General features: G+C 40.8%; 3 protein-coding genes across 5 annotated transcripts in view; 1 reads left to right on the forward strand and 2 right to left on the reverse strand.

Annotated features, from left to right (window-relative positions):
* LOC132380153 (protein shisa-6-like) overlaps positions 1-215,573 on the forward strand; it is a 568,432-nt gene extending 352,859 nt beyond the window's left edge. The window contains exons 5-8 of the mRNA XM_059948780.1: positions 121,506-121,631; positions 156,536-156,598; positions 212,751-212,903; positions 214,987-215,573. Of these exons, the coding sequence (XP_059804763.1) occupies positions 121,506-121,631; positions 156,536-156,598; positions 212,751-212,903; positions 214,987-215,573 (929 nt within the window). The remainder of the gene's footprint in view (positions 1-121,505; positions 121,632-156,535; positions 156,599-212,750; positions 212,904-214,986) is intronic.
* A 184,329-nt stretch (positions 215,574-399,902) lies between these two features.
* dnah9 (dynein, axonemal, heavy chain 9) lies at positions 399,903-927,459 on the reverse strand. 3 transcript variants are annotated; one of them, XM_059948781.1, is made up of 69 exons: positions 927,071-927,459; positions 917,017-917,204; positions 915,632-915,790; positions 909,282-909,412; positions 907,804-908,015; positions 905,090-905,323; positions 899,298-899,465; positions 895,965-896,081; positions 891,091-891,238; positions 886,326-886,440; positions 885,253-885,321; positions 881,512-881,638; positions 880,631-880,886; positions 879,675-879,916; positions 876,905-877,040; positions 872,217-872,413; positions 870,886-871,310; positions 865,728-865,950; positions 858,761-858,927; positions 854,119-854,989; positions 852,427-852,557; positions 850,973-851,099; positions 843,025-843,177; positions 840,168-840,293; positions 839,143-839,382; positions 830,637-830,797; positions 822,561-822,717; positions 816,199-816,303; positions 783,358-783,515; positions 777,418-777,556; positions 775,249-775,536; positions 773,030-773,240; positions 772,445-772,572; positions 769,402-769,510; positions 764,687-764,834; positions 758,388-758,562; positions 745,450-745,623; positions 743,277-743,484; positions 736,054-736,219; positions 730,688-730,790; positions 725,001-725,240; positions 707,712-707,873; positions 706,862-707,058; positions 706,608-706,770; positions 681,024-681,147; positions 671,142-671,284; positions 658,438-658,599; positions 654,860-655,093; positions 615,082-615,342; positions 613,053-613,478; positions 611,515-611,634; positions 603,309-603,497; positions 585,158-585,393; positions 580,699-580,821; positions 574,170-574,374; positions 567,952-568,116; positions 565,920-566,060; positions 565,375-565,545; positions 556,605-556,727; positions 530,877-531,070; positions 528,879-529,027; positions 526,652-526,779; positions 492,843-493,070; positions 488,944-489,135; positions 463,800-463,991; positions 459,243-459,413; positions 454,492-454,674; positions 450,138-450,527; positions 399,903-400,426 (listed from the first exon to the last, which is right to left on the reverse strand). In XM_059948781.1, exons 1-69 carry the CDS (start codon positions 927,416-927,418, stop codon positions 400,199-400,201), a joined length of 13,380 nt encoding a protein of 4,459 aa, XP_059804764.1. In that variant the 5' UTR covers positions 927,419-927,459; the 3' UTR covers positions 399,903-400,198. The 3 variants fall into 3 exon arrangements, with proteins under 3 accessions (XP_059804764.1, XP_059804765.1, XP_059804766.1); XM_059948782.1 differs by lacking the exon at positions 895,965-896,081; XM_059948783.1 differs by lacking the exons at positions 611,515-611,634; positions 613,053-613,478; positions 615,082-615,342; ... (46 more) ...; positions 917,017-917,204; positions 927,071-927,459 and adding an exon at positions 608,310-608,324.
* Positions 927,460-938,911: 11,452 nt separating this feature from the next.
* Positions 938,912-997,910, reverse strand: elac2 (elaC ribonuclease Z 2). The gene is made up of 24 exons (XM_059948784.1): positions 997,564-997,910; positions 990,541-990,591; positions 990,362-990,432; positions 989,934-989,998; positions 988,261-988,318; positions 988,114-988,182; positions 984,281-984,403; positions 982,671-982,729; positions 982,141-982,199; positions 979,065-979,137; positions 976,033-976,145; positions 971,801-971,899; positions 969,529-969,667; positions 968,274-968,359; positions 965,053-965,174; positions 963,605-963,701; positions 962,987-963,125; positions 962,218-962,256; positions 959,404-959,513; positions 958,053-958,152; positions 956,777-956,897; positions 947,750-947,828; positions 945,647-945,791; positions 938,912-940,694 (listed from the first exon to the last, which is right to left on the reverse strand). Exons 1-24 carry the CDS (start codon positions 997,851-997,853, stop codon positions 940,458-940,460), a joined length of 2,544 nt encoding a protein of 847 aa, XP_059804767.1. The 5' UTR covers positions 997,854-997,910; the 3' UTR covers positions 938,912-940,457.
* Positions 997,911-1,007,278: the final 9,368 nt, after the last annotated feature.

The following is a 1,007,278-nucleotide window of genomic DNA, read 5'->3' on the forward strand; positions in this document are numbered from 1 at the left end:
GGTGATTTGCTCAGAGCTCTGGTGCAAACACTGGTCTGATTGTCAGCTGCAGGACAAGCCAAAGTAAGCGAATAGGAAGAACATAATCTGTTTCTGTTGCTGGAACTCTGCCACCAAATCTCCAGGCCACATGAAGCACCGTCAGGTTAAATGGTCTGTTGTCCTCTCAGCACCTCAGAATAAGGTGAAACGGATTACTTTCCACAGCTGTCTGGCACCAAGGCTTTCACATTTATAATTTGTCTGATTAATATTATCTTAAATCAATGCTATTGGTCCTGGGAAATTGCATTACTACCTTACAATGGAGACAAAACAGCATTATGCATCATCTTGAAGGGCGCATGAAATCAAAATCTTTCATTGCAATTGCTCACAAATTCAGACTGTGATCTTTGCAGCTGTAGCCCCACACTGAAGCTGCCAATCATTGTTTTAGAGCATTGTTTCTCATTTAATGCTTCGGAATTTCTTACATTTGCCACTATCTAGAGCAGCAGGTGTAACGTCGGCAGTAATAGAAAGAGGAATACCACTCATCTAAAAGAATACAGACCCAGACTATCCAGCCTCTCTGAGTAGGATAGCACTCTTATCCGAGGTATTAGTCTGGTGAATCTCCTCATTCTCATTTCCTCAATGAGCAACCGGACTGCACCAGTCCTTTCCCTCTGAACCCATGCTAAATAAAGCATTCTTTATAGTTTGGGGTCTGTATTCTTCTGAAATGATTGGTTCTTATTTAAAACTGTAAGATCCTAGGGAGCCCTGACGGGTAGATATTGGGATCATGGCGGTACAGGTTGGCAATGCTAATTTTCCCACTAGCCTTGCCTCTTTGCCTGGTTAGTCACTCCTCCTCATCCTGTCTCTGTTCTAGTTTCTCCAGTGGTTCACACATTTTGTCCTCCCAACCTACAATTCTTGGGAATTCAACATTATACACCCCAACTGTAAAGCTAACTCAGCTAATCAAAACAACCCCTTCAGTTAACGTGCTCTACTGGTTTATAACTCATAAAAGTAAGTATTCTAGACACAGACACTCCAACTGGTTTCATTTGTTTTCATTCACGCCAGAATGACCCTAAAAGACACAAGGGACAGTCTGGGACATCCTAAAATAATCCCTGGGTTAGTGGGATCAGGTGCACTACAGCATACACAGGTAGATTTAAACTCGGTCTGGCTTTGCTGAGAAATATGGAAGTTGGAGTTGATTGACAGTTGCCGAATAGTTATTTTGCAAAGTTAAAGACAAAGTGCAGTGTGGAGAAAGCCTCTGTATATTTGTAAGTACTAATACGCACGTGTTTGTTTTCATTTGTCTATTTGTACATACGTTTTTCTTCACAACATTTGGGCAGCTGTTGCTCTTTTCTTCAGCCGGCACTAAAGTGCTGATACGGCTTCGCATCTGTGTATTCTCCAACTGGTGACCCTCATCGGGCATGCTTACCCGCACCTGAGAGTGAGGTGTGACGGAGTGACACACAAGGGGACATAATGGCAACTGAGAGGCCATTCATTTAATACAGAGGTGCACAGAAGTTTCTTCTGACCAAAGGTAGTGATTCTGAGATTGGATTGGAGCAGATCCGAGTATGAGCACAAGGGACAAACCAGGAACAGCATAGCTAGTGAGCAGTTGGTTGTGGACTGTGCTGTATTCTGACAGGCAAGGAGGAAATAGGTGAGCATTTATTTCAGTGTTAATGTAGTGTGTTCTGCTGACATTACTCACAGTGCTTTCCTTTAAACTCCAGACAAACCTTTCTGCCAAGCTTCCTGGTACGGTGCAGATAAAATATGTCTTATTCCATTAATTTTCACTGACTAAGTTTTCTAGAACACCAGTCCTTCAGAAGGGGTTTCTCAACACATTAACAGTGTGCAAGGCCGTAGTGGAGGCTGTTGGGAACACTTATGGCCATTTTGTAGCTGCATCCACTACTTCTGAGAAATTTGTGCCCCATGAATCGTCCAGGAAAATCTGCATAAATTCTACCAGAGGGCAATCCAAGGATGGAGAGACTCTGCTCTTGGCAGCTTCTGAACGTGTTGGCACTCTGAACAGTGTATGGAAAGCTGCTCAATTAGCTGATCTATCCCTGGCCACCAGACAAAGTTTCAAGCCAATGCTTTCATTTTGACTACACCTAGATGTTCCACATGAAGCTCCTCCAACACTTTAGCTCTCAGCTTGAATCAAATAGCAACTTGAATCCCCAAATAAGGGAAATCACACAATTGTGAGGTCATCCAGCACTGGTAGAAATGGGGAAACTGGAGTTTCTGCTGCACATTCCAGCCATTTTGGTTTGCTATGTAGACCTGAGACAGTGCGGGATCCCTTTGGACCATCGCTGCCGTAGTAGGAAGACTGTCAATTTGCATTAGGGAGAATACATCAAGAGGAGTGTCTTGTTTTGTCAATTTTTCAGGTATTTCCTTATCAAGGGTAAACGGGATGATCCATCAGCATTTCCATGATTAGCTGCCCTCATGATCACAATCTTGTAAAGGTGTCCTCCAAGAGACAGAGCCCATCTTTACATTTGCGCTGCTGCTGTTAGTGGATCACCCTTCTGTGGATTGAAAATGGACACTAGTGGTTGATGATCAGTAATGAAGTTAAACTCTCTCCCACACAGTGCTGGCGGAAACGTTTTACATGCCAAACCAGACTCAATGCTCCTCTGTCAATCTATGTGTAATTTTACTTGGCAGTGGTAAGGGAATATGATGGAATGGCTATGGGGTGTCATTTCCATTATTTATAACATGCAACATGACTGTATCCATACCATAAGGCCAGGCATTACAGGAAAGCTTCCCTGGGCTCTGCGGATCATAATGTGTGTGTACAATGTATGACGCCATAATTTCTTTTAACATTTGGAAAGCTACCTCACACCGCTTTGTCCATTGCCATTCCTTTCTGATCTATAGTAATGAGTTCAAGTGGTGGAACACAGTAGCCGTGTTTGGCAGCAATCTGTTATAGTAATTGACAAATCCTATAGAGGACTACACCTGTGACACAGCCTTTGGCCTTGGATCATCCACCACTGCTTGAATTTTTCAGCACACTTGTGTAATCTTTGTGCATCAGTGGCGTGACCACACTATATAATAAATAAGTGAGGCTTGCTTTAAAGAAATTACACTTGATGCATCATGCTCTGAGCACAGAATCCTCAAATCTTTTTAACACGGTCTTAAGATTTTTGAGATGTTCTTTGTCATCCTTAACAGTAACATTAATATCATCCAGGTAAGTCTGAGTGCTTGGGCTGCCTTACCACACAGTCCATATCTTTCTGCCAGAGTGGAGGTGCAGATGCTACTCCAAAAATAATGTATTATAGCAACAAAGCCCTTTGTGAGTGTCCATGGTGAGAAATACTTCGGACTCTTCTTTCATATCCATGTAGGCCTCAGCTAAATCCACTTTGCTGAAGTGATTCCCACTAGAAAGGTTTGCAAAGACATCCTCTATCCTGGGCAGAAAGTATTGATTCACTTTCAGTCCTGGATTGATGGTGACCTTAAAATCTCCATAGATACTGACAGAGCCATCTTTCTTGGGTACCAGGACCACTCAACCTTGGAAAGAATTCCTTCAGCCTCTACTGAATTTGGCTCATAGGCTACTTTATCAAAGATGGTATAAGGTTTTGGACAGGCTTTGCAAAACTTGGGTGTGGCATTTTCATTTAACACTATTTTACTCTTGATAAGTTTGAGTTTTCCAATGCCATCCTTGAACATTGCTGTGACATCAGCCAGTACCTTTCTTAATTTGCCTTCAGTTGACTGAATTGCGGGGGATGTGACACACAAATGGTAATGGATCTCCAATGAAATTGTAGTTGCCTCAACCATTCACAGCCTCATAATTCTGGCTCTCCTATTTTTACCACGTACAAACTTAATGTGGCTTGTTGGTTGTTGTATTTCAATGTCCTTCCCACAGGAGTTATCTTTTTTCCAATATGAGTTGGATATTTGCTGTCTGTTCATTAGGATATGACCCAAGTACGGAGAAAGAGATGCTGAAGCAGGTCAATAGTTCACAGACTTCAATACAAACAGTATTTTAAGGGAAAAATAAAACAATAAATGTTAGGCCAAACAAGGCCATTAACTAAAACTCTCAAATGAAAAACTAGATGCCAACCCTGTGGCTGAAAGGAATATCTAAATATGAACTGAATACCGCTAGTCCTCAGCAACAGTTGACTTGTCAGTCCACTACTTCCAGGCAAAGCCAAGTGCAAGCACGCAACTTACTATTGTTATGTTTCACTCAAGTCTCAACAAGCGCTACAACAAAAAGAAGGGAGTTAAATACAGCCATAATGAAATAATAATTATCTGATACATACATATTCATGAACACAATTGCCGAATCTGCTCCGCAGATGAGTCAGTGGTTGTGACATCTGCACCTTCAGTTCAGTATTTTTGAAATGCTGTTCAATCTCATTGTGTGGAATGACTGAAACAGCTGATCTAGTGTCTAATCTCACTTTAATTAATTTGGCATCCTCTTTCGGTGTAATCCGTATTACTTTTCTCATTTAGTAAATCTCAAGGCAACCCAGTCCTGTGTCACTTTCGTCATTATCAGATTTTTTCATCATCGACTGTATGCAGATTAATGCTCTTTTTGAAACTGCAACTTGACTTTTTATCTTTTTCTTTTCCCTGTGCAGTTCATTTATTTTTGCCTGCCCAATGTGCTCTTTATATCTGTCCATTTTCAGCAAGTTTCAACTTTAAATCGGCATTTGTTTGGTGTATGAGATCCCCTGCCACAACAGTAATAGAATTTGCTTGGCTTGGCTCAATTTTGTTCACACTCACTTTCATTCCTGTCTGTAACTCAATTCCATGTTTGTCTGCTGTTTACATTGATACAGCAATTTCAACTGCTCTTTTCAGTGTGAGATGTGCTCCAGTTACGATATGTTTTTGCATGCTTTCTGGTAAGATTCCACAAACTAAATGATCTTTGAGTCCATCAATAAGCTGATAACTAAACTGACATGTTCAGACAACTTCACTATTCAGAAGCTATGGTTGTGCTAGGTTGGACTAATCCATATTCTCATATTATGAGTTTAGCCTTGAGGTGTTTTCATTGAAATATTCCCACAACCAATTATCTCACTTTCAGGATTTCTTTATCTCATTATCTCATGTTCTCATTATTTATTTATGTTTGCATTTGCACAGTTTGTTAGCTTCTGCACTGGCTGATCCTTCATTGATTCTGATATAGTTACTGTTCTATAGATTTGCGGAGTATGCCCCCAAGAAGATGAATCCCAGGGTTGTATATGGCGACATATATGTACTTTGATGATAAAATTTACTTTGAACTTTAAAAGTTCAATATTGAAGCACTGACTTTACAAATTTATAATAAATCTTTTCAAAGAATTCAAACATCCTCAAAATTCCTGTCATTGACAGCAAAGTGTGTTGAGGCAACCTCAGATATTTTGCAGCTCATATCTTCTTCTTTAGGTTTCACTTACTATCCTTATTAACAGACTACTTTACATTCAGCGCTGTTTACTTGTCAATTCCGTTGCGCCTCCCAGGAGTACACACCCAGTCCGTCACACCTGCCCCCCCCCCCCCCCACCGCCGTTGGTGACTGGCAAATAGGGCCAAGACTGATGCACCATCAATAACTCACTCTGAGACGTAAAAGCGAGGTATCGGCTTTTATTGACTGGAAGAAGGAACAAGCAGTGAGTGACCACCATACTACATCCTGGAGACAGAGAGGCCGGGCTCAGACCTCCATCACCTTTATACAGGGGTCTGTGGGAGGAGCAGTCAGCAGGGGGCGTGTCCAGACAGGTATATGTAGTTCACCACATTCACCCCCCCCCCCCTTTGTTTTAAAAAGAGTCCCCATGTGGCGAAGTTTTTTACAAGTATATTTACAGGTTAAGCCTATCAGGTGGTCGAATCTGTCGCTGCGATCTACGTAGCACCGGCTGTGATTACACAGATGCCGGTGGTGGTGATTGCACAGGTGCCGGTGGTGCTTGCACCGGAGACGGTGGTTGTGATGGTTCCGGCCTAACTGGAGGTGTCAGCTCACTAGGCGTCAGTGATCCCTCACGTGTGTGCGAGGCGTGTGGTATATGCGCGTATGAGACTCCCGGTATATGAGTGTCGTGAGGAGTCTGTGTAGGGCTTGGTGTGCGCGGTGTCACCTCGGGTACAGGGTTCATAGTTACCGTGGAGTGTTCGGGGTAGTAGTCTGCTGCTCCTGCGGGCGCCAGGTCGCGGACGGAGACCATGTCCGCCCGCCCATCAGGTAAGACCACGTAGGCATACTGGGGGTTCGCATAGAGAAGGTGAACCCTCTCGACCAGCGGGGAGTATTTATTACTCCTCACAAGTTTCTGGAGCAGCACCGACCCTGAGGACGTCAATCAAACTGGTAGGGTGGTCCCAGTGACAGACTTCCTGTGAAAAGAGAATAGGCGTTCGTGAGGGGCGGCATTGGTGGACGTACATAACAGGGAGCGGATAGAGTGGAGTGCCTCAGGGAGGACCTCCTGCCATCGAGAGACAGGCAACCCTTTTGACTCAAGGGCTAAAAGTGTGGCCTTCCACACTGTGGCATTTCACCTGTCCATTTCCCCGGGGATTATACCTCGTGGTCCGACTAGTAGCAAAGCCCCTAGCTAGCAGGTACTGGCGCAGCTCATCACTCATAAAGGAGGACCCTCTATCACTGTGGATATAGCAGGGATATCCAAACAGAGTGAAGAGCTGGCGCAGGGCTTTTATGACGGACATGGTAGTGGTGTCGGGGCAGGGAATGGCAAAGGGGAACTGCGAGTACTCGTCGATAATATTGAGAAAATAGACATTACGGTCAGTGGAGGGAAGGGGGCCCTTAAAGTCAACACCCAGTCGCTAAAAAGGGCGGGTGGCCTTGACAAGTTGCGCCGTTTCAGGACGGTAGAAGTGCGGTTTCCATGTTTTAAAACTTCCAGTCAATAAAATTGATGCACCATCAATAACTCACTCTGAGACGTGAAGGCGAGACATCGGCTTTTATTGACTGGAAGAAGGAACAAGCGGTGGTTGACCACCATACTACATCCTGGAGACAGAGAGGCCGGGCTCAGACCTCAATCGCCTTTATACCGGGGTCTGTGGGCGGGGCCACAGGGGCAGTCAGCGGGGGGGCGTGTCCAGACAGGTGTATGTAGTTCACCACAGTACTGTACTATGTTCTATGTAATTATACCGGGGTCTGTGGGAGGGGCCACAGGAACATTCAGCAGGGGGGCGTGTCCAGACAGGTATATGTAGTTCACCACAGTACTGTACTATGTTCTATGTAATTATACCAGGGTCTGTGGGAGGAGCCACAGGAGCAGTCAGCAGGGGGTGTGTCCAGACAGGTATATGTAGTTCACCACAGTACTGTACTATGTTCTATGTAATTATACCGGGGTCTGTGGGAGGAGCCACGGGAGCAGTCAGCGGGGGGGGCGTGTCCAGACAGGTATATGTGGTTCACCACAAAGACAACAGCAGTATTTTTTCTTCAGAAATGGCTTTGACTCCCCCACCCCCCCCCCAAGTGTCTGCAAACAAATTTGCTGTTGATTTTTGCAGCATTTTACTGTAGGAAGCTTTGATCAATTTCCTGCTGTACTTAAAGCCATGTATGTTACTCTCTCAGTGTCACACATCACTAGTTATTCACATTACCTATCACAGCAAGGCAGTCAGGAGCAGCAGGAGCAGAGACTACATAAATTGGAGATTGCCTCCAGGAATTGTGCCTCAAGGCTTCGGCAAACCTTTGATTTTCATCAGGAGCCAGTCACATTTCATTGACAGATCATTCAGCCCTTATGCTATTCTTCAGAAGTGCTATCAAACCCACCGGACTTTCCTGCTGATTCCCCTTTGTCCTACACTATTCCCTTTTCTGAGTATTCATTCAAATCCTTTCTGATGGCTGTGCTCGATTCTGCTTCCATTATCTTTTCAATTACAGTTACAGGAATTTCAGTTTGCTTCTGATTAACAATAGCATAGAACAGAATTTTTAGGTTCTAACCCCACTGCATGACGATGAGGGAGGGTTTAACTGTGGCAGTGCATCTGTTACTTGCCTTCTAAAGCCTGAGGTTTGTCTTAACATTTAAGCAAAACCAGCAGCTCTAGAATAAGCTGTGCAATGTATAGTAATATTATCACAAATAATAAGGTGCACTTACATCACAATTTAAAAAGTAAACAGTATAACACTATTTGTGCTTCATGTGGTGAGACCTGGGAGGTGGCTGGAAGTTCAGCTGTCTCACGATCAGGGGAAAGAAACTGTTTCCCATCCTAGTAGTCACTTTCCTAATGCTGTGGTACCTCTGGTCTGATGGGATAGGGTCAAAGAGATTGTTGGACAAATATCAGGGATCATTGACAATGCTAAGGGCCCTGTGTAGTGCACCTGGTAAATATCTCGGATGAGTGGAAGAAAAAAACACCGATGATCCTCTCAACAGTCCTCAGAATCCTTCATTGTAGTCAGATGCTTACAATTCCTATGCCAAAGGAGGATGCAGCTGGTCAAGACACTCTCAATGATACTCCTGCAAAAATTGGTTAGAAGCGCTCGCCTTGCTCGTCTCAATCTCCTCGGGAACTGGAGATGCTATTGTGCTTTTTTGACTAAAGAAGTGGTGTTAAGGGACCAAGCGAAATTATCTATTTGGTGCACAACCAGAAATGTGGTGCTCCGATCTCTCTCCAAGGAGAAGCCATTTATCTGCAGTGAGGATTGGTTAGCCTGCACCTTCCTATAATCACAATCATCTCTTATCCACATTGGGACTCAAGATGTTGCGCTTGCACCATTCTGCAAGCCACACCACATCCTCTACGTATGCCATCTCGTCGGGTGTTGTTGATGGTTGGAACTGGATCTGGCATACGTCAGCAGTGTGTACAGCCGCAGGCTGAGCATGCACCCCTGTGGGATGGGGTGTGCAGCATGATGGGACCAGAGATGTTGCTGCCAACATGGACTGACTGTGGTCTTTCTGTCAAGAAGTCTAAGATCCAGTTACAGAGAGAGATATTGTGACTCAAAACTCATCTTACTGACATACCTCAGAACATAAAATGCATAAACAATTTAAATGCCACTATGGTAGTCAACTACTTTGTAAGATTGATATATCGAGTTAGATAGAGTGTTAGAGTGTTAAAACATAGATTGGACTACCAAGCAAGATACTGCAACCTAACCATACAAAAAAATTAGGAGAATTGCTGGGAAAAGAAAACAAAAAAAACATCAGGAGATGTTAGGCCTTCACATTCAGGCTCCTCCCAGTTTCCACCCAACTAACAGGAGTCACCTACCACTCATTTCCAGCTCAACTCCTGAAACCTATTTGAACCCAGCTCTTAGCCACAATTCTTGTTCACTCATCGAACTGGCCAGTCTCAACCAGTCACTCCTAGCCTTCAGATGTCATGCTGCCTTGTCGTGTTAAGTATTTGACCTGTCTTATTTTGTGGCCCCCTTGGCTTGTTATTTTGCAGTTGATTATTAAAGTTATCGCTCACTACTAAATCATCTCCGCTGCTCTGCTTTTTGGTCAAACCTCCTCTATATTTCCTGACAGAATTAATTGACCCAGCAGTGTATGCTTGCTAAAGAAATTGTCCGTCCACATGAGCACACAAGCCAGAAGCAGCAGGAAACCATTGACCATCTGCTCACCACTGTTTTCCAACTTTCTGCCTCAATACAGCATTGCTGTGACAGTCAGCCTTCTTACACCGAGAACTGGATTCCGATGCCTGAACGCTTTGATGGATCCCCATCCCAATGCTGCACCTTCCTACCCTATTACATCTTACACTTCAAGCTCCAGCTGCCTCGGTATTCTATAGTCCAAGTCAAGATTGTCTTCATCATCTCTCTCTCGACTGGGCAAGCCCTGACCTAGGACACCGTTAAATGGACAGTAAACTACTATTTGCAATAAATATGAGGAATTCAGCTCCGAGATGTGCCAGGTTTTCAACCATCAGGAAAGTGGAAGGAGACCAGTGGATCGGATACTTTGCCTCCATCAGGGCTCATGCTTGGTGCTAGATTATGTTGGGAAATTCAGGACCCTTGCAGCGGAGTGCAGCTGGAATGCAAAAGCACTGCTGGCCCATTGCCAAAGGTTCAATGGTTCAAGTGTTCATTCCATTATCAAACTATGTATGCAGAATACAACCCTAAGATCTGTTTTCTCCAGATAGCCATAAAATACAGAAATCCATAGAAGTAGTTGAAAGAAAGACAACTATCACTCACCTACGCACAAAAAGAAAAAGAAACACTAACTCACAAGCCCCAAACCTCCCCACCCCTCCCCGCGTAAAAGCTATCAGATCACCCACCACCCATGGAGAAACAACAAGAACACCAAACTCCAAACACCCAGCCTCAGGGCAGCGACTTAACCCAGCAGCCCCTCCAAGACCGTCACGGCCACTCAGAGCTCTTGAAAGAGATGTTTACCCAGTAGATGGCCATTGACCTCAAAAGCCTTATCACTCTGGCCTTCTGAATTGACAAGCATCTTATGGAATGACCGTCCAGATCATTAGTCAGAGCCCCACTTTAATTCCAAGAAGCATTTCAAGCTGCAGAAACCTTATCATCAATGCCTCCAGAACCTAGGAAGCTAAGGAGATCTCCTTTAATTGCTCATCCCCCAAGAACATGAGCATCAGTGAAGAAACAACCAGCATGCTTACTACAGAACAGCCAATCATCCATGCATCAAATGCCCACTGTGTCTGGGCAATGGCACCACCAGGTAGAGATGAGGGGCCTTCTATCTGGAAAACTCGTCCCACCTATCATAGCCTGACCCACTCTCTCTGTCCTGCTCCACAACCCAACAGCTCTACGCACACGGGAGACTCTGGTGGATTCTGGCACAGCAGGTAACTATCTGGGGCAGGCTCTGTGTGTGCAGCTTGGACTCCCTCCCAAACCTATCTCTCACTCCTTCTCTATCATCGTCTTTGGCGGATGTCCTTTGGGGTTCGGGATGATCAGAGTGCATACATGGCCTGTGCACATGAACTTCAGAAAGCACCTGATTCCTCCTGATCAACTCATCCAAAACTCCTCTCATCTTCGGTTGCCCCTGGATCTCCACTCACAACCCCTGAAATCCTCGCTTTGCCTGGTCACCTGGTCCACTGCTGAGTTGGGAACCCACCTGCCTAAAATCTCCGTTGACCTCACCCTCTAAATCTGTGGAGCCGGAAGAAACCTTTGACCTCACCAAGCTCCCACAGGAATACCACAACTTAGCCATCACTTTCATTAAAAGGGAAGCCAGTACCCTGCCGCCTCACAAATTACACAACTGCATGATTGACCTCCTTCCAGACACCACCACTCACCAAAATTGTCTCTTCCCCCTCTCCCCTCCTAAAGCCATGAACAATTACATTGCCAAAGTGCTACACGTGACCATCCCAGTCCCCAGCCAGTGTTGGATTCTTTTTTGTCTCTGTGTTGACTATTGTGGACTCATCAAAATCTCCATTAATAACTGCTGCCTTTTACCCTTCATGAATAGTGCATTCAAAACACTTGTCAAGGCCCAGATGTTCATCAAACTGTATCTACAGAGCACATACAACCTGATCTGCAGATGCCAGGAGGATGAGTGGAAGACAGCATTCATAACAAATACTTGCCTTCATCAAAAAATCCTCCAAGACATGCTATACACACAGGTATACCTCAAAGATATCCTCATCTTCACCAAGGTTGCCCAAGACCATGTCTATCACAAGCCTTCAGTGGCTCCTCGAAAACCAGCTGTACTGCAAATTAGAAAGATACACATTCCACATCCCAGTCAGTTCTTTCCTGAGTTATGTACTTCCACCCCAAGGCATAACCATAGATGAAGAGGGAGTGCGCATCATCGTTGCAAGCCCCACTCGTTCCCTCAAACATCTACAGTGCTTTTTGGGCTTCTCCAATTCTACCACTGATTCATCAGAAAGTCACCAAATCGTCACTCCATTCAACAGCCTTGTGCCTTCTTGTGCCATTATGGATTAGGAAACAGGGATTTACTTGCTAAAAATGAGCCTTGGAAGAGTGGACACATTGGCTGATGGGAAACAAGCTCTTCCTGATTTGACTGATCACCAGAACCACATATCCCACCAACTGAACCTACGTCGGCCCACTTCGCCATCTCCTACTGACCTGGTTCCAAAAATACTACAACTCAGCTGAAATGGAGATCAACTCTCGGTGCATCAGTCCATCCTTGCAGATCCTTCCCCCTATTATCTATAGAATCAGAGCACTTGAGAACCAGATCTGCCAGGCCCTACAACATGAGCTTGCTCTGCCTGAAATACTGGACAATTGCATGTATGTGCCAGTGGCCGTGTGCTCTGGGGCACTCCAGTGAGGCCACTTCTCACACCTCTTCGGACAGTCAGATGCACAGTGGACTCTGGATTTTCTGCTACACTTGTTCTGCTGACCCTTACTGCCACTAGGCTAAGCGCAGACTTTGGATACTGCAGTTCTCGGAATCGTCTGATGCTGGTGGCCAGAGGTGGGGATGTCATAAGCAGTGTGCGAGGAAGCAGAAGCAAGGCGAGAAGGCAGGAGCCAGGAAAAAAGCAAACCCTAGCCGGATGGCTCTCTCGTCCATTCTGCTCTCCAATGGACATTAAGTTGATTCCATCTGTAGCAACGTATTACTCGGCGGGAGTACAGAAACGGACGGAATCCTGGATGCCACCAATCAGCTGTTTATTTATGTAACAGATTTGCCCCCAAGCCATCGGACTACCAACCTACTGCCCTCTGCTGTGCCTATTGTCTTGGTTATTATTTATTGTAATGCCTGCGCTGTTCTGTGTACTTTATGCAGTCCTGGGTAGGTCTGTAGTCTAGTGTAGTTGGTTTACGTAGTTCAGTATTGTTCATGTAGCACCATGGTCCTGAAAAACATTCTCTCATTTTTACTATGTACTGTACCAGCAGTTATGGTCGAAATGACAATAAAAAGTGACTTGACGTGTTGGGTGGGTGACCTAAAAAAGTAAAGCCACAGTGGTCAGGTCTCCAGCACAGAGTCTAGTTCTATGGCTCAGAAGCGAAGGGGAAAGAAGATGTAAGCTTTAGTGATAGGAGATTCATTAGTTAAGGGATCAGAAAGGAGGTTCTGTGGACCAGAGCTAAATTTCTGGATGGCATGTTGCCTTGCAGGTGCCAAGGTAAAGGGCATCTTAACTTGAGGCATTAGCATTCTTAAGGGGAAGAGTGAGCAGCCAGAGATCATGATCTGCTTTGGTACCAATGACGTGAGTAGGAACGATGATGAGATCTTGCAAAGTTAGGTGCTAAGTTAAAGAATAGGATTGTCAGGCTTCTGATCTCAGGATTGCTACCTGTGCCACATGCTCATAAGGCCAGGAATAGGAATATAATACTGTTTAACATGTGGCTAAGGGGATGGTACTAGAGGGAGGGCTTCAGATTTTTAGATCACAGGGCTCTCTTTTAGGGAAGATGGGACATGTACAGTAGGGACAGTTTGCGAGGTGGGAAGCTCATATCCTTGCTGGAAGATGTGCTGGGGCTGTACAGCTGGGGATGTGGTGTGGTTTGGGGTTTAAACTAGAGTTGCTGAGAAGTGGGAAACAGAGTGCCATAGCAGATAATGGAGTGATAGTTGGGAAAGATACTTGTAAGTCTACATACAAAATCAGGAATGAAAAGCTTTAGCTTGGTGGGACTAATATTCTAAGTGATGTTTATTTCAATGCAAGGAGTATTGTGGGGAAACTAGATGAGCTTAAGGTATGGATCAGCACATGTTATAGCGACATAGTAGCCATTGGTGAGACTTGGTTGTAGAGAGGCAGGACTGGCAGCTCAGTGTTCTGCGATTCTGTTGTTTTAGACATGATAGAATGGGAGGCATTAAAAGAGGGTGACATTAATGGTCAAGGAAAATGTCATTGCAGTGCTCTGACCGGTCAGATCAGAAAGCTCATCTACTGAGGCCACATGGGTGTATTTAAGGAACAAGAAAGGGATGACCATGTTAATGAGATTATACTATAGGCCACCCAATAATCAGCAGGATATAGAGGAGCAAATTTGTAGAAAAATCACGCACTGCTGCAAGAAACATAAAGTTGTGATAGTAGCTGATTTTAACTTTCCACATATTGACTGGGACTTCTTTATTGTAAACTGGCTGGATGAGATAGAGTTTGCTGAATGTGTTCAGGAAAGTTTTCCAAATCAATACATAGAAGTCCCAACTAGAGAGAGCATGATACCATATCTCCTATTAGGGAAAGAGACAGGGCAGGTGAGAGAAGTTTGTAAAAGGCAACACTTTATATCTAGTGATCATAATGCCATTTGTTTCAAGACAATTCTGGAGAAGGATAAGTCTAGTGTTCAGGTTGAGATTTAAATTGGAGAAAGGCCAAATTTGATGGTGAAGGAGAATCCTAAGGGTTTCTACAGATATACTAAAAGCAAAGGGATAGCAAGTTTCTCCTGAAGATCAAAGTGGTCATATGTGCATGGAGCCAAAAGAGATGGGGTAGATCTTAAATGGATCTTCTGTATCTGCCTCTACTTGGGAGATGGACACAAAGTCTACAGAACTGAGAAAAACAGCAATAAGTTCATTAACCACATATAGATTACAGAGGAGGAGGTGTTAACGGTCTTGAGCCATATTACAATTGATAAATCCTCAGGGCCTACAAGGTGTTCCTTTGGACCTTGTGTGAGGCTAGCACAGAAACTGCAGGGGCTCTAAATCTAGCAGAGATTTTTAAAACATCTGTGACTACAGATGAGATACCAGAGGGCTGGAGGATAACTAATGTTGTTCTGTTGTTTAAGAAGGGCTCTAAGACTAAGCTGGAATATTATAAATTGGTGAGCCTGACGTCAGTAGCGGGTACATTATTGGAAGTTATTCTAAGGAACTGGATATGTAAGTATTTGGATAGACAGGGACTGATTAGGAATATTCAACATGGCTTTGTCCATAGTAGGCCGTAGTAGACCAATCTTTTAAAATTTAGGATAGTTGATGTTGTCTACATGGACTTTAGCAAGGCCTTTGACATGGGAGGTTGGTTAAGAAGGTTCAGTCTCTTGCCATTCTCAATGAGGTAGTAAAATGGACTAGACATTGGCTTTGTGAGAGAAGCCGGAGAGTGGTAGCAGATGGTTGTCTCTCTGACTGGAGGCCTGTGATTAGTGGAATGCTGCAAGGACTGGTGCTGGGTCCTTTGTCGTTTGTCATCTATATCAATGATCTGGATGATGATGTGGTTAACTGGATCATCAAATTTGCAGATGACACCAAGAGTGGGGGTGTAGTGGCAGCAAAGAAGACTGTCAAAGCTTGCAGCGAGATCTAGACTAAATGGAATTTAATGCAGACAAGTGCAAGGTGTTGCACTTTGATAAAAGACCAACCAGGGTAGGACTTACTTTGTGAGTGTTAGGGCACTGAGGAGTGAACTCCCTAGAGCATAATACAAAATTTTGAGAGGCGGAGAGTAAATGCAAGCAGGCTTTTTCCACTACAGTTGGGTGAGTCAAGAATTAGAGGTCATGGGTTAAGGATGAAAGATGAAATCTTTAAGGGGAACATGAGGGGGAACTTCTTCACTCAGAGGGTAATGCAAGTGTGGAATGAGCTGCCAGGGGAAGCACTGGATGCACATTCAATTTCAAAGATACACATAGGTAGGACTAGGCAGAATAAAATTCTGACACAGACCAGATGGGCTGAAGGCCCTGTTTCTGTGCACTTGTACTCTGTGACTCTATAGACATCCTCAAGAATGAACACATTTCACAAAAAGTATAGAAATTCAGCATTTATAGTATGTCTTAGGAAAAGATGATTAAAAGACTTTGTGGTTATCTCTGGAAATTTGAGTTATGGCAACATCCAAGCCAAATTGGAAATCACTCTGCTTGTAATTAATTAAATCAAAATAAGTTCCAATTTCTTTATCTTTTATCGATGCATTTCAGGAATGGATAAGGTGGGATTAATAGGGGAAGTGGTAGATGGTAACATCTAGGACTAATCTAAACAAGGCAAAATCATTGATTTCTGACACATAATCTGATCTCTAGACACAGGCAGTTAGGAACCAAACACCGAGGAGAAGGACCCGGCCATATCACTCGATTGCTGAATTTCAAATGTTCATCTTTGAAACCATCTGTCAGGCTGTAACTAGGGCATTACATTGTTTGTGTCCCTTCTTTCAGAAAGAATCTCTGATTCACCCTTATCAGGTTATGCCACGATTGAGCTTGTCCATTCACTGTGGTTGATTTTCTCAATTACCCCATCTACTGGCATCATTTCCTTTAGAATGCTTTCCAACCTGTGCTGATATGAAAACAAAACATGAGGCAGACAACAACCCAGGTATCATTGTTCTGTATTTTTAATTATACACACTCTCATCTCTTGCTGCTACTGAACAAGCATGGAACTTGATGTGTTAACTCTAACCCCTTCCATTCCCAAACCAAGTTAAATGTTCTATTCAGTACATTGAAGCAGTACAAGTGAGCTATTAGGGGGCACTTATTCAAATATATATCCGATGTTTGCTTAATAATATGCAAGATAGAACAGACTCATAGATTCATATACTTTTAATGTTTACCGATATGTTTAATTCAAAGTTATAATAATAATTCTATTGTGAGAACCTTCTGATAAATAAGTTTCATTCCAGTTAGCTAATATACAAGTGATTTTGAAGGTGCTGCTGAAATGGGAATGTCATATCAGTTTAATAGAACGTATACTTCGGTGGTTGTTAGACACATTGTTGATACCAAATAATAAGGAGGTTTGCTTGTTGGGACGCTCTCCACTGTGCATCTGTAGAAGGACATGAATATAGTCTAGTTCTCTTAAGCCGCCTCAGAAAGTAGAGACATTAGTGAGCCTTCCCTATTGTATAGAATGTCTTCTGGAACTGTGAGAAGTTGAGTGTAACGTGTAGTCCCTGGAGTTTGAATCTGCTTACAGTTTCCACAGCTGCATCACCGATGCAAAGCAGGTGTGAGTGGTGCTGAAGTTGACAACAATCTCCTCTGTTTTATTAACATTGAAGAAGAGATTATTGGCCTAGCACCAGGCCTCAGGCTCTTCTACCTCCTCTGTTGGGTAGGCCATCTCGTCGTTCTTGGTAATGGAGTCTCCCACTGTCATGTTATTGCCAAACTTGACAGTGTAAGTTCTCAGGTGTTTGGCCAGGTAGCCATATGTGAGCAGAGTGTACAGCAATGGGCTCAGCACACAGTAATGGAGGGCACCCATGTTGAAGATGATGGGGAGGGGGGGAGGTGAAGAGGTTGTGCATCCTGACTATCCAAGGTCTGTTGGTTGGGAAGTCCAACACCTAGTTGCACAGTGGTGTAATTAGAATGATGAGTTGGGAGTAGGAGTTTGTTCACAACACCTGTGGAACAGTAGTGTTGAACAGCATTTTAGCCTGTGTCCTTGTTTTCTAGGTGTGTCAGGGCCAAGTGCATGACAGATGCCAGATGCTATGGCATCTGTCGTAGAGCAGTTCTGTTGATAAGCATATTGCTGTCTGTCCAGTGTGACAGAAATGGAGTTTTTGATATGTGCCTTTTCTAACCATTCAAACATGTTTTGAAAGTTCAGAATACATGTTCTTAAACTTTAACTGTAGAATTCAATGAGCTAATTCATCTTGGACCTGGCCAACTACCTTGAATTATCACCTGGGATCCTTGCATATCCATACTGACCTTGGCTGAATACAGCGTCAATCTTCCTGACCCTCAATGCCCTTGAGTCAAGTCAGGCCTCCAATGATGTGAAGTTGAATAACTGCCCAAGAATGGTCCTGATAGGCTCTGTCATTCAGACATGGCTAACTCTTTTCAAACTTAGTCTTTCACCTTCTTTCTATTCCCCTTAACTCCCTTAACAATCAAGAACCTCTCAATCTCTTCCTTAAATATATCCAGTGATTTAGCCTGCACAATCCCCTGTGCAACAAATTCCATAGATTCACCACCCTTTGTCTTATTACGTACACGCAACCCTGTAAAAGTATCAGCAGCAATAAAACACACCTGGAGTCTGGTTTTGTTGTTAACAAAACACTATTTTATTAGTAACTGCGTCATATAGTAACTTAAACCAGGTAAATCAAGAGTTAACGGTGTAATGCATATATAGGTGTAAATATATAAATCCCCAAACTTCTTCAAGCCTAAGTGATTCAGTTTAAATGCACAGCTTAATTAATGCAAGATGTTTGTAATCCAAGGGCAAATGTTGTGAGAAGGTAATTATGTCGATGTTCCACAGATTCCACAACAACAATATAAAATAGCAATAGCAGTAGGTTTTATCTCCGAAGTTGTTCCACTCCACTCACAAAGTATCACCAACAGTGATCTTCAACTAATATCCTTTCAACACAAGTAGTACCACACCCGAGTTCAGCTACAGGACATCCCAAAGTGGTGGCCACAGGATACTCAAACGGAATCCACGTATGGATTATCACCAACAGTAGCTTATCACAACGAGGACCATCTTCAAGGGAACCACCACTCAGGCAAGGGTCAACACACCGGTAGATTCCACAAGGTTATCCCAATCACACACAACATGATAGCCACTTGTCCAGTTCCACGACATATGAAATAACTCCAACAGTGATTTGCCACAGGGGTGCCTTTCTTCAGTGAACTACCACACCCAGACAAAAGGGTAAATACACACGTGGTATTCGCAAAGGTTTCCCCTCCCCAGAGAACCCACTCCTGTGGGTTCATCAATAACTCTCTCTGAAACGTAAAGGCGAGATATCGGCTTTTATTGACTGGAAGAAGGAACAAGCAGTGGTTGACCACCATACTACATCCTGGAGACAGAGAGGCCGGGCTCAGACCTCAATCGCCTTTATACCGGGGTCTGTGGGAGGAACCACAGGAGCAGTCAGCAGGGGGCGGGGCCACAGGAGCAGTCAGCAGGGGGCGTGTCCAGACAGGTACATGTAGTTCACCACAGTACTGTACTATGTACTATGTAATTATACCAGGGTCTGTGGGAGGAGCCACAGGAGCAGTCAGCAGGGGGCGTGTCCAGACAGGTATATGTAGTTCAACACAACAGCCACACTTTCGTAGCCGAATGGAAACAAACTCACCCTCACGGGCTACTTAGACAGAGTCATTTATCAATACTCTGGATCAATCTCAACTTACCCCTTTTTGGGCTACTGAAAGTTTAAACCAGTGACTGACTCACTGGTGTCTTTCATTGACGGAATCCATCTTGACTCTAACTGTGTGTGTCTGTGTGACTGTGACTGGTCTTGTAAAAAGTAAGCACGCTGCAGAGAAACCATAACATTGATTGTCCAGCAAATAACTCCACCTCTCTTCACCATACTAACTAAGCAACTCTGCAGTCAGAAGGGATCCAAGTGTCCAAAAGAAAGTCTCATTCTCTTGGTGTTTTAAAGTGACAGTCCACAGAAAATAAGAAACCTAGGGTACAGAACACCTCCCCACTAAGAAAGCAAATTTTGATCAAGCAAAATATTTTTAACTGTATATTACAGAGTATAAAGCAATACATATGTGATTAACATGTAGCACATTACAGAAGTGTATACAAATACTAGTTTCTACTTCATTCTTAAACTTAACATCCAGACAATCAATCTACCATGTTATTGTCTTTACCTTTCACATGCTTTATCATAAAATTAATTTCCTGCAAAACCAGATCCTGTTGTATTCAAAATGGCATTTGGTCAACCATTTTCATTTTCTCACTTTGGCACAAAACGGTTAACCATCACGTGATTAGTTTGCTTACCATCTCCAAAGACCATCTGAACTTTACCCTGAACAAGTGCCAACTCATCACCCATGTTTTCCTTGTAAAAAGTTCCAAACAAGTTATTTGGTCCCACTCTACAACCTTCAGTTCCACAGGTTTCCATGGCAACCCCCTACAGATGGCCTCTCCAAGTCAAAACAATACTTCAAGCCCTGTCTCTGCAACCCACAACCTTGAGGTTGTTTATCTTTAAATTCTAAAATATAGTTAAACAAATCAACATGCACTGTCTCAGCAGACCGCTGTTCCTTCAGCAAGGTCAAAGGTCTTGAAACCAATCCAGACTTCAATATCGCCTTATTCAAAGGTTCAGAAACAATATCTTTCCCAATACCATGAGTAAAATTTTGCCCCCCAGTTTTTGTCTCATCACCAGATTTTAACACGCTGTCCAAGATAAGTGACTGAGAACCCTCAATTTCCACTGGTACCAGGGTTAATATTTCATTCACTGTCACCAATCCATCTGACACAAAAGGACTGCATCCTTTCTAACCAGATCAGACATCTCAGGCTTTAACCGAGTTTGAACACAATATTCAGCATCTTGCAGATTTACGGATGTTTCAACAACCTGAACATAGGCAATTGGGACTCCCCCTCCTTCTCGCTTTCATCACTAGTCCCAGTTTCAGATTCCAATTCGCCCTGATCATCCCGGCTACTCTCTTGGAAGCTCTCATTCGGGAAAAACTTAACCTTATGGGTTAAAGCAAACTCATCTGCTAATCTAGCAGACTCCTGCAAAGTGGAACACACTTCTTGAATTCCTCAATCAAAACCAGCTCTTTCAAGCTGTCAAAATCACCAGGGTCTAACACTGGAGCTCCCTACTGCCATATCTCCCTCTCAAACTGCCTTGTCTTTCTGCCTCTTCTCTCTGTTTGTCTGCCTCTCTAGCATCGAGCTGTTTTAGTTGCAGCTCATGTTGTCTTCACCTGTCCTCAGCCTCCATCTTTAATTTTTCTAACCGAAGCTGATGCTCAGCCGCAGAAGGTTTACTTTCAGCAAACATTTCCAACACATCCTCATTAAACTTTCCCTTGGTTATAAAATGCTGTGCTACCAATGTCTACATCTGAGCCTTCCTCAATTTAGTGTTCACCTTAAGCTTTAACTTCTGAGCAATTTCCCACCGCGCAACCCTCTTAATATCCTCCAGTTCTTCAGGGGTTGGTTCTGCCAGAAACCTACCAAGCTCAACCTCCATTGCTGCAGATTTCCCACTCAAGCAAATCAAAATGGATTTTCCCCTATCAGATTGAACATTAATCAATCAATTAAGCCCCCAACTATTTTTGAAATGGCTCCAAACAATTTGTTCATATCCAGGATGAGCAACCCAATTTAATTTTACGTACACGCAACCCTGTATAAGTAGCAGCAGCAACAGAACACACCTGGAATCTGGTTTTGCTGTTAACAAAACACTATTTGATTAGTAACTATGTCATACAGTAACTTAAACCAGGTAAATCAAGAATTAACAGTGCTATGCATATATAGGTGTAAATATATAAATCCCCAAACTTCTTCAAGCTTAGGTGTTAAATGATACAGTCTTACAATGATGTGTAAGAGAAGTTCAGTTCTGATGCACAGGTTAATTACTGCAAGATGTTTGTAATCCAAGGGTGAATGTTGTGAGAATTACAATTACAAATCAAGTCACTTTTATTGTCATTTCAACCATAGCTGCTGGTATTGTACATAGTAAAAATGAGACAACGTTTTTCAGGACCATGGTGTTACATGACACAGTACAAAAACTAGACTGAACCACATAAAAAACAACACAGAGAGCAAAAAAAAACAACTAGACCACAGACCTACCCAGGACTGTATTAAGTGCACAAAACAGTGCAGGCATTACAATAAATAATAAACAGGACAACAGGGTGGTGAGGTGTCAGTCCAGGCTCTGCGTATTGAGGAGCGTAGGGTCCTTCATAATGCTGTTTGCTTTGTGGATGCAGTGTGTAGTGTAAATGTCCGTAATGGCGGGAAAAGAAACCTCAACAACCTTCTCAGCTGACATCACTATCCGCTGCAGGGTCTTACGATGTGAGATGGTGCAATTTCCAAACCAGGCAGTGATGCAGCTGCTCAGGATGCTCTCAATACAACCCCTGTAGAATGTGATGAGGATGGGGGGGGGTGGGAGATGGACTTTTCTCAGCCTTCGCAGAAAGTAAAGACGCTGCTGGGCTTTCTTTGCTATGGAGCTGGTGTTGAGAGACCAGGTGAGATTCTCTACCAGGTGAACACAAAGAAATCTGGTGCTCTTAACATCGATATTTCACAGATTCCATGACAACAATACAAAATAACAATAGCAGTAGGTTTTATCTCTGAAGTTGTTCCACTCCACACACGAAGTATCACCGACAGTGATCTTTAATGAAAATCCTTTCAACACAAGTAGTACCACAGCCAAGTTCAGCTATGGGACATCCCAAAGTGGTGGCCACAGGATACTCAAACGGAATCCACGTATGGATTATCACCAACAGTAGCTTATCACATTGAGGACCATCTTCAAGGGAACCACCACTCAGGCAAGGGTTGACACACTGGTAGATTCCACAAGGTTACTCCAATCACACACAATGTGATAGCCACTTATCCAGTTCCACGACATACGAAACATCTCGAACAGTGATTTGCCACAGGGGTGCCTTTCTTCAGTGAACTACCACACCCAGACAAAAGGGTAAATACACACGTGGTATTCACAAAGGTTTTCCTCTCATCAGAGAACCCACTCCTGTGGACTAACTATGTGACAATCACACTTTCGTACCCAAATGGAAACAAACTGACCCTCACGGGCTACTTAGAGAGAGAGTCCAAACAGTGATCTCTTTGTCACTAGGTTTCTTCTGTTCCAAACCTTCTTCGCATCTCCTCTCTCTGCAACTTTCTTCTAGTTGCAGCAACTTGTGAGAGTCATTTCTCAATACTCTGGATCAATCTCAACTCACCCCTTTTGGGCTACTGAAAGTTTAAACCAGCAACCGACTCACTGGTGTCTTTCATTGACCGAATCCATCTTGACTCTAACTGTGTGTGTGTATGTGTGTCTGTGACTGGCCTTGCAAAAAGTAGACAAGCTACAGAGAAACCATAACATCGATTGTCCAGCAAATAACTCCACTTCTCTTTACCATAGTAACCAAGCAACTCTGCAGTCAGTAGATATCCAAGTATCCAAAAGACAGTCTCATTCTCTTGGTGTTTTAAAGTGACAGTCCACAGAAAATATGAAACCTAGGGGTACATAACAGGCTGAAGAAAATTCTCCTCATCTCAGTCTTAATAAGAAGTATATTTATTCTGAGGCTGTGTATTTGAATTCTAGGCTTTCATATTTAAGGAATCACCCTCTCCACTTTCACTTTATCTAGGTATTTCAGTAATTAAGAGCAACTTGGGGCTAAGTACGAGGGATGTTGGCCATGGAGAGGATGTTGACATTGGTTTGCTTTTCCATCAAGTAAATTTAAAGGATTTTGTTGATACAGTATTATGTATTTTTTCAGAGCCTTGTGATGTCTCCTGTTGGTAGTCGAAAACTGTATTTGAGGTCAGGGATCACTGTGCCAGGTCTGAGAACCAGACTTCAATAAACCTTTTCTTCACCCAGTGAAAGGCTATTTTGGCACACTGAAGGCAGTGGTGAACTTCATCATTAATTACTGAGATGTTTGAATAGGTCAGTCTGGTACAGCAGCAGCAGATTGGGAAAAGGCCTTGGACTTTGGGATTTTGCACAAGAGGCTGTCCCTCCTGGATACTTCAGTGAAAATGCTTATGATCCAAGTGGTGGTTCCCCTTTGCATTGCTGGAGAATCCCAACAAGACTGTTTCCCCATTGCACTGTATATGGAGTCAGTCATTAAGTCTTGTACTTTTGTGTTCAATGGCATGTGCAATGTCTGAGATATACTCAGGTTTGTACTGGCTACTATATTCAGAACACCACAATATTTTCAACAAGTTTATTCTAGATTGACTTCCATACATTGTTGTTTAGATCATATTGGCATGGATTAATATTTCACAGCAATAGGCTCTTGGCCCACTGGGTCTCTGCTTACATTAAAAATGCTGAAACAGAGAACTGTTGATGACAATATTACTGTTAGCAGACGTTGGTTTCAATCAAACAATCTCTGGTTATGAGCCTGCAAGCTCCTGCTACACAACAATGCCTGAAGAACCCAGACTTCTTTTAGATCTTCCATCCTCATAAAGCTGATTGGTTAATTGCACTTATCTATTAGTATAAAGCTAGTAAATTCCACAATGAAGATCCTACAGGGCCTGGGATTCTCCACAGAGTCGGCTTTGCGAATGGGGGCCAAGTGGGCCATTGAACATTGAACTCTTTTCTGTGCAATAGATGTCATCAAACTTAAGGACCTGATTAAAGTTAGGAAAAATTATCATTGTCTTGTAGCTTTTCAAATGGCCTGAACTGAAATTACCAGGGTTCACAGCTTGCTCTTGAGTTTTGCTCTTCAGTAAGACTATGTGGTGAAACATTAGAACTGGTAAATAAATTCCACTTTCTCTATGTGATGATCGATTGTTCTGACAATGGTTTCTGACTTCAAACATTAACTCTGATTTTTCTTCCCATAGTTATGGTCCGACCTGCTGAGTACTTCCAGCACTTTCTGTTTCATTTACTCTACTGCCATCTAGAAAGAAGGTAGAAATGAAAATTGCAAATGGAAAATGAATACGAATATATGAGAAAACCAAATAACTACCAGTGCTAGAAAACTGAAATGAAAACAGAAAATGCTGTAAAAACTCAGGTCAGCCAGCAACTATAAGACAAGAAACAAAGTTGATGTTTCCAGTTGACCACGCTTTTATAGAATAATGAGTAGATCTGAATCAGCTGAAGTTTCAGGTTTGTGAAATATAGACTACCTGAAGACCAGTAGACTCTAAGAAAAGGGTTGTGAAGATTCCATTGCTAACGAAGCCTTGGAAATAATGTTAAATGTTTCTATTAATAGTAGTAGATTGGAGGAAATGGATGGAGATACCTTTATCCCAATGGTGTACAGCATGAGTTTAAAGAGAGAACCTGAGTGCAAAATGAAGTGCAGCTAGAGGTGGCTATGAACTCTATCTTATTTTGTCTTGCACTGTTCCAATCTGACAAGCAGTCCTTCTGTCAGTAGCACAGAACAGTGGACAAATGCATCCAACTGTATTCCACAGATTTGCGAGCAAAGAGTTCCTTTCAGCCAACTTTCAATGTTGCTCCTTGCTACTAATAAATAAAAAGGCACCCAGTAGTTGGCTTTGGAATCGCTAACACAGTTGGTTACCAAAATAGTTAAGTTATCTGGTTGGTGGCCAGACTTAACAAATGTAAAATACAAGTGGATGCCCAGGGAGTAAATGATACGGATTGTTTTATATTTATTTAATCAAAATGCTTCAACCTACAACCCAACTCTATCATTGTTCATCTAATATCAAAAATAAGCAGTTTTTTTTCTAAAGATAATTTAGAAAATGTTAAATTATAAAATAAGATCTGACAAATGTAGAATGGGAAAATGTGAAATGATCATTTTGCTGAGAGATCTCCAACACAGAAGTGAGAACTTTGGAAATACTTAAAGAGGAGAACGCAACCTCAGAATAGAGGCCATCCTTTTAGAACAGAGATGAGGAGGAATTTCTTTAGCCAAAGAGTGGTGAATCTGCAGAAGGCATTGCTGCAGCTGGCTGTGGAGGACAGGACATTGGGTATATTTAAAGCAGAGTTTGATAGATTATTGACTAGTCAATGCATGAAGGGATACAGGGAAAAGGCAGGAGATTAGGGCTGAGAGGAAAAATGGATCAATGATGATGTAATGGCAGAGCAGACTCGATGTGCCGAATGGTCTCAGTCTGTCCCTAAATCTTATGGTCTTATGGTGATCTTTTGAAAGATTTTAAAATTGGAGATTTTGAAAGATTGGGGCTATGGGGATCTGGCATAGAAGTGAAGTCAATGCCTGGTATGATCAGATTGAATGGCGGGGCAGTTGTGAGGGGGCTGGATGGTCTATATCTTCTCCCATTTTTGAGTTCTTTTTCTTGTCTCCTCATGTTGTAGGAAAAAATATTAAAATATACATATTATCTAGTTGGTGAAAGATTCCTGAACTCTGAGGTGCACAGATATTTGGGTTTTCTAAGGAAGCTGTGGGGGAAAAAAAACCTGAATGCAGATCCTGCAGGTAATTAGGAGAACAAACTGAATTGAAATCTCAAGAATCTTTTCCTTCAGCCTGATAGATTAAAAGGAATTGCAAAGAATTGAGGAGTTGTAACATTTTCTCCTGTGGTTATTGTGCTAGCAGGGAGATCAGACTCCATCAATTAGTGCAGCTACCTTGACTGTGAAACATATGGTCCTTGCTGCTTTAATGACTGGAGAACACTAAGAAAGATTTGTTGGCACAAAAAGCAAGTAAAGATTATTTCCAGATTAATTTTCCCTTATTAGTCTGGATTTCCGTGCTGCTTTATTGTTTTTTTTCCCCCAAGTTCTTCAATGTCTCTTTGATGGATAGGTTGATAATTGGGTAGTTCTGGAGGTACAGTCATTATGATCTTGGGCTTGTTGTATCTGTATAATTCATCACAAGTTTGTGTGCAATTTAGGCATACTCTATTATCAAAAGCAGGAAAGAATTTGTTCCTCCTCTTTCCAAATGTAGCATCTCTGATGTTGTATTTATTATCAGCAGGAGCATTTTACCAACACAGATTTTGTATTAGACTCTACTGGATCTGTTGTCAAAATGAACACACCAAGGTTGCAAAAGTCCAGACATGTTTGCAATCAAAAGTAATTATCTCTATTTTTCTTAATCCGAGTGAATCAAAGATCCTTTGGGTATCTTTAAATGACTCAATAATTAATCAGTTTCTGGATGTCCTAACAGAGCTATGTATGTAACCTCGCGTGTACAGACATATCTTCACTCTTTTATTTTCTAAGATTTTATCGCAAGGATGGAACCAGTGTTAAGCAATTGGCAGCAGCAGATGTGGCCTGCTTTACAATGCCACGAACGTAGTGCCTTTGCAATGTGTATGTGCTCATTCAATCTTTCACAAAACTCACACTGAGGTCGGGAAAACTGCGCTGCAGATGGAATTAGCCTACATTTCTCATAGCACAGCTAGCTATGATTATTTAGTTTGCACCTGCAGGACACTCTGCGAATGAGCTACAAATTAACCAGATGCATCTCAACAGGACTTTGAGTAAAATTATAAAATAATTATCACGCTTGCACAAAAAAAAGATGCAGGGTGATTTAATTAATTCTCCATTTCCCTTTGCCTTCAGGGACATTTCGGCTTGGGAGTGAATGTTGCTTAAGTTGCATGTATTTAGCTTGTTGGAATGGACAGGATCTGAATGTCTGAATTTAATTTGCATCAAAACTGAATCTGATAAGCCTTGATATAAAAAGTATACTGTAACTGGCTTACTGTGAAAAGTCATGAAGTGTCACATGAAAAGAACTCCTTTGAAATAAATATTATCAATAGCAAAGCCAGCAATTTGTGTATTTGATGCATGTACTATGTTATGAGGAGTAAACAGTTAACTTATAGTTGAGTGAGAAATTGCTATATGCCTTCAAAATGTCAAGGGATATTTGCTGCTCTTTTTTTCAGCTAATTCTGGAAAGTCAAGTAAATATTGATAATTTTGTTGAAATATTCAAATATAGAGCAAAATTAAGTGTGCCTGATTTCACAATGACACACCCCAGCAGACTTGTAATACATACCTCTTCATTTGGTTCTTGTAGAAAGAAAAACACATCTTCTTTCGCTCTCACTGGAAAATTTAGAGAGCCGATGAGAATAAAATTCACAGCTAACTGGCTGCATGTCATTCTTATGCAAGATGCAGTCATCCATACAGAGCCAACAAAAAGTGAATTCATCTAAGATCTCTCATAGCTTTATACTATTTCAAAGCTCATTATGTATAACATTAAATTCCATTCCCTATAATTGCAATTACATTTAGATAATATTTTAACTGTTAACTGTCATTGTGACATGCTGTATATTCAATCGTAGGAACATTAATTCACAAAATTGCTCATTTTTTCTTCCTAAATCTAATGACAAAAAACTAAATCAGGTTTGCTCTGTAATCGAGCTGCATCATTTATTTGCTGGTTGTTGGCTTTCTTGTAATTCCTTCATCCCAGTGAATGCCAAAATCCGAATTATATCCATATGAGCAAGATAGCCAAAGCGTACATTTTTTTTAAGGATAGCAACCCTTCTTTTTGTCTCCTCTGTGTGTCACCACTTAACAATTTAGTGCCCAACCCTTTCTCTTTCAGATGTGCTCCCATCTCAGAATCGGAATCAAGTTTATTATAACTAACTTAAGTCATGAAATTTGTTGTTTTGCAGCTGCAATTCAGTGCGATACTTATACAGGTACATATAAACTAGCAGAATTCATAGGTTTATGTACCATTCAGAAACCTGATGGTGGAGGGGAAGAAGCTGTTCCTAAAACATTGAGTATATTTCTTCAGGCTTTGGACCTCCTCCATGAAGGTAGTATCTGTACTTCATTTCAAAAGAAGCCTTTCTCATCATTCCTTCCAGCCTATCCTGGTGAATAATTCTTGGAGAGTGGTGAGATCTATCAATGTGCATTCTCAACTAAACTATATTACCAAAACTGATCTGATTGATATTTGTACAGATACAATATGTATAACATTGCTGCTTTACTGAATTACACCAAGCAATTTATCGCATGGGAGACATTAGAGAAAATATGTCAGATGACATTTTCTTTGCATTATTTCATGCTTTGTAGCAGAAGTAACTTCCTTGCACTGCTTTATTCTGCATCTATATATTGAGAGATAAATTCTTCCCTTCTTAAATAATACCCCTGCAGCGCACCACGCATTTAGAGTATTGGTGGGAAACACACCTCCTGTTAGTCTTAATCCAGAGGGAAAAGAACAGTCGACATATTGGGCTGGGGTCCTTCATTTGACCCTAAATGTTGACTGTCCATTTTCCTCGATAGATGTTCCTGAGCAGGCGAGTTACTCCAGTGTGTTGTGTGTTGCTCCAGATGTTAGCATCTGCTGTCTCTTGTGACTCTCTCATGGTCATCTTCATCCCTGCATCCATGAATTCTGATTTTCATTCTTCAGCCAATTTTCCAGGTACTTTACATTTTAAATTCAGTTGTCTTCTTTTTGCTCTTCAACTAAGTCATCCGGTGATTTCAGTATCCTAGTTTACGTTGGAGCCTTTTTGTAATGAACAGAGGATATAATTATTTTATTTTCCATTACTGAATTATGTCCCATAAATTTCTGAAGCAAACAATGGTAGAATACAAAATACCACTGAAAATCTTACTTCTACCTTTACAACTGCAAATTCCAAAGCAGCATGATGTTTGTTGTATTTTCATTAATAGTTCCATTGGTGATGTAATGTCTCAGGATACAGAATGGTACAGAAAAAGATTTGGACCTTCAGCCCATATTGTCTGTGTGCATCATGATGCCATATCAAAATAAATCTACCTGTATGTATATGATCCAAAATTTTCCATTCCCTACATGTTAAAATGCCTGTCTAAATTCCTCTTAAATGCCACTATTGTGTACTCTCCTACTACAATCCCCAGCAGTCAATTTTGAATCTAATCTGCAATATTACCATGGTTCCTATGCATCTTATTCTTCCGGGTCAACTAACCAGGAAGGATTTTGTAAAATGTCTTACTAAGATCCATACAGACAACATCCATTGCCCTACCTTCATCAATCATTTTCACCATCTCCTCAAAAATCTCAGTCAAGCTTGTGAAACATTACCTGCCCCACACAAAGCCGTGTCCATAATGAATACATTTTTCCAAAATCCTATCCCTAAGTATTTTCTCTCAATAATCTGGGATAGGTCCCATCAAGCCCTGGAGATTTAGCCACCTCAGTACTCTTTAACAGAACAAAAATAACTTCCTTTTTGATCTCAGCATGCTCTACATTATTGTCATTCACCGCACTGCTCCTACTATACTCTATGCCCTTCTCCTTGATGAATTCTGATGTATTTAGTAGCTCACACATGTTCTCTGGCTCCATGCATAAATTCCCTCCTTTATCCTTGAGTGATCCTATTCTCTCCCGAACTAGCCTCGTCTTTAATGTATGTATACAATGCCTTTGGATTTTCTTTAATCCTATCTATCAGGGACAATTCATTACCTCTTCTTGCCTATCTAATTCCCTGTTTGAGTTCTTTCCTGTGCTCTTTATATTCCTACTTTTTCTGAACCTTAATTCCTGTGAACCTTTCATCCCCTGGACTGCAGAGGTTTTAATTCATTAAACAAATGATGTTGCGCTCTACAAATTCCTATTTTACTTTGTCAAACATCTAAAGGGCTGCCACTATGTAACATGATAATTATACTTACACAGATGAAAGGAAGACAGAAATGAAATGGATTAACCGCATTTGATCAGGTCTCCTGTCAGCATGAACTTTAATCCAGTACTCAATCTATTCTACGGTCCCTTCCGCTGGTGTTGTTCATTTAATTAAAAACCATTCAGACATCATTAGAAGATTACAAGATTTTACAGTACTGGCTCTGCTTCCCTTTTTGAATTAATTTCACATTATAGGCATTCCAGATACCTGAAGTTGCCAAATGATATCATTGTGATCTAATTTTCTATAATCTACAGAGCCCAGCTAACTTTTCATTTAAGGCAACAAAATTTATTGTTGTCTTCAGCCAAAAAGTTATCAATAAATTACTGCCGGACAAGTGTACCATTAAAATTCAATAAGCACTTCACAAATGTGTTACAATAGTCTGATAAATAGAATTAAGCTTTCTACTAGTTATCTCAATGCATTCAAATACTTATGATTAATACATTGTAAATTTGCTTCCTTTTTTAAATGGGAAAATACTTTCATGCTCAGATGTTGCTCAGCAAGAGAAAACCTCACATTATATTGACTCAAAGTCTCTCCACTTGTTTTACAATCCATGAAGTAATTTTCAAGTACAGTCACTGTACTTCAAAAGATGGTAAGATGGCAGCACACTAGGATGCAGTGGCCACTCTGGGTCCAATCAAAGGTGTATTTGTCTGTTTTGTTAGTATTTTTTATGATTGCAAGTAACAACTGGACACTAAGAACTTCAAGTATTCTAAGATTGTCCCATCAGTACATTGCTCGATAGCAATGGAGCTGGACTTAGTGCATACCATTGTTGTGTTGTCACCTGGACTTGTGTAGCGTTGGATGGTATGCAATTGAGTGATTGTCTCGAAAGTTTCTACTGTGATTACAAGTCCCTATTGGATATTAGTAATGTAGAATTCTGCAAGTCTAGTTTACTGGTTCACTGGGGAGACCAGCGGTGGGGGAAGCTGTGTTGCCTTGGTTGTGGACAAAACTAGGCTGAGGCCATGAGGTTGCCTGTTGCAGCCAACCTGGAGAGGAAGCACTGAGGTGGTGAGTGAGAGCCCCTGCGAAGAGCGCTGTAATCTGTATTCGGGGTGGGGGTTGACCCCATAATATTGGTGCTGCTCTCCAGTATTTACTCAGGGGAAAAATAACCTGGATCAGGAGAACTAACTGTCAATTTTACAGTCATGACACTCAGGGATGGGCTATATTAGTATTTTTTCTTTGTGACTTATGTTTTTTTTCTGAATTCGTAACTATATGTACTATTTGTACAATATGCTGTGTGCTGTCGATAATAAGATTTGAACTTTATTGTAATGTAGGAAACAGAATCAGCAGGCAAAGCAGTTGCTACATCCAGCAAGCTCTCCAAAAACAGCAATTTGATATTAAGCAGGTAATCTGTTTTAGTGATGCTCCAAGATTCTTGGAGGCAAAAGTACGAGTGAGTAGGTCAGGTAGGATCTGTGGAAAGAGCAACAGTTACTGTTTCAGGTTTGTGGATCTGCTGAGCTTTTTACCCCCCCCCCCCCCCCATCCTCATCACTTTCTGTTTCAATTTCAGATTTATACAGCCTGCGGTCCATTGATTTTATATGGGAGAATTTCCTTACTTTTTGTATTTGCAATTTGCTGTCCTTTGCACATAGTTATTTGTCTGTCTTCTGTACAGCCTTTCATTGATTCCATTGTGTTTCTTTGAATTTAGTCTGAATGTCTGCAAGAAAGTTAATCTCAAGATTGTATATGATAATGTATACAGTATGTACTTTGAGAATGAATTATTTTGAACTTTGAACTTCTACATGATAGTGGCCTGGAATGTTTTACAGCCACCTGAGGGTGCAAATAAGCTCTTGATTTTATACCTTAACCAAAATGCAAAGTAAATCTAATTTAGTAATGCACTGGAAAGTCGGGCTTTTTTTTTGTGTTTGAACCTCCAAAGAGCTTGATCTTTCTGTACTACTGATGGCTGTTACATGAACAAAGTCACTGTGTTATGTGACCCAACACTACATGACATTTTATATGATAAAGATCAAGGAAAATTCCATATTTACAATGCGTGCACAATGCTTCCTTTGAATTACACACAACTGTCACATTTCCCTCATCGCACCCACACTGCAGCCACCCTAGTGAATTTAAATTAAAATTATTGTGAAAGCTGTTGAAAAGTATCTTGGTATAACAGGTGTTATGTGAGAAGCTGTAAATGAAGCTCTAATGGGTGGGGTATCAATATTTCAGTCTCCTTGTGAAGGTACATAAGGGCACAAGGATATTGCAGTGGAATGTGAGAAGCCTGATTTCTGATTGTCCAGAGTTTAATAAGTTTATTTCTGATTTATCAAAAACACCTGATATTGTATGCATTCAGAAAACCTTGAGGTTACCACATTTTAGGTTTTTTCTTGCAGGGTTATATTGTAATTAAGTGTGATAGATTAATTGGTAGGGGGTAGTGTTGCAAGTTTTATAAAGAAAGGGATAGGACATAGAGCTGTGGATGTAAATTAAGTATGTGAGGCTCTTGTAATAGAAGTATTTGATTCAACAGGAAGGAGCCTTAAAGTGGTAAATTTTTATAACACTCGTGGAAAGCTCTTGACTGATATGCTGGAAAGCATATGTAGCTCTAGCTCACTAAGGGTCATACAGTGTGGGGATTTTAACTCACATAGTTCACTGGGGTTATTTGCAGGATGGTTTGATTGTAGAAGAATTTTTTTGATATTTCACATGTTGTGTGTCTCAACGATGGGGGGCATGAGATTTAATGTTCATAATAGTTCTGAAACTGCTACAGATTTAACTTGAGTTTCGAGCATTCTGGAAGTGATTCCTATTAAAAAGGGCATTAATAGGAGGAAGGCTGTACCATGATGGACTGAGGAGTGTGCAGAGGCAGTTAGGGAGAGAAATAAAGTGTTTAGGAAAGTTAAGAAGTATTACCCTCTAAGTGCCATTAAGTATAAGTATAAAGACTGTGTGAGAAAGGTTTACTGGAGGTCATATTGTGATGGTATTGGAAGGAAAATTAAACTTGGAGATGTTTGGGAAATGATTTTAAAAAATGGGTGGGAGAAAATCATAGGGCCATAACATTCCAGTATTGATTAAAGAAGGTAATTCGATTGTTACTGAAATGTAGAAGGTTGAGTTACTGGCTTGATCATTTGTTGTAATTCATAATCAAGGTAATTTAAGTGACTAGGGATAAGGTAGGGATAAGGGATAAGGCTCTAACTGAATACCCTGATGTGTTGGGAGCTAGCTATAGCAATGATAGTATTAGTGATGTAGAGTTTTCATTGTGTGAATTTAAGGAAGGTATTAACAGTACAGGTCAAATAGCTCCAGGAAAGAATGATATAAGTTGTTGTATGTTTAAACATACAGCTGACAACTCTGAAGATAATACTAAAATTTTTATATCATATTTGGAATTCAGGCCATCTTCTCGCCCACACTCCCATGGAAGATGGCAGTAGTAGTGCCTATTCTAAAACCTGGAAAACTCCTGTCGCATCCTTCCAGTTATAGATCAATATCATTAATGTCCCATCTATGTAAACTTGTGGAGTGTATGGTAATAGAGCAGTTGAATTGCATTTTGGAAAAAAAATCGATGATATGGCATTTTATTAGAGCAGATTTCAAAAGGTTAGAATGACATTGGATTCAGTTTTATGTTTGGAAGATGATATTACGAAAGCACAGGTAAATAAAGCAGCTGCAATAGCAGTATTCTTTAATATAGAAAAAGCTTATGATTAAATTATGGAAATTGGGAGTGAGAGAAAGGCTATATAATTTTTTTTGAGTTTTTATTTGGAAAGTCTATGCAGGTAAGGGTAGGAAAGGTATAACCATATAACAATTACAGCACGGAAACAGGCCATCTCGGCCCTTCTAGTCCGTGCCGACGCTTACACTCAGCTAGTCCCACTGGCCCGTACTCAGCCCATAATCCTCCATTCCTGTCCTGTCCATAAACCTATACAATTCTACTGTAAATGACAATACCAAACCTGCCTCTACCACTTCTACTGGAAGCTCATTCCACAATTCAGGCTTCTAGGAGATAGAGAATAGGACTCCACAAGGCAGTATTTGTAGCTCTTTATTGTTTAATATCATGATTAATGATATTTTCTCTGAGATAAGTACTGGGGTGGGGAAATGACTTTTTGCAGATGATGGAGCTTTGTGGATCAGAGGAAAAAATTCAATTTCACTGTATAAAGGATACAATTAGCAATTAATAAGGTTGAACACTGAGTAAATTGATGGAGTTTTAAGTTTTCAGTAGCTAAAACACAAGTTGTGTGTTTTACAAAGGATCAATAGACACACACTTAATTTGAAATTATATAGTCAAACTCAAAATGTCTGCTCTTGGCATATGCCTGGATAATAAGCTGTCATGGAAGCACCACATCAGTAACATAATTGACAAATGTAAAGGGACATTAAATATCCTTGGGTGTCTACGTGGGTATTCTTTGGTGCGATTTGAAAATCTGACCATATATACTTGTGTAATTAGATTGGTACTTGATCTTTGGCTGTGTGGCTTATGGATCAGCGACATCTTCAAATTTAAGATGTTTCAATATGATTGATCCAAGCACTGGCTTTAAGCCTGTTGTTGTCCAGTAAGGTTGTCTCTTGTTTCAGCTTTGCTGGTTGAAATGGGACAATTATCCTTACAGCTTTGAAGTTCGAAGTTGTTGTTACATACTGGGTTAGCTTGAGGGGGCAGAGGATTGATCACCCTGTTATTTGTGTTTGGAAGACTATTGGGAATATCACGAGAAGAAATTTTTTAGTTTTGGGTGGCTGGGCTCTCATCACGCTAGGAATATGCGTTTGTTAGATTATGTAATTTGTCCCACTGTAGCTTTTTCAGTAACCCCACCATAGTCTTTTCCAATGACCTTAGTTGATTTTAGGTTGCATGACTTAATGAAATCCAAGGATCCTGATATGCCTGAGAGTCTGTTTGTTCATCAGTATGTTAAGGAGAATTATTGTGTTATGTTAACCATTCTTACTGATGGATCAAAAGAAAATTTAACAGGGAATGTCAGTGTGTCCGGTTTGTTTTGTGCCAGAATTACAGGTAACAGTGAAGAAATGTCTTACTAACTATTTATCAGCGTATCCTGCAGAACTGGTTGCCATCATTTTGGGCTTACAGTGGGTGGAGGAAATCTGTCCTTGCAATGCTATAATTTGTTCAGGTTCTTTTTCGGTTTTGACTAGTCTTAAAACAGATCATTCTAGCAGTCTGTCAGATCTACTGCTAGAGACTCTTCAAACTTAATTTCCCATTTAAAATATTGGTCTACATGTCATCTTATTGATCCCTGCACATAGGGGTGTTGAGGGGAATGAGCAGGTTCATTGTTTGTCCAAAGAAGCTGTTAAACATTCATCTGTGGATATAGACCTTTCATTTTAGCAAATCAGAAGCTAAAGGGTTGGTGGGGACTAAGAAGTAGTAGATTCTGGCAAGACTTGTGGGATAATATTCAAAAGGGGAGACAACTTTACAAAATACACAAAACTGTTGGATTGATGGGAGAAGGGGGTAGGACAAAAAGAGAAGAAATTATATTAACAACTTAGAATTGGGCCTGCTATGCTTAATCATTCTTTGTCTCTTGTTGGAAAACATCACTCTGGGGTATGTAGGCTTTGTCATCATTATTAAACAGTTGAACATAATCTTTTACAATGTGAAGCATATAAGGTTGAAAGAAAGCAAATGCAGGCTGCACTACTAGCTTTGGGGATTAACAGTTTTCATTGTACAAACTTTAAGTTATGAAACTGACTTTAACAATATAAGACCATAAGACCAAAAGATATAGGAGTAGAAGTCAGCCATTCAGCCCATTGAGTCTGCTCCACCACTCAATTATGGGCTAATCCAATTTTTCCAGTCATCCACACCCCCCTGCTTTCACCCTATACCCTTTGATACCCTGGCTTATCAAGAACCTATTTATTTCTAACTTAAATACACCCAATGACTTGGCCTCCACAGGCACTCTTAGCAACAAATTCCACAGATTTACCGCCCTCTGACTAAAATAATTTCTAAGCATCTCTGTTCTTAATGGATGTCCTTCAATCATGAAGTTATGCCCTCTTGTCCTAGACTTCCCTACCATGGGAAATAACTTTGCCATATCTTATCTGTTCATGACTTTTAACATTTGGAATGTTTCAATGAGATCCCCCCTCATTCTCCTGAACTCCAGGGAATACAGCCCAAGAGCTGCTACACATTCCTCATACGGTAACCCTTTCATTCTTGGAATTATTCTCATGAATCTTCTCTGAACCATCTCCAATGTCAGTATATCCTTTCTAAAATAAGGAGCCCAAAAGTGCACACAATAGTCCAAGTGTAGTCTCAGGAGTGGCTAACAGAGCCTCAACATCACATCACTGCTCTTGTATTCTATACCTCTGGAAATGAATCCCAACACTGCATTCACCTTCTGCATCATCAACTCAGCCTGGAGGTTAACCTTTAGGGTATCCTGCACAAGGACTCCCAAGACCCTTTGCATCTCTGCATTTTGAATTCTCTCTCCAATTAATTAATAGTCTGCCTGATTGTTTCTTCCACCAAAGTGCATGACCATACACTTTCCAACATTGTATTTAATTTGTCACTTCTTTGCCCATTCCCCTAAACTATCTAAGTCTCTCTGCAGGCTCTTTGTTTCCTCAACAAGACCTGCTCCTCCACCTATCTTTGTATCTTCGGCAAATTTAACCACAAATCCATGAATCCCAGAGTCCATATCACTGACAAACATTGTAAAATGCAGCGGTCCCAACACCGACCCCTGTGGAACTCCACCGGTAACCGACAGCCAGCCAGAATAGGATCCCTTTACTCCCAGTCTCTGTTTTCTGCCAGTCATCCAATGCTCCACCCATGCTAGTAGCTTTCCTGTAATTCCATGGGCTCTTATCTTGCTAAGCAGCCTCATGTGTGGCACCTTATCAAAGGCCTTCTGAAAATTAAAGTACACCACATCTACTGCATCTCCTTTGTCCACCCTGCTTGTAATTTCCTCAAAAAATTGCAGTAGGTTAGTCAGGCAGGATTTTCCTTTCAGGAAACCATGCTGGGTTTGGCCTATCTTGTCATGTGCCTCCAGGTACTCCATAATGTCATCCCTAACAATCAATTCCAACAAATTCACAACCACTGATGTTAGGCTAACAGGTCTATAGTTTCCTTTCTGCTGCATCCCACCCTTCTTAAATAGCAGAGTGAGTAACACATGCAATTTTCCAGTCATCGGGTACAATGCCAGAACCTATCAATTCTTGAAAGATCATTGTTAATGCCTCAGCAATCTCTCCAGCTACTTCCTTTAGACCCAAAAGATGTTCCATCAGGTGCAGGAGATTTAGCCACCTTCTGACTAGAAAGCTTCCTGAGCACCTACTCAGTCATAATTTTCACTGCACAAACTTCACTTCCCCAGCACTCTTGAATATCTGGTATACTGCAGATGTCTTCCACTATGAAGACTGATGCAAAATACACATTCAGTTCCTCTGCGTCTCCCATTACAATATCTTCAGCGTCATTTTCTATTGGTCCTATATCTACCCTCAACTCTCTTTTACTCCTTATATACTTAAAAAAGCTTTTAATATCTTCTTCGATATTAATTGCCAGCTTCCTTTCATAATTCATCTTTTCCTTCCTAATGATTTTTTTAATTTCCTTCTGCAAGTTTTTAAAAGCTTCCCAAGTTCTCTATCTTCTCATTAGCTTTGGCTTCCTTGTATGCCTTCTCTTTTGCTTTTACTTTGGCTTTGACCTCACTTGTCAGCCATGTTAGTGTCCTTCTTCCATTCAAAAATGTCTTCTTATTTGGAATATATCTGTCTTGCACTTCCCTCATTTTTAACCGAAACTCCCGCCATTGCTGTACTGCTGTCCTTGCTGCTAGTGTCCCTTTCCAGTCAACTTTGGCCAGTTCGCCGCTCATGCCATTGTAATTTCCTTTATTCCACTGAAATACCAACACATTGGAATTTAGTTTCTCCTTCTCGGATTTCAAAGTGAACTCAATCATATTGTGATCATTGTTCCCTAAGGGTTCCTTAACCTTAAGCTCTCTTATCACCTCTGGATCATTACACAACATGCAATCTAGCTCAGCCGATTCCCGAAATCCCATGTCATCCCTTTCTAATGATTTAATATTATTTCTTATACACACGGCCACACCACCCCCTCTGCCTACTAACCTATCTTTCCAATACACCATATACCCTTGGACGTTCAGCTCCCAATGGCAGCCATCCTTTAGCCAAGTTTCAGAGATGGCCACAATGTCATACTTGCCAATCTGTAGCTGAATTTTAAGATCGTCCGTTTTATTTCTTAGGCTGCATGAATTCAAATATAACATTTTCAGTCCAGCATTTGTTGTTTTCTGTTTTAACTGCACCATGCCTCTATTGCCCTGTAAGTCATCCTACTGGCTGTGATTATGCCTCATCTCCTGTCTGTCTTTTCCATCATCTCTGTTGCGCGTTATCTTTGAGTTATTTCTATTTCCCCTTTCATCAGTCCTATCTCTCCAGTTCCCATCCCCCTGCCAAATTAATTTAAAGCCTCCCTAGCAGCTCTATTAATCCTGCCTGCTGGGATATTGGACCCCTGTGGGTTCAGGGGTAACCTGTCCTTCTTGTACAGGTGTACCTCCACCCAGAAGAGGCCCCAGTGATCCAGGAACCCGAAACTCTCCCCCTACACCAGTCTCTCAGCCACACATTAATATATCTGATCATGCTATTTTTGCACTCATTAGCACATGGCACAGGCAGCAATTCTGAGATTACCACCCTGGAGGTCCTACTTTTCAGCTTCCTACCCAACTCCCTGAATTCTCTCTTCAGGACCTGCTCCCTTTTGCTACCAATGTCACTGGTACCAAGGTGTACCAAGACTTCTGGCTGTTCAGCCTCTCCCTTCAGAATACCCTGCACCCCATCTGAGACATTCCGTACCCTGGCACCTGAGAGGTAACACACCATGCAGGTATCTCTATCAGGCTGACAGAACCTCCTGTCTATTCTCCTCAGTGTTGAATCCCCTATGACTACCGCATTCCTCATCTTCTTCTCTCCCTTCTGCACCACGGAACCAGGCTCAGTGCCAGAGACCCGATCACCATGGTCGTCCTCTTCCAGGACACCCCCCTCAACAGCATCCAAAACGAGATAATGATTACTGAGGGGGATGGCTACAGGGGTTGCACTCTACTATCTGAGCTCTTCCCTTCCCTTTCCTTACAGTCAGCCACTTATCTAACTCCTGCAGCCTTGGGGTAACTAACTCCCTCTAGATCCTGTCTATCTCCTGCTCACTTTCCCTAATAAGCTGTAGGTCATCAAGCCGCAGCTCCAGATCCCTAACACGGTCTCTCAGGTGCTGCATCTCGATGCACCTGGCACAGATGTGACCATCTGGCAGACTGCAAGATTCCCAGGATTCCCACATCTGAAACCCAGAGCAAAGTACTAACCCTACAGTCATGCTCTCTATTCCTCAAAAACTGCAAGGTAAGAATAAAGTCCACTTACCCGTTTACCTTGCTGAAGACCAAATGAGCCAAAGTCCTACCACTCTGACTCAGACCACTCTGTTGATGACCGCTCCATTAGGCAGGGTCTTCCTTTTATGCCTGAACCTTTCCTCTTCTCCAACACAGAATCGGTGCACCAGTTATAGCCGAGTATCCACGAGGCTTTCCTCTTTTAAACTTCGCTCTGGGACCTGTGTGCCACTTCCTCCCTCATAGCTCTCTAACTCACAATTGGTGCGCTGGCTATGCAATATTGTTTTTCATTATTTAAAATCTACAAGGCTATTTGGGGTAATTTAGTTTTCATTTGATAAAGAACTAGAAGGGGATTTATTTCCCCACTCTCTACACCACACTGCAGTCCAGTTGGTGGTGGCAATGCACCTTTAAGTTGAACTGCCAACTGCCATTAAAAGTCAGAAGAAGGAGGTTTGGTGCTTGATCATCAGCTCAACTTTAGTTCGGTCTATGATTGTGCTTAGGCTTTCTGTTTCGTTTTGTTTCTCATCTAGCATCTAGTCATGATCCTTGCTCTTCTCTCAGTTTTGAAGTTGTGTCTCGATTCTAGTCCCAGGTACTCCAGAACATGAGTCCTTGCCATCCTTGCCTAGGCCTCACGTCACAGGAATAGGGCCAATGCTAAATGAAAGTCAAGAAAACTGCATAATTCAGAGGAGAGAAGATGTAGAGTGCTTTCAGCAATATGCTTTCCTCTGTACCAGTGTTCCTACATCAACTTTGTAAGTGAATTTTCAGTTTCAACTAGAAAGTGTTCCTAGTTTGAGAAACAGGATAGACAAAGGTGACCAGTGAGGAATTTTATTCTGAGATTGTTTAGTCATGTTGTTATACTGATTTCTTCTAATTTGCTTTTGTAATAGTTTCCAACATTTCTAAAACTCTTGTATCCCTTCTGTTGATTGCTTCATGTTATATATTCTATTGCCTGTACTTAAGCCATGCCTATTCACAATAGCAAATTATGGAACAGCTATCAGTAGGTTGGTAACCTCTCTTTAATAAACATATGGAATAGTACTCCAGGAAGTAAAGTCGAAAAAAGATCATAAATATCAACACAACTCAAGATGGATTGAAATGACTGCCCTTGATTTCCTTCAAGCGATGTTCCCAGAAATGTGATCTGTGGAATTTGCAATATGTGCATGGCCAGGGAGAAAGATCTGTAGTTGCTCCCTACCAGTTGTGATGGAAATCAGTGTGACAGCTTGATAACTGGTTGCTTAAAATTAAAGTATGTCCTTTTCAGCAAGGATGTATTGTATCAAGTGACCTCAAGCTATCATCTTGCATAGTAAAGGTATTTTCATCATTTTGTTGGGGGAAAACAAAACATCTTCATGGAATTACTCTTTACAGTTAAAATTTGCCATGTCAAAGATTAGATTTAAGTATCTGAACAAGAGAAACTGATGTATAATCGTAAAATAGTATCTGCAATTATCATGTAATATTGGAATATTTTTTGCCGCAGTTATTTGTTATTTGTGCACTGTGACTCCGCTTGAGATTACTTCAGATTTATCATATCACTTGAATCTCAATTACTTTCATATATAATAAAAAGACAGAATATGTTGAAATGCTTAGCAGATCAGGTACCACCTCTGGAGAGAGGAATAGTTATTATTTCAGATCCAGATCACATGGATGGTACAGTAGATGGTTTGCATTTTGCCTCCTGGTACATATCTAGAGCTTCTCCAACCAAACTTTTAATAGAACAATATCAATTCAGAATTGTCCATTGCCACTGGGTCCAAATCATGGAGCATCCTGCCCATCAGAATTGTGGGAGTACCTTCACCAGAAACAGTCCAAGTATTAGCCTCATCACCACTTTGTTAAGGCCTTTAGAAATACATAAATGCTTCCAGATTTCAGTAAGATGACAGTGTGATCAGATGCAGCAGCTCTGGGTCCAAACCAAAGTGAACGTGTTCATCCTTTGTCTTTTTTACAATTGCATGACTCTTCTGGATATTAAGGACATCAAGTGTGGCAGATCTACCTCACTAGCGAGTTGCTAGATAGCAATAGAGTTGGACTTGTTACACACAGGGTTGTAGCCTACTTCAGTGAGGAACTGTGTACAATCCAACAGGCAGTATGAGTGATTGTCTTGGACATTTTTCTTTGTGAACGCAAGATCCTGTTGGACATTAGTAATGTAGAATGCTGCAAGTCCCTCAATTCACTGGCTCATTGGCAAGGGAGTTGCTTTACCTCAGTCGTTGTGTAGACAAGGCCCTCATGTGTCGGAGTTGCCTGTTGCAGTTCCCAGCGAAGGAGACAGCAGAGCTGGTTGTGGCCCACTGGATTCTGTACTGGGTTGGGGAATGGCCCCTCTCCTGTCACTGCTGCCCTCCGTGTTTCCTCTTGGGAAGAAAATCTTTATTGTGTTTGTCTGTGGCTGCACTTGCACGAAATAAGGAATTGCTGCAGGCTTGTTCTTGCAGGAACATGGCTCCAGGCCAACATCATTGCACCATTATTCTACAGGCCATGTTACACAAGCACTATGCTGTATTATTGTTATTTTGTTAATAATTTGTAACTTTTTTCTGCTATCTGTGTAACTGTTGGTTCTGTATATTCCATCTCACCCCAGAGGAACACTATTTCATTTGGCTGTATTCCTACATATAGTTAAATGACAATTAAACTTGAACTGATGAAAGCTCTTGACCTGAAATAAGATTTCCACCGCTACCTGACCCACTGACTATTTTCTTTCTGTCTCCTGATTCCAGCATCTGTAGTCTCTTATGTCTGCAATAAATGCTGGCTTACCAGCAATATCCTCACCCATAAATAAATTAAAAGCTCTATTTCTAAAGCTCAAGCTCTTGGTTTTATAACCACCAGTAGTCAAGGGAAGGCTGTACTGTGCCTGATTCTGGACAATGTCCAAAGAGTGTTCCTGCATTTCGTTTCCTAGTGTAATGGCTGAGCTAGACGTATGAGCAGACAGTCAGACACTAATATAAAACTATAACAAATTTCATTAACAAACAAGTTTTCTTTAAATGTTGCACTTAGAAAGGCATGTCAGTTTTCAAATAAAATACAGCTCCTGAGTTACAATCAGATTGAGTAATGTGCAAGAATAGCATCAATGAGCCATGTGCTAAAGATTGTAAAGTCTCAAAACTGTCTATCACAGTGTAAAATAAAATGCATCAATGCAATAAACCTTTTAAGTAAAGTTGCTACATCAATACAATAAAGTGTGTCAGTGCCTCAGGTTCACATGGAAATTTGAGACCACGCATGTAAGTCCCACAGGTTCAAGCTAAACCAAAGGTTACACAGTGGTTCTCACAAAGACATACATAGTCTTCTACTATAAACTATACCCTGGCCTAAGCACATGTGAACAGGAAGCTTCTTCAAGGTGACTTGCCCTAGCCAACCCCCACCATACATACCCCCATTTGTGAATTTGGACAGCAATTAAAGCATTCAAAATGCACCCCTGTGAAAACCCAGGTACCTAGCTTCATGTCTCAGAGGAGATCAAAAAATAATGTTCCTTTATACCAGGCACAGAATAAACTTTAGGGAGGAATGTTCTCCACTATTTTCCTTCCAACTGGAACCAATAGGCGCAATTCCTAGTTCTACCCGGCTACACCTTGTTATTTCCACTCCAAAGTTCAAGTTCATTTATTATCAAAGTATGTATACATTACAAAACAGAGACACAACAATGGTCACTGAAGATAAAACAAAGCTAAAAAAATCTCAGGCCGGTGTACAGTTTAAGTTTTAACACTCGAAATCAAATAATCCATTCAGCCAAATCTACCAAAGCATTAATACTGAATCATTCATAAATTAATGAAATATCCATTATAGCCAATCGATTGTTTTGTACAGAAATGAGCAGAATCACATCCTCGTTTCTGCGGCCGCAAACAAGACTCCAGGATGGTATGTGGCCTCCCTGGTGCAAGGGTCAAGGATGTCTCTGAACGGCCGCAGGACATTCTGGAATGGGAGGGTGAACAGCCAGTGGTCGTGGTGCACATAGGTACCAACGATATAGGTAAAAAGCGGGATGAGGTCCTACAAGGTGAATTTAGGGAGTTAGGAGATAAACTAAAAAGTAGGACCACAAAGGTAATAATCTCTGGATTACTACCAGTGCCATGTGCTAGTCAGAGTAGAAATAGGAGGATATTTCAGATGAATACGTGGCTTGAAAAATGGTGCAAGAGGGAGGGATTCAAATTTCTGGGGCATTGGAACCAGTTCTGGGGAAGGTGGGACCGGTAAAAACAGGACGGTCTGCACCTGGGCTGGACTGGAACCAATGTCCTAGGGGAAACGTTTGCTACTGCTGTTCAGGAGGCTTTAAACTAATGTGGCAGGGGGATGGGAACAAGTGCAGAGAGACAGAGGGGTGTAAAATGAGGGTAGGAGCAAAAAGTAGTAAGGTGAAAAGTAAAAGTGGCAGGCAGGCAAATCCAGGGCAAAAAGCAAAAAGAGCCACTTTTCAGCATAATTGTATAAAGGCTAAGAGTGTTGTAAAAACAAGCCTGAACGCTTTGTGTGTCAATGCGAGGAGCATTCATAACAAGGTGGATGAATTGAATGTGCAGATAGTTATTAATGAATATGATATAGTTTGGATCACAGAGACATGGCTCCAGGGTGACCAAGGATGGAAGCTCATCATCCAGGGATATTCAATATTCAGGAGGGATAGACAGGAAAGAAAAGGAGGTGGGGTAGCATTGCTGGTTAGAGAGGAGATTAACACAATAGAAAGGAAGGATATTAGCCTGGAGGATGTGGAATCGATATGGGTAGAGCTGCATAACACTAAGGGCCAGAAAACACTGGTGGGAATTGTGCACAGGTCACCTAGCAGTAGTAGTGAGGTTGGGGATGGCATTAAACAGGAAATTAGAAATGCATGCAAAAAAGGAACAGTAGTTATAATGGGTAACTTCAAGAGGATTTCTTGGAATGTATGCGGGATGGTTTTCTGAACCAACATGTCGAGGAACCAACTAGAGAACAGGCCATTCTAGATTGGGTATTGAGCAATGAGGAAGGGTTAGTTAGCAATCTTGTCGTGCAAGGCCCCTTGGGTAAGAGTGACCATAATATGGTGGAATTCTACATTAAGATGGAGGGTGACATAGTTAATTCAGAAACAAAGGTTCTGAAGTTAAAGAAGGGTAACCTGGAAGGTATGAGACATGCATTAGCAAAGATAGACTGGCAAATGATACTTAAAGGGTTGACAGTGGATATGCAATGGCAAGCATTTAAAGATCGCATGGATGAACTACAACAATTGTTCATCCCAGTTTGGCAAAAGAATAAATCAGGGAAGGTAGTGCACCCATGGCTGACAAGAGAAATTAGGGATAGTATCAAGTCCAAAGAAGAAACATATAAATTAGCAAAAAAAAGCAGCACTCCTGAGGACTGGGAGAAATTCAGAGACCAGCAGAGGAGGACAAAGGGCTTAATTAGGAAAGGGAAAAAAGATTATGAGAGAAAGCTGGCAGGGAACATAAAAACTGACTGTAAAAGCTTTTAAAGATACGTGAAAAGAAAAAGATTGGTCAAGACAAATGTAGGTCCTTTACAGTCAGAAACTGGTGAATTGATCATAGGGAACAAAGACATGGCAGACCAATTGAATAACTACTTTGGTTCTGTCTTCACTAAGGAGGAGATACATATTCTGCCGGAAATAGTGAGGGACCGAGGGTCTAGTGAGATGAAGGAACTGAGGGAAATACATGTTAGTAGGGAAGTGGTGTTAGGTAAATTGAAGGGATTAAAGGCAGATAAATCCCCAGGGCCAGATGGTCTGCATTCCAGAGTGCTTAAGGAAGTAGCCCAAGAAATAGTGGATGCATGAGTGATAATTTTTCAAAACTCCTTAGTTTCTGGATTAGTTCCTAAGGATTGGAGTGTGGCTAATGTAACCCCACTTTTTAAAAAAGGAGGGAGAGAGAAACCAGGGAATTATAGACCAGTTAGTCTGACATCAGTGGTGGGGAAAATACTAGAGTCAGTTATCAAAGATGTGATAACAGCACATTTGGAAAGAGGTGAAATCATCAGACAAAGTCAGCATGGATTTGTGAAAGGAAAATCATGTCTGAAGAATCTTATATAATTTTTTGAAGATGTAGCTAGTAGAGTGGATAGGGGAGAGCCAGTGGATGTGGTATATTTAGATTTTCAAAAGGCTTTTGACAAGGTACAAAACAGGAGATTAGTGTGCAAACTTAAAGCACATGGTATTGGGGGTATGGTATTGATGTGGATAGAGAATTGGTTGGCAGACAGGAAGCAAAGAGTGGGAGTAAACAGGACCTTTTTGGAATGGCAGGCAGTGACTAGTGGGGTACCACAAGGCTCAGTGCTGGGACCCAGTTGTTTATGATATATATTAATGATTTAGACAAGGGAATTAAATGCAGCATCTCCAAGTTTGCGGATGACACGAAGATAGGCGGTGGTGTTAGCTGTGAGGAGGATGCAGGGTGACTTGGATAGGTTAGGTGAGTGGGCAAATTCATTGCAGATGCAATTTAATGTGGATAAATGTGAGGTTATCCACTTTGGTTGCAAGAACAGGAAAACAGATTATTATCTGAACAGTGGCCAATTAGGAAAAGGGGAGGTGCAACGAGACCTGGGTGTCATTGTACACCAGTCGTTGAAGGTAGGCATGCAGGTACAGCAGGCGGTGAAAAAGGCAAATGGTATGTTGGCATTCATAGCAAAAGGATTTGAGTACAGGAGGTTCTACTGCAGTTGTACAAGGCCTTGGTGAGACCGAACCTAGAATATTCTGTGCAGTTTTGGTCCCCTAATCTGAGGAAAGACATTCTTGCCATAGAGGGAGTACAGAGAAGGTTCACCAGATTGATTCCTGGGATGGCAAGACTTTCATATGAAGAAAGACTGGATTGACTAGGCTTATACTCGCTGGAATTTAGAAGACTGAGGGGGGATCTTATTGAAACGTATAAAATTCTAAAGGGATTGGACAGGCTAGATGTAGGAAGATTGTTTCCGATGTTGGGGAAGTCCAGAATGAGGGGTCACAGTTTAAGGTTAAAGGGGAAGCCTTTTAGGACCAAGATGAGGAAAAACTTCTTCACACAGAGAGTGGTGAATCTGTGGAATTCTCTACCACAGGAAACAGTTGAGGCCGGTTCATTGGCTATATTTAAGAGAAAGTTAGATATGGCCCTTGTGGCTAAAGGGATCAGCGGGTATGGAGAGAAAGCAGGTACAGGGTTCTGAGTTGGATGATCAGCCATGATCATACTGAATGGCAGTGCAGGCTTGAAGGGCTGAATGGCCCTGAATGGCCTGCACCTATTTTCTATGTTTCTAAGAGAAATGAAAATAGGTTTTCTGGAATTTATAAACTTAATGTACAAAACTGGTAATACTTTATAAGTAGGATGGCAGACGATATTTTTATTGGTGGATTTGGTGAGGGAAATTGTATCCCTTGGCTTCAAATGATCCTGTAATTGTTGCTGCCTTTTTACTTGAAGCCAGTCATTGTCTTGCATGACTGCACGGCCTGGAGCCTTGAAGTAAGTTGTATAATTATTACTTATTCAGGAAGTTGACATTATGAAGGTATTGTAATAATTTTTTAAAAATGTGTCATATTCTCTTTTCTGATGCATGAATTGAATTTGCCTTGTGATATAGACACCCTGGAATGTGCATGAAAAGTCAGTTCCCTCTGGAAAATCTCAAAATGTTTAACATTTACTGTCCAATATGGCGGATGGCATGTAACTGCTCCAGCTTGTGATCTGTATAGGGAAAGGGAACAAATCAAGTTGAGAAAAATGCTATAGTTTTCACCTAAAAGCATTCCAGGCCATCATTTAAATTTGTTTCTCGAGCAATTTAAATGGTAATTGTTTTGATCTGTAGCAAGGAACAGAAGACAGTGCCATATGTTATTGATCTTCTCTTTGCTATGTTGTGAAGCTGGGTTGGAGATCTGTGTGCCATCTTCTGTGGCAATTTCTACACAGCGTCAGTCTACTGCCTAACTCAAAAGAGAGATGGGGCTAGATTCAATTACTTTACACTGGTATTAACAGATTGCTGTATTTGAAATAATGTCTTTTGCAAATGCTTTGTTTTTACAGCATATGTAGCTAGTCAGTTTTTTATGTATCAGGGCAGATGTTGGATAATTCAGTTAACGTGGCTGTTTAAAAGGTGTGACTTTAAGTGGTCTTTTGGAAAGGAGGAAATCCAAGGAAAAGGAGAGAGTAAGGAGTTGTGAAATATTGTCTCTCCGGGGTCATCTTTGTTTCAATAGCTAATTGTACATCCAGTCAAACATTTCAGTTTCCAACTGCTTCTGAAGCAATATATCAAGGCAAGCTTGGAGCTTTGGAGTTCCACTCAGAACTGCAGAAGTTAGATGACTGATTAAATTAAAGAATACCCTGTGCTCTCATGTGAATGCAAAAAGGCCTATGGCACCTTCTTGAAGAAATAAGGTATTCTCCATGATATCCTGAGTAAAATTTATCAGTCAAATGACATCAATTAGTTGATCATCATATTATAGTTTGTGGTACCTGGCTGGCCCAAATCAGTTGTCGTGTGTCCAATGTTATTATACACTTTGCAACAATAACGTTTGTCCCCAGAAGCTTTGGGACATCCTGAGATTTTAAGTGGCACCTAAGAAGGTCCTTATCTTTTTTAGCTATAACCCTACTTTTTCTGTCCACAAAGCTGCTCTGAATAAACTTTTTTTGTAGAAGTGAATAGAATATAAGCAAGATAAACATTGTCCCAGGAGTTGCACAAAATGTGAACTGAGCCAACTGAGCCATCTGGTCTAAGATGGTACTGGTGAAGGAAGCACAGCAACAACTTGTTGGCAGCAAACACAAACATTAACTACATTATTACTCACTTTTTTCTCAAAAGTGATCAATAGCCTCTAACTTCCTTTTGGAGCTGAGCTTTTGAACTGCCTGTAAGACCTGGTGTGTTTTTGTGGATGTGTCCTGAAGGGGTTGGACAGTTGCACTTTTGCTCACTGAATCTAGGTGGTGGGATCCAACCCCAGGCTCGGGCCTGTGAGCAGGGAACGAGCCAATGTTTGGCCATTGTTAGAGTGGACTTTGAAATGATTTGAAGCAGCAGAACCGAGATGAAGCAGAGGTGAGACAGCACGGCTCAGGCCCGAGAGCAAGGAACGACCCTCTGTTTGGCCAACTTAAGCACCAGGCCGGATTGTAATGGTTGGGTCAAGCCAGCCATCAGGGCCCAGGCCAGATAGTGTATCGAAGCAGCACAGCCTGGGCTGAAATCGAGGAATAACCAAGATTTGCCCATTTTAATGCTGGAGAAGACTTGGGGGGAAAAAATCAGAGTCAAGGCCAGAGGAGAAGGACGGGCTGATGTTCAGCTCACTACTCTATGAAATTTACTCATCTCTGCACTGAACTGATGCTGTGGCCTGCAACTAACAGGTTCCTGGATCGGCTGTGACTGGCTTTGTAGTAATTGACTCACTTTCATGAACTTGAGTTCTGAAAATTATTTGCTTAATTTTATTGTTTGCACTACTTCTTGTTTTTTCTGTCTCTTTTTTATGAATTCTATTGAGTTTCGTTGTTTTGTGGTTGCCTGAAAGAAGACAAATCTCAAGGTTGTGTATAGTATACATACTTTGAATAAACGTGAGAAGCCACTAAATAAGGGAAATGTCAAATTCTTTAGTCCCCAAATTAATGAAACAATTTGGATGTTCTATATTGTTGAAATATTGCCTTTGCTTTCCATTTCAATCGAAGTGGGACTATTTTCACATGCATATGCAGTATTTATTGGATATACAAAATAGATTCTGTTTATTTATAAGCCAAGACTTGAAATTAAACTATGTTATAACTGAGTCAGTATTTTTTGTAAAGGTTGCCACATATGTTAAGAAACTTTGTAGTTTTTCAACATATTTGGTTTAAGAAATTATTTAAATTCAATAAGTATAAGGTAAATTATGAGAAGCATCTAAGGAAGTGAATAAGCAGCTGATATTTTGGGCCAAGACCCTTCTTCAGGACTCAGTCTGAAGCATCAACTGTTTACTTACTTCCACAAATGCTGTCTGTCCTGCTGAACTCCTCAAGTATTTTGTGTGTGTGTTGCTTTGGATTTCTAGCAACTCCACAATTTCTCCTGTTAATTATTTTTGTATAAGTATATGAGGGGTGATTGATAAGTTCATGATCCAAGGTAGAAGGAGTCAATTTTTGAAAACCTAGCACATTTATTTTTCAACATAGTCCCCTCCTACATTTACACACTTAGTCCAACGGTCATGGAGCATTCAGATCTTGGACCTCCAGCCACAGCATGGGTGTTTGATAAATTTGTGGCCTAAGGCAGAAGGAGATGAGTTATACAGCTCTCCTTGCATTGATTATGTACAAAGTTTAAAGTTAATAACTCATCTCCTTCTACCTTAGGCCACAAACTTATCAATCACCCATACTGTGAACACTTTCTGGAGGTCCAAGATCTGTATGCTCCATGACTGCTGGACTAAGTGTGTAAATGTAGGAGGGGACTATGTTGAAAAACAAATGTGCTAGGTTTTCAAAAACTGACTCCTTCTACCATAGGCCACAAACTTATCAATCACGCCTCGTATGTTGAATGCCTTCAATATAAGAACCTACATTAGTGAATAGTTATACAGGAATGTATCCAATTAACAGCACATAATTTGAAAAGAATTCAATTACATTTACAGAATCTTGGCATCACTGTAAAGTCCATCCTTTATTGTCTAACACTGCATACTTTTGATAATGTTCCAGGATTGAATCTTTGTACTGTATGTAGATGGCTCCACAACCTTGTGAAAGAATTGCTTTTGATTGAGCCAGTGACAGAAGAAATAGTGATACATATCCAGGTCACAGCTGGTGTATGAGTTGAACTTGGAGCTGATGGTGTTATTGTCCTCCTGATGGTGGAGGCTGTGAAAGGGTACGTGTGCCAGACCAGACTGGACAAGTTGTGGCTACACATTGAAGGGTGCCACTGCTAGTAGACCTGTCACCTCATACAGCAGCTCCAGCAACCCAGGTTCAATCGAGTGCATGGAGTTTGCTAGTGTTTCCTGTGACCACGTTCAGGTTCCTGCCCACCATCCAAGGACGTGCAGGCTACCCACTGTGTAATAGGTGACTGGTAGAATTTGGAGGAAGTTGGTGGGAATGAGATGAGGATAAAAATGGCATTGGTGCATGATGGTCGCTAAGGACTGAGGTTTGAACCCCAGTGATATCTAAATATGCATTGTGCAGATAAATTTTAACCTCAGGATCATCTGATTTAATATGCATATGCATTTATAGCAATGCAAAGAAGAGGTTGAGGGCAATGACTAAGATTGTCTGCATTGGCTACAACTGCTATTTGAATACAAATGTAAACAGTTTAAAGAAATCCTGTTTAATCTCTTTTGCATATTATTAGGCCTGTCGGGTATTAGTTTTAACAACTCTAAAAGCTGCATCTAAAACACTTAAATTTAAGAAGGTAAATTGGTGTGACATTATTAGCAGACATAAAATATATGTATCTCATATCCAACTCCTGATGAAGGTTCTCGACCCGAAACATTGACTCAATTCCTCTCCATAGATGCTGCCTGACCTGCTGGGTTCCTCCAGCATTTTGTGTGTGGTGTACTGGATTTCCAGTATCTACAGAATTTCTTGTGTATATGTATATCTCATATGTTCCCTATGTTATATATATTTGTAATAATTTGGTTTATTGAATGACCATGTAAAATACATGTCCACAAAAGGTGGTAAAGGAGCGTCTATTTGGAAATGTCATGTCACACAAATAATTATGGAGCATATCTTTTGCGATCCCTTATTTTGCATTTTCAAATAAATGAACAAATACATAATAGAGTCCATGGATGAAAATACTGCAGATTGATATCTAATTATTATCAGTCCAAAAGCTTTAACAAACCACAGAATATGTCAGGAAGACTTTCATGGTGGATGGCTTCCATTGAGTGGAGCACAAAATCAACATTACAAAACCCCCAGTTTCTATTGTCTCACTAGACCACAAAATCCTGACTGATGGGTTCCTTAAAATTGATAATTAAATAATCCAGTAGCATTGTTTCTTGATTTGTGAGAGAAAATCTATGTTGTGAATTTGATTTGTCCTTTGATGTTCTAAATCACATCAGCATCATTTAATGACAAAGCAGGTTGCAAGTTTAGCACACTAAACAAAAATCGGAACTTGCTGACTTTGCAGTCGTGCACTTAACAAGGTGCTGACTGTTCAGGTCCACAGGTGCTTTACGTTGTTTTGTCTTGTAACTATTTAAGAAACTTATTAATATTTGCACAAAAATGTATGGTAACATTTGACAAAGCTTGACAGAGTAAAGTATTATTTTTTGTCAGATTTCCAAAATGTTTTTTTACTGTTAGATTGTAAGGCTGAGAGCCCTAAGGGTACAAATGTATTACAGCAGAATTCAGAAGCAGTACAGTCTAATGGATACAATGTATTATAGATAAGGATTTATTATCATTACGTAAGTATCAGCTGGTGGGTAGGAAAATAACCAAGCATAGATCAGAAATAACGACGACACGAACCCGGGAGCCCGGAAGAACGTTCTGTTACATCTGTCTCCACCATGCCATCACGCATAGGCGGCATGATGACGTTTTTGCGACGCGATGACGTTTTTCGACACAAGTTACATCATCACGACGCGAATTACGTCATCGCGTCGCATGATTACGGAACAGGAAGAACCTTGCCTAGAAACAGGGCAACGAATGCCTCCTCAGACTCAGAAAGCAACTTAAAAGAAGGAGGACAGCTGGGCAATTGTGTTCATGTGTCGCTTGGTGTCATCAAGATCCATGGAGTGTTCCTTAACTGCCAAGTTATAAAAACAAATGAGTTTAAACATTAATTACTGTGGTGGTGATTAACTACTGCTCATGAAGCCACATGGCACTGGTTCAATGATATTCCACAGCACAGCAGCTGGAGCATTACTGAATTTAATGTTCCTTTGAATAACTGAGGCATATTGAATAACTGATACAGTCTGGAAATTATCTCCTCATTCAATGTAATACTAGGTAAAATTCTGCACATTGTTCCTTTGCAATGCAAAAATAAAATATTCACTTCCTTGTTCAATTCATATGCTCAAACTGGAAATGCATAATGAAGAAAGTGCAGAGAAAACTGAAAGGCAGATTATTTTATAGTTCTGTTGAGCATCAGATTATAAGTCTGTAACACAAACTTTTTACAGGTTGTGCTACAACTTTACTACTTGGGAGGAAAAATGTCATGTGGAATTCAGTGTTGCTCTCTTTGGGGGAGGTGGTCAAATTAAAGAAGGTTCTACACTTTTTTTGTATCTGACACCTATCCATTCATATCACAGCACATTATTTCCAAATCATGAGATCGTTGGGAACCAAAGTGCAACACGAAGCAGGGTTTTTTTTGTAAAACTTCACATTGATTGACAAGGATAAAAATATCTTTTCTATAAAAAGAGGTGGGGGGGGGGAATGTTCTGTGCCAGAGATTAATGTAGGACTCTAAAACTGGCAAACTGCCCATAAAGAACCTCAGATCTTTGGTGATATGAGCTAAAAGATGTGTAGAGACTGCTAGAAGGTCAGTGCCTACTCAAGCTTTTCTGATTTTGACAGTAGATATGATATCGAGATCTTAAAGCAAATAGTGAAAAATTACTTTCTTGGAGACAGACCTTTGAAGTTGAATATCTTGAAGTTGAATATCCGATTTGAAGAGCTTGTAAACTGACCTAATCCTTATTTATTGGTAATTGATAATAAGTGTTTCATTATTGTTAATAATATGTGAAAGTGTACCTTTATCTCCTCCCTCATCTCCATTCTGGGCCCTAACAGTCCTTCCAGGTGAGGCAACATTTCACCTGTGAATCTGTTGGGGTCGTCTCTTGTATCTGGTATTCCCAATGCGGCAGCCTATACATTAGTAAGACCCATCATACGTTGGGACCGCTTTGTTGAGCTCCTCCGATTCATCTGCCAAAAGTGGAATTTCCTGGTGGCCAACCATTTTAATTTCTATATCCTATTCACTTCCTGTTCTGACATGTTAGTCCATGGCCTCCTATTTTGTCACAATGAGGCCACTGTCAGGGTGGAGGAGCAATACCTCATATTCCGTCAAGGTAGTCTCCAACCTGATGGCATTTACATTGATTTCTCCATCTGATAATTTTTTTTCCTCCCCTTCCATTCCCCTCTCTGGCCTCTTACCTTGTCTCCTCACCTGCCTATCACTATTCCCTGGGTCCCCTCTTCCTTCCCTTCTCCCATGGTCTAGTCTCTTCTCCTATCAGATTGCTGTTCTCCACCCACCTGGCTTCACCTATCATCTTCTAGGTCGTACCCCAACCCAACTTTATTTTTTATTCTGGTGCCTTCCCCCTTCCTTTCTAGTCCCAAAGAAAGAGGCCCAAAATGTCAACCGTTTATACATTTCCATAGATGCTGTCTGACCTACTGAGCTCCTCCAGTGTTTGTGTGTTTCACTCTGGATTTCCAACATCTGCAGAATCTCATGTGAAAAGGAAAATGTGGGTCAGAATTACAATTTATCTGCTAATGCAGAATTTGAAAAACAACACACGTTTCCCTAGGAGGCCTGCTCTAACTCAACAATTTACTGCACGGTGGCTGGTGAAGGCAGTTAGAGGGCCACAGGTTTAACTCTGGTGCCAGATCACAGTCTCACTGAATAATCTAAATGTATGTCAAACTTCTCATTTTGTTTTACTATACAAAATACCTATGTTGTTCATCTTTTGATTTATGTTCTTCTTGTGTATGTTAATATACTGAATGTTGCTATCTGTACTTCTATCTATACAGCTAATTGGAAGCAAAGTATCTATTTATTCTGGTGTAGCAAGTACGTCTGTGATCCATGAGCTCACAATTCTATATTAAATCTCAGCATGATTTGTGTAGTATTTTAATTGTGTGCAGTTGATGTAATTAACAAATTGCATTAAAATGTACAGTAAACTTTCACTAGCATTTTCTGAATGTTGTGTAAAGGACCATGGTTTGCACACTCAATATCTTGCAGAGATACTGTCGTGAATGAACGAGTATGTACAGTTAGGAAACTAGTGTGGAATCACTTGATTAAACAGATGCTGTAGTTCCAGATCACAATTGGGTCAAGTGAGACAGGTGGGCGTGTAGTTAAAATTCTGCATACAGAAGGTACATTTTGCTGTAAGCACCAATTATGCCATTTTTGGAGTAGCCAGTTATAATACAGACAAAATGCAATTGTTTGGCAAATGTAAGACTGTGGTAACTTCATCACTAATTTAAAAAATGATAACTTCTGTTCAAAAGAGCCGTGCTGTAGCATGTTATCATGCCAGACAGAGGAATCATGAGACCAGAGCCCACAACACCCATGTCCAAGCGCTAAGCAGCACGAGAGCATTAACCTATGCACACACTCTGTGTAGGAATATCATTATGTGGAAATGGGGTGAATAAAGTTAGAAAAGGATCAATAATAGTCCTACAACAACACACACAAAATGCTGGTAGAACACAGCAGGCTAGGCAGCATCTATAGGGAGAAGCATTGTCGACGTTTCGGGCCGAGACTAACTATATTGCTTTTTTACTCAAAGACTGCAATAACCTGAAAATTAACCACTTGGTGTTATTGAATTTTTATTTTTCACAGTAGATATAATTACCAAATTAGATTGAAAATTGTACAGGAGTGTTTTGCAAATACAATTATGTAGTGTCTTTCATGACCTTGAATTGCTTTACTAGCAGCAAAGTAATTTTGAATTGTATCATCCATTCTAAAGATGGCAGCCAGATTATGCATAGCAAGTCCTTAAAAATAGGTTAATTAGCAGTAACTAGAGATGGAAATTTATTTGAAAAACACCAAAGAAAATAGAGCCTTGCAGTTGAGTATTGAGGTATTCTGGAATAGAATAATGTTAAATGATTTTCTGTGACTTCTAAAGAAATTGTTTCTTTAATTAATATACAATACTGAAAAGGCCCTTCCAGCCCTTTGAGCCAGGCTGCCCAGTGACCCCTGATTTGACCCTAGCCTAACCATGGGACAGTTTACAATGACCGATTAACCTGCCAACCGGTGTGTCTTTTTGAGTTGTGCTAGGAATCCGGAGCACCTGGAGGAAACCCATGCGATCACTAAGAGAATGTACGAACCCCTTACAGGTTGCTGCAGGAGTTAAACCCAGGTCCGCTACACTATAAAGCATTGTGTTAACCACTATGTTACCGCATCACCCCATGATACCAATCTCCTCATTTTACATACGCATTTTCATTCTTTCCAGATTTTGCTATAACACTCCCCCCAAATAATGTAAGCAAGAGCACAATGTGCAAAGTTCACCTGCCGTGAAGATTTCACATTGAAACTTGACAGTCTGTTTCATTCACAGAATAATGACTTTTATTGGTATAATTTTCCCTTCAACTGTGTTACTGAGATTCATTCTGGGATCATTAGTGGTGTAACCTGGGGTCATCAGGTGCTTCGAGTCTTTCAACATCATATACTTCCACCCAAGCGACCCAAACAGGGTTGATCAGGCATTGGTCCACAGGTCATTCCTCTTCATCCACAGCCATCTGAAGACTTGCTCTCTGATGATCCTGATGACTCTTCTCTTTGCAACCCCCATAATGGCAAGGAAAGAATAGGTTCTGCACCGTGAGCAGCCTGCAAAACTTCAATTGTCCACCTCTATAGGCTTCCATCATGCCACTAACCCTGTCTCTGGCACAGCTCTACCAGCTCCTGGTATTTGCTCAAACACTTCCTACATCTGGTTTTCTCAAGGAATTGTTAGTTCTACTATGACCACCTACTTCGAGTAATCAAACGGGAATTATTAACACTGAATTTGTTGTTCTCACCTGAATTGGTGAGCTCAGATGTAGGTTCACAGATATGCCTTGACATTTAAGTCCCATTGCTGATCTTGATCACATCTAACAATTTTCCTTTTCACAGAAGCAGACAGAGCGAGCACCCACATGCATAGTAGACCTTCCCAAAATCAGGAATTCCTGTCTTCCAGAGACCTGGAAACTTCCAGCTAGGAAAGACAGAGATTATTCTACAGATGCTAAAAATCTGGAGCAATGCACTCAAAATGCTGGAGGAACTCAACAAGTCAGGAAGCATTATGGAGGGAAATAAACAGTTGATGCTTCATAGCATTTTGTGGGTATTGCTCCTGCTAGAAAAGCATGACTTTTGTGGATCTGGCAGATCTTTGATATCCCTTTGCCAAAAGAGCACTCCTTCTGTGGGTACCAGTGTTCCCCAGTCCCTCTGGCTCATTGACAGGGCTCTCCCATCACACTTCCATCGTTGTACCATCTACTCTTTCAATTGCAACACATTGCTGAAGCGGGAAGATATTATTACAATGTAATAATGTAAGTTATATTCTTCCTTCTTTCCACACTGTTAGCTCAATAAATATTACCTGTTCTAATAAAAAGCCACTGACCTGAAAAGTTACCTCTGTTTCTTTCTCAATGGTGTTACTCAAAGTGTTGTGCATTTTCAGAATTTCAGTTTTCATTGTAGGAATTATATTTTTTCCAATGTGCTCTACTTAATTATGGTTTCAGCTAAGTTTAACAAATTGTTTTCTATTTATGTACTTTGTCCAGCACATAAACATTAACCTAGAAAACTGCCAAAGGTGATCAATGTCATAAAAAATATTAACACAAGCAAAGAAATGCCAACAACTCTAAACATCATGTGTGTATGTATAAGAAGTAAAGTAAAATATTCTGGAATTGGACCATCACTTAATTGGGGGAGCCGCTTATTTGAGAAGACTCTTAAAGAATAAAAACTAATCAAGAAAATAGCTGGGATTCCTTTCATTTATTTAGGACACTAGGCCACTTAATTGGGACAGAAGACTTGCTGAACTTCTACTAACTAGCGTCAGTCGCTTGACCTTGCGTAGGTGTTAGATACTACACCGTGCTTACAGCAAACGGTTTTTAATCAGTGTCATTTGTGTGGTTTTGTGTTCAATAAGCAGAGATTTTTGTCACTGATAGTTGGTGAGAAACAAACAGTAAGACCATTTAGAATTTTATTGCTCGCTGTGGTTTCAAGCATTCAGGCTTAGTGATGCCAGAAATGGCCAGAAGTGAAAATGAAGTGATTTCACTACTTCAACAATTTAGGAACTAAGAAGACTTTAAAGGTATCGATAGTCATCTTGAATGTTACAATGAAAGTGAAGATTTGGAAGATGCAATCACTATGAAGGCAGTCACTAGGTGTCTGTGCTAATTTTGTTCATTTCTATCAAAAGAACACTGTAATATCTTTGTTGTCCATCATATCCAACAATGACAGTGAAACTGTGGAAGCGTTATTAAAGTGGAAAAGCAACTGCACTGGGGCAGTTCCACACTTGTCCTTGGAAGTCCAAATTCATTGGTATGAATAGTTGTCACAAACTGGGGTCTTCCTTGGTTACAGTGAATAGCCATGACTTCGTCTGTGCCTTTGTCATGCCTTCATTCTCCTCGAAGCATTGTAGAACTGCCTTCCAGGCCATTGGATCTCTCTGGTGATCTTATCAGCCCAGTCTGCAGGGTCACATGCTATGTCAGGCTTGTCCCTATTTCACCGGGGTATGAAATATGGCATGCTGGCTTTTATAACAAGCGGAATTGAGTATAGGAGTAAAGAGGTCCTTCTGCAGCTGTACAGGACCTTAGTGAGACCCCACCTGGAGTATTGTGTGCAGTTTTGATCTCCAAATTTGAGGATGGACATTCTTGCTATTGAAGGAGTGCAGCGTAGCTTCACGAGGTTAATTCCTGGAATGGCGGAACTGTCATATGTTGAAAGATTGGAGCGACTGGGCTTGTACACACTGGAATTTGGAAGAATGAGAGGGGATCTGATTGAAACATATAAGATTATTAAGGGATTGGACACACTGGAGGCAGGAAGCATGTTCCCGCTGATGGGTGAGTCCAGAACTAGAGGCCACAGTTTAAGAATAAGGGGTAGGCCATTTAGAACAGAGATGTGGAAAAACTATTTCACCCAGAGAGTGGTGGATATGTGGAATGCTCTGCCCCGGAAGGCAGTGGAGGCCAAGTCTCTGGATGCATTCAAGAGAGAGTTAGATAGAGCTCTTATAGATAGCAGGGTCACGGGATATGGGGAGAGGGCAGGAACAAGGTACTGATTGTGTATGATCAGCCATGATCACAGTGAATGGTGGTGCTGGCTAGAAGGGCTGAATGGCCTACTCCTGCACCTACTGTCTATTGTCTATTGACAGCTACCCTCACCCTAGTTTAGCCCATCTGCCAAAACTGTCTTCCGGGTGTGGCTGCCATCACAAACAGCTAGCTGGAACCACAGGTGAGAGCTGAGTGTGCAGTGAGGACCAAAGGTGAGTGAGGTGCCCCAGAATGAACATGACAAGCCTCTTCACCAGAGATGCTACCCTTCCCTGGAAACCCCATACATGGCAGCATACAGAAATGAATTCCGCTGTTGATAACTAAGAACTAGCACGCAGTTTTATAGTACTGTGGTGATATTGATAGTGTTTACAATTTGTTCTGTATTTCATTTAAATACATAATCTTTTACTCAATTACATGGTAGATTGTCTGTTTTATACATTCTTAATTAACTTGATGAAACTTTGGTTAATTGGGACAGCCACTTAATTGAGCCAAAATGTATTTGTCCCAATGTGTCCCAATCTACTGTTTATTAAGGTCTTGCAATAACTTGCAAGGTACTGCAAAGACCACACCTGGGGTTTTGGTTGTCTTATTTAAGGAGGGGATGCCTGCATTTCTGAGAAAGTTCATATGGCTCATCCTGCAATTGAAGAGGTTGTCCTATGAGATATATTTAAAGTTAAACCTGTGTTCAATGCTTTATGAAACATTTTGAGGAAGCTTGACATGCCACATACTGACAGGGTCTTTCCCCTCGTGGGGGGGGGGGGGAATCCAGACCAAAGAGTTATAGCTTCAGAAAAAGAGAAGTAAGAGAATAATAAGGAATGTCCACTCTTGGAGACTTGTGAATCTTTGGGATTTTCTACCCCTGGTGAGTTACAGAGGTTAATTTATTGAATAATCCAAGGCTGAGGTAGATTTTAGGCCAGTAAGGAAGTCAAGGAAAATGAGGAACGTGTAGGGCAATGTTAAGGCCAGAGAGCAAAGCAAATATATTATTGAATGACAAAATAAAGAGAAAAAGTCACATTACCTACTTTTGCTCTAAATCACGTGCTTTTAACTTCCAAGAGAATTGTGTTATCTCCATAGTTAACCTTGTTAACCATAGTGGCAATCCTCTTGTTATAATTATAATCTGGGTCTTCAACCTAGCAATATTCGTAATAGACAAGAAGACTGAAGAACTTCCGGTTCAGATCAGATCCACTTCCTTCCCTTCTGTTTGTCCAATGTAACCGTTTGGCTGGGAGTTGACAACACTTCTGTTTGGATATCAGAAGCAATCTATCAATGAGCTGCTGATGGGGTTAAAAAATCAAGAGCCAGTTTTTGATCCATATTTCACCATAAATTATTTTTCTCTGAAGTACATCTCTTCCCCACCCCCACCATTAAGACCCTCCTGACCAGCTGCATCACTGCCTGGTACGCAAACAGCAAAGCGTTTGAACACAAATCCATTCAAAGGATTACAGGGGCTGCTGACAGGTTTATTGGGGTTTCCCTTCCACCCATTTGAGATATTTATCCTGAGTGCTGCATTTGCAGGGCCCTTAGCATTGTGAATAATCCTTCTCATCCGACAACGATCTCTTGGCCCCCTACCATCAGGCAGGATGTACTTTAGCATTAGGACAAGAACTGCGAGGACGGAAAGGATTCTTACTTATTTACTTTACTTTATTGACGCCAAGTAATTGGTACTAGAGCATACTATCATCACAGCGATATTTGATTCTGCGCTTCGCATTCCTTGGAGTACAAATCAATAGCAAATATAATAAAAATTTAAATTGTAAATCATAAAAGAATAGAAAAGGCAAAGTAAGGTAGTGCAAGTCCGGTCTGGATATTTGGAAGGTACGGCCCAGATCCGGGTCAGGATCTGTTCAGCAGTCTTATCACAGTTGGAAAGAAGCTGTTCCCAAATCTGACCGTACAAATCTTCAAGCTCCTGAACCTTCTCCCGGAGGGAAGAGGGACAAAGGGTGTGTTAGCTGGGTGGGTCGTGTCCTTGATTATCCTGGCAGCACTGCTCTGACAGTGTGCGGTGTAAAGTGAGTCCAAGGATGGAAGATTGGTTTGTGTGATGTGCTGGGCTGTGTTCACGATCTTCTGCAGCTTCTTCTGGTCTTGGACAGGACAACTTCCATACCAGTTTGTGATGGACCCTAGAAGAATGCTTTCTATGATGCATCTATAAAAATTAATGAGGGTTTTAGGGGACAGGCCAAATTTCTTCAGTTTTCTCAGGAAGAAAAGGTGCTGGTTGGCCTTCTTGGCAATGGACTCTGCTTGGTTAGACCAAGTCAGGTCATTTGTGATATTGACCCCAAAGAACTTATTGACCTGTTTCACCTGCGCACCACCAACGTAGATGGGGTCATGCGGTCCGCTACTCCTTCTGAAGTCAACAACCAATTCCTTCGTCTTGCTGACGTTGAGGGATAGGTTATTGTCTTCGCACCATGACACCAGGTTCTTAATTTCCTCTCTGTACTCAAACTCATCATTACCCAAGATACGGCCTACAATTGTGGTGTCATCAGCAAACTTATATATTGAGTTCGATGGAAACTGGGCTACATAATCATGGGTGTACAGAGAGTACAGCAGGGGGCTGAGTACACAGCCTTGTGGGGTACTAGTGCTCAGAGTGATTGTAGAGGAGAGCTTCATCTCTCAGGCCATAAAACTACTTAACTCCCTGCCACCACCCTGGTCTCATCAAATATGATGCATCAGTAGAGCTATACTGTTCAGTTTGTTACTTGTGTCGTAACTGCACTTTAATAATTGTTAATTTATTTATGGTAATATTACTTGATGTGCTCTGTGAGTGGGCCACATGTACTGAGCACCTTTGTCGGGAGGAATGTTGTTTTGTTTGGCGGTGTACGTGTGTACTGTTGAATCTCAATAAATTGGACTCGATAGCAGCTTTTATTTTGTAGTCCAAGAGGTGCCTCATCAGATTCTGCCACTGCTTCCAGTTTTGCAATGTCTTGGATTTTAAACTTTGAACTCCAAGCGATTACTATCAACAGGAGAGATCAGAACTTTCACCATCACTAGTCCCTAGACACACAGGTCATCAATTTTCTTCACACCTCCACTATCTGTCGAAGGCACTGGCTGTTTTTTTTACACTCAGTTTCTCATCAGAGTTTAGCTTGAATCCCCACTGCTGTAAACATTAATAGTTTTTTTTATTATTATGTTCCAGGTATTGAAGGACTAACATTTTGTATCATGAATTGCTGTGAGTAAAATCTATTACATTCCAGAATTCTAATTCTCTACCATATATTTTTAGAATGGCGTTTTCTCTATGCTACACCATTCTTCTACTTGGAAAAAACAGGAAAATTAATTTTTCAGTCAGTGATTTTTTTTGGTGCTAACTCATCACCACACATCCCTCTTCCAACACACAAACATGCTTCCAACATTTTATGACTGAGAATTGAAAATGGGCAAGGAATACAGTTTATGTAAATATGGGAATTTTTCTTAATGCCGCTGGGGTTTTTCCTTTCGAGTTGCCTGCAACTGAAACAAATAGATCAGACTTCAATTCCTGAACACCGCAGGGAGACCTAGAGGCTTGGTAATCCTGTTAAAGATAATGGCTAATCTTTTATCACCCTAAGGTGTACGATGCTGCATATTTTTCACCCGGAGCATCAGCTTCCCAACAATGAGATTTCCCTACTGTTTCCACAAACCAATGAATAGAAATGCACAATTTAATGGTGATTAGAGCATACTAATTGTGGTGGCATCTTTTAAACTGTTTTTCAGAAACAGAATCAGGTTTATTATCACTGGCATGTGTCGTGAAATTTGTTAACTTTGCAGCAGCTGTATAATGCAATACACGATAATATAGAAAGCAGTAAATAAATTAATTACATTAGTATATATATGTTTGGTAGGTAACTAAAAATAGTGCAAAATAAAAATAATATATATATTTTTTTAAAGTGAGTTAGTGCTCATGGGTTCAATGTCTAATCAATAAAGTATGTCTGTCTGTCTGTCTGTCTGTCTGTCTGTCTGTATTTAGGGATCAGATGGGCAGAGGGTTCCTGAATTGCTGAGTTTGTATCTTCAGCCCACTGTACCCCCTTCCTGACAGAGACATTGAGAGGAGAGCATGTCCCAGATGATGTGGGTCTCTAATAATGGGTACCACCTTTCTGAAGCACAACTTCTTAAAGATGTTTTGGATACTAGTACTGGAACTGACAAATTTTACAATTTTCTGTAGTCTCTTTCAGTCCTCTGCAGTAGCACTCCTGTACCAGACGGTGATGCAGCCTGTCAGAATGCTCTCCACTGTACATCTGTAGAAACCTTAGTGTTTTAGCTGGCAAACCAAATCTCTTTGAACTCTAATGAAATATAGCCGCTGTCTTGGCTTCTGTATAGCTGCATCAATATGTTGGGACTAGGTTAGATCCTCAGAGACACCCAGGAACTTGGCACCCATGAACTTGAAATTTCTCACTCTTTCCACTTCTGATCCTATTATGAGGAGTGGTTACGTTCCCTTGTCTTACCCTTCCTTAAGTCCACAATCAGCTCTTCCACCTTACTGACTTTGAGTGCGAGGTTGTTGCTGAGACACCACTCAACTGCTGGTACATTTCACTACCGTATGCCCTCGCATCTCCTGAGATTTTACCAATAATGGTTGTATCATTAGTAAATTTATGGACGGTATTTGAACTATAGCCAAACAGTTAAGCTATCGAGTGAGTAGAGCAATGGGCTGAGCACACCCCTGAGGTAAACCATTGTTGATCATCCGCGAGGAGGAGATGCAATCACCAATCTGCGCAGATTGTAGTCTTCCGGTTAGGAAGTCTTGCAGAGGGAGGTACAGAGGCCCAAGTTCTATAGTTTATCAATTAGGACTCGTAGGAACGCTGGTGTTAAACACTGAGCTATAGTTAACTAACAGCATCCCGAGATAGGTGCGTGTATTATCCAAGTGATCTAAGGCTGTGTGAAGAGCCATTGAGATTGTGCCTGCCACAGACCTATTGTGGTGATAGGCAAATTGCAGTGGTCCTTGCTGAGGCAGGAATTCATTCTAGCTATGACCAACCTCTCAAAGCAGTTCATCACTGTAGGTTTGAGTGCTACTGGATGACGGTCATTAAGGCAACTCACACGACTCTTTTTAGGCACTGATGTAATTGTTGCCTTTTTGAAACAGGTGGGAACTTCCCACCGTAGCAGTGAGAGGTTGAAAATGTTCCTGAAAACTCCTGCCGGTTGGTTGGCACAAGTTTTCAGAGTCTTACAAGGTACTCCATCTGAGCCTTCCACCTTGCGAGGGTTCATCTTCCTGAAAGACAGCCTGACATCGGCCTCTGAGACAAAGACCACAGGGTCACCAGGTGCAGCAGGGATCTTCGCAGTTGTAGTTATGTCCTGTCTTTCAAAGCGTGTATAAGAGCAGTTGAGCTCATCTAGTAGGGAAGCATGGCTGCCATTTATGCTACTGGGTTTTGCTTTGTAGGAACAAATGTCCTGCAAACAAGGGAGGAAAAGGCTCCACAATGATGGATGCTACTCTGGCTCCCATTTTGCAACTTCCCACATGGACCTAATCTTAGTTACTGTATTCGATCCTCCTCTCCCCCATGAGGATCCAGCAGCTGCATGTCCAGTAAACTAACAGGATAGTAAGGTAAAGAACAGGAAATTTATAAAAATCAAAATTTCCCCAAAACAGTGGCATTAACTTAAAGAAAAAGGATTCAAGAATTGGCCTCTTAACCAAATTGATGTTGTTCAGTCCTGAAGAAGGTTCTTGGCCCAAAATGTCGACAGTTAACTCTTTTCTATAGATGCTATCCGGCCTGCTGAGTTCCTCCGGCACTTTGTGTGTCATGCTTTTCATTAGTCAGAGAGAAGTACAGCATAGAAACAGGCCCTTCAGCCCATCTAGTCATGCTCAAATCAAGTTTGGTGCTTTTACCTTTGATAAGAATAAACAATCAGCTGTATATTTTTTCTGTGCAATTGTCTGGAATAAATGATCCTACAATATCAAGGTGAGGATATCTGTGAAGGCAAAGCCAGTGTGAAGTCGGCTGCTGATGTGCTCAGAGGATTCTTAAGCAGCTGGTTGTTAGAGACATTAACCTAGGAAAGTATCTTCTTGCTACCTTTCCCTTCCTCATTGAGTTTAGGATAATGTATCTGGAAAGATTCATTAACCAGATTCTTCTGCAGAGGCAATCACAGTAAGCATGGGTTTTAAATGATTAGCAAATTAGGCTTTATAAAATGTTCACATAAACTAATAATTCCATTGTGATTCATTAGTTGGTGATTACTCCAGCCAGCCACTGTTGTATACAGCAGGTGGAAGTGAATTATTAGGCTGCTGATTGGCCAGGGATTCCATTGAAATATTTTAGCTAGAGCGTTAACAGCAGCAGTTAAACCCTCCATTTTTTTTGTGGACTGTCTGATCCAGCAGTTTTATTTTTTGCTGTACTGGGAGCTAGAGGACTAATTTAATAAAGAACTGTGCTGGAGTACTTTAATTAACTGGAGGTCTCCCATTGCGGCAGAGAACTTGCAATGATCAAAATGTTCTGGTTGCACTGCTCCCACAATCAGGCTGATGTTCCTTCATGAAATGTGACAGTTATTCTTTACAGTTCAAGCAGCTTTCCCATTTGCAATGATAGTGCCAATAGCCAGAATATTCGTGTCATCTTTATTTGTCTCATTCATTGCCCTTCTCCTCTCACTTGCCATGTGCATTGATAGTAAGGCTCACTATTTCAGAACATCTAAATCTAGCTTTACAGCCCATGGAATAGTGATTTTTGGGCGGTGGAGAGATATAGTTCAGGCTTCCAAGGAGAAGGTATCTCTGGCCTTTAAACAATGTTCGAGAGTTTTTTTATATTGACCTAGGAGATCTGAAAGGCTTTATTGTTTAATCTTTAAATCAGGACCACTCACAGTTCAATATTCTGTTAGTCCTATTACTGGAAATTTAGCCTGGACTATTTGCTCAGACTCTAGAAAAAACATGACTAAACCCACCACCTTTGGTTTGAAGGTAAATGTGGTATCACTGAGGAAAAGTGGTTGACCTTTTTGTCATGAAGTAAGTTGTCATATTATATGTGTAAGGCTCAATTTTGAATGTGAGGAGTTTACTTTTCATTATAGAGAAAATCACAATAGATTTCCATTATTTTATAAGGGGAATGTTCTACAGTTAGATAAACTGATTAGACTCCCATCTTGGGTACTATATTAAATTCAGCTGAGTTACAGTGGGACAAAAGGCAACAACGTGAGGAAGCAGACTAGTAATTCAAAAGCAATTTTAATGAAAAGTCATTATCCTCAAACATTCGCCATTTCTATATCAGCAGATGCTGCTGACCTATTTCAGTACTTTCTATATTTATTAGAAAGGGTCATCTTCTGTTCCTGCAGTTGATCTAATTATGATGTCTGAAGGATCTGAGATGATATATGGAGAAAAATATTTCTTATGGTGAATATGTCTAGAATAAAGATAATGTTAAAGTTGGCCAGTTCAAAGAGAAATTTAAGAAGTAATTCCTCAAAAGGCAGCAACAGAAATATATAAAATCCCTCCCCTTCTGATCCCTCAAAGTTGCAATGCAAGTTGACAGCATGGTTAAGGTGGTGTATGGTAGGTTGGCCTTCAGTAGTTGTAGATTCAGTTCAAGAACTGCAAAAGAATAGCACAGCTCTATAAAACTCTGATTAGACTATACTTGGAGTATAGTTCAAGTCTGGTCATCTCATTATAAGGAGAATGTGAATCTTTAAAACAGGGGTTCCCAACCTGGGATCCATGAACCCATAAGACAATAAGGTATAGGAACAAAATTAGGCCATTTGCCCCATCGAGTCTGCACTGCCATTTAATCATGGCTGATATATTTTCTCTCTCAGCCCTAATCTCTCCCCCTCTCCTCCCCCCCCCCCCCGTATCTCTTCATGCCCTAAACAATCAAGAATCTATCGACCTCTGCCTTATATTTACATAAAGTCTTGGCCTCCGCAGCTGCTTCTGGCAATGAATTCCACAAATGAGGAGAAATCTCTCCTCATATCCATTCTAAAAGGATGGCTTTCTATTCTGAGGCTGTGCCCTCTGATCTTAGACTCTCCCATCATAGGAAACATCCTCTCCACATCCACTCTAGCAAGGCTTTTCACCATTTGATAGGTTTCAATTAGGTCACCCATCATCCTTCTGAATTCCAGTGAATACAGGCCCAGAGCTGTCAAACAGTCTTCATATGATATGCCCTTTATTCCTGGAATCATTGTCATGAACTTCCTTTGAACCCTGTCCTTTTCAAAGATAAGAGGCCTAAAACTGCTCACAATACTCCAAGTGAGGCCTCACCAGTGCTTTATGAAGCCTCAACATTACATCCTTGCTTTTATATTCTAGTCCTCTTGAAATGAATGCTAACATTGCATTTGCCTTCCTCACCACAGGCTCAACCTGCAAATTAACCTTTAGGAATCCTGCGCAAGGACTCAAGTCATTTTGCGCCTCAGTTTCTTTGTATGTTCTCACCATTTAGTAAATAGTTAACTCTTTCATTTTTTCTACCAAAGTACATGACCATACACTTCCTGACACATTATTCCATCTGCTACTTCTTTGCCCATTCTCCTAAGCAGTTCCATCATCCACAACATTGATATATAACATAAAAAGAACAGTCCAACACAGACCCCTTGGAACACCACTAGTCACCAGCAGCCAACCAGAAAAGGATCCCTTTATTCCCACTCTTTGCCTCCTGCCAATCAGCCACTGCTTTATCAAAACTAGAATCTTTCCTGTAATACCATGGGCTTGTAGCTTGCAAAGCAGCCTCATGTGTGGCATCTTGTCAAAGGCCTTCTGAAAATCCAAGTGCACAACATCAACCAAATCTCCTTTGTCTATCCTGCTTGTTATTTCTTCAAAGAATTCCAACTGATTTATCAGGCAAGTTTTTCCCTTGAGGAAACCATGCTGACTATGGCTTATTTTATCATGTGCCTCCACGTGCCCTGAAACCACATCCTTACAATTGACTCCACCATCATCCCATGCAGTGAGGTCAATCTAACTGGCTATTACCTCCTTTCTCCTGCTTCTCTCTGTTCTTGAAGAGTGGGTTAATGGAAAGACTCCATGGCATAAAGTAGGTTGGGAACCCCTGCTTTAGAGGCATTGCAGATGAGATTTACCTGTTATGTTTTGTAACTTCAAACCATTAAACTAATTCAAAGAAGACACGGGAGTCCAAGATGCAATTCCAACCAAATTTACTTTAAGTGAGGTGCACATGTATAATATGGTAGCATGATCATATGCAATTCATGTATTTATCCATATAACCCATAATGAATTATTTAAACAAATGAATGCTGAATCAACCAACATATATAGAGGATTATTCAAATATTACTTAAATATTCAATACACAACCCTCCACTTTGCTTAGCTATAAACTCCAACTGAATAGAGAATACAGCTTAACTATATACAGACTATGTTATGTGGTGGTTGTAGGAATTGACTCTGAGACTGCAAGAAGTGGTCTAACAGCTCTGGACACCTTTCTTCTCTTTCCTTCTAGTTGATACATCTTGGTCTTGGGAAGGTGCATTTAATTCACTGCAGTATTCTGTTATTAGTCCGTCTATTGCTCCCTTTACAATCTGATTTCTCCACTTGGTTTCCTCATCCATAACATCCTCTGACGAACCCTCTGTTTCTGTATCTCCATTGACTCCTTTCTCTTTGGCCTTCCATTCATCCTGCTTGGCTTTGGTCTTTGCATCTACTTTTACAAGCAGCTTTTTGTCTCCCACTTGCAGTTCATGCAATAACCTTAATGTAGACAGTAGATTCTGGTTCTTTATACTCACAAAAGTTCAATGCTTACTTCTTACCTGAAGCTCTGTGAACTCCCTTCCAGCTTAAAATCAAGCCACATTTTGCAAATAACTGTCACTTTCATGCTTCCTCTAAGCAGCATGGTCCTTCCTTGGTCCAATACACTTCCCAAACAGAGACACAGGATGGCAGCGACACTTGTTTTCCCTCTGTTGAGCAACAGTTCATGGTGTTTGGCGTGGAGACCATTGTGGCATCGTCCAGTACCTTTATTAATCTGATTTCAGATGGCTTCATTGCAGAGGATATGGCATACATGGTGGATGAATCTCCAATCAAGTTGTAGCTAGCTGAGCCAATCATGTCCCCACAGTACTGCTCCTCCAGTGTTCACTGCATATAAGCCCACTGTGGCTTGTTAGTTGTACCTTTCACTGTTAAAAATGCCATTCCCACATGGTTATATTTCTCTGGTATAAGTTCTTAGTTGGGTATCTCCAGACTTCAGTTTAGTATCTTTGAAATGCCTTTCAAACTCATTTTATGATTGAAACAGCTGAGCCAGTGTCCAATTTCATCTTAATTAATTTGCCATTCACTACTGCATGCCATATTGCATGCCTATTGTTAATTTTCTTACTGTAAACCTCAAAGTTAGCCAGATCTGTTTCATTCGCATCGTTATCAGATTTCTCATAACAGCCTGTAGATTAGTTTTCTATTTGAAAATGCAACTTTGTCTTTTTAGCTTTTTCTCTTCCCTGTGTAGCCCATTTATTTTTGTCTGCCTGGCATCCTCTTTGTATGTGCCCTCCTTTGTCATATTTTCAGCAAGTTTCACATTTAAATTTGTTTGTTGTATGCGAACATTAACAAAATTTGTTTGGCCAGGCTTTTTTCTGTTTAGACACTGCAATTTTGTTTCTGCTCACTTTCACTCCTGATTGTAACTCAGTGGCATTTCTGTCTGTATTTCCATTGAAACAGCCGTTTCAGGTGTTCCTTTAAATGTAAGTTTAAAGCCACTTTTGAATGCTTTCTTTTAAGATTCTACAAACTAAACTATCTCAGTATATCATTAAGCCCGTTACCAAATTGGCAACCTCTTTAATTTAGCCAGGCACTCTGAATATCCTTTTTAAATCAGCTTAAAGCATTCTGCAATCAACAATGGTTTCATTTTTAAATATTCCTACATTACTTTTGCAATAGAGACAAACCTCATTTCTGCTGGTTTTGTTGGAGCAGTCAAACATCAAAGTAAACTGTATGCCTTTAAACTCAATGCACTCAGCAAGGTTGGAAATTTGTTCTCATTGGCTGTTACATTTGCTTCAAGTTATTGTTGAATTAGCTTAGTATATATGAGCCTGTTACCTGTCATGTAATCATACATGTCTATCTTTCTGATAAAGCCAGCCATTACTGCTCTTTTTGATGATAATTATCACCTGGTACTCTCTGTTTATGAATCCTGTTTTCTTTTATTGACTGACTTTAAATAAAAAAAATCTAATCATGCCTTCCCTCCCAAAGGATATGTGCTGTACTGCTTTTCTCTATATAAAAATCTCGACTATCTTTGCACGTGCTGGCTGCATTTTTTAGTTTGAGCTGCTCACTGTGCTTCAACAGGTTGGTAGCTGTCTTGGATTTGTTTTAAAAATACGTCCTCACCTCATCTGCTCTCAGGATGAGGCTTTTTATTCCAGGACGAAGAGATGTCTTCCTTTTTTAAAGAAAGGGGCTTCCCTTCCTCCACTATCAACTCTGCTCTCAAACGCATCTCTCCCATTTCACGCACATCTGTTCTCACCCCATCCACCCGCCACCCCACTCGGGATAGGGTTCCCCTTTTCCTCACCTACCACCCCCCCCAGCCTCCAGGTCCAACATATAATCCTCCCTAACTTCTGCCATCTCCAACAGGATCCCGCTACCAAGCACTTCTTTCCCTCCCCCCCCCCCCTTCTGCTTTCTGCAGGGATCGCTCCCTACGCGACTCCCTTGTCCACTCGTCCCCCCCATCCCTTCCCACCGATCTTCCTCCTGGCACTTATCCTTGTAAGCGGAACAAGTGCTACACCTGCCCTTACATTTCCTCCCTCACCACCATTCAGGGCCCCAGACAGTCCTTCCAGGTGAGGCGACACTTCACCTGTGAGTCGGCTGGTGTGGTATACTGCGTCCGGTGCTCCCGGTGTGGCCTTTTATATATTGGTGAGACCCGATGCAGACTGGGAGACTTTCGCTGAACACCTACGCTCGGTCCACCAGAGGAAGCAGGATCTCCCAGTGGCCACACATTTTAATTCCACGTCCCATTCCCATTCTGATATGTCTATCCATGGCCTCCTCTACTGTCAAGATGAAGCCACACTCAGGTTGGAGGAACAACACCTGAAGTTCCGTCTGGGTAGCCTCCAACCTGATGGCATGAACATTGATTTCTCTAACTTCCATTAATGCCCCCCTCCCCTTCTTACCCCATCCCTTATCTATTTATTTATTGATTGATTGATTCATTCATTCATTCAATCATTCTCTCGCTTTCCCTCTCACAATCACTCCTTGCCTGTTCTCCATCTTCCTCTGGTGCTCCCCTCCCCCTTTCTTCCTTCCAAGGCCCCCGTTCCTATGATACTCCCCCTTCTCCAGCCTTGTATCCCTTTTGACAATCAACTTCCCAGATAGCTTCATCCCTCCCCCTCCTGTCTTCTCCTATCAGTTCGGATCTTCCACCCCCACCCAACTTTCAGATCTCTTACTATCTCTTTTTCAGTTAGCCCTGACAAAGGGTCTCGACCCAAAATGTCGACTGTGTTCTTCCAATAGATGCTGCCTGGCCTGCTGAGTTCCACCAGCATTTTGTGCACGTTGCTTGAATTCCCAGCATCTGCAGATTTCCTCATACTGTATTTGCCTGTTCACCAATGTTATGTTTCGTAATTTCAAAACATTAAAGTAAGTCAAAGAAAGACAGGAATGTCTGAAATGTAGGTTTAACTTCCAAGTTTACTTTAAGTGGCATGTGCACGTATCATGTGGTAGCATGAAAACTGCAATCCACTTATTTATACATATAACCGGTAATGAATTATTTTAATGAATGGGAATGCTTAATAAATATATATATAAAATTCACAACATTACCAGCATGCTGTCTGGATTGGAAAGTGTCTTATTGAGAAAGGTTGAATGAACTAGGCTTTTTCACTTTGGAGGGAAAGACTGAACTCAGACTAGGTTAGAAGTTCAGTATAACTGTGCTGTACTGTTCTACACTATGTTGAAAATTTATTGAGGCAGGTTCAAATGAAATATCTAAAATAAAGGTCAATAGATTATTGCTAGGTAAGTGCTCTAAGCATTCCAAAATGGGAGTCGATGGAGTTAGGTGAGGGACGTATAATCTGACTGAATAGCTGGAAATGCTGAGTTTTCCCCTCTATTTCCATATCCTCACAGATGAAAACAAAGACTTTGGCTTGCAGGGAGATTCAAGTAAAACTATAGGGCACAGTTCTCTAGACATAGGGTCAATTGCTGGACCATTAATACAGTGACTCTGAATTAAAGAGAACTTGAGATGGGGGGAGCCAAATATGGACCATCCTGGCCTTGTGTCATTTGGTTCCAAGGTGAACGTTCTATTTACTAACCAAACCATCAAGAAGAACTTGAACATGGGCATTATGAATTTGACAGTACGTCACATTTGTTTGCCCACCAGAATTCACATGGCATTTACAATAGAATGATTCACTCAGAAGGGTTGCACTCACTGAAGGAAATTGTCTGCCATCTACCTGTGGATAAAATATTCTGAGATGCTTACAACAGGTACTGCTTACTGAGTACATCAATCAGCTCTCTGTTCCTTATCTGATTGTAAAATTTATTCTTCAGTAAACTAAAGGAACTTTGACATTTATAGGAAAAACATTTCTCTACTGTTACTTGACAGAAATTATGAACATTCTGAAAACTACTAAGAAAATTCAGTGAACCAGAATGAATTAGAATGAAACAAATTGCACAGCAAGTTACGATAATGGCAGACACGGACTGTAACTGTGCAATAAACACATTTAAGAAAAAACTTTAGATTTGCATTGGATAAATATTTGAGGAATGAAAATAAAAGGCTGTGGGCAAAGAATAGCAAAGTGTGACTTATGGGATGACATTTCAAAGAGCAACATAGAAAAGTCCTGGAGAAACTCGGTAGTTTTTTTTAAGAGACCACACAAAGTACGAAGGGCTAAATAGCCTCACTCAGTATTTCCGTGATTCCATTTAGAATCTTAACAAGTCCTGAAATGGTGACTTTGGGCTTATTAGTTTTCTGATACTGATCTAACACATGACTAGGTGACAAAAATGTATCTTAATCATTGATAAACTCTATGGCTGTTACAATCATGAAAACCATTAATACTGGCTGAGGCAAGGCAGTGCAGTGCTTTGCAAGAAAGCTTATAAGATTCAGAGTGAAATTGTGGATGTCTTCAGTTTTAAAACAACAGATGTAAGTCAGAATTGATTTCCTCAGTCTATTATGTACGTACTCAGGTTTGTGACATAGCATGACTTTCATAATCCCATAAAATTCCTGTCTGGTAGGAAATAGCTCTTTATATAGCCATATATTTGTTCTCATTTTTCCTTAAAATTCTCTGGTAATTAAATTGAAAACAGGTGTCACAAGTAATTTGAAGATAACCAAGTCAAGGTGCAAGTAGGTGATGACAGAAGAACAATGTGGAAGGAAATCAGCTGAACTTTCTGCGTGTGATCACCATGAAATAATGCTTACTAGATGGCGAAAAATAAACTGCCAGGAAAAATAAAATCCTGTCTCAAAAGGGATGGTCAATGTTTCCAGTCAAAACTGTATCGGGGTCTCAACATAAAAGATCAGTCATCTCTTTGCTTCCGCAGATGCTGCTCAACCCAGTATGTTCTTCCAGCAGCTTGCTGTTTGCTCCACCTTCTAGCATCTGCCGTTGCTTGTGCCTCATGCTAGAATGGCCATACACTGCAACAGAAAGTATAGAAGAATTGTACAAGAAAGAACATAATTAAAACAAAAATAAATGAAGTTCATCGTTGTGCAAAGCAGTGAAAGTGGTGACAGCATTATGGTACTGAAGTAGTGATTGGGGATGTGCAACTTTGTTCGATTCAAGGGAAGAATGATCAAATCTGGTGGTGCTACTCTTCAAGCTTCCATACCTCCTACCCAAGAAGATGGCATGACTATGGCAGTGTTTGATGACAGATGCCTCCCTTTTGAAGAAGCATCTCCTGTAAATGCTTTCACTGATGGGAGGGATGCACATATTAAGAAACACACACAATTAGAACAAAACAAAGAGCCCATTGCATTGCCCGGCGGCCATAGTGTTGTTACACTGAGGTAGTGATTAGTGTTGTGCAGGCTGGTTCAAGAACTGAATATTTTGAAGCATCCAAAATTGACAGAGAAGGAAAGGCTACTTGAAATGCCACAACATGATACCTGGAGGATTATTTTGTCCCTCTGTTGGGCTCCCTCTACAAAACACATTTCAAGCCCTCCTTCCAAAACCATGCTACCTGCTCTGGAAAGCAGAAAAGATGGATTGACAAGAAAAATTAAATGCTCTTCTCTGGGCTTCTTATATAACCAAAGGCTGTTCAAGTAATCTTGTAAACTAAATCTCATTCACAAAGACCTTTTGTGTGTTGTTCTTGTCTATGTTCTGATCAAAATCTACCTTAAAGATATCCAAAGGTTATGTCAATAATACCTCAATAGGGAGAAAAAGATTATTGATTTCCTCCTATTGATTATCCAGTAAAATATCCCTCAGTGACGGGGATTTTATTTCTGCCATACCTTGCTTTGAATCTATTTGACCAAACAATTTTAATACTAATTAAATTGAGTTGCAGTGGACAAGGTGAAAACTCCTGGCATTTTGGGATTGTGGCACAATGGATCAGCAAGCACTTTGCTTAGAAATTAAACTTGCACCTGTGCTAAATGTCCATTGTGCTTTTGTGTTTGGTTTACAAATTCAGTTCTCTTGTCTTCAGGGGAATCAAGTTTCAGAAGCAGAATGCAACGTGCTTCTGTGTTGGATATTGCATATACAATCAAGGACAAATTACTGCTCCAGGATTCTCATTCAATTTTAAAAATAATACCATTTAAACATTACTATAAAATGTGAAATAGTTCAATGCATTCTAATGCTGTAATTGACTCAAACTATACAGAAAATATTGAAATTGCTCTTAAATTCAAGCCCAGTCTTGTTTTAAAGGTAACTCTAACACATTCAATATGGCTATCAATTATCCTGGCAGTTGTCTAGCTGCTGGAGAGCAGAGAAACAGTTTTGCTGCAAACTTCAGACTACTTTGTGAACAATTGAAACCCCTCCACATAATTTCATGAGTTTCCTTTGGTCTATCATTAATCATAATGGACAACCTTTGGAACTTTTAACGACTACTTTATACAACTGAATTGACAAGACTCTGGTAACATCATTAAACATTACGTTAATAGTGATAGTTCTGACATTTCCCATGAGCTTTTACTGTGATTGTAAGTTGAAGTCCATTTATATGGAGCCCACAACTTTTCTGTTGTCACTGTCCTTGCAGTAACATCTGTTTACAGTTCCAAGTAGTTTTATAGTAGGCATTCAGCCAACATAAATTAAATGTATTAAAGGACCATGTGCTGAATAAAATTTATGGAATTGTAGAGATGAAGTTCAAAATGAAGCACTGGAGAACTTTTACTGAAAATGGAGATCACTTTTGTAAGATGTTTGTGGAATGAGCTGCCAGTGGACATGGCAGATGTGGATTTGATTGTAACACTTAGGGAGAGTACAGATAGGTACATTAAAAAGAGAGATATGGAAGGTTATAGTCCGGGAGCAGATAGTTTGGACTTGGCAGACCAGGCTGGTATGGCTCATGACTGTGCTGCAATGCTCTGATTCTATGACTTTCATTTTAAGATTTTTTTTGTTGCAACCTTCCAATGAAACCTATATTTTACAGAGATCTCTCTCTCGCATCTCACCTCTCTGCGTGTGTTTGTGTCTACCACAAAAGCTTATCAAAGATTGTACCAATCTAGTCCCCAAGCCCTTCAGACCATGAAGCAGAGGACTGCAACTGCGGATGGAGAGACAGATGAACTGTGAGACAATCATCATTCCTCCCACAGAATACCATTATAGAATAGAGAGCTGGAATCTATAAATCTTAGCTCTAGACCGCGAGTACATAAACTGACTGCCCTGAAGAAAATTTAAATGTTAATTCTCCTATTACTCTCAGGGTAATTTTTAATTTTAGGTTTAAGTAATCATGGAAAATTTATTACAGACATACTTTATAATTCTTTATTGCATACGCTAAACAAGAGATTATCCTAGTATCACACAGGAGGGCAACTCCATGCATGATGATGATACATATGGGCTTCATTACCATTTCAACATTGTGTGGGTAAAGGAAGAGGCACTGAAGAGTATCAAATTGGTATGATTATATGTTCACAGCTTATGTTTACAATAGGATAAAACCATAATATATAGGAGTGATTCGGCCCATTGAGTCTGCTCCACCATTCAATCATGTGCTGATCCAATTCTTCCAGCCATCCCCACTCCCCTGCCTTCTCCCCATACCCTTTGATGCCCTGGCTAATCAAGAACCTATCTACCTCTGCCTTAAATACACCCAATGACTTGGCCTTCACTGCCGCTTGTGGCAATTAATTCTACAGATTTACCACCCTCTGATTAAAGTAATATTTCCATATCTCAGTTCTAAAAGAACGTCCTTCAATTTTGAAGTCGTGCCTTCTTGTCCTAGAATCCCCTACCATGGAAAATAGCTTTGCCGTATCTAATCTGTTCAGGCCTTTGAACATTAGGAATGTTTTGATGAGATCCCCCCTCATTCTCCTGAACTCCAGGGAATACACCCCAAGAGCTGCCAGACATTCTTCATAAGGTAACCCATTCATTCCTGAAATCATTCTTGTGAATATTCTCTGAACCCTCTGCAATGTCAGTATATACTTTCTAAAATAAGGAGCACAAAACTGCACACAACACTCCAAGTGTGGTCTCACGAGTGCCTGATAGAGCCTCAACATCACACCCCTGCTTTAATATTCTATACCTCTAGAAATGAATGCCAACATTGCATTCACCTTCCTCACAACCGACTCAGCCTGGAGGTTAACCTTTATGATATTTTGCACAAGGACTCCCAAGTCCTTTTGCATCTCTGCATCTTGAATTCTCTCCCCATCTAAATAATAGTCTTCCCACTAAAGCACATGACCATACACTGTACAACATTGTATTCCATTTGCCACTTCTTTGCCCATTCCCCTAAACTATCTAAGTCTCTCTGCAGGCTCACTGTTTCCTCAACACTACCTGTTCCGGGATAGAGGTCCCCTGTCCTCACCTACCACCCTGCCAGCCTTTGGGTCCAACGTATAATTCTCTGTAAGTTCCGTCACCTCCAACGGGATCCCACTACCAAGCATATCTTTCCCTCCCTTCCTCTTTCTGCTTTCCACAGGGATCGCTCCCTACACGACTCCCTTGTTCATCCGTCCCCCCCATCCCTTCCCACCGATCTCCCTCCTGGCACTTATCCTTGTAAACGGAACAAGTGCTACACCTGCCCTTACGCTTCCTCCCTCACCACCATTCAGGGTCCCAGACAGTCCTTCCAGGTGAGGCGACACTTCACCTGTGAGTCGGCTGGTGTGGTATACTGCGTCCGGTGCTCCCGGTGTGGCCTTTTATATATTGGTGAGACCCGACGCAGACCGGGAGACCGTTTCGCTGAACACCTACGCTCGGTCTGCCAGAAAAAACAGGATCTCCCAGTGGCTACACATTTTAATTCCACGTCCCATTCCCATTCTGATATGTCTATCCATGGCCTCCTCTACTGTCAAAATGAAACCACACTCAGGTTGGAGGAATAACACCTTATATACCGGCTGGGAAGCCTCCAACCTGAAGGCCTGAACATTGATTTCTCTAACTTCCGTTAATGCCCCTCCTCCCCTTCTACCCCATCCCTGATATATTTAGCTTCCCCCCTCTTTTTTTTCTCTCTCTCTCTCTGCCCATCACTCTGCCTGTTCTCCATCTCCCTCTGGTGCTCCGCTCTCCCTTTCTTTCTCCCTAAGCCTCCTGTTCCATGGTCCTTTCCCTTCTCCAGCTCTGTATCCCTTTTGCCAATCACCTTTCCAGCTCTCAGCTTCACCCCACCCCCTCCGGTTTTCTCCTATCATTTCACATTTTCCCCTCTCCCTCCTACTTTCAAATCTCTTACTATCTTTCCTTTCAGTTAGTCCTGACGAAGGGTCTCAGCCCGAAACGTCAACAGTGCTTCTCCCTACAGATGCTGCCTGGCCTGCTGCGTTCCACCAGCATTTTGTGTGTGCTGCTCCTCCACCTATCTTTGTATCGTCAGCAAACTTAGCCACAAGTTCATTAATACCGTAGTCCAAATCATTGATGTACATCATATAAAGCAGTGGTCCCAATATCAACCCCTGTGGAACTCCACTGGTAACTGGCAGCCAGCCAGAATAGGATCCCTTTATTCCTACTCTCCCTGTTTTCTGCCAACCAGCTAATGCTCCAGCCATGCTAGTAACTTCCCTGTAATTCCATGAAAGCATAGGAAAACATGGAAAATCGCACAACTGCTCTCATATACTCTATTTACTATGACGCAAACACAGAACAACATGACCAATATGTCATGACAAAGTTAGATATTCAGTTGAACTCTACAGACATCTAAGTAGAAAGTCCTGCTTACTATCTCTTTTTTCAGTTAGTCCTGATGAAGGGTCTTGGCCCGACACGTCGACAGTGCTTCTCCCTTTAGATGCTGCCTGGCCTGCTGCATTCCACCAGTATTTTGTGTGTGATGCTGGGACATCAATTTTCATCTGAAAAATATTTGTGGAGAGAATCCATTCAAAATCATTTTAGTATCTCGGAAAAACAAGTGTTAATGCAATTTTTTCCTTGTGTAACATATCATTTTCACTCACCAGTTATCCTGTATTCCATAACTGGCCTAACTCCACTTGGATTTGTTGTTACCCAGAGTAGCAGTTAATTGAAGGCTATGGATAAGGGGATATCAGACTAGAAGGTATATTGTGCAGCGTAATGCTTTTGTGTGCTGTGAGATAGGATTTTATCCAATGCATCATTATCAAATGTCGTTGGGTACTTGAAGCAGATGTAAACACCAGAGATTCTTTCGAGGCTGTAAATCTTGAGCCACACACAAAATGCTTGAGGAACGCTACAAGCCAGGCAGCATATAAGGAGAGAGATAAACAATGTTTAGGGTCAAGGCCCTTCATCTGGACTGGAAAAGAAAGGGGCAGAAACCAGAATGAAGGATCTTAGCCAGAAATATCAATTACTTATGAATACAGATATTTAGTTTGATGCATGGTTTTAATTTACCATGCAGTCTGGTTGGAAACTGAATCTATCTGGAAGTCTAACATATCTGCCTCTACCAATACCCTTGGCAGTGCATTCCATGCACCCACCACTCTGTGTGAAAAAAAGACACCTATATTTGACATTTCCCCCCTATATTTCCATTTAATCGCCTTAAAATTATGCCCTTATGTACTAGGGATTTCTACCCTGTTGGAAAGTTGCCGGCTGAATGTTCTGTCAGTTCCTGTTATACACCTCTATCAAGTAACCACTCATCCTTCGTCACTCAGTAGAGAAAAGCCCTAGTTCACTCAACTTTTCCTCATAAGATATACATTCTAATAAAGGAAGCATCCTGGTAAATCTCCGCTGCACCCTCTCTAGAGCTTCCACATCCAACTTATAATGAGGTGAGCAGAACTGGACACTTGATGTTGTCACAATTAGTGATTTGGCTGTCACAGGGACAGGAATGGCTGCTGACTGTTCCAAGCTTTAGATGTTTCGATGTTTCAAAAGGCACAGGGAGAGAGGTAATAGAGTGGAGGGAGTAGTATTGCCATCACAGCTGCAGAATCTTGGAGGGATTCTCTAATGTCTATGTGGGTGGAAATCTGAAACAGGAAGAAATGAATCACTCTGCTGAGAGTATTTTATAGTTCCCCCCACCCCCAACCCTATAGCAACAGAGGCACTGAGGAGCAAATTTGAAGGCAAATTTTGGAATGGTGCAAAAATAACAGGGTTGTTGTCATGGTTGACTTTAGCTTCCCTAATATTGATTGGCAGCTCCCTAGTTCAAGAGGTTCAGATGGGGCAGAATTTGTTCAGTATGACCAGGAAGGATTGCTGACACAAAATATAAACTGGACGACTAGAGGAGAGGGCATACTGGATCTAGTACTAGGTAATGAACTTGGCCATGGACAGATCTCAGAGACAGTGCTCACAACTCTCTGACTTTTAGCATAGCTTTGGACAGAGCTAGGAGCAGATGATATGGGAAAGGATTGAATGGGGGAGGGGAATTATGATTCTATTGAACAGGATCTTGATTGTGTAAATTGGGTATATTTCTCAGGGAAATGTACAATAGAAATATGATGGGTGCTTAGGGAGCACTTGTCTGGGGTTCTGCACAGGTTTGTCCCATTGAAACAGAGAAAGGGTGAAGGAACAAGATACATAACACAGTTAGTCAAGAGCAAGAAGGAAGAATACTTTTTGTTTAGCAGCAAAGATTAGACAGGGCTTTTGAGAGATGTACAGTGGTCAAGAAGGAGATTAGGGTAAGACTTAGAAGAACCAGGAGATATGCGAATGCCTTGCGGAGCAGAATTCAGGAAAACCCCAAGGCATTCAACACGGATGTGACAAACAGGAGGATGACGAGAGCTAAGGTAGGACTGATCAGCGATAAAAGAAGGAATCAGAGGAGATAGGGGAGGTTCTTAATGAATGCTTTGCTTCGGTATTCACCACTGAGAAGGATCTTGATGTAAGATCAGTGTCAAACAGTGTTGAATTGCTGGGGCATGTTGAGTTTAAGAAAGAGGATGTGCTGGAACTTTTGAAAAATGTTAGCATAGATAAATCCCTGGGGTCAGAAGGGAAATATTGTAGGTTACTTTGGGAAATGAGGGAAGAGATTGTAATGCCTTTTGGCAATGACTTTTTGCATTCTTACTAGCCACAGGAGTAGTACCACAAGATTTGAGGGTGGCAAATGTTGTTCCTTGTTGAAGAAAGGTAACAGACATAATCCTGTGAATTGTAGACATGTGAGTTGTACATCAGTTCTGGGAACACTATTAGAGAGAATTCCTGGAGACAGAGTTTAAGAGCATTGGGAGAAGTATTACAGATTACAGATAGTCAGCAAAGCTCTGCGAGCAGCGAGCCTGATAGACTTCTTCAAAGTGACAAAATAAATTGATGAAGGTAGATTAGTGGATGTGTGTATATTGATATTAGTAAGGTATTTGATAAGGTTTCCTATGGTACTGTAGGCTCATTTAGAGGGTAAGGAGGCATGGGATCCAGGAAGCTTGACTGCAGGAAAACTAATGGTAGTAGAGGGAGCATATTTTGACTGGAGGTCGGTGACTTGTGGTCTTCTGTAGGGATCTGTTCTGGAGTCCTTGCTCTTTTTAATTATTAAAATATTTAACTCTTTATTTGTGTGGGCTGAGAACTGGCAGGCGTATTTCAGTCCAGAAAAGTCTGAAGTGATACACTTTGGAAGGTCAAATTTGAAGGCAGAGTATAAAGTTAATGGCAGCATTCTTAGCAGTGTAGAGGAACAGAAGGATCTTTGGAACTACTTCCTTAGATCCCTTAAAGTTGTCACGTAAAATGATAGGATGGTTAAGAAGGTATATGGAGCACCGGCCTTCACTAGTTGTTAGATAGGGTTCAATAGCTCAGAGGCATTGTTGCAGCTCTATAAAATGCTGGCTTGACCACCCTTGGATTGTTGCGCACATTTGCGGAGAATGGCATGAATCACCTCAGCACAACTTTACACGTCAACAGATTCTGATCATATGGTACATTCTGAAAATGGGGAGGCATTATATGTGGGTCTTATGAAACAGAAAATAATTTTGAAAGGTATCATGAAATGGCAGATCAACATCAAATGGATGATACACTTCAATATAATATCACAGTTTTGTGCTCCTATCTAAGCTAAATATCTCTGCCTGTAAAGCCACACACCTTTGTACAAGCTTTTGAAAGTGGAATTACTTATGATGGGCATGTTCTAATGGCTGCATCGAATAAGCAAGTCTCCATTTATTTCTGGGAAAGAAAACATTCTCTTGTTCAATCATTGTCATGTGAAAAATCAAAAATTGGAAGATTGATGTAATGTTGCCAACAGCAACAGATACACTGTTTCCATGCATGAAATTGATCTTGTGTCCACATATGTCAGGTGTGCTGTTTGGAAGGAGAACTTTTGCATCTTGAATTGTTATGATGACAAAGGTGAGGCATATTTATGTTGAGTAATGGATAATTTTTCACTGTTTTTAGAATTAGCTTCAATCTCTCCCAGGTAAGGGAAATGCAAAATAAATATGCTTCAATCCTACAGAACAGATCATCACAGTGAAAACAGCGCAATGCCAAGTTAGGCAATGGGACTATACCCTCTAGCTGCCACCAGACTGCAAGAAACCCAATGAACATAACATCACAGGCAAGCTGGAAATAATCTTATAGGGAAAAAAGTTGATAAAAAGTTTAGATGATGCAAATCTGAAATAAAAACAGAAAATGCTGGAAACACTCCGCAGGTCAGGCAGCAACTATGGAGAGAAGAACAAAAGTAACAGAGAACACAGTTTAAAAAGAAACTTCTATATCATCAGTCTCAATTACATTTGAACTCAGGAAACAGAGGAAGCAGACCAATGTATTAACACGTTATAGACAACACTGCACCAGGTCAGGTTGTACCTGACCTTGGTCCAAAAACAGCAGCCTTCCCTTACAATAACCTTCCAGAGAGTATAAATACCTCCACGGGAAATGCTACACATTTAGTGAACAATACTTGTCAACAACCGGGAGGTGATGATGTCATAACTCCAAACTAGGTCATAATATCACAGCTGAACAAGCATTCTGAATAATTCTGAGATACTGGAAAACACTCACTTTTTTAAAAAAAGGAAAAAAAAAGTTTAAAAAATCAAAGTATTAAGAAACTTACAATCATAAGACCATAAGATACAGGAGCAGAATCAGGCCATTGGGCCCATCGAGGTTGCTCTGCCATTTCTTCATGGCTGATCCATTTCCCTCTCAGCCCCAGTCTCCTACCTTCTCTCTGTATCTCCCTGACTAATCCAGAATCTATCAACCTCTGCTTTAATTATACCCAATGACTTGGCCTCCACAGCCGCCTGTGACAATGAATTCCACAGATTCACCACTCTCTGGCTAAAGAAATCCCTCCTCTTCTTCATTCTAAAAGGACACCCTCTATTCTGAGGCTGTGTCCTCTGGTCTTAGACTCCCCCACCATAAGGGTGGTCTGGTAGCATAGTGGTTAGCACAACACTTTACAGTACTGGTGACCGGGGTTCAATTTCCTCTACAGTCTGTAAGGAGTTTATGCAATCTCCTTGTGGGTTTCCTCAGAGTGCTCTACTTTACTCCCACAGTTAACTGATCATTGTAAATTGTCCCGTAATTAGGCTTGGGTTAAATCAAGGGTTGCTGGGCAGTGTGGCTTGAAGGACCAGACAGGTCTATTCCACACAGTATCTCAATCGATAAATAAATAAATAGGAAATATTCTCTCCATGTCCACTCTAACAAGGACCAGAGCCTTCCAATGCCTGCTCATATGCTAAGCCTCCAATCCCTCCTTTCAACACTCTCCAATGCACATCCCTTCTTAGATGAGGGGTTTATCAAGAAAATTTAAAAGTACTTCAGAAAACTAAAATACTTTGTACATTTTACACTTTAAAAAACATATAAAATTGACAAGTCAACTTGCTGAAGAAAATTAGATAGAATTGGGTAACCATGAAAATCAAAAAATCCGTATCTGCTGGAAATCTAAAAAAACCCCAGAAAATGTGGTAAATACTGAGCAGGTCAGGTCATATCTGTTGGAAGAGAAATTGAACTAAGGATTCAGGTTGAAGACTTTTAATCAGAATGTTTTAACAAAGATCCTTCAACTTGAAACATTATCTCTGTTACTCTTTCCACAGTTTTTTAATTAGTCCGGGGTGTTCTTTTACGTATGACATTGGAAGTTTACAGCAGGTATAACAGACATTTTGGAGTGTAAATGGTAGGTTGGTCTTTATCAGTGGAAAACTTGCCAAGAGTGAAGCTAAATTAGCACAGTAATATAATGTTTTGGTCATTACACTGAAAGCACTGTGTACAATTTTGACTTACTTGCATAATAACCAACTTATTTGCTATTCAGGGAGCACAACATAGTTACACCAGATTTGGTTCTTAGGAGAGCAGGCTTCTCATATGATTAAAGGATAAGTCAATATTCTTTAAAGTAAAATGGAATGAGAGTGCTAGATAGGTCAGATGAGGGAGGATGTGTACCAAGACTAAGGTGTCTCCAACCTATAGCTCACAGTCTTGATATTGCTATTAGTTCATTACTATTGTCACATGTACAGTGAAAAGCTTGTCTTCCATACTATTCATACAGATCAAATCATTACACAGAACATTGAGGCAAAACAAAGTAATGCAGAATAAAATGTTAAAGCTATAAAGTACAGTGCAGGTTAAAGATGAAGTGCAAGATCACGAGGTAGATTGAGAGGCCAGGTCCATCTTAACATAACATTTAGCCATTTGGGACTAGGATGAAGATTTCTTCAGGCATAGTAAGATCAGTCTTAGTGTGGTTAATGCTCTTTGCCAAAGGCTCTGGTGACTCAGTTATTGGTTGCATTCAAACAGAGTTCGACAGATTTCTGAATATTAAAGAAATTGTCGGATGTGGTGTAAAGGTAGACGATCAGCCATGAATATACTGTAGGTGAATATAGATGCAGAGTAGTTTAGAGAGATGAATGGCATACTTTTGAATATAGGTTATTTAAAATATTTGTCTAAAATCCCTTTAGTGAGCCATGCAGCACAGAAATAGGCTTGTTAGCTGATTGAGACTTCGCTATCAAGCAACATTTATCCTCCTCCTTCACTAATCCCATTTTTATTCTCCCCTCATTCCTACCACTCCAAACACTTGAGGAAATTTAGTGGCCAAAATGACCTGCCAATATTTATTTATTTTTATGTATTTATTGAGATACAGCATGTGTAGGCCTTTTCACCCCTTCGAGCCCAGTAATCCCCTGGTTTAATCCTCGCCTTATCTACAATGACCAATTAACCTACCAACTGGTATGCCTTTGGACTGTGGAAGGCATCTGGAGCACGAGAAGAAACCCATATCTGTCAAAGGGAAAGCATGGGAGCACGGGAAGTCAGTATTGAAGTCAGACTTGAGATTTAGGCAGCAGTTCTAGTGTGCTGGTTAGATTTTAGATTACCTCTATCTCCAGCACCAATTTCCTAACATAATTCCATTGTTATCCATTATCTTCCTCTGTCAAAAAAAAATTCACCCTCAGTTTTGACCAGGAAGTTGTGATCTCTCACTGCCTTTTTTGTGAAGAAGTTGATCAAGAAGTTCTTCCATGCCATTAAAGCTTTGATGACTGGCCAGCCAAAATAAGCCCTGGGCAACGGCTTCCTGCTGCAAATATCAGTTGCACACACCATGCAAGGCACCCTGCATCATAAAGTGCACCTTGGATACTTCAAAGACAGAAGTGCTTTTTAAAGCACGAACCTCACTTCATATTTTTTTACAGTGGTTTGAATGCAACTCAGGATACTTGTGTAATTTATGGTAACATCCAAAACATTAACTTGTATGTCCTTCTTGCAATTGCCCCCAGAAGCTCTATTTCTTTCATTGATGTATGGCAAAGCATCAGCTTTATGCTGACAAGTGTACTTCAAAGTTTCTACTTTGCTGAGAAATGTATTTGATGTACAGGACAATATTGGTAAACAAGTGCCGGGGTTCCACTGATTTGGACTTGGATATTGAGTCATTTTGCACCATAATTAACACAGAAAAAGAAAGCAAATGAATTTTCCTGCAAACCAATAAAATACATACCTCTATCATTGGTTTTCAATACCCAGGAAGCTCTAACGCCACAGATAAACAAACTGTACTTAATGGAACAGCACCTCTGAGGGGAACAGGCTTAGTGGATTGACAAAAAGCTGTCATATTGTTCCTAGGTTTAGAATATTATAGGGATTTATTTAATGCGTGGAATTAAAAAAAACATCAGCACAGAATGTGTCTTTGTTGTGAGAAATGCCAACTAAGACGTATTTTTACATAATCATTTTGTCAGTCAATATCATAGGGCCATTTTCTCTATTGTAGGCCATGTCGGAATGCCTAATTTATTTTTAGAAGTAGACGTTGTATAAACTTCTGACCCATGTAAAAGAAAATAATAGCCAATGAAAGTCAGGTTAGACCATTGCTTTTTGTCATGCCACTTCTTCCAGTAAATCAGTCATTGATCCTGCTACTTTTTCAGGTACATTGCTATGGAATGTAATACTTTCTCAGCTCAGAGAAAGCTCTCTTACAGCTAACAGGATCATTTACATTCTGTTACATGAAGTATTATACTGCTGGAATGACACTCATTTACAGTACTGTGCAAAAATCCCAATATATACACTGTTTATATAGCTAGGGTACCTCAGACTTTTGCACAGCAGTATATATAGGAGCTGAAGGCGAATTTGTAAATCTAGTGGGAGCAAAGGATGTTAGGAATGGGGAGGGTGGGGTGGCATGGAAGAGGTGTGGAACAGGCAGCGGAGAAGGAGTGCCTAGAGCAGCAGGTAGCATGGGTGCAAAAACTCCCAACACTGAAACTCAAGGTAAGATCATTTAATTTCAAACAATTGGTTAATTGATCATTACAGAATGTCTCTCTGGTGCTTCCTGCTCCCTCCTCCCTCCCTTCCACCTTTCCCACTCATGATTCCCCTCTCCCCTGCTCCTTGCCACTCTCAGTACACAATAGAGACCCAGATCAGATTCAGGTTTATCAGCACCCACAGATATCATGGAATCTGTTGCTTTTTTTGTGGCAGCAGGTCGGTATCTATGCACAATATGGTAAGACAAAAAGGAGTCACTGTACCGTGAGCCAGGTAGAAGGAGTGCAGTGGATTAACAACTAATTATACAGTTTAGGCTACCCAGTGAGAGGAACTGGTTTTATTCTCTAAGATTTGTTTGTGACTTTGGAATACTGGAATATTCTAAGTTTGTCAGATAAACATGACATGATACCAATGTAACATGAAGGGGCTATATTTGCAAAAAAATTGACATATAAACATTGCATGGCATTACTGCTCTGTAACTCCGCAGCAACTTGTAGCCAAGTAGATATTCCTGATCAATTGGAAATGGCCAAATAATACAGGATAACTTGTGCCACCTTGCTACTCCCTTCCCGAAAATATCTTGTCCTGCTGTTAACTATCATGTGCTTTTCATAATTTACTTCCATTGAGTCATTCAATTCCAATTAAACTCAGCAGAAAAAAACATATGTCACTAATTAAGAGCTTAAATAATCTTTTAGCAACATGACAGCTATGAATAAGTGCCAGGATTCTGTTACGAATCCAAAAATGATCAATTAAAAGGAAAGTTCATTATTTTAGCACGTAATATATTTTAAGGATTTTAAAATGTCAAAGATTAAGTTTTAAGTTTGTTTTCCGCTTATTATTTTCTTGCCATCTTTTCTCTATTTGTTTTAATATAATCTCTTTTTTGTTTATTAATTTCTCTTTTTCATATTGATCTGATTTTGCTTTCTTCCTTTCTAATTCCCACCTCTTCCAGGTTGGTATTCCTCATACAAGGTAATTTCCAATATAAAAGTCTAGAGAATGAAATAATTGTTACTCGAGATCCACAGCAGTGGGAAAAAAAGATCCACAATAAGATAAGGAACACAATAAATATAAATATGTAGGATAACTTATACATAGATTGTATATCCATAAAACGACTCTAGGCACAAGGGTGTTTGTGTGTAAGGTGACTGACAGGAAATGATAAAGTAGTGGTGGTTAGGATGTGGAGGGGTGAGTTAGTGGGTGGAGGTGTTGACCAGCCTGACTGCTTGGGGAAAGTAACTGACTTTGGGTTTGGTGGTCCTGACATGGACGCTACATAGCGGCCTTCTCCCTGACGGGAGTGGAACAAAGTGTCCACAAACATGAAAAAAATCTGCAGATGATGAAGATCCAAAGCTACGCACACAAAATACTGGAGGAACTCAGCCAGCCAGGCATCATCTATGGAAAAGAGTAAACCGTCAACGATTCAGACCGAGACCCTTCATCAGGATTGTAAAAGACAGATGAGAAGTCAGCGCAGAAAAGTGGGGAGAAGGAAGAAAGGTGATAGGAGAAACTGGGATGGGTGAAGTAAAGAGCTGGGAAGTTGATTGGTGAAAGAGAGGAAGGGCTAGAGAAGGGTGAATCTGACAGGAGAGGGTAGAAGACCAAGGAAGAAAGGGAAGGGAGAGGAGCACCAGAGGGAGCTGATGGGCAGGTAAGGAGATAAGGTGAGAGATGGGAACAGGAATGGTGAAGGTGTGGGGGCTCAGTTACTGGAAATTTGTTCATGCCATCAGGTTGGATGGTACGAGGACGGAATATAAGTTATTGTTTTTGCTCGTCCAACCTGAGTGTGGCCTCATCATGGCAAAGGAGGAGACTTTGGACTGACATGTTGATGAGCAGGGTGGTTGGGATCCTTCATGATGTGACATGAAGTTAGGTGTGATTGTTCATGATTAGGAATTGAATGGTATGTATGTAAATGCAATGAATAATTGGTCCATGTTCTTGAAACCCAAGATGCAGTGCGCTACTGAATGAATCTCACCTGTAAAAAAAAACCTTTCCGTTGCATGGTTCACCAAGCCACAGCATATAAATTTTGCAAAGGAAATCTAGGCCTGATCACTCAAGGTCAGAAACTGGTTGAGGAATAGAAAACCGGGAAATGATAATCAGGAATCTGAGTATAAAAAGTTGGTGTTGTTGAGCAAGAACTGGAAGGAGGTATGGGCCTACATGTAAGCAGAGCAGTCTGGAGGAGGGTTATCATTTGGGGAATAGTTGATGGATTGGTGATTGTGGGTATGAGTGGCAGGGTTGGTGGATTGGTGTTAGGCAGCTGGGTATGCTTGGAAGATTGGAAGTTGACAGATGGGCTTGCCAGAAGTTTTAAGCTAGGCTTAGAGGAAAATTAATACTTGGGTAGCAGTTTAGATTGTGTTGCTGACATGAAAGTATAATATGTCAATAATACCTATTTGATAGAAAGGTTCTTCTTCTGCCAGGCCCCCTTTGAGTATTACTGCACCCATCATCACAATCTCAGGATTACCCATGTAGTCCACAAGCTGTGCATTAGTAGCTTGAATACTACCAAACCCAACAGCTTGTTCAACACATTTACCACTGTGTTAAATTTAACAACCCCCCCCGAGGGGTTAACTCCAGATAGTTGTGCTCTGTGAGTTTACCAACATTTCTTCACTTGTAGATAATAGATAAAAGAACAGTACAGCATAGTAAAGGCCCTTTGGCCCACGATGCTATGCCTATTTGAGAGTCTCTCAAATATTGCTAACATATCGGTCTTTACCACCACCACTGGCAGCACAGCTAACAAATTTTATGACATCTACAGGTGATATTAAACTTGATTCTGACATCCTGATATTAAGGAAGGCTAATGCACCATGCACCTTCTTCACCATCCTAATAACATGGACAGCATCTCTGAGGGATCCATGGATGTGGTCCCCAAAATCATTTTGTTCCTCTACACTGCTAAAATCCTCCCATTACCTTGAACTTAGCCTTCCAGTTCAACCTTCCAAAGTGTATCACTTTACATTTCTCTGGAATGAACTCCAACTGTAACTTCTCTGTCCAGCCCTGCATCCTATCAATATCCCACTGTAACCTAAAACTAGCTTTGATATTATCCACAACACCACCAACCTTCATGTCATCTGCAAATTAACTATACCATTCTTCCACTTCTTCATCCATTTATAAATATCACAAAGAGCAGGGTTCCCAGAACAGATCCCTGTGGAATTCCACTAGGCATCGACCTCCAGTCCAAATACTCTCCATCTATTAATACATTGCCTTCGTTGGCAAGCCAGTTCTATATCTATGCATCCAAGTTTTCCTGGAAACCATGTCTCCTGACTTAACGAATGAGTGTAACATGGGAAACCTGTTGAATGTTTTACTAAAATCCATATACTCCACATCTACCACTCTACCTTCATCAATTTGTTTTGACACTTACTCACTAAAGTCAATCAGGGTTGCAAAGCATGATCTGCCCCTCACAAAGCTGGGATGACTATCTGTAATCAGATCATGCTCCTCAAAATGCCCATAATTCCTGTCTCTAAGAATTCTCTCTAATAGCTTGCCCACCTCTGATGTAAGACTCACTGGTTTATAGTTCTCAGGGTTACCTCTATTATCTTTCTTGAACCAAGGAATAACGATTGCAAACCTTCAATCTTCTGGGTCTACTCCTGTGACCAGTGAGGACATATAGATCATTGCCAAAGGCGTAGCAATCACTTCCCTCACCTCCTGTAGTAACTTGTAGCATATCCAGTCTGACTCCAGAGACTTATCTATCTTCAAGCAACAGAAAATCTGCAGATGCTGGAAATCCAAGCAACACACACAGAATGCTGCAGGACCTCAGCAGGCCGGGGAGCACCTATGGAAAAGTGTATAGTTGATGTTTCGGGCCGAGACCCTTCATTAGTCCTGATGAAGGGCGTTGGGCTGAAACGTCAACTGTATGTTTTTCCAAAGATGCTGCCTGGCCTGCTGAGTTCCTGCAGCATTTTGTGTGTGGTGCTCTGGAATTTTCTTCCTGGCTACTTTATAACTTTCAAGAACCCTATCTGAACTTTGCCCCAAAACCTTAAGTGTGGTTCCTCCTTCTTCTTAACTAAATGTTCCACATCACTTGTCAACCTTGTTTTCATCCTACCATCCTTATCCTGATTAATGGGACAAACCTAACCAGAACCCGATGCAAGTGCTCCCTAAACAACCTCTACATTTCCATTGTATAAAGCCCTGAAAACACCTGTTCCCAATTTACGCTTCCAACATCCTGCCAAAGAGCAGCATAATTCTCCTTCCCTAATTAAATACTTGCCGATACTGTCTGCTTCCATCTCTATCCAAGGCTAAACTAAATGTCAGGGAGTTGTAGCCTCTGTGACAATCCCTTTATGATAGAAACATAGAAAACCTACAGCACAATATAGGCCCTTCAGCCCACAAAGCTGTGCCAAACATGTCCTTACATTAGAACTTCCTAGGCTTTACCCATAGCTCTCTATTTTTCTAAGCTCCATGTATCCATCCAGGAGTCTCTTAAAAGATCCTATCATTTCTGCCTCCACCACCAACACCACCGGCAGCCCATTCCATGCACTCACCACTCTCTGCGTAAAAAAACTTACCCCTGACATCTCCTCTGTACCTATTTCCAAGCACCTTAAAACAATGCCCTCTTGTGCTAGCCATTTCAGCCCTGGGGAAAAGCCTCTGACTATCCACACGATCAATGCCTCTTGTCATCTTATAACCTCTATCAAGTCACCTCTCATCCTCCCTCGCTCCAATGAAAAAAGGTTGGGTTCACTCAACCTATTCTCTAAGGCATGCTCCCCAATCCAGGCAACATTCTTGTAAATCTCCTCTGCATCCTTTCTATGGTTTCCACATCCTTCCTGTAATGAGGCGACCAGAACTAAGCACAATACTCCAAGTGGGGTCTGACCAGGGTCCTATATAGCTGCATCATTACCTCTCAGCTCTTAAACTCATACCACAATTGATGAAGGCCAATACACCATATGCCTTCTTAACCACACAGTCAACCTGCGTAGCAGCTTTGAGTGTCCTATGGACTTGGACCCCAAGATCCCTCTGATCCTCTACACTGCCAAATGTCTTGCCATTAATGCTATATTCTGCCATCATATTTGACCTCCCAGAATGAACCACCTCACACTTAACTGGGTTGAACTCCATCTGCCACTTCTCAGACCAGTTTTGCATCCTGTCGATGTCCCGCTGTAACCTCTGACAGCCCTCCACACTATTCATAACACCCCCAATCTTTGTGTCTTCAGCAGCAAATTTACTAACCCATCCCTTCACTTTCTCATCCAGGTCATTTATAAAAATCACTAAGAGTAGGGTTTCCGGAACAGATCCCTAAGACACACCACTGGTCACTGGCCTCCATGCAGAAAATGACCCATCTATAATGACTCTTTGTCTTTCATAGGCCAGCCAGTTCTGGATCCACAAAGCAATGCTCCCTTGGATCCCATGCCTCCTTACTTTCTCAATAAGCCTTGCATAGGGTACATTATCAAATGCCTACTATGATGTCCTACTATGATACTATCATAGCAGCTGCGATACTACCCCTGAGTAGCAAACTACTCCCCCTCCTCTATTAACTCTCTTGTTGCCCCATATGATACAGTTAAGCCCTGGAACATCCAGCAGCTATTCCTGACCTTGTGACAGCCAAGCCTCAACATCATGTGTTCAGTTCTGGTTACCTCATTATAGATAAGTTGCTTAAGCCTTAGAGATTTTCCAGGATGCTGCCTGGATTAGAGAGCATATTTTATGAGGAAGGGCTGAATGAGCTAGGTCTTTTCTCTTTCAAGTGAAGGAGGATGAGAGGTGACTATAGAGGTGTATTAGATGATAAAAGGCATTGAGAGAGTGAACTCTCTTCGCCTTTTTCACAGGGCAGAAATATTTAGTACAAAAGGCATAATTTTATGGAGGTTGGATGGAAGTATATTACGGCACATGTCAGTATAGGTTTCCTACACAGAGAATGGTGTGTACACAGAATGAGCTGCCAAAGGTGTTGGTAGAGGCAGGTACATTAGACCTTTAAGAGGCTATTAGATTAGGACATGGATAAACGTGAAGTACTCCGTGGGAGAGAAACATTAGATTGATCTTGGAGTAAGTTAGAAAGTCAGCACGCCATAGGCCTGTATATATATTGTATTATTCTGTTTTCTATGTTCTATCATATTTCCATGCAGTGATCCGTGCACTAAGTTCACCACCCTTGGTCCTAATGCTTCTTGGATTAAATTAAACACACTTCAGCCCATCCAGCTGACTGCATTTATACACTATCCACTGCCTATCTTTCCTCAGTCTCTCAGGACACTGCATCTACTTTTATATTAACTGCTCCAAAATCTAACATCTCTGACCCTGGGTGGGGTGGGGCAACACATCATCCAGGAGTATCTTTCAGGTATATGGAATCTCCTGTCTGTTTCTGTTCCCCTACTTATTGGATCCTTTATCATCACTGGTCTCCTTTTCTTCCCCATTCCCTTCTGAGCCGCAGAGCCAGATTCAGTGCCAGAAACCTGGTTCATTGAGGCTTTCCCCTGGTGAGTTGTCTCCCCTCCAACAATCTCCAAAGTGATATATTTGTAAGTTGAGGGAAACAGTCTGACTTTTCCATTCGTCTTTCCTGACAGTCACCCACGCTACCTGCCTGCTGCACCTTAGGGGTGACTACCTCCATGTAGCTCGTAGCTATCACCTCCTCTTCCTCCTGAATGAACTGTAGGTCATCCAGTTCCAGCTTTCTTTCCCTAATACGGCTTGTAAGGAGCAGCAGCCAGATGCACTACTTGCAGGTGTCATCAGCCACACTGGTAGCTCTTCATAAAATCTCCACTCGATTTTCTTTGCTATGACAACATCATTGACTTCCTCTTTGCAACAGGGTAGCTGAACATCTATTGAAGTACATGACTGCCAGAGGGCCTGGCAAACTTAGGAGTACCACAAATGCAGGTATGGATCAACCAGCAGTCATCACAATAAAACTACCAAATTCATTATTGCTGCATACCTTTCAGCTTCCTGTTCAGAAAGGTATAGACAGAGAGGTCCTCCTGCCATCATGTGTTGCCTGAGTTCAGTTCAGAGAGTAAACACTGGATCCATTGAAAAATGGACTTTCTAAACTAGCAGGACACTTGTAATTTTTTCCATTTAATATTTCCTGACTTGTGATCCTGCCGCCTACACATGTTCCTTATCTAATATAGCAGATGGCACATTTCAAAAGGAAATGTGTGCATGTTATTTTCCCTTCATACTGGGAACATTGTAGACTGTTTGGCATTGAATAAACTGCAAAATGAACGGCTGAATTTCCAGTCCCAAGTTCATGTTGCACAAATGAGTGAAATATAGAATTAAAAAAATTAGCTCTATACATTTATAACCATAAATGGGTTTCTTTTTATATAGAAAAAAATAAACAAGGTACTGTCGCATTCGTATAAATATAGAGCGCAGTCCTTAATCCTATAAATCAATAAAAAAATTCTTCAACTTGCTTTAACTACATGCTAAGAGTACAGATCTCTTTTACATACACTTATAGAATTAATTTGTCCGCTCATAAGATCTGAGTTTGGAATATGCTCTCAACATTCACTGGTGGGAATTAGGCAGAAAGCTAGATTCCTTGTATGCTACGTGTTAAAGAAGTTAATAGCCAAATCCTTTGACAAGACCCTGAATGGTGGCTGGGCCCAGAGCTTTAAAGCATAGAGTCATAGAATCATAGAGTTTTGCAGCAGGAACTAGGCCCTACAGTCCACCTTGTTCATGCCAACTAAGTTGTCTACATGAGCTAGTCCTATTAGCCCACATTACTTAAAAGTTTCTTATCCATATATGTATGCAAATGTCTATCAACATTTTAATTGTGCCTGTCTAAACCGCATCCCCTAGCAGCTCATTCCAAATCTCCGCCGCCTCAGATCCAGCATGAGCTAACCAATTTGATTCCAAAGTCCTTCTGTGGCTTTTGACCAGTAGTGTGCTGCTGAGCTGAGAACCTCTGTTGCTTGTCATGTATATGGATGAGACTGTAGGTGGATTGATTAGTAAGTTTGAAGATTGACCCCAAAATTAGTGGCATAGAAAGCAGTGAAGAAGGTCATCTGAGGTTACAATAAGAAAGGCCAGAAGAAATAGTAGAACACAAGAAAAAGTGAAATAATCCAGTGTAGCTAATAAATTAACTTTATTAGCAATATAAGCTGCTTACTTTCCAAACACTTCATCAGTCCTGATGAAGGGTCTTGGCTCAAAATGTTGACCATGTCCATAGATGTTGCCTGACTTGCTTTGTTCCTCTAGAATTTTGTGTGTGTTGCTCTGGATTTCCAGCAACTGCAAAATCTCTTGTGTTGATTATTTTCCAAATGTACATTTGCATCTGAGTAAGTCAGTATCGTGAAAGTCATAACAGTATCCTAATGTTTGCTCCATCTCTAACTAAATTCAGAAACTGTATTATTCATCAAAAATTTTCTCTAATATAAACAACTATCTTTACTTTAAAGTATTTCTATGGCAAATACTTTGTGCAAAATCTTCACTTCTGTGATGAATTTCTCTCATTTGTGTACAAAATGGATTTACTCCATCGGCAGTTTTCGTGTCTCCAAGAAGTTCATATCAATAAAATACTGAAACATCTAAAATCACATCATATAATGTCATTTCATCAGCCTAACATTTAATAGCTAATCCTTACTTGCAATAGAGAGAGTGCAATGAAGGTTTACCAGATTGCTTCCTGGGATGATTAAGTTTGTCCTGTGAGGAGAAATTAAGCAGAGTCATCTATCACTCTCTTGAGTTTAGAGATTATCACACTGAATCAGATAGATTTTTTTTAGTTTAATGGGCTAGGTGCCCTGCTGTTCACTAACAAGGATCATAATTTCAATTTAAAAGACTGGTCATTTGGGGACTGATATATAAAATTCTATATGACAAATCCCCCCAGCCTCCTCTGCTCCAAGGAAAATAAGCAGCCAATTTAGTCTCTCCTTATTAATGAGTAAAGAGAGACTGAGTAAGGACTATTTTTCATCAGGAGCTTGTGGAGATCAGTTTGCACTACTTACTTAATTTATAGAATTATGAGGGACAAACAGTAAATAGGAAACATTTCCTATTGGAGTAGCTTCCAAAACTAGAAGGCACAAGTTGAAGATAAGGTGAAGGACATTTGGAAGGGATCTGAAGAACCTTTTCTCTCTACCAAGAGTATGTTTGGAATCTGGAACAAACTGCCAAAATGAGAAGCTGAGACTCTTGATATTGAAGAAATATCAATATGAGCACTTGAATTGCAAAAGCTTAGACCATGGACTATGTGCTATTACATGGGACTAGTGCAGTAGGATACTTCATGGTTGGCATTGACCGTCTCAGCCAAAAGATGTTTCTCTCTACTGTATGACTCTATGGTATTACGACTGTATAACAACAATATTGACAGAAATACTGGGCAGGCCAACTAAGATGTGTGTTTGGTTCTCTCTCCACTGCACTTTCCCTACCTTACATCGCTCAGTTATACAATTTTGAGCTCTTCTGTTAACATCAGCAATTAGGTCCATTGAGAATATTTAAAAAGATGCAAGTTAACTACTATGTTAATTGCACTATTAAACAATAATTGAATTCTAATCTCATTTGTATGATTGATGAAAAATGCTTCCTATACAGTAAGTGTGTGATTGAAAATTCTGCTGCCTCTAATCACAAAGTCCTCCTGTCTGACTGCTCTCTGACCTCCGCACATCCCCAGCTTCAGCCTTGACTGTGACTTCCTTTATCTCGTTATTGTCACCAGCTACCCTGGGACAATAATGACCAAACCGATTCACTTACCACTTACCATGCAGAAAGTATCCAGCTATGTGCACTGAGGCAAAAGCCCCAACTACCTTTAACAAGAGACATATTTAGAAGTTTATTTCAAAATCAAGTAAGAATCTTGCATTCATAAGCAGACCTCTATCTGGCATTTTATCTAAAGTCTTTTGGAAAATCAAGTGCCTACTGTGATTGCTCAATCACAAATTTTAATTTATTTTTTCAATAAACTGCTCAGGTTTGTTAAACCTACCCTTTGATTTTTGAAGTCATGAGGGGTGATTGATAAGTTTGTGGCCTAAGGTAGAAGGATTCAGTTTTAGAAAACCTAGCACATTTATTTTTCAACATAGTCTCCTTCTATGCTTAGTCCAGCAGTCGTGGAGCATATGGATCTTGGACCTCCAGAAAGTGTCCACAGATGGGTGATTGATAAGTTCGTGGCCTAAGGTAGAAGGAGATGAGTTATACAGCTGTTGTTACATGCACATGCAGGTCAGCTCTTTGAGTGATTATGCAGAAAGTTTGAAGTTAATAACTCACCTCCTACCTTAGGCCACAAACTTATCAATCACCCCTTGTATAATTCCGATATGTTCTAAGTACTTACTAACAGTATCTCTTACAGTACCCTCCATTACCTTTCCCAGCAAAGTCTGGTGCACATTATTGATGCAAAATCCCCATGATTTAGCATTAATTCTCTTCTTGAGTAGGTGGGTGGAGAGAGAGAATAATACATGTCTTCCACTAAGGCACTGGCACAACAGTATTATCCAGCAAACTATTAAGAAATTATCCATTACATCTGCCACTTCTTCAACAGTATGGAATTATTAAGAAATTATCCATTACATCTGCCACTTCTTCAACAGTATGGAATTAATTCACACTCAGCAGTCTTTTCTATTTTGACCTCTTTAATATATTTAATGGAACCCCCTTTGTCACCTACACATAACCAATTGGAATCTGGATCCCTTGAACAAGGCACACAAGTTGTAATAAAAACAGATGCAAATCAGTCTTTATTACTTCTACACTATCCTCTTCTCTATATTACCAAATTTTGTTGTTTTTATTAATGCAATTTGTGAACCTTTCTGAAACTTTGAGTGCTCACTTACCTCTCCGTTTAATTAACAACATTCTCTCAACAACAAACGATTGGAGACATGTGAGGCTTTTATTTTGCTTAGATATTTTAAGTATCTTTTCACTGAGTGTTCCTGTTGTCTGTATGCAGTTTCTTCTTGTGAATAAATCGCTGTTGAATTAAATGAAAGGCAGAATTAGATTGTGTGGATTCGGAAAACATTGCAGTTGAGAGTACTCAATGCAAATAGTATGTGTTAAATCACATATCTGACTTCTGCTGCATCTGTAGTCTCATAAATAATAATATCATTTTACAGAAGAATCATATTGGTATCAACAATTTTTATTCCATCTGCAAATAGGTTGTAAAAAGGAACACAGAAAGGAAAACAACTCAAATCCGTTCCTGTTATGTAATTGTGTCAGTGTGACATTTTTCACCTCCAAAATTCATTTCCATTAACTTCAGTGAAATTAGTTTCAGAGGCAGAGTACAATGAACTAAATAAAGTGTTTGATGCCCCTTTCTGCGAACCCTTTTTATTTCTCAATTAGTATGGCCGGCAATACAATTAAAAATCTATCAATAACAATCAGGGGAAGAATTAGAACTGAAGTATATTGTCGTGACTAGAGTATCACATTACCACCCCCCTCCCACCCCACGGTTTCGCTATTTAAAAATAATGTTGGGATTCTGGAGGAATGAATAACTTGAGTTTGTGACATCGAATTATAACATCTTCATGCAATTCACGTGTTAGGAACTTAAGAAACAGAAGCTTGTATTGGCCATACAGATTCTGAAGTTTGCTTTGCCAGTTTGTAAGATCACAGCTCGCACTGTGCCCCAAGTACAACTGTCCATCAGATCTGTTTATTCTGAATGCTTCAGTGCCCAGAGAATATTTTTACATTGCCCTCGAATACAGACAATTTTGTATTTACAATCCACTTAAGAAAATACTAAAGGAGCGTAAACTACTGCTTAAAGAATTTTTCCTCATCCCAGTTCTAAATGTACCAGCCCTTTATCGTGTTCCAAGATTCCTGGCTTTCGAGGTAATGGGGATTATTCTTCAGCACATGCCTTATCAATCCTTCTCTGGATCTGAACATGTCAATTAAATTAAAAAGTATCTGAAAGAAAATCATTTCATTGATACGTCAATCCAAAAGGCTGGTATAACAGGCTTCTCAGGATGCCTTGAACATACCAGCGTCATATGGCATCAAGTCTAGATGGCTAAGAAAGAGGGAAAGGAGTTGCATGTCTTGTTCCTCGACCTGGACAACGCCTAAGGATCAGTTCCTCATTCCCTGCTGTGGCCTGCTTTTGAATTCTTTCAGGTGCCTGCAACAATAACAAATCTGGTAAATCTCTGCTTCCAGGATCTGCAAGTTTGTCTCACAGCATCAGTAGGCATCGTGGCGGGATGCACCATCTTCCCATTGGCCTTCACTATGGCAATGGAGCTCATTATCAGAGCCTAAAAATGGGTTGCGGGAGGAAAATGGCTACAGTTTGGTCAAAGGTTACCACCAATATGGGCCTATATGGACGATATAACGATACTGACGAAAACTGACCCCTGCACCAAGAGACTTCTGCAAAAGCTTCATCAAAACATCACACAGGCGAGGATGAATATCAAGCCCAGCAAGTGCAGAAGCATCTCCATTGCCAAAGGTCATGTCATGGATAAAGGTTTCATATAGATGGAACTAACTGTTTCAGAAATGCCAGTGAAGAGCTTGGGCTGATGGTATGATGCTAGGCTCAAGGACATTGAGCAGTTTAAGTAACTACTAAACAATACCATCATGTACATAGCTCGCATCAACAAGACCCGGATGCCAGGAAAACTTAAGCTGTGGTGCTTCCAGTTCAGCATGTGGCCTTTAACAGTGTATGAAATCCCCATCAACAAGGTGGAAAAGCTTGAAAGAGTGATCAGCACACTTGCGAAACAGTGGCTTGGACTTTCAAGAATGCTTAAATCCAGTTGGACTGTATGGGAACGGCAAATTAGAATTACCAATTGCAAGTCTTGTGGAAGCACTCAAATGCACCAAAGCAAGGTTGGTCAAGACCCTCAATGAATCTGAAGATGCTGTTTTTCGAACAGCGGCCCTCCGCGTGGCAACGGGGAGGAAGTGGACACCATCTGAAGCCGTTCAGAGTGCTAAGTCTGCTCTTCACTTCAGGGATGTGGTTGGCCAAGTCCAACATGGGAGAGCTGGGCTCGGGCTCATCCCAAAGGCTCCTCAATGGCACAAGGCAACATCAGTGCAGAAGAAACGGCTCGTGGTAGAGTTGGTGAGGAGACAGGAGGAGGCACAGTGACAAGCCAGGGCCGTCTCAGTGGCCAAGCAGGGCCAATGGACTAATTGAGAGAGCCTGGAAAAGAGGAAACTCAGCTGGTGCAACATCTGGATCTCGGCTAAGTTTTCTCATCAGAGCCACTTATGACCTCCTACCCACACCACAGAACCTGAATCAGTGGTGGGGAGAAGACCCCACTTGCTCTCTTTGTCAAGCACCTGGATCACTAAGGCACATTTTAACAGGATGCAGCACGAGCCCTAGCCAGGGGCGGTATACTTGGTGGCATAACCAAGTTCTCAGTCAGCTGACGTCAATCTTGGAACAGGGGCGAATTACCACAAATTCTCTCCCACAAACATCGGCAAGAAATGTTCGCATCACATGATTTGTACCAGCCAGCCAACCTCCAGAGCACCATATTACATCAAAAGAGGTAAGCATTCTGCAGGTTGCTCGGGATAGGAAAATGGACGTGGACTTGGAAAAAAAGCTTGTGTTTCTCTCAGACGTTGCGGCTACAACACTCCAACTAGACATGGCCCTGTGGTCCACAACAGCCAAGTTGACATATGTTTTGGAATTGACAGTACCAGGGGAAGATGGCGTTGAAGAAGCTTATGAGAGGAAAAAGACCAAGTACTCTGAACTGGCAACTAAGGCTACCCAGAATGGCTGGAAGACCAAGATTTTCCCCGTAGAATTGGAACGCAGGGGATTCATGGCTACATCTACAACCAGTCTATTGAAGAAGATGTGGGTCACTCCAACAAGCAATCAAATCTTTGTCAAATGCAGCAGAAGAAAGCAGTAATTGGATTTGGATTAAAAGGAAAGACAACAACTGGGCTGCAAGATGAAGACAGGAGGGTATGGAACTGAGAGGGGTGTATCTGGGACACCAGGTAGCACCGTTGAGTCCACTGGAGACATCGTGGGCTTATCAACGAAACATCAATGAAGGAGGGTGCCCACCTGATGACCCCGATGAAGTACCTATCCTTCTTGTCACCACTCCAATCCCACTGCCAATATCAAGAGTATCGACTTAACATAGGGATTGAAACATCAAGTTGTATTAACTGTACGCTACTACTACTCTCAGTTTTCTGAATTCTGAGGTGCAGGATTCAACCTTAATTGCTATTAATTATTTTAAAGGTCAGTGACTATTATCATGTTGGGTATGTCTGCTGTTGTTTTGTACACAAGATCACACAGATAGCATGCAATTAATGGCCAGTTCATAGAGTTTGATGATATTTTATTGAAGGAGTGAGCTTCACCAATATATCAGGACATATTCCTATTGTTTGCTGAGTTCTGTTGAATGTTTAATATCCATCCATGTTAAAAGAGCAGCCAGAATAATCCTTGTTTTTTTTAATTTGGAGATTGCTCTTGTTTAGAAGTTATTCCTTCACCAATATATTGGCTATGGTTAACTAACCAGTATAATTGATATTTATTATTGTGTTCTAATTTTCCAGAGTGGGACTTGATCTGAGAACTGTCAAGCCAGAACAGAAACTAGAACAAAATGAAACACACCAAATCTTTAAAGAAGCAGGGAGGAAGCTATACACAGAACAACTGAATATCGACACTACAATGTCAGTAATTAATTGAGGGCAGGATTAGAAATCACTATTTTGATTTAATAGAGTCTTTGAATTCATTGATGAGAAATAACCAGTAGTACCGAACATATACTTCTCCAGAGGGTGAATGGCAAGTTTTAAAAACAAATTATATGTGAAAAATCAATCACCAGTATAGTGGCTAAGTTTGAAATGACCCAATCATCTCTGTTCTGTCTAGGAATTTGTGGTGTCACAATATGCAACCTCAACAAATTGACAAGAATTTTCAATACAGTAATAAAGACAAACATGAATGATACACAAAATACTTTTAGCAATATCTGTTATCAGTGTCTACTGTATATGAGAGAATGGTGCTGATTCCATATTACTTTTATTGCTGCAAGTGTAAACTCAAAGGAAAGTCATGTTTAGAGATGTCAAAATATCCTCTTATTTGAATCAATTCACAAGCAAAATCAGAAATAGAAAGGTATCTTGGATCTGCAGAGATGACGTACTGGGCAGATTCAGATTTCTGAGACAATGGGACAGGAGATGATCTTGCAGCACAGTTAGAGATCGGCAAGGATGATGTTGTGGGTATCACTGAGAACTGACTGAAAGAAGATCAAAGCTGGGAGCTTAACATCCAAGGATGCAGTTTGTTTTGAAAAGACAGGCAGATAGGCAGGTGGCTCTTGATTAGAAAAGTGACATAGGATCAGAAGATGGAGAATCCTTGTGGGTAGAATTAAGAAACTATAAGGGTAAAAAGACAAGGATGGGAGTTACATTCTAGCCCCTGGACAGTAGCCAGGATATGGGATATAAATATCAACAGGAAATAGAAATGACATGTAATAAAGGCAATGTTACAATGGTCATCGTAGATCATAATATGCAGGCAAATTGGGAATATCAGGTTGGTGCTGAATCCCAAGAGGGACTCTGCAGAATGCCTAGGGGATGGTTTGTTAGAGCAGCTTTTGGTTGAGTCCACTAGGAGAAAGGCCATTGGGTGTTGCGTAATTCACCAAATTTGATTAGGAAACTTAAGATAAAGGAACACTTGAGAGGCAGTGACCATAAGTTGATCGAATTCACCCTGCAGTTTGAGGGGATGAAGATAAAGTCAGCTGTATCTGTATTACAAAGGGAATTACAGAGGCGTAAGAGAGGAGCTGGCCAAAGTTGATTGGAAGGAGACACTATCAGGGATGACAGCACAGCAGCGATGGCTGAAGTTTCTGGGGGCAAGTTGGAAGGTAGAGGATAAATGTATTCCAAAGAAGAGGAATTGTGCTAAAGTAGGGGTTACCAACCTTTTTATGCCATGGACCGATGCCATTAAGGAAGGAATAGAAGGACCACAGGTTGGGAACTCCTGTTCTAAAGGGAGGATAAGGTAACCATGACTGACAAGGGAAATCAAAGAGAGTGAATATAATATCTCAAAAATTAGCGGGAAGCTAAAGAATTTGGAAGCTTTTAAAAACCTACAGAAGGCAACTAAAAAAAAACCATAAGGAGAGAAAAGATGAAATATGAAAGTAAGCTTATTGAAAATATCAAAGGCATACCAAAAAGTTTTTATCAGGCATATAGAGTGAAAAAAAAAGTGAGAATAGACATTGGAACGCTGGAAAATGACACTGGAGATGCCGTAATGGGGGATAAGGAACTGTCGGATGAACTTAAGAAGTATTTTGTGTGAGTCTTCACTGTGGAAGACACTAGCAAGATGCCAGTAATTCAAGTGTGTCAGGGGTCAGAATTGAGTGTAGTTCCCATTACTAAGGAGAAGATGCTTGGGAAGCTGTAAGGTCTGAAGTTAGATAAGTCACCAGGACCAGATGGACTATGCCCCAGGGTTCTGAAAGAGTTAGCTGAAGAGGTTGAAGAGATGAGAGGCATTAGTAATGATCTTTCAAGAATCACTAGATTCCATAATCATTCTGGAGGACTGGAAAATTGAAAATATCCAGAAGGGAGGGAGGCAGAAGAAAGGAAATTTTAGGCTGGTTAGACTGACTTCAGTGGTTGTCAAGGTGTTGGAATCCATTATTAAGGATGAGGTTTCAGGGTACTTGGAGCTGAATGGTAAAGGTAGGCAAAGTCAGCATGGATTCCTTAAGGGGACATCTTGCCTGACAGATCTGTGGAATCCTTTGAGGAAATAAAAGGCAGGATAGACAAAGGATAGTTAGTGGATGTTGTTTACTTGGATGTTCAGAAGGCCTTTGACAAAGTGCCTCACATGAGTTTGCTTAACAAGCTACAAGCCCATAGAAAGATATTTGCATGGAAAGAAGATTGGCTGATTGGCAAGAGGTAAATTCTTGGAATAATGGGGGTCTAGTCTGGTTGGCTGTCGGTGACAAGTGGTGTTCCACAGGAGCTGGTTTTGGGACAACTTCTTTTCACATTATACGTCCACAATTTGAATGAGAGAATTGATGGCTTTGTGACCAAGTCTGCAAACGATACAAAGATAAGTGGAGCAGCAAGTGGTGTTGAGGAAGCAGGAAGTCTGCAGAAAGACTTGAACAGTTTGGGACTATGGGCAAAGAAGTGTCCAATGGAATATAGTGTAGGGAAGTGTATGATCATTCACTTTGCTGGAAGAAGTAAAGGCTTAGAATATTTTCTAAATGGAGAGAACATTCAAAAATCAGAGATGTAAAGGGACTTGAGAGTTGTTGTGCAGCATGTCTAAAGGTTAACAAGCAGGTTGAGTCAGGCAGGCAAATGCAATGTTAGCATTCCTTTTGAGAGAAGTAGAATATCAGAGCAAGAGTGTGATGTTGAAGCTTTATAAGGCATTGGTCAGATTGCATGGAGTATTGTGAGCAGTTTTGGGCCAGTTATCTAAAAAAAAGATGTGCTGGCATTGGAAAGGGTCCAGAAGAGGTTAACGAGAATGATTCCAGGAATTAAAGGGATAATGTGTGAAGAGCACTTAATGACTCTGGGCCTGTGCTCACTGGAATTTAGAAGAATGAGGTGAAATCTCATTGAAACCTGTTGAATATCTAAAGGCTGAGGCAATGTGGATATGGAGAGGATGCTTCCTATAGTGGATGAGTCTAGGATCAGGGGATACAATCTCAGGATAGAGGGACTTACATTTAGAACAAAGATGAGAAGGAATTTCTTTAGCTAGGGGGTGGTAAATTTGTGGAATTCAATGTCATGGACTGTTGTGGAGGCCAAGTCACAGAGTATATTCAAAGCAGAGGTTTGGTTATTGGTTAGTCAGGGCGTCAATGTTTATGGGGAAAAAGCAGGAGGATGGGTTGAGAGGGATAATAAATCAGCCCAGATGGAATGACAGAGCAGACTCGATGGGCCAAGTGGCCTAACTCTGCTCTTATGTTTCATGGTTTTAAGGATGTACCTAGAGAACAGACTATCCTAGGTCAGGTATTGTGTTATGGGAAGTGAATATTTGACAATCTTGTTGTGGGTGAGCCAACCCACATTTATCTTTTCTAGATAAATGACCAGACTGGAAAGTGAAGTCACAGTCACAAGGGTGTCGACTCTGTATGCAGACCACTGCAAGGGTATGGGATGCAACACACACAAAATGCTAGAGGAACTCAACTAATGAAGTTGCACATGTGGAAGGGAATAAACTGTCAAAATTTCATGGCCACGCACTTTAACAGATCTCAAGTTGATGAAATGCAACTTGCTTTTTGTAAATTGCAAACTTTACTAAATGAATTGAAAGCAGAAAGGCCACTGCCATTGGTTAATAATATAAATGTGAATTACGATTACCGATTCCTATCTGGCTCAAAAGTAAGCTCAGCAAAAGGTCTCAACCATAGTTTAGTAACAAAAATGATTAAGAGGGGAAAATATATTATAGGAGTGAGTTTACAGCAAATATAAAAAATGCATGTACTGTATAACTGAAATACATGAAACCGATGTAGGTCCTCAATAGTCAGAAATGGCAGAAATTATTACTGAGGACAAAGAAACGGTCGAACAATCAAACACTTACTTTGGTCAGTCCTTACAAAGAGGAACATATATGTGGAGGAACAAAGGTTTGAAGAGAGGGATGAACTAAGTGAAATTATTATCAGTAAAGAAATAGACCTACGGAATTAATGGGATCAAAGGCCATCAAATCGCGAGAGTATGATATTCTACACCCCAGAATCCTAACGAAGGTGCACTGGATGCATCAGTTGTCACGTTCCAAATATCCTTAATGTGGAGAAGTTCCCTCAGATTGGAAGGTGTAAGTCCACACGATGCAATAATAAAATACTTGCAAGTTATTAATGGGTCTGAACACAGTCAGCATGGGGAAATCATACTTAACAAATTTACTAGGGATTTCTGAAGATGTAGTTATTACAATACATAAGGAAGTTGCAGTGATTGTGGTGTATTTTGACTTTCAGAAGTCTTTAGATAAAGTCCCACATGAGGGAAAGGGGGCAACAATGAGGAAGGAAAGGATGCTTGAAGTACAGGAGACCCCGGGGATATACCTCTCGTAAACAGGTTCACCCTCTTGGAAGCTGTCAGGACAGAAGATACTGCCAGTCTGAGAGGTGGACAGGTCTGCGAGCCGAAAATTGGTGCAGAAGCAGAGCCGAGGAGTCAGACATCAGGAAGAGCCGTGGTAGTAGGGGACTCCATAGTAAGAGGTACGGAAAGGGGTTTCTGCGCAAACAGGCGAGATTTAAGGATGGTGTGTTGCCTCACTGGTGCTAGGATCCAGGACATCACAGACCGATTGCAGGGAATTCTCAAGGGTGAAGGTGAACAGCCAGAAGTGGTAGTGCATGTTGGCACAAATTACTTCGGGAAGAAGAAGAAGGACATTCTGCAGCGGGACTTCAGAGAACTGGGAAGAAGGCTGAAAAGCAAGACTTCCAGGGTGGTTATCTCTGGTTTGCTTTCAGTTCCTCGTGCTGGAGAGGGACAGGGAGATAATGGATCTGAATGTGTGACTGAGCAACTGGTGCAGGAAGCAAGGATTTACATTCTTGGACCACTGGGATCTGTTTTGGGTTAGGGATGAATTGTACAAAAGGGACGGGTTGCACCTTAATAGGTGGGGGACCAGCATTCTGGCAGACAGGTTTGCCACTGCAACATTGATGTGTTTAAACTAAGTAGTGGGGGGCAGGGGATGAACTGGAAATATAAGGATGGAGTTAATGGGAAAGTGAAAATAAGAAAAGTTAAAAAGGACAAGAATCAATGGAGTAGAAAGCTCAAGAAGAGATCATACAGTATGGCCAAGTGAAACAGGAATTGATATGAAAGGAGAGGGGAGTAATGAATTAAAAGTATTATATATGAATGCACGAAGTATAAGGAATAAATTAGATGAGCTTGAGGCTCAGTTGGAAATTGGCAAGTACGATGTTGTGGGAATAACAGAGACATGGCTTCAAGTGGACAGGGCCTGGGAAATGAATATTCAAGGATATACATCTTATCGAAAGGACAGACTGACTGGCAGAGGGGGTGGGATGGCTCTGTTGGTGAGGAATGATATTCAGTCCCTTGCGAGGGAGGACATAGAAACAGGGGATGTAGAGTGAGTATGAATAGAACTGAGAAATTCTAAGGGTAGAAAGACCCTAATGGGAGTTAACTATAGGCCCCCAAACAGCAGTCTGGATGTAGGGTGTAAGTTGAATGAAGACTTAAAATTGGCATGTCGCAAAGGTAATGATACAGTTGTCATGGGGGATTTCAACTTGCAGGTAAACTGAGAGAATCAGAATGGTACTGGACCCCAAGAAAGGGAGTTTGTGGTGCCTCCGAGATGGATTCTTAGAACAGCTTGTACTGGAGCCTACCAGGGAGAAGGCAATTCTAGATTTAGTGTTATGCAATGAACCGGATTTGATCAGGGACCTCGAGGTAAAGGAACCATTAGGAGGTAGTGACCATAAGATATGTTTTAACCTACAATTTCAGAAGGAGTAGGGAAAATCGGATGTGTCATTATTATAGTTGAACAAAGCGAACAATGGAGCTATGAGGGAGGAGCTGGCCAAAGTTCAATGGAACAATACCCTAGCAGGGAAGACAGTGGAACAACAATGGCAGGTATTTCTGGGAATAATGCAGAAGGTACAGGATCGGTTCATTCCAAAGAGGAAGAAAGATCCTAAGGGGAATAAGGGGTGGCCATGGCTGATGAGGGAAGTAAAGGGCAGTATAAAAATAAAAGAGAAGAAGTATAACATAGCAAAGATGAGCAGGAAACCAGAGGACTGGGAAGCTTTTAAAGAGCAACAGAAGATAACAAAAAAGGCAATATGCCAAGAAAAAATGAGGTATGAAAATAAACTAGCCAAGAATATAAAGGAGGATAGTAAAAGCTTCTTTAGGTATGTGAATAGCAAAAAAATAGTTAAGACCAAAATTGGGCCATTGAAGACAGAAACAGGTGAATTTATTATGGGGAACAAGGAAATGACAGGTGAGTTGAACAGGTACTTTGGATCTGTCTTCACTAGGGAAGACACAAACAATCTCCCAGATGTAATAGTGGCCAAAGGAACTAGGGTAAAGGATGAACTGAAGGAAATTTATATTAGGCAAGAAACAGTGTTGGATAGACTGTTGAGTCTGAAGGCTGATAAGTCCCTGGGACCTGATGGTCTGCATCCCAGGGTACTTAAAGAGGTGGCTCTAGAAATCGTGGACGCATTGGTCATCATTTTCCAATGTTCTATAGATTCAGGAACAGTTCCTGCTGATTGGGGGGTGGCTAATGTTGTCCCACTTTTCAAGAAAGGAGGGGGAGAGAAAACAGGGAATTATAGACCGGTTAGCCTGACGTCAGTGGTTGGAAAGATGCTGCAGTCAATTATAAAAGAGGAAATTATGACACATTTGGATAGTAGTAGAAGGATCAGTCCAAGTCAGCATGGATTTATGAAGAGAAAATCATGCTTTACTAATCTTCTGGAGTTTTTTGAGGATGTAACTATGAAAATGGACAAGGGAGAGCCAGCGGATGTAGTGTACCTGAACTTCCAAAAAGCTTTTGATGAAGTCCCACATAGGAGATTAGTGGGCAAAATTAGGGCACATGATATTGGGGGCAGAGTACTGACATGGATTGAAAATTGGCAGGCTGTGACCAGTGGGGTACCGCAAGGTTTGGTGCTGGGACCGCAGCTATTTACAATATATATTAATGATTTAGATGAAGGGATTAAAAGTAACATTAGCAAATCTGCCGATGACACAAAGCTGGGTGGCAGTGTGAAATGTCAGGAGGATGTTATGAGAATGCTGGGTGACTTGGACAGGTTGGGTGAGTGGGCAAATGTATGGCAGATGCAGTTTAATGTGGATAAATGTGAGGTTATCCACTTTGGTGTGTTACGTATTCAGGCAACAATAAATATATGAGATCGGCAAGGGTTTCTTATAACAAACAACACGTTTATTAAACACAGAAAACAAACCCCCCAAAAGTAAACAAACACTACCATAACCGGAAACAGCTGCTGAGCGGCAGCCCAAACAGTTCGTAAAGTGATATTCCAAAAACAGTTCGTTAAAGTAGTATTGCCAAAAGTTCGATATGCTCACAGTCCATTTAAAAGGAGAGACTTTACAGGACGATTTAAATTCTCTTTCACGTCGCTTGCTTCGATCCCCGACGTCGAACTTCCCACAAAGAATTCACGAAACAGAACGGCTTAAAGGCACTGACCTTTCCTTCTCCACTACCTTCAATCCTTTCTAGGTAAACCCAGGGATTAACACGAAGATAGTCAACGAAATCCTTCCAAATAAGGATCAAACAAAGGTCGCCCCCGTTTCACCGTAGAAAGCGATTCTCCTCGATCTTCACTCTCCACTAATTCCGAACTAACAGAATCATAAAGAACCTGCTGGCAATGACCTTTTAAACTTTAGCGTTAAATAAAAACTTCATCCTTCAGCTAAACTGCGTCATCACTTAAAACACGCAGTGGAATGAAGTCAACCTGGCAAATCCAGCCACGAACTGCCCCTCCTCACAGGGTGGGGTCTACCTTTTATAACCTGTAAAAAAAACCTGTCACATGATCTCTACTGGCGGGAAAATGACGTCATTCCACCATCACAAGACCATTACCTCAAGTCCAGTATAACTTCAACCCCAGTCACGTGACAAGGGCACCACTGTCATGTGTCACGGGTACGTAACAGGTGGCAAGAACAGGAAGGCAGATTACTATCTAAATGGAGTTAAGTTAGGAACAGGAGAAGTACAACGAGATCTAGGTGTTCTTGTACGTCAGTCAATGAAAGCAAGCATGCAGGTACAGCAGGCAGTGAAGAAAGCTAATGGCATGCTGGCCTTTATAACAAGAGGAATTGAGTATAGGAGTAAAGAGGTCTTTCTGCTGCTGTACAGGGCCCTAGTGAAACCCCACCTGGAGTATTGTGTGCAGTTTTGGTCTCCAAATTTGAGGAAGGACATTCTTGCTATTGAGGGAGTGCAGCGTAATTAAGTTAATTACATAAATTAAGTTAATTAGGTTAATTCCCGGAATGGCGGAACTGTCATATGTTGAAAGATTGGAGCTACTGGGCTTGTATACACTGGAATTTAGAAGGATGAGAGGGGATCTGATTGAAACATATAAGATTATTAAGGGATTGGACACGCTGGAGGCAGGAAGCATGTTCCCGCTGATGGGTAAATCCAGAACTAGAGGCCACAGTTTAAGAATAAGTGGTAGGCCATTTAGAACAGAGATGCAGAAAAACTTTTTCACCCAGAGGGTGGTGGATATGTGGAATGCTCTGCCCCAGAAGGCAGTGGAGGCCAAGTCTCTGGATGCATTCAAGCAAGAGTTAGATAGAGCTCTTATAGATAGCGAGGTCAAGGGATATGGGGAGAGGGGAGGAACGGGGTACTGATTGTGTATGATCAGCCATGATCACAGTGAATGGTGGTGCTGGCTAGAAGGGCCGAATGGCCTACTCCTGCACCTATTGTCTATTGAGAGATTACTGTGTAAAATTAATGCACATAGAGCTAGAAAGGGCTGAGAATTACGAATAAACAGGTCTTTGTCCAGGTGGTGAGTCCAATTATATCTATCCTTTACGTGAAAAAAATTAAATGTAACATCTCCAGTATTGCAGACAACACAAAGCTAGGGGCTTAGTGTGAGCTTTCAGAAGAATGGAGAGGCTTCAGTATGATTTTGGCAAGTTGGGATAGTGTACAAATAAGCTGTTTAACATGGATAAATGTGACTTTACCTACTTTAGTTCTAAAAACAGAAAAGTATTACTATCTAATAGATTATATCTGAAATAGTAAGGGGCGTCCTTGTATAAACAACATGCAATGAGCAATTTGGCTTCCATTTTAAGAGAATCTAATTACAATAGCAACAATGCCTATCTGTAGGTCAGCACAACCTGAGGGCAACTTCATTTGGAGTTTTCTGAATAGTTTTCATCTCCTTATACAAGGAAAAATGTCTTCCTATAGGGGGAACATAGCAATGATTTACAAGACTCATTCCTGGCCTGGTGTATGAGGAGAGATTGGGCTGATTGAGCCATTCTTCACTGAGTGTCGAAGAATGAGATCTCATGGAAAGCTATAACACTCTAACCTCTGGGCAGACTAGATACAGGGAGAATATTCCAAATGATTGGAGTGTTCTGAACCTTTGTATGGTGCATTTTATTGAGATCCACATCATAAGACATTAAGTCCCCAGAAGGTGGTGTAACTGAAATTTTTCATCACATCATTAAGTATAATCAAGAAGGTGTTAGATATACAGTATTTCTTAATACCAAAGGGTTCAAAGGATATGGCAGGAAGGCCAGAAGTTTTACCTATCGCCTAGTGTTTCTCTCCCCCCTCCCCCCACCTTTCAAATCCACACCTCAGCTTTTTTTCTGCAGTCCTGCCAAAGGTTTTCGGCCCAAAGCATCAGCTATACTGTTTTCCATAGATGCTGCCTGGCCTGCTGAGTTCCTCCAGCATTTTGTGTGTGTTGCTAAGCTAAAACAGGGCACCCGAATTGAATGTTCAGTCACAATTATATTGAATGATGGAGTAGGCGATAGGGCTGAATGGCCTGCTCCCTAAACTATTCTATTTTTCAATGTTTTGAATTATGAGACTGAGCATTTCCCTTTGTGTTCAAAAGGTCAATACAGGGATATTTAAATCGTTTACATGAGTTAACAGAGTCAGCTTCACAAGGGTTGCTGAACCAGGAATTAGTTCTTGGCAGCAGCTATTCCATACCATAGCTGTAGTTTGTCCTGTACTTCTGAAGGTTGCTCCTGTTGCAGTCAGTAAAAGTAAACATTGGAACCAGAGATCAGCACGTTATCTGCTACGTCACCTTTTCAGCATACGAGATTGAGCACATGAAAGTTTGGAAATCATACAATTAACAGATGTTCAAACACTGAAATTGATGTATGCTTTGAAAACAAAGTGCTGGCAAAGGAGGATGCTAGTTTTGAATGGACACAGTTAAAATTACATTAAATCGTGGCCGAACAGCAGCGGCACTTGGCATTTAGGTTGTGCCTTCAATGTAATGTGACAACCCAAGTTTTTGCAAACAAGCATTATGATCCAAAGCTATTAAATATATCAAGGCTATCAGAATCTTGGTCAAAGTGATAAATATTATTACATATATGAATAAGGACAGGGAGATGATCAGGCACCCAAACTTGTTTTCTTAAAATCTATTTAAACCAAAATTAAATAATTTTGATAAAAATATTGTGAATAAAAATATTAGTATTTAAAATAATTTAAATCTGTACAACTGGAATCTGGCTGAGGAAGAGGTTAAACAAATCCGAGTAAGTATAACCAACTTCCTCATTTTTTTAACCACACATTCAACGCAAAAAAAATTCCTGCTGCAACTCTGTTTCAAATCGTTGCAGCTCCATCTCCTTAAAAAAAATACTGAAATAAAGAAAGATAGAGGAGTGTCACAAACAGCAGCACTTCAATTAATAATTCACAGAATGAAATAAATCCCCGTTCTTTCTTGTTGCAGACTGTGGACTTGGTATGTGAGAATGCCAATATCAAAGTTCACTTTCTATCCGCCTACAAATATTTTTTTTTGTTGTAGAGTTAACATCTATGCCAGTGGAAGGTCAAAGAAAGTGAACTGTGATTTCAAACAGCAAAGTTTGAAGCTTATGCAGATAGCAACACGGTGTGTGGGTACTATACCTTGAAGCAAAACTGTTGTGCCTTGAATAGTATACAAAATTCAATTTCATTCTCCTTCCCAAGACAATGCAGTATAGAATTTAAAATAGAGGATAAAGCAGAATGTAAAAAGAGTGAAGAACAGTGTAATCCAATTTCCCATGCATTCAACACATTGCTTTCTGATCTGACAACAAATGACTTTCCTAATCCTGCTGTCCTTGCCTTCTATAGCTCAAATCTAATTCCACCAACTGTAATAATGTGCTCATTTCTCATCCAACCGCTGAGATAGCCATCTAATAAAAAGAGCTACTGATAACGGTAATCTGAAATAAAAACACAAAATGCTGGAAACAGTGGGCTGTGAAGCATCAGTGGAAAACGAAACAAGATTAAAATGCTATTTAGGAAAACAACATTCCATTGACTTTTCAAAACAATTTTGGAAGGCCGATAAAGACAAGTCTTGTTACTGATGCCCGTTCACTGTAACTGAATAAAACAAAGGATTGGCTCATATAATGATTATTTCAACCTCTTTGTATGGATTACTGTTTCAGCAACACAGCTGCTCAATTAGACTGGCAAAAGATATTCACACACCTGAATTCCAAAACAGCAGCAACTCAAACTTATCACATTGTGGCCATTGAAAGGAAAATGATGATAAAGTGCAATGTCTTTATACCTAATATGCACTTTATGGACCAAGGTGCCCGGGAGTGAAACAACGGGAAAACAAAGTGTGGCTGAGGCCAGGACCTACCATCTGCTGTAAGCTAACTCAATTCCCTCCCCAACCCGTAGCATCCGGTCAATCCTGATATTAAATGGTAAAGCCCAAAAGTAAATTTACTGAAGGCACAACCTTGCCCCAAATTTGTGAGCTGTCAATGATTATAAATCCCTTTGAATCTTACTACCAGAAGTTGCCAAATTCATCAAATAAAACAATTAGGATAAAAAACTGCACTCAGTGACCACTTTATTAAACACCTGTTGTAGCTGATAAAGTAGCCACTGAGTGTGTGTTCATGATCGTCTGATACTGCAGCTCACCCACTTCAAGGTTTGATGTGTTTTCCGATATGCTCTTTGCACATCACTGTTACTGTCACTGTCCTGTCAGCCTGAAGCAGTCAGGCCATTATACTCAGACCTCTCTCATTAACAAGATATTTTCATGCACTGAAATGCTGCTCACTGGATTTTTTTTTTTTTGGTTATTGCACCTCTGCAAACTCTGGGCAACATTGTACATGAAATTTGCTAGGATATCAGTGGTTTCTGAGATACAAAAAACTACCCCTTAGAATGAAAGAACAAATCAATACAGAAACAGACCCTTCAGCCCATCTAGTCTGTACATAGTCCCATTGACCTGCACCCAGACCATAACCCTCCATGCCCCTCTCATCCATGTACCTATCCAAATTTCTCTTAAATATTAAAATCAAACGCATGTCAAACACTCATACTAGCAGCCACCACACTTTGAGTGAAGAGGTTCCCACACATGTTCACATCAAATGTTTGACCTTTCACTCTTAACTCATGATCTCTAGTTGTAGTCTCGCCCAACTGCAGTGGAACAAGTCTGCTAGTAAGTACAACATCTATATCCCTCATAATTTTGTATGTGTCTATCAAATGCCCCCCTCCACATTCCAAGGAATAAAGTCTTAACCTGTAACTCAGCTCCTCAAATCCAGCAACGTAAATTTTCTCTGATTTTTCAATATTATTTACATCTTTCCAGCCAGTCCATGTTGCACACAATGCTCCAAATTAGGCCTCACTAATGTCTTAAACAAATTCAACGTAACATCCACCCTCCTGTACTCAGTACATTGATTTATGGATGCCAATGTGCCTAACTTTACATCCCTGTCTATCTGTGACAACACCTTCAAGGATAGAAGAGGGACATATATTTCCAGATCCCTCTTGTACCTCACTCATCGGTGTGCCACTACTCACCATGTAAGACATACCCTGGTTCGTCCTCTCAAAGTGCAACACCTCACACTTGTCTGCATTAAATTACATCTGCCATTTTTCCAGATGCCCCAAATCCCACTGTTTTCTCACTTTCCACTCAATGAGCCGAAATCCCAACTTCTCACTATACCACCACAGAATGGCCGCTTGATTTAAACCTAATTTCTTTTTATTGGATCTTGCTGTACCTAATAATGCAAAATACAATTTCTTTCCGGGGTCGTAGCATGCAAAAATGTGCCAGATGCCCCCACTTGCCTCTTTTAAATTCTCCCTCCCTCTGTGCCTTCTGGCACCAACAATCATTCCACGGTTTAAGTCAGAGATCTCATTTCTTCCCCATATTGATGTTTGATCTGAGCAACAACTGAACCTCATGACCATGTCTGCATGCTTTTTTGGACTGAGTCGCTGCTACGTGATTGGATGATTAGATATTTGCATTAAAGAGCAGATGCACAGGTGTACCTAATAAGGTGGTCAATGTGTGCACAGTGAAAATAAAATAAATGAAATGTGAAATCATTTAATGCCGTAGAACTCTTTACAATTGTTAAATAATTGAAACAAACATCTTCCAAAGAAATGTAAATTAGCTTCTTAACTCTTCTTTCGCAACTGTCCTTGCTGGTCTAATCTAATTAGGTTCGCTATGCAGATTCCCCAGTGTATGTCCAGGAAGTTTGTTTTCCATGGACTTGCATTTTGGGAGGAACTGCCGGTATTTTCCAGTAAGTTCCATTTCATGCACCCTGTGAGTGAATAGTGATGCCATGTGATATATGATGGCTGGCCAAAGGAACATGAATATTTGAATATATACGATCTTCCGTGGGAGTTTTGGTCAGCATGGGTGAGTTGGGCTGAAGGGCCTCCTCCCATGGTTTATTAGTCTATGATTCTATGACTCAAATTCAAGTTTAATTGGCATTCAACCATACATATGAATACAGGCAAACAAGACAGCATTCCTCCCGGGCCAAGGTACCGTGCACATATAGCACATATAGTTATGACAGAATCAGAAACAGGTTCAATATCACCGGCATATGTCATGAAATTTGTTAACTTAGTGGCAGCACTACAATGCAATACTTGATAATATAGGGGAAAATAAATAGGTAAATCAATTACAGTAAGTGTATATGTATTAAATAGTTAAATTAAAAATAGTGCATAAACAGAAATGATAAAAGTGAGGTAGTATTCATGGGTTCAATGTCCATTTCGGAATCGGATGGCAGAGAGGAAGTTGTTCCTGAATCACTGAGTGTGCACCTTTAGACTTCTGTACGTCCTTCCTGATGGTTACAATGAGAAGAGGGCATTGCCTGGGTGGTGGGGAACCTTAATAATGGATGCTGCCTTTCTGAGACACTGCTCCTTGAAGATGTCCTGCACACAAGATGGAGCTGACTAATTTTAAAACTTTCTGCAGCTTTTTTTGGTCCTGTGCAGTAGCAGCTCCCCCTCCCCATACCAGACAGTGAGGCAGCCTGTCAGAATGCTCTCCACAGAAAAAAACACACAGTCACTAGTAGAACATAGCCCAAGTCCCTGAGTGTCATAGCCTGTAGATTGATTGTGCATGGGATGTCGTCCTGGAGCCACATTTCTGAAAGAACAAGCACTCAGAAGTCCTCATCACACGTTCGTGCAGCTGCAGACAAAATCAATCCAGCTTGTTTTGACAGAGTGAACGCTGGAGAGCACCATTGATGGGAGGGGTCAGCCCACAACCCAACACGGACTTCCAGTGCAGCCACAGTGCCTCTGCTCTCTGTCAAGTCACCTCCCCCGGGTGGCTGCTACCGGCGACCCTGTGGTAAGAGGACCTGGTCCGTGCAGAAACCGAGGACACACACTCCGCAGCTGTCAGTGTCACCAATCAACCAGTGAACTGGACTTGCAGTATTCTACATTATCCATGTTCAACAGGGCCTTGCAATCGCAAGAAAAATATCCAGGACAATCACATGCACTATTTGTTGGACTGAGCAACACTTCCAACACCTTTCTCCTTGGGTGGCGATAGCAGGCGGCAGTGCGATATGCAACAAGTCCAGCCTCACCAGAGGACAGGCCTGCAGCGCTTGATGTTCTCAATATCCAGCAGTGTCTTGCGATCGCAAAGAATAGTGAAGTACACCCTTGCCTGGACCTGGAGAAGCCACTGTGAACAAACGTGCCGCCATCTTCCTGGAAGACTAGATTCAAGTCTATATTCTGCTTGCCCCAGAAGGCAAAGGAAGATCAGGCTTAAATTTGAACTTGCTAAGGCAGCCTTGCAAAAAGACACCCAAATGTGATGTGAAAAGAACACAGAAAGGGCAGAAACAATAGCTCGTTTCAGGTTGAGTGGCAGAACCATCATTCTCTTACACCTTGTCTTAATTTTTTCCAGCTTCAACATAAGTATTTTCACATTCAGCATGCACTCAGTGGCCACTTTATTAGGTACACCTGCACACCTGCCTATTAATGCAAATATCTAATCAGCCAATCATGCGGTAGCAACTTAATGCAGAAAAGCATGCAGGCAAGGTCAAGAGGTTCAGTTGCTATTCAGACCAAACATCAGAATGGGGAGGAAATGTTATCTAAGTGACTTTGATAGTCAAGTGATTTTTGGTGCCAGGCAGGATGGTTTGAGTATTTCAGAAACTGACCTCCTGGGATTTTCATGCACTACAGTCTCAAGGGTTTAGAGAATGGCATGGAAAGAAAAAAAAAAGTGATCAGTGAGGGGTAGTTCTGTGGGTGAAAATGTTTTGTTAATAAGAGAGGTCAGAGGAGAATGGCCAGAGTGGGTCAAGCTTATCGGATGGTCACTGTAACAACAGTAGTTACTACAGCAGCAGAAGACCATGAGCTCACACCTAGTGGGTACCGATAATAAAGTGCCCACTGAGTACATTGTAATATCGTCTCGCTGTGAAGCCATGACAAGCGGCAAAGTCTCTAACATTTTTACCTTTGTGTCATTATAGGCTTGGACTTCAGTCATTAAATGCTTGCTGGCGGTTTGGACTGTGACAATACACACCACCTTGGTTAGCAAGCACAAACAGAGACACTCTGTGAACTTGTTGAGTTCGAAAAGAGGAGGACAATATGAAAACAATTTGAATCTCTTCATCAGACACTGCCATGATCATTATCAGCCAAACCATGGAATTTCTCACAAGCTGCATTAAAAAAGCTTTTATTACTCATTAGTGGGAGGGGGAGTCCTTTGACAAAGGAGGTATCAGTTACTGTTTGTTGAATTGAATTGACTTTATTTCTTACATCCTTCACATACATGAGGTGTAAAAATCTTTACGTTACATCTCCATCTGAATTTGCAATATGCAAATTATAGTAATTTGTAGTAAATAGTACGTACAGTAAGATATACAACGGGACAGTCAATATAGCTGAGAAATACAATTGTGTCAGCATGAATTAATCAGTTTGATGGCCTGGTGGAAGAAACTGTCCCGGAGTCTGCTGGTCCTGGCTTTCATGCTGTGTTACTATTTCCCGGTGGTAGCAGCTGGAACAGTTTGTGGTTGGGGTGATTCGGGTCCCCAATGATCCTTGAGGCCCTTTTTACGCACCTGTCACTGTAAATGTCCTAAATAGCGGGGAGCTGACATCCACAGGTGAGTTGGACTGTCCGCACCACTATCTACAAAGCCCTGTGATTAAGGGAAGCACAAAGTACACTGCAGATGCTGTGGTCAAATCAAGACGTACAAACAAGCTGGATGAACTCAGCAGGTCGGGCAGCATCCGATGAAATGAGCAGTCAACTCTTCGGGCCAAGACCCTTCATCAGGACTGAAGAAGGAGGGGGCAGGGGCCCTATAAAGAAGGTGGGGGGAAGGTGAAAGGTGCCAGGTGAAAAACCAATCAGAGGAAAGATCAAGGGGTGGGGAAGGGGAAGCAGGGAGGGGATAGGCCGGAGAGGTGAAGAAGGAATGAAAGGGGAAAGCACTATGGGTAGTAGAAGAAGGAAGAATCATGAGAGAGGTGATAGGCAGCTGGAAGAGGAGACAGAGTGAAAGTGGGATGGTGGAAGGGAGAGGAAGGGAATTACTGAAAGTTGGAGAATTTGATGTTCATACCAAGGGGCTGATTAAGGGAAGTACAGTTCCCATACCAGGCAGTGACACAGCCAGTCAGGATGCTCTTAATTGTGCCCCTGTAGGAAGTCCTTTGGATTTGGGGACTCAATGCTGAACTTCTCCAACCGTCTGAGATGAAAGAGGTGCTGTCGTGCTTTTCTCATCACGCAGCCAGTGTGTACAGACCAAGTGAGATCCTTGGTGATGTGTATACTGAGTAACATGAAGCTGTTCACCCTCTCAACCCCAGATCCATTGATGTCAATAGGGGTGAGATGTCAATCGCTGTTCTGTGTGTAAGCAGCATATTATTTAGTAACATGTCAAAGACAGAAGAGATAATAATGACTTTGACTCCCCATGATGTTCATAAGTAGATTGCAAATAAAACTATTACATTGGTACCCTACAAATCTAGAGAATGTAACTACTGAAGATCGGTGGTATATGTATATATATGTATGTTGGTGTATGTGTATATATACTGAATAAAATTCAGAATATATTCTGAATAAAAATTCACAATTGTTAATCTTTCCACAGCAAAGTAACAGTTTGCTGATTTTGTACTGTAAGTCGCCTTCCCCTTTAAGAATTTCTTCAAGCATGCTTTGTACTGCTTCACAGTGATCAAAGACGCAGAAGTTTCAGGCAGTTACTCCACAACTTCAATTAATTATTTGGGACTTGCACATCTATAGCTTAAATGTGACTACATTTATAAAAGGGTGTTTCAAGCAACCTCAGAAAGTTGGTATTGGACAGACAAAGTAAGAAATAGCGGAAGTCAGCCATTTGGCACCCTTGGCCTCCTCCATTATTCAATAATATCATGGCTGAACTTTTATATCTAACATTGTTTTTGAAAAGCCTATTCTGTACTTGAAAATCTGGCAAAGTTGGCTTCAAAATCTAATCTAGTCTTCTGTCATCACCGCTGACTTTGTTCATGGTCATTCCCTGCCCACTCTTAGAGTTGTGGTCTTAAATAATCCTGACTATTTTCAGATGAAAAAAAATTGCAGTCACCATGGTAGCAGAGGACACAACTCCATATCAGAGCGGGAAATACATTATGGCATTTGAAGGCAAAAAATGAGCACGTCTCCAATGCTGTGTAGTAAGCATGCTCAGCAATAACAGGAAGGTCACCATTATTTACAGAATGAAAAATGTTAACACATATAGAATGTTAGCTCAATTATGAGATTTTTGTGATAATTTGCATATGGAAACCACTAAAATATGCAAATATAATATATTGCCCTCAGCACATATAAATCGTAACCTGCTTCTTTAAATTATAAATGTGCAACAAATCGCAAAATAGGGCAACAGCTCTGTGATCTGGCTTTGAGCTGATTAATGATGGAACCGGCAAGTGTTCCCAAAGGAAGCATAAATCAACATCATGGTAATCCTGTAAAGGTGAAAGGAAAATCATCAAGACTGGTTGTTACTCATTTAAAGCTACTCCAGCTATCAGTGACACATCAAATTATCTTGCACCTGTATTTGTGAAGGGAAAGGAAATAGCGTATTTTCAAACCAAAGGTTTGATCCTAACACAGACACCATTTTCTGTTGACATGTGCCAGTCTTTCTTGACGGGCAGAATTGACTCCAATCCTTTTCCTTTTTTCTAGACTGTTTCCGAGATTCTTTCCAATATTCCAAACCAGCAAGCCATAAGGAAAAAATTGCATATCTGGACTGGGAAGCCAAAAACGTTGAGAGGTTTCCCCAAAGATACAGAGAACTTGGATCCCTTGGTATGTTAAATTTCTCAACTTCCATACCTCCTCACCCCACTCCTTCAATCGAAATGTTCAGGGTGCTAATGACTTCTTTCTGCTTTAACAATATACAGGCTCAACATCTCTGCTGTCATTAACACATCTAAACAATTCCATAAAATAAATTAAACTACAAAATTCTAAGGCTCACTTTCAAATGAACCTTCTGTATGTACTGGATGATAACAGATTAGGCACATTTAACTGTTCGACAACATTTCTTCCCTCTGCTATTTTAACATAAAAGTAAATTAGTTGACACCACAATTAAAATAGATAACAAAATAGTTCAGGCAAATGCATTTAAATGTTCTTATATAATCATTCTACAGGTTAAAACCAAAAGGAGAAATCTTACAGATCTGCCAAAATCAGATTTATTTGACTGTAAGTATGAAGTAAAAACAGAAAATGCCAGAAATATTCAGAAGGGTGGATAATATTGACGGGAAGAAATTCTGTACCCTTCATCAAAACCAAGTAAGGGAGCAAATTCAATGAATTTCAGTAATAGAGAAGGAGTGGTGGGGTGAGAAAGTAGAACAATGAGACAATCTCAAATGGGTTAGGGAAAGGATTTAGAGCAGCTGTGAAGAACGTTATATTTCCTCGTTTGTGTATTGTGTGGTTAATAGTAAGATTGAGGGACAGTTCCAACAAGCCAAACAATAAAAAAAACAGAGTAAATTATGACAGGCAGAAGTGGCCATTTCTGATTCAGATAAAACAAAAGAATGAGATAAGTTAGAAAATTGATTTTGATTCAGGAAATCTGGAACACATGCTGACAGAAGATGAAATGCTTTCTTCTGGCTTTCATTAGGCCTTGTCATAACATTGCATGAGATCACAGATAAAAAGGTCAGAGTGGATCTGGAATGGAAAACTGAAATGATGTGACTAGAAACTCAGGGTCACTCCTGTACACTGCAGTCAGGTGTTCTGCAAAATGATCACCCAATCTATGTTGCACTTCTGCAATGTAGAGGAGGCTGCATTGTGAACATTGACTGGAGTGCACCAGATTGGAAGAAGTACAAATGAATTTTTCACCTGGATAGTTTTGGTGTCTGGATGGTAGGTAGGGAAGAGATTAAAGAACAGTGCTATGTGACTGGTAGATGGGAATGGAGCCATGAAGTGAGCAATCTTGTTGAAATGATAAGAACATAGAGCATATGAAATAGAAACAGGAATAGGCCATCTAGCCATCAAGCCTGACCTGTCATTCAATAAGATTATGGCTGATATGGCCTAGAAACAGTTCCGAATACCTGCCTTTTCCCCATAATGCTTAATTCACCTGCTGTGCAAAAACTATTTAACTATGTCTTAAGTATATTTAATGAGGTAGCCTCTGTTGCTTCCCTCAGTAGAGAATTCTGCAGATGCACCACTCACAGGGGAAAGCGGTTTCTCTTCATCTCCATCCTAAATCTATTCCCCTGAATCTTGAGACCATGTCCCCTCATTCTATCCTCACTCCCCAGTGGAAACAGCTTTCCTGCCTTTATCTTATTTATCCCTTTCATAATTACATATGTTTCTATAGGATTCCCTCTTATTCTTCTGAACTCCAGGGGACTCGATCTCCGCTCATATGCTAACACCCCTCATTTCAGAGTCAACTTGTGTTGTGTATTTAATATTTCAGTAATGTTGTAAATATAGGTGTTTTTGTTGTTTACATAATGCATGCAAGTTATCTGTAAAAGTATGTAAATGGCATACGTTGTCACGGCACCACATGATTGTGTGCACTTCAAACAGAAATTGAACTAAGTCTTGCATCTCTTGACTCCCTTGTTTTTTTTCCAATTAATTTTATGTTTTGAGTTGCAAAGCATAACCACCTGCACCACCTCCAAAACCAGTATATCTTTCCTCAAGTACTGAGACTAGAGCAGCATGTAGTACTCTAAATGCAGCCTTACCAGTACCCTCTGTTTCAGTACAACCCCCGCTCTTAAATTCAACCCTTCTCATTATGAAGGCCATTTGCTTTCTTGATATCCTGTTGCACCTGCAAACCAGCCTTTTACAATTCAAGTACAAACACACACAAGTCCCTCTGCACAACAGCATGTTACAATCTTTCACCATTTATCTAATAATCTGATTTTTTTTCCTTCCAAGGTGTTTGACCCCACATTTACCAAAATAGTACTCCACCTGTCAGACCTTTGCCCACTCACAACCTACCCTCTGCATAATTTGCTTTTCCATTCAATTTAGTGTCATCATCTAACTTAGATACACAATGCAAGATTCCTTCTTCCAACTTGTTAATGCATATCGTGAACAGTTCTGGACCCAGCCCCGAAAGGAAAAGGTGTGGGAATACATATCTGGGGGTGGAATTTTGCTCAAACGTGCAGACATTGTGGACGACTTATTGGGTGTAAGTACATTCTTTCTCTCTCTGCAAAATTTTGCAGTAAGTTTTTACTATTATTGAACCATACCATCAGGCTCCTAACTGTAACATGCACATCTTCAGATGTGTTGTTCTGATAGATCTTCACAACTGCATAAAATAAAAGGACAGAATGACAGAATAAAATGGGTATGTTTTCATGTGAAAACTTCAGACGGTTTTTGCTACCCATAGAGGAATGAACAATATGCATATGTTGAGATAGTTCCGATTGGTAAGATAGTTGAGTGAGAAAAATCTGTTATTCTGAAGTGCAGTTTACATACCCAACTGGGACCTCCATATTATAACAATTCCACTTTTCACCCTTACAAAGAAGTAATTTGCAAATTCTTAAAAACAAACAGTATATATTTAATATGTTATACGACTTATTTGAGAACATCCCTGGTAACTGAATTTGTGGTTTTACTTTGTAAAATTACCTGTAATTAACTTCCATCATTCAAATACACATGCAGAAAAGCTGGATGAACTCAGCAGGTCGGGCAGCATCTGTATTCAAATACATACAAATACAGCAGTCTTCTTGTTTCAAATTTGGGAGAAATAAAGATTGAGACTCAATGTCAAATGTAGATAATTCATCATGTAAAGGAGTCATGTATTCTGGTCTACAGAATTAGTGATATGATGGTGTACTTTTGAGCATTAACTTCAGTGTTTTTGTGTTATTCATAGAAACATGGTCATTTGTCATAATGCACAGAGTTGCCGCAGAATTATATTGAAACGCAAAAAAAAAGGCTGGGGGAATTCAGCAGGTCCGACAGCATCTATGGAGGGAATAAACAGTCGTAGTTTTGGGCCAAGATCCTCCATCAGGATTCAGTCCTCTCCAGAGTTCCTGCCTGACTAGTTGTTCCTTCAGTATTTTGTGTATGTTGCTCTACTTTTCTAGCATCTGCAGAATCTCTTGTGTTTACAGAATTATATAATCTGTCATGCAGCACTGCAAGGAAGAGCTACTACTGAAAACAGTATTTTTTTCTGTTTTATAAGCGATATGAGGCACTCAGAGGGACTTGTGTTTACACCATTCTGTTCAAAATACCTGTGCTAATTTACACTGAGGCATATGTCACTTCTCCTGGGTGTTGCACTGATCTTTCAAGAATCCCTGAGGAATCAGGAGATGACTAAAACCTGTCTGCACATGTTTGGGTAATGTGCATTGCCGCATTGCCGTGGGATTTTTGTGTTGATGGTAGTTCTAAATGAACCAGAGCTACAGTCAGCAGAGGTGCAAAGACCCTGTCAGAGGAAATAAGGAAGCCTCATAACCTTTCATTTTACTGCTCAAGGGAACAGAAGCTCAACTTCATTTTCAGATCTCCAAGAGGTAACATGGCATTTAGGCAGGTACATGGACAGCCCATAATACATAGAGGCAGATGTGGACCATTCAATCCATTGAGTCTGCTGTGCTATTCAATCCTGGGCTTAGCTTCTTTTTCCACCATTCTTCTTCTGCATTTACCAATCAAAGGTTTAGGAAAGGTTAGGGGATAGGAAAGGTTCAGAGAGAACTCGGCCGAATGCAGGAAAATTGGATGAATTCAGTTCAGCAACTTGGCTGGCATGGATGAATGAATTGGTCCAAGGGTCCTGTTTCTGTGCAGTATCCATCACCTATGAAAGGGATTCACCCCATTCCCCCTTGGAAGTTTTCATGCTTTATTGTTTTACAACATTGAATCACAATGGATTTAAAGGGGCTTTTTTGACACTGATCAACAGTAAAATACTACTTCTTGTCAAAGTGAAACTGATCTGTACAAAGTGACCTACATTAATATAAAACACAAAATAATTTATTACGTAAGTATTCACCCCCTTCATCAGTATTTAGCAAATGCACCTTTCGCAGCAATTACAGCCTTGAGTCTGTGTGGATAGGTCTCTATCAGCTTTGCACATCTGAACACTGCAATTTTTCCTCATTCATCTTTACAAGTGTAACACTTACCCAACAGGCTGGTATATGTCTAGGGGAAAAGGAGATCCAGCCACTCACCAACCCCTCCTCCAGTACACGCAGGTGCTGTGAGAATAAAGTTTATGCCTCGCGCCCGCACACAGTATCAAATTCACACCAGATACCGTTATGAAATACACTTTAAAGAGTTTACGAAAACTAAAAGAGTACTAGGCAATACAATATATATGAAAGAAAAGAAAAAGCAAAAGGTGCCAACTTATCAAAGTTCAGTCAGTTTAGTGCACATCGTTGGAGCTCAACCATCGAACCATTCGACCCCTCGTCGCTTGCCTCCGACCTCCACGTCTTGGCACCCGGGACCGCACCCGGGACCACCCCCGGTGGTCAACCAAGCAGTGCAGCGCATGTCCACCTACCTCGGCATCTTCCTCCTGACTCTCACGAAAACCCACGAAACCGCCCCCCCCCCAAGTTCCCAGCCTCACAAGACAAAATAACATTCCCCATATCAGCAAGTTTAAAGCTAAACAACTGCGAGAGAAACACTTACCAGACAAAGAAGCATTCCTACTCTTAACAAACCAAAGAAGCCATTTTGAGTCACATGCACAGGACATTGTACATTCTCCCCCCACCAGCAAAATTCATGCCCTCATGGCATTACCAGAGTTCTCCAAAGCTTCTTGCAACAAACAAAACCCAACCCAGGTGCAGAAAGCAGCGACATAACTACCCAGAGCAGTAGAAATCACACTCGGTTCTCCTGGTACCACATATGTCAACCGCTCCGGGGGGCGCCTACTTCTCTGAGATCTCCGTACCCCTTCTGCCGACCCTTCTGCCTCACTGGGCTCCCTCTTCACCTGTGAACCCGCTGCCTCGGACACCCCAGGTCTACCTGACAGACCCTCACCCCCTCCCTCACGGGGTTCCCCCCTCACCTGAGAACCCACCAGCTCACGCTCAGTTCCACCCTCTCTCCCCCCAACGCTGGCTGCCTCTCCATCTGACCCTCACTACCTTCCCTCCTCTCGCCCAACTCAGTATGGGAAGGGCCAGGAGCCTCCTCTTCTGGTACTGGAGCGCCAGCGAATGGGAACAGGGGCCACTCATCTGAGTCGTCATCTTCCGAATCGGTATCCATTCCCGGGTTGAGGACCCTTCCCCGCTCTTCAGCAGCGGCCTCTTCCCTCGCTCCACACCCTCGCAGAATCCTTGCACTAGGCGCAACCTCCCACTCTGGCTCCTTATCCACCCGCACCGCTTGACCCAGAGGCAGCAGGTGATTCCGATGGAGCACCTTGACAGACCCATTCCCATCCTCAGGTTTCATCCAGTAAACTGGTAGATTCGGCATCTGGCTCTCTATTACATAGGCCGCCCATCGATCTGCCAACTTGTGCTTACCAGGGAGTCCCAAATTCTGTAAAAGAACCCAGTCACCCGGCAATAATTGGACAAACTTCACCTTTCAGTCATACCGCATCTTATTCCTCTGATTTTGTTTGGTAGCCACTGCCTCGGCCAACTCGTACGCCCGCTGTAACTCCCTCTTCATGTCAGACACATACTTTAGATAGGGCTTCCCGGGTAATTCTCCCACTTCAACCCCAAAACACAAGTCAATGGGCAACCTTGCTTCCCGCCTGAACATCAGATAATAGGGCGAGTACCCTGTAGCATCATTGCGAGTACAATTGTAACAGTGGACCAATTGTCTAATATGATGACTCCACTTACTTTTCTGCCCACTCTTCAGTGTCCCGAGCATGTCCAATAGGGTCCTGTTGAACCTCTCTGGCTGAGGATCTTCCTGTGGGTGGTAAGGGGTAGTCCTGGATTACCCCAAGCATAGTCAGTAATTCATGGATAAGGCGGCTCTCAAAGTCCCGCCCCTGATCACTATGGATTCGCCTGGGAAGGCCGTAATGAACAAAATACTTCTCCCATAACACTTTCACCACTGTTGTCGCCTTCTGATCCTTAGTGGGAAATGCCTGAGCATAGCGAGTGTAATGATCAGTGATGACCAAGACATTCGCGGTGTTGCTGGTGTCAGGCTCAATCGAGAGGAAATCCATACATACCAGGTCCAGAGGTCCTGCACTCTGCAAGTGCGACAGTGGAGCCGCCAACGCTGGCAGGGTCTTCCTCCGGATGCAACGACTGCATCCCCTACAGTATTCTTCAACTTCCCCCCTCATCCGAGACCAGTAGAACCAGTCTTTGAGTAATCCATAGGTCTTTTCCACCCCCAAGTGTCCAGAATCATCATGTAAGGCCTGGAGTAAAGCCTTGCCAATACTCCTCTGGCAGGACCAGTTGCCAACGGCGAGGTTGGTCCTGGGGCGCCATGACCCGGTACAAGATTTGGTTCTTTAACTTTAACCGAGGCCACTCCTTCAATAACAGAGGCACGGACGGGTGTTTCTCCTTCTCGGCCCACGCCACATCCCCCTTCGCGACCACTCTCCACACTGTGCCAAGTCCCGGGTCATTTTGCTGAGCAGCTGCCACTTCCCCCGGACTCAGTTCCGGCAACTGTTTAGTTCGCAGTGTGGTCAGGTCACAGTAAGCTAGGGGTATGGCGTTGTCAAAAACCCCCAATTGGTCCACGGCTTGTTCCAGCCTCCCTCTTCCCTCGGCCTTCACGGTGATAGCAAACTGACACATCGCATTCACTCCAGGGGCAGAGACACTCTCCCACTCCTCGTCCTTCTCCTGCTCCCCCCGATCCTGACGTGACAAAGCATCCTCATCGACATTCTTGCTTCCTGGGCGGTACCTCAGGCTGAATTCATATACCGACAAGGCCGCCAGCCACCAATGTCCTGTGGCATCCAGCTTAGCCGAAATCAAAATATAAATGGGAGGATTGTTATCCGTTCTCACCTCAAACTTGGCTCCGTACAGGTAATCACTCAACTTGTCCACCACTGCCCACATCAGCACCAGGAACTCCAACTTGTGAGTGGGATAGTTTCTCTCCGATGGCGACAAGCTTCGGCTGACAAAGGCTACTGGTCTCAATGCTTTGCCATGCTCCTGGTACAGAACAGCCCCGAGACCCTCTCGGCTGGCATCCATGTGCAGCACATATGGCTTTTGGGGATCGGCAAAAGCCAACACCGGGGCCTGGGTCAGCGCCCTTTTCAAAGATCGGAATGCCTCTTCACATTGATCATCCCGGACGAGCCCCCACAAATGTAACACTTACCCAACAGGCTGGTATATGTCTAGGGGAAAAGGAGATCCAGCCACTCACCAACCCCACCTCCTGTACACGCAGGTGCTGTGAGAATCAAGTTTATGCCTCGCGCCCACACACAGTATCAACTTCACACCAGATACCGTTATGAAATACACTTTAAAGAGTTTACTAAAATTAAAAGAGTACTAGGCAATACAATATATATGAGAGAAAAGAAAAAGCAAAAGGTGCCAACTTATCAAAGTTCAGTCAGTTTAGTGCACATCGTTGGAGCTCAACCATCGAACCATTCGATCCCTCGTCGCTTGCCTCCGACCTCCATGTCTTCGCACCCGGGACCGCACCCAGGACCACCCCCGGTGGTCAACCAAGCAGTGCAGCGCATGTCCACCTTCCTTGGCGTCTTCCTCCTGACTCTCATGAAAACCCGCGAAACCCCCCCCCCCCCAAGTTCCCAGCCTCACAAGACAAAATAACATTCCCCATATCAGCAAGTTTAAAGCTAAACAACTGCAAGAGAAACACTTACCAGACAAAGAAGCATTCCTACTCTTAAACCAAAGAAGCCATTTTGAGTCACATGCACAGGAGATTGTACACAAAAATCCTCAAGCACTGGCAGATTACATGGGGATCATGCAATAGCCCATTGAGTCCAGCCACAAATTCTCAATTGAATTGAAGTCTGGACTCTGTCTTAGCCATTCTAGGATATGAACTTTGTTTTTAAACCATTCCTGTGTAGCTTTGGCTTTATGCTTGGGGTTATTGTCTTGCTGGAAAATAAATCTTCTCAGAAGTTGCAGTTCTCTTGCAGACTGCATCAAGTTTTCATCCAGGATTTCCCTGTATTTTGCTGCATTCATTTTACCCTCCACCTTCACAAGCCTTCCAGGGCCTGCTGCAGTGAAGCATCCCCACAGCGTGATGCAGCCACCACCATGCTTCACAGTTGGGATGGTCTATTTTCGATGATGTGCTGTGTTTGGCTTATGCCAAACATAGTATTTAGTCTGATGGCCTAAAGGCTCAATTTTGGTTTCACCAGACCATAGAACCTTCCAGCTGACTTCAGAATCTCCCACATGCCTTCTGGCAAACTGTAGCTGGGATTTCATGTAAGTTTTTTTTTTCCCAATGGTGGCTCTCTCTTTGCCACTCTCCCATAAAGCTGTGACTGGTGAAGCACCCGGGCAACAGTTGTTGTATGTGCAGTCTCTCCCATCTCAGCTACTGAACCTGTAACTCCTCCAGAGTTGTTATAGGTCTTTAGGAAACCTCCCTCACAAGTCCTCTTCTTGCACAGTCACTCAGTTCTAGGAAATGGCCTGCTCTAGGCAGATTTACATAGGTGCCATATTCTTTCCATTTCTTGATGATTGATTTAACTGTACTCCAAGGCATATTCAGTGACTTGGAAACTTTCTTGTATTCATTTCCTGACTTGTGCTTTACAATAACCTTTTCGTGGAGCTGCTTGGATTGTTCTTTTGTCTTCGTGGTGTAGTTTTTGCCCGGATACTATTTTTACTATAATGAATTGAAACACCTTGACTGCACACAGTGATCCCCATTTAACTAATTATGTGGCTTCTAAACCCAGTTGGCTGCACCAGTGATGATTTGGTGTGTCAATACTAATGCAATCAATTATTTTGTGTTTTATATTTGTAATTAATTTAGATCGCTTTGTAGCGATCTGTTTTCACCTGACACAAGGAAGTCTTTTTCTGTTGATCAGTCAAGAACCCAAATTAAGCCACTGTGAATCAAGGCTGTAAAAACAATAAAGCATGAAAACTTCCAAGGGTGAGGGGTGATTACTTTTTATTGGCACTGTAATTCTGTGACTCTGTATCAACTGGTTAGTAATTCGTAAGTCAATGGATTCTGATCGGTAATCTATAAGTAGAGCTTTAATGTGTCCCCATGCCCAGGCTGTTTTGCCTCTGGAAATTGAAGTTACTATCACCATGAATTTCCTCATCCCCATTGATGCCAAGCAGTAATCTCACTGTATATCCCTGTTTCGTGCTCAAATAAACTGGCATATGGACTTGTGAGGATTGCACATCCCAGACATTTGGAAAATGTGTCCTGCACTCATAGTGCTTTGGACTCCCTTGAGAACCTGAAGCACAGCATGGATCACAAGGAATTTCATGCCCTCAACATCCATATCATTAGGAGAAGAAATTTGACTGGTCTTCAAGGAATTGCTTGCCTCCTTTTTGTTGTGTATACCATATTGACTGCCATATTGCAGCCACTACTTTGCACGAAGGCCCACATCTCATGGACTAGGGTTATTCTCACCTAGTTCCCAACACTTGCCTTCATGAGCTTCCAGGCCTTCATGAATACCTTCTGCAGACCTTCAAATGGGAATAGACCATCTGCACTGCACCAGAGGAGTCCTATAATTCTTTCCAGAAAAACTCAGAAACCATTAATATCAGCTGTGGCATCCTTCATGACCTAGCCCACAGAAGGGCAAGCTTTCCCTAGATGTCTTCAGTAGGAGGTGGAGTTGGTGGCACGCAAGGTGGAGGTAGAACTATTACAGAGGAGAATGTCAACAGCTGGTTTCTGGATTTGATGTCCAGCAATGTCCAAAGATTCTCCAGGACCCCACTTGACAAGGTATACATACAGTCAGGCAATAACTAGGGCAACAATAGCTCCTTTATTTCATTTTCAATGGCCCTATTTCCTGTCTAACACAGACTACCTGTTTTGATTTCAGCAGACCTCGTGTTTACCATGTAAACTGTTCACAGTAAAAACTAACCAGAATGGGCACGAGGAGGCTGAAGGGAGCTGGGCTTCCAACAACCATACTCATCATTCTACAGATGCGCAGCAGACAGCACCCTGACGTGCTGGTATGGTACCTCGGTGGACAGGAAGGCCCTACAATGGGTAGTCTAAAATGCCCAACAGATCATTGGCATTGACCTGCCCACCATCAAGGACATAGTTACAGAAAGGTGCCAGAAACATCATAAAGGATGCTACTCATCGACTGTTAGTCCCTCTCCCATCAGGGAGAAGGCTACATCGCATCCATGTCAGTACAACCAGACTTTCACCAAGCAGTAAGGCTGATCAACACTTCCACCCACTAACTCTGCCTCAACTTTATTATTTCCTGTCAGTTACCTAACGTACCGCCAAGCCTCACTTTATGGGCACTCAATCATTCTATACACAGGTTTCTCAACTGGGGTTCTGTAAGAGTTCAGTAGGGGTTCTGTGAGAGATCGTGAGTAAAAAAGAAACATCGTTTTTTGAACTTCAAGGAAATGCTAGCGCTTGCAGTGGTGGTGGGCAGTGACCAAGTAGCCCCATAAGCAATCCTGTTAGAGGTCTCTCTGCCCAGTATGGCAGTGCGCAGTAGGACCGCGTTTAATTGGTTGAGTCCATTTTCAGTTTTTGACACAAGATAGGGGAGGCCGTTGATAATTGGCGGGCACTGTATTGCACGGAGGGGAGGACGGTAGGCGGATGAGGAGTGTGAAGTGCGTTTTCTGAGCATTGAATGGACTAGCCCAACTTGGGCTGTGATGTCAACTTTCCTTCTGAATTACTTCCCCAACTTCCCCCTTATGCGTCACCCACTGGCTTATGGAAGTGAACAAATTCTATCTGTGTAGTACAAAATTGGAGGGAAATTTTCATTCTAAAGAAGAAAATTTTATGCACCGCGACGCAGCTGCTAGCCAGCCACTTATCTGCTGTTATAATCATTACAGAAGGTGAATTGTATTGTGAAGTTTTCATATGTTTTGCAGTTTACTCGTTTAGTTATTTAATATGCCATTCCTTTTTTATATTTTATTAACCCCTGTGTTAGGACAAGATGCAGTACGAGAAATTGAAAAGGTTTCACTCTCAAACTACGATAAATTGACATATTGATGAAGTTTTGTGTGATAAACTGAAAAACAACAACTTCTCTATGCAGGTTGATGAGCTGACTGATTCACCAATAAATGTCGTCTTGTAGCATTTGTAAGGTTTGGAAATTTTGGTGAAATTTTAGAAACCTTTTTCTGCTGCCCAAAATAAGCTAAGGCCAAGATATATTTACTGTATTGTCTTCCTATCTGGAAACAAAAAGTCTGTCTTTGAGAAACTGATTTGGCATCTGTACTGATGGTTGGCTCCATGGGAGGTTTGGTTGCTCTTGTAAAAAAGGGAAAATCCTTTCGTTGTCACAACACATTGTTTTCTTCACAGAGAGGTGCTGATGTCAAGAAGAATTGAAAATAAAATTTAAAATTTCTGGATGATGCTACAAAAATGGTTAACTTCATCAAACAAACACGAGTTCACTCAAAAATGTTTTTAAAAACTGTGAAAACCAGGACACAGAGCACACCAGTCTCCTGCTACTTACAGAAATCTGGTGCCTCAGCTCTCAACAGGGTGTTTGAGCTGAAAGGTAAATTACAGGGGTACTTTAAAAAAAATAGTAGGACAGATTTTGCTGAGTGCTTTGAAGATGAAGAATGGCTGCAGAAACCAGCCTACTTAGCAGACATTTTTCATCATAGGAATCAGTTGAACAAGATTCTGCAAGGCCCTGGAGAAAATGTTTTGACTTCAAGTGACAAGTTTCTTAGATTTAAAAGGAAACTGAATTTTGGAAAAGTCATGTTGCAAAAGGAAATCATGAAATGTTCCCACTGCTGCTTGGGATTCAGAGTGAGGAATGATATCAGAAAGTCACAAGTCTTATTGAAAACAGAAATCTATGATGTTTGCCTTATGAGTTTTTTAAATTTATGAAAGCGAAAGAAAGAAATTAATTTCAAGAAAGGTAATCTAAACTTAACTACCTGCCTTTTTCAGGAAAGGTTGGCTAAAAGTTCATTCTTTACTCAAAGGAGCATTGACAGTTATTTTTGGTTTACTATATCTACAAAAGAGAAAAACGTGCGGATGCTGAAAATCCGAGCAACACACACAAAATGCTGGAGGAACTCAGCAGGCCAGGCAGCTTCTATGGAAAAAAGTACAGCTGATGTTTCTGGCCAAAACCTTCGGCAGGACTGGAGGAAAAAAAAGCTGAGGCGTAGATTTAAAAGGTGGGGGGGACGGGAGAGAGAACCACCAGGTGATTGGTAAAACTTGGAGGGAGATAAATGAAGTGAAGAGCTGGGAAGTTGATTGGTGAAAGAGACTAAAGGTCATGGAAGAAAGAAAAAGGGAGGAAGTGTGGATGAGCACCAGAGGGAGGTGATGGGTGGGCAAGGAGATAAGGTGAGAGAGGGAAAAGGGGATAGGAAATGGTGAAGGTGGGGGGGGGCGGGGATTACCAGAAGTTTGAGAAATCAATGTTCAAGTGTTGTTCCTCCAACGTAAATGTGGCTCCATCACGACAGTGGATGGATATATTGGAATGGGAGTGGGAAGTGGAATTAAAATGAGTGACCACTGGGGGATCCCGCTTATTCTGGCGGACGGAGCGTAGATGCGCGGCAAAGCGGTCTCCCAATCTACATCGGCTCTCATCGATGTACAAAAGGCCACACCAGGAGCACCAAACACAGTAAATGACCCCAACAGACTCACAGGTGAAGTGTCAATGCACTTGGAAGGACTGTTTAGGGCCCTGGAAGGTAGTGAGGGAGGAGGCGTAGGTGTAGCACTCCTTCCGCTTGCAAGGATAAGTGCCAAGAGGAAGATCAGTGGGGAGGGATAAATGTACAATGGGGTCACATAGGATCCCTGAGGAAAGCAGAGAGTGTGGGGGGGAGGAAAAGATGTGCTTGGTGGTGGGATCTTCCTGGTGGGGATAAAAGTATATAGGGACTGGACATCCATAGTAAAAATGAGATCATGGGGGCCAGGGAACTTGAAATTCTTAAAAAAGATCAAGAGGGTGTGAGGTGTCAAGGATGTAGGTGGGAAGGGATAAAAAAGAGACAAGGCAAGCCGATATAATTTCAGTGGGGCAGGAACAAGCTGAAACAATGGCTCTACCAGGACAAACAGGTTTGTGGATCTTGGGTAGGAGGTAGAAACGGAAAGTGCAGGGTGCGAGAACTATGAAGTTGGTAGTAGTGGATGACGAGTTTGTATACGTTCCCAGAAGATTCAATATCTACAACATTTTGATCACGCTAACATACTGTAAGCTGTAGATACATTAAGACTGATGCAGGGATTCCCGAGACCTGAAAATTACTTCAAGGGCTCCTCCAGGGCAAACATCTGGAAGGCAATATCTAAACAGCAGTTGTGCTTGGAGGGATTATTCAGTAAACCTCGAGGAATAAATTTAGTGAAGTTGACTGTACTTGGAGGTCCTTAGAGAGAAAGGATGTAAAGTTTCTACACCTGTGGCTGGACCACAACATGCAAGATACATACCCTGCCTTCCCAGTGTTGTTGACAGCAGAAACCCTTAGTAGTGGCCCTCCCAATGCAGTCGCAGCAGCCTCTGCCGTTGTTTGAGGAATCTCTTGTTGGAGTGATTAAACGATCCTTTTCACGGAGGCTCAGTATTGTATCTCAGGCATAAATACTGAACAAACCAACCAGCCAAAGCTTTAACCCTCACCAGTGTGAGGACTGGAAGTACCCCAGACACTGCATTTTCCCCTTGACATCACTCGCAGGCTGACCAACAGGTCAGATAATGCATCAAATATTCCAAACTGCATGTACCGCTTTCTTTCTCTGTATGCTTTCTGATTATATTTTTTATCCAAGTCATCTTGAATAAAAATTATATATGACTTTGACCCCCTGCGTCATTAAACCTTTGAGTGAATAGCGGCCTGCTCGTGCCAGGTGTCTCCGTATGTGAAAGATGCACTTCCTCTCCCGTCTTGGCTGCACAAACAGTGTCTGAACCAGTGCCTGTCAGCGTCAGGTGCAGTGAACCTCTCTTCTATCTCAGCAGAGTGCTCCTTATGGAGGAGAAAAAGCCTGGCTGGATTGTGTGATTCTCCAATACAAGGCAGAAAGATGAGAACGTTCAAGATGACATTGTTCAAGCTCCTAGATGATTCATTTCAAGTTTGTCATTCAACAATACATGAATACTCATAAATACAGCATCACTCCAGATCCAAGGTGCACAACACAGTAACAACAGTCACACATAGCACACACAAGACAGCAAGCACATAAAGGTATCAGGTCAGATACAGCCCACATTCAAACTATCAAAGCCACAGAAATCTACAGCCAACCACAATAAAGTTTGTCTTCTGTCGAGTGAGCACTTGGGGGACAGCACCAGCTCCAGCCCGGAAGCTGCTCCACGCGGCTCCTGGTGGACGCCTCTCACCTGGCAGCTGTAAACAGAGATACACCTGGACTATTAATGGCCAAGAAGAAAGGAGGTGTGTAAAAAGGACATTTAGAAACCCACAAATCTTCACCTCAGCTCCAGCAGGTATGATGGCAGGACAACCCAGTAAACAACTGTCTTAAAATCCTTTTAGAATCCAGGGTGTGAGTGGGATGAAGGGCGGGGAGGAATGGGGGAATGTTGAGGAAGGAGTCTTGGCTTGTGTCTGGTGTAAACCTGACTTTATTAGTTGCTTTAAAAAGAGAACAGTTACAGTATAGTTTCTAGATTCACTCGCGGGTGATTTCATTGGCCAGCTACTGCTCAGAGCACAATCCCTGGTATGAATGATACAGAATAAGACGCCTTTCACTGCAACTCATCACAAAGATGTAGGTCATTAGGTATGAGATTTGTACCTTCCCTAGCAAAGCCACCCTCCCAAACATTTCAAAACATACCTCAGTAACTTTTCAGTGGATCACATAATTCACTTTCAGCAGTGTTCTAACCTAAGTGCCCTTAAAGGTCTGGAGCACCTGACTGCCTGGAGGGATACATAATACTGCAACATGTTGTTGGCCAGGCACTAACACAAAACAAAGCTGTGTATGCTCAAACTGAGCTAAGTCGCTTTCACCTGGCACCAGTGTTCAACTGGCTCCAGAATGCACCAGCATGAGGTGATGTGGCTAGCCACATGGTGCAGGCTTAGAAGAGAATGAATTTCTGTACCTTTCTTATTTGCTTCACTGGTCTGGGAAAAAAAAACCTGGCGTGAAAGGTAATCCAGGACAACTAATTGAAGCTTTATTGTCATTCTGCTACCAAAGGCACCTGAGGTAGAATTAATCTGGCGGGGCCTTAAAAGGGTCATGGTGTTGCAAATACAATGCCCATTGTGAACATTTATTAGCACACCATTGAGTTACCCTCAGAGGTAAAAAAAACCGCGTTGGGAAAGTGGGAATACACACTAGAATAATACTGCTCCCAGAATTAGAAGCAATTATTTATTTATGTAGCACTGCCATTCATCATAATTGTTGCTGTAAGCTGAAGTTGATGGAATCTAAAGGCAGATATTTTCACCAAACACGATGTAGAAAGCCTTAATGGCACTAGTAAAGCCCACCTACACAGGCAATGATGGGTCACACTCTCTGACAGCAGAAATCATGACATTTTGTCCCATGATGTTTATTTTTGATATGTCACTTCACAGTGAGGATCTCTCTTATAATTGGTGTCAGAGGTGTCTATGTTAAATGTTACATGCACATCAATGAGTCAGTAAGTCTCCCGCACAATGGGACAGTCCTTATTCGGAAGCACAGTGATGCAGCGAATTAGAGTTCTCCAACAGCAGAATGCACAGTGGGACAGGGAATTAGAGACGTGTTGCAGCAGAGCCCACAAGGAGACAGTGAATTAAGATCTGCCTATAGCTGAGTGCACAGAGCGACAGTAGTTTTTTTTTTACCTATCGCAGAGTGTACAGTCCTCAAAGAGGACCATGACCTTGTTGTGGTTTGGAGGCTTGCGTGCCTCAATGACCTGGAGACCTACGCTGGTTGGAGTCAGGGCTTTAGATTTTGGCTCTCGGTAGGGTCACCCATGCCTATCAGGTCAAAGGGTCGAGGCCAGACTAAGAGTGGTCCACTGACCCTCCAGGTTTGGGGGGGGGGGGCGGTCGGCTCAGGACTATCAACCCTGAGTGGTCCAACAAAACTGTTGCAGAAACAGCAATAAAGAATCCTTCCACATCGGTATGTGATGGTTTTTCTGTGTCCCCACATGGGATTTGCATGACACACAGTGAACCAAGAGCAAGCTACCGACATGATGAAGGAAGTCTTGAACACTGCCAGAGAAGTGGCTGCCCTACGTGCCAGTGGTATATCAGGCAAAAGTGGAGTGTACAGTAAGTCAGTGAATTAAACTGAGTGCCAGCAGTGGAGTTTGCATTGGAATTCAGCTGTAGTCGAAGCCCATCTGCAGACAGACACTTGGCCAGTTCCCAGACCCACACACCACCCCCAAAGAAGGCTCACAGGTTCAGAGTGGAGAAACAACATTCAGGATGGTTTTGAGAACGTCAAGACCTTGCATTGGAAGCACAAGAAAGCAGTGAAAGGAGTGCGTGGCCTCACAAACTATCTGCACATCTGCCCATTTAACTATGTCCAGCTCCATCTATGGAAGAGTATGCAGTTCTCATTAGTCTCTTCAGAAACCCCCATACGGGGCATCCTTGATCTCGAGAGATTGTCTAAGAAGCATATTGGGACAATAAATGAGAAAGTTTTACTGCATCGCAGTGCACAGTGAGTTCGTGGACTCAGATTCAAATATGTGTTGCAGTCTATTGATAGGATGCAATCTTTTGAGAACTTTATCATTGAGTTATTTGTTGATGAGAAGAACAACATTCATATCAAGCTCTAATGTTGTTTGTTCTACATACATTACCACAATAGAATTATTCTCATCAACATTATAGGTAAGGGATAGAGGCAGTAATGAATAGCTTTAAAGCAACACGCACACAATACTGGAGGAACTCAGCAGGCCGGGCAGCATCAATGGAAAAGAGGAAGTTGGCATTTCAGGCCAAGACCCTTTATCAGGACTGGAGAAAATGATAAGAAGTTGAATAAGATGGTGTTAAAGGGCAGCAGAGATCACAGACGGGGGAGGGGGGGGGGCAATGAGAGAGGATTTCACTGAACTCCCTAAGGGAAGATTTAAACTACTTCAGGGTAGGCATCCCTGGAAGAGACTTCGCGGTATAGTAGCCTTTACTCTTTTCCATAGATGCTGCCTGGCCTGCAGATTTCCTCTTGTTTATGAATAGCATATATCTGGTTAGGAGAATTCCTGGCTGTCTTTGAAGTCTGGACCGCTTAGCATGGAGAAAAAAAATTAATAGCATAAATTAGATAGATCTATGCAGGATCATGAATGCATGGTTTTATATATTGTAGAGCCATTAGATTACTTCAACATTTGAATTTACTGATGGAACTCAAGGGAGAGTTTGGCTCATTTTCAGCATGGTAATGTGGTTAAATATTCCTTTGTTAATGATTTTTAACCTGCAGCCAAAGTAATGAATAAGGTGAAAGGATTTTAATAAACTGTGGTCTATAATGGACCATATATTGCTCCTTGCTGCTGCCTGTGTTATTAATCAAAACACTGCAGCTACTTCAACCAAAGACTATATTTTAATGTGGGGTCTTATCCATATCACCAGCTCAAGTAATTGCACTAAGTATATCTTTACAGAAATGCTGAATATTTCTGTCTTTGTGGTTGCTGCACATACATTCAATATTGCGTTGGATGTTGAAAGGGAAAGAGAAGGTGGCAAATTGTATGGCAAGTAGGTCTGTGAAAGGTTTCAACTTCACCCAAATGGTACATGAGCGCTTCTAGGTGCCACGAAGTGGTTTTCTTCAAGCTCAGTGTTTAATTCAAATGCATCTGTACAGGGAGGCAGTAATAAATGTGTACTATCAGCTTGAGGAGGATTTGCAAACACATTGATCCATTAGCTCAGCATGACTCTAGCTGTAAAAATGCCCACGGTTCTCAATGTTTACACAGTATAGTTGTACCACACAGCAGTTGATGATCTACCCACTGACAGTTAGATTAACACAAATTCTCAGGTGTCTGGTTCAGTCATGCTACTGTATGTGTCCAGCAATGACTAGTAGCTAGGAATCCTCCATTATTATAGCTTCCCCTCCACATTCTGACCTGAAGTTTATGCACCACTCCACAATCCCCAGGCTTGGCTACACAGACAAAGGACTAACTGTTAAAAGTCTCGAAGAAAGTACTAGCAGAAAATGCCCATTTCCTGGAGATTTTGCAGTGATTTTTGACATTGTTTTTGGGAACATTGTTAGCCATTGCAATGTGATCAATAATACCTATATACAAACATATTTTTCAGCAGAATGCTACATAGATACAAACACCTCAATAAGAATCCTGTCCAAGCAAATACTTGCAAAGCACCCCTCACATATCTGAGCTACACACAGCATTGTGAATCAAACTGAGCCTCATTAGTGGTAGGAGGCTACATGCTTGAGTCATAGAGGTGGACTTACTCATTGAAAAGGATGAAGAATAATATCATAGCCAAAAAGAGGAACAGAAGTATTAAAAAACATGGCAAAAATTTAACGAGGGAATAGTTTTACTGTATGAAGAACAAATTAACATTATGTTACGCTGAATGATGAAACAACATTCATTGTCTACAGAAGGATTTGGAATCATAGAGTCATAGAAAAGTACTGCACAGAAAGAGGCCCTTCAGCCCATCTAGTCTGTGCTGAACCATTTAAACTTGAAATCAAGCTTACATGCACCACTTGTGCTGGCAGCTTGTTCCACACTCTTACCACCCTCTGAGTGAAGAATTTTACCCTCATGTTCCCCTTAAACCTTTTACCTTCCCCTCTTAACCCATGACCTCTAGTTGTAGCCCCACTGAATCTCAGTGGAATATGCCTGCTTGCATTTACCCTATCTATAGCCCTCATAATTTTGTATACCATTATCAAATCTCCCTTCAATCTTCTATGTTCTAGGGAATAAAGTTCTAACCAATTCAATTTTTCCTTATAACTCAGGTCCTCCAGTCCTGGCAACATCCTTGTAAATTCTCTGTGCACTCTTCCAATCCTTCTTACATCTTTCCTGTAGGTAGGTGACCAAAACTGTGCACAGAATGCTCCAGATTAGGCCTCCCCAACATCTAATGTAATGTCCCTTCTCCTATATTCGATATTTTGATTTTATGAAGGCCAATGTGCCAAAAGCTTTCTTTATGACCTTATCTACCTGTGATACCACTGTCAATGAATTATGGACCGGTATTTCTTGCAGAAAGACATATTACACTCATCTATTAAGATGCTTCAGAGTAATGTAGGACCCCCAAGATATATCTGCAGAAATCTAATATAGAATTGACTGCAGATGCTGGAAATCTGAAATAAGAAAAAATTATATTCTAATTACAGTCAGCAGGTCAGCCAACAACAATAGAGAGACAGTTAACATTTCAGAACATTGCACTTCCACAGTTGCTGCCTGACTAGTTGATTATCCAAATATCAAACTTTCAGTTGCTGATACATTACTTTCCTATTCTTAACTGTATGTCACCAAATGGAAAAGTTCTCATGTTTGATTATCTCATTAGAACAAGGAATGACTTAAATGTAACTAAGTAGCTTTTATCAAAAAGCAATGCAAGCAATTCATGTCTTCATTTGCACACTGATGCAATTTCATTTATTTGTTCATTCGAGAGATGTGGGCTTTGCAGATTGAGCCAGAGTCTGATTGCCCATCCCCAATGGTGTTTGAGAAGGTAGTGGTGAGCTTCCTTCTTCAACTGCTGCAATCATTAAGGTTTGGGTATACCCAGTAGGCTTAGAAAAGGATCTCTAGGGTCTTGACAGTGAAGAAAAAGCAATACGAGGGTTGATTGATAAGTTTGTGGCCTAAGGTAGAAGGAGTCAATTTAGAAAACCTAGCACATTTATTTTTCAACATAATCCCCTCCTACATTTACACACGTGGACTAGCGGTTGTGGAGCATACGGATCCCTTCTTTATGCATGTAACGAGAGTGTCTTGGACCTCCAGCTGGTCCACAGCTGGGGTGATTGATAAGTTTGTGGCCTAGGGTAGAAGGAGATGAGTTATACAGCTCTCGTTACATACACGTGCAACTCTTTGAGTGAAATGCAGGAAGTTTAAAGTTAATAACTCATCTCCTTCTACCTTAGGCCACAAACTTATCAATCATGCGTGCTGTGGACACTTTTTGGAGGTCCAAGATCCGTATGCTCCACGACCACTGGACTAAGTGTGTAAATGTAGAAAAAATAAATGTGCTAGGTTATCTAAAAGTGATTCCTTCTACCTTAGGCCACAAACTTATCAATCACCCAGCGTATGTTTTCAAGCAAGGCTGATTTGTAGCTTAGAGGAAAAGTTCCAGCTTCTGATATTCCCGTACTTCTGCTTTCTTTGTTCTTCTTCTGGTAGAGCTTGTGGATCTGAAAAGTGTTGTCTAATGAGTCTCATCATGAGATGGTACAAAAAGCCATTACTGACGATTCTATTAATTATACTCTTTCTACACTGTAATCACTGCAGTCCACAATCTGTAATTGCCCTGTGGGAGTTGAGCTTTTAAACCACCTGTATGACCTTGTGTTTTGGCGGTATCCTGAACGATTCTCGAGAAGGCAGGTACGGCTGCAGCAGCCATTGACTAGGGACCAGATTGAAACTTCAGGCCGGATCGAAGTGGCGGGGCCTGTGTTGGAGAATAGAAAATGAACCAATGTTTAGCGCTTTAATCTCTGAGCCAGGTTAAAAAGATCAAGGTCTCAAGGCCGAGGGATAAGGACAAATCAGTGTTCAGCTCACCACTCTGAGAGGGTTTGCTCGTGTCAGCACTAAGCCGGTTCCAAGGTTATGGCCTGCATCCGTCAATCTCCTGGTTGAGCTGCTGTCCTGATCTGACTCGGTGGCTGTGAACTCACTTTTGGATACTCTACAGTTTATGTTCTGTGTGTTATTGTTTGCACGATTTGTTCTTTTTGTGTTGCACATGGCCTTTGTGTATGCGTGCATTTTTAGTGGGTTCTATTGTGTTTCCTTGTTTTGTGGCTGCCTGTAAGGAGACAAATCTGAAGGTTGTATATGGTACACATTCTTCGATAGTAAATATGTATTCTTTGATATGTACTTTGAACTTTGTACGGTGATTTGGTGGTGGAATGAGTGAATGGTTGTGGAATGAAAACCTTTCAAGTGGGCTGCTACATCCTGTATGGTGTCAAACTTCTTGAGAACTGTTGGGATGCTCTCATATAGGCAAGTGGAGCTTTCCATGATATTCCTCACTTGTGAATAGGCTTTGTGGAGTTAAGAGGTGAGTTATTTGCCACAGGATTCCTTGCTTTTAGGAAAACTGACGTCTTTGGTCACATTGTACATTGCTACTCATGTTCTAGTCCTGTTTCCGGTCAATGGTAAACTCCAGGGTGTTGATAATGGAAGATTCAATGATGGTAATGTCATTGAATGTCTGGGGCTGATAACTGGCATTTCTCTTTTAAGATATTGGCATTTCCTGATTCTTGTGTGGCTCATGCTTGGGTATTGTTCAGCACCTTCCTCATTTGGATGTGGACTACTCTGAGGAGCCACAAATAGTGCTGAACATTGATAAAATCAGTAACTATTACTAATTCTAACCTTTTGAAGATTTGAAGGAGATTGGTCTAAGGATACTACCCTGAGGACCTCCTGCTGAGATATCCAGTAGCTGAGATGATTGACCTACAAGCAACACAACTACCTTCCTCTGTAGCAGGTGTATTTTCAAACCTGTGAAGGTTTCTTCCCCTGATTCCCATTGACTTCTATTTTATCCAGAGCTCCTTGGTGCCATACTTGATCAAATGCTGCTGAATAAGGGCAGCTTTTCTCACTTCAGCTCCTCTATCAGACCAAGGCTGACGAGGTCAGAAGCTGAATGTCTTTGGCTAAACACAAACTGAGATCCTGTGAGCAGGTGTTTGCTAAGCAAGTGTTGTTTGTTGGCATCATTGACTCCCTGTTCCACCACGTTGCAGGTGATCAAGGTCAGATGAACAGGGCAGTGGATTTGTATAACATCTTATAGCAGGACGTACCATAAGATATAGGAGCAGAATTAGGCCACTTGACCCGTTGGCAAGAGGGGCCGGATGGACCCAAACGCAGGACGCAGGCACTGAAGTACTAGGGGGAGGACAGGATGGGGATGCCATGGCACAAGGGCAGCTGGGGTTCAGGCAGGCAGAGCGGAGTGGCTCCCGAATTTCCGGCAGGCGGAGAAACAGGAAACAGAACAAAACGACCTGGTCCCAGTCTGGTCCCAGTCCCAAGGCCCCTTATAAACACCTGCAGCCCAATGAGTTATAGGTGTGTCTCCTTGAACCAAGAGGGTCCAAACTAGATCACGGGTGACGGGAGAGACAACTGCAGGACCCGGAGTCCAGAGCCCCTGGACCAGATCAAAACCCGGAATGCGGTTCCGGATCGGACCCTGACACCCGTCAAGTCTGCTCCAACATTTCATCATTAATGATCCACTTTTACTCTCAGCCCTAGTCTCCTCCCTTCTCCCTACATCCCCTCATGCCCTGACTAATCGAGAATCTATCAACCACTACTTTAAATATGCCTGATGACTTGGCCTCCACAGCGGCCTGTGACAATGAATCCATCACTCTCTGGCTAAAAAAATCGCTCCTCATCTCCATTCTAAATGGGCACCCCTGTATTGTGAGGCTGTGCTCTCTGGCCTTAGACTTCTCCGCCACAGGAAACATCGTTCCCACATGCACTCTATCAAGGTCTTTCAACATTCTCTCGGTTCCAATGATGTCACCCCTCATCCTTCTAAATATCCACGTTTTGGGGTAAGTACCATTATGTCTTGTGCCATATGATTTGCAGAGTGTCACTTGTCTTGTGTATTAACTTTAATTGAATAATTTATGGAACAAGTGCCTGGTCACAAAGTTAAGACTTTTGTTTTTTTATATATAATGGTGGGATAATTTATACCAGAAAGGCTGTACACACACTGTTCATACTCATTTACAGTAATTGCTGGGTATTGCTGGCAGTGCCAACATTGATAATTGTACTTAATTGCTCATTTGTTTGTGTTGTGGAAAGTCCATTATAATGCATTTGTATGGCATAACTGTTCTTATCTGCCTTTACTATTTGAACTTGAAAGCACAAGTTGATATTTTTAGTGCTGGAGTCTTTGTGAACCCATCTATGCCTAGCAAAGTAATAATCTGCCATAATTTGAAGATAGGACACCAATTCAATGTAATGTAGGCTACTGCCTTTTTCAGCATGTTTAAATGTGAGACATTGTCTGTAACTACTAAATAAGCAACCAGTAGTTGTTCACAATGCCACAAGGAACTTCCCAGCCTAAATCAGAAAGACTCAAAAATTCATAGGAAAAAAGGCATTAACTGTGCACATCACAGAGCTGTCAACCAGAGGCAAAGCTCATTTCATGACAAGGTATTAAGATTATACTTCTCTGGATAGGGGAGCTCCTCATAAGTATATGTATACAGAACTTCCCCTTGATTCATTCCTGTGAACTGAGCATCAGAAGATGCCTGGGGCCCCAAAACTGTCATGAAATCTATCCTGCCAATCTCGCAAATGCTTGTTCATGTGTACGGACAGTATAAAGTTAGGTGTTTGTAGCATGCAGAGAACCTGGCATTTAATTGAAAGAAAAAATGCTAATATTCAGTTTTTAAGGAAATTGGATCTAATCACTGGAGGATTATGATGCATATCAGTACTTGTTGCCTCAAGAGTGTTCTGATGCCTTCACCATGTGACAGATATTATAACAAGCAAAGTAAGCCAGGCAGAAGTTTAATTCCAATGAAAATGAAACAAAATGCAGATGCTGGAAATCTGAATTAGGTTAGAAAATGCTGGAAAAACTCAGCAGGTTAGGCAGCAAAGATATTTGGTTCTGCATACCTTCATCACTTTTACATCTGAAATGTTAGCTACGTGCCTCCCTTAAAATACTGGAGGAACATGGCAGTGTCTGTGGAAAAGAATAGAAGTCAACGTTTCAAACTGAGATCTTTCATCAGGGCTGAACAGAAAGGGGAAAGAAGCCAGAATAATAAAGTGGGGGAGGGGAAGGAGTATGAGCTAGCAGGTGACAGGTGAAGCCGTGTGAAGGTGAAGGAAGGTGGGTGGGTAAAGGGGTGAAATAAGAAGCTGGGAAATGATAGTTGGAAAATGTGAAAAAGAAAGAATCCAATAAGAGAGGAGAGTAGGCCATGGGAGAAAGGGAAGGAGGAGGGACACCAGGGGGAGGTGATAGGCGGGGAAGGAGAACGTGTAGAAATACAGAAAGTAATGCTCAGTGTGCAGTGGCTACCAAACTTGTACACTGTATAGATGCAGCAGGCTCATTCCCGGCCTGATGTTTCTATCAAAACCAAGTGAACTCTGTTAACAAGCTACCAGTTGCATTTGAAACCTTTCAACAGCAGAGAAACACCTTGGCCTGCGTCACTCAACATCTGTTAGCACTTCCTTGACGACCATCCAAACATCAAGGGAAGCGTTCTGTGTTGTTTTGTTACACTGAGCATTGTGAGCAGAAGGGCAATGGTTGCACACAATATTTCATATAATACCCTCGAGAGGATGGTGGCTGGCCTTGGATCAATATTAGACAGACCGTTTTTGTGAACGCCTGCAGACATATCTACAGCCATTCTGCACTGAAGTTAGCATCAATCTAAAAGCATCAATTAGTGCTAACAGTAAGATTTCTACTCAAAAGCAACATCTAATAATTAAAAAACAAGCCAATATCTTGCTTTTGAAATTTGTTTCTAATGGAAATTATATTTTGTGATGCGAAAGTGCATCGACTAGACTAAGAAAACAATTCAGACAATGAATTTCCATCAAATTAAATCCTAAGGAAGTTACAAGGAGGTGTGATACATTTTCAGCTGAGCTAATGACAACTGATGTGATTCAATCATTACCTCAGTTTATGCTCCAAACTTTTTTGACACAGCATCCGATTCAGAAGTATACCTGAGTTAAAATTCTATCCAGCATTCATGCCTCAGTTATTATTAAGGATTATCTGTTCTGCAATGTTATTGCAAAAGGTTGTTCTTTATTTTCTCTGCAGAATGTAACACTTCATTTGATTAATCAACAGTAACATGTAATAATATACCCTAGATGTCTTAATTCTTCTGTCCTGGTGCATCATTTAGGCAAAACTTAAATAATATCTAAATCTTGTTAACTATAGTTAATAGCTAGGCAGAAACAACTTAAAATTCTTTTGGTTCAGATTGGTTCTTACTTTCTGAATCATGATGTGGCTCCAACACAGAGTTATGAGATAAAACTTGCTGCAATAAAAGTTAAAGGAAACTTATTTTGGAAAAATGATTAAAAAGATTAAATGTATCTTTTCAGTTAACAAACTGACACAGTAGAGTTAGTGCAACTCTGGCCTCCTGTGCTTTCTGTGTGGTGTTTGCAAGCTCGCATTGAAACTGTGTGGACTTTTTCCCAATTCTCAAAAAGAGTGGCTCAGTAGATACATTGGACACTGTAGAATAACCTTAACATGTGAGTGGTAGAATCTGTGGAGAGTTGATGGGAACTTAGGGATAATAAAATAGTATTCATATAGAATTAGTGTGAAATGGGTCTTGATGATCAGCATAGAATTGTGGGACAAAAAGCCTCCGTTATACACTCCATGAGTATATAACTGACTTTTCCCTAACCCTCTGCACCATCAAGCATGCTTGTGGCTCCTCTGTCACTAGATTACTTCTATCCCCTTTTGTTCTAGCGTTGAAGGTAGATATTTTAGTTATTGCCTTTCTGTAGCAACATGTATCATCTATACAAGATGATAGAAGAATTCAGTCAGTGGAATAAGAGCTAAGAAGCAATAGGTGGATGCAGGTGAGGAGGTGTGCCTGGCAATTCTGACTGACATTCTGATCATTCAGCAGCATTAAACATTCAATTGGACAATAAAAAATAAATTGCAAGTTTATTATAGTTCTAAACAACCAGGACTTTTGAGGATCTTTCCTTCTCTTTAATCTTTTTTTCCACATAGTATGCAAGATTAATACATTAAATACTGTACACAGTAATTTGTTCTCATATTAATTGCTCGTTAGTTCAGCCCTAGCTCTAGTTAATAGAAATGCTTCACTGCATTTAAGAATGAATTCTTGAGCAATTACTTATTCAGTGACTTGAAATATCATCATCCCACCAATTATATCTGTGCCTTTTTTATTTCATGCAAAGATATTTCAGAAGTCCTCCATATTCATTGCAAATGTGAACTAAAATCAGCAGTATTTACAGTGAGCTTTTATGTTACCGACTATTCCTGGATGGTGTGAGCTGATATTAAAATTCCCAAGTGTAGCAATAACGTTGTGTCTTTCAGAAAAAGTGAGCAAATCGCTTACAAAACAAGAAATAGCATTTGCACTGTCTCAGCATTTCCATTGAATCATTTAAATCTGAGATTCAGTACTCATATGCCCACTAAACCAACTCTTATTTTAGGGTACCGCTACATGAGCATCCTCAGTAAAACTAGTTCTGAGCTCATCAGTGAGGCCCAGTGTATATCAATGTCCGATCAATTTGTTAACGACAGGTTCTGCCCACAGAATTGTATTGACAACCAATTAGGGCACTGATGCACCATCAATAACTCACTCTGAGACGTAAGGCGAGATATCGGCTTTTATTGACTGGAAGAAGGAACAAGCAGTGGTTGACCACCATACTACATCCTGGATATTGAGGGCCAGGCTCAGACCTCAATCGCCTTTATACCGGGGTCTGTGGGAGGAGCCAGGGTCTGTGGGAGGGGCCAGAGGAGCAGTCAGCAGGGGGCGTGTCCAGACAGGTATATGTAGTTCACCACATTCACCCCCCCACCTTTGTTTTAAAAAGAGTCTCCATGGGGCAAAAGTTCTTACAAGTATATTTACAGGTTAAGTCTATCAGGTGGTCGTCTCTGTCGCTGCGATCTACGTAGCACAGGCTGTGATTGCACAGATGCCGGTGGTGGTGAATGCACAGGAGCCAGTGGTGGTGATTGCACAGGAGCCGGTGGTGCTTGCACCGGAGACGGAGGTCAGCCCACTAGGCAACAGTGATCCCTCACGCGTATGCGAGGCGCCTGGTATATACACGTATGAGACGCCTGGTATATGAGTGTCGTGAGGAGTCAGTGTGGGGGCTTGGTGTGCGCAGTGTCACCTCGGGTACAGGGTTCATAGTTACCGGGGAGTGTTCGGGGTAGTGGTCTGCTGCTCCTGCGGGTGCCAGGTCGCGGACGGAGACCGTGTCCTCCCGCCCATCAGGTAAGACCGCGTAGGCATACTGGGGGTTTGCATGTAGTAGGTGAACCCTCTCGACCAGCGGGGAGTATTTATTACTCCTCACATGTTTCCGGAGCAGCACTGGCTCTGGGGACGTCAGCCAAGCTGGTAGGGTGGTCCCAGTGGCAGACTTCCTGCGAAAAGAGAATAGGCGCTCGTGAGGGGTGGCATTGGTGGACGTACATAACAGGGAGCGGATAGAGTGGAGTGCCTCAGGGAGGACCTCCTGCCATCGAGAGACCGGCAACCCTTTTGACTTAAGGGCTAAAAGTTGGCCTTCCACACTGTGGCATTCTCCCTCTCCACCTGTCCATTTCCCCGGGGATTATAACTCGTGGTCCGACTAGTAGCAATGCCCCTAGCTAGCAGGTACCAGCACAGCTCGTCACTCATAAAGGAGGACCCTCTATCACTGTGGATATAGCAGGGATATCCGAACAGAGTGAAGAGCTGGCGCAGGGCTTTTATGACGGACATGGTAGTGGTGTCGGGGCAGGGGATGGCAAAGGGGAACCGCGAGTACTCGTCGATAATATTGAGAAAATAGACATTGCGGTCGGTGGAGGGAAGGGGGCCCTTAAAGTCAACACTCAGTCGCTCAAAAGGGTGGGTGGCCTTGACAAGTTGCACCGTTTCAGGATGGTAGAAGTGCAGTTTGCACTCAGCGCAGATTTGGCAGTCCCTGGTTGTCGTCCTGATGTCCTCCAGGGAGTATGGCAGGTTCCGGGCTTTCACAAAATGGTAAAATCTGGTGACCCCCGGATGGCAAAGATGTGCATGGTGGACGTATAGCTGGTCGAGCTGTGCACTAGCACAGGCTCCCCGGGATAGGGCTTCAGGGGGCTCATTGAGTCTGCCAGGCCGGTACAGGATGTCAAAGTTGTAGGTGGAGAGATCTATTCTCCACCGCAAAATTTTATCATTTTTGATTCTGCCCCGCTGTTGGTTGCTGAACATGAACGCAACTGAGCGCTGGTCGGTCAGCAAGGTAAACCTTTTGCCAGAGAGATAGTGCCTCCAGTGCCTAATAGCTTCCACTATGGCCTGGGCTTCTTTCTCCACCGCAGAGTGCCAAATTTCAGAGCCTTGAAGGGTACGAGAAAAGAATGCTACTGGCCTGCCTGCCTGATTGAGGGTAGCAGCAAGCACAAAATCAGAGGCGTCACTCTCTACTTGGAAGGGAATGGTCTCATCCACCGCATGCATCGTTGCTTTGACAATGTCCCCTTTAATGTAGCTGAAGGCCGCGCAGGTCTCGGCAGAGAGGGGAAACATGGTAGACTTGACCAGGGGGCGGGCCTTGTCTGCGTAATGGGGGACCCATTGGGCATAATAGGAAAAAAACCCCAGGCACCATCTGAGGGCTTTGAGAGTGGTGGGAAGAGGGAGTTCTAACAGGAGGCGCATACGGTTGGGATCAGGGCCAATGACCCCATTTTCCATGACATACCCAAGGATAGTGAGTCAGGTGGTTCCAAATACACACTTGTCCTTATTATAAGTAAGGTTCAGAGCTTCGGCCACTTAGAAAAATCATTGGAGGTTGGCGTTGTGATCCTGCCAGTCATGACCACAGATGGTGATGTTATCCAGATAGGGAAATGTGGCCTGCAGTTGGTACTGGTCCACCATCCGGTCCATTTCCCGCTGGAAAACTGAGACACCATTTGTGACACCAAATGGGACGCGCAGGAAGGTGGTGTAGGGGCGGTCCTCTGGGCAGATGGGGAGCTGGTGATAAGTGGATTTCAGATCTATTGTCAAGTACACCTTGTACTGAGCTATCTGGTTGACGATATCCACGATGTGGGGTAGGGGGTACGCGTCAAGCTGCGTGAACCTATTGATGGTTTGACTATAGTCCATGACAATCCTATTTTTCTGCCCGGTCTGAACAACAACCACCTGGGCCCTCCAAGGGCTTGTGCTTGGCTCAATGATCCCCTCCCTGAGCAGCCGCTGCACCTCCGACTGAATGAAGGCCCTGTCCCCCGCGCTGTACCTCCTGCTTTTAGTTGCCACAGGTTTACAGTCGGGGGTCAGGTTGGCGAACAACAGTGGGGGAGGGAACTTGAGGGTGGAGAGGCTGCAAGTGGTGTCAGTAGCGCAGCTGTCGGCATGGTGCTAGGTGGGATGTGTGGTTCGGTGTGTGTGTGTGTGGTCAGTAGTGGGGTATATGACGAAGTCCCACCAAACTGAGGATTCCGGACAGTGAGTGGTGGGAGGGGCCCATCATATGCCATAGTCACACTTTCGAGTTGGCTCTGGAAGTCCAGCCTCAATAGCACAGGCGCACACAGTTGAGGCATGATCAGTAGCGCAAAGTTCCGATATTCTGTGCCCTGCACCACCAATGTCGCTACACAACCCACCCAGATGTCTGTGGAATGCGACCCAGAAGCCAAGGTGACCCTCGAGAGGAGAATTCTGTGCATAACAGCGAGGTCAGTTGCACAAACCTCCTCCAAGTATGATTGGAAGCATGCAAGCCAGAGTTCAAAGGCTTCAGGGTCTTGGGGGTCCAAATCCAATCTTTCCGGACGTAAAACAGTTTCCATGTTTTAAAACTTCCAGTCAATAAAATTGATGCACCATCAATAACTCACTCTGAGATGTAAAGATGAGATATCGGCTTTTATTGACTGGAAGTAGGAACAAGCAGTGGTTGACCACCATACTACATCCTGGAGACTGAGAGGCCGGGCTCAGGCCTCAATCGCCTTTATACAGGGGTCTGTGGGAGGAGCCACAGGAGCAGTCCGCAGGTATATGTAGTTCACCACAGGCACATTTCCAAATTTACCAGCCATGGAAGTATTTAAATATGAATGAGTATAATTGGTAAATCAGTTTATCATTGCCACATGTTACAGAAGACCAGTGATAAAAACTTGTCTTACTTATTGTTGATACAGGTCCATTCATTACCACAGTGTGTTGAGGAAGTAAAAGATAAAACAATAACAGAACACAGAATAAAATATTACATTTTTGGAGAAAGTGTGGCGCAGGCAGACAGTATAGTACAAGGTCATAACAAGGTAGATTGTGAGGTTAAGGGGTCACTTATTGCATTAGGGAACACTTTAATAGTCTTCTAAGAGCAGGATACATACTTTCAGGATTTTGTATTTTCTGCTTGATGGGTGTTGGGTGGGGTGGGTGGGGAGGGGAAGAGTGAATGACTAGGATGGGTGGGGTCTTTGATTATGCTGGCTGCTTTACCAAGGCTGCAAGAACTGTAGTCTGAGATAATCACGGCGAGGTTGGTTTCCATGATGAGCTAAACTCAGTCTACAGCTCTTGTGGTTGGTGCATCAATAAAAACTGGTGAGGAGCATAGGAGACATGCCAAATCTCTTTAACCTGCCCAGGAAGCAAAGGCACTGGTGGGTTTTTGTGGCCATGGGATTCACGTGCCTGGACTGAGACAAGCTGATAGTGGTATTCACTCCTAAGAGTGTGAAACTCTCAACCTCAGCACTGTTCACCACAGGAGCATGTGAGTATAATCCCTCTTAAAGTCAATGACTAGTTCTTTTGTTTCACTGACATTGAGGGAAAGATTATTGTCATGATAGCATGTCAGTAGGCCCTCTATCTCTTCCTGTACTCCACTTCATTACTGTATTTGAGATACAGCCCATTACATTGGTGTCATTTGGAAATTTGTAGATGGCGTTACCACAGAAACTGACCATGCAGTCATGATCTATAAAGAGTAGAGAAGGGGGCTGAGGATGTAGCCTGTGAAGTTAGAGCCATAGAGCTTTACAGAACAAAAAGAGCCATTTCAATCATTTAGCACATGTCAGATGGTTATTCTGCCTTGTCTCATCAACCTGCACATAAACCACTACCTTCCCTTCAATGTACTTTTCCAAAACAATACTGAAGTTAGTTGGAGATGCTGTTGCCTTTCCTACTGATTGAGGTCTGTTGGTCACAAAGTCAGGTTTCAAAGGGAGGTGTTGAGCCTCAAGTTGAGGGGTTTAGAGATGGGTTCACTTGGATATTGGTACTGATGTCAGAGCTGGAATCAATAAGTAATAGTCTAACATACTGTAAGTGTCTTTACTGTCCAGAAGCTCCAGAGATGAGTAATGTACCTGGGAGATGGTATCTGCCATTGACTTGTTCTGGCAGTAGGTGAATTGCAGTGGGTCAAAATTGTCAAGGAGGCTGGAATTAATACAAGCGATGAGCAGCGTCTTAAAGCACTGTATGATGGTGGATGTCACTGGCATTAAGGCATGTTACCTGTCACAACTGTTAGCTTGTCTGGGATTCTATTTTGGACTGATGTTGTCTATTGACATCCCAGATAGATTTATGGAGGTTTTATCTTATATTCTTGTAATAATCAAGATCACACTGCAGTCCTAAATTTCATTTGGGAATGGATCTCCCAGTTCATGCATGGCTTCTAGTTTGGTATCTCTCAGATTGTCCCCTTTGATACACAGTCTTCAAAACACTTGTTGATAAAGTCCTTGATGGTAGTGACATACTCATCTAGGATGGTAGTTGCATCTTTGAATGTGGACCAGTCTATTTACTCAAGGTAGTATGGAAGCTCAACTCCTCAGACCAACACTGAATGACTTTCTGTACCAGACCCTTCTGTTTCAGCTTCTCTTTGTATGCAGGGAGAAAGAGTACAGCTTGGTGGTCTGATTTACTGCAGTGCTGGTGACACATGGCTCAGTAGACATTTTTGATGATTGTTTAGCTATAGTCAAGGGTGGTGGAACAGAAGATATGCTGGTAGTCTGAAACATTCATAATGATTCATTTAAATTCAAAAATAAAAAAACAGACTTTGTTCATTCTTAAAATTGTTTGAAATATATTAAAAACTAAATCACTTAACATCAATCAAATACATTCAAATTTTTGATTAAGAAAGAAAATGGTCTTTTATTTACTCTTCACCTTTGCAGCCAATCTTAGCCATGCATTTCAATAGGTTCTCTGTGCCTGAGCTAAATCTGACTTGGGATTGGTTCAGCAGATAGTTCTGCAGTAGAAATACTGAAAAATCAGAAAGCTGGATTGAATGGAGATTCTGAGTGAAGCAAAATCAGAAAGTCACTTCATGTCTGTAAACTTCTGCATTAATACAGACATAAATGCTGAAAATGTTGAATGGTAATGGCAGTATTTCTGTGAAAGTTTCAAGATTTTTTTAAATCTTAAGAATGTTCTAAAGTGCACTGTTGCCAAATAATTTCTTTTGAAATGTTATTTTTTTATTATGTAATGGAAGAAAATGAAGCAATCAAGTTGATCATAGCATAATTCATTCACTGCAAAGAGATTAATGAACAACTAATGTACCTCCCTAATTTTAGTTTAAAGATAGATGTTATTCAGATCACTTGTGTGGAAAGTGTCCTATTCCTTAGACAAATTCATGGGAAGAAAGGCATGGCCAATATTCTCATCAGTTGGACACCATCTCTTACAAAGCTGCAAATTAGTTTAATCACTGGACAGGGCATTGAAGAAAATTAACCTCAAGATCAACTTTGAGAATGTAATCACCAAGCCATGGCTGAAATATTTCTGATCTTCATTCATTGTCGCTAAAATGTTTCTGAACATCATTCATTGTCTCCTATCCCATTTATTTTAGTGGTTTGTGACTCTGTACACCCCAGTTGAATTAACTTGATCTCTATTCCATTAAGTGATTAGTCTTACTGCTATAGAACTCAAACAGAAGTTGTGCCTTGGGGCCATTTGCTTTTCGACCTAACCATTTTTCATAAAGGATCTCTTGTGCACCTTGAAAGGAAAATAGCTTTGTATTGGGAAGAAGCAAGCCATTTTAACATTGTTGAGTTAGAAATCTCAGTTTAACGGCAATTTGCTGACAAGCAAACATGATCAGTAATGCGGAATGTTTAAGACAACAGCAGAGGTGGAGATCCTACAGCGTTACAGTAAATACAGAGCTGAAGACCAGTTAAGTACAATGGAGTCGAGAATTGTCTAAACAACCTGTTGTAGGCTTGCCTTCTAAATAACATACAAAGTAGATTAAAAATTATCAATGAAAACTGATATATCAATAATTGTAAAATAATAACAACTGCCTTTGCTGTGTAAATCTGAAATGTTCATATTGTGGCAGAATTTTGTGATACTCGGTTATTCATTCAGTTCTTTGTTGTGATTGATGTCCTTGTTTTTAATTATAAATACACTCACTTCTGTCATTTACTTACTATGACAAATGGTTTGAAATATCTACATTGCTTAAATATTAATGACTTCTCCACCACACTCTATTCACTAGCTAGCAGTTGGGATGAATAACTAATATATTTTGTTGGTCTGGTCCCTAGTTGATTTGTGGCTCCTATGCTGGTGAATAAATTTACAGAAATTGGTTTTCTAAATCTCACGATTTTGTGGAAAGATTAATGAGTTGTTATATTGCTTAAATGTATTAAAAAGGAAAGAACAGCTGCTTTTAAAGTAGGGTCATTTTAATTTAGACTCAAAGCAAGTAAGTAGTATTCATAGGTCAGGTACCTATATTCGCACAACTTTATCCAAGCAAGTGACTTAGAACCTGAACTATCTACATAATTTTAAAACGGAATTATCTAGATAAACACCAAATTCACACAAAGCATTCTTGTAGATTCCATTTTCCATCACAAGGTTCCCCATAGAGAAAATAAAAATGTTTATTTCACCTACATTTGCAATGATCTGCATATATCACAACTGTAATACAATCACCAACAAAATGATAAAAATGCAAATGTTTGCTATATTCAATTATGATATTTTTGTACCTTTCAAGAGTTATTATATAAAGGTGCAATTTTTAGACAATTAAAATGCTTATTGATGTATAATTTGCCCGCATTTATTTTTGCTTTACCCCTTCTTTCTTTGCTTTGTAGGTAACCATCACCATAATTACAATCACCTGGGGTTGATCAGTCCCACTCAAACTCCCACTAATGGTGAGTACAAAGTTGATACACTGTTGAAGGATAGAATCCAGCTTAGTAGGGTTTTCCTCATACCTTGTTCTTTATATTAGCAGGGGGAAATGTTTATGTGTAAATATCGGGATGGAGTGGGCCCATGGACTAAATTTGAACTCATTTAATTTTAAAATTCAAACAGCAGTTAGGAATTGGTATTATCAAGTTGCTCAAGTTATCAACTCTTTTTCAACTTTCTTTACTTCAGCATTTCTTCATGCTGGAATTCAGGTAAATGTGAAGAATGAATTGCATCAATATAGATGCCTGTCTCCATTGTGTCCCCAATTTGTTTTAAAGCAACAGTATTTTAGAGTGGATATACTATTGCATTCTAAGACGAAGAGAGAAATCCACTGTTCCTCCAGGTTCGGAGTTTCGGCTCAGGGCCAACAGCCCTAACTGGTAAAATAAAATTGTTAAGAAAACAGCAGTGAAGAATCCAAATAGAACCTTCACTGCAGCGTAATGGGCAAAATAAAGAAAGATACTATTGCACCGTACGAAAACCTAGCAGAACTTCTGCACATAACAGGTTCTGAAAACAATGAAATTAATACAAAGCTTATTGATAGTCAATTAAATGTATAAGCTTGGTATTGCCTAGTTAAACTTACTGGGAAGTTTAATGATTATCTACATGCTGCAAATGTTTCTGTACTGCAGTCTTAACAGCTTCTTGCACTAATGAATCTGTGTTCTTATCAAGCTATATATTTTTGGTATTATAATAATAATATTAAGTTCTTAAGGTATATATAAACTACACCCAATACTTTGGGAAATTCCTACAACACTTGATGAAGTGTATTATAATCACCCTATGTACTAACAATAAAAAAAAGTCACCATTAACAAAATAAACAAAGCCATTTTCCAGAGCGACTACATAACACATATTGAAAGACCAAAAAATTCAAGATGACACATGCTGAAAATGGGAAGAGAATCCAGAAACAATCCAGCGGCAGTTTTATTCAATCTGATTTCTTGCACAAGCACAATCAAGAGGCAAACATCATTCACCAAAATCTTCTTTTAAAATGCAAACTCATACTTTAAATATAACCCTGATCCAGTTTTAGAGACAGAGTCCCACAAACTATATTACAACTGACACATTATTACGGATAGGGCAATCAGTAATCACCGTTCAGATATAATATTACAGGAACAACTTACTTAAGCAAGAAAAACTTACTTAATAGATATAACTATTCCAAACACACGCTACATACAGAAATCAATAAATGAGAAACAGCAGAAATATGATGAATTAAAAGAGGAAATTGTAAGACTATGGAACATGTACAGGGTATACAATGTTCCAACAGTATTTTCTACAACAGGTATTATCCCAAAGTCACTATACAATAGCATTAAACAATTAGGCCTACACTGCAATATTTATATAAACCTTCAGAGAGTGGCAATACTAGACACCACTGGAATAGTCCGAAAGACCCTATCAATTGGAAATGCGTATGCTTGGCTGTGCTCAGCTTGAGCTGAGAAAAAAAAAAATAATAATAATAACTTCCTAGTGCACTTTTCATATGGTTGATGTAGTTCAAAGTGCTTTACAATGGGATAAACGTACAAACATGGACAAAAAGATGCCTGTTAAAAAGTTTAAATAAATGGGTTTTGTGCTGGTGTTTAAAACTGTCAACTGAGCCTGCATCCCTTATAGTTTTAGGTATTGAATTCTACTGTCTGTGAGTGTAAGTTCATAAAAGCTGACCTGCAATTATCTTTTGAGGGAGATGGTTTAAATTTAAGAGACAGGCGGAAGAATACCTGAGAGGTTGAGCAGGACTATAAAATGAAAACAATTCTGTGAGGTACTCCGGTCCCAGACTATTAAGAGCTTTAAAAACAAGAAAGATAACTTCAAAATCAATTCTACAAGATGCAGGAATATGTAAAGTAGCTGGTACGGGAGTGATAAGTTCTTACATCCTGGTTTGGTTATCAGTTTAGCAGCAGTACTCTGAATCAGTTGAAGTTTGTCGATAGTAAAAAGTGCATTATATGTAACCTAGTCTATTCAATATAAAGGCCTGAATTAGCTTTTCAGCATCATTACATGACAGAAACAAATGTACATTTGCACTATTTAAGTGTAGAACTGGTACTCTAGTCAATTTCATGATGTGGTATTTAAAATTAAAATCTGAATCAAGGATTTTGCCCAAAGTACATTCATTATCGAAGTATGTGTTCTATATACAATTTTGAAATTCGTCTTCTTGCAGGCAGCCATAAAAAAACCAATAGAGGCAATTAAAAAAAGATTATCAAATGCCCAATGTGAAAAAAAGAATAAATTGTGCAAACAATAAAATGTAAACAGATAACACTCAAAACTAAAGTTTGTGAAAGTGAGTCCACAGCCATGAAGCCAGCAGCTGGTCCAGGAGCCCATTAGTTGCAGGCCACAGCCTCAGTCCTCACAGAGATGAGTAAAACTCATGGAGCTGTGAGCTGAACACCAGTCCATCCCTTGTCTCTGGCCCCCGCACTCCAGCCTTTTCAATTTGGCCCTGCTCGTAAATCAGACAAACATTGGTTCTTTCTTTGCTCTCAGGCCCAGGCTCTGCCACTTTGAATTGCCCTCAGGCCTGCTCCACCAGGGGCCAAACTTCGGCTTGTACCTCGCTCTCGGGCCCATGCCCCAACTGCTTAGATTTGGCCTGAACCCACCACAGCACCACAATCATACTGCAGCTTCAAGGCTCCAGGTCACCAAAACTCCCAGAACAGTGCAGAAATGCCAGTTGTACAGGCAGTTCAAAAGCACAACTCCAAAAGGGAAGTTCTAGGCTATTGATTGCAGTAAATCAATACATGCAGGCTAGTTACTTCTGATTTACAAGGGCAGCCAGGTTCCCAAGTTTATCAAAGGTTTATCTCCTTTCAATTTGGAACCAACCAAAAGGATTTCAGTTTATTTTCATTTTGTTTTAGGAATCATGATACTTATACTTACTATTCTGCTTTAGAGATTGCTTTACACTTGACCTTTTATTTTCTACATTATACAGTGTTACGTTTTGTAACCTCAAGACATAAAACTATTTGAAAGAAAAACACAGGATCCATGAACTTCTGTACATTTAGCTTTTATTTTATTGAGGCACAATCTTAGGATGTGGCATAATGATGTGTGCCATTCACGTACTTTAAAATATAACCCATAATGAATTACGTAAACAATAAAGAACGATTAATCAAACAATATGTTTACAATATTACTTAAATGCTGCTGATATACTAAACACACAACACTCCATCCTGCTTATTCAATAGAGAATGCATCTCAACTACATACACAATATACTATATAATAAGACTACAATATAGACATCCATTGCATTGTAAGTTTTAAATTGCCCATTCAGTCCTAAAGATTTAATCACTGTGGTGGATTTGTTACAATTGTGGGATAATACCTTCCATGATAGGGTGGGGGTTACTCAACTTGGCAGGAGAGATGTGGCTGTAAAGCAATCTCAGGTTCTGGGGCGTTCTCCATGATGGTTGTAAGAGTTGAGTCTGGGACTGCAGGAAGTTGTTCTAACAGCTGTGGGCACCTTTCTTCTCTAACAATTGACTCTGCTGTCTTCTACTGTGTCGTATCCAGTATGACATCAGATGCAGTCACCACTGTGTAGGAAAGTTGTCCAGTTCTGTTCTTAATCTTTCCAAGTGCCCACTTTTGAACACCACTGTAGTCCTTCATCTGCTTGCCCAGGAATGAACTACTGAACCCCCTTGCTTGAGCGGCCTTCTATTTGAGTCAGCTGTTAGAACTGCATACTCATTCTGATATTGTGTTTGAGGAGATCCAAGCAAGAGTGACCCACGGCCCGCATGGTTGGTAAGTTGATGGTTGTGGAGTGTGCTGCATTATGATATGCAAGGAGGAAATTGGCAGGCTTCTGATTCAGTGTTAGTGTAGGTTGTTCTGCTCATGTTGCTAGCAATAAGTTCTTTAGACTCTGGACAATCCTGTCCACCAGGCTCAGTGGTACGGTGCAGATGTAATATATCTTATTCAATTTGTTTTCAGGAATGACTGAAACTATTCTGCAACAAAGTGTTGACCATTGTCACTGATGAAGTGTTCTGGATCACCAGTTTTTGAGAAGAGGCTTCCCAACACATCTGCAGTGTGTGAAGCTGTAGCGGAGGCTATTGGGAACACCTCTGGCCATATTCTAGCTGCATCCACTACCACCAAGAAATGGTGTGCGCATGAATGGTCTGGCCAAGTGCATGTCAATCCTCTGCCAGGGCAATGCGGGTCATTCCCGGGGATGGAGAGGCACTGCTCTTGGCACTTTCTAGATGTGTTGGCATCCCGAACAGTGCATGGAAAACTGCTCGATCTGCTGATCTATCCATCAGGCAAAGCAAATGGTGGATGGATCTCCAATCAGGTAGTAGTTGTCTTAGCCAATCCCACCCTCACAATACTGGCCCTCCTGTTTTTACTACATACAAACCCAATGTGGCTTGTTGGTTGTTGTATTTCACTGTTAAAAATGTCATTCCCACAGGAGTTATCTTTTCTCCAGTATAAGATCTTAGCAGGATATCTGCAGACTTCATTCAAATGTCTTTGAAACGTCATTCAAACTGATTTTGTGGAATGACTGCAACAGCTCAACCAGTGTCCATTTCCATTTTAATTAATTTGCTGTTCACTTCTGTTGTAAGCCATATTGCTTTTCACATTGTAAATCTCAAGGCTACGCAGTCCTGTGTCACTCTCTTCATTAAAAGATTTTTCATCAACAGCATGCAGATTAGTGCTCTCTTTGAAGCTGCAACTTGACTTTTTATCCTTTTCTGTTCCCTGTGCAGCCCATTTATTTTTTCTAACCAACATGCTCTTTCTATGGGCCCTACTTTGTTGCATTTTCTGTGCATTTTGCCTTTAACCCTTCATTGGTCTGAGGTATGTGAGCCCCTGCCACAATGATAACAGAATTTATTCAGCCAGGCTGGTTTCTGTTTAGACATTGCAATTTTGTTCACATTCACTTTCATTCCTGCCTGCAACTCAATTGCACCTACAGCTACACCATAATAACAGTGGAGCTCATTTCAGCTGGTTTGGTTGCAGCAGATAAACTGCTACCCAAACTGTATGCTCTTCCACCAGTTACACTCAATAAAGCTGCCACTCATTTCTCTTCAGCTATTCCATTCACTTCAAAGTATTGCTCAACTTTTTTTAGTAAGCATCAGCTATCTCTTGTGCAATTGAAAGTGACTATCTTTTCAATGTAGCCAGCCATTTATGTTTTTTTACTACTTATTATCTTTTTAAATCTCTTTATTAGTTTTAAACAAACATAAATGAAACATGAATACAAAATGTTTGAGAGTACATAATTAATAGTTTAAATAGACATTCAGATATGTAATAATAAAAATATATAACCTCTCAAACCCAGAACATTGATGAACAAAGAAGTAAAAAGAGAAGAAAAAAAGAAAAACCCCAAAAAAAAGAGAGAGGAAAAAAAGCAAAAAAAAAAAAACCACTAACCAACATGGGCCATTGAATAATATTAAGTACATATACAGTAGTGCCAATAACTCCAAACCTCCATCCAATTGATTAAGGATAATATAAGTAAGGTTTAGGAAAAGACAATTCAACTCATGTGAAAATGTTAAATAAAAGGTCTCCAAGTTTCTTCAAATCTAACTGAAGGTTCAAAAACCACACTTCTAATTTTTTCTAAACTCAAACAAGAAATAGTTTGAGAAAACCACTGAAATACAGTTGGAGGATTAATTTCTTTCCAATTCAATAAAATAGATTTTCTAGCCATTAATGTAACAAATGCAATCATTCGTTGAGATGAAGCAGATAAATGATTGTTATCCATCATTGGTAAACCGAAAATTGCAGTAAGAGGATGTGGTTGAAAATTAATATTTAAGACTTTTGAAATAATACTGAAAATATCTTTCCAATAATTTTGTAAACAAGGACAAGACCAGAACATATGAGTCAATGAAGCAACATCAGAATGACATCTATCGCAGGTTGAGTTAAGATGAGAATAAAATCGAGCCAGTTTATCCTTAGACATATGAGCTCTATGTACAACCTTAAATTGTATTAGGGCATGTTTAGCACAAATAGAGGACGAGTTTCCCAATAATAATTTTTTTTCCCATTGCTCAGTAGATATAGGACAATGCAACTCTTCTTGCCATTCCTTCTTAATTTTTTCTGATACATCTAACTGTAAATTCATGATCACCTTATAAATGATGGCTACTAAACCCTTTTGATAAGGAATAAGGGCTAAAATTCTATCTGTAATGTCCAATGGACATTCTTTCGAAAAAGACTGTAACTCATTATACAAAAAATTTCTAACTTGCAAATATCTAAAAAAATGGGTTTTAGGTAAATTATATTTATTAGATAGCTGTTCAAAGGACATAATGTTATCATCCAGAAACAGATCACAAAAACATGTTATACCTTTTGTTTTCCATAAAAGAAAAGCTTGATCCATAGATGAAGGCCGAAAAAATAATTAGATATTATAGGACATGATAAAATAAATTTATTCAAACCAAAAAATTTACGCAATTGAAACCAAATTCGTAATGTATATCTGACTATAGGATTAGTTATCTGTTTATTCAATTTGAATAAAGAAAAAGGAAGTGAAGATCCTAAGATTGAAATCAGTGAAAAATCTTGCACAGATTTACATTCCAAATTTACCCATTGTGGGCAAGTGGCTATAGTCCATTCTTGTGTCCAGAATATTAAATACCGTATATTGACTGCCCAATAGTAAAATCTTAAGTTTGGTAAAGCCAAGCCGCCCTCCTTCTTAGGCTTCTGTAAATATTTTTTACCCAATCTAGGATTTTTGTTCTGCCACAAGAAAGAAGATATTTTAGAGTCAATAGTATCAAAAAAAGCTTTAGGAATAAAAATTGGTAATGTTGGAAATAAATATAAGAATTTAGGTAGTATCATCATCTTACTACTTATTATCATCACCTGGTACTCACTATTTATGAACCCATGAATTTTGTCCGTTTGCTACTTTTTTTTAACTCAACTGTCTTTCTTCTGATCATGCTATGCTTTGTTTTTAACTCAAATGTCTCTATGTCCCCTTCTGAAGAAAAAAAAGTGCTGCACTTTTTTTTTAACTCGAACACCTCACTGCACTTCAGCAGGAAGGTAGTTGCCTTTGGTTTGTTTTAAAAGTTACTCATCACCACTGTTATGTTTTGTAACTCCGAAATATAAAAACCAATTGAAAGAAAAACACAGGAGCCAGAGATAATTCATGTACATTTAGCATTACTTTTAGTGAGGCACTCTTTTATGACGTGGTGACGTAATAGCGTATGCCATTCTTGTACTTTTACAGTTAACCCATAAGATTTATGTAAGACTCTCGGCCATGGCACCATGTGGTTGGACCAGGAGAGGCTGTTGGTCTTGTTCACTCCTAGCATTGTTGGAGTTATGGAATTTCTCTGCAGTTAAATTTTGAAAAGTTCAGAAACACAAAGCAGGACAAAGTACTGTCGCCAATGATAGGCAGTAACAGCATTTATATATTCACTAGTCATTACAATTGTGGAGATTAGAATAAACTGTGGGAAATGTTTGATACAGAAATCTGAGAGTAAAATTGATGGGATAAGGTTTTTTAAAAGAGGAAAAGCAAGCAGACATAAGAGTTTAATGGATATTCAAAAACTTAGATTTATGCTTTTGCTGGGAACATTAAATGAATTCTTAATAGAGATGTATGTACATTGACAAAAGGAATCTCTACAGTGTTATATTTAGCAGCTACCAGTGTTCCATTGGGTTACCTTACTCTTTAGGTTCCTCGGGGGCCAAGCTGATAACTTCATCACTAGGAAGCTGCTTACCCTGAGCTTTGATATTTCATTGGAATGTTTCCATTCACAAATTTATAAAGTTACACATCATGGAAAATAGGCCCTTTAGCTAACTCACCCATGCAAACCAAGATGTCTGCCTACTATAAATCCATTCGCCTGTATTTGGCCCACATTGTTCAAAACCTTTGCTATCCATGTAGCTGTCCAAATGCCTTTTAAACATTGTAATTGTACCAGCCACTACCATAACCTTTGGTATCCCATTCTATGCATCCATCTTTGTGTGAAAGCGTGTTCCTCAGATCATCTTAAAATCTTCCTCTCTCACTTTACACCTTTACCTTCTCATTTTAGGCTTCACTACAGTGAGGGAAAAGAACTGTGTCTATCTGTGCCTCTTAGAATTACAATAATCCTCCATAAGGTCACTGTTAACCTCCCTCGCTCTAGGCTATTCAGTCTCTCTTAATAACTGGAGACCTGCAGTCTAGGCAACTTTCCTGGGAATCTTCCCTGCATTTCTCTAGCTTACTCGCATCATTCCTCTGGTGTGGTGAACAGAAATGCACACAGTACTTTAAATGTAGCCTAACCAGCCAATTGTACAACTGTAACATGACACTGTAGCTCCTATAGTCAGTGCCTTGGCAGGTGAAGGTAAGTATGCCACATGCCTTCTTCACCACTCTACCTGTGTCAGCACGTTCAGAGAACAATGAACTTGTACCAGTGGTCCCACTGTGCAGTAACACTACCCAGGGGTAGAATACGAGAGACTATTATTCAAGACAATCTGCCAGCCTCTGCAGGGCTGAATGTGTATATTTCCAGATAATTATGCTGGAATATTTATGATTAAGATTATTAATGATATGTTGTTTTCAGGGTATGCACAAAATTCTGTTAATACATAAAAATAATTAAGTAAATTGCACTCAGCAACTTTGATTTTTTTCCATTTCTGGTTACAATGATTGGAATGTTTTCATTAATCATCTGGATAGCTGAAGTTTGGAAAGCCATCACCATTTTAAAGACACTACACAAGAGACAATGAAAATCCCTACATGCTTTCTGTTTACTCACTTCTTACTAAATGTTCTCTGGCAAATAGACACTTCCAAATTATTAAATGAGAAAGTTAAAGTGCACACAAGTAAATCCAAATCACCAGTTACTGAGTTTTAAATACATACAGCTGTGTTTCATTATCAGGGCTACTCCTACTCTTTCTGTCAACAAGACCAGCCTTGCCATTGTGGTCGTGGGTTGCAGAATAAGTGAGAGGTGGTCTGACAGTATCAGCAGATGCCACACGAGGTCTGAGTGTGGTAGGTTGATCAGATGCTTGATTCTGTAGAGTTTCCACTACCACAGCCTCTGATAATCAAAATGGTGGAATGGTTACCCCAGATAGGTGTGAATGCAGTGTTGAGGTTTCAGTCCAATCAGCTATGTACTTAATGAATGTTTGAGCAAGTTCAAAAGGGCAAAAGGCCTATCCCTGGTCCTAGTTTTACGTTTACAGACCTGTACCTAGCCTTAAGCTCATCCCACTCTTAAGAGATTACAGTTTCTGCCTTTTCTTCTACTATGATGCTACACAAAACAGTATCAATAAATTGCTAGTGAGGAGGAAGGAATTAACTTTGTTCAATCTGAAGCATTAAGGTTTATGGTGTCTGGGCTCATTACCAAGGTATCACATTAATGATCCAGCTCAAAGCAGAAGGTCTTCTGAGAATGCCATTGAGAGAGGGGTGAAGATAGACCCAGTATCAATAGATGACCAATGATGTTCTTCTAAATCAGCAAGGTATGCAGCCCTGAGGGGCATCTGTAGGTGGTGGTGTTCTGATGCACCTACTGTCTTGATCCTTTCTGTTCATAAAGCTTGCAGGTTTGAGAATTATTGTCTAAGAGGCCTTGGTGAGTAACTTCCATATATTGTTGAGTTGAACATCACAGGGAAACCTCCTATTTCTGACTTTATGATGAAAGGGAGGACCCTAATGGACTAAATGAGGAGAGTTGTGACCAGGACACTATAACGAAGATTTGGTGCAGATATCCTGGTGCTGGGATGACTGAACAATAACACAATTACTTCCACTTTGTATGAGGCATACTATGGTAAATGGAGAATATATCACCTAATTGTCCTTGACTTCACTTTTACCAGATCTACTCACCTCACTTGGACAAATACAGCCTTGATGGTAAAGACAGTCACCCTCACATTGTCACTAATTCTAACCAATTACAGCACTGATTAATGAGAATTATGTTCTTATTACCCTTTACAGCAAAAACAAGGAATAACAAAATAAGATACTGAATTGATGACAGCTGCAACACCTCACAAGGAAAACAGAATATCTCTGAGAATAAATTCCTTATTTCCAGATTTAGAAATGCAAAAGTGAGCATAAGTTCCTTAAATTCAAGTTCAAGTTCATTGTCATCTGACTGTGCTTATGTACAACCAAACAAAATGATGTTCCTTTAGGTCACACTGCACCCACAAATCATATATCATACACAGCACATAAACCAAAATATTACCATAACTATGTTATGATAATAACTATATTACCATAACTATAATTCAAAATGCAGGTAGTGGGTAGTCAGTACAAATAAATACATTAGATCTCTGAGGACCTAACCTAGTCCCAACATATCAATGCAGTTATAAAGTAGGCAAGACAGCAGCTATACTTCATTAAGATCTTTTTAAATCGAAACGAGAGGCTGAGAGTGAAGGACTAAAGACATCTCAGAGAGAATCCATTTTTTTTAACTGATCAGGGAAAAGAGGTGAGACTGCGCAGGCATGTGTCGTAGCGTGCCAAAGGTTTAAAAAAAGACCGCCATATACAGCAGCCATCGTCAGAGTGGACTGAGTCAGAGTGGGACAACTTTGGTTCAACAGGCTTCAACGTGAACAAGCAGAGGCGAGGGTAGAATCCAGTAAGTTGTGTTTTGTTTGTTTAGAGTAGAGAGAATGCCAGGCAGGATGTTGGAATGCTCCTCTTGCAGGATGTGGGAAGTCAGGGAGACCTCCGGTCTCCCTGACAACAACACCTGCGAGAAGTGCATCCAGCTGCAGCTCCTAACGAACTGTGTTAGGGAACTGGAGCAGGAGCTGCATGACCTCTAGATCATTTGGGAGAATGAGGAGTTTATAGATAGTAGTTTCAGGGAGGTAGTTACGCCAAAGGAGCAGCACACAGGTAATTGGGTTACCGTCAGGCGAGGGAAGGGGAAAGGGCAGGCAGCGCAGGGCTCCCCTGTGGCCATTCCTCTCAACAGCAAGTATACCGATTTGGATATTGTTGGGGGGATGACTTACCGGGATAAACTGCGGCAGCTGGATCTCTGGCACTGAGTCTAGTTCTGCAGTGCAGAAGGAAGAGGGGAAGAAGAGGAGAGTGATAGTGATAGGGGACTCGACAGTTAAAGGTACAGACAGGAGGTTCTCTGGTCACGACAGAGACTTACAGATGGTTTGTTGCCTCCTGGGTGCCAGGGTCAAGGATGTCTCTGATCGCGTGCACAGCATTCTGAAATGGGAGGGTGAGCAGCCAGATGTCATGGTACACATCGGTACCAATGACGTAGGAAGAAAGAGTGAGGAGGTCCTGAAGAGTGAGTATAGAGAGCTTGGTAGGAAGTTAAAAAGCAGGACCTCGAGGGTGGTAATCTCAGGATTGCTACCTGTGCCACGTGCCAGTGAGGGTAAGAACAGGATGCTCTGGAGGATGAACACGTGGCTGAGGAACTGGTGTAGGGGGCAGGGTTTCAGATTTCAGGATTATTGGGACCTCTTCTGGGGCAGGTGGGACATGTACAAGAGAGACGGGTTACACCTGAACTACAGGGGGACCAATACCTTGCAGGGAGGTTAGTTAGTGCTATTGGGGGGGGGGGGTTAAACTAGATTTGCAGGGGGATGGGAACCAGAGTGCCAGTAGATAGTGGAGCGGGAGTGAAAATAAATGATGTTAAGGGTTCATGCAAAGTCACAAATAGAAGGGTTGCATGTGGTGGTAATAATCTTCTGAGGTGTGTCTTCTTCAATGCGAGGACTATTGTGGGGAAGGCTGATGAGCTGAGGGCGTGGATTGACACATGGAATTATGACATTGTAGCCAGGGCAGGACTGGCAGCTTAATGCTCCAGGGTTCAGCTGTTTCAGATGTGAGAGAGGCAGAAGGATGAAGGGTGGGATGGTGGCATTGCTAGTCAGGGAAAATGTTACAGCAGTGCTCAGGCAGGACAGATTTGAGGGCTTGTCTACCGAGGCCATATGTGTGGAGCTGAGAAACAGGGAAAGTATGACCACGTTAATGGGGTTGTATTATAGACCACCCAATAGTCAGCGAGAATTAGAGGAGCAAATCTGCAGAGACATAGCAGACAACTGCAGGAAACATAAAGTTTTGATAGTAGGGGATTTTAATTTTCCACATATTGATTGGGACTCCCATACTGTTAAAGGCCTAGATGGGTTAGAGTTTGTAAAATGTGTTCAAGAAAGTTTTCTAAATCAATATATAGAGGTACCAACCAGAGAGGATGCAATATTAGATCTCCTATTAGGAAACAAGGTAGGACAGGTGACGGAAGTGTGTGTAGGGGAACACTTTGGTTCCAGTGATCATAACACCATTAGTTTCAACTTGATCATGGATAAAGATAGATCTGGTCCTCAGCTTGAGGTTCTAAACTGGAAAAAGGCCAAATTTGAAGAAATGAGAAAGGATTTAAAAAGCGTAGATTGGTACAGGTTGTTCTCTGGTAAGGATGTCGTTGGTAAGTGGGAGGACTTCAAAGGAGAAATTTTGAGAGGGCAGAGTTTGTATGTTCCTGTCAGGATTAAAGGCACAGTGAATAAGAATAAGGAACCTTGGTTCTCTAGATATATTGGAACTCTGATAAAGAAGAAGAGAGAGGTGTATGACATGTATAGGAAACAGGGAGCAAATAAGGTGCTTGAGGAGTATAACAAGAGCAAAAAAAAAACCTTAAGAAAGAAATCAGGAGGGCTAAAAGAAGACAAGAGGTAGCTTTGGCAGTCAAGGTGAAGGATAATCCAAAGAGCTTCTACAGGTATATTAAGAGCAAAAGGATAGTAAGGGATAAAATTGGTCCTCTTGAAGATCAGAGTGGTTGCCTATGTATGGAACCAAAAGAAATGGGGGAGATCTTAAATGGGTTTTTTGCATCTGCATTTACTAAGGAAACTGGCATGGAGTCAATGGAAATAAGGCAAATAAGTAGTGAGGGCATGGAACCTACGCAGATTGAAGAGGAGGAGATGCTTGCTATCTTGAGGCAAATCAGAGTAGATAAATCCCCAGGACCTGTCAAGGGTATTCACTCGGACCTTGATAGAGACTAGTGTTGAAATTGCAGGGTCCCTGGCAGATATATTTAAAATGTTGGTATCTACAGGTGAGGTGCTAGAGGATTGGAGGATAGCTCATGTTGTTCTGTTGTTTAAAAAAGGCTCTAAAAGTAATCCAGGAAGTTATAGACCGGTAAGTTTGACGTCAGTAGAAGGTAAATTATTGGAAGGAGTACTAAGAGATAGGATCTACAATATTTAGATAGACAGGGACTTATTAGGGAGAGTCAACGTGGCTTTGTGTGTGGCAGGTCATGTTTAACAAATCTATTAGAGTTTTTCGAGGAGGTTACAAGGAAAGTGGATGAAGGGAAGGCAGTGGATGTTCTTTACATGGACTTCAGTAAGGCCTTTGACAAGGTCCTGCATGGGAGGTTAGTTAGGAAGATTCAGTCGCTAGGTATACATGGTGAGGTAGTAAATTGGATTAGACATTGGCTCAATGGGAGAAGCCAGAGAATGGTAGTGGAGGATTGCTTCTCTGAGTGGAGGCCTGTGACGTGGTGTGCCACAGGGATCAGTTGGATTGTTATTTGTCATCTATATCAATGATGTGGATGATAATGTGGTAAATTGGATCAGCAAATTTGCCGATGATATAAAGATTGGAGGTGTAGTTGACAGTGAGGAAGGTTTTCAAAGCCTGCAGAGGGGTTTGGACCAGCTGGAAAAATGGGCTGAAAAATGGCAGATGGAGTTTAATACAGACAAGTGTGAGGTATTGCACTTTGGAAGGAAAAGCCAAGGTAGAACAAACAAGGTAAATGGTAGGGCTCTGAGGAGTGCAGTAGAACAGAGGGATCTGGGAGTACAGATACCTAATTCCCTAAAAGTGGCATCACAGGTAGATAGGTCGTAAACAGAGATTTTGCTCCATTGGCCTTTATAAATCAAAGTATTGAATATATGAGTTGGAATGTTATGTTGAGGTTGTATAAGGCATTGGTGAGGCTGAATTTGGAGTATTGTGTGCAGTTTTGGTCACCTAATTACAGGAAGGATATTAATAAGGTTGAAAGAGTGCAGAGAAGGTTTACAAAGATGTTGCCAGGACTTGAGAAACTGAGTTACAGAGAAAGGTTGAATAGGTTAGGACTTTATTCTCTACAGCGTAGAAGAATGAAGGGAGATTTGATACAGGTATATAAAATTATGATGGGTATAGATAGAGTGAATGCAAGCAGGCTTTTTCTACTGAATTAGGGAAGAATAAAAAACAGAGGACATGGATTAAGGGTGAAGGGGGAAAAGTTTAAAGGGAACATTGGGAGGGGCTTGTTCACACAGAGAGTGGTGGGAGTGTGGAATGAGCTGCCAGATGAAGTGGTAAATGCGGACTCACTTTTAACATTTAAGAAAAACTTGGACAGGTACATGGATGAGAGGTGTATGGAGGGATATGGGCCAGGTGCAGCTCAGTGGGACTAGGCAGAAAAATGGTTCGGCACAGCCAAGAAGGGCCAAAAGGCCTGTTCCTGTGCTGTTATGTTCTATGGTTCTACGGTTGTAGGAGTTTAAAGAGATTTGGTATGTCAACAAATACACTGAAAAACCTCTGTAGATGTCCTGCGGAGAGAACTCTGACAGGCTGCATCACTGTCTGTTATGGGTGCGTGCACAGGACCGAAGGAAGCTGCAGCGGGTTGTAAGTTTAGTCATCTCCATCTTGGATACTAGCCTACAAAGTACCCAGGACATTTTCAAGGAACAGTGTCTCCTGTACATGGCCAGTAGCCAAGAAAAGTTTATTAGCCATATACACCAGAAAAGCACTAGATACTTTTTCCAGTAAACAGCTTGCTGTCCGAGGCCTTGGTGGCCTCTGGGTGTTCATTAGTCTCAGGGCCTGAAAGAAGAAGCTGTTACCCAGTTTGGAGGTTCTAATCCTGGTGCTTCTTGCTTCTGTCCCTCCTTCCTGAGAGCAGCGGGTCAAAGAGATTGTGGGGTGGGTGGTAGGGATCCTCAACAATGCTTCAAGCCTTCTGCATCTGCAAACTTTCTGGTAAAAGCCACAGATGGGGAGAGGGAAATCCTGGTGATCCTATCGGTAGTTTTTACTATCCCCTTGAAACCCCTTTTTACCAGGGTTGCGGCTAATTAGCCCGTCGCTAACAGTCACTCAGCTCAGCAGTGAGAAACCCACCTATCTGAGACTCCATCAGTCCAGGGTCAATATGACTTGGGTCCCACCCGACCTGGGAAGGTGGGATGACTCACCCACCCAAAACCCAATCCGTGTGAATACTGCCTCCGTGCAATTGACCATCAGCAAGTAATAACAGATCATACCCAGCATACAATTATAAAGAAAGTATATTTGCAGTGTTAGCTTTGTCAAACAGTTAGAAGGAAACAGAAAAAAAGTAAATAAAAAGTGCACCATTACAGTTAACCCAGTCCAAATGTACACATAAGTTGGAGTTCATCTTGAAATTTTCTTTAACTCACGCACTGGACGCATGGCCTGCAAGAATGCACACACCACCGTCACTCAAAATTTGCCTCAAACAAGTGGGCTCCCCCACAGAAGTATCGGTCCTTCCTCCTTGAAGCCACTCACCTGTACCAGGCACCCCGAGCAACAATGGCGGCCTCCTCAGCCATCTTCCCTCCTTTCTTCTCCCAGTTCCCTCCCGCCAAAAATCCTCGACCCACACGTGTTGGGAAGCTTTTAAAAACCAGCATAAGGCAACAGAGAAAAAAAAACATAAGGAGAGAGAAGGTGAATGCTGAATTCCTCCGTTTTGTGTGTTTCATGCAACCATGTTTTAGTTCATTTCAGATTCTACTTGTTGAGACTTGTCAGCAACCTTATGGAAGTCCAAATAAATAGCATCTATCCTTATATTTCTACCACATTCTTTTTCTCCTCAAAACGTTCAATCAGTTCAATTAGAGTTGAACTACTTTTACATACCCATGGCGACCTTTGCCCGTTGTTGTCCTGCTTGATAGCCACTCCGCCCCAAGTAGTAATATGGACATTTTACTGTGACACTCAGATTTTGAAACATTTGTTTAAACAATGATGCAAAGTAATATTCCCGCTCAGTTAATAAAATCTGGTTTTCATACATGGATGATATAGCAATATTGGGTAATATTTTATAATTTGGAAAGTTCTTCAGTGCTTTATGTTAAAAATTCACTAGATTCCATTCTTTATATTTCAGCATGCTAATTTATGAAACGATTTTAGTAAGTGAGTACAAAATGCAAAACTGATTATTCACCAAATTTGAACTGACTGTGAAATAAAGCATTTATAGTACACATAGTTTATAGCCCACTGTATTTTTCACTGTATTTCATTTTTGATTATACAAGTCATGGTGTAAGGTAATTTTGCATAGCTAGATGAGAAATTTTGAACCCTGAAATTCAATTGTGTGGTGCAACTTTTCATTGCAGTCTCCAATTGATTTTTATCCAAAACCCAATTGCTTTCAGATTCTGCAAAAAATTCTTTGATCCACAGACTATGGAGTAGGATACTGTGTAATTGGTATCGTTTTTAGCAATTTCCTACCATGAATGCACAGTGCACACAATGTCAAGTCTTAAGGGCAGAACCAAGTCTTATCAAGAGGTTTAAGGCTGCTTCTGCTTTCCTAAAGGGTTTAAGACCAACTGGAGCCAGGAGGTCCATCACTGAAGATTCTAGCAAAATAGAGTTGCTCTTGTTTTGGATAAGATTTTGCTTTCAAACCTAGGTCTTGTTTCTCATTCTCAATAACTGACTCTTCTTCCACACACTGTGATCAATTTTAACTCCTGGTTGTTACCTGTCACACTCTCTTAGACTGTGTCTGTCCCTTCTATCTACTACCCCTCTTCCTCACAATTTCTTTCCTACTGTCATTTCTTGATCTATTCCTCAGTGGTAAGGGTTCATTGCAAGTAATCTGATAGGTTAGATAGTATTCTGCAGTTATTATCAAATGAGTTAGTGTAAGACAATTTTAAATCAGTGGTCCTGTTAACTAAATTGAACAGCACATTAAAAACCTTTGTCTTTGCTTTCTCATTTACCAACCACCTTGCTTGCTGCTGTGACCTGTAATGACTATTAAGCAGTCAGTGCTGGGAACTGATTTTCCCAAATTCCTTCTTCTTTCTGATACTACTCTTTGATTCAAATGTATGATTCCATATATCTGTATTATAATTACAGCCAACAGTGCAGAAACAATTGATGATCTCCGTGTCGTTCAGAGGGTTGCTTCAAAACAACCTTGAATGGAAAAGGTTCCTCTCCTTCAATGATTATGATGATTTCCGAACATGCTGGCACCAAGTGAGCCAGAATTTTTGACAAAGCATTAATTCTCCTGCATTTGGCTTTCTTTTAACTTTAAGGAAACCTACCCCCATGCTTTTCCCATGGATGAATTGGGTCAAAGAGCCTGTTTTCCATGCTGTCTACCTTGAATGGTGTCATTTCGATGAGTTTGAACAACAGCAGTTTAGTCTAAGTAATTGGTAATGGATTTTTATCGTCACATGCAATAAAACTCTTTTGTCTGCATGCCATCCACAAAGGTCATTCCATATTTAAGAAGTTTGAAGTGGTAGAGAATGAAACCAATATCAGAATACCGAATGTAATGTTACAGTTTCAGAGAAAGTGCAATACAGTTAGATACATGTAAGGGTCATGACGAGGTATATAAGAGGCCATTTTTATTGATGGAAGAGTCTTATGATAATAGTGTAGAAACTGTCCTTGAGCCTGGTGATGAGTGTTCCCAAGCTTTTGTATCTTCTGCCCAACAGAAGGCGGAGTGATGAGAAACTGACCAGTGTGGAAGGGATCCTTGATAATGTTTACTGTCTTTCTGAGGCAAAAGGAAACATCAACAGAGTTAATGGAGAGGAGTCTGGTTTTCATGATAGACTGAGCTGCATTCACTATTTGCAATGTCCTACCATCTTTACAGAGCAGTTGCCATCCCAAGCTGTGATGCATCCAGCCAGGATGCTCTCTATGGTGTAGCTATGGAAATCAGTGACTGTCTTCAGGGACATACTGAAATTCCTTAGCCTACTCAGGAAGCAGAGGCACCGGTAGGCTTTCTTGGTCATATAATCTAACTGGCAGGACCAGTACAAGTTGTTGCTGATATTTGTACCTTGGAACCTGAAGCTCTCAAATGTCTCCACCTCAGCACCATTGATAGAGACAGGTCTCTGAACCTCACCTGCTTTCAGAAGTCAATGACTAGTTCCTTTGTTTTGTTGACATTGAGAAGAAGGTTGTTGTCTTGACATCATCCCACTATACCATCTCTTTACTTCCTCTACCCTATCTCATCCTCATCTGGAATCTAGCCCACAAAAACAGTGCCATCTGCAAACTTGTAGATGTCATTAGACCAGAAACTTATAAAACTGTGAGTGCATAACAAGTAAAATAAGGAGCCAGGAACACGGCCTTGTGGGGTACAGGTACTGAGAATTTACTGCGTATCCATACTGATTGCAGTTTGTTGGTCAGGAAGTGAAAAATATGGTTGCAGAGTTCTCAGTCTAGGAGTTTGGAGATGAATTTGTTTGTCCAATTTGTGAGACCAATACAAGTTATTTTAGAATTATTAATTCCTCTCATTATTTTAAGGGCAGGCATCTCTCTTTCCCTTTGCCATCTTTAATTTATTAAAAATAATTTAAAAGATATGAAACAATCCCCCACTTCAATTTTCAGAAACAAGAGAAAAATTAAATTCACCTAACTTATCCCAACATTGTATCAAAATAAGCAACCACCTTCTTGTTTCTCATTGGTATTCCTTCTGTGAATGCTTATTCCGTATCTCATAGGGGACCAACACTCTGCACTAACGAGTGTTCTATCTCAGGTTGCATTCAGCACAATTTATTAGCAGTCTATGCCAGAAATTAACAAAATGTCAGGGTTAAATGGATTGAACTACAAGTTTTTTGACTTACCATTATGTGGCCTTTTTTTCTATAAACACATTCCTCCTTAAGTTAACAGAAGTTATGAGTTAGGAGCAAATTTATTATTATTGAACTGTCATGAAATTTGATTTGTGACAGCAGTACAGTGCAGTACCTAATTTTTTACAAGAAGCTATAATAAAGAGAAAAATAAATAAATAGTGCAAAAAGCAAGCAAAATAGGGAGGTATGGTTTGAATTCACGGACCACTCAGAAACCTGATGAGGGGAAGAGGCTGTTCCTAAAACACTGAGTGTGCATCTTCAGGCTGCTCTATCTCCACCCTTTTGGGAGTAATGAAAAGAGGGCAGATCCTCGATTATGATGTCCTTAATGATGAATGCTGCCTTCCTGAAGCACTGCCTGCATGCCTTTTCCATAGACGTTGTCTGGCCTGCTGAGTTCCTCCAGCATTTTGTGTGTGTATACAATGAGTTACTTTAACCCTACGTTGTATATTTGGATTTTAGCAAGGCCTTTGACAAGATCCCCAATGGTATGCTAATCTGGAATGTTAGGTCCCATGAAATCCAGGAAGTGCTAGTTAGTTGGATTCAAAATTAACTTGGAGGTTGGAAAAGGTTGGTGGTTGAAAGTTATTTCTCAGAATGCTGACTAGTGATGTGCCATAGGAATCCATATTAGTACCCTTGTTTATTGAGCATGTATATAAATAATGTGGATGCAAATGAATGAGGCTGCAGATGACACAAAATTAGATGTTGTCGATTGCGAAGGAAGTTATCTTATGGGAATCCTGGTCAGTCATGCCATAGAACGGCAAATAAACTTTAGACAACTGTGAGTTGTTGCATTTTGTAAAGTCAAACCAGCAAAGAACTTATACTAAGAATAGTAGGGCATTAGGGACGTATTAGAACCAAGGAGTACAAGTGCATAGTCCATTGAAAGTGGCATATGAGAAAGGCATTTAGCACTGTGGCCTTCAACAGGGCACTGAATATAGTAGTTGGAATACTATGTTGCAGTTTTATAACTCATCAGTGAGACCATACTTGAAGAATATAAGACAATGAGGTCCAACCTTACAGAAATGTTTAAAATTATGAAAGGTATAGCATGGTCTCAGGGTAGGGGAGTCAAAATTAGGGGATATAGGTTTATGGTGAGAAGGGAAATGTTTAAAAGGGACAACATTTTCATGCAGAGGGTGGTGAGAATATGGAATGAGCTGCTGGAGGCCAGATCTGAGGCAGACATAATGGTATAATTTAAGAAGCACTTGGATGGGTACATGGAGGGGCAAGGCTTAGAGGGATATGGGCTGAACTCAAGTAATTGGAACTAGCTGGGAGAACATTGTGGTGAGAATGGAATGGTTGGGGTGAAGAGGCTGTATCCATGTTATATTACTCTACGACTCTGTGCATCTATCGAATTCCCTGTCTTTTAAAGACATTTTACATTGGTATAGCAACTTAAAATAGGACTATTCTGGAATTCTTCCGAGATTAATCAAGCAACAGCAGAAACTGAGCAAGCCAACATGTTCGAAGTTTGATCAAAATCTAAGCAAATTGTTGAGGTTTAAGGAAAGTCACAATAAAGTTAAGTTTCTATATTCGTGTAAAGGTGATATGGGAAAAAATCTACGTGGAAGGGTTTACCATAAATTTGGAATGATTGCTGATTGAAATTTTTCAAAGGCTTTTTCTCAAAAGCACCACAGAACACAGAAGATGGTTTGAAAACCATTTGCCCAATATTAAGATAAAAATGAGTAATTTCATACCACTATGCATGTACTATGTATTATGTTGTGGGATCATTTGTTTTTGAGATGATTTAAGACTAGACTAAAATAAATAAACTTAATTAATATAAACCTGTTTTAAAGTTTAAAGTTGTCAGATACTTTACTTCTGTTCATTATGTAGAAAGATTGTGTGTTGCTTAACGTTGCAGGAAGTTGGAAAATAATAAATTAAATATCCATCATACAGCTTGATTAACATCAAATAATTCAAGTAAAAAGCAAGCGATGTACAACTTCCTTTTACGAAGACAAGCCATTAATATTTTGATAAGTTCACCATAAGATTTCACTACAGCTTTATATGGAGGGTGTAGAACATTTCAGTTCTTTGTTATACTAAATCTACCAATTCAAAAGGCTCAAAGGAAAGCCTAATATTAAGTTGCCAAATGAGTTAAACTTCTTATTTTCATTTGAAAAATATTAATGATCATTAGTTAGCATGAAATTCAAAAGCAAAACACCTCAGATGCTGGAAAATTTATAATTGGAAATAGTGGAAATATTCAGTGAGTTCTGCAGCTTCTATGGGGAAAGAGAAAAAGTATAAAAGTTTCATTATAACTAGGCAAAGTTAGAAAAGAAAGGGTAGTTGCACAGAAAGACAGTCCATGTAGAAAAGATGGAAGGGAATATCCTGAAGGCCATTACTTCTTACAAAGCAAAACCCAACATCATGAATGGCAGTGATACTTCACTACCAGACAAGCTCAACACCTTTTATGCTCACTTTGAAAGGGAGAATAAAACCAAAGCTATGAGGTTCACTGCAGCATACGATGACCCTGCGATCTCTGCTTTGGAGGTCAATGTCAGGCTGTCTAACAAGAGGGCGAGCCTTCACAAGGTAGCAGAGCCTGATAGAGTACCTGGTAAGGCTCTGAAAACCTGTGTCAACCAGCTGGTGCGGATATTCAAGGGCATTTTCTATCTCCCATTGCCACAGTGGGAAGTTCCCACCTGCTTCAAAAGGGCAACGATGATACCAGTACCCAAGAAGAACAGTGTGAGCTCCCTCGATGACTATTGTCCAGTTGTACTCACATTGACACTGATTAACTGTTTTGAGACGTTTAGCATGGCTAGACTCAACACCTGTCTCAGGAAGGACCTGGATGCACTGCAATTTGCCTAATGCAACAATAGTTCTAGATCAGTCGTGATCTCAATGCCTCTCCACACAGCCTTGGATCACCTGGACAATGCAAATCCCTATTATATCAGGATGTTGTTTATTAACTATAGCTCAGCATTTAAGACTATCATTTTTTATTTCTGTTTTTTTTCCACTACTTAATTTAACTTAACTATTTAATAGGCATATATATACTTAATGTAACTCCGTTTTTTCTCCATATCTATTTATCATGTATTGCATTGTACTGCTGCCATAAAGTTAACAAATTTGACAACATATGCCAGTGATAATAAAGCTGATTCTGATAAGATTGAAAGACCCAAGTGGTGTTGGGTGAGAGGAAGGTGTAGTTGATGAAGTACATCTGGTCAATGTGCAAATAGAAGATGAATGAAGTCAAAATAGAAGCATTAATCTTACCGAAAAATTTCAGTAGATAACCAAACACCATAATGTAGGATTCTGCTAAAGATAGCTGAAGAAATTTGGATAATGTTTGTTGGGAGGTGCCATGACTCAGAGAACTATTCACAACAGAAAACACACTGATATATTGTAGTTACCCAACAAGTATTATATTTTGCTACTTTTGTTTGTATCATGCATTATGTCTTGTCTTTTCAACCATTTATACAATTATCATTTGAAAGTGCTAAAGATTATACTTAGTTCACTCTTCAGTGCTGTTCACTTCAGATTACAATGACTAAGTGCAAGAAAAAAATCTCATTACTTTGTGTTCCTTTCACTCTTTTATTTAAAATCTCCCCTTAAATTGCAGACACTCATGCAATAGGAAGGAAATTATAGGTAACCTGACATTGGAGTCCATTATTAAGGATGATTTTTTAAGGCATGATAAAATAGGCCAATGTCAGCCTGAAGATCTGTTGCTATTCTTAGAGGAAATAAAAGGCAGGATAGACAAAGGACAGTGAGTGGATATTGCATATTTAGGTTTTCAGTATGTTTTGACATGATTCCATACATGAGGCTGCTTAACAAGATTAGAGCCAATAGTATTACAGGAAAAATACTAGCATGGATAAAGGATTGGCTGACTGGCAGGAGGCTAAGAATGGGAATAAACAAGGCCTTTCCTGGTTGGCTGCCATTAGTGCTATTTCTCAGGGTCTCTGTTGGGACTGTTTTTCACTTTTTATGTCAGGATGACAGAATTGATGGCCTTGTGGCTGAATTTGTAGACAATATGAAGGCAGATGGAGGGGCAGGGGGTGTTGAGGAAGCAGGGAATATGAAGGACTTAGACAGATTAGGAGAATAGACAAAGAAGTGGTAGAGAATATAGTTTAGGGAAGTGTATGGTCATGCACTTTAATTGACAGAATAAAGGCATAGACTATTTTCTAAATGGGGTAAAAATACAAAAATCAGACATGCGATGAAACTTGGGAGTCTTTGTGCAGGATTCCCAAAAGATTAAGTTGCAGGTGGAGTGATTGGTCAGGAAGGCAAATGCAATGTTAGCATTTGATTCAACAGGACTAGAATATAAAGATAAGGATATAACGCTGAGGGTTTATAAGGCATTGGTTAGACTGAACTTGGAGTGTTGTAAGCCATTTTGGGCTCTTTATCTATGAAAAGATGTGCTGGCGTTGTGGGGGTCCAATAATTCTCCAGATTCTGCAGGTGCTGGAAATCCACAGCAATACACACAAAATGCAGGAGGAACTCAGAATTTCAGACAGTATTTATGAAAATGAATAAACAGTCAATGTTTTGAGCCAAGATCCTTCTTCAGTACTGGAATGGAAGTGGCATGATGCCAGAATAAAAAGAAAGGTGTAGGGAGGAAAGGAAGAAAACTAGAATGTGATAGGTGAAGCTAAGGAAAGGTAAAGGGTTGGAGAGGAAGGATTCTGATAGGAGAGGAGAGTGGACCATAGGAGAAAGGGAAGGAGGAGGGTCCCAGGGGGTGGTGATTGGCAAGTGAGAAGAGACAAGCCCAATTTGGAGAATAGAAAAAGAGGGGGAGGGGGAGTATTTGTTTACTGGAACACAAATCGATGTTCGTGCCATCAGGTTGAAGGCTATCCAGATGGAATATGAGGTATAGATCCTCCACCCTGAGGGTAACCTCATCGTGGTACAAGTGGAGGCCATGGACTGACATGTCAGAACCTGAATCGGCCACTAAGATATTCTGCTTTTGGCAGATGCTGCTGAGGTGCTCAACAAAGCACTCCCCCAGTTTATCAATGTAGAGGAAGCCATATCGGGAATGCCAAACACAATAGACGACCCCAGCAGATTCACAGGTGAAGTGCTGCCGCACACATAAGGACTGTTAGTGCCCTGAATGGAGGTGAGGAGGATGTGATTGGGCAGGTGTTGTAGTTAGGCTGCTTGCAAGGTTAAGTGCCGGGAAGGAGATTAGTGTGGAAGAACAAACGGACAAGGGAATCATGAAGGGAGCAATCACTGTGGACAGTGGAGGTGGGAGTAGGTAAAGATATGTTTGGTTGTAGGATCCCTATGGCAATAGTGGATGTTGTGGAGAATAATGTGTTGGATGTGGAGGCTCATAAGATCATAGGTAAGGTCAAGGGACTCTATCACTGCTAAGGCCGCGGGAAGATGGGGTGAGCACTTACATTTGGAAAATGGAAGCAATGCGGGTGAGGGCAGCAACAATGATGGAGGAAGAGAAATCCTGTTCTTTGAAGGAGGACATCTTTGATGTCCTTAAAAGGAAAGTCTCATTCTGGAAACCGATGTGGAGGAGACAAAGGAACTGAGAATACGGACTAGCATTTTTACAGGACATAGAGTAGAACAAGGTATTAACCATGGGAATTGGTAGGGCTATAGATGATGCTGGTCGACAGTTTGTCTCCAGAGATGGAGGCATAGAGATCGAGAAAGGGGAGGGAGGGGTTAGAATGGGACCAAGTGAATTTAAGGGCAGGTTGGAAGTTGGAGGCAAAGTTGATGAATTTGGTGAGCTCAGCCTGGGTGCATGAAGCAACACCAATGCCGTCATCATTGTAATAGAGAAAAAGTTGGGGAGCATTACCTTGGAATATTGGAACACAGACTGTTCCGCATAGCCAACAAAAAGGCGGGCACAGCTGGGGCCCATGCAGCTGCCCACAGCTACCCCTTCAGTCTGGAGAAAGAGGGAGGAGGCAAAGGAAAAATTGTTGAGGTGAGGACCAGTTCTGCTAGATGGGGGAGGGTGGTGGTGGAGGGTAACTGGTTGGTTGTTTCATTGAGAAATAAGTGGAGAGCTTTAAGGCCTTTTTGATGGAGGGGATAGAAGTGTATAGGGACTGGACATCCCTGGTGAAAATGAGGCCATCAGGGTCAGGAACTGAAAGTTATTTAGGAGATTGTGAGCATGAGAAGTGTCTTGGATGTGCATGAGAAGCAACTGAACCAAGCAGGATTGATGGAGTTAAGGTATACAGACATTAGCAACCAGAGACAATAGGCCAACCCATACAGTCAGGTTTATGGATCTTGAGTAGGAGGTAGAAGCGAGCAGTGCATGGTAAGGGAACTAGGAAAGATAATTATAATGAAAGGGTAAACATGTGAGGAGCATTTGATGGCCCTGAACCTGTGCTTGCTGGAGTTTTGAGGAATGAGGAGTAATCTGATTGAAATCTATTGAATATTGAAGCGCCTAGATAGAGTAGATGTGGAGAGGATGTTTTCTACAATGGGGGAGACTAGAACTGAAGGGCACAGTCTCATTTCAAACAGAGATGAGGAGGAGTTTCTTTAGCCAGAGAGTGGTGAGTCTGTGAAGGCCAAGTTATTGGCTATATTTAAAGTGGAGCTTGACAGGTTCGTGATTAATTAGTGCATCAAATGTTACAGGGAGAAGGCAGGAAGATGGGATTGAGAGGGATAATAAATCAGCCATACCGTAATGGTGGAGCGTACTCAATGGGCTGAATGGCTGCAGCTGTGCCTTGGTGTCCAACAGAAATTTGGTGAATTAGTTTATAATTGTCACATGAACCCATGTACACTGAAAAGCTTGTATTCAGTACGTTATATACAGATCAATTCTTTACAAAAGTGCATTAAAAGTAGTGCAAGGTAAAGCGATGAGAGCATAGAATAAAGTTTTAAAGTACAGAGATAGTATAGTGCAGTTAAAGGTGCTCGGAGAAGCTGTGCCAGAGGGGATGGTCATCGGCTCGGAGGTTCGACGGACTCAGAGTCCGCTGCGGTCAGGTTGCTTTCAGTGTGTGCTGCGTCTGCGAGGCTGAGTCAGGCGGCGCCGTGGAATTCCATAGCGGGGGTATTCCCTTCTGCTGCCGGCGTGGGATGGCGAGTCTGTCGGGACCCTGGGGACTTGTGGAAACTGTGTGGTGATTTCTTTTGAACTTATAGTCTTTTAACATCTTTGGACTATTTTTACTGTGCCCATGGTCTGCTTTTTATCAATTATGCTATTGTTTGCACTGTTGTAACTATGTGGTTTTGTGCAGGTCTTGTAGCTTTAGTTTTTGGTCTTGTTTGTCTGGTGGATTTGGAGCTCCTTTCCGGGGAACGCGCTAAGACGGTAGCGCAATATTAATACGCAGCAGCCTCTCTGGACTCTGGATTGGGGATTGCCAAACGTTATGTGGACGTTCTGGTGTAGTCTGTTTTGTCATATGCTTTTGTGATATAATTCTGGAGGAACGTTGTCTCATTTTTTAACTGCATCGCCTTTGTGGTTTACTGAATCTGAATAATGAGGTAGATTATGAGGTCAAGATTCCATCTTATTGTACTAGGAAACCATTCAATAGTCTTTCAACATCAGGACAGAGGCGGTCCTTCAGCCTAGTGGTGTGAGTTTTCCAGCTCTTGTATCTGCACCCTGATGGGAGAAGGGAGAGGAGAGAATGACCATGGTGGATGGAACGTTTGATTACATTGTCTTTGTTACCTTGTTTCAGGCTTTCAGCGAGAAGTGTAGGCAGGGTCCATGGAGGAGAGTCTGATTTTTGAGCTGTGTTCAGACCTGTCTGCCATTTCTAGCTGTCACAGGCAGAGTAGTTGCCATACCAAGCCAAGATGCATCAGGATAAGATGCTTTCTATTGGGCATTAATAAAAAAAATAGTGAGGATCAAAGGACACAGGCCAAATTTCCTTAGCCTCCTGAGAGAGCAGAGACATGGTGAGCTTTCTTGGATGTGGCATATATATGGTTGAATCAGAACAGTCCATTAGTGCTATTCACTCCTAGGAAGTTGAAACTTGACCTCAGCACTAGTGATGTAAACAGGAGCCTGGAGCAGTGATCCCCTTCCTGGAGTCAATGACCAGCTCTTTCAGAGAAAGATTGTTGTCATGACAGTGTAACTAGGAACTCCATCTCCTTTCTGTACTCCGATTCATTATTTGAGATACAACCCACTGTGAGTTAGAGCCAAATATGTCCAAGCAGTTGTGATCTACAGGGAGTAGAATAGGGGGCTAAGGACACAGCCTTGTGAGGCACCAGTATTGAGATGATCATGGCAGAATATTTCTGCCTCTCCTCATGATTGTGGTCTGTTGGTCAGGAAGACAAGGGTCCAGTTCCAAAGGGAGGTGTTGAGTCCGAGTTTAGAAGATTAGGGTTAAGTTTGCTTGGTTTATAGCACTGGAGACCGAGCTGTAGCCAATAAACAATAGTCTAACATTGGTGTCTTTACCGTCGTGGGATGAGCATACAGCCAGGAGATGGCATCTGCCATATACCTTTTTTGGCAAATTGCAGTGTGTCAAGTTTGTCTGGGAGGCTGGAATTCATGTGTGTTATGAAGAGCCTCTCAAAGTTCTTTGTGATGATGGACGTCAGAACCAGGCAATTGTCAGTAAATGCCTTGTTTCTCTTCAGCACCAGGATGATAATGGTATTCTTAAAGCATGCTGAAACATCAGAATGAAGCAAGGAAACGTTAAAATGTCTGCAGGTTGAAATCCAGGCCAGATGATCTGTGCAGGGTTTATGAACACAGCCAGGACACCCATTACTTTCTTTCCCCAGGTTTATTCTCTAGAAAACCAGTTTTACATCCATAATGGTTTAGGTGCATTGGAGACATTCCAGTCCCCTTCTGTTCAAAATATATTCAACTTATTGGGAAGGGACGTGCTGTTGTCGGTGGTGATGCCTAGTTGTAGCTCTGCCACAACTGGTCTGGGACTTGATATATCATCTCTTGCCATTACTATTAGCTTTGCAGAGCTCATATCTCGATTTCTTGTGTATGTCAGGGTTACCAGATTTGAATGACAGATTCCTGGACTTCAGTAGAGGGTGGATCTCCCTTTTCATACTTGGTTTCTGGATTGGGAACAGCTGGATTGTCCTCTTCAGTGCACAGTCTTCGACACACCTGCTGATCAAGTCCATGAGGGTGGTAACATTCACACCTATGTTGAACGCTCAGTCTTTGAACATGGTCCAGTCTCTTGATTCAAAGCAGTCGTGTCAAATCTCGCCTGTTCCTCAGAGCAGCACCAAATAACTTTCTACATCAGATCACCACGTTTAAGCTTCTGTTAGTATGCATGGACTGGTGGACCGATTGCCCAAAATGTGAGTGACCCAGAAACATTGGGGGTGTCAGGCAGAACTCCTTCAGGCGCACCCAAGCAGAGGGATAAGAGGAAAATTGAAACCATTACTTAGAATAGCAAACATGTTTGCTAAATGTGGGTTGTGTGTGAGGAAGCCTTGAAGTATTAACAGATTTTCAAACAGCAGGTTCCATTTGAAAGAACACAGAAGCAATGTTATAGAAAAAAACATACCTCCTATACCAAATAAAGTTTCCACTGAGTGCATCTCTTTATGTTCATTGTCTTCTGTGGTGGTAGTGCATCCATTTCAAGGTTTGACATGTGTGTTCAGAGAAGCTCTTCTGCACACCACTGCTGGAACATGTGATTATTTGAATTTCTGTGGCCTTCCTGTCAGCTTGAACCAGTCAGGCCTTCTCCTCTGACCTCTCTCATGAACAAGGCATTGCCACCAACGGAACAGCCACTCACTTGATGTTCTTCTTGTTTTTCTCACCGTTCTTTGTAAACTCTGGAGACTGTTGTGTGTGAAAATCGCAGAGGTCAGCAGTTTCTGTGATACTCAAAGCATTTCATGGTCAAAGTAATTTAGATCACATTTCTTCCCCATTCTGATGTTTGGCCTGAACAGCAACTACAGCTCTTGACTAGGTCTGCATGCTTTTATGCATTGAGTTGCAGCCGAATGATCGGCTGATCAGATATTTACGTTAAGGAGCAGGTGTACCTAATAAAGTAGTCACTGAGTGTATGGAATATTGTTTGAGATCAAATATGGCTGTGACTTACTGTTGTAAATGATTGAACGGTACATACTTATTGTGCACATTTCAGGAGACTGCTAAATAAAATAGTTTATTACTACTATAGGGTCTACTATTCTACAGCATTTTATATCAAAATACTGAGTCATTGTAACAGAATTACTGTTTGAAGTAATTATGAAATTTAGAAGCTGTATCTAAATTGAATATTGAATGCTGACAGTGAAACCTCCCAATTCGGAAAATAGATGTTAGTCAACAAGCTCTGTGATTCAATTGAGAAGGTATACTGTAAAACAGATAAATTCACTCAGGTTGCTGCATTTCCAAGCTAACAACTGATCTCAAGAATTGAGAGAGTAGAAGGAAGAGTATGTGCTGGGTCGTGTCTATGGTGAATAAACCAGTACTGCTGACGACTATGGTGCTAATATACTGTATTTTAGTGGTCAGACGGGCTGAGAATGTTATAAAATTATAAAGCCGTCAAACGAAACCAAATGGCACATTGGATTCCTTTTAAAAACAAAACCGTTGATCATTACCACATCTTTACATGCAACCAGAAGTAGGAAAAATCATTTTGTACTTTCAATATGGAGCTTTGACCATTAGAGGATATTTGCAGATTTGAAGGATGATTTTTGAGAAATCAAATCATTTATGGAATCCAGTCTGAAGGAATGCCTAGCTGTGAGACAGATTTACTTCTGGGAAGTGCATGCTCCATGTAAAGCAATGGAACTCGGCATTTAGAGTATTGTGGACTGCAACATGAGCAGCTATGAAAGGCGTAACCTGTATATGGGAAGATGATATTTATAAACTTTGTGTAATAACCAGGACATAAACTGGATGAGATGAGCTCTGTCAGGTCAGATGCAGGGTCAGGAACCAAGCACCAGCTGAACATAATATACCTTCTGCCACATTAGGTCATGTCTGCAGAAGGAGCAACGTATAACCAACTGAGAAATTGGTTTTCTATTGTCATATGTACTGGGGTACGGTGGAAAACTTGGTTTTGCATGCCATCCATACTGAATGTTTCATCAGTCAGAGCATTACAGTAGTACAAGAGAAAATAGGAGAACAGAATGAAGTGTTACTATTACAGAGAAAATGCAGTGCAGGCAGACAATAGTGTAAGGCTATAATGAGGTAGGTTGTGAAGTCAAGAGTCCATCTTATTATACTAGGAGACCATTCTGTAGTCTTATAACAGTATGATAGAAGCTGCCCTTGACCCTAGTGGTATGTACTTTCAGACTTTTGCATCTTCTGTCGAATGGGGGTAAGGAGAAGAGAGAATACCTGGGATGTATAGGATCTGTGATGATGCTGGCTACATTACTGAGGTATTGATAAGTACAGACAGTCCATGGGGGGAAGTTAGTTTCTATAATGTGCTAAGCCATGTCCACAACTCTCTGCAGTTTCTTGCAGTCCCAGGGAAAGCAACAAGATCTAAAGAGGATGCTTTGTATGGTGCATCAATTAAAAAAATTAGTGAGGGTCGACTAGGACTACCAATTTTTATTGGTAAAAATCCAATAAAAAATTGGTAAAAAGACCAATCTCCTGAAGATGTCAAGCCTCTGGTGTGATTACTTGATCATGACATCTACATGGTTGAACCAGGAATGGCTAATCAACTTAACTTGGAACCAACAGGCAATTGCTAAATCCAATGAGTCCTGCGCTGCAAATTTAAAAGACTACATCAAGGCCATCAGGTAGAGGCTCTCTGATGATGATGGACCCAAAGAACCAGAAGTTACCCAGAAGAATTGGTCTGGATTCTTAAGCATCTTGTTAGGGTGAAGATAATTTAGGAGAAGGAGAAGATAACAGGAGAGGTGTTAGATCCTGGTCAAAAGCCGAATGTCCTTACTATCAAGTTCAGGGGAAGCGACCGAAGATGAATGAGTAAAGCTGAAGTTCAAACTAAAGTAAGTATTTTTCCTGTGTTGCTTGATTGCCAAGGATGGTCTAAAGTCTGATTCAAGTAAAGGCCTGGAGTAGAGATGAAGTCAAGCCTGGCCTATGATGTAAGAGTTCAGCACTTCTGTGGATTGTCAGGTATCTCATTAAGTGAGATGTGTGAACCACTCGTACAGTTGACTAGTATACATGTGGAATGAAGACGTCAAAATAATGTAAGTTACCGTCTATGATGCTTTGATAAAAGGAGGTTTCAAAGATTAAAAGTACATGTTACAGTGTTGATGTCTCAGAAATTGGCTTTTCAGCAACGATCTTTCAGGAGGATCAGATGACAGCATGCAGATGCACAAATTAGGAAGGAGCCACTTACTATGATTTTTGTTCGGGAAGGATTCCCAAACACACATCTAGGAAAAATCCCATCTATACAGTCATCACATATCATATGAGATGATGAAAATCTGAAAGTTGTAGATGCTGGAAATCTGAAATACTGTAAAAAACAGAAAGTACAGAAAACACTCGGCAGGTGGGGCAGCATTGTGGAAAGAGAAACTGTTAATGCTTTCCATTACTTTTCCCACAGAAGCTGCCTGACTTGCTGAGTACTGTATTTCATTTGAAATCCTTGCAGCACTTGAAAAACTTGTAACAGTGCAGGCATCCATTGTTAACATTTGATACCCTTCAGGCAAAGACTTGCAATTCGATATACTGGGTATATGTAAAGCTGAGTATATCTCAAGGAGGCAAGCAATGCAGAAGATACTGAGTCTGGGATGAAGGTGGTAAGACATATCTCAATCTCTCAGCCACTGAGATCGAGGGAGATAGCAGACAAGACAATAAATTTCAGCTCTTGAAGTGCTTGATTCAGACATTCTAAAGAAAAAAACTTCATGTTAAACCTTCCCCCAGACTATATTCCATATCCAAGATAAACTAGAGACTCCAGGTCACTTGGTCTTCAGTAATTGATCCTGAGTTATAAAGGAGTGGTCATGATAAAATATGCTTAGTTCTTCCAGAGCAAAATGCCTACTTTTGCAAAGGTGAGAGAACATATATACTTTTCAGAGATGGACAGAGAGATCAGAGTCTTGTGCAGAAGTGCAGACCTCTGGAATGGAAATAGCCAAAGACAAGGGTTTATTTCAATAGAGGGTTAAGGTGTCTGTTTGTGGGCAGTAGAGTATGTTTCTCTCTTACCTCTGTTATTCTCATCACCTGAGATTATTAGCCTCACTGGTAGTTAACTGCCAGTTTGATCTGACCCAGGCTTGAAGTCAAGTTAGGTCTATTTTCTTGGATGGGAAAGTGAATCTCTTGATTTTTTAGATTTGCAGAAAACAGAATTCTCAATAAAACACTCATTAACAAACTCAGAGGACAAGTTTGTAAGATATGGTATTGGGTGTGAGTAGAGTTCAATTCAAACTACTTTACAAGTTTGGACAGTTTGATCGCTAGACTCTATCACCTCATTCCGACAAATAATGAAGAAAAGCAGAGCGCTGTGAAAGTGGATAAATTCAAGAAAGCTAAATCATGCAGGCACATTCCTACTTGAACATCCTCACGTTCCAGAATGCCCGAATCCAAGCAATAACGAACAGTCACATGCAGAGAAGACATAACAGAACTCTACTACAACAACAGAAATACAAGGAAATGCAGAAAAATAACTAGAGATGATAAAAGGAAGACAGGAACATGACCACAACAAAAGTGTTATCATCAAAAGTTGTAGAGTCGCTGAGGATGAAGTCTACATAATACATGATCATTGTCTATGTAATTCAGTCTACACAATCATTGCTACAGACCGCTGTGGTGGCTAAGTCATTGTGTATACTTAAAGTGGAAATTGATAAGGTTCTTGATTAGTAAGTGTATTAAAGATTATGGGGAAAAGGCAGGAGTATGGGATTAAGAGGGATAACAAGTCAGCCACAATTGATTGGTGGGATAGACTCAATGAGCAGATGACCTAATCTTGCTCCTATGTTAAGGTCTTATGGCCTCATGACAGAAAGCAGTGGTGAGTCAAAATATTTCACACCCAGGAGGCATCAACTCAGGAATACAACCCAAGAAGTTTGCTTGACAGAAGCACTGATGGAAATATCAGTAAAAAACACTGCTCAGCAGAAGTAACTCAACTTACCAACATATCCTTTAAGGACTATCACCTAAATACAGATGGGCAGTCTTTTATCCATGTATCTATTTATGTCAAAGCAAAGACCTGGAGAAAGGATAGTTTTGTTTTAATTTTGTTTTCATTATTAAACAAGGGATTTCAGAGAACAGCCTTATGCAACCAAAGATTTTTTAAAGGCTGTACCATTCTCAGCTATACCATAAAGCTATACAAGATCTTAGACCCCACTTAGAGTACAGTGTTCAGTTCTGGTCACCTTATTACAGAAAGGATGTGGATACTATAGAGAGTGCAGAGGAGATTTACAAGGATGTTGCCTGGATTGGAGAGCATGCCTCATGAGAATAGGTTGAGTGAACTTGGTCTTTTCTTCTTGGAGCGACAGAGGATAAGAGGTGACCTGATAGAATGTATAAGATGATGAGAGGCATTGATCATGTGGATAGCCAGAGGCTTTTTCCCAGGCCTGAAATGGTTAACACAAGGAGGCATAGTTTTAAGATGCTGGAAAGTAAGTACAAGGGGGATGTCAGAGGTAAGTTTTTCACACAGAGAGTGGTGGGTGCGTGGAATGCGCTGCCAGCAAAGTTGGTAGAGGTGGATACAATAGGTTCTAATTACGCTCCTATGTCTTATAGTCTTAATAGAGACCCTTGGAAAAATAAAGGGCTATGCGGTAGGGAAATTCTTGGCAGCTTCTAGAGTAGGTTACTTGTTCAGCACAACATTGTGGGCCGAAGGGTCTGTAATGTGCTGTAGATTTTCTATGTCTCCATGTTTCTAAGAAATGTGTCATGTGAATAACTGTCCTGAATGTTGTTGCAACTACATTTACTGTAGCTGTTCTAGAGGCATAGTAAAAGCTGGTGTCCTGACACTGTAAGCTCTTTGCATGTTAAATTATGTGAATTGAGGGAGAGTTGATGGACTTGTGAAAGAGAGTTGATTACAAGGAAATACAATGCTGAGTGGGGCTGATGGGAATGCTCTGAAATCTAGCATTGATATGATGGGCCAAATAGATTTTTTTACTGGGAAACATTAGAGATAAATCTGAAGCCTCATACTTTTTTTTTCCATTCTTTTATGGAAATGGCAAAGTGAACTTATTAGTGGGGCTTTTGTCAGAATCATCAACAGTCAAATTTGCCTAAGAAATTGCAGAATGAGAGTTTCTTTCTCTGTCTCCCTTTTGGACAGAAATTGCAGAATGCCACACGCTCCTTCAGAAATAAGATATAAAATAAGGAACAAAAAGATCTGTATGAATTAATTCATAAACAAGGAAGATCAATAACCCTTTGAGAAAATCAAATAGTTTACCTTCAAAGCAGTATGGTGACACAGTAATCAGAGCTGACTCACTGCTCCAACAACTCAGATTCAATCCTGGCCTCCTGTGCTGTCTGCATGGAGTTTGCATGTTGTCTGTTTGACCCTGAGAGTTACTGTCTGATTTTTCTTCCACATCCTGAGCTTCTTACAAGTTGGTTGTTTAATTAGCCATCAGACATTGCTCCAATATGTAGAATGCCAGAATCTCTGAGAAGTTGAGGAGAATGTGCAGAAAATAAAATATGATTAGTACAGGATTAATGTAAATGTATGATAGTTGGTCAGTGTGTGCTTGAAGGCTATTTGTTCCATTTCTGTCCAGAATGATTAAAATTGTATTGTGAATCATTTCCAGAGAGATCTGAAATGTAAAGAGACCATATTAAGACTATAAGACATAGGAGCATAATTAGGCCATTCAGCCCATCACATCTGCTCTACCATTCCATCACAGCTGATTTATTATCCCACGCAACCCCATTCTCCAGCCTTCTACCTGTAACCACTGATGCCTTGAACCTATCAACCTCCACTTTAAATATACTCAACATCTTGGCATCCACAGCCTGTGTCAATGAGTTCCACAGATTCACTACCTTCTGGCTAAAAAAATTGCTCCTCATCTCTGTTCTAAATGGATGTCACTCCATCTGAGGCTATGCTATTAAGCCTGTAGGAAACCATTTAGATCATAATTATATAATATACTCTATGGTCTCTATGTTCTATATTAGGTCAAAATGACATGGAGAAACTACAGAAAGGATTCAGAAGGATGTTACTAGAACTGATAGAACTTTACCTCCATATTAATAGAGACTCATTTTAGTAGAAAGGGAAGGCTGAAAGTGAACTGATAATGTCTTGACTGATTAAATGCAGCTGATGTTTCCATTTCAGAGTAAACTTATTGGAAAACACATTTTTCAAAAATTGTGAGATGGCTAGTGAAAATTTGCAGGCTGGAAGTGCAGGTTGCTGTTTAGAAATATAACTGCTGTCAGAGATATAAACCTGTAAGTACAGCAGTTAACATTTTAAGTGGATTATAATTGTATTTCTTCATAATTATTTTTTGATTAAATAGGACAATCAGTCAATATTATCTGGGAGGCTATGTCTGTCTCTTACAACAAATACTCTCTTGTATTTTTCACCGTGGTAATGATATTGGATTTAAATAGCTGATGCACATTTTGGTAAATTGAATAAAAGGCTTAATGTCATTTGAAAATGGGGAAATTGCACTTTGATATTAGTACACAACACATCAAGTATTTTTCTTCAAATTCCTCTACATTTGTAAGAGAGCTTTAATATAAGGAAAATAAAGTGTTCTTTCAAGGTATTTAATATCTTGAGTAGGAGAAACCAAATTAAGATTTTGTCTCAATGAGCTATGCAGTGATCAGCTTAAATATTCAGTCTGTTTTTATTTCTTTCCATTAATATTACCTGACATTTTAAATATTTCTAGTAATTTATTGCTTCTGTTTTAGACATCCAGCAACTACAGTATATTGTTTTTCCCCATTTTTTTCACTCCTGTAAGATTAATTAAATGACATCCATAGCAAAATTCTACAAGGATCGATAATTAAAGGACCAAACGTTGTCAAAAGATAAAGAGAGAACGTCTGATGTTTTTTTTTCAACTGGTGCCCAAGGATCCTTTGCAACAACTTCAGCAATCAGCTCTTGTTGATAGGATGAGTGCAAGCTGATGACCACTAGGCCACTTTGGCATTGATGTGGAGTCCAACGAGCAGTTAAAAAAAGTGCGGTAATCTTTTTGTTCGGTGATATTTCTAACTGCTCATCTTAGAAATACAATCCCAATTTCTCATCATTCACATTTTCCATCATGGCCCCTGAGAGCTATTTGACACTGGATCGGTTTAATATACACACATGGATGGACAAAAAAGTTGATGTGTAGAGAAATGGAATAGGAAGGAAAGGGATAAAAAACGAAAAGGAGGAGGCGTGAAAGAGAAAAGTAATGTTACTCACGTGTCAGTGAAATTTTATTGAAAGTGCAGCATTTTCTCACTTTACCTAGTGAGGTCAACATTTAAGTTAATCGTGTCACCGGGAGAAACCTAAAAATCTCCCTATCACGTGAAATTCTGCTGCTAGCAATCAAAGGATGCTTGTTTATTCTCCATTCTGATATGTACAGATTTTACTGTACTTTATGAGTTCTTGTCCTCAGACGCAAAGCAATTACTTGGAAAAAATTTAGCAGAGAGATCAAGATCCAGCTTTGACCCTGCCCGTTATTATCTGCCTGCACCACACTTTCTCTATAACTGTAACACTTCATTCTGCATTCCGTACTTCCTTGTATGATCTCTGCACTGCTGTAACGAATTGAAACTGCCTGACAAGTTTATCACTCTAACTTGGTACATGTGACGATAATAAATAAATTCACTATTATGTATTTGGAGAGGTCTGTTAAGGCAAATAATGTTGTTTTGCCACTTGTTGTGTTCTCGGTTGTTCTGCTGAGCATTGTGAGCAAGCCATGCTGGCACCAGAATGCATGGCAATCTTTGTGAGCTGTCCCCAGCACACCATCGGGTGTGTTGGTTGTTAACACAAAAGGTACATTTTACTGTGTGTTTCGATGTACATGTGCTAAATAAATTTGAATCTTGATTTTGAAAGACTACAGAAAGAAAAATTGAGAGCTCTGTCCTGTTGAGATGGTGGCTGGAAACTTAATGATATTATTCTATGGTGACATGGCAGCAAATCATTCCCATCAGTAGCATATCTCTCCCATGATGAGGTTATATAGATAAAAAAGCAGCAGGGAAGAATGTTTCAACCAGAGTAAGACTAACAAATGGAAGGTTAGGAGGAAAGCAGTTCAAAACTTTCTGATTCAATGTCTGAAGGCTCTGCTGAATCAGACAAGTATAGGAGATCACTAGCTGAGATGCCAAGACAAAGGCTTTCAGTTACGTGGCAAGATGTGTTTGGCACCAGCTATCTCCTATGGAGCACAAGATGTCAGAGGAGATGAAATCACTTGAAGAGAAGATGCGATGAAAGTATTTACTAATTGGAATTGTGGTGAAATGAAAACTCTGATCACATTTCACAGGATTATAGTTAGGAATGTAATGAGGCATCACCTACAAGGCATCAGACTGAGAGGATTAATCCAAATTAGTCTTTCTTGTTTGGTGTTTATATGAAGGGCTAAATAGTCTTCTTCAGTGCTGCAATTTTCAATGATTCAATGATTTCTTTCATTGTAAGGACATGAAATGATCACTTAAAAAACACAAACTACAAAAAGTAGTGGACACTTCCCAGTCCATCACAAGAAAGCCCTTCCCCATCATTACATACGCCTACAAGGAGCACTGCCATAGAAAGCACTATCCATCATCAAGGATCCTACCATCCAGGCCATGCTCCCTTCTAAGGACAGCCATCAGGAAGGAGACACATGAGCCTTGGGTCCCACCCCACCAGGCTCAGCAACGGTTACTATCCTTCAACCTTCTGAACCAGCATGTATAAACTCACTCACCTCAACACTGAACTGATTACATAAGCTATCAACTCACTTTCAAGGACTCTGCAACTAATGAATTTATTTACCTATTTATTGTATTTGCACAGTTTGTCATCTTTTGCACTTTGGTTGTTTGTCAGGCTTTGTGTGTGTAGATTTTCATTGATTCTATTGTACTTCTTTGTTCTGCTGTGAATGCTTTCAAGAAAACAAAATGGTGACATACATACTTTGAGAACAAATTTACATTGAACTTTGAATCTAGCAGCTCAAAACTCATAACATTCATTGAGAAAGAGATGGACTACAAAAGCTAAGGTTACACTCCCTAGGCCTTGCATCATTTATCGAAGAGTCCTCTAGACACTCACCAAGTTTCATCCCTTAAATTATTTCAACAATTCACTTCTAAAAGTCAGGGGACCAAATATTATGCCTTGACACTAAATCACTGTGTTTTCATCTAAGAAACATAGAAACATAGAAAACCTACAGCACAATACAGGCCCTTTGGCCCACAATGCTGTACCGAACATGTACTTATATTAGAAATTACCTAGGGTTACCCATAGCCCTCTATTTTTCTAAGCTCCATGTACCCATCTAAGAGACTCTTAAAAGACCATATTGGATCCGCTTCCACCATCGTCACCGGCAGCCCATTCCATGCACTCACCACTCTCTGCCCATGACATCTCCTCTGTCCCTATTTCCAAGCACCTTAAAACTGTGCCCTCTCATGTTAGCCATTTCAATCCTAGGAAAAAGCCTCTGACAATCCACACAATGAATGCCACTCATCATCATATACACTTCTATCAGACCACCTCTCATCTTCCGTCACTCCAAGGAGGAAAGTCCATGTTTGTTCAACCTGGTTTCATAAGGCATGCTCCCCAATCCAGGCAACATCCTTGTAAATCTCCTCTGCACCCTTTCTATGGCTTCCACATCCTTCCTGAGGTGAGGCGACCAGAACTGAGCACAGTACTCCAAGTGGGGTCTGACCAGGGTCCTATATAGCTGTAACATTACCTCTCAGCTCTTGAACTCAATCCCATGGTTCACAAAGGCCAATATTACTTATGCCTTCTTAACCACAGAGTCAATCTGCGCAGCAGCTTTGAGCATCCTGCGGTAATGGTCTCATTTCACCCTCCTATTTCCTCTTTAATATTGTGAACATTTTGACAGAATCAGTACAGAAGCATTTAAATGTATGCACAAACCTAGTCTGTGCTTAAATTAGTAAAGAGATCCCATGGTTTTGGTAAACAGAAGTTCTTACTGAGGCCATCACAGACTTCGTACGAGCTGTCAACTATATTTCAGTTTAAGTCTAACACTGGGTTTGCAATGATGGACCATTTGTTTAAGATTATATAACGTCATTTCCTATATACAAGTGTAAAGGAGAATGAAATAATTGGTACTGGCAGATCCAATGCAGCACAAAAAACACGATAAAATAAGGAACACAATAAAAATAATAATAAAACAAAATAAATACAATATTGCAAAAGTCCACAGCATGCATATGGAGCACTGCAGGAGGGTGTGCAAAGGGTGGCAGAGGAGGTCAGGGGTGAGGGTTTGGTCTGGGTGTAGGTGCTCCCAGCCCTGAGGCACTAGGCAAGGTCATTTGATCCCAAACAATTAGTTTATTGATTATTACAGAATGTCTCTCTGGTGCTTCCAGCTCCCTCCCATCTTCCCTCCCCCTTTCCCTGCCCCCTTCCCACTCTTAGTCCACAATGGAGAGCATTATCAGAATCTGGTTTAGAATCGCCCACATGTATCACGAAATTTGTTCCTTTTCAGCAGCAGCACAGTGCAATACATAAAATTACGATAGCACTGGGCACAAGTCAGTCACTCTATGACTAAGATAGTTTATATACATAAGATTGTTTCTATACATAGATTGTATGTCTATAAAGTGACACCAGGCACAGGAGGGTCTGTACATAAGGTGACTGACCAGAAATGATAAAGTAGTGGTGGTTGGGGTTATGTTGGGGTGGGTTAGTCAGTGAAGGTGCTGATCAGCCTTACTGCTTGGGAAAGTAAATGTTTTTGAGTCTGGTGGTCCTGGCATGGATACTAGGTAGTCCCCTCTCTGAAGGGAGTGGGACATCAACATGACAGAGTGGGGGGTGGACCTTTCATGATATTACTGGCCTCTTGATTGTGTGTAGGCTGGAGCTGGTGATGCTTCGGGCAGTTTTGACTACCCGCTGTAGGACTTTCCAGTCCAAAACAATGCAGCTTCTGTACCGACCAGTGATGCAGCTTGTTAGAATGATTTCTACCGCTTATCTGTAGAATGGCATGAGTACAGATGTGCATTGTTCAGCTCTCATCAGCCCCCTTGGAGTGTAGAGGCATTAGTGAGTTTTCCTGACTGTGGTTGACATGCTCTGGGACTATGAAGGGCGTGAGATGTGCACTCTCAGGAGTTTGAAACCGCTCACAGTTTCCACAGCTCCGCTGCCAATGTAAAGAAGGGTGTGAGTGATTCGAGTCCTCCTGAACTTGATAGCTGTCTCCTTTGGCTTGTTGACGTTGATGAAGAGGTTATTTGCCTGGCAGCAGGTCTCGAGCTCTTCCTCCTCTTTTCTGGGGGCCGTCCTATCATTGTTAGTGATGAACCCAACCACGGTTGTGTCATCAGCGAACTTGACAATGTGATTACCCAGCTGGTTGGCCATGCAGTCATGCGTGACTGCATCTATCTTACATCTATCATTCCATCTAGCCCACCAGAAACAAAGCACTAGTATTCTAATATCCATTTTGATTAATTTTTTCTGACTTACAACTCTAAACTGCTTTGAATTGCCACTACGTCCACTCTAATCATTTCAAATGTTCTCTATTTCTATGATCTCACACTTTACATTAAAATGATTTTAGCACAATTTTCTGCATTTTCTTAACCAATCAATACCCCTGTGTAATTTAATGCTTCCATTCACACTACTAACAATATCACCAATCTTTAAACATTGGAAAGCTTGGATGCATATCTTTCTATCCCCTCATCGAGATTATTTAAAGCAGAATGAATTGCTCTGGCCCCGGTGTAGACTCAGCTGTGTTATATTTGGTTACCTCTTGTAACTCAAGTAGGTACATCTCCCTTACCCTTTTGTCCTATCTCCTCATACATTTTGTATGTGTTGCTTTGGACTTCCAGTATCTGCAGAATTTCTTGAGTTTATCTTTGAACTTTAGGTTTAGCTAACAACCTTCTCTGAGAGGATTTATCACAAGTAAAACATAGAACAGTACAGCACAGGAAGAGGCCTCTCAACCCGTGATGCCTGCACTCAGTAGGACCCCAATTAAACTAATCGCTGTCTGCAATAATTCACATAAATAGCATTCACTACATTAAGACAAAATCATCAGTCATGATCTGACTTTTGCAAACCGTGCTGACTTTCTCTGATCATCTGGAAATTTTCAAGATGGTTAACTATGGAATAGCAATATTCTGTCAATAGATGCTGTACTAAGTGGTCTATAATTTATTTGCAACACACACGCACCATGCTGGAGGAACTCAGCAGCTCAGGCAGCATCTATGGCATCTATGAATAAACTCTCCTTTTACCTTCCTCGCCTTCCTTAAATTGCCGTCTGTCAGATATAATATTCCAGCCTAGGCTAACAATTCCCAAATAACAAATTTGCACTGTTGGTACTTGTTGTTTTTAATTTGTAAAATGAGATTAACTGCCCCGGGGATGTGGCTATTTGCTGGGATTATCTTCCTCATAATCAATATTTTGATTGCATGAATTCCCTTCCATGATTTGGTGTTGACATCCTTGGAATATTCAACTCATCACTTGCTTTCTGAACAGTCACTATCTATGTAAAGTAATTATTAAACATATTTGTCATTATTTTTAATTACAGTAAGTATCAATATTATCAGCTTACAAATTGTTTCTGAGCGAACTTTTTTCACAGTTTTCATTTGATTTTTTGATCTCCCTTTCGAGGACCTTGATTTTGCAGCTCTGAATATGTTTGATCAACGTTTGCGGTTCTTCATGCCTTCCCCAGTTGCCAGTAATTGTGCTAGTCTACGCAAGCTTTATCTTTTACCTTAATGTTGATCCTTGTTTTGCTTTTTGAGCAGCAGCGTTATTACCTCTGAATGGCATGAGCTGATTGTGAACCACATTAAATTATCTTAGAGCATCTTTCACTGACCTCATTGCTTTAATTATTAACACTTTTGCCAGTTTAATGTCAACACTCTTCTACTGAATGGCAGGCGGCCTTTTCTATGTTCAGTGTTAGTACTGCAGTTAATTCTCATTTCCATCTTTCAAAGTTTAACCTGGTCTTATGATTATTATTATTGTCATAGAATAATACATTTCAGAAACAGGCCATTCGGCCCAACTCATCCATGCTAATCAAGATGCCCATCTATGCTTATTCCATTTGCTCATGTTTGATCTGTATCTCTCCAAACTTTTCCTTTCCCAATCAGAGTTTCAATCAGAGTTTGCCTACCATATCTCCTTACTCATGGTATATTTATTGTGATCTCCTCACTCGTTGGTTATGAAGCATTTCAAGCATTACTGTCCCGTACACAATCAAGACATTCTTAGAAGGTTTACCACAAGGTAGTCTGGCTCTCTCAAAACAAATGGAAGTTAGACCTTTGCTTGTATCTATTCTACCATCCCTCAGCCATTCTCATTACTGGGACAGTGAATTGGCTGCAGTGCCTGCACACAACTTGTTATACACTGTGATTTTTTCCCCTTATTTTTATCCACAAAAATAGCCTTTACCTGATTACTTCTTAATTTATTCTGTCTCATCTCTGAGAATATTTCAGCCTTAATTGTAAAGACTACTCATTTCACTCTGCCGTTTTACTGAGTTCTTCTATAGACCTTTGGTAAACTAGTTCCTAGTGTTGACAACTTGTAGCTAAACCTCAGTGATTACAACCGTATTATTCTCTCCAAGATGACCCATTGATTCAATTTGTTGTATTTGTTTAAATGGCTCCTAAAAACAAATCTATTCCTCGGTTTGATGTTTTACATAGAGCTGTTTTTTTCCTTGCTCCTGAGGTAGAGACATCAGTTACACATGTGCTTACTTTGAAGAACTCTGCAGTCTGCAAACTTCCAAACTGCATTGTAAACTCAAAAGCATTTGATGGATTTGGCTCTGTACTTTCTTAAGTTTAGAAGAAATGTGTGGTGGGGGGGGGCAATATCTCATTGAAACCTATCAAATATTAAAAAGCCTGTATGGAATGGCAAGCAGAGGACGTTCCCTATAGTGGGATAGTCTAGAACTAGAGGGCACAGCCTCAGAATAGAAGGACGTCGATTTAGAACAGAGATGAGGAGAAATTTCTTTAGCCAGTGAATGGTAAATCTGTGGAATTCATTGCCACAGATGGTTGTACAGGCCAGGGCATTGGGTATGCTTAATTTGGAGGTTGACAGGTTATTGATTAGTAAATACATCAAAGGTTACTGGAGAAGGCAGGAGAATGGGATTAAAGGGAATAATATATAAGCAATGATCAAATGGCCGAGAAGACTCGATGGGCTGAATGGCCTAACTCTGTTCCTACGTTTTAATGTCTTATGGATAGCTAAATGTATTTATTATGCACTTAGTAAAGCAAGCAAACTCTGGGAATTATTGTTAGTAATCTATGCTCATAGATTATTTCAGACCACGTAATTAAACAAGACAAATATAAAAAGGACATGATTTTATCAGATTATTCTTTACTACTTCTTGCATTTTGAACATTTTGCTTCATGTCAAAATCCTTCAGATAACATTTAAAAAATCAGAATCTGGTAAGAGTGGAAAGGTCTACAAGGCCATAACATTTTCTTTCTTCCCCCCCCACACACACACAAAATGCTGGAGGAACTGAGCAGGTCTTTATCATTTGGTTGTTTGAAATTTGCAATCCAATCTATTAATTGAAGTGGTCCTTAAATTATTTCAGAATTAAGCACCTGTTGTACTAACTGAATAAACCCTTACATTCCTCACATGTGGAAGTGGATTCCTGGAGGGAGATAACAATGTGTTTGCTTACTGCAAACTGTCACAATTACTGTGTGCAGGTGTGCTGATGAAGCGATGGTGTTCTACATCAGTTCACATGCTGCTGTAGCAAAACATCTAATTAGTGCATACCGCCACATCCACTAGCACATAACCTACGCAGGTTCTCAAAGAGGAGAATATAGACATTGTAGGTTACAGCTTACAGTTCAGCAGCAGTTGGTATTTATTTGGAATGTTCTACTGAAAAAGAAGAAAAATGACAGCCTCAGCTACAAATGTTGCAGAACATGGGATAAAGTTCAGAACAAGAATAGGCCCTTTGTCCACAATGTCTGTGCTGATCATGATGCCATTCTAAACTAAACTTGTCTGCCTACATCTTGTGCATATCATTCTATTCACAGCCTGTTTATATGTCTGCCTAACCTCTTCTTAAACATTGCGATCATATCTGTTTCTATCACTTTGTCTGGCAGCAAATTTCAGCGCCAATCACTTTATGTGCAAAAAAACTTATAACTTCACAAAAATTCCCAGTGTTTATTCAGTAATCCAGACAATGAGGGCAATCTTTGCCACGTGCTGCTGATTTCAAGGAGCTATGGATGTACCCCAAGATCCCTCTTCACATCAGTGCTCCTAAGGATTCTACCTTTTTGCTTGCATTTGACTCCAAAATGCTCCACTTTACAGTTGCATGGATTAAACTTCATCTGCCATCTGTTTGCCCAAATTTCCTATTGATCTTTACCCTGCTGCATCCTTTGACAACCTTCCTCACTATACGCAACTACAATTTTTGTCTTCTGCAAACTTACTTAATAGACTACTTACAGTTTTGTGCAAATAACAACAGAGGTACCAACACTGACTCAGTTGTGGATTAATGTCCCCACAAAGTCATCCAGAGTCTTCACCTAACGGAAGATCTCAGTGACATTCAGTCTGGTGACCAAGTAAAATACAAGAGTTCCAGGTACGACCTCCAGAAAGCAATTACACATGCAAAGTGGCAATTCTGGGCCAAACTTGAATCATTGAAGGATTCTCAAGAATGGAGGCAGGGCTTGAAAGCTATCACCTCCTACAAACTGAAACCAAGCAAAAAGATATGACAAGGTTTCACTCTCAGATGAACTTCTAGACTAAATTTGACTGACAAAACATGGAGACACATTCGCAAACTCTCACAGCCCCTGGAAACCCTGTGATTTCAGCCTCTAAGGTCACCGTGAGTGCATCTTTCAGGAGAGTAAGCCTCCCAGAAAGCACCTGGTGCAGATGGGGTACCTGGCCGAGTACTAAAAACCTATGTTAATCAATTAGCTGGAGCGTTCATTGATATTTTTAACCTTTGTCTTCAGTAGTTTGAGTACCAACCTGCTTCAGGCAGCTTTCAATTATACTGGTGCCCAAGAAGAATGTGGTAATCTGCCTCAATGACAATCGTCCACTGGGATGAAGGGCTTTGAGAGGCTGGTGACAAAACATACCAACTCCTGCCTAAGGAGCAGCTTGGATCCGCTCCAATTTACCCACCGAAACAGCAGGTGCCATTTCATCAGCTCTTTTTCTACTTAGAGTGTGAGACTGAACACAGCTCCCATGCCGTATTTAAGTTTGCTGATGGCACTGAATCAAACTAGTGACAAACAGGATATAGGAGGGAGATTGTTAATCTGGCTGAATCATGCCACAACGACAACATCTCACTCAATGTCAGCAAAACCAAAGAGTTGATTATTGACTACAGGAGAAAAGCCCATCGCCCAGTCTTTATTGAGGGATGAGAGGTGGACCGGGTCCTCAGAATTATCATCTCAGGATCTGACATTGGTACACCACATAAAAGGCATTACAGTGCCTCTACTTTCTTAAAAGTCTGTGTAGATTTGCTATGTTATCTTAAAATGACAAACTTATAAAGATACACGAAGGAGAGTATAATGACAGGTTGCATCACCTCCAGAAATGGAAACGCCTACAGAAAGTAATCCCAATCCATCGCAGGTAAAGCCTACTGAGTACAAGGAGCATTGTTGCTGGAAAGCAGCATCCATCATTGAGTACCTCCGTCATACAAGCCATGCACTCTGCCTGCTGCTGCCATCAGGCAGGAGGTACAGGAGCCTCAGGTCCCACACCACCAGGTCCAGGAACAGTCGTTACCCCTCAACCATCAGGCTCTTGAACCGGGGGTGGAGGGGGAGGGTTGTGGATAACTTCACTCAAAATTGCTCACCCCGAACACTAAACTAATCCCACAACCTATGGACTTATTTTAAAAGATTCTACAACTCGTGTTCTTTATTTATGCCTCATTTGTTTGTTTGTTTATTTATTTATTTTGTATTTGCGCAGTTTGCTGCCTTTTACACATTGGTTGTGTACCCTTTGTTCTTTGTTGTGTTTTTTTAAATTGATTCTATTGTGTTTCTTTGTATTTACTATGAATGCGCACAACAAAATGAATCTCAGAGTAGTATATGGCCACTACCTTCTGTCATCTATGGTGAAGTCAATTGTAAATCCAACTTAATAAGTCACTGTGACTCCCAATGCGACTTCATCTTCTGGATTCTGAATATTGTAGTGAGTCTGCTGTAAGTGGCTAGGAGCCAGCTTCCAGAAAGTTTCTGCAATTATCCCAGATTTATATTTGGTTGTTTGCCTTGAATATATCATTAGCCATTCACAAGGATAGTGACACATCAGCTTTCAGCATGGTTAGGTCCAGACAGGATATAATAATGTGTATGAACATTGTGGAAATGGAAACAATGGAGCCCCATCAATATTGTTCCTTTGTTCATTATGGTACTTTACAAAGACTAATATTTCTGATCTTGATGAAATGCTACAATAATGCAATTTCAGTATAAATCATATCCAGTTTAAAATACATGTTCTTTACAGTTGTCGTAGCTGGAGATGGAGTACGGGGTACTGGGGATAATCTTCCAGTACCTATAAAATGCTCCCAATATCTCAAGTAGTCTCTGAAATCCAAGTCCAGCCCCTGGCCTTCATGTATGGCTTAGCTACTAAGCCTGGCAGAACTGTTTTTACTGACAGGAGAAGGGGCAAAGGTGTGTTACTGGCATCTACCAGTCACTCAGGGCAGATGGTGCTCATTAGCCATGGTTGTCAGCTCATCTTGGAGAGCAACTCAGATCTCAAGCCTCCGCTGCCTTATGCCAATACCCGTTCATGGGGAAGGCTTCGGGAGTAAGCTCCTGAGGGGAAAATCTGGTCTGAAGTCCCGAAGTCAGTCCTGCATTTAGTTCAACATGTATCAGTTGTCACAGTGCCAAAGTATATCAGTCTCGGCCGTTCCTTTGGCTTCATCAGCTGTGTGGAGAGGGGGAGCCTGCTGCATGGGCAACAGCTTCTTCTCCGTATCATATTGCCCTGGCTTGCGTATTGACTGACAGTGTAGCACCAACAATATAAACAGCCAGGATGCAACATCCATGGTTGACCCCAACCAATGGAGGGCCTCTCTATGAGAATATATGGGTCAGTCTATGAGTTCTGTGGAAACACAAGTTCAAAGTAAATTTATTATCAAAGTACATATACAACCCCAAGATTCATTTTCTGGTGGGCATACTGTACTTAGCAAATCTATAGAATAGTAACTATAACAAGATCAATGAATACCACACACTGTGCAAATGCAAGTATAAGTAAATCACAATAAATAACAAGAACATGAGATAGAGTCCTCAGAAGTGAAGTCATTAGTGGTGGGAATGTTCCCATGATGGTGCAAGTGAAGTTGAGTGTAGTTATCCCCTTTTATACAAGAGACTGATGATTGAGGAGTAGTAACTGTTCATGAACCTGATGGTATGAGTCATAAGGATCTTGGACCTTCTACCTGAGGGCAGCAGGTCAAAGAGAGCAAGACTTGGATAGCTGGAATCTCTGATGATGAATGCTGCTTTCCTATGGCAGTGTTTCATGTAGACCTATAGAGAATTGGGGTTATCATCATGAGATATGTCATGAAATTTGATTTTCTTTCATGACAGCAGTACAGTGCTATACATAATTACTACAGCACTGTGCAAAAGTTTTAGACACTCTTGCTGTATATCAGTGCCAAACCCTTTTGCACAATATATGTGCACATAAAGTACTTTGTATATTTCTATGGTTGTTTTATCAGAGTATTCCTATAACAATAGTCTTCGCTTGATTTAATTCTGACAAACTTCATATGCTTTGGCCAAAATTAGTATAATTATTCTCCAACCATTATACTATTTTACAATGAATTGTATTAATACTATCTGTTTCCTGCATGAATTTCAGAATTAGAATTAATATACCGCATATATGTCGTGAAATTCGTTAACTTTACGACAGCAGTAAATGAAATATATGACAAATAAACATAGAGAAAAAAGTTACAATAAGTATATATATGTCTGTTAAATAGATAAGTAAGTAAGTAGTGCAAAATAACAGAAATAAAAAACTACTGAGATAATATTCATGGGTTCAATGTCCATTTAGAAATCGGATGGCAGAGAAGAAGCTGTTCCTGAATCGCTGAGTGTGTGCCTTCAGGCTTCTGTACCTCCTTCCCGATGGTAACAGTGTGAAGAGGGCAGGACAGGGTGGTGGGGGTCCTTAATGATGGACACCGCCTTCCTAAAGCATCGCTCTTTGAAGATGTCTTGATACTATGGAGGCTGGAACCCATGATAGAACTGACTAATTTTAAATGTGTCTGCAACTTATTTTGACCTTCTGCAGCAGCCTACTCATCCAGGCTGCAAGATGACTCCCTGAATGCAGTCCTGTCCACTGATTCAAAGCAGTCCTGAAGGTGCTCCTGTGCCTCCCTAGTCCCTATCTTCTTTGTCCTCACTCCTGGTGCTACAGTCTTCAGACTCTGCCTATACTCAGGGAGCAGAAGTACAGCCAGGTGATCAGACTTCCCAAAGTGTGGATGGGGAACAGCACAGATGGCACTCTTGAACTTAAGTGTAATGGTAGTCCAGTGAGGCACTACAGGTTATTTGTTGATAATAAATACTTAGTGACTTTATCAAGCTGGTTAAAATCCCCCAAAATGAAGGGGAAGGCATCGGGATGTGCTGTTCAAAGCCTGTTGATTACATTGCTCAGTTCGTCTGGAGCCTGCTTGACATGAGGCTGAGATAGGATGTATCAAAGTGTACCACTTCCAAAAAGATCACTGAATTCCCTCGCAGCAGGTAAACTGGCTGGCACTTCCAGGAATTCCAGGCCTGGAATTGCGAGGAATTCCAGGCCTGGTGAGCGATATTGGGACGTCACCAACACATTAGTACACCACAAGGAGTTGATCATGAGTCATATATCTCCACCTCTAATTCTGAGAAACTCGACCGATCTATCTTGATGATGTGTTGTGAACCCGTCTATTGGAATCACTGTGCTCAACACGGAAGTGATTCACCAAGATTCCATGAAACAAAAGACACATATATACCTAATGTCCCTCTGATCCAGCACCCTAGCTCTGATATTGTCAAATTTATTTACGAGAGACTGCACATTTGCCAGCAAGATAGTTGGTATAGAAGTCGAAAACCTCGTGTTTTTTTTGAAAATGCACCATCAAACCGGCATGTCAACCCCTCTTTTGCTGGCGGCTTCTTAAAGGGGCATTGTACCGGCCACAGTCCAGTTTATTTCCAAACAGGAGGAAATCTGCAAATGCTGGAAATCCTAGCAACACGCACGAAATGCTGAAGGTACTCAGCAGGCCAGGCAGCATCTAGGAAAAGTGTACAGTCAACATTTCAGGCCAAAACCCTTCACCAGGACCCCAGCATTTTCTGCGTGTGTTTCCTAGTCTATTTCCATCAGTTTTAAGCAGCATAGATCGTTCAATCGCATTAGAACTTCATAACTGAACACACCATCATAAAGGCAGCTGTGGTTCTCCACCACAGTAGGCTAAAACAAGAATATTTGATGTTTTCCATAATTTTCAATGAGAGCTGTCATTAGGGTCATCGATGTTGGTGCCCCAGAAGTAATGGAAATTCAAACTATTTGCTGCAATTAAGAAAATGAACTTACAGCTCTCCCAGAGCTCTCATCCTTGGAAAGTACAGAAGAAGTTCTTATATTGCAGGGCAGCCTGTATATATAACACACTTATTTCCTTTGATGAACTAGCTGAGTTGTGGATGCAAAATTGGAACATCCATGAGTGATCAGCCAGCTTTGTCTGCGTGTATTGTCTCTGTCATTGTCTGGATGTTCAGCGTTTCTACCAAATCAAAAGGTCTTAACTTTAAGCTCAGCCAGCACATCACAAGGCCACTGTTCTGTGTTGCACATTGAAAAGGTGCATAATGGGAACCATAGAACATTACAGCACAGAAACAGGCCTTTTGGCCCTTCTTGGCTGTGCCGAACCATTTTTCTGCCTAGTCCCACTGACCTGCACCTGGACCACATCCCTCCATACACCTCTCATCCATGTACCTGTCCAAGATTTTCTTAAATGTTAAAAGAGAGCCTGCATTTACCACTTCACCTGGCAGCTAATTCCACACTCATAATATTGGAACATACCAACTAAAGTGGCCACTAACAGATACAAATATTCTGCTATTTATTAACTGGTGTAGTGTCTTGGTGCAAACATTTCTAAGTGTATCCATCATCAATTGAGCACATTTGATGTGTGTTTTTTTTCATCCTGTAATAGAAAGGCCATATAAATCCTTATTATTTTACAGTCATTGCATTATATTACTAGTTATTACTAGCTATCCTAGTATATATTAAGCATAAATTATTAACAGGATCTTTTCCATTAATGATTAGCTCTCTCATTCTTATGAAACAATGCAAAGTAAAATTGGATTCCAGCGTGTGATTTATCTTGATAATTTCTTTTTAACATATTCTGTTTTTGCATAATAGTTACCAATTCCTGCAATTTTATTAAATCTGTCAATGTTTAATCAACTCATATCATTCATTTCCTACTTGGATTAAAGGCTAGCTAAGTTGAAAACTAAATCGTATTTTCCCACAATGTAAAGTGAAGAGAATATTTTATAAATGTTGGTATATTTGTCTTGAAGCTGATACAAACTCAAAGAGAATTTCAACATTATTTAATGAAAATTCCCCATCATAATATGAAGAATGAAAATTGAGAAAACTTGTTGGCAGCTACAGTACAATTTTCATTCTTGTTGTAATAATCCTGCGTTGACAGCTTCACCATTTTGCAATAATTTCTGCTGAAAGGGATTTCCTTTTGGGTTTGTGATGGGCTAATACTTGTCACTATCTTAAGAAGGTGCTGCCCATCCTTATTATTCAATTGTCAAAATTAATAGTATTTTAATGATACCTTAAGCAAATTAAGTTAATGCAAGGGCTGAAAGTGTTTAGGGTCTGGGATATATAGGAATTTAAAATTAATCCTTGGATAATTGCTGTGTGTAAACCAAAGAGAAAAGTCATAGGGCATTAAAACTGAGATTATTTATGAGGTTTCTTTGTCTGTAGTAATATACATAGTCAGAAAGAAAGCCCTGGCTGACTGAGGGACTCATTGATTCATTTGAAGAATAGGAAATGGTAGCCTTCTGATTAGTGCATGAAGGGAAATTATGCTTGAAAATAGTATGTTCACTGCTCAACGGTGATGGCTTGCTAGGGATGTTTGAATACTGCAGTACATGGATAAAACCACCAGATGAACATGCAGCTGGAGTTTTTAATGCCTAATAGTACGATATGCACTGAAATCCAGTGCCCCCTCCCCAGGTACAGCATGATTCCTGGGGGTTTGCATTGAGTACAGTGTCTCTGCCATGGTTGAGAATTGCATCCGCCTCCCAAAAATATAATTCTCAAAAGTCAAGTCAGGTCAAGTCACTTTTATTGTCATTTCAACCATAACTGCTTGTACAGTACACAGTAAAAATGAAACAACATTCCTCCAGGACTATGGTGCTACATGAAACAACACAAAACTACACTAGACTACTTGAAACAACACAAAATTACACCAGACTACGTGAAACAACGCAAAATTACATTGGATTTCAGACCTACACGGGGCTACATAAAGTGCACAAAACAGTGCAAGACAGTACGATAACTAATAAACAAGACAATAGGCACAGTGAAGGGCAAATTACAACACAATAACAAATGATGTAAATGTAAATGTAAACAAGGTTTTAGCTGGAATTGAGAAAGAAATGAGCAAAAATTGCAAAGGGAATGGAGAGTGGTGTTCAGGGGAGGAAGGGAGGGAGGGAGAGAGAGAGAGAGAGAGAGAGAGAGTGTGTGTGTGTGTGTGTGTGTGTGTGCGTGCATGTGTCAGACTAGACTCTGGGAATTGAGGAGTCTAATGCTTGGGGGAAGACAACACTACAATCACGTTAACCTGCAGGGCATTTTACCCAAATTCCACATGTCACCACGGCCACCAGGGGAACAAATAGACATGACCATCTTCATACAAATAGACATGGTACTTACAAAGCTATCCCACACTCTCACCTCAGTCTCTCTGACCACATCTCCATAATGTTAATCCCAGCATACTGACATCTGCTGAAACCAGTCAAGAGAAACCATCACTGTATTGCCTAAGGAGGCAACCTCTATATTTCAGGACTGTTTTCAACAGACTAACTGACAGGTATTCAATACTGCTGCTGTTTGCTGCCACAAACAGAAAAGATACAGACCTCAAGGAATATTCCTCATCCATCACCAATTACATTAGTAGGTGTGTAGGTGATGTTGGTACTTTAAGGGCGGTCTTCTCGTGGCCCAACCTGAGCACTAGCTGAACGCTGAGCAGAGGCGTGTTCCCTACTAAAAGCCCGTGACAATGCTTTCAGGTCTGGTGACAGAACAGCTCTCACAGCAGCAAGAAGAAACCTCATCTTAGGCTTCAAGAGGGAAAAGTTTACCTACACTCAAAAAAAATCAGGAACACCTGTCAAATAACCAACATATGTGGCTGGGCATCAAGGGCATTACTGACTACATAAGGAAAAACAGCATGAACTGCCTCCCAGCCTGACACTCCAAACAACTTCTAAACAAGCTTCGAGGCACGTGACACCACGCTGGCCACAGAAACTACCCCCCCCCCACCCCCCACCCCACACACACACACAAGTGTGTAGCCACTGTCTAAGAGCAGTAGAGATAGGAAGGACTTGGCTGAGAGTCAACCTCTATAATGGCTTGGGGGAGACTACCTCTGGGCCAGACTACATCCGAGGACAAATACTCAGGCTGTGTCCATACCACTCACTGATGACTTCATGGACATTTTCAACACTTCACTCATCTAGGCTGTTATTTCCATATTGGCCACCATCATCCCTACATCAAGGAACTCTACACCTTCAGAACTAAGTGACTATGCCTGGTGGAACTGAAACAATCATCATGAAGTGCTTTGAATGGCCAGTAATGACACATATCAAAAACTCGATTCCTGCCATATTGGTCATTCACCAATAAGCTCACTGACAAAATCAATGTACAACAGATCCATAGCATCTGTCATGCATCTGGTCCTGACGTACCCAGAAAAGAAGAACACTTATATCAGAATGCAGTGTCTGGATTTCAGTTTGGCATTCAACACTATTGTCCCACAGACCTTGGCGAACAAACTCCTAATGCTCGGTCTTAAATACACCACTTTTTAACTGAGTGTTGGTCTTCCTAATTAATAGACTTTAGACGATCAGGATTTACAACTGCTCCTCCCTCCCTCATCTTCAACACGGGTGCCCCCAGGGCTGTGTGCTGGACAGTCTGCTCACCTCTGGCTGTATGGCCAAATGCCCGAGTAATCACATTGTCAAATTTGCATACAACATGACAATGGTGGGACGCATCACAATGATGAGACGGCCTATGGAGAGGAGGTGGAAGAGCTGGAGAGCAGGCAAATAGCCTCTTGCTCAATGCCAACAAGATGCAGTGAAGATGGTTATTGACTTCAGGAGAACCTGCACCACTCACAACCCCTTTACGTCGGTGGCATGGCAGTGAAATCTGTGAGCAGATTCCAGCTCCTGGGAGTGCACACCTCACACACCCGCTCATGGTTCCAGGAGACATTCTACACAATCAATAAATCTCACCAACTCAACTTCCACTGAGGATGAGTTGAATTATGCAGATCTACGCACACCCTTCTACAGGCATGCAGTAGAGAACACCCTAACAAGTTGCATCACGGCATGCAATGGAAACTGGACAGGAAGGTGCTACAATGAGTAGTCAGTACTGCTCAGTGTGTCACTGGCCCCACCAGTCTAGCCGGCATCAAGGACACATATACAGAAAAGGCCCAGTAACATCTCACCATGCTCATAGACTGTGTGACCCACTCCCATCAGGGAGGATGCGACGTAATCATTACTTTACATAACCACTGCTTTAATTATTTGCTGTTAATCACCTTCTGTACAGACACTCCTGTACCTAGCATTTGTTTACAGACATACAATCTGTATACAGATTGTATACAGGTATATAACCTATGTTATGTATTTATATTTATTGTGTATTTTATTGTCATTATATTCTTTATCTTATTGTGTTCTTTTTTGTTCTGCATTGAATCCAAAATAACAATTATTTTATTGTCCTTTGCACTTGGGCGCTGGAAATGACATTAAATGATTTTGAATCTTGAATGCTATCATAGTGTCTATGGTGGGGGATGGGGGGTTTCAGTGGAATGGTTGCAGATCAAAAGTAGGATTGGCGGGTAAAAGGGACCAATCAGTAGGTAGGTGGGTTGGTTTAGGGTTAGTAGAGGGATCAAACTGAATGACAGCAGAGACTGCTTTGGTAGAGATGTCAAGGAGGTGTTTGGATGGAGGAAGAATGTTGTAGGTAGTGATAATGGAGGTGCAGGTGTTCTTGGGCTAATGGGTAACCAAGAAGTGAGGTTGTCAGTGGTTGGAGAATGTGGGCAGATAAGGAGAATAGGTCAAGTTGGGTCTTTGCAGGAATGGAAGACCCGTAAGGAAAATTGGTTGGTTGGTTTATTATTGTCACCTGTACTGAGGTACAGTGAAAAGCTTGTCTTGCATATTGTTCATACAGATCAATTCATTACTCAGTGCATTGAGGTGGGATAAGGAAAACACAATAACAGAATGGAGAAATCATGCATTCATTCCGTGTGTATTAGACTCACAATTTTCCATTACATTTTATGTTTACTGTTAAAAGAATAAGATTATACGTGGGCAACTAATGTTGGTTTCTGCTCTCGTTAACTGAGGGGAAAAAAATTAACCAGAATTACGATTGCTAATTCTCATGAAATGTCATTTTTATGGGACATGCAAAAATGGAAGTTGGACTAGCTCTGACAACCATTTTAAAAGGTCATTCGATCAACATACTTAGCGTGGAGCAATTTCTTTCATATGTTCTATACCTTTCAAAGGTGAAGTGGAGGAGACATATGTTGTTGAACTTTCACATTAGTCATTCTTAAACAAATCTTTTTTTTAACCTCCACAGAAAAACCTCGGATGAACAGTATTCTTACTTCTGCGACCGAGCCATATGACCTGTCCTTCTCAAGGTCTTATCAGAGTCTGTCACACCTTCCACCATCGTACGAGTCTGCAGTCAAATCTGACATAAGCAAGTATTCTTCACTAAAACGATTAAGTAGGTGTCCCATAATTTTCCATTAACATTATTTTGCACCATGCCTAGGATCTTGGATCTGGTAACTTATTTTATTTTTAAATGCCACAAACTTGTCTTGGTCTTTCAGTGTCCCAGCTGTTGCTCAAGCAAGAGTAACAACTGTTCAACTTCATGCTGACGCATTCTTCATAGATGGTCAAGACCTGATTGCCATTATGAAGTCTTACAGACATTGCAGCTCGAGCAGGGCTGGTTACAGTTCGATGTGGTGTTACATGAAATGCGGATGCTGGAAATCCGAAATAAAATCAGGATATGCTGAAAACATTCAGCAGGTCAGGCAGCATCTATGGAAAGAGAAACAAGCTAACATTTTACATTGACGATCCTTCATTCTCAGCAAGTACTTCCACCTGTAATGTTATTTCTGTTTCTCATTGTAGAGATGCTGCCTATCGAGCTGAGATTTTATTTTAAATGTGTTCTTACTTTATGTTGTGACATCTATCAAAGATAGCATTATTATACCTCTAGTTTTGTCGCAGACCAGCTGGAGAGACCACCGAAAATCGCCCTTTAACAGAGCACAATAGTACTGTCAGAAGCAAGAGTTCAGGGTGCTGATAAGCTAATCCTCCTTGTAGCTGACAGGAGTCAAGGACATGCCTCCCTGACCTCTGACTGTGGGAGAAGGATCATTGTGAAAATACTGTTCTCTTTCGCTGTGGTGAATAAAGTCTGTTCTGCAATGTGAATGAAGCCAATTGCATAGAATCAGCTATCTTAGGATTTCACACAAACATTTTCTTCTTAAAGTAATTCTATCTGGTAAAATATGATCAATGAATGTCTGATGGGGTTGAAATAAGAAATCAAGTTATTGGCCATGCTGACTAGAAGGACTGGGTGCAATAATATCAAGAATCTAATAATAAGAGGGATGTAAGAGGAATCTAATCATAAGGAGAAGGAGGAAATATAACAAAAGGTGTCATAAACAAAGATAATTGTCATAAAGAATTGGAACAATGTAAAGAAAAGCAGATCATTCTTAAAAAAAAGATTATGAATCCTTACAAACAAGGTATTGGGTATTGAAGATGGCAATTATTTGGGTAAAGTAAAGGGAATGAAATTATATAAATTTGAAAATGATGCCAAACCTTAAGTCTGTGAAATGTAAGAAGAAGATATTAAAATATAAAAAGAAAACAATTTAAAGGTGATTTTAACTTTAAAAAAAAGTAAGCACACACATAAGTTGCAACAAATATTAACAAATAAAACACAAGAAAGGTGCCTGAAATTTCCTGAAAATATAAGAAGATGGAACATTTTACCAGGCCTGGTGAGGTAACCTTGAATAACATACAGTAGACAGAAATAACTTCATAATTGCCAGTCTTATGCAAGCACAATGATTTCACATCGGACAACTGAGTCAAGTGAGATGTATGTACCATGATAGTTGCAGTTACGCTGCTGATGCCTGTCTACATCAGCTATGTTTGTTCATTTATACCTGTCCTCATGGGAGACATTTCTGTCAGTCTTTACCTGTCAGAAAGGAAGCTCATGCATTCCACAATCAAATGCATTCTATGTTGCACATACCTCTGCATGAATATCTATGAATAGTTTTGTTAATAAAATCATTCATGATTGTTGTACTACAGAAAAGTACACAAGTCTTACATGTTGCTTAGTACAGTTGATTGAAACCTAAATGTTCTAAATAAAATTACATTTAAGGCTGTGTTTCTTGTTTTTTAACCAAATCCAGAACTGGATTGTGGGTTGGTTTGAAAGAGTAAGCTTATGGTAAGAGCTTTGCTGATTTTTTTACTGTTATTAAAAATTCTACTGAATAATAGCCCTATTTTGTAATATACAGCAAGAGGGGATAAACAAAGGGAACCCCTTCAAACTATTTACATCTAGTTTATATTCCTGGAATCTGAGAGCATCTTCTTTGAAAATGGGACTACCCGAATGAAAATTGGATAAGGGACAGCCTTAATTGTGGTTAATGCATTCTTTCAGAAATGTAAGATCTTTTGTTGATGGCAATCTAAAATGTGATTTTAACTCATCCCCGCAGGTGAGAAGGAGATGGATGAATACTACATGAAAAGAAGGCATCTTCCAGACTTGGCAGCAAGAGGAACTCTGCCTCTCCATGTTATTAAAATGAATCAGGAACACAGTAACCATAGGGAAAGGCCGAGGCGACCAGAGCGAGCCATGTCACAGGACAGAGTCCTGTCCCCAGAGAGAGACATGCCTCAAGAATGTGTCTTGTCTTATGAGCGCATCCTATCTGATGAACAACTATTGTCAGCTGAACGCCTTCAGTCCCAGGATCCTCTACTCTCTCCAGACAAAGTTATGTCCCTCAAACGCTCCGCATTCCGTGAGAAGGCCATGTCCAGGGCTTTGTCTCAATCCCACACAGATGTCTTTGTATCTACACCCATCTTAGATCGTTATAAGATGACAAAAATGCACTCACATCCCAGTGCCTCAAACTCTTCGTCCAATACCTTAAGTACAAATCAGACGAATCACACTGCTGCTAAGCGACATGCCTTTGCTTCACGTCGGCACAACACAGTGGAACAGCTCCACTATATCCCAGGACATCACCGTAATTACCATACAGCCAGCAAAACAGAAGTGACTGTTTGATCTTAAAAAAGTCAGTTGCCGATTCTACAGTAACAAGAGTGTAGAAGGTTTTGTCAGTGAACCACAGGACAATGGCACTGTCAGACTACACTAATTACTCACACTCTAATTTCTGATATGTTATTTAGGCAAATGTATTTGTTTATCTAAACAAAATGGTATACTATACAAGGCTTCAGTCTTTTCAGAGATACTTAACATCAATTCCTAGTTTTATTCAAGGTTTTCATTTTAGTTGGTACATTAGCACAACAGAAGGTGGTGAACCATCCAGGTCACCTGACAGTTTCTATCAAAGGAAGCCATGTGGTATGGTAATCGATGGAACAGGCTCAGAGCAACAAGATCAGAGGTTAAATTTCAAACCGACTACTATTGCTACTTCTGGAGATTGAAATTATTTGTTTGAAAGAGAGTGATTTTTAATTTGGGAAACAGAATTGTTCAGATTACTCGACGTGAAAACAAAGACGCTTGTACCATATCATCCCAAACAGTGCGTTAAGGTTTTCCATCTTCTAAGCATGTACAGTTAAAATTTAATTAGGCCAACTCATCGGTAACCATTTCCGTACACAAGATTGGGGCACAGCTGGCTTTTCTTCCATGCTTATTTGGCCCGTTGAATGGTTGCTTAGAATTCCAGGTGGTCAAGTAGTATCATTATAGAAAGAATTAAAAATTGCATTATTGAGCACTTTTGATAAGTGGTAATGAGTTCCATAATTTTTTTTCCCAACAGTATGACTTTTTTTTACTGAGCGGAAAAATTTCTGAGAAATCTGTAGCATTTACAAGATAAGAGTTTAATTTTGTGGGCATGGGACTCTGTAAATGAATTTTTGAACCTAGGAGGATGTTGCTTATCTTTCTTTTTAATGGACTTTATTATCAGGTTCACTTCTGACATATGAAATGCCACACAGGCATTGAAATCACTAATCATGCCAAAGTGCTCAATTTGGTGATGGTCTGAGGTGAACCTTGTGAATCATTTATTTACGTCAGTCAACAAGAAGAGGTGGTACCCAAGAACTTACAGGCATGCAGACAACATAAAGAGAGCTGTAGAAGGTGGAGGAAAGCAACTTCATACATTTGTAATGACAGGAGTGCCATGTTTCATTGTTTTCTTTTTTTTCTTTTGTTCTGTACTTCATCCTTCTCTTATTTTATATGTACTTCACTGTATTCAGTGTTTCATCTGTTCAGCATCAATTATTTATTTTACAACGTCTGCACACATTTGTTGTTTTTAGTTTTCCAACACATTCCCCTTGTTATTTCCCATTCACCTTTACTCTCCTTAAGCGCTGATGATTTGTCTCACGGTTTGGGTTCGATAGGCACCGTGCTCGTCTGGACATGAAGTGCAGTAGTGTGGAGTACTGGCACAACCTAATGATGGAATTCAGCATTTTAAAAAAAAAAGTGCACAGGACTCTTAGGCTGGATCTGGAAGTCGATATCCCCACAGATTAGCATGCTAAGTATTCATTCAGATCTGCTGCTTGCAAAATTGATGGAGCCTCTGGATTTGTAAAACAAAGTATGTTAAAATTGTAATTTGCAAGTTTGAAGCAATATATAAATATTGGACAAGTGCTGGCCTGTTGAGGCATGTATTGTATAGTGTTGAATGATGTTTATGTCATTGAATGGCTTGTGGTGACTTTACACACAAGTGGAAGAGATCCTATAATGTAGCAGTGGTGTGATCTTCTGTGTTATATTGGAGGCTTGGAAATGTACTTGGAATTTTTTTGTGCAACTTAGGCCATTATGTAATAATTATCTAGTTAGATATGGATTTTATCTTCATTAGCAAGTTCTTAAACAGTGAGTGCATCACAACTAAAAATCTGATTAGATGATGATTTGAAATCTTATGTTATTTTAGTTATCTGAACACTTACAAAAAACTTCAGGCTCACACATGTCTCCTGTCATGATTATTCCTTTGTAATGTGTATGAGTATCAGCATTACACATTATCTACCAGTATTGGTGAGATTCAACCTCATAACCATACAGGCAAATGAGGAATGTGCATTGTATTGCTTTAGAACAACTTACACTGTAGTGAGTGAAGTATGATCATAGTCTAAAAAACCTTTTTGCAGCAATTTAACATTTCTTTTTGAAGGTCAAGATTCAAATCCTAGTTTTCGCTATATATTTAAAATTAAATTTTCCATGCATTTAGACAGGTTGGTAAAGAAGCTTGTTGGCATGTTTGATTAATTCATCTTGAAAGACAGGAAGGCAAAGGAAGCATTAGAGAGGGTCAACATGCTATCATCAAGTGCAGAACCATACTGGTGGCAGTGATGCAGGCATTCATTGTCTAGGCTTACTGACTCAATAAGGACCAATAAAGTGTAGAGGCAGTGTAATAAAAGGATGACTTATTCGTTTATAAAAGAATTACTCCTCAGACACCTTTTCCTCGTCAGTTGATGCTGCTTCATGGGCATTTTTTTAATACCTCAATACTTGCAGGTGAAATTAGTCTTGTGGCTGACAGCGTGAGCAGCTAATTGCTTATAACATCAAGTTATCAGTCATTTTCTGTGTTTTGGTCATTGCAGTGAAACGGAAGACTGACCAAAAAATAAACCAAAAGTTACAGTGTAATCAGTTTGCCGCAAACATTAATATTTGTCTTATATATGATTGAGGCTTTTTTTTACTCAGTACAGATCATGTCAGCCACAAAGCTTAGGGCAGCAAGGAGAAACTTTAATCAGTGGCGAGCTCGCCCAGAAAATCGGTATGGTTAAAACTGCAATGCAAAAGCAGAGATCAAAGTGGGAGAAGTATGCAAAGGTGGAAGAAGGTTTATAGTTTTTAAAGGATCTAGTACACCACTGTTATTCTTTGTATTTTATCTGTAAATAATACAGTGACACCAACTAAATAAAAGTGATGCTTTCAAGCTAATGTACATTTTATTGATTAAAGCACAACAATAGTTACAGCTTGCTATTTAGAAGGGTGTTACAGTCCCTCTACAATGTTAAAGTGGTGTTGCAAATCTGAAGTGCAAATGTTTAAAGGGTTATTTAGGTTGTTACAGTGTAAAGTATGAAATTTACAAGTAGATTGTAGGCAGGTGCCCTTGAGAAATTACATTCCAGAGGATAAACTATGAGAAATTTAGCATGAGATAGAGATAGAGTAATCATTTGACTAATCCTCAAATAATAGCATAATTTAAACAACAGTTGATTTGAAAACTGTATAATTATTTAGTCATTTGTTGGGATATTTTGCCATTATAAATCAGATTTCTAGGTATCTTCTACCAGCAAAGCTTCTAGAATGAGTAAAAGTGACTCCCTGATGTTGTTGCAAGAGTGAAGCAGGCTCTCCTGAAATTAAAGAAGCCAGCGCTTGTTAGATGTCTCAGAAACGAGTAGCTCACCTTCACAATGGTCCACAGTATGATCAACACCCACCTGTCAATATTATTGTTCCCTTTGGATGACAACCACTTTTTAAATCATTATTATCCATCCTATCTTGCTGAGATAAACGCAGCATCGATCATGAGTTTAACCTGAGTTCTTATCAGTTAGGAAATGTTGGATTTGGAATACCTCCAATTTGGCTACAAAACAAAATCAGCATCAGAACTTATCATTTATTACTTTACTGTTCCCTTTATTATTTTCCTAGTTATTTAGTCGCTATGGACATTATTGTGTTCTTCCAGGGCCCCTGTTGTATTTATTGCCTATTCTTATCCTAAGTACACTGACTTAACCAAGTTCCAGTGGGAATGCATATGCCCTGACCCACACACTGGCTGTGTTCTAAAGTATTGCTTTGTTCCAAGTTTTAGCTCAGCATAACACTTAACAACCTGGCCAAGATTTCTTAAAACATAAGACTATAAGATATAGGAGCAGAATTAGGCCATTTTGCCCCATCGAATCTGCTCCATCATGCCTGATCAATTTTCCCTCTCAGCCCCAGACTCCTGCCTTCTCCCCATATCCCTTCATGCCCAGACCAATCAATCTGCTAACCTCTGCCTGAAATGTACCTTAAAGGCAGTGATTGATAGATCCTTGATTTCTTGGTCACAGGCTGGGTAAAAAAGCTTTGCATTTTATGGGGCTACATTGCTATAGGTCCTAAATAAATAAATACAAATCTATTTAGACACATCATGTCTGCCAATTCAGCTTGTGATAACTTCACTAAGCAGTCTGCATCCACCAATGGAGCAGGAAAGGAATAGTTTGATTTTATTATTGAATGAACCTCACACTGTGGTCCAAGATGCAAAGCTGTAAACTATAACTTGAGACCAAAGAACAGTGCAACGATGTTCAGAGGCATAGTACGATATGCTGACATCACAATCAGCAGGCTTGCCCAACCAATCAAAGATGGATTTGTAAGCAAAGGTGCGAACCATTGCAAATGGCAGTATAATCCAAAGCAGGGGTTCACAACCTTTTTTATGCCTTGGACCCCTACCATTAACCAAGGGGTCCATGAAATCAGGTTGGGGACCCCTAATCTAAAGAGAGAGCCTGTCAGAAAAGGTTCATAAGAAAAACAGTTAGTAAAGACCCCAACAGAAGGTTCCAAGCATTGCACACATTGTCATCGAGAACATTACCAACCAGCAGGTAGCACACAAGGATCATGGAAGTTGAAGCAACTTAACACTGGAATATTTAATCATGCAATTAAATCTTCCACACCCACTGCAAAGATCACTCTCCTGAAAGGAATTGCAGGGGAAGTGAACGGCCCAGTTCCCAGGAACAAGTTTTTGGGTGAGTGAGCTGGGTGCGGGAGGTTCAGGAGGCCGAGGAGTGCCAGCACCACGTGACAGGGTGCAACATCCTTCCACTGCCTACAGAAATCTACCAGTGAACCAGCAACACAGGAGTAACATATCACCACAAATACAGAAGAAAGCAGGGAAAGGTAAGTCAGCAGGGAAAATTACTGGTCAATCAATTTTTCTAAAGGCGCTGTATAATAAATTGGGTGACTTTGTTATCAGATTGTCAAAGATTCGTCAGTTTGTGAATTTTATACCAGGCTACCATCAAAGTTCCCTCTGATTTTTAATGACCAGTAAGCACAAAAATCTTGTGCTGTGCAATTTTTTGCCCAGTGACAACAACGTGTGCACATTAATAACCTCTTCAATAAAAAAACTGTATAAATAAACCAGTTCTAAAATCTGTAGGCAAGTCATCATAAACACCACATCATCCGCATCCGAAACTGGAAAAGGAAATGTGATTGTGTACAATCGTGAAATATACTTGACAAGCCAAGGAGGTAGAGGGTGACAATCTTTTGTCTGCAGTTTAAATTCTTTTGTGCACTTGTAGCAAAAGTTAGTGTGCACACACACACACACCTTAAGAGGGAACATTGGCTACCATGTAATCTTTTAGATTAGCAAGCTAGTTTGATTAAAATTTCAGTAGTTAAACTACAGAACACGTACCCTACGTGTCATATAACATTGTGCTGGAGGGTGAGCTATTGAAGGTTTAAAATGGACCTTAAGAGATTGGTGTGATTATACTGTAACATTAGACATGCTGGGGAGCTATAAGAGTTTGTCCTGTAATTGGTTGCAGTTTAAACCCAGGCAACACATGTTAATTCCAAGTCCTGCAATGGATTTGTGGCTTTGTTTGATGGAAACTGTTATATTTACTACATAGTGGATGCACCTGTACCTTGGGAAATCTGTAACACTTTATGTTCTCTCTATTTAATAATAATCAAATCCACACGATCTGTGAGATCTGCTACAATAGTATTTTTTTCTGCATTACCTCCTCAGCTTAGGATTTGTAGCAGCCGTTCAGCCTTTTCACCATATATAAACTTGGGTGAATTTTTATATCCATCGTTTTGAACTAGCTTCAGAACCAGTTGCAGTGTAATAGCTAATTATCTTCACTAATAAAAATAATGCAGATTAGAATTTTATTTACAGCTAGTATGTAACTAGCTATGAGACAGACTATTGTTACAACAACATTTTTACTTTAGTAGGAGACTATGGATTTACTAAAAGAGAGGTGGTGATTTTGTGTTTTTGGTCATTTTATGATTGTTTATGGTAGTATACATAACAATGTACCTTTGTAACTGTTACTTTGCACAAACTATTGGTTGAAAATTGAGTAAGCTTCAGGATGAGCAGTACTTGACTGTTTCTCTGTAACTTAATTGTTGTTCAAATTACCTGTAAAAGCACATTCTGTATGTACTGTATACAAACTGTAATGAGTTTAGTAAAACTTATATAGTCTTAAGGACATTTTTTCACTTTGTCAGTTACAACTATTTATGGATTAAGTAAAAAAAATTAAATCGATTTAAACAAAGGGAAACTGCCTCTGAAGTTAAATTGTTTCTGCCTCGTGAACTTCTCCTACATTCATTACTGAGGATTGCTTGCCTCTGTTTCTTTCCCAGTCGTGTTTATCCAGATATCTATGAAGGCCTTTCTGTTAAACATGATTATCTGTGGATTAGCGTTGGGGTTAGAGTGAGGGATTAAATTGCTGTTCAATGGGTGAAGACAAAGTGCAACACAAGTTGTTTTAACAATGTGAAGATTAATTCTTATCTTCCAAGTAGCAGGTTAAAGAATGTTATTATTGCTGTCATTTCAGTTCTGACAAGCCACAGCAGCAACATCTGTACAGAGTGCAGAACCCGTTCTGATTTTACACAAGATGATCTTATAGTACGTGGAATAGTTGCAGCTCTTTGATACATTTGTCAAGCCAAGTGTTACAAAAGGCTTATTTGAGTTCAAAGTTCAAAGTAATTATCAAAGTATATATACGTCACCATATACAACCCTGAGATACATCTTTGTGAGCATACTCAATAAATCCATAAAATTATAACCATAACAGAATCAATGAAAGACTGTATCAATTTGAGTGTTCAACCAGTGTGCAAAAGACAATAAACTGAACAAATATAAAAAGAAAGAAAGAAATAGATAGATAGATAGATAAATAGATAAATAAATAAACATCGAGAACACAAGATGAAGCGTTCTTGAAAGTAAGTCCATAGGTTATGGGAGTATTTCAATGATGAGGTGAGAGAACTTGAGTGAAGTTATTCCCTCTGGTTCAAGATCCTGATGGTATTAGCTGTTCCTGAACACGTTGGTATGAGTCCTGAGGCTCCTATACCTTCTTCCTCATTGCAGCAGCAAGAAGGGAGCATGACCTGGGTAGTGGGGGACCCTGATGATGGATACCCTTTTCATGAGAGAGCATTGTGTGGGCTGGGCCACATTCACTTCTTTCTGTGCGACTTGTCGTTCAAGGGCATTGGTGTTTCTATAGCAGGCTGTAATGCAGCCAGTCAGTATGAACATGTCATAGAATTTCTTTCAAGTTTTGAGAACATTTTAAATTTAATGTTCAAAACTGTAATTCTATACATTTAACAATATTGATTATGAATCAATATTGAACTAAAAAATTAGGTATTCTGCCAGGGTTGGATCAATTTTGCAGTTAAGCCTTGAAACTCAGGTATCCTACTTCTTTTAATTCAGTAACATCATTGAAATTAGTACCTACAACAAATAAAGTCCCCACTTTTTTTTGGTAAGTATTCTGTGGTAACTTCTACTTTACAAAAAGACCACTCGACAACTTGATGGCTAAAAGAGCATCTTTATCTGGGACGGCAAATGATACTTACAATACAGAGGCTTCCCGGTACCTCGTGCGGCCTGGGTGGAGGAACTATGTACAATGTATACTGGGAGTAGAAAGAGCGAAAGTAAAGACCCCGCCAACCCCGGATCCCACCTCTTGCTACCAACAACTCCCCGATTAGTATAAACTTACTTTTAATAATACTCACATTACAACATATTCTACATTGTACTATAAATAATTAGCACTGATGGATCAGCGTTTTATAAACACAAGAGATTCAGCAGATGCTGGAAATCCATAGTAATACACACACACACACACACACACACACACACACACACACACACACAAATTGCCGCAGGAATTCAGGAGGTCAGGAGAGCATCTATGGAGAGGAGTTAACATTTTGGGCTGCGACGCTTCGACAAAACTGTCCACAGACTCCTCTCTGTAGATGCTGCCTGAACTGTTGAGTTCCTCCAGCATTTCATGTGTGTTTCTATGGATTAGTGTTATTTTCTTTAACAGAAATTTTGATTGCGTTCTCCAAAAGGAATGCATTCAAGTATTTCTAATGAACATGTCAGCAGGGAAAGATTCACCTTAACTGTGGTTCCAAGACACACTGTAGGTGTTGGCATAGTCTGGGCTTGCACTTCAGGGGTTGCCACATCATAGGACTTCTCATCTCTCAGATGAGTTTTCAAAATGGGAAATCAGTAAAAGGTCAACAATAACAATGACTTGTGTTTAATATACTAAAACAATGCAATACATGTCACAAGATATTTTACATAAAATTGACATTGAACCGCATAAAAGGACACATAGGAGAATATATACAAAAGCTGGTAGAAGAGGCATATTTTAAAGAGCCTCTGGAATGAAGAAGTAGATGTGAAAAGGTGGACAGGTTTAAGGAATGATGGTTGGAGCCGAGACAGCAAACTGAGAGAATGATTAGCATTGATGGAGTGATTAGATCTGAGGACTGTGGACTAGTAGTTCTCAGATCAGATCACAGTAGCGTTGCTGATAGCACAACTTGGGCTGTCGGAATTCAGAGTTCAATTCTGACATCATCTATAAGCAGTCTGTACATCCTCCCTGTGGAATGTGTGGATTTTCTCCAGGTGCTTCAGTTTCCTCCCAAAGTCTAAAAATGTACTGTTTGGAAGGTTAATTGGTCTTTCTAAATTGTCCCATGATTAGGCTAGGGTTGAATCAGAAGTTACTGGGGTGACGCGGTTCGTAGGGCTGAATGGCCTATTCTACACGGTATCTCTAAATAAAAATAAGTAAATAAATCACTGAGAAAGCAATTCAGGCAAAGGATGCAAAATTAAGGAAGCTTTTGGAAGCAAGTATGCAAAACTTAAAGTCAGGGCATGTATTTTTGAAAGAGGGCAGAAGAGTGGTGTGGCTCACATTCATTCCTCAACTGTATATCGTTGATTATTTTGTGACATTTAATGTTAATGGGTAACACATACAAAGTGCTGGAAAAAGTGCTAGGGCTTGGTAGAAAGAATAAACAGTTGATGCTTCAGGCTGCGACCCTTCTTCTGGACTGGAAAGTAAGTGGGAAGAAGCTACCTTACATTTATAATGCTTATGCACAAAACATCTCCTTTACATGTTGATATTGCAAGATTTTCCAAAGATATTTATGGGTTGTGATGCTCTTTGCTGAACTGTCAGGATAAAGGGATGAAGATAAACAAGTGCCTGCAGATATTGGAATCTGTAGCAGTAGAAATTCTGCCAGAACAATTGAGCAGGGCAAGCAGCATCTGTGGGGTGGTGGGGGGAGCAAAACTGTCAACATTTCAGGTTGAAACCCTGCATCAGGACTAAGAATGGAGAGGGTAGATAGCCCACATGCAGAGGAGAGTGGAGGGCTGGAGGGCTGGAACCAGGATTGATAGGGAATAGGTAGACTGAGGAGGGGACAAAGGATGATAGAAAGTGTTATTGGAGCAGGGGAAAATATGGAGTTGGAAGACAGAGGCAGGTGGGGATAGGAGGAAGCAAAGAGGGAAAATTAAAGATAGGGGCAGTTTAAATCAGGTGGGCAGAAGGGAAGGTGAAGGCAGAGACAGCTGCTGGAGGGTGATGAGTGTGAACACAAAGCCGACAAGTGCTGGAGCAACAAACAATCTGCTGATCTATTGACCTCTGTCATGAAAATCCTCAGCCAAGGGAAACATCAACTCTACCCAATCAAACAACAAAAACATTTTGTACATCACTAAGCGATCACAACTTATTCATTTAACCTAAAATAAATATACAGTAGATCCAATTGGATTATGACATTCTCCTCATGTGATGTATAAACTATCATTGCTTGGCCGTTACATATCCTGCCCAATATCTGTTGACTTCAACTGGAAAAAGATTTGGTGGGTGTGTAATAGTCAGCTGATCCATGACCACTTAGCAAGCTTGAACTATTCCACCAAAAAGTCCTCATCAAAGCTGAGAAATTGCTGCTATTGATGTTAAAACTTTTTCAGACTAATAAAATGTATTCATATCAATTTGCACAGCAGTGTCCACAACTCTGAACCACTCTATAATTGCAGACAAAAACAGAAATTGCAAGAAAACTTCGGCAGTATCTGCATAAAGAAAAACAGTCAACACTTCAGAATGGCGACACATAGTTAAGATCTTCAGCTTGTACAGCTCTTGCAAACAATTGCTCTACACTTTCTTACAAACATTTTTAAACCATTATAAAGTTGAAATTTCAAAGTAAATTTCATTGTCAAAGTACATATACAACCCTGAGATTCATTTTCCTGTGGACATACTCGGCAAATCTAAAGAATAATAACTATACTGCAGCAATTCTTTGGATGCAGGAAAGAAGCACGGATGGTAATTTGCCTCCCAGGTGCCATGGTCCGGGATGTTTCTAATCATGCCCAAGATATTCTGAAGTGGGAAGGAGAACAGCCAGAGGTCATGGTGCATATTGATACCAACAACATGGGCAGGAAAAGGGAGAAGGTCCTGAAAGCAGACTACAGGGAGTTTGGAAGGAAGTTGAGAAGCAGGACCACAAAGGTAGTCATCATGGGATTACTGCCTGTGCCATGTGACAGTGAGTATAGCAGTAGAATGAGGTGGAGGATAAATGCGTGGCTGAGGGATTGGAGCAGGGGGCAGGGATTCAGATTTCTAGATCATTGGGACCTCTTCTGGGGCAGCAGTGACCTGTACAAAAAGGACGGGTTGCACTTAAATCCCAAGGGGACCAATATCCCGGTGGGGAGGTTTGCTAAGGCTATTGGGGAGAGTTTAAACTAGGATTGCTGGGGAGTGGGAACCAAACTGAAGAGACAGAGGTAGAGTCGGTTGGCTCACAAATAGAGAAAGCTTGGAGATGGTGCAAGAGGGAGGATAAGCAAGCAATAGAGAGGGGAGGTGCTCAGACTAATGATTTGAGATGTGTCTATTTTAATGCAAGGAGTAATGTGAACAAAGCGGTTGAGCTTAGAACGTGGATCAGTACTTGGAGCCATGATGTTGTGGCCATAACAGAGACTTGGATGACTCTAGGGTAGGAATGGTTACCAAGTGGCAGGCTTTGGATGTTTCAGAAAGGTTAGGGGGAGGGAGGCAAAAGAGGTGGGGCATGGCACTGTTGATCAGAGATAGTGTCACAGCTGCAGAAAAGGAGGAAGACATGGAGGGATTGTCTACTGGGTCTCTGTGGGTGGAAGTTATGAACAGAAAGACTCCAGTAGGTGCTTTTTTAAAGACCACTCAATAGTAACAGGGAAATCAAGGAGCAGATAGGGAGACAGATTCTGGAAAGGTGTAATAATAATAGGGTTGGTGTGGTGGGAGATTTTAATTTCCCAAATATCAATTGGCATCTCCCTAGAGTGAGGGATTTAGATGGGGTGGAGTTTGTTAGGTGTGTTCAGGAAAGTTTCTTGACATAGTTGTAGATAAACCTACAAGAGGAGAGGCTGTATTTGACCTGGTATTGGGAAATGAACCTGGTCAGATGTCAGATCTCTCAGTGGGAGAGCATTTTGGAGATAGTGATCACAATTCTATCTCCTTTACCATAACATTGGAGAGAGGTAGGAACAGACAAGTTAGGAAACCATTTATTTGGAATAAGGGGAACTATGAAGCTATCGGGTAGGAGCTTGGAAGCATAAATTGGGAATAGATGTTCTCAGGGAAGGAATGTGGCAAATGCTCAGGGGATATTTACATGACGTTCAGCATAGGTATGTTCCAATGAGACAGGGAAAGGATGGTAGGGTACAGGTACTGTGGTGTACAAAGACAGTTGTAAATTTAGTCAAGAAGAAAAGAAAAGCTTATGAAAGGTTCAAAAAATTAGGTAATGATAGAGATCTAGATCATAAGGCTAGCAGGAAGGAGATTAAGAAAGAAATTAGGAGAGCCAGTAGGGGCCATGAGAAGGCCTTGGTGGACAGGGTTAAGGAAAACCCCAAGGCATTCTACAAGTATGTGAAGAGCAAGAGGATAAGATGTGAGAGAATAGGACCAATCAACAGTGACAGTGGAAAAGTACGTATGGAACCAGAGGAGATAGCAGAGGTACTTATGAGTACTTTGCTTCAGTATTCACTATGGAAAAGGATCTTGGTGATTTTAGGGATGACTTACAGCAGAATGAACAGCTTGAGCATGTAGATATTAAGAAAGAGGATGTGCTGGAGCTTTTGGAAAGCATCAAGTTGGATAAGTCACTGGGACTGGATGAGATGTACCCCAGGCTATTGTGGAAGGTAAAAGAGGAGATTGCTGAGCCTCTGTCAATGATCTTTGCATCATCAATGAGGACGGGAGTGGTTCTGGGGCATTGGAGGGTGGCAGATGTTGTTTCTTTACTCAAGAAAGTGAGTAGAGATTGCCCAGGAAATTGTAGACCAGTGAACCTTACTTCAGTGGTTGGTAAGTTGATGGAGAAGATCCTGAGAGGCAGGATTTATGGCCATTTGGAGGGGCATAATATGATTAGGAATAGTAACCATGGCTTTATCAAAGGCAGGTCATACCTTACGAGCCTGATTGAATTTTTTGACAATGTGACTAAACACATTGATGAAGGTAGAGCAGCAGATGTAGTGCATATGGATTCTAGCAAGGCATATGACAAGGTACCCCACGCAAAACTTATTGAGAAATTAAGGAGGAATGGGATCCAAGGGGACATTGCTTTGTGGATCCAGAACTGGCTTGCTCAAGGAAGGAAAAGAGTAGTTGTAGATGGGTCATATTCTGCATGAAGGTCAGTAACCAGTGGTGTGCCTCAGGGATAGGTTCTGGAACCCTTACTCTTCGTGATTTTAATAAGTGACCTGGATGAGGAAGTGGAGGGATGGCTTAGTAAATTTTCTGATGACACAAAAGTTGGGTGTGTTGTGAATAGTGTGGAGGGCTGTCAGAAGTTACAGCTGGACATTGATAGTATGCAAAACTGGGCTGAGAAGTGGCAGATGGAGTTCAACCCAGATAAGTGTGAGGTGGATCACTTTGGTAGGTCAAATATGATGACAGAATATGGCATTAATGGTAAGACTCTTGGCAGTGTGGAGGATTAGAGGGATCATGGGCTTCGAGTCAATAGGACAGTCAAAGGTGCTGCGCAGGTTGACTGCACATGTTGCAACTATATAAGACCCTGGTCAGACCCCATTTGGAGTACTGTGTTCAGTTCTGGTCGCCTCACTACAGGAAGGATGTGGAAACCATAGAAAGGGTACAGAGGACATTTACAAGAATGTTGCCTGGATTGGGATGCATGCCTTATGAGAATAGGTTGTGTGAACTCAGCCTTTTTTCCTTGGAGCGATGGAAGATGAGAGGAGTATAAGATGATGAGAGGCATTGATCGTCAGAGGCTTTTTCCCAGGGCTGAAATGGCTAGCACGAGAGGGCACAGTTTTAAGATGCTTGGAAGTAGGTACAGAGGAGATGTCAGGGGTAAGTTTTTTTACACAGAGAGTGGTGAGTGCGTGGAATGGGCTGCCGGCGATGGTGGTGGAGGTGGATACAATAGGGTCTTTTAAGAGACTCCTGGACAAGTACATGGAGCTTAGAAAAATAGAGGGCTATGGGTAACCCTAGGTAACTTCTAAGGTAAGGGCATGTTCGGCACAGCATTGTGGGCCAAAGGGCCTGTATTGTGCCGTAGTTTTTCTATGTTTCTATAACAGGATCAACCAGAGTGCAGAAGGCAACAAATTGTGTAAATGCAAAGATACATAAATAGCAATAAATAATCAGAACATGAAATAACAAGACAAAAAGTCCTTAAAATGAGATAATTGATTGTGGGAAATCTCAATGATGGAGCAAGTGAGCACAGTTATTTTATTCAAAAGTCTGATGGCTGACGGGTAGTAACCATTCTTGAAGCTGATAGTGCAAGTCCTGAGGCTCTCCTACCTGATGTCAGCAGCAAGAAGAGAGCATGGCCTGGGTAGTGGAGATCTCTGATGATTGACTTCCCTCCGACTGTGTTTCATGCAGTTGTGCTGGGAGGGCTTTACATGTGATGTACTGGGCTGAGTCCACTACCTTTTGTAGGATTTTCCATTCAAAGGCATTGGCGTTTCCATACCAGGCCTTAATGCAGCCAATCAATACACTCTCCACTACACATCTATAGAAGCATTTTAGTGAAGCTTCTCATATCTGTCTCATCACGTTTGAGCAGAAGGTATCTTCTCAAAACAATTATGGACCTTCCAGTATTACATGATATATATACATGAACTTGGGCAACTCAAAGCTGTGTTTATACCAAATCTCGACCTTTAAATGTTGAGAAATCTTCTGCTTGCAAGTGAAGCTAGAGTATAATAATACATTGACATAACCAAGAAATACAGCTTGATAACTAGATCACATGTACACAAGATGGCATGAGTCAATGAGAGGGAAAAGGTCAACACTTGTGTGTCTATCTATGAGATGTCAGGGTGTTAATGAAACACTTTTTTGTCCTAATGATACCAGCTGGTAAAATCTACTTAGATGTAGATGAAACATTTTCACATAATGTTGGTATATGACACCCATACTCAGCATTGTTGCTCTTACAATTATATTACGTTTGTTGACCTAAGAGAAAATAGATTTAGCATTGAGTTATGCCTCCAAATGTTAGTAAACTGGGACCACCACATTTAAAATTCACAAAGTACTTTTTGCACTGCATCTTTCCCCGCTGTATATTCATTTATTGCTTCCAATTGTAATTCCAAGTTTCAACAAGTGGAAGTTATTGTAATCAACTGCATCAGTCTGCCCAGAGGCTGAATAAAAAGAGTTAGAGTAAAACCAAACAAAAGCTGTTTTACACAAGTTTGTGCAGCACCTGTGGGAGGAATTGTCAACATTTCAGGTTGAAACCATACACAACGACTGAGAGTGGAGGGGCAAGATGGCCTGTAGAAAGAGGAGAGGGGTGTGGTAAGAAAGGATTCCAAAGTGATTGGTGGATTGAGGAGGGGTGTAAGATGACGGGTAGGTTGTACCAGATAGGGGACGGGAGCAGGGGTAATGTTAGAAGACATACTCCAGTAGTATATTAATTTTAAGTTTACCTCTGCAATATTATGCACAATAAAGATATTTTTCCAACATTAATAACACTGAACAGACCTAAATCCCAATAGAATGGCAATGTTTGTGGAAAACCATTAAGTGTAGCAAGGAAACTTCTTAATCAATATGAAGGATGTAACAACCACTCCATGAAAATGAATTGAAAGATCCAACAGAGTATAATCAGATAATGGCAACCACTTACAAGTATTATAAATAAAGAAATGGAAGATACTCCTGGACTCAAGTACTACTCCTGGACTTGAGGACAAAGCCCAGTTACAGTAAAGCTATGATAATCTGGCATGCTTAGGACATTGGTGATACTGGAGTGCCAAATCTTCCTGGCTATTGGATGTTATTCATATTAACACACCAGCATACTTTTAATTCACTTTACTTCTGTGGTATAATAAATTTTACAGTGATGTTGCATAGTTTGAATGGATCATGGAATCCAAGGCCCCAGTAAATTTCAAGGAAGCACTGTTACTAGGACCCTTATGAGTTTTAAGGGAGATGAGATTGGTGGGTTTCAAGAATATGTGAGTATCAGGGGAGTTTCAAGGGAGCAGGGGTATGGCACTAGTAAGTTTTGCAGGAGTCCATCATTTGATAAGCCAGATTCCACAGCAACAAGGTCTCTGATTGGTCAGATACAGGCTATTGGAATCTTACTGTCAGTAGTGAGTGTGCAGCATACTGTTGATGTGGCTGATGTAGAAACTTATTCAGCTTTATTTACACTAAATGCACTACTGGGTGCTGCATTCCTAAAACAGGCTTCAATAGAACTGGATCTCTGAAGAGCAGTAAACTACCACTTTATAACGTAACTGTGATGAAGCAGTAATAAGATAAATGCTGAGTTACTTACTTACTGCCCAGTATGCTAACTTTTGCTGGTATTTAGGACATCAATGAGGATCCTTCACCTCTGTCTACATAGAGTGATTCTTCATTGCAGCTTCTATAACAATTGTTATTCGACCAGTCATCATTGCTGGCCCTGAGCCGAACCCCCACAACTTGGAGGACCAGTTGACCACTCTCAGTCTAGCCTCTACCCATTGGCCTGTTTAGCATGGATGACCCTACAACAGCCAAAGCACAAGGCCCTGATTCCAGCCAACATATCTCCAGGTCACGGAGGCATGCAAGCCTCCAAACCCTATGACAAGGTTGTGGTCCTCTTGGAGGAAATGCTGAGTTAATCCATCATTAATACGAGGGCTGATTGATAAGTTTGTGGCTTAAGGTAGAAGGAATGAATGTTAGAAAACCTAGCACATTTATTTTTCAACATAGTCCCCTCCTACAGTTACACACTTAGTCCAGCGGTTGTGGAGCATACGGATCTTGGACCTCCAGAAAGTGTCCACAGCAGGGGTGATTGATAAGTTTGTGGCCTAAGGTAGAAGGAGATGAGTTATACAGCTCTCGTTACATGCTCATGCAGTTCAACTCTTTGAGTGATTATGCAGAAAGATTGACGTTGATAACTTATCGGAGTGATTGATGTTCGTGGCCTAAGATAGAAGGAGTTGAGTTATTAACATCAAACTTTCTGCATAATCACTAGAAGAATTGAACTGCATGTGCATGTAACGAGAGCTGTATAACTCATCTTCTTTTACCATGGGTCACGAACTTATCAAGCCCCCATGCTGTGGACACTTTCTGGAGGTCCAAGATCCGTATGCTCCACGACTGCTGGACTAAGTGTGTAAATGTAGGAGGGGACTATATTGAAAAATAAATGTGCTAGGTTTTCTAAAATTGACTTCTTCTACCTTAGGCCATGAACTTATCAATCACCCCTCATAGTTAGAATTGAATGATAAATGTTTACCAGACTGATATAGGCCAGCAGAGATTACTCAGCTGTCTGATTTTCTGAGAGCCAGTGAAGACTAGTGTTCAGTGTAACAGCCAACCAATCAGAACAAGGAGTTGGACTAACTTAAACACAAGCACTCAGCAGAAACCACACTCAATGGTGCACCAATGGCGTCACCTCGACTGGTTGTAAAACATTTGTGACCTAACCTCCAGCTTCAGCAAACAACCCTGCAAGCAAGTTTAAAGGACCCTCAGAGAACTCCCCTGCTCTTTGTTAAATATAGCTAAGTGACCTTTTACTCCTAGTTATAGATGAAAATTTTAAAATACGCAGATGCTGAAAATCTGAAATGCAAACAGAAAATACTGTAAACACTCAGCAAGTCAGTTAGCATCTGTGGAAAAAGAAATAGAGTTAACTCAGTATCTGTATTTTTTATCATTAATATTACTAATTTGATTTGCAAACTAAATCTGCTTCTTCTCACAAAGATGCTGGCTGACCTGCTGAATGGTGCCAGCATTTACGCCTTTTATTCTGACTTTAGAGGCAGACAGAACCTGGGCTTAAAATTTCATTCAAAACATTCACTCAAACGAAGCACTTACTGTTCTTAAGAAATCCAGTTCTATTGGAACAGGTTTTTGAAATGGAGTGCATCTGTGTAATACTACAGAGTTTGCATATTCTGTCTGAGATAATGGGGGAATTCTTCTTCCATTACAGAAAGACTGATTGCTAGTTTAATTGGCATCCATAAATGACACCCACAGCCATTGGGTGGCTAGAGAACTAGAGGCTGATAGGAGTACTCTGAAAGCCAGTATAAATTTGATAGGACAAATGGCCTCCTGGGTTCTATTTAAATATGAGAAAGGGAATTAAGGGTTATAGGGAAAAGGCAGGTAGAGGTTACGGACAGATCAGCCATGATCTTATTGAATGGCGGGGTAGGCTCATTGGGCCAGATGACCTACTCCTGCTATATTTCTTTTGTGCTTATGAGTGAATAAAGGACAGATGGTTCATCTCAGGCAGAGAAATGTGCAGTGAGAAGGAAAGGTAGAATTTAGCAAGGATGAGATGGAAGGTGTATACAGGATAAATCCCACAGAGTGATACAGCACAGAAACAGGCTTTTCGGACTAACTGTCCATGCTAACCACAGTACCATCCCAGTTCCAATTGCCCACATTTGGTCCATAACCATCTAAACCCTCTAGGTACATATCCAAATGCCTTTTAAGTGTTGTAAATGTCCCCTCCTCGATCTCTTCCCCGGATGCTCTTTCCAGATACTCACTAAATAAAATTAATAAATTACCTTATTTAAATAAGTTACCTCTCAGGTCTCTTTTAAATGTCTCCACTTTATCCTGTATTGTGGCCACTTTATCCTGTATTGTGGCTGTATTGGACTCCCCAACCTTAGGGGAAAGACTTATTACTTCCATCTCATCTATATTTCTCATTGTTTTATAAATTTCTGTTAAGTCATTTCCTGCACACCAGGGAATAAAGATCCATATTTGCACCATGTATGGTCACTTCTAACTTATTTACAAAAACAAAGAAAAACAGTGGTCTTAACACTGGCATCCCACTAGTCACAGGCCTCCCGTCAGAGAAGCGAACTTTAACCTCTGCTTCCTATTACCAAGCTAATGTGAAACCATCTCACTACCCCTCTCTGAATTCAGATCAGCCTACCTTGCAAGACTTTGCCAAAAGCTTTACTAAGGTCTGTATAGAAATCTCTTCAAAAGACTCCAAAAGATTCATCAGAGGACTTCCCACGCTCAAAACCATGATCAGGCCTTGACTATCCAAGTGATGGTAGTTCCTGTCTCTTAGAATTTCATCCAGTAACTTTCCTACAAATGAGTTCCCTGTAGTTCCCTGGCCTATACTTGCTACACTTCTTGGACAATAACATCACAGAACATTAGCCATTGTCTCGTTTACTGGAACCTCAGCAGCAACTGACTCAACAAATATCTCTACAAGGGCTCCACAATATCTTTCCTGGTCCTTCCGTAAGATTCAAGTGTAGACCTGGTTAGGTCCTGGGGATTTTCCAAGTTTAATGTTGTTTAGGTTTACAAATACCTACTTCCTTGTGATAATCAAATGTTCCAAGACCTCAGTACTTACTGCCCTCATTTCATTGGTATCCATGATATTCTCCCTAGTTGATACTGATAAGAAATTGACATTACAAATCTTGGATATCTCTGCCACACCACATATGAGCTGTACAGATGGTCGTTAAGATGACCTAGTCTGTCCCTAGTCATCTTTTTATTGGATATATACAGTAACTGAAAAGCCTCTTTGGATTAACTTTAATCTTATCTGGCATCCATCTCATACCCTCTTTTTGCTCTCCAGATTTCTCTCTTCAATAGTTCAATAGTTCCATTTAATATCAGAGAAGGTATACAAAATACAACCTGAAATTCTCACTCTCCACGGACATCCTCAAAACAGAAGTAAAACCCGTTCCGCTCCTCTCCCTATTTATTTAGCATAAAGGATCAGCATTCCCACCATGCGACAGCAAAGCCCCAAAGAGAGATCATGGTCTATACATCAAAAACTAATGGTTCATCCAGCATTTCAGCATCTCACAGGCTCTCTCTCACTAACAAGGGAGAGGCAGGTATCGCTCTTTCCACAGCAAAGGGGAGACAAGCCTACTCTTAAACCCTTTATATCCCTTGACAAACATAAAATCTTTCATTTCGACAGGAAGAAATCAGGATTTAAGTAGTGACTGGAATGAACAATTTTTCATATTCCCAGGAGAAAATGGTCCGATCCTGTCACCAACTAAACAGAAACACAGGGGCTTTGACCTTCACAAAATCTTCCTGTTGTCTTTCTCTCTTCCCCTGCTCGTAATGCTCTCTGCTATACCATAACTCCCTTTAACAACATTCTCTTCTCTAATCATCTTTTCCTCTTGCTCCTCACCACTCATTACAACATAGAAGATTGACTCACTGGACGACTGAATACTTACTGACCACAAAGCATTCTTACTCCTTTGAGGTCACTTCGCTTCCTGGGTCCAATTATCTGATAGTTACCTAAATGTGTCTAGAAAAACAGAATATCTTATCCACTCTCAGTTTCTGCCTACAGCCAATCCTATGGATTTCAACAGAAACTCCTTGAGAAATGTAACATGTTGAAAATACAGGCATGTCAAAGATAGTTTTAAATCTCCTCACTTCTTCATTTTATTTAGAATATGTCAGTTCTGTAGCAATAACATTTAATTATGCATGGGCTGTTTGAATTTAAAATTGGATCTAAATTATGTTTGAGACTCGGAATCTAATTATCCCCCTCCCTCTAGCCTTCCTTCATTTGGTGTAATACTAGAAATTGATAGGTTACAATGTACAAAATATTGAATTCTTCATTTTGCTCAAACTTATTGACTTGCTCTCAACCTGAACTGCATGCCAAGAACAACACGCCTGATATGCAAATGTCTCCTACAATCAGAGCTCAAGAAAAGAGAGGGACTGAGAGGATATTTCTCAGGCTGTGGAATCTTGAACCAGGAATAAGAGTTTCAAAGGCCACTCAGGTTTCTTCTACCCAGCCCTTGTAGGCACAGTATTTATAGGACTAATCTAGTTGGGTTTTCGGTAAGCTAGTAATTGGGGAACTCGATGACACTAAATATGTTAGATTCTCTCTTGTTGGAAATGGTCTATTAATTGCCAATCTTTAACTGATTCTGATTATTGGCATGGTTCATTTCATTGTATTAGAAGTCACAAATGATTTAGAATGTTGGACAATCAACAGTGAACTTTCTCACATTTCACCATATGATGAAAATAATGCGATTGGCAAAGCAGCTGAATCAGAACAGGATAAAGTGAAAACAAATCTTTAATTTAAATTTTACCTAATTAAACCAGTTTATTTATCTCTTCGATTTGCAACAGTCCAGTTGCAGCTCAGTCCATTAAGACAATGTGGCAATCTTTCACTGTCCAATGAGAAGCATAATACTACAATAACCCTTGCCCTTTGTTGCTCATCATGCAGTCCATTCAATATCCAATTTACCACATTTCCTTTACCTTGATAGCTTTTATCAGAGTCAGAGTAAGTGTTGAGACTATTGTGATACTTTTTGTTTCCACAGTCCATGATTGCTATCACGGTCAAATAGAAAATAACATGTCAGTAAATATTGTGAGCTGATTCAGGACTGTAAATGAACAAGTAGGTGGCTGGTCAATAAATCCTGATTAATGTTAATTATGCACCTTCTCTGAGCAACAGCCCCTCATTGATATTAGCACCAGATAAGGAACTGAATTAAATCAAGCTTTGGAGACAACCAGTTACTGGAATTTTGAGATTCCTGATTGGAAAGCTGCATCTTAATAATTCTTACCCGGTTTGCTTTATCTCAGAGTGGAAATGACAGTATTGTAAATAGTTGCAACTGTACATAGTGGGTTCCTAATGAAAGAGTTTGCATGACTGTTAAAAAATGGTCTTACACCAATTCACATAGATTTCACAGCATGTCACATTTTATACCAGGATTTGCAAACTGAGGCTTGGATCAGTTTAAAAAACAAGACTTAGAAATGGCAGCTATGTAGATATAAATGGCCAAGCATTTTCTACTGATCTGGATAAAATCAAACATTACTCCAACACATCCCGTACTGATTGAAAACATCTCTGCACTACATTGTAATTGTTTAATGTACAAACAATGTCACAAAGCTCTACCTTTTCCATCTTCCATCATATTTCATTGGAAATTAGAGATCTAACAATCTCATGCTCCATATGTGTACATTAGGTCTCAGAATGAGAATAAGGTTTAATATCACTGTCATATGTTGTGAAATTTGTTGGCTTTGTGGCAGCAGTACAATGCAATATGTAATAATAGAGAAAAACATGAATTACAGTAAGTAAATATATTACAGTAAGTATACTTTAAATTAATTAAAGTTAAATTAAATTAGCAGTGCAAACATAGAAATAAAAAAAGTAGCGAGGCAGTGTTCGTGGATTCAATGTCCATTCATAAGTCAGATAACAGAGGGGAAGAAGGGAGAGCTCTCTTCCTGATCTCACAAACAGAAGAAAATCTGCAGCTGCTGGAAATCCAAAGCTACACACACAAAATGCTGGAGGAACTTAGCAGGCCAGGCAGCATCTATGGGAAACAGTAAACAGTCAACATTTCATAAACAGTTCAAAAAAAGACACGTAGGGCAAGATTATTTTACAAGACAGTGGTAGGTGCCTGTAATGCTCCTCCATTAGTGGTAGTGGTGGTGGAGTTAGATACAATAGAAGCATTTTAGAGGCAATTAGTTCAGTACATAATTGTGCAGAGAATGCACTGTAGCCACATGGGTTCCTCCAGGATGCTTCAGTTCCCTCCTACGTCTCCAAAATCATGCAGTGGGGGTGAAGTGTCTGTGCTGTGTTGCTCTGTGACTCTACTGATCAGCTGAATGGATTATTATAATGGATCATTAGCTTTATTAGCTCAGCCCAACATCATGGACTGAAAGGTAACATCCTGCACTGTGCTTTCCATTGTTCTAAAATATTGCTGGCTACTCATACTAGACATTTGCAATGTCCATTTCTGGCTATTCCTCCTTCAGATTCACTGTAATAACTTCAGTTTTCATAACACAAAGTGAATCTGACCCATGTACTGTGTAATTCAGATTATAGCCATCTTTATCCCTTTAGTCTTCTCCTGACCACCCTGCCAGTGGTTGGCTAAATGGTAATGCAAAGGTAGACTCACAAATCAGAACTGAATCAGGTTTAGTTTCACTGGCATATGTTATGAAATTTGCCACAACATTACATTGCAAAGCTATAACTTACAATAAGAAATATAAAATAATTGAATTAAATAAGTAGTGCAAAAAGAGAGCAAAGAAAAGTGAAAAAATGACTGAGGTCTTGTTTATGGGTTCATTGTCCATTCAGAAATCTGAAAGCAGAGGGAAAGTGACTGTTCCTGAAACATTCAGTGTGTGTCTTCAGGCTCCTGTAACTCTTTCTTGATATTAGCAATGAGAAGAGGGCATGTCCTGGGAGATGGGGGTCCTCATGATGGATAGCACCATTCTGAGGCAGCAGCTTGTGAGGACGTCCTTGATGCTGGGGAGGCTAGTGCTCATGACGGGAGCTGACTTTTACAACTTTCTGCATGCCAGATGATGATGCACCAGTTAGAATGCTCTCCATGGTACATCTGTAGAAATTTGTGAGTGCTGTTGGTGACATACCAATTCTCCTCAAACTCCTAATGAAATATCGCCACTGTAATGCTTTCTTTGTAATTGCATCAATATGCTGGGCTGGGGAAAGATCTTCAAAGATGTTGACCCCCAGGATCTTGAAACTGTTCTCCCTTCCCACTGCTGATTCCTCAATGAGGACTGGTGTTTGTTCCTTCAACTTCCCATACTGAAGTCCACAATCAATTCTTTGGTCTTATTGATTTTGAGGGCAAGGTTGTTGTTGGTACACCAGTCAACCAGCTGATCTATCTCACTCCTGTAGGCTTCCTCCTCACCATTTGAAATTCCGCCAATGATAGTTGTGACATTGGCAGATTTATAAATGGCATTTGAACTGTGTCATGGGTGCAGAGGGAGCAAACTAGTGGTCTAAGCACACATCCTTGAGGTGCATCAGTGCTAATTTTCACTGATGCAGAAATGGACGACCCAATATGCCACCTTCTGGTTCTAATGAACCTCAGAACACTTCTAATCACAGAACAGTACTCACGCTTCAGCATTAAATATGGAATTTGTTCTGTCCCTCATTGGAGAGTCTTTACTTCTTCCACTTTAGCCCTTAAATTCTTTAATTGGCATGATCAATTATTTCACAACTTTCTTACATCAATTTTTGTGCTTCGTGAACTAGAACATCTAACTGCCATAGGTTTCTGGCCCTACACTTCCCCAGGTCCTAATGCCTCATGAATATTCAACATTTCTACTATTTTAATGACCATTTCATTGCTAACATATGAGTTGAGATTCTTCTCACACCAGTACAGGGAATACTGTGCCCAATTTCTCTTGCCTTGATATTATACATTTCCACCCAAATTGATTTACATATGCCCTTCTCTTTAAAAACAGTAAAAACTGCTATATTGTAATATAATACTATTTGCTATTCCTTGTTTTAACAATGTCCCTGTGTCTGAAACTTTCCATCCAAATTTGTTTTGCAGATGCACCATTCTAAATGGGATGTCTTATGTTGAAGACATTTAGTCAGTCAGTAAGAATATGGTATGAGGGAGAATGTAATTGTTTAAACTCCCTGCTGACATGAATTAATTGAAAGTTCTTGTGATGGATCTATTAAAGTTTGTACGAGGGTATGAGTGAAGTTCTTCCTGAGAACTTCCAGCTTGGTATTGATTCTATTTTGTGGTGAATTGTTGAGAAGGATCTCACCTTTCAGACAAAGAGAGGTGAGAGGGCAAACATGAAGAAAGCCACCTCAAGGAAGATCTACTTTGAGGACATTTGACTTCAGAGAAGTTCATCAGAACTTAAGAAGTTCCTTAAAGTGCTAATTAGAGAAGTCAGTGTAGCTTTATGTGTTATAAATCATCTCTACTAACTAGACTGAGTTACTTGAAAAGGAGACAAAGGTTATTAATGGAGACAGAGCTGTGGATGTTGTCTACTTGCATCTTAGTAAGGTGTTTAAATCTCATGGGAGGCTCATCCGAAGGATTAAAATCCACAGTCAATTGTCTATTTGAATTCAGACTTAACTCTGGAGACAGGGTGTATTGGTCGATTGGATTTATTCCAGCTAGATATCTGTAACTAGTGGTACTGTGCAGGGATCTGTTCCAGATCTCTGCTATTGTGTTACACATAATGATCCAGATGAAAACACAGACGTGTGGGTTAATAAGTGTACAGATAATATAAAGATTGGTGACATTGTGGATAACATAGAAGACTAGCAAAAGATACAGTGAGATATAGTTTACTTGCAGATATTGGCAGAGAAATGGCAGATGGAGTTTAATCTCACCAAATGTGAAGTGGGAGATCTTGGGAGATCAAATGTAAAGAGACAGTACATGGTTAATAGCAAGCCCCTTAACAATGTTGATGTACAAAGGTATCTTAGAGTTAATGTCCACATCTTTTCCCTGGAGTAGTGGGGGAAGAGGGGATATCTGATAGAGGTTTATATGATTGGGAGAGGCACAGAGAGAATGGTGAAACAGTATCTTGTTTCTGGTGTTGAAATGTTTAATACGAGAGGGCATGCATTTAAGTTAAAACGGATAAGTTGAAAGGAGATGTGTGAGGCAAGTTTTTATTGACACAGTGTGGTGAGTATCTGGAATGCTCCGGAAGTGGAGATGCTACCTGAACTATTGAGTTCCTCCAGCATTTTATTTTTGTTGTCCTGGAACACACTGCCTAAAGTAGTGTTGTTGGAGGCAAGTATGACAGAGGGATTCAGGAGGCTTTCAAATAGGGACATAAACATACATGAAGTTGAAGAATATGAACAGTGTTCAGCTGGGCACTTGATTACTCATTTAATAAGTGTAGTGCAGCATTGTGGGCCAAAGGCTTGTTCCTGTGCTGTATTGTTCCATCTTTCTATGTTCCTGCATTCAACAGATCCTCCTTCAGTATTTTTGCCTCTTCCAACAACATTCCACCAGCAGACCAGACACCACTTCTTCTTTCTATGCCCAAACCCTGAATCCCCTAAACCCACCACCACCTTTAGAATTCATTGATGTACCATAGAATGCATCCTGTCTGGTTGCTTTATGGCTTGCTATGGCAACTGCTCTGCCTGTGACTGTAAGAAACTGCAGAGAGATGTGGAAACACCACAGCATATCACGGAAACTACACTCCCGTCCATGGACTCTTGTCTATTTTTCTCACTGCTTCAGTAAAACAAGCTCATCGACTCTGGACATTCTCTCTTCTTCCCTCTTCCATCAGGCAGAAGATACAAAAACCTGAAAGCACGTATCACTAGGCTCAAGGTCAGCTTCTGCCGTTGTTATAAGACTGTAGATTAGTTCCCTAATATGATAAAATGGACTCTTGGCCTCTCAATCTACCTTGTTACAAAGTTTCACCGTACTCTTTACCTGCACTGCACGTTCTCTCTGTTACACACTCAAGAAACTTAACACTGATTGGATCACTACTTTGCAGAGCACCAATAGTCAGTCCAAAGAGTGACACTAAGCTTCCTGTTGCTTGCCACCTTAATTCTCCATTCAACTCCCATTTGAATCAAACTGTCTGTGGCTTTCTGCACTGTTCTATTAAGTCCCAATATGATCACGAGGAGCAAAACCTAATAGAAACATAGAACATAGAAAACCTACAGCACAATACATGTCCCTACCTTATAAATTACTACATTTACCTATGGCCCTATAGCACTATGTACCTATCTAAAAGTCTCTTAAAAGTCCCTATCATATCCGCCTCCACCACCATTGCCAGCAGCTTATTCCATGCATTCACCACTCTCTGAGTGAAAAAAACTTACTCCTGACATCTCCTCTGTACCTGCTCCACAGCACCTTAAACCTGTGTCCTCTTGTGGCAACCATTTCAGCCCTGGGAAAAAGCCTCTGACTACCCACACAATCAATACCCCTCAACAACTTGTACACCTCTATCAGTCACCTCTCATCTTCCTTTACTCCAAGGAGAAAAGGCCATGCTCACTCATCCAATTCTCATTAGGCATGCACCCCAATCCAGGCAACATTTTTGTATATCTCCTCTGCACCCTTTCTATGGCTTCCACATCCTTCCTGTAGTGAGGCGACCAGAATGGAGCACAGTACTCCAACTGGGGTCTGACCAAGGTCCTACATAGCTGCAACATTACCTCTCGACTCCTAACTTCAATTCCATGATTGATGAAGGCCAATACACCGTATGCCTTCTTAACCACACAGTCAACCTGCACAGCTGCTTTGAGTATCCTATGGACTCAGACACCAAGATCCCTCTGATCCTCCGCACTGCCAAGAGCCTTACCATTAATACTATATTCTGCCATTGTATTTGACCTACCAAAATGAACCACTTCACACTTATCTGTGTTGAACTCCATCTGCCACTTCTCAGCCCAGTTTTGCATCCTATCAATGTCCAGCTGTAACCTCTGACAACCCTCCACACTATCCACAACACCTCCAACCTTTGTGTCATCAGCAAACTTACTAACCCATCCCTCCACTTCCTCATCCAGGTCAATTATAAAAAATCACGAAGAGTAAGGGTCCCAGAACCGATCCCTGAGGCACACCACCGGTGACCGACCTCCATACAGAATATGACCCGTCTACAACTACTCTTTTCTTTCTTTGAGCAAGCCAGTTCTGGAGCCACAAAGCAATATCACCTTGGATCCCATGCCTCTTTCCTTTCTTAGTAAGCCTGGCATAGGGTACCTTATCAAATGTCTTGCTGAAATCCATTAACACTACATCTACTGCTCTTCCTTTATCAATGTGTTTAGTCACATCCTCAAAAAATTCTATCAGTCTCTTAAGGCACAACCTGCCCTTGACAAAGCCATGCTGACTACTCCTAATCATATTATACCTCTTCAAATGTTCATAAATCCTGCTTCTCAGGATCTTCTCCATCAACAGCTGTATCGACTAGGCTTATAATCTCTGGAATTTAGAAGATTGAGGGGGGATCTTATTGAAACATATAAAATTCTAAAGGGATTGGACAGGTTAGATGTAGGAAGATTGTTTCCGATGTTGGGGAAGTCCAGAACGAGGGGTCACAGTTTAAGGATAAAGGGGAAGCTTTTTAGGACCAAGATAAGGAAAAACTTCTTCACACAGAGAGTGGTGAATCTGTGGAATTCTCTGCCACAGGAAACAGTTGAGGCCGGTTCATTGGCTATATTTAAGAGGAAGTTAGATATGGCCCTTGTGGCTAAAGGGATCAGAGGGTATGGAGAGAAAGCAGGTATAGGGTTCTGAGTTGGATGATCAGCCATGATCATACTAAATGGCAGTGAGGGCTCGAAGGGCCGAATGGCCTACTCCTGGACTTATTTTCAATGTTTCTAACTTACCAACCACTGAGGTAAGACTCACTGGTCTATAATTTCCTGGGCTACCTCTACTCCCATTCTCGAATAAAGGAACAATGCTCCAATCCTCAGGAACATCTCCCGTCCCATTGATGATGCAAAGAGGCTCAGCAATTTCCTCCCTCACCTCCCACAGTAGCCTGGGGTACATCTCATCCAGTCCCAATGGCTTATCCAACTTGTTGCTTTCCAAATGCTCCAGCACATCCTCTTTCTTAATATCTGCTTGCTCAAGCTTTTCTGTCTGCTGCAAGTCATCACTACAATCACTAAGATCCTTTTCCATAGTGAATACTGACGTAAAGCATTCATTAAGTACCTCTGCTACTTCCTCCAGTTCCATACACACTTTCCCACTGTCACACTTGGTAGGTCTTATTCTTTCACATCTTATCCTCTTGCTCTTCACATTCTTGTAGAATGCCTTGGGATTTTGTTTAACTCTTCCTGCCAAGGCCTTCTCATGGCCCCTTCTGGCTCTCCTAATTTCCTCCTTAAGCTCCTTCCTATTAGCCTTATAATCTTCTATGTCTCTACCATTATCTAGCTCTCTGAACCTTTTGTAAGCTTTTCTTTTCTTCTTGACTAGATTTATTACAGCCTTTGCACATCACGGTTCCTGTGCCCTACCATAACTTCCCTGTCTCATTAGAACGTACCAATGCAGAACTCCACACAAATATCCCCTGAATATTTGCCACATTTCTTCCTACTTTTCCCTGAGAACATCTGTTTCCAATTTAAGCCTCATAATTCCCCTTACTCCAATTAAATGTTTTTCTAACTTGTCTGTTCCTATCTCTCTCCAATGCTATTGTAAAAGAGATAGAATTATAATCATTATCTCCAAATTGCTCTCCCACTGCGAGATCTGGCACTTGACCAGGTTCATTTCCCAATACCAAATCAAGTACAGTCTCTCCTCTTGTGGGCTTATCTACATAGTGTGTCAGGATACCTTCCTGAACACACCTAACAAACTCCACCCCAACTAAATCCCTTGCTCTAGGGAGATGCCAATCGATACTTGGGAAATTAAAATCTCCCATCACAACAACTCTGTTATTATTACACCTTTCCAGGATCTGTTTCACTATCTGTGCCTCAATATCCCTGTTACTATTAGGCAGCCTATAAAAAACACCCAGTAAAGTTATTGACCACTTCCTGTTCCTAACTTCCACCTACAGACACTCCATACACAATCCCTCCATGGCGTCCACCTTTTCTGCAGCCGTGACACTATCTCTGATCAACAGTGCCACACCCCCACCTCTTTTGCCTCCTTCCCTGTCCTTTCTGAAACATCTAAAACCCAGCACTTGAAGGAACCAATCCTGCCCCTGAGTCATGCAAGTCTCTGTAATGGCCACCACATTGTATCTCCAAGTACTGATCCACACTCTAAGCTCACCCACTTTGTTCACAACACTCCTTGCATTAAAATAGACACATCTCAAGCCTTCAGTCTGAGCGCATCCCTTCTCTATCACCTGCCTATCCTCCCTCTCACACTGTCTACAAGCGTTCTCTATTTGTGAGCTAACCTCCTCTTCCCCAGTCTCTTCAGTTCAATTCCCATCCCCGCAACAATTCTAGTTTAAACTCTCCCCAGTAGCCTTAGCAAACCTCCCCGCCAGGATACTGGTCCCCTGGGATTCTAGTGCAACCCATCCATTTGTACAGGTCACACCTGCTCCAAAAGAGGTCCCAATGATCCAGAAATCTGAATCCCTGCCCCCTGCTCCAATCCCTCAGCCACGCATTTATCCTGCAACTCATCCTAATCCTATTCTCACTGTCGCGTAATACCGAGATTACTACTTTGCAATACTGCTTCTCAACTTCCTTCCTAACTCCCTGTAGTCATTTTCAGGACCTCTTCCCTTTTCCTACCTATGTCATTGGTACTAATATATACCATGACCTTTGGCTGTTCTCCCTCCCACTGCTGGATATCTTGGACATGATCCAAAACATCCCGGACCCTGGCACCTGGAAGGCAAACTACCATCTGAATTTCTTTCCTGCGTCCACAGAATTGCCTGTCTGACCCCTTAACGATAAAGTCCCTATCACTACTGCCTTCCTCTTCCCTTCACTACCCTTCTGAAGCCACAGGGCCAGACTCTGTGCCAGAGGCAGGGCCACTGCTGCTTCCCCCAGGTAGACTTTCCCCCCCTCAACAGTACTCAAACAGGAGTACTTATTGTCAAGGGGTTTAGCCACAGGGGTACTCTCTAATACCTGACTCTTCCCCTTCCCCCTCCTGATTGTGACCCACTTGTCTGTTTCCATGGCCCCAGTGTGACCACCTGCCTGTAACTCCTCTCTGTCACCTCCTCGCTCTCCCTGACCGGGCAAAGGTCATCGAGCAGCATCTCCATTTCCTTAACTCAGTCCCACAGGAGCTGCAGATCGACACACCTGGTGCAGATATGGCCGTCCGGGAGGCTGGGAGACTCCACATCTGACACCGAGCACAGAAACCTTGCCTCGCACACATACTTCTTACCTCGCCTCATCCTGTTACCGCCTAAGCCCGTTGAGCCAAAGCCCTATCACTGTGCTGCCTCTCATTCCACAGCCCACTGGATATGGCTGCCTTCTTTTTAAACCTTTCACGCTCTACTGGCTGACGTCACGCGCCTGAGCAGTCTCGCCTCTCTTTAACACAAGTAGTAAAAAACTCCCTTCACTCACAGCCTTCTTGCTCCGAATTAAAAACCATTGAAGATTCCTTGCCTGTTTAAACCTTTTGAAACCTCATCTTTCAATTTGGCAAGAGGGCGGCATGGTAACGTAGTGAAAACACAACACTTTACAGCATTAGCTCAGTTCCAGTTGCTGTCTGTAAGGAGTTTGTACATTCCTCCTGTGACAGCGTGTGTTTCCTCTGGGTGCTCTGGTTTCCTCCTGCAGTCCACAGATATACTGGTTGATAGGTTGTTAGTTGTCCCATGATTAGGCTAGCATTACTTCAGGGGTTACTGGGTGGCGTGGCTCAAAGTGCTGGAAAAGAATATTCCTCACTGTATCTCAATAAATAAAAGTTTCTGCCTTTCAGATTGACGTCAGATTCTTCAGCTTTGGGTAGCTTGCTTTTCCTGTTTGAATGAGAAATAACCAATTTAGCTACATCTTCTTTATTTTGCTATAGTCAGCTTCAATATGAATTCACCTGCATGGAATTTCCTACAGATCCACATTCTGCAACTTTTTCATTCCTTTATTTGTATTATCCCTCTTTGACTGCTGTCATCAAGCAGGAGAAGTTCTTTGCCCAATGGCAACCTGGCCTTGCATTATCAGAGAAATTCCCAGTAGGTGAGGTGTGCTAATGGAAAGAGAAAAATGAGATAATATTGCAGCCCCTCCTCACCCTTGCTACTACTTAAAATTAATTTGTTTTCACTTTCCTGGTTCTCCCGAAGGGTTTTCATCCTGGAACTTAAGATTTTTCTGGACCGTTGGATGTTTCACTTTCCACATATGCTTCCTCAGCTGCTGAGCAGCATTTTTCTATTTTTGTTTCAAATTAAATAACCATTTGTTGTACTTAGTATTAGTCAGGCTTCATTCTGTGAAAATTCTGTTGTGTTTTTTTCTGAAGTAGAGAGAACAGGGACCAAATCTGCAGAAAACACCAGATTAAAACCTTTCAGGATTCCCTCCTTCAGATCAGAGGCTGAAGAATATTCTCATTCAAAAGCAAGAGAGAAGCTAGTAACAACAGAGATTAGAGTTTTGACACAGAGAAATGTGACCTAGATTTGCAAACTTGTGAACCTGTGGTGCTGAGGGATTCAATGAATTGCACATGACTTAGAGTTGATCCAAATAGCATTTTCTGTAAGAAAAGTATAGCTGCCTCCAGCAGTAACCTGGTATAACCTCCATCCGCAGACTTCAATACCTCTCTGCTCAAGATCAATAAGCTTACCTCTTAAATATTAGGCTTGCATATGCTTACGTTGTACTTTCTGCCACTCATTATTTACAATAAGACTTCTTGAAGAACTAACTGACCATGACAAAAGCATTTACTGGAAAAGTAGGATGAAGAATCTTAAAACATTACTGCAGATACACCAAGGTTGTCTATAAATTCTGATTTAAACCAATTATTGACAGGTAGTTGTGTAGTTAATGCTGAAAAGTGTAAGCAGGTCTCTTTCTAATAGACCTCATCTATAATCCCACCTGAAGCAAAGCATGAGCTCTGTTATTTTGGAAGACTTATCTTCCATAGTTTTTTACAAAACGTCATGCAGAACAAATAAACTGTCTACTTCACCAAAGTTCTTTGTAATTGCTTATTATGACACAGGGAGGCCCTTCAGCATTTAGAACTCATGCACTCTCACAACAAAGCAAGGTTCTCAATGTGCGCTCATACAGAAAGTAATGAGGCATGTGATCCAAGGAAACTTTGCTTTGTGGATCCGGAATTGGCTTGCCCACCAAAGGGTGGTTGGAGATGGTTCGTATTCTGCATGAAGGACAGTGGCCAGTCGTGATCCGCAGGGATCTGTTCTGGGACCCCTCCTCTGCGTGATTTTTATAAATGACCTGGATGAGGAAGTAAAAGGGTGGATTAGTAAGTTTGCTGATGATACAAAAGTTGGGGGTGTTGAGGGTAGTCTTGAGGGTTGTCAGAGGTACAGCCGGACATTGATAGAATGCAGAACTGGGCTGAGAAGTGGTAGATGAGAGTTCGACCAAGATAAGTGTGAAGTGGTTCATTTCGGTAGGTCAAATTTGAATACAGAATAGAATATTAATGGTAGGACTCTTGGCAATATGAGGGATTAACAAGATCATGGGGTCCATGTCCATAGGACACTCAAAGCTGCTACACAGATTGACAATGTTAAGTTGTATGGTGTGTTGGCCTTCATCAACAATGGGATTCAGTTGAAGAGTTGTGAGGTATTGTTACAGCTATATAAGACCTTAGTGAAACCTCACTTAGAATACTGTGTTCAGTTCTGGTCACCTCAATACAGGAAGGATGCAGATACTACAGAGGAAGTGCAGAGGAGATTTACAAGGATGGTACCTGGATTGGAGAGCATGCCTTATGAGAGTAGGTTGAGTAAACTCGGCCTTTTCTTCTCAGAGGAGGAGGATGAGAGGTGACCTGATAATGGTGTATAAGATGAGAGGATTAATCGTGTGGATAGCCAGAGGCTTCTTCCCAGAGCTGAAATGGCTAACTCGAGGGGGCATAGTTTTAAGGTGCTTGGAAGTAGGTACAAGGGGGATGTCAGAGGCAAGTTTTTCACACAGAGCGTGTGTGGTGAACTAAATATACCTGTCTGGACACGCCCTCTGCTGACTGCTCCTGTGGCTCCTCCCACAGACCCCTGTATAAAGGCGATTGAGGCCTGAGCCCAGCCTCTCTGTCTCCAGGATGTAGTATGGTGGTCAACTACTGCTTGTTCCTTCTTCCAGTCAATAAAAGCCGATATCTCGCCTTCACGTCTCAGAGTGAGTTATTGATGGTGCATCAGCGTGGTGGGTGCATGGAATGCACTGCCAGTGAAGGTGGTCGAGGTGGATACAATAGGGTCTTCTAAGAGACTGTTAGGTAGGTACATGGAGCTTTGAAAAATAAAGGACTATGTGGTAGGGAAATTCTAGGCCGTTTCTAGCATAGGTTACATGGTCAGCACAATATTGTGGGTGAAGGGCCTGTAATGTGCTGCAGATTTTCGGTGCTCTGTGTTCTGAAACAACCTTCAATTGTTCTTTTTCCTTCTCCTTGTTTTTCTGCACCTCTGCAACTTGTTGCGACAGCCCGATGATTTCAGTCTCTGAGGCTGACATGAGAGCATCTTTCAGGAGTGTGAATCTATGTAGAGCATCTGGCCCAGAAGTCATACCTGGCTGAGTACTGAAGACCTATGCTAATCACTAGGCTGGACTGTTCACTGACATCTTTAACCCTTCACTTCAGTAGTTACCCACCTTCTTCAAGCAGGATTCAACAATAACAATGCAAAAGAAGTCCATGGTAATCTGCCTCAATAGCTATTGTCCAGTAGCATTTAAATTCACTGTGAGGAAATGCTTTGAGAGGTTGGTCATGAAGCATATCAACTCCAGCCTGAGGGGTGACTTGGATCTGCTCCAGTTTGCCCACCATCACAAAGGGTCAACAGTAAATGCTATTTCATTGGCTCTTCACTCAGCACTGGAATATCTGGACAATGAAGTGGCACACACCAGAATGCTATTCATTGATTACAGTTCAGAATTCAACACCCTCAAACCTAATCAATAAGCTGTAAGACCTAGGCCTCAATATTTCCTCGTGCAACAGGATCCTTGATTTCTCACTTGTATATATCAGCCAATGTGGATTCTCTTGTATCTTTGCAACTACATGTCAATTAAATAAGGTTGCATGCGGGAGGTGGTGTATTCACATTGAAGAAAGAAAGAAAGATAGGGAGAGAGAACTATGTACATGCGTAGTGTTACGAAACCCGTAACTGGGTCACTTACCAGCAAAGATAGAGAGGTCTGTTGAAGTCTGATGGTACTATTTTTAACAGTATTTATTGATAAAGGGGCACAAAAATAAGATCAATGCAAACATACAGATAATATATGTCATCAATACTAAATCTAAAAGCGCAGGTATAATAATAATCAATAAGAAATAGCTCTATCATTGTCTAGGGGCTAATGTATTGTCCGATGGAAATATAAAAGTCACTGTTAGTTCGTTCAAGCTGCAGCATTTTTGTGTTTTGAGAGAGAAAGACGGGTTAAACTTGCCCAGTTCTTTTATGATGTCAATCCTTTGAGTCGGGGGGGAGTTGGTTTCCCCGTTGTTAGCTAAAAGCCAGTCTCCTGTGGTAAAAGCCACCGGTTCCGGGGCAAATGGAACCGAACACACGTGGCCTCCTCCCTATTGGTTTCCGCTATTACGGGATCGCTAGCGTTTCTTCTGGTGCATCTGAGGGGCTGTTCCTACAGACCCTCTTTTATCCTGACTCACAGGGTCTCAGATGTCAATCAGGTTGGGGGTGATGCAATCCCTCCCTCAACCAGCCCACTTTGCCTGAGGGCTTCCACGTAGCACAGTATTGCAATACACAAGCTTGTCTTCAAGAGACAATGGCTGTGTCCCGTTGCTTTATATCGCTGGGGAACGAGACATTCCGCACGTCTCTCTCTCGTTTCCTGGGTCTCCTGACCCAAATCAATAGTGATCTTGCGATTCTCACAAAGGAGGGGGCTACAGGTGTAATACCCCCTTTCTTCAACGCGTTTTCACCAGCGGTTAAAACAAAGTAGTACAGAGTCTTACAGGATTTTAGAATCTAACACAATACAAAAGCTTTTCCTTTTCACTACAGAGTAACACAGTTATACATTCAATTCAGCATCTAAACAGTTAATGATTACAGTGTCACTTCCTTTAATATCTTAACATCTTGAACCTTACTAAAGTCTTGTAGCATCAGACTTCAATTTAATAACCACCTAGTTTTATTTCTTTCCTTCAGCAAACAAAAACGAAGGAGTTGTGATCTTAGCTTACGTGTATCTACAAAAGTTCATGCAAATACTAATCTTTCTGTTGCTTTCAAACTTAACAGGTAGGCTTCCATGGGGTTGTCTTTATTATTCACATGCTTTGTCGAAATCCCGTAAAACCGGCTTCTGCTATTTAAATATGGTGTCCCCATTAACCGTCGCCTCTTTTCCAGTTAGATCCCATGGGGGGAGCTTGGGTACCCTGGCGAAATAAGCTCTCGCCTGCTTCTTTCATAGGAGTTATTTTATCAACACAGTGTCCCAAACTTAGACCATCTTCTGAATTTCCACCCAATTCTTTAATTTTACACAGGTTGCTAACTCTCTCTTCAGGACCCTTCAGGCTATTTGTTTTCAGTTCAAACTCTTTGCTCAAGCAGCATTTCAAATTCTGCCTTTTCACACCACACTCTGGAATAATAATAGCACAGGGGGCCCCAGTCACCTTCCGACTTAATCTGTAAGCGATCCGCAGGTTTTAAATTTTCTTCATTCGATTTGGGAACTACGTATTTCCCGTATCCTTCAATAATAATAGTTATCTCCCCATTTTTGAGCTCTGCATTAACTTTTAACACACCTTCGAGCACAAACACCTGGGAACTCTCACTTCCCACTATTACCAGGGTTAACCCTTTCTTCACTGAACCAAGTCTATCTGACCCACAAGGACGGCCGTCCCTTTCAACTGAATCAAATACCTCAGACTTTTTCTGAGCTCCGTTACTAGGTTCAGTACCACATGCATCCCCATCTTGGACACACTCAAATGGGACATTTGCCTCTTTCAGTCTTTCAATACCCGTACCCGGTCCAAATTCTAAATTCCTCTGATGCTCCCAGCTACTCTCTGGGCAACTCCCAGAGTAAACTCAACCCCACGGGCTGAAACAACCTCATCTGCCAACCCAGCAGACTTCTTCAAGGGCACCCTTTTCATCTAGGACTGCCCTCATTTCATTATCGGGAACACCTTTTGAATTTTCAACTTCTTCAAACAGTTCTTCCAAACCAGACATATCATCCCTGTCCAACTCTGGACCTCTTAACCACTCTGTCGGTTCCTCATCTTTATTTTCTGCCTCTAGAACTTTTCTCCTCGCTAAGGGCAGATCTACCTCCTCTCCCTTACTCTTTTTCACTTTCACTTTCTTTTTTGTTTTACCACCCTCTAAACCTTCGTGGTACAGGGTCAGTAAAAACATCTCGGCCAAATCGAAACTGGCTGGACTTAAACTGCTCCCTTTCTCAGCTGCCTTTCTCGACATGCTGCGAGTGACCGCGCATACAGGATAGATCTTGGAATCTAGGGGCGGGGCCGCAACACCCACCAGCCGGCTGGTCATCGTCATTGCTGCCCCGACCTTACCACCTGCTAAATCATTACCAAGAAGGACATCCGCGTCAGTTCTCGGGAATTCTGATCGCACCCCTATTTCAACTGGTCCATACACCAGCTCACAATCCATAATGACCTTATGTAAGGGAACTATTTCTGTTCCTTTGCTTATTCCTTTCACAGCTACCATTCCTGTCTTGCGACCAAAATCTAGTACCTTACTGCTGGTCAACGACAGCTCAGCCCCCGTGTCTCTCCAGATCCGTACTGGAACTGGTGTGTCTCCCTCCCTCACAGACACGGTTCCATCTGACAGACAAGTCTCAGACCCTTCTCGTACTCTGTCTACCCGGGGCTCTCTTGTCGATTTACTGATTACCACGGCACATCCGTTAGGGACTGCTGCCTTCCCTTTTCCTGTTTCTTTCCTCGGAGCAAAGCACCTAGATGCAATATGCCCCCCCTTTACACAATTAAAACAGGTCAAGCCCGGAAATCTCTGGCTGTTTGGCCTTTCCCCCTCAACCTTACCACTAGCTGCCAGCGGGACCTCTGCCTTAGCCAGCAGACTTTCTTGATCATTCCCATGGTCTCTCTGGGAACTTCTATTCGAGGAAAACTTTGACTTGTGGGTTAGGGCATATTCATCTGCGAACCTAGGAAATTCTGAGATGGACTTATTTGGCTTCTCATTCAAATATATCTGGATATCCTCCGAAACACAACCTTTAAATTCCTGAATCAGAATTAACTCCCTGAGACACCAATAATCCTCCCCCACTATCTCTGCGGTGCAACAACGGTCCAAGAGCACACCCTTCTCATAGGCAAACTCGGTATACGTCTGATTCCACCCTTTCTTTAAAGTTCTGAACTTTTGTCTATACGCCTCAGGTACTAGCTCATAACTCTGGAGAATGGCTGCCTTTACTTTGACATAACTCTCCTCCTCTTCCTCCTCCATGGCCAACGCCATATATGCCCGCTGTGTCTTCCCTTTTAACACACTTTGTAACAGCAACACCCACTGATCACTGGGCCACTTCTGATTCACTGCCACCTTTTCAAAAAGCAAGAAATAACTATCAACATCCGTCTCCTCGAAAGGAGGTACTAACCTCAACTCTCGACTAACATTGAACCGCTCCTCTCGGTCTGACCCCTGAACTCATGGCTCTTGCCGTAACTTCTCCATCTCCAAGTCATGTTTCCTCTGTTTCTCTGCCTCCCTCTTCTCAGCTCTTTCTTTCTCTTTCTCAGCTGCTTCCAGCTTTCTTTGTTTCTCAGCTCTTTCCTGCTCCCATTTCACCTTTAACTCCTTGAGCTGGAGCGCATGCTCCCTCTCTCTCTCGGCTCTTTCATTCTCCTTCTCAGCTCTTTCCTGCTCCCGTTTCACCACTAACTCCTTTAGCTGGAGCGCATGCTCCCTTTCTCTCTCGGCCCTTTCTTTCTCCTTCTCAGCTGCCTCCTGCTGCTTTAACTTAATTGCATGTTCCAACTTTAATTTCTCCAACTCTAACTGAGCCGTCCCACTATCTGATATCTTTTCAGGGATATTTTCCAAAACCTCAGCTGCAAACACATTCTTCCCGATATAATACTGAGTTATTGCCCTTCGCACCTCCCGCTTTTTCATTGACAAACTCACCTCTGCGAGGTTTAACCCCTTCGCCAAATTTATCAAGTCTGATTTGGTGGCCGCCTCTAGCGCCTCCAGAGTTGGGTTTTCTATAAATTCACCCACGTCAGTCTTTGCCGGTTTCCCGTCTGGCTACCCGCATAACCAGATCCAAGTTTTGGACTTACAAGCCCGATTCACTGGCCTCCCAATTTGGTGTCAAATCCTGAGACGAGAACCCCAATTTTGTTACGAAACCCATAACTGGGTCACTTACCAGCAAAGCTAGAGAGGTCCGTTGAAGTCTGATGGTACTGTTTTTAACAGTATTTATTGATAAAGGGGCACAAAAATAAGATCAATGCAAACATACAGATAATATATGTCATCAATACTAAAAAGCACGGGTATAATAATAATCAATAAGAAATAGCTCTATCGTTGTCTAGGGGCTAATGTATTGTCCGATGGAAATATAAAAGTCACTGTTAGTTCATTCAAGCTACAGCGTTTTTGGGTTTTGAGAGAGAGAGAGACAGGTTAAATTTGCCCAGTTCTTTTATGATGTCAATCCTTCAAGTCTTTTGGGAGTTGGTTTCCCCGTTGTTAGCTAAAAGCCAGTCTCCTGTGGTAAAAGCCACCGGTTCTGGGGCAAATGGAACCGAACGCACGTGGCCTCCTCCCTATCGGCTTCCGCTATTATGGGATCGCTAGTGTTTCTTCTGGTGCATCTGAGGGGCTGTTCTCACAGATCCTCTTTTATCCTGACTCACAGGGTCTCAGATGTCAATCAGGTTGGGGGTGATGCAATCCCTCCCTCAACCAGCCCACTTTGCCTGCGGGCTTCCACGTAGCACAGTATTGCAATACACAAGCTCGTCTTCAAGAGACAATTGCTGTGTCCCGTTGCTTTATATCGCTGGGGAACGAGACATTCCGCACATCTCTCTCTCATTTCCTGGGTCTCCTGACCCAAATCAATAGTGATCTTGCCATTCTCACAAAGGAGGGGGCTACAGGCATAACAGTAGACAATGGATCAATGCACATGTGTAGACAACAGTCCACGTGTAGTGCTAAGGGGAGTTATTGCTCTAAAGAAGTAGATCTGTATATTACACTTCTTTCCCCATTAGGTTAACAAAATATAAACTGTATATGTGTATAACATTCAATTTTCCTTTCACAAAACATATTCAAATAAACATGCTTTCACAATACTGACCATAACTAACTTCCTATTCTAAAATTCAGTCTTTTTGTGGCACTCTCTTTCTGTCAGGATAGTGACTACTCTGGACCTGTGGAGTGGCATCATGTTTGGTAGGTGTCGTATCTAAGACAATGTTCTCTGTTGCTAAAGTAATGTTGCTGTCAGTGACTTGATCATCTCAGAGAGGCAAGTCCAGTGGCTGTAATGTGTCCATCTTGTTGGATGCCATCGACTCAGGTGTGTTCTTCAGTTGAGCATTCAGTATCTGGTCCACATGACATCTCCGTGCATGATCTCTAACATTCACTGTGTACATCATTGGTCCAGTTCTTGTAGCTGTCCTATTGGGCATCAATTGTCTTCTCAGTAGTCACTTCCTGTCCAATCTCGGAGCTCCTTGCTGCTTCACTTGGCAACTGGCTGGACTGTTTCTTCTGCCCTTCACTCCACAGGTCTGGTTTCAGGAGGTCTATGAAAGATCTCAAATTCCTGCTCCTGAACAGGTGTTTGATTTGTTGTCACATGAACAGAGTTCCAATACACAAAAGAAAGTTATCCACCTTATGCTGCAGATAAATGTCCTCCTAGTCCATCTTCTTGAAGGCTTGGATAAACCTTTCAGCTAACCCATTTGTTGCTGGGTGGTGAGGAGCTGACTTGAAATGTGTGATGCCATTTTTCTTCATAAACTGTAAGAATTCTTCTGACATGTATTGTGGTCTGTTGTCACAATTTGTTCTGGTAAGCCATTTTTGGTGAAGATAGTCCTCAGGGCAGAGATGGTCTTTGTTGAGGTGGTTCACTTCATTGGTGTAACTTCTGGCCACTCCGAATGTGTATTGTTATGAATGTACCACAGCTCTGAGGGGCCGAAGGGTGCGGGGTAGCCCCCTCCTTTGTGAGAATCGCAAGATCACTATTGAGTCCATTCAGGAGACCCAGGAAATGGGAGAGAGAGAGGTGCCGAATACCTCGTTCCACCGCGATGCAAAATAATGCGACATTGACCATTGTCTCCAGGAGACCACGTTTGTGGATTGGGGACTATGCTACGTGCAAGCCCTCGGGCAAAGTGGGCTGGTTGAGAGAGAGATTGCATCATCCCAACCTGATTGACATCTGAGACCCCGTGAGGAAGTATAAAAGAGGGTCTGGGGGAACACCCCCTTCAGACGCACCAGAAGAAATGCTAACGATCCCGTAGTTGCGGGAAGCCATTTGAAGGAAGTCACGTGCGTTCGATTCCGTTGCTGGAATCGGTGACTAGAACCACGGAAACCAGCTTTTAGCTAACAACGGGGAAGCCCGCTCCCCTGATTCAACGGATTCACTTCATAAAAGACCCGGGCAAGTTTCTTTTCTCACCAATCTCTCTCTAACCAACAAGTGAAAACCCAGCTGTCCCCCCCACAAAAGGCAGAGGCCTGCAGGAACTGAATGGCTTTTATATTTCCATCGGACAATATATTATCCCCTAGACCGGGGGTCGGCAACCCGCGGCTCCAGAGCCACATGTGGCTCTTTTACGTCTGTGCTGCGGCTCCCTGTTGCTTTGGGAAATAATTGGTTGTGGCGACCCTTTTCCTGGCACATCCAAACCGACTCACAAATAGCCTACGGGGGTTTGCGAGCACAGAGCTTTGGAGCCTCTGCGCCATGGGGGGCAGGTTGAGGGAGGCTTAAAAGTGAGGCTGAAGATTTCGAATAAAGTTTTTTCCTTCGACTGCAGTTACCGACTCCGTGTCGTAATTTTAGCGCTGCGTGTAGCACACCGCTACATGGTCAGTATTTAATTAAAATGTATTTTATGTTAGTTTGTTAGTTTTTGAAATGTAAATCTAAATTTGAAGATTATGGTGATCTTGTACAATCTAAATAAGACGTTGTGGCGACCCATTTCCTGACACATCCGAACCGGCTCACAATTAGCCAGCGTTCAGGCTAAGGGAGATAGCCTACGGGGGTTTGTGAGTACGTGTCTTTTGCAGCATCCGCGCCCATGGGGGGGCGGGTTGAGGGAGGCTTAAAAGCAAGGCTGTTTAGTTCGAATAAAGCTATCTTTGACTGCAGTTTACTGACTGCGTGTAGCACACCGCTACAACGTGTTTTTATCGCTGGCTGTCCAGAGGGAAGGTGCTGAAACGCTTTGTCGCGTGTCTGGAAGAAGTGAAAACTTTCCTGGGCAGCAAAGGGCTCAACTTTCCTGAGCTGGAACAGCCAGAGTGGCTGGAAAAGCTACACTTCATGGTAGACATGACAGCGCACCTGAACACGCTGAACACAGCTCTTCAACGGGGTAAGGACGTACAGCCCTGCACATGTTGGAGGATGTTTTGGCATTCGAGCGCAACTTGACGTTGCTTGCCAGAGATTTACAGAAAAGCACATTGTCTCACTTCCCCAATTTGAGAGAGTTCAAACAAGGTCACGACATGATAAATTCGGAGTATTTACATTCTGCAATCATCGCAATGCAAACATCGTTTGGGAAACGCTTCTGTGAGTTCAGAGAGGAAAAAAACACATTATCCTTCCCGGTCACTCCCCTAAGCATCGATCCATCCCTACTGAATACGACTGCATTGTCAGGTGTGAGTCAACCTGACCAAGTATGATAAATATTTTAATTGCCTATTATTTTACGTATATGAATATGTTTTCATTGTTCAGTGAAATAGTCCTTTTATTTTTCAGGTTGACAGCTGGCTGACGTTATTTTTGCTGCTGGCGGCAAATTTAAGTTTGGCGTTTTTCATAAATACAAGGAGGACTCAAATAGACGTTGAGTATTTTACTTAAAAGTAACCTTCAACCCAACGTCTTTTTTTCTGAGTTCAAAATGTTTTTGTTGCATGCAGAAATGTAATTTTGTTTTCTCTGCAGGAGTTCATCAATTTCATAAATGCAACACATTATAGTTTGTTTATACATAGCATAAAGGCAAAACAAAACGTTGTATGCAGTGTTATTTCATTTTAAATGTCAAACGGGTTTTGCGGCTCCCAGTGTTTTCTTTTCTGTGGGAAACGGGTCCAAGTGGCTCTTTCAGTGGTAAAGGTTGCCGACCCCTGCCCTAGACAAACGATCCAGCTGTTTCTTATTGATGGTTATTATTAGACCCACGCTTTTAGATTGAGTAGTGACGATGTATATTATCTGAATGTTTGTATTAATCTTATTTTTGTGCCCCTTCATAAATAAAGACTTTTAAAAATAGTACCATCAGACTTCAACGGACCTCTCTATCTTTGCTGGTAAGTGATCCAGTTACGGGATTTCGTAACAGTTGGGGTTCTCATCTCAGGATTTGACACCAAATTGGAGGGCCAGTGAATCGGGCTTGTAGGTCCAAAACTTGGATCTGGTTACGCGAGTAGCCAGACGGGAAACCAGCAAAGATGGACGTGGGTGAACTTATAGAAAACCTGACTCTGGAGGCGCTGGAGGTGGCCACCAAATCAGAATTGATAAAATTGGCGAAGGAGTTAAACCTCGCAGGGGTGAGGTTGTCAATGAAAAAGCGGGAGGTGCGAAGGGCAATAACTCAGTATTATATTGGGAAGAATGTGTTTACAGCTGAGGTATTGGAAAATATCCCTGAAAATGTACCAGCTAGTGGGACGGTTCAGTTAGAGTTGGAAAAATTAAGGTGGGAACATGAAATTAAGTTAAAACAGCTGGAAATAGAGAAGGAAAGGGCTGAGAAAGAAAGAGAGCATGAACTTCAGCTAAAAGAGCTGGAAGCAGCCGAGAAGCAGAAGGAGAGGACCGAGAAGGAGAAGGAGATGAAACATGACTTGGAGATGGAGAAGTTAAGGCAAGAGCAACGAAGTCAGGGGTCGGACCGAGAGGAGCGGTTTGATGTCAGTCGGGCGTTGAGGTTAGTACCCCCGTTTGAGGAAACGGATGTTGATAGTTATTTCTTGCTTTTTGAAAAGGTGGCAGTGAATCAGAAGTGGCCCTGAGAGCAGTGGGTGGCGTTGTTACAAAGTGTGTTAAGAGGGAAGGCCCAGCGGGCATATGCGGCGTTGTCCACGGAGGGGGAAGGGGAAGAGAAATATGACCAAGTAAAGGCGGCCATTCTCCGGGGTTACGAGCTAGTAGCCGAAGCACATAGACAAAAGTTCAGAAATTTACGAAAAGGGTGGAATCAGACGTATACCGAGTTTGCCTATGAGAAGGGTGTGCTCTTGGACCATTGGTGCAGCGCAGAAAAAGTGGACAGGGATTATGGGCGTCTCAGGGAGTTACTTTTGATTGAGGAATTTAAAGGTTGTGTTTCGGAGGATATCCGGATGTATTTGAATGAGAAGCCAAATAAGTCCATTTCAGAATTTGCTAGGTTCGTGGATGAATATGCCCTAACCCACAAGACAAAGTTTTCCTCGAATAAAAGTTCCCAAAGAGACCGTGGGAACGATCGAGAAAATCCGACAAGTGAGGCAGAGGTCCCACCGGGAGCTAGCCTTAAGGTTGAGGGGGAAAGGCAAGACGGCCAGAGGTTTCCGGGTTTGAACTGTTTTAATTGTGGAAGGGGAGGGCATATTGCATCTCGATACTTTTCTCCGAGGAAAGAGATAGGAAAAGGGAAAGCCGCAGTCCCTATCGGGTATGCCGTGGTAATCAGTAAATCGACCAGAGAGCCCCGGGTAGACGGAGTACGAGAAGGGTCCGAGACTTGTCTGACACATGGAACCATGTCTTTGAGGAAGGGGGAACCACCAATTCCCGTACGAATCTGGAGAGACACGGGGGCTGAGCTGTCGTTGATCAGCAGTAAGGTACTAGAATTTGGTCGAAAAACAGGCATGGTAAAGGTAGAGGGGATCAGCAAAAGAATAGAAATGGTGGCTTTACATGAGGTCATTATGGATTGTGAGCTGGTGTCTGGACCCGTTGAAATAGGGGTGCCATCAGAGTTCCCGAGAACTGACGCGGACATCCTTCTCGGTAATGATTTAGCAGGTGGTAAGGTTTGGGCAGCCATGACGATGACAATCAGCAGGTGAGTGCGGTGGCCCCGCCCCTAGAGTCCCAGATCTACCCCGCATGCACGGTCACTCGCAGCATGTCGAGAAAGGCAGCTGAGAACGAGAGCAGTTTAAATCTGGCCAGTTTTGATTTGGCCGAGACGTTTCTACCGACCCTGTACCACGAGGGTTTAGAGGGTGATAAAACGAAGAGTAGTAAAGTGAAAGAGGGGAAGGGAGCGGAGGTAGATCTGCCTTTAGCGAGGATAAAGGTCCTAGAGGCAGAAAATAAAGATGAGGAACCGATAGAGCGGTTAAGAGGTCTAGAGTTGAACATGGATGATCTGTCTGGTTTGGCAGAACTGTTTGAGGAAGTTGAAACTTCTAAAGGTGTTCCCGATAATGAAATGAGGGCAGCCCTAGATGAAAAGGGTGCCCTTACCTCGAAGAAGTCTGCTGGGTTGGCAGATGAGGTTGCTTCAGCCCGCAGGGTTGAGTTTACTCCGGAAGGGAGTTGCCCAGAGAGTACCTGGGAGAAACGGGGGAACTTAGAATTTAAAAAGGGTATGGGTATTGAAAGCCTGGAAGAGGCCAATGTCCTGTTTGAGTGTGTCCAAGATGGGGATGCATGTGGTACTGAACTAGTAATGGAGCTCAGAAGAAGTCTGTATTTGATTCAGTGGAACGGGGCGGCCGTCCTTGTGGGTCAGATAGACTTGGTTCAGTGGAAAAAGGGTTGACCTTGGTAATTGTGGGAAGTGAGAGTTCCCAGGTGTTTGTACTCAAAGGTGGGTTCAAAGTTAATGCAGAATTTGAGAATGGGGAGATGAGAATTATTATTGAAGGAAACGGAAAGTCTGTAGTTCCCAAGTCAAATGAAGAAATTTTAAACCTGGCAGATCGGTTACAGAGTGAGCAGGGAGATAGCAGGGGTGGGGGGGGGCCCACTCTATTGTTATGCCAGGATGGGGTGTGAAGAGGCCAAATTCGAAATACTACTTGAACAAAGAGTTCGAATTAAAAACCAATAGCCTGAAGGGTCCTGACAAAAGGGCTAGCCACCTGGGTAAAATTAAAGAATTGGGTGGAAATGGTCTAAGTTTGGGACACAGTGTTGATAAAATAACCCCTATGAACGAGGCGGGCGGGAGTTTACCACGCCAAATTACAAAAGTTCCCCACGGGGGAAGGGGGGGAAGAGGTGACGGTTAATGGGGATGCCATTTTGAACAGCAAAGCAGGTTGTACGGGATTGCGCCAAAGCCTGTGAATAATAAAGACAGCCCCTTGGAGACCTGCCGGTTAAGTAAAAGGACCGAAACGATTAGTATTCGCGTAAACTTTTGTAGATACACATAAGCTAAGATCACACCTCCTTAGTTTTGTGGCTGAAAGAAAGAAATAAAAATAGGTGGTTATTGAAGTCTGATGCTACAAGACTTTAGTACAGTACGCGATGTTAAGATATTAAAAAAAGTGACACTGTAATCGTTAACTGTTTAGATACTGAATTGAATGTACAACTGTATTACTCTGTAAAAAAAAACTTTTGTATTGTGTTAGATTCTAAAATCCTGTAAGACTCTGTACTACTTCGTTTTCACCGCTGGTGAAAACGCTTTGAAGAAAGGGGGTGTTATGAATGTACCTCAGCTCTGAGGGGCCGAAGGGTGTGGGGTAGCCCCCTCCTTTGTGAGAATCGCAAGATCACTATTGAGTCCGTTCAGGAGATCCAGGAACTGGGAGAGAGAGAGAGGCAAATTGGGCTGGTTGAGAGAGAGACTGCATCATCCCAATCTGATTGACATCTGAGACCCCATGAGGAAGTATAAAAGAGGGTCTGGGGTAACACCCCCTTCAGACGCACCAGAAGAAACGCTAACAATCCCGTAGTAGCGGGAAGCCATTTGAAGGAAATCACGTGCGTTCGATTCCGTTGCTGGAATCGGTGACTGGAGCCACAGAAACTAGCTTTTAGCTAACAACGGGGAAGCCCGCTCCCCTGATTCAATGGATTCGCTTCATAAAAGACCCGGGCAAGTTTCTTTTCTTACCAATCTCTTTCTCTCCAACAAGTAAAAACCCAGCGGTCCCCCCCAAAAGGCTGTGGCCTGCAGGAACTGAGTGACTTTATATTTCCATCGGACAATATATTATCCCCTAGACCAGGGATCGGCAACCCACGGCTCCGGAGCCGCATGCAACTCTTTCATCTCTGTGCTGCGGCTCCCTGTGGCTTTGGAAAATAAATGATGAGTATTTAATTAAAATGTATTTTATGTTAGTTTGTTAGTTTTTGAAATGTAATTCTAAATTTGAAGATTATGGTGATCTTGTACAATCTGTGTTTTTTTGACAAAAAACATATTTTTTGTCGCTATTAATATATGTCACCACTGCCAATGCCTGACACCCGCCAGTGCGCGATTTCTTTAATTTTTCGATCCAAGGTAGGCTAACTATGGAGAATTCTAAAAAAAGAAAAGTGACTGAAGAAAACAGAACGTTTAATGATACGTGAGCAGATTCATTTGCGTTCACTGCTGACGAGACTGGTTTACCGGTATGCTTAATATGCACTGAGAAACTAGCAAACAAGAAAAAGTCAAATGTAGCAAGACATTTCCAGAATAAACACGCAGCCTTTGCTCAAAAATATCCGGTTGGAGATGAGAGAAAAAAAGCCATTTCAGAACTGATGCGGAAGGTTGATCTGAGCAAAAAACATTTCAAGAAGTGGATGAAGTCTGGAAAATCAACTATGTATGCTAGTTTTGTTGCCGCTCGGGAAATAGTCAGGCGCGGGAAGCAGTTTACAAATGGTGAATATATAAAAGAATCTTTCTTTTAAGATTTCAGAACATCTATTCATGGACTTTAAAAATAAGAGTGAAATTGTGCAGAAAATCAGGGATATGCCCCTCTCTGCAAAGACTGTCAAAGACAGAACCATAAAAATGGCAGAAGCCAACACAAGACAGCAAATTAAAGACATCAATTCAGCTGTGGCCTACTCGATTGCCTGTGACGAGTCTAAAGACAAAGGTGATATTGAACAAATAGCGCTGTTCTGCCGGTATGTAAACTCTGCCGGGCCACAGGAAGAAATGATTGAGTTGATACCTCTAAAAGATCAAACACAGGGGGAGGACATCTGTGAGGCTGTCTTGAATTGTTTAAGAGCCAAAGGAATAAAGACCACCCACCTGCTGTCAGTAGCTACTGATGGGGCACCAATTATGACAGGAGCGCACAAGGGATTTGTGGCTTTATTGCAGAAGTCGCTGGACAGAAAGCTGCTGACTTTTCACTGCATCTTGCACCAAGAGGCACTGTGTGCTCAAACATTTCCTCCGGAATGCACAGAAGTAATGGATGTTGTCATTCAGATTGTCAATAAAATAATGGCAAAAATTTTAAATCACCGTCAATTCCGTTTGTTACTGGACGAGCTGGAAAGCGCATATTCTGATCTCCTGCTGTACAGCAAAGTCCCGTGGCTGTCCAGAGGGGAGGTGCTGAAACGCTTTGTCGCGTGTCTGGAAGAAGTGAAAACTTTTCTGGGCAGCTAAGGGCTCACCTTTCCTGAGCTGGAACAGCCAGAGTGGCTGGAAAAGCTACACTTCATGGTAGACATGACAGCCCACCTGAACACGCTGAACACAGCTCAGGGGAAAGGATGCACAGCCATCAACCAATATAATAAATATTTTAATTGACTATTGTTTTACGTATATTCATATTTTTTCATTGTTCAGTGAAATAGTCCTTTTATTTTTCAGGTTGAGAGCTTGCTGACGTTTTTTGGTTTGCTGCTGGCGGACAATTTATGTTCGGCATTTTTCATCAATACAAGAAGGACTCAAATAGACATTGAGTATTTTACTTCAAAGAAACCTTCAACCCAATGTTTTTTTTCGAGGTTCAACAGGTTTTTGTTGCATGCAGAAATGTAATTTCATTTTCTCTGCAGGAGTTCATCGATTTCATAAATGCAACACATTATAGTTTGTTTATACATAGCATAAAAGCAAAAAAAAACGTATGCAGTGTTATTTCATTTTTCATTTTAAATGTCAAACGGGTTTTGTGGCTCCCAGTGTTTTCTTTTCTGTGGGAAATGGGTCCAAATGGCTCTTTCAGTGGTAAAGGTTGCCGACCCCTGCCCTAGACAAACGATCCAGCTGTTTCTTATTGATGGTTATTATTAGACCCGCGCTTTTAGATTGAGTAGTGACGATGTATATTATCTGAATGTTTGTATTAATCTTATTTTTGTGCCCCTTCATAAATAAAGACTTTTAAAAATAGTACCATCAGACTTCAACGGACCTCTCTATCTTTGCTGGTAAGTGATCCAGTTACGGGTATCCACAGCAATCAGAAACATGGAGTCCATGAATGACCCAGAAAGATCAACATGTACTCTTTGCCAGGGTGACAATGGCCTCTCCCATGGGTGTAACAGCACCTGTAGGGGTGCATATTGAATTTATCGGCATCCTGAACAGCTTCTGGACAAGTCTTCAATCTGTTTATCTATTCCTAGCCACCACACATAGCTCTGGGCGACACTCAAATCTTAACTGTACACAGGTGCTCTTCAGGCAGATTCTCTAACAATCTGGTGCTCAAGAGCTGAACTACAACACGAGATCCACACATCAGCTTTCGGTGACATATTGACATTTGGTCTCATCTCACTAACAACTCTGTAAACATAGGGTTAGCATAAATTGGTCATCCTTGCATGATCATCTCATAGACTTTTGACAATATCAGGTCATTCCTTGTTTCCCTTTGTATTTCCAAATTTGTTACTGGCAACTGGTCCACCAATGCTCTGTGGGACACTTCTGCTGGGTCACAATATGAAGACTTTCAGTTGCCAACGGTGAAAGACATGACAAGCCATCAGCATTGCTGTATTTTTTGTTACCCTTGAACTCCATGTTATAAGAGTGGGCTCCTAGGAACAGTGCCCAAAATTGTAACCGGGTAGCAGCCATCACTGGAATTCCCTTCCTGGGATTGAAAATGAACACACAGGGTGGTGATCTGTCACCAGCATAAAACTTTGTCCATAGTGGGAGTGGTGGAATTTCATTATTCTCCATACTAAACTAAGGACCTGTCAGTCAATTTGTGTGTAGTTGTGTTCTAAACTTGTTAGTGTTCAGATCCATCTTTCACAAGGTGTGACAAAACATCTCCAATGCCATAAGCGGATGTACACCAGTCTGATGGGCAGGGGTGGGTCATAATGGGTGAGCAGCTGTTCTCTTTATTTCCTTGAATGCTCTTTCACATCTTTGTGGCCATTCCCATGTTGCCCCTGTTTGTAACAGTGCATTCAATTGGAGCAGCACTGTAGCAGTGTTTTGAATAAACCAGTCTACAAGGCTCTACTATGACCTGAGTTGTGCCACTTTTTCCAGTTTGGATACCTGTAGCACTGCTTCAGTCTTCTCTTGTGACTTATGTAAGCCATGCTTGTCAATAACATTTCCACAATATGGGAGTTCATTCTTCAAAAACTCACATTTCTCTTTGCGCTCAGACCATTATCACTTACCCTTCTACATATTTTACCAAGGTTCTGGAGGTGCTCTTCATCATTCCTGCCCGTCATGATGATGTCATCAAGGTAACGTTGTGTTCCTGAGATAGCTTGGAGACCGTCGTTCATTGTTCTTTGCCAAATTGCTGGAGTTGATGCGATGCCAAAGACGAGATAATTATTCCGGAACAGTCCCTTGTGAATGTTGATTGTCATGTCTGAAAAGTGCTGGTGCTCCACTTTTCAAGGCATAAAGCACTAACTGCTATGATTGGCCTCCATATGTCACATTCACTTTCAATTTGCCTTTTGGAGACACTTCTTCACTTGCTTAAGTCTACAGCATCACTGGGGTCTCCTCTAATGGTAGTTTAGAAAACGGTCTGTTGCAGTCAGCCGTTTTATACATAAAGCTGACCATAGCCAACTCTATTTCTAGTTTTCTACCAGACACATCGATTGTGATCCAGATGCAGTTCTAGACATGACAGTTCACCTTTGTCAAATGCTGTGTTATCTGATTCTGCTTTGCATTTGGTCAACTTTATGCATTTGCTTTATGTTGTGTTTGAAACTTTTCACTCAGTTGTGCTTATTGTTGGCCTTGTACACAGTCTCTATGTGACCTTGTCTGTGAAATTTTCTGCAAACTTCTTCCTTGAACCAACAGTCATTTGCATCATGGGAGGATTTGTCACATCAATAATAGTTTTGGCTTTTTGCACCATTCAGGGACACCTTGTGCATTTCACATTCTAACCTCATTTTCTGTAGTTCTGCTGCAACCTTTGCTGCAGTCTCTAACGATATTGCAATTGTCATGTCCGTTCTAAGGTTAGGACTCTTTCTGCTGGTAGCCTTGTCTGAGTGCTTTGCTACAAACAAGCCTGTCCGTTAATGCATCAGAAAGACCATCTCTAAAGTCACAGTACTGGGAAAGTTCATACAGTTCTACAATGTATTCAGAAATGTTTTCATCATTTGACAGGTTCCTTTTGTAAAATCTAAATCTCACAGCTATTACCAGCAGTTTAGGACTCAAGTGATTTTGTATAATTCATCAAACATCTTGCTTGCTGGCTTTTCAGGGGTTACTAAGTTGTGTAAGAGACCGTACATCCTGGGACCCGTTACATTTGTCAACTTTCCCAACTGAAGCCATCACCACATTATTTTAACTTCAATTTTGCTAGTCACGCATCTTTCATGGTGTATTATGCAGTGGTGAACTTCCCCCAGATGTCTTGGACCGCACCATGCCACTGGATCTGGGAGGGGATGTCAAGAGGGTGGGTCTGGACCTGTGCAACCCCCTATTCACCTAAAATCCATTCACGCACACGCAGTTCTTTCTGAGGAGTGGGATAACCATCATCCTATGGGATGGATAACCAGAAGATGTAGTGTTGCTCATGTGTCCCTTTGTTAGCAACTGTGACCTTCCGTACTCTTGCTGTATGGAACTCTTGCTGTTGGTGCAGTTCATGATATTTTCTGACAATCAGATTCGTACTCGTTGCCAATTTGTTGTGTATTTGCAACTACCTATCAATTAAATGAGGCACATTGCAGCGAGAGAGAGAGAGAGAGAACAAAGCATGTGCATAGACAACAGATCAATGCCACATGTTCAGTCAACAATGTAATACTCATGCCTAGACAACAGATCATACGTAGTGCTGAGGAGGTCATTGCTTTAAAAGAAATTGATCCATACATCACAGATCGAAAACGATACCCTGCTCAGGTGCACCGCAAGGCTGTGTACTCAGCACCCTGCTCAATTTGCTTTCTACAAATGGCTGTGAGGTTACTATGCCATATTTAAGTACAGCTCCAGTGCCATATTCATGTTTGCTGATGTTACTACCATTGCTAGTCAAATCAAAGACGTGTCAAACCGACATATAGGGAGGGAGATTGAAAATCGCATCGAATGGTGCCACGACAACCACCTCTTACTCAACATCAGCAAAACGGAAGAGCTGATTCTTGTGATTATTGACTACAGAGGGAAGAAACTGGAGGTCTGTGAGCCAGTCCTCATTTGTGGATTGGACGTGGAGAGGGTTAGTAACTTTAAGTACCTTGGCATCATATCAGAGGATCTAACTTGGGAGAAACACGAAAGGGCCATTATAAAGAAGGCACAACAGCATGTCCACTGGCTTAGAAGCTTGCACAAGTGGGGGGGGGGGGTTAAGTAAGGGGAGGTGTCTGACAGTTGTTGCTGGGCCTCAGTAAGGTAGAGGTCAACCTGTCAGTCTGCTACAGCACCCCTATATCTTCCCCCCTTCACCATTCCCCATTCCCATTTCTGTCTCTCACCATATCTCCCTATCTGCCTGCCACCTCTCTCAGGTGCTCCTTCCCCTCTTCCTTCTTTCATCACCTTCCGTCCTCTCCTATCAGATTCACCCTTCTCCAGCTCTGTAAGTCTTTCACCAATCATCTGCCCAACTCTTTACCCCTTCCCACTCCCGGTTTCACCTATCAGCTTGTGCTTGTTCCTCCCCTCCCTGCCCCTACTTCTAATTCTGACTCATCTTTTTTTTCTCCAGGCCTGATGAAGGGTCTCGGCCTGAAACATCAATTTCCCTTAGATGCTGCCTGGCCTGCTGAGTTCCTCCAGCATTTTGTGTGTGTTGCTCGGATTTCCAGCATCTGCAGATTTTCTCTTGTTTATGGTTATTTGCCAGGATTTGTCTTGTATACAGCTTTTTTGTTCTACTGTGAATGTCTGCAAGAAAATTGAATGTCAGGTTAGTATATAGAAGCACATACACACTTTGATAATAAACTGATTTTGAACTTCTGAACTTTGTTTTCTCTTATAAGTTCATCAACATTATTTTGACTATGTTATGTTATGAGGTAACTTATACGAGGCAGTTAACCTAACAGTGTGGGAAGAAACTGGAGCATCTGATAGAAACCCATATGCCCACAGGTAGAAATGCAGAATCCAAATAACATCACCAGATGTCAGGATTGAACCCTAGTCAGCAGAGAAAGTTAACTCATAGAGATCGGCTATCACATAACAGAACTAACTAATGTACCATTGTGCCATTCTGTGGAAGTTATGAGGTGGGATTTTCTCTCTAACATTCCATCATTTTAGTATTTTATCTATCCCTACAAACTGCCACCTTTAAGTTACTGGATTTCCAGTCGATGTGTTGAAATGAAGTCGGTATATTTAAAACAGCAAACAAATATTTCTATATCCTGTATTTTGGGTTTATTCTATGGGACAACATCTGGCTCTTAGTTGGAAGGTTGCAGCTTTGAATTCCATGAAAATACCTAACAATAGGAGTTACAAGGATACTCCTGTTTAATAATGGAGACTTAAAATTCCGACCACCATTCATTAGATGACAGAGTAGCCAAAAGTAATTGGCTTGAGAATCCAAGGATGAGAGAGATCTGTGAGTTCAGTGCTGTATGAATGAATTTCAATGTTTTACAAAATATCCTTCCATTCCTGAAATTTGAGCATACTTATCTCAGTGTGATATCTGCTACCTCACACAAAACAATTGTCACATTGGACATACAAAAGATGATATTATCAAACAAGCAATGCTCTTGACATGTTTGCAGCTGAAGTTGGATCACGTTGCTCTGATGCAGAAACTGAGTCAGTTGTCTTTGAGAGCAAAGAGTTACACAAATCTGAGACGGACCCTTCAGTCTAACTTGTCCATGACAATCAAGTTGTGTACTTGAACTAGTCCCATTTGGTTGAGTTTGGCTCATATCCCTCTAAACCATTCTGGCCCAAATAACTATCTGAATTTCTTTTAAATGCTTTAAATGTACCTACGGCTAGAGCTTCCTCTGACAGCTTGCATCATATACACATCGCTCTCCATGAAGAAAAAGTATCCCTTCAAAACCACATTAAATCTTTTCCCTCTTACCTTAAACATTTCATGAAACAGCACATCCTGATGCCTTCCCCATCAGATTGGGGGATTTTAACCAGGCTGGCTTGAAAAAGCCACTAAATTATTATCAGAAAATCACTTGAGGCACTAGAGGCACCAACACACCAGACCACTGTTACACCACCATCAAAAGCACTTGCCATGTTATTCCACGTCCACACTTTGCTTCTACTCACTGAGTACAGGCAGAGACAGAAGACTGCAGCACCAGTAGTGAGGATCAAGAAGGTATGGACAAGGGAGGCAGAATCACTTACAAGTCTGCTTTGAAGAGGTGGACTGGACTTTATTCAGGAATCCATCTTTGAGTCTGAACCACAGCTGTCACCAACATCATTAAAACTTGTGTGGATGCGTGTGTGTCTTTGAGAACATACCGTACACACCCAAATCCAAAGCCCTAGATGAACCAGGAGGTTTATAGTCTGCTGAGGGCAAGAACTGTAGCATCTACAGTAAATCTGGTGACCCAGCTCTGTACAAGATAAACCAGGTATGACTTGCACAGAGCTATTTCAAGAAACAATTCTGATCAAGGTTAGAGGTGACATTGGATGCACATCAACTCTGGTGGGGTTTGCAGGCCATTAGTTTCTACAAAGCAAAACCCAACAACATGAATGGCAGATTCAAGGCAAGCTCAATGCCTTTTATGCTCACTTTGAAAGGGAGAATAAAACTACATCTGTGAGAATCCCTGCAGCACTCAGAAACCCTGTGATCTCTGTCACAGAATTCGGCATCAGGTTGTCTTTCAGTGAGATGAACTGTTTCCCTGATGCAGTCCCTGGTAAGGCTTTGAAAATGTGCTAACCAACTGGTGGGGTGAAGTGTTCAAAGACATCTTCAGTCTTTCACCGCTACAGTTAGAAGTTCCCACCTGCTTCAAAGGGGCAACAATTATACAGTGCCCAAGAAAAGCAGTGTGAGCTGCCTTAATGACTATCATCCCGTAACACTCACATCTATGGTGATGAAAAACTTTGAGAGCTTGGTCAAGCCAGAAGCAAGTCCTGCCTCAGCAAGGACCTTGACTCATTGCAATTTGACTACCTACAGAAAAGGTCTATGGCAGATGTATCTCATTGGCTCTCCACATGGCCTTGGATCACCTGGATAACACAAATACCTATGTCAGGATGCTGTTTATTGACTATATAGTAGCTCAGCAATTAACGCCATCATTCCTATAGACCTGATCAAAAAGCTACAGAACCTGGACCTCTGTACCTCCCTCTGTGACTGGATCCTTGACTTCCTACCTGAAAGACCACAATCTGTATGGACTGGTAATAACATCTTCACCTTGCTAACAATCAACACTCACACACATCAGGAATGTATGATTAGCCCACTGCTCTACTCTCCCTACAGCCATGACTGTACGGCTGGACACAGCTGAAAAGCCCTCTATAAATTTGTTGATGATACTGTAGGGTAACATAATTGGGAGAAAGGTACATAATTCACAGCCCCCCACGTTGAGTTGGGGTTACCCTTTAAGACGCATGTATCTCTGCATGTAAGTTTACTCGACTGCTGGGCAAATTCCCAGAGCTTGCCAAGTCCAAGTTCTCCACTAACATTGCAAAATATCAGATCAAGCATCACATTCCCACAACTGGCCTGCCAGTCCATTCTCGCACGTGTAGACTGGATGCAGAAAAGCTGGCAACCGCAAAGGCTAAGTTTGCTAACATGGAAAGACTTGGAATTGTGTGCCGGTGGAATAGCCCCTGGGCTTCACCCCTCCATGTCGTCCCTAAGTTTGATGGCGATTGCTGCCCATGTGGCGAATACCGTCGCCTTAATGAGGCCACCTGGTCATTACCTGGTCCCACACATTCAAGTCTTTTCAGCAGGTTAGGCAGAAAGTTAATTTTTTCTAAAGTCAATCTAGTTAGGGGCTACCATCAGGTCCCTGTGTGCTCAGAGGACATTCCCAAAACAGCTATGATTACCCTATTTGGCCTTTCTGAGTTTCCGCATATGCTGTTTGGACTGAAAAATGCAACACTGACTTTGTAACGGCTGATGGACTCTGTATTAAAAGACTTAGATTTTCCTTTTGTTTACCTGGATGACATACTTGTCACCAGTGCATCCAAATACATATCTCATTTCCACACACTGTTCAAGCACTTAAGCCAACACAGGTTGACTATTAACTCTGCTAAATGCCAGTTTGGGCTGTAAACCATTACAATTCTCAACCATTGCATCTCCACTGAGGGTGCAAAACACCTCCCATCAAAAGAAGCCACTATTATGGATTTCCCACTGCCCCACACGACAAAAATAATGACAGGAGCTTTTAGGTTGATAACGCTTATTCAATCTGCGAGCTGCTGAACATGCTCCCACTGTATAGTGTTCTTAAAGGCAATACCCCTGTGTTGTCTTTATGACAGTTATTCAGTTTATAATATTTTCTAGTTAGAATTAGAAGGGTTTAAAGTATATTCATTGCCTGTAAAATATATCGGCATGCGATGACGTCACATCCGGTTTCACTGCGTCTCGTGGGAAAATACCGGTTTGAGATCAACACGAGGGTGGGGGCTCACCACGAGGCAGACCTGAGCAGAAGTTGTTTTGCAAGCATTAGTAATCACAGTGAGAGCAACGCTGTAAGTTAATAGATAATCGATATATTGAACTAAGATGTTAACGCCGATCCTGTTAAAAGTAACGACGGTCGATAATGTTTATGTTTTCGTTAGTTAAAGAGTTGCGGATAGTTTGCATTGAAGTGTATTTAAAGTAGTCAATGGCGTAGGTAAACTCTGCCTGTATACTGCACCTTAATATAATATAGTTATAGTCACTTTTACAAGTATTTACAATGGGAATGTGATATTAAGAAAGGAACAAATACTGTATCAATCTTGTATTGTTTTATCAACAGTTTTCACCATATGTTAATGTGAAGAGTGAACAGTAAATGGTTAATCTTACTGCGACCTGGTTTTCATTGACTGTGGTTTATCTCGGCGTTTAATTCGGCGTTATCAGTTACACCCGAACGAGAATGTTACAACCCCTAATCAAGTACTTGACTGCTCTGTGGATATGACCAGGGCACTTGATGATACGAAATGAGCTCTTTCTAATGCAACCGTGTTGGCTCACCCGCTCCCCAACGCCATTACAATTGGCATTCCTGACTACGCTATGGGTGCTGTGCACGAAAAGTTGGTTGGAGGTGTGTGGCAGCTGCTTGCCTTCTCTAGCTGGCACTCTGTCCCCCCCAAAAGGAAAAGAAAAGAAGAAAGCCCTTAACTCTGAGTGGAGTCATCGGGACGCCGTTATCATGGTGTTTTTTAGCAGGGTTTCTTGATTTTATGAGGCCGAGTTGCTATCTCGATGCTCAACCCAGCACAGATGGAAAGCGTACAAGGGAGCTGGCTGGATTCAAACCCGGGAGCTTTCGCTCCGCAGTCCATCCCTGATGCCACCAGCCACTCCCCCCAAAAGGGAGTACAGCCTATTTGACCACGAGCTTCTCAGTCTCTATCTGGCTGTCTGCCATTTTTGTTTTCTTCTAGATGGTCGCCATATCACAGTGTTCATTGTCCACAAGCCTCTCATGATCACAATGGCAAAAGTATTAGTCCCTTGGTCTACATGGCAGCAATGGAACCTGGTCTACATATCCGAGTTCACAACAGATGTACAACGTATCAAGGGCAAAAATAATGCCGTTAGCTGATTTCCTCTCATGGCCAGTTGTTGAGGCAGTACACATAGGGATTGAATGTGCCGGCATGGCGGCTGGTCATCTTGCTGATCCAGAGGTCCAGGCTTACCGATTAGCAGTCACAGGCCTGCTGTTGGCTGATGTTGAGTTCAAGGAAGCTGGGGTTTCCTTCGTGTGCAATGCCTCAACCGGTCGCCCTCGCCCCATCATCCTTGCAAACTGGAGATGGACTGTTTTTGACTCCATACATGTCCTCTCATATCCGGGCTGGAAGGCCTCACTGAAACTGGTCATACTAAAGTTTGTTTGGCATGTCCTGAGAAAGGACGTGCATGATTGGACTGCAGCCTGTGTAGACTGCTGGTGGGCAAAAACTAACCATTATGTTAGTTATCAACATTGGAATGCCAATAGGAGATTCAAACAAGAGGACATGATTTGAGAGTTAGGGGGAAAAAGTTTAAGGGTAACACGAGGGGGAATTTCTTCACTCAGAGAGTGGTAGCTGTGTGGAATGAGCTTCCAGTAGAAGTGGTAGAGGCAGGTTCGGTATTGTCATTTAAAATAAAATTGGATAGGTATATGGATAGGAAAGGAATGGAGGGTTATGGGCTGAGTGCGGGTCAGTGGGACTAGGTGAGTGTAAGCATCGGCATGGACTAGAAGGGCCAAGATGGCCTGTTTCCATGCTGTAATTATTATATGGTTAGAGGTTCTGGCGCCACTGGCACATTTTGAGGTCCCTGAGTGACGGTTTGACCATGTAAATCTGGAGCTTGCTGGTCCTCTCACCCCCCTGCTCCCCGGAGTTCCATGCATCGTCTTACCATGGTGGACCTTACCAGCAGGTGGCTGGAGATCATCCCTCTAGCATCAACAATGGCCGCCATAGACATGGCTCTGGCATTCATCAGCATCTGGTTTGCTTGGTTTGACACCCCATCTGATATTTCCTGTGATCGTGGTCCCCAATTCATTTCAGACCTCTGGGCTGTGATGGCCCAGAACCTTGGGGTAAGGTTACATCACACCACAGCATATCACCTGCAGTCCTATGGACTATGCAAGCAGCTTCACCACTTCATGAGGGCTGCTCTGCGGGCTTCCCTTACAGACAAGTGCTGGTATGATCATCTCCCTTGGGTTGTGCCGGGATTCAGGACTGCTCCAAAACACCACCTGCAGTTGTCTCTGGCAGAGATGGTATATGGGAAGTCATTATGAGTGCCGCGTGATTTAATTCCTCATGGCGCAACCACCTGGTCGGCCTGTCAACACTGTTCACCCTCCTCAGTAAATTCAATTCCTTTTCACCTATTTCTACCACCCAACAGAGCATACAGCACTCTTGGATTCCTGCTGACCAACATTCTGACTCATTTGTTTTCGCCCGCCATGACGCACACCAACATCCCCTGAGGCCCCCCTTACAACGGTCCATTCCATGTTTTGGAACAGGGAGAAAAGACTTTCGTCATAGATAAGAGGGGCAAACCTGAAAGTATTTCAGTAGATCAACTTAAACTAGCCCTCCGAGATCTGAAGTATTCTGCCGCTGGCATCACCACATGACCACGAACGTGTTAACGCACCTCTGTGGCGAGCTAGAACCACCTGCTGTTCCTCTACGCATGGAACACAGGACCCACACCGGAGGGCTCGTCCAAGCTCCATACAGGCTCACACTGCCTGGTTTAGCAAATTCTGGGGGGCCTTTGTAGGGTAACATAACTGGGAGAAATGTACATAATTCACAACCACTTGACATTGATTTGGGATTTCACTTTAAAAGGCTGGTCTGACGTGATGACATTATTACGCAGGGTTTTAGCATGCTTTTTGTATGTAGGTTTTGGAGTTCAATAAAATGTGTCACAGATTTCATTCAACGTAAAACACCTCACTTCCTTTTATTTGTGAAAACCTACAATGCAACCATTGTTGGCAGAATCTCAGATGGTGACAAGAGGGTGTACAGGTGCAAGATCTACCAGCTAGTTGAGGTGTGTTGCAGCAACAACCTTGCACTCAACATCAGTAGCACCAAAGAGCTGATTGTGGACTTCAGAAAGGGTAAGACGAGGGAATGCAAACCAATCCTCATAGAGGGAGCAGAAGTGGAGAGAGTGAGCAATTTCAGGTTCCTGGGTGTTAATATTTCTGAGGACCTAACCTGGTCCCAGCATATCAATGCAGCTATAAAGAAGGCAAGACATAGAACATAGAATAGTAGAGCACAGTACAGTCCCTTCGGCCCACAATATTGTGCCGACCCTTAAACCCTGCCTCCCATATAACCCCTCACCTTAAATTCCTCCATATACCTGTCTAGTAGCCTCTTAAATTTCACTAGTATATCTGCCTCCACCACACCAACCAATCTCTGAGTAAAAAACCTTCCTCTGATATCCCCCTTGAACTTTCCACCCCTTACCTTAAAGCCATGTCATCTTGTATTGAACAGTGGTGCCCTGGGGAATAGGCAATGGCTATTCCTCAGTGACTATTTTTCATTAGGGGGTTTGAGGAGATTTAGAATGTCACCGAAAACATTCAAAAATTTTTTTACAGATGTACTGTGGAGAGCATTCCGACTGGTTGCAACACATCTGGTATGGAGGTTGGGGGGTGTCTACTGCACAGGATCAAAGTAAACTGTAGAGTAGTAAAATTAGCCAGCACTATCATGGGTACTAGCCTCCATAGTATCCAGGACATCCTCAAGGAACAGTGCCTCAAAAAGGCAGTGTCCATCATTAAGGACCCCCTCCACCCAGGACATGTCCTCTTCTCGCTGTTACCATCAGGAAGGAGGTACATAAACCTGAAAGCACACACTCAGTCACGCAAGAACAGTTTCTTTCTGTCTGCCATCTGATTTCTGAATGGACACTGAAACCATGAACACTACCTCACTACATTTTTAACTTATGTTTTTGCACTACTTATTTAACTATCTGATATACATACAGTGCTTACGAAAAGTATTCACCCCTACCCCCTTGGAGCTTGTCATGTTTTATTGTTTTACAACATTGAATCGCAGTGGATTTAATTTTGCTTCTTTGACGCTGATCAACAAAAAAAAAACTTCCGTGTCAAAGTGAAAACGGATCTCTACAAAGTGATCCAAATTAATTACAAATATAAAACACAAAATAATTAGGCAGTACTAAACAGAGCAAAGGCAAGACCCTTCAAACAACATTTGTTAAAGAAGCACGGTGATAGGAATAGCCTAATGAGGCACAGATTGTTTTGCATTGTCTGCACCCTTGGCTCAACGGGAGCTAAAGCTTTCAGCATCAGATGGCACTGCGGCTGGAAAGGATTCGCTCCAGGCTCCAGCAATGTGTTGGAGGTCCAACTATCTTGCTTCTTTGCCTACAGCTAAGCACGCTGGCAAATTCCCATATATTTCCAAAAGTATATGCAGAATCTTCCCCATGCATTTTTCACTGTAGTTTCTAATTGTATTCCTCCAGGGAAGAATTAATAGTTAACCTCTCTCTCCATGTACCTGGCACTCCCTATCCCTCTGACCTAACCATTTAGTGGCAGGGATCTCTCCATGTGAAATGTACACAACTGATCTAATCTGCTTAACTCTCTTGCATCTGTGCCTGATCTGATATCTGCTAATGTTGGTAAACTAAACTGAGTATTCTTTTCCTCCTGTGTGGTCCTGTGCTAGAGCCAGTGAAGAAAGGTGGTGAGGGGTACTGCTGTGAAAGGCAGGTGATGCTGGGTGACTGATGTCTCCTGAGGCTCTGTATTGGTAAAAGGAAGAAAGAGCAAAGAAATGGCGAGTGTATGGGATGCTGGCAAGAACACCGAGTATATTCAGAACATGTACTGCAGGGGAGCAAGCTCCTGTCGGTTCCTGCCTAGCTTTGAAAGCTATGACTTCTACATCTTTGGGCTTTGTGGTCAGTATCACATAGAATTCTAGAAAATTGCAAATCCTCGCCTTCCAGCTCTTTGGGACTACAGATGTGTTGCAAGTGCGTGTTTCAAGTCATCTTTATCCAGCAGAATGGAATATAGTACCATGTGCTACACTGAAGTGGTTGCAATAGTTCTATTGTTATTGCTGTGTCTATAGCATGTGCATTGAGAGGTGTGAGTTGGTCGGAATGTATGCCACTAGCTAAAGAGCTACCAGAGTGGATATGGCAGCATGCATGCACTCTATGTCCAATAAAATTGTAAAGGTCACAGATAAGGTTAATACACATCTTTTTCATAGAAAAAGGGAATCAACAACTACTGGGCACAGGTTTAAGATGACGGAAAACATTTAAAATGGACCTAAAGGGCAATTTCTTCACACAGGGGGAGGGCATACATGAAATGGGTTGCCAGAGGAAGTGGTTGAGGCAGGTACAATAGCAACATCTATAAGGCACTTGGACAGTTACATAGAGAGGAAATGTTTAAAGCAAGGGTTCCCAACCTTTATTATGCTATAAACCAAAACCATTTAGCAAGGAGTCTGACGACTGTAGGTTGGGAACCCCTGGGTATAAAGGGATATACTCTAATCAACGGCAAATGGGACTAGCTTAGATGGGCATCTTGGTTGGCATTGACAAGTTGGGACATATGACCTGGTTCTGTGCTGCATTTCTCTGAGACTGTGTGCCTAAGTTGCACCAATCTAATAGTTGCACCAACGCAAACTGACACTATACAACTAGGATTTTGTATCTGCTTCAGGGGACCAGACATTAAGAACAGGAAAATATTAAGGATTTCAGAAGGATGAAGGATTAACATTTTTGGATATACTGAAAACATTGCACTCAACACCAATAAGACCAAGGAATTGACCATGGATTTCAAAAAGTCAAGGGAATATTCATCAGTCCTCTTCAAGCAATCAGAAGTGGAAAGGGTGAGCAGTACCAAGTTCTTGGGTGTCAGCATCTCTGAGGATCTATCCTGGGCCCAACATATTCATGCAATTACAAAGAAGGTATGACCGCAGCTATATTTCATGAAGGGTTTGAGAATTGTTATGTCACAAATTGCTAGAGATGGGTAGCATTCTAACTGGTTGCATCACCAACTGATATGGAGGGGCCACTGCACAGGATCGGAAAAAGCTGCAGAAAGTTGTAAACTCTGCCAGCTCCATCATGGGCACTAGCCTCCCCAGCATTCAGGACACCTTCAAAAGACGATGCCTCAAAACAGACGCATCCATTGTTAAGGACCCCCATCGCCCAGGACATGCCCTTTTCTCATTGGTGCCATCAAGGAGGAGTTACAGGAGCTTGAAGACACACATTCAGTATTTCAGGAATAGCTTCTTCCTCTCCACCATCAGATCTTTAAATGCACAGTGAACACACGAACACAACCTCAATACTTTGGTTTCCTCTCTTTTTGCACTCCTTATTCAATTTAATTTTCTTTTTCTATCTATACTTTTATTGCAATGTATAGTCTTTATTATTATGAATTGCAGGGTACTGCAAAACAACATATATAATGACATATGCCATTGATATTAAACCTGATTCTGATTCTGAACTGACTTGTATCCACAAAGGGTTGAGAGGATATTTGACTGTGCTGTTTGAAATCATGAAGTGTTTATGTAGAATAAATTGATTTTTTCCCTCCAGTGACTGTAGGGTTGATAACCAGAGCACATTGATTTAAGATGATTGGTTATAGAACTGAAGTTGAAATGAGCAAAACATGATCAGCATTTGGAATGCAGTACCTGAGCCAAGAGTGGATACAGATCTAATAATAAGTAACAACATAGCCATCTAAAGGAAGTTGTTCTTACAGAAACATCTTCTTCTTACAAAAACATCTGCATGATGCTAAGCTAGAGCACGTCAGCAGTGACGCTACCTGTGTTCATCAAGTGTTTCGGGTCTTTCAACATCATACACCCTCACCCAGGCAACTCGACTGGGGTTGATCAGACACCAGCCTGTGCCCTAGCAGCAACCCACGGATCTGCCCTCTTTATCCAGATCCATCTTGATGCTTTCTCTGCTGCATCTGTGGTGGTAGAAATGGCTCTCCTTCTTCTCTCTCCCGTGATTCCAAGTGTAGTGTATACTCGGCAGAGTGACTGGCCTGCAAAGCCACGACACCTGACCTCCCCGGGCCAACCCTTTGCTCTCCAGCCTCTTTTTTGGTAGTTGTTCTTCAGATCCTCATACTTGGCTCTTTTCAGCTCGTAGGCCTCTCCCATTCGTTCTTCCCACAGCACAGTAAGCTCAAGCATTAGAACGTGCTTCGACGAGTCGGACCACAACACAATGTCGGGCCGCAGTGTAGTCTCTGTGATGTGGGGAGAGAACTGCAGATGTTTTCCCAGGTCTGCTTTTAGCTTCCAGTCCTGCGCAGTGAAGAGCAACCTGGTTGCTTTCTGGTGTTCTGATGGACTTTCCCCCACTTTGAAAAGCAGATGGTATTCTTGACTGGACTTGTTTTCCCGCAGATGTCAAGGGTGCTGCAGATTGTCTCAGAAAATGTCCGGAGGACCTGGTCATGCCGCCACCAGTAACAGCCGTCGGCAAGAGCTCTGGGGCAGCAGCTCAGAATATGCCCTAGCGTACTGGACTTCTCACAGAGGGAGCAAGCTGATCGTTCTGCAAGGCCCCGGCCGTGCAGGTTAGATGGGCTAGGAAGGACGCCATAAACAGCCTGGATAAGGAACTTGATGTGGTGTGGATCCATCTTCCAGAGATCGTTCTACGTGATCTTTCGCTCAATCACCTGCTCCCATTCCTTGCTGTTTCATTGCCACTGCTCTGCTGGTCTTAGAGAAACTCTTAAAGAAAATGAAATCTTTCTGCACAATCCTAACCATTAGTAATATGATTAGTTTTATGAGTATTGATTCTTTAGTAGTCTACCACATTCAAGTGAGGAAAGTAAACGCCTTCCATGTTACTTCTGTGAAATATGGGCATTCTTGACCTCTACTTCATACCCATGACCTCACTTAGGTACAGGCCTGACAAGAATCTTTATGTTCTCTGCATCCATTATCATCACTTTCAAATTCTTTCTGTTGACAGATTATGAGTTGATCTCCAGCAAAGAATAGTATAAGAAAATTACAGGATTCACAAATTAAGTTTAAAAAAAATCCATGCAGCATGATCTTAGTCAAATTTCTAATCAATAGTCAATTCCTTGTTAACAGTTCTCATGGGAATTTCCTTCGCCATTTGTCTTTGTGATAAACTTTCGCTAAAGACAATGGAAGTTCCTGCAGATGTTAAAAAGACAAACCAGAAAGGGCTCTTCCCCGAAGATTTAGATTGTACTTCCAACAGCAAGGCACTCTAGGCATTTCTACTACAACACTACCACAGATCACAACTGAAAAGTATTTAGCAAATTTCTGCTGCAAGTCGAGCTTCTGTATGTTATCTTTACCAAGGCTAGTTGAACATGCAATCTCAATGAATTGCCACCCATTGCTCTTGGTTTTCGTTCTAATTTGAATGTACCTTAATCTGAGTCTGCTACGATGCAGCAATTATTATTGCAAAGGGAACTGTGTGCCTGGGAGCCAACAGATGGCAGGAGAAAGAGGAAAAGGAATGGAAAGCGCAGAAAGGCAAGAACTGTACAAAGGGTGAAGTTAATTGAAAATATCTTTCAGGTATAGAGAATGGAAGATAAGCAGAAAGACATGGAGCATAAGAAAGAAGAGAGTTGGCCAGATGAGATAATGGCTGCAGAAAGAGAAATATTTAGAAAATCTTACATTGTGGATGACAGCACAAGTAACTAATTGTATTATATCACGCATTGTGTGTTCCGTGATATACCATCTTATCTCTAATATTTCAAAACATCTTCAGTTCATCTTCTGCAGAACTGTAAAATGACTCACATTTTAAGAAGTAATTTTGTGAAGGATTTTGAGATACTTAAAGCTCTAATCTTTAACCAAAATATATTTAGATCATGTACTTTTGTCCAATTATTACATCTTTTACTGGCATATAGTAATACACAGTTTCCCTGCTTTGAATGAGATAAATAAATCACTTTTCTAATAAGTTCATTGTAGAAAGTAAATTAAACTGGAAATTAAAATCAATGAAAGTCATCATAGATGTTTGTTTACAGGTCATAAAATTTTATTCTGTATTAACTTTAGAGTGTAAAGATTAAATGAGTGTATACTCATTTAACATTTACAAGTGTTGTAGAATAGTTCAACAAAGATGACCAAAATTATAGCTTGTGTACAAATTCAAAGTTACATTGATGTTATTTCATAGCTGTCATTGGCATATAATGACTCCCATACACTAAAGGAATGGCAATTCCCAACTAATATTCTCAATGGCAACTGTAGTCCTTAGTTGCTTTATAACTTTGGGTGATGTGATTAGATGCATGGGAGAGCTCTCTGTCTCTGGGATCAGATTGCATGTTGAACTCTATCCCCCGGTGTTCATGTAGCTGTACTGAATTAGAAGAATATTTGTCCAATGATGTCATTTGCACCAACATTAGGTGAGTCTATAACATTTAGGTCTATCTATTTAAATCAATACCTCTGGGCCCACTAAAGCTCTCGGAATATTAACAAACTGTTGAACTTAGTAATACAAAACAGTGATAGACCAGCTAGTATAATTATCATGTGCTAACTGTTAATAGATTGAACTATTTTCTTTAAAGATTACAAAATCAGTGTACATCACCACCAATATAAAAATGAAAATTGCTAAATCCAAATAAATTCATCTTTATTTATAATCATAATTTTCAAACTAAATCAAACATCTCAAGTATTCTGTGAGCAAGTATTTCCAAACTTAGGACATGGATAAACATAGGTAATAATCTGTTTCAAGTTCCCTACAAGACTAAAGATACAATCCAGTAAAACAAATGATTTTTTGTTGATTTTGATAGTCTGTTGAAAACAGTTTTGCAGTAAAACTAAATAATCTATAGTATTCTTAACTTAAAGATTCAGTTTCTATCTACATCACATCTTCTACAGTTGCCTGAATGGTATTTCTGGATTTTGTAAAATTTCTGCGAGGATGTTATTATCGTTGATGCAATGCAAAGTTCAGCTTCGCTAAAACAGCCAGAGATTTTCCTTTTCCTAATCTTCATATTGGGAAGAGTTGTAGCACTGGCATCATCTTTCATGCTACCACACAATGAATATCCATTGTAGTTGTTATCAGAAGTTTCAATTGTAAAGTGGGTTTCTTTTTTCTTTATTACTGTTGGGAAAGGGTTTCTTTGTTTGTTAAAAGCAGGAATGTTCCTTCGTTGCGAGAGAGTGCTGGAAGCTTGTTTACAGGAATATTTCTTTGTTGTGAGAGAGTGCTGGAAGCTTGTTTGTTACAATTTACTGATAACGAGAATCGTATTCCTTTGTAAACCAAATGGGGGTTAATGTTCTTTCTTCTGAGTCTGTAAGCTTTGGTTGACGGGCTTTTGGGCAGATTGGCACGAGGGGGTCGAGAGAGAGGATGCAATGCTGTAAGTTGGGCGAGGATCGGACCCCAAGCGGGGGTCCGAGTCCAGGAGGTACTCCGAGGAGGGGGGATGAAGCTAGATGTGCTTGGTTGACCACTCGGAGGGTCCTGAGCTGCGAGTCGAGGAGTTCAGAGGGGATCGAATGGTGGCCAGAAGACTTCAGTAATTGAGCTCCAACGGCTGTGCACGAAGTGGTTTGGACTTTGATAAGTTTGGCGCCTTTTCTTTATTTTTTTTCTCTTCATATATACTGTATTGTTATTAATCACTTAGTTATAGTAACCTTTATAAATTGTACTCATTTAATCGCTTATGGTGTACTGTCTGTTTCTGGACGAGGCGGGGACATCACACAGCATCCACACCAGCTGATTACCCAGTTTGGCGGGGCCGAAGGCTGCTCCCCCTAGACGAAACGAGCTGAGCGAGCCTGAGGCGACCCAGGGGGTTACACAATAAAAAACTAATGCTAGCATGAAGCAATTTTAGATAGTTTCCTATTTTACCACATCCTACACTTTCTTCAGGTTGTTCACTTCTGAAAGGAAATTTTTTACTGGATTCTTGGTAAGTAACTTTGTTTATGGGCAAGAATCTATCAAGAATCTTGATACAGATGCAGTTTTAATCATGGACTTAATTTTTTAATCAAAACTCAGGGGATCTCATTGAAAGCTATTGAATGACAAAAGGCCTTGACAGAGTGCATGTTTAGATGACATTTCCTATGATAGGGGAGCCTAAAACCAGAGGACAAGGCCTCAGAATAAAAGGCTGTCCATTTTGATCACAGATGAGGAATTCCTTTAGCTAGAGAGTGCTGAATCTGTGGAATTTGTTGGCACAGTACATGTGGAAACCAAGTCATTGGGCATATTTAAGGCAGAGGTTGATAGATTCTTGATTAGTAAGGGCATGAAGGAAGAGAGAAGGCAGGAGATTAGGATTGAGAAGGGAATGGATCAGCCATGATGAAATGGCAGAACAGACTTAAAGGGCTAAGTGGCCAAATTCTGTTCCTATATCTTATGGTCTATAGAAACATAGAAAACCTACAGCACAATACAGGCCCTTCAGCCCACAAAGTTATGGTCTATGTCTTTACCTGAGTATGATTATCATCCAGGTTTTTTTTTTATTTGCTCTAGGATTTACTGTCTAGATATGTGTGCAGCAACAGGAAGTAATGTCTGATCATATATAATGTATATAATTCATGGATACACTGATGCAACATCATTCAGATTTGAAGTGTCCTTCGATTAACTGTCCCCATAAAATTTCTTAAATTGAATCAAACCCAGTCTCTTTCCCTTTTCTGCACTAAAGCAAACTGCCTCAATAGCTCAGTTCTGCCGAAGGGTCTCAGCCCTAAATGTCCACTGTACTTTCTTCCATAGGTGCTGCCTGGCTTGCTGAATTCCCCCAGCATTTTGTGTGTTGCCTGCTTCAATATCTGCAGTTTCTCTGTGTAAATGCAATCCTTCATTCCTGACGGTTAAGGTAAATCTCTCCAATGCATTGATTACTTCCCAGAGTGTCATGCCCAGAAAAGGAATATTTCAGGTGAGCCCCATTCAATATTTCATGAAAGTTTTGCTTAGTTGCCATAAGACTATAAGATATAGGAGAAGAATTAACTCAATTAGCCCATTGAGTCTGCTCCACCATTTAGTCATGGCTAATTCATTTTTTCCTCTCAGCCTCAATCTCCTTCCAATATCCTTCATGACTTGACCAATCAAGAATCTATCAACCTTTGCCTTAAATATACATAAAGACTTGGCTTCCACAGCTGCCTGTGGCAAAGAATTCCACTGATTCACCACTCTCTGACCTAAGAAATTCCTCCACATCTCTGTTCTAAATGGATGCCCCTCTTTTTTGAGTCTGTGCCATTTGGTCTTAGACACTCTCACTATAGGAGTCTTCTTTCCACATTCACTCCATCAAGGCCTTTCTCGTTTCGATAGGTTTCAATTAGGTCATCACTCATTCTTCTAAATTCCAGTAAATACAGGTCCAGATTCATCAAAAGCTCTTTATGTACTGTAACAAGCCAAATCATCTTTGTGAACCTCCTTTGAACCCACTTCAGCTTCAGTACATCCTTTCAAAGACAAGAGGCCCAAAGCTGCTCATGATACTCCAAGTGAGGCTTCACGAGTGCTTTAAAGGTTCAGCATTCCATCCTTGCCTTTATATTCTAGATCTATTGAAATGAATGCTAACATCACCACAGATTCAACCTATGAATGAACCTTTAGAAAGTCCTGCACAGGGATTCCCAGATACCTTTGCACCTCAGATTTTTGTATTTTCTACCCATTTAGAAAATAGTCAACCCTTTCACTTCTATCAATGTGCATAGCCATACACTTCCTGACACTGCACTCCATCTTCCACGTCTTTGCCCTTCCTCCTATTTGTCTGGGATGTTTCCCATGATGGGAGAGTCTAGGACAGGAGGACACAGCCTCAGGATAGAGGGGTGCCCTTTTGTTACAGAGATGTGGAGAAATATCTTTAGCAAAAGGGTGGTGAATTTATGGAATTTGTTGCCAAATGCAGCTGTGGAGGCCAGGTCACTGGGTGTATTTAGGGCTGATATTGATAGGTTCCTGGTTCTGCATGACATCAAAGGTTACGGGGAGAAAACCGGGAACTGGGGTTGAGGAGGAGAAAAAAAGAATCAGCTATGATTGAATGGTGGAACAGACTTGTTGGGCTTGATGGCCTAATTCTGCTCCTGTGCCTTATAATCTAATGGTCTTAAGTTCTTCTGTAGCCTTCCTATTTCCTCAAAACTACCTGCCTCTCCGCCTATCTTTGGATCATCTGTGAACTTTTCAACAAAGCCATTGATTCCATCATCCAAATCACCGGCATATAACATAAAAAGAATCAGTCCCAATACAGACCCCAATGGAACATCACTGGTCACCAGCAGCCAATCAGAAAAGGTTTATTTTATTTCCACTCTTTGCCTTCTGCCAATCAGCTAATGCTTTATCCATGCCAGAATCCTTCCTGTAATGTCATAGGTTCGTAGCTTGCGAAGCAGCCTTTTATGTGGCATCTTGCCAGAAGTCTTCTCAAAATCCAAGTACACAAAATCAACCAATTCTTTGTCTATCCTCCTTGTTATTTCTTAAAAGAATGCCAACAGATTTGTCAGGCAAGATTTTCCGTTAATGAAAGCATGCTGACCACGGCCTATTTTATCATGTTCCGCCAAGTACATTGAAACCACATCTTTAACAATCGACTCCATCTTCCCCACTGAGGTCAGAATAACTGACCTCAAAGTTTCCTTTCTTCGCCTCTTTCCCTCTTGAAGAGTAGAGTGACATTTGCAATTTTCAAGTCTTCTGGAACCATTCGAGAATCTAGTGATTCTTTAAAGATCATCACTAATGCCTCCATAATCTCTTCAGTCACCTCTTTCAGAACCCTGGTGTGTACACCATCTGGTCCAGGTGACTTTTCTACTTTCAGACCTTTCAGTTTCCCAAAACCCTTCTCTCAATTAATGGTAACTTCACACACTTCATGACCACTGAGAAATGGAACTTCCACCATACTGCTGCTGTCTTCTACAGTGAAGACTGATGCAATATACTCATTCAGTTCATCTGCCATTTCCTTGACCCCCATTAGTACCTCTCCAGCATCATTATCCAGCCATCCAATATCCACTCCTGCCTCTTTTTTTACTTTATTTATCTGAAGAAAATTTTAATATCCTTTTTAAATATTGTGGTGAGCTTTTGGTCCATTTACAATGACCTTACAAAGGCATAGAGGGCAAGCTATTCCTGGACTGCAGGAGGGAACTGGGGGGGTTGAGTAGACATGCCGAGCACAGTGGTGGAGGTCTGGGTTCTCTCCCACACAGCGCTGACTGCTGCCCAGTTCTTCCCTCATTGTTTTCTCCATTGGCCTCTGCTGGGATTGCCACCCCAGCACCACTATGAAGGCCCTGTAGTCACGCTGCTCAGCTGGCATTTGGTCAAGGAAGGCCCACAGGGCATTCCCCTCCAGAACCAAGGCAACGGACACCGCCATCTTAGTGGGGCTCCACACGTTGTGCCATGTGGCATGGCTCCAGACGACTGGTACCACTGTATCTGGGGAGTTTCTGGGTGGACCCTGTGGCAGGAATTGTCATCAGTGGTCTTCCTCTTGCTCCAGCAGTGTCGGTGGTGCCTGCCATGTTGCCTGTCCTCCCATGGGTTCTCTGGTGCAGGCTGCAAGGGAGGGTGGTAATGCACTACACCATGTCCCCCTGGTTTGGGGAGCCTGGGTGTACTCACCCCATCAGGGTTCCCTGGGAAAGCACAATGCTTGGTTCCCAGTTCCTCCCTCTGAGTTCCACCTGTATGAGCCCAGCCCATGACTTATTCCCCAGGTCTTAATGTGCTCTATCCGACATCGTAGCATTTTAATCTCAGAGTCATTTCCTAACCCACTCCTGACACCAATGTGGTGAGTATTTGGTCCAAAATGACAGATGAGGAAGGTCATTAAATTCCACAACCATGTTTATTATGACAAGCATGAAAACAGACCAGGTGCTATGACCCAAGGACAGAACCCACTCAGTCACATACAGCTGGGGGAAGGTGATTATTACAAACCACAGTTATAGTCAGGATGACCCAGAAACACAGAAGTGAATAACTGTATAACCCAGACTATAATGTAACAATAAATGAACTTGAACATTCCACTATAATCCCATGAAGGCATTTTACAACAAGAACAATAAATAACGCTGGTCTTTAGGAATGCTGAAGCAGGCTGTCAACCATGCCCCCCACAAAGCACTTCAATATTATTTTGTATTCCATCTTTACCTTAATGACATTCTTAGTTGCCTTCTGTTGGCTTTTAAAAGTTTCCCAATCCTCTAACCTCCCACTAATTTTTGCTCTATTATATGTCATCTCTTTGGCTTTTATGCTGGCTTTGACTTCCCTTGTTAGCCATGGTTGTGTTATCTTCCTTTTAGAATACTTTTTCCTCTTTGTGATGTATATATCCTGTGCCTTCCAAATTGCTTCCAGAAATTCCAGCCATTGCTGCTCTGCCATCATCCCTGCCAGTGTTCTTTTCCAATCAATTCTGGTCAAACTAGTGGGCTCAACCATGAACTGCTCTAAAAAACCACCTCATAGGCACTCTAAAAATTCCCACTCTTGGAATCCTGCACCAACCTGATTTTCCCAACCTACCTGCATATTAAATCCCCATGACTATTGTAACATTGCCCTTTTAGCATGCATTTTCTGTTTCCCATTGTAACTTGTAGACCACATCCTTATTACTATTTGGGGGTCAGTATATACTTCCTATCATAGTCTTTCTACTCTTGTAGTTCCTTAGATCTATCCACAATGAATCAACACCATCCAAACCTTTGCCATCTCTAATTTCATTTTTACCAACAGAGCCTTTCTGCCTATCCTTTTGATATAATGTGTATCCTTGTACATTAAGCTCCCAGCTATAATCTTCTTTCAGCCATGATTCTGTACTGTCTACAACGTCATACTTGCCAATTTGTAACTGTGCTATAACTTCATTGACCTTATTCCATATACTGCACACATTCAAATATAATACGTACCTGTATTACTTTCTACAGCGGCACAGTTGAGAGCATCCTGACTGGCTGCATCGCTGCCTGGTATGGGAACTGTACCTCCCTCAATCGCAGGACTCTGCAGAGAGTGGTGCGGACAGCCCAGCACATTTGTAGATGTGAACTTCCCACTATTCAGGACATCTATAGAGACAGGTGTATAAAAAGGGCCTGAAGGATCATTGGGGACCTGAGTCACCCCGACCACAAACTGTTCCAGCTGCTGCCATCCAGGAAACGGTACTGTGGCATTAAAGCCAGGACCAGCAGGCTCCGGGGATGGCCTTGTCTGCCAGACCATCAGACTGATTAACTCACGCTGATACAATTATGTTCCAATTCTATACTGACTTGTACATACTATTTCTTACAAATTACTATAAATTGTACATTCAAATGGAGAAGTAACGTAAAGATTTTTGCTCCTCATGTATGGGAATGCTGTAAGAAATAAAGTCAATTGAGTTCAATTCACCTTTTTTGTTATTTTGTCCTCCATTTACATTGCAGTCCATCCCGTTGACTGCAATTTTGCCCCATCATCAGCTTCTTCTCCTTAGGTGTTTCGCTACATATTGCCTCTTTTTGTAAATCAACTACATTATCTTCAGCATTATCACTCCAGTTGCCACCCCCCTACCAAATTAGTTTAAACCATCCAAACAATTCTAGCCAATCTGCCCACAAGAATATTGCACCCCCTTGGGTTCAAGTGTAACCCATCCTTTTGTACAAGTCGTACCTTCCCCAGAAGAGATCTCAATGATTCATAAATCTGAACCCCTAGTTCCTCAGCTACAAATTCACCAGTCAATTCATCCTATTCTTACTGTCACCAGCATGTGGCACAGGCAGCAATCCAGAGATTACTACCTGGTGGTCCCATTTCTCAGTTTTCTACTTAGCTCCCAAAAATACCCCTTCAGGACTTTCTCAGCTTGTCTACCTATGCCGTTGGTGCAAACATGTACCAAGACCTATGGCTGCTCACCCTCACCCTTAAGAATGCCATGGACACAATCCAATACATCCCTGATCCTGGCACCATGGAGGTAACGTACCATCCGGGTGCCTCTATCGCATTTTCAGAACCTCATCTACGTTCATCCTCTCCTATCAACACTGCAGTCCTCTTCACCTCTCCACTTTTTTGAGCCACAGCACCAGACTCAGTGATCCCCCGATAGGTTGTCCCCCTCAATAGTATCTGAGGTTGCGTACTTATTATTAAGTGGAACGGCTACAAGTGTACTCTGTACAGGCAGTGCATCTCCCCTCCTTCTCCTGACAGTCACCCAGTTATCTGTCTCCTGCAACCTAGGGGTAACTACCTCACTGTAGCTCCCATCAGTTCCTCATTCGCCCGTGAGTCGAAGGTCATCAGGCTGCAGCTCCAGCTCCTGAATACATTCTCTCAGCTCCCAGCACCTGGTTCAGATGTGTTTATAGATCTCCCAGACTTCCCACATTCCACAAAACACTGCCCCGGAGCTAACCTTAATTATCCCATGCACTAATAGATTAGGATTGAACAAATAGAACAGAGGGAGCAATTTACAAGACTATCTACCTCACTGAAACCTGATCTCGCCTCAGCAGGATTAATTATAAGCACTGGCACACTCCCAAAGAATGACACTTGCACTTGAATTGTTTTGAATGGCCGTTTCTAATGAATCCCTCTTTCTGATTGGTCGCTCCTCAACACAGAAACTGCCGCATAAGTCTTTCAAAATCTTAAGCGCCCGCCCTGATTAAAAAGTAGCTCGAAGTACTGCTTTTTAAAATCGTGAACGTGGGCTTGGCTGAAATATAGTTCTTTTTACGCGCTGCCTCATTCGATTGGTCGCTCCTCAAATCAGAGGATCTGCCGCGAAACTGTCTTCAAAATCTCGATCGCCGCCCTGATTTAAAGAAGTAGCTGTCTTTCTGCACCTTTCTTTTATAAAAGGAACCCATGATTCTTTTTTAATGGCCTTAAAAACTATTGTATTGTAGCGATGTGCTACACACAGTCGGTAAATCGTTTGGAGACTAGTTTATTCAAACTTCGCGGCGGTGGCATTTAATCCCCAGCGCCCGCCCTCTCCGGGCAGAAATGACGCCAGAGGTGTATTACCAAAATCTCCCCCCACCCACCCCGCTCTGGCAATTTGTGAGCCGGTTCACCTGCGCAGAAAGTGGGTCGCCACATAAATCCCCCCCCCCCCATGTCCACAGTCTGGATCAGCCTCTGTGCCTGAACCTCGACATGCTGCGCCAAGTCCACATGGGCTGGTTTGAGTCGGTCCACCGTGAAAACCTCCTCTTCCCCCCAATGTCCAGAACGTACATTGTCCAGACCCGTTGTTGTTGATCATCTTGAACGGCCCCTCGTACAGCTGCTGTCCGCCCCTTCGTACAAACATAAACTTACAGTTCTGCAGGTCTTTGGGTACGTAAGCCGGGGTCTGTCCTTGCTGTGAAGTTGGTACGGGGGCCAGGTTGCCGAGCCTCTCGCGTAGGATGTCCAGGACTGCTGCGGGTTCTTCCTCTTGCCCCCGTGGGGCTGGTATGAACTCTCCTGGGACGGCCAGGGGTGCGCCGTACACCAACTCGGCCGACGAGGTGTGCAGATCCTCTTTGGGCGCTGTGCGAATTCCAAGCAGGACCCAAGGAAGCTCGTCCACCCAGTTAGGTCCTCTCAGGCGGGCCATGAGAGCCGACTTCAAGTGACGGTGGAAATGTTCCACTAGTCCGTTCGACTGTGGGTGGTAGGCAGTAGTGTGGTGTAGCTGCGTTCCCCACAGGCTGGAGGTGAACTTGGCGCCTCTGTCGGAGGTAATGTGGGCCGGTACCCCGGTTGCGATCAGTGCTCGGGCACAGGAATCGGCAGATGTGTCGGTGAGTGGGACCACCTCTGCCCACCTCGTGAACCGGTCTACCATAGTTAGGCGGTACCGCACTCCTCAAGACACAGGTAGGGGGCCCAGGATATCCACATGAATGTGGTCGAACCTCCGGTGGGTGGGTTCGAACTGCTGCGGCGGGACTTTAGTGTGCTGCTGCACCTTGGCTCTTTGATTGTACCCCCAGACAAGGTCTACTTTCAAAAAGATTCTTGCCCTGTGCAGGTTTGCTGCAAATTCCTGTATGTGCGGCACGGGGTAGTGGTCTGGAGTTGTAGCCTCGTTCAGTCTGCAGTAGTCGCTGCATGGTCTTCAACCCCCAGGTGCTTTGGGCACCATGTGCAGGGGGGAGGCCCATGGGCTGTTAGACCTCCATACGATCCCCAATTCCTCCATCCTCTTGAACTCCTCCTTCGCCAGGCGGAGCTTTTCCGGGGGGAGCCTTTGTGCGCGGGCGTGGAGGGGTGGTCCCTGGGTCAGGATGTGGTGCTGTACCCGGTGTCTGGGCATGGCTGCCGTGAACTGCGGTGCCAGAATCGATGGAAAGTCCACCAGGATTCTGGTGAATTTGTTGTCCAACAGCGTGATGGAGTCCAGGTGTGGGGCCAGCAACTTGGCTTCACCCGGGGAGAACGTCTGGAAAGTCTCAGCATGTACCAGTTTTTTCCCTTGCAAGTCGACCAGCAGGCTGTGAGCTCGCAAGAAGTCCACCCCCAGGAGTGGTTGGGCCACGGCAGCCAGTGTGAAGTCCCATGTGAACCGGCTGGCGCCGAACTGCAGCTGCACTGTGTGGGTGCCGTAGGTTGGTATCGTGCTGCTGTTTGCGGCCCTCAGGGTGCGTCCTGGCTTCCTGTTGCGGGTGTTATACCCCATCGGGGGCAAGACACTGATTTCCGCTCCGGTGTTGACCAAGAAGCGGCGTCCCGACTGTTTGTCCCAGACATACAAGAGGCTGTCCTGGTGGCCAGCCGCCATAGTCATTAGCGGCAGCTGGCCCTGGCCCTGTTCCTTGCAGGAGGGCGACAATGGCGGGCTTTTGTGCCCCACTGCTGGTGGTATAAACACCACTGTTCACGGTCCTCCTCACTCCTGCCTCTGTGTTGTGTGCGCCCCCCTGCCAGGCCTGGTCTGGTCTGCTGTTGGGCGCGTGGCCTGGTAATCCACGCTTTCCCTCTTGGCTTTCCAGAGCACATCTGCCTGGGCCGCCACCTTCCAGGGGTCGCTGAAATCTGCGTCGGCCAGCAGCAGATGTATGTCCTCAGGCAGTTGCTCTAGGAACACTTGCTCGAACATGAGGCAGGGCTTGCGTCCGTCAGCCAGGGCCAGCATCTCGTTCATCAGTGCTGACAGTAGTCTGTCTCCCAAACCGTCCAGGTGAAGCAGGCGGGCACCTCGCTCACGCCATGAGAGGCCAAAGGTCCCAATGAGCAGCGCCTTGAATGCTTCATATTTTCCTTCTTCCAGGGGCGACTGTATGAAATCCGCAACCTGGGCGGCCATCTCCTGGTCAAGGGCGCTCACCACGTGGTAGTAACACGTGGAATCAGAAGATATCTGCCGAATCTGGAACTGGGCTTCTGCTTGGCTAAACCACACACATGGTTGCAGCATCCAGAAAGTGGGCAGTTTAGCGAAACTGCATGAACAGATGAAGAGTCGGTCATCTTTGGTCCAAGTCGGGGTCACCAATGTAGCAATGTGCTACACACAGCGCTGAAATAACAACACGCAGTCGGTAGATCGTTTTGAGATTAGTTTATTCAAACTTCGTGGCGCTGGCATTTAATCCCTAGTGCCCGCCCTCTCCGGGCAGAAATGACATCAGAGGTGCATTACCAAAGTCTCTCCCTGCGCGCTGGCTATTTGTGAGCCGGTTCGCCTGCGCAGAAGTGGGTTGCCACAGTATCGCCTTCAAAAATTTGTGTATGGACACACTCATCACTTTCTTTGCCTTCCACCTCTTCAGAATTGTGACACTCATTAATATTAATTCACTTCATTCTTGTGACCAAAGTATGCTATTTCAGAAGTTTGTTATTTCAAAATTCCCTGAGTTAAATTTCAATTTGTCACATTACCTGCCTATCTGTGTTACCCCACAGTCTGCTACATCCCTCCTCACTATTTAATACACTTTTCGAGTTAGTGTCCTGCTTTGACAACACTTCTGTTTACCCAAATCCAAGTCATTAATATCCCTCAAAAAAGTGATGGGCCTAGTAGCAATACTTGGTGAATACAGGCCCACCCCAATTTACAAATGCTTGGCTCATGTACAGCCATACATCCAAGTGAGCGTTTAGGAGATGGGCTGCAGGCATCTTCCGCCATGTGGGAACTCGGTTTGTGGTCTCAGTTCTGACATGCAGCCTGTTTGAGTCATGAACAGAACCCTGACACAATCAGGGGAGGACCTGTACTAATATATTTCTGTCTGAAAATTGATGTAATATAAAGCTGCCAATCTGTTAGCAATGTAACATGAACAACAAAGTGTGACATTTTAGTGATGCTTCAATGATTTTGAATGTACAAAGGCAGATTGTAGACTGAAAGAACTGCAAGGCTTCATTTATTGCTGGAAGATGAAATGGAACATTAACCTTCAAATGTCACAGAATTATGATGAGATTTTTCTGTGCAATTTGAAAAGTCTATTGTCTTTGGTCTGAAACATAATTCCTTCAATAATGATGCTTTATTGCAAATTACTGCCTTTTCTCATTTATCACATATTCATCCCTCCCCATGATGTGTTGAATTATTGCAAGCAATTGTACCTTTTGTACCTTTGAATGATCTTCTTTTAGAAGTTTTAATATTATTGCTATAAAGAGGTATATATGGCCCATAAGTCCAATCCTTTTTCAGACTGATTGCTGCAGGAGTTGCCATTTTGTCTGTAGTTTGGTTATTGATTTTCAGAGTCCATAGTAATTGAGAGGATTAAGGAAACTAAAGTATGATCTAAATCCTAGCAAACAACAAAGAGGTATTCCTCTTCACCTGTTCAATTTAAAACTGCTGAACATTTTGCACTTAGAGAGTGATTAAAGGTCATATACTGTAACATCATGTCCAGGCTCTAACATGTGCTAACGTTGTGAGCATGTGCAGTGCCCAACACAGGCAATAAATTCAGATTCAGTTTATTGTCATTTAGAAACCACAAATGCAATGCAGTGAATTTAGTATCATTATGGAACAACTAGCTATGGTACCCATCCACTCCAGCAAGGACTGAACAGTTCCGTTGAGCTAAGTGCGCTGGATATCAGTAATTGTGTCTATATTTCTTCTGAAAACGTAGAGAAACCCACACAGGACAGAGAACCATGGTCCCATGTACATTGGGAAATTTTTAATGGAATGATTGACATGAAGCAATTCAGGTCTGAAAAACTCTCACACTAAGGATGTCAACCTTTATATTTTTATCAGGTAGATGTACAGAAATTTCATGATTTTTCTTTTTCTTTAATATACTCTATCCATTTACCTCATTTCTGCTTCACAGCCACTTACACAGTAGTTCACTGTTTCACACCTAAACCCTCACCATGTGATCTATTTTCTCCATGCTTTCACCATCCCCCCTTTATCTCTTTAATCTCCTGCTGAATATTCCTACATTTTCCCCTGTGGAGTAATGAAAGGAAAAATGGGGGTGGGGGGGTTCCGGTTTTCAAGTTTCTGGAGAATGATGCTTCAGTTAGTTTGGCCATTATTATCCATAATAAGTTCTCCTTGATTCATTTTAACCATCAACTAAATGGAACTCATCTGCATTATCAAGTAGCTTTGGTCAAACTCTAGAGAGTACTCATTGTTGCAAATGGTTGGATAATTCCATATGCTACATTAAGTATATTCATTGGCCTCTATGAATAAAGTTATCACCTGTAATTATAATCAGACCCAAATAATGCAGATTTGTGTTCACTTGAAAAGAGGCTAGACTAAACTAAATATATTTGATTTAAACCCTATCTGTCCATCATCCTGGCTCATTCCTCTATGCTTAATGGTCAACAGGTCAACTACTCACTTTGAACTTACTAGGAACTCTTCATGATTTTATTTTAACATTAGTGGTTGTAGTATTACATTACTAGCAATGGTGATATGATGACAATAACAGACTTGCTACCTGTTGTAGGTCCAGTTAATGTTCAGTTTGTTGATGTCACTGGAGCTGAATTTCATTCAAAGAATTTCATAGTAAGCTACTTCCCTTTTTCCTGTTTGAGCTGCAGCTCAAGAATGTATTATTGTCAAGTTAACTTCCAGGATGAGTAAAGGATGATTGTTGTTCCTGTCAGTTTCAATAATTCTCACTAATTGTCCTCTGAGTTTTTTAATGATTCTTTGGAACAGATGGGCAAGCAACTACAAGTGAAGATTTGATGATGAAGTCAAGTGAAACTTTTGGATATATGTGGTATTAGATAATAAGAGAATCTATTTGTTAAAGACTCCCTCAACTTCAAGTAAAGTGGGGATTTCAAGAGGAAATATTAATTTTAGAAGGCACAATTTACATGATAGCTCCAGGAGAACTACAACATTTTCATAGGGTTCGGAGGATTGCTTGCCTCAATGACCTAGAGAGCTATTTGGCTAGAGTCAGGGCAGTGTGAATTGGCTCTTGGTAGGGTCACCCATGCTAAACAGGTCAGACTAAGAGTGGTCCACTAGTTCTCCAGGTCCAGGGGTTTAGCTTGGGTCTAACAACCCTGACTGAAATTTGTATGGAAACAGCGTGAAGTATCCTTCTATGTCTGTGTGTGACAGTATAGACAGACAGGGTTGGAGGACCTTTGTTGTTGCCCTAAACATCAGCGGTGTAATGGACAGTAAGTAAGTGTTATGTCCTGCCTGATGTGCTTTGTTGTTTTTTTCTCTAATTACTAGATGTCACGGCTTACTTGTAAGTTCACAGCTATTGTTGATTACTTATTATCACATTGTTAATCAATTTACCATTGAAATTAGGTCACTTGTTCAAAGCTCTTTGTTAGAAGTCGAAGGAATTTCAATCAATATTTGAATCTACCTATTGTGAGTGCGCCAAGAAGTACTGTCTTTTTACACCAGCTCCTTGTGTACTGTAACAAGTTGGTGAATAATAAAACTACCTTCAATCTGCAACTACATGGGACTGAAGTTTACCAATTTGTTTAGCTTTAAAAAAATGGGAAAACTCTTGAGATGAGGGCAGAAGAGTAAAAAGAAACTCTCACCAGTGAATCCATTGCAATTGATTAGATATTGACATTGCAGGCTTCTGCGTGACATAAAGTTAAAATGTCAGCAATGGATAAGAGAAGGCTTGAAATCAGATCACTGTGTTCACTGCATTCGTCTAGACCGGGGGTCGGCAACCTGCGGCTCCCGAGCCATTTGTGGCTCCCTGTGGCTTTGGGAAATAATTGGTCAGTATTTAATTAAAATGTATTTTATGTTAGTTTGTTAGCTTTTGAAATGTAATTCTAAATTTGAAGATTATGGTGATCTTGTACAATCTAAGTGTGGCGACTCATTTCCTCACAATTAGCCAGCATTCCGGCTAAGGGAGATAGCCTACGGGGGTTTGTGAGTACGCGTCTTTTGCAGCATCTGCGTCCATGGGGGCTGGGTTGAGGGAGGCTTAAAAGCAAGGCTGTTTAGTTCGAATAAAGTTATTCGACTGCAGTTTACTGACTGCGTGAGCACACCGCTACAACGTGTTTTTATCGCTATTAATATACGTCACCACTGCCAATACCTGACACCCGCCAGTGCGCGATTTCTTTAATTTTTCGATCCAAGATAAGCCAACTATGGAGAATTCTAAAAAAAGAAAAGTGACTGAAGAAAACAGAACGTTTAATGATACGTGGACAGATTCATTTGCTTTCACTGTTGACGAGACTGGTTTACCGGTATGCTTAATATGCAATGAGAAACTAGCAAACAACAAAAAGTCAAATGTCGCAAGGCATTTCCAGAATAAACACGCAGCCTTTGCTCAAAAATATCCGGATGGAGATGAGAGAAAAAAAAGCCGTTTCGGAACTGATGCGGAAGGTTGATCTGAGCAAAAATCATTTCCAGAAATGGATGAAGTCTGGAAAATCAACGACATACGCCAGTTATATTGCCGCTCAGGAAATAGTCAGGCACGGGAAGCAGTTTACAGATGGTGAATATATAAAAGAATCTTTCATTAAGATTTCAGAACATCTATTCACGGACTTTAAAAACAAGAGTGAAATTGTGCAGAAAATCAGGGATATGCCCCTCTCTGCAAAGACTGTCAAAGACAGAACCATAAAAATGGCAGAAGACATCACAAGACAGCAAATTAAAGACATCAATTCAGCTGTGGCCTACTCGATTGCCTGTGACGAGTCTAAAGACAAAGGTGATATTGAACAAATAGCGTTGTTCTGCCGGTATGTAAACTCTGCCAGGCCACAGGAAGAACTGATTGAGTTGATACCTCTAAAAGACCAAACACGGGGGGAGGACATCTGTGAGGCTGTCTTGAATTGTTTAAGAGCCAAAGGAATAAAGACCACCCATCTGGTGTCAGTAGCTACTGATGGGGGCACCGAATATGACGGGAACGCACAAGGGAATTGTGGCTTTACTGCAGAAGTCGCTGGACAGAAAGCTGCTGACTTTTCACTGCATCTTGCACCAAGAGGCACCGTGCGCTCAAACATTTCCTCCGGAATGCACAGAAGTAATGGATGTTGTCATTCAGATTGTCAATAAAATAATGGCAAAAAGTTTAAATCACCGTCAATTCCGTTTGTTACTGGACGAGCTGGAAATTGCATATTCTGATCTCCTGCTGCACAACAAAGTCTGATGGTTGTCCAGGGGGGAGGTGCTGAAACGCTTTGTCGCGTGTCTGGAAGAAGTGAAAACTTTCCTGGGCAGCAAAGGGCTCAACTTTCCTGAGCTGGAACAGCCAGAGTGGCTGGAAAAGCTACACTTCATGGTAGACATGACAGCGCACCTGAACACGCTGAACACAGCTCTTCAACGGGGTAAGGACGTACAGCCCTGCACATGTTGGAGGATGTTTTGGCATTCGAGCGCAAGTTGACGTTGCTTGCCAGAGATTTACAGAAAGGCACATTGTCTCACTTCCCCAATTTGAGAGAGTTCAAACAAGGTCACGACATGATAAATTCGGAGTATTTACATTCTGCAATCATCGCAATGCAAACATCGTTTGGGAAACGCTTCTGTGAGTTCAGAGAGGAAAAAAACACATTATCCTTCCCGGTCACTCCCCTAAGCATCGATCCATCCCTACTAAATACGACTGCATTGTCAGGTGTGAGTCAACCTGAACAAGTATGATAAATATTTTAATTGCCTATTATTTTACATATATTCATATGTTTTCATTGTTCAGTGAAATAGTCCTTTTATTTTTCAGGTTGACAGCTGGCTGACGTTATTTTTGGTTTGCTGCTGGCGGCAAATTTAAGTTTGGCGTTTTTCATAAATACAAGAAGGACTCAAATAGACGTTGAGTATTTTACTTAAAAGTAACCTTCAACCCAACGTCTTTTTTTCGGAGTTCAAAATGTTTTTGTTGCATGCAGAAATGTAATTTCATTTTCTCTGCAGGAGTTCATCAATTTCATAAATGCAACACATTATAGTTTGTTTATACATAGCATAAAGGCAAAACAAAACGTTGTATGCAGTGTTATTTCATTTTAAATGTCAAGCGGGTTTTGCGGCTCCCAATGTTTTCTTTTCTGTGGGAAACGGGTCCAAGTGGCTCTTTCAGTGGTAAAGGTTGCCGACCCCTGGTCTAGACTCTTGCAGATCTGCAGCAAACATGGCAGCGCTGGAAGCCGGTGCAAGGGCCAAAGCAGCACTAGTCAGGGCGTCACTTGTGAGAAGAGAGATTGATCTAAAAGTAGAGAAGATCCACCTAGAAGCCACATGAGAGATACTGCAGCATGAAAAATAAGCGGAGGCGGCTTTAGCTGAGTGCAGAGACTCTGAGCTGGGCAAGAAACAACAAGCTGACAATGTTGGTGTTAGATCAGATTCACCATGTAATTCAGTGGAGAGGACTCAAAGTATATCCAAGATCAATCTGCTTATGCTTATACCCACTCACTGGCAGACAATGAAGACTTGGGCCAGCCAATCAAGACTGAAACGGGGCTCCTCTTCCTAAAAGATGATTCTAAAATGTCAGAACATCTTAACAAGCAGCATCCTCTCGAAGTGTAGAGGTTTCAGAAAGAACCCTCTAAATCTATGAATGCCCTCCTTCGAAGAGCACCCTATATATTTCTGCTGCTGCTCTTCAATCAGCTACCAGGCGAGGGACTATAAAGCTGTCATCCAGAGCTCTGACTGTGACAGCAACAAACACATAGCAGCTCTTATGTTAGCCCACCTCCCAGGTCTGTGAAGAACATCACAAGTATGCCCTTACAGCATGGCGGAGAGGGAGATGAATTCCCTTCCTCCCTAGTTGCCACCTTTTCCTGTACTGAGGTCTGTGGGGAAAAGTGCACCATTAAGTCATGTCCAAAGATCATGGAGTGTACACAAACCTTCACCTGTGAGCATCTTCAGAAGTAGCATTACAGAAGATGAAAAGTCTCATGACTTCTTGCCTTAGCAGCATCCATGTCAAGGAGAGCTGTAACCCGTCTTGCCAGCCTCCTGTCTTTGACCCACTTTGACCTCGCAACAAAGAGTTTTGACCAGTAACACAGTAAGTACAGGTGGATCTGCCGTTGTCCATACAAAGGATGACTACAAACCAGCTCCTGCAATAGATGACCTTCTTTCCTGAGGATGATGGATAATGGGTTCCATCAAGACAGCTCAAACAGCCAGATAGTCGAGCTCCCCTCCTGTAGCCCCCAACAATGCCTCCCAAACAACCGTGGGCAAGCAAGCAGCAGCTTTGCTTCAAGAAACATCAAAAAAGCAGGCTCAAGAAACATCCTGGAATTACTTCAGAAGAAAACAAACAGTATGAATGGAAACATACACTGTCAAAAAATGATTGAAACAAGAACTCTGGTTACAAATCTGTAAAAATGAAGACAAAAATTTAAGTTTGTACAGATTCTAGATTTGTTTTGAGTTCTTTGTAGTATATTGAATATGATCTAATTCACATATTTTGAAATTTGGGTAGTGATCCCTCTTGAATGAAAAGATTTTACTCCTGTATTTCAAATCCAGTTGATAATCTTTTACTCTTTAGTGTTTGACAGTGCTATTCTATTGATCAGGAGCATTGATTCTAATATGTGAAAGCTTTGTGTCCAGTTGGTGGCACCTTTTACAGATAGCAGGCATATTAATGTCCTTCCTGATGTGGTTTGTTATTTTATTTTATTTTCTAATTACTGGATCTCACTGCTTACTTGGTGTTGCTTACTTATTATGGTGTTGTTAATCAATTAGTATTCGACATTAGCTTGGCCATTATATAAGCGCTTGTATATTCATTCATTCGTTAGAAGTTGATGGAATTTCAATCAATATTTGAATCTACTCTTCATGAAAATGTCAAGGTACTGTCTTTTTACATCAGTTCCTTGCATACCGTAACACGTTGATGAGTAATAGAACCACCTTCAAACTGCAGCTACACAGGACTGAAGTTCACCTATCTGCCAAACTTAAGAAAATGGGGAAAGTCTTGAACGAGGGCAGAATAGTAAGTTCTACATGACAAAATTCTTGTTGCAAACCACAAAGAACGAAGCATGATCTGTCAGTTTTTCCAGGTGATAAACAGGCAGGATCTGATTTCACCTTCTCATGACGTAAGGGATCAAACTCATGGGGATTTTAATTTTAAGAGAATAATTGATTGAATATAAATTTGAGGGAGAGATGTGAATTTCAGTGCAGAGCACTTAATTTTGTTGACATCTGGCAGCAGCACTCAAAGGCTTATGTCATATTAAATTAGTTCCTGGTTTAAAAAAAAGCTACTAATGTAGTCTTGAAGCTGAGTGTTAAGATAGTGGGTCTGTACCTAAATGTATTTTAATTTCATAGGGCAATATCTCACACTTTCAAATAGAAAAGAAATGATAACTGGTTTGCAGTTCTGCTTTGTTTGTAGAATTGTATGTTACCATTGATCAATGGAAAGTAAAATCAGGACTGAACAAAAAAAATCATGTAGCTGAGACCTTATGATTTTCCCAGAAGCAGTCTTGTACTGACTGTTCCTTGGAGCTGGAAGGCTATAAATTTAAGGGCATTGCTTAAATGATGGGGCATCACAATAATTAGTTAGATTCCAAAACTAACAGATAAAATTCTGTCATTCAATGATACTAAAAGGACACTTATTGTCAGATTCAAGAGACTGTTCATGAGACCTTTGTAAATCAACCTTCTGTAAAGGCAAGGTATTACAGTTCAGAAGCCTTCCCTTCAGCTGACCGACGTACTTGAATAAGCTAGTCCCATTTGCCTGTACTTGTATCCTTCCAATCCTTTCCCATCCATATACCTGCCCAAATGTCTTTTAAATATTGTAGTTGTACCTGTCTCTCCTTCTTTTGCCAAATCATTCCATATACCTACCACCCTCTGGGTACAAAATACTTGCCCCTCAAATTCCCTTCAAATCTTACCCCTCAAGTGTTTAATCTATGCCCTTCAGTTTTCAATTTCTGCCCATCATGATCTTATAAACTTCTATAAGGTCATTCTTTAAGCTTTTTTCTCTCCAGAGGAATGGTGATGTTATCATTGATAATTAACTGTATATAGTTCTCTTTTTTTTAAAAAAAACAAAAATATCCTACTTTTAAATCCTTCAAATGTTTTTGTTCTCAAATTGAGACAAAACAAAATGTACAATTGCTATACTGTTGTTCTGGAATCAAATAGATTTCATAGAAGAATCTTTTCTGCCATCATAAAAGTGGAAAACTACAGATAATTCAAAAGTATGAATTATTTTTAAACCATGTGTTAAGGTAACTCTAGCTCCTGACTTCATCACTGGATGCCATTAAACGTTCAGGAACTAATATGTTTTTATCCTTCTTTAAATTTCTGATTTTAAAATATGTCCCCACATCTCTGTTAAAATCCCTTCATGTGTACATTGAAGAAGGTATTTTTTTTATTTGAAACAACATACACAATCCTTCCAGAAAATAGCAAATAAAAGAATTTATGCAAACCCATTTACTTGTTGTTAAGACTGCACAGTAATATGAGAGGTTATGGGCCAACTGGTAATTTGTCATGTGACATTTTAAATGCAGTATGCTTGAGAAGAATAGATAGAATTGACCTATCGCTGCTAATGTTTTCTACCATCAGATAACCAAGTACTGCTGCCACAAAACTGCTTTCACAATATACTGTATGTCAATGATAATAAACCTGATCTGATTCTGCCTCGTACTTCAGTATACTGCTGACCAATTGACAAAGATGAATGCAATATCTGCTCAAGAACTCCTACACGGATGGATTGCAATATTAGCGTCGAGGTTCTCGTGATGCTATTACATCTCGGGTGTCAGAGTTTGGAGTTCAATTCTGACGCTGTAAGGAGTTTGTACATCCTCCCTGTGAAGGTGTGGGTTCCCTCTGGGTGTTCTGTTTTCCTCCCACATTCAAAAATTGTACTAGTTAGTAGGTTAATTGTTCACTGTAAATTGTCCTGTGGCTAGCCTAGGGTTATGTACGGGGGTTGTTGATCTGAATGGTTTATAGGGCTGGAATGGCCTCTACTCTATAAAAATAAAAATCCATTCCCACAGCATCAAATAACCAGAAGGATACTTGTAGATGAATGGATAAGTCTTTAGGCTTTTCTAGCAATTAAGATGGCTTCCACATGTGTGGAGTGGTACTCATTGAAAACACATCTTGGGAAGTCATGGACTTGAGCCAAAGATTTTTTTTGCGCTAATTATTTTAAAAGATGCGAATATGTATGGAATTTTCCGTTGTGATCTCTACAAATACAATGGGTTGGGGTCAGTCAGTCTTCATATCTGTAAGAAAACCTTTTTCAACCATCAAACCTATGGCATCTCATAGGGATGGGAGTTGTACTGATCAGTAGTGAGTCTGTGTGCATGGATACCCAGCCTTGCTCTATTCCTAGTATCTTTTAGAATCTGGGAGGATAGAGGTAAATGTGAGCATCTCTTCCAACCATTTTCCCTGCATCCTTTTATCTCCACATTCTACAACAAACCAGCAAAGTCTGTTCCAAAATACTCTATTTCTCACCTACACACTGCACACAATCTTAGTGGTCAACAGAACTGTCAATCAGCACATATTTCGGAAGTGGGAGTAAATTGGCAGTCCAACATGACTGTAAGTGGATCTTGCAAACTCTGTATGGACAAAAAGATAATTGAATTCTGATTGTTGGAACTACAAGGCAGCAAGACAACCCTCTGTTTGTGCGATCCCAGCTAGAGCCCTTGACTGGAGTTATAATACTATTCAAGCCTGAATGGGTATTAATTTTGGAATTATTAACAATGGGCAAATCACAAGCCTACAGCAAGATTTATTTCTGCCTTTAAAGGGTAAGGCACACTTGGCACTGCAAGACAACACTTCAGGTGAGGACATCATCTCTGGCAGGTCTACAAGCTGAAGAGAAGGTGTCTTAATCATAGTCCTGATAAGGATTTAGCATGAGAGGACCTTAAGAAAAGATAAAGAGAAAGTAGGTGGAGTAATTCAGCTGCTCTCAAAACTTTGGATAGACACAAGGTGATGTATAGCCAATGATGTGCTCATGATGTAATCAGAATTACAATGTAAGAAATACAATGGGAAATATTAATGTGGCAACATCATGAAAAATTCATAATGATGAGAAAACAGGCTTTAGTTATGTTGGGTGAAGTTAAAAATTGTCAAGGAGATCAGGAGAATATACCTGGGCAGCTTCCATGTAGTGGGATCTGTTGGGAAAATTGGAATGAGAGGTTGGCAAATCTGCTTTATGCTTCATCTCTGAAGATGTTTATCCAATGATACATCATTCCCTTAGCATGGAAATCATTCAGTAATGAAAATGGATAGCGATAAATATTTTTTTTACATCTGCAGACCTAACTGTAAACTGCATCAAAAAGAGCAAGAATCAGGCATTCAAACAGGAACAATTTTGCTTTCATGCTTGGTTGAAGGTCTTTCTTCATGTTAATAGATATCCACCTGCTGATGTGAACAGAGGAACAGGCTCACTGATGTGGAGCCCATACTGTGCACATTCGAACTTCAAATACATAGAGCTGCACTCAGACCCAGATTTGTTACCCTTCTGCTATCACACACACTAAATTTTCAATTCCTGCTTTTTTGTTTGTTTAACCTTTCTACCCAAATATTTAGCTCTATTGGCAAAGAAAGTAACATTATCCTGCTGGAAACTATTTGCTATAGCTTGCATTGTCCGTAATTAAGTACCGTAAATTCCAGACTACAGAGCGCACCTGATTAAAAGCCGCACGCTCAAATTTTAGAAAGAAAATCAATTTTGTACTTGTACAGGCCGCACCGGATTTTAAGCCACAGGTGTCCCACGTTGTAATATGAGATATTTACACAGAAAAATATTACATATGAGGATTTTTTAATTAAATCCGTATGGTAACATAAACAAATACATATTGCAAATGCTTTTTTTCGAACAGTGCCTGTAACACAGCTACTTTTAAATATACATACATATCGGTAACACACAAATTACGTTGCGTATACTTTTTTACTGAACAGTGCACGAACAACATTCCAATATCTCCTAATGACTGGTAAAAAAATATATATACTGCAGCCTACCAGGAAAAGTTATTGATCGCCTTCTTCATCTTCCTCCGCTATCTTTGTTTGAGTGAATGTGCGGAAGTTAGCAAGTTTTTCCTCATGGTCGGGAGGGAGCTGCTGACACAGAGTCGTGGGAAAAAAGTAGCGGCTTATAGTCAGGAATTTACGGTACTTTGAATTTGGGCAATTTTACACCCACAAACTCGTCTGTGGTATCTTCAGCAACCAGTCTAAGTTGTTTCAAGTGTTTCTGCTTTGTTTGATCTTTCACTAAGTTGGAACTGTATTGATCCATTGACTAAATTTTTTTGATGCAGACTGAATACACTTGCACTTTGGTCCCCATGGTAACATTATGTGGATTTTTAGCAAGACATTCATTGTAAATATTGTAAATATTGTAAAAATAACTATTTCTGCTATAAAACTATGCAGTTTTTTTTTCATTGTCCATCAACTCAAATTTAGATCCCCACTGACTTACTCGATAAATTTAATAACTAGTGTGGAACTGAGCCATTAAAGTAAAGTTTAAAGTAAAGTTTTAAGACTTTGCCACCCAAAAGTGAATTAGCCTATCACAGCCAAAGTGATGGTGGGGAAACAAGTGTCTGTGCTCCAAGGGTAATGAAAGAGGGAGGGAGATTGGTGATAATCAGCCAGGTTTCCTGTTGTAATTATTATGTAGTGAATCACGCTGGCATTAGGTTCATGTAGCACCGCCATTCACTGTGATCATGGCTGATCATCCACAATCACTACCTGATAAGAGCTCCATTTAACCCTTTCTTGAAAGCATGCAGAGAATTGGCTTACACTGCCTTCTGGGGAAGAGCATTCCTCAGATCCACAACTCTCTGGGTGAAAAAGTTTTTCCTCAATTCCATTCTAAATGGCCTACCCCTTATTCTTATAACTGTGGCCTCTGGTTCTGGACTCCCCCAACATTGGGAACATGTTTCCTGCCTCCAGTGTGTCCAATCCCTTAATAATCTTATATGTTTCAATCAGATCCCCTCTCATACTTCTGAATTCCAGTGTATTCAAGCCCAGTCGCTCTAATCTTTCAACATATGACAGTCCTGCCATCCCGGGAATCAACCTCGTGAACCTATGCTGCACTCCCACAATAGCAAAGATGTCCTTCCTCAAATTTGGAGACCAAAACTGCACACAATACTCCAAGTGGGGTCTCACCAAGGCCCGGTACAACTGCAGAAGGACCTCTTTGCTCCTATACTCAACTCCCCTTGTTATGAAGGCCAACATGCCATTAGCTTTCTTCACTGCCTGCTGTACCTGCATGCTTACTTTCTGCGACTGATGAACAAGGACACCTAGATCTCATTGTACTGCCCATTTTCCTAACTTGACACCATTCAGATAGTAATCTGCCTTCCTGTTCTTGCCACCAAAGTGGACAACCTCACATTTATCCACATTAAACTGCACCTGCCCTCTCAGCCAACATGTCCAAGTCACCCTGCATTCTCATAACATCCTCCTCACATTTCACACTGCCACCCAGCTTTGTGTCATCTGCAAATTTGCTAATGCTACTTTTAATCCCTTCATCTAAATCATTCTCTAACTGAGTGGTTTGCATTGTTCTCATCATGCCAGAAGGAGTTTTTAGGGCTGAAGATGAATAACAAATCATATAATATTTGACTATATGCAAGAGCTAAGAATAATACGGAGACTGAAGTGGAAAGAAATTGGCTGCCCTAATGTAAATGGAAATAGCAAAACATCATATTGGTTTGAAAAGTGTTTACCAACACTAAGCCACATGGAGCTTGGTCAAGCAGGTTCAGTCACATGGCATTCAAGATGAGGTAGCAAATTGGATTATACATTGGCTTTGCCAGGGAAGCCAGCAAATGGCTGTAGATTGTTGCCTTTCTGGCTGGAGTCGGTGCTGGGTTCATCTCCTTCTACCTTAGGCCACGAACTTATCAATCCCCCCGATGAGCTATTAACTTCAAACTTTCTGCATAATCACTCAAAGAGTTGACCTGCATGTGCATGTAACGAGAGCTGTATAACTCATCTCCTTCTACCTTGTCACAAACGTATCAATCACCCCTGCTGTGGACACTTTCTGGAAGTCCAAGATCTGTATGCTCCACTAAGTGTGTAAACGTAGGAGGGGACCATGTTGAAAAATAAAAGTGTTTTCAATATTTATTGAAAATAAAGAAAAATTTAAAAAAAATAGAAAAATAAAGTTTTCTAAAATTGACTCCTTCTACCTTAGGCCACAAACTTATCAATCACCCCTCGTAAATCCACTATGATTCAATGTTGTAAAACAATAAAACCTGAAAACTTCCTAGGTGGGTGAATACTTTTTATTGGCACTGTAGTTCAAGGTATTGAGTACAGGAGTTGGAATGTTATGTTGAAGTTATTTAAGGTGTAAGTGAGGTCTAACTTGGAGTATTTTGTGCAGGTCTGGTCACCTGCTTACAGGAAAAATGTAAATAAGATTGAAAGAGTGCAGAGAAAGTTTACAAAAATATTACTGGGACTCGAAGGTCTATGTTATAAGGAAAGATTAAATAGGTTAGGACTTTGTTCTAGAGAAGATAGAAGACTGAGGGGAGATTTGATAGAGATACAAAATTGAGGGATCAGGCAAATTCAAGCAGTCTTTTTCCACTGCAGTAGGGTGAGACTACAACTACAGGTGATGGGTTAAGGACAAAAGGTGGGATGTTTAAGGGGAAACTTCTTCACTAGAGAGGCTGGTAAGTGTGGAAGAATCTGCCAGCACAAGTGGTGGATGCAATTTCAATTTCAAGGTTTAAGAGAAGTTTGGGTAGGTACAAGGGTGGGAGGTGTCTGGGTGCAGGCCGATGGGACTAGGCATGTAAATGGCTCAGCATGGATTGACGAGCCTGCTTCTGTGCTCTACTCTTCTATGACTCTATGAAATGCACTAAGCAGCAGTGTATGTGTACATCATATGTGTCCAGTGCTGGTGTATTTTAGATACTGCGAGATGGCAATCCTCTCCCAAAACTAAAAGCCCTCGAAATTAAAGGGAGGATATTAACTCCTGGGAGTTAATACAGGCAGCGTTTTAAAATCATATGATGGCTATCAGCTGTTAGGATGCATGACATTATCCTTCCAACTTCTGAGCTAAATCAAGGCACAGAGCCTCCCAGACTCTCAAGAACTCACCTGTGAAAGACTGGAAAATTGCAAAGAGCCCATGACACCCAATTACACCATGTGACCAATTAACTTAAAAAATTGTATATCCCTGGAATGTGGGAGGAAATCAGAGCACCTGGAGGAACTCACATCAATATAGGGAGAATGTACAAAGTCCTTACATTCAGAGGCAGTTCTTGGGTTCAATTCTTGGGAAAGTTTTGAGGGAATAAATGCAATTAATTTTGTTTGTATTTGAGTTGTCTCACAACACACAATATAATAAAGGACACCTGAATTATCTAAAAATCTTGGTCAAGATTTTTCCCTCAACTGATTTCACTGAAACAAGATTATCTCATTACCACAATGAATCATTTAAAGGTTAACTTCATAGTTGTGTGTTTGTAGTTATATATAGGATGTCAAATTACCTCTTGTGTAACTTTGGAGATCCAGAATGCATTTTTGAGTCCATCCAGTAATGATTAATAATTCTAGCTATTTATTCTGTGCTTACTTGGTTACTTGAATTTAAATTCACTGGTTGTCTTGGTAGGAATTGATTTCAATGATCCAGATCAATATTCCAGTATGTGACAACAAAACCAAGGACTTATACTTACATAGCACCTTGTAGCATAGCAAAATGCCTTAAGGTGTTCCACTGGAGTATGATCAAACAGAATTTGACATCAAGTCACAAAGGAGACATTAAACTGATCACATTAAATGTACCTTGTAGTGGCAGCTACTTTGCGTCTAAAAATTCAGTTCCATTCAATTTAATTGCTTCAGTATTCACTATGGAAAACAACCTTGTTGATTGTAGGGATGACTTACAGTGGACTGAAAAGCTTGAGCATATAGACATTAAGAAAGAGGATAGAGCTTTTGGAAAGCATCAAGTTGGATAAAGTCACTGGGACTGGACGAGATACCCCCCAGGCTATTGTGGGAGTCAAGGGAAGAGATTGCTGAGCCTCTGGCAATGATCTTTACATCAACAATGGCTATGGGGGAGGTTACAGAGGATTGGAGGGTTGCTTCCTTTATTCAAGAGATAGCCCTGGAAATTATAAACCAGTGGTTGGTAAGTTGATGGAAAAGATCCTGAGAGGCAGGACTTATGAACATTTGGAGAGGCATAACATGATTAGGAATAGTCAGACAGACAGACAGACATACTTTATTGATCCCGAGGGAAATTGGGTTTCGTTACAGTTGCACCAACCAAGAATAGTGTAGAAATATAGCAATATAAAACCATAAATAATTAAATAATAATAAGTAAATTATGCCAAGTGGAAATTAGTCCAGGACCAGCCTATTGGCTCAGGGTGTCTGACACTCCGAGAGAGGAGTTGTAAAATTTGATGGCCACAGGCAGGAATGACTTCCTATGACGCTCAGTGTTGCATCTCGGTGGAATGAGTCTCTGGCTGAATGTACTCCTGTGCCTAACCAGTACATTATGGAGTGGATGGCAGACATTGTCCAAGATGGCATGCAACTTGGACAGCATCCTCTTTTCAGACACCACCGTCAGAGAGTCCAATTCAACCCCCACAACATCACTGGCCTTACAAATGAGTTTGTTGATTCTGTTGGTGTCTGCTACCCTCAGCCTGCTGCCCCAGCACACAACAGCAAACATGATAGAAAAGACCCATAGAACATCCTCAGCATCATCCGGCAGATGTTAAAGGACCTCAGTCTCCTCAGGAAGTAGAGACGGCTCAGACCCTTCTTGTAGACAGCCTCAGTGTTCTTTGACCAGTCCAGTTTATTGTCAATTCATATCCCCAGGTATTTGTAATCCTCTACCATGTCAACCCTGACCCCCTTGGATGGAAACAGGGGTCACTGGTGCCTTAGCCCTCCTCAGGTCCACCACCATCTCCTTAGTCTTTTTCACGTTACGCTGCAGATGATTCTGCTCACACCATGTGACAAAATTTCCCACCATAGCCCTGTACTCAGCCTCCTCTCCCTTGCTGATGCATCCAACTATCAGCATGGCTTTGTCAAAGGCAGGTTGTGCCTTACGAGCCTGACTGAAATTTTTGAGGATGTGACTGAACACATTGATGAAGGTAGAGCAATAGATGTAGTGTATATGGATTTCAGCAAGGTATTTGATGGCACCCCATGCAAGGGGTAAAGAAAGTAAAGAGGCATGGGATCCAAGGGGACTTTACTTTGTGGATCCAGAATTGGCTTGCCCACAGAAGGCAGAGTGGTTGTAGATGGGTTATATTCTGCATGGTGACCTGTGGTGACCTGTGGTGTGCCTCAGGGATCTGCTCTGGGACCCCTTTTCTTCGTGATTTTTATAAATGACCTGCATGAGGAAGTGGAGGAATGGGTTAGTAAATTTGCTGATGACACAATGGTTGGGGGTGTTATGAAGGGCTGTCAGAGTTTACAGTGGGACTTTGATAGGATGCAAAACTGGGCTGAGAAGTGGCAAATGGAGTTCAACCCAGATAAGTCTGAGGTGGTTCATTTTGGTAGGTCATATATGATGGCAGAATATAGCATTAATTGTAAGACTCTTTGCAGTGTGGATGATCAGAGGGAACTTGTGGTTCGAGTCCATAGGACACTCAAAGCTGCTGCGCAGGTTGACTGTGGTTAAGAAGGCATACGGTGTATTGACCTTTATCAATCATAGGATTGAGTTCAAAAACCGAGAGGTAATTTTACAGCTATATAGGACCCTGGTCAGATCCCACTTGGAGTACTGTACTCAGTTCTGGCCTCACTACAGGAAGGATGTGGAAACCATAGAAAGGGTGCAGAGGAGATTTACAAGGATGTTGCCTGGATTGGGGAGCATGCCTTATGAGGATAGGTCAGTGAACTCGGCCTTTCTTCCTTGCAGCGACGGTGGATGAGAGGTGACCTGATAGAGGTGTATAAGATGATGAGAGGCATTGATCATGTGCATAGTCAGAGCCTTTTCCCAGGGCTGAGTTGGCTAACATAAAAGAACACAGTTTTAAGGTGCTTGGAAATAGGTTCAGAGGAGATGTCGGGGTTAAGTTTTTTATGCAGAGTGGTGAGTGTGTGGAATGGGCTGCCGGCAACAGTGGTGGAGGTGGATTCAACAGGGTCTTTTAAGAGTTTCCTGGATAGGTACATGGAGCTTAGAAAAATAGAGGGCTGTGGGTAACCCCAGGTAATTTCTAATTTAAGTACATGTTTGGAAAGCATTGTGGTCCGAAGGGCTTGTATTGGGCTGTAGGTTTTCTATGTTTCTATGTCTATATTTCTTCCATATTTTCTTCCTTCTAACTATCATTTGCCATTTTCTCTCAGACTCATTCTCCAAATTCAATCCTTCCTTTCCCCTGCCCACCCCCTCAACTCCTAACATCAACCTCTGCCACTCTCCCGAAGGACAACATTTTCCCTTGCTAGTTTTCTCTGTAGAACATGAATATAAATCTTTTATAGTGACTTCTTATGTTCTTCTTTGGCTCACTCTTGTATTCTCTCTAGCCTTTTTTAAACTAATCTCTTGGAACTCTTGCTGAGTCCTATAATACTCTAATCCTCAGGACTCTCACAATTGCTGAAAATCTTATAAACCCAGTTACAATCTTATAGACCCAGTTACTACTTTTGGAATTTTTAGAAACTAATGTGCAAAATCTTGGATACCATCTTAGATTATAATCTTAGCTCTAAAGTGGCACCTTACCCATTTAATTCAATGTTTGTCTCATTTAAGCCATGCTTAAAATCGAAGCATTTTCCAATGAATCGGTAACATTCACAAAACTAAATCTCCTTGAAAACCAGGAGATACTAGAATCATGACTTCCTGAGCATTCAGTGAGAAAAGGAACACTTATTTCATTGGAATTCTTTGTCTTGAAGAGCACTGATTCAGATCTCAAAACCGTCTGACAGAAATATGATAAATCTATCTTAAATATCCAGGACTTGCATTAACTGCCTCATGCATATCACTAGGCTGGATTTTTACACCATGTTTTGTTGGCATAATATTTGCCTCTTGGCAATTGATTAAGCAGCACTTCTTCAATTACTAGCCCAAGTATTATTTATTTTTCTCACACCATAGATACTCCTATATTGCTATTTCCAGGTTATTCTCTCTTTTAAAAAAATAAAATTTCCAGATTTTACAACATTTTAAGTAAAATTTCTAGTCAATCTATTCTGTGGAAATACTCACAAAGAATTAGACTGATGCTAAATCATATCAGACTGGGTTCTTTACAATCATTAGTGGGATTCAAATATCTGTTCTGAACTAACATTAGATGAATATCTTAATTGACAGAACTACAGGTCTCTGAAATCAGAAATAAACAGCGATCAACAACAAACGAAGTTTCTTTAGCTTCCTTTCTGTCCTTGCTAATACTTAAACCACAAGCAGTATCATCAAAACAGATGGCTGAGTCATTATCACTCAGGAAACTTGGGTGCACAAATTGCTCGACTTATTTCCTACAATATACTCATGACCAAATTTCAAGAGGTATTTAACTAGCTGCAAAACACTTACATTAATCTACAGTGAAAGGTGATAGATCAGCAAAAGGGTTTCCTTTCTTGACCAACAGAAATAGATTTTTAATTTCCTAACCGGATAACTGTGAATCGACAATTTACATTACCATCTAATCCCGTTTATAATTGAAAATGTTGAGCAGTTAGTTTAATCACAATATCTAATGCATTTTCTTATTCACCCAAAATTCAGGAAGTGAGTTAATAAGTTTTGCCTGAATTCCCTGAATAAATTTTTAATTTCTACGTGACTCACTTGGTAATTAAAATCTTAGTCACTGTGCATTTTATTGTCAATCTAGAGCAATCATTATTAATCAAGAAGTAATTCAAAAGGGGCACATTTTCTACTTGAAGTTCTCGATTTCACAGTAAAATGCTGGGAGGTATTAGCAATGCTAACTTTGTATCTAGCTTTCTGTCGACTATTTGCATAACTCTGTCTCCAAATAATGATACTGAGTTGCTCATGCTTAGAAAATTTAGAGTAAAAATCAGCCTATGAGTCATTCAAACATAGTCATATCACTCATTGTGTTCTGATTTCCACTGGTTTTCTATGTATTCATATGACAACAACACTTGGAAGGCCTGTGTTTATTGTTTCTCACTAAGCAGCTCCTGAAATGGTAGCTTGCTGGGCCATTTTAGAAGCCAGTAAGATGTCAGCCATTTTGGTGAGTATGAAAACATGTATCAGCCACATCAAGTATAGATATCAGGGTTTCCTTCCCGAAAGGATGTTAGTGAAACCAGATGGGTTTTGTGTTGACCTGGTAGGTTCATAACCACCATCACTGATGCATGCTTTTTATATCCAATTCCTTGAATTTAAATGCTCCATCTGCTATGTATGGGATTTCACCTCATATCTTTGAATCAATAGTCCAAGTCTCTAGATATTTGTCAGTTAAACTAACCACTATATCAACACACAAAGAGTCATAGAAAATACAGCACAGACACAGGCCATTCAGTCTATCTAGTCCATGCCAAACCATTTAAACTGCGTGCATCCGCAGACCTGCGCCGTAGGTAGACCCCCATACCACCACCATCCACGTACCTGTCCAAACTTTCCTCAAACATCGAAATTGAGCTTGTTTGCACCACTTGCATTGACAGACCATTCCACAAACTCACCACCCTCTGAGAGAAGAAGTTCCCTGTCATGTTCCCCTTAAACTTTCCATCTTTCACCCTTAACCCATGACTTCTAGTTGCAGCTTCTCCAAACCTCAGTGGAAAAAACCTGCTTGCATTTACCCTATCTATATCCCTCATAATTTTGTATACCATTATCAAATCTCCCCTCAATCTTCCACATTCCAAGAATAAAGTCCTAACCTATTCAATCTTTCCTTATGTAATCCTCAGGTTTGGCCAGCATGCTTTTGTCTAGGGGAAGACACCTCTGGCCCAGCAAAACTGAGAAACCTCGTTTGTTTGGTTGCTGCATGATGTGTTGCCCGGTTACAAATACGTGCCGCAAAATATCAGACAGTACACCATATGCAATTAAACGACTGAACTTCATAAATCTTAATCTGACTATAGGGTTAGTAAAGAAAAAAAAGAAAAAGACCCCGTTTTAATGAAACAGTCTAACGTAAATGTTGAAGCTCACAGTTCCATCCATTCGTTCCCCCGTTGACTTCCTCCGAGCATCGCGGACCCTCATACCCTCTCTCCAAGTCCACTCTGTCCAGCGGTCTACCAACTCTCTCCACTCGCATCTTCTCTATTCCTCTCACGCTGACAAAGGACTGCAAAATCCCTTCCCTCAGACCCACAAGAAAGAACAACATGCCTGTCATTAGATGGCCCACATTCCAAAGCCCCCATTATCCCTAGTCATAACACAAACATCGCTGCTACATAGAAGGCATTACATTAGTGGTGAAACATTACAGAGAGGCCATTACATTAGCAGTGAAACCTTATAGTTACACTTATAACTCAGGCCCTCCAGTCCTGGAAACAACCTTGTACATTTTCTCTGCACTTTTTCAACCTTATTTACATTTTTCCTGTAGGTAGTTGAACAAATCTGCACACAACGCTCTAAGTTAGGCCTTACCAATGCTTTTTACAACTTCAACATAATATCCCATCTCCTGTACACAATACTTTGAATTTTGAAGGCCAATGTGCCAAAATTTTCTTTATTGCCTTATCTACTTGTGATGCCCTTTCAATGATTTATAGACCTCTGTTCACAGATCCCTTTGTTCTTCTCAGTGCCCTTCTATTAACTATGTAAAACCTGACCCGGCTGGTCCTACCGAAATGCAACACCTCGCACTTGTCTGCATTAAATTTTCCAGCTGGTCCAGATCCCTTCTGCAGCCCATAATAGCCTCTCTCACTGTCCACTACATCCTCAATCTTGGCGTCATCCACAAATTTGCTGATCCAGTTAACCACATTATCATTCAGATCATTGATATAGATGACAAATAACAATGGACCCAGCAATCCCTATGGCACTCCTCTAGAAACAGGCTTCCAATCAAAGAGGCAACCACCTACTACCACTCTCTGGCTGCCCCCACAAAGCAGGTGTCTAATCTTGAATGCCTATCCCATTATACCCTTCATTTATTATTCCCTCTTTTTGACTGATTTAATTTCCTTCTCAAACCTTGAAAATCTCCTGTGTTGTCGACTTTCTCATCAATTTGACACTGACAACATTTCTGTAAAATATCCCCAGAGTTCCACAGATAATTGGCAAAATGTTACGATAGGCATACATACATCTATCTGAGTAGAAAGAGCTGAAAGTCTTGGCAATTATATCTTCAGTGCTGATTCACACAAACACTTATCATTTCTGACTCCATTCCTTATTGCCAGGCATGCACAGTCAAAGATCCTATCGTCTTCGTCATCATAAATAAGCAGGGGGAATAGCTGAGAAATAACATTTCCACAAGTTATATCAACAAAACATATTGGTCCCTGTGCAAGCTGGAAGTGAGGGGATTGTGGTGAACTACATATACCTGTCTGGACACGCCCCCTGCCGACTGCTCCTGTGGCTCCTCCCACAGACCCCTGTATAAAGGCGATCGAGGCCTGAGCCCAGCCTCTCTGTCTCCAGGATGTAGTATAGTGGTCAATTGCTGCTTGTTCTTTCTTCCAGTCAATAAAAGCCGATATCTCGCTTCATGTCTCAGAGAGTTATTGATGGTGCATCAGGGATGCTGGGTGTTCCAACATAATAAATAGCACAGCTCCAGAAACTCCTTTCAGTTAAGAAATTATATAATAACTATTCTACATTCTGCAAAGTTATCAAAAATGCTGTTGGTAAAAGAAAGGATGCAAATATTCTCTCTGGTTGTCGCAAAGTACCCTGAAGCAGGCATCATACCTCAGTGCTTACCCAGCAGTAATGTCAGTGGGCTTAGTGTGAACCCATGTTCTAAGTTCAGGTTTCTCTGATAAGCTGAATACAGGAATCAGCACCTGCTTTTGAGGTGTTAGCAAATTTAAATTCAATTTAACTCAGAATTAAAAACATTTGAGATAATTTATAGTGGAGTTGACACCAGTTGCAAAATTGGACAGGGGATTCATGGTGGTGATCTATGTACATGAATCTAACTTTTTCCAAGGATTAAGTAGACAGCTAATAACATAATTAGTCACACAATGCATCTGTAGTAACATAACTGGTAGCTTAAAACTAAAACATATCTTCTATTGTGATACCTGTTGCTTTTCTCATAATCAAAAAGTATGTGTTAACATCAGGAAACCTGATCAGACATCCTCAGAACTGACTGCAAGCTGTTTCAATGCTCTGAGATTCACTGTTCATGCTCATTCTAACAGGGAGTGTTTCCTTCAAGATTTAGCTGTTGAGATGTTCATTCCATAGATGCCTCAGCAGAAACTCCACTGGCAACAATCCACTTCTAAAGACATCATAGAACATAGTACAGCACAATACAGGCCCTTCAGCCAAAGATGTTCAAAGGTTTCAAGGGTACATTTAATGTCAGAGAAATGTATACAATATACATCCTGAAATGCTTTTTCTTCACAACCACCCACAAAAACAGAGGAGTTCTCTCAAAGATTAAATGACAGTTAAATGCTGGAACCCCAAAGTCCCCCCAGCTCCCCTCCCTCCTGCAAGTAAGTGGCAGCAAGCGACAATTCCCCCCTCCCCCCAGCGGCAGAAAGAAAAGCATCGGCAACCACCACTACGCACTCAAGCGTGAGCAAAGCAACAGCAAAGTCACAGATTCCATACTTTGGCTGCACCCCAAAGACTACTTGTTCACCCAGTATTCAACATACCACAGGCTCCCTCTCTCCCTAATAAGGGAGAAAGGGGTGTCTCCATTTCACAGAGAGAGCGGGGAGACATAACAAACAATTCACTGGTTTATGATTTTAAAAGTCCGTTGCTTTTTCCGAGCTCTGTGCCAAAAATCTTGGGTCTCTGGGCACACAGCCAGAGATCTTCTGTCTCCAACGACACACCGATCTCCTGCAGAGGCACTGACCTCCAATCCCCCGTACAGAGCCATGAAATCTCGATCCTCCAAAGACGACTGGATCTATTAGGTAGAGCCCTTGGCGTAGCAATCAACGGCCATTTGTGAAACCCTGAGAGTGGGTCCCATTCCCACAAAGAACTGCAGTCAGTGTGTAACTGCAGATCAGTATCTTCACAAGAATCCTGAAAGGAAAAAATAGAGATATTAAAGATAAAAGTAGACCTGTTTCTGACTCTTTGCTGACTCTTAAACCTACTCCAAGATCTATCTAACATCTTCCTCCTACACAGCCCTGCACTTTTCTTTCATCCATGTGCCTATTGACTATCTAAGAATATTTTAAATGTTCCTAATGTATCTGCCTCTACCACTACCCTTGGCAGGGCATTCTACACACCTATCGCTGTCTACCTTTGATGTCCCCCCCCCATACGTTCCTCCAAGCATCTTAAAGTAATGCCCCCTTTAATTTAGCTACTTCCAACTTACTAACCTGCTGTTCCACTTCCTCATCTGTGCCATTTACAAATATCGCAAAGAGCATTAGTATGACTTTGGCTGGCCTATCAACGTGGGATGGAAATATTAGGAGAGCCAAGAAACCCTTAACATCAGAGAAGTTTTGGAAAGGATGCATCCTAAAAGGACCTTCCTGATGGATGGGCTCTGATTTTCCAATCCACCATGACCAAGATAGACCTTTGGCCATACATTTATGAACAGACATCTCACTCTGTGAAAGTCATGGTCATTTTGTCTCTGACCTTCCTCACCTCAAAATCTTTGCTGCATCTTTCAAACTGCTGCTCACCACTTCTTCAGAGATATCAGCCAGCCTACGTAGTCCTGAAGAGCTAAATGCAGCTACTTTAATTCAATAAGGACAGATGACATTTTAGATACTGGGAGTTTCAAACTTTGTTGGCTTCCAATGAATGCTATTAACTGCAGCTATATCCACATGTACTCAGGTTAAGGAAAAAGTCTGGACCAATTTTAGGAGTGGAAATATTTCCAGAACCTCAATGTGCACTTTGTTGTTCTTGTTGACTGTTATTTTTTTTAGAAAACTTGCATGGTTTCTTTATTTGGAGGGAGGACATTTTAAGCAAGACTGGCCAAAGAGATGGATACTAGGACAAAGGATATATAGTCATGAAGCAAAAGATATGTAGTCTCTTCATTCCCACGTACTCTCCAATGACAGCAACTTGAGCACAGTTACGATGATAAGATGCAAGAGCACCAGTAGTAGAAACTGGTCTTCTCAAGATGAGATTCAATTACCTTAATTACTTCAGGGATACTCTGGGCTGTACACAAGGAAGATGTAGGGACCTTGTCATTAGGTGATACAACATTGCATAAACTTGCAAACTGAACTTAGCAGCTGGCGACTGAGGAGGAACTGCAAGAAGACCCCAAGATGATGGCTGTGGGACAGACATGAGCAGAAGAAATATGGCATCTTAGCGTTGGGAGCTGCACAGGATTTTAAGATTGTATTCTGTCTTTAACAGCAGAAGACATAACATGCTTGCCTTGTTTGACAGTAGAAAACCATCCTGTTAGTTTTGGAAATAAAACTAGTGTCCATAAATTTCAAAGGAGATTGACTATTAACCCATAAGTTGCACCAAATATGATGTTATTTTATCTGTGTACTTTATCAGTGGTCTGTCTACCTTCACAGATGATGTTTCATGGGATAAAAGGAGTTTCATTCTATATCTTGCAATGCTATGACCTCAACTACATTTATAATTGACTCCAGTGGGAACTTGAACTCAGCATTGCACATTATTGCCTGCCACAGCACTTCCAATTAAAGTTAAGGTGGTTATACCACTTGGAAATTTTAGTGAATCCACCAATTGTTACATTCTTACCTATTAAAGTGAAGAGACTAGTTTCAAAACACAGTACACACCATAAAACTCTGACTGCTGTGGTATTGGGTCCTGAGTCCTTTGCAGTGTTATCTAGAAATAGATTTAACTCTTGAATACTCACAGTCAATAGCAGTACTATTGAAGAAGCTGGGCTTGGCAGCAGATGGGTAATTAACTGTATTCTTTATGTATCAATATAGATAAAGGAATGGTAATAATGATTTCATAAAAAACTAATAAATGCATAAAAATTATAAATATATTAAAATAAAATATAACACTTGTTAGTAAACTTATCCTGCTATATTCTAATTAATGATTCTTAACTTAAGTTTAATTTTTCTAATATTAGAACATTTTAAGGGAACAGTGGAACATGCAGAGGAAATGTATTAAGTAGAATTACTATAAGAGGTTTCATTGAGAAGAGACTGAGGCTAGAGTGAGATTTCTGAGAAGTTTATTTTTTCTTTCTTTATTAGCACCTAGATGGAGAAGATAGAATGAATCCCATGTGTGTGCTCCTCTTGCAGGAAGTGGGAGATCTGCTAGACCACTAGTCTCACTAAATGCTACATCTGCATGAGGCACATCTAGGTACAGCTTCTCACAGATCACGTTAGGGAGCTGGAGCTGGATGGCCTACCAATCATTTGGGAGAATTGGGAATTCATAGACAGGAATTACAGGGAGGCAGTCACATCAAAATTGCAGGAGGGAGGTACCTGGGTCAGGAGAGGGAATAGGCAGAGAGTGCAGAGAATCATATATATTGCTTTGGACACTGTTGATGGGGAAGATCGACCAAGGAGAAGCCACAGCAACTAGTTCTCTGGCACGGAGTCAGGCTCTGCACTTCAGAAAGTGGCAGAAGTGGAGACTGGTGGTGATAGGGGATTCAGTCGTTACGGGAACAGACAGGAGATTCTCTGGCTGTGAAACAGACTTCCAGATGGTATGTTGCCTGCCAGTGCCAAGGTCAGAAACATCTCAGATTCTGTTCCCAGCATCCTTAACGAAAGTGGCCTGCAGCCAGAAGTCATGGCTGCAGCATGGTTAGGAAAGGGATGAGGCCCTTAGGAGCAAATATAGGGAACTAGGGAGGAAGCTGAAAAGCAGAATCTCAAGGGTAGGAATATCTAAATTGATCCCTGTGCAACATACTACGAAGGTAAGGATAGGATGATTTGGCAAATGCATGTGTGGCTATAGTATTGGTGCAGGGAGCAGGGTTTCAGATTTATGGATCATTGGGATCTCCTCTATGGAAGCAATGACCTGTAGAAAAGGGACAAGTTACATTTGAACTCAGGGGGGGAACCAGTATCCTTGCTGGCAGGTTTGTTACAGCTGTGGATAGAGTTTAAACTAGATTGGCAAGGGCATGGAAAACAGAGTGACAGGTCAGAGGATGGGAACAGATGGTATAAAGTGTCACAAGGGGCATGACTGGCTTCTAGGTATTCCAGAGTTTCAAAAGGGACAGGGAGGGAGGTAAAGGAGGTGGGTAAGTGTCATTGCTAATCAGGGATATTATCACAGCTGCAGAAAGACATATGTCATGGAGGGATTGTCAGTGTTGATGGAAATCAGAAATAGGAAGGGAGCAATCACTCTATTAGGAGTATGCTGCAGATTAGGAGGCTGATTTTGGAAAGATGCAAAAGTAACAAGGTTGTCGCCAGAGGTGACTTCAACTTCCATGTTATTGATTGGCACCTTTTTCACTGCAAAAGGTTTACGGTAGATGAATTTGTTGCATAGGTCCAGGAAAGACTCCTGACACAATGTGTAGAAGGACCACCTAGAGGAGAAGCCATATTGGATCTTGTACTTGGCAATGAATTTGGTCAGGTGATAGATCTCTTGGTGGGTGAGCAGATTTGTGATAGTGACTACAACTCCCTGACCTTTACCATGGCCTTGGTAGGGATGGGAGCAGACAACATGGAAGAGTATTTAAATGGGAGAGGGTGGATTATGTTGCTATTAGACAGAAACATGGAAGCATAAACTGCCGACAGATGTACTCAGGGGAATGCACAACAGAAATGTGGAGGTTCCTTAGTGAGGACTTGCAGGGAGTTCTGGATAGGTTGGTCTCATTGAGGTAGGGAATGGATAATAAGGAATCATGGTTGACAAAAGATATGGAATATCTGGTCAAGAGGAAGAAAGAAGCTTACTTAAGGTTTAGGAAGTGGAGATCAGACAGGGTTCTGGAGATTTGTAAGGTAGACAGGAAGTAGCTTAATAAGAAGGGGAACTAGAATGAGACATGAGAAGATCTTGGGAATTAGGATTAATGAAAATCCCAAGGCATTCTACATATTCTTGAAGAACAGGAAAGTGCCTAGAGTGAGGAAAGGATCAATAAGTGTTAAAAGAGGAAACTTGGCTGGAGTCAATGGAAATAAAGGAGATCCTGAATGAATACTTGATTTCAGTATTCACTAATGAGATGGATCTTGATGAGCATGAGAACACAATGTAAAATGGGCTAATATGATGGAACATGTCAATGCTGAGAAAGGTCTTGTGCTGAAACTTTTGTAAAACATTAGGATAGATAAGGCTCCATGGACAAGAAAGATATACTCCAGCTTAGTATGGGAAGCTAGGGAAGAGATTGTTGTGCTTTGGGGATAATGTTTTCATCCACAATGGCATCAGGAGTAGTACTAGAACAGTGGAGGATGGCAAATATCATTCCTTTGCTCAAAATGTAATAGGAATATTCCTGGGAATAATAGAACAGTGAGACTCAAATAGGTGGTGGGCAAACAATTGGAGTGGATACTTCGAGACAGGATTTATAAGCATTTGGAGAGGCTTAAGCTGATTAAGGATAGTCAGCATGTCGTTGGATGAGGGCCAATGAGTTGGTTGCAAGCTTGGAGCTGACACAAAGGTTAGCGGTGTTGTGGATACTGCAGAAGGTTGTCATAGGTTACAACAGGACATTAATAGGATACAGAGGCATGCTGGGAAGTGGCAGATGGAGTTTAATCCAGAAAAATGTGAAATGATGCATATTACAAGGTCACACCTAAAGGCAGAGTAAAGGGTTAATAGGAAGATGCTCAGCATTGTAGAGGAACAGAAGGTTCTTAGGGATCATATCCATAGATGCTTCGAAGTTTCTGCACAAGTTGACAGACTGGTTGAGAAGGTGTACTGGGCTTCATTAATCAGGGGATTGAGTTTAAGAGCCACGAGGTGATGTTGGAGCTCTATAAAATTGTGATTAGACCACAGTTGGAGTACTGTATTCAGTTCTGATTGCCTCACTGTAGAAAGGATGTGAAAGGATATGTGGTGAACTACATATACTTGTCTGGACACGCCCCCTGCTGACTGCTCCTGTGGCCCCGCCCACAGACCGTGGCTCCTCCCACAGACCCCTGTGTAATTACATAGAACATAGTACAGTACTGTGGTGAACTACATACACCTGTCTGGACACGCCCCCTGCTGACTGCTCCTGTGGCTCCTCCCACAGACCCCGGTATAATTACATAGAACATAGTACAGTACTGTGGTGAACTACATATACCTGTCTGGACACACCCCCTGCTGACTGCTCCTGTGGCTCCTCCCACAGACCCCGGTATAATTACATAGAACATAGTACAGTACTGTGGTGAACTACATATACCTGTCTGGACACGCCCCCTGCTGACTGCTCCTGTGGCTCCTCCCACAGGCCCCTGTATAAAGGCGATTGAGGCCTGAGCCCGGCCTCTCTGTCTCCAGGATGTAGTATGGTGGTCAACTACTGCTTGTTCTTTCTTCCAGTCAATAAAAGCCGATATATCGCCTTCACGTCTCAGAGAGAGTTATTGATGGTGCATCAAGGCTTTAGAAAGGGTGCAGAGGAAACGTACCAGGATAATGCCTTGATTAGAAAGCATACTTTATGAGAAAAGGTGGAGTGAACTAGGGCTTCTCTCTTTGGAGTGAAGGAGGGGGAGAGGTAACTTCATAGAGGTGTAGAAGATGACAAGAGGCATAGAGAGAGTGAATAGACATTAGTTATTTTTGCAGGGTAGATCTGGTTAATAGGAGAAGACATAATTTTGTCATAATTGGGGGAAGGTGTGGGGGATATCAGTGGTAGGTATTTTGCACAGAAAATCGTGGGTGCTTGGAATGTGCTGCCAGGGTTGGTGGGGGAAGCACATACATTAGCAACATATAAAAACTCTTGGATAGGCACAACACTGTGGGCAGAAGAATCTGTAATATACTGTACTGTTCTATTATCTAATACCTAAGAATGAAGAAAAGTTGGCGAATTCATAAAGTACATCTATCTGGAGCTACCCCCTCAGGATCACATTTGAAAGACTGCAAATATAACAAAACTACACTGTAGTGGTCATCAGATCAGGATTTTGCTGAGATGGGGTATTAACAAGCCACTGGGAACATTGTCCACATATACCAGAAGCTAAAGCTTTGAATTGACTATTTGATTGGAACTTAACTCATGTAAACATGCGGAGTATGTACGGTATTGATGCATGAATTTGTAAGTCTTCTGTATTCATGCCATGCTGTGTGCAAACTGATGTGTTTTCTTTAATTGTGTTCTGTGTTCAATTTATCTTGTGGAGATGAGGTGGCTGTGCTGTATTAGATCATCTGGAATGAGCTTTGCACCTTTTTCTTGTTCCTGCTGACCCTGCCTTATGTGTGATTGATAGGATAAATTTGGGAATCTTTGATTGTTTTCAAACCATAGTCTGGGAATGTTTGCAGGGCAGAGGAGAGGAAGCTTTATACATAATTCCCATGACGAATTCACTTTATTCCCCAGTGATTTTGTTCTTTTCTTAAACTTCTGGTGAACTTTTAATTGCATCTTCCTGATTTTACATAAATGCGACAGTTTAAATAAACCAGCGGCAATAAACCACGCCTGTTACATGGGGGTGAATCCAAGTGCAGGACACAGACACGGAGACAGGGTTGAGAGGTGCTCGTTCAGTTGCAAACGTGGAACAGATAACCAGGAGGAATCTTGACTCGGAGGCGGAATTACTTGAAACTAGAGCTGAACTTATAACGGTTCCACGTGGTCCGGAAACAAAGTTATCACACGGGAGTAGACCAACGAACTGGCAGCTCCTTGTTGTGATCACAGGGTCTTTATCCTGCATTTTCTGATGGAAAGCAGGTGTGAGTAGTTAGTGGAACCTGGGAATGATTGGAAACTAAATGAGCAGATTGATTCCTGAGGTAAGTAGCAAGGTGGGGGATTGTCAGAAGGGTCCATGACAGTACCCCTCCCTCAACAGGAGGCTCCCAGCGATCCTCCAGGCCTGTCTGGATGGTCCCGATGAAAATCCTGGATGAGGGAAGGGTGTAGGATGAAGGAGCGGGGGACCCAGGAACGCTCTACTGGACCGTACCCTTCCCAGTCCACCAGGTATTGGAGACCCTTGTCCCTTCGGCGCACATCCAGTAGTCTTCGGACAGTGTATGCTGGATGGTTGTCGATGATACGGGCAGGTGGGGGAGTCTCGGCCGGGGGACACAAGGGGCTGACAAAAACTGGCTTTACCTGGGAAAAATGAACAGTCGGGTGGATGCACATAGATCTTGGCAGTTTTAGGCGGACCGATGCGGGGTTGATAACACTTTTGACCTTGAATGTTCCCAGGAAGTGAGGGGCAAGCTTCCTATGCTCGTTCTTGAGCCGGATGTCCTTGGATGCAAGCCACACCATTTGCCCCGGTTTGTACTCAAGCACCAGAGTTTGGTGTCGGTCAGCCATATTCTTATTGCGTTTTGCTTATCTGAGTAGGGCCGTGCACGTCTACTCCTAAACCTTAAGGCTCCGATCGATATTGTCCTGAACCAACGGTACTGCAGTCTCTTCTTCTTGTGTGGGGAACCGCGGGGGTTGGTACCCCAGAGGACACTCAAGTGGAGAAGTCCAATGGCAGAGCTCACTGGAGAGTTGTGGGCGTACTCAACCCACGGGAGGTGGTCGCCCCAGGTCAACGGGTTGTTTGCCATTACACAACGTAGTGTCTCCTCCAGGTCTTGGTTGACCCCTTCCATCAGCCCATTTGCCTGGGGGTGGAAGCCAGATGACAGGCTGACCGATACACCTAAGGCTTGACAGGAAGCCTTCCATACCTGAGAGATGAACTGGGAAGCTCGATCAGAGACGATGTCTGCAGGGATTCCATAGAGGCGGAAGACGTGGCAAATGAGAAGATCTGTGGTTTCTTGAGAGGAAGGGAGTTTAGGGAGGGCTACGAAGTGCACCGCCTTGGAAAACCGGTCTCCCATGGTGAGTACGGTGGTGTTCCCATGTGAAGGGGCTAGACCGGTGACAGTCTAGGGCGACATGCAACCAGGGACAGGTAGAGGATGAAGTAAACCCGCAGGTGGCCGATGAGAGGCTTTTCCCCAGCCACGGATGGAAGATATCGAGACATGGGAACGGGTATCCACCTCCATTGACAGCCACCAGGTGTCTCCTCAGGAGTGCTAGGGTCTGATCACTCCTGAGGTGGCAGGCGAACTGAGACATGTGCCCCCATTGGAGAGCCTGAGGCCTGACTGAAACGGGCACATACAGGCAATTGCTGGGTCCATCGCCAGGGTCGGGGTCATCCCATTGGGCTTCTTTTACTTCGGACTCGATCTCCCAAGTGAGCATGGCAACTACGCAGGATGGTGGGAGGATAGTCCCTCGACTGGAAGTGTCCTCCTTGGAGTCGTACTGGCGGGACAGCGCGTCCGGCTTCCTGTTCTTGGACCCCAGATGGTGTGAACTTGAACCATCCAAAAAATAATGCCCAATACGCCTGGAGGGAGTTCAAACATTTGGCAGTCTGAATATACCCCAGGTTTTCATGATCAGTCCATACCACAAACGGTTGTTCTGCCCCCTCCAGCCAGTGCCTCCATCCTTCCAATACTAGTTTGACTGCCAGGAGTTCCCTATTCCCCACATCATAATTCTGCTCGGCGGAGTTCAGTTGGCGAGAATAGAAGGCACAGGGGTGAAGCTTTTCATCTGAACTTGATCGTTGGGACAAGACTGCTCCTATCCCGGAGTCAGAGGTGTCCACCTCGACAATGAATTGACGGGTTGGGTCCGGATGGACCAGGATGGGAGCGGTGGTGAAATGCCTCTTCAGGTCAGTGAACACCGAGTCAGCTTCGGAGTCCCAACAGAAGGGGGTAGTAGGCAAGGTAAGCCAGGTAAGGGGGGGGTTGCCACTCGACTGTAGTCTCTGGTAAATCGGCAGTAGAAGTTTGCAAACCCCAGGAATCATTGAAGTTGTTTGTGGGTCGTGGGCCTAGGCCATTCCTCCACTGCCCGGATATTCTCGGGATCTGCTCTCACCTGCCCACTCTCGATGATATAACCAGGAAGCTGATCGAAGGAACAGGGAACTCACATTTCTCCACCTTCACAAATAATTGGTTTTCCCACAGTCTCTGGAGGACTTGACGGACATGGTGAATGTGTTCTTGGGGGTGCTAGAAAATATCAGGATATCTTCGAGGTAAGTGAATATGAACTGATTAATAAAGCCCCTCAGTATGTCATTAATGAGGGCTTGAAAAACAACGGGAGCATTGGTGAGGCCAAAAGGCATGACCAAATATTCAAAGTGGCCCAGAGGTGTATTAAAGGCCATCTTCCACTCGTCCCCCTCCTTCACCCTGATTAGATGGTAGGCGTTCTGAAGGTCCAGCTTTGAGAAAATGGTGATTCCACGCAGTGGTTCAAAAACCAAAGTATTGGGGGTAGAGGGTATTTATTCTTAACTGTTATACTGTTTAGGCCACTGTAATCAATACAAGGACGAAGTGACCTGTCCTTCTTTCCTACAAAGAAGAACCCAGCACCTACCAGGGAAGACGAAAGTCTGATAATGCCCGCCGCGAGGGACTCGCTGATGTACTTCTCCATGGCCTCTCTCTCCGGTCGGGATAGGTTAAAAAGGTGACTGGCGGGTAGCGGGGCCCTGAGGAGAAGGTCGATGGCACAATAATATGGGCGGTGTGGAGGCAGGGAAAGGGCCCGTTGTTTATTGAATACCGGTCCCAGGTCATGGTATTCTGTCGGGGGGGGGGGGGGGGGCGGTTCCGGGACAGGCAGATTCGCAGTAGCTTCCCTGGGAGATGGGGCCGACCGCAGACAGTTGGCACGGCAAGATGGGCTCCATTCGGCTATCCTCCCAGTTGATGTGGGGATTGTGTTGGGTCAGCTATGGATACCCTAGAACTACCGGGGCTTGAGGTGAATGAATGAGACTGAATTGTTTCTCCTCCCATTGGTTCCTGGATAGGATCAAGGTCAGTGGTGGTGTACAGTGGGTCACCCGAGCCAGCAGTTTTCCATCCGGGGGGTTGTTAGTGGCTCGCAAGGTTTTCCAGCCCGGGTGGCTATGTCTTCATCCAGCAGGTTGTCCTTGGCACTGGGATCCACCAAAGTGGATGGGGACAGAGACTGTCGTTGGTAATTTACGGTAGCCGGGATCTGCGTCCGAGTCTGGGGGGCTGAAGGGAGTGTCGTCCGGCTCACCAGGACCCCTTTCTCTCTGGTGCCCTCCCTTTTGGCTGCTGAGGGCAGGTATCCCAGAAGTGTCCTGGCTGGCCACAATCCCCAGCTCTCCACCTCCGAAGTCGTTCAGCTGGGGAGAGCTGGTTCTGCCCCCAGGGTGGTGGGGACGGTTGGACCAGGAGCGACACTTGGAGCGGCTGGGGAAAGGAGGCTGCCTGGGACTGATAAGTTGGACCGTGGGCTTCCCCGAGGAGCGGGGCGACTGGTTCTTTCTCTCTTGAAGTTGATTATCTAATGTAGTAGCTAGTGAGATCAGAGAGACCAGACAGTCCGTGTCATCCATCGCTGTCAGTTCATCCTTTATCTTGTCTGAAAGGCCCTGTCAAAACACCTCCCGTAGGCCGTCGTCATTCCACCCTGAGTCTGCGGCTAAGGTTCGGAACTCAATGGAATACCTTGCTACGTTTCACAAACCCTGTGAAAGAGTCAGCAAGCGTTTAGCGGCATCCTTACCACGAATGGGCTGTTTGAAGACCTTCCTCATTTCAGCAACAAAGGAGGGGAAGGAGGATCAGCTATCCCATGTCGCGGTTGCCCAGGCCAAGGCATCCCCTTGTAACAGCCCCATGATATACACAGTCTCGGATTTATCTGAAGAGTAGGTACATGGCTGTAGCTCAAAGACCAGAGAGCATTGTGACAGGAAGGCCTGGCACCTTCCTAAGCCTGCAACATAGGGTTTGGGCTTGGGGACATATAGCTCACGAGGGGATGGTGTTGCTGATCCCAATGGCGACGCCATCCCCAGTGGTGCAGTTTGGGTAGTCAGGATTCTTGGAGGGGACGGAGAAAGGGAAGCGGAAACTTAGTCAGGCTGCTCACTGACCTTCCATATATTCATGGACAGCGTCGGAAGGTTTTCTGTGATGTAGTTAGTCGTGGGCGCCCAGTAGGTAGCCCTGACTGGTGAGGGCCTATTGTACGGGATCCGTGTCCGCTGGGTTCATTCTTGGCCAGTTTGTCCTGTTACATGGAACGACTGGGTGCGAACCCAAGTGCAGAACCCAGACATGGAGACGGAGTTGAGAGGTGCTTGCTCAGTCGTGAACGTGGAACAGATAACCAGGAGGAATCTTGACTCGGAGACAGGGTTTTCATGGAATTACTTGAAACTAGAGCTGAACGTAGAACTAACGGTTCTAAGCAGTCCGGAAACAAAGTTATCACACGGGAATAAACCCAACAAACTGGCAGCTCCTTGTTGTGATCACAGGGTCTTTATCCTGCATTTTCTGATGGAAAGCAGGTGTGTGTAATTAGTGGAACCTGGGAATGATTGAAAACTAAATGAGTGGATTGAGGCCCCATTCCTGAGGTAAATAGGAAGGTGGGGGATTGTCAGAGGGGACCATGATAATGCCTGGAGTCTGGTTTTGATGCTAAAAACTACTATTTATTCTTAACTAGTTAATATAGTAACTTAAACCAGGTCAGTCACAAGTTACCAGTGTTATGCATATATATAAGAGTAAATATAATTCCCAAACTCATTTAAGCTCAGGTGGCAGGGTTTAAAGACTTACGATGGTAATGTAAGAAAGTTCAATTCAATGCACAGAGTTGGTGGGGGGAAGAAAGAGGTATCTGTAAGCCAAAGTGAAATCCACAATAGGAGAAGAACAAATAAATAGGTGTCGTTGGTCTTCTGTCGTCGGACTCCGAATCCATTCTCAAGTTAACCAAACGTAGCTTATCAGAAAGGGTACATCTTCAAGGGGAAACTACCACCCAGGCAAGGGTAAATACACTGGTAGCCTCCACAGGGTCAGCCCGTCTACACACAGTGATAACTACTGATCAATTCTCTTGATCAATCCTCAACCCACCCTTGTGGGCTCTCGAAAGTTCCATCCAGTCACTCTTCTGTCACTGGTGTCCTTCCATGGTCGATTTCCAGTTGTGTGTCTGTGAGAGAGTCATCTGACCTTGCTTAAATAAACACGCCGCGAAGCAACAGGAAACATCAACTGTCCATCACATAACTCCACCTCTCTCTCACCAGAGCAATCCAGAAGCAGACAGCACTGTAGTCCACATCTCTGTCTCTCTCTCTCTTTTAAAGGCACAGTCCATGTCCATCACACCTCCCGCCAAAAGGTAAAATTTTGATCAAGGAGAAAAATTTTTTAACTGTATAGAATGTGAAGCAATCCATATGTGACTACCAGGTAACACATTACAGAAGCATATACAAGCTTTAACTTAACCCCTGGATAAATAAGCAGCAATAATGTTATCAGTACCTTTTACATGTTTTATTACCATGTCATATTCCTGCAAAATCAGACTGTAGTTTAACAAGCTTCTGTTCTTGTCCTTGATCTTACTCAGAAACACTAACAGATTATGATCAGTGTAAATCGTTAGGTCATCTGGAATGAGCTTTGCACCTTTTTCAGTTCCTGCTGACCCTGCCTTATGTGTGATTGATAGGATAGGTTTGGGAATCTTTGATTCTTTTCAAACTATAGTCTAGGAATGTTTGCAGGGCAGAGGACAGAAAGCTTTATTTGCAGTTTCCAGGATATAGTCCCTTTATTCCCCAGTGATTTTGTCCTTTTTTAAACTTCCGGTGAACCTTTAATTTGTTACCAGTATGAGTGACTTCTTGCTTTTGCCTACTAACTTCAGAGGGAGTTTCATTATCCCTGATCCTCACTACTCTAGCAGGAGAGAAGACAACTGCTGAATACAGAGAGAAAGAAGGCATTCTGTTGCTGAACCCAAGGAGAAACTTTAGAGGCAATTGGCTAGAGAGGATTAACTGCTTTTGTTTAACTTTATCTTTAGAATATGGAAATAGAATTGGGTACAAATTTAATTATAGAACCAGTGAGTTCACCAGGAGTGAGTGGCCATGTGACCATATAACATGTCATTGAAAGGAGCTTAGTTTATTTTTTGACATAGATCCTGGTGCCCGGCTCCTTTTGTGATGTCACACAGGAAGAGTTTAACTGCCTGCTGATCTGTGATTGAGATTTCACAATAAGATTGTGATCAATCTGAGAATGAGCTGCAATTTGTCATACAGGTCCATAAAAATGAGGAAAATGGTCAAAATATAACTATTTAATTTAAAGATATTTAATGCAAGTGGGTATAATTAATACCAAATATATTTAAAGAAGTCTAATTGTAGACAACCAATTTAATCAATAGTATTCCAGTTGCAGAATCCAGAATTACCTCTATTGATTTTTAGATTAAAAGATGAATCGTGCCTGTGGAAGATAGAGAGGGACAGGGTAATCACTGGCACACTAACTGAGATTCATTGAGCATGTTGATTTAACAAAACCCTCAGTATAGAAGTCAAGATGCAATAGCATGCTTCAGTGATTGCAGAAGTGAGAAATTTGGCAGAGATTACCAGCAGCTCCAGTTTTCATTCAGGTGGAGTAGGAACAGCTTCAGCTCCTCCCTTCTGTGTCATTTAAGTGCACGAGGCACATGTAGAGGGATTTACTTTCTATCTTCATTCTCAGCCGGAACTGAACTGGGTCATCTGTTAATAGTATCAGAAGCACTTCATGCTTCATTTCGTGTGGGATGAGTTGGAGCTCTTTTATATTATATTATATTATATTATATTTTATCAATTTAGAAAGATCTTTAAGTTGTCATACTTGTGATAACCTTACCTTACACAAAGTCTGCCTCACCTCATGTTCCAATATCTCAAATTCCTCTCACTGTAGGATGTGGGGGACTAATTACCTGAAAACAACAGAAAGGACGTCTTCTGATGAAGGGTTAGAGGGGATAAATAATGAAGATACTGAATGTGGTACAGTTGGATTCTCCATTCCTTATTTCCAGTTTTAGTACAGGGCAGTGGACCTAAGGAAAAAGGACTGATTGTCGAATGGACAAATGTACCAACTAGAACAGCATTTCAACAACACAACCTGGCCATGTGATGATGTGGGAGGGGTTTAGTTTTACCATTGTGATTGGGTCTGATTAACATTGTGACATCAACTGTCAGCAGGTTTGAGCTCCCACTTACATGAAAGCAACAGAGTAATTTAGGGAAGCAGGAAATGGCAGTTGATAATGTGAGTGGAAGAGTATTTCAACAATTTAGTATATAATGTAATTTATATACATGTAATCTTTATATACATGTAATTTAATGTTTGTAAAGTATAACTTTTGTCACTAAAGTTTTCCCTGAGGTTCAGCCTGTAGACACCTGACTTATCTTAAATAATTTTAGATCCAAAATGACTTGTGTCTCAGGAAGCAGAGACCATTAAGTTAAATCATCACCACACTGAGAGTTGTTGCTGGAGTCACAGACAGACTTTCACCATCACTGGTGGAATATAACAGGTAACATGGAGTGAAGATCTTACTGGGATCTCAGACAAGGATTTTGCTGAGAGGACTATGAGAGGTCACTGGGAAACTCTTCCACAGATAACATTAGGTTCAGCCTTCGTGCAGAGTTTTAGAGACACATAGCATAGAGATAGGCCTTTCCGCCCACTGAATCTGCACCTATCAGCAAACACCCTTTTCCATTAACCCTATAGTAAATCCTTTTCTAATTTCCTCCCCCATTCTTATCATCCTTCCCAGGTCCTATCACTCACCTACTCACGAGGAACAACTAACCCACCAGCATGTCTCTGGCAAATGGAAGGATACTGAAACTTCATGAAAGAAACCCTTGTGGTTACAAGAAAAGTATGCAAACTCCACACAGACAGCACCCCAGATCAAGACTCCGACTGGGTCTCTGGTACCATGTGGCAGTTGTTCTAACAGCTGTGTCACTGCCTGCCCATTCATAAAAAGTCTCGTACTGTCTATCATCTGGGTATGTTGATGCCTGTGTTTATGTCGTCTAACCAAATCTGTGTGCAAGGTCATGTGCTTCCTCCTTAGTGTCAAGAGAGTTCATTACTTAAAATGCAAATAATGCAATCAAAATCAGTTGAATGATAGATTATTTTTAAAATAAAGGTATAATTGCATGGTACCAAAATTATGCTTTAACTATCCTTGCTATGGATGTCAGTAAAATGTAGAAAAATCCCTGCTTTATTTTAAATCCCTGCTTTACATCAACCAAGAGTATTTGATTAGCATACAATTGACCAAACATTACTCTTTAAATGCCTCTCAAAGTCTAACCCTACATGCTTGACGTGAAAGGTGGAAATGGGTAAGGCCATCCAACAGGGCTCTGGTGAAGCTGTATAGCACAATCCCCTGTACAGTGGATGCAATGGATGGCAAAAGCACTGATGAAATCCATCCATACAATTGACTTCAGAGGACAATGAAGCTGGGAGGTCATCAATGGCCCATGCTCTACAGGGAACAAAGGGCCCAAGTAAGTGAGTTATCCTGTAACTGTTTGTCTGGTAATCTCTCCACTTCTTAGCACTGATTGTCTACACATCTTAATGTCCATGAATTCCTTTTCTGCTTCGAGAGTAATTTATAAGTGGGAAGATAGAAGATGCTAGTTTGATTACAAACTTCACCAGGGAGAGGGAGATTGATGAACATGAGGTCAGTCTAGGACCGGATAATGTGCTGGTCAAGTTGAGTTCCAGAAAGGTAACATTAAAGATTTGGAAAATCATCGAGATAGATAAGTCACCGAGGACGGACGAGATATATCATAGGTCACTATGGGAAACAAGGGCAGAGATTGCTGGGGTATGATGAAGTTAATTGCATCCTCTCTGGCCACAGTGATACTGGAGAATTGGAGGATAGGAAGTATTTCTTTTGTCCTTCGTCATTCAAGAAAGATAATGGGGAAAATCCTGGGAATTATTGACCAATGAGACTCACATCAGTGGTGGACAAACGATTAGAGTGGATTCATAGAGAAAGGTTTTATGAGCATTTGGAGAAGCTTAGATTGATTAGGGTTACTCAGCATGTTTTAGAGAGTGGCAGGATGTGCCTCGCAAGCCTGATTGAAATCTTCACAGAAATGTTAAAAGAAATTGAAGGTGGAGTAATGGATGTGGTGTATATAGATTTTCGTAATGCATTCATCAAGATAGGCTCATACTGAAAAATCTAGAGGCACGGGATCCAGGGATGTGGATATCGAATCGGCTTGCCCAAGGAAGGCAGAGGTTAGTGCAGTGAAAAGCCGCGCTCTTTTCAATGAAACAGTCTCTCAAGTTATTTAAAGTTCAGCGTCTTAGCGCAGATTCCAATGCTGCTCCCAGACTGCTCCTGTGAGGCTGGGGGGGTTCCTCCCAATGTTCCGGGCAGAAACAGACCGAACACCGGTCACCGAACACCGAACTGGGACCAGCAAGTTTGCCTTTGAAGCTGGCGATCTCCCTAGTGTTTTCATGGGAAGATCGAGTGGGAGCTGTCAAGTCAAACTAGAGTTTCTAGAAAGTATTGGGACCTAGAGGCAAAAGAAAATAAAATTTTAAAGTAATAGCAAGAATCCACTGATAGACTGGATGGAACCCACTGCCTAAGTGCAGCTTCTGCCCGGAACATTGGGGGGACCCCATAGCATCACAGTGGCAGTCCGTGAGCAGCGTTGGAATCTGCAGTAAGATGCTGAACTTTAAATAACTTGAGAGACTGTTTCATGGAAAAGAGCTGTCACTGCGTTTGGGTTAGCGCTAGAATGTATTTTTCTACCTGAGGTTCAATGAGCAGTGGTGTTATACAGGGCTTTGTTCTGGGCCCTCAGATCTTTGTGATTTTTATAAATGATACACCGGTCACCGATACACCGATTCATCTGATACACCGGATGAGGAGGTGGTTGGGTGGGTTAATAACTCTGCATTTGACATGAAGGTTGGTGTTGTGGACACAGTGCAGAAGGTTGTCAGAAGCTACAGCAGGGTACTGATAGGATGCAGAAGTGTGCTGCGAAATAGCAGATGCAGTTCAATCTAGAAAAGTGTAAAATGATACATTCTAAAAGGTCATAGTTAAAGGCAGATTACAGATTTAATGGCTGGATTCTTGGCAGTGTGGAGGAACAGAAGGATTTTGGGATCCAGTTCCATAGATGTCTCAAAGTTTCTGCACAAATTGATAGACTGGTTAAGAAGGTGTTAGATGGGTTGGCCATCATTAATCAGGGGACTAAGTTCAAGAGTCATGAAGTAATGTTGCAGCTCTATAAAATTCTGTTTAGACCACAGTTGGAGTCTTCTGGTCATCACATTATAGGAAGGATGTGGAGGCTTTAGAAAGAATGCAGAGGAAATTTACCAGGATACTGCCTTGATTAGAAAGCATATCTGATAAGGAAAGGGTGAGTGTGCCAGGGCTTCCTCCTTTTGGGGCATAGGAGGATGAGCCATGACTTGACAGAGGTGTATAAGATGATAAGAGGCATAGAGTGCAGTAATTTCCCCCCCAGTCAGAAATGGCTAATACGAGAGAACATAATTTAATTATGATTGGAGGAGGATATAGGGGGGATGTCAGGGGTTGATTTTTTGCACAGGGAGTTGTGGGTATTTGCAATGTGCTGCTAGGGTTGGTAGGGGAAGCATATGCATTAGTGACGTTTAAGAGACTCTTAGATAGACACAACATTGTGGGCCAAACAGCCTGTATTATCTAATATCTAGGAAGGAGGAAAAGTTGGTGAATTCATAAAGTACATCCCAGGATCACTTCTGAAAGACTGCAAAGAGGGAAAACTTCACTGTAGATCAGGATTTTGTTGAGATGGGATATTAACAATCAATAGGGACATTGTCCACAAAAACCATAAACTAAAGCTTTGATTGGACAATTTCAAAGTTTAAAGTTCAAAGTATATTATCAACATTGTTGCTTCTTTCTGCACCTTGGACAGCATTTTTGGGTTTCTGTAGCATTTGACTTTTTTTACAAGGCCATGTTGCTTGCTAGTTCAATGCTTGACCTACCACGGTTGGAAAGGGTTGGAAAGTGTTGGAAAGGAGCCAGCTGGATTCGAACCTGGGACCACTTGCCCTGACATCCAGTGTGGATGCAGCTATACCACTGGCAGTTAATTGTCAAAGTATGTAAAAATTATATAACCTTGAGGCAGCCACAAAACAAGAAACCCAGAAGAACCCATTAAAAAAAGACCAACTGGAACCTGATGCACCAAGAGAAAGAAACAAAAACACAGATCATGCAAGCAATAAAAGCAAGCAATAGCATGCAGAATGAAAGTGAGTCCATAGACACAAGGAACTGGAATGAGGCTTACACCTTTTTCTAGTTCATGCCAATCCTGTCCTATGTGTAATTTATGGAATAGATTTGAAGAATCTTTGATCCTTTTCAAACCATAATCTAGGAATGTTTGCCAGGACAAAGCGGAGGAAGCATGTACACTATGCCCATTCCCATTATTCTCCAGTGATTTTGTTCTTTTTTTAAACTTCTGGTGAATCTTTCATTTGTTACCACTACCAATGGCTTCTTAAACATGAGAAAGTCTGCAGATGCTGGAAATCCAAAGCCACTTGGGCAAAATTCTGGAACTTAGCAGGTCAGACAGCATCTATGGAAATGATTAAACACTCAATGAAGAAACCCTCTAAAGAAGGGTTATGGCCTGAAAACTCTACTGATTATTTATTCCTATAGATGCTCCCTGACCTGATGAGCTCCCGCAGCATTTTGTGTGTGTCCAATGCTTTCTTGTTTCTTCCTACTAACTTCAGAGGGAGTTTCGTTATCCCTGATCCTCACTGCTCAAGGAGAGAAGACAACTGCTGAATACAGAGAGAGGGAAGACATTCTGTTGCTGTACACACAGATAAACTTTAGACAATTGGCTAGAGAGATGACAGACTGGACGATTGAATTAGTGGCTGTTTTATAGGACTGTTTTTCCTAGCTTTAACTTTAGAATATGGGAATCAAGTTGAGTGTAATGTTGATTACGGAAACTGTGAGGTCACCAGGAGTGAGAGTGGACATGTGGCCATGTAATGTGTCACGGAAAGGTGTTCCGTTTATTTTTTGACATAGATTCTGGTGCTAGGCTCCTTTTGCAATGTCACATAGAAAGAGTTTAACTGCCTGCTTATTTGTGATTGGGATTACATAATAAGATTGTGATCGATCTATGTGAACAATCTGAGAAGAGAGCTGCAGTTTGTCATATAGGTGCATAAAAATGTGGGAAATGGTCAAAATAGAACTATTCCCAGTTTATTATGGGAAGCAAGAGAAGAGATTGCTAGGGTTTGATGAAGATAGTTGCTTCCTTCCTGGTTACAAGAGTGGTGCCAGAGACTTGGAGGTTACAAAATGTTTGTTCTGTTGTTCATTTAAATATTGTAATAAGGATAATCTTAGGAATTATAGACCAGTAATTCTTATGTTAATAGTGGGAAGATTATTGTAAAGGATTCTTAGGGAGTGGATTTACGAGCATCTGGAGAAGCATCGTGCTATTAGATTCAGATTCAGTTTATTGATATATAGAAACCACAAATGCAATGCAGTTAAAAAATGAGACAACCCACAGCCCTCTATTTTTCTAAGCTCCATGTACCTATCCAAGAGTCTTTTAAAAGATAGTTTCGAACATTCTCATAGGTTACAACAGAATATAAGTAGGATACAGAGTTAGTTTGAGAAGTGGCAGATGGAGTTAAATCCTGAAAAGTCTGAGAACATGCACTTTGGATTATCAAATTTGATGGTCAATTGCAGAAATCTTAGCAGAGGAGAAATGGGATGATAAAGAAGGTATATGGTGTACCAGCCTTCATTAGTTGGGCGATTCAGTTCAATAGTTGTGAAATTATGTTGCAGCTCTATAAAACTCTGGTTAGTCCATACTTGGCCTATTGTGCTCAGTTCTAGAGGATGTGGATGCTCTATAGAAAAAGTATAGGAAACTTCCCAGTTCTCTGCCCAGTTTAGAGAACATGTCTTATGAAGAAAGGTCATTTCGGATTTTCTCCTTCAATTGATGGGGGATGAGAGGTGACTTGAAAGAAGTGAATATGATAATGAGGGGTATGGGTAGAGTGGACAGCCAGCGCCTTTTTCCCAGAGTGGTGATGGCCAATACCAAAGTACATCTGTGGCCTCCTCGACTGTCTCAATGAGGCCACACTCAGGTTGGAGGAACAACACCTTATGACTACATCTGAGTAGTCACCAACCTGATGGCATGAACACCAATTTCTTGAACTTCTGGTAATGGCTCCCCCTGCCCTCTCCTACACCAGACCCAATCTCCTTTTCCCTCTCTCACCTTATCTCCTTGCCTGACTATTGCCTCCCTCTGGTGCTCCCCCACCCGTTTCTTTCTTCTACGGCCTTCAATCTTGAACTGAGTGAGTGTTGTATGCCAGTGCCATCTTGACTGGTAGACTCTTCCTAAAAGCATTGTGTAATGAGTGTCTTTGAATATTTAAAATTAAGGGTTGACAGGTACAGTACTTAATAAAAAAGGAGGTGGAAAATTATCTGAAGTAGACATTAGTGCAGAGTTGATTTGAAATCCGAAAGCCATACTTTATTAAATGGAAGAATGGGATCTGAGGACCAAAAGGCTTTATTCATGTGCTCTTAGGTGATATTTAGTAAAACAAAGGATTACAAAATAAGAGATTGCTTAATAGAGATATAATTAAAAGTAAGAAGAACAAAAAATATTATTTGAGAAAGTTAAGTAAAATTAAGTTGAATTAGAGCTGAATGAAGAGAAATTAAAGAAAAATGTAGAAATAAAAAGTCCTAAGGAGAAAAAAGTGGTTTAGAAATTAGAGATAAGTTGATGGAAAAAAGAAATTCTCAATTTTACGAAGTTAGTGTGACTGCAATGTTCATTCCACTTAAGAAAATAAGTGATGTGAAAACAAGGATGTAGGTAAGGTGATAAGGACCAGAAGAGAAAAAATAGAGAATGATCATCAAATTTCAAATCGGGAAAGCTGAACAAGAAAAAAAATCAAGTTCAGTATTTGCTATTGTAACCACATAAAAGGCAGTGGAAAACTGTGGTGAATGCAGAGAGAATTTAAAAAGTAGAGAATATATGACATGAAATGGGCAGTGGTCAGTGAACATGTGAGAGGGATTAAAAGATCAACTGAACATATTGAACATGGCCGTCAGTGGCTCGGCCATTATTGTCTATCTCATCTCCTTGAACCACTGTAGTCCTTCCAATGAAATTTTCCCCAGGATATGCAGGGTGGGGCGTACCAAGGTTCACATCAACAATGATGAAGAAATGTGCTAGAGATCTATGAATTATTGAATGGAACCTTAAGGGTTTCATTCCACATCACCACCCTTGCCCTTTTGGGTGCTACCTGTTAGAATTTTGCAATGTACATTTGAAGAACCGTTGTTGAATCCTTGAGTGCATCTTGTAAATGGACAAATAGAAAAAACTGAAACAAATATATCAGTAGATACTTTTGAAGTTAATTAATGATTTAAAAAGAGATTGAGATAGACGATAATAAGAGGAAATATGCAAAACAGAATTAAGATTAGAATTAAGCAAAACATGAAGAGAAAACACATTAAACTGCAACAGTCAGAACTGATGAGGTGTAACATATACACAAATAGAGAAATATGGAATTAAGTAATAAGAAATTAATAACAAAAAGAAAAGGAAAATAAATATTTAGAAGGGCTATGACAGAGGGAAAATTTAGTACAATGCAAATGAGAAATAGCAATAAAACATAATAAGCTGTTGATTAAGAAAAAGTGAAGGGAAAAAAGAAATTAGAAAAATATGTAATAGAAGAGGGATTAAGAAAAAATTATATTGATAGAAAGGAGCAAAAAATGGATATAGAAAAAATGTGAAAACCAAAGAAGTAAGTTGTAAGAGAGGCCAAAAAAGGATTAAATTAAGTAACATTGTTAAGAATACAAGATTAATAAATATCATTTTCTTGCATTCATACACAAGATAAAAGTGTTACCTACAGTGCCAGCGTTTATTGTCAATCTGCTACTGAATTTGAGAAGGAGATCATTCAGTTGTACTTAATAAAGATAAACTTGGCATCAGTTTACGTTAGAACATGTTGTTGCTCGCCACTGTCTTTTACAGTTTAAGATTGTACATAGGGCTCACATGTCCAAATCTAAATTGTCCCGATTTTACCCTAACATTAGTCCTGTTTGTGATAAGTGTAAAAGTGGCAAAGCTTCTCTTATTCATATGTACTGGGCCTGTCCTAGTCTAAAGAAATTTTGGAGAGAAGTTTTCTTAACCTTATCCCATATTCTTAGTTGCCACTTAGAATCTAACCATCTGATTGCTATTTTTGGTACCTTGGGTGAGGCGGATATACATCTGAGTCCGACTAAACGTCGAACATTATCTTTTGCTTCTCTTTTGGCTAGACGTTTAATTCTTAATAGGTGGAGAGATGTTTCCCCACCCACGCATGCTCAATGGCTTAATGATATTATGTCCTGTTTAGATCTTGAAAAAAATCACTACTCACTTCTCAATTCGGACATAAAGTTTCATAAGGTGTGGGGAACTTTTCTTGAATATTTTCATAACTACTGTTTAGATTGTCTTTTTTTTCAGTCCCTTACTTTCAGCTTTTTTTTCTCTTTCTTTGGTAGTAGACATTATTATCTTTTGTTCTTATTTTCATTTACAGTTTTGGGGGTTTGAATGCTCCTATTAATATTTCCTACATCTTGCAGTGGTTGGTCTGGAGTTTTTTTTTCTGCGGTGGGGGGAGGATACTAACTTTACATGACTTTATTTTGAGTGCTTTTTCATCATTATTTTGAACCATATTATTGTATGTTTATCTTGCACTGTATTAATCTTTATTTTGTACTTGGACTTTTGTCATAGTAATTGTAGAAATGCACAAATTAATAAAGAAAACATATTATTACTGAATTACTGCTCAACTCTGTGCATGCACAACCTGGTTACCATTGTAGCTTCCAGTTCCAGATGAACCCTTGTAATACCACTGTGAAATGAAGTTCTTTATTACGTACACATTGTAACACTGTCCAGTGCTCTGGAGCAGGGATCCAATCGCAGACCAAATACTGTGCACACTGTGATATTTATTGAGTAACAAATCCAGAGGGGCAACAAAGTTGGCGTCAAAGTTCAGGCGGAAATCAAAAAATCCAGAGAAATCCAAAAATCAGAATCAGGAAACAGGCAGAGTCGATACACAGAAGGACAGAGTTTAGATATGAATACTGTAAAGGCTTGGGAAAACTCACTGGCACAATCTGGCAAAACATAGGTGAAAACACAGGACTAAAATACACTGAGCAATAAACAGAGAGGCAGTTGATAGGTGGAGCACAATGAGACACAGGTGGCCACAATACAGGTAATAATGGGAAACAGGTGAGGGCAGTAACCAGTAACCAGTGATACAGGGGCCGGAGTAGAGCAGGGGCAGGGACAGGAGCATGAGCACATGGGGCATGAAAACAAACAAGAGCACATGGCAATACAAAAACACAGACTGACCACTAAGGGGTAACACACTAAAGAACAGAGTTCAACTGGAGGTATTGACAAATACATCTTCCCCCTTAAAAGGAAAATAAATTCAAAACAATGTCCTCATAAACCTGCAAGGAACAATAATCCTTTCTGACAAAGATATTTAAATTCTGTAGCCAGTCTCTTTTTTCCTGAATTTCAGCTGTTCAAGATTTCAACTTCAATTGTAATAAACAACTACAGTCCCTTATCTACTCATCTCATTTCCAATTAGTCTCTGGTTTAAAAGTCCTTATATTGTCTGTTATTTCTTTTCACAGGTATATTTGTTTTATTAATATTTGTGTCTTTCCGAGAACTCTGATCAACATGTTCATTTTTTACATTTGCTGGGCCCTTTGCTGTACTAACAGGTGATAGTTCACAGCTATGGGTTGGTGCTTGCTGTTGTAGATTCATGCAGTTTTTTCTCAGAGATGTCCTTCACTCCATAGAGATCAGATAATGTGGAACTAATTCCTCTTGCACATATAGCATCTCGTGGGTATCTTGTGACCGTCTCATGACCATGATATCATTGAGTATCTGGTGAGCATAACGTAATTGTCTTGTGATGGTGGGGTGATGTAATTTCCTGCCAGTGTGAGGTCGCATGATGTAATTTTCCCACCATTGAGAGGTCATGTGATGGTCTGTTTCAACAGGTATAAAACGAGAAAGCCTTGCTGTGATGCAGGTCAGTTTGTCAGTTACTCCGTTATGCTGCGTATTGTTTTGTTTTTCAGTGGAGTTTTACTTTCTATCCTAAGTCCCAAAGGTTATTGCCAGCAGTTTCACCACAGCGCTACCAGTTTTAGTCCAGTCGGAGAGTGAAGATTTATCGAGGTACGGGAACCCGAAGGATTGAGAAATGTTGGTGTTGTCGGCCGTAATACAGGATTGACCTTATTTAATCCTCGTTCAGAAGGTAGTAACCTTCATCTGAGATAGCCCCTGCATCGTGGAAGCAGAAAGGGCTGGGTACAGCATTATTCGCCATGGAAAGTCAGTTGGTTTAAGCCGCTTTTATTTCCTTCATTGTAAATCCTTCAGGCAAGGCATATTTCGGCTGGGATCAGCAGTAACGTCACGTCGTCGAGGAAATCATTACTTCAGCAAAGTCTCTCTTAATTGACTGTATAAATCACTTGGACTTTCACATTTACCACTTTAAGAACTGTGTTCACATTTATCACTTTAAGAACTGTTCGATTTGCCATATAGCAGTTAATTTCCAGTTAAGTTAGTCATTTGTTTACTTTTCGTTTTCATTGAGCAGTGTTTAATAAATGTTTTATTTCCTTATAAAAATCCTGTCTCAATTTTATATTCATAGTTGTCGTATCATAACAATTGGGGGCTTGTCCAGGATATGTTCCATTTTTTGTGCTTAAATGCTTGTTTAATTGTCAGTCTGTTTTGGAAAAGGGGAAATACCCGATTCATTTGTTTGATTGGATTGTGGGTGGTATTCAGGAACAATGAATATTGATGACTTTCTGGCATTGCCAGACCTGGAGTTATTAGCAAAGGCAAAAAAGAGTGAGGAATCTGAGATTGCTAGCAGGTTGGAACTTAAAGGTTTTTCAAAGACTACAACAAAGCCTGTAATTCGGAGAAAAATTGCATCACACTATGTAGAGTTGGGTGATTTTGATGAAGTGGTTTTAGATATGTTTCCAACAAGTAATCTAGAGATGCAGTTACAAATCAAACAAATGAAGTTAGAACGAAGTAAAGTGAACTTGAAGCGATGTAGGTTAGAAGCTGAAAATAAACAGAGGGAATTTGAACTTGTGATGGTGGAATTAAGGTCCGGTGATCAGTCCTCTGGTTCTAGAAAAACGTTTGTTGTTAGTCAGGAAATTAAATTGTTTCCTACATTTAGTGAAACAGAAGTAGAGAAATATTTTCAACATTTTGAAACTGTTGCTCTGATTTCAGAGTGGCCAAAAGAGAAATGGTCAGTGATGTTACAGAATGTAATTAAAGGCAAAGCACAACAAGTTTATACAACTTTAACTGCTGAGCAAGCACTTGATTATGATACTGTGAAGCAGTATATATTAAAAGCGTATGAACTGGTTCCAGAAGCATATAGAGAAAGATACAGAAATTTGAAGAAATCTGTGGAAGAAACTTATGTGGAATTTGCCTACGATAAAGCTGTGTATTTGTCTCATGACGCAGTTTTGTTTTAAAGTAGAGTTTTACTTTCTATCTTAAGTCCCAAAGGTTATTGTCGGCAGTTCCACCACAATGCTGCCAGTTTTAGTCCAGTCAGAGAATGAAGATTTATCGAGGTACGGGAACCCAAAGGATCGAGTAAAGTTGGTGTTGTCAGCGATAATACAGGATTAACCTTATTTAATCCTCATTCAGAAAGTAGTAACCTGCATCTGAGATAGCCCCTGCATTATGGAGGCTGAAAGGGCTGGGTGCAGCGTTATTCACCTCTGCGAGGTTTAGTCCTTTCGCAATATTTATCAATTCCGACTTTGTGGCTGCCTCTAGCACCTCCAGAGTCGGGCTTTCTATAAGTTCATCCATGTCCATCTTTGCTGGTTTCCCGTCTGGCTACCCACGCAACCAGATCCAAGTTTGGACTTACAAGCCCAATTCACTGGCCCTCCAATTTGGTATCAAATCCCAAGACGAGATCCCCAAGTTGTTACAAACCCTGTAACTGGGTCACTTACCAGCAAAGATAGAGAGGTCCGTTGAAGTCTGATGGTACTAATTTTAACAGTATTTATTAGTAAAAATACACAAAAATAATATCAATGCAAACATACAGATAATATACGTCGTCAATACTAAATCTAAAAGTGAGGGTATAATAATAATCAATAAGAAATAAGCTCTATCGTTGTCTAGGGGATAATGTATTGTCCGATGGAAATATAAAAGTCACTCAGTTCATTCAGGCCGCAGTCTTTGGTTGGAGTCAAGAGAGAGATTTTAGAAACTTGCCAGCTTTTCCTTTTTATGATGTCGATCCTTCGAGAGTTCCATTGGCGTAGCCAGTCCTTTAGCTAAACCGTTCTTCCATGGTAAGCCCGCCTATTCCTAGGCAAAGGAAAAGGATGCACGCGAGCCCCACCGGCTGTCGTTATTAAACTCTGTCACGGGATTTCTAGCGTTTCTCCTGGTGTGTCTAAAGGGGTCGTTCCCCAGACCCTCTTTTATCCTTACTCACGGGGTCTCAGATGTCAATCAGGTTGGGATGATGCAATCCCTCAACCAGCCCACTCTGGTTGTCCCCTGAGGGCTTCAATGAATAGTACAGTACTCAATACACAACTCCGTCTCCAAGAGACAATAGCCGTTATCAATGGTTCCGCCTTGCTGAGGCCAGGACACATTCCAAGCCTTGTATATTCTGGATGTCTCTCCCTCATTTTCTAGGTCCCAGACCTGAATTAATAGCGATCTTGTGATTCTCAAAAACTTGGTACCCTTCGGCCTCTCAGAGTTGTGGTATATTCGTAACAACATGCACTTAGACCTAATATTGGCTGTACTCTCTTTTCTATAATCAGTAGCTATACCTTTAGGTGCTGCCTCTTGTGATTGAAAATCACTATACAGCCCCCTTTTGGTGGAATATACTCTCCAGTATAGTCTGTCACTTTTACCTTCACTGGGTAAATGTTGTTCTATACTTTGAGGGTCTTGTAATCATCTATGGATAATAGATTCACCTGGGCTTCAATATCAAGCTTGAACAGAATTACTGTCTCATTTACAATCAGTGGAACGACCCATTCTGTTTTCCCCAGCCCCAGTAGACTCTAGAGAAACCTAAAAGGATTCCGCCATTTCCTCTTCAACCGTGTGCATCTTTCTCTTAGTAGCCCAAGCTTTGCAGCACTTTACAAACTGATTCTTCTTCCCACAATTATTGTAAGACTTACCATAAGAAGGAAATGTCTTTCAGATGTGACTACTTCCATATTTGCTGCATTTGTTATTTGAGACTTTCTTTTGCCTTGCTGTTGCTTTGGGAAACGCCTTGTGTGCTGCTACTCTGTTTTCACAGCACGCACTATTGTTTCTGCTCTATGCAGCTCCTTATCTTGTGCTCGTGTGGTCTCTGCTGCCCTGCACATATTCACAGCCTTTTGCAGTGTCAGATCTTTTTCACACAGCAGTCTTTCCCTGAGTGCATTATCTGAGATTTTGCAAACTAGCTTCCCAAGTGAGCTTCCCAAATCACCAAGTTCACAGGTCTTGCTCAATGTGTGAAATTCAGCTAAGTATTGATCAAAGCTAACACTTAGTTTCTGGTCACAGGAAAAGAAATTTATATCTCTCAATGTGATGTTTTTACTGGGGACAAAGTACTCCTTAAATGCTGTCATGAGAATATCCAATGTAAAAGCTGTCTCATTAATTTCAAAGCTGTTATAGATGTTCAAAGCACCTTTGCCAATTATGCAGGAGAAAAGGCACTTTCAATTTTTTATCAGTCCCTCCCGCAGCTAAATAAATACTGAATTGCTGTTTGAAGTTTTTCTAGTCATCAGTTAGATCACCAGTAAACTGTACAGTTGCAGGAGGTCTGAACCCATCCATGACAGGAACTTTCAGCCTCTTACCTGAGTCTCTCTTGGTGAATCTGGTGTTTGCTGAACTTTGGGAACAATGCACTCTCTGGCCAGCTTTTTTCCATCGTAACCAGCATCCAATCTCACTTGCTGCTGGCAGCTTTTGTGCTCACGCAGTCTCTTTCTCAGTGGTGCACATTATCCATTTACCCTCTGTACTTAGACACCATGTTCTATTCTTAATAAAGACAAACTTGGTGTGGGTTTATGTTAGGACATTTTGTTACCGAACTGCTGCTCAACCCCATGCGTGCAACCCAGTAACCATCATAGTTTCCTGTTCCAGGTGAACCCCTTGCATTCCCACTGGGAACTGAAGTGCTTTATTATGCAACAAATAATTACACAGAGATATTGAGTAGCATTTTGAACTGTTGTACCCACATGTGTAAGTTATTCAACAATGATTTTAGGTAGGGTTAGCAGGATTTTAACTCAAACATAATGAATGAATAACAAGGAAATGTCATGCAATGTGTCAGGGTGGGGGGGGACATAAAGGAGATGACCTTGTCCCTGTCCTTGTCCTTCATCTAGATGGTAGAAATAACATGTTTGGGACACCTTGCAAAGGTGGTGCAGTCTACATTGTATATATTGCAGTCAGAGTGTAGCCCACGAGGACACAGAGTCAGGAAATGAATGAATGTTCACAAAAATTATTAAGGACCAAAAATTATACAAGTTAGTGTCATTTTACAACAATTCTGTATGGTAGATCTTCAGAGTAATAAGAGGAACTGGAAGGGTTGATTGCTAATTCTTTGGTAGATTCAAGGTCAAAGAGTCATCACTTAAATCTTAGACCAATCTTTTCATATATAGATAGAAAAACTTTCTAAATCTAAACAATGGTGTAAATACAGAATTATGACCTATTAATAGTAAAGGTACTTTAACCTAGGTCAATTATTAGTATTAATTTCGGGATTCTAAGCATAAGTTAACATTTGGTTAAAGCAAAGTTCAGTATAAGAAGCTGGATCACCAAATTTCAGAACAGATCGAAGAAGCTATCTGCCTCCTCTGTCCTGTTTCTATGGGCCAAATTTAACATAAAAATTCAGGCAGCTCTTTGTGAATTTCTTCTGCCAAGCCAGATTGAAAAGGCAGGGTGTCGGGACCAGAAACAAAGGTCAAGACGGTTCTGCTCACTACTCTGTAATATTGACTCAGCTCTGCACTGAACTGAGGTTGAGGTTGAGGTTGTGGCCTGCTCCAGGAGCTCTGGGCTTTGTGTCTATGGTTCCACTTTCATCCTGAATGTTATTTGCTTGCTTTCATTGTTAGCATAGTTTGTATTGTTTTTTTCTCTGCAAACTTGGTGTTTGATCTTTTTTCATGGGTGCTTTGGTGGTTCTTCATTTTGTGGCTGTCTGTAAGGAGACAAATCATAAGGCTGTATAATGTACATATGCTTTGCTAATAAATGTACTTTGAACCTTGAAACCATTTACATTTCCAAATGTCAGTACATATTGGGAAATCACTTGATAAACCTACGCTAGAGTTGATTATAGAAAAAGATGCAAGTATTTTGAATGTTTTAAATTGTTTAAGAGTCCTTTAAATAACCAAGTGTTTTGTTTTATTTAATTATTTACATCTTTAATTTTTAATAGCTCAATTCATTTTTAATAGTTTTGGAATAGCAAAAACATGCAGGAGTATTAACGGTTCTAAAAATTGTTGACAAGCCAAGTCAAGTCAAGTCACTTTTTATTGTCATTTCGACCCTAACTGCTGGTACAACTGGCTTAAGAAGTGCCAAATTTCGTATAATAATTTTTTCAGTTTTAAGGGCAAGGCTTGTTTTAGATCTCTTATCTGATGGAACTTACAAAGGGAAGACCTACCAAAGTTGAGATCAGACAAATTGGCTTTGGGCAATTTGCACAATCTAGGTGTTATCTTCTCCCATAGGTCACTGGCGAGCATGTAGAGAGACAAAAACTACAAACGCTGGGCTGTACTCCTATGGGATGTTGTTAACTTCTCCACTAGTCAACATTTGGGAGGCATGTATGGATGTTGCTACTTATTTGTTCAAAACTTGATAATGAAAGAATAGAGCAGAACTGATCAATGAAAATCACTACTTCAGACCATATGACAGAGTCAAGACCATTAATGAGATAGATAAGGATGGTTAAGACTGTGACATTGCCTGAAGAGCATTTACTGCAGCAAATTTGACCTGAAGGTAATGTTGGGTATGACTAGATCCAATGTGGAGCACTCTCCTGATCCAGTTATACTTGAGTATCCTTTTGCCACGTTGAGACAATTAGTACTTTGATGTCAAAGATAGTTTCCCTCAAATCACTTTTCATTTCAGCTTTTTGTTCAAATTCAAACCAAAGCTATAGTGTTGCCTAGAGCTGAATTGTCCCAATAGAACTAAAACTGATGGAACTCGTCACTGCTATCAGCAACATCTATCACATTGATACTGATGGAAAGTAGTTGATGGAGTAGTAATTGGCTGGCTAGAATTTGTTTTGCTTTTTGTCAAAGGACATAACTTGGCAATTTTCCACAGAAGACAAAATATAGTGGTGGAGGGTGTTAAAGTGTGGCATGTTATGGTTGCACTCATCTTATTTACATCTTCAGCAGTATAGCTGGGCTGTTGTCAGGTGTCATGGTCACTGTTGTATCCAATCTCCGATGGAATGTGAATTGAACTAAATTGGCTGAAGGCTTGAATCTTGTATGATGGACACTTCAGATTAATTAACCGCTCTATGCATGACTGGCAATGGCTGAAAATGATTCAACCCTTTCATCTGTGCTCATATTTTGGACTTTTTCAGAATTAATACTAATCTCAGATTATTTTCATCCAGTTCGAACATAGAATAGTACAGCACAGAAGCAGGCTCTTCAGCCCACAGTGTCTGTGCTAACCATGCCAAATTGAACTAAACCCATCAGCCTGCACGTTGTCCATATCCCTTGGTTCCTTTCCTATCCACATGCCTGTGAAATACCTATTAAATAATACCAGCTGCATGTACTTCCACTACTTGCCCTGGCAGCATGTTCCAGGTATCTGCCACTCTGTGTTAAAGAAAAGCCTTGTAAATCTCCTTTAAACTTCTCCCACTTAAACTATGTCTTCTAGTGTTTGACATATCCTCACAGGGGAAAAAAAAAAATCTTTGAGTATTTATCGTATCTATGCCTCTCACAATTTTATATACTTCAGTCAGGTTGCTCATCAACCCGAGATGTTCCATAGAGAGTAATGCAAGTTTGTTCACCCTCTCCTTGGAGCTAGTAGTCTGTGATCCAGGTAGAGTTCTGGTGAACCTCTTCTGTACCCTCACAAATACCTTCACGTGCTTCTTTTAATGTAATAGCTACTGGTGGACATGCACTCCAAAAGTGGTCTAACAAATATTTATACAGCTACAACATTATTTCAAATTCTTATGTCTAATACCCCAGAGTACATCATACATCTTCTTTATCACCCTGTCTATTTATGTTGCCACTTTCTGAGAATTTGCAGTCCAACATCAGTGCTTCTAAGGATTGCTCCAGTTATTGTATGCATTTCTTCTCTATTTAACCTCCAAAAATGCAACACCTCACTAAGCTGAGTAAAATTCCATCTGCCATCTCTTTACCAACATTTCCACAGTGGTATATATGCTATTGAGTTATTTGACAACATCTCTCGCTATCCACAACTCCACTAAATTTGGTATCATTTGCAAAAGTACTTTATAGCCCACTTTCACTTATTTATTTCACAAATAGCAGAGATACCAACATTGATCTTTACAGAACACCACTGGTCATAGACCTCCAGAAGGCTTACACCCTCCTCCACTACCTTTTGCCTTCTGTGGCTAAGGACAATTTCCAATATAATCAACCAAGTCTCCACAGACCCCAAGCACCTTCATCTTCTGGGTTAGCCTACCATGATGGACCTTGTCCTGCAATCCCCTGGGACCTCAAGTGTTGCTAACAAAGATATCTCTCAAGGCCCCAACACTCTCTTCTTGCTTCCTTCGCTAACAGAATAGATCACTTCAGGTCTTGGGTACTTATCCACCTAGTATTAGACCATCAGACCATAAAACATGAGCAAAATTAGGCCATTTAGCCCATTGATTCTGCGCTCTCAATCATGGCTAATTTATTTTCCCTCTCAACCTCTTTCTCCTGCCCTCAGCCCGTAAACTACGAAACTGACTAATCAAGAACGTACTAACATTGACTTTAAACATGCTCAGTGTTTGACCTCACAGCTGCCTGTGGCATTGAATTCCACAGATTCACTACTTCCTGGCTAAAGAAGTTCCTCCTCATCTGTCTAAAGGAATGTTTTTCTATTCTGAGGCTGTAGCCTCTGATCCTAGACTCGCTTACTAATGAAAACATCCTCTCCACAAACTCTTTATCTAGGCCTTTCAATATTTGGTAAATTTCAATGATATTCCTGTTATGTACACACAACCCTGTAAAAGTATCAGCAGCAATAAAGCACACCTGGTTTTACTGTTAACAAAACACTATTTTATTAGTAACTACGTCATATAGTAACTTAGACCAGGTAAATCAAGAGTTAACGGTGTTATGTATATATGGGGGTAAATATATAAATCCCCAAACTTCTTCAAGCTTAGGTGGTAAGTAATACAGTCTTACAATGGTGTGGAGATAAAGTTCTGTTCAAATGCACAGGTTAATTAATGCGAGATGTTTGTAATCTAAAAGTGAATTTGTGAGAAAGTAATTACGTCGATATTCCACAGATTCCATTACAACAATACAAAATAACAACAGCAGTAGGTTCTATCTCCAAAGTTGTTCCACTCCACACACGAAGTATCATTGACAGTGATCTTCAATGAATATCCTTTCAACACAAGCAGTACCACACCCGAATTCAGCTAACGGACATTCCAAAGTGTTGGACACAGGATACTCAAACAGAATCCACCTATGGATTATCAATAACAGTAGCTTATCACAAAGGGAACCATCTTTAAGGGAACCACCACCCGGGCAAGGGTTGACGCACAAGGTTCCACAAGGTTACTCCAATCACACACAACGTGATAGCCACTTATCCAGTTCCACGACATACAAAACATCTCCAACAGTGATTTGCCATGGGGTGCCTTTCTTCAGTGAACTACCACACCCAGACAAAGGGTAAACACACACATCGTATTCACAAAGGTTTTCCTCATCAGAGAACCCACTCCTGCGGATTAACTATGTGACAACCACATTTTCGTATTCGAATGGAAACAAACTCTCCCTTATGGAGAGGGTCCAGACAGTGATCTCTTTGGCACTAGGTTTCTTCTGTTTCAGAACCTTCCTCTCCTCTCCTCTCTTTGCAAACTTCTTCTACTTGAAGCAGACTTGTGAGAGTCAGTTATCAATACTCTGGGTCGATCTCATCTCACCCCTTTTGGGCTACTGAAAGTTTAAACCTGTGACTGACTCACTGGTGTCTCCCATTGACCAAATCCAGCTCAACTCTGAGCTGTGTGTGTCTGTGTGTCCTAGTATATTCAAAACAAGCAGTGAGAAACAATAAACATTCATTGTCTATCAAATAACTCCACCTCTCTCTCTCTCTCTCGATCTCTCTCTCTCTCTCTTTCTCTTTCTCTTTCTCTCCATCTCCATCTCCATCTACATCTCCCTCTCCTCAAACAGTGTCTAGAAGTCAGTCTCATTCTCACGGCATTTTAAAGTGACAGTCCACAGAACAAAATGAACCCTGGGTGTCCATAATAATTCCTTCCCCCTCCGCCCCGACTATTTCTCTAACCTCCTGCGAGTATAGGCCCAGAACCATCAAATGCTCCCCATGCCTTAACCCTTTCATTCCCAGGATCATTCTTGTAAGCCTCATCTGGATCTTCTCCAATGCCAGCACATCCTTTGCTTCAGATATGGGACCAAAATCTGATAACAATACTCCAAAATACAAAGCATTCTGCAGATACAACACACACAAGATGCCAGAGAAGCTCAGCAGGCCAGGCAGCATTTACGAAAATGAATGAGCAGTCGAAGCTTTGGACTGAGACCATTCATCAGGCCTGGAAAGGCAGGGGGAAGATGCCAGAATAAGAAAGTCGGGGATGGCGAAGGAGTAAAAGCTAGAAGTTGATAGGTGAAGCCAGGTGTGTGGGGGAGGGGTGAAGTAAGAAGCTGGGAGGTAATATAGAAACATAGAAAACCTACAGCACAATACAGGCCCTTCAGCCCGCAAAGCTGTGCCGAACATGTCCCTACCTTAGAACTACCTAGGCTTTACCCATAGCCCTCTATTTTTCTAAGCTCCATGTATCCATCCAGGAGTCTCTTAAAGGACCTTATCAGTTCCGCCTCCACCACCGTCGCCAGCAGCCTATTCCACGCACTCACCACTCTCTGAGTAAAAAACTTACCCCTGACATCTCTTCTGTACCTTCTTCCAAGCACCTTAAAACTATGCCCCTCGTGCTGGCCAATTCAGCCCTGGGGAAAAGCCTCTGACTGTCCACATGATCAATGCCTCTCATTATCTTGTACACCTCTATCAAGTCACCTCCCATCCTCTGTCGCTCCAATGAGAAAAGGCCGTGGAAAATATATGGAAAAGGTAGAGGACTGGAGAAGAATGAATCTGATGGGATCAAGAAGGTGGTGAAGACAAGTTTCCAGGAAGAACACAAGGCTGTGGTAGTGAGTCTGGGTGAGCACAGGGTCAAAGAGACAGAGGCAGCAGAGATCACTGAGGATCTCACTGAACTCCCATCAAAGGGAAGATTTAAACTTCTTCAGGGCAGGCATTCCTTGAAGACCCTGCGCAGTGGGGTAGCAAATCATACACATCAGAAATTTTGCGGATGCTGGAAACCCGGAGCAATACGTTCAAGATGCTGGACGAACTTGGCAGGTCAGGCAGCATCTATGGAAATGAATGAACAGTCGATTTTTCAGTCTCAGACCCTTCATCAGGACTGGAAAAGAAGGGGGACGATGCCAGAGTAAGAAGGTGTGGTGAGTGGGGAAGGATTGCAAGCTAGAACGTAATAAGCTTTATAAAGTATTACATCCTTGCGTTGATATTCTAGTCCTCTCAAAACGAATGCCTGCTTACCACCTCACTTTGTAAGTTTACCTTTAGGCAATCCTGCAGTAGGACTCCCAAAGTCCTTTTACTCCTTTAATTTCTGAATTTGCCACATGTTTAGAAATAACCTATGCCTTTATTCCTTCTACCAATGTGCATGACATACTGTATATCTGAAAACAATTTTGGTATAATTGTTGATATTATTGGCTGGCTTACCTTCATATTTCATGTTTTCCCCCCTTGTGATTTTTCAGTTGCCTTTTGTTGGTCACAGTCCTCTAACTTCCCACTAATTTTTGCTCTCTCTTGTTATATGCCCTCTCCTTTGCTTTTGTTTTACCTTGTGCTTGTCAGCCAAAGTTGTGTCGCTCTGCCATGTATCTTCTGAATTGCTCCCAGAAACTCCAGCCTCTGATGTTCTGCCATAACCCCTGCTGGTGTCTCATTCCAATCAACTTTGGCCCGTTCCTCTCTCATGCCTCTGTAACTCCCTTTACTCTACTATAATACTGATACATCTGATTTTAGCTTCTTCCTCTCAAATTGTAGTGTGAATTTATCATATTAGGATCACTGCGTCCAAGAGCGCCTAATCCAGAATCGTTGGTCCCATAGTGGGGTCAATCACAAACTACTGCACAAAGCCACGTTGGAGGCATTCCACCAAATCTCTCTCTTAGGATCCATCGTCAATTTGGTTTTCCTAATCTATTTGCATATTGAAATCCCCAGTGACTAATGTAACATTGCCTTTTTGACATGCTTTTTCGGTCTCTTGTTGTAATTTGTCGACCACATCCTGACTACCATTAGAAGGCCTGTATATAACTCCCGTCAAGGCCTTCTTACCCTTGTAATTTCTTAATTCTACCCACTAGGATTCTACACCTTCTGATCCTATGTCACCTCATTTCATGTGTTACCAACAGAGCCACCTCACCCCTTCTAACTACGTGTCTGACCTTACAATACAAGGTGTACCCTTGCATACCGAGCTCCCAACTGTCGTCTTCTTTCAGCCATGACTCATGGATGCCCACAATGTCATTCCTGCCAAACTTTAACTGCAATACAAGAGCATCTACTTTATCCTGTATACTGCATGCATTCAAATATAAAACCTTCAGTGCTGTATTTGTCACCCTTTTCAATTTTGTCCCCATTTTACACTGCAACCCATCCACTAGCTGGAATTTTGCCCTCTCATGTACCTGTCCTTCTTGACAGTCTCACTACACACTACCTCTGCTTGTAGACCAACATTCCCATCCTCAGCCCTATCACGCTGGTTCGCAACGCACTATCAAATTAGTTTAAACCCTCCTCGAAAGCTCTGGCAAACCTGCCCACAAGGATATCACCCCCCCCCTTGGGTTCAGACATAGTCTGTCCTTTTTTGTACAGGTTTTACCTTCCCCCCACAGATATCCCAATGACTTGTAAACAGAGACCCTTCCCCCTGCACCAATTCCACAGCTGCACGTTCATCTGCCAAATATCCTATTCTTGCCCTCAGTTATGTTTACCACAGGCAGCCATCTAGAGATTTTTACCCTGGAGATGCTGTTTTTCGGCTTTCTTACCCAGTACTCTTAAATTCTCTCTTTAGGACCTCCTCTCTTTTTCCTTCCTATGTCATTACCAATAGGTACCAAGATGCTCAGCCTCCCCCCTTTAGAATGTTGTGGTCACAATCCAAGACGTCCCCTCAATTTCCCTTATGAGCCGAAGTTCTTTAATACATTCTCTCTGGAGCTACAGTTCGGTGCACCTGGTACAGATGTGGTTATCTGGGAGGCTGGAGGTCTTGCACATCTCACACCAAGAACAAAACACAAGCCCCTGCAGCCATGCATACTGCCCTAACTATACACACAGATGAAGAATGAGCAAGAAAAACTTTCCGTATACTTACGTCACCCACGCCTGTTATCGCCCAAGCCTGTTAAGCAAAGCCAAAGTCTTCCCACTCTAATACTGCCCCAATCCAACAATGGCTGCTCTACTAGCCCTGCCTTATTTTTATTCGACCTTGCTAAAGAATCCCAAACTCTGCTTGGCTGCTGTTCAATCTCTGGAAATACGGCTTCAAAGCGCTGATTTTTAAATCTCTCTCCTTGACCTTGGTGAAGACACCATTACTTTTCACCTCCAAATGCTGACTGGCCACTGTTCGAGTAATGAACTGCTTGAGGCTGCGATCACTGAGAGCAATATTGATCATGAGGACTCTTTTTCGTTTGTGGTGCAGTTTATCTCCACAGTTCTGATGATGTGGCAAGAATACTGATTAATTTGTTTAGATTAATTGGATGTGAGAAATATTCTCCTCACATGCCACATTGCTTATGAGATCAGGAGGGAAGTTTTATAATATTAGCTTTTTTAGAAACAGTGCTTTGGATAAAAAAGCATTCAAGTTTATATTTGGTTGTGATCTCAGTGAGTGTATGTAAAGATATTCGATAATATTAATGCAAGTAAATGACAAAAGGACTTTGGCTCTTGCTTGAAGAAAGTAATTAATGCCTGGTACTTGTGTAGCAAGGCTGTTAAGTTTCTTATCACCCGCTCCTAGATGTTGTTAAGCTTGCACAGCAAGTGAGTAGGTCTGCTTAATTACACAAGGAATTGTGCATTGAATTAACAATGTAATATCAACAGCAACATCTCCATTTTTGTTTTTGTGATCGGGGAAGGCTTCTGATAAGGCAGTTGAGGATGTGTCCGCTGAGGACCCCTCCCCAAGCAAATCACCTTGCAGTGAGAAGAATGGCTCCTCAAACCATCACCATAGCCCTTTTTTCTAGGCATGACTCCAGCCACTATAGATTCTCCCATAAACTTCAACTTCAGTGAGATACCTGTGTGAGAGTTGTATATACCGTGTTGTGCTCTTTGGTCTGTTTTATTTAACAGTGGACATGTATAGAGCTGAATGACAATAAACTTGAACTTGACAGACTATATGAAGAAGATCATCAATACAGTGCAAAAGTCTCAGGCATGTCTATGTATATTGCTTATTGCTAGGGTACCTAAGACTTCTTTACAGTACTGTATGGTGCAGGGAGAGAGTTTGTAAATCTAGTGGATATTGGGAATGAAAAGTGTTCAGTGCCACGGGAGGGGTGTGGGACAGGCGGCAGAGAAGGAGTGCCGGGATGGAGATTGGCTTAGGCACAGAAACACTCAGCCCTGAGCCACCAGGCAAGGTCAGCTGATTCCAAACAATTGATTTATTGATGATTACGGAATGTTTCTCTGGCACTTTTAGCAGCCTCCCCCTCCCTTCTTTTCCCAACCATGATTCCCCTCTCCCTGCTCCCTTCCCACTCTCAGTCCACAACATAAGAATCAGGTTTATCATCACTCACATATGTCATGAATTTTCTTTGAGGCAGCAGCATAGTGCAATGCATAAAATTACCACCACGAACATAGCATGCCCACAACCTACTCAATGTTATTAACCTGTGCTAACCCTTACTAACCTGTAAGGCTAGCAAGTCAAATAGAAAGAACATCAAGATTATTATAAAGGAAGTGAGAATTGGAATTTAGTAAAGAATGAGATAAAAGGAAAGGAGAAAGCAAAAATAGGTAGAGCAAAATGAGAAGAGAGAACATTAGACCATAAGACATAGGGGCAGAATTAGGCTATTCAACCCATCGAGTCTGCTTCGCTATTTCATCATGGCTGGTTCCGTATCCCATTCAACCCCATACACCTGCCCTCTCACCATATCTCTTGATGCCTCGACCAGTCAGCAATCTATCAACTTTCACTTTAAATATAGCCATGAACTTGGCCTTACCGCAGTCCTCAGCGAAGCATTCCACAGATTCACTACTCTTCAGCTAAAATATTCCTCTGTACTTCTCTTCTAAAAGGTCACCCCTCAATTTTGAGGCTGTGCCATCTTGTTCTGGATACCCACACTAGAGGAAACATCCTCTCCACATCCACCTTATCTAGTCCTTTCAACATTCAGTAGGTTTGAATGCGATCCCCATGCATTCTTCTAAATTCCAGTGAGTACAGGCCCAAAGCTGCCAAACACTTCTCATGTGTTAACCCCTTCATTCCTGAAATCATCCTCCTGAACCTCCTCTGGACTTTCTCCAATGACAATACATCCTTTCTGAGATAAGGGGCCCAAATCTGTCGACAATTCTCCAAGTGCAGCCTGACTGGTGTCTTATAAAGCCTCAGCATTACCTCCTTTCTTTTACATTCTATTTCCTTTGAAATAAGTGCCAACATTGCATTTGCCTTCTTTACCACAGACTCAACCTGTAAATTAACCTTCTGGGAGTCTTGCACAAGGACTCCTATGTCCCTTTGCACCTTTTATATCTCCCTTTATAAGTCCCTTCATATCTTAACATTGATGAGGTATAAAATAAATCAAATGAAGGAAAGTGATATTTAGAACTGTCAGATCTAATCTTTTCACTGGATTTCTGCTCCTTCAAATATGTGAACCAACGCTGCAATGGGGTTTTGTGCAACATGGTCCAGATATTCTCCAAAACGTGCATCTCTGATGCCCTCAGTGTGAGTACCTGCTGTATAAAGGCACTGTTGCTGACACCATATGTTCCATTGCGTTGGGACTTGGCCATATTTGTTTTGTGTATGGGAAGTAAGTAGGAAGTATTACACTTGAATGAATAAAGATCAGTGTATCAGAATAACTTGGGTATAAAAACATCTGGTTCTGAAGCACAGGTCTTAAAATTTACAGATGGAATGTTGTTCAGGGGCTATTTATTGACATCATGTAGAGTGAATTGAATTGGCTGACACCCAGATCTTGTAATGGTGAATATCTCAAAGGAATAAATGGATCATTCAGTCAGAAGCTTAAAATTCCTTTAGGAACTAAAAAAAAATCAATGTGAGAGATGACAGAAGTAGGAAATATGATGTTTAATGGAAATGCGAAGATGATTTTTTTAGATGACCAAGCAAAGAATGTAAACAATGCATAAATAGAATAAAATGATGAGGAAGGAAAACCGAATTGAAAAAAAATCATGATGATTATGAAGTAATAAAGGAGGTAAAAACTAGAATTTAGTAAAGGAGATAAAAAGAAAGGAGAAACAAAGAATAAGAGGATTAAACTGAGAAGAAGGAACATTAATGAGATATACAAGTCATAAAATGAAGGGAAAACAGATGAACAACTTTGAGAATATTTATGGAGAAAGTGTATGATGTGAGGCCTCGTTGAGATTTATGTTGCCAAACGATATAGCCAAGTTCTGTAGATTCATTGTCTTACCTTCACTTAATTGCTGCAATTCCTAAATCTGTTGGCCATATGTTAAAATATTCCAAAACTAAAACTATTTTTTAAATCATGTTAACGGCATCCAACAGCAACTTAACTCCTCAGTATCTTTTATGCCTGTTATGCATTTGCCCTTTATTGTCAATGAGAAACAAGTTCTGAACCTAGCAGAGCCATTTCACATTGGACCTCTTCTGCAGGAACAGCAGATGTGTGAGGTGGTTAGTGCAACAGTACAGGTTGGTGATGCTGATTCTCCCAATAACATTGCCCGTTTTCCCGGTTAGTCAATCCTCCTTGTTCTGTCCCTGCTCTAGTTTTCCCAGTAGTTCACACACTTTCCCCTCCCATTCTACAGTTCTTGGGAGTTCACTATTTACACACCCCATCAGTAAACCAATCAAAACAGCCCCTTCAGTTAACATGCTCTACTGGTTTATGACTCATAAAAATAAGGATTCTAGACACAGGCATTTCAAATGGTTTCATTTATTTTCACTCACACCATTACATCAGTTTGCAGACAATGCCAAAAGACCTGAGGAACAGTTTGGGACATCCTAAAGTAATCACTGGGTTAGTGTGAGCAGGAGGACTACACCTACAAAGACAGATTTAAGCTCTCAGCCTGACTTTGCCAGAGAGGTGTGGAAGTTGGAGTTGATGGTTGTGAATAGTTCTATTGGAAATTTAAAGACAAAGTATTATACAAAGCCTCTGTATATTTGTAAATTTTTGTACATATATGTTTGTTTTCATTTGTCTATATGGAAATACTTTTTTTCACAACTTTGGAGCAGATTTTGCATTTTTTCACCTACAGCTTACCATCTGGTTTCATTTTCAACTGGTGACCCTGATCAGGCCGCTTACCCGCCCCTGATAATGAGGGGTGATATTATTCTAGGACATCCCAAACTGTCCCGCTGGTCTTTTGGGGCCATTCTGTTGTCTGTGAACCGATGTAATAGTGTGAGTGAAAATAAACAAAACTATTTGGAATGCCTGTATATAGAATCCTTATTTTTATGAGTCATAAACCAGCAGAGCATGTTAACTGAAGGGGTTGTTTTGATTAGCCAAGCTAGTGATTGTTTTACTCTTGGGATGTGTAAATAGTGAACTTCCAAGAACTGCAGAACAGGAGGGCAAAGTGTGTGAACTACTGGGGAAACTAGAGCAGGAACAGAACGAGGAGGAGTGACTAACTGGGTAAAGGGGCAAGGTTAGCGGGACAATTAACATTGCCAACAAGTTCTGTAACCTCACCCCCATCTCTTCTGGATTGCACAAGGTGGGCAATCGGGAGGGATGGTCTGCTACAACATTGTGCTGTCCTAACTTATGACAGATGTTGAAATGGAATGGTTTTGGAGCCAGGTACTGTATCACAACGTGTACATTGTGGTCTTTCATGGAAAGGGTCCAGTTGAGTTCATTGTGGTCAGTCTCCAGGATGGCTCTCCAAGGTTCCTTTTATGGCAAGAGCTTCCTTCTCAACAGTGGGATACCTTGTCTCTCGTGGTAGTAACTTCTGTCTAAGATAAAATACTGGCTGCTGTTCTCCCTCTTTCTCTTGGGCCAGAACAGTCCCATCCTCATTCTGAAGGCATCGACTTGGTGGAAAGGTTTGATGAAGTCTGGGCTGATGAAGACCAGCTGGGAACACAGCCTTCTTCAGAGACAGAAAGTCTTCCTCACATTCTTTATTTATTCCTCAACCAATCAGGTTTCTGTTGTCCCACCTTGTTTAAAATCATATTCCAGTTCTTTGGTAGAGTGAGACTTTCATCTGTGTTAAAATACTTATTCTCTAGTCTTATTTCAGTGGCGTCCTTCACCAGACGATCTCAAAAGCCATAGGCGTGGCACAGTAGTTTTGTGCCGTCAAAGTCAATCCCATGGTCATTGCGAGTGCAATGTTCTGCTACTGCCAATTTTTCCGGGTAACCCAAATGGATACACTTCCTGTGCTCCTTGATGAGGGTTTCCACCATCTGGCTGATATATGCTGCTCTGCATTCACAGGGAATCCTGTTAAAGCCACAGTGTGGAAACGCGCCTAGGCATCATCCCTGATGAAGATGCCGGAGTTTGTCATCTGAACATCAGTTAAAATCAACACCTGTACCTGGCTGGCAACCTGAGAAGATTTTGGACATTAAGTACAGCCTCTCCCTGCTTATGATTATGCATCATACTGTCCTGATGGAAAGAGAGAATGAGAAATACTGTACATCAGTTTGGATGTCTTAGCTATATTGAGTAACTAATTGGTAGTGTGTTGTAAAGTGTGTAAGTGAAGCTAATGGCAGTCAGTGCCTGGAATGAAACTTGACCTTTAGCTTTGTCAGAGGAGGCTGAAGGAGGAGAAGGTGTTGAAATCTGACCAGGAGGGTTTAATTCCAAGTTATTCAGGGAGCAATACTCCTCTCTTTACATGTAAAATAAGCAAAGTATCTAGAGGTAAAGGTTTTAAAGGGACAGGCCATTGGCTTCTGCTGTAGAGGTGATGATGAAGTTTATTCATTATGTGTACACCAAAACATGTAGTGAAATGTGTCATTTATATTAAGAACCCATGCACTGAAGGGTGTGCTGGGGTAGCTTGCAAGTGTCATCATACATTCTGGCACTGACATAGCCCCTTCAGATTCCTTATCTGTTATCCAAACTATCACCTCACCCTGCAAGGAACTCCTGGCAGATGACCTATTCTTTAACCCATGTCTGGTTAAAGATCACTCATCTCCGATGAATTGCCATTTGCCAATCATACCTCTCCACTCCCTTCTGCTGCCTCAGATTCAGATGGAGGTTCATATTCAGACCACCTTCAAGTGTTTACCTTAAGACTTTGAAAGATGAGGAGAAAGTCAAATGTGAGGAAGAGGTTTGGATTTGAATATTCCACCACAATGACTCCACTTGTCCAAAAGCACTGTCGCATATGTCCCCAAGATCACAAGTATTCTCTTTTCAGTGCAAGTACAGTTAGTTGAATGGTAGGGCTTTCCTCAATTCTCTTGCTACAGGCAACAGCTGAATCCTAATTTCTTTTCTGCATATGTGTGAGAGAGCTCCATGCTCCATTACCTCATTCAATTTCATTACTCTTGGATCGCTATAATTCTGAGCTCCTGCACATCCCCAGTTACTTTTGCCTCCCTTTGATGCCCTTCCAGCTTGTGCACACTGATGGCTAAACGTACAATAAGAATGGATTTCTCTGAGTGATGCTTTTCAAATGGAGAGGAGCAAGCAACCAGACTGGATACCCAACCCCTGAACATAATTGCTTTGCAGGAGAGAAAGCAGAGAGGGAGAAAGGATGGAAGGAAGAGTGTATGATATAGACACAGAAGAGAAATAGAGACTAGAGAAAGATGAAGAGGGGAAATGAGTATGTATGTATGTGTGGAAGTATCTGTATAATGCAAAGGATTAGCAATGTTTTTATTTTTTTAAGCTTCTTTTCAATTGCTTGACTCATTTAAATGATAACTATTCATACTTGCAATAGTCAAGAGAGCATCAGATAATTTACAAATTTAATTTTCATTCATTATTGGTCTTCATGCCATACATTGTAATTAATGTGAAGGAATTCTGGTGCCAGCTACCTTAAGAACTCTATCTCCTTAATCTTGTATAAGAGTAAGAGCAAGCAGAGTATCTCATTGTTGGATGGGTGGATGGGGGGATGGGGGAAGAACGTCAGTTAATGTGAGTTTGACTGAGAAGCATGCTCTGTGTTAAGGTGAACTTGATAACGGTACAGAGTAGAGGGTGTGGTCACCTGCAGAAGATGCTCTCACCAGGAGGGAAGCATAAGAAGTGTTGATTGATTGACTGGGAATAATAGGGCAGCACAGTAGCCTAGCAGTAATGCTTTAAAGCAGTCAGCTGAAAGAGAAGAGTTCAATGCCCGCTACTGTCTATAAGGAGTTTGTAGCTTGTTTCATTCCTTGACTGCATGGGTTTCCTCGGGGTGCTTTGGCTTCCTTCCACACTCCAATTGGTTAGCAAGTTGCTAATATTGGCACCAGAAACATAGCAACACTTGTGGTGGGGGGGGGGGGGGGGTTTCCCTATCGTAGTCCTGCTGGTTTGATTTGAGGTAAATGATGCAGTTACCTGTATGTTTCGATGCACATGTGACAAATTAAGCTAATATTTCTTTTTCTATTAAAAATTCAGATCAGGATGTATGTAAATTTTCACTGGTACATGATGTGTTTCTTAAATCCGTTACAATCCTGGATCCAAGAGAAGAACATCACACTTCTGTTGCAGTTGAACTTTCCAGTCCCTTCCCTTGCTGGGACAAATGATTTTGCAAGTCCTTGCTCACCTCAGCTTATTACCTAAGAAGGCCACCTCTTAACCCTTGTAACTTTTCGACACAGGTGGGGTCTATCCTCTATCAAAGCTGCCATTAAGAGACATGTAGAAATGATTAAATTGCAAAGAAAGATATAAAAACTAAAACTTATTACCCATCTTAACAAAAATGCTGATGGGATATAATTTAAATCATTAAGACAAATATATAACACCCCCGTACCCAATTGCTTCCACAGTCCTGAAACCTTCATTGATCTCAAATGGATCTGCAGTTCTGGTCTGACCTGATGTGGAATTGAGGAGATGCTTGGGAGATCCAAACAAGACCAGATGTTACAGCTGAACACAACGCAACTTCCTGCAGTAAAACATAGTGATGGCATCAATGCTATCTATTACTTAGCATACTTCTGACTTCTGAGTTTGATGGCATTTGGGTGGAAGTCTAACTGAAGTCTCAAACACTGATAAGTAATGGTCTTTGGTGGGACAAAAAGGAAATATAAAACTGGAGGAAAAAACTGCATGAATGTGTTACATTTTGTCATAGTGTCATAGAACACTACAGCAAAGAAATGGGCCCTTCATCCCATCTAGTTTATGCTGAACCCTTAATCTGCGTAGTTCTATTGGCATGCACCCATACTTCTCTCATCCATATACCTATTCAAATTTCATCCAAATGCTGAAATCAGCCCCACATTCACTACTTGCTCTGGCAGCTTGTTCCGCTCTCTCACCAAACTCTGAGTGAAGAAATTCCGCAATATCTTCCACTTAAAGATTTTGTTGTGTATTTAATATTTCAGTAGTATTTGCGTAATTTTGTAAATATATTGTTTGATTAAACATTCTTGTTCATTTAAATAATTCACTATGGGTTTATGTAAATATAAGTGAATTGCATATCTTGTGATACTACTGCGTAATAGCATGTGCTTTGAACTAACACCCATCCTCTTGGGCTCCCGTCTTTTTATTGCAATTGGTTTTTAGGTTTTGAAGTTACAAAACGTAATGGTGATGAAGTATTTTTAAAACAAACCCGAGTCAACTATTTACTTGTTGAAGTGCAGTGTTTTGAGTTTTAAAAAAATGCACAGCAAAATGGTTGGGTAAAACGAAAAGCAGCACAGCTCTTTCATTTTCTTCACAGCAGCATATTTTCTTTGCAAAAGGAAAGATAATCGAGTTAAAGTAAAGACAGATAATGGAAGAATTCACAGATTCATAAGCAGTGAGAACCGGGAGATAATAATCATAAAAAAGAGCAGAAATTGCTGGCTACATCAGAAAGATTGCCATGTTTGATTGAACATTGGATAACTGCCTCATGTACACTGAGCTAAGCAAGTAGTATTTTACAGCAAATGGAATATCTGATGAGAAGTGAGTGCCAATTTTGCTGAGTGTATTGAGTTTAAAGTTATACAGATTGCTTAGAAATGCAACTGCTCAAACCAAGCCCACCGATATGAGCTTTGCTGACGTTATGAAAATAATGTGGGAACATTTAGAACCAATATCATTCTTGATTACAGAACACTTTAGATTTCATAAGCAGAATCAAAAGGAAAGAGAGTGCATTTAGTGTAAGTGACCTAATTGAAGAAATTGTCCGAGCATTGTCATTTCTGTATTGGGTTTAATGATACATAGAGAGACTGTTTAGTTTGTGAAATCATTCAAAAAAGCATTCAAAAAATGGCTCCTAAGTGAAGCACAATTTACATTTAAAAGTGCAGTTGAAATAGTTGTATCAATGGAAAGAGCAGAAAGAGTTGCAATTGACTTATAGTCAGGAATAAAAGTGAATGTGAACAAAATAGCATCATTTAGATCAGGGGTTCCCAGCCTGGTGTCCAGAGACTCCTCAGTTATTGGTAGGGAACCATGGTACAAAAAACCTTGGGAACCTTTGATTTAGATGGAGGCCTGCCTGGCCAAGCAAATTACGTTACCATTGTGACAGGGGCTCAGATACCCCAGACCAATGCAGATTTAAAGGCAAAACTTGCAGAAGATGCAACAAAGTAGGAGACATACAAAGAGCATGTCAGGTAGACAAAAATAAATGGACTCCACAGAATTGAGAAATGATAAACAGTCCACCGGCAGTTTCAAAAGGAGCACTAAATTGCTTGCTGTGGGTGAAAAATATGGTAACGATCAGAGTAATATCGGACTAGGTAGCCATGAGGTTTACAATATAAAAACAATAGACAACCACACGAGTCCCTAACTGACAGTTTGACTACAACAACATAGACCCATATGGTCCTCTCCCCCTCTCAACCCCCATGGTTTTCGTGTAACTTTTACCATGGTGAACCGTACACCAGGAGGCCGGAGATTGTCCCTCTAGTGTCGACGACTGCACCAGACATGGCTTGGCCAGTCATTAACACTGGGATGCTCGACGCAGCATCCCATCTGATATTTCTCCTGACCCCAGTCCCCGGTTCAGGTCAAATCTCTGAGCCGCAATGACCCAGAACCTCGCTGTTAAATTACATCACACCACAGCATATCACCCAGAGTCCAGTGGCCCCCCTGATGGACGGGTGTTGGCATGATCATCTCCTGCTAGGAGTGAAAAATGCCTGCGAAAGGGGACCTGCAGTCCTCTGCAGATGAGTTGATGTATGGACAGTCACTACGGGTTCCAGTTGATTTTATCCCCGGTGCCATGTCAGCATGGTCGGTGCCTCAGGAGCATTCTGCCCTCTTCAGTAAACTAATTTTTTTTTACACCTATTCCAACCTATCATGGCATGTAGCACTCATTGCTATCATGGCAGTTGACCCACATTCACTTTTCTCCACCATGATGCACATCAACACCTCCATAAACCCCCTTATGATGGTTCATTTGGCATTTTGGAATGGGAAGAAAAGACTTCTATTGTAGACAGGAAGGATAAACCTGAATGTAATTCTGTGATCACCTTAAACAGGCTCGCCATGACCGGGATGGTTCTAATACCATAACCCCTGCATCTCAACATGACCACGTGTGTGTCAGCACACCCCTGGTTGAACTAGAAGAACCTGCTCTACTCCAACCAAGGCACATAGAACCTAAGCTGGGTGGCTTGCACGAACTCCAGACACACTCACAATGCTGGTTTTAGTGAATTTTGTTGGGGGCCTGTGTAGGGTCATGTTTTGGGTGTCAGATGACACGTGTTGTTCATAATACAAACTGCTTTACTTAAATCCCAAACACCATCATTGAGTTGTTGTGTTCACTTTAAGCAACAATGCCTATCATAATGATGTCAGAATAAGGCAACCGTTTTGGTTTGTTTATAATGGAAGTAAAGAGCTGTAGCTTTTGTTAAGCACATAAAATGACTCTTTCATATTTTATTCACAAAATCTTACATTGGCCCTTGCATCATGTACCCTAACTGCTGCAGAGAAAAATTATGCACAGATTGACAGAGGTCTTGCATCTGGTTTGAGGGGTAAAACATTTTAACCAGTATTTGAATGGGAGAGAGTTTACCCTCATTACTGATCATCAACCACTAGTGTCTATTTTCAATCCACAGAAGGGTGTTCCATTACCTGTAGCAGCAAGAGTGCAGAGATGGGCTCTGTTTCTTGGAGGACACAATTACACAATTAAAGTCAGGGGGACAGCTTATCACGGAAATATTGATGATTTGAACCATTTACCCTTGGGAAAAGAAATACCTGAAAAACTTACAAAAGTGGACACTGTTTGTGATGTATTCACCCTAACACGTCAAAAATCTCCCAATTTCAGCAGAGGTGACCCAAAGGGAAACCAAAAAAGACCCCACATTGTCTTACTTCTACAAGGCTACCTAAAATGGATGAAATATGCAGCAGAAATTCCAGATCCTCCATTTTTACTGGCATCAAGATGACCTGCCTTTGACATAGGTTGCCCTGCCTTATGTGGGAATTAAGAGGTGATAAACTTCAGAACACTTGGTCAGTGACAGTGGACCACAGATTGTGGCGGAAGAGTTTCAGTCATTCCTGAAAATGAATGGAATAAAACATATTACATCTGCAAGGTACCACACAACTATAAATGGCTTGGTGGCATGGTTTGTCCAGAGCCTAAAGGAAGATTAAACTGCAATCAATGGCAACAGAACACACTACACTAATACTGAACCAGAAGCTCGCCAATTTTCACGTTGCACATCATAATGCAGTGCATTCCACAAACAACAACTCAACAGGTTTGCTGGTCCCGGCTAGTCCCTTCCACTCACACTTGGATCCCCTCAAACCCAATATCAGAAGGAGCATTCAGCACAAACAGCTCAGACAAATTGAGGGCTCGTCAACAAGGAGGTTCAATGTTTCACTCCTGAACAACCAGTCCTGGCGAGGGACTACAGAGGTGATCAAAGGTGGGTACTTAGAAAGATTAAGGACAGATCTGGACTACTCTCCTACACAGTAGAGATTGCATCTGGAGATGACACAGCAATCAGTTGAGAGCAAAGTCAATTGTTAGGAACGGTGGCCAGAGTGGTCAGAACCTCTTCCTGCAGTCTCAGAGTCAATTCCTACAGCTCCACGGTGGAGACCTCAGAACCTGAGATTGTCTCACAGCCACAAGTCTCACCTCCCAAGCAGAGTGATCCCCCTTGTCATGAAAGATGTCATCCCACAAGAGTAAGAAAGCCACAACAGTGATTAAATGTGTAGGTCTGAATGGGACAGTTTAAAAGTTGACTGCTGTGGATGTCTATTTATTGGTTGTATTACATAGTATGCTCTGTATATTGAATTAGAGTTGATAGCTAAGCAGAGAGGAGCATAGTATATTTAATATTTTAGTAGTATTTATTGTAAATATATCATTTGATTACATATTCTTGTTTGTTGATGGGTTTTATGTAAAAATAAGTGAATTGCATATGTCATGACACTTGTAAGTGATACGTGTGTGCCTCACTGAAAGTAAAGGACAAAGAACATTCTCTTTGGCTTCTGTCTTTTTATTGCAGTTAATTTTTATGCTTTGAAGTCAAAAAAACAATAGATTTCACCTTTCACCCCTAACCCATAACCTCTAGTTGAAGTCTTACGCAGCTTCAGTAGAAGCTTGCTTGCATTTACCCTATCTATACCCTTAATTTTGTACATCTCTATCAAATCTCTTCTCAATCCTCTATGTTCTAGTGAATGTATTCAACTTTTCCCTATAACTCAGGACCTCAAGTCCTGTCAACATTCTTGAAAATTTTCTCTGCACTCTTTCAAACTTATTTACATCTTTCTTGTAGGGAGCTGACCAAAACTACACACAATACTCCAGATAAGGCCTCACCAATCTTAAACAATGTCAACTTATCATCCCAACTCCTGTACTCAATAGATTGATTTATGAAGCCAAAGTACCAAAAGCTTTCTTTACATCCTTGTCTATCTGTGAGGCCACTTTCAAGAAATTGTAGATCTGTATTCCCAGATACCTTCTGTTCTACTGAACTTTTTAATGCCCTGCCACTCTGTGTCAGACCTACCTTGGTTGGTTCTCTGAAGTGAAGTTCTTCACACTTGTCTGCATTAAATTCCATCTGCCATTTTCAGCCCATTTTTATGCCAGTCCAGATCTCACTGCAAGCTTTGATAGTCTTCTTCACCATCCACTACAACCCCAACCTTGGCGTCATTCACTAATTTGCTGATGCAGATTACCACATCGTCATCCAGATCGCTGGTATAGATGACAAACACCAATGGAATCAGCACTGATGTGGAATGCATTTAGTCACAGGCCTCCAGTCAGAGAGGCAACCATCTACTACCACTCTTTGACTACTTTCGCAAAGCCAATGTCCAATCCAATTTACTACTTCAACTTGAATGCCAAGCGACTGAACCTTCTTGAACAATCTCACATGCTGCACCTTGTTAAAGGCCTTGCTAAGGTCCATATAGACAACATCCACTATGTTGCCTTCATCAACATTCCTGGTAACTTCCATGTAAAACTCTAAAAGATTGGTTAGACACAACTTACCATGCATATAGCCATGTTGATTATTCTTATTTAGTCCCTGCCAATTCAAATACATATGTATATATCTGGACCTTCCAATAACTTTCCCATTATTACTGTCAGGCTCACTAGACTATAGCTTCCTGACTTATTCTAAGAGCCTTTCTTAAACAATGGAACAACATCAGCTATACTACAATCCTTCAGTACCTCATTCATAGCTAAGGGTGTTTTAAATATCTTTCTTGGGCCCCTGCAATTTCTGGACTCACTTCCCACGGGGTCTGGGGATTTATTCAATCTAATTTGCTACCAGATGGCAGACACTTCCTTCTCTGTGACCTGTAAAGGGCCCATGACCTCACTGCTACATTTCCTCACATCTATAGACTCTGTGTCTGTCACCTGTCTAAATACAGATGCAAAAACCCATTTAAGATCTCCCCAATCACTTATGGCTCCACACATGGACTACCACTTTGATCTTCCAGAGGGAAAATTTCATCCCTTGCTATCTTTGTGCTCTTAATAATCTGTAGAAGCTCTTAGGAGTCTCCTTCACCTAGTCTGCTTGAGCAACATTGTGCCTTATTTTAGCCCTTCTGATTTTCTTCTTGTGCTCGCTTGCATTTCTTATACTCCTCAAGTACTTAATTTGTTCATGCCTGCCAGTACTTGCTTTGCAACTCTTTCTTTATCATAACTAGGGCCTCAAAATTTCCTGAAGACCAAAGTTCCATAAATCTGTTATCCTTGCCTTTTATTCTGAAAGAACCATACAAACTCTGTACACTAAAAATTTCACTTTGGAAGGCCTCCCATTTACCGAGTACACCTTTGCCAGAAAACAACTTGTCCCAATCCACACTTGCCAGATCCTCTCTGACACCATCAAAAATGGCCGTTCTCCAACTTAGAATCTCAACCTGAGGACCAGACCTATCCTTTTCCATAATTATCTCGGAACTAGTGGCATTATGATCACTAGCTGCAAAGTGTTTTCCTGCAGAACCCTCTGTCACTTGTATTTTGTCTCATTCCCTAACAGCAGATCTGGTCCCACACCTCACACTTTGTCTAGTTGGAACTTCTATGCACTGATTAAGGAAACTGTCCTGAATATGAAAAAAGATCTCGTGCTTTCCTAGTGTATATGACGAGTAGATTCTCCTCAGGCTTCCAGCAGGATACAGGTGTTGATTATAACGGATGATTCAATGAGAAACTCTGCCACTCTGTCCATTTATCGATAATACATCCCCTTATAGAGGAAGTACGTTGAAGTAAGGATGCGCTCAAGAAGTTCGGTGATACCCTTATAAGACGTTTTTGCATGACATTCCTATAGAATGGCTACATTTTGAAGGAAATCCATCAGGCCCTTAAAATGGCCAACAGAAAACCAGGAAGCCAAACAACAAGGAGGAACCTGTCACTGCTGCCTGACTTCCCCATATTTCCAAGGTTCCTGGAAGGATTGTCAAGATCCTGAAGCAATACCAGATTAGTACCATCCACAAGCCCGTAAGGAAGATCAAGTCACAGCTTATGCGGGTCAGAGATGACCTGGGACTCAGGTTGGCTGGAGTTTACAGGATATCGGCCAGACGGGTGCGCAGTGGAAACCCTCACCAAGGAAATCCATTTGGGCTACCCAGAGAGGTTGGTAGCAGAATATTGCATTCACAATGGCCATAGGATTGACTTTGATGGCATAAAACTACCATACTGTGCCAATGGCTTTTGGAACCACCTGATAAAGGAAGTCATTGAAATAAAACTGAAGGAAAAGAATTTTAACAGAGACGAAGGTCTCGCTTTAAGTAAGAACTGGAGTTCAATGGCAAACAAGGTGGGAGAGTGGAAAGCTGATTGGATGAGGACTAACCAATCAGGAGGGACAGATTATGGGGGTATAAATACCACTGGAATAGATATACCCAAGAATTATCCCTGAAGAAGATGGCAGAGTTTGTCATCAAAACATTGGTTATAACCGATATCTGTACCCGGCTAGAAGCCCAAGAAGAGCTTATTCATTATTTCCTGAACACATTTGACAAACTCTTTCCCATCCTGCCCTTTTATAGAATGGGAGTCCAGGTCAATTTGTAGAAAGTTAAAATCACCTATTACCACAAACTTATGTTTTTTGCAATAGTCTGTAATCTCTCTACAAATTTGCTCCTCTAAATTCTGCAGCCTGTTGATTGGCCTATAATAAAATCCTATTAACATGGTCATACCTTGCTTATTCCTTGGTTCTACCCAGAAAGCCCCACTAGACAGGTTCTCCAGTCTGGCCTGACCGAGCACTGTTGTGATATTTTCTCTGACAAGTAATGCCAACCCTTCCCCTTTATCTTGAGATCACAGCCCTAGAGGTCCTGTCTTTTAACGTCCCACCAAACTTCCTAAATTCACTTTGCTGGACATCATCACTCATTGGTACCAACATGGCCCACAATCTCTGATGTGATGACTTTTACATCCAGTAGATCTTATAGAAATCCATAAATGTTCACCATGTACTTAAGTAATAATTATAGAGTATTTGCTTTGCAGTTTACATCATATCGCCTCAGAAGTGATAGGTGAATATGTTCAGATGGTTACCATAGTTACCAGTAGTATATTCATGGATGTTTAAAGCAACTTGAAAAGATATGGTTTTTAATTTATCTCTGCTGTTTAATTTTAGTGTACTTTGCTGGTGATGCTGATACCACAGAAAGCTCAGCAGCAGCTGTTTAACAGCAGTTGCTATGGTTACAGAGAGCCCACATGGACAACAAAAGCATTATAAGAGCTGCTTTAAAAATATTTTCAAAATCCAATGGCTTTAGTTCCAGTTTTAGTAAAAGTGGAATGTTAAATTAGTGCAGAGGTGCACTGATTTATCCTGGGGCTAGATCTGAAGCAAATAATTCGAAGTTTTAGCTCCAGGATGCAAGGTAGTTCAGAGGCCAGGCAGAGCTAGATTGCATAGAGTAGTCTGATAGACAGGGGATTCCAGTTCATTGGGATACATTGGAAGTAGTTCTTGGCCCAATTAAGTGACCGCGTGGATTAACTGAAGTTTCAAGAAAATAGTTAAAAAAGTATAAAAAAGACAACTACAGTTTAACTGCGTAAAAATTATGTATTGTATTCAAAAATTATGTATGGTAATTAGAACATTACCAAAATCAATATAGTATTGTAAAACTTCATATTAGATCCTAATAGTTATTGATGGCAGAATTCAATCAGTTTGTACCCAGTTCTCACTTGGTTGGCTGTAAATGAACAAAATTAGAGCACACATCTAGTGCAGATAATGGACTGCCTTCAAACTGTTTTCAATGAAGCGATCTTCCAAATCTTCATTTTCATTGTAATATTCAAGATGATTGGTGATACCTTCAAATTTGTCTAGTCCCTAACTTGGTGAAGTAGTAAAATCATTTAATTTTCATTCCTGGCAGTTTCTGACATTTCCAAGCCTGAATCCTTGAAATCACAATGAGCAAAACAATTCTGAATTGCCTTACTGTTTATTTCAAAGGTACATTTAATGTCAGAGAAATGTATACAATATACATCCTGAAATTCTTTTTCTTTGCAACCATCCCCAAAAACAGAGGAGTGCCCCAAAGAATGAATAACAGTTAAATGGTAGAACCCCAAAGCCCCGCCCCAGCTCCCCCTCCCACGCATAAGCAGTAGCAAAGCGACAATCCCCCCTCCCCCATACCACAGGCTCTCTCTTTCTCTCCCTAATAAGGGAAAGAGTGGAGACATAACAAATAACTTGCTGACTTATGATGTTAGAAGTTCGTTGCGCTGCTTTTTCCGAGCTCTTTGCCCAAAGAACTTGGGTCCCTGGGCACACAGCCAGAGATCTTCCATCTCCCACAACAGACCAATTTCCTGCAGAGGCACCAACCTCGAGTCTGCCCGCCTCCAGATCAACAAAATCCCAAAACTCCAAAAGGCAAGCTAATCTTCTAGGCCACGTCCTTGGTATATTGAATAACGACCAGTCGTGAGACCCGAAGAGCGGGTCCCATTCCCGCAAAGAACCGAAGCCAGCTGGTCTTCAAAAGAACACTGAAAGGGAAAAACAGAGATATTAAAGATAGAAATAGAGCTGTTTCCAAAGATGCAAGCAAAGGAGTTGTTGTTAGGCGCCATTGTCTCCTAATCTGCACAAACAAGTCTCACCAACTATCAGTGACAAAAATCCCTGCTCTTTGAACACAAACACACACAACTGATGCTATTTGAAAACTCTCTGCTCTAAGTATGATGTAGTGTCTAATGGCCACACAAGTGCACACAACTGTCACTAGTTAGAAATTGTCTGGCAACAGTCTTCTGTCCCAATTGAGTGGCATAGTGTCCCAAGTAAACAAACAGAACCCTGGCTATTTTCTTGATTAGCTCTTGTTCTTTAAGGGTTGTCCCAAATGGGAGCTACCTCGATTAACCAATGGCCCGATTAACAGGAATCTACTGCATTTAGTAAGTTACTGTTAACTGAGAAGGATGCTATGCCATTTCAATTAGATGCAGAAGATTTAAATTGCTTAAGAAAAATTAGAGTGTGTTTGCTTGCAATTTGTCAAGATGAGATGACATGTTGTATTATAGTGGGGTCATAAATTAATTACAGAACATCACTCTGTAACTCTACAGTGGAAGCTGAGATTAATAACCAGTCTTGGCCATATTGTCATGGTCAGATCTCCAGCTGAGTTCTACAAATAATAAAATTGTTCTACATTTAGTGTTGCATCTTGGTCAGGAATTCCTGTCCTAGGCTGCCAGTCCCATTCTCATATTGCAGGTGTCAAGTATGGAATGATGCGTTGAGAATGGATGACTGAGACATGGACACCATTACCCCAATTATCATTTAATATATTAAGGTCTCCAGCGTGTGTTCACATGTATTTAAGTATCACTCACTTCCAAATATCAACAGGTTTTAATTCCACTGTGCACAGCAGCATTCTACCTACAACACTCAGTTTAAATTTCTCAGGATCTCATTAGAATCAGCAGAAATAGGATGATTTCTTTACATGTATAAATAATGAACATAATTCATGTACATTTAATATTTCATCATTAGGAACTACAAAGTTATTCTTTTCCCCTAATAATACATGAGAAGAAACAAAAAATGTAACTTAGAGAAAAATTAAAATAAATGGATCGAAAGTTAAGTTAGTTCACCTTGGTCCGAAAAGTTTGGACTTTGATGATTTAAAAGAAGCACCATAATGAGCCACCAGGAATCCTGTAATGAGTTTCCATAAACTTGGGGGTGAGAGGGGATGGTTTTGGCAGTTTAAAGTGTGGACTTGTGTTCAGCAGAGGGTATGGTGGAAGGTCACCAAGTCTTGGAGATTTGAATGAATTATGCATGGGTACTTTTGTAGCTCCAATTGTGTTTTGTTGCAAAAATGAACTGTATAAATTATGTTTAGGTTTTTCTTGTGAACGCTGCTTAGTATCTGATGCTGTGTGCTTGTGATGCTGACACAGTAACTTTCTCTTTGCACCTCTGCATACATGTGCTTGGGCAAATGATAATAAACACAACATTGACTTTGATAATAGCTCTAATTTATCAAAGTGCTGGCCATGTAATTGATTATTTGTTTCTTGGGTTATGAAAAACAAAGTATATAGTATATCCAACAATGTTGCTGGCAGAATCATCTTATAATTAAACCAATATTAGTTTAATATTTCATACATATTTACTGTACATCAACAAACCAGTCAAGCAGTATTCTTTACCCTATGTAACATTATTTCACTCAGTCCTTACCTGAGCTCATCCATGCCTTTGTTACCCCCACTTAGGAGGTGTGGTGGGAAAGTGATCTGGTGTACAATAGGGTACAGAGACATTTCAGGCCAACCTCCCATCTTCCTTCTTAAATCTGAGATAATGTATTCACTCCTCTTTTTTCTTCATACTGACCTATTTTGACTCCTCACCTAGTAGCAACTGAAATAGTAGAATTCTAATCCTTGTTTTTGAATGCCGCCTTCCCATCTGCAGAACATCCTCCAGCCTTACTTTTACTCTAAAATGCTTGTACATTCTCAAATTTTGCCAGTTTTCACATTCATGGCTTTAATCTCCCTCCATTGGCTGTCTTGTTCTTATCTGGGAGACCATAATGCCTGGCATCTAACTTCTTTCCTCAATTAAAATATATTTCTTTGATCGTCATTGATCACCTGCTCAATAATTCATACGGCTGCTCCTCCAACCTTAGAGTGGACTCATCGTGGCAGAGGTGGAGACCATGGACCAATGTAACGAATGGGAATGGAGACGGGAATTAAAATGGTTGACCACAGGGAAATTCTGCTTTCTGAGGATGGAATGGAGGTGTTCGATAAAGCAGTTCCTCAAGTTATGTCAGGTCTCACCAATGTAGAGGAGGTCACATTGAAAGCACCAGATAAAGTAAACAACCCCGTCAGATTTGTAAGTGATGTATTGCCTCACCTGGAAGAACTGTTTGGGGCCCTTAATTGGAGGCAAGGAAGGAAGCAATTGGGCATGTATAGCATTTCTGTTGCTTGCAGTGATATGTGGCAGGAGGGGGAGTAGTAAGGAGGGACGAATCACAGAGGGAATCACAGAGGGAGCCAGTGCTGTGGAAAGTGGAGAGTGATGGGGGGGGGGGGGGAAGTAAAGATGTGTTTGGCGGTAGGATCCTGCTGAAGATGGTGGAAATTGCAGAGAATGATGCATTGGATGTGGACACTCATAAGGTGGTAAGTGAGGATAGATAGAACTCTATCCCATATACGGCAGGAGGAAGGTGGGGTGAGGGCAGATATCTGGGAAGTGGAGGTGATGATGGTGAGGGCTGCATCAATGGTGGAGGAAGGAAAATCCCATTATTTGAAGAAGGAGGACATCTCTGATATCCAGGAGTCCTGGAAAGGAAAGCCAGATCCTGGGAACAGATACGATGGAGATGAAAGAACTAAGAAAAGTGAATAGCTGTCAGGACGCTGGAGCAGGCCCAGTACTGTGCACACACTGATATTAACTGAGTAACAAATCCTGAAACAAAGTCAGCATCAAAGTTCAGGCAGAGATCAAAACATCCAGAGAAATCCAAAAACCAGAATCAGGAAACATGCAGAGTCGACAGACAGACAAACAGACAGAGTTCAGATACGAATGCTGGACAGGCTCAGGAAAATTCACTGGCACAGTCTGGCAACAAACTGGCAAAATCACAGGACTAAAATACACTGAGCAATAAACAGAGAGGCAGATGATAGGTGGAGCACAATGAGACGCAGGTGGCAACAACACAGGTAATAATGAGAAATAGATGAGAGACGGAGTACTCGGTGATACAGGGGCCGGAGTAGAGCAGGAGCACGTGGCAATACAAAACCACAGACTGACAGCTAGGGGGAAACATGGGTGGTGGCAGTCGGGAAGGTCCAACTGCTGGGGCCTCGGTCTCATTTTGAAATTTGTTCTCTGGGCTGGACTTGGGGCTGAGGAACTGCTGGGGTGTTGTGGGGGACATTCTGTGGGAATATTGACCGATGGCCTGTATAGGTCTGGAACGACATTCGTCAATATATACATATATTCACCCTTGCCTTGATGTCTCATATGTAAACTTATGGAACGTATGATAAATGAAATGTTGGTGTACTTTCTGGAAAGTAGAGGTACGGTGGTTATGTATCAAAGCGGGTTCAGGAAAGGAAGGAATACTATGGATCCAGTGGTGTGTCTAGAGGACGAAATAAGAAAAGCACAAGTAAATAAAGAGACAGTGGTTGCAGTTTTTTTTGATGTTGAGAAAGCTTATGATATATTATGGAAGGGGGGGCTCCTAATCAAGCTGCATTTAATGGGAATCGGGGTGGGGGCAATGTTCAATTGGGTTAAGGACTTTTTAAACGGGAGAACTATTCAGGTGAAGATAGGATCAGGGCTATCAAGCCAGTATGTTGTAGAAAACGGGACGCCTCAGGGGAGGGTAGTGAGTCCAAATTTATTCTCCATTTTGATAAATGATATATTCATAAATATACCAATGGAAGTGGAGAGGTCATTGTTTGCAGATGACGGGGCTTTGTGGAAAAGAGGGAGAAATATTGAACACATAGTTATGAAAATGCAAGATGGAATTAATCAAGTTGAAGAGTGGGGGACAAAGTGGGGTGTTAAATTTTCAGTGGAGAAGACAAAAACCATGTTCTTTACAAGGAAAAAGGTCAGGGGACTTAATCTGACTCTGTATGGAAGTAACCTGGAGAGAGTTGAAAGTTTTCGGTTTTTGGGAGTGCACTTTGACTTGAGATTAACATGGAGAGGACATGTTATATATGTAGTTGCTAAATGTAAAAATGTGATAACTGTCATGAGGTGTCTTGCTGGTTTGGAATGGGGTGATGATTTTGCATCACTGAAGTATATTTATGTAGCATTAATAAGATCAAGATCAGATTATGGAAGTATTGTATACGGGTCAGCAGCAAAACCTATGTTAGGAGAACTGGATCTCGTGCAAGCTCAGGCTCTAAGGGTGTGCTTGGGAGCAGTTAGAACTTCCCCACTGTGTGCACTCCAAGTTGAAGCAAATGAAATGCCATTGGGGCTGCGACATAAACAGCTGGAGGGCAATTACTGGATTAACTTAAGGGGGCATGGTGATAGCCATCCTACAAAAAGGGTGTTGGAGACATGCTGGGAGAAGGAACGGATACAAAAAGAAAGTTTTGGCTGGACAGGAGAGCAAACAGCAAAAGGTATGGGTGTATATGATAAAGAGTTTTGTCCAAGTGTGGTGTGGCCTGTCAGGCCTTTCTGGGTATTAGAAAATCCCTCGGTAGATTTGGAATTGCTTAAGATTAAATGCAGTAATAAAACGGCTGATATACTCAATGAATATCATAGGTATAGGGAATGTAAATATAAATACATATAGATTTTTACAGGTGGATCAAAGGATCCGGAAACGGGTGCAACAGGGTCTGCAATTGTTGTGCCAAGTTATCAAGTGGAAATTAGCAAGAGAACGCCGGATTGCTTGAGTGTTTATGCAGTTGAAATGTTTGCCATATTGTTAGCACTAGAATGGAGTGAGCAGGTTGATTGTAATAATATTGTGATATGTAGCGATTCTGTATCGGCCCTTGCAAGCATTAAAGCGGGTACAGCTAGAGGATGCCAGGATCTGCTTTATGAAATCCTGTTTGCAAATTCAAGGCTGGCTAGACAAGGCAAAAATATCACATTCATGTGGGTTCCAGCACATTCGGGTATTATGGGAAATGAGACAGCAGATAAGCTGGCAAAAGCAGCAGTCAAAAAAAGATCTGTAGAGGTCAATATTAAACTACCAAAATCAGAGGGGAAGAGCATAGTGTGGAGAAGGATAAATCAACAGTGGCAGCAGCATTGGGGTAGAACAATAAAAGAAAGACATTTACATTCAATTCAGAACAGAGTAGATATTAGAAGGAGTAGGGAAGTAAAGTGGAAGGAGCAAGTAATTCTAAGTAGACTGAGAATTGGGCACAGCAACCTTAATGGTACTCTGGCCATCATAAATAAACATCCAACAGGTTTTTGCAATCTATGTCAGGAGACTGAAACAGTAGGGCATATCCTTATTTCATGCAGGAAATTTGCACAGGAAAGACAACAAATGCTACAACAATTACGCAAAATAGGACTGGTAGAGAACAGTGTTAAAGGTTTATTGGAATGTGGGGAGAGTGATCAGGGGAGGAAACGGTTATTTAGTTTTTTAAGGGCGACGGGACTGGAAAGACGACTTTAGGCAGTCAAGTGAATGGACAATGAGGGACAGTAAATTCTGAAGATGGAAGTAATGCAACTGTGTGGATGCCAACTGCCATAAAAACTCAAGGAGGCAGGAGGTAGGGGGAAAACACACAAAAAGACAGAGTTCAACTGTAGGTACTGACAATAGTATTTTTTACAGGAGCCAGGGTAGGAAGAACTATAGTCAAGATAATTTGTATTGTAAGTACAAATTGTTTTTATTTACACGCTTTCCTTGTGTTCTATTTTTCATCAGAAGAAATCTCAAGGCTGTTGATATTAAGTAAACCTGTTGTCTTCATATCATTGCCTTATTATTGGTTCGGACTGCTTAAATGGTCACAATGCAAAGTATTATGTTTGGCAAAGCTTTCAAGCATATATCTCTGCCATTACAAAAGTGCTTGTTTCTTTCTTTGTAATGTCGTTGGACTTTGTAATATCTAGGCTTGACTTCCCCAATGCATTCTTGGTTAGCTTCTCTCAACTTACCTTCCTTGAGGACAAAGCACTTGAAGGCTCTTCCACTAACATCCATTACTCCCATTTCCACTGACCTACGCTGACTCCAGGTTCTGTAGCTACCCACCCTAAAGCTCACACCCTTATTTTCAACTCCCAATGTAACCTTCCATTTTCTTATTTCCATTTGGCTCATCGTCTATACAAGCCCAAAAAGTAAACACATCTACTAATTACCCAAGAACCTTTTCCACACTAACACCATGCCATCCTACCCTATACACTAGGGAGCAAGAAACCTACCACCCATAGGATTTGGCAAGAAGTCAGAGAAATAAGTGAAACACCCCGGTGTCCTTGGCTGAAAATAAGGAGGGCGCTCTTGCTTAAATGGAATGGAATATTATAAAAGAAACAAAAATCAAAATGTGCAAATCAGTTGTCTCCAAAATACTGTCTTTTCCTCCAACAATACCGAATAAGGCAGTCAAAGGGTTAGACTTAAAATTTACTTTGAAAAGTATAGAGAAAGTTTGGAATACTTCCTTCCAATATTTTTCATGATTCATACATGGCTAAAACATATGAATTAGTGAAGCTTCTCCATTGTTACATCTATCACAATAGGGAGATATATCCAAATACAAATGAGGTAGCTTATCCTTGGTCATGTGAGCCATATGGACCACTTTAAATTGTAGGAGGAAGTGGCAGGCACATAACAAAGAAGTGTTAACTAATTTAAAAATTCCATTCCAAGGTTCCTCAGAGATTGAAGTCTGTAAATCTTGTCCCCAAAGACTTGTCTAAAGGAGCATTTCTCATTTCCAACAGCATACCATAAATATTGGATATTGAACCAGTTTGAAAAGGTTTCGAATTAGAAATTACATCTTATAAGTTCTTATCGGGACTTTTAGGAAATATATATAATTGAGATCGCAGAAAGTCTCTAATTTGTAGATATCGAAAAAAGTGGGTTTTTGGTAAGCTATATTTAGCTGATAATTGCTGAAACGAAAAGAGACTTCCTCCAACAAACAGATCCTGGAATTATTTAATACCCAATCTATCCTGTTCTTTAAAAACTAGATTGGTCATAGGAGGTTTAAAAAAATAATTAGAAAAAATGGGACTTGAAAGAGAAAATCTCAATAAACCAATCTATTTTCTCAATTGTACCCAAATCCTCAAAGTATGGTTAACTACCAAATTGTCAGTTAGTTTACTTAAAGATAAGGGAATTGAGGATCCAAGAAAAGAAATGATAGAAAATTTATTAACAGAATAGGCTTCTAAAGAAACCCATACCAGATAGTCCTCAGAGTTAATATAATATGACCAAAAAGTAATATTTTGTATATTGACTGCCCACTAACAAAACCTAAAATTTGGTAAAGCTAAACCTCTATTCTTTTTAACTTTTTGAAGATGAACTTTATTTAGTCGAGAATGTTTGTTTTTCCATTTATAAGAAGATAGAATAGAATCAAGAGAATCAAAAAAAGGATTTAGGAATAAAAATGGGTAAGGCCTGAAAAAGGTATATAAATTTAAGTAAGATATTCATTTTAATAGAATTAATTCAGCCAATCAACAATAATGAGAGGGGCGACCAGTTTGATAGTGCCTTTTTTACATAATTCAATAGAGTAAGAAAATTTTCTTTAAGTAGGTGTTTATAAAGAAGCATCTTTAATGGGAATCCAAATTGAGAATGAAAATCCGCTAGGCAAATGTCGCATTATGAATTTTCCAATGATAAATTTGATCAAAAGGGAAACATCAAATATTGTGAATCAGGGTACTACACCTGGATCTCTAATCCATACTTGGAGTAGAATGAGTAAAATATGCAGTAAAATTTAGCAAAGTAATGGTGCAAAGACACTATTAAATCTCAATTGCTTTTACAGAAACTGTTCTGTATCTTCCAGCTAATAATGTTTTATAATAGATACAAGATTTTGAGAGCTCGTATTAACTTGGTTCACAAGTTCTATATCAAGTTCAGGTTTATTGTCTTTCAATCATACACATCTATAGCATACCTCCAAATAAAACAGTGTTCCACCAGACAAGGTGCACAGCACAGTATCTATGACCCACACACAACACATAAAGAGATATTACCACTAGTAAATTAACAAACAATAAAGTGAATTTATTCAACAAGTTAACAAGTAAATGGTAGCACACTACTAGTGCTTCATGTGTGATGTGACCTGGGTGGTGGTAGGGAGTTCAATAGTCTTGCAGCCTTGGAAAAGAAGCTGTTTCTCATTCCAACAGTTCTTGGCCTGAAGCCATGGGATCTCCTGTCTGATGGTAGGAGTAAAAAAAATCGTTGGATGGATGGGAGGGATCATTGACCATGCTACATACTCAGCGCTCCTGATAAATATCTCTGATGGGTGCAAGAGAGACCGGATGATCCTCTCAGCGGTGCCTGCGATCTTATGTCAGGACTTGCGGTCAGATGCCTTGTAAATCCCATACCAGTTGGTGATGCAGTTGGTCAGGATGGTCCTCCTGTAAAAATTGGTAAGAATGGGCTGGGGAGCTTCACTCACCTCAATTTTCTCAGGAAGTGGAGGCACTGCTGTGCTTTCTTGAGCAGAGATGGCATGAAGGGAATCAGAATAAGGTTTAACATTATGGCATATGTTGTGAAATTTGTTGCTTTACAGCAATAGTACATTGCAAGACATAATAAAAAACTATAAATTAAAATAAGCATCTACAGTATGAAAAACTATATTAAATATAGCCAAAAAAGAGAGGAGGAAGTACAAGTTAGTGTTTGTGGGTTTATTATACATTCAGAAATCTGATAGAAGAAGTTGTTCCTGAAACACTGAGTGACTGTTTTCTGGGTCCTGTACCTCCTTCTTCACGGTTGCGAAGAGAAGAGGGCCTGGGTGATGGCCGTCCTTATCAATGACTTCAACATTTTTGAGGCATCGCCTTTTGAAGACCCATAACCGAGCTGGCTGAGATTGCAACGTGCTGCAGCTTTTCCTCATCCTGTGCAGTAGACTCTCCATGCCAGACTGTGATGCAACCAGTTAGAAAACTCTCTAAGGTACTGTACATCTGTAGAGATCTGCTACAGTCTTTGGTGACATACCTAGTCTCCTCAAGCTCCTAATGAAATATAGCCCATGTCATTATAATTGCATCAATATGTTGGGCCCAGGATAGATTTTCAGGGATGATAACACCCAGGAACTCAAAGCTTCTCACCCTTTCCACTGCTAATCCTTCAATGAGGGCTGATGTGTGTTCCCTTGACCTCCCATTCCTGAAGTCCACATCAATCCTTTGGTCTCACTGACACTGAGGGCATGGTTGTTGGACACCATTCAACCAGCTGATCTATCACTCCTTTGAGTCTCCTTATCAACATCTGAAATCCTGCCAAGGATAGTTGTGTCAGTGGCAAATTTATAGAGGGTGTTGAATTGTGCCTAGCCACATAGTTGTGGGTGTAGAGAAGATAGAGCAGTGGGCTAAGAAGGCGTCCTTGAGGTGCACTGGTATTGATTTTCAGTGAGGAGGAGATACTATTTTCAGTCCGCACAGACTGTGGTCTCCCCATGAGGAGGTCAAAGATTCAGTTGCACAGGGAGGTACAGAGGCCCAGGATTTGGAGCTGAGGGTATGATGGTGTCGAACGCTGAGCTGTAATCAATAAACAGCAGCCTGACATAGGTATTGCTGTTGTCTAGGTGATCCAAGGCTATGTGGAAAGCAGTGAGATTGCATCTGCTGTAGACCTATTGTGGCGATAGGCAAATTGCTAGTCTTTGAAGAGCAGGTGGATACATTATAACCTCCCTAAAGTGAAGATATCTGTAGATCCCTATTCTCCTTCTGAGGTTTAGGCTTTGCAGTGTGCTACAGAGAGCAGTATGGCATCCACTGTTCTTCATTTATGTTAACAACTTGGATTAGAACATATTTGGCATTATAGTAAGTTTGAGCATGATAGAGTGAGGGTAGTTATTTAAGATTACAATGAGATCTTGACCAATTAAGTTAGTAGGCTGTGGAGTAGCAAACAGAGTTTAATAAAGATAAATGCAAAGTGTTGCATTTTGGCAACATTGACCATGGCAGGACTAACACTGTAAATGATACGGCTCTAGGGTTTGTTGTAGAATGGAGAGACCTAGTAGTGACAGAAGTAGACAGGGTGGTGGAGAAGTTATTTGGCATTCTTGCCTTCATTGGCTAGATATAGAGTACAGGATTTGAGACATTATGTTACAGCAGTACGAGGCCATACTTGGACTGATTACCCAGCTATAGGAAGGACATGGTGCATAAAAGATACATGATGATGCTACTGGTGTTGGGGTGTTTAGTTATAAATAGAGACTGGATTGAGTAGGACTTCTTTTCCTTTAACCCAGAAGGCTGAGATTTATAAAATCATGAGGGCCACAGGGAAGCTGAATATCCATAGTGTTTTCCCCAGGGTAGGATTCTAAATCTGGATTGCATAGCTTTAAGGGGAAAGATTTAAAAGGGGAGTGAGCTGTCAGAGGAGTGATAGAGGCAGGAACAAATATATAATTTAAAATACATTTGGGCAGGTACATTTATAGAAAAGGCTTAGTGAGATAGGGGCCAAATGCAGACAAAGGGGACCAGCTCAGATGGCAATGTGGTTGGCATGGACAAGTTGGGCTAGATGACCTGTTTCCACCATGGTTTAACTCTATGAACCTATGTAAAGTAAAAACTAGAAAAACTATGTTCACCTCATAGACTCAGGAACTTCATATTCACTGAAATGGCTCAAAGCTTTGGTGTGTTGACAAGAAGCAGGGAGATATGATATTCTCAGGCTTGATAATTAGCAATTGCCTGTGGCAGTGAGTCAGAACTTGCCTTCAAAGGCAGGAAAAGAAAGATAAGAATGCAACAATTCGCTAGTGATAAAACAGGCAGATAATTTTTCTTTAACTTCCATATAAATGAAATAAGAATCCCAAAATATCTACAGAATTTAAAGTAATGACTTCATATTAGTATGCACGACATTTGTTTACAGCCAGGATTTTAGGTTAAGAAAGAAATCTTTGTTAGTTGACCTTTGCACTTCTTTGAGAACTATAGTAAACTTGGAGTTGTTTATTTGCAGCATTTTATAGTTTCCAGTTGACAACAAGAGTATAAATGTCTTTAGAAGATCATTTCTTCACAAAAGGGCAAAGATCAGAAGAACTATGAAACCATTAAAATGAAAACTGGTCTCAAGTTTTGACTAGAACTAGGATAAGGATTAAAGGCTATTTCATCCTTCAGTGGTTAAAATGTGATATATTGTAATAAAATGACAGCCTTCCATCATAAAATCTAAGACTGTGTATACTGATCTTAGCTGAGGTAATAATAGGGGCGAATATATTAGAAAGTTATATCAATTTGGATGAATCAACCAGATCAGAGTGAAAAGAATGGACAATTATTCCTCATTTATATCTAGTCCAACAAATATATTTTTCCTGAACTTTATTAACCAAAACTTGAATGTATGGTAATTTAACCCCAACTTTCTAATCTTCATCCAAAACACATTGTGGGGGAGGGAAGCATAGGGTGAGAAACCGGAGAAAGAGTCAAAGTCTGCTTGCCTGAGATAACTCAAATGTTTAATAGCTGCATTTTTATGTATGAGTGAAGTTCCCTATCTGCACTTATATGGCTGAGTATCTTCCCAAAGCTGCCTGAGCCCAGTAATCATCTTTCAATACTGGCTGGCCTTAAAGGGTGCAACTCTCCTCTCACTGCAAAATTCCTTCTTTGACTTTAATCTAGTTGCCATGAATCATCCTTTAATACTTCCAATGACTCACAAAATATGCTCTCCCAATAAGTGAAGTTGGTTAAATTAAGGATTAATTGGCAGAGTAAGAAAGTTCTAGTTTTATCAAGGAACAATGGTACAGAAGAGAAAAAGGCTATTCAGTCTGTTGTGCTTATGCTGACTTTTTGAAAGAACTGTCCAATACACTTCACTCTCCAAGTTATTCCTTATAACTCTTTTCAATTTACTTAATTTTGGTTGAATACTACCTGCTCCTTCACATTTTCAGAAAGATCATGCTAGATCATAACACACTCCGCAACAACTTTAACTTCTATAGAGCCGTAGAAAAGCACAGCACAGAAGCAGACACTTCGGACCATCTAGTCCATGCTAAAACCATGTAAGCAACCTACTCCCATTGAACTGCACTAGGACCATAGCCCTTAACACTCCTACCATCCATGAACCAATCCAAACTTCTCTTAAATGTTGAAATCAAGCTTACATACACCACTTGAGCTGACAGCTTGTTCCACACTCTCATGACTTTCTGAGTGAAGAAATTTCCCCTCATGTCATCCTAAACTTTTTTCTTCAGTTTTTTTACCAATTACTTTAATGACTGTTCTGGTTAGAGACTCCACTGCAAGTGGAAACAAGTTCTCATTTGTTCTATTATAGCACCTCAGAATTTTAAACTATTTTAGCTTTGATCTTTTCATATATTTTATATCTCTCATATCTTCTCATACCTTTTATATCTCTTGTGCCATTTTGATGTGGTAAATCTCCTTTATAACTTCTCTGAGGCTTTGATATCCATTACCTGCATCATGCTAACTTTTGCAAGTGATTGCAATCAAAATGACATTGTTCTTGAACCCTTCAACTTCAATGGACACATGCCATCAAACATGAAGTTTTGGAAGCTAGTGATGGATTTTAGGCTGCTGAACCCCATCTGGAAAATGCAAAATCTACCAACATTGGGATGAGAATTCCCACAAGAAGACTTCTACAGAGTTCATGTCTGGCATAGAAATAAGACATTACTAGTTTTAGTGGGAATCAAATGCCAGATGGTTAGGAGGCAAGGTAGAAGTTAAATTACAAACAGGAGAAAGTCTGCAGATACTGGAGATCCAAAGCAACAGGAATTCAACAGGCCGAGCAGCATCCTGACCTGCTGTGTTCCTCCGGCATTTTGTGAGTGTTGCCTTAAAGTGGAAGGTAACTTATTTTCTGTAAATTTGCTTTGCTTTTGGTTACTATTTTTAATTCATTATACTGCTGACTTTTTCGTTAACTTTTTATTTCAAATAGGTAATAACATTTTAAAACTAAATTCCTCAATTGTATTTGTTGTTAATGTCTTTCAATGTCAGTGTTAATTATAAACTAATAAAATTAATGACAACTTTTGCAACTCAAACAGGGTGTTGGTTCCGTGTTGAACAGCAGTAGTCAATGCCAAAGAATTTGCTCTTTGTGTACCCCAGCAGCCGGTAAGCAACAGAAGAGCAAATAAGTAACTTTTATGTGTTGGTACAATTTCACATTACACTAAGCCTTGAGCTTCATCTGGTCTTGGTGGTAAACCACATTAATGTCATCAATTGAACACAAGTGCTCAGCTGGCCTGTTGATATTCAGTTCACTGTTGATGGTGCTATTTTCCCTTGCATTGCAAAGAAGGCTGCCTCTTGGTGTGGAACTTTGAGCTGTCAAAGGCACTGATGTGCAACAGTAGCAGCAAATGACCTGTTATAAGTATGTACCATTGCCCATGAATCTGTGACTGTTGCAATGTACACAACTGGTGAAATTCACTGATAACTGTAATCATTCTCAACCAGACGTAGTGTACAGCCCAGGGAAAATAGAAAAAGGGAAAAAATGAGAAACAAGCTGGGCTGCTTCAACCTAAGCAGATCTCCACATTCACTGTTGATGTCACCTTTTGTATTACAGTCAGTTTTATAGTATTTACTGTATCCACTGGAGAACAACCACTTAAAATGAGATTCAGTTAAATAGGCCTCATTATTGTTTGGTTGGAACAAATTGATGAATAGTTATATTTGAGTTGTAGATTCTTCAATGCCTTTGTTTTTATAATTACAGCAACCAACTGTAAAATGAATTTCACAACAGACTGCTGCTTTATATATGTTTAACAGCAAAGGAATCATGGTCTAAAGTAGATAGATGATGAACTGCTCTTCCCGAAAATAACAGTTCAAGAGCTCAGTTGATCTTATTCCTCGATAATCTGCAATCTGAAGCACCCTTATTGATGCTTGCTTGCTCAGCTAATGTAGTTTGGCCCCTCAAGCCCCCTTTCCTGAGATAACATTGGTCTCAACAGACTATTAAAATACTGATATCAATTAGAGAACTACAGCAAATGTCAGTTTCTGAAGGAAGATGAGGAAAACACATATCCCTTTTGTTCTTCTTGCCCTCCCTTTAGTGCTCCAACTTTGCACCCAATGAAGTACTTTTGAACAGTAGTTCCATTTATAATGCAGGTAAAGTAGGTAATCTTAATGTTAGTGGAATACTCTGGAGATAGGGTATATAGCAAATATTAAGTCCAGCTGCAGCCATTTTTCAGATTAGAATATAAATTGCAGATTGAATTTAAATCGCAACGCCAAACAGTAGGCTTCCTGGAGCTGGGTTAATCATAAACAAAAAAAAAAATCCACTTAGACTATAGATGCCTGCATATGCTTGAATGCAGCCTAGAATCAATGGGGAATAACATTTATTTTGGTGTCTGGAGTGTGGGTGTGAAGAGGGATGTTTGTGAAAACTATATGTAATTCAAAGGAAGCATTGTAGATATATTGTAATTATAGAATTAGCCTGCTGTAACCTTTGATCTGTAGCTTATGTCATGTAATGTTGGGCCTAGCAGGTATCTTCTTCTAAGAGTGTCTCAATATGATGCTTGATGCCCAATTTTGTTGAATGAAAGACTTCTATATCCACTAGCTTCAGGGTCTCTCTAGTGGATATGTTCACAACTACAAGGCTTAATGTGAAAAAGATGTATTCATGGTGGAGGAGAGGTATAGAACCAGAAGAGCATTAAAACAGCTGATGCAGATTTAACCTGGACTGATGTGAGAAGTATTGATGACAGAGCATTTGACAGAAAATGTGTATTGGGAAAATAAATGGGCAGAGATGGATGAGAAGGTGAAAAAATGAGCTTTGTGGGCAGATTGTGCCAACCTTCACATGTACTCATTTTCACTTTGGTGAAGTAATCCACGTTTGCCAGTGACTAGTTGGAAGTATATGTTGTAAAATGTTCTGAAAAGAAATAGGCACCCAGAATAAGAGTAAAGATTCTTTAAGATAAAAAAAATCTTGAGGTGAAATATGATTTGATTACAATGGAACACTATTGAATTTTATTGCTTTAATCACTTCAGTACAACATGATGAATAGTTTAATCACTCATGCCTGAAATGATACAGTTCTTTTAAGCAATCAGTATTTGGCTGACATTCCACATTCATTACTTTCTTCATTTAAATGTTTTTCAATTCAGTCACTGACTCAGAAAACTAAAATCCCATCACATCAAATCAAAGCAAACATCTGTGACAGAGCACCTGCCAACAACACCAAATTGGTTGATAGACCTGTCTCCTCTTTAGCTTTATGCTCTCGAAGTTCTGAGTTCAGGATTGTGGGAGTTTTAAGATATTGGAGCAGAATTAGGCCTTTTGGCTATTGAGCCTGCTCTGCCTTTGTATCATGGCTGATCCAATCTTCATCGCAGCCCCAATCTCTTGCCTCCTCCCTGTATCTCTTCATGCCCTGACTAATCAAGAATCTATCAACTTTGGCCTTAAATATACAGAAATAGTTGGCCCCCACAGCTGCCTCTGGCAAAGAGTTTCACAGATTTATCTCCCCCTGGCTAAAGAAATTCCTCCTCATCACCATTCTAAAAGGATGCCCCTCTGTTCTGAGGCTGTGTCCTCTTGGTCTTAGACTCTGCCAGGATAGGAGTATCCCTTCCACCTCCTCCACCTTTCACCATTCAATAGGTTTCAATTAGGTCACCTTAATCGGAGCAAGAAGACTGCGAGTGAACTGCTGATTTTTCAGAGCGAAGGGTGTATTATACTACTCGGGTTAAAGAGAGGCAAGACTGCGAAGGTGCATGACATCAGCCAGTAGAGCGTAAAAGGTTTAAAAAGAAGGCAGCCATATCCAGCAGACAGCAGAGTGGTAGGTAGGGCTTTGGCTCAATGGGCTCAGGCGGTAATGGGATGAGGCGAGGTAGGAAGTATGTGTGTGAGGCCAGTATTCTGTGCTCAATGTCAGATGTGGGGGTCCCAGAGTCTCCCAGCCTCCCGGATGGCCATATCTGCACCAGGTATGTTGAGCTGCCGCTCCTGAGGGACCGAGTTAGGGGACTGGAGATGCAGCTCGATGACCTTCGTCTGGTCAGGGAGAGTGAGAAGGTGTTAGAAAGGAGCTACAGGCAGGTGGTCACACTGGGGCCATTGGAGGCAGACTGGTGGGTCACAGTCACGAGGGGGAAGGGGAAGAGTCAGGTACTAGAGAGTACCCCTGTGGCTGTACCCCTTGACAATAAGTACTCCTGTTTGATTACTGTTGGGGGGGGGGTGGGGGACAGCCTACCTGGGGGAAGCGACAGTGGCCTTGCCTCTGGCACTGAGTCTGGCCATGTAGCTCAGAAGGGTAGGGAAGGGAAGAGGAAGGAAGTAGTAATAGGGGACTCTATAGTTATGGGGTCAGACAGGCAATTCTGTGGACGTAGGAAAGAAACTCGGATGGTAGTTTGCCTCCCAGGTGCTAGGGTCTGGGATGTTTCCGATTACATCCAAGATATCCTGCGGTGGGAGGGAGAACAGCCAGAGGTCGTGGTACATATTGGTACCAACGACATAGGTAGGAAAAAGGAAGAGGTCCTGAATGCAGACTACAAGGAGTTAGGAAGGAAGTTGAGAATCAGGACCACAAAGGTAGTAATTTTGGGATTTCATGCGACAGTGAGAATAGGAATAGAATGAGGTGGAGGATAAATACATGGCAGAGGGATTGGAGCAGGGGGCAGGGATTCAGATTTCTGGATCATTGGGACCTCTTTTGGGGCAGGTGTGACCTGTACAAATGGATGGGTTGCACTAGAATCCCAGGGGACCAGTATCCTGGCGGGGAGGTTTGCTAAGGCTACTGGGGAGAGTTTAAACTAGAATTGTTGCGGGGGTGGGAATTGAACTGAAGAGACTGGGGAAGAGGAGGTTAGCTCACAAATAGAGAACGCTTGTAGACAGTGTGAGAGGGAGGATAGGCAGGTGATAGAGAAGGGATGCGCTCAGACTGAAGGCTTGAGATGTGTCTATTTTAATGCAAGGAGTGTTGTGAACAGAGCGAATGAGCTTAGAGCGTGGAATAGTACAGGTAATTGGAGATATGATGTGGTGGCCATTACAGAGACTTGGATGGCTCAGGGACAGGATTGGTTACTTCAGGTGCCAGGTTTTAGATGTTTCAGAAAGGACAGGGAGGGAGGCAAAAGAGGTGGGGGTGTGGCATTGTTGATCAGAGATAGTGTCGCAGCTGCTGAAATGGTGGATGCCATGGAGAGATTGTCTATGGAATCTTTGTGAGTGGAGGTTAGCAACAGGAAGGGGTCAATAGCTTTACTGGGTGTTTTTTATAGGCTGCCCAATAGTAACAGGGATATTGAGGAGTAGATAAGGAAACAGATCCCGGAAAGGTGTAATAATAACAGGGTTGTCATGATGGGAGATTTTAATTTCCCAAGTATCGATTGGCATCTCCCTAGAGCAAGGGGTTTAGATGGTGTGGAATTTGTTAGGTGTGTTCAGGAAGGTTTTTTGACACTGTATTTTGATAAGCCTGCAAGAGGAGAGGCTGTACTTGATTTGGTATTGGGAAATTAACCTGGTCAGGTGTCAGATCTCTCAGTGGGAGAGTATTTTGGAGATAGTAATCATAATTCTATCTCTTTTACAATAGCATTGGAGAGAGATAGGAACAGACAAGTTAGAAAAGCATTTAATTGGAGTAAGGGGAATTATGAGGCTATTGCAGGAATTTGGAGGCTTAAATTGGAAACAGATGTTCTCTGGGAAAAGTACGGAAGAAAAGTGACAAATATTTAGAGGATATTTGTGTAGAGTTCTGTATAGGTATGTTCCAATGAGACAGGGAAGTTATGATAGGGTACAGGAACCATGGTGTACAAAGGCTGTAATAAATCTAGTCAAGAAGAAAAGAAAAGGTTCAGAGAGCTAGGTAATGTTAGAGATCTAGAAGATTATAAGGCTACTAGGAAGGAGCTTAAGAAGGAAATTAGAAGAGCCATAAGAGTCCATGAGAAGTCCTTGGCGGGCAGAATCAAGGAAAGGCATTCTACAAGTATGTGAAGAGCAAGAGGCTAAGACGTGAAAGAATATGATCTATCAAGTGTGACAGTGGGAAAGTGTGTATGGAGCCGGAGGAAATAGCAGAGGTAATTAATGAATATTTTACTTGTATTCACTATGGAAAAGGATCTTAGTGATTGTAGTGATGACTTGTAACAGACTGATAAGCTTGAGCATGTAGATATTAAGAAAGAGCATGTGCTGGAGCTTTGTGAAAGCATCAAGTTGGATACATTGCTGGGACCAGACCAGATGTACCCCATACTACTGTGGGAGACGAGGGTGGAGATTGCTGAGCCTCTGGCGATGATCTTTCCATCATCAACAGGGACGAGAGAGGTTCTGGAGGATTGGAGGATTGTCCTTTATTCAAGAAAGGGAGTAGAGATTGCCCAGGAAATTATACCTCAGTGGTTGATAAGTTGATGGAGAAGATCCTGAGGGGCAGGATTTATGAACATTTGGAGAGGTATAATATGATTAGGAGTAGTCAGCATAGCTTTGTGAAGGACAGGTCTTACCTTACGAGCCTGATTGAGTTTTTTGAGGATGTGACTAAACACATTGATGAAGGAAGAGCAGTAGATGTAGAGTATATGGATTTCAGCAAGGCATTTGACAAAATATCCCATGCAAGCTTATTCAGAAAGTAAGGAGGCATGGGATCCAAGGGGACATTGCTTTATGGATCCAGAACTGGCTTGCCCACAGAAGATAAAGAGTGGTTGTAGATGGGTCATAATCTGCATGGAGGTCGGTCACCAGTGGAGTGCCTCAGGGATCTGTTCTGGGACCCTTTACTCTTTGTGATTTTTATAAATGACATGGATGAGGAAGTGGAGGGATGGATTAGTAAGTTTGCTATGACACAAAGGTTGGAGGTGTTGTGGATAGTGTGGAGGGCTGTCAGAGGTTATAGCAGGACATTGATAGGATACAAAACTGGGCTGAGAAGTGGCAGATGGAGTTCAGCCCAGATAAATGTGAAGTGGTTCATTTTGGTAGGTCAAATATGATGGCAGAATATAGTATTAATGGTAAGACTCTTGGCAGTGTGGAGGATCAGAGGGATCTTGAGGTCCGACTCCATAGGATGCTCAAAGCAGCTGTGCAGATTGACTCTGTGGTTAGGAAGGCATATGATCTATTGGCCTTCATCAATCATGGATTTGAATTTAGGAGCCGAGAGACAATGTTGCAGGTATATAGGACTGTGGTCAGACCCCACTTGGAGTACAGTGCTCAGTTTTGGTTGCATCACTACAGGAAGCATGTGGAAGCCATAGAAAGGGTGCAGAGGAGATTTACAAGGATGTTGCCTGGATTGGGGAGCATGCCTTGTGAGAATAGGTTGAGTGAACTCGGCCTGTTCTATTGGGAGCGAAGGAGGATGAGGGGTGACCTGACAGAGGTGTACAAGATGATGAGAGGCATCGACTGTGTGGATAGTCAGAGGCTTTTTCCCAGGGCTGAAATGGTTGCCACAAGAGGGCACAGGTTTAAGGTGCTGTGGAGTAGGTACAAAGGAGATGTCAGGGCAAGTTTTTTACTCAGGGAGTGGTGAGTGCGTGGAATGGGCTGCCGGCATCAGTGGTGGAGGCGGATACGATAGGGTCTTTTAAGAGGCTTTTAGATAGGTATATGGAACTTAGTAGAGCTCTATAGGTAAACCTAGTAATTTCTAAGGTAGGGGCATGTTCGGTATAATTTTGTGGGCTTAAGGGCCTGTATTATGCTGTAGGTTTTCTATGTTTCACCCCTCATTCTTCTGAATTCCAGTGAATACAGGCCCAGAGCGATCAAATGCTCCTCATATGACAAGGGTGGAAACAGTGTTGTGAACCTCCATTATGCCTTCCCCGGTTTCAGCACATGCTTTATAGGATTAGGAGCCCAAAACATCTCACAATCCTCCAAGTGAGTCCTCACCAGTGACTTAGAAAGCCTCAATATTATATTCTTGCTTTCATGTTTTAGTCCTCTTGAAATGAAGGCTAACATCACATTTGCATTCCTCAGTCTGAAAATTAACCTTTAGGAAGTCCTACAGAAGGACTGCCAATCCCTTCGTGCCTCAGTTTTTCTATATATTTTCTCTACCCTTTCATTTCTTCTACCAAAGTGCATGACCATACACTTCCTGACACTGTATTCCATCTGGCACTTATTTGCCCATTCTCCAAATCTGTCCAAGTCATTCTGTAGCCTCTCTACTTCCTCAAAACTATCTGCCCCTCCACCTATCTTCAGATCCTGCAAACTATGCAACAAAGCCATCAATTCTATCATCCAAATCCTTGATATATAATGTAAAACGTATCAATCCCAACACAAACCCCTGTGCAACACCATTAGTCACTGGCGGCCAACCAGAAAAGGCACACTTTATTCACATTTTTGCCTCCTGCCAATCAGCTTTATCTATGTTATAATCTTTCCTGTAATACCTTGGGATTATAGTTTGTTAAGCAGCTTCACATGTAGCATCTTGTCAAAGGCCTTCTGAAAATCCAAATGCAAAATATGAAGCAATTCTCCTCGTCTATCCTGCCTGTTATTTCTTCAAATAATTCCAGCAGATTTTTCAGGCAAGATTTTCCCTTGAGGAAACCATGCTGACTATGGTCTATTTTGTCACATGCCTCCAAGTACCCAGAGATCTCATCCTTAATAATCGAATGAAACATCTTCCCAACCACCCGAGGTCAGACTAACTGGTCTATAGTTTCCCTTCTTGAAGAGTGGAATAACATTTGCAATTTTCTAGTCTTCTGGTACCATCCCAGAAATTTGTGACTCTTGAAAGATCATGACTGATGCTTCTACAATCTCTTCACCCACCTCATTCAGAACCCTGGAGTGTACACCATCTGGTCTAGGTAACTTAGCTATCTTCAGACCTTTTAATTTCTCAAGAACCTTCTCTCCAGTAATGGTAACTTAACGCACGTCATAACACCTGGAAACACGCCAAACTGCCAGTACCTTCCACAGAGAAGACTGATGGAAAATACTTATTCACTTCATCCGCAGGTTCCCCCCCCCCCCCCCCCCCCATTACCTGTCCAACATTATTTTCGGGCTTTTGCCTCTTTTTTACATTTAATGTATCTGAAGAAAGTTTTGATATCCTCTTGAAAATTATTGACTAGTTTATTTTGTATTTCATCTTTACCTTCTTAGTGACTATTTCAATTGTCCTCTATTAGTTTTCAAAAGCTCAATCCTCTAACTTCCCACTAATTTTTGCTTTCTTACATGCTCTCTCTTTGACTCTTATGTTGACATTGACTTCTCTTGTTAGCCATGCTTGTGTCATCTTGCCTTTTGAATACTGCTTCCTCTTTGGGATAGATCCTGTGCCTTCCAAATTGTTTCCAGAAATTCCGGCCATTGCTGCTCTGCCATCACCCCTACCAGTGTTCTTTTCTAATCAATTCTGGCCAACACCACTCGCATGCCTCTGTAATACTGATACACTTGGCTTCAGCTTCTCCTTCCTAAATTGCAGGATGAATTCAACCATATTATGATCACACTCCCCTTAGGGTTCTTTTACCTTAGGTTTCTAATCAATTCTGGTTCACAGCACATCACCCAATCCAGAATAGCTGATCTCCTAGTGGGCTCAACAACAAGACACACTATAAAGCCATCCCATAGGGCTTCTAGAAATTCCCCTTCTTTGCACAAAACTAATTTTCCCAATCTAACTGCATATTGAAATCTCCCATGACTACTGTAACATTTCCTTTTTGGCATGCATTCTCTATCTCTCATTGCAATTTGTAGAACCATATCCTTACTTATATTTGGGGGTCTGAATATAACTCCCATCAGGGTCTTATTACGCTTGCAATTCCTTGCTCTATCCACAATGATTTAACAGCTTCTGACCATATGTCACCTCTATCTGATGACTTGATTTCGCGTTTTACCAACAGAGCACCTCCACCCCTGTGCCTTGCTGCCTGTCTTTTCAAAACAATGTGTATCCCTAGACATTAAGCTCCCAGCTATAATCATCTTTCAGCCATGAGTCAGTGATGCTTACAACATCATACATGGCCATCTGTAAAGGTGCTACACATTTATCTACCTTATTCCATATACTGTGTGCATTCAAATATAACACCTTCAGTCCTGGATTCATCCTTTTTAGTTTTGTCTGCCTTTTACATTGTAACTCATGTTGTTGACTGCAACTTTGCCCTATCAACACTGTCTCCTCACTACACATTGCCTCTGTTTGTAAATCACTACCTCATCTTCAGCACTATCACCCGCCTTTCCTGTGACACTTCCTGCATTGAAATATACACAGCTCAGGACACTAATTGCACAATGCTCAACCTTTTGATTCCTGACTTTGTCTGAGGTCTTACCAACATCTGCCTCCACAACCTCTCCCCTAATGGTACTGGCACTCCTTCCCATTCTCCTGCAGCTCTAGAACAAACCCCACTGAGCAGCATTAATAAACCTTGAGTCCCTCTCCAGTTCAGGTGCAAACCATCCCTTCTGTACAGGTCCCACATTCCCTGGAAGAAAATCCAATATCCAAAAATCTTATGCCCTCCCTCCTGAAAGTCCACCTTGCTTGATGTACCTTTGTTTCAAGAGGAACCAGTATTAGTTCATTCATATTGCATTGGTTTTGATTAAAACCTTTGCATTTAACTCTGGATTCTGCCAGCTGTTTTCAGCAATCAGCAGACAAGAATCCCAGATAACATGTTCCTCAGTTCCACCTGCCTTGCTGTTAGTCTGATATGTGAGCTAGAATCTAAGTACTGCACCTGAGAGTGATTTACATCAGAGAGGAGATCCACCTTTGGCGAACGATACAAATCCCATTGCATTATTCAAAGAGAAAGTACGTTCTCCTGGTCAGTAATCAATCCTCAACCAACATTCATCTATGAGGAGAGATTGAGTCACCTGGGACTATACTCACTGGAATAGGCCGTTGTGGATAACCTAACTAATCCCCTCTGTCATGACCCTATTCTTATATTTTCCTCACATTCAGGTACCTATCTAAACATCTCTTAAAAATCTCTAATGTATCTGTCTCCACCTGCACTCTAGACAACACATTCCAGGCACCCACTGCTGTGTAAAAGAAAATGTCTCTCACACCTCCTTTGAAATGACCCAACTCACCTCAAATGCATGCCCTCGGGTGCTAGACATTTCAACTGGGGAACAGATACTGTCTATCTATGCCTCTCATAATCTTATAAACAAACATCTGTAAGATATCCCCTTAGCCTCTGCCATATGAGAAAAAACAACACAAGTTTCTCTAATCTAGGCAGCATCACAGTAAACCTCTCCAAAGCCTCAACATTCTACCTTTAATGGGTTGACCAGAACTGTACACTATAGTGCAGATGTGGCCTAACTAGAACTTTATAATTTTGCAACATCTTAACTTTTGAATTTAATGTCTCGACTAATAAAGGCAACATTTCATATGTCTTCTTAAGCACCCTATGTAGCCCGTGTAGCCACTTTCACAGAGCTGTGACTCCACCAAACTCCCTCTGCTCATAACAGTGTACTGTCTCTTTACCTTTATCTACATGGTGTAACATTTCACATTTGTCGGGTTAAATTCCACCTGCCATTTCTCTGCTCATGTCTGCAACTGTTCTATAACCCACTGTATTCTTTGTCAGTCTTCTACACTGTTCACAAGACCTCTGATCTTTGTAACATTGACAAACTCATTAACTCACCCATCTACATCTTCATCCAGGTAATTTGTATATGTATCACATCAGACGTCCGAGTACAGATCCTTGCAGAGCACCACTAATCACAGACACCCAGACAGAATAAGTCACTTCAACCACTACCCTCCATCTCCCATGGAAAAGCTAGTTCTGAATCCATACAGCCAATTCACTATGGATCCCATTCATCTGAATGAACCTCTCATGAGGGACCATGTCAAATGCCTTACTAAAATCCAAGTAAACAACACCCACAACTCTACTTCATCAATCATCTCATTAAAAACTCAATCCAGCTAATAAGACACAACCTGCTCCACACAAAGCCAAGTCGGCTTCCCCAAATGCTCATAAAACCTATCCCCAATAATTCTCTCCAGTAACTTCCCTACCACTGATGTGAGACACGGCTGTCCATAGTTTCCAGGATTAACCCTGGTTCTCTTCTTGAATAACGGAACATTAGCAACTGGCTATTCCTCCAGGACCTCACCTGTGGCTAGAGAGGACATGAAGATATTGGTCAAGGCCATAGTACTCTCTTCTTTTGCCACTCTCAATAACCTGGAGCATATCACATCAGGCCACATGGACTTATTCACTTTAATGTTCTTTAAGAGACCAACACAATCTCCTCCTTTACTTTGAAATGCCCCAGCATATTAATACACTTGGCAAAGATCTCCCTATTCCAGTGGTTCCCAACCTGGGGTGCCCGCACCCCCAGGGGGTGCGACAAAGAGTGGCTTGTGTGCTTGAGACACAAGTCATGAGTCATCACTCAGTCAGCTGCCAGTGTGCCTTGAGAAATGGTAGTAACGTTTGTCCCAAGTACACTCCAGTCTCCCGCTGCCCGAGTCAGTGTTGAGGATTCTCATCAGTGTTACCTGGGAAGTTACACCTCAGAATTGAGGAGTCTCATCAATTCACTGTTTACAATTTTTTCTGAATAAATTAGAATCTAATTGCTCAATTTATATTTGCATTTTATGCACTGAGTTAAAAGCTTATTTTTTAAGTTCAATTTGTTCACCCACAGTATTGTATGTGGTTCAAAAATTAGAAATTAGACTTCTTCATCTTCATATGTGATATTACTTTTGTTGGGGGTGTGAACATTAATCAAACATTTCCTAGGGGTGTAGGGCATAGAAAAGGTTGGGAACCACTGCCCTATTCTATAGATCCTTCTCTTTGGCAAACACTGATGTTCATTAAGGACCTCACCCACCTTTTGCATATCCAATCAAATCTTGCCTCCATCATCCTTGAGTTGTCTTACACACTTGTTCTCAATATATAGAATGCCTTGAGATTCTCTATAATTCTACTGCCCAAGGACTTTTCATGATCCATCTGGCTTTCCTTATTCCCCTGTTGAAGGGTTCTATTTGATTTTAGCGTCCTAAACTTTACATATTTTTCCTTTTTCTTCTTGGCTAAAATCAGCACCTTTCTCAACATCAAAGGTTCTCTTACCTTGCCATTCTGTCCTTCCTTCTGACTGGAACATACGTGTCCTGTACTCTGTGCAGTTGGATTTCAAATGCTCTCCTCATTTCAGATGCGGGCTTGCCCAAAAAACAACAGTTCCCAATTCTCCCGTGTTGCTGCCTAACACTCTTGTAATTTGCCCTGTTCCCATCTTAAAACTTAAGGAGTTGTGGTCCTTAACCTAGGAGTTGTTCTCTAGCTGTTCACTCACTGAAAAATCGGTCACCTGGCCAGGCTCATTACCCAGCACCAGGTCAAGTACAGCTCCTCCTTTCATTGGACTATCTACATCTAAATTAAGAAACCCTCCTGGATGCACCTAACAAATACTGCCCCATCTAAGTCTCCTGTACTGAGAATATCCCAATTTATGTTAGGGAAATTTAAGTCCTCCATGACAACAACCCTAACTACTTTCAGCAATAACTGAAAGTAACCATATAACAAGTAGTTAGTATATGTTGAACTTTTCCCGATATAGAGTTCTCAGATAGTGAATAAAGCGATGGATGCAAAGAAATCCAGTTGGTTTCTGATTAGCCTAGGTAGAAGTACTGAGCAGTTTATACTTGCAGAAGAACATTATAAACCCTTGATCTTTCTCTACATTTATACTACAACTTTTATCTTGGCCATACATTCTGAATGTTATCAAATTTTTGATTTGCAGCTTCCTTAATTAAATATTCATACCTGCTTAATTCATGGAAACTTAAAAGTTGTGAAGGTAAAATAGTCAACTGTTCTATCACCAGGGTTTATACCATCCAAGAACCCTCATCTTCACACTTTACATAAACTGTTGCCAACATACTGTGTTGTATTTACTCATTAATTTCACAGTGTAAAATCAGCTGGGAACAAGATCCAAATGTGCATCTTACATATAAAAAGAGAATTAGACATGGCTCTTTATTAGGGAAAAAAAAGGCATTTCTGGTGACATGTAACAATACACTTAAAATACACTTCTGCAGCATACTTGTGCATGATTCAAATGAAGAAATCAAATTCAGTGCAATGTTTTGACACTAGTTTCTCTATTAGTGAATTTTTACATTAAAACATATTGATTAACTGTTATATTTTTAAAAAATCAATTTAATCTGTGTACTAAAATAAGTGATCTGTATTGGATTGTATGAGTATTTTTCTGTCTAGTTATTCTATAAAGAATCTTGGGTTAAATCTGCAGGAGGAGTGAAACTCCAGCCAACACCCATTTGGATGACTTTTCCTTGGTTTTCAAATTAAAAGTCCAGACAAATGTTGGGCCTCGAAGACGTGTTTTATAAACTGGACATGGATACACATTCCGAGTGTCTTGCTTGTCTACAGGAATAGCTTTGATGAAAATCACTGGTATTGTTGGGGTCAGTTCCTTCAAACGAGCATCTGTAATAATTCCAGCCTGTAAAGGATAAAACACAGTTTAAAAAAAAATGCAGCTGAAGTATATCACCCTATATAGCAAGTGAATACTGGTATGAGTTAAGTTGGATTTCCTGACAACTAAGTACTTGAATTTGTTTCTTGTTCAACAAACACAGGCACTTAGACTCTCATAGACCATTCCCTCGTTAGGTCTTTTCTATATAATTTCCTGTACTACTACAGTGATGACATTTCCAATGCACCAAATTGGCTGTAAGAGCTTTGGGGTGTGCTTGCGTGACACGATGCACTCTTTAAATGAAATTTGAACTTGAATTTGATTTTTTTTTATATGTGATACTCCCTTCAAGAGTACATGATTCTCCACTCCTGAAGGGATGACTTAGATCAAAACTCAAAGTATACAGTTTAGGAAGTGATTCTTCACCCAAGTTATAAGCATTTGGTCTGGAAATGGATTGTTCAGTGCTGTGTGTTATGCTTGCTCTAAATAAAGACAGACTTTGTCTGGGATAGAATATTTTGTTAGAATATTTTATTATTGAAATGCAGCAAAACCTGGTCACTACTTGTGGTGAACTACATATACCTGTCTGGACGGGCCCCCCCTACTGACTGCTCCTGTGGCTCCACCCACACACCCCTGTATAAAGGCGGTTGGAGGCACTGCTCCCCCCTCAGTCTCCAGGATGTTGTGTGGTGGTCTCTTGCAGCTAATAAAAGCCTATCGTTTGCCTCCCGTCTCCGAGAGTTATTGATGGTGCATCACTACCATAGTTTCCAGTTTCGCGTGGACCCCTCACATTGCCCACTGGGAACTAAAACTCTTTATTATGCACACTTAACAACACACCAAGCTACTGATTGGATGACACATGACCGGCATCTCAGCAAAGCTGAAACACATGGCATAAAAGGGAAGTATTGTAGACATCATTGATATAAAGCTGGTTAATTAACAGACACCGGTAGGTCATGATGAATGGCTGGTTTTCAGATTGTAGGAAGGTGAATAGTGGCATTCCAAGGGAATGGCCTAGTCTTAGGTTGCATGAAATAATTTCTAAATTTGCAAATGCCACTGAACTTAGCAGCATTATGGACTGTGAAGACTTTTGTTATAAATTGAATCAGGATATAAATTCACTGGAAGAAAGGATAGATATCTGTCAGATGAAGTTTTATGCAGAGAAATGTGTGCTGATAAGTCTCGATATGAAGAATGAGGACCAACACTATGAGAAGTATTGTTCTTAAAGGACGCAGGAATGGGAGTGGGTACCGATGGTGTATGTGCACAAGTGATAAAGTGGCAGGGGAAGGTGAGAAAGTGATTAATAAGGTATAAATAAATCAGGCCTTTATCAATAGAGGCGTAGAGTATTAAATTTGAGAAATGATGCTGAATTTTATAGAACACTGGAAAGGCCTTAACTATAGCATTTTGTTCCATTCTGTTTGCCTCATTATAGGAAGAATGAAAAGGCATCAAGGGGTGACCAAGAAGATTTACAAATAGGATGATTTCTAGAATGAAGGACTATACCCATAAAAATAAATTAGAGGAAGCTGTGTTGTATTCTCTAAAAAAGAGGAGGCTGAGGGGAAATTTGATGGAAGTATGTAAAATAATTTTGAATCTGGAAAGAATGGAGGGTGAGAGGCTGTCCCTGTCAGAGGGCTAAGGCCAAGAGCTCAGAGGAAAGAATGAATGAGAAGGTGAATTGGAGAGTGACATGGAAAAATTCTTCTTTCATATATAAAGCAGCCTACAACCATGGTAGAAGTAGAATCCTTCAATAAGGAACTGAGTAAATGTATGGTAAGGAAAGATTTACAAAGCTACAGAGAAATGATTAGGGGTTGTGACTAGTGAATGGTTCTGACAGCAAACTAGTAAGGGCACAATGGAATGAATTATTTCTTTTATGCTGTAACTGTTCAGTGAATCAATGAAGGTTGATTTTACCATTTATTTTCTATGCTGACTTATGGATTGCTTTCAAATAGAAACAGCTCCATACAAAGTGTTCAAGCTAATGTGTAGTTGACATAGTTCCTTTTAGACAGGATTCTAAAATACTACTGCTGTGTATTTCATGTGTGTTATGGCCAAATATGTGCATAAATTCAGTTTGCATTCTGGCTTAGTTGAACCTTTCTGAAATAGTGGTTAGGCCCTAGCTGGAGTATTATGGTTAACAGTTTTTGGAAATTCAGCAACTAGGTTTACAAAAATTGCACCAGTTGTATAGGGCTTTAGGTGCCGCAAGTGGATCAACTGTGGCTGCTTCAGTCAAGTAAATAAGGAAAAACTTCTTTCAGTGGCAAAGAAACTTAAAACTGATGACAATATTTAAGTTAATTAGCTAAACAATAGAGACAACATCAAGAGAAAATACTAGTACAATGTGTTGTTATGATTTGAAATATAGTTTTAAGTTAGATTCATAATTTCCTGAATAACTTACACTGTTTTTATACAATGATTATTATACTAGTGTGTGTGTAGGCCTGCGTTAGTCTCGATAGACCATGGATTTGCACCTTGGAAAGTTTCCAGGGAGCAAGCCTGGGCAAGGATTTTTTCCTTATGGAAGACCGGCAGTTTCTCAAGCTGCAAGTCTCCTCTCACCATGCCGCCAATGTTGTTCAAGGGAAGAGCATTAGTATTATACTAGAAGGGGTAGGAGGAATGGATAGAAAGATATGATTAAATGGAAGATTCTTTCAGCATGCCAACAGAGTTATAAAAGGCTGTATGAACAACCTTCAAAATAGCTACAATGGCTGAACTGGCAGCAACAGCAGTCAACAGTCTCTAGGTTACCTTCTGGTACCTATACATAGTACCCAATCACGATATGAGATTTTACTCAGAGCCAGAGGATCTCACATGTTAATTGTACATGTTGACTAAGAGGAGCATCAATGTAATTGTTTACAGGACCCTGGTATGAGAGAACTGGTCATATACTGGGCATCATTCACAATGCCTGTGTTAGGAATAGGGTCCTCATTACATGGCCTCACAGTCTGCATTATAACACACTGAACTCAGTGCTGTTTCTGAGGCCACCAAGCTCCTATAAAAAAACATAAAGAGCATGTGCCCTGAAAGTGCACTCTACACAGATTACTATTAAACTGCCATCCATAGTGTACAGAACTTCTTCGTAAGGGAGTTGCCAATCTTGTAACATCAGACCATGATGAGAATCCTCTTCTCCAGTAACTCTTGGAAACAAACATGGCCATATTAATAAAAAAGCAGCAGGTTGACCTACTAATTACCAATCATACTGTGTGTATTAATAATTATTGATCAGAATCAAGTTACATTGAGCAGGAAGTGTTTTAATTGAGTTACTTAATATCTGCTTGCTAATGTCTCCAAGTCAATGCATTGAATTTTGGGTTGCTGTAAAGTCTAGATCTAGTCACACCCATTAATTTGCTTGTCATGACATTAAATATAATCTTCCTACTAATTCAGTGTGTAATTACATTACATAACGCACAAACCTCAAGTTAGTTCCATAGACTTCATACTTTGCAGGAAATCAATTTTCAGTAAACCTTTCCAAAGGAGTGCATTTGGGCATCAGCTAATGGTAGAACTAAATTCTTCAGCGTTACCTTCTCCTCTCAAATAATCTTCCAACAACTTACCATAAAGGTAATATCGATGTGCTTAATACTTTGGAGAGTTTTCAGTGCATCAATAACCTAATAATTTCTTAAAGTGGAGAATGGGGAATTGCAAATTGAGAAATAAACCACACATACATATATACCTGTCAAAAAAATGTTTTATCAGCCCTTGACGGGGTACTTGCTAGCCATCAGGCAGACTGAGAAAAATGTGTGGCTGTTTGGTAAATCACACATACACATACATGCACACTGATAAATCTGTGATTACAGAAAATTGGACCCTCTGTTTTAGATATGGGCACAAGAACATGCTCTCAAATCAGTAATCAGCTTCTTCAAACCATGTTGAAATCTCAACAGCTAAAAGATAAAGTCATGGGAGTTCTTAAGATCATGCAGCTGTAAACTTTAGCTCTCATCAATGGCTGCCAAGCTAATGCATCAACAGTTGGCCAACATTCCTGGCCTGTAGGAAATTACATTTATTTCTCAACATCTAAAGTAGCACAATTGAACTGTCAAGGGATGAGACATTGGCATCAGTAGTTCAGAGACTGCAACAGCATATTTTTCTTGAGGCTAACATATTTATATTTCATGGTACATCTCAGCTAGTGCCAATATGATCCAATATTTTTGCGGTGCATGATGACAACCATGATATAGACTGCACTTAATCAAAGTCAGTTCAGGCAAGTCACATTGCTGGTTCAACGCTGGTCATTCAACTCCATCTTCTGAGCTCAGTCAAGTGAAGACTCCAATTTCTTGCCAAAAGCATGATTATTCAATATGACTTTAGGAATATGCTATAACTCACAGTACTATATGTGTAACTATACCCTCATTTGATAAGATCACTGTATGGCTCCTACAGAGATCACGAGAAACCTCAGTTGTACAAGATAAATTGTATTAATAAGCTCATATGTATATTTTGAGAATGACATACTTAGATTCTGAAATTGTAGAACAAGTAACATAAAAGTAAACCGATCAGCCATGAAAGAAATAATTGCATTTAGGTGAAGCTAATACTGGACAAACTCCACAGCATCTATGGAGAGAGATACAGAGTTAATGTTCCAGCTTGATGTTGCTTCCTCTGAATTATTATTGCAGATGTCCACTAGCTGCTCTATTTGGGTTATGTTACGTATACAATATATTTTACCACTAAAAGCAGCCATTGCCTTGGCAACAACTTTAGACAAGTATAAGCCTGTAGTTCATTAGTCCCTCTATCCACAGCTCCAGAGTGTAAAGGCATAAAAATTAAAATTCAACTTGGAAATCTGCATGAAATGGGTAACAATTTCAATATCTTCAGTCATTTGATCAGATCAAAGTATTGCCTATAAATGCCGATTTGTCATTTATCTGTACAGCTTTTTCTGCTCTAATTGGTGTTTGCGCATTATAGTCACTGCAGCCTCACTTGTATCAAGTCAGTTCTCTTTATTAAACTATTTTGAGGTTTCCTTAATAGACATTAACAAGCTCACAGAAGCTTATCGTAGAAGTGGAAGAATAACTAAGCAACACTTAAATCACAATTTACCTTGCACACAAGAATATCCCTATATTAGCATTTTAGTTCTATTAAAACAACAATGGCAGGATCTGGAATTAGATAGTATGGCAACAAACTACAGCAGCCATAATTCAAGTTCCCAGAGCAAAACATGAACAGAATTTATATGTGTTGTGCTAGACAAAACTCCATTTATAAAGACTGTATAAATATCAACAGGGCATCACAGTGGTGTTGTAGTTATTACAGCTCAAGGTGTCAGAGTTCAGCGTTCAATTTCAGTGCCAGTTGTAAGTAGTTTGTATATTCCTCCCGTGAGTACATGTGTTTCCTCCCACAGTTCAAAGATGTACTGACTAGCAGGTGAATTGGTCGTTGTCAATTGTCCTGTGATTAGGCTGGAATTAAATTAGAATATTATCTGGGTTTCAGCACCTAAGTTACAGAGAAAGGTTGAACAAGTTAGGTCTTTATTCTTTGGAGCATAGAAGGCTGAGGGGTGACTTGATAGAGGTATTTAAAATTACGAGGGGGATAGATAGAGTTGACGAGGATAGGCTTTTTCCATTGAGAGTAGGGGAGATGCAAACAAGAGGACATGAGTTGAGAGTTAAGCAGCAAAAGTTTAGGGGTAACACGAGGGGGAATTTCTTTACTCAGAGAGTGGTAGCTGTGTGGAACGAGCTTCCAGTAGAAATGGTAGAGGCAGGTTTGATTTTGTCATTTAAAAAAAAATTGGATAGTTATATGGACAGGAAAGGAATGGAGGGTTATGGGCTGAGTGCGGGTAGGTGGGACTAGGTAAGAGTAAGCGTTTGGCACGGACTAGAAGGGCCAAGATGGCCTGTTTCCGTGCTGTAATCGTTATATGGTTATATATGGTTAAATAGGGGAAAATAGGTGGGTTGCTAGGCAGTGAAGCTCTCTGAAGATTTGTTTTAATTATGTTAAGATATTTTCAAAATCTCCTTACTGTTTGTTACCCATTGGGGCAGAGGACTATAAATGATGGTGAAATTTAAAGGGTTAATGGTCAAATAAATATAAGCCATACATACATTTTGGTATAGTCCCCTACAACTAATTAGTATCCTTCTATCAACTGAGGCTTAATCCTGCCAGTGTAACACATCAAAGCCAATTTATGCATCACAGTTGGTAGACAGACAGCCCTTTCTGAGGCCATTTAAGCTAGCCTGTTACTCAAGTGATGTATCTTCATGATTTAAGCAAATGGGAAGGTGATGGAGACAAAATATAATTAGAAGTATTTTTCATTGAAATGTATCGGTTATGGTTCCTGATGTACATCTTTTTGGCTCGGTGAAACGTTTTGAAGATGATCTACAGAGTTAGCTTGGCTGCCTTGAAAGATCAATATTCCTGATGTCACTTTGGCAGGAACAATTTATGTATACTTTAAAGATTTTGCCCAAGGACAGTACTGTAGAAAAGTTTAAGGCACGTATTTATAACTCGGGTGCTAAGACTTTTGCACATTACTGCAGCAATTTTATGTATTTCAGTGCACTGCTGCCGCAAAAATAAACAAATTTCATAACATACGAGAGTAAACCGGATTCTGATATGGGTTTTTATTGTGGACTGAGAGTGGGAAGGGAGCAGGGAGAGGGAATATCATGGTTGGGAAAAAGGGAGGGGAGGGCTCATAAGAATCTAACTGCAAACAGAGCTAGAAAAGCAAAAATGGTAAAAAGACTCACCTAAAATGTGTTTATCTGAGTGTGCGCAGTATCAGCAACATTAGAAATGAATTGGCACTGTAGAAATAAATTGGTATGATCTGAAAGACATATGGTTCCAACGATTTGATGTTACGGGGGAAAGGAAAGCATGACAAGTACGCAGGGTAGATTTGTTAATAAAAGATGAGATCAGTACTCTATTGTGAAATGTTGCCTGTTCAACTGATCAAGATATAGAGACTCCTTCTGGGTCTAAATAAGAAACAGCCAGGGAAAGAAGTCACTGCTAGGAGCAATCTATAACCCCCTAAATGTAGCTACTGTGTAGCAGAGAGTATAAATCAATACATAATGGGAGTTTGAAAGAAGGATATTGCCATAATAATGGACATCTTTAATCTTCATATAGATTGAACTATCAAATTGACGAAGATAGCCTTGAGGATAACCTCGGTGTGTTTGGGGCAGTTTCTAAGGATCCAGCCAGGGAATATTTTGTTTTATTTGATAATCTCTTAATTAATTGTCTCTTAAATGATTTTCTAGTTTTCATATTCTGCTTGAAAGTGAGAAACTGTGTTGGAAACTGGATTGACAGACTTAGGCAATTGTAGAGCAATTGTAGAGCTGAGCACAATGAATTTTGAAAATATATTAAAATGCAAACATAATTTTACTCAACAGCAAAGCAGGTTCAATGCCATTTAAACTTATTTATCTTCTTGTGTACTTGTCATTTTGCAGATTTTGCAGAGAGGTTTCATTGTAGATGAATTTTGCACAATAGTTAGTGTTACTTGTTGAGAATTCTGCCCTTGAGAAAAGTACTGGGTCGAAAGAAAAATCTGCCAGATATTCACGATGGATTTCTTAACATGTGTTAACCTATCCAGAAATGTGTGTAAAATTGCTCTCTTGTATTAAACTGATTTTCAACTGCATGGCATTGATTTTATTTGGTGGTATAAATAACATTCAGGGCCAATATCTCACTGATGTAGGACAAAAGATGTCAGTTTGAAAAGGGTATTAAGTATGAGACATTGTGAGCTCCAGTCTAAAATTCCTATTGCAAATAAAATGCTGAAAAGGAAGATTTAGAGTCAGGCAGGGCACAGAAACAGGCCTCTTAGCCCATTATGTTCAAGATAACCTCCAATTCATCTATGATGATCCCAATTGTGAGGCTTCTATGCTTTGGAATTTCAAGGGCTCTCTATAAACCTCTTCCAATAGTATATTACATATTGAAAAATTTTTTCTTATGTATGGTGAGAGGATCTGCATGCATATTTATCCAGTATTTCAACATGAGGTGGTGCAATTGCCCAGCTGGAAGGGCTAATGTCCCGAAGTACCAGTAACCCAGCTTCAAACCTGATTCTGAGTACTGTCTATGAGGAATTTACAAGTTCTCTTTGTGACTACCAGTGCTTTGGTTTCTCCTTTCTCCTGCATCCCAAAGATATGCAAGTTAGTGGACTGTTGTAAATCATCTTTAATTTGTAGGTGATTTGCTAAATCTTGGAGAATACAAAATGGGACAAATGTAGGCTTAGTGTAAATGCGTGCTTGGTGGTCAGTGTCACCTCAATCAAGTCTGTTTTCATGCTGCATCTTCTGATAACTCAATGACCATCATATTCCAGTATGTGGACAAACTGAATGTCAACACCTTTGCAACCAAGGAACTGAAATCTTTGATCACCTGCTTCTAGGATATGTGGTAGTTTCAGAGTTTTTTTCAAATTAATATATAAGATCATTTAAATCTGTTGAATTATTTTGCAACTTATGTTCCTGTAAAATCTATGTAATAAAATTGCAGGTTAAGTTTTAAAAGTCAGATTATTTAAATTTGTTTTATGATCGATGCAGTCTAATTTGAGTGAGATGATCTAGTCCTTTCTTGCCCAATTGATGACAACCCGGTGGGAGACAACGCTGCATTGGACTATAAATATTCAAATCACAGTTGGAATCAGTACGTAGAGGAATTATTTTAATACTTTCTTGAAATTGTCATGCTAAAAAAGTCTGACAAAAGACAGCTCCTGGAAAAGTGTTCACTGACTGGTGCAACACCAACTCCATGCTGCCTACTATTTTGGTGACTTCAGTATCATTGCTTTCTGCAGGAATTGCTCCCTCCATGGTTCCCTTGTCCATTCATCCCTCCCCACTACCTCCCAGCACTTATCTCTACAAGTGACCTAGGTGCTATCCTTGCCCAAACACCTCCTCCCTCATCTCCATTCAGGGCCCCAGGTAGTTCTTCCAGGTGACACAACACTTCACCTGCAAATTTGCTGGGGTTGCCTATTGTGTCCAGTGTGCCTGATGCAGCATTCTCTACACTGGTGAGACCATCATAAATTGGGGAATTACTTTGCTGAGCACCTCTGCATCATCCGCCACAAGCCGGACTTCCTGGTGGCCAAATATTTTAATTCCCATTCCTATTCTGACATGTCAGTCCATGGCCTCACCTGCTTGTTACTTACCACTGGGCCCCCTCCTCCTTCCCTTTCCCCACTGGTCCACTCTCCATTCCGATTAGATTCCTTCTTCTCCAACCCTTAGCCTTTCTCACCCACCTGGCTTCATATATCACCTTCCAGCCTTTTTCCCCTTCCCCAACTTTTTTATTCTGGCATCTTCTCCCTTTGTTCTCAAGCTGAAGAAGGGTCTCAGCCCAAAATGTTGACTATCTATTCATTTCAATAGATACTGCCTGACCTGCTGAGTTCCTCCAGCATTTTGTGTGTGATACCTTGCTGAGCAAGCCATGGGAGCAGCATAATGCTTAGAGACATCCAGAAAGTTGGAAACACTAAATAACAGCACAACTTGGGAGAGGTATGGGCAACAAGGGTTTCAAGGTAATGGAGTCTTTAGTGGAATGACTAGACCAGGATGCTTCCCAGGCAGACAGCAATAGAAATAAATGGTGAATAGGTCAGATATAAAACTGCAAGCAAACAAATATAATTTTAAGAATAAAATTCCTTTATCATTATTAGCTGGTCAAATTGAATGAATAATCTCAAAATGCCACATTCAACCAAAAGCTCTTATAGCCCTATCAATTTTCCCACAATAATTCCCATCAATAGGACTCCAACCAAACATTCACATCCTTCACTTATCCTCTCTCCCTTGACACAGTGTAAACATGAGGCATGTCATTCACAATGCATTCAGATTTGCCAGTACAGTATTGTATTCAAATCAATAAGGGCTGGGGCTTGCGACTGAGGGCACAGTAAACCACATTGTTAATAAGGAGATTCTGGGAGAACAGCATCAAAGAATGAAGCCAAACTATAATTGTGGACAAATGAAATTACATAAATAAAAGAGAAAAAACAAAATATAGAAACATGATTTCTGAAATCTAACTATTTTACCAAAACTGTTGCCGTTTGCAAAATGTTTACTACAACATTCTGAAAAAAATACTTGAGGCAATGTTGAAGGTTTACTGTGGGGAAGAAAAAACTAAAAGGTTGAGTGATTTTTTTTAAAAGGCAGTTGTTCCCGTCCTCTCAAAAGCAACTTCCCTGAGGTCATGTTTCCAGACAGATTTCCTTACCATCATGCTCAATCGCCACTTCACATCAGCTTCATTTTGAAATTACTCAAGTTCACATACATGGTATTATGTCTAACGAGAATAAAATCTGGTAGGGTGCCTTAGCAGGCTCACTAATTTAAAATTTCTTGCATATCAGTTTGCCTGGACCAGCTCTGTCAAAGTATCCTTTCAAAGAATCAGTTAATGCAACGCAGAGAACTGCGTTCTCAATAAACATCGGCCAACCTGAATACTGCAGTACTGTACCCCCAGGTTACGCGTGACAGATCTTTTCCCATCTGAATGTATCTTGGTGATGTAGTGACAGTTCCACATTCCTTGCATCATTACATTACCTATATTTTACTTTCATCTCAGAAAAAGCCAAGAAATGAAACCTATCACAGCAACGGAGATAAGAAAGAATGACATTGAAGACACCTACTCACTTGATTTCAGTCTGTCAGTCAGCAACTCTCAGATTTAATTCAAAGAACAGCATGAAGGTGGGATCCATACATTGTGAGACACCAAACAAAAGTGTCCTACAGTCATGTCAGTGAGAAGAGGCAATGCCAGTTCACTTGAGATAGAAAATGCACATTTGGTTGAGTAATTAGTTGGCTTCATTAAATCATGTTCCAAAGGCATGAATGATGAACTGCTTGGTGAAACGTTCCCTAAGCACTAGGGCACAGTTTTGGACTTTGTCCAGAGCTTGGAGGTCATCACCTCCACCATGAATATCGCATTAATACCATTCACACACTTATAAATTCTACTGTGACATACAGTCTATTGGCCAATTTGTCTTTCATTGCATTCACACAACATCCAAGTGAAAACTTAGACTCCTGTCGTTATAAGCCAAGGATCAATGCACGTTACCTGGTTTGCTGAAGGGGAATACAGTGACTCCACAAAATACAAATCGGCTGTATGAATTACAACTTTTGTCCACGTCTGTCAGTAGACTTCCTGACAGTCAGCCAGTCTGAAGTACTACCACTCATGCAGAGAGGGTGCAAATTACAGATACTCCTTCTAGGCCCAGACACTCAAAGTAATATCCTCAGCCAGCTTCAAAGACTTCTAGCAGCCTTCACAACTCAGTGCAGCAACTATTGTGACAACCACGTGAAGGAGCACAGAGGCACAGAGAAGGCGGCCATTTGAATTATGTGCGAGAAAAATTGTTTTTTTTACATGATTTATGTTATGAAATTAGCTTTGAATGTTTATTTCCTGGGCAAGCATGTGTTGTCAGTGGTATAGAAAATGGACAATGTGGAACTGCAGAGAAGCTGGAAATTAAGGTTGCTGATTAAGGTTGTGAGCAAGTTAATCACAGAATGTGGTGTACCAAGGGGTTATTGAGGCTGCTTCCCACCCCCCCCCCCACCACCTTTCTTCATCTTGTTGCAGTTTGATGGTGACACACACTGTTCTATTCACTCTCCTGAGACTTTCACCAACAGGGGAAAATTAGTTGCAGGAATCGCTGAGTCAGTTTTGCATGGTAGCACAACTACCGTTGTATCTACTCTTGTGTATCAAATATTTGAGCTGCATTTTCAGCAAGTAGACTTGGGTGCCCTGTGGACATGTTCTGGTTTGCTCTGATGGTTGAAAGGCATCTTGCATAGAAAGGTGCCACAGAGTGAGGTAACCATGACAGTTGCTGGTATACTGGCACTGAACCGCATGGTTCACTAGAATCAAATACCAGCTACATACCAAAGAACTGGAATGCCTGTCAGTTTTAGTATGAGACAGAAATTACATTTGGCAATTGCAAAAAAAAAAACCCCACTGTGGATTATTGTAATAACACTGTCTGCTATGAAATGTTATGTGATTTCTCCACTTACTAATGATTGGGAATGTTCGCTTTTTGAAAAGCAGCTAGAGGTATCTGCCTTTAAAAAATAATGTCACAAACAGCAAGAAATTATGAACATCTCTAGCTCCATCCTGGAAGTATTATAATTTACTGTAATAGTTACTTTGATAGCTGAAGGCAATGCAATCCTTGCCCTATTATGAGGCAGCAAATGTTATTCAAATTTAGACCACTATCAGAAACATCCTTTCCAAATCCACTCCATCTCGGCCTTTCAATATTTGATAGGTTTCAATGAGATCCCCTCCTTATTCTTCTAAACTCCAGTGGGTACAGGCCTTGAGCTAACAAATGCGCTTCACACATTAACCCTTTCATTCTCTGATTCATTCTTGTGAACCTCTGATGGATCCTCACTAATGCCAGGACATCTTTTCTTGGATAAGGAGCCCAAAATTGTTCACAATACTCTAAGGGCAGTCAGACCAATGCCTAATAAAGCCTCAGCATTACATCCTTGCTCTTAAATTCTAGTTCTCTCAAGATGAATGCTAACATTACATTTGCCTTCCTTACCATTGACAAACTTCAAGTTAACCTTTAGCGAATCCTACATGGAGACATCCAAGTTCCTTTGCATCGCTGATTTTGAATTTTCTCCCAGTCTAGAAATAGTCTACAGCTTTACTCCTTCTATCAAAATGCATGACCATACATTTCCCTACACCATATTCTATCTGCTGCTTCTTTGTCCATTCTCCCCATCTGTCTGAATCCTTCTGTAGACTCCCTGCTTCCTCAACACTACCTACCCCTCCGTATCATCCGTAAACTTGGCCACAAATCCATCAATACCGTCATCCAAATCATTGGCACAGAACGTGAAAAGAAGTGATCGGAACACCAACCCTGGCAGAATTCCAGCAGATTTGTCATGTTGATCATTTGTCATCGGATCTAGGTTAGTAAATTCACTGCACAGCTCATAATTAATCGAAGCTCACATTTTATTGTTTTTGCACAAACAATGCAACTTTGTTGACCCCAGGCCAACAACTTAAAACATGAATTCTACTGTTCCCTCTATCAATACTCACCACACCACTTGTTCAATTTATAACACTGCATTGGCCAGGGGATTTACCCTTTCTTCTGCCAGCCCCCAGCAAGGGGAGTTTATCCTAGTGATGGTGATTCTCCAGAGTTATCGCTGCTACTGCAATCAAAGCATCCACTTTGATATTCAGTTCTTATCAATTCAAATGTAGCATTTCAGTGCAATTCAGTGTAGGTCATGTGTCTGACCTTTAACACCTTTTTATTGGCTCTACTTCAGGCCAGCATCCATTAATGCCCTCTTCCCAGCAAGTGACAATTGCTAATTCACGGCTCTTTGTTCTCAATCAGCAACCAGGTTGATTCATGCAAAACAGATATTTACTCCAACAGTGGAAAACCTGCATGTTTTATCCAACCAAAGAACATTTCACAAATAACTTCTTATTTGGAAATTATCTCTAGTCTAGCACTTTAAGTATCATTGTGTCTTCTTTAAAGCAAAGCAACTTCATTCACAAAATGGCAGCCTCTATGTCCAAGCACAAAGACAATTGATCTGTCTGCTCCTACTGTCCTTGGCCCACTTGACTTTTTCTTCCATATTTTAAATCCGCCATTGACACCAGTCAGGCAAGATTTCCCCATGTGATGCACCATCAATAACTCACTCTGAGACGTAAAGGCGAGATATCAGCTTTTATTGACTGGAAGAAGGAACAAGCAGTGAGTGACCACCATACTACATCCTGGAGACTGAGAGGCCGGGCTCAGGCCTTGATCGCCTTTATACAGGGGTCTGTGGGAGGAGCCACAGGAGCAGTCAGCAAGGGGCGTGTCCAGACAGGTATATGTAGTTCACCACACTATGCTAACTTTGGCCTACTTTATCATGTACATCAAAACCTCATTGTTAGTAAAGGACTTTCACATTTTCCCAACCACTGAAGTCAGCCTAAACGACCTATACTTTCTTTACTTCTACCTCCCTTAAAAGTGGAATGACATTTGCAATTTTCCAGTCCTCTGTAACCATTCCAGAATGCAGTGATTCTTGAAAGATTATTACTAAGGCCTCCACCATCTCTTCAGCTACCTTTTTCAGAACCCTGAGGTGCAGTGCATCTGGTCCAGATGACTTATTTACCTTCAGATTTTTCAGCTTTCCATGCACCTTAGTAAAGCAACCATGCTCATTTCTGTCCCTCCCCCAGACACTCTCAAATTTCTGGCGTACTGCTAGTGTCTTCCACAGTGCAGAATGACGATGAATATTTATTAAGTTAGTCCGCCATTCCTTTGTCCCCTATAACTACCTCTCTGGCATCATTTTCCAGTGGTCCAATATTCACTCTTGACTCTTTTTCTCTTTATATATCTGAAAAGACTTTTGGTATCCTCTTTTAAATCATTGGCTAGCTTACCATTTTTCATCTTTTCTCTCCTTATGTTTTTTTTTAGTTGCCTTCAGTTGGTTTTTGAAAACTTCCCAATCCTCTAATTTCCCACAATTTTTTGCCATATTATATGCCCACTCTTCTGCTTTAATGCTGCCGTTGCCGGCCCGATTGCATCGCCCTCCCTTGAGAATACATTTTCTTCTCTGGGATGTACTGTATCTATTCTTTGCCCTCTGAATTGCCCCGAGAAACTCCAGCCATTGCTGTTCTACTTTCATAAACTCTCTCTCTTGGAATCCAGCACCAACCTGATTTTCCCAATCTATCTGCATATTGAAATCCCCATGGCTATAGCAATATTGCCCTTTTTTACATTACTTTTATATCTCCCATTGTAATTTGTACCTCTTGTCTTGCCTGCTGTTAGGAGAACTGTATATAATTCCCATTAAGGTATTTTTACATTTGCAGTTTCTTAACTCTACCCACTAGTCTACATCTTCCAATCCTATGTCACCTCTTTCTAAAGATTTGATGTATTTTTTTTATTAACAGAGCCACTCCAGCCCTTTGACTCCCTGCCTGTACTTTCGATACAATGTGTATCCTTAAATGTTAAGCTTCCATCTATGATCTTATTTCACCCACAGCTCAGTAATGCCCACAAAGGGCATATGTACAAAGTTAAGGGAAGGAAGTTTAGGGGAGACATCAGGGGTAAGATTTTTACACAGAGGGTTGTGGGTACCTGGAATGACTTGCCAGGGATGGTGGTGGAGGCTAAAACATTAGGGGTATTTAAGAGCCTCTTGGATGAAAGAAAAATAGAGGGTTCAGGGGTGGTGTGGGTTTAGTACCTTTTTAAAGTAATATATGGGTCGGCACAACATCGAGGGATGAAGGGCCTGCACTGTGCTGTAGTGTTCTAGTGTCATACCTGTCAATCTCTAACTGCACTATAAGAACATCTACCTTACTCTGTATACTGCATGCATTCAAATATAACATCTTCAGTCCTGTATTCATCACCAGTTTTGATTTTGCTACATGTTATTCTTCAACTTGACCTACTGACTGCAATTGTGCACTATCATCTGCCTGTCCTTCCTCACAGTCACACTACACACTGCATCTAGACAATAGACAATAGGTGCAGAAGTAGACCATTCGGCCCCTCGAGCCTGCACTGCCATTTTGAGATCATGGCTGATCAAATACCATCAATACCCGGTTCCTGCCTTGTCCCCATATCCCTTGATTCCCCTATCCATAAGATATCTATCTAGCTCCTTCTTGAAAGCATCCAGAGAATTAGCCTCCACTGCCTTCCGAGGCAGTGCATTCCAGAACCCCACAACCCTCTGGGAGAAGAAGTTTTTCCTTAACTCTGTCCTAAATGACCTACCCCTTATTCTCAAACCATGCCCTCTGGTACTGGACTCTCCCAGCATCTGGAACATATTTCCTGCCTCTATCTTGTCCAATCCCTTTATAATCTTATATGTTTCAATCAGATCCCCTCTCAATCTCCTTAATTCCAGCATGTACAAGCCCAGTCTCTCTAACCTCTCTGCGTAAGACAGTCCAGACATCCCAGGAATTAACCTCATGAATCTATGCTGCACTTCCTCTACAGCCAGGATGTCCTTCCTTAACCCTGGAGACCAAAACTGTACACAATACTCCAGGTGTGGTCTCACCAGGGCTCTGTACAAATGCAAGAGGATTTCCTTGCTCTTGTACTCAATTCCCTTTGTAATAAAGGCCAACATTCTACTAGCCTTCTTCACTGCCTGCTGCACTTGCTCATTCACCTTCAGTGACTGATGAACAAGGGCTCCGAGATCTCTTTGTATTTCTCCCTTACCCAACCCTACACCGTTCAGATAATAATCTGCCTTCCTGTTCTTACTCCCAAAGTAGATAACCTCACACTTATTCACATTAAACGCCATCTGCCAAGTATCTGCCCACTCACCCAGCCTATCCAAGTCACCCTGAATTCTCCTAACATCCTCATCACATGTCACATTGCCACCCAGCTTAGTATCACAGCAAATTTGCTGATGTTATTTTCTATGCCTTCATCCAAATCGTTATCGTAAATGGTAAACAGCTGTGGTCCTAATACCGAGCCCTGTGGCAACCCACTGGTCACTACCCGCCATTCCGAGAAACACCCATTCACCGCTACCCTTTGCTTTCTATCTGCCAACCAATTTTCTATCCATGTCAATGTCTTCCCCCTGATGCCCTGAGCTTTAATTTTATCCACCAATCTCCTATGTGGGACCTTATCAAATGCCTTCTGAAAATCGAGGTACACTACATCCACTGGAGCTCCCCCGTCTAATCTCCTGGTTACATCCTCGAAAAACTCCAACAGATTAGTCAAGCATGATTCACCCTTGGTAAATCCATGCTGGCTCGGCCCAATCCTATCACTGCTATCTAGATATGCCACTATTTCATCCTTAATAATGGACTCTAGCATCTTTCCCACCACCGATGTCAGGCTGACAGGTCGATAGTTCTCGGTTTTCTCCCTCCCTCCTTTCTTAAAAAGTAGGATAACATTAGCCATTCTCCAATCCTCAGGAACTGATCCTGAATCTAAGGAACATTGGAAAATGATTACCAATGCATCCGCAATTTCCAGGGCCACCTCCTTTAGTACCCTAGGGTGCAGACCATCTGGACCTGGGGATTTGTCAGCCTTCAGTCCCATCAGTCTCCTCATCACCGTTTCCTTCCGAATGTCAATCTGTTTCATTTCCTCTGTTACCCTATGTCCTTGGCTCATCCATACATCTGGGAGATTGCTTGTGTCTTCCTTAGTGAAAACAGATCTAAAGTACTATTAAATTCTTCTGCCATTTCTCTGTTTCCCATAACAATTTCACCTAATTCATTCTTCAAAGGCCAACATTGTTCTTAACTATCTTCTTTCTCTTCACATACCTAAAAAGGTTTTTGCTATCTTCCTTTATATTCCTGGCTAGCTTGCGTTCGTACCTCATTTTTTCTCCCCGTATTGCCTTTTTAGTTAAGTTCTGTTGTTCCTTAAAAACTCCCCAATCATCTGTCCTTCCACTCACCTTAGCTCTGTCATATTTCCTTTTTTTTAATGCTATGCAATCTCTGACTTCCTTTGTCAACCACTGTGGCCCCTTTCCCCCCTTTGAATCCTTCCTTCTCTGGGGGATGAACTGATTTTGCACCTTGTGCATTATTCCCAAGAATACCTGCCATTGCTGTTCCACTGTCTTTTCTGCTAGGCTATCCGTCCAATCAACTTTGGCCAGCTCCTCCCTCATGGCTCTATAGTTTCCCCTGTTCATCTGCAACACTGACACCTCCGATCTGCCCTTGTCCTTCTCAAATTGCAGATAAAAGCTTATCATATTATGATCACTACCTCCTAATGGCTCCTTTACTGCAAGATCACTTATCAAATCCTGTTCATTACATAACACCAAATCCAGAATAGCCTTGTTCCTGGTCGGCTCTCGTACAAGCTGTTCCAAGAATGCATCCCGTAGGCACTCTACAAACTCCCTATCCTATGGTCCAGCACTAACCTGATTCTCCCAGTTCACCTGCATGTTGAAATCCCCCATAACTACTGCGAAATTACCTTTGCCACATGCCAATGTTAACTCCCTATTCAACTTGCACCCAATATCCATGCTACTGTTTGGTGGCCTGTAGACAACACCCATTTGGGTTCTTTTGCCCTTACAGTTCCTCAGTTCTATCCACACAGACGCTACTTCTCCTGACCCTATGTCCCCCTTTGCAAAGGACTGAATTTCATTCCTCACCAACAGGGCCACCCCACCCCCTCTGCCCACATTTCTGTCCCTACGTTAGCACATATACCCTTGTACATTCATTTCCCAGGTCTGATTTTACTGCAGCCATGTCTCCATTATCCCAACAACGTCATAGTTACCCATTCGCACTTGGGCTTCAAGCTCATCCGCCTTATTTCTGACACTTCGTGCATTCAGATATAGAATTTTTAACCCATTTCTCCTCTCTCTGTTTGAATCGCTGCCTATTGTGCTTAACCCAGCTCCCCGAACTCCCATCGAGCTATACGCCCTTAGAATTTTGTTGTCCTTCCTAAATTTACTTATTCTTTCAACACATTTAACTCCATGTTCCGTCAGACCATCCCTCTGTACATGAGTCCTCCTTATCACTTGTTCCGCCCCACCTTCCTCAACTACACACTTAATATTACGGAACCGTGTAGTCCCCACCTGTCCTTTATTCTTCCTCTCACTATCCTCTCTCACATTCTGGATCCCCGCCCCCTGCAAATTTAGTTTAAACCTCCCCAAGAAGCACTAGCAAACTTCCCTGCAAGAATGTTAGTACCGCTCCAGTTCAGGCGTAAACCATCCCTTTGGAACAGATCCCACCTTCCATGGAACAAAGCCCAATTATCTACAAACCAGAAGCCCTCCCTCCTGCACCATTCTCTCAGCCACGTATTAATCTTTATAATCCTTCTGTTCCTTGCTTCACTCGCACGTGGCACGGGTAGTAATCCTGAGATTGTTACCCTGGAGGTCCTGCTCTTCAGCTTCGCACCTAACTCCCTGAACTCCCTACGCAGGACCCCCTCACTCATCCTACCGACGACATTGGTCCCTGCATGGACCACAACATCTGGATTCTTGCCCTCCCTCTCAAGAATAACCTGCACCCGATCTGAGATGTCTCGGACCCCGGCACCATGGAAGCAACATACCATCCAAGACTCCTGATCTTCCCCACAAAATCTCCTATCCGCCCCCCTGACTACAGAATCCCCTATCAATACCGCTCTCTTCTCTCCCCCCTCCCCTTCCTAGTCAAGGGTCCAACCTCAGTGCCACAGACAGGACCACTGCAGCTTGTTCCTGGTAGGTCATCCCCACCAACAGTATCCAAAACGGTATACTTATTTTTGATGGGAATGGCCACAGGTGTGCTCTTCTCTCTCCGTCTGCTCCCCTCCTCTCTTGACTGTCACCCATTTGCCTACCTCCTGTCTTTTCGGTGTGACTGCCTCCCGATAACTCTTATCTATCTCTGCCTCTGCCTCCCGATTGCTCCGTAGTTCATCCAGCTCCTGCTCCAATTCCCTAACTCGGTTTGATAGGAGCTGCAGCTGGATGCCCCTATTGCAGGTGTGGTCATCAGGAACAACTGTGTTGACCCTGACCTCCCACATACTGCATACGGAGCTCACCACTGCTCTAACTGTCTCCCCCATTACCTGATCCCAGATTAGTCAGAATAAATGAAAAGCAGGCTTCTTGCCGAAGTCCTTTTGCGCCAAAGCCCAGGACTCTGCTCCTGCACTGATGCTGCCCGCTCCTGAAAGTGGGTCGCTTTTTAAAGCCCGCGCTCGCCGCTGACGTCACCCGCACTTGTGCAGCTTTACCTTCCTCCTCAGGTATTTTCCAGGTAGGTCCGAGGTTCTTGGCCTACTTACAACGGTTGATCCTCCGATCTCCAGTCGTATGTCGATCACGAGCACTCCTTACTCCCGCTCCGCTGCTCGCACTACTTGCATACCAACTACCCCATCCTGAGCCCTATCACCCCAGTTCACATGCCCCTGCCAAATTAGTTTAAAACCTTCCCTACAGCCTCTAGCAAAGCTGCCAGCAAGGATACTGGTCTGCCTTGGTTCCGGTGTAACCTATCCTTTTTGTACAGGTCTTACCTTGCCCAGTAGAGATCCCAGGAATCTGAAACCCAGCCTTCTGCACCTGTTCCTCAGCCACACATTCATCTGCCAAATCATCCTATTCTTACCCTCATTGGTATGTGGCATAGACAGCAATCTACAAATTACTAACCTGGATGTTCTGCTTTTCAGCTTTCTACCCAACTACCTATATTCTCCTTTTTCCTACATATGTTGCTGCTACCAACATGTACCATGACTTCTGGCTGCTCATCCTCCATCTTTAAAATGCTGTGGATCTGATCCCTGACCCTGGTGCCTGGGAGGCAACATAACATCTGGATGTCTCCTTCACGTCCATAGAATCTCCTGTTCACTTTTCTAGCTATGGAATCCCCTGTCACTACTGCACTCCCCTTCATCCCGCCACACCTCCCTTCTGAACCACAGTGTCTCATAGGTGCTGTTTCCCTCAGTAGGTTCTCTCCCCCAACAGTATACAAAGCAGTATACCATTCTTCTTATTGAGGGGAATAGCCACGGGGGAATTCTGCACCTCTTTCTGGCTGCTTATTCCCTTTCCCCCTCCTGTCACACGGGTACTTGCCTCCTGTAACTTAGAGGTGACTATCTCTCTGTAGCTCCTATCTGTCACCTCTTCATTCTCCTGTATGAGCTGTATGAGAGAGGAGGTGCAGCGGCTAATGGACCGGTGCAGAGCCAACAACCTGTCTCTGAATGTGAACAAAACAAAAGAGATGGTTGTTGACTTCAGGAGGGTATGGAGCGACCACTCCCCGCTGAACATCGATGGCTCCTCAGTAGAGATCATTAAAAGCACCAAATTTCTTGGTGTTCACCTGGCGGAGAATCTCACCTGGTCCCTCAAAACCAGCTCCATAGCAAAGAAAGCCCAGCAGTGTCTCTACTTTCTGTGAAGGCTGAGGAAAGTCCATCTCCCACCCCTCATCCTAATCTCATTCTGTAGGGGTTGTATTGAGAGTATCCTGAGCAGCTGCATCACTGCCTGGTTTGGAAATTGCACCAACTCGGATCACAAGACCCTGCAGCGGATAGTGAGGTCAGCTGAGAAGATCATTGGGGTCTCTCTTCCTGCTATCACGGACATCTACACTACACGCTGTATCTGCAAAGCAAATAGCGTTATGAGGGACCCCATGCTCCCCTCATACAATCTCTTCTCCCTCCTGCCGTCTGGGAAAAGGCACCAAAGCATTTGGGCTCTCACAACCAGACTATATAACAGATTCTTCCCCCAAGCTATCAGACTCCTCAATACCCAGAGCCTGGACTGACACCTTACTGCCCTATTGTCCTGTTTATTATTTATTGTATTGCCTACACTGTTTTGTGCACTTTATGCAGTCCTGTGTAGGTCTGTAGTCTAGTTGTTTTTTTTCTCTCTCTGTTGTTTTTTACGCAGTTCAGTCTAGTTTTTGTACTATGTCATGTAAATACCATGGTCCTGAAAAATGTCTCATTTTTACTACGTACTGTACAGATGGTCGAAAGATAATAAAAGTGACTTGACTTGACTTGGAAGTCATTGAGCTCTAGTTCCTTAATGCAGTCTTTACTGAGCTTCAGCATAATGCATTTTGTGCAGATGTAGTGATTAGAGAAACTGGAGAGTTCCCACATCTCTCAGAAAAAATATACCACTAACTCTTGACCCATCCTCAGCCCAGTAGCTACGTACTAATAGAAAAAGAAAAAAAAAACGTACTAGGAACTTACTTAGAGCCTGCTTGTGCTTTCCCAAGTCTGTTCTCGTCCAAGCCTTCCACTCTAACATTGGCCTGTTGCAACAATGGCCGCTCCAAAAGAATGATCGCTTCAGTTACTGCCTCCCTTCTTTTTATTGGCTCAAATAAAGCTCAATCCCTTGAGACTTGTTCTTTTCAAATGGCTCCCCCCCAGCCACGATCTCTCTCCCTCATTTGCTACTTTAAATCTATGGAAGGTTTTAATTTGTGTGCCCTTGCTGAATCTTATTGTCCTTTACAGCACTTCAGATAAGGGACTGATGCTGAAAATCATGGTTTATTTTTAAGTTGTGATTCCTTCTCTCCAACCCTCTTAAAAAATATGTCGGCTGTATGCCCTGTGCTCCTTGTACTGCAAGAGTATACTGTTCATTATAGATCCGTGTCTGGGAGCACATCTTTAAGTCAGCAAAATGTTTTCTAGTACTGGCTGCACTAATTGTACACTTCCACAGTTAAAACAACTTAATTTTGAAGCTAAAGCATCAGAAGAAAATAGTGGAATCATGTCATGCTTAATAGGCCAAGAATTTCAGCAATGGTAATATCAGGAATGGCTCGAGTTCCCACTCACGATCATTTCTGACACCACACAAACTTGTGCAGCAGCAAGATTATAGAGAGGCTAATCAATAACGTACTGCAGAAAAATCTGCTGATACACATGCAGGTGCAATGTTACTAGAAATGTAGGCTGCATTCAAATTGCCTTCATTATTCAACCTGCAGAGCTTTCAACCAATCCCACATGAGAAACTGTCCCATAAATGTCAGCCATTCTTCCTTTGATGTGATCTGAGCATTTTTTTAATGCCAAAGGTGACCTACTAAGATAATTATTTCTTTCAAAATGGCACACAACTATCTCTCAGGGAGGTTTAAGTCAGATCTAATACAACAAATTACAACTGGCTAATCAATTGGGTGGATAAAAAGAAAATGAAACTTAACATTAAGAAGCCTGCATTTTAGAGTGTTCCTGTTGACAAAGCTTTTCTTTTCTCACATCTACCTACCTTCACTGTCCACTCCTTTTCTGCTTCCACTTGCCAAATGTGTCCCTGTTTTGGTATACATTCATATTAGTTGGTTTATTTTCTTTGTTGTTTTGATGGAAGGTGACACGTCCTCCACCTTTGTTACATACTAGACATCAGAAGCAGATGGGATCAAAAGCTGATAGTTTGATCCATGAATGATACACAATTATGGGAAGATTATTACAGTCTCATAGCAGTCAAAACAAATTATTTGAAAATCTTTTACAAATCTTTTCTGCTTTATCTGATTACATAACTATGCATCAATCCAGATACCAGTTTAGCCCTATTGTACTGTAAAGCAATTTAAAGGCATGTCACCTTTTAAAGAAAGTAACCATTCTAACAGCTTTTATAAAGGTTCATTTCAAATTGATGCAAATGTTTGGAGGGAGATGGGTTGTATTATGTAAATCCTGTGCGCAGGTGCTCATGGGCCAGAACCTCTGACTAGAGGGGTGAAATATCAGTTTGTTACCTGGCATGTTCACCAGACAAACTACCCTCTTTAACATCAAGTACAAGTCATAATCTGCCATTAATTTGAAATAATGAAGTCAGGGTCAAAATGACCTTTATCCAGCCCTTGCAGTATTTTGCTTTTGCACAATATTAGCATCAACCAGTTGTACTGCATCACAATGTGCTTTGGATGCAGGTCAGCAGGCGATCAGTGCACTGTTGCATTAAGCAAAGGATTACAGATCAAATTAACATGTTATCTAGCAGCTAACAGTCACAGAAACCCATGAAACATTGAATGCCTATAAATAGCAGCAAATCGTGTACTTACAAATAAAACAGCCCTGAGGGTCCACATAGAAAACTATTAAAAATTCACTTGCAAAGTACATAAAATGTTGTTCCTCTGCCAAACTATATTTTTAAATTGTTTATAAACTTTCAATCTGGACCTTATGTCAGGAGTACTGTGAAAGAAATTGCATCAGCAGAGTTCACAGGCCAGAGAGCCAACATTATACAGGCCATAAGCAACCATTTATTATAACTTCAGTTACTCCTGTCAGTGGCTTCCATAGGCAGTATGTTGAAAGGAGATGGAAGTACAATAAAGTACTTACATCACTGAAGAGCACCTTTTGGAAGAATAAGTATTCAAATTTACAGGCAGCATTTATAGGGAGGGGTTGTTGCCATGAATAATTAGTAGTAGATACGCCAAGCGTTGGCAAAACGTCCAGCAGTCCAGCAAGGAGTTCTGGATTTACAGTGCCGCCAGAATTGCTATCAAAGGTGTCAAAGATGGTGAAGAATCAGGATACAGGAGGGAAATTGAAAATTTGGCTGAGTGGTGTCATAACAACAACCTCTCACTCAATGTCAGCAAGACCAAGGAACTGACTGTAGACTTCAGGAGAGGGAAACCAGTGGTCAATGAGCCATCACTCATCGGAGGATCAGAGGTGGAAAGGGTCAGTAACTTTAAATTCCTGAGTGACACTACCTCAGAGGACCTGTTCTGTACCCATCATACAAATGTAATTGCAAAGAAAGCACAACAGCACCTCTTCTTCCTCAGGAGTCTGCAGAGATTCGGCATGATATCAAGAACCTAGAAAAACTTCAATAGATGTGTAGTGGAAAACGTACTGAATGTCAGCATTACAGCCTGGCATGGGAACACCAATGCCCTTGAGCGCAAAATCCTACAAAAGGAACTTGTCCAAGTGCATCGCAAATAAAACCCTCCCAAACATTGAGCATATCTACATGAAACATTGTCATAGAAAAGTAGCATCCATCATCAAATACCCTCACCACCTAGGCCATGCTCATTTCTTGCTGCTAGCATCTGGTAGAGGGTACAAGAGCCTCAGGACTCACACCATCAGGTTCAAGATCTCACCTTAAGGACTCCTTATCTTGTTATTTCATACTCTCATTATTTATTGCTATTTGTTATATTTGCATTTGCACAGTTTGTTGTCTTCCATGCTCTTGCTCTATTGTTGATCCTGTTTACAGGTACTGTTCTATAGATTTGCCGAATATGACTGCAGGAAAAAGAATCTCAGTATCATATGCAGTGAAATGCATGTAGTCTGATAATATATTTTCTTTTGAACTTTGCTGCACTAGTGAATGCTGTGGCTATCATTCAATTAAGATTTAGTTCACAAGAAGCAAGTTAGAGAACTCAAATGCTGGTGACTATTTTGTTTCTCGACTGTTTATAAGTTTCCAGCCACTGTTAATGAGACATAATAGATCCAGTATTTTGCTAAGAGAGTGGCAAGTAGGATTACTATAAATAAATACCCATATGTAAGTAAGCAATTGAATATTATTCTTATTCTAGCATGGAGCACAAACACTGCTATTGAAATAGCTGAATACTGACATGTTTTCCCTTACTCCCAATGTATTTTGCACCTATTTTAAACATGCAACATAAACATCGAGAAGGAACAGGGGTACAAGACAAGACCTGAACAGGACAAGATATATAACTATAATGGCTTGTGCTGTAATATGGGCACAGGTTAGTGAAGCCTCAGGGTAAACTTATCATCAAGAGAAATAAACATGGAAGAACTTTGAGGTACACAGCCAAAAAGACTTACAAATATCAATCAAAGTAGGAAGAAACAAGCAAGAAGAATATGAGAAGGAAGAAATGGGAACTTCTGGAAAAAATGGGAAAAGAACAAGTAATCAATAAAATCTCTTTTGACTCTGAAACTGGCACTTTAATTGGCACCCTATACTTGATTACGGGCTGGCCTGTGGTGTAGAGGCATCAGCACTGGACTTTGAGGCGGATGATCCTGAGTTTGAATCTGGCTGGGTCCCAAGTTGGGCAGCAACAAAATCTGTGCAGAAGAAAGGCCTGGCAATCTACTTCCTTATCTTGGCAGAAAAACCCTGTGGACAACTATATTATCCATAGGATCACCATGAGTCAATGACAACTTAACAGCACTCAATAACAACAGCAACTCTATTATACAAGTACAATACATTGACATCTTAACTAAGAAAGCTTATACGTGCCATAGAGGGAATGCACAGAAGAGGTGTTGTATTGACAGGGTTGCCACATGAGTGAATAGACTGGGACCGGATTACTTCATAATTTAGAAGAATGAAGGGGGATCTTATACAATCTTACATAATCCTCAAAGTGTCTGACAGGCTGGCAGCCAGAATGATGTCTCCCTGGCTCAGTTGTCCAAGGCCAGGTACAGTTTGAGAATAAGAGATTGGTGGTATAGTATATTGTTTAGGAGAAAATCTTTTGGCACCCTCTACCTGGCCAGTTCTGAAGCTTGGCCATTGTATTCATTCTGGACATTAAGGGAATCAAAGGAAAGATAGAATGTGTTTAAAATGATGTTGAGATAGATAACCTATTATTTTTATGAAAGGCTCCAAGGGCCTGATGACTTACCATTACTTTATTATGTTCTTAAGTCACAAAAAGAAAAAGTTGAATTTAACTGGATTTTAACGAATTGAAACAGCTTAAAATTGGAAAGAACCAAAAGATAGAGGAGCAGAATTAAGTCATTTGGCTCATCATGTCAGCTCCACCATTAAATCAGGTCTAAACTTTTATAACCCTATACACCTGACTTCTCCTTAAACCCATTACCAACCAAGAAACCATCAACCTCAGTCTGAAACACAGTCAATGACTTGACGTCCACACTCCCTCTGTGGCAATGAATTACATGGATACCCCACTCTCTGGCTGAACACTTCCAACATTTGTGTCAGTTTATATTGTACTCAGGTGGTCAGAGTGGAAAAGGGAACTGTCCATACTGAATGCCTATCTGACTTTGGGATTATTGCATGAATGTGGAGAAAGTGAAAATGATCTTCCCTTTCCATCTAACTGAGCTTGAAAATGCCTCGACATACGGATATGAGGTACTGATTGATGAAAATGTTTTTCAAATAGCAATAAATGAATGATGTCATATGATGCTATCTGGAAGTAGATTTACATAACATACTGTGGTTTCATAGGCAGTGTCAAAAGGCTAATAATTACTTAGACCAATTTTTACAATTAAACCATCTGATACAATCTACTGATGCCTCTGCAAAACATTCAAATGTTCAGGTTTTAAGCAATGTAGTCATTAATCAGGATGTCTCACATTGGACGATTTTTCTGTTTAAGTAAGTTAAATGGAGTAAACTGGACCAGGGAAAGAAACAAAATCAAGCTGAAAGGAAGGACATTGCTTCCAGGAACTGCTTCATCTGCTGTTGAATGTATACTGAATCATTTCCGCACCTACTGGCCCCCTCGTTATACGGAACACTTTCTGGCTAATAGTAGGTCAGATTTGTATTTGCAGAGGTAAACTCAGTAGTACCTGGAGATGGGAATAATACCCTGGGCAGAAACCAGGAACCTCTTTGCAAAACAAGCTCATTTGTCTTAAGCTGTGATTGGAAAAAAAACATCCACTTCCAGGCTCCATCAATGTACATGAATATTTAACTGATATCCTATATGAAGTGCTGCTATTGCTGCGCCGGCTGTTTGCTAAGTGGTCCCAAGTATCACATGTCACAGCACATACCTCAGAGGAATTGAGTTAATCTGTAAACTGCCAAATGAATAAATAAAAATTTTTGGTTGTTGAATGTTATACAGAGATAATGAGAATGGAAAATCAAGTAACATCCACTTAGTTTTATAAATATGCAGTCTTCCACATTTAATGGGCATTGTTTAAATATGAAATAAATGCTCAGGATTACATCAAGTGAAAAATCATTCCATCAGTGGATACAGTTACAGAGAAACAAATGTAGTTCTTCAAGCTTAAAGATGATAAGGTATGACTGAAAAGCACCAGCACTCCGTCAAAAAGCAAATCCGCTCCAACCAGCAACAAAATCCTTCAAACTTCTCTCACTTAATGCAAATCCCCCTGACAGATTCAAACTATGGAGAATGCAGTCACCTTCATACTTAATAAGCTGCAAACTGGTTGTTAACGTCAGACAAAATTTCAAAGTGAGCCATATTAATTACTATAAAGCTCAAGGGTCAGTGTGGAATGTCACCACCTTACAGAGCACAATGCTGAACGCCACCAACAATGCCTACCTAACTCCAGCCTTTCTACTCCTGCCCTGTACTAGAATAACCATTAACTGAAGAAGTAGGCTACAGAGAAAGCTAAGGTGACCAATGAAATACCTTCTCTGCCTACTTGTCTTACCAACATATAATGTTCAAACTAATGCCAACAATACTTATGACACACACAAAATGCTGGTAAAACACAGCAGGCCAGGCAGCATCAATAAGGCGAAGGGTCTCGGCCCGAAACGTCGACGGTGCTTCTCCCTATAGATGCTGCCTGGCCTGCTGCGTTCCACCAGCATTTTGTGTGTGTTGCTTGAATTTCCAGCATCTGCAGATTTCATCGTGTTTGCCAACAACACTCGTGTTTACTGTCACTTGGAGTGGCAACCTCAGTTCTCTCTATTTTGGTTTTGGGAATGATCTGATGAAATCCATAACCTTGGTTAGAATTCTGATGTGCATCATGTCTGATTTGTAAGAAATGGTTAAAATTAAATCAGATTTGAAGTTTGGCCAGAGGCCCTGTTCTGAAGCCAAACTAACTTCAAATTATTGCATTTTAAACTATCTTTGAATGCATCTCTAGCACACTAACAATCATGGTTATCGAAAGGAGCAAAAGGAGTGCCTTGATAATTGGTATCAATTACATGTGTCATGATGTGGTCTAAAATTCTTCTTTGCAAACCTGTGTTTCTTACTATTTAGAAGAACATTTCTCCTGCCTCCACTATTTTATGCTCCATACTTAATTGCTATTTAAGATTTTGATGGTGACTTTGACTTAAGCCCTTAAAATTCTAATGTAAGAGAAGGCCTTATGGCTGTTCAAGCCTGCTTGAACATTCAGTTAGATCAAGTCTTATTCCTTACCTCAAAGCCACTTAAGGCTTGGTGTTTAAACATTATTGATATTTGCCTTGAATCTTAACTTTAAGATTAAGCATTAGCAATGTTAAAGGAAAGGAAATACTAAAGATGCATAACTTTCTATCTATATTCTATTGTTTGAGAGCCTCCTTCCAGAAAAAATGGGATCTATTCTATCAATCCCACTTAGAATCTTATGTTCTACAGCGGCCATCTTTTATTCATCTAATTTCAGGTAAATATTGAACAATCCAACTCAATTGCTTCTCATGAGAGAATTACATTAAGTCCTCCCTGGACCTAGAGACCAAAATTGCATAAAGAACTCTAGATATGCTCTCACTAAAAAAATATTTGTACAGTTACAAGGTTTTCTATTGGTCCTTATTCACATTCTGCATTTTATACACAGGCAGTCCCTTGGTTCCGTTCCTGAGTCCGTCTTTAAGTCGGATTTGTACGTAAGTTGTAACAAGTATATCTGGTATTATTTAGCGTCAGTTAGTCAAACGTTTGTCTTAGTATATAGTATATATTTTACCTTTTTATACATATAAAACACAAGAAACATATGTATTTCAATAATTAAACCACTGCGTTGCTTAGTAACAATTGTAGCTTTCATCAGGGCAGGGCTTTTCACATACTCCATTATTCTTACTTTATCTTTTATCCTTTAAAATTGTTCCGATCGTTGACCGACTGTAGCCTAATGCTTTTCTAATGACTAATCACCTCTTTCTGATCCCTTTATTCTTTCCACTTTATTTTCAATCGCGATCGCTTCCCATCAACAGAACAGAAACACTGCGGGCAGCGGGTCCCGACCTCCGCCGGCTCCCAAAGTCTGCTGGGTCCTAAAGACCACCGCACTGAATTCTCCGGGTCCTAAGCTCCACCGCACTGAGTCAGGTTAAATGGGACAAGTGGAGGCTGTACTAGGTTTGGGTATTTGATCCTCTTCAATATTCCATGTGGGAATTTAAACTGGAGGTGGCAGTGTTTTTTTTACGATGTCGCGTTGCGAGCTCGACATCAGCCAGCACAGATGGTACGGGAGTCACTGGATCAACATCAACTCGGCACGGGAGCAGTCTGTCACTGGATCGAACTCAGGAACCTCTGTTCTCCAGCCCAGCGCTGATCTCACCAGCCGACCAGAACGGGTGGGGGGGGGGGGGATGGGGTCAGGACGAATCTTGCTAAGAGAAACTTAAGCCAAATACAAAGTTACACATTCAACACAGTGTCAACGGCAACGACTTAAAATGGCATACGGCGTTCTCCTTTCTCAGTTCGTAAGTCCAAGTTGTCCGTAAGTCAGACGTTCGTAACTCGGGAACTACCTGTATCAGCACTCTAGATCATTGTGCACACCAACACTTACAATTTCCTTATAACTGCAAGTACATGTTTCCACTTCATAATATCAAAATAACTAAACTCATATTTCTAGGTATTTCATATTCCTGCCCCATGTACAGTTCTTTGCAGCAATTTTGTATCTTCCCAGCAGCTCATTTTCCAATCCATGTTTGTACTGCTAGAAGAGTTACATTCTGTCATTACTTCTAGGTCATTAGGTAAGTTGTAAATAGCTGATCTTTGTGTCACCTCATTAGTAACAAGCTGCCTAACTGAAAATGACCCAATTATTTTTAAACAAAAACAAAAAAATCCTGAAAGTATTCAGCATGTCAGGAAGCATTTGCATTGAGAGAAAAGTTAATTAGAAATCTCACACCAAGGGATCATGTAAAAGTGTCCATCTATTAAAATATGCAGAGCAGCTACTGATATAAAACTATCCTCACTCTTTTTTCTGTCATCTACTCATTCCTTTATCATTGTGAATATATTAACCAACACCATGAGCCCTTATTTTCTGTAGCAACATCTGTTCTTTCATCCAATGCCTTTTGAAAATGCAAAGATCATTCATCTACTGGCTCTCCTTTATGTACCCTGCTGGTTACATGCACAAAATATTCTTATTAGATCTATCAAAATGAATGCCCTCTCATAAAACTAAGTTAATGATACCACAAAGTGTCTTGTGACCAGTCATTAATTATAATACAAGGAACTTCCAGCTAAATTTCTTTATCTCTCTTTCTTTCTCCATCCATTTCCAGTCCTCTTTCTTTATTAATGTTAATTATTTAGGTGCCTTTCACTTATACTTTCCCTTTTCCTTTATCTTTGATGGACTTACTGCGCCTTTTTCAATGGAGGCGTGTATAAAATATTTGTTCAGGAGCACAGCAATTATTTTAATCACCATTAAAATTCCTTCTGTTACTTTGGTTAATCCCTTTTCACACAGGCAGAAAAGTGCTTTCATGTTTTAACAACTTGTTTACATGCTCCATCTTCTATCCATCTCATTATGGCCTTCTGGTGTAGTATGCTAAAACTAAAGCTCTCCCAGCTCAACCTTGTATGAATTTAATGCAGTTCTGTTTGGTTAATGATATTTGAATCAATATTTATATTATATTCAGAATGCAAACTTTGTTGAGATTTATGGAATACTTTGAATATTTTTAATTTGTTTATTAGCAAAACTTTTACTGTGCCAACTTGCCCTTCAAAACAATCTGTACTTCTTGCAAAGCCCAAATGGTCCATGCCTGCTTCAAGGAGGACAATTCTATTAGTCCCATTCCCTCTTTAATTTCCTGTACCCCTGAAATTTATTCTCTTAAACAAAAGCTCATCAACTCTTCTTTTGATTCTTTTTTCCAATGATCTTCTTCAAGGGTAATTTACAATAGTCAATTAACCTACTAGCATTTCTTTGTGATGTGGGAGTGTACCTAAGAATTTTAAGGAAAACTAAAGAGACAATGTGCAAACTGTACTCAAGGTCGTGGTCAAACTTAGATCTAGCAGCAGTAACAGTTAACACACTCAAAATGCTGGTAGAACACAGCAGGCCAGGCAGCATCAATAAGGCGAAGGGTCTCGGCCCGAAATGTCGACAGTGCTTCTCCTTATAGATGCTGCCTGGCCTGCTGTGTTCCACCAGCATTTTGTGTGTGTTGCTTGAATTTCCAGCATCTGCAGAATTCCTCGTGTTTGAGCAGTAACAGTTAATTGGATGTATAATTTTTTCCCCCAAGTTGACATCAGGGAACCATGGCAACATCTTGCAGACTGCTTACAAAACTTCTACATATACCTCTTCTAAATTACGCTCACTGCAACCTGTTGCCTGTAATTTCCCTCTAAGCAACACACAGCACCTTTGAACCATCTCAATGAACTACCGATTTCACAATCTTCTGAAGCGCTTGGTGAACTTAACTCTCAAGCAGGACAATTCCATTAGTCCTATTTCCTCCACGGCACTTTTAAGTGGGTGAAGTTACATCGCCATGGCTAAAAGAGCGGGAGGAGGGGTGGCCTCTAAGCCAGACTGAAACACCAAGAGATGAAAGTTCATCTACACAGCATCTTGTTAGTAAATATACAGCTGCTGGAGAACAAGATTGAGGTCCTCAGGGTAGGATTGCTGTATTGCAGGGAAATGAGGAATTGCTGTTTGCTGTCTTTCACAGAGATAGGGATGACCACAGGCACACCAGGTACATTGGTAAGGCTTCTTGATACACAGGCTGGACTGGACAGCTTTTTCAGACAAGGTTTTCTAACTATTAAGTGCCAACTGTTGTACTTACCTAAAGAGTTCTCCTTCATGATCCTGACCACCGTTTACATGCCGCAAAAAGCCATTGCTAATCAGGAACTCGAGATATTGAATGCTGCCATCACCAAACAAGCCTACACCGACACATTTCATATCATAGTCAGAGACTTCAGTCAGGCTTGTTTGAAAAACAATATTTGTCTACTTATCTGTCCAGCATATAACCTGCAGCACCAGGGGTCCCAACACACTCAGCCACTGCTATTCTATGATTCGGAATGCCTACTGTTTCATACCTAGAACACATTTTGGGAAATCTGATCACTTGGCTGTCCTTCTCCTACCTGTATGCAGGCAGAGCCTAAAGAACAAGGCTTCAAAGATAGGGTCAACAAAGATGAGTTTGCTAGAGGCTGAGGAGTGGCTATAGGATTGCTTCAGGTCAATGGACTGGGCTATGTTCAACGGCTCATGAGGGTATCTAAATAAGTACACCACAGTTGTCATGGATTGTATAAAAACAGTCACAGGTGAGTATGTCCCCACAAAATCATTCAGTCCTCTCCAGTCAGAAGCCATGGATGAACCACGAGGTCTGCAATCTACTGAGGGCCAGATCAGTGGCATTCAGGTCTGGTAACTGAGTAAAATACAAAAGCTCCTGGTACAATCTCACGTGCAAAGTAGCAATTCCAGACCAAACTTGAATCATTGAAGAGTGCTCGACAGCTGTGGCAGGACTTGAATGACATTACCTCTTACAAAGTGAAACAAAATGATACAAGTGACAATAAGGCTTTGGTCCAAGATGAGCTCAATGCCTTCTCTGCTTGCTCTGAGCATCAAAACGTGGAGGAACCTCCACAAATTCCTATAGACCCCCATGATCCTATGATTTGAGTTTTGAAAGCTGATATGAGAGTGAGAGTATCCTTCAGTAGAGTGAAGCCACAGAAATCACCTGGCCCAGATGGGATACCTGCCCAAGTACTAAAGACCTGTGCCGATCAACTGACTGAAGCGTTAACTAATATCTTTAACCACTCACTTCATCAGTTTGAGGTACCCACCTGCTTCAAGCAGGCTTCAATTATGCTGATACCCAAGAAGAATAAGGTAACCTGCTTCAAAGACTGTTGCCAGTAGCACTTACATCCACTGAGATGAAGTGCTTTGAGAGGTTGGTGATGAAAAATATATCAACTCCTGCCTGAGAAGCAAAACTTGGATCTGCTCCAGTTTGCCTACTGGAACAACAGGTCCAGAGCAGATGCCATTTCACTGGCTCTAGCTCAACCCTGGAACATCTGTACAGAAAAGATATATACATCAGAATGCTCTTCACCAACTACAATTCTAAATTCAATAAGCTCCTCAAAACAAATTAATGAGCTTCAAGACCTTGGCCTCAATACCTCCTTATGCAATTGGATCCTTGATTTCCTCCCATGCAAACTCCAGTCAGTTCACATCTCCTCCACAATTTCTATCAGCACAGGTGCATCACAAGGCTCTGTGCTTAGCCCCTGCTCTACTTGCTTTACACGTATGACTGTGAGGCTAAGCACAGCTCCTATGCCATATTTAGGTTCCTGACAAAACCACTGTCACTGGCTGGATCAAAGGTGGTGACAAATTAGCATATAGGAGGGAGATTGAAAATCTGGATGAAAGGCGCTGCATCAAGAACCTATCACTCAATGTGGGCAAGACTAAGGAGGTGATTGACTTCAGGTGGAGGAAACCGGAGATCCATGAGTCAGTCCTCATCAGGTGATCAGAGATGGAAATGGTCAGCAACATTAAATTATTCCATTAAATTCAGGGGATCAACATGCAAGTGCAACCACAAAGAAGCCAAGCAGTGCTTCTACTCCTTTAGAAGTCTGTGAAGATTTGGCAAGACAGTTGATGTTTAAATCCAAGGTTCTTAGAGAAGCCAGGAACAAGGCAAAACTTGCTTCATGATCTGTTTCTTAAGAGCTGCTAGAACAAAGAGACCAGGAACAGAACTATGACAGGGGACCTTACTACTTGACTTAGAGAAAGAGGATTTCAGCACAAAACAGCTACTTTTAAACCGTAAAGATAATAAAAATCCATTCTAATCTATAGATAATAATAATCTAATTACAAAATACTTCTTCAATACTGCAGTGAAGATGTTAACCAGAGAAAATACTAGCTACTTCATGGAAGACAAGGAAGCTTCAGAATTATACTTTGTATAGCCACTAGAGGCATATTAAACTGTTAAATCTATAAAGGTTACTTAAAATACAAGCAGATAATTAATTATTGATCTGCAAAGAAAATGACAATTAAAATTAAACACTGATCCAACAATGCACCACTTTTGATTCTAAATCACACACTTATAATATTACATATGAAAATTCAAAGAAAGAAAAACCCAGTGTGTATAAACATTCTGTATAAAATAATCAAAATTACAACATCATTTCATCTTCTGCATGTCTTCATTCTCCTGATCCAAAGGACTATGTGCTTAGATCCCTGCTCTACTCACTTTTAGGCCTATGATTGTATGGCAATGTACAGATCCAACACTATATTCAAGTTTGCTTATGACGCCACTGTTGTGGGCTATATCAAAGGCAGTGACGTATTAGCCTCCAGAAGGGAGATTGAAAATTTGACTGAGTGGTGTCATAACAACAATCTCACACTCAATGCCAGCAAGATTAAGGAACTGATTGTAGTCTTCAGGAGAGGGAAACCAGAGGTCCATGAGCCAGTCCTCATTGGAGGATCAGAATTGGAGAGAGTCAATAACTTTAAATTCCTGGATGTTACTCTCTCACAGGATTTGTTCTGGACCCATCCTCTGGTAATGAATGCTAATATTGCATTTGCCTTCCTCACCACAGACTCAATTTGCAAATTAACCTTTAGGAAATCCTGTACAAGGACTTCCAAATCCCTTTGTGCCTCAGTTTTTTCTATTTTCTCTCCATTTAGAAAGTAGTCAACCCTTTCATTTCTTCTAAAAAAGTGCATGTCCATACACATTCTGACACTGTATTCCATCTGCCATTTATTTACCCATTCTCCTAATTTTCTAAGTCCTTCAGTAGACTGTCAACTTCCTCAAAACTACCTGTCCCTCCACCTATCTTCATATTGTCTGAAAACTTTGCAATAAAGCTTTCATTGACATAGACCATAAAAAGAATCAGTCCCAACATGTAAAACACCAATAGACACTTGCAGCCAGCCAGAAAAGGCTCACTTTATCCCATTCTTTGCCTCCTCCCAATCAGCCTCTGCTTTATCCATGCCCCGTAACACCACGGGCTTGTAACTTGTTCAGCAGCCTCATGTGTGGCACCTTGTCAAAAGCCTTCTGAAAATCCAAGTACACAACATCCTTTGTCTATCCTGCTTGTTATTTCTTCAAAGAATTCCAACAGACTTCTTAGACAAGATTTTCCCTTGAGGAAACGATGCTGACTATGACCTATTTTATCATATGCCTCCAAGTACCCTGAGACCTCATCCTTAATAAATGTCTCCAACATCTTCCCAAGCACTGATGCCAGACTAACTGGCCTATAGTTTCATTTCCTCTGCCTCTCTCCCTTCTTGAAAAGTGGGGTGACATTTGCAATGTTTGCAATCTTTTGGAACCATTCCAGAATCTATGATTCTTGAAAGAATGCCTTTATGATCTCTTCAGCCACCACTTTCAGAACTCTGGGGTAAACACCATCTCTACTACGTCACTTATTTAATTTCAGACCTTGCAGTCTCCCAAGAATCTTCTGTCTGGTAATGTAAACTTCACACACTTCATGACCCCTGACATCTGGAACTTCCACCATACTGCTAGTGTCTTCCACAGTGAAGACTGATCCAAAATAGGAGTACTAAGAGATAGGACCTACAAGTACTTAGATAGACAGGGACTTATTAGGGCGAGTCAACATGGCTTTATGTGTGGTAGGTCATGTTTAAAAAATCTATTAGAGTTTTTTTGAGGAGGTTACAAGGAAAGTGCATGAAGGGAAGGCAGTGGATGTTGACTACATGGACTTTGACAAGGGCTTTGACAAGGTCCCGCATGGGAGGTTAGTTAGGAAGATCCAGTCACTAGGTTTACATGGAGAGGTAGTAAACTGATTTAGACATTGGCTCAATGGGAGAAGTCAGAGAATGGTAGTGGAGGATTGCTTCTCTGAGCGGAGGCCTGTGACTAGTGGTGTGCCACAGGGATCAGTGCTGGGTCCATTATTTGTCGTCTGTATCAATGATCTGGATGATAATATGGTAAATTGGATCAGCAAATTCGCTGATGATACAAAGATTGGAGGTGTAGTGGACAGTGAGGAAGATTTTCAAAGCTTGCAGAGGGATCTGAACCAGCTGGAAAAATGGGCTGAAAAATAGCAGATGGAGTTTGATACAGACAAGTGTGAGGTAATGCACTTTGGAAGGGAAAACCAAGGCAGAACATACAAGGTAAATGGTAGGGCACTGAGGAATGCAGTAGAACAGAGGGATCTAGGAATACAGATACAAAATTCCTAAAAATGGTGTCACAGGTAGATAAGGTAATGAAGAGAGCTTTTGGTACATTGGCCTTTATAAATCAAAGTGTTGAGTATAAGAGTTGGAATGTCATGGTGAGGTTGTATAAGGCATTGGTGAGGCCGAATTAGGAGTACTGTGTGCAGTTTTGGTCACCGAAATACAGGAAGGATATTAATATGGTTGAAAGAGTACAGAGAAGGTTTACAAGGATGTTGTCGGGACTTGAGAAACTGAGTTACAGAGAAAGGTTGAATAGGTTAGGACTTTATTCCCTGAAGCGTAGAAGAATGAGGGGAGACTTGATAGAGGTATTGTGGTGAACTATGTGCCTGTCGGGACACGCCCCCTGCTGACTGCTCCTGTGGCTCCTCCCACAGGCCCCTGTATAAAGGAGATCTGAGGCCAGACGCTCGGCCTCAGTCTCCAAGACATTGTATGATAGACACTCACTCCTGGTTCCTTCTTCCAGTCAATAAAAGCCGATATCTCGCCTTACGTCTCAGGGAGAGTTATTGATGGTGCATCAGGTATATAAAATTATAATGGGTATAGATAGAGTAAATGCAAGCAGCCTTCACTGAGGCTAGGGGAGAAAAAAACCAGAGGACATGGGTGAAGGGGGAAAAGTCTAAAGGGAACATTAGGGGGAGCTTCTTCACGCAGAGACTGGTGGGAGTGTGGAATGAGCTGCCAGATGAAGTGGTAAATGCGGGCTCACTCTTAACATTTAAAAAAAAACTTGGACAAGTACATGGATGAGACGTGTATGGAGGGATATGGGCCAGGTGCTGGTCAGTGGGACTAGGCTGAAAAATGGTTCAGCACAGCCAAGAAGGGCCAAAAGGCCTGTTTTGTGCTGTAATGTTCTATGGTTCTAAGTACTTGTTCAGTTCATCTGCCATTATGTTGTACCGCATTACTACATCTTCAGTATCTTTTTCCAGTGGTCTGATATCCACTCTTTTACACTTTACGTATCTGAAACAACTTTTGGTACCTTCTTTAATATTATTGGCAAGTTTACTTTATATTCCATTTTTACCTTCTTAATGATTTTTTAGCTGTCTTTTGTTGGTTTTTAACAGCTTCCCAGTCCTCTAACTCCCCACTAAATTTTGTTCTGTTATTATGTCCTCTCTTTGGCTTCTATATTGATTTTGACTTCTCTTGTTTGCCATGGTTGTGTCACCTTTCCTTTTGAAGCATTCTTTCTCTTTGGGATATTTATATATGTGCCTTTTGAATTGCTTCCAGAAATTCCAGCCATTGCTGCTCTGCTATCATCCCTGCCAGTGTTCTTTTCCGATCAATTCTGGCCAACACTGCTCTTATGCCTCTGTAATACTGATATATCTGACTTTAGCTTCTCGTTCTCAAATTGCAAGGTGAATTCAACCATATTATGATCACACTCCCCTAGGGGTTCTTTCATATAAGGTTTCTAATCAATTCTGGTTCATTGCACATCACCCAATCCAGAATAGCTGATCCTCCCGAGGGTTCAAACATGAGCTACTCTAAAAGGCCATCTTGTAGGCACTCTAGAATTTACCCTTCCTATAATCCAGCACCAACCCGCATATTAAAGTCCACCATGACTATTGTAACATTGCCATCTTAGCATGCATTTTTTAATCTCCCATTGTAATTTGTAGTTCACATCCTTACTACTGTTTGGGGGGGTCTGCAAACAACCCCCATCAGCATCATTATATCCTTGCAGTTTCTTAGCTCTATCCACAATGATTCAACACCTTCTGATTCTATGTCAGCTCTTTCTGATAATTTACTCACAAAGCTATGCGGCCCTTTCTGTTTCCTTGCCCATCTTTTGAAACAATGTGTATCCTTGGATATTAAGCTCCTACCTATGATCTTTCAGCCATGATTCAGTAATACCTGCAACATCATCCCTGCCAATCTGCAACTGTACAAGTTCATCTACTTTATTCCATATACCCTGTGCATTCAGCTACAACATCTTCAGTCCTGTATTCAACCTCTTTCGATTTTGTCCACCTCATCCTGGATTGAAATTCATCCCGTTGATTGCATTTCTGCCCTAACACCAGCCTTTCCTTACTACACGTAAACCAGCTACCTCATCTTCAGCACTATCATCCACCGACTACAATATTTCTTGCATTGAAATACAGGCAGCTCAGGTCACCAGTAGCACCATGCTCAACCTTTTGATTTCTAACTTTGTTTGATTTCTTACAGACTTCTGCTTCCACAACCTCTCCACTAACTTTTTGGCACTCTGGTTCTTATCCCCCTGCAACTCTAGCTTAAAACCTACCGTGCAGCATTAAAATCCCTTCCTGCTTGGATATTAGTCCCCCTCAAGTTCAGGAGCAAACTGTCCATTCTGTATAGGTCCCAGCTTCCCTGGAAGAGAGCCCAATGATCCAAAATTCTTGTGCCCTCCCTCCTACACAAAATACATAGCCACATTCTAAGCTCCATGTACCTATCCAAAAGTCTCTTAAAAGACCCTATCATATCTGCCTCCACCACCGTTGCTGGCAGCCCATTCCACACACTCACCAGTCTCTGCATTAAAAAAAAACTTACCCTGATATCTCCTCTGTACCTACTTCCAAGCACCTTAAAACTGAGTTCTTTCATGCTCGCCATTTCAGCCCTGGGAATAAGCCTCTGACTATCCACACAATCAATGCCTCTCATCATCTTGTACACCTCCCATCCTCCATCAGCCTGTATTGTGCTGTAGGTTTTCTGTTTCTATATAAAATGGTATAATCTTCCTAGTTCTGGCCTCACTAGCATATGGCATTGGTAGCAATTATGAGATCAGAACCCTGGAGGTCCTGCCCTTTACCTAGCACCTAACTCCCTATGGAGAACCTTGTCACTCGTCCTACCCATGTCATTGGTACCTACATGGACCATGATTTCTGACTGTTCACCCTTCCATTTAAGAATGCTGAGGAGTCGATTTGAGATACCCTGGACCTTGGCACCCAGGAGGCAACATACCATCCGGGAGCCTCATTCACTCTCATAGAACCTCCTGTCCATTTCTCTAACTAACAGATCCCCTAATCATCACAGCATGACTCTTCTCCCCACTTCTCTTCTGAGTCACAGAGGCAGACTCAACGACAAAGACCCGACCACTGTGACTTTCCTCTGTTAGGTCATCACTCCCCCCTCCCACTAGTATCCAAAGTGATACCCTATTTGCGGGGATGGCCACAGGGATACTCTGCACTGGCTCATTGACTTCTTTCCCCTTCCTGACTATCATCCATTTTCCTGTGTCCTGCACTTTGGGTGTAACTACTTCTCCATTGGTCCTATCGATCACCTTCTCAGCCTCTCAAATGATCCTGAGTTTATCCATTTCCAACTCTAACTCCTTAACACAGTTTGCTAGAAGCTGCATTTGGATGCTCTTCTCGAAGTTGTAGTCTTTAGGAACATTGGAAGTATCCATGCTTTCCCACATCTCACAAGAAGACCATATCACTATCCTGCCTAATTACTAATGCCCTAGTTGAGCAGATATAAAGAAGAGAAGAGGAAAAAAAAGAGGTTTCCTTTCCTCTGCTTTCTCAGAGTAAATCCTCTCTTTTATGAAGCCTCAAAGAGCTAACGCTTCAAGATCACCACTCTGACTATGTCTTTTCTGATGATAGTTGTGGCGCCAATGGCCACTGTGCTTGCCCCTGCCTTCTTTTAATATGCTATTACTAATCAATCCCAAATGCAAACTGGTCACTGGTCAAAACATCTTTTTGTCTTCTATGCTCTACTTGATCTTTCATTGCTCCTGCTATAGCTGCTATTCCATAGAATCATAGAAAATCTACAGCATAATACAGGCCCGTTGGTCCACAAAGCTGTGTCGAACATGTCTCTACATTAGAAATTACTAGGGTTACCCATAATCCCCTATTATTCTAAACTCCATGTACCTATTCAGAAGTCTCTTAAAAGACCCTATTGTATCCGCCTCCACCACCGATGCTGGCAGCCCATTCCACGCACTCACCACTCCCTGAGTAAAAAACTTGCCCTGACATCTCCTCTGTACCTACCGCCAAGCACTTTAAACCTGTGCTCTCTTCTGGCAGCCATTTCAGCCCTGGGAAAAAGCCTCTGACTATCAAAATGATCAATGCCTCTCATCGTCTTATACACCTCTATAAGGTCACCTCTCATCCTCCGTTGCTCCAAGGAGAAGAAGCCGAGTTCACTCAACCTGTCTTCATAAGACATGCTCCCCAATCCAGGCAACATTCTTGTAAATCTCCTCTGCACCCTTTCTATGGTTTCCACATCCTTCCTGTAGTGAGGTGACCAGAAATGAGCACAGTACTCCAAGTGGGTTCTGACCAGAGTCCTAAATAGCTACAACACTACCTCTCGGCTCCTAAATTCAATTCCACAATTGATGAAGGCCAATACACCGTATGCCTTCTTAACTACAGGGTCAACCTGCGCAGCTGCTTTGAGCATCCTATGGACTCAGACCCCAAGATCCCTCTGATCCTCCACACTGCCAAGAGTCTTATCATTAACACCATATCCTGCCATCATATTTGACCTACCAAATGAACCACTGCACACTTATATGGGTTGAACTCCATCTGCCACTTCTCAGCCCAGTTCTGCATTCTATCAATGTCCTGCAGTAACCTCTGACAGCCCTCCACACTATCTACAACCCTCCACACCTCCAACCTTTGTGTCATCAGCAAACTTACTAATCCATCCCTCCACTTCCTACTCCAAGTCATTTATAAAAATCACGAAGAGTAAGGATCCCAGAACAGATCCCTGAGGCACTCCACTCGTGACCGACCTCCATGCAGAATATGACCCATCTACAACCACTCTTTGCCTTCTGTGGGCAAGCCAGTTCTAGTCCACAAAGTAATGTCCCCTTGGATCCCATGCCTCCTTACTTTCTCAATAAGCCTTGCATGGGATACTTTATCAAATGCCTTGCTGAAATCCATATACACTACATCTACTGCTCTCCCTTCATCAATGTGTTTAGTCACATCCTCAAAAAATTCAATCAGGCTCTTCAGGTACGACCTGCCGTTGACAAAGTCATGCTGACTATTCCTAATCATATTATACCTCTCCAAATGTTCATAAATTCTGCCTCTCAGGATCTTTTCAATCAACTTACCAATTACTGAGGTAAGACCCACTGGTAGAGGTATTTAAAATTATGAGGGGGATAGGTAGAGTTGACATAGATAGGCTTTTTCCATTGAGAGTAGGGGAGATTCAAACAAGAGGACATGAGTTGAGACTTAAGGGGCAAAAGTTTAAGGGTAACATGAGGGGGAACTTCTTTACTCGGTGAGTGGTAGCTGTGTTGAATGAGCTTCCAGTAGAAGTGGTAGAAGCAGGTCGGTATTGTCATTTAAAGCAAAATTGGATAGGTATATAGACAGGAAAGGAATGGAGGGTTATGGGCTGAGTGCGGGTCAGTGGGATTAGGTGAGAGTAAGCATTCGGCACAGACTAGGAGGGCCGAGAAGGCCTGTTTCAGTGCTGTAATTGTATTATGGTCTATAATTTCCTGGGCTATCTCTACTCCCTTTCTTGAATTAAGGAACATCATCATCAACCCTCGAATCCTCCGGAACCTCTCCCATCTCCATTGATGATGCAAAGATCATCGCCAGAGGCTCAGCAATCTCCTCCCTCGCCTCCCACAGTAGCCTGGGGGTACATCTCATCCAGTCCTGGCGACTTATCCAACTTGATGCTTTCCAAAAGCTCCAGCACATCCTCCTTCTTAATATCTACATGCTCAAGCTTTTCAGTCCACTGTAAGTCATCATTACAATCACCAAGATCCTTTTCCATAGTGAATACTGAAGTAAAATATTCATTAAGTACCTCTGCTATTTCCTCCAGTTCCATACACACTTACCCACAGTCACACTTGATAGGTCCTATTCTTTCACGTCTTATCCTCTTGCTCTTCACGTACTTGTAGAATGCCTTGGGGTTTTCCTTAATTCTGCCCGCCAAGGCCTTCTCATGGTCCCATCTGGCTCTCCTAATTTCCTTCTAAAGTTCCTTCCTGTTAGCCTTATAATCTTCTAGATCTCTAACATTACTGAGCTCTCTGAACCTTTTGTAAGCTTTCCTTTTCTTCTTGACTAGATTTACTACACTTTTTGTACACCACAGTCCTGTACCCTACCATAATTTCCCTGTCTCATTGGAACGCACCTAGGCAGAACTCCATACAAATATCGCATGAACTTTCGCCACATTTCTTCCATACCTTTCCCTGAGAACATGTGTTCCCAATTTAAGCTTCCAAGTTCCTGCCTGATAGCCTCATAATTCCCCTTACTCCAATTAAACTCTGTTCTAGCTTGTCTGTTCCTATCTCTCTCCAATACTACTGATCACTGTCTCTAAAATGCTCTCCCACTGAGGGATCTGACACCTGACCAAGTTCATTTCCCAATACCATATCAAGTACAGTCTCTACTCTTGTTGGCTTATCTACATGTTGTGTCCAGAAACGTTCCTGAACACACCTAACAAACTCCACCCCATCTAAACCCCTCGCTCTAGGGAGATGCCAATCGATACATATGAAATTAAAACTCTGTTATTACTTCACCTTTCCAGGATCTGTTTCCCTATCTGCTCCTCCATATCCCTGTTACTATTGGGTGGCCTATAAAAAAACACTCAGTAGAGTTATTGACAATAAAAGTGACTTGACTTGACTTGCTATTCCTAATCTCCACCCACAGAGACTCCGTAGACAATCCCTCCATGACGTCCACCTTTTCTGCAGCCGTGACACTATCAGAGATCAACAGCGCCACAGCCCCACCTCTTTTGCCTCCTCCCCTGTCCTTTCTGCAACATCTAAAATCCGGCATTTTAAGTATAAACAACACACACAAAATGCTGGTGGAATACAATGGGCCAGGCAGCATTTATAAGGAGAAGCACTGTCAACGTTTCGGGCCGAGACCCTTCGTCAGGACTAACTGAAGAGACAGATACTAAGAGATTTGAAAGTAGTGGGGGGAGGGGGAAATGCGAAATGATAGGAGAAGACTGGAGGGGGTGGGATGAACTAAGAGCTGGAAAGGTGATTGGCGAAAGTGGTACAGAGCTGGAGAAGGGAAAGGATCATGGAGATTAGTTGAGTATGCCCACAGGTTAAAGAATCTTGAGGTTTACGTGGTGACATACACGTACTCTGATAATAACATTTACTTTGAACTTTAAACTGCATTGAAGCAAGCTGTGACACAGCTGTCAATCTTATTGCTCCATCATTGTCATTCCCACTTGAGTCTTTGGGCTCCTTTGTAGAGTCCATGTCATGTCTATCCTGTAATTCCTCGGAGATCAGATGTCACTGTCTTGGAGGACTGTCTGACATAGGCTGTAATTTCCATTTGGACGGTGGTGTTATAAACAGAGAATGTTCAATGTGTGCTATAATTCCTTGGGCAGAGCTTCAGAAGCAGTTGCATCCCAAGGCAGAGCACCAGCAGTTGCAACACTAGCAGCATCACTTGAAGTGTCACTAGCGGGACCGCCCTCTTGAAGTCGTGGCTGCACTTTCCATTTCACTTCAGTTTGTTTTGAAACTCCATACATTGCACATTGATTGAATTACCACATTGTTCTTCTGCTTGTTCAGTTCATGTAAAAGATTTGATCTTTAGATTTTTTTACTGTCTTTTTCATGCTGTTTTTGTAGTTTATTCCAAGTTTGAAGTTTCTTTCAACAACTAAAAGACTTTACTTGCCTCATTAACTCTTACAATCGCACAGTTGATCAAAACAAACACACGGGATCTTCTTGAAATCAGTAGCAATAATTTCCCGGAGTTTAATGCATTCCTTCTTATTCTGAGTAAACTTAACAATACTGGGTATTTTCTTGTCTGGACATTTCATTGATTTTATCTGGAAGAGATGTATTTTTTCTGGTAAGAGTTCTTAGAACCATAGAACCATAGAACATTACAGCACAAAACAGGCCTTTTGTCCCTTCTTGGCTGTGCTATAGATAGAGTGAATGCAAGCAGGCTTCACTGAAGCTAGGGGAGAAAAAAAAACAGAGGACATGGGTGAAGGGGAGAAAAAAAAACAGAGGACATGGGTGAAGGGGAAAAAGTCTAAAGGGAACATTAGGGGGAAGCTTCTTCATGCAGAGAGTGGTGGGAGTGTGGAATGAACTGCCAGATGAAGTGGTAAATGCGGGCTCACTCTTAACATTTAAGAAAACCTTGGACTTAGTATTTCATCACTTTGGCCACTGTTTTGATTCAATCTTAATTTGTATGTATTTTTTACTACTTTGATGGAGATCTTGAAATATTAATAGATTGCAACCAAATAGCAAATAGATTGCTCCAGGAACCAAACAGATTGCAACCATATAGGTTACTCCAATAAGCAAATGGATTGCAACCAAACAGATTACAACCAAATAGATAGTGCAACCACTACTTTCACCAAGTACCGAAATAGATGGCTGTGTGACCATAATAGATTGTAACTGAATAGGTTAGGACCAAATAGATTGCAACCAATATTTCCACAGCTGTTTCTCTTTTTAACTGCAAATATTGATTTCCATCCAATATTTAAAGCCAGAATTTTCCTCTCTGATGACAGAGGAGGTTCTTCTCTCTTTTGCTTTGCCTTAAACATCCCCCCCCCTTTCTCTTCAATTATAACAAATTTTAAACTGCTGACTATGCCGGTGGTGGATTTTGATTTTTAAATCCAAGGCTCTTTTAGGAGTCAAGAACAAGGAATGAATCTTGTTGGTCAATCTTGTTTACAATCTGAGCTCTCCGCCTGGTTTACTCATTCACAACATCATCTGATGCATCCTCTGTTTTTGTATCTCCATTGACTTCTGTCACTTTGGCCTTCCATTCATCTAACTGAGATTTGGTGTTTAGATGCAGATTTTTATCTCCCAGTTGAAGTTCATAAAATAACCTTAATGTATGCAGAGTAGATTCTGGATCATTACATTGACAAACTGCATGCTTGCAACTTTCCTGAAGCTCCTTCCAGCTTAAAACCAAGCCACAGTTCACAAGTAACTGACTGATTAACATATCAGAGGCTTTCTCAGATATGTTACCTACAAAAACTGTTGCAGTCAGACCAAAGTCTTCATCACTTTTACACTTTCTCTGAGCAACACGGTCCTTCCTTGGTTCGATATGCTTTCCAACTAGAGGTCAGAGGTTGGCACCAACTCCTGTTTGTCCCCTGTTGGGCAATGGTTCATGGAGACAGTTGTGGCATCATCCAGTACTTTTTTAAATTCACTTTCAGTTGGCTTCATTGCAGGGAATGAGACATGCAAATAAGTGGATGGCATTCTTCTTAAGTTGTAGTTGCCTCAGTCACTTTCATCTCCACAATGCTGGCCCTCCTGTTTTTACAACATACAAGCTCAATGTACCTTGTTGGTTGTGCATTTCACTGTCGTGAATGTCCCACAGGTCTCTTCTCTCCAGTATAAGTTCTTAGTTAGATATCTGCAGGCTTCAGCTTAGTACATTTGAAATGCCATTCCAACTCATTTTGCAGAATGACTGAAACAGCTGAACTAGTGTCTAATTCCATTTTAACTAATCTCACATTCACTTCTGGTGTAAGCCATATTGCCTTTATATTGCTAGTTTTCACATTGTGAATTTGAAGGCTAGCTAGTCCTTTGTCACTCATTATTATGAGATTTTTCATCAATAGCATGCTCCTTTTGAAATTGTAACTTGACTTTTTGGCTATTTGCTTCTCTGTTCATTTTTGTCCATTTATTTTTGTCTGTCTAACATGCTCTTTATATGCCTACTACTTTGCTGCATTTTCTTGAAGTTCACCTTTAAACCTGCATTGGTCTGGTGAAGGTGTGCCCCTGCCACAGCAGTACAGAATTGGTCCAGCCAACCATAACACACACATAAAACGCTGGAGGAACTCAGCAGGTCAGGCTGCATTAATGGAAAAGAGTACAATTGACGTTTCAGGCCAAGACCCTTCAGCAAAACAATTGACGTTTCCTTCCTTGGTCCAGCTAGGCTGGTGTCTGTTTAGACATTGCAATTTTGTTCATGCTTATTTTAATTCCTGACTGCCACTCAATTGCATCTCTGTCTGCAGTTTCCATTGAAATGGAGATTTCACCTGCTCTCTTGAATGTAAGTTTCGCTTCAATTAGGTGTTATTTTTGAAAGCTTTCTTTTAGGATTCCAGAAACTAAATGATCTTCTGTACCTTGTTAAGCGCATTACTGAACTAACATTTCTCAGACAATCTCTTCAATTCAGCCACATATGCTGAAATGGACTCCTTTTCGAAAACATCAACAATGGTTTTGGTTCTAAGTGTTCTGCATTACTTTGACAATATCAGCAAAACTAATTTTGAGCATTTAATTTCCAAGAGAGCATCTTCGACCTCCAGGTGGTCTACAGCAAGGGTGATTGATAAGTTTGTGGCCTAAGGTAGAAGGAGATGAGATATAGAGCTCTCATTACATGTATGTGCAGTTCAGCTCTGAGTGAAAATGCAGAAAGTTTGAAGTTAATAACTTGTCTCCTTCTACCTTAGGTCACAAACCTATCAATCACCCCATGCTGTGGACCATTTCTGGAGGTCCATGATGCCAACTTCTATGACCGCTGGACTAAGTGTCTAAATGTAGGAAAAATAAATGTGCTAAGTTTTCTAAAATTGACTCCTTCTACCTTAGGCCATGAAAGTTCAGTCACCCCTCATATTCACTTTGATTACAAATTTACTATGAACTCTACTTTGATTTCTGTGTCACTCTCAAACTTAAGATAAAATTCTATCATATTATGATTACCATGATGATCCTTCATTAGATTAAATTACTAATTAACCATATCCCATCATTCAAGGCAAAAATCAAACTGACATATTCATTGATTGAACTCCCTCTATTCAAAAAGTGTCCAGAGCAGATTATGATCTACATAATACATCTCATGGATGAAAACCTGAAATCACGTCAACTACTTTGTCCGTCAAAAAGAAGCCTTCATTAATTCATTATTCACACTGCAATGAACATGTCTGAAAAGTCAGCTTTGTATTACATGTACAAATGTTGCATTAAACTTGCCAGTTAATAAATTATCATTATCGAAATAGATATTCATTCTACAACTGCCCAGGAAAACTAAGCTTAAAATGCAACATAAGTAGCCTTTGTCTTCCAAATCTAAGTGTTACTAGTAGAATAGGAATTTATTTCCCATCACTGATTTCCCTTTGAAATGTAAAATCAGCCATATTATTGAACCACCACAGTCCATATGCATGCTTAATATCCACACTGCTCTTAGGGATTAATTTCTGTGTGGACTTGAAGGCTATGCATTTTTACTTACATTGCCCTTACATTACATTCCTTTAGATGGCCAAGGCCGAAGGTTTGGCGGGTGCCGACAAAGATATCTTGCTGAGTTTTAAAGGAGATGGTGCATAAAATAGAAATCAATTGGGCTGCCTTGCTGCAAATGGAATTAAGCTATCAGTATTATTGGAGCTTCACTCTATCAGGAAAGTGGTAACAACTCCATCACAACCCCAGATTTGTGCTTTGTTGCTGATACAAAAGGTATCTTCAATACAGAAGTTAGTCACTGCAGGATACCCAGACTCTATTCTATTCTTATAGCATTAGTTATTATATTATTGCTCCAGTTAAATTTGTGACCTATAACTTAACAGTGGAGTCAGGTTGGGGGTTGAGTTGGAACTCAATAGATAGATAGTATACTAAATTTGTTTGCTGACTTCTGCAAGATTTTCAATATATTTTGCTTGTTTATCTCCAGTAGTAAATTGGTAAAAGATATGCATGATAATAAATACTGAGGACTAGCTTTATCACAACAGTATGAATAGAACTGAGCATTTTGGAAAGAATGATGTGATATGCATTGCAATAGTGCCAAACAGCACAAAGAAACAATTCAAACACTTCAAGGAGTACCCATAATCCCTGGTTCCCTTGAATTTTCGTATACTAAAAAGCCCAGAAGCAATGTTGTTACTTTTAAATCTATTCCTTTTATAGTTTCTGTGTACTCAATTAACCTGTGCAAATGTGAAAAGATAACCCAGTTGCTTTAGTTAAATGGTCTGAACTACCAAATAATACCAGCATAGTTAATAAACATTTGAGAAAAATAATGACAATTTTTAAACTTAATTAGAACCATAGAGATAAATTCCGCTGAGTACCTGTGAGTCCCAACGGGCTCCCTCCATAAACAGGCCATAGACATAGGCACCTTCACGAGGGGGACTGCTACAATCCTCACGGTTTTTCTTGGTAACATCACACTGAAGACACATCTTGTCTAAAGGCCACTCATTCTTCCGTGCCATAGACTGCATTATGGCTGTGAGGAAAGATTGTGGATTGAAAAAGCCGGCAAGCCATACTGCAGAAGGGAGGGCAAAGTCAGATGTCCATGTTTCCAGTTCCTTAATACGACAAAGGAGGTCAACAAACCAGTTGGCTAGCCCAGCCATTGATGGGTAGGCTCGTTTATTCCAAGAATCTGGTACTTGGTCAAAGAAGATAGCATTCTGCAAATTCTCCATGTCACTAGTCATAGTCAGTTCACCCTAGGAAAAATAAACAAAGTTAGGAAGAAATATAGTACATCGGTGATAGTATTTGCTCAATATATCATCTTAGGATCTCACTGATGTGCACTTTATTTGTCTTGAAGTTTGACTCATGAATTTCAATGATGTTTATTTTTTTTATATTTTATTAACAACTCAGAAATTTGTTTTGACTGCCTGACCAAACTGTGTACTATAAAATCCTGCTAATTAACCTTAAATGCTGTACCTGGAGGAGAGCAAGGTGAAGTCTTCTCCTTGTGGTATTGAACAGAAAGAAAAAGTAATAATCTTTGTATGATGTACAATATCTCATTGCATTGTAGGAAAAGAAAACACACATGGTATGTAATTATTAACATCATTTGGTGTGTGTTGTGAGCTTCCGTTTCATCATTAAACACATGGGTCCAGTGAAACTGAGGTTTGAGAACTTACTTCTGCTGGGATGCTGTCATTTAAAAAGAAGTAATACTTGTTCAAATTAAAATAATCTGGAGGCTTGAAATGATCCTTCAGTAATCCATTAGTATACTTGTTATGTTACTTCTGCATCACTGCATTACATGGGTCCCTTATGAGGCCACATCTGGACATTGTATACAAGCTTGTTATGAAGTAAACAAGAGTATACTTCCCATAGAGAGTGCAAAGAAGAGCCACCAAACCAGTTTTTAGTATGGCAGGCTTGCCATATAAGGGGTTAAATCAATTAAGCCCATAGTTTCCAGAACTTAAAAGAATGAGGTCCAACCTCATGGAAACTCTGAAGATTCTTACAATGCTTCATAATGACAATGCAGGGACTATTTTCTTGCTGAGGAATCTGATACAATAGATCACATTCTAAGAACAAGGTGCATCCATTTACTTTGAAGAAAAGAAGATTATTTTTTCAATCAAAGCAAGATATTTTTATTGGAGATCTCAAACCTTACATAAGTTCATTTACTGAGTTCTTTAAAACAGATTGATTAAGGGAATCAAGGATTATGTGGATAGTGGAGGAAAGTGGATCTTTTGTAATCATCAGCCACAATATAGATGACTGGTTCTGCAAGAGTAAATTGTCGAATTTGTTTTACAGAATCTAATGCTCCTGTGTCATTCAGTGGAATGCCCTGGATCCAAGCGACAGGCAGATACATTTCTCTTTGAGTGATAGTCTATCACAGAAGACTTGATCAGCTGCTAATTAAAAACTGCTTTGCTGTCCTACAATTCAGTCTATACATTCTCCAAATACTGACATTTCATTCTGTCTCTCTTAGTATGGGGTCAAGTGTGGAGTTGCCTCATAAACAGGACACTTAAACACTCTAGCTGGACAGAACAAAACAATGTTCACGTGCCGGTTAGAGTCCAAAAGCAGCTAAGTGATTATTAGGCCTCAATATTGTTGGTAAATGATAGCTCCTAAATGTGGCATCAGCCTTTAACATTTAAACGGCAGCAAGTCTGAGACTTATGAGCATGTGTTACCAAATACTGAAGCCCGCAATGTACCGAAAATAATCTATGAGCATGTACTACTGCTGGATTCCATGTGGACTCCATTAGTGGAGATTTCAGCTTGCTAAGACTCCTTAGAGTTAAAGCTGGGGACAACCACTTCTTAAATCTCAAAACTGATGCAGAATCTGTGACTCCATTGTTGTCAATAGAGATTGCAATACTGGGGTTAGGAAAACAAAGTAGAAATGAAGTTTCCTTTTTAAAATTTATTTTGGTTTTGTTTACTGTTTTTAATTATTTATGCTTTGCAGGCTATATCTAGCTTTTCTTTTTACTTATTAACTCCACTTTTAATAATGCTTATATGCCTTTCAATGTCAGAAACATTTATAATTTTTTACAGCTTTGACAGCTGGCAAAGTTGGAGATAGTGTCTGTTGAGACAGCAAAGTTCTGAGGGTTGGGGTTTATTCACTATGCCTTTGGAGACTTTTTTTGCCACTCAGGATAGCACTGGAATTTGGGTCACTGCTTTGAAAGTGGGTAAGCGCAGGCTTGATTTTATTTGGGGGATTGTGTCCACATATTAGTAAAATTTGTTGATCAATTGTGTGTCAGACAATTTTTTTTTCAGGTAAAAATATAGGCAATTCCTGCGTTCTCACCATTTGGGAAAATGGAAACTTACCCTTACAGAACTTCATCACTGCTCAAAAATTGAAATATAAAATCTCATGGGAATTATGTGCAAGAAAAAAAAAAGGAATAAGCACAATTCCTTTTCAACTTGCATCCTTGACACATGTGTAGATGATATAGCTTCATATTACAGAAAATAAGGATATACTTATCCTGTGATGGGGGGGGGGGGGGGGGGTGCGGCTGCCTTATTCTGATTGTAGAAAGTTGTGTCCACCATGATCGGTTAGTTTAAAAACTGCAGCTACTTTTCCCATTCATTAGCTGCCTGGTGTCCAGTTTCAAAAATCCTGGGTATGTAGACAGCATGTGTGGGATGTTCCTCTCTCTTCTTTTCTTTAAGGCAAGCAATGCATATGACCATTGAGACGGTATGCTCTGCATACTGTTTTAACTAAGGCTACATCCACCCTACACCGGATAATTTTGAAAACGCCGGTTTCACGTAAAAATGATAGGCATCCACAATATGCTTTTTAAAAAATATCTCCATCCACATTGAAACGAAGATTTTAGCGAATCTCCTCCTACTGCGCATGTGCAGGACATATCTACCAAAAACAAGCGACATGTTTGGTGTCAAATCTCGCTGTGAAAGATGGTGTGTGTTTGAGCAGTTACAGGCTAGAAAAACTTAAACGACGGGCAGCTGTTGGCTCTCGCGCAGGAGGACTTAAAAGTATAAAAAGAAATACTGGAGCGTACGGAGGCAACCGACAGGGAGTTCACAAACAGATTGACATGGATGACAACAAACATTGAAATACTGATTAACTCTGTTGCATTAATAAAGCACCTTGTTAAATCTGTAAAACATGTCTGCATCAGTATTATCTTGTATTTCCATAAAATGTTACATTAGGCTGTTACACATCTATTGTCAGAGAAGTACTTGCATAAATAGGTAAATCACCTTCATACAAGCAAAGACAGAAAACATGGCCAAGTGAGTATACTTATTTATCTAGTAAGTTATGGGTCAAAGTATTTGGTGAGTACATTTCTAACTCTTCTGGCTTCAGTTTCGTTGCCCTCTGTTCTGAAATTGTTAGGTTGTGTTCAGGAAAACAATGAAATGGCGCGCTGCCGTCTGACAGCGTTTTCAGATTTCTCCGGTTACCCCGTCCACACTGATCTGCCCAAGTGGTGTTTTCAAAAATACACACCTTGGACAGCATTTTTGAAAAGCTTCGGTTTCGGGGGACGACAACGCTGTTTTAGTGTGGATGAAGGGTAAACATGAAGAGAAAAAGCTTTGGTTAAGGATTTATCCGGTGTAGTGTAGACGTAGACTAAGTATATTTGTTGAATGCACATATGATTGCTGAATATTCAGCTTCGTAGTTTCTGTTACTTGGGGAACATGAATGACTGGTTGACTTTTTACTGTTTGTAAATAGATGATTAATATAACTATTCATAGAGAGTGATTTCTGTCTCATGTGCTAGACCGGCAAACTTGATTCAACATTATATGACTATCTCCCAGGAATGCAACCATGCAAGCACCCCCACCCCATAATAAAGGCATCATCTGCATATCAAGAATGAAGATCAGCTTATTACCCATACATCTGAAGTAGATTCCAGGTATTCAGACATTACTGGATGACTTAAGTGCTAAACATTCAGAAATAACAACTTAAAAAAAGAAAGCCTAACTAAGACTCTGTTTCCAAGCTCAAGTGTGGAAGAAGGGATGTGGCATTTAGTAATCGAACCTTTACTATGACTGGAGAAATCTTTAATTTTCATTTTCTTCTCCTTTCCCTCTCGTCATTAAATGTTGGACTGTTTCAAAACGTACCTTCTGTCCCAAGTTCAGCTCCTTCAGTGAGCGTTTCATCTCTGAAGTAAGGATGTTCATTCGCTCGCACTCCTGAAAAGCCACCAGGATGTAAGGTGTCCGCTCCTCTGCCTTACTCATCAGTTCTGGGACATTAAACTCATCTGGCAACTTTTCCATGATCTCATCCAAAGTAGCCTTTACCTGCAATGGCAGAGTTTGGGTGTGAGAGCTGTGAAAAACTCCACAAGATTGAGCTCTGGTTGACTGAATTATTGGCAGGAGTTTGGCTTTGCTGATGCTACTGGGATTTACTGCTTCAACGGTGATTCACTATCTCCTCGTCCTTAAATGCTGACCCTTGACAGAGGATAAATTGTGTATTTTCAAAGCAGCTGTGATATATGAGTCAGTGGGCTAGATTGTCCAGGACCTTGCCTTCTGTTCAAACTTACTCTCGATAGTACCAGAATGCATGCGTTTTTCTGGATGTGTGGCCTGACTCTCAGCTTCTAACAGGTATTGGGAGCAGTTCCTATAGAGTGAAGGTGGGTAATGTAAGCCAACTATTTTTAAAAAAGGGTGAAAAGAAGAAAAAATACTAAATTATATCAGTAATCAGTGAGCTTAACATTATCTGTTCTGTAAGCAATATAATTCTAACAGAGACAATAATGCAACATTGGCAAATCACTAAGGGGACTGGAAATAGCATGTTCACATGAAAGAGAAATCATGTTTGAGGAATCTTTTGGAGACTTCAGAAACAGAATAAGAAATCAGATTTTTCACTGACTGAGATGCTCTGGAGTTTGTTCCTTTGTGGCAGCATTACAGAGCAAAGACATAAAATTGCTACAAATGACAAAAAAGTATATAAATAGTGCAAACAGTGCAATAATAAGTCAGGATTCATTGACTAATCAGAAATTTATTGGCAGAGGGGAAGAAGCTGATTCAGAATTGTTAAGTGTGGGTTTTTGCAGCAATGGTAAGGGCTAGTGTTTGGGCCTCCGCAATTTAATGTCTTAAATGAGAGAATTAAGTTAACATTTCCAAGCTTGTTAGATGACAAAAATAAGAAGGAGGTAGTGTGTGCAGTGAGGAGGATGCAAAGAGGGTCAGGAATTAAGACAAGTTGGGTGAGTAGACAAATGCATGTCTGACGCTGCTTAGTATGGATAAATATGAGGTCATCGCTCCAGTTTTTAAAGCAAAATGACAGATTATTATCTGAATGGTAAGATGGCAGTGCATACGGTTGCAGTGGCCTCTCCAGATCCAACCAAAACTGTAATTGTTCACCTTTTATGCCTTTTTTATGATTACCAGGCACTGCTAGATATTAAAAAACATAAAGTACTGAGGGTCTACCTCATCAGTAATGGAGCTGGACTGATTGTGCACCATTGTTGTGCAGAGGAGGTGCATGGTCCAACAAATGATACAAATGATTGTCCTGGAGACTTTGCAAGATCCAATTGGACATTGACTACCTCTAAGGAATTTGCACGTTCTTACTGTAACTACATGCATTTCCTCCCATGGTGCAAAGACATACCAGCGGGTAGGTTAATTGGGCATTGTAAATTGTCCCAAGAATAGGTTAGGATTAAATCGGTGGGGGGGGGGGGGTGGAGGGGGGAGACTGCTGGGTGGTGCAACTCAAAGGGCCAAAACGGCCTAGTTCATGATGCATCTCACTAAATAAAACAAGAATACTGTAAGCCTGGTTCACTGGTTTATTGGCAAAACTGATTGTGGGAGAAGCTGTGTTGCTTTGATTGTGTTGTGCAACCAGGCCCTCATCCAGTGGTGTCACAGGACAAAGTCACATTCATTTATTTAGAGATACAGCCCTGTAACAGGCCCTTCTGGCTCAAGAACTCATGCTGCCCTATCATAACCATATGACTAATTAACCTACTAACCAGTATGTCTTTGGAATGTGGAGACTGGGTCATGGGGAGAAGATACAGGCTCCTTACAGACAGCGGCGGAATTGAACCATGGTCTCTGGCATTGTATTAGTGTTACACTTACCACCACACTTCTGTGCTACCTTTCCCCTATTTTCTATGTGGATCATTGATATGGATCATGGTGAAACAAACACACACACACACACACACACACACACACACACAAACACACACAGACCCAAGTTGGAATCCAGTCTCTCTACCGTGCATCTGGAAGGATGTGAGTACTGTATGGATGTGCATAGTATGTGCATAGTACAACTCTCTGCAAAAACTAAAGTCTTTGCTGAGCTTTCCTGGTTGTGTAGGATACCTTCTGGGACCATGAGAGGTTGTAAAAGTGTGTACTCCCTGGAGTTTGAAACTGCTCACAGTTTCCACTGCTATGCCACTGATGGGTGTGAATTCTCCTGAAGTCGGTAACCATCTACTTTGTCTTGTTGTCATCAGAAGACGTTGCCATGTTAATTTATTGAAAGGATTCATGACATTAAGTTTTACTGTAATGATTCAGCACTGCTGAAGCAGGATGCCTGGTCAAATCTCATGGCTATTGTTGCAGCTTTCTACGAGTAGCTCAGAAGATAATCACTGCTGTTAGCTGAAAACTGACAGCCAATTTCCACACAGAAAGTTGCAACAATGGGAGAGTACACACCACTCACACCCCTCTTTACATCAGCGGCACAGCGAGCAGTTTCAAACTCCAGGGTGTGCACAAACTCTCATGGTTCCAGAAGACATCCTACACAATCAGGAAAGCTCAGCAAAGTCTTTACTTTTTAAAGGGAGTTGTACAATGCATATCTATACTCACATCCTTCTAGATGTGCAGTAGAGAGCATCCTAACAAGCTGCAACACTACCTGGTATGGAAACTGCACTGGAGCGGACAAAAAAGCTCAATAATGGATAGTCAAAACTGCCCAACATATCATCAACACCAGCCTACCCCTACCTAGGACATATATACAGAAAAATTCTAGAAAAGGGCCAGTAACATCATGAAGAATCCCACCCTCCCAGCTCATGGTCTATTTCTCCCACTCCCATCAGGGATGTAGCTACATATCATCCACCCCAAGACCACCAAAGACAAAAAGCAGTAAGGCTGATCAACAGCTCCACTGACTAACCCACCCCTCCACACACCCACCAGCACTACTTTAACATTTCCTGTCAGAGTCACCTTATGTACAAACACCCTGTGCCAAGTGTCACATGTAGACATATAATCAATCCATGTATATAAGCTAAAGTATTTATTTTGTATGTTTTATTATTGTGTTTTATTATCTTATTGTGTTTTTTTGTGCTGCATCAGATCTGGAGTAACAATTATTTTGTTCTCCTTTACACTTGTGTACTGGAACATGACATTAAACAATCTTGAATCTTTAATTAGCTTCAGGCCTTAACTATCGTGCATGTTCTACCTGAACCTCAAATTACATTATCTTATTGATTTGTTACACAATGAGCCATTCAGTTTTTGAAATGATTATCAACATGATCTAGTTTGGGAGAACTTTCAAGCCTTATGTCACAGACTCATTATTGGTCTCACTCTCACTCCTCTCCTCAGCCACACTAATTATATTGGCAATCCTTTACTGCAATTACACTGCTATAATTGAACTACATTGTTTGCTCTCAGTGCTCTCCCTTAATTACAGCACCACTGGGGCACAGCAGAGGAAACAACATACTATATCTGCTCTGCATTGTACTTGACAATTACACTGATTGTAGCAATGATTCTAAAAAGGTTTGCCAGATTTGGAAGAGGACATTTGCCTGGCATTCTAGGAGCCAGTGTTACTGTAGTCACATCTATCAAACAGTTTGAGAATCTCCCACAAGAGGAGATATCTTCTGCACATCTGTTCTATCAAGACTTCTCCAACATTTTTTTAATTTCAAGTAAAGTCCTTCTTACACACCTAGCACAGCCAGCATTTTCTCACAAGGCAATCCGACTCATCATTCCAGACATTGGCAACTGCCCCGATTAAATGTCGGCCCAATTAATTAGAACTCACTGCATTTTGAAGGTGCTCTGGCATGTGTAAAATTGATTGGATGATCCAGAACAAATCAGTCAAAGAAATGGGGAAGTAGGGGGATGTGAAATAAGAAAGATGGGGGGGGGGTACACTGATAACATGGGTGGATAGGAGCACAAAGATGAGAATTTTAAAAGTATTGGGAAGCTGGGTAGCAAAGTAGACAAGGAGGTACCAATGTGATGTGGAATCTGCCAGCAAGGACTGAAATCCATGGAAGGTGGAGGCCCACCAGGTGATCTGAATCAATAAGCTGGAGTTAACAGAGGAAGAAATTAAAGTTCTGGTGCTACATAATGCAATATCTAAGACATCAGCCAGTCTTCCCGAAGGTAACATTAAATAAAGCTCATTGAAGACTGAATACATTCAAGAACAAACAATGCAATGATCTTGGGTGTGGGTGAGGGACTGTGGCACCAAGTGAACTGTTGGAGCAGAATTTATGATCACTGAGCTAATCTCCTACTTTACATTTCCTTCCTCAGTTTCTGTTCATCAGTATAATAATAGTTAATAACATTGACCTGATCTCTGTCTTCAGGCACTGGAAAACCAGTTTATCAGTAAATAACACAACATAACTTCCAGTATTATCCTTTACATTAATAAAACCAGGATTGAAAAAATATACCAGATTGTGTTTTTGCATCTGAACAATGGAAACAACAATCACCACATGCCTTTGGAAACAGCAAATTTGCTTTTCAAACAAGTAATTTACCTTTTCTTCTCGTGTAATACTTCCACCCTCTCCACCACTGCTGTCCCTGGGCTGCATTTCCAGCACTGTCCGGAAGAGCTTTTCCGATGTTAATGTGAGGAACCCAATCTCTGCATTGGGATGGAGACCATACAGGTAGGGGGACTCAGGTGGAAGCATGTCGTCGATGTACTGATGAGAAAAGGGAGCATTTTTAAAAAGAGAAGTGCAACATACTCTTTGGAACATTGTAAGAAAGCATTTAAACATAAAAGCAAAATGCTACAGATGCTGGAAACCTAGAAGAAAATTCAGGAGCTGTTCATTAAGTCAAGCCGCATCCATGCGCAGAAAAATGGGTTAAAGTTTCAGTCACAGACCCTGCAAAAGAACCAATAATTAGCTCTGAAGGAGGGTCTCAGATATGATACATCAACCTTTTCTTTCCACAGAAGCTGCTTGACCTGCTAAGATCTTTAGTGTTTTATGTTTTTATTTCATAAACCATTTGCAATGATTTCCTACGGCATTAGCCAAAATACCCAGGGTATGACTGAGCTGTAATGATGTTTTCACTTACTGTCTCTACATTAGCAGTACTATTTGTATTCCTTATATATAGCTGTGCAGAACAGGCATAATCTGAGGTGGTATTTCACACGCATCATCTCAGCATATACATATTCATTATATTACCACTCGGAGCATTGCAGTTCAGCGTTCAATTCCGCCACTGTCTGTAAGGAGTTTGGACATTCTCCCTGTGACATTGTGGGTTTCTTCCGGGTGCCCTGGTTTTCTCCAACAGTTCAAATACATACAGTTAGTTGGTTAATTGGTCATTTTATTGTGTTGTGATTAGGCTAGGGTCAAGCAAGTGGTTGTGGGTTGCTTGGCGACGTGGCTCATTGGGCCGGAAGGGCCTGTTTCACACTGTATCGCTCAATAAAAGAAATAAATTTTGATGAGGGACCTTATGTGGCTTTTTACAAATTCCCATTACGTTCTCATTTGTAGGAACAATTCAACAACAATTGGGCTGTAGAAATTGAATTCTTCTTTGCAAAAACCCTATATAATCAGGAAGCATCATCTTGTCCTGGAGCTGAACCCATAACCAAGGATAAAAGGACTGTGTATCGTTGTATTTATGAGAATATAAGCTGTTGAAATGATGTCCAACTGTGCAAATGATGCAGGCTGATGTGCACTATTGCTATAGTCCATTAATTGGCCCATTATCAGTCTTTTGTGCTGCTGTTCTTTCGCCTTGTGAGCTAGAATTCATGAAAGAAAAATTAGATAACAAGAATTACAGGGGTCTGAGTTTCTTCAGATCCAAAGGGAGGTGGCGGGGGAGGTCTATGTGGTGTTCAATTAACCTGCACTAATAGTATGCTGCCTGCTTATTTACATAATTTCAGTGGCTATCCACTGCTAATCACCCTGCCCTTTGGGTAGACGCATCAACAGACAGCTAATCTTATAAGCAGCTGACTGAAAGTTAAGTTACACTGCTTCATTGCAGCCTGAATCTTTTAAGGAAGAAATGCACTGTCATTAGAGCACGTGCTGTCCAAAAAGTGAATCTGACTTGAGAAATTGTATAACATGAGAGAGAGAGAGCAGTCTCTGTTGTCAGACACTGAACAGCACAAGACAGTGGAGCAGCTAAAAATTAGGAGACATTTCCACATCCACGGAATGTCCTGCAGTTGTGCACTCAGGGTGACACGGTAGCATAGTGGTTGGCACTACGTGACCCGGGTTCAATTCCTGCTGCTGCTTGTAAAGGAGTTTGTATGTTCTCCACGTGACTGTGTAGGTTTCCTCCAGGTGCTCCAGTTTCCTCCCACAGTCCAAAGAGCTACCATTTTTTTGGTAGATAAATTGGTCATTGTAAATTATCTCATGATTAGGCTGGGATTAAAATGGGGGATTGCAGGGCAGTGTGGCTGTAAGGGCTGGAAGGGCTTACTCCATTCTGTATCTCAATCCAAGAATGAAGCAATCAATAAAATGTAAATAGATAGATAGATAGATAGATAGATAAAGTAAGCAAGTCAGTTGGGAATATTTGTCCATGATGAATTCAAGCTCAGAACATGCAGTCAGCAATGTAATAAGTTTACTGATATTTACAAATATTTATGGTAGACCTATCACCCAAATAGCATTGGATTAGAAGTAGCAAGAATTAACCAGGAGTTACATCTTTGCATTCTAGCACCACTGAAGATGGTGGCACTGGACAGTGGTGCTGAGGACACATCTGAAACCCAGCAAAGAGACAATTGCCTAAACACCTTAACTTAATTATATCACATATTTCTCCTTTTTCCACCAACTCTGCCTCAATCCACTTGTTGTATTAAGCTAAAATCACAGATGATAGAGATTTTGACCTTCCAGGCAGGGTAGCACTGCAGAACAAGGTCATATATGAGCTCACTGGCCAGGATGTGGTAAGAATCTGGGGTGGAAGATGTTGCATCAGGCAGTACTGTACAACAGGTTTCTGGGCAGGTCCACCTGTCCATTCTGTGGGTGGGAGGAGTCTGTGTACCATGCTTACAAGGATTGTGAGAGGTTGCAGCTCCCGTTTGAGTTCCTAAAGGGGCTGCTATTTAAGTTTTGGCTGCAGTTTAGTCCCGCATTGCTCATATAAGGGCACCCAGTTCAGAAGGGGCCAGGTCATGAGGAGGATCTCCTGGTGGGCTTGCTCCCGGACCTGGCCAAGACGCCCATTCGCGGGTCTAGGCAGCAGAAAGTGGAGGGTGTTGCCCGGCCAACTGCCTGCCCCTTTTCCAAGGTGCCCAACTGTCCTTGGAGGGGGAGCATGAGGTCCCAATTGGCACATTGGGAGTCTTCCTGGAGCGGCAGTGCCCCCCAGGGTATTGATTGTCTAATAGAATGGCAGTAACCATATTTCAATCTGAGTGTACTCACTGTCTTGTAAATACTGAACCTATGTACCTTGTATTTGTGATGTAAATAAACTTTCTTAGTTTTGCTAAACAAAAGTGTCTCAAAAAGGCAACCACCTGAAGAAATTTGATGTGTACATTTGCTCTTTGTGCTCTGGACAATCTACTGGAAAGTCTGTGGTGTCAGAGGTAAGAAGCATTGGAAGTTGGAGACTATCCTTTCTGGTGCAATCAATGTCTTCACCCATCTGTGGACTTGATCAGGATGTAGCTCAAGGGAAAGTCCCAGTGAAGTCCAGTCAAATGAAATGAGATGACTGCCATGTTGGTCATGGACTACAATGTACAGTGAAACTTGCAACATGTCTCGGCAATTCTATACACCGTCTTGTGACAGATTATTAAACTGCTTAGGCACTGACATTAGCTCTGTTCTCTTTTAAGGACATCTACCTACCTACTGGAAGGATGTAAATAAGGTTGAAAGAGTACAGCGAAAATTTCCAAGGATGTTGCTGGGTCTGAAAGACATGAGTTATATGGCAGATTGCATAGGTTAGGGCTTTGTTCCTTGGAATGTAGAAGGTTGAGAGGAGATTGGATAGAGGTATACAAGAATTATGAGGGGTATAGGTAGGGTAAGTGCAAGCAGGCCTTTTCCACTGAGGTTGGTTGGGACTACAACTAGAGGTCATGGGTTAAGGGCGAAAGGTGACACAATTAAGGGAAATATGAGGGGAATCTTCTTCACCCAAAGGGAATTGAGAGTGTAGAATGAGCTGTGGTGCCTGTGAACTTGAGTTCAACATTTAAGAGAAGTTTGGATAGGTACATGGACAGAAGAGGTACGGAGGGCAATGGTCTGGGTGCAGGTTGATGGCAATGGGCAGTGTAAATAGTTTGGCATGGAATAAATAGGGCCTGTTTCTGTGCTGTATTTTTCTATGTCTCTAAGTCAACATTCATCCTTCTCACACTAGCATATCTTCAATGCTCCTGTTACCAATTAACCTCACCACTCAGGCCATTCAACTCCTGCTAAAATTAGGTAGCCTTTAGTCATGGTCTTTTAGGCTGCGGTGCTGCAATTCATCCTTGACGGTGAATTGCAGTCTCCAGCATGGAATATCAGCAGCTTCTCATTAACTGCAGGGAGAGGGGACAGGTAATAGTAGAGCAAAAGCATGATCAGTTTTGTTTTGTAATTTATGAGTTACTGTATTTATTGTGTGATGGTTTTGAATTTTGTACTATGACAAGTTATTACCGTGATGGTCATTGAGGGTGCAAAGCTAAATGTTGTCCAACAGGCTTTAGGTTTTTAAATTGCACACAGTAGCATTCCCACCATTACTAAGAACTTAAAGGAAATTAATCATATTATTAATGCATTAGTGTATGGACCTCTTGTCTGATAAGATGGACTCTTGTCCTCATAATCTACCTCATTACGATCTTGCACTTATTGCTTACATGCACTTTCTCTGTAGCTTTTACAATTTTGCATTGTTATTGTTTTATTTTGTTCTACCTCAATGCACTGTGTGATGATTTGATTCGTATGAACAGTAGGCAAGGCCAGCTTATCACTCTATCTTGGTACATGTGACAATAAGAAACCATGCCAAACTAAATCAAGATAACTGCGTACCTGGTGGTAGCCATTATAGTCCAAGTTCGGAGGGAGAGGGAATCCTGCTGCCAAGAATACTTCTCCTTCCATCATCTCTGGCTTAATAAACTCCTCCAAGTATGTTCTGCATAGCCGCCTATCCCAATCATCTGTGATATGCCCTCCATACATAATTTCACCAAAGAGATAGCGTAAGTCATCATAGGGGACCTACAATAGAAACAATTATTTATTCATAATGGAAATTTCTATAATTTGCAACTAGTCCAGCAGTGGTTGTAGAAATAAAAAGTGAATTAATATTCAACTGGAAAAATCAGCCTAACACCGCTTTGATTTTCTTCTGAAGAAAGGCTGCATGTTTTCAGTGTTCTATCATTTCAACATTCAGCATACAATAATTTTCATTTCTGTTTCTAGGTATTATTCCATCTCACTGTAACCACATTATGCCACATAGTCATGATAATGCCGCATGAACATGGTCCAACTAGCATAACTCAAACATACAGGCATTTTGCCTTTCCTTTCTGCCCACAGCTATGGAAGATGCATCTTAAGAAGAGGCTAAGATGAGAAAAAAATGTATTTATTTCACAGATGTTTAATGGGTCATCCATATTTGATTATACAAAGTAACTGATTGCCTGCTCTAGATTTTACCAGTTAAAATTGGGGTGACACAGTAGCATCGTGGTTAGCAGAATGCTTTACAGTACAGGCGACCTGGGTTCAATCCCTGCCACTCTCTCTAAGGGGTTTGTACGTTCCCCCTGTGACCATGTTGGGTTTCCTCCAGGTGCTCTGGTTTCCTCCCACAGTTCAAAGAAGTACAGTGTGGTTGGAAGGGCTGACACTATTCCATATGTATCTCAAAAAACATTAAAAATTTGTATACAAGACATATTTTGCTTCATTCAAGTTGGAGCTCTGACATGTTATGCAATGAGTAAAACCACATATTCAAAGTTTTCAGAAATAAAAATAGAAAAAAAGTCAAAAAAGTTCCAGAGAATCATGTGATAAAAGATGGAACTGAATTCTGTCACCATGAACCAGATGACCTGGTAATAAAAAAGATAATTAAATATAACAATTTTCAGTGTCATTCTTTCCCAAAAACACCAATATGTCTGGTAATTAACAAGAATTTTATAGGAGTTCATTTCTTTGAGAAGGTTGTGAAAAAGAACAAAAGAAGAATCTGATTAACTTTGATTCTTGTTCATAGGGAAAAAGATTGAAAGCTATTTGTTCATCCTTACATACATCCAGTCAGTATGGAGATACTCTATTTCTGCTATTAGTCTTTCATTTCTAGGCTTCCTTTAGAACTGATCAGAGCAATTTTCTGCTGGCAGTTCAGAAACACAAACTTATTTCATAGCATGTGCCATTATTACTTAACATGATGAAGATATAGGTTAAAATGTAATGAAAAAATAAATATTTTCATTTTAACCAGAAATTGTAATATATTTTGCTCTGCATACTGCACTCTACTCCACAGAGTATGTTAGAACCAACAGTAGTAAATAATTGGATATTGTTAAGAGAATAGTAATAAATAAAACATTCATGTTTTCATTAAGAAAGTTTGAATTCAGCAAAAATAGAAAAGCTTTCTTTCACATCATGCCTTTCAAAGCCTCTGGAGATCCTAATACACTTTACAGCCAATCTACTATCTGCTTCTGAATGCTGTATTGTAGGAAACACAGCAGGCATTTCTTCAAGGAAAAATCCACATGCAATTGGATGACCAAGATCACAGAATCAGGTATCTGTTTTTTAGGTGCTCATTGTGAAGTAATTATTCACCGTGTCACAAGAGAAAGCTCATTTGTGATTCCTCCCCAATTCCTCACCAAGAGAAAATCTGCAGATGCTGGAAATAATGCTAACTTCATATAAACACATGTCACGGGTAAGTTTTTTTACGCAGGAGACGTCAGGGGTAAGTTTTTTAACGCAGAGAGTGTCGAGTGCATAGAATGGGCTGCTGGCGATGGTGGTAGAGGTGGAAACGATAGGGTCTTCTAAGAGACTCCTGGATGGCTACATAGAGCATCGAAAAATAGAGGGCTATGGGTAAACCCTAGGTAGTTCTAAGGTAGGGAAATGTTCAGCACAGCTTTGTGGGCCAAAGGGCCTGTATTGTGCTGTAGGTTTTCTATGTTTCATTCAGAACTAATTAGGAGAGTGCTTGCTGGAAATGATTTTGCTATTTGACAGAAGCAAAGCATTCCGACCTGTAAAACCAGGCAAGGGGAATAAGGAAGTACATTTGCAATGCACATAAATGCCTACATCCAGATGCTCCTAAAATTCGCATTCCTGTATGCTAAGGATTCACTATGATGCTGTGAACAAACATGAGTGTTTCATCCATATATAAAATGTTATAATTGTCCCTCTGATAAGCCAGACACAAATGTGGCCCTTCAGCACACAGCATGTTAGCTTGCTGCATTAAATATGCATGCTGTCTATTTAGTTAAGAAGGCAAATAAATGCTTGAGCAGCAAATGCCATTTGCCATGCTGGACTGATTAAGATACATTACAACACTGCTTTGGAACATTATTTCACAGCACTTTTGCTCCTCAGTTTTGGAGAAGTCCATAATGATTAGCATCCTCAGTGGGCCACGTATACAGCTGTTGCATTTCTCATTGACATAAAAAGCTTCTGAAAATATAAAGCAAGCAATGAAGTTGAGAAAAATTGAACTGAAATACAGTAGCATTATGACAAAGGCAAATATGTTGATTCATCAAATGATTACATTGACTGGTGGGTCCACTGTGTTTATCCATTTCACACACTAAGTTAGTTTTGTAATAATTCAAACATTTTTTGGAGAAGAAATGCTTCATAAGGTAATGGTGGGAAAATAATGCAAGCATCTGCAGATTTATGTTGTAATGAGGTTGGATAAAATGAACATAATCTCATAATGACCAAGTTAATGTTATTTCTCATGACATTTAAATAATGATAATATTGAAAGAAATGTTGCTACAATCCACTCATTTTCTCCTTCCACCCACAATCTCCTGCATTTTATAAGCTCGAGATGATGTCAATGTTCCCTCCAAATCCTGCCTTTAATCAGAACCTGATATTCTTATCCATTCACATGCTGTATAATCTGACAGGAAGTGGAATCAAACCAAACACAGAGTAAAAATGAAGATGCAACTACTGAATATTTGATTTCAAAAGCAAAACAACCAGTTCCGGTACTGACATTACGTGTATTTGACAGATTGGACTGAAGTTGTCAACTGCATGCATTGTAACCTGTAGAGCAAATGAGCAGAGCATAAATACCCACTTGTACCAGCAAGGTTCTCTGAATTTCAGTGAGTCTGGGTATGGAAGGAGACGCAGTGAATACAACACAATGATGGCTGCATTTGGAAAACTGCAACACACTCAAAATGGAGGAATTCACTAGGTCAGGCAGCATCTCTGGAGGGGAATAAAGAGTCCAAGTTGTGGTTGAGATACTTCATCAGATAGCTTTTGCTCAGGAATGTCCAACACCAACACAATCATGGTTATGGAAAGACCATGATCGCTTACATCGTACAACACGGCTCAGAATGATGATGATATGAACAGAAGCAGCTTATGTCACTCATTGTGAATGAGTGCTGCAGTGAAAACTCACTCATGAGTGTCATTCATTGCAATTTCAGACTGCAGTCATATGAACTCAGATGACTGTCATGAAGCCTGTCTGTACCACTATAGCGGGTCTTGTATGAAGTTATTTTTATTATACATTTGTACATTATTACATTTGTATACTTGTACATTTATTATCAAAGTATGTATATATTATACAACCTTGATATTCAGTCATGGAAATTCCAATAATTTTCTCTCCAGTTGATCACAAGCATAACAGCTAGGAAAATGGCTGTAGCTTAACGCAAGGGAAAGTGGTGGGTGTTAATTGCTGCAGGCATGGATTTTTTGAAAGCAATAGGGTTATTCTCAGTAAAAATCACATTATATGGTTGTTCTGCAGAAAATCTAAGCATCACGCTGAGCACATTAAAAAAAATCTAAATTGTCCCAGACAAATGGTTGGTCTGGGAGTCAGGAAGCTTTGACTGTCAGAGAGAAAGGACCAAGGGTCAAAGCACTAATTGGGACCCAAGCAGAAGGAGAAAGGGGTGAAATGGGTTGCCAACACTAGCAACATGAATGGTGCCTAGCACTTTCTGGGTGTTGGAATGGCAGTCAAGGAGCTCAGTAGGTAGTTCAGGGGGCTGCTGAACAGCAGGGAAAGAGGGCTGTCAGAATGTTCAGAGGAATGGGGCCTGGGCTGATAGGTCCTGAGAACAGTAAGTGGTCTGGTGAGAAGAGTGGAGCTGGCACTTCTGGGTCAGTAAGAGAGCCTAAAATAGACATTTGGTGCAGCTAACAAATGAATGATTTAAACAAAAGAAGTGCACAGAAGTTGCTTCTCAGAACAATGTGGTCTAATTCCCCAAGCAACATGATCAGGGGATTGACTTAATTTGATATGTATCTCACAAGGAAATGACATCAAACACACAAGAATCACATTGGGAAGAGCTCATTTGAGTTTCTGGAGTGATAAGAAATGTTCAACATTAAAGTATCAATTTTCTAAGCCATGGCATTTTAGACCTCTTTGTGAAGGAGTTTCACTTTAAGACTACATTGTATCTTTGCTGCAAGCATTTAGGGCTTTTCTTTGAGATCTTATCTGGAAGTGCATACCCTGGGTGGCTTTAGTGGATTCAGTTCTGGGATAGCTGGGCTATCTTTTCTGGAAGGATTAGGCAGAATGAAATTACATTCATTGAAATGTACAAAATTCTTAGAAGAACTGCTGTTACAGATGTTCAAAATCTTTTGCCCTTGAAGCAAAGTATATAGCAATGGGGTTGAGATGAAGAAAACTTAGTTCAATTATTAAGCAGTGAAACTTTGGAATTCTCACCTGCATGGAATGTGGATGTTCATTTGAAGACCATATACAAGATGGAGTTTATCAGAATTTGGTCATTAAGGCAGTCAGAGAATGAAAGGCTACTGTAGGGAACTGCAGAACTTCAGACATGTTCTTGTTTAATGACAGACCAAAATTGAAGGCTGTGTGGCTTTCCGATGTTCACATTTCTTACGTTCTACTGACATTTTTTGACAATGTGAAAAAATTTTTTAAAAACTCTTGCAGCTCAATTCCGAAGTCATACATGTAGGATTTCTCCATGGCAACGTTCACCCATCATCAAAAGCTGGGACTTACCTCGGTCTTAACTAAGTTTATGAAAGTAGATGCTCCAGAGGAGTTCAAAGCACTACTACAAATGACGTCAATGTTTATGAATTAGTATTGAAAATACCTCTTAAGTTCATGTTCAGTTGCATTCACTGCAGACTTCAAAAGCAGTTGCATTTCATGGCTGTCACTGAATTTTTCACTGTGTCCCACCATGAGGCAACCTTATTAAAGAAACTTAAAGTTATAATGACATTGTCTGCCTGTGAAACTCTAGCATCTGGATCTAAAAGAATTCCAACAATCGAAGGTGCAAACTCATTATTTTTGTCCCTTCTGATGGTCTGCCTTTTCACAGAAGCTCAAGAACAGAGTTATACATTGATAATTTTTTCAGCATCATATTTTGATGCTTTCCCTCACATTTAAGATGATAATAGCTATTTCTAGGTTGTGTTGTATCAGAGGAAACTTAGTAGGATTCAGTCAACTTGGTGTCTCTGATGTGATTTACATTTCTGGGCATTCTGAGACAAAGAGGAATTGTTATTAAAACAAAGATGCCCGCCAAGTCGGTCCATAACTTACTTTAATCTTCTTGGCCTCCGACGCACTGCAATGACCCAGTGTCAGCCCCCAGCCCACTATCCCCTCCATGCATAATGTCCATTGCTGACTCCTCATGCCACAGATGTGTGGCTTCACTCCCATCCAGATCCACTACAGATCCACAGCCAGACCCATCACAATATGGCCATTGTTCTAATTGTATTCTTTCTTCTATCATTAATATTTTTCTCTTGAAGGCTGTCGGTCAAATGTGATGTGCTGTGATGTTGCTGTAACTAAGTTTTTCATTGTGCCTGTGCATATACATGCATATGACAATAAAATCAACTTTCAATTTGACATCCCACTCTGTGCCCTGCTAGCGTACATATTAGGGTCCACAAATATTTATAGACTAATCTTCTTAATGAAGAATTTTATGCAAAATTTACTAACTGGGCAGGTAATACACTGCTGAATAACTTGTACTTCAAGTTAGTGGGGGGAGTGTTAATGTTCTTGCTGCCATTAGCGCAACTCTTTTGCACGTGTAAGTGGTTGATGTTTTTCTTTGAATAGCTTTCATGGTTTTCTTGGCTTCATGGCTGTCTGGAGAAGACAGATCTTACAGTTTTGTACTGCATACATACTTTGATACATACTGCAAACATACTTTGAACCTTGAGATTATATTGAAGGCAGAATGCAGGATTAATGGCAGTGTGGAGGAGCAGAGGAATCTTTAAATCCTCATCCACAGATCACTATAAGTTCATAGTGCGTTTAGTGGGTTGCGTTTCATGAACTGGGAGACTGAGTTCAAGAGCCACAAGGTAATGTTTTATAAAATGCTGGTTAGACCATGCTTGGAATATCACATTCCGCTCTGATAGCCTCATTATAGGAAGAATGTGGAATCTTTAGAGAGGGTATAGAGGAGATTTACCAGGATGTTGCCTTGATTGGAGTGTAATTCTAATAAGGATAGGTTGAGCGAGCTCAGGAGCAAAGCCCTCTTTGGAGCAAAGGGGGATGAGAAGAGACTTGATAGAGGTGTATAAGATGACAAGAACCATTGATAGAATGGGACAGCCAGCACGTTTTCCTAGTGTGGAAATGGCTAATTTGAGAGGATATAATGCTAAAGTGATTGAAGGAGATGTCAACGTTAATTTTTTCTTTACACAGAGAGTGGTGGGTATGTAGAATGTCCTACCAGGGGTGGTGGTTGAGAAAGATACATTAAGGACATTTAAGAAACTCTTAGATAGGCACACATGTGATAGGAAAATGGGTGGCTTTATAGGAGGGAAGGGTTAGATTGATCTTAGAGTAGGTTAAAAGGTAGGTAGAATATGTTAGGGCGAAGGGCTTGTACAGTGCTGTAATTTTCTATGTTCATGTTAGATATATATGCTGCTAAAACATTTTCATACTATCTCATTTCCATCTGTTTCCTTTTACTTCGTAGAGCAGCGAGATACTCAATAGACAGGGCCTTTTCTTCTTAATGATGGCTTAAGTTTGGTAGTAAACTTTCAACCTGAGCCCGAGTGATAGGTTTCAGGATCATTGTGGAGAGTCAGGTAGGTTGATGTTCTCATCTGCTGTCTGTCTGAAACTTAATGCTACAAGAACCAAGCACCCTCCTAGATTGTGAGAAGCATTTGTGAGAAGAAAAGAGCTTTCTCCCAAAGTCATTGCCAATATTTCTACTGAATTTCTCAAGCAATAGAACTGCTTTGCAAATAAAAATCTTTATATTTTGAGGTCTTTTCATGTCAGGATAATATACTGAGTTCTTAGGAACTGAGAAGGCAAACTTTACTCATTGTAAGCTGCAATGAATTAAGAGTTAGGCAGCTCTTTTAAGTGAACAGGACAGTGAAGCTATGGCAGGTATTGCCAGTGAAATAGGATTTTTATTTTATTCATGCTCAGTGACTGCATCACTTTAGTTGTCAATCATCTCACTGTTAATGAGAACAAAGCTCCCTCTTGGTTGTAAATGATTACATTCATCGGATGGCTTCCCGTCTGCCTGAACAGAAAAACAATAGTTATTTTATTTTCCACATTAAGATGCCCATGGCAATATTTCATCAGGAAAAATAATTAAAGACATTAGACTGGGAATTAAATTACAATAAAAATATTCTATTCAGTAATGATGAATGCATAAAATGGCTGTATGATTTATAATCAAACTCATCCTACCTTACTTAAGCAGGGCAGGAAGTAACTTGAAGCTCAGCAAAAATTGTTCTGTGCACATTGTCAAAAAATTTTTCACTGTCTACACAAAGCCTCAATGGAATTAAATTTGAATACAATGGAGAAAGCTAAACATGAATTTACATTATTCTTACAACTTAATATCCTCAGAAAAGTAATTTCAATTGCTTCCTGGAGTTAGGCATTATTTTTTCCCCAGTTATTTCAGTTTAGATTTGTTGCCATTTTAGCAACTTTATTTTTCATTCAGATGTCTGTTTAAGAATCAAAAGAGATAAAGAGATAATTTATTCAAACGAGAGGACATGATTTGAGAGTTAGGGGGCAAAAGTTTAAGGGAAACATGAGGGGGTATTTCTTTACTCAGGGAGTGATAGCTGTGTGGATTGAGCTTCCTGTAGAAGTAGTAGAGGCCAGTTCAGTTGTGTCATTTAAGGTAAAATTGGATAGGTATATGGACAGGAAAGGAGTGGAGGGTTATGGGCTGAGTGCGGGTAGGTGGGACTAGGTGAGTTCGGCACGGACTAGGAGGGCCAAGATGGCCTGTTTCCGTGCTGTGATTGTTATATGGTTATATGGTTAAAGTTCTCCAAGCTATAAAGTGAGAGACTGAAGCCTGGTCCGACAAATGGTAACCCTGAGGTGGATAAAGTATTTAGATCAACGTGCAGTTTAAGAATGGTTGGGCATGTACAGCCTCTGCACATATTTGGGGGAATAATGGGATAGATTTGCCAGCTGATCTGTTCTCAGTTGAGGGTGGCCTCTCCAATTGCTCTGCCCTCCAGTGTTGGATTGGACCTGCCAGGAACCATCAATTAGTGGGGATTTGTCGCTCAGGGTCTTGGACTTAAAATGTGTTTTCTTAAGTGACTATGTTCTTTTTCTCCCATATTCGTGTTATTATAATATGCATTTATGTTTTTGCACCCAGGCCCCAGAGGAACGCTGTCTCGTTCGGTTGTATCCATGTATGGTTTGAATGACAATTAAATTTGATTTGATTTGATTTGATGCAGGGTTGCAAATTTCTATCACTGGGTGTGAATTTGGTTCACAGCCACATTTTTGACTTGCCAACTATTTGGGCCATGAACGGTATTTAAAAAAAGTAACCCTGCTGTAAGCTGGGTGGACCTGTGTTTGAGATTTCTGTACTTGAGGACCTTTGGTACTTAGTGGACAATTAGAAGATCAGTATTCAATAAAAAAAATCAAAATCAAATCTGTGCAACTCTGAACAGCTCCCATGTTAAATAAGGGTAGCAGGAATATAATGGAATAGTGTTTCAATGGATACCAAGAAGTGAACAACTAAGGCAGAAGAAAGGATGAACAATTTGCTCCTAAACCTATTGCAAAAATGTTTGAATACTGTACCAAAAAAGCATGTATAAAGAAATGGCAAACCTGCTCTTACATTCAAGAGCTTGAAGAAGTGATTGAAGTTCACTATTATTTTATTCTCTGTTTAGAATCTGAAGGGGAGATTTGTAGCATAAAGGGGAGGGAAAAAGATGTGAATTATTGAATATTGAAACCAGAGGAAGGGACAACAGACAAAGTTAAAAGAAAATGGTTAATTGAATTGTGTATCACGTCTTCTGAGGCAAATGCAAGAAATAAAGATGATCATGAATAATTAATCAAATGTGAATTGAAAGAGTAATGAATTTATATTACAGATAAAAAGATTACAGTCAAGAGTTTACACTAAATATATAAATATACAGGCATCTTTGTTTAGCAGCTATTAATATTTAAATTTGATATCAAAATCATAATCCTTTTCATTGGTAAAAGAAATTCAACTCATTAGACAAAATTAGTGTTGGCCATGGCTTGTCATCTTCTGCTTTGAGAGGCCAGAGTTCCAAATCGTACTACAGAGATTTGAGACAGAAAGCTAGGCTGATACTCCAATTTAGTACAAGGTGTACTGTCACAATTGCTGTCTTTAAGAACAGGTGCTAAACCAAGTCTTTGCCTTGCTAAAGTCCATGTAGACAACATTCACTACCTTGACTGTATCAATGTTCCTGGTAACTTCCTTAAAACAATTCTATAAGTTTGGCTAGGTACAATTTACCACGCACAAAGCTATGTTGAAACGGCATTTCTTTTAGCCTTCCTGATTTCCTTCTTAAGTGTTCTCTCGCAGCTCATATATTTCTCAAGAACCCCGTTTGCTCCTTCCTGCCTATACCCACTACACACTTCCTTCTTTTACTTAACCTAGGCCTCAATATCAACCAAACACCAATGTTCCCTAAATCTGTTACCCGTGCCTTTTATTTTCACAAGAACATCCAAAATTTCACTTTTGAAAGCCTCCTACTTACCAAGATCACCTTTTCCAGAAAACAACCTGTCCCAATTTACACCTGCCAGATTCTTTCTGATACCACCAAAATTGGACTTTCTCCAATTTCAAATCTCAATGCAAAGACCAGACCTACCTTTCTCTATCTTGAAACAAATGGCATTATGTTCACTAGGTTCTCCTAAACAAACCTCTGTCACCTGTCCTGTCTCATTCCCCAACAGGAAATCTAGTGTCACACTTTCTATAATCGGGATCTTTTTTACTGATTGAGGAGATGTTCCTGAACACATTTGACAAACTCTTTCCCATCCAGTCTTTTTGCGGTATGGATGTCCCAGTAAATATGTGGAAAATTATTATCACCTATTACCACAACTTTATATTTCTGTCTATGATCTCTCTACAAATTTTCTCCTCAAAATCCCGCGGACCATTGAGTGGTCTATAATGTGTTCTCATTAACATGGTCATTCCTTCCTTATTTCTCAGCTCCACCCATATGGACTCAGTAGACAAGCTCTTCAGTCTGACCTGTCTGATGTTTTTCCTGACTAGTAATGCCACCTCTCCCACTCTACCATGTCTATATCAACGGAACCATGGAACATTGAGTTGCTAGTCCTGCCCCTCCTGCAACCAGTCTCACTAATAGTGACAATGTCATAATTCCATGTGCTCATCCACCTCTCACACAATTCTCAGTGTATTGAAATGTACACAACTCGAAACATTTGTCCCACTATGCTCAGTTTTTCAATTCCTGACTTTGTATGTAGGCTGAACAACATACTTCCCCCAACCACTCTACTATCTGCTATGATGCTCTGGTTTCCATCCTCTTGTAACTCCAGTTAAACAACCCTTCCCCAATCCTCTGCAGCACTAGCAAACTTTTCTGCAAGGATATTAGTCTCCCTCCAGTTCAGGTGTAAATAATCCCTTCTGTACAAGTCCCACCTGCCCTAGAAGTCTGAAAACATTCCCCCTGCACCATCTCCTCACCCAAATGTACAACTGTCTAATCTTTCCATTTCTGGCCTCACTAGCATGTGGCACAGGTTGTAATCTTGAGATCACAGCCCTGAAGGTTCTGTCCTTCAACTTTGCATCATCACCCTTCATACCCATATGATTGGTACCGGCATGGGCCGTGACCTCTGACTACCATTGTGGCACTCTTGATTCAACATACCATCCAGGGATCTGGTTCTCAACAATAGTACCTCTCTTCTGTTCCCTTAACCAATGAATCACCTAGCATTGCAGCTCACTTCTTTGTCCCCTTCCTTTCTGAGCCACAAAGCCAAAGACCTGACTGCTGTGCCTTTCCTCTGCTAAATCATTTCCCCCAACAGTATCTAAAGCAATATACCTGTTTTTTTCCTGTGGGGAATGGCTACAAAGTGCTCTGCACTGACTGCCTATCCCATTTCCCCCTCCTGACCGTCACTCATGTGTAATTACTGTGCTGCGTGTCCTGTCGATCAGCCCCTCAGCTTCCTTAATGATCCGGAGTTCCTTCAGCTCCAGTTCCAATTCCTTAACACAGCCTGTAATAAGCTGCAGCTGAATGCACTTCTTGTAGGTGTAGGTGCACTGGAGGTCTCCCTGACTTTCTACATCCTGCAAGAGGGGCATTCCACTATCTTGCTTGGCCTCCGCATGATTGATTGGAAAGTTAAGAGACATGGGAAACTGGAAGGAATGATCACAACCAGCCACGATCACAGTGGCACAGGTTCAAGGTGTCATTCGGATTCATCTTATCTTCTATGCCCTTATGGTCAGTAGTCCAGCCAAGTTTTTCCTTTGTTTGGCCTGGGCCTTGCAGATAAATGGCACCAGTTCCATGCAGAACTGCCAGCATTTCTCCTCATGGGTTTCTGAACAAATTCAGAAACAATGTTATTTCATAATTTTGGAATACCTGATTACATTTGATTTCAACTACCACAGGATTCACAATAAAATATCAACCACAATAAAATATTAATAATCTATTACATGTACTTAATATATCTTGTAGATGCAAAACCATCTGAACATATTGGTGCCTTTGAGCTATGGTGCAGAGCTGAAAAGCTCATTTCAATCAGCAATGTTCCCTGACCAGATAATTAAATTCTGAATGTCCTTGGGCTGTGCTCATTTGTAGCAGTTAGACTTTGTGCCTTTAAAGGCCAGGCTAGATTAAACACAGTTTCACCTGAGTAGCACAGTAATGCATGACACATTGCAAGATATGATTCTCCTGTCATTTTAATACAGAAGTAGCATTTGATATACTTTGAATGATATATTCAAAGATCCTCTAAAGCAGAGGCAGAGAGAAGGGAGAGAGAGGGAGAGAGGGAGGGAGGGAGGGAGAGAGAGAGGGAGAGAGAGAGAGAGAGAGAGAGAGAGAGAGAGAGAGGGAGAGGGAGAGAGGGAGAGAGGGAGGGAGAGAGAGAGAGAGAGAGAGAGAGAGAGAGAGACTTTTTAAAAAGCATTTTTAAGAACATAATTTTAAGGTTAAGATGTCAATAATGACGTTTTATGAAACTCTTCAATTAAATTATTGCTAGATATCAATCATTATCCAGGTAATTGCTCCAATATACGTTGCAGCAGAAGTTTGTGACGTTCAATGATATGCAGGATGTCTTTCTGAAACTGTGATAATTACAGCATATTCTTCCCTTGACACAAGCCGGCAGCTGGTGTGTTCACTTGTGCAGTTTATGCGACTGAGCTTTCCTTATCAGCATACGGTTAATATTTTCAAAGCTCCCTTTGAATTTTTATTGAGCTGAAGCAAGAAAGATTTCTTGCAGCAATGTTGGAGGTGTAATAAAAATGAAGGTAGCTGCAACCTGTTACTTAGGAAGGGTATTAGGTTTTCTTTGCAGATGACTTGTCATGTTAATGTGGGAACATGCATCAGTTTTTAAAAGTAAAAGGCAGCATAACTTGTAGATACAGTCTTGTGAGCTTAAAAGGGAAGTCTTATAGTTGTTGGACTAATACAGTGAGCAACATACCGTGTAGACATATATCAATGAATTTAATCTAGTCAGCTATTTAGCAGTACCAATCAGGATATGACCATGTCATCTTTTAAAATTTGTTTACAGGATATGGATGTCATGGGCAAAGAACTATTTATTGCTGCTTTGCAAATGTCCTAGAGATGATGTTGACATCTTCTCGAGCTGCTGAAATTTGACTTGACTGAATGGAACTCTGGATCATTTCAGATGGTCATCAATCATATTTAAATAAATCCAAGCAACAGTGCGATTTGCATCCAGCCATGTATGAAAAACACATTTCCCTCCCAGAATGGTCTTCAGAATAGAACTCTACCCCATCTTTACTGACTCTGACTGATTACCCTCTGTCAAATCCTCTGACATGTAGTAGCAGGCTATTTCTTTCATCTGTTCTTGGTATATGAACATGGATGCCACTGCTGGCATTTATTGTTCATCCCTGAGGTGAGGAAGCAGTTAAGGGTCAATAGCTGATGGGTCGCAGTGGGTAAGGGCCACAAATTTCCTTCCCTGAAAAATATTAATTTATCAGATGGGATTTTATGACAATCCAGAGGTTTCATTGTTGTTACCATGACCAGCCTTTTGTTTTAAATTCCACATTTATTTCACTCATTGATTTTAAGTTCTCCAGCTGTCATGCTGCTGTTAAAACTCATGTCTCTTGATCAATGGTTTAAACTCCGGAAGCCAATTCAGTCATTTGACCACTGTACTGCCGTATCATTAATTGAATATATCTAGAAGAAATTCCAATACACTTTCTCAGGACAACAGGGACATTAACTGTCAAATTTGGTGACATAAAAATATTGAGAATTATTCTTTTGATGATGAAGAAGCTAAACTAGATTTGAATTTGGACCTGTGGTGTTAATGTTACAAAAATAAATTGTGGAGAGAAATAGTTACGAGTTTTGATATACACTGCAGCATTTTCAGCCCATTTTTCAAATAATGGAGTCAAAAGTCAAAAGCTTTGTGAAAATCGATGAAAGTAAACACGGCTGGTAGGTTGTTCTTGACTTCCTCGATGATTCTACAGAGAGCAAGTATTTGCATTACTGTTGTGCACTTCTGCCGAAAACCATTCTGATTGAATCTTAGCTTAGGGTCAATGGCAGTGTGAATCCTGTTCAAGATCATCCAATTGTATAGCTTTGCTAAGATGCAGGCCAAGCTGATACTGCGGTAGTTATCTGTCTTTGTGAGGGATCCAGACTTGGGGACAGGGATAATGTTTGAGAGTGACCACTGTTCTGGTTTGTCGCCTTTCATCAGTGCCAAATTACATATGTCCAGCAAGATGCCAATCAGGTCGCAGTTCTTCAGGACATCTGGTAGCATCCCATCTGGCCCAGAGCTCCTGCCCTGTTTGAGTTCATATTTGGCCTTCTTCAGTTCCTCAATGGTGAATGGGCCATCATCAATGTCAACTTGCCTTAGTATTCTGGGTATGTCCTCTTCTTCTGTGATCATTGGAGGGCTTCCCAGCAGGTTCTTGAAGTGAGTAAACCATGTCTGGACACAGTCCTCAGCTGTTTTACCACTTATTTGACCTGATGGGGACTTCTTCTGTCTGCTGAGCTCGTTGACGTGACACCATGCTTCTCCATGCTGCTTGTCTTCATTAGGAGCCTCTACCCCTCTAATCCTCTCAGCTAGTTCCTCTTCCTTCAGTCGATCATAGGTGGCAAAGAGATTCTTCTTTGCTGTCTTGAACTTGTCTCTTAGCTCTTCTGTTTCACTCCTTCTAAGTTTGGCATGACAAGCACTGATCACACTTCTTGCTGCAACAACTTCAGTCTGTTCTCTGTTCATCACTGTCTGGTTTGGATCAGCTACCAAACAAGAATAGACTCCAAAGAACCGTCAGGGCTGCAGAAAGGATTATTGGTGTGCAGCTGCCCTCGATCCAGGACTTATATGCATCTAGAGTCAGGAAGCGAGCAAGCAGCATTATTGTAGACCCATCACACCCTGGACATCACCTGTTCCAACTCCTTCCTTCTGGTAGGTGCTTTAGATCAGTGCATGCCAGGACAAATAGGTACAAGAACAGTTTCTTTCTGTATGCCATCAGTCTTATGAACACTTGAATTTTAGTCTATTATAAATCAAGTCCACCTGTACATTCAATGAGGTGTATATATAATACAATATTCATTGTATATAGTTTATGATTATTTGCACTATTGTTTTTGTTTGCTTTTAATTCTGTACAGAGAGAGCTCAGGGAAACTGGCATCAAATTCCCTGTATGTGTCCTCATACTTGGCGATAATAAAGGATTCTGATTCTGATTCTTTTGAGATCTGGCTCTTTTTGATTTGCTTCACAGAAGGCAGACACTTTGTTACATCTGTGTGTGCGTCTATGAGCCGTTGATAGTGGTTGGTGGCAGTCTCTTCATCCTCCCTCTCCAGTGGGCCAAAGTGATTTCTCACTTCCACAGTGTGCTGGGCTTGAAAAATAGGTTGTGAGGAGAAGACCTTCCAGTCCATCTTCTCCTTGGGACCTGTGGTTTTGCGTTGCTGCAGGCTCAGTCTCGCTTGCATTGATACTACTCTGGCTGACTGACTGAGTTGAAGGTGCTGTAGACGAACAACCAGCTCTATGACGAGCTACCAATGCTCACTACTAAAATCAAGACGAGAAGACTGCAACTAGCGGGGCACTGTCTCTGCCACCCTGAGCGACCTGCCAGCCCAGTCATCACATGGGAGCCCAAGCATGGGAGGATAAACCCTGGGCACCCTCCCAAGACTATGGTCAACACGCTCCTAGAAGATAGCGGCACGGCTAATGTAGATGAACTGAACATACTGATGAGGGAGAGGGAGGAGTGGAGAGTCCATCATCGTGCCCGACACCGGTCCCCCAGGCCTGAGTCGACATCGTAGTAGTAGTAGTGTCAAATAAACTGACCAAATTAGCACAGAAGATGAAATAATTTCCAGTTAAAAGTATAACCCGCGCAAACCATGTCCTTGTGACCAGTTTAGAATCAAATCCTGCCTAAACTTGGGCATCAAGGTTACGGCTCAGAGCATTCCAGAATTCAGAGTTCAATTCCGGTTCTGTGTTTAAGGAACCTACACTTCCTCCCAGTGGAATGCATGGGTTTTTTTTTGTGTGCTGTGGCTTCCACCAATGATCAAAGATGTACTGGGTGAGTTAATGGTTCATTGTAAATTGTTCCATAATTCAGTCAGGTTTGTCAGGGTTACTAGGGCAAAGTGGCTCAAAAAGGGTCAGAAAAGTCGCTACTCTGCATTGTATCACTAAATAAATAATACATAGAAACTGACCACACTTCCAGAATGAATTAAGTCTCTTGGTAAATGAATTTCTGCTAATTACACCATTAAAGATGCTTTTCAAATTAATCTTTCCTTCCATATGCCAGAATCTTTACAGGCATTAATTAGAAATTTGTAAATATTGTGAGCTTATTTAAATTACAAAGAAGGAGACTTCATACATTAAAAAAAATCAATTTTTTGATTTTTTTTGTACAGTATCAACTTCCAAAATCAATTTTAATCACTTACAATTGGGTTAACTCATTGATGGTGGAATAGAGTTCTTATAAAAATGATTATCTTGGTGATAAATTTACTTTTTGTAGTGTGAATAAAACCCTTCCTAAATATAACAAATAATATTTTAATCTGAAAATATTTACATACTAAATACACAATTGCAACTAATTTAATGAAAATTATATGTTTGATGATATGCAAATAAGTTGGTGCAGAAAATAAAATTCAAAAGAAATGCAATAGCTGGCAATCTGAAATAAGGAGGTAATTTTAACCCACAGCATTCTGAAATAAAGATCAAATTCTCCAACCAGGGGTAATTCACATTTTGTCCATATAAGAGTTGGTTATTCCTGCTGTAAATCAGCTACCTATGATTTCTGCTCAGTTTTCCTCTCTCAGACCAACTGCCAAACATGTTGGACAATCCTGCTGTTACCAGCACATGACACAGAGAAAGCAGAATGGTCACTTTCTTGATAACCCGTGAAGCTTTTTGATCTGGTCTCAACCTATTTCAGATATTCTCATTATCCTTCCCATCTTTCCTGCCATCTTCTCTGTGAATTAGCTACCGTTTTTTCTCTTCCCCACTTCCATTGGCGGGTGTCTGGCCTAAAATTTTAACTCCCTTAACTCGCTCTGATTGCGTAAAATATCACTGGACAAAATGCAGAGAAGATTCACAAGGATGTTGCCCGAGAGGGAGTGTTTTATTTATGAGAAGAAACTGGAGAGACCTGGCCTATTTACTCTGGAACAGGGAAGGTTAAGTGATGCTTGAATGATCAGATCAGAGTAGACTGCAGTTAAATTTCCCCTGTGTTAGAGGCAAGTAAAACCAGAGGATATAGATTTAGGATAAGGGAAAGAGATTTAGCAGGGATCTTAGGAGGAAATTATTTTCACCCTGACAGTGCTGACTAAGTGGAATACACCGCCTTATAGAGCAGGGAAGCAGTCACTGGCAATATGTAAGAAGTGTCTGGAAGAGCAGTTAAATCACCTCAGCATTGAAGGCTACAGGCCAAATGGTGGAAGAGGGGATTAATATGGATGGGTTCATCTTGGCTGGCATGGTGATGGTAAGTCAAATGGCCTGTTTCTATGCTGTATTACTATGATTCCATAATTCCTGGATGCAACATGCTGATACAGCTATAAAGAATGACAGAGGCTATATTTCATTTTTATTTGTCAACAAAAATGCTCAAAAACTTCTACAAATGCACCATGGAAAGCATTCTGACTGGATGCATCAGTCTAGTATGGTGTTCTACTGCACAAGATTAAAGAAAGTTGCAGAAACTTGTAAAATTAGTCAGCTCTACTGTGAGTACTAGCCTCCATAGTATCTAAGACATCTACAAGGAGAGATGCCTCAGGAGGAAGGCACAAATCATTGAGGATCCCACCTCCCAAGACATGCACTCTTCCCATTGTTACTATTGGGAAGGAGGTACAAAACCCTGAAGACATACACTCAACAAATCAGGAGCAGCATCTTCCCTTACAGCATCCGATTTCTATATGGACATTGAACCCATCAATTACTCACTACTTTTTTATATTTCTGTGTTTTATTTTTGAACTACTTATTTTAATAAACGTACAGTGCCTATAAAAAGCATAGGCACCCCCACCCACTGGGAAGCTTTCATGTTTTATTGTTTTACAACATTCAATCACAGTGAATTTAATTTAGCTTTTTTTTTGACATTGATCAAGTCAAAAAGACTCTTGTTTGTCAAAATGACAATAGATTTCTACAAGGTGATCCAAATTATTTACAAATATAAAACACAAAATAATCGATGGCATAAGTATTCACCTCCTTTGATACAACACACCAAATCATCACTGGTGTAGCCATTTGGTTTTTGAAGTTACACAAGTAGTTCAAGGTGCAATCAAGGTGTTTTAATTTATAAAAATACACCTGTATCTGGAAGGTCCAACTGCTGGTGAGTCAGTATCCTGGCAAAAACTACACCATGAAGACAAAAGAACACTCCAAGCAACTCCATGAAAAGGTTATTAAAAAACACATGTCAGGAGATGGATACAATGAAATTTCCAAGTCACTGAATATCCCTTGGAGTACAGTTAGGTTAATCATCAAGAAATAGAAAGAATATGGCACAGCTGTAAATCAGGCTGGAGCAGACCATCCTCAAAAACTGAGTGACCATGCAAGAAGAGGACTAGTGAGGGAGGCCACCAAAAGACCTACGACAACTCTGGAGGAGTTACAAGCTTCAGTGGCTGAGATGGGAGACTGTGCATACAACAACTCGTGCCCAAGTGCTTCACCAGTCACAGCTTTATGGAAAGAGTGGCAAAGAGAAAGTTATTGTTGAAAAAAAGTCACATGAAATTTCAGCTAGAGTTTGCCAGAAGGCATGTAGGAGGCTCAGAAATCAGTTGGAAGAAGGTTCTTGGGTCTAGTGAAACCAAAATTGAGCACTTTGACCATCAGACTGAATGCTATGCTTAGCATAAGCCAAACACCGCACATTATCAAAAACATGCCATCCCTACCATGAAGCATGCATTATGATGTGGGGATGCCTCACTGCAACAGGACTTGGAAGTCTTGTGAAAGTAGAGGGTAAAATGAATTCAGCAAAATACAGGGAAATCTTGCATGAAAGCCTGATGCAGTCTGTAAGAAAAACGTAACTTTGGAGATCTGTTTTCCAGCAAGACAATAACCCCAAGCATAAAGCCAAAGCTACACAGGAATGACTTAAAAACAACAAAGTTAATGTCCTGGAGTGGCCAAATCAGAGTCCAGACCTCAATCCAATTGAGAATTTGTGGCTGGACTTGGAAAGTTACACTTCGACACGAAAGAGTCTTTTCTGTTGATCAGTGTTTAAAGCCTAAAAGCCACCGTGATTCAGTGTTGTAAAACAATAAAACATGTAAACTTCTGGGGTGGGGGGGGGGTTGAATACTTTTTTTTAATAGGCACTGTATATATACTTAGCGTAATTCAATTTTTCCCCCTCTATATTTATTTATCACGTACTTCATGTACTGCTGCCATATTCTTAACAAAATTTAATGACATATGCTGGTGATATTAAACCTGATTCTGATTCTTTTCACAGTTGCTGCCTTAGCTGTTGAGTGTTCTTATTTTAGTTAAAGAGTCATACAGTACAAAAACAGTCTCCTTGTCACAACTAGGAAATGCCAAGCCATTAATCTGCCTAGACCCATTGACCTCCACCTGGACCATAACCGTCCATACCTATCCAAATTTCTCTTAAATGTTGAAATCAAACCCATATCCACCACTTGCAAAGGCAGGTTGTTCTATATTCTCATACTCTGTCTGAAATAGTTCTTCATCATGTTTCCCTTAAACTTTTCACCTTTCACACTTAACCCAACATCAGTGGAAAAGCTTGCTTGCATTTATCCTATCTATACCCCTCATAATTTTGTATATCTCTATCAAATCTCCCTCCAAACTTCTTTGTTCTCGGAAGTCCTAACCAATTCAACCTTTCCCTATAACTCAGGTCCTCAAGTCCTGGCAACATCCTTGTAAATTTTCTCAGTATTCTTTCAATCTGGGTGACATCTTTTCTGTTGGCAGCTGAACAAAACTGCACATAATACTCCAAATTAGGCCTCACCAATATCTTATGCAATTTCAGCATAACATCCCAACTCTTGTACTCAATAAATCAATTTATGAAGGCCAAACTGCCAAAAGCTTTCTTTACAACCATTTCTACAGTACCTATGGCAATACTTAAAGGAATTTTGGATCTGTATTCCCACGTGGGGCCTTGCTAAAGTCCATGTAAACAACATCCACAACCTTACCTTCATCAACTTTCCCGGCATCTTACTTATAAAAACTCTATAAGATTGATTGGACATGATCTTACACGTATAAAGCCATGTTGATTATCCCTAATCAGTCCCTGGGACTGATTAGCAATAGCCTATCCAAATATGTACTTACACATCTGGTCTCTCAGAATACCTTCCAAAACTTTCCTACTTCTGATATCAGGTTCATCAGCCTTTAATTTCCTGGCACATTCTTAGAGCCTTTCTTGAACAGCAGAAAATTATCAGCTATCCTCCAATCCTCTGGAACCTCAGTGGCGCCCAAGGATGACTTAAATATCTCTGTTTGGGCCATGGCAATTTCTGCACTAGCCTCCCACAGGGCCAAGGTAAGTGAGTCCCTGGTGACTTATGCACTCTAATTTGCCTCAAGAAATCAAACACCTCCTCCTCTATAATCTGTATAGGGACCATGACCTCCCTGCTGCATTGCCTCAATTCTATTGATTGCGTGGTCTCCCAAGTAAAGACAGACGCAAAAGATCTACTTGAGATGCCTTCCATCTCCTTTGGCTCCACGCACAGATTAGCACTCTGACTTTCCATAGGACCAATTCTGTCCCTTGCTATTCTTAATGCTGTGTATCCATAGAAACCTTTCGGATTCTCCTTCACCTTGTCTGCTAGAGAAACCTCTTGCCTTCTTTTAGCCCTCCTGTTTTCTTTATTAAGTGTTCTCTTGTATTTCTTATACTCCTCAAGAACCTCGTTAATACCAACCTGCCTATAGCCTCTATGAACCTCCTTCAATTTATTAACCAAGGTCTCAATATCTCTCAAAAACCAAAGCTCCCTAAATCTGTTATCCTTGTGTTATATTCTGTCAGAAACATATAAATACTGTACTCTGAAAATTTCACTTTTAAAGGCCTCCCACCCTTGCCAGATCATTTCCGAATTGGCCTTTCTCTAATTTAGAATCTCAGCTCAAGGACCAGACCTAACCTTTTCCATAATTACCTTGAAAGTAATGACATTATGGTCACTAGGCACGAAGAGTTCCCTCACAAGTTTCTGTTACCTGTCCTGAATCATTCCCTAATAGAAGTCTAGTACACACTCACTCTATTTGGGACTTCTATGTACTGATTAAGGAAATTCTCCTTAATACATTTGACAAACTCTCTGCCATCCAGCCCTTTTACAGTATGGGATTCCAGTCAGTAAGTAGACAGTTAAAATCACCTTACATCACAACCTTATGTTTCTCAGATTTGCTCCTCTAAATCCCACGGTCGGTTAGGTGGTCTATAATATAATCCCATTTATTATGATTTGGAGTTTTATTTATTTTATTTCTTACATCCATCTCACAACATGATGAGGGAAAAATCTTTATGTTCTATCTCTTTCGCAATATACAAGCAATAAGGAAGGGAAAAGTAGGAGGATATTGCCCAAACACTAAGATTGCATACATAATTGTTTTGTATACATGTTTGAACAGTCAGATATGCAATAAGATCGATGTGTATTGGTAAATCATCAATGATAGGCTGGTGAAAGAAGCTGCAGTACTGTCTACCAGACAGCAGGTGCCAAAACACTTTGTGGTTGGGGTGGCTGCAGTCCCTGATGATCCTCCAGGCCGTTTTTATGCACCTACTGCTGTACACATCCAGAATAAAGGCAAGTTCACATCCACAGATTCACTGGGCTGTCCGCACCACTCTCTGCAGTGCTCTGTGATTAAGGGTAGTACAGTTTCCATACCAGGCAGTGATGCAGCCGGTCAGGATGCTCTTGATGGTGCCCCTGTAGAAAGTCCTGAGGAATGGGGACTCATGCCAAACTCAGGGCATTGACTTCTCCTCTGCAGGCTGTCTCATCATTGTTGGAAATAAGGCCTATCAATATTGTTTCATCTGCAAATTTGATCAGCAGACTGAAGCCATGCATGGCAACACAGTCCTGGGTGTATAGGGAGTAGAGGAGGGGGCTCAGGACACAGGCCTGGGGGGCTCCTGTGCTGAGGGGCAGAGGAGAGGGTGCCCATCCTTACCACCTGTCAGCAATCCGACAGGAAGTCCAGGACCCAGCTGCACAAGGCAGGATGCAGGCTGAGGTCTCTGAGCTCATTGTTGAGCCTGGGATGAATTATGGTGTTGAATGCTGATCTGTAGTCAAAGAACAGCAACCCTCTTCTCCAGGTGAGTGAGCCATTTGTTGATCAGTTGTGCTGGTAGGCAAATTGTAGGTCATACCGTTCTTATTGCTCAGTTCTACCCATGAAACTGACCAGATGAGTTTGCCACTCTGTCCTAATTGAGCAGTGCAGTGACATTTTTCCTGACTAGTAATGCCAGCCCTCTCCGTTAATCTCTCCTACTCTATCACATTAAAAACAAAAGAACCCTGAAACATTGAGCTGTCAGTTCTGCCCTTCCTGCGACCAAGTCTCATGAATGGCTACAATGTCATAATTCCATTTCCTGATTCATGCCCTGAGCTTATTCACCTTTCCTACAGTATTCCTTGCATTGAAATATACACAGCACAGAACATTAGTGCCACCATGCTAAATCTTTTGTTTCCTGACCCTGTACGTAGGCTTATCCAACAACCTCTCTGCTCTGGTACTCTGGTTCCCATCTCCTTGCAACTCTAGTTTAATCTCCCCCATGCAGCACTAGCATATTAGTACCCCTCCAGTTCAAGTAAACACAGTCCCTTCTGTATAGGCCCCAACTTCCCTGCAAGAGAGCCCAATGATCCAAAAACCCAAAGCCCTTCATGCTGTACCATCTCTTTAGCCACGAGGTAAACTGTACAATCTTCTTATTTCTGGCCTTACTAGCACGTGGCATGGGTAGCAATCCCATGATCGCAACCTTGGAGGTCCTGCCCTTTTACTTAAGCACCAACTCCCTGAACTCACTTTGCAGGACCTTGTCATCTTTCCTACCCATGCCATAGTTACCAATGTGGACCACAGCCTCTGGATGCTCACCCTCACATTTAATGCTGTAGATTCGTTCTGAGATGTCCCTGACCCTGGCACCCAGGAGGTAATATGCTATCTTGAAATCTCATTCTCATCCAGTAGAACACCCTTTTGTTCTCCTAACCAATGAATCCCCTATCACAACCACTTGTCTCTTCTCTCTCCTTCGCTTCTGAGTCACAGAGTCAGTCAGTCCTGACCACTGTGACTTTCCTCTGCTAGATCACCTCCCTCCCCCAAAAGTATCCAAAGAGGCATACTTGCTGTTGACTGGAACAGCCAGTCTGCACTGATTGCCTATCCCCTTGCCCCCTCCTGACAGTCACACAGTTACCTGTGTGACTCCTGCAACTTGGGTATAAGTGCTTCCCTGTATGCCCTGTCTATCAACCCTCAGAATCCAGAATGAGCCTCAGTTCATCCAGTTCCAGCTCCAGCTCTTTAAACACAGCCTTTTAGAAGCTGCAGCTTGATGCACCTTGCAGGAGTTCCCCCTGACCTGCCACAACTTGCAAGAGGAGCATTCCACTCTCCTGTCTGGTATCCCTATTGTTCTAAATGTGCAACAAAAAAGAAAGAATAAATAACAAAAAAAATTATCCATGGCCTATGCCTCTCCTCACCGAAGTCTCAAAGAGCCTCAGCCTCAACTCCCCACTCTAACACTGGCTCACTCACACAATGGGAGCGCCCATAATGGCTGTCTGCTTCAACCTGACTTCTTTTTATTGGAACTTGCCAAGTGCCTAGTTATATGCAATTCAGTGTTTACTGGGGAATTGCGGTATGCAAAAATGTGCCAACTGCTCTGCTCACTTCTTTTAAACTCATTCTCTCTCTCTACGCAGTCCAGTGCCTCCTTGGGAACTGCAGCATAATATTTCAGAGAGCAGGTGTTAGAGCTCAGTTTGGTAACTTTTTTACTCAAACTTCTGAACCACCCTTTTGCAGAAAGTGGAATTAGTGTCCAGACAGACAAACTTAATCAAGGTAGAAATCTGAACTCTAAGCAGTTGATTAAATTATTTTAATCGATTGTTTTAAATATTATGCAAACATCTATCAAATATTTGGTGAGTTACGTGTCAATGGCATGGAATCATATAAAATTCAGCACGAGTGCAGAGAAAGGTTATATAATGCAAGATTTCTATCCTCTGAATGGTCGTGCTACAATCATCCTTCATGAACAACCCCAATGTCCCCCCCCCAAAAAATGTGTTTGAATGAGATCAGTACTGAATTATGGAAAACTTCTCCATATTTTAGCAGCTAAAATTACAATGCAGATAGCAGACAAAGGTCTTCATCCCATTAAACTAGATGGCTAGCAATAAACTCATGTGTCAATCCATGACATAACCCTCATATCACGCAGTCCTGATTTACCTTTGCGTTTGCCTCCAGGTAGTTGTACAGAACATTAACTGAGATGGTGAGATCTCCGGTATTGAATGGATAAGATCGGTTCCAACCCTGTGGCCCAAATTTACGCCTCTCTGCCACAACTGCATGAAAGTAGCAAAGAGCAAAGAGAATGCTCTTGAATTCATTCTCTCGTGCACACATTTCCAATGTGTCCTAGGATGAAGAGTGGAAACATGCACAGGCTTGCATTATTCTCAAATAATGATAATTTTCTAAGGAGATATTATTTTACTGTACACAGAAAATCAATGTAAGCTACTTTAGTAAATGCATGACTACATTACAATTTACTGCAGACAAGGAAATTTAATACAAAGTACACATTTTCTAAATATCTTTACACTTAGCAAGAATTAATCATGTCAGATGGATACTCAGCTAAAGGAGCTTTCTTGGATTTTAGCAAAACATTGAACTTGCTCTTGACAAAGTGCAAAACATAACCTATTACATGAGATATATTGAAACAAAATGTTATAAAAACTTCTTAGAGACTCTTCTTTTTGAAGAAAACTTCTGTAATTTGTATGATGCCTAACAGTAATCAAACATCTGCAAAATTTCCCATCATTCAAATGTACCCAACATTTAAAACTGGCCTATTACTACTCACCAATAACATTTATTAAATTTCAGCAAAGTGGACTAATCTTTCATCGGCCAAATTTGTTGTAATCATTAAATTAAGACTTGACTTTTGTACTCACTGGAACCATTAAAGTTTCTATTTACGTGAGTTTCCTAGGGCAGACGTGTCTTCAAATAAGAAAGAACTTAGTTTATCAGGTGGAGATTGGTTTAAATGGAAAGATGGTAGGCTAATTTATCAGGAAGTCTGTTCTCTATTGACAGAAAACAATGAGTCTTGTACCAATCTGAACTTCCCTATGGCTGAGCTGAAAGTACTTTATAGTGCAATTATGCTTTAACCAGAACAAGAATTTGCTATATTCAGTAGTTATTCTGTCCAGGGTAAGCATAGGGGCTTTCTTTCCTTCCAGATAGCAGTAAAAGCCAATGAAAATACTTCTCTAGTTCACATCCAGTGGCCTAAAGCATAAATGTACAAGCGTGTCTAGGATCATATTTGGTTCTGATTCCTCTCAAAAGTTTAAATATTGTCAGAACATCAGATATTCTTGGAATCCAAATTAGAATTCAGACATAAAAATGTGATATTTATTAGGAGCACAAGTAGATATTGGACCACTGGCAAATTATGCTGGAGACATAGTAATGGGGGGCAAGGAAATGGTGGATAAGCATTTTGCATCAGTCTTCACTGTAGAAGACACCAGTAGTGTGCCGGAAATACGAGCATGTCAAGGGCAGAAGTGAGCACAGCTGCTATTATTAGGAACATGATGCTTTGGAAACTAAAAGATTGGATGGCAAAAAAGTTACATGGACCTGATGGACTACATCCCAGTGTTCTATAAGAGGTTGCAGAAGAGATTGTGGAGGCATTAGTAATGTCATTCCAAGAATCAATAGACCAGCACGGTTCTAGAGGACTGAAAAGTTGCAAATGTCACTCCACGCAAAAGATAGGAAATTAAAGGCCAGTTAGCCTGACCTCAGTAGTTGGGAGGATGTTGTAGTCAATTATTAAGGATGTGTTTTCAGGGTATTTGGAGGCACATGACAAAGTCAGCATCGTTTCGTTAAGGGAAAATCTTGCTGGACAAACTTGCTAGAATTCTTTGAGGAAATAAGAAGCAAGATAGACAAAGTAAATCAGTGGATGTTGTGAACTAGGATTTTCAGAAAGCTTTTGACAAGGCGCTATACATGAATGCTGCTAGACAAAAATACCTCAGGGTATTTTTAGGAAAGATTCTAGCATGGATGATTGGCAGGAGGCAAAATGTGGGACTAAAGGGATCCATTTTGGATTGGCTGCTGGTGACTAGTGGTGTTCTGCAGCAGTCTGTGTTGGGATCATTCCTTTGTACATTGTATGCCAGTGATTTGGAAGTTGGAATTGATGGTTTGTACCCAAGTTTGCAGATGATACGAAGATAGGTAGAGGGGCAGGTAGTGTTGAGGAAGCAGGGGGGGCTGCAGAAGGACTTAGACAGATTAGAAGAATAGGCAAATTGGTGGCAGATGGAATACAATGTCGGGAATTGAATGGTCATGCACTTTAGTAGAAGGAATAAAAGCATTGACGTTTTTCCAAATCAAGTGAGGATTAGGCCTCAAGCCACCGGCTTGCCTGCTGCTGTAGTCCACTGGAGGCAGTGTAGCACAGAGTATATTCTCGGTTGGAAGCTGGCCTGTCCTGTCAGTGCTGCCCTCTGGTGTTCGATTGTGGAATGACAAGCTGGATTGCCAGGAGCTGTACCATTAGTTTGCATGTTGGTCAGGGACTTGGACAATAAATGTGATTTCTAGTGTAACAATGTGTGTTTAGTTCTTTCTCTCTCTCATTATTTTGAATGTACGTACGTAATACCTTTGGCCCCAGAGGAACACTGTTTCATTTGACTGTATACATGTCTGGTTTGAATGATAAGTAAACTTGATTTGATTTGAGTGAAAAATCAAAAATCTGAGATGCAAAAGGATTTGGGAGTCCTCATCCAGGATTCCCTAAAGAATAATTTTCAGGTTGAATCGGTGGTGAGGAAGGCAAATGCAATGTTAGCATTCACATCAAGAGAACTAGAATATAAAAGCAAGGATGTAATGCAGAGGCTGCATAAGGCACTGGTAAGGCCTTGCTTGGAGTATTGTTATCAGGTTTGGGCTCTTACTTAGGAAAGGATGTGCTGACATTGCAGAGGGTTCAGAGGAGGTTCACGAGAATGATTCCAGGAAGGAAGGGGTTATATGAGCAGCGATTGAGAGCTCTGGGCCTGTACTTGGTGAAATTTGAAGAAATTGAAGCCTATCAAATGTTGATAGAGTGGATGTGAAGATGTTTCCTTTGATGGGGGGAGTCTATGATCAGAGGACACCGCCTCAAGATTGAGGGACATCCATTTAGAACAGAAATGGGGAGGAATTTCTTTAGCCAGAGGGTAGTGAGTCCGTGCAATTTGTTGCCACAGGGGTCTCTGGAGGCTAGGCCGCTATGTGCATTTAAGGTGGACATTGATAGATTCTTGATTAGTCAGGGCATGAAAGGTTATAGGAAGGAGGCAGAAGAATGGGGTTGAGGGAAATGGATCAACCACAATGAAATGGCAAAGTAGACTCAATGGGCCAAATGGCCTAATTCTGCTCCTATGTCTTATGGTCTGCAAAGCTGTGAAATCTAAGCCAGCATTGGTTGGCATCTCGGTGATGCTGGAGAGAAAACTGGAAGGATAAATGTTCAGTTAAAAAAAAACAGGATTATAAAACAAAAGTGTAAACTTTATCCATAAATGCTATTTTGAATGTTGCACAATGGCAAATGGTATTTATCCATGAAAATAAAGAAATCAAGTCAGAAAATTGAAGCAAATGATAGATGAATGTAAATGGCCCAGTGGAATATGCACACACCAACTCAGCATACTGATACAATGGAACAATTACATACAGGCACAAAGTACTAATAAACAGTAGCTATGTTCTCTCAGGTACAATGTAATGTTTCATGAGTGTGTTCTCAAAGGAGCAAAGTACTTGCACATGCACACTGTCGTGTGTTCACAACTGTTGACCATATTAATACCTTGCAGTATTTGGTATGTTAGACCAGCTGTCTGGAGCAGAGTGTCAAAGGACATTCATTTCATGATATATAAAGGATTACATAGAGGTCATAAGCATCAAACAATAATACTTAAGACATTTTAAATTAAGCTGAAATCTTCAATATTCTTATGAGAAAGTAGCGTATTTGCTGTAGCTATGCCATAAATTACCTGACTGAAGTTGTCTAAAGCCTTGTGCAAGTTGGCATGCATTCCTGTTGGGGGCTCGTTGGTGATTTTGATTGAGTTCTCCAAGATACCTTGAGGGATAATGTGGCCATCAGGCGAGGGGGCCGGCTCCGCACTAATAAAGATGCGGAAGTTCTCGTGGCTGTTCTCACTGTGTTGCTCCATTTTCTTCTCCAGGCTGTTGAGCCACTTTGCAACTAGATGGATATTCTGCAAGGGAAAATCATTGAAGCAGCCAATGTCAATTAAAAGCTCACATTTACATAGTCTCTAACAGTTAATTGAAATAAAGCCACCATAAAAATTGAGGTTATAGCATACTACAAACTCATCTGGTACTTATTTATTAATTCAAAGATTCAAAGTATATTTATTATTACAGTTGTATGCAGTACAAAACCCAGATATTCGTATTCCACCATAGGTAGTTACAAAACAAGCAAGAACGATGGAACTAACTGGTTCAAAGGAAAATCAAACTTCATTGCCCCCTCCAAGAAAATATGTCTGTTTCCACCTGAACCAGCCTTCTGTTCTCTACATTTGTCCTTATATGATTATTCACTCACTCTATATTTACTTATCATGATTACGTTTCTGAAATGTTTTGTCTTAACATGCTTCCCTTGAATCAATTCCATTTGTCACTCATGGCCCAAAACATTAATATCATGCTGAGACTCCTGCTTTCTTTCCAACTGCCAACCATATTCTCAGTTTCTGTACCGTACATAAACTTTCTCATATCTATTTTTTGTTTGCCTGAAACATTGGTATGAAACAGAAATCAAATGACCACATGCAAACCCCTTCAAGTCAGAACTATTATCTGTTGCTTTATGACACTGAGCCAATTTTAGGTCTAAGTTGTCCATTTCTGTTGAATCCTGTGAACTTTTACTTTGTGAGAGTTTGTCGGAAGCTTTTCAACATCTATGCAAACTTAGCTGATTGTTGTTGAAGAAAAGAGTACCTTCCTAAAAGATAACTTAGATCGTCACTTAAAATTCTTCGCCAGTAATCTGCCTAATATTGATTTTGGTCTTACTGACTCATAATTACTTATTCTAAAAATACACCACTTTCCACCCTTTTAAGCAAAGGTGGAATGTTGCAAGTTTCCTAATCTTCTAGCCAGAGGGGATTGGAAAATGATGGTTGAAATGTCTACTCTTCCCTCCCTTACTTCTCATTATCGACTAGGAGATTTCATCCAAATTTGGTAATTACTTTCAAAAATGCTGTCTTTCTCATTGAGCTCGATCATACTTGACATAGCCTGCATCTAATCCTATGGAACACAGCATTCACAGTATCTACTGCACTGGAGACTTCTGCTCCTGGATCATTCTCTGTGGTAGAGCAACTACAATGGGTAACCAAGTCTCAGGCAACAGAACAGGAAGCTTTCCTAGTGTCTCCAGCATAGTCGTTAGCCTTTGATAGCTCATCAGTATTTAATCTATTTTTTGGAGGCATTTAAAAACTGTATGAATGGATTTAAACAATTAAAATTATTTTAAATAATAATTGAAATAGGAACATTAAATGTATTTAAAGTATATTATAATAAACTAATTGAAGCATAAATATAAAATGAAGCAAAGCAAAATAAATAGATCGTCTGTTGAATGAAAGTCAGAGATGCCTTTTAAATAAATTGTGTCATTGCTTATACATCAGCCATGCTGCTGTAAAGCAGAGAGGCCATGTATGGAGTGCATCTCAGCCTTCAACACAGGGCAGTCCTGAACCATCAATGGAATCAGCACTGAATCTAGTAGTGCACTGGCACCTGGCCTCCAATACAATTTCAAACTTCCAGCTTACAGCTTACAAATGTAAAAGTTAAAGACACACTGAACAAACGAGGGTAGACATGCAATGGTTCTCTAAGGCATTGCCACCACATAGGAAATCAATTTGAAAATCTCAAAGCCTGAAGTTCATTTCCTTATCCAGGTGCCTCATACATTGTCATTGATGAGTCCTGTGACGGTAACGAGGATTGAAGCCCAAAGCTTGATCAAAAGTCCAAATTGAAGCCTGAAGTTTGATCGGAAGACCAGAACTTGAGGACCAATGGCTGGGGATTTGAGCTTGCAAATCTCTGGGAGTCCATTGGGGAAATTAAAGGACCAATATCTGTGAATCCACAAATCCGCTGGAGGCTGAAGAAGATGGCCTGGAGGGTTTAACCCTCTAGTCCTCTTGAAGGATAGAGGACTATTTATGAAAAATAATCACACTCCCTTGGAAGTCTTCATGGTTTAGTGTTTTACATCAATGAATCACAGTGGATTTAATTTGGCTTTTTTGGGACTGATCAACAGATCCTTTTGCGTCCAAGTGAAAACAGATCTCTGCAAAGTGCTCTAAATTAATTACAAATATAAAACACAAAATAATTGATTTCATAAATATTTACTCCCCCCCCCCTTTAATATGATGTACCAAATCATCACTGGTGCAGCCAATTTGTTTTAGATGTCATATATTTAGTTAAATAGAGATCTGCTTTTTGGAGACCTGTGCGCAGTCATGGTGTTTCAAGTGAAAATACACCTGTATCTGGAAGGTCCAACTGCTGGTGAGACAGTATCCTGGCAAAAACTACACCGTGAAGACAAAATAACACTCCAAAGAACTCTGCAAAAAGGTTATTGAAAAGCACAAGTCAGCAAAATACAGGGAAATCCTGGAGGAAAACCTGATGCAGTCTGCAAAAGAACTGTGACTTGGGAGCAGATTTGTTTTTCTGCAAGAAAATGACCCAAAGCATAAAACCAAAGCTACACAGGAATGGCATAAAAACAACAAAGTTAATGTCCTGGAATAGCCAAATCAAAGTCCAGACCACAATCCAATTGAGAATTTGTGGTTGGACTTGAAAAGGGCTGTTCACTCACAATCCCCAAGGAATCTGACAGAGCTTGAGCAGCTTTGTAAAGAAGAACAGGGAAAAATTGGTGTCTAGATGTGCAAAGCTGTTAGAGACCTATCCACACAGGCACAAGGCTGTAATTGCTGCCAAAGGTGCATCTACTAAGTACTGACTTGAAGGGGGTGAGTAATTATGCAATCAATTATTTTGTGTTCTATATTTGTAATTCATTTGGATCACTTTGTAGAGATAAGTTTTCTCTTTCACACTTTGAATCTCAATTGATACTTCCAATATTTTTACATACACTTACCAGCAGCGTTAAGAGTGGGCTCCCTCACCTCCACCCCTCTAACTCTCAACACAGGAGCCCCTCAGGGTTGTGTACCACATCTCCTCTTTTACTCCCTGTATACGCTTGACTGTGTCACCACCCACAGCTCTAATCTGCTAATTAAATTAGCTGACGGCACCGCACTGATTGGCCTAATCTCAAACAGGGAAGAAATCATCTCTCTGACATAGTGATGTCAAGAAAACAATCTCTCCTTCAATGTTGCAAAAACAATGGATCTGGGATTGAGCGGGTAAACAGCTTCAAGTTCCTCGGCATCCACATCAACGAGGTCCTCACGTGGTCTGTACACACCAGCTGTGTGGTGAAAAAGGCACAACAGCACCTCTTTCACCTCAGATGGTTTGAGGAAGTTTGGCATGGACTCCCAAATACTAAGAATTTTCTGCAGGGGTACAACTGAGAGCATTCTGACTGGCTGCATCACTGCCTAGTATGGGAATTGTAGCTCCCTTAATCGCAGGACTCTGCAGAGAGTGGTGTGGACAGCCCAGTGCATCTGTAGTTGTGAACTTCCCAGGATTCAGGACATTTACAAAGACAGGTGTGAAAAAAGGACCCAAGTCACCTAACCGCAAACTATTCCATCTGCTACCATCCAGGAAACAGTACCACAGCATAAAAGCCAGGACCAACAGGCTCCAGGACAGCTTCTTCCATCAGGCCATCAGACTGATGAAGTCATGCCGATTTGAGTGTATTTCTATGTTACATTGACTGCTCTATTTTTTTATAAATTACTATAAGAGCATGTTGCACATTCAGATGGAGATGTAACATAAAGATTTTTACTCCTTATGTATGTGAAGAATGTAAGAAATAAATTCAATACAGTTCAATTATAGTCCTCTCCATGCCATCCAATATTTCACACAACTGCTAGTTAAGAATCCCAATGTTGCTTCATTTAAACATGGATTGATGGGACAGCATGGAATTGTTTTGTCATTTCAATCATCTAAAATACAAAAGTAGGTTCATACCAATACATAGAGAACACAATTATAGTCAGTGAGTTCGAGTTAGTTCCTTTCTTACCACGTCATACCATAGAACGGCTATAGAAGGCCATCACGGCCATAAAAGTTCTCCAACAGAGCAAATCACTAGTCCCACCCTCAATCCCGTATCTATCTTTGCATTGTTGTTTTTTTTTTCTTTTCATGTATTTAGCTAATTCCTCCTCAAAGCCACAATGGAACTACCTCCATCACATCTGCAGGCTGGGCATTCCAGATTTCCACCATGTGTTGCATAATTAAATTTTTACTCATGCCACTATTAAGTCCTTTGTTTTACATATGTGATCTCTCGTACTCAATCCCTTCAGCAATGGGAACAGCATCCCACTATACATTCTGCATAACATTTTGTGTTAGGCTATAAAATCCTTCCTCGATCTTCTCATTTTTAAAGAAAGTGTAGAAGGTTGAGGGGGGACTTGATAGACGTATTTAAAATTATGAGGGGGATAGATAGAGTTGACGTGGATAGGCTTTTTCCATTGAGAGTAGGGGAGATTCAAACAAGAGGACATAATTTGAGAGTTAGGGGGCAAAAGTTTAGGGGTAACATGAGGGGGAATTTCTTTACTCAGAGAGTGGAAGCTGTGTGGAACGAGCTTCCAGTAGAAGTGGTAGAGGCAGGTTCGGTATTGTCATTTAAAGTAAAATTGGATAGGTATATGGACAGGAAAGGAATGGAGGGTTATGGGCTGAGTGTAGGTCGGTGGGACTAGGTGAGAGTAAGGGTTTGGCACAGACTAGAAGGGCCGAGTTGGCCTGTTTCCGTGCTGTAATTGTTATATGGTTATATTGTTATAAAATAATGGCAACCTTTCCAATTTATCCTTTAAACTGCAGTCCAAGCATGGTGTCATGACAACAATGTCAGTAAAACAAAAAAGCTAGTCACAGACTTCAGGAAGAGGTCGGTGCAGATGCCCCTGTCTACATCAATGCCGCTGAGTTTAGAGGCCTCAGGTTCCTGGGAGTGGACATCATGAATAGCCTGTCCTGGTCCAATCATGTAGATGTCATGACCAAGAATGCTTTACTTTCTCAGGAGCATAAAGAAGTTTGTCATGGCCCTGTCAATCCTTACCAACTCGTGTCAATGCATCACTATTCATCATGGTTTAGACAATAGACAATAGGTGCAGAAGTAGACCATTCAGCCCCTCGAGTCTGCACTGCCATTCTGAGATCATGGCTGATCATTCACTATCAATACCCAGTCCCTGCCTTGTCCCCATATCCCTTGATTCCCCTATCCATCAGATATCTATCTAGCTCCTTCTTGAAAGCATCCAGAGAATTGGCCTCCACCGTCTTCCGAGGCAGTGCATTCCACACCTCCACAACTCTCTGGGAGAAGAAGCTCTTCCTCAACTGTTTTAAATAACTGACCTCTTATTCTCAATCTGGTACTGGACTCTCCCAACATCTGGAACATATTTCCTGCCTCAATCCTATTAAATCCTTTAATTATCTTAAACGTTTCAATCAGATCCCCTCTCAATCTCCTCAATTCCAGCGTGTACAAGCCCAATCTCTCCAATCTGTCTGCGTAAGACAGCCCTGCCATCCCAGGAATCAACCTAGTGAATCTACGCTGCACTTCCTTAATTACCAGAATGTCCTTCCTTAAACCTGGAGACCAAAACTGTACACAATATTCCAGGTGTGGTCTCACCAGGGCCCTGTACAAATGCAAAAGGACATCCTTGCTCTTGTACTCAATTCCCCTTGTAATAAAGGCCAACATTCCATTTGCCCTCTTCACCGCCTGTTGCACTTGCTCATTCACCTTCATTGACTGGTGAACTCGGACTCCTAGGTCTCTTTGCATTTTCCCTTACCTAACTCTACACGGTTCAGACAATACTCTGCCCTCTTGTTCCTGCTTCCAAAGTGGATAACTTCACATTTATTCACATTGAATGACATCTGCCAAGTATCTGCCCACTCACCCAGCCTATCCAAGTCTCCCTGTATTCTCCTAACGTCCTCTTCGCATGTCACACTGCCACCCAGTTTAGTATCGTCAGCAAACTTGCTGATATAGTTTTCAATGCCCTCATCTAAATCGTTGACATAAATTGTAAAGAGCTGTGGTCCCAATACAGAGCCCTGTGGTACCCCACTAGTCACCTCCAGCCAGTCCGAGAAACACCCATTCACTGCTACCCTTTGCTTTCTATCTGTCAACCAGTTTTCTATCCATGTTGAAACCCTGCCCCCAATGCCATGAGCTCTGATTTTACTCACCAATCTCCTATGTGGCACCTTATCGAATGCCTTCTGAAAATCTAGGTACGCAACATCCACTGGCTTGCCCTCGTCTAACATCCTTGTTACACCCTGAAAAAACTCCAACAGATTAGTCAAGCATGATTTGCCCTTGGTAAATCCATGCTGGCTCAGCCTAATCCTATTACTGCCATCAAGATGTGCCACTATTTCGTCCTTAATAATGGACTCAAGCATCTTCCCCACGACTGACGTTAGGCTAACGTTAGATAGAACGCTAAGATAGTTCTCCGTTTTCTCCTTCCCTCCCTTCTTGAAAAGTGGGATAACATTAGCCACTCTCCAATCTTCAGGAACTGATCCTGAATCTAAGGAACATTGTAAAATGATTACCAATGCATCCGCAATTTCCTGAGCCACCTCTTTTAGAACCCTTGGATGCAGACCATCTGGACCCGGGGATTTATTAGCCTTCAGTCCTACCAGTCTACTCATCACAGTTTCTTTCCTAATGTCAATCTGTCTCAATTCCTCTGATATCTTATGACCCTGGCCCATCCATACATCTGGGAGATTGCTTGTGTCCTCCCTGGTGAAGACAGATCTAAAGTATGCATTAAATTCTGTTGTCATTTCCCTGTTTCCCATAACAATTTCTCCCAATTCATTCTTCAAGGGGCCAACATTGTTCTTAACTATCTTCTTTCTCTTCACATAGCTAAAAAAGTTTTTGCTATCCCCTTTTATATTCCTGGCTAGACTGAGCTCATACCTGATTTTTTTCTCTCCGTATTGCTTTTTTAGTTAAGATCTGCTGTTCCTTAAAACTTTCCCAATCATCTGTATTCCCACTCATCTTAGCCCTGTCATACTTCTTTTTCTTTAATGCTATACAATCTCTGACTTCCTTTGTCAACCACTGTGGCCCCTTCCCCCTCTTTGAATCCTTCTTTCTCATTGGAATGAACTGCTTTTGCATCTTTTGTATTATCCCCAAGAATATCTGCCACTGCTGATCCACTGTCTTTCCTGCCAGGGCATCCGCCCATTTAACTTTGGGCAGCTCTTCCCTCATGGCTCCGTAGTCTCCTTTATTTAATTGCAACACTGACACCTCTGATCTGCCCTTATCCCTCTCAAATTGTAGATAAAAACTTATCATGTTATGATCACTACTTCCTAATGGCTCCTTTACTTCAAGAACACTTATCAATTCCTGTTCATTACACATCACCAAGTCCAAAATAGCCTCGTTCCTGGTTGGTTCAAGCACAAGTTGTTCCAAAAATACATCCCTTAGACACTCCACAAACTCCCTATCCTGGGGTCCAGCACCTACCTGATTCTCCCAGTTCACCTGCATGTAGAAATCTCCCATAACGACTGCATTACCTTTAGCACATTCCAATGTTAACTCCCTAATCAACGTACCCAATATCCACGCTACTGTTTGGGGGCCTGTACACAACACCCATTAGGGTCTTTTTACCCTTACTGTTCCTCAGCTCAATCCACACAGACTCTACTTCCCCTGTTCCCAAGTCACCTCTTGCTAAGGACTGAATCTCATTCCTCACCAACAGGGCCACCCCACCCCCTCTTCCCATATTTCTGTCTCTACATTAGCACGTATACCCTGGTACACTCAATTCCCAGGCCTGATCCCCTTGCAGCCATGTCTCCGTTATCCCAACAATATCCTAGTTCCCCATTTTCATCTGAGCTTCAATCTCATCTGTCTTATTTCTGATACTACGCGCATTCAAGTATAGAATTCTTAGCCCATTCCTCCTCTTTTTGCTTAAAACACTGTCTATTGTACCTAACCCAGCTCCTTGAACTTCCATCGGGCTAATTGCACCTTGAATTTTGATGACCTTCTCAAGATCACCCAAACCTTCTACACATTTAACCCCATGCTCCTTCTGACCAACCCTCTGGATCTGGATCCCTGCCCCCTGCACATCTAGTTTAAACCCCCCCCCCCCCCCCCCCCGAGCAGCACTGGCAAACATTCCTGCAAGAATGTTAGTACCTCTCCGGTTCAGATGTAGACCGTCCCTTCGAAACAGATCCCAATGTCCCTGGAACAAAGACCAATTATCCAAAAACCTGAACCCTTCCTTCCTGCACCATGCTCTCAGCCTCATATTAATATGCATAATCATTCTATTCTTCGCCTCACTCGCACGTGGCACAGGTAGCAATCCCGAGATTGTCACCCTTGAGGTCCTGCCTTTCAGCTTCACTCCTAACTCCCTGAACTCTCTAAGTTTACTATGGCAACTGCTCTGTCCATGTCCACAAGAAATGGCGGAGAACTGTGGACACTTCATGGGAACTACACTTCCTTCCATGGACTCCGTCTATACATTTCACTGCCTCAGTAAAGTAACCGTCATAATCAAAGATCCCATCCACACTAGATATTCTCTCTTCTCCCCTGTTCCATCAGGCACAAAAGCTTGAAAGCACATACTACCAGGATCAAGGTCAGCTTCTACCCACTGTCATAAGACAATTGAATCGTTCCCCAGTGTAATCAAATGGACTCGATCTCACAATACGATTCAAGATTATATGTTCCTTAAGGTAGGTAGGCTGATGTCTGTAAGGCATTGGGCAGTTTTGACTACCTGTTGAAGTGCCTTCCTGTATGCCAGAGTGCAGTTTCCATACCAAGCAGTGTTGCAGATTTTCAGGATGCTCTCTACTGACATCTGTAAAATGAAGTGAGCATGGATGTGCGTAATCCAACTCTCTTCAGCCTCCTCAAAAAGTAGAGGCGCAAGTGTGCTTTCCTGACTGTGAAGGATATGTTCTGGGACCACGAGAGACTGTGTGAGATGTGCACTCCCAGTAGTGTGAAACTGCTTGCAATTCCACTGCTGTGCTACCGATGTGAAGTGGGCGGGGGGGGGGGGGGGGGGGGAAGGGTGTTGAGTGGTTCAATTTCTCCTGACCATATAACCATCTCCTTTGCTTGTGGCCATGAAGAGGTTATTTGACTGGCACTCTGTCTCGAGCTCCTCCATCTCCTATCTGTAAGGCTGTCTCATTGTGGATGGTAATGAGCCCCACCACTGTCGAGTCAGCAGTGATCAATGTGATTACTTGAGTCTTTAGCCATGCAGTCATGTGTAAGCAGGGTGTATAACAATGGGCTCAGCGCACAGACCAGGGAGGGAGGAGCAGATGTGCATTCTGACTATCTGAGGTCTGTTTGTTTGGAAATCTAACACCCAGATGCACAGTTGTGCATTTACCTCATTATGATCTTGTACCTTATTGTCTACCTGCACACCACTTTTGCTGTTACTATATCAATTCCTCCCCCCAAGCAATTTCTATCATCCTTTATTTATTTATTTGGTGATTGAGATTCAGTGTGAAATAGACCCTTCTAGCCTTTTGAGCCATGCCATCCAGCGACCCCCGATTTAACCCCAGCCTAATCACAGGACAATTTACAATGATCAATTAACGTACCAACTGGTTCATCTTTGGACTGCGGGAGAAAACCCACACATTCCATGGGGAAGACGTACAGATTCCTGACGGACTGTGCTAGAATTGAACTCCAGAGTTGTAATAATGTCACACTAACTGCTATGCTACCGTGATACCATCCCTGGATTGGACAAAGAGACTGAAGATGATTTTTTTGCATGAGATTTCTAAGTTCGTAGTCAGATGACCAATTTAGAATGAACTCTGAAAGGTTTCCAGTCAGAAGCATATTATCCCTGTGTTTATGATGATCCCCTACAACAAACTGTATTTATCCATAACATTTGCTGGACATTTGGACATATCAATAATTCATCTCGCTCCCAACCTATTTCTCTATTTTTTAATTATTCCTCTCTCCTTGCTATCTATTAGATCATTGGATATTTGAAATGCAAGAAAATAAAAGGGAATCCAAAGTAATAATGAAACAATCCCTTCTTTTTCCCAACTCATTAAGCTGTGTGTCACAGAGGAATTGCCGAGAATTACTTGCTCATTCAAGAATTGTTTTTGAGACTTGACTTTTGAGAGGTTACAGTCTGATGAATTGTCTTTCATATAACTTGGCAGTGAGTGTTAGTAAGCCTGTATATGCCCCTACTAATCAGGTGCACACTTCTCTCCCTATGCTCACATCATCTGTGAACTCAATGACCCTATTAAATCTGTAGTTGCAAACTGAAAGCTATCATTTTCATCCTCTGCCTGTCTTACTATGACTTTCATTTCAGCCAGTTACCCACTTAGAGAACATATACTTTGCTGAGGGTACAATCTTTCAGCAAGTAGTCCCTGATATTATTCAGTGGCTGTAAGACCATAACACATAGCAGTAGAATTGGGCCATTCAGAATATGAAGCATTCTCCTCCATTTCATCATGGCTGATTTATTACCTCTCTCAAACCTGTTATTCTGCCTTCTCCCCATAACTCTTGACACACTGACGAATGATGAATGAGGGTGATCTACATTCATTTGTATTTTGTGCCTTCAGTCTGATCACTTGGCTGTACTTCTACTGCCTCAATTTCTGCAGAGACTGAAGACTGCAGCACCAAGAAGGTATGGACAAGGGAAGCACAGGAGTGGCTATAGGACTTCTCTGAATTGGTGGTCTGGACTGTATTCAGGGATTCATCTCCGAACCTGGATGAGTATGGTGCAGCTGTCACCAACATCATTAAAACCCGTGTGGATGAGTGTGTGCCTACAAAGACTTATTTAACATTCCCAAACCAAAAGCCAAGGATGAACTAGCAGGTACATCATCTGCTAAAGGATAGATCTGTGGTATTCAAGTCTGGCAACCCAGGCCTGTACCAGAAAACCAGGTATGATTTGCAGAGGGCTATTTCAAAGGCGAAGAGTCAATTTCAAATGAGGTTGGAGGTGACATCGGATGTACAACAACTCTGGCAGAGTTTGCAAGACATTACTTCCTATAAAGGAAAACCCAAGAGCATGAATGGCAGTGATGCTTCACGACCTGATGAACTCAATGCCTTCTATGCTCACTTTGAAAGGGAGAATATAACTACAGCTGTGAAGATCCCTGCTGCACCTTATGACTCTGTGACCTCTGCCTCAGAGGCCAATGTTAGGCTGTCTTTAAAGAAAGTGAACCCTCGCAAGGAGGAAGGTCTGAATGGAGTACCTGGTCAGTCTCTGAGAACCTGTGTCAACCAACTGGCAGGAGTATTCAAGGACATTTTCACTGCTATGGGTGGAAGTTCCCACTTGCTTCAAAAAGGCAACAGTTATACCAGTGCCTAAGAAGAAAATGTGAGCTGCCTTAATGACTATCACCCGATAGCACTCACATCTACAGTGATGAAATGCTTTGAGATGTTGGTCATGACTAGTCTGAACTCCTGCCTCAGCAAGGACCTGGACCCATTGCAATTTGCCTATCGCCACAATAGGTCAATGGCAGATGCAATCTCAATGGCTCTTCACATCACTTTAGACCACCTGGACAACACAAACACCTATGCCAGGATACTGTTCATCGACTATTGCTCAGCATTTAACACCATCGTTCCCACAATCCTGATTGAGAGGTTACAGAACCTGGGCCTCTGTACCTCCCTCTGCAATTGTATCCTCAACTTCCTAACTGGAAGAACACAATCTGTGTGGATTGGTGACAACATCTCCTCGCTGACGATCAACACTGGTGCAGTTCAGGAGTGTGTGCTTAGCCCACTGCTCTACACTATATACCCATGACTATGTGGCTAGGCATTGCTCAATTACCATCTATAAATTTGCTGATGATACAACCTATGTTCGTAGAATCTCAGATGGTGACAAGAGGGCGTACAGGAGTGAGATAGCCAATTAGTGGAGTGGTGTCGCAGCAACAACCTGGCCTTCAATATCAGTAAGACAAAAGAGCTGATTGTGGACTTCAGGAAGGGTAAGACGAAGGAACACGTACCAATCCTCATAGAGGAATCAGGTGGAGAGAATGAGCAGCTTCAAGTTCCTGGCTGTCAAGATCTCTGAGCATCTAAACTGGTTGCAACATATTGGTTCAGCTATAAAGAAGGCAAGACAATGGCTATACTTCACTAGGAGTTAGAAGAGATTTGGCATGTCAACAAATACACTCAAGAACTTCTATAGTTGTACTATGGAGAACATTCTGACAGACTGCATCACTGTCTGGTATGGAGGGGCTACTGCACAGGACCAAAAGCTGCAGAAGGTTGTAAATCTAGTCAGCTCCATCTTGGGCACTAGCCTACAAAGTACCCAGGACATCTTCAAGGAGCCATCTCTCAGAAAGGCAACGTCCATTATTAGGGACCTCCAGCACCCAGGGCAAGCCCTTTTCTCACTCTTACCATCAAGTAGGAGATACAGAAGCCTGGAGGCACACATTCAACAATTCAGGAACAGCTTTTTCCCTTCTGCCATCCAATTCCTAATGGACATTGAACCCATCTTTTGAGATCCAGTACCAGCCTGATTTTTTCAATCTACCTGCACATCGAAATTACCATTTCCCTTTTTACATGCCTTTTCTATCTCTCATTGTAATTTGTACTCATATCCTGGCTACTGTTTGGAGCACCATATATAACTACCATCAGGGTCTTTTTAACTTTGCAGCTTCTTAACTTTACCCACAAGGATTCTGCTTCTTCCAATCCCATGTCACTGCTTTCTAGGTTTTGATTTCATGCTTTACCAACAGAGCCACCCCACCACCTCTCCCTACCAGCCTGCCCTTTTGATGCAAGGTGTATCTTGGATGTTAAGTTACCAACTATGATCTTCTTTAAGCCATGACTCAGTCATGCCCACAACGTCTTAGCTGCCAATTTTAACTGGGTTTCAAGATTATCTTTTTTATTCTGTATACTATGTTCATTCAAATATAACACGTTCAGTCCTGTATACAACACCCTTTTCGATTTTGCTCCCATGTTACACTTCAATTCCTCCAATAGACAGCAAACTTGCCCTATCATCTGCCAGTCCTTCCTCACAGTCTCACTACCCACTGAATCCACAACTGCCACATATACCAACTGCCCCATCCACAACCCTATCACTCGGGTTCCCATCCAGCTGTCCGCAAGGATATTGGCTTAGGTTTAAGCTATCCTCTTTGTGAAAGTCATACCTTCCCTGGAAGAGATCCCAGTGATCCAGAAGGCCATGCATTCATCTGCCAAATCATCCTATTCTTACCCTCACTGGTGTGTGACACAGGCAATACTCCAGAGATTACTACCCTGGAAGTCCTGCTTTTCAGTTTTGTACCTAAATCCCTAAATTCTCTTTTCAGGACCTTCTCCCTTTTCCTACCTACTGCACGTGGTTGATAACAATATGTACCACAACTTCCAGCTGCACACCCTCCCCCTTTAGAATACTTTGGACCCAAATCAAGATATTCCTGACCCTGGTACCTGGGAGGCAACATACCATCCGGCTGTATCTTTTACATCCACAGAACCTCCTGTCTGCCCCTTTAACTATGGAATCCCTATCACTACAGTACTCCTCTTCTCCCCGCTTCCCTTCTGAGCCACAGAGCTAGACTCAGCTTTTTCTGCTAAGTCATTCAACCCAAAATTATCCAAAGCGGTGTAACTGACTTTGAGGGGAACGATCACAGGTTGCCTGTCCCTTTCCCTCTCTGGTTGGACACCCAGTTATTACCTGTGTCCTGCATCTTGTGTGCAGCTATCTCCCTGTATGTCCTGTTAATCAACCCCTAGCCTCCCGACTGATCCAGAGATCATCCAATTCTAGCTCCAATTCCTTAGCGTGGTCTGAGGAAGCTGCAGCTGATGCAATTGCAGGCATAGTATCAAGTACACTGGTGATTTCCCTATTTTCCCACATCCTGAAAGAGGAGCAGACTATTATCTTGCCTGGTGTCCCCATTGCCCTAACTGTGCAATAAGAAAGAAAGAAATATTAAATGAAAAAAATCTATCTGCAGCCTCAACTTCTCCTCACCAAAGCCCCTATGAGCCTCTATCGCAGGGGTTCCAGACCTTTTTTTATACCATGGATCCCTACCATTGGCCGAGGAATTCATGGACACAGGGTTGGCAAACCTTGCTCTTCAGAGTAGAAGTGGTTTCTCTGTGATATGGTCAAGTCTGGTGCCAACTTAAATAGTGCTTTGGGTAACACAGAAGACATTAAAATAGTCCTTTCTGAAGTCTATCAGAGATGGTTTCTATCTGAAACTTGAATTCATTTTGTATGTGAACAATGCTGAATATTGAAGATTGGTTTATTATTGTCATGTGTACCAAGATACAGTGTAAAGCTTTCATTTGGCTTGCCATCCAGAAGAATCATGCCCTACATTGAGGTGGTAAAATAGACAGAAATCAGAACATGATGTTACAGTTACAGAAAATGTCCAGTAAAAGTGAAGTACAACGGCCACAACAAGGTAGATTAAGAGATCAATCATCCGAGAGTTGATCTTTTAGAGATCTATTCAGGAGTCTGAAAACAGCGTTTGGACAAAAGCTGAGCTTGAGTCTATAAGCTCTCTGGCTTATATATCTTCTGTCCTTCAGGAGAGGGGAGAAGGGCGAATCACCAGGCTGGGAGGGGTCTTTCATCATTTTATCTGCTTTACCACAGCAGCAGGATGTAGACTGAGTCAATGGAGGTGAGTTTAGTTAGCACGATGGACTGCACTGCATTCCCAACTTGTGCTCTTGGACCGAACGGTTTTCATTGCAACTTATGATGCATCTAGATAAGATGTTCTCTATCATGCAAGTATAAAAATTGAAGAGTAGAAGCAGCTCCAGCAAGCAACGTGATCAAGGGCGACATCCTCCAGACGTCTTCCGAAACTACTTCTTTCATGTCTTCTTTTTTTTTCAAACGTGGTTCTGCTACTGTTGGAGCCTATGTTCTCCAGTGTGTTTTTGGACTGAGTGAGTGATCTGGCGCTTTGATGTTTCCGAGGGATTTCCGTGAGCTGTGCAGCTTGAGGCCAAGAAGCCTGAAGACTGTTTCGAGCCCATGATTGACTCCAATCTCACTGATTAAAATGATGAGGAAGATTGAAAACATCAAGGTGAGTGTGCAAGGTGAGTGGGTGTTCAGCACCATCTAGCAACCTCTTGCTTGCTGCTGCTGGAGGAAGGTGTCTGTGTGTGATGGTCTCTCTTTGTCTCTCCAGCTCACTGCTCCTAGAGAGACGTCCCTGAATTCGAATAATTCCTCTCTGCCATGGTGCTGTTGGAGGATGGTATTGGAGTCCTGGGTACTGGGCAAGGTTTAATTGTACTTGTATTTGTGAAGTGGGGTGCCATGCACAATCATAATCTATTGAAAACAGACGTGGGACCACGGAGGGACATCAGCAAATCTCCAGGAAGACCTTCTTCATTGCTGCTGTTGCTGCTGTGAGGTCCAGAACTCTGCTGGGAAGAACAGGCCCCCAAGTCCTCGGGGTCGTGTTGCCGATGGCCGTTGGTGGGGCTGTCTTAATACACTTGGCAGAGGATGGTGCTCGGAAAAACTGTGCCAGAGGGGATGGTCATCGGCTCGGAGGTTCGACGGACTCAGAGTCCGCTGCGGTCAGGTCGCTTTCGGTGTGTGCTGCGTCTGCAAGGCTGAGTCGGGCGGCGCCGTGGCAGTCCATAGCGGGGGTATTCCCTTCTGCCGCCGGCGTGGGATGGCGAGTCTGTCGGGACCCTGGGGACTGGTGGAAACTGTGTGGTGATTTCTTTTGAACTTATAGTCCTTAACATCTTTGGATTATTTTTACTGTGCCCATGGTCTGATTTTTATCAATTATGCTATTGTTTGCACTGTTGTAACTATGTGGTTTTGTGCAGGTCTTGTAGCTTTAGTTTTTGGTCTTGTTTTGTCTGGTGGTTTTGGAGCTCCTTTCCAGGGAAAACGTTAAGATTGTAGCACGATATTAATATGCAGCAGCATCTCTGGACTCTGGATTGGGGATTGCCAAACGTTATGTGGATTTTCTGGTGTAGTCTGTTGTGTCATATGCTTTTGTGATATCATTCTGGAGGAACGTTGTCTCATGTTTTTTAACTGCATTGCATTGTGATTTCTAAATGACAATAAACTGAATCTGAATTCTGTAGTTCATGTTATGATGTGTTTCTGGTTTCTGATCCCTCCTTTTTTTATTGCTATTTTGGGTGACTTTGAGTTGGGGTAGCTTGCAGATAATGAACATTGAGTTGAATTGAATATGTCTGGATTCTTTTGATTTTCTGTTTTATACTTTTTTAACTCTTTTTTTGGTTGCCATTTTGGCGATTTGTGTTTTTTGTGTGGGGGGGGGGTTGATGTTTTTCTTTGAAAACCATGTTGCCATGGTTTTCTTTTTCTCATGGCTGTCTGTAGGGAAGATAAATCTCAGGATCGCATACTGAATGCATACTTTGATAAGAAACTTTACTTTGAACCTTTGAGTCACTGGAGACTGGTTGAATTTCTTTAGCCTTCTGTGAAAGTTAAGGTGTTGTTGTGTCTGTCAGTGTCAGGAGATGAGTAAGCCTTGGTGATGAGGCCATCCTGTTTTGATAATGCCTCTGTCAATAATACAGTAACAACTTCATGGTGGCTGAACTCATCAAAAGGGACAACTAAATTACCTGAAATCTAAGTCGTTTAAACCAAAAGGATGCAAGTCAATAAAGAACAATAAGATGTTTGTATAGATCCAGAGCCCTATGATGACTTACCTCTAGCTGTGCAAATTATTATCAAGTCAAGTTAAATTTATTGGCATGCATAAGTATGGTAAGGTACAGGGAGAATGAAAAACTTGATTGCAGCAGCATCACAGCCGCAGAGTTCAAGCAAAAAAAAAACATTAATTATACATAAACTTTACAAGACAGTGAAAAAAAAACTGTATGGAACAAATACAGAGTAAATATATGGTAGCACAAGATCCAAGTGTTCTGTTGTTAAGGCAACATCTGAAAACCAACTAGAGAGAAGGAGAGATTACTTCTTCTGCTGAACTGGCTCAGTGATAAATTGCTTGGATTTCAATGTTTCACTGGAAATTATATTTTCCCTTTAGGGAGTTTATACTAGGATTGCAGTTCCAATGTATCATGTTACAATGCAGATTGTTTCCAAAAGAGCCACTTACGGTAAAGATCATAGGAGCTGACCTAATTTTAATATTAATGGCAAACATTTACTGGAAATAATAACATGAACTAAATGGTATATATAACAAGTGATCTCAGCAGACTGAAATTTAATCATCTTTTCATTTCCATAAAAAAAACAATGTCCATCATTAAGCATGTGAGAGCAAAGAAGAAAACTTGAATATTTTCTGTGATGCCTGTAATAGCAGTCAAGAATTTCAAAAGTTTCTGAATAAAATGATCAGAAACCATCAAGTCACTGAAAATGGTTACAGAAAAAGAAGCCATTTAATCTATCATAACCATGCTGGTTCAACTTAAAGGGAAATCCAACAATTACTCCAGCACTATCCTGAAACCCTGGAAATTCTTTCTTTTAAAATACTTATTAAATTTGTAAAATATCCAACTGAATTCTTCTCTTTTACTGCACCTGGCAATGCAGTCCAGGCTCTTATTATTATTGTGGGAAAAAAGTTTTCTTAATATTGGATTGGTTCTTATGCTGTGCACATCATTCTATATGTTCTTGGACTTGACCCCCTTAGCAATGGAAACACTTCCTTTCCATTGACTCTGTAAATATCTCTTATGGTTATAATGACTTTCATCAGATCCCCTCACAGTTACCAACAGTAACTTAGTAAATGTTCCATCTGTCTTATTCCATGAGTTTCAAATGATTTCTGGAAGTTCTTATTCACCATATCACCTTCATTTCTTTCACTTGTCCACTCGATTACTTCATCAAAAATCTATATTAATTTAGTTAGGCACAACTTGTTTAACAAATAAATGCTGCCTGCTGCAAATTAATCTACATCTGTCCAATTCTGTTTCTGATCACAGTTTAAATACGACAATAACTTACACTGCTAGTCTGGTGTGACTGGGTTCAGTCCTACACTTGTTTTAAAACAAGAATGTAACATTTGTCACGTTCCAGTCCTGAGGCACTACTTGAATTCACGAAGCTTAGAGGATTATGACCAAAGCTTCTGCAATTTCTTTGCTTACTTCTCTCAGTTTAACCTGTCGAGATTGGATAACTTATCCAATTTAAATGCATCTAACTTCTCTGGGACTTTTTATTTATCCCATTCAAGACTGTAACTATAATTTCCATTGCTGAGATGCCAATAGTATCTTCTTCCTTGTTAAATTAGAAATAAACCACTTTTTTTAAAAACAAAAGACTGGAAAATATTTTGCAGCCATCCAGGCCAAGATGATATAGTAAAAAATTTACCAAGTGTAACTGAAAAAATATGTTCATTTGCAGCAGAACATGAACTTTGAAAAATAGCATAAATACCAATGACTCAACAAGAAGCACTCCAACAGTCATATAGGAATTATACTCTCATATACTGAAATAATGGCCAGCAAAAGTGAGGAGGTGATAGAGAGGAGCTATAGGCAAGAAGTCACACCGGGGCCTCGGAAAACAGGTGTGGATAATAGTCAGGAGAGGAAAGGGCAAGAGTCAGATACTAGAGCGTAGTCCCGTGGCTGTCCCCCTTAACAATAAGTACTGCTATTTGAGTACTGTTGGGGGAGCTGACCTCCCTGGAGGAAGCTGGCACAGAGTCCAGCCCTGTGGCTCAGAAAGGTAGGGAAAGGAAGAGGTTGGCAGCAGTGCTGGGAGACTCTATAAGTTAAAGGGTCAGACAGATGATTCTGTGGACACAGGAAAGAAACATGGATGGTAGTTAGCCTCCCAGGTGCCAGGGTCCGGGATGTTTCTGATCGCACCAATGACATCATGAAATAGAAAGGTGAACAGCCAGAGGCCGTGGTACATATTGGTACCGACGACATAGGTAGGAAAAGGGAGGAGGGCTGAAAACAGACCACAGGGAGTTAGGAAAGAAGCTGAGAAGCAGGACCTCAAAGGTAGTAATCTCACGATTACCGCCTGTGCCACGCAACAGTGAGTATAGGAATAGAGTGAGGTGGAGGATAAATGTGTGGCTGAGGGATTGGAGCAGGAGGCTCCAATCCGAGATCTCTGGATTATCAGGACGTTTTTTGGGGCAGGCATGACCTGTACAAAAAGGACAGGTTGCACTTGAATCCAAGGGGGGCCAATGTCCTGGTGAGGAGGTTTGCTAAGGCTACTGGGGAGAGTTTAAACTAGAATTGCTGGGAGGTGGGAACCGAACTGAAGAGATGGAGGAAGAGGCAGTTGGCTCCCAAATAGAGAAAGCTTGTAGGTAATGTGAGAGGGAGGATAGGCAGGTGATAGAGGGATACACTCAAACTGATGGTTTGAAATGTGTCTATTTTAATGTAAGAAAGCATCACTAACAAAGCGGATGAACTTAGATCGTGGATCAGTACATGGAGTTATGATGATGGGGCCATAACAGAGAGTTGGATGGCTCAGGGCCAGGAATAGCTACTTAGAGTGCCAGGCTTTAGATGTTTCAGAAAGGACCGGGAGGGAAGCAAAAGGGGTGGGGGCTGCGGCACTGCTGATCAGGGATAGTGTCACGGCAGCAGAAAAGGAGGGAGTCATGGAGGGATTATCTACTGTGGGTGAAAGTTAGAAACAGGAAAGGGTTAATAACTCTACTGAGTGTTTTTTAAAGACCACCCAATAGTAACAGGGACATTAAGGAGCAGATAGGGAGACAGATTCTTAATGGTGCTGTAATAATAGGGTTGTCATGATGGGAGATTTTAATTTCCCCAGTATTGATTGATATCTCCCAAGAGCGAGGGGTTTAAATAGGGTGGAGCTTGTTAGGTGTGTTCAGGAAGGTTTCCTGTCATTTTATGTAGATAAGCCTACAAAAGGAGAGGCTGTACTTGATCTGGAATTGGGTAATGAACCTAGTCAGGTGTCAGATCTCTCAGTGGGAGAGAATTTTGGAGATTGTGATTATAATTCTATCTCCTTTACCATAGCGTTGGAGAGGAATAGGAACAGACAAGTTCGGAAAGTGTTTAATTGGAATGAGGGGAAATATGAAGTTATCAGACAGGAACTTGGAAGTATAAATTGGGAGCAAGTGTTCTCAGGGAAATGTATGGCAAAAATGTGGCAAATGTTCAGGGGGTTTTTGCATGGTGTTCTGCATCGGTACATTCCACTGAGAGAGGGTAAGGATGGTAGGGTACAGGAACCATGGTGTACAAAAGCTGTTGTAAATCTAATCAAGAAAAGCTTACAAAAGGTTCAAAAAACTAGTTAATGATAGAGATCTAGAAAATTATAAGGCTAGCAGGAAGGAGATTAAGAAGGAAATTAGGATTTCTTTAGGATTCTGATCAATGTTTTTGATGTAATCAAGAAATTGGTACTTTTTTACACTCTACTTGGTCTTGTTTTAAAATTCAACCTTTTTGGACAAATTTAAGAGTTTTACTGGAACAAATTATTGGAATACAACTTCCACATAATCCAACATTATTTTTACTAGGCGATATTGAAGGGATAAAATCGAAATCCAAATTGAATAAATATCAAAAGGAATTCATAAAAATTGCATTGGCAGTAGCCAAAAAGGCTATTGCAGTTACTTGGAAATCGGATTCATACTTAAGTATATAGATCGTTGGAAGAATGAAATTTTTAGCTGCATTCCACTTGAAAAAATTACTTATAATTTAAAAGATAAATATGAAATATTTCTGAAAATTTGGTGCCCTTATTTACAAAAGATAGGATTAAAGATATAGGTGCTCTGAAGATAAAATTATTGGTTATCTGGGGAAAGAAATAAATATACATATAAAGCTATTATGTACTCCATGGAGCATGTGAGGATCTTCCAATATCCAGGCATTCTTTCTTTCTTTTTTCTTCTCTTTTTTTTCTATAGGGATATGTTGGGGGGAGTGGTTAAGGGGAGGGGGGAAGGTTGATAATTTTTTTTCTTTCTGTAACCTATTTGAAAATTTAATTAATTTTTTTTTTAAAAAGAAGGAAATTAGGAGAGCCAGAAGGGGTCATGAGAAGGCCTTGGTGAGCAGTATTAAGGAAAACCCCAAGGCATTCTACAAGTATGTGAAGAACAAGAGGATAAGATGTGAGAGAATAGGACCAATCAAGTGTGACAATGGAGAAGTGTGTATGGAACCTGAGGAGGTAGCGGCGGTACTTAATGAATACTTTGCTTCAGTATTTACTACGGAAAAGGACATTGGCGATTGTTGGGATGACTTACAACAGACTGAAAAGCTTGCACATATAGACATTAAGAAGGAAGATGTACTGGAGATTTAGAAAGCATCAAATTGTGTAAGTCACCGGGACAGGATGAGATATACCCCAGGATACTGTGGGAGGCAAGAGAGGAGATTGCTGACCCTTGGCAATGATCTTTAAACCATCAATGGGGACAGGAGAATTTCCAGAGGATTAGTGGGTTACAGATATTGTTCGCTTGTTCAAGAAAGGGAGTAGGAAATTATAGACAAGTGAGTCTTACTTCAGTGGTTGGGAAGTTGATGGAAAAGATTCTGAGAGGCAGGATTTATGAAAATTTGGAGAGGCATAACATGATTAGGAATCGTCAGCATGGGTTTGTTAAGGGCAGGTCATGCCTTACGAGCCTGATTGAATTTTTTGATGATGTGACTAAACACATTGATAAAGGTAGAGCAGTAGATGTAGTGTATATGGATTTCAGAAACACATTTGATAATGTACCCTATTCAAGGCTTATTGAGAAAGTAAGGAGGAATGGGATCCAAGGGGACCTTGCTTTGTGGATCCAAAATTGGTTTGCCCACAGAAGGCAAAGAGTGGCTGTAGACGGGTCATATTCTGCATGGAGATTGGTGACCAGTGTTGTGCCTCAGGGATCTGTTCTGGGACCCCTTTTCTTCATGATTTTTATAAATGACCTGCTTGAGGAAGTGGAGGGATGGGTTAGTAAATTTGCTGATGACTCAAAAGTTGGGGCTGTTGTGGATAGTGTGGAGGGCAACAGAGGTTATAGCGGAACATCGACAGGATGCAAAACTGGGCTGAGAAGTGGCAGATGGCGTTCAACCCAGTTAAGTGTGAGGTGTTTCATTTTGGTAGGTCAAATATTATGGCAGAAAATAGCATTAGTGGTAAGACTCTTGGCAGTGTGGAGAATCAGTAGGATCTTGGGGTCCAAGTCCATAGGACACGCAAAGCTGCTGCGCAGGTTGACTGTGAAGTTAAGAAGGCATACGGTGTATTGGCCTTCATCAATCATGGAATTGAATGTAGGAGCTGAGAGGTAATGTTGCAGCTATATAGGACCCTGGACAGACCCCACTTGGAGTACTGTGCTCAGTTCTGGTCGCCTCACTACAGGAAAGATGTGGAAATTATAGAAAGGGTGCAGAGGAGCTTTACAAGGATGTTGCCTGGATTGGGGAGCATGCCTTATGAGAATAGATTGAGTAAACTTGGCCTTTTCTCCTGAGCGACGGAGGATGAGAGGTGACCTGATAGAGGTATATAAGATGATGATAAGCATTGATTGTGTGGATAGTCAGAGATTTTTCCCCAGGACTGAATTGGCTAACATGAGTGGACACAGTTTTAAGGTGCTTGGAAGCAGGTAAAGGAGAGATGTCAGAGGTAAGTTTTTTTTATGCAGAAAGTGGCGAGTGTATGAAATGGGCTGCTGGCAACAGTGGTGGAGGCAGATTCAATCGGGTCTTTTAAGAAGCTCCTGGGATAGGTTAATGGAGCTTAGGAAAATAGAGGGCTATGGGTAAATCTAGGTAATTTCTAAATTAAGTACATGTTCTGCACAGTATTGTGGGCCAAATGGCCTGTATTGTACTGTAGGTTTTCTATGTTCTATGTTCTACCTTCTATTTCTGAGTTTGCAAATTGCAAAGTTGAATAATGATTGTTCACATGTTTATCTTTCTATCTGGCTTAGGCTTCAATATCTGGAGACGTATTTCTCCTCTTGCTGAAACCCACTCAATGGTGACCTCGGCCATGTGCGCTATAAATTTCAACACCCCACCTGTCATGTCCAGATTCATTTACTCCAATGCACATCAACCTAAGTTCTCATCCTTCACCTGACATAAACTTCATAAACTGTATAATATTTTTCAACAAGGTCCACTCCCACATTTATTCCAAACCCCACTAACTTCCATTGATTCTTGGTAGCTCAGTGCCTGCTAAAGATAATTCCATTTAAATCCATGTTTACACATCTTGTTATCTCTGTAACTTCCAGCTGAGGTTTCAGCAACCTAGATTTTACCAATAAAGTCCTGATAATAGTACATTTAGCTAAAAAAAGCTGCACACTTAGAAATTCTTTCCCTGAATTCTTGCCCTTCTATATCTTTCTTTCATCCTTTGAGAACTTCCTGAACACTGATTGTATCTAAGACTTGACTGCACTTCCTTGTTTGGCTCGGGGTCCATTATTCCTCAAAAATCTCTGACCTGCATCAGGTCATGCTAAAAGTTCCATATAAATGCAGATTGGTGTTATTTGTATCAAGAATCAGTACATATCAGCATATGACAATTAAATTTGTATTTTAATCTGTTAAACACCTAATTCCATGGAGGTTGGCAATGCCTAATGACGCTTCACTGTCACAGCATATTACTGAACCCATTGTAATCCCATTCTTCACCACACACAGTGGATGACTGTTTCTGGGCCAATTTCTCACAACAATTTCCAAGCTGTTTATCTATTCATAGAACTGCATTTTTCCATTTATATCCGTCGGATTCATTCTTTCAAGAAAAGGCACTTCACTGAACTGAATCAAATGCCTGGATGAGCAGAAAATCACACCACAAATTATCAAACATTTTCTAAACTAAGCACCCATTTTGAACAATACTGGAAGCATAACAGCCAAGAAGAAGACAAAGGAAGTATCCATTATAGTTTCAAACAGCAATCTAAATACAAAATCTTCCTTCAAAGCAGCATAAAGTTAAAAAAAAACCTAACCCACAATGACCTTCACTGTTTTAAAGAACAACAAACTATTACTACTGATAATTGCAATGAGAGTTTGACAATGGCTGCAAACTACCCACTTTACAAGGTAATATAACAAAATGAATTTGGCAGCACTGAAAGAGATGATGAATTGTTCCAATTCTGCAGCAAAAACTTGATTAACACCTACAGTATTATCCAATTGGAAGCTTCTTGTTGTTTAATTTACAACAGCAACTGAAGCAATGATATGTGGAAGTCATTCACATAATAAATTGAGTTGATTGTGAAATAACTGAAGTGAGATTTCTGATAATGAACATAGAAACTCCTTCATTTCAAAGTTCGAACTAAATTTATTATCAAACTACATGTTGCCATTTGCCTCGAGATTTACTTTTTGCAAGCATTTACAAGAAAACGTACAATAAAATTTTATATAAAAATATAAATATACAGTTTAAGTTGCCAAACAACTACGTGCAAAGGCAAACTGCAAACAAAAAGTAATACTGAGAACATGAGTTGAAAAGAGCCCTTTTTAGGGAGAGAGAGAGACTGCAATTGTTGCTATTGCTCTGCTTATGCTTGAGTGCTCAGTGATAGTGCCTATGCTTGCTTTTTTTTTGCCGGTGGGGGAGGGGGGTTGTTGCTCGCTGCCACTTACACGCAGGAGGGGGCGAGTTTGGGGTTCTTACGTTTAACTGTCGTTCATTCTTTGGGGCATTTCTCTGTTTACGTGGATGTTTGCGAAGAAAACGCATTTCACGATGTATAGTCTATACATTTCTCATTAAATTGGACCTTTGAACCTTTTAAAGTGAGCCTGTAAACCATAGAATCAGTTCTTAATGAAGAATGAAGATATTAAAGCTGGTTCAGGATCCTGATGGTGCTGGTGATGGTAATAACTATTTCTGAATCTAGTGATGTTGGACCGAAAGCTTCTGTACCTTGTGCCCGATGGTAGCAATGAGAAAAGGGCATGGCCTGCTTGGTGTGGGTCTTCAATGATGGAAGCTACTCTCTTGTAGCAGTGTTCTATGTAAATGTACTCAGTGATGGGGTGGGCTTAGCCTGTAATGGACTGACAATCCACCACTTTCGTTAACATTTTTTCTTCCTGGGCATTGGTGTTTCCACCAAATTACTGTAATGCAAACATTCAAGATACTCTCCACCATGCTTCTGTGGAAGGAATTTTTTCTTTGCGATGCTATATTGTCCCATTTTATTCTCAATATTTATCAAATTTTCAGCTTTACAGTTTACAAGCATTTCTGGAGTGGTATTAGAAATAGATTCAAATGCCATCCCAGAACGGCACCCTAAAAATAACTACTTAAAAGTAATGTTTACCACAAAGTTGGTTCATATAGCACTATCTTTTTGTGCATTATGTGATTTAAGTTCAATGGAAAAACTTACAGAAAGGAAATAGGCAATAATTTGCAGGTTGTGTGAACTCAGTGATATCCTTTCTGGGTTCCCATGCCTCTGATGCTCTAGTGCATGGAATAACTCAAATGTAACAGTGTCAGCCCAAGGGCAGCATTGCAAACAAAGAGGCTACTTCTATAAAAGTCTTCATACATATGAACGACTTGCTTCAATAGGTCCCAGTCTAGCTCAGAAAGGTCCTGATGAAGGGTCTCAGTCTGAAACATTGACTGTACTCTTTCCCATAGATGCTGCCTGGCCTGCTGAGTTCCTCCAGCATTTTGTATCTGCTACTGATTGACACCACTTCATGGGACTAAGACTCATACCCGACTCCAACAACACCCATTAGTTTATTTATATTAATGTTTTATGTCTTGCACTGTACTGCTGCCAGAAAACAAATTTCATGACATAGTCAGTGATTTAAAAGGCCTAGACAGAGTGGTTGTTAAGAAAATGTTTCTTATAGAAAGTGAGACTAATACCAGAGAGCACAGCCTCAGAGTAGAGAGAAGTCTATTTAGAACAGAGATGAGGAGGAATTTCTTTAGCCAGAGGATGGTAAAACTGTGGAATTCATTGCCAAGGATGGCTGTGGAGGCCAAGTCATTGAATATATTTAAAGCAAAGGTTGCTAGGTTCTTGGTTGGTCAGGGCATCAAAGGTTATGGGGAGAAGGCAGAAGAATGGGGTTGAGAGGGATAATAAATCAGCCATGATGGAATGACTGAACAGAATCGATAGGTCAAAAGGCTTAATTCTGCTCCTATCTCTTATGGTCTTATGATAAACCTGATTCTCATTCACTACTCACTGATATGCTAGTCTGACCAGATTAATATTCTACTATTATGCTCCACAACAACTACTGATGTCCTCCCCAATTTATCAAGATCCTATTGATCTCATTCCGCATAAGCAGCTGTCACCCTGACGTCAGTTCCCAATGGCTGCTGTGTACAGATTCCCTGATGTTCTTCACAGGCCTCGTGCACTGCTGAATGTGTAGCAAGGTGCCAAGCAAGGTGTTTGTTGGTTTACCAAGAACCATTTGTATCATTCATTTCTTTTCTTTTAATTAGTTTTTTATGCATTTTCTACATCACTACAGACAAAAAAAAAACCCAAATCAAAATGAAGAAAATTAATAGTGCAAAAATAAACATACAATAATACTATAATACAAAAAAGTTAATTGAGAAAGCACCCAAATTGAAGACATGTAAAATTAGTATCCTCCCCAAACCCCACAACAAAAAAAAACTCCAGACCAACCACAACACAATATAGAGAATATAAATCAGGACATTCAAACCCCCAAAACTGTAAATACACTTAAAAACAGAAGATAATAATGCCTACTACCAAAAAAAAGAGCTGAAAGCAAGGGACCAAAAAAAATCTTAGTTAAGAGGAAGTTTATGAAAGTACTCAATAAAAGGTTCCCAGACCTTATGGAACTTTATATCCGAATTAAGAACTGAATAATGAATTTTTTCAAGGTCTAAGCAGGACATAATATCGTTAAGCCATTGAGCATGCGTGGGTGGGGTAACATCACTCCATCTATGGAGGATTAAATGTCTAGCCAGGAGAGAAGCAAAAGATAATATTCAACACTTAGTCGAGCTCAAACGTAAATCCGTCTCACCCAAAAAACCAAACAAAGCAATTAAAGGGTTAGGTTCTAAGTGGTGGTTCAGAATATAAGATAAAGTTATGAAGACATCTTTCCAAAATTTCTCCAAGCTAGGACAGAACCAGTACTTATGAATAAGAGAGGCCTCGCCCCTTTTGCATTTATCACAAAGAGGACTAAAATCGAGATAGTTTAGATTTAGACATATGGGCTCTATGAACAATCTTAAACTGTAAAAGGCAATGGCGAGCACAAAGAGAGGTTGAATTAACCGATTTGAGAATCGAGTCCCAAGTATCATCAGATAAAGAGATATTTAAATCATACTCCCAAGCCATTCTAATTTTATCCACAGGGGCACACCGTAAGAATGCTAATTTATCACGAATAAATGATATTAAACCTTTACCCAGTGGATTAATAGAAAGAAATAAATCCATAACATTTTTCTGAGGCATTTCAGGGAAGTTAGGAATTAAAGGATTAATAAAGTGTCTAATTTGGAGATGTCTAAAAAAATGAGCATTAGGCAGATTGAACTTAGCAGAGAGTTGTTGAAAAGATGCAAAGTGATTATCAATAAAAAGATCTTCAAAATGTCTAATGCCCTTCCTATACCAATCATGGACTGTTGAATCATACATAGTAGGTTAAAAAAAAGGTGATTATGTAAGATAGGACCAGAAAAGGAAAAACCATAGAAACCATAAAATTTCCTAAACTGAGCCCATATTCGCAAAGTGTGCCTAACAAGAGATTAACAATTAATCTAGACAAACTACTAGGGAGTACAGAGCCAAGAATTGCAGAAATAGATAAATCTTTAGTGGAACTCAACTCCATTGCCACCCAATTAGGGCACTCGGGTTGGCCATGGAAAAAAGACCCATTCATTTCTTGAGACCAAAATTTAACCTGCTCTAGCTAACAGCTTGCATTAATGTGGTTTAAGTTTATGATAATGTATTTATTTATCCATTTGGGAGCACTGCAGCTACTACAATACAATTAAAATATTCAGCCATGAAGCAGTTTTGTGTATTATTTTTAAGAAACAAAACGATTAGGAAATTAGAAAAATCATCTCCAAAGGGATTTACAGACACATAATTTGGTAGAAAATGTATGAGGCCAGTTTCACTAACAGCTAGCATTACTTATGAGAAAAAGTTTGTTACTAAGCTGTCATCAGAATAAAGGAACAGTGCCATGATGAGTCAACAAATCACAAACAAGGGAAAATCTGCAGCTTCTGGAAATCCAAACAACACACACACAATGCTGGAGGACCCTTCCTGCTGAAGGGCCTCGGCTCAAAACATCAACTATGCTCTTTTCCTTAGATACTGCCTGGCCTGCTGAGCTCCTCCAGCATTTTGAGTGTGTTGCTGTGATGAGTCAAATCTATTCCAGTAAGAAGAACCACAATAACTTCTGAAAGTGAATGAGAAAACACTATTTATCTGTTAGACACACAGATCAACTAACAGATCCTGAGAAGTAAAAGATAGTCTTGCTGGAGCTTACAAAAAACTAAAGTGAACCAACTTTAGAGCATTTTAAATGAGTCTAGTTAAGTTAATCAAAGATCAACAACAGAAAGAAAGGACAAGTGACAGAATTAATGTCAAGCATTGCACTATTAAACACTATCATACTAATACTAATAAGTTATTTTTAAATGATTTTTATTTCTCTTTACAGATGAACTTTGGGCAGATGGAGAACTATATGCCTCATAAGGAGAATTAGAACAATATTTGAAATTAGTTTACAGGCTTGGGTATCAAATGCAAATACTGAAAAGCAACCCACACACAATTTGCTTTTGTTTGTTATATTCTAGATAAAGTATCTCATCTCATTCTTCTTCATAAAATGGAACAAAACTGGGGAAAAAGTAGCTGATTTCAAGTAATGACTTGAATAGTCACACTATTTCTATATAATTCTATATAACTGTATACATAAATAGTTGATTTTTCTTCATAAAACAAATGGATTACAAACCGGAAACTTTACAGAAAATAAGCACAATCTAAAAATAACAGGATGTATTTAACTCTGAGTGAGATCTGCTTCTAAAATGTACTTAGAGATGATACAGCTAAAAAGATATTCATGAGCTGTAAGCAGAGCCAAAGATTACTTGGTGGGCTGTAGCATAGGTGGCCGTAAGCATCTGGGGGCCCATTTCAAGAGTTAATGTGGGGCCCTACCCCAACTTCCCAAAAAAAAGAAAGAGAAAAAAGCGAATATTCAAGTTGGTTTGCATCAATAATGGTATCATTTCAGACTTAAATATTGATGCAGTATATGCACTTTCAGCATAATGGACAGACAGCTCAACATAATCCAAATAATTCTCTTAATTAAAAACTGAAACAATGACATTTTTTGCATTTGAGTGAGAAGCCTTGACATCAGCAACTAGTCTGCACTGAATGGCACTATGTGTTGGGTATCAGCTGACATAAGAACAGCTTAAACAATTTCCCTCTAATTAAATTAATAACAAAAGCAATGTCATATTTAATGAAAATTCACACTTTATTTATTAAATGAACAGTGTCTGAAAGTTAACTACTGGAAGTTTACAACAAACTGCGTCGCGAGCTCTTTCAGCACCACGGACAGCTCACATAAGGCTTGGAGAGTGAACAGGAGGAGAGTGAGAGACAGAGGGGACGCAAGCGGGAGAGAGAAAAACACCACCTAATCACCTATACACATTTTGAGTGGAATACGTGGTTTATTTTATTATCTTAATTATAAACTTTATTTCTGCTAAAAATGTGTTAAAAACTTACCACTAGAACTTCACCACCCTCCTGCGCTTGAGTGCTGAGAATGCTTTAATGAGCTCATCTTTGTCTAGTACTCTTGTTATTTCATGCTCAATTGATATCTGCGCAAGAGCTGACAGACACTCCTGGTGCATGCTTGTCCTCAGACATGTTTTGATGAGCTTTAACCTCGAAAAACTTCTCTCCCCACTCACTACAGTCACAGGCACTGTCAGCATGAGTCTTAGAGCAATGGTGATGTTAGGATACAGTTCAACCAGATTGTTGCTGTAAATGTAGCTCAGAACCTGCAGGCCAGTGGTTTCTTTTGCAGGCATGGCACTGAAAGCAGCTGACACCTCGCGCGAAAGGTCCTCAGCATCCACATCACCAAGTGTTCTCTCCATGTTTACGCAGCTGTCTTTCAGTGTGCGACTTTGGGTGGCTTTTTTCATTTTCTCTCTTCCATAAATGAAGCCAAACAGACTGTAAAATGACGCCATCAGCTTGAAGCGCTCAGTAATGCCTGTGATGGCAGAGTCCACTAGTGGAAGGAAAACTTCTCTCTTGTACCGTTCCTCGGGTGCCACTGGCAGGGAAGGTTCTGCACGTTGGGACTCGTACTGGAACTGGCGTTTTGGTTTTCTGATTCGTGCGGTAGGAAAGACCGTTGGCATTCCTACCTCTTCAGTTATGCCTCTGGCATCTGCTCAGGCAGATGAAAGGCCGTTCTCTCCGTATTCCTTGAGAAATTTCAGAACGTATTCCACCTCGCGCTGTAGCACATCGATTCCCTCTTGTGGGCTCTGGAGCTGCTTGCTGACACGATTCACCTCGTGTAAAACGTTGTACCAGATGATAACAGTCAGCAGGAATTTCCATGACATGATCTCCTGTTCTAGGCCTCTGACTGAAGATGTGGTTTCACTGTCACCTTTCAGTGTGGCATGTTCAATCGGTGACAGGAGCACATTGCCAACATCGGGAATCTGGTAGCGCAGGACTTTCACACTTCCCACGCGGCACTCCCATTGTGTGATGGATATGGCCTTGAGGGTCATCTGTGGCATGTTCTCCTTGAAAAGCTCCCATTTCTGTGTCGATGAGCTGAATAGTGTGTATAGACGTTGCAGCACCCCAAAGAAGGTCACAGACTCCACAGTTGACTTTGCAGCATCGACAATGACTAGATTTAGGCTGTGGCTGGTGCATGGCATGAACAGTGTTTCTTTGTTAATATCTAGCAACCTCTTCTGCACCCCACTATTTTTCCCCTGCATATTGCTCTCGTTATCATCTGCTTGCCCCTTGCATTTTGAGATAGCTAATCCTAACTTCTCCATATGCGTTAAGAAAATGTTGGTTAGGCCTGCACCTGTTGTGTCAAGCACTGGTAGGAAACCAACAAAATGCTCACTAACAGTAGCTCTGACATTTACTTGGCATGTGACAATGCGCAGTGTCACAGAGAGCTGCTCCATGTGTGCAGCATCAGTGGTGCAGTCTATTATCACCTAGTAGTAACATGATTGTTCTACTCTCTCTGTTATTGCTTCCAGTGTCTTGTCTCCAATAAGTGTGAATAACTGATTTTGTATGGTTTTCCCCTTGTAGTGGTCAGTAGTCTCTTTTCGTCTGCTCGTCTGACATGTTCGCTCATCACTGGGTCGAACTCGGCAAGCAGCTCCACCAGACCTAGAAAGTTCCCGTTATTTGGTTCATGTAGGGTGGAATTGTGGCCACGGAAAGCAAGGTTTCATTCTGCAAGGTAACAGACTATGGCAATGAACCTCTTCATGACATCATTCCAGTGTTTTTTTTCTAGCATTTGCATTTCTTGGTACGTGCTGTCAATGGCACTGTGCATTCTTAAGTGTGTTTCCAGCTCGTGCTAGCTATCCATGTTGGCACGGTGTGCATTTGACTTCTCATGATCCTGGAGTGTGAGAGTGAGTCGCTCCCACACTCTGAAACCTCCACAAGTGAGACTGTGATTTCGCTTGCCAAATAGGGTACAGCAGAAACAGAAGATTGAATCAGATTACTCTGAGTACACTAACCATGACCTACGAATGGTTTCTCCAGTTTTCATCTTCATACGATATCTGTCCTTGGTAAAACAACGGCATGATAGGCTCTGTGGAAAGTTAATGTCCTCTAACTGAACGGGACCTCTTCTAACAACATCAATCCGGTCACTGGTAATATGCGTTGGCCAATGTGCTGGATCGGTCTCTGTGAATATTAGTGGGGTTTTCTCTCTGTCTGGTGTGCTGGTGGCAGCATCTCCCTCACCTGTAGGACTGTTATCATGCTGTGGTGCTTGTTCATCAAACAAAGTTTGGCCATCATTATCACCATCTGTTTGAGTGGAATTGTTCTTCTCATTTTCATTGCTCTGATGATCAACATCTTCTGTACCGCTTAAACTGTCACTTGGCACTGCAACCCCATGCTGTGACAATAGTGCAGCAGCAACTGCAGTCGGCGGGCCTTTTACAGATGCTGGACCAAAGAAAGATGTAACCTTTGGGAGACTATTTAGACATTTGGTTTTGTTGTCTAATGTTTTCCGTTTTTCAGCACTGCTAGGATAGGAGCGTTTCATTTTCCTCTCATTGAAAAGTAGCCTTCTGAGCTAGGAGCAATGTTTACAGTATTTTCTCAGCTGTCAGTCAGCGAGTGCCCACTGGTAGCTCGGCTGACCACCAGGAGAATATTTTGGCATCTGGGAGCTGTGCATTAAATTTTTGCAGTTGGGGGCCCCTGGGAGGGCAGGGCCCATTTCAGTTGTAACGAGTGAAACATAGCTAAGTCCGCCTATGGACTGTAGCACACTGAGTCAATGGTGTATGAATCTAATTTTTGAAACACGTGTTAAAAATTAACATTATACCAAATTTGGTCAATAGGAAGCTGACAGGAATTAAGATCAATGCAGTTTTTGACAGCACCTAATGACGTCATTCACAACATAAATCAGTGGAGAGTAATATGGATACATTATTAAATCAATATTTCTTCTGTGTTTCCTGTGCAGTGAATTTGCTTAGCTTCTGCCATTTACTGAACATTTCTCCAACACATATTTAATAAATCTGTACTCTCCTCAAATTGTACAGATCTCTTGTGGATCAGTTGGAAAATTAGAGAACTGAAGGAAGATCATAGATACCCCTGTTTATAGTGGCAACTGTGGATCCACAGAATATCTGTTGTAAATTAAATTTACCCTGTCTACTTTTAAATGTGATAGAACAGATATCAAAAGAGTTTAAAAAAAGCCAAATCACTTAATTAGATAAATCCCAGAGAATCAGTATTGCTTAATATATCCAAATAGCGGTAATGTGTAACATACCTGTAAAATGACCCAGTGGCCCTCTTTGGCTGCCAGGTCAAGAGCTTGCTCAGCTACCACTTCCTGACCCTGTCCAAGTGAGACATTGTGGAAGTTTCTGTTGTCAAATGTAAAACCCAGCTTTTTGCCTGCAGTTGAAAAACAAAATGAGAAAGAACACTTCATCCTTTGTTAGTATGATCTAATCCTATCACACAAAAGTGATGATTCAGCTGTGTGTCCATCACTATATTGAATACAGTCTATTATGCTTCCCTGCATTTTAATTGAATATGCATACAGAAAGCAAGAAGGCAATATATTTTATTAAATTTTCAGATGTATTAAATTTTTATCTAATAATTTTTACACAATTTTGACAGGCCATTCAAAGTTGCCACTAGCTAAATCATATATTGATAAACTCATTTTTATAAAAATGTAATATTTATGTTCTCAGTTAAACCAGCAACATTAGGAGTCAGTGTTTGTGTACATGAATTGAAATATTGCAATTAATCTTTGCCAGGCTGTAGTTTTATCATTGGGTTCTGTGCTTTAAATACTATCTTTTTTGTGTACCTTTCCTTCAAAAAAGGCAATGTGATAGCTCCTCAATTAGAATATTAGTGTGGACAACATCTTCTAAAACAAACTGTGGCTAACCTAAATAAATGCAAAATCTTGACATGACTCACAATTGAGTCACAAATCTATGTTTCACAACCATAGGAACTGCACTACTTGTCCTTTCACACCATCCCAGGAAACAAAAGTTCTATCCAGTTGAAGGAGTGATTTGTTTGCACTGCCAATCTAGTCTACTGCACTGTGTGTTTACAACGTAGGCCTCTCTACATTTGAGAAACCAAATAGAAACGGGTGATCACCTCGAGGAACACCTTTGTTCAGGCCATGGGGCGACCCTGAGCTTCCAATTGGCCACAACATAATTCACCATCCCTTTTCCACCATGACCATTTGGTGGCCCCCTGCACTGTTCAAACAAGGTTCAAAGCAAGCTGGAAGGACAATACACCTTCCATCTGGGTACACGTAGTCTTCTAAATTCAGTTATAAATTCTTCAAAGTTGGAAAACTCACTCTTTCTTTTCATCCAAACTAGTCATTACTGCTTATCATATTCACTCTAATTTTCTTTTTCTATTTGTATTGTTTGGGCTGCTGGGCATAACCACTCCCTTACTATTAAAACTCCTTGCACATACAAAGAAACATAATCTGATCCTTATACTTCTACTGATACATTAAATCATTTAGTCTCACGCAATCAGTGATGTGTCCTTTGTTCTACCCATCCTTCCATAAAATCCATCAATAAAACCTAACCTTTTTTTTTACTGGTGATGAAGGCCCAGACTTACAGTCGCAACTGATTCTGCCTACACCATTGATAGTGTCCAGCATTTTCAATTTTAATTTCAACATTTCACTCATTAATTTGAACACATGGAGCAATGAGATTTACAACTGCTGTCACCTGCTTGGACTGTTTCAACACTACATGACATGACATAATGGATGATCGTAATTATTATTGATCATACACTGGTCAATTGCTAAATGATTATTTAAAGCTGTCATTGTCAGTTATGAGCAGTTGTTCCATCTTAACTTCAGTTTTAACTCTTGAGGAACTGGTAATGCAGGTGGACAGGATGGTGGAGAGATTTGGAATGCCTGTCTTCATTAGTGGGAGCACTGAGCTCAAGTAGTTGTACAGTTGCAACTCCCCATGTTACAGTTGTAGAAGAAGTTGGTGAGACCACACTGGGAGTATTGCATGTGTGCAGTTTTGGTGACCTAATTAGCAGAAACATGTTATATACTGGAAAGGACGCAGAAAAGATTCACAAGGATGTTACCAGGACCAGAAAGGAAACCTGGGCTTTTCGTTGCTTGGAGTGTAGGAGGTTGAGAAGTGAGCCTATTTAGGTATATAAAACCATGAGGGGAGTGGATAAGGTGAATGGCTACACTTTCTTTACTTTCGATAGGGGGGGTCTAAAACTAGAGCGTATAGGTAAATGGTGAGAGGAAAATGGTTTAAAGGGCAAACAAGGTGCAATGTTTCTTTTACATATAGGGTAGTTGGCCTATGGAACCAGTGGCCAGAGGAAGTGGTGTGTGTGGGTAAAACTGCATAGATGTGCATTGGTCAGCACTGTCAAATTGGGCCAAATGGCCTGCTTCTGCAGTGTGACTCTGAAGATACATGAAATATTACCGTGTCTTTCTACATCCTTGAGCGGATCAACACCAGGAGAAAGGATAAAAAACATCGGTATGGCCGGTCCAGATTCCTCGAAGGATGTTGCAAAATCCAGTGACCTCCCCACGACATACTTGCTGCCCAATTTTTCTTCAACAAAATCACTGAGGAGATAAAGACAGGTTTTTATTACTGTATTAACAACATGCACTGACTTTGAAGTTTGTCAGCAATAAAAAATGAATTTGCACCTGCCAAACATTCACCACTGAAGCTATTGATCTATCAGTGTGCAGAATGTAGATGGCCTATATTCAAAGCTCATTTCATGTGCTTGCACGGATTTGAGAATGTACTAATTCTTCACGGAGAAACACAATGAGGAAGTGCACTCTGATGTAAAACGATGCTTTCCTGCTTTCTGAGGGTGCCTTCATCATGGATAAAGATCAGGTACCAGATGCACATTACTAGCAGAAGGAAAGTTCAGGTATTTCCTTTGGATTTCTAATGAATCAATCTATCAGTCACCATACATTCAATGAGATTTTCCTGATTATGCCTGTTAGCAGGTAAACAGCCAATACTGGTGTATCTATAAAATCCTTCAATTTCACTGAGGGGATACCCAACTAACATCAGACCAACATCCCCAGCACCGAGGCACAGTTACTCCCCAGTACCTACATTGTGCTGGCTATGACATTCAGATGCTTGATGATTCCCGTAAAAAGGCATTCTATTCCAATATTGATCACGAGTGCAGATTACCCGCTGGAAAGAGTACAAAGGTTGAAGAATATGCTCAGATCATCAGTGAGGAAAGGTAAAATTTTCAACAGTTCTTGCAAACCTCTAGTTTACGAGGTGCATCAAGAGGACAAAGCATTGAGAATCTTGAGGTCATGTATCGGGGCATTGAGTGGTCTTACATAAGAGGTAGAAGGAGCACAGCACCACACAGTGTATCCATCTGCCCACTCTATCAACAACCTCTTGAGACATCTGTAGAAGAATCTGCAGTCCCAAAGTAGCCTGATCAATCATCTCAGCACTCAGAAAAGCTGAGTGGAATTATGTTATATTTGGCCCAAGGCCCTGCATCAGAAGGTATAGTATATTGCTTTCTCAAACCTATAACTGATACTGACCATTGCAATTTACCTTCTCTGCAAATGGACCTCACCCTTGTGCTTAGACATCATCTCTAGAATCAGATCTCCTCAGCACCAGATTCCTCCTAAATCATCTCCCCAATGTTCAGCTCATTATACCTACCCCGCTCTTTCCTCAAAGTCAGACTAACTTACTTTACAAAGTTGGATCTATCCCACCACACTGTAAATGTGGCTCAGTGTCAAAGACTATCCACCCAATGGTAGGTCAACCTCCCAGAATGGTTGGGCTTGGCTGGGAAATGGGAATCAAAAAAATACAAGGGAACGTCATGTTACTCAGAATCCTCGCCCGGACCAACACTGCCACTTAATCTTCCTGTTATTATTGGTACCATTTTCTCTTTTATAAAGCAAATGTAGAACAGAAGGTTAAATTTATTATCAGGTCAAAATGGATCAATTCCATCAAAGTGACCCGGTAAGTGTTTGCTAGTTCAAAATTCAGTAATACACAGCTCAATAGTAGTACAAATGCACAGCTATCAGATCACTATGAAGATTTTTGAGTCTACAACATCCTGAACCATTAACAAGTAATTATTGAAAATAGTTACTTCTCTCCAACCATTAACAGTTACTTCTCTCCAACCATTTGGTTGTTGAACCAACATGAATAATCCAAATCACCACCTCGGTATAGCAACACTGTTATTTGTTATTTTGCACATTAACGTTGTGTTCTTTCTTGTCAATACTTTGTACACCTTAGGTTTCTCTTGAGAATGCTGCTTATATGATGTTATGTCATTGCAGGCTTTTTTTATTGTACCTGTGCATACGACAATATTGTAAACTCAACATTAATTGTAACAATGAAAGAACCTCTTGTTCTTACCGGACTGCATAGGTCATTCGGTCAGGACGTAGTGCCCTCATCATACACAACTGCTGTAAAGTTGTTTTGCTTTTCCACTCCTGTGGAAACTTCTCTTTCTCTGGACATTCACACTCCACAAACTTCTTCCATCGTTTCGCAGAGCCTTCAATATCACGGTCAAGGTTTCGAAACTCCTCCATAGAAGCTAGAGCCTAATAATGTTAAAAAAAATGTGTATGAAAGATTTATTTTCACTTCCTTTGAATTTGCCAGCCCACACACAATTCAAATTCTGTTTCTTCATTATGTTGACACTAACCGATACCCATCCACCGTTCTCTTGCCAGGAATAAACATCTTTGCAACATAATTCCAAACTGTTGTTACATTCTTACTTAACACACATTTTGAAATTACTGCCATTATATCTACATTAGATGCACCCATTAAAGAAAATTTGACAGAAAGATCTCTGAATCCAGCCATGGAAGGAAGTGGAAGAGAAAACCTGTTCTGAATATGATCATGTATCACATTTATCTCCACAACACAATCCTTGTTGATATTTTAGTGCATGACAATTATTCAAACTACTGTCAGTTACTAAATGATTAACTTCATTTTACACCACCACATGCAATCTCTGCCACCTAGCAGAACAATAAAGTACCTGCATAGGACAATGCTTCAATAAAAGGAGCACCCATCACCAGACTCTTGGGAAGTGCCACCTTCTCACAGCTAGGAGGTACAGAAATCTTAAGTCCCACACCACCAGACTAAAAAATAGCTATTTCTCTTCAGACATTCAGTTCTTGAACCAACCTGCACAACCCTAATTAGTACCTTGATATAACTACACGCTTTCCACTTGCATGATAAGGAAATTCATTTTCTTTTTTGTTTTTAAATTGTATTTGCCTTCTGTACAATTCTTGTATAATTTATGTTTATGATTTTATTCTGAATGTTATGCCTGTAGTATTAAGAGGCTGTGATGCTGCTGCAAGCAAGCTTTCTATTACACATGTGCATGCAGTAAATGTACTTGTGCATATGACAATAAACTAGACTTGACTTGAGAGCAGGTGCACAGGAAAAGAGGGCAGCTGTAAGTTTTCATCCAAGTCAAAGAATAAATCTGTTTCTTCATCATCACTGGGTCAAAATCCTATTCCCCTCCCAAAAAAAAATACCATCTAATGGCAGCTTCAATAATTTATAAGCTGTAATGTTTCAGAAGGTGGATCACCACCACTACCTCTGAGGTAATTAACATTGCACTGTAAATGGTGGAACTTATTGACTTTTGGAAAAATCTATGTGATGTTCTTGAAAAAACCTTGGTTTCATATATTTAAAGCTGAAAAAAAATCAGAAAAGCAATTGCTATCCTTGGATCTTATTAAAAAGCTAGCAAAGTAAAGAATTTTAAGAGATAATACAAATACAGTGGTTTTAGATAGTTATGAATGTAATTTAAGACCAGAAGACATAGGAGCAGAATTAGGCTATTTAGCCCATTGCATCCACTCCATCATTTGATCATAGGTGATTAATTTTTCCACTCATCATGGTTCCCTGCCTTCTCCACATACCCTTTGATGCCCTTAGTGAGGAAGAACCTATCTAATTCCACTTTAAATATGCCCAGTGACTTAGCCTTCATAGCCATCTGTGGCAGTGAATTTCACAGATTTACTACTCTCTAGCTAAAGAAAACCTTTCTCATTTGTGTTCTAAAGAGACATCCTTTTATTATGAGGCACTGTCTTCTGGTATTAGAGTCTCCCATGACTGGAAACATCCCCTGCACATCCATTCTATCTTGGCCTTTCAACATTCAGTACATTTGAATGAGATGCTCTACCCCATTCTTCTAAACTCCAGCAATTACAGGCCTAGAATCATCAAACATTCATTATATTTTACCTCTTTTATTAGATCATGAGACCACAGAAATATGAGCAGAATTCAGCCATGAAGCCCATCAAGGCTATTCCATTATTCAATCGTGGCTGATGTATTATCCTCTCAACTCCATTCTCTTGCCTTCTCTCCATAACCTTTGACACCCCGACTAATCAAGAATTTATCAACCACCACTTTAAATATACCCAATGACTTGGCCTCCACAATCATCTGTGGCAACAAATTCCTGGCTAAAGAAATGTCTCCTCATCTCTGTTTTAAAGGGGTGTCCTTCTATTCTGAGGCTGTCCCCTCTGGTCCTAGACTCTCCCACTAGAGGAAAAATCCTCTCCATATTCACTCTGTCTGGATCTTTCAATATTCGATGGGTTTCAATAAGATGCCCCCCTAATTCTTTTAAACTTCAGCAAGTACAGCTTCAGGGTTATCAAATGCTTCTTCTATGAAAACCCTTTCAGTCCTGGGATCATTATTGATATCCTCTTTTGGACCCTATCCTGTGGTAGCACATTCTTTCTTAGACAAAGTATCCAAAACTGCTCATGTTTGGTCCGACCAATGGCTTATAAAGCCTCAGCATTATATCCTTGCCTTTATACTCTAGTCTTTTTGAAATGAATGCTAACATTGTAATTGTCTTTCTTATCACTGATTCAACCTGCAAGTTAACCTTTAGGGAATCTGGCATGATGATTTCCAAGTCCTTTTGCACCTCTGATTCCTAAATTTTCTCCCTATTTAGAAAATAGTTTACAACTTTATTCCATCTACCAAAGTGCATGACCATCCATCTCCCTACACTGTATTTGATCTGCCACTTCTTTGTCTATTCTCTTAATGTGTCCAAGTCCTTCCATAGACTCTCTGCTTCCACAACACCACCTGAACCTCCGCCTAGCTTTGTATTGTCCACAAACCTGGTAACAAAGCCACCCAAATTACTGATATTATTGCTGGGATCATCCTCCTTAACCTTCTCTGGATCCTCTCTAATGTCAACACATCTTTTCTTGGGTATAGGGCCCAAAACAGTTCAAAATTTGGCTAAAAGTGTAGCTGATTTTGGGTACTTGCACAATAATGATTTAACATGCAAAAGAAAAACTGAAATGAAGAGCTGGGAATTACTTAAATTGCTTCAAGAGGCAGAGCCACCTTTCTCAACACAACCTGCTTCCACAGCCATGTAATGACAACTAACAATTATGCTTTACTGGTTTCTTGCACAACAGTCCTTCTAACAGCCTCAGAATCTAATACACCTTCCTGGATCACCAATATGTTCGATCACTGGTTTGGCTTATTAAGATCATAATCAAGAAGCAGCGACCTGTTGCAAGAAACTGACGATTTCAGATGTGCTACAAGTTCAATAGTTTGAAAAATTGGCTGCAATTGCTGTTTAGATATTAAAGACAGATAAAATAATCTATACTAGGGGTTCCTAACTTTTTTTATGCCATGGACCAACACCATTAAGCAAGGGGTCTGTGGACCCCAGGTTGGGAACCTCTGATCTACACCTTAAAAGGGCATCCAGTGCTCTTGCAGGATAACCAGAAAATTAGGGGCAAGTGGCTGGCAAACAGGCTGATGAAAGTGTTTCTTCTATTTAGGTAGGTGAAATAGGAAAAAAGACCTTTGTGTTAAGAGTTTTGAAGTCAGTTAATCAAATCCACAGCGTATGTATTATTGACTATGGCTGATATATTTAGTCTAGTGAGTGTATGCTCCTAGGCTGATTTACTTTGGTGTAGTTTCTCCAACTTCTAACCCTCAGGGAAATTTGGCAAAATCAATATACATTAACAACAGGAAGAATTATTATCTTGTGCTTGACTGAAGAAATAAGGATTAATATTTAAAACACTGAAATACAATTGGGGCTATTCATTCCAAACTTTAAATCTCCTTTTATTGAGAATAAATAGAATAAAGAAAAACATTTAGCAGAGTCTTATTTCAGTAAAATATCCACCTATATCTTAAAGGAACCAAGAATATCCCAAATATCTGCTCACCTACAATGACTGGGCTGTGTTGTCTATAGATGTTTATAGGTCCAGAAGCATACTGCTCTATCCTAGTGTCATAACAAGTACAGAAACATGTTTGCTCTATGCCTTTTATCATCTTTATTTCTAACCAGTGATTCTCAGCCTGCTCAGCTATTGGACATGGATTGAACTGGATCTGAGCGCTCTCTAGTAAAAGATGTCTTTGAAAACCTGTACGTACTAGTATATTTATTTACTAAAATGATTCCAACAATGTGGGACTTCAGTAACATGGACGGATTGGAGAAGATGGGGCTAGATCTCCTCAGACAAAAGAAGATTTAAGGAATTATTAAATCCAGAATTAAGCAAATTATAAGCAGATGAGTAGATACTGTTTAAAAACTTTTGAAGATAAAATCTAATTCAGCAACATCATTTTCATTCTTTAGTATATTAAAGATGGTGGCTATTTCATTATCTAACATAAACTTGACTAAAATGTAAGCACAAGTCTAAATGTCTTTGGGTACCAAGGATCAAAAGGCATGGGTGCTGCCTGACCTATAACACACAGTCATAGAGTCATAGAGCTACACAGCACAGAAACAGGCTCTTCAGCCCAACATGCCCTACCAGAGCAACTTCCCTGCTAGTCTCTCTCCTCCACATGTTTCCAAATAGCTCTTAAATTTTACGTATCTCACCCACCATCTTACAGCTCATTCCAGGTACTCTGTGTAAATTCATTATCTCTCGACTGCCTTTTAAAATTTCTCCACTCTTACTTCGTATCTGTGTTGTCTAGTTTTGGACTTCCCAACCCTAGGGAAAGGACTATGACCTCCCACCTTATCCATACCCCTCATGATTGCATAGACATCTATGAGGCTGCCCCTCATTTTCTTGCATTCCAGGGAATAAAGATCCAACCTGGTCAATCTATCCCTGTATCTCGGGCCCTCTAGTCCAGGCAGTGCCTTGGAAAATCTCTTCTGCACCCTCTCCAGCTTGGCAATGTCTTTCCTATAACAGGGCAACCAAAACCGTACATAGTTATCCAAGTACAGACTCACCAATGACTTATATAACTGGAATATAATGTTCCAACTCCTAAACAGATGCCCTGACTGATGTAGTCCAGTATGCTAAATGCCTTCTTCACCATTCTGTCAACTTGCATGACTGCTTTGAGAACTGCACACTTGTACTCCCAGGGCCTGCTGTTCCACAACATTTGTCAGTGCCCTGCCATTCACTGTATAGGTCCTACCGTAGTGTGAGTGTCCGAAATGCACCATCTCACATTTATCTCAGTTGAAATCCATTTGTCCATCTCCTGCACTTATTAAGATCTCTTTGCAATTAATTGTAACCTGTTGCACTATCAACTACACCCCTCATTTAATATCATCAACAAGCTTGCTAATTGTGCCACATCCAAATTATTTGCATACATAATGAATAACAGAGTTCTCAACACTGACCACTGGGGCACCCCACTATTCACAGGCTTCAAGTCAGAGAACCAACCTTCAACCATCTGGTTCCTATCACTGAGCCCACTTCCACCTCACTAGCTCCCTCTGAATCCCATGTGAACTAACCTGCCTGAATAGTGGACCTAGTCAAAGGCCAACATTCACTCCACTACCTTCATCTATCCCCTTAAAACTGCAAACATTTGTCAGACATGAACTCTGCGGACTACTCCTGTCAGGCCTTAACTATCCAAGTCTTGTCCCTCAGAATAGTCTGCAGTAACTTCCCTACTACTGAAGCCAGGTTTGTAGGTCTGTGGTTCCCTGGCCAGCCCTTGCTACCCATCTCCAACTTGTGCCCAAGGTTGATCTAAGGCCATAGGATGTAGCAGGCACTGTGCACATCTAGACAGAGGAATGTGCAGCACACACGTGCGAATAAATTGGGCCAGGGAGTAGTGCTCTGTCTTATTGATAGAGGTTGGAACTGCAGTAGGTTTTTTGCGCATCTGCCCAGATGTTTGAGTTTCCAGTCTATATGGTTTTTTATCCACTCTTCCACTGAATCAGCACTTTTAGCAGAAGGGACTGCAGGGCGCCTGCGACCCCGAGGGATTCCCAAATGCCAGGTGGAACCTGATAGTGATGTCAGGAATGTCTAACTTCAGCCCAAGCGAATTCAGTAAATGTCAGCCCGCCAAGAGACTTCCAGCCACCTACTGCTTCTCAGAATGAAGGGGAGGTGGGCTGCAGAATTCCTGCTAGTTTGGTGAAGTCGCAGTTCCATTTATAGTCCGGGCTGATTATCTCCCTGCCTGTCCACTGTCCAATTGAGCACATGTGACACGTTTGTCTTACAGTCCATGTGAAAAAAACACCCACAGAGCTTCCAGCCTGTATTTGAGAACATGGATTTCTTTTTTTTTGTACAAAAATTGTATGAATGTTCAACCTGTCAACTTCAATGAGGATATTCACTGAGATGGTAAGATTCCATAGCTTTATTCCATTGCTTTTAGTTTGTCAGAGGAAATGGTAAATGTTACTATCCACAAAAGGATTTAATGAGTATTGATTACAAGATACATGAGCACAGTTCGGTCATATGGCCCATCGAATCTGCTCTGCCACTTCATCATGGTTGATCCAATCTCAGCCCTAATCTTCTGCCTTCTCTCCAATATCCCTTCACATCCTGACCAATGTATCATCCTCTGCCTTAAATATACATAAAGATTTGGCCTCCACAGCTGCCTGTGGCAATGAATTTCATAGATCCACCACTCTCTGGCTAAAGAATTTCCTCCTCATCTCCATTCTAGAAGGGTGCTCCCTTATTCTGAAGCTGTGCCCTCTGGTCTTAGACTCTCCCATCATAAGAAACATCCTCTCCACATCCACTCTGTCAAGGTCTTTCACCATTTGATGGGTTTCAATTAGGTCACCCCTCATTGTTCCAAATTCTAGTGAATATAGGCCCAGAGCCATCAAACACTCTTCATATGACAAACATGAGGAAATCTGCAGATGCTGGAAATTCAAACAACACACAAAAATGCTCGTGGAACACAGCAGGCCAGGCAACATCCATAAGGAGAAGCACTGTCGACGTTTCGGGCCGAGACCTTTCGTTAGGACTAACTGAAGGGAAAGATAGTAAGAGATTTGAAAGTTGAGGGGGGAGGGGGAAATGCAAAATGATAGGAGAAGACCAGAGGGGGTGGGATGAAGCTAAGAGCTGGGAAGGTGATTGGCGAAAGTGACACAGAGCTGGAGAAGGGAAAGGATCATGGGATGGGAGGCCTCGGGAGAAAGAAAGGGGGAGGGGGAAGCATTAGAGGGAGATGGAGAACAGAGAGTGATGGGCAGAGAGAGTAAAAAACAAACAACTAAATATGTCAAGGATGGGGTAAGAAGGGGAGGAGGGGCATTAATGGAAGTTAGAGAAGTCAATGTTCATGCCATCAGGTTGGAGGCTACCCAGCCAGTGTATGGCTTCATCTTGACAGTAGAGGAGGCCATGGATAGACATATCAGAATGGGAATGGGACATGGAATTAAAATGTGTGGCCACTCGGAGATGCTGCTTTCTCTGGCGGACCGAGCGTAGGTGTTCAGCAAAACGGTCTCCCAGTCTGCATTGGGTCTCACCTCTAAAAGACCACACCAGGAGCACCAGACACAGTATACCACACCAGCCGACTCACAGGTGAAGTGTTGCCTCACATGGAAGGACTGTCTGGGGCCCTGAATGTTGGTAAGGGGACAAGCCATTCAATCCTGGAATCATTTTTGTGAACCTCCTTTGAACCATCGCCAGTTTCAGAATGCTCAAAGCTGCTCACAATACTCCAAGGGAGGCTTCTCCAGTGCTTTATAAAGTATTGACATTACACCCTTGATTTTATATTCTAGTCCAATTATTAAACAGGGCTGATGCTTTTGGATATGTGAGTGGAATCCGAAATGTGTGCACATGCGCACACACACTAAAACAGCCTCTTCTCAGATTCGTTACTGATTTAATATAATGTTTGTTATATTACTTAGAGTGTAAGTAGCATAGTGTTAAGTGCAATGCTTTCAGTTCCCTCTGCTGTCTGGAAGGAGTTTGCATATTCTCCCCATGTCCATGTGGGTTTACTCCGAGTGCTCTGGTTTCCTCCCACATTCCAAATATGTAAGAGTTAGGGTCGGTAAGTATGCTATGTTGTGACTGGAACAACAAACTTGCACTCAACATCAGTAAAACTAATGGACTGATTGTGGGCTTCAGGATTGGGAAGTTGAGGGAATACTCATCAGTACTCAACGAGAGATCAACTGTGGAAAGAGTGAAAAGTTTCAAGTTCCTGGGTGTCAACTTCACTGAAGATCTATCTTGCGTACAATATATTGATGCAATTACAAAGAAGACATGACAGTGGCTATATTTTATAAGGGGTTTGAGGAGATTTGGTATGTCTCCAAAAACTCCAGCATATTTCTACAGATGTACCACAGAAAACATTCTAACTGGTTGTTGTCTAGTATGGAGGGGCCACTGCACAGGATCAAAAAAATCTGCAGAACGCTGCAAACTTAGCCAGATCCATTATGGGTGCTAGCCTCCCCAGTATCATGGACATTTTCAAAAGGTATTGCCTCAAAAAAGGAAACATCCATCATTAAGGAGCCATGTATTTGGACTACTGAGATTGGACTGGCTTTATGTAAGAACAATCTGGCCCAGCCCCAATTTACTGACCTCTTTCTTATCAAGTACTTATCTGGCTCCCTTTGGAACATCTGAATCTGCCTTTTACCCTTAGCAATGTATTTCAGACCCTAGCCACTCACTGCATTAAAAAAAAATATTTTCCTCAAGTCACTTTTACCAATCACCTTCATAAAGAAAACCTTCAAAATAGGAGCAGGAACAGACTATTCCACCTTGCAACATGTTTAAGTCTGCTCTTCCACCTCAAACTCCATTGACCTGCACTATCCACTTTTCCTTTGATTTTAAATATTGAGGAATCAATTGACCTCAGCTCCGAATGCAATCAATGACTGAACATACACAGCTCTCAGGAGTAGAGAATTACAAGTTTCTTCTACTGTTTTCTACTCTTCCTACAATGCAGCCTGAACGGTTGAGTATTTCCTACATTTTCTGTGTTTGTAGATGACTTCCAACATTTGCATTTTTATTGGTTCTCTCTTCAAAGATTTTGCATGCATTAACAAGATTACCTCTAATTCATCTGAAATCTAGTGAATGGCAGCACAGCTAATTCAATCTCTGATTATATGACAGATCTGTCATCCAAAGAACCAGCTAAATGAATCTTCACTGCATTCTTTCCACAGCAACTATATCAAAATTGACCAAAATCATAAACAATATTAAGGTGCAGTTTCACTAAGGTTCCATAAAATTCTGTCAAGGCATCTATGCTCATTTTGTCTGATCCTCTAACGATAAAGAGAATGACCACAGTCCTTGCCTGATTCATCTACAAGTTTGAAATATCTTTGTCTGTTAGAGGTGCATCCTACTTTGTTCTGAACCCCAGCTTTTCCAGTCCATGATTTCTGGAATAATTTGAGTACAGAGCTTCTGCACCTTATTCAAAACTTTAACATCTTTATTTGAATAAGCTGGGAATGGTTTCTATGAGTGGGCACAAAAATCTAGCAGTGGCCAAAACAATGTTGTCCATTAATTATTCAATTTTTCATTCATTGCTCAGGCAAAATATTATACAATTCCTCCTTATACCATAAGACCATAAGAGCAGAATTAGGCCATTTGGCCCATCAAGTCTGCTCCACCATTTCATCATGGGTGATCCAAATTTCCTCTCAGCCCCAATCTCTGCCTTCTCTCCGAATCTCTTCATGCTCTGATCAATCAAGAATCTATCAACCTCTGCCTTATATATACATACAAACTTGGCATCCACAAGAGCTCCACAGATTCACCACTCTCTAGTTAAAGAAATTCCTCCTCATCTCCATTCCAAAAGGGCAGCCCTCTATTCTGAGGCTGGATCCTCTGGTCTTAGACTCTCCCATAATAGGAAACATCCTCTCCACATCCACACTAATGCCTTTCACCATTTGATAGGTTTCAATGAAGTCATGCCTCATTCTTCTGACTTTCAGGGATTACAGGCCCAGAGCCATCAAACACTCTTCAAATGACAAGCTATTCAATCAAGGAATTATTTTCATGAACCTCCTTTGAATCATCACCAGTTTCAGAATGTTCCTTCAAAGATAAGGGGCCCATACCTGCTCACAATACTTCAAGTGAAGCCTCACCAGTGGTTTATAAAGTTTCAACATTACATTCTTGCTTTTATAGTCTAGAAATAAATGCTAACATTGCCACCACAGACTCAACATGCAAATTAACCTTTAGGGAATCCTGAGCAAGGACTTTGCACCTCTGCTTTTTTTTTTAATTTTCTCTTCATTTAGAAAATAGTCAACTCTTTCATTTTTTCAACCCAAGTAAATGACCATGCACTTCACAATACTGTATTCCATCTGGCATTTCTTTGCTCATTCTCCTAATCTGTCTACATTCTTTTGTAGATTCTCTATTTCCTAAGAACTACCTGCCCATCCACCTAGTTTCATAACATCTGCAAAGTTATCAATAAAGCCATCAATTCCATCATCCACATCATTGACATATAATGTAAAAAGAATCGGTCCCAACAGAAATCCATGTGGAACAACACTAGTTACCAGCTGCCTGCCAGAAAAGGCTCACTTTATTCCACTCTTTGCCTCTTGCCAATCAGCCACTGATCTATCCATGTTAGAATCTTTCCTGTAATACCATAGGCTCATAGCTTGTTAAGCAGCTTCATGTGTGGCAACTTCTCAAAGGCCTTCTGAAAATCCAAGTACACAACATCAATCAATTCTCCTTTGTATATCCTGCTTGGCATTTTTTCAAAGAGTTCCAATGAATTTGTCAGGCATGATTTTCCCTTGAGGAAACCATGGTGACTATGGCCTATTTTAGCAAGTGTCTCCGTACCCTGAGATATTATCCTTGATAACCATCTCCAACATCTTCCTAACCACTGACGTCAGACTAACAGGCCTATAGTTTCCTTTCATCTGCCTCGTTCCCTTCTTGAAGTGTGGAGTGACATTTGCAATTTACCAGTCTTTTGGAACCATTCCAGACTCCAGTGATTCTTGAAAGATCATTACCAATGCCTCCATGATGCCTTTAGCCACCTCTTTCGGAACACTGGGGTGTAGGCCATCCGGCCCATGTGACTTACCTACCTTCAGGCTTTTCCATTTCCCAAGAACCTTCTTTCTATTTATGGTAACTCCACATACTTCACGCCCCTGACACTTGGAACTTCCACCATACTGCTGGTATCCTCCACAGGGAAGACTGATGTAAAATACTTATTTGGTTCATCTGCCATTTTGTTGCCTCCCATTACTACTACTCCAGCACAATTTTCCAGCAGTCCCATATCCACTCTCATCTCTCTTTTACACTTTATTTATCTGAAGAAACATTTGAAATCATCTTTAATACTCTTGGCTAGCTTACTTCCGTTTTCCATCTTTACATTCTTAATGACTTTATTAGTGGCCTTCTGTTGGTTTTTAAAAAACTCCAAATCCTCTAACTTCCTACTAATTCTTGCTCCATTATATGCCCTTTGTTTGGCTTTTCTTCTGGCTTTGGCTTCTCTTGCTAGTTCCAGTTGTGTCATATTTCCTTTAGACTACTTCTTTCTTTTTGGGAAGAATATCTCCTGACTTCCGAATTGCTTCCAGAAATTCCAGCCACTATCACTCTGCTGTCATCCTGCCAGTTTTCTTTCCAATCAATTCTGTTCAACTCCTCTCTCATGACTCTGTAATTCCCTTTACTCCACTGTAATACTGATACGTCTGACTTTAGCTTCTTCTTCTCTAATTTCAGGATGAATTTGATCATATTATGATGACTTGCCCCTTAGGGTTCTTTTACCTTAAGGGCAGATTTATACTTGTTCGTGGCATCTGCACCATAGGTATTGCGTACCCTACACTGTAGGGTGACCAGCTCCTCTCCAGAAAAGTTACTCACGCATCACAGCGATGCAGACCGCAACAACTGTGATTGGTCCGTTTGGTAGCATTGCATTTCCTCCTACGCATTTCTGGTTGCTTTTCCTCCGCCATTTCTGTAGGCTGTGCGAACACTGATGCAAAATAGATGAACCAAATCGTCAAATCTACCTGCCGACATGCGAAAATGTTTGAAATGCATTACCTCGTCCATGTCTCTCAGGAAGAAACACAACACAATGGCAGAGAAACACCACTGCCAGCTAGCGTTTTGGCACATGCCAATGCATGCTTGATGTGGCGTACAGCGAGGCAGAAGTGAAAATCAGGGCTACGGCAAAGGCTGCGGCGTAGCCCGTACGCACAAGTATAAATCAGCCTTAAGCTGACTGGAGTGTGAATTCAACTGCTAGACTGTTGAGTAACCAATCTGTGGAATCTGTATATGTTACTATAGATATCTCATGATATGCTATTTTCAGGAAAAGGCTGATGTTGGACGAAACTATCAACTGCCCCCTCTTCTCACAATCATAGTCAAAAAAAATTTGTATTCACAATGCATAGTCTGTTGCTCAACAGCATTTTCCATTTATCTTTTCAGAGAAGCATGAATTATTCTGCTCTCTAATCACCAGCACTAGATAAATGCGGAGTGTAGCATTAGTATGGGCATAGTGTTTACAACAAGCTTGAAGGTGGAAGGGGCTGAGTGGAGGATTCAGTGTTTTGACATCAAGATTGGACACTTGAAGCCTCCACCATTGACTGACCTGGACACAGCAGCCAGACTGTATGTGAGAACCAAGAAAGGACAAAAATACATGCCTAATATCTCAACAATCCACCTGCACAAACATTCATCTATGAACATGTGGGTACATTAATAAGAAAGACATCCTGTAGTATTTCTACAGACAGCCTCAAGTTCATGCTGTGTACTAGATAGTACAATCTTAATGTTAAATGTATTAGATTCAAAACTGAACTCCCGGTGCGAAACTGAATGTCGATAACGTCTTTTGTACCAAAAGTGGAAGCAGAAATGTATTCTACTATTGCTGGAATATTATGTCACTGCACATTCCTCAGTCTATCATCATCTTTGTGCACAGCAACCAATCTGGGTTTTATGGAGTTTGTTGAAGAGCGTTTAAAAGCAGTTGCAGAAAGAACAGAAAATGTGGAACAAATCTGGTAAGGTGTACAAAATTATGAGGGGTTTTTGTGAGCTGTGACTCCATAACCATGTGTGGACCTTATTCGGTTCACAGATTATCAGAGGTCATTGTGTTCAATGGGTGTATTTTCCTATATTTCCCTACAAAAAAAAATCAGTTTTGCTTTATGCATAATTATAAAAGTATCTTTGAAAAACAAATAAATATAGAAAGCTTAGTTAGTAACTTCTCAATACTTTCATTCAGCCTATGGTGTTGTTCGTTAGTTGGAAAATTGAGTTCAAAAGCCATGAAGTAATGGTCCAACTTCAAAAGTCTTATTAGATCACACTTGGAGTATTGTGCTTTGTTCTGGTCACTTCATTATACGATGGAGATGGAAGCTTGAGAGAGGGTATAGAGGAGATTTACTAAGATGTTGCTTGGATTGGAGAATACATCTTATGAGAAAAGGTTGAGAAAGCCAGTGCTTTTGTCTTTTGGAGCGAAGGAGGATTGAGGGTGGCATGATAGAGGTGCACAGGGTTATGAAAGGTACAGAGTGACAGCCAGTGCCTTTTTTCCTAAGACAGCAATGGTCAATACCAGAGGACATTCATTTAAGGTGGGGAGAGGAAAAATTAGATGAAATATCAGAGATTTTTTTTTTACAGTGGTAGGTGCCTGGAATGCACAGCTGGGGTGGTGGGGGAGGCTAATGCGATATAGATATTTAAGAGACTTTTGGATAGCCACATGGTTGTAAAAAAAGAGTTGGATATGGGCAGTGTGGGAGGGAGGGGTTATATTGATCGTGAAGTAGGTTTATATAGGTTGGTTCAGAATTGTGGGATGAAGGGCCCATACTCCACTGTTTAATTTAATTTTTTCTTGTGATTACGGCTTATGTGACACTGTGTGCCTGTGATGCAGCTGGAAGTAAATTTTTCATTGCACCTGTGCATACATTTACTTTTGTATATGATAATAAACTCAACTTTGACAAAACACTGGAACTTGTAAAGCTCGTAGTTCTACTTCACTGATCTTTGGCCTACTACACCACCATCCGTCCCCTAAACTTCACAATGCCTATGAAGATGCCTGACAACATGTTCCTTTAATTCCCCCAATTTGAAAGATTCCAACATCATCAAAGTCACTCTTTAAATCTGTGAATTTCTCCATCTCTCTTAAAGGCTCTTCTGATCTTTTTGACTAAATTGTGGTTATTTGCTCAACTATGTCCCTGCATTTTGGAAAAAAAAATTATGTAAAGAAAGCTCCTAAGGCAGGGATTCCTAACCTGCAGTCTGAGACCGTCAGTTAACGTATGGGTCCATGGCACAGAAAAAACTGGGGACCCCTGTAGGAGTACTTGGGATGTTTTACAAAATTAAGGTGTTCGAAACGTGCACACTCTAATTATTTTGATGTCGAGTTGTGCTGATTTTATTTTATCCTTTTAAGGAAAAGATGTAACCTACTGATTTCAGAATTTCATAATTTTTAAACATCCATCGTAATTTTGTCTGAATTTCTCTTTAATAGACCCACATTCTCCTTTCCTACCTTTCCCTCATTATATATTTATTAAAAAGACTGGTAACTTACATATAACTTCCAAGGCAAAAAAAATCCCTTTTGCACACCTTATTACTTTCTTAAAAATACTTTACAATAATGACGTAACAGTTGTAGAGGTGAAATAGCAATCCAGAAGTTGAGAGTTCAAATCACATTGCAGAAAATCAGTATATCCTACATAATTAGTGTTCAGCTTCTTTAGTGCAGTCAATCAAGGTCAAAGCAAAGGAAAAAAATTCTATTTTTTAGATTTGCATCATAAAGTCTATTTGGATTTTTTGTACATGCACAACAAAATCACTGATATTAGAGTATAGGTATTTCACTAATGTCTGTTAAAGCAGGCTATGAAATTTATTTTATTAACTAGGCTCAGACCCCGCATAACACTACCATACATTGCACTGATTCATTACAATGCAGTTATTCTTTAATGGAATTTTTTTAAACGACAAAAATTAATTCTATGCAACACTTAAAACTTCTACAGAGTGGCTGCTATTACAGTAAACATTCAATCAGCCAATGAAAGCACTTTACATACGCTGGGAGCCACACACAGCCAATCATGTATTAGTTCACACTGCCTCCCCTGCCTGTGTAAACATTCTTGCTCTCTCATCAATTTATTCCATTTTTTTCACCCATAACATCTGGAAAACACCCTGCAACTTCCAGTGAGGTTAGTACATCTAAGATGTCTTGCAAAAGAAACAGCATGGATGTGAAACTGCAAGTGATAATGGCATTTGGAAGCGGAAGCTGGTGAGCATCAGGTTGATGTTGGTGCTGCTTTGAAATTGGCTACATTGACGATCAGAACAATTATAAAAAATCCAGACAAGATAAAAGCTTCTGCAATGACAACCTCAAAGTTATCAATAACAAAGGTGACTCATTGAAGGAGCTTGCAACAATGAAAAATACAGTAAATATATGGGTGGAAACATGCCCCTAAGCCAGCTAATAATAATGGAAAATGCAAGAAGTTCCACAACCATAGTCAAGAAGAAGAAGACACAATGCTAACATTCACAGCCAACAGAAGTTGGTTTGATAGATTTAAACAGCACAGTAACCTCCATGGTGTACTTATCTCTGGTAAAGGGCTAGTGCAGTTAGCAAGGCAATCCAGGATTTGCCTGCAACACTGAAGGCCATAATCGAAAAGGATGATTATACTTCCAAGCTTGTCTTCAATGTAAATGAAACAGGCCTATTTTGAAAAGAATACCTTTCCGTACTTTCATCTCCCAAGAAGAGAAACATGCAGCTGGGTTCAAGGCTGCAAAGGGCTGGTTAACCACAAAATTTCTCAGCACTAGCATCACAATCACACAAACCATGGACTAGTTCATCGATAATGACCCTGACTGGGAGCGAAGCAATAAGAGGAGTGTTCTTGACATGATTTCCTGCTAATGAGAACTGCTTCATGAGACAAAACTTAAGAAAGGCAGTCAAATCTCGACACCAAATAGTAGAAGAAGAAGCTGAAGTTAGAGGAGGTCTTACAGACTGGTCCCTCCTCTGAGATGCAGCTGCCACCCGCTTCCCTCTGCTGCTGCTGCTCCACTGACGTACCGGTTAGGCCTATTTGTGTGTTTGTTACCCCACGAGTTACTGTGTACACATAAAATAATATATCACACCTTGGGTTTAATATTTTTAAAATCAGGTACACATGTCCATTTATGTAATGTTATAACAACACCACATAACGCTGATTTACATAGCGCTCCACCTCCCAGGAGCCCATCCTCAGTGCTAAGTGGGGTCTGAGTGTATATGGTTATAAAATACATTATAAACGTGTGGATGAGATAAGGAACAATGTGGATGTTGGTCTTACATACTCTGACCTTTGATACCGAGAAGAAAGAGCAACCGATTACTGCCTTTACAATGATGGTGCTCAAAAATGACATTTTATTACTACAATATAGTATTTGACAAACAGAAAAGATTTACTAAACATCATTAAAATGATAAGTCATTATATTTCGTAAGGTGTCCTTCTGGTCATGCTAATAATTTTTCTGATGTTTAAAATAAATAACGTATGCCCTGTACTATCCCAAAACAAAAAGCAATAAAAGTAGCCCAAACTATTTTTCCTTTTATCATTGTTTCCTTAGCACTACCTGCCACTCCATCCATCTTTTTATCATCCGCAAACTTTGCCACAAAGCCATCAATTCCATTATCTAAATCATTGACAAACAATGGGAAAAGCAACAGTCCCAATACTGACCATTGAGGAATATCTTTAGTCACTGGCAGCCAATGAGGAAAGGCCCCTTTTATTCCCACTCACTGCCTCCTGCCTGTCAGCCATTCCATTATCCATTATAATGAGAATAATTAGATTATATAGTCTAGGTCACTAGAAAAGGAGGTTGTGTTTACTATTTACAACTGCATCATTGAGTTCACTTGGGCTTACTGTATATGCACAAAATATTGTTCCAATTATATTGCAACTAATTTAATAACTAGCTCTGAATGTTTAAGGATGTTTTGATCTCTGTTTTGTTCTGGTATTTCTGAATTATCTTGAAGGTAAAAAAAAACATTTTGTTAGCACATTTGGTTCAAAGTTCAAAGTACATTTATTATCAAAGAATATATAAATTATACAACCTTGAAATTTGTCTGCTTACACGCAGCCACAAAGCAAAGAACCCAATTAAAAAAAACACCAACCCCAATGTGCAGTGAAAGAAAAAAATACAAATTATGCAAACAATGTTAGGAAGAAAAAGCATTCCAAACCAAACTGAGTCCTTAAATCCGAATCCCTGGAGCAGCCTGGTGAAGGCTCAAAGCCTTAGTATTAGACCCAGAATCCGAATTAGAGTCAAATTTATATCACCGACATATGTCGTGAAATCAGGTCTTCACATTAGCACAGCAAATTTTCGTGAAGCTTACAGACACTAAGCACAGCAGCCGGGGGCAGTCTCACAGCATCAGCTCCACAGAGAAAGAAGCAGACCTCTCAGGAGAGCAAGTGAAATTGGCCAAACTCTCACCTCCGATCCCAACAGCTTGCTTTTCCGTTCTATCTGGGCCAGCCTCTAATTTGCCTAACCAGTGGATCATACCTCATATTAGGACCTGGGCCCTGGTGCAGCGAAATGCACTGGGCCTCGGCCACGCCACCCAGCAATACACGCAGGGTCTAGATTTCACCGCCTAGGTCGAAGCCATTTGCGATCTCTCCAAATCGACTCAGTGCTTACAGCAATCCAAACCTCGCACCCGGGTTAGTTAGAAGAGCATCAGAACGTCTCCTCTCCGAATCGCCTACTTCAACTGCATTGATTTTGCAGTGCACCAATGCAGCACGTTTCTCATATTTGCTTGGCTCTCCATTGTTTCTGGTGATAGTTTACCATAATTTACTTCAGAAAAGGTGCTATTAGAAATATCTTTAGTTGAATTTTTTGTCTTTAGAACTGCCAGTAAGCTGTTGCACACCTTTGGTAGCGCCATCTTAAATCTGAATTATTTCTTATTTCACAATAAATATCCTAGGTTGTTATGTTAAGATAATAAAATACTGCAATCATATTCAGTGAGGTAGAAGGTAACTGTATCTCCTTTGTCTATTTAAAAATTCAGGACAACATTTCACAATATACCTCCACAGAGTGCAGAAAAGCCAATTCTTACCACTGATGGCTTTTTGATAGACCACTGCATTTGGTTCTCTCCACCAGCTCCTCCTAACTTACTACAAATATTTTATTTTCTTATGGATCCAATTTCATTTTGAAATCCATTATTTTCAATATGCTTTCACTATTGCTTCCTCAGAGCAGTTCCTAATCCAATATCATAATCTTGATGACTGTCTTTTTATTACTCATTTTGCAGAAAGTGGCCACTGCAGATATGACCTGCATCTATTGCACATTCTTAACTACCAAAGGTGGTGGAGAGCTGCTTTCTTGAACAGCTGCAACCCTTCTTGTCATTGGCTATATTTAGCTCTTGTTTCTAGAGACAACAAAAATGATGGGCCATGATATATATATCCAACTTGGGATGGTTTGCAGCTGCAGCTGGTGTTCATATTACTTGTTCCTGTCTTTCTCAGTGAGGTGTTTGGGAAAAGATGGTACACCAATGATGGAGGGAGTAAATTTCATGTCTGAGGTGAATGTTGCCATTTAACTGTCAGAAGAAGTGCGGACACTTCTGAGGAAATCCCTGACGTGGGAAGCACATCGTAAGAAATATTTTAGTGGTCTCTCACTTTTTGTTGTCTCATTAATACAGAGTAATAGCAAATCTATCAGCATTTCTTCAAACATACTATACCATTTTCTTACTCACTAACATTAAAAAGAACTAAAAATCATTGAAAACAGCTTCCAATATCTTATAATTTTTCATGCATTCAACTTGAAAATGACTCCTTTCTTCAGACTACTGTTTGTAGCTGAACTAATTTATTTGTCCAAGCATTGGCCCTGCAGCTTAGAAACAATATTAAGTGACATTTCAGTCAAACCCAAGGGAAAGCTCTTTGACAGCAGTGGTAAATTCTGGAGGAGGCGTTAGCAATAAGGCCCTGTCTGGCTGATATTCCGGTTGTCACTAATTTCAACAGATCGTAATCAAAAAGTACTGGCACCTTGGCCGAGGTCCCAGCCTTGATAAATGCCATCAAAGACCAATAACTGATCATTCAAGCCATTGGAACTTGGGGAATCTTGCTGCAGATTTTTGGCACCACTGGGAAAGAAACTCTTAGTTTCCCTTTCTACAGTCACAAAGCTATTATTTTTGCACAGTGAGTTCTACAGCAACACACACACACAATGCTGGAGGAACTCAGCATGTCAGGCAGTATCTACTGCATAGAACTCAATAGAAAGTCAATGTTTCGAGCCAAAACCCTTCATCAGAACTGAGGAGTAAGGGGAAAGATGCCAGAAAAAAAAGGTGGGGGGGGGCAGGAGAAGGAGATTTGCTGGAAGGTGATAAGTGAAGCCAGGTGAGTGGGAAAGGTCACAGGCTGAAGAAGAAAGAATCTGACAGGAGAGGAGAGTGGACAACAGGAGAAAGAGAAGGAGGGGGGAACATGGGGGAAGTAAAAGTTTAGACTAGGGAATAAAGGATGGTGGGAGTGAGGGGGTGGGGCACAAATTTACTTACTGGAAGGAGAAATCGATATTTTTGATATTTGTGCTATAGTTCTGACCTAATGATAAGAGACAAACTGTAATTTGTTTCCAAATCATGGCCTGAGATTAGGAGGGAAACTCGCAGAAAGAGTGTTCCTACGTGTCTATTGTGATTACTACAGGGCAGAGAACCTTAAAGCACAGTAACAGGCCTTTCAGTTGACATATTGCTCCAAACTAATTAAACTACTTTTTAAGCCTAAGCAAACTTGTCTTTTCTACCTACACAAGGTCTTTTCCCCTCGATTGCCTGCATATTCATGTACCTGTTTAAGAACGTCTTAAATACCTCAATGCATTTGTCTCTGCTACCATCTGAGCAGCACTTCCCAGGCTTCCACCACTCTCTGTATAAACAAACTTGCCCAGCACACTTTCTTTGAACTTACCCTCATCATCTTAAATGCATGCCATCTAGTTTCGGACATTTTATCTCCAATGAAAAGATGTCTCTTATAATTTTATAAACTTCTGTCATCAAGTCTCCCTTCAGACTCTGCTGTTCCAGAGAAAACAACTCAAGTTTGTCTAACCTCTGTTCACAGCACATACCCTCTAATCCAGGCAGCATGCTGATAGAGCTCTTCTGCACTCTCTCTCTAAAGGCACCACATCTTTCCTATAATCAGGCAATCAGAACTGAATGTAAAAATTCTTCTAGACAGTAGAGCTCAAGAGTTTGGGAGTTTTTTTTTGGAGAAGGCTCTCATCTCAATCGTGATGTAGTGGTGCTAGCTCAGTAAGTACTTGTGTTGGTGGATGGAGAATACAAGAATACTCTCTGCTGGGTGGCTATAAGCTTCTTGACTGTTTGTGAAATACAAATCATCCAGCTAAGTGAAAAGCAGTGGAGGCTCTCCAATGACTTGTGCTTTGTAGATAATGGGAAGTTTAGTGGAAGTCACCCCGACCTACTCATGTATCCATAGTCTTTTTTCTGATTGATTTAGTGAAATTTCTGATCAACCTCTTCCCAGCAGATGTTGATGTTAACACTGGTAACATTATTGAAGATGAAAGGGTGGAGAAAGGAGTAGGAAAGCAACCTACTTTTGGAGATGGCACTTCCATGAGATGAATGTAATGTGCTTTTATTAAAGCTGTCCAAGAATATTGGCTTTCCATTAGTGCATGTAGACTGCTTTATTATATCAGGATTCGCGAATGAGTATTGGTACTGGTTTATTATTGTCACATGTACCAAGATCCCGTGAGAAGCTTTTCTTGCATAACATCCACACAGATCAAACCATTGCACAGTACATTAAGCAGAATAAGGTTAACTAATAACAATGCAGAATAAAGTGTGAATGTTATAGAGAAAGTATACTGCAGGTAAACAATAAAGTGCAAGATCATTAGAAGATATACTTGAGGTCAAGAGCCCATCATTGTTTAAGAGGTCCGTTCAAGAGTCTGATAACAGCGGGATAGATTTTGTATTTGAGACTGGTGGCACGTGCTTTCAGGTTTTTGTATTTTCTGCCCAATAGGAGAGAGTAGAAGAGAGAATGTCTGGGGTGGGTGAGGTTTCTGATAATGCTAGCTGCTTTACTGATGCAGTGAGAAGTACAGACAAAGTGATGTTAAAATCAGTCTGTGTAACTCAATATAATTCTTTGCTCCTAAATGCATGTGAGATATAATGCTAAGGGAAAATGTAGGTCTCTTTTTCTGCAGAAGATGCATGTTCCAAAACAAAAATGAATTTCCCTCATTGATACTTACGTTGACTGACGGCTTTTCCAATTTCTTAACTACTCAGAGAGCAGCAAATCAAGGATTGGACATAGATAAATAGCTGTTGGCATCATTGTGCACAATAAAGAGTCTGTGATGTCAGTGAACAGATGTACAATTCTAACCCTGCATCTCCAAGGAACCTAAACACCTGCCAGTTGCTCATACAGATTAGTGTCAAGGCTACAGATCTACACAGTTAGACAAAACCTGATAATTTTCTGGCCACTTGGGAAATAAAATTATTGTCTACCATCCTAACTTGGCTTTTAAAGATCTCCACATCAGCATAATTTTGCTTTCAACATAATTCTGCTTTCAACATCAAAATATTAAATTTCCTTGCACAAAACTAACTACAAGATCAAGGTCTGGCAAATTAAATACTTGCTTTCTGTGGTAAATCCAGAGATTTATAAAGTGCTATTCCCCTCATCAATCCACCTTCTTATCAGCCTCATATCAGAAATATATACTGTGCATGTCAAGAGATACGTATGGAACACTAAGCAAGAACAACGATCATATTGGCTGGCTGTGTTCTACGATTCCACAAATCTCTCTGCTTTGCCAACAGAAAGTCAATCTAGCATGAAAGTATGCTCAAAAAATAAGAACCCATGACATTGCAAAAGTTCCACAAACACAAGAAAATTTGCAAATGCTGGAAATCCAAAGCAACACACACAAAATGCTGGACGAACTCAGCAAGCCAGGCAGTATCTATGGGAGAGAGTGAGCAGTTGACAATTTGGGTTAAGACCCTTCAATAAGACATTGCAAAAGTTGTTCAGACATCCCTGACCAGCTACACTCTCAGATATAAAAAAATTACTAACTCATCATTGAAGTTCACTCATTTTTGGTGCACTAACCACTGTTGTGTGCAGAAACACCATGCAATCTTGTGACCACTAAAATACAGGAAAGTCAATGGGAACAGATAGAACATTTGTTAAAGTTGTTTAACCTTGAATCATATGCATACACTTTACTTGTGTGTTTTATGATGGTCACTATTTGTAGCTGCCTTGTTTCTTTTCTACACAGGCTAACAAAAAGCTTGTCAGACTCAAAAGGACACTGCCTAGTCTCTGTACAGCACCAAGAAGGGTTGTCAATGAGACAAGGGACAACTGGAAGTGGGATTAGGTATATGGGGCATGGATGTAGTACATCGATGTGATGGATAGACTGAGACAATACCCATCCATTGGGAGGATCTTGGCTACTGCAAGTGACATTGCAATATCTGATAATGAGCTCAGAAAACATAGATGTTACTACAATAATTGTCAGTGAGGTTTACAGACGGATATGGAGGCAGAAAATGAGTCTGGCATAAGCCGTGGGCAAAACATTAACATTCTAGTTAGGACTTTTATAACATTTGACACACTGTGTGATTTAATCTTTGTTTTTTTTTGTTAGTGGAAACTGCAAGGCATAGGTTACATCTTTAGTAGTCTGTTTCTATTGTTAAATGCTGTTCACTGGGTGAATTTATTACATCCACCTCTAATGCTGGGCAGGCATCATATACCTCAAGGTGAATTACACCTCAAGATGTCTGGACCAGTTTCCTGATGGTTGGTCATTCATTGGGAAGTGAACAGTGATATTGTTGTAAATAAGTCCTCTTTCAGGGAATGCACCCATATAAATGACGTTCACAGATTTCTCAGATCAAAGTAAGCTGTCATATAAATGTAAACTGTATAGCAGCTGCATAAATATTTAAATAGAAGGAAATGCCAAGTACTTTATTAAGGGAGTGAAGGAAAGGCATTGATTCTGATCTCAGACACCACAGGACCTGAACCATGATCCTATCAATTAGGTGCTGACAATTTATGTCATTATGAGAGACACCAGCAGGCTGAATCAGTGGTCAACCAACATCCATGAGGTCGTATTTTGTGACAGGGGACATTGTTGGATAATGATCAGGTGTTTGATTAGCTTCTTCTATTTTCTAAACATACTGGCACTAAGTGCAGTTCAGCTGCTCACACGCCAGTTGAATACTGGCCAATTTCACATGATAAACTCAAGGTTTTTCCTCGTCACTGGTGCTGGTCTATTTGGCAGCCACGTGCTGAGCCCCCGTGTTTCATGAATCATCCTCAGATGGGTCTGGTAAATAACCAATGCAGGCAAAGGGGATAATACATCAGCAAGGCCACATTATGCATTTGTGCAAATTGGACAGTGACTGATGGATCACGTATTATCCAGGGTCTGAAATGGAAATGGAGAATGACAGCACAATGGTAGGTTACCGCATTTGCAGCTACAAGCCTGGATTGACGAACTAGTGGTGAGATTCTGAATTCCAGTATGGTAAGCCTGGAATTTAAAGGAAGGCAAATAAATTTGGAATTATAATGCACAGCAACTTTTTTTCAAAAGTGTTGCTTCTTCAGGAATTTGCTTTGGTTATGATAGACCACTTGAACCTGTACACAAATATAACTTCAGACTACTTGCATCATGTAGGAATTTAGAGTATCAGGAAATTAACTTCTTTTGAATATATTGCATTTAATTGCATAAAACTGCTGATACTTTGCAATAGTTCAAATAAGCCAAAAATGATGATTTTCACTTGTATTTTATATTTTCATTTTCATTTGTACTCAGTCTGAGGTTTCTTGCTTAAGTATCCAAGAATAATAAGCCAGCATTAATTGATTACTTTTGGCCTGATACCATGAGCACAATGGCCTTGTGAAAACTTTCACCTCGCTGTTCACTGACAACCTAAGATTTGCAGGGAAGAAGTCTAAATGAGATTGCAGAAAATAAATCTTTCATGACATGTTGAACTTCATGGCTTTGTATGCTTGAAGCATGTTGTCAACCAGCTGCACATAGACTGTTGCTAAGAAAATTTTCAACAACATCCTTGAATGCCTTCCATGCAATTTTCTCTGGTTCCATTAGAAGTTCTTCAAATTGCCTGTCATTGATGACCTCTTTGATTTGTGGACCAACAAAAATGCCTTCCTTAATCTTGGCAAACTCTGGGAAATATCTGTCTCAAATATCAAAAATCTACATGGAAATATTTGTACTTGGTGACAGCAGATTCCATCCTTGCAGTCTTCAATCCAGTAATTCTGCCTTTGGTTTTGACAAATCCAAGTTTCCGACCAGGTAATTTTACTCAGATTTGGATAATCAGATGAGGCTCACTTACCAGAAGGGGTTCAAAATCTACATCAGTATAATTTTCCATTCTTGGCTTGTGCACCATGGCATCCTTGCCTGCCTCCTCTTGACTCCATGTCTCTGGTGGCTTCGGTACTGGAAGACTATCATCATGCGGCACAGGTCTTATGGCTGAAGGGAAACTGCAGTATTCAATGGGTTTCTTGTTTTAGCAAAGAAACCAGATGCAATGGCCAGGCAGGATTAGTAGTATGTCACATGAATCTTCTGTTCTTGCCATATCATCAGGACAGTGAACAGCATTGACAACCAAGTACCTCTGAGCCAAGCTCTAAAATTGACAGTGCTCCTTAACAAACATGAGCCCAGGCCTTGTCTTGGCTTCCAATTTTGCACCCAAAGCAGAGCTCATAGGCTTTCTTAATAAGAGTGGATGTGCTTCATCTTTGAGACTTAAACGTATACTCCCCACAAGTATAGGGAAATGTCATGATAATTCTCATGATTAGCAACTAAAATCCTAAGATTCACCTAAAAGTATTTAGGAAGCAAAACCGTTGCTACTTAGTTTTATTGGCTGGTACCTGCACAAAATAAAAAATCTCTTGGATTTTGGTGGAAATCTCTATGGATTGCTAATACCTTTTTAAAATTAAATGCTGTCCTTTGGTCAATATGTGACCCCAATCCTGCTACTGCCATTAACCATTTCTCTGAACACTGCACCAGTGTGGTATAAATAAGTCAAGTGGCAAAAATTAATGAATAGCCAGTGACTTTGGACTCCTATCATGCTCCCTTTCAGAACTGGGTTTAGTTTTTGACAAAGTGCAAGTGAGATACATAGTAGTGTTACTTTTTTTCTTGAAGGTCACACAAGGTAAGAAATTCATACCTTAATACCGCCCCACGATTGGTTGGAAAGGAAATCCACGGGGCTAGATACACCTGGCTGGGCTGGATAACGAAGCAGGAAGTCTAGCTCCTTTGGATTAATTTCTTTATTAGTCAGAAGTATCTGTTAAATTGAGGTAACAAAAAAAACGAATAAGCAACATGCTAGTTAATGGTATGATTTCATTTCATTCCATCATCTGATAAAATAAAATCAATACGGACCAATATTCAACCCATTAAAAATTCATATAGACATACTTAGTTAGAAAGACATAGAAACATAGAACCTATAGCCCTCTGTTTCTCTAAGTTCCATGTACCTATCTGTTTCTTTTAAGAGTCTCTTAAAAGACCCTATTGTAGCCGCCTCCACCACCTCCACCATTCCACACACTCATCACTCTGCGTAAAAAAACTTACCCCTGATATCTCCTCTGTACCTACATCCAAGCAGCTTAAAACTGTGCCCTCTCAAAGTAGCCTTTTCAGCCCCGGGGAAAAGCCATCCGCATGATAAATGCCTCCCATCATCTTATACACCTCTATCAGGTCAACTCTTATCCTATGTCACTCCAAGGAGAAAAGTCCAATTTCACTCAATCTTTTCTCATAAGCCATGCTCCCCAATCCAGGCAATATAGTTCTAAATCTCCTCTGCACCCTTTCTATGGTTTCCACATCCTTCCTGTAGTGAGGCAACCAGAACTGAGCACAGTACTCCAAGTGGGATTTATCCAGGGTCCCATATAGCTGTAACATTACCTCCTGGCTCTTAAACTCAATCCCATGGTTGATGAAGGCCAATACACCATATGCCTTCTTAACCACAGTCAACCTGTGCAGCAGCTTTGAGTGTCCTATGGACTTGGACCCCAAGATCCCTCTGATTACTAGCCCATTTACTAGCCCATCCCTCCACTTCCTCATCCAGGTCATTTATAAAAATCATGGATCCCAGAACAGCTCCCTAAGACACACTGCTGGTAACCAACCTCCATGCAGAATATGATCCATCTACAACCCCCCTTTGCCTTCCGTGGGCAAGCTAATTCTGGATCCACAAAGCGAAATCCCCTTGGATCCCATGCCTCCTTACTTTCTCAATAAGCCTTGCATGGGGCACTTTATCAAATGCCTTGCTGAAATCCATATACACTACATCCACTGCTCTATCTTCATCAATGTGTTTAGTCACATCCTCAAAAAATTCATTCGGGCTTGTAAGGCATGACCTGCCCTTGTCAAAGCCATGCTGACTATTCCTAATCATATTATGCCTCTCCAAATGCTAATAAATCCTACCTCTCAGGATATTCTCCATTAACTTACCAACCACTGAAGTAAGGCTCACTGGTTTATAATTTTCTGGGCTATATCTACTCCCTTGATTGGTCCTATTCTCTCACGTCTTATCCTCTTGCTCTTCACATACTCATAGAATGCCTTGGGATTTTCCTTAATCCTATCCAGCAAGGCCTTCTCATGGCCCCTCCAGGTTCTCCTAATTTCATTCTTAAACTCCTTCCTCCTAGCCTTATAATCTTCTAGATCTCTATCATTACCTAGTTTTTTGAACCTTTCGTAAACTTGTCTTTTCTTCCTGACTAGGTTTACTACAGTCTTTGTACCCTACCATCCTTACCTTCATTGGAACGTACCTATGCAGAATGCCACGCAAATATCCCCTGAACATTTGCCACGCTTCTGTCGTACATTTCCCGAGAATATCTGCTCCCAATTTATGCTTCCAAGTTCCTGCCTGATAGTTTCATATTTCCCCTTACTCCAATTAAACATTTTCTTGACTTATCTGCTTCTATCCCTCTCCAATGCTACGGTAAAGGAGATAGAATTGTGATCACTATCTCCAAAATGCTCTCCCACTGAGAGACCTGACACCTGACCAGGTTCATTTCCCAATACCAGGTCAAGTACAGCCTCTCCTCTTGTAGGCTTATCTACATATTGTGTCAGAAAAATTCCCTGAACACACCTAACAAACTCCATCCCATCTGAACCTTTTGCTCCAGGGAGATGCCAATCAATATTGGGGAAATTAAAATATCCCATCACAACTACCCTGTTATTATTGCACCATTCCAGACTCTATTCACTATCTGCTCCTCGATGTCCCTGTTACTATTGAGTGGTCTATAAAAAACACCCAGTAGAGTTATTGACTTCTTCCTGTTTCTAATTTCCACACACAGAGACTCAGTAGACAATCCCTCAATGACTTCTTCCTTTTCTGCAGCTATGACACTACCTCTGATCAGCTGTGGCATGCTCCCACCTCTTTTGCCTCCCTTTCTATCCTTTCCAAAATATCTAAAGCCTGGCACTCTAAGTAGCCATTCCTGCCCCTGAGCCATTCAAGTCTTTGTAATGGCCACAACATCATAACTCCAAGTACTGATCCACGCTCTAAGCTCATCTGTTTTGTTCATGATACACCTTGCATTAAAATAGACACATCTCAAACCATCAATCTGAGTGCATCCCTTCTCTATCACCTGCCTATCCTCCCTCTCACACTGTCTCCAAGCTTTCTCTATTTGTGAGCCAACTGCCCGTTCCTCCATCTCTTCAGTTCGGTTCCCACCTCCCATCAATCCTAGCTTAAACTCTCCCCAATAGCCTTAGCAATCCTCCCTGCCAAGTAACTTACCTCGCCTTGATGCTAAGTTCCTGTTACTATTATTCCTATAGTGCCATTGCTTTAAATGACTATCATGGCTAATATTCATAAATGTCTGATATTATTTTCTTTTTCCCTTGAGCATAGTAATGTATCCATCCACCATCCACAGCACTATGCATGTGAATTGTGACAGGCAGGACTCATCTCTAATTATCTCAAATGCAAGAAGTCATTCTGTTGAACAATTCATGTTAAAATAATACTCCTTGTACAACTTAACCTTTCAATTTGAGAATGCTGGTAGAAATACGAATCAGATGCAGACCTTTACACCTATCTAAATTTGCATGCCATCCAGACAGATCACGCACATTTATTTCAAGGGAGCAAACGGAAAACAGAATGCAAGATATAATGACATAGTTACAGAGGAAGTGCAGGGTAGATGCAAAGACCAAGGTGAGGTAGTTTAGAAGATCAAGAATATAACTTTTAGTATATGAGAGGTCCATGCAAGAGTCTGATAATAGCAGAACAGAAGCTGTTCATGAGCCTGGTTGTACATGCTCTCAATTTTTTTTGGTCTTCTTCCCAGCAGAAGACGAGAATGACCAGGATATGAGGGGTCCTTGTTTCTATGGCTGCTTTTCTGAGGTAGCAGTAAATATAGATGGAGTCAGTGGAAGGGATGCTGGCATGTGTGAAGGAGTCAAATAGGCAGTTGGTTTTTTTTTCACTCTTCTTCAGCACCCCATCCTCAGAGAAGGTCTTCTCTGCTCATGTCATGTTTTACTGAGGTTGGATGCCTCATCCTTTACCAGTGGTGATTCATTCACAAAGTTCTCTAATCGTGACATCACAAGCAAGAAGATCTTATCCTCACTTGAATCTTTGGAGACAGTAATTGCTTACTGACAAGGAGCAGTATTGCTGCCCAACTTTTAATATCCTTAGGCCTGAGATAAGGGTGCCAGTGATATCACAATATAACTGCAGTTATTCAAAGCTTCAAATCAATAGAAGTATTATTCTCACTTTCTGTTTCAATTGTGGCTTGACCTGCTGCTGCTTATTTCCATCATTATTTCAGTTTTTCAGCACCATGGGAGTTAGCCCGATTTCAGTGGTTGGAAAGATGTTGAAGTCCATTATTAAGGATGAGGCTTAAGGTACTTGGAAGCACATGATAAAATAGCCCAAAGTCAGAATGGTTTCCTTAAGGGGAAATCTGACATGACAAATTTGTTGACGTTCTTTGAAGAAATAACAAGCAGGACAGATAAAGGAGAGTCAGTGGATGTTGTATCCTTGGATTTTTAGATGGCCTTTGACATGGTGCCGCACATGAAGCTGCTTAACAAGGTAAGAGTCCATAGTATTACAGGAAAGATACTGGCATGGGTAGATGATTGGCTGACTGGCAGGAGGCAAAGGCTGGGAATAAAGGGCTTGTTTTCTGTTTGGCTGCTGGTGACTAGTAGCGCTTGCAGGGATTGGTATTCGGACAACTTCTTTTCACATTATTGTCAATAATTTGGATGACAGAATTGATGGCTTTGTGGCTAAGTTTGTAGATGATAGGAAGATAAGCAGAGGGGCAGGTAGTGTTGAGGAAGAAGGGAATCTGCAGAAAGACTGAGACAGATTGTGAGAATGGGCAAAGAAGTGGCAGGTGGACTATAATGTAGGGAAATGCATGGTCAATTTGCAAGAAAGAATAAAGGCATAGATTATTTTCTAAACAGGAAGAACATTCAAAAATCAGAGGTGCACTGGGACTTGGCAGTCCTTGGGATTCTCTACAGTTTAAGTTGCAGGATTGAGTCAGTGGTACAGAAGGCAAATACAATGTTATCATTTCTTAGGAGAGGACTAGAATATTAATGCGAGGATGAAATGCTGAAACTTTATAAGACACTGGTCAGACCACATTTGGAATATTTTGAGTAGTTTTGGGTCCCTTATCTAAGAAAAGATGTGCTGCACTGGAGAGGGTCCAGAGGAGGTTCATGAGAATGATTCCAGACTGGAAGGGTTAACATATCAAGAGTATTTGATGGTTCTAGGCCTATACTTGCAGGACTTTAGAAGAATGGGAGGTTGTGCAGAGGATGTTTCCAATAGTGGGGAGTCTAGGATCAGAGGGCACAGCTTCAGTATTGAGACACATCCATTCAGAACAAAGATGTAGAGGACTTTCCTTAGCCAGAGAGTGGTGAATCTTTGGAATTCATAGCCACAGATGGCTGTGAAGGCCAAGTCATTAAGCAGCTAAAGTTGATTGTTTCTTGATTAATTAGAGCATCAAACATTATTGAAAGGAGTTAGGAGAACGTGGTTGAGAGGGATAATAAACCAGCCACAATGGAATGGCAGAGAAGAGTCAATGGCCTGCATAGCCTATCTCTTAAGGTCTCGGTGCTGACAGACACGAATAAAACATGTCATATTTTGAATTCTCAAGTCTTATCAAACAACAGGATTTCATTGCACACTTAACAACAAACTTGTATAACTCTCATTGGTGTGAACTTATTTTGCAACTATGTATTAATTAGGTTGAGATAAATCACCAGCAATCTTGAGTCCCATGACACTTCGTATTATCTCAAGGATGATTACCTAATACAGCATGTACTTTACTATAATCCCATCTAACTGTATTAAATTAGTTACTTCTGATGCTAATTTTCTGGATAATCTGTAAATCTCCAAAATCAAACAGCAAGTACATGCAGTGTCATTGGAATGACTTACTAGGAAGAATAGCCAAAATTTCTTGGGTGAAAGGGCAAAAGAGAGAATATAAATTCTCTGAATCTCCCAAGGTCAATGTCTGTCTGCTGTGCCTGATTAATTTGGATCTAGAGCTCAGTATTTCTCCTATTATATCATCAACCTTCTAAATTAGGACAAAAGTGGAGATTGAGACTGAGGAATTTTCTCTCTGAAGGTTTAGGAGTTAAATCTAAGTTAACGGGATAATGCTGGCAACTGATATGTAGGTTAATGTTGCTCAGGGAGACTCTTGAATCAAACTTAAATAAGTAATTTAGGTTTGCCATAATTTAGGTAGTATTATTAAATGGGGATGTGAACAGGGAGTATGAATATGGGCCACTACAAACAGGAGCTCTAACTTTTGGAATCAATTTTCATTGTCATCCTTGAACAACGTCTTTGTATGTTATTTCCATGAATAGAGCAGCATACTGAAGGGAAAAATAAAACAGGAACAGAACATTTCAGCAGAACACTTTGTATTAAGGAAGCATTGTAGTCTTGGATTAATTCAATGTTGAGAAGATAATATTTTCAGTGAAGGACTAATTTCGTGGTCAGTAGTTTCTTCAGGACATTTTATTCCTGTTATTGACATGCCCAAGACAATGAAATATGCTCGTCGATCTTAAGCATTCCTTAATGGGGTAAAAGGGCAATTATGTAATCGTCAAATTTCTTCAAGATTATGTATTTAATTTAACTTTAGAGAGTACGGGCGGCTATATCATTGCAACTTCTCCACTTTATATTTCAGGTGTGAAAATCGGTTTTCAAAGTGAGGAAGTTTAATTATCTTTGAATTGCAGGTAACTATCTCTGGTTGGCTTGAATTTAAAAAGAACTGGTTTGCACCGTTGCCAATCATCAGAGACAATAAAATGGTTTCATCTATCTGCACTGGCTTTTTTTCAGGACTGAAATAAATCTTTCTAACACAAAGAATGTGCTGTATGAAAAATAAACTCGTTTAACATTTCTGTTTTTCAAATTATTTCAGTGTCAAGCTGCACAAAGCAGGGCATAGTTAGAGGAACTTCACACCACATTATAAAAAGGGAGGTTATTTTATTTGTGCATGGCAGTGCACAATGGAGCAAGAGAGTCAAGCTGAGATTGCTTGCTTATTTTTCTTTCAATTAAAGACATATAATATAAGGTGCAAACCAGACTACAGATGAAGGCACTTTTTCATAGGAAGGAAAAATAGGAGAGGCCATTCATATTTAACCTTTCCCAGTTATTTCCAGCAATATACCAAAACAGGCCTTTGTACAATTCAACCAAGTCACCCCACCTACTCTTTCAACTTGGTATAAGAAGATACAAGTTGGAAATTAATGAGCACCCTATTACAAAATTATCTGTGAAGAGAAAGTTCATCATTTTCTGGATGCCAATACAGGTACTACGTATAAAAATAGCATCATGTATTGTGAGGGTTAGAGTGCCCTGTGCTTTATGGTCAACAAGACCAGTATATTTCTTCCTGCATTGTCAAGTTTAACTTAATGTTAACAAGGAAAGTCATTGAAGTAGAACAATATCAAACAGTTTGAGTTCACTGAGTTTTCAGATACTGATGTAGTGTTCGGTCGGACATGGTGCAATGATGATTTTTACACATGAATTGGAATAAGATAGTTGATATTTCAAACTGTCAACATGAATTTAAGCAGATGTCCACACAGGCAATTTTCAATGGATCTTTCATAAAGTTGGGGATTATGTATGTAATATCAGACAAAGGACTTATCAATCTATTAGGCATTCTGGCAGGATGTACAGGCATTTGTAATAACTTGTCCTTTGTTAGGAAATAATTCAATTTAGTTTTATTGAAACTCATCTCTATTTTTACAATGAGAAAGGGGGTTTGAATTAGATTGACTTTGTGTAATGACAAGTAGTCATAGATTTATAGAGCAGTACATCACAGGAACATCTAGTCCATGCCGACCTTTTTTATTCTGCCTAGTCCTATCTACCCACTCAGTCCCCAGCCCCCCATACCTCTCATATGCATTTATCTATCTAAATTTATCTTAATTGTTACAGTTGAATCCACCATTTATTGGACCTTGTCAATTGCCTAATTACCCAGTTTACAGTTAACAATCACAGCTGTGCCTCTTTACAATTCCTGCTACCTGAAACTGAACAGAAAATCCTGACTGGCAGTACTCTTTAAACCTCCCACCCCTTGCAACAAGTAACAGCTCCTGCAACCGTAAGAAGGGCAACATAAGGGATGTCCAACAGGAGGGCTAAAGACTAATGCACCACAGTTTACCTTCATTACACACTGACTCAAATCTTACTAAGTAAGTTGGAAGCTAAATATGACCAGCATCTATCTTGGACAAACAGAGTTATTTGTCCATTAGTCCAGTGGCCAACTATTTTTATTATCTTCCCTTCTGAATCAGTTTTTCTTTGCAAGAATGTCATAAAATAGAAGTCGGTATTGGCCACCAGCTCTCTCAAGTTTGTCCTGCCTTTCAACATGATCATGGCTGATGAATGCTGGCAACTTCTCTTTTTGTGAGAGGAAGTAACAAAAAATAGAAACAGTAAAATGGTAGACAAAACACAAAAAACAAATCTTGTGTTGGAAAATTAACAGAAGAAAAACTCCTCAACCCAAAGGAAATATAGGAAACTTTCACTTATCAGAAATGTTTGGTCCGTAATATCTCCAAATGCAAGATAAAGGTTTCTTTCGGTGTTAATACTGTGATATTTTATGAGACCATCAGATTTAAGATGATGTTCTAAACATTATAACTACAGGAAATTGAGGAGTATGGAACAAAGGAATCCAGAATTTAATCCAGAGATTGTAGGATTTAATTGAACTAAATTTTATGGGTATAGAAATGTGTACCAGAAATGTACCTCTAGTCTTTCTGTCTACAATTTCTTTTGAATATGGCTAAGCCGACAGCAATCAACAAAGAGAAAATGAACTGAATATTCCTCTCGCATTGCTAGTGGCACCCTGACAGAGAGTGGCTAAGTTTTAATAGGGTTGAAAGAACTGGTGAACCCTCACAGTGCATGAATCTAACAGGCCAACTAGGGAAGCAAACTTCATCATTAAAGGCAGCAAGAAAGCATGGAGAGGAAAACAAGAGCTAAGAGTTCTGATGATAGGTCATAATACTGAAGTATTAACTCCATCTCTTTCTCTAAAGATATTACCTAACCCACTGGGTAATGCTAGCAATTCTCTCCTTTTATTCCAGGTTTCAAGTACTGTATCTGTATTTTTTTTTCAACATTAAGTTTCTTAGGAAAAGAGTTAAAATAAATGAGAATTAAATGCACAGACATTCTTACATACCTGGAAGGTAATCTGAGCTGTATAGATCAGCTTATCACATTCAAACAAGCCTCTGGTTGTGTATTGAAACACGGAAAAAGTGATGCTGTCAATCAGGTGGGCAACCCTCTGCTTGAGGACTTCATCAGTGGGTGCCCTTTTCACAGCCATTTGGAATACGACATTAAAAGCCTAACAAAAAGAGAAGAGCAGAGCTTATTCATAAATTATGCCATTATATGTTGTATTGTTTCTCTTCTGTAAACACATCAAATATTGGAATATATTTAGATTCTCATTCCTTGTTGGATTTCAATATCAAAATTGAGACGTTTTTGAAGCATAGAATGAATAGCAGAATCAATTCTTTGTTTACCCTCCAGTAGTGAAATCTGCAATTATGGTTCCTACATTAATATTTTAACATGTGACCCCTTATTTTCAGTGTACAAAATTATGAAAGGATTCAGAAACATTGGAAAATCGTTTGTTTACTGAAGTAGTTCATCAGCTAAATAGTGCTGCAGGGAGGAAAAGAAACATCTGCTGAGCTTGTACAGACATACCTTCAAAGAGAACTGGTACATAGGATGGATTTTATTGAGGTCATTCATTATGAAGTACAAGAGAGATGCACGGCCTGCAGCAAGCCGGTAATGCTCACGTGCCTCATTGATCTTAAGCTCTGTTACTTTGGCCTCCTTTACCTGTATTAAAAGAGTTCTATAGTAAGGATGTGGTTTAATAACAAAACAAATCTGCTAGATGTCATCTGGGGGTCACTCTTGCTTTATTTTCCAGTGCAAGGATATGTTTAAGAAAATGTTATGATGCCATACAGAACCAGTTGGTAAAAGCTATTTACTGTTGAAAACATTAATAGCTCATAAATATTTATCTGGAAGAGCAACACTTGAGCATTTTTAAATAGAGGAAGAATTCCCAAAACTGCCCAGCCCTGCACACTTTTCAAATCTCAATATGTGCAGAAGTCAGATTCAGACTTACAGATGGAAGGGCACTGTGTTATATTGATTCTGAGGCAATGACATAAATCATCAGACCCCTTCTACATCTGGACTTCATAATTATATCCTGTAGCCAATCCAGACAACTTAATTGCATTCCTTTTACATGGCAGAAAATACAAACAAGATGACCACCTTGGGAGTGTACAGGAAATTAATTTTGCAGGCCTTTGAAGGGCAAAGCAATGTCCTTGGTGTAAACGTGTGCAAACATCCCAAACACACACACACACACTCACACTCAGAAATGCACTATATTTTTGGAGGCTCGTGACTCTGATTGCCTCCTTCCCCTCATCCTACCCAGAGGTTGGATGTTTGTAATTCACTACTGTTATAAACTTAAGTATTAAACATTGCCAAACATGCAAAAGGAGGAGTTTGGAGTTCACAGCAGTGCTGCCATTGGTCAGTTACATAATGATTTGCAAGAACTTGCATCTGAGGTCAGCAAGATACAACCCAGCAATGGAACAGAGCAAGGATTGCCAGCACAGAGAGCCAGCTGTGAGAAAATATCATCTCAATCACTTTTTATTCACATGGAAGGCTCTAATTTTTGAAAAAAAAATCCCCATGTTCATTTGAAATAAAACCTTATTTTACTATGGCTCTCTTCCTTATGCTCTGCCTGCAGGTCTTAGTAAGGTCTTACATCAACTCACTCTTACACAACTACGGCACTGTCCACACATGTTCTGATCTAGAAATAACCAGGGTGGTCAAGGAAAGCAGCAGAGAATCCCTGCTGCTCTGCTACACTTTAAGATGTTATTTTCATAAACCACAAACAAAAGAGATTGATTCTTTTAACTGCATTGCTTATTGTGAGGAAAGTGGAAGTGTCTGTCAGTCACCTGGACCTTTATTGATGAAATTCTCAAGTCAAATTGAGGAAAAATTATCAAATGAGATCTTTAATTAGACATATTTACAACTTCAGAGGTCATACAAAAACAAAATCATTTTTGCAGATTTTCCACATCTGAGTGCTAAACAAATTTATAAGCCATCCACATATTGTAGGTCCATTTACATACTCAAAACCTTTTTTTTAAAAAGTACACAATTGGTCTTGCTGAGCAAAATAAGTTATTTGTAACTTGTAAATGCCTATATACTGTATGTTAATCCCCAACTGTGAGCCAGAAATTGCAAATGACACCAAAAATGTGGACGAAATAGTTTGTGTTTGATAGCCTAATATGTGAACTTGCTAATTTTGCAATATTGCAGAAGAGAGGTGGGACTCAAAAGATAAATATGTTGAATGCCTGTTCAAAAAGTCTACCTCTATTTAAACATTCCTAATCCATGTATTAACAAGGCTCATAAGCAGGCTGCTTGCCAGACTGAACTCTGAGGAATATAATGATTAGCCTTGGCAGAAAGAAGAAGGTAAATAACATGGCATTTTAATTCCTTCTAGACTGGCTGTAGTATTCAAAGAGACTTTTCAAAAAGACTGAGATTTAATACATTCCCCTTTTCATCATGAATCACATGGATATGTCTGAACATAGTATCAACATTCAAATAATATTCTCCTTATAGTTTCATTTGGCCTAACCTTCTCTTCAATCTCTGCAGCAGTCCTTTTGGTAGTCTCCAAATTTTCTACCAAGGCTGTGTCTCCGAGGAAGTTTCCAGAAGCAGAGGAAAGGCGGGAAAGTAGGTTGTCCTCCAAGGTCTTCAAGGTGATTTTAAAGCCATTTTGCTGCTTTGTTAGATTGGACTACAGAGACAAAAATACCACAGGGAACTCAGTCATATTTTAGGACTATCAAATGTACCACAAGAGCAAACGTTGCAAGGAGACAAGTCTTTTATGAGAGCTTCAGTCAATTAAAATTACAAATGACTGCAAAAATGAGGTTACTGTCTGCACAATACAATGCCTGTTTGGTTCTTTCATTCTAACATCACTCCTGTGACCTAATTAGAAGATCACTGCAATTACAGGGTGCAGAATTTTTATTACTTTGCTAATTAGAATGGGGTCAATAATATGTTATTCATATCCTCACTGGACTGGAATAATACTTTAGGGAGAAAGAAACATCCATTACTTTACATCTGTTCCAATATTAAAAAATATTGAATGAGCCACAAGTGACAGACCACAATAGTATATCTGAATTATTACTTCTGCGGGTGAAGAGAAAAGACAAGAGGTCTTCACAGAATTTACAATGCAGGCATGAATAGTTTGCTTCAAATGATCTATGTTGGGATTTACTCTCCATATAAGCTTTCTCCCACTCTAAATGCATTTTCATCTGTAACCCTCCATTACCTTTCCCTTCATACATCATTCTTCTTCTTAAAAGCATTAGTGACATCGGCTTCAATCAATCATGTGACAGTATTTTGAACCTCATTTTTGTGGAAAGGTTCATTTTTTAATTTGATTGATTACTGATTATTGTGCTTTAATGGCCTTTCTTTCAGGAACAACATACTTCTGGAAATAGCTTGATCCATTTCCTTGGTGTGCTTCAACATAATATTAAAAGCTTAGTCTTTCTATTCCTGGTAAATATGTTCAGTTATAATTCTATAATTGCATTATACTGTACATCTTTCTACTTTATTTCAATTTTTATAGAGAGATGATAATTCCACATTATATGTCAAAGCTTGACATGATCTTTCAACTTTTTTCTCTTGTTGTCTATAGATTGTCAAGCTGTTGGGAGTTCACTTTGCCTGTTTTTTTGGGGATAGTGCTTTGTTTTAGACTCATCCCCACATATGAGGATTGGGCAGGTGCTTTGCAAGCAGGTGACTTTGGGACACTCTCCTTTTCAACGTAAGTCAGCACTAAGAGTGCATAGCTCACTGGCTAGAGAACATTTTGTGGCATTGCTTCACTGCCTAAAGCACGTGTTGAATGTCCATGCTGATGACAGTAAAAAGGTAAATGCTACAAATACACCTAAGCCATCAGAAGCAATAGCAAATTAGAATGTTGCATCTTGTCCTCAGCCTTTTAGTAATGTGGCAGGGGGAGGAAGGTGTCATGTGTCATCCAGCGCCTGATCATAAAACTTATTAAATTACCCATATTAGACAGTTCATGTACTTGTACCACACTGGTTTCCATAGTGATGCCACTATAAGGACAAATTCTGACAGGAATGTGATAGGAATGAAGTAGCTACATCAACAAAATTCTACCTTTTTTTCAAGAAGATAAGAGCAGACAAAATGATAACACATCTTTGTACTTAATTTGAACCAATAATAGAGAAATACCTTTCTTTATTTTCCCTTATGATTACAGGATTTTCAATCATTCATTCATTATGTTCCATGTTGTATGACATGGGTGACCTTGGTCTTTCCATGACCATGACTGTTCTTGGCAAATTTTCCTACAGAATTGGTTTGCCATTGCCTTCTTCTGGACAGTGTCTTTACAAGATAGGTGACCCAGCCATTATCAATACTCAGCAGGAATTGTCTGCCTTGTGATATAACCAGGACTTGTGATATGAGCCCAGCTGTTTTTACGACCATACACCACTTGCTCCAATGGCTTCATGTCATCCTGATCAGAAGCTAAGCAGGTGCTATGCCTTGCCCAAGGGTGACTTGCAGGGAAGGAGTGTCTTACACCTCCTTTAGTAGACACATCTCCACCCTGCCACCCAACAGGTAGCCTCAAATATCAACTCAATTAAACTGCCTGATGCTTATCAAGATTGCACGGTTCCCTCTTAACATAACTTCCAAAGATATAAAATGTTGATTATCATTTTCAATAACATACAAGATGATAAGGCCTGAAAATTAATTGAGTTTCTTTAATCATCTATAGTTCAGGAGACTCGTCTCCTGCTCTAGTACATCCCACTAATTTGCCGATCACTCAACAAATATTGCAGCTCTCACATTAGTTAACAAAAGTTTCCTCAAGTAACTTGCCTTATGGGTGGCTCTGCTCTTCCTTATTTCATTATTATCTCTTCCAACTTCAATATTAACTCTAGAGTTTTTCAGAGATCTAACTTGGATCCCTCATACTCTTACCTATGAGGCTCTCCTCAATAAAACATGTCAGAATTCTTTGCCTTTAAAGGGAATACACAACTCTGCCATCACTTACCGAGCTCACTGACATATTGTTTTGCTTTATAGAACTGAGAGATGAACATTAAATATTGGATAACAAAATCACCTTAAAGTACATAAAGGGCATAATTTTAAGGTGATTGGAGGAAAGTATTAGGGGAATATCAGAGGTAAGATCGTAACAGAGAAAGTGGTCGATGCATGAAATGCCCTGTCATGGGTGTTGGTACAGGCAAATGCATTAGGGCATTTAAGAAACTCTTAGATTGGCACATGGATGATTAAAAAAAATGGAGAACTATGTAGCTGGAAAGGTTTCAATTGACCTTAGACTAGATTAAACATCAGTGCGACATCATGAGCCAAAGGGCCGGTTCTCTGCTGTGATGTTCTATCTTCAAACCACCCTACAAACAACTATTTCTTGGCCACTAACTCTCTCACAACTGCCTGAGTGAGCTGCCAGTAAACCTAGAAGGACTCTTGGAGATGCAAGAGGAAACCAAGGAGAAATCACATTGTCACATGTAAGACGTGCAAACACCACACAGAACAGCACCAAAATTGAAATCGAACTCTTTTCTGGAGCTGTAGAGTGACTGTGCTAACAGCTGCACCACAGAGCCACTCACAGTTCCTGTAACCTTCACTGGCCATTCACTCCTTGAGGCTGCTGGCTTCTCATCTAACTTCAACTTGAAGGGCTGTCAGGTACACCCTTTGGCTTAAGAGATAGAAATATTAGCAAAAAAGAGAGGTGGAGCTGGAGGGATGGAAGTTGGGTAATGCAGGGAAAATCAATTAATGAAGTTTACTGCATAATTTAGCTCTTCTTCATGAATTACATCAAAGTTAAACTTCAACAATTTGTAAAAAGGACATTGCACCATACAGTGCCAATAAAAACTATTCAAACCACTTAAAAGTTTTCATGTTTTATTATTTTACAACATTGAAACACAGTGGACTTAATTTGTCTTTTTTTGACATTGATCAACAGAAAAAGACTATTTCGTGTCAAAGTGAGAACAGCTCTCTACAAACTGATTTAAATTAATTACAAATATAAAATGCAAAAAAAACTGATTGCATATGTATTCATTCTCTTCAAGTCAGTATTTAGCAGATGCATCTTTGACAGAAATTATAGCCTCGAGTCTGTCTAGATAGGTCTCTATCAGCTTTGCACATCTGGAAACTACAATTTCCCCCCCATTCTTCTATGCATTACCTCTGTCAGATTTCATGGGGATTGTGAGTGAACAGCCCTTTTCAAGTCCAGCCACAAATTCGCAATTGGATTGTCTAGACTCGACTTGTCCATTCCAGGACATTAACTTTGTTGTATTTAAGCCATTCCTGTGTAGCTTTGGCTTCATGCTTGGGGTCATTGTCATGCTGGAAAACAGATCTTCTCCCAAGTCGCAATTCTCTTGTGGACTGCATCAGGTTTTCCTTATACTTTGCTGCATTAATTTTTTCCTCTACCTTCACAAGCCTTTTGGGGCCTGCTGCAGTGAAGCATCCCCACAGCATGACGCATGCACCACCATGCTTCACGAGAGGGATGGCGTGTTTTTGATGATGTGTGATGTTTGGCTTACATCAAACATACCTTTTGGTCTGATGGCCAAGAAGTTCAATTTTGGTTTCATCAGTCCATAGAACTTCCTTTCAGCTGACTTCAGAGTCTCCCACGTGTCTTCTGGCAACACTAGCTGAGATCTCATGTGAGTTTTTTTCAACAGTGGCTTTCTCTTTAATACCCTCCCATAAAGTTGTGACTGCTGACACACCCGGGCACAGTTGTATGTGCAGTCTCTCCCATCTCAGCCACTGAAACTTGTATCTCCTCTAGAGTTGCCATAGGTCTCTTGGTGGCCTCTCTCACTAGTCCCCTTCTTGCACGGTCGCTCAGTTTTTGAGGATGGCATGCTCTAGACAGACTTACAGCTGTGCTATATTCTTTCCATTTCTTCATGATTGACTCAACTGTACTCCAAGGGATATTCAGTGACTTGGAAATTCTTTTGTATCCATCTCCAGAGTTGTGCTTTTAAATAACCTTTTTGCAGAGCTGCTTGGAGTTTATTTTGTTTTCATCGTGTCATTTTTGCCAGGATACTGACTCATCAGCAATTGAACCTTCCAGATTCAGTTACATTTTTACTATAATCAATTGAAAAACCTTGACTGCACACAGTGATCTCCATTTAACTAATTACATGACTTCTAAAACGAATTGGCTGCACCAGTGATTAGTTGGTGTGTCATATTAAAAGGAGTGAATACTACTGCAATTACTTATTTTGTGTTTTATATTTGTAATTAATTTAATCACTTTGTAGAGATCTGTTTTCACTTTGACATCAATGAGTCATTTTCTGTTGATTATTCCCAAAAAAGGCCAAATTAAATCCACTGTGATTCAATGTTGTTAAACAATAAAACATGAAAACTTCCAAGGGATGTTGAATATTTTTCATAGGCTCTGAAAGAAGGTAAAGCAACATAAGCCAGTTGGCCTTTCAGTTTTACTCCATTATATATACTGAATGATCTTCTGCCAGGAAATGTAGAGGAGGCTTGACCCAAAGCCAGAACAGTGGAGATTGTAATGTATTATGTGAGTATTCGTAGGTCAGAGTGCATATGACGTCAGAACACAGGGTTTTTGTAAAATGGAAGTCTGGTGAATAAACGTGTGTGTTTAATACTGCGGTGTCCGAGTCACATTAATGCTACATCTTGTCAGAAGAAAACAAAAAGGAAAGGAAGAGAAGACACATAAAAAGATGTCACAGTTATAGCCAGCGTCGAGTTTAAGCCTACGAGGTAATATTGCTGAGAATTCCAAGGTACGGTTCCAGCAGTTTGAGCTGTTTTGCACCGCTAGTGGCATAGATGACAAGATGGAGAAAGGGCAATGTGCTACGTTTCTGTAGATGGTAAAGCTCAGGATGTGGAAATAATTGATTTTGTCTTCCTCTCCTCCCCCCTCCACCCCCACTCCAGGACAGTTTGGACCAGAGAAATCAGCCTTCTGGAGGCAGATGCAAGGACATATGGAGATTGTGGGTGGTGGGTCCCATCCAGGGAGATTCTAGATTGTGCAGCACTTTTCATGGGTGCCTATTGCGGAACAAATGGGTGTTTCCTTACTTCTCATTTTCAAGCCTATGCATGAAAATAACTTGAGCCCATGCACCAGATTTAAAACAATAGCATCCCTACTCAGCGGGACAGTAGCAATTTTGTTATAACAAGCAGAGGGGGTGAAAATCCTAACAGACTCTGAAATTCTTCATTGTAAACTACCAATTACATAGTTTTAGCCAGTCCCAACCCTCTGGAATGGATATATCCTGGGAATGATGAACCTTCTTTGGCTGCCTGCAAGTCGGGAGATCTTTTTCTGAGTTAACACAGGTACAATAGATAGAATAAAATTCTGTACTGTAAAAACTAATTCCTAGACAGCTAAATTAACATTAATAATGAGATATGCCTCCTATACAGCAGAAAATTGTTTCTGTAAGCAAAGAACTGCAAAAAAGACCAGAAATGGCAAAAATACTCAACTGGACAGGCAGCTGATATTGACACTGTTTACTCTCCACCAACTCTGCCTCATCTGCCGAGCATTTCCTATTTTTGTTGTTCTTACAGGCATAAATAAAGTTTTGAAAGAACAAGGTTATTTCACCATACCTTCAGCTCTTCCAAGTCTGGTCTCTCCATACTGACAACAGCAGCCAGAAGTTGGTCCTCTAAGCCATCTCTAGTAACGGTGAAATTAATGAGAGTACATTGGGCTTGCATCTCAGGTTGATAATGGGGGTTTGCCAGCTTTGTGTGAAGAATAAGACGGAAGTTGGAATTGTATTCACATTCCTTGTCTCCAATTTTGATGCATCTAGGTAGGAAAAGGCACAACTTCAGTTCAAGAACAAAATCAGTGTAACCATATAACAATTACAGCATGGAAACAGGCCATCTCGGCCCTTCTAGTCCTTGCCGAATGCTTACACTCACCTGGTCCCACTGGCCCGCACTCAGCCCATAACCCTCCATTCCTTTCCTGTCCATATACCTATCCAATTTTACTTTAAATGACAATACTGAATCTGTGTCCAGTTCTGGTCGCCTCAGTATAGGAAGGATGTGGAAACATTGGAGAGGGTACAGAGGAGATTTACCAGGATGCTGCCTGGTTTAGAGAGTATGGATTATGATCAGTGATTAAGGGAGCTAGGGCTTTACTCTTTGGAGAGAAGGAGGATGAGAGGAGACATGATAGAGGTGTAAAAGATAGTAAGAGGAATAGACAGAGAGGACAGCCAGTGCCTCTTCCCCAGGGCACCACTGCTCAGTACAAGAGGACATGGCTTTAAGGTGAGGAGAGGGAAGTTCAAAGGGGATATTAGAGAAAGGTTTTTCACTCAGAAAGTGGTTGATGCTTGGAATGCACTGCCTGAGTCAGTGGTGGAGGCAGATACACTAGTGAAGTTTAAGAGACTACTAGACAGGTATATGGAGGAATTTAAGGTGGGGGGTTATACGGGAGGCAGGGTTTGAGGGTGGCACAACATTGTGGGCTGAAGGGCCTGTAATGTGCTGTACTATTCTATGTTCTAAGATGGAGAACAATCAATGTGCAAGAGACAACAAACTGTGCTAATACTAATAACAGTATTTCTTTTTGTGCAAATGAAGAAATTATTACTATAGAAGAAAAAGTTAACCAATGGTAGAGTATGAACCTCAGTGGAAGAATACCCACAAACTGAGCAGACTCGGTGTGGACAAGGAAGCATTGAACGCACCTGGTCTGTGGGCTTTTCCTACAAACAGGGCTCCTTGTGACAATACAGGACCAGGTGGTTAACACAAAAAAAGGATCAAAAATACGTAATAAAAGACCAACACATTCAAGACGATAAATGCAGAAAATGCCAAGAGAAAACAGAAACAATCCAACACACTACAGAATCCTGCAGCAGTTTAACTCAATCTGATTACTTACACAGGAACAATCAAGTGGCAAACATTATTTGCAAAAATCTTGCTTTAAAACACAACTTCATAAAACAAACCCTAACTTACTATACATATAACCCTGATCCAGTTTTAGGGTCAGAGTCCCACAAATTATGTTACAACTGATTGGTTATTACAGATAGGACATCCATGATAACCATTCAGATCTAATAATATAGGGTAAACAAGCAAGTACTTAATAGATCTAGTCATTCCAAACATACATGAAATACAGATATCAGTAAATGAAAAATACCAGAAATATGCTGATCTGCAAGAGGAAATTGAAAGACTATGGAGCATGAACAAGTATACATTGTCCCAATAGTAATATCTACAACCGGTATCATCCCAAAGTCACTACACAATAGCAATAAACAATTAGGGCTACACAGCAACATTTATATAAACTTCCAGAAAGCCACAATAATAAATACCATTAGACTAGTACAAAAGTTCCCAGCAATTGAGAAATGAGTGTGCATGGCTATGCCCATACCCCAGGGCTTACCAGCTTAATCTGAGAAAATAACAATAATACATATATAAAGAAGTAGTACTGAGAACACGAGATAAAGTGTCCTTGAAAGTGAGCCCATATGATGTGACATCAGTTTAGTGATGGGGTTAGTGAAGTTATCTGCTCTGGTTCAAGAGATTGATGATTAAGAGGTGATAGCTGTTCCTGAACCTGGTGGTGTGGGACCTGATGTTCCTGTGCCTCCTTCCTGAAGGCAGCAGTGAGGAGAGAGCCTGGCCTAGATGGTGGGGATCCTTTAAGATGGATGCTGTTATGTTTCGTAACTTCAAACTAAAACTAATTGAAAGAAAACAGAGTCTGGAATAACATTTCTAGTTTCATTTTTACACATATGATGTTGTGTTGTAATGATGTATGCCATTCATGTATTTTTACATATAATCTATAATGAACTACGTGGAAAAACAAAGGATGCTTAACCAAACAATATATTTACAATATTACTCAAATATAACTGAAATATTAAAGACACAACAGATGCTGCTTTCCTGTGACAGCTCTCCTTGTAGATGTGGTAAATGATGGAGAGAGCTTTAACCATGATGGGCTGAGCTATATCCAATACTTTTCGCAGGCTTTTCCTTCCAAGGGCATTGATGCTACCATACCAGGCCATGACGCAACTAGTCAGTATATTGTGCACAGTGCATCTATAGAACTTTATGAAAATTTTAGATGACACGCCAAATCTTCGCAGGCGGCTAAGAAAGAAGAGGCGCTGCCATGCTTTCTTTGGAATTGATCTTACGTTCTAGACCTCTGAAATGATAATGCTGAGGTATTTAAAGTTGCTGACCTCCTTTATCTCTGATCCCCTGAGGAAGACAGGCACATTGACCTCTGGGTTTTTTCTCCTGCAGTCAGTAATCAGCTGCTTTATTTGCTGACATTTGTTGCTGTTCTTCTACCATTCAGCCAGATTTTCAGTCTTCCTCCAATACGCTGAATCATCATTACCTTTGATTTGGCCAACGACAGTGGTGTCGTCAGCAAGTTTGAATATAGCATTGGAGCTGTACTTAGCTTCACAGTCATAAGTATAAAGTGAGCAGAGCGGGTGGTTAAGCACACAGCCTTGTGGGGCACCTTTGCTGATGGTGATTATGGAGGAGATGCTGTTGCCAATCCAAACTGACTAGGGTCTGCAAGTGAGGAAACAGGATCCAGTTGCACAAGGAGGTATTGAGGCCAAGGTCTTGGTGCTTATTAATTAGTTTTGAGGGGATGACAGTATTGAATACAGAGCAGTAGTCAATGAAGAGCATCCTGATACACTTATATTCACACCCCAGATGTTTCAGGGTTGAATGAAGAGCCAGTGCAGTGTTAACCTGTTATGATGGTAGGCAAATTACAGTGGATCCAAGACACTCCTCATCAACAACCTCTCAAAGCACTTCATCAAAGTGGATGTAAGTGCTACTGGACGATAGTGATTGAGGCACTTTACCATGTACTTCTTAGGCACCGGTAAAATTGAAGCCAGCTTGAAGCAGGTGAGTACCTCAGAATGCTGAAGTGAAAGGTTAAGGATATCAGCGAACACTCCAGCCAGTTGATTAGTACAGGTAAAATATACTGCATCCAGTGATCCCTGTGTGGCCTTCTATATATTGGTGAGACCCAAAGCAGACTGGGAGACCGTTTTGCTACACTAAACACTTTTTTTTGCTAAACACCTACGCTCTGTCCGCCAGAGAAAGCAGGATCTCCCAGTGGCCACATATTTTAATTCCACATTCCATTTCCATTCTGATATGTCAATCCATGGCCTCCTCTACAGTCAAGATGAAGCCACACTCAGGTTGGAGGAACAACACCTTATATTCCGTCTGGGTAGCCTCCAACCTGATGGCATGAACATTGATTTCTCTAACTTTCGTTAATGCTCCTCCTCCCCTTCTTACCCCATCCCTTCCTTCCTTCCCTATCTATCTATTTATTTATTCCTTCCTTCCCTTTTCTTTCTTTCTCTCCCTGTCCCTCTCACAATCACTCCTTGCCTGCTTTCTGTCTCCCTCTGGTGCTCCCCTCCCCCTTTCTTTCTCCCGAGGCCTCCCGTCCCATGATCATTTCCCTTCTCCAGCTGTGTATCCCTTCTGCCAATCAACATTACAGCTCTTAGCTTCATCCCTCCCCCTCCTGTCTTCTCCTATCATTTTGGATCTCCCCCTACCCCTCCCATTTTCAAATCTCTTACTATCTCTTCTTTCAGACAAAGGGTCTCAGCCCTAAACATTGACAGAGCTTCTTCCTATAAATGCTGCCTGGCCTGCTGTGTTCCACCAGCATTTTGTGTGTGTTGCTTGAATTTCCAGCATCTGCAGATTTCCTCATGTTTGCGTGATTAGTACAGGTCTTCAGTACTCAACCAGGTACCCCATTGCATTAATAAGTTGCATTTCTTGGAATGTTAAATCAAAGAACATAGAACCAGACCTTTTCAACTCACCTCATCTATGCAAATGTGATGCCTATCCACTCTAATCACATTTACCTACATTAGGCCCATGTCTTTGTGTACTGTTTCTAAGTACATGCACAAATGCTTTTTAACATTGTAAATGTACCATCCTTACCATATCCTCTGACAGCTCATCCCAGATATTTATCACCCTCTATGTGAAAAAGCTACCCTTCAGATATCCTTTAAATTCTCCCCTCTCATCTTAAGCTTGTGATCTCTGGACACACATGCCATGTGATCTGAGTATCCATCCTACCCCAAAGTACCCCATAATTTTATAAATCTCTAAAAGACTCAGCTTCCTACAATCCAATGAGAATTAATCCAGCCTATCCAATCTTTCACTATAATTGCAGTTCTCAATTCCAGGCAACATGCCGGTGAATCTCTTCTGCACTCTCTATATTTCTAGCATATCCATCCTGTATTGTGGAGAGCAGAACTGTACCTTGTTCTCCCAACATTTTGTACTACCATAACATGACATCCCAACTCTTATATTCCTAACTTCAGCCTTTGAAGCCATGCATACCTTACCAAAGAGAATTACAAACTTGAATGCCAGGGTCTCCCAGTACATAGTGCTCCTAAGGGCTCTGCTATTTAGACTATTCAATATATGACACCATAATTTGGCTTTCTAAAGTGCATTACTTCACAATTGTCCAGATTAAATTCTGCCTGCCAGTACCCTGTCAACTTTCCAGCCGACTTTCATCTTCCCATATTCTTAATCAGTCTTCTTTGCCATCTAGAACGCCATCAATTTTCGCACTATCAACAAACTTAATAATCAGACCATCTATATTCTCGTCCAAGTTATTTAAATGTATTACAAATAACAAAGATCCCAGCATCAATCCCATGATACACCAATTGTTACAGACTTCCAGTCAGAAAATTACCTTTCTGCTACTACCCTCTGCCTTCTCTCAGCATGCCAGTTTAAAAACATGCCTCAGATCCTTTGTGCCCTAAATTTCTCAACCAAACTACCATGCAGGACCTTGTCAAAAGCCTTACTGAAACCCATATAAGCCATATCTATTGCATTGCCTTCCTTAATATTCTTAGTTAACTTCACAAATAACACAACTAGATTTGAGAGATGTAATCTTCCCTGCACAAAACCATGCTGACTGCTATCAGTCTGTGCCTTTCCAAGCCAACATAAATGCTGCCTCTCTGAATCTTCTTCAACAAATTCCTGACCAAGGCTCATTGGTGTGTCATTTACAGATTTTCCCTAATATCCTCCTTAAACACGGGGACAATATTAGCTATACTTCAGTCTGCTGGTGCCTCACCCCTGGGTAACAACAATCCAAAAACCTGTCATGGCCCCAGCAGTCATGTCCATTGTTATCCTTAATACCTTGGAATGGATTCTGTTGGACCTCGTAGATTTATCCAAAGTAATGTGCTCCAGTGTGTCTAACACTTACTCTTCCTAATACAGACATGCTCTGGAATATCAGCATTCCCCTCTCTTAACTCTACAACCTCCATGTCCTTCTCCTTAGCAAATACTGATGAGATGTATTCATTCAGGACCTTGCCTCTAGCCCCTGGCTCCACATACTAGTTACCCTTCGCACCTGAGGGGACATACTTCTTCCTCAACTACCCTCTACTTCTAATATACGCATACAAGTCAATAGGATTTTCCTTAATCCTATTCGTCAACTCCTGGCTTCTTTCTTTCTTTCATAACTTCTTTCCCTATAAACACAAAAGTATTCATTCAGTAACAATTTCCTACACCTGACATATGCTTTCTTCTTTTCCTTGATCAAGCCTTCAATATCCTTTGTTATCTGCTGTTCTTTAATCTCACTATCTTTGCTTCTTACTCCTACAGGGACATACTGACAATGAGTTTCACATTGATACCGATTTGGAAATAGTTAATGTCAAAAACATTATTGCTTTGGCAACCAGACTCAAAGGAACTAAGAATTTTGATATATATTTTATAAATATTTGGCAAAAAAAGGTTCACAACTCAAGTGGTCTTAATGCTGTGAGTGAGAGCTGCATTTATCCCACGTCTGTCCTGTGCTTGCAACCTTCGTGAAATGGATTTTGATGAATTCAGAAAGAAATAGCTCTAGGGATTAAGAGTTCAAATGTTCAATAATAATTATAAAAGATTATTGAGAGTTGTAAACACACTCTCCTTAAACCCTTACCTGCCCTTCTTAATAGTTTCTCGGCCCAGCAAAGGTCCTAGCACATGATCCACTGTCTCTTCAAGGTTTTCAATTAGGACTACTTCACCTGCTCCAAGGGCATGTTCCATGATATCAAGATAACTTGAAATATAAGAACAGAAGCACCTTTATATTATTCTTCACTTATCATGGTAATCATTTACAATTATTCTTAGATCTTTCTGAATCTGACTTGTATGTTCATTATGGGTTTTAATCGATAAATCTTTCAGGCTGCAGGCCTGTCAAAACTCAAATCAATGTTACATTATGTCAAGAATACCTCAATAGATCTTTTATATCAATTCCGACAAGCAGTTTAGGGCCATATCAATGTCACAGAAAGCTGGTGTCTCCCAAAATCACTCAGTGTGTATTGTACGAAGTGCAAGCCAATTATTAGTAAGAAATCAATTAGTTAAAACCCATGGACATTCCAAATTTTAAAGAGAGATCAGCGTTTTTAGATATCAAGATAATCAAGGATGTGGGGTCAGTGCATGAATACGATCATGATGCTACCGATGGCAGAGCAGACACAAACTTTTTTTCCCAGATAAAACAGCAATTCACTTGCACTTCCTCCAATCTAGAGTGCTGCATTCAGTGTTCACAATGTAGCCTTGTCTACTCAAGGGAAACCAAAGCAGGCTGAGTGACTATTGCCAGAGGACCCACATGCAGTCCTCAGGGTGACCCTGAATTTCCTGTTGTCACCTTAATTCTCCATTCCACTCACTCTCTGATCCATCAGTCAATGGTGTCCTGCACTGTTACAATGAAGCAAATGTAATCCTAGGAGTAGCACCTCATCTTCCATCTGGGCACATTGCAATTTTCTGTACATGATTTTGAAACTTATAACTTCAAGTAATTTGACGTTCTGTCTGTAGCTGCTGTCCATCTGTCTTGTTCATTTCTCCCTTCAATGTCATATTTTATTTTGTCCTCTGGAAGTGAAGACTGCATTCAGCCTGATCTGCTGAGCATATCTTCCTGCTCTCTTTTTTCCAATTCCTACATGTTTTTTTGACTGTTTTCACTCTCCAACTGCTCCCACTTACTCTTTGACTGCTCAACCTTGTTAAAGCTCATCTCTAAGGTCACCCCTGTTTTACCTTGTCAGGGACATACCCATCTCCCAACAAGCCTGCAGCTAACAATCATCCTTTATCTCCTTCTCAATTTTGCTGAAGGGTTTTCAACCTGAAATGTTAAAGAGAGTTCAGCCTGGATTTTGAAATCGAAATGAGTTATGTGTGGGATGATTATAGGGACACAGAAGGAAAGCTGCTGCAAATCTGACAACCCATCTGCCTGAACATCATAAATAATTTAACTGCAGGTCTTGCTACGTGGGGTTCTCAGCCAGAGGTAGATCAATTGGAAATGCCGGCCTTAAAGACAAGAAAACTGCTTCATGAAGCCATTGTCAGCGAGACAAGATGATTCAATTATGGAATGAAAGACACTGGATGTGCGATGGAATGGGGATTCCCACCACAATGGGAAGCATGGTGGGGTTCTCGTTGCCATTGGTCGGTGTTGGAAAGTTGTCAGGTGAGCCAAACTGAGGGCTTGAGAGGGAGAAACTCATTGGGGGGGGGGGGGGTGCTACTGATCAGTTGGTACTGGGAGCCCAGGTGCTGACAGGAGTCCGATATTGGCTCAACAGTAAGTAGTTTGTGCATTCAGACTGTAAGATGTTCTGAATGAATAACATGTTGGGCCAAGGGAGGGAGTTTAAGGGAATTTTATTACCTGTTTTATACATTTTTTCCCTGGATACCCTAGTTCCTTCCCACTTTGCAAAGGAGTGTGGTTGGAAGGTTCATTGACTGCTAAACTTGTCCCAAGTTTGCAGGTGAGTAGTGGCATCTGCAAGGAATTGAAGCGAATGTGGGAAGAAAAGTTTGAAACCTTGCAATTTGTATTTCCTCAATAGCGGCACTTATAGAGACACCGCCTTGCAGTTCCAACGACCCAGGTTCAACCCTGGATTCTGGTGCTGTCTGCATGGATTTAACATGACTGTGACTGTATGGTTTTCCTCAGGGTGCTCCAGTTTCCTACAATATCCCACAGACATGAGGGTTGATAGGTTAATCAACAATTGTAAATGGTCCTTAATGAGTATGTGAGTGGTTGAACATGGAGAAGAGCTGAATGGGAATGTGGAGAGTGTGTAATGAGTTAGAGTAATGCTGGTATAAAAATGAGTATTCAATAGTTGGTGCAGACTTGGTCGGCTGAAGGGCATGTTTGTGTGCTGTATCTCCTATTTCCAGCTTAACCTCTGACTCCACACCAGCCTGTTCTTGCCAGGTAAGATAAAGGCCTTTAAAAGAAAATGCAGGAAATGTTTGCAAATTAATTTGTCACTCGGATTTGGCAAGGCTCTTTCACACACCAACCAGATAACTTTGGAGGAAGAATTCCAGATTTTCCTACTCAATGTTAACAACTGCACCTTTATTTCAAATTCTGCTGGAAGCTCATCAAACTGAAATACTAGCACTGCTTCTCTTTCCACAAATGTTGCTCGACCTGCTCAGTTTGTTCTGTCCTCACTTCAGATTTCAGCATCTGCAGTATTTTTCTTGATTTTTTTTTACACTTGTAACTCTTTCTTCTGGATACCTCCCAGAGGAAACGGCCTATTGTATCAAATACATTAATCAGCTTCAAGACTTTGATTGGATCACTCCTCATCCATTTCAATTTAGTAAAAGCAAAAACAAAATGAACATGCAAAGAATAATAAAAGGGCCTAGGCATCAATATTTCAGTGTGTTCCGAGCTGGACTAAACGGCCCAGGTAAGAAATGAACCACATGCTCATCTTGGCATGTAACCGGCACACCTCCTGCTGGCCAATAATGGCGAAGCAGGTGTTAGCCTTAATACCCACAGCACAGTCCCTGCTGGTGGAGGAACACAAAAGCCATGAAGGAATGCATATCTCCCAAATTTGTACAAAGGATAACATTTCTTGAAGTTTACCAGCAACATACAGAAGTTGATTTGACAGATGAAATATATATTAGCACACAATGCAAGCCCACATTAAGAAAATCAAATACAGCACACAGCAGCTAGCTGCCTTAGTTTATAGGACTCATTTAGCTGGAAAGCACACCAAACAGAAGGTTGCTACAAATTCACAATTTCTTCTAGACGAAAACGTAGGAAAAAGTAGAAATTGCTTGTTAAGCATGCTTTAAACCAGGGATGGAACCTGGTTAAATAATAATTCAGGAATGTCCAAGGAGAAAAATGGGGCTTCGGAGGTGGGCTGAAGCAATGTGTTAAAACACATTCCATTTGTGACCAGTCTTAGGAACCAGCCCCTCCCTCCCCTGACAGCTGAAAGTATACTCGTGAAGTGATTTGAGTTTAATGTTGGCTCCTGCTGTCAAAGATTACAGCGGAATTTGGCAAAGCTGTATGTATACAAGTACTGATGCATGGAAATTTGGTCACAATGTTCTAAGCTTTCCAGTATCTCCTGTCTGATCATCACCATTTTCCACAAATAAGACTTTTTGCGTTGAGTTGCACCACTCCAGAAATTCGGCTTCCTGTCGGGTTTGGAAGATGAAATGTTTCCGACATTGTTTATGTACATATGATGATGTCATTCCCACTGCAATGCTTGTTCAGGGAACCACTAGGGCTTACAAGAATTACCTTCACCTCACATTTGTCACTGAGCTAATCTAGATTTCAGGGCGACTTTCTCTGTCGGGGTGCAATTTTACAGAGGGTTTTTGTTAGCAGGTCCCTGACCCAATGCTGGGAACCTGGGTTCATTAGTTCCCTTTTTTTTTTATAAACAAATAGGCTGTCCTTGTTCCTACCACAGGAATGATATTTTGATGAATGACTACCATTATTGCTACACTTAGTAAGTGTCTTGATAGGCAAATGCTGATTAAAAGCATAGACATACTAGACAGATCAGAGTCCTCTGCTTAATTTTATTACATGTTCCTATACCATAGGACTGATGCAGGGATATCTATGGTCCTTGTATTAATAATAATTAGTTGCTTCAGATAAATATGCACTAAGTCACACATATAAAGTAAGGATTAATTTAATTTTATGTTTATTGGGCTCATGATAGGTAGGTCCTTTAATTGAACAGACTTAACACCAGGTTGACAATGTTCTGAAGCTAAACCTTCCTCAAAAATCTCAAGGACAAAGACTAGTTCGACAGATACTTGGCCACTTATTGCACTATACTAGACTTTTTTTTTAATGTTCTGTGTTCTTTTTTAAAAGTAGTGTAGAATTTATTTTTTTCTCTTGTGGATACTGTATCACAACGAGCTTGTGATGCTGCTGCAAGTACGTTTTTCATTGCACCTGAACATATGTGTACTTGTGCATATGACTATACACTCAACATTTTCATTGATAATTGACTTACCCTCTCTGGCCAATCCTCACAACTCTGAGGTCTTCACCATACTTGTTTTTAATCCATTTGACACCTTGCAACTGGGGGTCGATCATAAGTGGCCAGCGTTCACAATTGGTCAAGATGGTAGCATTCTCTGTGGACATCCTGTCTGCAGGGAGGCTCTCATTCTGCCAGGTCGCAACGTCAGCATCATCCGTAAGCATTGTCAATGGATCCAAGCCAGCAGTAACTGGGATTGGAACCTTAGCAAAAGAAAATTGTGATTGGAACCATGGTTTCACAAAGCAAAACTTTGACATAAGCTTCTTGCCATCCTGGCCAATAGGCTGCAATCAGTAAAGATAAGCACTATCACTGCCACCGTAATTATTCTAACACTGGTGCTCCATAAAGATGCATCCTCAGTCCCCTACTCTATTCTCTGCACACATGTAACTACACGGCCAGGTTCTATTCTACAAGTTTGCAGATGACATCACTCCAGTGGGGTGTATTTCAAATAATGATGAGTCAGAGAACAGGAGGGAGATAGAGAGCTTAGTAATGTGGTGTCATGATGACAAGCTTTCCCTCAATATGGGGAAAACAAAAGAGCAAGATTTAATTACTTCAGATAGTGCGGTGGTACACATGCTACTGTCTACATGGATGTTGAAGCTGAGAGGGTTGAGACTTTAAGTTCATAGGAATGAACATCAACAACAGCATGTCCTTGTCCAACCATGTAGATGTCACAGCCAAGAAACCCTACTTCCTGTACTTCCTCAGGGGGCTAAAGGAAGTTGGCATGCCCCCTTTGACCATGAATATTTTTTATCAATGCACCATAGAAAACATCCTATCTACATAATGATCAGTATGGCAATTGCTCTGCATGTAACCACAAGGAACTGCATAGAGTCATGGACATGGAGCAGCAGCACATTATCCCTTCCATGAAACTTGTCTATACTTACTGCTGTCTCAGTAAAACAGCCAGCATAATCAAAGACCACACACAGCCTGAATACTCCTTTTATGCCCCTCTTCCATTGACAGAAAATACAAAAAACATATAGCACTAGACTCAAAGACAGGTTTTGCCCCACTGCCAAATGTTTGCCTAGAATGTTAAGATGGACCATTAAGATCTACCTCATTATGATCGCACTTCACTGCTTTTTTGTAGCTGTCACACTTTATTTTGTATTATTATTGTTTGACTTTGTTCTACCACACTGCACCATGTAAAAGAAAAGTGGCATGATCGTGTAGTGGCTAGCACAATGCTTTACATTGCACCAATTGTAAGATCAGGGTTCAACTCCTGACTCTGCCTGTAAGGCGTTTGTATACTCTCCCCGTGACTGCACGGGTTTCCTCCGTGTGCTCCAGTCTCCTGCCACATTCCAAAGACGTACGGATTAGAGTTAGTAAGTTGAGGGCACGCTTGGCTGGTAACACTTGCCGGCTGTCACCCAGCACATCCCTGATGCAAGCAATGCATCTCACTGAACGTTTTTATGTTTTGACAAATAAGGCTAATTTTTAAAAATCTCTTTAAATTAATATGCATACTCAATAGTAGAGGAACTTAACACATCAGGCAGTATCTATGGAGAGGAATAAACTCAAAGTCTTTGCGTGCATCTCGAAAGGAAAATACGCCAGGATAAGAAGTAGGGGGAGTGGTGAAGCCAGGTGGGGGGGAGGGGAGATGGCTGGGTAGGGGAGGGAGAATAAAGTGAGAAGCTGAGATGTGAGAGATGGAAGAAGTAAAGGGCTAAATAAGGCATCTAGTAGGAGAGGAAAGTGGATCATGAGACAAAGGGAGGGAGGAGGGGTACCAGAGGAAGGTGATTGTAGGTGAGGAGAAGAGAAGAGCTAGAATGTGGAATGGAAAAAGAGAGCAGAGGGAGGGCACAGAAAGTACCAGAGGTCAGAGAAAGCCATTATGTTGGAGCAACTCAGCTAGAATATTGGATACTTCTCCTCCAACCTGAGAATGCCTCATTGTGGCAGTAGAGGAGACCATGGGCCAACATGTTGGAACAAGAATGGGAAAGTAGAATTAAAACGGTTGACCAACAGAAGATCCTGCCTATTGTGGCGGATGGAATAAATATGCATTTTTCACTGTATTTCAGTTCATGTGACAATGATAAATCACTTCAATTCAATTCAATGGTTTTTGTTTGTTCAGCTGCAGAGAAGTACTTTTTAAATCTAATTTTCCTCTAAAGTTGCTTACTTTTGCCAGCAGTACAGTATTTTAAGAGACTAAATGTCATATTCAAATTAGTCAGCCAGAGCTCACTTCATAGTGATGATCATGGCCTTGGGACTCTGCAAGTCAAAAACAATAAGGTCAAGTTATTAAAGAGAGGTGATTGATTAACAGAATCCAAGAGATGCAATATTAATGGATTTTCTGAAAGTGGTTGATAAGAAAGCTTACAGAAGATTTGTAAATGACAAATTAACCTCTGAAAATTAATACTAGGAGAAGATCAATTGGTTTATCCTGTTCTGGACAGCTGCAATGGTTAGTGCATCATATCCATAGTCTCTGAGGGTCAAGCAGAGATACAGATACTCCCAGGAGATGTAAAAAATTAGATGAAAATCTTTGTCAATTGGAGCTTATAAGAAAATCTGCAAGGTTCTACTCCTACTTCCTTGACTAATTGAAAGCAGTTTAAGGAGACCATATGGACAGTGATTAACATTGCATGTTTAATTCAAAAAAAGTGGCCTTATGGGAGAAGAAATGTAGGAAATATAGCAGCATGGATAGAAAATTGGCTCATGCACTAAAAACTAGAGTAAACTGGCATAACAATAATTCATGAAGATTAGGTACGGTTATACCTCAAGGTTAAGTATACTTGTTAGATAATGAGATGGTTAGAAAATAAGGAACAGAAAAATGAAAAATTCAGGAATACAAATCAACAGGTAAGTGGTCCTGCCAGTGGGAGCTATAATTTAGTGTAGACAAATACAGTGTTAAGACCAGAAATTTAAAAATTGGAAGATACATTCAATATAAAGGAACACCATTTATAAATTTGCTGATGTTATTAGTAAAGTTTCAGATGTCACGAGGATGTCTACAAAAGTTAGATAACCAGCTGGTTGGTGTTGAAAGAACAGCCTTGCACTTAGCATCAGCAAGCCGACAAAATTATTGTAGACTTCAGAAAGAGAAAGTTGAGAGAACACATACCAGTCCTAATTGAAGGGTCAACGGTGGAAAGGGTGAGTAGCTTCAAGTTCTTGAGCATCAATTATCTCAGAGGATCTATCCTTGTCCTAATACACTGATGCAATCATGGACACCATGAGCTCTACTTGGTCATGAATTTGAGGAGATTTGGTATGTCACCAATGTCTGGTATGGGACTACGATGCAAAGGATCATAAGAGGCTGCAGAGAGTTATAAATTTAGACAGTTCTATCATGGGCACAGCTCTTCCCATTGAGGGCATCTCCACCTCAAGAAGGTGCAGTCCATCAGTAAGGACCATTGCCATCCTGGATATGCCCTCTTCTCTATCAAAAAGGAGGTTCAAGAGCCTGAAGACCCATACTTATTGAAGAATAGCTACTTCCTCTTAGCTATCACATTTCTGAATGGTTCAAGAATACTACCCTCATTATTTCTTTTATTGGATTATTTATTTATTTTGTAATTTATAGTAATTTAATATCTTTGTCCTTTACTGCTACCCTCACAAATTTCTACAGATATATTTTGGAAAGCATTCTAACTGGCTGCATCATCATCTAGGGGGTGCTGCACATGATCAAAATAAGCTACAGAAAGTTGTAAACACAGTTAGCTCCATCTTGGGCACTAGCCTGCTGAGCCTCTAGGACATTTTCAAGAACCAACACCTTAAAAATCATTGTTCATCATTAAGGACCTCCATCACTTAGGACATGTCTTCTTCTCGTTGCTACCATCAGACAGGAGGCAGAGGAGCCTGAAGGCACATACACTATACATAGATATATTCACTGTAATTCACAGTTTTTTTATTATGAATTGCAATGTAATGCTGTCATATAACAACAAATTTCACGACATATGCCGACGATATTCAACCTGGCTCTGATTCACATTTCACTCATAATAAGTCTGTTTCCAATTCTAATTCTAAATAATAAACAGAGTATTAGGAGTTTTGAAGTATGAGTAAAGATAGACAAAGAGCAACATTCGTAAAGCAGAGAAGTGGAGTAAAGCAGAGAAGGCTAAGAGAAAAGTTAACAGAGATAGTTTAAAATCATAATGCATTCTGACAGTGTAAGGAAGACCTATTTCCTGTGGGTGGGAAGTCAATGCTGAGAATTTATAAATCACTACCAAGAGATTCAGGAGGCAGATGATGAGGCATTTCCTTCTGACAAGGATTATTGGTGCTTTTCCGTAGAGAGCAGTAGAACCACAAAAAAGAACACTTTCAGAGAAAATTATACATGGATTTAAAGCTGTGCCATGCAGAGTTATACATAACTAAAGAAAGCTACAAGGCCTGGGCAGCAGGAAGAGTTTTAAATTGCTCTAAGCAAATGCCAACACAGATTTCACAGGCAGAATGCCAGCTTCAGTGTTTGACTTTCTATTACCATAAATGAGATCAGCTAATTCAGCACAGAATGGGGATTAAACAGTAAATGGTTCAGGAGTTTCTTGGGTAGGAAATTCACCTGCTAAGCTATGAGCAAGCAATTTATTTTTACTTTCATTACAATCAATGTTAACAATGCAATGATCTTTACAGTGTGTAAGAATTATTGAATTATTTAATTTAATAAGAGTACAACAAAAATCTACATAACATCACTTATGGCTCTGCTCTCTTCCAAAGTTCTGAAATAAGTGAAAAAGTTCTCAGCAGTTCCCATCACTAAATCAGCAATGTGGCAACCCCTACTCAAAGCCTTCACCGATGACCTCATTGTAACAACATCATCACTCCCAGGCAGCAGAGGACATTGCAAGGGCAAGGATGAGCTTTAAGCCAGAGAAAATCAGGTCTCTGGTATTAAAGAAAGGCAGACTCCCAGACAGGTTCCATTTCTCCTTGTATTGTATTGCTATCCCATTCATCTCTGAGAAACCAGTCATGAGTCTGGGGAGCATCTTTGACTGCAGCCTAAGTGATGCCATCTGGAAGGCCACCAAGGAGTTAGAAGTCTGGTTCACCACTGTGGATAAGTCAGGCGTACCTGGCAAGTTCAAGGCTGGGATCTCACAGCATGGCATCATCCCCAGAAAATTCTGGCCAATGCTGACATATGAGGTATCCACGTCAACTGTTGATACTCTTGAAAGAAAGATCAATGGCTGGGTCTCGCACGTAGCCTGAACAGCATTGTTCTGTACAGGAAGAGAAACCAGGCTACTTCCCTTCAGTAGCCTGGTTTCCTGTACAAAAGAATTGCTGCTGTACAACAATTCTAGAGACCGCAAGGTCAGGACAGCAGGCATTGAAGCCAGACAGGCAGGAAGTCAAAGGCCCAGGATGCAGTGATGACTGAGTCACGTCTAGGGTACAGGAATCTGGTAGGGACAATAGCGTCTGGTCAAGCAAGGCTGGGAAGATTCCCTTCAAACTGCTTCAACAGGGCCCAGGGCGTGGACCACTGTAAACTGGCTCAGGAAGAGAGGAATGGGGCAGCAGGGAACTTGAACAAGGTATGAGGCTGCCCAGAAGCAGAAGATCTCCTGAACCAATATCTGGCAGGCAGAACCACAGAACATCAAGTTCATGCTCCAGGCTGAGTATGATGTTCTGCTTGGTCCAGGGAACCTTTTGGCTTGGGGCAAAAGTGAGACACCATGATGTCCTCTCTGCCCTAGCAGAGGAACACTGGAACACATCCTCAGCAGCTGCCCAAAAGCCCTGGGAGAAGGCTGCTACAGCTGGTGCCATGACCAGGTGCTGAAGGCAGTGGAAGGAAATATTTCCTCGGCCATTAGCAACAGCAGGCACCTCAGCCAACCCAGAAAGACCATTGCTTTTGTAAAGATGGAGACCAACCACAGTCTCAGCTAAGTTCACCAGTAAACTTGCTCGCCATTGCGTCTGACTGGCAACTGAAAATCAATCTTGGCAAGCAACTAAAGTTCCCTGACTTCATTGCATCATCATTACTAAGTTCTGACATGGTCATTCCGACAGAAATCTTGAAGTGGATGGTCATGGTAGAACTGACAGAGCCTTAGGAAGACCTAATTGAGGAGGCATTTGGGTGTATAAGGCGGCCAAACATGAGTAACAGGTAGAGCCATAACAGGGAGGGGAGTGATGCGAGCCTATAGAGGTGGGATGTAAAGGTTTTGCTGGCTGCTCGCTCCACAGAATCTACTCTCCCCTTGGCATTAAACGGATGGGTGGGGCTGCAAAGAGTAGAACCATCAGGACCATTACAGAGGCTGCACAGTGTGCCTCCAGATGGCTATAAGTCAAGAGATGTGACCTTGGACCTGTGCTACTGGGACAGAAGCTGGGGTCTGATCAACCTTGGCTGTGTTGACTGGGTGAGGATGTCCAATGTTGAAAGACTCGTAAACACCCAAAGACCACAGGTTACATCACTGATGATGTGTCCAAGCACATCTTCGGATGTACCTCAGCAGCATACTTTGTGGTTGCTGTTGGAGTTGCCAGTGACAGCAAATAGTGTGAATTGCAGACATTGTGTGCAGATGGTGGAGGGTTTCATTGGATTAATTGGGTGCAGATCAAGTGGGCTGTTGGTTGTGGATGATATCAAGCTCTTTAAATGCTGTTGATTCAGCACACATCCAGGAAAAGGCATTTTTTTTTCTGCTTTGTAGATTGCAGAAAAGCTTTGGGACATCAAGGGGTGAAATATCTCCCCGGATACAACTCTTGTAGACACAATATTCATGTAGCTGGTTCGTTGAGCTTCTGCTCAATATAAACACCCACATGCTGTCAATTAAGGCATAGTAACATCATTGAAAGTCAAATGCACTGTAGGTGTTGATACATTCTGCTGTGCAGATAATCAATACCTACCTTTATGGCATGAAAGTTATATACTGTTCACCAGCCCATCAGTGAATGTTACCTAGCTCTTATGAAATGAAAACTTCAACAGTTACAACAAAATTGAACACTAGGCCAACAGAGGCATAAATCCTCTCTGATGATTTTAGAAAAGAAAATGATCTTTGATGGAAGACCAGAAGATGATGATGGTGAAGCTTCGGTAAAGATACAATTGATTGGTTTCACCCACCACAACCATTTTCCTTTGTGTGAGGTATGACTTCAGCTGTTGGGGTACTTACCCTCAATGTCTATTGATGGCATATATGCTCAAATGTTGTCTTGATATCAAAGGTGCTAACTCCTTAGGAATTTAGCTCATTGGCCTATGTTTGGACCAGTAAGGGATGAGGTCTGGAATCAAACAGTCCAAAGGTTCAAAATTCAAAGTGAATTTATTAACACCAAGTACATATATGTCACCATATACATTGGTTTTCTTGTAGGCATACTCAGTAAGTCCTAAAACCATAATAGAATCAAAGAAGGACCACATCCAATGGGATGAACAAACAACCACAATGTGCAAAAGATAACAAACTGTGCAAATACAAAAGAAAAATGAAATAATACTAATAAATAAGCAATATATATTGAAAACATGAGATGAAAAGAAAGTGAATCATAGGTTGTGGGAACAGTTCAGTGATGAATCAAGTGAAGTTGAGTGAAGTTATCCCTACTGGCTCAAGAGCCTGATGGCTGAAGAGTAATAATTGTTCCTGAACCTGTTAGTGAGAGTCCTGAGGTTCGTGTACATTCTTCCTGATGGCAGCAAATTAGATGATGGGATAGCACACTTTGTTTGAAAAACAATCCCTGGACGACCTTGCGTCTGGTCCTTGGAATCGAGTTATCATTCTGTAATAACCTCACATTACTTTTTGTTGAGGTGAGATTTGCTTCAGGTATTGATATCTGAGCCATTGACCAGTAGAATTATATTGCCTATCTTGTTAAGATGTGGACAAACTTACTTTCTATAAGATTTATTACACAGGAGATTAAACTCTATCAGAAACTACCACAGCAACATATCACCTGTCTTGCTCATCAGAATTCATGTTCCATATTGTGCAGCCTCCCCTATTCAAAAATTAAGTCTGTAATTGAACTGAATTTTGCAAAGTGCATTGCAGAATATATACACTGGTCTATAACATGTGATCAGAGGAGAATTTCTACCTATGTTATTTCAAATATCAAGATACATTTACTGGAAATCTGGAGCAACATACAGTGAAGGTTGGAGGTGTTGTGGATAATGTGGAAGGCTGTCAGAGGTTACAGAGGGACATTGATAGGATGCAAAACTGGGTTGAGAAGTGGCAGATGGAGTTCAAGCCAGGCAAATGTGAAGTGGTTCATTTTGGTAGGTCAAATATGATGGCATAATATAGTATTAATGGTAAGTCTCTTGGCAGTGTGGAGGATCAGAGGGATCTTGGGATCCGAGTCCATAGGACAAGCAAAGCAGCTGCGCAGGTTGACTCTGTGGTTAAGAAGGCGTATCGTATATTGGCCTTCATCAATCGTAGAATTGAATTTAGGAGCCAAGGGGCAATGTTGCAGCTATATAGGACCCTGGTCAGACCCCACATGGAGTACTGTGCTCAGTTCTGGTCACCTCACTACAGGAAAGATGTGGAAGCCATAGAAAGGGTGCAGAGGAGATTTACAAGGATGTTGCCTGGATTGGGGAGCATGCCTTATGAGAATAGGTTGAGTGAACTTGGCCTTTGTATAAGATGATGAGAGGGATTGATCGTGTGGATAGTCAAAAGGCTTTTTCCCAGGGCTGAAATGGTTGCCACAAGAGGGCACAGGTTTAAGGTGCTGGGGAGTAGCTACAGAGGAGATGTCAGGGGTAAATTTTTTACTCAGAGAGTGGTGAGTGTGTGGAATGGTCTGCCGGCAACGGTGGTGGAAGCGGTTACGATAGGGTCTTTTAAGAGACTTTTAGATAGGTCCATGGAGCTTAGTAAAATAGAGGGCTATAGGTAAGCCTAGTAATTTCTAAGGTAGGGACATTTTCGGCACAACTCTGTGGGCCAAAGGGCCTGTATTGTGCTGTAGGTTTTCTATGTTCCTATGAAGCTGGAGGAAATTGGGGGATTAGGCAGGCAGTATCTAGCAAGGGAAATAGATAATCAGCATTTCAGGTTAAGACCAAATGAAGTGTCTCAATGTGAAACATTTCCTTCCACAGATGCTTTCTGACCAACTGAGCTCCTCCTTTGAATTTTAAATTTTGCTAGGTGTATGATATCAGCATAGAGGTAAGATATAAAAGCCATTTTTAATGCCCATTCAGTCACTATTTTCAGTGCAAGTGAGTTTGATGATAATGATTACACCTTTAAAAAGTAATTTACACTGGTATAGATAAGCCCCAAGTTTTATTGGGATTTTTTGTGAATATCCTTCTGGTACCAAGACCAAATTCACACTATTCTGTTTGTTTTAATGCAGAAAATTTCAGAGGGATATTCACCAAGATCCTGCTTCCTAAATTGCACACATGCTCTCCCTCGCCACAAGTTTCGCTGAAACCTTCATCCAACTCTTTATTAAATGTAACAATTTGAATGTCTCCTTGGCAGCCTGAGCTTTGTCCCTTCTTAACAGTTGAACTTTGCATAATTTGTTGCCAGTATCCCAACTGACATCAAACCTTGTTCAACAACCCTACTTGTCTGGCACTGGCACTTGATTCTAACAAAAAGTAATTTACTTGAAACATTAACTGCTTCCCTCTCCACAGATGCTGCCTGATCTGATAAACATTTTTTTATTTGGTTCAGTTGTGGTTTTTTTTTTGTCTTCCATTACCCTGATTTCACACTGGTTTTAATCTTTAGAAAATTAACACTTTACAGAAACCTGTATAATATGAAACAGAAGTGCCTAGCACTGACTAAAAGCTGGTGAAGAGTGGTGAAATGATAGGATACAAGTTTACAAGCAAATTTTTAAAAATATAGGTTTCAACAGTTACCTAATATAGACAGGGAACGTAATTGTGCAAAAAGCAAAGAGCAAATATGTGTACAGGAATCAACTTGATTTGTACCTTGCCTAAGGAAGTAGCAAGCTGGCTGGGTTGATTCAGGGGAATGAATAAATGAATTGGGGCACCTAAAGCATGTACTAGAGAAAGAAAGACTTGGTGAAGAAAGTCACTGGATATGAGATATAGTGTAATTATGGACAGCCCAACAATGGTAAAAAAGACATATCTGGAAGAGGGACAATTTTGGTAAGGCACAGAAGTATCAAAATCTGAAAGCCAGACAGAAAGTGAACATGGGAAGATACTCAAGGATGCTGGAAGTTAACATGCGATAGAAGTAAAGTGACTTAACACACACACTTAAGAGACATGGAGAATGAAGCACCAGCAAACATAAAAAGGAAATAAAGGTGGTCTTTTACAAACGTACAAACCAAGTGAAGGACTTTGGAAAAAAGGCCATCATGTTCAGGGACCATAAATGCTACTTGTTTATAGAGTCAGGAAATGGCTGAGATACTAAATGTGCACCATAGAAGAATCTGTGGTTAATGCAGCTGTAATGGAGAAAACAGTAGTTATATTGGAGATAATATAATAGATAAAAAGGATATTGTACAGAATGTTTGGTATGTAATTATGATAAAAGACTGAAATCATAGAAATGTTACACTGTTACTTGAAAAGAGCACTTACATTTATACCAGCTGAAGGAAAACAGAGGAGATTTTTCTAATTTGTGCAAAATTCATTGATGCTTGGAATATACTGGTTAATAAATGAAAATGATCATGGATTTGTTAGAGGTCCCAATTAGGGAAAGGTAAGGACTAATGTGGTAAATGCAGCTGATCACTCTGACTAGGATTCATCTAAAGGTAGCCTTACATTTGATTACCAGATTCTACTGAACAACGCTGAAGGGTTTTTGCAACAGAGTTAATCATGTGCAAGTGGAATTCTGAAAGACTTTTGACAGAGTACAACCAAACTAGTTGGCAAACATTAAGGAGCAGTGGCAATAATTTTAAAAATTGCTTTAAAAAAACAGTAGAACAATACTCTTTCAGTCTAAAGTAAGTTATTCAGTGCTTCGATTATCCAGGGATTAGTTACAAGGACCAAAATTCTATTTGCTATACAGGAATGACTTAGGTATGTATGTCATAAAATTGAGATTTACCAGTTGAACAAAAAAATGATCGGGAATGCAATATGCATTAAACCATGAGCAAAATGAGGTGAAAACAGGATAATAATTTGGGAAGTGTATGGCTTGTGAAGTATACCACAAAGAGGTATGAAGTGAAATATTTTAATGAAAAGTTAGGTGGGGAAGCTATCTGAATTAAATAGTAAAACTTGAAAGGGGGTATAAGAGCAAAATTCACATTTTGGACTGTCAATGTAAAGTAAATGACAACCTCTATTTATAGAGACGTTGAGTACAACAAAGAGTTAATGTTAATCCCTCATAAAACAATACAATAAGAATACACGGCTCAATTCTTAACACTGCATTTTTGGAAAAATGTAATGGATTTAGGTTGTAAAGGGATTAATTGAATCAGGACTTCAGTTATATAGAGTGACTGAAGATGTTAGGGTCATTGTCCTTTGAATAAAAAGGATAGAAATGATTTGAAGGATTTTTTCTTAATCAATAATAAGCAGATATGTGTAAGATGAGCAGACTGGCTAAGGAGCATCATTCCAAGGAACCCTCTGCAAAGATCTGCTGGGGTCATAAGAAGGACATTAATGAGGTAGATAATATGAAAATATTCCTAATCATTCACAAAAAATAAAGTAAAATAGCAACTATATATCACGAGGAATAAAAGTCATATGTTGGATATCATATGTAAGCTTTGATGCTTTGAATTGTGAGCTCAATGTTCATTTGATTAAAATAGCTAAATGGCACAAAATTTGTTCCATATTATAGTTAATATTAGAGACACAATTAACACTTTAAAATATACAAGATCCAACCTGAAAAATTGTATTATTTCAACTTCTTCCTTTAAAAATGCCCTTAATAGCTACTTTCACAATCCATAATGTTATTAATGATTAAAGTAACTGAAGGCATAGCTGAATAATTGAAAGTGAAGTTAGCACATACCTCTTATACTTAAGATTTTATAAAGGACAGAGTTAATATAGTCAAAGGCCCCAATTGGGACTGACTCCTGTCAATTATCAGTTGGATCACAAAACAAAATAATCATATTATCTGAGATAAAGTGCGACTTTTGTTTGTGTAGTATTACCCTGGATAGAGTGACAGATTTTAGGAATGTAACCTTTGAGTGACATCAAGACAGAGAACCTTATTTTATATAATTTCACAACATAAAATACATGGAGGTTCGTAAACAATGTGACAATTAATCATTTCAATATGTCTGCTTTTAAGGCATCAGTCCTTTCGAATCATAGCTTTAGGCTATGAGAATTTCTACCATATTACTTTTTTTCATTACTCTGCCTAATAATGTGATAGTTATGATTTATTTCAAAATATGAAATTTCCTTTTCAAGGAAGTTAGATTAAAATATATTGCAATAAATAAATTATAGACTATAGAATCTAGATGGACATTGCCGGTCCTTTGCATTGTTCGTAATGGTTCATCTTAACAGTTACAAACCAGAAATACTACATTATGTCCCCATGGAAACCACTATCTTGTTTCTGAAATAGTTTGTCTAAAAAATGAACCACAATCTTATTGCACACATAAATCTCAGTTGATTACCAAAGTCACTGGTAGTAACAACATAAATACAGGAAGATAAATTTTAACACTGCGTAGTGAACACATTGCACAACTAAATCAACAGTACCTTTACAATGTTTAATGTCACACCAGTTTAATAATGCTTCCTAACATATTCTCTGTAGGTTGAATCTTGAGAACACACCATGCAGAGTAGCTCATTTGTGGACATTTCAATTTTTTTGCACCTTTTTACAAATATTAAGAATATGAAAGTAATTGAAAGTAGATGTAACATCAAACTGAACAGTATTTTATTTTTATTAGATAACCATGAGGGGTTGATCTTAAGCCTGAAATCTAATTACACCATTTGCTGACAGTTACAAACAACTTCTAACAATATTTGAAAAGCTTGATCAGATAAGGGCCTTCCAATTTGTTATCAAATACCTTTTTTATGCTGTGTGCTGAAGTAGGGTTACATGTTTTGCAACAAGATTTGGAACCAAAGACTACATTTTATTCAGCTTGTAGGAGTCCTAATAACAGATTTAAAGCAATGTTATTTGGCTGGTTCAGTTTTAAAAAAATCACACTCCATTATACAGTGGATGGTACTTGTTCAAATGGTGAGTGAGAAGTCCAACATGTATGGTATCTATGGCAACACACCAACAGCCAAGGCACTATCACCAGAAACTTGTCAATTAATAGGTTCCTCTAGAGTACAATAGCATCAGCTGCAAATGCAACCAAAAGTTAGGTATTGATGTTCTGATAAAAAGAGGTCTTGTAGATTCAGTTATGTTCTAACAGTCAGCATCTATGCTGGCTAATTTGTACTTCAGCAGTCTCACTGTAACTAGAATTATAAAAACACCTGGTAATCACACACAAAGGCTACTCTGGCTCATTCCACAACACTGATCTAATTATATATCTTCTTTTTACCTAACCAAAACAGATACTTGTCAAGGTATTACTCACTGAGCTATTCCAACTTTAACAAAGCACCCAATTCAGCCTCATGAGAATAAACTGATAAATGTGATTCAGAACAATTAAACCATTTATTTACCATTAAGGTGTATTGTGACTATGAAACTGAATGGTAGAACTTAATGTTCCTCGGCAATACAATACTTCTGACATCTATCTACATTTATTTATGATACTTGCATCTTGGATAAATCTAGGGCCTATATCATACATAAAATGATTTGTAAACACCTTCTCGGGATATTTGTGAAATTGTACAGAGTTCAGGCTTTAAGGGTGACTGGGGGGGGCAAGTATTGTTGAATTCATTAGAAGGGCATAATTAACATTTTTGGTATTGTTCCCAGACAGCGTGGTAGATTATAAGGACTGGAAAAGACTACAGGTTGATAACAGGGATGAGAGCCCGCCTTTGAGTAACACAGAACCAACTTAATGCAAGAATTCCCTGATCCTGATGGCAAAAATAAAGGGTTGAGGTACGAGGGGGGATAGAAAGCAATCCAGCCACTCTAAGTTTGCAAACACTGATGAAAGGGCACCTGTCTCCTGGATTTACCCTTTTTTTCTATTTCTTAAGTTTGTTGAGCTTAGCATCATTCATGGTTTGGTTTTTTATGGAGTTAATATCCAAAGTGCACAGCCACACCAAAACATTCAGATAACCCAATTAGTCTGCCAGTTGAGATGTTTAACAGTTTGTCTTCAAAACTAAAGGTTGTTGAAGGTTAACCTTTTTTCCTACTCTTTATGGTATACTATTAATGAATTAAACATTTCAATTCAATATTACTTCAACACATCAATAATAAAAATGGAATATGCAATGCAAATCATGTTATTGCTCATTTCTGCAACTGACATAATATTCCCCCAGGCCTTATCTCCCAAGCAATACAGTGAGATGATTTACACGACGGCTTTATGCATTAAGAGAAGATACTATCCATTTTTTTTTTGAAACTCCAAATGACAGGAGGGTGCTGGGCTAACTGCAACAGGTTAAGATGCTTCAGGTACCGAAAAAACAGAATCGACCAATTGATATTTTTCAGCCCATCATTTTCATATGTTTATACCAAGTATATGTGGAGTTGCAAAGTCAAATTAATAAAAGTTAAATTGATAATATATCAACAAGATTTCTGCCACAGAGATATTATAAAAATATGAAGTATTATGTAAAAGAACAATGTTTATAACATGCATATTGAAACAAGGTATTCTGGAGCTGATGGTGTAACATAAAAACTTGAATATCTAGTGTTTTTTGTATGCCCTTGAATATTGGAAAATGTGGTAAGTAGTTGCAATAGCACAGCTATAGGTTGTGGGCCGGCCAATGAAAATCTCGGTCATGCTTGAGAATCATGGCCTCAGCAGGTATATGACGGGCTTTGCACTTTTTCACCAGTGGAAATGAAAATCGACTGAAGTTGAACTTGGCAAGTGCCCAGTGTGGGACAATGGAGGAGTGGTCATAAACCCATACAAGACCTAGGATTACATTGGATAGGTGATTAGATATGCAGCCAGAGCAGAAATCCTGGCTCTCATGGGAAGGAAATTGATGGCTGTGTCTGAGTGGTCAAAGACAGAGGTAGTGACACTGTTGTTTTGAGGTAAGTGAGCTACCCTGTGGATAATATGTAAGTTTGGGGCTTGCTTGAGTGGCGTCCTTGTCTGGCTCTTCACAATAAAAGCTTAATTGACCTAAAGTGTCCGGTGATATTTGTTCTCAGAACCATTTATTTTCCTACAGAATGCTCCTGAAATAGTTCTGCAGAAGGAATGATACAACTTGATGCATGCCAGATACACAAACCATGTCGGTGCCTGGTCAAGTTCCTAGAAAAACACTGGAGGACAATGAAATAGTGCTCATCACATTCTACTTAATGGTACCACAGAGATACAACTGAGTGATATCAAGCTATTGTTTACTGTGATGTCTGTATGGCCATTTCCATAGAGTTATATTATTTTCACTTATGTAAAACTGCAGTAAGGGAAGCCAAGTTAATGCTTCAGATCATTGATCTTTCATTAGAACTAAATCTATTTCTCTCTGCTCATCTGCTAAATCCTGTCCTTTCTACCTTTATTTATAACGTGTGACAGGATTATGATTTATGATGTCATCTAACTGGTTGGTTTAGTTGTCACCTGGTTATCTATCAGTACAAGTTTGTTTTCTTGCTGATGCATTCTTCTGCTGTTATGAATAATAAAACACAACAGCCATTTAAAGTAATGTGCCAGACAAAAAGAGGCGTTAATACAGTATACATATTCCAGTGAAACAAATAGATGACACCGCTTGAGCAGAATAAATGAGATTTTTGAATTATTAAAAAGGCATTGCACAGTCTATGAAGGAAGCATTTCTATCTTCATTTCCATTTAACTGAATGATGTGGTTTGGTAAGAGATTGATAACAAGAGAACTGCAGACAACATACAATAAATGGCTTTTGATCTTAATGGCGGCATCTAATTGGACTTATGGGGAGTTATTGTAGCAATGTAACTGGCTTTATAAATAATTTCTTAATACCTGTAGTACAGATTACACATACTACATTAATGTCAATGGTTTAAATTCCAATGTAACATAAAAGATTGAAACAATCTTTTAGTTCATTTCTGTTCCACTGTAGGATTGCACAATATGGTATGGCAGATAAGACCATAGGTAGCACCACTTCCCACAGATTAACTCAATGAAAGTTTCCATACTGCTGCTGTTGGTGGAGCAATTACAGAATTGTGTTTCGACATAAGTTTAATTTGGTGAAAACCAATTCCACAAGATAAATGTATCCAGAATTCAGCAAAATTGGTAACCACAAAGCCGCCATAGACCTACTTTAGGTGACTGGATACTAATATCGACATGGAAGTATATTCGAGACTTGGAATGATGAAACGATTAACTGATTATGGACAGTATCTCCTGGGGCAAACAAATAGTCATGCTGGCATTTTACTCCTCTGAAGAACTGATCACATGCCAAACATTTTTACCAGATATGAGCAGAAGACAAATGCACTTCTCTGCCAGTACATGAAATATTCCAATGCCATTCTTTACAAATCATGCCTGCATTTTCAATTATTAATTCTCTTGCTCCATTAGCAAAACAATAGATCCAATGCATCACAGCTTGGTATGCCAACTGCTTTGCATGAGACTGCAAGAAACTAAAGAGTTGTAGACATAACTCAGCACATCACAATAATCAGCATCCCCATCATGGACTCGGTCTACAGTTCTCACAGTTTAGTTAAAACACCCAAAAGAATTGAAGACTCCTTCTACCACAGACATTATCTCTTCATTGTGCAGAAGATAGAAAAGGCTGAAAATTCATACTACCAAGCTCCAGGACAGTTAGTGCCGTGCTGTTATAAGATTATTGAATGGATCTCTTGTATAATGAACTCTTTACCTCAAAATCTTCCTCATCATGGCCTTGCACCTTATTGTCTACCTACATTGCACTTTACAACTGCAACAGTATGTCCTGCATTCTATTATTAATCATCCTTTGTCCTATGTTCAGGCACGGATGTGATGAGTTGACCTGCATGGATGGTGTGCAAAACACACTTTTTCACTCTAAGTCAGTACGTGTGACAATAATAAACCAACTACAACTCAGAATGGGAGTTCCAGATTTAACCAAGGAAGAATTAGTACTGTTACTCCTGAAGCATCAAAATGAAAAAATAGTAAAGACTTGCAAAGGAATGCTCAAATCCAACTGAAAACTGTAGTATTTGTAATTGCCCTCTCTCAATCTTAATTCCATTATCTACCAGTATCTTATTTAGATTCCATGAACATGTGACTCTCTGACTGGGATAATGAATGCAGTTTCCAGTGTGAACCATGCTGATATCTCTCAAATCACAAACTTTTATAGTAAAAATTAATCAATGTCAAAAATATGCTGGTAATAAGGAATACAGAAATTAAAGATATTTGTCAGAACTTAACATGTCATTACTAAGGAAAACGTGGGGAGGTGAAATTAAATGAGTGAACCAGACATTTTTAACTGAAATCTAAGAACAAATCAAACAATCATCCAAAAACATGCTGGGTAGATAACTATTGAGTGCACCAAAGGTTCTTTCAAGACTGCTAAATCTGCTTGATATATGGAGTAAATATAAAGGGTGATTAAAAATAAAAGTTTACTCTATAACTTACGTAATTCACATTCATATGGTAAGGTAACAAGTGAATTTCCATCTTAAATATTGCTTAGGAAGCTATAATACTGGTCAATTTATTTCTACATAAGCATATCCAAATTTTGCGATATTTGGTCCTTACTTTGAGCTGTTCAAGATAAGGCTTCCACATTCCTTCCATTAAATCTTGCCTATACTTCTTGGTAAAATAGCCGAGATAGGAGACGAAAGCAGTGATGAGGAGCACATCCCCACAGAGCATGCTCTCCTGTTGCTTGAAGTTGCACACAGCTTCTGCCCAACGCACATTTTCTGAAGCCAGACCACCAACCTATGAAGAATGCACGATAATAATAGAGTACATGTCAAAAATATTTTTCCCACTGACCATGACAAAGTTACATTCAGACAATGCAAAAGAAGCAGGAACACAGCAAATCAACTCTCACTGCAAGATGGAAATCACAAGATATGAAAAGTTGGTCAATTATTGATCAAAAATTATCAACAACAGCAGCTGTGTAATTCAAACATTGAGCAGCTTCTTAAACTCCTTTTCCTGTTACTAATACTAGATGTAATACAAAAAGGTGTTTACCCAATATGTAGTACATTTCTAGGGTTTAAGAAATGAGTGAGACTGCACTTACCAAAATTTAGGGCTTCCTAAAGTGCTTCATAGCCAAATGGTAAATGAATGCATATCTATACAGATTGTATATGAGATTTTTAAAATATTAAAATGTTAAACAAAAACATTTAATTATCATTATAAAATGTATATATTGTTATAGAACATTTTGATAGCAATGTTTGTTTAAAATTTGTTTGATTAATAATCTGTGCAATTAATTTGCACTAATTAACCTTAATGGTCTGGTCAGAGTAAGAGGTGTGATGTGGGTAGTTGGGGGGGGGGGGGGTTGGATAGTTTCTCCTTTTTTTTTGGTCTCCATTAGTACTTAGTACAAAAAAACTATACTTAAAAGTCAAGAGCTCTACATGTATAAACAAGCAGTGTTCAGTACAGACTAGGGGAGCATTAGTACAGTTATAAACATACAAATGTGCTGAGTAATAGAGACTAATCAGTTCCAACCTTCATTTGCAACAGAGGATTCTTTGTGTGTAATAATAATATTTATTCTCCTCATTTTGCAAATTAACGGCACAGATTATTAATTAAACAAACCTTCAGTTTTTTGCCAGTGGTGGGAGATAGACATTGCTTCACAGAACAAAGTTTCATACATGTTGAGCTTTTTCAATATTAATATTCTTTTTCTCATTGAACATGTTCTGTTACCTTACTGCTAATCTGGCCTTAACATATACTGGATCTCTGTTCCAGATGCTTGACTCACAACATGAAACATTATACAAATTAAAAACAGGATAATATCATAATACTTGTGAGCAAAATGAAACCTAATTTATTCATCATTCATTTGTAACTCAGCAATAAAAAATTATGATGGTAATTGAATTTAGCCTAAATTGCACGTTTCAGTTCCTTGGTAGGTTGCTAACATTCACTGTAGTCCATTTAAAAACTATTTCCAAAATTTGCTTATCTTTTGAAATTTAATGAAATTATCCCAGTAATTTTTGTGCTGACCGACCGGTGATTATATAATTTAATAATCCTCAATGTTTATTGGTTTATTAATATGAATTTTGTCAGTATCGAAAGAGTACTTGAGAATTCTAGTCAGACCTCGATTAAGTCGATGTAATTCAGAACCTTCAGCAATATGAATCTTATTCAATATCAAACTTATCAAAGTGCTTGCAGCTGTACTAAGAAAGTGTTTGAATCATACATTCTGCAACAGTGACCTCTTGGAAAGGAGAAGAATCAGTTTTTTGCTGCATATGAATAAAAAATTATTGTGTGATGGTCATTATTCTCTTGAGGCAAAGGCTCTCACCAGACTCATTTATGAGGGCCTTAAAGTTGCAGGAAACATTTCAGCATGGAGGACCATGCACCGAATTTGATTTGAGGGAACTGACAGAACTTATTCCAGGACAGGTAAGACGTAGACAGGAAGGCCAGCATCCACCTCAACTAGAGGAGCTCCAGTATTCCTGCAGGGAGGTCTACCAGTGTTACTCATCAGGATTTAAACTAGTGTGGCAGGGGGATCAGAAACCAGAGCAAATGGTGGGTGTAAGGAGAAAGTAGGGAAAGTAGAGGAAGGAAGGAAGGAAGGAAGGATAGGTAGATAGATACTTCATTGATCCAAAGGAAATTATAGTGTCACAGTAGCACTGCCGTGCACAGATATACAAATATTAGAAGAGAAGTAAGAAACAATAAAACATAAGTTACCTCAAGCAGTCCAACAGGAAGGGGTCATCACTATAGGTTGACTCATAGAGCCTAAAGGTCGAGGACAAGAATGACTTCATATAGCACTCTATGGAGCAGCACAGTTGTCTTAAGTCTATTACTAAAAATGCTCCCTTGTTCAGCGAAGGTGGCATGCAGAGGGTGAGAAACATTGCCCAGAATTGCCAGCATTTTTCATAGGATCTTTTGTTCTACCACAACCGCCAGTGCGTCCAGTCTGACTCCTATCACAGAGCCAGCCTTTCTAATCAGTTTTTTGAGCCTGTAGGCATCACCTGTGTTGTTGCCATTGCCCCGGCACATCATCGCATATAAGATTGTACTGGCGACAACATATCGGTAGAACTTGTGAGGGAGAGTACTGCATACTCCAAAAGGACCTCAGTATCCTCAGGAAGAGGAGGAAACTCTGGCTCTTCTTGTAAATAGCCTCAGTGTTGGTGCTCCACTCCAGTCTGTCATCAAGGTGCACCTCCAGGTACTTGTAGGTTCTCACCAGATCCATGTCCTCACCATCAATAGCAACAGAATGTTGTGCAGGCTTAGTTTTCCGAAAGTCCACTTAGTTTACCTCCTTTGTCTTACTGATGTTGAGCTGCAGATGATTCAGCTTGCACCATTCGACAAAGTCCTCCACCAGGGCCCTGTGTTTATCCTCTCATCCTCCCTTTATACACCCAACTATTGCTGAGTCAGAAAAGTTTGGCAGATGACATGATTTAAGTGCTGTATCTAAAGCCCAAGGTATACAAGGTAATACAGTCCACTGTGAGGCCCCAGTGCTGCTTATAGACATGTCTGACACACAGCTCTGAAGCCACGCAAACTTGATCTGACCAGGGATCGAAGGTGAGCCAAAACCAGCCTCACTAGTGTCTTCATGATATGTGAAGTCAGGGCTACAGGGCAGTAGTCATTCAAGATTTCCAGTAGGTTCTTCCTGGGTACTGGGACCACTCATGATGTTTTTGACACAGTCAGAGTCCTTTCCAGTCTGAGACTCAGTTTGAAATGTGCTGAGGAATTCCACACAGCTGCTCAGCACACTCTGGGGTTCACATCATCCAGTCCTAATGCTTTGCCATGTCTGAGTTTCCCCAGAGCCCCCCTCACTTGCTCAGTACAGAAGGTGAGTCCATGATGACTGGGGAGTTGGTGGAGGGGTCTGGAGGAGGTGAAGATAGTTGGTATATGAGGTGTGCAAGGCAAGGACAGGATGTAGACAGTGGAAACCTGTGTCATTCATCAATGTGTTGAACTGGAGGGGGAGCAGAAGGAGGAAGGAGTTGGTGCTGAGTGAGAATTGGGTACCTCGGCACCTGGATTGGTGTGCTGAGGGGGATGTGAACAGGAGGATAATTGTCAAAGCTATTGAAGAACTGCTTTAACTCATTAGCCCACTCATGGCTGCATTCTGAAGCTCCACAGCCAGGCTGATCGAAGACAGTGATGTTCTTCATGCCTCTCCACACCTGCCGTGCGCTACTCTACCCAAGCTTGTTCTCCAGCTCTCTCTTGTATTTCTGTAGGAGGGCCAAGACTGAATTAACAAACATAGTAGGCCTGACGATCCCAAGTATATTTATGTAAATGAGTGGAGTATTACCATGAGGAAGATGAACAGAGCCTGTATTAGTATATGGAGCTATCATGTTACAGCTATTACAGAAACTTGATTGAGAGAAGGACAAGACTGGTAACTAACTTCAACATTCCATGATTTAGATATTTCAGACCTGATAGAGAGTGATATAAAAGAGGTGGGCTCCTATCCTCTGGTCCACACCTATCATCTTTAAGTGTCATTTCCGGTACTTTAAAAGCTCCATATTTATATTGAAATGTCAAAATTCCCTGTCTACCATCAATACTAGACACCTCCCCATTCATCCAAACCACAAAAGCCTCACTACTGTCTAACTTGAACTGGCAACTAAGCAGTTTATTTAAATCACAATCTATCATGTTACATCTACTGTGATATTTGCCCAGAAATGACCAAATGTATACTCATTGGTTCATAGTTCATTTAATTATCATTCAACCATACATGAATACCAATGAACATAACCAAACAAAACAGCATTACTCCAGGGTACAAAATACAGTACCAACAGTCACACACATCGCAAAGCACATATAGCACATATAAGACAACAAGCACATATAAGATATCAGTAAAACGTAGTTACATAAAAAATATAGTCCAAGACTCCATGAATGTTGAAGAAATCAGCAGTTGAACACAATACAGCTTGTCTTCTGCCAGTTGAACACTGGAGAGGCAGCACCAATTCAAGCTTGGTCACCACGCCACATCACCTGCAGTGGAGAGCATTAACTCTGACACCTCTCTGCTGGGTGGCTATAAACAGGCGACATTACCTCTCTGACACAGACAGCTGCACAATTCCCACTAAGTCTGACTCCTTTAGTTTCTCTGCCAACGAGCAACTCGCTGATGAGGTAGACCTGTGGCACTTTTGAGTTCTTAATGTCGAGCAGGGTCTTGTGATCGTTAAATGACATTTAAAAAGGACACCTTTGGTTGACCTCGTGGAGGATGCTGTAATTGAATGTGCCGCTGTCTTACTGTTCTCACCTTAATGTTCTAGTGTGGACTTCTTCACCAGAACCCATTTTTGAGGTCAGACTATCAAAACAATATGAGCAGTTGGAGCTCAAAGAAGCATACAGATGCACTCATTTGAATTCAAATGTCTGAGGCACAGCAAACAGGTCATGAGAAAAACCTTGCTGTGCTGAATTACCAACAGCACCACTTACCAGTCAAACGGTTAACACTAATAAGTCTTAGTATATAGTTGTGCAACTGTGGAGTACGCAGCAGTGGAAGGATGATGCACTGTGCCACACATGACATAATGCCAATGGAAATAATTGAGAAAAGGGAAGAATGCAGAAATGTGTTGAAGTTCATCCAAAAGAAACAAAAGTACAAGTATCAAAATCAACCATGTGGAAGAAGTTGTCCAATTCGAACTGAATTAGTAACTTTTCAGGTTCACTGCTGACTTTCTGACACCATTGAATACGGTTATGACTGTCAAAGTGCTACATGTGGTGTGCAAGTACCAAGTATTTTAGACATGCTTGCCCAAGGGAGTCAGCTTATGACATTCACTTGCAATAATGATTGAGAGCCTGGAATGCTCAGAAGTTCCAGGAAACGACGACTTTAAGTCTGTGCCTGAGGGAGAGAAAAAATAAAGATAGCCTCCAAAACTGTGCTTGACTATCACCATATTACCAAGAGACATCACCAACATATCAGAGTGACAGGGGTGAATCAAAATTAATCTGCAGTCCCTGAGTTGTCTTTGTAAAGTTTATATAAGTTTACTTTTTGCTGATAAGGGCAAGAGACTCAGGACAGAAGGGAAGGTATGTAAGGAAATAAATGGTGAAAGTGGCTGGAGATGGCGTTCAACCATGCTCTCTGAAAGCTTCCAAATGTGGAGCTTAGAATCTTCCACATACGTGATGGAATAGCACACAAACTTTAAGAAAGCAAAGATGAGTCAGAGCTTTAGATCAGCATTGATTCAAAATGCGCTGATCATCAATCAACTCTTGTGATGTAACAAGTTCCCCATTAAGTCCATTGTTCAGAGAGCTTGTTGGTGCACAAATCAAGTGTTTGTTATAAAAGTGAACTGACTATTATGGAGAAACTGGCACAGCTTAAAATAATGATTTCAAATTTTTTATTCTGTATTCCAATCAGGGCATCTAATTGAAGCAGCATTATGCATATAACAAGTCCCAGGAGCAGCACCATGTTCAAGAACAATTTTCAACTTGTTTTTTGAAAATGGACTTGCCATAAAGTGCATTTTTCACTTTTTAACAAACATGCCTTCATTGGAAGTAGAGTCACTGCAAAGAAGCATATATTGTCCATCACAAATTAAACACTTTTATGTACACCATCAGCTGGATCTAACATAACCCATACTGTGAAGGCATTTCCTATGTGCTGCAAGGTCACTAGTTCTATGTGATACTCCAGCAATGAAAAAGGTGCAGCAACATATTTCCACATCAGAATAGTAATTGAATTGGAGAACTTCCAGGTGGTAGCACAGCTTATCCTCAGCAGCAGAGGCTGCAGGCCTGGGAGAAATTCTGATGGGTTCCTAGGTGAGCTACTTCAATAGACCTTGTACTTGTAGATAGTTAAAAGTACGTATTTGCAGGTTGTGTTTGCTGCATTTCTGTTCCGTTCCTTGGCCCTATTTTACCTTCCTTGACATTCTAATGCAGATATTAGCCAAAGACATGGGTCCAGTCTCTAAGGTGCTGATAATAATCAGCTCTCTAAACATCAACACAAACATCAGGAAAGCTGCAGATACTGGAAATTCAAGCAACACACACAAAATGCTGGTGGAACGCTGCAGGCCAGGCAGCATTTACAGGAAGAAGCACAGTCGACGGTTCAGGTAGAGACTCTTCATTAGGACATCAATGTTTATTCCACAGTCAGTTCTCTACAGTAAACTATTACCTTCATTGAATTCTGCAAAAGGGCATTACCTACTTTTGCCCCAAATTCTTAACTCTTTTCTCACCTTTTTAATCATCATTCAGGTTTTCTTGTTCAGACTGAAGCACATCATAATAAGTTGAACACCCTTCTTGGCCATGAAATTAGCCAAAAAAAGAAACATGAAAATGTCCTCTAGTATCTAGGTCTGACCACATTGTCTACAAATCATTCTGATGTTGCTGAGCTTTCAACTACACCTTCCTTAAAATATATCTGGGTACAAAGTCCAAACCTACACGCTAGCATGTACCATCTGGTGTCACTTGCACCAAACCACGCTTATCCCATCTCTCCTTCCCTCCACTCCAAGAGCCTGAGGCCTCCCTTCATCATCTTACAACCTCCATAAAACCTATCCTTTTTAATTTTAATAATTTCTATTAATCTTGTATCATTAATAGCATCCTTGTTCTATGAATGATTTTCAGATATATATTAGATAAAAGCCACAACAACAGGGTACTTTCTTCACATATACTTATTTCAGAAATTTTAGTGTATGTAACTCCCATTACTGGTAATTTCATTTTAATTTTAGTTCCCTTCTCTGCAAATGTAATTATGTTAATGATGTGAGAATTAGTTGGATAGATAATGCTTAGAATAACACCATTTAAGAACGTACCCGGAAAAGTATGAGTGATTACTAATTTCTTGTCAATTTCTGATTTTAGTCAAAATTGATTATTTCTGTGAGTTAGAGCATGAAACTACATTTCCTTCTGGTTTCTAATTTGTGCTTTGATTAGAATCTCCATGCTTAACATCACAACATACTTATTCCATTCATTTTGCTTAGGAAATTGTCCACACAGGAAGTTCTCATATAGAATCAATTTAAAATGTATCAATCCTGAAAACACCTTCAAGGCAACAACACGAAATTTAATTAATAGTCTGATCAGTAGCTTATTTTTGTCAGAAAGATATTTTATAAAGCCTACAACATTAATTCACAAAAGTAATGTGGACAAGTTACTGTAGGCATGTTATACTTCAGAAATTCAGTGAGATGGCTGTCACACATCAACTCTTCAACATTACGACATTTGACAAAATGTAATTTGAAATTTTAAGGTATCCTCAGGTTTTAAACTGATGTTGCTTAAAAACTCATTCATAATATTGTGTAAATGGCCTCCGCTTTCTCCTCACATATATGATTTTACTTCAGTTAGCAGAATTCTGATCATGTTCTATTTTGCATTCACAGAGCTCTATACCGATTAGCTATATTTCTCTCTAGTAGAAACTCAATGAGGGCAGGAATTGTGTCAAATGGATTCCTGAAATATTATGGCAAAAATATCGCACTCCATGTAATCCCTCTCGAAAAATGTTGCTCAGCACCTATTGTGGTTAATGCTCAGTTAATGACACCCCAAGATTGCATAAATGGTTGAATGTAAGGAACCTCACCAGTCGGTTAGCCAGACCGATGGTCCGTGCAGTCGATTCAGCCTCCTGTTGACATTTCAGTTTATCTGAAGTGGCCTGTTCAAATTTTGCTGTTAGTTTGTCTAGATTTTCATTCAGTTGCTAATAAAGAACAAGAAAATGAATATTGATCAACATTAGATCACTACAAAAATGGAATTTAGCATTGGTAAAAAAAAGCTGCTTATTATTTATTTTCTCAATCTTCTGTTGCAGTTCATAGAAACTCACCCTCACCTTGTCGAATATCCCTCATACAACTTCATTACTTTGTTCAATTACATTTTAAATCGAATAACTGAACTAATTTTAATATCATTTTCTGCCCTTTACCTTGCTCTGTGTTATTTCCTTTTCCCTTTCAATATAATAAGAGGAAGAATTAACAGCAGCTGAACACATGAAGGGCAGAATGGCCTTTTTTGGTGATGCATTAATTAATCATGTCATAAATTGAATGGGCTTGATAGCATGAACAATAGTGCAATTTGTGAGATGTTTTAAATACCTAACACTTAACATGTGTTTCACAGAGTAATGTATTATTAAAGATTTTCATTTAAAGCAGTGGGCCAGAACTTCTTTCAACGTACGAGCAGGTATTTCTCAACACTTCAACAGGTTTGTGATTCGAATTTGAATGCAGATGTCCTGAACTTTTTGAGCAGTTGTAGCTAGCAATGACCTGACCACCACATGATATTGGATTCCAAACTTGCAGTAATTCCCCAGAGAGTGGTATTTGTTATCTGAACTTCTTCTTAAGATTGACAGAACAACAAACAGTATACTTGTTTCATTGGGGGGGGGGGGGGGATTGACAACAAGAAACAAGGGCAACAATTAGCTAGTTTACAAATTTAAAACACATTGTAATGATTTAAGTGCATTTATATAATCTTGCCTTTATTTGAATTTGTCAAAAATGTAATTGTTTTCAAACAGATATTGAATGTAATGAAAGTCTGAAATATTTAAGTGTGAATGATAATCAAATATCAGGAATATTCAGACACGCAGAGTACTCAATAAGTTCAAGAGCAGGCTGAGACTCAAAGATTGTTTCATGGGCAATGTTTGTTTTTGTCTCCATTTGATGGTGTTACATTGCACAAAACCTTACTGTTGCACTGAGCTATGCTATTTAGGATTGGAAAGCAATAAGCTTGGATCTGTAATCATCTTCAAAACTGTATAGGTGGCAGCAAGTTCCAATAACACAAAATGTACTAGCACAGGTAGCAATAAAATACAGGCAGCAGTAAATGCAGCCTGTCCATCCTCTGGCAGTAAGTTCTAGTACGTTATCCCAAAGGTACAAAATGTGATCATTCTGAATGTTGGCACAAGCATTGTAAGGTGCAGAGATCTTCAACAGAATTTTATTAATCTTTAGAATATAATTTAAGTTTTATATAGCTTTTATATGAAACTTCTATACAATTAGGTACCCTGATGTTTCTATCTGTTAGTAACTTTGCACAAGGTACTATAATAAATGTAAACCATGCCATACTTACATTTATCTTGGCTTTTATGACTGTCAGCTTCTCCTGGGCAGCAGCTAATTCTGCATTGGCTTTATTTAAGGCTTGACGTTTAGGCTCAACATCACAATAGACCTCATAAAACCTCACAATGTTGACAACCCAGGAGCAAAGACCAGCAGCGGCTAGAGATTTGGATGCAATAAATTCTGGGTTGAATTCAGGATCCTGCAAGTATGGCTGAATAGCTTTAAGGCAGCTCTCATGGATGTTTTCCTTATTGAAGGTGATCAGAGTCTCGAGGAAAGCATCCACCTTTGCCATCATCACCTTTGCTGCCTTCCAGCTACGGTCTTTGGGTATCTTGCCTTTGACTGCTGTAAGAACCAGCACAGCAGCTGTGACATTAGTCACTGCAGAGGGGGGAGAACCAAACGACTTCAGCTCAGTCAGATTATTCTGGAAGAAAATGAGGTTACAGATAAATCAGAATGGATTTTTGTTTTGTATTGAAGCACTAATAGAGTCCAATTATTATCAATCTGAAACGGGTTGCTTTGAAGTCTGGAATTTCGGTTGAATTTTACATAATATGAGTTCATAAAAAGACAGTGCAATGAAACCCTCTAGTGGTAACCCAAACCCGAACTGCTTGTAAACTCTGAAATTGCTGAAGTCCCAGTGTGCCTAATGGCTGCTGATTGTATCAAGGTCAAACAAATCAAATGGTTAGTATGCAAGCTTGTGACAATGCTTGCATAATTGACCTAGGTTAATGTATTGGAAATTCTTTTCAAGCAATATTGTTGCATGAATATTAGGACAACACATGAATATTTGGGGACAAATGAGAAGTGTTGTGGAATTGCAAATTAGACAAAGAAGTTGCATGAAATTTGGGTAGAATGATATTAACTTAACCACAGATTTCAAATTTTTTTGGTTGGTCAATTCTGAACTCTTACTCCACAGAGAAATGGTTCAATTCTATTTTATTCTTCCTCATTCTAAATGGTTTACAAACAGCACTAATCTTTTCTCATGACTATTTACGATTACACTATCAGTCCTTCCACAAGAAATGTTAATGGGATCAGTTAGAACTTTAAATCAGTTGATTATGCAAAAACAACATCAAACAAAATCCAAAAGCAAAATACCACAGATGCAGATAATCAGAAACAAAAACAAAAAATACTGGGCACTCGAGCAGATCAGGTATGACAAACAAAAAGTAATGTTTCAGGTCAATGGCTTTTTACCAGATTACACAAGATTGTCGCAGATACTTTATTCCCTTGCTAGGACAAAAGGCTGTTTCTTTATCATCCAGTAGAAGAAATACATAAATCAAATTTACAAAACATACAATTTACTATTACATTATTTAACATGATGTAAGAAGATGTTATTCCATTTCAAAGGAAAAATAACAAAATAAAATGAACAAGACTAATTGGGAAAATACTATACCTCTAATCTGATGGCAGCTGATTATATCAAGATCGAAAAAATATCATCTGTATGTGTTACAACTACAATTTTGTTGTAGATACCGAACATAACACAAAGAAAGTTTTACGATGCACATGCAGTAAAAAAGATTATAGCCTTTTTGAACAATTCTGACATTTATACAACACTTAAAATGCAAATGTCATAAAATGCCCATCTGTACTTGATAGAATTGAACTTATTTTTTTAGTGCTGTAAAATGTCCTTAATTTGTTTTACAATTGGAGATCCATGCATTCTGCTGCGGTGCACAGAAACAGTCTTTGCACAAAATAATATTGCATATGAGGGAAAAGATTGACGAAGTACAGAATCTCTCCTGGCCCTCTACCTAGACAATGAGAGAGACTTTTTATTTCGACTAAAGGAAGAGAAAAATTTGGACACAGCTCGTTCAAAGTCACTTGGTCCTCAAAGCTAATGACTCTCTTCATTGAATTGCTGTCCTTTTTCCTGCTCATGATGCTGAGATATCCCTAGAGACTATTTTCTACAACCACTGAAAAACTTCAAACCACCTTTCTTTTGAAATATTTTAACCTCTTACCTTATTCAGAGTATTAAGGGCAGCCTGAGCTGCTAAAAGAGCAGGCTCGGCTTTTGCCAAATCTTCTTCACAGTCTTTCTGTGTCCGGGTAACTTCTTGAGCAATGACAGCAACCTTTTGTTCTTCCTCATCTGCAATGGCTTTTTCTTTGCTTACTTTCTCTGTTTCAACCCCAACGACTTCAATCAGCTTGTCAGCATCTTCATTCTTCTGCTTTAACTCAACTTCTTGAGCAGCCAGTTTAGCTTTGAGATCATCCACCTATTTGGTGGAAATGAAGATAATTAAGTACAATTATACAGGCCCCTCAATCATTAAACACCCATTTACATTCATCCTACTTTCATCTCCTTGCAATATCTAAAGTTTTGACACTCGTTTTCAGCATCTATCAATATTCATGAAAATGTAACTGCACTTTTCTCACTAAAATTACTTTGCAATTGGAGTTCATTACCACTAAAATGTCCTTCCCCTCTCACCCTCACTGCAATATAAATCCAATGGTTTCTAAATGATTTGCAGTTCTTTAATTGTACATCTTCTTCAAATCTGCCATTATATTCTACTAGTAAATTCATTTGTTCCACATTGCTCTTAATCTGTCAAACAATATACCACCTATTTCCTCCTGTTAATTATTCCAACAGTCAGTCTGTAATCTGCTTCTTTCAAAATCAAAACTGTTGAAATATATGACTACTGAACTTCGTATCACGTTCAATCTGCTACCAATTCACTTTTACCAATCCATCCACTGACTCAAAATCATCAAATTACAGCAAGGAACAGCCCAGAAATGTGCCCTTATGGCCGACCATGATGCTTGTCTATACTAATCTACTTGCAAATGTTAGGCCCATATCTCTGTCTGCCTTCCCTATCCAAGTACCTGTCCAAATGCCATTTAAACATTGCAATAGCTTATGACTTCACTACCATCTCTAGCAGTTCATTCCAAATATTCAGCATGCACTACTTAGAAAAACCTAACCCTCTGATTTTCGTTAAATTTCCCCCCTCTAACTGTAAAACCGTTCTAGACACCTCTACTCTGGGAAAATGATTCTTAATATCTATGATGTCTATGCCCTTCAAAATCTGAACCTCCAAAAGCTCACCTCTCAGCCCATTTCTCTCTAGCAAGAATGACCCAAGACTATGTAACATCTCCTTATTGTAACTCTGCATGGCAAGCAACTATATAGCGGATCTTTTCCTACCTTTCGCTACCACATTCTTCCTGTACTGTGGCAGCCAGAACTGTACGCAATCCTTCAAGTGCAGTCTATCCAAAATCTTGCAGAACTTCAACATGACATCCCTACTCTTTCTCACCAAACCCTAACCACTGGCTCAATTCTATTCATGAACAACCTCAGTTTTCCATCCAAAAATCAAATGGTCCAGCAGCACCCAGAAATGGGCTCTGTAAAGGAGCGGATCCAGGCAATGGATGACCACTTGCTTGTCACCCACATAGTTGCTTCTGAATAGACAACAGCTCAATTATATAATTAAAATCTAATTCAGAAATCTAGACTATTGCAGCTCTAACACAGGCAACACAACCATCATCATAAATAGAACAATCTTAAACATGTCATTCTTAATGATTTTAAGAACAGAGAATACACCTGGCATTACTAAACAAATTATCTTGACCTAAATAAAGCCATTGGGATGGGCTGGCATACTGCCACTTGACCACTGTCAAACCCAACTGTTTTATCAGAATATAACTGACCTGAACACAAAATATATCATCAAGTCCCACAAAGGCAGCCAGCTTCTATGTCCTACTGAAATTGGATATTTGTGACTCACAAGCAGTCAAAAACTTGGAAGAAATAAATGAAAATACCAACCTAAAATATGTTTAAAAGTTATAAATATTAAGAACACTGGAAGACCTGAATGTTTTTGGATTATGCGAATTATACCTCTATTGATATGTAGTGGACAATGTTTTGACTGGTGGCATCATGGCCTAATATGGAAACACCAATGCTTTTGAACAGAAAATCCTACAACAGGTAGTGAGTGGATTCAGCACAGTACATCACAGGCAAAGCTCTCCCAACCACTGAGCAAATCTACATGAAACACTGTCATAGAAATGCAGCATCCATTATCAGACATTCCCACCACCCAGGCCTTGTTCTTTTCTCACTGCTGCATGCAGGTAGAAGGTGCAAGAGTATCAGGACTTACACCAGCAGGTTCAAGAACAGTCACTACCCTTCAACTATCAGGCTCTTGAATAAAAGGGGATAACTACAATACGCTCACTTGTCCCACATTGAGATGTTCCCACTACCAAAGATCTCACTTTAAGGACTCTTTATCTTGTTGTCTCATGTTCTTGCTTTTTATTGTTATTTACAAACGTATTTACATTTGCATTTTCACAGTTTACTGCCTTCTGCACTCTAGTTGATCTTTCACTGATCCTATTATAGTTACTATTTTATAGATTTGCTGAGTATGCCTACAGGAAAATGAAACTCAGGGTTGTGTATGGTGGCATATATGTACTTTGATAATAAAATTTACTTTGAAATTGGGAATCAAATGAAATAAACAGCATTACTTACTATTCTCTCAACAACTATTTCTTCTCTTTGATTTCACTGGGGCTACTGAACTTGCATTGTTTATTTTGGCAGGGGCTGAGCAGGCATATTTCCCAGCCTGGGAGCTTGGGAACCTGTAGAAATCTGCAGAGGCCAATGCTCTCGACAGGGAGTCCACCAACACTGCGTGGGGACAGCCAGAACACGGGAGCCGTGGCAGAAGATGCTGCTACTGCCTTAAGCCAGCGCCACAGGTGGACTTCCAGACTCCATTAAAAAACACAAGTTAAGTCCGATATAAGCACTGGTGACCTGGCAGCTGCTTGACCCCATTTAGTTGCACCAACCAATGTTTTTAAGCTATCAGCTGAATCCTGCTATCACTTGGGGAAGGAAGCAGTATTTATTGTTCATTCTGATTCTGAGTAACAAAGCAACAGCAAACATATCCACTGTTGGGTTTAACCTAGTTAACTAAATCCCGTTTCCAAACCAAATGTAGAAGGGACTTCTTCTGCTCTAATAATAAGTAACAAAAATTCTAAACTCAATGCTGTTTCAGTTGGCTTTCTTATAATTCAATCATCTTGTTCTACATTTCCCTTTATCGTTTCATAAAACTTACTTCATTCAAATAATTCAACATGTTTAATGCATAAACAATTTACTCACTGTGATTGCTGTACTTCAGGTGTACTGTCGTTAACAGCTATCCCAAAATATGTTTTTATTACAAACAGAAATTAACACATAATGTACTTGATTTCAATAGTATATGTCCTCACTTCATATTTGTTTCCAGACTTTCACACATGTATTCATTCTTTAGAATCACAGAAATGCAGAGCACAGAAACAGCCCTTGTTGCTGGCCATGTACCTACCAGCATTTGCCAGTTGCCTGCATTAGGACCATCAAAATATAAGCATCGAAATGTGCACTATGGTAGTTCAGGAAGTTCATCTGACTAATACAAGCTTTCTTTCAAAGCACAGGCATATGTGGTCATCCGCTTATGTAAGGAAACATCTGCTAACACAGTGGTGCATGGGCACGCATGCCAGCTTGTCCAGTTGCCATTAGAAAAGGTTTAACACTGTCCACCTCATGCACGTATCTATACTCATTAGCAGCATGGCTGGTGATCTCTTTGACATTCTGCATATTGACTACATATAAATCCGAGAGTCATTTGTGGCACAGAAAGCAAATTAAACTAGTTAATGGAAAGTTGCGACTTCTCAAAGTGATGGTGCAAATTACTGGCAGGTTTCATGACCTGCCTGGAATAATAATAAGACTGCCAGCTAGCTTGTCCAATGAAGATTCTTAAAGAGAATAGCATACTCACAACCCCCAAGAGGCTCAAATGACATTCCCTCAATAATCCTCAAATCTGTTCTTCATTATAATTACCTATACTATCAAGACCTTATACAAACATCCTGACAAAGACATATGTGGTGGCATAGCATCTGTATGGGTGCTTTGTACTGTAAAGGTCAACTTTACTGTACATGATTCACACTGTCTCCTTGATGGCTACGTGTAGACCAATTTGAGAGGAATGGCATTAAACATGAATGACATCACCTCTGTGTGCCACAGGGTTTCTGGTGTATGGAAACTATGTGCATAGAACCATGGAGCAAATGGTTTCATTGTACACCATGCACATTGTAAAATACAGATTACATTTAATGATCGATTTTATGCCACAATTAATTCCCACAACACTTTAAAAAAAACATGCAACGTGTGATTGAATTACTAGGGCAACATCAACCATCTGACAGGCATTTTTGCATAAATCAAAGTATGTCAAAGTTGAAGGTCATACAAGATGATGAATAATTGAGTGATATAACTCAACTGATATCTATCTACATCGCAATATCATGTTCTTATGCTCTCAGCATAGGAACTTAACTACAGATCTACAAGGGTTTTCAGGGCTACTGAAATGAAAATTAGAAACAATAGGAACAAACACATTTTGATTCTTTTAGTTCACTGCTACATACATAAAATAAGAAATGTAACATGTAATTTTTTTTTTAATTACAAGGCACATACAAGGTCATGGAAGCATTGTTTTTTTGCAAAGGGAATCTGCATCCCAGTGCCACACAACAATGATTTATGTTGCCTCATTCTTTTTCAGATGGACTTATCCAACACTGTTTTGTGTTGTCCCTTTAAAAATAATTTGTGTAACATTCTTCCCATGAAAGATTCAGCTGCAAAAGAAGTGAAAATATAATCAAGACATAAACTTGAATGATTAGGCATGTCATACATTTTTTGTTCTCCCAAATTACCACTACTTAGTTCATTTAATTTCTTCTTATCTCTTTCACCTTTCATTTTCATATTTCAATAGCTTTCTTTTACCCTCAGCTCCCCTTTCCTAGCGTTACAGAGATGTTACCATGGAAACAACCAAAATCTTTTTCTGAGGCACCAATTTTAAGAAAATGTCTTTTTAATAAGCACACCCACTGCCAAATATTAACTGTTATACATCATCTTAATCACACCTATGAGTTCAATGATTTTGCCAAATGTGTATTCCTGATACTTTCCATAATTTTCACTCTAAATTTGGAACTATAAAGATTACAACACAGGAGTCAATAGGAATCTGCATCTGTGCAGCCGCTGGTTCTTCAGACTGATCGATCCAGTCTAATCCAACAATCTCTGACTTTTGTTTTAATCACACATGAAATGAAGACACAGCTAACAGGCCAGTAGTCTCTAGCCCCTTGGTATGAACATCGAATTCTCCAACTTCCAGAATTCCCTCCCTCTCCCATCCCACCTCTACTCTGTCTCCTCTTCCAGCTGCCAATCACCTCTCATGACTCTGCCTTCTTCTACTACCCATAGTGCTTTCCCCTTACCCCTTCTTCACCTCTCCTGCCTATCCCCTCCCTGTTTCTCCTCCCCCACCCCTTGATCTTTCCTCTGATTGGTTTTCCACGCTTCCCCCACCTTCTTTATAGGGCCCTTGCCCCCTCCTTCTTTAGTCCTGATGAAGGGTCTCGACCCGAAACATTGACTGCTTCTTTCAATGGATGCTGCCCAACCTGCTGAGATCATCCAGCTTGTTTGTACATCTTGATTTGACCACAGCATCCGCAGTGTACTTTGTGTTCAGTATTTAACATCTGTCCATGGTGGTCAGCTTCTTGAACCAATATAGTCATCTTGTATACAGGTGGTTCCAATGGCGAAGATGGAGCAATGATATATTCCCAGGCCACAATGGTGGAAAGCTTGTAGAGATCATGGCTTTACAGACTGTTCTTAAAGAAGCCCTGGCAACTTGCTGCAATGCATTTTGTTGGTAGTATACTTTGCAGCCATGCTCTACAAACAGTGAAGCGACTGACTGTTGATAGTAGTGGAATGAACTTTAATTAATTGGACAGTGTTAAACTAGTCAGTGAGTAAAGTGTTTTTTTTTAATTGTATTGATTGACATACAGTGTGGAATAGGTCTTTCCAACCCTTCAAGCCACGCTGCCCAGTAAACCCCCAATTTAATCCTAGCCAAATCAAAGGGCAATTTACAATGATCAATTAATCTACCAACTGGCACGTCTTGGACTGTGGGAGGAAATCAGAGCACTCAGAGGAAAACCCATGCAGGAAAACATACAAACTCCTTACAGGCAGAATCTGAATCAGAATCAGGTTTAATATCACCGGGATATGTCGGGAAATTTGTTAACTTTCCGGCAGCAGTACATTGAGATACATAATAAATAAATTTAGAAAAAATCTGGGTTATATTCAGTATATATATATATCCATTAAAAAGTTAAATAGTGGAAAAAAATCAAATAAAAAAGTAGAGAGGTAGTGTTCATGGGTTTAATGTCCATTTAGAAATCAGATGTCAGAGGGGAAAAAGCTGTTCCTGAATTGCTGAGTGTGCCTTCAGGCTTCTGTACCCCCCCCCCCCACCTTCCCGACAGTAACAATGTGAAGAGGGTATATCCTGGGTGGTGGGGATCCTTAATGTTGGATCCACTTTCCTAAGGCACCACTCCTTGAAGATGTCTTGGATATAATGGAGGCTGGTACCCATGATAGAGCTGACTAGTTTCTACAACTTATTTTGATCTAGTGCAGTTGCTTCCCCCATACCAGACGGTGATGCAGCCAGTCGGAATGCTCTCCATGGTATAGTTGCAGAAGTTCTGGAGTGCTTTTGTTGACAAACCAAATCTCTTCAAACTCCTAATGAAATATAGCCATGACTTGGCAGCAGAAATTGAACCGATGTCAAAGGAGAATGAGAACTAGGGCACTGGTGTGTTCAAGAAACTGCAGAAATTATGTGTTAGATTTTCAAACAACTATAGTGGATAACCATAAACATAAGGAAATAATTGTCAAAAGATTCAACAGAGCTGTTTAATTAACAATGTCAACTTTTCTCAGTTTTTTTATATGGAAGTGATGATTCTTACTGCTATCTTCCTTTTTTTTAAAAAAAAGATCTTCTGCCTTTAGAAAAAATTAATTGAATGTACATTCCCCAAATTAGCATTTCAATCATCGGCATAATGCTGCTAGCAAAATCTACTTCAACATTAATTACTAATCAATGGATATCTAATCGAAGGTTTATTAAACAGATAGCAAAAGATTCATACAAATTTCTTAAGTCATTGGATGAAAGGTAAAAAAAAAAACGGCTGAAAATGATAAGATAATGGATTCCTTGTGAGAAGCCCAGAATGTAATTTGGAAAATTCACTCACAGATCCCATGCCGAAGTATCAGAGGGACACAAGCTGGCTAAGGGACAGAAAACAAGAGTGGACGTGAGGTTTGCTTTTCAACAGACAGGAAGCATGCTGTTAAACATTGTTAGGATCTTCACATTCTGTTGTTATACATTAATGGCTAATCTTGATGCCTAGCTGAAAAGACAAATTTCAGAAATGTAGCAATCAGTGGGCACAGCTTTGTGTGGGGCACATCATGCCTTATTAATTTGATTAAATCAATCAATCAGGTGATAAAGGTGATTGATGAGGTAGAGCTGTGAATGTTGTCTGCAGGATTTTAATGGCTATCTAGAATGTTGAGAGGGGGTCCATGATGAATCGGACCTTTGGATTCAGAATTATGTTTCCCATAGAAGTAACAGGATAGTGGTTGATGGGACTTACTTCATCTGGAGATCTGTGACTATTGGTGTTCCACAGGGATCTGTATTGGGACTTCTGTTGCTTGTGATGATAGATGGTTGGGTTAGTAAGTTTCTAGATGATATGAAAATTGCTTGTGTCTGGGTAGAATACAAGACTCACAATGCAGAATCAGAATCTACTGAGTCAGTTGCAGTTTTAGGTGCAGAAATGGCTGATAGAGTTAAACCCAGCCAAATGTGAAGTGTTGTACCTTGGTAGAACAAACTTTATAAAGAGACAGGATACTGTTAATGGATATGCAGAGAGCTCTTGGAGTCCAAGCCCACATCTAACTGCAAGCGGCTGACAGGTTGACTGGATGGAAAAGGCGGCATACTGTATTGCATACTTGCCTTTATAAGTTGGGAAATTACATTACAGTTTTACTAAACACTTGTTAGGCTACATCTGGAAAATTGCAATCAGTTTTGGTTTTCCATGAGAATAAGGATGTTGAGGCTTTGGAGGAGATGTAAAGAGGTTTACCAGTTTGCTGCTGGGATTGATGGCATGCAACGAGAGGCTGAGCAAACTTGGGCTGTTTCCAAGTTTCATTTCATTTCATTTGATTCATTTGAATCGGGAGGAAGTTACAGCTTGTGATTCAGCTGGGAGCTCAGAGAATTCGACCGTGTAGGTAGGATTTAAGCCTACCTGGTCAATACCTGTGGAGGAGGGGGAACTGCGCAGGCGCGAGTGACGTCAGCGTCGAGCGCCCACTTTAAAAGGCAGGACTTCTTTTCAGAGCGGGCAGCGGAGTCCGTGGAAGCAGAGTCCTGGGCTTTGGCTAAGTGGGCTTCGGCGTAAGGGGACTTCGGTAAGCTTGTGTGATTGCTCGCTGAGGGGAAGAAGGTAAGGTCGCTAGGTGCTTTTTAGACATTCTATTAATCCAGTTCAGGTATGGGGGAGACAGTCAGAGCAGTGGTGTGCTCCGTATGCAGTATGTGGGAGGTCAGGGTCAACACAGTTGTCCCTGATGACCACACCTGTAAAAGGTGCGTCCAGCTGCAGCTCCTATCAGACCAAGTTAGGGAGTTGGAGCAGGAGCTGGATGAACTACGGATCATTCGGGAGGTGGAGGCAGAGATAGATAGGAGTTATCAGAAGGTAGTCACACCAAAAAACCAAGAAGTAGGCAGATGGGTGACGGTCCAGAGAGGCAGGGGGAGCAGGCAGAGAGAGCAGAGCACCCCTGCGGCCATTCCCATTAACAATAAGTATACCGTACTGGATACTGTTGATGGGGATGACCTACCAGGAATGAGTTGTAGTGGTCCTGCCTCTGGCACAGAGGTTGAACCCTCAACTAGAAAGGGGAGGAGGGAAGAGAAGAGAGCGATAGTTTTAGGGGACTCTATAGTTAGGGGGGCAGATAGGAGATTTTGTGGGGCAGATCGGGAGTCTCGGATGGTATGTTGCCTCCCTGGTGCCAGGGTCTGGGACATCTCAGATCGGGTGCAGGCTATTCTTGAGAGTGAGGGCATGAACCCAGATGTAGTGGTCCATGTAGGGACCAATGATGTAGGTAAGGTGAGTGAGGGGGTCCTGCTTAGAGAGTTCAGGGAGTTAGGAGTGAAGCTGAAAGGCAGGACCTCCAGGGTGACAATCTTGGGATTGCTACCTGTGCCACGTGCGAGTGAGGCGAAGAATAGAATGATTATGCACATTAATACGAGGCTGAGAGCATGGTGCAGGAAGGAAGGGTTCATGTTTTTGGATAATTGGTCTTTGTTCCAGGGACATTGGGATCTGTTTCGAAGGGATGGTCTACATCTGAACCAGAGGGATACTAACATTCTTGCAGGAATATTTGCCAGTGCTGCTCGGGGGGGGGGGTTTAAACTAGATGTGCAGGGGGCAGGGATCCAGATCCAGAGGGTTGGTCAGAAGGTGCATGGGGTTAAATGTGTACAAGGTTTGGGTGATCTTGAGAAGGTCATCAAAATTCAGGGTGCAATTTGCCCGATGGAAGTTCAAGGAGCTGGGTTAGGTACAGTAGACAGTGTTTTAAGCAAAGAGAGGAGGAATGGGCTAAGAATTCTATACTTGAATGCGCGTAGTGTCAGAAATAAGACAGATGAGCTTGAAGCTCAGATGAAAATGGGGAACTACGATATTGTTGGGATAACGGAGACATGGCTGCAAGGGGATCAGGCCTGGGAATTGAGTGTACCAGGGTATACGTGCTATCGTAGAGACAGAAATATGGGAAGAGGGGGTGGGGTGGCCCTGTTGGTGAGGAATGAGATTCAGTCCTTAGCAAGAGGTGACTTGGGAACAGGGGAAGTAGAGTCTGTGTGGATTGAGCTGAGGAACAGTAAGGGTAAAAAGACCCTAATGGGTGTTGTGTACAGGCCCCCAAACAGTAGCGTGGATATTGGGTACAAGTTGATTAGGGAGTTAACATTGGCATGTGCTAAAGGTAATGCAGTCGTTATGGGAGATTTCAACATGCAGGTGGACTGGGAGAATCAGGTAGGTGCTGGACCCCAGGATAGGGAGTTTGTGGAGTGTCTAAGGGATGTATTTTTGGAACAGCTTGTGCTTGAGCCAACCAGGAACGAGGCTATTTTGGACTTGGTGATGTGTAATGCACAGGAATTGATAAGTGATCTTGAAGCAAAGGAGCCATTAGGAAGTAGTGATCATAACATGATAAGTTTTTATCTACAATTTGAGATGGATAAGGGCAGATCAGAGGTGTCAGTGTTGCAATTAAATAAAGGAGACTACGGAGCCATGAGGGAAGAGCTGGCCAAAGTTAAATGGGCGGATGCCCTGGCAGGAAAGACAGTGGATCAGCAGTGGCAGATATTCTTGGGCATAATACAAAAGATGCAAATACAGTTCATTCCAATGAGAAGGAAGGATTCAAAGAGGGGGAAGGGGCCACAGTGGTTGACAAAGGAAGTCAGAGATTGTATAGCATTAAAGAAAAAGAAGTATGACAGGGCTAAGATGAGTGGAAATACAGATGATTGGGAAAGTTTTAAGGAACAGCAGATCTTAACTAAAAAAGCAATACGGAGAGAAAAAATCAGGTATGAGCTCAGTCTAGCCAGGAATATAAAAGGGGATAGCAAAAGCTTTTTTAGCTATGTGAAGAGAAAGAAGATAGTTAAGAACAATGTTGGCCCCTTGAAGAATGAATTGGGAGAAATTGTTATGGGAAACAGGGAAATGGCAACAGAATTTAATGCATACTTTAGATCTGTCTTCACCAGGGAGGACACAAGCAATCTCCCAGATGTATGGATGGGCCAGGGTCATAAGATATCAGAGGAATTGAGACAGATTGACATTAGGAAAGAAACTATGATGAGTAGACTGGTAAGACTGAAGGCTAATAAATCCCCGGGTCCAGATGGTCTGCATCCGAGGGTTCTAAAAGAGGTGGCTCAGGAAATTGCGGATGCATTGGTAATCATTTTCCAATGTTCCTTAGATTCAGGATCAGTTCCTGAAGATTGGAGAGTGGCTAATGTTGTCCCACTTTTCAAGAAGGGAGGGAAGGAGAAAACGGAGAACTATCGTTAGCCTAACGTCAGTCGTGGGGAAGATGCTTGAGTCCATTATTAAGGACGAAATAGTGGCACATCTAGATGGCAGAAATAGGATTAGGCCGAGCCAGCATGGATTTACCAAGGGCAAATCATGCTTGACTAATCTGTTGGAGTTTTTTGAGGGTGTAACAAGGATGTTAGACGAGGGTAAGCCAGTAGATGTTGTGTACCTAGATTTTCAGAAGGCATTCGATAAGGTGCCACATAGGAGATTGGTGAGTAAAATCAGAGCTCATGGCATTGGGGGCAGGGTTTCAACATGGATAGAAAACTGGTTGGCAGATAGAAAGCAAAGGGTAGCAGTGAATGGGTGTTTCTCAGACTGGCTGGAGGTGACTAGTGGGGTACCACAGGCTCTGTATTGGGACCACAGCTCTTTACAATTTATGTCAATGATTTGGATGAGGGCATTGAAAACTATATCAGCAAGTTTGCTGACGATACTAAACTGGGTGGCAGTGTGACATGCGAAGAGGACGTTAGGAGAATACAGGGAGACTTGGATAGGCTGAGTGAGTGGGCAGATACTTGGCAGATGTCATTCAATGTGAATAAATGTGAAGTTATCCACTTTGGAAGCTGGAACAAGAGGGCAGAGTATTGTCTGAACGGTGTCGAGTTAGGTAAGGGAGAAATGCAAAGAGACCTAGGAGTCCTAGTTCACCAGTCAATGAAGGTGAATGATCAAGTGCAACAGGCAGTGAAGAGGGCAAATGGAATGTTGGCCTTTGTTACAAGGGGAATTGAATACAAGAGCAAGGATGTTCTTTTGCATTTGTACAGGGCCCTGGTGAGACCACACCTGGAATATTGTGTACAGTTTTGGTCTCCAGGTTTAAGGAAGGACATTCTGGCAATTGAGGAAGTGCAGCGTAGATTCACTAGGTTGATTCCTGGGATGGCAGGGCTGTCTTACGCAGAGAGATTGGAGAGATTGGGCTTGTACACGCTGGAATTGAGGAGATTGAGAGGGGATCTGATTGAACCGTTTAAGATAATTAAAGGATTTGATATGATTGAGGCAGGAAATATGTTCCAGATGTTGGGAGAGTCCAGTACCAGAGGGCATGGATTGAGAATAAGAGGTCAGTTATTTAAAACAGAGTTGAGGAAGAGCTTCTTCTCCCAGAGAGTTGTGGAGGTGTGGAATGCACTGCCTCGGAAGACGGTGGAGGCCAATTCTCTGGATGCTTTCAAGAAGGAGCTGGATAGATATCTGATGGATAGGGGAATCAAGGGATATGGGGACAAGGCAGGGACTGGGTATTGATAGTGAATGATCAGCCATGATCTCAGAATGGCGGTGCAGACTCGAGGGGCCGAATGGTCTACTTCTGCACCTATTGTCTATTGTCTATTGTCAATGGAACAGCAGAGGCTGAAAGAAGATGTGATAAAAGTTTTATAAGACTATGAGAAATGTAAATACAGTGGAGAGCCGGTATCTTTTTTCCCAGGGTTCAAATGTCTAATATCAAAAGGCATACATTTAAAGTTATGGGGAGTAAGTTCAAAGAGCAAGTTTTGAACTTGCTGCCTGGGTGGTGCTGGAGGCAAATACAATAAAGGCATTCAAGAGGCTCTAATACCGATATATAAATGTTCAGGAAATGGATGACTAGGACATTATGTAGGTAGGCATAAGAGATTAGTTTAGTCAGGCATTTTATTATTGTGATAATCAAATCTCTGTAGCGTAGTGGTTAGCCCAACACTTTACAGTACCAGCAACCCAGGTTCAATTCTCAGCATTGCCTGCAAGGAACTTGTATGTCTCCCCGTGACTGCTCGGGTTTCCTCTGGGTGCTTGGGTTTCCTCCCATAGTGGAAAGAGGTACTGGTTGGTAGGTTAATTGATCATTGTAAATTGTCCCACAATTAGGCTAGGATTAAATCGGTGGTTACTGGCCAGCACTGCTCAAAGGGCCGAAGGAATCATCCCACACTGCACCTGAATAAATAAATAAAAATAGTTCGGCACAATGTTGTGGACTGACAGACGTAAGAGATACACAGAGGTTGGTAAAATAGCAGATAAAATTTAACAGAGGAGTGTGAAACAGTTTGATTTGGTATGAAGAATGAAGAACAATTATACAGACACATTAGTCCAATTAGGTGAAGACACAGAGACCAGAGGAGGTAACATATATAAGTCTGTGACTATTATAAGATCTGTGGCTGTTAAGAAAAAAAAAGAGCCTTGCTTTCATGTTCAAAGATTACAAGAGGCTCCACAGCATACTGAGGAGTATTTCAAGTATTTCAAAGCCCGGGTGCAGAGAAATTTGCCAGAATGAAGGCTGGAAATTTCATTAGCTGGAGATAAATGAAAATCTGGAATTATGTTCACAAGAAGAGTGGAGATTCAGGATAGATTTGATAACATGTTTAAGATGATGAGTCAATAAAATATATAAAGAGATGCCATTTCCAGTGGCAGGATGGTCAACACAGAGTTAAGTTAATTGTTCGGGGATCGGCAGCAGCCAGATTGAAAAATAATGTTTTCACAGCATGTTAATATAACCTGTACTGAACTAGTTGCAGTTGTGATGGAAACGAATGGGAGAATTAGATCAGTTCTTGAATGGAAAAAAAAGGCAGATTCGTGAGGAAAAGTAGTTCACAGGAATTAATTGAATGACCTCATTCTGTTCTGTTTTGTTCTAACCTGTTTCATCTACATCACTCTTGGCTCTCTATGTACATCACTTCTACTTCATAATTTGTTGTAGTATCTTGTCTGAAGCTCATGTTATAATTAGATACAACAGAATTTTAAGTAGCATGTTAATGATAAGGTAACACAGACTGATCCTGTGCACTCTTATTAGTGCAATCATACACAGGCTGTAATTATTGGATTCAAAATCTTCTTCCTTTGCTTTATAAATGATACTTGGGACATTTTATTATGTTAAAGATGCTATACAAATTTCTCATTGTCATTTCAATATAATGTGCAATAGGAAACCTAATAAATAGCAAAAACCAAAATAGAGAAATCCAGGGTTTAACAAAACACTTCAGGGAATTGGATCAAGGTCTCTTTTCCCTTTAGGACATAGATTGCATTTCACTCTGCTCTTGATGGTATGAGTAACTTTTCTGCTCAGAAACCACCTATGCAACTATTTCCTCAGGCTATGAGGTAAGCAGTATAGACAGAAAAAAGTTTAGATCTCTCACACACACAGGATTTCTTAAGCAAAACAAGATGTGCATATACATTTTAGTTTTTCATGGCCAAAGGACATTCTGGTCCCTTACAACCAATTAAATTACTCTGAAGTGCAATCACTGTTTGTAATATAGGAATCGTGAGAGCTAATTTGTACGCAGAAAGCTCCCATATAGTAGTGTGATAATCATCAGTTTATGTGATGATAGAAGAGGAATAACTGCAAGTTAGGGAATTGGAGATAACTCTCTTGCTCCTTTTCAAGATAATCCTTCAGGATTTCACATCAACCTGAGAAAATAGAAGTTTTCTTGATTTTAAACTCTCTTCCAGTAGAAGGTAACTCCATATGAACTACATTGAAATGTCTGCACAAGTTTTGTACTCTTCAATAAAATGAAACTAAGCTTACCAGAAGTTTTGAACACACCAGCAGTAGCAGCAGGTGTGTCTGAATATATTGAGCCAAACTGATTAAAGGGTCCCTGATTGCACTATGAAATGTCACTTACAAATAAACTGCACAGCAGTAGTCAGTTTAAATTCCCCCAGGAGCTCTTGAACCTCATCACCACCTCAGACAAATTGAAAAGAGGTACTTTTTTGATGGGAGCTAAGACTGAGTGCATCAAGTAGCATCACTTGTAACATCAAGGAGCACAGGTAAAATTGAAGATTATAAGAAGCAACTGGTAAAATTTGTCACTATTCTGTTTAACACAAGTGAAGAAATTGTGGGTGATATTGGTCCACTTCAGCCTCAATGCCAAAGTTTGTTAAGATGATCTCCAAAGCTTAATGACTGCCAACTACTACATCAGGAATCTTTCTCCCATCTGAAGTTCAGGAGCACGGATGTTTGTAGTTACAACCTTGAGTTTCACTGGGAATTCCACAGATAATGAAGCAGTCCATGCCTGCACGAAAGCAGAATCACACAGCTGCCACTTTCTGCTAAGTGACATGTCACATTTGTGCCACTCAAGTACAAGGCAAGGGATGCCTTAACTTTATTGAATTTCACAAAGGTATCAAAACCTTCTAGAAGTATAAGTGGATCAGTCTTTGAGTGCCCTGGCGACAGAGCAGATCCAATACTGGGTATTCTTTAGAGACCTACATCCGAATGCTAAAGCCTTCAAAAAGCTTGACACTGCACACTCTGCATTCTGCAAATGGTGAAATTGGCTACATGTTAAGTTCTAAAGTGTTTCTAGACCCAACATTGCCAGTCATGAGCCAACAGGATGAATTAAGGCTGTGGTATTGCAGCTGAGATGTGTTAACAGAGAGAGGTAAGCAAGGTACATGTTTTGAGATGTCCATGATTTGAGAATGGAGCCTTGGAAAGGTGAATGTACAAGCTTTGCTGTTCTCATTGATATATATTATGGACGTGAGAAGTCAAGAAATAAAACAGCCTGACTCATCAGACCAACAGCTCACTGACTATTCAGTGTTGAATGAGGATACATTTAAAACAGTTAAAAGAATGGAGACAGAAATTTCAGAAGTCAAATGTAGAACTCTCACTATTTACAAAAAAGAAATCGTCATAAACACAAGATATTCTATAGATGCTGGAAATCCAGAGTAACACATGCAAAATGCTGATGGTCTCAGCCCAAAACATCAGTTTTAACCAAGGCCTCAATACTGTATTTCGCAAAAAAACAAGTTTCCTAAAACCTGTTATTCTTGCCTATTATTCTGACAGGAACATACAAAGTTTGCACTCTCAAACTTTCTCTTTTGAAGGCCTCCCACTTACCACATATATTTCTGCTAAAAAAACAACCTATCCTAATTCACCCTTGCCAGATCCTTTCTGATACCATCAAGATTGGCTTTATTTCAGTTTTGAATCTCAACCTGAGGACCAGACTTATCCTCTTCCATAATTACCTTGAAACTAATGGCACTATGATTACTAGACGCAAAATGTTCTCTTACAGAAGCTCTTGTCACCTGCCCTGTCTCATTCCCTAATACGAGATCTAGCATCACACTCTCTCATTGGGGATTCTATGAAATGATTAAGGAAACTTTCCTGAACGCAATTGTCAGACTGTTCCCCATTCAGCCCTTTTTCAGTCCGAGAGTCTCATGGAATACTTGTAAAGTTAAAATCACCTCCGATCACAACCTCATGTTTCTTGCAACAGTGTGCAATTACTCTAGAAAGATGCTCCTCTAAATCCCACAGACTATAACATAATCCCATTAACATGATCATACCTTTCTTATTGCTCAGTTCTACCCATAAAGCTTCACTAGACAAGCTCTCCGGTCTGTCCTCACTGAGCATTGCCGTGACACTTTCCCTGACTAGTAATGCCAGCCCTTCCCCTTTAATCCCTCCCACTTTATCACTTATAAAACAATGAATGTTGAGCTACCAGTCCTGCCCCACCTGCAGCCAAGTTTCATTTATGGCTACAATGTCATAATTCCACGTGCTGTTCCATGCCCTAAGCTCAGCTGCCTTTCCTACAATACTCCTTGCATTGAAATAAATGCAGCTTAGAACATTAGTCCCACCACGCTTGACCAATTGATTCCTGACCTTGTATGTAGGCTTAAAAACATATTCCTCTAAAACCACTCCACTATCTGTTCTGGCACTCAGGTCCCCAAACCCATCCGACTCTAGTATAGCCTTCTGTGCAGCACCAGCAAACTTCCTGCTCGGATATTAGTCCCTCTGCAGTTCAAGTGTTAACAATTCCTTCTATACAGGTCCCAACTTCCCCGGAAGAGAGCCTAATGATCCAAAAATCTGAAGACCTCCCTCCTGTACCAATCCCATAGCCATGAGAAAAACTGTACAATCTTTCCATTTTAAGCCTCAGAATCAGAATCAGAATCAGAATCAGGTTTATTATCACTGGCACGTGACGTGAAATTTGTTACCATGTGGCACAGGTAGCGATCCTATGATTATAATACTGGGGGTCCTGTCATTTAACATAGCAGCTAACTCCCTTTGCCAGAACCTCATCCCTCTTCCTATCTAAATCATTGGAACCAATGTGGAACATGACCTCTGACTGCTCAATCTCTCGCTTAGGAATGCTGTGGACTTGATCTGAGATGACCCTGACCTGGCAACTGGGAGGCAACAATCCATCCGGGATTCTGATTCTTGTCTGCAGAACCTCCTTTCTTTACCCCTAACCAATGAATCCTCTTATCACTGCAGCTCACCTGTTCTCCCTCTTCCCTACTGAGCCGTAGAGTCAGAATCAGTGTCAGAGACCTGACTGCTGCAGCTTTCCTCCGCTTGCTCAACCCCCAACTGCATCCAAAGTGGTTACTTGCTGTTGATGGAAACAGCCACAGGGGTTCTCTGCCACTGGCTGCCTATCGCCTTTCTCCTTTCTGATGGTCAACCAGTTACCTGTGCTCTGCACCTTGGGTGTAACCATCTCCAGTCTGTCCTGTCTATCAACCCCTCAGCCTCCAGAATACACCAGCATTCATCCACTTCCAGCTCCAACTCCTACTCCTTGACATGGTCTGTTAGAAGCTGCAGGTGGATACATTTCCTGCAGGTGTAGTTGTCAGAAATACTGGACGTCTCCCTGCCTTCCCAGATCCTGCAAGAGGAGCATTCCGCTACCTTGTCTTGCATCCTCATTACTCTAAATATGCAATAAAAAAGAAAGACTAAATAATGAAAAAAAATCTATTTACAGCCTGCACCTCTTTTTGCTGAATCCTCGATGAGTCAAAGCCTCAACACCCCATCCAACACCAGCCGACTCACACAATGGCTGCTCTGCTTAAACCCAACTTCTTTTCATTGAACCTTGCCATTGCATAATTCTATGCAATTCAATGTCTCCTCAAAAACTGTGGGGTACAAAATATGCTAACTACCCCCACTCACTTCTTTTAAACTCTCTCTCCATCTACACAATCTGATGACTCCACAGGACTGTGGCACCCAAAAATGTGTCGACTGCACCTGCTCACCTTCTCTAAACTCTCCCTCCGATGATTCCTTGGGACTGTGGCACACAAAGTATGTGGAATTGCCCCCCTTCACTTCTTTTAAACCCACTCTCCCTCTGGGCAATCCAATAGCTTGTCAGGACTGTGGCATGCAAAATGTATGATAAAAATGATGGATGGAAAAGTGCAGGCCTGGCAAGAGTGGATCTACAAGATGCATAAAGGTAAAATAAGCTTTAAACATTATTCAATAAAATAATAAATCGCAAGTTGGACTTTTATATATAAAATTCTGATTTCCAAAAAGAATCCATTAAGCTGGACTAAAAGTCAAAGCAGAAACAACTGTAATTAAATCATAATTACAGTTAGACCCACCTCAACTCTGACTCCATGCTCACTAACACAGATAGAACACATTCTTAAGGTATAACTGTCATCGTTCTCTCTCCCTTTCCCTTTCCATTGTGGCATTATTTACTCAGTAAAGATTGCTTTGCTTGTCCACAGTAAAAAGTCAGATGGATGTCAAATTATTGCCATTGACAAGTGTTTAAAGCAAGTTACACTATTTTTTAGAGGTTCTTTCTTCAAGAAAGGAGTGTAGCACTTGATGCCAAGCCTTTATTGCTATTTATATTCGGTCCCATGCCAGATATTCACAACACATAAGAAACACCTTCCCAATCAATGAAAACCAGACAATGTAGCATCATGGAGCACACACTGAAAACCTTTGTTTACTTAGTTCATGATTTATTCAACATCTTTGCTAATATCTGGGAGGTTCCCCATCATGAAGCCAGTTCACATCAATAACTTAAATTTGATCCTAAAACCAGACTCCTGAGGCTAATTTTCATCATGCCAAATTGGACCTGAGAGTAGAAATTAATGATGGTCTCTCTGCAGAAGAGCAGGCATTATAGATAATATGATTATTAAATAAATATGCTACTGACAGATTATCAATATTACTTCAAACTTAATTTTATTATAATGAAGGATGGTTCAAGTTAAAACTGCCAAAATATTTTTTTCCCAGTCAGAATATCACTCGCACAATGGCTTTATTCAATAGCAGCCTAAAGTTTATTCTCGATGGAAAAAGCAAGACCTAAACACGGGAAACATGAAATAAATGCATTAAATCTGTGCTAGGGGTACTCTGCAGGTTATGCAGCATCTCTTGGGGGGAAGAAAGGGTAATGTTTCATCATGATGTACTGACATCAGAATGAGGAATAATAGAAATCAAACATATTTTACTTATCAGACTAGGGACAGATGTGGAGAACACAAATGGAATGTTCACAATAGAATAAAGATGGAGTCTAAATGCCAAGGTTTTTACTGATGCAAATGAGAGAGGCTGAAGGGTTGTTCGTTGGATTTGATTTCTCTAGACAAAACACACCACCACACTGAAACCATCAGATGCAAATTTCTCCAAATGCTGGAAACAGGAAATGAAAGAAAATGCTGGAAATGCTCATCAGATCAGGCAGCATGCGCAGAGAGGGAAAGAAATGAAGTTAACTTGGTTATCAGTAATTATCCGATTCAGTGTTGGGGTGCTCCTTAACAATATTTGTTTGAACTCCCAAACTTCTTTTTCCGCCACTCCTCATTCCAGCCAGAGCAAGGACTGGGTTCACCTTGTCCTCAACTTTCGCCCCACCAGTTTCCAATCGCAATGAATCATCCTTTGTAAATTCCACCACCTCTAACACGTTGCCACGACATAGGTATTTTCTCCCTCACATTTCAACATCATGAAGGATCAATTCGCTCTACGATGATCTGGTTTGGTCTTCCATTTCCACAAATATCCATTCCCCATGATATAACCATTGTAGAAGGAACAGCTGCCTTTTGACTTCTTCCTTTCCCACCACCAGAGAACTAAACGCTCTGACTTTCAGGGAAAAAAAACTTGTATTTTCTCCAATTTAATAAACTGAATTTGGTCCTTACTATGTGTTTTCTTTGTACTGAAGAAAAACAAACAGAAGAAATTACAGCTGCTTACTCCCACTTCATTCTCTTTGTTTTGTCCTCACGATGCAACATAGATTCAACAACTTCTGACTTTCTCTATGCACTGGCCAATTCTAGTGGATGGTTGCCAATCTTTCAAGAGTTAACTCCATTTATACTTCTCCACATGTTTTGTCTGACCCGCTCAGTATCTGCAGAATTCTCTTTTATTTCACTTTGGTTAGATCAGACGGTACAGGTACATACATTCCTGAAAATGAAGAGCCAGATAGATAGGATGCAGAAGAAAGTGTTTGGCACACATGCCTTTATTGGTCAGAACAGTGATTTCAACAGCTAGGACATTGTGTTAAAGCTGAACATAATGTGGTAAAACTGCATTTGGGACACTGCCATTCTGGCCACCTGGATCTAGGAAGAATGCTACTAAACTAAAAAGTGTGCAGAAAAGATCCATTGGAAAGTTACTGAAATGAGAAACTAAATTAGCTGGGACCTTTTTACCCCTGGAGTGTAGGAGGTTGAGGGTGATCTTCAAGAGGTTTATAAAATAATGAGGGGTAAAGATAGAGTGAATGTTTAGTCTTTTTCCCAGTGTAGAGAAATCTAAGGTTAGTGAGCAGAGGTCGATGGTAGAGGGGATGTATTTAAAATGGGTCTGAGTAGCAACTTCTTCATACAAGTGAGTGGGGGGGGGTTGCAGAAATGCAGCAAGCAACAGAGGAAGTGATAAAGATTGAGATTACATGGAGGGGTAAGTTTTAGAGGGTTATTGGCCAACCATGGGAATTTAGGACTAGCTTAAGTAAACAACTTGGACGAGTTGGTTGGAAGGGCTGTTTCTATGCTGTATAACTCAGGTGACTATGACTTTATTTCCATGAACTGCAATATTTTATATTTCATGGTTTCAGTATTGCTTCCTGCTGTCCACTCCCCCCCCCCACCAAAACTATTGTTCTCTTTCAACTCCTCCTCTTTCTGTTCTTTCAGGTGATTCAAAGTTTTAAAATAAATTAATTATCAAAGTATGTATGCCATCTACAAACTGGAAATTCACCTTCTTGCAAGCAGCCACAATACAAAGAAGCACAACAGAATCTACAAAAAACTTGCACAGCCAAGACCAACAAACATCCAATGCATCAAAAAAAGACCAAATTTTGCAAACAATTAAGAAAATGTAAATAATACTCAGAACATGAAATGCAGAATCCCCAAAAGTGAGTCCATAGCCACGGAATCTGTTTGGGACTGAGGTGAGTGAACTCTGATGGTTGCAGGGCAGCAACTACCCCAAACCTGGTGGCGTGGACCCAAGACTCCTGCGCCGCCTGTTCGATGGTTGCAGTGAGGAGAGAGGGAAATGGATCAAACCTAGGCAGAAGGGATGAAGTCAAGTGCGGGGACCTTAGCTGACATTGTCGAGGGTGGAGCTGAACACTGGTTCATTCACCATCCTTGGCCTCGCAGACTTGACCTTTTGAATCCAGCTTAGTGCTTATTTTGACTCAACATTAGTGCACTTTCTACTCTCAGGCCCAGGCCCTGCCACTTCAAACTGACCTGATGTCTGGTCCATCAATGGCTGCTAAGCCATTACCTGCATTCTCAAGGATTCAGTTCTCCAAATCCTTCAGGGGACTGCAAAAACTGCCAGATCATTCAGACAGTTCAAGAGCATGCCTCCCAAAGGGAAATTAAAGGCTGCAGACTGCAGTGATCATATTCCAGAAGAAGTATATTTAATAGAAAAGCTGGTAGTTTTGTGAGCTGACTGGAAAACAACACCATATATTGCTAGGATTATCTTGCCCACTGCTTTCTGCTGCAATTAACAAGTCTTTGCCACCTCCCCTCAGCCCACACCACCAACACTAGTGTCAATCAGTTGTTCTTGATCTCCACCCTTTAAATGTCTCTTCTCCCAAACTACTATTTTAATTGTTTAATTTAATTATTCAACCTTTTTATTTAACATAAAATAGGCTTAATCATCAACCTACAATTTTCATTTTGATTTTCTCCACAGATGATGTCTGACCTGCTGAGAATTTCTTGAGGTTTCTATATTTACTTCTCATTTCTGGTATTTATTATTGGCATTCATTTTTGAAAGAAGGTCTAACTTATAGGGTTTGGTTAATTTGATTAATAAAGGACAGTCAAAGTTACTGACAAAATGAGACTGAGGACAGTAAAGGTTGTTGAATCCTGGAAACATTAAAATGAACTGCATATTTAACTGGACAGAAAAATTGTGTGAAATGGAGCATTCAATGTTTAACACTGGATACAAGGAGAACATGCAAGATAACACCAAATCAAAGATATCAGCCTATTAAAACATAAATCTAACAGGAGAAAATCTGCAGATGCTGGAAATCTGAGCAACACACACAAAATGCTGGAGGAACTCTGCAGGTCAGACAGCATCTACAGAAAAGAGCAAACAGTTGACACTTTGTGTCAAGACCCTTCATCAAGACTTAATAACTTAAACTAACTGGATAATGGAGCAATGTTTAATATATCTATTCTACCAATAAACAAAATTTACCCATAGATATTTCTAAATAAACATACGTGCTCACACACTGCCTGAGCCCCTAACCCCCACCTCCCAAAAACAATGCAGTGAAAAAGTTGATGTTTAACATCAGAAGACTTGAGTGATGAGGTGACTGAGAGGCGACCTTGTAACGTAGAAAATGGTAAGTGGTAAGGACAAGATGAACTCACTTTATGAAGTAGATGAGGTTCAAGATTGTGAAAACTTAGTTCAGAGCTGATGTCATGAAGCTATTTTGGTAGGAAAAATAATCAATCTCTGGAATGGACTGTTGTAGAGTTGGTGAAGAAACTGTTGGAAACTTAATAGGAGAGTGTGTGATCTTTATAGATGGTTGAGCTAAGGTTGTCTTATGTATCTTTATATATCTGAATGTACCCTGTGATCAGATGACAGGTTGGAATGAGAAATATTGATTTTCCTTTACCTAGTCAATAACCTACGCCTCCAGGTGTTATTTTAACAATTTCAAATAATACTGTTTTATAGTGTGTATTTCCACAACAATTCTATAAACTAAACTTGGAAACTGTACTGAGTTCTAATTTAACCTATTTAAAAACATAATAACTGGAAATTACAGACCTGAAATTAGGCTTTCCAAATATGAGTGTATGTATAAGGTGGCATGGCAATGTAGTGGTTAGCACAATGCTTTACAGTACAGGTGACCGGGGTTCAATTCTTGCTGCTGCCTGTAAGGAGTTTCCACATTCTCCCCGTGGCCACATGAGTTTCCTCCAGGTGCTCCAGTTTCTTCCCTCAGGCCAATGACATTCTGCTTGTGACGCTAAATGGTCATTGTAAATTATCCCATGATTAGGCTAGGATTAAATCAAGGGATGGCTGGGCAGCGTGGCTCGAAGATCCGGAAGGGCATACTCGGCACTGTATCTCAATAAATAACTAACTATTGAACATGTACATAATGCATGTGTACAACACATTCTCTTATGTGGCATTTCAATGGAAGCATTAGTGTATTTAAATAAGCTTGTTCACATCTTCTAGACATCGGAGGAGGTGAAAACACTGTGTAGTCAGCATTCAATCACATTCAGTGAGATTATTTTCAAAGTTCAAAGTACATATATTACTGAAGTATGCACAATATGTGTCACCTTATACAGTACTAACTTTATATTCATTTTCTTGCAGGTAATTACAGTAGAACAGAGAAATACAAACTGACAAACAACCAAAGTCCACAAGAAGACAAACTGTCACACACACGCACACACAGTAGATTCCTTGAAAGTGAGTTCATAAGTTGTGGAATCTGTTCAGAATTGAGGTGAATTAATTTATCCACACTGGTTCAGGAGCCCAATGGTTAAAGGGTAATAACTGTTCCTGATCCTGATGGAGTAGGACCTAAGGCTCCTGAACCTCCTTCCCAATGGCAGCAACAACAAGAGAGCATGGTCTGGAAGGTGGGGTCCTTGCTGCTGGACAATGCTCTTTGTAAATGTGCTTAGGTATATTTACCCAATAGACAGTAGGTGCGGGACTAGGCCATTCAGCCCTTCTAGCCAGCACCACCATTCACTGTGATCATGGCTGATCATACACAATCAGTACCCCGTTCCTGCCCTCTCCCCATATCCCTTGACCCCTCTATCTATAAGAGCTCTATCTAACTCTCTCTTGAGTACATCCAGAGACTTGGCCTCCGCTGCCTTCTGGGGCAGAGCATTCCACATATCCACCACTCTCTGGGTGAAAAAGTTTTTCCACATCTCTGTTCTAAATGGCCTATCCCTTATGGCCTCTAGTTCTGGACTCACCCATCAGCGGGAACATGCTTTCTGCCTCCAGTGTGTCCAATCCCTTAATAATCTTATATGTTTCAATCAGATCCCCTCTCATCCTTCTAAATTCCAGTGTATACAAGCCCAGTTGCTCCAATCTTTCAACATATGACAGTCCCGCCATTCTGGGAATTAACCTTGTGAACCTACGCTGCACTCCCTCAATAGCAAGAATGTCCTTCCTCAAATTTGGAGATCAAAACTGCACACAATACTCCAGGTGGGGTCTCACCAGGGCCCTGTACAGCTGCAGAAGGACCTCTTTACTCCTATACTCAATTCCTCTTGTTATAAAAGCCAGCATGCCATTAGCTTTCTTCACTGCCTGCTGTACCTGCATGCTTGCTTTCATTGACTAATGTACAAGAACACCTAGATCTCGTTGCACTTCCCCTTTTCCTAACTTGACTCCATTTAGATAGTAATCTGCCTTCTTGTTCTTGCCACCAAAGTGGATAACCTCACACTTATCCACATTAAACTGCATCTGCCATACATTTGCCCACTCACCCAACCTGTCCAAGTCACCCTGCATTCTCATAACATCCTCCTGATATTTCACACTGCCACCCAGCTTTGTGTCATCAGCAAATTTGCTAATGTTATTTTTAATCCCTTCATCTAAATCATGAATGTATATTGTAAACAGCTGCAGTCCCAGCACCGAACCTTGCGGTACCCCATTGGTCACAGCCTGCCATTCCGAAAGGGACCCGTTAATCACTACTCTTTGTTTCCTGTCAGCCAGCCAATTTTCAATCCATGTCAGTACTCTGCCCCCAATACCATGTGCCCTAATTTTGTCCACTAATCTCCTATGTGGGACTTTATCAAAAGCTTTCTGGAAGTCCAGGTACACTATATCCACTGGCTCTCCCTTGTCCATTTTCATAGTTACATCCTCAAAAAACTTCAGAAGATTAGTCAAGTATGATTTTCCCTTCATAAATCCATGCTGACTCGGACTGATCCTTCTACTGCTATCCAAATGTGTCGTAATTTCCTCTTTTATAATTGACTCCAGCATCTGTTCCACCACTGACTTCAGACTATCTGGTCTATAATTCCCTGTTTTCTCTCTCCCTCCTTTCTTGAAAAGTGGGAAAACATTAGCCACCCTCCAATCAGCAGGAACTGTTCCTGAATCTATAGAACATTGGAAAATGATTACCAATGCGTCCATGATTTCTAGAGCCACCTCTTTAAGTACCCTGGGATGCAGACCATCAGGTCCCAGGGACTTATCAGCCTTCAGACTCAACAGTCTATCCAACACCATTTCTTGCCTAATATGAATTTCCTTCAATTCATCCTTTACCCACTATTACATCTGGGAGATTGTTTGTGTCTTCCCTAGTGAAGACAGATCCAAAGTACCTGTTCAACTCATCTGCCATTTCCTTGTTCCCCATAATAAATTCACCTGTTTCTGTCTTCAATGGCCCAATTTTGGTCTTAACTATTTTTTTTGCTGTTCACATACCTAAAGAAGCTTTTACTATCCTCCCAATATTATGATAGAATGAATAGCAGTTCAAATGGCGTAAACAAAAGCTATCAGTATCTTGTCCCAACTGCTGAAATCAATACTTAAAAGAGGTGAAGATGGTGGAAATGTAATTGTGTAAGTTCAGCAATAAAAATGACTAGATTCCTGCCATGTTTTGCTTCACAAACTGGAATTCTAGGTAGCAAGGCAGTCTGTAAGGAGTCCCAAAAGAACGGCAGCAAATTATAGACCTTTTTGCCAAAATATCTTAATATTTGTTAAATTACTGATTTTATTGTTACAACAAAATAAATAATAAGTTTTCCACGATTTACTTTTGAATAGCTTTCAGAAGTTAGAATGATGGTTTCAAGCATTGGGTCAGATTGGTATGGAATTACTTGCAATTGTTTTTTATCTATATATATATATATATAAAATCTAAGCCACTGAGATAGGTTTCTAGAAAAAACATAATAGAAACATATGTAAACTCAGGAGCATTACCTTGTGATTGTGAAGATAAGACAGTGAGGGAAAAATGATTTTAGAAGAAGTACTGTGGAACAGGTGGCAAGATCAAATATAGTGAAAGTGGCAAGTGATCTATTGCACAAAGAAAAACAATACTTTGAACTAAGGTTGTTCAACAATTCCAGCAGAGGAAAGAATTGTCATCCTCTTACTTTTGAAATTACTGTTGACACCAGTGGGTGCAAATGCTGGAATCTGGAGTAACAAACAAGATACTGGAGGAGCACAACAGTCAAGTAAATTTGTGGAGCAAAATGGACAGATCTTTCAGAAGGCTTTAGATCCTTCAGAAGTGCTAAAGAGTAGCAGGGAGATAACCAGTATAAAGAAGTGAGGGGAAGGGTAAAGCAAGAGGATCAAGCAGTCAATTGAATTGAATGTTGGCTTAGTGGGGAGTAACTGAAGCTTGGTAGTAGATGGTTGTCTCTCTGATTGGTGGCCTGTGATTAGTGGTGTGCCACAGGGATCGATGCTGTTCTATTGTTCAACACCTATATTAATGGTTTAGATAATGATGTGGTAAACTGGGTCAGCAAACCCGTGGGTGACACCAAGATGAGGGGTGTGGCAGATCAAATCAAAGTGATCTGGAAAGGCTGGGAAAATGGGCTGAAAAATGGCCGACAAGAACAAGAATAACAATGCAAGATTGTTTACTGTCATTTCCAGTGCACAAGTGTAAAGCAGAACAAAATAATTGTTACTCTGGCTCCGATGCAGCACAAAAGCAAAACACAATAAAGAACACAACAACAACAACAATAATAATAAAAACACAATAAATATAAATACATAAGATCATTTATAGACATAGATTGATTGTATGTCCATAAATTGATGCTCGGCACAGTTGGATCTGTACATGAGGTGACTGACAGAAAGTTATAAAGTGGGGAGTATGGATCATGTGGGTTGGTGGCTGGAAGTGTTGACCAGTCTTACTACTTGGGGAAAGTCAGTGTTTTGGGTCTGATGGCCCTGGCATGGATGCCTCATAGCCTCTTCCCTGATGGGAGTGGGACAAACAGTCCATGAGCAGGGTAAGTAGAATCCTTCATGATATTACTGAATACATGTCCTTGACAGAAATAAGACTGGTGCTAGTGAAGTATTGGACAGTTTTCACTACCTGTGGTATAGCCTTCCTGTCTGCCACAGCACAGTTTCTGTACCAAGCACAGGTGTGGCCTGTTAGGATGCTCCCTACTGTAGAGTAATGCAAGTATAAATATGCACAGTCCATCTCTCTTCAGCCTCCATAGAAAGTAGAGGCATTGGTGAGCTTTCCTGATTGCGCTTAATGTGTTCTGGGACCATGAAAGGTTGTGCAAGGTTTGTACTCCCAGGCATTTGAAACCATAAACAGTTTTTAACTGCTATGCTGCTAATGTAAAGAGGGATGTGAGTGGTAAAAGTTCTCTGGAAGGCAATATCCATTTCCTTTGCCTAATTGACATTGATAAAGAGGTTATTTGCCTGGCACTAGGCCTTGAACTCTCCCACCTCCTCTCTGTAGGCCACCTCCTTGTTGTTGGTGATGAGCCTCCCATCACTGTTGTGTCATCGGTGAACTTGACAATGTGATTTCTCAGGTTTATGGCCATACAGATGCGTGTGAACAGAGTGTACAGCAGTGGGTTCAGCACACAACCCTGGGAGGCACCTGTGTTGAGGATGAGGAGGAGGTAGGATCAGTGGGGCATCTACACTATCTGTGGTTTGTTGGTTAGGAAATCCTAAATCCAGTTGCACAGTGGTTTATCTAGACTGAGGAGCAGGAATTTGTTCACCGAGGTCTGTGGGACAATGGCATTGAATGCTGAAATTAAATCCAGAAACAGCATTCTGGCCTTGTTTTCTAGATGTCTCAGGGCCAGATACATAACAGAAGCTATGGCATCTGTCGTAGTGGTTCTATCGGCAAGCATATTGCTGAGTGGCTAATGTGGCAGGAATAGAGTTTTTGATATGTGCCATTATCAGCCATTCAAAGCACTTCATGGTGATTGGCATCAGTGTCATCAGGAGGTGCCCATTTAGTCCTGAAGGTGTAGAGTTCTTTGGTACAAGGATAATGGTGGCTGATTTGAAGCATGTGGGGAAAGCAGCCTGGACAAGTGAAGTGTTGAAGATGTCCATGAAGACTCCCAGAGTACTTGGCCTGGGATATTGTTTGGCCTGGCTGCCTTACAGGTGTTAACATCTCTGCAGAGTCCGTCTCATTTCTGCTGCTGTTACAGCCAGTGGTCACTCACCTGGGAGGGGAGTAACTTTCATGGCCGGCATTGTGTTACATGCATAAAAATTGTTTAGAGTATCGGGGAAGGAGGTGCCACTGGTACAATCAACATTGTCTTTCCTTGCGTGGTCAGTAATGCTCTTGAGGCCCAGCCACATACACCAGGGATCATTATTGGACAAGTATTCCTGAATCTTTTGTGTGCAGACAGTCTTTGCTCTCTTGATGCCTATGAATAAGTTTCTCCTGACCACTCTGAGAGCCGTTCTGTCACCAGACAAAGGCAGCATCACAGACTTTTAGTAGGGAGTTCATCTCAGCGTTCAGCCAATTCTTTTGGCGGGGCCGAGACATAACTTCTTGTATCAACGTCGTCTACACACTTACTGATGTAGCTGGTGATAGAAGAGGCATATTACTCGGACATCTGTCAGTTAGTCCATTTAAAACAGTCCTGGAGCAAAGAGGTTGCCTCATTAATGATAGCTCTCTAGACTTCTTTCTCTATTTTTAGTAGTGCTTAGTATGCTGAGATTAATGTTATTGAGATGTGGTCAGAGAAGCAAACATAATGGTATGGGATGACTTTATAAGTACCATGTCTACTTGTATAAACTTGGTCCAGTCTGTTGATCTCCTAGTGGCCATGGTAACATGTTGGTGGAATTAGGGTAAAATGCCCTGCAGATTAACACGATTAAAATCTCCTATGGTTATGAAGAGACCATCCAGATGCTTGTTTTGTAGAGAGCTGATGATACTGTAAAGTTCTTAAAGTAGGTCCTTGGGATTCGCACTTGGGGGAGCAGCGACAAACAATAAACTCTCTGAACAAGAAGTGTGGTCGGCATTTAATTATAAGATGTTCAATTGACCCAGAAGAGTGAATTGGCGCACCAACCTTGTAAATCTACACACAGATCCCACCTTCTTTGGATTTCGACGACAGGGAGCTTCTGTCTGCACGGAGCAGAGTCATCCCGTTGGGTTGGAACAGGAGTCAGGCATGTTGTTGTTTAGCTACATTTCAGTGAAAAACAGAACGCAGCAGTTTTTCATCTCTTTCAGTGTGTTCATTCTCAGTCCATTTTATTATCTAGTGTGCGTGCACTGGCCAGGAAAAGTGGTGGTACTGCCTGCCTAATCGGTTCAGCTCTCAGCCTAGCTAGTGCCCCGGCTCTCTTGCCGTATTTCAGCTTCCTCTTGCAACGACTGCATTTGCTGCTTCTTCTGCTGAGCCACTGTCATTGGGTCTGGTGTCTGTAGAATTCTGATACCATTGAGCACCTTAATTGCCAGTGGATTAAAAGTAAATTTGTCTGATAGCTTAGCAGCATTGTATTCGCGGAGCTTTATTTGACTGAAATCCCTGACTGGACACTTTGAAACACTATCAAAGAATTTAAAAATTAGCACCAATATTGAAAGCCAGAAAAACCTCTGGGTCTCTGTGCATTGACATTGCACTAAATACCAAAACAACAAGTGAGACATGTTGCATTTTGAGAGGACAAACCAGGGTAAGACTTGCACAGTGAAAAGCAATTCCTTGAAATTGTCATCACAGGCACATAGGTTAGTAAACAGAATTTTTGGCACATAGGCTTTCATAAATCAAATTATTGAATACAGGAATTAGGATGTTATGTTGAATTGTGTAAAGTGCCACAGGCAGCTGTGGAGGCCAAGTCTGTTATGTATATTTAAGGCAGAGGTTGATAGATTCTTGATCAATCAGGGCCCAGAGGGATATATAGAGAAGGCAGGAGATTGGGGTGGGAGGAAAATTGGATCAGCCTTGATGAAATGGCTGAGCAGACTCAATGGGCCAAATGGCCTAATTTTGCTCCTATATCTTGTGGTCTAAGGTGTTGATGAGGCCAAATTCAGAGTATTGTGTGCATTTAGAGGGACAGGTTGAATAGTTTATGGCATTTTTACGTGGAGTGAAGGAGAATGGGGGAAATTTTATAGAGGTATACAAAATTATGAGGGATAAAGATAGGGGGAATGCAGACAGACTTTTTTTCCCTGAGGTTGGGTGAGACTATAACTACAGACATAGCTTAAAGTTAAAGGTTAAATATTTAAGGGAAACTTGAGGGGGAATTACTCCACTCAGAAGGTGCTGTGAGTATGGAATGAAATGCCAGTAGAAGTGGTGGACATAAATTCAATTGTAGCACTTAAGGGAAATTTGCCTAGGTGTATCTATGAGAGGGCTATACCTGGCAGAAAACCAGGTCAGCAGAGATTAGATGGGCCGAAGAATCTGTTTCTGTGCTGTGGTGCTCCACGACTCTATGACTATATGAGCTATCAAGTGATGTGGATCCAGGTGAAGAGGGCTAACAAGCCAATGGAAGAGGATAGTGTAGAAATAGTGACAGAGGCTGGGAGGTGATGGGAGGAGGCAAAAAAAGGGGCTGCAGATGATGGTATCTGGCAGGAAATGAAGAAAATGGATAATATATCCTACTGTGCTTTTTTACTCTTAAATCTTACAAAACCTCACTTTGTGTCTTGGTGTCTATTTTATTAGCATTAGCTCTTTAAAATAATTTGAAGATAACAAACCATCACTGAAGATGCACAAGCACAAAATATTCAGGCTTGCATTGTCATTTTTTTAAAAATCTCATTAACAGGATGTACTTTAACCTAGTGGCAAAAGTAATATTCTAACAGCATCATCTGGGATCAAGGGACATATTTTTGCATCAGTAGGTAACTCCCGAAAAGGACATGATATTTTGGGTCAGATACATTCACACACATACACTGTCAATGTGGAACAACCACAATGAACCGCATAGAAAGTCATGTCTTGAAATCTGATGTACTAGTGTCACAGATCATGCACTCTGCAGGCAGATCATATAAAAACAAATGCAGATCACAAAGTGAATCTGCAAAATTCCATCAACCTCTGCAGGCAAGGAAGTGACAAGCGATGATGAAGTTGTTAATTACTTGGTTTGAGTGGGAATATAGTATTGTATTATGTATGCAATGTATTCTGAGAAATTTAGAGCTCTATGCACTCAAAAACAACTGACTTACTGAAAAAAATTAAAATTCAAATCAAAAATAAATTAAGGGCATGCTCTTAAAATAAATTGAACATGCTTTAAATTCCTCCCTTAAGAAAAGTTTTGATCTCAGTACGTTTTCCCTGAATGAGGAACACTATGCAATCACTTAACAAAATTTTATTCCAAGCCATGCCATCTTCTCCCAGTCATCTTCAGGCAGGAGATACATTTCAAACTACCAGATTCAAGAACAGCTGTTCCAATTCAATCACTTGATGACTGAACCAACTGGAACAACCTTAATCACCGTAGTCTAGCAATACCATGACTGCTTTGACCACCCTGCATTTTTGATCTAATTGTGTTCTTTCTTGCGAAAATTGTGTAGAATTTATGTTTTTCTTGTGAATGCTGCTTACTTGATGGCATGTGTCAGTGATGACACATAGCAAGGAAATTTTCAATTGCACCCGTGCCTACAGATAGTTGTGCAAATGACGATAAATGCTGAATTTCAGTGTTAAGTAACTGAAGAGCATATCTTCCCATGACTGAATGAAACATGACAGCAATCATTTCTAGGATTGCTCATTTTTATTTTTGCAATTAAGAAGAACTAGCTGGAATAAATCACCCTTGCATCCTTGGCACAATGTACGTGCCAGGATGCACTAACTGAGGCAATTCTTTGTGGAACACTCATTTTGGGGCATTGTGAAGCTGCAACACACTGGCATTAGGGGAGAGGGGCTGTTCCCAAATCAAATCACCCACACTCACAGGTGATCTCGACCCTACTCCTCAATATACTTCCCACTGAAAATGCTGGTCATGAACACCTCCTCATGGTTCATTCATCTCCAATTCCAATCCAATCTAATGTGTTGCTGCTCCTCTATTCCCACCGCAATCGAACACACAATATGCAAGCAATGGCAGTTCCAATCACCCCACCAGCACTCACTTAAATCATAGACCATCTCAGCAAGTTATCGAGCACAAGTCAAACAATGAGCTAAAACTGTCTCTACAATGGCCAGTCAAAACTGTCCAATGCATCACCAGCATAGACCGTTCAACATCAAGGGCATATATATACAAAAAGGTGCCAGGAAAGAGCCAGCAACATCATAAAGGATTCCACCCAACCTGCTCATGGACTACTTGTCCCACTCCCACGAGGAAGAAAGCTATGAAGTAGCCTCATTAAGACCACCAGACTCAAAAACTGTTACTCTCCCCAAACAGTAAGCTAAACAACTGCTCCATACACTAGAACCATAAGACCATCAGAGACAGGAACAGACTTGGGCCATTTAGCCCATCAAATCTGCTCTGCAATTTCATCATGGCTGATCCATTTTTCCTCTCTACCCTGTTCTCCTGCCCGTAACCTTTCACATCCTCACTCATCAACAACCTGTCCACTTCTGCCTTAAGTACACTCAATGACATGGCTTCTACAGCCTCCTGTGGCAATGAGTTCCACAGATTCACCACCTTACGGCTAAAGAAATTATTCCTCAACTCCGTTATAAATGGAAGTCTCTCTATTCTGAGGCTATGCCCTTTTCTCCTAGACTCTCCAACTTTAGGAAACATCCTGTCCACATCAACTCTATTTAGGCTTTTCAACATTCATTAGGTTTCAATGAGATTCCCTGTCATTCTTCTAAATTTAACACGCCTCATATGATAACCCTTCATTCCCAGAATCATTCCTGTGCACCTCCTCTGAACCATCTCTAATGTCAGCACATCCAGATTCCAAAACACAACCAGGTTCCAAAACTGCTCACAATATTGCAAGTGAGATCTCATCAGTGCCTATTAAATCCCCACATTTCATTTTTGCTTTTATATTCCAATCATCATGAAATAATGCTATCATTGCATTTGCCTTTCTCACTGCCAACTCAACCTGCAAATTAATCTTTAGGGAATCCTGCATGAGGACTCACATAACAATACACACAAAATGCTGGTGGAACACAGCAGGCCAGGCAGCATCTATAGGGAGAAGCGCTGTCGACGTTTCGGGCCAAGACCCTAGGTGTATTCAGAACTAACCAAAAGGAAAGATAGTAAGAGATTTGAAAGTAGTGGGGGGAGGGGGAAATGCAAAACGATAGGAGAAGACCGGAGGGGGTGGGATGAAGCTAAGAGCTGGAAAGGTGATTGGCGAAAGTGATACAGAGCTGGAGAAGGGAAAGGATCATGGGACGGGAGGCCTCAGGAGAAAGTGGGGGGGGGGAGCACCAGAGGGAGATGGAGAACAGGCAAACAACTAAATATGTCAGGGATGGGGTAAGAAGGGGAGGAGGGGCATTAATGGAAGTTAAAGAAGTCAATGTTCATGTCATCAGATTGGAGGCTACCCAGCCGGTATATAAGGTGTTGTTCCTCCAACCTGAGTTTGGATTCATTTTGACAGTAGAGCAGACCATGGATAGACGTAACAGAATGGGAATGGGATGTGGAATTAAAATGGCCACTGGGAGATCCTGCCTTCTCTGGCGGACAGAGCGTCGGTGTTCAGTAAAACGGTCTCCCAGTCTGCGTCGGGTCTCACCAATATATAAAAAGCCACACCGGGAGCACTGGACACAGTATACCACACCAGCCGACTCACGGGTGAAGTGTCACCTCACCTGGAAGGACTGTCCGGGGCCCTGAATGGTGGTGAGGGAGGAAGTGTAAGGGCAGGTGTAGCACTTGTTCCGTTTACAAGGATAAGTGCCAGGAGGGAGATTGGTGGGAAGGGATGGGGGGGACGAGTGGTCAAGGGAGTTGTGTAGGGAGCGATCCCTGCGAAAAGCAGAAAGAGGGCGGGAGGAAAAAATGTGTTTGGTAGTGGGATTCCGTTGGAGGTGGCGGAAGTTACGGAGAATTATACATTGGACCTGGAGGTTGGTGGGGTGGTAGGTAAAAACAAGGGGAACTCTATCCCGAGTGGGGTGGCAGGTGGATGGGGTGAGGGCAGATGTGTGAGGACTCATATGTCACTTTGTACCTTAGCTTTTTGAATTTTCTGCCTGTTTAGAAAAGAGCCTATGCTTTTGTTCCTTCTACAAGACTGCATGACCATATATTACCCAACACTGCACTCTATCTGCCACTTCTTTGCCTATTCTCCTAATTTGATTAAAACCTTCTGCAGCCTCTGCTTCATCATCACCACTTGCTCCTCCACCTATCTACATATTGTCCCTTAACTTGGCCATAAAGCCATCAATTTCATCATCCAAATCACTGACATATAATGTAAAAAGCGATCCCAACACCAACGCCTGAGGAATACCACTAGTCAACCAGAAAAGGCTCCTTTTATTCCCACTCTTTGCCTCTTGTCAATCAGCCAATCTCCTATCTGTGAATAATTTCCTGCAATGCCATGGCCTCTTGTTAAGCAGCCTCATGTGAGGCATCTTGTCAAAGGCCTTCTGAAAATCCATGGACACAGCATCCACCAATTCTCTTTTGCCTATCCTGCTAGTCATTCCTTCAAAATATTCCAACAGATTTTTGCTGCAAGGTTTTCCCTTCAGGAAACCATGCTGTCTTTGCCAAATACCCTGAAATTTAATCCTCAACAATCAACTCCAACATCTTCCCAACCACTGAGTTTAGGTTAACTGGTCTATAGTTTTCTTTCTTCTGCTTCCCTCCCTTCCTGAACCATGCAATGACATTTGCAATTTTCCAGTCCTCAGGAACCATGCCAGAACCTACTGGTTCTCGAAAGATCGTTACTAATGCTTCCACAAACTTTTCAGCATCCTCTTTCAGAACATTGGTCCAGGTGACATCTGCCTTCAGGCCTTTCAGTTTTCCAAACATTTTCCCCCTAGTAATAGCAATTGTACTCGCTTCTGCTCCCCTGACACTTTTGAACTTCCAGCATATTGCTAATGTCTTCCATAGTGTCATTTCTAACTCCACCATTTCCTTTTCCCCCCATTACTGCCTATCCAGTATCATGATCCAGCAGTCCAAAATATACTCGTCTCTTTTTTCTTTAAATCTGAAGAAAATATTTGTTATCTGCTTTGATATTATTTGCAAACTTAGCTTCATATTTCATCTTTTCCCTCCTTGAGGTATTTTTAGTTGCCTTCTGTTGGTTATTAAAATCTTCTCAATCCTCTAACTTCACAGTACACTTTGCTCTATTATATGCCCTCTCTTTTACTCTTTCTGTCATTTTTAATTTCCTTTGTCAGCCACGGTTGTGTTATCCTGCCTTCTTCTTTGGGATATAGCTAACCTGCAACTTCCAGATGTCTCCAGAAACTCCAGCTATTGCTGTTCTGTCATTATCCCTGCCTGTGTCCCCTTCCAATCAACTTTGGCCAGCTCCCCTCGCATGCCTCTATAATTCCCTTTACTCCACTGTAGTACTGATACATCTAACATTAGTTTCTCCTTCTCAAATTGCAGTGTGAATTCTATCATATAATCATCACTAAGGATTCCTTTACCTTAAACTTTCTAATCCTTAAAGTTTAACCTCCTGGTTGAGTTGGTTGTGCAGAAGGCAAATACAATGTCAGGATTCATTTCTAGAGGTACAGAATATAAGAGCAGGGATGTGATGTTGAGGCTCTGTAAATATTGTGTGCAGTTTTGGGTTCCTTATTTTAGAAAGGATATACTGACATTAGAGAGGTGTTCAGAAAAGATTCACAAGAATGATTTCTGGAATGAAAGGGCTACCATATGTGGAACGTCTGGCAGCACTTGGGATGTATTCCCTGGAGTTCAGGAGAATGAGGGGGGATATCATAGAAACATTCTGAATATTGAAAGAACTGAACAATTTAGATAGAGCAAAGTTATTTCCCATGGTAGGGGATTCTAGGACAAGAGGGCACGACTTCAGGATTGAAGAACATCCATTTAGAACTGAGATGTGGAGAAACTACTTTAGTCAGAGGGTAGTAAATCTGTGGAATTTGTTGCCACCAGCGGCTGTGGAGGGCAAGTCATTGGGTGTATTTAAGGCAGAGATAGATAAGTTCTTGATTAGCCAGGGCATCAAAGGATATGGGGTGAAGGCAGGGGAATGGAGATGATGGGAAGAATTGGATCAGCCTGTGATTGAATGGTGGAGCAGACTCGGTCTGAATGGCCTACTTCTGCTCCTATATCTTATGATCTTATGATTTTATCATCAAATGCAGTTCATTACACACCACCCAAAGCAAAATAGCATTTCCCCTGATGGGCTCAACCATAAGCTGCTCAAAAAACCACTTCAGAGGTATTCTACAAATTCTCTCTTGGGATGCAACACCAACCTGATTTTCCCAATCTATCTGCACATTGAAATCCCCCATAAGTATTGTAGCATTGCCCTTTTGACATGCTTTTTCTATTTTCCATTGTAATTTGTAGCTCACACATGGCTACTGTTTGGAGGCCTGTATATAACTCCCATCAGGGGTTTTTTATACTTGTATTACCTTAACTCTATCCACAAGGAATCTACATCTTCTGCTCCTATGCCACCTTATTAAAGACTTAATCTCATTTTTTTACCATTAGAGCCACCCACTCCCTCTGCCTGTCCTTTCAATATAATGGACAACCTTGGATGTTAAGCTCCAAACTATGTTTTTTTTTTCACCCACAACTCAGTAATGCCCACAATGTCATATTTGACAATCTCTAACTGCACTACCAGATTATCTCCCTTATTCCATATACTGCACCCTTCAGTTCTGTATTCATCACCCTTTTTGATTTTATCCCCATGTTACACTGCACCTCATTCTACTGACTTCAAGTTTGCCCCATCACCTGCCTGTCCAACCTGACAGTCTCACCGCACACAGCATCTAGTTGCGTAACAACTGCCCCATTCTCAGCCCCATCAATCCACTACCCATCCCCGTCAAATTAGTTTAAATTCTTCCCAACAACTCCAGCAACCTACCCACTGTGATATTGTCCCCCTCAGGTTCAGATGTAACCAATCCCTTTTGTACAAATCCTACCTTCCCCAGAAGAGATTCAAATGATTCTGAAGATCTGTAGCCACACATTCATTTGCCAAATCATTCTAATCTTACCCTCACTGACCCATGGTACAGGCAGCAATCCAAAGATTACGACACTAGAGGTCCTGCTTTTCAGTTTTCTACCTAACTTCCTAAATTCTCTCTTCAAGACCTTATTTCCTACCTATGTCTTGGTGTCAATATACACTAAGAGCTGGTTGCTCACTGTCCTCCTTTAGAATGCCGTGGACCCCATCTAAGACATCCCTGACCCTGGCAGCTGGGAGGCAACATACCATCCAGGTATCTTTTTCACGTCCACAGAATCCCATATCTACTCATCCAACTATGGAGTCCTCTATCAATACTGCAGTCGTCTTTTCCCCTTTCCCTTCTGAACCACAGCGCCAGGCTCAGCCAGTCGTCTCTGGCAATAGGTCACTCCCACCCACAATAGTATCTAAATTGGTATACTTAATATTGAGGGGAATGGACACAGGGTTACTCCTGTCTGGCTGCCGATTTCTTTTCCTTCTCTTGACAGTCACCCAGGTACCTGCCTCCTGCAACTTATGGGTGACTATCTCCCTGTAGCTCCTCTCTATTACCTCCTCGGTTTCCCATTTGAGCTGAAGGTCATCGGGCTTCAGATCCAGTTTCTTAACAAATTCTCTGAGGAGCTGCAGCTTGGTGCACCTAGTGCAGATGTGGTTTTCTGGGAGGCTGGTAGTCCTCAGAATTCCCACATCTCACACAAAGAATCCAACACAGCCCCTGGAGCCATTTTCACTCCACTAGCAGATGAAGAATGAAGAAGAAGAAGAAACTTACTAGAAACTTACTCCACCCAAGCCTAATGATCCAAAGCCTCAGTGCTCTAACACTGGTCCACTCACATGACAGCCACTCGAACAATGGCTGCCCTTGTCCCCATTTTATTTTTATTTGCCCTGGCTAATGATTGCATTGGGCCGCCGGAAAAAATGCCTTCAGATGCTCCTTTTTAGATCTTATATTGAGCACCTATCGAGCTTCAACTTGCAATCGTGGAAGGAGTTAGAAAGGCAGCCTGAGCACATAAGCTCCATTTTATGTCAAAGGAAAATGATTCACATTCTGGTAAGTTTAGCAAGGTTTTAAGGTCACATAAAAGCTCTGCTTTTAACTTTCTTCCTCAGAGTAAATTAGCTTAATTATAAATCTGCAACACATAAATCAGAGACTGGGCTAAAATATCTCTGTCTTAACTTTCTGGTCAGTATTATTGCATGCATTCACTGAGAGTTCAGATCCCTGAATCTAATTGATGATTTAAAAATAATAATTTTGTATAAAATAAACAGAAATACAGCTACAATAGTGACAATTGGAAAAAGGGTACATCTCATCCTACCAGTATCAGAAATAAAGTTTCTGCACAAATGACAATATACATCCCATCTTCTTGTGCCCACACAATAGCAACCTTTCCGGTTTGATTGCTTTTAAGATTCCCGTCACACAGTTTGCAAAAAAAGTACTTCAGTGGAAACGGTGTATTTACCATTTAGGAAGATGGTATTTACCATTTTGCTAGCAATATGTATAAGAGCTGTGCTTTACCTGTGCTGAGGTGCTGTTTAGTTTCTGCAGTCCATTCTCTAAACGCTCCATCTTGGCTGTAAGCTCTTTACTCTTCTTCGCTAGCAGGTTTTGATACAGCTTGATTTGTTCAAGGAATGACTTGGGTGTAGTATAATTATACCGTCGTTCATTAATTAAATAGGACTTGGATGTTTCATTAACACTGGTGTGTACATATGCCATAAACTTGCTTACAGATTCTTTAATTGAAGGCTATAGAGAAAGAAGAAGTTATGAGAAAAATTTGTTGTTAAAATGCTTCCTAGTGTTAAGAAATTAGGTGCTTATATTGCTAACTAAAATATTATAATTAAGACAAAACTACAAGGCATTGACACATTCATGCATAACTCTCATATACTATGACTCACAGAAATCATCTTCTTTTGCCAGCATTTTCTAAATCAAGGACAGCACTAATTGCAGCCATACAGTCTGAGACATGATTTTTTTCAAGAGTTCAGAAAATGGATGGGGTACATGAGGTTCAGGGAGGAGGTGAAAGGGATTGTAGTATCCATTCTGGGGCAGGTCACTCACGTTTGGACCCCACCAGACACTCAGCTCGCACCTGTGGCTACAAGTAGGTGCTTACATGCAAAAGTGGCCACCCACTTTTCGACAAGCAGGCTAAACCAGGTGAGGGTAGCTGGCAGCATCGTACCCCCGGTCATTTAGGGACATGTCTACCTCAGCAATGTGAAGTCAGCTCTGGTGTACAGGAACGATGAGATCTACAGTGAGATTCAACTGCTAGGAAGGCTGTACTGCAACGCTCCATGGAGAGCAAATGACATGACAAGGCACAGGAGATGTCATGGTCATCCACTCCAACCAAGTTTGCGATGCTTGCTTGTACCACTAATTTGGACTTCTGAGGTCAAGAGAGTGAAATTGCCTCAGTGCACTGATGTTTCCACTTCAAAATTCTCCTACACAGGTTTCCTTCAATTGTCAGACACAATGTACAAGCACCACCAAGAAAATGGTAAATAATTAGGATTTGTTTTCTACTTAGTATTTAAACTTAACATTTCATCTGCTTGTGGTTAACATGAACATAATTTCAGTACAGTACAGCAAGCCCTAGATAACCAAATATCCACAATATATCTTATAACATAATTATATATTACATAATATATACTACCTTATAATATCTTATCACGTAATATATATCCACAATGTATCTTTACTCATTTATCTCAATACAAAAAATGAGAAATTAAATCAAGTGAGACTACTCTTCTACAGAAAGTAAATCATTGCAGATGTTCTAAAATCTAATCATTATAGAGATGTTTCATTGCCATTTTTATTTTAAATATTGAATGTTACCGATATGTTACCAACAGAAGAAAGTCAATCTTTATTCAAATACACATATCTGCAAAGGCACATTAATCATTTCCTTGTAATCAAGGATCTGTTTAAGAAGGAACATAACTATAGTGGCAGATTCTAAAAGCATGGGGATATGTGAACTCTATCCTGAGGGATAATGCTTATGTAGTCCCAAATGGGTTCAAATAGATTGTAACATTACTCCTGCTTGTCCCTACTTTCCATTAATCAAAATAGTAATTCCTTCCTTTATGCAGCTAGGGTTCATTTTTCAAAGAACAAGGCATGAAAAACTTTGTTTGTCAATCAAGGCCATCATTTTTATTGCACTGGAAAAACCTGGTGGCTATAATTAAAAAAGGTAGTGCTAAAGCTAAAATGTTTCTACTTGTGTTAATGACCAACTCAAATTAAAAATAGTTCCGGCTAGTTCTAACTTGAATGGAGCCAAGACTGAGACTGTAACAAATACATGCAGGGAAAGTGTTCCACAGAAAAAAAAGGAATTGTCAGATATAAAAACACCAGATTCCACCTGGTTTGTATTTTATTGGCCTTTTGCACAGTTTATATAGTAATTATCATCATTATGTCCCATGTTGTATTACGTGGGCAAGCATGGTCTTTTAACCATAATTGTTCCTGGCAAATTTTTCGACAGAAGGGGTTCATCGTTGCCTTCTTCTGTGCAGTGTCTTTACAAGGCGGGTGACCCCAGCCATCATCAATACCCTTCAGAGATTGTTTGCCTGGCGTCAGTGGGATATACAACAGACACTCATACGACTATTCCCCCATAACTTCACCTGACCCTGATTGGGGGTCTAAGCAGGTGCAACACCTGCAGGCTAGCAGAGGGAAGGAGCACCTTACACCTCTTTTGATAGAGATGTGTCTCCACCCCACCACCCACAGTTATAAAATAAAATAAATATTTTGTCAGTTCATAGCAGTCAATTTCTATAAATTAGACTGCAGGACCCAGATATGACACGTAAAAACACTGGTTGTGGAAAGATTTAAGAAGCACAGATTCAAAATCATCTACTTCTTCCCAAAAGAATATGTCCTTGCTTTATTTTAAACTGCAAATTTATTCCATCCTAAAATGTTACTTTCTCTGATAATTTATCTAATTTACATTTGAATGTATCAAGAAATTGCACTCCTCTGATCTATTACATGATCACTCACCATCTCACTGAAATAATGTTCCTGCACTTACCTTTCTCAAAACACATGCGTTGTTTTTGTTGTTGTGGAGTTAAAATAGCTATAAATAGTTGTATTATTAAGATAATTTGGAATCCTAATGACAGTGATCACACATCACCAATCAATACTCTCTTCCCCAGGGAGGACAAGCCCAATTTATATAATTGCACCTCAGAATCTAGTTCTTCTATCCCTTCAATCATTCTACTTGCTTTCATTTTCATCTTTTCAATTGGGGTAATATTTCTTTTCCACTCTGGTAACCAAAAGCATATACTGTATTATAAGTGGTTATTAAATTCTATGTGAATATTTTACTTAAATGTACTTTTGATGTCTTATGCCACTCTCAGGGTACATTAACTGCAACTATGTGGATCCCACTTGCCGACTGCTGTCCAAACATGTAATTTCCTTAATTGCTATGTTTTAAAAGAAGCAGTCCAGCCAGAAAGATATGAACATCATCTACAGGAAACACAATTCTCCTACTTTAGTTTAAATGGTCAAACCATTTTTAAGATGAGTGCAGCAAAATATTATTTAATCTTTCGAAGAAAATATGGGAATTGTCTAATAGACTTCAGATATTCAGTTATTGCACTATGTACAGTTACACAATAGATGTATTGGATAATTCAAATTCTTGATTCCATGCAAGATATTAAAACTGCGAATTCCTTTTTTACATGGTTTGTGCACAGATCAAATGATTGTTGCACTGTTTCCATAAGTACTTTACTTTATCCATGAATATATTACACATCATTTTAATTTTGATGCAAAATCCAGCGATTCATCTTTACAAGTAATAAAAGAACAAGTGGATCTGTGGTTTCCAATGACTAATTGCTAAATTGGGCAGATCTATACGGGTTAATAAAAATGCGAGGATACTTAATCTGTTGATGGAAAGGTAAAGCTCGCATGGCATCATCGACCATACAAAGTACAGCAACAGGTTCTGTGAAACGTGCCAAAACTAATAATGATCTCACATCAACGTTGTCGGTCTCCTGTAGGAAGCGCAGGCTGACAGATTCCAAAGCTTCCCTGGGCCACTCGTGAAACCAGTCTATTGCAGTGCAGTTGACGACAGCGGGGAACTTCCTACCACGAACCCGCAGTTTGTTACCAACTGGTGAGAAACACAAAGCTACCTGTGTGGAAATAAACATGGAATCATTTTGCTGGCATTTAATAGGACGAGATATGTACTGTGTATTAACTTGCTGAGCCTTCCCTTCCAGGGCTTGTGAGTAGTAGTAGACGGATGTGACAGTGCAGAAGTTTAAAGTGAATCACTGCTCATTTTATTCTCGTGGTTGCATGGCCTGAGATCAGAGATGCAAAACTTCTCAGCAGGACAGAGAAAAAAGAATTCTGTGGTATTTGATCTTTGGTTCCACATGGTATAGGCAGACTAACTGATAAGAATGACAGTCTTCAGATGCTTTGTCCAGGTCAGATAGTGGATAGGTTTCGTTACTATCACAGAACCACAAATGATACAGTTAGGGTGACACTCTTACTTCACTGTTATCTTTGAAGTTCTCATGCAGCTAAATATATGTGCTTTAATATTCTCTACTTCCAATGAAGCAATCAAAAATAACATCTATAGAAAATATATACATAATTGCTTTATTAGTTTTCCAATAATTAATTGTAATCATATTTGGAAAGACTTCATCATGACCAAACATTTTTTCAATGTGCATCTCATAACATCAGTGTTGTAGTGTGAAGTATAGATGTGCACAAATTGCCCATAACAGAACTTGATGGCTAATGCCAGCAGTTCCAAATGGAATTAAAGCTTTCAGAAGGTTGTAACTGGGCCACCCATGCATGTGTAGTTGAGCTCTGAAGTCGCAATCTTACTGTGCACTGAGAGTTTTACTGCATCCTGCTTGCCATCTTCAGCCATGATATAAAGATTTTAGTTATGTGTTCCAGCTGTTTTTTAAAATAAAACAGATTAATCAACTTAATTTTCAACGGTTGTTATACTCTCATGGTTATAAGTGTTCAGAAACTTGTAACATAATGAGCTAACAAAGCTGGGGATGAGACTTTGCTCAATGACGTCCTTCAAGGGAATTTAGTGGGCAGCATTATTTCGTGTTTTTATCCTTGCCATCACTCAGGCTTCATCAGAGAATAGGCATAACTACATCCATTAGATGAGTTCAGGCACACAGGCAGCTGTTCTATGCAGAGTCCACATTGCACGATCTGCTCTGTTTTCATGTAAAATCATTGTACACTGATAAAGTGAATATTGTACCATTGTTATTTTTGGTGATTCAAATGATCAGAAAAAAATCTATATCAGCTCATGCTGCAGTCTGTAAATCCTTTAATAAAGCGATGGTTTAAGATTAACCGGATTAGAATTGGAATTGGTTTATTATTGTCACATGTAAATAATGTGTGGCTGAAGAATCATGAAGACCATAAGATATTGGAGCAGAATTAGGCCATTTGGCCCATCAAGAAAGGAACAGGATTTCAGATTTGTGGATAATTTGGATCCCTTCTGGGGAAGGAATCACCTGTACACAAAAGGACACTTACAAGCGAACATGAGAGGAAACAAAGTCCTTGCAGGCACAGCTTTTGGGGAGGCATAAATGCATATATGACATAAATGCAAGTTGGATCTTTTCCACCAGTTGGATGGGTTGAAATGTGTCTCTTTAATGCAAAAAATATCAGGAACAAGAATGATGAACTTAGAGCATGGATCAGTCCATGAAACTATGAAATTATGGCTATTACAGAGACATAGATGCCACAACAGCGGGAACGGCAGTTGAAATTTCTGGGGTTTAGATGTTTCAAAAGAGACAGGCAGGAGGTAAATGAGGTGGAAAAGTGGCTTTCCTAATCAGGAATAGTATCCCAGCTGCAAAAAGGAGAGATCCCAAGTCACTCTGGGTAGAAGTCAGAAACAGCAAGTGAGTGATCACTCCACTGGGAGTATTCTGGAGACCACCCACCCCCCCCCCCCCCCCCCCCACCCGCCAGTCGCAACAGCGACATCGAGGAGCAGATCGGTAAGCAGATTTTGGAAAGGCACAAACATAACAGGGTTGTCGTCAAGACTTTAATTTCCATAAGATGTAGGAGCAGAAGTAGGCCATTTGGCCCATCGAGACAGCCTTAATATTGATTAACAACTCCTTAGTGCAAAAGGTTTAGACAAAATTTGGATAGATGTGTCCAATAAGAATTTATGACACAATATCCCAAGATCATAAGACAAAGGAGCAAAAGTAGGCCATTTGGCCCATCGAGTCTATTCCGCCACTCCACCATGAGCTAAACTATTCTCCCGTCTAGTTCCAATTTCCGGCTTTTCCCCATATCCCTTGATACCCTGACTAATTAGATACCTGTCAATCTCCTCCTTAAACACCTTCAATGATTGGGCCTCCAGAGCTGTATATGGTAATGAATTCCATAAATCCACGACCCTCTGGCTGAAAAAAATTCTCCTGATCTCTGTTTTAAATGGTTACCCTCTAATTCTAAGACTGTGACCTCTTGTCCTGGACTCACCCACCAAGGGAAACAGCCTTTCCACATCTACTCTGTCCAACCCTTTCAACATTCGAAATGTTTCTATGAGATCCCCTCTCATTCTTCTATACTCTAATGAATACAATCCAAGAGTTAACAAATGCTCTTCATATGTTAGTCCTTGCAATCCTGGAATCATCCTCGTGAATCTTCTCTGAACTCTCTCCAACATCAGTACATCCTCTCTAAGATAGAGGGCCCAAAACTGCACACAGTATTCCAAATGGGGTCTCACCAGTGCCCCATAGAGCCTCATCAACACCTCCTTATTCTGAAACACTATTCCTCTTGAAATGAATGCCAACATAGCATTCGCTTTCCTTACTGCCGATCCAATCTGGTGGTTAACCTTTAGGGTATCCTGCATTAGGACTCCCAAGTCCCTTTGCACTTTTGATTTTTGAATTTTCTCCCCATCTAAATAATAATCTGCCCGATTGTTTCTTCTTCCAAAATGTACAACCGTACATTTCTCAACATTGTATCTTATCTGCCATTTCTTTGCCCACTCTCCTAAACTGACCAAGTCTCTCTGCAACCTTTCCGTTTCTTCAACACTTCCTGCTCCTCCACCTATCTTGGTGTGATCCGCAAACTTAGCCACAAAACCATTTAATCCATAATCTGAATCATCAATATACATTGTAAAAAGAAGAACATGCAGACACGCTGAGCCCACAATGGATCTAATACTTGGTAATGATCTTAAGGTAGTATATGGTGACTTATACTCCAGAAATTAACCTTAAACCCGGTCAGGTGACAGATCTCTAGGTGGGTGAGCTTTCCAGAGTCACTGACCGTAACTCCCTGTCCTTTAACATAGCACTGGACATGGATAGGAAAGAATTTAATTAAGGGAGGGGGGATTATGATGATATTAGGTAGGAACTTGGGAGCATAAATTGGGAATGGATGATCTCAGGGAAATGCAGAGGTTGTTTAGGGAGCACTTGCATGACATTCTGTATAGTTTTGGAGGTAGGGAAGGGATAGTTAGGTGAGGGGATGGTAAAATGAAAGGACAATGGTTGACAACAGATATGAAACATCTAATGAAGAGGAAGAAAGATGCTTACTTAAGGATTAAGAAGCAAAGATAAGCTAGGGCTCTTGAGAATTTTAAGACAGCTGGGAAGGAGTTTAAGATTGGACCTAGGAGAGCTAGAAGGGCTCATGAGAAGCCATTAGTACGTAGGGTTAAAGAAATCCCCAGGGAATTCTACGCACATATGAAAAACACGTGGATTACTAGAGTGAGGATAAGACTGATCAGGGATAGTGGACAAAAGGTGTGAGGTCAGCACAGAACAGGTTAATATGCTGGAACATGGTGAGGTCACAAAAAAGAATGTACTGGAACATTTAAAAAGCATTAGGATTAATAAGTACCCGAGGTTGGATGGGATACGCTCCAAGATACTACAGGAAGCAAGGGAAGAGATTGTTGTGCCTTTGGTGATGATCTTTATGGCCACACTGGCCAAAGGCATTGCACTAGCCGATTGGAGGGATGGTGGCAAGTGTTATTTTATTTTTGTTCAAGAAAGATAATAGGAATAATCTTAGGAATTATAGACCAGTCAGTCATACATCAATAGTGGGCACACTACTGCAGAGGATTCTTAGAGACAGGATTTACAACCATTTGGAGAATTATAGTTTGACTGAGGAGTGTTAGGTGGCTTTGTGAGGTGCAGGTTGTTCTTCACAAGCCTGCTTGCCTTTTTTGAGAAAATAACAAAACAAACTAATGAACATAGAGTGGTAAATGTGATACATATGGATTTCAATAAAGCATTTGACAAGGTGCCCCATGATAGGATCATTCAAAAAGTAAGGAGGCACAGGATCCAGGAGAACCTGGGTGTATGGATTAATAACTTACTTGGCCACAGAAGGTAGAGGGTGGTAGCAGATGTAGCACATTCTGCCTGGGCATCACTGACAACTGATATTCCACTATTCTGGGACCCCGGCTCTCTGTGTTTTTTATAGATGACTTAGCTGAGGAAGCGGAAGGTGGGTTAGTAAGCTTGCAGATTACTTGAAGGTTGGTGCTGTTGTGGACAGTGTAGAAAGTTGTAGTAGGTTACAAAGAGACATCGATAGAATGCAATGCTCAGCTGAGACATGCCAGGTGGAGTTCAATCCAGAGAAGTGTGAAGTGGTACAGTTTGCAAGGTCAAATATGAAGGCTGACGACAAGGTTAATGGCAGGGTTCTTAGCAGTGAGGGGGAACAGAGGATTTTGGAATACACGTCCATAGATCCCTCAAAGTTACCACTCGTGTTGACAGGGTAGTTAAGAAGGAATATGATGTGCTGGCCTTCATTAGTTAGGGGACTGAGTTCAAGAGCCACGAGGTAATGCTGCTGGTCTAAAACACTCTGGTTGACCACACGTGGAGTATTGTGTTTAGTTCTAGTCACCTCATTAGAGGAAGGATGTGGAAGCTTTAGACAGAGTGCAGAGGAGATTTACCAAGATGCTACCTGGACTAGGGCTTTTCCCTTGGAGTGAATGAGGATGGGAAGCAAGTTGATAGAGATGTACAAAATGATAAAAGTCATAGACGGAATCAACAAACAGTACTTTTTCTCCAAAACGGCAATGGCTGATATGCATTTTACACAAAAGTAACAACTTAACAAAATGCACTGCCAGAGGTGGTGGTAGTGACCTATATACATTCGGGACATTTAAGACTCTTAGATAGGCATGGGGATGGAATAAGATTGGAGAGCTATGTGGCAGTGAAGGGTTAGATTGATTTGGGAGCAGGTTAAAAAGCAGGCAAAACATTATGAACTAAACACCTGGACGATACTGTTCTATGATCCACAGCATGTACCGTTATACATTAAACAGTGTAGAACAAGGTAAACCAATAACAATGCAGAATAGTGTAACAGCTGCAGGGAAAGAAAAAAGGGGAGAAGAGAAAATGTTCAGGGTGGCTGGGATCTTTGATTATTATGGCTGCTTTACTGATGCAGTGAGAAGTGCAGGCAGAGTCAGTCCATGGAGGAGTGCCTGTTTTCCATGTTGTGCTGAGTTGTGTGCACAACTCTGCATTTTCTCATGGCCACGTACAGAATATTTTCCACGCCAAGCAGTTATGCATCCAATAGGAGGCTTTCTATCACGATATCATTGTTGGTGCGTGGCCTAGTGGGCAAGGCATCAGACTAGTAACCTGAAGGTCACTGGTTCGAGCCTCAGCTGAGGCAGCATGTTTGTGTCCTTGAGCAAGGCACTTAACAACACATTACTCTGCGACGTCACCGGTGTCCTAGTGCCCTTCCCTTGGACAACATCAGTGGCATGGAGAGGGGAAGGCCTGCAGCTTGGGCAACTGCCGGTCTCCCATACAACCCTGCCCAGGCCTGCGCCCTGGAAACTCCAGGTGCAGATCCATGGTCTCTCGAGACCAACGGATGCCACCACCTATCATGATAAGGAGGACAAGGCCTACAGGAGTGGACAAAAAGAGGAGCTGAAAAAGACAACATACAAGCCAGAGAACCCAATCGGAGCTACCAAATATTGGAAAACCCTTTTTCTGTAGATGACTGTGCTTCAGTTTAGAAAGGCTTTCAGTCCATTACCAACTACAAAAAGATGACATCCACTGCCAATGACCCCCCCCCAAACTTGATAAATAAATTCTACTTCATATTTGACTCACAGATCACCTTTCAAAGAACCCCCTCAAATGCCTATTCAGCCAGATCATCACCAATACCCCACATGCTTAGTTGTCAAGGAAGAGTAGGTAAGGAAGCTGTTCGGGAAGCAAAATATCAAGAAGGCTGCTAGCCCTGACCCAGTGTCGTTAAACACTGTGCTAACTATCTGTCAACAGCCTTTACGGATGTTTTCAATCAGTCTCCTAACATGTTGCAAAAAATCTGTATTTATTTCTTTCCCCCAAAAAAATCAAAGATCGCTGGACTCAATGACTACAGGCCATCACATCAATCACATCACTCACATCAATCACAATGAAGACTTTTGAAAGGCTGGTCATGTCATTGCTCGAATCCATAACTCAAAACTTTCTAGATTTGCTGCAGTTCACCCACAGAGCCAACAGAACTGCAGATGATGCAATTAACATCGGTCTGGATTTCATTATACAGCACCTCACTCCTCTGATACATAGGTTAGGATTCTCTTTATCGATTTCTGTTGAGCTTCAATACCATCATTCCCGAGCTTCTGCAAGAGAATCTCTCCAAATTTAATGCGCTAGGTCCCATCTGCAAGTGGAGCCTAAACTTCCTCTCTGACAGGAACAGTATCTTTAGTGGGTAGCTGGAATAATAGGAAGCAAAAGGATTGGGAAGCTTTTAAAAAGCCAACAGAACTCAACTAAAAAAGCAAGGGAAAAAATATGTAATATGAAGTAAGCTTGCCAATAATATCAAAGAGACACCAGAAGTTTTTTTTCAGAGATATAAAGAGTAAAAGAGAGGTGAAAGTGGGTATGATATTACTGGAGTATATGGGGAATAAATAAATATTGAATGAACTTAATAAGTATTTCACATCAGCTTTCACTGTAGAGGACACCAGCAGAATACTAGAAATTGGGAGTGCGTCGGGAGGCAGAATAGTTGCTATTACAAAGGAGAAGGTGCTTGGGAAGGTAAAATGTTTGAAGGTAGATGAGTCATATGGACCAGATGGTAAACACACCAGGGTTCTGAAACAGGTAGCTGAAGAGATTATGGAAGCACTAGTAATGACTATCAGAAATAATTAGATTCTGGAATGGTTCCAGAGGACTAGAAAATTGCAAATGCTACTCCACTCCTTAAGAAGGAAGGGAGGCAGAAGAAAGGACATTTATAGGCCAGTTAGTTTGACTTCTGTGGTTGGAAGGATGCTTGAATGTGTTATTAAGGATGGCGTTTCGGGGTACTTGGAGGCACATGATAAAATAGGCCCAAGTCAGCACAGTTTCCTTTAATGGGAAATCTTCTGTTGGAAAATCTGTTAGAATTCTTTGAGGAAATAACAGGCAGGATAAACAGAGGAGTGTCAGTGGATGTTGTGTACTTGGATTTTCAGAAGGCATTTGACAAAGTGTTTCACATGAGGCTGTAAAGAAGAAAGACCCATAGTATTACTGGAAGGATACTAATGTGGATAGAAGTTTGGCTGACTGGCAGGAGGCAAACAGTGGAGTCTTTCCCAGTTGACCGTCAATGACTAGTAGTGTTCCAAAGGGGTCAGTGTTGGGACTGCTCCTTTTCATGTTATATGTTAATGATCTGGATGACAGAATTGATGGCTTTGTAACCAAGTTTGCAGCTGATACAAAGATAGGTGGAAGGGCAGGTAGTATCGAGGAAGCAAGGTTTCTGCAGAAGAACTTAGACAGATTGGGTGCGTGGAAGAAGAAGACAGTGTAAGGTGTATGGCAATGCACTTGGTAAAAAGAATAAAAGTGCTGACTATTTTCTAAATAGAGCGGAAATTCAGAAATCAGGGGTGTAAAGGGACTTGGGAGTCTTCATGCACAATTCCACAAAAGTTGCAGTTTAATTCAATAGTAAGGGGTCAAATGAATATTAGCACTCATGCTGGGAGCACTGGAATTTAAAAGCAAGGATGTGATGCTGAACTTCTATAATGCATTTGTCAGATGATACTTGGAATATGATAAGCAGGTTTGGGCCTCTTATCAAAGAAATGATGACTTGTCATTGGAGAGGATCCAGAGAAGATTCACGAGAATGATCCTGAGAACGAAAGGGTTAACTTATGAGGAGTGCTTGACAGCATTAACCCTGTACTCGCTGGAGTTCAGAAGAATGAAGAGGGATCTCATTGAAACTTGTCTAATATTAAAAGGTTTAGATGGGGTGGATATGGAGAGCACGTTTTCCTCCAAAGGAGGGGTCCAGGACCAGAGGACACAGACCCTAATTACAAGGACCTCGCTTTAGAACAGAGATAGGGAGGAATTAATTCAGAGGGTGGTGAATATGTGGAATTCATCTTCACATCCAAGTCATTGGGTATATTTAAGACAAAGGTTGATAGGGTTTCAAAGGTTACAGAGTAAAGGCAGGAGAATTAGGTTGAGGGGGATAGTATATCAACAACGATAAAATGGTGGAGCAGCCCCAATGGGCCAAATGGCCTAACTCCGTCCCCATGTCTAATGGCCGTATTTGAGACTTGGCAAGTACATCTCCACAGACCTCTCAGTCAGCACTGGTGTGCCACAGGAGTGTGCACTCTCCCCACTTCTATTTTCTCTATACACTAATGACTACATCTCAGTCAGTTAAACTGATAAAGTTTTCAAATGACCAGAGGTGACGAACCTTAGTACCACCAGGAAGTAAACAAGCTAGTGCCCTGGTGTAAACACAAAACTTAGAGCTGAATGCCCTCAAAAACTGTGGAAATGCATACAGTTTTCTCTACCCACTATCATCAACAATGCTACACTTAGCACCACATCAACACTCAGGTTTCTGGGCATCATTATTTCACAGGACCTCATGTGGGAGAATCTCCTTCATTATTAAAAATGTTCAGCAAAGGATGTATTGTACTTCTTGTGGCAGTCAGTAAAATTCCACCTTCCACAGATCATGCAGGAGCAATTCTACATCGCTATTATAGAGAGCATCCTCACATCAGTCATCACTGTCTGGTTTGGCACAGCATCCTCTCACAGTATACGAGTACCACAGCAAACTGCCAGAAAGCAGATAAGGTTATTGGCATACTCTGCGATCACTGCAGGACTTGCAGGTATTAAGGACAAAGAAGTGGGCAGGAAAATTATTGAAGATAGCATCCTTCCAGCAAGCTGCCCTCTCCAAAAGCTCTTTTCTTGAAAACACTAGAGGGTTATTAAAACAAAAAACTTAATGCCATCTTAAATGTCTCTTCTTCCAGGGGTGGGGAGATTACTAGAACGTTAATCTGACTAACGACTCTAGTACCCCTCCCCCATCCCTTCTGACCATCAGTCACTGAACTGTTGAGTAAACACTTCAAACAAAAACTTTTAATAATTCTGTTTACATTATAAAATACATGCTAGCATTTACAATTTTACTCATCCATTCTTCTATTTCCATTTTTCTATAATTCTTTATTCTTATAATTGTTGAAAGCTGTTTTTGGTGCATGTAGCATCAACACGCTACAGCAATTCCCTAACACATGTAAATCTACGCTCAGTGGCCACTTTATTAGGTACAGCTGTACACCTGCTTGTTAATGAAAACATCTAATCAGCCAATCATGTGGCAGCAAGTCAATGCATAAATCATATAGACATGGTCCAGAGGTTCAGACCAAACATCAGAACGAGGAATAAATGTGATCAAAGTGACATTGACTATGGAATGACTGTTGATGCCACAGGGAGCAGTTTGAAGCTGTTGATCTCCGGGATTTTCACACACAACAGTCTTCAGACAGGGGTTTCCAACATTTTTTTATGCCATGAACCAACACCATTAAGCAAGGGGTCTGTGGACTCCAGGTTGTGAACTCCTGCTCTAGAGTTTATAGCGAATGGTATGAAAAGCAGAAAACATCCATTGAGCAGCAGTTTGGTGAGTGAAAACGCCTTGTAATTGAAAGATGTCAGAGGAAAATGGTGAGACTGGTTCAAGTGTTTATTCTCCTCCATAGACTGCCTAACCTGCTGAGTACCTCCAGATTTTGTATGTTTTCCTCTGGTTCAAGCTGACACATATGTGACAGTAGCTCAAAAAACCTCACATTACAACAGTGCCATGGATGGACTACAGAGGCAAAGACTTCAAACATACACTCAGTGGCCATTTCATTTTGTGCAGGACATACCTAATAAAGCAGCCACTGAGTGCACACAGTGATTGATAATGAATGAAACAGGCACTCGTTTCTTTTCTTTTTTATAAAGCTGAATATAAAATTTATCACAGACTTTTTCATTTGGGAGATAAAATCCCAGTGTGTACTTGATGATTAAATAAAATTAAGAACTTAAGAGACTTTACAACTTTAATAGAAAGCCCAATCTATTTTTTAGTTGTTTGCTGTCATGCTACTAGCAGTGTTGAAATTTGTTATTCACACATGGATTGTAACGCACAGCTGCATTATCCAGCGGATAACATCCTCAATGCAGAATATTTGCTAAGTACAAAAATAGACTGAACAACTTTTATTTTCCAACTATCTGGCTTACTCTCTTTTCTTTTGTCTTTGAAATTTGCAGTAAAGTAACTAAGTTCAAACCATTCTTCCATCCTCCATGACAAATCTGATGAGAATGGATATGGAACGTTGAAAGGATAATATAAACTTGGTTTTACACATCTGTCATGGATGGAACAGTAAGTCTGATTATATTGCATTATTGCTAGCCACCACTCAGTCTTGCAATCTATGACATTTGTGGGGTTCCTAATCTCTAGAACTTCCTGAGAGCAGAGAAGCACTGCGTTAATTCATCTAGTAAATCTGCTCTGAACTTGAGCAGATTCCATGGGTGAGAATTCACCGAATTAAACCTGCTTTACCTAATATAACCCACAAAAATGTTTTGACAACTTTGTAAGCAATCTCTTCAAAGATTTCTTGCCATAAACAACATGTACTGCAGCTTCTTCTGCAGCTCAGCATAAGTTTCATTTTACCCTTCCCAGCACAAAAAATACTTCAGCACTCTCTGATTCTCCTGTCTGGAGTCTGCTTCAGGCTGTTTGTTCAATTTTTTTTATGTTACAGAGTCATCATTGGATCTACATTCCAAATGATTACATGCATTTCTACTAATTACAATGGATTAATTTACTTCTAAAGATTTTCAGGTGAGAAGCCAATTCAAAGTAATTACATATTTACAATGTGATGCATTTCAGTTTGGGGAAAATAACTTTAAAACATTCACAGCACCTGTTTTCTGCTAGTGAACCAAACTAACCCCATATTGATATCAACAAACAACTGCTGCATTAAATGCTGCTTCAAAATCCTTTTGAAATAAAATTCAAATGTTGAGTCTCTATTTTAATATAATGTATATACCTTTTGGACAATCAAGACCCGCAAGTTATCAGACACTTTTCTCTTTTACTCACTCTCCCTGTCACTGCTACACATTTTCACAGCACATACATTTGCCAAGTCTATTTTTCTTAAATACTGGAATACGACACTATTGTTCAATTTCTGGAATAATGGAGAACAAACTCCCTCTTAGAGTACTAATTCCCACTCAACTCCTGTTCCTGAAGTTATTGCCATGCCTCCAGTGGATACAGCAGGCAAATTTCCTCCACAACTGCAGCTAACGCCACTAGAATCCTCAGTCAGATTGAAACTCTGAAGAAGCTACTGATCTCCATTCCCATGTGTGTCTGAGTAAGAATCATACATTTTATTGTTAGTACTGAGTTGAATGGCACCAATTCTGCATTCTAATTAGGAAATTTCACGCTATTCTATCAACAGCCATTGAATAAAACGTCATCCAGTTTTCCACATAAGTGTCTTTCGATGAACCTGATAATGCCATTATATAGCAGAACATTAATATGGCACCAAAAGATACACTGACAATCCAAATTGAATCTCTATTCCATTTTATACTGTGCATGATATACTATTTCACCAACCCTGCAAATCTCTAAATATTATGAAGCACCACTCACTAAATCTATTTACCACAATGGAACTGTGCACCAACCCGTGTATTATTTGGTGGAAGCTTCTTTAACTCTTTCTATGTGCGAAACAAATTACTTTCTATGCTTTTATCTGAGAAATATGTGAAAATACAAATTATACATGTAATGCCCTGGTTAAGATTTCTACTGCAATGCTATATTTTATTTTAGCAGTTTTCTGCAAAAGCAATGCATCCTGCTAGTAAGAATTTTTTGACTTTGGTTAAATATCACAAACCAACTTAATTTGAATTTCTCGACTGGTAGTCATATAATAGTTGCAAATGCGTTTTCTTCATTTAATAACAAGTTAAATGGCAAATCAATAATTTACAAACACCACATTATCAACAAACATTATTTTCAATTATCCAGTCAATTTTGAAGACTACCACTTTGTTTGCTTCAAAATTACCTTCAGTTGCTTCCTGACACGATCTATAAAGAACTTCCAGCAATTCTCTCTAGTGTCCATCAAACCCTGTCCTTTGACTTCATTCCGTACACCACTGATGATATTTTCCACTTCATCGTCAGGGAACAGGTCGGGAATTTCACCTGGGTGTGTAGAGATAGGAATTGGATGAATAGGGAATAAGGAGAGGGGGATGGTGGAGATGTTAGTTATATGAAAAGCAGAACTGAATGGTGATCAAAACTGAAAATTAATGCAAGGAACACAGTGGAGTTCATTCAAGTATTGCACTGCCTGTTTCTCAATCAGCACAATTTATTTCTGGTGAAGTAAAGTTTTGTATTTACTCACAGTACTTCTTATTTTAAAATAAGTATGATCATAGTTCATACAGAGTGATAAAATGGAAATTTAATTTAATCTGCTGGGGTCATCGACTGTGTCTGGTGGTCCCAAAACTGCCTCCTCCACATTGGTGAGACCTGTCATAAATTGGGGGACCACTTCAACGAGCACCTCCGCTCTATCCACCAAAAGCGGAACATCACGTTAGCCAAACATTTTAATTCCTGTTCCTTTTCCCTTCCAATATGTTGGTCCATGACCTCCTCTTGTTCCATCATGAGGTCACCCTCAGGATGGAGGGCAACACCTTATATTCCATCTGGGCAGCCTCCAACCTGATGGCATGACTATTGATTTCTCTTTCCGGTCAATGAAAATTTCCTTCCCCTTTCTTCTATTCCCCACACTGGCCCCTTACCTCTTCTCACCTGCCAGTCACCTCCACCTGGGTCCCTTCCTACTTCCCTTCTTCTATAGTTCACTCTCATCTCTTATCAGATTCTTTCCCCTCCAGCCCTTCACCTTTCCTATCCACCTACTGCTTTCTACCTATCTTCCTTGCTTCCTCTCATTTTTTTAATCTGTCATCATCCCCTTTCCTTTCCAATCCTAAAGAAGGGTCTCAGCCCGAAACATCGACTATTTGTTCATTTCCATGGATCTGCCTGACCTGCTGAGTTCCTCCAGCATTTTGAGTGAGTTGCTTTGGATTTCCAACATCTGCAGAATTTCCTGTGTTTAAGTTAATTTATAATAACCTCTTGGTCAATGGGACTTTACAAATACGAGATTGGAGACAGGAAGCAAGTCACACAAATCATGTTGATATACACTCAGTGACCACTTTATTAGGGTCACCTGCTCATTAACGCAGTTATTTAATCAGCCAATCATATAACAGCAATGCAATGCAGAAAGGCAGGCAGACGCGGCCGCGAGGTTCAGTTGTTGTTCAGACCAACTATTGAAATGGGGAAGAATTGTGATCAAAGTGACTGGCTGTGGAATAATTGTTGGTACCACATGGGGTGGTTTGAGTATCTTAGAGTCCCAGTTGTGCGGGTGAAAATGCGCTTTTAATGAGACAGGTCAAAGGAGAATAACTGGAGTGGTTCACGTGACAATAAAATAGGATGAATAAGCAACAATTTAGGTTTCTCTGTATGTACTACTATCATAATATGCATGGCACATTAATTTCAGGAAAAGAAAAAGCTTCAAAGCTCTGCAAAATTCCACACAGTTACCCTTGCAGAAGGAAATAGTCATGTTCATGACCGGGCATATGCTGGATTTTGTGGAAGATATGGAATCATACAGTAGTACAACACAGAAATATGCCTTTTTGGTCCCAATGGTCCGTGCCAATCACAGCACTCGCTGATATTCCCAGTTGCTTGCATTCGGTGCATAACTCTCCAAACCCTTCTCCTCCATGTACCTAACCAATTAATTGTTAAATGTTGCAACTATACTCACTTTGACCACTTCTTCTGACAGCTTATTCCAGCTACTCACTAATCTCTATGTAAAGAAGTCACCCCTCTGGTATCTACATTCTCTAGTTTTGAGCTCCTATCTCTGGAGAAAAGACCATGGCTGCTCTGCCTATTCTTTCCCCTCATGATTTTATAAACTTGCATGAGGTCATCCCTCTGTATTCTGAGGAATAAAGATCCAATCTCTCCCGATAACTCAGGCCCTCTAGTCCAGGCAGCATCCTGATAAATTTCTCCTGCATCCTTTCTATCTTGACAATGTCTTTCCTGTAACAGGCTGACTAAAACGGTACACAATACTCCGAGTTCAGCCTCATCAATGACTTGTATAACTGCAACATAATGTCTCTACCCCTAAACTTGTTGCCCTGAACAATGATGCCCAGCATACTAAAAACTTTATTCACCATCCTATCTACTTGCATGGCCACTTTCAGCAAGCTATGCACTTGTACTACTAGGTCTCCTGTTTTCACACACTCATCAATACTGTATACCTTGCTTTCACTGTCTGAAATGTATCACATCACACTTTCCAAACTGAAATCTATTTGGCACTTCTCAGCATCTTCCTAACCGAACAGGATCTCTTTTCAGTGCATTTTAATCTACTTCACTATCAACAAGACCCCCATATTTAGTATAATCAGCAAAATTGCAATGAACATTCATGGATCGTTTGCATAAAAATGAATAACAGACATCCAAACACTGACCACTGGGGAATTCCACTAAACCAGGGCTCTAGGTCCATAGGAGATCTTGTCAAAGACCTTATCAGGACAACATCTACTGTCGTACTTTTATCTATCCCCTTAGTAAATTCTTAAAAGAACGCCAAGAAGTATATCAGAGATGGGCTGCCAGGCACAAAATAATGCTGTCTCTTCCTGATCAGGTCTTGATTATCCAAGTGATGGCAGAACGTGCCCCTTAGAGTTTCCTCATTAACTTTACTAAAGTCAGGCTCACTAGCCTGTACTTGCTACCCTTGTTGAACAATTGAAAAACATTAGCTATGCTCAAGTCTTCCAGATCTTTGCCAGTGGCTAAAAAATATCTTTACAAGGGCTTCCACTATTTCTTCCCTAGCCTCCTATGAGATTTAGATGCACATGGTCAGACTGTGGTGATGACCCACCTTATCGCCCTGAAGGCTGCAGAGCTACAAGACCTCACTACTTATTATCTGCATTTCTTCAGCGTGCATGACATTCTCCTTAGTAAACACTAAGGAGAAATAGATGTTAAAAATCTCAGCCTTCTCCTGCAGTTCCACATGTAGGCAAGCCTGATGTTCTTTCAGAGGACACGGTCTCTCTCCAGTTACTCTTTTAATATAACTTAGGAGTCCCTTGCAATTATCTTTAAATCTACCTCCTACACTTCACTCTGCCCTCCTAATTTCACTCTTAAGTCTGGTCTTAAAATTTTGATATATGTCAAGGGAATCATTTGCATTCAGCTGTCCAAACATGATGTATAGTTCTATTTCTCCTCATCAGAGCTTCAATATTTCTCATCAGAGTTCCCTGAACTTTACACGCTCAGTGGTATTTTATTAGGCACTTCCTGTACCTATTAAAGTACCACTAAGTACATGTTCATCGTCTTCGGCTGCTGTAGCACATAAGCTTCAAAGTTTGACTTGTTGTGCATTCAGAGGTGCACAGCACTGTTGTAGTGTGAGGTTATTTGAGCTACTGTTGCCTTCAAGTCCGCTTGAACCAGACCAACCATTCTCTTCTGACCTCTTTCATTAGCAAGACATTTTCGTTCACAAAACTGTCACTCACTGGAAGCTTTTTGCTTTTCGCACCATTGTCTATAAACTCTTGAGACTGTTGTGCATGAAAAACTCAGGAGATCGGCACTTTCTGAGATACTCAAACCACCCCATCTGGCAACAACAATCATTCTACTGTCAAAGTAACTTAAATCACATTTCAACTCAGACAATTGAGTAAGTTTGGTATGGGTCCCCAAATCCTAAGAACTTTCTACAGGGGCACAATTGAGACCATCCTGACTGGCTGCATCACTGCCTGGTATGGGAACTGTAGAGAGTGGTGCAGACAGCCTAGCACATCTGTAGTTGTGAACTTCCCATGATTCAGGCCATTTACAAAGACAGGTGTGTAAAAAGAACCCACAGGATCATTGGAGACCCGAGTCACCCCTACCACAATCTATTCCAGCTGCTACCACCCAGGAAACAGTAATGCAGCATAAAAGCCAGGACCAACAGGCTCTGGGACAGCTTCTTCCACCAGGCCATCAGACTGATTAACTCACATTGATTTGAGTGTACTCTATGTTACATTGACTGTTCTATTTATTATGTTATTATAAATTACTATGATTGCACATTGCACATTTAGATGGAGACATAACGTAAATATATTTACTCCTCATGTATGTGAAGGATGTAAGAAATAAAATCAATTCAATTCTTCTACATTCTGATATTTGGTCTGAACAACATTTGAACCATTTGTTCAGCATGCTTTTATGCTTTTATGCATTGAGTTTTTGGCTCATTAGATATTTGTATTAATGAGTAAATGTACAGATGAACTTAATAAAGTAGCCACTAAGTGTATGTTTACCCTACAAATGCTGCTCCTGGGCTCTTGATATAACCCCTTTAAATGTTCTTCACTTGCCAAAGGATCCTTTGCCTCTAAATGCAGCCAGCCAAACAAGCCAGTTGGACAAGACCATAAGATACAGGAGCAGAATTAGGCTTCTTGGCCCATTGAGTGTTCTCCACTGTTCCATGATGACTGATTTACGATCCCTCTCAATCCCATTCTCCTGCCTCCTCTCCCTGTAGCCTTTGATGGCCTTACTAATTAAGAATCTATCAACCTCTTCTTTAAATATACCCAATTACATGTCCTCCATTGCTGTCTGTGGCGATAAATTCTGCAGATTCATCACCTTCTGGCTAAAAAACTTCTCTTTACCTCTATTCTAAAGGGACATCTTTCTATCCTGAGACTGTGCCCTCTGGTCCTAGACTCTGCTACTATAGAAACATTCTCTCCACATCAACTCTTTCTTGATCTTTCAATATTTAATAGGTTTCAATGAGATCTCATCACAATTTTCTAAACTCCAGTGAGTTTAGGCCCTGAGCCATCAAATACTCCTGATAGGTTAACCCCTTCATTCCCAGAATCATTCTTGTGAAGCTCCTCCAGGCCCGCTAGAATGCCAGCATATCCATTTTTAGATAAGAGGCCCAAAACTGGTCACAATAATCTAAGTGCTATTTGACCAATATCTTAAAAACCTCAGCACTACATCGTTGGATTTTTACTCTAATCCTCTCGAAATGAATACTAACATTGCATTTGCCATCTTACCACTCACCCAGTCCATTTGCACCTCTACTTTGTGAATTTGTTCCCCTTTTCAAAAACAGCTTACACTTTTATTCCTTCATGCAAAATGCATGACCATACACTTCCCTATGCTATATTCCATCTGCCTCTTTTCCAATTCTCTTAATTCATCTAATTCCTTCTGTAGTATTTCTGCTTTGTCAACATTAACTGCCCCTCCAACTATCTTCATATTGTCACACACTTGGCCACAAAGCCATCAATTTTGTAATCCAAATCATTAAAAATACCCAAAAAGAAACCATCCCAATACCGAACCCTGCTGAACACCAACAGTCATTCGGCAGCCAACCAGAAAAGGCGCCCTTTATTCCCACACTTTGCCTTGTGCCAGTCAACCAATCTTAAATCCATGCTGCCTAATGCCCTCAATGTTGGGCCCTGTTCAGGTTCAGGACTTCAACATGTGGACCTGTTCTAACTTTTGTCGTAACTATTTGAAAATGATAAAATTATGGTTACTGGATCCAAAGATCTCCAAACTGCTCTTAACAAATTTCACAATATATGTCAGTGATATCAAACCTGATTCTGATACTTCAATTACTTGGTGTGCCTCGTTCTCAAAAAGGGAAAACAGTATTGTTTCTTCCCAAGTAGGCTCCTTTATACATTGTGTGAGGAAAATTTCCTGGCAAATTCCACCCCATTCAGGTGTTGTGGATTCTGGGTGGCCCAGTCAATACAGAGAAAATTAAAATCTCCTAATAGCACTCCTACTATTCTCACAACTACATGCAATTCCTTGACACATCTGTTCCTCAAACTCTCACTGACTATTGTGGGGTTTATCATATAGCCTCTATCAATGTGAACTTTCCCTTCTTATCTCTATGTTCTACCCAGTAGCTTCATTGGGTGATCCCTCAAGAATATCCTCTCTAAGCATTGCTGTAATGCCCTCTCTTTTCAAAAGGTTAACATTCCATCCCAACTCTTAAAGATCCACTGTCACATCTTAAGCATTGTATCCCAAAACACTTAGCTGCCATTTCTGCCCTTCCTCAGACAGAGTTCTATTATGGCCACAACATACTAGCCCCCCCTCCCCCGGAGGCAATTAAGTACATCATCCTTACCTGTTAAGGTACATGCTTTAATACAGATGCAATTTATAACAGTGGTCTTATCTGCCTTTTTACTGTAAACCCTGGTTGCTAGATTTATTCTAGATATTGCTAGATATATATGTATCCCTGTGGCAAAATATAGATTAAAACATCACAAACTCATGGTCAACGTAGTATCTTAGTTTTGAATGAGGGTGCCAGAGAGAATTTTATCTTTTTTTTTTACCCATTTTGGGATTCATATTTTTTCTTTTGTCTTGCCAGTTAGTTGGTTCAGTTGATATGAAGCACTAAGAGCGTTTACTCATGATGCTGCGATTATTTTGTGTGTAGAACAGGCTTGATGGACCATCAAGCATTTCTGAAACAAATCATTTTTTTAATAAAAAGCAGCAGGAAAGGGAAACTATTTTCAATGTATGCAATTGAAATTTGAAAATTCCCATCTTTTCTGTATCAGGATTCCATGGGCGGCTAATGAAATTCAGTCTCCAATGTATTTTAAGGAAAAAGTGTTGAGCTGTATGGAAACCATCTTTAGCTAAAGTGTGGCTATTTACTCTGGCAGATAGCAAATTCAATGTGTCTCTTTGAATGTGCATGTATTTCTAATGCTGCTGAGCTAAAGAAGTCAATTTGAATGCATTCTTAGCATTTGTTTGATGTGGTATTTTAAAGTTGTTTTAGATATGGATCCTCATCTGAAAATACTACTCTTTAAGTCATTCTGGTAACTTAATTGAGAGAATATTTTGCTCTTTGAGAAAAGGTTGTTGCCTTAGAGATGGAGAGATCTGAGCCAGAAAGTGGCCTTTCAGCCCACTGTATCTAGGCTGACCCCAAACATCCATTTTACAGTAATCCTACACTAATCCATTTTGTTCTCACATTCCCATCAACTTCCCCACACTCAGAATCAGCTTCAATATCACTGCCGTATATTATGAGATTTGTTGTTTTGTGGCAACAGTACATTGGAATACATAATAACAGAGGAGAAAAAAAAAACTATAATTTACAGTAAGTACTGTGAGTGTGTGTGTGTGTGTGTGTGTGTGTGTGTGTGTGTGTGTGTGTGAATTAATTAAATAAGTAGTGCTAAAAGAGAAGAAAAATAGTGAGGTAATGTTCACGGATTCATTGTTCATTCAGAAATCTGATGGCAGAGGGGAAGAAGCTGTTCCTGAAATGTTAGTGTGTGACTTCAGGCTCCTGAAACTCCTCCTTGATGGTAGCAATCAGAAGAGGACTTGTCTTGGGTGATAGGAGTCCTTAATGATGGATACCACCTTTTTGAAGGTATCCTAGATGCAGCCGGGGGTGTGGGGGGGGGGGGTGGGGTTTGGTGGAATCAATACCCTTGATGGAGCTGGCAACCTCGAGAGATTGAAAATCTTACTGCTGCAGTTAGAGATCGACTTTCCAAAATGTGGGCATGGAATGGCACGGTTGGTGTTCTTGATGGTGCTATAACAGTGATCAAGTGTATTGGCTCCTCTGGTTATATAGGTGATAATGTCAGTGGTTGCTGTTTCCAAACTTCTTCAAGGTGGCTTGGTTGAAATCCCCTGCAATGCTCGGGAAGCTGTCAGAGTATACTGTTTCATGCTTGCTGATTACAGGAGCTGATTGCTCCTCCAGTGCCTACTTGACATTTGTCTGAGGTGGAATGTACCAGCACAATGCTATAAACTCCTTAGGCAGATAAAAGGGATAACATTTGACTGCTGGATGTACCAGGTTAATTGAGCATGATTGAGACTGAACTGCCATGTCTGTGCACCAGGCAGCATCTATAGGAAGAAGTACAGTCGACATTTCGGGCCGAAACCCTTTGTAAGGACTAACTGAAAGAAGAGATAGTAAGAGATTTGAAAGTGGGAGGGGGAGGGGGAGATCCAAAATGAGAGGAGAAGGCAGGAGGGAGAGGGATGAAGCTAACAGCTGGAAAGTTGATTGGCAAAAGGGATGCAGAAGTGGAGAAGAAAAAGTGTCATGTGACGGGAGGCCTAGGGAGAAAGAAAGGGGGAGTGGAGCATCATAGGGAGATGGAGAGCGGGGGGGGGGGGAGAGAGAGAAGAGAGAGAGAAGAGAGAGAGAGAGAGAAGAGAGAAGAGAGAAGAGAGAAGAGAGAAGAGAGAAGAGAGAAGAGAGAGAGAGAGAGAGAGAGAGAGAGAGAGAGAGAGAGAGAGAGAGACAACAAATAAATAAATAGATAAAGGGTGGGGTAAGAAGGGGAGGAGGGGCATTAATGGAAGTTAGAGAAATCAATGTTCATACCATCAGGTTGGAGGCTACCGAGAAAGAATATAAGGTGTTGTTCCACCAACCTGAGTGTGGTGGCCTCCTCTACTGACAAGATGAAGCCACACTCAGGTTGGAGGAACAACACCTTATATACCAGCTGGGTAGCCTCCAACCTGATGGCATGAACATTGACTTCTCTAACTTCCGTTAATGCCCCTCCTCCCCTTATTACTCCACCCCTTATCTATCTATCTATCTATTTATTTATTTATTAATTAGTTCTTCTCTTTTTTCCCTCTGTTTTTTCTCTCTCTGTCCCTCTCACAATCACTCTTTGCCTGTTCTCCATCTCCCTCTGGTGCTTCCCTCCCCCTTTCTTTCTCCCTAGGCCTTCCATCCTATGATCATTTCCCTTTTCCAGCTGTGTATCCCTTTTGCCAATCACCTTTCCAGCTCTTAGCTTCACCCTTCCCCCTCCTGCCTTCTCCTATCATTTCAGACTTCCCCCTCCCCCTCTCACTTTCAAATCTCTTACTATCTCTTCTTTCAATTCGTCCCAACGAAGGGTCTCGGCCCGAAACGTAGACTGTACTTCTTCCTATAGATGCTGCCTGACCTGCTGCGTTCCACCAGCATTTTGTGTATGCTATAAGAAGACTCCTCGTCATTTTATTGGAGATAGTATTTACATTCACAGTGAGTTGGGTTTCCCAACCGTCAATAAACTGGGCAGCTGAAAGTACGAAAAGAATACCAGAATTCACGAAGGTTAAGTGCTTATATGGCAGTTCTTTGTAAGCCAGAATAGCATAGAATGCTTTCACCAGATCTAATATGCTCTACAACATTCATACTGACAAATCTGCTTCACATCACTGTATTCCAAAATTTCACAACTGACCTTGTGATGGATCCTTTTCTTGCAATATAAAAGTAGACATTAAAAAAATATAGTCTCCAATCCTGCTTCCATCACTACCTTCTTCTGGTCTAATCATCCTGTTACTTTATTGCATTTTGAGATACACAGACATTTGAGGTTCATTACCACAATTCAATCTTCCCCTGCAAGGTTTATCTTTAGACATCCTCCAATATTTTTCAACTTTGCACCACTTCAATCATAATGACCTTCTCTATTGAGTTCAATGAAGCCTTTTCCCAAATATAGTCTAAAAATATGTAATGGTTTCACTTGAACTACCTTTGTGTCAGGCTTTAACACTGAACAATTTATTAAGTATCAGATGTAAATAATTCAGGTGAACATTTTATATTTTTGTCTGTTATACAATATACAAGCTTACTTACCTGATGCCAGCAGGTCATTCACTAGTACCAGAAACTTTTCATCAGCAACTTGAGCATCAGTCATTAAGAAAACAGTGCCAATATTCTTGACTCCAGCTTTTAAGCACAGGTTAGCAAGGTCAACCTGGAAAGGAAGAAGACAGTCTATTGCAGTAATTACAATTTACTTTACTGACCTATCTTAAAGAAAAATCTGAAGAGTCTCTGCGTGTGTATATATAGATACACACACACACACACACACACACACACACACACACACACACATACACCTCCCAGCTTCCCACTTACTTGGGGTCACTTAACACCTTCAGCTTGTACTCCTTTCCCTCCCCCCACTTTCTTTTTCTGGCCTTTGCCCCCTTCCTTTCCTGTCCTGATGAATGGCCTCAGTCCAAAATGACGACTGTTTACTCCCTTTCATAGATGCTGCCTAACTTGCTGAGTTCCTCCAGGATTTTGAACCCTTTGCTCAAGATTTCCAGCATCTGCAGAATCTTGTGTTTATGTATACTTCTGTGAGTTGTCTCCTTACAACTTCTGGAAGCATACTCTTATAGCAATTAATTTTATTTACTGGGAAGGTGAATATACACCATAAGATATAGGAGCAGAAGTAGGCCATTCGACCCATCAAGTTAGATCCATCATTCAATCATGGGCTGATCCAATTCTTCCAGTCATCCCCACTCCCCTGCTTTCACCCCCATACTTTTTGATGCCCTGGCTAATCAAGAACCTATCCATCTCTGCTTTAAATACACCCAATGACTTGGCCTCCACAGCCGCTCGTGACAACAAATTCCACAGATTTACCACCCTCTGACTAAAGTAATTTCTCTGCATCTCAGTTCCGAAAGGACTTGCTCCAATCGTGAAGTTGTGCCCTCTTGTCCATGGGAAATAACTTTGCCATATCTAACTTTGCAATACACGCCCAACTAGTAATGATATTCAATGATCCAAAAATATACTATTAGCGTTTGATATCTAAAGATTATTGCAAAGTTAGAATTCCCATTATGTTCTTCAAATGGTGCCTCAAGATCTTTTAAAATCACCTGTATAATAATATTCAGAGCCTTGTTATATCACCTAATCAGAAATTCAGTAAAATTACCGAAGTAGAACCTGCTCAGTAATGCACTGAAATATCTTCTCTATGGTTGTTGAGAGGTTACAGTGAAGAAAACATATTGACATACTACTTCATAGATGAAGTAAAATGTAGAGTAGATAATAGAGGCTAACATGAAGTAGAGTGATAACACGAATTAGCAACAAGGAGTAGGTTTACAAAAAAATAATGAAGTACAGTGTTTCTGGCAGACTTGCTGAAAATTTTATGCTGGGAATTTGATACGCAACAGCTGCAATATTTTGCTCTTGTGCACAAAAGATAACACCTACCATCATGGATTACATAGTATATGCAGTACATTAGTGAGAAATGGGTACTGACAATAACAAATTGAGGGATTCATCTGTCATTGAAAATGACCAGAATAAATTTTCAAATCTAAATAATGACACTTGTTTGAAAATGCGTTAATAACTGCTTCGATATACACCCACATTCAAGTCATTTGGCAACATACATAGAGAAAATTTTGACAGTGTTAAGATGAATCAGGGTAAGATCTGATGCCATTCAGTATTCCAGTTCAGTTTAACAATATTTCTCACTATGCAAATGACTGACATATATGACCATAATACACCATCCATTGTAACAATTACAATATATCATAATGTAATGGTATAATTCTACTTAATTTACTATCTTTTACTTTAACTCTCATAGTAAGATCACTGTCAGAAATGGGATTCATATTCATCAGCAACTGAGAGTAATCACAATGCCATTATGATCCAGAGTAACTGAGATCTGTTAAATATGGTAGGTATGTAAGTGCAGAAATAAATGAGGTTAGCTTTACAAAGCTAAGCCCATGTTAACAAAGGATTTCTAAGTGTTTGTTTCTCATTGCTCTTTCTTGCGATTCTTTCTACAATGCACCCACATTGCTTCGGAATATCTGGGAAATGGATTTTCTCACAAGTGCCTTAAACAGTAGTCCCTTTCATATCTAATTAATGCAACATATTTAATATATACTACTTTGCTAGAGATATACATGACAAAACACCTCAAGTCTTCTTTATGGACTAACCCACAAGCTCCTTACAGGCAGCAGCAAGAACTGAACCTTTGTCACTGGCACTGCAATAGCATTACACTAACCACCACGCTACCGGACATCAAAAATGGTCAATTTAACATCTACCTGAGCATATCCTTATAAACTTCTAAAAGCAACGGTGTAAAATCTGAATTAAATCATCAAATATTAAGAGAATTAATTTGCAGTAACAGAACAGTTCAAGTAATTTATTTATGTTGGGTGCAGACTTGAAGGGACTCAGCCCAAAACGTCTACTGTTTACTCTTTTTTTTCATAGATGCTGCCTGGACTGCTGAGTTCCTCCAGCATTTTGTGTGCGTTGTCATTGAATTAGTATATTATTACCACATGTGCTGAGGCACAGTACAGTTGTGCATGTGACATCCATACAGATCATTTCACTTTGCGCATTGAGGTACTTGAAGGGAAAGGCAATAACAATCTGCAGGATATGGTGTTACGGCTACAGAGAAAGTGCTATGTGGGCGGACAATAAGATGCAAGATGACGATGATGGAACTTGTGAGGTCAAAGGTCCACCTTTTCGTACAAGGGGTCAGCTCAATAATAGTGGGATAGAAGCTGCCTTACAGGCTTTTGTTCCTTCTGTGTGATGAAAGGGTGGAGAGGATGGAATGTTGGAAAGATTTTTGCTTACATCGGATGCTTTTCTGAGGCAGTAAGAATAGCAGACAGAGATTTAGACAGAGAATGCCGACTATAATAAAGACTGAATTATCAGGGGTCTTCTTACATTCTCAAACAGGGGAAGAATAAAGGATTAATACAGGGGTCCTATTAACTTGTAGTTCTTCTCCCACCCAGCTACCTCCCATTGTCTCTTCCTTCACATTTTTTTACTGACAACCAAAAGGTTATGAATTAATAGATTTTATAACTCTTTCATACTGCACTCTAGTAATTCTTATTAAGAATAGGTGCTTCAGATAGGTCCAAGGATTGAGACAAGATCGAAAAGAGCACCTAAGCTTCTTTGTTTTGTTTTTAAAAACACTGTACTCTTTATTTAAAATAATTGGCTGTCTGCATCCAAGAGTACTTGATAAAAGCGGTAGTGGCAAAGCCTCATTCCTTATCTTTCCTCCTTCAAGGCCACCACCTTTGAAGAAACTTTTAATCTTGCATAATATTACTTCAAGTAACCTGGTAGAAGATACTGTTTGATCTTGTTCTTGTGCAAAATCACAGAACATTTTGCTTTATCAACACTGCTGCAAAATGTTTTGCTGAAGCTGAAGACTGTTAGGTTGAATTTAGGGGGATAAAGTTGGAGGAGAAGGCAGAAAGTGCCTCTATGGAAGTTTGAGACATGGAGATATTATGGAAGGAATCAGATATGAGCGAATGTCTTTGTGAATTAAAGCAATGATAACTGTCTTTAAGTTGACTTTTGAATAAGAGATAAACTAGTTGATTCATCAAAATTGTCAATTTGATTTTCTGTTTTCTTGGATTAAAAGTGAAGTACTTGTGCTTGTGAAGTACAACATGACTTAAAGTTAGCTCGTCTAACACACAACTTTCGGAAATTTTCATTCCCTCCCCTCTGATCGGGCAGATGATACAAAAGCTTGGAAGCACATAACAACAGGCTCCAGTGCAGCTTCCATCTCATTGTTATTAGAACCTTGAAAGGGCCTCTCATATGCTAAAAGACGAATTCTTGAATCAACATTCCTTCTTTTGCATTTTGTATACCTGTGTAACACTCTATTGTGTGTTCTCTTCTTATTTAAATTATCTCAATGTATTAATGTATCAATTGGTACGTTTAGATGGCAGGCAAACAAAAGCCTTTCACTGTATCTCAGTGCAGTGACAATAAAAAAATCTAATTCCAATTGTAGATCTGTCCTTCTTGGTGTTTAAGGCTTGAACTTCAAGTTTATAACTCCTTGTTAAAATTTTGGGGAGAAAAAAGGGGTTTTCTGCTGCAAAGGGATGATCAAAGTAGTTCAGCATCCACTTCAGTTAATTGGGTTGCAGTTGTTCCTTTTAAAAGCAACGATGACACCTTACTTACTTCACTCTGGAAATGAAATGCCATAAAAAATGAAAGAATGAAACTCTGCAACTTCATTAATGCCCGTTGTACATCAGATTGACATGCAGTACAGGGCTGGAATTAGTCACAAACCTGAAAAATGACAGCAGGTTATTGATGATTCAGAAATTGCAGTAATTACATGCCACTGAGTGAATGTGAAATTTTCAGAGCCATTTAACCTCACTGTTTCAATATCTACATGTATAGTTAACAAGAGCTCATTGGAAATGGGAGAGCTATATATCAGCATTGAAACATAAGTTTACAAAGCTAAAATGTGCACTTTTCCCATCAATCATACCACTGACAGTCCTCTTGCTTTGTATTCATCCCATACTTTGCTACCCATATCCTAATGCAAACCCACCATCCTGAGGTAATTTGCTATTATATGAGGGAAAGTTAAGGAGAGTGGGCTCAGATCACTCAAATGAGAGGTGATCTCAGTGAAACATACACAATTAGCACTAAACGCAAGAGAAAGAATGTTTTCCCGAGCTGGAGAACCAATTCTTTCAGTCCCAAAATTCAGTTCAACCCTTCAGGACTTTTTTTTCACCCAGAGGATAAGGATTCCTTTGAATTCTCTCCCTGGAATGCTGTGGATGCTCAGTGGCCGAGTTTATTCAAGACAGAGATCGATGGATTATGGATATTAAGGGAATTGAGTGAGATGCTGTTTGTTCAGGAAAACAGCATTGAAGGCAAAAAGACAATACTAATATAATTAAATGACTGTGAAATCACAAGGAACTGAGTAGTTCACTCCTGCTCCTATTTCTCAAATCGACTCCTTAGAATTACCCTGCACACTGTGAATGTGTTACAGTTAGTGAATAAGCATTGCTATTGCAAATTGCAAATCGTACCTGCATTGGGATGCATTTCAAAAACACAATAAATTAACTGGGAATAAACCAACTGGTGGTCTTTTTCACATTTCCTGGAAAACTATCTACATCACCTCTTCATCGATATAAACTGCATATGCAAAGTCATTTCAATTGAGTTTTGAATCATTTTGAGTATATTTCAAGGCAAGTTCAATACAAAAGTTCAAGTTATAGCTAACAGGGAACACTATTTTAAACTTGCAATTTAAACATAAACAGCAGGTAGGAAGTGTGGAAAAAATTAACTTCAGCAAACTGTACTGTGAATATTTTGAGTCAGTGGACTGGACAATGTTCAGGGATTCATCTTCATATCTGAATGAATACTCACCAGCTGTCAGCTACTTCATCAAAACCTGTGTGCATGAGTGTGTGCCTTCAAGAACATACCAGCATACCATAAGACCATAGAAGCAGAATTAGTCCATTGGCCCATCAAGTCTGCTCTGCCATTTCATCATGGCTGATGCAATTTTCCTTTCAGCCCCAATCTCCTGCCTTCTCCCTGTATCCTTTTATGCCCCGATCAATCTTTGCCTTAGATATATATAAAGACTTGGCTTCCACAGCTGCCTATGGTAAAGAATTCCACAGATTCACCACTCTCTGGCTAAAGAAATTCCTTCTCATTTCCATTCTAAAAGGACACCCTTCTATTGTGAGACTGTGATCTCTGGTTTTAGACTCTCCCACCACAGGAACCATTCTCTCCACCTCCACTCTATCAAGGCCTTTCACCGTCTGATAGGTTTCGATGTGGTCACTCCACATTCTTCTGAATTCTAGTGAATACAAGCCCAGAGGCATCAGATGTTCTTCATATGACAAGCTATTCAATCCTGGAATCATTTTCGTGAACCTCTTTTGAACACTCTCCAGTTTCAGCACATCCTTTCTAAGGGCCCAAACCTTCTCACAATACTCCAAGTGATACCTCACCAGTGCTTAATAAAATTTCAGCATTACATCCTTGAAATCCATTACATACCTAAACCAAAAGCCATGGATGAACCAGAAGATTCATATTCTACTGAGGGATGGATCTGTGGCTTTCAAAACCAGTGATCCAGAACTATACAAGTAGTTCAGGTACAGCCTATGGAAAGCAATTTTAAGGGAGAACAAATAATTCCAATTGAGGTTAAACGGAATCAAATATAATTCTGGGGTGCCTCGAGGCAACTCGTGTGGCAGCAGAACTCTCAATGGATATGATTAAATATTCTCATTTCAGCCTGATTCAGCTAAAAAGCACAACTGCTTCCAAGGTCAGTACAGTCAACAAAGATGTCTCAATGTGTTTAAATGAACTATCACTGCTTAAACCCGATGGACACAATGCCGATTGTGGACGAATTCCTCCTCAGATTCCACACAGGAAACCCGGCTGCAGGTCGGGGATACAAGTGCATTGAAGGAAACAGGGTTTTAAAACTCTCAATACCGACTACCTTGCTGGCAAATGAGCAGTCTCTGGTGAATAAAATTCTTTATTTATTATTATCATGTTATTTATTTACTATGTATTGCATTGAACTGCTGCTGCTAAGTTAACAAATTTCACAACACATGCTGGTGGTAAGAAAACTGATTCTGATTCCAGATGCCCTGGCAGGGTTTGCAGGCCATTACTCCCTACAAAGCAAAAGCTAGCATCATGAAGGGCTGTGATGCTTCACTCCCAAATGAACTCCATGAACTTTATGCATGCTTTGAAATAGAGAATAAAAGTACAGTCGGCTCTCCTTATCTGCAGGTTCCGCATGCACGGATTCAACCAACCGCGGATCAGGAAAACCCGGAAGTTCTCTCTCCAGCACCCGTTGTTTGAGCTTGTACAGACTATTTGTTTCTTGTCATTAAACAATACAGTATAGCAACTACCTACATAGCATTTACATTGTATTAGGTACTGTAAGTCATCTAGAGATGATTTAAAAGTACCGGCAGTCCCCGGGTTATGAACGAGTTTCGTTCCTGAGTCCGTCTTTAAGTCAGATTTGAAGTCGGAACAGGTCCGTATGGTATTATTTAGCGTCAGTTAGTCAAACGTTTGTATTAGTTTATAGTATATATTTTACCCTTCTATGCATATAAAACACTTAGGAAACGTATGTATTTCAATAATTAAACCACTGCGTTGTTTAGTAATAATTGTAGCTTTCATCGGGGCAGGGCCTTTCACATGCTCCATTAAAATTGTTCCAATCGTTGACCGACTGTAGCCTAACGCTTTTCCAATGACCGATGGCGTTTCACCTCTTTCCAATCGCTTTATTACTTCCACTTTATTTTCAGTCATGATGGTGATTATTTTCGTAAACAGTAACACTGCAGATTCAGAGCTATACCACCAGGTCCTAATGTCCACCGCTCTGAGACTGGTTAAATAAGGTCCGGGGTTCCACTGGGTCCTAAAGACTATCACACTGAGACAGGTTAAATAAGGAACTTGAGCATTTGTGTTTTTTGGTATCCGTGGGGAGTCCCGGAACCAATCCCCCGCGGATAAGAAGGGCCGACTGTATATTTATGCAAATCCCTGCAGCATCTGGTGACTCTGTGACCTCTGTCACGGATGCTGGCATCAGAACATCTTTCGAAAGGGTAAACCCTCACAAGACATCAGGCACCTGGTAAGTCTCCGAAAACGTATCGTTAGATCCTGAAAATCTGTGCCAACCAACTGTCTGGATGTTAAGGGATATCTTCAATCTCTCGCTGCTGTAGTTGGAAGTCCCACCTGCTTCAAAAGGCTGGCAATCATACCAGTGTGAAAGAAGAGTAGGGTGAGTTGCCTCAATAACGTTTGCACAGCGGCAGTCACATCAACTGTGATGAAGTATTTTGATTGGATGGTCTTGGCTAGAATCAGCTGCTGCCTACACAAGGACTAGGATCCACTTCAATAGTCTACAGCAGAAACAATCTCCCTGGCCAAGGATCACCAGGACAATTGTAATATGTTTGTACGTCAGGCTGCTGTTTGTTGACTACAATTGGCCTTCCTTATCTGCGGGGGATTGGTTCCAAGACTCCCCGTGGATACCAAAAAACGCAGATGCTCAAGTTCCTTATTTACACTGTCTCAGTGTGGTAGTCTTTAGGACCCAGCAGAACCCCAGACTTTATTTAACATGTCTCAGTGCGGTGGACATTAGGACCCGGCGGTGTAGCTCTGAATCCGCAGTGTTTCTGTCTACGAAAATAATCATGATTGAAAATAAGGTGGAAGTCATAAAGCAATCGGAAAGAGGTGAAACGCCATTGGTCATTGGAAAAGTGTTAGGCTACAGTCGGTCAACGATCCGAACAATTTGAATGGAGCATGTGAAAGGCCCTGCCCCGATGAAAGCTACAATTATTACTAAACAACGCAGTGGTTTAACTATTGAAATACAGGCAGTCCCCGGGTTACGTTTGAGTTCCATTCCTGAGTCCGTCTTTAAGTCGGGTCTGTAGTAAGGTCGGAACAATTTCATCCTGTATTATTTAGAATCAGATAGTCAAACGTTTGTTTATAAAACACTTATGCATATAAAACACTTAAGAAACGTATGTATTCCAATAATTAAACCACTACATTGCTTAGTAATAATTGTAGCTTTCATCGGGGCAGGGCCTTTCACATGCTCCATTATTCTCACTTTATCCTTTAAAATTGTTCCGATCGTTGACCAACTGTAGCCTAATGCTTTTCCAATTTCTGATGGCGTTTTACCTCTTTCCAAACGCTTTATACTTCCATTTTATTTTCAATCATGATCGCTTCCCGTCAATGTAACAGAAACACTGCGGGCGGCGGGTCCCAATCTCTGCCAGCTCCTGAGGTCCGCTGGGCCCTAAGGACCACCGCACTGAGACAGGCTAAATGGAACAAGTTGGGGCTGTGCTGGGTTTGGGTACTTGATCATCCACAATATTCCGCATGGGAATTTAAACTGGAGGTGACAGTGTTTTTTTTTATGAGGTCAAGTTGTGAGCTCAACATCAACCTGGCATGGATGGCACGGGAGTCATTGGATCAATATCAACGCAGCATGGGAGCGGTCTGTCACTGGATCGAACTCTGGAACTTCCATTCTCGAGCCAGGCGCTGATCTCACTCCGCCACCAGCCAACTGAAACGGTGGGGGGGGGGGGGGGGGTCAGGGTGAATCTTACTAAGAAAAATTTAAGCCAAATACAAAGTTAAACACTCAACACAATGTCAATGGCAATGACTTAAAATGGCGGACGGCTTTCTCCTTCCTCGGTTTGTAAGTACGAGTTGTCTATAAGTCGGACATTCGTAACTCAGGGTCTACCTATATGTATATTTCTTTAGTGTTTTATTATGCATAGAAAGGTAAAATATGTAAAGGTAAAATACTAAGAAAAACGTTTGACTAACTGACGCTAAATAATACTGGATGTACCTGTTCCAGCTGCAAATCAGACTTAAAGACAGACTCAGGAATGGAACTCATTCATAACCTGGGGACTGCCTGTACTTTAAAGTCATCTCTAGATTACTTATAACACCTAATACAATGTAAATGCTATGTAAATAGTTGTTATACTGTATTGTTTAGGGAATAATGACAAGAAAAACAACGAGTGCTGGAGAGAGAACTTCCAGGTTTTCTCGCTCCGCGGGTGGTTGAATCCGCGCATGCGGAATCCGCGGATAAGGAGGGCCAACTGTATAACTCAGCATTCAACACAATCTTACCCTCATTTCTAGTCAATAAGCTCCAAAACCTGGGCCTCTGTAACTCCCTCTGCAACTGGATCCTTGACTTCCTCACTGGGAAATCACGGTCCACGCAGATTAGAAATAACATCTCCACTTCAACACTGGCGTATTTCAAAGATGCATGTTTAACCCACCGCTCTACTCTCTGTACACCCATGACTGTGTGGCTAGGCACAGCTCAAATGCCATCAATAAATCTGCTGATGACACACCTATTTTTTGGCAGAGATTCGGATGGTGACACCGAGTAGTAGAGGAGCAAGTCAGATCAACTGGTTGGGTGGTGCTGCAGCAACAACTTTGCACTCAGCATCAGTAAGACCAAAGAACTGATTGTAAACTTCAGGACAGGTAAGTCAAGAGAGCGCACACCGGTGCTCATTGAGGGATCAGTCGTGGATGAGCTGTTTCAACATCTCTGAGGATCTATCCTGGGCCTATCATATTGATGTAATTACAAAGAAGGCTTGACAGCAGCTATATTTCATTAGGAGTCTAAGGAGAAGTGGTATATCACCAAAGACAATCACAAGTTTCTACAGATGTACTGTAGAGTACATGTTAACTGGTTACATCACCACCTGTTATGGAGAGGACACTGCACAGGATTGGAAAAAGCTACAGATACAAATTCAGCCAGCCTCACCAGCATCCAGGATACCTTCTAAAGCCCATACCTCAAAAAGGGAACACTCGTCATTAAGGACCCCATCACCCAGGACAAGCCTTCTTCTCATTGCTGCCATCAAAGAGGTGGTACAGGAGCACCAAGATACACACTCAACATTTCAGGAACAGCAACTTACCCTCCACATCGGAGTTCAGAATAGACAATGATCCCATGAACACTACACTTCACTATTTTCCCTCTCTTTTTGCACTACTTATTTAATTAAAATTTTATATACTTATTGTAATTTATAGTTTTTATTATTATGTATTGCTCCATACTGCTGCTGCAAAACAACATACTTCACAATGTATGCCAGTGATATTAAATTTGATTCTGACCTGAACCAAAACATGTACAGCCAAATGTAATTTTAGATTACAAACACAACTGTACAGAACAAATATGTGCTCTAAATCAGAATCTTAACTTCTGTTTCAATTAAAGTTTTGTAATTGAAATCTGCTTTACAAGGTATTAGCTTTCAGTTGCTCTCCAATCAGCTCACTCCTTGCCTGATGGTGTTGGTTTGTGCTGTGATTCAGAGTTAACCAGAGCCACTCAATACTTAGATCAAGTGGATACTCAATGAGCTTTAGCTAATTGTTTAATCACACAGATCAGATGCATTAAATACTGGTTATTCCCCTCTAATCAGATGTACAAATCTATTTCTCTTATAATAGAATGACTGGTTGAACATCAAAACTTTATAAGAAATATCAGCAGTTTGGTATGGAGGGCAGAGCGTAGTCATAATGGCGCTAATGACGACTTCTTTGCTTGCATCTTCAGAAACAGCTCTATTTCCATCTTTGATATCTCTTTTTTCCCCTTTCAGGGTTCTTTTGAAGACCCTGACCTGGAGTTACAATCTGACTTTGGTTCCTTGCGGGAATGGGACCGGCTCTCAGGGCCTCACGACCGGCTGCTTTTTGATATCCCAAAGGTGCAGCCTGGAAGACTAGCGTGCCTTCGGGATGCCGGATTTTCGGGGCTCTGGAGACGGGCGGATTCAACGCTGATGCCACCGACTGAGGCGTCACCAGGAGAACACGGGACATCAGAAGCAGCGGGCTCTGCACCCAGAGACCTGAGCTCTTTGGTCACAGAGCTCAGAAGAAGCAATGCAACAGACTTTTAGCACCATAAATCAGCCAGCTGTTGGTTATGTCTCCCCTCTCACAGTGAAACAGGGACACCTCTTTTTCCCTGTGGTATGTTGAATTACTAGATAAACAAGTAGTCTTTGGGATAGCGCAAGTCTGTGTCTTTATTGATGCTTCGCTGCACGCTTGAGTGTTCGGTGGGGGGGTGCTGATGCTTTTTAGCTGGTGGGGGAGGGATGGGAGGTCGTTGCCTTGCTACTGCTTGTGCATGGGAGGGGGGGAGCTGGTGGGGGCTTTGGGGCTCTAACATTTAACTGTCATTCATTCTTTGGGACACTCCATTGGTTTCATGGATGTTTGCAAAGAAAAGCAATTCAGGATGCATATTGTATACATTTCTCTGATATTAAATGTACCTATTGAAATACTTGTCTATCCCCATATTACTACCAATAGCTTTGGTATTTCCATGTACACACGAACCTGTTGGTAGCTTTCTTCAGTGTTTCTTCCACTGGGTGGAACACATGGTGTCCAGTAGGTGTGAGTGAAATTGCAGAGATTCCCCCTTACAGTTACAATATTAGAGCGGAGCCAAGCAATTCTTCATTGATTTCATTGGAGGAAAATCTTTGAGAGAACTATGGTAAGTATTAACATTTGGAAACAATATACTAAAGATACTTCCCCTGCACCAAGCCTTGTGAATGACTGCCAATCCAGCACATCATGTCCCAACAGAATTGCTTACATTTCAACAATCCACTTATTCTTATAAAACTTAGTAAATATGGGCACAGTCAACCCAATTACCCCTTGTTGACAGTCCTATCATTCAAAATGTCAGTCTGGTGAATCTTCGTACAATTCCCTCTCTGACAATATTGTGGCAAGCATTTGGTCCAGATGAGGAAGCTCGTTGAACTCAACAACTGTTTCATTGTGATAAACACAAAACAGAGCAGGTACCATGACCCAGAGAGTGAACCCAACCAGTCTCACACTGAGGGGGAGAGCCTTTATGGTGAAAATAAAATATGATCATATGAAATTCAATTCCATCATTAAACTGTGAATTTCAATTCTGAATTCTTTGGCTGCAGATAAGATATGAATTGATCAGCTCATGGATATATTTTATCTTCAATACAGTCAACAATATTCCTGTTCTTGTTTTAACTTTTATTAGGTTGAAGTACTTAGAAGGTTGATTAACAGCTAGATTTTGCAATAGCTACAAGTCAACAATATTCTCAGTTGAAATATCAGAAACGCAGAGTGCAATTTATCAGCTATAAGTATGATTTGAAGAGACACAAAAACAAGCTTCAGAAGGTTTCAGCAACACAGTAGACATGAAGCAATGAAGAGAACATATTCAACTTTGTTATCCTTTAGGGAAAGAAGACCTTTACTTTTCAATATACAAGTTGAGCACCCCTTATCCGAAATGTTTAGGGCCAGAACGGTTTCAGATTTTGGATGTTTTAAATCAAGGCTGTTTAGTTCAAATAAAGTTACCTTTGACTGCAGTGTCTTTATTTTAGCGCTGCGTGTAGCGCTACACCGCTACAACGTGTTTTTTATCGCTATTAATATACATCACCACTGCCAATGCCTGACACCCGCCAGTGCGCGCTTTCTTTTAATTCTTCGATCCAAGGTAGGCTAACTATGGAGTAACCTTCAACCCAACGTCTTTTTTTCGGAGTTCAAAATGTTTTTGTTGCATGCAGAAATGTAATTTCGTTTTCTCTGCAGGAGTTCATCAATTTCATAAATGCAACACATTATAGTTTGTTTATACATAGCATAAAGGCAAAAAAAACGTTGTATGCAGTGTTATTTCATTTTAAATTTCAAACGGGTTTTGCGGCTCCCAGTGTTTTCTTTTCTGTGGGAAACGGGTCCAAGTGGCTCTTTCAGTGGTAAAGGTTGCTGACCCCTGCCCTAGACATATACCAATTTTTTGGGTAAGTGTTACAAATATATTCCATACCATTAAAATAATGAAAATATAATGTGTGCAGGGTAACAAAAGCAGCTCAGCAGCATCAGTTGAATATCTGAATCAGATGTTGAACAACAGCAAACAACATCAAGCTTTCAGTCTCCAGCTATTAAAATGTTACAGTACACTGGATTTGCATTTTACTTTTTTTCAGGTTTTATTTAAGGTATAAAAAACAAAAGATTAAATTTAGTTACCGGTATATGTAATGAAAACTGAAAAAAGTCAACATTTTATTTTCAAACTATTAATAAGAAGAAAGCTCGGTAGTGCCTCTACTTCCTTTTGAGTTTGTGAAGACTCAACAAGACATTTAAAACATTGAGAAACCTCTATAAATGTGTAGTAGAGAGTATATTGACTGGCTACATCAGAGCCTGGCGTGGAAACACTAATGCTCTTGAATGGAAAATCCTGCAAAAAGTAGTGGATTCGGTTCAGTCCATCATGGGTAAAGCCCTCCCAACCTTTGAGCACATCCACATGAAAAGCTATCACGGGAAAGCAGCATCCATCATCAGGGACCCTACCACCCAGGGCATGCTCTCTTCTCACTGCTGCCTTCAGGAAGAAGGTACAGGAGCTCCGGACTCACACCACCAGTTTCAGGAACAGTTACTACCCCTCAACTTCACTTGCCCCATCATTGAAATGATCACAACAAAATGAATCTCAGGGTCGTGGTGACATAATTTGACAATAAATTGAACTTAATGATGACACTGTCAATATGTCAATAATGACACTGGTCATGTTACACTTAAACATGAAATTCAGATTTCATGCAAATATGTTTATAATCACCAAACAATGTGATGATCTTCGCTTACAAAAGAAGATAAATGCAGTCCCAGGCACTGTAACTATTGAGAAACTTAAGGGAGGGGGTATATCATCATTGCATCAAAGCAGTTGAGGGACCTGGAAGCAGATGCTCTCAAGATGAGGAGGCACTGTGCTGGATAACTTTTTAAAATGTTGCTTCCACTGTCATCTGCCTCATTTTCCATTTGTGGTGTCATGTCAGCACTTTAAAAAATTTCAGTTTCGGAGATCTTTGAACTTTGGATTTTCAGATAAGGGGTGCTCAACTTCTTTTGCACCCTGTATATTATGATGTAGGTTGAATACGTTACTTTACTGAAATTAGAAAGTTCTTCATGTGTGAACATATTCTGCTGGCAACTAAATTCCATCCTGCTTTCATCTAGCATTTACCAGTGTTGCTTAGTGAAAACAGCATAAAAGCTTGTGGTCAGCTCCCGAATAAAGCTCACAGAAGACATCCACTTTAACTGAAGGGATTCACTTACCTAAAATACCAAACAGACATCTTTCATACAGAATTCCAATTGGACGTTTATTTATACAATAGCCCAGGGCCCTGACTCTCTTACAAAGATAACTGATAATTCACACTCAACAACATTTGAAATTGGCCATAAAATGATGACTATCTGTCAGAGTATCAGAGACTCAAGTCATTTGGTCATCTCTTTTGAGAAAGAAAAGGTCAGAAGTTGCCTGAAAGCTATCATTACCTCTGATTTATTGACTCACAAGATTATCCCAAAATTGTCATAAAATCAGACAGGCTTCAGCATGTTTTTGGATCCTACTATTCCACATGGTTAGTCAACTTGAAACTTGAAGTAGCCTGCAGAACTCAATTCTTCTGTAGAACAAAGAATAGTACAGCACAGTACACACGCTTTGGGCCATGATGTTGTGCCACTTTTTAAACTACTCCAAGATTAACTTAACACTTCCCTCACTCACAGCCTTCCATTTTTCTTGCATCCATATACATATCTAAGAGTCCCTTAAATATTCCTAATGTATTTGTCTCTGTTGCCACCACTGGCAGCACATTCCATGCACCTACCACACTCTGAGTAAAAACCCTACCTTTGACATCCCTCCACCATACTTTCCTTTAATCAACTTAAAACTATGCCTGCTCATATTAACCATTTTACTCTAAGGAAAAAGATGTTAGCTGTCTACATGATTTATTCCTCTTATCATCTTATAGAGTTCTACTGAGTCACCTCTCATCTACCTTTGCTCCAAAGAGAAAAGCTCCAGTTCTCTCAATCTTTCCTCCTCAGACATGCTCGCTAATCCAGGCAGCAGCCTGGTAAAGCTCCTCTGCACCTTCTCTAATGCTTCTGTATCCTTCCCACCTACAAAGAGCTGAACAAAATGGAACACAATATTCCAGTGTGGACTAACCGTAATTTTACAGAGCTGCAACATTCCCTCATGGATATCAAACTCAATCTCCCAACTAATGAAGGCTAACATACTACTCAAAACCTTAACCACCCTATCAATTTGTATGGTAACTTTAAGGCACCGAGGGACATGGACCCTAAAATCCCTCTGTTCCTCCATACTACTAAAAGTCCTACCATTAACTCTGAATGCCCTTTTCAAGGTTCATCTTCCATAGTGTATCACTTCACAGTTACTGCCAATAAAGCCCAGAAAATTCTCTCAGATATAAACAATGTAGGTAGCCCCTTCACTCAGACTTACTTAAACTTGTTCCGTCAGTAAATTCGCAAAGACAGTAACTAATGTAGCTCTGGGAACTGAATAAGTTCAAGTGTACTGAACTCTTGGTGGGATGCAATGAGTTCCGTGTCATCAAGTCAAGTTTATTGCCATGTGAAAAATTACATGTTTGCACAGGTGCAATGAAAAACATATATGGAGCAAAATCAAAGGCACACAGCATCATAGACAGGACATGTGGAGGAAATTCTACAAGAAATATACAAGAATAGAACAATTACAACCAAAAATAAAGAAGGTCCATTGTAGTGCAAAGTGGTTAAAGTGCCATTACACTGAGGTCGTCACTAGGGCTGTCCAGGTTGGTCCGAGGACTGATTGCTGGAAGTGAAGTAGTTGCACTTGAATATGCTGTTGTGGGACTTCAGACTTGGTCCATGCCCAAAAAATGCTCAAACTAAGCACTTGTTTGATCTTATGTTTATTTTTCCAAATGACCTCCTTGCTACGAGGACAGATCCGGTCAGTGTTGTCATGGAAGGTGACCACTTCCTCTAAAACTAAGCAAATGTAGAATGCTTTGGTCACGTGTGGTACATGTGTTAAGTACTTTCCATGTACATGAGTACTGGAGGAAATGGGAAGGTAGAATGCAGGTGAAACCAGAGGGACCACATACCGATGCAATTCATGGTTATGCACCTTGCTTTTTTCAACTTTAATTATTTATTCCCATTATGTACCTTCCAGAAAATAATGAGGACAAGTCTTGTACATTTGAATGTGAATACTGTGAGTTGTAAGAGAGTGCAGAGTTGAATGTTAGGTTTGTCTGAAAGTAAAAATTAAGATCAAGAGTAGGGTCAATAGTTAGAAAAAATAGTTCAAGTTGCTATGAGGGACCAATATCAAAAACTAGATTTTGGATTAGGCAGGGGTGCAACACCAGAACAGGAAAAAAATATATTCATAATGTGGTTATGCTGCAAAGCTTGTTGCTCCTCCTGTAAGATGTGTGATTGTGACATACATAATGGTCTCCATGGTGATGACATCAGCAGGAAGTACACCCAACTTCAGCTCCTGATTAAAAAGGTCAAGGAACTGGAGCTGAAGGTAGAGGTGCTCAAGACCATCCGGGAAGCTGCAAACCTCCTGGTTTCACTGAGGTGGTCACCCAGGGAGTGCACGCTTCAGATAGTAGATGTGTGATAACCTTAAAAGTAAGGGGAGTAAGCAGGCAGTGCAGGGTCCCCTCAGCAACAAGTATACCCCTTTCGATACAGTTGGGGGTGGTGGGTGGGGGGAAATGACCTATCAGGACACAACAGCAGCAGCAGCCAGGCCAGTGGCACCGTGGCTGGCCCTGAGGCTCAGCAGAGAAGGGTAATTTCAGGCAGAGCAAGAGTGATAGGAGACACAACAGGGGGGCAGGCAGTAGATTCTGTGGTTGTGAAAGAGAAGTCAGGAAGGTGTGTGCCTCCTGCACACCAGGACCCAGGATGTCTCAGAGTGATTGCAGATGGTTATAAAGAGGGAGGGGGAACAGCCAGAGGCTGTGTACACATTGGCACCAGTTGCATAGGTAGAAAGGTGGAAGAGGTCCTTTGCAGTGAGTATAGGGAGTTAAGGAGAGGCTGAAGGGCAGGACCACCAAGGTAGTAACCTCTGGGTTACTCCAGGTGCCATGTGCTAGATAGGGCAGGAACAGGATGATAGTACAGATGAATGAGAGGCTGAGGGTGTGGTGCAGGGGGTAAGCTTTTAGATTTTTGGATCACAGCGATCTCTTCTGGGGAAGGTACAACTTGTACAAAAATGATGGGTTACAACTGACCTGAGAGGCACCAATATCCTTGCAGTCAGGATTGCTAGAGTTGGTAGAGAAGGTTTAAACTAATTTCACAGGGGGATGGGAATAAGAGTGTTATGGTTGAGGGTGGAGCACTTGGTATACAAGACGATGCATTGAGTAGTCAGACTGTGGGGGATAATAGGGCAAAATTGCAGTCAGTGGGATGGGTTGAAGTGTAATGACGGGCAAAATCAAAGAGGGGGATGGTGTTATATTTGAGTTCATGCAGTATACAGAATATGCAAGATGATCTAGTAGCACAGTTAGAGATTGCCAGGTATGACATTGTGGGCATCACTGAGTAGTGGCTGAAAGAAGATCATACATAGCCAGAAGTTGAAAATCCAAGGATACACTTTGTACCAAAAAGGCAGACAACATGGCAGAGCGGGTGGAGTGGCTCTGTTAATAAAAAAATGAAATTAAATCCTTAGAAAAATGTATCACAGGACCGGAAGATGTAGAATCCTTGTGGGTAGAGCTAAGAAATTGCAAAGGTAAAAAGACCCCGATGGGAGTTATATACAGTCCTCCGAACAGTAGCCAGGATAAGGGGTACAAATTACAATGGGAGATAGAAAAGGCATGTAAAAAGGGCAATGTTACTATAGCCATGGGGGATTTCAATATGCAGGTAAATTTGGAAAATCAGGTTGGTGCAGAATCCCAAGAGATGTAATATATAGAATGCCTACTACGGCAGATTGTGGGTGTACACTATGGGGGGGTGGGGGTGGTTGTGTAATGAACTAGACTTGATTAGGGAGCTAAAGACAGGAATTCTTAGGAGAGAGTGACCATAATATGATAGAGATCACCTTGTAGTTTGAGAGGGAAAAGATAATGTCAGATGTATCAGTATTACAGTGAATTAAAGGGAATTGAAGACGCATAACTGAGCTAGCCAGCCAAAGTTGATTGGATGGAGACACTAGCAGGGATGGTGGCAGAACAGCAATGGCGGGAGATTCTGGGTATAATTCAAAAGACTCAGGATAGATATATCCTAAAGACAAAGTAGTGTTGTAAAAGGAGAATGAGGCAACCGTGGCTGACAAGGGAGGTCAAAGTCAGCATAAAAGGAAAAGGAAGTGCATATAATATACCAAAACTTAGCGAGGTTAGAGGATTCAGATGCTTTTAAAAGGTAACAGAAAGCAACTAAAAAAGCAATAAGTAGAGAGAAGATGAAATATAAAGGTAAGCTAGCCAATAATGTAAAAGAGGATTCCAAAAGTTTTTTTCCAATATATAAGAATAAAAGACAAGAGTAGACATTGGACTACTGCAAACTGATGCTGGAGAGGTAGTAATGGGGGCAAAGTACTGGTAGAATGCCAGAAGTTCAAAAGTGTTGGGGGCAGAAGGGAGTGCCATTGCCATTACTAAGGAGAAGGTGCTTGGGAAGCTGAAAGGAGATGGACTTACACCTCAGGATTCTGAAAGAGGTAGCTGAAAAGATTGTGGAGGTATCAGTAATGATCTCTCAGGAATCACTAGGTTTTGGAATGGTTCCAGAGGACTAGTAACTTGCAAATGTCACTCCATTCTTTAAGGCGGGGGGGTGCGGGGGTGAAGGCAGAAGAAATGAAATTATTGGCCAGTTAGCCTGACATAAGTGGATGGGAAGATGTTGGAGACCATTATTAAAAATGAGGTTTTGGGGTACTTGCAGGCACATTATAAAGTAGGCCAATGTAAGCATGGTTTCGTTAAGAGGAAATCTGGCCTGACAAAGCTGTTGGAATTCTTTGAGGAAAGGTCGATGGGAGTATGCAGCACAGATTAGATGGGACGAAGGGTCCGTTTCAGTGTGGAAATTTTCCTTGACTCCATGACTCTAAATATCAGGCAGAATAGACAAAGAAGTGTCATTGGGCATTGTTTACTTGGATTTTCAGGTCTTTGACAAGGTGCTCACATGAGGTAGCTTAACAAGATAAGAGCCAATGGTATTACAAGAAAGATACTAGCATAGATAGAAGATTGGCAGGAGGCAAAGAGTAGGAATAAAGGTGGCTTATTATGGCCGGCTGCTGGCAACTATTGGTGTTCTGCAGCAATTAGTTTGGGCCACTCCTTTTCACGTTATATGTTAATGATTTGGATGTTGGAACTGATGATTTTGTGGCCAGGTTGGCAGATGTTACAAAGATAAGTGGAGAAGCAGGTAGTGTTGCAGGAGGACTAAAGATTGGGAAAATGGGCAAAGAAAAGGAAGATGAAATATAGTGTGGCACAGTGTACGTCATGCTCTTGCTAGAAGGAAGAGGGAATAAAGGCATGGACTGTTTACTAAATGAAGAAAAAAATTCAAACATCAGAGGTGCAAAGCAACTCCATGTGCAGGATTCCCTAAAGGATAACTTGGAGATCGAGTCTCCAAGGCAATGCAATGCTGGCACTCATTTTGAAATGACTGGAATACAAGAACAAGGATGTGATTCTGAGGCTTTATTAGCCATTGGTCAAACCCCACAGAGTATTCTGAGCAGTTCTGGACCCCTTATCAAAGAAAAGTTGTGCTGGTATTAGAGAGGGTGCAGAAGAGGTTCACAGCAATTATTCTGGGAATGGAAGTGTTAATTATGAGGAGTGTTTGATATTTCTGGGCCTGTACTCACTGCAGTTTGGAAGAATGAGGGGGGGATCTCATTGAAACCTATTAAATATTGAAAAGCCTAAATAGAGTGGACATGAAGAGGACATTTCCTATCAGAGGGCTAAGTCTCAGAATAAATCGATTTCCACTTAGAAAAGAGACAAGGATTAACTTTTTTAGCTAGGGGTGGTAAATCTGTGGAATTCATTGCAATGGACTGTGGAGACATCACTGAGTACATTTAAACTGGAGGCAGGATAAGTGAAAAGAATGCGTATATTCATCATTTTATAGACAAACCTTGTGGACAACAGGGGGACACTGAAGGCTCAGCAAATGAGCTTACTCTTGCAACCTTGGCAATGATAAGTTTAACTGTAACAATGAAATGTTCAGTGATAGTATGCAGACCTGAGAGGTTAAAGTAACACTGAAGACCACTGGAAGGTGGTGGGTCATGTTTTATTTGCAGGTATCTATATACATTCTGTTTATATAGCTTCAATCTTACCTATTACATCTCAGTTCAAGCCGGCGTTATACCTAGATCCTGCTACAGATGGATCCAGCAAAATTAATCGAATAGTTATGAGTGGAGCCAAGCATTGTTCTATCAATGAACACATGATCCAGAGATAGTCCCTGAAGCAGCTGGAAATACTGTGTTTGAAGCCAGTAATGCGAACTGGAGCTGCTATGGTTTGTTTTTGACCACCCCCTCACCCATGTCCTTCTTTGGGTCAGGTTTAACTCCAATCATTGGCAGATTTTCCCATTTGTTCTTTGATCACGAGGCAACCCTCGTGGAACTTTATACTCATTGGAATTTAGAAGACTGAGGGGGGATCTTATTGAAACATATAAAATTCTAAAGGGATTGGACAGGATAGATGCAGAAAGATTGTTTCCAATGTTGGGGAAGTCCAGAACGAGGGGTCACAGTTTAAGTATAAAGGGGAAGCCTTTTAGGACCAAGATGAGGAAAAACTTCTTCACACAGAGAGTGGTGAATCTGTGGAATTCTCTGCCACAGGAAACAGTTGAGGCTGGTTCATTGGCTATATTTAAGAGAGAGTTAGATATGGCCCTTGTGGCTAAAGGGATCGGGGATATGGAGAGAAAGCAGGTACAGGGTTCTGAGTTGGATGATCAGCCATGATGATACTGAATGGCGGTGCAGGCTCAAAGGGCCGAATGGCCTACTCCAGCACCTATTTTCTATGTTTCTATGTAACCCTCTGCTCTATAATGGTATATTTTTTTATATATGGTGAAAAGAGCAATGCATACCTCTCTTCTGGCATACAAAAAACAACTTACTAATGCCACTCTACTGCAATATTGACAGCTGCCTTTTTTAAAATTTTCATTAACTGTGCTGCTCTTTGATAAGGCTGGGTGGGTGTGAATGAACTCTACTAGGTTTATGGCTACAATTCTTTTGAGAATAAGACATAGCTGGACAATTACACTGGCCAACAAAGATTTTGCTGCCTGAAAACCTTCGGGTGTACCTTTTGGGTTTTGGGCTGCTGATCATGAAAATCACCAGGTAGTTTCCCTATCATGCACCACTTTATTGAAATTACTTGTATTGCCTGTTTCAATTCATAATTCAAGTCAATTAAAAAGTTGTCCACAATGTAAGCTGAAACCATCGAGTATAGTATGTCACAAAGATTAATTTTCTGCATCCCATTTAGACGTCTTCCCTGCAAATCTTGGCACTGCCAGTGATGAGCGTGGCGAAAGGTTTCACCAAGACATTGCGGTCATGGAGAAACCGTATCACGGCAACTGGAATCAATGCTGGCTGATTATTGCTGGATACTTCAGCGAGAAGCCTCAGACACTGAGGCCAAATGAAAATCATGAACAAAACATTTGCACTACTGCAAAACATCAGCACCATTATGCAATTAAATACATTATGCAAGAGCTGCGAGACTCAGGAGCTCAGAGATACAGAGAGAGCTATGCGTCCGAGTGAATGATTCACAAAAGGCTAGTACACAACTACGGCAAATAATTAAGAGAGCCTAGTGCTTACTGATTATTGCTTGGGGAAATGAATACAAAAGGCTGTTTTAAAGATATTAGCGAGACCCCACATTGAGTATCATGCAGTGCATTGGCCTGCTTATTCAAGGATGGGTGATAATGCATTCAAAGTAGTCTGGAGAAGAATGATGAGGGGATGCCACAGTAAAAGTAGTTAGTGCAACACTATTACAGCCCAGGGCATCAAAGTCGTGGTTTCAATTCCAGTGACCTCTGTAAGAAGTTTGTAGCCCTCTACCGCGAGCGTGGGGATGTCCTTCGAGTGCTCCAGTTTCCTCCCACAATCCAAAGATGTACCAGTTGGTAGGGTAATTGGTCACTGTAAATTGTTCCAGCATTTGGCTAGGTTAAAGCGGGAGTTCCTGGGTAGCACGGCTCGAAGCGCCATAAGGACGTATTCCATACTGTATCTCAATAAATAAATAAAAGTATAGTAATGTCTAAAAATTGGCAGTTTGTTTGATGACAAAGGGTTAGACAGACTTGACTCACAGAGGCTGGAGTGCAAGGGGTGTTGATTGAAAAATATAAGATCCTGAATAATCTTGGCAAGGTGGATATAGAGAGTTACATCTTGTGAAGGAAGAGCTGTTCTTCACTGGCAGTATTCTGTAGCCTTCACTCTGGTGCATTGATAGAGTGCTAACTTAACTCTGTCAGAATTTTGGCTTTGCACTGGAAGAAATTTGCCTTGTGTTATGTGTTCATTATTTTTATGCCTTCATCTAAAGCATACTCAACAGTACTATTGACATGGTAGCTGCCACTGAACTCTTGGATTGATATCAAGCTATGAAGACACAGACTTTGGTGCTGCCCAAGCACTTTGCTACTGATGTTTTCTGTTGCAAGATTTCTTATCAGTCTACCATTTACATAGTAGTTGTTATGCCCTCATTACAAAGCCAAAACTGAGCTTTTACAAGGTCTATGAAGTTGTAGTTCCCAGTCACTCCATAATTTCCGTGATAGGAGGAGGTCAAGAATGCTTTCCCTGGTGTCAGTTCCTTTAGTACCTGTCACTGGTCCAGAACCAGCAGATACTTAACTCAGTACTCAGACTATTAATCAGCAGATAAATCATTTATAGCACAGTAAGATTATTTCATATAAATACCACCAAGATCCATTAATATTCTACATAATACTGCATTCTCCTGACATTTGTGAGCACACATGACACAAAATGTACTCTAAACAAGCTGTAATTCAATTAGATATAGTTTATTCATTATATAGCTGGAATTTCACCACAATCAAATAATAAATACCAGCTAATCAGATCAGCTACACATGAATGGTTACTTTAATTTTATTTTCCCTTTCTTGACTTCTGTAGGAGGCAGATAATTCTCAGGTCAAATGACCAGTTGAGAAACTGAAGCATTTGTTCCTTTTGGAAGATCCTGACTGGTTACCCAAAAGAGCTGATGATATTTATGCAGCAGACAGTACAAATTAGGTTGGATGGCTCACAATTCAGCTCAATCAGCCTATTTGTACAGAATATGAAATGACACAAAATGACAGAGTTCCTGACCTGGTTCCATTACCTTAAAATAATTTTCTCTTTAAAGAAATAGCAATCATCGAAATGTTTTATGACAATTTCAGGATATGAAAAATGAGGCATTTGTGGTTCTACGAATCAGCCGCAGAATATTGCTAGGAAAACTATGAAGAATTATTTTGGGAAATGACTATAGTTTTCTTTTCTCTAATCCCTCCTTTTCCAATTACTCACGCTGCCAAACTAGCATCCAAATAAGATGGACATTTTTAGTCCTTCCTGCCTATAAACTGGACAGGTGATTTCCCCACATTGTTGCTTAACCATCCATTAGAATATACACAAGAAGAAAGGTGTGTGCCTGATTTCTCCTGTTGGTAAGTTGCCATAACTAATCGGTACCTCAGAAGTTAGGGACCACTGCAGGAAGTCCTGTGATTGTAAGCTTGACTTCTTCCCATTCTACAGCATCTCGCTGTACAATTCTTGTCGCAATACAAATGTACGCTTGCAACAGCAGGGCAGGAATTTGATGGAAAAGGTGGGCACAAATTTTTAGTGACTGTGTGATGCACCATCAATAACTCTCCAAGACGTGAGGCGAGATATTGGCTTTTATTGACTGGAAGAAAGAACAAGCAGTAATTGACCACCATACTACATCCTGGAGACTGAGAGCAGGGCTCAGGCCTCAATCGCCTTTATAGTGGGGTCTGTGGGAGGAGCCACAGGAGCAGTCAGCGGGGGGGGGGGGGGGGGCGTGTCCAGACAGGTGTATGTAGTTCACCACAGTACTGTACTATGTTCTATGTAATTATACCGGGGTCTGTGGGAGGAGCCACAGGAGCAGTCAGCAGGGGGCGTGTCCAGACAGGTATATGTAGTTCACCACAGTACTGTACTATGTTCTATGTAATTATACCGGGGTCTGTGGGAGGAGCCACGGTCAGTGGGCGGGGCCACAGGGGCAGTCAGCAGGGGGCGTGTCCAGACAGGTAGATGTAGTTCACCACAGTACTGTACTATGTTCTATGTAATTATACTGGGGTCTGTGGGAGGAGCCACGGTCAGTGGGTGGGGCCACAGGAGCAGTCAGCAGGGGGGCGTGTCCAGACAGGTGTATGTAGTTCACCACACTGTGAATATTTCTTAAACTTACATTTCTACACACGTCATCCACATCAGAGTAATATCATGGAATTGATTACTTCTTGGTGTTTGTAGAGGATTTTCCTCCTTGGTTATTTCTGTGGTTACTTGACCTGAATATCACCTGAACTATAGAGGAACTGTGTATAGAACAGCCCATGCTTTCAGCCAAAGTGTCAGTAATACTAGTGATGTAATTCAGTTCCCCTTACCTTCAAATCAGGAATGCCATAGCCTTTTCTTAAAGTGATCTGGAAGACTTCTAATGAACTGATGTAGGCAGCAAGCCTTGTAAGGCTCTGTTTGCCACTTCCCCCAACACCAACAAGAAGTGCATTTCCTCTGGGAGACTCCAAAATCCGGTTAATCCGGCAGCTGGGACAAATAAAATGGTGAGATAATTATTCATTGCTTACATTCGTTTTGTATCAGTAACAGCACGAAGGAAAAAAGCATGCATTCTTACATGTGACTCATGGCGTCCTCAAAAAGAACTAAGCTCATTGCAGCATTTACTTCATTGTAATTATCCAGCGTTTCCATCAAGATTTTGTTCAAGGAATCCCAGTTCTGTACGGGCATGTACTTGGGTTCTCCAACCCCACCGGAAAAGTGGCAGTACATGTTCATAATTTTAGCCTGCTCCAGGGTCTCCTCCATGTCCTAGGGTACAAAAAAGCCACATGTCATTTTTTCCTAAAACCAGCTTGGTACTTTTATACATAGTTGATTATTCTTGTTCATTAGATAATTGTGCAATATTTTAAAAATCAAATGGAAGCATTATCACTCCTGCACTAAATGCATCAATGGGCACCAAACATTTTTAATCATAGGGTAATAACTAATCGTGCATCTACCCTGTGTTTTACCTGCATTTTAATCGGCATATATGTCTATATATTAGATTTTTGCCTTTGGTAGAAATAATAAATAATACTGTGTGAAAAAATCAAAAAGAACTTTAAATCAGCAGAGATACAAGTTTCCAACTTTTGTTCCAAACAAAGTGTTTATCCCTTCTACTTTATCCAGTCACATTGGATTTGCATGCTGTTCCCCAGAATGAATGGCTATTGACTGTCCTCCAGACTACTGGTATTTTGAGGCATGGAGAGCAAAGTATGAAAGGGGGAGGGTTGATTTCTACTCCATACTATTTTGATTGACAAGACAAAACAGGGCCAATTTAAACAAATCAATTTCCTGTGATTTCCAAGATGCTTGCTGGATGGTTTTAAGGCAATTTCTTGAATGACTGTTGTGCCCTCTTTAACACATTTATTTGTCTTGGAGCCTGAAACTATGGCACATACATCAAAGAACTTCTTCACCAATTCTGTCTGGATTTTATCAAAGACACTGAAGTCTTTTTCATCCATCATCTTATCCCTGTAGACACGATTAGATTCGTGCTGGTATAACGTGACCAAATCTTGAGGAGTTTTCAGACATTCAGGTGTACTGAAGAGAATACCCTGTGAAAAGCACATAAAACGTTGCATTAGCAACACAAGTAATTTGTTGAAATGAAAAAATATGTACAATTTTACAGTGACTTTCACAACTTCATTACAAGTACTTCTTTTCCAGACCATGCTCAACAGGATTTTGTAACTGATCAAGAAACTAGGCTTAATTCTTATTCGGGAACTTAATTAAAATTATTTCATAATTCATTATCCTGGAGAAAAATCATTAAGGAAGTAGAGGAATCAAACTCCAAAAAGAAACAATTTGTATGAGATTCAAATTTTCCTTCAATATAACTCAACTATTTGCCGTGCTTCAAATGCTGTTAGACACTGAAATCCAGAGGGCTATTATTGTACTTCCAAGAGAGATGTTTAACTTAGTTACAAGGTATATTAGATAGATCATTACACAAACTGTATCCTTGGAAGAGGGAAGTTCATAAATGCCCAAAGTTAACTGCAGCACAGGACCCCAGAATGATCAATGAGATTGTCTGCCTGGCGTCAGTGTAAAAAAAATATAAAATATTACCTTTACAACCTTTAAAAAACTTTTTTCGAGAATAACAATAACAACGTATAGTATAATTAGAAATAACAAACAATGCTCTTACAGCTGTCAATAGGTCACCACTAAAGCTCTACTGGTTGCTTCATTATAGGAAGGATGTGGAGGATTTCTAGAGGGTGCAGAGGAGATTTACTAGGATTCTGCCTGGACTAGAGGGCATATCATATGAAGATAGGTTAAGCAAGCTAGTGTTTTTCACTATGGAGCAAAGGAGTATGAAAGAGGTGTATAAGATGATAAGAGTTACAGTTAGAGTGGACAGCTAGCACCTTTATCCCCAGAATAGCAATAGTTAATACAATAGTCCATATTTTTAAGGTAATTGGCAGAACTCTAGTTGGGGGGGGGGGGGGGGAAGATGCCAGAAATAGGATTTTTACACAGAGAGAGACAAGTGAATGGGGACAGACTGACAGGGGTGGGGTAGAGGCAGATACATTAGGAACATTTAAGAGACTCTTAGATAGGCAAATGGACGAAGGAAAGATGGAGGGATATGGGCTCTGTGGGAGGAAAGGAATAGTAGCTTAAAAGGTCAGCACAACATTGTGGGCTGAAGGGCCTGTAGTGTGCTATCCTGTTCTACGTCCTACGTAAAGATCTAGCATGCAGATAGTAGTGTGAGAGTAAAAAATATTTCTTCTAGTGAAAAGAAACAGATCTGCAGACACCTGAAGGCAAAGCTCCATCAGCAAACCTGTGGCTTAAGAAATAGATGGTGGTTGAAGACAGTGCAGGAGACACTGCTACTACCCAATGGCTATGACATGCATGTTTTTCCACACTTTGAAAGCCATCTATAGTTCAAACTCACAAAGCCCCATCCAAATGACAGCTAAGAATAAGGGTAAGCTCATTAGGAGCAGAGAGTCAATCTATACCTGGGTGGCAAGAACACCTCAAAGTGTGATCAATTCTCATATGAGCATCCTGGACTCCATTATGACAGCAATTTATTTGGGTTATTTATGAAATTTTTGAAGTGATCATGCTCCTCTGGGCTGGGTTGTCTATGAGACCCTGTTACATACTTTCACCAGACTGCTAATTTCTAGTAATGTTCACAAGGATGGACACCACAGACACTCAGCCAACATTAACAAAAAGAGAAAGCAGTAAAAGGCAAAAAATTATGACTCTATTAAAAAGACAAGCTGGCTAATTTCAGAAGAAATAATTTTTCTCCACTCCCATTAAGTGATTAAAACATAAACTTAAGAGAAAAGCTGTGCGTGCATAGGCAGAATGTGATAGGAAAAGTCAGGAAGAAACTAAGAGACAGCCAAGGACCAGCTGGTACAGCCTGATTTATGAGTCACTCACATTTAGAGATCTCATCATCACTGTACCAAATTTAAATCAGTCAGTACTGGCCTGTGATTTAATAAATCTGATAAAGAATTCAATGTTCTTACAATCTTATTGCCAGGACACAAGGGATGTATATGTGCAAAGCAGCATAACAAAACTAGGATTTGTATAAGAGTTGGAAACATTTAGGATCAAGTGAACATGGTGCTTTCAGAAGACAGATTCTGAAAGCTTGCCAAATGTCTTGCAGATCAAGAAGATCAAAAATGGAATTAATATAGACAGCCCAATTTTGAGCTTGTTTTGCCCAGAATTGTTAAGAAAGTGTGTTTTCACATAGATATGATATGACACTATATTGGCTAGACTCAATTAGATTTATTTTCAAAATGCAGTAACACTGGTAGTTAACAATCAGAACTCATTGGCTGTAGTTTATATTACGCTATTCAAACTAACCTGTTTTGGGGGGAAAAATGGGAATATATAATTGTAGAAGACACAGGAATAAACCTTACTTGCCTCCCACTAGCCCATCCTTATATGAATGGACTGACCTCTGCCCCAAATTTGACCTGATCCACCACACTGATGAAGGCTTGAAGTTATGTATTCCTTTTATTCAAGATTTTTAGATTTATTTGTGCAAAGTGTTGCAAGTTATGTTTAAATCATTATGAGCTTCTTTTAAAGGTCCTCAATTTTTTAACATCACCCATCCTGAAATGAGACCAAAGGCTGGACATTGTTAAAATTGTGAAATCTATAACCTTAAGCCTGTGTTACTGAGGGGTTAACAAACATTGTAGTTGTTAGTGGAATTATTATGTCAAATTCATTGCCAAGTTAGCAAGTACCTGGCTAATATTATTCTGCTATTATTATTGGCTAATTAATATTATGAAACATTAAATATTTTAATTTTATAACCTTTCCTGCATTCTTCACTAATATGACAATGGGCTTAGCCTTTCTGTGATGAAACTTGGTCTTTCATTGAATATAGCCAATTGTTGGACACACTTACTCATCATGGGCTGAGCATGGCTATTGAGCTATTTATTGAATGACCAAAAAATGGTCTACAGAACTCAAATTCAAAATGTGCACAAAGGATGAGATTGTAGTTTGATTACTCACAAAATTTTAGGGAATATCTTTATGTTGAGAAATTATATCAACAATTGCCAATTTATCAGATGTTTATGTTAAGCTGATAAGAGACCAGTAAAATGGGCCAATGAGAAAAGGAATAACAGCAGCTCATTCCTTCTCTAACTCCATTTCCCACTGTCATATCCTAACCAAATGAGTGCTGAACTTGCATCTCTCTATTTCAGCGCCTCTTTAGTTTACAATGGCAAATTGTTTTAACAATTCGGATACATTCATCTGATCAAAATCCTGCAGCAGAGAGAGTAATGCACGCAATTGGTTTCAAGACATTGGCAAAAGTGTCAACGAATCTACCTTTCTTGTTATCTTTTGGAGAATGGCTGACTGAAAAAAGAACTAAACCTTTTTTTCCCTATAAAAATAGGAGATGTTACACCATTCAAACCAAACTCAAGCATCAAAACACGGCGGTGAAAGATCAAAGTTCTGGCAATTTGGCTAAGAGTGGAGCAGCTGGGAGTGGAGATCAGACGAGAGGATGAGCACAAGCTGAGATAGTCATCGTTGAGAGGATAGTAAGGGATACCTGCTGTAGACAGATGTGGAAGACAGAAGTGTGAGGCATGAACCTCCACTTCAGTCAGTCAGGGCTGCAGCTTGAGGCAACAAGACTGATTAGAATGGGGATTGTGGCCCATGTTTGTTCAAAAAGGAGTTGGTAAGATCACGATTTCATATGCTACCTCTACAATCAGTTCAGTAAATTCCTAATGGCAAGTTATCCCGAGGCTTAATTCTATTGAGTGCTGTTATCGCCAATACAGTGCTTGACCAGGTTGGGAGGAATCCCATCATTGCCAGGTGCTTTCCCTGGGGCCAGACGGTCAATTGCCTTGCTGAGGTCCCTCAATGGTTGGTACGGAGTTGAGTTCATCCATGATAGGTAGACAATCAATGGTATCAACAGCTGAGCTAACAACATTTTCCCCTCAATTCGAACTCAGAGTAGTGTTCTTTCCAGCGTTCCATCTGCTTCCTTTTATCGGTGATTATTTCACTGCTCGATGACTTCAGGGTGCTGTCTTGCTCTGCAATATGACACGGGCCTTCTTGATGCCATCATACATCAACCTAATGTTGCCTGTCACAGCTGGTGTCTGAATGTCCTCACTGAGCTGGAGCCAGTTCTCATTTGTGCACTGCCTTGCAGTCTGTTGCACTTTGCTTCTAGCAGCTTGAAATGCCTGAAGTGTTTGGTCGGATGGTGAGCGCTCGTACTCTGTGAGAGCTACATGCTTGGCTTCGATGACAGGGGTCATGATGTTGGACTTTGCCTCAAACCAGTCACTGCTCTTTGTGGTCTTTCTTCCAAAGATAGAGAGTGCTGATTCGTGGATGGTGTCTATCGTTCTGTTGCAGTATCTCCTTGTGAGAAGGTAGTCATAGCACCCTGTACTGACCTGGCAAACTGGTCAACCTTTTCTGACTGTTTCTTCTCTGTTGTGTTGGTGAGAGGTTTTCCAGTATATTTGGAGTGGTAGATTTTTTTCGGACGTAGTTTGATCTTGCAGCATACTAAAGCATGATCCGTATCACAGTCTGCACTGTGGTATGAGCGGGTGATTAGTACAGAGTTGATGAATGAGCGCCTGCTTGTGATCATGTCTAGTTGGTGCCAGTGTTTAGACCATGGATGTCACCATGAAACCTTTTACTGCGACTTCATCTGAAAGTAGGAGTTAATTACACACAGGAGCAGTACGCCAGGGATGTTGTCCATTTTCATTTATTTTGCCAATTCCGAAGTGGCCAAGACAAGATGGCTAGGAATTGTTATCGGCTCCCACTCTGGCATTAAAGTCACCAAGAAGTACGAGGTACTCATCATGGAATATTCCTGACAGCAGCTTCTAATTTGTCGTAGAACATGTCTTTTGCCTCAGAGGTAGAGTTCAAGGTAGGGGCATACACACTGATGAGAGATACTGGGCCATGGCTGGTATGTAGGCGGAGAGTCATGAGTTGTTCTGATCCATTTTGTGGTAGCTCCACCATTTGCTACAAGGAGATCCTAACAGCAAAACCCACTCCATGCTCCATCTACTCCAAGCAGGAGAGGAAACTCAATAGTTTTCACCTGCACAGCCTTCACCACATCCTCAGCATCACCTGGAGAGACAAAGTCCCAAACTCTGAGGTCCTCTCCCACACTCGACTTCCCACAATGTTCACGCTTTTAAGACAATGCAGACTGCGCTGGCTGGGCCACGTCCGTCGTATGAAGGATGGTAGACTGCCAAAGGACATCCTCTATGGAGAACTAGCAACAGGCAAGAGGAACGTTGGTAGACCCCAGCTTCACTTCAAGGACCTGTGCAAGTGCGACATGAAAGCCTTAAAAATCAACTCTGAGCGCTGGGAGGATACAGCAGATGACCGCAACAAGTGGCAAGGTACTCTTCAGCAACACCTAGAGCAAGGCGAAAGACTGATCCCGAGTCAGTTTGAGGAGCAGAGAGCTAAACAGAGAGTACAATGGACAAACAATTCCACTGCGCCCTACACATGCAGCAACTGTGGCAGAGCCTACCGTTCCAGGATCGGCCTCAATAGTCATAGTTGATGCTGCTCGACAAACCAGTGGCTATGAGAGGCGCAGTACCCATGGTCGACCACGACTGACGGAGGCCACAATATCACCAATAATGTATGACACATGGCAATTTGATCTATTAATGGTCACCTCAAAGAGCCCTGAGGCCCCATATTTGCTTATGCCTGTTCCAAGAATAGGCACTGTTTGTTTTGAAATGATTACAAGGTCCCTGCAGCAGAAGGTTTAATACACTAAAATGCAGTTGAATTTATAAATTATTGTATTCAAGACTAATAGATCATGAACAAATCATCATAAGGTAATTCAAATCTGTTGTTCTGAACGGAAGAATGTAAAAGACAGCGATAATAGAACAAATGGAAAGTAGAACTGCAACACTTCCATCTTGATTAAGGGATGAACAATAGAACACAGGTGTTTAAGTCCAAAACATAAATCTTATTGCAAGAAAATGATGACAGCTCAAGATAACGGGATTTAGTTTTGTTTTTTGTTTACTTTAAGCGAGATGCTCACATATCACATGGTAGTGTGATGTATGCCATTTACATACTTTTACATATAACCGGTAATGAATTATTTAAACAAAGAATGCTGAAATATTAAATACACAACAGGCATACATTATAGACAAATAAACAATAGGAAGTGATAATAACCCAGTACTTTAATGACACATTCATGCATATTTTGTACAAATGTAATGACAGTTAAGATTTCAGTGTGGCTTGGTTTAATTGTGGATGTGACCATGACAGCAATTACCCAATAGAGTTGCAAACTTAGAAATAAATATCTTCTTTCAAAATCTTCACATTACAGGAGAAATTTGAAATTTCTAAGTGCTACCTCGTTGCTCTCACTGTTGGAAAGCAATCAGACCTCTGTGGCTCCTACCTAACTCAGCTGCTAGAGATCAGGATTAAATCTAACCAGTGGTACACTATACTGCTGAACTCTAACTGCAGCTCTTCTCTAAAACGGCTTTTCACAGCAGAGTTGCACAGCTGTCTGCCTTAGTGAGGGGTAAACATTCCATACAACCTCACTCTGAATTACTTTACATCTACAATTCCCAAATTAGGTTAGCAGAGACTCAGTGGTATCCTAGCTCTTCGCATTCACCTGTTAGATCTGTCAAATATCAATATTGTGGCTGCAATACCCACAATGTTCAACACTCCAAATGCATCACAGCTTGTTTGACAGTTGCTCTGCTCAAGACCACAAACAATTGCAGAGTTGTGAACATAGTCCAGTCCCATCCTTTCCTTCCCCGACTTCATCTACACTTCCCGCTTTCTGGGGAAGTATCTAACAATCAAAGACTCCTCCTACCCTAGTCATTTGCTCTTCTTAAACAGAAGGTATAGAAGTTTGAAATAATGTGCCACCAAACTAGAGGGTGGCTTCTATCCCACTGTTAACAAACTCGTGAATGGACCCCTCATGTGCTAGATGAACAATGACCACCCAATCTACTTTATTATGTCCCGGCACTTATAATATTTACCTGAATTGCACTTGCTCTGTAACCCCAAATCTACAGTATACCTGTATTGTTTTCTTTTTATTACCTCTGTAACTATTTATGACATGATCTGGATGGATAGAACACAAAACATAGCTTTTCACTGTATTTGTGACAATAATAAACCAATACGTATACTTAGTCAGATACTGCAGAATTCAAGTAACAAATCTACATTATATCCAGGATAAGTTGAGGGTTATTACTGTGATTAGAGAGGGACTTCAAAATTTTTTTCCCCTTTTTTCTTGTTCAGAGGATATTAATGTCAAAGATATTCATCTTTAATTTTTGAACAACCATGGAAGATTGGCAACCTAGTCAGGTTCCAACTGAATCCATGGTTAGTCTGCAACATCGACACAGCTACAAAGTGGACTTCACAACTCTACAAATTCTTCATCAGACTGCTGCCTCATGTCTTTACAAGATGGGTGACCCCTAGCCATTAGCAAGATGCTTCAAAGATTGTCTGCCTGGTATCAGTGGTTGCGTAACCAGGGCTTGTGATATGCATGAGATGCTGATATAACCATCCACCACCTGTTCCCATGGCTTCACGTGACCATGAGGTGGGGGTGGGGAGATGGGGAGGTACCAAAGCAGGTGAATCACTTTGCATAAGGCTAACCCACATGCCAGCAGAGAGAAGGAATAGAGATGTATTTTCACCCCGCCACCCAGATTAGTGTCTTCCCTTATCAAATAGCATGCAACTTGGAATGGGTAACTTTATTTTCTATCTCCTGTCTTCTCCTATCATTTCAGGTCTCCCCCTCCCCCTTTTAAATCTCTTACTATCTCTTTTTTCCATCAGTCCTGATGAAGGGTCTTGACCGGAAACATTGACTGTACTTCTTCCTATAGATGCTGCCTGGCCTGCTGTGTTTCACCAGCATTTTGTGTGTGCTGCTTGAATTTCCAGCATCTGTAGATTTTCTCACATTTTTATTTTCTATTCTTCTCATTTTGAAAAGGCCAGAGCACATTGTATGATAATAATTTTCCATTCATGTTTCCAGCATGGGAGTACAACACCTGCAGCAATATCATCAAAAATTACAGCTAGACACCAAAGAACACCCTACCTGAATTATTAGTTATACTTGATTTTTTTTTCTTAAAGCACTTTGTTTTATTTAAAGCACCTTGGCAAACTTCACAGCACTGGATCTATATGCCCTAATTGTTTTGCAAGATGCAACATGATTTGCAAATGACACAAAGCCAGCTCAAACTACTCAAACCATGCATCATTCCACTAGATGCCTCTTAAGTATAACACAATGTGACTGGAGACAACGAATGGCATATAAATATCTTGTATTTACTCCACCTACAACAAACTGGTGAAAACATTACTAATCCCAGGTTTTTGAACAAAGTGAAAATCCCATTATAATGGCCAATGTAAAATAAATGTTACTAAAATAAGCCGTAAAATACAATTGGCTTAAGACTCTAAACTCAAGCATTTTTCTAGATATTTTGTCACCATTTGGCTATAAATAAACCCATTGGCAATTAAATTAACTGTTCAATCAGCACTTGGTGAAATAAGATGGACCCACTTCTCTCCCACAGCAAATGATTCCCCACTTGACCTTGATTATTGACAATCTTCCTGATCATTAAATTTCAAGTGCCCCTAAAACAACGAAGGGAGTATAATTCTTCTTGCCATCCTGTCTGGGCTTTTCAACAATTTCTTAAGAAACTGGCAAAAGGCTGACACTGCCAAGTTGATCCCTTCAATCCTATTTAATATAGGTAAGCCTTTGCATTCAATGTTTCAAATGATATGTTGATTTATGTCTCATTTTATTCTTCTGTTGCTAAATAGAAGTTGTAATTTAATTGGTCCTTAAGCCCAGAAAGTCTACCCTTGTAACTAGTCATTACTTGAATTACATCAGAATGTATCTGCAGCTCAATGAGGGAGACAGAATTGGATGATAAATTTCCAGATCTACTGTTATGAATGTACCACAGCTCTGAGGGGCCGAAGGGGCGGGAGCAGCCCCCTCCTTCTGGAGAATCACAAGATCTCTATTAATTCGGGTCTCAGACCAAGGAAATGAGAGACAATGCAATGGTTTTGACCATTGTTCTTAGAGACACCTGTGTGAATTGCATGTCCCTGCTACGTGACAACTACCAGGGATATGGACACCATTGGGCAATGTGGGGGTGGAGATTGCATCACCCTACTTTGATGGACATCTACAACTCTGCAAGTCAAGATAAAAGGGGACTGCAGGAGGCGGTACCCCAGCGACGCACCAGAAGGACACCATCGCTCAGCGCTCCCGTGCTAGCAGGAAGCCATTCAAAGCCACGTGCATTCCGTTTCTCCTTTGCTTGGGGAGTGGGTGGCTGATAACACCAAAAAGGACTTCGAACTAAAAACGGGGAACCAACGCTCCCCTGATTCAACGGAGTTGCTTCATAAAGACCCGGGCAAGTTTTTCCTTTCCTCACCAATCCCTCTCTCTCTGTCGCAACACGTGAAACCCAGCGATTCCTAAAAGGCTGAAGCCTGCAGACTTCAGAGTGACTTTTATATTTCCAATGGACAATATATTATCCCCTAGACAACAGTAGAGCTCATTTCTTAATGATGATTATTACTATACCCGCGCTTTAGATTGAGTATTGACGACGTGCATTATCTGAATGTTTGTATTAACCTTACTTTTGTGCCCCTTTATAAATAAAAACTTTTGAAAATAGTGCCATCAGACTTCAATGGACCTCTCTATCTTTGCTGGTATGTTATCCAGTTACGGGATACGTAACAGTTGCTAAAGAGAAGTTGTAATTTAATTGGTCTTTAAGCCCAGAAAGTCTACCCTTGTAAATAATTATTACTTGAATTACATCAGAATGTATCTGTAGCTCAATGAGGGATATAGCATTGGATGATAAATTTCCAGATCTACATTTGAAACAAATGTAGCCTGAACTTGCAACCTTTCCTAACATACATCACACAAAAGTATTATGCATGCTCTCTGTACAACAGCTTAGAAAAGAAACTCACCAGTTCATAATTTAGTCGGTTAGTCAGGGGCACTATTCATTCATTCAGGGTGTGGATGGCTACAGACCTATCATAGACAAGCATAATTGGCATTATCAAAGTCAGGAACTACGACACTGCCATCTCTGAGATACAACAGGCAGGAGAGCCAGGTTGTGAGCACACTGTACTCTGCAAGGGCAAAGTTGAAAAAGAACAGCATTCTCATAAAATAAACAATCAGGTGTGAACTAATCTGGTTTTTAATTGACTCTACCAATGTAATCTGTGAACGCTTCAATGTCCTCCAACCCATCATAGCATAAAGTCAACTCACTATAGTCATCAACGTATGATCCATGCCCCACCATGAATAACGAAAACTTCCATTCCAATCATGAGAAAGATTCCCAGCTCACTGATCTTCCTGGATTACTTCACTAACGAGGTGGGAAAATTATAATTCTCTATTAAGGTATGTCCTATAAGGAGGGATCAGGATAGGCCAATTCCAAATGGATCTGTGACCTGACTATATGTTTGGAACATAGTTCTCAGAGCCAGCACCCAAAGGAACAAAACCAAGACCCTATGGCAACACACTAGTTCCAGGCACTGGCAGCTCTAAGACTGTATCATTATCCAAGAAAGAGATCAGAAGGTGTCCTTATCACCTGCACAGAATCGGCACCGACACAATCTGATGAATCCCAGTCAGTAGCACCTTCTGAATGATCGACAGTATGATAATGTGAAGATTCTAACCTCTACCACAAAGTAATAAGATTGTTTTGATGGCAATAACTGGGATATCGAGGAGCTAGTTAACCAGAAATACAAGGTAATCTTGGACACTCCTCCACGCATCAGGGGAGAAATAACAATCTCTTCCAGGCATCTGAAAGCCAAGATCCAGTAAGAACCCCAAGCATGAAATAACTGATGGCAGGTGGAAAGAACAAGTACAGATCCAGCCATGTCATGCTTAATTCTTCAGTGTTGTCAAAACCACCTACTACACAAACACTGGAAGCACAATACTGCCAAGGGATATGAATAGGGATATACTTACCAAGTATAGTGAGGCAGTCAGCATCTACTTGAAAGATTCCTCTAACACAACTGTTCATTCAGCTCTATCCCACTACAACACATCTGGATCATCCTTGTTACCATTTCCCACCAATAAGAAGTCATAGAAGTCTCTTTCCACTGCCTTTTTTTCCAATATATATACTGTCTATCTCCCTTATGTTTTTCAGTCCAGGTGAAGGGTCTCAACCTGAAACATTGATTGTACATTTCTTTCCATAAGTGCTGCCTGCCTGTGTGTTCCTCCAGTATTGTTTATGCTGCTCAAGAAGTAGTAGAAGCCATATGCCATACTCACCAATTCAGGAGTAGCTATTGCCCCTCTGCCATCAGATTTCTGAGTGGATGATGAGCCCATGAACATCACCTTACTACTATTTTTCCCACTTTTTGCACTAATTATTTAACTTTTATATACATACTTCTTACTGTAATTTAGACTTTTAAAATTATGTATTACAACGGACTGCTGCCGCATAACAACAAATTTCTCGGCATATGGCAGTGATGTTAAACCTGATTCTGAATCTGATTCTTCAACAAAAGAGAAGACAACATTGTGGAAAACTATGGAATATCAGAATGATAACCTATGCAAGAGCAAAAAGAGATGGGAGAGACCTTAAATGGATATTTTTGCATCTATATTTACCCAGGAGACTTAAAAAAAAACAGATTCGTTGATGCACTGGTGGGAAGCAATCAAGCTGAACTGCAAAGATGTTCAGAAGGTGGGAGAGAGTCTAAAGGAAATACCGCAACTCCAGAAAAAATTGTGCAGCATCTGCCCGCCCTGATTTTTATATTTCTAGAGCTTTGTCTACATAATAGCTTTCAATAAATTTTGTATTTATTTTCCTGTAAATACCTCCCAGAAAATGAATCTCAAGGTAGAATATGGTGACATATATGTACCTTGACAATAAATTTGCTCTGAATTTGATGGGAGGGAGATCTGAGAGGTAAAGAGCCAGAAAACCTAATTCTTTATGTGGGACGTCTTCAGGTTCACTTCCAATCCAGTATGTTCATGCATCAAAATATATCATCCATCTTTTTGCAAACTGATTTCATAGGGAGCTCATAAGGAAGAGAATGAACAGTTACATAATTGCAGCATGACAAATTAAGCTCCTGAAAATTCTTATATAAAGGCTTTACAGTTTGAAGGCCACAACAGCAAAATCTCCCAGACTTAGAAAACATAGAAAACCTACAGCACAATACAGGTCCTTTGGCCTACAATGCTGTGCTGAACATGTACTTGCTTTGGAAATTACCTAGGGTTACCCATAGCTCTCTATTTTTCTAAGCTCCATGTAACTATCCAAGAGACTCTTAAAAGACCCTATCGTATCTGTTTTGGAGGTTTCCAATCACAACATTCAGGAGAGTCTGGACCACTTATGAACTCTGGGTGAGCTGAAAAGGTCTATTTACTCCTTTGATGAAGGCTCCTCAGTTGAGTTGTACTCAGCTCTTTGGGACCAAACTACTGTAAACACACAACAATAGGCTTGCAGCTGATATCACATCAAAATCCATGAGTAACAGCATCAACAAACTCATCTATATGCAGAAAGGATAGAAAACTGAAATCAGAAACTAGTAATCAGTCTCATTGTTTGATGTGAGTTATAGAATTCTATCCCAGGTTATCACCGATTGAATTACAAAGGATGAGTTTGGCCAGTTGGACCATGACATACCCCTAGTTTCCTAAAGAAAACCTCTGTAAAAGAACCCACTTGACTATGGGTGCTCTGTATAGAATACCCTTGAAGCTCTGTAGGAGAGGGACATCGCGCATCCTATCAGATGTTTCTTTGGAGGAGAATAACAAAGTCTTTAGGGGAAATGCCTCATCATCAGGGTTTTGAAGAAGCCATTGAGATTTTGCTTGGCTACTACAAGAAGACTACCCCTGGTCATGTCCTCCTTTCATAGCTGCCTGAGGTGCATACCACGGTACAGAGACTTCATTCGTCACCTTCTGAATACACCTTTGTCAAAAAGTCCGAAGTGATGCAGTGGCCTTTGTCGAGGTTCATTTGAACAACAACATAACACGGCATATTGTGTTCTACAGGCTGTTCCAAGTAACATGCAGCATGATACATATCGACTGCCACTGGAGGGTTAGTAACATGATGAAATTTGTCCTCTGGACTACCTGAATATTACTGATCTTCTTGAGAAAGCAAATTACCATAACAGAAAGCTACAGACAGCCACAGTCCAAGGTCCAGGAGTATGAACTGAGTATGTTGCAGTTAATTTGGTGCAGTTGTACTTTTACATTGTACACCAAGAAGCTGGAACCTGCGTAAGAATCTCTTGGAATGGCAACTTAAGGAATATATACAATGAACAATTAGACTATTGCTGTTGTTGTGCAAATCTTACGTTAAATAAATGACATGTCTAGTACAATGAATAGCAGCATTTGAATATATAGTAATATGTATTTGCATATTTTATGAAGTGTACTTTGGTAAAACATAGGATGTAACAGATTTTCATACCTTGAGATAAGATAACCAATGAAGTATTTAGTAAACAAATAGCTTACTTTTACATAGGCCCTAAGTGTAATGTAATTACACCTCATTGCTAAAGATACTGATGATAGGAATTGCATCTGTTGCTAAATTGTGCAGCTAATTATAGAGACAGATGGATACAAAACATTCATGAATTCATTATAACTATAGAATTGGTTTGGTGCTATTTACAGGTCATAATATGAAACTGTTGAATGTCACTCTACAAACTTTAAAAGAACATTGAAGCACAATCTCTTGCCTTCCTAGTTAGAAGTTTGTCTGCATCCTCAATAACGCTGCATGTATAATACCTTTTACTCTAGTAGGATATGCTGATGATGTGCATTTCCACTGATGTCAGCAAGATCGTCTGCATCCTCATAACTACTGAAGCTTTTCCATATCCTCTTTTCTACACACCCATCCCATTTTAGTAATGTACACGTCTATACTCAGTACATGTTTTTTATTTGTATTCATGCATATGACGCCTTATATTTTCAGATCTAATTTCAATCCTCATGATTAGCAGCTGAAACATAACTGAGTATAAATTAGATTTTAACAAAGTTTTACAAGCCCACATTTAATCCTTTGATCCAATTTTGAATGCTGCCTTTGACAAACCTTACCATCTCTGATAAAGTAAAACACCAAACTATAGTTTTTCCCTTTAAAATTCATCTGTTAATTTTTACTTTACTTTGAATCCATGCTCAACTGCATTACAAGTATAGTTTCCTCCCATGATTATCTGCCACCCATCACGGCCCAACTCAGACATTCACTCTGTGCCTGCTGTCTGTTAGTTACAATGTCAGCCACTGTGACTAATTTCTGTAATCCATCAATTTACACACATGACAACTTGATGACCACATTCAAAAGAAGAACCCGATAAGTGAAAAGCAATTAAATTTTACTTTAAAGTGCCAAAATTATGCTTCATCATTCGTATTCCAAGCTGATTCTGAATTACTGTCAAACGAAACAGAAATTATTTAAAGAGCTATTTTTGTCATTTTGTTCCGAACTATTATTATCCATGTTGTAAAGGTACCAAGACAGAATCTAACCCCTTTATAATCACAGCCAGGGGACCTTCACAGATAACTGGCTTAAATAATAAATGTACAGTAATTCCTTTGGGTTTGTTCCAAAGCAAGCTAGAAGAGGTATGTAATTTATTTTAAACTGTCTCTGATTCAACACTAAATAAAACCTGTAATGAGAAGGTTTTCCAATGGACTGACCTGAGGCAAGACATAACATAAACTAATGACAGCATTTACAATCCATTCTAAACAAGTAACCATTTAAAGTTCGTAATATGATGAGGGTGCATCAGATATTTGCTTGCTGTTTTAATGTGCAATAACTAAAGGCTGAGGAGAAGGCAGGGAGAGGCAAGGAAGGATGCCTCACTACACCTGCTCAGTGGCCACTTTATTGGGTACACTTGTTCATTAATGCAAGTATCTAATCAGCCAATCACGTGGCAGCAATTCAATACATAAAAGCACACAGACATGGTCAAGAGGTTCACTTGTGGCTCAGACCAAACATCAGAATGGGAAAAGAAAGGTGACCTAAATGACGTGGCTTTGGAATGATTGTTGGTGCTGTTCAGGATTGTTTGAGCATCTCAGGAACAGTTAATCTTTGGGGATTTGTACACACAACAAATCTCCAGAACATGAGTTCCCAACCTGGGGTCCATAGACCCCTTGCTTGTGTGTATTGGTCAACGGCATTAAAAAAAGGTTGGGAATCTCTGCTCTAGAGTTTACAGAGAATGGTGCAAAAAACATCTGGTGAGTGGCAGTTCTGTGGGTGAAAACGCCTCGTTAATGAAAGAAGTCAGAGGAGAACGGCCAGACCGGTTCAAGCTAATAGGATAACAATGCGTTACAGCAGTGATGCACCTGAGCACCTCTGAATATACACACATCAAATCTAGAAGTGGATGGGCTAGAGCAGCAGAAGACCTTGAACACACATTATTAGGTACAGGATATATGTTGAAATTAAAAGAGCATTTATTCCAAAAATTGCAGAAGTTTAATAATTTTCTTTTCCATAGTTAATGGGTAATGTTCCTCCCATAAAGTGCAACTAGTTTAGAAACTGCTAAATTTGGTATTTAATATAAACTTAAATTTGTTATATTTCAGGGAAGATTTACATTAGCCAGCATCAGCGGTGCAATCACTTGTCCACCTGATTGAAATCATTGCTTTAAAATATCAGATCAGTTCAATTTGTCAACAGTCCAAATTGCGAGTTGAAGAATGTTGAATCAAATGTTGCATTTCTTGCAACCTCTCTCAACCAAAGAGCAGGAGTTTGGAACAATGTCACATTCAAGGTATTAATATTTTAAAACACTGACTAGTAACTACTAACTATTCTCTAACTAGTAGAATACCTTGCAGGACAGGTGCTGGCCTTTCATATGACAATTTTATTGCCTCTGGGAAAATGATTGCTGATTTATTTATTATTTAAGCATTTGCATTGTACTACAACAAGTAAATGATACATGTTCAGCAACATGAACCCCTTTTCCACCCCAGTGCTCAGTATTTCTATGCTTCACTTGAAGCAGGGTATAAGATGCTTAACAGAGACCTATGATTGTTGTGTTCTGTTCTTTTCAGTTTATACTTGTATTTAACCAAATTGTCTGTACAAAAGATAAGTGGAGACCAACAATGACTTATGATACTTTCTCAAGTGTGGCTCTTGGATGTCATGATAAAAAGACTTTTTATTGAAGTATCTACAAGTAGTAGTCAAAACTGCCCAAAGCATCACTGGCAACAGCCTACACATTATTAATGGCATACATACAGAAAGGTACCAGGAAAAGGCCGGCAATATCATGAAGGATCTCACCCACCCTGCTCATGGACTGTTTGGCCCATTCCCATCAGGGAGGAGGTTATGTAGCATCCACACCAGGTCCACCAGACACAGAAACAGCTACTTCCCCAAAAAGCAAGGCTGATCAATACTTCGACCCACTAACCACTCCACCACCACTATTTTATCATGTCCTGTCATTTACCTTATATAGAGACACTCCTGGACTTAAACATCACCTTATGTACAGTTTAAAGCTATCTTGTACATTTGTTTTTTAATAATTGTGTTCTTTATCTTATGATGTTTCCTGTGCTGCATCAGATCCACAGTAACAATTATTTTGTTCTCATTTACACTTGTCTACTGGAAATGACATTAAACAATTTGAAACATTAAACAATCTTGATCTGGCCACCCAGAATACAGAATGCTTACCATTTGATGCCATAAACTTACCTGAAAGATATTGGACAGATCACGCAGGTTAAAGATGTAATGAAATTTGATGGCCGTTGGTAAGAATGTAGAAGCCACCTTATTGTGCAAGGCAAGTGCCAGGCTGATTAGCTGATGTGTTGATTTTTGCAAAACCGCAGCAAAGTTATTAAGTTTGAGGTGCTGGCTAAGAATGGTACTGTAGATTGTCACAAGTGCATCGGTGCTGGGAAACGATAGAGCAAACACACAAAAGTGGCGCTGCGATTAAAAATAAGATACCTTTAGTCAGAGAAAGGTTGATTTCAATACTATATGCAGCTTCGTATCAAAATAATAAGTAGAGTACATAAATTCTGATGTTAAAACTGTTGCTTTACACCCCCATATTGTTATTTTATATGATATGTATTCTTGTGGACAAGATTTGGGGATGGAAAACCATAGGATATCACCACTGATTATCAGTTAGTGCCTGATTAAGCTGATATCACCGATATTCAAGACTAGCAATGTACAACATATCACGGATCAATTTACATAGAGTAATAAAGAATCATTTTCCATTCCTAAAACCTTCAATATATTTGGGGTTATGCATATCATAGTGTACCAAGTATAATCCCTTTCCAAAACCCCAATGCAAATACTTTGCATGGATTTGACTAGCAAGAGCAAAGACCATAAGACATAGAAGCACATTTAGCCCATTCAGTCTGCTGCATAGCTGATTTATTTTCCCTCTCAACCCCTTTCTCCTGCCTTCTCCCAATAACCTTTGGCGCTCTTAATAATGAAGTAGCTATCAATCTCTGCTTTAAAGACATGCAATGACTGGACCTCCATAGCCATCCACTGCAATGGGCTCCACAGTTTCACCACTCTTTCGCTAAAGAAATTCCTCCTCTACTCTGTTCTTTTCAGACTCTGTGTCCTCTAGTCCTGGACCTTCCCCACTATTGGAAACATCCTCTGCGCATCCACTCTGTCAAGCCTTTCAATATTTGGTGGTTTCAGAAGGATTCCCTTGCCCCTCCCCTTATTCTTCTAAACTCCAGCAAGAATAGGGCCAGAGCCATCAATTGCTCCTCATTCATTAACCCTATCATTCCTGGGATCATTCTGATAAACATCTGAATCTTCTCCTATGCTAGCACATTCTTTCTTAGATATGGGGTCCTGAATTGCTCACAATACTCCGAATTTGTTCTGACCAATGCCTTATAATGCATCAGCATTACATCTTTGATTTTATATTCTAGTTCTCTGGAAATGAATGCTAACATTGCATTTGGTTTCTTTATCACTCACTCAACCTGTAAGGTAACTTTTAGGAACTAATGCACTAGAACTCCTGCATCCCTTTGTACTTCTGATTTCTGTATTCACTCCCAGCTTAGAAAGTAGTTTACTCCTTTATTTCTTCTACCGAAGTGCATGACTGTACACTTCCCTACACAATTCCATCTGCTATTTGTTTGCAAATTCTCCTAATCTGCCCAAGTCCTTCTGCAGAATCCATGCTTCCTCAACACTACCTTCCCTTTTGTTATCTTGGTATCATCTCTAAACTGGGCCACAAAGCCACTGATTCTTTCATCTATATAATGTGCATTGAATGTAGTGTAACTAACAACCCTAGTCACCGGCAGCCAATCAAAAAAGGTCCCCTTTATTTTCAATCCTAGCCTTCTGTCAGTCAGCTAATCTTCTGTCCATACTCGTATCTTTGCTTTAATAACATGTGGTCTTAATTTACTTTTTGACTTTATACTCTCCTGACTTCTCTTGTTGGCCATCCTCATCCTCTCTTTAGAATGATTCTTCTTCTTTGGGATGAACTGATCCTGCATCTTCCAAACTACTCCCAGAAACTTCAGCCATTTTTGCTCTACATTCATCCCTGTTAGTGTTCTCTTCCAATCAAATTTGGCCAGCTCCTCTCTTAAGCCTCTGTAGTTACCTTTACTCTAGTGTAATATCAATACATCCAATTTTAGCTTCTTTCTGTCAAACTGCAGGGTGAATTCTATCATATGATCACCACCTCCTAAGCTTCCCTTTACTTTAAGCCAGAATTGCCTTTTCCCTCGTGGGCCCAATCACAAGCTACCTTCTTTAGATCCAGTGCAAACCTCATTTTTCCAATCTACCTGCATAATGAAATCCTTTTGAACATTATAACATTGTTCTTTTTATATGCCTTTTTTAAAATCTCTCTTTATAATTTGTACCCCATATCCTGGCTACTGTTCAGTGGTGGATGTGTATATTTATATATATCTTCCATCCAGAATCTTTTTACCCTTATGGTCTCTTAACTCTATCCACATGGGCTCTACATCTTCTGATCCAGTTTAATGCAATCAAAGACTGATTCCAGTCTTAAGATGAACAGGAAGAACAAGGGTCTGTTCAGTACCCTTCCCCTAATCATGAAACAATGAATAGTGGTTTAGAAGTCTATTGAAAACAAGATTGTCTGTGATTTGCTTCATGGTTGAAGAGACTGCTAAGAGACAATGAATTATAATGGCTGTTGCCTCCACTGAAACTAAATTAATCAAGAGCCTTAGAGAAAGGAATAGCAAACATTTTTACTGCTAATTTAGCAAAGAAGCCATCTGAAAGTAATCTGCAAAATCAATCTCACTTTCACATCACAAAAATATATTCACAATGATAAGAAAGCAGAGTCATTGTACTGGAAAAAGCCCATAATAACCAGGACTAAAGTATCCACAAAAAACATGATTCTTCATCATTAACACAGAAAAATCTTCAAGTTCAACAAACTAGTTATTGAGCTTCACATCTGGCAATTTCCACCTTAATGTGTCCAACTTAAATATCTTATCCAGCTAACTGGAGACAAAAGTAATCTTTGATCTGCTCCAGTCAAATGCAATGGAGTTCTAATAAAAGGTCTGCTACCTGCAATGCTTAACTGGATTACATGGAAAGATAGCCAGTGGTTCTGTAAATCTCCTCGACTTTACAGCAGCTCTAACTGGCACATTTAATACAACCCTGTTCATTTGAGATCATTATCTTGTTAACTCTCTATATTTGTACTGTTCAAATTTGCAATTTATAGTAACTCTATATCTTTGCATTTTTCTGCTGCCACAAAAAACAACAAATTTCTCACCATACAAGTCAATGATAATAAATCTGATTCTGAAAACATGACAGATATAAATATGAAGAGTCTATTTCTTCAAGCAAAACAATCAAAAACAAGGGATCTGAAACCTGGAGGCACAGATTTAAAAGAAGAGAGAAGATGAGTTGTTTTTTTAAACATTCAAACTGTGTTCTGGTCCAAGATTTACTGCCTGTGGAGTAGTAAAGGCAGAAACACATATCACATCTCATGCACCAAAATTATGGACCTAATTCTCCATAACTTCCACCATCTCCAACGGGATCCAACCAAGCACATCCTTCACTCCCCACCACTTTCCGGTTTCCACAGTGACCGCTCCATACATGACACCCTTGTCCATTTGTCCCTCCCCACTGATCTCCTTCCTAGTATTTAACCTTGCAAGAGGTAAAACTGCAACACTTGCCCTGACACGTTCTCCCTCAGTGCCGTTCATGTGAGTCTGCTGGGGTCATCTACTGTATCTGGTGTTCCCGGTGTGGCCTCCTGTATATTGGAGAGACTCGACGTGGACTGTGAGACAGCTTTGCCAAGCACCTATGCTCTGTCCACCAGAAAAAGTGGGATGTCCTGGTAGCCACCCATTTCAATTCTACTTCCCATTCCAACATGTCAGTCCACAGCCTCCTCTACTGCCATGATGAGGCCACACCCAGGTTGGAGGAGCAACAACTTATATTCCATCTCGGTAGCTTCTAATCTATGGCATGAAAATAGATTTCTCAAGCTTCTAGTAATTTCTCCCCCTCTTATACCATTCCCATTTCCTTTTGCATTGGCTCTCTCTGGTGCTCCTCCCCTTCCCTTTCTTCCATGGTCTTCTACCCTCTTCTACCAGAATCCCTCTTCTACAGCCCTTTATCTCTTTCACTTATAAACTTCCCAGCTCTTTACTTCACCCCTCACAGTCTCTCAGTTATTACCTACTTATTACCTTATTACCTACCACCTTCTCCCCTCTCACCATCTTCTTTCCAGTCTCGATGAAAGGTCTTAGCCCAAAATATCAACCGTTTACTCGTTCCAATGGATCCTGCCAGGCCTGCTGAGCTCCTCTAGCATTTTGTGTGTTCCTTTGATTTTTCCTTGTTTTTGGACCAAATTCTCTCTTTCAGTGTTGGAAATGTTCTATGATTTTATACCTTCCTTCAAAGCTATCACTTTGACTGTTATATTGCAAATGTTTTCATTGCTTCTAATTCACTCGATATGCATGCATAACTGGTAGACTGGCATTTACTCTCCTTTGTTTATAAGCTACCTTTAATCACTGCAATTTAAGTAACTTATGTGTCCCCACAATAATACCAGTTTAGGAACTTTAACCAAGCATCCATAAAGAAAATGTAAGTTATATCCAAGCTGGGATAGTACATGACCTGGTGAGGAAATGCAAAGTTTGCTCCCGTGCAAGTGCTGCCCTCAATCTGCAGACAGTGGAGGTATTCATTTGGAAGGTGTTGATATTAATACTGAAACTTCTTTTTTTCCCCTGTCCAAGCATCTAGGAAGTTCAAGGGCTTAAAAACCACAGTTAGTTTCAGAACTTGGTCTACTCATTTTGATCCTTTCAATCTTCGTGTGTCCGCATTAGATCAGGGAAGATGAGAGAGATGCAATCACGGTGATTAGTCCGTTAAGGGCCAACATCACCTTGAGAACAGGCAATTGATTACAGCACTCAGCAAGCTTCACACACCAATCAATCTGTACCCATCCTTTAAATTATAGAAGATGACGATAGCTTTATAGATCTCTGTCAGTAAGTGATATACATATTGTAAATCTGGGAACAGTAACTCTGTCCTGACAGTAACTGTGATCATCTAGTGCAGCTTCTAAACAAATTGAAAAAGAGGATTGATTAATCAGCAGATTAAGAGTGATATGCTTTATTGATTGTTTTGAAATTTCAGTGTAAACTTATTTACAGCTTTTCAGCTCACTTTGTGCCAGATGTCTCCAGTTGCCCAAAAATGGTTTTAAAGCTTAGATGTTCATGATTAAGCTACTGGAAGCTAGATTGATGCAAATAAGTACTTCTGGTGAGTTGAAGATGGATAATTGAGATGAAAAATCCTGCTAGCCTCATGTACTGCTTGGCACTTCTTTTGTTTAGCACCAACCCCTGATTGTAAAGAATGATTAAAATTCACAACAAGGTGGCGTTGTGATCTGAAGTGAAGTTAGGAAGGGCCGAACAAGCAGATCTTCACACATCCTCCACTTTCAATCAGTGCCATTACAACTGCTGAAAACCTCCTGCAATTTCAATTTCTCTTTCAGATTTCTGTCACCTACAGTTCCTTTTACTCCTTGCCTATGAGAAAATGCTGGTAATCCAAAGCAGCACTCACAAAATGCTGGAGGAACTCAGCAAGTGTGTTGACCTGCTGAGTTCCTCCAGTGTTCTGTGTGTGATTTTGAATTGTTTTGCATTCTGCAGTCCTAATGCAAAAGCTCTTATGCTCGATCTGAAACCCTCCTGTCTTCACTGCACCCACTTTGCGCACAACCAAATCAAACTCTTGTTTTGTACCTGTAGGCGAGGGTTTATGGTGAAACTGCCAGCTGTGGGATTCATGCAGGACACATACTGCACATTATGAATCTCTTTGAGTGTAAGCTTAGTCCGGTCATACCTGGTAAAAGATTAAAATTAGTGATGCCAAGGAGTTTGAATGACAACACAACGAACAAACTAAATTAGAATCAGAGTGAAGAAATTGTACTCGTACAACAACCTCAGAATTATCAAAACTGAATTTTAAATCAACCGTTGAAAGCTTTTGGTGAAGAGCAACATCTGTGATAGAAAATAAAATTACATAATTCTCTTCCAGTGTTAGCTTTGGTCATATTTGCATAAAAACAATATGCTTGGAATATCAACAAGTTAAACAGCATCTGTACAGAAATCAAACAGTTAATATTCTAGAGCAAACACGAGGAAATCTGCAGATGCTGGAAATTCAAACAATATTCTAGTTTGATTACTTTTCTTTAGTAAACTAACAAAAAGTAATTTACCTGAAATGTTGACTCTATTTTTTTTGTTTCCACAAATGCAGCCTGACCTACCGAGGATTTTCAGCATTTTTATTTGTACTAAGGAGTTCCAGCATCTTCAGCATTTAGCTTACATTTTTGTTCTGGCTGGCATAATAAACTTGAACTTGAGTGCATGTGATATAACACTTACTGTGTATTTTCATGTCCTTTTCCATGTGTTTATGGTGGTGCAGTGCTTGCTCAAAACTCTTGAGTTCACCAAAAAATGATTTTGTTCTAATATCCAGAATACATAACTCACTGTGATAAGCTTCAAATAAAACTGGACTGTATTTTATTTTATGCCATATGAATGAATCATTTGAAAATAAACAAATTCAACTTGCATCTGCGGAACACCGTATCACATTTGTAAACCTAACCTGTTTTGCAAAGCAATTAATTATATTTTGTGATGTGGGCACTATGATTGGGCTGCCAAAACGTCAGGAGAGCAAATAAATAATTTCTTTGTACATTGGTAATATTGGTTCTTGGAGGAATGTTATATTGCAGGGAGCAATTTAACGTAGTGAATAGAGAAAAACCTGATCATATGTTTATAATATGCAGAAGTGGGAACTCGCTCTCTTCACTATACTAATGTGAACTGACTCCCATCTACTTCAGATTCAGTTTATTCTCATTTAGAAACCACAAATGCGATACAGTTAAAAAAAATGAGACAACTCTTCCACTTAATGTTGTGAAAAAATCCTTAATTCCAAGTCAAAATCACCTGTATTTTGAAAAAAGCAACGGGAAACCAATCTTCAGCAGGCTAATACCATATCTACTGCAAGTTCCATTCTAATCTCGGGAAGCCAAATCTTAAATACAAGACCATAAGACATAGGAGCTGAATTAGGCCATTTGGCCCATCAAGTTTGCTCTGCCATTTAAACAAGGCTGATTCTTTTTTTTCTCTCAGCCCCAATTTCCTGCCTTCTCCCTGTATCCCTCCATGCCCTGACCAATCAAGAATCTACCAATCTTTGCCTTAAATATACATATAGACTTGGCCTCCTCAGCTGCCTGTGGCAACACATTCCACAGATTCACCACTCTCTGGCTAAAGAAATTCCTCATCTCTAAAAGGATACCACCTCTGAGGCTGTGTTCTTTGGTCTCAGATTCTCCCTCCATAGGAAACATCGTCTCCACATCCACTCTATTCATCATTCACCTATTCACCTTTCACCATTCAGTGGGTTTCAAAGAGGTCACCCCTCGTTCTTCTGAATTCCAGTGAATATGGGCCCAGAGCCATCAAGCACTCTTCATTTGACAAGCCATTCAATCCTGGAATCATTTTTTGAACATCCTTTGAACCCTCTCCAGTTTCAACACATCTTTTCTAAGATAAGGGACCCAAACTTGCTCACAATACCAAGTGAGGCCTCACCAGTGCTTTATAAAGTCTCAACATTACATCCTTGCTTTTGTATTCTAGTCCCCTTAAAATGAATGCTAGCATCACATTTGTCCTCATAACCACAGACTCCCCCTGCAATTAACCTTTAGGGAATCTTGCAGAAGGACTCCCAAGTCTCTTCACGCCTCAGTTTTTTTTTTGTATTTTCTTTCCGTTTTGAACATAGTCAATCCTTTCATTTTTTCTACCAAAGTGTATGACCATACATTTCCCAAAACTGTATTCCATCTGCTACTTTATTTTCCTAATCTATCTAAGTTCTTCTGTAGCCTCACTACTTCCTCAGAACTACCTGCTCCTTCACCTATCTTTGTATCATCTGCAAACTTTGCAACAAAGCCATTAATTCCATCATCAAAAAGCACAAGAGTCCCTTCCACTTCAGGTGACCGGAGAAGATTGGCATGAGCCCCAAAATCCTCAATATCTTCTACAGGGGCACCACTGAGAGCATCCTGACTGGCGGTATCATCGTTTGGTACAGGAATTGCACCAACCTTGATCATGGCACTGCAGAGAGTGGTATGGACAGCCCAGCCCATCTCTGAACATGAACTTCCCCCAACTGAGGATATTTACAGAAGCAGATGCATAAAGAAGGCCTGGAAGATCATCATGGTCACCAGTCACCCCAATCATAAACCGTTTTAGCCATTTCTGTCTGGCAAACGGTACTGCAGTATTAAAGCTAGGACCAATAGGCTACAGGACAGCTTCTTTCTACAAGCAACTAGACTTATAAATTCGTGTCTGTACATTGCAACAGAGTCATAACACAAAGATATTTACTCCCTCACATTGCGAAATAGTTCCAAATTTAAGTAAATTCAAATTCTAATCATTAACATATCGTAAAAAGAATTGACCCCAACACAGACCCCGGTGGAAAACCACTAGACATTGGCAGCCAACCACAAAAGGCTCTTTTTATTCTCTCTCTTTGCCTCCTACCAATCAGCCACTGCTTTGCCCATGCTAGAATCTTCCCTGTAATCCCTGTTATTATTGGATATATTTCGGTGGGCTTGTATGGCTGGAATACTTATTGTGTGATTTATAAACCTGGTAAGATTCAAATGATATTTAAAGTACCTTATTTATCAATCAACCTATTACAATTCATGAAGAAGTTTTAGGTATATTTTAGCTAATATTTATTGTAACGTATTAGTTACAAACATCCAAATGAATATTACATAAAATGAAGGTATTATTTAGCATTTAACATCATTTAAATGAAGCCTGTAAAACTTGTCCATGCTTATCCAGTCGGAATTCACAGGGAAGATAAAACTGTTCACCTATAGCCAGCAACATCTGGAAAGATGTATCAAGACCTAAAGTGGTATAGTGCTAAGGTCTGGTCCCTAAAGTATCTTGACGTCATTTGAAAGAGAAAGTACCAAAAATAACTAACCTTGATTGTGATGTGAGTACCAGCTCGAATGAGAAGGTGTTAAAGCCGTGCATCAGAGCTGGCAATGTAGGACTGGGAAAGCAGATTCCCCAGCACAGGTCAGGGAATGCTGTCATCACCAGGTACCACTGCTGCACTCCACATGATGGAACACAATGAAATATTTGCCAGACAGCACAATTCCTTGTTTCCATATCTCCTTACGGTATGGAAGGAAGTTATTTAAACCAATTGTGAATCTGCCAGCTTGTACAGCAATCTCATTTCTCCCACTAATTTTCTCTGCAATCTATTCTCCTCACATTCCAATCAGCTTTCTCTAGATTTTATCATTTACCTATATACTAAGGGGGGGGGGGGATGTCCCATGGCCTACTAACCCAACAATCCACACATTTTTGGGATATGGAATTTTACATTAAATTTTTTTACCAAAAACAAACTTTTCACCTGAGAGAGCAGCAGCAGAGCCATTTTTACATTTGCAACATTCTAACTACTCAAGCTTCCTTAATCCGCAGAGGCTGGAAATCCAATCCATGTGGTCATTGAGACAAGAAGCAAACTCCAAACAGACACAGCACCCAAGGTCAGGCTTGAACTTGAGGTACAAGAGCTGTGAAGTAGCAACACGACTGGCTGTGCCACTGTCGTAAGGTCCAGCCTGCTGTTTGAAGTTTGATATCATGTTCAAATGTTAGCATTCTTAAACATTCCTCAAATTCCTCAATATTTTATTCATCTGTTGATCTTGATTACCTGGTCAAATTATGAATAAGCTTGAACCCAAAAATAGCAATTCTGTCAGATTTCAAGGAGGATGGGGGCTATCAGACGACATGGGACACATATGACTTTAAGCAACAGAAGGAATACAAAGGGACTTCAACAGAAACAAAAATAAAATGCTGTAGTTAGCAACTGCTGGTAACCTTCACCTTGAGTAGCGCTAAAAGCTGGGATGTAAGTAGCGCTTGCAGCGGCCACTCCGAAGCTGATTATCTGTTATTTGTGAAGCTGGGTGCCGTGCACAGTCATATTCGGATGAAAAACGGACGTGGGAGCAAGGAGGAACGTCTAGAAATCTCCAGGAAGACCTTCTCCGTTGCTGCTGCTGTGAGGTCCGGGTCTCTGCTGGGATGAACAGGCCCCCAGTCCTCGGGGTCACATTGCCGATGGCTGTTGACGGGGCCGTCTTAATATGCTCAGCAGAGGATGGTGCTCGGAGAAGCTGGGGGTCGTCGGCTCAGAGGTTCAACTGACTTGGAGTCCGCTGCGGTCAGGTCGCTTTCACTGTGTGCTGCGTCTGCGAGGCTGAGTCAGGCGGCGCCGTGGAAGTCCATAGCAGGGGTATTCCCTTCTGCCGCCTGCGTGAGGTGGCGAATCTGTCGGGACCCTGGGGATTTGTGGAAACTGTGTGGTGATTTCTTTAGAACTTATAGTCTTAACATCTTTGGACTATTTTTACTGTGCCCATGGTCTGTTTTTTTTTTAATCAATTATGCTATTGTTTGCACTGTTGTAACTATATGTTGTGACTATGTGGTTTTGTGCTGGTCTTGTAGCTTTAGTTTTTGGTCTTGTTTGTCTGGTGGATTTGGAGCTCCTTTCCAGGGAACGCGCTAAGATGGTAGCGTGATATTAATACCCAGCAGCCTCTCCAGACTCTGGATTGGGGATTGCCAAACGTTATGTGAATTTTTTTGGTGTAGTCTGTTTTATCATGTGCTTTTGTGATATCATTCTGGAGGAACATTTTCTCATTTTTTAACTGCATTGCATTTGTGCTTTCTAAATGACAATAAACTGAATCTTACATGGAAAATGAACTCAGATGACAGTGAGGCAAACTGCCAGTCTATATTAGACTTAACTTTGAGCAAAGTTTACAAATCTCTGAGAATTCACTATCAAACATTTTGTACCATCCTAAATGAAGTCCATGTTCCATTTCTTACGATCTATAAAGACACAGGTGGCTAATTATTTAAAAGATGCCTACCAGTGACTGTAGTCCAAATGTTGCCTGATAAGTGTATGTGGTTGAACAGTGCCGTAAGTGTCAACTTCAGGCATATTCATGTCATCAATGAAGTAGACCAGTTTCTTTGTGCCAGGTGGCCCGTAGTTCCTGCCAGCCTTCTTCTCAAGAGGCTTTTCCAGTACAGCTGCAAAAGGTAAACAGCAACAATCACTGAAGAAAGCATGAGATTTGAACTCAGGAGAAAAATGGCACTACCATGGAGCTGAGTTATCAATATTTCTCTCTGTGTTTACTGTGTTAAGACTAGTCCAAGATTATTGTTGTTACAGGCATCTTGACACATGGTGTAAAGGTCAGAAAAATTAGCTTTTGCATTAGCAGCAAAGACCATTATGAAGACATTAATAACTTAACATAAACTTCTATTAATATCAGTTATACATAACCCACACATATGCAAAATGAATGACAATGACACTAGTGAAATGTTGAGAAAGAAGGAAAAAAAAGGGAAAATAATATAGCCCAAGGTAGGTTCTTCTGGTAAGATGATGAACTTATGCCTGTGAATGGAGACAACAGCCATCTGATCTCACATATATTGCTTCAGTTTCTGTTAAATCTAGTCCTGCTATTCAATTATTCTACAGTCCTTCAGCATAAATAAAGACACAAGTGACAGTATTTTCAGTCATTTGCTCCATTTCCCCACAGCTTCCATTATAATTACTGTAGAGTTTTGGACCACTAATATTTAGTACCGTATAATTTCAATCCTTTACTCCTTATTTGGCTCCCAAGAAATCAAAATAAAGCTCTGACTTCTTCTTTCAATAGTGAATGGAAATGGTACGCCAATTAACAATTAGAAAATCCAAAACAAGGCCAGGTACTGTTTACTGTTACTTTCAAGCTGATAAAGAGTTAAGTCCAGCCCCTTTGCAGCAGGAAGAATAAACATCCACATAATTCCATTCTACTTTTCCCTGCTGCTCTATTTGCTGTGTGCAGTGAGTTTGTAAATATTTTCTATTTGACAACATGTTGCTTGTCACTGCCCAAGACACCTGACTGATTTTCCTGCCAAAATGTACTCTTCTATTATCAAGTATGTTATGTGAGTCCTGGCAGCCATCAAAAATGTTCTTTTTTCTCCCCTTTAGTTGCCTGCTCATGTTGGTGCTGCCTAAGTGGCAAAATCTTGCATTAGTCATGTATTCACAGACAGGCTTGGACTACTTGTCAGAAGCTGCTAGAACATAATTAGTATCAGGAATGTGTTCTGATCCTATCATCAGAGGATCAGCAAAGGTCACTGGACTGTGAGCATGAACTGCATCTGATTTTACCTTGCACTGTGCTAGATGGTTAGCAGAGATGAATGGAGAGCAATTCTAGTGATACAATTCTGCTAACATGTGAACCGTTTAAAATAATCTGCCTATGAAAACACAATACTCACATGCCAACATTTTGTTGAGCGTTCAGGAGGTCCTAGCAATTACAACGTAAATATGCTGAACAGAAGAAATATGACAAAACAACAGATGGTTTCACATTAGATTTTCATAACTCTGAAAAATTATTCTGCAATGAAAAGTTCCCAGCCTGATACTTACAGTGTTATTACACCTAAAAGAATAGAAAGTACTGATAAATTGTTGTTGTGTTTCTGGTGTAAGGTACATGCTGTAATTTTCATTATAGGTCTCACAGCTTTGAATGACGACAACTCAATAAAGAGCAACAGTTGGCATTTTCAAATTTCACCTCTGTTCTTTAACATCCTCTCAGTTTATACTTCCTGTTGGTTGAATCATTATTTCTGGGCATTTTTACCCATTTGAGCTCTCGGTGATCTTCCTTCCTTTGTTCAGTTCAGGGCCTGCTACTGTGCTTTGAATATTTCATGGGCTCTCCAACTGGTCCTCTCTATTTTACATCTTGTCCTTTAGTTTATTTTGACACAGTGAAACAAAGTTTGAGGACAATGAAAAGATTCAGAGCTTGAAACAATAATGTGTCAAAGAAACTGCACAGAAGATGTGCAAATGGTCTGGGGCTGAAAGAACAGCTAAAGTTGAACTCAGAAAACTGATGTCTGACAAGCAGCCTTTGATTGATCCCACTATCCTGGTACTTTAATCAGTGATGAGTTTGTGTTGTCTCAACATATAAACAAAAGACCATGATTCTCCTCTGCCCTCCGTTTGGGAGCTCCACATGGATTTCCTAGTTTTCTGTGCAACCAAGTGATGTTTCCTTCCCAGCGGATCCTTTTCATTAAGTTGGTGGGCACTGGAAAATGCCTAGAAGACCAGCTAAGGAGGAAGCTGTAGCGATAGAATCCAGACAAGGAAGAACAAAGATGACCACAATTCAAATCAAATTTTGGCTGTTTGCAAATAAGACCACACATTATGTAGGAATGAGTAAGTATCAAAACAAGATCACAAGACCATAAGACATAGGAGCAGAATTAGGCCACTTGGCTCATGGCTAATCCTTTTCTCCCCTCCTCAGCCCCACTCCCCGGCCTTCTCCCCATAGCATTGATCCCATGGCCAATCAAGAACCCATCAAGCTCTGCCTTAAACACACCCAATGACCTGGCCTCCACAGCTGCCTGTGGTAATAAATTCAACAAATTCACCACCCTCTGGCTAAAGACAATGCCACGCATCTGTTTAAAATGGACAGTTCTCTATCCTGAGGTTGTGCCCTCTTGCCCTAGCCTCCCCCACTATGGGAAACATCATTTCCACATCTACTCTGTCTAGGTCTTTCAACATTCCAAAGGATTCATTAAGGTCCACCCTCATCCTTCTAAATTCCAGTGAGTACAGGCCATGAGCCATTAAATGTTCCTCATATGATAACCCTTTCATTTTCGGAATCATCCTTGTGAACCTCTTCTGAACCTTCTCATTCCTTAGATAAGGAGCCCAAAACTATTCACAATACTCAAGGTGAGGCCTCACCAGTGCCTTATAAAGCCTCAGCATCACATCCCTGCTCTTATATTTTAGACCTCTTGAAATGAATGCTAACATTTCATTTGCCTTCTTCTTCACCAACGCAACCTGAAAGTTAACCTTAATGATGTTCTGCACAAGGATTTCCAAGTCTGTTTCTTTCTCAGATTTTTGGATTTTCTCCCCATTTTGAAAATAGTCTGCACATTTATTTCTTCTACCAAAGTGCATGATCATGTATTTTCAAACATTGTATTTCAGTTCACATTTTCTTGCCCATTCTCCTAATCTATCCAAGTCCTTCTGCAGCCTTCCTGTTTTCTCAACACTACTGCCCCTCCACCAATCTTTGTATCATCTGCAAATTTGGCAACAAAGCCTTCTATTCCATCATCAAAATCATTGACATACAGCAAAAAAAGCAGCCCAGCAATGACTCCATTGGAATACCAATAGTCACTGTTAGCCAACCAGAAAAGGATCATTTTATTCCCACTCACTGCCTCCTATCAATCAGCTAATGCTGTAACCATGTTAGTAACTTTCCTGTAATACCATGGGCTCTTAACTTGGGAAGCAGACTCAATGTGTGGATCAATAACAAAGATCTTCAGAAATTCCAAATATACAACATTCATTGCAACATCTTTATCTATCCTACTTGTAATTGCCTCAAAGAATTCCAATAGTTTTGTCAGGCAAGATTTTCCCTTGAAGAAACCATGCTGACTTTGTCCTATCTGGTCTTGAGTCACCAAGTACTTGAAAGTCTTAGCAATTGACTCCAACAACTTCCCAACCACTGAGGTCAGGCTATCTGGTCCATAATTTCCTTTCTGCTGGCTCCCTCCTTTCTTAAAGAGTGGAGTGACATTTGCAAATGTTCCAGTCCTCCAGAACCATGCCAGAGGCAAATGATTCTTGAAAGATCATTACAAGTGCCTCCACAATCTCTATTGCTACCTCTTTAAGAACCCTAATGTGCAGTTTATCTGGTCCGGGTGGCATATATACCTTTAGGTCTTTCAACTTTTTAAGCACTTTCTCCCTTGTAATGGTAACTGCACTCACTTCTATTCCCTCACACCCTTCAATACCTGGCACACTGCTTGTGTCTTCCACAGTAAAGACTGATGCAAAATACTCATTTAGTTCATCTGCCAGCTCGCCCCCTGTTGTTATTGAATGATGAACCCTTTTCTCATTCTCTGTATTATCAAACAGAAAACTTTGGGAAAAAGTTCTGTATTGTGGAATAATCAGTAACCTATATCATATCTTACACTGGACAAAATACTTTGCTGTTATTGTACTAAGAGTACATTTACTGTATTAAGGACCACCAGGGATATTCTACTTATGAAGTGCAGGTTTGATTTATTTAAATGGAAAATCAGATTGCCTTTTAGCCTCTGTAAAATTCAAAGAACTCCTAGAAAAACACCAACTGGCTGAGTCACCACTTAATGAGATTCGCTGATAAGATAGTAACTTGCAAAGAGCATTTTTGAGGCACTTGAATGCTGAATACATTATTCCCCAAAAGTACAAATTAATTGCATTAATAAGGGGTAGAATATTTCAGATGTACTTTGGGGAATGGAAATGTTTGATTTTAGACCACAGCAAAATGGCACCAGTTCAGTACATTAAGTAGCTGTTCCTTTTACATAAAAAACTTCTCACCTAAGAGAGCAGCAGCAGATTCATTTTTACATATGCAACATTATATCTGCTCAAGCTTCCTTAATCATTTTTTCTTAAGTGTAACAAACATAAAAACACAGTCAAATGGGGTTTCCATCAAGATTAATCCCCCTGTAAGGGCATACACTGAATTAACAGGCACGAAGGATTGCTGGGGAACACCTGCCTCTTATAGATTCCTCCAGATCTCACAAATTATATAAGCCGAGTATCAATATGAAGACAGAAGAGTAAGAAGAAAGGATGTCATGTGAATTATTTACTTCAACTGCTACATTATTTCCAGAAGAATATACTGCTCTGCCAAGAGTCTCACAGAAAAAAAATTACAACTTTGATGCATATAAATAAATAATTGAAAGTTTGTTGCTGACTGTCACACTATTATAAAATTCCATTATTTGACTCAGAAACATTAAAGACATCAATCAGATATCTCTATCTGAGGAATAAACCTGAAGATTATTTCTTCCTTGAAGTAACGCTTGAAGGTATTTAACTGAGCTTCTCAAGCTTTCCCCAAGACCCTCAATTAAGTAATAAATGTTTTGTCAATAGGCATATTTGAGCTTGTGTGTTGTCAGTACTGACCTATTAATACTGTCAACAAATAGGTTAAGGCAAGATGGTGTGAGAAAGCCTAGCCCATTACTCTTTTAAAATTAGAATGGTATTGCTGAAATGTTATTCTGGCATCTTCCCCCTTCCTTCGCAGTCCTGAAAAAGGGTCCCTGCCTGCTACCTGACCTGCTGAGTTCCTCCAGCATTTTATTTGTGTTGTTTTGGCATCTGCAGAATGTCCTGTGCTTTGACAATTAGTCAATTTTCATGATCAAATGTCCAAATCTAAAAACCAAGCAAGTGATCACCCTGACATTAAACAGAATCAGGGAAACAGGCACCCAAGAGTTCTCAATCAAGTATATTTCAGCCCAGCACAGGAAGCTGCACACTTCATTGTGTTACTCCCTTCAGCTTTGCCTCCCTGTTTCTTTTGATTATTGAAAACACAAAGATCACATACTGCCCAGAATCTGTAGCATTGCAAACTAAAGTTCCGGTGCCCAGCAGCAGCACAAAAAAAACAATGATGTTTATGGATTATTTATACTGAGTCATTCATAAATTTTGATCACAACACTAACTACCAATATTACACAGAATTTATAGCACAGAGGACTATTTAACTTCACTGATTTGTTCAGATATTAATACTCCATATGACTCTCATCCCACATTATTTTATCAAGTTCTATCCACATTTCACCATCTGTTGTTATCTTGGTTCTTATTAAATGCATTAGAAATGTCACAATACACTCCGAGAGACAAGCCTGCCTCTCATATTTTACTCACAACAGTCAGATCAGTAACATGAAATGCAGGGCATTATGCACAAGGCATGAGTGGTCAAGCCAAGATATACTGTCAAGATATAGGGAACTGTCAATTGTGATATGCCTGTTATCCATGACGATGCTCCAAGGTCATCATGTTTTGGTATGGCTTTCAGTGGTGTGCTAATCAAGAGGTTTGTGCAAACGTGACCTGAGCTTTAATTATATCATCTTGCTGCAGCTCTTGCGGAATTTGAAGAATACTCTCAGCACGTACTTCAAGAAACAACACAAAACGAAAGCAGCCATGAACGTTTATGCTCGCGAATTTCTTTTATTTAGAATGCTGGTGCCGAGTGAAAAGCCAGAATACGCTGGTGTTTAAGGATTTCACTTTGTAAGGAGATTGTTTAAAAGAATTTTGTTGTGCAGTGATGTTATGCACAGCCTTTCAGACCTGAAATTCCAGTTATTTCAAGTTTAATGCAATAATTACTTACAGACATCAGTGTGCATATCATCTTAATCATTCTTCGTCTAGAATTTTGCACATATTAGTGGATAAATATTTACCATTGTAAATTGTTCAAGTTTTTCAAATCAAATTTAATTATCATTCAACCATACATGGATACAGCCAGAAAAGAAAAACAGCTTTCCTCTGGGGCCAAGGTGCACATTCAAAATAACGAGCAAAAAAAAAACTGCAAAAAAAAAGCATATATATAGCCCAAGACCCTGAATAGCAAGTTCTGCCAATGGATGGTACAGTTCCCAGCAATCCAGCCTGTCATTCCGTCAATCAAAAACTGGAGGGCAGCTCCAACAGGAGAGACCAGCCTCCAAATGGGCATGGACACCATGCTGGACCACCTCCAGTGTCTTCTTTCCTGACTGCTGCACCAAGCAAGCCTACAGCTTGAGGCGTAGTCCTCAATACAACCGAGGCGACTCAGCTTCCCCACTGCCTGCTCCTCTGATATGTCTGCCAGTTCCTTCTCCGACACGCCGCTGGTCTTTCTCTGACATGTGCTTGCTGAGCTTTCGGCATCTAGCTAACAATTTTTTTTGTCTCTCTTCGAACACCCAATGCTACTTATGCCTTTATTATTTTTAAAAAGTAATTACAAACATTGGCAGTACTGAGGTAACTTACTTGACTATCATAAAGTATCTGAGTTATATATATATATAAGCTGCAATATTCTTTCAATAATCTCACCTTGTAGCATGGCAGATGTAGTGTAGTAGTTAAATGGCACATTCTTCACCATATGCTCATCAGGATCCAGTGATCCAAGTTTCTCACCCACCAGCACAGATTTACCTGTCCCAGCATTCCCAACAAGCATGACAGGCCGGCGTCTATCCAGCAGCCTGTCCATGAAATAGCGGATGCGAATCGTTTCTACTGTATGCACCAGACAAGCCTGAAAATAAAAAAAAATCATGACAGCATTAAAAGGAGCAAACAACAATCTTAACTGAAAAGCAAGAGTGTCAGAAGGTAATGAGGATTTCTTACCAGTCAAAAGGTGGAGCATTAGGATCATGTATATCTGACTATATTACTGAGGAGGGGAGGGGAGAGATAGTGGTTGGCTGCTGTTGAGGAATCATCACAATAAACAGAGGAAGGTGGACAATGTCGGAGTCAAGGAATTCAGAACCATGATTTGGGGAAGGCGTGATAGTGTTCCCAATGAAGAGCTATAGTTACATAGTGAGGACTATGGTTTTACTTATTGACCACCAAACCTAAGCCAGTTCGAGTGCCATATGCTGGGATTGTACCTATCCAGACACAGTTCCTTCACATTTCATTGAAACCTGTCTTGCTGTGTGGTTTACATGAAATTTGTGGAACTGAAGTACATGCACCTTTCACAAATTATTGGAAGCCGAAGTGCGTTTCCTGGTACCTCAATACATTAGTATAAAAAACCCAGAAGGAAAATCAGAGACTTTGGAATTACCACAAAATATTCACAAATCACTTCTATTGAAACTCTACTGCATTTTCCCCACATGACCATAACACCTCACTAAAAAATTTCTGAACTATTGACTGCAGTAAATATATGGTGAGATAAATCCACGCATAAACTTTGCAGAAGGTAGGACGGCAGTACAGCAAATAGAAGATAGTATATCAGCATTGCAATATGTTGTACCACCCTGACTATTCATCTAACGAATCCTACTGAATTGTTTGATAAAGTAACCAAGAGTTGAAGGAGACTGCGCATATGCATCAACGAAGATGGATTTTTAGCAAGGTAATTGACAAAATCCAATATGGCAGATAGATTGAGAAAGAAAAAGTCCACAGCTTTGACAGAAGATTGACAAGCTGAATTAAAACTGGCTCAGTGGGAGAAAGTGAGGAGTGGTGGCTGACATTAAACTTAGTGACTGGAGGATTGTGTGAAGTGGAGTCCTGCTGATCTCATGTTAGCCCACATTTATTGTGATAGATGTCACTAACTTGGGCTTAAAGATTGAGTCCCTGATTAAGAAGTTTGAGTACAGGAGTGAGCTGCAGGAAGGCATCAATAAATATCCAGAGAAATGTGAGGTAATTGTTAAGGGAAATTGTCGAAAATTAATTAGTATAGAGGTATGGCAGGATATTAGGGGATGTGTCCAAAGGCCACTAAAAGTAGCAGGTAGGTTGATAAGGTTAGTAGAAGGGTGTATTAGACAATGGTTTTGGCTGGTTACAAACCCAGGGCATTTATGTGAGAACTGTATAAAACATCTAGAATGTGTGATTCTGGTCAGCACATGATAGAAAGCATATGCTGGCACTAATGATAATGCACAACAGATTTACTGGAGAGGTGCCAGAGCTGGAATATTAGAGCTAAAAGACTGTGCAAAGAGTTTATTTTCCCTTGGGAGGGGGGGAAGACAGGCAAGATATAACTGAAGTGCTCAAAGTTATCAGAGAATTAGGATGGGTGGAACTTATCTGGCCAAGGTTGGTGATAAAAGGACATTGATTTAAAGTAATTTATTGGAGGATTAGAGAAGATTGTAGTAGAATCTTTTCATCCAAGTGCAGTGGGGATTGAAACTCGCAGTTTTAAAGGTGAATTAACAGAAATGTTCATCAGAAGCTGGAATTCTCTGAATAGGTAACTACACAAGTGTACAAAGTGAGAGATTTGAAATGGGACTGACTAATAAAATGTATGTGTTTCTGGCTCAATTCTATGGAGCAACTATCCTCTGATTGTGCTCCAAAGAAAGATCTATTTCAACAAAAACGTCAGAACAAAATGCAAATTAAATTCCATTTCTAGAGCAGCATACAAGTGAGAATTCAACACAAACAGAACATGATGCACTTCTCAAATTATTAAATATTTCATCTACAATTAGTTAGTTACCTGAAGAGGGATATCAGGATCAAGATCAAATTTGGGAATGAGTTTTGACCAGGGCTCAAACTTCTTTGTCTCCGTGTCAATATAGTAGTCAAAAACTGTACCTTGTGATGGGAATTTGATGGTCTTGAATTCTGAAGACCACCACTTACTGAACTCCACTCTGTAATCAATAAGCTGAGAAAGAACAGAAATGGCAATGAGTGAAAGTTTCTATTTCACTAATTATGAACAGGATCTTTGCCTTCACAATACTGGAACAATGCAACTGGAGTAACAATTCCAGCCTTCATCCACTTCCCTGGTACATGCATATTCATGAAATTCTTCCACTGACAACTTCAACTTCCAACATTTCAATTATCCCAGTTTTTATAGCCTTTTGAGAAAAGTTCCAGATTTTAACAAACTTCACACTTCCTAATTTCATTAAAGTTAATTGCTTCCAGTTGTTTTCCTTGATTTAGATTTTACCTCTAGAGGAAGGAGTTGAGTGGCTTACACTATCAATTCTTTGGCAGGCTTAAACAAAGATCACTTAACCTTAACAGTGGCAAAGTGGTTAGCACAACACTTTACAGTACAGGGTTCAATTCTTGCTGTTGCCTATAAGGAGTTTGTATGTTCTTCCCATGACCACGTGTTTCTTCTAGGTGTTCCAGTTGCCTCCCAAAGTCCAAGGACATGCAGGCTTACTTAGAAACTGGTTGGTACTGTAGCGGTGTGCTACACGCTGTGCTGAAATAATGACACGGAGTCGGTAAACAGCAATTAAAGAAGATTTTATTCGAACTTCGCGGCTTCGCTTTAAAGCCTCCCTGATCCCGCCCTCCCCGGGCGTGGATGCTGTAGGGGACACGTATTCACAGTTCCGCGCGAGCTTTTCCCTTTGTTAGTGAAGCAGACCTGGCGCCCTTTTGGGATTGGCCTTTATGCTGGCGCGCTGGCTATTTGTGAGCCGGTTCAAGTGTGCTAGGAAGTGGGTCGCCACAGTACGTTAATTAGTTAATGTAAACCACTATTAAATTAGAGGTTTGCTGGGCAGCATAGCTTGAACAGCCAGGAGGACTATTCTGCCATGAATCTCAATAAATAAATGAATGAATAAATAAAAATAAACCTGTGGAAGTAATTCATATTTATGCAACTTGTCTTCATAATTTAACTCTCAAGTGCTATACTTTTGTTGATTTTCTACAGTAAAATATATTCAAATTAAGGTGCCCAGATTTGAACCAAGCACATCAAATTAAATCAGACCAAAATCTCTCAATCTATTAGAATATTATTTCCTGCCTTTCTTTTCCAATCCCTTCAAAATAAAAGGGAATATTCCATTAATCTATTTGCTTCTAATTTACACCCACCTTTAGCACATGGAATTCCAAATCTTCTTGTTCCTCCACTGTCTTTTGTTTCTTACAAATACATAAGTATTGTGGTTTGCCTAAAATGAATGACTTCACTTTTTCTGACATTGAACATCTTTAGCCATAGTAATTGCCAGTCACTTAATCTGGCTGTGTACTTTTGGTTGTAATCATCTCAATTTTCCATGTCCCTTAACTAACTGTCATCTGCAGTCTAGATGGTTACACAGGCTCATGTATAAACGTAGAGCAAGGAAGATCCCGTGTGCAAGTACTTAGGAAGGTAGAGTCTTGGTACAAATACTTTCAGAACACCATCCGAAACAAACTTCAATCACAGAGCATTCTATTTATAATTGTTCTCCATCTCCTATCATTCAAGTTTTGATGGATCTTTCATCTATCCTGTCTCCTGCAGTGACATCTAATGTCATAACCACAATTTATTCCATTTTGTACAATACACAGTTAAAGGCCACAGCATGTCATCTACAGCATTAAACAATGGAAAAGACTACAGAGGGAAATAATGAAGTAATATGTCTAACATGCTCACAAAAAGTATGTCTTTTTTCTTTCGCACAAGAATGGTCTAATGTTCTTAAACAGTCTGTTATTATAAATATAAGACAAGGAGAATCTGATGCAGTTTAAGGTTCACTTTATCTATTAAATTTCTCCAGTTATATCATTATTTTATTATTGCTTAAAGACATACAAGGTAACAAAGCTGAAGAAGACTAGTATCATTGAATTTGTGGTCTACCCAAAGTTAGGATGAACTTATTAACAAAACTATTAGCCGCCTTAGAAAAGCCTCACCTAGAAATACAAAGGTTTCTCAAAGGACGTGATTGTTTGTCCATATGGGACATTAACAACTGCATTGGTCAAATCCTGTCATGTGGGAGTACAGCGGAACTCAAAGGCTCAATTAGTGAACTGATCTCACTCCAGCAAAGACCATTCCATCAGTTGTTGTTATCAGTGCCTGGCACACAAAGAAAATCAACTGAATTTCGATCAGGAGAGGAAAGGCCCAGACTGGAATGTGGGGTCTTGGTAAAAATATGATGTTGGGGATCAGTATTAGCAGCCTATATGAAATAAGCTTTAAAAATGCTATCCCCTTCGCTCAATTCCTCCGTCTCCACTGCATCTGCTCTCAGGATGAGGCTTTTCATTCCAGAATAAAGGAAATGTCCCCCTTTAAAGAAAGGGGCTTCCCTTCCTCCACATTAACACTGCACTCAACTGCATCTCTTACATTTCACACATGTCTGCTCTCACCCCATACTCCCGCCACCCCACCAGGGATAGATCCAACAGGATCCCACCGCTAAGTGCATCTTTCCCTCCCACCAACCCCCCCAGCACAACTTTCTGCAGGGATTGCTCCTACTCAACTCCCTGGTCCATTCGTTCCTCCCCACTGATCTCCCTCCTGGCACGCATCCTTGTAAGCGGAACAAGTGCTACACCCGACTCTATACCTCCTCCCTCACTACCATTCAGGGCTCGAAATGGCCCTTCCAGGTGAAGCGACTCTTCACCTGAGAGTCTGTTCTGGTCAGCTACTTTATCCAGGGCTCCTATTTTGGCTTTCTGTATATCAGTGAGACCCAATGTAGATAGGTGCTCGGTGAAATGGTCTACTAGTGCTCCACCTGCCAGAATAAGAAGGATCACCCAGAGGCCGCCCATTTTAGTTCCACTTTCTATTCCCATTCCCATTCCGATATGACGGTCGATGACCTGCTCTACTGTTGCGATGAGGCCACACTCAAGTTGGAGGAGCAACACCTTATATTCCGTCTGGGTAGCCTCCAACCTGATGGGTTGAACCGATTTCTCGAACTTCCGGTAATGCCCCCGACTCCAATTCACCATTCCCCATTCCCTTTTCCCATTCTCTCCTCATCTCCTTACCTGCCCTTCTCCTCTCCCTTTTCTTTCTTACCTGGCCTTCTGTCATTTACTGGCAGATTCCCCTTTTCCAGACCTTTCACCAATCAGTTTCATCAATCAACTCCCCAGCTCTTTACTTCACCCATTCCCTTCCCCTCCCCTCTCAATTTCACCTATCACCTTGTGTTTCTTCCTCCTCTACCCCCACCTTCTAACCCTGATTCCTTATCTTTTTTTTCCTCTCCAGTCCTGAGGAAGGGTCTCAGCCTGAGATGTTGACTATACTCTTTTCCGTAGATGCTGTCTGGCCCACTGATTTCCTCCATCACTTTGTATGTGATGCTTGGATTTCCAGCATCCACTGATTTTCTCGTGTTTGCGATGAAGTAAGTTTTGGTTGAGAGAACTATCAGTAAATATAACTTCAGAATGAAAATCAACATTAGGTTTGTTATCTCTGACACATGTTGTGAAATATGTTGTTCTGCAGCAGCAATACAAGACACAAAAATAAGTTACAGAAAATAAATAGTGCCAAAGAAGAATAACAAGAAGTGATAGCAGATCATTCAGAAATCTGATAGCAGAGAGGAAGAAACTACTCCTAGAACACTGTATATGAGTCTTCAGGCTTCTGTACCTCCTCTTTGAAGGCAGTAATGAGAATAGGTCATTTTATCAATAGTGACAGTCTTGAATGGTGAATGTTCTCTTCTTTGAGTTAGGGCCGCTAATGACACCACTCTTGTTGGCCAAATCAAAGGTGGTGACGAACCAGCATGTGGGAAGGAGAATGAAATTCTGGTTGAGTGGTGGCAGAACAACCCCACATCTTTCTTAATGTCACCTGGACCAAGGAGCTGATCATTGATTTCAGAAAGAAGAAACCAGAGGTCCATGAGCCAGTCCTCCTCAGAGATCAGAAATGCAGAAGATCAGCAACTTTAAATTTTTGGTATTGTCATAAAAGAGGATCTGTCCTGGACACAGCAAATCAATGTCTATGAAAATTATTCACCCCCCCCCCCCCCGCACAAGTGTTTTCATGTTTTATTGTTTTACCACATTGAATCACAATGGATTTAATTTGGCTTTTTTTTGACACTGATCAACAAAAAAAGATTCTTTCATGTCAAAGTGAAAACAGATCGCTAGAAAGAGGTCTAAATTAATTACATATATAAAAAAATAATTGATTGCAGAAGTAATCACACCCTTTAATATGACACAGCTAATCATCACTGGTGCAGCCAATTGATTTTAGAAGTCACATAATTAGTTAAATAGAGATCACCATGTGTAGTAAAGATGTTTCAATTGATTGTAGTAAAGATACATCTGTAGCTGAAAGATTCAACTGCTGGTGAGTCAGTATCCTGGCAAAAACTACACCATGAAGACAAAGGAACACTCCAAGCAACTTAGTGAAAAGGTTATGAAAAGCACACTTCAGGAGATGGATATAAGAAATGGATGGAAACGGCACAGCTTTAAATCAGATTAGAGCAGTACATGCTCAAAAACTGAGCGACTGTACAAGAAAGGGACTAGTAAGCAAGATTTCCAAAAAACCTATGACAGCTCTGGAGGAGTTACAAGGTTCAATGGCTGAGATGGGAGAGACATCGCATACAACTGTTGTTCGGGTGCTTCACCAGTCACAGCTTTATGGGAGAGTGGCAAAGAGAAAGCCACTGTTGAAAAAAAAAAGTCACATGAAATCTCAGCTAGAGTTTGCCAAAAGGCATGTGGAAGACTCTGAAGTCAGCTGGAAGAAGGTTCTATGGTCTGAGGAAACCAAGAATAAGGCTTTTGGCCATCTAACTAAAAGTTCTGTTTGGCATAAGCCAAACACCACACATCATCAGAAACACACCATCCCATCTGCAAATCTGGTGGTGGCTGCATCCTGCTGAGAGGTGCTTCACTGCAGCAGGCCCTGAAAGGTTTGTAAAGGTAGAGGGTAAAATGAATGCAGCAAAATACAGGGAAATCCTGGAAGAAAACCTGATGCAGTCTGCAAGAGAAATGCGACTTGGGAGAAGATTTGTTTTTCAGCATATAGCCAAAACTGCACAGGAATGACTTAAAAACAATGAAGTTAATGTCCTGCAGTGATCAAGTCAAAGTCCAGACCTCAATCCAACTGAGAATTTGTGGCTGGACTTGAAAGGGACTGTTCACTCACAATCCCCATGCAATCTGACAAAGCTTGAGCAGTTTTATAAAGAAGAGTAGGGAAAATTTGCAGGGTCCAGATATGCAAAGCTGATAGAGACCTATCCACAGAGACAATCTTGTAATTGCAGCCAAAGATGCATCTACTAAATACTGACATGAAGAGGGTCAACGCATATGCAATCATTTTTTTTGTTTTATATTTGTAATTAATTTAGAACACTTTGTAGAGATCTGTTTTCACTTTTACACAGAAGAGTCTTTTTCTGGTGACCAGTATCAAAAAAAGCCAAATGTAATCCACTGTGATCCAATGTTGTTAAACAACAAAACATGAAATCTTCCAAGGGAGGGTTGGTGAATACTTCTTATAGGCTTGTAAGTGCAATTATAAAGAAAGTATGGCAGTGGCCTTTGCTGTTTGTGAAGATTCAGCATGACATCTAATACTTTAATGAAGTTCTATAGATGTGAAGTGGAGTGTATATTGACTATCTGCATCATAGCCTGGTATGGAAACACAAATGTCATTAATGATAAAGTCCACAAGAATAATGGATACAGCCCAGTCCATCATGGTAAAGTCCTCCCCTCCAGAGAGCACATCTACACAGTGTGCTGACACAATAAAGCAGCATCCATCAAAGACTCCCACCACCCAGGCCATGCTCTCTTCTTACTGCTGCCATTAGGAAGAAGGTACAAGAGTATCATGCCCCACACTGCCAGGTTCAGGAACAGTCATTACCCCTTAACCATCAGGCTCTAGAACCAGTGGGGTTAACTTCAATCACCGCATCTTTGAACTGTTCCCACAACCTATGGACTCACTTCCAAGGACTCTTCATCTCACGTTCTTGATATTTATTGCTTATTGTTTATTATTGCTATTTCTTTTTGATTTTGTTTCTATTTGGATAGTTTGCTCTCTTTAAGACCTTGGTTGTTTGCCCGTCTTGTTGGCTGCAGTCTTTGATTAATTTGATTATGTTTCTTGTATTTACTGAGTATGCCTAACCAAGTGTTAAGTTTGGGCAATGGTAGCATATGGGATTCAAGTAGCTCATAATTTGAGTGAGGAGGATGGGTGGTGGTTGTTAGATTCGGAGTTTGGTGGATTTTCTGCAAAGACTGCGAGGTGTGGGAGTCAACACATCAGGTTGGGTGTGAATTATGCAGGATTGAGGTACCAACAGGGAGCTGATTTGTAAACAACTACAGGAGAACTTACAGAGTCAGGTTGACAGCATCACGGAGTCATTTGTTAAAATTAGACTGCTGCGCAACAGCACAAGGGTTTGGGTTAGAAACTGACCTCAGTGACCTACTGTCTCCCATCTCTACTATAAACGTATGTTATGTGAGGAATGCATGTATTCAACATAGAAACCACCAGATCCATACAAGTTAGATTGGTGAAGTGACACAAATCAACCAAGGAACCTCCCAATTGTGTTCCACCCTGGGAGCAATATGTGACACAGAGAAAGGAGCAAAATATCCAAATTTCTAGGATGATTTCAGGTAAGTAACTGCATTTGTGTAAGATTTTCTTCCTCTGTCCACAAAGTAAAATAAATATCTGGTAGTCCGGTTATGGATCTTTTTTTCTCTTCTAAACTTGGAATGCATCTAGAGGAATAATTTTGAGCTAAGTATCCTTTAAGCCTTAAGGCTCTTGCATTGACATAACAGTGATAGTGAGTTAACAAGGAAGTAAACAAAAAGTGGGTCTACAGAGGTGAAAACTGGAATAGCAAATCTATTGTCTGAAACTTACTGTTGAATTCACAAGGCTGCAAAATGCTTGGTGGATAGACTTGATACTTGCCCTGAATTTATGCAGATGGAACATCTTTCAAGAAAATTTCTCATCTGAGTGACATTTAAGTTCAGTCTTAATCTCTTCATACATTTTCAAAGAACCTGAACTAAAAAGGACAAGCTGCTTTGACTTTGAAAAAAGATTCTATTAGCTCTAAGGTAGCCTGTGTCCTACAAATTCATAAATATTTACATCAAGTATTGTTAGTGCTGCAGCCAGAAAAAATTTGCAGAGAAATACTTTTACTGCAAACATCTAGAATATCAACCCCTCAACTGGTACAACTGAGGTATAGGCTTATAGGTAAAGAGAAGATTTTAATATGAATAAAAAGTTTGCAAATGTTAGGAATCTGATACAAAACAGAAAAACAATCAAAATTCAAGGTAAATTTATTGTGAAGGTACATGTAGATCACCATATACAAACCTGAGAATCATTTTCTTGCGGGCATACACAGTAAATCCAAGAAGCACAATAGAATCAATGAAAGACCACACACAACAGGGAAGACAAACAGCCAATGTGCAAAGATATCAAACTGTGCAAACAGAAAAAAATATATATATCTGAGTAAAGGTCTGAGAACATTTCAAAAGCAGCAGTGACAGATAATGTGGCATTTGAAACAGTGTTTTTTCCAGAGGTTGATAAGTTTTCTTACTTGAAAGTTGTTCCATAGTGAATACTTACAGTCAAATCCCAAAACATCAAAGTTCATTTCAAAAATACGAGAAAGTCTGTGGATGCTGGAAATCCAAAGCAATACACACAAGATGCTGGAGATACTCAAGTCCTGATCCCTCAATTAGTTTAAAATTTTCCTCTTCCAAAATTAAAATAAATTCGTGTTTAGACTTTAGTGGAAATAAAGCACTAAAGATACTGAAATAACAGTCTATGTTTGATTAACATTTTTAGTATTTTTAAAGTGAGAAATAAGAAACTATCTAATAAAATATAAAAGACAACTAGCATCTAACTATTTACTGATGATGATCTACCCTTATTGGACATTCACCTGACTGTTGTTGAGTTTAAATTCTATATGCCAATTCTTTGTCTTACCAGATGCCTTCTTGAAGTCTATGAAGACAACGTTTACAATAGACAATAGGTGCAGGAGTAGGCCATTCGGCCCTTCAAGCCAGCACCACCCACTGTAATCATTGCTGATCATCCACAATCAGTACACTATTCCTGCCTTCTCCCCATAGCCCTTGACTCCGCTATCAAGAGTTCTATCTAATTCTTTCTTGAAAGCATCCTTTTGAGGCAGAGCATTCCACAGATCCACAACTCTCTGAGTGAAAAAGTTTTTCCTCAACTCCATTCTAAATGGCCTACCCCCCTTATTCTTAAACTGTGGCCTCTGGCTCTGGACTCTCCCAACAATGGGAACATGCTTCCTGCCTCACGTGTCCAATCCCTTAATAATCTTATATGTTTCAATCAGATCCCGTCTCATCCTTCTAAATTCCAGTGTATACACACCCAGCCGCTCCAATCTTTCAACATATGACCGTCCCGCCATCCTGGGAATTAAACTCGGGAAGCTATGCTGCACTCCCTCAATAGCAAGAGTGTCCTTCCTCAAATTTGGAGACCAAAACTGCACACAATACTCCAGGTGTGGTCTCACCAGGGCCCTGTACAACTGCAGAAGGACCTCTTTGCTCCAATACTCAACTCCCCTTGTTATGAAGGCCAACATGCCATTAGCTTTCTTCACTGCCTGCTGTACCTGCATGCTTACTTTCAGTGACTGATGAACAAGGACACCTCGATCTGGTTGTACTTTCCCTTTTCCTAACTGGACACCAGATAGTAATCTGCCTTCTTGTTCTTCCCACCAAAGTGGATAACCTCACATTTATCCACATTAAACTGCATCTGCCATGCATCTGCCCTCTCATCCAACCTGTCCGTCACCTGCAGTCTCATAACATCCTCCTCACATTTCACACTGCCACTCAGCTTTGTGCCATCTGCAAATTTGCTAATGTTACTTTTAATCCCCTCATCTAAATCATTAATGTATATTGTAAATAGCTGCAGTCCCAACACCAAGCCTTGTGGTACTCCATTAGTCACTGCCTGCCATTCTGAAAGGGACCCATTAATCCCTACTCTGTTTCCTGTCTACCAATCAAATTTCTGTCCATGTCAGTACCCTACCCCCAATAGCATGTGCTCTAATTTTGCCCACTATCTTACTATATTATCTTATTATATTTGCTCACTATATTACCATCTTACTTTTCATTGACTTTCTTAGTTGCCTCATCAAAACACTCACTTAAAACAGGATTTGCCCTGGACTATACCATGTTGACTATCCATGATTCAAATGTATATAAATTCTATCAATTAGGATTTTTTCAATAGTTTCCCTCCAATTTAAATAAGACTCTCCTGCCTATAGTTACCTGGCTTATCCCTGTGGCCCTTCTGGAAAAAACAGAACAATATCAGCTATCGTCCAGTCTCCTTTCTCTTCAATCATGGCTAACAAAGACACAAAACTCCCCACCAAGGTCCCAGCAACCTCATTTCTGCAATAGATAGCCCTGTCGATTTATCAACCTTATGCTCATGATTTCAAACACCACCTCAATCTTCATACAAACTTGATCCTGATTAGGAACAATCTCAACCCAATCTCTAATGTCCTTCTGTTTTGTGAATACAAATGAGTGCTCCTTACGACTTGGATCCAAGGTAGATGACCTTCTTGCTCCTTAACGGGTCCCATTCTTGTCTTGCCTATCCTCTTATTCCTGATACGTTTATAAAATGTGTTGGGATTTTCCTTAACCTTACATGCAAGAATATTTCATGGTCCACTTTTGGTCTCCGATTTCTTTCTTAAATACTCGCTAAACCACTCTATGTTCTCAGGGTACCCCACCAATTCCAGTAGCCTTTACGTGCCAGAAGCTTCCTTTTTCTGATCAAAGTTCCCCTACCCTTTGTCATCCAAGGTTCCCTAATATTGCTGTCCTTACCTTTCACCTTGACTAGAAGCTGCTGGCCCTGAATGCTTACTCACTCTCTTTCAAAAACTCCTCATTATATCACCTGCAAACATCAGTTCCTAATCTATTTTAAAAGCAGCTTTCTTAGCTGAATGATATTAGCCTTCCCCAAATCCAAGATCTTAACTTGAAGACCATCTCTGAAATTTGCAGTATTATAATCATGTTTTCAAAGTGTTCTCCACTGGCTCAGTGTCAATTTTTCCAGATAGAGTCAAGTTCTACCCTGTCCCTCATAGGATTTTCAACAGCTTGACAAATTCTACTCCATCTCCTTGCACTAAGACAAACCCAGTCAATACTGGGAAAGTTTCAGCAATGACACTCCAGATCGTTTGGTGTCCACTGAGTGAAGGCCTCTGCCAGTCTTAGTTGACCATGGATATTACATCCTAGCTGTCTGGATACGCAAGCCTGGGCAGTACGATATGGAGAGCAAGTTATTGCCCATGTAGAAAACTCCCCCCTCTACGCATCTGGACTCCACTACTTTAATGAATAACAGGACTGCCAACCAGGGCTAGAGAATTTTAGTTATAGGGAGAGAGTAAAGGGAGAAAATAGCTAGGTTAAACATCACTGTTTACCGTTGATTCTTTCTTTTTCTCCACAGATGATGTCTAACCTGCTAAGTTCTTCCAGCATCTTGTGTCTGTTGCTCTGGATTTCCAACATCTACAGAATCCATTATGTTTATTTATAACTAGGCTGAAACTGCTTTTAAATCAACCAGAGGAGGAAGATCTCCTTGACCTAAATAAAATCTTATCAGGCTTAGATATGGGGAACTATTAAATCTATTTGAATTCGAAGACAGAATAAAACTGAAGAGAGCAAATTTTTACATGAGCTGATAGTTAATAATTAATAGATGTGCAGTTACAGAGGATTCCCCAATAAAAAACTGAAGCTTTCAAAAGATGTTACATAAAAACAGATCCTTCGACACACCAACTCTGCACCAACAATTAACCATGCATTTACAATAATCTTACATGAGTCCTAGATTTTTTATTCTCTCCACATTCTCAACAACTCTCCCAGGACTTACTACTCACCAACACAAAGTGGCAATTTTAGTGTGGACAATTTCCCAACAATCTACACACCTTTGGAAATCACAGGAAACCCACGTAGTCACAGAGAGGCAAAGGCATCAAAGATCAAGATGGAACCTGCATATCTTCCACTGAGGCAGCAGCTCTACCAGCTGCCTTCAGTGGGACCTGGAACTGACTCACTAAGATCGTGAAGAGAGATTTCATCATACTTAAATGCACTCACACTTGGACAACCAGAAATAACAGAAAATCCTCAAAACGCAGCTGTTTAGGCAGCATCTGTGGAATGGGGAGTTAATGTTTCAGCAGAACTGGGAATGGAAGAAAATAAGTCAGTTTCAAGTTGGATAGAGTGCTGGGGAAGGGTAGACAGAAATAGCTTGAATAGAGTTTGAAGACACTGACAGGATAAGGACAAGATTACCTTGGAGTTAAGTTGTAGAGGTCACCTGGTTGTTAGATTAACGAAAGCAATGAGTGAGAAAGAATAACAATAAATGCTATAGAATGCTTTAGATCAGGTGCAAGTACTAATTTCCTGCAAACCACGGGCCCTCAAATTTGTCCCAGTATGACTCTGAGTCCACTTGGCCCACATGTTCAGGAACATCTGTATGGGGCTTTCTGAATTACCTAAAAAAAAGCACTGAATTATCAGAAATGAGAAAGGATAGTTTCAAGGGAATAAAACATTCCTGCAATGGAATTACATGGCTGGCTGTAAAAGAAAATGTTAGAATATCATTGATAATCAAATAGCTGGTAACTTTAAAGGCACGATTGAAAAACAAAAAGAAATTCAAATTTGTTGAGAAAAGGGCTGATTGTGATAATATTTCAAGTGATTTTCATTGTCTTCATTTTTCCATAAACACAATGCTCTGCTGATATATTTGCACCAACTGTTCTACTGACTGCCATTTACAGAAGCCAGTGGTGCACCATTTACATTGAATCAATAGCTCTAACTCAGAAGCAACTTGCAATATAGCACACAGTGCACTCGGACACAAAGAGACACCAAAGCTCCTATACTTAGATGTTGATAATGGACTGATGTGACATTGAAGTCTCAATTTTTCCAGTAGTCATTTATCATCAAACTTATACTTTGATGAGGAGTGGGCTAATTTCAAGTCACAGAGCCATTCAGCACGGAAGCAGGTCATGCAGCCCACTGCACCCTTGCTGACTAGTGAGCTTAAATCCATATTATTCCCATTTTTCAGCACTTGCTCCAAAGTCTTCAATGCCGACACAATTCCAGTGTCCATCTGCTGTTCTGCTTCTGACACCTTCTCAAGCAGCACATTACAGGGCTAATCATCTACACTCTTTTTGTCACTGACTGAAAGCCTTTATTGTCTCCTCACAAAGGGAAAAAGGACATTGAAGAAACATTTCTTTTAAATTACATAATATTTTGAAAATAATCTGTGGTATTTCAGTCAGCCTTACATTACTCTAACTTGACTTCATTTGTTCAAATTGTTAAGCGCTCCACAAACCATATTGGGTACATCAATCTGAATAAATTTTCAATTTGGAAGGATGAACTCACCTGGTCTTGAAATAAAGCACCACCAAAGGCCCAAATTGTGGCAAAAATGAAATAGAGTTCATAGAGTTCCTTGGGGGAATCTGCAGGTGCATTTTCTTTTGTCAGCAAACACTCCAGCAAATAGCAAAGCATCTGGACCATGCTCTGTTCTGGAATGGGGATGATCTTCTTAAACCTGCAGATATTAGTTGAATAATAATAAATTAATAAAAACAACAGCAGCCTATCCACCATCAAGGAAGTTCAGTGCCTATAAAAAGTATTCAACCCCTTGGAAGTTTTTATGTTTTATTGTTTTACTAACATTGAAGCACAGTGGATTTAATTTGTTTTTTTGACACTGATCAACAGAAAAGATTCTTTCATGTCAAAGTGAAAACAGTTTTCTACAAATTGGCCAAAATTTATTACAATTACTATATGCAAAATAATTGATTGCATATTTAACTACCCCCTTCAAGTCAGTATTTTGTAGATGCACCTTTGGCAGCAATTACAACCTTGAATTTGTATGGATAGGTCTCTATCAGCTTTGCACATCAGGTCACCACAATTTTTCCCCATTCATCTTTACAAAACTGCACAAGCTCTATCAGATTGCATGGGGATCATGCAACAGCCCATTTCAAGTCCAACCACAAATTCTCAATTGGATTGAGGACTCTGACTTGGCCACTCCAGAGATTAACTTTGTAGTTTTTAAGCCATTCCTGTGTAGCTTTGGCTTTATGCTTGGGGTCATCATCTGGGTGGGAAACAAATCTTCTCCCAAGTTGCAGTTCTTTTGCAGACTGCATCAGGTTTTCCTCCAGGATTTCCCTGCATTGTGCTGCATTCATTTTACCCTCTACCTTCACAAGACTTCCAGGGATTGCTGCAGTGAGTCATTCCCACAGCATGATACAGCTATCACTATGCTTCACAGTAGGGATGGTGTGTTTTTGATGATGAGTGGTGTTCGGCTTACACCAAGCATAGCATTTCGTCTGATAGCCAAAAAGCTCAATTTGGTTTCATCAGACCATAGAACTTTCTGTCAGCTAACTTCAGAGTCCTCCACATGTCTTCTGGCAAACTCTAGCTGAGATTTCGTATGACATTGTAGAGATCTGTTTTCACTTTGACATGAAAGATACTTTTTCTGTTGATCAGTGTCAAAAAAAAGCCAAATTAAATCCATTGTGATTCAATGTTGTAAAACAAAAATGTAAACTTTGGTGGGGGGGGGGGTTGAATATTTTTTTAGGTGCTATGTGTACAGATAGTTGCCAAAAGAAGGGCCAGGAACATCATGAAGTCTCCCACCACCCTGCTCATTTTCTGTTTATCCAACTCCCATCAGACAGGAGGATACATAACATCCACTCCAGAGCCATTGGGCCCAAATCCAGTTGCTTTTCCCAAGCAGTAAGGCTGATCAACACCTGCACCCACTAACACACTCCTCATGCCACCAACCACCACTTCTTTAAACCTTTCAATATTCTTATAAACACTTAAGATCAGAGAGGCCGAACGAGCAAATCATTTCAGCATTCGAACGAAGAAACTGAACCAATGTGTGTTATAATTCTTTCAAAAATAGAGCATCATTGACATGCCACATTCATTTCTAGAATTAACTGGTAATATAAACCCTTACATATAACAATCTTTTCAAACTGTCATCAAAGTAATTTCCGTGGTTCAAACAAAAGTTCCATTCCAATAGAATGAGAACAATATCTCTGCTCCTTCTATAGCACCACAGTAAAAGTCAAGAGACTTTTGCTGGCTGCTACAAGAAATCAAGCACAATACCACTTCAGCACATGAAACAATGTTGGATCTGCTAGAACAGCAGTGGAACAGGCCACAATCAGATTGGATTCATATGTTAAATGTAGTATATTTAATATTTCAGTTACATTTGAGTAATATTGTAAATCTATTGTATGATGAAGCATTCCTTTTTGATTACATATTTCATTACAGATTAATGTAGAAGTATGTAAATGACATATGTCATTGCACCATCACCATATGTGAATGCCTCACCCAAAGAAAAATTAAGTAGACACATTGCATGGCTCCACTGTTCTCTTTTGATTGATTTCTGGAGTTACAAAACATAGTTGTGGTGAAGATGTAGTTTTTAAACAAACCTGAAATTACTACCAACCTGTTGAAATGCAGCATATTTTTACTTCAGAAGGGGAGAGTGATGCTCGAGTTAAAAAAGGCAGAAAAAGGATGAAATTAATAATCAATGAAGGAACATAAACAATAAGTACCAACTGATAGTAATAATGTGGCGACCCACTTCCCAGTGCACTCGAACCGGCTCACAAAGTGGCGCGCGCCGGCATTGAGACAGGTCCCAAAGAGGCCAAGCCTGCTTCACCAGTAAGGGGAAAAGCCCGTGCGTGGGACGGGACTGTGAATACGCATTCCCGCCTGGGGAGGGCGGGATCAGGAAGGCTTTAAAGCAAGGCCGTGAAGTTTGAATAAACCTCTTTTGTAACTGCAGCTCACTGACTCCGTGTCGCTATTGCAACGCTGCATGTAGCACACCGCTACAATAATACATTTTTAAAAAGCACAAATAGCTGGCTACATCAGATAAACAGATGTGTTCAATTACACCACAAACAACTGAATGATGTACACCAAACAACTTGAGAAGAATTATGAAGCAAAAGAAATAGCCAATGAGAAATGAGTACCAGTGTTACTAAGTTTAACAGATGGAAAAGCTTACAGTTTGCTTAGAAGCTTAAATGCTCCAACTAAACCTGCCAAAATGAGCTTTGCTGACATTCTGAATGTAATGCAGGAACATAAAGAACTGAAACCATTGTTAAATGGAGAACACTTTAGGTTTCATAAGCTGAATCAAAAGGAATGAGAGACCATTTCAGATTGGGTGACTGAATTGAAGAAATTGTCCAAGCATTCTCAGTTCAGTGATAGGCTTTATAACGCACTGAGAGATCATTTAGTTTGTGAAGTATTACAAGAAAACATTCAAAAACAGCCCTTAACTGAAACACAACACACATTTAAAAGAGCAGTTGAAATCACTGTATCAATGGAAACAGCAGCCGGAGATGCAATTGAGTTGCAGTCAGGAATAAAGATGAGTATGAACAAAATTGCAACATCTAAACAAAAAACCTGCCTGGCTGAACAAATTGTGTTACCATCGAAGCAGCGTTTCACTTACATCAGGATCAATGCAGCTGTAAAAGGTGAAATCTGCTGAAAATGTAACAAGGTACGTAACGTACAAAGAACATGTCGGGCAGCCAAAAATAAATGGACTGTGTAGGAAAGAGAAAAATGTAAAACAACAAGTTGCAGTTTCAAAAAGAGCACGAATCTGTATGCTGTTGATGAAAAATATGATAACGACAAGAGTGCCACAGGACTGAGTAGCCTTGTGATTTATAATGTAAAACAAACAAGAGACAAGCAATATGGCTTACACCAGAAATGAACAGGAAATTAATTAAAATAGAATTGGACAGTGGCTTGGCCATTTCAGTCATTCCACAAAATGAGTTTGAATGTCATTTCAGAGATACAGAACTGAAGCCTGCAGATATCCAACTAAGAACTTATACTGGAGAAAAGATAATTCCTATGTGAATGACATTCATAACATATGAATATGTGGTTAAAACAAGAGGGCCAGCATTGTGGGGCTGTGATTAGCTGAGATAATTACAACTTGTTTGGAGATCCATTCAACATTTATATGCCACATCCCCTGCAATTGAGTCAACAGAAAGCGAATTTAAAAAGGTACTGGATGATGCCACAACAGTATTCAAGGATGGCATTGGAAAACTCATACATATCAAGGGTAAAATAGTGTTAAATGTGTTAATGGTGTTAAAATAATCTTAAAAGGAATTCTTTCCAAGGCTGAACGGAGACCATAGGCAATGCTAGTGTTCCCAGTAGCCAAGAAGAATGGCATTGTCAAGATCTGTCAAGAGTAATGTTACCATCAACCCAATACTAAAAGTAGGTCAATATCATCTGCCCAGGATGGAGGGTATCTATGCAAACCTTTCTGGGGGGGCGGGGAACACTTCAGCAAAGTGGACCTAGGTGAGGCACATAGGAATGGAAAAAAGAACACAAAAGTTTTTCTCACCATAAACACTCACAAAGGACTTTATTGCTATAATAGGCTTATTTTTAGAGTAGCATCTGCACCTACAGACTACCAGAAAGCTCTGGACAAGATGCTGCAAGGCTGCCCAGGCATTCAGTGTTACCTGGATGATATCATTGTTACCATAAGGATGACAAAGAACATCTCCTAAATCTCAAGACGATGTTAATAAGATTAGAACATTATGGATGCAAACCACAATGCAACAAGTGTGAATTCTTTAAACTAACAATCACTTACTGTGGTCACGCTATTGACATACAAGGATTAGAGAAATGTGTTCAGAAATTTCATAGGCTTTGCATTACATTCCCTTATTGCTGTAGAGAAAAGTTACACACAGACTACAGAGAGGCCTTGAGTCTGGTTTGGGGTGAATTCAAAAGGACAACTAATCATGGAAATGCTGATGAATTGTCCCATTTACCCTTGGAAACAGAAATACCTGAAAACTTACAGATGTGGATACTCCTCTTGACATATTCTCCCTAATGCAAATCATGTCTCCCTATTGCAGCCGTGGTGATCTACAGGGAAACCAGAAAAGACCCTACACTGTCTCAGGTCTACATGGTAACCCAAAATGGCAGGAATGTGCAACAGATATTCCAGTTCCCTCATTTTTACCTGCGCTGGAATGAATTTATCTTGACAGGGGTTGCCTTATGTAGCGATTGAGAGTTGTCATACTCTTCAAGCTGACAGCCAAAGTGCTGGAGGAACTATATGTTGCTCATCTAGGTGTGGTGAAATTGAAAGTGTTAGCTTGATGTTTTGTCTGGTGGCCTGGAATACATCAGCAGATTGAGCAGATTGTCATACACCATTCAGGATACCTACACATCCAGAAGATACCAAGAGAGGAGTCACTTCATCCCTGAGAATGGCCTGCATCTCCCTGGCAGAGGATTCCTGTTAATTTTGCTGGACCATTTATGGGCACAAATTTCTTTGGATACAGCTACAAAGTGGCCAGAAGTGTTCCCAATAGCCTCCACTAGAGCCTCACACACTGTTGATGTGTTGAGAACTTTTTTCTCAAGGACTGCTGTTCCAGAACACTAAGTCAGTGATATGTTGTGTAACAGTTTCAGTCAACCCTGAAAATGAATGAATTAAGACATATTATATATGCACCCTAACACCCAGCAACAAATGGCTTGGCAGAGAGGTTTGTCCAGAGTCTAAAGAATGCATGGTGACGAACATCAGCAAAACACACTACATTGAATAAGAAACTCACCAGTTTCCTCTTTCCATATTGCAATGCAACACACTCTTCAACCAACCTGGGTCACCCCTTGCACTCACCTTTAGATCTCCTCAAACCAAATCTCAGAAGGGGTATGCAAGGCAAACAGTTGAGACAAATTGAGGGCTCCTCAGACAAGGAGGTTTGATATTTCACTCCTGAACAAACAGTCCTCAGGAGATACTACAGAAATGATTAAGAATGGCTACTTGTAAAGATTAAGGACAGAACTGGACCAACAGAGTGGAGATTGTGCCTGATGTCATCTGGAGATGCCGCATCAATCAATTGAGGAGAGCAGTCAATTGTTAGAGAAGAAAGGTGTCAGGAACTGTTGGAACCACTTCCACTATGAGAAGGCCCCAGGACCTGATATTGTTTCACAAACACAAGTCCCACAAGGCAAGCAGAGTAACCCCACCTTGGCAGGAAAGACATTATCCCACAGAAGCAAGAAATCCTCCATGCTGATTAAATCTTTATGTCTGAATGGGACAATTTAAAAATTTGCTCTGCTGTGGATGTCTATATAGTAGGTGTATTATATAGTATACTGAGATAGCTAGAGAGCAATACACTAAATGTTCGAGTTGAGATGCATTCTATATTGAGTTGAAGTTTATAGGTAAGCAGGGAGAAGTGTTGTGTATTTAATATATCAGTAATATTTGAGTAATTTAAAAAATCATTGCATTAATTAAGCATTTCTTTGTTTACATAATTCATTACAGGTTATATGTAAGACGTACATGAATGGCATATGCCACCATGTCAGATTTGAACACCTCACTTAAAAAAAGTAGATTAGTATCACATCTGTGCTTTTTTTTTTATTAGGTTCTGGAGTTATGAGACATTACACTTATCCTTTGTTTTCCTTACCTTGTTCTAAGGGTGTCCAGGCACAAAGGTAGGTACTTATCAAACAGAATGGTTAGATTTGCTTTCTCTGACTGGATCTCTCGCTTATCAATCCAGCTACTAACTGGAGGATTCCATCCAAGGTCGGCAGGGTTAATGTATAAAATCCCTAAAAATCAAACAAGATCTGCATTAACTTTCACTTCCAAATATACAAGGTTTTCCCTGGGAATGCCACATAGACATTAGCAAATATAGCCAATAAAATCTACAACATTAAGTCATGAGAACAGTGCCACTTTACGTGGATTGTGTAACCATTGCATAATATTTAAGCAATACAACCTGCTTCTTTTCCACCTGTTGCTGCTATGGTTACTGGGGTGTATTTAGAGGAAATCTTTGAGCTAGTTCTGGGGTGCTATTAAATATTATCTGTAACTAATCCTCACGACACAACACACTCAGAACATCAGACCACGTATAAACTCTGTATTGAAGGTGATCCACCAACAAATGTACTTATGTCACATGTATAACAATGTTATTACATCACCTGTATGCATGACTTACATTGAAATGTACAACTAGGACTTAGCAGCTGAAAGGAACACAGAGAAAAAAAAGGAAAAAGATGAACACTCTTTACATCTATCTGTTTTATTGGCAATATTTTATTTCTTACTATCCAGTTTATGACTGCCCTCTCCTGGGTTATTTCAACTTCATATAGGCCAATTGGGCATGTTAAACACTGATTTTTATAGGACCCTTCTGACAATCAACAACTCTTTGCTGTTATCCAAATTACTTTAAAAAATCATGCTGTTCAATTTTCACTTCATTCTATCAATGACTGATCAATCAACCAGCTTTCAGACACATCAACATGGAGCACTTCTATAGATAATCAGAGGTAATACTTCAGGTTGATGATCTTCTCTCAGACAAGAAGTTGTTGACCTGAAATGTTAAATCTATTTCTCTCTTCACAGATATTGCTTGACCTATTGAAGATTCCTAACATTTTCTTTTTATTTCAGGCTTCCAGCTGATGCAGTAGTTTGCATTTGTCAATAATTTCTGTGCCTGTTTTAGCAATGAGTCATACCATTGGTTTACTCTCCTCAAAACCTGCTCTAAACAAATGATTTAACCAACAACCACAGTCTCAGGTACTAATAGCAACTTTCTGTTAAGTACCTATTGCACATCACATGTTAGTGTTTTCAATTATTAAGTACTAATGGCTTTAAGAAGGTTTTATGTGAATAAAGTTTGTTTAAAGCAGCAAATAAGATGCTGGATGTGCAGCATTAATGGGGAAAAAGAGACAGTTTCCAGCAGTTGCTTGCCCTAGCATCTCCTCTCAGGTTTGTTTAAAACCTGACCAGTAACCACATCCAGGTTTTTGCACTAGCATTATGTACTTGAGCACATTTAACCCATGTCTCTTTGCATAAAATTGCTGGGTACACAATGATGTCCAAGAACATGCAATGCATAGCTAACGGCACCTGGAAAGTCTACCCTTGCCTGCCTCCCAGTTAGGTATTTGAAAAATTAATCTTCGACAATTGATCATACTAAATGTTCCAAACTTGACAATACTCACATGCCTCCTTGGATCTCTTACCACTACCCAGCTCCATAACTCCTTTATTCACCAACTGATCATCTTTCCTGCCCTCTGACCTCATCCGCCATGTCATTCCCATAGTTATCCTCTCACCACCCTCTTCAAAACTCTCTCCATCCCACCTCAAGTCACTTCCAAATACTGCCTCTACATTCCCCACCCTCTGGAATGTGGTGTAATAACAGTGTCAAGACCTTTGTGTAAGGCGGAGAGCAGGACTTCAAAATACTGATGAAGGTGCTCCCATAAGTCTGTTGGGTAGGGAGTCTCTGGTTTTGAATGCTGTGACAATTAAGGAGAGATGATATAGTTCAAATCGGCACAGCACATGACTCAGAGAGGAACATGTAGTTGGTATTGTTCCCACTTGCCTAATGTGCTTGACCTTCTGGATGGTTATGGGTTGCAGAGGCACTACCCTAGGCAAATAATCACAGTGTACTCTCTACACTGTGCAATAATGGTGAAGGGAATTAAGTGTTTAGAGTGGAAGGCGTAGTCAAGTCAAGTCACTTTTATTGTCATTTTGACCATAACTGCTATGTACAGTACATAGTAAAAATGGGACAATGTTTTTTAGGACCATGGTGTTACATGACACAGAACAAAAATTGGACTGAACTACGTAAAAAACAAAAAAAGACAACTACACTAGACTACAGACCTACCCAGGACTGCATAAAGTGCACAAAACAGTGCAGGCAATACAATAATAAAAATAAACAAAACAACAGGGCAGTAAGGTCTCAGTCCAGGCTCTGGGCATTGAGGAGTCTGATAGCTTGGGGGAAGAAAATGTTACATAGTCTGGTCGTGAGAGCTCGAATGCTTCAGTGCCTTTTCCCAGATGGCAGGAGGGAGAAGAGTTTGTATGAGGGGTGCGTGGGGTCCTTCATAATGCTGTTTGCTTTGCGGATACAGTGTGTAGTGTAAATGTCCGTAATGGTGGGAAGAGAGACCCTGATGATCTTCTCAGCTGACTGCACTATCCGCTGCAGGGTCTTACGATGTGAGATGGTGCAATTTCTGAACCAGGCAGTGATGCAGCTGCTCAGGATGCTCTCAATACAACCCCTGTAGAAAGTGATGAGGATTGGGGGTGACAGATGGACTTCCCTCAGCCTTCGCAGAAAGTAAAGACACTGCTGGGCTTTCTTTGCTATGGAGCTGGTGTTGAGGGACCAGGTGAGATTCTCCGCCAGGTGAACACCAAGAAATTTGGTGCTCTTTACGATCTCTACCAAGGAGCCATCAATGTTCAGCGGGGAGTGGTTGCTCCATGCCCTCCTGAAGTCAACAACCATCTCTTTTGTTTTGTTCACATTCAGGGACAGGTTGTTGGCTCTGCACCTCCTCTCTGTAAGCTGACTCATTGTTCTTGCTGATGAGACCCACCACAGTCACGTCATCGGTGAACTTGATGATGTGGTTCGAGCTGTGTGTTGCAGCACAGTCGTGGGTCAGCAGAGTGAACAGCAGTGGACTGAGCACACAGACCTGGGGGGCCCCCGTGCTCAGTGTGATGATGTTGGAGATGCTGCTCCCGATCCAGACTGTCTGAGGTCTCCCAGTCAGGAAGTCTAGGATCCAGTTGCAGAGGGAGGTTTTCAGGCCCAATAGGCTCAGCTTTCCAATCAGTTTCTGAGGGATGATTGTGTTGAATGCTGAACTGAAGTCTATGAACAGCATCCGAACCTATGTGTCTTTTTTGTCCAGGTGGAGGGTGATGGCAATGGTGTCGTCTGTTGAGCAGTTGGGACGGTACACAAACTGCAGGGGGTCCAGTGAGGGGTGCAGCAGGGTCTTGATATGCCTCACGACGAGCCTCTCGAAACACTTCATGACGATGGATGTGAGTACAATGGGACGGTAGGCATTTAGCCAGGACACTAAAGACTTCTTCGGCACAGGGACAATGGTGGAGGTCTTGAAGTACTTATCAAATAGTCTGATGTGCCCTGAATTGTGTCAGAGCTATACTCATTCAGTCAAGTATAAAGCATACCATCATATTTCTAACTCTTGTAGATTATGGAAAGGCACAATCAGATATGTGATGGAATACTCCATACTGGCTCTACATAGCATCTGTCATACTGTTATTGTCACAACATTTATGTGAATAGCTACTGAGTTTCCAGACAGTATGCCTCAGAGTGTGGAACTTGGCAACATTAATACCACTGAATGTCAAGAGTAGGTGGTTGGACCTGTTGGAGGTAGTCGTAGCCTATCAGTTCTGTGTCATACATATTACCTGCTCCCTATCAGACCATGCCTGAATGTTGTCTAGTTCTTGCTGCATGCAAGCATGAACTGCTTCTTTTGTAGAGAGTAAATGACCATCAGCAAACAACTCCACCTGATTTAATTTTAAATAAAGGTCATTGATGAACTAACTAGATAGCCATACCTTGAACATGACCATGTGGAACCCTTATAAAAATATACTGAAATGTGGACAATAGATTTCCAGTTACAATATTAATTTTCCTTTGTGGAAGATATGAGTTATAAAGCTATTGAGTAAGTCAGCATGACCTATTGGCCCATCTTGTCTGTACTATCCATCAAACGTTTATCTATATTGACCCATTTTCAGCATTCAGCACATAGCCTTCCATCCCATGATATTTCAAACATACATCCAAATATTTTTCTGCATGATCTGAATTTATTTATTTGTCTTCCAAATTTCAACCACTCACTGGATAGAAGAAGATCTTCCTCAAGTCTCCTCTGCTGATCGGAAACCTGTGTCCCACAGCTACATACCCTGCTGTCAGAGGGAAAGGCTTCTCATTATCTATACAATGTCCCTTTAAATACTGCCCATCACAATAAGGGCTCACTCAACCTGCTATGGTCCAAAGAAAACAAGCTCAGCTTTATCTAGCCTTTTCTCTCATTGCTAAATTGCTCCATGCCAGGAAAAATCCTAGTGATCCGCTAAGCACCTTCTTCAGTATAATTTTTCAACAGTGTGGCAAACATAAGTTGGGCTGTTAAATATACTTTTCCAGAGATAAAATGGCTTGCAATTGATTAAGTCTGTTGTATAATCTCACTAAATATTAAGGGTTAATTTCATGCTCACCTGCCCTAGATACTGTAGCAGGTGTAGCAGTCCGCAAGTGACTGATTTCAAACAGAAGCCTCATAGTGGGGTTGAGAGGGATCCGTTCATTGCTGGCCAGAGTCAAAACCTACAGGAAAGCAACAGCAAACTCAGCAAGAAAACTCTGAGAAGGCCACAGACGACAGTACTCAAACAACCAAGTCCTGTTTGCTTTACATTCCAGGAGAAAAATTATGTAAAAAATCAAATAAAAGCATGAAAAATTAAATGAATGGAAAGGTAAGTTACGGCCAGAGGGATTTTTTTTTTAGGAAAGTTTGCAAAAGCAAGAACACTATCAGAGAAAGAGTTTCCAATAACATATTAATGACAGGCAGAGGAAGTAAAGTGAAGATTGACAGATGCCAGTAGATCAGGAACATGCAGGTCATGAAATTTATTGACAATGGATGAACAAGATCAAAAACTGATATGATAGTAATAACACGAGGAAATCTGTAGATGCTGGAAATTCAAACAACAACACACACAAAATGCTGGTGGAACTCAGCAGGCCAGGCAGCATCTATAGGGAGAAGTACTGACGACGTTTCGGGCCGAGACCCTTCGTCAGGACTAACCGAAAGGAAAGATAGTAAGAGATTTGAAAGTAGTGGGGGAAGGGGGGAAATGCGAAATGATAGGAGAAGACCGGAGGGGGTGGGATGAAGCTAAGAGCTGGAAAGGTGAATGGCGAAAGTGATACAGAGCTGGAGAAGGGAAAGGATCATGGGACGGGAGATCTCGGGAGAAAGAAAGGGGGGTAACTCCAGAGGGAGATGGAGAACAGACAAACAATTAAATAAGTCATGGATGGGGTAAGAAGGGGAGAAGGGGCATTAACGGAAGTTAGAGAAGTCAATGCTCATGCCATCAGGTTGGAGGCTACCCAGCCGGTATATAAGGTGTTGTTCCTCCAACCTGAGAGTGGCTTCATCTTGACAGTAGAGGAGGCCATGGATAGACATATCAGAATGGGAATGGACGTGGAATTAAAATGTGTGGCCACTGGGAGATCCTATTTTCTCTGGCGGACCGAGCGTAGGTGTTCAGCAAAATAGTCTCCCAGTCTGCATTGGGTCTCACCAATATATAAAAGGCCACACCAGGAGCACCGGATGCAGTATACCACACCAGCCGACTCACAGGTGAAGTGTCGCCTCACCTGGAAGGACTGTCTGGGGCCCTGAATGGTGGTGAGGGAGGAAGTGTAAGGGCAGGTGTAGCACTTGTTCCTTTTACAAGGATAAGTGCTAGGAGGGAGATCAGTGGGAAGGGATGGGGGGACGAGTGGACAATCCCTGCAAAAAGCAGAAAGAGGGGGGAGGGAAAAATGTGCTGGGTAGTGGGATCCCGTTGGAGGTGGCAGAAGTTATGGAGAATTATACATTGGACCTGGAGGCTGGTGGGGTGGTAGGTAAGGACAGGGGGAACTCTATCCCGAATGGGGTGGCGGGTGGATAGGGTGAGGGCAGATGTGCGGGAAATGGGAGACAGAAAGTATTAATATGATTTTTGATATCAATTAATGGGAGATTTAATGGAAGTGATTAGTTTTAATAATGAAAAGGAAATTGTTTCCAGTACAGAAGGATTGGCTGCTACATGACATAAAGTACCTTTAAAGCATATAGTAAAAAAGCTACATCTGAAAGCACCAGCTGGAAGTCACTTCAGCGATGATGTCCAAAGGAACTAAATTAATATTCGGAAAAAGAAAGTTTGCAGGGCTTGCAGGAAAAAGGAGAAGTGACTGTGAAAAATAGATACCTTATAAGACAAGAAAAATCAAAAGTAAAGAGTCAAACAGTAACTTCTGAGCTCATCATACTACTGCTTACCTGTTAAAAACTATGGCTCTTGGAAGTCTTAACGATTGACAGATAATTAAAGACAGTAGTCACAGTGATAAAAACAACTGTCTCTACTGAGTTTAGAAGATGAGTAGAGTGTGAAAACTTTCTCAACATTGCTTGTAAATGTGTAAAGTTTCATTCCAGCCTTGTAGAGTTTAAGGCATTTATTTAATGAGATATAACTTTAATTTAAATAGAGCTTTAAAGGCAAATCACTGCTAAGATAGAGTTTAACATTTCTAAATATCTAACAAGTAAAAAATAAGCTTATTTTAATACTGAAGACTAACTGTAAGCATATTTATACTAAAATTAAAAGCAATAAGTGCATTTAGGCAGTCCTGAAAGAAGGGTCTTGGCCTGAAACGTCAACTGTTTATTCATTTCCATAGAGGCTGCCTGGCCCGCTGAGTTTCTCCAGCATTTTGCTTAGGCAACTGTATATTCATGTTCCATGTCCCATTGGGGGTTTTGACCTGAGTAAGTTAGTATTCCCAAAACAAAGTATTTGCGGAAAAATATGAACAACCTGGGTGCAAAAGGGTTAATGTTTAAGGATTAATGTGTATCCTTGCTACAGTACTGCCAAATCTATCGAGAACTTATAACCATTTGAATGAATTGAGCCTTGTGTGGTTAGGGTTGAGTCTGCTTTTTGTCATTGACTTTGCCTGTCTGCAGCTGACCTCTACATGACCTCGCGCAGGTCATGGAAAGTTACTGAAGAAAAAGAAGAAGAAACTGCATAAAGGATTTGTAGGAAGGGAGTTGAGTCAGTTTTGGTGGGGAGCATGCTGCTTCCTTGAAATGCTCCTTTTCTAGTAAGATAACTAAAGAAATATTTTGTTGTTATCAGTCAGTGCCCATTTATTTACATCACATTGCTCACTTAAATGGTGATTCTAGTTCGATAAATTGAAAAAAAAATTAAATCGTCCCTTCAGCATAACCTCACGAGGGCTGTAGTACTCCCAGTAAATGTCAGCCTAGTATCAATAATAGGCCTTTATAATCCATCTGACCATTATGGCAATTAGTGTATCAGGATGATTTAAATTAATTATGCAACAGATTTTTTATGAAAAGTTAACCTATTATTAATCATTTTTGTCCCTGTATTTGTTCTTCAAACACCGGTTCAGTTCGGGATGCAGATATCGACTTACCTTATTATCATCCATGACAGTGTTTAGAGATTCGATCCACATAGGATCAATGTCACCATCTAGCACAATCCACTTAGGACCATCGTGGGTGATGTTTGCTAGTTCACGCATAATATTTGAAAACAGCCCTAAGAATTTAACAGAAAAAAAAACATTTACATTTGACATACAGATGATTCAGAGAGGTGCATGGGGATAAAAATAACATCACCAGCTAACCCTGAATTTAAGTAGTTTTCTACATACAGCAATTTTAACTCTTAATCTTCTCTCCTTGATAAGAACTTTTACTCAACAAATGACAGGAACTCTCCACAGTAGCATTTGATACAGCTTACACTTGCAAACATGGATAACCTGTGCATATATCTATTTAACAACAGATATTTAAAATAATTCTTGGATCAAAGCTCACTATTTTATACAGAAGTTCTAATAAAAAGTAAGAACGTTAGGCTGTTTTGTACTTTGAATGCCCAAGTACTTGTTCACTCATTTAACATCATGCTGGCTGATTCTGCTAAGGCATGCACTCATTTACATGGGTGTAACGGGATAGATTCATTTTAAGAGACTGTTACACACCATCTTTCCATTCTCTGGTTGCCGGGTTGATGATTCCAAAGAGTTCATCATTAGTGACAGCCTTGGGATTAAGATCTGCCCAGACTGGTCGTCGTTTCATGTTCTGGTAAGTCTTGTACAAGGATTTCAGGACCTGAGTTTTGCCAGTTCCAGCATTTCCCACAACAAACACAGAATGCCTAACTTCAAGCATCTCTTCCAATTGAACAACCTGCAAAAATGTAAATATCAATAATTTGCCAAGAAACAAAGATCATATATACTGATCAAACACAAGGAAATCTGCAGATTCTGGAAACTCAAACAACAACACACACGCACAATGCTGGTGGAACACAGCAGGCAAGGCAGCATCTATAGGGAGAAGCACTGTCGACGTTTCGGGCAGAGACCCTTCGTCAGGACTAACCGAAAGGAAAGATGGTAAGAGATTTGGAAGTAGTGGGGGGAGGGGGAAATGCGAAATGATAGGAGAAGACCGGAGGGGGTGGGATGAAGCTAAGAGCTGGAAAGGTGATTGGTGAAAGTGATACAGAGCTGGAGAAGGAAAAGGATCATGTCTAACCGAAAGGAAAGATAGTAAGAGATTTGAAAGTAGTGGGGGGGGAGGGGGAAATGCGAAATGACGAAGGGTCTTGGCCCAAAACGTCAACAGCGCTTCTCCCTATAGATGCTGCCTGGCCTGCTGTGTTCCACCAGCATTTTGTGTGTGTCATATATACTGATAATAGTTTATCACATTTTATCAAAGATGTTTTACATTTGATAGGTATTACAATTCAGCAATATTTGTTACACAAAGCAAACAGTTCAGACATAAGACCCCAAAACAGTCAATCAAGGAATGAATGATCAGGTATTCACTTCTCGACAAATTCACCACATCTCACAGTGCTAAAATGCTGGACTGATGCACAATCCCAGCATGCAACACTTTAAAGGCTAACAGAATGATGGGCTATATAATGCGCTCACTGGAGTTACAGTCAAGAGACATTCTCCTTAAGCTGTTTAATGCACTTGTGAGGCCACACCTTGAATTCTGTGTACAGTTTTGGTCTCCATATTGTGTGAAGGATGTGAAGGCACTGGAAAGAGTCCAAAGAAGGGTGACTAGACACTCATTCCAGGTCTGCAGGGCATGAGTTATGAAGAAAGATTGAGTGAATTAAATCATCATTTTAGCATAAGTAGACATGGAGTTGGAGGAGACATAATAGAAGTGTTCAAAATTATTAAGGGTACAAGAAAAGTAGTTGCCAGCTGCTACTTCAAATTAATCAAGGACCCAGGGCCATAGGTAGAGACTGTTTAAGGGGAGATTTCAGACTAATATCAGGAAGCATTTCTTTACACAGTTTACACAACAAGTAGTTGTGTTGTTGATAATAGTACCTTAGAGACTTTCAAATCAAAACTCGATAGTTATTTCAATACACTATGTGAATAGGAATTTGGTAAGCTTTGTTGGGCTGAATGGCCTGTTCTTGTCAAAAAATTTCCCAATGTTCTCACAAACAAGAGAAAATCTGTTGTTGCTGTAAATCCAAGCAACACCTACAAAATGCTGGAAGAACTCAGCAGGCCAGGCAGCATCTATGGAAAAAAGTACAGTCAACGTTTTGGGCCGAGACCCTTCGGCGGGATTCTATGCTTCTATAACAAACAACACACACAAAATGCTGCAGGAACTCAGCAGGCCAGGCAGCATGTATGGAAAATTTTGAATGCTACATGTATTCAACCCTCATCTCCATACAGTTATCTTACTCCTGTGCTCAGTGGAGAGTCCTACAGAAGAACAGGAGCTTAGGTGCACCAGCATCAATCTCCAGCTTACTACTCACTTCCATTTTTGAATGCAAAGGGACTGAAGTTGGAGAGCAACTAACCCGAGAGAACATTAACAGCAGTCCTCTGGAACTGCATACCAGTGCCAAATACATTTATTCCCTTTATTTGAACCCAATCCACTGTCCTTTTCTTTTCACATGTTGGGCCTCGATCCATAAGATCGACTATCTCTCTGCCTCCAAATACACTGCCTGACCTGCTAAGTTCCTCCACAGGTCTGATTTTTGCTCGAGTTTGCAGTATCTGCAGTCACTTGTGTTCCTATTCCATTCTGATCATTGAACTTTCAGCTACTAATTTCAGTTGAAACTGTGATAAAATAATCTTAAGGCTTAACAAAATTAATCCAAGAATCTGTTACTTACTTTTAAAATGAAATTGTCTTCAGGCTGCAGTTTAAGCTCTATAACAGACTGCTTCACATGCACTTCAAACTGCAGATTTCTCTTTCGAGGGACATCCAGTGCAGGGAAGAGGTCGCTGATCAGACCCATGAAAATAGGCACATCATCAGTGACTATCTTCGGTATGTTAAAATCCCGAAGGGCCCTCATCAGGACCTGGTCTTCAGGGCGTTCTGGGTCACCTCTTTTCAGTGAACCAGCCACAACAAGCACAGATTTGATAGCACGAAGACCCCAGTCATAGTGATCCTAGCCAAAGACAATAGTGAGGCTAAGCAAAGCGCGCACTTGATTTAAAAAAAAATCAATGACAGGATCCAACAAAGAGGCAGTTATTGTCCTCTGAGCAAGCAGTATTCTGGAAGAGATTTATCTTCTTTATTCATGGTGGAGAACAACTCAAACTTACTTGAAAACATAATTAGAAACTATTCAAATAATCAAGCTCTCAAAGAAAACTGCTAATTATAACTAGACTATATAAAATATTTTTAAAAATCATTCCTTAATTGTTTACAAATTGGAATGACAATTCATGATACTTGCAACTACCACATTTGTAAAAAAGTTTTTGTCCATTATTTTAATAAAGAGGTTCACCAATGTATATAAAATGTTTGAAATGCAAAACACCTCCTGAACATAGCAAATGAATTCCATGCAAAAACACAAAACCATTTCACCCCAGTGGGGAAACAGATCTAGGTAGGAATTTATTGGCTTTCACTTATAATTTCTATGCTTCCGAGCCTCTTTAATCATGAAAATCTTTTCTACATTGTAATTTTATTAGAGTTAACACTAAGCTTGTCCTCTGAATTGTTGATCTCATCAATAACGGATTACATTTGCTTTTGGGATTTCTTTTAAGTGGTACAACATCAGTGAAACTAAAATCAATAATAATAAATGTAAAAATACGTCATATAACTCTCAGGTGTGCAGGGGTGGGAGGCAGCATAATCAATACCTGCTTTCATTTGTATAAGTCTCTTGGTATTCTCACACCTTATTACTGTGCATTAGTATTAGTGAAGAGTCAATTATACTTGTGCAATTCAAGCAGGTTCAAGAACTACACAGCCAGGGGAAAATCCCATCAGTACAATTGGCACAAAATGCATTTGCTTCACAAGAATATCTAAGGATATTCAATGAGAACAGTTTGAAAGCACATTGATTTTTGAAGAAACATTCCTTCATGAAAATTCTCTTGTTGTTACAAGGGATTTAGTTTAGACACAGAGTGATCTTGACTCAGCAATAGTAAGTAGTCTGAATGCTTTAATTAGGCCTGTATAAAAACATGAAACCTTTAATATTAGATGTTCCAATTAAGAGGCCCTCCTGGTCTCCAGAAGTTATACAGGTGGGAAATATTTCAAGAAAACAATTAAATGTCTACTCTATGAAGAAATTGCCTTTTCACTGAATGCTATTTAGCTTCATTTTATGCTTGATTTCAATAACTTCCAGTTGCCAATGGCGGAGGAGGGTGGTGGGTGTCCTGGAGGTAGCATTAAAAATTACATTTCATTCGAACAGTATCAATTGTAAAAAAGTCAGATGTTTCCAGAGAGCTGATAAAGATTACTAAAGGCATTAGACTAAATAACTGCAGCATTCCAGACCATAATATAGTTAGAGTGTGACAGGGAGATGCATTCATATTTCCATATTAAGAATTGTGTATAATGTGATTGATGGATGAGCTGGAAATAAGGCAATCGTGATTGGGAAATCTGTACTTCGGAGTCGACTGCAGCCTGTTCTATAATATCATGAATTTCTGCCGTGCAAGGTTTCTTAGGAATGCCGCAGTTGCATTTTAGCAAAACAGGCTGCACATATAGTCCAAATTCTAATTGAGATGATATTGTTATGTTTGATTTTTGTGCATGGGATGCTCTCACTGTAACAGCATTATCACTGTGCCAGGAATTGGAAAAGTAGTCCCAATAATTATCAACTTTCTTTCCAATATATATATATATATATATATATATATATATATATACCTAATCATAATTACAACATGTAAGCTAGCAGCCACACACAGTAAGCATTCATAAAGTCAGTTAAGGTAAAAAAAACATAGGTCTTTCAACATCATAAACCATTCAGCCATACCTGTTTGGAAAGCAATTCTTTACAAAGCTGATACAGGGTGAGGAACTTCCTAGCTAACAGCCTAGCTTCAATGAAACCTTCAGCAACCAACATGATTTCACAAATCAATTCGAAGTCTGGGACCACCATGGCACAAGGTCTGGAAAAGAAGTTAATGGCTTTCAGTGAACTTCTTCATCACAATACAGTGCTGACATAAGAAGTACATTACTTAGAATATTCTAGGTCAGCGCTGGTAAAATTGAAATGTTAACTCTTCTTTGATGCTTCAGAACAGTATTCCTTGGAGCACAGGAGACTGAGGGATGACCATACAGGGCTGTATAAAGTCATGATGGATTTAATGCACACAGTTTTACTCCCCCCCCCCCCACACCCAGTGAATAGGAATCAAAAACATGAGGTCAGAGGGGAAAGACCTAAAAGGGATCTGAGGGTCAAATTCATCATGCAGAGAGGAAGGTACATGGAATGAGATGTTGGAGGAAGTGGGAGAGGCAGGAATGCAAACATCATTTAAAAGACAGGTACATGGATAGGAAAAGTCTCAAAGTTTAAAGTACACTTATTCTTTTATTCTCAAAGTACGTATGCATTGTACAGCCTTGAGATTTGTATCCTTACAGGCAGCCACAAAACAAAGAAACCCAAAAGAACCATTTAAAAAAAAGACAGTCAAACGCCCAATGTGCAGAGTGAAAAAAAGCAAATAGTACAAACAGTAAAAGGAATCGATAACATTCAGAACAATAGTGAGTGAGTGAGTCTACAGTCACTAGGCCAGGCATCACTGCACCCACCTTCTTTATAGGGCCCCTATCCCCTCCTTCTTCAGTCCTGATGAAAGGTTTCGGCCCGAAACTTTGACTGCACATTTCAACGGATGCTGCCCGACCTGCTGAGTTCATCCAGCTTTTGTACATGTTGATTTGACCACAGCATCTGCAGTGTACTTTGTGAGCACTGCAGTCGGAGCAGGCCACAGCCTCAGTTTACCACAGAGCTGAGTAAACATCGTGGAGCAGCAACCTCTGGTCCCGACACCCTGCCTTTTTAATCTGGACCGGCATTTAATTCATCCTAGTACTGTGTTGTTTCTTGCTCTAGCACCCTTTGCCCTGTCCTTTCAATACACTCTGGGCCTGGACCTTGCTGCCACATTTTGGCCCATACTAAATTGCCCTGGCACTTAGATCAATTAAATCTTGGGTCTTTCCTCGTTCTCAGGCCTCACCTTTGCTCACCTCGACTCTGCCTTATACCCATCCCCTGCCTTTGCCTCTCTATTTTGTGGTGATCACTTTCCAGAAAAAGGGTTCTTAATGAAGTAATTAGCGGCATTCTTTGTTTTGTCTGCCGTCAGTGAGTAGCTACTCGGCTTCACCTGTGCCACCTTAAACTGGAAGGTTTGAAGGCTTGGAAGGACCTGCATGCAGGTCAGTGGAATTAGTTTAGATGGGCACCTTGCAAAGCACCTGTTCCAATGTTGAATTATCCATGATACTAAGTTTAAGATGCTTCCTAGATTATTTCTTCAGTGGTTAGAATTTCCTCTTCATACTCACAAACTTTTCTGGTTTGAAGTCCACAGGAACTGATGGAATGATGCTGTAGGCATCAGTTATCCATTAGCTTTAAGTCCCCCACCCAAAGACACATTTAGTATGAAATTTACTCATACCCGTTAGTGTCATTCAGAAGGATACATCACTTTCCAAATTATGCTGTGAATTTGGTTTGGAATCCTTGAACACTAAGTAAAAAGCAGCAAGTAATGTGTATAGATCATTTAAAAATGCAGTTTAGAGTCATTTGAGAAAAAAAAGCATTGTCACTTAGCTGGTCTTTTATACTTAACACATTTCCACACAGTTATAATGTATTAAAAATCAATTACTAAAAGTATGCCTTGAGGAAAGTAAAACAAAATGAAAAAATTGAATTATGCAGCCTGACAGAAGAGTTGAGACTATGTAATTTGTAAGATATACAAGGTACAACTTGCTTAAGCAAGTTCTGATGGAATAAATCACCTTCCAAGTCATTGACATTTAAAACAGAAATCCAACATTGGGCTGGATTGATGTGGATATGACAGAGTCTAAATATTGCAGTTTTTATATTATTACACTTTATGCCACTTTTAGCCAAGTAAAAACATCATTAGCTTAATAAGGATTTTAAGACAGATGACGAAAACCTCAGCTGATAGAACATATTTTTTTAAAAAAGGACTGGGGGTGGAGAAGAACAGGGTGGAAATGTACTTACTTATTTAGAGATACTGTAGAGATACAGCACAGAACAGGCCCTTATGTCCCAATGAGATACACTGCACAGCATACCACCTATCATGGGACAATTTATAATGACCAATTAACCTACTAACTGCTATGTCTTTGAGCTGTGAGGGGCAACCAGATCCCCGGAACTTGGAAATAGCAGAGATAACCAAGAAGAGTACTGTTAAAATTAGAATTTAACTTTTCAAAAGGCCTGAGCTGGAGATGTATCAAAAGGTCAGAGGGCAATGTGGCAGAAAGATTTTTCAGGAAAAGTACATAGTTTACAAAAACTGGAGATGCAGGTAGATAAAGGGGTGAAGAAGACACATGGATGCTTGCTTACATTGCCCAAGGCTTTGAGTATATTTATAGTTGCACAAATTGTTGGTTAGGCTGCACTTGAGTATTGTGGGTAGTTGCCATTGAAAATATAACTAACGGTGCAGAAAAGTTGCTGGAATTGAAGGGCTTAAGTTACAAAGAAAGATTTGACAATCTGGGACTATTTTCCCTGGAGCAGAGTTAGCTGTGGGGTGACCTTATAGAGTGTTAAAAAGGTATAAGAAGCATAGAATGAGTAGATAATCACAACGCCTTTCCTAGGGTCCATTCATTCACTTAGTGTTGTGTTGTATGACGTGGCCAATCATGGTCTTTCCATGACCATGATTGTTCTTGGCAAATTTTTCTACAGAACTGGTTTGCCATTGCCTTCTTCTAGGCAAAGTCTTTACAAGACAGGTGACCTCATCCATTATCAATACTCTTCAGAGATTGTCTGCTTGGTGTCAGTGATAGCACACCAGGACTTGGGATACGCACCAGCTGCTCATACGTCCATCCACCTCCTGCTCCCATGGTAAAGCAGGTGCTATACCTTGTCCAAGGGTGACCTGCAGGCTAGTGAATGGAAGGAACACCTTACACCTCCTTAGGGAGAGATGCATCTCCAGCCATCTTTTTCCTAGGGTAGAGAAGTTTAAAACTGGAGTGCAGAGTGAAAGGTGAGAGAGGCAAGATTTAAGAGTGATCTGGGAAGAGGGTTTTCCCACATAGGGGGTGATAGATATATGGAACAAGCTGCCAATGGAGATGACAGAGGCAGGTACAATTGCAATATTCAGAAGACATTTGAACAGGTACATGGATAGGAAAGGTTTAGAAGGAACTAGACCAAAGACAGGAAAATGAGATCAGGATAGGTAGATATCATGTTTGGCAACAACAACTTTTGCCCAAGGACGTATTTCCATATTATAATTCTATAATACACTGTTAATCAATATAATACCAGTGGATTCCATTTAATTGGGCCATCAGTTAATGGGGGCAGTCACTTCTTTTTTGGACAACTCTTCAAGAAAGAAAACTAATCAAGAAAATATCCAGGACTCATTTTGTTTATTTGCTACAATATGCCACTTAATTGGGGCAGAAGACATTCTGAACAGTTTCTAACGTTGATCTGTTACAGACTACACTGTGTTTAGAGTGAAAAGTTTTTAAATAGCGTCAGTTGTGTGCGTTTGTGTGCAAAAAAAACAGTAATTGGTGTCACGAATAGTTGGCAAGAAATTAGCAGTAAGACAATTCAGAACTGTTTGAGGTTTCAAGCATTCAAGCTTAAAGATGCCAGAAATGGCCTTGAGTGAAAATGAAACAATTTCACTGGGAACAATAAAGAAATAAGGTATTGACTATCATCTTGAATGTTACTAAGAAAATGAAAGATTTGGAAAATGCAATCATTGAGAGCATTATATGGAGGCAGCCATTATCTGCACCAGGTGACTGTGCTGATTTTGTTCATTTACAGTCAATCAACAGAACACCCAGTATACACAGGATGAATAAACATTAGGAACCAATACATAGTTTTATTGTACCATAGTAGTATTGGTAATGTTCTAATTTGTCCTGTATTTCATTTAAATACATAATTCGTTGCTCAGTCAAAGAGTAGTTTCTCTTTTTATGCTTTTCCATGAAACTTCAACTAATTGGGCCAAAATGTCTTGGTCCTGAAGTTTCATAATTAACTGGAATCTACTGTATCTTTCATACCGTCTCTAATGTCATGCAAGGAAGTACATCTAGATAGAGGGTGAAGAATTGGTCAGAGAATGACTTGTAGCAGGGTGGTTCTGCAGGAAATTCAACAGAACCATCAAGATTCTGCTTGGTGCAGAGAGTAAGGGAAGCATCCTGCTATGGCACTGGTTATAGTTATTATATGATGAAATTTGTTCAAAGATTTGTTGATTAAATCTATGGAAAACTATGGCCCTATTGAAAAAAATAATTATTAACTTAAAACAAAGTCACATTTTATCCCTTCTGTCATAAAGTAGCAATGACAAATATCCTGACTGGCTTTTTTAAAGCTAGTGACCAAAAAAGGCTTTCACATTATAAAATATTTTTATGTACTGCTGCAAACATGATCAGGACATAGTGCACCAGTAGCGTACTTTCTTAAATTAGATGTGGACTCATCATTTATTTGGCATAGTTCTTCATAAAAGACATTATGCTGTCAAATAGCATCCAACAAATTGAAACAAATGCACAAAATTCTATTGCATAGACAAGGATCACACTAAAGAAATCCTTAACAAGAAGGTTAAATCCAGGTATGCCATTGCTTAAAGGACACCTAATTTAACTTGGATAACAACTGCCAGGGAGTCCTCATCCCACCAAACCTGCTGCCAATGCTTCTCACTCTGATCTCCTCCTCAATTTCTCTGTGCCTGCTCCAGCCAGCCATCACCATCCTCAAAATCCTGCAATCCCAGTCACAGTAAATTTACTTAAGACCAGGTTGGATAGATTTTTGCTTAGTAGAGGAATTAAGGGTTATGGGGAAAAGGCAGATAGGTGGAGATGAGCCCTTGGTCAAATCAGCCATGATCTTACCGAATGATGGAGAAGGCTCAACAGGCTAGATTACCTACTCCTGCTCCTATTTCTTATGTTCCATAATCATTCTCCATGATCCCACGCCACCATGTCTCCAACTTCTCTCCCTCCGTGAGCTCTACTCACCACAATATCAGAAGCTCATGGACTAGAAAACTTCGACACATTTCCACTATATGTTGGGCCCCCTTCTCGACAAAACTTTTCTAGCTGGAGTCATTTAACAAAACTGACATAGGTTCCACATTTTTTCCTCACCCCAAACTAATTAAGCTCTCTTTAAAAGTCCAGTGCCCCCCTGTAATAACTTCCACATTGCTAACAAATTAGAGATGTACAAAAATGAGGATGATCACTTTCACAGGAACCTCATCATCCAGTATATATGACGCTACCTTTTCACTGTTAGTACAGTCATAATCATAAGGACAACACTACTTCAGGAAAGGTATGATGTGAGTCAAACGGGAACAGCCTTGTGCACTCTGCAGAAACTTGAATTACTGACCTTATTCAAAATCAATTCTATTCAAAAAATCTATGAAAATATTGTGTAGTCCATGTAGTGATACCTGCACTGTACAATGATATGATCATTTTAAAATATTTTCCACTAAAGACAGCTAAGCCATTGGGTGGCTAACAGGTTCCATGACATTCAGTAGCACAACTTGCAATACAACAGTCACAGACCTGGTACTCCTACCAATGGGTCTGCTGAGTGGACACTCACCGGAACAGGGCTTTCAGATTCTCAGGTAGTTCTGTGCGTCCTGCATATCCAGGATTCATCGTGATAAAGATCCCAACAGACAGGGTCAGATTAATCTCTTCACCCATGAAGTTGAAGCGGGATTTTTTGTCTCGGATTGCATCTTGAATGGATTTCACCTGTGGGAACACCAACATAGTAACATGACAAATTGCTCCACATTCTGAACTTCACCACAGAGAGAGAAAACATGATGGGGTCCTTTCTGTTCCTATCCGAGACAGCAGCCTGTGCCTGATTTCAGTCTTGTACAGCGTCTGCAACACAACAGAGGCATCTCAGCACTGTGCCAGGTTATTACTCTAGATTTTTGCTTTGTTGTCAAAACTTAAATACACAGCTTTCTGGCCCTGAAGTAAGTCTTCCACTGACACTGATTTAGGGACTTAACGCTTGCCTACTTCAATGTGGAACGTGTTAACTCCCAAAGTCAGTACCAGTTAATTGCTCCTCATAGAAGAGAAGATTGGAAAGTGAAAAGGCAGAACATTTGAAAGCATAATTCAGGATCTAAGGATGGAAGTCAACCTCTCAAAATCGACCTACATCCCCGTTGTCAGAGATGGAAACAGGTAAGGTCGGCCATTGGGTCTTTGGTGAAGCTGGGTAGGCCAATCCCCCACACAGTGGATAGAATCTATTACAGAAACATTGAATCCCAACAGCGAGGTCCTTGATGGCCTAAGCTCCACTGGGGGCTAAGAGCCCAAGAAGAAGAAGCATGGGAGTCTGAGTACAATTCATTCAAGGGGGCAGACAGTTCATTTTCAAATCATACAGGGCAGTCAAGGACTGCAGGTATTTCCATGCTCGTAGGTGGTCCATAGGTCCCATGCAGATATTTCCCTTCTTAATGACTCCACAACAGGGGCACACATTGGATGACAAGATGCACACAAAACGTAAAAAAACAACACTTGCATTTCCAAAATTGCTTGTATTGCCAAGCTTTGAGGATGGGTTGAACAGGAAATCAGTAATACTCCTTGTTCATACAGCAGCATTAAGCAGTTGTCATATCACACAGACAAATGTCCTGATGTGACTCACTAAACCTCGGGACCAGGGACTCACGTGTTAATAAACCAAGGATAAGAATGAAGAGAACAGACATGTGCACAATGAATTTGTAAAAGATCTCTAAACTTTAATATTAAAATAGCATCTTTTCCTTGTATTTGGGCATTGCTAGCAGGGCAACACATTATCCATCCACTGCTGCTCCGAGTACTTATAATGATGTGATCAATGGGCTCTGATGATTTTGCAGGCAAGTAGAGCACACTGCCAGGCATCTTGATTCAAATACAAAAAGGTTTTGGGTTTACTTCTGTTTATAACTTATGTACCAATACAATACAAACTGAGGAAAGCTTCAACAACAGGTAGTAAAAACAGAAAATGCTGAAAATATTCACCAGAGGTTGATATTTGGCTCTTCACAGAGGCTGCCTGATCTACCTAACGTCTCTGGCATTTTCTGTTTTACTTCAGATTTTTATTGCTTTTCAGTTACTTAAATGTGTGCTTGCCAAGCGACAGTAGATGGCTCCCTCTGGTGTCAGGTTTAAATACCTCAGCAGAATGAATGAGACAGAACACGGCTATATGCAACTGGAGAATTTTGATTATCTCTGTTTTTCAACTTACAGAAAATATACAGGTTTTGTTAATTGTTCACTCCACCCTTCACTACAACAATAATAATAATACTTCAATTTCATTTAAAATATAAATTAACGAATGAGCCAGATCACTTATCACAATAATTTGGCTAAGAAGACAAACTGTATAAATTCATGAAGGAGTTATTCTGTCCGACTATCTTTTTAGGCACTAAAACAAGTTGTTATGGTTTGGGATGCATTATTTGAAAGGATGGTGGAAACAAACAAATGGCTGCAGCAACAGATCATTTGCAATACCAGAGGAAACAACAGATTTGACCACTGTTACACCATCATCAAGAATGCTATTCCACGCCCTCACTTCAGGAAGTCTGATCACCCGGCTGTACCTCTAGACTGTAGACTGCAGCACCAGTAACAAGGAACAGGAAGGTATGGACAAGAGAAACACAGGAGCGATTACACGACTGCTTTGAATCGGTGGACCGGACTGTATTCAGAGGTTCATCTTCGAATCTGGATGACTATGCTGAAGTTGTTACTGATTTCATTAAAACCTGTGTGGATGAGTATGTGCCTACAAAGTCTTTCTATACATTCCCAAACCTAAAGCTGTGGATGAACTAGGAGGTACATTGTCTGCTGAAGGCGAGATCTATGGCATTTAAGTCTGGCAACCCAAGTCTGTATCAGAAAACCAAGTATGATTTGCGGAGGGCTATTTCAAGGGCGAAGAGACAATTTCAAACAAGGTTGGAAGTGACATAGGATGTACAACAACTCTGGCAGGGTTTGCAAGTCATTACTTCCTACAAAGCGAAACACAACAGCATGAATGGCAGTGATGCTTCACTACCAGATGAACTCAACGCCTTTTGTGTCTGCTTTGAAAGGGAGAATATAACTACAGGTGTGAAGAAGACCTGCTGCACCTGATGACCTCTATCTCAGAAGTCAGTGTTAGGCTGTCTTTAAAGAGGCGGAAGGTCCTGATGGAGTACCTGGTAAGTCTCTGAAAACCTGTGACAACCAATTAGCGGGAGTACTCAAGGACATTTTCAACCTCCCACTGCTATGGATGGAAGCTCCCATTTGCTTCAAAAAGGCAACAATTATACCAGTGCCAAAGAAGAATAATGTGAACTGCCTTAATGACTATTGCCCAGCAGCACTCACATCAACAGTGATGAAACACTTCGAGAGATTGGTCATGACTAAACTCAACTCCTGCCTCAGCAAGGACCTAGACTATTTGCAAATTGCCTATCGCCACAATAGGTCAATGGCAGATGTAATCTCAATGGCTCTTCACATGATCTTCGACCACCTGGACAATATAAACACCCATGTCAGGATGCTGTTCATCGACTATAGCACAACATTTAATATCATCATTCCCACAATCCTGATTGAGAAGTTACAGAACCTGGGCCTCTGAACCTCCCCCTGCAATTGGATCCTCGACTTCTTAACCGGAAGACCACAATCTGTGTGGATTGGTAATAATTTCTCCTCCTCCCTAATGATCAGCACTGGTGCACCTCAAGGGTGTGTGCTTAGCCCACTGCTCTACTCTCTCTCTATACCCATGAGTGTGTCACTAGGCATAACTCAGATACCATCTATAAACTTGGTGATGATACAACTATTGTTGGTAGAATCTCAGATGGAGGAGAGAGGAAGTACAGAAGTGAGATATGCCAACTAGTGGAGTGGTGTCGCAACAACAACCTTGTAATCTATGTCAGTAAGACGAAAGAGCTGATTGTGGACTTCAGGAAGAGAAAGACAAAGGAACACACACCAATTCTCAGAGAGGGATCAGGAGTGATGAGAGTGAGCAGTTTCAAGTTCCTGGGTGACAAGATCTCTGAGGACCTAATCTGGTCCTAACATATCAAGGCAGTTATAAAGAAGGCGAGACAGCGGCTATACTACATTAGTAATTTGAAGAGATTTGGTATCTCAACAAATATACTCCAAAACTTCTATAGATGTACCATGGAGAGCACTCACTGTCTGGTATGGTGGGGGTGGGGGGGGGTCTCCTGCACAAGACTGAAAGAAGCTGCAGAGGGTTGTAAATTTAGTTGGCTCCATCTTAGCTACTAGCCTCCAAAGTACCCAGGACATCTTCAAAGAGCAATAACTCTGAAAGGCAGCATCCATTATTAAGGACCCCTAGTACCCAGGGCATGCCCTTTTCTCACTGTTACTATCAGACAGGAGGTACAGAAGCCTGAGGCACACACTCAGCGATTAAGGAACAGCTTCTTCCCCTCTGCCATCCAATTCGTAAAGGGACATTGAACCCTTGAACACTACCTCACTTAAATATTATTTCCATTTTTTGGACAATCTTAATCTATTCAATACATGTATACTGTAAATTGATTTACTTATTTATTATTTTGTTCTTCTTCTTCCATATTACACTGCTAAGTTGACAAATTTCACGATATATGCCAGTGATGATAAACCTGATTCTGATTCTGGTGCAACTACTGTTCTGAGTTGCATAGATTTCAATGCAAGAAGTATTATTGGAAAGGTAGATGAGCTCAGGGCATGGTTCATCACCTGAAATTATGATATTGTCGGCATTAGTGAGACGTGGTTGCAGGAGAGGCAGGACTGGCAGCAGTATTCTGGGGTTCCATTGCTTTAGAGTGACAGGGGTTAAAGGGAGAGGGGTGGTGGTACTAATCAGGGAAAATGTCACTGCAGTGCTCAGTCAGGACAGATTAGCAAACTCTCCTCATGAGGCCTTATGGTGGAACTGAGGAATAAGAAAAGTATGTCCACAACAATGAGGGTATATTATAGACCACCCAATAGTCCACAGATTTAGAGGAACAAATTTGAAAAGAGATCACAGACGGTTGCAAGAATCATAAGGTTGTGATATTAGCTGACTTTAACTTTCCAGTGACTGGGACTCCCATACTATGAAAGGACTAGATGGGATAGAGTTTGCCAATGCATTCAGTAAAGTTTCCTTAATCAGTTGATGTCTTAATAAGTGGATGTACAATGCTTGACACCTTGCACCTGGTGATCATAATGCCATTAGTTTCAAAGTAATTATGGAAAAGGACAGGTCCGGTCCTCGGGTTGAGATTCTAAATTGGAAAAAGGCCAACTTTGACAGCATCAGAAAAGATCTGGTTTGTGACAGCTGTTTTCTAGCAAATGTGTACCCAGTAAGTGAGAAGCCTTCAAAAGTGGAATTTTGAGAGTACAAAGCCTGTATGTGCCTGTCAGAATAAAAGACAAGGGTAACAGGTTTAGGGAACCTTGGTTTTTGACAGATATTGAGGCCCTGCTTAACAAATAAAAAAGAGATGCATGGCAGGTATAAGCAGGTAGGAACAAATTAAGTACTTGTAGAGTATAAAGAATGCAACAGAACACTTAAGAAAGGAACCAGGAGGGCTAAAAGAAGACAAGATGTTGCTCTCTCTCTAGCAGACAAGGTGAACGAGAATCCTAAGAAATTCTACAGATATTATGAAGGCACATTGGCTTTCATAGATAAAAAGCATAATTGAGTATAGTGGTAGTGAAGTTATGTGACATTGTCTCAGAGGTTTGGAGCTAAATTGGAGTATCATGTGCAACTTTGGACACTTACCTACAAGAAAGATGCAAATAAGATTGAAAGAATATTTACAATGGGTTAAGGGTGCAAGATGAATTGTTTGAGGGAAACATGAAGGAAAACCTCTTCACTCAGAGGGTGGTGAGAGTGTGGATCGAGCTGCCAGTGCAATTTTTTTAAAATGAGACGTTTGGATAGGTACATGGATGGAAGAGGTATGGAGGGCTATGGTCCCGGTCAGCAGGTCAATGGGTCTACACAGTTTGAATGGTTTGGCACAGGCTAGATGGGCCAAAGAACCCATTTCTGAGCTGTAGTTTTCTATGACTCTAAACAAATTGAATGACTTTCAAACTGTAGTTGGGCAAATACCCAAAGAGAAATAATATGATGAATTATGGAAAAAGATTAGAGCTGCATTACTAATTAAGTATATGGTATATTTCCAAGAGCAATCACAGGCACAGTAGAGGCTACAGTCCCTAGATATGTGATGAGAGAAATTTCTTCATTTGGGAGGTGGTGAACCTGTGTAATTCTCTACCACAGAAGTAATGAGGGCAAAGTCTCTGAAGGAAATAAACAGACACAAAAGACATCAAGGAATAAAAGTTGACACAAAGGACCACCTATGATATGAATGAATGGGATCAAAGTCTGAATGACCTAGTTCTGCTCTTATTAAATTTCCACTTCTACTTCTTAGGGGCAAAATATTTTTAAAAACATTCAGGTTCTGTGACATCAATAAATGTCAATCTAGCAGAGTTCACTTTTGTATTCATTTTATGCCTGCCGCATGCAGCTTTCGAAATGTGCACTTGAACTAGTGATGTAAGCCATTAATCTAGAGTACCTGAGCAGGGTACACTGATGGTAGAAACGGCTGGGCGAGGAGGGTGTGGCAGAGAAGAGAATGGAAGTTCTTTTGAGATTATATTAAATATATTCTCAAAGAAATAATTAAGGTAAAGTTTGAACTCGTCTGAATTATCTGCACTTATTTTAATTTATCTTTGTTAATTTCAATCACAATAAAGATGACAAGTTGATGCATCTCTAGTGCTATTTTAACATCCAAAAGTACATTAATTATCAATCATTATAAAAAGCAAACTTCAACTGAACAAAATGTAAAAATAAATAAATAAAAATATCAACCCTGAAGGATATCAAAAATATCAACCTGAAATATTGTACGAAATGGGACACTCAGGGTTAAATGTTGCTATCTATTCTAAGAAATCATGCTCCTCACTTATCAGTTCATTCCTTATGGGCTCTCAGGTTTTTCAGAACAGTAGCAGTGACAAAATGATGCATTCCATAATTGAATGTTTGTGGGTTGGATTCAGAATTGGTTCTTAAAGTTACAGATAGGTGATTCAAGATTGTTTAATGTTACTTCTAGTACACAAATGTAAAGAAGAGCACTCCGGAAACGATATAACACAAACAAAAAACACAATAAGATACAGAGCATAATAATAATGAAACACAATAAATAAGCTAACTTATATACTTAGATTGACTGTATGCCCATAAAGTGACACAAGCTTGTCTGCACATAGGTGACTGACAAATGATAAAAGTATGGTGGTTGGGAGTGTGGAGGGGTGGGTTTGTGGGTGGGGGTGTTGATCAGCCTTATTGCTTGGAGAAAGTAACTGTTTTTGAGCCAGGGTGGTCCTGGCATGGATGCTAAGTACCATCCTCGCCGATAGGAGTGGGACAAATGGTCCATGAGCAGAGTGGGCAGGATCCTTCATGATGTTAGTGGCCTTTTTCTGGCAGCTTCCTGTATACATCCTTGAAGGTTGGTGGGCTGAGGCCGGTGATGCATTGGGCAATTTTGACAACCCACTGGAGAGCCTTCCTGTCAGCTGCAGTGTGTGTCCATCTTCTTCAAAGCATTTAAGATTGCTGATTCATATCAAAAAATTCCTGTTGTTATCAAGTAGGCAATCTGGAATATTGATTATTATACTGATAATCTGAATCTGATACCATTATCTAGTGCATACTGTCTATTACTTGAGGACATGCACATACTATATATTGCCAAATGCATCTAGCCTCTCCCACAGGATCTATCATGGTGAATCAAAAGTACTGTTCAAAATATAGGCACAGAATTACTATCAGCAAGTCATGAGTAAATCTGCGGTGCACTCTTCTCAACTATAGCACCTTTTTCACTCTAACTTAATCCTTTCAAGCAACAGGAAGTATTTTGTTTCCCACATCTGCTTAATTGAAACGTATCTCTCTTTCCCCTTCCCTATCCCTAATACAGGATCGATCCACTCTTCCTTTACCAAACTCTCAAAATAATTATCTTTCTTTTCTCTCAATTCCTGCTCAAAATGTTTTTTTTCCCTTCCCCCACCCCCATCCATTGCATTCTCTAATCAATCATCCCAAAAGGACATTGCCCCGGCAACAAAGAATTAATTAACTGAAGGAACACAGCAGGTCGAGTGATAGGGATTGTCAATGGTTTGAGTTGAAACCCTGCATCAAGACTGAGAACAGAGAGGGAAGCTTTCAGCAGGGCTGTTGGCTCCACTCAATCTTCCAGTGGACTGCTTGTTGCTCCAGATTTCAGCATTTCCCATCTCGTATCTCCACCACCCAACCCCTTCACCCAACAATAAACACAGAGCTGCCCATCTCCTTATTTTTTAATTCAGCCTCTGATCAATTCATCGGCATGTGATGACCAATGCAATAGCTGTTCCGAGAAACATTCTGATCAGCTCTAATTTAAATTAACATAATGGTATCATCGTATAAGAGTATTTACAGGGTGGGTGATTTCTTTAATCACTTTTTATACTCCAAATGCCCATCTTCAAATGTCTCATTCTGAATGCTTAAATGAATTCACACAATAGGTGTTACCTATTTAAGTATTCAGAATTCAGGAAAAAGCTGTCAGTTATTTATATTATGATCCTCAATGCTTTAATCCATTTTGCAATGTGACAAATTGCAAATACCTTTCCCACCTCCAGCAATCAATCCATATGAAAAAAGATCCCTGGAATTTGAGATTGTGCAGCAGTAAATCACCATGCTGGTAGTTAACTGTATTACATTCACCATACAACATAACAAAGCATTCACTTAACTCAGCCAAAGACCACTGCAGCCCTCATTTCCTTCATGGTGTTGAGTTTGACTTTGATCAAAGACAGCTTTGTTTTCTCTATGAGCAGCTCCCCTGGAATTTGTTACTATACAGTAATTTATACTATAATAAAGCTGCTGCCAATGTAAATCAGAAGCTCTTAATGCACAGTCAGCAGTACAGCTGGATATGGCTTTGATTTATTAGACAGCACTCAATTCGGTGTCAAATAAAGGGTCGAAGATATCAATCCTGAACATCACCAGTGACAATAAATTTACATTTCACTCACTCTCTCAACTGCAACAGAATTGGTGCTGCAAATTAGTTAAGCTACAAAGCACTATCAGCACCAATCTTGCAGGTACTACCGTGCATCTCAAATATCATGATGTGCATTGTATTAATGATCTTCCATTTTAGTTTGTTAGCAACCAGAACTCTTCATTCATACTCGAATATTTTGGAGTACCCAAAATAATTGGGATTATTTGATGAATTTGCTTTGATTTTCTGTTTGTCCAACTATGTGTTTCCTGATCACCAATTTTGAACTGTCTGAATGATGTTTCACCTTCTTTCCTGGGGTTCCATATGATCTATAGCTCCTTTGGAGAGTACAGGCTCCCCCCCCCCCCCCCCGCTATCTGAAGATAGAGCATTCCTATGAAACCATTTATAAGCCGAAATGTCATAAAGCGAAGAAGCAATTACCGTTAATTTATATGGGAAAATTTTTTGAGCATTCCCAGACCCAAAAAATAACCTACCGGATCATACCAAATAACACATAAAACCTAAAATAACACTGACATATAGTAAAAGCAGGAATATGATAAGATAAATATATAGCCTATATAAAGTAGAAATATTGTATGTACGGTGTAGTTTCACTTATCAAAATTGGGAAGTCAGCGAGCCAAAATCGATTTGGAGAAAAAAAATCAGCACATACACGTATGTGCATGTACATACCTATGCACGTTCATGCATACGGATGTACACGCATGCGCACACAAATGCCCACACAAGGCATCACGGTCATGGTAGTCTTTCTCGGGCATATAAAGCAGCCGTCATTTTCTAGTAAAAGCAAAAATCCTCTTTGGTTAGCGAAAACAGGTACTAATGTAGATCTTTCGTAACAGCGAGCTGTCGTAAAGTGAACGTTCGAAAAAGGGGGGCCACCTGTAGTACTATTCATGCGTTACTCAGCATTCCACCCTTACAAACCATTGCCTGTCAACTAATGTTTATATCCAGAATCAGATTTATTATCATTGACATGCTGTATGTCATGAAATTAGTTCTTTTGTGGCAGCAATATAATGCAAAATTACTATACAGTGAGTCAATAAATAAATAAATAGCAACAAAGGAGTATAGTATTCATGGAACTTTCAGAAATCTGATAGCAGAAAGGAAGAAACTGTCTTAAAACTTTGAATGTGGGTCTTCAAGCCCTTCGACTTCTCCTAGTGATAGTAATGAGATTAGGTCATGTCTTGCATGGTGAGGATCCTTAAGGATATACGCCTCCTTCATGACGCACTAACTTTTGAAGATGTCCTCAACGGTGGGGTTATTTGAGCTCATGAAGCAGCTGGCAACCACCTCTTGTGATCTTGTGCATTGAAGGTGGGGATGCACACAGTCAGAATGCACTCCATGGAACATCTGTTGAAATTTGCAGGAGTCTTCAGGGATATGCTAAATCCCTTCAAACTTTTAATGAAGTAAATTACTAGCATACATTCTTCATGATTGCCTCAATATGTTGGGCCCAGGATACTTCCTCTGATGCCCAGAAATTTGGAGCAGCTCTTCCTTTCCACCACGGACTACTCAACGAAGACTGGTGTGTGTTCTACTGACTTCCTCTTTCTGAAGTTCACAATCATCTGCTGAAGCTGCATAAGTTCCACCACATGAAGAAATAAAAAAAATATTCAGCTTTATTTTCAAAAAAGGGGTCCACACGTTGGTGCTGATAAAATGTTGCATGTGGTCTTTATATAGCTCACACAAGATGCCGTTCTTCTTGTTGAACTTTTATTTTTCTCCATCTCTCCACAGTCCTTTTCTGCTCCTTCCACAGTTCGTTCTTTGTTACTTTGAATTTTTTTCTCTTTCTGAGGTCACGCTGCTGATGAGTGGAAGGGTGTTATTGCAACACCAGTTGATCTATCTCACTCCTGTATGCCTCTGAGATTCTGCCAACAACAGTGATATCACTGGCAAATTTACAATTGCTGTTTGAGTGGTGCCTAGCCACACAGTCATGAGTGCAGAGAGAGTGTTGAACATCACTGTGGTGCCCCCACAGTGTGAGTCCAATTACTCATACTTCAGTGGATTAGTAATGTGGCTGGTTGGATTCTTAGTGGATGGCCTGCTTAGAACATGTGAGGAGGAGCAGATGGTGACAGTGACAGCAGTGGTGACTGTGCATCAGAAGGCACAGCTTCCTCCGAGCCCTGCTGAGCAGAACACAGGTGCTATCACTCGGGAGCCATCAATAAGAAGGAGAATCTCTGACCTCACAAAATGCAAAACACGGAAAATTGTCTGGATTGAATCACCACATTTACAGAGATTTTGGAAAAACTCACATAAAAGATTAGAGAGATGAGATCAAGGCTCTTTCCACGAATGGAGGGGTCAGCACCGTGGACTGTCACATGGTTCAAACATACTTTCAACTCCATGCTTCAGACTACAGGTGCAAACTTATCCTCACACAGAACCTGGCCTTACAAGGTTGTATGTACCTGCAGCAAAACTTTTTTCAGCAAAGTACATCCTGTGGTTCCACTTTTGGATTAGTAGTCATATAATTCACTTTGGATGGTAGATAGTTAACATTGACTTGATGGGCTGAAGGGCCTGTTTCTGTGTGTATGTGTCTCTATGAAAGAGCAGATTCTATGACAGATCCCCTGAAATGATGCTTTGCTTTCTTCGCTTAACCTCAACTCAGCCCAGCTCCTGAGCAACAGCCCTACCAGTATTCATCTCCCAATGAATCTACTATCACACAGCACATGTGAAACCATCTTTGATGTGGTCCTTGGGCCAAAACCCCAAGGATATCAGACAAGATCATACCAACAGTCAAAACAAGAGACCCAAGCAGCCAGCTGCATCATCTGCTGAAGCAGGATAAGTTGAACCACGTGAAGAAGTTATAAAAGAAATTTGCAGGGTAATCACATAAAGTGCTGGAGGAACTCAGCAGGTCAGGTAGCATATATGGAAGGAAATTAACAGTCAATGTTTCAGGCTGAAGCCCTTCAGGATCTTTTTCCAGTCCTGATGAAATGTCATTGCCGGAAATGTCAGCCGTTTATTCCCTTCCATAGATGCTGCCGGGTGTGCTGAGTTCCTCTAGCATTTTGTGTGTGTTGCCTTAGATTTCCTGCATCTGCAGATATTCTCCTTTTGTTACGAAATATTCAGCATTATTTTCAAACGAGGCCCCACACGTTGGTGCTGATAAAATGCTGCAGTGGGTGTTTCTGTAGCTCACACAGATGCTACTCTTCTCATCTACATTTTATTTCTTTCCACATTTCATTCTTCATTCCTTTGATTTTTAATATAACCATATAACAATTACAGCACGGAAACAGGCCATCTTGCCCTTCTAGTCCGTGCCAACGCTTACACTTACCTAGTCCCACAGCTCGTAACCCTCCATTCCTTTCCTGTCCATACACCTATCCAAATTTTACTTTAAATGACAATACCGAACCTGTCTCTACCACTTCTGCTGGAAGCACATTCCACACAGCTACCACTCTCTGAGTAAAGAAATTCCTCCTCATGTTACCCTTAAACTTTTGCCCCCTAACTCTCAAATCATGTCCTCTTGTTTGAATCTCTGTACTCTCAATGGAAAAAGCCTATCCACATCAACTCGATCTATCCCCCTCATTATTTTAAATACCTCTATCAAGTGCCCCCCCCCCTCAACCTTCTACGCTCCAAAGAATAAAGACCTAACTTGTTCAACCTTTCCCTGTAACTTAGGTGCTGAAACCCAGGTAACTTTCTAGTAAATCTCCTCTGTACTCTCTCTATTTTGTTGACATCTTTCCTATAATTCAGTGACCAGAACTGTACAAAATACTCCAAATTCAGCCTTAACAATGCCTTGTACAATTTTAACATTACATCCCAACTCCTAAACTCAATGCTCTAATTTATAAAAGCCAGCATACCCAAAGCTTTCTTCACCACCCTATCCACATGAGTTTCCACCTTCAGGGAACTATGCACCATTATTCCTAGATCACCTCTGTTAATGGCCTACCATTTACCATGTATGTCTTATTTGGATTATTCCTCCCAAAATGTAGCACCCCACACTTATCAGCATTAAACACCATCTGCCATCATTCAATCCACTCTTCTAACGGACCTAAATCTCTCTACAAGCTTTGAAAACCTACTTCATTATCCACAATGCCACCTACCTTAGTATCATCTGCATACTTACTAATCCAATTTACCACCCCATCATCCAGATCATTAATGTATATGACGAACAACACTGGACCCAATACAGATCCCTGAGGCACACCACTAGTCACCAGCCTCCAACCAGACAAACAGTTGTCCACCACGACTCTCTGGCAGTTCCCATCTAGCCACTGTTGAATCCATTTTACTACTTCAAGATTAATACCTAACCATTGAACCTTCCTAACTAACCTTCTGTGCGGAACCTTGTCAAAGGCCTTACTGAAGTCCATATAAACAACATCAACTGCTTTACCCTCATCAACTTTCCTCGTAACCTCTTCAAAAAATTCAAAAAGATTTGTCAAGCATGACCTTCCACGCACAAATCCATGCTGACTATTCTTAATCAGACCCTGTCTATCCAGATAATTATATATACCATCTCTAAGAATACTTTCCTTTAATATACCCACCAGGGACATCAAACTGACAGGCCTGTAATTGCTAGGTTTACTCTTAGAACGCTTTTTAAACAATGGAACCACATGAGCAATACGCCAATCCTCCGGCACCATCCCCGTTTCTAATAACATGTGAAATATTATTGTCAGAGCCCCTGCTATTTCTACACCAACTTCCCTCAAGGTCCTTATATCCTGTCAGGACCCGGAGATTTATACATTTTTTATATTCCTTAAAAGCGCCAGTAATTCCTCCTCTTTAATTGTCATAGTTTCCATAACTTCCCTACTTGTTTCCCTTACCTTACACAATTCAATATCCTTCTCCTCAATGAATACCGAAGAAAAGAAATTGTTCAAAATCTCCCCCATCTCTTTCGGCTCCACACATAGCTGTCCACTCTGATTCTCTTAAGGGACCAATTTTATCCCTCACTATCCTTTTGCTATTAACATAACTGTAGAAACCCTTTGGATTTATTTTCACCTTACTTGCCAAAGCAACCTTATATCTTCTTTTAGCTTTTCTAATTTATTTCTTAAGATTCGTTTTACATTCTTTATATTCCTTGAGCACCTCATTTACTCCTTGCTGCCTATATTGATTGTAGATCTCCCTCTTTTTCCGAACCAAGTTTCCAATATCCCTTGAAAACCTTGGCGCTCTCAAAATTTTAACTTTTCCTTTCAACCTAACAGGAATATAAAGATTCTGTACCCTCAAAATTTCATCTTTAAATGACCTCCATTTCTCTATTACATCCTTCCCATAAAACAAATTGTCCCAATCCACTCCTTCTAATTCCTTCCACATCTCCTCAAAGTTAGCCTTTCTCCAGTCAAAAATCTCAACCCTGGGTCCAGTCCTATCCTTCTCCATAATTATATTGAAACTAATGGTATTGTGATCACTGGACCTGAAGTGCTCCCCAACACATACCTGTCACCTGACCTATTTCATTCCCTAACAGGAGATCCAACACTGCCCCTTCTCTAGTTGGTACCTCTATGTATTGCTGCAAAAAACTATCCTGCACACATTTTACAAACTCCAAACCATCCAGCCCTTTTACAGAATGGGCTTCCCAGTCTATGTATGGAAAATTAAAATCTCCCACAATCACAACCTTGTGCTTACTACAAATATCTGCTATCTCCTTACAAATTTGCTCTTCCAATTCTCGCTCCCCATTAGGTAGTCTATAATACACCCCTATAAGTGTTACTACACCTTTCCCATTCCTCAATTCCACCCAAATAATCTCCCTAGATGAGCCCTCTAATCTATCCTGCCAAAGCACCGCTGTAATATTTTCTCGGACAAGCAATGTAACACCTCCTCCTCTTGCCCCTCTGATTCTATTACACCTGAAGCAACAAAATCCAGGAATATTTAGTTGCCAATCACACCCCTCATGCAACCACATTTCACTAATAGCTACAACGTCATATTTCCAGGTATCAACCCATGCTCTAAGCTCATCCACCTTTCTTACAATGCTCTTAGCATTAAAAGAGATGCATTTAAGAAACTCTCCACCTCTTCCTCTCTGTTTATCCCTAAAGATGGAATCAACTTTATTATCTTTTCTTCCTTCTCCCCTACATCTTTGGTCTGAGCGCTCCCCTTCTCTATCATGTGCCTATCCTCCCTCACACACTGTCTACTAGCTTTCTCTATTTGTGAACTAACCACCTCTCTCCTAGTCTCTTCAATTTGATTCCCACCCCCCAACCATTCTAGTTTAAAGTCTCCCCAGTAGCCTTAGCAAATCTCCCCACCAGGATATTGGTCCCCCTAGGATTCAAGTGTAACCCGTCCTTTTTGTACAGATCACACCTGCCCCAAAAGAGGTCCCAATGATCCAGAAACTTGAATCGCTGCCCCCTGCTTCAATCCCTCAGCCACGCATTTATCCTCTACCTCATTCCATTCCTACTCTCACTGTCGTGTGGCACAGGCAGTACTCCTGAGATTACTAACTTTGTGGTCTTTCTTCTCAACTGCCTTCCTAACTCCCTATATTCTCCTTTCAGGACCTCTTCCCTTTTCCTACCTATGTCATTGGTACCTATATCTACCACGACCTGTGGCTCCTCATCCTCCCACTTCAGGATATCTTGGATGTGATCAGAAACATCCCGGACCCTGGCACCAGGGAGACATACTACCATCCGGGTCTCCTGATCGCATCCACAGAATCACCTATCTGACCCCCTAACTATTGAGTCCCCTATTACTACTGCCTTCCTCTTCCTTTCTCTACCCTTCTGAGCTACAGAGTCGGACTCTGTGCCGGAGGCATGGCCACTGTTGCTTCCCCCAGGTAGGCTGTCCCCCCCTCCAAAAGTACTCAAACAGGAGTACTTATTGTCAAGGAGTACAGCCACTAGGGTACTCTTTAGTACCTTACTCTTCCCCTTCCCCCTCTTAACTGTGACTCACCTATCTGACTCCCGTGGTCCCAGTGTGACCACCTGCCTGTAACTCCTCTCTATCAACTCCTCACTCTCCCTGACCAGACGAAGGTCATCGAGCTTCAGCTCTGGTTCCCTAACACGGTCCCTTAGAAGCTGCAGCTTGGCGCACCTGGCGTAGATGTGGACTTCCGGGAGACTAGGAGACTCCAGGACCTCCCACATCCGACACCGAGAACAACAAGCTGCCCTCACACTCATACTTTCCCTTTCCTCAAATAACAGGAAAAACTGAAACCTAAACCTATCTTGCCTTGCCCGTTTCCGCCTAAGCCCATTGAGCCCAAGCTCTTAAGCCTACACTCTGCTCCTGGCTCATTTTGCTGCCCACTATACAAGGCTGGGTCCTTTTTAAATCTTCCCCGCTTCACTGCCTGCCATCACATGCCTGCGCAGCCCCGCCTCTCTTAACTCAGATGAGGATAAGAAAAATTCAAGATGTCTCCCACCGCGCTCCCATTCTGATCTTCCGACTTCCTTCTCCAAACGAAAACTGATTCAGGATTTCTGCCCTTTTTAAATCTTCCCCGCTTCACTGCCTGCCATCACATGCCTGTGCAGTCCCGCCTCTCTTAACTCAGATGAGGATAAGAAAAATTCAAGATGTCTCTCGCCACACTCCCATTCTGATCATCCAACTTCCTTCTCCAAATGAAAATTTTTTTTTTCCCCTTTCTCTTGGGAGCTAAGCTGCCTCATGACCTGATGGATGAAGAACATGAAAACACAAATTGATGGGCACCATCAATTAGGTGGGGAATGGGAAAATTGTGAAGTTATGAATGGTTGGTTTGAGCCAGGAGCTCTTGTTGAGAAGAAGAGGAATAATGATTGGGCTTGTGCAACTTTAATACAACTTGCATGGTTGAGAACATTGTGGCATCTTGAGCACCAATGACAACAGGCAGACTTCAAGAGGCTTTTAGTCCATCCTCCTCCAACTCCCTCTCCATTTCATTTGAGCTCCTTCCCTCTTCCTTCTCCATTTCCAAACCTTGCTCTTGTATAGCCGTGTACAAAGTAATCGGCTAAAAAGACCAGCCTAGGAATTTGTTGCCCATCTGTTATGAAAATGGCAGATTGCAACACGCTAACGATGCTTATAAAATTCATATAAAAAGCTGGAATTTCAATTACAAGGTTCACAGAACAGCACTGCTGGCTTTATCCTGTGTAATACAGGACTGAAACTGATGTTGCTGGCTCAGTGTGGTGTTCTTTATTGACGTGTGGCAGGATCTTGCAATGCTCTGCAATTAGTTGGTGCAATCTCTGCGGACAATTCTTAAAGCGACAGGCCTCAATGTAAGCAATCGTCCACCAGCTGCCGGGAATGGATAGATGATGAAATTAAAGAGTGGATGGGTGGGAAAGTGCTCACCACAGGCGACAGAGAGACCTGACTAAGCTGGTATAAAACAATGCCTACTGGAGGACACTTTCTTTAGAGACCTCCGGGCCTGTAGCCAAAAACTTCAGACATGAGGATCTAAAAGGGATCTCAGTTAAAATATGTCTGCAGACTCGTGAGTGACTGCGTTCTGATGAAGCTTTCAATGCAGACAAATTCTTGCCCCTGCTCCTACAGGCTTCAGGAGAAGAAGTAGTCTGGGTGACCACATTAATGCAACAGAGAAAGTAGTGAGATATGAGAGAAATCAGAAGCAGCAAAGTTCAGTATGTTCACAAGTCTAGAAAGCTGAGAGTAGTGGAGTAGTAGGTCCTAGGAGCCTAGAGATCTTAACAAGGACAAAATATAGTCTGAATATTGACTATTCAGTTTCAAGAAATTTCAGGATGAACAGGGTTTGTAAAAGGTGATCATTTTATCTATAAGTAACAATGGTCATTTTCAGACCAATTAAGTTGAAAATCTCAAAAAAGATGTATTTTGCGTGTTGCAGTGAACTAGCTATGATTTGAAGGAACAAAATTCTCACCAATTAATGAGGAATCAGCATATAGGAGGAAGATTGAAAATCTGGCTGAGTGGTGCCACAACAACCACCTTTTACTCAATATTAACAAGACCAAGGAGGTGATTACTGACTTCAGGAAGAGGAAACTGGAGATCTATGAGCCAGTCCCTATCAGGGTATCAGAGATGGAGAGGGTCAATAACTTTAAATTTGTCAGTGTTATTATTTCACAGAATCTGTCCTGAGACCAGTATATAAGTGAAATTATGATGAAGGCACGGCAGCGACTCGACCTTAGGAGTTTGTGAAGATTCATTATGACATCTAAAACTTTGACAAACTTCTATAGATGTGTGGTGGAGAGTATATTGACTGATTGCATCATAGCCTAGCATGGAAACACCAACGCTCTTGAATGGAAGATCCTACAAAGAGTAGTGGACATGACGTAGTCCATCATGGATAAAGTCCTCTCCACAATTGAGCACAACTACATGGAGCATAGTCGCAGTGGAGCAGCATCTGTCAGAGGATCCCCACCATGCTCTCTTCTCGCTGCTGCCTTCAGGAAGATGGTACAGGAGCCTCAGGTCCCACATCACCAGGTTCAGGAACAGTTATTACTCCTCAACCATCACGCACTTGAATCAGAGGAGACAATTTAAATTCATCTTTACTTACCCCATCACTGAACTATACCCACACCTATAGACTAAAGGGCTCCTCATCTTAATGTCTCAATATTTTATTGTTTATTTTTTGTTATTTTGGATTTTTTTTGTATTTGCAGTTTGCTGTCTTTTGCACATTGGTTACTTGCCCATCCACTTGGGTGTGGTCTTTCCTGAATTCTATTGTGTTCCTTATGCCCACAATATATACTTTGATAATAAATTTACTTTGAACTTTGAAGGAAGCAAATTCCCCCTTGAGCATGAAGGCATCTTGAAATGTGCTCTCCCCTGGGATAACCTCATTTTTAACTGCACAGCACTATTTTCCTTGGAGTAGTGGAAATGTATTTCTGTGGGTGCCCCCTGAAGGAGCATCTAGAGGCACTGCAACTGTGTTTTCAGCATTCTACTGCTTTGTTTAACCACCTTTTAAGCTGGCAGTAAGTGCATAATTGAAAACAAGAGAAGCTTATTATGGCCAAAGAGCCACAGAGTAATACAGCACAGAAAAGGCCTAGTTCATCATGGATAAAGCCATCACCAGAATCGAGAACATCTACGTGGAGCATAGTCGCAAGAAAGTCTCTCCCCTTCAAGATGGATGGGATTCCGTTGAAGATCCTGACCTGCAGTTTGACTCAAGACTTTGTTTCTTTGCAGTGGTTGAAGCCACTCCTGGAGGTTCACATCTGGCCGCTTTTCGATATCCGAAGAATGCAGCCTTTAGGGTTCCATGGTCCTGTGGACGGGCTGATTCTAAGCCGGTGCCACTGACTGAAGCAGGAGAGAATGGAACATCAGGAACTCTGGATCAGATGTCAGAGGCTCTGTACACGGAAACTTGTGCTCCCTCTCTCTCACGTTGGAGGGTGAGAGATTGTTGTCAATTCTCCAGGCAGAGCACTCAAGGGGAAAAGAAAGCAACACAACAAACTTCTAACACCATAAATTAGCAAATTGCTTTGTTAGGTCTCTCCTCTCACTGTGAAAAGGGACACCTCTTTTTCCCTTCATTAGTGAGAGCGAGAGACTGTGGCATGTTGAGTTGTCAGGTGAATGATTAGTTTTTGTTGTAATATAGATCATGGTCTTTATTGAGAGCCTTGCTATTGCATGTTTGGTAAGTGAAGGGTGCTGATGCTTTTTTGCTTAAATAAGTGGGGGAGGGGGAAGGTCATTGCTTTGCTGACGCCTGTGAATGGGGGGGGGGGGAGTGGAGATACAGCATTTTAATTGTCACTCATTCTTTGGGGCACTTTTCTGTTTTCATGGATATCAGCAAAGAACAAGAATTTCAGGATGTATATTGCATACATTTCTCTGATATTAAATGGAACTATTGATCTATTGACCAGGCCCTTCAGCCCAAATGCTCTATGCTGACCACAGCATCCTCCCTGCTAGTCCAAGATGCCATAACACTCCAAGCCCGTCGCCTCCATGTACCTATTAAATGTTGCAATTGTACCCACCCTACCACTTTCTCTGGTAGCTCATTCCAGGTACTCGCCAACTTCTTTGTAAAGAAGTTACCTCTCAGGTCTCTAAAATCTCTCCCCTCTTATCTGTGCCCTTTAGTTTTGGCTTCTCAGCACTGGGGAAAAGACCCTTGAGCCTGCAACATCATTTACAAAAATGATAACTGACCCCCTTTGCTTCCTAAATTTTACTTTATGATCCCTAGTAGGCAAAGGACTGTCAAATCTCAATCTTCATTCTATACAAGTGATCAAGCACATCTTAATGAGATGCAGAAATCCAAAAAACGCAATATGCTGTAACCGTTGTACCAACGATTTTTCAGCGATCCCACAAGCAAAGTTCATGGTGGGTATTGGCTGTCGGTGAGCAGTTATTCCTTAAGACAGGTACAAAAAAGCTAAATAGCATCAGAACAGCTGCCTGGAATGTTATTTGCTCCTGCATGTACATATTTCTGTGGCTGTGCACCAGCTATACATTGGTGCAGGGTTGACATTCGAGGCTATGAATTATCCATGTTGCTCTGAGAATGCCCAGATCACCAAGTGTGCACCATAAAAAGCACCCTGCACCTGTGGCAGGTCAGCCAAAACCACAAACCCAAGTTACTTACTTACTGAGCAAACATTGACCCAAGTTCCAGCCCTGACACATAAGATTTAGAGGAGGTTGGTCATGTGGCCAATAGACAATAGGTGCAGAAGTAGACCATTCAGCCCCTCGAGTCTGCACTGCCATTCTGAGATCATGGCTGATCATTCACTATCAATACCCAGTCCCTGCCTTGTCCCCATATCCCTTGATTCCCCTATCCATCAGATATCTATCTAGCTCCTTCTTGAAAGCATCCAGAGAATTGGCCTCCACCGTCTTCCGAGGCAGTGCATTCCACACCTCCACAACTCTCTGGGAGAAGAAGCTCTTCCTCAACTCTGTTTTAAATAACTGACCTCTTATTCTCAATCCATGCCCTCTGGTACTGGACTCTCCCAACATCTGGAACATAATTCCTGCCTCAATCCTATCAAATCCTTTAATTATCTTAAACGTTTCAATCAGATCCCCTCTCAATCTCCTCAATTCCAGCGTGTACAAGCCCAATCTCTCCAATCTCTCTGCGTAAGACAGCCCTGCCATCCCAGAAATCAACCTAGTGAATCTACGCTACACTTCCTCAATTGCCAGAATGTCCTTCCTTAAACCTGGAGACCAAAACTGTACACAATATTCCAGGTGTGGTCTCACCAGGGCCCTGTACAAATGCAAAAGGACATCCTTGCTCTTGTACACAATTCCCCTTGTAACAAAGGCCAACATTCCATTTGCCCTCTTCACTGCCTGTTGCACTTGCTCATTCACCTTCATTGACTGGTGAACTAGGACTCCTAGGTCTCTTTGCATTTCTCCCTTACCTAACTCTACACCGTTCAGACAATACTTTGCCCTCTTGTTCCTGCTTCCAAAGTGGATAACTTCACATTTATTCACATTGAATGACACCTGCCAAGTATCTGCCCACTCACCCAGCCTATCCAAGTCTCCCTGTATTCTCCTAACGTCCTCTTCGCATGTCACACTGCCACATAGTTTAGTATCGTCAGCAATCTTGCTGATATAGTTTTCAATGCCCTCATCTAAATCGTTGACATAAATCGTAAAGAGCTGTGGTCCCAATACACAGCCCTGTGGTACCCCACTAGTCACCTCCAGCCAGTCCGAGAAACACCCATTCACTGCTACCCTTTGCTTTCTATCTGTCAACCAGTTTTCTATCCATGTTGAAACCCTGCCCCCAATGCCATGAGCTCTGATTTTACTCACCAATCTCCTATGTGGCACCTTATCGAATGCCTTCTGAAAATCTAGGTACACAACATCCACTGGCTTGCCCTCGTCTAACATCCTTGTTACACCCTGAAAAAACTCCAACAGATTAGTCAAGCATGATTTGCCCTTGGTAAATCCATGCTGGCTCAGCCTAATCCTATTACTGCCATCAAGATGTGCCACTATTTCGTCCTTAATAATGGACTCAAGCATCTTCCCCACGACTGACATTAGGCTAACGTTAGGCTGACGTTAGTTCTCCGTTTTCTCCTTCCCTCCCTTCTTGAAAAGTGGGATAACATTAGCCACTCTCCAATCTTCAGGAACTGATCCTGAATCTAAGGAACATTGTAAAATGATTACCAATGCATCCGCAATTTCCTGAGCCACCTCTTTTAGAACCCTCGGATACAGACCATCTGGACCCGGGGATTTATTAGCCTTCAGTCCTACCAGTCTACTCATCACAGTTTCTTTCCTAATGTCAATCTGTCTCAATTCCTCTGATATCTTATGACCCTGGCCCATCCATACATCTGGGAGATTGCTTGTGTCCTCCCTGGTGAAGACAGATCTAAAGTACGCATTAAATTCTGTTGCCATTTCCCTGTTTCCCATAACAATTTCTCCCAATTCTTTCTTCAAGGGGCCAACATTGTTCTTAACTATCTTCTTTCTCTTCACATAGCTAAAAAAGCTTTTGCTATCCCCTTTTATATTCCTGGCTAGACTGAGCTCATACCTGATTTTTTCTCTCCGTATTGCTTTTTTAGTTAAGATCTGCTGTTCCTTAAAACTTTCCCAATCATCTGTATTTCCAATCATCTTAGCCCTGTCATACTTCTTTTTCTTTAATGCTATACAATCTCTGACTTCCTTTGTCAACCACTGTGGCCCCTTCCCCCTCTTTGAATCCTTCCTTCTCATTGGAATGAACTGCTTTTGCATCTTTTGTATTATCCCCAAGAATATCTGCCACTGCTGATCCACTGTCTTTCCTGCCAGGGCATCTGCCCATTTAACTTTGGCCAGCTCTTCCCTCATGGCTCCGTAGTTTCCTTTATTTAATTGCAACACTGACACCTCTGATCTGCCCTTATCCCTCTCAAATTGTAGATAAAAACTTATCATGAAGGCCGAAGGTAGTGGTGACTTTGGTTGCCTCTTGCTCCCAATTTTAGCAGGAAGGAATTTCCTGCTCATCAGCTGTGGGTGCCTTGCATCCAGAGTCCCTCGATGCTGGTGTTTCCTGCGTCTGTATACCCCATTTCCTGTGAATGTCCTATGAGCAGCACTTCAATAATGAAAATAATTGCATCTGCTGGTGCTGTTATTGGTCACCTTGGTCTTTACCTTCACCTTAATAGAAGACAACACAACATGCACACAATCTCACATAATAAAACGAACTCAGGTATAGAAAGTAACCTCTAAATTGACCAAGGTCATCTCAAAAAACTTCTCAAGTCAAGTCACTTTTTATTGTCATTTTGACCATAACTGCTGGTACAGTGTACAGTAAAAATGAGACAATGTTTTTCAGGACCATGGTGCTACATGAATAATACAAAAACTACACGGAACTAAGTAAACCGATACAAAAACTACACTAGACTACAGACCTACCCATGATTGCATAAAGTACACAGAACAGTGCAGGCATTACAATAAATAATAAACAAGATAATAGGCACAGCAGAGGGCAGTAGATTGGTAGTCCGATGGCTTGGGGGAAAATGTGTTACATAAATAATCAGCTGAATGGCGGTGTCTGGGATTCCGTCCGTTTCTGTACTGCCGCCTATTATTTCATTGCCACAGATGTAGTCCAATTTAATGTCCATTGGACAGCAGAATGGATAGGAGAGCTGGCTAGCTAGGGCTTGCTTTTTTCCTGGCACGGACTCCTGCCCGCTCACCTCGCTTCTGCTTCCTCGCACACCGCTTACAACGTCCCCAAGTCCGGCCACCGGCATCAGGCGACTCTGAGGACTGCAGCCCGATTCCCTCAGCAAGCCGAGGTCACGCAATCTAACCAGCAGATTTTCATGAAGGTTTGTTTTTGGGCAATCTTTGTGTTGTAGCTGTAGCTAGCGATGGTAGATAGTCACTCTGTTACCCATTGCCTTAAACCCTAATTGTGCCTTAAAATTAAATTTAAAAAACTAAATTAAAGTAGCACCAGATCCAAAAGGCCACTGCTGCCGTGTGCCGCGCCACCTACAGGAGTCTCCAAGTTTGTGAAGAATCTACTTGCAAAGCCTGTGCATTTATTGGCATCTGGGTCTGAAACAATTTCAGCTTCCTCTGCATTTACTGCTTTGTACACTCCTTATTCCAGCTCTAGAATAGCTCAGAGTTTTAGCAGATTCCAACTTAAACAGAGCTCTAATTGATTGGTATATTGAACTTGACAATCTGTCTTTTATGCAGGGCTTGGGCTCTCAAGCCGAGCCAAATGCGGCTAAATGTGAGATATAGTAAACGGAAATCAGCTTCCCAATTCACTGCTTCTAATCTATTCCACCAGGCAAAGTCATGTGGCCTTACAGATTAAAACAGCCTTGTAATTCATAGGTTCCAATGGAACACTATTTACTTGAAAAAGGAATGGACTTCTGTCAATACTGAGGCAACTAGTATGTCAATGAACAGGGAAGAGGCTGTAATAAATACTTCCATAATATATAGGAGAGAACAAGTAACAGAGAATGCAGCAATTGGTCCAGTTTCAGTGGAGCTAATGTGTGTTCTGCAAGGCACAATTTAACACATTAGTTTACCCATGCAAGACAAAATATTCTTACAATTATGTGAAAGTATATTCCAATTATATGTTCATGGTAAGAATATGAAATGAACAATCTAAACCAAAGGTCTTGGAGGAAGCAATAGTCCAATTTGCTTCGCTGCAAGCAAAGATATGAAGAGTCATATAGTTATAGAGCACTACAACACATAAAGAGGCTCTTCAGTCTAATGTCCATGCTATCAACCATCCCATTACCCCAATCTACAATAATCTTTTTTTAAAATTATTCCCACATTCTCATCAATTCCCCCCAGACTCTACCACTTACCCAGGGGCAGTTTAGAGTGGCTAATTAACCATCCAACTTGCACACCCTTGGGATGTGGAAGGAAGCTGGAGCATCCAGAGAAAATGCATATGGTCACAAGGAGACCTTGCAAATTCCTTATAGACAGCATCCAAGGTCTTAACTTGACAGTCTCTAATGCTTTGTGCTAGCTCTACTAGCTATGCCACTGTGTCTACTTGACCTAGTCTCTGCAACGCTGAACTGGAGTTCAGCAGGCTAGGAACTATGCTAAACTGGTCACTGATTCCTTCTGTGAGGTGAACTTTTGTCATGCGCCTATAAACCAGAACTGACAACAAATAAAGGTTCACAAAATGAAAAGAAAACTACAAAGTCTTGAGTGAGTAAATATAGAGAAAAATTTGAGGAAACAAAGGCAGAGAGCCTGATCCCACCATGACTGTGTGCACATTTTAATATCACTTACTTACAGTAATGCAAATAATGCATGACAACATGGTTTGTCAACAAGCCATAAAGATGTTAATTTTCAAAAAATCTGCATATTTTGGAAATACAAAATAAAATCAGCAGGTAATGAAAATATTCAGCAGGTTAGGCAGCATCATAGAAAAGGAAATGGAGTTAAGTCCAGAAAACTGATATATTTTCTCTCTTTCCCACTTTGTCAAAAGCAAGAAATATCAGTTTTAATTTACAGGAAGGATGGTGAGGGATGGACAGGACAGAGTAAGTATCTATAAGGGGATGAGAACAGAGTTGTTATGAAGATAAGTTGGAAACTAAGTTAATGGGGACAGCAGAAAGAAAGATAGAGAGAGAGGACAAAAAAAAACATAAAAGTTGCAAATTACAGGGCTGTGAAGCAAAATTACCAGATCAGGCTGTAGAACACCAAACCGACTTCACATCAGAAATAGATGACTTAGAACAGTTATGTCTAATTCCTAGTGAGAGAGAGAAAGCAAGTTACTTAAATTAGTAGAATATGATATTGGGCATGGCTGCAACATGTCAAATGGAAGACGGAATGCTCTCCCTCAAGTTCACACTGGATCTCATTGTAAGTGTAAGAGACACATGCACAAATAAGTCAGTGTGAGAGTAGGACTGGAGAATTAAAGTGGCAGGCAGAAACAACGTTGAAGTTAGCTCTGTGAAATAAATGCAGCTGCTCCACAAAGTGGTCACCCAATTGGTGTGGGATCTCACCAATATAATGCAAAGGATATCACACTGAGAATGCTGCATGCAGTCTGGAAGAAGTGCAAGTGAAGCTGTGCATCACTTGACAGGATTGTTGTGTTCCAGAATGGTGGGAAGGGAAAGAGGTAAAAGGACAGGCACTGCATCTCTCACAGTTCCACGGGAAAGTGCACTATGACAGAAAAGCAGACCAAAGAGTCATGAAAGAAATGATCCATTCAAAATACTGAAAGGGGAGTGGAAAGGAAAATTATCTGGCGATGGACTCTCACTGAAGGTGCAGGAATTAAGAAAGATAATCCAAAGCTTCCATTTAAACAGTACTTTACCCTCCACCAGATTTGAAAGTAGCCTTGTCCACATTTTAGCTACTTCCCACACAAACAGAACAAGGAGATAGTTCTCCATCATCAGCCTCTTCATTTAATGGAGTCATCCTTCGTAAGTTAGCTTGACCCGAGATGAGAATTCTTTGAATGACCTGGTGAGCATTTCGAACACTTTCCATTTTGTTCCACATAGAAGCTAGATATGTATGGCCAAAATATTCATAATTTCAAGGAATGACAAAGCAAGAAAGTAAGAAGAACAATTGCACAGAGAGTTTAATTTATTGTTTGTGACTTAGGTGACACAGGTAGACAGGGTGGTGAAAATGGCATCTGACACAGTTGCTTCCATTTGCCAGGGCACTGAGTACAGCAACTGGGACATCATGTTGCAACTATACAAGTTGCTGATATAAACAATCTTTGAGTATTGTGCACAGTTGTGGCCAAAGAAAGGATGTCATTATACTGAAAAGGGTGTAGGAAAGATTCACAAGAACAGGAGGGTTTGAATTATAACATACATAGGCGTAGGAGGCTAGGAGCTCAAGTATGCAAAATCATGAGGGGCATAGATATGGAGGATTGTCACAGTCTTTTTCCCAGGGAGTGGTCTAAAACTAGATGACAGAGATTTATGGTGATGGAGAAAAATTTTAAAGGGATATGAGGAGAAACTTCCTCACAGAGTAAGTGGTGCATATATGGAACGAGCTGCTAGATGATGCGGTAGAGACAGGTACAATTAAAAAGTTCTAAAGACATTTAGAGAGGTACATGGATAGAAAAGGCTTAAAAGGGAGATGGGTCAAATGCAGGCAAACATGACTAAGTTGGTACACATTTTGGATGAGTTGGGCCAAAGGGCCTGTTTTCTTGCTTATAATTCTACAACACTAAAGGGTACTTCAGGGTTGAATCAGGAGCAAAAACCGAACTGGAAGGCATTAAATATAGAATTGAGGCAGAAATTACCATGGATTGTAGAAATCCACACATCTCTTATACAGGTTTTAAGTGGAATATCCCTAGCTCAGAAGTTCAGAATATAATGGGAGAATATCTCTTCCACCAGTATTATCGGGATGATGTAAGACATTTTCAGTCAGTTTTAAATCATTCATTGTGAATGTGCAGTAGATACTAGAGCTTTCTTTGGTTAATTATAGGAAAAAGAATGCGCACCTATTCTTGAAAACAAAATAGATTAACAAGGATTATTTATCGCTTGAATGCAGGTTGCCATAATTACAGTGATAGTTGCTTCTAAAACAACAAGTCTAGACATGGAAAGTCATGGACCTCTGGCACCAAATGGTAATGACAAAAAATACAATATCCCATAAAGCAGTCACTGCAGCAATACCAATGTCATTCATTCTTTCCTGGTCAATCTGTTTCAAAAGGTCTGCTGCTGGCTCAATCTCTTCAAAACAGCAATAGGTCCACTGGGTCCTAAACTGCACCGCACTGAATTCCCCGGGTCCTAAACTGCACCGCACTGAATTCCCCGGGTCCTAAACTGCACCGCACTGAATTCCCCGGGTCCTAAACTGCACCGCACTGAATTCCCCGGGTCCTAAACTGCACCGCACTGAGACAGGTTAAATGGGACAAGTGGGGGCTGTGCTGGGTTTGGGTATTTGATCCTCCACAATATTCCGCATGGGTATTTAAACTGGAGGTGGCAGTGTTTTTTTTTTAACAAGGTCGAGTTGCAAGCTCGACATCAACCCGGCACGGATGGTTCTCCTTCCTTGGTTCATAAGTACGAGTTATCCGTAAGTCAGATCTTCGCGACTCAGGGACTACCTGGAAATACTTTCTAATGAACAGGAGAAAAGCATAAGAACACCTAGTTGGCAGCATTCTCTTGTAAATGTTCTGTTTCTGATTATCAACACTTCGTTTTAAAGCATTTGACAACTTGTCCTGTGACATTAGGACAAATGTGATGAGTAACTTCTCCATGCTCACTCTAACCTTTTCGTAAGATCACCTAGAAATTAAAAGATGGCTTATGTCAGATGGCACATGTTGTCAGATACTGGGATATTGGTTATGTGTGCATTATCGCCTACCTGCATGTGATAATACATAGTGAATTTGCACTAAAGACTGGGTCTCAGACTGAAGAGATGTTGGAAAGCAGTACACTGTGGAATAGTTAACATGGCCCGAGAAGAGAAAGCACTTTAACTGGCAGCGGTTTTAGAACCCATCATGGAATAACTATTTAACTTGATTGCTTCATCAACAGCATTAATCAGGGGGATTCAGACAATGTCTACTGGGAGAGAGTGGTGAAGTGTGGGAGAGAGAGAAGAAGGGAATGAGGGAGTGAGGAAGAGAATTTAGATTGACAAGAGAAATACCAAATAAGTGTCTGTGGTATAGTCAGAGTGCACTGAAGGAACTCACATCCATAATTAGAAATATATGTTGAACTACTCCTTTCCGTAAGTTGCAATTCCTTTGTTTGTGTCAACCCTTCTTAATCTTCTTAGGCATTCTGTTGGAACCAATGAGAACTTGCTTCTACTCCAGTTCTATAGGGCAGTGGGAGGTACACGGTTAAGCAGTTGGATTAATAGTCTATGCTAGGCCTCCATACATTTTTAATGCATGAACACAATGTTCTCAGCAGCACCCGATATATCCCCTTCCTACGTCTATACAGATGGAATTCACATTGTGTCACCATGACACGAATGAAACAATTTCTGAGAAAGAAAAAGAAATGAAGGAAAAAAGCCACCTAAAGAAAGCTGAAACACAGCAAGCCAGGCAGCGTCTATAAGGAGAAGCACTGTTGACGTTTCAGGCCGAGACCCTTCATTTGTCCTGACAGTGCTTCTCCTTATAGATGCTGCCTGGCCTGCGGTGTTCCACCAGCATTTTGTGTGTATTGTTGTTTGAATTTCCAGCATCTGCAGATTTCCTCGTGTTTGCTAAAGATAGATGGACTCCTTTTATTTGATAAAGCTAATAGCAGAAGTGGGGTAACAAGGTGAAGATACATCTCTACCAAAGGAAGGGTGAGGCTCGCCTTCTCTCCACTAGCCTTCAGGTCACTCTTGGGCAAGGTGTAGCCTTCAGTTTAGGGTCACATGAAGCCACAGGGGCAGGTGGTGGATGGTCATATGAGCAGCTGGTGCGTATCACAAGTCCTGGTTATGCACCACTGATGCCAAACATATGATCTCTGAAGAGTATTGATGAGGCCTGCAGTCCCCTGTCCAGAAGAAGGCAATGGCAAACTGCTTCTGTAGAAAAATTTGCCAAGAACAATCTTGGTTGTGGATACACCATGATTGCCCATGTCATACAACAGGGTACATAATGAACGAACAAATAGCATAGGTAAGTGTCAAACATTCAATGAAGGTCAGCTCTAGGTTAATATTTAAAGTTGAATGTCAAATATTGTACAATGTGCTAGAACATCATTTGCAAATAGTACGAGTAATAATTTCTGACATCGAGAGCTTGGACGAAGCTGAGTTGTTTTCTCTGGAGCACTGGAGGCTGGGGGAGCAACTCGAAAGAATTACATAAAATTATGAGAGGCACAGATATGGCAGATAACCAGAATCATTTTTCCCAAGGTGGATGCTTCAAATACCAGAGGGCACAATTTTAATAATAACAGGAGAAATTATTAAAATTTCTTGAGATTTTCTTGGCAAGATTTTTTTTACACGGAGAATGGTCGGTGACTGAACACACAGAAAGCAGAGAAGGAATATGGACCCTGTGCAAGCAGATGGGATTAGTTAGACTGACATGTTTAGCACAGGCATGGAGGGCAGAAGGGCTTCTCCCTGTCCTGTACTGTTACAATTTGTGTTTTATGATCTTCAGCACAGACCTGTAAATTGGATTGAAACTTGATCTTAAACCTAAAAACTGGAAAGAGTGCAATAAAGATTTAGAAGCATGCTACTTGAAGAGAGGGCCTGAGTTCTAGGGAGAAATGGCCAGATGGACTAGCCCAGGTCTTTATTTTTTGAACGTAGTATAATGAGATGTGACTTTATTGATATGTTTAAAATTATGAGAGGTATAGATAAAGTGGATGGTAATGTTCTTTCTCTTTAAGAGTAGAATACTCCAAAATTATGGAGCATAGATTTAGTGTGAGAGGGGAAAAGATTTACAACCGATCTGAGGTCCACCATTTCCTTGCATGAGGTTGGGTAGTGTAGCATCATGGTTAGCACAACACTGTATAGTTCAGGCCACCCAGGTTCAATTCCAGCCACTACCAGTAAGGAGTTTGTATCTTCTCCCCGCGACCACACGGGCTTATTCTGGGTGCTCTGGTTTCCTCCGAGAATCCAAAGACATACTAGCTGATAGGTTAATTGACGACTGTAAATTGTCCAATAATTAGGTGAGGATTAAATCAGGGGGTGGGGGGGGGGGTGGTTACTGGGCAGAATAGCTTGAAGGGCTGAAAGGGCCTATTCCACACTGTATCTCAATAAGTAAATTCCAGACAGACTCAGCTATCCAGATAAGCAAGTATATGGTATGAGCTGCCAGAGGAAGTATTTGAGGCAAGTACAATAGTACCATTTTAGTTGTGCTTGGATAGATTCATGAAGGGGTAAGCCGAACACAAGAGAGATGGCATCAAGGTTAGCATGGATTGGTTGGGCTGAATGCCTCAGATTCATGCTGTATCACGATCTGACTCAATAATTCCTTACCTCATTACATACAGTAGGGGATAATTTGCCCATGCACTTCCCCTTGAACCTTTCCAGAGGGTAAGACTGAGAATTAAGGGTTGCAAACTGCAGATTGCTTTACTGCATTAATATGGCAGATTCAGCACTGTATGTCCTATTGATGTATTGCAAGATCTCACCAGTGCCGACATTTGACTTCACATCTGCAACCAGCCTTAGAGTTCCTGGCATCACAATACACACAGCAATTCAGGTCCAAGCTACGTTGTACCAAATGTCCAGGCATCTCCAATAAAGGCAAATATATAAGATGATCCTGAACTACATTAGACAGAGTATACAATATTTATATACTTTCCCTTGGAGGTTGATTTCCCTTAATCCTCAGCCTCAGGGGAATGCAACTAATTACAAAAAGACGGCTGCAGTGATGGGTGAAATGATTTCAGAGGAACTGAGCTATCCAGATAGGCAGGCAAAATAGTGTGAAGAGAATTTATGCTCATTTTGCAGAGATACCCAAGCAACCCTCAATGGTACGTACAAGTATTCCCAATATGAACTTGCCAGGGAATGATAGTAACATTACAAGTTCAGATTTTGAATGCTTGCACTTCGGGAAAAGCTGCAATGCAGATAAATCCCTGTGCCTGTTCTGTCTGCTTTGTAGCCAAATGGAAAGTCAATGATATTTTCTCCATGAATTGGAAATTAGAATAATCCTGAGTCTCAATAGCTGAGTGGGACCATGATCCTGAGTTCAGCCACACGTGGGTGAGTCTATACTTAAGGTTTCAGGAGATCTCAGCAAGAATAAAGAATACAGTTTGCATGCTTGCCCTTTGAAAAAAGCATAGCGTCTGGCAGAAAAGATTTTAGAAAACTCTGAATAAATAACAAAGACTATTTTGTCACAATGTTGCCAATGAACTTTAAGTATTCCACTTTCATTGATGCCATTTGGGGATTTTATGCCAGGAGAAAATCTTAGCACATGCTAAGGAGAAATCTGTCAAGAAGTGAGAGGAGAGAATTTCCCAGCATGCGCTAAGACAACTTAAAATTAAAATAACTTTCCCTACGTCAGATGAAGATGAGTCATGCAAAAGAATCTCCAAGTTGTTTACTTTCTAGTTCACTCATGATTGAGCAGAAAACTAAGAAGAAACTAATGCTTTCCAATGTGGTCGCTATTATAAATATACTGGTGAAGGATTATAGTATTTGAAACTAGAAGTGTGGAATTAATTTTGTTATATATTGGATGCATTTGATAATATGGCTATTGTAATATTAACTAATAATAATTTGCTCAAAAAAATCAACAAACTGCTGGAGGAATTCTACAGGTCATGTAGCCTCTACAGAAGGAAATGAATAGTCAATGTTTTGGTTCAAGACACTTTGCCTGAACTAATCTTGCTCCTGATTCCAGCATCTGTAGTTTCTTGTGCCTTCAGTGTTATTTTGTTCTTAGCTCACAGCACTGCATCAAAGCGCTGTCACTTGAATCACTTTAGTCACAGTATCGTTTGAACACAGATTCCACCATACTGAACAATCAATTTTCCCCCGCGTCCTTGACTACTCTCTATTTCTTGCGTCAGAGACAATAAAGGAGTGTTTCGTGATAATTACTGCAATCAACAGCAACATTCATTGAACAACTGTATAGATACTTAAAAGAGTAAAAATTATAGGCCTAAAGGAAAAGTTTGAGAGTGAGTTACTGACAGCTAAACTCTTCTAAGAAGATGGAATGGGTTTGATAAACTGAATGTCCAGCTGCTGTGATGCATCAATAAATGTTTGCAAAAAAATAAAAAATCTCAACTTACCTGCACAGCAACAACAGATAAAACCTCAACAGAAATCCTGTTGAACTCATCAAAACAACCCCAGGCTCCTGTCTGTGCTAGACCCTTGTAGATGTTGCCACATGACTGTAATACAAACAAAAACATGAAGAATTAATATTGTTGCTGTCATTTCTGCCTATACAAAGAGACAAAAGATTTCCCGACATGACCTGAAGCTCTGCAGTAAGTTTTCTGGTATCCCAGTCAATCTGAGTTTCTGAACAAATCAACAAATACTACATAAACAAATGAACTCAACACTTACTGCTTTGACAAACTACAAGGATGCAGTTCACCACAATCTACACAGCTTTCTTACTTAATCTCTTAGTTTCAACATTTAGTCTGGTTGTGTCTTGGATATATCAATCAGAGCTTTGGAAGAATATTCACTGGACCCAATTTAAACACATATGGTGGACTCCTGGCGGCCTGGGATCAAGTTTATCTGTTAAAAGAGAGGAATTCCAACCTAGCCAACAGTAGGCTTCTTCCACCAATAATCACACCACAGAGCACCATAGACTCAAATGCTGCATTGATGCAACTGTGAGGTATGAAGGGAGCTCTCTGCAAGGGAATTTTCCATGTTTTAGAGAAGACACATTAAAAGGCTCTCAAATGGTTGTAAAAGACCCTGGCCTAAAAACACATCCAGCAATGATATCACTGATTACCAAGGTTACAAGCACTACTGATACACTGTTGCACACTTTTCATAATAGAAACTATGGTGATTAGTATGTTGGTTATTCCTGAAAATTACTTATTGGGGAACACTAATATTTAAAACAACAAAAGCTTTTAATTCAACTACTTTTAACGTCTGAAATCAAGGTTATGCATTTGCTCCACTGCCTTAATATCAACAAAATGCAACAACCATGCTGCTAAGTTGCATCTACTGTGAAAAACCAAGCCTTGAAAAGATGTGTGACCACATGAGGCGGCATGCTAGCATAGCAATAGGCATAACGCTATTACAGTGCCAGCAAGCAGGGTTTAATTCTGCTGCCGTCTGTAAGGAATTCATATGTTCTCCCTGTGACTGCACGAATTTCTTCTGAGTGCTCTGGTTTCCTCCCATATTCCAAAGATTTACAGGTTACTAGGTTAATTGGTCACGTGAGTGTAATTGGGTGGCCTGAGCTCAGTGGGCCAAAGGGACTGTTACCGTGTAGTACCTCTGAAATAAAAAGTAAAAATCATAGAAACATTTAATATGTCCAAGACAAAATTTCTGCTTGACAACTTACCTGAGAAATTAACTAAACAGTTAAACACATTTGTTACAATAACAAACACATAAATATGATAAACCGTGTGTCTCTAAAATAGTTTATTTTTTTAAATTCTGTCAAACTGCATGACTCATTGCTTTGTGAAGACAGTGCTTCCTTAATTGTGGTTTGTTCATTATTCACACCAGTCTGTTCAATGTGCAATGCCTGGCGCAACTGAAAGACTGTACCAATAGATATAATGGAATTGGCTATAAAGTTGTCAAAATATATCATAAACATGGAATGTGAGACATTTAGTTTTCTTGCACTGATGCAGCAAGACAAAAGAACCCTCATAATCTGCAAGGAAGTCAGATCTTTAATTCTGCAATGAATCATCTGATCTTTACTCAACAAAAACAAATCATTACCTGTCTAGCAACTGACTGTAGTCTAGGACAAGAGGCCAAAGCATCAGAATAGAAGGATGTCTTAGAACAGAGATGAAGAGGAATTTCTTTCACCAGATGGTGGTAAATTAGTGAGATTCATTACCACAGACTGTTATGGAGGGCAAATCATTATATTTAATATTTAAAGCAGAGATTGATAGGCTCTTTATTAGTAAGGGCATCAAAAGTTACAAGGAGAAGGCAGGAGAATGGAGTTGAGGGAGAAAATAAATCAACCATTATCAAATGGCAGAGCAGACTCAATGGGCCAAATGGCTTAATTCTACTCCTATGCCTGATGATCTTGCATATATCCTGGGGAAACTTTTACCCTGTGCAGAATTACATTTTTATAGGCATACTTTTTTAAAAAAAAGTCTGAAGCATTCCAACATCGTATTTAGAAGGCTGAACAGGCTTCTCAACCCAGCATGTCTGCAATGACCACGATGTCAGTCTGACCTAACACTATCTGTCTGCACATCATTCATATCCCATTATTTCCTGCCTGTTCATGTGCCTTTTGAAATATCTCTTAAACATCGTTAACGCATTAGCTTCTACCACCTGCCCTGTACCCAAATTTCTAATTGATCACTGTCCATTGTATCCTTCGATAACCTACCATCTATCAACAATTCCACCAATTTCCATGTCATCTGTGAACTTACAAAATTGATCACCTACATATTCACCCTAAACATTAACATATATTACAGAGAACAGAGGTCCATGAAGACAGTCCAAGTTTGTGGTTCACCTATCAAGCTATCACACAGGATATACTTAGTAACTCATTCGTTCTTGACACATGACTAAGATACAGTGAAACATGTTATCTTGCATGCCATCGATACGGATCAGTTGAAACAGAAGTATACCAAAGCACAGGTGAAAGCAATAACAGAATACGGAATATAGTGTTATAGTTAGAATTACACAGAATGTACAGTACAGGTGGACAATAAGATACAGATAGATTGTGAGGTCAAGAATGCATCTTGACAGTACAAATGGACTATTCAATAGCCTTATAACAGCCTGGTGGTGCATATTTTAAAGTGGGAATTTTGAAACCATATGAGCCAACCCAGTCCAAAAGTTATATTGAACAGTGTTTGATAATTCTACTAAAAATATTATTGACTTCAGTGGTTTTATGGTTCTAGTATAATTAACAAATTCCAAATTTGGTTCAATGAAGCAATGCTGGATATTAAAAATTCCCTCTCAGGATCCTCCATTAGTGTGTCAGGCAGGTAACACTATAGGCAGAACCCTGAGCAAACTGAGAGTAGTCTCCAGAGGTGTTTAAAATATTCTTTAATTTGTGCTTTGAAGGGAGGTGGAAGGTGGTGACACGCATCTTATCATGAGTAGGGTAATGCTGAGAATTAAGTGCCTTATTGTCATACAGTGAAGAGATCATCTTGAAAGAGCACAAGACACAATGGTTCAAATGCCATACTGACATTGGGCTCAATGTTTATGCATAGCACTGGCAGGATCACAGTCAATCTTTTATGGAGGGCCACCTTTTAAATTGATTGTTACTGACTCAGTAGCACTGTGTTAAGTTCAGCTCCAGTACACAATATCACGGCAAACCCGCCAATTCGCTGATTCCTCGCTTGCAGTTATTCCTCCATGGGAAGATTACAATAACTACCTGACATAATTTCTCCAGAGAGAGCAGGAGAGAAGTGAAAATGAATAGTGTTTTCAGAGAATGGTTCAAGCACCAAAAGGTTGAGTAGTTGGGGTGTTTATGGCCTTATCTTGGTGTGTTACTTAGAAAGATTGCTGACAGTATAAATAAGAGAAATGCATATTTAAAGAAATCAAAAGAACATGAGATGAAACAATCAAAAAGGTGAGCTTCAATCATAACAATGATTCATTTCTCAGTACTTTGGGTGATTTAAACAATTATATTAAACTAGACAACGGGGTGACCGATTGGGGCACCCTTTGAGAGAAGGGTAGTACAGTCTGATGTGACCAGAATGAACAATAAATTTTCCTGAATGCTATTGGTATCGCTTTGCTTTGGAAATTGAAGAAGAAAACCTCAGTTTATTAAAGAAGAATGACATGTAGCAAGGCAAATATACCTCCTCCTCGTTTAATGAAGGACACTTTGGATGGCATCATTTCTGGTTGATCTGCCACCGTTGTGCCTCTCATTGTCATTCTGGAGACATGCTGCCCTTTCATCCCCCGTCTCTTTATCTCTTCATCTCTTCTGCTGTTTGCTGTTTGTGTCTGATCCTGGAGACATGCATTTCTCAGCTCCTTTGTCTCTTCCTCTCTCCTCCTCCTGTGCCTGTTCTTGTCATTCTGGAGATGTGTATGCCTCCCCTCCTCTGTCTCTTCTTCTATCATCTTTTTAGTCCTGACTCTTTGATCCTGGAGTCGTATGACCCTGGCCTCATCCAATTCTTCTCCCTCTCTTTGCCACTTCCCGATGACGTTTGGTGTCATCTCTTGACCATAATGTCCCCCTTCTCTTTCCATGCGGCATAATTAGGCTGACCATATTTTTTTTTACCTTAATGCTAGATAGAAGATTCTAAGCAGTAACACCAAAGCCTCCAGGATGCTGATTATTCTTGATGATGTGGTAGGCACTCTCCTAAATGGACGTGATATAGTCACCGCTGTCCTTTGACTGCAGCAAAGGGTGTGACGGGTGTCTTGATGTATGTCATTACAATAAGAATTAATTATCTTTTACTGATGGGTGGCAGTTAGATTTGTCCCAATCCTGCACGTGCTGATGGTGATTAGCAGAATGTGACCGCTCGAAATAGAGTTGCCCTGCCCTTTTGCTCCGGTTGGTGTCACTGCTGTGAGCATCATGAGGTGCTTCTGAGGCTGGCCATACGCCTGCGTTGTGTTGTTGAGTCGCGGTTTCCATCATGGCTGACATTGGCTCTCTGGTGAGAACGGGGCTGTTGATTTTGGCAAGAGAGCAATTTTATATGAATATATAACCCTGAACTTTGCCTGCATTTTGTAAGTTAGGGCATTATAAGTTGATTTAGCCAAAAATAGTACCGCTGTAATGCATCGTTTGTGCTAATTAGAGGTCACAAACAGACAAGCAGAGCATAAGTTTTAATAGTATATAGATTAATTTGTAATGATTATTAGTGCTACAAAATTACGTTCTATCAAGCATCCTCTTCTGGCTTCCAAAATGTTATTTTAATAATCCTGCCGTACCTGAGCATCGTAAACCTGCGCAAGTCTCACCATCACAGCAGCTTGGAAACTATCCAAGTAACTTCGAAGTTCAAAACCTCAAAGTAAATTTATTATCAAAGTACATATATGTCCCCTTGTACAACCCTAAGATTTGTTTTCATGTGGGCATACTCAATATTCTATTCCATAACAGAATGATAACTGTAATAGAATCAATGAAGGAACACACCAACTGGGCCTTAAAACAATAACAAACTGTGTAAATGCAAGAAGTGCTGCCGTACTTTCATCATAACTGTACTTACGTGGTCTGGTCGTGACCAGGACTGGTCCACCAATATGATAATGCCAAGGAATTTAAAGTTGCTGATCCACTGAGGGCTGGCTCATGGATCTCTGGTTTTCTCCTCCTGAAGTCAGTAATCAGTTCAGCTCCATTGGTCTTGCTAACATTAAGTAAGATGCTGTTGTTGTGGCACAACAGCTAGATTTTCAATCTCCCTCCTACATCTGATTTGTCACCACCTTAGATTTGGCCTATAACAGCAGTGTCATCAGCAAACTTGAATATGGCACTGGAGCTCTGTCTAGTCTCACAGTCATTAATGTGAAACAAGTGGAGCAGGTGGCTGAAGCACACAGCCTTGTGGTGTGCCTGTGCTGATGGAGATTGTGGAAAAGATGTTGTTGCCAATTGAAACTGACTGGGATCTGCAAATGAGGAAATCGAAGATCCGATTGCATAAGGTGGTGTTGAGGCCAAGGTCTTGAAATGCGTTGATCAGGTTTAGAGACAACGATAGGATTCAATGCCGAAATGTAGTCGATAAAAAGCATCCTGATGTATGCATTTTTGCTGTCCATCTGTTCCAGGGTTGACTGAAGAGCTAATGAGATGGCACCTGTTGTGTCAATAGGCAAACTGGGCAGATCCAAGTTGCTTCTCAGGCAGGATTTGTTGTTTCAATACCAACCTCTCAAAACACTTCATCACTGTGGATTTAAGTGCCAGTGGATTTATAAACCAAATTGTTACTTCAACATTTGAATATAATATGAAGATCACAAGCATACTGTATCATACTGATGTGATTTATAACTCAACGGTTACAACAATTGCTTAACATAACACAAGATTTGGTATTTATTCTGAAAGGAATAGATTTTTAAATTTTCCACAAGGCCTAAATGCAATACACATGACATGTTTTCAAGCTGAGAGAAGCAGATTCCAGAAGAGTGATTCAGAAGAGTTGCCAGTATCATCTTAACAATGACAAAGCTTTATTTCTTAAACTGATGAACTCAGTCTCTGTGTCTAAAGTTAACACGCAGCAAGTTAATAAAATAGATTCAATAATAGTAGCCTGCTATAAAGAAAATGTCAATAAAAAGCTACAATAGATGAGATTAATAATGAAGAAGTGTGTGTGGATCTTTATTGAAGAGGCTATACCTTGTAATCCATCTGCTCAGAGCAGTTGAATACATAGACCATAATTCCTAGGGCTCGGCCTAAATCTTTAGTGGTTTCAGTCTTTCCTGTGCCAGCAGGTCCAGCAGGAGCTCCACTCATTGTTAGATGCAATGACTGAGTCAATGTGATGTAACATCTAAAACAAACAATGAAATAAAAAAATTATAAAGCATAAGCCAAAGGTAGCAGAAGCAATCTTTATTCATTATCAACACTATGCAATCAGATTGTGTTCAATCTCAAGAGCATAACTGTAGCTAACACGAGTTAAAATTGCTGTTGGACCAAACTAAAAATTGTGTAATGAGAATTGCCTTAAAGCTACATTAGTTTGGAAGCAAATATTTTCAGAATCTTTGGCCCAGATTAATCTTTCTTCATAACAAAATCTCCTCTCACTTACAATCAATGTAGTGAATTTCTTTCAACTACATTTACAAATATATTCTTCCTTAAGTGATAGATATACTTTATTGATTCCAAATGAAATTACAGTGTCACAGTGCATTACAAGGGCACAGATATAAATTTGAGAAGAGAAGTTGAAAGAATAAAAAAAAGTTACCTCAGTCTAACAGGAGGGGGTCATCACTTCCCCATCTATAGATTGATTCATGATAGAGCCTAATGGCTCAGGGTAAGAATTGCCTCATAGTGCTTGTTGGAGCAGCACAGTTGTCTTAACCTATTGCTTAAAATGCCACTCTGTTCAGTCCAGGAGGCTTGCGGAGGGTAAGAAACATTGTCCAGATTTGCCAGGACTTTCCATAGGGTCCTTCACTCTACCACAGCCTCCAGTGTATCCAGTTTGGCTCCTATAACAGAGCCAGTCTTCCTTATCAGTTTATTGCACCTGTTTGCATCACCCGTGTTGATGCCATTGCCCCAGCACACCACCGCATAGAAGAATGTACTGGCAACAGATGGGTAGAACATGTGAAGGAGAGGCCTGCATACTCCAAAGGACCTTAGTTTCCTCAGGAAGTAGAGGCAAATCTGGCCCTTCTTGTACACAGCCTCTATGTTGGTGCTCCGCACAAGTCTGCCATCCAGGTGCATCCCAAGTACTTGCAGGTCCTCACTATCAATAGTGACAGGGAGCGGTGCAGGCTTAATCTTCCTAAAGTCCATCACCATCCCCTTTGTCTTACTGATGTTGAGCTGTAGATGATTCAGCGCGCACCATCTGACAAAGTCCTCCACCAGGGCCCTGTGTTCATCCTCCTCTCCTCCCTATATACCATAGAACATTACAGCACAGAAACATGCCTTTTAGCCCTTCTTGGCTGTGCCGAACCATTTTTCTGCCTAGTCCCACTGACCTGCACCTGGCCCATATCCCTCCATACACCTCTCATCCATGTTCCTGTCTAAGTTTTTCTTAAATGTTAAAAGCGAGCCCGCATTTAGCACTTCATTTGGCAGCTCATTCCAAACTCCCACCACTCTCTGTGTGAAGAAGCTTCCCCCCCCCCATGTTCCCTTTAAACTTTTCCCCCTTCACCCTTAACCCATGTCCTCTGGTTTTTTTTCTCCCCTAGCCTCAGTGGAAAAAGCCTGCTTGAATTCATTCTATCTATACCCATCATAATTTTATACACCTCTATCAAGTCTCCCCTCATTCTTCTATGCTGCAAGGAATAAAGTCCTAAGCAATTCAACCTTTCTCTGTAACTCAGTTTCTCAAGTCCTGGCAACATCCTTGTAAACCTTCTTATTAATATCCTTCCTGTAATTCGGTGACCAAAACTGCACACAATACTCCAAATTCGGCCTCACCAATGCCTTATACAACCTCACCATAACATTCCAACTCTTATACTCAATACTTTGATTTATAAAGGCCAATGTACCAAAAGCTCTCTTTACTACCCCAGCTACCTGTGATGCCACTTTTAGCGAATTTTGTATCTGTATTCCTAGATCCCTCTGTTCTACTGCACTCCTCAGTGCCCTACCATTTACCTTGTTTGTTCTACCTTGGCTTTTCCTTCCAAAGTGCAATACCTCAAACTTGTCTGAATTAAACTCCACCTGCCAATTTTCAGCCCATTTTTCCAGCTGGTCCAGATCCCTCTGCAAGCTTTGAAAACCTTCCGCACTGTCCACTACACCTCCAGTCTTTGTATCATCAGCAAATTAGCTGATCCAATTTACCACATTACCATCCAGATCATTGATATAGATGACAAATAACAATGGACCCAGCACTGATCCCTGTGGCACACCACTAGTCACAGGCCTCCACTCAGAGGAGCAATCCTCCACTGCCACTCTCTGACATCTGCCATTGAGCCAATGTCTAATCCAATTTACTACCTCACCATGTATACCTAGCAATTGCATCTTCCTAACTAACCTCCCATGTGGGACCTTGTCAAAGGCCTCACTGAATTCCATGTAGACAACATCCACTGCCTTCCCTTCATCCACTTTCCTTGTAACTTCCTCAAAAAACTCTAAAAGATTTGTTAAACATGACCTGCCATGCTCAAAGCCATGTTGTCTCTCCCTAATAAGTCCCTGTCGATCTAAATACTTATAGATCCTATATCTTAGTACTCCTTCCAATAATTTACCTACTACCGATGTCAAACTTACCGGTCAATAATCACCGGGATTACTTTTAGAGCCTTTATAAACAACAGAACAACATAAGCTATCCTCCGATCCTCTGCCTCACCCGTAGATACTGACATTTTAAATATATCTGCCAGGGCCCCTGCAATTTCAGCACTAGTCTCCTTCAAGGTCCAAGAGAATACCCTGTCAGATCCTGGGGATTTATCTACTCTAATTTGCCTCAAGATAGCAAGCACCTCCTCCTCTTCAATCTGTATTGGTTCCATGACCTCACTACTTGTTTGCCTTATTTCCATTGACTCCATGCCAATGTTCTTAGTAAATACAATACACAGCCAACCACTCTGATCTTCAACAGGACCAATTTTATTCCTTACTATCCTTTTGCTCTTAATATACCTGTAGAAGCTCTTTGGATTATCCTTCACCTTGATTGGCAAAGCTACCTCTTGCCTTCTTTTAGCCCTCCTGATTTCTTTCTTAAGTACTTTTTTGCACTTGTTATACTCCTCAAGCACCTTATTTGCTCCCTGTTTTCTAAACATGTCATACATCTCTCTCTTCTTCATCAGAGTTCCAATATCCCTAGAGAACCAAGGTTCCTTATTCATATTCGCTTTGTCTTTAATCCTGACAGGAACATACAAACTCTGCACTCTCAAAGTTTCTCCTTTGAAGGCCTCCCACTTACCAGCAACATCCTTGCCAGAGAACATCCTGTCCCAATCCACGCTTTTTAGATCCTTTCTCATTTCTTCAAATTTGGCCTTTTTCCAGTTTAGAACCACAACCCGAGGACCAGATCTTTATCCATGCTCAAGTTGAAACTAATGGTGTTATGATCACTGGAACCAAAGTGTTCCTCTACACACACTTCCGTCACCTGTCCTAACTCGTTTCCTAATAGGAGATCTAATATTGCATCCTCTCTAGTTGGTACCTCTATATATTGATTTAGAAAACTTTCCTGAACACATTTTACAAATTCTAACCCGTCTAGACTTTTAACAGTATGGAGTCCCAATCAATACACCCAACAATTGTTGAGTTATCTGAGAATTTCTGCAGATGACATGACTCAGTGTTGTATTTAAAGTCCAAAGAATACGGGGTAAACAGGAATGGAGCCAATACAGTCCTCTGTGGGACCCAATGCTGCTTATAACCATGTCTGACACACAGCTCTGAATCTGCACCTACTGTGATCGGCCAGTCAGTTAGCCATTATGCAGGATACAATGGAAGTGCAAATCTGCATTGAATGGAGTTTTTTTGCCCTGCAATGAGGGCTGCATGGTATTGAAGACACTTGAGAAATCAAAATCATGATCCTCACAGTGGTACTAATTCTGATAATGCTATCAGATCTTCCTGTTGCACTCCAACTGTGATCTAACTGAACTCTTGTACAGTTATCTAAAAACTTTCTTACATTTGTGCTTCTTCTCTCTTGCAAAGAAGCCATCATCCTGTTTCCCTTCCTAACTGCTTGGCCACTCTTCATATTAGCTTTCTGTGTTTGTGTTCCTTACCCCAAAACACAGAGATTCATTGCTATCATGTTTTAAAATAATATCCTGTGTATCTATTCTTCTTATAAAGTGAATAATTTCATATTACTCCACATTGCACTACATCAGCCGAGGCTTTGTCCACTTACTTTACCTGATCAAAGCTGGGAGTCTGCAAATTATATTTTCAGATCAATAAGAAAAGTAGTCTTAATGATTCTACTCATGTATATTTCTCTTTTATTGCTTGACTAATTCTCTGTAACATTAAAAAAAGCAAATGCAGAATATAAAATTTTTGTAAAGATAAATCTTTCTGCATAGGCAAAAACGTGAACAAATTTTTAATGAATTGCTGGTAACACCAAACCTTGGATTTGCTCTCATCTAGTAGTTCAGATACTGCCCACCATCTGCTGATGACTAGACTTCACTGTAAATATTCTAGCTGAACATCTATTACTGTTATTTTTGTAACGTTGTTATATTTAGCAAATGTATTGTGATAAATTAAGCAAAATTGTATTGCAGTTGTTTGATGGAAATCATCTTCTCGTATCTCATCAAATTGGTTACCAGTGATATATTTGCCTTCACTTTGGAGTCCCAAACGTCCTGTTATTTATGGCAGTTAGGGAAGGTAAATACTCTAATCAGAATCAGGTTTAATATCACCAGCATATGTTGTGAAATTTGTTAACATAATGACAGCAGTACAATGCAATAGATGATAATATAGAAAAAAAATAAGTAAATTACCGATATATAGTGCAAAAACAGAAATAATAAAAGTGAGGTCATGACCACAGGCTCAATGTCCATTTTGTAATCAGTTGACAGAGGGGAAGAAACTGTTCCTGAATCACTGAGAGCATGCCTCCAGGCTCTGTACCTCCTTCCCGATGGTAACAATTAGAAGAGGGCATGTCCTGGGTGATAGGGTCCTTAGAGATGGGCAGTGCTTTGCTGAGACATCATTCCTTGGTGATGTCTTGGATACTGTGGAGGCTAGTACCCAAGATGGAGTTGACTAGTTTTACAACATTCTGTAGCCTCTTTCCATCCTGTGCAGTAGCCCCCCACATACCAGACAGTGATGCACCCCGTCAGAATGCTCTTCATGGTACACCTGTAGAAGTTTTCAAGCATCTTAGTTGACAATCTTGCTTTCTTTCTAGCTGCATCAATACATTGGGACCAGGTTAGATCTTCAGAGAAATTACACCTGGGAATTGCTCACTCTCTCCATTTTGGAAGTCCACAATCAGCTCTTTGGTCTTACTGACTTTGAGTGCAATGTTGTTGCTGCAAAACCCCTCAATCTCTCTCCTGGACTCCATCTTGACTCCATCCTAGGTTCAGTCAACAATGCTTGTATCATCAGCAAATTGATAGATGGCCTTTGAACTATGCCAAGCTACAGTCTACATTTCCTGGAACTTTTCTTCTTTCACAGTCATTAGAGTCTTAGAGAATGGAATTTGGGTCCTTTGGCTCACATGGTCCATGCCCACCAAGATTCCCATCTAAGCTAGTCCCATTTGCATTGGCTTGCCCCATATAATCTTACCAATCCATGTATATATCCAAGTGTCTTTTAAATGTTGTAAATGCAGCTACCCAACCATTTCCTCCAGCTGCTCTTTCCATAAACTGATCACCCTCAGATTCCGACTGAATCTCCCCCCCCCCCTCCACCCCACCTTAAACGTATGCCCTCTAGTTCTCAATTCCCAGCCCTGGGATATAGAAAGCATATTGATTCTATCTATGCACCTTATGCTTTTATAAACCTCCAGAAATTCACTCCATTCCCCAACCTCTCTTCATAACTCAGTCTCTTGAATCCCAGCAATGTCCTTATTTACACTCTTTCCAGTTTACTGACATCTTTTCTATATCAGGGTGACTAAAACTTAACACATTTCCCAGCGTGTGTTAACTCGATCTTTCAAGCATGAATTCTTGCTTGTAATGTAATAGTGCAGCAAGTGGATGTGGTACTGAGGCAAACAAAATGTTATTGTGCTGCGTTTGCTATGCACTGTTTCTCTGTGCCAACTATGGCATAAAGGAAAAACCCTGCAAATGTTTTTGATAATTTTCTTACAACCATTAATTGGAAGGTACACTTCAGAGATTGTTCTTGAATTCACCAGTGGTGTTATTTATCTATTGAGATACAACACGGAAAACGCCCCTCAGGTCCTTTGAGCTGTGCCGTCCAGCAATCTCCCGATTTAATCCTTATCTAATCACAGGACAATTTACAATAACCAATTAACCTACCAACTGATATGCTTTTGGACTATGGGAGGAAACCTACATGGCCACAGGGAGAACGTACAAACTTCTTACGGGCAGCGGCGGGATAAATGGAATCCAGCCTGTTGTACAGCCTGTAAGACAGTAACTTATTCAACCATAAGCAGTATGGGCTTTTGACTACAAATTTCAGGTCATCAAATCAAAAAATGTCACATACACTTTATATTAATTAAAAAAGGAATGTTTAATTTTTAAGAATCCATTCTGATTTCAAATTCAAACTAGAACATGTGCCTAATTCTCACACAGAAATACTGGATACACTCCTGAAGGCTAAATAAGATCAAGTATGTAAATAACTCTATTTGTACATGGGGTAAGCTTTTAAGCGATGCAGTGTAACACAGTGAAGGGATAAATCATAAATTAGAACAAGTAATTCTACAGTTAAATGGGTTCCAAAACACATTTAGCATCATTTTATTATCAAAGTCATAACCTATTCCATGGAACAGACAAAATTAACAAATTGACATTTATGTTAATTCATAGCCAGCCTGATAAATAAGCAGCTATAAGGCAAGGAGACTTGAGGCAGCACCTCCTGTGGAATACAGCTCAAAATGTCAGGTGTACAGAAAGGTGTCTAAAATTATACGAAAGATAGTCGCACCAATGTAATTAAGTTATACTTTAGTGTAAGATAATTGAGTAGCAATTAAGCAGAGAGGCACATATTCGGATCTTCCTTTACCAAGTGTTTTATATTGCGGCATCCCAATAGAGAAGTTGAAGAATTAAATATTCTATTACTTGCAGGTTTCCAAGTTTTCAAACAAGAGTAATACATGAAGAAACCTTTCAGGTTCTGTTCAAAGGCATGCAAAATACCTACACTGAAATACTTCAAAGTTGATTTGCTGCCTTTCAAAGAGAAAGAATACAAAACCTTCACCAAGGTTGCCACTGCAGTTTCTGAGCTGCTGAAGTAATAATTTGGGAACAATTAAGCAGAGTAGTCTGAGCTCTCTTTATGAGTCCTTGATCTCCTTTATGTTTCATGGACAATTTGTAAGGTCTTGCTGCAAGTCCCCTCATGGCTCGACAAAAAGTATTATGCAAAGCTCATGTCATGACATTATCCAATTCTCTCTCTGATTGATTTTGGCAGAGGGGCATTTAGGAACATTCCGGTGCTGTTCCAGAGAAGTGCAATCAAGTAAGAAACTGGTTGATCAATAGTGCGGAAGAACAATCTGCTGGAGATGAAGCACAAATGGTCTTTAGGATGGCTATGGAACTGGATAAAGTACTTCACTTCTCTTCAACTCAAAACCCAAGGAGGTATTTATTTAAATGTAATTCTTTACAGTCAATTAGGTTTGATGTAAGTGTACAGTAGCTCTGCCAAACACTGCAAGCCCAGCAGAGATTATCGATAGAGCAGTCCAATTTTAAAATGTGTTTAGGTCCCTTTTATGTCTACCCACAGTGACTAACAGCTAATTTTGACAAACTTCTGGACACATGTTCTTCATTCTATGCCAAATGAAGCATTATTATGAAGAATGTAGAAAGTCATCGGTGATGTATTAGATTTGCCACTTACAAATTTGGTAAGCTATGTATTTGTTCAACATCCAAGCACAAGAAAATTTCATCAAATGAAAACACTCTGTAATTGTTTGCATACCTGTCTGTCAATGGTGTAATTACCAGTCGAGGAGTGTTGCCCAGATATTCATAGGAATACAAAAATTGGGCATCGCAAATGTTGGCAAAACAGTGTTTCTTTTCATCATCCCAGCGATGCCGAAGCTGAGAGAGCCAGACAAAAGCTTGAGAGTTTTCAACCTGTGAAATGGAGCATGCACTGTTAATTAACCACAAAAATAGGCACAGAAATACAAAGAAATACCTCCACTTTAAAAGCACATGACGTTATTACAGTGCCAGAGACCTGGGTTCAATTCCACTGAAGTCTGTAATGAGCTGTATATTCTCCCCATGATCACATGGGTTTCCTCAGCTGCTCCAGTTTCCTTCTACATTCCAAAGACATGGGATGGCAGATTAATTGGTCACTTGGAGCGTAGGCTCACTGGGCTAGAAGGGCCTGTTACCATGCTGTATCTCTAAAATAAGTATGCACTTATGACAAAGCTAGTGGCCAGATTATCAGCAAGTAAGTTTCTCATGCACGACACCTCCCAGCTTAATGTTAGAAGAGTCACGTACAAAAAGCATTTCAAGCTAAGTGCCAAAGAGCAGACTGTCCAATGCCCTCTGGAAAGGTGAAACACTTAAACAGATGTCTAATAATAACTTTACACAGAATGCACAAGATATACAGCAAAAAAGCTGTGTAGCCCATCACCACATAACAGCATTTATACACCACTTGAGTCATTTCCTCTGTTACCCACTTCCTCGTGTGCTTGTCCAATCTACCCTATTATACATCTATACCACCATTCACTCCAGCCACACCCTGAGGTAGTGTGCTCTGGACAAATACATTTCCCACAGTTCCTTAATAGATTTCTTCAGTTTTATACTTATGGCATCTAGTCATGTTCTTTTATCAGTGGAAACATCCCAATTCGATCCAAGGCTTCCATAAATTTAAATGCCTCTAAGTCACTCCTCAGATTGTTTGATGTGAAACCCACGTTTGTTCATCTCTTACAGATCCACGTACTTCTGTCTTACTGGTATAGCCCTTAAAGTCCTCTGTAGCCTCCATTGTCCTTTCCATGACAGAGTGATGACAACAATATGCAGTCTAATCAAAGCAACATTTAACACAGATGAAGCTAAATTTTCCTACTTTTCAATACTACCTCTCTCAAATCAAACTGCAAGGCTTTGTCTACTTGTGCTCAATGACCTTGCTAACATGGTGGCACAGCTTCTACTGACTGATGAGTAGGCCACTCTGGCTCCACCTAATGGGGTAATCGTCCATCCTTTATGTCTTTCTTAAGATTTGAAAACACTACTGGATATTAAGAACACTAAGTACTGCAAGTCCACCCCACTGTTGAGTTGTGGAATAGCAGATGAGCTTTGCAGCATGGGCGTATTTACATATCATGTCTTCTGTTACAGCCACTCAGCAAAAGAGGCATTGGATGCAGTGCGTAAGAAAACAGAAACGCATGACGTGCACTGGTATACACGCGTGACTAAAGGTGAATCCCTGCACACAGGTTCTCCCATCGATTCTGCTTTCAAACATTAGATTGTTAGAAAATAAACAAGATTACCTGCGTCTGAGAGTAAATCAGCATGAAATGAAGGACTGCTGCATGCTCATCCTGTTGCTAATGTTACTCCAGGGTACCACCCCTGAAGCAGCTGCTCATCTCTTTTTGTGTCCCCAGAATTCCCACAACCTCTGGCAAGACCTGTGGTGGTGGTGTACATAGAAACTGGTGTGTGAATGCTTCAGTAGTGACAACCCACTGTTCAGCTCTCCTAGAGTTTTTAAATAGTGAACTAATGGCCCTTCTATTTACCAAGGGAGCTCACTGCCATCGATATTGTGCTGTATACATACCTTCAACCACCCCCATCCCCACTGTGCTAATGCTGGGGAAACATTGTCTGCACTCCACAGTGCCATCACTGACCTCAGAGCCAGACACCCAATGCAGGGTTTCTCAAACAGGGTTCCATGAGAGATCATGGTTTTAAAAAATAAACATCGTTTTTGGATTTCACGTGATGCTAGCACTCGCATTTGTTGGCCAGTGACCGAGCAGCCCTGTTAGCAATCTCGTTAGAGGTCTCTCAGCCCAGTGCAGCAGGACTCAGTTTATTTGGTTGAGTCCATTCTCAGCTTTTGATGAGAAATATGGGAGGCCATTGATAATTGATGAGCACTGTATTGCTGTGTGAAACTTTGCTTTGATTAGACTGCCTATTGTTGCCATCACTCTATTATAAAAAGGACAAAGGAGGCTACAGAGGACTTTAAGGATTTTACCAATAATACATTAAAAGTTGAACAAACCTGAGCCTCACTTATCAAGAAATCTGAGGAATGACTTAAAGGCATTTAAAGTTATGGAAGGCTTTTATTGAATTGGAATTTTGCATATTCTTCAATGTTAATGTGACGGTCATAGGTAGCCCTGAAGATGCCCCAAACAGTAGGCTGACGAGGAGTGTGAAGTGCGTTTTCTGAGCATTGAATGGACATGCACAAGTTGAGCTGTGACATCAGCCTCTCCCTCTCAAATTACCTTCCCCAACTTACCCTTTTGTGCCACTGATTGACTTATGGGAGTGAACAAACTCTACTAGTGTAGCATGAGAAAGGATATCAGAAAGTTTCAAGTCACATTGAAAACTACCTGGAAGAATGGCAGAAGGAAGTTGAACAGTATTTTTCTTCTCCTTCCAACACAAATGTATGACTGGGTGAGGGACCCTTTCTCTGAATCTTCTGCTCAGCCTGAGAATTTGACTTCTATAGAAAAGGCAGAACTTTCTAAGCTGCAGTCTGATCGTGCACCCAAGATTTACTAACCTGCCCCGGACAAGTTCTAGATTTCTGTGACAGAAGAGTATCCTGCCATTCATAGGAAAGCAATGAACATTTTCTTGCAGTTTTCAACTTCTTGCATGTGTGAGCAAGCTTTTTCTTGTTTAACAAGCATCAAGAGCAAGGACAGAAATAGTCTCATGTCAATTGAAGGAGAAATCTGTGTGTGCTTATCTGAAGTCTGACCCAGAATTGAATATTTGTGCAGCAAAAACAAGCACAGGTTTCACTTGCTAGGCCTATATTTGAGCCTGATCACGTCACTTAGTAAGAAAATTATTCTTCAAAATCTAGTATAAAATTTTATATTAGGCTGTACTTTTATTCATATTGCTTTGGCTTATGGTTCTTAGCAACTTTACTATTCAACATTGTCAATAAATTTTCATGATGTAATTAGCATTAATTAAAATCAATTTACGACCTTTATTTGAATTAAATCTATCAAGCCTACCTTCAGAAAAATTAAATCCCACTTAGCTAGTTATTTAATAGAAATTTATTATGTTTGCCTTTATTGAGTTTTTAAAATTTATGAAACGGAAAGAAAGAGATCAATTTCAAGAAAGTTAAGCTAAGCTTAACTACCTGCTTTTCTTCCCCAAGAAAGGTTGCTAAAAATTCATTCTCTACTCAAAAGAGCATCGACAATTGTTTTGGATTATTATATATACAACACTGATCACATTAATGTACCGTAAGCTGTAGATAAAAAAATTTACGCACGGATTCCCTGAGGCCTGAAAATTATTTCAAGGGTTCCACCAGCGCAAGAAGGTTAAGTAAAGCTTCTTTATTGTTGCTGGTGACTTAAACCATGCTAACTTCAAATCAGTCCTGTCTAAGTTCTATCACTATGTTGACTTTGCTACCAGAGACAAAAATCACATCAGGCCTGGTTTATACCAGTATCACTGGTGAATATGAAGCTGCTCCCCAACCTCAGATGCTCTGACCACTTACCTCTTAAACAGACCATAGATTAAATGAATCAAACCAGTTCAAAGTGAGTTAATAGCCTAGCCAGAAGGACAACCTCAGAATTGCAGGACTGCTTTTAAAACACTGCTTGTGGCATGCTCAGGGCTACCTAAGTGTGGTGAACCTTGTGCCTGTCTGGACACACCCCCTGCTGACTGCTCCTGTGGCTCCTCCCACAGGCCCCTGTATAAAGGCGATCTGAGGCCTGACGCTCGGCCTCAGTCTCCAGGACATAGTATGATGGACACTCACTCCTGGTTCCTTCTTCCAGTCAATAAAAGCCGATATCTCGCCTTACGTCTCAGTGCGAGTTATTGATGGTGCATCACTAAGACCATCACATTAACATCGAAGAATATGCAAAATCTGTGACTGGCTATGTAGTGAATCGCATTGAAGATGTCACAGTTATGAAACACATCTATTTGAGGGCAAATCAGAAGCCATGGCTGACAGCAGAGATCCAGGCATGGTTGAGAGGTCAGGATGCTGCCCTCTGATTGGTGGATAAGACAGCTCTCAAATCAGCAAAGGAGCTGGCTTGACGGGATTATGCACAGAGAATATACTGCTACTTATGCCACACCAGAGACACAAGCTGCACATGGACCATAACAGATTACAAGTCCGCCATGACACTGATTCATCGCTTCCTGAAAGGTTGAGTGCCTCTTAAGCATGGTTTAATGCACATAATGATGGGCCGGCAATAATGATTCCTTTTGAACTGGTATGAGCCTGAGCAGCAGGGATACTGTCTGGCTGCAGCTGATCGGTTAGCAAGTTTGCGCATAATACCCAGACTGATGGAGTTGTGGATAGTATGGAAAACTGGCAAAGAATACAGCGCGATACATGCCAGTTGCAGATATGGACAGATGGAATTTAGCCCAGATAAATATGAGATGCTGCACCTTGGTGGGGCAAATGCAGGGAGACAGTACACAGTTAAGGGCACGATCCTGAACAGTGTTGCTGAGCAGAGATCTTGGGGTCCAAGTTCATCGATCATTAAAATTGGCTACACAGGTCAATAAGGTGGTCAAGAAGGTTTATGGAATTCTTGTTTTTATTAATCGAGGCATTGAGTTCAAAAGTCAAGAGGTTATGTTGCAACTTTATAAAGCTCTGATCAGGCCACATCTGGACTATCTTATGCACTTCTGGTTGCCCCCCCATAGGAAGAATGTTGAAGCTTTGGAGGGGGTGCAGAAGAGGTTTACCAGGACGTTGCCGGTTTAGAGGGCATGTGCTATCATGAGAGGCTGGATAAACTTGGGTTGTTTTCTCTGGAGCGACGGAGGTTGGGGGAGACCTGATAGAGGTTTATAAGATTATGAAAGGCATAGATAAAGTAGACAGGGAGTACCTGTTTCCCAAGGTACAAATGTCTCATACCAGAGGGTATGCATTGAAGGTGAGAGGGGGTAGGTTCAAAGGGGCTGTGAGGATTATGTTTTTTGATTTAGAGTGGTGGATGCCTTGTTTTTACCATAAAACAAGGATGAACCAAAAGGGTCAGACCAGTTACATTCACAGATCTTGATTTTGTGGATGACATGGTCCTGCTCTCTGACCAGATACAGGAAGCACAGCAGCTACTGCGAGAAGTGGAAACTGAGTGCAATAAAGTTGGACTTCACCTAAACACTAAAAAGACAGAGTACATGGCGTTCAACTGCGATGAAGGTACTCTCAAGACCGTAAAGAATTATACCATTAAGAAAGTCTTAAGCTTCAAGTACCTCGGGTCAAGAATGATGAGTTCAGAGAAGGACATAAAGATACGGAAGGCGCTGGCATGGAGGGTTATGAACGACATGAAGGAAATCTGGAGGTCGAACCTGACCAGTGGGCTCAAAAAGATCTTCATAGCAGTCATAGAGTCCATTCCCACATACGGATGCGAGACGTGGACACTCAGCAAGACCATGCGAAAGTCACTAGATGGTTGCTATACATGAATGCTCCAGATGGCTCTTCACGTGAGTTGGCAACAGCACATGACGAACGTTGAGCTCTATGACGACCTACCGATGCTCACTACTAACATCGAGGCAAGAAGACTGCAACTAGTGGGGCACTGTTTACGCCACCCTGAGCTACCTGCCAGCCTAGTCATCACATGGGAGCCCAAGCATGGGAGGATGAACCATGGGCGCCCTCCCAAGACTATTGTCAACACGCTCCTAGAAGATAGTGGCGCCGCTAATATAGGTGAACTGAACACACTGATGAGGGAGAGGGAGGAGTGCAGAGTCTGTCATAGTGCCTGACGCCAGCCCCCTAGGCCTGAGTCGACATAATAGTAGTAAAGATGGATGCCTGGTATGGTGATGGAGGCAAATATATTAGAGTCTTTTAAGAGACATTTAGATAGGCACATGAATGTGAGGAAGATGAAGGAATAATGACCTTGTGTAGGTAGGAGGGATTAGTATTTGGGTGTTTTTGGTTTGCTTTTTAGCTCGTCTGTTGCCTTGCTGTACTGTTCTATAATGTGAGGAAGACCCCTGCCAGGGTCAACCCACACAAAGTTGCGGGGCCCAATAACGCACCTGAGCAGATGCTGAGTGACTGTGTAGCCCAGTTAACAGAGCTTCTAACAGACATCTTCAACATCTCTTCAGAAAAGTCCACTGTCCCCACAGACTTGAAGGCATCCACCACTATCCTGGTGCCCAAGAGGGAGACAGTAACCTATCTTAATGTCTACCTTCCAGTGGCACTGACCTCCATAACAAAGCGCTTTAAATGGCTGTATATGGATCGCGTTACCTTCCAACTTCCTGCCATATTAGGCCCTTTCCAGTTTGCTTACCTCACAAATCAGTCCACTGAAAATGCCCTAACCTCTGCACTCCACTCCGTCCTGTACCATCTGGAAAATGGTGATTCATAAGCCAGGGAGCTGTTAATCGACTTCAGATCACTGTTTAATGCAATTATGCCTCAAAATCTGGTAGGTAACTGCCCTCAACACCGCTCTCCATAATTGGAGCTTGGACTTCTTGACAGAAAGGCCACAGTCAGTCCATATTGCAGAAACACCTCTAGCTTCATCATGCTGAACACCGCCACCCCTCAGGGTGCATGCTCAGCCCACTGCCATTCACACTGCTGACGCATGACCGTACTGCTAGATCCAGATGAAATTAAACCAGGCTTGCTGATGACACAACAAAGGTGACACAACAATGGTTGGCCTCAACAACAACGGCAACAAGACAGTGTCCAGAGAGGACGTAAAGCAGCCGGTGGAATGGTGCAAGCACAATAACTCCAGTCTTATTGTAGACAAGACCAAAAAGATAGTTCTGGACTTCAGGAAGGTGCTGGCTGAACCACTACTCACTACACATAAGTGAACCCTCTGTGGAGAGAGTTAGGTGCACCAAGTTTCTGGAGTGCCCATAATGGTGCCTCTTTGGTCAAGCAAGCATAGCAGCATCTCCATTTCCTGAGCATATTCAAGCAAGTGAGGTTCCCCCCACCCAGCCACGTAGCCAATTTTTACCAGAATACCATTGAGAGTGTCCTGACCAGCTGCATCAACATCTGGTACAGGAATTGCTAGGCATCTGACCACAAGTTCTACAAATGATTGTGTGGACTACTGAGAGGAATATCAGGGTCTCTCTTCCACCCATCAGAGATATTTACCAAGAGCACTGCATATGCAGGGCCCTTAGCATTGTCAATGATTCCTCCCAACTATTCAACAATCTCTTTGACCATTTACTATCATGTAGGAGGTACCATAGCATTAGAACAAGAACTGTTCGAATGGAAAACAGTGTCCTTCTCCAGTCTACTGAACTCCCTGCTAGCATCCAGGTCTCATCACTATGAAGTACCAGTAGCATTATACTGGTTGCTTTTTAAACTTGTGTCATATTATTTGTTAATTTATTAATGGTAATGTTACTTTGTGTTGTGTTGTGCACCTTCATCCGGAGGAACGTTGCTTCATTGGTGGTATATTTATGTATGGTTGAATGACAACAAACTGAACTTGAACTCCTCTTGCTACACCATCCAGATACCATCAAGTTCCAGGTAATAGTTGACTTGCCCTAATCCTTCTACCAAGATGTCCTACCTCACATTTATCTGTGTTGAGCAATCATTAGACAATCATTATCCTGCTCGGTACATTTTTCTGTAATTTTTGTTCCATCCTCTTCAGGGTTGTTTTTACCACGCACCCTTACCACCGAACTCCAAGCTGCACTTTTGATTCCAAGGTCTAAACCATGGATGTAAATTGTGAACAAAAAATGTCAATGTGAAAAAAGGAAGTCATAAGTGATACACCTAAACAGAAATTATATCTGATAGCAGCGTTCAACATCTTTTCTGCTGGCTTACATACTTATTGGTACAAGCTAACTGGGTATAATTTTGAAGTGGGCAGTGGTATATGGATAATACAAAATCTCCCACTTATTAAAATGTCAGCGTTTTGGTTCAATAAAAGTCAATGGAATCGAAAATCATAAGAGGTATATAATAATTCTGTTAAAGCAATGGGTTGAAATGCCTAAAAAGCTTCAAAATTATAGGGGAAGGATCAACTTAAAATACACAATGTAAAAGATGAAGAGAGACATTGCAATGAAATAGGATTAGATGGTCAATATCTCATTGTATTTGGTGCACCAACCTTCTGAGCAATTATCTTTGCAACAACATCTCGTGCATGGACGTCAATGGTACAGATGGTCATGATCTTCTGCCGGTCCCCCTTCGAGAGCTGACCAATTAGCATGGTGATAAGTGTATTCAGCTGGTTAACTTGCTTTTTGTAATATTCCTTCATGGCATTTTCATACCCTTCTTCCAGTCTGGCAAAGGAAATCCCAACCTCTGTAGTCCACCAAATCTGTGTGCAAGTAAGTGCTACCTGGTTCAAGAAAAGCAGGTTCAACTTAAAGTAAATTGTCTCATAAATATTAATAAGCATATTATTTTGCATACTGACAGAGGATTCATCAAGTTGTCTACTATTAAAAAGGAAGGAATGAACAGTACAAAAATGAAAAACAAGAAAACTGCAAATGCTTGGAACCTGAAACCGAAGTGCTAGAAGCAGCCAGCAGGTCAGACAGGATGCATAGAAGTAGAAATAAAATTAGGATAAAAAGAGTTAGAGTGATTTGAGCCATGTGTGGGAAAATGGAACTAGCTCAAGTTGGCAATTTGGTTCACATGGACAAATTGGGCTGAAGGGTCTGTTCCCATCCTATGTAGCTCTGTAATTTGAACATTTTAGATCCAAGACCTTTCACCAGACAAATACAGTCTACAACTTTAAACAGAAACCCATGGTTGGTAGCAGAATTTAGCAACCAGATTAAGATTAAGAATGCAAATATATATAGCTCTGGTGACCTTTGAATTGTTTTTTTTTTACTTTGTCAACACAGGAGAACCAAAGAACGATGGATTCATTTTGTATCAACTAGATGTAACACATCTCTTTACAGAGGATGAAATTAGCTGGTGAATGCTGCTAAACAGTGTCAAATTATTTCCTTCTCTGGTTTCTAGGTGATAAAGACAAAATCCATTCCATGTAATAGTGCCATGGAACTCGATCACTGTTGGCTGACTGGAAATATATCAAATGATTAAAATACAAGCAAGAGGCTAGCGATAAAGCCAGATTTGTTGTTTGTTCTGGCCTACCTGAGCTGGATAATCGAACAGCCACTGATCTCTTGGCTTCTCTTCATAAGCCACAACAGCCTCAGTCATTTCATGCCTCACTGTATCTCTCATGGTTTCAAGCACGCAATTCAACCAAGTCTCAACCTTAAACAGAAAGTAAATAATGTCTTAATCATTATGACACAAACAGGACCACAATCTTAGAAACTAAACAAATTACCTTAAACAAATTTGAAACCCAAGGTATATATTTGGTAAAAAAAAAAATTAGCAGTTATCAAAAACAGTAATTTGGCATGTTTAAACCAGTTTTGTCCAATATAGTTAGTAATTCCCACCAAACTCACAGCTCCAGCCATTCAGTCATTCCATCTACGGATGTGATCAAATTACACTTGTTTCCTAACAACTCTGGTACGTTTTCTAATTAACCACTATGTCTCCTTCCACAAAACACACAACTGCAACATAAGCTTGGCCAAGTAAGAGGCTCTGACAGAATTTCCAAATCATAATTTAAAAGTCAAACAACAAAAAATTTAGCATGTGTTTATAAAGTTTGCAAAATACACCAACATCCTGGAGATGGGACATTACGAACCTTGATACAGAGCCACTCCCAAAGACATAGAAGGAAAATATCAACAGTAATTTAGTAAAGTGAAAAAGAAATGGTAAAGCATGTTACATTGATGAATCAGGCCTAAAGTAATGATACATATTTTATTTTAAAACTTATGTATGCCCAAATTGGAAGGGAAAATAAGTTCTGAGGAAAATAAAGTTAACCTCGAACACAAAAAAGTCTAATTTCTTGATCTGATGCATAAACACAAGTTTAACATGCACCAAGGCATACTTATAACAGTTTCATCGATGATGATCTCTACCCTTCATAATGACTCAGGTCTGCTTTAGGATGAAGTAAGGAGGACTACGAATCTTAGCTACTCCCAGGCTATAGGCTGCTCCCCTCGAGAATGTGAGATACTAGACCCTTGCAACAGCTCTTCCTTGGATCCACAATACACTGCAGCAGTTCATGAAATCATTCCCCACTCACCCACAAAAGCCCCAACCACAAATATGTCATTTTAGATCTACAGTTGTATACTGAAAAGGGGGTCATTAATAATCTGCAGAGTGATCACATGACTCGTAAGTGACAGACTTCAATCTGAAAATAGAAACTTAAATCTAAACAACGCGAACTGTTAAAGGTATGAAATGTAAGTTGGCCATAGTAGTTGGGACATTGGAGTAAATGTTTGGCATTAAAAGCACTGGAAACAAGAATTAATTGCATGACTAATTTACATCTATTAAAAACACAAAAACCACTATAAAAGTGATAAGATTTGGCTGCATGGTAAGTTTTAGTGTTAGATCAAGTTAGATTAATTAGAATAGCAATCATTACAATTCTAGATGGAAGTCCAGAATGAAGGGTAACTTTCAAACCAAATTGTAAACCACTTAAGGCTGAAATGAGGAAAATGTCTACAATAAAATGAAGGTGAATCTTTGGAATTCTCTATTGTGGAGTTTTAGAGACTCAAACCATTGATTACATTTTTATCTGAGGGGGATATTACAGGAATCAAGCCATGTGGGAACGAAAGGAGAATGTTGCCAAGCAGAGTATTCATCATGATCTTATAGAATGGTGGGTCACACTCAAGGGGTCTACTCTTGCTCCTTTTTTTTAATGTTTTTAAGAAAATTCTTATAATATTATCAAAAAGAATAAAGGACCGGAGGAATGAGAACATTTCAAACCAGCAAAGGATGATCACATGAGAAAAGGAGGGGGATCAAGAAGAGATTCATCATAATTTTCTGGCATTGAACAAATGGAGTTAGGAAAGTCTGTGCTTATTTCTCTAGAGCAGAAAAAAAAAGCCTAGAGGGATCTTTACAGAGATATAGATAATTATGAGGGGTGTAGAAAGAGAATTGGCAGATATTTTCAATCAGATGACCACACCCACTTTGCAATTCTCAAGAAGTCTTGTATCCAAGGTATGGTGAACTACATATACCTGTCTGGACACGCCCCCTGCTGACTGCTCCTGTGGCCCCGCCCACTGACCGTGGCTCCTCCCACAGACCCCGGTATAATTACATAGAACATAGTACAGTACTGTGGTGAACTACATATACCTGACTGCACACGCCCCCTGCTGACTGCTCCTGTGGCCCCGCCCACTGACCGTGGCTCCTACCACAGACCCCGGTATAATTACATAGAACATAGTACAGTACTGTGGTGAACTACATATACCTGTCTGGACACGCCCCCTGCTGACTGCTCCTGTGGCTCCTCCCACAGACCCCGGTATAATTACATAGAACATAGTACAGTACTGTGGTGAACTACATACACCTGTCTGGACACCCCCCCTGCTGACAGCTCCTGTGGCCCCGCCCACTGACCGTGGCTCCTACCACAGACCCCGGTATAATTACATAGAACATAGTACAGTACTGTGGTGAACTACATACACCTGTCTGGACACGCCCCCTGCTGACTGCTCCTGTGGCTCCTCCCACAGACCCCGGTATAATTACATAGAACATAGTACAGTACTGTGGTGAACTACATATACCTGTCTGGACACGCCCCCTGCTGACTGCTCCTGTGGCTCCTCCCACAGATCCCTGTATAAAGGCGATTGAGGCCTGAGCCCAGCCTCTGTCTCCAGGATGTAGTATGGTGGTCAACCACTGCTTGTTCCTTCTTCCAGTCAATAAAAGCCAATATCTCGCCTTCACGTCTCAGAGTGAGTTATTGATGGTGCATCACAAGATTACAACATTTCCACTCATTAACACATTTGAATAGCTTCAGCAGACACAGGCATGCTTTTCCTACCTGCCCATTGCAGTCACATGGCTCTTTGAAGTTCACATATTCATCCTCCTTGCTGTACATCCCCAAGGCCATTTTAGTTGGCTTATTATCACCCTCTGTCTGGAATTTCATGCTGGCCATGTTGTCAAATAGTTTAGCCAAATGACGTTGAACCTACAATTGGAATGATTCAAAAATGGTTCACATTTCTTCAGCAGATGTCTTGAAACTAATCCAAAAGTTCTGCTTTCCACACAGAACTGTGAAATTTTCTACAGCTGTTTTACTTATTTGTTGAGATACACTGCGGAATAGTCCTTACAGCCCCTTGAGCCATGCTGCCCAGCAATTTCCCTATTTAATCCTAGCTTAATAATGGGGCAATTTACAATGACCAATTAACCGAGTAACTGGTATATCTTTGGAGTGTGGGAGGAAACCCACACGGTTACGTGGAGAACGTACAAATGCTTTACGGGCAGCGGGAGGAGTTGAACCTGGGTTGCCTATCCTATAATGTTATAATCTTTCCACTGAATCTAAACGAGTCTGGAAATGTATAGAAATGTTTCCTTCATCATATCTGTTCAATATTGTTAAACCCTGCTTCCAATAGACACTTCAATGATATCAATACAGTGGAAATAAAGCAAAATATATGCCTGCAACTTTAATAAACAGAGGACAAATTCTGACTTAAATTTTTAGGTTTGTAAAATACACTCTATATCTATAAGCTATTTCTTTGAAAATTTATTCATTATCCTCACAGTAACAAAGGAAGCATGAAAATAAAACAGCAATTCTCAATACAATGAAGTTTACAAAGTTTCCATTTATTCATTTTTCTGGATATGGGACTCATAACTAAGCCCAATACACATACTCCATCTAAAAACATAGAAAACAGGTGCATGAGTAGGCCATTCGGCCCTTCAAGCCTGCACCGCCATTCAGTATGATCATGGCTGATCATCCAACTCAGAACCCTGTACCTGCTTTCTCTCCATACCCCCGATCCCTTTAGCCACAAGGGCCATATCTAACTCCCTCTTATACATAACCAATGAACTCACCTCAACTGTTTCCTGTGGCAGAGAATTCCACAGATTCACCACTCTCTGTGTGAATTACCATTAAAAGTTAGTGGTAAGCTGCCTGCTTGAATCACAGCAATCCTTACACCGAAGGTACTCCTACAGTGCCCAGGATTCTTACTCAGTGATGATGCAATGTGAATTTCCAAGTAAGGATTACATTATATACGACACAGATGTGTTACCCTTTGTCCCTGTTCTCTGCAGCTGAATTCAAAGTTTAGGATGTGATGCTGGAGCAGTTTAGGTGTGTGACTGCTGTGCTCTTTTTAGGTGCCACACACCTAACATGGTGCAACTATGACGAGCTGGTGCGGAGAGAATGAATGCCCAGTATGGTGGACTGAATGCAAATCACGTGAGTTGTTTTGTATGAGAACTGCATAAGATGCATTTGACTAGGCAAGTAGAGAGTATTCTGTTACACTCCTGGCTCATGCCTAAGAGATGGTAAAGATACTCCGGAGTATCTGGTGGTGAGTTATTCATGACAGGATAGTTTTCTAGTGACTCTATTCATGTAGCTGATTTAGCTTAGTTTCCATCCAATAGGGTGCTGATGATGGAGACTCATCAATGACAAAGGTACTGAATCTCAAAAGTAAATAATTCGGTTCACTTTTGTTGAAAATAGTCACCTTTGTCAATTTTGTGGCCTAAATGTGATGTTTATGTGTCATTTCTCCATGCAAGAACAAACCTTTCCAATTGCTGAGCAGTAGCAAGTGGAAATGAATATTGTTCAATTAGCATAGAAATCTACAGCACATTACAGGCCCTTCAGCCCACAATGTTCTGCTGACCATGTAATCTACTCCAGAAACTGCCTAGAATTTCCTACTGCATAGCCCTCTATTTTTCTAAGCTCCTTCTACCTATAGAAGAGTCGCTTAAAAAAACCCTATTGTATCGTCCTCTACCACCGTCAATGGCAGTGCATTCCACACACCCACCACTCTCTGTGTGAAAAAAATTACCTCTGACATCCCCCTTGTATCTACTTCCAAGCACCTTAAAACTATGCCCTCTGTGTTATCCATTTCAACCCTGGGAAAAAGCCTTTGGCTAACCACATGATCAATTCCTCTCATCATCTTATATGCCCCTATCTGGTCACCTCTCATTCTCTATCGCTAGGAGAAAAGGTCAAGTTCACTCAACCTATTCTCATAAGGCATATTCTCTAATCCAGGCAAAGTCCTTGTAAATCTTCTCTGCACTCTCTCTATAGCATTCCCATCCTTCCTGTAGTGAAGTGACCAGAACTGAATACAGTACTCCAAGTGGGATCTAACTAGGGTCTTATATAACTTTAACATTACCTCATGCCAAATATTCTCACTTCTCACCTTATTTGAAAAAAGATTTATGAATAGGAATGTTTTAAAGGGGTACCAGCCAAACATGAGCAAAAGGGAATAGTTTAGATGAACACCCTGGTTGGCAGAGACAAATTCAGCCAATGAACATAACCATTCTGCAGTCCTCTATGACTCAAAAATCAATGATGAAGCAGCAGAAGATTGTTGTGCCGAGTCTGCTGCCCTGAAGAACTCCTGCAGGAACATACTAGGGTTGAATTGTTTGACCTCCAGCAATCACAACCCAACCATTGGTGTATTTTCCCTTGATGCCCTCTGATTTCAGTTTAACTAGGGCTCCCTGATACCACTTTCTATCAGTTTGGCACTGAGGTCAAGGACAGTCACTCCCAACTAAACTCTGGAATTCAGATTTGATCCATTTGAGATCAATGGCGTGATGATGTAAAGAGCAGAACAAGTTTAACAAAATCAAAACTCAGCGCCAGTGAGTAGGTTATTGGTGATTAATGCAATTCAATAGCAAAGTCAATAACGTATTCAATACATTACTAATAATCAAAGATAGATTGATTGAGTATTAACTAGTTAAATTGAATTGTTCCTGTTTATTTGTCATCAGGAAACACCTTTAAGTTATTGGCATTATCAGTATTATAAAAGAACTGATACAGCTCAGCTGATCATAAACCTTCAATACTGTCTAGGATGTTGTCTAATAACACAGCATATCCACTGCCCTCAGTAATTTCTTGTGTCACTTCAACTGAATCAAATTGACAGAGGACTGAGTGCTGAGTGAGTATCCCAGGAGAAACCCAAGATCAATTGTCCACTCAGCAGTTCTGAAATAAGTCCATATGCAGCTTACAGCTTTATGACCCAGAAACACATTCTCAAAATTTAACAAAGGATCAGCACCATTACTGTTATGTGTCTAACATCAGTGATTCCCAGAGTTTACAGATAAAAGACTGCAAATGACTGATGATATTTGTCATCTTAATTGTCTGATGAAAAGTTATGTTTGAGTAAAATGAGAGAAACTTTCCTAACCACTGATTAACCAGTGCAGCTTAAATCAGTAACTTGGTAGACAAGAGGAAAATCATACTGTAGACTCATTATTCCAACTTAAATCTGCTCCTCTAATAAATGTTAAATTGCTCTGATGGCATTACAAAGCTCAAAAAAAGTGATTAGTATTTTTTTTAGTGCTACTACGGAGGAGGCAGGAAAGCACCTGGTCCAGAAGTGACCTGATTATTTGCTAGATATCTCCCACATCGATGAAAGATGAATGATAATTTTTTTTTGTCTTATGTGCCCCAAAGCTCAGAACAGATGAAAATGTCTCTCCTTTGCTCTACTAAGTAATTTTCCTGTCATTCCACTGTGGAATATTATGTTTGCAATCTGCAATAACTCATTCCTATATGAAATATATTTGCCTTTTACATAGACAAATAGTTGTAAACATTTGTGTGCCATGAATACACTAATACAACCCGAAGTACAATTGCTGGCAATGAGTAATGAGGGCTTGCCTCCTTAGTTTGTTATTGTCAGTAGAATATACTTATGTTTGATTAAGGTTGATACAAAATATTCAATCCTTCTGAAAGAGTAAATACTGGTATAACAATTATAAATATTTGCAACATCTTTGGCTCTTATTTTTAAATATTAAATCTACTTAAACCAGCTGCAACTTAACATGGAGAATGAAGGAAATAAAAAGATTTGAGAGTATGCTAAATGGGTGAATTGCTGAATGCAACTCAATTGTACCAAGGGAGGAACTTGGACTTTTGGATAGTTGCTGACATTTGCTCTCCATCATCCCTGACGTAGTTTACTACTTGTTTCTCCGCACCATGAATACAGCTGTCAAAAATAAATGGAAGCAAACTCAAAAAAAGCCCACAAAGACGTTGCAGATTTATAGTCATAATTGTTAAATTCATGTGATGAATTGTTCTTTAGGGTTCTGTGGTGTCCAGGAATGGTGAAGACATACAGAACAATTAACCAAAATGCTCAGTCAGCAAACCAGAAACCAATCCCACGTGCATTTCCCAAACCTCATTTACCTTACAGTAAAATGAATTAATTTTATAAAATCAGTTTTAGTATGAAATTAAAGTTCCACAAAATTGTTAAAAAAATTAAAAAGCGCAACTCAAAAACTGAGTTACATCAGGAGTGAGATATGCCAACTAGTGGAGTGGTGCCGCAGCAACAACCTGGCACCAACGTCAGTAAGACCAAAGAGCTGATTGTGGACTTCAGGAAGGGTAAGACGAAGGAACACATACCAATCCTCATAGAGGAATTGGAAGTGGAGAGAGTGAGCAATTTCAAGTTCCTGGGTGTCAAGATCTCTGAGGATCTAACCTGGTCCCGACATATTGACGTAGTTATAAAGAAAGCAAGACAGTGGCTATATTTTATTAGGAGTTTAAAGAGATTTGGCATGTCAACAATACACTCAAAAACTTCTATAGTTGTACCGTGGAGAGCATTCTGACAGACTGCATCACTCTCTGATATGGAGCGGCTACTGCACAGGACCAAGAGAAGCTGCAGAAGGTTGTAAACCTAGTCAGCTCCATCTTGGGCATTAGTCTACAAAGTACCCAGGACATCTTTAGGGAGCATTGTCTCAGAAAGGTAGCATCCATTATTAAGGACCTCCAGCACCCAGGGCATGCTCTTTTCTCACTGTTACCATCAGGTAGGAGATACAGAAGCTTGATGACACACACTCAGCAATTCACTAACAACTTCTTCCCCTCTGCCATCCAATTCCTAAATGGACATTGAAGCTTTGGACAATAACTCACTTTTTTGAAAATATTCAGTATTTCTGTTTTTGCACATTTTTAAAAAATCTATTCAATATACATAAATGATTTACTTGTTTATTCATTATGCTTTATTTTATTTATTATTTTTTTTTTCTCTCTCTGCAATAATGTACTGCATTGAACTGCTGCTGCTAAGTTAACAAATTTCACATCACATGCCGGTGATAATAAACCTGATTCTGATTCTGAAATATAAACAGACATATTGTTTGTAATGGGTGGCAGGGTGGGGATACATCTCTACCAAAGGAGGTGTAAGGTACTCCTTCCGTCCACTATCCTGAAGGTCTCCCTTGGGCAATGTGTTGCACTTGCTTAGCTCCACGATCAGGGTCACCTGAAATGTATGAGCAGCTGGTACATATCACAAGTGCTGGTTACGCGATCTCTGAAGAGTATTGCTAATGGCTGGGATCACCTGTGTTGTGAAGACACTGCCCAGAAGGCAGCAATGACAAACCACTTCTATAGAAAAAATTTCCAAGCGCAATCCTGGTCATGGAAAGACCATGATCACCAATGTCATTTGACTTAGCACATAACAAATGAACAAGTGTTAGTAAATCAGTTCCTCTCCTGTCCTCTGATGCCTCCAGTAAACACTCTAGAACAAAAACTAAATCAAAACCCTGAAGAAACAGAAAATTGCAAGTATTTCACATAAGCTGCCTTACTGACGTTTGTCATTTTGTTAAGTATTACAAATTATGTAGAAAAAGTATTTACATTCATAAAAGGTATTTAGAATGCAATGATTGTTAAATAACAAATGAAAAAAGCAAGTTTTTACATTATGTCGCATCTGGTTAAGCATGTTACTGAATCAGAATTTGTCTACTAAAGTTTGCTGGGCTAGAAATTCCATGAGCTTGCTACTGCAAGGCCCATTGCTTGTAGCTAATAAGCTCGAGATTTTCAAAAGGGAGTGGGTACTTTTAGCAGAGCCATTGTTGGAGTGTACAGGGTTAGATTGGGGACCTTGGGGTTTCAACTCAATAGGCCAGTGAGAAGAGGTGGAGATTAAGATAAGCTTCTAGCGTCTGTTTATTTCCTTCCTTCTTATTGCACATTAAGAGTGGGAATGACTGTCATGACAGTAGAATGCTCCTCTTGTAAAATGTGGGAAGACAGTGTCCCTGATAACTACACATGCAAGACCTGCATCCAGCAGCAGCCAGTTGCCTCTTTGACTGCAGGCCTGTGACTAGTGATGTGCCCCAGGGATTGATACTGGGTCCATTGTTGTTTGCCATTCGTATCAACAATCTGAATGATAACGTGGTAAACTAGATAAGCAAATTTGCAGATGACACCTAGACTGGGGGCCATAGTAGACAGCGAGGAAGACTATCAAAGCTTGCTGCAGGATCTGAACCAACTCAAAAAATGGGCAGAAAAATGGCAAATGAAATTTAATACATCCAAGTGTGAGGTGTTGCACTTTGAGAGAAGGTACCAGGGTAGGATTTGCACAGTGTTTGGAAGGACACTGAAGGGTTCAGTAGAACAGAGAGATCTGGGAATATAGATCCACAATTCCTTGAAAGTGGTGTCACAAGTACTGTAGATAGATTTGTAAAGACAGCTTTGAGTATACTGGCTTCAATAAATTAGAGCACTGAGTACAAGATTTGGGATGTTATGTTGAAGCTATATAAGACTTTAGTGAGGAAAATTTGAATAACGTGTGCAGTTCTGGTTACTTACCTACAGAAAAGATATCAACAGGTTTGAAAAAGTACAGAGAAAATTTACAAGGATGTTGCAGGACTTGAGGACCTGAATTATAGAGAAGAGTTGAATAGGTTAGAATGTTCTTCTCCCTGGAGTGGAGAAGAATGACAGGAGACCTAATCGAGTTATACAAAATTATGAAGGGTATAGATAAGCTTTACGTAAACACATTTTTCCATTGAGGTTGGGTGAAACTAGAGCTAGAGGTCATAGGTAAAGGATGACAGGTGAAATATTTAAGGAGAACCTGAGGGAAAACTTCATCACTCAAAGAGTGGGGCATATGGACTGTGCTACCAGAACAATGCAGGTTCAACTGCAACACTTGAGAAGCTTGAATAAGTACATGGATGGGAGAGGTTTGAAGGGCAATGATCCAGGTACACATTAATGGAACTAGGCGGAATAACAGATTGGCATGGACATGGTCCGAAGAGCTGGTTGCTGTACTGTAGTGTTTAATAACTCTATGTTAAAGGAGGAGTACTGACCAATATGGACAATATCATTTTGAGATGCAAACTATCAACTACCCCTTTCCCTCCACAGAATCCACTGAATTCTTTCAATATTTTATTCTTGTTTTGGTCCAAATTCCAGCATTTTTTTGCGTCACAAGTCTAGGCAATAAATGTTAAATTAATGTCTGAAAGGTCAATATGTCAGTATTACAGACTTTCAAAAACATATCACAACTGTCTAACAATATGGTGCTACTAAGTGATTAAGGTTAGTTCTACATCAATAAGAAAAAATATTGTCAAAAATACGATTATAATTAAAAATTCACATACTACCTGACATCTGATTATAATTCTAGATTCACACTTAACTTGAATTTGTACAATTTTACACTGTGTGCAGAAGTTGAGCTATTTATGCAATATTAATAACCCCAGCATTTTGTAACCTTCTAACCCTTCAGCTAGCATACGGAGATGCTCACCTGATGAGGGTTGGTCCCATTGGATAGAATATCCAACAAATCAGCAGAGGAAATAAAATAGAACCTGGGAAAGGCCAGTCTTTTGGTGTCAAGATATTCAGCCAGGGCTTTTTCACAGAGAGCCAGTCTATGCAGGAAGAAAATAAGAACAAAGCACCCATTTACATCACACTTAAGATTTACTGAACGACATTTCTCATAAAACTCTGATAACCTAGCATCCACAGGACTCTGGTAGTTCCCAACTGGCAGATTTTCTGGATTTCTAGTACCGCAAACTTTTAATTCACTGCTTTGAATTTACAAACCAGCACAAGTTTTCCAGTGAATTTACAGGGAATGGTGCAAACAGGGCCTGGTGGTAAAAAGGAGTATGGGTAACAGAACCAGATGACCCGGATGCTGAAGCACTGGAACTTCCAAACAAACAGGAGACACAGGATTATTGGAGCCTTACTACATTGAGCAAAAAATGTGATTGACTTTTTTTATATTTTGAAAATATCACCCTGGCCAGCCACCAACACACTAATTAAATAAGATAAATAGACATCCAGACTGATAAGTTAACATCTTGAGGTTTTCAAAGCCTTGTGGGTCTTGCCTAGTGCAAAATGACATCAGCCTAGTTTACAAAATGTTCTAATTTAGAACATTTCTCATGTTGTCTCTGCTATTCTGGATAAGTTATCCACATAGATTTTAAGGTCCCATCTTCTTTCCATGAGCGATTACCATTACATACCAGGACATTTAGGCCTAAGACCTATGAGTTTTCACTCATATCCCATCTGTATATGCAAAAGCAATCAAGTTCCAGAAGACTAGCATCATGCTCGCTGAACAAGTTTTGCTAGCTTTGGCCTTTTATGGGAAGTGGATGATTTGGCAAAGGCCAATATTTTCATTGCCCAGCCTGAGCAGTTATTTTAATTGAATAGCTTACAAGTCAATTTAACACATTGCTAAACAGTTTCAGGACAGCAGATTTCCAGTCCTAAAGAGCATTTGTGAATCATTATTGTCCTTACAATAATTTAATACTTCTGCTGTCACCATTACTGACAGAAATATCATTCTCCAGATTTACATATTTTAAATTGCCCAGTTGTTCGGACAGGATTTCAACAAGTCTCCAAGGCCCCTGGCCTTAATGAAAGAAAAACAGAAGCTTATCATATCACTTACTTTCTTACGATTCTTAACAATGCCCTTCCAACTCCATTATCCAGTAGTTTAACTTTCGGAGTGGGTTTTATTGTGCTTTACAATCTCAAGGAGTAGAGCAGCTGAAGCCAGAATATAGCCAGAACAAGCTTTGCGCCCCCAAGAACTTCCAAAAGATGACTAAGGTCATGACTTCACTGACAAATTGTTTTACTCCACTTCATTTTATTACAGCCCTCAATATTTCATTTAGTTCATTCAATCAAATGAGAAAAGTTTTAACTTACCTCACTTGGATGTCTTCAAGCTTTTCACACAATCCTGGTTTGTTAGTGGCTTCTACTACATTTGGAGTTCTCTCAGCATCCCATGCCAGTTCTTTAAAGTCTTTATCAATGCCATCAAAGCATTTGGAATCCTACATGACGCACAGCACAGCCGTAATTTTCTAACACATTTTTACTTACTATTTTATCATAAAATATGAACAGAACAACTTCCAAAAATGAGAAGTGTTATTTATGCTTTTAAAGTGACCTCTAAATATTTAGAAAAAGATGAAAAGGAAATGAATTGAAGATAAAGAGCTTGATCTTACTTGATAAATATATAAACACCTTTAATCAATCTATATTCTTTTATAGTTTTAACTAGTAAATATCTGACCTCTTCGATCTTGAACATTTCAACAGACCCAGCATCCACAATCTTGTGACAAAGATGACAAAGTCTAGACTTCCAAACACTAAGTATGGAAAAAGTGCTCTTTAGTTTCACAAGTAGCCTAGCACTAGTGTAGAATTAGATCCTTTGATCTAGATTTCTCCCTGACAGAAGAAATCTTCCAAGAGAACCATAACTTTGTCGTGGTTTGGAGGCTTGCTTGCCTCAATGACCTAGAGAGCTATGCCAGCTGGGACCAGGGCTTTATACTTTGGCTCTGGGTAGGGTCACCCATGCCAAATAAGTCAAAGGGTAGAGGACACACTAAGAGTGGTCCACTGATCCTCCTGGTTCGGGGGTGCAGCTCAGGGCTAACAGCCCTGACTGGCAAAACAAAACTGTTACTGAAATGGCAATAAAGAATCCTCCTAAATCTGAGAGGGTCAGTATTCCTGAGTCTCCACTTAGGACTTGCATGACAGTAGTGAAAACTGACAGAATGCACCTGACACAATGAAGGAAGCCCTGAATACACTGTGTGAAGGAGGACCTTCATTGCTGCCCTAAAGTCAGCAATTAAGTCAAAGGAAATAAATTCTGCATCCTTCTGAATTAAACTACTGAACATTGGGTTGTTATTAGATTGTCATTAGATTGTTACTTAACATTCAAAACACAAAAAATGCAACCCAGTTGTATGCAAACTATCCTCATTAGTTAGCCCTCACACCTTCTGGTCAACCCTAGTTGTATCATGCCCAGGACCAGGTCTACTTGAAGACCTACAGGCAAAACTGCATGCATGACTTCAATAAGCTTTGACAGCACTCCATCCATTTAAAAAATCACTTACATTTCTTTGTATTTCAACCCCATTGAGATAAAGCCCAATATTTCATGATCTTCCCAATTACCTTTTGTCTCAGATGTTTGTGCTTTGTGCATCTAACCATCCAAACGTTTTTTCTTTCTCCAGAGACACAAGAGATTCTGCAGATGCTGGAAATCTGGAGCAACATACACACAAAGTGCTGGAGGAATTCAGCAAGTCAAGTGGCATCTGTCAGGGGAAAATGGACTGTCCAGCTTTGGTACGAGATGTCTTTGACCAAAGCATCGATTGTTCCCTTACAACCATAAATTTTGTCTAAACTGCTGAGTTTCTCCAGCCTTTTGTGTGTGTTGCCCCTTATTTTCTCCACTATTTTTCACTTTTACATTAGCTCAAAAACTGACACGACTTCTGATTTACAATCATAAATTTAAATGCTACAATTTCATCACACTTAAAAATACAAAGTAAATGTTTATTATACCTCAGGCAACTGAGAGCGAATATCTTCAGATCCAATGAAGATGCTTTCAAGATGTGACCACGTTCGTTGCACCTCAAACCAAACTGATATCACAGAGTCAGCAATGGACAGCTTCTTCTGCCAGCTGGATACCTCTTCCAAAAAGAAGGCAATATACTTGGAAGTCATTAAGTTCTGTAGCTGGACCTGGTTGTCCTCCAGGGTCTCAATAAGCTCCTCATCTGATTTGAGCAATGGGACAGAAGTGCGTGAGTGATGTTCATACTGAAATTCCATAGTGCTCCAAGTGGCATTCAACTCCTTCAATACCTTTTCCATGCCCATTTCTTTTACAGCCTTGTCAACAATTCCACAAACCTCTTCTTCAAAGTTGTGCAGATTCAGTTTCAAGAGGTCAGCTAGAGTTGTGCTATCATCCATTGTAAATGTTACATTTGTAGCTTGCATTAGTTGATACCAATGTCTATCACGAATAGCTGGATTCTGAAGTTCAGCTACAGCCCGTAGTGAAGTTAAAATATTCTTTACTGTGTTGTCCAATCCAGTGAAAGCGTCCCATGCCCGCACTTCTTTATCTAAGGCACGGATATCTTTAGCAAACTTTTTACATTCTAGATCCATGTTTTCAACATTGATTTCTCTCCACTTGGTCGTCTTCCAATCATCGATGCTTGAATGTACCATAAAAATCATATCCCACAGTTGTTTCAAAAGATGTACTTCTTTTCTACATTGTTTTAATTGCTTATAGTCTGGTACGTTGACCTCAAACAAACCAGCAGACTCATTAATGGTGCTCATTGTTGTCTCCATCTGGCTGATCTGAGAGTGGACAACATCCAGTATTTGGTAGGCTTGCACACTATCAAACCTAATGAAAAGAAAATGAATCACTGTATTAGAGAATATACAACACTTGTTTTCTTAATTTTGCATATTTAATAATTACAAACTCAAGAAAAGTCACTTAGGCCACTGAATAAAATATGGATACATCACAGCAATCACAGCATGATACAGTAGCTACTGTATCTTCATGCAATCAATAAACAAGAATCTTCAGTGATGACAAAGATGGAGGTTATACTGTATGTAATAATTTTTCAGGACCTGGACATTGCTGGCAAAGCCTTAATTTATTGCCCATCTCTCATTGCCCTCAAGAAGATGGAAGTGATCCACCTTTTTTAACAGTTGTATTCCTTCTTATGAAGGTTCTTCAGTTGTTGGGATGGAAGTTCCAGGATTTAGATTCACATCAGGATGCTGTGCGACTTGAAGGGAATGCTGCAAGTGTGGTGTCTCCATATGCCTGAAGCCTCGTTTTCATGGTAGTAAAACTCACAGGTTTGGGAGGTGTCAGACAGTTTGGCTGAGGAACCACGGTATATTTTATATATGGTACAACAATGACAGAAGAAATGCTGTGTGTGATGTATACAATATCAGTCAAGTTGGTTGTTTTGTTATGATCGCTTCTGGCTTCTTGGAAGTTGTCAGAGTTGCATTCAGTGATTCTCATTTTCCTGAATTATGTCTTGTAGATGACGGACTGTGCTGAGTATTTCAAGCTGATTTACTTATCACAACATGCCATACCCTGCCTCATCCCTGCTTTGTTCCAGTCAATCCAGGATGTTCATGGAGGGGTCTAATATACTTACTGGGGAAGTACTGCAAAAGGATCCTGCAGCAGGAACGGCTGACCTTCAACAAATATAAACCATCTTCCTGAAATGTCTCTAAACGTATAGGAGTGGTTGGCCCCTCAATAGCAACTGACTTCAGCTTCACCCATGCTTCTTGATGCCACATTGTGAAGTATTGCTTTGACGTCAATGAAAATCATTATTGCCCATCTCTGGAATTCAGATTTTTGGTTTATATTCAGACCAAGGTTATGATAAGGCAACTGGTCCTAAGAAATCCCAAACTTTGTACATCAATAACTAACTGACTGGCAAATAGGTGCCACTTGAGAATAGTGTTGAAGATAACTTCTACAACTATGCTGATAATTGAGAGTATATGGAGCAGATGAATTGGACTTGTCCATTTTTTGAAGACAGCTCACTGAGGGACAATTTTCTGCAATTGTCGAGTAGATGCCAGTGTTACAGATGAATTGAAACAGCTGGGCCAGAGGCGCAGTACATCCTGGAACAGAGGATTTCGAAATTGCAGGCAGACCCCAGCCTTTGTTACGCCCAGTACTCTCAGCCTTTTCCGAGAATCAAATTGGCTGAAACTGGTTTCTGTGATTGGGATCTCATAAACATGTTCATGTAGATATGCTTCAACACTGCACCACCATAAAGAATTGAAATGCTCTTTAAGTCTTCTTCTTCAGTTAGATGTTAGTGTCCTATTCATGATTTGGGAGGAATACAGAACTTTGATCTGATCCACTTGTTGTGAGAATGTTTGGCTCTGTCCACCACATGTTCTAGCTATGCAACGTACACCATGTCCAGGAGTGCAGCTTCAGTAGGTTGCCAGTTCATTTTTAGGTCTATCAAGTGCTGCTCTCAGGATGTCCTTCTGCACTCCTACTGAAATAAGGCTGATCTCCTGGATTGACAGTAATTGCACAGTGAGCTTTATGCCAAGCCACAGAATTACTGTCTGCTGCTAATGGCTCACATGGATGATTTATTAATAGACGCCCAGTATTAAGCTGGCAGATCTCTTCTGGGTTTGTTTCATTTAGCTCAATTGTAGTGACATGGAATTTAATTAAGGGTACCCTTTTTGTAAAGATTTAACTTGTTTCCACAGGTACTGTGGAGTGGTCGTTTCTGCCAATATTATCATGACAGATTAATTTCCACTGGCAGATTGGGGTGGACCGAGTTAGCCCAAATCAAATAGGTTTATATCTTTCTTGTTGGTTCATTTACAGTCTGTCATGATCTAGTCTGGCAGCTGTATCCTTCAGGACACAGGCCAGCTTAGTCCCCAGCCAGGATATGTTCTGTGTCCTTCTAACTTTAAGTGCTTCTTCTAAGTGTTGTTCAATGTGGAGGAGCACTAATCCTTCAGTTGAGGGAAGGCGAAAAGTAAAAGGAAGTTTCCTAGCTTCTGGAAACACAAAAGACTGCAGATGCTGGAATCCGGAGCAACAAGCAATCAGCTGGAAAAACTCAATATGTCAAGCAGCAACTGTAGAAGGAAAGGAATTATCAATGTTTTGGAACAAAACCCTGCATCAGTCCAGATGTTTGCTTTTCCAAGCCTCTGCCTGGTCTAATGTCCAGAGAACCTGGAAATCACTGTTGAGAGCTTCAAGGGCTACCTTCTCCAACCTTGTGCACTGTGCAGCTGTTTTTTGATGGTCTACCCTGGCAGCTGTAGGCAATGTGGCTTGTGATGAGAACCCTGTAAGGATACCTGAAGATATGATTCTGTGAATATATCCAAGGCAGAATGCTCTTTGACAAGTCTGCAGGACAGTTTTGTGAATTTAGACACCACTCCTTGAATACTTGTGAAGAGGATTTCATGAGGTCAGCTAGTTTGGGATTAATTTTACTGAGTGTAAATTCAGTGCCTCAGGCAATATCATGTGGATTCATTCTCTAATATAGCAGAAATGGTACAACTGAGTGTCTTGCTAAACCACATCATAGAATATGCACAAGTTACACTTACAAGTTTTAAGCATTGGCAAATTGGTCCCCAAAAAATCTAGTGGCACAGTACCAATAATTAAGATTAGCAGACAATGGAAACTAACAGAATTAGGTGGGACAGCTGTTCAGCAACTCTCCATATTTACAATATGAGTGACCTCGATGTAAATGAACTTCAAGGGATGGATAAAATACAATTGAATTGATGTTGTCCAACCTTAATATTACTCCCATCATAACCATAGTCCTAGCAATAAGCAATCCATTCATACAAATATTTCTGTAAAGAGGTGATCAAAGCATCAAAGCATATCAAACTGTTATAAAGCATGAAATTGAGGCAGGCACACTTTTCATAAAGCTATATTGCAGTACATAACTCAAAATGACTCTTTAAGGAAAACAAAATTACTGAAAGGATCTATAACGATGGTTGTTTTATAGAAGATATGTGAAATTTTCATCCTCTTTATCAAACTGTCGCAATTCTGATTGGAAACTTTATCTTATTCCTTTCCACCAGTTCTTAATATACTAGGCTAGACTGGAATACATTAACACTGCCTGTTCTGCATGAATATGAAGCAATATCAACTTAGTATCAAAACAGCATTCAGTCCATCAACTAATCTATCACTGTAGTAGAGCAAAATTTACATCAAGAAAATAATCTTACATCTACTGGAATTTGAAACAGTTGAAAGATAATTCAAGCATGATGTGAAATCTGGTACTCAAAGTGATCCTTCAACTATCTGAACACTGTGCAATCCTAATACCCCTTAAATCAAAATATTCAGTGTGGTCCCAAATCCAGTGTAAATTTCTAAAATATGGGTGCACAACTCCATGTATGTGCTTTCCAAACATTCGTGAAGCCCACCTAAAAGTAAAATGGTGATAGTCCCAGGCAAACAGAAGCCAAAAAAACTAGAATATTAACCACACATTAGCTATAAGCTGGTCTGCGAGCAGTAAGTGCTGATACGCAAGGTGCAGTCACTGCTCACCTGAAAGGAGCATTTTTGCGAAATTGCTCTCGGAACTTATGTTGCTCCACGTCAAAACTGGCACATTTCTTGCGAATAATTGTGACTTCATTGGCCTGAAGGGGAGCCATATGTTGCTTTGCTGTCACTGCTAGTTTCTTAGTATTGTTCCACTTCTCTGGTAGCTCCTGTACAAACAAGCATCAACATATACTGTATCCTTCACTTCAATCCATGTTGCACAATCTAGTATATTTCAATAATAGTTCTGGAAGCAAGGTAAGCAATGTGAAAGCACCCCCTTATAAAGATCCAAGTTTTGCCACTCTTCTGCTACTTTTCACAGACACTGCTCCCGGTACATTCTTTTGCCATCCAAATGACCTTCACTTCACAGGCCTATTGAGTATCTAAGAACTTAGAAGGGTCAAAGTGACATTGCCCTTTCTAAATACTTAGCTAGTTTATAGGTCTGTGGTATAGTGAAATATGTTACCAGCAAACACCTTAAACTTCTTGCATGACCTTCTGAAACCAAGGTAAGTATTAGAGACACTGTAGGTCTCCTGCCTCTTATTCAGAAGATCAAGACTCAGGGATGACTCCAGTGATCTGAACATATTCAATGAAGTTCAAACTTACAAGTAAATTTATTACCAAAGTAAGTACTTTGAGATTCATTTTCTTGTAGGTATTTACAGTAGGGCAGAGAAATACAATAGAATCAATGAAAACCACATACAAAGACTGTCAAACAATGTGCAAAGAAAGACAAACTGCATATTTGAACAAACAAAGAAGTAATTAAATAATACCGAGAACATGAGTTGTAGAGTTATTGAAAGTGAGTCCATTGGAATTTGAACCAGTTCAGAGTTGAGAGCATTGAAATTATCCACGATGGTTCAGGAGCCTGATGTTTGCAGGTGAATTGTTTCTGAGCCTGTTGGCGTAGGTCCCAAGGCTCCAATGGCAGCCCTGAGAAGAGAGCTTGGCCTGGATGGTGGGGGTCTTTGATGATGTAATTATTTGCTTCAATTTTTATCAAAAGCAAACAATTACCTTTGGAAATAGGCTCAGCTCTTGTTCTGATCAGAAGTTTATAGATTCAAGTCCCAAAGCAGTTACATGAACACATGACCAAAACAGAGTGCACCTGGCTGACATTGCCATGACTGACCATTTCAGTCCTGGGACCCCCTACAGCCAATTTCATTTACACATTTTTTGCACTTAATTGAAGTACTGGGCAGATGGAAGATGAAATGAAGGCAGGCAGCAAACATCATTGCTGAGGCAGCGCAAGGTTTAAAAAGAGCTCAGGGTCTTTGAAAACTTTCCAGCGGGCTGCAATCATGACAATGATTTTTGGAATGAAAAGGTTTGACAGATTTGGGCCTGTACTCACTGGAATTTAGAAGAATGGGGGAAGGGTCTCATCGAAAGCTACCAAATGTTGAAAGGACTAGATAGGGTGGATGTGGAGAAGATGTTTCCTATGGTGGAGGTATCCAGAACTAGAGGGCACAGCCTCAAAATTGAGGGACAACCTTTTAGAACAGAGGTAAGGAGGAATGCTTTAGCCAGAGAGTAGTGAATCTGGGGAATACTCTGCCACAGATGTAGCACAGATTGCAAGTCCATGACTACATCTAAGGCAGAAATTCATCGTTACTGGATCGGTCAGGGCATCAAATGACATGGCAAGAAGGTAAGTGTATGGGTGGGGATGGGGGTTGGTGAATGGGATCCGGGATCAGCCATGATGGAATGGCGAAGCAGACTCATTGAGCTGAATGGCCTAATTCTGCTCCTATATCATATAGTCTAATGATCTCTTGGGCACATGGCAAGGGCCAATAAAAGTAAGTGAGGTGTAAGTGAAGCAACCATTATTGGAGTGCATAGTGTTAGAGCAGCAAGGCTTTGGTGAGAACAGACACGGGCTAAAACTCAAGGTTGAGAAGTCAGAGGTATACCAAGTGTAGGCGTGTGACAGTTAAGGCAGTGGAAATGCCTTTCCTCCAGGACATGGGATTTCAGGCTACCTAATAGTCTTCCTAATGACTACATCTGCAGGAAGTGCATCCAACCTCAGCTCCTGACTGACATGATCAAGGAACTGGAGCTGGAGCTGGATGCACCCAGGATCATCTGGGAGGCTGAAAACCTCATTGATGAGACTTTTACTAATGTGGTCACACCCAGAGGGCATGTTACAGATAGTAGATGGGTGATCACCAGGAGAAGCAAGGGGAGTAACCAGTCAGTGCAGGGTTCCCTTGTGGCCCAAAAAGCACACTTCTTTGGAGACTGGTGGGGGCGGGGGTGCAGGAAATGATGTTTCAAGCAGCAGCAACAACAGCAGCCAAGCCAGTGGCACTGTAAGGCTCAGCAGGGAAGGGTAAAGTAAGACAGTGATAGGAAAGCAGATTCTGTGGCTGTGAAAAAGATACCACGATGGTGTGTTGCCTCCCTGGTGCTAGGGTCCAGGATGTCACAGAGTCGCTGCAGGAGATTCAAAAGAGCAGCCAAAGGCGGTGATGCACACTGGCAGCAATGACATATGTAGTCCTGAGCAGTGAGTATGGGGAGTTAGAGAAGAGGCTGAAGAGCAGGACCTCCAAGGTAGTAATCTTTGGAACACTCCCAGTACCACATACTAGACAGGATAGGAATAGTACAGGTGAATGAGTAGTTGAGGAAATGCAGCAGGGGGCAGGGTTTCAGATTGCTGGTTCACTGAGATCTCAACTAGAGAAGATATAATCTGTACAAAAGAGACTGGTTACACTTGTACCCAAGGAGAGCCAATATCCATATGGGCAAGTTTGCTAGAGCAGTTTGGGAGGGTTTAAACGAATAGGCGGGGGGATGAGAAATGGAAATGGAGTGATAGAGCTGAGAATAGGGCAGCTGGTATACAAATCAATGTAGCGTTTAGTGAGACTGAGGAATGACAGAAAGATGATAAGGCAAAATTGTGGTTAGAGGGATGAGTTGAAGTGCAATGGGGCAAAACCAAAAAGGGTGATGAACACAGGTCTGAAAGTGTTATATCTGAATGCATGCAGTAAACAGAATAAGACAGATGATCTTGTAGCGCAGTTAGAGATTAGCAGGTTTAACACTGTGGGCATCACTGTATCGTGGGTGAAAGATCACAGTTAAGAGTTTAACATCCAGGATACACATTGTATCAAAAGGACAGGCAGATAGGCAAAGGGGGGTGGGTGGCTTTGCTAAAAAAAAAAAATGAAATAAAATCCTTAGAAAAATAAGACTTGGGATCGGATGATGTAGAATTCTTGTTAAGAAACTACAAGGGCAAAAAGACCCTGATGGGAGTTATATACAGGCCTCCAAACAGTAACTAGGATATGGGGTACAAATTACAATGAAAGATAGAAAAATCATGTAAAAAGGGCAATATTACAATAGTCATGGGGGATATCAATATGCAGGTAGATTAGGAAAATTAGGTTGGTGCTGGATCCTGAGAGACGGAATTCATTGAATGCTTACGAAATGGCTTTTTAAAGCAACTTGTGATCAAGCCCACTAGGGGAAAACAATTCTGGATTGGGAGTTATGTAATGAACCAGATTTGATTAGGGACCTAAGGTAAGTGATCACAATATGATAGAATTCACCCTGCGGTTAAAATGGAGAATATTAAGTCAGATTTATCAGTATTAGAGTAGAGTAAAGGATATTCCAGGGGCATGAAATAGGACCCGGCAAAAATTGATTGGAAGGGGACACGAGCAGGGATAATGGCAGAATAGCAATGGCTGGAGCTTCTGGGAGCAATTCAGAAGGCACAGGATAGATACCTCCCAAAGTAGTCATTTTCCTTGTCAACCATGGCTGACAAAGATACCATAAAAGCAAAAGACAGAGTTTATAAAATTAATGGGAAGCTAGAGGATTGGGAAGCTTTTAAAAACCATCAGAAGGCAACTAAAAAAGCCACAAAGAAAGAAAAGATGAAATATGGTAAAGTAACCAATAATATATATGAGGATACCATTTTTTCAGATACATAAAGAGTAAAAGTGAGGAGAGGAATATGATGCCGGAGGGGTACTAATGGGGGAACAAAGAAATGTCAGATGAATAATTATTTTGCATCAACCTTCATTGTGAAAGACACCAGAAATTCAAGGGCATCAAGGGGCAAAAGAAAAGGATCTAATGTAGTTGCTATTACAATAAAGTACTTGGCAAGCTGAAAAATCTGAAGATACTTAAGTCACTTGGACCAGATGGACTACACCCCAGGGTTCTGAAAGAGGTAACTGAAGACATTTTGGAAGTATAAGTAAAGATTATTCAAGAATCAGTAGATTCCAGAATGGTTCTAGGGAACTGGAAAATTGCAAATGTCACTCTACTGTTTAAGAAAGGAAGGTTAGAAGATGTTGGGGTCCATTATTAAAGATCAGGTTTCGGGGTACTTGGTGACACATGGTAAAATAAGCCAAAGTCTTGCCTCACAAAGCTGTTGGAAAATTGTACAAGGCATTGGTAAGGCTGAATTTGGAGTATTGTGTACAGTTCTGGTCACCGAATTATAGGAAAGATATCAACAAAATAGAGAGAGTACCGAGAAGATTTACTAGAATGTTACCTGGGTTTCAGCACCTAAGTTACAGGGAAAGGCTGAACAAGTTAGGTCTTTATTCTTTGGAGCGTAGAAGGTTGAGGGGGGACTTGATAGAGGTATTTAAAATAATGAGGGGGATAGATCAAGTTGACGTGGATAGGCTTTTTCCATTGAGAGTAGGGGAGATTCAAACAAGAGGACATGATTTGACAGTTAGGGGGCAAAAGCTTAAGGGTAACACAAGGGGGAATTTCTTTACTCAGAGAGTGGTAGCTGTGTGGAATGAGCTTCCAGTAGAAGTGGTAGAGGCAGGTTTGGTATTGTCATTTAAAGTAAAATTGGATAGGTATATGGACAGGAAAGGAATGGAGGGTTATGGGCTGAGTGCGGGTCAGTGGGACTAGGTGAGTGTAAGCATCGGCACTGACTAGAAGGGCCGAGATGGCCTGTTTCCATGCTGTAATTGTTATATGGTTATATGGAAATAATAGGCAGGATAGACATAGGAGAAACAGTGAACGTTGTTTAGTTGAATTTCCACAAGGCCTTTGACAAGGTGTCGCACATGAGGCTGCTTAATGAAAGCAGTGATATTACAGGAAAGATAGTATTATGGAGAGAGATTGGCTGACTGGCAGAGTGCAAAGAGTGGGAATCAAATGGGCCTTTTCTGGTTGGCTGCCAGCTGTGTTTCACAGAGTTTGGTATTGGAGCTGCTTCTTTTCATATCATATGTCAACGATTTGGATGACGAAGTTGATGGCTCTATGGCCAAATTGCAGATAATACAAAGGAATTGGAGGAGCACATAGCTTTGAGGAAGCAGGGAGTCTGCAGAAGGGCTTTCGACAGATTAGGAGAATGGGCAAAGTGGCAGATGGAATATAGTGTAGGAAAGTGTATGGTGATGCTCTTTGGTAGAAGAAATGTAGTTAACTTTTTCTATTTTCTAAACAGAGAAAACTCAAAAATCAGAAGTGCAAAGGGACCTCGGAGTCCTTATGTAGGATTTCCTAACATTAACTTGAAGGTTGAGTTCGTGGTAAGGTAAACAAATGCAATGTTAGCATTCATTTCAACATGAGTAGAATATAAAAGCAAGCATATGATGCTGATGCATACGATGCTTTATAAGGCATTGGTAAGACCATACTTCGAGTATTGTGAGCAGTTTTGGGCTGATTATCTAAGGAAAGATCTGTTGGCATTGAAGGAGATTCCAGAGGATGAAAAGGTTAACGTGTGAGGAAAGTTTGATGTCGCTAGGCCTGTACTTACTGGAGTTTAGAAGAATGACAAGCTATCTGCTTTAAACTTAACCAGGGATACTTTCCGCACAGTAGGGACACATTCGGCACAACTTTGTGGGCTGAACAGCCTGTATTGTGCTGTAGCTTTTCTGTGTTTCTATGAATATTGAAAAGCCGAGAAAGAGTGGACATGGAGAATTTTTTTTATATAATAGGCAAGTCAAGAACCCGAGGGAACAGCATCAGAATAGAGGAATGCCCATTTAGAACAGAGCTGAAGAGGAATCTCTTTAGTCAGAGAGTGCTGCAGCTGTGCAATTCATTGGCATAGATGGCTCTGGAGGCTAAGTCATTGAGAATACTTAAAGCAAAAGTTGATAGGTTCTTGATTAGTCAGAACATCAAAGGTTACGGGGAGAAGGCAAGAGAATGGGGTTCATGGAGATTATAAATCAGCCGTAATGGAACTGCAGAGGAGACTCAATGGGCTGAATGGCTCCTCTGTCTTATAGACTTATACCATTTCAAGAGCCTGTGATCTGTGTTTTGGATAGGGCCAGAAAGCCTAAAGGATTGATCATGAGGGTCAACTGGAAAGATTAGGCATGTTGACATGATAGCAATCAGCATCAAGTGCTGAAGGTGAATGGGATGGAATAGATTGGAGTGTGAGGAAATGAAAGAATGGCAAATGCCACGGGTGCACAAAAGATCAGAAGTTCTTTGGGGGTGAGGTTAGGAGTTGTGAGTTTACGTGGACGGAGGGATGCAAGGATGACTCTTATTCATAGGAATCCATTCAAAGCACATGAACAGCTTCAAGTAATATCATAAAAAAGCACTTGAATGCTGTACAGCATAGTGTAAGTATAAGCTAGTGTGATTGGAACATTAGCAAAAGATAGTTAGAACATGCAAGAGGTAAGTGGCATTTGCAGTTTAAAATTATAACAATGAGAAAAGGATTTTGATTGAAGAATCAAAAAATAGGAGTGAATTTGGAAATATGATAGGATTATCTTGTGGAATATAGGAAATTGAAAATTATAGAATTTTTATTAGTTGAAGCTTTATGGTCGTTGTGAAGGTTGAAATAATTAGAGGGATAATACATCAATAATCCACTGACCTCCAGCTGCTTGTGGACTTCATCGGGTAATTCCTGCTCATAGGCCTTCAGAAGTTCTATTGTTTGTTTTATGGGCTCAAACATTGCATCTGTCGAAACCTGTCTGCCTTTTACAGCCATCAGGTGACCCATTACACCAACCAGGCCACTGAAGTCACCTTCTTCGACCTTCTGACATAAACCTCCTTCTGTTATTTTAATAAACTCATTGAGATCAGCCAAACTAGGGAAAAATAATTAAATAATTATTGAGAATAATTCATTATTTAAAATAATTAAATAATAAAAATGAGTTAAACATTCAGGCACAATGAAGTTAGCTTATTCCACTAATATTAGCTATATGTAATTTACCTTGAATTTATTAGCTATTATACATTTAATGATATAACTCTTGAAAAGGACAGACAGGTAATCTCATCTTCAGAATGACAAGACAAACTGAATAGCGGGAGTTCCTTATCTCAGCCACCCAGCAATCTTTTTATCCTCATCTCTCATACGTTCATATATATTCCATATAGAAACATTTAAGCTATTCATAACTTCCAATTATCCCTAAATATTCTAAAGATAAAACCCTAAACCACTCATATCTTTCCTGATATCTGTAATCTTTCATTTCTGTGTTAAACTTCGTATTTTCTCTAGTGCTTATTTGAACTTTTGTCATTTAGGGACCATGGGTTTGCTTAGAGCTCCTGAATGCAGTCTGCCTGGGATCTCACATTTTGAGTTAACATCTCTCCATTTTCCAACTAACACAAGTGTGTCATTTAATTTGTCATTTAACTATCCACTGTGCTAGTTTTCTTTTATCATCTTGTATTGTGTTGCCTTTTCTTATGTGTCCTATAGCATCCTCAAATTCAGTTATCTTGTACTTGTTCCTAATGACGCCAGTAGAAAATACTGCCCATCTGCATCTCAACCCCATGCACTTCAAATATACTCCTCTTACTCTAAATACTATGAAAGGCACCTACCTTGTCAAAGGCTCTTTGGAAGGCATCGAATTTAACATTAACATTGCCCATTCATACCATTACCTCTCCAAAGATTTATTTTAGCTTGGTTAGGCATGATTCTGTCATCTGGCTGACTTTTCCATTATTATACTACCTACACCTTGGAGTTTCAGTCCTCATCCTTAAAAACTTTCCAATCACAGATATTTACAGTTGCATGTTTGATTTTCTCCTTTTTTTTTGCAAATAGTTACAAGATCAGACATTACCAGTGTTCTGGTACTATCTCTCAGTCTAAGTATTGTTTGTATATATATGAACTATTGGCTGTTGCCTCTGAATCTTCCATCCAAATTTACTGAAGAGTGCCCAGTGCATTCCATCGTTTAGTTCTACTAATTATGTTTTTTAAACCTGCTGAAGTAATGAAGACACAAGGAACTAAAGATGTTAGAAATCTTGTGCAACACACAAAGGTGCCTGGAGGAAATTAGCAGCCCAGTCTTCAATAGGAGTGGCTTGTCAGAAGGATCTCAATCCGAAACTTCGACTGTCCATTTTCCTCCACAGCTGCTGCCTGACCAACCGACTTCCTCTAGTATCTTAGTGTTTCTCCTGCTGCACTAACATTCTATTTCAATTTCCAGTCAAGTATCTATTTTTGTAGCCACTTTAATAGAAACCAAGATCAGTCATTCAAAAGTTCTAATGTTCTCTCCATTAAATGCTACCTTTTCTTAAATTTCCATTTCGTATGTCCATAGAACACAGTATAATATATTCCTCTTATTATTATTACTCCTGGGAAAAGTTCAGGTTCAAGTTTATTGTTATCTGGTGATCCGCTCGGCAGATTTTACGACCTTCTTGCAGTCCAATGCCTTGCAGCTTCCATAGCACAAGATGATGCAGCCAGACAGGACAGTCTCAATGGTGATCATGTAGAAAGCTGTTAAGATGCAGGTGGGAAACCTTGTACACCTCAATCTCCTCAGAAAGGATAAATTCTGTCATGCCTTCTTGACTAATGATGTGTGTCCAGGTTAGATCATCCATTATGTGCATACTAGGGACCTTTGTGCTCTTTACTCTCTCCACAGCATTCATTGATGTGAAATGGAGAGTGGTCAACCTGCACCTTCCTAAAGTCCACAATCATCTCTTAGGCCTCTTCCACCTTGAGACTTAGGTTGTTGTTCTCACATCATTTCACATCATCGCAAGCTCAATTTCAACATTTAAGTTTGGATAGGTGTGTGAATAGTAGGGGTATGGAGGGCTACGGTCCTGGTGCAGGTCAATGGAAATAGACAATCTAAATGGTTTCAGCATGCACTAGATGGGCCAAAGGGCCTGTTTCTGTGCTGTACTTCTCTATGACTCCATGATCATTTGTCGAGCCACTCCACCTGTTCTCTATATGCCGACACGTCATTGTTGCTGATGAGGCCAACCACTGTTGTATCATCAGTGAACTTGATGATGCTGTTTGAGCTGGATCTAGCATTGCAGTCATGAATCAGCAGAGTGAACAGCAGTGGACTGAGCACACAGCCCTGGGTGGTACCAGTGCTCAATGTGATGGGAGTTTGAAATGTTGCTGACAACATGGACAGACTGGGGTCTTTCCATCTGAAATCCAAGATGCAGTTGGGGTGTTGAGTCCCAACAAGGACAGTTTACCCACTAGCCTCAGAGGTATGATTGTGTTAAAAGCTGAGCTAAAGTCAATGAACAATATCCTGGCTACAATGGATTGTTTTTACTAGATGGGACAGGACGGTGTGGAGGACTGAGTTTATGGCATCATGAATGGACTGGATCAAAGTAGGCGAACTGGAAAGTGTCCAATGTACAGTAACCGGAAGGTGGGGTTCTATACAATCCATTACAAGTCGCTCAAAGCACTTCATGATTGTTGTGGTCTGTGCCACTGGGCAGTAATCATTTAGACCAGTTACTATTGTTCTCTTTGGCAATAGAATGATGGTGGCTGCCTTGAAACCTGCAGGGACAGTGGACTGTTGCAAAGAGATGTTAAAGATGTTTAAGGGATGTTAAAAATCTGTGCATTTTTCTTTGCATGCTCAATTTTTTAAAAACTTCTCTCATACTATCCGAATACTTCCTCTACCTCTTACTCTCTAATTCACTAATTTCAGCAGGACATACTCCTATTTTATTAAATACATGGATTCCATACATCTTATCCAATTTCTATTATTGAGTTACTGGCAACACCATCACATATGGAAAATGTGATAGTTAAATGAAATGTGCACTTAAGTGAATCATGACAGGACATGGCCAGTCCTATGTTTATGCTGGAAAGGGATGCAAAGGAACAGGCAAAGCTTGATTTTTGTGTGCAGTTTACACATGTAATTTGGTACAAATTAGTCCAATTTGCAAGCAACAATACTGTAATGTTTTTCTTGATCCTGATACTGTACTATATTCTCTAATTCTAATATCCCTTCCTAGTTTCACATCTCTCCTGGTCCTTGTCTATTACAAGATCCAGCTGTTATTACTATTATTTTCTTGATGTATGTGTGCACGTGATTTTGGATATCCTTTGCTATAACCTACTGGCTGTCAGTTCCTGTGCAAGATGGCTATATCAACTACAACAGCTCTGTAATAATAACACCAGTCCAATTCAATAGCTATTTTGTGCAAAACAGATAACAGGAAATACACTTTACAAACACACAGAGTGGCCTAACAGATCAAAGTTGTAAGTTCTAACACCAAAATTTGCTTTAGTATAATGCGAGAGAATATATACAACAGTGCTTCAGACTATCAGCATCATTTCCAACAAAATAAACTACTAATGCTGTCAGCGACTCAGCTTGCACAACACTCTCAGGTAATACTTTTCAGGTATTCTCATTTAAAATCTTAGACAGTATACCGTAACTTTTGACATCTATTTTCAACTGTTAATCTGGAGATAAGTGTCTTGGAGTCAGGGTATTAAAGCATGTTGGCCAGTGGGAATTCATCCGTATTAATCCCATCTTCAAGCATCTTACAGCTTACCACACCTAGGTGATTCAAGTGCTTCTCAAGACAGCTAAAGCTGTCAGCCACTCTGTTTACACCACCCTCTCAGGTAATACTCCACAGATACTCACCATTCTCTGAATGAAAAGGAACCCAGTGGATCCCATCTGAATTTCTTACCACTTAAAATAAAAATACAATGAAGTTTTATTTACCTCTGCCATGGAGAAAAGTTTCCTGTCCTGTCTACAACCCTAACATCCCCTTGTGGTAAGATGACAGCATGCTCGAATGCAGCGGCCTCCACTAAAGGTGGCCAGACAAAAGTGTATTGTTTTTTTCTCCCCAAACATCTTTTTTATGATTACAAGACACTGTTTCATTAGGAATTTCAGCTACTGCAGGTCTACTTGTCAGCGAGTTGCTTGTTGGCGGAGGAGCTGGACTTGATGCAAATTGTGTTCTGCATGCTATGGAGAGGGATCAAAATCGGTACACAAAGATGGGTTGCAGTCCAACAGCGAGTGATTGTCTTAGTTGCTTGTCTTCTAATTGCAAGATCCTGTTGGGCATTGGTAATGTAGAATGCTGCAAGCCCAGTTCACTGGTTTATTGGCAGAACCAATGGGCTGCATGGCCTCAGTTTTACAGTGGAGTTTAGGCCTTATGCCCCAGTGTCACATATTGCAGCCTCCCAGGAGAGATGACGCCAGACCAGCTGCCCCCCAGTGTTCACTTGCTGGAAGACCAGCTGGATTGGTTTCATCTGCAGATTGCTGTTGACAATATCCATGGACTCAGTGACTTCAGCTATATTATATATTTTTTGTGACTATGTTTACTGTTATCATCTATGTGCTATACAAGCCTCGTGCTGTGTACGATTTTGATATTGTGTTTTGCACCTTGGCCCTGGAGGAATGCTATTTCATTTGGCTCATTCATCTGTATTTCTGTATGATGGAATGACAATAAAACTTGAACTTTTAACTTCTTCCACTCCAAGGAAAACTAAAAACTAGTGTCTGAATTTTCATCCCATGATTGAAATGTTCAATAATCTAATTTAATTAACGTAATATAGTTTAAAAATGAAAATAATTGGATCCAGACAATATTCTCATGAATTTCCTCTGTGCCTACTCTGGCATTATCCCATTCAACCTATGGAATCTTACCTGTGTGTTACATGGTCAATGAGGTGCTGCTTGAACATAAGGCTCCATTTCTTGATGATATTCAACAAGGCAGATTTGAAAGGCCTGCCATCAATTTGCATCCAAACATCAAAAATGTTAATGGGCTCCAGAGAGTCCACCTCTTCGTAGATCTTTTCATAGGAGTCCATCTGTTCCTTATACTGCTGGAGCGTTGGGGGGCTCTCTGGAACACCATCCTCCCCATGGGCCTCAATTTCCTCTGCAGTGAGAACGTGCCCATACAGAAGGAACTGGCGCATGAATTCCTTACGGTCGTCCACCCAAAGGTATGCATACTGGTCAAAGGAATTTCGATACTCACAGCATTTTCCCATCACGTGTCGAACACTGTCCATTAAATGCTGCCGCATGTCTGCCAAGTCAGCCATGTCTTCCATGTCAGCCTGAGAAAAGAATCACACAATAAGTAAGATAAAAACAACAAAATACATCTGATAAATAAACAAAACATAGATAGGGTAGATATTTAAAATCTTCTTCCGGTGGTAGGGATATCAAAATCAACAGGGCACCGTTTTTAAGAAGATGGGCAGAAGATTTAAAAGGGTTCTTCACAGTAAGTTTTTTTTTATATACACAAAGTGACCGATATATGAAGCACACTTCCAAAGGTGGTATTGAAATCAGATACACAATGCTTCTGAGAAATTTAGACAGACATTAAAAAAGGTCATGTATAGAGGATATGGTCCTAATAGAGGCAAATATGATTAATGTTGATCAATAAAAAGGGTTGGCATGGATTCTGAATGTTGAAGGACTCATTTCTATCCTATGCAATTCCAAGACTTATTGAAAGTATCTGAGAAAACCACCATCTCCAATGATAGTTTTCACTGAATTCTTCTCACAGATGCTTCTGACTACAGTGGGGGGGAAATGCTTAACTTCACTTCTAACATTAAAACAAGAACGATTTGAAATACTTCCTAGTTTTGATATGGTTTTTATTTATCTATAATATTAGCTTTTAGCAGTTAATTCAAAAAGACCCTCAGTTACTTAATTTTCCATTACAGTTATTTTCATTTCTGATTAATAAAGATGAACCAGAAGTTATATTTTAAAAATTGCAAATTTATTGCTATTAGACAAAGTAACTAGAAAAACATAACAACACATACAGTATGTATGGCATTCTTAATTCAGCCCATCCATCAAAAATCTCCAGTGTGAGCCAAATGACTCTCCATTAAAGTAAGAATCTGCAATTGGCATTACACCCAAAACATCACATTCCCTATCTGAAAAGCTGGGGTGAAACAAGCGGATATTAAACACCATCTTACCTGATAGTGAGGAAAAGTGGAGTATTCTGCCAGTCTGGGTACCAAAGATGAAATATTGAAAACATCACTGATCAATCCGTCCACCAGTTCATAGAAACTGTCACCACTGCCTATCTCAAGAGATGGGTGGAAGACCAAATCTGGAGAAACTAGATCCAACTGGGCTTCAAACAGTGGTGCAAGACCAGCTTTAGGTTCTATGTAGAGAACAGAATAATGGAAACCTGTGTGATTTCTATGCAAAGTGTGAAGGCTTAAACAATAAATTTCCATGTTTCCTCTGTGTAATGAGGAAGTTATATAACCTAGTATTTTTCCACATATAAGCGGAACATCTAAGTGCTTTTGAAAATCTACATCTTCCTGGCACCGCTGATCACTCAACATTTTTAATTGTCAGATGATAATTAAAAGGAGTTAAACTTAATCATCCTAAACCTCACAGAGAAAATGCTGTTGATCAATATTGGTTTACTGACTATCACTTATGGCTTAACATATTAAGAACATTTGATTCCCTGCATCTGTACTTGATGGAGTTCAGAAGGAAGAGGGAGAATCTCACTGAGGCCTACCAGGTATTGCAAGCCTGAACAGAAAGCATGTGGAGAAGAGTTAGTAGAAGAGTCTAGGATCGAAGGGCATGGCCTCATAATAAAGAAACACTCCCTTAAATGAGGAGGAATTTCTTCAGCCAGTGAGTGATGAATCTATAGAATTTCACTCCAGAAGTGCTTTGGAAGGCAAGCCTTTGGATATACTTAAGACAGAGATTCTCAAGTTCTTGACTGGTAAGAGGTTAAAGGTTATAGGAAGAAAACGTGAGAATATGGTTGAAAAAAGATCAGCCATGATTGAGTATCACTGAGAAGACTTCGTAAGACAACTCAAGGGGCAAAATGAGCTAATTCTGCTCCTGCATTTTATGTTCTGATTATGTGTTGAGAGTTTGGCCGGCAGGCTCATGTCACCAAAGACAAAGTGATAACTACCACCCTTGATAAAGCTTGGATTTTTCTGGACTATTGGATGATAATCTTTACTAATACCTGAAAATTGTTATTTCACTCTTTTTTACATGGCAACAGCAGAATAATACATTTTCCAGTGAACCTGGTGAGTTTAAAAAGAACAGGAAACACACAAGTACCAGCTTTTGACCACAAGTCTACCGTCCATATTGCTTGCGCTCAGGGTGACTAAATCAAATTCTGGGTGAATGAGCCAGATACTAGAACATTCAGATGTTGAATTAATGCTATTTTATTTGCTACAACCCTTTAAGTTACAAGCTGCAAATGGGTTAAGGTGCATTTTTTTCCCCTTGGTATTTTCCCATACTTTTTTTTTCCATGTCAAGTATCCAGGAGATGCAACCTGACAGGCCCTTGAGAAAAAGTAAAGCTGGAGTGATGATGGAAGTATGACTTGTTCAGTTTTACGCACAAAGTAAACACTTCAGGTACAGACACTACATGTGTAAGAGAGCAAAAAGGCAAAATCTATTTCTGGTGAGACAGTGGCCATCAGTCCTGGAGTTAGGGTAAATTGTGATGGAATCAGAGTCCAGAGTATGATGTTGAGTTCTACTGCAGAGCATTCAATTGCAGATCTGGAAAGCCATCCTATCTAGCAAGGTTTTAATGACCCAATTTCATTTACATTTTTTAAACAATGCTCCCAGCTGTAGCTTTCATGGGAGCACAGTAATAGCCACAAAGCATCTGACCATTACAGTGGAAGCTCAGACTACAACCATGCAATCTCAGCTGTCCATCATTAAAACTGCACAGCACAAGTGGGCTGACAACCTAGTATGATTTGAGCTATAAAGGATCTAAATGGCCAGCAGTTAATGGTGTGGAAGAGCTGTTAAAAATGGCCCAAACTGCAGAAAGATCAGAAATGTTGCACATTAGTTCAATGTCCCTGAAAAGAGCAAGCCACTACCAATTTCCTGAAGTTCTAAAATTTGCAGCATTTGTGCAGTTAAATTGAATTAAACATGGCACAGAAAGTTATTGATAGCAGTTAATGATGCAAGAATTCCTTACATTGCAAGATTCAAATACTTTGCCTTATTTCGGCATGTAGCAAGTTATTCATTCAAGTTTTTAAAACTTCAGATTTCATATTGTTTTGCTTGTTTGTAATGTGTTTTTTTCCCCTAAATCTTTCTACAAACCCCATTTCCAGAAAAGTTGGGATATTTTCCAAAATGCAATAAAAACAAAAATCTGTGATATGTTAATTCACGTGAACCCTTATTTAACTGACAAATGTACAAAGAAAAGATTTTCAATAGTTTTACTGACCAACTTAATTGTATTTTGTAAATATACACAAATTTAGAATTTGATGGCTGTAACACACTCAACAAAAGTTGGGACAGAGGCATGTTTACCATTGTGTTACATCACCTTTCCTTTTAATAACACTTTTTAATCATTTTGGAACTAAGGATACTAATTGTAGTAGATTTGCAATAGGAAATTTTGTCCACTCTTGCATGATACAAGACTTCAGCTGCTCAACAGTCCATGGTCTCCGTTGTCTGATTCTCCTCTTCATGATGCGCCATACATTTTCAATAGGAGATAGATCTGGACTGGCAGCAGGCCAGTCAAACACACGCACTCTGTGTCTACAAAGCCACGCTGTTGTAGCCCATGCAGACTGTGGTCTGGCATTGTCCTGCTGAAATAAGCATGGATGACCCGGGAAGAGATGTCGCCTCGATGGCAACATATGTCTCTCTAAAATCCTAATATACGCGTCAAAGTCAATGGTACCTTCACATACATGCAACTCACCCATGCCGTGGGCACTGATGCACCCCCACACCATCACTGATGCTGGCTTTTGCACCTTTCGATGATAACAAACAGGATGGTCGTTTTCATCTTTGGCACGGAGAACTCGACGCACATTTTTTCCAAAAACTAGCTGAAATGTGGACTCATCTGACCACAGAACATGGTTCCACAGTCTTTCGGTCTATCTGAGATGAGCTCGGGCCCAGAGAACTCGTCGGCGTTTCTGCATAGAGTTGATGTACGGCTTCCTCCTTCTGTAATACAGTTTCAAGTTGCATTTCTGGATGCAGCGACGGACTGTGTTAAGTGACAGTGGTTTTCCGAAGTACTCCCGAGCCCAGGTGGCTATAATTGTCACAGTAGCATGATGGTTTCTTGCACAGTGCCACCTGAGGGCTCGAAGATCACGCACATTCAGCAGTGGTTTCCAACCTTGCCCTTTACACACTGAGATGTCTCTGAATTCTCTGAATCTTTTCACAATATTATGTACTGTAGACAGTGAAAGACCCAAATTCTCTGCAATCTTGCGTTGGGAAATAATCCTTTTGAACTGACTAACAGTTCTCTCATGAATTTTGGCACAAAGGGGTGAGCCATGACCCATCCTTGCTAGCAAAGACTGAGCCTTTGATGGACGCTACTTTTATACCCAGTCATGATACCTCACCTGCTACCAATTAGCCTGCTTAATGCGGAGGCTTCCAAACCAGTGTTACTTGAATATTCTGTGCACTTTTCAATCTTATTTTAACTCTGTCCCAACTTTTGTTGAGTGTGTTGCAGCCATCAAATTCTAAATTTGTGTATATTTACAAAATACAATTATGTTGGTCAGTAAAACTATTGAAAATCTTTTTTGTACTTTTGTCAGTTAAATAAGGATTCACGTGAATTAACATATCACAGATTTTTTTTATTGCATTTTGGAAAATATCCCAACTTTTCTGGAAATGGGGTTTGTAAAAACAATCTTTTTCCTCTCACATTTATCAACCAAATCGATTCTAATTTGCACTTGCTTTCCATGTTGTCCTCTGTATCTTTCTTTTTCCTATTTAATAGATTAAATAGGATGCTGAACTAATTGTTCATTATAGATGAGCATGACACAGCATTAATAAGCTGCATTTCAAGCAAATGTGTGCTGCAGGAAATTTGAGTTCAATTGGTCCAGAAGATTAAGGCATGTAGGATCATGGAGATTTGATAGATTGGATTCAAAAATCACTTGAATAAAGAAGACAGAGGATAATTGTGGGAAGGTGTTATTCTGACTGAAGGTCTGTGACCAGCATCAGTGCTGAGACGCCAGTTGTTCATAATATATATAAATAATTGCGATGCAGACAGAATTGCTGATAGGGTTGAGTTAGCAATTGACAAGTATTGTATACAATGAGCAGAACTGCACACAATACTCCAAATGCAGTTACACCAGGGTTTTGTACAGCTGCCATATGACGTCCAAACTTCTATACTTGAAGTAATCTATGAAGGCAAGCAGATTACAAAAGGTCTTAGCGACCTTATCCACCTACTTCATCACTTTCAGTAAGCCAGGTATACGCACCCAATCTCAGTACATAAATACTCCTAAGGTCCCTGCTGTTACTCCTTATGGCTATGTTGTCCACTGCAAATTGCCCCTAGTATTAGAAATTGATATGTAACTGGGGGATATGTGTGGGATTCAGGTAAACACATGCCTGATGGTCAGTGCAAATTTTATGGGCAGAACAGCCTCTTTCTGTGTCTTCATTAAGTCAAAATAATGGAACCTACTCTACCACAACAATAAGCATTTCCTCATTGTGTGACCATTATAAATTGATGATTAGGAATAATATTACTGAAATAAATTATTCTTACCAGTGTTATCTACAAGGTAATTCAGGGACGCTTCAATAGCATTGAAGAAACCATCAATAACCATTTCATCAACGTAGTCAACATATGCCTTCCAAATGTTTGAAGTCACATCAGCTTGGAAGAGATTCAGATTGTCCTATTGATGGATAAAAATATTAGCCGTACATAATAAGATCCATAATCAGTGATTAAAAGAAGTAATACCATCAGGGAAATTTGGAAAATAAGTCACTAAAAACAAAAAAAATCCACGTGGTAAATATACAGCTTAATGCATTTTTGAAGTAATCGCAATTTCTATATTTACCGTAGTTATATGAGACACACTTAAGAAATGCAACCAGCTTAATATGGTTATGAGCTGATATTCCTGCAGAGTAGAAATCTCAGCTAAAATTTACAACCCAATCTTCAAGAAGCTCTGCCTCATTTAAACAATTTTTGTTGAAATGAGGTCATTACCCATTACCAGTACTTGTATCAGCATCAGTAGGATAAGGCTGATCTCTTGGATTCTTGCTCTAGCAGTAGATAATTCTGGCAGAAAATCTACTCTTCATTGCAACCCATCATTTTTAAAATTAATAAATCATGGAACCATAGAAATTTAAAGCTTATAAGGAGGGCATTCAGCCCATTGTTCCTTCTAGCCCGGGGTGTATGGATTGTCAGGGAGGGTTAGCACCTCTGGTGGGGAACATGTCACATCCTTTTCAGCTGGTTTGTCCACATTTCGTCCCCACCTGGCACTCAGCTCTCACCTATGGCTCTCTGTAGCTGTTTACATGCGACAGCGGCTACACCCCGGGCAATGGCTTCGACAAGCCGGCTTAACCAGGTGAGGGTAGCCGACAGGTCTCAAACCCTCGGTGAGATAAGAAGTTGTCTATCCCAGCATGTGAAGACAGACTCCGGCAGAATGAGCGGACAAGACCAAAGGAAGATCCAACGTTCAAGAAGGCGGTCTCTGCAAGCATCGTGGAACGTGTAGAGGATGACAAGACACAGATGATGTCTCATCTCCAGCCGTCTCGACTCTTGTCTTGCCACTGAATCTAGATGGGAATTGGGAAGAGAGAGCGAGGCTGACGCTGCGCAACTCTCCCTCACTTCAATCCAAGTCAAGCGCTAGTCTCGACACCACCATAAGCCGGCTGGTGGCATAGTGGCATCAGCGCTGGACTTCGGAGCAAGAGGTTCCGAGTTCGAATCCAGCTGGTTTGAACTTGCACCTTCTCCATTGTGCTGTGTTGAGTGTCGAGCTAGCAAATCAACCTCGTAAAAAGTACTAATGTTGTCAAGGTCTTCACTGAGATGATGGACAAACCAAACCTTCTAGCCTAAGGATGAAGTTATTTAAGCAAATCCCACTTGTCAGCTGTTAGCCCATAGCTTTGCGGAACATGATTCTTCAAGTAGTTCACCAGCTGCATTTTAGAGACGACAAGGGTTAGCTTTCAGACTCCTTCGCAAATCTCTCCTCAAACCCCCACTAATCCTTTTGCCAATTAACTTAAGCCAATAAAGATCAAATATCCAAATGCAAAAACTCTGAAATATGATTCTACTCTTCCCATATAAATTACTCATCCTTATTTACCCATCAACTCCTGTTTTGATTTTTTAATCACTTATATTCAACTACTGGTAATTTACAGCAACCCCCACCCCAGCAAGTAAGTGACTAGCGTATCTAGGATGTGGCAGGAAACTAGCACTCAGAGGAAACTCATACAGTCACAGGACAAATGTGCAAACTCCACACACAAGAACTCCTTGAGTTAGAAATGAACCTGTCATTGGAGCTGAAAGGTGGCAGCAATAATTGCTGGACCACACAGCTGCCCTTTAAACAAAAGTGAACCTAATTATCAGGCTAGAAAACAATCAGAATTGGGTTCAATATCACCGTCATTTGTTACTAAGTTTGTTAACTTCAATTTAATCCCTTCAATTTTCACAAGATTACCAGGTATTAGTGTACGTACCAAGCATGATCAATCAAGCACTAGGTAAGATCACACTGACTCCTAGCTGGTGGTTCAGTCAATAAGTACTGACTTCCCACCTGTAAGTTACACAGAACACACTGGAGATCATTGACTGGAGGTATCCACCCTAGTACTTTCACATAGTTGAGGGCAACTTTAAAGATTAGCTTCATTTGCCAAACATACATTGAAACATACAGGGAAATGCCCTGTTTGTATTGAATCAAATCAGTGAGGATTGTGCTGTTCCCACACTTCCAGCACCAACATAGCATGCCCACAATATACTAATTCTAACTATATGTCTTTGAAATGTGAGAGGGAACAAGAGCACCCAGAGAAAACCCACGTGGTCACGGGGAGAACATACAAACTCCTTACAGACAGGAGCAGGAATGAAACGCTGATCGCTCATTGCTGCAAACCGATTGCGTTAACAACTTCACTACATTGCCATCCTACTGTGTCATTTGGTAATATCCTGGGGTGTGAAAGTCATCATTATCAGGCCTCTCAATTTAAGGGGTTGTCTATTGTGGCCCCATTCATTTGTGGAGAATTGTTAAACATAAATTACAGGTTTTATATCAGTTTTCGTTATTCAACTGTCAGCAGGCTTAACAGATAGCGGAATTACCTAATCGCATTCAATTTGTCCTGTAATAGCACTGGCAAAATATACTGTATATCCTTAACAATTTCACAGTAATACTAAATAGTCTGTAGTATTGGCTGAAATACTGTGCTTTCTTAAGGTTAGAATTCCAATTTTACCATACCTTCACCAATGAGTGTATCTTTTCACCAGTTTCTTTAATAAAATTGTAGCGTTTCTCAAGTCTTTCATTCTTGTCATCAAGACTGAGGAGTGTATCTTTTTTCCCTTCCTTTCTTTCAAAAACAGGAGATACCCAAGTCTTCATAATATCCTGTATGGCACCCACGTTGTCTTTTGCTTTCTGCAATCGGTTCTCCAAGTCTTGGACCATATCCCGAACTTTTTGGATATAATCCCAGATGCCTTAGCAAATATTGACATGAATGTATTAAGCAGATTAATGTATTCAGACACAATAATATTTATCAGGTTTCCTTTTTGAAGAGTTTCCATTTATCTTGATTGCCTTCTATTAGCTTGTTAATTACTATTTCACATAACTAGGTTTCTTTAGCCTGTTTTATAATTCATTTTTACTACTTAAGCATACTGCAGTCAACCCCTGGCAAGTTCTTGATTAATTTCATTGAAGTAGTTGTTAATCTTATTAGAGGTTAGAAGTTGAAAAAGTCAGCTCTTGGGAAAAACAGGAAATGAACATACTTCTAAACAGAACAGACTGGGGCTCTAACAATATTCACAGAACGTAAGTAACTTCTCATGAAACCTGGAACTGCAAACTGTTCAAACATTGTAGTCCATAGTTTTCTGGCTTAACCAAATTATTTTCTTAGGCATTCTCCACAACAAAATGTGAAACAACTTTCTTCCTAGAAAACCCAATTTAAAACAAACCTACTTTAATGAAGTTAAACATCTCTAAAAAAGCCTCTGTCCTTCTTTCCCCAAAAGCAATAAATTAATTTATTTTGGGGAAAAGGGCATTCAATTTTTAAAAAAATATCTCCATTATCAATGACAGATTTGATTCAATAGAGTTTGCGATTGCTAGCATTGAATCTTCCATACAATATATAGTATATCAGAAGTAGGGAAAATAAAATGCAAATGAATTACCTTCACTCTTCCAGTTCAGTAATTCTTCTGCCTCCTTCATTTTACAGTCAATCTGTTGTACCTGCTCCTCTACGAGAGGAAATTCCACCCCAAGGACAGACTTCAGGATTTTGTTGTACCAGTTGGCAGTCAGCTCCAAGGTTGCCACATACTGGCGGTAGGATTCTTTCGAGGCATATATTTCAACTGCAGTTTCAGGAATCTTCTCAACATGTTGTGTTTCTAAGTATTGAACCTCTCGTAGAACTGAGACTAGCTATAAATGGCATAGAATAGCCAAGATCATGAGGCAAATAAAGAACATAATTGGCATACCTCTAATTTTCACTTAAACTTTTATTTCCTTGCAAATTCAATTTAGAAAGGCTTTCTTAATGAAGATTGCATCATTATAACCCTTTAAATCAATAATAAACATACTATTTTTACAGTAGCCTGTAACAGTTTCAGATACAAAGTTACAGGAGATTAAACTTGATTACAACTTCCTCTAGATAAATCATAATTTGTTAGTTCTTATATTACAGTTCTTACTCATCAAAAACAGGTTGAAACACTAGTCTGGAAAACAGTGGTTTGACAACGATTGTGGTCTGGCATGTTTAGAATTTTTAAGACATTGATACTAATGAACTAATTTAAACTAAGATACAACTAAGACCGAATAGTAACTATTTACATACATCACAAACAACACCACAAATCACAGACCTTCAGTTGCAATACATCCTTTCAACCACTACTTTCTGTCTTCTATGTGCAAGTCAGTTCTGAATCCAAGCAGCCAATTCACCATTAATCTTCTGGATCAGCTTCCCAGATGCAGACTAACTAGAGTTTTATAAAGCTGCAACATAACTTTCTGACTTTGAATAACTTACCTGCGGCTCAAAATTAACTGAAATCAGTTTCGTTTCTGGGTCTCGTTTGAGGAGAGGTTGAGTTAGATTATATTGAGATTTTTCAGATACAGTTTTGGACCACTCTAAATACAGCTTTGCTTCATACCTAGTAAAATTGAAGGAATACCAAAATAAGAGCAAGCAATTGTGGGTTGAACACTTCCGTAAAGCACACTTAATAGACTCCATATTAGTCCAATACCTCAAGAAGCACCAAAAAGTGAAAAAGCTAAATTTAAACAAGCTATCATGCAATAATCAAATCAATTGTTGTCATAATGACTCAACAAAAGAATTGCCATTCATTCAATAACTTGATCACCAAGTACAGTTTCCATTCACAATTTCATGCATAAATTAAGTATACAGTGTTTTCTATTCCACAATTCTCTCAGCTGTAATCAGCTGAAGCCTCTTATTACATTGCAACCATTATTTTTCTTGAATTGTGATCTGTTTCTGCTTTGGATGTAATCAATAGTTTGTTCTGGTCACAGTGCAGTGACATCAGGTGTAAATTTCACTCAGCTAAACGTTTCCAGCAAAATTTTAAGAATCTCCATCAGAAATCTTGCTACATTGCCTGTAGTTTTTGATATACATGAACACTGAAAATTATCTCCACAAACCAATTTTTAATATCTCATACCACACAAAATGATAAACTTAAATCCAAGAAAAACATGGTTGTAATGTGAGAAGTCCACGTATTGAACCTGCTGTGGTTTGCATTTCTTTTGAGAAACTGACCAGTAAATTTAGAACAATGAGACCAATACCAAAAATTCTCTGAATCAAAATCCACATTTCAGCCCTCATTCTTGAGGTTTACAGAATCACCACTGCAATATGCTGGAACAGTGAGGAACATCAGTCATTTGAACCCCATTCTGCTAATATGAAATCTAGATTACAACCGTAAGCCTATGGCAAGCAGACACCAAATGAATGCCATGGATGACAGGAGAAAGAAAAGGCAATGCAGAGAAAGAATAGCTAATGGGAGAAATGCACCAAGGCAGCGACGCCAAGGCTGCAGGATATGTAGATCATGTCCAATTAACTAAGGTCAGTTTTGAGGGGGCAAATTGCTAAACTGCTGGTGAATGTAGACCAACCTTGTGATACCATCATGTCACAGCCCCTTTCAATTTCCCAGACTTAAGACCATTCCAGACTGTTGCTGCCACCACTTAGAATCGTAGAAATGTACAGCACAGAAACAGACCCATCAGCCCATCTGGTCTGCGCTGTACCATTTAAAGTGCCTACTCCCATCAACCTGCACCCGGAACATAGCTCTCCACTCCCCTACCATCCATGTATCTACCTAAACATCTCACACTTCATTAGCATCTCATGCTCCATTGCTAACTATTACATTGGAGAGGTCACCTGAAGTACATATTCAAGGAGGAAAGCTGCACTTACATTCACAGGGACAGGCAGTGCAGCACCGATATTTGTATCTGTTAAGACATTGGTGGATTCGGACTCTCATGACAACTTCCTGCCAGGAACAGGGTGTAGTTTTTGAGGGAGTTTGGACTGCTTTTCACAAAGCACTCACCCGCCATGGATACTATAATTCACATGCCTGTCTGAATATCTCTAAGCCTCTGGAAGTAGTCTGCCAAGCCTCTCCCATTAGTAGAGCATTTATTCAGCAGTAATGATCGCTTGAGCCATGACAAATGATGATGCTTTGCTCTATATCCCTAAATGAAGGCTGTAGACATTACACCTATTAGATTAATAGCAGTAGCAAGAACTACAATAGATTAATTGGAACACTGCACCAAAACTGGTGACATCAGCTTCATCACATTATCCAGAGAAACTTATCAAGTTTCTACGATGAACCTTACAGTTGACCTTTAACCTTTCACAGACCGCAGTAGGGGAATCTCAATTTTGTTTTAACAGTATTGCAGTTTTAAAGCAATTTCCTATGTTTGTATGTTGGCCCAATGCACTTATGATGGCAAAGTAAAAAGAAATTTCCAGGAATAATAAAACAGAAATAAAAAATGAACAATAATGACTGGATTAGAATAAAAGGCCTTGCGAAAATGTTAGTGACATTTTGCGTGAGCATCCATTATCATTAGAGTTGAGTTTGCATTGGTTGAAGCATAATAAAGACATAACCAAATCTGTATAACATTTAAATCAAGGGACTGTCTTTGGGTAATGGAGGAATTAAACCATTAGGTAAATGGAATAATACATTTGCAGTAGCTCATTTAGGTGAATGAAGAGATTGTTATTCATTGAGTAAACTCTGGATTGTGTACACATTGAATAACTGCAATTAATTTTAAATTCAGTTAAATGTGATTCATAGCAGACATTCATTATTTAAAATGTAAAACATTACCTTTTCTTAGAGTGCATATAGTTAATTGCTCTAAAATGTAGCTACATTAGTAAGTAGATAGCATATGGCTAAATCAAAGCAACAGCTCAATTGCTCTTCTTGCACCCAATGGTCACAATCACTTTCACCCCATCAGCCCTAAACAACGGCAGAAACAGCTAACTGCCAAACCAAAATCTGCTCAATACAAACTATTAGAAGATTATTAGACAAGATGGAACTGAGGAAACAAGCTGCTTTCAGACAGACATCAAGCTTTTCACGAAAATAACAAAGCTAAGATGATGAGATCAGTTCTCAAATACAAATCAGACACATGAGTTTTCAAGGTTTTAGATTCAAAATGCTTTAAAGATGCAAATTGCCATCAAAACCCAATGCCTTCACATAAATGTTTCTTTGTAAAATGATAACAGAAGAAATGTGCAAGACCCTGATTCAAGTTCATCCATCTAAGAAACATAGTTTGAGCATCATGGTTCTTACAATGTATGCCTGCATAACCCATTTTATCCATTACAACTTACACAAAAGAATTGCACATCTCCGTACATACAAAAAAGCAAATTTTCTGACAATAATGATCTACCACATGCAACTGTACTCCACAGTACTTTTCATTTTGCTGAAGTGGTGTGAAAGGAACTGCCTGAAGCTACCTGCCTGAAGCTGCCTGACCCTACTCTGTACAACGTTGAGGTCATTAAACACTGTGGATAATAGCCACTTTCATCACTGTTAATTGATTTGCACCACCAGAATGGATTTGGGCAGCACAGTGATGCTAGTAGAAGGCTGCTGCCTCACATGTCCAGCAATGTGGATTCAATCCGAACCTTCTGTGCAGTCCTTGTGGAGTTTGCAGGCTCATCGTGTCAATGTGTGGATTTCCTCTGGATGCACTGGTTTCCTTCCACAAAGACATGCAGTTCAGAAGGTTAGATGGCCGCTGCAAATTATCCGTCGTGGTGGGATGGTTAATGAGAATATGGGAATAAGTGGGTGCTTGATGGCTGCTTCGACTCAGTGGGCTAAAAGGCCTATTTCCATGCTACAGTACTCAAAACCACAAGTTATCATGAGTATTTGGTGTAAAATTCAGAGGAATTTTACACCAAACACTGGAGAATATTCAGTCATCTTATACACTGGGACATTCGTCAGGATTGCGAAAGATCAATATGGAGAAGTGGGGAAGCTATTATGCATTGCACTTGACTCATCATAACTAATTCCTGAATTCATCTTTATTTTCAATTCTCAACCTCATATGTCTGCCAACTATTACAATGCTTGAAGGTCAGTTTATTGAAAATTAATTTGCAGAACCTTATACTTACTGATCCAAAAGTTCCATCATCTCCTGATACATCTGAATCATTCTTTTACCTTCTGTGGAGTCCATCTGCCTGTAGAGATTATTTTTATTGGTGACTAACAAAAGGCAATATTCATACAACAGTTGAATTATTTCAAGCTGTACAATACTTTATCCTGCATCTGCAGACAATGTACTTCAACTGAGTACATGCAAACAAAGTTCTAAGTTATTTTAGGATATAAATATATGGACTAATGTAATCCAATCTTCTTTAATGCACTGATTTACTTCTCTAACATAGCAATAGGAATGGATTGTAGGCAGTATTTTGTAATAAATCCCTACATTCAGTGACTATGGATAGAACTCCAGAATGTCATAATATATGATTCCACTTGCCACATTAGAAGGGGAAAGTGAGAATATCACATTGATATACTGCAATTATGTTCCTCAGAAATTTATCAAAGTTCTTTACACCTAAAAGGCAAAAGCAGCAATCCTTTTGTGAAGATATTCAAAACAGCATCAAACTCATAAGTTCATAAGAGCATCCTGGATAAACCAGCTTTCAAAGCTATATGTTTAGTTGTGATCTAAATTTCTTCACTTTATTCTCATAAAAACTGTTCTGTACTCTTTTGTGTTTCATTTAGAATTTTAAGAGCAGATGAACATTCTTTCTGTTTAGTTAATTTTGCATGCTATAGAGTATGAAATAGCTGGGAGGTATCAGTAGAGATTCTAGACAGCCTGCCAAGAGCCTGCCTACACAATATGTACGTAGGTGAGGAGGGCAGAATGAAGTGAGAAGCTGGGAAGTGATAAGCAGAAAATGTAAAGAGTTGAAGGAGGAATCTGATAGGAGAGGAGAGTTGAAGATGGGAGAAAGGGAAGGTGGAGGGGCACCAGAGGGAGGTGACAGGTAGGTCAGGTGAAGAGATGGGGTAAGAGGAGAACCAGAATAGGGAATGGCAAAAAAGGAGGACCACATTTTTCCCTCAAAGCCAGTTACTGTACTGTGCCAGAGATACAAGGCTCTGCACAATAGAACTCCTGGACAATACCCATTGTTCTGTGCAAGATACATACAGCTGTGTGACTTGTTTGAAATTATTAAATGGCACTCGAATGCGCTCCCTTAATTCTTGTGTCCAGCGTAACCCACCGCCTACAATTGGCATGTTCTTGTTCAATGATGGATTTCCTACAAAACAGAAAACAGGTTCTTATTGACTGGTGAACAATCTAATCCTTGCAGCAAGGGATTTAAATAAATGCTTAAGACAGTGTACTTCACAAGCACTGTGTTTATACTACAGCTTATTTTGGAGAAATGTAGAAATAAATGGTAGGGTAAATGAACCTTTGAAATATAGAGAAAAAATGACAATCAACTCATCTACCATTTCAAACAGTGGATGAGATGGCTAAAGAATATACCCACAAGCAGAATACAAGGCTGAGGTACCTTCTTCTATACAAAGGGTGTAAGCTCAAATACATGAAACCACCTCAGGCATTTAGAGGAATGATTGACAATAAAGTAACTGTCACAAAGAGTAATTTTAAAACAATCAAACGTGAGTTTCTAGAACATAATATTATGCTGAGCTGCAAAAAAAAAAGCCAATGCAGCATGTTATTATGACCTGGAACTCAATACCCAAAAATGTGGTGGATACAGATTCAATGGTGGTTTTCTGGAAAGAGTACCATGAACACTTCCAGTGCACAAATACGAGAAAATGCTAGAAGTGAGAAAAAATATGGATTGTACTTTCAAAGATTAACACAAGAGACTGCAGATGTTGGAAATCTTGTGCAACACATATGAAATGCTCAACGCACTTAGCAAGTCAGGCAGCATCTAGTGAATAAACAATAGACATTTCAGATCATTAATCAGTTCTGAGGGGCCTCGGCCCAAAACGTTGACTGTTTATTCCCCTCCATAGATGCTACCCGACTTACTCAGCTCCTCCAGCATTTTGTGTGTTAACACTTTGAAAGAGTCAATGTAGATACAATTGCTCAAAATGTTCCACCCATGTTATATAAATCTATAATTCAACTCCAATGTAACATTTAAGTTTGTTGCATACTTCTTCTCAACTTATAATTTCAAATTAAAACAGGATGTTCTCTTTAATTTGGGCAAAGGGGCAATAGTGCTCAAAAAATAACATGACATTATTGAATGAAAGTACATGCATTAAGTTATTGGGAATTTTGCCAAGGGGCACATTCAGCTGGTCTTGTGGTGTTAGACTAGAAGAAAGGTTACAAGAAATGTATCTTACACAGCAAATTGCCAGGATGTTCTCTCCCTATCTCTTTGTGAACATGAATTTAAAAAGGATAGGAAATGCTGCATAAATCAGTGATGCATTCCAACCACTTCATTTTGAACCATCTCAACACAATAGATGAGAGCCACTGTAGTGAAACTCTGCATCTAATTTTGCTTTACATTTTTCCTTCCTACTCCTTCCTGGAGGAGATTAATAAGAGGACATGCCTTAAATTATCTATATTTTAAAGCACCAAATGCAACCTTTACAACAAAATTTGGTGACATTATTCACTCCAAGGCACCCACATAGGGTTGAATTTTAGAATGACTCATCGGATTTGAAATAATTTAAAATTAATATTCAAGGAAGCATTCAGCTCTGGGCAGCAGAGAATAATGGAATGCTTAAGCGGATTTAATAACAAGCAAGCTGTGGAAAGTCCTTTTTCTCAAAACCTACTCTCTGTACTGGACAGATGGAAAAGGGATAAAATATAATTATTCACTTTCATATATAATGCATCATGTTTAGAGAGCTCTAAAATGTTTCAATATTTTGCATAGTTTCCAAAAGGCATATAATTTTGAAGACATTTTGGCCATGCAGGTTAAAGACAAACATTATGCCAACGGTTATATAATGAGAATGAAGTTAAACAGGCAAATTAAAGGAGACCAAATTTCTAGAATAATCTAAAAGGACGTAAAGTTATATCCTGACAATGTCTGCCTCTTAATCATCTAAAAAAAAGGAGACTTTATCTAGATGTGTAGGCTTTAGAACCGATAGTGGGGAAGACCAAACAACTTCCACCATTTGTATGTTATAATAATTTATCAAAATTTTACAAATTGATTTACATTTTTTTAAGAGAAAACATTAAATTTCATATCCATGTTTAGTGATAACTCAAAAGTGATGGAATGCAAATTTTCATTTAAAAAAAATGTTCTTCCACAAAATAGAAATAATTAGTATATCCTTATTTGATTTTGGCAGATAAATTGAAATTTATACAAAATATTTCAATATTAATTATTTTTAATTAGTATAAATATCTCAATGATGAATAAAGAAGAAACAGTAAAATTGCAATAAAACAATACAGAATGCTCAAGGTAGAAAATATCCCAAAACACTTTGAGTTAAAGTCAGAAATGGGTACTATGTCAAAAGTTGAGTCAAAGAGTTATAAAATAAAATGGAAGGTTAGATTAAAAATTGTCAATATGCAACAAAGCATATTGTTTGAAGCATTGTCTGAAAAATTGTCACCCGAAGTTAGATTTAGGATCCAAGCGTATTTCAAGTTAATATGAGCACAGTGCCTCTCAAAGTTTAGCTTCTTTGCTTGAAGTTAATGAAATATTTCCACTCATTTGTTTTCATTCTCAATGGCCTCCTTTCTTGTGTCCTCCAGACTGCACCACATCATCCCCACCTCATGCCCATGGGCATGATAATGCTGCACCACCAGATTCTAAGAAACACTGTTTCTAGACAAATACGGAACAACTCATTCTGATTGGGAAATATTTCCTACTACAACTGCAATTTTTTTTAGTTGTAAGCCCACAATGAACAACAATGACAAAAAAAGGCAAGTATTCAAGTGTATTTTAATTGTAATTGAAGCCTACGCAAGCTGCTTAACGTGAAGGCGGGTACCCACACTGCACACAAATTATCAAAATTTCTTCAATGAATGGACATTTTTGAAGAGATAAACAGAAATTTAAATCATTTCTTTACTGAAAACTTGGAAGAATAATTGAATGCCAGTTATTGTCATACCAAGAAACCATTATCTAGTAATTTACTCTGACACACAGACTTAAATAAATTGCCTAAAATATTAAAATGTTAATTCTAATATAAGAATTTTTAATGCTAGCATTTTAATATATAGAACAGTAAAGCACTGGAGCAAGCCCCCCCCCCCCACCACCCCCTCCCCCTAGTCTACTTAAACTAAATTTCTTCTGCCTGGAAGAAATACAAAGGGTGATAAGTTTGTGGCCTAAGGTAGAAGGAGATGAATTATTAACTTCAAACTTTCTACATAATCACTCTCATCTGCGCATCACTTTTCTCTGCTGTCCTTCCCTTTCTCCCAGGGTTCACTGTCCACTCCTATCAGATTCATTACTGAATGTGCATCACAGTTGCAGCAGAGGAGACCATGAAGTGAAATGTCGGAATGGGAATAGGAAGACGAATTAAAATGGATGTCTACCAAGAAATCCTGCTTTTAGTGGCGAATGGAGAAAAAGGGCTTGACAAAGCAGTCCCCTGATCTACATTGGATGTCACTGATGTAGAGGAGGTCGCACCAGGTACACTAGATACAGTAGATGAAGTGTCACATCACCTAGAAAGAATGTTTAGGACCCTGATAGGTGGTGAGGGATGAGGTGTAGGGGCAGGTGTAGCACTTGTCATGCTTGCAGGGGTAAGTGCCAGGAGAGATAACAGTGGGAAGAGATAAGCGGACAAGGGAGTCACGTAGAGAAGGATCCCATGGAAAGTGTATTGTGCAGTGCAGAAAGGAAACTGGGACCAGCTAGTTGGAGAGCGTAACGGACACCGACTGGTTCTACTGTGCGTGCTGTATTGCTCTATGACTCTAAAATTACCTGGTATCTGATAGCATAACGAATTTAAATAACATTGCACCGAGTTTGATTGTTGCAATGCTGATTTTGACTTACCAGCAGAGCCCAGTATTCCACAATACTTCAAAGATTATTAGGGCATTATGTGTGTAGCCCACTAAGATTTAAACTCAGAACTAATTTTCATAACCTAATTTAATCATGGATCCCTAAGCTTTAATTTTGTAAGCCATCACCATATAATATTGAATTACTGAGATGAAAGTTATTACCAGGTGCCAAATACTGTAATATTTTTCCAAATGTCTTTCTCCATTCATGTGAATAACCAAAGACTGACCACATCCCTCTGAACCACTGCTTGTTCAACAACTTACTGTGATTTTGCATACTTTTCTATAGGTTTGCTTAGATTAATGAAAATATTTAACAAGCACTCTCTAATGTGCTTTGCCTCACAGCAGACTGAGACACAATGCTGGTGAGTTAAAATGGAACAAACACAGATGGATGGTGAAGGCTGCTTGAAACCATGGTTCCCAATATGTGCACACTTGCTGATGTCCCCAGTGAGAAATACAAAGCCGATCTTGGAAGCTATTACAGATTAAGCAAGAAGAAAACAAAAGGCAAGACATTATCAAGCAACTACAAAGAATCATGATCCATACTTCAGATGCGAGAGGATGGAAACTGGAAACAGGTACATGATACACAAAACAGTATGTATAGTCTATAGACCAGAAAGCAATCCAGTAATGGGGGATGTTAGTTTGAATTTTTAAAAGTAGCAAATTGAGTGAACAATAGTCTGAGCATGGGTTAGGGCAAGAGACAGAGATAGGAGAGAACAGCTATTCTAGAAATGTAACAAGTATTATAATTTCTCTGTCACCCCAAGACATAAGTTTTTTATAGTTGCAATTTATTAAAATGAAACTATACCTAATTCCACTTCTTGCATATGCTTGTTATAAATGTGTTTAGCATCATCCAGGTCCTTAGTGAACATCACCATGAGGCGAGAGTATTTATCACTTGCGGCAGCTGCTATTAGGGGCCGTTCAAGGAGGTTGCCAAACATTTCCAGTAACTGTTGAGAAAAAGGAAACATCTTAGAACACAGGTAAATATTTTATGTTGATTCTGCCTGTTCATTTATTTTCATTCCACAATTTGTATCAATTGCAACAATAATGCAGCTCGAAAGGGCTCAACTTCAGGATTGAAGGATGTCCTTTCAGAACTGAGATGCGGAGAAATTACTTTAGTCAGAGGGTGGTATATCTGTAGCATTTGTTGCCACGAGTGGCTGTGAAAGCCAAGTCATTGGGTGTATCTAAGTCAGAGATAGATAGGTTCTTGATTAGCCAGGGTATCAAAGCGTATGGGGTGAAAGCAGGGGAGCGGGGATGACTGGATGAAATGGATTAGCCCATGATTGAATGGTGGAGCAGACTCGACGGGCCAAATGACCTACTTCTGCTCCTATATCTTATGGTCTTAAATGCTGAAAATACTGATCAAACATTAAATACTGCTCATGGCTGCTGTGGCATAATGAAGAAGCTTAAGGTGAGTGAATCTACTGAAATGGCTTAATAACAGTCAGTCCAGCATGGTTAAATCTATAAGCTAATTCTGATCCACTGTGAATTCACCTAAGTAGGTTTAATGTTGGCAACTCTTAATCTATATTACCAAAAATCCTGTGAGTGTATGGACAGTCGCCACTAGAAGCTGTTAACAAAATTTAAAACTCACATTCCTCCTGCATTTATAGCAAAGGAAAGCATAATTAGGGCACATAACAATTCTTAATATGTGATACTATTTTGGTGTTTTTTGTCAACTCCTGTCATATTCACTGAGCCCAGCCATATTAAATATGGATGTGTTCTAAAAAGATAGATAGAATTCTTGGGCATAAACTCTCATCTTAATGGGCACAATTTCAAGTTGTAACCACAGTGGAAACTCTAGGCTTCAGAAACAGAAAGTATTTAACAGATTTTATGATGGTTTTGAATTATTCCTGATCTGAATCAGAGTAAGTTATGTTCTTCAGTGGTTACAGTCAGAGTCAAAAAAAGGAACATTGCTTTGCTAAGAATTTCTAAGGTCTCTGAAAGTGTTATATGTTACCATGAAAACTGAGAATTATTGATAGTGAACAAACTATTTGCCATTTGAGACCACCACCAAGAACATTGTTGTACCATTAAGTTATATTACCACCAACATAAAGTGCACTATCCAATCTGTATAACAGCAATCAGGAAGGCAAAAAGCCCTCAAGGAGTGTCTTTAAAATCAGATCTTCATTCAACTGACTCTCCAGAACCAGATCAAATATTCAGAGCTTGTGCAATTCAAGTAGATTCGTTGAGGTACAAATTTGTCTTGCTCCAGCCTACAGAGAGGACCGTAGCAAGTCAGCAACCATGCTAATACTCCCAGTGAGACGAATGTCGATAGGAGGACTTCTTTGTCAAGTACATTCGCTCTGTCCACTGCAAAAGGCAGGATTACCCACCCGTTTTAATTCAATTTCCCATTCATATATGCCAGTCCATGGCTTCCTCTGCTGCCATGGTGTGGCCACACTCAGGAGGGAGGAGCAACACCTTATATTGCATCTGGGTAGCCTCCAACCCGACAGCATTACTTCTGGTAATTTTGCCTCCCTCCCCCTTCTCTCTTTTCCTATTCCCCATTCTCAACCCTTCTCTTCTCCTCACCTGCCCAGCATCTTCCTCTGGTACCCACTCCTTCTTCCCTTTCTGTCATGGTCCACTGCCCTTCCCAATCAGATTCCCTTTTCTTCATACCTTTACCTCTTCTTACTTCATCCATCCTCCCAGCTTCTTACTTCATCCACCTTCTCCCTCACCTGGTTTCACCTATCAACTGCCAGACTCCCTCTCCCCTTATTCCCCCACCACCTTATTCTAGCTTCCCCCTTCTTTTCCTGTTCTGATTGAGGGTCTCAGCCTGAAGTATCAACTGTTTATTCCCTTCCATACATGCTGACTGATTTGGGGAGTGAGTGAGTGAGTGAGTGAGTGTGGTGAACTATGTGCCTGTCTGGACACGCCCCCTGCTGACTGCTCCTGTGGCTCCTCCCACAGGCCCCTGTATAAAGGCGATCGAGGTCTGATCCTCTGCCTCATTCTCCAGGATGTAATATGATGGTCACTCACTGCTGGTTCCTTCTTCAGTCAATAAAAGCCGATATCTCGCCTTACGTCTCAGAGTGAGTTATAGATGGTGCATCAATTTTATTGACTGAAAGTTTTAAAACATGGAAACCGTTTTACATCCGGAAAGGTTGGATTTGGACCCTCAAGACCCTGAAGCAGCTCTTGCTTTTGAACACTGGCTTGCATGCTTCCAATCATACTTGGAGGAGCTTCGTGCGACTGACCCTGCCGTTATGTACAGAATTCTCCTCTCGAGGGTCACCCCAAAAGTTTATTCCATTATCCGGGACCTGCCGACCTTCGAAGGGGCACTGGACGCCCTCAAAAGACAGTACCTGCGCCCGGTGAACACCGTATACGCAAGACATCGTTTAGCTACCCGGCGACAGCGGCCTGGAGAATCGAGCGCCGAGTTTCTCCGAGCACTACAGACACTCGTCCGAGCTTGTGACTGCAAGACGCTCACGGCAGAACAACATGCGGAGCTGCTTGTACGAGACGCCTTTGTGACGGGACTGAGGTCAGTGTACGTGCGCCAGCGACTGCTGGAACACTCAGATCTTACCTTACACTCGGCGATCGAGACGGCCAACGCTCTGGAAGCTGCGCTGCACTACGCCGATGCTGTCCAGTCGCGCGATTCCCCGCCGGTTCCATGGACGCTTCAGACCCCGCCACCGCCGGCTCCCGCGAGCGAAATTGCCGCTGCCAGTCGCGATTCCACGAGCTCCCCGAACCCGACCACAGCGGCAGCCCGTCAGAAGCCTGTGCTTTGTTATTTCTGTGGCCATAAAAAACACTCTCGAAAACGCTGCCCAGCGCGAGAAACGACCTGCTTCAGCTGCGGAAAGTGGGGCCATTTCGCCAAGGTCTGTAAGTCTAAACTGCGAGCGGAGTGCAGCGCTGCGGGTGAAACGTGGGGGCCGCCATCTTGCATGCCCGGATGTGGGTGGCCATCTTTGTCGGCGTCAGTACGCCCCGCCCCCGACCCTCGGATGCTTACCGGGTACCCCGACGGCGATTCAATTCTGGCCACTGTAACCCTCGACCAAAGCGCCCCACACCAGCTTGCAAGGTCCATGATGGACATCCGGGTGGAGGGGCACAGGACTGGATGCCTGTTTGACACGGGCAGCACTAAGAGTTTTATTCACCCGGACACAGTGCAATGCTGCGGGCTCGCAACACGGCCAGTAAGTCAGAAGATCCATTTGGTTTCTGGGTCACATTCCACAGACATCCGGGGGGGTTGTGTAGCGGCATTGGTGGTGCAAGGCACAGAATATCGGAACTTTGCGCTACTGGTCATGCCTAATCTGTGCGCACCTGTGCTATTGGGGCTGGACTTCCAGAGCCATCTCGAAAGTGTGACTATGGCATATGACGGGCCCCTCCCACCACTCACTGTCCGGAATCCTCAGTTTTGTGGGACTTCATCACCACTGACCACACACACATTCCATCCAACATGACAGCTGCGCTACCGACACCACTTGCAGTCTCTCCGCTCTCGAGGTCCCTCCCCCGCCGCTGTTCGCCAACCTGACCCCGACTGTAAACCGGTGCAGTGGTTGCTCAGGGATGGGATCATTGAGCCAAGCACAAGCCCTTGGAGGGCCCAGGTGGTTGGATGGTGGCCCCACCCCCTCCCACAAACTCCTATTCTCTTTTCCCAGGAAGTCTGTCACTGGGACTGCTCTACCAGTTTGGCTGATGTCCCCGGGGCCAGTGCTGCTCTGGAAACATGTGAGGAGCAATAACTACTCCCCGCTGGTCGAGAGGGTTCACCTTCTGCATGCGAACCCCCAGTATGCTTACGTGGTCTTACCTGATGGGCGGGAGGACACGGTCTCCATCCGCGACCTGGCACCCGCAGGTGCAGCAGACCACTACCCTGAACACTCTCCGGTAACTATGAACCCTGTACCCGAGGTGACACCACGCTCACCAGGCCCTACATGGACTCCTCATGACACTTATATACCAGGTGCCTTGCACATGCATGAGCTGGAACCAGCACAACCTCCGTCTCCCGTGCAATCACCAATGTTGCCAGATTCGGTGCAATCACAGTCGGTGCTACGTAGATCGCAGCGACAGATTCGACCACCTGATAGACTTGACCTGTAAGAAACTTCGCCACATGGGGACTCTTTCAAACAAGGGGGGGGGTGAATGTGGTGAACTATGTGCCTGTCTGGACACGCCCCCTTCTGACTGCTCCTGTGGCTCCTCCCACAGGCCCCTGTATAAAGGCGATCGAGGTCTGATCCTCTGCCTCATTCTCTAGGATGTAATATGATGGTCACTCACTGCTGGTTCCTTCTTCAGTCAATAAAAGCCGATATCTCGCCTTACGTCTCAGTGTGAGTTATTGATGGTGCATCAGTGAGTGTGTGAGTGTGTGTGTTGTCTGTGTCTCTCTCTGTCTGTCTCTTTCTCGCTGTTTGTGCCTCTTTCTCTCTCTCTGTTGTTCAGTTTCCAGCATCTGCAGAATCTTTTGTGTGTACCTTAATACTCCATTAAAATCTGTCACATGCTACTGTCAAAGAGGAATTTAGACTTCATGATTTCACATCAGTAAATGGTTCAAACTTTGAAGCAAGCCATACAGACCTTGAATGCATGCTCCAAACCAAAGGCATCATCGAAAGCTTGACAGAAAATGGCTGCCAACCGTCGATCAATATCCTCAATTTTTTGCTTGTAATTCAAAAAATCTGCTTCAAATTCCTGCGTATGAAAAGAAAACTAATAACTCATTGTGAAAACCTTCCTTCTAATATTTTTTAATGTATTCCTGCTGAACAGTATGGCGAGTCAGATCTGGTTCACTCACAGGACTGCCTGCAGAAAACATTAACAGTCAACAATACCAACAGGGAAGAAAAACGTTTTTAACAATTTCAATCTGTAAGAGATCTTTTGGTGAAAGTCTCCACCTTTATCAATAGCTTGCATTTAAATAGCACTTCCTATGCAGCAAGAGGTTCTGAGGCATTTTGCAGGACTATCCTCAACAAGACCTAATACAAGATCTCTGCAGGAACTGTTAGCACATATAACCAAAAACTTGACTACAATGGTTTGTTTGTCTTAAAGCAGGAACAGACAGATGGGAAGAGAAGTTGAAGAAGACAACAGCAGCTAAAACTATAGCTGTCAATGCTGGAGCAATTAAATTTGAGATAGATCCAAAGGCCAGAACCCATTGATCTCTGGAAATAATGGAACTCAAAAAAACTAGTAAGTGATGAAGTCAGAGGGATTTGAATCAAAATAATCACTTTAATAATTAAAACATTGCTGAAGCAAGGACCAATGTAAGTTAATACACACTGAGACGACAGGTGAATGAGGAATTTTATGAGTTGGACAAAAGGTGGCAACAATTTGGGTGTTTGAGCACAAGAAACCCAAATACCAGGAGTTAGTAGAGCAGAACCAGAGCCAGGGGTGATGGGTACGAAGCAAGACTATAGAGTTGGGGTGTAGAGGTTTTGCTAGCTACCTGCTCTGCAGAACCTACTCTATCCATGGCATTACAGGGGCTGCAAAGTAAAGAGCCATCAGGACCATATCAGAGGGTACTGAGTAAGCCTCCAGATGGCTATGGATCAAAATGTGTGACCCGTGGACCAGTGCTGCTGGGACTCAAGCCAGACCCTGATGTTACGTACCCCTTAATGGGTTAAAAAGAACCAGCAGAAATAGACACACCTGGGGTCCGAGTCTTCTGTTATAAACTCTATTTTATTAGTAACTACGTGAATAAAGTAATATAAAACAAGGTAAGGTAAACAGGTTAGCAGAGTATATATGCATATATATAAGTGAGTAAATAATGTTCCCAAGCTTCCCAGCTCAGGTGGTTAGGTGATACAGTCTTACGGTGGTATAGTAAGAAATCAGTTCAGTTCTGGAATTTGATTTGAGTAGAGTTGGAGAGAGAGAGAGAGTTGGTTTGTCTTCCAATGCCAATGCCGATCCTCCACATCGTCCTCCTGCTCCTGAAACTTATTTAAAGTCACCACTTGTGACCACAGGAGGTGGAATGATGGTTTTCCACAGTGAGCAATCAACCCAGGCCAGGGTTAAACACATCGATAGCTCCCCACCGGTCACTCCTTTGTCCACACTGTGAGCAAAAACCCCACCCTTGTCGTGGGCACACAAAGCTCACCAGTGTCCTTCTTGCCTCTGGCGTCGTGTGTGTCTGATTAAAAAGTCAACTAACCTTGTATATATCTCACTAGTGCGGAACACCAGCTGTCCACCATATAGCTCCGCCTTTCAGTTTCCAAGGCAACTCACAGACTTTCTCTCTCTCTCTGCTGCTGAATTAGCACACAAGCTGTTCGCTCCCTCTCTCTCTTATTAAAGGAACAGTCCGCTTTAGAATAATCCTTCATATCTCGTCACACTGATCAACCCTGCCTGGGTCGGCTGGGCGAAAGTGTCTAATGTTGAAAGACCCGAAACATCCAATGACCCCGGGTTACGTCACTGAGGATGTGTCCCAGTACATCCCAAGATGTATCTTAGCATCAGATGATGTCATGTTTACAGAAAGTGTAATGGGATAAGTCAATAGCTGATACAAATATAGATCAGGCTGCACCTAAGCTGAGGGAATTAAGTACTACAACAAAATCTAACCATAGAAACGTGAGTTGAGTGACACCCTGGAGTAAAACATGAAGGCATAAAATGCTACAGACCTAGGGCTAGTAAATAAGGTTAGTGTAGATGGGAAATTAATGGTCAGCATGGTGGGGCTAAGGGCCTAACATTTCCGTGTTTGTATATATGGTCGTATTTTGCTGTATGCTTCAATGAATCCCAATCCAAATCTGAAATATCGCAGACCGAAGAATTTAAATTGAATGTTGATCACTTGAGAAATCTTAGTCCAAAACGAAAGAGCTTTGACAACAGGAGTTGATGCTTAAAGGTAAATGCAAACTGTCATCCTTCATATGAATGACTAGTGATCAGCAGCAATGCACTGCATGGCCTGTCGATATAACCCAAGTGTACGGACGCTGTACAGGGAGGTTCAAATAGTGAGAAGCTGCTGGAAATTTTCAGCAGGTGAGGCAGCATTTGTAGACAGTTAAAATAATGATCCAGGCCTAAAAAGTTAAGTTTCTCTTTCCACAAATGTTGCCTGACCAATTGAGTTTTACCAGGACTTCTTTGCTGTTTTTCATTATTTCCAGGATCTGCTGTTTTATTTTATTTTCAGGCACTGCATGGTGGTTATCTGAATAGTGAACCTCTCCACAATGACTAATTAACAACTGTAGAGTTTGTAAATTGCTAGCTGCCAAAGCTTCTGCTTTTAGCTGTGCCTCAGTTTTGTTTAAGTAGAATTTTCCATGGTTTAAGTGTTATTCTGAAAGTTTGATAAAGAAACACCTGATCAAAAAACTGATCAAATTAGTGCATTCTAGAACAAGTTTCAGAAGCAGAATTCAGTGTTCTTTCACGAACATATTGTACATTTAGAGTTAAGTTTAGAGTTCACATTTAGCTGACTAGAGTTGAATTTCAGCTTGTTATATATTCTTAAAAACTTAATTTACAGTCCTGAGCTTCCTTTGTAAAACACCAAATCAGTAACACCAAATTATCTTATCAACTGCCCTTTCCCAACAACACACACAAAATGGTGAAGGAACTCAGAAGGCAATGCAACATCTATGAGGGGAAATGAACAGTCGACAATTTGGCCAAGATCAGTCAACAGTCATTTTTATCAGTCAACTGTTTATTTTCGTCAAAGGATGCTGATTATCTGCTGAGTTCCTCCAGCATTTGGTATGTTGTTTCAAATTTCCAGCACTTGCAGTATCTTGTGTCTCCTTTTTGGAACATATATATTTTAGGACACTAATAAATGTGCTGCTCATCTGGTAAATGATGTAAAACCTGATACCTTCCTACCTTGTTAGCAGGATCCAAACAGTCGTAGGTACGATCTGTGAACACTTGGTACATTTCCTGGAATTCCTCATACATTTGCGCCACCTGCTGGCTTAATGACTTGCCCCGCATCCCTCCAAACTCAATTTTTTCTAATTTAAAAATATCTTGCGCTGTCACCAAGAAATCCTAAAAAAAAGCAAAAGACTAAAGCCATTTAATGAATAATTGCTACTTCAGCTTTACAGTTAATCATGAGAGCATAACATTAGACCCAATTTATAATCATCACTTAGGTAAATGCCTCCAGTGCTACAGAGAAAACGAGAAGAAATCTTCCCAATTAAGAAAGCATTGAACTCATTTGTCTTTACTTCGGTAAAACAGCTAGCTTTAATAAAGGTTAATTTTTTTCTGAATACAGTATCCTGAGACATTTGCTCTCATTTTTTGAAGTCTATTGATTGCAAATACAATAAACAAGGTTTTTTCTTTCACATTTCTATCCTTGGTATAACTGGATGAAGGGTTAATGGTCCATGCTAAATGTCAAGGCTTGACTTGATAGATATTTGTAATTCCACAGATGATATGGAAATATAAAGAAGTCAAAAAGACCAGACTAGGAGGTTACAAATTAACCCTGGAGATTAGGGGAGTACACCCTTTTCACAGTCTGCCAGTGTACACATATCAGTACACCTGAGGCTATTTGCAACACACACACATCTTGGGAGTGAACTTTTTTTTTTGGACAGTTACAGGCCAGTAGATCCAGGCAGCTCTCATCCTTGAAGGTTGCATAGCATTGCTCACCAATCTCATATGCCTTCATCAGGTCAGAGGCAATGTCCTTGGGGGCTGCCTTTGCCTTTGCTAATGAGGTCCCGCTTCTCTGCAAATGGGTTGACCCATTCATGTATGAGGCTAACCACTGCTCAAACTGCTTCCTCATCTTTCTGGCCGCTGTAGCTCCACATGACAAAGCTCTGATTTGTTGCTTTGCATCATCTCCCTTAACTGTCCCAGGAATGCACTGCGGTGCTCAGCTGTTACGTAGTAACGCTTGGTAGCTCCAGCATTCAGGCTGAACCGTGATGTGCCTCCAGGAGTCTGTGTGCCTTTCTTCACTGTGGCTTCAATAGCCTGGTCCACAGGGATCTGCCCAAAGGGGTTGTTACTTGACAGCTACACTGAGAATTGTCTTGAAGGCCTCATACACAGAAGGATTCCTCTCTGGGAGGTTCATCATCCAAGCAAAGTAAGGGGACAGGTACCTGACATAAGGCAAAGCCCATGGGATCATGGTTCATATAGCATGGAGGTGCAACCCCCAGTCCCCCTCACGAGAGGCGCAGAAGCCCAAGTACTACGTTCTCTACGTCAATTTATGATATCCAGAATATGGAGAGCTCTCCATTGTTGTGATGGAAAGCTACCACTGCTACAATGCTATTACATATTTTCTAGCACTAGGGGTGTATACCTTGCCAAAAATCACTATAAGAATTATTCCCCCAGATGGTATCAGTGGCCCAAATTTAGGGTCCTGGCTCACAGACTACTTGAGTGGAGGATATCCCCTGAGTGAATAAGTGTTATGTCACACATTTAGAACCAGGAAATCCAAACACATTTCTGGTCAACTGCACAGATGACCAAAGAGATCATAGATTATTCAGACATATGAATTTTTATTTCTTGAGAAGACATTGACTAGAACAAATCACTGAGTCATCTTAATGGTCTAGATTTCTATAACACAGAAGCTAACTCTTCAGCCCAATGCATCCATGCCAACCAAGATGCCCGCTGAGGTCATCCCATTTGCTCACGTTTCACTCATATTCCTCTAAACCTTTCTATCCATAAGTGTCCAAATTTCTTTTACAAATTGTCATATCTCGATCAACCAACTCCTTTGGAACCTTCATCCATATAAAGGACACACTGACCCCTATCAGAAGAACTTGCACCTCAGTTCCCTATTACATCTTTCCCCTCACACCTTGAACCACAGAATCAGGGTTATTATCACTGACATATGCCATGAAATTTGTTGCTTTGCAGCTACAGTGCAAGACTTAAAAGTTGCCATTAATTACAAAAATTAATAAATGTGCAAATGATGAATAATGTAGTAATATTCATGGGTTTATAGACCATTCAGATTTCTGATCATGAAGGGGAAGATAATGTTCCTAAAATGTTGAGTATGGGTTTCAGGCTCCATTATTAATAATGAGAAGACAGCAGGTCCCAGACGGTGAAGGTCCTTAATGATTGATGCCACTATCATGAGGTACTGCCTCTTGCTGATGCACAAATGGTGGGAAACATTGTACCCATACCAGAGCTGACTGAGTCTACAATGCTCTGCAGCCCATTGCAATTTGTGCATTGGAGCCTCCACAATAGGCTGTGTTGCAACCAGTCAGAATGCTCTCCATCAAACATCTAGAGAAATTTGCTGGAGTCTTTGCTGACATAACAATTTTTTTTAAAATCCTAATGAAGCAGAGTCGCTAGTGTGCTTCCATGTTTGCATCAATGTATTGGGCCTAAGCTAAATTCTCTGAAATGTTGACGTCCAGGAACTTAAAGTGCTCACTCTTTCCACCGTCAATGAGGGCTACTATGTGTTCTCCCAACTTCCCCTTCCTGAAGTCCCCTATCAACTCCTTGGTCTTGCTGACTTTCCATCCAAGGTTGTTGCTGCGACACCACTCAACCAGCCAATCTGTCTCAGTCCTCTACACCTCCGCATCAACATCAGAGATTCTGTAAAGAGTGTCATCATCTTCAGATTTACAGATACATTGGAGTTGTGTCTAGGCATACAGTCAAGAGTGTAACAAGAGTAGATAAGTGGGCTAAGCTTATATATTGAGTTGTGGCTGCATTGACTGTCAGATAGGAGGAGGCTTTGTTACTGATATGCACTAACTATGGTCTCCCAATAAGGAAGCTGAGGATCTACCTGCAGACACCCATGTTTTGAAGCTTGTAGATAAGTAATGAGAGGATGATGATGTTGAATGCTGGCCTGTAATCAATGAACAGAAGCCTGAAGTACGTTTTGCTGTTGTCTAAGTGCTGCAAAGTTGAGTGGAGAGCCAATTAAATTGTATCTGCTGTAGACCTGCTGTTGCAGTAGCTAAACTGCAATAAATCCAGGTTCAAACCCTTGCTCAGGAAGGAGTTAATCCCAACCATGACCAACTTGTCCATGCATTTTGTCACAGTAGATATGAGTGCTACTGGCTGATAACCAGATTGCTCTTCTTGGGCACCTATGACCTGTAGTTCGTGCTTGCCAAAGGTAAGACTATATGCATTTACCCTTGCCATGCTCATGATTGTATGCATCTCTTTAAGATCATCCGCCACCTCTGGTTTCCTACAATCCAAAGAATAAAGTCCTAGCTTCATACCCTCTCCCTATAACCCAGTTCTTTCAGTCTAGCCAACATCCTCATAAATCTGTTTTGCATTCTTTCAAGCTTAACAGAACTTTTCCTATAGCAAGGTGACCAAAAATGAACACAATGCAAGTGTGGCCTTACAAATATCTTATAAGACTCAACATAATCAGTTTCTATACACCCTCAGTGTCCTATCTGATGAAGCCCAGCATACCGAAAAGTGTCTTCAGCACTCTGGCTAACTGTGATACACCTTTAGGGAACTATGTACTTGAACTCCAAGGACCCTCTGTTCTATAACGCTCTGCAGGACCCTACCCATTCACTGTCACTGTCTGATTCTGGTTTAACTTCCCAAAATGCAACACCTTGCACTTATCTAAATTAACCTCCACTTGTTAATCCTCAGCCCTCTTTACCCAGATGATCAAGATCCATCTGTATTTCAGTATCACTTTAAGTCCTGTCAACCACCTGAGAACAATAATACCTAGACATATCCAATTACTTGTGAACTAATAGATGGATGGCCACAGGCTCAACGTTCTTTGATTGCCTAAGGACATTCATAAAATCCTAAATTGGCAAGGCATAGAGTAGTCCATTCACTCTTCATGTCTATGCAAATCATTGGAAGAGATTTGAAAGACTACTCTTAGACTTTCCCTAAATCCATGTATTTGTTGAAGTATTTCTCCAATTAGCTCTTGAATCTTACAATTGCATCTCCTTACTACAAGATGCTTCCCTAATGATAACAATTCCATGTGTAAAAGAATATTTTTCTCATTTCACGTCTCAGACTAGGCAGCAGAAGAGTCAGGATGAGATATGTAGACTCAATGGAGAGACTACTGATATTGAAACCTTGGATATTGGCCTCTGCAGAAGTTTAAGAGATCAGAAACCCAGGGTTTGTGAGGGAGGGAGGCAGGCAGGGAGATTGGATTAGAAGTTAGTCCATAAATAGGGAATAGGGAACAAAATGGATTAGAAGCAACAAGTAAATGAAATAGCATTTACCCTCAGGATCGGCAGTCTCATTTCTTTTTAGCTGATGCCTTTCCCCAAGCCCAGAAAACCCACTCAGCCAATGTCAAGATTTAAAATGGTAACTAATGCAGAGCCTTATTATAATATAAATAGCCAACTCTCTTCCAGAAAATAGATTGGTAACCAGCTAGTAACACAAATCCATTATAAACATAGTTGGCTGAGTTGGAGTATCTTTCTAAAATCTATTTTTTAAATCACACCTACTCAAGGGCATGTGCTTTTGAGGAATACGCTTCCCCTTAAAAGTTTCTATCATCGTGATCAACATCCCTTCTCTTTCTTATGGCTACAGTGAGAATATTGCCCCAAGTAATGAAGATAACATCGCAACTACATAACCTTGGAGGAAAAAAATTGAAATAAGACATCACTTCATTCTTCAAATATACTGAGAAAAAAGAAGAAATGGATTATGCACAGAACTAAAAGCCATCAGTAAGAATGAATAAGCCTCAAAGGAGACGAAAGTTATTGAAAATCCTCTTCTTCACAGAAGATTAGGAGCAGTCAAAGTCATTTTGACTAAACTTTTCAGGAGACATTGATAATTCCTGTTTGCAGCAGAGGCACATACTTAGTGATATCTTTCATAATTATAAGTACATCTAAAGACACAAGGTTCAGTACAACCCTGTGTTTCAGTAGTAGCTGAAGTGTACTAATAATTGTAGTTATATCTGTTCATAATATGATGCAAATACTTCAACAGAAAAAAATGAGCTCAATCACAAATGGCCTATCGCACAAAGGAAAATAGTAGCTCTCCTGTTGTTAATATTGCAGTAACATTTATGAGTTTCAAAAACAATTACTCAAAAATAAATTAATTTTTCAGATTACTTTCAAATGTCATGAAAAAAATCCAGATATTCAAGATTTCAAATAAATAGGAACCATTTCATTCAGCTTCCTAAACTTGGTTATTTTTCAGGTTTTTCATTATTTCTCATTGCTGACTATATTAAACATTACTGTATCCTTATCATTCATTTCTTGATACCATGAAAATATTGAGACACATGCTTGGAGCATCACTGTCTCTTCAGTTTCCACACAGCACAGCTATAACCACTAATTGTTAAGCTTACAAGAAAAATAGAAGTCCTCAGTTAATTTATAAGATGAATGAGGAAAACAGTGATAATGGTTTTCTGCATTAACTGCCTAACATTGTGAACTAGAACAAAGGCAAATTGGTATAAAAGCACAACACAAAGCTGGATATCCCTTATACATTCACAAAGGTGGTTTCTGAAAAGAGAACTAAAGGATGTAAGATTAATTTTAATTCTAAGTGTAGAAGATGGCATCACCAAAAGTGATCATCCTTACCTCGATTTGTTCAAGTCTCTTGAGGTAGCAGTTCATTCGGGCAAAGATCAGCAGAGAGTTAAAGTCCCACTCTTTCACATTCTCACCTTCCTTATAATAACTTGGCAGAATTCCACGCTTTTCATCAAAAATGTGCTTGAAAAAGCATAGCATGTCAATGGTTTCCCGCACCTTGCTCAAACTCTCATCCACTTCACCTTTCAGGATGTCCTCTGGGTTGACATAAACATGCGCCTGCAACATGCAATGACAGAACAACCCAATGATGAAGCAGAAGGAGCTCTCAGGCACATTGCTCCCACAATGAAAATGTTACAGAGTGGAACATGGGGGTGTTTCCAGCATGTGCACAGCTCAGTCTCTACAAAGCTCAATACTAGTTCCAGCATAGTCCAATGAAGGCTGGACCATCTTCTTAAAACAACAAAAAGGGAAAAAAAGCTTAAGAAAGTACAGCAACCAAATGATGTTGGGCTGCTATTGTAGCACAGACAGAATGCTACATGGAACTCTGATTCCTGGGGAAGTTTGAATGCTGGCCTGACTTTAAAAGCAACATAATAACATGGAAGAGCAGAGTAACAGTTAAAGATTCATAAAGAATTTTGTCATGGAGTCATACACACTGCAACAGGCCCTGTGGCATCAAAAACCGTCATCCCAAGATATGTTCATCAGCACCCCCAAATTCCATAACGCATCTGTGGACAATCGCAAGTAGTCAACTAATCTACCAAATCTTGGACTGTGGGAAGAAACCTTGGGTCTTGGGGGAAAATGTGCAAACTCCACACAGACAGCACCAAAAGTTAAGGCCAAACCTGGGCCACCAAGGCTATGAGGCAGCAGCTTTACCAGCGATGCCACTGTGATGTTCTATGGGTTTACTAATTGGAATTGGAATATTTCATCACAGATACGGTGAAAGGCTTGTCTTGTATATTGTTCATACAGCTCAAGTTATCACATAGTGCACTGAGACAACAAGGTAAAATAACAAAATGCAGAATAAAGGGTAACAACTACAGGGAAAATGCAGTGCAGGTAGACAATAAGGCACAAGCTCATAATGAGGTGGATTGTGAGGTCAAGAGTCCAGCTCATTGTACTAGGGAACCATTCAATAGTCTTACAACAGAAAGATTGAAGCTGTCCCTGAGCCTAGAGTATATGCTTTCAGATATTTGCGTCTTCTGCCTGATGGGAGAGGTGAGAAGAGAGAATGTCAGGGGTGGATGGGGGACTTTGAATACGCTGGCTGCTTTACTGAGGCAGCAAAATAGGTAAGACAGAATCCATAGAGAGGCAGCTTTTTTCCATGATGTGCTGAACTCTATACTCCAGTCTCTGCAGTTTCTTGTGGTCATGGGCAAAGTAATTGTCTTATCAAGCTGCTATGCATCCAGATATGTGCTTTCTCTACTGCATCAATAAAAATCCATAAGGGTTGATGGATGAATAAAATTTCTTTAGCCCAATGAGGAAGTAGAACCTTTGGTGAGATTTCTCATCCTTAGTGTCTATGTGGTTGGATAAGTTATAGGTCTAAATCAAAGTCAGGAAATAAATGAAAGGAAATCTCTCACAAAATAGGATGATGTGTTATCAGCTACATTCAATTACCCCAAGTTATTACAAATACACTCAAATCGAACAAGATGTCACCAGATGTCAATGAAAACAGAACAATTAAACTCCAATGATACATTATATTTGAAACTGTAATGGTTTGGGACTGGCTAATTTTCCAGACAATCTCAACAATCATAGAATTACTGGAGCCCAGCTCCCTGTTTGTCAGTTACTCCCCTCCCCATCTGGTTCCATCTGCCTGAGACCCACACATTTAACCCACCTGGTCCCCCATCCATTCTCCCCACTGTCCCCATATGCACAGCAACCCTCACTTACGTGCTTTCACATATCACCTTCCTTTCTCAGCAGATTGCATCATCTGCAGCTCTTGCTTGTCTCCACCCATCACCTCCCAGCCTTTGTCCTCAACTCCACTCCTCCCTCCCCCACCTGACTCCATCATCTACATCTACCTGTCACTTGTCAGCTCCAGCCTCCACTCTACACTCAGTTCTGATACAGGGTCTCAACCCATAATGTCCACAGATACTGACTGAACATTTGAATTCCTCCAGCTGTCTTTTTTTTCCCCCTCCTGATACCTACATCAGTTTCTTCTGGACTCATCTTTAAATTCACTCACTTTATATATGTAACACAGTCTAATAATAAATTTAGGACAGTGGTGAATATTGGTAGCTTGGGTTGAGGCATTTGATTTTGCAGTGTTCGCAACATAATATATTTTCCAATTGAGTTGAATTGAACCACGGCAACTGAGGTCTTGTACAGTGGAAAGAGGGAACTCAAGCCAGGCCTAAATGTGTTGGGGAAATGCAGGTTCCCAGTGAGTGTAAAGAGAGAAAAGGAACTGGGATCCCAGTGAGCAGAAAGAGAAAGTGGGAATGAGGATCTCAGTGAGCGGAAAGAAAGAATGGGAACTGGGAACCTAACTCTACTGAAGGAAAAGGGAGAGTGTTGCTACTTGAATCCAGTGAGCAGCCCTGAACCAGGCAAACTATATCCAGTGAGTCAGATGCTGAACCATCAGGATTTCCCAAATAGTATGATTAAAGATTATTGGAGATTTCCTGCAGTTACACATTGATGAGGTTCCTCTGCACTGCCAGCTCCCATACCTGCTGAATAAGGAGGTTGCAGGTCTCCTGCAGAAGGACTATGATACGTGCTGGAGTGCTGTAGTACTTAGATCTGGTCCAGATCAGGCACACTACATGCATGAAGCAGCTAAGCAGGGGCTTCAGCTCAGTGAGTTCTGCATTTTCAATATCCTCAAAATGGCGCTGGAGTGGCTTCAAATGCACGTTAATATCCCTTGCTTCTGTCAGAGCTGGAGGTAGACAGTAAAATAAGGCAACCCAAATTACCCGTGAAAAATATTTTCAAGGAAACATGAATTTATTGCAAAGAAAATATAGCAATTTTATAATTTGTATTAACATCCAGTACTCAAAATCTTTAGCAATTGAACTCACGACCTGCAAGGAACAAACCCTTCCAACAATTTTCTAATTGCCATTGTATGCACAAAGCTAAATATTTCCTCCACTTACTTAGTCCACATAAGTTATAGGTGAATCAACACCTGACGTGTGCAATTTTGGTTACCCTATGATAGGAAAGAGTGCAAAGATTTTACAGAAATGTGGTCAAGATTCAAGAGCCTGAGTTATAGAGAGAAGTTGAACAGACTAAGACTTCATTCCTTGTAGTGAAGGAGACTGACTGAGGGATGTCTTACTGAGGCATATAAAATCATGAGGGACAGAATGCACACATTCTTTCCCCAGGAGAAAAGAAATCAAATACTAAAGGGTATAGGTTTAAGGCAAGAGAGGAAAGACTTAAAAGGGACTCAGGGGCAAATTGTTCATGAGGTGGGTATATGGAACAAGTTGCCAGAGTAAGTGCTTAAGTTAGGTACAAATTTTAAAAAAAAAATTCAGATAGGTATGCAGAAAGGAAAGATTGAGGGATATTGAAGGAACAAAATCATTTGCAAATCCCACAGTCATGGTCTATAGAGGAATATTCAGAGGCAAGAAAGTGAAAGAGCAATGCATACCTACATAACGGCATGCATAATCAACACAGCTTCCTACTCCTAGCTATGTTTACAATTTTGACCAGAACCTGGCTCTCTTAAACAAAATCTCTGCCCATTAAATGATGCTAAGGTGAAAGGAAAAAAACAACAAAATATTACAAATCGTACAAAAAGCTTGAAACACACAACAGTAATCGTAGAGAGAGAAGCAAAAATAAGAGTTAATACTTGAAGGTAATGACTATTTTAAACTTAAACAATAGTTGTACTTCCTTCACAAATGGTCATTAATCTGAAACACTGACTTTATTTCTTTCCCCAATCTGCTGAGTATTTCCATCATTCTCTTTTTAGCTTACTGAAATTGTTCTGCAAATAGACATATAGAAATTCCTTGCCTTCATTAATGTAACCCAGATAAGTGAAGCCAGTTTGAAATAATAATGAATGCAGAACATTTAAAATAAAAGAGTAAATCATAGTTCACCAAATGAATTGAAGAATTTAAAGGAGAGTCTTGGTTATCTAGTGAATTTGACGTCATCATACCTGCAACAACATCGCTAAACATTGTTTTAAATACTGGGAAGTAGCTGCTCTCCATCCACTCCAGAAGCTCCACCATCTTTCTTACTTTTCTAGATCTCAGTTGATCATAAATACATTTCAGATTACTGCACCTTAGGCAGATTAAAAACATCAAGGAAGAGTGATTAGTAAATACATCAACAAAGCATCTGATAGGTGTCATGCAATATTCTACCACTGTTGTACAACAGTCATAAAGAAGCACAATTTTACTGTATATCTAATTAAATGAAATTGAATTTTTGACAGGAATACAAAAAACACTACGATGAACTTTATTAGTTTTTTTATCCTCTAAAGTATTAGGAGAATCTTTTTTTAAAAAAATATAATGTGATATTCTATTACATTACTACTTTTATCAATGACACCTTTCCAACGAATGCTAGCATGACAATGAGTGTGATTTAACTATATTTCTTCATTTGAGCATGGTCTTTGAACATCAGCCAGCTGTTTGCAGGTGAAATTTCAGCCTATTGTCTTCCTCAATATTATTTGCTAGTACAGTAGTTCACTCGTTAAAAGGAACCTTGCCTTCAAATTCACTAATCTGGGACAACTATAGATTGTTTCATTAATCCAAATGACTACTTGAGATAAAATGCAAACAAAATATTTACTGCTTATTTCATTGACAAAAATATTTTTTCCACTTTTTCCACTAAAGTTCACTTTTGTTGGTTTCTGCTGGGAGAAATCTTCCACACCAGAAGTTGATACAGTCGAAATAAATCAGAAGCAAATTACTAAAGAATGACTTGGGGCAGCCCTACAAATGCAATTATCTATGTGGTGCATCTTGAACCTGACAAGATGCAATGAAGCAGAAATTAAAACATCCAAAACTTCCCAGAAAATGAAAGCACTATTTTAATAAATTAAATCATGTTGACTCTTAAAATTTCTTTTGGACTTGCTACATTTTGCAAATAAACATAGATATAATTCTAAAAATATATCCAAGTTTAGGAAACCATATTTGATGGTGGCTATTGCGTGGAAGGATGAAACAGGTTTACCACTGCACAACAGGGAAACATGGGTTTAGATTCTACCATCTTCCTGCTCCTATGTAACTGAGTTAGAGCTCAACTTAGAGTCATGCAGTATGGAAATAGACAGCCCATCAGTCAACTAGTGGACAACCACTCATAATTCCCATCTTAGACCATTAGACATCAAAGCAAAATTAAGCCATTCAGCCCATTACATCTGCTCTGCTATTCCATCATGGCTGATTTATTATCTCTCTCAACCCCATTCTCCTGCTTCCTCCCCATTTCCTTTGACGCAGAAACTAATGAAGAACCTCTCAACCTCCACTTTAAATATACTCAACAAATTGGCCCCCCCATAGACATTTATGCCAATGAATTCCATAGATTCAATACGACCTGGCAAAAGAAATTCCTCCTCATCTCTGTTCTAAATGGATGCCCCTCGATTCTGAGGCTGTGCCCCTGGAACTAGACTCTCCCACTGTAGGAAACATCCTCTCCACATAGGCCTTTCAATATTCAATAGGTTTCTATGAGAGCCCCACCCCCATGCCTCTAAACTCCAGAGAGCACAGGCCCAGAGTCATTAAACACTCGTGTTAAACCTTTCATCCCCGGAATCATTCTCGTGAACCTCCTCTGGATCTTCTCTGATGCCAGCACATCTTTTCTTAGGTAAAGGGCCTAAAACTGCTCACAATACTCCAAGTGCAGTCTGACCAATACCTTATAAAGCCTTAACATTACATCCTTGCTCTTATATTCTATTCCTCTTCAAAATGAATGCAAACATTTGTAAAGGGTTTCTTATGTTACTGCATATGTTAATCAAAATGGCTTCTTTGTTAAATAAAAGTAGGGATGCTTCTTTATTATGGTAACTGGTGAGAGAGTGCTTTCTTTTGCAGCTTGTTTGGGTTATGATTACTGATAATGAGAATTGTATTCATTTGTTAACCAATTAGGATAGATGTTATTCTTTCTTGTGGGTCTGTGAGCTGTGGTTTTGCGGATTTTTGGTGAGTCAGAGAGGAGATTGCGAGGAAGGTGGACGGTGCTGGAGGCGCTCTGGTCGATCACCGAGGATGGTCCCAGGTGCAAGGGTCATGAAGGTTGGAGAAGATCGAATAGTGGACTGAAGACTTCGATGGTTGAGCTCCAACGATTGAGCACTAATTGACCAATTCCAACCTGATATAATCTTTGCTCAAGAGACGCATATCAGGTTATGTGATAAAAATCGATTTTTTAAATCTTGGTAGCATCCTCAGTTTCATGCAACCTCAGAGTAAAATTAGAGGTGTTTCTACTTTTATTGATTCCAATATCCCTTTTAATCAGGAGGATATTATAGTCAATATTAATGGTAGATTTTTGATTGTTAAAGGAATAATTTATAATAGGCAAATGGTTTTGGTTAATATTTATGGACCAAATGTTGATGATCCCTCATGTTTTAAAGCTGTCTTTCTTCTATTACCTGATTTAAATGAATATATGTTATTAATGGGTGGTGATTTTAATACTTGTTTAAATCCTTTAATGGATAAGTCATCATCCAAACATCAACTCCCTAATCATTCTGCATCACTTATTAATTCCTTTTTAATTGATTATGGGTTAATTGAAATTTGGAGGCACATGCATCCTAGTGATAGAGAATACTCTTTTTTTCTCACATGTTCATAATAAATGTTCAAGAATCGACTATTTTATAGTCGACCTTCGATTTTTATTTAATGTTCAGAAATGTGAGTATGATGCAATTGTTATCTCTGATCATGTTCCTTTAAACCTAATATTTGAACTGAAAGATGGTGCTTCTACCAGACCATTTTGGTGTTTTCCAGAACACTTGTTACGAATTTCAGAATTTGTCACATTATTGGGCTATATTATTAAAATGGAAAGATACCTCTGTCCCTACATTAGTTGGATGGTTTTCTCAAGTAATGTTATGTCTCAGTTTGAAAAAAAATCAGAAGTAGAACTTTTGATCCTGGATTCGATTTTAAGAGAAGCTGGGGCTCTTTTGCCAAATACTGTAATTTAATATGACTTATTTTGTATGGTTTCCTTCCAATCTTATTCTATATAAATATGAATTGGTGGTTGATGACTATTTTTATATATACATATTTTTTTAAATGGTAAGACATGTTGCTCCAGGGGTTGATTCCTAATGTTTGTTTTTTCCCTTTTCCTTACATATAATTTTTTTCATTTTTATATATTATGATCAGCTTTTATTTTCTTCAGTTTTATTAATTGTATATATATTAACTTGTTGAAGTTTTGTATCATTTTATAGCTGTAGAAAATTATGTACCAATAAAAAGATTCTAAAAATGAAAAATGAACCCTGATAGGTTCTGCTGCCTTTTCTTTCCTTTCTTTTCTTTCATATATATTGTATCGCTATTAATCACTTAATTCTAATAAGATTTATAATGTATATTCTGTAAACGTACATGGTGTGCGGTTTGATATTGCATGTGCGAGTTTGCACTAGTGTGCATTTCACAGCATCCATGTATACGGGAGGCGCGGTTTGGCGAGTGGACAGATTTTCCCCTAGACATACACCAGACAATTGCATGAGCATTACACATTGAATTTGCCTTCCTTTGCAATGACTGATGATCTAAGTTGACCTTTAAGGAATCCTGCACAAGGATTTCCAAGTCCCTTTGCACCTCTGATTTTTGAACTTACTCTTCGTTTAGAAAATAGTCTGTGCCTTTATCCTTTTACCAAAGTGCATAACCATGCACTTCACTATACTGTATTCCATATAGGACTTCTTTGCCCATTCTCCCAATCTGTCTAACACTTTCTGCAGACTCCCTGCTCATTCTATCTGCTCTTCCACTTATCTTCAGAATCACCTGCAAAACTGCCACAAAGCCATCAATTCCATCAGCCAAATCACCAACATAGAACTTGAAAATAAGCAGTACCAACACTGACCACTGTGGAACACTAGTCAGCCGAACACCACTAGCCAGCCAAACAGAAAACACCCTCTTTATTCCCCCTCTTTGTCTCCTGCCAATCAGCCAATCTTCTATCCATGTAATACCATGGAATCTTATGTTAGTTAGCAACCTCATGTGCAGCAACTTGCCAAAGGCTGTATTAAAACTGTTGTTGTTGGTCCTTTGGAGTCGAAGACGACCATGACTTCTGACAGGTGGAGGGTTTGTGACTGTGGGTACGGAGGTGACTGGTGAGGCCAATCCAGGCCCTGAAGCTCGCCCACATGAGGGACACATGAGGGTAGGTGCTGCAGTGGAAGTGGAGGTAGTTCGAGCCTTGCGCGCGGCGCGTTTCCTCTGAGCCTCTGCGGTGCGTCTGATTTCTGCTGCATACGCTCCTTTAGTGGTCCTGCTCCACCAGGTTGGGCGGTCCAGAGCAAGTGATTCCCAGCTACTGGGATTGATGTTGACGTCTTTGAGGGACACTTTGAGGCAGTCTTTGAAACGTTTCTTCTGCTCTCCAACTGAGCGCTTGCCCTTGCTCAGCTCTCCATACAGCAGCTGTTTTGGTAGTCGACTGTCAGACATGGCCAGCCCATCTGGCTTGGGCTCTCTGTAGGAGGGTGTAGACACTGTGGGTGCTAGCCCGCTCCAGGACCTCCATGTCTGGGACTTTGTCCTGCCATCGTATGTGGATAAGTCTGTGGAGGCAGCTCAAGTGGAAGTGGTTGAGCTGTTTAGCGTGTCTGCTGTAGACAGTCCAGGTCTTGCTGGCGGAGAGGAGGGTGGTGAGAACCACTGCTCGGTAGACCTTCAGCTTGGAGGTAAGGCTGAGTCCTCTCCGCTCCCATACATTCTCACGGAGTCTCCCAAAGGCGGCACTGGCTTTGGCAATTCTGTTGCTGATCTCTGCATCTATGTTCACCACTCGTGATAGAGTACTGCCCAGATAAGTAAAGCTGTCAACTGCCAGTAGCTTCTGCCCCTTTACTGTGACATTTGGTTCCTGGTAGGGCTTTCCGGGTGCAGGCTGGTATATAACTTCAGTCTTTTTGGTGCTGATTGTAAGTCCAAAGTTGTCACAGGCTCATGAGAAGCAGTTCATTTCTCGCTGCATCTTCTGCTCTGTGCTGGCATTGAGGGCGCAATCATCAGCAAATAAGAGGTCTTTGACGACGGTCTCCTTTACCTTTGTAACAGCCTGTAGATGCCAGAGGTTGAATAGCCCACCGCCAGTCCTGTATCTGACGTGTATACCATCCTGACAATCGCGAAAGGCATCAGTCAACATAGCAGGGAAGACCATGCTAAAGAGTGTAGGGGCAAGAACACATCCTTGCTTCACACCATTCGTCACTGGAAAGGCTTCTGACTCATCACCATCATCCAAAACTTTCACCATCATGCCATCGTGGAACTGCCGAACACCTTGCCAAAGGCCGTATTAAAACTAAACAGCATTCATTGACACTCCTTTGTCTATCCTGCCTGTTATTTTTTTCCAAGTATTCCAGCAAATTTTTCAGGCAAGATTTTCCCTTAAGGAAACCATGCTGACTTTGACCTACTTTATCATGCGCCTCCAAGTACCCTGAAACCTCATCCTAGTGCACTCCAGCAACTTCCCAACCACTGAGGTCAGGCTAACTGGCCTATAATTTCCTTTCTTCTGCTTCCTTCCTCTCTTAAAGAGTGGAGTGACACTTGCAACTTTCCAGTTCTCTGGAACAATTCCAGATTCTAGTAATTCTAAAACGATCATTACTAATGCCTGCAGTCTCTTCAGCAACCTTTATCAGAACCCTGGGGTGTAGTCCATCTGGTCCAAGTGACTTATCTACCTTCAGACCTGTCAGCTTCCCAAGCACCTTCTCCTTAGTAATAGCAACTACACTCTCTTCTGCCCCAACACTCTTGAATTTCTGACATATTGCTCATATCTTCGCCAGTGAAGAATAACACAAAGTACTTATTAAGTTTGTCCACCATTTCTTTGCACATGGAGCACAATAGAGAAGATAGCCAAGGACAGACTGAGATGGAGGATCTTCATTGCTGCCTGAAGCATCATCAGCGTAGCAAGCTAGAACTAAGTATAGCACTGTAAACTGATGTCTACAGGAAAGCAAAGTAACTATGCAACAATTTCACCATGATTCATAATTGGTCATTTTGTCTTGGTAAATACAAAAGATAATTGCCAAACTCTCCTCTGCATATAGAACACTTGTTAATAGTTTAACATATCATATGCAAAGAAATTATATCTAAGCCTGAGGTTCTAAAGATGCAAATTTCTCACCATGTCCAAGTTTCTTTGAAAGAATATTACCTGTTTTTCCAGAACTCCAGTTCCACACTTGGGTTGGGATTGTGGCCAGAAAGCAAAGGTTCAGATGAGTCCCTCTTAAGCACCTCGTTGACCTGGTGGCTCCAATCAATTATAATCGATTCTACAACATGTGCAATTCCTTTATCTACATTATCACCACTGCAGGAAGATCAGAGACATTTATTAAATATAATATTGCTTTCCATCTATTATCCCAAAACTGGATTTTTTTATCTGGTGAAAATACTGCCAGATCAGAGACAAGGTGGTCTTGTCCATCTCCTGCCCCTAGGATAGATTACAAATCCCATTTAATTTTTTTTATTAATACAGGCTTCTGAAACCATGCTTAGTTAGACATACTGGAATAATTTTATGTTTCAGGCCATTTGGACAAAGAGTCCGCCTCATTTAATTGTAGCCTCTCTAAGTGGAGGCCTGTGACTAATGGTGCCACAGGGACCGGTGCTGAATCTGTTGTTGTTTATCATCTATATCAACAATCTGGATAATAATAATATTGTAAAATGGATCAACAAATTTGTGATGACGCTAAGATTGGGGGTGTAGTGGGCAGCGAGGAAGACTGCAAAGCTTGCAGCGGGTTCTTTTCCAGAACTGTTTGGCTGTGAATGAAGATGCACCCAAACAAATACAGGTAAAGTCAGGAATCCTGATACAGGGTTTCAACTTAAAAAGTTGACAATTCCTTTCCTCCTACAGATGCTGCTCAACCTGCTGAGTTCCTGCAGCAGATTGTTCATTGCCATCTCAGCTAAAATCAAGGATGCTCTGAAGGAGAATTCAAATCTGCATAACCTCATTCTATCAGAACCTGAACAAATGAATCAAGACAGGAGAGTGTGAAGTACAACAACTTCCTCAGAAACAGTATTTTATGAACATTGTGGTATTGTGATCTTTATTTTGGCAACAAAGGCTATTTTAAATTATATATAATCGTAATAGAAGCAAAGTCTTCAAATTTATCTTCAGTAGAATCACTAAACAGACAGCACATTCGCCCTAAAGAGTAGAGTAAATGGGTGGAACATCTCTAAGTTTAGAAATGACAGGTTGATGATAGCAGGGAAGAATGCTAGCCTGACCTTATTTTCCATTGAGGTTACAACATAGTGTGTCCAGGAATATTTTGGTGTAATACCTCATGAGGTGGCATTGATAGATAGGTCAGGATAAGCAGAGTCTGATTAGAAACTTACTTGAGGAAAGGAAGGTGATCTAGCCTGAACCTGACTTATTTTCAGAGCAATTTCGAGAGATGCCAAAAAGGTGGTGAATCAATTGAAGCTGAGAAAGGAAAACCATCTTAAAAGGAAAGTGGATTTTTATTCAGAAAGAAACATTCTTAGAAAAGTCCTTACTTTTTGCGCAAAACAGCAGCAGCTTTCTCTGCTCCTGCTGGCAGAGGCAACACAGTTTTTCCCTGCACTTGCCCCATGACGACAAAGATTTTGCTCCTCAGGTTGTGGACATGGCGCACGACATCTTGGGACACAACCTGTGGCCATTGGTTGTGATTCCTTCTGTTGGTCAAAACCGGCATAACCACCTAGGGAGAACAACGGACAGCACTAATCGATACAGAGTGGTGCAAAGCATAATCCACACTATCAAATGTGATTAGGATTTGCATACATTTCCACCATTCATTCTTAATAAGCTATGTACCAAGTTTTGAAAGTAATAGTCACTCCACCTCCTGGCACAAAGATAAATCTTTCCATCAAACTTTCTGCTCTACCCATCACTACCTCCCAATTCTCAGGTTCCCTTGTCCCAGTATTGCCTTTCACGCTGTATAGCTCTGAGTACTTCTGCACCCAAACTACAAGTTTCTGATCGTTCTCTTGATCAGATGCCCACTGGCAGTGGAAAACAAAGTCACAAAATTAAATGCTACCTTGGTGCAAACATTGAACACAGAAATCCATCAAAAGATGACTAAGATGGTGGCACACTCAGAGGCAATGGCTTCTATGGGATCAAGCAAAAGTGTTACTGTCTTTTTTTTTGAATGTATTTTTTTTATAATCACAAGTTCCTGCTAGATATTAAGAACTTAAAGGAAATCAGGACTACCCCATCAGTGGGGTTAGCGGGGAAACTGAAGGAGCTAGTCTTGGCACCAATCCTGCGTCAGAGAGGCATCAGTGTGCAGTCTAACAGTGAGTGAGCTTTTTAGTTGCTTTTCTTGTGATCGCAAGACCCCGTTGCATACTGGTGGCATGGTGTGATGCAAGTCAAATGGCGAGGGAGCTGTGTGGCCTTGGTCAAGCTGTGGTGCTGCCGCCCAGAGGTGGTGACATGGCATCCATGCTGGAGTGGGTGCTCTGTATTTTACTGCTACATTATACGTGCTATATGCACCTTGTGTTGTGTATGACTGTTAGTACGGGGTTCTGCACCTTGGACCCAGAGTAATTCTGTTTCATTTAGTTGCATTCATGGGTATCCATGAATGACCCAATGTCAATTAAACTTGAACTTGGATTTAAAAAAAATAAATACTGAATGTTGACAGTATTGTCAACAGTTTTGTGCCCCATATCTCATAAAGGGTGAGTTGTCATTGGAGAGAGTCCAGAGGAGGTTCACAAGGATGATTTCAGGAATGAAGTGGTTAACATAGGAGGAGTGTTTGGAAACTGTGGGCCTACACCCAATGGAATTAGGAAGAATGCATGAGGTTCTTATTGAAACCTACTGAATGTTGAATGGACAGCATGTTTCCTATAGTGGAGGTATCCAGAACTAGATGGCACAACCTCAAAATTAAGGGATGACAGAGGTAAGGAGGGTTTTTTTTTTAAAAGCCAGAGGGTAATGAATCTGTGGAATGCTCTGCCACAGACTGCAGAGGAGGTCATGTCTGTGGGCATACTTAAGGCAGAAGTTGACAGTTTCCTGATCAGTTAGGGCATCAAAGGATATGGCGAAAAGACAGGAGTATGGGGTTGGGATCCAGGATCAGCCATGATGAAATGGTGGCGCAGACTTGGCGGGCTGAATGGCCTAATTCTGCTGCTACATCTTATGTCTTACCGACTCAACAAATGCCTGTGATGCATAACCACACTTGGGCAGTTGTGTAAACCTGAGCTCCAGCTAAATCTAACACATCATCAGAAGCACAAAGGAACAATGTCAGTTTCTGGTTTATTCTCCCTGGTATCACTCTGGCTCTGGTTTATATCCATATTAGATCAATAGATGTACTACATGCTCCATTAAAAAGATTGGCTATATTTTGACTTATCACAATTTAATTGGAATTTCCTCACAATCCTATAGTCAATGCAATAATAAGATTCCCAATTAAATTAAAGGCATATTGAAGGTGTACAAGTAATTTACCCAAGTAAAGTTGTTAAATTCCCTATAAGACAATATATTAACACCTTGGGTCAGAACAAGAACTTGGGAAAGACCAGTTAAATGCTTTCATTGGCTTCTGAAACATGAATGTATAATCAGCCTTTCTTACCATGATAAAATAAACAATGGTCCTCCTAATAGTGTATCCATGACCATAATCAGGCTCTTGCTTGAATTTTGCATTCAATGGCTTCTAGTTAAGAAACTTTTGAGCAATATAATTACAGCCAAAGTTTACAAGGCAATTATTACAACACAGTCAAAGCAGCAGCCTTTTCCAAAGTACTAGCTTAGCAACAGAGAACAAAGGTAACAACTCCTTTTATCATAATAAACACACTGTCACATAAACTCTCACTAAGTACTCAATAGCTGTACAATGAGTAATTGCACCTGGTATGCAAGTCTATCCTGTCTTCCAAAAATCCTTTGGTCCTCATCACAAATATAGTTCACCAGAACTATGTATATCTTAATACATAATTTACCAAGCAACAAGTTTCAAAACAAACTGGCAGCTATCCAATTCTTCTGTTAGTTTAAAACTCATCATGCAGTAACATCGTGACTAATTTTAAATCCACCTATCCTAAACAAGACAGATCAGCTTGTTGACACTCACACTCGAAATCGGCTAGAGCAAGGGATTGTGGATTTCAGGAGGAGGATGTCGGGAAAACCAGTCCACATTGAGGGGCCAGCAGTGGAAAAGGTGACCCAGCTTCAAGCTCCAGGAAATTAACATCTCAGAATATCTATTCTGGCCCCAATATATTGATATAGAATCTGAATCATAAAAAAAGCAAGACCATGGCGAACCTTCATGAGGAGTTTGAGGAGAAGGCAGGAACAAATTTCTACAGATATCTAGTGCAGAACATTCAGTCTAGCTGGATCACCACCTGGTAGAGAAACTCCAAGGTGCAAGATTAAAAGGAGCTGTAGAACATTGCCTACAACAATGACTCTTGCAACCAATAACAACACCTTCAAAAGTGGCGCCTCAGGAAGGCAGAATCTGTAATTAAGGACCCTCACCATCTAGGACACACCCTGTTCTCATTACAGATCGAGAGTCCATTGTCCAAAATACTCCGGGCCGGAAGCATTTTGGATTTTGGAATATTTGCATCTACCATTGGGAAAGAGGTACAGTAACCTGAAGGCCTACATTCAATGTTTGAGAAACAACCTTTCCCCTCTGCCATCAGACATCTGAATGGTCTATGAACACTACATCGGGATTCCTCTTCTGCACTATTTATTTTGTATTGTAACATAGAAATTTTTATGCCTTGCACAGTACTGCTACCACAAGCAACTTATTTGACAACATAATGCACGTCAGTGATAATAAGCTAATTCTGATTCTGAACATTTTATTCCCATTGCCTTTTTTTGTGTGGTGCTCCATGACTTAGGGTCAACCATGGATGTTGCAACCCAGTCATCTATGTGATACGCAAGCCAGGGCAGTCAATATGGAGAGCAAGCTGTTACCCGCGTAGCAAGCTGATGAATCCAAAGAATGGCAGAAACCGATACAGTTTGATGCCAGCTGCATCGCGCGAGTTGCCGTCAGTGTTGAACTCAACATGGAACCACCATAGGGACTCCAGCTCTGGATTTTTCCTGAGGATTTACTCCGGAATCCTGCCCCATGAGTGGGTATAGCCACAAGGCAGCAGAGAATTCAGATCAGAGTTTTTCTTCTCCTAGATGAGCTGCTAACCACGGCTGACTAGCCCCATCTGCCCAAAGTGATAAGATTTCTACCATCCGCCCAATGCTATCAACTTTTCTGGTAACTTATTAGTCAATATCGCTCAAAGGTTATTGCCAGATGCACAAATACACGTATGCTCAGTTGCAATAAAATTTTTTACTAGTAGTGGCATCAGAGGCGCACAGCAACATTCACAAATTACACATATTCTTTATAATAAAGAACATAAAAACCGAACAAATTCATTTTCCTGCAAACTGCTCAAAGTTGTCATGGTTCTACTAAACTGTAGTGATTAGGGATATGCCAATTGGTTGAAAGGAAGTAGCTATTCATGAACCTGGTGGTGTGCAACATGAGACTTCCAGGTAGGCCACAAGACCATAAAATATAGGAGCAAAATTAGGCCACTTGAACCATCGACTCTGCTCAGCCAACTCATCATGGCTGATCCATTTTTCCCCAATCACCTGCCTTCTCCCTGTATCCCTTCATGTCCTGACCAATCAAGAACAAGTGTGGTTTCTTTACTTGCAGGGTTGGATGGTAGATGTCACAATGTAATTTAACTGCAGATACAACACAAACACTATAAGTGAATACCCATCCACACTTGCATTCTTCCCTAGAAGACTTGCTAGGTATTTGGAAGACTACAACACAAGCTCGGTGACTCAATAACTATTGTCATCACATTCTTGCTGACTCAAGGCATGGGAGAGGTATCTGATCTGTCAGGTCAGACACATTTTGTTCCATTGTTTTAAAGAACTTATAAAAGGTGCTTTGCCTTCTTAAATTTCAAGACATGTGCTTTACAGTGGTGATCAGTATTGAAATTGAAGGACATTTGCTTTGTGAGGAAGGAACTTCAATCTGGAATATTAACTCTCTGCTTCCACAGATGCTGCCTGACCGCTGAGTGTTTGCAGCATTTTCTGCTTTTATTGCTGTAAGATAGTCGTGTAACTGTTCCTGAAAAATCAGACACAAAGCCACCATTGCAAATTCTACTCTACATATGGTAGAAAATGCCCCCAATTTACATTTCAATTGATTTCAATTACTTGGCCAATGTATTAATGATCTAACCAAGTCATCAAGGAGTGGTCATAATCTGTTTCTCCCTACAGCTATGTATCTTTGTAGTACTAAAGCAAAAAACAAATATACGACAGAAATCTGGTGTGCGAAGGAAATAAAGTACTGAAGGAACTCCAACGTACTATTAAGACAAACCAAAAGGACCAACAAGTCTGCTTTTTCTCATCAAACACAAACTCTCAATTTTTCCTCTGGTTTTCCCCTCCTTCCTCATTCTTCTCAACAGCGTATGGTTGCATAGGCAGTGCCTCCATTCAAGAATGACTTGGTTTCTCTCCCGTTCCACTAACCCTCAGTTAGCTATTCAGGCTAATGTAGCACTTGCATATTGCCACTGGTGAAGGACATGACAGTGCAGGTAATGTTGGAGTAGGTGCACACCTTCCTCTGCTTACACAGAGCTTCTGATTTTCAATACCATTCCAAATGCTCGCAAGCCTACTTTGAGCAGCCATAGATCAGGCATTTCCATATAATCTGTGGGGGTGTTACATTTTTCAAGGAGATCTCTTGCTCTCTTGGTAACCTCTTGCTCTGACTGAACGTGTGGAGTGTTTTGTTTCAGGATTCCAGTACTGGGACTGGGTAAAATGAACAAAAAATGGTCTGCTTATAGGAGTTAATTGAGTATAATTAAAATCTCATTGTTGGAGATTTTGGAAGTTGGCACAAAGGATATTGGCACCAATTCCCTTATCCTGGTTTCAGACAAGCAATGGTGGCATATTTCCAGCAGCCTGATTATCCCGCTACTGGTATCTCAAACTCAGAAATATCCAGAAAGTTTGACATCACGATTGTCTACTACACCATGAGCTATACACTGGGTATGAAGTCCTGCTCTTCTGGGGTGATGACACAACCTTGTCTGACACGAGTCTGTGCTGTGATTGCGTCTGTTGTGAATCCTTTGGGTAAGATCACAGTCTACAAGACAGAACTGGAGCAGCTGAGATTTGGCAACAAACATTTCAAGTGAAATTTAAGAAGAATGCTCACAGTTAACCCAAATAATAGAGGCAAGGCTTATAAAACATCAAAAAACTCATGTACAGTGATTAGTGCTGTTCTCAGCACATTCCTTGGAGTTGATGCAAAGTGAATATCCCATCCACTGTGCCTATGAATGTGAAATCCATACATCAGTTTGGGAAACAGCTCTTTGATCACAAGAAGAAAGAAAATGAAAGCAATCTTGGTAATGATTTTCATTGTAGCAGACACAGGGGCAACCACTGTATTCACTGCAAATGGATTTATCATCATCCCTGAAGATGTTCATGGCTTGAGCAGGACATCCTATCATCAGGTCACAGACATCCTACAGATAACCAGTTACCCAAATTATTTTTATCAATACAACTATCAAAAGAAATACAATTATGCATCAGGACAAGGTTAGGAAGGACAAATAAAATTCACATCTCTCATGATAACACTCAAAGGCTAAGGGCTCCTCCATCCAGCAGTAATGCTCGAAGCATTAGTAAAATAACATCCTTTTTGACAGCTTTTCTACTCAATTACATATTTCTTCTTAGGCAAAGACGTGTGGGCGCATCCTGTCAAAATAACAGGTAACTTCATTTCTGGCAGATTTTAAACTTACATCTGCTGCACTAGAATTTCAGATTCAGTTTCTTTTTAGCACTGCCTCAGGATTAAAGATGACTTACTTCCACTGCAGTTCTGTGGTGACTAATGAGGGATCCACAGGCAATACCATAAATGGGGAAGGTAGTGTTGAAGGGAGGATGAAAGATCTCAATCCAAATTACAGACTTCTGGTCCCCTTTTACAGGTGCTGCCTGATCCGCTGAGTCCCTCCAGCATCTTGTTTGTTGCTCCAGATTCCAGCATTTTAAGTCTCTTATGTTTCAAAGTTTATAGGGACCCCAGATGCACATTAATTTGATCAGGAACATACTACCCCACATAAGACAAAAATGCAAGCTAACTTAATGCAGACTTCCTGCAACTTCATGAAGTCTGGCTTAACCCTGATTTATATTTCTGCATCAAATCTATGCGTAGGTACTGCGTACCCTACACCGTACCCTATGCCGTAGGGTGACGTATACCTCCCCAAAAATGTAGCTCGCACACCACGGCGATGCAGACAGCAACAACTGTGATTGGTCCACTTGGCAGCATTGTATTTCCTCCTACGCATTTCGGGCAGCTTTTTCTCCGCCACGTTTGCAGGTTGTGTGTACACCGATGCAAAATAAATGGTTGGAGACAATGAACCAAATAGTCAAACCTACCTGCTGACATTCAAAAATATTTGAAATGCATTTCCTCAGCCATGTCTCTCACGAAGAAACTCAACACAGTGGCATAGAAACCCCACCGCCAACTAGTGTTTTGGCAGCGAATTACAGAGTGATGTAGACACACCAACATACGCAGAAGTATAAATCAGGCCTACGGCGTAGTCCGTACGCAGAAGTATAAATCAGCCTTAATGTTTTGGTTATTTACAATATTCATTACCTAGTCTGTTGGGACAATTGTGAAATATTCTTCTTCCTAAATTTTCTTCATCACAACATTAAAAGTAATGATATATTATTCAAACTTTATAAAACACTGGTGAGGCATCACTTGGAGTATTGTGAGCCCCTTACCTTAGAAAGGATGTGCTGAAACTGGAAAGGGTTCAAAAGAGATTCATGAAATGACTCCAGGTTTAAATGGCTAGCGTCTGATGGCTCTGGGCCTGCATTCACTGCAATTCAGAAGAAGGGGTGACCTTATTGAAACCTATTGAATGGCGAAAGCCTTGAAAGAGTGGATGTGGAAAGGATGTTTCCAATGGATGGAGTGTCTAAGACCAGAGGACATAACTCAGAACAAAGGGGCATCCTTTCAGAATGAAGAGGAGGAGGAATTTCTTTAGCTAGAGTGGTGAATCTGTGTAATTTGGAGGTCAAGTCTGAGGATTAAGGAAGAGTTTGCTAGATTTTTTAATTGCTTAACGTACGAAAGGATATGGGGAGAATGTAGGAGATTGGGGCTGAGAGGAAAAATGGATCAGTCATAATGAAATGGTCTAATTCTGCTTCTATGTCTTACGGCCTAAAATATCATGGTATAGACATGACGAATCCTGCTAATGCTGAGGTACATTATCAGTGATGTAACCTGGGGCATCGGGTGTTTTGGGTCTTTCACCATCACCTCTTGCCCAGGCGATCCAGCCAGAGTTGATCAGGCCCTGGCTTGTGTCCCAGCAGCACTGGTCCACAGGTCACACATCCTGAACCATAACTATGTGAAGGCTCACTCAGCAGCCTCTCTGACAGTTCTGATGGCTCTTCTCTTTACACGAGTGCAAGGTCAACTGCAGAGGGGATCACAGACAAATTTACCATCTGCATTCTAGACTTCTGTATTACAGCTGGAACCACTGCATAGTACTCAAATTAACACTAAATTAATCATCTCCTTTGGCTCAAGAAACAAGAGTTTAAAAAGATTACAGATTCTACTGATGGGTTAGAAAGTTGTACTAATTTATCAGATGAAATACATACAAGTTCTTGATGACATTGGTTGGTATAAAAATGTTCACACAGAACATTCTTCTCCATGTTACAGTTTCAGTCGGGGGTGGAACGAGCAGGATTCCCTGGAATGTCATTCCAAAACACTACCTGAATTTCCAAGTGTGAACAAAAGCAGAATTTGTCATGATTTGTCACAACATACTTATCTTACTTCTGGAAGTGTAGAAAGCAACAGAATACTCCGTATAAACTTCAACTGGAAACAAAATCTGATCTACTGTATCAGCATAGATCAGAGAACCTCATACAGCACAGAACAGCTCTCAGATGATCTGAATCAGTTTGTCTAAGTGAATACAATTCAGTTTACCATTAATCGAGGCTTTTGCATTCTTTCTAATTGTCTTCAACTACTTTTCATATCAACATTGCCCGTCATGAGATATCATTAAATAATTGACTGTGTCAGGACACTGCATCAAACACCAATATTACGCTATTTACATGTTAAATCAATCAGATAGCACTCAACCCAGACAGCATATTTAAGAAAGCAGTACAATATGGACCTGAAGATCCAAATAGTAGAGTTGAGTTGAATTAGAAAAAAATGCAAGAACTACAAATATGCAAAATAGCAGAGGAGGAAGAATGACTTACTCAGCACTTTGTGCTTGCTCCATCCCTGATATCACCAGCACATGTCCTGAAACTTGTTAACTTTGCAGCAGCAGTACAATGCAATACAGGATAATATAGGGGAAAAGTCTGAATTACGCTAAATATATATATTAAATGGCTAAATTACATCCAACTGAAGAATAAGATATTTAAATGAAAATCAATCAAATAGAGCAGCTTCTGAATATCTATTATCAATATGAAACACTCAACGGGTAAGATAAACTAAGGTTCTTGACTGGACATCAAAGATTATGGGGAGAAGGCCGGGAACTGGGGTTGAGGAGGTGACAGAAAAGAAAGGATCAGCCATGATTGAATGGTGGAGCAGACTCGATGGCCTAACTCTGCTCCTATGTCTTAAGAGTTAATTATTTCAGGTCAGGCACCCTTCACCAGAATTTTAACCTGTAACATGCTGCCTGACCCCGGACCTGCTAATTTCTTCCAGCATTTTCTGTTTAAATGGTCTTTTTGAAACCTCAGCTGTCCATTTCTTCACTATCGAGTAACCTTTCACTCCGTAATTTTTAACTTGCTTTTCCCCCCACTTGAATATGGTAGCCAGTAAGATATACGTATTATAGTGAAACCTGTGCATTAAAAAAAAGAATACGGGAAACAGAACCAAGCAATCGGATGAGTTTCAAGGGAGGGCGGACACTGGGGCGCCAGTGAGTGTAGGAGTGAGTTTTCAGGCAGAATGGGATGCAAAAACTTTTAGGCTCAGAGGGAGCCTGATAATCAGCTCCCAGTATCTCAGACACCGAACCAACAGGATTTCTATACTGTTGGACAGCGGGCTCAATGAGTTCTTAAAAAAAGTGAAATGACTCGACAGCCCTTTGGCGAAGAGAATTCAAAAGCGCACATCTCTCAAAGGTAAGATTTCCTCGTGTTTGCAATTCCCTGCAACTTGGCTTAATGGGAGAACCCCAAGTTGTGGATTCTGCCACAGGAGGAAGCACTGTGTCCTGGTCTACAGTGGCAGGCCTTTACTCTTTGTTTCAGACTTACCTCATCGACCAGGGCTGAGAACTGTTCGAGAGGACAGTAAGCCAGGTCGCCAAACACCAAGTTCGTCTTCATGGAGTCCGTGTTCAGCTTGTCCTTGTGGCGTTTGACGAAGAAGACGGCTTTGTTCTTGCTAATGCTGGGGAAGTCCAGGCTGGGCATCAGCAGGCCGGCCTGGCTGAGGGAGACCACAAGGAGCAGGCGCTCGCTGCTGTCCAGGAACTCCTGGATCGTCAGCCGGTACTCCTCTGTGCCCGCACACTTCTGCCAGCGATCAGCCTTAAGCTTCATGGTCTTCAGCACATAGTCCTGCAGGAAGTCCCACCGCTTATCGGAGCTGCTGTCCCCCATTGCTCGCTTCAAAAATCACCCCCTCCCGGTGTCCTGTGTCCGGGGCGGCCGAACTCCGCTCGTCCGGGAGCCCGATTGCGGAGTGAGGCGCTCAGCGTGTCGTGTCCATGGCAACGAGTTTGTTTACGGCTTGTTCAAACACGTGGAGCTTGGAAGAAGGAGGGGAAGAGAGGGAGTGGCAGCTTTAGCCAATACCCCTGGCAACTGTAGTCAACGACAAACCCCATACTGCATGTAATTCCTCCTCCTCTTGTCCGCCAACCCACCATTGCAGCCGTCTCGCCCCTTCCCCACAGTGCGTTCGACCGTAACTAACCCCAAACTGCAGACAGTTCACCCTCTCCAATTTCCCAACCGCAGGCAATTCTAGCCTTCTCCCATTCATCCCTTGTTCCCCCCCCCCCCCCCCCGCTTCACCTCACCCCATAAGGTAGTACTAATTCCTCCCAGTAACGGCGGCCAATTCACCCACACACACAAGCGAAACAGCTCCAGTCAACTCACTTCCCCTTCAGCACCCCCAGCAATTGTGACCAACTTTAACCATACTTGCAGCAAGTTACCAACATGATATCCCCACCCACATTGTCTATGTTCCTTCTTTCCCATTCTTGTTACGTCTGTTTCTTTAGGAGGCAGCCACTTAATCCATCACTTCTATGTCAGCTCTTGGAGAAATTCCAATCCCACTTAGTTTTCCTTGATCTATTCTCCTCAGGTATCCAACAAATTGCCCTTGGTTCTTCCACTCGCCTGCACAGCTCTTCAGCTTTGCATTTTAACTCACCTCATTGAAACTAGGAGAAACGTTGCAGGCATCCCATTTCTTAAATAAGATGGGACAAATGCTATAGATGAAGTCAGCACAAGAAGCTGCTAATTTCTGCCTCATGATACTGAAGGAACTTGTTCTCCCTTACCAACAAAGAGGTAATATTAAATATTAAAACCCTCATAGTTGTTATTTTAATCTGGATGAGTCCTTAGTGAATTGAGTACAGAACAGAGTGAACAAAGGGAATATAAATCAACATGGTATGTGTCACATTTGCATTTAGCTCCTGTGTGTGGGAGGCCAAAGGGAGACGTCCAGATGACAAAGCATATTCAAAGTGAAACACTGTTCCTCTCGCCGCAGATGCTACCAGAATATTTCCGACCATTCTCATATTTATTTCAATTCCCAGAACTTAAGTTTCTTTTTTCCTTTCATGATATCGATCGCCTCTATCAGGGGAGCTCACAATCTTCTCTTTTCTCAAGAAATTAATTTCAAAGTGCAATGTTACAAATTGAATAAAATGAAGGCAAAATTATTATAGAGAATGCAGAGTCCTGAAGAAAGCTTTCGGCACATGGGTGTTCATAAATCAATGTTTTGACTACAGGAGCTGGGACGTTACGTTGAAGTTGTATAAGACGATGGTGAGACCCAATTTGGAGTAGTGTGTGCAGATTTGATCAACTATCTGTAGGAAAGAAGGAAGCAAAGTTGAAAATGTACAGAGAAAATTTTCAAGGATGTTGCCAGGTCTGTAAGACCTGAGTTGTAAGTAAAGATTGAATAGGTTAGGCAACACACACCAGTTGCTGGAGGAACTCGGCAGGTCAGGCAGCATCCATGGAAAAGGGTAAACAGCTGATGTTTTGGCCGGAGACCCTTTATCAGGACAGCAAAAAAAAGATGAGATGTTAGAATAAGAAAGTGGGGTAGGGGAGGAAGAAGTAGGTGAGAGGTGAAACAGGGAGAGGGGGAGTGGTAAAGGTAAAGTGTAACACCTTAAATTCCATCTTGGAATTCCAGCCTGATGAATTAACATTGATTTCACAAACATTCAGTAGTTGCCCCCCCCACTACTATTCCCCCATTCCTGTTTCATACTCTCACCTTATCTCCTTACCTGCTCGTCACCTCCCTTGGTGCTCCTCCCCTTTCTTTCATGGTCTTCTACCCTCTCCTATTAGGTTCCCCCATTTCCAGCCCTTTAAATCTTTCACCAATCAACTTCCCAGCTCTTTACTTCACCCCTCCACCCTCCCGATTTCATCTATCACCTTCCGCCATGTGCTTCTTCTCCTCCCCCCACCTTCTTACTCCAACTTCTCATCTTTTTTCCAGTTCTGATGAAGGATTTCTGCCCGAACCATCAGCTGTTTACTCTTTTCCGTAGATGCTGCCTGAGCTACTGAGTTCCTCCATGATTTTATGTGTGTTACTTGGATTTCCATCATCTACAGATTTTCTGATGTAGAGAAAATCTTGATTAAGACTATTTTTTTTGAACATAGAAGATTAAGAAATTTGCTAGAGGTATACAAAATTATGAGGGTATAGATAGGGTTAATGCAAGCAGGTTTTTTTCCACTGAGTTCGGGTGGGACTACAACCAGAGGTCATGGGTTAAGGGTGAAAGGTGAGAAGTTTAAGGGGGAAATTTCTTTTCTCTGAGGGGTGTGAGAGCGTGGAATGAGCTACAGCACAAGTGGTGCATGCAAGCTTGATTTCAACATTTAAGAAAAGTTTGGCTAGGTGCATGGAGAGAGCGATATGGAGGGCTGTGGTCCTGGGTGCAGGTCGATGGAAATAAGCAGTTTAAATATGTGTCAGCATAGACTAGATGGGCTGAATGGCCTGTTTCAGTGCTTTACTTTTCTATGATTCTACCCAGGACCAATCCTTCATTCCTTTTCATTAAATCCTCTCCACAAAAGCCCTTTCTTCCCATGCATCTTAATTTTTCCATAAATAACTAAATGTTAATCATCTGAGCACTCCTCTGTGGTAACCATTTTCAAATCTAAACAACTCATGGTGAGGATGTTCCACTTGATTATCTGTTGGATATATTTTTGGCCATCTTTTAATGTTGGTGTTTCTCTCAACTGAGAACAATTTCTCTATGATTTTATAACTCAGCCTTCCCTTTTCTAAAGAATTTCAATTCAATGTTACAAATTTCCTTATCGATATAACCTCTGTCTGGCATTATTCAATTCCTTTATAACATGTACACCAGAACTGCCCTAGAAATATGAGATAACCAAAGTCCACTATGAATGTAACACTACCTCTGTGCTTCTCAATCCTGCAGTACATATATCCTGCACTTTATTTGCTTTGTTATGATCTCATTAACCTATGTGACTACTCTTAAAGATTATATTTCTACACCTCTTTGCTCCTCTACCACATTTAGACTCTTACTTTAGGACTCTGCCTCCTTCAATTGTTTGCTGTCCCATCAATTGTTTAGTGTAACAACATACAAAATGCAATTGAAGTGGTAATAATGTCGTTAGAAATACAAGGGATGATTGATAAGTTCGTGGCCCAAGGTAGAAGGAGTCAATTTTAGAAAACCTAGCACATTTATTTTTCAACATAGTCCCCTCCTACATTTACACACTTAGTCCAGCGGTCGTGGACCATATGGATCTTGGACCTCTGTAAAGTGTCCACAGCAGTGGTGATTGATAAGTTCGTGGCTTAAGGTAGAAGGAAATGAGTTATACAGCTTTCGTTACATGCACATGCAGTTCAACTGTGAGTGATTATGCAGAAAGTTTGAAGTTATTAACTCATCTCCATCTACCTTAGGCCACGAACTTATCAATCACCCCTGCTGCGGACACTTTCCAGAGGTTCAAGATCTGTATGCCCTACGACGACTGGACTAAGTGTGTAAATGTAGAAGGGGACTATGTTGAAAAATAAATGTGCTAGGTTTTCTAAAATTGACTCCTTCTATCTTAGGCCACAAACTTATCAATCACCCTGGTACCGCTTCCATTAATGTAAATTTATTTCAGTTAGTATATCTGTTATAATTTGCAACACATGCCCTGATTCCCTTTTAACTATAATATAGAGTATGGCAGGATGTGGGTTGAGAGGGGGGATCGATTTTATTATGGATCACCATGTCCCTCTTTAACCTTGCTATAGGTCTTGGAACCATCTGGCAAAGATTTTCTTGCAATTCTTCATTAACAATTGACAAATTGTTTCTCAAATCCATGGGTCAATTTTTGTTGTCATGGTGAGCCAGTCACCGAAATTGCAATTCATTTTATCACATTCCTAGCTGAGAATTTACAGAACTAAGCTGGCTCCAGTCTCTACGTGGAGCCTGTGCCATGCAAGGATAATATCCGGTGGTGCATTCAAGTCAGGCCCCTGTCACAAAGCTATCAGAAACACTCAAAAACTATGAAAATTCAAAATAAAAATACTTAAGAGCATAAAATATTTACAAAACTTTTAATAAACTCGATCATTTGAACAAAAATTAAGCATTGTCATTAATCCCCCAGTCTCATCTTATATAAATTGTTAGGAACTGATATTTTCTCAAGGGGCATAACAGGCAGATATAGATATGGTTTATGTGTCCAGAACTGGGAGTTACAGCGTTGAATTAAAACAGCGAAGCAGCCTGGAAAGATATGAAAAAAAGTTTCTTCATCCAGAGTTAATGGATTTTGGAATGCACTGCACACAAGGGTTGTGGAGGGTCCCTGACTAAGTATATCCATAAGCTTGTTGAAGTTAAGTAAATGAACGGATTGGAGGTCATTGCAAGGAGGTGACACTGACAGAAAAGATAGCTACAATCTGTTAGATGAAGCAGGCAAGGGGGGCTGTATGATCTGCTTCTGCTTCTATTTCTTATGTTCATGGAATACGGAGAAACAACCCTCTTCTTCATAACAGAATCTTACTTTCAGATTAATGCTGATCAATTCAATGTAATAAAGTCTGACCAGCCTTTTGATTTATGAAATTAACCCATATAAAATCAATTTTACAGAAAAGTAGTTGTTATACTAAGACAATATTACACAAACAGTCCTTTATATTCATTAAATTATAATTACACATATTGCTATCTTAACCACTTACAATCTTTCAAATGGATCTTGGTCTTACCAAGAATGGAGTGATTATGCAAAACAGAATGAGACCTCTTCAGCTTCACCAGAAACTTTAGCAATATCAATTGTTAATTAAAATCCTCATCCCATTCATCTGCCTAGGAATTTATTGGAAACAGACCGCTTGAACTAAATAGCAAAGCAACAATTGATTGTTAAAAAAAAATCAATGCACTTAATGTTATTAAGTCACCAAGCAACCACAAATGCTATTATTTTTTCAGTCTCAATGGCAGCAAGGATAAATATAGCATTACTTGAGTTGCATTTATCATTGATTTTAATTAAAGCAGAACTATGGTAAATATCTGTTGATTGTTCAACAGAGGTAGATCAGAAGAATCCCTAAGTAGTTTACCACTTGTTGCTGAAAAAAAAAGGCTGGTGAAGGTAACAGGGCAATTGGAACCTCAGTATAATCTGAGAGCTATGAAGACTAATAGAAAAGATGAACTGGGGATTGGAGTGGACTAGTAGCAACCAACTGCGAGAAGAGAACTAAAGCACAAAATGCTATTCAATTAAGTATAAAACATTTTCAATTTAATTGTTTTAAATCACAAAGCATATGCCACAGAAATGAAGTTAAACATTAAAATGGGTATATAACCAGACAACAGTGGAAAAACTCAGCAAATCCACCAGCATTTCTGGAGGGAAATTGAGATAACATTTCAGTTCAATCATCCCTCTTTAGAACACCAAAACTTATTTTACTGGTTGGCTCTGCATTTTCCGTTATAATTAACAATATAAATATGCTTAATGATCAGATTAAACTTTCCATAGTTTGTTTGCAACAGCCATTGCTTTCAAATTCATCAGAGATTAAGCTGTAGCAAACATTAAAAACAGGAGCAGGATAAGCTATTGGCTCCTTAAGCTTGCCTTGCTTTCTAAATCATCAGCTACTTTTAATATATTGGTCCAGCTTCATGGTACTTGATACATACATACCTTAAAAAGACCTGAACAATATCTTAAAAAGATATCTTACCTTTATTTCCAGTCCTGAGGAATGGTCTCAGCCCAAAACTTCAACTGTTTACTCTTTTCCATAGATGCTGCTTGGCCTGCAGAGTTCTTTCAGTATTTAGTGGGTGTTCCTTAAAACTTTCTGGTACCTTTTTGTATATAATTATTTGCCTTTAACTGTTATTTGTGGTACAGAATAACAGTTTCACCACTCTGAGAAAATGTTTATCTTCATTGCAGCTTTAAATAGCTTAGCTTTATCCTTGGATTGCAACCTGTGGTCGTAGCTTCTCCAGCTATTAGGAATATACTTCTTGGATCTAATTAGATCAGTCCTGTTAGAATTTTGTAAGTTTCCATGAGATATCCTTTCAATCTTTTAAACTCTAGTGAATACGAGCCTAATTGACCCAATCTCCCTTCATAAGTCAGTCCTGCCATCCTAGTAATTAGTCTGGTAATGGACGGGCCGGGAGTAAGTGATATTCTGATATGATTGACTATCAAGGTTCACAGTTCATAGCATTTCACTTATTCCTCTGAATATGAGATCCTACATTAACCTTAGTATGGGATGCACATTAATCCTGGTGTTCAACATTTTTCAGTCAAGAGATTTTAACCAAGACATTTCAACCAAGAGATTTTAACGAAGTTAGGCATTTTGTAATGCCAAAAGCTGCCTCAAGTTAAAACCTGAAATATTACTTAAGTATTATTATTTAAATGAAACCAGAATTAGTTAAACTTTAGCAATATAAAGCAAATAACTATAATAGTGAACACATTAACAACAAAATCCATTGTATGACCAGCTTCAAATCAGTAGTCATCCTTAGCTGCACAAAAAAGTAAAAAGACTACAATGTACATTGTATAATACACATCATCTAACAATTTCGTTCCCACATAAATTATAAACTAAGATAACATTATCAGACAGACACTCTGCCTTCCTACATTCCAATGAGTTCTCCCGGAGCAGCCACATCTACATCAAGCGACACCATCGCTCCATCTGTTGCAACATCCAGGATCTCCTGGTGGCCAGCCATTTTAATTCCACTTCCCACTTCCACACGGACATGTCTGTCCAAGGCCTCCTCCCTGTCAAATTGAGGCCAGAAAGAGTTTTGAAGTGCAACACATCACCTTGTCTTGGTAGTCTCCAAACTGATGCCATCAAGAGCTGTATATCTAACTTCCAGTATCCACTCCCATCTTTGTTTTCACTTATTCCTGTGGACCCTTTATCACTTCTCTTTGCTATCCTCTGTCATCACAAAATCTACCCAACACCTTCGTCTGGTTCCCCACCTGCTTCCCTTTATTCTATGATCTACTGTCATCTATTAGGTTCCTTCTTCAGTCCATTTCCTCTTCCACATTCCCAACTTCATGCATCATTCCCCCCTCCCCCCACTCTACTGTCTTCTTTCTCTCTCCAGGATTCACCCAGTCACCTGCCAGTTCATGTTCCTCCCACTCTCCTTATACTCTGGCTTCTATCATCTTCCAGAAATAAACTATCAAGGATTTGGGCCATAGGGTCTTGGACCAAATACTTGTTTATTTCTCTCCACAAATTCTGTATGCGTGGTGTATTGGGGGAGGGGGGGGGAGTGAGTAAGTGAGAGTGTGTGTGTGTGTGTGTTCCAATGAGTTGAATTCTTTTTGCTGTGAACTGTGAATGCACTTGTACAGACATATTACAGAACCACAACACCTTTTAACTATCTCTGATATTCCTTCATTTTCCATCTGTCCCTACTTTTACATCCAACATTGTTCAATATTTTAAATTTATCAGCACATAACTGCTCTCAACAACATGAACCTATTTTGCAGCATCATCCTTGACTGAAAAAATCCATCATTCCAACTGCAATTATTCTCACAGGGAAGTGTCTCTTCAAATTCACTTTTAAGATCCCTTTCCTGAACATAACCACAGCCCACTGACCTCAACTTTTTAAGGACATGTTTTTTTAGGTTTTTCTCCTTTGTTTCCACATCAGCAGCTCAAGATCAGCTTTTAATGCTTCCTCATTCCAACATTCGCTCTGCATGGTAATTAAATTGAGTCCCAAATTAGTTGAACAGGGCAAAATTCAAAAATCAGTTATTTTCCATCACAGTTGTTAAAATATTTTCAGCCCTGCTTTTAAAATATTTTACATTTAAACAAACTTCAGCACCTCCATCTTATCTCTTAAATCCATTCTTCCTTCCATGAGGTATGCACTCCATCAGATGTTACAATACTGCAAGGGAAATATATTGATAGAAAGGCTTGTTGAGGTTGTAATTTGGATCAGCTTGTTTCACAAAACAAATGCAGTAATTGTACCTATTTACTGTATATCTACTAACTTTATTAAAAATTCCTGGTTGACAAATAGCCAATTGAACATATTACTGTTTAGTTAATGACCAGAAATTTGCAGCAAAACGTTAAGAACTTTTATTCAGTGTTGTTCGTTAATGTAAGTTGCAGATGTTTGAATACACCATGTTTGTCACAAACTTTATTAAAACAGTTGTAGATGAGTGTCCCCAGAAAGATCATTCAGTCTTCCCCAACCAGTAGCACTGGATGAAGCACAAGATTCACGATGCTGAAGGCCAGATCAGACATTCAAGTCCAGTGACCAAGAAAGTTATAAGAGGTCCAGGAACAATCACCTCGAATGATCTGTGCGGGAGAGTATATTGACTAGCTGCATCATAGTCTGCAACGGAAACATCAATGCCCTTGGAACTGAAAATCCTAAAAAAAGAAATGAATATGGCCCAGTCTATCATGGTAAAGCCCTCCCCACTGAGCTCCTCTATAGTGGCATGCAAAGGTTTGGGCACCCTGGTTAAAATTTCTGTTACCGTGAATATTTAAGTGAGTAGAAGATGAATTGATCTCCAAAAGTCAAAGATGAAACATTATTTTCAACATTTTAAGCAAGATTAGTGTATTATTTGTTTTGTACAATTTTAGAGTGGGGAAAAGGAGCACCATGCCAAATTTGGGCACCCCAAGAGATTTGAGCTCTCAGATATCTTTTTACCAAGGTCTCAGACCTTAATTAGATTGTTAGGGCTATGGCTTGTTCACAGTCATTGTTGGGAAAGGCCAGGTGATGCAAATGTCAAAGCTTTATAAATACCCTGACTCCTCAAACCTTGTCCCAACAATCAGCACCCGTGGGCTCCTCTAAGCAGCTGCCTAGCACTCTGAGACTTAAAATAAATGATGCCCACAAAGCAGGAGAAGGCTAGAAGAAGATAGCAAAGCGTTTTCAGTAGCAGTTTCCTCAGTTGAAATGTAATTAAGAAATAGCAGTTAACAAGAATAGTGGAGGTCAAGTTGAGATCTGGAAGACCAAGAAAACTTTCCAAGAGAACTGCTTGTAGAATTGCTAGAAAGACAAATCAAAACCCCCTTTTGACTGCAAAAGACCTTCAGGAAGGTTTAGCAGACTCTGGAGTGGTGGTGCACTGTTCTACTGTGCAGCGACACCTGCACAAATATGACCTTCATGGAAGAGTTATTAGAAGAAAACCTTTCCTGCGTCCTCACCACAAAATTCAGCATCAGAAGTTTGCTAAGGAACAGCTAAACACGCTTGATGCATTTTGGAAACAAGTCCTGTGGACTGATGAAGTTATAATAAAACTTTTTGGCTGCAATGAGCAAAGCTATGTTTGGAGAAAAAGGGGTGCAGAATTTCATGAAAAGAACACCTCTCCAACTGTTAAGCATGAGGGTGGATCAATCATGCTTTGGGCTTGTGTTGCAGCCAGTGGCACGAGGAGCATTTCACTGGTAGAGGGAAGAATGAATTCAATTAAATATCAGCAAATTCTGAAAGCAAACATCACACCATCTGTAAAAAAGCTGAAGATGAAAAGAGGATGGCTTCTACAACAGGATAATGATCCTAAACACACCTCAAAATCCACAATGGACTACCTCAAGAAGCATAAACTGAAGGTTTTGCCATGTCCCTCACAGTTCCCTGACCATCATCGAAAATCTGTGGATAAACCTCATAAGAGCAGTGCACACAAGACGGCCCAAGAATCTCACAGAACTAGAAGCCTTTTGCAAGGAAGAATGGGTGAAAATTCCCCAAAAAAGAAATGAAAGACATAGCTGGTTACAGAAAGCATTTACAAGATGTGATACTTGCCAAAGGGGGTGTTACTAAGAATTGACCATGTAGGGTGCCCAAAATTTGCTTCGGGCCCTTTTCCTTTTTTGTTATCTTGAAACCGTAGAAGATGGAAATAAAAAAGTAATCTTGCTTAAAATATTAAAGAAATGTGTCATCTTTGATATTATGCCTTTTGGAAGTTGGGTAATCTTTTACTCACTTAGCTATTCACAGTAACAGAAATTTTGACTGGGGTGCCCAAACTTTTGCATGCCACTGTTTATAAAGTTTTGTCACCGGACCTAAGGACTCACACAGTTGAGTTCAGGAATAGTTATTACCCCTCAACCATCATGCTCTTAAACCAAAGGGGATAATTCCATGCCCTATCAGTGAAATGTTCCCACAACCTATGGACTTACTTTTAATGACTCTTCCTTTCATGTTATTCATTTTTATTTATTATTTCTTAGTTTTTGTATTTACAGTTTGTTGGCTTTTGCACACTGGTTGAATGTCCAAGTTGGTGAAGTCTTCCATTGATTCTTATGGATTTATTGAGTGTACCTGCAAACAAAATGAACCTCAGAATTGTACATGGTGACACATGTACTTTAATAATAAATTTACTTTGAAATTTGTTTAATCTATTTATTTTCTTTTCCTGTTTAAATATCAGATCTTCAGCATTTCTAGTATTTTAGTTCCAACCATCATTGCAGCCACTTGCTCACTGCATAGGTTAACATAACAAGAGTCATGAGAATAAACTTTAAATAGTTTAGATTATTAACACATCCACTGGAATTTGATTGAGAAGCCATTTCTTTAGTCACAGTAGTTCAGATTTACTGGAGTTCATCCATTTTGGGAAGAATTACCACAACATTTTTTTTTCTAGTTAGGTGCTATTTATGCAAATGTGAAGACTGCCAGAAACATTGCAGAACACAAGTTGTTGAACCTATTAAAATCCACTGAAAATCAATTTTTATACTGTTCTTCAGCTCCCAATTTACACTGGGGGGAAAACCTACCACATCAGCTCACACATACACCTATAACTTCCATTATTCATGTATGTATTCTTGGACTTCACACAATGTCTTATCAATAAAACAACAGGACCTTGCTGGAGCTCCCTCACACTCTCCATTTATTGATGCATCCCACACTGAGTCCTATTAAAAGGTGACACTCACCAGTTTTATTAACATATTTCATCAAAATTCTTTGGATCAAGTCTCAACAGGGCTTCCTCACAGGGGAGAGACAATAACTCAAAAATATTTATATATGAACCAAGATAAAAGTAGATTTAATCTTTCTGGCACTAAAATGAACAGAATTTCCACATTTTCTTCCATATTACTGCACGAAATGATGGCAGGGAAACAACATTCAGTGAAAGAGGTATTCCAAGACAATATCCACAGCTTCAAAATCTCCAGTAAGTTTATTCTAATGATTGATTTTTACATTCAAAATATATTAGGTATTCAGTACAATGAATAATGAGTAAAAGGTTATGGTATCAGCAAATGTTCTTACAATGAAGACTTTATTCATCCACTCAGATGTGAACAATCACTTTTCAACATTGAATTTGCTGCACAGCATCCGGATTATGAAGCAAGGTTTGGGATTTTCTCTGTGTATTTCTTGCTCCATCTGAGTTCCCAATCTCAGCTGGAATTATTATTGAATGTGGCAGAGGAATTTCTAAATGGAAAGGTGGCTAAGTAATTCTGTGCTGTATTACAGCTAATAGGTCAACAGAGCAGTGCCAGAGTGTTTCGGCTGAACAATAGATGGAGCAGCACCATCTAATCCAGTGAGGTGAAACCTGAAAAGCAATTAAAAATGAAAGATACCCCACTACAAATAAAGAGAAAACTTCAAACTGTGGCCTGGTATGTGATTTGTAATCACAACATAACCCATTTTTTAAAAAAATGATTATTTGTCCTCAAGTAGAACTAAAGAAAGAACTTTTTTTTAAAAAAGTGTGGTCGAACAGAGATCTGTGAATACTAACCTGTAATTCCCGAAAGTGGTGTCACAGATAGAAAGGGTCGTAAAGAAAGCTTTTGGCACATTGGCCTTCAAAAATAAAAGTATTGAGTACAGAAGTAGGGATGTTCGTTGAAGTTTATGTTAGCGAGGCTTATTTTGGAGCATTGTGTGCAGTTTTGGTCACTTACCCAAAGGAAAGATATCAGTAAGATTGAAGAGTGCAGAAAAATTTACAAGGATGTTGCCAGGACCTGAGAGCCATAGAATTATACAGAAAGGTTAAGACCATTCCCTCGAGTTTTGGAGAATGAGAAGGTTTGATAGAAGTACACAAAATTACAAGGGGTATAGAGATTGGGTTAATGCAAGCCGGCTTTTTCTACTGAGGTTGGGGGAGACTAGAGTGGGAGATCATGGGCTAAGGGTGGAAGGTGAAACATGAGATAGTGAGAATAGGGAGCAAGCTGTCAGCAGAAATGGTGGATGTTGAAATTGAAGAAAGATTGGGATAGATACCTGGATGGGAGGGGTATGGAGGGCTGTGGTCCAGGTCCAGGTGGTTAGAACTAGGCAGATTAATAGCTTGGCATAGACTAGATGGGCTGAAGGGTCAGATTCTGTGCTGTAGTGTTCTATGACTCTGACTTGTTTCCTATGTCTTTATTTAAAAGTCAGGACGATTCCATCCAAAAGGAAGAGAGAGAGAGAGATAAGGAATAAAGTCTGCTGAATAAATAACATCCAGTGCATAGATGAAACACATGATAAAATTATAAAAAAAAACGAAATATAAAACAAATATAATCTGATTTAATTCAAACTGCACATTTTCAGCCTGTACAATAATCTCATTTATACAACAAAACCAATTCAATATTTTGTCAGAGAGGATTGCCTTTCCCCTCACAATAATTACTCCAGGTTATAAAGCAGGGCTTTAGGACAACGTCAACAGCAGCATCTCAAGTCAACTTGCTCCTTTTGTGACCCAAATCTTGATCAGGTACTTTGAGCTCCCGTTTCATTTTGTTAGCTCCATCACCGACAGGTCCATTAGTAGTCGAGGAGCTCTGGATTTCCTTCAACTGTCGAAGCTCGCGCTTCTCACGGCGCTCCTCCATCTCTTCAATCTCATCCGCAAAAAGGGTTTTCAGGGATGGAATGAGTTTTGGCACTACCTTAAAATCAGCAAACCGAACCTGCATGGAAATAATTTATTTTGGTCACAGTACATGCTGTTCTATGTTGAAATCGCAATATTAAAAATGGAGCATATCACTATTCAGAACAGTCTTATGATGGTCAGCTACACTAAACAGCTGTTGAGAGTTCAGAATGCCAGTTTTATCCTGATGCTTGGTTCAAATGAAGAACACAAAAACAAATTACAAAGCAGCACAATGGGTGGAACTGAGGGATAAGGAAGTTATGACCATGTTAATGGGGCTATATTATAGATAGCCCAACAATCTGCAGGATTTAGAGGAACAAACTTGGAGAGAGAGATAGCAGACTGGTGCTAGAAACACAAGGCTGTTATAGTAGGTGATTTTAACTTTCTACATATTGACTGCGACTCCCATACTGAAAAAGGACTAAATGGGACAGAGTCCATCAAATGTGTTCAAGGAAGTTTCAGTAATCAGTACATAGAAGTCCCAATGAGATAATGTGCAATATTTGATCTGCTATTAGGGAGTGAGACCGGGCAGGTGACAGCAGTGGGTAGGGTAAAACTTTGCACCTAGCAATCACAACGCCACTAGTTTGAAAGTAAATATGCAAAAATATAGGTCTGGTCTGCAAGCTGAGATTCTAAATTGGAGAAAGGCCAATTTTGATGATATCAGAAAGTATCTGGCAAGTGTGGATTGGGACAGGCAAGGGTGTACCTGGTAAGTAGGAAGCCTTCATGAAAGAAATTTTGAGAATAAATCTTTTATGTGCCTGAATGAATAAAAGGTAAAGATAACAGGTTTATGGAACTTTACTTTTCAAGAGATAGAGGCTCTGATTAAGAAAAAAGGAGTGTATAGCAGGAATAGGCAGGTAGGAATAAATGAGGTACCTGAGTATAAGAAATGCAAGAGAACACTTAAGAACTCAGGAAGTGGCTCTCTAGCAGATCAGAATGGTAATCTACACATGCAGCCAAGAGAGTTGGGGGAGATCTTGAGTGGATTTTTTTTGCATCTGTATTTACTCCAGAGACAGGCAGTCTTCTATAGACAAAGCATCAGCAAGGTCATGGACACTACAGATTAGAGATGGTTTTTACTGTTTTGAGACAAATTAGGGTGAATAAATCCCCAGGGCCTGACGAGGTGTTCCTTTGGACCCTATGGGAGGTGTGCAGAAATTTCAGGGGCCTTAGCAGAGATACATAAATCATCCTTAGCGACGGGTGAGATACCAGAGTATTGGAGGATAGCTAATGTCATTCCATGTTTAAGAAAAGCGCTAAAATTAAAGAAGGAAATTATGGGCGGGTTAGCCTGACATCAGTAGTGGCAAAGTTATTGGGAGGTATTCTAAGGAATCGAATATAGGAGTATTTGAATAGATATGGACTGATTAGGGATGGTCAGTATGGCTTTGTGCGTGGTAGGTTGTATCTAACCAACGTTATAGTCATTTGAGAAAGTTACCAGAGAGGTTGATGAAAGCAAGGCAGTGGATGTTGGCTAAAAAGGTTCAATTGCTCGACATTCAAGATGAGGTAGCAGCCAGAGAGAAGAAGCTGGGGGAAGCCAGAGAGTGGTAGAAGATGGCTACCTCTCTGACTGGAGACCTATAACCAGTGGACTGCTGCAGGGATCGGTGCTAGGTCCGTTTCTGATTGTCACCTATATCAATGAATTGAGAATAGTGTGGTTAACTGGATCAGCAAATAAATGAATGACACCAAGACTAGGGATCTAGTAGGCTGCAACAAAGACTATCAGAGCTTCCAGCAAAATCTGGACCAGCTGGAAAAATGGGCTGAAAAACAGCCAATGGAATTTAATGCATAAAGGTTGAACAAGTTAGGTCTCTATTCATTGGAGCGTAGAAGGTTGAGGGGGGATTTGATCGAGGTATTTAAAATTTTGAGAGGGATAGATAGAGTTGACGTGAATAGGCTGTTTCCATTGAGAGTAGGGGAGATTCAAACGAGAGGACATGATTTGAGAGTTAGGGGGCAGAAGTTTAAGGGAAACATGAGGGGGTATTTCTTTACTCAGAGAGTGATAGCTGTGTGGAATGAGCTTCCTGTAGAAGTGGTAGAGGCCAGTTCAGTTGTGTCATTTAAGGTAAAATTGGATAGGTATATGGACAGGAAAGGAGTGGAGGGTTATGGGCTGAGTGCGGGTAGGTGGGACTAGGTGAGATTAAGAGTTTGGCACGGACTAGGAGGGCCGAGATGGCCTGTTTCCGTGCTGTGATTGTTATATGGTTATATGGTTAATGCAGACAAGTGCAAGGTGTTTCACTTTGGTAGAACCAACCACAGTAGGTCTCACACAGTAAACGGTAGGGCACCGAGTGCTGTAGAACAAAGGGATTGATAACTCACTGAAAGTGGTGGCACAGCTAGACAGGGTCGTAAATAAAGCTTTCGGCACATTGGCCTTCATAAATCACAGTAAGAGTACAGGAGATGGGATGTTATGTTGAAGTTGTATAAGATGTTGCTAAGACCCCATTTCAAGTATAGTATGCAGTTTTGTCAACAATCTACAGGAAAGATGTGAATAAGGTTGAAAGAGGATAGAAAATTTACAAGGATGTTGCCAGGACTGGAGGACCTGAGTTATAAGGAAAGACTGAATAGGTTAGGAGTTTATTCGTTGGAATGTAGAAGATTGAGGGGAGATTAGATAAAAGTATACAAAATTATGAGGGATATAGATACGGTAAATGCAAGGTGGCTTTTTCCACTGAGGTTGGGTGGGACAACAACTAGAGGGCATGGGTTCAGGGTGAAAGGTAAACAGTTTAGGGAAACATGAGGGAAACTTCTTCACTCAAAGGATCATGAGACTGTAAAACAAGCTGCCAGCACAAGCTCAATTTCAACATTTAAGAGAAGTTTGGATAGGTATCCAGATGGTTTGCTTAAGGAAGTAGCCCAAGAAATAGTGGATGCATTAGTGATAATTTTTCAAAACTCTTTAGGTTCTGGATTAGATCCTGAAGATTGGAGGGTGGCTAATGTAACCCCACTTTTTAAAAAAGGAGGGAGAGAAAAACCAGGGAATTATAGACCGGTTAGTCTGACATCAGTGGTGGGGAAAATGCTAGAGTCAGTTATCAAAGATGTGATAACAGCACATTTGGAAAGCAGTGAAATCATCGGACAAAGTCAGCATGGATTTGTGAAAGGAAAATCATGTCTGACGAATCTTATAGGTTATTTTGAAGATGTAACTAGTAGAGTAGATAGGGGAGAACCAGTGGATGTGGTATATTTGGATTTTCAAAAGGCTTTTGACAAGGTCCCACACAGGAGATTAGTGTGCAAACTTAAAGCACACGGTATTGGGGGTATGGTATTGATGTGGATAGAGAATTGGTTGGCAGACAGGAAGCAAAGAGTGGGAATAAATGGGACCTTTTCAGAATGGCAGGCAGTGACTAGTGGTGTACTGCAAGGTTCAGTGCTGGGACCCCAGTTCTTTACTATATTAATGATTTAGACAAGGAAATTAAATGCAGCATCTCCAAGTTTGCAAATGACACGAAGCTGGGCGACAGTGTTAGCTGTGAGGAGGATGCTAAGAGGATGCAGGGTGACTTGGATACGTTAGGTGAGTGGGCAAGTTCATAGCAGATGCAATTTAATGTGGATAAATGTGAGGTTATCCACTTTGGTGGCAAGAACAGAAAAACAGATTATTATCTGAATGGTGGCCAAATAGGAAAAGGGGAGGTGCAACGAGACCTGGGTGTCATTGTAAGTGGGCATGCTGGTACAGCAGGCGGTGAAAAAGGTGAATGATATGTTGGCATTCATAGAAAGAGGATTCAAGTACAGGAGCAGGGAGGTTCTACTGCAGTTGGACAAGGCCTTGGTGAGACCACAACTGGAGTATTGTGTGCAGTTTTGGTCTCCTAATCTGAGGAAAGACATTCTTGCCACAGAGGGAGTACAAAGAAGGTTCACCAGATTGATTCCTGGGATGGCAGGACCTTCATATGAAGAAAGACTGGATCGACTAGGCTTACACTTGCTGGAATTTAGAAGATTGAGGGGGGATCTTATTGAAAAGTATAAAATTCTAAAGGGATTGGACAGGCTAGATGCAGGAAGATTGTTCTCGATGTTGGGGAAGTCCAGAATGAGGGATCACAGTTTAAGGATAAGGGGGAAGCCTTTTAGGACCGAGATGAGGAAAAATTTCTTCACACAGAGAGTGGTGAATCTGTGGAATTCTCTGCCACAGGAAACAGTTGAAGCCAGTTCATTGGCTATATTTAAGAGGGAGTTAGTTATGGCCCTTGTGGCTAAAGGGATCAGGCGGTATGGAGAGAAAGTAGGTTCAGGGTTCAGAGTTGGATGATTAGCCATGATCATACTGAATGGCGGTGCAGGCTCGAAGGGCCGAATGGCCTACTCCTGCACCCATTTTCTATGTTTCTATGTTATATGGATGGGATGGGTATGCAGGGCAATGGTCTGGGTGCAGATTAATGGGAATAGGCAGTTTAAATGGTTGGCATTGATTAGATAGCCCAAGGGCCTGTTTCTGTGCTGTACCTTTCTATGACTAAATATTCTAACAATAACTCAGGCACAGGGTGAAATTTCTACCTCCCATCTCATCCAACCATCAATGTGAGTTCTAGTGCAGAGCCATCAGACTATAGCCATAGATACCAAATACGTTGCACATGTTATGTAATTACTGAGATGCAAGTTAAAATGTAATGTTTTGGTAATCAGTAACCCAAGATATCAGCATGACAAACTTGCTTAATCCCAACTATTGGACTGATGTGAGTCACCTCAGAGTTATTGAGGGACTTCCCCCCACCCCCCAAGAAACCTGCTGGCAACTGAGTGGTTGCAGGCTTGATTGAGACAGCAGCCCTTGTCCACATAGGGTTTGCATGGTACTCTATAATAGTGAGGTGATTTCACCAAATGCAATCACAAAACATTACGTACCCTCATATGGTCGAAAGCTATTCCAACTTTATCATTGAAGTCAGGACTGAACAGGGGGATCTTGGCATATCTCTGGCTGAAGTGATTTAACATTATAAATTCTGCATTCATCTTCATACCCACATCAATGGCTTGAGAAGTTGTGCTGATGCCAAGAGATAACAAATACAGCTTTAGCAACTAATCTGGAAAGTACTCTATAAAATGCTGCCAAAGCAACAAAAGAAGTTTTTCAAGAATGTGGACAACTCAAAAGTGCCAAATTCTAAATGAATCAGTGCAATGAAATTCCTCCCATACAAATTCTCAATATTTTAAAGTATAAAATAGAGGTTTAACAACTAAAATTTTAAAAAAGCAAACAGCAGGAAGTCAGACAGCAATGGTGAAAAGAAAAACACAGTTAATATCTCAGGTTCAAAACCCTTCATGTCCATCATGGGCATTTGGCAAACTATCTTTGATCTGAAACATGAAGTCCAAGAAAATAAACCTACAGTATAATACAATTTACAGTTACTATTTATACAGTTCCTCTCTAATGATGCTATCCATCCTGCTCAGTATTTCCAGAGTTGCACCTCAATCCTTTGAGTGCTGATAAGACTCAGGGTTATAGTGGATCTAGAATCCCAGCTAAAGGCATTGATTCACTTACCTCAAGAAAATCCAGCTCGACTGTAAGCTTCATTTCTCAGCATGCCCACGGACAGGTAAGTTAAAGCCTGGCCCTTTAATAGTACTAGAGTGGGCCTTTGATCCATTGGTAAAGGCATGCTCCAGTTTCAATCCTACATCATTCATGAAAGGATATTCCAAAAGGAAAAGCTCCGTTGCCTACAAAAGTGTTTTGCAGGCAACTGATGTCATTGCACATACCCAACAATCTCATTCAGTTAGTGCTATATGCCTTAAGGACAGAGATGAGAATTTCCCATAACTTGCTAATGCACGAAAGACATCTAATCATCTACAGAAGATGATGGATTAGGCAAAATTTAATCACTGAGTACACTGAAATGTGATAGAACTTCTGCAATCAACTCTCAACAGCTACTATGAGAATTTGGTAATTTTCATATTGTAAAAAAACTGTTGCTAGTAATATTTGGCTACATGGTCTGCAAGCCCATTCTCTCTCTGCTATCCTCCAGGAATGAAAGACCTATCTTCTACTTCCCCACCCAATCAGTTGCCCTGCAATTAGACTGGTTACCTACTTGGTTGAGATCTTCATGGGAGTGACAAATGGAGATAATTGTTTTCAGAGTTTCTCTGAAACAGAGTTCCTTACATCACTCCATCACAGTTTAATCAAGGGACAACAGCAAAATACTTTTCCATGGTAATGCTTAAAAAAGCCAGAAATATGCCCCAACTAACAGTTAAAATCAAGAGAACTGCAAATGCTGTAAATCAGAACTAGGGCAACACTGAGGGGAGTGCAAGGGTGACAGGGAAATGCAGTAGTATGAGAGGGGTGAGAAAATAGAGGACGGGGACAGGGACAGTGGAAGAAGATGGTGTGAGGGAATCTGGGGGGGAGGGGAAGTAAGAGTGAGGGTGGGGGTGGGGTGGGGCGAGAGAGGAAGAGATAAAGAGGGAAAGCAGGTTACCTAAAATTGGAGAATTCAATGTCCTTGGGTTGTATGTGCTGTTCTTCTGTTTTGTATTTGGCCTCCCCCTGGCAATTGAGGCCAAGGATAGTCAGGTCAGCAAAAGAACAGGAGATGAAATTAAAATGGCTGACAACAAAGAACTCCATGTGCACACTGTGGGCAGAGCACAGGTGCACAGCAAAGCAAGTTTGAACTTGGTCTCACAGATGTGGCTCCTTCTACATCCAGAGCACCGAGTGCTGTGGAGGAAACCGGATGAGTTGAATGCAATTCCTTGCCTCCCCTGAAAGGAATTGTTACAACTGACCAAATGATACCAGAAAAAATATGATTACTTATCACAATGAAATTAAATCTAATTAAGTTCTACCCATTGTTTTGTACTAATCACTGGACAAAACACATCTGTTGTGCTTCTTTAATATGGTAATAGCTCTTCCAGGATGACATGGACAGATAAAGAAACCCAGAGTTTGGTTCTTACCTATGTGTTTTCTCAACAGCTTCTTCTTCAAGTCCATCCTCCAGTGTGGCCTCATGAATCAGCAGATTTGCATGTTGCCCTGTTCAGTAAACAGATGTCTGAGGTAGGGAAGAGTGCTACTCTTTAAATCTAGAGACTTATTGGTATTCCATCAGTTAATAGACATGTATTCAATATTTGTCAGTACTTTGTCAAAATTCCAGCCATTAAAAATGTTTAATTGAACACAATTGTCAGCTGACAAGAATGCAGGCTGGAGCATCAAGACCAGTCTACGAACTCAGCTACTTGGAATGAAGCACACCTTGCCAGGAACTTCACTACAGATTAGCTTCTGGACAAAGTACAGAAAGCTCCTTCAATAATACTTGTGAAAACATATGGAATCAATTGGGTTTTTAATGGAAAAGTTCTACATGGTCTCAAGAGAGCTGCTTTAAATAACAAATATTTGAAGATGACTGTGTAAATCAGATGTTGGAGATTCAAGTGGATCCGATTTAGATGCCAGCATGAATCAGTTTTGGAACAAACACCAATGATCAAAAAAATATCACTTGAGTCACCGTGATTGAGTCCATCAATCAAGGGTTTAATACACCAGAAAATCACTGTGAGGCTGCGCATGCAGAAACACACTGGGTTTTGGAAAAAAAAAACAAGGACCTGTAACAGAACAAAAATTGCTGCATTCTGCCAATGCTGGAAACACAAAATGAAAAAAAAAGACTCAACAGGTCAGGCAAAAATTGCTGTTTTTCCAAGATAAAAGCTAAACTGGGGGTGCAAATATTTCAATCTTCTTCTGGTTTTTTAAATTTATTTTCTCTATCCATTATATAATTCTTCTTTAATATGGTAATAGCTCCTCCAGGACAAAATGGACAAATATAGAATTCTTGGGATATTTTAACTGTCTTATAAATTAAACATAAGCAGAATTTAGTTATTTGACTTCTTACATGTGTGTTTTCTCTATCATTCCATACCGGTTCTATGGAAGACTTCCTGCATGCTTCCTCTCCCCAAGGAGGTGACTCCACCTAAACTTAATGATTACAGAGCAATTGCCCTCGCATCTTAAATGATGAAAGCACTGGAGATTCTGGTGGCATTGTGTGAGTCACATTTTTTTGATTTCTCTAGTGCCTTCAATACAATCCAGCCACTTCTTTTGAGCATGAAGCTAGAAAGGATGGGCGTTGACAAATCCAATACCTCTTGGATTACTGACTACCTGATAGTTAGAGACGGCTGGGTAGTTCTCTAATGAGATGGTAATGAATGGCACTGGAGTGCCACTAGGGTAATTTCCCTATTTCTGTTCACACTGTATACCTCAGACTTCCAGTACAAATGAGAGTCTTGTCACTTGCAGAAGTTCCCTGACCACTATGCAGTGGTTGGGTGTATCGGAGATTGGCAGGAATCGGAGTACAGACTGCTCCTGAATAAGGCCAAAACCAAGGAAAAGGTGATAAATTTTAGGAGGAAGAGGACTGTATATATCCTCCGTCCTTGGCTACAACCTAGACTCTTGAGCTAGTGGTGGAGAGGAGGTCACTAAACAAACTGTTATCCATTTTGGACAATCAAGCACATCCTCTCCATGACCCACTGAATAAACAGTGAAGCACCCTTTTGAAAAAGGAGCAATCAGCTCTACTGTCACAAGGATCGTTACAGAAAATCTTTCCTACCATTTACAATAAGCATATATAACAGTTTACTGTATCTGTGCAACAGGAGAACACACATCATAGTACAATGAACACACACCAAAATGCTGGTGGAACGCAGCAGGCCAGGCAGCATCTACAGGAAGTACAGTCAATGTTTCGGGCCAAGAACCTTCGTCAGGACTAACTGAAAAAGGTAGTAGGAGATTTGAAAGTGGGAGGGGGAAAACCTGAAATGATAGGAGAATACAGGAGGGGGAGGGGTGAAGCTAAGTGCTGGAAAGGTGATTGGCAAAAGCGATACAGAGCTCAAGAAGGGGAAGGATCATGGGACGGGAGGTCTAGGGAGAAAGAAAGGGGGAGGGGAGCACCAGAGGGAGATGGAGAACAGGCAAGGAGTGATTGTGAGAGGGGCAGAGAAAGGAAAATAAGAAGGGGGGGATAAATAAATAAGGGATGGGGTAAGAAGGGGAGGAAGGGTATTAACGGAAGTTAGAGAAATCAATGGTCATGCCATCAGGTTGGCGGCTACCCAGATGGAATATAAGGTGTTGTTCCTCCAACATGAGCGTGGCTTCATATTGACAGTAGAGGAGGCCATGGATAGACAAATCTGAATGGGATTAGGCTCAGCATGCATGCAGGAGGCAGCGCCAATGCAGTCGTCGATTATGACTTAGCTTGTTAACTTCATTATCTTTACCTCCAACTTTCACTCTGCCCTCAAATTTACCTGGTCCATTTGTGACACCTCCCTCCCCTTTCTTGATCTTTCTGTCTCTATCTCTGGAGATGGCCTATCTACTGATATCTACTATAAGTCTAAGGACTCTTACAGCTACCTGGACTATTCCTCTTCCTACCCTGTCTCTTGCAATTCCTCCGTCTCTGCCGCATCTGCTCTCAGGATAAGGCTTTTCATTCCAGGACGAAGGAGATGTCTTCCTTTCTTAAAGGAAGGGGTTTCCCTTCATCCATCATCAACTCTGCTCTCAAACTCATCTCTCCTATTTCACACACATCTGCTCTCACCCATCCTCCCGCCACCCCACTCGGGATAGGATTCCCCTTGTCCTCACCTACGACCCCACCAGCCTCCGGATGCAACATATAATTCTCTGTAACTTATGCCACCTCCAACGGGATCCCACTACCAAGCACATCTTTCCCTCCCTCCCTTTCTGCTTTCCACAGGGATTGCTCCCTACGCGACTCCCTTGTCCATTCATTCCCCGCCCCCCCCATCCATTCCCACAGATCTCCCTCTCGGCACTTATCCTTGTAAGCGGAACAAGTGCTACACCTGCCCTTACACTTCCTCCCTCACCACCAATCAGGGCCCCAGACAATCCTTCCAGGTGAGGCGACACTTCACCTGTGAGTCGGCTGGTGTGGTATACTGCGTCTGGTGCAGCCTTTTATATATTGGTGAGACTCGACGCAGATTGGGAGACTGTTTCACTGAACACCTATGCTCTGTCTGCCAGAGAAAGCAGGATCTCCCAGTGGCCACACATTTTAATTCCACATCCCATTCCCATTCTGATATGTCTATCCATAGCCTTTACTGTCAAGATGAAGCCACACTCAGGTTGGAGGAACACCACCTTATATTCCGTCTGGGTAGCCTCCAACCTGATGGCATGATCACTGACTTTGCTAACTTCCGTTAATGTCCCTCCTCCCCTTCTTACCCCATCCCTTATTTATTCATTCCTCCCTTTTTTCCTCTCTGCCCCTCTCACAATCACTCCTTGCCTGTTCTCCATTTCCCTCTGGTGCTCCCCTCCCCCTTTCTTTCTCCCTTGGCCTCCTGTCCCATGATCCTTTCCCTTCTCCATCTGTGTATCCCTTTTGCCAATCACCTTTCCAGCTCTTAGCTTTACCCCTCCCCCTCCTGCCTTCCCCTATCATTTCGGATCTCCCCCTCCCACTTTCAAATTTCTTACTATCTTTTCTTTTAGTTATTCCTGACGAAGGGTCTCAGCCCAAACCGACGACTGTACTTCTTCCTATAGATGCTGCCTGGCCTGCTGTGTTCCACAAGCATTTTGTGTGTGTTGCTTGAATTTCCAGCATTTACATATTTCCTCATGTTTGCAGCATAGTACAATTGTCTGTTTTATTATTTTGTACTTCATTAGTTAATATTATTATTATATTTATTATTGTTGCTTAGTATGGTTTTAAATGTTGCTGCTGTAACAAGATAATTTCCCACTTGGGATCAATAAAGTACCCCATTTATAAAATCTTGTTCCCTGCTTTTTTTGTGTTTAATCAATATTATTGCAAATGGTACATTAACATTACCCATTCAATTTTACCAAGCCAATGTACTAGAGGATTATACTCCAGCTCATCTGAAAACTGACAATGTGACAGAGGCACTATAACATCAGAAAAGTGTTTGAAAGTAATCTTTTACTGATTAGCTGAAATGAATGCTATTAAAAACATCCTTGGCATTGGTAGAAAAAACAAGAGGTTGCAAGGTGTAACAAAATGTGCCACAACCAGAAGTCTCATCATCCTTCATAGATTCAGTCAGATGAAATTAAAATGGAAGTGAAAACCCATCTCACTGGTTGTTTAGTTAACAAGCTCAAGGTGACTTATGTAGGTCACTTTAGTTAATGGAACTGGAGGTCTAGCTGTTTGAGGGTGCTTAATGGCCTCATACCACATTTGGCCACGTGCACAATCGAGAGAAGAGGCCACAACACCATGATCGAGCCTCAAAACTAAATCCATGCATGGACACCAAATGCAGGGAGTCCTTCAGATGTGAAAATGACTCAAATAGCTGGAATATTGAACTAACTGAATTATAATTCCATTTTAGTAAGTCTGACATCAGTGCAAAAAGTGTACTGTGGATTTCACACTAAAGAAATGCCAGAAAGCTAAAAATATATAGCCAAGTGTTTTTCTAATGTACATAACAAGTGCCTTTTCACCAGAATGTTATCCAGACTGCAAGAGTTAGCCTACTAGGATGATTAGATAAAATAGGCTTGCATTCCCTGATATAAAGGTTTTACAGAGAGCCATTTGATACAAGTCTTTAGCTTTGTACTTTTCCTCGTGGTGTGAAAGTCTAAAAGTGATAAAAGATTACAATCAAAACTAGATCTTTCAAGGGAGGAGCAATGGAAGATATTTAGTGCAAAAGGCAGAACTTCAGGCTGGCTTAATAAGCAAGATATAGCAACAATATAGGTCATAACAGTCCCTCAAATAGACTCTACTTCTTGGGCAGTCTCTCGTGATGAAGGATGACATGCTTGAATTCTGGGTATTGGGTTTAGAGGTGGTTTATGAGGCCAGTGGGGAAGCCAAAGACACTTCCACAAATGGGAAGAGAGGTTGCTGACAGTGCAAGGGGACAGATAATTTGAAGTGGTGGGCTTCTGCTGCATACACATGGTCTCTGTGTGCTCCTGATGCATGGCGTTAGGGTTCTCAATATCATATCAAAAGAGTGGTCGTGGGCTAAGGATTCCCGTCAGTCAGTGGGAGCGTTGTATGTTCACTGGAGGCTGTGAACACATCACTGAATCTTTTCCTCAATAAACCTGGTAATCTCTTCTCAGTGTCTGCTTCAGGAGCCTGGCATTGGTCCTGATCCACTTAGCAGACTGAGAGCAAGGGTCTCAATGCTGGCGAGATTGACCTGGGAGAGGTCACCGAAGTTGGCTTGCTTATTTTTTCAGAGAAGTTGGAAGATTTAGCACTGTAGGTATTTTCATAGCGCTGCACGCTATCTGCTGTAGGTCGAGCAGATCTTGGAAGCATACAAGACAGATATGAATTTTGTGCTTGATCTGAGCTCTTGATCTTCAAATAGCCCTCTTTGCAAGAGACTAAATACTGTTGGCATGTAGAAGGCAGTGGTGAATCTACCATCATCAGTGCCTACGTACACTGAAAGATAATTCCCAAGTTCTGAGAAGTAGCCTGGTGAGAAACTACTACTTAGACAACATGTGGAGTGCTTCCACATAAATTATAGAAAACAGATTAACATGCAGATACAGGAACTATTTACCGAGGCAGATAATCTGTTTGCTTATGTTGCAAGTTATAATCATTAAACAACCCCACAAATACTTAGTACTGTTTTTGTTTTTTTTTAAACTAAGGATGTAGCAATGAGTTAGTAGATTGATTTATCGGGTGTGAACACAGTCTACTTTTCAACAAGAATACTGCTGAACCTCAAAACATCAACTTCACTTCATCAACCAACTTCCCTTGATGTCCTATTCTAAATTCTGTGTAGTAACCTCATGTGTGGCACCTTGTCAAAGTTCTTCTGAAAATCCAAGCATACAATATCCACCAAGCCTCCTTTGTACATCCTGCTTGCTATTTCCTCGAATTCCAACACATCTGTCAGATCAGATTTCCCCTCAAGGAAACCATGCTAACTGGCCTCCCTCCCCCCCCCCCCACCTTTTTCAAAGAGTGGAGTAAATACTTGCAATTTTCCAGTCCTCCAGAACCATTCCAAAATCTAGTGATTCTTGAAAGGTCATTACTAATGCTTCCACAATCTCTTCAGCCACCTCTTTCTGAACCCTGGAATGTACTCCATCTCTCCAGGTGACTTACCTACCTTCAGAACTTTCAGCTTCCCAAGTACCTTCTCCTCGGTAATAGCAACTACACTGACACCTGCTCCGTGACATATTTCTGGCATACTGGCACTCTTCCACAATGAAGCCTGATGCAAAATACTCACCAAGTTTGTTCACAATTTTTTTGTCCCCCATTACCTCTCCAACATCATTTTCCAGTGGTCCAATATCCACTCTTGCTCTTTTACACTTTATATGTCCAAAAAAATTCTTTTGGTATCCTCTTACATCATATTTTCATCTTTTCGCTCCTTATGGTATTTTAGTTGCCTTCTGTTTGTTTTTAAAAGCTTCCCACTAATTCTTGCTATACTATATCTTACTATAGCTTATATAAGATATAATAATAATATATATATAAAATAAATTCGAGGAAATAGCAAGCAGGATGTACAAAGGAGGCTTGGTAGATATTGTTTGCCTGGATTTTCAGAAGATCTTTGACAAGGTGCCACACATGAGGTTACTACACAGAATTTAGAATAGGACATCAAGGGAAGTTGGTTGATGAAGTGAAGTTTTTATATATAAAATATACAAAATAAATAAGCTATCTTACTATAGCTTATATCTTATTTACCAAGGGCAAATCACACTTGACTAATCTACTGGAGTTTTTCGAGGATGTAACCAGGAAGTTAGACAAGGGAGATCCAGTGGATGTAGTGTACCTCGATTTTCAGAAGGCATTTGATAAGGTCCCACATTCAAGATTGGTGGGTAGAATCAAAGCTCATGGATTGGGGGGAAGACACTGACATGGATAGAAAACTGGTTGGAAGATAGAAAGCAAAGGGTAGCGGTGAATGGGTGTTTCTTGGAATGGCAGGTGGTGACTAGTGGGGTGCCACGGGGCTCGGTATTGGGACCACAGTTGGTTACGATTTACATCAACGATTTAGATGAAGGCATTGAGAATAACACCAGCAAGTTTGCTGATGATACTAAGCTGGGTGGCAGTGTGACATGTGATGAGGATGTTAGGAGAATTCAGGGTGACTTGGATAGGCTGGGTGAGTGGGCAGATACTTGGCAGATGGCATTTAATGTGAATAAGTGTGAGGTTATCCACTTTGGGAGTAAGAACAGAAAGGCAGATTATTATCTGAACAGTGTAGAGTTAGGTAAGGGAGAAATACAATGAGATCTAGGAGTCCTTGTTCATCAGTCACTGAAGGTGAATGAGCGAGTGCAGCAGGCAGTGAAGAAGGCTAATGGAATGTTGGCCTTTATTACAAAGGGAATTTAGTACAATAGCAAGGAAATCCTTTTGCATTTGTACAAGGCCCTGGTAAGACCACACCTGGAGTATTGTGTACAGTTTTGGTCTCCAGGGTTAAGGAAGGACATCCTGGCTGTTGAGGAGGTGCAGTGTAGATTCACAAGGTTAATTCCTGGGATGTCCGGACTGTCTTACGCAGAGAGGTTAGAGAGACTGGGCTTGTACACGCTGGAATTAAGGAAATTGAGAGGGGATCTGATTGCAACATATAAGATTATTATGGGATTGGACAAGATGGAGGCAGGAAATATGTTCCAAATGCTGGGAGAGTCCAGTACCAGAGGGCATGGTTTAAGAATAAGGGGTAGGTCATTTAGGACAAGAGTTAAGGAAAAACTTCTTCTCCCAGAGAGTCGTGGGGGTGTGGAATGCACTGCCTCAGAAGGCAGTGGAGGCCAATTCTCTGGATGCTTTCAAGAAGGAGCTAGATAGGTATCTTATGGATAGGGGAATCAAGGGATATGGGGACAAGGCAGGAACTGGGTATAGTTAGTAGATGATCAGCCATGATTTCAGGATTGCGGTGCAGACTCGAAGGGCCAAATGGTCTACTTCTGCACCTATTGTCTATTGTATAGCCTTTTTGCTATTAAGCTGTCTCTGCTTTCACTTGTCAGCCACAATCACCTCATCCTCCCTTTACGTTTAGACTCCTTCGTCTCTGGGATCTATCTATCTTGTGCCTTCTGAATTATTCTCAGAAACTCCAGCCCTTGCTGCTCTGCCGTCATCACTGCCAGTGTCCACTAGTGTTTGCAGATGCCTTCATATCTTTTCTAGAAATCTCTTAATTTCAGTGGTGGGTATCATATTACTCGAATAGGGGCCATGTTATTGGTTGATTTAAAACAATGGTTTTTCCAAAGGAACATGCACTATCGGTAGTCTGGTATAAGACCAGACCTTATTTATTTGGTCTCTGCTCGCTCTTTTCCCTTCATTTCCTGTATTCTTGTGACATAAAATGATTGTAAGCAACAAGCTTTATGCTCCATCCACAATCTCTGAAGAACCAAGGATTGCAAATACATCAGGATCCAACATTACCCACACTTTAAAACTCCCCCACCACCTCCATCTTTTGCAGAAATTGCAAGTCTCTCACTGCTCTCTTCAGCCATCTCAGATCCCATAGAAGTGAAATAGAAGCACATTATCTTCAATCCTAAGGACTACTCAAGGAGGTATTTTTCCACTATCTCACTCAATAGTTTTTCCCACTTTGTGCATCTTTCTCAGTTTAGTTTCCTTTTCGTTCAATATTATTAATAAACTTGCATATTTTATACTTGGTCCTTTCAAATAATTCAGATTTATTATATACAAAGGCCCAAGAATAGATCTATGCAGGATACAAGGGGCTTAAAACAATGGAGAACTTCAAACAATGTGTTTATTTCACTGTATTCCCAAATTCACTTACCTGTCTGAATAAGGCTTGGACATGGCATGGTATCTCCCGAGTACACAATTTTCCAGCCTAACTTGTGCTGTAGAATGCAGGCAAAAGCATTTCTGCAGTGACGTACAACACAGGTCTGAAACTGTCAGCAACATGTGGAATGAAGAGCAACAAGATATTATTGTCCAAAGCAAAACTATGCAGATGCTGCAAAGCAAAACAAATAAAACGTTATAAATCACATTTATTGTTTCCAAGCGCAATCTTGATATTTTGCTGTTCAGCCCCAACTTTCACCAACTCAGGCATCCTCATATTCAGTCTAGTATTTTCTGTAGTTTAATACCAATTCCAGGAATGGTAATTTACTGCTTTAATGCAAAATATGCAGGGAAACTGACATAAATCTTCCGGATTTAAAAATTATACCTACACTCTTGATTGTAGAATAGTGGGTACATGTGGGTGAGCCTCTCTAGGGTTATGATGGGTGCAGGGGGTTAGAAAAATAAGAAAAGGAATGATTAAGAATGTAAGTGTATATGTAAAAATCCTCTGTGGTGGAATCTCAGAACATATAATGGTGCCAGTTTGGTCTCCTTCACATTTGTAACCGCCTTTCTCACTTTAACTGCAATTTCATGTCTGTTCCAAGTCCCATGGCTTGTTCACTTAATTACTTCTATTGCCCAGTTCTCTCCCACATCCTAATATTGGCATTATTTCACAAAGATCTATTTTTGATTTTGCAACTTTTTAAAAAAATTGAGTAATGATATTTTAACTCGAACGCAGCCACTGGAAAGCAATAGTCCCATCTCAGCAGGACCCAATGAAGATGAAGCAGAATCCAGACAACTCCAAAACACCAGGAATATTTAAAAAAAAAGACCTCAGGTTCAACTCCAGGAGCACTCAAGAGATGGCACAGAGGGAGATGGGAAAGGGAAACACCACGAGAAGGTCAAGGAAGCAGTGAACATGAAATCGCAGAACTTGAAGTAGAGAACGAACTTACATCATAATGAGGAAAATTATTGATCACTCAGTTCAGTAGGATTAAACTAGTCTCTACAATAACTGAGCTCTAGACCATTCTCGTTTGAAATATAGAATTTGGAAAAAAAAAATCTGCATGGTTTATGAAAGAAGTTGCCTTCTTCTGTTTCAACAGATCTTGCAGGAATGCAACAGGTGGACGGTCACACAAGATCTGCCCCCTTCTGTCTATATTAATTCTCTTTGAGAAATGGAAGGACCAAATCCACCCAACCAACACAATTAAAAGTACCTTTACCTTTTCCAATTCAAGGTTCTTTAACAAAGAACTTATCAAGTCTTGTGTGTTGAACTTGTTACCTTCAGCACTTTCCACAAGATGCCATGCAGGGATAAGTCTGAAAACAAAGGTTTATCTAAATGACAAGGACAGTCTGGTGACAGAACAAACCCAAACAGGACCCACTCTGTTCACACCCCATGACTTGCTCAGCCAATTTCTCCACTGTTGACTTCCAATTACCACCTTTCTCCATATCCATAGAAGTCTATCTCAACAAAAACTAAGCCACCTCAGCTTTAAAGATTTAAACTAAATCTCCAATCCATAGCCTTTTGAGTAATAAAGTCAAAATAAAGCTTCTGCAAATGAACTAAAAGTGCATTATAGGTTTTTAAATGGGCTTGGGAGAATTTTCCCTCAAATATCATCTGGTCTTAAAAATTCCCAGGCCATTAACCACTGAAGGAAAGATACTCAGACTGGCAGAAGAGAATGAACTTTCACCCACTGTATTAGAAAACCATGTGCAGAGTTAGTGGCCCTGAAATCATTGCAAATTCCCAATGTTCAAGTTCACCGCCTCACCAGCTAACACCCAACTTTTTATAAAAACATTAGAATGTTATATGATTTAAAACGTTCTAATGCCAGGAATACCTGTGATTGATGAGATGAGGATGTGATCTGTATACAACACTATTTGAGGACATGCATCAGGTAGAAAGTGATGTGCTTACTACACCCTATCTCAATCATCCATTTCTCAGATGAAGATAATACCAATGATTGATAAAGTACCACATTTACTTTCTGGAAAACTGTAAGAGTCCTTATGGGCATTAATTAAATCTTGACAGAGAACTTCTCAAGGGACGATCAATTATCTCATAATGAAAATCACAAGTCTCGTTAAAGGTAGCACAGGTAATCAAAAGTTACACTCAATACAAGTTAAATGTTGAAAACATGATGCACCAAAATTTTTGACCCACATAAGCAATAAACCTGGACGACTGCTACATATATAAAGATTTTTATTTAGATGGCATCTTTCACAACTCCAGGACCTTAAAGTCTACTTCAACCAGGGAAGACCATTCCCAAGTGTGGTCACTTCCATAATAAGATTATGTGAGCAAAGGCGATGACTACAGTTCAGAATATTTCATCAGGAATGAGGGCCTAAGCAAAGATTAAGAATTACACTTAATTGTTCTACATTGCTTTGCTTCTCCTTCCCTTTGCAGAAGGAAAGCATCAAGCTATTTTTCTGTCCCTTATTCCTCACCCTCGCATAACCACTGACCTATCCCAACTTCTAAAGAAAAGCTCAGTAAATATGTTTATTCTCCAAAAACAAACTCACTTGATATGGTGTAGGATCTCCTGGCAATGATCATGGTACTGTTTCAACCAGTTCATGATCTGTGACGGGCCCACAAGTATAACTGGGCTAAACACCTCACCCAGAGCAGCCTGAAAACAGAAGAGATGGCAACGAGGATCAAAATGAAATAATTGTAAGCTGACAATATCTCAGGGTGGCAGCAATGCAAAGAAACAAAGGCTTAGGAAGCAGGGTGGGTAGTGGTCATCAGCTACTGTTGGATAAGGGAGAGCATGCAGAGACTATTCCCAGAACCCAGAAATGGGATCATTAAAAGAGTGACAGAAACTTGGGAGTACATGAATACTTTCAAAGTTTGCTGATGTAGAACCTGGCTACCTGATGGAAGCCCAAGGGGTCCCACCTACATGTGCTATATTTGTATACATACTCATGAAGCATTTGGGTTCAGAATGAGTGCTTACACTTGCTTAAGGAATTTGGCCTGACGTTTTGTGTCTTCCATTCCTCAATCAACACTTGATATTTCATACTTAAACAACTTCTTGGGTAAGATTGTTAAATTTATTAAACAGTCAAACTAATTAGGAAAAATAATACTTGTGCTGCCGAAGGGCTTCAGACCAAAACGTCAACAGTAGTACTTTTTTTCCATTGATGCTCCCTGGCCTGCTGAGTTCCTCCAGCATTGTGTATGTTACTTATGCTGCAGTCAGTTTTGAACTTTGAATCCACACAAACCTCACTACTGATAGCACCAAACTGCAGAAAAAAACAAGGAAGTCAATTAACGAGAGACAGACCAGAAACTGGGGCTGTTCTCACTGCAACGAAGATTTGACAGAAACATTTCAAATAAAGAGTGACCAGAAAATAGAGCAACAAAGGCTATAGGATTCTTAATCATTGCTTGAAGGTACTAAAGGATTCAGGCATTTTTATTCTGGGAGATTCGTATGAAAGTGTGGCCACTAGATCCTGAATCCAGGATTACAGGAAAATGGTATTGGAAGACTGGGTTAGCTAGAGATTGCACAGTACAACTTCTGACAGACCTTCTTTAGTGTGCAGCTGTACTTCTATAAATTCAGTTCCTTAAATTATTGGTCCTATGAAAGCAGCTGCAAAGATTTGCTCAGGACAAATCAGACGGCAAAGAACACTGGTGATAACTCACATGACACCATTGTGAAGGTTAGGGTTACACAGCCATTCAAGATTAATACTGAGCAAGACTCAAAGAACAGGCCCTATATATTGATTGAGCATACACATCAAGATTGGCCTCAGAAGACAAAAGAATGTACAGATGAATGTGAACCATCAGAATCATGAATATACTGGCACCAATTTCCTAATGGATTATTCCCAGCATCAGAACTTCCCAAATGATTCAAGTACACAGTTAGGAATGTGTCAAATAGACAACTAGTAAAATGATAAACTGTTGTATTAACAAAAATACGTAGACTTGAGAAATTAAAAATACAAAGTATCATACCACTTTTGTGAAAAGAACAGGTGAATCAATGTTTGGAAGTATTGGAATGCTTTACATTAGACATCAGAGAATTTAATTGTAACAACACAGTTCGTCATCCCTCTGATTAACTGCAGTGCACCAAAGCTTGTAATGAACACAGCAGCACTTTGAATCGATATTGTACACTGAGAGCAAGTTACCTGCTTACCTAATGTCTTAAGGACATACGCATGACCAGTAATGATAGGGGCTCAAGTCTATTCCAGCTACTTTAAGCACCACCTCCGTTTCAAGAACAAGTCACCAAGCAACCACGAAAGGTCTATGGACTCCAACTCACTAACCTCTCCCCTCACTCACCACCCACTCTGCTACCCACATGAACTCCACTCTGTAAACCTCCGTCCTGACAATCCCATCCAGTGATTTTTTTCCCTCAACTATGGAACCCTTCCATCACTGTCAACAGGGTCGTCACTCATTTCCAGTCCACTTCTCACACATCTGCTCACCACATTCCTCTCATTTTGCACTCATCCACCTCAACTTCCTTCACTTGAACTTTGAACTTCCTTCCAGTATTGGGCTCTACTTCCTTCAAAACTCTTGAGGGTCTGTGTCATCCAGGATGTTCTGATTCACTCCCCATCTAACACAAATTCTCCTTCCCACATAGGAATTGTCGTCTTACTTCTTCTCTCTCCGCCCCAAAGGAGATCAAGTTTCTTTTCATTAAGGAGATACTTAAGTCAATTTCATATACAGCACTCAGTGTAATTTCTCATACAACACTGGCAATACATCCAGTCTGAGAACATGGCTCCATGACTCCAATCTCCCAGTTTGATTTTCATCTTGTGCCTCCAGCACTTATCAAAATTTCAGTACAAGACCCAGCTCAGCTCAAGACCAGAAACATTATGGCCTTCTGGATTCAACATCAATTCCAATATTTCAGATAAGCAATATCATTAAATTTTTATTTTAGATTTTCCATCTGAGAGTTTTGGGTGATTATCCAGCATTCATCACTCATCTCCAGAATGACCTGTTTCTTCACTAACCCTTAAGGACTTTAATTCACTCGCATCGTCACCCTTTGACTTTCTCTCTCCCTCTCTTTAACACCTATTACAGCCTTTTCTATGGTTCTCTCTTCCCCACTTCTGCGACACTCTGAATCTTAAAACCAATCTTGATGATCTCCATTGAGAGATCATCAACCCAAAACATTTTCTCTCCCCATAGGTGCTGCCAAACCAGTTCCAACATTCATTCTTACTCAATCTTCAGTTGTGCGTTTGTAAAGATATTAAAAATGCAATATTAAAATTATTACTTCAACTTACCAGAGCCCTTTCCCGTTCCAACAATATATTTATTAAGCCCTGCAACACATTAAGATGTTACTATGGAAACAATATATTGAAACAACAATGGAATTACACAAATTCAACTTCAAAATGCACTTCAACTCAATTTATGCTCATATATAGAATGTCCACAACCACATACAATCTATGCAGGGATTTAATATAAATAACAGACAAAAGGAATTTATTGGTAATTACACCCTTTGTGATTGCCATTGCATTGACAAATATTCCAGTGAAGCACTTACTTGCATCTCATCAGTAGTGGCCTCCTTTTCAAAATAAATCAATCATAGGAATATCATATGTTCCAGTAATGGTCCTAATCCGAGCTACTACATCCCAAACTCAACAACATATTCACTTTATTGCCAAGCTCACTTATAACTATTTAGGTGGGCATCTTGTACATTAAAAGCTCAAAGAACAGAATGGAGAAATAGTCATACAACATGCAAACGGGTTCTCATGCTAGCCATGGAGTACTGACCCACATTAATCCCATTTTCCAGCACACCACCCATAGACTTCAAGTGTTCACTTAAATACTTCAGTCAGGGATTCCCAAACTGGGCTCCATTGACCCCTTGCTTAATGGTATTTGTCCATGGCATTAAGAAAAGTTAAGAACCCCTGTTTTAAGTGTCGATACTTCATAAGGTGTGTGTGGAGGTGGGGGGAGGCGCAGGGGTGGAATAATTCTACAGAACTTGAACATTAAATACGTGGAATTAAAGGTACTCACTGTGTGATGATCAGCATGCATGTGGGACACAAAGATGATTGAGAGATTACAGAGGATCCTGTCCACATCATTACCGTAATGGCGACAGAGTTGTCCAAAGGTACCTTCACCACAGTCCAACAATATAGATCGTGTAGAGCTAATAACAGTGTAAAACAAAAGTCACTAAGAGTGGTAGATTCCTGTAACATTACCACAATTGCTTTCCTCTTCTTATATTCTTCCAGAGAAATGGTTTAACTTTGTACAGTTTTCTTCAGATCACCAGTAAAAATAAAAAAAACATTTCAATGAAAAACTGCACTGGATTTTAATTTCAAGCAAAGTCCATAGTGTGGACAAACAACATATTATTTTGAAAATTCAGAAGTGTGTATGTACTAAATAGCACCTTTAAGAAAACAAAACATCCTCAACCAACTCACACACCAAATAAAATTTAGCACCAAGCTGCATTAGATCACCAGAAAAATCATTAAAAGCTGGCTTAAAAGTTGAGAAATTAAAACATGAAATGCAAAGCATAAATGCGAATCTTGTCAATTCACACAGAAAGCTTCCTTCTATACTGACATTACTTTTGAATAAAGGCTCCACAATTAATAAAAAGAGACTCACTCTACATTTAGAATGATGGAGCTAACGTTTCGAATCTTCATCGGGATCGCAGAACCAGTTCCAAGAAAGACTACTTCTGGGTATTTCTCCATATGCCCTGGTGATACAAGTCAAAGATAACTCAATCCTGTTTCTATGGCCAGTGAATCTGAAGTTACAAAACACATGTTTTCTTTTCAATATAAATATTTAAAATATTTCCTTATATTCTTACAAGGCTGTCATTCAGTCATCAGGTCTGTGTCAGCTCACCAAATAATCCTATTCCTGTTAACTTTCCCTGTAAAGTCATCTCCCCAAAGAGACACAGATGTGCAGCATCTTCAGTCCACTGAGTCTGCACAGATCACTAACTCTACCACCCACTATACAGCAGAGGCAATTTTCTGTGGCTAATTAACATACCAACACACACATCTTTGAGGCATGGAAGGAAGCAGGAACAATTGGAAGACACTAGTATAGTCCCAGGATGAATGCTGAACTCCACAAAGGCACGAGGTCAGGACTAAACTCTACAGCTGTGCCACTATGCTCTTCTGATCTTATGAACAGGAAATGCAGAAATACTTAGGGTGAGGAGAGGGCAGGATCAGGAAACATTTTTGAAGAATTAACGAACCATCAAGAACCATTCTATCTTTGCCTCAATGCACCCAATGACTTGGTCTCCATAGCTGCTCATGGCAACAAATTTCACAGATTTACCACCCTCTGGCTAAACTAATTATTTATTGCAATTTATTTATATTTACATTTGTGCAATTTGTTGTCTTCTATGCTCTTGCTCTTTTATCGATCCTGTTTATGGTTACTATTCTATAGATTTGTTGAGTATGCCTGCAGAAAAAAAATCTCAGGGTTGTAGCGGTGACATGTATGCACTCTGATCATAAATTTTACTTTTACTTTTTTTAAAAATTAGCTCATGCCCTGAAGTTGTGTGGTAGTGTTACAACTTGAGTAGCAGTGTTACAGCAGCCCAGCAGTTTGGTTAGCAGAAACTTTAGAAAGTAGTACAACCTCTGCAGTTATTCTAAATTTTTAAAACAACATCCTCCATCTTGTCTCAACAGCCAAGTTTCCTGCAAGGGGTAGGGAGAAACTACCAGCAGAATGGGAAAACCAATCCTGAGAAGAGTTCACAATACACCAGGAAAACCTAATTTTATTCTTGAGAAAGTAGCACTTGCTAATATTGTTTCAGAACTGCAGTTGATTTCCGAGATCAAAAGCAAATGAACTAGCCTAAAAACAAGATCATTTAATCTGATCTGAAGATGGAGAAACATTAAGGCAGCTAGCTAAGCATTTAATTTGTCCAACACAGTTCAGGTACAGCCCAAATTAGGAACAACACACCAGCTTTAAAAAAAACAAGGACAAACATTTTAAACCAGACACTTTATTTACCAATTAAAAGTAGCCCAATGTTTGCAATGGTTTACCTGATGGGAGAGCAGGGTTTGCAGCCAACACTTGTTTACATTCTTCAACTTCCTCTCTGAAGCCTGGGATTTCCATCGCTTCTTTAATAAATTCTTCTGTATCAGCATCAACTACAGCATCCCTGCTTGAGCAAAGTAGATAAAGTGTTACTTAAAACTAAGTAGTCAAGAGCACAGAAAATGGTCATTTAGATCACCCAGTCTGTACTCCCCCCCCCCCCCCACCAATTCTCCCCATAGTCCAACGTGGAAGAAAACAAAAAATCTCAATCACCATTTGGATCATGGACAGTACTAAGCTGGCAACTCTTTTCATCTTCTGCAGCAATGTCAAGGAGACAGAGGTACGACACAGAAATAGACCCTTCAATCCACAGACTCAATAATCCTACTCTCTGACAACAGGCTACAATCCACAAACCTGTTCCCAAAATAGTGTTTAAATTCGTAACCAAGTGCAGGATAGCTGTGTCACACAGCTGCTTAAAAAGGTGAACACAACCCAACCTGTGTTATCTAGGGATGGATGAGTTGGCATTGAAGAGAGTCCAGAGGTTCGTGAGACTTATTCAGGGAATGAAAGGGTTAACTTTGAGGCGCGTGTGATGGTTCAGAGCCTGTACTTGCTGGAGCTTAGAAGAATGAGGATGTTGCCTATAGTGAGGCAGTCCAGGACCGGAAGGCACAGTCTCAGAATAAAAGGATGCCCATTTAGAACAGATTTCTTTAGCCAGCGGGTGGTGAACCTGTGCAATTCATTGCCACAGCTCGCTGTGGTGGCCAAGTTATTGGGTAAAGCAGAGGGTGGTAGGTTCTCGATTAGTAAGGGTTACAGGAGGAGGTAGGCGAATGGGATTGAGAACGACAATAAATCAGCAATAATGGAATGACAAGAGCACACTCAATGGGTCGAGACACACATACAGATAACTTGGGATCTCAACATGAGAATGCTTAGTACCCATCCTCATTGGCTAACTCTCCAGGACAGAAATGATCTCCTGCTGGCACACAGCATTCCCATTATAAAGCCTGGTCAGAAACAAAGACAGGCCAACATTTTATATTCCTTATTATTGAAACAAGATCACATTACATATTTGTCTCAATACCAGAATAGAAGTGGGTTCTTTGCCGCTCCCTTATTTCCAATTAACTGCTCTCTTCATCCCTCACTAGGCCCAGGCCAAGATTTGCAATAATCCTAATCCTCTTCGATGCTGTGAAACCAGCATGGAAAACAATGAATAATCACACAACGAATCTCTGACAGCTGAGTAGGAAAAATATATGGTGCCTAAGATGCCATCTTGCAAAATGGCCATTCCCACCTGTACATCTCAGCCAATAATGTAGATTCCTTGTAAAACACAGAATCTGCAGTAAGAATTTTGGCAAGTCGAGGAATAAGGATTAACATTTATACAAGGTGTTAGCAGCCTGGGATGCTAATACCTGCACCCCTCCATGGACTCAAATCTACAATGCTCACTGTCTTGGGAAAGCAGCCAGCATAGTCATAGGCCCCTCCCACCCTCTCATTCACTCTTCTCCCCCCCTTCTATCGGGTAGGCAAAACAAAAAGCTGAAAACACACACCAACAGGTTCAATGACAGCTTCTGTACTGCTGTTATAATACAACAGAACAAATCTCTTTCAAAATAAAGTTGAACTCTTTACCTCACAATCTACCTCATCACGGCCCTTACATTGACCTGTACTGCACATTTTCCGTAACTGAATTATATTCTGAATTTTGCGATTGTTTTTCCTTTTAAAGAACCTCAATATACTTATGTTTTAAAATTATCTTTATAGATGACAACCAAAATAAAGTTTTTTCACTATATCTTACCACACGAGAATAATACATCACTTTACCAATGAGAGCTTTAATATTTAATCTGTACCTGGACACAAATATAAACATTCCTTTTTACATTTCATCTTACAGTTTTATGGGGAAAAAATCTAGCTATAATTTCTGGAAGAAAGCTTAACTTCTGGAGAGGAACTATAAAAGACTACAAGAAAAGAGATACAGTATTAAAACTTCAGGTTCATGTTGTTTCTTTAGAACTGACGAAGCAAAATGAAACATTAACTCAAGTTTCTCTTTCACCGCATACTGCTGACCTGCTGAGTATTTCCAATGCTTTCTGTTCACAACTCAGATTTCCAGTACCTGCAATATTTTATTTTAGGGAAATAATGACTGCAGTTCTCAAGAATGAAGATGGAATCACATAAATACTAATGCCTCCAGAGTTAAAAGGAAAACTGATCAGAGATTGACTAACAATGGTAAAGCAAACCAAAAGATTTCAGTCGAAGCAATATTAGTGATCCTTAACAATGAACTCAACTCAGTATACTGCTTTGTTAAACTTACCCAGTTATACCATAAGATACAGGAGCAGAATTAGGCCATTTACCCATTGAGCTGACTCCACCATTTGATCATGGCTAATTTATTTTCTTTCTCAACCCCAAATGGATCCACATTTGGCCAAACTACACCCAAATTAACTTCAACCACTCAAGATAGAATCCATTGTGCATAATTCACTTCAACCCGGATTCAATGCCATCTAATACTTAGGCACAACCTGCCACATTCTTCAGATCCCATGCAATCTATCAGTTATTTGAAAGCACGGGCTGGTAGTTACATTCATCCTTTGCTAACTTAATTCTCAAGTTATTGATTGGATTTACTTGTACAGAAGTCATTGCATTAAGTTTTCTCCTGTTTTGCATTTCTTAAAGGAACATACAGGAAGTTAGAAGAAACCAGTGCAGTGATTTAAAGTTTAGGTCGTTCTAACAAAGAACAAGCACAACATGATGAGCCACATTGTTTACTATTGTTACAAAATGCATTAGATAGAAGGAATAGCATAAAACATGTTCCACTATTGCTCTAACTACTTTGTTACAACCTTCCATTCCTTTCTTCCTCATGCAGTTGTCTAGCCTCTGCTATATTCTATCGGTGCTCCTCCCCTCACTACACATGGCCCTCAGTCCAAAATTTTAGCCGCTCTTTAATTAAATTGCTCCTTTGGTATTCTGCTTAAGATATATTGGTGTCTGATTTAGATACACGGACAATTGTTAATCAGAAGTCACTGGTTTTCAACAGATTGTACATTACGTTCATACATCATCAATTCTGGTGAACAACCAGAGTAAATATACCTCACTTACATGAACTGACCTTTGCCATTCAAATTTGGGTTTTAGTTGATACTTCAGCAGGCAGTGACCTCGAACAGCAGGCACAGAGAGAGTGGAAGACTCAACCTGAAATGACAAGGAAGTTAACTCTACTCATTCATTATTGTTTCATTTGGTTGCGAATTAGAATGGCATGAAAAGGTCAGTGACAGCATTCAGATTTAAATTCATTTATTTATCACATGTAATTGAAACATTCAGTGAAATGCACCATTTGCGTTAACAACCAACACAGCCTAAGGATATGCTATGGATAGCCGTGAGTGTCACCACACATTCTGGCTCCAACGTAGATTGTCCAAAATATTTTTGGATATTTTTAGTGTGAGCAGTTAGTAAAAATTGTGAGAGAGTCATCCTCAGCTTCACAAGCTGGAAGAATGATAGAGCACTTTCCTCACTTAACTTCTCTTCTCAAATTTGGTTCTTTGAACTTTACAGAATTAATATCAAAAGCAGAGCAACATGGGCTAATGCTGTTAAAAATAACATTCAGTGTCTGGTCCAGTGACCAACGCAAATCAAGAGTGGATTTTTTTTTAAATGTAAACAGGCAGCACTCACAAAAACAGAGACACTTTATGTCTGCTCTGCTGCAATTTTTCTGTTTGCCATTCTGGATATCATGCAAGGATTTGTTATAATACTTCTTCTCATTAATGGAAAAATTGCCTATAATAAAGATTTTTTAAAAAGGCATATGCCAAAAAGACATGCCTCTAAAACTCTGGAAACTTGGTGTACTCACAACAGTTGTTTAGTAGATTGTGCGAATGACATTTCATTCCTATTAAATGAGTCATTGAGATGGTCTATTGAAGTAAATAATCTGTTCCAGTTTGGTGAACGTCAATATCATACTTTTTCATTTCAACCATATCTGCCATTATGTTGCTCAAGCAAACCACAGCAATATTTAAGTCAAGATATTATTTCCTAATTTAGTTACAATTCCCCATACTGATTTTAAATCCCCTCTCTCTACTTTAAGTTTGACATTATTTGCTTCTAGGCTCGCATTACTGATATAAACTCGTGTTCAAAATTGGAATCCAGTTTATCACTGACAAAGGTTGTGAAATTTGTATGTCAGTGATAGCAAACCTGATTCTTTTCATCTTTCACAACTGTAAGATCTCCCTACAGAAATTACACGAATATTTCAGCCACTTTGTAAAGCAGAGCAGCACCACTGCAAGGAGCTATGTCAATCAAGTGATAAAACAGACCCCTACCTTGGTCTGAAAGGTTTTCAGTAGGGGGAAGATCTCTGAATGAATAAGGTTTAGCTGCGTCTGGATCTTATGGCTGCGCAAATTGTGGATTGTTTGATTATTTTCATTGAGGATTAGATGCTCTGTGGTGGGCCCAAACCTGTGGTTAGATTAAAGTACAAGAGGTTGAAATGACCATGGGAAACAAACATACATAATCATAAAAGCTGAATGGCTATGATATAATGCAAGTATTATTCGTGCTGGAACCAAATTCATAATATACAGGACCACTGACCAAAAAAAAAGACTCAAGTTCCAAATACTGCACAGCAGGTTTTCACATTAGACCAATTCCATGCAAACATAGTGATAGAGGTACAGCAAGATCCCACAAACAAGAAGAAAATGTTAGCCCACAAGACCAGAAGACATAGGATCAAATTTGTTGCACCATTCCATTGTGGCTGATTTGCTATCCCTCTCAATCCCATTCTCTTGTCCTGTCTCCTTAACTTTTGAAGCCCTTAATAATCCAGAAACTGTCAACCGCCACTTTAAGTATACTGCCCCCACACCCCTCTACGGCAATGAATTCCACAGATTTGCCACCCTCTCACCAAAAACAGTCTTCCATCTAACGGGACATCCTTCTATTCTGAGGCTTTGCCCTCTGGTTCTGAACTTCCCCATTATAGAAATCATTCCATCCATATCCATTCTGTCTACTTCTTTCAATACTCAATAGGTTTCAATGAGATCCCCCAACTAGATTAATTCTTGTGAACCCCCTCTGGACCTTCTTCAATGCCAACACATCCCTTTTTAAAAAAGGGGGCCCAAAAGTACTCACAAAACTTTGTGTGGGCTGACCAATGCCTTAAAAAGTCTCAGCATCACATTCTAGCTTTTGGATTCTAACCCCTTCTCAATGAATGCTAACATTGCATTTGCCTTCCTCATCACTGCCTAAACCTGCAAATCTTGCAAGACGACTGACTAACTCCCAAGTACTTCTGCACCTCTTGATTTCTGAATTTGCTCCTTTTAGAAAAATGGCCTAACTCTATATTCTTCTATCAAAATGCTTGACCAGACACTTTCCTATACTGTATTCCATCTCCACTTCACTGTCCATTCTCCTAATCTGTCAAAAGACCTTTTCAGACACATAGCTTTCTCAAAACTGCCTGCCCTTCCATCTATCTTGGAATCATCTACAAATATGGCCGCAAGCCATCAAATCCACCATCCAAATCATTGACGTAAAACATGAAAAGAAAATGGTCCCAACACCAGCCCCTGTAGAACACCACTCCAGTCACTGACAGTTAACCAGAATCCATATAGAACAGATTCAAGTAATTTTGGTGACAAAGAATACTGGTAAAGGCAGATCCTAGAATACGAGGAAACACACATAATGCTGCAGGAACTCAGCAAGTCACACAGCATCAATGGAGAGAAATGAAGAGTTACTGTTTCACTCCTGATGGAGGGTCTTAAACCGTTATGTCAACTATTTATTCCACTCCATGACTTGCTGAGCTTTTCCAGCATTCTGTGTATGCTGCTCAATACAGGTTAAAAGATTTCCAGCTCTTTTTCAAGCTACAGTATCCAATAGAAGGTTAATCAATAAAAGGCAGATGGCGTCACTGACCATCTTTCTCAGTACAATATTACCTTCAAGACAGGGGTTCCCAACCCCACCCTCACCCATGGCATAAAAACCATTTCAGAACCCCTGATTTACAATGTAATTTACAACCAAATCTTTCAGACAAGTTCAGATCTGAACATGCAATTCTGAAGTTAATTCACTAACTGAACCAAACCATCAAATCAAAACCGAGCATTTTTAAACCAGTATTTCTGGAGAAAAATTCCAAATCGCTATTAGTTCATCAACACATTACACCATGAGCATTTCAGAAACACCCTTTGTAACCGCACATGTTCAATTCTTTTGAAACCTAAAATACTTCCACACTGAGCACAATATCTTATTAACACAAAATACTGTATATACTGAGCTTCATATTCCAAGACCCAGAACAATAACAATGACACAATACTGGTGGAAACATGCAAGATTTATTGACATATTGAAATAGTCTAAACAGGCCTAACTATTAACGGGAAGAATTTAATGAAATAAAAAGCTCAGTTCAGCAGTTCATCCCCAAGGCAACTTCTGCCTTGATATTTATTTCTATACTGAACAAATCCATTCAGCAACATAATACACTGCAGTTGCAACTATGCAGCAAGCTTCACAGAATTCACCCACCTTGCCATCCACGATTTATAAACATCATCCGCCAAAACCGACTCAGGCACCATATGGACAACTAACGCTGTGGGGCCTTCACTTCCTCCAACCTGATACCTGTAATAAATACAATTTTAATAAGGTCAAAAGATGGCAGAGAAAAGAACATTGTTTAAATTAAGTATGATTGTGTTGTTTGCCTAGGTGTCATACAGTTGGAATAAAACAACATGGCATGTGCAAGATACTTCAAGATAAAAGTTTCCAAACATTGGATAATTCTCACAGGGGAGGTAATCAAAGCAACAGGGAAATACTGGCAAAGGACATTGTACAATTTTCCCACCTCCTTTTGCTGGGCAAGGATGGACTTCTGGCAAATATTAGAGGAAACAAAGCAGTTGTTCAAGATGGATAAATTCTAAGACAGGAGAGAGCAGTTACAAATAAGACTGGTTTCCAGGTGTAACAGGTTATGAAGGCGGCAAATGGAATGTCAGCCTTCATTGCAAGAGGGGCTGAATTTAAGAGCAACCGTACAGGATACTGGTGTGGTTGTACCTGGAGTACCATATGCACCTCTGGTTTCCTTACATGGATATCACAAACAAGAGAAAATCTGCTTTGAGGATATACTGGCTTTGGAGGCAGGTCAGAGATTTACCAGGTGGATTCCGGAAATGAGGGAATTGGTTTATGAGGACAGATTGAGTCACTTGGGACTACATTCACTGGAATTCAGAATAGATTTAGGAGAAGAAACTGTTCCCTCCCCCAGAGAGTAGTGAATTTGTTGAATTCTCTGCCAAGGGAAGCAGTAGAGGCTGCCTCATTAAATATATTTGAGATGCAGTTAGATAGGTTTTTGCTTAACAGAGGAATGAAGGATTATGGGGAAAACACATGTAGATAGAGCCAAGTCCATGGCCAGATTAGTAATGATCAGAGTGAACAACAGAATAGGCTCGAGGAGACAAGATGGCCCAGTCCTGTTCCTATTTTGTATGTTCAGATGAGACAGTAATCAATAGTGAAGAGCTAGCTTTAATAAAAGTTGATAAATTATGCTCTGGATTCAATGTTTCAGCAGTTTAAATGAAGAGATAAACACAATTTATTGCAATCTTTGTTTTGCCAATCACGCTTGAGAAATGGAAGTTTGCCAACATTTACTCACGCTTAAGAAAAGGTAAAACTGAGAGGTACTGGGTAAACCACCTCACTTGGAATAGTGTGGGAACGCAAACATTGAACAATACAGCCCTGGTGAGGGTCATAGATAGCACAGTGACCAAGGGACACAAGCTTAGAGATCCCCCAAGGTAATGACACAAATAGACGACAGTGAAGTAGCCATGGCATGCTCGCCTTTCAATGGATGAGATACTGAACACAAGAGTTAGAAAATCATATTGCAGCAACACAAGACGTTGCTGAGGCTGTACCTAGAATATGGTGTGCATGTCTGGTTGCCATCATGTGAAAAGTATGCGATTAAGCTAGAGAGGGTGAAATGGAAAGACTTGAGTGATAAGGAGAGGCAAGGTGCCAAGGTTTTCATAGAGCGAAAGAGCCAAGTAGTAACTTTAGAGACTTAACAAAGCATAATGGGCAGATATAAACGGATGGTCAATCTTTCACCCCCATGATCCACCAGAGTAGGGGAGTCTAAAACGATTGCACATTAGTTAAAATGAGTGGGGAAAAATTTATATGGGACCAGAGAGACAGAATTTTCTATACAGTGGGTGCATGGGAAAAGTTATCAAATGAAGTGATATCTGCAGCTCTAATTACAACATTGAAAAAAACACATTTGGACAGGTGGATGGATAGGAAAGGTTTAAGAGGTAAATGGGCCAAATACATGCAAATGGGGCCAACTCAGGAAAGCACCTTGGCTTGCAGGCACGAGTGGTTAAAAGGCATACTACTATGCAGTATAACTCCTTAACACAATGACGACTATGAGCAATGGTAGCCCGAATGGATTTATTAAAATTACACCATCACTAACTAACTTCACTGATAGAAGTGGTACAATATTTATATATTTGAGGGCTTTTGAGAATCATGTGAAAAACTTCCACAAAGAACACTTGTTAAGTAGGTGGATACCCACTTGGATTAAGAAAAAGTACAATAATGTGTGAAATGACACACTTTGGGATAACTAAAATACAAAGGCTGAGCTGAAAATTCCATCACATTTCTGTGTTTTGGTGCCTTACCTAATAGAATTACAAATTTGAACAAAAGCTCAGTTTCTAACGGATCAGGCTCTTGGTATGCCCACTTCCACACAATGGCTCTGTGCAGATGCCACTGGCCAAATACAATGACAATGATGCGTGTAACATGATTGCCACTACTCAGCTAATTTTCTACTGTACCCACGTGATTATAAATGTTGTATACCCTAATTGCAGAAGAAAACTTTAATCTGAATAGCAAGTCCTGGTCCATTTGTGCCTGAACCACTGTCCTCCTTCCTTAAGATGAGTTCCCATTTCCTTAAAGTCTTTTGTGCTCACCCAGTCCCATTAGCAGATGCCACTTCTTTCGCTGTCTCTGACCACTTAAATCTCACATTGTCTCCAAGAACTTTCCAATTGCCTGTACCCCATCAATGCAACCTTCCACATCATGTTGTTCATGTACTTCCAATCTCCTACTTCCTGATCTCCACTGTGAGTTCTCCTCAGCCCCTTGAGTTCCTCTGTAACCTCAGTCAGAATAGTGCAGCACAGAAAGAGGTTCTGGGCCCTATCAGTCTTCATTGACTATAAAGCATCTACTTATGAATCATCTTATTTTATTCTCCCTACATTCTCATCAACTCCCTCCAGAATCTACCATTCACCTGCACATCAAGGGCAATAATCACCAATCCAAACACCTTTGAGATGTGGGAGTACCCAGATGAGAACAGTGTGATCACAGAGAGGACATGCAAACTCCACACAGACAGCACCTGAAGTCAGGACTGAACTTAGGTCATTGCTGTAGTGAGAGTGTTGCTCTACTGGCTCCATCACTGAGCTGTAATCAAATCCCAGGCAAATTCTTATGAAAAATACAGGGAATTATATAGTGAAGACCAATTCTGTGAATAATTCTACAAGACAACAGGTGATATACTTAAAGATTAAGAACTGTGACTGAACACGACTGTTCTCTGAAGACCATCACCAACACAGTGGGTTGAATGGTATCTTTCTAGTCTATAGTTTCTATAATTGCATACACTGTGTTAACAACATTGACAGACAGTAGGCTACTGTAAGCAACTTTACACTCTATATCTGACCAAGGATGTACTCACCCCAGAGAGGTTTCAGAGACGGTTTATAAGAATGATCCAACAAATGAAAGGGTTAGTGCATGAGTAGCACTTGATGTCTCTGGGCCTTTATGTGATCAAATTCAGAAGGATGAGGGAGGAGTCAATAGTAAGGAAAGCAAATGCGATGTTTGCATTCATTTCAAGACAACTAACATACAAAAGCAAGGATATTATGCTGAGGTATTACAAGGCCTTAATCAGACCACATTTAGTGTACTGTGAGCAATTCTGGCCCCCTTATCTGAAGGATGTGATAGCATTGGAGAGGGTCTAGAGGAGGCACGCGAATTATCACAGGAATGAAAGGGCTAATGTATGAGCAGTGTTTGATGGTTCTGGGCCTAGAGTTTAAAAGAATGATGGTGGGGATCTTACTGAATCATATCAAATTGTGAAAGGCCTAAATAGAGTAGCATTGAATGGATGTTTCCAATAGTGGGGGAGTCTAGGACTGGAGGGCACTGCCCCAATGGCATTACATCACTTTTAGAAATGATAATTTCTTTCGCCAAATCATTGGGTATATTTAAAGCCGAGACTGACAGGTTCTTGATTAGTGTGGGCATCAAAACAGGGAGAAGGCATGAGAATGGTGTTAAAGGGATAATAAACCAGCCATGATCGAATGGTGGAGCAGACTTGATGGGTCAAATGGCCAATTTTGTTCCTACATCTCATGGTCTTATGAAGTTAATGTTTATGGAGAGAAGGTTTAAGAATGGGGTTGAAAAAAAAAATCAGCACAACTGAATAGCACAGCAATCTCCATGGTTGAATTCTTATTGTCTTATCTCAACTTTTTCATGTTTAGAAGCATCCTAGTTCTTACATGTTATATTTTCTCTAAACACAGCAAGCCACTTATATTTACTGACAAATGATTAGAAGTCAGTGTTTAACTCACTTTTGGAGCTGTTCATTCTCACACATAGGATGAATAAACTCCTTAGTGGGACATTCCAGCACAAGGAAAGTGGGTCCCGGATCAGCAGGCGTGCAAACCTCTTCAGGCCGGATCTGCAAAATATACAGTGCAAGTGCAAGTGGCAGATTAACCTTGCATGCACAGCAAACAGCATCACCTTCCAGCAATTATCCACCACATCCCAACAAGGTGGGTTTGGAAAAGTGTCAAAATCTACAGCGTATTTAAATAAGGATTGATTCCAGCTTTGAAATGTAATAGAATTCAGAAAAGAAATGCACAGAGAGGAGGGTTGCTTTCAGAAGCAATCACAGGAAAAACTGAAAAGGCTTTCAGTGGAATTAATAGAAGGCTGCCATTGCAGATTTGTTAGAGATATGACACTTGAAAACCCAATTGTTACATTATCAGAAAAAAAATCAACAAAGTTTGCTGAAGTAGCAGATGCAGTAGAAACTGCATCTATATGGCCTTTTAGAAGGCATTTGATGAAAATTACACCTGAAAGGCCAGCTGACACAATTGAGGTCCATGAAGAGGTCAATGTTAGCAATGACAAGAAACTGCCTCAAGAACAGAAAGCAGAGAATACAATGAGCAGCTGTTTTCTGGACTGGAGGATGGAAAACAGCAATGCTCTTAGCTGTTCCTTATTAATACCAGTGTCTTTGATGTGGATTAATAAGATGGATATGCTCATAAATGAAAAATTTGAGAAGATGAGATAAGCAACAAAGAAGAAAATAATAGAAGAGGACATGGTCTTGTAGACATGACTTACAGTGACATATGAGATTTAATACAAACAAATCTTGCTGGAGACTAAATAAGATGTAAGGGGTTAGAGACATCAAAAGAAATGGTACCATGACTTGGATAAGCACAAAAGAGTTTAGAAAAACAAGAACTCATCTTAAGGGGGAAGGACCCATTCTGGCAGATAGATCAGGCAAAGAAAATGTAGTCTAAATTGTACATTTATTAAAACTGTGCAAGGACAGAGTATTTTTGCATTCATCTTTGATTATGGCAGAAATATCCAGAGTTTGCTGATAATGCACATAGGATCAAAAGCTTCATTAATAGAGGCATCAAAGACAAAGCTGGGAGGTCATGTTTTTATAAAAGCACTGGGTAGAACACAACTGGAGTATTGCATCCAAACCTGGCCACCAAATGTTCAAACTGACAATGGTATTAGGGAGGATACAAGAAATTTATGAGCTGCAAAGAATTGACTGCAGTTGGGTTATTCTCTTCGCAGTAAAGATTAACAAGATTTCTTAAAAAGGATAAGATCTTGATGGATTTCGAAAGGATAAAAATCAAGAGAAGCTCTTTCCATTGACAACTGTTTCAAGAAATAGGGCACTAATTTAAAAAGATGGATAAAAGATACAAGGGAGTATAATCTGGAACTTACTATCTGTAAAATTAATAGAAGTTCAATCAAAGCTATCAAAAGTGAATTGGATAGGCACTCAGACAAAGTAATCTGCAATCTGGGGAAGGAGCAAGAGAGCTAGATCTAGGCTGCTTCATGGAATCAACTTGGACTTCTACAACACAGAACCAGGCCATTCGGCACATAATATCAGTGCCAACCATGATGCCAATTTAAAGTAACCCCATTTGTCTTTGTCACTCCATTCCCTGTCTATTCACACACCTGTCTAAATACCTCTCAAACATTGCTATCATATCTGTTTCCACCATCTTCCCTGGAAATGGGTTCCAGGCACCAACCACTCTGCATTAAAAACACTTGCCTCTTAAGTCTCCCTTAAATATATCCCTCTCAGTTTTTCCATATCCATCTTGGGGAATGAAAACTGACACTCTCTCTCCTGTATTCAACTGTCAATGTTCAATTTGAATCACGTTGCCCCTCAGACATTCCGGAGGAAACAAAGTTAATAACAATAGAATAGCGTTTAGCGTAACACTTTTAAAGTTCAGGGTGTTCTGGAGTTTAATATTGAATTCTGGTGACACATGTAAGGAGTTTGTACATTCTCCCCAGGAACCACCTGTGTTTCTTCTGGGTGCTCCAGTTTCCTTCTACAACCCAGACATTCTGGTTAGTAGGTCAATGTAGGCTAGGTGGGGAGAGGGAAGGATGAATGAACACTTGAAATTTAGTCTCCAAACCAAGCCACATCCTGGTGAACCAGGTCTGCACCCTCTCCAAAGCCTGCACACCTTTTCTGTAATGCAACAATCACAACTGCTCACAATGCTCCAAATGTAGCCTAATTTTTGTTTTAAATACAGCTGCAACACAACCTTCTACATTTATGTCCAATGCCCCAAACAATGAAGCAAATAGTAAAACAGTCTCCTTTGCTGTAATAATCCCGTGATTAAGAATGGATAGATGATTTTGGCTGCATTAAGCAAACAAACTGGAATTCAAAGAACTTTGTTGATCAAAACAAAGTGCACAAAATTTCACCTACTTGCTAAACAAGGAAGATTCAAGGAAATGCTCTACCTGGTTTACATCAGCACACCTCCTCCCCCTGCAGCCTTACATCTATAAATGCCATTCCTCCAGCTCCTTCCACAATTCAAGGTTTACAAGATATTGATCCAAAGTATGCCCATGATACACACTAAGTTTGATCTCCACTTCTGCCAACTTTAACAAAGAACCTGAGGGGACTGTCACTCTGTACACACATATAATTCTACATTAAAAATTAATGACGGCAGTATCTCAGACCCTCAGCAAGCTAATTCCAATGAATTAATTGAACCATTCAGTTCACTCCAACACGCTCCCTTATCATGAAGTTCTACATAATCGAAAAACAAATGATTTGCAAGTGGTTTTGCTCAGACAGAAATAGTAAACATACCCTGATGAAATGCATATCAGAAGCAGCACACGCCTTCCATATTGCTTGCCTCGTGTCTCTCATTTTAACCTTGCTAAGCTGTCAAATATGTGACATTGCCTATACAAGTAAACATTGCTCATGAATCCAATTAGATTTGATAAATATTACCTCCTTCCCTTCAAACACTACGCTGCTTCCTGCTTTCAAGGCAGCAACAATTGGACCAATGGCTGAGGTGCCCCTGAAACAAAAATTCAAAAACAAACATTGTCAAATAAATAAGCCCACAAAAAAGGTAAACAAACAAGAAAAAAATTTTGAAGCCACAATATTAAAAAACTTTTATTCCATTTTACAGATATTATCAATGAGACATGTTAGAAGACTTAATCTTACAATCTAGCCTTCCTTGACCCCTTGGTGGAAATATCAACACAGTCAGATAGCAATAATATTGGAAACAAGAATAAGCACTAGTTCCCTTTGATTTCGATATCCCAGTCTGAACTCTGTTTGAACCCTGCAAGTCTGACTTCAAACTCCACTGATATCACTGGACACTTGAGTATTCCTAAATATTCCTTTTTTCCAATGATCATGCCTCACATTGCCAGGACAAAGCTCTGCAAGGTATTCAGCTACACTCTCCCCTTTCCTCCATACAAATGCCCTTTTAGAATATCCACTCTAGATGCTTATTCACATTCCTCAGTGGCCCAGATAATGCCCAATTCCATTTGCAGTTTAGTCTCAAGACTTCCAACAATTATTAAAATGCTCACCAGCTTGTCCAAATTGATAGATGTGCCCTGGCAGTCGTTTCCCACCACTGTTCCACCAATGGAATCCACAGCAGAGAAGCAACTTACTGAGATACACTAGCACTCACTAGGAAATCAGCTCAGACACAGCCCCTTGCTAGACTTGGCCTAAGATCCAAAAGCTTATTCAATGGTGATGAAGGAAAGGCAGGCGACTTTTCCTAAGCCTTATTTTTAAGTGCAATTAAGTCCATTAACTTCATTAACTTAACTTCTAGGATTTCATATGTTTTTAGAATCAATTATATTTGATCACACTCAAAAAATTGGATGGGAAGTCATGCCATTTGTCAAAGGTTGTCAGAGAGCTTTGTGACTGAGGCTTGCTCTCACATCACCTGGCCCATGCATCCACAAGGCCTCATCACTTAGCTGCATGACCATTTGGTCAGCCAATCAGCCACATGGATCAGTCTGGAATATTAAATATTACTTCCTCAAAGAAACAAAACAGATTTGTCAGGCAAGATTTCTCCATGCCGACTTTGGCCTACATTATCATGCACCTCCAAGAACCCCGAAACCCCATCCTTAAAAATGGACATCCTGCCAACCACTGAAGTCGTGCTACCTGGCCTGTAACTTCCCTTCTTCTGCTTCCTTCCCTTTTTTAGAAAGAGTGGAGTGACATTTGCAATTTTTGAGTCCTCCAAAACCTTTCCAGTGATTCTTGAAAGATCACTACTCATGTCTCCACAATCTCTTCAGTGACCTCTTTCAGAACATTTTGGTGTAGTTCACCAGGTCCAAGTTACTTATCTACCTTCACACCTTTCAAATTCCCAAGTACTTCATCCTTAGTAACAACAAAGACACCCACTTCTAGCCCCTGAAACACTCTGATTTCTGGCATTCTGCTCGAGTCTTCCATAGTGAAGACAGATGCAAAATACTCAAGTTCATATGTTCCCCCATTACCATTTCTCCAGTGTCATTTTCCAATGGTCCGATATCCACTCTCACCTCTTTTACTCTTTATATAACAAACAACGTTTGCTATCTTTAATATTATTAGTTAGCTTACCTTCGTATTTTATCTTTTCTCTCCTCAAGGCTTTTTTAGTTGCCTTCTAACTTCCCACTATTTTTTTACGCTACTGTACACCTTCTCATTTGCTTTTGTGCTTTGACTTCCCTTGTTAACTAGTTGCCTCATCCTGGACTTTGGAATAGTTCTTCATCTTTCAGATGTATCTATACTGCACTTTATGAATTCCCCAGAAACCCCACCCATTTTTGTTCTGCCATCATCCCTGATGGTGTTCTCTTACAATCAACTTTGGCCAGCTCCCCTCTCATACATCTGATGATCTTCTGTCTCTCTCAAACTGCAGGGTAAACTCTTATCATTTTATGATCACTGCTTCTAAGTGTTCCTATACCTTAAACTCCCCCAATCAAATCTAGTTCATTACCCAAAATGCAATCCAGAATTGCCTTTCCCATAGTGGACTCAACAACATGCTTTAAAAAGCCATCTCATTGGCATTCTGCAAATTCCATCTCTTGGAATCCAGCACCAACATGGATTTCCCCAATCTACCCGCATACTGAAACCCCCCATTACTATCATAATATTGCCCCTTTTACATCACTTTTCTATCGCCCATTATAATTTGTATTGTATATCCTGACTACTATTTGGAGACCTGTATACAACTCCCATCAGAGTCTTTGTACCCTTGCAGTTTCTTAACTCTACTTGCAAGGATTCTACATCTTCTGATCCTGTCATCTCTTTATAAGGATTTGATTTAATTTTTTTAAAACAAAGACTATTCATCCCTTCTGCCTACCTCCTTGTACTTTAGATACAAGATGTATCATTTGATGTTCTCTCAATAATGACTTTCTTCAGCCACGACTCAGTGATGCCCACGATGCTATACCTGCCAATCTCCTGTGCTGCAAGACCATCTATCTTCTTCCATATAGTGAGTGCATCCAAATATAATGCTGTCTTGTATTCCTCACCCTTTTCGATTCTGCCCCCACGTTACACTTCCTCTTAACCTACTGACTGCAACTGTGCCCTATCATCTGCCTGTCCTCCTTCTGTCTCACTACACAATGCATCTACTTGTATACCAACTGCCCCTCCTCAGCCCCATCACTCTCACTCCCACCCCCTTGTCAAATTACTTTACACCACCCCCCCCCAACAGCTCCAGCAAACCTACCTGCAAGGATATGCTTAGAGTATTTTCAGTGCAATAACAGTGATACTAAAAGTTACCAACCAAAAATAATGTGCTATCTTGCCTTTCCGGGTGTGATTGATTTGCTATATATCACAAATTTTTGAAAATGATTTTCACTAAAACAATAATGTGGTCTTACTTTTGTTATAATATCAAATTTTCCTTCAGCACTTCAGAGACTAAATGAATAAAGATACTGAAAATAAAATCCTTGCTACTTACACTGGTAGACCAAGCTCCTTTGCCTTCATAACAAGGAAGTTGCCTTTTTTAGGATGAAGCTGCAAATGAACAGAGTTTAATTGCTGAGTCAAGGACCTTTCTGCCCCTCTGATCATTGCCCTAAATGGCATTTAGGATTGATGAATAATTAAGTACATTAGGCCCACTCTGTTGATGCTGGCCCTGTGGAAAAAGTCATCTGATTAACCCCACCTCTCTCCCTCTTCCCCACAACCCTGAACTCTTTCCTTTTCCAATTTCTATCCATTTCCCTTTCAAAAGTGGCAGTAAATCTGCTTCCACCCTTCCTTCCTGCTCCAGATTACAGCAACAAGATGCATAAAACAAAAATTAATGCAATATCTCACTTCTGGTTATGGTGCAAGAAAACTTAAATCTCTGCTGCCTAATTAAAGACTCTTCTGTTACATCAGTTTCATTATCATTCTGAGGACTACCACAACTTTTCCAGTGCTACCTCATAAATGAAGGCAAAGATCTCTGGTATAAAGTTGGGAGAAAACACTTACCTTGCAAACAAAAGCCACTACCAGTGAAGGATCTCTAGTTGACGTTTTTGGTCTTCTTTCTAGAGGGGAAAAATAAAAAGCATTTTAGTATGAAATCTCTTCCTCAACTTGTACCTCACAATGCTCTTGCCCTAAAAAAGCAAAAAAGATGCAGGAGGAACTCAGCAGGTCAGGCAACAAAGGTGGAGGGAAATGGACAGTCACCATTTTGGCTCAAGACTTTCCATCTGGACTCAAGCCTGTCTTCAATGCAAAGTGGGTTCTAAGAGATAAACTGGACCAACTTTATGGCACCAGGATTTGCATGTAAGACACTTTCCTTCAACTACCTCACTCTGGCCTCCTTTTCCAAAATCACCGCCCAATATTAACAGTTTCAACATCACAATGTCCACTAATGTAATTGAAAAGCATAATAAGTAATTCACCAGCAGATCATGAATCAAGAATATTTTTATTCAGACTGGCTCTAACAACACATTACAAAGGCAACTGACCCTCAAATGTCATAGTTTTCTAAATTAGTGGAGGCCAAGATGGCACTAAATTGAGACTCCTTTAATATCTTTACTTTCCCTTTCAGGGTTCTTTTTTTAAGACACTGACCTGAAGCTACACACAGACTTTGGTTCTTTGTGGGAATGGGACTCGTTCTTGGGGCTTCAAGACTGGCCATTGTTCGGCACACCAAGGGGGTCAGCCTGGGGGGGGGGGGGAGAGGGGCCTAGTGTTTGGAACCCTAAAATCTCGGGGCTCTGGAGACAGGCACATCGAAGGCCAGTGTCACGGCAGGAGACTCGTGTGTTGTCAGGGAGGCAGGAAAATCTTTTGCTGTGGGCCCGAAGACCTGAGATCCTTGCGATCTTCAGGCACATAGCTCATAAAAAGCTATGAAACCAACTTTTTAACATTGTAAACCAGCGGGTTGTTAAGTCTCCCGTTCACTGTGAAAATGGGGTACACCTCCCACTCCCTTATTAGGGAGAGAAAGAACCTGTGGTGATGAATTGCGATAGTCTTCGGGGTAACTGTAATAGGGTCTGTGTCTTTGCTATCGCTTGTGCTCTGTAGTGGATGCATTTTTTGTTTTGCCGGTGGGAGGGGAGGGAAATTGTTGCTCGGTGCCGCTTACACACAAGGGGAAGCTGGGGGGAGACTTTGGGGTTCTCATGCTTAACTGTCGTTCATTCTTTGGGGCACTTCTCTGTTTTCGTAGACGTTTTGCAAAGAGAAAGCATTTCAGGATGTATATTGTATACATTTCTCTGACATTAAATTGAACCTTTGAAATGCATTCCTTTATTAGCTAAGGAAAGGCAGCTCTGGAAAAACAGATTAGCAACTGTTTTCAATTAAAATATTAATGCCTAGGACAAGAGTAAAATACCACAGATTATCAAAAAATGCTCAGATCGAACTGCAAATGAAAAGGAGAACAGAACTTATTATAAAGGCCATTTTACCAGAAATAACAAGTTGCATTCTAAGAATGCATTGCACATCGGCGCAGTTGAAATCACCCACACAAACTGATTACTTAATTGCCTGGTATACCCAAGATGCTTCTTAAAAAACAAAAACGAAGTGCATGCAGATTCTGTGCATTTTACCTGGCTTTTCATTTTGCTTTTCCTCTAGATGATCTTCAGATTCTTTTTGTTGCCTCTCTGCAGATTTTGGTAAATTAGATCGGTCAGGGGACCCACCTGGACTAGCTTGGGAGTCCAATTTGGCTGCAGTTAAACAAAAAACCATGAATACACTTAAAACATCTAAACAAATCTTTCTGCCAAAAAAAATCACACACACCCCCTCCAGCCCAGGGAAGGGTTTTCAAACCTTAATTGGCTGCCAGGGGATATACAGGGAATAATAAAACTTAGTCCCAAACAATTTCACAAGAGGTGTTGCCACTTGCTGTAAAGTGAGCTGTCAGCTACATTACAGCCTCGAACAAAAATCACGGTGACATCATTTCTAAGTTACACTGAATCAAAACAGTAGTAAACCTCAAAGATAAGAATCAGTAATATGACAGCAGAGTTTGACAAACATGAGACTAATGATCATTTATCTTAACATCCCTCAGTTCAGAGTATGTAAGTCTGGCCTTTCTGCAATTGTTCTTCCCCAGGTGAATGTACATCTTTCCTACATATACAGACCACTGATTCCATTGGGTCCACAAGGGCTCACAGTGCATAACCCCAGTCTCATTCCCCATTCTCTCCTAGATCTCTCCCATTTATTGTCCTTTACAACACATGTCTAGAAACTCCCTTTTGTACTTTTGCCATTAACAATGTCCAGGCTGGAGTCTGTGCTGCCTGCCCCCCACCCCCAGTATTCACTTGGCAGAAGACAAGTTGTACAGTCATTGGCTGCAGATTTCTCCAGCATTCGTGGACTCGGGGCCTGGACTATTACTTTTTTGTGTGTAGTTGTATTGTACTGATCTCTTACAGATAGTTACTACCTTGTATGTGCCTACTATCTTGTACATACTGTGTGTGACTGTTGGTACTGGATTTTAAACCTTGGCCCTGGAGTTACAACTGTCTTGTTTGGCTGCATTCACGTATGGTTGAATGACAATTAAACTGGGGAAGAAGCTAAAATGGCACAAGAGGGCGACTTCTTAGTGCTCATATGCAAAACAGCTTAAATTCTTCTCTTGAATGTCTACTTTTTCGGTTTCAAGGTGGCTGAGGTCCTGTGGTCTAAAGCTGCATTCAAACTGCAGTTCTATATGGCAGTGAATTCCCGCTTTTGGAGCTCGGCGACCGGCCATTTCACGATATCTCTGAAGCAGGCTGGAACACACGCGCCTTTGGAATGCGGCCTCAGTGCTTTCTGTGGACAACTTGATTCCTCAACAGTGTCGCCAACTAGAACATCACAGAGATCGGAACATCTGTGCATTCGGGCAATTTCTCTCTCTCAATCTATGGGGCTATTGAGTCTGCCAATCCTCAAATTGGGGAAGCTCAAATCAGAGCTCAATCTGTTGCTCTCTCTCTTGCTGAGGAAAGAGAGGGAGGGAGAGAGGGGGGAGGGGGAGAGGGGGAGAGGGGGAGAGGGAGAGAGGGGGAGGGGGAGAGGGGAAGGGGGAGAGGGGAAGGGGGAGAGGGGAAGGGGGAGAGGGGAAGGGGGAGAGGGGAAGGGGGAGAGGGGAAGGGGGAGAGGGGAAGGGGGAGAGGGGAAGGGGGAGAGGGGAAGGGGGAGAGGGGAAGGGGGAGAGGGGAAGGGGGAGAGGGGAAGGGGGAGAGGGGAAGGGGGAGAGGGGAAGGGGGAGAGGGGAAGGGGGAGAGGGGAAGGGGGAGAGGGGAAGGGGGAGAGGGGAAGGGGGAGAGGGGAAGGGGGAGAGGGGAAGGGGGAGAGGGGAAGGGGGAGAGGGGAAGGGGGAGAGGGGAAGGGGGAGAGGGGAAGGGGGAGAGGGGAAGGGGGAGAGGGGAAGGGGGAGAGGGGAAGGGGGAGAGGGGAAGGGGGAGAGGGGAAGGGGGAGAGGGGAAGGGGGAGAGGGGAAGGGGGAGAGGGGAAGGGGAGAGGGGAAGGGGAGAAGGGAAGGGGAGAGGGGAAGGGGGAGAGGGGAAGGGGGAGAGGGGAAGGGGGAGAGGGGAAGGGGGAGAGGGGAAGGGGGAGAGGGGAAGGGGGAGAGGGGAAGGGGGAGAGGGGAAGGGGGAGAGGGGAAGGGGGAGAGGGGAAGGGGGAGAGGGGAAGGGGGAGAGGGGAAGGGGGAGAGGGGAAGGGGGAGAGGGGAAGGGGGAGAGAGTGAGAGAAGAGAATTGTCAGGTGACCAATAGTTTTTGTTGGACTGCAGATCACGGCCACTCTTTAGGGGCTACGCCTATGGCTGCTTGATAGGTGGTGGCCCCTGCTAGAGGTGGGAGAGGGGGAGGGGGGGCGTTGATGCTTTACCGCTGCTTGTGCATGGGAGGGCTTTGGAGTTCTAACATTTTCCTGTCATTCATTCTTTAGAGTTTTCTTCTCTTTCATGGACGTCTGCGAAGAGCAGGAATTTCACGTTCTATACTGCATACATTCTCTGATATTCAATGGAAGCATTGAACCTGAATTGAACATACACTAAGGAGTAATTTACAGTAGCCAATTAACATATCTGCATATCACTTGCACGCAAGGGGAACCCAAAGCATGTAGAAACACGCTGTCACAAAAAAGAACATGCAAGTACCACAGGGACATCATCTAAGGTCAGGATTGAACGTGGGTTCCAACAACAATGAAGCAGCAGCACTAACTGCAGTAACATCTTTCCGTCCTCTCCCGCTCCTCCTCCACAAAGGTCCACAAATCCAGTACCTACCATTCAGCCCGTTAAGACCAAGATACAGAAATTTCACAGAACACATTAGCAACAAACAGGTTAATGAATCATACAACTCATTTTGTCTTTCATTTCTACAGCAGTGTTAACAGTTTGTATAATAAAAGTTCAGCAGCTAAAATATCAGATTAATTCCCAAAAAACATAAGACAAGTCAAATGTAATCTTTAAGAGACAAAGTAGACAAATTAAGCCTTGCTTTAGTACTGCTGAATCCATCACTACTACTTCAGACTTGTAGCTCTCTTTTGTCACTCAATGTGTTACTGGCTTTGCCAACTGCTAAATCACTGGACATCCTGAAAGTAGAGTCTAACAGGATTCCAGCAGGCATGCAGATGAAAGAAAAGTGAAATGCTAAGTGGGATGGAAGGGTTAGATTGATTTTTAAAGTAAGTTAAGAGGTCAGCAACTGTGCTGTACTTTTCTATACTCTTATGTTCTCAGTCTCTTTTAACCTGGGGAAAGTTAAATGTCAAGCTGCCTTATCTATTCCACGAATTCTCCTAGTTTGATACGCAGGTCATACCACTTTACACTTGGACTGGGCCTAAGTTATTGATAAAAATAACTATTTTTGATATCAATTATTTACAAGTCCATTCCAATGTCACCCCACTACCTGTCAACTTCATATCCATAAAATTTTTATCAAAGATTTGACCTTAGCTAACAGAATTCCATGCAGATTTTTGTAAAATCTTTCCTGGAGCTCAAGATACTACCACTGTGTTTCTAATAACCACTTTGCACCGCACCCAGTATCAAAAATATTGTTTTAAAATAAATTTGTATGCAACAACCCTATCTCTATACAGTTCAGGGGAACAATTCCTCAAAGCTAAAAGGTGAAATACATTCAAGTGTGGAACTATCTGAGGTGCAAGTACATCAACTATAATCCTATATACATTGAACATTTCTACTTATCCAAACCTGGCAATGATTCTGAGCTGTTCTGGACAGGGTTTGTGTGGATCAATGAGAGTCTGACTCCTACTTTTGACAGCACAGCAGCTGCTGCAAGGAAACTGGCAACTCTTCCCATGGAAGGGAAGCTACGGAATACAAGAGGAAAAAGGTGAAATAACTTACCAAATATGGGCACCTGATGCACAGTCATAGTATCATCAATGTATTGGGGCTCTGTGTAAGGCCGTACAGCTGAAAAGACAGAACACTTAATTTTTTGAAAACTCATGTACATACCAGTTCTGCAATTATTAAATACATAAATCCTACCTAAATCTATTCCTTGTAACGGGCCAGAGAATGTCCTTATCGCAGATAAGTATTTTTCCTTTCCAGAAAAGAAATGAGAAAAAGATGTTAATTGATTCTCACAGAAGTTTCAAATGAGCCAGTAGAGAACTTGCAATGTTAAAAGCTTAATACAAGTTGTTTCACTGTTGTGGGACTATTATAAACTGTTCCTTTGATCTTACTGCTGTTGAGTGCAAGGTTGTTATTATGAAACCACTCAACCATCTGATCTATCTTGCTCCTTTACACATCATCTGAAATGATGGCAACAATCACTGTGTCATCAGCAAATTTATAGATAGCATTTGAGTTGTGCTTAGCCACACAGTTGTGGGTGTAGAGAGAGCAGAATAGTGAACTAAGGACACATCCTTGAGGTGTTAGTCCCCCACTCACCGGAAATTATCCCCTCTATTCTTTGAATGCACGCGTTTCAGTATTTTGTAATACCAGTAACTTCTGTTTGCAACGTCACTGAGGAAAGCTGAGGTCTTACAGCAAGGTCTTTGCAAATCAGAAAACTGCCTCTTCCTATAATGTCAAAAAGGCCTTCCACGAGTTTTGCTAGGTATCAGTTCTAGCTCAGCTGGCAGCACAATGTCTTAGCTTCCTTCTTTCGGATCAGATGAATGTCAAAGTTCCCATGGATGTGCTTCACAGGAGAATTACAACAGCCTCATCCTAGCTTACATTTAACATTGTAATAGTAAATGCCCAAAATGCCAGCTATTGAATCTCAAAAGTACTTCAGGGCATTTCTGAGTTATTTGAAGTACTTCACAAATGCAATGTCTTCCATTAGTTTGATACCTTGCCCCAATTCTGCAACCAAGGGATTACAGGTCCACTGTTCAGTGCTGTCCACAATTCAAAGAGAGGCTAAGCTGGCACTAGGTAGGGGGTGAGGCAGGTACACAAATGGCAACAGGGAGGGTGATACAGCACCATTACCAAACCCCAACCAACCCACACTCTACACTTACACAACTCTCGGGGACACAAAGAGCTAGGCAAGATCAGCTGACAGAGGTTTTTGCAAGCTGAATGGGCAAAGGCACCGAGAGTGAGAGGGCAGAGAGCTGTGAAAGTAGCTAGCAATGGTGAAGCAGAGGATTAGCCAAAACACAGGCTGATGAAAAGAACCAATGGAACATACAATAGAGGAATCCAAGGGATTAGGGAGAGACAAGTTCACGTTAATACAAGAAACAATATTGGAGGCCAGGACGAAAGTGCTTGGGACCAAGCATAATACCTGGGATGAAGTTAGTATATGTGGCAAGGATGAGGTGGCCATGTAGCATTTTAATAGATGAGATAGTCAAGAGAGGCAATGGTGAGGATGGGAAACAAAGCAGCGTAGCTTTGGGATAAAAGAAGCAAATGGCAAGAAATTATCAGGGGGCATGATTTGCAACGGGTTCTTATGACATTAACAAACACTACCCTACCAAAGCTTTTGTTCAGCATTTAGAACCTGAGACAGCCAGCAATGCCCAACAGGACAAGAATGACAGATGGATTGTTTCCAATTCTTCATGTTGACATGCAGATCAGACGCAGCAGAAACAATCAACATGTATGTCTTCCTCTGCATGTGGTTACCCACTAAAAATGCAACTTGATAAGCGATGCAATCCACTCCTACTCACAATTTGCGGTGGTCCAGAAAACACACATTTGGGAACACCGGTGTCCTTCAACGTTAGAATCATACCTGGGAGAAACATTTTTAAAAGGACGGCATTAGCCCTTGTGGCAGGTTAAGCAAAAAAAGTCTAATTTTGCCTTTTCCCAGATTAATGACTTACTCTGAAGAAGCTAACTAAATTACTTAGTCTCATTCCCATATAGCCATATGAGACTCGCATATACAGTAATGCAACTGTACCCTTCAGGATCCTCACAGTCCTGAAGTAATTTCGCACATAGAATTTAGCTTTGTGAAATATTTCCCGCATCCTTATATTAAAGCAATTAATTTAACACAAATGCTAGAAATCACACTCATTTCAAATCAACTCACTTCAGGAAAAAAAATTAACACCTCAATTTAAAAATTTCTTTCACATTTTCTTACCAGATAATCCTCCAACATTGCTCCAACTCATCCTGGTCACAAAAACGTTGTCAAGACGGGAAATTTTAAGCCTAAAGGTGAGAACAATAAGAAAAAATTAAATACATCACCCATTCTCAAACGTGATGATACTTGCACCCACATTTGATTAGACCAAACCAGAACAGAGTGCTCCTTACTTGTGTTCTTGCATCAGCCTCTGCGTCCCTTCGCCACAGTTGAAGAGATATCTGCAACACATACAAAACAGTCACTGGAGCTGAACTAATCAATGCAAGCTGTTAATTGTAACACTTAAGTTTATTCAGAATTCTGAACTTCCTCACAAATCACCATCAAAAAATTGAATTTGCTATATGTATTCAAGTAATTCAAGTAAAGGGATAGTTTATTTTAAAACACCAGATTATAAAACCTTCCCGTCTACTATAAATTTGAAGTAAAAGATTGTGATCACCAAGTTTCGCACATCAACACTTTCTGCATGCTTTAACAAAGGTCATAAGTACACGACTGACATCCAGTGGCACTTTTAACAATAGTTAACCAGTTCTTTTCAAAAGCCTGCTGCAGAAACTTGATGATCAAGTAGTACCTGTAAGGGGAGAAAAATACCAAAGTTTCTGGTCATAACCCTGCATCAATCCTGATGCTGCTCGATCAGCAGGTTGTTTATTGTTCCAGGTTCCAGCATCTGTAGTCTCTCCACCACCTTTTAATAAAAATACACGTGGGCATTTCTTCTACTATATTCTGACTCCAAGATGCTGATATTCATGTTTTTGGCAAAGCACCTTCAAGGTCAGTTATCTTATAAAATTTTATTAAAATTACATTATTATACAAAAGCCTTATGCATCCGAGCTATATACATATGTACTGTATGTTACTCTGGATTTCTAGTATCTGTAGGATCGCTTGTGTTAAAGATTCATTATGCAGTAAAGAACAGAGACAAACAAAAATACTCCATCCACTGAAGTGCAAAGTAATCGAAGTGGACATAGTGTTGCTGCACTGAGGAAATGATTGGGCTGGGCAGGTAGGTTCACAAACTAAATAGCAGAAGAGAATTCGGTGTTCTTGAACCTAGAAGTGTTGGGACTTCAGGATTCAGTACCTCCTGCCTGATGGCAGCTGCGAGAAGATGATCTGGCCTAGATGGTGGGGATCTATGATGATGATGTGCCGGTGTGTCTATAAAATAAAAATTAATATATACATTAAAACCCAGTTTTCAGCATTACTCACATTTTCATACGTCATAATAATAGACGAACAGAATTTACCTTAACTAATAACACACAAACAATTGTACTACTTCTTGTCAATAGTGAGTACACCATTTAAACAATCATAGTCTAGGTTCAAAGGAGTATTTCAAGCTCTGAGGTAATGCTTTCTCCAAAAGCTATGTGGCAATCAATGAGATGAGATTGGAGGTGAGGGTTGCCCTATAAAAAAGACACACAAAGTCAGGTTACTGATAGAGCCTGCCGTTCTTAAGAAAGATCTGTTTATGTGCACCATGTCTCAATCAAAACAACTTTTAGAGGACCTTTGAAGAATTGTAGAGATGCATGAAGCTGGAAAAGGCTACAGAAGCATTTCTGAACCTCAGAGTGTTCATCTGCCCACAGTAAGAGAGATAGTCTACAAATGGAGGACATTGTACAGTTGCTACTCTCCCTAGGAGTGGATGTTCTGTAAAGATCACACCAAGAGCACAACGCAATGCTGAAGGACGTGAAAAAGAACCCAAGGAAAACAGGAAAAGACCTCTAGAACTTGCTAAAGTATCTGTTCAAGCGTCCACTATAAGAAAAATAATGAAGAATGGTGTTTGTGGAAAGACACCAGAGGAAACCACTGTTCTCAAAAAATAAATATTGCTGCATGTCCCAAGTTTACAAAGGACCACTTATATGTTCCACAACGCTCCTGGGACAATGTTCTGTGGACAGGTGAGACAAAAGTTGAACTTCTTGGCAGAAATGCACATTGCTGTGTTTGGAGATAAAAGGGCTCTCCACACCAACACCAACCCCTCATCCCAACTGTGAAGCATGGTGGAAGGAGCATCAGAGTTTGAGGCTGCTTCACTGCCTCAGGGCCCGCACAGTCTGCAATGGTTGAGGGAACAGTATATTCAAAACTGTATCAAGAAATTTTACAGAAGAACATCAGAGTAATGTCGGATGATGTAACAGGACGATGATCCAAAACACAAATCAACAGATAGTTTAAAAAGAAGAAAATTCATGTTTTGGAATGGCCAAGTCAGAGTCCAGACTTTAACACACTTGAGATGCTGTGGCATGACCTATAGAGGGCTGTTCATGCAAGGAATCCCAGAAATATTGATGAATTGACCAGTTTTCTATGTAGAAATGGTCTAAAATTCCTCCTTGCTGTTGTGCAAGTCCGATCAGCAGCTACAGGAATTGTTTGGTGGAGGTTATTGCTGCTAAAGGAGGTTTTACCAGTTTTTAAATACCAGGATTCACATATTTTTTCCAGTCTGGACTGTGAATGATTAAACAATGTGATCAATAAAGACACAAAAAGTACAATTGTTTGTGTTATTAGTTTAGGCAGATTGCGTTTGTCTATTATTGTGACTTGAAGATGATCAGACCACATTTAATGAGTAATTAATGCAGAAAACCAGGTAACTGAAAAGCGTTCACAAACTTTTTCTTGCCCGAGGCTTTTGCACAGTACTGTATTTGTCAACATGGAGCACAGAGCAAGTTTGTAAATCTGGCGGGAGCAAATGATGGGAATGACAAGGGTGGGGGGGGGGACACAGGTGCAGGCACTCTTAGCCAATGAGACACCAGGCAAGATTGTTTTGATTCCAAACAATTGGTTTATTGACTACAGAACATCTCTCTCATAATGGAGACCCACATCAGTATCAAGTTTATCTTCACTCACACGGGTCATGAAATTTGTGATTTTTTGTGGCAGTACAGTGCAACACAGAATTACGACAATAGTATTGCAGTATTGTATAAAATTAGCTACAGCTTCACCAGTGTACAAGTGTTAAATCAGATCAGTATGACTTTCACTCTCAAATTTGTCTATTGTCAGCATACTGTCCATCCAAATATTTCATTGGTGAAAGTTGCACTGGTACATCCTGAAAAAAAAAATAAGAGGTGCTACTTCACTGCAACCTTTTTTTCCCCTTCTATACCCAGGTTTAAAAAAAACTCTAACGGATGCAGGTAGAACCAGGCTACTCTCAAGCATTAGAATTCCCTCAAATCAGACTTTGGTTATACAGAAAAGCGTGCTGTACACAAACGAGAAGATATCTGCAAGAAAAGGGCAACACTTGCTGGGATCAAAACATGCAACAGTCTACAATTATGTATATCTCAAGCATTTAGAAGTCATAGAGATATGCAGAATGGGACAGGCTCTTCAGAACAACCCATGCCAACTGTGCCCTCCAACAAGCTTGTCCCAACTCTCCACATTTGACCCTCCAAACCTCTCTTATCCATGTACTTATTATTTTTTTCCATGTACTTATTATTTTTTTTCCCCAAGATGTTGCCAATGTGCCTATCTCAAAATACTATTTCTGGCAGATCATTCACATATGCACCACTCTTAGTGCAAAGAAACTTTCCCTAATGTCCATTTTACATATCTTGCTTCCAATCTTAAACCTCTGCCATCAGAATTCTGAAAGCTTCATGAACGGATGAACACTATCTTATTATTCCATATTTTTGCACTAGTCATTTTTTATAGTAATTTTTGACTTTGCATTGTGTGGCTGCACAGAAGTTTTTTTTATCTTAAGTCAATAATAATAAGTGTGTCTAAATTCTGATTCTGAACTCAATGGGTATTGTAAAAGTACCATTATTGGACACGAAAACCAAGAAATCACTATGTCTGATGTGCTATGATTTGCTTTTCTGGATATTGTGTAAAGGAGTGTTAATATACCACTTCTAATGAAGATTTTAAAAACAATATAATTAAAAACATGCAAAATAAAATTGGAACTCCAGAGACTTTGTGTACTCACAATGGTTGTTTGGTAGATAGTTGCAATGACTTTTTCCTTCCTATGAAATGGGTCTTTGGAAAGCCCACTGAGGTGAACAAACTGCTTATTAACCATATATTGACCAGTCTGGTCTATATCAATGTCATACTTCATTTCAATCCATATAGCCACATGCAGCATTTTCCTGCTCCCCCAGCCACAGTGATCAAGATTTTATTTCCTAATTGGCCTTATAATTCCCCATTTGATTTTAAATCATCCCTCTACTGCCAGAGTTTCTCTGACATTTCCCCCCAAACTTGCATTACTGAGATAAACAAGAACATTGCATCTTTCACGATCACAAGATCTTCCCAAATGAATTACACAAGAATTGCAACCACTTTGTGAAGCAGAGCAACAGTGCCACAATGAGTTATGTTGATCGAGAGACAAATATCACCTGGGGCACTGGGAAACCTCCTTGATGATGACTTCCAATTTGTATCTGAAAACTTGAAATAAAGTCACAGTTGGGAAACAGTCAGCAGGTCATGCAGCATCCAGGGATAGAAAGAGCTTTGGTTAAAGAATCCAAGACTGGTTCGCTCTCCAAAATATGGATCATAAATACTGAGCAATATATGAAACTAAATAATTAGTGCTATCTGAAATTAGAGTTATCTAGAGTGCACTATCTAAAAAACAGTGGGAGTGTGGAGAGAGAAGCAGCTTTAATTTTTAATGGGGAACTGGTCATCCTTGCAAAATATTCATTGGGAAAAAAACTGCATTAACAGGAAAAGGACAAGAAGTAGACTCACTGAAGCCTATTTGAATTGCTCTTTCATAAAAGCAGCCAATACAATGGACTGAATAGCTTTCTGCTCTGTAGTATTTCTCTATTCAATGAAAACAAAGGACAATAATCAGAGGGAATACAGACAACTCTGCTTGGTTAGAGAACAAATGAGTGGCTGTTCCTACAACTATTTGGAGCTTCACTGGAACAATGGAGGACAGAATGGAGCCATATGGAGAACTAAAAATGAAAAGTTACTGAAAAGTCAGAGCCTTGCCTTTAGACTGAATGAAGATGTTCCACTTAGCATTCTTTATTTGTTGTCCACACAAGATGCCAACTTGCAAGCAGCACTAGTCACTTTAAAACCAAAGACAGATAATACAAACTCTGCCAACAAAGTCAGATTCTTTTCTCCAGATATGGCATCTAGTTCGTTACTTGAACTATTAGAGTCGGCTTTCTATGCTGCACCGTCACTTTCACCACATATCCTCTCCCATTTCCCACTTTACCTCAGACCTTCCTTGTTTTACCCTCCCTTCCCAAGCTTTTTGCATCAGAACACAATCATGCTGATTTCTCACAGCTCATGGGCACAGCCACCTAAACGGCCTCCTCCTTGTCTGAAAGCTGCTGTCATTTTATGATTCTGTAAAATATTCTTTCTTTCTCCTCTGCAATAACTCAAGTGAAATTGTTCCAGTCAGTTTGTTTCCATTACTCAATGCAACCACTGCTCCAGGCAATGGTACCTCCGAATCATGAGGCAGACTTTGCTCAGTGGGCTGCTTTCTTTGACCTACAGAACAGTTGCTGTGCAAAGGCTGTTCTGGCCCTGCCATTTTTGCTGTTTCTAACTGGAGCCAAATGCCTCTGGGTGAGGATGGTGCCTCAGACGATTCATTTTCTTCAGCAATCCCTCAGGAATGAGCGTTACTTGCTTTCACTCCTGTTCCACAGGCTCTGAGGTGACTGCTGATGCCCAACCCACTTGTAGAGGGCAAGGCTCCGTGTGTCGGTAATGCACGGTCTCGAGGTTAACAGCCATCTTCACTTTGACCTGTCATGGGCACACAATTTCAAGCAGTAAGTGGTGATGTTGCATCCCTTCAAGGCGGCTTTGAGCATAACAGTGAATCTTTTCCTTTCTCCCAGCTGTTCATCCCAACCCAGGAGAGGGCTGAGAATACAGTATCTGTTTCAGAACAAACACGAGGAAATCTGCAGATGCTGGAAATTCAAGCAACACACACAAAATGCTGGTGGTACACAGGCAGCATCTATAGGGAGAAGCACTGTCGACGTTTCGGGCTGAGACCCTTCATCCTGACGCTGCCTGGCCTGCTGTGTTCCACCAGCATTTTGTGTGTGTTGTTCCTGTTTCAGAAGTCTGGTGACAGCCATCTGAACAACAAACTGCTCCCTGACTCCAGTCTTTAGTATGTTGAGCATTTTCCCATTCTTTCTGTCAGAGGACTCATCCCCTTATACCAAAAATGTGGCAGGAGGACAAACAGTTGCTTCTTGGCAGTGCCACTTTCTGATGCCTTAGAACTGCTGACAGTGATGCTAATTAACTTTCACCATCTGACACTGAGGGTAACTGCAGTGAACAGTCAAGGGTACCAACTAAGCCCCTCTTCTGAGGAGTTGTCCATGCCTGGTTCTCACTAGAGCGGGAATTCAGAGGCACCCTGGAGGGCTTCTGGAACCGTGGGGAGGCCACAGTAGACTTGAACCCATCCTTGAGAAGGAACACAATATACTGATCTGAAGTTTTGCTTAACTGTATACTGATGGGATTTGCAGTACTGCAATACATTGTATTTAATCTAGTAATAATCCAGATTTGCAAAACAAAAACTCTTGTGGACAACACTCACTCATGACAAATCTACGTGTCATTTTAGATCCACACTGATGTATCTTCCAAAACACCTGCCAACCTTGAAGTTTCCCTCAACCCACAGATGCCGCCTGATCCAAAAACTTCCAACACTTTCTGGTTTTAAACTCCAGATCGCGGAAATAATTTCACATTCTCATGTATTTTCAATCCATCATTTTGGTCGACATTTCTCCCAGAAATTGGATACAATACTGCACCGTTGTAAATCAGTCAACCAAAATCTAATTGAAGTATCGCCTGAAAGTAACGAACAGAAGTGGTCAAGACCTTAATGCACAATGCGTCACCACAGAATTGATTATAACTCAGGAAAATTGTATTCCGTGTCTGGAGGGATATTGGAATGATCTGAAACAGAAGTGTAAAGCATTATACAAGTACATGTAAGAGGAGGAGTAGGAAATCTATACACAACACGTGGTGATGCAGAAATCAGACAAGCAAAGGTGGAAAAACAAAAAGTAATTTGCTACCTGTTATATTCGGAGAAAACATAGAGCGAAGCGCCATTTTCTCTACTCCCTGTCCCAACAACTTGCAGGTAGACGGTGGAAGGTCCATGCATGTCCCCATGTTTCCTCTTCTCCCGGGACTTGATGTGGCGCAGGGTATCCTTGGGGGGTTTCTCCCTCCTGCCGCCCGCGCTCATGAGGGACATGCTGAGCGGCCGGAGCCAGGCAGCGAGTGGGAGCTGCGGGTGGGTGCAGAAGGAGCGGAGATGCCGCGTCCACCATGCAAGTCCCCGCAGATTGCCCACGAACATCCAGCCTGCAGGGAAACGCTCACGGCTTCAGCATGCTCGCGCAGCCGCGCCGGTCGACTTCCGTCGCCGTTTCTGACCATTTCCGGTGCCTGGCCGGCCGTCTCCACCACCGACGGGTACTGGTGTACGTAGTCAGCAATTTGCCAGTTCTTGCGGAAGGAGAAATTATATTGTTATGTTTTGCAACTTCTGAAACTAATCAAAACACACAGGAGCCGGGGATACGGCTCCTTTAACTTTCTTTTATTGAGGCGCTCACATATTACGTCATGAAGTGAGGTAGCAGTCACGTATTTATTACGTTATATTCGTAATGAATTATGTAAACAATTAAAACATGCTTAATCAAACAATATATTTACAAATTTACTCAAATACACTCCGTTCCACCCTGCTTGCATATAAACTCCAACTCTGTATAGAATGTCTCTCAACTCACGTATGTAAAGATACTGTTTTCTGGTCATCTTATATACACAGTATATTATATAATACAACTACTATATTGACATCCTCAGCAGAGTAAATTTTAAATTGTCCAATCCAGGCCTAAAGATTTAATCACTGTGGATGGCGTCTTACCTTTGCGGGATGGCACCTTTCCTGACATTCTGCTTGGCAGGTGGGAGCTGTGTCTGTGAAACCATCTCAGGTTCCGGGGCCTCCTCCGTGGTAGTTATAGAAGTTGACTCTGGAACTGCAGGAAGTGGTTCTGACACCACTGGACACCTTTTGTAACAAATGACTGAACTCCCCAACTGATTGAAGTGTTGTCTCCAGATGATATCAGATACAATCTCCACTCTGTGTAGGACAAGGGTCGGCAACCTTTACCACTGAAAGAGCCATATGGACCCATTTCCCACAGAAAAGAAAACACTGGGAGCCACAAAACCCGTTTGACATTTAAAATGAAATAACACTGCATACAATGTTGTTTATTGCCTTTATGCTATGTATAAACAAACTATAATGTGTTGCATTTATGAAATCGATGAACTCCTGCAGAGAAAACGAAATTACATTTCTGCATGCAATAAAAACATTTTGAACTCCGAAAAAAAGATGTTGGGTTGAAGGTTACTTTTAAGTAAAATACTCAATGTCTATTTGAGTCCTTCTTATATTTAGGAAAAACACCGAACTTAAATTGTCCGCCAGCAGCAAACCAAAAATAACGTCAGCCAGCTGTCAACCTGAAAAATAAAAGGACTATTTCACTGAACCATGAAAAAATATGAATATATGTAAAATAATAGGCAATTAAAATATTTGTCATACTTGGTTAACGGGATTTCTGCTCCTGGACCTCAGCGCACAGCGTCTGCACATCAGGGCTGTATGACGTCACCTTCAAATTTACACAGGATTGCAAGCTGTCATCTGTGAGGCGTGCGCGATGTTTGTTTTTAATAAAGTTCATGTTGGAGAACACCTACTCACATACATATATGGATCCAAAGATCGACAGGACTCCAAGCGCATACTTTTTAATGTTTACATAAATGTCGGGGATAGCATTCCATGTTTTGAACACAAGTTTGTCCGGTCTGGGGAGGTTTTCAATATCACTCCATTTGTGATTCTGAGCAAGAACGGCCTTCTGACGGGCAACATCTTCAAGGTCTGCTGTCAAGCGTCTAAACTTGGACACCCGTATGTCTTTATCGGCTATGTCGGCCAGTTCCATCTCAAGATCAGGTTGACTCACACCTGCCAATGCAGTTGTATTTAGTAGGGATGGATCGATGTTTAGGGGAGTGGCGGGTGTCAGGCATTGGCAGTGGTGAAGTATATTAATAGTGATAAAAAAAAACACGTAGCGGTGTGCTACACGCAGCGCTAAAATAATGACACAGAGTCGGTAAACTGCAGTCAACGATAACTTTATTCGAACTAAACAGCCTTGCTTTTAAGCCTCCCTCAACCCGCTCCCCCCTGTGGGCGCGGATGCTCCAAAAGACACATACTCACAAACCCCCTTAGGCTATCTCCCTTAGCCGGAACGCTGGCTAATTGTGAGCTGGTTCGGATGTGCCAGGAAATGGGTCGCCACAATGTTTTATTAAGATTGTACAAGATCACCATAATCTTCAAATTTAGAATTACATTTCAAAAACTAACAAACTAACATAAAATACATTTTAATTAAATACTCATCATTTATTTTCCAAAGCCACAGGGAGCCGCAGCACAGAGATGAAAGAGCCGCAGGTTGCCGACCCCTGGTGTAGGAGAATGGTCCAGTTATGTCCTTAATCTTTTGATTATGTCCTTAATCAAGTACCCACTTTTGATCACCTCTGTAATCCCTCACCAGCCCAGGAGTGAAATAGTGAACCCTCTTGTTTGAGAAGCCCTTAATTTGATTCAGCTGTTTTTCCTGCCGACTCATTCTGAGACTGGGTTTGAAGAGATCCAAACGTGAGTGCAAGGGACAACCCAGGAACAGCATGGCCGGAGAATTGTTGATTGAGGAGAGTGCTGCGTTGTGAAATGCAAAGAGGAAGTTAACTTCTGATTCAGTGTAGTGTGTTCTGCTGACATTGCTGGCTGTGTTCCTCAGACTCTGAACCAGCCTTTCCACCAGACCATGTGTAGCTGGGTGGCACGGACTATGTCTTACTCCATACATTTTCAGGAATGACTGAGGTTGTTCCACAACAAACTGTGGTCCATTATCACTGACTAAGTGTTCTGGAACAGCGGTCCTTGTGAAGAGGCTTCTCAACACATCAACTGTGTGTGAGGTTGTAGTGGAGGCCATAGGGAACACTTTTGGTCACTTGCACTACTGACAAGAGATTTGTACCCATGAATGGTCTGGCAAAATCCACGTGAATCCTCTGCCAGGGCAATGCAGGCCACTCCCAGAGATGGAGAGGCACTGCTCTTGGCATCTTCTGGACGTGTTGGCATCCTGAACAATGCATGGTGGGCTGGTCAATCTACTGATCAATCCTAAGCCACCAAAATACCTTCAAGCTAATGCTTTCATTTCGACCATGTCTAGTTGACCAACATGATCACTTTAGTTCTCTGCTTATATCAAGCAACAACTCTCAATACCCACAAGTGGCAACCCCTCTTCAAGGGCAATTTCATCCTGGCTGTGGTAAAAATGGGGGAATTTTAACCTGCTGCACCTTCCAGCAATTTTGGGTGGCCATACAGACATGAGACACTGAGGGGTCTCTTCTGGTTTCCCTTTGGATCATCTCTGCCACAGTAGGGGGATTTCTGATACGTGTTAGGAAGATTACGTCAAGGGGACTGGGCTCTTTTGTAAATTTTTCAAGTATTTCCTGTTCCAATTACAAACGGGACAATCCATCGGAAATTCCATGATTAGTTGTCCTCTTGAATTCGATTTTGTAATTGCGTCCTCCAAGAAACAGACCCCATCTCTGCATTCATGACGCTGCTGTTAGTGGAACAATCATCTGTGGATTGAAAATGGAGACCAGTAGCAGATGATCAGTAATGAGGGTAAACTCTCTCCCATAAAAGTACTGGTTGAAATGTTTTACACCCCAAAGCAGACTCAAAGTCTCTCTGTCAATCTGCACCCTAAAGGAAACGTGATGCAAAGTCTCAGTTCCATCACTCACAACATGTGACATGACTACACCAATCCCATAAGGCCAGGTATCACAGGAAAGCTTCAGTGAACAATGTGGACCATAATGTGTCATTATAGTGTCTGAAGTCACCATTTCCTTTGCTTTTTAGAAAGCCACTTCACACTGCTTTGTCCTTTGCCATCTGCATAATGATTCAAGTGGCAGAGCACAGCAGCCAGGTTTGATAGGAACCTGATACAGTAATTGACAAATCCTAAAAAGGGTCTACAACTGTGACATGTTCTTTGGCCTTTGGGGCATTCATCATTGCTTGAATTTTCTCAGCACACTTTTGCAATCCCTGTGCGTCAATCATGTGACCACAGTTAGTGATGCTTCACTTGAAGAATTCAGGCTTGTTGCATTATGCTCTGAGCCCATAGACTTCTAATCCTTTTAACACTGTCTTGAGATTTTGGAGATGTTCCTTGTCATCCTCACCAGTAACAATAATATAACCAGGTAACCCTGAGTACCTGGCAGCCTTGCAGCACTTGGTCCGTAGCTTTCTGCCAGAGTGCAGGTGCAGATGCTACTCCACAAATAAGCCTTTACAGTGATAAAACCCTTTGTGAGTGTTTATAGTGAGGAACCCTTTGGTCTCTTCTTACATCTACATCTGTAGCTAGGTCTCAGCTAAGTCCACTTTTCAAAAGTGTTTCCCTGTAGAAGGTTTGCAGAGACATCCTCTATCCTGGGCAGAGGGCATTGATCTACTTCCAGTACTGGGTTGATGGTGACCTTAAAATCACCACAGATCCTGACACCCCATTCACCTTTTCTACTGGGTTGACTGGTGCTGCCCAGGGACTCCACTTGATCTTGGACAGAATTCCTTCAGTCTCCATGTGACTCCCACCATGCAAGTTATGCTCTCTTCTTCCTGCTACCATTATTTGAAAGTACAGGAGCCTTAGGTCCTGCGCCATCAGGTTTAGGAACCATTATTACCCTACTCCTCAGACTTTTGAACCAGCACTCACCTCAACTCTGAACTGATTTCACAACTCACTGACTCACTTTGAAGGACTCCACAACTCATTTTCTCAATATTATTTTTTCTATTTGTGCAATTTCCCTTCTTTTGCACATTGGTTGTTTGTCAGTCTTCGTTTATGTATAGTTTTTCATAAATTCTATTGTACTTTCTATTTTCCTGTTAATTGTCTGCAAGAAAATTAATCTCAAGATAATATATGGTGACTTAATAATAAATGTACTCGACTTTGACTTCATCAAGGCCCACCCAGCTGTATAACACAATACTCTGTGATGTATAGGAGTTGCACATTGATAAGCATACACACTAGTGGTGTAATCCCGTTATTTGGTGAAAGACACACTCGAGGCTACCTGAAACTTGTTGCTCTTCCAGTGTAAGGAGAGGTCAGCATGAAGGTGTTGGTGACAGGCACATCCCAAACTGTAGGGCTATGTGCTGGGGGATGCTCCAAAGCTCAATGCAGCCACCACAAAGGACCACAGTCAAGTCTTTTAGCACCACTGAACACTGAGAGCTTGTATTCCTCATAGCAACCATTTCATAGGTGCACGAAAGAAGAACTGTAATGTGTGCTGATGCATTGTAAGAGAATGAATTGAGTTGATAATGCAATGGTACAGTGAATAGTAAAAGATATGGACAAATCATACTTTCTATGTATATCTTATGAATAAAATATATTTAATAAAAATTGCAAGAAAATGTATTGCATTAATATTGTAATAAATGTCAATGTCTTACACAGAATGATAACTGTGTGGAGCTCGCTGCCAGTAGTAGAGGTAGAGGCAGATACACTAAAGACATTTAAGAGCCTCTTAGACAGGCACAGAACTTCACTGAGATTCGGCCAGTGTCACTCCTACAAAATCCTACCTTGCCGCCTCATCATGGCGTAGGAGTGACACTGGCTGAAATTCAGTGAAGTACGGCCGAGGTTCGTTCTCTGGCAGGTCTAACCTAGCCGTGAAGGTGATGTTCCATCGGTATACTACCAGACTAGATCTAGTAGTAGGATCGTGGGTAGCTAAGTCAAAGAGGTAAGTGTGCCTTTGCTACTTTGTAGGTTATGCCTCTTCAGGCATAGGCTGCACCCAGTGAGGACATCGGCAGCAGGGCATCTGACGGTGTCTGTGGCAGATGAATCCAAAAGGGCCGATGGTACAGCCACCTTGGTGGCATACAGAGGAACCAGATTGCTGGTCAACGGATGGCATCACCAGACTAGTTAGTTGTCACTGTGATGCACCATCAATAACTCACTCTGAGACATAAGGCGAGATATCGGCTTTTATTGACTGAAGAAGGAACCAGCAGTGAGTGACCATCATATTACATCCTGGAGAATGAGGCAGAGGATCAGACCTCGATCGCCTTTATACAGGGGCCTGTGGGAGGAGCCACAGGAGCAGTCAGAAGGGGGCGTGTCCAGACAGGCACATAGTTCACCACATTCACCCCCCCTTTGTTTGAAAGAGTCTCCATGTGGCAAAGTTTCTTACAGGTCAAGTCTATCAGGTGGTCGAATCTGTCGCTGCGATCTACGTAGCACCGACTGTGATTGCACAGACGCCGGCGACATTGGTGATTGCACAGGAGACGGAGGTTGTGCTGGTTCCAGCTCATGCATGTGCGAGGCACCTGGTATATAAGTGTCATGAGGAGTCCATGTAGGGCCTGGTGAGCGCGGTGTCACCTCGGGTACAGGGTTCATAGTTACCGGAGAGTGTTCAGGGTAGTGGTCTGCTGCACCTGCGGGCGCCAGGTCGCGGATGGAGGCCGTGTCCTCCCACCCATCAGGTAAGACCACGTAAGCATACTGGGGGTTCGCATGCAGAAGGTGAATCCTCTCGACCAGCGGGGACTATTTATTGCTCCTCACATGTTTCCGGAGCAGCACTGGCCCCGGGGACATCAGCCAAACTGGTAGAGCGGTCCCAGTGACAGACTTCCTGGGAAAAGAGAATAGGAGTTCGTGGGGGGGGGGGGCCACCATCCGACCACCTGGGCCCTCCAAGGGCTTGTGCTTGGCTTAATGATCCCCTCCCTGAGCAGCCACTGCACCGGTTTACAGTCGGGGTCAGGTTGGCGAACAGCGGCGGGGGAGGGACCTTGAGAGTGGAGAGACTGCAAGTGGTGTTGGTAGCGCAGCTGTCGTGCTGGATGGGATGTGTGTGTCGCTGTGTGTGTGTGGTCAATAGTGATGAAGGCCCGCAGAACTGAGGATTCCGGACAGTGAGCGGTGGGAGGGGCCCGTCATATAGCATAGTCACACTTTCGAGATGGCTCTGGAAGTCCAGCCCCAATAGCACAGGTGCGCACAGATTAGGCATGACCAGTAGCGCAAAGTTCCGATACTCTGTGCCTTGCACCACCAATGTCACTACACAACCCGCCCGGATGTCTGTGGAATGTGACCCAGAAACCAAATGGATCTTCTGACTTACTGGCCGTGTTGCGAGTCCACAGCGTTGCACTGTGTCCGGGTGAATGAAACTCTTAGTGCTGCCCGTGTCAAACAGGCATCTAGTCCTGTGCCCCTCCACCCGGATGTCCATCATGGACCTTGCAAGCAGGTGTGGGGCGCTTTGGTCGAGGGTTACAGTGGCCAGAATTGAATCGCCGTCGGGGTACCCGGTAAGCATCGGAGGGCCGGGGGCGGGGCATGCTGACGTCGACAAAGATGGCCGCCCACATCCGGGCATGCAAGATGGCGGCCCCCACGTTTCACCCGCAGCGCTGCACTCCGCTCGCAGTTTAGACTTGCAGACCTTGGTGAAATGGCCCCGCTTTCCGCAGCTGGAGCAGGTCGCTTCTCGCGCTGGACAGCGTTTTCGAGAGTGTTTTTTATGGCCACAGAAATAACAAAGCACAGGCTTCTGACGGGCTGCCACTGTGGTCGGGTTCGGGGAGCTCGTGGAATCGCGACTGGCAGCGGCAATTTCGCTCGCGGGAGCCGGCGGTGGCGGGGTCTGAAGCGTCCATGGAACCGGCGGGGAATCGCGCGACTGGACAGCATCGGCGTAGTGCAGCGCAGCTTCCAGAGCGTTGGCCGTCTCGATCGCCGAGTGTAAGGTAAGATCTGAGTGTTCCAGCAGCCGCTGGCGCACGTACACTGACCTCAGTCCCGTCACAAAGGCGTCTCGCACTAGCAGCTCCGCATGTTGTTCTGCCGTGAGCGTCTTGTAGTCACAAGCTCGGACGAGTGTCTGTAGTGCTCGGAGAAACTCGGCGCTCGATTCTCCAGGCCGCTGTCGCCGGGTAGCTAAACGATGTCTTGCGTAGACGGTGTTCACCGGGCGCAGGTACTGTCTTTTGAGGGCGTCCAGTGCCCCTTCGTAGGTCGGCAGGTCCTGGATAATGGAGTAAACTTTGGGGGTGACCCTCAAGAGTAGAATTCTGTACATAACGGCAGGGTCAGTCGCACGAAGCTCCGCCAAGTATGATTGGAAGCATGCAAGCCAGTGTTCAAAAGCAAGAGCTGCGTCAGGGTCTTGGGGGTCCAAATCCAACCTTTCCGGACGTAAAACGGTTTGCATGTTTTAAAACTTTCAGTCAATAAAATTGATGCACCATCAATAACTCACTCTGAGACGTAAGGCGAGATATCGGCTTTTATTGACTGAAGAAGGAACCAGCAGTGAGTGACCATCATATTACATCCTGGAGAATGAGGCAGAGGATTAGACCTGAATTGCCTTTATACAGGGGCCTGTGGGAGGAGCCACAGGAGCAGTCAGCAGGTGGGGTGTGTCCAGACAGGCACATAGTTCACCACACACTGCGGGGCAGCTTCCTTATCCGCTAAGTCTGTTACACTCCTGTGTACCACTTAGCATTAGATTTGGAAGCCCAGAGAGACTGTATGGTGGGGGCAAGACACCATCTGTCTAACTACTGTGCAAGGCGTGTTGGAGTAGAGTTTCTGGATGGTGTGCCAATGCTGGTCTTGTGGCCCATAAACATGCCTGCAGAGACTAAACTCTCAGCACAGTCAACATTGTTGATGGACAGCCGAAGAAGAAGAACTTAACTTATTGCCCGTTATGCCGTTGGAGTCTAGGGCAGCAGTGGCAGTCCCCCATCTCTGTCTGTATAGAAGGATTCTTTGTTACTGTTCCCATAACAATTGTTTTTTAACCAGTCAGCTTTGTTAGCCCTGAACATGGAGGACTGGTGGACCACTCTTAGTCTGGCCTCTACCCTTTGACCTGTTTAGTAAGGGTGACCCCTACCAAGAGCCAAAGCACAAGGCCCTGACTCCAACCAGCATAGCTCTCTGGGCCATTGAGGCACACAAGCCTCCAAACTCTACGACAAGGTTGTGGTACTCTTGGAGGAGATAGGCACATAGATGTATGAAAAATGGAGGATAATGTGGGAAAGAGACATTAGATTGATCTTGGAGTAGGTTAAAATATCAGCACATCAAGGTGGACCGAAGGGCCTGTTCTGTTCTATGTTCTATGATTGTACTTACTGTGTGTACATTGTGAATGAAGTATATGTTTGAAATACAAACAACCTGACTTATTATAACACAGCCCAATGGTTTTTCCCCTAGCTGTTTGATGTATGTGTGGTTTCAGAAGAAGCTCAGTGGGACATAGCTTCACCACTATCTTAATTCAGCCTGATACTTTAATACAGAGCTTAAGTAATCAAAACCCTAGTGCAGAGACACTGGCTGATACAGCAGGTTAGTGACTAGTGATGCAAAAATGCAAGTTCAACTACTGAATAGTGATTTATCTGCTGGCTTGTTTGGACGTCAGACATCTAGAATTTTAATCTCCATA

Source organism: Hypanus sabinus, chromosome 23 (assembly GCF_030144855.1).
Source record: "Hypanus sabinus isolate sHypSab1 chromosome 23, sHypSab1.hap1, whole genome shotgun sequence".
NCBI classification, from domain to species: Eukaryota; Metazoa; Chordata; class Chondrichthyes; order Myliobatiformes; family Dasyatidae; genus Hypanus; species Hypanus sabinus.

Coding starts and splice junctions, on each gene's coding strand:
- dnah9 (XM_059948781.1), bottom strand. CDS start 927,418: ATGGGGGACAGCAGCTCCGATAAGCGGTGGGACTTCCTGCAGGACTAT. Junction 858,928..865,727: donor AAGTCCACAAGCAGCTGGAG/GTCAGTGGATTA, acceptor TTGTTTGTACAG/GAGCTACCAGAGAAGTGGAA. Junction 585,394..603,308: donor CTTATCTTGAACAGCTCAAA/GTAAGGACCAAA, acceptor TCTTTTGCTAAG/GTTCCAATCCCAGTTACTGC.
- elac2 (XM_059948784.1), bottom strand. CDS start 997,853: ATGTTCGTGGGCAATCTGCGGGGACTTGCATGGTGGACGCGGCATCTC. Junction 990,592..997,563: donor GTTTTCTCCGAATATAACAG/GTAGCAAATTAC, acceptor TATGTGTTGCAG/ATATCTCTTCAACTGTGGCG. Junction 963,126..963,604: donor TCCATCATTCTAAATGTAGA/GTGAGTCTCTTT, acceptor CACTGTTATTAG/CTCTACACGATCTATATTGT.